Consider the following 944,773-nt stretch of genomic DNA (forward strand, 5'->3'; position numbering starts at 1 on the left):
CACACAATCAATGCCTCTCATCATCTTGTACACCTCTATCAGGTCACCTCTCATCCTCTGTCGCTCCAAGGAGAAAAGGCTGAGTTCACTCAACCTATTCTCATAAGGCATACTCCCCTATCCAGGCAACATCCTTGTAAATCTCCTCTGCACCCTTTCTATGGCTTCCACATCCTTCCTGTAGTGAGGCAACCAGAACTGAGCACAGTACTCCAAGTGGGGTCTGACCAGGGTCCTATATAGCTGCAACATTGCGTCTTGGCTCCTAAATTCAAATCCACGATTGATGAAGGCCAATGCACCGTATGCCCTCTTAACCACAAAGTCAACCTGCACAGCTGCTTTGAGCGTCCTATGGACTCAGACCCCAAGATCCTCTGATCTTTCACACTGCCAAGAGTCTTACCATGAATACTATATTCTGCCATCATATTTGACCTACCAAAATGAACAATTTCACACTTATTTGGCTTGAACTCCATCTGCCACTTCTCAGCCCAGTTTTGCATCCTATCAATGTCCCGCTGTAACCTCTGACAGCCCTCCACACTATCCACAACACCCCCATCCTTTGTGTCATCAGCAAATTTACTAACCCATCCTTCCACTTTCTCGTCCAGATCATTTATAAAAATCACGAAGAGAAAGGGTCCCAGAACAGATCCCTGAGGCACACCACTGGTCACCGACCTCCATGCAGAATATGACCCGTCTACTACCACTCTTTGCCTTCTGTGGGCAAGCCAGTTCTGGATCCACAAAGCAATGTCCTCTTGGATCCCATGCCTCCTTCCTTTCTCAGTAAGCCTTGCATGGGGTACTTTATCAAATGCCTTGCTGAAATCCATATACACTACATCTACCACTCTTCCTTCATCAATGTGTTTAGTCACATCCTCAAAAAATTCAATCAGGCTCGTAAGGCACGACCTGCCCTTGACAAAGCCATGCTGACTATTCCTAATCATATTATACTTCTCCAAATGTTCACAAATCCTGCCTCTCAGGATCTTCTCCATCAGCTTACCAACCACTGAGGTAAGACTCACTGGTCTATAATTTCCTGGGCTATCTCTACTCCCTTTCTTGAATAAAGGAACAAGATCCGCAACCCTCCAATCCTCCGGAACCTCTCCTGTCCCCATTTATGATGCAAAGATCATCACCAGAGGCTCAGCAATCTCCTCCCTTGCCTCTCACAGTAGCCTGGGGTACATCTCATCTGGTCCCAGCATCTTATCCAACTTGATGCTTTCCAAAAGCTCCTTAATGTCTGCATTCTCAAGCATTTCAGTCTGCTGCAAGTCATCACTACAATCACCAAGATAGTATTCCATAGTGAATACTCAAATAAAGTATTCATTAAGTACCTCTGCTATTTCCTCCTGTTCCATACACACTTTCCCGCTGTCACACTTGATAGGTCCTATTCTTTCACGACTTATCCTCTTGCTCTTCACATACTTGTAGAATGCCTTGGGGTTTTCCTTAATCCTGTCTGCCAAGTCCTTCTCATGACCCCTTCTGGCTCTCCTAATTTCCTTCTTAAGCTCCTTCCTAGCAGCTTTATAATCTTCTAGATCTCTAACATTACCTAGGTCTCTGAACCTTTTGTAAGCTTTTCTTTTCTTCTTGACTAGATTTATCACAGTCTTTGTACATCATAAGGCTGTACCTTGTGCCCTACTATAACTTCCCTGTCTCATTAGAATATACCTATACAGAACAGTACACAAATATCCATGAATATTTGCCACATTTTTTCTGTACTTTTCCCTGGGAACATCTGTTTCCCATTTAAGCCTCCAATTTCCTGCATGATAGCCTCATAATTCCCCTTACTCCAATTAAACGCTTTTCTAACTTGTCTCTTCCTATCTCTCTCCAATGCTATTGTAAAGGAGATAGAATTGTGATCACTGTCTCCAAAATGCTCTCCCACAGAGGCATCTGACACCTGACCAGCTTCATTTCCCAATACCAAATCAAGTACAACCTCTCCTCTTGTAGGCTTATCTATATATTGTGTCAAGAAACCTTCCTGAACACACCTAACAAACTCCACCCCATCTAAACCCCTTGCTCTAGGGAGATGCCAATCGATATTTGGGAAATTAAAATCAACTATCACAACAACTCTGTTTTTTATTACACCTTTCCAGGATCTGTTTCCTTATCCCAAAACTCTTCACAATACTCAAGGTGAGGCCTCACCAGTGCCTTATAGAGCCACAGCATCAAATTCCTGCTCTTGTATTCTAGATCTCTTGAAATGAATGCTAACATTGTGTTTGCCTTCCTCACCACAGACTCAACATGCAAGTTAACCTTTAGGATGTTTTGCACAAAGACTCCCAAGTCCCTTTGCATCTCAGATTTTTGGATTTTCTCCCAGTTTAGAAAACGGTTTGCACATTAATTTCTAGTACTAAAGTGCATGATCATGCATTTTTAATACTTTATTTCATTTGCCACTTTCTTACCCATTCTCCTAATCTGTCCTTCTGCATCCTACCTGTTTCCTCAACACTACCTGCCCCTCCACCAATCTTTGTATCATCTGCAAACTTGGTGAAAAAGCCATCTATTCCATCATCTAAATCACTTATGTACAGCATAAAAAGAAGTGGTCCCAGCGCTGACCCCTGAGGAACACCACTAGTCACTGGCAGCCAACCAGAAAAGGATCCTTTTATTCCCACTCACTGCCTCCTACCAATCAGCCAATGCTCTAACCATGCTTGTAACTTTCCTGTCATACCATGGGCTCTTAACTTGGTAAGCAGCCTCATGTGTGGGACCTCGTCAAAGGCCTTCTGAAAGTCCAAATATACAACAACCACTGCATCCCCTTTATCTATTCCACTTTTAATCTCCTCAAAGAATTCCAACAGGTTCATCAGGCAGGGTTTTCCCTTAAGGAAACCATGCTGACTGTGTCCTATCTTATCTTGTGTCACAAAGCACTCCATTACATCATCTTTAAAAACTGACTCCAACATCTTCTCAACTACTGAGATCAAGCTAACTGTCTATAATTTATTTTCTGTTGCCTCCCTTCTTTCTCAAAGAGTGGAGTGACACTTGCAATTTTCCAGCCCTCTGGCAGCATGCCAAGAAGGGGATGATAGGGAAACTACCAAGAGGGTGGTGATGAAGGTAGAGGGGGAAATTGAAGGGATAAAAGTCAGAATGTAAGCAGACGATGTGGATGATAAGGACACTAGGCATGGGAGTGCCAGACCAGTTTTGAGAGAAATGAAAAGTAGAGGAATCAATAGACAATAGGTGCAGGAGTAGGCCATTTGGCCCATCAAGCCAGCACCACCATTCAATGTGATCATGACTGATCATCCACGATCAGTACCCCATTCCTGCCTTCTCCTCATATCCCTTGACTCTGCTATCTTTAAGAGCTCTATCTAACTCTTTCTTGGAAGCATCCAGAGAATTGGCCTCCACTGCCTTCTGAGGCAGAGCATTCCACAGATCCACAACTCTCTGGGTGAAAAAGTTTTTCCTGAACTCCGTTCTAAATGGCCTACCCTTTATTCTTAAACTGTGGCCTCTGGTTCTGGATCGCGAAGAAGAAATGACAAGGAGAGGCTCTGTTTGCCATGAGTAACCCCTTTTCTTGGAATCAGCTATGGTGGGTGTTGGGGCATGAGGGTTGCGAGATTCAGGCAGCAATGATCAAACTTTTTGCTGTACTTCCAGAAGATGCCATAGCCGAAATACAAGCAGGCCAGAGATAGGCGCAAGTTCTGATCAATTCCGTCGGTACTTTATCCTCTGTATCCCCCACCATGGACTTAGCAAAAGGAGAGAAAAAGTCTTAAGACTGCGGGGATAACCAGAATCTCCGTGACAGAACCCTTATCCAAACCTGTAAATATTGCAGTGGGAGCACACACAGTAGAAGCGTCATTTGTAGTGGTTCAAACTCACCCGTCACTTGTTGGGTCAAAAAGCCTTGTGCAAGTTACATGCGAGCATCCATTGCTCCCCGAATGGGTTTTACCTCGAGGTACTGGAGCCACGCAATGTTACCACAAGCTGAGACCCAAGAAGAATCACCTGCCCGACATAACTAGCTGATATAGGGGAAATCCCTGGACAGGGACATTACAAGCCTTAATCGAAAATGAAACCCAGTCAGGGGACTTCTTGATAGGATTAGCTGCAACTTGTAAATTGATACCAAAATTACATAGCACTGCAGTCTTTCTGCTTTATGATATTACCGATTAATATTGACAACAAGCCAAGCCTCTTGTAGGGGTCTGTCAAAACATACAATTTATGGGTGGAATTTTCTTCAGCGCTGACGAATGGAAAACCACTAAAGTGCAATTATACCCTTCTCAGGTAAAATTTTTCTTAGAAGGAAATCATTCCACACCTCATGTGTCTTTGGGCATAACCCCCCCCCCCCACCGAACCTGGAGGCCCATGGTAAATGATTAAGGAGGATTAAGGAGGGACCCAGGACTCCTTATCGGATACTGGAGTGCTAGTTGTAAACCCTTTCAGGATCCCTTGTATTTTTAAAATGTGTTAGCCTACCCCCTCCTCCCCAGTATGATCCTCCACTTCCACAGAGAGAAGTAGACCCACCTCTATGGGCATTGCTTATGAATCATGTGAGTTTAGTTGCCTCTGTGGCACCCCCCCCCCAAACTGTTAATGGTATTAACCCTGTTATCGAGACTCTCTTTCAGCAAGGAGGGCTACGCATGACACAAAGCCCCAGCAGTACCCCCCCCCCCCTACTGCCAATCCCAAAACCCAGCAGGCCTGATGAATGGCAGTTTGTGCAGGATCTGCGGGCTGTCAATCAGACATTACAGCCCGTTTCCCGGTTGTACCGCATACAAATGTTATCTTGGCCCCTATACCATCTGAATGGTTCATGGTGATTGACCTTCTTCTCGATCTCTCTGCAGGAGGACAGTTCGCCTTTAAATATAAAGGACAACAATGTACCTAGACGAGGTTGCTTCTGGGCTATACTGAGTGCCCAGCGGTGTATGCAGCTGCTGTAAGGGGCAACTTGAATAAAGTACTACTGCCAGGCACTAGTGTCATTTGACGGTCTGCTGACGCCGGCGGATTGCCAGGACTCTGCAACATTGGCAGCCCATGAACATCGAGCCTCACTGTCTCAGTCAGAGTTACCTATCTGGGCTACGTTCCGCAGCAAGGCACTGTCAGACTTGGTCCTGAACGCGTGCCCGCAATCGCACTGTCTCCTAGACCAGAAAATAAGAAGCAGAGGCGTACATCCCTCAGAATGCCAGATTCCTGGCGACTCTGGGTTGCTGCGCCACGGACAGCTACACTACAGGACGCGCCGACTCAAATCCAAAGGAGCTGGGAAATGGAGTAGGCGTACGAGACTCCGGAGAAGTCACGGCTCCACGCACCAGCCCTGGGCATTCCTGGCCACTCTAAATCCTTCCAGTTATTTGCCAATGAAAAGGAGGGACTTGCGAGCGCCGTGCTGACCCGGGGACACGGCGGCATGTTACTCCACTCAGTCATCACCCGTGGTGCGTGAGCTGTCTGACTGCTTACGAACTGTGGCCGTCACAGCGGAGATGATTGAAAAGGCAGCGCCTATAACATTGGAACAGTACTAACGCAGTGATACTCCACTCAATTCAGCGGCTACACACTTTACAGCAGGAAGGCGAACGTCATGCTTTTATCGAGGGCAAAGTTGATTTTTAAAAGAGCACCCGCCCTTAATCCGGCCACCCTTGTTCCCATTCACAGTACGGCATAACTGTATGTTAACTGTGGAGACCACTCCTCCTGATCTGAGTTTAGAACCCCTGCAGGTTCCCAGATCTGATTCTTTTTGCTGGTGGCTCATCGTGTAAAGCTAACGATTTTGAGACATTGGCCGGGTACGCCGTTCCTCGGGGAGACTAACAAACCCTGGGATTCATCTAGGAATGGCACGTACCCCATTAACCACAACCGTCAGGTTCAAGAAAAGGAATGAATGGAGTTTAAAAGACACGCTGGTCAAAGTATGCCAAGAATAGGGATTGGAATGGCCCGTGGCGCTGCTGATGGTTCCGTATACCTTGAGAAATCAGGACAACCAAATATATTCCTTTTCAAGTATTGATGAGAAGACCTACTCCGCTGCCCCAGAGGGTAGGATGGAGGATCCGCAGATTAAAGATTTAACTGCGGAAGTAGTAGCCACTGGAACTGTGGCCATGCAAAATAGAATGGCCTTAGACTTCACCGGAGCTGACAAAGGAGGACCGAGTGCATTAAAGGTCAGGGATGAGGTACCTATATTCCTGATGAATTTGAAAGCATAACCCACTTGGTGGACCACGTCCCCAGAAAAATGCAGAGCATATATGTAAGACTGGAGAAGAATTCCTAAACTAGAACCCTCTTGGGGGCTGGGGACCCTTTAGGAACATCTTTGGTGGTCGGTGGGGAATGCTAGTACATTATGGAGTTGTTATCGCTATAGTAGTAATGTGTGTTTTGGCCACTCGACTCGGATATGCTACCCTACCCCATTTCGCCCCATTTCTATGTTCCCTTGGGTTAACGTTGATACATATGACCCAGAATTTAATGAGGAGGAATGTCTAGAAATGAGGCCCCATGCCACTGGGTTATGAGGCCTGATTTGCAAATTCTGATATTTATGGTTGATCTTGCACTCAAAATGGAGAGGACTGTGCAGGAAACAATTGTGAGTTAAAGATTTTGATAGACAAAGGGTTAATATTGGCTTTTTGAGTGTGGAAATAATTTTGCAGCATAGTTTGTTATTTCTCTAAGACCAGGACAAGCAAATTATGTTACCGTTGTGACAGGGGCTCACCTACAGGGACCAGACTAAAGTAGATTTATAGGTGAAACTTGCAGAAAATGCAACAAAATAGGACAAACACAATGGGCATGTCTGGCAGACAAAAATTAGTTGACAGCCCAGGGAAGAGCAAAAAATAAAAAGTCAAGTAGCAGTTTAAAAAAAGACACTAATCTGCTTGCTGTTGATGAAAAATCTGACAATGATGAGAGTGACACAGGACTGAATAACCTTGGGATTTACAAGCAACATAGCTTACACCAGAAATGAACGGCAAATTAATTAAAATGGGATTGGTCACAGGCAAAGCTGTTTCAGTCATTCCACAAAATGAGTTTGAATGGTGTTTCAAAGGTACTGAACTGAAGCCCGCAGATACCCAACTAAGAACTTGTACTGAAGAAAAGATAACTCTTGTGGAAATAACATTCGTAACAGTGAAATGGGGTGTCTAGGGAGGGGTAGCACCTCTGGTGGGGGGCCTGCCGTGCCCTTTTTCAGGGCAGCTCTTCCACCTTTGGTCCCCACCTGGCGCTCAGCTCTCACCTGTAGCTCCAAGTAGCTATAACACGCACAGCGGCCACACCCTGGTAAACCATCTCGGCAGACAGGCCAGACCAGGTGAGGGTAGCAGACGGATCTTCGACCCTCGGTGAGATAGGGGATCTGTCCATCCCAGCGTGTGAAGTCTGGCCATGGCAGATTGAGCGGAGGAGACCGATTAATGGTCCAACGGTCAAGAAGGCAGACCAGCAGGCATTGGTGGAGCGCTAAGAGCATGACAAGACACTTAGACGTCCTGGTCATCCACTGCAGGAGGTGGTGATCTCTTTAAACTCACCCAGCAGTAGGCAAAAGCAAACCACTGCTGTAACCTGCCGAGTACATGATTTCCCAATGTCAGAGCGGCGTGGAGGGAAATTGTCCGCCAAATGGAAATTCCAGATGCGACCTACCCGCGACAACGAACAGTGAAACACAACAACCAACAAGCCACATTGGGCTGGTATGGGGTACGAACAGGAGGGCCAGCATCATTGGGGCATGATTGGCTAAGATAACAAGAACTTGATGGGAGATCTACAATTTTCATGCCACATCCCCTGCAAAAGAGTCAACTGAAGGGAATTAAGAACGGTACTGGATGATGCGACAGTAGTGTTCAAGGATGGCATTGGAAATCTCAAAGATATCAAAGATAAAATAGTGTTAAATGAAAATGCAGACCTAGTTCCTTAAACCATCCATGATAAAGTGGCCAGTGAGCTCGAACACATGCAGGCCGAAGGAATTCTTTCCATGGGCAACACCAATGGTCCCAGTAGCCAAAAATAAACTGTGGTGTCAGGATCATGTCAGTGTCTGTGGTGATTTTAAAGTCATCATCAACCCAGTATTGAAAGTAGATCAATAACCCCCCCCCCCGCCACCCCCCCCCCCCCCGCAGAATCGAGGATATGCTTGCAAACCATTCTAGAGGAAAACACTTCAGCAAAGTGGACTCAGCTGAGGCCTACCTTTGGAAGGAGAGTCTAAAGCGTTTTTCACCATAAAAAGAGACACCTCTTTCTCCCTTATTAGGGAGAGAGAGAGAGCCTGTAGTATGTCAAGTACTGGGTGAATGAGTAGTCTTTGGGGTACTGCACGTCTGTGTCTTTGCTGTTGCTTTGCTGCATGCTCGAGTGCTCGGTGGTGGGAGCCAATGCTTCTTTTTGCGGAGGGGGAGGGGGGATTGGTGGTTGCTGCTGCTTATGCGCAGGAGGGAGGGGAGCTGGTGGGTCTTTGGGGTTCTAACATGTAACTGTCATTCATTCTTTGGGGGCACACCTCTGTTTTCATGCATGGTTGCAAAGAGAAAGGATTTCAGGAGGTATATTGTATACATTTCTCTGACATTAAATGTACCCTTGAAGCCTTCAAACACTCAGAAAGGGCTTTATTGCTACGATAGGCTTATCTTTGGAGTAGCATCCACACCTGCAGTCTGGCAGAGAGCTGCCCAGGCACTCAGTGTTACCTGAATTATGTCATTGTTCAGGTACAAACGATAAAGAACATCTACAAATTGTCAAAGCAGTGATAGAAGATTATGGGCCCAGAGCACAATGTGAATTCTTCAGACCAAGACCCCTTACTATGGTTACATCATTGGTACAAAAGCGTGCTGAGACAATTCAAGATGTGGTGGATGTCCCAAGGCCAAAGAATGTATGGCAGTTGCACTTCTTTTTACGGTTTGTCCATTACTCTAACAGGTTGCTGCCAAACCTGGTACAGTACTCCACCCTCTGAACTCATGACTACAGATCTGAAAGAAAATGGCAATGGATGAAGCAGTGTGAGGTGGCTTTCAAAAAGGTAAAGGAAATGCTGATGCCAGGCTCAGTACTCACACATTGTAATTCACATTTTCCAGTGAAGCTTGACTGAGACACCTCGCCTCATGGTATCGGTGCAGTCATGTCACATGTTATGAGTGATGGAAATGAATGACAAACGCCCTTGCATCATGTTCCCTTGCCGCTGTAGAAAAAAATTTACACACAGATTGATAGAGAGCCCTTGAGTCAGGTTTGGGGCGTAAAACGTTTCAACCAGTACCTGTATCGGAGACAGTTTATCCTCGTTACTAATCATCAACCACTGGTGTCCAGTTTCAACCCTCAGAAGGGTGTTCCACTAACAGCTGCAGCAGGAATGCAGAGATGGGCTCTGTTTCGTGGAACCAACAGTTAGAAGATCAATTCGAGTGGATAACTAAACATGGAAATACTGATCAATTGTCCCACTTACCGTGGAAAAGAAAATACCTGAAAACTTTACAAAAAGGGACACTCCTCTTAACATATTCACCCAAATGCTAATTGACAGTCTCCCTATTACAGCAGAGATGATCAAAGGGAAACGGGAAAAGGCCCCACACTGTCTCAGGTCGATAGGGCAACTCAGAATGGTTGGAATGAACAGCAGATATTCCATCTCCCCCATTCTTATCACTGCCAGAAAGAACTTGCCCTTCATGGAGGTTGCGCTAAGTGGGAATTAAGAGTTATTGTACCATCTAATCTGAATCCAGATTATCACTCAAGATTAAACTGAGTCCAGCCCATCACTCAACACTAATCTGATTCCAGTCTGTCACTCAACACTAATCTGAGTCCAGTCTGTCACTCAACACTAATCTGAGTCCAGTCTGTCACTCAACACTAATCTGATTCCAGTCTGTCACTCAACACTAATCTGAGTCCAGTCTGTCACTCAACACTAATCTGATTCCAGTCTGTCACTCAACACTAATCTGAGTCCAGTCTGTCACTCAACACTAATCTGATTCCAGTCTATCACTCAACACTAATCTGAGTCCAGTCTGTCACTCAACACTAATCTGAGTCCAGTCTATCACTCAAGACTAATCTGAGTCCAGTCTATCACTCAGGATTAATCTGAGTCCAGTCTGTCACTCAACACTAATCAGGGTCCAGTCTGTCACTCAACACTAATCTGAGTGCGATCTATCACTCAAGACTAACGTGAGTCCAGTCTATCACACAGCACTAATCTGAGTGCAGTCTGTCACTCAACAGTAATCTGAGTCCAGTCTGTCACTCAGGACTAATCTGAGTCCAGTCTGTCACTCAACACTAATCTGATTCCAGTCTGTCACTCAACACTAATCTGAGTCCAGTCTGTCACTCAACACTAATCTGATTCCAGTCTGTCACTCAACACTAATCTGAGTCCAGTCTGTCACTCAACACTAATCTGATTCCAGTCTGTCACTCAACACTAATCTGATTCCAGTCTGTCACGCAACACTAATTTGAGTCCAGTCTAGCACTCAAGACTAATCTGAGTCCAGTCTTCACTCAACACTAATCTGAGTCCAGTCTATCACTCAGGACTAAACTGAGTCCAGTCCATTAGTCAGCACTAATCTGTGTCCAGTCTGTCACTCAACACTAATCTGAGACCAATCTATCAGTCAGGACTAATCTAAATCCGGTCTATCACTCAGCACTAATCTGATTCCACTCTGTCACTCAACACTAATCTGAGTCCAGTCTGTCACACAACACTAATCTGATTCAAGTCTGTCACTCAACACTAATCTGATTCCAGGCTGTAACTCAACACTAATCTGAGCCCAGTCTATCACTCAACACTAATCTGAGTCCAGTCTATCACTCAACACTAAACTGAGTCCAGTCTATCACTCAACACTAATCTGAGTCCAGTCTGGCACTCAACACTAATCTGAGTCCAGTCTATCGCTCAACACTAATCTGAGTCCAATCTATCACTCAACACTAATCTGAGTCCAGTCTTCACTCAACACTAATCTGAGTCCAGTCTATCACTCAGGACTAATCTGAGTCCAGTCTATTAGTCAGCACTAATCTGAGTCCAGTCTGTCACTCAACACTAATCTGAGACCAATCTATCAGTCAGGACTAGTCTAAATCCGGTCTATCACTCAGCACTAATCTGAGTCCAGTCTGTCACTCAATACTAAACAGGGTCCAGTCTGTCACTCAACACTAATCTGAGTGCGATCTATCACTCAAGACTAACGTGAGTCCAGTCTATCACACAGCACTAATCTCAGTGCAGTCTGTCACTCAACAGTAATCTGAGTCCAGTCTATCACTCAAGACTAATCTGAGTACAGTCTTCACTCAACACTAATCTGAGTCCAGTCTATCACTCAGGACTAATCTGAGTCCAGTCTATTAGTCAGCACTAATCTGAGTCCAGTCTGTCACTCAACACTAATCTGAGTGCGATCTATCACTCAAGACTAACTTGAGCCCAGTATATCACACAGCACTAATCTGAGTGCAGTCTGTCACTCAACACGAACCTGAGTCCAATCTGTCACTCAACACTAATCTGAGTCCAATCTATCACTCAGGACTAATCAGGGTCCAGTCTGTCACTCAACACTAATCTGAGTCCAATCTATCACTCAGGATTAATCTGAGTCCAGTCTGTCACTCAACACTAAACAGGGTCCAGTCTGTCACTCAACACTAATCTGAGTGAGATCTATCACTCAAGACTAACTTGAGCCCAGTCTATCACACAGCACTAATCTGAGTGCAGTCTGTCAATCAACACTAATCTGAGTCCAGTATGTCACTCCGGACTAATCTGAGTCGAGTCTGTCACTCAGGACTAATCTGAGTCCAGTCGGTCACTCAACACTAATCTGAGTCCAGAATATCACTCAACACTAATCTGAGTCCAATCTATCACTCAGGACTAAACTGAGTCCAGTCTATCACTGAAAACTAATTTGAGTCCAGTCTATCACACAACACTAATCTGAGTTGAGTCTATCACTCAATGCTAATCTGGGTCCAGTGGGTCACTCAACACTAATCTGAGTCCAATCTATCACTCAGGACTAATCTGAGTACAGTCTATCACTCAACACTAAACTGAGTCCAATCTAGCACTCAGGACTAATCTGAGTCCAGTTTAACACTCAGCACTAATCTGAGTCCAGTCTGTCACTCAGAACTAATCTGAGTCCAGTCTATCACTCAGGACTAATCTGAGTCCAGTCTATCACTCAACACTAATCTAGTCCAGTCTATCAATCAACACTAATCTGAGTCCAGTATATAACTCAACACTTCTCTGAGTCCAGTCTATCAGTCAACGCTAATCTGAGTCCAATCTATCACTCAACACTAATCTAGTCCAGTCTATCAATCAACGCTAATCTGAGTCCAATCTATCACTCAGGACTAATCTGAGTCCAGTATTTCACTCAACGCTAATCTGAGTCCAGTCTGTCACTCAACGCTAATCTGAGTTCAATCTATCACTCAACGCCAATCTGAGTCCAATCTATCACTCAGGACTAATCTGAGTCCAGTCTGTCACTCAACGCTAATCGGAGTTCAATCTATCACTCAACGCTAATCTGAGTCCAATCTATCACTCAGGACTAATCAAGTCCAGTCTGTCACTCAACACTAATCTGAGTCCAGTCTGTCACTCAACACTAACCTGAGTCCAGTATATAACTCAATGGTAATCTGAGTCCAGTCTATCACTCAGGACTAATCTGTGTCCTGTCTATCACTCAACACTAATCTGAGTCCATTCAATCACTCAAGACCAATCTGAGTTCAGTCTATCACTCAGGACTAATCAGAGTCCAGTCTGTCAATCAACACTAATCTGAGTCCAGTCTTCACTCAACACTAATCTGAGTCCAGTCTATCACTCAGGACTAATCTGAGTCCAGTCTATTAGTCAGCACTAATCTGAGTCCAGTCTGTCACTCAACACTAATCTGAGACCAATCTATCAGTCAGGACTAATCTAAATCCGGTCTATCACTCAGCACTAATCTGAGTCCAGTCTGTCACTCAACACTAATCTGATTCCAGTCTGTCACTCAACACTAATCTGAGTCCAGTCTGTCAGTCAACACTAATCTGAGTCCAGTCTATCACTCAACACTAATCTGAGTCCAGTCTATCACTCAACACTAATCTGAGTCCAGTCTGGCACTCAACACTAATCTGAGTCCAGTCTATCACTCAGGATTAATCTGAGTCCAGTCTGTCAATCAACACTAATCTGAGTCCAGTCTATCACTCAACACTAATCTGAGTCCAGTCTATCACTCAACACTAATCTGAGTCCAGTCTGGCACTCAACACTAATCTGAGTCCAGTCTATCACTCAGGATTAATCTGAGTCCAGTCTGTCACTCAACACTAATCAGGGTCCAGTCTGTCACTCAACACTAATCTGAGTGCGATCTATCACTCAAGACTAACGTGAGTCCAGTCTATCACACAGCACTAATATGAGTGCAGTCTGTCACTCAACAGTAATCTGAGTCCAGTCTATCACTCAGGACTAATCTGAGTCCAGTCTATTAGTCAGCACTAATCTGAGTCCAGTCTGTCACTCAACACTAATCTGAGACCAATCTATCAGTCAGGATTAATCTAAATCCGGTCTATCACTCAGCACTAATCTGAGTCTAGTCTGTCACTCAACACGAACCTGAGTCCAATCTGTCACTCAACACTAATCTGAGTCCAATCTATCACTCAGGACTAATCAGGGTCCAGTCTGTCACACAACACTAATCAGAGTCCAATCTATCACTCAGGATTAATCTGAGTGCGATCTATCACTCAAGACTAACGTGAGTCCAGTCTATCACACAGCACTAATCTCAGTGCAGTCTATCACTCAAGACTAATCTGAGTCCAGTCTTCACTCAACACTAATCGGAGTCCAGTCTATCACTCAGGACTAATCTGAGTCCAGTCTATTAGTCAGCACTAATCTGAGTCCAGTCTGTCACTCAACACTAATCTGAGACCAATCTATCAGTCAGGACTAATCTAAATCCGGTCTATCACTCAGCACTAATCTGAGTCTAGTCTGTCACTCAACACGAACCTGAGTCCAATCTGTCACTCAACACTAATCTGAGTCCAATCTATCACTCAGGACTAATCAGGGTCCAGTCTGTCACTCAACACTAATCTGAGTCCAATCTATCACTCAGGATTAATCTGAGTCCAGTCTGTCACTCAACACTAAACAGGGTCCAGTCTGTCACTCAACACGAACCTGAGTCCAATCTGTCACTCAACACTAATCTGAGTCCAATCTATCACTCAGGACTAATCAGGGTCCAGTCTGTCACTCAACACTAATCTGAGTCCAATCTATCACTCAGGATTAATCTGAGTCCAGTCTGTCACTCAACACTAAACAGGGTCCAGTCTGTCACTCAACACTAATCTGAGTGCGATCTATCACTCAAGACTAACTTGAGCCCAGTCTATCACACAGCACTAATCTGAGTGCAGTCTGTCAATCAACACTAATCTGAGTCCAGTATGTCACTCCGGACTAATCTGAGTCGAGTCTGTCACTCAGGACTAATCTGAGTCCAGTCGGTCACTCAACACTAATCTGAGTCCAGACTATCACTCAACACTAATCTGGGTCCAGACTGTCACTCACAACTAATCTGAGTCCAATCTATCACTCAGGACTAAACTGAGTCCAGTCTATCACTGAAAACTAATTTGAGTCCAGTCTATCACACAACACTAATCTGAGTTGAGTCTATCACTCAATGCTAATCTGGGTCCAGTGTGTCACTCAACACTAATCTGAGTCCAATCTATCACTCAGGACTAATCTGAGTACAGTCTATCACTCAACACTAAACTGAGTCCAATCTAGCACTCAGGACTAATCTGAGTCCAGTTTAACACTCAGCACTAATCTGAGTCCAGTCTGTCACTCAGAACTAATCTGAGTCCAGTCTATCACTCAGGACTAATCTGAGTCCAGTCTATCACTCAGCACTAATCTAGTCCAGTCTATCAATCAACACTAATCTGAGTCCAGTATATAACTCAACACTTCTCTGAGTCCAGTCTATCAGTCAACGCTAATCTGAGTCCAATCTATCACTCAACCCTAATCTAGTCCAGTCTATCAATCAACGCTAATCTGAGTCCAATCTATCACTCAGGACTAATCTGAGTCCAGTCTGTCACTCAACGCTAATCTGAGTTCAATCTATCACTCAACGCCAATCTGAGTCCAATCTATCATTCAGGACTAATCTGAGTCCAGTCTGTCACTCAACGCTAATCGGAGTTCAATCTATCACTCAACGCTAATCTGAGTCCAATCTATCACTCAGGACTAATCAAGTCCAGTCTGTCACTCAACACTAATCTGAGTCCAGTCTGTCACTCAACACTAACCTGAGTGCGATCTATCACTCAAGACTAACGTGAGTCCAGTCTATCACTCAGGACTAATCTGTGTCCTGTCTATCACTCAACACTAATCTGAGTCCATTCAATCACTCAAGACCAATCTGAGTTCAGTCTATCACTCAGGACTAATCAGAGTCCAGTCTATCACTCAACACTAATATGAGTCCAGTCTGTCAGTCAACACTAATCTGAGTCCAGTCTATCACTCAACAGTAATCTGAGTCCAGTCTGTCACTCAACACTAATCTGAGTCCAATCTATCACTCAGGATTAATCTGAGTCCAGTCTGTCACTCAACACTAAACAGGGTCCAGTCTGTCACTCAACACTAATCTGAGTGCGATCTATCACTCAAGACTAACTTGAGCCCAGTCTATCACACAGCAATAATCTGAGTGCAGTCTGTCAATCAACACTAATCTGAGTCCAGTATGTCACTCCGGACTAATCTGAGTCGAGTCTGTCACTCAGGACTAATCTGAGTCCAGTCGGTCACTCAACACTAATCTGAGTCCAGACTATCACTCAACACTAATCTGGGTCAAGACTGTCACTCACAACTAATCTGAGTCCAATCTATCACTCAGGACTAAACTGAGTCCAGTCTATCACTGAAAACTAATTTGAGTCCAGTCTATCACACAACACTAATCTGAGTTGAGTCTATCACTCAATGCTAATCTGGGTCCAGTGTGTCACTCAACACTAATCTGAGTCCAGTCTGTCACTCAGAACTAATCTGAGTCCTGTCTATCACTCAGGACTAATCTGAGTCCAGTCTATCACTCAACACTAATCTAGTCCAGTCTATCAATCAACACTAATCTGAGTCCAGTATATAACTCAACACTTCTCTGAGTCCAGTCTATCAGTCAACGCTAATCTGAGTCCAATCTATCACTCAACACTAATCTAGTCCAGTCTATCAATCAACGCTAATCTGAGTCCAATCTATCACTCAGGACTAATCTGAGTCCAGTCTGTCACTCAACGCTAATCTGAGTTCAATCTATCACTCAACGCCAATCTGAGTCCAATCTATCATTCAGGACTAATCTGAGTCCAGTCTGTCACTCAACGCTAATCGGAGTTCAATCTATCAATCAACGCTAATCTAAGTCCAATCTATCACTCAGGACTAATCAAGTCCAGTCTGTCACTCAACACTAATCTGAGTCCAGTCTGTCACTCAACACTAACCTGAGTGCGATCTATCACTCAAGACTAACGTGAGTCCAGTCTATCACTCAGGACTAATCTGTGTCCTGTCTATCACTCAACACTAATCTGAGTCCATTCAATCACTCAAGACCAATCTGAGTTCAGTCTATCACTCAGGACTAATCAGAGTCCAGTCTATCACTCAACACTAATATGAGTCCAGTCTGTCAGTCAACACTAATCTGAGTCCAGTCTATCACTCAACAGTAATCTGAGTCCAGTCTGTCACTCAACACTAATCTGAGTCCAATCTAACACTCAACATTAAACTGAGACCAGACTGTCACTCAACACTAATCTGAGAACCGTCTGTCACACAAAATTAATCTGAGTGCAGTCCATCACTCAGGACTAATCTGAGTCCAGTCTATGACTCAACACAAATCTGAGTCCAGTCTATCACTCAGGACTAATCTGAGTCCAGTCTATGACTCAGGACTAACGTGAGTCCAGTCTATCACTCAAAACTAATCTGAGTCCAGTCGGTCACTCAACACTAATCTGAGTCCAGAATATCACTCAACACTAATCTGAGTCCAGTCGGTCACTCAGCACTAATCTGGGTCCAGAAAGTCACTCACAACTAATCTGAGTCCAATCTTTCACTCAGGACTAAACTGTGTCCAGTCTATCACTGAAAACTAATTTGAGTCCAGTCTATCACAGAACACTAATCTGAGTTGAGTCTATCACTCAATGCTAATCTGGGTCCAGTGTGTCAGTCAACACTAATCTGAGTCCAGTATGAAACTCAACGCTAATCTGAGTTCAATCTATCACACAACGCTAATCTGAGTCCAATCTGTCACTCAGGACTAATCTGAGTCCAGTCTATCACTCAACACTAATCTGGGTCCAGTCTGTCACTCAACACTAATCTGAGTCCAGTATAAAACTCAACACTAATCTGAGTTCAATCTATCACTCAACGCTAATCTGTGTCCAATCTATCACTCAGGACTAATCTGAGTACAGTCTATCACTCGACACTAAGCTGAGTGCCATCTAGCACTCAGGACTAATCTGAGTACAGTCTATCACTCGACACTAAGCTGAGTGCAATCTATCACTCAGGACTAATCTGAGTCCAGTCTGTCACTCAACGCTAATCTGAGTTCAATCTATCACTCAACGCTAATCTGAGTCCAATCTATCACTCAGGACTAATCAAGTCCAGTCTGTCACTCAACACTAATCTGAGTCCAGTCTGTCACTCAACACTAACCTGAGTCCAGTATATAACTCAATGCTAATCTGAGTCCAGTCTATCACTCAGGACTAATCTGTGTCCTGTCTATGACTCAGGACTAACCTGAGACCAGTCTGTCACTCAACACTAATCTGAGTCCAATCTGTCACTCAACACTATTCTGAGTCCAATCTATCACTCAGAACTAATCTGAGTCCGGTCTATCACTCAAAACTAATCTGAGTCCAGTTTGTCACTCCGGACTAATCTGAGTCGAGTCAGTCACTCAGGACTAATCTGAGGCCAGTCCATCACTCAGCACTAATCTGAGTCCAGTCGGTCACTCAACACTAATCTGAGTCCAGTCGGTCACTCAGCACTAATCTGGGTCCAGAAAGTCACTCACAACTAATCTGAGTCCAATCTTTCACTCAGGACTAAACTGTGTCCAGTCTATCACTGAAAACTAATTTGAGTCCAGTCTATCACAGAACACTAATCTGAGTTGAGTCTATCACTCAATGCTAATCTGGGTCCAGTGTGTCAGTCAACACTAATCTGAGTCCAATCTGTCACTCAGGACTAATCTGAGTCCAGTCTATCACTCGACACTAAACTGAGTCCAATCTAGCACTCAGGACTAATCTGAGTCCAGTCTAACACTCAACACTAATCTGAGTCCAGTCTGTCACTCAACACTAATCTGAGTCCAGTATAAAACTCAACGCTAATCTGAGTTCAATCTATCATTCAACGCTAATCTGTGTCCAATCTATCACTCAGGACTAATCTGTGTCCTGTCTATCACTCAACACTAATCTGAGTCCATTCAATCACTCAAGACCAATCTGAGTTCAGTCTATCACTCAGGACTAATCAGAGTCCAGTCTATCACTCAACACTAATATGAGTCCAGTCTGTCAGTCAACACTAATCTGAGTCCAGTCTATCACTCAACAGTAATCTGAGTCCAGTCTGTCACTCAACACTAATCTGAGTCCAATCTATCACTCAGGATTAATCTGAGTCCAGTCTGTCACTCAACACTAAACAGGGTCCAGTCTGTCACTCAACACTAATCTGAGTGCGATCTATCACTCAAGACTAACTTGAGCCCAGTCTATCACACAGCACTAATCTGAGTGCAGTCTGTCAATCAACACTAATCTGAGTCCAGTATGTCACTCCGGACTAATCTGAGTCGAGTCTGTCACTCAGGACTAATCTGAGTCCAGTCGGTCACTCAACACTAATCTGAGTCCAGACTATCACTCAACACTAATCTGGGTCAAGACTGTCACTCACAACTAATCTGAGTCCAATCTATCACTCAGGACTAAACTGAGTCCAGTCTATCACTGAAAACTAATTTGAGTCCAGTCTATCACACAACACTAATCTGAGTTGAGTCTATCACTCAATGCTAATCTGGGTCCAGTGTGTCACTCAACACTAATCTGAGTCCAGTCTGTCACTCAGAACTAATCTGAGTCCTGTCTATCACTCAGGACTAATCTGAGTCCAGTCTATCACTCAACACTAATCTAGTCCAGTCTATCAATCAACACTAATCTGAGTCCAGTATATAACTCAACACTTCTCTGAGTCCAGTCTATCAGTCAACGCTAATCTGAGTCCAATCTATCACTCAACACTAATCTAGTCCAGTCTATCAATCAACGCTAATCTGAGTCCAATCTATCACTCAGGACTAATCTGAGTCCAGTCTGTCACTCAACGCTAATCTGAGTTCAATCTATCACTCAACGCCAATCTGAGTCCAATCTATCATTCAGGACTAATCTGAGTCCAGTCTGTCACTCAACGCTAATCGGAGTTCAATCTATCAATCAACGCTAATCTGAGTCCAATCTATCACTCAGGACTAATCAAGTCCAGTCTGTCACTCAACACTAATCTGAGTCCAGTCTGTCACTCAACACTAACCTGAGTGCGATCTATCACTCAAGACTAACGTGAGTCCAGTCTATCACTCAGGACTAATCTGTGTCCTGTCTATCACTCAACACTAATCTGAGTCCATTCAATCACTCAAGACCAATCTGAGTTCAGTCTATCACTCAGGACTAATCAGAGTCCAGTCTATCACTCAACACTAATATGAGTCCAGTCTGTCAGTCAACACTAATCTGAGTCCAGTCTATCACTCAACAGTAATCTGAGTCCAGTCTGTCACTCAACACTAATCTGAGTCCAATCTAACACTCAACATTAAACTGAGACCAGACTGTCACTCAACACTAATCTGAGAACCGTCTGTCACACAAAATTAATCTGAGTGCAGTCCATCACTCAGGACTAATCTGAGTCCAGTCTATGACTCAACACAAATCTGAGTCCAGTCTATCACTCAGGACTAATCTGAGTCCAGTCTATGACTCAGGACTAACGTGAGTCCAGTCTATCACTCAAAACTAATCTGAGTCCAGTCGGTCACTCAACACTAATCTGAGTCCAGAATATCACTCAACACTAATCTGAGTCCAGTCGGTCACTCAGCACTAATCTGGGTCCAGAAAGTCACTCACAACTAATCTGAGTCCAATCTTTCACTCAGGACTAAACTGTGTCCAGTCTATCACTGAAAACTAATTTGAGTCCAGTCTATCACAGAACACTAATCTGAGTTGAGTCTATCACTCAATGCTAATCTGGGTCCAGTGTGTCAGTCAACACTAATCTGAGTCCAGTATGAAACTCAACGCTAATCTGAGTTCAATCTATCACACAACGCTAATCTGAGTCCAATCTGTCACTCAGGACTAATCTGAGTCCAGTCTATCACTCAACACTAATCTGGGTCCAGTCTGTCACTCAACACTAATCTGAGTCCAGTATAAAACTCAACACTAATCTGAGTTCAATCTATCACTCAACGCTAATCTGTGTCCAATCTATCACTCAGGACTAATCTGAGTACAGTCTATCACTCGACACTAAGCTGAGTGCCATCTAGCACTCAGGACTAATCTGAGTACAGTCTATCACTCGACACTAAGCTGAGTGCAATCTATCACTCAGGACTAATCTGAGTCCAGTCTGTCACTCAACGCTAATCTGAGTTCAATCTATCACTCAACGCTAATCTGAGTCCAATCTATCACTCAGGACTAATCAAGTCCAGTCTGTCACTCAACACTAATCTGAGTCCAGTCTGTCACTCAACACTAACCTGAGTCCAGTATATAACTCAATGCTAATCTGAGTCCAGTCTATCACTCAGGACTAATCTGTGTCCTGTCTATGACTCAGGACTAACCTGAGACCAGTCTGTCACTCAACACTAATCTGAGTCCAATCTGTCACTCAACACTATTCTGAGTCCAATCTATCACTCAGAACTAATCTGAGTCCGGTCTATCACTCAAAACTAATCTGAGTCCAGTTTGTCACTCCGGACTAATCTGAGTCGAGTCAGTCACTCAGGACTAATCTGAGGCCAGTCCATCACTCAGCACTAATCTGAGTCCAGTCGGTCACTCAACACTAATCTGAGTCCAGTCGGTCACTCAGCACTAATCTGGGTCCAGAAAGTCACTCACAACTAATCTGAGTCCAATCTTTCACTCAGGACTAAACTGTGTCCAGTCTATCACTGAAAACTAATTTGAGTCCAGTCTATCACAGAACACTAATCTGAGTTGAGTCTATCACTCAATGCTAATCTGGGTCCAGTGTGTCAGTCAACACTAATCTGAGTCCAATCTGTCACTCAGGACTAATCTGAGTCCAGTCTATCACTCGACACTAAACTGAGTCCAATCTAGCACTCAGGACTAATCTGAGTCCAGTCTAACACTCAACACTAATCTGAGTCCAGTCTGTCACTCAACACTAATCTGAGTCCAGTATAAAACTCAACGCTAATCTGAGTTCAATCTATCATTCAACGCTAATCTGTGTCCAATCTATCACTCAGGACTAATCTGTGTCCTGTCTATCACTCAACACTAATCTGAGTCCATTCAATCACTCAAGACCAATCTGAGTTCAGTCTATCACTCAGGACTAATCAGAGTCCAGTCTATCACTCAACACTAATATGAGTCCAGTCTGTCAGTCAACACTAATCTGAGTCCAGTCTATCACTCAACAGTAATCTGAGTCCAGTCTGTCACTCAACACTAATCTGAGTCCAATCTATCACTCAGGATTAATCTGAGTCCAGTCTGTCACTCAACACTAAACAGGGTCCAGTCTGTCACTCAACACTAATCTGAGTGCGATCTATCACTCAAGACTAACTTGAGCCCAGTCTATCACACAGCACTAATCTGAGTGCAGTCTGTCAATCAACACTAATCTGAGTCCAGTATGTCACTCCGGACTAATCTGAGTCGAGTCTGTCACTCAGGACTAATCTGAGTCCAGTCGGTCACTCAACACTAATCTGAGTCCAGACTATCACTCAACACTAATCTGGGTCAAGACTGTCACTCACAACTAATCTGAGTCCAATCTATCACTCAGGACTAAACTGAGTCCAGTCTATCACTGAAAACTAATTTGAGTCCAGTCTATCACACAACACTAATCTGAGTTGAGTCTATCACTCAATGCTAATCTGGGTCCAGTGTGTCACTCAACACTAATCTGAGTCCAGTCTGTCACTCAGAACTAATCTGAGTCCTGTCTATCACTCAGGACTAATCTGAGTCCAGTCTATCACTCAACACTAATCTAGTCCAGTCTATCAATCAACACTAATCTGAATCCAGTATATAACTCAACACTTCTCTGAGTCCAGTCTATCAGTCAACGCTAATCTGAGTCCAATCTATCACTCAACACTAATCTAGTCCAGTCTATCAATCAACGCTAATCTGAGTCCAATCTATCACTCAGGACTAATCTGAGTCCAGTCTGTCACTCAACGCTAATCTGAGTTCAATCTATCACTCAACGCCAATCTGAGTCCAATCTATCATTCAGGACTAATCTGAGTCCAGTCTGTCACTCAACGCTAATCGGAGTTCAATCTATCAATCAACGCTAATCTGAGTCCAATCTATCACTCAGGACTAATCAAGTCCAGTCTGTCACTCAACACTAATCTGAGTCCAGTCTGTCACTCAACACTAACCTGAGTGCGATCTATCACTCAAGACTAACGTGAGTCCAGTCTATCACTCAGGACTAATCTGTGTCCTGTCTATCACTCAACACTAATCTGAGTCCATTCAATCACTCAAGACCAATCTGAGTTCAGTCTATCACTCAGGACTAATCAGAGTCCAGTCTATCACTCAACACTAATATGAGTCCAGTCTGTCAGTCAACACTAATCTGAGTCCAGTCTATCACTCAACAGTAATCTGAGTCCAGTCTGTCACTCAACACTAATCTGAGTCCAATCTAACACTCAACATTAAACTGAGACCAGACTGTCACTCAACACTAATCTGAGAACCGTCTGTCACACAAAATTAATCTGAGTGCAGTCCATCACTCAGGACTAATCTGAGTCCAGTCTATGACTCAACACAAATCTGAGTCCAGTCTATCACTCAGGACTAATCTGAGTCCAGTCTATGACTCAGGACTAACGTGAGTCCAGTCTATCACTCAAAACTAATCTGAGTCCAGTCGGTCACTCAACACTAATCTGAGTCCAGAATATCACTCAACACTAATCTGAGTCCAGTCGGTCACTCAGCACTAATCTGGGTCCAGAAAGTCACTCACAACTAATCTGAGTCCAATCTTTCACTCAGGACTAAACTGTGTCCAGTCTATCACTGAAAACTAATTTGAGTCCAGTCTATCACAGAACACTAATCTGAGTTGAGTCTATCACTCAATGCTAATCTGGGTCCAGTGTGTCAGTCAACACTAATCTGAGTCCAGTATGAAACTCAACGCTAATCTGAGTTCAATCTATCACACAACGCTAATCTGAGTCCAATCTGTCACTCAGGACTAATCTGAGTCCAGTCTATCACTCAACACTAATCTGGGTCCAGTCTGTCACTCAACACTAATCTGAGTCCAGTATAAAACTCAACACTAATCTGAGTTCAATCTATCACTCAACGCTAATCTGTGTCCAATCTATCACTCAGGACTAATCTGAGTACAGTCTATCACTCGACACTAAGCTGAGTGCCATCTAGCACTCAGGACTAATCTGAGTACAGTCTATCACTCGACACTAAGCTGAGTGCAATCTATCACTCAGGACTAATCTGAGTCCAGTCTGTCACTCAACGCTAATCTGAGTTCAATCTATCACTCAACGCTAATCTGAGTCCAATCTATCACTCAGGACTAATCAAGTCCAGTCTGTCACTCAACACTAATCTGAGTCCAGTCTGTCACTCAACACTAACCTGAGTCCAGTATATAACTCAATGCTAATCTGAGTCCAGTCTATCACTCAGGACTAATCTGTGTCCTGTCTATGACTCAGGACTAACCTGAGACCAGTCTGTCACTCAACACTAATCTGAGTCCAATCTGTCACTCAACACTATTCTGAGTCCAATCTATCACTCAGAACTAATCTGAGTCCGGTCTATCACTCAAAACTAATCTGAGTCCAGTTTGTCACTCCGGACTAATCTGAGTCGAGTCAGTCACTCAGGACTAATCTGAGGCCAGTCCATCACTCAGCACTAATCTGAGTCCAGTCGGTCACTCAACACTAATCTGAGTCCAGTCGGTCACTCAGCACTAATCTGGGTCCAGAAAGTCACTCACAACTAATCTGAGTCCAATCTTTCACTCAGGACTAAACTGTGTCCAGTCTATCACTGAAAACTAATTTGAGTCCAGTCTATCACAGAACACTAATCTGAGTTGAGTCTATCACTCAATGCTAATCTGGGTCCAGTGTGTCAGTCAACACTAATCTGAGTCCAATCTGTCACTCAGGACTAATCTGAGTCCAGTCTATCACTCGACACTAAACTGAGTCCAATCTAGCACTCAGGACTAATCTGAGTCCAGTCTAACACTCAACACTAATCTGAGTCCAGTCTGTCACTCAACACTAATCTGAGTCCAGTATAAAACTCAACGCTAATCTGAGTTCAATCTATCATTCAACGCTAATCTCAGTCCAATCTATCACTCAGGACTAATCTGAGTACGGTCTATCACTCGACACTAAGCTGAGTGCAATCTAGCACTCAGGACTAATCTGAGTACAGTCTATCACTCGACACTAAGCTGAGTGCAATCTAGCACTCAGGACTAATCTAAGTCCAGTATATCACTCAACACTAATCTGAGTCCAGTCTGTCAATCAACACTAATCTCAGTCCAATCTAACACTCAACATTAAACTGAGTCCAGACTGTCACTCAACACTAATCTGAGAACCGTCTGTCACACAAAATTAATCTGAGTCCAGTCTATCACTCAGGATTAATCTGAGTCCAGTCTATGACTCAACACAAATCTGAGTCCAGTCTATCACTCAGGATTAATCTGAGTCCAGTCTATCACTCAAAACTAATCTAAGTCCAGTCTACCACTCAACACTAATCTAAGTCCAGTATTTCACTCCAGACTAATCTGAGTCGAGTCTGTCACTCAATACTAATCTGAGTCCAGTCGGTCACTCAACACTAATCTGAGTCCAATCTAACACTCAACATTAAACTGAGACCAGACTGTCACTCAACACTAATCTGAGAACCGTCTGTCACACAAAATTAATCTGAGACCAGTCTATCACTCAGGATTAATCTGAGTCCAGTCTATCACTCAGGATTAAGCTGAGTCCAGTCTATCACTCAACACTAAACTGAGTCCTGTCTATCACTCAACACTAATCTGAGTCCAGTCTGTAACTCAGGATTAAGCTGAGTCCAGTCTATCACTCAACGCTAATCTGAGTTCAATCTATCGCTCAACGCTAATCTGAGTCCAGTCTGTAACTCAGGATTAAGCTGAGTCCAGTCTATCACTCAGCACCAATCTGGGTCCAGTTTGTCACTCAATGATAATCTGAGTCCAATCTATCACTCGGGACTAATCTGAGTCCAGTCTGTCACTCAACACCTATCTGAGTCCAGTATGTCACTCACTACAAATCTGACTCCAGTCTATCACTCAACACTAATGTGAGTCCAGTCTATCACTCAACACTAATCTGAGTCCAGTCTATCACTCAGCACTAATCTGAGTCCAAACTGTTGCTAAAAACTACTCTGAGTCCAATCGATCACTCAGGACTAATGTCAGTCCAGTCTGTCACTCAACACTAATCTTAGTCCAGTCTATCACTCAACACTAATCTAGTCCAGTCTGTCACTCAACACTAATCTAGTCCAGTCTGTCACTAAACACTAATCTAAACCAGTCTATCACTCAACACTAATCTGAGTCCAGTTTATCAGTCAACACTAATATAGTCCAGTCTGTCACTCAACACTAATCTAAACCTGTCTATCACTCAAAACTAATCTGATTCCAATCTGTCACTCAACACTAATCTGAGTCCAATATATCACTCAGCACAAATCTGAGTGCAGTCTGTCACTCAAGACTAATCTGAGTAAAATCTATCACTCAGGACTACTATGAGTCCAATCTATCACTGAGGACTAATCTGAGTCCAGTCTATCACTCAACACTAATCTGAGTCCATTCTATCGCTCAACACTAATCTGAGTCCAGTCTATCACTCAACACTAATCTGAGTCCAGTCTATCACTCAACACTAAACAGAGTCCAGTCTATCAGTCAACACTAATCTAGTCCAGTCTGTCACTCAACACTAATCTAAACCACTCAAAACTAATCTGTTCAATCTATCACTCAACGATAATCTGAGTTCAATCTATCAGTCAGAACTAATCTGTGTCCAGTCTATCATTCAACTCTAATCTGAGACCAGTATGTCACTCAACACTAATCTGAGTCCAGTCTATCATTCAACGCTAATCTCAGTCCAATCTATCACTCAGGACTAATCTGAGTACGGTCTATCACTCGACACTAAGCTGAGTGCAATCTAGCACTCAGGACTAATCTGAGTACAGTCTATCACTCGACACTAAGCTGAGTGCAATCTAGCACTCAGGACTAATCTAAGTCCAGTATATCACTCAACACTAATCTGAGTCCAGTCTGTCAATCAACACTAATCTCAGTCCAATCTAACACTCAACATTAAACTGAGTCCAGACTGTCACTCAACACTAATCTGAGAACCGTCTGTCACACAAAATTAATCTGAGTCCAGTCTATCACTCAGGATTAATCTGAGTCCAGTCTATGACTCAACACAAATCTGAGTCCAGTCTATCACTCAGGATTAATCTGAGTCCAGTCTATCACTCAAAACTAATCTAAGTCCAGTCTACCACTCAACACTAATCTAAGTCCAGTATTTCACTCCAGACTAATCTGAGTCGAGTCTGTCACTCAATACTAATCTGAGTCCAGTCGGTCACTCAACACTAATCTGAGTCCAATCTAACACTCAACATTAAACTGAGACCAGACTGTCACTCAACACTAATCTGAGAACCGTCTGTCACACAAAATTAATCTGAGACCAGTCTATCACTCAGGATTAATCTGAGTCCAGTCTATCACTCAGGATTAAGCTGAGTCCAGTCTATCACTCAACACTAAACTGAGTCCTGTCTATCACTCAACACTAATCTGAGTCCAGTCTGTAACTCAGGATTAAGCTGAGTCCAGTCTATCACTCAACGCTAATCTGAGTTCAATCTATCGCTCAACGCTAATCTGAGTCCAGTCTGTAACTCAGGATTAAGCTGAGTCCAGTCTATCACTCAGCACCAATCTGGGTCCAGTTTGTCACTCAATGATAATCTGAGTCCAATCTATCACTCGGGACTAATCTGAGTCCAGTCTGTCACTCAACACCTATCTGAGTCCAGTATGTCACTCACTACAAATCTGACTCCAGTCTATCACTCAACACTAATGTGAGTCCAGTCTATCACTCAACACTAATCTGAGTCCAGTCTATCACTCAGCACTAATCTGAGTCCAAACTGTTGCTAAAAACTACTCTGAGTCCAATCGATCACTCAGGACTAATGTCAGTCCAGTCTGTCACTCAACACTAATCTTAGTCCAGTCTATCACTCAACACTAATCTAGTCCAGTCTGTCACTCAACACTAATCTAGTCCAGTCTGTCACTAAACACTAATCTAAACCAGTCTATCACTCAACACTAATCTGAGTCCAGTTTATCAGTCAACACTAATATAGTCCAGTCTGTCACTCAACACTAATCTAAACCTGTCTATCACTCAAAACTAATCTGATTCCAATCTGTCACTCAACACTAATCTGAGTCCAATATATCACTCAGCACAAATCTGAGTGCAGTCTGTCACTCAAGACTAATCTGAGTAAAATCTATCACTCAGGACTACTATGAGTCCAATCTATTACTGAGGACTAATCTGAGTCCAGTCTATCACTCAACACTAATCTGAGTCCATTCTATCGCTCAACACTAATCTGAGTCCAGTCTATCACTCAACACTAATCTGAGTCCAGTCTATCACTCAACACTAAACAGAGTCCAGTCTATCAGTCAACACTAATCTAGTCCAGTCTGTCACTCAACACTAATCTAAACCACTCAAAACTAATCTGTTCAATCTATCACTCAACGATAATCTGAGTTCAATCTATCAGTCAGAACTAATCTGTGTCCAGTCTATCATTCAACTCTAATCTGAGACCAGTATGTCACTCAACACTAATCTGAGTCCAGTCTATCACTCAAAACTAATCTGAGTCCAATCTATCACCCAGGAATAATCTTAGTCCAGTCTATCACTCAACACTAATCTGATTCCAGTCTATCAATCAACACTAATCTAGTCCAGTCTGTCACTCAGCACTAATCTAAACCACACAAAACTAATCTTTTCAATATATCACTCAACGATCATCTGAGGTCAATCTATCAGTCAGAACTAATCTGTGTCCAGTCTATCATTTAGCTCTACTCTGAGACCAGTACGTCACTCAACACTAATCTGAGTCCAGTCTATCACTCAACACTAATGTGAGTCCAGTCTATCACTCAACACTAATCTGAGTCCAATCTATCACTCAGTACTAATGTGAGTCCAGTCTATCACTCAACACTAAGCTGAGTCCAGTCTATCACTCAGCACTAATCTGAGTCCAGTCTATCACTCAGCACTAATCTGAGTCGAAACTGTTGCTAAAAACTAATCTGAGTCCAATCGATCACTCAGGACTAATGTCAGTCCAGTCTGTCACTCAACACTAATCTTAGTCCAGTCTATCACTCAACACTAATCTTAGTCCAGTCTATCACTCAACACTAATCTAGTCCAGTCTGTCACTCAACACTAATCTAGTCCAGTCTGTCACTAAACACTAATCTAAACCAGTCTATCACTCAACACTAATCTAAACCTGTCTATCACTCAAAACTAATCTGATTCCAATCTGTCACTCAACACTAATCTGAGTCCAATATATCACTCAGCACAAATCTGAGTGCAGTCTGTCACTCAAGACTAATCTGAGTAAAATCTATCACTCAGGACTACTATGAGTCCAATCTATCACTGAGGACTAATCTGAGTCCAGTCTATCACTCAACACTAATCAGAGTCCATTCTATCGCTCAACACTAATCTGAGTCCAGTCTATCACTCAACACTAAACAGAGTCCAGTCTATCAGTCAACACTAATCTAGTCCAGTCTGTCACTCAACACTAATCTAAACCACTCAAAACTAATCTGTTCAATCTATCACTCAACGATAATCTGAGTTCAATCTATCAGTCAGAACTAATCTGTGTCCAGTCCATCATTCAACTCTAATCTGAGACCAGTATGTCACTCAACACTAATCTGAGTCCAGTCTATCAGTCAACACTAATCTGAGTCCAAACTGTCGCTCAAAACTAATCTGAGTCCAATCTATCACTCAGCACAAATCTGAGTGCAGTCTGTCACGCAAGACTAATCTGAGTAAAATCTATCACTCAGGACTACTATGAGTCCAATATCACTGAGGACTAATCTGAGTCCAGTCTATCACTCAACACTAATCTCAGTCCATTCTATCGCTCAACACTAATCTGAGTCCAGTCTATCACTCAACACTAATCTGAGTCCAGTCTATCACTCAACACTAAACAGAGTCCAGTCTATCAGTCAACTCTAACCTGAGTCCAGTTTATCACTCAACACTAATCTGAGTCCAGTCTATCAGTCAACACTAATCTGAGTCAAGTCTGTCACTCAGGACTAATCTGAGTCACGTCTATCACTCAACATTAATCTGAGTCCAGTCTATCACTCAGGATTAATCTGAGTCCAGTCTGTCACTCAACACTAATCTAAACCACTCAAAACTAATCTGTTCAATCTATCACTCAACGATAATCTGAGTTCAATCTATCAGTCAGAACTAATCTGTGTCCAGTCTATCATTCAACTCTAATCTGAGTCCAGTGTATCACTCAACACTAATCTGAGTCCAGTCTATCACTCAACACTAAACAGAGTCCAGTCTATCAGTCAACACTAATCTGAGTCCAAACTGTCGCTCAAAACTAATCTGAGTCCAATCTATCACTCAGGACTAATGTGAGTCCAGTCTATCACTCAACACTAATGTGAGTCCAGTCTGTCACTCAACACTAATCTGAGTCCAATCTAGCACTCAATATTAAACTGAGTCCAAACTGTCACTCAGGACTAGTCTGAGTCCAGTCTGTCACTCAACACTAATCTGAGTCCAGTCTGTCACTCAACACTAATCTGGGTCCAGTCTGTCACTCAACACTAATCTGCGTGCAATCTATCACTCAAGACTAACCTGAGTCCAGTCTATCACACAACACTAATCTGAGTGGAGTCTTCACTCAACACAAATCTGAGTCCAGTCTATCACTCAGGACTAATCTGAGTATAGTCAGTCACTCAACACTAATCTGAGACCAATCTATCAGTCAGGACTAATGTAAGTCCAGTCTATCACTCAGCACTAATCTGAGTCCAGTCTGTCACTCAACACTAATCTGAGTCCAATCTATCACTCAGGACTAATCTGAGTCCAGTCTATCACTCAACACTAATCTGAGTCCAGTATGTCACTCCGGACTAATCTGAGTCGAGTCTGTCTCTCAGGACTAATCTGAGGCCAGGCTATCACTCAGCACTAATCTGAGTCCAGTCGGTCACTCAGGACTAAACTGTGTCCAGTCTATCACTGAAAACTAATTTGAGTCCAGTCTATCACAGAACACTAATCTGAGTTGAGTCTATCACTCAATGCTAATCTGGGTCCAGTCTGTCACTCAACACTAATCTGATTCCAGTCTGTCACTCAACACTAATCTGAGTCCAGTCTGTCACTCAACACTAATCTGAGTCCAGTCTATCACTCAACACTAATCTAGTCCAGTCTATCACTCAGCACTAATCTGAGTCCAGTATGTCACTCACTACTAAACTAATCCAGTCTATCACTCAAAACTAATCTGAGTCCAATCTATCACCCAGGACTAATCTTAGTCCAGTCTATCACTCAACACTAATCTGATTCCAGTCTATCAATCAACACTAATCTAGTCCAGTCTGTCACTCAGCACTAATCCAAACCACACAAAACTAATCTTTTCAATATATCACTCAACGATCATCTGAGGTCAATCTATCAGTCAGAACTAATCTGTGTCCAGTCTATCATTTAGCTCTAATCTGAGACCAGTACGTCACTCAACACTAATCTGAGTCCAGTCAATCACTCAACACTAATGTGAGTCCAGTCTATCACTCAACACTAATGTGAGTCCAGTCTATCACTCAACACTAATCTGAGTCCAATCTATCACTCAGTACTAATGTGAGTCCAGTCTATCACTCAACACTAAGCTGAGTCCAGTCTATCACTCAGCACTAATCTGAGTCCAAACTGTTGCTAAAAACTAATCTGAGTCCAATCGATCACTCAGGACTAATGTCAGTCCAGTCTATCACTCAACACTAATCTGAGTCCAGTCTGTCACTCAACACTAATCTGAGTCCAGTCTGTCACTCAGGACTAATCTGAATCACGTCTGTCACTCAACATTAATCTGAGTACAGTCTATCACTCAACACTAATCTAGTCCAGTCTGTCACTCAACACTAATCTGAGTCCAATCTAGCACTCAATATTAAACTGAGTCCAAACTGTCACTCAGGACTAGTCTGAGTCCAGTCTGTCACTCAACACTAATCTGGGTCCAGTCTGTCACTCAACACTAATCTGCGTGCAATCTATCACTCAAGACTAACCTGAGTCCAGTCTATCACACAACACTAATCTGAGTGGAGTCTTCACTCAACACAAATCTGAGTCCAGTCTATCACTCAGGACTAATCTGAGTATAGTCAGTCACTCAACACTAATCTGAGACCAATCTATCAGTCAGGACTAATGTAAGTCCAGTCTATCACTCAGCACTAATCTGAGTCCAGTCTGTCACTCAACACTAATCTGAGTCCAATCTATCACTCAGGACTAATCTGAGTCCAGTCTATCACTCAACACTAATCTGAGTCCAGTATGTCACTCCGGACTAATCTGAGTCGAGTCTGTCTCTCAGGACTAATCTGAGGCCAGGCTATCACTCAGCACTAATCTGAGTCCAGTCGGTCACTCAGGACTAAACTGTGTCCAGTCTATCACTGAAAACTAATTTGAGTCCAGTCTATCACAGAACACTAATCTGAGTTGAGTCTATCACTCAATGCTAATCTGGGTCCAGTGTGTCACTCAACACTAATCTGAGTCCAGTCTGTCACTCAACACTAATCTGATTCCAGTCTGTCACTCAACACTAATCTGAGTCCAGTCTATCACTCAACACTAATCTAGTCCAGTCTATCACTCAGCACTAATCTGAGTCCAGTATGTCACTCACTACTAAACTAATCCAGTCTATCACTCAAAACTAATCTGAGTCCAATCTATCACCCAGGACTAATCTTAGTCCAGTCTATCACTCAACACTAATCTGATTCCAGTCTATCAGTCAACACTAATCTAGTCCAGTCTGTCACTCAGCACTAATCCAAACCACACAAAACTAATCTTTTCAATATATCACTCAACGATCATCTGAGGTCAATCTATCAGTCAGAACTAATCTGTGTCCAGTCTATCATTTAGCTCTAATCTGAGACCAGTACGTCACTCAACACTAATCTGAGTCCAGTCTATCACTCAACACTAATGTGAGTCCAGTCTATCACTCAACACTAATGTGAGTCCAGTCTATCACTCAACACTAATCTGAGTCCAATCTATCACTCAGTACTAATGTGAGTCCAGTCTATCACTCAACACTAAGCTGAGTCCAGTCTATCACTCAGCACTAATCTGAGTCCAAACTGTTGCTAAAAACTAATCTGAGTCCAATCGATCACTCAGGACTAATGTCAGTCCAGTCTATCACTCAACACTAATCTGAGTCCAGTCTATCACTCAACACTAATCTGAGTCCAGTCTGTCACTCAGGACTAATCTGAATCACGTCTGTCACTCAACATTAATCTGAGTACAGTCTATCACTCAACACTAATCTAGTCCAGTCTGTCACTCAACACTAATCTGAGTCCAATCTATCACTCAATGATAATCTGAGTCCAATCTATCACACAGGACTAATCTTAGTCCAGTCTATCACTCAACGCTAATCTGAGTACAGTCTATCACTCAGCACTAATCTGATTCCAATCTACCACTCAACATTAAACTGAGTCCAGACTGTCACTCAGGACTAGACTGTGTCCAGTCTGTGAATCAACACTAATCTGAGTCCCGTCTGTGAAAAAACACTAATCTGAGTCCAGTCTATCACTCAACACTAATCAAGTCCAGTCTGTCACTCAACACTAATCTAAACCTGTCTATCACTCAAAACTAATCTGATTCCAATCTGTCACTCAACACTAATCTGAGTCCAGTCTATCACTCAACATTAATCAGAGCCCAGACCGTCAGCTCAACAATCATCTGAGCCCAGTAACACTAATCTGTCCAGTCTATCACTCAACACTAAACTGAGTCCAGTCTATCACTCAACATTAATCAGAGCCCAGACCGTCAGCTCAACAATCATCTGAGCCCAGTAACACTAATCTGTCCAGTCTATCACTCAACACTAAACTGAGTCCAGTCTATCACTCAGCACTAATCTGAGTCCAGTCTATCACTCAACACTAATCTGAGTCCACTATGTCACTCAGTACTAATCTGAGTCTAGTCTATCACTCAACACTAATCTGAGTCCACTATGTCACTCAGTACTAATCTGAGTCTAGTCTATCACTCAACACTAAACTCCTCCAGTCTGTCACTAAACACTAATCTGAGTCCAGTCTATCACTCAACACTAATCAAGTCCAGTCTGTCACTCAACACTAATCTAAACCTGTCTATCACTCAAAACTAATCTGATTCCAATCTGTCACTCAACACTAATCTGAGTCCAATATATCACTCAGCACAAATCTGAGTGCAGTCTGTCACTCAACACTAATCTGAGTCCAGTCAATCACTCAACACTAATGTGAGTCCAGTCTATCACTCAACACTAATCTGAGTCCAGTCTATCACTCAACATTAATCTGAGTCCAGACCGTCAGCTCCACAATCATCTGAGCCCAGTAACACTAATCTGTCCAGTCTATCACTCAACACTAAACTAGTTCAGTCTGTCATTCAGGACTAATCTGAGTCCCGTCTGTCAAACAACGTTAATCTGAGTCCAGTGTAACACTCAGGATTAAACTGTGTCCAGTCTGTCACTCAGGACTAATCTGAGTCTAGTCTATCACTCAACTCTAATTTGAGTCCAGTCTGTCGCTCAGGACTAATCTGAGTCCAGTCTATCACTCAACACTAACCTCGTCCAGTCTGTCATTCAACACTAATCTAAACCAGTCTATAACTCAAAACTAATCCGAGTTCAATCTATCGCTCAACGCTAATTTGAGTCCAGTCTGTAACTCAGGATTAAGCTGAGTCCAGTCTATCACTCAGCACCAATCTGGGTCCAGTTTGTCACTCAATGATAATCTGAGTGCAATCTATCACTCGGGACTAATCTGAGTCCAGTCTGTCACTCAACACCTATTTGAGTCCAGTATGACACTCACTACATATCTGACTCCAGTCTATCGCTCAACACTAATCTGATTCCAATCTACCACTCAACATTAAACTGAGTCCAGACTGTCACTCAGGACTAGTCTGAGTCCAGTCTGTCAATCCACACTAATCTCAGTCCCGTCTGTGACAAAACACTAATCTGAGACCAGTCTATCACTCAACACTAATCTGATTTCAATCTATCACTGAATGATAATCTGAGTCCAATCTATCACACAGGACTAATCTTAGTCCAGTCTATCACTCAACGCTAATCTGAGTACAGTCTATCAGTGAACACTAATCTAGTCCAGTCTGTCACTCAGAACTAATCTAAACCACTCAAAACTAATCTGTTCAATCTATCACTCAACGATAATCTGAGTTCAATCTATCAGTCAGAACTAATCTGTGTCCAGTCTATCACTCAACACTAATGTGAGTCCAGTCTATCACTCAGCACTAATCTGAGTCCAGTATGTCACTCACTACTAAACTAATCCAGTCTATCACTCAAAACTAATCTGAGTCCAATCTATCACCCAGGACTAATCTTAGTCCAGTCTATCACTCAACACTAATCTGATTCCAGTCTATCAGTCAACACTAATCTAGTCCAGTCTGTCACTCAGCACTAATCTAAACCACCCAAAACTAATGTGTTCAATCTATCACTCAACGATAATCGGAGTTCAATCTATCAGTCATAACTAATCTGTGTCAAGTCTATCATTCAACTCTAATCTGAGTCCAGTCTACCACGCAACACTAATCTGAGTCCAGTCTGTAACACAGGATTAAGCTGAGTCCAGTCTATCACTCAGAACCAATCTGGGTCCAGTTTGTCACTCAATGATAATCTGAGTCCAATCTATCATTCAGGACTAATCTGAGTCCAGTCTGTCACTCAACACCTATTTGTGTCCAGTATGTCACTCACTACAAATCTGAGTCCAGTCTATCACTCAACACTAATCTGATTCCAATCTACCACTCAACATTAAACTGAGCCCAGACTGTCACTCAGGACTAGACTGAGTCCAGTCTGTGAATCAACACTAATCTGAGTCCCGTCTGTGAAAAAACACTAATCTGAGTCCAGTCTATCACTGAACACTAATCAAGTCCAGTCTGTCGCTAAACACTAATCTAAACCAGTCTATCACTCAAAACTAATCTGATTTCAATCTATTACTCAACACTAATCTGAGTCCAGTCTATCAGTCAACACTAATCAAGTTCAGATTGTCACTCAACACTAGTCTAAACCACTCAAAACTAATCTGTTCAATCTATCACTCAACGATAATCTGTGTTCAATCTATCAGTCAGAACTAATCTGTGTCCAGTCTATCATTCAACTCTAACCTGAGATGAGTATGTCACTCAACACTAATCTGAGTCCAGTCTATCACTCAACACTAATCTGAGTCCAGTCTATCACTCAACATTAATCAGAGTCCAGACCGTCAGCTCAACAATCATCTGAGCCCAGTAACAGTAATCTGTCCAGTCTATCACTCAACAATAATCAGAGTCCAGACCGTCAGCTCAACAATCATCTGAGCCCAGTAACACTAATCTGTCCAGTCTACCACTCAACAAACACTAATCTGAGTCCACTATGTCACTCAGTACTAATCTGAGTCTAGTCTATCACTCAACACTAAACTCAGTCCAATCTATCACTCAGGACTAACTTGAGTCCAGTCTATCAGTCAACACTAATCTGAGTCCAGTCCATCACTCAACACTAATCTGAGTCCAGTCTATCACTCAACACTAAACTCCTCCAGTCTGTCACTAAACACTAATCTGAGTCCAGTATGTCACTCAGGACTAATCTGAGTTCAGTCTATCACTCAACACTAATCTGAGTCCAATCTATCACTCAGGACTAACGTGAATCCAGTCTATCACTCAACACTAAACTGAGTCCAGTCTATCAGTCAACACTAATCTGTCCAGTCTATCAATCAACACTAATCTGAGTCCAGTCTATCACGCAGGACTAATCTCAGTACAGTCTGTCACTCAACACTAATCTGAGTCCAGTCTATCACTCAACACTAATCTGAGTCCAAACTGTCGCTCAACACTAATCTGAGTCCAATTTATCACTCAGCACTAATGTCAGTCCAGTCTATCATGCAACACTAAACTGCATCCAGTCTATCACTCAACACTACTCTGATTCCAATCTACCACTCAACATTAAACTGAGTCCAGACTGTCACTCAGGACTAGTCTGAGTCTAGTCTATCACTCAACTCTAATCTGAGTCCAGTCTATCACTCAACACTAATCTGAGTCCAGTCTGTCACTCAACACTAAACTGAGTCCAGTCTGTCACTCAACACTAATCTGAGTCCAGTCTATCACTCAACACTAACCTGAGTCCAGTCTATCAGTCAACACTAAACTGAGTCCAAACTGTCGCTCAACACTAATCTGAGTCCAATCTATCACTCAGCACTAATGTCAGTCTAGTCTATCACGCAACACTAAACTGAGTCCAGTCTATCTCTCAGCACTAATCTGAGTCCAGTCTATCACTCAACACTAAACTAGTTCAGTCTGTCATTCAGGACTAATCTGAGTCCCGTCTGTCAAACAACGTTAATCTGAGTCCAGTGTAACACTCAGGATTAAACTGTGTCCAGTCTGTCACTCAGGACTAATCTGAGTCTAGTCTATCACTCAACTCTAATCTGAGTCCAGTCTATCACTCAACACTAATCTGAGTCCAGTCTATCACTCAACACTAACCTCGTGCAGTCTGTCATTCAACACTAATCTAAACCAGTCTATAACTCAAAACTAATCTGAGTTCAATCTATCACTCAACGCTAATCTGAGTCCAATCTATCACTCAACGCTAATCTGAGTCCAGTCTGTAACTCAGGATTAAGCTGAGTCCAGTCTATCACTCAGCACCAATCTGGGTCCAGTTTGTCACTCAATGATAATCTGAGTCCAATCTATCACTCGGGACTAATCTGAGTCCAGTATTTCGCTCAACACCTATTTGAGTCCAGTATGTCACTCACTACAAATCTGACTCCAGTCTATCACTCAACACTAATCTGATTCCAATCTACCACTCAACATTAAACTGAGTCCAGACTGTCACTCAGGACTAGTCTGAGTCCAGTCTGTCAATCCACACTAATCTGAGTCCCGTCTGTGACAAAACACTAATCTGAGACCAGTCTATCACTCAACACTAATCTAGTCCAGTCTATCACTCAAAACTAATCTGATTTCAATCTATCACTCAACGAGAATCTGAGTCCAATCTATCACCCAGGACTAATCTTAGTCCAGTCTATCACTCAACGCTAATCTGAGTCCAGTCTATCAGTCAACACTAATCTAGTCCAGTCTGTCACTCAGCACTAATCTAAACCACTCAAAACTAATCTGTTCAATCTATCACTCAACGATAATCTGAGTTCAATCTATCAGTCAGAACTAATCTGTGTCCAGTCTATCACTCAACACTAATCTCAGTCCATTCTATCGCTCAACACTAATCTGAGTCCAGTCTATCACTCAACACTAATCTGAGTCCAGTCTATCACTCAACACTAAACAGAGTCCAGTCTATCAGTCAACTCTAACCTGAGTCCAGTTTATCACTCAACACTAATCTGAGTCCAGTCTATCAGTCAACACTAATCTGAGTCAAGTCTGTCACTCAGGACTAATCTGAGTCACGTCTATCACTCAACAATAATCTGAGTCCAGTCTATCACTCAGGATTAATCTGAGTCCAGTCTGTCACTCAACACTAATCTAAACCACTCAAAACTAATCTGTTCAATCTATCACTCAACGATAATCTGAGTTCAATCTATCAGTCAGAACTAATCTGTGTCCAGTCTATCATTCAACTCTAATCTGAGTCCAGTGTATCACTCAACACTAATCTGAGTCCAGTCTATCACTCAACACTAAACAGAGTCCAGTCTATCAGTCAACACTAATCTGAGTCCAAACTGTCGCTCAAAACTAATCTGAGTCCAATCTATCACTCAGGACTAATGTGAGTCCAGTCTATCACTCAACACTAATCTGAGTCCAGTCTGTCACTCAACACTAATCTGAGTCCAGTCTGTCACTCAGGACTAATCTGAATCACGTCTGTCACTCAACATTAATCTGAGTCCAGTCTATCACTCAACACTAATCTAGTCCAGTCTGTCACTCAACACTAATCTGAGTCCAATCTAGCACTCAATATTAAACTGAGTCCAAACTGTCACTCAACACTAATCTGAGTCCAGTCTGTCACTCAGGACTAATCTGAATCACGTCTGTCACACAACATTAATCTGAGTCCAGTCTGTCACTCAACACTAATCTGGGTCCAGTCTGTCACTCAACACTAATCTGCGTGCAATCTATCACTCAAGACTAACCTGAGTCCAGTCTATCACACAACACTAATCTGAGTGGAGTCTTCACTCAACACAAATCTGAGTCCAGTCTATCACTCAGGACTAATCTGAGTATAGTCAGTCACTCAACACTAATCTGAGACCAATCTATCAGTCAGGACTAATGTAAGTCCAGTCTATCACTCAGCACTAATCTGAGTCCAGTCTGTCACTCAACACTAATCTGAGTCCAATCTATCACTCAGGACTAATCTGAGTCCAGTCTATCACTCAACACTAATCTGAGTCCAGTATGTCACTCCGGACTAATCTGAGTCGAGTCTGTCTCTCAGGACTAATCTGAGGCCAGGCTATCACTCAGCACTAATCTGAGTCCAGTCGGTCACTCAGGACTAAACTGTGTCCAGTCTATCACTGAAAACTAATTTGAGTCCAGTCTATCACAGAACACTAATCTGAGTTGAGTCTATCACTCAATGCTAATCTGGGTCCAGTGTGTCACTCAACACTAATCTGAGTCCAGTCTGTCACTCAACACTAATCTGATTCCAGTCTGTCACTCAACACTAATCTGAGTCCAGTCTATCACTCAACACTAATCTAGTCCAGTCTATCACTCAGCACTAATCTGAGTCCAGTATGTCACTCACTACTAAACTAATCCAGTCTATCACTCAAAACTAATCTGAGTCCAATCTATCACCCAGGACTAATCTTAGTCCAGTCTATCACTCAACACTAATCTGATTCCAGTCTATCAATCAACACTAATCTAGTCCAGTCTGTCACTCAGCACTAATCCAAACCACACAAAACTAATCTTTTCAATATATCACTCAACGATCATCTGAGGTCAATCTATCAGTCAGAACTAATCTGTGTCCAGTCTATCATTTAGCTCTAATCTGAGACCAGTACGTCACTCAACACTAATCTGAGTCCAGTCAATCACTCAACACTAATGTGAGTCCAGTCTATCACTCAACACTAATGTGAGTCCAGTCTATCACTCAACACTAATCTGAGTCCAATCTATCACTCAGTACTAATGTGAGTCCAGTCTATCACTCAACACTAAGCTGAGTCCAGTCTATCACTCAGCACTAATCTGAGTCCAAACTGTTGCTAAAAACTAATCTGAGTCCAATCGATCACTCAGGACTAATGTCAGTCCAGTCTATCACTCAACACTAATCTGAGTCCAGTCTATCACTCAACACTAATCTGAGTCCAGTCTGTCACTCAGGACTAATCTGAATCACGTCTGTCACTCAACATTAATCTGAGTACAGTCTATCACTCAACACTAATCTAGTCCAGTCTGTCACTCAACACTAATCTGAGTCCAATCTATCACTCAGGACTAGTCTGAGTCCAGTCTGTCAATCCACACTAATCTGAGTCCCGTCTGTGACAAAACACTAATCTGAGACCAGTCTATCACTCAACACTAATCTAGTCCAGTCTATCACTCAAAACTAATCTGATTTCAATCTATCACTCAATGATAATCTGAGTCCAATCTATCACACAGGACTAATCTTAGTCCAGTCTATCACTCAACGCTAATCTGAGTACAGTCTATCACTCAGCACTAATCTGATTCCAATCTACCACTCAACATTAAACTGAGTCCAGACTGTCACTCAGGACTAGACTGAGTCCAGTCTGTGAATCAACACTAATCTGAGTCCCGTCTGTGAAAAAACACTAATCTGAGTCCAGTCTATCACTCAACACTAATCAAGTCCAGTCTGTCACTCAACACTAATCTAAACCTGTCTATCACTCAAAACTAATCTGATTCCAATCTGTCACTCAACACTAATCTGAGTCCAGTCTATCACTCAACATTAATCAGAGCCCAGACCGTCAGCTCAACAATCATCTGAGCCCAGTAACACTAATCTGTCCAGTCTATCACTCAACACTAAACTGAGTCCAGTCTATCACTCAACATTAATCAGAGCCCAGACCGTCAGCTCAACAATCATCTGAGCCCAGTAACACTAATCTGTCCAGTCTATCACTCAACACTAAACTGAGTCCAGTCTATCACTCAGCACTAATCTGAGTCCAGTCTATCACTCAACACTAATCTGAGTCCACTATGTCACTCAGTACTAATCTGAGTCTAGTCTATCACTCAACACTAATCTGAGTCCACTATGTCACTCAGTACTAATCTGAGTCTAGTCTATCACTCAACACTAAACTCCTCCAGTCTGTCACTAAACACTAATCTGAGTCCAGTATGTCACTCAGGACTAATGTGAGTCAAGTCTGTCACTCAGGATTAATCTGATTCCAGTCTATCACTCAACATTAATCTGAGTCCAGTCTGTCACGCAACACTAATCTGAGTCCAGTCTGTCACGCAACACTAATCTGAGTCCAGACCGTCACCTCAACAATCATCTGAGCCCAGTAACACTAATCTGTCCAGTCTATCACTCAACACTAAACTGAGTCCAGTCTATCACTCAACACTAATCTGAGTCCACTATGTCACTCAGTACTAATCTGAGTCTAGTCTATCAGTCAACACTAATCTGAGTCCAGACTATCACTCAACACTAAACTCCTCCAGTCTGTCACTAAACACTAATCTGAGTCCAGTATGTCACTCAGGACTAATGTGAGTCAAGTCTGTCACTCAGGATTAATCTGATTCCAGTCTATCAGTCAACACTAATCTGAGTCCAGTCTATCACTCAACACTAATCTGAGTCCAGTCTCTCATTCATCACTAATCTAAACCAGTCTATCACTCAAAAGTAATCTGACTTCAATCTATCACTCAACAGTAATCTGAGTCCAGTCTATCAGTCAACACTAATCTAGTCCAGTCTGTCACTCAACACCAGTCTAAACCACTCAAAATTAATCTTTTCAATCTATCACTCAACGATAATCTGAGTTCGATGTATCACTCAGCACTAATCTGAGTCCAGTCTATCACTCAACATTAATCTGAGTCCAGACCGTCAACTCAACAATCATCTGAGCCCAGTAACACTAATCTGTCCAGTCTATCACTCAACAATAATTTGAGTCCAGTCTGTCGCTCAGGACTAATCTGAGTCCAGTCTATCACTCAACACTAACCTCGTCCAGTCTGTCATTCAACACTAATCTAAACCAGTCTATAACTCAAAACTAATCTGAGTTCAATCTATCGCTCAACGCTAATTTGAGTCCAGTCTGTAACTCAGGATTAAGCTGAGTCCAGTCTATCACTCAGCACCAATCTGGGTCCAGTTTGTCACTCAATGATAATCTGAGTGCAATCTATCACTCGGGACTAATCTGAGTCCAGTCTGTCACTCAACACCTATTTGAGTCCAGTATGACACTCACTACATATCTGACTCCAGTCTATCGCTCAACACTAATCTGATTCCAATCTACCACTCAACATTAAACTGAGTCCAGACTGTCACTCAGGACTAGTCTGAGTCCAGTCTGTCAATCCACACTAATCTCAGTCCCGACTGTGACAAAACACTAATCTGAGACCAGTCTATCACTCAACACTAATCTGATTTCAATCTATCACTGAATGATAATCTGAGTCCAATCTATCACACAGGACTAATCTTAGTCCAGTCTATCACTCAACGCTAATCTGAGTACAGTCTATCAGTGAACACTAATCTAGTCCAGTCTGTCACTCAGAACTAATCTAAACCACTCAAAACTAATCTGTTCAATCTATCACTCAACGATAATCTGAGTTCAATCTATCAGTCAGAACTAATCTGTGTCCAGTCTATCACTCAACACTAATGTGAGTCCAGTCTATCACTCAACACTAAACTGAGTCCAGTCTATCACTCAGCACTAATCTGAGTCCAGTATGTCACTCACTACTAAACTAATCCAGTCTATCACTCAAAACTAATCTGAGTCCAATCTATCACCCAGGACTAATCTTAGTCCAGTCTATCACTCAACACTAATCTGATTCCAGTCTATCAGTCAACACTAATCTAGTCCAGTCTGTCACTCAGCACTAATCCAAACCACACAAAACTAATCTTTTCAATATATCACTCAACGATCATCTGAGGTCAATCTATCAGTCAGAACTAATCTGTGTCCAGTCTATCATTTAGCTCTAATCTGAGACCAGTACGTCACTCAACACTAATCTGAGTCCAGTCTATCACTCAACACTAATGTGAGTCCAGTCTATCACTCAACACTAATCTGAGTCCAATCTATCACTCAGTACTAATGTGAGTCCAGTCTATCACTCAACACTAAGCTGAGTCCAGTCTATCACTCAGCACTAATCTGAGTCCAAACTGTTGCTAAAAACTAATCTGAGTCCAATCGATCACTCAGGACTAATGTCAGTCCAGTCTATCACTCAACACTAATGTGAGTCCAGTCTATCACTCAACACTAATCTGAGTCCAGTCTGTCACTCAACACTAATCTGAGTCCAGTCTGTCACTCAGGACTAATCTGAATCACGTCTGTCACTCAACATTAATCTGAGTACAGTCTATCACTCAACACTAATCTAGTCCAGTCTATCACTCAAAACTAATCTGATTTCAATCTATCACTCAATGATAATCTGAGTCCAATCTATCACACAGGACTAATCTTAGTCCAGTCTATCACTCAACGCTAATCTGAGTACAGTCTATCACTCAGCACTAATCTGATTCCAATCTACCACTCAACATTAAACTGAGTCCAGACTGTCACTCAGGACTAGACTGTGTCCAGTCTGTGAATCAACACTAATCTGAGTCCCGTCTGTGAAAAAACACTAATCTGAGTCCAGTCTATCACTCAACACTAATCAAGTCCAGTCTGTCACTCAACACTAATCTAAACCTGTCTATCACTCAAAACTAATCTGATTCCAATCTGTCACTCAACACTAATCTGAGTCCAGTCTATCACTCAACATTAATCAGAGCCCAGACCGTCAGCTCAACAATCATCTGAGCCCAGTAACACTAATCTGTCCAGTCTATCACTCAACACTAAACTGAGTCCAGTCTATCACTCAACATTAATCAGAGCCCAGACCGTCAGCTCAACAATCATCTGAGCCCAGTAACACTAATCTGTCCAGTCTATCACTCAACACTAAACTGAGTCCAGTCTATCACTCAGCACTAATCTGAGTCCAGTCTATCACTCAACACTAATCTGAGTCCACTATGTCACTCAGTACTAATCTGAGTCTAGTCTATCACTCAACACTAATCTGAGTCCACTATGTCATTCAGTACTAATCTGAGTCTAGTCTATCACTCAACACTAAACTCCTCCAGTCTGTCACTAAACACTAATCTGAGTCCAGTCTGTCACTCAACACTAATCTAAACCTGTCTATCACTCAAAACTAATCTGATTCCAATCTGTCACTCAACACTAATCTGAGTCCAATATATCACTCAGCACAAATCTGAGTGCAGTCTGTCACTCAACACTAATCTGAGTCCAGTCAATCACTCAACACTAATGTGAGTCCAGTCTATCACTCAACACTAATCTGAGTCCAGTCTATCACTCAACATTAATCTGAGTCCAGACCGTCAGCTCCACAATCATCTGAGCCCAGTAACACTAATCTGTCCAGTCTATCACTCAACACTAAACTAGTTCAGTCTGTCATTCAGGACTAATCTGAGTCCCGTCTGTCAAACAACGTTAATCTGAGTCCAGTGTAACACTCAGGATTAAACTGTGTCCAGTCTGTCACTCAGGACTAATCTGAGTCTAGTCTATCACTCAACTCTAATTTGAGTCCAGTCTGTCGCTCAGGACTAATCTGAGTCCAGTCTATCACTCAACACTAACCTCGTCCAGTCTGTCATTCAACACTAATCTAAACCAGTCTATAACTCAAAACTAATCTGAGTTCAATCTATCGCTCAACGCTAATTTGAGTCCAGTCTGTAACTCAGGATTAAGCTGAGTCCAGTCTATCACTCAGCACCAATCTGGGTCCAGTTTGTCACTCAATGATAATCTGAGTGCAATCTATCACTCGGGACTAATCTGAGTCCAGTCTGTCACTCAACACCTATTTGAGTCCAGTATGACACTCACTACATATCTGACTCCAGTCTATCGCTCAACACTAATCTGATTCCAATCTACCACTCAACATTAAACTGAGTCCAGACTGTCACTCAGGACTAGTCTGAGTCCAGTCTGTCAATCCACACTAATCTCAGTCCCGTCTGTGACAAAACACTAATCTGAGACCAGTCTATCACTCAACACTAATCTGATTTCAATCTATCACTGAATGATAATCTGAGTCCAATCTATCACACAGGACTAATCTTAGTCCAGTCTATCACTCAACGCTAATCTGAGTACAGTCTATCAGTGAACACTAATCTAGTCCAGTCTGTCACTCAGAACTAATCTAAACCACTCAAAACTAATCTGTTCAAACTATCACTCAACGATAATCTGAGTTCAATCTATCAGTCAGAACTAATCTGTGTCCAGTCTATCACTCAACACTAATGTGAGTCCAGTCTATCACTCAACACTAAACTGAGTCCAGTCTATCACTCAGCACTAATCTGAGTCCAGTATGTCACTCACTACTAAACTAATCCAGTCTATCACTCAAAACTAATCTGAGTCCAATCTATCACCCAGGACTAATCTTAGTCCAGTCTATCACTCAACACTAATCTGATTCCAGTCTATCAGTCAACACTAATCTAGTCCAGTCTGTCACTCAGCACTAATCTAAACCACCCAAAACTAATGTGTTCAATCTATCACTCAACGATAATCGGAGTTCAATCTATCAGTCATAACTAATCTGTGTCAAGTCTATCATTCAACTCTAATCTGAGTCCAGTCTACCACGCAACACTAATCTGAGTCCAGTCTGTAACACAGGATTAAGCTGAGTCCAGTCTATCACTCAGAACCAATCTGGGTCCAGTTTGTCACTCAATGATAATCTGAGTGCAATCTATCACTCGGGACTAATCTGAGTCCAGTCTGTCACTCAACACCTATTTGAGTCCAGTATGACACTCACTACATATCTGACTCCAGTCTATCGCTCAACACTAATCTGATTCCAATCTACCACTCAACATTAAACTGAGTCCAGACTGTCACTCAGGACTAGTCTGAGTCCAGTCTGTCAATCCACACTAATCTCAGTCCCGTCTGTGACAAAACACTAATCTGAGACCAGTCTATCACTCAACACTAATCTGATTTCAATCTATCACTGAATGATAATCTGAGTCCAATCTATCACACAGGACTAATCTTAGTCCAGTCTATCACTCAACGCTAATCTGAGTACAGTCTATCAGTGAACACTAATCTAGTCCAGTCTGTCACTCAGAACTAATCTAAACCACTCAAAACTAATCTGTTCAATCTATCACTCAACGATAATCTGAGTTCAATCTATCAGTCAGAACTAATCTGTGTCCAGTCTATCACTCAACACTAATGTGAGTCCAGTCTATCACTCAACACTAAACTGAGTCCAGTCTATCACTCAGCACTAATCTGAGTCCAGTATGTCACTCACTACTAAACTAATCCAGTCTATCACTCAAAACTAATCTGAGTCCAATCTATCACCCAGGACTAATCTTAGTCCAGTCTATCACTCAACACTAATCTGATTCCAGTCTATCAGTCAACACTAATCTAGTCCAGTCTGTCACTCAGCACTAATCCAAACCACACAAAACTAATCTTTTCAATATATCACTCAACGATCATCTGAGGTCAATCTATCAGTCAGAACTAATCTGTGTCCAGTCTATCATTTAGCTCTAATCTGAGACCAGTACGTCACTCAACACTAATCTGAGTCCAGTCTATCACTCAACACTAATGTGAGTCCAGTCTATCACTCAACACTAATCTGAGTCCAATCTATCACTCAGTACTAATGTGAGTCCAGTCTATCACTCAACACTAAGCTGAGTCCAGTCTATCACTCAGCACCAATCTGGGTCCAGTTTGTCACTCAATGATAATCTGAGTGCAATCTATCACTCGGGACTAATCTGAGTCCAGTCTGTCACTCAACACCTATTTGAGTCCAGTATGACACTCACTACATATCTGACTCCAGTCTATCGCTCAACACTAATCTGATTCCAATCTACCACTCAACATTAAACTGAGTCCAGACTGTCACTCAGGACTAGTCTGAGTCCAGTCTGTCAATCCACACTAATCTCAGTCCCGTCTGTGACAAAACACTAATCTGAGACCAGTCTATCACTCAACACTAATCTGATTTCAATCTATCACTGAATGATAATCTGAGTCCAATCTATCACACAGGACTAATCTTAGTCCAGTCTATCACTCAACGCTAATCTGAGTACAGTCTATCAGTGAACACTAATCTAGTCCAGTCTGTCACTCAGAACTAATCTAAACCACTCAAAACTAATCTGTTCAATCTATCACTCAACGATAATCTGAGTTCAATCTATCAGTCAGAACTAATCTGTGTCCAGTCTATCACTCAACACTAATGTGAGTCCAGTCTATCACTCAACACTAAACTGAGTCCAGTCTATCACTCAGCACTAATCTGAGTCCAGTATGTCACTCACTACTAAACTAATCCAGTCTATCACTCAAAACTAATCTGAGTCCAATCTATCACCCAGGACTAATCTTAGTCCAGTCTATCACTCAACACTAATCTGATTCCAGTCTATCAGTCAACACTAATCTAGTCCAGTCTGTCACTCAGCACTAATCCAAACCACACAAAACTAATCTTTTCAATATATCACTCAACGATCATCTGAGGTCAATCTATCAGTCAGAACTAATCTGTGTCCAGTCTATCATTTAGCTCTAATCTGAGACCAGTACGTCACTCAACACTAATCTGAGTCCAGTCTATCACTCAACACTAATGTGAGTCCAGTCTATCACTCAACACTAATCTGAGTCCAATCTATCACTCAGTACTAATGTGAGTCCAGTCTATCACTCAACACTAAGCTGAGTCCAGTCTATCACTCAGCACTAATCTGAGTCCAAACTGTTGCTAAAAACTAATCTGAGTCCAATCGATCACTCAGGACTAATGTCAGTCCAGTCTATCACTCAACACTAATGTGAGTCCAGTCTATCACTCAACACTAATCTGAGTCCAGTCTGTCACTCAACACTAATCTGAGTCCAGTCTGTCACTCAGGACTAATCTGAATCACGTCTGTCACTCAACATTAATCTGAGTACAGTCTATCACTCAACACTAATCTAGTCCTGTCTATCACTCAAAACTAATCTGATTCCAATCGGTCACTCAACACTAATCTGAGTCCAGTCTATCACTCAACATTAATCAGAGCCCAGACCGTCAGCTCAACAATCATCTGAGCCCAGTAACACTAATCTGTCCAGTCTATCACTCAACACTAAACTGAGTCCAGTCTATCACTCAACATTAATCAGAGCCCAGACCGTCAGCTCAACAATCATCTGAGCCCAGTAACACTAATCTGTCCAGTCTATCACTCAACACTAAACTGAGTCCAGTCTATCACTCAGCACTAATCTGAGTCCAGTCTATCACTCAACACTAATCTGAGTCCACTATGTCACTCAGTACTAATCTGAGTCTAGTCTATCACTCAACACTAATCTGAGTCCACTATGTCATTCAGTACTAATCTGAGTCTAGTCTATCACTCAACACTAAACTCCTCCAGTCTGTCACTAAACACTAATCTGAGTCCAGTCTGTCACTCAACACTAATCTAAACCTGTCTATCACTCAAAACTAATCTGATTCCAATCTGTCACTCAACACTAATCTGAGTCCAATATATCACTCAGCACAAATCTGAGTGCAGTCTGTCACTCAACACTAATCTGAGTCCAGTCAATCACTCAACACTAATGTGAGTCCAGTCTATCACTCAACACTAATCTGAGTCCAGTCTATCACTCAACATTAATCTGAGTCCAGACCGTCAGCTCCACAATCATCTGAGCCCAGTAACACTAATCTGTCCAGTCTATCACTCAACACTAAACTAGTTCAGTCTGTCATTCAGGACTAATCTGAGTCCCGTCTGTCAAACAACGTTAATCTGAGTCCAGTGTAACACTCAGGATTAAACTGTGTCCAGTCTGTCACTCAGGACTAATCTGAGTCTAGTCTATCACTCAACTCTAATTTGAGTCCAGTCTGTCGCTCAGGACTAATCTGAGTCCAGTCTATCACTCAACACTAACCTCGTCCAGTCTGTCATTCAACACTAATCTAAACCAGTCTATAACTCAAAACTAATCTGAGTTCAATCTATCGCTCAACGCTAATTTGAGTCCAGTCTGTAACTCAGGATTAAGCTGAGTCCAGTCTATCACTCAGCACCAATCTGGGTCCAGTTTGTCACTCAATGATAATCTGAGTGCAATCTATCACTCGGGACTAATCTGAGTCCAGTCTGTCACTCAACACCTATTTGAGTCCAGTATGACACTCACTACATATCTGACTCCAGTCTATCGCTCAACACTAATCTGATTCCAATCTACCACTCAACATTAAACTGAGTCCAGACTGTCACTCAGGACTAGTCTGAGTCCAGTCTGTCAATCCACACTAATCTCAGTCCCGTCTGTGACAAAACACTAATCTGAGACCAGTCTATCACTCAACACTAATCTGATTTCAATCTATCACTGAATGATAATCTGAGTCCAATCTATCACACAGGACTAATCTTAGTCCAGTCTATCACTCAACGCTAATCTGAGTACAGTCTATCAGTGAACACTAATCTAGTCCAGTCTGTCACTCAGAACTAATCTAAACCACTCAAAACTAATCTGTTCAATCTATCACTCAACGATAATCTGAGTTCAATCTATCAGTCAGAACTAATCCGTGTCCAGTCTATCACTCAACACTAATGTGAGTCCAGTCTATCACTCAACACTAAACTGAGTCCAGTCTATCACTCAGCACTAATCTGAGTCCAGTATGTCACTCACTACTAAACTAATCCAGTCTATCACTCAAAACTAATCTGAGTCCAATCTATCACCCAGGACTAATCTTAGTCCAGTCTATCACTCAACACTAATCTGATTCCAGTCTATCAGTCAACACTAATCTAGTCCAGTCTGTCACTCAGCACTAATCTAAACCACCCAAAACTAATGTGTTCAATCTATCACTCAACGATAATCGGAGTTCAATCTATCAGTCATAACTAATCTGTGTCAAGTCTATCATTCAACTCTAATCTGAGTCCAGTCTACCACGCAACACTAATCTGAGTCCAGTCTGTAACACAGGATTAAGCTGAGTCCAGTCTATCACTCAGAACCAATCTGGGTCCAGTTTGTCACTCAATGATAATCTGAGTCCAATCTATCATTCAGGACTAATCTGAGTCCAGTCTGTCACTCAACACCTATTTGTGTCCAGTATGTCACTCACTACAAATCTGAGTCCAGTCTATCACTCAACACTAATCTGATTCCAATCTACCACTCAACATTAAACTGAGCCCAGACTGTCACTCAGGACTAGACTGAGTCCAGTCTGTGAATCAACACTAATCTGAGTCCCGTCTGTGAAAAAACACTAATCTGAGTCCAGTCTATCACTGAACACTAATCAAGTCCAGTCTGTCGCTAAACACTAATCTAAACCAGTCTATCACTCAAAACTAATCTGATTTCAATCTATTACTCAACACTAATCTGAGTCCAGTCTATCAGTCAACACTAATCAAGTTCAGATTGTCACTCAACACTAGTCTAAACCACTCAAAACTAATCTGTTCAATCTATCACTCAACGATAATCTGTGTTCAATCTATCAGTCAGAACTAATCTGTGTCCAGTCTATCATTCAACTCTAACCTGAGATGAGTATGTCACTCAACACTAATCTGAGTCCAGTCTATCACTCAGGACTAATCTGAGTCCAGTCTAACACTCATTATTAATCTGAGTCCAGACCGTCAGCTCAACAATAATCTGAGCCCAGTAACACTAATCTGTCCAGTATATCACTCAACACTAATTTGAGTCCAGTCTGTCACTCAGGACTAATCTGAGTCCAGACTATCACTGAACACTAATCTGAGTCCAATCTATCACTCAGGACTAACGTGAGTCCAGTCTATCACTCAACACTAAACTGAGTCCAGTCTATCACTCAGCACTAATCTGAGTCCAGTCTATCACTCAACACTAATCTGAGTCCAGTCTATCACTCAACATTAATCAGAGTCCAGACCGTCAGCTCAACAATCATCTGAGCCCAGTAACAGTAATCTGTCCAGTCTATCACTCAACAATAATCAGAGTCCAGACCGTCAGCTCAACAATCATCTGAGCCCAGTAACACTAATCTGTCCAGTCTACCACTCAACAAACACTAATCTGAGTCCACTATGTCACTCAGTACTAATCTGAGTCTAGTCTATCACTCAACACTAAACTCAGTCCAATCTATCACTCAGGACTAACTTGAGTCCAGTCTATCAGTCAACACTAATCTGAGTCCAGTCCATCACTCAACACTAATCTGAGTCCAGTCTATCACTCAACACTAAACTCCTCCAGTCTGTCACTAAACACTAATCTGAGTCCAGTATGTCACTCAGGACTAATCTGAGTCCAGTCTATCACTCAACACTAATCTGAGTCCAATCTATCACTCAGGACTAACGTGAATCCAGTCTATCACTCAACACTAAACTGAGTCCAGTCTATCAGTCAACACTAATCTGTCCAGTCTATCAATCAACACTAATCTGAGTCCAGTCTATCACGCAGGACTAATCTCAGTACAGTCTGTCACTCAACACTAATCTGAGTCCAGTCTATCACTCAACACTAATCTGAGTCCAAACTGTCGCTCAACACTAATCTGAGTCCAATTTATCACTCAGCACTAATGTCAGTCCAGTCTATCATGCAACACTAAACTGCATCCAGTCTATCACTCAACACTACTCTGATTCCAATCTACCACTCAACATTAAACTGAGTCCAGACTGTCACTCAGGACTAGTCTGAGTCTAGTCTATCACTCAACTCTAATCTGAGTCCAGTCTATCACTCAACACTAATCTGAGTCCAGTCTGTCACTCAACACTAAACTGAGTCCAGTCTGTCACTCAACACTAATCTGAGTCCAGTCTATCACTCAACACTAACCTGAGTCCAGTCTATCACTCAACACTAACCTGAGTCCAGTCTATCACTCAACACTAAACTGAGTCCAAACTGTCGCTCAACACTAATCTGAGTCCAATCTATCACTCAGCACTAATGTCAGTCTAGTCTATCACGCAACACTAAACTGAGTCCAGTCTATCTCTCAGCACTAATCTGAGTCCAGTCTATCACTCAACACTAAACTAGTTCAGTCTGTCATTCAGGACTAATCTGAGTCCCGTCTGTCAAACAACGTTAATCTGAGTCCAGTGTAACACTCAGGATTAAACTGTGTCCAGTCTGTCACTCAGGACTAATCTGAATCTAGTCTATCACTCAACACTAATCTGAGTCCAGTCTATCACTCAACACTAACCTCGTGCAGTCTGTCATTCAACACTAATCTAAACCAGTCTATAACTCAAAACTAATCTGAGTTCAATCTATCACTCAACGCTAATCTGAGTCCAATCTATCACTCAACGCTAATCTGAGTCCAGTCTGTAACTCAGGATTAAGCTGAGTCCAGTCTATCACTCAGCACCAATCTGGGTCCAGTTTGTCACTCAATGATAATCTGAGTCCAATCTATCACTCGGGACTAATCTGAGTCCAGTATTTCGCTCAACACCTATTTGAGTCCAGTATGTCACTCACTACAAATCTGACTCCAGTCTATCACTCAACACTAATCTGATTCCAATCTACCACTCAACATTAAACTGAGTCCAGACTGTCACTCAGGACTAGTCTGAGTCCAGTCTGTCAATCCACACTAATCTGAGTCCCGTCTGTGACAAAACACTAATCTGAGACCAGTCTATCACTCAACACTAATCTAGTCCAGTCTATCACTCAAAACTAATCTGATTTCAATCTATCACTCAACGAGAATCTGAGTCCAATCTATCACCCAGGACTAATCTTAGTCCAGTCTATCACTCAACGCTAATCTGAGTCCAGTCTATCAGTCAACACTAATCTAGTCCAGTCTGTCACTCAGCACTAATCTAAACCACTCAAAACTAATCTGTTCAATCTATCACTCAACGATAATCTGAGTTCAATCTATCAGTCAGAACTAATCTGTGTCCAGTCTAACACTCAACGCTAATCTGAGTCCATTCTATCACTCAACACTAATCTAGTCCAGTCTGTCACTCAAAACTAATCTGACTTCAATCTATCACTCAACGATAATCTGAGTCCAATCTATCACTGAGGACTAATCTGAGTCCAGTCTATCGCTCAACACTAATCTGAGTCCAGTCTATCACTCAACACTAATCTGAGTCCAGTCTGTCACTCAACACTAATCTAGTCCAGTCTATCACTCAAAACTAATCTGATTTCAATCTATCACTCAACGAGAATCTGAGTCCAATCTATCACCCAGGACTAATCTTAGTCCAGTCTATCACTCAATGCTAATCTGAGTCCAGTCTATCAGTCAACACTAATCTAGTCCAGTCTGTCACTCAGCACTAATCTAAACCACTCAAAACTAATCTGTTCAATCTATCACTCAACGATAATCTGAGTTCAATCTATCAGTCAGAACTAATCTGTGTCCAGTCTATCACTCAACGCTAATCTGAGTCCATTCTATCACTCAACACTAATCTAGTCCAGTCTGTCACTCAAAACTAATCTGACTTCAATCTATCACTCAACGATAATCTGAGTCCAATCTATCACTGAGGACTAATCTGAGTCCAGTCTATCGCTCAACACTAATCTGAGTCCAGTCTGTCACTCAGCACTAATCTGAGTCCAGTCTATCAGTCAACACTAATCTGAGTCCAATCTATCACTCAGTACTAATGTCAGTCTAGTCTATCACGCAACACTAAACTGAGTCCAGTCTATCTCTCAGCACTAATCTGAGTCCAGTCTATCACTCAACACTAAACTAGTTCAGTCTGTCATTCAGGACTAATCTGAGTCCCGTCTGCCAAACAACATTAATCTGAGTCCAGTGTAACACTCAGAATTAAACTGTGTCCAGTCTGTCAGTCAGGACTAATCTGAGTCCAGTCTGTCACTCAACACTAATCTGAGTCCAGTCTATCACTCAACACTAACCTCGTCCAGTCTGTCATTCAACACTAATCTAAACCAGTCTATATCTCAAAACTAATCTGATTTCAATCTATCACTCAATGCTAATCTGAGTCCAATCTATCACTCAACGCTAATCTGAGTCCAGTCTGTAACTCAGGATTAAGCTGAGTCCAGTCTATCACTCAGCACCAATCTGGGTCCAGTTTGTCACTCAATGATAATCTGAGTCCAATCTATCACTCGGGACTAATCTGAGTCCAGTCTGTCACTCAACACCTATTTGAGTCCAGTATGTCACTCACTACAAATCTGACTCCAGTCTATCACTCAACACTAATCTGATTCCAATCTACCACTCAACATTAAACTGAGTCCAGACTGTCACTCAGGACTAGTCTGAGTCCAGTCTGTCAATCAACGCTAATCTGAGTCCAGTCTATCACTCAACGATAATCTGAGTCCAGTCTATCAGTCAACACTAATCTAGTCCAGTCTGTCACTCAGCACTAATCTAAACCACTCAAAACTAATCTGTTCAATCTATCACTCAACGATAATCTGAGTTCAATCTATCAGTCAGAACTAATCTGTGTCCAGTCTATCATTCAACTCTAATCTGAGTCCAGTCTATCACTCTACACTAATCTGAGTCCAGTCTGTCACTCAACACTAATCTGAGTCCAATCTATCACCCAGGACTAATCTGAGTCCAGTCTATCACTCAACACTAAACGGAGTCCAGTCTTTCACTCAGCACTAATCAAGTGCAGTCTGTCACAAAACACTAATCTAAACCAGTCTATCAGACAAAACTAATCTGAGTTCAATCTATCACTCAACGCTAATCTGAGTCCAGTCTATCACTCAACTCTAATCTGAGTCCAGTCTATCACTCAGCACCAATCTGGGTCCAGTCTGTCACTCAACCCTAATCTGAGTCCATTCTATCACTCAACACTAATCTGAGTCCAGTCTATCACTCAAAACTAATCTGAGTCCAGTCTGTCACTCAACATTAATCTGAGTCCAATCTGTCACTCAATACTAATCTGAGTCCAGTCTATCACTCAACACTAATCTGAGTCCAATCTATCACTGAGGACTAATGTGCGTTCAGTCTATCACGCAGCAATAATCTAAGTTTAGTCTATCACTCAACACTATCTGAGTCCAGTCTAACACTCAGGATTAAACTGTGTCCAGTCTGTCACTCAGGCCTAATCTGAATCCAGTCTATCACTCAACATTAATCTGAGTCCAGTCTATCACTCAGGACTAATCTCAGTCCAGTCTATCACTCAGGACTAATCTGAGTCCAAACTGTCACTCAACACGAATCTGGGTCCAATCTATCACTGAGGACTAATCTCCGTCCATTCTATGACTCAACACTAATCTGGGTCCAGTCTATCACTCAACACGAATCTGAGTCCAATCTATCACTCAACACTAAACTGAGTCCAGTCTGTCGCTCAACATTAATCTCAGTCCAGTCTGTCACTCAGGACTAATCTGAGTCCAGTCTGTCACTCAACACGAATCTGGGTCCAATCTATCACTGAGGACTAATGTGCGTTCAGTCTATCACGCAGCAATAATCTAAGTTTAGTCTATCACTCAACACTATCTGAGTCCAGTCTAACACTCAGGATTAAACTGTGTCCAGTCTGTCACTCAGGGCTAATCTGAATCCAGTCTATCACTCAACATTAATCTGAGTCCAGTCTATCACTCAGGACTAATCTCAGTCCAGTCTATCACTCAACACTAATCTGAGTCCAGTCTGTCACTCAACACTAATCTGAGTTGAGTCTATCACTCAACAGTAATCTGTGACCAGTATGTCACTCAAAACTAATCTGATTCCAATCTATCACTCAGGACTAATCTGAGTCCATTCTATGACTCAACACTAATCTGGGTCCAGTCTATCACTCAACACTAAACTGAGTCCAGTCTGTCGCTCAACATTAATCTCAGTCCAGTCTGTCACTCAGGACTATTCTGAGTCCAGTCTGTCACTCAGGACTAATCTGAGTCCAGTCTGTCACTCAACACTAATCTGAGTCCAGTCTATCAGTCAACACTAATCTGAGTCCAAACTGTCACTCAACACTAATCTGAGTCCAGTCTGTAACTCAACACTAATCTCAGTCCAGTCTGTCACTCAGGACTAATCTGTTACTCATCTCCATCATCTAGTTCTGTTACAGAAAAAGCATCTTGCATTTCATCTTTGCATCAGCAATTCTCTCAGTCTCTGCTCAGCATCGACATCTTAGGGGTAACAACTATAGCGCCCTTATCCATGTTCGAAGTTGTATCCCTGGATATCGTCCTGTCTTCCGATTCAAAGCAGTCCTCTAGGCACTCCTGTGCTTCCTTTGTCCAAACGTTTTTGGTATTTAGTACTGCGGCCGCAGGCTTCAGTCTCTGCCTATAAGCAGGGAGTTGATGTACAGCCAGGTGATCAGACTTCTGAAGGTGAGTGCATGGAACAGCACTGTAGGCATTCTTGATGGTGGTGTAACAGTGGTTCAGTGTGTTCTTTCCTCTGGTATTGCAAGTGATCTGTTGATGGTAATTGACTAGTGATTTCTTTTTCATTCTGGCCTGATTAATATCTCCTAAAACTATGGTGAAGGCATTAGGGTATACTGTTTCATGCATGTTGATCCCATTGCTCAGATCATCTAAAGCCTGCTTGACATTGGCCTGAGGTGGAATGTAAACTGCAACCAAAATGACCCCGGAGAACTCCCATGGTAGGTAAAAAGGACGGCACTTTACTGCTGGATATTCCGGGTCTGGTGAGCAGAATTGGGACAGCACTGATATACTTGTGCACCAAGAAGAGCTGATCATGTCATACTCCCCCACGTCTGCTTTTGAGAGACTCTGTAGATCCATCCTGACGTTGTATAGTAAACTCATCAGTTGAATCACTGCATCTGGTACAGAGGGGTTAACCAGGATTCCGTGAAACAACGGACATACGAGGTCCTAATGTCCCTCAGATTAAGCACCCTAGCTCATAGATCATCGATTTTATTCACCAGAGACTGCACGTTTGCCAGCAAGATAGTCGGTACAGGGAGTTTAAGACCCTGTTTCCTTAAATGCACTTGTAACCCCACTCTGCATCTGATGTTTAGTCTGAACAACTCAACCTCTTGAACATATGAATGTTAGGGTAATGGAAGAATATGGACATTGATTAGACAGAAGGGATTAGATTAGTTGACCATTTGGTTATTAATTTAATTGGTTCAGCACAACAAAGGGCTTTTTCCTGTGCCGTATGTTCTATCTAGTCAGCCAAACATGTAGCGGCAACTCATTGCAGACATGGTCAAGAGGTTCAGTTGTTCAGACCAAACACATCGGAATGGGGAAGAAATGTGATCTAAGTGACATGGACTGTGGAATGATTGTTGGTGCCAGATGGGGCGGTTTGAGTATCTGAGAAAATGCTGATCTCCTGGAATTTTTGCACACAATGGCCTCTAGAGTTTACAGAGAATGGTGTAAAAAACAGAAAAACAAAATCCAGTGAGTGCCAGTTCCGTGGGTGAAAATGCCTTGTTAATGAGAGAGGTGAGAGGAGAATGGCCAGACTGGTTCAAGGTGACAGGAAGGAGACAGTATGGGTCTTAAGATTTATATACTACAGCAGCAGAAGACAGTGAAAATATGGAAATGCACCAGTGGCCTCAGTACTAAGTATGTCCTGCACCTAATGACGTGGCCATCGAGTGTCCATTGGAACATGGAAACATACAGTAAAATGTATCCATGTGGTGAACTATGTGCCTGTCTGGACACGACCCCTGCTGACTGCTCCTGTGGCTCCTCCCACAGGCCCCTGTATAAAGGCGATCTGAGGCCTGACGCTCGGCCTCAGTCTCCAGGACATTGTATGATAGACACTCACTCCTGGTTCCTTCTTCCAGTCAATAAAATTGATGCACCATCAATAACTCACACTGAGACGTAAGGCGAGATATCAGCTGTGATCGCATAGATGCCGGCAACATTGGTGATTGCACAGGGGACGGAGGTTGCGCTTGTTCTTGCCCACTAGGTGCCGGTATCTATGCGATCACAGCCGATATCTCGCCTTACGTCTCAGTGTGAGTTATTGATGGTGCATCAATCCATTTGCGTCAATGACCTACTCAGTCCAAGCCTGTGCTGGGGACAGCCTGCTAGTGTTGCCATGCTTCCAGTGGCTATAAAGCTTACTGACCCTAACCCCTATGTCTTTGGAATGTGGGAGGAATCTGAAGCATCCAGAGAAAGCCCACATGGTCATGGGGAGAATGTGCAAACTCCTTACAGACTGTGGCAGGAATTCAACCCGCATCCCATTTGCTGTCCCCATTAAAAAATATGCTAACCACTACACTACCATGGCGCAAGGGGTCATGTGGTACATTGGGGGCAGGTTGCTGAAGGACCTTCAATCTTGCAGATGTTGTATGGCTCAATTAATGACATCTGAGCTCCAGTAGTGAGAGATTACGTGAGTTAGTTCTCAGTTGTAGAGAAGGTCGTGGAGCTCCATCTGCCAACTGTCATGGATACTAACCTCCCCAGAATCCAAGACATCTTCTAAAGGCAAACGTCAAAAAGGCAGCATCCATCATTAAGAATCCTCATCACCCAGGACATACCCTCTTCTCATTGCTACATCAGGGAGGAGGTACAGGAGACTGAAGACCCTCACTCAACGTTTCAGGAACAGCTAGTTCCGCTCTGCCATCCAATTTTTGAAAAGACAATGAACTCATGAACGCTACCTAGCTATTTTCCCTCTGTTTTGCAATACTTATTTAATTTTTTATATAAATACTTAGAGTAATTTATAGTTTCTGTTACTATGTATTGCAATGTACTGCTGCTGCAAAACAACACATTTCACTGCAAATGCCGGTGATATTAAATCTGATTCTGATTCCGGAGAGGGATGGATGGAACAATAAGGTGAGACATGACTCTAACTTTGTTTCTCTAGTAACACAATTAAATTGCTGCAGGAGCTCGGTAGGTCAGGCAGCTTCTAAGGAGGGGATATACAAAGTCTTGGGTCGAGATCCTTCATCAGGACTGGAAAGAAGGAGGGAAGAAGCTGGAATAGGAAGGGTGAGGATTCTTCAGGCTTCTGTACCTCTGACCTGATGGTAGCAATGAGAAGAGGGCATGTCCTTAATAATGGACATCACCTTTCTGAGACACCGCTCCTTGAAGATGTCTTGGATACTACGGGGGCTAGTACCCAAGGTGGCGCTAACTAACTTACAACTTTCTGTGGCTTCTTTTGGTTCTGTGCAGTAGCCACCCCCCCCCCCCCCGCCAATACCAGACAGCCTGTCAGAATGCTATCCATGGTACATTTATAGAGGTTTTTGAGTGTTTTAGGTAACAAACTAAATCTCTTCAAACTCCTATTGAAATATTGCCACTGTCTTGCCTTCTTTATAGCTGCATGACATACTGGGACCAGGTTATATTCTTAGCCATCTTGACACCCAGGAACTTGAAATTACTCACTCTCTATGAGGACTGGTTGGTGTTCTCTCATCTTACCCTTTCTGAAGTCCACAATCAGCTCGAGTGCAAGGTTGTTGCTGCAAAACCGCTCAACTGGCTCCTGTATGCCCTCTCAGCTCCATCTGAGATTCTATCAACAGCAAATCCATAAGTGGTATTTGAGCTCTGCCTAGCCACGTAGTCAAGGGTGTAGAGTAGAGCAGTGAGCTAAGCACCTCTGAGGTGCGTCACTGTGATCGTCAGCGAGGAGGTGATCTGCACAGACTATGGTCTTCCCAGTGAGGAAGCTGAGGATCTAATTGCAGAGCGAGGTACAGGTTCTGTAGTATATAGGTCAGGACCGTGGGGATGATGGTGTTAAACACTGAACAAAACCCAGTGAACAGAATCCTGACGTAGGTGTTTTTATTGTCCAGGTGATCTAAAGGCATGTGAAGGATGCATCTGCTGCAAACCTATTGTGGTGATAGACAAACTGCTCTGTATGTTCTCCCCACGACCTCATGGAGTTCCTCTCACATTCCGAAGATGTTCTGGTTAAGGACAGTAATTTGAGGGCATGCTATGCTGGCGCCAGAATACCTGCAAGCTGGCCGCAGTACATCCTCAGACTCTGCTGGTTTTTGACACAAAGCAATGCATTTCCCTGTAGATTTCGATGTATGTGTGACATATAAAGGTCTTCAAATCTCACTTCCACAGAAGGGTAAATCTGGCTTTGGAGGGTTGTCAACACATGCTGAACAATTTCCCAAAAGTCTTGAAGATTGGCTCCTCTCTTGATCTCATTTATTAGAGTGATGTGTAACCTTATTTAATTAGTTACTTATTTAGTGATACCGCACGGTAACAGACTCTTCTGGCCCAGTGAGCCCGTCCTGCCCAATTACCCCCATGTGACCAAATAACCTACTAACCCGTACATCATTGAATACGGGAGGAAACCGGAGCACCCGGAGGAAACCAACATGGTCATGTGTAGAAGGAACAAACTCCTTACAGACTGCAGTGGGAATCGAACCCAGGTCACTGGCACTGTGATAGTGGTACAATAACTTCACTCTACGGCACCTTGTGGTGAGGAAGATTGAGAAAAATGCTAGTCCCAGCTGGGTCTGCTGGCATACACTCATTGGTTAGTATCACAGTTAGTTGTGGTACATGTGTAAGTTGGAGGTAAATTTCTGTGTGCAATGAAATTCGAGGAGGATGTTCCACAATCCTGCTTGATTGATGGTCATCGTCATGGACAAAGCCCTCCCCCACCATTGAGCACATCTGCATGGAACGCTATTGTAGGAAAGCAGCATCCATTATCAGGTATCCCCACCACCCAGGCCATGCTCTCTTCTTGCTGCTGCCATCAGGAAGAAAGTACAGAAGCCTCAGGACTCACACCACCGGGTTCAGGAGCAGTTACTACCCTTCAACCATCAGGCTCTTGAACCAGAGAACTTCACTCAGCCCAATTCTGAACTGTTCCCATAACCAATAGCTTTCAATGACTCTTCATCTCATGTTCCCAATATTTATTGCTTACTTATTTCAAAATTCAAAGTTCGAAGTAAAATTAATTATCAGAGTGCATGCACATCATTCAATCCAACCCTGAGATTCCTTTTCTGGGGCCATACTCAGCAAATCTACAGAACAGTGACTATAAACTGTAAACATCAGGAACTGTAAATAAACAGTGCAAATGCAGACATAAATAAATAGAAATAAATAATGAGCATGAAATTACAATATAACATCCATCAATGTAAGTATATAACAGAGTATTTAAATAGGTGGAGTTTTGTTCAAGAGCCTGATGGTTGAGGGGCAGCATCAACAGCTTCTTGGCATCAAGTGAATATTGAGCTAATGCCCTTTGACTCATGACATTGTGCTGAAAATAATCACACAACTAGAACATAGAACATTGAATAGTATAGCACATTACAGGCCCTTTGGCCCACAATCTTGTGCTGACCCTCAAACCCTGCCTCACATATAACCCCCCACCTTAAAGTCCTCCATATACCTGTCTAGTAGTCCCTTAAACTTGGCTAGTGCATCTGCTTCCACCACTGACTCAGGCAATGCATTCCATGCACCATCTACTATCTGAGTTAAAAACCTTCCTCTAATATCCCCCTTGAACTTACCTCTTGTACTGAGCAGTGGTGCCCTGGGGAAGAGGCGCTGGCTATCCACTCTATCTACTCCTCTTAATATCTTGTATACCTCTATCATGTCTCCTCTCATCCTCCTTCTCTCCAAAGAGTAAAGCCCTAATTCCCTTAATCTCTGATCATAATCCATACTCTCTAAACCAGGCAGCATCCTGGTAATTCTCCTCTGTACCCTTTCCAATGCTTCCTCATCCTTCCTATAGTGAGGCAACCAGAACTGGACCAGGGACTGCCAAGTCTGCGCTAAGTGCAAACCGCACTTCTACCATCCTGAAAAGGCACAACTTATCAAGGCCACCCACCCCTTTGAGCGCTGAGTGTCGACTTTAAGGGCCCCCTTCCCTCCACCGACCACAATGACTACTTTCTCAACATAATCGACAAGTACTCGTGGTTCCTCTTTGCCATCCCCTGCCCCGATACCACTGCCACGTCCGTCATAAAAGCCCTGCGCCAGCTCTTCACTCTGTTCGGATATCCCTGCTATATCCACAGTGAAAGAGGGTCCTCGTTTATGAGTGACGAGCTGCGCCAGTACCTGCTGGCTAGGGGTATTGCTACTAGTAGGACCACAAGCTATAATCCCCAGGGGAATGGACAGGTGGAGAGGGAGAATGCCACAGTGTGGAAGGCCACACTCTTAGTCCTTAGGTCAAAGGGATTGCCGGTCTCTCGCTGGTAGGAGGTCCTCCCCGAGGCACTTAATGCCACCCTCCTCCCCTTCCCCCCCCCCGCTATCCCTTTTAAAGCACTGAAATCCAGGAATACTGAGAATCCATTCCTGTCCTGGTACCAGCCAAGCCTTTCTGTAATGGCCACTACATCATAATTCCATGTCTGTATGCAAGCTCTCAGTTCATCACCTCTGTTCCTGATATTTCTTGCATTGAAGTTCACACACTTTAGCCCTTCTACCTTACTACCTTTACATGCCTCCTAAATAATCTACTTCTTCTTTGTCCACCCATTGATCACATCCTTCCCTTCTCTGCATGTTTCTCTCCTGTGTCAGGGTCTCTTAAATACTTAAATCGCGTTTTCCTCCACCACTAACACTGGCATTTCTGACACCCATCTTGTCCCTTCGGAACAGAGGTGAGGAGGAATTTCTTTAGCCGGGGTCGGTGAATCTGTGGAATTCATTGCCACAGACGGCTGTGGAGGCCAAGTTATTCGGTATATATGAAGCAGAGATGGATAGTTTTTTGATTAGTCAGGACTTCAGGAAAGGTAAGACAAAGGAACACATAGCAATCCTCATAGAGGGATCAGAAGTGGAGAGAGTGAGCAGCTTCAAGTTCCTGGGTGTCAAGTTCACTGAGGATTTAACCTGGTCCCAACATATCGATGTAGTTATAAAGAAGGCAAGACAGTGGCTATACTTCATTAGGAGTTTGAAGAGATTTGGCATGTCAACAAATACACTCAAAAACATCTATAGTTGTACTGTGGCTACATCACTGTCTGGAATGGAGGGGCTACTACACAGGACTGAATGAAGCTGCAGAAGGTTGTAAATCTAGTCAGCTCCATCTTGGGTCCTAGCCTACAAAGTACCCAGGACATCTTTAGGGAGCAGTGTCTCAGAAAGGCAACATCCATTATTAAGGATCTCCAGCACCCAGGGCATGCCCCTTTCTCACTGTTACCATTAGGGAGGAGGTACAGAAGCCTGAAGGCACACACTCAGTGATTCAGGAACAGCTTCTTCCCCTCTGCCATCCGATTGAATCCTTGGACACCACCTCACTTTTTTTAATATACAGCATTTCTGTTTTTTGCACTTTTAAAAATATTCAATATACTATAATTGATTTACTGATAACTTATTTATTTTGCTTCTATATTATGTATTGCATTGAACTGCTGCTGCTAAGTTAACACATTTCACGTCACATGCCGGTGATAATAAATCTGATTCAGATTCTGATAAGTGTTTTGGACCATTAAATGCTGATCTCCTGGGATTTTCATCTACAACAGTATTCAGAGTTTACAGAGAATGGTCTGAAAAACAAAAGTAACAGCCAGTGAGCGAGGATTCTGTGATCGAACATGCCTTGTTAATGAAGGAGGTCAGAGGAGAATGAGACTGACAGTAACTCAGATAACCATGCATTACGACAGCAGTGTGCAGAAGAGTATCTCTGAATGCACAACACATCAGACCTTGAGGTGGATGGGCTACAGTAGCAGAAGACCATGAGCATATACCTAGTGATCACATTAATGTTTTTCACAGCCCTTTAGTGTCACCGGGTTTGGACACGGCCCAAGCGTGGAGTGAGAGACACTGAAGCAGGTCGATAGTTCACAGACTCTAAGGCAAACAGTGTTAAAAGGGAAAATAAGACAATAAACGCTAGGCCAAAACAGGGCCGTTAACTAAAACTCTCAAAACGAACACAAAGCCTACACTGCGGCTGAAAAGAACATCTAAACATTAAACGAGTACCACTAGTCCTGAGAGTCAGTTGACTTGAAAGTCCAATATCTCAGGGAAGGCCAAAAGGAAAACAGCAGCGAAGCGTTGCTATGCTCCGTCCAAGTCCTGACAAGCACCACCACGACAAATATGGAGTTAAATACTATCACGATTAAATAATAATTAGCTGACCTGTGCAAATTCACAAGCACAATTACCGGATCTACTGCTGCCGAATCCGTGGTTGTGACATTTAGGGCCTACAGAAAGGAGGCAGAAAAGATTGAGGCCTGGCGACAAGCAAGTAACTTCTTCCTCAATGTCAACAAGACAAAGGAGATGGTTATAGATTTCAGGAGAACTCATGCAGTTCACACCCCTCTTTATGTCGGCGGCACAGCGGTGGAACCTGCTGGGAGTGCACATCTCCCACAGCCTCTCGTACGCCCAGAATACTGTACACAATCACGAAAGCTCACCAACGCCTCTATTTTCTGAGGAGAGCTGAACTATGCTTACCTACTACAGATGTGCAGTATTGAGCATCCCAACATGCTGCATCATCGCATGGTACAGAACCTGCACTGCGGCAGACAAGTAAGCGCTACAGTGGGTAGTTAAAATTGCCCAATGCATCACTGACACCAGCCTACCCGTCATATGCAGAAACATGTCAGAAAAGAGCCAGTAACATCATAAAGGATCCCACCCAGCCTGCTCATGGATTGTTTGTCCCACTCCCATTGGGGAGAAGGCTACACAGCATCCACACCAGGACCACCAGATTCAGAAACGGTTACTTTTCCCAAGCAGCAAGGCTGATCAACACCTCCACCCAGTAACCCACCTCTCCACACCCCCAACCACCACCACCTTATCATTCCCTCCCAGTCACCTTACGTACAGACACTCCTGCGTCTAGCATCACTTTATGGATGGACATACAATCAAGCCATGTATATAAACTATGTATTAAATTGATTGTGTTTTTTATTATTGTGTTCTTTATCTTATTGCGTTTTTTTGTGCTGCCTCAGATCCAAAATAACAATTATTTTGTTCTCCTTTACCCTGTGTACTGGAAAAAACATTAAACAATCTTGAATCTTGAATTTCTGTAAACTCTAGAGATTGTTGTGTGTGAAAATCCCAGGATTTTTCCATTGAGAGTAGGGGAGATTCAAACAAGAGGACATGAGTTGAGAGTTGGGAGGCAAAAGTTTAAGGGTAACACGAGGGGGAATTTCTTTACTCAGAGAAACATAGAAACATAGAAAATAGGTGCAGGAGTAGGCTATTCGGCCCTTCGAGCCTGCACCGCCATTCAGTATGATCATGGCTGATCATACAACTCAGAACCCTGTACCTGCTTTCTCTCCATCCCCCTTGATCCCTTTAGCCACAAGGGCCATATATAACTTCCTCTTAAATATAGCCAATGAACCGGCCTCAACTGTTTCCTGTGGCAGAGAATTCCACAGATTCACCACTCTCTGTGTGAAGAAGTTTTTCCTCATCTCGGTCCTAAAAGGCTTCCCCTTTATTCTTAAACTGTGACCCCTCGTTCTGGACTTCCCCAACATTGGAAACAATCTTCCTGCATCTAGCCTGTCCAATCCCTTCGGAATTTTATACGTTTCAATAAGATCCCCCCTCAATCTTCTAAATTCCAGTGATTATAAGCCTAGTCAATCCAGTCTTTCTTCAAATGAAAGTCCTGCCATCCCAGGAATCAATCTGGTGAACCTTCTCTGTACTCCCTCTTTGGCAAAAATGTCTTTCCTCAGATTAGGGGACCAAAACTGTACACAATATTCTAGGTGCGGTCTCACCAACGCCTTGTACAACTGCAGTAGAACCTCCCTGCTCCTGTACTCAAATCCTTTTGCTATGAAAGCCAACATACCATTTGCCTTTTTCACCGCCTGCTGTACCTGCATGCCCACCTTCAATGACTGGTGTACAATGACACCCAGGTCTCATTACACCTCCCCTTTTCCTAATCGGCCACCGTTCAGATAATAATCTGTTTTCCTGTTCTTGCAACCAAAGTGGATAACCTCACATTTATCTACATTAAATTGCATCTGCCATGAATTTGCCCACTCACCTAACCTATCCAAGTCACCCTGCATCCTCTTAGCATCCTCCTCACAGCTAACACCACCACCCAGCTTCGTGTCATCCGCAAACTTGGAGATGCTGCATTTAATTCCCTCGTCTAAATCATTAATATATATTGTAAACAACTGGGGTCCCAGCACTGAGCCTTGAGGTACCCCACTAGTCACTGCCTGCCATTCTGAAAAGGTCCCGTTTACTCCCACTCTTTGCTTCCTGTCTGCCAACCAATACTCTATCCACATCAATACCATACCCCCAATACCGTGTGCTTTAAGTTTGCACACTAATCTCCTGTGTGGGACCTTGTCAAAAGCCTTTTGAAAATCTAAATATACCACATCCACAGGCTCTCCCTTATCCACTCTACTAGTTACATCTTCAAAAAATTCTATAAGATTCGTCAGACATGATTTTCTTTTCACAAATCCATGCTGACTTTGTTCAATGATTTCACCTCTTTCCAAATGTGCTGTTATCACATCTTTGATAACCGACTCTAGCCTTTTCCCCACCACCAATGTCAGACTAACAGGTCTATAATCCCCTGGTTTCTCTCTCCCTCCTTTTTTAAAAAGTGGGGTTACATTAGCCACCCTCCAATCCTCAGGAACTAATCCAGAATCTAAGGAGTTTTGAAAAATTATCACTAATGCATCCACTATTTCTTGGGCTACTTCCTTAAACACTCTGGGATGCAGATCATCTGGCCCTGGGGATTTATCTGCCTTTAATCCCTTCAATTTACCTAACACCACTTCCTCACTAACATGTATTTCCCTCAGTTCCTCCATCTCACTAGACCCTCGGTCCCTTACTATTTCCGGAAGATTATTTATGTCCTCCTTAGTGAAGACAGAACCAAAGTAGTTATTCAATTGGTCTGCCATGTCTTTGTTCCCTATGATCAAATCACCTGTGTGAGAGTGGCAGCTGTGTGGAATGAGCTTCCAGTAGAAGTGGTAGAGGCAGGTTCAGTATTGTCATTTAAAGTAAAATTGGATAGGTATATGGACAGGAAAGGAATGGAGGGTTATGGGCTGAGAGCGGGTAGGTGGGACTCGGTGAGAGTAAGCGTCAGCACAGACTAGAAGGGCCGAGATGGCCTGTTTCCGTGCTGTAATTGTTGTATGGTTATACGGTTATGGAGATCGGCAGTTTCTGAGATAGTAAAACCACCCCATCTGGCACCAACAATCATTCCACAGTCAGGCACTCAGATCACTTTTTTCCCCATTCTGACATTTAGTCTGAACAACTGAACCTCTTGAGCATGTCTGCATGTTGCTGCCACATGACTAGCTGATTAAATATTTGTATTAATAAGCAGGAGTACCTAATAGGTACCTAATTAGGTACAGGTGTACCTAATAAAGTGGCCACTGAGTGGACATGTTGAATTGAATTGTCTTTATTTCTTACATCCTTCACATACATGAGGAGTCAAAATCTTTACGTTACGTCTCTGAATGTGCAATGTGCAATTTATAGTAATTTGCAATAAGTAGTATGTACAGTAGGGCAGTCATTATAGCATAGAAATACCATTGTATCAGCGTGAATTAATGTGACAAATAAAACTGAAAAAAAATGAAACATTCATGTCCCTTGTAGGATTTCTGAGACTGGACAACCTACGGCAGCAACGTCAGGGCACTAAGAGTACATCAGCAAAATCCTCCCAGTTCATGAACGAAAAGTGATCCAACACCAATGTCCTCTCCCAGTCTGACATCTTCAACATTGAGTCAACTACGTTGGCCTGATGTCAGTGTACACAACCGCAGAAATACAGGGGAATTTTGATCGTCTTGATAATGGAGGGGTTAGCAACCTTAAATTCCTTGGTGTTATTATTTCAGAGAACCTATCCTGGGTGCAGCACGTAAGTGCAATTATGAAGAAAGCACAGCAGCACCTCTACTTCCCTAGGAGTTTGCAAATATTTGGCATGACGTCTAAAACTTTGACAAAATTCTATAGATGTGTGGTGGAGTGTATATTGACTGACTGCATCACAGCCTGGTATGAAAACACCAATGCCCTTGAATGGGAAATCCTACAGAAAGTAGCGGATGTGGCCCAGTCAATTCATCACAGGTAAACCTCTCCCTACCATTGGCACATCTACAGGGAGAGTTGTCACAGGAAAGCAACATCCATTATCAAGAGCCTCCACCATCCAGATCATGCTCTCTTCTCACTGCTTCCATCAGGAAGAAGGTACAGGAGTCTCAGGACTCACACCACCAAGTTCAGGAATAGTTATTACCCTTCAACCATGAAGCTTGTGAACCAGAGGAGATAACTTCACCCAACTTCACTGAACTGTTCTCAAAACGTATGGACTCACTTTCAAGGACTCTTCATCTCATGTTCTCGATTTTTATTGCTTATTTATTAATTTGTATAAATAAATATTTACTTCTTTATTTATTATAAATTTTCTCATCTGTATTTGCAGTTTGTTGTCTTTTGCACATTGGTTGTTTGTCCATCCTGTTGGGTACTTACTGCCTGTTACACTGCAGGTGTTTAGGTCCTCTATTTCTGTCTGTCCTTGATCATCTTCTCTATTGTTGGTCGGGGTCCCCATTTCTGCCTCCATGGTATGGCACCAAGTTCTCTTTAGTTTCCTGTGGTTATGCTGACCTTCAGAGGTCCAATGAAGTGCTGTCTTGTTGATGGAGTTTATTCTTATCCTATTGGTTACAATCTTTTAAGGATACTATTGTGTTTCTTGGATTTACTGTGTATGCCCACAAGAAAATGAATGTCAGCGTTGTAAATGGTCATAAATGTACTTTGAACTTATAAGTGGGCCAAGGAATGGCAAATGGGATTAATTCTGATGCATGCGAGGTGTTACATTTTCGAAAGACAAGTCAAGGAGGGAGTTTCACAGTGCATGAAAGAGCTCTGGAGAGCTTTGTAGAACAGAATATGAATGAGTTAGGGTTAGTAAGTAGTGCTGTGTTTGCACCGAAGCATGACACTTGCAGACTCCCTCCAGCACAATCCTCATTGTAAATGGTACACTTCTCTGTACGTTTCGATGTACATGTGTCAAATGAAGATAATCTTTCAGGATCAGGCCCTTAACTAATTAAGTTAATAATTAAACACTTAACCAGCACAATCACTTCTGCCTTTGTGTTGTCCATCTCCCTCTATTGTCTGCACTTCCATCTCTTGATTGAAGACACTCTTCAATGCCTCTGTCATATTTGTCTCCGTTACCACCTCTGGCAATGCAGCCCAGGCACCCAATGTTCTCTTCTGGGAATAATGCAGAACGTGCAGGATCAGTTCATTCCAAAGAGGAAGAAAGATTCTAAGGGGAGTAGGGGGCGACCGTGGCTGACAAGGGAAGTCAAGGACTGTATAAAAATAAAAGAGAAGAATTATGTTATAATAGCAAAGATGAGCAGGAAGCCAGAAGATTGGGAAACTTCATTCAGCCAGAGACTCATTCCACCGAGATGTAACACTGAGCGTCATAGGAAGTCATTCCTACCTGTGGCCATCAAACTTTACAACTCCTCCCTCGGAGTGTCAGACACCCTGAGCCAATAGGCTGGTCATGGGCTTATTTCCACTTGGCAAGATTAACTTATTATTATTTAATTATTTATGGTTTTATATTGCTATATTTCTTCACTATTCTTGGTTGGTGCGGCTGTAACGATACCCAGTTTCCCTCGGGATCAATAAAGTATGTCTGTCTGTCTTAAAGAGCAACAGAAGGTTACTAAAAAGGCAATACGGGGAGAAAAGATGAGGTACGAAGGTAAGCTAGCCAAGATATAACTTCTTTAGGTATGTGAAGAGGAAAAAATTAGTTGAGGCCAAAGATGGGCCCTTGAAGACAGAAACGGGCAAATTTATTATGGGGAACAAGGAAATGGCAGATGAGTTGAACATGTACTTTAGATCTGTCTTCACTAGGGAAGACACAAACAATCTCCCAGGTGTAATAGTGGCCAGAGGACCTAGGGTAACAGAGGAACTGAAGGTAATTCACATTAGGCAGAAAGTTGGGTAGACTGATGGGACTAAAGGCTGATAAATCCCCAGGACCTGATGGTCTGCATCCCAGGCTACTTAAAGAGGTGGCTCTAGAAATTGTGGATGCATTGGTAATCATTTTCCAATGTTCTATAGATTCAGGATCAGTTCCTGAGGGTTGGAGGTAGCTAATGTTATCCCACTTTTTAAGAAAAGAGGGAGAGAGAAAACAGGGAATTATAGACCAGTTAGCCTGACATCAGTGGTGGGGAAGATGCTGGAGTCAATTATAAAAGATGAAATAACGGTATATTTGGATAGCAGTAACAGGATTGGTCCGGGTCAGCAAGGATTTACGAAGGGGAAATCATGCTTGACTAACCTTCTGGAATTTTTTGAGGATGTAACTATGAAAATGGACAAGGGAGAGCCAGTGGATGTAGTGTACCTGGACTTTCAGAAAGCCTTTGATAAGGTCCCACATAGGAGATTAATGGGCAAAATTAAAGCACATGGTATTGGGGGTAGGGTACTCACATGGATAGAAAATTAGTTGGCAGATAGGAAACAAACAGTAGGGATTAACGGATCCTTTTCAGAATGGCAGGCAGTGACTGGGGGTACCGCAAGGCTTGGTGCTGGGACCACAGCTGTTTACAATATACATTAATGATTTGGATGAAGGGATTAAAAGTAACATTAGCAAATTTGCTGATGACACAAAGCTGGGTTGTAGTGTGAAATATGAGGAGGATGTTAGGAGAATGCAGGGTGACTTGGACAGGTTGGGTGAGTGGGCAGATGCATGGCAGATGCAGTTTAATGTGGATAAATATGAGGTTATCCACTTTGGTGGCAAGAACAGGAAGGTAGATTACTATCTGAATGGTGTCAAGTTAGGAAAAGGGGAAGTACAACAAGATCTAGGTGTCCTTGTTCATCAGTCACTGAAAGTAAGCATGCAGGTACAGCAGGCAGTGAAGAAAGCTAATGGCATGTTGGCCTTCATAACAAGGGGAGTTGAGGACAGGAGCAAAGAGGTCCTTTTGCATTTGTACAGGGCCCTGGTGAGACCCCACCTGGAGTATTGTGTTCCGTTTTGGTCTCCAAATTTGAGGATTGACATTCTTGCTATTGAGGGAGTGCAGCATAGTTCACAAGATTAATTCCTGGGATGGCGGGACTGTCATATGTTGAAAGATTGGAGTGACTGGGCTTGTATACACTGGAATTTAGAAGGATGAGAGGGGATCTGATTGAAACATATAAGATTATTAAGGGATTGGACACGCTAGAGGCAGGAAAAATGTTCCTGATGTTGGGGGAGTCCAGAACTAGAGGCCACAGTTTAAGACTAATGGGTAGGTCATTTAGAACAGAGTTGAGGAAAAACTTTTTCACCCAGAGACTTGTGGATCTATGGAATGCTTTGCTTCAGAAGACAGTGGAGGCCAATTCTCTGGATGCTTTCAAAAAAGAGTTAGATAGAGCTCTTAAAGATAGTGGAATCGAGGGATATGGGGAGAAGGCAGGAATGGGGTACTGATTGTGGACGATCAGCAATGATCACATTGAATGGTGGTGCTGGCTAGAAGGGCCAAATGGCCTACTCCTGCACCTACTATCTATTGTCTTTATAAAGAAACTTGTCCTGCACATGTCCTTTCAACTTAAAACTTAAAATGTCTGGCATTGGACATTTTGACCCTAGGGGGACTGATACTGACTATCTATTGTCTATTTTTTTTAGAGATATCGGGTGGAACTGGCCCTTCTAGCTCAATGAGCCACACCGCAGAGCAACCCACCTATTTAACCCTAGCCTAATCACAGTGACCAATTAACCTCCTAACCAGTACATCCTTGGACAGTGGAAGGAAATGGGAGCACCCAGAGGAAACCCACATGGTCATGGGGAGAATGTACAAACTCCTTACAGACACCAATGGAATTGAACTCCGAACTTCAGATTGCCCCGAGCTGTAATAGTTTCGATGTCTCATTACCTTATAATCTAATATCAAGTCTTTCCCCTCACCTTCTTCCATGCCAGAGAAAACACCCAAGTTTGTCCAAACTCTCCTCATAGCAGATAGCCTCTAACCCAGGCAGCAAGTTCAAGTTCAAATTTATTGTTATCTGATTGTACGTGTATATATGTATAACCAAATGAAACCAAATTCCTCCCGGCCATGGTGCACCCACAAACCACCCACTCTGCACATAAAACAAAATATTACCATAAATAAGTTAATAAAATATAATTCAAAATGCATGTAGTGTGCTGCACAGGGAAGCAGTAAACAGTAATCAGCTAAGCTCTGCTGAGCCTTGCATTCAGGTGCTTTGTAGTTTCTGTACCTCACAATGATACAGCCAGACAGGACCTGTTGATGGTGCTCCTGTAGAAAGTTGCTAGAATGGAGGCAAGGAGCCTTGCATGCCTCAGTCTCCTCAGAAAGTGTAGGTGCTGTTGTACCTTCTTGACCAATGCAGAGGTGTTGTGGGTCCTGGTAATCTCTTCTGCACCTCCTCTAAAGGATCCACGTTCAGAAGATTACGATGATACTGTGGGGCATGGGGTGGGGGCTCGGGGGGTGTGAGGCTGAAGGTGAAGAGAAATAGAGAACAGAGAGAAGGAGAAGAAAGAAGCCCTTGAAGAAATCCAAGTGGAGGGGTGTGTTGCCTTTATGGCAGTTATTTAGTTTATAATATTTTCGCTTAGTAATTCATTTGTTAGTATTTTCTAGTTAGAATTAGAATTGTTTAAAGTATATTCATTGCCTGTAAAATATATCTGCATGCGATGACGTCACATTCGGTTTTGCCGCATCTTGTGGGAAAACACCGGTTTGGGATCGACACAAGGGTGGGGGCTCACACGAGGGAGACCCGCGCAAGAAGTTGTTTGTAAACGTTAGAAATCACAGTGAGAGCAACGCTGTAAGTTAATAGATAATCGATATGTTGATATGTTGAACTACAGTGAAAAAGCGGCATTATCAGGTGTTTCAAGTGCTGCAATGTCATCTCAATCCAGCATCAAGTCGATGCCACCCAGCGACAGGGGCAGTAGGGCATCATCAAGTAAGGCTGCCCAGACAAGAGCTAAAGCAGATGCCGCCCACGTGCGGGTGGGCTATGCCAAGCAAGTAGCAAAATTGAAAATGGAAGCCGCAAAATTGGAAATGGAGGCGGCTGCCAGAGAAGCCAAAATCCAGTTGGAAAAAGCAAGGATATCGGCAGAGTTAGAAGTGCTGGCACTAGAAGGAGAAGAGGAAGCTGCCAAGGTGGAAGCAGAGTACATAGAAGAAGCTGAAGGATTGCATAATCTGACCGACGTAAGATCTACTTCAGAAAGGACCAGATTGGAACGCACAAGCGACTATGTCCGATCTCAAATAGACAGGAAGGCTCGTCCTTCCTCTCCATACGTATTCGATAACATCCCATGTCATGAGGAACCTCAGGGAGGCCCAATTGCATCACATCCATACGAGGAAGACAATTTACCCTCGCAACTCCGCGATGAAGTCAAGAATGAAAGAGCTGACTACAAATACTTCTCAACACCAAACTTACAAGATTTGGAGAGAAGAGATGCATAGGTTGAATTCAGAACAGCAAATTCCATAAGAAATGTACGCCCTCAGTCATATACGCGCCAATGTATTTCCCCAGCCCGCATACCACTTACAGTTGATCCCATGATGCAGTATTTAGCATGACGGGATCTCATCACTTCGGGACTGTACCAGTTTGACGATAAACCTGAAAATTACCGTGCATGGTACTCCACATTCTCCAACGCTATCGACGGAGTCCAGCTCAGAGCAACCCAAGAGTTGGATCTTATGGCGAAATGGCTGGGAAAAGACTCATGCGAACAGGTGAGACGCATACGTTCAGTATACATCAACAAACCTGAGCTAGCCTTAAGCAAAGCATGGGAGAGACTTTGGGAGGGTTATGGGGCCCCCGAGATTATTGAAGCGGCGCTATATCGACGTCTGGAAAACTTTCCTAAGGTGTCAGCCAAAGATCACAGAAAGTTAAGAGAACTCGGAGATTTACTCATGGAGATCCAAGGCGCCAAAGAAGATGGCTACTCAGCTGGTCTAGTATACCTAGATACTCCATCCGGGATTAGACAAATCGTGGACAAACTTCCATTTGGGCTCCAGGACAGGTGGCTGTCTGCTGCCTCAGAGTACAAGGAAGACCACGATGGTCAATTTCCTCCCTTTAAGCACCTTACTAAGTTTGTGTGCAAGGAGGCGAAGAAGCGAAATGACCCTAGCCTCGTGGGTCCAGGAAGCAGTACGATTTACACCAGGCCAGGTAGATCCTCTTCAAATACTTTCAACATCAATAAACCCGTCTCAGTGCTCAAGACTGAAGCCTTTACAACTAACAACGACCCTAGCAAGTATTGTCCATTGCGTAACAAATCTCACCCCCTCAAAAGATGCAGAACGTTTAGGGAAAAACCCCTTGAAGAGAGGATGGCCCTTCTCAAGGAGAAAAGAATATGTTTTAAATGCTGTTCCTCAACCTCTCACCTTGCCAGAGAGTGTACGATCGCCATTAAGTGTCCGGAATGTGATAGCACTAATCACGATGGGGCCATGCATCCCGGCCCGTCACTGCAAACCGACAATGCTCCTTCACCCCCACAACAGGACGGCGGGGAGGGAGAGGCTCACTCCAGGACAACAGTTGTCAGCTCGAGCTGTACAGAAGTTTGCGGTCAAGCTCAGTCAAGCCTTTCTTGTTCAAAGTTCTGCCTCACTAAGGTGTACCCCAAAGGAGCTGGGGATGGACAAAACAGTGCCAAGGTATCTCAGTCAGCAGGGATGCAACTGGGAGTTCAACACACCACACGCCTCCCACATGGGAGGCACATGGGAGCGGATGATTGGGATCACCAGAAGAATTCTTGATTCAACGTTTCTGCAGCAACGCACCCGATTGACCCACGAGGTGCTGTGTACCCTAATGGCAGAGGTCACAGCCATTATAAATGCACAACCACTCCTACCTGTGTCTTCTGACTCAGAAAACCCCTTCATACTCTCGCCATCAATGCTCCTTACGCAGAAGGCAGGAGCTCCCCCTCCACCAGGGGACTTCTCAGACAAGGATTTGTACACAAAGCAATGGAGACAAGTCCAAGCTCTGGCAAATCGGTTCTGGTCTCACAGGAGACAGGAATATCTACCCTTGTTGCAACAGAGACAAAAGTGGACAGAACCCCGCAGGAATCTTCAAGTTGGAGACTTAGTCCTGCTCAGGGACAAGCAAATCGCCCGCAACAGCTGGCCAATGGCCAGAATCACTGCTACATTCCCTAGTGGGGATGGACACGTCAGGAAGGTCGAGCTGAAGACTACCGACCAAGGCAATGTGAAAATTTACCAAAGGCCAATTACAGAAGTCATTCTACTTCTACCTAATGACTGATTTAGAGACTAAGTTTTGTATTATGTTCATTATGACCTTACGAAGGTCAAGCGGGGAGTGTGTTGTCTTTATGGCAGTTATTTAGTTTATAATATTTTCGCTTAGTAATTCATTTGTTAGTATTTTCTAGTTAGAATTAGAATTGTTTAAAGTATATTCATTGCCTGTAAAATATATCGGCATGCGATGACGTCACATTCGGTTTTGCCGCGTCTTGTGGGAAAATACCGGTTTGGGATCGACGCAAGGGCGGGGGCTCGCACGAGGGAGACCAGAGCAAGAAGTTGTTTGTAAGCATTAGAAATCACAGTGAGAGCAACGCTGTTAGTTAATAGATAATCGATATGTTGAATTAAAATGTTAACGCCGATCCCGTTAAAAGTAATGACGGCCGATAAGGTTTATGTTTACGTTAGTTAAAGAGTTGCGGATAGTTTGTGTTGAAGTGTATTTAAAGCGGTCCATGGCGTAGGTAGATTCTGACTGTATACTGCACTTTAACGCAATGTAGTTGTAGTTTACTTTTACAAGTATTTACAATGTAAATGTGATGTCAAGAAGGGAACAAATACTGTATCAATCTTGTATTGTTTTATCAACAGTTTTCACCATATGTTAATGTGAAGAGTGAACAGTAAATGGTTAATCTTACTGCGACCTTGTTCCATTGACTACGGTTTATCTCGGCGTTTAATTTGGCGTTTCCATTACACCCGAGCGAGAACGCTACAAGGGGGTAACAGAACAAATTTGTTGGTTGTACCTGGAAGAGAAGTTGCAAAGACTGAAATACATAGAATAATGGAAGTCAGTAAATGACCAAATCATTTCAGTGCAGGAGGAGATCTCCTCTTGGGTTTGCCTCTGGGCCTGGCCAGGCCGGCCATTGTGTGTTCCAGGCAGAGGGCAGACAGGGGCTCTCCCCTAGCCGATTGCCTGCTCCTCTTCCAAGGACACACCTCTCCCTCTCTGTTTTTAGAGAAGGAATATCTAAGAGTACAATGGGGGATTTCTGAGAGTGGGCAGCTCGAATGTATTGAAAAATAGTAATACGTAATTGCATTTTAATGTGAAACTAACTATGAAGTCCTGATTATTGAATAGTTTCCTGTTGGAGAATAAACTTCTGTATCATAAAAGGAGAACCTTTAGCTTATGGAGCTAGAGTTCAAAATTCAAAGTAAATTTATTATCAAAGTATAGTATATTTTACCATATACTACTCTGCGATTAATTTCCTTGAAGGGAAAATAATAATGGAGTTTACAAAAGAAAATACATAAACAGACAAAAATGTGCCAAAGAAGACAAATAGTGCAAATAATAAAAAGGGTAAATAAATAATACTGAGAACATGAGTTGTAGAGGCCTTGAAGGTGAGTCCTTTGGTTGTGGAGTCAGTTTGGTGTTGAGATGAGTGAAGTTATCCATGCTGGTTCAGGAGTTTGATGGTTTCTGAACCTGGTGATGCAGGACATAAGGCTTCTGTACTTGTTTCCTGATGGCAGCAGTGAGAGAGTACATGGCCTGGGTGTGTCGTGGTTTCTCATGCCCCACAAATGACCAGGAGATGCAGAAGATTCTTCAAGAGGTATTAAACTTTAATTTGCAAATCAAAGCTGAGACAGTCATTGAGCCAGTCGCTGATTGCCCACCAATCCTTGTACATAGCATTTTTTATAGCAATCTCCTGGTTGCATTAGCATAAACAATCGGTCTACAGTTGCATATCACAAGTACATCCGCCACTGTTGTTTCTACCCATTGACTTAATCATGTTCGAATCTACATCTCTTAGCTACCTCTCATTAACACACCATTGTCTTCTACATTCTTAAGATTTCATTCTCCTACTAAATTGGATACATGCATAGCAAATAGCAAGTTCAAAGCTGACTACATAGTTTTGATTACACAGCAAACAATGCAACTTTTATACTCCAATAGGTGGAGGGGGTCCTTGATAATGAACACTTCTTTCTTGTGGCAGCGCCCCTTGTAAATGTGAAAAGGTCTTTGCCTGACAAACAACTAATGTGCAAAAGAAGACGAACAACAAGTAATAATAGAACATGAATTGTAGAGTCCTTGAAAATGAGTCTGTAGGTCATAGAATCAGTTCAGAGCAGTGGTGATTGAATTTATCCATGTCAGTTCAGGAGCCTGATGGTTGAGTTGGCGTTTTGAGACAGCATGTTAAGTAATCTTATCCCTTGGCTTCTATCCCAAGGATTAGTAAATGCTTTTGTTTTGGGCATTTATCCAGTTCCTCTTGCAGCTTGGTTTTTGCTTCAGATTTCCCTTGTGTTTCCAACCAAGAACCAAGTCTGGAGCTGTGATGAAAGAAATGATAAAGTAATGGTGTTTGGGGGTGTGGAGGGGTGGGTTAGCGGGTGGAGGTGTTGATCAGCCTCACTGCTTGGGGAAAGTAACTTTTTTTTGAGCCTGGTGGTCCTGGCTTGGATGCTACGTAGCCTCCTCTCTGATGGGAGTGGGACAAACAGTCCATGAGCAGGGTGGGTGGGATCCTTCATGATGTAACTGGCCATTTTCTGGCACCTTTCTGTATCTAGTATGAGTCCTGACGAAGGGTCTCGGCCCGAAACGTTGGCTGCTCATTTCAACGGATGCTGCCCGACCTGCTGAGTTCATCCAGCTTGTTTGTATGTGTTGATCTGACCACAGCATCTGCAGAGTACTTCGTGTTTTCCGTATATACGTCCTAATGGTGGGTGGGCCGATGCCAGAGATGCATTGGACAGTTTTGTCTACCCGTTGTGAGACGTCCCGAGCGCTGCAGTGCATTCTCTGAACCACACAACAATGCAGTTCAACTGTAAAGAGACAACACTTTATTAATGGCATTAACAGTGATATGCAGAGGGATCTTGGGCTCCCATTTAATGCTCACTGAAAATGGCTATACAGGTTGATAAGGTGGTAAAATGGTATGTGGCATGCTTGCATTTAGTAGTTGAAACATTGCAATCAAGAGTCAGGAAGTTATGTTACAGCTTTATAAAACTCTGGTTGGGCTGTGTCTGGAGTATTGCATTCAATTCTGGTTGCCTGATTATAAGAATGACATGGAGAATTTAGAGAGGATAGACAATAGGTGCAGAAGTAGACCATTCGGCCCCTTGAGTCTGCACCGCCATTCTGAGATCATGGCTGATCATTCACTATCAATACCCAGTCCCTGCCTTGTCCCCATATCCCTTGATTCCCCTATCCATCAGATATCTATCCAGCTCCTTCTTGAAAGCATCCAGAGAATTGGCCTCCACCGTCTTCCGATGCAGAATAGGTTCACCCGGGTGCTCAAATTTCAAAAGTTCAAAATAGATTTATGTTCAAAGTACATATACAGTATGTCACCATATTCTACCCTAAGATTCTGGTGGGAATTCACAACGAATACAAAAAAACGCAATGAGAAACCTCACATGATTAAGACAGACAAGCAACCAATGTGCAAAAGATAAGAAATTATGCAAACTTGGCTTTGGAGGTGGTGCAGAGGAGGCAAACCAGGTTAATCCTAGAGATGAGGGGGTTAGACTATGAGGAGAGACTGAGTCACCCAGGACTGTATTCACTGGAATTCAGAAGGATGAGAGGAGATCTTACAGATACATATAAATTTATAGATAAGAGAGAGGCAGGAAAGTTATTTCCACCAGTAGGTGAGACTAGAACTAGGGGACATAGCCTCAAGATTTGGAGGAGTAAATTTAGGATGGAGATGAGGAAGAATGGTGACTCTGTGGAATTTTCTGTCCAATGAAGCAGTGGAGGCTACCTCAGTAAATATATTTAAGGCAAGGTTGGGTAGACTTTTGCATAGTAGGGGAATTGAGGGTTATGGGAAAAGGCAGGTAGGTGGAGATGAGTCCATGGCCAGATCAGCCATGATCTTATTGAATGGTGGAAGAGGCTTGATGGGCTGGGTGGCCGACTCCTGCTCCTATTTCTTATTTATTATGTTCTTAAATACAAAAAGAGGGAAACAACCCAAATAATAATAATAAATCAATAAGCAATAAATAGAGATAACATGGCTTTGAAAGTGAGTCTATAGGTTGTGGAATGAGTTCTGTGTTGCAGATGGTGAAGTAATCCACTCTGGTTCAGGAGTCTGATGGTTGAGGGGTAGCAGTTTTTCTTGAACCTGAGAGCGTGCAAGGTGAGGCTCCTGTTGGCAGCTGTGAGAAGAGAGCATTGCCTGGATGGTGCTCCGTGTAGATGTGCTCATCGAAGAGCTTCACAGTGAGGAGGGCTGTCTGGATGAGACAGTGTATGCTATGAGGGAGAGGTTGCACTGGAGGGGAGACAGACAGAAGATTATGAAATATGCAGATCAAATGGACATTCAGTATCCTTTCCCCAGGGTAAAACTCTCAAGTACTCGAAGAACATCTCTTTAGAGCAGAGATGAGGAGGAATTTCTTTATCCAGATGGTGGTGAATCTCTGGAATTCATTACCACAGACGGCTGTGGAGGCCAAGTCACTGGGTGTATTTAAAGTGGAGATTGATAGTTTCTTGATTAATCAGGGCGTCAAAGGATACGTGAAGAAGGCAGCAGAATGGGGTTGAGAGAGAGCAATGACAGAGCAGGCTCGGTGGGTCGAATGGTCTAATTGTGCTCCACAGTCTCATGGTCTTATGCTTTTATTCAAGGTGAGATGGGGAGGGGGCAGGTTGGAGTTAAAGGGAGACGTATAGGGAATTTATTATTTTACTCACAGTGTGATGGGTGCCTGGAGTATGTTGCAAGGGTGATGTTAGAGGTAGTTACGATAGAGATGTTTAAGAGGCTCTTAAAGTGTAGACACTAGAGCAATGTGGATATTATGTAGACAGGACTGATTAGTTTAGTTAGGCATTTAATCATGAGTTTAATTAGTTTGGCACAAACGGCCTGTCCTATGATGTACTGTTCTGTTCTGCATTCTATGTTCTTCAACAGTTCAATTTAATATCGAAGACTGTACAACCTGAAATCCGTACTCTTCACAGACGTCCACAAAACAGAAGAAAAACCTCAAAGAATGAATGACAGAAAATGTTAGAGCCCCAAAAACCCCCCTTCCCCCACCCATGCACAAGCAGCAGCATCAATCCTCCCCCCCATTTAGACCAGCAAAAGCATCTACCCACAGCACCCACCAAGCAAGCGATAGCAAAACCCCCCACAGATCATTGTCTAGAGTACATCAAAAATCCATCAGTCGACGGATCTATGGCTCAGACAAGGCCTAGTTGGCAAGTTGTGAGATTGAGCCTGAAGTTTGAGCCTGTTCACGGCGAGTCCTGGAGTTGATACCCAGAGGTCAGCGAAGTCTGGCGGGCAAAGTCGGAGGTCAAAGTCCCGAGCTCGACAAGTTTGGAGGTAGAGAGCCTGAAAGATTGAAGGCCGAAGTTGGCGAGCCTAGAGGTGGAGGGACAATCTAGGCCAGAGAACGGAGGTTGAAGGCCTGATGTCTGGTGCCAAGGACTGGACCTGGCCTGTGTGTGAGGGGGCAGGAGGCTGGGGACAGGGGCTTGTTTGGCTGTTGTTGTTGTTTTTGTTGCTGCTTGTGTTCTTCTGTGCTGTGGCGACACTAGCGGGTTGCTTAGGCGAGCGGTGCATTTCACTGTACTCGTGATAAATAAACCTGAACCTGAATCTTCTGAGAAGTGAGAAAACACTTCAAGTTCCAGTTGATGGTCATCTGGCTGTAGATACAGCTTTCCCCCAGACCACGGCGCACCCACAATGCACTCATCACACGTGGCACATGATGGTTGTCCATCATGTCCGATGATGACAGGAACCTTGTGCGGGAGAGTTTTTAAAGTGGAAAAGCCGTTGCAGTCCCTCCCCCTCAGAGATCCGGGTCCAGCGGTACGAACAAGTGTCACAAACTGGGGTCTTCCTGGGTTGCAGTGGATGATCATCATATCTCCTGTGCCTCCTCATGCTCCTCGCTCTCTATGAACATTACAGTACCACCTTTTTGCCCATGGATCTCACTGTAGATCACATCCTCCCAGTCTGCCAGAGCTGACGCATGCTGGGACAGGCCTGTCCCTATCTCACACTAGGTATGAGGCTGCCACCTACCCTCACCTGGTTTAGACCACCTGTCGAAGCAGTGTATCGGGGTGTGGCCGCTGTCACATGCAAACAGCTACCTGGAGCTACAGGTGAGAGCTGAGTGTCCGGTGCAGACCAAAGTTGAGTGAGCTGCCCCGGAATGGACAAGACAAGCCCCTTCGCCAGAGAGGCTACCCCTCCCAGGACACATAAAACAATAAAATATAATCAAGAATGCATGCGAAGTGCACAGCACAGGTAAACAGTAAACAGCTCACTGTCCTAGGGACAAGACCTCGGTGGGGGCAGGGTATTCATTAGTCTCACAGCCTGAGGGAAGAAGCTGTTGCCCAGTCTGGCAGTCTAGTCCAGATGCTCCTGTACCTCCATCCTGATGGTAGTGGGTCAGAGAGATTGTGGTAGGGATCCTTTGTGTACAATGCTGATAAATAGAGGGGTGAGAGACCCCGGTGACCCTCTTGGAGGTGTTTACTGTCCTCTGTAACGTCTTGTGGACCAATGCCTTGCAGCTTCAAGATACATGATTGTTCATTGCCATTTCCAGCACACAAGTGTAAAGGACAAAATCACTGAACCAATATAGCACAAAAAAAAAGTAAGATAAAGAACACGCTAATAAGAAACAAAATTCTTACAATAAATATAAAAACATTAGATAGCTTATATAGATACATTGACTGTGTGCCCATAAAGTGACACTAGGCACAGGAGTGTCTGTACATGAAGTGACTGACAGGAAATGATAAAGTATACGTCCTTGATGGAGGTAGCACACAATGATGCAGCCAGACAGGACACTCTCAAAATTGCAGAGTAGCGGAGGGAGGGAGGGAATGGCGTGAGTGTCTGATGGAGTGGAGACCGAGCGGTGCTGGAGACACAATGTTTTCTGTGCTGTCCAGTTCGGTGATGACTGTTGGAGTCAGAGAGAAAGAGAAAATAAACATGTTGGAACTGTGAGCAGTTCAGAGATTAGGAGCAGCTGTTATTGGGTTGGTCCACATCTGACATTGGGTGTCATCTAAAGGCCAGCTGATCAGAATTTATGATTATAACACCATAAGACATAGGAGCAGAATTCGACCATTTGCCCCATCAAGCCTGCTGCACTATTCTTTTTTCCTCTCCTGATCTCCACTCCCCAGCCTTCTCCCTGAAACCTTTGATGTCATGTCCAATCAAGACCCCATCAACCTGTGCCTTAAATACACCCAGCAACCTAACCTGCACAGCTATCTGTGACAACAAATTCACCACCCTCTGGCTAAAGAAATTTCTCCACATCTCTGTTCTAAATGAATGCCCTTCTACCCTGAGGCCTAGATTCCCCCACCATGGGAAACATCCTTTTCACATCTACTCTGTCTAGGTCTTTCAATATTCAAAAGGTTTCAATGAGATCCCCCCTCATCCTTCTGAATTCCAGCAAGTACAAACATGGAGCTATCAAATGTTCCTCGTATGATAACATTTTCATTCCTTGCGAACCTCCTCTGAACCCTCTCCAATGCCAGCCCATCTTTTCTTAGATGAGGAGCCCAAAACTGTTCACAATACTCAAGGTGAGGCCTCACCAGTGCCTTACAAAGTCTCAGCATCACATCCCTGCTCTTATATTTTAGATCTCTTGAAATGAATGTTAACATTGCATTTACCTTCCTCACCAACTCAAACTACAAGTTAACCTTTAGGGTGTTCTGCACAAGGACTCCCAAGTCCCTTTGCATCTCAGATTTTTGGATTTTCTCCCCGTTTAGAAAATAGCCTGCACATTTACTTCTACTACTAAAATGCATGAACATGCATTTTCCAACAGTTTATTTCATTTTCCACTTTCTTGCTTATTCTCCTAATCTGTCGAAGTCCTTCTGCAGCCTCACCACTACCTGCCCCTCCACCAATCTTCCTATCAGCTGCAAACTTGGCAACAAAGCCATCTATTCCATCATCTGAATCACTTATATACAGCATAAAATGAAGTGGTCCCAACCAGAAAAGGATCCTTTTATTCTCACTCACTGCCTCCTACCAATCAGCCAATGCTCTAACCATGCTTGTAACTTTCCTGTCATACCATGGGCTCTTAACGTGGTAAGCAGCCTCATGTGTGGGACCTCGTCAAAGGCCTTCTGAAAGTCCAAATATACAACATCCACTGCATCCCCCGACTTGCAATCTCCTCAAAGAATTCCAACAGGTTCATCAGGCAGGATTTTCCCTGAAGAAAACCATGCTGACTTTGTCCTATCTTGTCCTGTGTCACCAAGTACTCCATCACCTCATCCTTATCAATTGACTCCAACATCTTCCCAACCACTGAGGTTAGGCTAACCAGTCTGTAATTTCCTTTCGGTTGCCTTCCTTCTTTGTTAAAGAGTGGAATAACATTTGGAATTTTCCAGTCCTCTGGCACAATGCCAGAGTCCAATGATTTTTGAAAGATCATTTCTAATGCCTCCACAACCTTACCACTACAATCTGTGTACAAATGGCATCTTATGTTTTTATTAAATTATAGTATGCCTTTCTTATTGTGTTTTCTTTGTGCTGTATCATATCCTGAGAAACAATTATATTGTTACTTGTGTACTGGAAGTGACGTTAAGAAATCTTGAAACTTGAATCAGTTGTTTAAGACCAGCTTCTTTCCTTCCACCACCTAATTTCTGAATGATCATTTTTATTGCTATTTTTGGATACACTCTTTATTTATTTTTGTAACCTATTGTAATTTTATAGCTTTGCACTATCATCCAAGTCAGTGATTTCAGTACCTGCTGCACGGAGATAATCGCTCAATTCTTCAGCAACTTCCTTCACTACCTTCTGACACCACTAGAGGGCTCCGAGCAAGAAACCTGCTACAGACACCCTGTTACCAGGGTTTGACTACATTTCCCGAAAGGCGCTTGTCCTTACGTTTACGCGCTTGTGGATCCACCCATCCCATGACGCCAGCACGCACGAATCCGACGTAAACATCACCTCTGGAAAGATGGCGGAGGTGGAGAGCTTGGAGACGGCGGCGGAGCATGAGCGGATCTTGCGGGAGATCGAGAGCACCGAGTCGGCGTGCATCGGGCCCACGCTCAGGTAGGGCTGCTGCGGGGCCCGGAGCAGGCGGCGGCATATCCCGGGGTCGGGGTGGGAGGAAACCCCACGAAATCCTCGTTCCTCACCCGGGTCTCCCCTGTGGTCGGGGTCGGCAGTCAAAGGTCAGGGAGCATCCTAGGACAGGGAAATCGCTTCCCTTCACTCGCTCACAACATCCCCGTGACCCCTCGTCCCCCACTACTCCCACCCAGTGATCCGTCACCCCATCGCCCCCTTAGTTTCTCTCCCCCGCCAAGACCTGTGACCGTGACCCCTCTTCCCTTCCATGACCCCTTACTCCTCGTGACAGTTCGCCCCACTGTCACCCCTCCCCCTGCGAATTCTTGACTCCTGTTTAAAGTTTCACCTCGTAATCCTGAACCCCGTTCATGTCTGCCCCTTAACTCCTGAGCCATGCTCTGGTTTCATGATTTGCCTTCCATTCCTTGCGCCACCCCAATCCCCATCGTTGTCACTCCCTGTCTGAGGCCATGTGGATTGTTTACTCTTTTGTCTTCGTTTTATGTGTTTAATATGATTTCTTACGTCTTTCTGGTTTTGTTGGTGTTGCAACTACCAGCTTGTATGTTGAAGGACGTAGTTACAACCTGGGATTTTCATGACTCATTGCAAAGTGTTGTGAGGGCAAGTTGATGGATGAGGTTATTCACAATCACATGCACATTAATCAGCACGCATCTTGGAGAATTGTCGAGAGACTGAGCAATTCTACACAGCTGGGGATTGAGTTATGTCATTAAGAGGGAGGAATTTATAGAGGAGACACAAGGGACTGCAGATGCTGGAATCTGGAGCAGCAAACTGCTGGAGGAACTCAGCGGGTCAAACTGTATTTATTTATTTATTTATTTATTTGGAGATACAGTGCAGAGCTGGCCATTCCGGCCCAATGAACTGTACCACCCAGCAACCCACCGATTTAACCCAAGCCTGATCACAGGACAACTTCACAGTCGACGAACTGATACATTGTTGGACTGTGGGAGGAAATCGGAGCACTCGGAGGAAACTCACATGCTCACGGGAAGGAATTTAACACTTGCCTACAGTAGACGGCGGAATTGAACTTTGAACTCCAAAGCTTTGGGCTTCAACAGCACCGAGCTAACCGCTGTGCTACTGAGGTGCCACAACTGAATGAACAGTTTATAAGGAGGAAAGGAGTTGTTGATGGGTCATAATAACGCATCAGGATCTGAAGCATCGACAGCTCCTTTCCTCATCCAGTTGCTGCTCAGCCTGCAGCATTACTCCTGCGGACAGATTGTTTCCTCCTGGTTGAGCTAGTGTCCAGTGGAAGAGCAGAGTGTGGTGATTGAAGATGATTTTATTTGGAAAGTAGGATGTAGAATTGGGGACATGGGGTCAGTGATCCCCCATGGGGAGTGGTTTGTAGGAAGTGCTTGGCTTTGCTCTTGTGTATTTCTTGTATGTTGGCTACCTGTTTTTTTTTATTTGGAGATACAGCACGATGTCAGGTCCTTCTGGACCCCTGACCCTGCACTGCCCAATTAAACTCAAGGCCAATTCAGTTACAAATCCTGTCGAAATTCAAAACTGTAATTATGTGGCAGTAGGGAAATTATCCCTATTGTGTTTCTTGAGCTCTTTACTGGAGATGAAGTGTTACTCGATCTGCCACTTTGATCTTGCTCATACTTTCATTAACCTGGTCCAATGCTACTTGCCTTTACTGGGGTCTTTCTCTTTCTACCACCTATCTTATTAACACTTACCATTATTGGTGCTTTTGGGGGGGGGGTATTGCTCATGGTGACTGTTGATGGGGGGGCATCGTAGGGATTCAGTGGACGGGTTGGGGGGGTTATTCCTCATGGTGAGTGTTGATGGGGGGTTATTGCTCACGGTGAGTGTTGATGGGGGGCATTGTAGGGATTGAGTGGACGGGGGGGGAATCATTGCTCACGGTTTGTGGGTGTGAGGAGGTTAGGGTTGGGTGATGGAGATGAGGCCCGCATGGGTGGGGGGTGCTGATGGGGACAGGAAGATGGGCCTGACAGGGAGAGAGGGGGGAGTTGGCACTGCCTGGCAGGGAGATGTAGGTTGGGCTGACAGGGAGAGGGCAGCCTGGTGGAGAAGGTTTTTGCTTGGCTTGCTTGGAGAGCAATTGTTCTGGAGCACATTGTTGCTGTACATTTACCTACGGGATGGGGAGGGACCGGGTTCCCCGTACTTTGTTGGAATGTGAAGAGGAAACTGGAGCAGCTAGCGGAAACCCACACTATCAAGGACAGAACGTAGGAACTCTTTCCAGACAGCAACAGCAATTGAACCGGGGTCGTTGGAGCTGTAGTAGCATTACGTTGAGTGTTATGCAACTAGTGTTGTTCTGCTCAATATTGTGAGCTTGCTATGTTGGCTCTGCAATCTGTGGCGACAATTACAGGCTGCCCCCAGTGTAATCCTCAGACACAAACGACGATTTCACTGTATGTTTTGATGTACATGTGACTAAAATAATCTAATTTCAGAATAAAGGTCTCTTACTTAAGGAAGGTGAGAGGAAATTAAGGAGATTTCTTCACTGGGAGCTATGAGCTTTTGTGACTCTTTGCTCCAAGTTGTTGGTGGTGGTTGGGGGAGAGATAGAGTCATGGAATAAATTCAAGGCCAACATGGACAGTTACTTTGGCTTAGACAAGAGACAGGAACTGCAGCTGATTCCCAGGTCCCAGCAGCTGTGGTCACACAGAATTATATAGCAAACTCTTTCTCTTCTTTTATAAACACAAGGGATTCTGCTGATTCTGGAGGAACTCAGCAAGTCAAACCTGATAAAGGGTCTTGGCCTGAAATGTTGACAGTTTATTCCTGTCCATTGTTGTTGCCTGGCCTGCTACGTTTCTCCAGCATTTTGTGTGTGTTGCTCTGGATTTCTAGAATCAGCAGAATCTCCCATGTTTATGATTTGCTGCTCCACTGCAAAGTCTCTTCAAGGGATGCCTACCCTGAAGAAGTTTAAATCTTCTTTGACAGGAGTTCAATAAGACTGTCTTCTCTTGCTGCTCCCCCTCTGTGCACCTATCACTTTGTAGCTAGTCCTTTATGCCCTTCCCTTATCTTCTTGTTCTGGCGTCTTCCCCCTTCCTTTCCACTCCTAATGGAGGGTCTTGAGCTGCTCACTATAGATGCTGCCTGACCTGATGAGCTTTTGTGTGTCACTCACTGCTCTTCTTTGATATATTGTTAGTGGACAACTCCATGGCAACATAATGAACCAAACAGCTGATTTTGTTTTATAAACATACAGGAACCCACGATGTTATGCTGAACCAAATAAATTTGTAATCAAATGGCCAACCAATCTAATTCCTTCTGCCTTTACAAGATCATAAGAGATAGGAGCAGAATTAGGCCATCTGGCCCATCGAGTCTGCTCCATCATTTCATCATGGCTGATCCATTTTCCCTCTCAGCCCCACTCTCCTGCTTTCTCCCTGTGCCCCTTTATGCTCTGACTAGTCTTGGATCTATCAACCCCTGACTTAAATATACCCAATAACTTGGTTTCTACAGCTACCCGTGGCGATGAATTCCACAGGTTCACCACCCACTGGCTAAAGAAATTCCTCCTCATCTCGGTTCTAAAACGAGGTCCCTCTGTTCTGAGGTTGTGCCCTCTGGTCCTGGACTCAGCCACCATAGGTGACATCCTCTCTATCTAGGCCTTTTTGTATTCGGTAAGTATGTCCAATGTCCATATCCTTCCTTCCACTTTCTTCACATTCATGTTTCTATCCAAATGTATCTGCCTCTGCCACCACCCCAGGCAGCACATTCCAGGCACCCACCACTCTCTGAGTTGAAAAAAAACTTGCCCTTCACAAGTACAGTTGGCCCTCCTTATTTGTGAGGGATTGGTTCTGGACCCCCCCCCCCCCCCCAGCGGATACCCAAAAACACCGATGCTCAAGTTGGTGGACTTTAGGACCCGGCGGAGCTCGGGACATGCCACCTGCAGTGTTTCTGTTCTGGAGAAAGATCACTATTGAAAATAAAGTGGAAATAATAAAGTGATCAGAAAGAGGGGAAACGTCATCGGTCATTGGAAAAGCGTTAGGCTGCGGTCGGTCAATGATGGGAACAATTTTAAAGGATAAAGTGAGAATAATGGAGCATCTGAAGGCCCTGCCCCAATGAAAGTGACAATTATTACTAAGCAACGCAGCGGTTTAATCATTGAAATACATACATTTCTTAAGTGTTCTATATGCATAGAAAGGTAAAATATATGCTATATACTAAGTCAAACGGTTAAGTAACTGACGCTAAGTAATACCGGATGTACCTGTTCCGACTTAGAGAACTTCCGTTTTTTTCCGATTCCTGATCCGTGGTAACCTACGCACATCCTCCCGTATACTTTAAATCATCTCTAGATTACTTATAATACCTAATACAATGTAAATGCTATGTAAATAGTTGTTATACTGTATTGTTTAGGGAATAATGACAAGAAAAAAAGTCTGTACATGCTCAAACAAGTCCTGGAAAGAGAAATTCCGGGTTTTCCTGATCTGCGGTGGTTGAATCCGCGCATGTGGAACCCGTGGGTAAGGAGGGCTGACTGTACTTTGAAATGACCCCATCTCGCCTTAAATGCATGCCCTCTGGTATTAAACATTTTAACCCTGGGAAAAAGATAGGACTAGCTTAGAAGGGCATCTTTGTCATTTCTGCCCTGAGAAAAAGTGTCTGGCGGTCCACTTGATCTAGAATAGAACTTAGAACAATACAGCATAGGAACAGGCCCTTTGACGTGTCAGAATGAGAATGGGAATTAAAATGTTTGGCCACTGTGAAGTTCCACTTGTGGCAGATGGCGCGGAGGTGCTCGACAAAGTGGTCCCTCATGGGTCTCAGCAATGTAGAGGAGACTGCATCGGGGGCACCAAACACAACACGTAATCCCAGCATTTCCATGTCCCTCGCATTCATGACACATGAATTGTCTGGAGTACGAGTAGGGTGTTGCAAGGTTCTGAAGGCCGTGGCCTTTTTCAGATCTGACTGATGCCTGCTGGTACTTGCCTGAAGGGTTCAAAGCCACACCCAATCCAATACAAAATATCTATTATTACCATCATGTTCTGTAACTACAGGAAAAGGATTGTGGAAGGTTTTGCTCTTCACAGGCTGATTCAGAAGTGGGCGGGCTTCCAGACTTGGTGATTTTGTTGAAGTGTACAAAATGCATGCGGAGAGTCACGGGGTAGATGCAGTGTTGATGTTTCCCTTGGCTCCGGGTCCAGTACCTGTCAGCACTTGGCCATAGAGTAGAGATGAGAAAGAACTTGTTCATGGGAGAAGGCTGCTGAGTGTATTCATTGAAAAACTTGAGAGAATTTTAAAAGTGAAGGGAATTCAGGGGAAAATTTCTGTTTTACCATGTCAGAGGCTGTGAGGTGACCTGATAGATTTATTTATTCATTCAGAGATGCAGCACGGAACGGGCCTTTCTGTCCCTTTGAGCCAAGCCACCGAGCATCCCACTGATTTAATCCTAGCCTAATCACAGGATAATTTACAATGACCAGTTAGCCTACTGGGTACGGCTTTGGACTGTGGGAGGAAACTGGGATATCTGGAGAAAACCCACACAATCCATGGGAAGAACATACAAGCTCCTTACTGAGGACACTGGAATTGAACTCTGAACTCTGACACCCAGAGCTGTAATAGCATCGCGCTGACTTCTGTGTTACTGTGGCGCTGTGATAAATAAAATTATGAGAGGGTCAATAGTAACGATAAATTTCCCAGTGAAAATGTCAAATCCAAGATGCCATACCCGTTGCAGTGAGTGATGTCTGTGCAGTTGGTTCTGCAGCAGCTTCTGTTGAAGGGCGACTACTGATAAACTTGGTGCACTGTTCATCCCTTAGGCCTTACCATCATCTTACACAACTTCAACATAACGTTCCTACTTCTGCTTTGATTTATGTAGGCCAACGTGCCCTTGTTCATCCCTTAGCCTATACAGTCTTTCCCCATTACATTACTGGTAAGCATCTGAACATCCTTTCCTTATGAACGAGGTCAATACTGTACACAATGCTCTATTTAACTGATGCATCACCTCCTTATTTTGCTCCAGATTCCAGCAAGGCGTTCTCTTGTGACTCCCTATTTTTATGTTTAATTACTCTGGCAGTAATGATAACCCTAGTTTCCATAATTCAACTTATTATTTTATATATCTGCTGTTTGCAGGCATGTTCTGTATATTTGATGTCCATGAGTTCTGTAAATGGGGTTTTTATTTGGAAAATGTGAGGTCAGAGAAATCTAAAGACAGACTTATCTGGAGAATATCTGCAGTTGAGTAAAGTACAAGGGGATCTAAATATACTTGTGCACAACTGCAAAGAGTTAGAGGCAGGTGCAGCAAGTACACAGTATCCCGACATTATGACTTTTCTGTAGTGCAGGGGTTCACAACCTTTCTTATACCATGGACCCTTACCATTAACTGAGGGGTCCATGGTCAGGAATCCCTGCTGTAATAAAAGTCAGCCTTAAGGAGTATTCTGTTCATGGCTAAAAGATTTGAGATACTGAATAAAACTTTGGTCTCACAGAACTCATTTGGACAAAAATAACTAAATACAAAGTATGAAAGAAACAACATATTCCTTTAATTTTTGTCTAGGGTTTGTGTTATGGAAAATAGCAATGCCTTTTTAGGATTGCGACCCTCCATAAATTGGTTTATCATTGTCACATGTACTGAGGTACAGTGAAAACTTTATTTTGCATACCAACCTTACAGATCATTTCATCACATCAGTACATCGAGGTAGTACAAGGGAAAACAACAGAATGTAGAATGAAGGGTTAAAGATAAAGAGCAGTACAGGCAGACAATAAAGTCCATGGCCAAAATGCTGCCTGGTTTAGAGAGTATGCATTATGATGAGAGGTTAAGGGAGCTAAGGCTTTTCTCTTTGGAGAGAAGGAGGCTGAGAGGAGACATGATAGAGGTATACAAGATATTAAGAGGAATAGATAGAGTGGACAGCCAGCGCCTCTTCCCCAGGGCACCACTGCTCAGTACAAGAGGACATTGCTTTAAGCTAAGGGGAGGGAAGTTCAACGGGGATATTAGAGGAAGGTTTTTCACTCAGAGAGTGGTTGGTGTGTGGAATGCACTGCCTGAGTCAGTGGTGGAGGCAGATACACTAATGAAGCTTAAGAGACTACTAGGCAGGTATATGGAGGAATTTAAAGTTTGGTGGGGGGTTATATGGGAGGCAGGGATTAAGGGTGGGCACAACTTTGTGGACTGAAGGGCCTGTACTGTGCTGTACTATTCTAGTCTATCTATAAAATCAGGAAGATGATGAGATCTGTACTTCAACCTGGAATTGTACCTGAGTTAGCAAGGCAAATGATACATTGGCCTTTGTTGCAAGTAGATTGGGGTTTAGAAATAAAGAAATATTGTTACCAGATATTGATGAAGCCACATCTGGAGTACAATATACCATTGTAGTTCCCTTCTTAAAAAAAGGATATACCGACCTTGGAGGCAGTCCAGAGAGACTCTGGCGAATTCATGGGATAAGAGTTGACTGATCTTGACTTGGTGAAGAAATTATACTTATATTCTGTGTTGAATAGAGTGGAAAGTGATTATTTTATTGAAAGTTTAAAGGAAACCAATGAGGTAAGATTTTTGACGGGGAGGGTGATGGGTGCCTGGAATGGTCAGCCAGGAGAAGTGGTGGGAGCAGGTGTGATAGGAGCATGTAAGGCACATTTAGACATTTTATGTGCTGGTGAATGTGAGATTGTGTACATTCTCACCATGACTGTGTGGGTTTCCTCTGGGTGTTCCGGTTTCCTCCCGCAGTTCAAAAACGTACCCTTTGGTAGGTTAATTGGTCATTGTAAATTGTCATGTGATTAGTTAAGGGTTAGATTGGGAAAATGCTGGACGGCACAGCTGGAAGAGCTGATTTCACACTGTATCTCAATAAATAAATACAGGTTTCCCCCGCAATCCGAAGGTAGAGCGTTCCTATGAAACTGTTTGTAATCCGAAATGTCGTAAAGTGAAGAAGCAATTACCATTAATTTATATGGGAAAATTTTTTGAGTGTTCCCAGACCCCAAAAAAAACCTACCAAATCAAAGCAAATAACACATAAAACCTAAAATAACACTAACATGTAGTAAAACCAGGAATGATATAATAAATTTACACCCTATATAAAGTAGGAATATTGTAGGTACGGAGTAGTTTCACTTATCAAACTCGGGAACGCAGCGAACCAAAATCGATTTGGAGAAAAAAAACGGGTACCTACACACGTGCGTATGTGCGTACACATATACGCAAACAACTGCCCACAAAAGGCTTCACAGTCATTGTAGTTTTTCTCGTAGTAAACACACGTATAAAGCAGGCGTCTTTTTTTCATAAAAGCGAAAATCCTCTTTGGTTAGCGAAAACAGGTACTAATGTAAGTCTTTCGTAACAGCGAGTTGTCATAAACGAATGTTCGAAAAGTGGGGGCCATCTGTCAACATGATTAGTTTGGATTGGCATCATGGTTACCATTACACTGGGGTCTGTTCCTGTGTTATACTATTCTGTCTAACGCATAAGGTCGATTAAGAGCATGAAACATTAAATGCTGAGGTGTTTCCAGTAATGGGAGAGTCTTGAATAAAGGGATAGAGTTACCAGATTGGGTGGGGAGGGGGTGTGGTTCTTTAAGGTTGTGTAGAAGCTTCTTACAGAGAGTAGTGAATTTGTGGAATTCTGTCATACAGGATTATGGAGAATAGATCGTTGGGTGTATTAAAGAGGACTAGATATAAAACTCAGAAACAGGCCCTTTGGGCCAACTAGTCCATGGGGACAAAGATGCCTCTTCCAAGCTAGTCCTCTTTGCCTGCATGTTGCCTATAACTATCTAAACAACCCATGTAGCTGTCCATCTATTTTATAGATGTTATTTTTGTACTGACCTTAACCACCTTTTGGCATCTCATTCTGCACACATACCATGGTTTGTGTAAAACAAAGAGTTGCCCTTAAGTTTCTTTTAAATCTTTCCCCTCTCACCTTAAACGTATGAACTTCATCCCCCGACCCTGGGGTGGATGGTTAAAGACTGTGAATTCATCTTGTTTATGCCCCTTATAAGATTACCACTCAGTCTCCTGTGCCTGAGGAGTAAAGTCCAGGTCTATCCAACCTCTCCCTATAACTCAGTCTCTCAAGTCCTGCATCCTTATATTTTTTTCTCTGCATTCTTTCCATTTTAATCTCACCTTTCCACCAACGGACTTGGGAGAAGGTACGGCCAAAACTGAACATGTTACTCCAAGTGTGGCCTCAGCACCATGAACTTCAAATCCCTGCACTGATGAAGGCCAGTGTGTCAAAGGTCTTCTTTATCCCACTCCCGATTCAATGTGACTCCATGTTCGTGGACTCGAGCACTCGTACTCCAAGGTCCCTCTGAAAGGCACAACTACAAGTAAATGTTTGAAAGATTAGGGAATTAGAGGCTCTGGGAAACTAGAACAGAAGAGGAAGGAAGCCCAGGCCAATTAGCAGCGATATTATTGAAAGGCAAAGCAAACCTGAGTACTCAATTTCTGCTAATTCATTTTGATGTGTGTTTTATATTCAATGGCCATTTTATTAGGCAGTTCTTGTACCTAATAAAGTGGCCACTGAGTGTATGTTCATGTTCTTCTGCTGTTTAATCCATCCACTTCAGGTATGACATGTTGTATATTCAGGGATGCTCTTCTGTACACCTCTATTGTAACATGGTTATTTGAGTTGGTGCTGCCCTCCTGTCATCTTGATTCAGTCAGGCCATTTTCCTGTGACCTTTCTCATTAACTAGGTGTTTTCGCCCACAGAACTGCCGCTCACTGGACGTTTTTTGTTTCTCGCACCATTCTCTGTAAACTCCAGAGACTTGTGTGCAAAACTCCCAGGAGAAGAGCAGTTTCTGAGATACTCAAACCACCCTGTCTGGCACCAACAGTCATTCCACTGTCCAATTCACATTTCTTCCCAATTCTGATGTTTAGTCTGAACAACAACTGAATCTCTTGACCATGTCAGCATTTTTTAATGCAGTGAGTTGCTGCCACATGATTGGCTGATTAGATATTTACATTAACCAGCAGGTGTGCTGCTTTTACATTTCATTTTTCCTGCCAAAATGAGCAATTTTGTACCTGATCGTTTTATGCACAATTACCAGATTTTACCGTCCGAATGAAGGTGTCTGTGTTGCTTTACAACCTCCTTGTGTTTCCTTAATAAGTTACAACTCCATGTTTGTGGCAGGTTAAGAAGAAAATGCATCACAGTTTCCCTGTTGTGTCGCTAACAAGCAGATGGTGGATAGTCATATGAGCCACTGGTATTGCACACGTCCTGATTATGCAACCGCTGATGCCAGGCAGACAATTTCTGAAGAATGTTGATAATGGCTGGGGTCTTGAAAACACACTTCCCAGAAGAAGTCTTTATAAGATGGGCGACCCCAGCCATTGACAATTGCCGTTCAAGGGGCTTTTGGTAATATATTGGCACTTCTTCATCATCATTATGTGTCATGTCGTATGGTGTAAGTATTCATGGTCCCAAGACCATGATTGTTCTTGGCAAATTTTTCTGGAGAAATGGTCTGTCATTGTCTCCTCCCGGGCAGTGTCTTTACCAGACAGGTGACCCCAGCCATTATCAATACTCTTCAGAGGTTGTCTGCCTGGTGTCAGTGGTCACATTACTAGGTCTTGTGATATGCACCAGCTGCTCATACGACCATTCACCACCTGCTTCCATGGCTTCACGTGACCTCGATCTGGGAGAGGGGGTCTAAGCAGGTGCCACACCTTGCCCAGGGGAGATTTGCAGGCTAGTGGAAGGACAGAGTGCCTTACACCTCTTTTGTTGGACAAGTATCTCCACCCTGCCACCCAATATTGGCACATGTAGGGGATTAACTAGTTAACTGAATATCGGTTAATGAGTCATTTTTGGATTGACAGTCAGTGACCAGTGACTACAGGGATTGGTGTTGGCCTTCTGGCTTTTTACTATTTCTATTAATGACTTTGATGAAATGATTGGTTGTATTGCTGGTGTTAAATAGGCTGAAAAGCCACAAGGAGGACACAGATAGCCTGCAAAGTGAACTGGACAGGTTAAGTGAGTGGGCAAGAGGTTGGCAGATGGAGTAAAATGTAGGGAAATACAAGGTTATCACTTTAGGAGAATGAAATAAAAATTATTCAAAGATTCTGAGTACATTTATTATCAAAGTTTGTATCAAAGTGTAGAACCCTGAGATTCCTCTTCCTGCAGGCAGCCAGGAAGCAGTGATACACCATGGAACCCATTCAATGAAAATATCAAACATTCAACGTACAAAAAAACAGAACAAATTGTGCCAATGGCACAAAACGAGTGATAAACACAGAATGTAAAACATCAACCACAGGGTCTTTATAAATTATAGTTTAGAACAATACAGCCCTTTGGCCTTTGATATTGTGCTGACCTTTTAACCTATTCCAAAATCAATCTATCTCTTCTCTCCTATATAACCCTTCATTTATCTATCATCTATGTGCCTGCCTAAGTATTTCTTATATGCCCCAAGGGTATTTGCCATTTCCACCCTGGGAAATGTCCCTGGTTGTTCATTCATGTTACTCCTCTCATCATCTTGTACACCTCTATCAGGTCACCTCTTTAAACTGAGGGATCTGTAGACCCCAGGTTGGAAACCCCTAATCTAGGACAACATACACAAAATGGTGGAGGAACTCAGCAAGTCAGGTAGCATCTGTGGAGGCGAATCAACGGTCAGCATTTCAGTCTGAGATCCTTGAATGATCTGGGGTGCTGGTGAATGAAACACCAAGGATCACAGGCACAGCAATTGATACAAAACCTCTTGGGATTTTGGCCTATGTTACAAGAGATCTGGAATAGGATTGTAAGGAGGCTTTTATGCAGCTTAATGGGATTCCTGCGAAATTGTAATTGGAGTACTGCGTACACTTTTGGCTTCTACCAGTATTGTCACTGTCACCAGTCTACCTGCCATCAATGACGTATATTCAGAAAGGTGTTGGAAATGGGCCAATAACATCATGAAGGATCACACACACCCTGCTTATGGACCATCAACAGGGAGGCTATGTAGCATCCAAGCCAGGACCACCAGATCCAAAAATAATTACTCTCCCCAAGCAGTAAGGCTGATCAATAACTCACTGCTCCACACTGCTCCACACCACTACTTTATCATTTCCTGTCAGAGTCACCACAGGTGCAGACTCTCCTCTGCTGAGCATTTCTTTATGGATGGACAATAAATCCATATATATAGCTATCTTATGCATTTATATTTATTATTTTTTATTTTGCAGGGCAGACTCACTGGGCTGAATGCCCTAATTCTGTGCCTATGTCTTATGATTTTATTATTGTGTTCTTTATTTTACAGTGATTTTTGTGCTGCATTGGATCCAGAGAACACTTATTTTGTGTAATGGAAATGACCTTAAGCAATCTGGAATCTCGAATGTTGAACATTTAATGAAGGGATATATTTAGATTTGGGGTGACGGGGTGGAGATATGTTTCCACCAAAGGAGTTGAAAGGTGCTCCTTCCATCTGCTGGCCTGCAGTTCACCCTTGGGCAAGGTGTAGCATCAGGGTCACATGAAACCATGGGGGCAATTGGTGGATGGTTGTATAAGGAGCTGGTGCATATCACAAGTCCTGATTATTCGACCACTGACACCAGGCAGTCAATCTCTGAAGAGTATTGTGAAGACACTGCCCAGAAGAAGGCAATGGCAAATGACTTCTGTTGAAAAATTTGCCAAGAACAATCATGGTCATGGATGGAAGACATGGCATATGACACGGCACATAGTGATGATGATGCTCAGATTGGAGGTGGTACAGAGAATCTTCTGTGGGTTGATTTGTAGGATGAAGGAGATGACGTATGTAGAAAGTTGTGCCTTTTGGATTTTGGGAGAATGAGAGGAACTGATGAGGTAGAAGCTGAGAGGAATTGCCTTTGTATGATATCTAGAACCCAGAGGGATAATTTCTCTAAGGCTGAGGTGAGGATGAATTTCTTTTCTGAAGATCATTGCTTTTGAAATTCTCTACTCGATAGATAGGTAGAATCATTCAATATGTTCAAAGTGGTGCTATTGAATTACTATTAATTCATCATTATCATCATCATAGAATATAGAATAGTACAGCACATTACAGGCCCTTCAGCCCACAATGTTGTGCCAACCCTCAAACCCTGCCTACCATATAACCCCCCATCTTAGATTCCTCCATATTCCTATCTAGTAGTCTCTTAAACTTCACTAGTGTATCTTCCTCCACCACTGACTCAGGCAGTGCATTCCACGCACCAACCACTCTCTGAGTAAAAAACCTTCCTCTAATATCCCCCTTGAACTTCCCTTCCCTTACCTTAAAGCCATGTCCTCTTGTACTGAGCAGTGGTTCCCTGAGGAAGTAGTGCTGGCTGTCCACTCTATCTATTCCTCTTATGGAGCTGTGTGCTGTGTTGTATGATGTAGGTGATTGTGGTCCCATGACCATGAGTGCTCTTGGCAGTCTTTAATGATGATTACCTTCCTCCTGATGCAGCAACTTTTGAGGGTGGGTGGGGTTGTACCTGTGGTGGGGTTGGCTGAGTCTGTATGACCCTCTGCAGCCTCTTTCAACCTTGTACAACAGAGCTTCTTTACCAGACTGTGATCCTTTTACGTAAGCCTGTTCACCCTTATTAGGGCATAAATTGTCGACAGTAGCTTGCCAGAGTCCTCTGTCCTTGGCCAGTTTTTCAAGTCCAGGTGTAGCCCATCTACATATCTTCTAGTTGAAAATTTTTCCTGTCCCAGGGATGTGGTCTTTGGAGCTTCTGTTGCTGTTTCTGCTGCTGTGGGTTTTTATAGGATGGGATTGCTAGCCTCATGCCCAACTCTTCTCCTTTCGCAGCTGGGGTTGGGGCCGATCATGATGGATGTGATGTAGAAGTCAGAATTCTCTCCACTGTCCATCTGTAGAAATTTGCTGATATTTGGTGACCTGTAAAATTGTGACTTGAAATAATTTGTTATGCCTGCGTTGTGCTGCTGCCGCCACAAAACCGAACTTTCACGACTTGTGTCAGTGATACTGTTCTTCTAGATTACAGCATCTGCAGTCTCTTGCATCACTCAGTTGAGTGAACCAGACATTTGTTCTTGATGAATGTCATTACTTCAGAGGTCAGCTAACTGCATATCCAGTGGGAACTACTGTCATCATGAGGTGAAGTAAGATTGATTCCCAAATTAATAAATCTCACACAAGTGAATCTTTTAACCTGCACTGATCTTGTGCTGCGGTGGTACTTTTCTGTGTCATTATTGTTATATTTTCATTGTAGTCCATAAGACCATAGACATTGCAGCAGAATAGGCCATTCAGCTCATCAGATCTGTCTCATTCAATCATGGCCGATTTATTATTCTTCTCAACCCAGTTCTCCTACCTTTTCCCCGTTACCTTTGACACCACAACTAATCAAGAACCTAACAACCTCTGCTTCAAATATACCCAATGACTTGGCTTCACCACCCTCTGGCCAAAGAAATTCCTCCTCATCTGTGTTCTAAAGGGAAGTATTAGGAGGCCGTGCCCTCTGGACCTGGACTCCCCCACTATAGGAAGCATCCTCTCAACGCCCACTCTGCTAGGCCTTTCAGTGTTCAATGAAATTCCTCCCTCATTCTTCTAAACTTAACTGTGTACAGGCTCAGAGCCATCTGTTCATTGATGCTGCTTAATTTTGTCTCTGAACAGCTTGCAATATTGAGTATTTTCAAACTGCTCTCTTACCATGTACAAACGTTGTAGTATTTCTGTCTGGGCTAGTAACTTAAATTATAAAAGGAGCCAAAGTGCAGAATGAGTCTCTGGAGAAGGTAATGTGCTTCCACATGCTCGGCTGGCATGGTAGTGTAGCGGACAGCGTAACTAATACATTGCCAGTTCCTCCAGCTGTCTGTATTAAGTGCTCCCCATAACCACATGAGTTTCCTCTGGGTGCTCGGTTTTCCCCCCTGCTCCAAAGACATACGGGTTAGTAGTTTAATTATTCACATGGGTGTCATCTGTCAGTGCAGTCTCATTGGGCCATGTGGGTCTGTCATCATGCTGTATCTCCAGATTGAAAGTAAAATACAAAATACAGAATTCACTTGGAGTGTAGAGCAGTGGAGGCTGAGGAGATACAGGTACACAATCCCTTATCCGAAATTCTGAAATCCAAAAAGCTCCGAAAACCAAAGTTTTTTTCGCCAACAGCTGACGTCACTCAGGTATGACGTGGCAGCACTAGCAGAGGCCGCCAGGCGTCAGTTGTGGCTCAGCGCTCGTACTGGTTACACGTGCATTTGCTGTTTGCTGATATTTTGTGTTCACTGTTGACTTTGTGTTTAATTTCACTGTGAAAATGTCAAAAAGAGCTGCAGTTACCCCTATGGGTAACAATGAGACAAAGAGAAGGAAGCATCTATATCAATAACGCAGAAAGTGGAGTTATTGCAGAAGTTTGATCGTGGTGTGTCTATGCGGCATCTTACTGAAGAATATGGTGTTGGAACTACCACTATATATGTTTTAAAGAAACAGAAAGACAAGTTACTGAAGTTTTATAGTGCCAGTGACGTTCTACATTTATTCCAATGAGTCATTTGCCATGTGTTTGATTCAGTTCGTTTGAAGCTGTATATTTTTATGTTTTATTGAATGTTTTTTGTTGGAAATAAAATATTTTTCTTGTTATTATTCCCTAAACAATATTTGAAAGATTTTTATAAAATTGTGCAAGGCCTAGTAGACACCCAGTATCCTTTTTACTCTGGGGATGAAATAGCTAGTATTCGAGGGCATCAATTTAAGGAGAGGGAGGAAAATACTATGGAGATGTATGAGGCAAATTATTTTTTACACAGAGTGGCAGGTGCCTGGAATTTACTGCTTGGGGTGGTGGAGGAATAGTGTTAAAGAAACTCTTAGGTATGTAGATGTACATGGATATGTAGATAAGGGAGGGATATGGTGAACATGCAGGATTGGATTAATTAAATTTCAAAGTTCAAAGTAAATTAGTTATCAATGTACATACCTGTATATGTCACCGTATGCAACCCTGTGATTCATTTTCTTGTGGGCATGCTCAGTAAATCTGAGAACCATAAATAGAATCAATTAAAGACTGCACTCAACAAGGCGACCAACAACCGATGTGCAAAAGACAATCAACTGTGCAAATCAGAAGAGAAAAAAAAAACACAATAAATATTGAGAGCATGAGATGAAGAGTCCTTGAAAGAGAGTTTATAGGTTGTGGGAACATTTTAGTGATGGGGCAAGTGAAACTGAATGAAGTTATCCCCATTTGCTCAACAGCCTGATGTTTAAGGGGTAATAACTGTTGTTGAACATTCGGAAATTAGAAGTCTTGATTTAATTAGTTAGGTACAACATCTCGAGCTGAGGGACGTTCCCTGTGCTCTATTGTTCTATGCTCTGTGTTCAGACTCTGGGTTAACACCGAAGTTTCATGGTGCCTACCAGAATCAGAATCAGGTTTATTATCACCAGCAAATTTGTTAACTTTGTAACCAGTGACCCTCCCCGATGCTAAGGTCATTTGGTCTTTCAACTGTGTAAAAATAAGCAAGCTTCTTTCCTATGAGCCCCATATCTTGTTTTCTATATCCCAGCAGCATCGACAAGCTTGTAAGCATAGAACGTTATAGCATAGTACAGGTCATGATGTTATGCTGCTCCCACGTAGCCCTCCATTGTTCTTTTATCGATGTGCTTATCCAAGAGTGTGTTAAATGTCCCTAATTATCTGCTTCTATCATCACCCTGGCCGAATGTTCCACACACCCACCACTCTTTCTGTTTAAAAACTTAACCCCCCACTATGCTTATATCTCTGTATACTCATGACTGTGTCGCCACCCACAGCTCCAATCTGCTAATTAAATTTGCTGACGACACTACACTGATTTGCCTAATCTCAAATAATAACGAGGCAGCCTACAAAGAAGAAGTTACCACCCTGACACAGTGGTGTCGAGAAAACAACAATCCCTCAATGTCTCAAAAACGAAGGAGCTGTTTGTGGATTACAGGAGGAATGGAGACAGGCTCACCCCTATTGACATCAATGGATCTGGGGTTGAGAGAGTGAACAGCTTTAAGTTTCTTGGCATAAGCATCAATGAGGATCTCACATGGTCTGTGCATACCACCTGTGTGGTAAAAAAGGCACAAGAACACTTCTTTCACCTCAGACGGTTGAAGAGGTTTGATGTGGGCCCCAAAATCCTATGAACTTTCTGTAGGGACACAATTGAGAGCATCCTGTCTGGCTGCATCGCTGCCTGGTATGGGAACTGTACTTCCTTCAATTGCAGGACCCTGCAGAGAGTGGTGTGGACAGCCCAGCGCATCTGTGGATGTAAACTTCCCACTATTCAGGGCATTCAAATAAATCTGTGGAACTTGCTGCCACGAGTGGCTGTGGAGGCCAAGTCATTGGGTGTACTTAGGGCAGAGATAAATAGGTTATTGATTAGCCAGGGCATCAAAGGGTATGGGGAGAAGGTAGGGGAGAGTGGATGAATGGAGAATTGGATCAGCCCATGATCAAATGGCAGAGCAGATTTGATGGGCCAGATGGCCTGCTTCTGCTCCAATATCTTATGGTCTTATGATATTTACAAGGACAGGTATGTAAAAAGGGCCAGAGGGTTATTGGGGACCCAAGTCACCCCAACCACAAACTGTTCTAGTTGCTACCATCTGAGAAACGGTACTGCAGCATAAAAACCAGGGTCAACAGGCCCTGGGTCAGCTTCTTCCACCAGGCCATCAGACTGATTAACTCATGCTGACACAACTGCATTTCTATGTTATATTGACTAATCCTGTTGTACATGCTATTTATTATAAATTACCATAAATTGCACATTACATATTTAGACGGAGACTTAATGTAAAGGTTTTTACTCCTCACGTATATGAAGGATGTAAGTAATAAAGTCAATTGGATTCTTCTTTTACCTGCTGTAAACCTATCCCCAAGCATTTATCCTTATTGCTTCTGCAGTGGAACATGATGACACACATCGAGGAGAGGTGGTGGATGGGCCAAGAGCCAATTGCATTCCTCTAATGATTAAATAACACCACTTGCCAGACAGCAGAGCTGTCGCCTGTGTTTCTGTGGTGCAATTTCAATAGCACCCTTGCAAGTCTTGACAGATAATTGAGCCTTCCTTTGCCAAAGCCTTATTACTGCTCCTCTCAGAGCTAATATTTGTTTTGCGTTGTTTGTACAATGCATACAAAAGGCTCAACCCCTCCTCCTGAATCCTGCAATTGTCAAGACCATTTGCTCTTTATACTTCTGCAAGGTTTTCATAAGAATGAATCTAGGGGTTCCTGACATGGAGTCTATGGACCCCTTGCTTAATGGTATTGGTCTGTGGCACAGAAAAGGTTGGCATCCCTGGAGTTGGTCCTATTTTATGGCTCTCCATCTCTAGAAGAAATGGATTTTATTTTTGCTTTAATGAAAATATTTTGGTAGGATTGGGTGGTGTTGGTAAGTGGTTGTTGCCTTAAGGTGCTGTATTGAAATTGGGGTACTGATTATTTCATTTATTTAGATTTACCTTCTGGCCCAATGAGCCTTGCTGCCTAGCAGCCCATCAGTATCACCCTAGCTTAATCGCAGGACAATTTAAAATGACCAATTAACTTACTAACTGGTACATCTTTTAACTGTGAGAGGAAACCCCTGCAGTTACGAGAAGGATGTACAGACTCCTTGCTGACATTGCTGGGAATTGAACCTGGTTTGCTGTTGCTGTAAAGCATTATGCCAATCACTACGCTACCATGCTCCCCTTTCATTGAAATGAGCAGATGATGAAGTATGTGGTATAAATTTAGAATAAGGCCATTCAGTCAATTGGTATCCGTGGTAGAAAAGTGTAAATGGCAGAACTCTTGACAATTGAGATCAAAGTTCAAAATAAGTTTATTACCTTGTACTACCTGCAGAGATTTATAGGGGAAAAAAGACATACAATATAATTTAATGAAAAACTATATGTAATAGACAAAGATTTACAAACACCAATGTGAAAAAGACAAACTGTGCTATTGAAAATAATACTCAGAACATGAGTTATAAAAAGCCCTTGAAAGTGAGTCTTCAGGCTGTGGAATCAGGTAGAGGTGAGTGAAGTTATTCTTGCTGGTTCAGGAGCCTGATGGTTGAAGTGTGATAACTGTTCCCAAACCTGGTGGTGTGGGATGCAAGTTGTATCTCCTGCGGGATGGTGGTAGTGAGAAGTGGGCATGCCTGGATGGTGGTGGTGTTTGATAATGGATGCTTGGTCTCTTTAGAGGACATTTAAGAGTTGGAGTCACACACAGTACTATATTGTGTAAGGACAGCAAGTTTTCTTCTTTGGAGGTCATTATTATTTAGTAGCAAAGACAAATTGGCTCTGTTTCAGTCTGATAGTTGGGGAATGTGGGCAATGTTCCCTGTTGAACATAATACACACTAACTGAACAGAGGATTTATATGACCATTAGAAACTTTGTAGTTTCTTTAGAATAGCCAAGTGCCGAATGTTATGATGACGTGGACAATGAAGACTAAAGTCCTAATAAATATTCATTTTAAGACCATAAGATATAGGAGCATGCCTATATGGCCATTCAGCCCATCAAGTCTGCTCTGCCATTCAATCATGGGCTGATCCAATTCTTCCAATACTTCCCACTACCCTGCCTTCTCCCCATACCCATTGATGCCCTTGCTAATCAAGAACCTATCTATCTCTGCTTTAAATGCACCCAATGACATGGCCTCCATAGCCGCTCGTGGCAACAAATTCCACAGATTTACCACCGTCTGACTAAAGTAATATCTCAGCATCTCAGTTCTAAATGGAATCCTTCAATCCTGAAGTCATGCCTTCTTGTCCTAAACCCCCCTACCATGGGAAATAACTTTGCCATATCTAATCTGTTCAGGCCTTTTAACATTCAGAATGTTTCTATGAGATCTCCCCTCATTCTCCTGAACTTCAGGGAATACAGCCCAAGAACTACCAGGCGTTCCTTATATGGTAACCCTTTCATTCCTGGAATCGTTCTTGTGAATCTTCTCTGAACCTCCTCCAATGTCAGCATGGAGGAGGAGCCCAGAATTGCACACAATACTCCAAGAGTCGTCTCCCAAGTGCCTTACAGAGCTTCAATATCACATCCCTGCTCTTATATTCTATACTTCTAGAAGTGAGTGCCAACATTGCTTTCGCCTTCTACACCACTGACTTAACCTGGAGGTTAACCTTTAGGATATATTGCACAAGGTCTCCCAAGTCCCTTTGCATCTCTGCATTTTGAATTATCTCCCTATCTAAATAATAGTCTGCCTGTTTATTTCTTCCACCAAAGTGCGTGACCATACACTTTCCAACATTGTATTTCATTTGCCAGCTCTTTGCCTATTCCCTTAAACTATCTAAGTCTCTCTGCAGGCTGTTTCCACAACAATTTTGATTTAATCCTTATGATATGTAAATGATTTGATCCTTTTGACAAAAGTTCCTGGAACGTTGTTTACTTGGTCAGCTTCCCGAGTGGTTGCATCACAGTTTGCTATGGAAACACCAACACTGGGGAACAGAAAATCTACAAAAAATAGTGGATATGGCCCAGTCCATCATGGGTAAAGTTCCTCCCCACCATTGAGTACTTCTACATGGAGTGCTGTTGTGAGAAAGCAGCATCTGTCATCAGAAACCCCATCATCCAGGTCATGTTCTCTTCTTGCTCCTGCCATTGGCAGGAGGTACAAGAGCCTCAGGTCCCACACCACCAGGTTCAGAAACCATTATTCTCAACCATCAGGCTTCTAAACCAGCACAGATAGCTTCACTCACCTCAGCTCTGAACTGGCTGCACAACCTATGGACTTACTGTCAAGGTCTACAACTCATGTTCTCAGTATTATTGGCTTACTTTGTTACTATTTGCATGACTTGTGTTTTTTTGCACATTGGATGTTTGTCAGAAGTTGTTTATGTACTGTATGGCTTTTCAAAAGTTCTATTGTATTTCCTTATTTTCCTGCAAATGCCTGAAAGGAAATGAATCTGAAGGTAGTATGTGTTGACATATACATGCTTTGATAATAAATTTACATTGATTTTGACTTCTTCATAGAGAATCAAGACCAGAGTGTAAATTGACTGTTAAATCAGGAAGGTCCTTATCTCCGTGGATGTTACTCTGCTTGTTCTCCAAGTTCAGCATATGAACACTTGATATAATCCTGCACAACGCGCACAAAAGGCTGGAGAAACTTAGCAGATCAAGCAGCTTCTGTGGTGTCAATATTTCCTCATGAAGTTTTCTCAGCCCGAAACTTTGACTGTTCATTTTCCTCCATACGTGCTGCCTGACTTGCTGAGTTCCTCCAGCATATAGTGTGTGTTGCCCAAGATTTTGGATACCCTTTTGATCTACCACCATCTCTGGTGTCATTGAGCACTGTAGCACTGAAACAGGCCCTTTGATCCATCTAGTTCTATTACTGCCAGCCTCCCATGCAGGACTTCGTCAAAGCCTTTCTGATGTCTCTCTCTCTCTCAACACCAACATTCACTACAGATAAGTGTGAGGTGATGCAGTTTGAAAAGTCAAACCTGCATCGGACTTGTGCAATGGATTGTAGAGCACAGGGAGTGTAATGGAACAGAGGGAAAAGTCAAACCTGCATTGGACTTGTGCAATGGATGGTAGAGCACAGGGAGTGTAATGGAACAGAGGGAAAAGTCAAACCTGCATCGGACTTGTGCCATGGATTGTAGAGCACAGGGAGTGTAATGGAACAGAGGGAAAAGTCAAACCTGCATCGGACTTGTGCAATGGATGGTAGAGCACAGGGAGTGTAATGGAACAGAGGGAAAAGTCAAACCTGCATTGGACTTGTGCAATGGATGGTAGAGCACAGGGAGTGTAATGGAACAGAGGGAAAAGTCAAACCTGCATCGGACTTGTGCAATGGATGGTAGAGCACAGGGAATGTAATGGAACAGAGGGAAAAGTCAAACCTGCATAGGACTTGTGCAATGGATTGTAGAGCACAGGGAGTGTAATGGAACAGAGGGATCTAGGAATATGAGTCCATAGTTTGTTGAAGGTAGACAGGATGGTGAAAAAGTTCTTTAGCGCTGGCCCTTCTCAATCAGGGTATTGAGTGCAGAACTTGGGACTGTTGGTAAGGCTGCACTTGGAGTTTTGTTTGCCCTATTTTAGAAACTGTAGTTACATTGGAAAGAGTTCAGAGAAGATTTACAAGGGATGTTGCTAGGACAAGAAGGCTTAAGCTATAAGGAGAGGTTGGTGAGACTAGATCTTAATTCTTTGGAACATGGGAGAATGAAGAGCATCCTTATCAAAATGTATAAAATTCTGAGAGGCATAGATAAGGTGGATGGTAATAGTCTTTTCCTCTGGGTAACATGACAAGGTAATATGAATCCTGATTCTTGCATATATTGATTCCTGTAGGTTTGGCAGTTTAGCCAGTATGAATGCATCTACCCTTCTCTACCGAGACCAACACACACAACGTACTGGAGGAACTCGACAGGTCTGTGGAAATGAATAAACAGTTGATGTTTTGAACTGAGACCCATTGATACCACCTGACCTGCTGAGTTCTTCCAGTATTTTGTGCATGTTGCTTGAGATTTCCACCATCTGCAAAATCTCTTGTGTTTGTATTTTCTCTATCTATGTTCATTAAAATTCAACCTTTGTTATCTTTTCTTGTATATCAATCTCATTTTACTGTTACAACAACACACACAAAATGCTGGTGGAACACAGCAGGCCAGGCAGCATCTATAGGGGAGAAGCGCTGTCGATGTTTCGGGCCAAGACCCTTCGTCAGGACTAACTGAAAGGAAAGATAGTAAGAGATTTCGCATTTCCCCCTCCCCCCTCTACTTTCAAATCTCTTACTACCTTTCCTTTCGGTTAGTCCTGATGAAGGGTCTCGGCCCGAAATGTCGACACCGCTTCTCCCTATAGATGCTGCCTGGCCTGCTGTGTTCCACCAGCATTTTGTGTGTGTTGTTGTTTGAATTTCCAGCATCTGCAGATTTCCTCGTGTTTGCTCATTTTACTGTTGATTTGTTTGGTGTTATACTCCTACAGAACTGTTTTAACTTGCTTTCTTATGTTAGAGCAGGCATTTCCAACCTGGGGTCCACGGCCGCTTTGCTTAATGGCATCGGTCCATGACATAAAATGGTTGGGATCCCATGTGTTAGGGGCTCAATGTAATTGCTTTAACAATTTGTTGAGGATGAGGGATTTATAAGAATGAACCTGAAGTCTTCCTGACCCTTGTCCTTGGTCTCATTAACTAGCTGTATTGGCTCTTTTTTTAAGGCATTCTTTTTCCTCTCAGAACAGTACTAATTTGACAGCCAAGAATTACTGCATCTGTCTTCCAGTCAGATTTTCACGATAGGATGATGCTGTTAATCAGCAGTTTGTAAGCTGTTTATATGTAACCCAAGGTTTGTAAGCAATACTGAGAGTTAACTCTGTGGAATTATTGATGCAGTTCGAAGTAATTTATTATCAAAATAAGCTTGCACCATATATGGTAATATAGTAGTTAGCACAACGTTCTACAGTACAGGTAATTCCCGAGTTACGAACGTCCGACTTACGGACAACTTGTACTTACAAACTGAGGAAGGAGAACGCTGTCTGCCATTTTAAGTCGGAACGCGACTTGTCCACCATTTTAAGTTGTTGCCGTTAACACTGTGTTAAGTGTGTAACCTTGTATTTGACTTAAATTTTTCTTAGCAAGATTCGTCCTGACCCTGCCCCTGCCCTTTTCCGGTCAGCTGGTGGCGCAGTGAGCTCAGTGCCAGGCTCGAGACAGACTGCTCCCGCCTGAATGCGCCGGCTTGATGTCGATCCAGTGACTCCCGTACCATCTGTGCAGGGTTGATGTCGAACTCGCAACTTAACCTCGTAAAAAAAACACTGCCACCTCCAGTTTAAATTCCCACGTGGAGTATTGTGGAGGCTCAAATACAGTACCCAAACCCAGTACAGCCCCCAGGTGTCCCATTTAACCTGTCTCAGTGCGGTGGAGTTTAGGACCCGGGGAATTCAGAGCGGTGGTCCTTAGGACCCAGCAGAGTTCGGGAGCCGGCGCAGCTCGGGACCCGCTGCCCATAGTGTTTCTGTTCCATTGATGGGAAGCGATCGCGATTGAAAATAAAGTGGAAATAATAAAGCGTTTGGAAAGAGGTGAAACGCCATCGGTCATTAGAAAAGTGTTAGGCTGCAGTCGGTCAATGATTGCAACAACTTTAAAGGATAAAGTGAGAATAATGGAGCATGTGAAAGGCCCTGCCCCGATGAAAGCTACAATTATTACTAAGCAACACAGTGGTTTAATTATTGGAATACATACATTTCTTAAGTTTTTTATATGCATAGAAAGGTAAACTATATACTGTATACTAAGACAAACGTTTGACTAACTGACGCTAAGTAATACTGGATGTACTTGTTCCCACTTACGTACAAGTCCGACTTAAAGACAGGCTCAGGAATGGAACTTGTCCGTAACCCGGAGACTGCCTGTGCTAGTGACCTGAGTTCAAATCTGCTGCTCTCTGTAACAAGTTTGTATGTTCTCTCTGTGACCGTGTGGGTTTCCTCCAGGTGATCTGATTTCCTCCCACATTCCAAAGATATACCAGTTAATAGGTTAATTGGTCATTGTAAATTGCCCCGTGATGAGGCTAGGGTTAAATTGGGGGTTGCTGGGTGCTGTGGCTCGAAGTTCCCAGAAGTGTTTACTCTGCACTGTGTCTCGATAGATAGACAGATAAATAAATGCTTCCCCAAGATTCAATTTCTAGCAGGCATTCACAGTAGAACAAAGAAATCCAATTGAATCAATGAAAAAAACACACAATGATAGACAAACACCAATGTGCAGAAGTCGACAAACTGTGCAAATACGATATAAAAGAAGTAAATAATACTGAGGACATGAGTTGTAAACCCCTTGAAAGTGAGTCAATAAACCTTGGAATCAGTTCAGTATTGAGCTGAGTGAAGCTACCCACTGTGGTTTAGGAGCCTGATGGATAACTGTTCCTGAATCTGGTGGTGTGGCACTTGAGGCTCTTGTACCTCCTACCTGATGGCAGCCTCAAGAAGAGACATGGCCTGGATGGTGTGGGTGCTTGATGATGGATGCTGCTTTCTTGTGGCGGCAGTGCTCCTTGTAGATGTGTTCCATGGTGGGGAGGGCTTTTGATGTGATGCAATGGGCTGTATCCACCAGTTTTTGTAGGCTTTTCTGTTCAAGGGGATTGGTGTTTCTACATCAGATTATGATCAGGATACTCTCTACTGTGCATCTATAGATGTTTGACAAACTTTTAGCTGACATGCCAAATCTGCGCAGACTTCTAAGAAAGTGGAGTTGCTGCTGTGCCTTCTATGTAGTGCATGATGCAGCTCCGCTGGAGTTAGTAACTGATTACTCAGTGTTATTTTTTCCCTAAGAGATACAGCACAGGTCCTTCTGACCCAATGAGCCCACACCACCCAGTTAAGGCCATGTGACCAATTAACCTGCTAACCTGTAGGTCTTTAGAATGTGAGAGGAAACTGGAGCACGCAGTCGTGGGGAGAACGTACAAACTCTCTACAGACAGCGGCAGGAATTGAAAGTGGGTCGCGTGTGCTTTAAAGCATCACACTAACTACTACACTACAGAGCCACATTAAGCCTGTGTTGCATTGCTTTGGATTATTTTCCATGGAGTTTGATAGTTAAGTGACTGAGTCCTGTAAGAGGCAGCAGGTATAAGAATGGCAGTAGATGGGGATGGTACAAACTTGACCTGCTGCATGTAGCCTTTTGACAGTCTCAGTTCAAAGTCACCATCAGAATCAGGTTTAATATCACCAGCATATACCCTGAAGTTTGTTGTCTTGCGGCAGCAGGTCATTGCAATATATAGTAATAAAATCTATAAATTAAAATAAATATATATACAAATAAATAAGTAGTGCTTAAAAAAAGGGAAAAATTAGAGAGGAAGTGTTCATGGGTTCATTGCCTGTTCAGAAATCTGATAGTAGAGGGGAAGAAGCTGTTCCTGAAATTTTGTGTGTGCATGCGTGTGTTTGTTTTCAGGCTCCTGTACCACCTCCTTAATGGTAGCAATGAAAAGAGAGCATGTCCTGGGTGATGGGGGTCCTTAATGATAGATGCCGCCTTTTTGAGGCATCGACTTTTGAAGATGTCCTGGAAGATGATGGAGCTGACTGAGTTTACAACTTCTTGATGCTTTTTTTGATCCTGTGCAGTGCCCCCCACACCACCCCCCCAAACCAGATGATAATGCAGCCAGTTAAATTGAGGATCTTATCAGTTATATTTTATTTAGTCAACTCTGTTGTCACAGTTTTTCCTGTGTTTAAAATTCGACCAGCTTCCTTTTGTACAATGTTAAAGCAATCGGGGGCAGATGTGAAAGTGCACATACCTCTCACCCTAAATCTGTCTTCCTACCTCAAGATGGTGCTAAAATGACATTTCTAAAATACAAAGGGCCATGTTGTGCAGCTCAAATTAGCCAAGAGTAGAACTCCAGAATGATGTGTTGCCTTATGGAGCCAGAGTCAAGGATGTCTCACGTTGGGTACAGAACATTCTGCAGCAGGAAGGAGGGAGAACAGCCAGAAGTCTTGCTCCCTAATGGGCACTGACAACGCAGAATGGAAGAAGTGATCCTGCAAACTGAGACCTTGGAGTCAGGCAAAAGACAAAAAAAGGACCTGTTGGATTGTAATGACAGAATGACGCCCTTGTTCCATGTCAGAATTTGGTTTAATATCACTGACGTATTAAGTTAAAATTCAAATGTATTGTCATTCAACCATTCTCATGTATGCAGCTAACTGAAACATTGTTCCTCTGGGCCAAGATGCAGAGTACGGTACACCACACATACTGGTACAATCCAGCATATCCAGTCACAAAATAATATTAACACAAGCTCCTGGGTGACACGGTGAGAAGATTATAAATACAAGAGATTACAGATGCTGAAAATCCAGAGTAACACGTACAGAATGCTGGAGTGTCGGCCCGAAATGTGAAATGTTTATTTCTTTTCATAGATATTGCCTGACCTGCTGAGCTGCTCCAGTATTTTGTGTGTGTGTGTGCGTGAGTGCGTGCGTTGGCCCGAAGATTGACAGGTTGACGTAAAGTGCGAGGTGCATATTTTTGTAAGACAGTATAATGTTACTGACACTACTTATAATAAACAAGCAGTTGTATAAATGTGTGAAACAGCAGCAACGAAAGATACAACAGTGACCAGTACAGGATAAGAGTGTGTCTGTGAGTGAGGAGGGGTGATGATGGAGGGGGGTTAGGTGGCAGGGCATTCAGACAAGGAGTACATGTGTTGCTGGGTGGGAGCAGGGTGCTTGTCAGAGATTTATGAGATGGATACTTGAGACCTGATGTGTGGCAAGGTTGGAAAAGACAGGAGCTTTATCCACAGAAAAAAGGCAGATTCAGTTGATCCTTCGAGATGAGATATTGCAAGGAGTGCTGCCACAAGAAAGCAGCATCCATCTTCAAGAACCCCTACTATCCAGACCATGCTCTCTTCTCACTGCTACCATGGGAAGAGAGTACAGAAGCTTTAAGTCCCTCACCACCAGGTTCAGATAGTTATTACCCTACAATCATCAGACTCCGGAACCAGTGTAGACAACTTCACTCACCATAACTCTGATTCCACAACCTACAGACTCACTGTCAAGGACACTTTATAATTTGTCTTCTCATATTTTTTTATTACCAATTTATCATCTTCTGCAGATTAATTGCTTGTTCATGTACAGTTTTCTGTAAATTCTTTTGTTTATCTTTCTTGTAAATGCCTGCAAGAAAATTACTCTCACAGTAGTACATGGTAACATATATGGACTCCAATAGTAAATTTTTATTTTTTGATTTTGTGCTTTAAATTAAATCCCAATTGTCATGCTGCGCCTGTAGAAGATTCCATGGCATTATTTTGAAAAAGGGCAGTGAAGAACGCTGGCCAATCTTTACTCCTCAAGCAGTATTTCTAGAAGGCGATGATCTGATTATTATTACCTGTGTTTATGGGAGCTTGTGTGGAAATTGGCTGCTGTCCTGCAATGTATTAGAGACTATATTCGACAGTTTAGTGACTAATGTTTATTGATTTATTAATATTATCATGTGGGGAGTCGAGATGCAGGGAAAAGCTTGAATGTATACTTCACCGTGTAGGCAGAAGTGATTGGTGTAGTTGGCCATTTCATTGCTAATGGAATTGGTATGGCATAACATTGTCAGCTGAAGGGCTTGTTCCTATATTTCACTATTCACTGTGTGCCATTGAGACAGATCGTACCAAACATAAGTACTTCGAGCTAGTAAAAAGAATGCAAAATAAAGTGTAGTGCAGGGAGACAAATAAAGTGCAAGGGCTGTGGTGAGGTAAATTGGGGCAGCATATAATCGGTTCCCTCTAGAGTTTAATAACAGCAGGTTGTAGAATCTGTTCTTGAGCCTCATGGTATTGTAGCGGTGTGCTACACGCAGCGCTAAAATTACGACACGGAGTCGGTAACTGCAGTCGAAGAAAAAAACTTTATTCGAAAACTTCAGCCTCACTTTTAAGCCTCTGTCAACCGGCCCCCCATGGCGCAGAGGCTCCAAAGCTCTGTGCTCGCAAACCCCCATGGCGCAGAGGCTGCAAAGCTCTGTGCTCGCAAACCCCCGTAGGCTATCTAATTGTGAGTTGGTTCAGATACGCTAGGAAATGGGTCGCCACAGTATAACCATATAACCGTATAACAATCACAGCACGGAAACAGGCCATCTCGGCCCTCCTAGTCCGTGCTGAACTCTTAATCTCACCTAGTCCCATCTACCCGCACTCAGCCCATAACCCTCCACTCCTTTCCTGTCCATATACCTATCCAATTTTACCTTAAATGACACAACTGAACTGGCCTCTACTACTTCTACAATGTGCTTTCAAGTTTTTGCATCTTCTGCCTGACAGGAGATGGCAGAAGAGAGAATGTCTGGGGTGTGTGGGGAATATTTTGGGACACTCTGAAAAGTGCAAAATTATGTGAGTCTTTCAAATATAGAATTAAATTAATTAAACTAGTAATTAAATGCCTAAGTAAATGAATCCCTTCTGTCTATACAATGCCCATATCACATTCATGTGCCTAAGAGCCAATTAAAATGCCTCTAAAATGTTTGCCTCCACTGCCACCTCTAGCAATTCCAGGCATCCATCAGTATGTGTAAAAAAACTTCCCCATCGCACCTCCTTTGAACCTTCTCACCTCAAATGCCTGCCCGCTGACTGTAGACCTTAAAAAGATACAGGCAGTGTTACTCTGTGCCTCTCATTATCTTTTTGTTTTAGTTAAGAGCCTGAGTGTTCTGAAACTTTTATCAATGCAAGGTATAAAATTGCAGAATAATTTTGCTGAGTCAGAATCAGGTTTATTATCACTGACGCACATTGTGAATATTGTTATTTTGCGACAGAAGTGCAGTGCAGAAACGCATAAAAAAGAAAAGTTTCAATAAGAAATATATTAATCAGATCAACTGCAAAAAAGAGAGCAAAGTAGTGGGGTAGTGTTCAATAGTTCATCGATTGTTCAGAAATCTGATGACAGAAAGGAAGAAAGCAATTTTGCTTTTATGATTTATAGTCTTATATTCATCATCATTATATGGCATGTCGTATGACATGAGCAATCATGGTCTTTCAACAACCATGAATGTTTTTGTCAGATTTTTCTACAGAATTGGTTTGCCATTGTTGTCTTCTGGGCAATGTCTTTACAAGATGGGTGACCCCAGCCATTATCAATACTCTTTAGACTTTGTCTATCTGGCGTCAGTGGCCACTTAAACAGGACTTGTGAAATGCACCAGCTGCTCATATGACCATCCACCACCTGCTCCCATGGCTTCATGTGGCCATGATTGGGGGCAAAGTAGGTGCTACACCTTACCCAAGGGTGACCTGCAGGCTAGCAGAGGGAAGGAGTGCTTTACACCTCATTATTGTCTTATGATGGTAGCAGTTTCAATTGTAACCTTAAAAGCTGATTGTACATTGTTGAAGGGAAAAGTAATTCATTTAAGAGGGTAGAAACTAGCTGGGCAGCTCTTTCAAAGAGCCAGACCAGGTATACTCAACCAAATAACTTCCTGTGCTGTATGATATGATCCAGTGAGTTTATCACTGTCACGTACACACAACCCTGTAAAAGTTTCAGCAGCAACAGTACACACCGGGAGTCTGGTTTTGCTGTTAACAAAATACTGTTTTATTAGTAACTATGTAATATATAGTAGCTTAAACCAGGTAAATCAAGAGTTAACAGTGTTATGCATATATAGGTGTAAATATATAAAGCCCCAAACTTCTTCAAGCTTTGGTGGTAAGTGATACAGTCTTACAATGGTGTGTAAGAGAATTCAGTTCAAACGCACAGGTTAATTAATGCGAGATGTTTGTAATCTAAAGGTGAATGTTGTGAGAAGGCAATTCCACAGATTCCATGACAGCAATACAAAATAACAATAGCAGTAGGTCTTATCTCCGAATTTTTTCCGCTCCACACAAAGTATCACTGACAGTGATCTTCAACAAATATCCTTTCAACACAAGTGGTAGCACACAGCTACAGGACATCTCAAAGCGGTGGTCACTGGATACTTAAACAGAATCCATGTATGGATTATCACCAACAGTAGCTTATCACAAAGGGGACCATCTTTAAGGGAACCACCACCCAGGCAAGGGTCGACACACTGGTAGATTCCGCAAAGTTACCCCAATCGCACACAATGCGATAGCCACTCATCTAGTTCCATGACATACGAAATAACTCCCAACAGTGATTTGCCACAGGGGTGCCTTTCTTCAGTGAACTACCACACCCAGACAAAGGGTAAACAACCATGTGGTATTCAAAAAGGTTTCTCCTCACCAGAGAACCCACTCCTGTGGATTAACTAAGTGACAATCACACTTTCGTAGCCGAATGGAAACAAACTCACTCTCATGGGCTACTTGGAGAGAGAGTCCAAACAGTGATCTCTGTGTCACTAGGTTTCTTCTGTTTCAAACCTTCCTCTCCTCTCTTCTCTGCAAACTTCTTCAAGTTGCAGCAAACTTGTGAGAGTCATTTATCAATACTCTGGATTGATCTCAGCTCACCCCTTTTGGGCTACTGAAAGTTTAAACCAGCAACCAGCTCACTGGTGTCTTCCACTGACGGAATCCATCTTGACTCTGAGCTATGTGTGTCTGTGACTGTCCTTGTAAAAAGTAAACAAGCTGTGGAGAAACCATAACATCCGATTGTCCATCAAATAACCCCACCTCTCTCCACCATAGGAACCAAGCAACTCAGCAGTCAGCAGAGATCCAACGTTGTCTAAAAGTCAGTCTAATTCTCCCGGCAGTTTAATGTGACAGTCCACAGAAAAGATGAACCCTTGGAGATTATAACATCATGCTAACTCAAATTTACTGGGAACATTGTAGACGAAGGACTAGAAACATTGTTGAGGATTCTTACCATCCATCCCATAATCTCTTTGTCTGTCAAAGGAAGGAAGTTCAGGAGCATCAGGACTAGGACAGCCGGACTGGGTAATAGCTTCTTCCTTCAGGCTCTGAGACTAATGAATACTCTGCCACCACTAAGGTCTTGTCAGTAGGACAGCGAGCTGTTTACTGTTTACTTGTGCTGCACACTATGTGCTTCAGGCAAAAGGGGCTTGTCAGCTGTGGCTGGCTGCTCATCTCGGAGAAGGAAAACTCTGATCTCAAACTTCCATTGCCTTGTGGCTTTACCCACTCATGGGGAAGGCTCTGGGAGAAAACCTCGAGGAATAAATCTGGAGCTGGAGACCTTAAGACAGTGCTACGTTGAGTTCAATGCTGACTGGCAACTCCTGCGACGCTGCTGCTGAAAATCTGTATGGGTCCCTACCATTCCTTTGGGTTCATCAAATGCATGAAGAGGGGAAACATGCTACAAGGGCATTAGCTTGCATTCCATATTGTACCTATTTGGCTTGCATATCTGGACAGCTAGGGTGCAACATCCATGGTTGTCCCTGATCAATGGAGGCAGTAGATATAACATACACTTTGAATTATGTTTTATGAATTTATTTGTGGTAATATTTTGTTTTATGTGCTGTGTGTGATACAGTAGGCTCTCCTTATCAGCGAGGGATTGGTTCTGAGACCCCTGCGGATACCAAAAAACACGGGTGCTCTAGTCCCTTATTTAATCTGTATCAGTGCGGTGGTCTTTAGGACCCAGCGGAACCCCAGACTTTATTTAACGTCTCAGTGCAGCGGACATTAGGACCCAGCGGCGCACTCTGAATCCACAGAGTTTCTGTTCACGAAAATAATCACAATTGCGATTGAAAATAAGGTGGAAGTAATAAAGCAATCGGAAAGAGGTGAAACACCATCGGTTATTGGAAAAGCATTAGGTTACAGTTGGTCAACGATCGGAACAATTTTAATGGAGAATGTGAAAGGCCCTGCCCCGATGGAAGTTACAATTATTACTAAGCAACACAGTGGTTTAATTATTGAATTACATATGTTTCTTAAGGGTTTTATATGCATAGAAAGGTAAAATATGTACTATACACTAAGAAAAACTTTTGACTAACTGACACTAAATAATACCGGATGTACCTGTTCCGACTTCAAATCCGACTTAAAGACGGACTCAGGAATGGAACTCATTCATAAACCGAGGACTGTCTGTACTTTTAAGTCATTTCTAGATTACTTATAATACAGTAACATTTACCCAACAGGCTGGTATATGTCTAGGGGAAAAGACAAATTACAATGTAAATGCTATGTAAATAGCTGTTATACTGTATTGTTTAGGGAATAATGACAAGAAAAAAATAGTCTGTACATGCTCAAACAATGAGTGCTGGAGAGTGAACTTCCGGGTTTTCCTTATCTGCAGTTGGTTGAATCTGTGCATGTGGAATCCGTGGATAAGGAGGGCCGACTGTATATGTTTTGTGGGTGCACCGTGGTCTGGAGGAACATTGTTTCATTTGCTTGTACAGTCAGATGATAATAAATTTTGACTTGAACTTGAGTGTTATTATGTGATCTGGATTGATTTTAATTTTCTCTCTGTGACCTGTCATCTTTTGTCAGTATGAATCAATGAGGCTGATTCAATTTTCCCATGTGTATAAAGACATCAAACTGCAGTTTATTGTTATCAGTGCTGGCGCTCTGCAGTGTCTATTGTGTAACTGTTTGCAGCCCTCGATATCGATGACTTCCTCAGTGCGTTGCCAATTGAGGACACATTTGTGACGAAGGCAGTTTGCTTTTGCGTGGGAGCTGTGTTGAGTGCATTCGGCCAAGATGCCTTTGTGACCTTCCCAGCTTTTGTTGATGAGCACATCTGAGAGAGCAGGATCGACTGTCTGGAGTGAGTGTGTGTGTTGTGCGCTCATGCAATTGAAAGAAAAGTACCATTTCTCCTTTGGAACAAGGCAGTGAACTTCTTGAAACTGTCAAAACAGGAGTGGGGAATGTACTGGATGACTGCAAACATCAGAAGACTGAAGAAAACTAATCCATTGCTACTGTTCAACCTTGCAACAACACATAGAGGCAGCAGATTGTTAACCCTCCAGTGATATAGATTATTGCCAGTAATATGGAGTACGATAGAATAGGGTCGCCGGATATGCCTCGTTGGTGAGTCAAAGTATTCTGTCACTTTCATTCAGCCCTCAACTTCCATTCTGCTGATTAATCCTGTTATTAATTTGGCCACAGATGAGGTAAGAATGTTTATAGTGAAGACCATCAGCAGCAGTTTGAACGCAGTGTCACCTAGCACCAAGGCAGCTATAAAATAATAAATGTTTGCTCTGTTTGAGAGAAGGTAGTGGAGGGTTCTGGAGTCCATAGCAGGAGAACTGCTTGAATTCAGCTATTAGAATCAGGTTTATTATCACTAACATTTTTTGGGAAATTTGTTGTTTTGTTGCAGCAGTATGGTGCAAGACACAAAATGCTGGAGGTCAGACAGCATCTGTGGAGAGGAATAAACTGATGACGTTTCGTGCGGAGACCCTTAATCAGGGTGGTTAGCGGTACTTTCACAGCTTGGAGCGTTGGAGTTTGGTGTTCAATTCCAGTGCTAGCCGTAAGGAGTTTGTGCCTTCTCCCTGTGACTGTGTGCATTTCCTCTGGGTGCTCCGGTTTCCTCCTACAGTCCAAAGGCGTAGCTGTTAGTAGATTAATTGGCCATTGTAAATTGTCCTGTGATTAGTTTTAAAATAGGTGGGTTTCTGGCTGGCGCACCCTGTTGGGCTGGAAGGGCCTATTCCACACTGTATCTTTGAATAAAAAAATAATAAAATAAACAGGGCTGGAAAGGAAGGGGGCAGAAGCCAGAATAAGAAGTTTGTGGGGTGGACAAGGACTGAAGAAGAAGAGAGAGTCTGATAGGAGAGTGGAGTAGTCTGCGAGTAAAGGAAGGAGGAGTGGCACCCGGGGAATAACTTTGTTACTATAAGTATTCTAAAGGGAGGATGAGGCAACTGTGGCTGACAAGGGAAGTCAAAGACAGCATAAAAGGAAGAGAAGGCTTATAATATGGCAAAATGCTACGGGAAGTTTAAGGATTGGGAAGATTTTAAAAACCAACAGAAGATAACTAAAAAACCATAAGGAGAGGAAAGATGATATATGAAGACAAGCTAACCAATAATATAAAAGATGATACCAAAAGGTTTTTAAATATAGAGAGTAAATGAGAGGAGAGAGTAGATATCACCCGGTGGAAATTGACGCTGGAGACATAGTAATGGGGGACAAAGAAATGAGTGACCCAAAGTATTTTGGGTCAGTCTTCACTGTGAAGGACACTACTAATATGCTGGAAATTTGAGAGTGTCAGGGGGCAGAAGTGTGTGTAATTGCTATTACTAAGGAGATAGTGCTTGGGAATCTGAAAGTTCTGAAGGTAGATGAGTCACCTGGACCAGATGGTGTCTCAGGGTTCTGAAAGGGGTAGCAGAAGAGATTGTGGAAGTATTAGTAATGATCTTTCAAGAATCACTAGATTCTAGAATGGTTCCAGAGGACTGGAAAATTGCAAATGTCACTCCACTCTTTAAGAAGGGAGGGAGGCAAAAGAAAAGAAATAATAGACCAGTTGGCCTGTCTTTAGTGGTTGGGAAGATGTTGGTTGATTAAGGAGACGTATGATAAGATAGAACAAAATCAGAATGGTTTCCTTCAGAGGAACTCTTGCCTGACAAATCTGTTGGAATTATTAGAGGAAATACCAAGGACAGTCAATGGATGTTGTTTACTTGGATCTTAAGAAGGGCTTTGAGAAGGTGCGTCATATGAGGCTGCTTAACAAGATAAGAGCCCCAGAGTTACAGGAAAGATACTCGCATGGATAGAAGAGGATACTTGCTGATTGGCAAGAGGGAAAGAGTGGGAATAAAGGGGGCTTTTTCTTGTTAGCTACTGAAAACTAATGGTATTCTGTAGGGCTCAGTGTCGGGACCTTTCCTTTTCATGTTATATGTCAGTGATTTGGATGACAGAATTGATGACTTTGTGGCCAAGATTATGAACAATACAAAGGTAGGTGGAGGGGCTGGTAGTGTTGAGGAAGCAGGGAGTCTGCAGAGGACTTAGACAGATTAAGAGAATGGGCAAAGAAGTGGCAGTGCAATATAGTGTATAATTATGCATTTTTTCGAGAGGCCTAGAATGTAAGAGCAAGGATGTGATGCTGAAGCTTTATAAGGCATTAGTCAGACTGCACCTGGAGTATTGTAAGTAGGTTTGGGCCCCTTATCTGAGAAAAGCTATACTGGGTTTGGATAGAGTCCAGAGGAGGTCACATGAATGATTATGGGAATGAAAAGGTTAACATATAAGAAGTGTTTGATGTCTCTAGGCCTGTACTCGCTGAGGTTTATAAAAATGAAGGGATCTCACTGAAACCCATTGACTATTGAAATGTCTAGATAGAGTGGATCTGGAGTGGATGTATCCTCATAGTAAGTGAATCTCGTACCAGAGGGCACAGCCATTTAGAACAGAGATGAAGAGGAATCTCCTTAGCCAGAGGGTAGAAGATTTGTGGAGTTCATTGCCTCATAGGCTATGGAGGCCAAGTCATTGGGTATATTTAATGTGGAGGTTGATAGGTTCTTTATAAGTCAGGGCATCAAAGGTTATGAGGAGAAGGCAGGCGATTGAGATGGAGACATAGAGTAAATCAGCCATGATGGAGTGACGGAGCAGACTAGAATGGCCTAATGCTGCTCCTGTGCCTTCTGAATTTCCTTCATTATAATGTAAATACTGACCGTAAAGTTCTATGGATTATGAAGGGTCCCATAGCTGCATGAAATGGAAAATTCTGCAACTACTTAGTGAGTGGGGAACATCTGCAGAGAGAGACAAGCAAAAGACAATTTTAGGTTAATGTTATTAAGGCCAGATCTATTTGAAGTTCTGTGATGTTTTGCTCCTTTGTGTTATATAAGTGCAATTTCTTCTTTTGATGTTCCATTCTGATTCAATGCCGGAAATTCTGAGCTCCCTTGCGGTTTCCTACAGCTGTTATTTCCTGATTTGTCTTGTCTTTCCTTAAACAGTTCAACCTTGGTGTCACCTATACTTGGAAATTCCTCCTCTCACTAGATCTCCAAATTTATTGCAAGATACTATTTATAACCTGCATTTTGAAATAAAATTGAAACCTTTTTTTTGCAGAAATTAAATATGTCAAAGCATTGAAGGTGCTAGTGTTTAAATTATGAGGTGAATTTTGTGCCAAATGACCTGAAGAAGGTTAAAACTTGTCACAGGGAATGGATACACCAGAAAGACTGTGGATACTGGAATTAAATATGTCAAAGTTGTTCTGGTCATAGTGTAAAGTTCTGTTCTCATGGTGTAGACTTACGTGAAGTATTTTGCAGCAGCTTAGTTATATATTTGTACTGGAAGCCTTCCAGTTTGTCCTCCTTCCCTTCTCTCCCCATCCCCCAGCCTTCCTATTCTGGCTTCTTCATCCTTCCTTTCCAGTCCTGATGAGGGGTCTTGGCCTGAAAAGTTGACCATTTATTCCCCTCCATAGATGCTGCCTAACCTGATGAGTTCCTCCAGCATTTTGTGTGTATTACTCTGGAAATCTGGAGCCACACACAGAATGCATCAATGGAGGGGAATAAATGGTCAATGTTTCAGGCTAGAATCCTTCATCAGATTTGGGAAGAAAGAGGGGAAAGAGCCAGTATAAAAGGATGGTGTGGGTTGGAGCAAGTGCTGGCAGGTGTACGGTAAATCCAGATGAGCAGTGATAAGCAAGCAAGGTAAGAGGTAGAGTGGGAGTATATGAGAAGCAAGGAAGCGGAAGTGGCAAAGGGCTGAAGAGCATCAGTCTGCGAAAACTGAGACAAGTGCAAGACAGATGTATTCCAAATAAGAATAAATTTTCAAAGGAAAGAAGGACACTACTGTGGCTGACAAGTAAAGTCAGAGCCAAAGTGAAAGCAAAAGAGAGGGCATACAAGGAAGCCAGAGCTAGTGGGAAGATAGGGGATTGGGGAGCTTTTAAAAATGTGCAGAGCGAAACTAAGAAGGTCATTCGGAAGGAAACGGTGAATTATGAGAGGAAGATGGTGACTAATATCAAAGAAGATATTAAAAGCTTTTTTAAGTATATAAAGGGTAAAAGAGAGTCGAAGGTAGATATAGGACCAGAACAAAATGATGCTGGAGATATTGTAATGGGAAATGCAGAGATTGCAGGGGAACTGAATGTGTATTTTGCATCAGTCTTCACAGTGGAAGACATCTGCAGTATACCGGACACTTAAGAGTGTCATGGAAGTGAAGTTTGTGCAGTGAAAATTACGACTGAGTAAGTGCTCAGGAAGCTTAATGGTCTGTAGATGCACCCTCAGGTTCTGAAGAAAGTAGCTGGAGAGACTGTGGAGGCATTAACGATGATCTTTCAAGAATTGATAGATTCTGGCATTGTACCGGATGACTGGAAAATTGCAAATGTTGCTCTGCTATTTAAGAAGGGTGTGAAGCAGCAGAAATGAAACTATAGACCTGTTAGCCTGACATCAATGGCTGGCAAGTTGTTGGAATTGATTGCTGGGATGAGATTATGGAGTACCTGGAGGCCCATGACAAGATAGGCCAAAGCCAGGATGGTTTCCTGAAAGGAAAGTCCTGCCTGTCAATTCTTCTGCAACTTTTTTGAGGAAATTTCAAACAGGGCAGACAAAGGAGATGTAGTAGATATGGTGTACTTGGATTTTCAGAAGGCCTTTGACAAGGTCCCGCACATGAGGCTGCTTAGCAAGGTAAGAGCCCATGGAATTACAGGGAAGTTACTAGCGTGGGTGGAGCATTGGTTGGTCGGCAGAAAACAAAGTGGGAATAAAGGCATTCTATTCTGGCTGGCTGCCGGTTACCAGTGGAGTTCCACGGGGTCAGTGTTGGGACAGTTGCTTTTGACGCTGTATGTCAATGATTTGGACTATGGTATTAATAGATTTGTGGGTAAATTTGGAGATGATACAAAGATAGGTGGAGGAGCGGGTAGAGTTGAGGAAACAGAGAGCCTGCAGAAAGACTTAGATAATGTAGGGCAGGGGTCGGCAACGTTTACCACTGAAAGAGCCATATGGACCCATTTCCCACAGAAAAGAAAACACTGGGAGCCACAAAACCCGTTTGACATTTAAAATGAAATAACACTGCATACAACGGTTTTTTTTTTGCCTTTATGCTATGTATAAACAAACTATAATGTGTTGCATTTATGAAATTGATGAACTCCTGCAGAGAAAACGAAATTACATTTCTGCATGCAACAAAAACATTTTGAACTCTGAAAAAAAGACGTTGGGTTGAAGGTTACTCCATAGTTAGCCTACCTTGGATCGAAGAATTAAAAGAAAGCGCGTACTGGCGGGTGTCAGGCATTGGCAGTGGTGATGTATATTAATAGCGATAAAAAACACGTTGTAGCGGTGTGCTACACACAGCGCTAAAATAACGACACTGCAGTCAAAGATAACTTTATTCAAACTAAACAGCCTTGCTTTAAAGCCTCCCTCAACCCGCCCCCCCGTGGGCGCGGATGCTCCAAAAGACACGTACTCACAAACCCCCGTAGGCTATCTCGCTATCTCCCTTAGCCGGAACGGTGGCTAATTGTGAGCCGGTTCGGATGTGCCAGGAAATGGGGTCGCCTCGTTTTATTTAGATTGTACAAGATCACCATAATCTTCAAATTTCGAATTACATTTCAAAAACTAACAAACCATGGGGAGCCGCAGCACAGAGATGAAAGAGCCGCGGGTTGCCAACCCCTGGTGTAGGGGAATGGGCAAAGAAATGGCAAAAGAAACACAATGTTGGAAAGTGTAAGGTCATGCACTTTGGTGGAAGAAATAAACGAGCAGACTATTATTTAAATGGGGAGAGAATTCAAAATGCAGAGGTGCGAAGGGACTTGGGAGTCCTTGTGCAAGATACCCTAAAGGTTAACCTCCAGGTTGAGTTGGTTGTGAAGAAGGCAAATGTAATGTTGGCATTCATTTCTAGAGGTATAGAATATAAGAGCAGGGATGTGATGTTGAGGCTCCTCTATAAGGCACTCGTGAGACCACACTTGGAGTATTGGGTGCAATTTTCGGCTCCTTATTTTAGAAAGGATATACTGAGATTGGAGAGGGTTCAGAGAAGGTTCTTGAGAATGATTCCAGGAATGAAAGGGACGTCTGGCAGCTCTTGGGCTGAATTCCCTGGAGTTCAGGAGAATGAGGGGGAATCTTATAGAAACGTTCCGAATGTTAAATTGCTTCCAGTAGAAGTGGTAGAGGTAGGATCGGTATTGTCATTTAAAGTAAAATTGGATAGGTATATGGACAGGAAAGGAATGGAGGGTTGTCGGCTGAGTGCAGGTCAGTGGGACTAGGTGAGAGTAAGCGTTCGGTACAGAGGTAGAAGGGCCAAGATGGCCTTTTTCCATGCTGTAATTGTTATATGGTTGTATGGCCTGTATGTTATAAGGCCTGAACAGATTAGATATGGCAAAGTTATTTCCCATGGTAGGGAATTCTAGGACAAGAGGGCACGACTTCAGGATTGAAGGACTTCCTTTTAGAACTGAGATGTAGAGAAATTACTTTAGTTAGAGGGTGGTAAATCTGTAGAATTTGTTGCCACGAGTGGCTGTGGAGGCCAAGTCATTGGGGTATTTAAGGCAGTAATAGATAGGTTCTCAATTAGCCAGGGCATCAAAGGCTAAGGGGTGAAAGTGGGGGAGGGTGGATGGGGATGACTGGAAGATTTGTATCGGTGCATAATTGAATGGTGGAGCAGACTCGATAGACTGAATGGCCTACTTCTGCTCCTATGGTCTAAGATAGAGTCTCATAGGAGAAGACAGTGGACATGGAATAAAGGGAAGGAGGTGAGGAGGGGACCTTGAGGGAGAAATCACTGGATGATGGGCAGATTGAGAGAGCAGGACAGGGGAAAGAGAAGGGGTGATGAGGCTGGTGGGATAATGAGTAATAGAGAAGGAGTGAACAGAGTGGAATGGTTACTGGAAGTTAGAGTAATCAATGTTAATACATGTCCAGTTGGAGTCTACCAAGGCAGAAAATAATGTATTGTTCTGTGAAACTGTGTCTAACCTCAGCTTGGTAGCATAGGAGGCTGTGGACAGATGTGTAGGAATGGGAATTAGAATTGGTGGCAACTGAGAATCCTGCCTGTAACATCAAATGGACCAAAGGTACCTCTGTTCGATCTTAAATTATGAGGTGAATTTTACACCAAAGAAGGGTAAAGCTAGATAAAGGGAGATGGAAACACAAGAAAGACAGCAGATGTTGGAATTCAATGTGCCAAATTGTTAAAGTTTTCTGTCGCAGTGTAAAGCTCTGTTTTCATGGCGTAGAGCATTACATGAAGTATTTTGCAGCATTTTAGTTGTATTGAATTTTATCCAAATGAAAAATATTTGTATTCAAGTAAAACTGCAGATGCTGGAAATCTGGAGTAACACACATTAAACTGCTGAAGGAACTCAGTGGGTGGGGCAGCATCTATGGGAGGAAATGGGCAGTGGATGTTTCTGAAATTTTCTGACTTTAACTCTGTCCAGAATCTAACAGTGCCAGACCAGATGCAGTAAACTGAAAGAGCACAGTCAAAATACTAACTGGGTAACTAAGGAAGTAGAAATGGAAATAAGTTTGCTGCTAAATGATCCTGGCTTCCCGAAGTGTTATATAAAGATTCAATAAAGTGTTGGAAATTTTCAGCAGGTCGGGTAGCCTCTGTGGAGAGAGAAGCACATTTAATATATCAGGTCAACTGTGCCTCAACAAACGTTTTTAATTTCGGGATTCCAGCAAATGTATGTTTTTTTAATAATTTCTTACAGTCTTTATTTTTTGGACAGGGTCAAATGCAGAGTCAACCTCCCAGTGCACTGTCTCAGTTAATGTTCCAGAGAGCAGGTCCAAGTTAGGGTCAATTATTTACTGCATTTTGGTGTGAACATGGGCAGCTTTATTCTGAAGATGATATTTTTGTTGCTTTCTGAAGTGAAAATAACGTTTTAAGGAAAATGTGTACAGAGGATGGGAGAGGCACCAGAGCAAATACCCATTTTAAAAAGCACTAACCTGGATTACTACAAACAAGCTTGTACAACATCTGTAGCTTGGATAATTTTAGTATGCTTAATTATGCATCAAATTGCAAAGTCCATAGGTTTGAAATATCTGGGTTGAAAGCAATTTAATACATATACAGCCAGCAGGGATTTTGGAATGTAAATAGGGTTTCAAAGCTTAAGTTGTATTTGAATGATAGAGTTGCATTCTCTGAGGTTAATGCATCAGAATGCATTCTCTGAGGTTATCACTGACACATGCCATGAAAATTGTTAGCTGCTCACTGGTGTTTTTTTTGTGTTTCACATCATTGTAAACTCAGCAGTTTCAAGATACTCAAGCCACCCTGTCTGGCACCAACAATCATTCCATGGTCAAGGTCACTTGGATCACATTTCTCCCCCATTTTGATGTTTGGTGCAAACAGCAATCAAATCTCTTGATCATGTCTGCATGCTTTTATGCATTGAGTTGCTGCTGTGATTGGGTGATTAGATATTTGCATTAACAGGTGTACAGGTGTACCTATTAAAGTTGCTACCAAGTGTGTATAAAAAGAAGTAATGCATAAAGAGAGCAGAATAGTGAGGTGGTGTTCATGGATTGTTCAGAAATATGATGACGGAGGGGAAGAAGCTGTTCCTAAAATTTTGAGTATGTGTCTTCAGGCTCCCGTACCACCACCTTGATGGCCATCAATGAGAAGAGGGCATGTCCTGGGTGGTGTGGGTCCTTAATGCCTTGTTGATACATCACTTTTTGAAGATGTCCTCGATGCTGGGGAGGATTGCTGAGTCTGCAGCCCTCTGCAGCTTTTCTGATCCTGAGTATTGGCCCATCCGTACCAGACGATGAGGCAGCCAGTCAGAATGATCTCCATAGTACATCTGTAGAAATTTGGTGAATCTTTGGTGGCATACCAAATCTCCTCAAACTCTTAATGAAGTATAACCACTATTGTGCTTTTTCTTGATTACATGAATGTGTTTTTGCCCAGGATAGATGTTGACACCCAGGAAGTTTTCTCACCCTTTCCACTGCTGATCCCTCAATGAGGACTGGTGTTTTCTCTTAACTTCCTCTTCCTGAAGTCCACAATCAATTCCTTGGTCTTACTGATGTTGCATGTAAGGTTCTGTTGTGATACCACTTAACAAGCTGATCTGTCTAACTCCTGTATACCTCCTTATCACCGTCTGAGATTCTCCCATCCACAGTTGTGTTATCAGCAAATTTATGGATTGTCTTTGACCTGTGCATAGCCACACAGTCATGAATTAGAGAATAGAACAGTGGGCTAAGAACCCATCCATGAGGTGTGCCTGTGTTGATTGTCAGTGACGGAAGAGATGCTGCGTACCTGCAAGTCGCACAGCATCCTGACTTGGAGATGTGTTACCAGTCCTCCTTCACTGCTTGGTTGAAATCCTGGAACTCCATCTTCAGACTGAAAGTTTGGCTGAGTGGTGTAATAAGAACAACCTCTCACTCAATGTCACAAAGACTTCAGGAGAGTTAAACCAGAGATTCATGAGCCAGTATTCAATGGAAGGTCAGAGGTGGTAAGGGTTAGTAACCTTAAATTTCTGGGTATCACTATCTCAGATGGCCTGTCCTGGACCCATCATATAACTGTAATTGCAAAGAAAACACAACAGTACCTCTAACTCCTCAGGAGTCTGTGGAGATTCGGCATGTCATCAAAAGCCTTGGCAAACTTCTGTAGATATGTGGTACGGTCCAGTGTAGGAACACAAATGCTTTTGAGCAGAAAATCCTACACAAGGTAGTGGATTCATGGGTAAAACCCTCCCAACCATTGAGCACATCTGCACAAAATGCTGCCATAGAAAAGCAACATCCATCATCTAAAATCCTCACCACCTAGGCCATGCTCTTTTCTCACTGCTGCCATCAGGTAGAAGGTACAAGAGCCTGAAACCTCACACTACCAGGTTCAAGAACAGTTACTACCCCTTGACCAACAAAAGTGAATAACTACACTCATTCTGCTTCTGGTATTCCCACAACCAATGGTCTCACTTTAAGGACTCTTTTTCTTGTTGTGTCATACTTTCGTTATTTATTGCTATTTATTTATATTTGCATTTGCACAGTTTGTTGTTCATTGATCCTGTCTACAGTTAATGTTCTATAAATTTGGGCTACAGAAAATGAATCTCGTGGTTGTCTGTGGTGACATGCATGTACTGTGATAATAAATTTTGCTTTGAACTCTGAACAGCACCCTGAAAGCATCTTCACCAGAAGGGTTGCAGCAGGTCAAAGTGGTGATTCGCCAACACCATCACCTCATGAGCCGTTAGAGATGACAGCTGGTCTTGTCAATGCAGCCAAGGTCCATAAGACCTTAAGATGTAGGAGCAGATGTAGGCCATTAGGCTCATTGAGTCTGCTCCTCCATTTCAAATATGGCTGATCCACTTCCCGTTCAATCCTATTCTTCTGCTTTCATGCCCTGAACCTATCAGCCTCTGTCTTAAATGCACCCAGTGACCTTGCCTTACAGCTGTCTGTGGAGGTCAGGTAGGTCCCAGAAGATCTTATGGGCATAGAATGAAAGTGATTGTGTAAGTGATATGAAGAAAGCTTTTTTGAGGCATTGAGCATTTTGGAATGTTATGTCTGGAGTAGAGGTGAAGGAGGATCCAAGGTTTTCCTCTTCAGATGAGACGTTGATGAGGCGTAATTTGGAGTATTGTGTGCAGTTTTGGTCACTTACCTACAGAAAAGATAGGATTAAGATTGACGGAATTCAGAGAAAACTTACAAGGACGTTGCTGAGACTTGAGGACCTGAGTTATAGAGAAAGGTCAAATCGGTTAAGACTTTATTCCCTGGAGCGTAGTAGAATGAAGGGAGAGTTGATAGGAGTGTACAAAATTCTGAGGGGTAGAGATTGGGTAAATGCAGGTGGGCTTTTTCCACTAAGGTTGGGTCATGAGTGAAAGGTGAAATATTTAAGGGGAAACTGAAGGTGGCCTCCTTCACATAGAGGGTGGTGCTTGAAGCTCCAATAGAAGGTTACAGAGATGAAATAGATTAACTTTATTTGTCACATATACATCGACGCATCCACTGAGATGTGACGATTTGCATTAACAACCAACACGGTGTAAGGATATTCTGGGGGCAGCCCGCAAGTGTTGCCAAGCTTCAGGTGTCCACAAATTACTAACCTAAACCATACGTCTTGTAGAAGGAAATCAAAACGCCCAGAGGAAACCCACAAGGTCATGGTGAGAACATTTAAACTCCCTGCACACAGGGATGGGAATGGAACTCCAGTTGGTGATTGCTGACGCTGTAAAGCGATTGCGCTGCTGTGCTACTGTGCTGGGAGGTGGAGAAAGAACAGACCAATGTGTTAGGTGACTATACGAGGCGTGATTGGTCAAATGCACTGTACCTCTTCCCCCTGTACAATGAGGGCCTCTGTTGGACCATGGATATTGCATCCTAGCTGTCTACGTGATTCGCAAGCCAGGGCGGTATGAAAAAGAGAGCAAGCTGTTGCCTTACAGCAGGCTTCCCCTCTCCATGCAGCTGATGAATTCAAAGGAACGGCAAAGACCAATACATTTTAGCACCAGTGACGTTGCGGGACTTTAACTAGTTAGCACTGAACTGGATGTAAGACTGCCTTAGGGACTCCAGTTCTGGATTGCCTTCCACATGAATGGGTAAAGCTGTAACGCAGCGGAGGTTCGAGAACAGAGTTTTCCTTCTCCTAGATGAGTTGCCAACCACGGTTAATGAACCCCACCTGCCTGAAGCAGCTGTTTTTAAGGCACCGGTGAACCGCTTTGGCCCCTTCTCTGTCAGTAGAAACAGTTCCACTGGGATTAGTAGCTAAGCCACATATCAAGGCCAGGAGCTGGACTTGGTTGTCAGAGGCTGTTTGAGACACACGCCGTTGGGAACATTTACTAGGTAGTGGGAGCTTATTCCCACTAGCACCCCCCACCCATGTGGCTATGACCATCTTTAAGGAACCTTGTATTGTAAGATACTTTATGACTCACTTCTTACTGACTCACAGAATAATACAGCGCTGTGGTCTTCAGTCCGTGATGTTCTGCTGAACTAATTAAAATCTTAATCAGAATTAGAAGCAGGTTTAATATTACTGGCATATGTCATGAAATTTGTTGTTTTGCAGCAGCAGTACATTGCAATACATAGTAGTAAAAAACTATGAATTACAATAAGAAATATAAAAATTATTAAATAAGTAGCGTGAAAAAATAATGAGGTAGTATTCTTGGGGTAATTGTGCATTGAGAACTATGACAGTGGAGGGAATAAGCTGTTCCTAAAACATAGAGTGTGTGTCTGCAGATTCCTCTACCTCCTACTTGATGGTAGCAATGAGAAGACAGCATGAACTGGGTGCTGGGGGTCCTTAATAATGGATACTGCCTTTTGAAGGTGTTCTTAATGGTGGGGAGACTGGTGCCCATAATGGAGCTGGCTTAGTTTACAAACTTTCTGCAGTTTTTTCTGATTCTGTGTACCCTCCATACCAGATGGTGATGCAACCAGTTCGACTGCTCTCCACAGTATACCTGTAGAAATTTGTGGGAGTCTTTTGTGTCATACGGTTCCCTCAAACTCCTAATGAAATTAAATTCCCAACCAGTCCCTTCTGCCTACACAATGTCCATACATCTCCATTCTCTGCACTTTCATGTGCCTTTCTGAGAACTTCTTATCATATTTGCCTCCACCTCTACCCCTGCCAGTGCATTCCAGACATTCACCAATCTGTGTGTAGAAAAACCTTGTCCTGACCCAATAAGATGTGTCTGTTCCATGTGTGGTTAAAGGCAAAGAAATGAACATAGCAAGGTAGGGTAAATGCAAGCAGGATTTTTGCCCTATGGGTGGGACTACAACTACAGGTTATAGGTTGTGGGTGAAAGGTAAAATGTTTAAGAGGAACATGAGGGGGAACTTCTTTGTTCAGAGGGTCATGAGAGTGTGGAATGAGCTGCCAGCACAAATGGTGGATGCTGGTTTGATGCAACATTTAAAATAAATTTGGATAGGTACATGAATGGGAGGGGTATGGAAGGCTATGGCAGATCGATAGACCTAGGTAGATTAATAGTTTGGCACAGACTAGCTGGGCTGAAGGTCCTGTTTCTGTGGTGTGGTGTTCTATGACTCTGTGACTCCATGACTATAGCTAGAATTCTGTTTGTGTCTGCAATTTTGGGTAATGAGTTGAATAGGTTGTCACCACCATCATGCAGTCATAATCTGCGCACTGCTTCCCCTGCGGAACTCATAAACGGACAATTTCTTTGTCAATAGTAAGTGGGTGAATTCCTATTTTCATATATCCTGGTGTGCCCAGTATCCTGTGCAAATGTTCCCTTCTGTGTAGGAAGAGAATAATGACTTATTTTTTCCTCTTTAGAACAAGGGACAAATACTCAATTTAACATTGTGCTGGATTTTACTGCCGTCAGTGGGAGGGCAACGTAACGATTGGAAGCTGCTTGTGTTATGTGCATTAACAACCGGAGACTTTGTGCTGTCTTATGTAAACACAAGAGATTCTGTAGATGCTGGAAATCCAGAGTTAGCACACAGAATTCTAGAGGAACTCAGACAGTCAGGCAGCATCTATGGAGAAGAATAAACAGTCGATGTTTTGGGTCAAGACTCGAAACCTGTCATTGGGACTCGTGTCCCTCCCTTTGCCTCAGCCTGAAATAGCGACTTTTTATTCTTCTCTATACATGCTGCCTGACTGCTGAGTTTTTCCCGCATTTTATGGGTGCTGCCTTATGTGTTGACATTGTTGAACAAAAGGCCAGCTGTAGTGTGAAGGGCTGTAAAGTTGGCTGGCTTTCTACTTTCTACCCCACGATAGGTACATGGATAACATTGTGGGTCATTTTTGTTAGCATGGAAAAGTTGGACCAAGTGGTCTGTATGTGTGTGAAATTACTTGCATGTTTAACACAGAGGGGAAGCTGCTTCAATACACAGAACAACTTGGAGCTAGGATTGGCATTGATAGAAACATTAGAACATATGAAGACAATTTTAACCTTGTCTCCCCCTCCCCCAAAGCTCTTCCACTCTCCCCTCCCCATCGCCTCACTTGCTGTCCCCTACCCTGTGCACCTCTCCCCAAGCCCTCACCTCTTCTGTGCTTCTCTCCATCACCCTTCACCTCTCCTGCTCTCCCCGCCTCCCAATTTTCTCTTCCTAATTTTTCCTCATTCTCCAGTCTCTTCTCCCCCACCACCCAGTATTTTCTGCTCCCCTCTCCCCCTCCTCCCCACTCCTCTTCCCCCTCCCCCTCTTCTGCACACTGCACCACCACCTCTCTGCTCTCCTCTCTCCCAATTCCCCCCTCGCTCCAATATCCTCACCCCCAGCTCATTAAACCCCCCCACCCCTGCTCACTCTCCCTTCCCCACCCCACCCCCCTGCTCATTCACCCAGTCTCACTTCACTGAGCTTGGATTTTGCTTGGAGAATGAAACATTAGTCTGTAATGAAAAGATGGACTAGTCATACACTATTTATGGTCTAAGAAGTGTGTGGATTGCCCATGGGTTTAGGCCTATGGTAAAAGATTGTTTGCTTAGTTAGAGGTTTTACGCCCCATTGAGATCATAAGGCCATTAGGCTCATCGATTCTGCTCCTCCATTTGACTATGACTAATCCGTTTCTCTCTCAAACCCATTCTGTAGCTTTCTCCTTGTAACCCATCACACCCTTACTAATCAAGAATCTATTAACCTCTACTTTAAATACACTCAATAAACTGGCCTCCACAGCCGCTTGTAGCAATGAATTCCATATATTCACCATCTCTGTCTAAAGAAATTGCTCCTCGTTTCCTTTTAAATGGATGTCCGACCCCTCTATTCTGAGGTTGTGTCCTCTGGTCTTAAACTCCCTGACTACAGGATACATCCTCTCCACATGTGCTCTATCTATGCCTTTCAATATGTGATAGGTTTCAATGAGATCCCCACCTCATTCTTCTAAATTCCAATGAGTACAGGCCCAGAACCATCAAATGTTCTTCAGATGATAAGCCTTTCATTCCCAGAATCATTTTCGTGAACCTCTTCTGAACCTTCTCCAATGTCAGCACATCCTTTCTTTGGAAAGGGGCCCAAAACTGCTCTCAATACTCCGTGAGGCATAAGTCCTCAGCATTACATCCTTGTTTTTATATTTTAGTCCTTTCGAAATGAATGCTAAAATCACAACTGTCTTTCTCATCACCGACTCAGCCAGCAAGTTAACCTTTAGGGAATCCAGCACAGGGACTCCCAAGTCCCTTTGCCCCTCAAATTTTTGAATTTTCTCCTCATTTTGAAAATAGTCTATGCTTTTATTTCTTTTACTAAAGTGCATATCCATACAATCCATACATTTCTGAACACTTCATTCCAGCTGCCACTTCTTTGTCCATTCTCTGAATCTGTCTGAGTCCTTCTGCAGCCTTCATGTTTTCTCAACACTGCCTACCTCCCACTTATCTTTGTATCATCTGTCATCGAAGTAATTGACATGTTAAAAGAAATACCTTAACACAGATCCCTGTGGAACACTACTCGACACTGGCAGCCATCCAGGAAATGCTCCCTTTTTTTCCCAATCAGCCACTGCTTTATCCATGCTAGAATCTTCCCTGTAGCACCATGGGATTGTCGATTTTCCCTTGAGGAAACCATGCTGACTCTGGCCTATTTTATCACGTGCCTCCAAGTACTCTGAAACCACACCCTTAACAATTGACTCCAACATCTTCCTAACCACTAAGGCCAGGCAAACTGGCCTATACAGTTGGCCCTCCTTATCCTTGGATTCCGCATGCGTGGATTCAACCAACCGCGGATTGGGAAAACCCGGAAGTTCTTTCTCCGGCAGTCGTTTGAGCATGTACAGACTATTTTTTTCTTGTCATTATTCCCTAAGCAATACAGTATAACAACTATTTAAATTGTATTAGGTATTATAAGTAATCTAGCGATGATTTAGAAGTACAGGCAGTCCTCTGGTTATGGACGAGTACTGTTCCTGAGTCCGTCTTTGAGTCGGATTTGAAGTCGGAACAGGTACATCCGATATTATTTAGCCTCAGTCAAATGTTTGTCTTTGTATATAGTATATATTTTACCTTTCTATGCAAATAAAACACTTAAGAAACGTATGTATTTCAATAATTAAACCTGCGATGCTTAGTAATAATTGTAGCTTTCATCGGGGCAGGGCCTTTCACATGCTCCATTAAAATTGTTCCGATCGTTGACCGACTGTAGCCTAACGCTTTTCCAATGACTGATAGCGTTTCACCTCTTGACGATTGCTTTATTACTTCCACTTTATTTTTAATCGTGATCGTGATTATTTTCGTGAACAGAAACTCTGTGGACTCAGAGCTGCGCCGGGTCCTAAAGTCCACAGGACTGAGACAGGTTAAATAAGGTCCGTGGTTCCGCTGGGTCCTAAAGACCACAGCACTAAGACAGGTTAAATAAAGGAATTAACATCCGTTTTTTTTGGTATCTGTGGGGGTTCCTGGAACCAATCGCCTGCGGATAAGGAGGGCCGACTGTAGTTTTCTTCTTGAAGAGTGGAATGACATTTACAATTCTCCAGTCCATTTTCCATTTAAAATTTGCAATTAATTGCCCATATCAATCACTGATGTTGGCAAATGTAGCAGTTCTGTTCAGTTGGAAGTCACCATGGACAATGGGTGTACACCTTCAATGCTTTCCAGTTGAGGTGACGATGAAGTTAATTTTGTCTCTTTGTGGTTCTGCCTGGACTGTACACAGCAATACAACCTGAGTGTTGTATGCTAGCCGTCACGTAACTAAAGATGTGAAAGGAGAACTTGCAGAGGAGCTTTACGAGGATTTGTCAGGACTGGAAAATTTTAGCAAGGGAAAGACTGGATTGCTTGGAGTTATTTTCCTTGGAACCAAGCAGGCTGAGGGGAAATATATAAAATGAAGGGCTTGGACTAATAGAAAAGACGTATTTCTTTTGGCAGAGGGGTCAAAAACTCGAGGGAGTTGATTTAAGAGGGGAGATGAGTGAAGATCATTTTTATCTAGAAGGTGGGGGACAGGAAAACATTGCATAAACACTTAGTAAATTGATATATTATTGTCACATGTACTGAGAGAAGGTGCAAAACTTTGCTTTGATTGCCGTCCATAGAGAGGTCGGAAAAGCAAAATAACATACTGCAGAATAAAGTGTTTCAGTTAGAGAGAAAGTGTAGTGCAGACAGACCATAAGGTGCAAGTTTGTAATGAGGTAGATTATGAGGTCAAGAGTCCATCTCATTATCATTCATTCGTCTTATAACAGCACATTATCTGAATGGAGGCTGCGGGAGAAGAGAAAAATTCCAGCTTGGATAGGGTCTTCGATTATGCTGGCTGCTTTCCTAAGGCAGTGAGAAGTGTAGACCATAGAGGGGAGGCTGGCCTCTGTGATGACCCCAGCTTTGTCCACAACTTTGAATTGCTGGGCAGAGCAGTTGTCATTCCAAGCTGTGGTAAAAATTGGCAAGGGTCAAAGCAGACGTGCCAAATTTCATTAGCTTCCTGAGGACATACAGGTGTTGGTGCATTTTCTTGGCTGTGGTGTCTACATGGTTGGACCAGGATAAGTCATTGGCGATGTTCACTCATTGGAACTTGAAGCTCTTAACCCTTCCAAGCTCAGCCAAGGAGCATGTGCACCATTCCCCTTCCTGAAGTCAATGGCTAGCTCTTGATCTTGAGGGCCCTGAAAAGCATGTGAACCTATCCTATGAGGTGTGGTCTACTGTGCTACATATGTAGACAGGATAGCTCTTCCTTTGATTGACACGGACATGGTGGGCAATGCCTGCCACCTCTGTGTGAATATTCTTTTATTCTGTAAAATGCTGTTTCTCAGAAGATCTAGGGGGTCAGTGGGAAAGTGTTAAGATTGAAGGTCATCCGTGGTTTAACTGAATGTTTGGAACAGGTTTGATAGCGTGGATAGCCTGGACATTGGAGGTTAAAAAATTTGTGCAGAGGGCATAAACCTATCTCCTCTGTTCTCTGATGGCTACTTGAGCACTGAAGTGTGAAGGGAGACCTCTGCTGCCAGCTTCTGACAGAGTTCCTGCTGCTTCAAGCATAGAACAGGATAGCCACTGGAACAGGCCCTTCAACCCACAATGTTTGCTGAAATAATTTAGCCAATGCCACCTAATCCCTTATGCATGTACATGGTCCATATCCCTCCATTCTTGTCCCTATCTAAGAGCCTCTAAATACCTCTTTCATAAATGTATGTCTCCCATAGTGATTAATGTGACACTATTACATCTTGGGGTGTCTGAGTTCAGTGTACATTTTTGCCAAGGTTTGTAAGAAGTTTGTATGTTCCTCCCTGTGAACATGTGGGTTTCCTCCAGGTGCTCCGGTTTCCTTCCACATTCCAAAGATATACAAGTTAGTAAGTTAATTGGTCATTGTAAATTGTTCTGTGATTAGGATAGGGTAAAATTGGTGGGTTGCTGGGCAGTGCACATGTTGGGCTGGAAAGGGCTGTTCTGTGCTATATCACTAAATAAAAAAAAAGCTGTGGTCGGTTGCTGTCTGACACTGTTAAGTATTTACCCTTCAAAGTGAATGACGTTTATTTCTCATTCAGGATTCTCAGCTCTTCCCCAGATTCAGGATAGAGGAGAGCATATCAAATATTAACATTATTGGAATGAGGCAAAGTCTGTAGTATTGGAAGAGAGTTGGGTGAGAAGAGGGTTAAATTCCAGCTGGCACGTTAACCTTTATGCTTGTTTTCTCTACCAGGTTATTTAAGATTCAATATTCAAATTTATTTATCACATGTACGTTGAAATGTACAGTTGAGTCGGTGGTGAAGAAGGTGAATGCAATGTTGGCATTTATTTCTAGAGGTATAGAATGTAAGAGCAGGGATGTGATGTTAAGGCTCTATAAGGCACTCATGAGACCACACTTGGAGTATTGTGTGCAGTTTTGGGCTCCTTATTTTAGAAAGGATGCACTGACATTGGAGAGGGTTCAGTGAAGATTCACGAGAATGATTTCAGGAATAATTGGGTTACTGTATGAGGAACATCTGGCAGCTCTTGGGCTGTATTCCTTGGAGTTCAGAAGAATGAGGGGCTATCTCTTAGAAACATTCTGAATGTTAAAAGGCCTGAACAGATTAGATATGGCAAAGTTATTTCCCATTCTAGGACAAGAGGGCACAACTTCAGGATTGAAGGAGATCCTTTTAGAACTGAGATGCGGAGAAATTACTTTAGTCAGAAAGTAGTAAATCTGTGGAATTTGTTGCCACAAGTGGCTGTGGAGGCCAAGTCAGTGGGTGTATTTAAGGCAGAGATAGATAGGTTCTTGATTAGCCAGGGCATCAAAAGGTATGGGGAGAAGGCAGGGGAGTGGGGAGTACTGGAAGAATTGGATCAGCCCATGATTGAATTGTGCAGCAGGTTTGATGGGCTGAATGGCCTACCTCTGCTCCTATATCTTATGGCCTTAAATGTGTTGCTTGTGTAAACAACCATCACAAGCTAAGAATGTGCTGGGGGCAGCCCGCAAGTGTCACTACACATTCTGGAACCAACGTAGCATTCCCATAATGCTCTGCAAAACAGCACGGAACACAATGAGGAACAAAACAGCAGCAAAACAAGTCCCGTTCCTCCCTCACACCCATGCACATATATACACAGTCCTTTAACCTTGGGATAAGTCATATTTATCATTGTGCTAATCACTTTCTAATCTAAATCAAAACAAAAAAAAAAGGTTGTTTTGGCTTCTGTATAAGGAGATATTTGCCAACCTTTTGTGTAAAAGACTTTTACTTGACCAAACCCTTCCCCAGAAGATGAATAAAAATGAGGCGGGGGAGGAAAGAAGTTGGAGCCTCACTTAAAAGATCTTGACGCACTTCTGATAGCTCCCTGGCGGATGTCACTTGAGAAATGGCAACATAAATAACTTAGGAATATTATTAAGGAGATTTAACTAGAAAATATTTTCAATCTCAAACCTGCTAGAGGGTTTAAAGCCAATTCCTGTTCTGAGAATTGTTTGGACGTGTTCCTTACTGGTGGGGAGTGTTCTCTCCACAGAGCATCAGAATCAGGTCGTAGTACATAATGGGCATTGACACCACGAAATGAGGGATGTGATCCTGCGGACTGAGGTTTTGGAGTCAGGCAGAAGACAAAAACAGCTGTAGAATTGTAGTTATGAGATTGCTCCTAGTTCCATGTCAGACTCAGGTTCATTATCACTGACATGTACATATCGTGAAATTTGTTCTATTGCAGCACAAAACTGTACAATGCATAAAATACACTACAAATTATAATAAGACCATTAGACTATTAAGACATAGGAGCATAATTAGGCTATTCAGCCCATCGAGTCTGCTCCGCCATTCCATTATGTCTGATTCCAGATCCCACTCCACCCCATACACCTGCCTTCTTGCCATATCCTTTGATGCTCTGACTGATCAGGAAACAATCAACTAATGCTTTAAGTATACCCACGGTTTTGGCCTTCACCACTGTCTGCAGCAGAGCATTCCATAGATTCACTGCTCTCTGGCTAAAAAAAAAATTACTCCTTTCCTCTGTTCTAAAAGGTTGCCCCTCAGTTTTGAGGCTGTGCCTTCCAGTTCTGGATACCCCCACCATAGGAAATGTCCTCACCTTATCTAGTGCTTCAACATTTGCTAGATTTCAGTGAGATCATACCCCCCCCCCCCCGTATTCTTCTAAATTCCAGTGAGTACAAGCCCAGAGCTGCCATACACTCCTCATACGTTAACCCTTCCAATCCTGGAATCAGCCTCGTGAACCTCTCTCCACTGACAACGCATCCTTTCTGAGATATAGGGCCCAAAACTGTGGGCAATACTCCGTGTGGCCTGACTAGTGTATTATAACCCTTCAACATAATCTCCTTGCTTTTATATTTTATTCCCATTGAAATAAATGCCAACATTGCATTTGCCTTCTTTACCACAGACTCAACCTGAAATTAACCTTCTAGGAATCGTGCATGAAAACTCCCAAGTCCGCTGCACCTCTGATGTTTGAACCTGCTCCCCATTTAGATAATAGTCCACACTATTGTTCCTTTTACCAAAATGCATTATCTTAAATTTCAGAACACTGTATCCCATCTGCCACTTTTTTGCCCACTTTTTCAATTTGTCTTAAGTCCTGCTGCAATCGCATTGCTTCTCCAGCACTACCTATCCCTCCACCTATCTTTGTATCATCTGTAAACTTTGCCACAAAGCCATCAATTCCATTATCCAAGTCACTGGCAAACAATGAGAAAAGTAGTGGTCCTAATACTGACCCCTGAGGAACACCACTAGTCACTGGCAGCCAACGAGGAAAGGCCCCTTTTATTCCCACTTGTTGCCTCCTGCCTGTCAGCCATTCCTCTATCCATGGCAGTATCTTTCCTGTAACTCCATAGGATCTTACTTTGTTAAGCAGCCTAATGTGTGGCACCTTAACAAATGCCTTCTGAAAATCCAAGTAAGAGACATCCACTATCTCTCTTTGGTCCACCCTGGTTGTTACTTCATCGAAGAGCTCTTAACAGATTTGTCAGGCAAGATTTCCCTTTACAGAAACCATGCTGACTTTGACTTATTTTATCATTAGTCTCCAAGTACCCTGAAAACTCATCTTTAATAATCAACTCCAACATGTCTTGGATGGTTAGAGTCCTTAACGATGGATGCCAACTTTTTGAGGCATCACCTATTGAGGATATGACCTTGATGTTTGGGAGGCTGGTGCTGGTAACAGAGCTGGCTGAGTTTATAACTTGCTGTAGCCTTTTCTGATCTTGTGCATTGGCGTCTCCATACCAGATAGTGATGCAGCCAGTCAGAAGGCTGTCCTTGGTACATCTGTAGAAATTTGCTAGAATCTTTGGTGACATACCAAATTTTCCTCAAACTCCTAGTGAAATGTAGCTTCTTCATAATTGCATCAATATATTGGGCCCAGGATAGATCTTCAGAGATGTGAACACCCAGGAGCTTGAAGTTGCTAATCCTTTCCACTGCCTACCTTTTGATGACGTGTGTGTTCTACATCATGCCAGACGTTGACTTCCTCTGTCACAGGTATCCTGTCTGCAGTGTGTGCCATCTACAAAATGCACTGGAATTCTCACCCTGTGTATACCAAACATTCCAAAGACTTCAGCCTGTATTAGCAAGGGCAGCAGGTACACAGGAACACCACCAATTAATTGTACATTTCCCTCAGTCGTGACTTAGAAGCATGTCACCTTTCCATCGGTGCTGGTTCTTAATCCTGGAATTTGGGAGGACAAACCAGGTTAGGACTTGCATAGTGAGCTGTAGGGCAAAAAGAGAGCAAAAGTTGAAGGATTTGGGAATACAGGTCCATAATTCCTTGAAAGTGGCATCACAGGTAGATAAGGTCATAATGAAAGCTTCTGGTACATTGGCCTTCATGAATCTAAGTATTGAAGACTGACATTGGGATGTTACGTTGAAGTTGCATTAAATTTTTGGTGCGGCCAAATTTGGAGTATTATGTGCCATTCTGGTCACTTACTTACAGAAAGATTGGAAGATTACAGAGAAGATTTACAAGGATGTTGCTGGAACTTGAGGATCTGAATTATAGGGAAAGGTTGAATAGGCTAGGATTTTCTTCTTCCATTTCTGGCAGTTTAGATACATCTAGGTGTATTACTGCCCTCCGCAGGATGTATAATTAGTTACAGATTTTCAAGAAACTCAAATTCTTGAGTATACACTAGTCACACATAGAAACAGAATAATAAACTTTTCAATCAGATGGTGGTTCTTTTGGTGGCCAAATGAAGATTTAACAGAAAAACAAAATACATTTAAGTCAGCCAGTCCCTTGAACAATATGCTTCTCTCAATTTTATATCGATTACAACTCAGCTGAACTGTCTCTGGACTACCACAGTCGCATAATCCACTAGGATGTCTTCCCATTATCTTTAAGTAATAGCTTAGTGCACAATGCCCCAACCTAAGTCTTGTTAATTTCACAATATCTGTACGATTTAAAGAGTAACATCTGAGACCTTTTTAACTAGTGGGTGACTAGAAAAAAAATGCCTTCCCTTTAATTCATTTTTCCAATCCTCCTGCCATTGCTTCTCTATACCTTTTCATATCTTACTTCTCAATTCTGCTCTGCCCCGGGGTATTCTAATTCCTACTTACCCGCTCTGTAAGGAAGACTTTGCAATGCCATCCACAGTTTCATTTCCCTCCACCCCAGCATGCCCAGGTATCCATGTAAATCTGATTTCACAACCCATCTTCCCTACTCTAAACAAAGCTAAGAGAATCTCAATAACTATGTCAGGACGAGCTTTTGATTCATTCCCTTTTATAGCCTCTAAGGCAGCAGCAGAATCCGAACAGATGATAACCCTGCATGGTCACGAGTCTTCTATCCACCATAAGGCCCAGAGGATTGCTAATAATTCTGTTGCAAAGACAGAAGCATCATCTGAAACCCGGTGACCAATCTTGACTCCAAGTTGAGACACGTACGTCCCAAATGTATGGGTTAGGGTTAGTAAGTTGTGGGCAAGCAGCATTGACACAGGAAGCATGTTGACACTTGTGGGCTGCCCCCAGCACATCCTCAGACTGTATTGGTCGTTAAGACAAATGATCCATTTCATTATACATTTCCATGTCTCCCTATAAGTGTGCAAAATAAAGCTAATCTTTTAACTTAAAAGTAAACCTTTAATTCTTATTTTCTTGGAAATGGAAAGCAGATCAGTAAGGAAGCAGCTGAGAATTATTGAACCTCAGACGATGCTGTGCTAGGATTTTATTCAATAGGTTGAATAGGTACATTTAATATCAGAGAAATCTATACAATATACATCCTGAAATGCTTTTTCTTTGCAAACATCCATGAAAACCCCAAAGAATGAATGACAGTTAAATGTTAGAACCCAAAGCTCCCCTACCCAGCTCCCCCCCAACAAGCAGTAGCAAAGCAAGGACCACCCCCCCATCGCCTTCCAGCAAAAAAGTATTGGTCCCCCACCACCTAGACCTCAAGCATGTAGCAAAGCATCAATAAAGACACAGACTTGCAGTACCCCAAAGACTACTCATTCACCCGGTAATTCGACATACCACAGGCTCTCTCTCTCCCTAATAAGGGAAAAAGGGGTGACCCCATTTCACAGCAAGAGGGGAGACTTAACAAACAACTTGCTGATTTATGGTGTTAAAAGTCTGTTGCGTCGCCTTTTGTGAGCCCTGGACCCAAAGAACTCAGGTCTCTGGGCACATAGCTTACTGCTTCCGATCTTCCATGTACTCCTATGACACATCAGGTGGCAGCACCGGCCTTGGATCAGCCTGATGTGTCCTGAGCCACGAAAATCTGGCACCTTGAAGGAACGCTCGTCTTCCAGGCTGCACCCTTGGGATATTGAAAAGTGGTCGGTTGATAGGCCCTGAGAGTGGGTCCCTTTTCTGCAAAGAACCAAAGTCAGTGTGTAACTCCAGGTCAGGATCTTCAAAAGAAACTTGAAAAGGAAAATAAGAGATATAAAGGTTAGAAATAAAGCTGTTTCTGAAGGTGCAAACAAAGGAGGCGCCATTAGGGACCATCATCCCTAAGGTATGCCCTAATTCCCTGGTGTGTAGGAGAACGTGGGGAGATATGATTGAGGTGTACAAAATTGTGAGAGGTATAGAGGGTAAATGCAAGCAGCCGTTTCCACTGAGGTTGGAGCTAGAGATCATGGGTTAAGGGTGAAAGGTGAAATTTTAAGAGGAACATGAGGGGAAACTTCACTCAGAGAGTGGTAAGAGTGTGGAATGAGCTGCCGGCAGAAGTGGTAGATTTGGGTTGGTTTCACTATTTAATAGAAGTTTGGATAAATACATAAATGGGAGGTGTATTGATGGTTATGGTTCAGGTCCTGAATAACAGTTCAGCATGAACTAAATGGGCTGATGGGGCTGCTCTATGATTTTATGACAGCAAGACCCAATACACGTTGGGAGAACCTGGAGCAGCCTTGGGAAACCCAGTGAGCAGTCAACACAGAGTGCTATCGCAGGAAAGCAGCATCCATCATCAAGGACCCCCACCATCCATGTCATGCTGTCTTCTTACTGCTGTCATCAGGAAAGAATACAGGAGCCTCATGACCCACACCACCAAGTTAAGGACTGTTATTACCTTTCAACCATCAGGCTCTTGGACCAGATGGGATAACTTCACTCAACTTCACTCGCTCCATCACTGAACTGGACTTGCTTTCAAAGATTCTTCATCTCAAGTTCTTGATATTTATTGTTTACTTATTTAGCATTGTTATTTTGTTTGTGTTTTTTCTTTATGTATTTTGCACAGATCATTGTCTTTTGCTCATTGGTCTCTGCACGATTTTGATTGATTCTATTATGTTTCTTTGTAGTTACTGTGAATGCCCACAAGAAAATGAATCTCATGGTTGTGTATGGTGACTTATATATACTTTGATTGTAAATTTACTTTGAACTTTGAAAGGTGCCTGGTCACAGGGAGAATGTACAAACTCCACACAGACATTCACAATTGTCTCAGGATCTCTGGAGCAGTACCATGCCATGTTAGAGGACACAGATATCAGATTAAAAAAATGAGAAAATACTGGAAATACTCAGCAGGTTGAGCAGCACAGTTAACATTTTGAGTGAATCCTTCATGAGAATGGATTAAGATGATCAGGATGAGGAAAAGGAACCTTGTTGATATGTTTTTTGCTGGGATTTGGAATGCATTGTTTGAGAGTAGGGTTAATTCGCCAGGAGCCTTCAGAGGGGAATTGAAAGAAAAGGATAAGACATAGGTGCAGAATTAGGCCATTTGACCCATTGAATCTGCTCTGCTAATCCATCGTGGTTGATTTATTATCCCTCGTGACCCCATTCTCTTGCCTTCCCCCTGTAACCTTTGACACTGTTATTAATCAAGGTCGTATCAATCTCTACATTAAGTATATCCAATGACCTGGCCTCCGTTGCCATCTGTGGCAATAAATTCCACAGATTCACCAGCCTCTGGCGGAAGAAATTTCTCTTCATTGTTGTTTTGAATGGACGTCCCTCTAATCTGGGGCTGTGCCCTCTGGTCCTGGGCTCTACTGTTACGTACCCCGTAACTGGGTTTACAGACCAGCAGAAATAGAAGAATCTGTTGGAGTCTGGCGGTACCGAAAACTAAAGGTGTTTATTAGTAAACTACACAATACAGTATCAAAAATGCAAATATACATATAAAACAGATTAGCAATAATAAACATAAAAGTGTAGGAATAATAATAAGTAATAATAAACAAGCTCTATCAATGTCTAGGGGTAAATGAATTGTCATTGAAGAATATAGAGTTCAGTTCAGTTCATGTGTGCTGAGGTAGTTGCGGTTGCTGTATTGTAAGTTGTTGGAGAGAGAGAGAGAGAGAGAGAGAGAGAGAGAGAGAGAGAGAGAGAGAGAGAGAGACCGAGCAAGAGATTGAGCAGCTGCAGCCAGCAAACATTCTGTTGTATTCTGATTGCGTTGTATTGTTGTGGTCATTCGGTTATGACCGTTCTTCTGTAGCGGACTCGTCCCTCTGGCACGAGTGGACACACACACAAGTCCCCACCGGCCCTGAATCTCCTGATTCGGTCCTCGAAGTTCCCACCTTCCTGTGGGTGCACAACACTTGGTCAGTGTCCACTGGTGTGTCTGAGGGGTGTCTCCCCACACCTGTCTTTTATCCCCACTGACGGGGTATCAGCCATCCAACAACTCAAAATCACCATGTCCATCAAATCAGGCCACTCCTGCTGTCTCCTTAGGAAAGTTAACGAGCAAAGTAACGTCCTTGTAGCGAAGGGTAAACAATCCAGGAAGAAGCCATAAAACATAAATCAACTGTGTGTGTCTCTCTCTTATTTGTAGCAGATGTCCCTGCCTCTGTGCTTCATCTCTCTCTCTCATTAGCAGCTTAGCAATAGCAATAGTTCTTAGTTCTCGGGGTGGGGGGGGGGAAATGGTTAACTCTGCACCCCATTTCCATCAGGTCTGTTCAGCACTCATAACACTACCCCTATAGAAAATGTCCTCTCTACATCCATTCTGTCTAGGCCTTTGATAGGTTTCAGTGAGATACACTTCATCCTTCTAAACTCCAGCAATTACAGGCACAGAGCTCCTGTAATTAACCCTTTCATTTTAGGAACCACTCTTGTGAACCTCCTCTGAAACCTGTCCAAACCCAGTACATCTTTTCTCAGATTAAAATGACCCAAAACTGCTCAAGGTTCTCCCAGTGCAGTCTGACCAATACCTTATAAAGCCGCAGCTTTACATCCTTGTGCAGGGATATTAGGAAACCACTGGAGGCTGCAGCTAACCCCCCTAATGCTCTGCTGATGCAGACCCAATGGACTACATGGCCTTCACTGTGCAGCATAATTTTATGTATCTTCCTTGGTATAACTGTATCTCCTACCTCTATACTGAAAAGCAGTCCAAGTGAAGTGTAGATTGTTCCTCAAATAGAAGTTAATTAGAATAACTTATTTTTAAACTATTGTACATAATAGTCTTAAACAACATGTCACTAAAAATGAGAAAGATAGATTTTCTTCTAGTCATGTTAGCTTCTTAAATGAGAAGAGAAAAAAGAAGTGACGAGGAAAGAATTTCAGAGCCAATGTTCTAGACAGCTGCAGGTTATAACTGCCTGCAATACGGTCATGAAGAATCAGTTTTGTCGACGATTAACTTTATTTGCCTTGTACATCTACATATATTAACGATTTGTTGTGTGCTGGTCAGGGCATGACATGCAATAAAGAACAACATTTGATAATTATAAAGAATCAATAATTATGTAAAAATAAAGTTTGGGGAAGTCTTATGAGCAGCTGGTGCATATCACAAGTCCTGGTTAAGTGACTACTGACACCTGGCAGACAATCTCTGAAGAGAATTGATAATGGCTGGGGTCACCCATCTTGTAAAGACGCCGCCCAGAAGAAGGCAATGGCCAAGAACAATAATGGTCATGAAAAGACCATGATTGCCTGCATCAAATGACATGGGACATAACAAATGAATGAGAGGAGAAGTGCAGATATTCAAAGTTCAGTCCTGAAGAAGGCTCTCAGCCTGAAAAGTCAATTGTTTAGTCTTTTCCATAGATACTGGCTGACTTGCTGAGTTCCTCCTGCATTTTGTGTGTGTTGCTTTGGATTTGCAGATTTTCTCGTGGTTGTAACAGTATAGTTGCTTTAAAATGACAGTTCCTTCTTGTCATCATCGGGTGTTAATAGGGATGGGGGAAGACGAATATTTTGAAAACAATTGTGGCTTTCATTACAACTTTGGGAAGCAAGGCTGTGGAGAAGCATTGGTAAGAGCTGGTGCCAATGGCAGTGTCTGCTATTGTTGCCAGGGCACATGCTGAGAATAAATCTGTGTTGAGAGAGAGAGCGAGAGTGAGAGCGAGAGAGAGAATCATAAAAATAAGTTTGTCTGTTGGAAATGTGAGCTAGAGGGAGGGTTTGAAAATAAAAGATGATAATTTAAAAAGTGAGATACTGGGAATGATGAGTGAATAAAATTCTGAGTGAGGTGGGATTCTGGCAACACACAAAATGCTAGTGGAATTCAGCTGGTCAAGCAGCATCAATGGAGAGGAATAACGAGTTGATATTTTGGGTTGAACTCTTCATCAGGACTCTCAGCCTGAAATATTGATTCTTTATTCATTTCATGAGATGCTGCCTGACCTGTTCAAGTTCATGTTTATTGTCATTCAACCGTACACACGTATACAGCCAAACCTAACAAAGTTCCTCCAGACCAAGGCGTACATTTAATACACACACAACACATAAAGTACAAACCCCATTTCCAGAAAAGTTGGGATATTTTCCAAAATGCAATAGAAACAAAAATGTGTGATATGTTAATTCACGAGAACCTTTATTTAACTGACAAAAATACAAAGAAAAGATATTCAATAGTTTTACTGACCAACTTTATTGTATTTTGTAAATATACACAAATTTAGAATTTGATAGCTGCAACACACTCAACAAAAGTTGGGACAGAGGCATATTTACCATTGTGTTACATCACCTTTCCTTTTAATAACACTTTTTAATCGTTTTGGAACTGAGGATACTAATTGTAGTAGACTTGCAATTGGAAATTTTGTCCATTGTTGCTTGATATAAGACTTCAGCTGCTCAACATCTGTGGTCTCCGCTGTCTGATTCTCCTCTTCATGATGCACCATACATTTTCAATAGGAGATAGATCTGGACTGGCAGCAGGCCAGTCAAGCACACACACTCTGTGTCTACAAAGCCACGCTATTGTAGCCCATGCAGAATGTGGTCTGGCATTGTCCTGCTGAAATAAGCATGGATGTCCCGGGAAGAGACGTCGCCTTGATGGCAACATATGTCTCTCTATAATCCTAATATATGCCTCAGAGTCAATGGTACCTTCACATACATGCAACTCACCCATGCTGTGGGCACTGATGCACCCCCATACCATCGCAGATACTGGCTTTTGCACCTTTCGCTGATAACAATCAGGATGGTCGTTTCTCACCAGCGTTTCTGCATAGAGTTGATGTATGGCTTCCTCCTTGTGTAATACAGTTTCAAGTTGCATTTCTGGATGCAGCGATGGACTGTGTTAAGTAACAATGGTTTTCAGAAGTACTCCCAAGCCCAGGTGGCTATAATTGTAACAGTAGCATGACAGTTTCTTAGGCAGTGCTGCCTGAGGGCTCGAAGATCACGCGCATTCAACAGTGGTTTCTGACCTTGCCCTTTACGCACTGAGATGTCTCTGAATTCTCTGAATCTTTTCACAATATTATGTACTGTAGATGTTGAAAGACCTAAATTCTCTGCAATCTTGCGTTGGGAAATGTTCCTTTTGAACTGACTAACAATTCTGTCACGAATTTTGGCACAAAGGGGTGAGCCACGACCCATCCTTGCTTGCAAAGACTGAGCCTTTGATGGACACTACTTTTATACCCAGTCATGATACCTCACCTGCTACCAATTAGCCTGCTTAATGTAGAGTCTTCCAAACCAGTGTTACTTGAATATTCTGTGCACTTTTCAATCTCATTTTAACTCTGTCCCAACTTTTGTTGAGTGTGTTGCAGCCATCAAATTCTAAATTTGCATATATTTACAAAATACAATTAAGTTAGTCAGTAAAACTATTGAAAATCTTTTCTTTGTACTTTTGTCAGTTAAATAAGGGTTCACGTGAACTAACATGTCACACATTTTTGTTTTTATTTCATTTTGGAAAATATCCCAACTTTTCTGGAAATGGGGTTTGTAATATCACAACAAAAAATTAACAAATAATAAGGTGCATTTACGACACAAGTTTAAAAAGTAAGCAGTATATCGTTACTGGTGCTTTGTACATGATGAGACCTGGGTGGTGGCAGGGAGATCAGTAGTCTCACAGCCTGGGGGGGGGGGGGGGTGGTAGAAGCTGTTTCCCATTCTAATAGTCCATGTCCTAATGCTACGCTACTTTTTGCCTGATGGTAGGGGGTCGAAAAGATTGTTGGATGGATGGGAGGGATTACTGACAATGCTAAATGTCCTGTGCATGTAGTGCTCCTGGAAAATGTAACAGGTGGAAAAAGAGACCTGAATTCATCAGCATTTTGTGTATGTTGCTCAAAATTTCCAGCATCTGCAGAATCTTTTCTGTTTAGGATACTGGTGGGAGTGTTTCAGGTTGCACAGTAGAATGGGATTGAACATATGAACCCACATTTCCTGACACTCCCCTCCCCCCATAATTGTTAAATTATTTCTTCCAATCTTCATAAATTGGATTTAATAACACTCTCCTGCCATCTACTGGTATTATAGTGTCAAACAGCATTGTAAAGTGAGTGAAATTGTCAGGTCATTTGCATAATTAGGACACTACTTAGTAGGAGGATATTTTTGGCAAGGTGTTAGAGCAAAGCATTGTTTGAGGTACAACAATTCTCAGCTGCTTCCTTACTGATCTGCCTTCCATTTGCAAGGAAATAAGAATTAAAGGTTTTTTTTAAAGTTTGTAGATTAGCTTTATTTTGCACACTTACAGGGAAACATGGAAACATATAATGAAATGGATCATTTGTCTCAATGACCAATACAGTCTGAGGATGTGCTGGGGGCAGCCCACAAGTGTCGCCATGCTTCCTGTGTCAGTGCTGCTTGCCCACAACTTACTAACCCTAACCCATACATTTTTGGAATGTGGGAGGAATCGCACAGGGAGAACGTACAAACTCCTTACAGACAGTGGCAGGAATTGAACCCTTTTTGCTGACTCTGTAAGGTGTTATGAAGGATGCTCTATTTAAAATCTCCTCTTCTGCCTTGTGTCGACTGTAGGCACATTCTGTGGAGGTTTAAGGAACACTTGGAAGGTGGCCCTCAGCACTGGTAGTACCTCTTCCCTGCTAGAGATTCTCATACTCTTCAGTCTGACTGCCTTTTGCTAGTGTTCCCTCACATTCATTTTCTGCAATAAAATTTACACTTGCATGAAAGATTGAAGTTGAGCTGACCCTATCTGGTGAGGGTGACCCTTTTGCATTAAGCACAGAACCTATTCACGGAGATTTTTATTTTATTTTATGTGGAGATAAACAGGCTCTTCTGAGCCCAACCCCTGATTTAACCCAAGCCTAATCACAGGATAATTTGCAATGATAAATTAATCTACTAACTGGTACATCTTTGGACTGTGGGAGGTAACCCACACAGTCATGGGGAGAACATACAAACTCTTTACAGATGGCGCCGGAATTGAACTCCGAACTTGCCAATGCCACGAGCTGTAATAGTGCCATGCTAACCACAGTGCTACCTAGACCCAACAAAGCTTGGTCTTTGATTCCCAGAGGTGGACATCAAGTGCAGCTGGAAGATAATCTGCTCAGTGACAATTGCTCATTGGCTTTCTGAAACTTGGTCTTTCAGTACAGCGTGATGTCCATGGAGGAATGCTGCTGACTGGCACTCTCCAGGCAGCAGGAGTACGTGCTGAGGGATGCACTGAAGCTCAATGCAGCTAATGTGGAGAAGGGCCACAGCCTGGGCTTCTTCCATTACGTCACATAGAGGGGCTGAGTCTGGCGAGGAAGTCCCTCTAACAACAGAAGGGTGTCTTCACCCTATGGGGCCACCGGAAAGGCAATAGCGTTATAGAGATGTACCATCTCAGTATACTCCTGAGTATATTGACCAAATGACACTAAGAGTGTAAATATCTTTACACCGTGTTTATTCTTTTGTACACAAAATACTGGAGGAACTCAGCAAGTTGGGCAGCATCTGTGGAAAGCAATAAACAGTTGACGTTTCAGTCCGAAACATTGACTCTCCGTAGATGCTGCCTGAACTGCGGAGTTTCTCCAGCATTTTGAATGTGTTACTCTGGATTTTCCACATCTACAGAATCTCTTGTGTTTATTCTTTATGTGCTTTCCTACTGTTATGAATAAAAGTTTAATTTTGAAGGAAAAAAGGATGGTGTTTCTGTGTTTTCTGTGCATGGTGTAACTGTGGTCTAAACCCTGTTTCTGCACTGTCATACTCACCAAACTATCTTCCATTTCACACAGAGAAGGAGAGAGAGTGGGAGGGAAAATACGTGTATACAGAAAGTGATACTGAGGTGAGGTGAGGAAGGAGATATATGCATACCAGAGAATGCACAGGAGCAGGGAATATAGGTATAAAGAGAGACGCAGAGGAGGGAAAGAGAGAGGGGGAGAGATGTGTATACAGAAAGACATGAGAGAAAGAGAACGTAACCAGCATAACCTTGATTATTAAATTCACCTTTGTGTGTGACTGCATGGAGCTGCATGTAAACTGTGGGTACACTAACATCAACTGTTCTTAGTACAGCACAGATACAGGCCCTTCAACCCAACTAGTACATGTTGACCACGGTACTGATCCAACTAATCCAGGTTTCCTGCTTTGGCACCGTATCCTTCTAAGCCCCACCCCTCCATGTATCTGTCCAATGGATACAATGCGATTGTACCTGCCTTAATCACTTCCTCTGGAGAGCTTGTTCCATATGCTCACCAGCCTCTGTATGTAAAAGTTGTTCCTCAGGTCCCTTATAAATCTTTTTCCTCTCAGTCAGGTTGGACAGGAACCATTGTAACTTAAGGGAAAATTGTGTTGAAATGTTGTGTTCTTTAAAAAGGTTACATGAAAAATGAATCAATTGATTTCGTCTTTGTAGATTTCATCAAAACATTTCACAAAGCTCCACAGAGCAAACTGGATCAAAAAAAGGTAATCGAACACAAAAACAGGTGACAAATTGGACCAAACATTGATCTAGCCCAGGGTTCCCGACCTGTTGTCTATGGACCCCGTGCTTAATAGTGCTTAAATGGCATAAAAAAGGTTGGGAACCCCTGATATAGACAAATGCAGAGGATTTCACTGACTGAAAGACTCAATATTACACTGAGTCTTTGGTACTAGATACCCTGTTTTTTGTCATCGATACCAAACTGATCATAAACTTAATAGTGAGGAGGCAAGTTTCAGTTGACAGTAGGGTACCAATAAATTAGGTAATTGAGTACAGTAATGTAAAATTAATTAATTTCAGGAAAATATCAAGTGATGTGTTTGGAGGAAGCAAACTAACCAAGAAAATATCAGAGAAATACATAAGGAAACATGCAGTGGTGGAATAAATGAGAAGTGTAGAAACACTGCTGGTTTTGATTGTATGGCTAGTTCCAAAAAAGCAGAAAAGGTTAATGAGACATTCAAAGTATTTTGAGACACAGGAGAGAATGCAGATCTGGAGGAACTGGATGGTTCAGGCAGCATCTATGGAGGGAAATGAATAGCTTTGCTTGACATCACAGAGAATTACAAAGATATTGCTGTAGCCTATGAACTGTGTGAGAGATTTTCTAGGTGGGTATTTTCTTTTTTGAAACAAAGGGGATTGAGGATTAGGATGAGTTAAGTGGAGGAAATAACATTGCAGGTAATGGGGTTCTGGAACTTGCTGAGTAGTGGTAAAACCTTCAGCTGATAACCAGCCTCAATGGCAAAACTCACAAGGTGACATATCAAGTGGGATTAACTTGTATAGAACACAGAGCATTACAGCACAGTACAGGTCCTTGAACCCACAATGTTGTGCTGAACTTTTAACGTACTCTAGGATCAATCTAACACTTCGTTCCCCCACAGCCCTCCATTTTTCTGTCATCTAATATTTTCTGTCTAAGGGTCTTTTAAATGCCTTTAATGTATCTGCCTCTACCACCATCCCTTGCAGGGCTTCTGCACACCCACCACACTTTATTTAAATAAAATCTACCTCTGGCATCCTCCTATACTTTCCTCCCTCTTCAGAATCAGAATCAGGTTTAATATCACTGGCATATGTTGTGAAATTTGTTGGGATGCAGCAACAGTACATTGCAATACATAATAATTCAAAACCGCAAATTACAATGTGTATATGTGTGTGTGTATGGGTATATATGTGTATATATATGAATTACAGTAAACATAAAAATGTGGCAGAGGGGAAGAAGCTGTTCCTGAAACATTGAGAGTTGGTCTTCTGGCTCCTGTACCTGCTCTTGAACTACCTATTTCTGCCCTAGGAAAAAGGCACTAGCTGCCCACTCTATCTATGCCTCTTATCATCTTAATAATGTTTTAAGGACACGAGAGGGTAAATGATGCCGATTTTGTATAATATCTGTCTGGGAAGGCACTGGCCTGATCTCTGGCGATAGTGAATATATGTTTTATGTTTCATCAAACATGATGTACAGCGATGTACAGCACATGCTGCAGAGGATCAATCCACGAAAAGCTGCAGGCCCAGATGGAGTTCCAGGACGGGTACTTAAAGACTGTGCTGATCAACTGGCTGATGTATTTACGAGAATTTTCAATCTGTCTCTATCTCAGGCAACGGGCCCCAAGTCAGCCATCAAGATTCAAGTTTCAAAAACTTTATTGTCATTCTAACCGTATATCAGCTCTGCAGGGCAGAATGAGACAGCGTTTCCCAGGGGCAAATGCAATCATAACATAGCAAACACAACAATAAATAGTAAAACACAACATGTCAGTTAAAATCAAGTTATAAGTGTCCAGTGCAAGTTAAAAGTGTCCAAAGCAGAGTGCCTGTCCTGAAGAAAACAAACATCAGCTATTTGAATGACTATTGTCTGGTTGCCCTCACACCAATAATAATGAAGTGCTTTGAGAGATTGGTCCTCTCCCACATCAAAGTCACTACCCCTGCTACACTGGACTCATACCAGTTTGCCTATAAAGCAAACAGATCCGCGGAGGATGCCATTTCATTAGCTCTTCACACTGTCCTGACACATCTGGATGGAAAGGGCACATACGTGAGGATGTTGTTTGTTGATTATAGCTCTGTTTTTAATACTGTCATCCCCAGCAAGCTCATCTCCTAACTCCACCAGCTAGGCCTCAGCTCATCACTCTGCAACTGGGTCCTGAATTTCTTGTCAGAGCATTCACAGGCAATGAGACTGGGTCCTCACCTGTCCACTACTATCCTGAACACTGGTACACCACAAGGTTGTGTATTGAGTCCCATACTCTACTCCCTCTTCACTTATGACTGTATACCTGCATTTGACACCAATACCATCATCAAATTTGCAGACAACACAACAGTGATCGGGTTGATCTCCAACAGTGACGATTCAGCATACAGAGTGGAGGTACAGAACTTAGTGAGCTGGTGCTCTGAGAACAACCTGCCTCTTAATACAGCAAAGACTAAGGAGCTAATTATCAACTTTGGAAAGTCATGGGATGACGAGTACACTCCAATCTACATTAACGGAGAGAGTGTTCAGTTTCAGGTTTCTGGGAATACACATCTCAGAAGACCTTACACGGCCCACTAACACCACAACAATAGTTAAGAAAGCACAGCATTGCTTGTTTTTCCTCAGGACGCTGAAGAAAGCTGGTCTACCTGAACAGATGCTGGTGACCTTTTACCACTGCACCATAGAGAGCTTCTTAACATTCTGCATCTCTGTGTGGTATCTCAGGTGTACAGCAGCTGATAGGAAAGCATTTCAACGGGTCGTCTCTAGCGCACAGAAGATCATTGGGACACAGCTCCCAGCCCTGGAGGACACCTACAGCTCACACTGCCTAAGGAAAGCTACAAGCATTTGTAAGGACAATACACACCCATGCAATCACATAATCATATAACATATAACAATCACAGCACGGAAACAGGCCATCTCGGCCCTCCTAGTCCGTGCCGAACTCTTAATCTCACCCAGTCCCACCTACCCGCACTCAGCCCATAACCCTCCACTCCTTTCCTGTCCATATACCTATCCAATTTTACCTTAAATGACACAACTGAACTGGCCTCTACTACTTCTACAGGAAGCTCATTCCACACAGGTATCACTCTCTGAGTAAAGAAATACCCCCTCGTGTTTCCCTTAAACTTCTGCCCCCTAACTCTCAAATCATGTCCTCTCGTTTGAATCTCCCCTACTCTCAATGGAAACAGCCTGTTCACGTCAACTCTATCTATCCCTCTCAAAATTTTAAATACCTCGATCAAATCCCCCCTCGACCTTCTACGCTCCAATGAATAGAGACCTAACTTGTTCAACCTTTCTCTGTAACTTAATTGCTGAAACCCAGGTAACATCCTAGTAAATCGTCTCTGCACTCTCTCTAATTTATTGATATCTTTCCTTTAATTCGGTGACCAGAACTGTACACAATATTCCAAATTTGGCCTTACCAATGCCTTGTACAATTTTAACATAATCTGTTTGAACTTCTTCTATCTGGCAGATGTTAACAGATTTTCTATGCCCGCACTTCCAGACTGAAAAATAGCTTTTTCCCCAGAGCTATAATTGCTCTGAACCAATTGATCAAACATCATCCATAAATTTGTTATGTTGCTACTTTTCATACTGGTTTATGGCTGTCATCCATCTGAGTTGTGCTTTTGTACTGCTGGACATTGCTTGTACTGGCTGGTCACTTGATTTTATTTATTGTTTATTTATTTTATTTGTTGTTTTATAGCATTGAGTACGAGAGTTGCAAACTCATTTTCACTGTATTGGTGCATGACAAATTGTACTATGCAATGACAATAAAGATATTTCATTTCATTTCCTTCGGTGGCATAAATGATATCCCTGGCACAAAGCTGGAGACTGAGCTGTACCAAGTCCTGTCAAAACTGTCAGAGCTTCATTCTACCTTTCAGAGGTAGTCAGACTTGAAAGATGGTTTTTCCAAACAGAAAAAAATGCTAGCACATTTAAAGAACCAGTTGAAATAAGTTCTATAAGTTCACGCATCGTTATCCTTTGAAACTGTCCCCTTGCCTTGGAAGCGTTTTATCTGCATTGGAGCAATCCACGCATTGGAGCTATTTTCTTTCATCAGTAGGGAACGCTTCCTTCCACAGAGCTGTTCCCTTCCACTGGATTATTTTATTCATCCTTCCGTTCATCAATCCATCCATCTGTCAATCAATCAACGGGCCCTTCCGGCCCAATGAGCTGCAACATCTAGCAACCCACCAATTTAACACGAGTCTAATCACATGGCAATTTACAATGCCAATTTAACTAGTAACCCGAGCATCTTTGGAATGTGGGAGGAAACCCATGAGGTCACTTGGAAACTTTGTACAGGCAGCGCCCGAATTAAACTCTGAATTCCAGACTGCTCCGAGCTGTAATCGTGTTGCACTAACTGCTGTGCTACCACGGTGCTCCTTCCATTGGAACATCCCTTCTGTTGGGATCATCCCACCATTCCCTCCATCGAGATTTACAGAAAGGGACTTGGTGAGCCAAGTGTACCTGGAAACGCTGAGAAATCAGCACCATTTTGCCCAGTTTGAAGTTGGAATGGTAAAGGCAAATGTTGCCAGTACGCTTTGAGGTAATTTTACATTTGTGGAATTACGATGATGTTGCTGAGAGTTAAAGGGATTGTGAGGGCGGTGGGGGCAAGCAACTCTGAGCAAGCTCAAGGATAGCTTCTCCACTACTATTCCAGCAGCTGGTAAAATCCAGAACATTCTGCACTGCCAGTATAGAGAGCATCCTCACATAATCCATTACTGTCTGGGTTGGTGCAGCATCCTCTGCAGTGAACTGTCAGGTCAGCAGAAAAGGTAATTGTCTGCAGTCTCCCATCACTGCTGGAGTTAGAGTCATAGAACACTGCAGCACAGACACAGGCCTTTGGCCCATCTGGACCATGCCGAGTTATTAATCTGTATAGTCCCATCAACCTGCACTTGGACCATAGCCATCCATATACATCATTATTTTACGCTCTAGGGATAAATTCCTAACCTATTCAATCTTTCCCTATAACTCTGGTACTCAAGTCCCAACAACACCCTTGTAAAATTCCTCTGCACTCTTTCAATCTTATTGGCTCTTTTCTGTAGGTTGGTGACCAGAAATGCACACAGTGCTCCAAATTTGGCTTCATTAATGTCTTGTACACATTCAGCATAACATTCCAATTCTTGTACTCAATACTTTGACTTGTGAAGGCCAATGTGTCAAAAACTTTCTTTACAACTCTATCTGCTTATGATGCCACTGTCAAAAAATTATGGATTTGTATTCTCAGATCCCTACTATTGTACCACACTCCTCAGTGCCCTGCTGCTCAATGTGTAAATCCTACCCTGGTTTATCCTCTCAAAGTGCATCATCTCACACTTGTCTGCATTAAATTTCACCTGACAATTTTCAGCTCATTTTTCCAGCTGGTCCAGATCCCGTTGCAGAACTTGATAGTTTTCCTTGCTGTCCACGACACCCCCAGTCTTGGTATCATCCGCAAATTTGCTGATGCAAAAATTCAAAGTACATTTATTATTGAAGTATGTTTGCAGTATACGACCCTGAGATTCTTCTTCCCACAGACAACCATGAAACAAAAAATACCGTGGAAACCATTTAATGAAAACATCAAACACCCAACACACAAATAAAAGAGCCTGTTGCGCAAAGGGCTAAAAACTAGCGAAAAACACACAGAATATAAAACATCAGGACCACAGAGTAATTGAGATAGTCTAGAAATGTTCAGTTTAGTTCATTTCAGTTCAACTTAGTGCTGTGCCATTCATTTGCTGCAGGCCACAGAGCCAGTCTGCTCCCATCAAAGTTGCACAGAATAGTAATAAAAAAGGAGTAACTAGAAACACATATAACATGAAATGCAGAGACCGGCCACAAACCACTGATCAAACCTCGCCCAAGATTCCGGCAGCAGCAAGTGTAAGGGAGAGAGAGAGAGACCAGCCACAAGCAGGCAGACAGTGCTGAACACTCGCTTCCGATCTCGTCCAAGTGTTAAATAATCCGAATGTTGCTGATCCTTCTATTAAACAGTTCTTGAGGGATTTTTGAAATCTGCCTGAGAGAGCAAATGTGGTTTCATTCTAAGGAGAATTAAAACAAACTGCAGGTGCTGGCAATCTGAAATAAGACTCAAAATGCTGGAAACACTGAGGGAGTGTTTGTGAAAGAGAAATGGAGTCAAAGTTTCAGCTTGACAACCCCTTCAGAAAGGGCAAACAAGTCTGATGGAGGGATAGATATGACAAAGGAAGTATTTCTCATAGGGTGGGTCATTTTAATGCAGTCAAGTAAGGTAGTGTACAGATTAAATCGAATGAGGCCCTCTGTTGGACTGGGTCGACTATGAATGTTGCACTTTAGCTGTCTTATATGATACGTAAGCCAGGTCAGTACGATATAGAGAGCAAGCTGTTGCCCATGTAGTAGGCTTCCCTCCACGCAGCTGATGAATCTAAAGGAATGGCAGAGACTGATACAGTTTGGTACCAGTGGCATTGCCAGTCAGTGTTGAACCCCAGCTCCGGACTTTTCCTGGGGATTTACTCCTGAAGCCTTTCGATGAGTGGATATAGCTCCAAGGCAGTGGAGGTTTGAGATCAGAGTTTTCCTTCTAGATGAGCTACCAATGACTGCTGATGAGACCCATTTGCCCGAAGTGTCTGGGTTTAGGGCAGGAGTATCCTGCCTTTTCTCCTTCTGTCAGTAGAAACAGTTCTGCTGAACAAAGTAGCTAAGCCAAACATGAAGGTGAGGAGCTGGACTTGGTTGTCAGAGGCTATTTGAGACGCACGCCTTTGTGAGGATTTAATAGGTGGTGGGAGTTGATCTCCACTACTTCCCCCTCCCCCCAGGCAATGACTACTTTAAGGTTCCAGATTAAGTTGGCAGATTTTGCTATCAAGTTGCATCAGGGTGTTAAATTGAAGTGGGTGAACTGGTAATCTGCTTGCTCACTTACTTTATTTGTTCCTGGAAAGGTAGATATCTGTTTCTGCATACCTTTAGAGCAGTCTTAACCTTGTGCATTGCGGCAGTTAAAATTACAGTTGTAGAGCACAGAAAGAGGCCCATTGTTCCACATCATTGGTGCCAACCATAAATATATTGACTTCGAGATCCTGTGTGGTATAGGCCCTTCCAGGACACTGACCTTTTCCGCCCAGCAACCCACTTACTTAACCTTAGCCTGATCACAAGACAATTTACAAAGACAAATTAACCTACTAACCAGTACTTCTGTGGACTGTGGGAGGAAACTGGAGCACCTGGAGGAAACCCATATGCTCATGGAGAGAATGTACAAGCTCCTTACAGAGGACGCTGGAATTGAACTCCAATCCTCAATACCCCGAGCTGTAATTGCGACATGCTAACTGCTACCCTTCCATGGCACCACTGTACTAATTAACACCTTAACTGTAGCCTCTTGTTTTTTGGTGATTCAAAGGTAGATGCAGGAACTTAACCTGAAACAGCAAATCTGTTGCTCATTTCACAGATGCTGCATAACCTCTTTCTGGTATTTTCTGTTTTTGTTGCACTGGAGTTAATTTTGCACTCTGAGAAAAATAATCCAATAGCGAGCTGTAAGTCAGAAAAATCAACAGCGGTGTGGTCGAGTGACATAGAACATAGAACAGAACAGCACAGTAAAGGTCCTTTGGCCTATAATGTCATCTTGACCTTTAAGATCAGTTTAACCCCTCCTATTTTTCTATCATCAATATGCCTATCTAAGAGTCTCTTATATGTCCCTAATGTATTTGCCTCCACCACCAACCCAAGCAGAGCATTCCAGGGTGTAAAAATCCTACCTCTGACCTCCCTCGTAAACTTACCTTCAATCACCTTAAAATTATGATTCTTTGTGTTATCACTTCCTCCCTGGGAAAAGTCTCAGGCTGTCTACTCTTCGTCTCAAGATAGAGGCTTTGACACTGGGAGAAAGACTACTTGCATTACCTGGACCTTCACCACCCGGCCATGCTCTCTTCTCGTTGCTGCTAACAGGAAGGAGGTACAGGAGCCTTTGGTCCCACACCAGCAGGTTTGTTACCCCTCTGGGGTAATGCCTTCTACATAAGCTATTTGAAGTCAGGGGTTCTGAATGCTGAGGAGGTGGAGGAGAACCCAAGGGTAATAGCAAAACACCTGCAGGAATCTCCAGAAATTGCTAAAGTCTCTGTTCATTTTTCCACTATACGAAAATCATTGAACATGAATTGTGTTCATAGAAAGACACCACGGAGGAAATCACTGTTCTCCAAAAAGACATTGTTGCAAGTCTCAAGTTTGCAAAAGACCACCTGGATGTTCCATAATGCTTCTGGAACAATGTTCTGTGGACAGATGAGACAAGAGTTGAACTATTTGGCAGAAATACACACTGCTATGTTTGATGGGAAAAGGACACTGCACATCAAGGCCAAGACCTCATCCCAACTGTGAAGCATGGTGGAAGGAGCATAAAGGTTTGGAACTGCTTTGCTGCCTCAGGGCCTGGACAGCTTGTAATCATTGAGGGAACAATGAATTCAAAATTGAAAATTGTATCAAGACATTTTACAGGACAATGTCAGGGTAGCGGTCCATCTCCTGAAGCTTAATAGAACTTGGATGATGCAACAAGGCAATGATCCGAAACACGAGAGCAACATAATGGTTTAAAAAGAAGAAAATTCATATTTAGGAATGGTTAAGTTTGAGTCCAGACCTTAACCCAATGGAGATGCTGTGGCATGACCTGAAGAGGGCTGTTCATGCAGGGGATCCCAGAAATATAGATGAAATGAAACAGTTTTTGGTGCAAGGATGGTCTAAACTTCCTCCTTGCTGTTTGTACAAATCTGATCAACAGTTACAGGAAATGTTTGGTGGAGGTTATTGCTGCTAAAGGAGGTTCTATCAGTTGTTAACTGCAAGGGGTCACAGCTTTTCCAGCCTGGACTGTGAACGATTAAACAAAGCGTTTTATAAAGACATGAAAATTACAATTGTTTGTTATTAGATTAGGCAGATTGTATATGTTTATTATTGTGACTTAGAAGAAGAACAGACCACATTTTATGAGTAACTAATGCAGAATCTGAGGTAATTGCAAAGGATTCACAAACCTTTTCTTGCAACTGCATTCTAAATAAATAAAAAATATTTATTTGTACATTTTGCCTTTTGCACATTGGTTGGTTGTCAATCTTTGTGTGTAGTTTTTCATTGGTTTTGTTGTAGTTTTATTCTACCTTGAATGTCTGGAAGAAAATGAACTTCAGGGCAGTATACGGTGACATATACATATTTTGATCATAAATTTACTTTGATCTTTTAAAACTTTGATGCATGTTATTTGAAGAAGGTGAGGTACTGAGATTAGTTTGGGAAGTGTGCAGATTTTTAATGTGAAAGCCTCTGGTAACCTCACAGTACAGGCAGCTGATCGAGTGGTTCTTCCTTGCCAGCCATGAGAGTTGTTAGATGCTGATGTCTTTGAACCGAGGTTCTTTCGGAAGTCAAGAGTGAGATATAAAACTTGTTTCACAGTAGTTTTATTAAGCGCTAGTAGAACAAAGGAGTTGGAAATGATGAAGGGCACAATTCTAGTAGCAATAGCAGGAAAGTGGATGGAAAATATGGTGAGCCAACATGCTCAGCTCTTATAATACAGATAAACTGACGTTCCATTCAAATTTGTGGATAGGAGTTGACCAATCAGATAGCCACTATTCAAATATTGCGATACCAAAGAAGCTTCCAGAGTGATACAAGGAACTACAACCACTAGGAGACGCATTAAACAATTGCATGTACACAGGTCATTATATAAAATGGTTGTCCGTTATATCTGACAATGACAGGAAAGGTATGTGGGAGAGTTTTTAAAGTGGAAAATCCATTGCACTGGGGGAGTTCCACTCTCTCGCAGAATCACCCTCCTGGCTGTTGCATCTCACTGTAGCTCTTATCTGCCTGGTCTGCTGGGGCTGACATTATATGCTAAGACAGGCATGCCCCTATCTCGCTAGAGTATGAGGGCCGCTGGGTACCTCACTCCGTTTAGACCGCCTGTTGAAGCAGTGTACCAGAATGTGTTGTGTGTCCAGCGGGGACCAAAGGTGAGTGCCCAGATTAGACACTTCCCTTCACCAGAGCTGCTACCACTCCCTGGGCACCCCATACATCCCAATTATATAAATGACAAGCAGGCATATTAGGTAATTATATAAAATACAAGCATGCATAAAAAATTAATCTGTAAAGAAATAACAGTTATACAGACTACTCCAACAGAGTGTTAAAGTGCCTCTGCTTTGTGTCCTTCCAGGTCAGTTTATGATGGAGAGGAGCACTGGCGCTTTATGGAGAAACTGGATGCCCGGATCAGGAACCATGACAGGGAGATTGAGAAAATGTGCAACTTCCATTTCCAGGGATTTGTGGACTCCATCACAGAGCTGCTGAAAGTGCGAGGAGAGGCCCAGAAGCTGAAGGTGTGTCGCTCCTCTGCATCTCATCTCGGTGTGACGATGTCTTTAACTGCAAAGTGGGTTACCATGTAAATGCAAGCAGGCTTTTTCCACCGAGGTTGGGTGAGACTAGACCTAAGGTCATGAGTTAAGGATGAAAGGTGAAACAAAATGTTTAAGGGGAACATGAAGGGGATCTTCTTCACTCAGAGGGTGGCGAGAGTGAGGAACAGTTTGCCAGTGGAAGTAGTGGGGCTGATCTCAACAGTTAAGAGAAATTTTAGGAAACTAAGCAAATTAATACTTTGGCACCTACTAGATGGGCTGACGGGCCTGTTTCTGAGCTGTACTGGTCAATGTTTATGACTACATGGATGCTAGAAGCTTTCTATTTGAGCCTATCATCTATCACCTGCTGACTCTTACTTCACCCTTTCCCTCAACCTTTTTATTCTGGCAATCTCCCCTCCTTCCAGTCTTGACCTGAAATATTGACTGCCCATTTGCCTTATCAGATGTTGTCTGACATGCTGAGTTCCTCCAGCACTTTATATGTTGTTCTGTGCTGTCATTTTTTTGGGAAAAGGTGTGGGTAGGGTTGGGGGTGAAAAAAATTCATTCAGTATCCCATCTGGTCCTAGACTCTCCACTCCACGTCCACTCTATCTACGCCTTTCAATATTCAATAGGTTGCAATGAGATAACCCATAATTCTTCTAAACTACAGGTACAAGCCCAGAACATCAAATGCACCTGATGCATTAAACCTTTCATTCTTGGCATCAATCTCTTGAACCTCCTCTGGACCCTCTCCAGTGCCAGCACAGGCATTGTGAAGGGGGCAGAAGGCAGAATAAGAAGGTGGGGAGGGGGAGGTGAGACTCAGAGAGGGGCAAGGTGCTTGAATGGGTGACAGGGAGGAGCTGATGTGCTGGGGATATGTTGTGCAAATTGTGTCTTTGAGATGCAGCAATGGGATCGAGAGGAGAAAATGGAGATGGATGTGTGGGAATGAATTTCGTGTGTATGTGTGTGATTTTGCCAATCAGCCAAAGTAGATGTAGCGTCTCTCCTGACATCTACATTATATCGAGATTGCAGTGTAGCAATTTCTTCAAGATGTGCAGCACTTTGGATCAGAGGCGGAAGCAGAATCAGCTTTATTTATTATATGTGGTGAAGTTACAATATGGTATTTAAATATTAAATAAGTATTGCAAAAAGACTGAAAAAATTGATTATTGGGCACAGGAGTGGGCCTTTGAGAAGTTCCTAGTTCCTTAAACTATCACTTCTTGGTCAGACAAAGTTTCTTGTGTTTTCCACTGTTTGCCCAGCTGCCGAACAGTGACATTCGACTGGATAATTCCAGATTCACTGTCCAAACACTTTCTTTAAAATGTCTAATGTTTCTTTGGGATGATTTAGCAAAGCTGAGTGGTGTCGGTAATAATTTGTGTACTCATTGTAAACTACTCACTGATTTAGCAGCAAACAATGATTTCAGTTTGTGAAGCCGGTGCGAGAGCATCCTTCAGGAGGGTGAACCCATGGAAAGCATCCGGCCCAGGTGGGGTGGCTGGCCAGTTACTGAAGACCTGTGCTATTCATCTGGTCGGAGTGTCCACTGATGTCTTTAACCTCTTGCTTTGGCAAGGTGGTACCTGTATATTTATTTATTTTCTTGTCGTCTCAGATCCAGGTGACTGATACCAACGATAAGCTGCAGGAATCGGGAAGGGAGGTGAGTTCACTTTTGGTTTTTGGATCCAGGATTACTCTGTGTCGTCTATTCTTGTCTGAAGATATTAACTACTTTTCCAGAGGAGTACTTTAGTGAGGAAGCCCTGTAGGATCATGATGTTACTGGCCCTTTTCTGGCACTGTTCATGTATAACCCTGCTGCTTTTGATTGTTTTCATAAACTTGATAAAAACTCACAAAGCACTTTAACTTCCGTTGACCTGTCAGTTAATTAATGTGTTTCTTCTTACCTTGGAGATAGAACAGTACAGCACAGTACAGGTTCTTCGGCCCAAAAAGTTGTGCTGACTTTTTAACCAATGTCAACATCAATCTGACATTTCTCTCCCACATCATTCAATTGTCATGTGCCTTGTTATATGACATGAGTGATCATGGACTTTCCATTATCATGGTTGTTTTTGGCAAATTTTTCTACAGAAGTGGTTTGCCATTGCCTTCTTCTGGGCAGTGTCTTTACAAGATGGGTAACCCCAGCCATGATCAGACTCCTCAGAGATTGCCTGGCGCCTGTGGTCGCATAACCAGGACTGGTGATGTGCACCAGCTGCTCGTACAATCATCCACCACCTGCTCCCATGGCTTCATGTGACCCTGATCGGTGGGTTGGGGGGGGGCGGGGGAAAGGTAAGCAGGTGACCTGCAGGCCAGCAGAGGGAAGGAGCACGTTACAGTTCCTTTGATAGAGATGCATCTCCTCCCCGTCACCTCCACCCCACCTACATAGTCCTCCATTTTTCTTTCATCTATCTACCTCTCTAAAGTGTGCTTCGAGTTGTAGCTGCCCAAGTTGGCTGTGAATTGACTGGCGAGTCACAGTTTTTACAGCTGCACTGTAGAGTGCATCCAATTCACATGTACCTGCAGATGCTGGAAATGACAGAGCAACGCATACAAAATGTTGGAGGAACTCAGCAGGTCAGATACATCTATGGAAATGAATGGACCGTCTACATTTTGGGCCTATAACTTTCATCAGAACTGGTCTGGCAACTGCTCTGTCCAACACCACAAGAAACTGCAGGGAGTTCTGAACACAGCTTATTCCACCATATAAACCAGCCTCCCTTCCCCTAACTGTCTACACTACTCACTGCTTCGGAAGAGTGCCGGCATAATGAAATACCCCTCCCAACCCGGACATTCGCTCTTCTCCCACTTTCCGTCGGGCAGAAAATACAAAAGATTGAGAATACAAACTCAAGGACAGCTTTGTTCCACCATTTCAAGACCTTGCTTGATAAAGCTGAACTCTTGATCTCTCTATAAACCTTGCATCTCATTGCCTACCTGCTCTGCACTTTCTTGGTAACAGTTTATTCTGCATTCTGTTATTAATCTTACATTTGTTTTACATTGATGTGCTGTATCGGTACACCATGAAGGGTGTGTATACAGAAAAGGGCCAGTTACATCATGAAGGATCCCACCCAACTAGGTCATGGATTGTTTGTCCTACTCCCATGAGGGAGGAGGCTACGTAGCATCCAGGCCACAACCACCAGACTCAAAAGCAGCTACTTTCTCCAAACAGTATCAACACCCCCACCCACTAACTCACCCCTTCACACGAGTCAGTCTCCTTATGTGGAGAAATTCCTGTACCTAGTCTCACTTTATGGACATAGAATCAAACTTTCTTTATAAGCCATCTTACGTATTTATATTTTTTGTGTTTTTTATTATTGTGTTTTTAAAATTTTTTTTTGTGCTGCATTGGATCCAGAGTAACAATTATTTTGTTCTCCTTTACCCTTGAGTACCGGAAGTGACATTAAACAATCTTGATTCTCGGTGTGTGTAATTATCTATCTGGAAATCAAATGCTTTTCACCGTGTCTTGGTGCACTGATGATAATAAACCAATGACCACTTACCAAAGGTTGGAGTCATTCTCTGTATGAATTCAGCTGGGCCTTGAAAATGGATGGCAAATTACCACTGTCCTTTAGGCCATGACCTCTGACCAAGCAGTCGGAAAGCCAGGAAGGTTTGGTTTTTTTGATAAGGTTTCCTTATGGATTGGCAGTGATACTTACACAGGGCGTCTAACTAGCTATGAAGTTAAAGTAGCCTCATGGAAATTAGGGGTGAAAACTGATTACTGAGCCAATTTCATCTAAAAATGTAACCACTTGTGCCTGCTGTGCCACGAGGAAACCTACCATCTGTCTGCTGTTCCCCTAGAAATGTGTTAATTTCTCTGGAAACAAGTTCGCCCATCTGCCAATATCCCTGGAAGTGTTGCCATTGTAAAAACATGTCCACCCAACCACCAGCTCCACCAGAAATGCGACCACCTAACTGTCAGTTCCCCTGGAAATGTGTCCATCCAATCACCAGCTCTACCAAAAATGTGATCATCCAATTGCCAGTTCTCTGGAAGTGTGTCCACCCAAGTGCCAGCTCCCCCGGAAATGTGTCCACCGAACCTCCGGTTCCGCTGGAAAACGCGACCATCCAATCACCAGATCCCCCAGAAAAGGGGCCACTTATCCTCTGATTCCCCAGAAACTGACTGCACAGGTGCTGTTAATAGACATGATCAGAGATTTTTCAACTAGTTAATAAAAGACATTTAACATAATTGTTTGTTTTCCCCGTGATCCACAGTTAATTATGGAAATGGAAGAACTGAGGAAGTGTCGCTCACAGCAGAGGAACATTGCGGCCACGGTGGACCAGCTGACCCTGTGTCTGCCAGGTACGTGACGGCTGCCTGTGGTGATGTCCCTCCACATGTTATCATTGCTACAGACAGCGGTTCTGTTTTGGACGAGGGGTAACTATGAAGTGAACCGTATGTGACCATTCATCCCAAGAATGTTGTTGAAGGAGAAAAATGTAGTCAGGTAGTGATGCGGGTTGTGCTTATGTGATAATAAAACTGCAGACAAAAGCAGAGACATGGAATGCAGCATTTCAGGAACTTCACTAATTATGCTGTAACATGCATCCATCGTTGTAACAGAAAATTGGGTTTACTGCTTGACATGTAGACAATTATTTTATTCTGTAACCAGGACCTAGCCTGTTACTTAATTAAGTCTTCCTGTAGCCACCATTATGTTAACAAAATGTAGTTTTACTGGTAATCTCATCAACTAAGAATATAAAAACTGTACCGTATTTATGTTCTGATAGATCAGCTTTGACTGGTCTCCTGGTACATACCAGTTTTAATAAAACACCCGTTATATTGAACTCCAAATCTGTGTGATCTTTCAGTTTGCTCCTACAAAGGTAGAACGACATCTGTCACTGAAACTTTCAGTCACCCTTACATGCTGGGGATCTTTGATGATACATTTAGCTTTCCTGAGGTAGAACCAATGGTGGGGAGGGAATTGTCCATGATTGTTTCTGCTATTTCAAGGAGTATTTTAGACTGTAAGATCTCTAAGTAGAATTAGGTCATTTGGCCTATTCAACGTCAATGGTTCCATTTAATCTCAAAGAATGTAGATAGTATACAACCTGAAATTCTTTATCTTCGCAGACATCCACAAGAACCAGAAGAGAACTCCAAAGAATGAATGACAGTAAAACATTAGAACCCCAAAGCCCCCTCAGTCCCTCCCATGCATGAACAGCAGGAAAACATTAACCTTACCTGTTCCTCACCCCGACTTAACTCAGCAGAAAGCAGCAGCACCCTCCACCCACCGAGCAAGCGATAGCAAAGCCCCCAAGAAAGACCATGAACTGCAGTACCTCAGAAACTAATCGTTCACCTGCCAATTCGATGTACCCCAGGCTCTTTCTCTCCCTAATAAAGGTGTCACCCTTCCCACAGTGAGAGGGGAGACCAACTAAACAAAACAACTCTCTGAAGTCTGCCTCGTTGCTTTTATTCTGAGTTCTCAGACTTGAGAATCAGCAGCGAACATTCTCCCATCATTGAGAGAGACAATGAGTGATTGTCCAAATACAGAGGCTCCGACAGCTGATCTGCTGTTTGCGATGTACCGTTTCTCTCATGACACCTTGGTCGGTGACACTGGCGTTGAATCAACTTGTCGACAGGGCCGCAGGACCTCGTCCCAAAGGTGTGCATGCCTTCCAGGCTGCATCCTCGGGATATCGAAAAACGCCGGGCAGTGAGCCCTGGGAGTGGAAGTCATTGCCGTAAAGAACGGCCGTTCGAGTGCAGCTGTAGATCATGGACTCTGACAGAACCCCACCCACCTTAAAAAACAAAACAGAGACATCAAAGGGATTAGGCTCATTGGGTTGGAAGGACCCGTTCTGCACTGTATTTCTAAGTAAAATACTAAATCAATATGAATACCAAGGCCTGTACCAGATTCAGCACCCTCTGGCTGAAGAAATTCGTCATCTCAGTTCTGAAGGGAATAAAACCTTTTATTCTGAGGCTTTACTTGTAATCTCTTCTGTAACAAGAAGCAGTGATGTATTGTTTGAGGGGTTATCCTTTCCATTAAGCTCCAAGTCACACTTCCAATCAGCATATTGCTACTGTTTGCTTGGATGTATAAAGTTTTGAAGAAAAGTATTTCTTGGCCAACTGTTTTCCTGAAACCGCAGTACAAAACAAGCACTCCATTGCTGTTTATGAGCTGTTAGTGTGTAAATTGACTGCAGAGCTAATCTATGTAACACAAGCAGATCTGCTTTGAAGCATTTCATGATGTCTGAAGCACTTTCTGGCTTTAAAGATTGACACAGGAAGGCAAATTCTTGCAGGTTGAGACAGTGGTAAGGAAGGCAAATGCAATGTTAACATTCGTTTCGAGAAGGCTAGAATATAAAAGCAAGGCTTTATAAGACATTGGTCAGACCATAGTTGGAATATCGTGAGCATTTTTCGAGTCCCACGAAAATTTTGCTGGATCTGGAGAAGATCCAAAAGATGTTCAAAAGAATGATCCCAGGAATGGAAGACTTAACCTGTCAGGAGCATTTGATGTCTCCGGGCCTGTATTTGTTGGAATGGGGGTGGGAGGGAAAATCTCACTAAAACCTACCGGATAATGAAAGGCCTGGATAGAGTGGCCATGCAAAGGATGTTTCCATTATTGGGAGAACCTAGGACCAGAGGGTACAGCCTCAGATTAAAAGGATGTCCCTTAATAAAAGAGAGGAGGAATTTCTTTTGCCAGAGGATGTGAATTTGTGGAAGTCACTGGCTATATTTAAAGCAGAGATTGACAGGTTCTGGATTGGTAAGGAGTGGGATTAAAAGTTACGTGGAGAAGGCAGAAGAATAGGGTTGGGGAGAAAGGAAAATCAGCCATGAAGGAATGATGGAGCAGGCTCAGCGGGCTGAGTAGCCTAATTTGCCCCCGTACCTTAAGGTCTTTTCAGTGGACATCCCATGCTGGCCACTGATTTGCCCAAGTCACAGTTTTAATTCTAGAGAGCTCATGGTCTAAATGTGTTTAATCCCAAATATTGTGTGTTGTATAAAATAAAATTCTTTGGCTGAAATGCAGTTTGCAAAACTAGTTTTTCAAACATCTAATATTTCACGCTGATGAAGATCCATCCATTCTGATTAATTTCTCAAAGACTGAATTATAGAAATTATTATATCCATCTTACTCAACTTGCAAATGAATGCTGAGCATTTGAGGAGTGTTGATAGAATATTCTGGGATAAAACTTCCATTGACATCAGGGCCAGAAAACGGAGGTGACAGGTTTAAGGTATTTGCCAAAAATAACAGAAGGGAGATGGGAGTTCTCTTAAGCAACACACACAAAATGCTGGAGGAACTCAACAGTTCAGGCAGCATATATGGTATCTTTTTTGTGGTATGGTATCTCTTAGGTATTTACCCAAAAATACCTGACATGTTTCCACCATTTAAGGTGTTTGCCAAAATCTGGGAGTTCTCTTAGGCAGTTATGATTTGGAATCCACTGATATGTAGAGAGTCTGGGTGAGCATATGAACATAGAACATAGAAATCTACAGCATATCACAGGCCCTTCAGCCCACAATGTTGTGCCAACCATATAACCTACTCTAGAAACTGCCTAGAATTACCCTACTGCATAGTTCTCTATTTTTCTAAGTTCCATGTACCAATCTAAGAGTCTCTTAAAAGACCCTATTGTATCTGTCTCCATCACCATTCCATGCACCCACCACTCCTTGTGTGAAAAACTTACCCCGACTTCCCCATTGTATAAGCACCTTAAAACTATGCCCTGGGAAAAAGCCTCTGGCTATCCACATGATCAATGCCTCTCATCAACTTATACACTTCTATCAGGTCATCTCTCATCCTCTGTCACTCCAAGGAGAAAAGACCAAGTCCACTCAATCTATTCTCATAAGGCATACTCTCCAATCCAGGCAACATCCTTGTAAATCTCCTCTGCACCCTTTCTATGGTTTTCACATCCTTCCTGTAGTGAGGCGACCAGAACTGAACACAGAACTCCAAGTGGGGTCTGACCAAGGTCTTATATAGCTGTAACATTACCTCATGGCTTTTGAATTCTTTCCCACGGTTGATGAATGCCAATTCACCATAAGTCTTCTTAACCACACAGTCAACCTGCGCAGCAGCTTTGAGTGTCCTATGGCCACAGACCCTAAGGTCTCTCTGATCCTCCACACTGCCAAAAGTCTTACCATTAATACTATATTCTGTCTTCAAGTTTGACCTACCAACATGAACTACTTCACACTTAATCTGGGTTGAACTCCATCTGCTACTTCTCAGGCCCATTCTGCATCCTACCAATGTCCCGCTGTAAACTCGACAACCCTCCAGACTATCCACGACACCCCAAACCTTTGTGTCATCAGCAAACTAACTAACCCACCCTTCTACTTCTTCATCCAGGCCATTTATAAAAATCGCAAAGAGGAGGGGTCCCAGAACAGATCCTTGTGGCCCACCACTGGTCAACGACCTCCATGCAGAAAACAAACCGTCTATAGCCACCCTTTGCCTTCTGTGGGCAAGTCAATTCTGGATCCACAAAGCAAGGTCTCCTTGGATCCCATGCCTCCTTACTTTCTGAATGAACCTTGCATGGGGAACCTTATCAAATGCCTTACTGAAATCTATATACATTATATCCACTGCTCTACCTTCATCAATGTGTTTTGTTACATCCTCAAAGAAATCATTCAGGCTTGTAAGGCATGACGTGCCCTTGACAAAACCATGCTGATTATCCTTAATCAGATTGTGTCTCTCCAAATGCTCATAAATCCTGCCTCTCAGGATCTTCTTCAACAACATGCCCACTACTGAGATCAGACTCACTGGTCTATAATTTCCTAGGTTATCTCTACCCCCTTTCTTGAACAAGGGAACAAAATTTGCAACCCTCCTATCCTTCGGCACTTCTCCCATCCCTATTGATGATGCAAAGGTCACTGCCAGAGCCTTAGCAATCTCTTCACTTGCTTCCCACAGTACCCTGGGGTACATCTCGTCTGGTCCCAGCGACTTAACTAACTTAATGCTTTTCAAAAGTTCCATCTCTCTGTGGTTGAAGAGTCAGAGAGCAGCTGAGATCATAGACACGAGAGACTCTGCAGAAGCAGAAGTTTGAATCTTGACAAGAGCTTAGTGAGACTCTTACTGCTCCCCCTCTGTGATCTCCACTGCTGTCTGCCTCAGTGATCATGTGCTCACCAAGACTTGTTGCCACAACGATGTGTCCAGCTTGTATTCCTTCCCCTCTTCCCACCTTCCTATTCTGGCTTCTTCCTCCTTGCTTTCCAATCCTGATAAAGATGTTGGCCCAAAACTTTGACTATTTATTCTTCTCCATAGATGCTGCCTGACCTACCGAATTCCTCCAACATTTTGTTGGTATTATTTCTGGGGATTACTTATTTATTATATGGAGTTACAGCATGGTAACAGGCCCTTCTAGCCCAATGAGCTGACACTGCTTTATTATACCCATGTGAACATTTAACCTCCTAACCTGTATGACCTTAGAACTTAGGAGGAAGCTGGAACACCCGGAGGAAACTCACGCTGTCACAGGGAGAACATGCAAATTCCTTACAGATAGTGGCAGAATTGAACCCAGGTTGCTGGCACTGTAATAGCATTGTCTAACCTTGGGGTTCCCAATCTGGGGTCCATGGATGGTAGGGGTCTGGGAACCCCTGTTCTAAACACGATACTACAGTGCTACCCCAACATAATGTTTGAGGGAGCTTGCTTTGAAGAACGTTTAGTGGCTGCACCATTTTCCGTTACTATACACTCTACAGCAGTGCTTTGTAGACAGAAAGAACACTGGCCTATCCTGGGTGATAATTTTCCTTATAAGAGATGCCAAGACCAAATACCCGAGATAAACCAGGCCATTGTCGACTTGTAGCTATATTTCATTAGGAGTTTGAGGAGAAGTGGTATGTCACCAAAGGCTTCAGCAAAGTTTTACAGATATACTTTGGAGAGCATTCTAATTGGTTGCAGCACCATCTGGTATGGGGGTGGGGACAGACTGGAAAAAGCTGCAGAAAGTTGCAAATTTAGCTGGCTCCACAGTATCAAGGGCATCTTTAAAAGGCGATGCCTCAAAGAGGCAACATCCATCATTAAGGACCACCATCACCCAGAACATACCCTCTTCTCATTGCTACCATCAAGGAGCAGGTACATGAGCCTGAAATCACACACTCAATTTTTTAGGAAAAGCTTCTTCCCCTCTGCCATCAGATTTCTAAATGGTCAATGAACCCATTAACACCATGAACCCATGAACACTATCTCACTTTTTTTTTACTCTTTCTTGTACTATAGATATATATATATATATATATATAAATATAGAAAACCTACTGCACAATACATGCCTTTTGGCCCACAAAGCTGTGCCAAACATGTTCTTTCCTTCGAAATTATCTAGGGTTACCCATAGCCCTTATTTTTCTGAGCTCCATGTACCTGTCCAGGAGTCTCTTAAAAGATCCTATCGTATCTGCCTCCACCACCATCGCCGGCGGCCCATTTCATGCAATTACCACTCTCTGCATAAAAAACTTACCTGTGACATCTCATCTGTACCTACTTTCAAGCACCTTAAATCTGTGACCTCTCGAGCTAGCCACTTCAGCCCTGGGAAAAAGCCTCTGACTATCCACATGATCAATGCCTCTCATCATCTTGTACATCTCTATCAGGTCACGTCTCATCCTCCGTCGCTCCAAGGAGAAAAGGTTGAGTTCACTCAACCTATTCTCATAAGGCATGCTCCTCAATCCAGGCAACATCCTTGTAAATCTTCTCTGCACCCTTTCTATGGTTTTCACATCCTTCCTATAGTGCGGTGACCAGAACTGAGCACAGTACTCCAAGTGGGGTCTGACCAGGGTCCTATTATAGCTGCAACATTACCTCTCGGCTCCTAAACTCAATCCCATGATTGATGAAGGCCAATGCACCATATGCCTTCTTAATCACAGAGTCAACCTGCACAGTAGTTTTGAGTGTCCTATGGACTCGAACCCCAAGATCCCTCTGATCCTTCACACTTCCAAGGGTCTTAAAATTAATACTATGTTCTGTCATCATACTTGACCTGCCAAAATGAACCACCTCACACTTATCTGGGTTGAACTCCATCTGCCACTTCTCAGCCCAGTTCTGCATCCTATCAGTGTCCCACTGTAACCTCAGACGGCCCTCCATACTATCCACAACACCTCCAACCTTTGTGCCATCAGTAAATTTGCTAACCCATCCCTCCACTTCTTCATCCAGGTCAATTATAAAAATCACAAAGAGTAGAAGTCCCAGAACAGATCCCTGAGGCACACCACTGGTCACTCATGTCCTTGCAGAATATGACCCGTCTACAACCACTTCTGTGTGGAAGCCAGTTCTGGATCCACGAAGCAATGTCCCCTTGGATTCCATGCCTCCTTACTTTCTCAATAAACCGGGTACCTTGTCAAATGCCTTACTGAAATTCATATACATTACATCCACTGCTCTACCTTCATCAATGTGTTTAGTCACATCCTCTAAAATTTCTTGCTGTAATTTACAGTTCTTATGTATTACAATATACTGCTGCTGCAAAACAATAAGCTTCATGACATATGCCAATGATTTAGACCCGATTTTGATTCTATATAGATAAGTTGACTCACTGTAGACCACCGTTCGGAGTTGGGCATGATGGGAGAGTTTGGCATAGTCTTTCCTACAGACCATGGAGAGGCCTTGTGGGAGAGAGGACAAGATGGAACATATTGGAACCCTAAGCTCAGTTTGATTTCTTAAACCACGTTGACAGGAGCCCTGATGTGTGTGAGTGCTGACGAGCTTAGCAGTTGAAGGGTTCAGGATGTGGTAGCAAGGGGCTGGCGGGTGAGCTGTGAATCGATCCAGGTGCTGGAGAAAGTTTCCAGAGCTGCTTCAACCTCCTGTTCTCGAGATGCTTAGGAACAGTGCTGAGATCTCTGAGCTCTTATTTATCACTCACCACCGATAACTTTGAGTGAGAAATGTGGTGCAAAAATTTAGTAGTGATGGAACATGGTGTTTCAATCCAAGGTTCTTTTAGAAGTTAGCAATGCACAGGGCCAGATTGAAAAGGTAGAGGTGTTTTGGCCAAAGGTGTCAGAAGGGCTTGTGTTCAGCTCGCTGCTCCACAAGATTTACTCGCTTTTACACTAAACTGGGGCTGTGGCCTGCAACTAACGGGCTCCTGAACTGGCTGCTGTGATGAACTAGCTTCCTGACTGTGGACTCACATTCATGAACTCCCAGTGCTGCCGAAGAGTCTTGGCCTGAAACGTCAACTGTACTTTTTTCCATAGAAGCTGCCTGGCCTGCTGGGTTCCTCCAGCGTTTTGTGTGTGTTGTTTAGTTGAGTGTTATTTGTTTACTTTTTATTGTCTGCACAAATAGTTCTTTTTTTGCACATTAGGTGTTTGAAAGTCTTTCTTACTGGGTTCTGTTGGGTTTCTTTATTTTTGTGGCTGCCTATAAGAAGCATGCGTGGCGGGCTAGAGAATCCCGGAGGGGTAGGCGCTCCTTCCCTCTGCTAGCCTGCGGGTCACCCTTGGGAAAGGTGCAGCATCTGCTTAGCACCCGATCAGACTCACATGAAGCCATGGGAGCAGGGGGTGGATGGTCGTATGAGCAACTGGTGCAGATCACAAGTCCTGGTTATTGACCACTGATGCAAGGCAGACAGTCTTTGGGGAGTATTGGTGATGGCTGGGGTCACCCATCTTATCAAGACACAGCCCAGAAGAAGGCAGTGGCAAAGCACTTCCCAACAACAATCACGGTCATAGACCATGATCATCCATGTCATACGATGCGGCACATAATGATGATGATGATGTAAGAAAATTAATTTCAAAATTGTACACACACACACACAAACACAGTAGTATACATCATCATCATGGTTTGGCTTTTGGGCTGCCCACATCTGCTGCAGACTTGCTGGTGGCTGGCAAGGCCAATACGGGACAGGCAGACCCGTCCGCAGCGGCTGCAGGGGAAAATGTGTTCTGGGTTTGGTGCTGCTGTGTCGCGTTCTTCCACCTTTTCCTTTTGTCCTCAAGGCCAGCCCTGCGTGCGTTCTCGAAGGGGGAGAGAAACTGGTGAGTGGTGTGTCACCAGACCTTACGATCGGAGACTAGAGTAGACCACTGGCAATGGTCAATGTGACAGGCACCAAGGGATTTCGACAGGGAGGATGGTCATAGACGTGGGCGTGTCCTTCCGCCTGTAGAATAATTTTTTTAGGTGGAGTGCGGTGTGCGCGGTACTGGCCCCGTCCTTTACTCCCGAGGCTCATCTGCCATAGCCTAGCAAGCTGGGATGGTGACAGTGAGGTTCTCGGGTCGTAGGAGTTACATTGGAGTGTCCTTCTCCTAGGTGGATGGCCTGAAAAGCCTGACGAGCCCCACTTGCCTGGGTTTGGAGTCAGAGTTGTCCTTCTCTTAGGCTGGCTGCCAATCAAGGCTAACGGGCCCAGCCTACCCATCCAGTTATACTGCTGGACATTCAGTTGTGCTATGACGTAGCAAGCTTAGTGGAAATGGGAGACATCGACGAGAAGGTGTTGCTACGGACACAGTAGTGTAGGACGGGCCATTTGCAGTGGCCTCCTGCCTAGCAAGCCAGACAGTGGCCAAGCGGTGATCACTACACCAGGAAAGGAGAGGCGATGCACTGTGCGTGCACTTTCCCTGGGTGAGTGGGACATCAGGCCTGGACCTCACGTACTTTGATAATAAACATTCTTTGAACTTGAACTTCAATGAGTCACGACTTGTTGCTTCATGATCATTTTATTAAGAGTTGATAGAACAAAGTGAAGTTGAAACAGACAGAGATGGGGGATCTACTACTTGAGAAGAGAGAAAATAAGATGGTGCCCAGCATAAAACATCTATTTTTATACACTGAGATAAATAAAATTCTGTAGATAAGGGATAACCAATTAGAAAGTACTTATTTGAATACTGCAGTACCAAGTTAACCAATGAGAAAACACTTATTCACTTAATGCAGAACAGAAATTTTCAGAGCTTTCTTTATGTAGCCACTGAAGCCATATTAAGCTGTTCTAAGATACTTAGCAGGAACTTAGCAGGCTAGGTAGCATTTGAAGAAAAGAGCAAACAGTCGACATTTTGGGCTGAACCCTTCATCTCGACTGAAAAAAGAGAAGAGAAGTCAGAGTAAGGAGGGGGTGGGATGGGAGGAAGAAGTTCAAGCTTCACTTTCCAAATCAGTCCATGTCAGTTCATGGCCTTCTCTACTGTCGTGATGAGGCCACACTCAGGTTGGAGGTGGCAGAGGTGGAGTGCTAGGGACAGGGAATAGCGCAGGTGCAGATTCACCCAGCCCTGAGACACCAGGCAAGATTGTTTGATTCCAAACAATTGGTTTACTGATCATTACAGAATTTCTCTCTGATGCTTCCTGCTCCCTCCCCTCTTCCTTCTCCTTTTCCCAACATGATTCCACTCTCCCTGCCCCCTTCCTACTCAATTCACAATAGACCCATATCAGAATCAGGTTTATCATCATTCACATATGTCATGAACTTGTTTATTTTTGCAACAGCAGTACAGTGCAATACATAAAATTACTGTAGTACTGTTCAAAAGTCTTAAGTACCCTACTTATATGTACAGCATGTGCCTAAGACTTTTGCATAGTACTTTATATCAAACATAAATTATGCACAATTTTTACAAGAAAGAACACAATTGCAACAAAAAGTCAATTTTAGTGCAGAATGGTCAAAGTGGTCACAGTGTTGCTAAAATGTAGTGATTAGAGTCGTGCTGGTTGGTTCAGGAACCAAATACTTGAAGATAAGTAGCTGTTCTTGAACCTGGTGGTGTGGGTCTTCGGTACCTCCTGCCCAATGGAATCTGTAAGAAGATGGCATGGTTCAGATGGTGGAATAGTAGTTCCTTCAGCAGATTGTTACTTATTTCTATTTTATACATGCGGTGCCTATAAAAGTATTCACGCCGCCTTGGAAGTTATTATGTTTTATTGTTCTACAACATTGAATCACAGTGGAGTTAACTTGGCTTTTTGTGATGCTGATCAACAAAAAAAGACTCATGAAAACAGTTCTCAACAAAGTGATCTAAATTAATCACAAATATAAAACACAAAATAATTGATTGCATAAGTATTCACTCCCTTTAATATGACATAAAAAATCATCAGTAGTGCAGCCAATTCGTTTTAGAATTCACATGATTAGTTAACTGGAGCTCACCTGTTTACAGTCAAGGTGTTTCAATTGATTGTAGTAAAAATACATCTGCTGGAGAGTCAGCAAAATCTACACCATGAAGACAAAAGAAGACTCCAAGCAACTCTGTGGAATGGTTATTGAAAGTACACATCAGGAGCTGGGCGTAAGAAGGTTTCCAAGTCATCAAATAACCCTTGGAGTACAGTTAAGTCAATCATCAAGAAATGGAAAGAATATGGCACAGCTGCAAATTTGCCTAGAGCAGGCCGTCCTCAAAACATGAGTGATCATGCAATAAGGGGACTAGTGAGGGAGGCCACCGAGAGACCTATGGGAACTCTGGATAAGTTACAATCTTCAGTGGCTGAGATAGGAGAGGCTGTGCATATGATGACTGTTGCCCAGGTGCTTTCACAGTTGCAGCTTTATGGGAGAGTGGCAAAGAGAAAGCCATGGTTGAAAAAAACTTGTGTGAAATCTTGGCTAAAGTTTACCAGAAGGCACATTGGAGACACTGAAGTCAGCTGGAAGAAGGTTCTATGGTCTGATGAAATCAAAATTGAGCTTTTTGGCCATCACACTAAATGCTATGTTTGGCATAAGCTGAACACCTCACGTCATCAAAAACACACCATCCCTAACGTGAAGTATGATGGTGGCTGTATCATGCTGTAGGAATGTCAGACAATGACCCCAAGCATAAAACCAAAGCTACACAGGATTAGCTTAAAAACACCAAAATTAATGTCCTAAGTTGGCCAAATCAGAGTCCAGCCCTCAATCCAATTGAGAATTTGTGGCTGGAATTGAAAAGGGCTGTTCACTCACGATCCCCATGCAATCTGACAGAGTTTGAGCAGTTTTGTAAAGAAGAATGGGGAAAATTGCAGTGTCCAGATGTGCAAAGTTAATAGAGACCTGTCCACACAGACTCAAGGCTAGAATTACTGCCAAAGGTGCATCTACTAAAGGACGTGAATAATTATGCAATCAATTATTTTGTATTTTGTTTTTATGTTTGTAATTAATTCAGACCAATTTGTACAAATTTGTTTTCACTTTGACTCGACAGAGTCTTTTCGGTTGATCAATGTCAAATAAGCCAAATTAAATCCACTGTGATTCATGTTGGAAAAGCATTAAAGCATGAAAACTTCCAAGGGTGATGGGTTGAATACTTTTTATAGGTACTGTATATTTCTTATTGCAATTTATAGTTATTATGTATTGCAATGTACTGCTGCCACAAAACAACAAATTTCACGACATGCCCGAGATAATAAACCTGATACTGATTTTGCTTCTGCTCTAGATTCAGACATCCGCAGTCTCTGGTTTTTAGAATGCTTTCGTTCTTTGTTTTCCTATAATCCCTTCTGGTGGCCATTCTGCACTTGACATGTCCTTATAGTAATTGATGCTGGGTGGAGAAACATATTGGTCTTGTATTTTTATGAACTGTATCATGTCTGTCACAACCTAAAGGCAGGATCCCCTGCTTCACTGCAAATGTAGCAGAGCTGAACATGTCATGTCAATTAAATGGTGTGCTAAATTCAGTTTGTGGCTACTCCTCAGAGAAAACAGGTACAGAGGGTGGCAAGAGGTACAGATTTTATGTTATAATGCATGGAAACAAGCCCTTTGGCTAAGCTGGTCCATGTTAGCCAAGATTCCCTTCTTAGCTAGTCCTATTTGCTTGTGTTTGTTTCCTATCCTTCCAGTTCTTTCCAAACCATGTACCTGTCCAAGTATCTTTACAATGATATTAATGCATCTGTCTTGACCACTTCCTCTGGCAGTTTGCTCCATATACTCACCACCCTGCGGGTGGAAAAAGTTGCCTCTAGGCTTCTGAAGAAGTAGAGGGCTTATGTCCAAGGCGAGAGGGGATATAATTCATGGGAGTGTGTGTGTGCCAGCGGAAGTGGTGGATGTGGGCTCAATTGCAACATTTAAGAGAAGTTTGGGTAAGTACATGGATGGGAGGGATACGGGAGGAAGAAGTTCCTCCTCATATTCCCCTGTAAACATGTCACCTTTCACCCCTAACCTATGGTTCCAGTTTCACCCAACCTCAATGGAAAAAAGCCTGTTTGCATTTACCCTGTCTATACCCCTCATAATTTTGTATATCTGAATCAAATTTTTGAGAATCAGAATCAGAATCCAGTTTAATATCACTGGCATATATCACAAAATTTGTTAACTTTGTGGCAACGGCACAATACAATACGTGAATATATTAAAAAAAGCTAAAAACTGGAAAAATAAGAATATGTTTGTATTTTAAATAATTAAATTAAAACAAGTAGTGAAAAAACAGAATTTTAAAAAAGTAGTGAGTTAGTGTTCATGGGTTGAATGTCAATTTAGAAATTGGATGCCAGAAGGCATTTTCTCTGTACTCTATAGAATTTTTGCTGTACTCTTTTAATATTTTCAGTATCTTTCCTGTAGACTTTATTCTTAGCTCTTAGCTAATATGACTATGGGCATTGGACTTTACGGTCCATGTTACACAGACCTTGTCTTGCAAGCTTGGCTTGGGGATTCTTGAGTGTAGTGATTTGAGCTTGTGTGTTCAGGCAACCTGTCGAGCAAAGATACTTAAGAGAAATAAAAATGCAACAATTAAACCAACCGTGAAGAAAGTATTTTAATTATATTGTGGTAAATTTATTGGTATATTATTGACGCATATTATGAGCTATAGTAAAATGCTTGCCACCCGTACAGATCATTTCATTACATTAGTATATTAAGGTAGTGGCAAGGGAATGCAGAAGAAAGAGTAACAGCTACAGAGAAAGTGCAGTGCAGGCAGACAACGATGTGCTAGGCCATATATAGGTAGAGTCCATTTTATTGTGTCGGGGATCATTCGATAATCTTATAACAGTGGGCTAGAAGCTGTCCTTGAGCCTGGTGGTACATGTTTTCAGGCTTTTGTATCTTCTGCCTGATAGAAGATTGCTCTGGATGAATCGAGTGTTTGATTATATTGGCTGCTTTGCCGTAGCAGCGAGAAGTATTGACAGAATCCATGGCGGTGAGGCTGGTTAGTGTGATACCCTGGCCTGTGTCTACAACTCCCTACGCTTCACTGCAGAGCGATTGCTGTACTGAGCTATGGTAGATTTGTATAGGGTGATTTCGTTGGCACATGGATAAAAATTGCTGAGAGTCAGCAGAGATTTTTATGGACAGTTATTGCAGTGGCTGATGGTTTCTTCTTCTCATCCACAGTTCTGGAGATGTACAGTAAATTACGGGAGCAGATGAAGACTAAAAGGTAAATTACAGTCTGATCTTTGATCTTTTGTTTCCCTACTTGCTGCTTCAAATCTGCCGCACCAAGTGTGCTTCAAGTTAACCTGTGGAGGTGTACCAGGATGCTGCTTGGACTAGAGAGCATGTTGAGCGAGCTAGGGCTTCTCTTTTTGGAGTGAAGGAGGATATGAGGTGACTTGATAGAGGTGTACGAGATGATAAGACACATTGATATAGTGGACAACCAGACATCTGTTCCCAAGGTGGAAATGGTTCATACAAGGAGGCCTAACTTTAAGGTGTTGGGAGCAAAGTATAGGGGGATGTCAGAGGTAGGTTTTTATTCAGAGAGTAGTGGGTGCATGGCATGTCCTGTAATGTGTGGTAGTAGAGATAGATATGTTAGGGATATTTAAGAATCTCTTAGATAGGCACAGTGAAAATTACAGTGTGGGGTGTTCCAGTGTTCGGATTTCAATTCTAGTGCCATCCTGTGAAGAGTCTCTGGTAAGTTCTCCCTGTGGAATGCAAGGGTTTTCTCCAAGTCCTCTTGTTTCTACCCACAGTCCAAAGACATACCAGGTAGGTGAACTGGTTGTTGTAAATTGTCCCGTTATTAGATTAAGGATAATTAAGTCTGTGGGGGTTTGCTGGGGCGGTGTGGCTCGAAGGACGGGAAGGGCCTACTCCTCACTGTATTGCTAAATAAAAATTAGCAGGGGGCAACATTTTAAGGTGATTGTAGGAAAGTATAGGAGAATGTCAGAGGTAGTTTTTGTACTCAGAGAGTGGTGAGTGCATGGTACTCCCTGAGGGGGTGGTGGTTGAGGCAGATACATCAGGAACGTTTTGCAGGCTCTTAGAAAGGCACATGGATGATAGAAAAATGGTGTGTAACGTGGGATGGAAGAATTAGATTGAAATTGGAGTGAGTTAAAGGTCTGGCACACATCATGGACAGAAGACCCTAAACTGTGTTGTACTGTTATGCTTGTTACAGCAAGGTTAACAATAAATGGATTGAGGAGTGAATGGAGCATTTACCCAACTGAATGAAAATGAAAATCTTTCTGTGAACTGTCTTGCAAATTACCAGTAAAGTAGTTGTAACTGTAGGTGTACATGCAAAGAGGTGAGAAGCAAAGTCATGAAGAATCTATGGTGACCAAGGTCTTTCTGGATGTATATAACCCAGTGGTTTATATGGTATGCAATTGATGTTTTAGGATCTGAGAAATTTGTAGTTAAGGGAGAAAATTGTGTGTTGCTCATCCATAGAAATATCCTCACTGTGTGACTGCCTGGTGGTGCAGTAGTTCAAACTCATTAATTTAATGCTGTAAATTACAGTGATTTGTTAAACACAGAACTCAAAGTGTAATTAGCAGGAATGGCTGGGAGGTTTTCAATTACTTGTTGTACGTGGGTGTTAATGCCACTTATTCTAGTGGTCCTTGAGAAGCTGGAGGTGACGTGCTGCCTTCTGCAATTGCTGCAGTACACGTGCTGAAGAAAATTAAAAAAAAATTGGAACAGAATTAGGCCATTCGCCTCATCGAGTCTGCTCTGCCATTCCATCATGGCTGATTTATTATCCCTCCCAACCCCATTCTCCTGTAACCTGTGATGCCCTTACTATCAACCTCTGCTTTAAATATTCAATGATTTGGCTTTCACAACCACCTGTGGCCATGAATTCCACAGATTCACCACCTTCTAGCTAAAGAAATTCCTCCTCATCTCTGTTCTAAAGGAACATTCTTCTGTTCCGAAGCTGTATGCTCTGGTCCTAGACTCTCCCATTATAGGAAACATCCTCTCCACATCTGCTTTATCTGTGCCTTTCAATATTTGGGAGGTTGTAGTGAGATCCCTCCTCAGCTTCTCAGCTAGAGGTTCTCAACCTGGGATTCATGGACCCCTCAGTTAATGGTAGGGCTCTATGGCATAAAAGAGGATTGGGAACCCCTTGTCTAAACTCTAGTAAGTACAAGCTCAGAGCCAACAGCTGTCCTCTCCCAGAAGGGACACTATGAGTCAGGTTCTCTGTGCTATGGAAATTCAGTAGGATTTGTCCAAAAACCCAAGAGGGGGAAAGTTTGGAAATTGCAACAAGGAAAGGGTTAAAATGCTGTGCTTGCAGAAGAGAGTGCAGTCACTTAGTACTGTCTTCTCTGTGTGTGGAAGTTCAGCAGAGCAACAGTCAATATGATAAGCTGACAGAGACAGTGTACAGACATAATGCAGTCATCTAGGCTGAACACGGCCCTTGAAATCCCAATTCTCCTTTGGATAACCTTTCTGTTCAATCCATGGAGCCAAGGTTATTAGACAGTTATTTGACTAATTCTCAAGTATTTTTGGCCTTTAACATGTTGATTTAAGTGGTTATTTCTACCTGAACTATATACCATTACCACGATTGATACTTAAATATGCAAATGATGGGATTCAGAAATGCACAGTGTTTCTATTGCATCAATACCTGTATCCAGCTGGCACAATTTCTGTATAAAATGGAACTTATTTGTTTGTACTTCAGAGTAACCATATAACCATATAACAATTACAGCACGGAAACAGGCCATCTCGGCCCTTCTAGTCCGTGCCGACGCTTACACTCACCTAGTCCCAGTGGCCCACACTCAGCCCGTAACCCTCCATTCCTGTGTGTGTGACAGGAGCCGTGCTGTTCTCCTCGTGCACAAGTAAATAAAATGTGATTGAGGAATGAGTGCAAGATGTCAGAGTCCAATTAATCATCGATGACACTAGCATTGGAGAATGTCCAGAGGAGATTTACGAGAATGGTTCCGGAATGATAGGCTTAATGAAGAAGGATCATTTAATGTCTCTGGGTCTGTACTCACTGGACTTTAGAAGAATGAGAGGATATAATTGGAACCTATCATCTATTGAAAGGGTGAGATGAGTGGATGTGGAGAGGATGTTTCAGAGAGTAGGAGGAATCTAGGACCACAGCTTCAGAATAGAGGCACAACCCTTTAGAACAACGATGAGAAGGAATTTCTTTAGCCAGAGTGTGGTGAATCTGTGGAATTCATTGCCACAGACAGCTGTGGAGGTTGTCACTGGGTAGATTTAAAGCGGAGATTCACAGGTTCTTGATTAGTCACTGGTGTTAATAGGTAGAAATGTCAAATACCAGAGAGCATGCGTTTAGCTTACGAGGGGGGATGTTTTTTATCCAGAGAGTGGTAGGTACCTGGAATGGGTTTCTAGAGGTAGAAGTGGAAACAGACAGTTTGGTGGAGTTTACGAGCTTTTTGACAGGCACATGAATTTGAAAATAATGGAGGGATATGGATGATATACAGGAGAAGGACATAGAGTATAAATTGTCATCAAGGCTGGGCTGAGTGCATTGTCCAGTGCTGAAATTCTCTGTGTACTATGTTAAATCATTCCCCTCTCACCTTTAACCAGGGGTTCCCAACCTGAGGTCCATGGACCCCACGGTTAATGGTGAGGGTCCATGGCATAAAATTGTTAGGGAATCCCTGCCTTAAACCTATTTCCACATTTTTGATTCCCTTTCCCTGTGATAAAGAGTGTGTGTATTCATCCATTCTGTGCCTGTGATGATTTTCTACACCTCTATAGTTCACCCCCTGACACCATATATTACCTTGAGATTCATTTATTTCAGGCATTTCCAGGAAAAGAAAAAAATATATAATAGAATTTATGAAAAACTATAAATAACAAAGATGGACAAATAATCAATGTGAAAAAGAAGACAAATTGTGCAAATAATTAAAAAAGTAAATAATATCAAGAACATGAATTGTAGAGTCCTTGACAGTGGAATCAGTTCAGCGTTGAGGTGAGTGAGTGAAGTTATCCACACCAGTTCAGGAGTGTCATAAAAGCACGAGATTCTGCTGATGCTGGAAATCCAGATCAATGCACAAAAAGTGCTTGATGAACTCAGCAGGTCAGATAGATCTGTGGAAAGGAATAAACAGTCAACCTTTCAGGCCGAGAATCTTCAACAGGACTTAGTTCAGGAGCCGGATGGTTTGAAATGTTCCTGAACCTGGTGGTGTGGGACCTAAGACTCCCACCTTTAAGCAGTGCTTTGGATTTTAATTGTGTGAATTGTTAGCCAATGATCTTAAATGTTTCCTGTATTTACTGACTCACTGTTACTTTTCCCATTAGCTTTCTTTGTTGATGTGGGAGCAATCCTGGGAAGTCTCAACACCCCAGCTAGCTGGTCTATTAAATCTTTTACTCTGTCAGGGGGCTGTACATCCTCAGGTCTGGGATCCAGCCCTCTGTACAGGAGCCAACTCTCTGTCACATCATTATGTTCAGTTGAAACGCATGTTGTCCACTTCCTGGTACGAGTCTCATAAGTTTGGCAACTTGCTCCGTGGATCTGAGAAGCAGATGGTGAAAATGAATTTTTGTCACAAGCTGTGATCAACTTTGGAAACCATTTGTGGCATGGAGAGTGGGGGAAGAACAATATATCGGCAAAAGGACACAAATATAAATCTCCCACAGAGAGCTAAGAAAATCTGTTACTCCTATATATTGCCATACATTTTGTCAGATACATTGACATACATTGGATGGCATGGTAGTACAGTATAGCGATTAACATAATCTCTTTATAGCGCCAATTGGGGTTCACTTCTGCAAAGAGTATTTATCACCACGTTGGTTACCTCCGGGTGCTCCGGTTTGCCCCACGTTTTAAAGATGTATTTTCAAAGACTCTTAGTACATTTATTATCAAAGTATGTATGCAGTATGCAACTCTGAGATTCGTCTTCTCCACAGACAGCCATGAAACAAAGAAAACTATGAACCCGCTCAAAGAAAAACATCAAACCCTCCCCCATGAGCAAAAGTATTGCGCTAATGGCAAAAAAAGAGTGGCAATGGCACTCTTGTAGCAAAAAGTATTGTGCTAATGGCACTCTTGTAGCGCAAAAGTATTGCACAAATGGCAATAGACAATAGGTGCAGAAGTAGACCATTCGGCACTTCGAGCCTGTATTGCCATTCTGAGATCATGGCTGATCATCTACTATCAATACCCGGTGCCTGCCTTGTCCTCATATCCCTTGACTCCGCTATCTTTAAGAGCTCTATCTAACTCTTTCTTGAAAGCATCCATAGAACTGGCCTCCAATGCCTTCTGAAGCAGAGCATTCCATAGATCCACAACTCTCTGGGTGAAAAAGTTTTTCCTCAACCCCATTCTAAATGGCCTACCCCTTATTCTTAAACTGTGGCCTCTGGTTCAGGACTCCCCCAACACCAGGAACGTGTTTCCTGCCTCTAGCGTGTCCAATCCCTTAATAATCTTATATGTTTCAATTAGATCCCCTCTTATCCTTCTAAATTCCAGTGTATACAATCCCAGTCGCTCCAATCGTTCAACATATGACAGTCCTGCCATCCAGGGAATTAACCTCGTGAACCTACGCTGCAGTCCCTTAATAGCAAGAATGTCCTTCCTCAAATTTGGAGACCAAAACTGAACACAATACTCCAGGTATGGTCTCATTAGGGCCCTGTACAGCTGCAGAAGGACCTCTTTGCTCCTATACTCAACTCCCCTTGCTATGAAGGCCAACATGCCGTTAGCTTTCTTCACTGCCTGCTGTACCTGCATGCTTACTTTCAGTGACTAATAAACAAGGACACCTAGATCTTGTTGTATTTCCCCTTTTCCTAACTTGACACCATTCGGATAGTAATCTGTCTTCCTGTTCTTGCCACCAAAGTGGATAACCTCACATTTATCCACATTAAACTGCATCTGCCCACTCACCCAACCTGTCCAAGTCACCCTGCATTCTCCTAACATCCTCCTCATATTTCACACTGCCACCCAGCTTTGTGTCATCTGCAAATTTGCTAATGTTACTTTTAATTCCTTCATCTAAATCATTAGTGTATATTGTAAATAGCTGCGGTCCCAGCATCGAGCCTTGCGGTACCCCACTAGTCACTGAAAAGGACCCGTTAATCCCTACTTTTTGTTTTCTGTCTGCCATCCAATTTTCTATCCACGTGAGTACCCTACTCCTAATACCATGTGCTCTAATTTTGCTCACTAATCTCCTATATGGGACCTTATCAAAGGCTTTCTGAAAGTCCAGGTACACTACATCCACTGGCTCTCCCTTGTCCATTTTCATAGTTACATCCTCAAAAAATTCCAGAAAATTAGTCAAGCATGATTTCCCCCTTTGTAAATCCATGCTGACTCGGACCGATCCTGTTACTGCTATCCAAATGTGCCGCTTTTTCATCTTTTATAATTGACTCCAGCATCTTCCCCACCACTGATGTCAGGCTAACTGGTCTATATTCTCTGTTTTCTCTCTCCCTCCTTTCTTAAAAAGTAGGATAACATTAGCTACCCTACAATCCTCAGGAACTGATCCTGAATCTATAGAACATTGTAAAATGATTACCAATGCGTCCACGATTTCTAGAGTCACCCCCTTAAGTACCCTGGGATGCAGACCATCAGGCCCTGGGGATTTATCAGCCTTCAGTCCCATCAGTCTACCCAACACCATTATCTGCCTAATGTGAATTTCCTTCAGTTCCTCTGTTACCCTAGGTCCTCTGGTCACTATTACATCTGGGAGATTGTCTGTGTCTTCCCTAGTGAAGACAGATCCAAAGTACCTGTTCAACTCATCTGCCAATTCCTTGTTCCCCATAATAAATTCGCCCGTTTCTGTCTTCAAGGGCCCATCTTTGGTCTTAACTAATTTTTTCCTCTTCACATACCTAAAGAAGCTTTTACTATCCTCCTTTATATTCTTGGCTAGCTTACCTTCGTACAACAACACACACAAAATGCTGGTGGAACACAGCAGGCCAGGCGGTATCTATAGGAGAAGCACTGTTGATGTTTCAGGCCGAGACCCTTCGTCAGGACTAACCGAAAGGAAAGATAGTAAGAGATTTGAAAGTAGTGGGGGGAGGGGGAAATGTGAAATTATAGGAGAAGACCAGAGGGGGTGGGATGAAGCTAAGAGCTGGAAAGGTGATTGGTGAAAGTGATACTGAGCTGGAGAAGGGAAAGGATCATGGGACGGGAGGCCTCGGGAGAAAGAAAGGGGGTGGGGGAAGCACCAGAGGGAGATGGGGAACAGGCGAACAACTAAATATGTCAGGGATGGGGTAAGAAGGGGAGGAGGGACATTAACGGAAATTAGAGAAGTCAACGTTCATGCCATCAGGTTGGAGGCTACCCAGCCGGTATATAAGGTGTTGTTCCTCCAACCTGAGTTTGGATTCATTTTGACAATAGAGGAAGCCATGGATAGACATATCAGAATGGGAATGGGACGTGGAATTAAAATGTGTGGTCACTGGGAGATCCTGCTTTTTCTGCCGGACCGAGCGTAGGTGTTCAGCGAAACGGTCTCCCAGTCTGTGTTGGGTCTCACCAATATATAAAAGGCCACACCGGGAGCACCAGATGCAGTATACCATACCAGCCAAATTACAGGTGAAGTGTCGCCTCACCTGGAAGGACTGTCTGGGGCCCTGAATGGTGGTGAGGGAGGAAGTGTAAGGGCAGGTGTAGCACTTGTTCGGCTTACAAGGATAAGTGCCAGGAGGGAGATTGGTGGGAAGGGATGGGGGGGGGGAACGAGTGGACAAGGGATTCGCATAGGGAGCGATCCAGCTCTTAGCTTCATCCCACCCCCTCCAGTCTTCTCCTATCATTTCACATTTACCCCTCCCCCCACTACTTTCAAATCTTTTACTATCTTTCCTTTTGGTTAGTCCTGACGAAGGGTCTCAGCCCGAAACGTCGACAGTGCTTTTCCTATAGATGCTGCCTGGCCTGCTGCGTTCCACCAGCATTTTGTGTGTGTTGCTGTTTGAATTTCCAGCATCTGCAGATTTCCTCGTGTTTACCTTCGTACCTCATCTTTTCTCCCCATATTGCCTTTTTAGCTATCTTCTGTTGCTCTTTAAAAGTTTCCCAATCCTCTGGCTTCCCACTCATCTTTGCTATGTTATACTTCTCTTTTATTTTCATACTGTCCTTAGCTTCCCTTGTCAGCCACGATTGCTCCTCCTCCCCTTAGAATCTTTTTCTTCTCTTTGGAATGAACTGATGCTGCACGATTTGTCGATTTGTATTATTCCCAGAAATACCTGCCATTGTTGTTCCACTGTCATCCCTGCTAGGGTATCCTTCCAGTCAACTTTGGCCAGTTCCTCCCTCATGGCTCCATAGTCTCCTTTGTTCAACTGTAATACTGACACTTCCAACTTTCCCTTCTCCCTCTCAAGCTGTAGATTAAAACTTATCATATTATGTTCACTACCTCCTAATGGCTCCTTTACCTCCAGGTCCCTGATCAAATCTGGTTCATTACACAACACTAGATCCAGAATTGCCTTCTCCCTGGTAGGCTCCAGTACAAGTTGCGCTAAGAATCCATCTCAGAGGCACTCCACAAACTCCCTTTTTTGGGGTACAGTACCAACCTGATTTTCCCAGTCTACCTGCGTGTTGAAATCCCTCGTAACAACCATAACATTACCTTGGGACGTGCCAATTTTAACTCTTGATTCAACTTGCACCCTATATCCAGGCTGCTGCCTGGTCAACTGCATTCCACCAGAATTTTGTGTGTGTTGTCTGCTGCAATTTGCTCCTTTTGTGACAGTGGCTTGGTGCACTTAGTGGTGAATGGATTGATCGGACAGAACCAAAATACTGCAGATGCTGGAATTGGAAATGAAAGCAAAACTTGCTGGATGCACTCTGGAGGACAAGCAGCATCCGTAGAGAGAGTAAATGATTGAAATTTCAACAGATGCATATGTTGTTGTACTGTTACTTGCCTTTCTTTCCTACCCATTATCCCCCTTTGCCATTACTGTTTTTCACCTTCACTTCCCAATACAACATCCTTTGTCACTGCATTAAGCATTAGTTTTTGAAAGAGCCAAACTAAGGCTTTCTCACCGCTGCCTATAAGGAGTGTGTATGTTCTTCCCTTGACTATGTGAGTTTCCTCTGAGTACTCTGGTTTCCTCCCACATTCTTGCAAAGTATGTGTTAGGGTTAGTAAATTGTAGGCATGCTACGTTGGCGGTCTGGTCCCCCAGCACATCCTTGGACTGTGTTGGTGATTGACTCAAATAATGCATTTTATTGTATGTTTCAATGTATATGGGAAAAATAAAGCAAATCTTTATCTTTAAGTAATGCAGTTAAGTACCACTTTGGGAATAATGAAAGGGTCCCTGAAGTCCACACTGACTACTCATCCTTGCCAATCACCCCGATCTCTGTGCCTTCAATCTCCCATGAAGACTCTGCAAAACTCGCATGAAAGGGTTGAAATGCACTCTGCCTTGGGAAAGAGCAATGGACATCTGTGCTACAAGTACAAACCCACCATCCAGATGGAAGGAAATGTGGCACTCATCCAGTGCAGGGAACATGAATCACTGACCTCACAGCTGAGGTCACTGGCTCTACACTTTTCTGAAGCCTGTGTGCAGTCCCCAACAGAGTTGCTGAGAGGCCGTAGAGTGTGGCCACCTGCTCTGCAAATGAAGGATGCTTAGTAACCCTCAGTGAGATTGTAGCCAGGAGCCACTCACATCTGAAATCCATTCAGAGCTTTCCCTGAGTGCCTCAGGATCGAGTAGATTGTCAGCAGCATGGAGGAACCTGGTAGGGCGGGCAGCATAATGGAGCAGAAATAAACAGTAATGTTTCAGGCCAAGACCCTTCATCAGTCCTGGAAAGGAAGATTTGTCAGGGTGGATTCGATTGTGAGGCTTTGAAGTCCCATGAAAGAGAATCATTTATCACACAGGAGGCCCCTTTGGTTGTAAAATCAAATTCAAGTTCATATGATCCACCTGTATTAAAGTTGGTATTCCATTAACTGGCCATTTGGAAATCTTGATGGTCAGCATCTAGCTGACTAGGTAAATGTTCCTATGTTCCTTTCCGACTCTCCGAGGCTCCGTATCCCAAATTCTATTCCCACAAACAAGAAGCAGCTTGTCATTATTATTCCTGAAACATCTAACGTAGAAGGTTTGCTAGTACAGTTAAGTGCCACCTAAAGGATAGCCACAGGGCCCCACACTCTATTTCAACCCATTGGATCCCCATTTCCTGCACTTGCACTCTAATCCAACACATTGGGGTCCTCTTTCTAACTCACTAGAACCCCATTCCTCACACTCCATTCCAACTAAGTGAAGTCCTCTTTCCATGCTTGATTTAAAATTCAAAGTTCAAAGTATTATTCGTCACTCTATGCTACATGGGATTCATTTTCTTGCAGGCATTCACAGCAGAACAAAGAAACACAACAAAATCAAAATGCAAGTATTAATTGAAAAAAAGCATCCAATAGTGTGGAAAATGTTGGTATATCACCACAAAGTGGAGGTTGATAGGTTCTTGATAAAGGTTATGAGGAGAAGGCACGAGAATGGGACAGAGGGGGATAATAAATCAGCCACGATGGAATGGTGGAGCAGATTTGATAGGCGAATGGCCTAGTTTTGCTCCTGTGTCTTATGGTTAAATTCTGGAACAGGCTGGATTTTTGCTGTGGTACTATAAGTCCACTTACACCTTTTGGTCCAAAATCTTGTCACTTGCAGCCCTGTTGTAAATGTGATGAGGGATTCACTACTTGGAGGGGCGCCTTGGGAGCATAGCAGTTAGCGCTATGCTGTTGCAGCTTGGCATTGGAGCTTGTGTTCGTTTCTGGCATCCTCAGTGAGAAGTTTGTACATCCTCCCCATGAACATGTGAGTTTACTCCGGGTGTTCTGGTTCCTCCTCCAGTTCAAAGACATACTGGTGAATAAGTTAAATGGTCGTTGTGAATTGTCCTGTGATAAGGCTAGGGTTGCTGTACAACACGGATCAGTGAGCTGGAAGTGCCTCTTCTGTGCTGTATCTCTAAATAAAAGTAGCAAGTCTCAGTTTTTACATCATAAGACAAATGACCCTTAAGCAGGGTGGATGGAATCCTTCACGGTACAGCTGGCCTTTCGCCGTTGTCCCAAGATGTTCCCTCACCACAGGTAGTTATAGACCTTCAGAAAGAGAAGCAGCATGGATGTTGAAGACTCTCAATCAGAACTGTGAAAGTTTACATAATAACTCTATTTCTCTTTCCATGCATTCTGGCTGACCTGAGCACTGACGAGAAAATCGGCAGATGCTGGAAATCCAGAGCAAACACACACAAGATGCTGGAGGAACTCATCAGGCCAGGCAGCGTCTATGGAAAAAATACGGTCGATGTTTTGGCCCAAAATGTCGACTGTACTTTCTTCCATAGATGCTGCCTGGCCTGGTGAGTTTCTGGCTGACCTGATGAATGTTTTGTGCATTTTCTGTTTTCATTTCAGTTTTCCAGCATCTGCAGTTGTTTGATTTTTTCATTTGCTTCTTTTACATATTATACATTACACTCAGTGGCCACTTTATTAAGTACAGGAGGTGGCCACTGAGTTTATTTTTGTGGTCTTCTGCTGCTTTAACCCAACCATTTCAATGTTTGACATGTTGCGTATTCAGAGATGCTCTTCTGGGTACCACTGTTAGATTGCGAGTTACTTTCGCCTTCCTGTCAGCTTGAACTAGTCTGGCTATTCTCTCTCATTAACAAGATGTATTACCCACAAAACTGGATGTTTCTTTTGTTTTTCACACCCATTTTCTGTAAAATCTAGAGACTACTGTGCATGAAAATCCCATGAGATCAGCAGTTTCTGAAATGTAAAATATCCCATCTGGCACCAACAATCATTGCATGGTCTAAGTCACTGACAGTGCCTTAAAAAGTATTCACCCCCCCCCCCCCAGAAGATTTCATGTTTTACTGTTTTACAACATTGAATCATATAGGATTTACTTTAGTTTTTTTGACACTGATCAACAGAAAAGAATCTCTCAAATCAAAGTGAAAACCAATTTCTACAAATTGGTTCAAATTTATTACAGTTACACAACACAAAATAATTGATTGCATAATTATTCACCCCTTTTTAGTCAATACTTAGTAGATACACCTTTGGCAGCAATTACAGCCTTGAGTCTGTGTGGACAGGCCTCTATCAGCTTTGTACCTATGGACACTGTAATTTTTCCCTATTCTTTAGAAAACTGCTTGAGATTGCATGGGGATCATCAGTGAACAGCCCTTTTCACATCCAACCACAAATTCTCAATTGGATTGAGGTCTGGACTCTGATTTGCCCACTTTATAACATTAATTTTGTTGTTTTTAAGCCATTCCTGTGTAGCTTTGGCTTTATGCTTGAGGTCATTGTCTTGCTGGGAAAAAAATCTTCTCCCAAGTCACAGTTCTCTTGCAGACTGCAACAGGTTTTCCTCGAGGAATTCCTTGCATTTTGCTGCATTCATTCTACCCTCACAAGCCTTCCAGGGCCTGCTGCAGTGAAGCGTCACCACAGCATGATGCAGCCACCACCATACTTCACAGTAGGGATGGCATGTTTTTGATGATGTGTGGTGTTTTGCTTACGCCAAACATAGTATTTAGTCTGATGGCCAAAAAGCTTAATTTTGGTTTCACCAGGCCTTAGAACCTTCTTCCAGCTGAATTCAGAGTCTCCCACATACTTTCTGGCAAACTCTACCCGAGATTTCATGTGAGTTTTTTTTTCCAACAGTGGCTTTCTCTTTGCCACTCTCCTATAAAGCTGTGACTGGTGAAGCACACGGACAACAGTTGTTGTATGCACAGTCTCTCCCCTCTCAGCCACTGAAGCTTGTAACTCCTCCAGAGTTGTCATAGGTCTCTTGGCGGCCTTCTTTAGAGATAAAGGTGGGAAGATGTGCCTGGAGGCTGTGGAAGTGAGCGAGGTCCTCAATGAATACTTCTCCGGTATTCACCAATGAGAGGGAACTTGATGACGGTGAGGACAATATGAGTGAGGTTGATGTTCTGGAGCATGTTGATGTTAAGGGAGAGGAGGTGTTGGAGTTGTTAAAATACATTAGGACGGATAAGTCCCCGGGGCCTGACAGAATATTCCCCAGGCTGCTCCACGAGGCGAGGGAAGAGATTGCTGAGCCACTGGCTAGGATCTTTATGTCCTTGTTGTCCATGGGAATGGTACTGGAGGATTGGAGGGAGGCAAATGTTGTCCCCTTGTTCAAAAAAGGTAGTAGGGATCGTCCAGGTAATTATAGACCAGTGAGCCTTACGTCTGTGGTGGGAAAGCTGTTGGAAAAGATTCTTACAGATAGGATCTATGGGCATTTAGAGAATCATGGTCTGATCAGGGACAGTCAGCATGGTTTTGTGAAGGGCAGATCGTGGGTCTAACAAGCCTGATAGAGTTCTTTGAGGAGGTGACCAGGCATATAGATGAGGGTAGTGCAGTAGATGTGATCTACATGGATTTTAGTAAGGCATTTGACAAGGTTCCACATGGTAGGCTTATTCAGAAAGTCAGAAGGCATGGGATCCAGGGAAGTTTAGCCAGGTGGATTCAGAATTGGCTTGCCTGCAGAAGGCAGAGGGTCGTGGTGGAGGGATTACATTCAGATTAGAAGGTTGTGACTGGTGGTGTCCCACAAGGATCTGTTCTGGGACTTCTACTTTTTGTGATTTTTATTAACGACCTGGATGTGGGGGTAGAAGCGTGGTTTGGTAAGTTTGCAGACGACACAAAGGTTGGTGGTGTCGTAGATAGTGTAGAGGATTGTTGAAGATTGCAGAGAGATATTGATAGGATGCAGAAGTGGGCTGAGAAGTGGCAGATGGAGTTCAACCCGGAGAAGTGTGAGGTGGTACTCCTTGGAAGGACAAACTCCAAGGCAGAGTACAAAGTAAATGGCAGGATACTTGGTAGTGTGGAGGAGCAGAGGGATCTGGGGGTACATGTCCACAGATCCCTGAAAGTTGCCTCATAGGTAGATAGGGTAGATAATAAAGCTTATGGGGTGTTAGCTTTCATAAGTCGAGGGATAGAGTTTAAAAATCGCGATGTAATAATGCAGTTCTATAAAACTCTGGTTAGGCTTGGTTAAAACTCTGGTTCTATAAAACTCTGGTTAAAACACTTGGAGTACTGTGTCCAATTTCTGGTTGCTTCACTATAGGAAGAATGTGGAAGCATTGGAAAGGGTACAGAGGAGAATTACCAGGATGCTGCCTGGTTTAGAGAGTATGGATTATGATCAGAGATTAAGGGAACTAGGGCTTTACTCTTTGGAGAGAAGGAGGGTGAGGGGAGACACGATAGAGATGTACAAGATATTAAGAGGAAGAGGTCGAGTGGATAGCCAGTGCCTCTTCCCCAGGGCACCACTGCTCAGTACAAGAGGACACGGCTTTAAGGTAAGGGGAGGGAAGTTCAAGGGGGATATTAGAGGAAGGTTTTTAACTCAGAGAGTGGTTGGTGCGTGGAATGCACTGCCTGAGTCAGTGGTGGAGGCATATATACTAGTGAAGTTTAAGAGACTATTAGACAGGTATATGGAGGAATTTAAGGTGGGGGGGGGGTTATATGGGAGGTGGGGTTTGAGGGTCGGCACAACATTGTGGGCTGAAGGGCCTGTAATGTGCTGTACTACTCTATGTTCTATGATCTATGTTCACTAGTCCCATTCCTGCATGGTCACTCAGTTTTTGAGGACGGCCTGCTCTAGGCAGATTTACAGCTGTGTCATATTCTTTCCATTTCTTGATGATCGACTTAACTGTACTCCAAGGGATATTCAGTGACTTGGAAATGTATTTGTATCCATCTCCTGACTTGTGCTTTTCAATAACCTTTTGTTGCACGGAACAAGGTGACCCCAAACGCAGGACACAGGTACAGAGATTGGGTTAGGATGCAGACTTATGCATGATGCATGAGCGTCGAATGGCAAACAGGAAGGAGTGCAGGGCAGCAGGAGACAGGCAGAACTTATCTTGACACGGAGTATAGAAAGGGAGGTGGCAGACAAAGCTTTTCTTAGCATGGAGAGACGGAGTTTTACAGCTAAACCTTGGTGCTTAAGTAAAACTTAGAATACTATTTTGTCACAGAGAGACTGAGTTTCGCAAGTACACCTCGGTACTGAAGCAAAACTTAGAACACACATTCCTAAGCGGCCGGGAAACATTAATTACCACACTGACAAAACCAACGATCTGGCAATTAGTGGGTGCAAAGCCAGGGTTCTTCTGCGGCAGGTCTTGATAAAAACCAGGTGTGCCACCATCAAAGGAAATTAGGAGAAAATGGGGAATTAATGGTCAGGACCGTGACAGTACCCCCCCCCCCCCCCCCCAACGGGAGCCTCCAGGCAAACCACCAGGCTTGTCTGGATTGTCTTGGTGGAAATCTCTGATGAGGGAAGGGTCCAAGATGAAGGAGTGGGGAATCCAGGTGCGCTCTTCAGGGCCATATCCAAATTGACCAGGTACTGGAGACCTCTGCCTTGGCGGCACACATCCAGTATTCGCCAGACGGTGTACGCTGGGTAGTCGTCAATGACCTGGGCGGGTGGAGGAGGTCCAGCAGGAAGGCACAAAGGGCTGACAGACACAGGTTTCAGTTGGGAGACGTGGAACGTGGGATAAATGTGCATGGATCCGGGCAGTTTGAGTCTGACCACCGAGAGGTTGATGATGCTCTCAATTTCGAATGGTAATGACGGGCGAGTTTCTTGGGTTCATTCTTGAGAGTGATATCTTTTGAAGAGAGCCAAACCTTCCGACCAGGTCGATAGTTGGGTGCAGGAACTCGATGGCGATTGGCAATCCACCGGTTGCGGTCGGCTGAGTGGAGAAGGTCCGCGCGTGCATCCCTCCAGACCTTGTGGCACCGGTGGAGATGGGCCTGAACTGAAGGCCCGGCAATGTCGTCTTCCTGGGCAGGAAACAGAGGGGGTTGGTAACCGAGGGAGCATTCCGGTGGCGGTGCTGACCAGGGAGTTGTGGGCGTACTCCGTCCAAGTGAGATGTGTGCTCCAGGATGACGGGTTGTTGGCGGAAATGCAGCGCAGTGCTGCTTCCAAATCCTGGTTTGCTCGTTCTGTTTTGACTGTTAGTCTGTGGATGGAAACCAGAAGACAAACTTACTGAGGCTCCAAGGGCTTGACAGAAAGATCTCCAGACTTGACAGATGAATTGGGGGCCCCGGTCAGTGGGAATCCCGTGAAGGCGGAAGACGTGATGAACTAGGAGGTTGGTGGTCTCATGGGCTGTAGGGAGTTTGGGAAGGGCTACGAAATGCACAGCTTTGGAGAAGCGGTCCACTACGGTGAGTACAACAGTGTTCCCATGTGAAGGGGGCAGTCTAGTAACGAAATCCAGAGCAATGTTGGACCAAGGGCGGCTAAAGACTGGTAGGGGATGAAGCAACCCAGTTGGTGGTAGATGGGAGTCTTTTCCGCGGGCACACACAGAACAGGCAGAGACGAAGGAGTGAGTGTCAGTATCCATGGTGGGCCACCAGAAATGTCACTTCAGAAGGACAGAGTTCGATCAATTCCGGGATGGCAGGTGAAATGAGAAGAATGAAATGACCTGAGATGGAACATAGTCAGGCACGAAGAGGCGATAGGGGGGGTCCATTACCTGGGCCAGATTGAGTCTGTTGGGCCTCTCTGACTGTGGATTCAATCTCCCAGGTGATGGCAGCCATCACACAGGATGGTGGAAGGATGGCATCGGGATTGGGAAGGCCCTCCTCGGAGACTTATTGACGGGAGAGAGCATCTGGCTTCCCGTTCTTGGAACCAGGATGATAAGTGAGGGTGAATTTGAAATGGCCAAAAAATAGTGCCCAATGGGCTTGGTGGGAATTAAGGTGTTTAGCGGTTTGGATGTACTCGAGGTTCTTATGGTCTGTCCAGACGACGAATGAATGCTCAACTCCCTCCAGCCTCCTCCACTCCTCCAAAGCGAGTTTGACGGCCAGCAATTTCTGGTTCCCAATGTCGTAGTTCCACTCGGTGGGGGATAGATAGTGAGAGAAGAAGGTGCAGGGGTGGAACTTTTGGTCTGGGAGAGGACCGTTCCCACCCCAGAGTCGAAGGCGTTGACTTCCACAATGAATTGGCGAGAGGGGTCTGGTTGGACCATGTGAAACGCCTCTTCAGCTCCGAGAAGGCTGAGTCTGCTTCGGGGGTCCAGTGAAAAGGGGTCGCATGAGAGGTGAGTTGAGTTAGGGGCGCTGCCACCCAGCTGTAATCCCTGATGAAGTTTGTGAACCGCAGAAATCGCTGAGCATCGTGGGTTTTGGTCACTCCACCATCGCCCGGATCTTTTCATGATCCGCCCTCACTTGCCCACTGTCAATGATGTACCCCAGGAAACTGACAGAACGGGCATGGAGCTCGCACTTTTCTGCCTTAATGAATAGCTTATTCTCCAAAAGCCTCTGAAGAACCTGATGGACGTGGAGGGTGTGTTCCTGAATACTGCGGGAGAAGATTAGGATGCCGTCCAAATAAACAAAAACAAAACGGTTAATAAAGTCCCTAAGGACGTCGTTCACCAGGGCATGGAAGATGGCAGGGGCATTGGTGAGACCGAATGGCATGACCAGATATTTGAAATGACTGAAGGGTGTGTTAAAAGCTGTTTTCTATTCATCTCCCGCCCTTATCCTGACCAGGTGATAAGCATTCTGCAGGTCCAGCTTAGAGAAAATGGTGGATCCATGAAGGGGCTGGAAAGCTGAGTTGATCAGGGGCAGGGGATACTTATTCTTTATGGTGATGTTGTTCAGGCCATGGTAGTCAATGTAGTGGCTCAGTGAACCGTCTTTCTTCCCCACAAAGAAGAAACCTGCACCTACAGGGGAAGATGGAGGGTCAGATAATGCCAGCCGTGAGAGAGTCATTTAGGTGAGCCTCCATTGCTTCCCTTTTTGGTCAGGACAGGTTGTACAGCCGACTGATGGGTGGAGGGGCTCCGGGGAGAAGGTCAATTATGCAATCGTAGGGGTGATATAGAGGCAGGGGAAGAGCTTATTGCTTGCTAAACACTTCTCCCAGATCGTGATACTCTACTGGAACCTTGGATAAGTCAGAGGCGGACGAGGTCGCGGTGACTCCACTGGGGAAAGGGCTGATTGTAGACAAGAGGAATGGCAGAACAAACTCCAGCTGACTATCTTCATGATGGACCAGTCAATGTGGGGATTATGGCGGCTTAATCGGGGTAGCCAAGGAAACTTGAGAAAAGGAAATTAAATTGAATCATACCTGTTCCCAATGGTTTCCTGAGAGAAGGAACGACGGGGTGGTGTGCAGTGTGTGACCCAGGCCAGTAGTCTACCGTCCAGTGCCCGGGCATCTAGGGGGCACTCAACGGCTCGCGAGGAATTCTGGCATGGAAAGCTAAGTTTTCATCCAAATGGTTTCCCTCAGCGCCGGAGTCCACTAGTGCTATCAGAGGCAGGGACTATTGGTTGTAACGCAAAGTGGATTGAAGCTGCATCCAGGGTCAGGGGACGGAAGGGAATGCTGTCTGGCTCACCAGGGTCCCCCTTTCTACTGGTGAGCCTTCCCTTTTGGCTGAAGAGGACAGGTAGCACAGAAGTGGCCGGACTGGACACTCACCTACTCTCAATCTCTGGAGTTGTTCTGTGGGGGAAAGGCGGTTGTTCTGTCCTAGCTGCATGGGTTCCTTTCCCAGGGTGGTGGAACTGGCTGGGCTGGGAGCTACTCTAGGAGCAGGAGGAGGAGAGTGGCTTGTTCTGGTGGGAGGCGGTAATGAGTGCCGAGGGGTGGCCCAGGGTGGTGGACGACCAGTTCTTTCCATATGGCATTCTCGAAGATGATTGTTCAACCTGGTGGCCAGGGAGATCAAGGCTGTTGGTTTCGTCTCTTGCTGCCAACTTGTCTTTCACCATATTGCTGAAACCATTTCAAAATACCCCTTGGAGTGCCTCATCGTTCCACCCCGAGTCAGCCGCTAACGTTCGGAACTCCACGGAATATTCAGCAACACTGTGTGATCCCTGGCGAAGCGTGACTAGATGCTTGGCGGTGTCTCTACCACAGATGGGGTGGTCAAAGATCTTTCCTATTTCTGCGATAAAGGTAGTGAAAGAAGAGCAGATATCCGGTTGGTTATCCCAAACAGTTGTGGCCCATGCTGAGTCACTTCCCTGCAACAACCCCATGATATAAGCAATTCTTGACATCTGTGGAGTATGTGGATGACTGCTGATTGAACACCAAGGAGCACTGAAGAAGGAAGGCCGGCACTTACCCAAATCACCAGCGTAGTGTTCTGGTTCAGGTACGTGAGGCTCTCTTGGCGGGGGTGTGCCTGAGACGTAGGGGGTTGCCACTACAGGCTGTCTGGGCTGGTTAGAGAGTACCAGGAGTGGGTTGAGTAAAATGAATGGATACCTGACCCACCTGGTTACCGAACTGTGTGACCTGGGAAGACAAGGAACAGAGGTTCTCCATGACCTCCCGGAAGAGTTGGTCATGCTGTCCCAGTAAGGAACCCTGACTGGTGAGGGCTTGTTGAAGGGTATTTGTGTCCGCTGGGCCAATCGTGGCCAGATTGATGAACGAACGAGGTGAACTCAAACACAGGACACAGGTACAGAGATTGAGTTAGGATACAGACGTGGGTGTGAGCCTTGAATGGCAAACAGGAGGGAGTGCAGGGCAGCAGGAGGCAGGCAGAACTTATCTTGACATGGAGCGTAGAAAGGGAAGCAGCAGCCAAAGCTTTTCTTAGCACGGAGAGACGGAGTTTCACAGTTAAACCTCAGTGCTGGAGTAAAACTTAGAATACTATCTTGACACGGAGAGACAGAGTTACACAGGTAAATCTCAGTACTGAAGCAAAACTTAGAACACACGTTAATTACCACACTGGCAAAACCAACCATCTGGCAACTAGTGGGTACAAAGCCAGGGTTCTTATGCTGCAGGTCTTGATGAAAACCAGGTGTGCCGCCATCAAGGGAAATCAGGAGAAAATGGGGAATTACTGGTCAGGACCATGACACCTTTCTGTGGAATTGGAGTGTTCTTTTGTCTTCATGATGTAGTTTTTGCCAAGATACTGACTCACCAATCATTGGACCTTCCAGGTAGAGGTGTAATTTTACTACAATCAATTGAAACACCTTGACTGCATACCGGTGATCTCCATTTGACTGAAACCAATTGGCTGCATCCATGATGATTTGATGTGTCATACTAAAGGGGGTATATACTTATGCAGTCAGTTATTTTGTGTTTTATATTTGCAATTATTCTAGATCAATTTGTAGAGATCTGTTTTCACTTTGACACGAACGGGTCTTTTTCTGTTGATCAGTGTACAAGAAAAAGCCAAATTAAATTCACTGTGATTCAATGTTGTAAAACAATAAAACACAAAAACTTCCAAGGGGGTGTAGGTATTTTTTATAGACACTGTAGATCACATCTCTAACCCACTCTGATGTTTGATCTGAACAACTGAACATCTTGACTGTGTCTGCATGCTTTTATGCATTGAGTTGCTGCCACATTACTGGCTGATTAGATGTTTGCATTAATGAGTAGGAGTATAGGTGTACCTAATAAAGTGGTCACTAAATATATGTAGTTTGATAACAAATTTACTTTGAACTCTGACTTCTTTGTTATGTGACTAGGGTGACTGCTGAGCATATATGGTATCAGTTGAACGAAGTATCATACCACCGTTGTCTTTAGGTGGCAGTATAACATAAGACTAACACTTTGAGAGTGAAGAAAGTGCAAATGCTGGAACTGAAACAGACTGTGCTGAAAATGCACATTCCGTCTTTTAACACCATTAAATGACAAAAGCAAGTTATCCCTTGTGTTGTGGACTCCTCTATAGTATTATTTCGGTGAAAGAGAAGCTTGGATTGCTTTCTCTGGATTGGCGGATGCTGAAGGGAGACCTGACAGAGGTTGAAAAGATTATGAGCAGCATAGATAGAGTAGACAGACAGTATCTTTTTCCCAGGGTTGAAATGTCAAAAACCAGAGGGCATGCATTTAAGGTGAGAGGGGGCAATTTCAAAAGAGGTGTGAGGGGCAAGTTTTTTTACACAGCAAGTGATGGGTGCCTGGAATGTGCTGCCTGGTGGTAGAGGCAGAAACATTAGGGACTTTCAAGAGATTTTTAGATAGACACATGGATGTGAGGAAAATGGAAGGATATGGACTTTGTGAAGGCATCGGGGACTAGTTTAGTTGGCATTTAAATTACTAATTAATTTGGTTAGACACAATATCATGGGCTGAAGTGCCTATTCCTGTGCGTATTGTTCTGTGTTCTAGGAGATGCACATTTCTCCTCCCAGTCCATGTAACCTGCAAATGCTCTTTCCTAAATATCGTTACTCCTCCGCATCCTCACTGTGTTCAAACTGACATGGTGTAATGTCCCCTATTCCTGTTCTCTCAGGAGCTCCTCATTTGTCTCACACCTACCACCTTCTTCCAATCTGGCAGCCCTCTGTGTCATCTGTGCCTCTGCAGGTGCTGTTCTTGCCTCTGAATCACACCAGCGACTCGAGCTCAGAAAGCCTGGTTGACATGCCAGTGCAGGACTTGCAGGACTTGTGGAGGAAGTGCTGATTCTTGGAGAGCTGGTTCAAGTACTTATAGTACTCTCCCCCATAAGCCCTCTTGAATAGATGAATATTTTTAATATTTGTTGCTGCTAATATTTTGTTTGTTTTCTTTTTGTTCCTAAACATTGGTTGATTGCCCATTTTGTGTACGTTTTTTCATTGATTATTCTATTGTGTTTCTTTGTAATTATTGTGAATGTCTGCAGACAAATGGATTTCAGGGCTGTATATGGTGACATATATGTACTTTGATAATAAGTTTACTTTGAACTTTTTGAATTTTGAAAAGATTAAAGATCAGCTTTATTTGTTGGAACATGGAAGTGTACGGTGAAATGTATTGTTTGCATCAAAGACTAACACGGTCTGAGGTTATGTTGGGGGAAGCCCACGAGTGTTGCTGTGCATCTGGTGCCAACATAGCATGCCAGCAGCTTACTAACTGTAACCCTAACTGCATGTCTTTGGAATGTGGGAGGAAGCCAGAGCACCCAGAAGAAACCCATGTGGTCACAGGGAGAGTGGACAACTGCTGCGCTACCGTGGCGCCCTTTATTTGTTACATGTACGTTGAAACATATAGTGAAATGCAATATTAGTATCAAGTCAATGAGGATTGTGCTGGGGGCAGCCCACAAGTGTTGCCATGCTTCTGGTGCTAAGATGGCATGCCTGTAACTCACTAACCCTAACCATAACCCGCACAGCTGTGAAATGTGGGAGGAAACAGGAGCTGGTGGAAGCTCACATGGTTATGTGGAGAAAGTACAATCTCCTTCCAGACAACGATGGAAAATAAACCCTGACTGGTGATTGCTGCCATTGTAAAGTGATTGCACTAATCACTATGCTACCAGGAGGCTATCTGTTTATAACTGTACTAGTAGAGTTTTCTTCTCCTAGTGAATTGTGCAGTGGAGACCAGATGATCAGATATATGTAATTCATTTATTTAGAGACACAGCGCGGAATCGGTCCTTTGAGCGGTGCAGCCCAGCAACCTACCGATTTAACCCTACCTTGATCACGGGACCAATTAGCCTACCAACCTATATGTCTTTGGACTGTGGGAGGAAACCCACATGCACACAGGAAGGAACGGACAAACTTGCTTACTGAGTACACCGGAATTGAACTCTGAATTCCGATGCCTAAGCTGTAATAACGTTGTGCTAACCACCACACTACCATGGTTTTACGAAGATGGTAATTATCAATTAAGGCTCATGAAGATGATTATTTGAAAGATTGAGGACTTGAAGATGATGGGAAAGTGGCATGGAAGTGAAGTTGAGTGCATCGTAGATCAGACAAGATCACATTCAATGGTTGGTCAGACTCGAGGGGCCAAGTGGCCTACTGCTTTTTTTCTTGCTTCCTTGTGGAATTGGTCAGACTGCACTTGGAGTATCATGAGCAGTTTTGGGTCTCTTATCTAAGAATGAATGTGTTGGCATTGGAGAGGGCCCAGAGGAGGTTCATGAGAATGTTTCTGGGAACAAAAGAGTTGATCTATGAGAAACATTTGATGGCTTTGGTCTGTACTTGCTGGAGTTTAGAAGAATGAGGGAGGATGTCATTGAAATCTATTGAATATTGAACAGTCTAGATAGAGTGGACATGGAAAGCATGTTTCCAGGAGTGGCTGAGTCTAGGACCAGAGAGTACCTCAGAATAAAAGGATGCCCCTTTAGAAAAGCGATGAGGAGAAATTTCTTTAGCCAAGGGGTGGTGAAACTATGGAATTTATTACCACAGACGGCTGTGGAGGCCAAGTCATGGATGTATTTACAATGGAGATTGATAGGTTCTTGATTAGTAAGAGTGCCAAGTGTTATGGGAATAAGGCAGGAGAATGGGGTTGAGAGGTTTAATAAATCAGCCACAATAGGATGGTGGAGCAGACTCAATTAACCCAATGCTCCTCCTACAATTCAAAAGATGTACCGGTGAGTAGGTTAATTGGTCATTGTAATTTGTCCTGTGATTAGATTAGGGTTGCTGGGTTGTGTAGGTGGGTTGTTGGGCCGGAAGGGCCTGTTCCACGTGGTACCTCTAAATAAATAAATAAATAAATAAATAGATAGAATCAATAATGGGGCTGAGAGGGATAATAAATCAGCCATGATGGAATTAGTCGGCACATGAAGGGGTATGGGGAGAGGGGTAAATGGATCAGTCATGATGAAGTGCCAGAACAGACTCGATGGGCCAAATGGCCTAATTCTGCTCGTAATGGTCATATGTCTCTCTTTTTCTCCGGAATGAGTCACAGCTTGCAGCATTCCCTTCCCTTCTGTAAAAACAAAAGCATGTGCAGCATCTGTAACCCCCCTCGGGGTATTTACCTTTTACTCTTCCTGTGATCTTCTGATTAAACCTGAAGGTTCTGATTACTGACATTCTTCCATCGCAGAACAGAAGGCTTGCTCACAGCTGATTCTGCACATTCGGAGAATGAGATTCCTGCTTTAAGAGCAGAGAAATTGTTACAGTGTAATGAACAGGGATCTGGCCTCTGGCGGGCTGCATGCTTGTCATACAAGAGCACGCTTCATTTTAGTGACTGCATAAGCCGAGCAAGCCTCTTCACGTTTTAAGGCTGTGCCATTTCCCACCCTAGTCCACCATCCAGATGGGCATGATTTCTAGCCTCATATCTGCACCCCACCCCCAACACCGTTGTTCCACATCAGCCAATCCTCTCCAGAAACCCTTGGCACCTTTCATCCCTCCATGCACTGCCACCCTTATGTTTACATTCCACACCTCCTACCTACACTGACTCAGTTACTGTCCTACAGCCCTGCTGCCAACAGGAAGAGTTACCTAGTGTCACTTTATGTATGTGCAATAGATCTATGTATATAGGCTAATGTAATGTATATCAGAACCAGTGAGGATAACTTCACTCAACAGTGAACTGATTCTACAGCTCATGGTCCCACTTTTAAGAATTCCACAGCTCATGTTCTCGACATCATTTATTTATTTGTAAGTTTTTTTGTGTTTGCATGTTGGTTGTTAGTTTTTGTGTGTAGTTTTGTTTTGAATCTATTCTATTTCTTTGTACTACTGTGAATGCCTGCAAGAAACTGAATCTCAGGGTTGTATTTGGTGCATCACCGTCTGATACTGGGGAGGGAGGTGTGTGCTGGGGGCTACTGCACAGGTTTGAAGTAAGCTGCAAAGAGTTGTGAAATTAGTCCGCTCCATTATGGGCACTCGCCTCAGTAGAATCCAAGACATCTTCAAGAAGCAGTGCCTCAAAAAGGTGGTGTCCATCATTCAGGTCCCCCATCACCCAGGACATTCCCTCTTCTTATTGTTACTCTCAGGAAGGAGGTACAGGAGCCTGAAGGCACACACCCATCAATTCAGGAACAGCTTCTTCCCCTCGTGCCATCTCCAGTTTCTAAATGGACATTGAACCCATGAACACTACGTCACTACTTTTATACTTCTGTTTATGCATTACTTACTTAATTTAACTGTTGAATATACATAAATATTCTTAGTGTATTTCTTTTTTTCTCTATATTTATCATGTATTGTACTGCTGCTGTGAAGTTAACAAATATCACAACAAATGCTGGTGATTTTAAACCTGATTCTGATATACTATGTACTTTGATAATGCATTTACTTTGAATGTTGATGCAGCTACAGTCAGTTACTCATACATTGTGTTTTATCAGATTGCTTTGATATTTATATTTATTGTGTTTATTTTGTGTTCTTTATGCTTTTCTGTGTTTTTTTATGATGCATTACATCTGGAGTAACATTTCATCTCCTTTACATTTGTGTACTGAGGAATGACAATAAACATTCTTGCAATTCAAAGTTCAAATTAAATTAGTTGTCAAAGCACATACTGTATATGTTGCCATGTGCGACCCTGAGATTTGTTTTCTTGCTGGCAGTCGCAATAAATACGGGTGGGACACCAACCAATGTACAAAAAAGAGCCAACAAACTGTGCTAATACAAAAAGAAAGCAAATAAAGAAGGAAATAGTAATGATAATTATTATTAAATAAGCAATAAATATTGAAAACATGAAATTAAGAGTCCATGGTAATTGTGAATCTTAACAGAAGAGGGAGCCAGACACTGAAGTAAGTTTGCAAGTGGCCCGTTGCAATGGTAGAGGCCTGTTCTTCCTCGTCCGCTTGTAGTTCACAGTACGGGCATCAAATCGATACACCACTGAAGCTGCGTGTCTGTATCAGTACTACAATATTATATCATAAAACCATGGGTCTTGAACCCACGTTGTTCTTGGCAGGGAGAGGACTGATGATATAAACAGCAGCAACTTGTACATAATTAACACCTTTAACTCAGTAAAGCATCCGCGAGAGAGCTTCACAGGATTGCATTGTGACAAAATCTGGCAACGTTCTGAAGAGGAACGTGTTGGGGCAGGTGACTAAAAACCTGGTCATAGCCCAGTTTGATGCAGAGTCTTTTTAAAGGGGAGAGGTGGAAAGGTTTCAATAGGGAAGGAATTCCCAGAGTGCAGTCAGTGAGCTGAGGTGAACAGAAGAGATATGAACAACTGGACTTGACGGGCATTTCTCAGGCATTGCGGGGACAGCACAGAGAAAGGTTGAGGGGCACATTAGGGAATTTGTATATGGATAGCGGAAATTATCTTCAGAATTCAAGATGGTTTAATGTCATTTCTTGCACACAAGTGTAAAGGAGGTCAAAAAGATTGTACTCCGGATCCGATGCAACACGAAAAGAAACCAAGGAGACAAAGAACACAATAACAAAAAAGCACAATAAATATAAATACATAGGATAGCTCGGATTAAACTTCCTAACCTTTTTTATGCCTTGGACCCCTACCATTAACTGAGGGGTCCATGATGCCAGGTTGGGAACCCCTGGCTTATATTGATTGTATGTCCTTAAAGTGACATTAGGCACAGGTGTGTCTGTACATAAGGTGACTCTGACATGAAATGATAAAGTTGTGCTGTTTGGGGGTAAGGAGGGGTGAGTTAGTGGGTCGAGGTTTTGAGCAGCCTCACTGCTGGGGGATAGTAACTCTTTTTGAGTTTGATAGCCTGGTGTCGATGCTGTGTAGCCTCCTTCCTGATGGGAGTGGGGCAAGAGCAGGGTGTGTGTATTCCTTCATGATTTGATTGGCACCTTACTGTATGGAAAGAATATTTTCCCAATTGAGGTAGGTGAGCTAAGCATATTAAATTCCCTGTTAATGCACAAAGCCTATCCACTAATTTGCCATTTACTTTTGAATTAAATCTCACAGTGCATCCTGGTGGCACTTGAACTCTCAACCTTTGGAGTGGTGTTTTGATAGTCCAGACACTAAGTAACTCCAAGGTCATGGCTCTCACATATTGCATAGCTTTGTTCCACTTCAGTAGTACAGAAGAAACTGAGCGTCTAATGGCTCTCCTGTGCTTTCTTTTGCACCTGGAAAATATCATTTGGGTCCGATACACTCCATCATTTGTCTTACGTTAAAGACTTCCGCTTCACTCGGCCCTCTAAGAGGCTCTTTGTTACTGAAGGAATGTTTGTGTGACACCAATGAAAGTTTTTGTCTCTCTCTGGAATGGGGGCTGATGCTGTACTTTGTTACCACCTTCTCTGTCCTGCATTGAACAGTGCAGTCCAGGGTGCAGCAGAGAGCATCCCATGCTATATCACTGCGTAGTACGGAAACTGCACTGCAATGGACTGGAAGGCTCTACAATGGGTAGTCAAATCTGCCCAGCGAATTACCATCAAGCAGAAAGGTGCTGGATACGTGCCAGTAACATCATGAAAGATCCCACCCACCCTGCTAATGGACTGTTTGTCCCATTCCCATCAGGGAGGAGGCTATGTAGCATCCACACCAGGACTGCTAGACTCAAAACACAGTTACTCTAAGGCTGATCAACACCGCCACCCACTAACCCACCCCTCCATATTCCCCACCACCACTACTTTATCATTTCTTGTCACTTTAGTGTCACTTTATGTACATATATAGCTTATTTTGTGTGTTATATTTCATGTGTTTTTTTGTTCATGTGTTCTTATTGTATTTTTTTGAGTTGCATTATATTCAGAGTAACAACTATTTCATTCTCCTTTACACTTGTGTTCTGGAAATGACATTAAGCGATCTTGAATCTTGAATTCAGAAGCAAGTGAGGTTCTCCTCCACCATCTCCCATACTAACCAATTTTTACAGGAGCATCATTGAGAATGACTTGACAAGCTTCATCACTGTCTGGTACAGGAACTGTAGGGCATTTGACTGCAAGACCCTGCAAAGGATTGTGAAGACTGCACCTTATTATTTGTTTATTTACCAGAGGAGGATTGTTTTGTTTGGTTCTATTCCTGTGTATGGTTGGGTAACAGTAAACTTGAACTTGAACTGAATGTTGATGAGGCCTAATTTTGAGTATTGTGTGCAGTTTTGGTCACCTATCTACAGGAAAGATGTCAATAAGATTGAAAGAGTGCAGGGAAAATTTATAGAGATTTGCTAGGACTTGAGGACCTGAGTTATAGGGAAAGGTTGAATAGATTAGGACTTTATTCCTGCAGCGTAGGAAAATGAGGGGAGATTTGATAGAGGCATACAGAATTATGAGGGGTATGGATAAGGTAAATGTAGGCAGGTTTTTTCCCCCCACTGAGGTTGAGCGAGGCTAGAAATAGAGGTAATAGGTGAAGTGTGAAAGGTGAAATATGTAAGGGAAACATGAGGGAGAACTTCTTCACTTAGAGTGTGGAACGAGCTCGCAGTGGAAGTGGTGGATGCAAGCTTGATTTCTACATTTAAGAGAAGTTTAGATAAGTACATGGATGGGAGGGGTATGGAGGCAATGTCCAGGTGCAGATCAATGGGACTTGGCAGAATTACAGTTTGGCACAGACTAGATGGGCCAAAGGGTCTGCTTCTGTGCTGTCATACTCTCTGACTCCAGGACTGCTCTGCTACTTAATAGCCAGAGTGTTCAATGCACTGGGACAATTGGCATCGCTAAACTGAATGGAAATGATTGAAATAGCAATTTCATTGTGGAAATATATGAGCAACCACAAGTTGTCTTCTGCAATCATTGTTGAATACCTGAGATTTAATTCTTTGCATCATATAGAGGCAATGATAAGGGTGACCAGAGAGAAATTTGGTAATGTTGGTCTTTAGAGGTTAACCTATTTTGCTGCATAACATATTGTTACACTCTAGTGGAGGTTTGGCCATGACTGGTTGCCTCAGTAGCGTGACTCTATTACAGCTCAGCATTGGGGTTTACAGTTCATCCAGTGTCCTCTCTAAGAAAGCTTATACATCCTTTCGTGTGCAAATGGATTTCTTCCCACAGTCCAAAGATGTGCTGGGTGGGTTAATTGACCATTGGAAATTGTTTTGGTTTAGGCTGAAATTGGCTTGTCGGTGGTGAGGCTCAAAGGCCCAGAAGGGCCTATACCAAGCAGTATCTCTAAAAAAAAAACACGTACTTGTTAGTAGTTAAATGGTCATTGTAAATTGTCCTGTGGTTAGGCTGAGGTTGAATCGATGGGTTGTGGGTGGTACAGTTCAGTGCGCTGGAAGAGCCTGTTCACGCTATATCTCTAAACTATACCAATCTAAGCTATAGTCTATGGTGGTTTCTTGCAGAATTACTCTTTTTCCTGTGCAGTCCTTTGGGGTTGAACATGATACATTTCAAGGTCTTTGGGTTCTAAGCTAACTCATGAGACCGATGTGGGACCATGGATTGTACCGTAGGGTTGGGGGTGTGAGAGCAACGGGTGTTTGACAGGTTAAATGGATGGGCATTTGGGAGTGGTGTCCTTCGTGCTCTTTACACTGAGAAGTGGTCCTTAACAGTAGACAGTGACTACCTTTCTATCCTAGATAAGTAAGTTTTACCTCTGTTCCTGATTCTTGGTGTGATACGACATTGGATTTTTGCAGCAATGTAGTTTGTGGTGGAATCTTACCAAGTAGAAATGGAAAAGTCTTTCCATCATTGTGCCCTTACTAATCTCAGATTAGTTCCAAAGCTTTTCAGTTAGTTACCTTTTTCCCTTCTGCTGAGGGTATCTCATAATCTACCTCTTGGAGTATGTTTTTGATCAACTCCCCCTGTTTCTGCTCTCTCCCCTCTGGACAGCATATGATAACTATCAAAGGAGATGCAACAATGAAAGTTATTCACAGTCTTCCCAAACAAGAAGCCGTAGATGAACCATGAGATCTGCAATCTGCGCTTTGGTTCTTAAGCTCTTGAACCAAAGGGGATAACTTCAATCAACTTCATTTGCTCCATCTTTGAAATGTTCCCACAATCAATGCATTCACGTTCAAGGGCTGTTCATCTCATGTTCTTGATATTTATTGCTTATTTACTTAATATGATTTCTTTATTTTTGTATTTGCATAGTTTGTTGTCTTTTGCACACTGGTTAAATGCCCATGTTGGGTAGTCTTTTATTGATTCTGTTATGATTATTATTTTCTAGATTTATAGAGTATGCTCACTAGAAAATGAATCTCAGGGTTGTATATGGTGACATATTTGTACTTTGAAATACTTTCCTTGCCTTGAAGGTATAGGGAGAGAAGGATTTGGGGATGGTGGTGGGAGGAGGGAGTACTTTAGCAACAAAAGAGCCCAGAACTGTCTTATTACCCATTTGCTACCCATCTTATTTCCTTCTTGCAAGATTCTGTTATCCATACAGTGTGCGTAGCTTACAGAGTCATTGAACACTATAGCAGAGGTACAGATCCTTTGGTCCATCTGTCATTCTGCCTAGTCCCATCGACTTACACCTGGAGCATAGCCCTCCATACACCCCCCTATTCATGTATTTATCCAAACTCACCTTCAAGGTTGAAATTAAACCCAATAGGTCATTGGTTTTGACAATGACTTTTCCAGTAGCAGACAGCTGGGAGAACCCCCTCTAGTTATCACAGGTGGACTTGCGCAGTTCTTGAAGATGGTCACAATGGCAATATCTCTACTTTTTCTGTTACGTCCTCCTCATCTCAGATCTGGACTGGACTAATCAGTGGTGAAATTGTGACTGTTTAGATCATATGACCATAAGACTTAAGATTCAAAATACATTTATTATCAAAGTAGGTATGCAGAATCAGGAAACATGAGGAAATCTGCAGATGCTGGAAATTCAAACAACACACTCAAAATGCTGGTGGAACACAGCAGGCCAGGCAGCATTTATAAGGACGAAGGGTCTCGGCCCGAAATGTCGACAGTGCTTCTTATAGATGCTGCCTGGCCTGCTGTGTTCCATCAGCATTTTGTGGATACAGAATCAGGAGTAGAATTAAGCCATTCAACCCATCGAGTCTGCTCCACTGTTCAATCATGCCTGATTTATTATCCCTCTCAACCCCATTCTCCTGCCTTCTCCCCATATCCTATGACATTCTTGTGAATCAAGAATCAATCAGCCTCTGCTTTAAATATACCCAATGACTTTGCCTCCACAGCCATCTGCAACAGGTTTATTGTCGAGTTAGAATGTAGAACATTACAGCACAGTACAGACTCTTCTGCCCATGATGTTGAGCTGACCGTTTAACCTTCGCCAAGATCAATCTAACCCACATTGCCCTCCATTTTTCTATCATTCACATGCCTATCAAACTGTTTATTCAAAAGCAAGTGCTTCTCCTGCTTCTAGTTCTTTGTGTTTTTGGAAGTGCGTCTGCACAGGGATCGTGCATTATAGTTTAATTTTTTTTAATCTGAGGTAAGATTATGTAGTATGTAACAGCCCAGATGAGAGGGCAGCCTCTGGGGAGCTGCTGTTTGTCAGTTTGGTTAAAAGTGCCATCCCACATTCTAGTTGGGCTTTATCACCCAGTCATTCAAAATCATAACATAGTGCACCATTCACTGGAGAAATGCTTAACATGAACCAGGTTCTGCCTGTCCTCATTGAACAGTTAAATGCCACACACCAGTATAACTGGATTTAGCCCATGAAGTTTTCATATTGTCTTGAGCTGGTGGGTTAGTATTCTAGGGGAAGATTCAAAGATTCAAATTGCATTTATTATCAAAGTGTGTATGCAGTATACAACCCTGAGATTCGTCTTCTCCACAGACAGTCACGAAACAAAGAAAACCATGGAACCCGTTCAGAGAAGAACATCAACCTCCCCCCATGCGCAAAAACAAATTGCACAAACGGCAGCATGAAAATGAGTGAAAACAGAGAATATAAGACATCAAATCAAAAGAGTCCATATTCAGTTCAGCTCAGTGTTCATTATCTGTAGGCCGCCCCGATTCAAAGTCGTCCAAAATAGCAACAGAAAAGGAACAACCAGAAACATATTATAATGTGAACTACAGAGTCCAATCGTTAATCCGCAGACCTGGAACTTCGGTACCATCCTCTGACTTGCAGAAACCCTTCACTGCAGCAGCGAATGAGAGGCTGGTGGACGGTGCAGAACACTTGCTTGCCTTCTGCGCTCGCCCTGATATTTTCATTCTTCTTAGACATTTTAATCAGCGAGATTGGTGAGAAATGGGAGTCGATCATGGGCTCGTGCCCCGTCTTGCACTTCTTGGCTTTGAGGCCACTTGCCTCCTGGAATCCTCTCGGAGACAACACAGATCGCATATTCAGCCCAAAATCACACCACCAAACTGTAGGTCACAGGTTCCAACAGTATCAGAACCACATTTGAAAGAAAAATACAACAACAAGGAAGTGAAAGAAGTGACAAACAGTTTTGTGGACCATCTGGAGGATGTCACCCGAGGTGGTGTTGTTTGCAGATGCCATCTCCTTGATGGAGGATGAGGGTGTGATAAGAACAAATGAATGAATTTTCATTTCTTTAACAAGTTTCAGAAGATGAGGAGCAACACAAACAAAATGCCAGAGTCAGAAAGTCAGCATCTATAGAGGGAATTCTTTGAAGTCAGGGTATAAAAGGTAGGGAGAAGGCAAGAGAATGAGGTAAGAAGGAAATGGATCTGCTGTGATGAAATGGCGGATCAGACTCAATGGCCTAATTCTACTCCTATGTCTTATGAGCTTATGGAAGTAAATAGTTGACTTTTCGAGCCACAATCTGGACCCAGGGCTTGACCCGAAGCATTGATTGTTTATTCCATAGATGCTGCCTGACTGACTGAATTCCTTCAGCATTTTGTGTGTGTTGGTCTGGATTTCCATCATTTGCAGAATCTTGTGTTGATCATACGATTAGGATGTGTCAACAAAGAACAAAGTTCTTTATTGCCAACAAAGAACTTCGAAATTCTGATTACTAGTTTTAATATTGGTTTATTATTGTCACATTTGGCTCATCGAGTCTGCTCTGCCATTTCATCATGGCTGATTTATTATCCCTTTCAAACTCATTCTGCCTTTCTCTTGATTTCTTCCTTAAATATACCCAATGACTTGGCCTGCAAGGTCATCTGTAACAATGAATGTACCGAGGTACAATGAAGAACTTTGTTTTGCATGCCACCCATACAGATTATTTCAAAACATAAGTACTTTCAGACAGTAGAAACGGAAAAGCTATAACAGAAACAGAATGTAGAATAAAATGTTGCATTTACTGAGAAAGTGCAGTGCAGACAGACAATGAGGTACAAGGTCATAATGACATAGACTGCGAGTTCATCCTTTAACACTCCAAGAAATCCATTCAAGAGTCTGATAACAGCGGGGTAGAAGCTGTCCTTGAAATTAATGGTATGTGATTTCAGACTTTTGTATCTCTACATGATGGGATAAGAGTGAAGAGAGAATGTCCGGGATGGGTGGGGTCTTTGATTACATGCCCTAGTATTACCTCAGCTTCTGCACTTCACTGTAAACACTTCAAACCGCTTTTTGTAATGCTGTTTACATTGTAAGTAGGTGGTAGCATTGATGTTTCTGTGCACATTTTATTCCATATCTATATTGCTAGCTTTACTTCTACACAATTCTTTATTCCGTATATTTGTTGAATTATGTTTTTTTTTACGCATCACACCCTGACCATGCATCACAGTAAATTCCTAATCCATCTAAATGTATATGGCAATTAAGCTTGATCCTTGACTATATTGGCTATTGTACTGAGGCAGCAAGAAGTTCAGTCCATGGAGAGGAGGCTGGTTTTCATGAACTGTGTCCGCAACTCTCTGCAGTTTCTTGTGGTCAAGGGCAGAGCAGTTGCTATACCCAGCCGAGATGCTCCCAGTTAGAATGCTTTTTATGGTGCATCGATGACAATTGGTGAGGGCCAACACCTCCTGTTATAATGTTGGAAGCCCAGCAGTGAATTTGCACACAGCAGATTCCTTCAAACATCAGTAAAGGTCAGTAAAGGTTCCTTGTCTTGCTAGGAAGCTGGGGAACTTACTCTTTTAGTTAATAGTGGTTTAAGTTAAAGTCTGTCCTAAGCCTTCATTTGGCCAGTGCTTATGGTGGTTTCCATGGTGTGAAGTGACTGAGAGTATGAGACTCCACGCCCCCCTGGATAGGATGCCAGTCTATCACAAGCTTCATCCCCAGCATTTTGCTAGTACCCATTTTCAGCTGGGTGGACTGGAGCAATGTATGGTTAAGTGCCTTGCTCAAGGACATATCACGCTGCCTGGGCTGGGGCTCGAACTCATGACCTTCACATCTCCAGTCCAACGCCTTAACCACTTGGCCATGCGTCACACAATAGTGGTATAAGATCTTTATATTTAGCCTTCGAGGACAGAGACAATTTAAAACGCTATCCTAAAGAAGAGTCTTGTCAAATCTTCCTCAAGAATCCCTCTGAGTTTTGTTGGGAGCTTCAGTCAAGGACTTGGCAATGCTTTGGGCATGAATGTCAACATTTTTATTTGAGTCATAGAGCACTACAGCATAGAAACATGTCCTTTGGGCCATATAGTTCATGCTGAACTGTTATTCTGCCTAGTCCTTTTGACCCTCCATACCTTTTCTATCCATGTACTTATCCAAATTTCTCTTAAATGTTGCATTTGGACTTGCATTCTGCACTTCTGCTGGCAGCCCAGTCCACACTAGCAACACCTTTTGAGTGAAGAAGCTCTCCCTGAATGTTCCCCTTAAACATTTCACTTTTCACTCTTAGCCTCCACTTCTAGTCTCACCCAACCTCAGTGGGAAAAAAAAGCCTGAAGTGAAGTGGAAAGAAGGAGCAGACTCGATGGGTTGAATAGCCTAACTCTGCTCCTATGTTTTCTGGTCTTCTGCTCTTATGTTGTTACCTGTTACTAATTATGAGTTGCAATACTAGCATATAAAGGAGACAGGACTGATGGCTAAAGGTGTTCATCTTCCCCTGCTCTGGTCTTTATACCCACTGCCCACCCCCAAGGTTTGTAGTGCTTTTCCCCACCTAGGTCACTGGACAGGGCCAGGTGTTACTGTTTGCATACTGTTTACATGTGCTGCATACTTCAAATGCATTTTGAATTATATATTTTTAATCTATTTGTGGTAATTGCTGCTAAAGGAGGTTCTACTTGTTATTGAAATCAAGGGTTCATACTTTTTCCAGCCTGGACTGTGAATGTTTCAACAACGTGTTCAATAAAGACATGAAGAGTACAATTGTTTGTGTGTTATTAGTTTAGGCAGATTGTGTGCATGAAGATCAGACCACATTTTATGAGTAATTAATGCAGAAAACCAAATAATTGCAAAAGGTTCATAAGCGTTTTCTTCCACTTGTATGTATTATGAGTACACCGTGGTTGTATATATGTACAGTCAGATGACAACACACGTGAACTTGAACTTAGCCATCTCCTGGCTCTGGATCTTGTGCTTTATACCACATTCAGCAGAGCCTCATTCACACCGAACTGCAGCTACGATCCAGGGCTCACGCCCCACATCTGGCTCCCTTCCCTTGAAGGCAGAGAGTCATTGCCCAAGTTCTTCCTTTCAGTCCAAAACCGAAATCATGCCTGCAGGTAACCAACTCGGCCCTACAACCTTCATTATAATGCGCACATCTCCCAAGGATTGCTGTAATGAGTTGGGCTCTGTGTGAATTATAATTTGAAAGCAGTGCCAAGCATTTGTTCTGTAAATTTGTGCTTTTTACTCCGTCTTATTCTTCCTTCAAAGTTCACATTGAGCCTGAGGGTCCCTTGGGGGATTTGCGGAGGCCTGACCTCAATTAAAGAATAATTATTTAAATATGAACCCTGACAGTAGAGATTATGGGTGATTATTCAAGGATTTTTAATCCTGTATTAAGGTTTTTATGTTTAGGTCAGTGGTTGTTAGCACAAATTAATTCACTTTATTTCTTGAAGAGCTGAGTCCCACGTTAACCCATTTATGGCCACAGCAAATGGAGCACTCCATTTCCTGTATAACGCACACAAAATGCTGGAGGGGCTGAGTATCTGTGGAAGGGAATTATTTTGTGTGTGTTGCTTGGGATTTCCAGCATCTGCAGAATATTTTGTTTTTATGATTTGCTCCACTGTGAAGTCTCTTTGAGAGATGCATACCCTGAAGGAGTTTAAATCTTCTCTTCGACAGGATGACCCTCTGACACTGCTCCCTCACTGTGGTCTCTGCATCTTTTCACCTATTGCTTGCCAGTTTGTACTCCTTCCCCTCCCCCACCTTCTTATTCTGGCTTCTTTCCCCATCCTTTCCAGTCCCGGTGAAGGGTCTTGACCTGAAACATCGACTGTTGGTTCCCCTCCATAGATGCTGCCTGTCCTGCTGAGTTCCTCCAGCATTTTGTGTGTGTTATTCTGGATTTCAGCTTCTGCAGAATCTCTTGTATTTATTCCATTTCCTGTCCCATTCTGCAAGTTAAATTGCTTTTGAGCACGTGAATTTATTCCCCTGACTAAGGGAGAATGAGGGGAAATTTGATGGAGGTATATAAAGTCATGAGGGGTATCGTTTGTTCCTACTGTGCCATGTCATATGATGTGGGCGATCATGATTGTTCTTGGCAAATTTTCTGTAGAAGTTGTTTGCCACTGCCTTCTTCTGGGCAGTGTCTTTACAAGGTGGGTAACCCCAGCCATTATCAACACTCTTCAGAGATTTTCTGCCTGACGTCCGTGGTCACATAACCAGGACTTGTGATATGCCCCAGCTGCTCATATGACCATCCACCACCTGCTCCCATGGCTTCACGTGACCCTGATCGAAGGGCGGAGAGTCTAAGCAGGTGCCATACCTTACCCAAGGGTGACCTGCAGGATAATGGATGGAAGGATCTCCTCACACCTTCTTTGATGGAAATGTATTTTCACCCTACTGCCTATGAGGGGTATAGATAGGGTTAATGCATGCTGGCTTTTTCCACTGAAGTTGGTAGAGTAGAGATCATGAGGAGAATGAAGCAAGATTTGATAGAGGTTGGGTGAGACTGGAACTAGACATCATGCATTAAGGGTGAAAGGTGAAATGTTTAAGAGGAATATGGGGGAGCCTCTTCACTCAGAGGGTAGTGCAAGTGTGGAACAAGCTGCCAGCGAAAGTGGTGGATGCCAATCCTATTTCAGCATTTAAGAGAATGTTGAATGTTGGAGAATTGACTATGGTCGAGGTACTGGTCAATGGGATTGGGCAGAAGATCTGGCCAGCATAGATAGGATGGAGCGAAGGGCCCATTTCTTTGCTGCGGTACTCTATGACTTGCAGTTGCACTGGAGGGTGTAAAGGAGATTCCGCAGGATGCTCAGAGTTGCTGGAGGAACGCAGCAGTCTCTATGACTCTTTGGCGTGTTGGGACTGTGCTTGAGGGTGGGATATAAAGAAAGCGTAAAATTGCACTCAAAATGTTGACTTACTGGTCTTGGCAAGTGTAGTTAAAATGGAAACAAATTGCCTCTACCTCTTTCAAGTTTAGTATTGCTCTGTTTAAGAGAGCTGGGCTACTTTTTACCTTCCTGTTGTACGAGAGTAAGGAGATAAATCAGCCTCAGTTTGCATCGACTGCTAGCCAGAATTTGCACTCATAAATCTTTCCCTGTGCAGTTCTCTGACAAGCAATGCTATTCACTTGTGAGTGCACTACTGCAACGTGACAGTCTGGTTGTGTTGGACTGAGGTGCAGAATTGTGATTTTCCTTGTATTTTTCATGTAGTTTAGCATTACTATGCTTGCTGTTATTTCTTATTTCACCTCTGTACATGTTCAGGGAAATTTCCTGCAATTACAGAACAGTTGCTTCCGTATTTTTCTGGAAAATTCTTAGTTTTCAGTAGCAAGTGTCACACCACTTGAATCTAGTTATTTTATAGGTTAATCACTGGAATTTGTGTTATCTCTAGTTTGAGTATGAGACAGCCACAACTGCTTCTTCCTTTCTCTTTTTTTTGTTCTCTTGGCTTTTTTTGTTGTTTTCTGCTCTTGCAACACCTAATGAAACGAATGTAAGCAATGTTTTATCCTTCATTATTGACTTCCAAAGAACCTTTGGATCTCAGTAGTATCCTGATTCAAAATTTGATCAGTCACAAGTAGTTCCTGTGGTGCTTCTGAATGACAGGTTGCAGCTTCTCTCTCTGCAGGGATCCTCTTGTTCAGTTGCCTGGTTAAACTCGCTGGACTGTCTACTAAGACGGCAGGTTCTGGTTCGGAGCCCAAACTCGAGCTTCAGATGATGCTCCAGAGAGTGCTGCATTGTCCGGGTTAATTTATGATCTCCCAACTAATTTCAGCATGTCTCCTAAAATTTTGACAAACTTCTGTTGGTGCACAGTGGAGAGTATGCTCACTGTTATATCATGGTCTGGTATGGAAACACTAATGCCCAACAGAAAAGCCTACAAAAAAGTAGAGTACTCAGAGTCCTTCACAGGCAAAGCCCTCCCCATCATTGAACACATTTACAAGGAGCGCTGCCACAAGAGAGCAGCATCCATCATCAAGGACCCCCACCACCCAGTACATGCTCTCTTCTCACTACTACCATCAGGCAGGAGGTACAGGAGCCTCAGATCCCACATCACTAGGCTCAGGACCAGTTATTATCTTACAACCATCAGCCTCCTGAATCAGCATGGATAATTTCACTCACCTCAACACTGAACTGATTCCACAACCTACAGACTCACTTTCAAGGACTCTACAACTCATGTTCTCAGTATTATTTGCACAATTTGTCTTCTTTTACGCATTGGTTTGTGCATCTTTGTTTATGTATAGTTTTTCATAAATTCTATTGTATTTTTTACTTGTCAGTAAATACCTGCAAGAAAATTAATCTCAAGGTAGTGTATGGTAGCATATATATACTTTAATAAAAAATTTACTTTGACTCTGCCCAGCTGTCTATTCTCATTGATGTTAGATTGCTAACAGAATGGAGATGAAGTGAAGATTTCATTTCATTTTGAAGACCTGCGTATTTAAGATGTTGAATCATCAGCAGTAATCTGTGTGGACGAAAAGTAATGATTCAATATCATTCTGGAATGGTATTACCATGTTACAACAAAAGCCTGATTATCAGCTTCTGGTTATAAGATTTCCAACCCTTTGGCCTAGATTTAACACTGCCTTGCGTAACAGATTTATGCTTTAATGGAGGTCCCTGTACAATTTTTAACAATTGTTATCTTAACCAATAAGCTTCCAATGCACTTCCTGCAGACATTTCTCAGTAAGTCCGATTGTCCTGGACATGGTGGTGAATTAGACCATAAGATATAGGAGCAGATCTCAACCATTTGGCCCTTCAAGTTTGCCATTAGCTATGGCAGGGTATCACAATAACATAGTGGTTAGTGTGACACTGTTACGGTTCAGGATGTTCCGGAGTTTGGAGTTCAATTCCAGTGATGTCTGTAAGGAGTTTGTACATTTTCCCTGGGAACCATGTGGCCTTCCTCTGTGTGATCCGGTTTCCTGCCACAGCCCAAATATGTGCTGGTTAGCCAGTTAATTGGTCATTGTAAATTGTCCAATGAGTCGGTGGCGTGCTGTACAGTGTGGCTCATTGGGCTGGAAGGGCCTGTCCCACGCTGTATCCTGAAATAAAAAATAAACAAACTAAGATGTTAGTGTATAGATATTTAGAACCATAATGCCTGTGATGTGAGCCCTTTATTAGGTACACCTATACACTTCGTTAGTGCAAGTATCTAATCAGCCAATCATGCGGCAGCAACTCAGTTCCATGCAACAAACACTAAATGCTGGAGGAACTCAGCACCTATGGAAATGAATAAACAGTCGATGTTTCGTGCCGAGATCCTTCATCGGGACTGGAAAGGAAGTGGGGAAGACTCCAGAAAAAAAAGTGGGGGCAGGGGAAGGAGGCAAGCTGGAAGGTGATAGGTGGGTGGGAAAGATAAAGGGGTGGAGATAAAGGAATCTGATAGGAGAAGGGGAAGGAGGAGGGGACCCTGGGGGAAATGATAGGCATTTGAGAAGAGTTAAGAGGCACTGGAAGGAGAAATTGATACTGATGCCTTCAGATTGGAGGCTACCCAGATGGAATATAAGGTATTGCCTTGAGGGTGTTCTCTTCATAACACAAGAGGAGGCCATTGACTGACAAGTCGGAATGAGAATGGGAATTGGAATTAACATGTTTGGCTACCAGGAAGTTCTGCTTTTGGTGGATGGAATAGGTGCTCACTGAAGCAGGATCTCAATTTATGACGAGTCTCACCAATGTAGAGGAGGTGGCATCAGGAGCACTGGATGTAATAGGCAACCTCAGCAGACTTGCAGGTGAAGAGTTGCCTCATCTAGAAGGACTGTTTGTGGCCCTGAGTGGAGGAGAGGGTGAATGGGCAAGTGCAGCTGTTTGCCTGCTTGCAAGGGTAAGTGCGGGGAGATTAGTTATGAAGGACGAATGGACAAGGGAGCAGTCCCTACAGGAAGAGGAAGGATGTAAAGATATGTTTGGTAGTAGGATTCTTTTGGAGAAGGAGGAAGTTGCGGAGGATGATTATTGGATGCAGAGGCTCATGGGGTGGTAGGTAAGGACACGAGGAACCCTACTTCTGTCAAGGTGGCAGAAAGATAAGGTGAGAGCAGATGTTCAGGAAATGGAGGAGATGTGAGTGAGGATGACATTATGGTGGAGGGAGGGACACACCATTCTTTGAAGAAGTCTTGGAAAGAAAAGCCACATCCTGGGAACAGATGTGGTGGAGATAAAGGAAGTGAGAAAAGGAAATAGTGCTTTTGCAGGAGACATGGTGGGAAGAGGCATAGTCAAGATAACCATGGGAATCAATAGGTTTATAAAGGATTTGGGGTGATGTTTTGGACCAAATGAATTTAAGGGCAGGATGGAAGTTAGAAGCAAAGTTGATGAATTTGCTGAGCTCAGCATGAGTGCATGAAGCAGCACCAATACAGTCGTCAATGTAGTGGAGGAAGAGTTGAGGAGTATTACTGGGGAAGGCTTGAAACATGGACTGTTACAAACAAAAAGGCAGGTATAGCTGGGGCTCGTGCGGGTGCCCATGGTCACCCCTCAATTCTGGAGTGCGAGGAGTCAAAGGAAGAATTGTTGAGGGCGAGGACCAATTCTGCTGGATGGAGAAGGGTGGTGGTGGAGGGGTTTAGTTGTTGTTCAGACCAAACTTCGGAATGGGAAAGAAATGTGATCTAAGTGACTTTGACCATGGTGCCAAATGGGGTGATTTGAGTAGCTCAGAAACTGCTCTTCTGGGATTTCCACATACATCAATCTAGGGTGTACAGAGAATGGGGTAAGAAGTAAAAATCATCCAGTGAATGGTAGTGGTAGAGAACACTTTGTTAAAGAGACAGCAACACACACAAAATGCTGGAGGAACTCAGCAGGCCAGGCAGCATCTATGGGAAAAAGTGCAGTCAATGTTTTGGGTTAGACACTTCTCCAGTCCTGTCAAAGGTGTATGGAGGGCTACACCCAGGTCGAGGAGAGCAGGCAGAATAATAGGTTAGCACAGACTAAATGGGCCAAAGGGCCTATATCTCTGCTGTAATGCTCTCTGGCTCTATGTTTTGGAGGTTTTTACCCACACTCCCCTCCTCAAGAAGCAACTTCATTAGTTCTTTGTTGGATCTACGATCAACATCTAGTATTCTCTAGACTAGGACTTACCAACCTTTTTTATGGCATGGACGCTTACCATTAACAGAGGGGCCCATGGACCCCAGGCTGGGAACCCCTAATGTAGATAGCTTTTAATCTATTAGCCAATATAATCCTTCCACCCCAGTCACTCTATCTTTTGCTCCATTCCTTTGGGTAGCAGGTATACAAATTTGAAACATGTTCTAAGAGGGTCAAGGACAGCTTCTATTCTGATGTTATAAAGATAAAGGTTAGTTTTATTTGTCACATGTACATCAAAGCATCATGTATATCACTGACCAATGCACTCTGAGGACATACTAGGGGCAGCTGGAGAAAACTGACGTAATCATGGGGAAAACGCACAAACTCCTTACAGACAGTGAAGGGAACTGGATTCTGATTGCTGGTGCTGTTCTGCTAATGGCTACGCTAGCAAGCTGCACTCTTGACTTCTGAATGGGCCACGTGTATAATAAAGATAGATTCTTGACTTTTCAGTCCACCTTGTCTTAAGCCTTCAAGTAATGTCATTTTTAGTACACAAGTATAAAGGAAAACAAAATCATTGTTATTCCACATCAGATGTAGCACAAAAAACACAATTAGATGCAGCTGAAATAAAATATAAATACATAAGATAGCTATTGTACATGGATTGATTGTATGTCCATAAAGTGACGCTAAGCATGGGAATGTGTCTGCTTACACGCAGGAAGGGACTTTGGGCTTCTAACGTTTAACTGTTGTTCATTTTTTGGGGCACTCCTCTGTTTACATGGATGGTTGTGAAGAAAAAGCATTTCAAGATGTATATCGTATACATTTCTTTAACACTAAATTGTATCTTTGAACCTTTGAGAGTGACTGACAGAAAATGATAAAATTGTGGTGGGGGTGGTGGAGTTGGGGTGTGTCAGTGGCATCAGGTTTTGATCAGCTTTACTACTTGTTGTCTATCCGTACTGCACTTTCTCTGCAACCATAACACTTTGTTCTTCTTGAGAAGTTCTGCAGATGCTGGAAATCCAAAGCAACACACAGACAATGTCGGAGGAACTCAGCAGACAATGCACCATTCATGGAAATGAACAAACACTTTACTCTGCAGATTATTATTGCTTTTCCTTTGGTATTACTTTGATATACTGGTGTGTGGAATGATCTGTGTGGATGGCATGCAAAACAAATATTTTCCATTGGTACATGTGACAATAATTACCAATTAATTGTGTGTTAACAATCTGTTGCTTACAGTTTGCAGCAATCCATTTAGTCCATTCAACCTGTTCCTCCTCTTTTCTCCTTTATCTCTATCCCATCTTTTCTTGGTGACTTTGTCATTAAGAAGACACACCAGTGCTCTACTTCGTTAGGGGTTTGAGGGCATTTGGTATGTCAGCAGGATGTGCAGTGGAGAGCATTCTGACTGGTTGCATCACAGCCTGGTTTGGCGGCTCCAATGCACAGGATCGCCAGAGGGTTGTGGACTCAGCTGGCGGCATCACAGGCACTGCACTGTCGAGGACATCTTCAAGAGGTGGTGTCTGAGAAGTTGGCATCCATCATGAAGCACTCTTGCCATCTGGTGCATGCTGTCTATTTATTTATTTAGAAATATTTTGCAGAGCGGGCCCTTCCTGCCCACCAAGCCACGCTGCCCAGCTGCCCACTTATTTGACTCCAGCCTAATCATGGGACAATTTACAATGACCAATTAACTAACCGGAGTGACTTTGGAAGAGACTGGAGCAGCTGGGGAGAACCCACGCTGACATGGGAAGGAACGTCCAAACTCCTCACAGTGGATGCTTGAATTGAACTCCAAACTCTGATGTAACAGTGTTGTGATAACCGCCCCATTACGATCCATCTCTCATTACTACCATGAGGGAGAAGGTACAGAAGCTTGAAGATCCACACTCATCATTTTAGAAACAATTTCTTCCCCTCTGAAGTCAGATTTCTGAATGGTCCATGAACATTAACTATCTCCTTATTTTGTGTAGAATTTATATATTTTGTAATTTATAGCAGTTTTATGTCTTTGCATCATACTGTTGCCGCAAAATAACAAATTTAGTCATATAAGTCAGTGATAATAAGCATCTTTCTGATTGGTTCTGTGCACTGAGTGAAGAAGGTTCCTTTGATTCCACTTTTTAACACCCAACATCACAAACTTTGCTAACTAATCCACGTGGAAAAGATGAATATTAGATGACAACCTCTCCCTATTCAAGTGAATATCTTCAGATTGAACAGAACATTTCAAAGTCCTGCGCTCGATTTATCCCTCAATGAGCCCTCTTAAAACAGAATAGTTAAAGACCTGTTCTGAGGCTTGGTTGCAGGACCTGTCGCTCTTTGGAAGTCTGCAGTTTAGCTGCTGTGTTTTGCCAACACTTCAAAGATAATCCACAGGCTGTGAAGTGCCTTGGGACGTTCCAGGAGTGTGAAATGTACTGAATAAATGTGTCTTTTAAAAAAAAATTCTGTGCTAGATATTCTGCTTGACCATAAGACATAGGAGCAGAATAAAACTGTTCAGTCCATCATGGCTGATTTATTTTCCCTCTCAGCCCCAATTCTCCTGCCTTCTTGCCATAATCTTTGAGACCCTGGCTAATCAAGAACCTATCAAACATGCTTTAAATATACTCAGTGACTTGGCCTCCACAGCTGTCCATGGCAATGAACTCCACAGATTCACCACCGTATGGCCAAATAAATTCTTTCTCATCTCTGTTCCAAAGGGGCGTCCTTGTATTCTGAGGATGTGCCATTTGGTCCTAGAATCTCTCACTATAGGAAACATCCTTTCCACATCCACTCTGTCTAGGCCGTTCAACATTTGCTAAGTTTCAATGAGATCCCCTCTTATTCTATTAAACCCCAGCAAGTACAGGTTCAGAGCCATCAAGTACTTTTCATACATTAACCCTTTCATTTCTGGGATAATTCTCCTGAACCTTCTCTGAATCCTCTTCAACGCCAGTACATTGATTGTTAGATAAGGGGCCCAAAACTGTTCACAATCCTCCAAGTGCGGTCTGACCAACGCTTTATGAAGCCTCAGTTTCTGAGAGTTCATAAATCTGTAGTTCATTGCTGACAAAGATGTTTAGTAATTTGCACCATATATTGACATCAGCTGTGATGGACATCTGGGTGCCGTCTGTTCTCTCAATCATGGAACCAGAGAACCTTTGACACAACAGAGGCCTTTCGGTCCTTTACAACCATTCCAGCTCATTGTACAACTCAGTATCAATAAACTGCAGATACCGGAAATGTGTAAGTGCTGGAAATCTGCAGCAGGTCAGGTAGCATCTGAGGGAAGAGAATTGCACAGGATCACAAGAGGGTGTAGCCTCAACCAGCTCCATCTTGGGCACAACCCTCCCCACAGTTGACAACATCCTTAGTTTGTGTTAATTCAAATGGCACTAGTGTACCGGGTAAGTTCACTGTACGGTTTGATATACAAATGATAAATAAAAGACTCTGATTCTTTAAGAGGTGATACCTCAAGAAGGCAGCTTTCACCATGCAAAATCTGCCCTCTTCTCATTACTACCATCGATGAGGAGGTACAGGAGTCTTAAGACCCACACTCAACATTTTAGGAGCAGCTTCTTCCCCTGCGCCATCAAATTTCCGACGATCTGATCTTTCGTCAAGCTGAATGTTGTGTGCCATTATAGTTTATTCAGCGATATTGCATGGAGTGGGGCCTTCTGGCCCTTCGAGCAGCACCACCTGAGCAACCCCCGACAGGCCAATTTTAACCCTAAGCTAATCATGGGGCAATTTACAATGACCGGTTAACCTAGCAAGGCTCTGGAGTGTGGAAGGAAACCGGACCGCCTTGGGAAAACCCACGCATTCCACGGGGAGGGTGTACAGACTTCTTACAGATGACGCTGGAATTGAACTCCCAAGCTCTGACGCCTTGAGTGGTAATAGCACTGCGCTACCGGCTGTTCTCCCTGAGTGTAGTCTTCCTGTCTGCTCTGTACACCCTGTTTCTCCCCAGCGCCTATAAACTCTAACCTTCCACCATCCCGAGTTTTTATACTCGCCACCTAAAAGCAACTAAAGAAATAACCTTGTCACAACATCAGTAAGACCAAAGAATTGATTGTGGACTTCAGAAAGGGTAAGACAAGGGAACATACACCAGTCCTCATAGAGGGATCAGAAAGTGGAAAGGGTGAGCAGTTTCAAGTTCCTGGGTGTGAATACCTCTAGGGGCCTAACCTGGACCCAACATATCAATGCAGCTATAAAGAAGGCAAGATAACAATTATATTTCATTAAGAGTTTGAGGGGATTTGGTATGTCACCAAAAACACTTGAAAATTGAATCAGAATCAGAATCAGGTTTATTATCACCAACATGTGATGTAAAATTTGTTAACTTAGTAGCAGCAGTTCAATGCAATACATAATCTAGTGGAGAGAAAATATAAATAAGTGAATCAATTACGTATATTGAATAGATTTAAAAAATATACAAAAACAGAAATACTGTATATTAAAAAAAAGTGAGGTAGTGTCAAAGGGTTCAATGTCCATTTAGGAATCGGATGGCAGAGGGGAAGAAACTGTTCCTGAGTCGCTGAGTGTGTGCCTTCAGGCTTCTGTACCTCCTTCCTGATGGTAACAGTGAGAAAAGGGCATGCCCTGGGTGTTGGCCTCTCTGAGACACTGCTCCCTAAAATGTCCTGGCTACTTTGTAGGCTAGTACCCAAGATGGAGCTGACCAGAGTTGTAACCTTCTGCAGCTTCTTTCGGTCCTGTGCAGTAGCCCCTCCATACCAGACAGTGACGCAGCCTGTCAGAATGCTCTCCATGGAACAACTATAGAGGTTTTTGAGTGTATTTGTTGACGTGCCAAATTTCATCAAACTCCTAATAAAGTATAGTCACTGTCTTGTCTCCTTTATAACTACATTGATATGTTGGAACCAGGTTAGATCCTCAGAGATCTTGACACCCAGGTACTTGAAGCTGCTCACTCTCTCCACTTCTGATCCCTCCCTCTATGAGGATTGTTATGTGTTCCTTCATCTTACCCTTCCTGAAGTCCACAATCAGCTTTTTCGTCTTACTGATGTTGAGTGCCAGGTTGTTGCTGTGGCACCACCCCGCAAGTTGGCATATCTCACTTCTGTACGCCCTCTCGTCACCACCTGAGATTCTACCAACCACAGATGTATCATCAGCAAATTAATAGATGGTATTTGAGCTATGCCTAGCCACACAGTCATGTGTATATAGAGAGTAGAGCAGTGGGCTAAGCACACACCCCTGAGGTGCGCCACTGTTGATCATCAGCGAGGAGGAAATGTTATCATCAATCTGCATAGACTTGTGGTCTTCTGGTTAGGAAGTCAAGGATCCAATTGCAGAGGAAGGTACAGAGACCGAGGTTCTGCAACTTCTCAATCAGGATTGTGGGAATGATGGTATTAAATGCTGAGCTATAGTCGATGAACAGCTCCTGACGTAGGTGTTTGTGTTGTCCAGGTGGTCTAAAGCCACGTGGAGAGCCATGGGGATTGCATCTGCCATTGACCTATTGTGGCGATAGGCAAATTGCAATGGGTCCAGGTCCTTGCTGAGGCAGGAGTTCTACAAATGTTAATGTGGAGAGTATTCTAACTGGCTGCATCACCGTCTGGTATGGAGAGTGTGCAGGGTGGTGTTGGTGGGTAATGCTGGAGATCAAAGTAAGCTGCAGAGTGTTGTAAACTTAGTGAGCTCCATCATGGGCCCCAGCCTCCTTAGTATCCAACACATCTTCAAGGAGCAATGTCTCAAAAAGGTGGCAACAATCATTAAAGACCCCCATCACCCAGTATATGCCCTCTTTTCATTGCTACCCTCAGGAAGGAGACACACACTCAATGATTCCGGAACAGCTTCTTCCCCTCTGCCATACGATTTCTGAACGGACATTGAAACCATGGACACCACCTCACTATTTTTAAATTTTTTTATTTTTTCACTACTTATTCAATGCAACTATTTTGTAATCTGTAATTCACAGTTTTTCTCTATTATTTTGTATTGTACTGTGCTGCTGCTGCAAAGTTAAGAAATTTCATGCCGTATATTAAACCCGATTCTGATCCTGCTTTCTCCATCGTGTGTCATGTCTCGTACAGGTGCATCTCACGGTGTTAAGCTGCTTGCTCTCATCACTGTGTGGCTAAGCTCAGTTCCAATGCCATTTAAAAATTCACAAATGACACCTCTTTTGTTGGATTAGTCACAGGTTGTGATGAGCCGGCACGCAGGAGCAAGACTGGGTACCTGGTTGAGAGGTGCCAGAAGGATAACCTGTCACTCACTGTCAGTAAAACTAAAGGACTGATGGGGAAGCTGGGTGAATATCTGCCTGGTCTACATTGAGGGATTGGCAATGGGGAGAGTCTGAAGCTTGAAATGCCTGTGTATTAACATTTCGGATGACCTGCCCAGGGCCCACAATACATTTACAAGGAAGCATCTTTACTTTTTTGAGGTTGAAGAAATCACTGAACACTCTAACAAACTTCTACAGATGTACTGTTGAAAGTTCCTGACTGGCTGCATCATTGTCTAGTACAGGGATTTGGAAGTTCAGGAAGCCCAATCATGCTGCTGAGATGCATGCTAAGATGCACTGGGACACATCATCAGTGACGTAACCTGGGCCATCAGGTGTTTCGGGTCTTTCAATATCAGACACCCTCAGCCTGGCTTGTGTCCCAGCAGCGTTGGTCCACGGGTTACACTTCTTGATCCATAGTCATCTGGTTCGTTCAGCAGCCTCTGTGACGGTCCTGATGTCTCTTCCCTTTCAGTCCCCATAATGCCAAGGAGAGAGTAGGTTCTGCATAGCGAGCAGCCAACAAATCCTCTACACTCCACCTTGCAATGTGCTTACCACCCCTGTCTCTGGCACTGCTCTACCATCTCTTTATATTTGGCTTTCTTACATTCGAATGCCTCCTCAATCTGGTCTTCCCAATGCTGTTAATTCTATCATGACTACCTGCTTTGAGGTTTCTAACTGAATGACAGTGGCAGGCTTTGGTGATGATGATGCAATGAATTCAATATATTCCAGACACATTCCTCTCCACCATTGGTAGTATCTACAGAGGAGACGCTGCCCCATGAAAGCAACATCCATCATTGAAGATCTCCAACGTCTGGGCCATGCCATCTTCTCACAGCTCCCATCGGGCAGGAGGTTCCTGAAGTTTCATGTCACCAGGTTCAAGAAAAGCTATTCAACTTCAACCATTCAGTTCTTGACCAACCACACAACCTTAATCTCCAGAGATAATCAGCAATCGGATCACTTTCTAATAAAATTGACGTTTTCAGTTCAAATTGTATTCTTTCTTGTAAAGATTGTTTATAACCTTTGTTTTACTTGTGAATGCTGCCTATCTGTGCCTGTGATGCTGCTGCCTGTATGTTTTCCATTGTACCTGCATACTTTTGCAGATGAGAATAAACTTGACTTTGATTTTGACTCATTTCCCTGTCACCTCGCTGTTTCCTCTGGCAACTGCCAGTCCTGCCTGTAGAAACAGTTTACACAGACTTAACATATTGAAGACCTTTCATGATTTTAAAAGCACTTAACCTTCTCTAACTCAGGATCTGAGGGTGAACAATTTCTTTTGTGTCTGACCCCTCATCGTCCTTTTTCCTCTGTGCGTTATGCCAAATCTCTGCAGGGTTTTCTAAAATGTGGTGTGTGGATTGGGAATCACCATCTTGTTGAATACAAAAAGGTACATGTGAATCACTGCTTGTCCAAACTTAACTTAGAACATAGAACCGTACAGTCCAGGAACAGGCCCTTCAGCTCATAATGTTGTGCCAAAACAATTAAATTGGTACTCAAATGGCTAACCAGGCACCCACCAAAAAAGCTTCCCCTCTGACCTCTTTAACTGTTGAAATCGAACCCGCAGTCACCACAACTTGTTCCACACTCTCACGACATTCTGATTGAAGTTCCCCCTCATGTTCCCTTTAAAATTTTCACCTTTCACCCTTAACCTATGACCTCTAATTCTGGCCTCACCCAACCTCTGTGGAAAAAGCCTGCCCGCATTTACCCTATCTATATCCTTCATAATTTTGTTATCCTCTATCATATCTCCCCTCCTTCCCTTGTGCTCCAGGGAATAAAGTTCTAACCTATTCAAACTTTCCCTAAAAATCTGCTTATTCCTTCATTTCTCCCCCCATTGCTTTCCCAGTGGTGATGTCATTTGCTTAAGATAATAATCTTAATCTGTTGGCTGGAGCCGAGCCTGTGAATCTTTGCAAGTCTGCTGAGGATTTTGAAACCGGTGTTTGCAGGCCCGAGACTGTATCTGGTGGATGCTGGAGGCTGCAGGCCTGTCCTGGGTTTAAAGTATGTGTGAAGGAAGAACGGGGGTTGTATTTGAAGTTGTTGTTCTGCTGAGCATGGTAGGCATGGTACGTTGCTGCCAGAATGTGTGGCAACACTTGCAGACTGACCCAGCACACCTTAAGGAGTGTGGATCGAGCTGTGCTAGATGTGGGTTTATATATATTTCTTATTGTAATTTATAGCCTTTTATTATTATGTATTGCCACGTACTGCTGTCCTAAAACAACAAAATTCACGACGCACTGTACGCTAGTGATATTAAACCTGATTCTGTTGTTGTTGATGCTGTGTATGTTTTGATGTACTCATGACAAATTAACTTGAATCTTCAACTGTGATACATGGCCACAAGTTAGGCTATGATAGAAGATGCTTCAGCAAATCTCTTAAGCAATTTAAGAGTTGGTGTGATTGTGGAATCACTGCTACAATGACTGATTGAGAGGCATATTACTATGTATTATTGCGGGGCGTAGATGGGAAAATGAAGGGAGCTTCTAGCAGAGCTAGTTAGGAAGAGGTTTGATTGCGGAATGAAGTTGGTAAAGACTGTTTGGGTCTATATCATTATATTCTTTTGTCTTCCTTATACCAGTTAATAACAATCCACTTCTCCATGCTGTCTAATGATTATCCAGCTCAGTCCTGATCTGAAATTTACCTGAATTCCTTAGCCGTTTCCATCTGTGCTCTGTATTGAGCCCAAGCTTGAGGGGGTATGTTTGGGGAAGGTTCACGTGTAATGAGATCTTTTTCCTAACCATAAGTTTCTGTGTATCCATTTGATCAAGAGAAATCTGCAGATGCTGGAAAACTTGGCCCGAAACGTCGACTGTATTTTTTTTCATAGAGGCTGGCTGACCTGCTGAGTCCCTCCAGCAATTTGTGGGTGTTGATCCGCACTACCTCTCAATTTTATTGGGAAGCCTGCAAAAGGGTCAGCCTGAAATGTTAACTGCATTCTTTCCCATAGATGCTGCCTGGCCTACTGTATTCCCTCAGTATTTTCTGTGTGTTGTTTGGATTTCCAGCATCTGCACATCTTCGCTTGTTTTTTTGTTGGGAAATAGTTATGTTAATCGTAAATTTGTCATTTCAATATTGAAACTTATTGAATATTGAAAAACCTACATAGAATGGGTTTGGAGAGGATGTTTCCTATCGTGTGAGAGTCTAGGACCAGAGGGCACAGCCACAGAATAGAGGGACATCCATTTAGAACAGAGATGGGGAAGAATTTCTTTAGCTAGAAGGTAACAAATTCCACTCTGTAGAATTCACTACCACAGTCAGCTGTGGAGGCCAAGTCATTGAGTATATTTAAAGCGGAGGTTGATAGGTTCTTGATTAGTCAGGACATCCAGGGTTACAGAGAATGCAACAGAATGGGGTTGAGAGGTTATAATCAGCCAATGAGGTTTATTATCAGCCATGATGGAATGGCGGAGCAGACTCGTTGGGCCGAATGGCCTAATTTTGCTGCTGTGTCTTATGGTATTATGGTTTTCCTTGGCTCTAAACGTTGTTGTAAACGTGAAGGAGTGGGAAGTCCATGGCACGAACAATGAGGAGGTGGTGATGTGGTGAGGAAGGGACTTTGTTTACACAGATTGCATTTGTAAAGCATTTTAAAAATCTGCTCTGTTTTTCTTAAACCACATCACTGCGTGCACAGCTTGGATAGACATGTGAACTGCTAGAGATGTCCGTGGCTAGAATGTGAATCCATGCGATCGTGAGCAGAGTGTTTCCAGGCAGAAGGATGCAATGTGTAGGCTTCAATACTTGCTTGCCAACATCTTACGGGAAAATAAGTCGCCGGTCTTTCCCTGGAGAGGCTTTGAAGTAGGATCTTCGGGGAAGGGTGAGCGGGAAGGGCAGTGCATCGCTCTTGCATTCTTTACTTCATGAGTCAATAAAATCTGTTCTATTCTGGGCAAAGGGCAAGCTTGCTTTATGCAAGATAATAATTAAGAGCTTCTGTCAGAATGGCATGATGCCAAATTGCATATTAATTGAAAGCAACAAATGATCTGCTGGAGGAACTCAGCAGGCCGAGCAGCATCTGTAGCGGGAAAGGAATAGTCCAATGTTTCAGTTCGAACCCTGAATCAGGATCTTGTGTCTCCTCTCTAGTTGCCAAAACAATCTGGTGGCTGGCTGCTGTGCTGAATGTTAGTATGCTGTATGCATTATCTTGTCATGAAAAGGAAATACTTGCTAACGCCTAATCCCCTCACATTTTCAAATCTCTTAAACTAAAGAGGTTGCTTCTGACTTGCGTCATACAGGCTGCCTAATCACTCAAGCTTTCCTTCAGACCTTTTTCATACATGATGGTGTCCCATAAGGGTCTGAGACTGGTGTGCCTTGGTGTAAATAACATCAAATCAGCCTGAAGAAATTCAACATGAGAAAACCTGCAGCTGGTGGAAACACAAAATGCTGAAGGAACTCAGCAGGTCAGGCAGCATCCAAGTAAATAGTTGATGTTTTGAGCCGAGACTCTTCATCAGCTCCGGATGAAGGGTCTTGGCCCAAAACGTCAGCTGTTTACTCTTAATCATGACATCTTAAACATTACATCTAAACTCTTTGAGGCCATTTCATACAATAGATACACCAGAAGGAAATCTGTTCAAGTGGGAGTTGTGTTACATGAGAGCTGTGACGCAGAGAACAAGTGGCAGCTGCGAAAGGAGAGAGTGAACAACAAATAGACCCCCGACCACTAACCACAGCCACCAATTACTCTTGCCCATTCTGCACCAGATCCCATACCAGCCTCTATAGCCACCTGAGGACCCATCATTAGCCACGGGAAGTTAGAAACACTGACCCCATGTTACTGGTGCTGCTGTTTTCTCTCCAAAGTGAATTCTCTTTCCTTTGCTTCCTCTTGCTCAGGTTATTTACTCAGTGGCGCTCTTTGTGGAAACCTTACAAGGGATTGGTCAGACTGCACTTGTAGTATGTGAGCAGTTTTGGGACCCTTATGTAATAAAGTACTGTATATGCTGGTTTTGGAGAAGGTTTGGATGAGGTTCAGGAGATTGATCCCGGGAATGAAAAGGGTAATGTATAATGAGGGTTTGATGGCTCTGGGCCTGTACTTGCTGGAATTGAGAAGAATAAGTGAAGGACCTCATTGAAACCTGTCGAATTTGAAAGCCGTAAGTAGAGTGAACAGGGAGAGGATGTTTCCTGTAGTGGGAAACATGGGGACCAGAGGGCACAACCTCAGATTACAAGGACCACCCTTTAGAACAGAGATGAGGAGGAATTTCTTTAGCCAGAGGATGGCGAATCTGTGGAATTCATTGGCAATGGAGGCCAAGTAATATAACGCGGATATTGATTAGAAAGGGTGTCAACGGTTACGAGGAGAAGGCAGAAGAGTGTGGTTGAAATGGATAATAGATCAGCCATGATTGAAAGGTGGAGCAGACTCAGTGGGCTGAATGGTCTAATTTTGCTCTTGTGTCTTATGGTCTAGAAATTGGCTGCCACGTTTTCTATATACTTAAAACTGAAATAGATGTTTTTATAATTAAATCTGTTCAGTCTGTTATTAAAGGTTCTGCTGGATGTACAGAGTTTATCTCAACATAAATTGGATTCAAGGAGTCATGTTTAATTTATTTTTAAAATTCATTCTTTAAACATGGACATCTCTGGCAAGCCCTTGAAGTTTGATATAATTGGGTAGGTTCTGAACATCTATGAATGACTGACACTAATGCGGGATTGAAATAACAGATCAGCCATTCATCTCAGTTTTACTTCCCTAGAGGGCTTTATTGAATATATTTTGTGGGCAAGCCATCAGCCTTTTGATTGGTTTTACTGACAACAGTGTCTTCCGTGAACGTTCTCTCCAATGAATTCAAATTCTTTAAAATCATTTGAACATATAATTCTGGCTGAAACTTTGAAAAGACTGCTGGATTGTCAAAGCTGCCATCGTTCAAGAAGATATAATAGTGAGTCTTGTCTTGTCTTTTCAGATTTATGTTGAAGATGTCATAGCTGGGAATTCTCAGTTTGACCTGACCAATTTTTATCCTTCAATCAGCGCATAGAATATTCTCAGTGAATGGCTGGGCCTGTGGAGGGTTAGAGAGATTCAGGGTACAAGTCCATGGATCCCCGAAGGTGGCAGTGTGGGTCCAATTGATAGCGTAGCGGTTAGCGCATTCGCTTCACCAGGCAGAAACCACCGATTGGGGTTTGATTCCCGCTGCTGTCTTTAAAGAGTTTGTATGTTTTTCCTGTGACTGTGTGGGCTTCCTCTGGATGCTCCGGTTTCCTCTCACATTCGAAAAACATACTTGTGGGCATGTTATGTTGGCATTGGAAGTGTGGCAACTCTTGTGGGCTGCCCCCAGAACAATCCTTGGACTGATGTCAGTCGTTGACACAAAGAACAATGCTATTTCACTCTATGTTTCAATGTACGTATGACAAATAAAGCTAATTTTCTCTTAATCTCGTATGGGATACTTGCCTTTATACCTGCATAGAATATGAGAAAAAACAAGGAGATTACAGTGGAATTTTATAAAACTAGCTGGTGTAACAGTCCCCTACTCTAACCTCCCCTCCATGGACTCTTCTACATCTCTTGCTGCTTCAGTATAGTAGTCAGCATAATGAATGACCCCACCCACCCTGGGCATTCTCCCTCTCCCTGCCCCTTTGCATGTACCACCAGGCTTAAGGACATCTTCTATCCCACTGTCTACCTCACAATCTACCTTGTTTTAGCCTAATGCCTTAGTGTCTGTGTGCCTGCACTTCCTCTTTAATGGTAACATTATATTCTGCATTCTTTTTGTTTTTTTTTCCCTTTTGTTCTAACTCATTGCAGTGATGTGATGAACTGATCTGAATGCGTGACTTAAATCATAGAGTCATAGAGCACTACAGCACAGAAACAGGCCCTTTGACCCATCTATCCATGCTGACCTGTTTTTCTACCTGTTCACATCTACCTGCACCTGGAACCTGGCCCTCCATACCCCCCTCATCCACGTACTTATCCAAACTTCTTTGAAATTTTGCAGTCAAACCCATATCTACCAATTCTTCTGGCAGCTCATTCCACACTCATACCATCTCCTGAATGAAGGAGTTCCCCTTCAGGTTCCTCTTAAACATTTCTCTTTTCACTATTAACCCATGACCTCTAGTTCTAGTCTCACCTAACCTTACTGGAGAAAGCCTGCCTGCATTTACCGTATCAAAACCCCTCATAATTTTGTATAGCTCTATCAAACTTTCCTTCTTTCTTTTACAGTCCAGGGAATAAAGTCCTAACCTATTAATCTTTCCCAGTAAATCAGGTCAAGTCCTGACAACATCTTTGTAAATTTTCTCTGCATTCTTTCAATCTTAATGATTTTTTTCCTGTAGGTAGGTGACAGGCATTGCACACAATACCTCAGATTAGGCCTCACGAATATACAACTTCAACATAACCTTCCAACTCTCAATGCAAACACAAGGAAATCTGCAGATGCTGGAAATTCAAGCACAACACACACAAAATGCTGGTGGAACGCAGCAGGCTAGGCAGCAGCTATAGGAAGAAGTATAGTCGATGTTTCGGGCTGAGACTCTTCGTCAGGACTAACTGAAAGAAGAGATTTGAGAGGGGGAGGGGAAGATTTGAAATGAAAGGAGAAGACCGGAGGGGGTGGGATGAAGCTAAGAGCCAGAAAGGCGATTGGCAAAAGGGATACAGTGCTGGAGAAGGGAAAGGATCATGGGACGGGAGGCCTAGAGAGAAAGAAAGGGGGAGGGGAGCTCCAGAGGGAGATGGAGAGCAGGCAAGGAGTGATAGTGAGGGGGGTAGAGAGAGAAAAGAAAAAAAAGGGAGGGAATGAATGAATGAATAAATAAATAAATAAATAAAGGGAAGAAGGAAGGAAGGAAGGGGTAAGAAGGGGAGGGGGGCACTAACGGAAGTTAGAGAAATCAATATTCATGCCATCAGGTTGGAGGCTACCTAGACGGAATATAAGGTGTTGTTACTCCCAACCTGAGTGTGGCTTCATCTTGACAGTAGAGGAGGCCATGGATAGACATCAGAATGGGAATGGGACATGGAATGAAAATCTGTGGCCACTGGGAGATCCTGCTTTCTCTGGCAGACAGATCCTTGTAAGCAGAACAAGTACTACACCTGCCCTTACACTTCCTCCCTCACCACCATTCAGGGCCCCAGACAGTCCTTCCAGGTGAGGCAACACTTCACCTGTGAGTCGACTGGTGTGATATACTGCTTTCGGTGCTCCCGGTGCGGCCTTCTATATATTGGTGAGACCCAATGCAGATTGGAAGACCGTTTCGCTGAACACCTATGCTCGGTCCGCCAGAGAAAGCAGGATCTCCCAGTGGCCACACGTTTTCATTCCTCGTCGCATTCCCATTCTGATATGTCTATCCATGGCCTCCTCTACTGACAAGATGAAGCCACACTCAGGTTGGAGGAGCAACACCTTATATTCTGTCTAGGTAGCCTCCAACCTGAAGGCATGAACATTGATTTCTCTAACTTTCGTTAATGCCCCTCCCCGTCTTATGCCATCCCTCATTTATCTATCTATCTATTTATTTATTATTCTTTTTTTTCTTCTTTTCTCTCTCTGCCCCTCTCACAATCACTCCTTGCCTGCTCTCCATCTCCCTCTGGTGCTCCCTTCCCCCTTTCTTTCTCCCTAGGCCTCCCATCCCATGATCCTTTCCCTTCTCCAGTTCTGTATCCCTTTTGCCAATCAACTTTCCAGCTCTTAGCTTCATTCCTCCCCCTCCTGTCTTCTCCTATCATTTCAGATCTCCCCCTCCACTTTCAAATCTCTTACTATCTCTTTTTTCAGTTAGCCCTGCCGAAGGGTCTCGGCCCAAAACGTCGACTGTACTGCTTCCTTTAGATGTTGCATAGCCTGTTGTGTTCCACCAGCATTTTGTGCATGTTGCTTGTACTCAATGCTTTGATTTAAGAAGATCAATGTACCAAAAGCACTGCCTGCAATGCCACTTTCAAGGAATTATGGGTCTGTATTCTCTGACTCCTCTGTTCTGCTTCACTCCTCACCGTCCTATGGTTCATCAGGTAAGCACTACCCATGTTTTTACTGCAAAAGTGCAACCCCTCACACCTGTCCGAACTAAATTCCATCTACCGTTTCCCCGCCCATTTTCCCAGTGTTTTTAACTGTATCTTGACACAACTATAAACAGATTTCCAGTTTACTCTCTGGAGGAGCACTTGTGTCCCTACGGTTTTGAAGACCCGGTGCTGGTCAATGGGACAGGTGGAGCTAAGTACACAATTAGTACACGGATTGTTATGAATGCTTGGAATTGTTTTTCTGAGAGGACTGTTCATCCTAATGAGACTTATGTATCTCTGGACACTAAGGAGTTCAAGGGATTTGGGATCAGGCAAAAAAATCAATGAAGCATAAACTCAGCACAATTTTACTGAATGGCATTTTCTGCTGAGGCGAGAATGAGAGGTCATAGGTTTAGGGTGAAAGGTGCGCTATTGAAGGAGATCCTGATGGGAACTTACCAAGCATCGAGAACATCTTCAAAAGGTAATGCCTCAAAAAGGTGGCATTCATTAGTAAGGACTCCCATCACTCAGGAGGTACCCTCATCTCATTCCTACCATCAAGGAGGAGGTACAGGAACCTGAAGACACACACTCAGTGTTTCAGGAACATCTCTGCCATCTGAATGGTACATGATTCCATGAATATTACCACACTATTTATTTATTTTTATAGCTCTTTATTCACTACGTATTTAATTTATCTATATATATTTCTTGTTGTAATTTATAGGTTTCATTATTATGTATTACAATGTATTGCTGGGAATGCACTATGGGAATCATATATAGGCCTCCAAATAGTAGCTAAGATGTGGATTTGAGATTGCAACAGGCGCTGAAAAGGGCATGAAATAAGAATAATGTCACAATTGTAACAGAGGACTTCAGTATGCAAGGGAATTTGGTACATCAGGTTGGTGTTGGATCGCAAGAGGGAATTTGTTGAGTGCCTAAGAGATGGCTTTTTAGAGCAGCTTGTGCATGAGCCTGCTTGGGGAAAGAATGGGTGTTATGTAATAACCCAGATCTTAGGGAGTTTAATGTAAAGGAACCCTTGGGAGGCAGTGATCATAATATGATTGAATTCCTACTGCAATTTGAGAGGGAGAAGCATAAGTTACATGTATCAGTATCGCAATGGAAAAAAAGGAATTACAGAGTTATGAGCGAGGAGCTTGCCCAGGTGGATCAGAGGGGGAAATTGGTGGGGATGACGGCAGAGCAGAGGTGGCTGAAATTTCTGGAAATAGTTTATAAGGTGTTGGATAGATATGTCCCACAGAAGATGAAGTTCTCAAATGGCAAGGTTAGGCAACTGTGGCTGACAAGTGAAGTTAAGGACTGCATAAAAACCAAGGAAAGGGCATATAAGGTAGCAAAAGTGAGTGGGAAGTTGGATGATTGGGAAGCTTTTAAAATACAACAAAAGGCAATTTAAAAAGCTATAAGAAGGGAAATGATGAAATATGAGGGCAAACTAGCTAATGATATAAAGCAGGATACTAAATTTCTTTTCATTTATATTAAGAATAAAAGGGAGTTGAGAGTTGATATTGGACCACTGGAAAATGATGCTGGTGAGGTAGTACTGGGGGACAAAGAAATGGCAGATGAACTTAATGAGTACTTTGTCAATGATGTAGATAGCAGAATTGATGGCTTTGTGGCAAAGTTTGCGGATGATATCAAGATAGGTGGAGGGATAGGGAGTGCTAAGGAAGCAATGCAATTACAGCAGGACTTCGACAAATTGGAAAAATGGGCAAAAAAGTGGCAGATGGAATACAGTGTTGGGAAATGTATGATAATACATTTGGTAAAAGGAACAATAGTGCGGATTATTATCTAAATGGGGAGAAAATACAAACATCAGAGGTGCAGAGGGACTTAGGAGTCCTCGTGCAAGACTCCCAGGAGGTTAATTCACAGGTTGAGTCTGTGGTAAAGAAGGCAAATACAATGTTCGCATTTATTTCAAGGGGAATAGAATATAAAAGCAAGGAGATAATGTTGAAGCTTTGTAAGACACTAGTCCAGGGGTGGGCAAACTTTTTGACTTGTGGGCCACAAAGGGTTCTAAAATTTGACAGGGGGGCCAGACCAGGAGCAGATGGACGGAGTGTTTTGGTAATACACCTCATAAGAGAAAATAAAATATCATGGGATATGTAGAAAACATGTGCTTTAATTTCAATTGAAAATGAACAAATGCATTACAACAAAATATCTGTCTTTGAAGTCCCATGGTATTTAGCTATTTATTGAAATGACTTTTAAAACACTGAAAATTAAATGAATAAAATACAGCTTTTTTTAATAGTAACAGTTATTATTTTAAAGCACTGAAAATTCTGTTATCCTTCAAGATATTATCATCATCACTCTCCTCCTGCCTGTCTTTATTTCAAAAACGGTAGGAGATGCAGGTCTACTTGTCCTGCTCCTTCTTATTCAATTGTCCCCTGTGCCAAAACTCAACAACGACCAGCGCAAGGACAGAACAGTGACAGCGCGCCAGTATGCGGAGCGCATTATTTGATCTGGAGCGCATTTTTTATTTTGAGAACGTACGTGCACCTGCGCACTACTCATGTCCATCACTTAACAGAAATGACATGTAACATGTAAGGCTTATTGAAAAAAATATTTTCAAATGCATTTTTTACATAACACAACGAAGAAACTTATTTTTAATTTCAGTGGGAACAGTGTTGGTGGTCTCTCTTTTTAGCCAGTGCATCAAAGTCTGGATTTAGTTTTGTTGTGGCGATTCTCAGGATGGATCTGAGGTGTTAGTCATTTAACTTGGATCTGTGGCTGGCTTTGTTGATGTTCATGACGCTGAACGCCTGTTCACACAAATAGGTCGAGCCGAACAAAGAGTAAAGCGCAAATGTGGAGTAATGCGCTGCACCTCAACAAAGGTCAATGTGTAGCGGTGTGCTACATGCAGCACTAAAATTACGACACGGAGTCGGTAACTGCAGTCGAAGAAAAAAACTTTTTTCGAAATCCCCAGCCTCACTTTTAAGCCTCCCTCAATCTGCCCCCCGTGGCGCAGAGGCTCCAAAGCTCTGTGCTCGCAAATCCCCGCAGGCTATCTCCCTTAGCCGGAACGCTGGCTAATTGTGAGCCGGTTCGGATGTGCCAAGAAATGGGTCGCCACAAATGTATGTAGATTGCATCATCTATTGGGAAAACGCCAGAATTGCGGGGAAAAAACGTTAACAAGGTTTATTAATATAATTTCATCAAGTTCTGCGGGCCGGATTAAAAAGCTTAATGGGCCGCATATGGCCCGCGGGCCGTAGTTTGCCCATGCCTGCACTAGTCAGTTGCACATGGAGTTCTGTCAACAGTTTTGAGCCCCTTATCTGAGAAAAGATGTATTGTCATTGGAGATAGTCCAGAGGAAGTTCATGAGGATGATTCCAGGAATGAAGGGGTTAACATATGAGGAGCATTTGGCAGCTCTGGGTCAGTACTCACTGGAATTTAGAAGAATGCATGAGATCTCATTGAAACCTACTGAATGTTGAAAGGACTAGATAGGGTGGATGTAGAGAGGATGTTTCCTATGGTGGGAGTATCCAGAACTAGAGGGTGCAGCCTTCAAAATTGTGGGGTGACCTTTTGGAACAGAAGTAAGGAGGAATTTTTTTAGTCAGAGTGGTGAACCTGTGCAATGCTCTGCCACCGACTGCAGTGGAAGTCAAGACCATTGGTATATTTAAGCCGGAAGTTGTTAATTTCCTGATTGGTTGGGGCATCAGGGGATATGGTGGGATTGGATTGAATCCAGGATTTGCCATGAAGAAATGATAGAGCAGACTTGATGGGCTGAATGGCTTAATCCTACTCCTATGTTTTATGGTCTTAGGGTCTTATGTGGATTCAATTGCAACAGTTAAGGGTTTGGATAAGTAGATGGATGTGAAAATGTTCAGTTTGGACTGAAGGACCTGGTTCTGTGCTCTATGCATCTGTGTGACTATAAACACTTAAGGTGCAGGTATGGGGTATGTGCGCCCACCATCCTGCTCTGCCCTTCAATACGACTGTGCTGAGTTTATGCCTCATCGATGTTCTTGCCTGATCTCCACATTTGCTGAATCCCTTAGTGTGCAGAGGTAAATCAATCTCATTTGGATGTACAGCCCCCTCAGAAAGAGAATTCCCAACACTCATCTGTGTTCGAATTTCTTCTTGTCATGGTTCAAATGACCAATTCCAGTTACCTCCTATAAACAGTTTCCTGTTTGTTCTCTTATACCTGTATTTGGAGTATGAAGCCATGATAAAATACAAACGTGCAGAACATAGAAAGTAGTACATCACAGAGCAGATCCTTCATCCACGATGTTGTGCATCCTTTTAACTTCCTCTATCAATCTAACCCCCATATGTCTGTCTAAGAGTTTCTTAGGTGTCCCAAAAGTATTGGTCTCTACCACCACCCCAGGCAGCGCGGTCCATGCCTCCGCCAATCTTTGTGTATGCAAGCTACCTGACATCCCTCCCTGCATTTTCCTCCAATCACCTTAAAATTATGACTCCTCATGTTAGCCATTGGGAAAAATTCCCTGGCTGTCCACTCTTTTCGTTGCGTGACTGGTTGTCTGTTGTATCCACCGATGACAGCTGACATGGTGTATGGGATGTCCAGGTAGGGATAGCACCTCTGGTGAAGGGGCTTGTCATGTCCATTCCAGGGCAGCTCACTCGTCTTTGGTCCTCACCGGATGCTCAGCTTTCACCTGTGCCTCCAAGTAACTGTTTACATGTGACAGTCGCCACTCTCCGATACACCGCTTCGACAGGTGGTCTAAACCAGGTGAAGGTAGATGGAGTGCCTCGTACCCCAGTGAGATAGGGACATACCTATCCTAGCATGCAAAGTCAGCTCTGGTAAACAGGGAGGATGAAGTTAACAGTGAGATCGAATGGCTAGCAACGCTTTGTGGAGAGTGAAAGGCATTAGAAGGCACAGAAGAAGTCATTGTCATTCACTGCGAGCAGGGAAGACCCCAGTGTGTGATGACTTGATTGTCTTGTATACCTCTACCATGTCACCTCTCATCCTGTGCTCCAGAGAGAAAAGCCCTAGCTGGCTTAACCTATTGCCATTATACATGCTAGTCCAGGATATGAGGTGCAGTAACCTTTCAGCAGTTCAGTGGTTCCTTTGAATCTTCTCATTGTGAGTAAGTCTCTGAGACTTTGCCTCACACTGCATTGTACTTCATTCAAGACATTGAGGGAAGCCTTGAACATTCTTTGATCAGGCCAACTGAGTAATTGCATGAACTTACCACTAAAATGCCACAAAGGTTTGCAGTGTTTTAAACTGTTTGAGGAACGCCATAATGAATATCACTGAAACTATTTTCCCCCAAAAGGAAAACATTACATGAGTTACTTATAAAGAACTGAATTATTGCCAAGGCCACTGTTATGAGTTGGGTCTCCAAGCAGCTTTGACTGTCCAATCCTAAATTTGTTACATTACCGCAGTAACCTATGTTTTTATTTGAAAAGGAAAAGAACAATGATTTATGCTGCTCCTGGAAAGAATTGGTCTTGCCGCTTGGAAATGCTAACGAGAAGCATTTCTGTATTTCCTCAGCCCCAGTAATGGGTTTCATTGTGTTTTGGTCGTGTACATAATAAGCCAGCTCAGTCGAGCTCTGGGTCATGGATAGGTCAGCACCAACTTTACACTCCATAACCCAGTCTCTGAAATAATAAGTTTACAGAGCTGATACACTGGGTGAGACTAGAACTACAGGTCATGGGTTGAGGGTGAAATGTGAAATGTTTAAGGGAAACATGAGGGGGGTCTTCTTCACTCAGAGGGTGGTGAGAGTGTGGAACAAGCTGCCAGCGGCAGTGGATTCAGGTTCGATTTCAATATTTAAGAGAAATTTGGATAGGTACATGGATACAGGAGTACTGGGCTATGGTCCGGGTGCAGGTTAATGGGACTAGGCAGATTCATTGTTCAGCAGGACTAGATGGACCAAAGGATCAAAGAGTCTATGATTCTGTACTCCTTGTGAACTGAAGAATAGATGTAGGCCATTTGGCCCCTTAATGCTTGGTCTGCTATTCAGCAAGGTCATGCCTAACCTGAGTATTAGATTCAGATTTACCATCCATAAGACCGTAAGATACAGGGGCAGAATAAGGCCATTTGGCCTATCGAGTCTGCTCTGCCATTTCATCACGGCTGGTTTATTTCCCTCTCAGAACCAATTGCCTGCCATTTTCTTGTATCCCTTCAGGCCCTGACCAATCTAGAATCTTCCAGCCGTAGCCTTACAATGTCTTGGCCTCCACAGCCATCCGTAGCAATGAATTCCACAGATTCACCATGCTCTGGCTAAAGAAATTCCTCCTTATTTCTGTTCTAATTGGACATCCTTCTGTCTGAGGCTGTGCCTTCTGGTCCTAGACTCCCCCTCCGTAGGAAACATCCTCTCCACGTCCACTCTCATTTACAGTGCAAAACATAAAAAAAACTATAAATTACAATAAAAAATAAAATAAATGAATAGTGGAAAAGGGGGATAAGGAGGTAGTGTTCATCGGTTCATGGACTGAAAAATCCATACAGACCAGCACACTGCAGATGCTGTGGTCAAATCAAGATGTACAAATCAGGACTGTCAAAAGGTCTCGACCCGAAACGTTGACTGCTCCTTTCAATGGATGCTGCCCGACATGCTGAGTTCATCCACCTTTTTTGTACGTCTCCATACGGACCAGTGCTGCCTGTGAAGAGTTTGTACATTCTTTTGATGGTTGCATGGGTTTCCTCTGAGTGCTCTGGTTTCCTCCCACGTTCCAAAGACGGGTTAAGGTTAGTGAGTCGATGTCAAGCTATGTTGGTGCTAGAAGTGTGGCAACATTGGCGGGCTGCCCCCAGCATAATCCTCAGATTGTGCTGTTGGTGGACGCAAAGTGGCGCATTTCACTGTACGTTTGATGCATGTGTGACAAATAAAGCTAATCTTTAATCTTTAAACTGTTCAGAAATCAGATGGCAGAGGGGATGAAGCTGTTCCTAAAATGTTGAGTGTGTGTTTTTGGGCTCCTGTCCCTCCTTCCTGAAGGTAGTAATGAGAAGAGGACACGTCCTGGATGGTGAGAGACCTTAATGATGGATGCTACCTTCTGGAGGCACGGCCTTTTGAAGACATCCGTAATGATAGGGAGGTTTCTGCCTGTGCTGGATGTAGCTGAGTCCACAACCGTCTGCATCCTCTTCTGATGTAGTGCACCGGGACCTCTGTGCCAGGCTGCGATGCAACCACGGTAGTGTAGTGGTTAGCACTTCACTATTACAGTTTCGACGTTCCGGAATTCCAGTGCGTTCTATAACGTGTCTCTCTATGTCCTCCCCGTGGAAGGCGTGGGTATTCCCCGAATCCTCCTGTTTCCTCCCATGGTCTAAAGACATACCAAGTAGGTAATTGGTCATTGTAAATTGCTCTGTGATTAGGTTAGGGTAAATCAGAGTTGTGGAATGCTGGGGCAGCATGGCTCAAAGGGCCTACTCGGTGTCACACCGTTAAATCAATCAATCAATCATTCTAGTGCTACAGCAGAAATATGTGTACAGCAAGATCTAACAAACAAATGAAGGGTCTTGACATTCTACTTCCCTCTACCGATATTAACTGACCTGCTGAGTTCCTTCATTTTCACCTGTCTTGTTCTAATGTCTGCATTCTCTTGTGTCAGCATTGTAATGGCAGGTAGTTTGCTTTGGTGATGAGGAATGGCAAGACAGTCTGAATAGTGATGAGGGGTCTCCAGCATTCGTCTGAGTCAGGTAAAAGAAGTGACTCAGCCGAGGGGCAGAACTTCCAACAGCGCGGACTTCTTTAATATTGATATTTTTTACTTTTTACGTTTATTTAGAGATAAAGCATGGAACAGGCCCCACCTTCCCACAGAGTTGTACTGCCCAGCAACCTGCCTCTTTAACCCTTGCCTAATCACAGGACAATTTGTAATGACCAACTGGTTTGTCTTTGGAATGTGGGAGGAAACCAGAGCACCCGGAGGAAACCCACGCTGTCACAGGGAGAACGTACAAATTCCTTACAGATGGCACCTGAACTGAATTCCAGACTCCAGAATGCCCCGACTGCAATAGCATCGTGTGGTGTATATATTGCACATGTATAATTATTAAGTCACGCCAAATTAAGAAGTGTAAAATTATGGCAAATGAATTTTGCTGTGTGCAAATAAAAGTTATGAGGGACATAGACAGAGTGAATGTGCGCAGTCTTTTTCCCATTGTTGGGGAAGTAAGAGCTCTACATCATAGGTTTAAGTTGAGAGGGGAGAACCTGGAGCAACCTTTTCACTCAGACAGTATATGGAATGAGCAGTGGTTGAGCCAGGTACGTTAACAACGTTCAAAAGGTACTCTGGCACGTACATGGATGGGAAAAGTTTAGAGCGGGGCGGCAAACCTTTTTGAGAGCATATGCCCAAACAAGAAGCTGGCACGTGATAGGTGGAAGAGATAAAGGGCTGAAGTAGAAGGAACCTGATAGGAGGGGATAGTAGACCATGAGAAAAAGGAAAGGAGGAGGGGCACCAGCGGGAGAAGATGGGCAGGTGAAAAGAAGAGAAGAGATGAGAGGGGAGCCAGAAGAGAGAATGGAGAAAAAGAGGAGCGGGGATAGATTACCAGAAGTTAGAGAAATTGCTGTTTATGTCATTTAGATGGTATATGAGGTATTGCTCCTCCAGCTTGTGTGGTTTTATCATGGCAATCTCTTGTCTGTCTATCAACTTGTTGAGTATCTCTGGCATTTTCTGTTTTATTTTTTCAGATTTCTAGTATGTGTGGTTTACAGTTGTGTCTGTGCCAAAATGTCTATTCTACGTGAGTTAAGTTCTGATTAAACAGCCAACTGCTGTTTTCCACTGAAATTGGGAAGTTATAGGTTTTTAGATTTAGCAATACAGCACATATAACAGGCCCTTCTAGCCCAATGAGTCCACGTTATCCAATTACACTCACGTGACCAATTAACTAACCTACTAACCTGCACATCTTTGAAATGCGGGAGGAAACTGGAGCACCCGGAGGAAACCCACGCAGACAGAGGGAGAACATGGCAGAATTTAACCCGAGTCACTGGTGCTATAATAGCGTTTTACTAACCACAGTGCTATCGTGTTATCCCACTGCGCTACAGTGCAGTTCTGCTATGCTACTGCCCTGCCCCACGGTAGCATATGAAGTGATTTTATTTAAGTATTGGAGATGTTAAGGAGATTTGATCAGGTGGATGGGGAGAAATTATTTCCACCAGGTGGGGAGGAGGGCCAGGGGGCATAATCTCCTAATTGGATCCAGGCTGTTCAAGTGAAGTCAGGAAATACTTCTGTGAACAGGAGAAGGCAGACATTTGCAGATCTCTTCCACAAATGGCAGTTCATGCTCTGTTAGCTGTTATTTTTGATTGAAATTGAAAATGCTGGAAATGCTAAGCAGCTCATGCAGCATCTGTGGAGGCAGTTAAAGTTTCAGATCAAAGACCTTTACTCCAGCTCTGATGGATAGTCACCAACATGAACTATTAACTCTGTTATTCATCATCAAAGACCCCCACCATCCGGGCCACGTTATCTTCTCGCTGCTACCATCGGGCCGGAGGTACAGAAGCCTGAGGTCCCGTGCCAGGAACAGCTACTGCCCTTCAACCATTCGATTCTTGAATCAGCCAGCTCACCCTAATCACTTCTTCAGTACTGCAACACTATGACCACTTTGTACTAAAACAAATTTTTTTTTTGTTCTGATTGTGTTCACTTCCCCACCATTGGGTAGTATCTGCAGTAGGCACTGCCTCAAGAAGGCAGCATCCATCATCATAAATGCTCCCTAAATCTGGGCCATTCCATCTTCTTGCAGTTACCATCGGATAGGAGGTACAGAAGTCAGAAGTCCTTCATCATCAGGTTCTTGAACAGCTACATCAAGACCTCTTTGAGCATTTTACGCTAAAATAGACTTCTGGTTTTAGTACTAACTGTATTCCTGGGTGTCAACATCTCTGAGGATCTGTCCTGGGCCCAACGTATCAATGCAGCTGCAAAGAAGGCACGGCAGTAGCTATATCTCATTAGGAGTTTGAGGAGAATTGCTATGTCACCAAAGAGTCTCGCAAATTTCCACAGATGTACCATGGAGAGCATTCTACTGGCTGCATCACCACCTGGCATGGAGTGGAGCACTGTATAGGGTTGAAAGAAGCTGCAGAGAGCTGTGAACTCTAGGCAGGTCCGTCATGAGCACTAGCTGCGCATCCCGTGCCAAGCATCCAGCACATCTTCAAGGAACGATGCCAGAAAAGGTGACATCTATCATTAAGGACCCCCATCACCCAGGACATGCCCTCTTCTCATTACTACCATCAGGGAAGGGGTACAGGAGCCTGAAGGCACATGCTCAAAAATTCGGGAACAACTTCTGCCATCCGATTTCTAAATGGACAATGAACCCATGAACATTACCTTACTATTTTTTTTGCTCCGATTTGCATAACAGCAACGTTCACGACATATTTCAGTGATACTATACCTGATTCTGATTCTGAAAAATTGTGTATAATTAATGGTTAATCTATGATTTTCTTGCGAATGCTGTTTATCTGACGCTCTGTGCTTGTGATGCTGCTGGAAATAAGTTTTTCATTGCCCCTGTGCACACATGGACGTGCAGATGATAATAAACTGGACTTTGAGTTTGGAATGTAGAAAATACATATTGCATATGGGTGGCACGATAGGGTAGCTATCAGTGCAATGCTTCACAGCGATAGCTGTGAGATCAGAGAGCAAGGCCAACTCTTGATCTCCCACTCTGCCTTTGTACGTTATTTGTTTAGCTGCCCTGCACTGACTCACAAACTATAATGCTACTGGGGCAGCACAGTAGTGTATCCCTTCATAACACCCATGATCTTGGCTCAAATCCTGCTACAGTCCGTAAAGAGTTTGTACGTTCCCTCTGTGACCGTGCTGTTTTCCTCTGGGTATTCTGGTTTCCTCTTGCATTCCAAAGACGTGCCGGTTAGGGTTACTAAATTATGTTGGCACCGGAAGCATGGACTCTTGCAGGCTGCCCCCCAGCGCAGCCTCAGACTGTGTTGGGCACTGATGCATTTCACAGTATGTTTCAGTGTTTCAATGTACCTGTGACAAATCTTTCTCCTCTGGATTGAGCTGAGGTGCTGTACAGAGCAATCATCCAATCTACATACTCCTTCAATCTACAGTCCTCCAGTGTCAAGGAAGTCACATCGTGAACACTGGATGCAGTGGGCTAGCTTAGGAGTGAATTGCTGCCTGACCTGTAAAGACGGTTTGGACATTTCCCCTGTGACCGTGTCGGACTGTGTTGGCTGTCAGCACAAATGATGCCTTTCACTGTATGTTTTGATGCTCCTGTGCCAAGCAAAGCTAATCTTTAAATCTTTATAAATGCATTTAACAGAAACCAAGGAAGGAACAGACGGATATATTGAAGGAATGCAATAAAGAGGCAAAGGTGCATGTTAGGAAAGAGCAAATTGCCAGAATAAACTTGTTGAGGGAAAAGGCAAATTTTGGTGCTTTTTCTATTGGTTTAACATTTGTTTTAGTACCTGATTTGCCTGCTCATGTGACAGATTTAGCATTTCCTGTTTAATACTTGTTTTAACGTTTCCAGGGTACTTGATTTTCCTGCTGATGAGGTAGATTTTATCAAGTCAACATGCTAGCTTAGTATGGTAGCGAACTAGATAGTAGGAGCGCAAAACGCAACAGAGGTCCGTCCACCTCGTTTGCAGTGTGCCGTTTTGGCAAGCATATGTCGTCCAGTATTTACCCCACTCCCAAGCTGTTGCTGTTTATACCCGTTCTGAGGTCACAGCTCCAATGTTAATAAGAGCCTTAATCAATAAAGTACTTAACACTGGAGAGGGGACTGCAGGAGAGGATTTAACTCGGATTAATTTCCAATATTGACCTAAAGGACCAACAGTCAGGACCTTGCAAATGCGCTGAAAGGCTTTCGTTACTTGATAGATATAATTTGAGATAAGGAGCTTTGGATAAAATGGTTGGTGGTCTGCTAACAGATGGAGGGATAATCATGTTCCCTTGTAGTAATTGCATCGCTGACAGTCTCAGATGAGAGAGGGAAGCAGACTGTGATGATATAAAAGCTCGGGCTTTGGAGCTGAATGTGAGGCGTGTGGGGAAAAGGGAGCTTTGTAAAAGCTTGGATTAGCAGTAATGAATATAATCCTTGGGACTGATGCTCAAACTCATCATATCATGAAGAGGAACATGCTTTTAAATATCTCCAACTGATTTGCCAGTCAGAGAATATAATCCAATGCAGACATTTGTTTCATTTTGTTCCTTTTCCTAATCTCTATTTGAGGTACAAACATAGTTATGTAAAGAAAATAGATTTGCCCTGTTTGTTTGAATTTCATCTTGCTTTAAATACAAATTTTATTCCAACTTTTAAGAAAAATACATCTTTTTCAAAACCCTGGAAATGGCCTTTGGTGTATTTTGCGTTATTTTTATTTTTGTTTTTTTTTCGAAGCACCACATCTTTCACATGAAAGGCTGGTGAAAGGTATAATCTTCAAAGCAATTTTTTGGCATTCTTTGAAGAAGAGTGAGGAAATGTAGAGCAGGTTGGAAAATAAGTTGAGGGGAAAGATCAGGGTGGGATTTGGCATTTTTTTGTGACAAAAATGGACGTTATTCATAATTAAATACAGTGGATTCCAGTTAATTGGGACACATCATGAACAGTTCATTTTGGTCCAATTAAGCAGCTGCCCCACTTAGCTGAAGTTTCATGGAAATGGTTAAAAAGGTATAAAAAAGACCAACCACCATTTAACTAAATTATGCATTTCAATGAAATACAGAATAAATTAGAGCACTACCAATGCTATGACAGTACTGTAAAACTGTGTATTAGTTCCTAATTTTTATCGATGGAGTAATTCATTCAGTGTACGCTGCTGTGTTTGGGGTGTCCAGTGAGGGGTAGCCCCTCTGGTGAAGGGGCTTGCACTGTCCATTCCAGGGCAGCCCACTCACCTTTGGTCCCCACCAGACACTCAGCTCTCACCTGTGACTCCCAAGTAGTTGTTTGCATGTGACAGCGGCCACACCCCCAGTACACCACTTTGATAGGTGAGTTAAACCAGGTGAGGGTAGCTGGCAGGCTTCAGATAAGGATGTGTCTATATTAGCATGCAAAGTCAGTTCTGGCACACTGGGTGGATGAGATCAACAGTGGGATCCAAAAGCCAAGGAGACAGTTTTGCCACACATTGTGGAGAGTGAAAGGTATGATAAGGCACGGAAGTCAAGGTCATCCACTGCAACGAAGGAAGATGCCAATTTGAGATGAATATTCGCACCACTGGTCCTGGACTTCTGAGGTTGAGAGACTGGAACTGTCCCAGTACTAAAGCTTTTCCACTTTAAAAGCTCCCATACAGGTTTCACTCACATCATCGGATACAACATAGGGTCAGAGAATGTTGAATCTTTGCGGGAGGAGTTAAGAAACTGCCAAGGATAAAAAAAAACATTATAACAGTCATATGTAGGCCTCCAAATAACGGCCAAGATGTGGGGTTGAGATTGCAAAGGGAGCTGGTGTTGCAAGTACGTGGCTGGGGACGAACCCAAGTGCAGGACACAGCCACAGAGACAGTCAGGAGGTGTTTGCACCATAGCGAGCGTGGAGTAGGTATCCAGGAGAATCTTTACACAGAGACAAGGTTCACGTAGAGAATCCAGGAAATGATGCAGAACTTAGAACTGCCAGTCCTAAAGAACCATGAAACAAGGTTACTCATACAAGAGTCAACCAACGAACTGGCAGCTCCTTACTGTGATTCCAGGGTTTTTAATCCTGCATTTACTGATGGCAGGCAGGTGTGTGTAATTAGTGGAACTGGGAATGATTGGAAATTAGACGACAGGATTGAAGCCCAATTACTGAGGTAATAGCAAGGTGGGGATTAGCCAGACGGGACCATGACAGCTGGATAAAGGCATGTAATAAGGATAATAGAAACATAGAAAACCTACAGCACAATACAAAGCTGTGTCAAACATGTCCTTACCTGAGAAATTACCTAGGGTTACTCATAGCCCTCTATTTTTCTGAGCTCCATATTACTGTCCAGGTATCTGTCTCTACTATAGTCGCTGGCAGCCCATTCCACACACTCACCACTCTCTGTGTAAAAAACTTACCCCTGACATCTCCTCTGTACCTACTTCCAAGCAGCTTAAAACTGTGCCTTCTCGTTTCATTTCAGCCATTTCAGCCCTGGGAAAAAGCCTCTGACTGTCCACATTATCAATGCCTCTCATTATCTTATACACCTCTATCAGGTCACCTCTCATCCTCCATCGCTCCAGGGAAAAAAGGCAGAGTTCACTCAACCCATTTTCATAAGCCATGCTCCCCAATCCTGGCAACATCCTTGTAAATGTCACAATTGTAACAGGGGGACTTCAGTATGCAAGGGGATTAGGAAAATCAAGTTGGTGTCAGATTGCAAGAGAGGGAATTTGTTGAATGTCTAAGAGATGGATTTTTTAGAGCAGCTTGTGCTTGAGCCTACTTGGGGAAAGGCCATCTTAGATTGGGTGCTGTGTAATAATCCAGATTTTATTAGGGAGCTTAATGTAAAGGAACCTTTAGGAGGCAGTGATCATAATATGATTGAGAGTGAGGAGCATAAGTCACATGTATCAGTGTCACATGGAATACATGAAATTACAGAGTCAAGAGAGAGGAGCTTGCCCAGGTGGATAGAAGGAGGATACTGGTGGGGGTGACGGCAGAGCAGAGGCGGCTGAAGTTTCTGGGAATAGTTCACAAGGTGCAGGATAGATATGTCCCACAAAAGAAGAAGTTCTGAAATGGCAGGGGTAGGCAATTGTGGCTGAAAAGGAAAGTTAAGGACTGCTTAAAAGCCAAGGAAAGGGCATATAAGGTAGCAAAAGTGAGTGGGAAGTTGGATGATTGGGAAACTTTTAAAATCCAACAGAAGGCAACTTAAAAAGCGATAAGAAGGGGAAAGATGAAATATGAGACACTAGCAGTGTACCAGAGGTCTGTGAGTGTCAGGGAGCAGGAGTGAGTGCCATTGCTATTACCAAGGAAAAAGAGCTAGACAGACTCTATGGTCTTAAGGTAGATGAGTCACCTGAGCCAGCTGGACTACATCCCAGAGTCCTGAGAGAGGTTGCTGAAGAAATAACGGATGCATTGATCATAATCTTTCAAGAATCACTTGATTCTGGAATGGTCCTGGAGGACTGGAAAATTGCAAATGTCACTACAATCTTTAAGAAGGGAGAAGGGCAAAAGAAAGGAAATTACAGCCAGTTAGCCTAACCTCAGTGGTTGGGAAAGTGTTGGCGTCTATTATTAAGGTTGGGGTTTCGGGGTACTGGAGACTAATGATAAAATTAGTCAAAGTCGGCATGGTTTTTGTAAATGGAAATCTTGCCTGACAAATCTGTTAAAGTTCTTCAAGGAAGTAACAAGCAGGGTGGACAAAGGAGAGGCGGTGGATGTCATTTACTTGGATTTTCAAAAGGGAAATAAGGTCAGTATTGGGACCACTAATTTTCACATTGTTTGTCAATGATTTAGGTAGTGGAATTGTTTGCCCTGTGGCAAAGTTTGCAGATGATACAAAGATAGGTGGAAGGGTGGGTAGTGCTGAGGAAGCATTGAAATTGCAGCAGGACAAGACAAACTGGAAGAATGGGCAAAAAAGTGGCAGGTAGAATACAGTGTTGGGAAATGTATGATAATGCATTTTGGAGCAATAGTGCAGACTATTATCTAAATGGGGAGAAAATTCAAACCTCAGAGGTGAAGAGGGATGTAGGAGTCCCTGTGCAAGTCTCCCAGAAGGTTGATTTACAGGTTGAGCCTGTGGTAAAGAAAGCAAATGTAATATTGGCATATATTTAAAGGGAGTAGAATATAAAAGCAAGCAGATAATGCTGAGGCTATAAAAGTCACTAGTCAGGCCGCAATTGGAGTACTGTCAACAGTTTTGGGCCCCATATCTCAGAAAGGATGTGTTGTCGTTAGAGAGAGTCCAGAGGAGGTTCATTAGGATGATTCTGGGAATGAAAGGGTTAACATGTGAGGAGCTTTTGGCAGCTTTGGGCCTGTACTCACTAGAGCTTAGAAGACTGCATGGGGATCTCATTGAAACCTACTGAATGTTGAAAGGCCTAGATAGGGTGGATGTGGAGAAGATGTTTCCTCTGGTGGGGGTATCCAGAACTAGAGGAAACAGCCTCAAAATTGAGGGGCGACCTTTTAGAACAAAGAGAAGGAGGAATCATTTTCTCCAGAGAATAGTAGTGAATATGTGGAATTCCTGATCGGTTAGAGCATCAAAGGTTATGGCGAGAAGGAAGGTTTAGGTTTAGTGGGATCCGGGATCAGACATGATGGAATGGTGGAGCAGACTTGATGGGCTGAAAGGCCTAATTCTGCTCCTATGTCTCATAGTCTTATAGTCTTACGACAGAGAACCAATACACTGCTGTATTCTTTTGATTGTATAGGAACAAAATTAGTGCAGACACCCAGTGCAGATAATGGACTGCCTTCATACAATGCTTGCAATGATTGCATCCTCCAAATCTTCATTTCATTGTAGTATTCATGATGATTGTCAATACCTTCAAATACTTTGTAGTGCCTAACTTCATTTTCATTCATGGCTTTTCTGGCATCTGCAAGCCTGAATGCTTTGCAGTGAGCAAAGCCATTCTGAATTGTCTTACTGCTTATTTCTTGCCAGTTCTCAGTGACAAAAATCACTACTTTTTGAACACAAACATATGCAACTGATGCTATTCAAAACCTGTTTGCTCTAAGCGCAGTGTGCTGTTTAACAGCCACACAAGCACATGTGACTGAATCAAGTTAGAAACTGTTTGGCAACAGTAAGCGGCAGTGTCCCAAATAAATGAAGGGAATCAATTAGTTTTTGTTCTTTAAAAGTTGTCCTAAATAAATCTCTGCCCCGATGAACCGATGGCCCAATTGACTAGTTTCCCCTCTGATTCTGGAAGGAAGGAAAAGAGCAAAAACATTTACATTCATGGTTGTTGCCTTCGGTCGTGTAAATTCAATAAAAATGCACAAACCTTGTACCATTGCCACTCACGTGGTCCCCTGAGATGATACACCCTTTCATTATTTGAGGGGTTCCTCACCCCAACTGTCCCATTGCTGATTGAGGGCCTCAGCCAAGAAGACATAACCATATATAACCATATAACAATCACAGCACGGAAACAGGCCATCTCGGCCCTCCTAGTCCGTGCCGAACTCTCAATCTCACCTAGTCCCACCTACCCGCACTCAGCCCATAACCCTCCACTCCTTTCCTGTCCATATACCTATCCAATTTTACCTTAAATGACACAACTGAACTGGCCTCTACTACTTCTACAGGAAGCTCATTCCACACAGCTATCACTCTCTGAGTAAAGAAATACCCCCTCGTGTTTCCCTTAAACTTCTGCCCCCTAACTCTCAAATCATGTCCTCTCGATATGAGCAGAATTAGGCCATTCAGCCCATCAAGTCTGCTCCATCATTCAGTCATGGCTGATTTATTATCCCTCTGAACCCCATTCTTCTGTCTTCTCCCTGTAACCTTTGATGCCCTGACTAAACAAGAGCCAATCAATCCCCGCTTTAAATGTACCCAATGACTTGCCCTCCACAGCCGCCTGTGACAATGAATTCCACAGATTCACCACCCTCTGGGTATAGTAATTCCTCTCATCTCTGTTCTCAAGGGACACCCTTGTACTCTGAGGCTGTGCCCACTATAGGAAACATCCTCTCCACAATCACTTATCTAGGCCTGAAATAATGACTGTTTATTTCCCTCCATCAATGCCGCCTGAGCTGCTAAGTTCCTACCACATTTTAGGAGAAATTAATGCATCATTCGCTTTGTTTTTGCCTTGTTGGGGCGGCAGGGTAGCTTAGTGGTTAACGTAAAGCCGTTATAGTGCCAGCGATCAGCAATCTGGGTTCAGTTCCTGCTGCTGTCTGTAAGGTGTTTGTGCTTTTCCCCATGACCACATGGCTTTTCTCCAGGTGCTCCGGTTTCCCTCCACAATCCAAAGATGTATGGTTAAGGTTAGTGAGTTGTGGGCATGCTACATTGACTCTGAAAACATGGCTACCCCAGCGTTATCCTTGCTAGACTTGATTTCATAGTTCAAAAGTTCAAATTATATTTTATTATCAAAGTATATTTATGTCACCACACACATTCTCTGAGAGTCATTTTCCTGTGGGCGTACTCAGCAAATCTGTAGAACAGTAACTATAACGAGATCAGTGAAAGATAAACCAGAGTGCAGAAGACAACAAACTGTGCAAATGCAAATATAAATAGCAATAAATAATGAGAATATGAGGTAACGAGATAGAGTACTTTAAGTGAGATAATTGGTTGTAGGAACATTTGATTTGATGCAAAAAACGCATTTCAATGTTTTGATAAAATGTGGCAAATGAAGCTAATCTTTATCTGTCTTTTGAAAAGAAATTGCATTGTGCCAGTCTTTGTTTAATTTTTTTTATTATTTTATATCACATTCTTCTGCCTTAGCTTATCATCTTGATTTCCTGAAAGCAAATCTCCCTCTCAGGTGGACTCATGTGGAGCAATTTGAAATCAAAAAGGAGACTATCTTTGATAAAAGATCATTGACGTCAAAGTTGAATTTATTATCATCTGCACAAGTCCATGTGTGCACAGGTGCAATGAAAAACTTATTTGCAGCAGCGTCACAGGCACGTGGCATCAGATAAGGCTCTCTTCTCATTGCTGCTATCAAGAAGGAAGTACAGGAGCCTCAAATCCCACGTCATCAGGTTCGGGAACAGTTATTACCCCTCAACCATCAGACTCTTGAAGCAGAGGGGATAATTTCACTCACACCAACTCTATGCATGGAGTTGAAAGAGATTGGGGAGAATTAGGATTCAAAGTTCAAAGTTACTTCGTTGTTTGGCTTCCAGCGCCAACATAGCATTCCCACAGCGTATTAAGCCTAACTCATACGACTTTGGAATATGGGAGGAAACTGGAATACCCAGAGGAAACCCATGTGGTGATGGGGAGCTTGTACAAACTCCTTACAGACAGCGATGGGAATCGAATCCTGATCATGGATCACTGGCACTATAAAACTTTCCACTAACCACTGCAGCCAGGCTGCTTAGAACTCAGTTCTGTTTCTGTTCACAGATGCTGTCTGAACCTTTACTTTTCAATTCTAGGCCATTACTGGGTTATGAACACCCTGTTCAAGTTCAAGTTTATTGTCATTTGACTGTATGTATATACAAGGAAATGAAACAATGTTCCTCTGGATCACCATGCACCCACAAAACATTTATCACACACAGCATATAAAACAAAATATTACCACAGCTAAGTTAGTAAATTATAATTCAAAATGTATGTAGTAAAGTGCACAGCACAGGTAAACAGCTCGTCGTCCTAGTGATTAGACCTCGATGGTGGGTATTCATTGGTCTCACAGCCTGAGGGAAGAAGCTGTTACCCAGTCTGACAGTCCTAGTCCTGATGGTAATGGGTCAAAGAGATTGTGGGATGGGTGGTAGAGATTCTCAACAATGCTTCAGTCCTCTCGTGCACAACGCTCCTGGTATATGTCAGGAATAGGGAGGAGGGTGACCCCCGATGTTCCTCTTGGCAGACTCATCTGTGTACGAATGAGCTGCCATAACATTAATTGGTCAGCACGTTGGGGGTGGAGGCGAGGGACAGTTTGCTGTTCCACAAGCTTTACTCATCTGTGTGCTGTGACCTGTGTCTAATAGACTTGTGAATGGGTTGCAGTGATGCCTGGCTTTGTGAACTTCAGTTCTGAATGTTATTTGCTTACTTTTATACTTTACAAGAATAGTTTCTTTTCTCTCTGCACACAGAGTGTTTGACGGTTGTCTTTTCTTTTAATGGGTTGTATAGGGTTTCTTTGTTCTGTAGCTGCCTGCAAGGAGACGAACCTCAAGGTTGCCTGGTTTCCACCAGGTGCTCTGGTTTCCTCCCAGAGGAAGTCCAAAGACGTACTGGTATTAGTAAATTGTGAGCATAAGATGTTGTCACCGGAAGCGTGGTGACATTTGTGGGCTGCCCCCAGCACCTTCTCAGACTGTGTTGGTCATTGATGCAAACAGCTCATTTTACTGTATGTTTCAATGTTTTGATATACCTGTGACAAATAAAGATAATCTTTCTCCTATGGATTAAGTTCAGGTGCTCCGCAGAGCCGTCACCCATTCTACATACTGTGTCTCCAGTGCAGAGGAAGTCATAATGTGAACACTGGGGAAAGAGGTTTAGCTTAGAGTGAATCTCTTCCCTACATCCCTAGATGGTGGGAAGGGATGAAGTGAAAGGGCAGGTTTTGCATAAGGAACTTGCTATATGATGGAGAGTCATAGACAGAGATGGAAGCATGGAGCTGGGAGCTGCTGAGAGAAATAGCAAGAGCAGTGGAGAGGGGAGAATGTACCTAGTAGTGGTATCATGTCTTGATTTCCATTTACTAATGGAATTCGACTCTTTTTTTCTCCGCCTTCCTCTCCCCTTCCACCTCATTCCCACTTACACTTCCTTCTTTCCTTTGGCCTCTTCCTTTGCCTCATCTCTGCCCCTCTTTTGCACCTTCTTTCCTTTGACTTCTTTCTTTGGCTCATCTTTGCCCCTTTTTCTCACTTTCCTCTTTTCCTTTGGCTTCTTTTTTGCCTCCCCTATTATTCATTCTTCTCATTCGCTTTCTCCTTCACTCCAATACTTCTCTCTGACCCTCGTTCATCCCTTCAACCTCCCTGCTGCACTCCGTCCCCTTCTCCCATCAGGCACTACCCTGCACTGAAGATTATGGAGTATATGGAACACACATTTTTGCCTCGGGTGAATCCTTACCGCTTCTGCACGATCATGATGGAGAACATCCCCAGGTTGAGGGAGGAGATTAAGGAAGTCTCCATGTCCGACCTGAAGGACTTTCTCGAGAGCATCCGCAAGCACTCGGACAAAATCGGAGAGGCGGCAATGAAGCAGGTGAGTTTACCTGGACACCAGAACACATTGTCAATAGATCAATGGATGTGGTCAGTGACTGGGCAAGAAATGCCAGGTTACATGTGACCTACTGTTAAAAGTTCAAAGTTCAGAGTAAATTTATGATCCAAGTATATATATGCCAACCCTGAGAATCATTTTCTTGTGGGCATTTACAATAGAACAAAGAAATACAAAAAAGGCATTGAAAATTACCCACAAAGATTAACAAACAACAAATGTGCAAAATAAGACAAACTGTGAAATAAAAAATAATAAATAAGTCAATAAATAATACTGAGGACATGTATTGTAGAGTCCTTGAAAGTGAGTCCATAGAGTTCAGTTCAGAGTTGAAGTTATCTACACTGGTTCAAGGGCCTGATGGTTGTAGGGTAATAAATATTCCTGAACCGGGTGGTGTGGGTGTGGGTCCCTCTGAATTTCAGTAGCTGGAGTGTGAGTTGAATAAGGAGGTGGAAAGGTGAGTTATTAAGTTTGCAGAGGACACAAAGGATAGTGGTTGTAATAGATTACCACAGGATATTGACAGGATGCAAAGCTCAATGATCAAAGAACATATATGTCACCATATGCAAACCTGAGATTCATTTTCTTGTGGGCATTCACTGTGAATTGAAAGAAACACAGTAGAATTAATAGAACAACAGAGGAGGTCTAACAAATTAAAAAACAGAAAAAAAGATAATAATAATAATAACTAATTAAGCTAGAAATATTGAGAACACCAGTTGTAGGGTCTTAAAAGTGACTCCATAGGTTGTAGAATCAGTTCAGAGTTGGTGTAAGTGAAATTTTCCCCTCTGCTTCAAGAACCTGATGGTTGAAGGGTAATAACTGTTTCCGAACCTGATGACGTGGGATTTGAGGCTCCTGTACCTCCTTCTTGATAGCAGCAATGAGAAGAGAGCATGATGGATGTAGCATTCCTGGAATAGAGCTCCTTGTAAATGTGTAAATGTGGTGGGGAAGGTTTTAACTGTGATGGACTGGGCTGTGCCTACTACTTTTTGTTTATTTTCCCCCCATTCAAGGGCACTGGAGTTCGCATACCAGTCTGTGATGCAGCCAGTCAGTATGCTCCACTGTTAGAAGTTTGTCAGTGTTTTAGATGACATGTAAATCTTAGTAAACTTCTAAGAAAGCAGAGGCTGCCATGCCTTTGTTGTAATGGCAGTTGCATGGTGGATCCTGGACATATCCTCTGAAATGATAACACTGAGGAATTTAAAGTTGCTGACTCTCTCCACCTCTGATCCCCCATTGAGGACTGTCTCATGCACCTTCGGGTTTCTCCCCCTGAAGTCAATAATCAGCTGCTTGGTTTTGCTGATATTGAGTAAGAAGTTGTTGTTGTGGCACCTCTCAGCCAGACTTTCAATTTACTTCCTTAATGCTGATTCACCACCACCTTTGATTCAGCCCACAACAATGGTGTCGTTTGCAACTTTAAGTATGGCGTTGAAGCTGTATTTAGCCTCACAGTCATAATTATAAAGTGAGTAGAGCAGGGGGCTAAGCACACAGCCTTGTGGTGCACCTGTGCTGATGGTGATTGTGGAGGAGATGTTGCAGAACTGAGCTGGACTGAGAAGTGGCAGATGGAGTACAATCTGGAAAAGTGTGAAGTGATTTGTTTTAGAAGATTGAATTTGAAGGCAGAGTACAGGGTTAATGGCAGGATTCTTGGTAGTGTGGAGAAACAGAAGGATCTTGGGGTCCACATTCATAGATCCCTCAAAGTTGCCACAAAAGTTGAAAGGGTGATTAAGAAGTCATATGGTTTGAGGGCCCTTCATTAGTCAGGGCATTGAGTTCAAGAGCCACAAGGTAATGTTACAGATCTATAAAACCCTAATAATTGGAGTATTATGTTCAGTTGTGGTCACCTCATTATAAGAAGGATATTGAAAGCTTTAGAAAGGGTGCAGAGGATGTTTACCAGGATGCTACCTGGACTAGAGAGCATGTCTTATTAGGGGAGGTTGAGTGAGCTAGGGCTTCCCTCCTTGGAGTGAAGGAAGATGAGGGATGACCCGATGAAAGTATATAAGATGTTCACAGGTATAGATCAGGAGGAGAGCCAGAGGAATTTTTCCCTGGGCAGAAATGCATAATTCAAGAAGGCATAATTGTAAGGCAATTGGAGGAAAGTTTAGGTGGGATATCAGAGGTTGTTTTTTTATACAGAGTATGGTGGTGTGTGGAACAACCTTCTAGGTGTCTTGGTGGAGGCAGATACCTACACTGGAGATTTAAGAGAATCTTAGGTAGACATATTGATGATAGAAAAATGGAGGGCTATATGGATTGGAAGGGTTAGCCTGATTAGAGTAGCTTACAAGATTGGCCCAACATCATGGGTTTTAAGTAGCTCACAAGAAGCCACAATCTTTTAAAGTGGTTGAATGTAGCAAAGGGCTGAATGGCCGCCTTGTCCTATTTTTATGTTATGTGTATTATTTTTAAAGCAGCTGCTGATTAAACATCTGATTTTCCTGGCAACTCCAGTTATGTGTGACCTGTGTCATCACGTGATGCCAAACTCCTGGCTTGTGAAAACAAGACTGGTTTTATTGAGTGATGGTCACCAATTAATCCTGAAATGGTGCTAAAAAGGCAAAAATAAGGCAGCAAGGCAGCAGATGTTGCAAGTCTGAAATAGAAACAGAATTTCAATGTTTTCTGTTTTTATTTCTGAGGTAATATTAGTTTTTATGCAACTTGCAGCTCTTAACGAGGATCGTCAGCTAGGAAATATGCCAGTCTACATTGAGGCATCAGCGGTGGAGAGAGGCGGAATCAGAATCAAATTTATTATCGCTGACATGGGTTGCGAAACTTGTTATTTTGTGGCAGAAGTACAGTGCAAGACATAAAGTATAATCTAAGCTACAATAGTGTTATTTATATATAGAGTATTGCGTAAAAGTCTTAGGCACACTGGCTATATATATTTGCTGAAGACTTTTGTACAGTTCTATATGTATGCAACCATCTCGCCAGGGCTCATATTCAAACTTAGCTTGTAGCTAACTCTGCTAACAGCCACATGACTCAGCATTGAGAAGGCCACATATGAGTAGGGTTGGTGAGATTTGGGTTCAACCAAACAGGAAAGTTGAGACGATTCCGATTAATGAACAGTGATTGTAGTGAATGCTGTGTAAATACTGCCCCGTGCACAGTTACCATTCGCCAGGAAATAACAGATCATGCACCAACATAAAATACACTCAGGAACTCAGCAGGTCGGGCAGCATCAGTGGAGGGAAATGAACTGCCGACGTTTCAGTTGGAGACCCTTCATTATTTCTACTCTTGTTCTTCAGAATCAGAATTGGAATCAGGTTTATTATCACCGGCATGTGACATGAAATTTGTTAAATTAGCACATTAGTTCAATACAATACATAATCCAACAGTGGAAAAAAATGATAATGATAATAAATAAACAAGTAAACCAATTACGTATTTTGAATAGATTAAAAAAACGTGCAAAAACAGAAATACTGTATATTAAAAAAAAGTGAGGTAGTGTCCAAAGATTCAATGTCCATTTAGGAATTGGATGGCAGAGGGGAAGAAGCTGTTCTTGAATCACTGAGTGTGTGCCTTCAAGCTTCTGTACCTCCTACCTGATGGTAACAGTGAGAAAAGGGCACGGCCCTGGGTGCTGGAGGTCCTTAAAAATGGGATGCTGGCTTTCTGAGTCATCACTGCCTAAAGAGGTCCTGGGTACTTTGTAGGCTAGTACCCAAGATGGAGCTGACTAGATTTACAACCTTCTGCAGCTTCTTTCGGTCCTGTGTAGTAGCCCCTCCATACCAGACAGTGATGTCAAAATGCTCTCCATGGTACAGCTATTGAGTATATATGCCAAATCTCTTCAAACTCCTAGTAAAGTATTGCCTTCTTTATAATTACATCAATATGTTGGGACCAGGTTCGATCCTCAGAGATCTTGACAGCCAGGAACTTGAAACTAACCGCTCTCTCCACTTCTGATCCCTTTATGAGGATTAGTATGTGTTCCTTCATCTTACTGACATTGAGTGGCTGTTGTTGCTGTGGCACCACTCCACTAGTTGGCATATCTCATTTCTGTATGCCCTCTTGTCACCACCTCAGATTCTACCAAAAATGGTTGTATTGTCAGCAAATTTATTGATGGTATTTGAGCTATGCCTAGCCACACAGTCATGGGTATAGAAAGAGTAGAGCAGTGGGCTAAGCACACACCCCTGAGGTGCGCCAGTGTTGATTGTCAGCAAGGAGGAATTGTTATCACCAATCTGCACAGGTTGTGGTCTTCCAGTTAGGAAGTTGAGGATCCAATTGCAGAGGGAGGTATAGAGGCCGAGGATTGTGGGAATGATGGTATTCTTTTTGGTGAATGCGGAAGAACTTATGATGTTGTTTTAAAGAAGTGTCCAGAGGCCATCCCAATATCTTGCTCAATATCTGTTACCAAAATATTATTAAAATAAATGATCTGATCTTTAATCCATCGCTGATGATGGGAACTCGTTGTGCACTTGTTGTCTGTCTTATTTCCTGCATTACAACATAAAAGGATTGATCAAAGATGGATGAATTGAAATAATGGATGATAGGAAAGTGGAGGGCTATGTGGGAAGGAAGCATTAGGTTGATCTTGGATTCGGTTAAAAGGTCAGCACAATATCTTGGGCTAAAGGACCTGTACTTGCTTCACTGTTCAATGCTGTTTGTTCTATCTCCTATGTTATATGTTCTATGTCCTATGTCATCATTGTAATAGGATCTGCTCTTTAGTAGAGAGCATGTCTCATGTGGATAGGTTAGTGAGCTAGGGGCTTTTCTCTTCGGAGTGAGGAAGAATGAGAGGTGACCTGACAGGATGTACGAGGTGAGAAGAGGTATAGATAGAATGGACAGCCAGAGACTTTTTCCCAAAGTGGAAGTGACTAATACGAGGTGGCATAATTTTAAGGTGATCAGAGGGAAGTATGGGAGTGAGGGATGTCAGAGGTATGTTTTTTTCACACAGAGAGTGGTGGATGTGTTGAATGTTCTGCTGGGGTGGGTGGTAGAGCCATATACATTATGGACATTTATGAGATTCTTAGACAGGTGTGTGGATGATAGAAAAAGGGAGGGCGATGTGGGAGGGAAAGGTTAGATTGTTCTCAGAGTAGATGAGAATATTGTGGGTCGAAGAGTCTGTTGTGTGCTGCAGTTTTCTATGTTCTATACCTCAGTGATCATTTCATACATTTGGAGATCCTGAAGTTTTGCAAAGTGCTTAAGTAAACTTTGTTTTCTTTTCCATTATTCTTTGTTCTTCTTTCTGAAATTATTGCACCAGGAGCCTAGTTTGCACAATGGGATTGAGACTGAATGTAAACCACACAGATGGATATGAAAATCTCCTTTATCTGCTTGACGTCAGGGTTTAAAATGAAAAAAAAATTAGCCTAGTTTTATTCCACCTCCCAGTGGGCTGGACCTCGGAACATTTCACATTTCCCACTTCAACAGTCCTGATCCTGAAGTTAATGAATTTGAAACAAGTCACACTCAATACATTCAGGATCACTGTTAAAAGGTCAAGGCTGGAGCGTGTTGTGGTAGAGGTGGGATGTTGAATTTTATCTAGGAAATAACTGCACGGTTCTTGAAGATGTCCCTGGGCAGCAAAATTTCTATTTCCCCATCATTTACACCCCTCATCCTCTCAAAGTATTGCATTCACATTTTAACTTATTCTTGTAAAAGATGACAGAACCATTTCTACTTAGCATCTTTTCACGATCCAACTTTAATTTCAACTTTAGGGGTCAACAAAGGTAGTGTAGTGGTTTGTGTAGCACTATTACAGCACCAGTGGCCTGGGTTCAGTCTGTCTCTGTCTGTAAGTCAGTTTGTACATTCTCCCAGTGACTGTGTGGGTTTCCTCTAGGTGCTCTGGTTTACTCACATTTTCCAAAGACATACTGCTTAATAGGTTAATTTGTGACATGAGTGTAGCTGAGCAACATGAACTTGTTCAAGGACCTGAACTGTGGTGTATCTCTAAAGAAGATAAATAACTAAATAAACCCATCAAAAATTTGAGCCCAGCCACAGACCACTATTCAAAAGTTCAAAGTAAATTTATTATCAAACTATGTATATGTTACCATATACTACCTTAAGATTAATTTTCTTGCAGGCATTTACAGGGAAATAAGAAATACATATAAGAAATAAGAAATAAGAATTTACGAAAAACAAAACATAAACAAAGAGACTGACAAACAACCAGAAGAGAACTTGAAAGTGAGTCAGTAGGTTGTAGATCAGTGTAAGAGTAGTGCTGAGTGAAGTAATCCACACCGATTCCGAGCCTGACGGTGGTAGGGCAGTAACTGTTTCTCAGTCTGGTGGTGTGGCTCCTGGTGTGTCCTGCCCAATAGTGGCTGCACAAAGATGGTGGGGTCTTTGTTGATGGATGCTGCACTCCATGTAAATGTACTCACTGTTGTATGAAAATAGTTTTGTTATGTCTGTTTGCTGAATTGCACATCAAGAATTAACCAAGTTGCACTTAGAAACTTAATGCACAGTTGGCCTTTAATTTTTATTTTCAAGTATAATGTTTCTGTTCTCAGAGGATTGATTCAGTGTGGTCTTAGACCATAAAACATAGGAGCAGAATTAGGGCATTAGGCCTAGCATGTCTGTTCCACTTTTTGATATATGCTGGTTTGTTATCCCTTAAAACCCCCATTCTCTTGTCTTCTCCCCGTAACCGTTATCACCCTGATTAATCAAAAACCTATCGACCTCCACTTTAAATATACTCAATGGCTGGTAAAGCTCCTAGAAAGAGCACCATTGATGAAATAAACTGCTTTAAAGATGTTCACTTGGGATTAGGCAGTGGAGATGATATCATAACACTACTTCTTGTCATTAGAAGCAACATTATCTGCTGAGCTTGTCACTGTGCATGGTAATGGGCAATCTGAAATACGTTCTGAGAGTGACCACTTACTTCGACTGATTCATTTTGTCATATAACACATCAGCAGAGCAGTCTGTCCATCGTGTATGACATTCGATGAAGACAGGTGGCACTGCAGTATAAAGGTTAGTGTAATGATATTGCAGCGGCAGCCTCCCAGGTTCAGTTCCCATCGCTGTTTCTAAGGAGTTTGTATATTCTGTCTGTGACCTTCTGGGTTTCCTCTTGGTGCTCCGGTTTCTTCTCACACAGGATAGTAAGAGTCAGTGAGTTGTGGGTAGGCCATATTGCCGCAAGAAGCTTAATGACACTTGCCCCGCAACACCCTCGGACTGTGCTGGTCTTTGACGTAAATGACACATTTCATTGTATGTTTTGATGTGCATGTGACTAATAAAGCTAATCTCTAATCTTAGCTCTCCATTGATTCCATTCTTCCAATTGATCACGTTCCTCCACGAGTCCTTTTCAAATCCTGGCCTACTTTCTCTTTGAAAGAGTTACTATGGTATCGTCTTCTGTCAGACTTCAGGCAGATATTAATGATAGGGCCAGTTCACAGGATTTACAAAAAATCCTTCTCATCTGCCCTGAGAACTAGATCATTACCCTTTGATTCTGCAAAATACAGATTTTTAGTATGCTATTAGGAAGCATGATGATGGAACTGAGATATCTCTTTTTATGAAGAAAAGGAGGCAGAAGGTGGGAAATTATACTCATTGGTCATTATAATAGGTAAACCTGTACTCCTTCTTGTTAATGTAAATAGCTAAGCATCCAGTCATGTGGAACCAACGTAATGAATAAAAGCATACAGATGTGGTCCAGAGGTTCAGTTGTTGATCAGACATCAGAACGTGGAAGAAATGTGATCTAGGTGACTTTGACTGCGGAATGATTGATGGTGCCAGATGGGTGTTTTGAGTATCTCAGAAACTGCTGATCTCCTGGGATTTTTGCACACAACAGTCTCTAAAGATTACAGAGAATGGTGTGAAAAACAAAAAAAATGCAGTGAATGGTGGTTCTGTGGGTGAAAAAGCTTTGTTAATGAGAGAGATCAGAGGAGAATGGCCAGTTTGGTTCAAGCTGACAGGAAGGTGACAGTAACTCAAATTATTTCACGTTGCAATGGTGGTGTGTATAGGAGCATCTCTGAATGCATAACACATCGAACCTTGAAGCAGATGTGCTTCTGCAGTGGAAGATCATGAATGTATGCCCAGTGACCAGTTTAGTAGGTACAGGAGATACTAAATAAAGTGGCCACTGAGAATACCACCACTTGGAAATCCCCCTCCAAGTCACTCACCATCCTGACTTGGAACCATATTGCCGTTCCTTCATTGTCACTTGAGCAAAATCATGGAATTCCCTCTGTAACAACACTGTGGGTGTACCTACATCTCAGGGACTGCAGCAGTTCAAAAGGCAGCTCATCACCACCTTCTCAAGGGCAACTAGGGATGGGCAATAAATGAGGCTTAGCTGGCAAAGCTCACATCCTGTAAAAGAATTTTAAGATGACAAAACAATCTTAAATTAATAATGAAAGTGAAGACAATGTTTTTTTGCAAGGGGAATCTTATTGACTTTTATTTTTAAGTGTGTGGTATATATTTACAATTTACGAGGATACTGTCAGGACTCGAGGGCCTGAGTTATAACTCTCGAGGGAGAGGTTGGGCAGCTGGGACTTTATTCTTTGGAGTGTAGGTGACTGAGGAGTGACTTTACAGAGGTGTATTCAATAATGACGGTTATAGGTAGGGTTAACGCTCAGTCTTTTTCCCGGGGACCAAGGAGAGGGTCTTGCTGCATCTGTGTGAAATCTCACCTGGGGTACTGTGCAGTACTGGTCTTGAGTCTTTAAACAGGGAGGCGCATTAGTGATAGGCATTCCAGGGAATGTTCATGGTTCATTCCTGGGATTAAGGGTTGTTGGAGAAGTTTGGGCTTGCACTCACATGAGCTGATCTGATAGATGCATTTGGTTCTGTAAAGGGCTGATGGTGTAGTTGCTGTAAAGATGTTTCCCCTTGAGGGAATCAAGATGTAAAGTACTGAGTTTCAGAATGAGGTCACTGATCTAAGACCAAGATGAGGAGGAATTTCTTTGAATCGTGGATTTTTGCTATTCTCTCCTTTATTCTCTCCCGTGGAGACAGTTAGATGGAGACATTAATCATGATCAAGGCTTAGATGGAGACACTGAAGATTCAGACTCAGATTTAGATTTATCAAGCGTACGTTGAAACATACAATGAAATGCATCCCCTGTGTTAACCGCCAACACACCCAAGGATGTGCTGAGGGCAGCCTCCAAGTGTCGCTGCACATACCCACAATATCGGCAGAACAACACAGAGCACAGTAAAACTGAGCAAGCAACAGAACAACATATCAGGTCCTGTTGCTCCTTCTTGCCCACCCACACACATACACAGTTCTGCAGCCCTAGCACAGCTATTTCCAGCTCCCAGCTTATTTGGATTTGCAGACGTTGGGCCTCCAACTCAACCAGAGGACTTACAGAGATTTTTGGAGTACAAGGGGTTTGAAGGCAATGTGGATCAGGCAGGAAGATATAGTTCAAGATGGCATCAGACATGATGTTATTGAAAGGGAAGCACCCTCCAGAATGACTGGCAGAGTGTAAGACACTCCTTCTCTCCGCTAGCCTGCAGGTCACCCTTGGGTAAGGTGTAACACCTGTTTACACCTCCCACCCCCGATTAGGGTCACGTGAAGCCATGGGAGGATGGTCATATGAGCTGGTGCATATCACAAGTCCTGGTTATGCGACCACTGACGTAAGGCTGACAATTTCTGAAGAGTGTTGATAATGGCTGGGGGTCACCCATCTTGTAAAGACACAAGCCAGAAGAAGGCAGTGGTAAACCACTTCCGCAGAAAACTTTGCCAAGAACAATCATGATCATGGAAAGACCATGATAGTCCATGTCATACAATGCAGCACATAATGAACCAACGAATCCTCTAGAAGTCACAGCCTGTTGTTGTTTAAAGATTGAGTTTCAGGGTGAGAGGCATAGCTTGTCTTTATTACTGAGGAAGAAGGATCAGTATGTTTTTACCTTACAAAATGTATAGTGTGTCGAAGTATGCATGAGCTCAGGATGGGGCAGGCTTAAAAAGATTTTACCGTTAGAGTTTCTGGGCAGGTTGATATCTGGTGTCTGCAGGCTCGGGTCCATGTCTGATGGAGGTTGAAGGTTGGAGATGGAAGGAAGGAACGGGGCTTGTGTTTACTTTGTGGTTTTGTTGCTTGTTAAGCTTTGTGTTGTTCTGCTGAGCATTGTGGGCATGGTTTGTTGACACCGGAATGTGTGGCGCCACTTGTGGGCTGCCCCCAGCACAGTCTTGGTTGTGTAGGTTGTTAATGCAAATGATGCATTTCACTGTATCTTTCAATATACACGTGACAAATAAACTTGAATCTTAAATTGTAAATCTCGACACATTGTATATATTTATTGTTTCATTAATAACATCACAACAGTTTCACTCATACCCCATAGTACCAGGACAGGAGAAAAGAAGAGCAGGATTAGGACGCCATTTGAAAGGAATTCTGGCACAACATGTTCATTTTGACAAAGAAAACTTACCAGTGTCTCTACCTCCTCAGGAGGCAAAAAAAAAATCTGGCACATCTCCTTTGACCTTCACCAATTTCTATACATGCACTACAGAAAGTATTCTATTACGGCCTGGTATGTCAACTGGTCTGCCTGGGACTGTAAGAAACTGCAGAGAATTGTGGACACAGCTCGGCACGTCATGGAAACCAGCCTCCCCTCTGTGGCCTTGGTCTACACTTTTCACTACCTAACTAAAGCAGCCAACATAATGAAATGCAAACACAAGGACACAAACTCTTACTATCTTTTCTTTCAGTTAGTCCTGACGAAGGGTCTAAGCCCGAAACGTCAACAGTGCTTCTTGTATAGATGCTGCCTGGTCTGTTGCGTTCCACCAGTATTTTGTGTGTGTTGTAACATAATTAAAGACCCCTTCCATCCTGGACATTCTTTCTTCTTCCGCTTCCTATCAGATAGTTACAATATAAATAAATAATGCATAAAAAGAATAACAATTTAGTGTTCAATGGCTGATAGATCATTCAGCTGTCTGATGGTGGAGGGGATGAAGCTGTTCCTGAATTATTGACCTTTGGTATTCAGGTTCTTGTGCTTTTTCCTTGATGGTAGTAATGAGAGGAGGGGATGTCCCTGATGGTGATGGCCCTTAGTGCTGATGACATCTTCTTGAGGCATCACCACTTGAAGATGTCCTTGACTGTGGAGAAGGTGACCCTGTGATAGAGCTGGCTGAGTCAACAACCCTCTTTACAGAACCTCTTTTGATCCTGTGCATTGGAGCCTCCATACTAGGCTGTGATGCAAACCAGTCAGAATACTCTCCACTGTACATTTATAGAAATTTGCAAGAGTCTTTGGTGACGTACCAAATTTGGTGACATGCCTGTATTCCAGTTGTGGCAAATCCACTGCCTTCAGAGGGGTTAGAAAACTGAGGGGTAACCTTATGATGGTTATGATGCAACCAATTGGAATGATCTCCACCACTCGTCTGTAGCAAGAAACAACTGCATTCACCTTATCATTGGAATAGTATACTGTTTGTCAGAGAGCTTTTGATGCAATCGTTCAGTGTTTCAAGGTTGAGGCAGACTCAGGTAGGAGGTATTGTAGCACATTAGGACTGGAACTGTGAGGATGGGAAATAGCTTCTTCCCCAAGGCTGTGAACGTATGGAACTCTCTGCCACTATCCTGGTCTCATCACTTATGAAGCACCAATAGTGTTATACTGTTTATTATTTGTTAATATATTAGTGGTAATATTACTTTGTGTTGCGTGTGAGTTATATGTACTGTGTTGTGCATCTGGGTCTGGAGGAATGTTGTCTTGTTTGGCAGTATACACGTATGGTTGAATGGCAATAAATTTGAACTTGAACCTTTCAATAACCATATAACCATATTTTGATAGTAGGGAAGGAGTTGTTAAGAAATAATGAGGTCAGTTATGATCTTATTGAATGGCGGAGCATGCTTGAGGTCATCTTGTTTACCACTTCAAAGATTCAAAGTACATTTATTATAAAAGTATGTGCACAGAATGCAACTCTGAGATTTGTCCTCCTTCAGGCAGCCACGAAACAAAGGAACACCATGGAACCAGTTCAAAAAAAAAAGCAACAAACTCTGCAAACTGCAAAAAGAGAGCGAACAACACACGTCAAATCAGTTGAGTTCAGTTCAGTGCAGTAGCAGCACGTTGTAGAGCTTTGGGTTTTTCAGCTTTGAACTGCGCTCTCTCCTTCTGTCAGATTTCTGTCATAGAGTCGTAGAATGATACATATACAGTTCCTTCAGCTCAACCTGTCCATTCCAAGCACAATACTCAGGCAGCTAGTCCCCATTTCTGACATTTTGGCCATATCACTCTAATCTTCTCGCCTCCACATACCTGTCCAAGTGCTTCTTAAATTATATTATTGTATCTGCTTCAACCACTTCCTCTGGTAGCTCATTCCATAGATTCACCGTCTTCTGTGTGAAAAAGCTGCCCTTCATTTCCCTTTAAACCTTTCCCCTCTCCATACAACAAAAACTGGGGAATGTAGACCCATAATTCCTTGGACATAATGAGAGCTTTTTGCAATTGGCCTTCATGAATCAGGCACTGAGTATAGAGTATAGAGTTTATGTAGATGTTGTACAGACATTGGCAAGGCCAAATCTAGAGTATTGTGTGCAGTCCTGGTCAACTACCTACAAGAAAACTTGAAGGAGAGCAAAGAAAATTTACAAGGATGTTGCTGGGACTTGAGGATCTGAATTAGGAAATGTTGAATTTCCTGAAGCGTAGGAGAATGAGGGGAGATTTCTGTTTCTGTGCTGCAGTGCTCTATGACTCTCTAAATTAGATGTCATGAAATTTGTTGTTAAAATTACTGTAAATTACAAAATTAAATAAATAGGCAGTGGAATCAGTCCAGTACTTCACAGGTAAAGACTTCCGAACCATCAAGCACATCTATATGAAATGCTGTCATAGGAAAATAGCACCCATCATCAGAGATCCCCACCGCCCAAGTGATCTCACTCCTGCCATAGGTAGAAGGTAAAGGAGCCTCAGGACTCACACCAGTAGGTTCAAGAACAGTTACTACCCCTGAACCCTCAGGCGCTTGAATAAAGAGGATAACTACACTCACTGGCCCCATCATTGAAATGTTCCCACAACCAATGATCTCACTTTCACGGTCCCTTTATCTCATTATTTCATGTTCCTGTTATTTATTGCTGTGTGTTTTTATTTGCATTTGTCTTCTGCACTCTGGTTGATCTTTAATTTAGTTACTATTCCTATAGTTATTGTTCTATAGTTTGCTGAGTATGCCCCCCCCAGAAGATGAATTTCTGGATTATAAATGGTGACATATAGGTACTCTGATATTAACAAAGTACCAGTAGTATTTCAATCACTCATGTGAAGTATGATGTTCTGCTAAGGGTTGGATTCCTTATTGGAGAAAGCCTGTGCATGACTTTGTCTAACGTGGGGATGCTGAATCATGGGCAGCCATCCACACAGTTCTTGACAGATTGTGGTCAGGGTCCAGTGGCATGGAACACACGATGACTGTGAAACCTTCACTGCTGTTGTGATGTTTCATCGTCTTCTGCCAGCCCCACCACTGAAGTCTTGGTTGAATTGCTCTTTGCCTGAAACCCCCCCCTTGACCTTACCACCAAAGGTGACCCTATCTAGAGTCAGCTCCAGAGGATATCACTCTTGGCATCTCAGAAACTTGAAAGCCTCCTCAAGTAGTGTTCATGGTTTCATAGCCCAGAAATCTGTTGGCAGAGGGGAAGGAGCTGTTCCTGAATCATTGAGTGTGGGTCTTCATGCTTCTCTATCTCCTCCCCAATGTAACGCAAAGTGGGTATGTGGTGAGGTGGTGAGAAGAGAGAGATGGTGAGGGTCCTTCATTATGGTTGCTGCCTTCTTGAGGCGTGCAATGCCGGGGAGTGGGGGGGCGGTTTCATCTGTCAGGATCCTGCCCCTCTCAGCCTGTCAACTACTTTGCAAGGCCGGTGCTCAGTGACTGCTGATCCCTCTGACCTGGCAGTAAAATAGAAACAATCAAAATGACCTTGCCTTTGTTGCACAGATCCTCAAAAACAACTGAGTGTGCTTTGGTGGAAATATGAGAATCCAGAGTTGTTTACAACATTTGGTAAAAAGCCGGCAATTGTCATTTATCTTGTTGTACTCTTCAAGTAGTCTCCTGGTGGCAGGGTTGTGAAACCACTGTATTCCTGGAAACGACAAGCTCGGAACAAAACTTCCAAATCAGCTTCAACAGTGTAAAAATACTTCAATTGTTTATATTGCTGTAGAAAAATTAACTCTTACGTAAGAAAGTTGTTTTGGTTAGTGGTGAGCTGTCCTTGGGACCACTTGTGATGGATAGCCATGTGATATCAGCAGTTCACTTAAACCAAGCAAGTGACATTGCAAACATTGCAAAGTTTTCTTTTAAAACTTTTTCAAGTCTCACTGAGGTTGGAATCTGCCAGATATTGAAGGGCCTAGATAGGGTGGACTTGGAGAGGATGTTTCCAGTCATGGGAGGGTCTGGCACTTGAGGGTGCTGCCTTAGAATAGAATGTCTCTTTAGAACAGAGAGGAGGAGGCATTTCTTTAGCCAGAGGGTGGTGAATCTTTGGAATTCATTGCCACAGACTACTGTGGAGGCCAAGTCATTGGGTCTTATTTAAAATTGAGGATGCTAGCTTCTTGATTACTCAGGGTGTCCTAGGTTATGGGGGGCTAGTAGGTAGGGGGATGAGGTTGAGAGGGATAATAAATCATCCATGATGCAATGGCAGAACAGATTTGATGTGCTGAGTTATGTTCCTGTGACTATGGTCTTATAGTCTAACTAATTTAATGAGGTGGCTAGCCTAACGGTTCTCCACAGACCATATAGGTGAAAGGCCTGCCTCTGTGGTATAGTACTCTATCACTCTATGATCCTATGCCTAAAGTGTTTGGTTGGCTATATTGGGCATATAGTCTGGAAGAGGGGGGGTGATGATGTTGGTTCACTTAACTTTTATGTGAATTTGGCTGCTAGTCTCTCAGTGTAACCAGATGCTTGGCTTGGAGAAAAGCTTCACATTCAAAGAACACCTTGTCAGATCTTTGAGGTACTGTAAAGAAGTTGCAGTGAACCATTGCTTCACTGAAGCTGTGGTCTCTCAGTGGGATGTGAACGTGAGGTCGAGTTTTCACTGCCCTAGCTGAAGAGGTGATATATCCCACAGATTTATTTTGAAGGGGACCGAGGGAGTTTTCCCCTGGTGTGCTGGGCTGTTATTAAGCTCTGGAATGAGATGATTATAACTCCAAAGGAATCGAGACACCTGTTGTCCACCTCATCATTAAACACATTATCTGGTTGTCATCTCTTTTCTGTTATGGGATCTTGGCGTACGCAAATTGGCTGCCAGCTTTATTGCTGCTCTGCCTAGTTAAAAATATTTAGCAGGCTATAACATGCTGTGGGGCTTCTTAAGATAGTGAATGATGCAATAACTGTAATTTTTTTTTACATCGGCATCTTAACTGGTCTTAAAGACTACAAATGTGACCTTGGAGACAGATAAAGTGATGAAAATATGTGCATATGAATTTCTTGTTCAAGTGGTTTTGAGATAGATTGACTAGGAGGTCTGGTAATACTAAACAGACGGAATTTAAGCCATTCTGGCTTTAGTGTTGAACTGGATTCTTCCAGGTTCACCTTCAAGCATAAACCTCCGGTAATGTCCCCAGTCCCTTCATTATCCCTTATTCCCGTTTCCCTCGCTCACCATATCTATCACCTCCTTCTGGTGCTTCTCCCCCTTCCAAGGCCTTCTGTCCTGTCCCTTCAGATCTCCCTCTCCTTCCCTTTATCTCTTTCACCTGTCAACTTCCCAGCTCGTTACTCCACTCCCTCCCCTCTCCCAGTTTCACCTCATCACCTGCCACGTTGTACTTCTTCCTCCCCTACTTCCCCCCACTTTCTTACTCTGTCTTCTTCCCTTCCTTTCCAGTCCCGGTGAAGGGTCTCATCCTGAAACATCAACTGTTTATTCAATTCCATAGATGCTGCCTGACCTGCTGAGTTCCTCCGGCATTTTGAGTGCGTTGCTCTGGATTTCCAGAATCTCCAGATTTTCTGGTGTTTGTCACCTTCAGCCATGTCTCTCTGCTCTTCGGATGAACCTCTCTCCCATGATACGTCGATTCCGTTTCGTCCATAGTTTTCCTTGTTGATGATAAAGAAGTCTTTTGGCACAAAGGCCTTTGTCAGTTGCGCACTGAGTAGCGAAGTCAGGAACTAGTGTTGTGGTAGTGCAAGAGGCTGGGAAGGCTATGCTTCAAGTACTGTGTTCATTTTTGGCCAGTCTGCTGTGAGAATGATGTCTTTAAACTGGAAAAAGGGCAGTAGGGTTTTATAAGTGTGTTGAGCAACATATACAAATTGCTGGAGGAACTCAGCAGGTCAGGCAGGACCTGTGGAGGTGAATAAACAGTTGACGTTTTGATGAAGTATATCAGCTGTTTATTCCCCTCCATAGATGTTGCCTGACCTGCTGAGGTCCTCCAGCATTTAGTGTGTATTGCTCAATATTTCCAGCATCTGCTGAATCTCTTGTGTTTACAAGGATGGTGCTGGGATTCAAGGGACTGAGTTATAGGGAGAGTTTGGACAGGCTGGGGAGTTTTTCCTTGGAGTGTATGAGACTGAAGGGTGATCTTGCGGAGATGTATAAAATCATGAAGCGTCATGGCATGGGCTCGCAGGACTGGAACCAGGTGTGGAGGAACTCATTTACAGTGGGCGCTAACAACTCAACCTCAGTGTGGAGGGATGATAGACTATCAAGCAGAGAAGGAAACAAAAGGTTGTACATAGAAATACCACTAGAGCATTGGAGGCAAGACTGAGCGACACCGTGAGACAAATCATTCCCCACAAACACAAAAGGACTCTGCTTCAGCGCTAAACGAGAGTCCCCTTTAAATAATTATGAATTGCGGGACACCCGTGCCAGTCATGATTAACTTGACAAAACTAAACAGGAATTACCAGGGCCTAACTGCTCCGGTTAAGACAACAATAGTTAGTAAATACAGGTGCTTGACATACTTAGAAGCCCATTGCTTTTTGGTAAGTTGCAGAGGCCCATAGGGCTCGTCACAATCAGGGTGATAGATAGGGTGATTGCACACAGTCTTTTCCCTAGGGTTGGGGAATGAAGGACTAGAAGGTATAAGTTTAAGGTGAGAGAGGAAAGAATTAATAGGATCCTGAGGGGCAACTTTTTTCCACAGAGGGTGGTGGGAATATAATGCAAACTGCCAGAGGAAAGGGTTGAGGCAGGTACAATAGCAATGTTTTGATGACATTTGGACAGGTACATGGATAAGTAAGGTTTAGAAGGATATAAGGATATAGTGGCGCTGATGCCACTATGCCACCAGCCGAATGGTGGTAGAGGTGGATACAATCAGATCATTTAAAAGACTCTTAGATAGGTACATGGAGCTTAGAAAAATTGAGGACTATGCAGTAGGGATATTCTAGGCAGTTTCTAGAGTAGTTTACGTGGTTGGCTGAAAGACCTGTAATTGTGGGCCAAAGGGCCTGTAATGTGCTGTAGATTTCTATGTTCTTAGTTCTATGTTCTATTCAGTTCAATTAGTGGTGCATTCACTGGGTGAGTTACTTGGGAAAAGTTATGTGGTAATACAAGTTATTGTAAGCTCAAAATTCAAAGTAAATGTATTATCAAAGTATATTTATGTCACAGCCCTGCGATTTGTTTTCTTGTGTGTATTCCTGAACCTGGTGGTGGTAGTTCTGAGGCTCCTGTGCTTTCTTGGTGGCAGCAGCAAGAAGAGAGCATGTCCTACGAGTTGGGGGTCTCTGATGATTGATGATACTTTCCTGTGGCAGTGCTCCATGCAAGTATGTTCAATGGTAGGGAGGGCTTTACTCTACCATTGGGCCATATCGACTACTGTGCAGGATTTTCTGTTTGGTGATTCCATACCAGGTTGAGATACAGCCTGTCAATATACTCTCCACCATACATCTATAGAAGTTTGTTAAAGTTTTAAATGTCATGCCAAATATTTGCAAACTCCTAAGGAAGTAGAGGCACTACCATGCTTTCTTTATAGTTGTCCTTACGTGCAGGTCCTTGCAGAGGTCCTCTAAATAACACCGAGGAATTTAAAGTTACTGACCCTCTCCACCTCTGATTTTCCAGTAAAGACTGGCTTATGGACCTCTGGTTTTCTCTCCTGAAGTCAGTAATCAACTCCTTGGTCTTACAGATATTGAGTAAGGGGTTGTTGTTATGGCATCACTCAGTCATATTTTCAGTCTCCTTCCTATGTGCTGATTTGTTACCACCTTTTATTCGGCCAACAACAGTGGTGTCATCAACAAACTTGAATATGGCATTGGAGTTGACTTAGCCACACAGCCATGAGTGTAAAGGGAGTAGAGCAGAGGGCTAAGTACATGGCCTTGTGGTGCACCTGTGCTGATGGAGATCATGGAGGAGATGTTGTTGCTAATCTGAAATGACTGGGGTCTGCAAGAGAGGAAATCGAGGATCCAATTGCACAGGATATATTGAGGTCAAGTTCTTGAAATTTATTGATTAATTTTGAGGACATGATGGCATTAAATGCCGAGCTGTAATTGATAAAGAGCATCCTGATCTATGGATCTTTGCTGTCCAGCTCTTCCAGGTTTCAATGAAGAGCCAATGAAATGACATCTGCTATGGACCTGTTGAGCTGGTAGGCAAATTGGAGCAGAACCAAGTCACTTTTCAGGCAGGAGTTGTTATGTTTCATCACTAGCCTCTCAAAATACTTCATCACTGTGGATGTAAGTGCTACCGGATGATAGTCATTGAGGCTGGTTACTACATTCTTCTTAGGCACCGGTATATATTAAGTCCGCTTGAAGCATATGGGTATCATAGACTGCCAAAGCAAGAGGTTAAAGATCTCAGTGAATACTGCAGCCAGTTGTTCAGCACAGGTCTTTAATACTTGGACTGGTACTCCATCTGGGCCGTATGCTTTTCATGGGTTCACCCTCCTGAAGGCTGCTTGCACATCAGACTCAGAGAATGAAATCACAAGATCATCGGGGCTGTGAGAGTTCCTCCATGTTTTGACAGTCAAAGCGAACACAGAAGGCTTTGAGCTCATCTGAGTGAAGCCCTGTTGTCACCTGTGTTGCTTGATTTCATTTTGATACAGGTAGTAGCATTCAAGCCCTGCCACAACTGTTGAGGATCCTTTGTTGATTCCAATTTGGTTCGGAATTGCCACCTCCCCCGTGAGTTGGCTTTCCTAAGATCATACCTAGACCTCTTGTAACTTTGTTGGTCACCAGATGTGATTGCCTCTGATCTGGCCCTCAGAAGTTTGCAAATCTCGTGGATCAGCTTGGGCTTCTTATTGAGGAAGACTCTGAATGATTTTCTGGAGACACCTTCATCTATAGCTGTTTTAATAAAGTCTGTGACAACCATGGTGTATTCATTCAGATCCACAGATGAGTCCTTGAACATGGCCCAGTCCATGGACTCGAAGCAATCCCGTAGCCTTCCATGACCAATTTTTTGTTGTTGTAATCTCTGGAGCTCTGGACCTTTGCTCTTTCCCCTCTGTCTGCCTGCAGGTAGGGGAAGGACAATCAAGATTTACCGAAATGGGGTCTGGGCATGGAATGTTTGGCATTCCTTATCTTATTCTAACAGTGATTTAGTGTGTTGAGACCTCTGGTGCCACAGGTTATATGCTGATAGTAAATGGGTGGGGTTTTTTCAAACAAGCCTGGATGAAGTCCCCAACTATGATGTGAAATGCATCAAGATGGACTGTTTCTTGTTTGAGACAGCATCGTGCAGCATCGTGAGTGCTTGATTATAGTCAGCTGCTGGTGGTATGTAAATTGTGGTCAGGATTAAGCAAGAGAACTCCCTAGGTAAATGGAATGGATGGCATTTGTCCATTCAAGATCGGGGTAATATGGGTTCGACAAAACCACCACATCGGATAAATAAGAGTTTATCATGAAACACACATCTCCACCTTTTGCCTTTTCCAAGTCCAAGGTTCAGTCCATTCTGTGAATCGAGAGTCTTCTGGTTTGATCACTGTATCTGGTGTGCTGGGAGTTAGCTATGTCTTGATCAAACATAGAACACAAAAATCTTTCATTTCCCTCTGATACAGCAATCTTTGTCCTCAGGTCCTCTATTTTATTCTCCAACGACTGCACTTTTGCTAACAAAATGCTGGGTAGAGGAGGTCTCATTCATCTGTGTTTCAGCCTGGCCTGGAGTTCCCCTCACTTCTGGCCATTGTGATGGTCCCTCCTCCGCTTAAAGGTGCCAAATTTGCTTGCTTGTGAGTTAAGTCCGCTGAGTCCTTCATAAGATCGTGAAATCTGTAGATCGTTAAGTCAATTTGAAAGTACGTCGCTTAAATAGAAATTACATGCTACAGATTGCAGTGAGAGTAATTCAAAAGATGTACATGGTCACCCTTTTGTAGTCATAGTTACATAGCACAGAAACAGTCCTTTTGGCCCATCTGGTCCAATGCCAACCAAGATTCATCTAAGCTAGTCCTATTTGCCTGTATTTAGTTCATATCCCACTAAACCTTTCCTATTCGTGTACCTTGTCCAAGTGTCTTTTCAATGCTGTTAATGTACCCGTCTCAGTCACTTACTGTAGCAGATAATTCCATATATGACTACCTCCTGGATGAAAAAGTTGCCCCTCAGTTTCTATTAAATATTTTACATCTGAACCTGAACCTATGTTCTGTAGTTCTTGATTCCAACCCTTGGAAAAAGTCTGTGTGATTTCACCCCATTCCCATTATGATTTTCTATACCTCTATGAGATCAGTCTTCATGATTTTACACACCTCTATAAAGTCACCCCTCAGTCTTCTGATGAAAACTGACCCTACCTGCTTAACTTTTCTCTGTAGATCAGTGTCTCAAGCCCCAGCAAAATTACTGTAAGTCACTGTGTTCTTTCTAGTTCAATGACATCTTTCTTATAGCGGGGTAGCCAAAACTGAACACAATATTCCAAATGCAGGCTCACCATTTATAGAAAAGCATCCAGCCTCGATACTCAATGGCTTGACTAACGAAGGGCAGTGTGCCACATGTTTTCTTCACCACCCTATCTATCTGTGACACCACTTTAAGGGAAAATGTGTACCAGGGGCTATCTCAACACAGGCAGTGCACAGGAGCCAAGGCTAAATCAGTTAAACTCTCATAGACCAAACACTGGAATCTGCAGCAACACAGAATCTTGTGGAGGAACTCCACAGGTCAAGAAGCATCTGTGAGAGGAAAGGAATTGTCAACATTTCAGGTGGAAATCCATAAGACCGTAATACATTGGAAAAGAATTAGGCCATTTGGCTCCACCATTCAACAAGGCTGATTTAATTTCCCTCTCAAGCTCCCCTTAGACGGTTGAAGAAGTTTGGTATGGGCCCCCAAATCCCAAGAACTTTCTACAGGGGCACGATTGAGAGCATCCTGACTAGCTGCATCACTGCCTCTTGTGGGCACTGTACTTCCCTCAATCGCAGGACTCTGCAGAGAATGGTGTGGACAGCCTGGCGCATCTGTATATGTGAACTTCCCACTATTGACTAATGAAGGGCAGTGATTTCCAGTTGAAGTGGTAGAGGCTGGTTCGGTATTGTCATTTAAAATAAAATTGAATAGGTATATGGATAGGAAAGGAATGGAGGATTATGGGTGGAGTACGGGCCAGTGGGACTAGGTGAGCGTAAGCGTAGGCACGGACTAGAAGGGCCAAGATGGTCTGTTTCTGTGCTGTAATTGTTATATGGTTATATAGTTATTCAGGACAGTTACAAAGACAGGTGTGTAAAAAGGGCGTGAAGAGTCATTGAGTCCCGAGCCACCCCAACCACAAACTGTTCCAGCTGCTACCATCCAGGAAAGGGTACCGCAGCACATCAGACTCAGAGAATACTCAGAGGTACAGCAAGGCTCATTCAGAAAGTAAGGAGGCATGGGATCCAAGGATTCCTTGCCTTGTGGATCCAGAATTGACTTGCTCACAGAAGGCAAAAAGTGGTTGTGGATGGCTTGTATTTTGTATGGAGGATGGTGATCAGTGGTGTCCCGCTGGGATCTGTTCGGGGATCCTTCCTCTTTGTAATTTTTATAAATAACTTGGATGAGGTAGTAGAAGGGTGGGTTAGTAAGTTTGTTGACGACAGAAAAGTTGGGGGGTGTTGTGGATAGTCTGGAGGGTTGTCAGAGGCTACAACGTGACATTGATAAGATGCAGAAACAGAAACATAGAAAAGCTACAGCACAATAAGGCCCTTCAGCCCACAAAGCTGTGCCAAACATGTCTTTACCTTAGAAATTACCCAGGATTACCCATAGCCCTCTATTTTTCAGAGCTCCATGTACCTCTCCAGAACTGGTCTGAGAAATGGCAGATAGAGTTCAACCCAGATAAGTGTAAAATTGTTCATTTCGGTAGGTCAAATTTGAAGAGAGAATATAATATTAATGGTAAGACTCTTGGCCATGCGGAGGATCAATGAGATCTTGGGGTCCATATGGATAGGACACTCAAAGCTGCTGCGCAGTTCAACTGTGTTGTAAGAAGGTGTATGGTGTGTTGACCTTCGCAACCATGGGATTGAATTCAAGAGCTGATGAGGTAATGTTACAGCTACACAAGACCTTGGCCAGACCTCACTTGGAGTACTATGTTCAGTTCTGGTCACCTCACTACAGGATGAATGTGGATACTCTAGAGAGAGTGCAGAGGAGATTTACAAGGATGTTGTCTGGATTGGAGGATGTAGCTTATGAGAATGGGTTGACTGTACTTGGCCTTTTCTACTTGGAGTGACGGAGGATGAGAGTTGACCTGATAGAGGTGTATAAGATGATGAGAAGCATTGATTGTGTGGATAGCCAGAGGCTTTTTCCCAGGGCTGAACTGGCTAACACGAGGGTGCATAGTTTTAAGGTGCTTAGAAATAGGTACAAGGGGGATTTCAGAGGTAAGTTTTTCACAAAGAGAGTGGTGTATGCATGGAATGCATTGCCAGCAAAGGTGGTAGAGACAGATACAAAAGGGTCTTTTAAGAGAGTCTTAGATAGGTAAGAAAATAGATTTTCAATCTCTCACTGCTACAGCAGAAGTTCCCACTTGCTTAAAAAAGGCAACAATTATACCAGTGCCAAAGAAGAATAATGTGGGTTGCCTTAATGACTTTTGCTCGGTAGCACTCACATCGACAGTGATGAAATGCTTTGAGAGGTTGGTCATGACTAGACTCAATTCCTGCCTTAGCAACGACCTGGATCCATAGCAATTTGCCTATCATCACAATAGGTCAACTGCAGATGCAATCTCAATGGCTCTTCACACGGCTTTAGACCATCTGGACAACACAGACACCTATGTCAGGATGTAGTTCATTGACTAGAGCTCAGCATTTAACACCGTCATTCCCACAAGCTTGATTGAGAAGTTGCATAACCTGGGCCTCTATACCTCCCTCTGCAATTGGATCATATAACCATTGTTGGTAGAATCTCAGCTGGTGACGAGAAGGTGTACAGGAGTGAGATATGCCAACTAATGGAGTGGTGCCACAGCAACAACCTGACACTCAACATCAGTAAGATGAAAGAGCTGATTGTGGACTTCAGGAAGGGAAGATGAAGGAATACATACCAATCCTCATAGAGGGATCAGAAGTAGAGAGAGTGAGCAGTTTCAAGTTCCTGGGTGTCAAGATCTCTGAGAATCGAACCTGGTCCCAACATATCGATATAGTTATAAAGAAGGCAAGACAGCAGCTATACATTATTAGGCATTTGAAGAGATTTGGGATGTCAGCAAATACACTTGAAAACTTCTGTAGTTGTAAGATGGAGAGCATTCTGACAGGCTGCATCACTGTCTGATACGGAGGGGCTATTGCACAGGACCGAAAGAAGCTGCAGATGGTTGTAAATATAGTCAGCTCCATCTTGGTTACTAGCCTACAAAGTACCCAGGACATTTTTAGGGAGCGGTGTCTTGGAAAGGCAGTGTCCATTAGTAAGGACCTCCAGCACCCGGGGCATACTCTTTTCTCACTTTTACCATCAGGTAGGAGGTATAGAATCCTGAAGGCACACACTCAACGATTCAAGAACAGCTTCTTCCCCTCTGCCGTCCAATTCCTAAATGAGCATTGAATCTTTGTACACTACCTCACTTAATTAAAATATGTAGTTTTTCTGTTTTTTCATGTTTTTTAAAAATCTATTCGATATAGGTAATTGAATTACTTGTTTATTTATTATTATTATTTTTATTTATTATAATTATTCTTTTCTCTCTGCTAGATTATGTAGTGCATTGAACAGCTGATGCTAAGTTAACAAATCTCACGTCACACGCTGGTGATAATAAACCTGATTCTGATTCTGAGGTACATGGAGCTTAGAAAAATAGAGGGCTATGCGGTAGGAAAATTCTAGGCAGTTTGTAGAGTAGATTACATGGTCGGCACAACATTGTGGGCTGAAGGGCCTGTAATGTATTCTAGATTTCTTTGTTTCTCTGCTTTATGTATACCCAGTGACTTGACCTCCACAGCTGTATGAGACAATGAATTCCACAAATTGACCAGCCTCTGGCTAAAGAAGTTCCTCCTCATCTCTGTTCCAAAGGGGCCTCTTTGTATTCTGATCCTAGATGCTCCCAATATTGGAAACGTCCTCTTCATTTTCACTCTATCTCGGCCTTTTAATATTCAGTAGGTTTAAGTGAGATCCTCTCTCATTCTTTTAAACCTCAGTGAGTTCAGGCCCAGAGCCACCAAACGCTACTCATGCATTAACCCTATCATTCCCTGGACCTCCTCTTTACCCTATCCATTGCCAGCACATTCTTCCTGAGAAATAGGGCCAAATTGAAGAAGTTACAAGGAATGTTGACAAGGGTAAGGCAGTGGATGTAGTCTATATGGACTTCAGCAAGGCCTTTGACAAAGTTCCACATGGAAGGTTAGTTAAGAAGGTTCAGTCATTAGGTATTAATGCTGGAGTAATAAAATGGATTCAACAGTGGCTAGATGGGAGATGCCAGAGAGTAGTGGTGGATAATTGTTTATCGGGATGGAGGCCGGTGACTAGCGGGATGCTCAGGGATCTGTTTTGGGCCCAATGTTGCTTGTAATGTACATAAATGATCTGGATGATGGGGTGGTAAATTGGATTAGTAAGTATGCTGATGATACTAAGGTAGGAGGTGTTGTGGATAATGAGGTGGGTTTTCAATGCTTGCAGGGAGATTTATGCCGGTTAGAAGAATGGGCTGAACATTGGCAGATGGAGTTTAATGCTGAGAAGTGTGAGGTTCTACATTTTGGCAGGAATAATCCAAATAGAACATACATGGTAAATGGTAGGGCATTGAGGAATGCAGTAGAACAGAGAGATCTAGGAATAACAGTGCATAATTCCCTGAAGTTGGAGTCCCATGTAGATAGGGTGGTGAAGAAGGCTTTTGGAATGCTAGCCTTTATAAATCAGAGCATTGAGTACAGAAGTTGGGATGTAATGTTAAAATTGTACAAGGCATTGGTAAAGCCAAATTTGGAATATTGTGTACAGTTCTGGTCACCGAATTATAGGAAAGATATCAATAAATTAGAGAGAGTGCAGAGACGATTTACTAGGATGTTACCTGGGTTTCAGCACTTAAGTTACAGAGTAAGGTTGAACAAGTTAGATCTATATTCATTGGAGCATAGAAGGTTGAGGGGGGATTTGATCGAGGTATTTAAAATTTTGAGAGGGATAGATAGAGTTGACGTGAATAGGCTGTTTCCATTGAGAGTAGGGGAGATTCAAACGAGAGGACATGATTTGAGAGTTAGGGGGCAAAAGTTTAAGGGAAACACGAGGGGGTATTTCTTTACTCAGAGAGTGATAGCTGTGTGGAATGAGCTTCCTGTAGAAGTAGTAGAGGCCAGTTCAATTGTGTCATTTAAGGTAAAATTGGATAGGTATATGGACAGGAAAGGAGTGAAGGGTTATGGGCTGAGTGCGGGTAGGTGGGACTAGGTGAGATTAAGAGTTCAGCATGGGCTAGGAGGGCCGAGATGGCCTGTTTCCGTGCTGTGATTGTTATATGGTTATATGGTTAAATCTGTTGCCAATATTTTTAAAATTCCTTTTCTTTTTTTCTTTTGCTTCCCTCTTTTTTGACACCCTGTTTCAGGACTGAGTTTGGGATGCAGACCACATGAGGCAGATGTGATTAGTAGAAACACATTTCATGATATATGCCAGTGATACTAAACCTGATTCTGATCAGAATGGGAACATGGTCAGTGCAGACATGCTGGGCTGAATGGCCTGCACCTGTGCTGTACCATTCTGTGTACAGTACAGGATCAAGGTAAGGACTGATGCAGGGTTTTGACCTGAAGCACTTCCCTGCCCACCCCTACATATGTTCATTGACCTGCAAAATTCCTCCAGTGGATTTTTGTGTTAGATATAATGTTGGCAGCATGTTCACCATGCCTACTGCGTGTGATGTCGACAGGACCCATTGTGGCAATTCTGCCAGGTTTCCTAACTCCCAATACCTTCCATGGGTAGTGAGAACACAAGCACAAGAGATTCTGCAGATTCAGGAAGTCCCGCAAGCAGGTCAAGTGCTACACCTGGTTCTACACCTCCTCCCTTACTACCAATCAGGGCCCCAAACAGTCCTTCCAGGTGAGGTGACACTAAACCTGTGAGTCTCTTGAGGTGATCCACTGTAACCAGTGTTCCCATTGTTGCCTCATCTATACTGGTGAGATCTAAAGTAGGTTAACAGACCACTTCGTCGAGCACCTTTGCTCTGTCCAATGTAAGAAGCAGGATCTCCCTGTGGACGCTCATTTCAATTCAACTGTCCATTCCCAATCCACCATATTGGTCCATGGCCTCCTCTACTGTTGCAGTGAAGTCACAGATTGGAGGAGCAACATTTCATCTGGGTAGCCTCCAAACTTTAGGCATGAACACTAATTTCTCTTAACTTCTAGTAATTTCTTCCCCTTGCCCTTTCTCTCTTTTTCCTTTCCCTGTCCTAGTTCCTTTCTCACCTTTTCTCTTCTCTTCACCTGCCCATCATTGTCCTCTGTTGCACCTTCTCCTTCACTTTCTCCCATCCTCCCCTATCAGATTCCTTCTTCTTCAAGCATTTACCTTTTCCAGCTATCACCTCGCAGCGTCTTACTTCATTCCCCCTTCCTACCCATCCACCATCCCCTTCACCTGGTGTCACCTGTCAGCTGCCTCCTCCTCTCTCTACTTTCTTAATCTGGCTTCAGACCCTTTCCATTCCTGTCCTATTGAAGGGTCTTGGCCCAAAGTGTTGATTATTTATTGCCCCCCCTGCCCCCCCATAGATGCTGTCAGACTAGCTAACTGAATTCATCCAGCATTTAATGTGTTTTGTTTGAGAACACAAAGTTCCCTTTCAAATTCCCACTTGAAGATGTACCAGCATTGCTGGGTCAAAGTTCTGGAACTCATTAACAGCACAGAGTACTTTGACCACAAGTTTGTTGACATCTCATTGCCAACTAAGAGATGAGCATCAATTGCCAGCACTGCTGTTGGTAGCCATATCCCAGGAATGCAGAGGAGATTTACCAGGAGTCTACCTGGATTAGAGAGCATGTTTTACGAAGATGCGTTCATTACTCAGGGGATTGAATTCAAGAATTGCATTGTAGTTTTGTAAACCTCTGGTTAGACCACACTTGGAATATTGTGTTCAGTTCTAGTCCTCAATGCAGGAAGGATGTAGAAGCTTTAGAGAGAGTACAGAGGATATTTACCAGGTTGCTGCCTGGATTAGAGAGCACGTTTTATGAGGGTAGGTTGAGTGAGGTAGGGCTCTCTGGTGTGAAGGAGGATGAGAGGTGTCTTGATACAGGTGTACACAATGATAAGAGGCATAGAAAGTCAAAAGCTATTGACCTTTTCCCAGGACAGAAATAGCTAATACAAGGGGGCATAACTTAAAGGTGATTAAAGGAAAGTTTAAGGGTTATGACAGAGGTATCTTTACACAGAGAGCGGTGAATCCATGGAATGCACCACCAGAGTGGTGGTAGAGGCAGATACATTAGGGATGATTTAGAGATTCTTAGATAATAGTAAAATGGAGGGCTATGTGGTTGTGGTGGTGGGGGGGGCACTGTTAGATTGAATATAGGGTGTGTTAAAAGGTCAGCATAAAATTGTGGGCTGAAGGTCCTGGTACTCTGCTGCAATTTTCTATGTTCAAATTAAAGAAAACAATTGACTAAGTTTCTGCCCAGTCCAGCAGGGAACTTCTTTGTTAGTTTGTTGAGTACGATGCTTTTACTTGCACATGCATCACGCTCTCACTCTTGCATGCGAGCATTGTAAGTGAAGGCAGAGGCTTCAACCCGAACATATTTTAAGTAGAACATGTGCCTGTTGGACTTTGCAAGTTGGCCGCGCTGACCCGGTGACCTTTCCTCTGTTTGGCAAGCCGGGGGTCTGTAGGTGGTTCAGCCAGAGTTGAAAGATAATTACAGCCGAAGTTGAAGTTGTAGTTCTGTGCGGGTTTCTGCAGTATACCCTCGAGGCCAAGGCACTTTTTTTTCCCGGAGTCTGCTGCATATTTCAAAGCATGTGTTAGATTTTATGTGATGCTGATTAAAATGGTGGGTTCAGGGAACTGGCAGTGTTGAGATCTCCATCTGCCAACAGGCATGTTCGCTTTTTTTTGCTTCACATTAAAAAGAACAGGAGCCAAAAATTTTTCCTTCTCAATTTTTTTGCTCAGCAGCCATGGGAACGGAGTGAAACCAGATATCGTGCAGAGAGGATTTATTCATAAACAGAGATGGTCAAACTCTCACTGCTGTTCCTCTTCAACTCTTCCTCATTTGTTTGGTTTCTTGACTTATGTATTTGGAAATCATTTTTCAAGAACTCATACAAGAATATTGAACAATAAAAGGGACTTGATGCCTGTTCATTCCCCTTCATAGATGCGGCTGAGTTACTCCAGCATGCTGTGTGTGGTGACCTCACAGTCTACCTAATTATGACCTTGCACCTTACCATTTACTTCCACTCCACTCCCCCTGTAACGCATTCTGTTATTGTTTTCCCTAGTACAACCTCAATGCATTGTTATAATGAATTGATCTGTAAGATTGGTATGCAAGGCACATTTTTCACTGTATGTATGACAAAATAATTTAACCATTTACTTTTAAGTGATCTGTATTTGGCTGGGTCCTATGACTGACCTCAGCACTGTCAAGGTTTCCTGCAGTCATTGTGTTGTATGCAAACGCACCCACCTATATTTTTATCCCGGTGATTTAAATATGTCACAAGCGTATGAGGACTGTTTGATAGCTCTGGGCCAGTACTCGCTAGAGTTTAGAACAGTGACGTGGATGTTCCTTTGGAACAGAGATGAGGAGGAATTTCTCCAAGAGGGTAGTGAATCTGTGGAATTAATTGCCACAGACAGTTGTGGAGGCCAAGTTATTGGGTATATTTAAAGAGGAGGGTGATAGGTTCTTGATTAGGAAGAATATCAAAGGTTATAGGGAGAAGGCAGTAAAATGGGGTTTCAGAGGGATAATAAGTCAGCTATGATGGAATGGTGGGACAGACTTGATGGGCTGAATGGCCTAATTCTGCTCCTATGTCATATGGTCTTATTTACTGTGTACATGTCCATATTTGCTTGACTTTGCTGATCCATTGTTATCACTGCTCAAGCAAGGCTAATCCATCACGTAGATGTGTTTCGCCAGTTTACCTTGCCACTGTTGACTTGTTAGATGTCACTGGACCTTTTAATTTCACTGAAAATATTAATCTTCATTGCACAGGATATTGCTTTTTATGGGATGGGACTTATGGGTGTTACCTTGCTTGCAAGTTTGAGGATTTGGTAACACTGAAAAGTTCAAGTTCAAGTTTATTGTCATTGAGCTACACACATTCTGTCAAACAAAACCACGTTCCTCCAGACTAAGGTGCACAACACAGTACATGTTACTCACACACAACACAAAGGTAATATTACTACAAATAAATTAACAAATAATAAGGTGCCTTTACGACTTAATTTAAGAAGTAAACGTGATGAGAGCTGAGTGGTGGCAGGGAGGTCAGTAGTCTTACGGTCTAGGGGAAGAAGCTGTTTTGCATCCTAACAGTCCTTGTCCTAATGCCTGATGGTGGGGGGGGGGGGGGTGTCAATGATATTGTGGGGCAGTTGGAGAGATCATTGACAGTATTAAGGGCTCTGCATATACAGCACTCCTGATAAATATCCTGAATGGGTGAAACAGAGGCCCTGATAATCCTGTCAGCAGTCCTCGCAATCCCTTATAGGGTTTTGTGGTCAGAAAAGTTCAGCACATAGTACATGAAATGATAACTGTTTACCTATGGGTGTATGGTGTATGTGAGTTGTCAGTATCAACGCTTTTGATGAAACATTGTATCAGAAGCTTTTTGAGGTTGAATGTGTGGCATTTTGATTGCTAATGCTCATTTCAAAGGGTTCCTGTGTGTCTTTCTTTCATAGATATTGATAACTATGTAGACTTTAAAATCTTATAATTGTTATTTCACTTGGCACAAGAACAATAGAAACTGCTCAGCTTGTTCTTTTTCAGAATTTTGTAACTATGCACATCCCCCCTTTCACTGTTTCCTCTAGGCTGCACGGGTGTCAGTCGCTCAGTGACTGAAATGATCCTGTGCACATAACCTTTGTTCCACGCAGCTGGAATTTTCTTTTGTATAGTGTTGATATAATTTTGAAATTATGTTAATATTATTTTGAAATCATGCTAATACATTTTGAAATTTATGTTAATGTAATTGTGAAATACCCTGTAATTAATTATGTTAATTAATATAATCTATTTCAGTTTCTGAATAATAAACGTACCACACCTTTAATTTGAAACATCTTAGAGCTTCAATATACAGTTGCAAGAAAAGATTTGTGAACCCTTTGAAATATCTGGTTTTCTGTATTATAAGATCCTCCTCTAAGTCACAATAATAGACAAACACAATCTTCCTAAACTAACAACACACAAACAATTGTACTAAATCTTGTCATTACTGAGTACACCATTTAAATAATCACAGTCTAGGTTCAAAAAAGTATGTGAACCTCTGGGGTAATGTTTGGAGTCAGGTGTTCCAATCGATGAGAAGAGATAGGAGGTGTGGGTTGTCCGATAAAAAAGACACAGGTTACTGACAGAGCCTGCTCTTCTCAAGAAAGATCTGTTTATGTGCAGCTCGCTTCCATCAAATCGACTTTCAGAGGATCTTAGAAGAAGAATTGTAGAGATGCATGAAGCTGGAAAAGGCTACAAAAGCATTTCTAAAGACTGAGTGTTCATCAGGCCACAGTAAGAGAAATTATCTACACATGAGGAAGTTCAGTAATGTTGCTACTCTCCCTAGGAGTGGCCATCCTGCCAAGATCACACCAAGAGCACAACGTGCAATGCTGAAAGAGGTGAAAAAAGTCAAACTAAAATTTATTATCAGAATTCATACATGTCACCACATACAACCCTGAGATTCTTTTTCTGCGGGCATATTTAACAAACCTTTAGAACAATAACTGTAAACAAGATTAATGAACAACAAACTGTGTAAATGCAGATATATATAAATAGCAATAAATAATAAGCATGAAGTAACAAGATAAAAAAGTCCTTTAATGAGTGTAGTTATCCCATTTCGTTCAAGAGCCTGATGGTTGAAGAGTGATAACTGTCCTTAAACCTCGTGGTGTGAGACCTGAAGTACTTGTACCTTCTACCTGAAGGCAGTAGTGAGAAAAGAGCATGGCCTGGGTGGTAAGGATCTTCGATGATATTTCCTGATAAGAGAAATATTCTCTATTTCCTGAGGAGACTGAGGTCCTTTAACATCTGCCAGGCGATGCTGAGGATGTTCTATGAGGCTGTGGTGGCCAGTGCTATCATGTTTGCTGTTGTGTGCTGAGGCAGCAGGCTGAGGGTAGCAGACACCAACAGAATCAACAAACTCATTCTCAAGACCAGTGATGTTGTGCAGGTGGAACTGGACTATCTGAGGTGTCTGAAAAGAGGATGCTGTCCAAGTTGTGTGCCATCTTGGACAATGACTCCCATCCACTCCATAATGTACTGGTTAGGCACAGGAGTACATTCAGCCAGAGACTCATTACACCGAGATGTAACACTGAGCGTCATAGGAAGTCATTCCTGCCTGTGGCCATCAAACTTTACAACTCCTCCCTCGGAGTGTCAGACACCCTGTGCCAATAGGCTGGTCCTGTACTTATTTCCACTTGGCATGATTAACTTATTATTTAATTATTTATGATTTTATATTGCTATATTTCTTCACTATTCTTGGTTGGTGTGGCTGTAACGAAACCCAATTTCCCTTGGGATCAATAATGTATGTCTGTCTGTCTGCTTTCCTTTGTCAACGTTTCATTTAGATATGCTTAGTGGTTGGGAGGATTTTACCAGTGAGTACTGGGCTGAATCCACTACCATTTGTAGGATTTTCTGCTCGGAGACATCTCTGTTCCCATACCAGCACACTTTCTACTGCACATCTGTTTTTTCATGACATGCCAAATCTCTGTAGACTCCTGAGGAGATAGCGGTGCTGCCGTGCTTTCTTCTCAATTATATTTATGTAATGTGCCCAGGACAGGTCTTCAGAGGTAGTTATACCCAGGAATTTAAGGTTACTGACCCTCTCCACCTCTGATCCTCCAATGATTATTGGCTCCAGGACCTCTGGTTTCCCTCTCCTGAAGTCAACAATCGGTACCTTGGTCTTATTGACTCTGAGTGAGAGGTTGTTGTTATTACACCACTTAGCCAAATGTACAATCTGCCTCCTGTATGCTGATTCATGACCACCTTTGATACAGCCCACAACAGTGGAGTCATCAGCAAACTTGTATATGGTGTTGGAGCTGATCTTAACCACACAGTCATTGGTGTAAAGCAAGTAGAGCAGGGGACTAAGTGCACATCCGTCTGGTTCTCCTGTGCTGATGGAGATTGTGGAGGTACTTTTGTCAATCTGAACTGACTGAGGAAAGCCAGGATCCAGTTCCACAAGGGGTTATTGAAGCAAAGGTCTTGGAGTTAACTAATTAGCTTTGAATAGATGTTGGTGTTAATGCTGATCTGTAATCGATGAAGAGCTGTCTAAATGTTCCAGTATTTTGTCTAGAGCTAACAAGATGGCATCTGCTGTTGACCTGTTGCTTTGGTAGGCGAATTGGAGTGGTTCTAAGTTGCCACTCAGACAGGAGCTGATATGCGTCAACACCAGTCTCTCAAAACACTTAATCACTGTGGATGTAAGTGTCACTGGGTACCGGTACTATTGAGGCAAGGGGGTACCAGCACTGCTGGAGCGAGAGGTTGAAGATACCTGTGAGTACACCAGACAGTTAGTCAGCACAGGTTTCAAGGACCCAAGGGGTGACAGCAGAAGACCTGCAAAATTTTCTTGAACTCTGTTTATGTGTCCACTATAAGAACAAGAATAGTGTTCATGGAAAGACACCATAGAGGAAACCACTGCTCTTCAAAAATAATCAAGTTTGCAATAGACCACCTGGCTGTTCCACAATTCTTCTGGGACCATGTTCCGTGGACAGATGAAACAAAAGTTGAACTTTTTGGCAGAAATGCACACTGCTATGTTTGGAGGGAAAAGGGCACTGCACACGGACACCAAAATCTCATCCCAGCTGTGAAGAATGGTGGAAGGAGCGTCATGGTTTGGGGCTGCTTTGCTGCCTCAGGGACTGGAGAGCTTGCAATCATTGAGGGAACAATGAATTCAAAATGGTATCAAGACACTTTACAGGAGAATGTCAGGGTATCGGTCCTTCAGCTGAAGCTTGATACAAGTTGAATGATGCAACAAGACAATGATCCGAAACACAAGAGTAAATCAATAACGGTTTAAAAAGAAGAAAACTGGTGTTTTTGAGTAGCCAAGTTAGAGTCCAGACCTTAACCCAACTGAGATGCTGTGGCATGACCTGAGGAGGGCTGCTCATAGAAACATAGAAAACCTCTAGCACAATACAGGCCCTTTGGCCCACAATGCTATGCTGAACATGTACTTCAGAAATTACCTAACGTTACACATAGCCCTCTATTTTTCTAAGCTCCATGTACCTATCCAGGAGTCTCTTAAAATACCCTATCGTATCCACCTCCACCACCGTCGCCGGCAGCCCATTCCATGCTCTTACCACTCTCTGTGTAAAAAAACTTACCCCTGACTTCTCCTCTGTACCTACTTCCAAGCACCTTAAAACTGTACCCTCTCGTGTTAGCCATTTCAGCCCTGGGAAAAAGCCTCTGACTATCCACTCGATCAATGCCTCTTATCATCTTATACACCACTGTGAGGTCACCTCTCATCCTCCGTCGCTCCAAGGAGAAAAGGCCGAGTTCACTGAACCTATTCTCATAAGGCATGCTCGTCAATCCCGGCAACATCCTTGTAAATCTCCTCTGCACCCTTTCTATTGTTTTCTCATCCTTCCTGTAGTGAGGTGACCAGAACCGAGCACAGTACTCCATGTGGGGTCTGACCAGAATCCTATACTATTGTAACATTACGTCTCAGCTCTTAAATTCAACCGCACAGTTGATGAAAGCCAATGCACTGTATTCCTTCTTAACCCCAGAGTCAACCTGCGCAGAGTCAACTCTGTGGTTACGAAACTATTTGTTCATGCAAGGTACCTCAGAAATATTGAATCAGGAATGGTCAAAAATTCCTCCTCGCTGTTGTGCAAGTGTGATCAGCAACTACAGGAAATGCTTGGTGGAGGTTATTGCTGCTAAAGGAGGTTCTACCAGTTATTAAGTAGAAGCGTTCACATACTTTTTCCAGCCTGGTCTGTGAATGATTAAACAATGTATACAATAAAGACATGATGCCCATCACCCAGGACATGCCCTCTTCTCATTGTTACCACTAGGAAGGCGTTACAGAAGCCTGAAGGCACACACTCAGTGATTCAAGAACAGCTTCTCCTCTGCCATCCGATTTTTAAATGGACACTGAATATATATATTCTTAATGTAGTTAATTTTTTTCCTATATCTATCATGTATTTCCTTGTATTGCTCCTGCAAAGTTAACACATTTTATGACATATGCTGGTGATATTAAACCTTTTTCCAATTCTGAAATAAATAAAACATACATACATACCAGGGCATGAGTTGTAGAGTCCTTGAAACTGAGTCTATATGTTGTGCTCTACTGTCTACTCTTTTCCTTAGATGTTGCCTGACCTGCTGAATTCCTCCAGTATTATGACTGTGTTCCATAAATTGTGGAATCAGTTCAGAGTTGAAGTGAATGAAGTTGGAGCCTGGTTGTTGAAGGATAATAACTTAATGATCCTGGTGTTGTGGCTCCTAATGCTCCTGTACCTGTACACTTAATACATCTAAATATATAAAGTTGATCTCAGATCCATGATCCTTTGCTCTTCAGGGTGTAAAATGTGCTGACCTCAATCATTAAATTATCTTCTTTTGCCCCTGTAGCTTTTTGGTCTCTGACTCCAACTCAGTGTATCTGCTGCTGAGACCCTTGTTCTTGCCTTTGCTACCATCAGTTTAATCTTGGACAAGTGTCCTCATTATCCTTCCTGGTTATGTAAAGCTCTTCTGTTCTTAACAAAGCATTTAGATAGCCCCATGATCAGTTCAAAGATCAAAAGTAAATTTATTGTCAAAGTACATATATGTCACCATATACAACTCTGAGGTTCCTTTTCTTGCAAGCATATACTCAGTAAATTCATCATAGAATAATAATCATAATACAATGAATAAAAGACTGCCCAACTAGTGTGTTCAACCAGAGTGCAGAAGACAACAAACTGTGCAAACACAAAAAGAAATAATAATAATAATAATGATGATGATGATGATGATGATGATAATAATAATAATAATAATAATAATAATAATAATAATAATAATAATAATAATAATAATAATAATAATAATAATAATAATAATAATAATAAAGCAAAAAAAACTCGGGAACATGAGATGAAGAGTCCTTAAAAATGAGTTCATAGGTTGTGGGAATGCTTCAATAATGGGGCAGTTGAAGTTATCCCCTTTGGGCCAAGAGCCTGATGGTTGAGGGGTAGTAACTGTTTCTGAACCTGGTGGTATGGGTCCTGAGAGCTTGTACCTTCTTCCTGATGGCAGCTGTGAGAAGAAAGCATGTCCTGGGTGGTGGGGATCCTTTTTGATGGATGCTGCTTTTCTGCAACAGAGTTTCATGTAGACGTGCTTAATGGTTTGGGAGGGCTTTACCCGTGATGGACTTCTGTATCCACTACTTTTTGTAGGCTATTCCACTCAAGGTTGAGAGATATGAAGTGATAAATTGTAAATTGATTCATTATTGTAACATTGAACATAGAACAGTACAGAATAGTACAGGCCCTTTGGCCCACCATGTTGTGCTAACCTCTAACCTACTCTAAGATCAATCGAACTCTTCATAGCTGTTCAGTTTTCTTTCATCCATGTACCTATCTAAGAATCTTTTACATGTCTCTAATGTACCTCAGAATCAGGTTTAATATCACTGGCATATGTTTTGAAATTTGTTGTTAAGTGGAAGCAGAATAGCAATACATTATAATAAAAACTATAAATTGCAATAAAATTTCTAAATAAAAGAAAAAGAAATTAAGTAGTTGTGCAGAAAAGGGAGAAACAATAGTGAGTAATATTCAAAGGTTCATTTTCCATTTAGAAATCTGGTGGTTTAGGGGAATAAGCTATTCCTGACACATTAAGTGTGTGTGTGTGTGTGTGTTCAGGCTTCTGCACCTTCTCCCTGATGATAACTATGACACTATAAGATAAAAGAGCAGAACAAGACATTTGGCCTGTCGAGCCTGCTCCGTCATTTCATGATGGCTGATCCAATTTTCCTCTCTGCCCCCCTCCCACCATATCTACTGCCTTCTCCCTGTATCCCTTCATTTTCTGACTAATCAAGTGTCTATTAACTTCTGCCTTAAATAACCAGAAACTCTTGGACCTCCACAGCTGCCTGTGATAATGAATTCCACAGATTCATCACTCTCTGGCTGAAGAAATTCTTCCACGTCTCCATTCTGAAAGGATGCCCCTCTATTGTGAGGCTGTGTCCTCTGGTTTTAGACTCTCCCACCATAGGAAACATCCTTTCCACATCTGCTCTATCTGGCCCATTCACCATTCAACAGGTTTTACCCCAGTTCTTCTGAAATCCAGCGAATACAGGCACAGGGCCAAGAAACGCCCTTCAAGCCATTCAATCCTGGAATCATTTTTCTGAACTTCCTTTGAACCCTCTCCAGTTTCAGCACATCCTTTCTAAGACAAGGAGCCCAAAATTACTCACAATACTCCAAGTGAGGCCTCATCAGTGCTGTATAAAGTCTCAACATCACATCCTTGCTTTTATATTCTAGTCCTCTTGAAATGAATGCTAACATTGCATTTGTCTTCCTCACGACAGACTCAACCTGCAAATTAACCTTTAGGGAATCCTGCACAAGTCAGTCCCTTTGCACCTCAGCTCTTTGCATTTTCTCTCCATTTAGAATATAGTGAATCCTTTCATTTCTTCTGTGAAAGTGCATGTGTGGCACTTTGTCAAAGACCTTCTGAAAATCCAAATACACATCAACTGATTCTCCTTTGTCCTCCCTGCTTGTTATATCTTCAAAGAATTCCAACAGTTTTGTCATGTAAGATTTTCCCTTAAGGAAACCTTGCTGACTTTGGCATGAGTTTATCATGTGCTTCCTGAGACCTCATCCTTAGTAATCGACTCCAATATCTTCCTAACCACTTAGGCCAGATTAACTGGCCTATAGTTTCCTTTCGTCTGCCTCTCTCTCTTCTTGAAATGTGGAGTGACATTTGCAATTTTCCAGTGTTCCAGAACCATTCCAGAATCTAGTGATTCTTGAAAGATCATTACCAATGTCTCCACAATCTCTTTAGCTTCCTCTTTTAGATCCCTGGTGTATGCACCATCTGGTCCTGGTGACTTATCTACTTTCAGACCTTTCAGTTTCCCAAGGGCCTTCTCTCTAGTTATGGTAACTTCACACGCTTCATGACCCCTGACACATGGAACTTCCATCATACTCTAGTGTCTTCCACCATCTTGTTCATCCGCCATCTCGTTGTTCCCCATTACTACCTCTCCAGTATCATTTTCCAGTGGTGCGAGAGGCACTCTTGCCTCTCATTTTATCATATTTAGGGACCGTTCTATAGTTGGAAACAGCAGGATAGCAGCTGCACTTGAGCCTGGTTGTACGTGTTTTCAGGAGTTAGTTATCTTCTGCCAGATGGGAGAAAGGAAAGAGAGAGTGTCGCAGGAGTGTGGGGACTTTGAATATGCCAGCAGCACTGCGCTTTTCTCGGTAAATTACTTTCTGGAAAATAAAGGCAGTGGGAGTGGATGATTCGGGGTAAGTTTCAAAAAGGAGAAGTACAGAACAGTTTGTCGTTGATGGGGAACATTTTTCAACTTGACCTGTCTCCTTACACTCTCACTGTAGCAGCTGTCAGTGAGTGCTGTGGTCACCCATAAAGGCAGAGATATACTTGCAGTGTGGCTTGTCAGTCCCTTGTTTTTGGTCTTGGTGGTCAGGACATTGAAATTTAGAAAAGCCCCTTTAATACTCTGCTAGAATTTACTCAAGTGTCAAACACTCTGTCTGAGATGTTCTCTTTCAATATCTTGTTCTTTTCTTATACGATCCTCCTGTTCTCTTCCCAAATCGCTCAATAATTTCTCCGTCAGCCGACTGATCAATCTAAATCAAAGCACATTGTTTGCTTGTCAGTGCATGTCTTACTTGTCAGTAATTTTCCTTGCTGCAACTTGACATTTTGAAAGTGCATATCTCTCAGAGTGTTAAATCCCACAGAAACTCCTCACCCTCTCCTGCGCCACAAATTCTTTGCCACTGCTAACACACTCTATGTTCTCCTTTTCTCTCAAGCCCCACACCTTGTCTACAATCTCTTCTTAAATGAGAACATAGAACATTTTGGCCCATGATTGTTGTGGACCCTTTAACCTACTCTAAAATCAATCTAACCATTCCCCTCCATATAACCCGCCATTTTTACTTTCATCCACATGCCTATCTAATGCCCTCTACCACCTCCCCTGGCAGGGCATTTCATGCACACACTCCTGTCTATTTCACATTAAACATTTCAGGAACAGCTTCTTCCTTTCCCGCCATCAGATTTCTGAATGGTCAATGAACCCATGACCATTACCTCACTATTTTTGCTCTCTTTTTGTGCTGCTTATGTAATTTTAAACATTTTTTATTGTAATTGATAAATATGTATTTTATCTATTTCACTGTAGTGCTGCTGCAAAACAACAAATTTCACAATATATAGCATGTCAGTGAAAACATACCTGATTCTGATTCTTTGTAAAAAGAAAGACCCCTGGCTTTCCCCCAACTGATCAAATTGTACTCTTTTCCATTGATGCTGCCTGGCCTGCTGCGTTCCTCCAGCATTCTGTGTGTGCTGTTCTGTCAGGGATCCCCAACCTTTCTTATTCCATGGACCTCTACCATTAACCAAGGGGTGTGTGGACCCCAGGTGTAGCTGAATCAGAATCAGGTTTAATATCACTGACATATGTCATGAAATTTGTTGTTTTGCAGCAATAGTACAGCACAATGTATAAAAATATTAGAAATTACTATATGTACAGTATTCTACCCACTACGCAATCTTGGCATCATCTGCAAATTTGCTGATCTGGTTACTCATGTTATCAACCAGATTGTTGATGTAGATGACAACCAACAACGAACCCTGTGGCGCACCACTAGTCACAGGCCTATGGTCAGAGAGGCAACCATTGAAACCATGAGCACTTCCCTTTGTTCTCTTTTTGCAATACTTAGTTAATCTAAATGCTTCTTACTGTAATTGTGGTGGCACAGTAGCATTACAGTTAGTATGACTTGGGTTCAATTCGAGCTGCTATCTGTACATTCTCCCTGTGATCGTGTGGGTATCCTCCCGCATTCCAAAGATATGCAGGTTAGTTGGTTAATTGGTCACATGGGTGTAATTGCTCAGTGCAGACTCAATGGACTACAAAAGGCCTGTTATCATGCTGTATCTCTGAATAAAAAAGTGAAATACTACGTTAGCTCCAGAATGTGTGGTAACACTTGTGGGCTGCCCCAGCACTTTCTTAGGTTGTGTTGCCTGTTAATGTAAATGACGCATCTCATAAGACCATAGATGCTGGAGCAGAAGTAGGACATTTAGTCCATCAAGTCTGCTCCACCATTTCATCATGGCTGATTTATTAAAATCCAAGTTTGAAGCAAATTTACTATCAAAGTACATATATGTCACCATATACAACACTGAGATTCATTATTATCTCCTCAAATCCCACTCCCCTATCTTCTCACTGTAAATAAGTATGCCCACCTTTTCCATAAGACTTTAAGACATAGGAGCAGAATTGACCCATTGACTCTGCTCCACCATTCAGTCATTGCTGATTTATTATCCCTCTCAACCCAATCCTGCTGTCTTCTCTCTGTAACTTTTGATGCCCTTTCTAATCAAAAACCTATCAACCTCTACTTTAAATACAATACCCAATAACTTCGCCTCTACAGCTGTGTGTGTGGCAATGAATCCACTACTCTTGTGCTCTGGAACTTCCTCCTCATCTCTGTTTCAAAGGGACATCATTCTATTCTGAGGCTGTGCCCTCTGGTCTTAGACTCCCCCACTATAGGAAACAGCCTCTCCACATCCACTGGATTTAGGCCTTTCAATGTTCGACAGGTTTCAATGAGATACCCACTCATTTTAATGAAGTCTGGCGAGTACAGGTCCAGGATCATCAAACACTCCTCACACATTAACCCATTCATTACCAGGAACATCCTCGTTCTCTGGACCCTCTCCAATTCCACCACATCGTTTCTTATATAATGAGCCCAAAACTGCTTATGATAGTCCAAGTGCGGTCTGGCCAATGTCTTATAAATCCTCAGCATTACATCCACGCTTTTATAGTCCAGTCCTCTCGAAATGGATGCTAGTATTGCGTTTGCCTTTCTTATCACTGACTCAGCCTGTAAGTTAATCTTCAGGGAATCTTGCACGATAAGCTCCCGATTCCCTTTGCATCTCTGCCTTCTGAATCTTCTTCCCATTTAGAAAATGGTCTACATGTGATTTATAAATCTAACTCTGGATCTGAATCTGACTTGCCACCTTTGGGTCAGATTCAGTGAGTGGAGAGGGACACTGTGAGAACTTGATTTTGCTCATTGTTTGGAGTTGAATCAAAAGTGATTGTATTTTGATTCTGTGGGACCAGGACTGGTATGTATCTGGAATCTTACTCCTATATCACCTTCAGGACATACGGTGTTTGACAGCATCAGCTTAACTTCATTTAACCCTGTCAGACTCCAAGGGGTTCCAAAGGCATTCAGAAATATAATTGGAGATTGAGACAAATAAGGGAATATTATAGCTGAATTTTGGGGAGAATCTTCAAACTGTTCAGGGGCAGAAATTCACCAAGATAATTTTGGACCTTGGCAGCTGAAAGTGTGATGGGGGCAAAATGCCAGAACTTTGGGCTGTGTAGTTTTCTCGGAGCAATGTGGGGCTTTATATTTTTTAAAACTTTAAATTTTTTTTATCAGAGATACAGCCCTTCTGGCCCAGCCTCACAACCAACCTATCTAACCCTAGGCTAATCACAGGTCAATTTACAATGACCAATTAACCTGCTAATTGGTATACATCCTTGGACTGTGGGAGAAAACCAGAGCACCTGGAGGAAATCCACATGGTCACAGGAGGACATACAGATTCATTATAGGTGGCACCAGAATTGAACTCCGAACTCCCGAACACTGTAAGCTGTAATTGTATTGTGTTAACCACTGCACTATGCTGGCGTTCCTGGATGTGGTGACAGAGAACGAGAGGGGAGAGCTCATGGAGGGATTTTCACTTCTCTCTGAAGTCAATGGGAAGTTTTAAATGCACGTGCAAGGCTGCCCCGCATAGCAATTGCACCTTGCGTTCCTCTGAGACAATCTGCAGTTAACTTATGAATGAGCTGATTTAGCCCACTGCAACCGCACAATGTACTTTTGTTATGCCTTGACAAGACTTCAAAGCTGTCACATAAAGAACAGAGCACCTTAAAACACATGCAGGTCTTGCTGTGAGTTCCCTACTACCTTTGAAGAGTTTGAGTGGATAATTACTCACTTGCCCAAGATGCCTCCTGAACTCCTTTGCTTCAGGATCTTGAATATCAGTTCTGACTGTGAAAGTGAGTGCAGTTGATGGCTAAAGGTGATGCCCTGTGCTTTTCTTGCCTGCCTCGAAACAGGGCATTTGATTTGTGATCAAAGTCAAGGGCTTCAGTACTTTCCCATTCAATTTGGAATGTGAAGTGTGATTGGTTTACAAGTGAAGTTCTTATCCTCCTTGTGATACGTAAGTCTCCTCCTGCTCATAGCATGGAGCACCTAAAAAACGTAGTAACTATTTTCCTTATATGAAATCATACTAAATAATATTAATAATAACTTACTTATCGAGTACTTTCCCTACAGACAGTATAGTTCAAAGTGCTTTACAATAGGGTAAAGTGCGAACATGAAAATAAAAGACAAAAGTATGTCAGTTAAAAGCAAGGTTAAAAAATAGGTTTTGAACTGGTGTCTAAAAGTGTCAACTGAATCGGCACCCCTTGTAGTTTTAAGTATTGAGTTCCACAGTTTAGGAGTGTAATTTGAAAAATCTGACCTGCCAATAACTTTTGAGGGGGATTGTTTAAATTTAGGAGACCCGTGGAAGAAGACCTGAGAGCTCAAGCAGTATTGTAAAAGAAAAGTAATTCTGTGATGTACTGTGGTCCCAGACAATTGAGATCTTTAAAAACAAATAGGGGAACTTTAAAATCAGTTCTAAAAGTTACAGGAAGCCAATGCAGAGTGGTTAGGACTGGAGCGATATGCTCCTTTGTCCTGAAAGAACATCCAGGGATCTAAACTGTTTGCCTCATTTTCTTCTTCCACTTTCCCTGTTTTTTTTTAACTTCCTCCTACATTCAACATTCCTCTGTAAATTTTCCAAATTTTGTTCTGCCCTTTCCTCTCTCCCCCTTTTCTTTCCCTTCATCTCTCTCCGGTTTCTTCCTTCTTACTGTTCCTTCACCGTCCCTCATTCAATTCATCCTCTTCCCCCATTTAAAGATTTAAAGGTTAAAGATAAAGATGAGCTTTATTTATCACATGTACATTGAAACCTACAGCGAAATGTGTCATTTGCGTCAAAGATCTATATAGTTCAGGATGTGCAGGGACAGCCTGCAAGTGTTGCCAACATGGCATGTTTACAACTAACTAACGTGGGAGGAAACTGGAGCACTTGGAGGAATTGCATGTGGTTAAGGAGAAACTTATAAACTTCTTACAGACAGCGGTGGGAATTGAATCCCAATCTTGAGATTGATCTCTGGTGCTGTAAAGTGTTATGCTGTTACTGGACTACCATGCCTGCCCAGAAGCCTGGCCGCTGAGTGAGTGTAGAAATGAAAGAACAGAAGGTTTTGTCGAAGAAAACTACAAATGGATGAAGGAAAAATTATCGAATTATTGATTTTGTTGATTATTATAACAGGTTTAAGGGCTAAGACCAGGAGGTAGAATCCCTTAAACTTGTTATAATGATCAACAAAATAAATTAATTCGATAATTTTCCCTTCATCCATCTGAAGTTTTGAACAACAAAAATCTGCTGATTTCAATTCTAAAAATAAACTTGAACTTGAATTGCCGTTTGGTAAATTGGTAAATTGATGTATTGTCACATGTGACACGTCACGTGTGGTTTTGTGAAAAACTTTGTTTTAACATAGAACACTACAACAGTACAGGCCCTTCAGCCTATGACCTTTTAACCCACTCCAAGATCAATCCTTCTCTCCTACATAGCACTCCACTTTACTATCATCCACGTGGCCATTGAAGAGTTTCTTAAATGCCTCAAATGTATCTGTCTCTGCCACCAGCCTCGACCATGCACCTACTATATCCCGTGTAAAATAACATACCTCTGACATCCCCCTATATTTTCCTCACATCACCTTCATCAAACAGTTAAGAAATTTGGTATGGGCCCCCAAATCCTATGAACTTTCTGTAGGGGCACAATTGGGAGCATCTTGACTGGCTGCATCACTGCCTGGTATGGGAACTGTACTTCCCTCAACCACAGGTCTCTGCAGAGAGTGGTGCAGACAGCCCAGCGCATCTGTAGATGCGAACTTCCCACTATTCAGGACATTTACAAGGAGAGGTATGTAAAAAGGGCCCTAAGGATCATTGGGGACACAAGTCACCCCAACCACAAACGGTTCCAGCTGCTACGTTCTGGGAAATGTTACCATAGCATAAAAGCCAGGACCAACAGGCTTCAGACAGCTTCTTCCACCAGGCCATCAGATTGCTTAATTTTATTCTGACACAATTGTATTGACTATCCTGTTGTACATAATATTTATTATAAATTACTATAGATTGCGTTTTGCACCTTTAGATGGAGACGTAACGTAAAGATTTTTACTTCTCATGTATGTGAAGGATGTAAGTAGTAAAGTCAATTCCATTCAATTCAATCAATTATTCAATGTTTCAATACTTTTGCTTTTGTCTATTTGTAGTTTTGAACAACAAAAGTCTTCTAGATGTCAGTTCTTGAAGCAAACTTGTTATTAATTGCCACTTGGTAAATTGTCAAACTTGTGTATTATTGTCACATGCACTGAGGTACTGTGAAAGATTTGCATGACATTCATGCAGATCATTTCATTAAAACAATGCCTTGAGGTACCACTGTTAGGGTGTATTCTAGAGCTAGGGTATAGAGCAAACATTAATTTCAACAGCAATCAGTCTTAAGATTTGAATGTGGATTGTAGATTGAACTTAAAGCACAGCTCAGAACATTGATGTTCCTGGAGTTGCAGATCGTGGTTGGATGCAAACCGGGAAACACACATTTACCTGGGAAGCCTGCATATGCGTGAATGCAGCTAGAGAGCCAGTGAGGATTAACATTTATTTTGGACATCTGGAGAGGTGTTTGAAAATTACATGTAATTCAAAGGAAACAGTTTGGATATGTTGTAACTGCTGTTACCCTTGACCTGTAGCATATAAAAATGTCATGTAATATTGGGCCAGACAGGGCTGTTTTTTTGAAGAGTTTCTTGAGTATGATGGCTGCTTGTGTGCTAAATAAAGACTTCTATATCACCCACCTCAGTGTTCCCTGGTAACTTTGCTCATAATCATAACAGCTCAAGGTTTAAACAAAACGGAGTAGAGAATACGGAGGAAGTGCGGGCAAACAGTAAGGTGCAAGGCCATGATGTGGTAGACTGTGAGGTCAAGAGTCCATCTTATCGTACTGGGGAATTACTCAGTACTCTTATAACAGGGACTGAAGTTCTTGAGCCTGGTAGTAGGTGTTTTCAGGCTTTTGTCTCTTCTGCCTGATGGGTGTGAGGAGAGCCAATGACTGAGACCAGCACTCAGCGATTCAGAAAGAGCTTCTTTCACTCCACCATCAGATTTCCAATTGATCCTAGGAAACAGAACTTCCTGGTGGCCAAACATTTTATTTCCGATTCCCATTCCTGTTCCGACGTGCCAGTCTATGGCTTCCTCTCGCGCCACGATGAGGTCACCCTCAGGGTAGCCTTCAACCTGATGATATAAATATCAGTTTCTCCTTCCAGTAAAAAAATATGTTTCCCTCCTTCTTTCCTTTTCTTCTATTTCCCATTCTGGCCTCTTACTTCTTCCCACCTATCTCCAACCCTGGTTCCCTTTCTCCTATGGTCCACTCTCCTCTCCTTTTAGATTCCTTCTTCTCTAGCCCTTTACCTTTCCCACCCACCTGGCTTCACCCATCACCTACTAACAATCCTTCTTCCCTTACTCTGGCATTTTTATTCTTGCAGCTTCCCTCTTCCTTTCCAGTCTCAGCCTGAAATGTCGACTGCTTATTCACTTCCATAGCTGGTGCCTGACCTACAGAGTTCCTCCACCAAAATGTGTGTGTCACTTTGAATTTCCAGTATCTGCAAAATTTCTCGTGTTTATGTCTATCTCATCATTCTTTCTTTGTGCTGTTTGTTTATTTTGTAATTTATAATAATTTTTATGTCTTTGCACTTTGCTGCTACCACAGTACAACAAATTTCGTGTCATGTAATGTGGTGATAATAAATTTGATTCTGAGGAGAGAATATCTGGGTTGGAGTATTTGGTTGATGGGAAATTGGATTGCTCCACGAACTAGCATTGACAGTGAGTTAGTGTGCCCTCCTACATGGAATGGAAATTTTGAGGCGGTACGGTGGTTAATGTATCACTATTTCGGCATCACCGGCCTGGGTTTAATCCCCGCCGTTGACAGTAAGGAGTTTGTACATTCTCTCTGTGATTGCGTTGGTTTTCTTCGGGTGCTTTGGTTTCCTCTTACATTCGAAAGACCTGTGGGTTAGTAGGTTAACGGGTCACATGGGTGTAATTGGGTGCTGTTAGTATGTTGTGGCGGAAGGTCTGCTACCATACTGGAAGTCTCTAAATCTAAATCTAAAATACGATAACCTAACTCCTCTGCAATGTTTCTAAAGTCTCTTAGATGTGCACTCTGCACTTTCTCTAAGGCTGGTTTACCCATCTGACGGTGCAGAGAACTCCTCATAATGATCTAGCCTGGGATCTAGCCTCGGGCAACCCTCTAAGATCAATGGTACCTTACTCCTGTGAGCCGATGTGTTTCTGGTGCATGGATAGGTTCTCAGGGTCAAACAAAGGTTTCAAAGGTACATTTAATTTTGGAGAAATGTATACAATATACATCCTGAAATGCTTTTTCTTTGCAACCATCCACAAAAACAGAGGAGTGCCCCAAAGAATGAATGACAGTTAAATGTTAGAACTCCAACCCCCCCCCCCCCCCCGCCCCCAGCATGGTTTCCTCAAGGGAAAATCTTGCCTGACAAATCTTGGAATTCTTTGAAGAAATAATAGGAGGATAGACAAGGAGAATTATTTGATGTTGTGTGCTTGAATTTTCAGGAGGCCTTTGACAAGATGCTGCACATGAGGCTGTTTAACAAGCTATGAGCCCATGGTATTCTAGCATAGATAAAGCAGTGGCTGATTGGGAGGAGGCAAAGAGTGGGAATAAAGGGATCTTTTTCTGGCTCACAGGGTTCTGTGTTGGGACTGCCTCTTTTTATGCTATGTCAAATGATTTTATGATGGAATTGATGGCTTGTTGTAAAGTTTGCAGACAATATGAAGATAGGTGGAGGGGCAATAATCTTGAGGAAGAAGAGCGACTATAGAAAGACATAGACGAATTATAAATAATACTGTGTTGGGAAGTATATAGTCATACACTCTATTAGAAGAAATGAAAGGGTTGACTATTTTCTAAATGGAGAGAAAATGCAAAAAGCTGAGGTGCAAAGAGACTTCGGAGTCATTGTGCAGGATTCCCTAAAGGTTAATTTGCAGGTTCAGTCTGTGGTGAGGAAGGCAAATGTGATGTTGGAATTCATTTCAAGTGGACTAGAATATAAAAGCAAGGATGTAAATTTGAAACTTTATAAAGCACTGGTGAGGCCTCACTTGGAATATTGTGAGCAGTTTTGGGCCCCTTATCATAGAGAGGATGTGCTGAAACTGGAGAGGGTTCAAAGGTGGTTCACAAAAATGATTCCAGGATTGAATGGCTTGTCATATGAAGTCTGAGCCTGTTTTCACTGGAATTCAGAAGAATAAGGGGTGACCTAATAGAAACCTCTCAAATGGTGAAAGGCCTTGGTAGAGCGGACATGAAGAGGATGTTTCCTGTGCTGGGAGAGTCTAAGACTGGAGGAAACAGCCTCAAAATAGAGGGGTGTCCATTTAAAACGGAGATGTGGAGGAATTTCTTTAGCCAAAGAGTGGTGAATCTGTGGGATTCTTTGCCACATTCTGCTGTGGGGGCCAAGTATTTATGTATACTTTAGGCAGAGCTTGATAGATTCTTGATTGGTCAGGGCATAAAGGGAGACGGGGAGAAGGCAGGAGATTGGGAATGAGAGGAAAATTGGATCAGCTATGATGAAATCCTGTATCTTATGCCCTTGTGCTCATATCCCTCCCATCCATGTACCTATCCAAATTTATTTTAAATGTTGAAATCGAAATCGCAACCCACACTTATGTTGGTAGTTCATTCCACACGCTCATGAGTGAAGAAGTTTCCCTTCATGTTCCCCTTAAACATTTCACCTTTCACCCTTAATGCATGACCTCTAGTTCTAGTCTCACCTAATCTCAGTGGAAAAAGCCTGTTTGTATTTACTCTTTCCATACTCATCATAATTTTATATATCTCTATCAATCTCCCCTTAATCTTCTATGTTCTAGAGAAAAATGTTCTAACCTATTCAATGTTCCTTATAATCCAGGCCCTCCAGTCCCAGCAATATCTTTGTAAATTTTCTTTACAATTTTTCAATCTTATTTACATCTTTCCTGTAAGTAGGTGAACAAAAATGTACACAACACTCCAAATTAGGCCTCACCAATGTCTCATACAACCTCAACATAACATCCCATCTCCTGTATTCAATACTTTGATCTATGAATGCCAGTGTGCCAAAAACTTTCTTTACAACCCCATATACTTGTGACACCATTTCCAATTATTTATGGAACTGCATTCCCAGATACCAGTGTTCTACCACACAGCTCAGTACCCTACCATTCACTTTGTAAAACCTACCCTGGTTGGTCCTCCCAAAGAGCAATGCCTCACACTTTACTGCATTAAATTCCACCTGCCATTTTCAGCCCAGTTTCATTCCCAGGACCATTCTAATAAACTTCCTGTGGACTCTCTTCAATGCCAGCACATCCTTCCTTAGATGTGGGCCTAAATCTGCTCACAATACTCCAACTGTGGTCTTATGACTGGCTTATAAAACCTCATCATTATATCCTTGCGACAAAGCAATCCTTGTCACTTTCAGCATTGCTCTTTAGGGGAGTGTGCTTTGTACAAATTGACTGGGTTTCCTATATCACAAGCGTGATGGTACGCAATAGGTATTCCTGTTGCTGCAAAGCATACTGAGGTATTGTGAAGTTGTAAAATATGCAAAACAAATCTCTTTTATTCTTTTAAAGATGTGCAAAGGCATGTTATACAGTTGTCATTGTCCTCACTTGCACAGCTTCCAATTGGAATGGTAGATAATTGATATCATAATGTGGCTGATTATCACTCATGACATGGAATTGGTTGTATTCTGGCAGCAGCACAGTGCAAAGACATAAAATTACTATAAATTACAAAATAAGTAGCGCAAAACAAAATACATAATAGGTTCGTGGATCGCTCAGGAATCTGATGACGGAGGGGAAGAAGGTTAATTAATTAATTTTTAATTATTTAGATATTCAGGACGGTAACAGGCCCTTCCAGCCCAACAAGCCCATGCTGACTGATTACTCCCATGTGACCAATTAACCTCCTAATCCTTATGACTTTGAAATGTGGGAGGAAGCTGGAGCACATGGAGGCAATACATGCAGTTATTGAGAGAACATACAAACTCTTTACTGGCAGTGGCTGAAATTAAACCTGTGACAGGAATTAAACTGTAATAGCATTATGCTAATGCTATGCGACCATGCCCCACACGTTTTAGCATTGTTGAGAGTGGGTTTTCAGGCGCCTGTACCTCCTCTCTGATAGTACTAGTGAGAAGAAAGCACGTCCTAGATGTTGAAGGCTCCTTAGTCATGATACCATCTTCTTGAGGCATTGCCCCTCCCGAAGGTGTCATTGACTGATTCTGCATGAGTCTACAACACTCTGCAGCCTCTCGCAATCCTGTGCACTGGACGCTCAATCCCAGGCAGTAATACAACCAGTCAGCATGCTCTCCGCGCTGTATCTATAGAAGTCTTTGGCGGCATACCAAATCTCCTCAAGCACCTGATGAAGTATGGTAGCTAGTGTGGCTTCTTCAAAGTTGAAGTAGATTTGATATCAAAATGTATGTATATATATACACTCATACACACACTACCTTGTGATACATTTTCTTGTGGGCATGCACAATAAATCCATAACAGAAGAATAACCGTAACAGCGTCAATAAAAGATTGCACCAACTTGAGCGTTCAACCAGTGTGCAAAAGACAACAAACTGTGCAAAGACAAAATAAATAAATAAACAAACAAATAAAAAATGAACAATAAAAATCATGAATATGAGATGAAGAGTCCTTGAAAGTGAATCTGTAGGTTGTGGGATTATTGCACTGATGGGGCAAGTGAAGTTGAGGGAAGATATCCTTTTTGGCTCAAGACTCTGATGGTTGAGGGGTAATAACTTCCTAAACTTGGTGGTGTGAATCCTGAGGCTGGAGCATGTCCTGGGTGGTGGGCCCTGATGATAGATGCTGATTTCCTGCGACAACATCTAATGTAGGCGTGCTCAGTGGTGGAGAGGGCTTTACCTGTGATGAACTGGGCCAAATTCACTATATTTTGTAGGATTTTCCATTCAAGGGCTTTGGTGTTTCCATACCAGGTCATGATGCAACCAGTCAATATATTCTCCATTGCACATGTATAGCAGTTTGTCAAATTTCGAGATGTCATTCCGAATCTTTACAAGTTCCCAAGGAAGTAGAGGTGCTGTTGTGCTTTCTTTGTAATTGTAGTTTCAAAGAAACTTACCTACTTTGTGATTGTATCAATGTGTTGGTCCCAGGACAGATCTGCCAGGAGAGATATTTGAATTCTGCAGCCGTGAGAGTAACAATGATCAGTCAGTCATTGAATATGTTTTACACTTCAAAACCTCTGGCTTGAGCAGTGTAACGCAGGAACAATTTACGCTCTGATTAATGTCAATGGTAGGAGTAATTTGAGATGGTTAGGCATATCGCAAAGTAACTATCATTGGCCTGTTATTTTCTGAAGTCTGCTGCCAATAATACATGACGTGAGTCTTGTCATGACCACTAAATCCTGATGTATACCACTTAATACCTGCAGTAGAAATCGGTCCAAATGTAATCCTCATGTCTACTTTCTTTTATATTGTTTCCTATATGCTTGGCAAGTGAATTGTTTTTGTGAATTTTTATGTTATTTTGTTTTAGTGATATAGTGCAGAACAGGCCCTTTTGGCGCACCGAGCCGCACCGCCCAGCAACCCACCTATTTTAACCCGAGCCTAATCACAATGAGCAATTAACCTACCAATCAATGTGTCTTTGGACTGTGGGGGAAATTGGAGTACCCGGAGGAAATCCATGCATACACAGAAAGGAGCATACAAACTTTCTTGAAAAAGCTGATCAATGGCTGATCAATTGCTCTCTCAACCCCATTCTCCTGCTTTTTCCCGATAACCTTTCACTCCCTGACTGATGGAGAAGCTATCAACCTGAGCCTTAAGTATACCCAATGACTTGACTTCTTCTGGCAACAAATTCCAGTCTCACCACCCTCTGGCTTACGAAATTACTTCTCATCTCCGTTTTAAATGGATATCTTTCTTTTCTGAGCTTGAGTCCTCAGTTCCTAGGCTCCTCCACTAGAGTCATAGGGAAGTACAGCCCAGAAGTACGCCCTTCAGCCCATTTAGTCCATGCCGAACTCACTTACTCCCATTGACCAGTACTGGGACCATAGACCTCCATACCCCTACTATCCATGTACCTAGCCAAACACCTCTTAAAACATTGGAATTGAGCTTGCATGCACTCTTGTACTGGCATTTCATTCCACCCTCTGGGTGAAGTCATTTCTCTTCATTTTCCCCTTAAACTTCTCACCTTTGGTTCTTAACCCATGACCTCTGATCTTTGTCCCACCTAACCTCAGTGGAAAAAGTCTGCTTGCATTCACCCTATCTATACCCCTCATAGTTTTGTATACCTCTATCAAATCACTATATGAAACATTCTCTCTACACCCACTCTGTCTAGGCCTTTCAAAATTCTATAGGTTTCGAAGAAATCCCATTTCATTCTTCTGCATTGCAGCGAGTACAGACCCAGAGCCATTAAATGCTCCTCATATGATAAGTCTTTCATTCTCGGAAACATTTTCATGTACTTCTCCAATGTCAGCAAATCCATTCTTAGAAAAGTTCCATAAAAAGATCACAATACTCCAAGTGAGACCTCACTAGTGCCTTCTCAACACTCAACATTACACGCTTGTTTTTTATATTCTAGTCTTGAAAAAAATGCTAACATTGCATTTGCCTTCCTCACCACTGACTCAACCTTTGACTGAGTTAACCTTTAGGGAATTCTGCACGAGGACTCCTTTGCACCTCAGATATTTGAATTTTCTCCGTTTAGAAAATAATCTGCAGTTTTATTCCGTCTACCAAACTGCATGGCCATGCACTTGTTGTCACTCTTCCTTCTGCCACTTCTTTGCCCGTTCTCCTACTTTGTCTAAGTTCTTCTACGGCCTCCTTGCTCCTCAAAACTACCTGCCCCTCCACCTATCTTCGTAGCTTCCGCAAACTTGGCCAAAGAGGTATTAATTCCATCATCCAAATCATTGATAAACAGTGTAAAAAGAAGCTGTCCCAACATTAACCTCTGTGGAACATCACTAGTCACCGGCAGCCAATTTGAAAAGGCTCCCTTTATTCCCACTCTTTGCCTCCTGCCTGTCAGACAGTGCTCTATCCAAGTTAGTACATTTCCTGCAATACCATGGGCTCTTATCTTGCAATCTCATGTGTGGCACTTTGTCAAAGGCCTTCAGAAAATCAGGTACGCAACATTCACCTTTGTCTATCCTGCTTGGTGTTTCCTCAAAGAATTCCAAAAGATTTGTCAGGCAAGATTTTCCCTTAAACAATGCTGACTTTGAAAGGCAAACATGAGGATATCTGCAGTTGCTGGAAATTCAAGCAACACATACAAAATGCTGGTGGAACACAGCAGACCAGGCAGCATCTATAGGGAGAAGCGCTGTCAACATTTCGGGCTGAGACCCTTCGTCAGGACTTTGCTGACTTTGGCCTATTTTAGTATATGCCTCCAAGTACCCTGATACCTCATTCTTAACAATCGAATCCAACATCTTTGCAAACACTGAAGTCAGACTAAATGGTTTATAATTTCCTTTCTACTGCCTCTGACCCTTCTTGAAGTGTGGAGTGATATTTGCCATGTCCCAGTCATCTAGAACCATGCCAGAATCTATTGATTCTTGAAGGATCATCACTAATGTCTCCACAATCTCTTCAGCTACCTCATTCAGAAACCTGGGGGGGGGGGGCCAGTAAGGTCGGTATTCTATCTGGTCCAATGGGGTGTCTACCTTCAGACCTTTCAGCTTCCCAAGCACCTTCTCCCTACTAATAGCAATTGCACTCACTTCTGCCGCCTAATGCCCTCAAACTTCTGGCATAATGCTAGTGTCTTTCACAATGAAGACTGATGCAAAATACTTATTCAGTACACCTGCCATTTCCTTGCCCCCATTACTATGTCTCCAGCATCATTTTCCAGCAGACTGATATCTACTCTCACCTCCCTTTTACTCTATATATCTGAAAAAAACATTTTGTATCCTCTTTGATATTATTGACTAGTTTACCTTCATATTTCAGCATTTAATCCTTATGGCATTTTTATTTGACTTGGGATGGTTTTTAGAGCTTCCCAATCTATCTTCCCACTATTTTTTGTTCTTTTGTATGCCCTTTCTTTGGCTTTTGTGTTGGCTTTGAATTCTCTTGTCAGGCACGGTTATGTCATTCTGCCATTAGAATACTACTTCTTTGGGATGGCTTCCAAATTACTCCCAGATACTCCAGCCATTGCTATCTGCTGTAATCCCTACTAGTATACCCTTCCATTAAACTTGATAATTCCCTTTACTCCACTGTAATACTGATATATTTGACTTTAGCTTCTACCTCTCAAATTGTAGGGTGAATTTTGTCATATTATAATCACTGCTTCCTCAGGGTTCCTTCACCTCCCTAATCAAATCCGGTTCGTTAAGCAATACCCAATGCAGAATAGCTGATCAAAAAATGGGCTCAACTACAAGCTGCCCTAAAAAGCGATCTTGTAGGCATTCTACAAATTCTTTCTTTTGGAATCTAGCACCAACCTGATTTTCCTAATCTGCCTGTATATTGAAATCTCCCATAACTGTAGAGCAGCGAGTCTGACATCAGTTGTAGGGAAATTGCTGAAGAAAATTCTTTGGGATAAGATATATGAGCATTTGGAAGCCCATGGCCTAATTATGGAGAGCCAGCATGGCTTTGTGTGGTGTAAGGTGGGTCTTACCAGCTTGGTTGAGTTTTTTGATGAAGTAACGAGGGAGATTGATGAAGGTAGAGCAGTGGATGTTGTCTACATGGATTTTACTAAGCGATTTAACGAAGTCCCTCATGGAAGCCTTAATCCAGAAGATCAGAGTGCATGGGGTCCACAGTGAATTGGCTGTTTCGCTTCAGAACTGGCTTGCACATGGAAGACAGAGTGTAGTGGTCAAAGGGACTTATTTGAGCTAGAGATGTGTAATTAGTGGTGTTCTGCAAAGATCTGTGCTGGGATATGTGCTGTTTGTGATGTATATAAATGACCTGGATGAAAATGTAGTTGGGGCAGGTTAGCAAGTTTGTGGATGATACCAAGAATGGTGGAGTTGTGAATCATGTAGAAGAATGGCAAAAAATACAGTGCGATGTAGATCAGTTGCAAACACAGGCAGAGAAATGGCAGATGCAGTTTAACCCAGATAAATGTGAAGGCGTTGCACTTTGTTAGGGCAAATGCAAGGAGACAATACAAAGAGATCTTGGGATCCAAGTTCATAGCTCCATGCAAGTGGCTACATAGGTCGATAGGATGGTGTGGGTAGAGAGTTGTGGCTGCCTGGAATGCATTGCCTGGTATGGTGGTAGAAGCAAATATATTACAGGGTTTTGAGAGATGTTTAGATAGTCACATGAATATGAGGAATGTGGACAGAGTAGGTAGGAGGGATTAGTCTTTTTGATTTACATTTTAGTTGTTTCAGCACAATTCAATGGACCGATGAGCCTGTTCCTGTGCTTACTGTTCTATGTTCGATCATAATATTGCCTTTTGACATGTATTTTCTATCTCCGGTTATAATTTGTAGCCCATAACCTGGCTACTGTATGGAAGCCTGGATATAGCTCACATCAGGGTCCTTTCACCCTTTGCAGTTTCTTAACACTACCCACAAGGATTCTGCATCTTCCGATCCTTTGTCAGCTCGGTCTAAGGGTTTGATTTCAGTTTTACTGGTAAAGACCTGCCACCTCTGCTTGTCTTTTTGATGCAATCTGTATCCTTGGATGTTACAGTCTCCTTTTCTACCAGCACTTCAGAATCAGAATCAAAATAAGAATCTGGTTTATCATCACCATCATATGTCATAAAACTTATTGCTTTGTGGTGGCGGTACTGTGCAAAGGCATAAACAGTGTACTGCACTGTAAATGTTTTAAACCACTTTTTATTATGCTGTTTACATTGTAAATGCATGTTGGTATTTATGTAGTAGGCCTCCGTTAGTCTCGATAGACCAGGGATTTGCACCTTGGAAAGTTTTCAGGGCTCAAGCCTGGGCAAGGTGTTTTTTTTTAATTGAAGACCGGCAGTTGCCCAAGCTGCAAGTCTTCCCTCTCCACACCACCAATGTTGTCCAAGGGAAGGGCATTAGGACCCATACAGCTTGGCACCAGTGTCGTTGTAGAGCAATGTGTGGTTAAATGCCTTGCTCAAGGACACACACGCAGCCTCAGGCAAGGCTCGAACTAGCAACCTTCAGATCACTAGATGAATGCCTTAACCACTTGACCATGCGCCAAAACATGTTGGTATTTATGTACCATCGTTATTTTATTTTATTTTATTCCATTTTATTCATTTTATTCCACATTCATACTTGAACTTATATCTTTTTTTATATAATGTTATTGCATTAGATTTGTTGAAAACTGTTGTTTTTGTTGCATGTCGTGCAAACACTCAGGGCTCGGTAGTGTAGCAGTTAGTGTAATGTTGTTATAGTGCCAACGACCCAGGTTCAATCCCTGTGTCTGTCTGTAAGGAGATTGTATGTTTTCTCCGTGACCACGTGGGTTTCCTCCTGGAGCTCCGGTTTCCTCCCACAGTCCAAAGATGTACGGGCGAGTAGGTTAGAAGCACAAAAGATTCTGCAGATGCTGGAAATCCAGAGCAACATGCACAAAATGCTTGGTCGCATGGGCAGTGCAAGCTTGTGGGGCTGTAAGGGCCTGTTACCACTCTGTATCTAAATAAATAATGAAAAAATAAATAAACACACCACGTGTAAATGTATATGGTGAATAAAATTGATCCTTGATTACCAGGTAAAAGTTATGATATGTTATAAATTAAATATATAATGCAAAAGGTGAATAATGAGCTGTGTTCCTGGACTGTACAGTGCATGACATGGTAGCAAAGCAGTTTGCACAATCACTTCACAGCGCCAATGATTACCAATTGCGGTACGATTCCTACCGCAGTCTATAAGGAGTCTGTACGTTCTCCCTGTGACTGTGGGTTTCTTCTGGATGCTCTGGTTTTCTCCTGCTTTCAAACTGTGCAGGTTAGCGTTAGTATCTCTGTACACTGGCACTGGAAGCTTTGTGACATTTGCGGACAGCTTCCAGCACATTCAAAGACTTGTTGGTTGTTGATGCAAAACAATGCATTTCACTGTATGTTTTGATGTACATGTGACAAATAAAGCTAATCTTTTATCATTAATCTGTTCAGAAATCTGATGGCGGACAGGATGGAGTTGTTCCTAAAATGCTGTGTGTGGGTCTTCAGGCTCTTGTGTCTCCTTTCTGATGGTAGTAATGAGAAGAGGGCTGTTGTTTATCAGATCTGCATCTTCTAACTTCTGAATGAGTGCAGTTCTTTTCAAAATACCCATCAGCTTTCCAATGAAATAAGATCAAAATGTAACAAGTCAATTATTCTGTTCAACTTGAACAGTGGGCTGAAGAATGTCAGCATCTCCTGGTTTTGTCTGGAGATTAAGGGAGAATTTGACTGATGTATTTACAGTGATTTAAAAGATCCGATTGGGTGGATCAAGGGAAGCAATTTTGTGATTGTAGAGTGAGTGAAATAATGAGAATCAAGTTTATTGTCACTGAAATATGTCATATAAGTTGTTATTTTGTGGCAGCAATACATACAAATTGCTAGTAGGCCCTCCATTGACCAGGGTGGACCATGGATGTTGCATCCTAGCTGTCTACACAAGCCAGGGCAGTACGATATGAAGAGCAAGCTGTTCCCCATGTAGCAGGCTCCCCTTCTCCATGCAGCTAATGAATCCAAAGAAACGGCAGAGACTGATACCAGCAGTGTTTCAGGAGTTGCCAGTCAGCATTGAACTCAATGTAGTTCACTGAGGCTTAGAGACTGCAGCTCTGAACTTTTCCCCAGGGTTGAGTCCTGAAGCCCTCCCCATGAGTGGGTGTAGCCGCAGGGCAGTGGTGGTTTGAGATCAGAGTTTTCCTTCTCCTAGATGAGCTGCCAACCACAGCTGATTAGGTCCATCTGCCCGAAGCGACTGGTTTTAAGGTGCCAGTAACCCGTCTCCCGACAGTAGAAACAGTTTTGCTGGTCTTAGTAGCTAAGCCACGTGTGAAGGCCAGGAGCTGGAGTTGGTTGTTAGAAGCTACTTGAGACGTATGCCATTGGGAGCATTTAATAGGTAGTGGGAGCTTATCCAACTTTATAACAACTGTAAGGAACCATAAAAAATAATTATACTATAAGAGTATAATAATAAACGTACTATAAATCACAATTAAGAAATATAAAAGTAATGCAAAAAGAGAGTAAAAATAGTGAATAGTGAATCTGATTCTCCTGCCTTCCCTTCATAACCTTTGAAGTCCTGACTAATCAAGGAACTATAAATCCCCGCTTTAAATATACCGAATGACTTGGCCTCCACAGCTGTCTGTGGCAATGAATTCCACAGATTCATCGTCCTCTGGCTGAAGAAATTCCTCCTCACCTCTGTTCCGAAGGGACAGATGGGAGTCTGGAATGCCAGCAATGGTGGTGGAAGAAAATGTGATTTAAGTATTTAAGAGGCTGTGACACAGGACTATAAACATGCAGAGAAGGGAAGGATGTGATCAATGGGTGGGCAAAAAAGAATTAGATTATTTAGGAGGCATTTGTGTAATTATTTTCAGCACAATGTCGTGGGTCAAAGGGCATTAGCTCAATGTTCCGTCGATGCCAAGAAGCTGTTGATGCTGAGCAGAGACTGAGAGCATTGCTGATGCAAAGTTGATATGCAAGATGCTTTTTCTGTAATAGAGCTAGATGATGGAGATGAGTTACAGATTAGTCCTGAGTGACAGACTGGACTCAGATTAGTCCACAGTGAGAGACTGGACTCAGATTAATGTTGAGCGATAGAATGGACTCAGATTAGTGTTGAGTGATAGACTGGACTCAGATTAGTCCTCAGTGATAGATTGGACTCAGATTATCGTTGAGTGATAGATTGAAATCAGATTAGTTTTGAGTGACAGACTGGACTAGATTAGTGTTGAGTGATAGAATGGACTCAGATTAGCGTTGAGTGATAGACTGGACTCAGATTAGTCCTGAGCGACAGACTGGACTCAGATTAGAGTTGAGTGATAGACTGGACTCAGATTAGTCCTGAGTGACAGACTGGACTCAGATTAGTCCTGAGTGACAGACTGGACTCAGATTAGAGTTGAGTGATAGACTGGACTCAGATTAGTCCTGAGTGATAGACAGGACTCAGATTAATGTTGAATGATAGACTGGACTCAGATTAGTGTTGAATGACAGACTGGACTCAGATGAGTCCTGAGTGACATACTGGACTCAGATTAGTGTTGAGTGATAGACTGGACTCAGATTAGTGTTGAGACAGACTAGAATCAGATTAGTGCTGAGTGACAGACTGGACTCAGATTAGTGTTGAGTGCCAGACGTGACTCAGATTAGTGCTCAGTGACAGACTGGACTCAGATTAGTGTTGAGCGACAGACTGAACTCAGATTAGTGTTGAGTGACAGACTGGACTCAGATTTGTCCTGAGTGATAGACTGGACTCAGAATAGTGTTGAGCGACAGACTGGTCTCAGATTAGTGTTGAGTGACAGACTGGACTCAGATTAGTGTTGACCGATAGACTGGACTCAGATTAGTGCTGAGTGACAGACTGGACTCAGATTAGTGTTGAGTGACTGACTGGACTGAGATTAGTCCTGCGTGACAGACTGGACTCAGATTAGTGTTGAGTGATAGACTGGACAGTGTAGTGTTGAGTGACAGACTGGACTCAGATTAGTGTTGAGTGACAGACTTGACTCAGATTAGTGCTGAGTGACAGACAGGACTCAGATTAGTGTTGAGCGACAGACTGAACTCAGATTAGTCCTGAGTGACAGACTGGACTCAGATTAGTCCTGAGTGATAAACAGGACTCAGTTTAGTCCTGAGTGATAGACTGGACTCAGAATAGTGTTGAGTGACAGACTGTACTCAGATTAGTGTTGAGTGACAGACTGGACTCTGATTAGTCCTGAGTGCCAGACTGGACTCAGATTAGTGTTGAGTGACAGCCTGGACTCAGATTAGTCCTGAGTGATAGACTGGTCTCAGAATAGTGTTGAGTGATAGACTGGACTCAGACTAGTGTTGAGTGACAGACTGGACTCAGATTAGTGTTGACTGATAGACTGGAGTCAGATTAGTGCTGAGTGACAGACTGGACTCAGATTAGTCGTGAGTGATAGACTGGACACAGATAGTGTTGAGTAACAGACTGGACTCAGATTAGTGTTGATTGATAGACTGGAGGCAGATTAGAGTTGAGTGATAGACTGGAATCAGATTAGTCCTGAGTGACAGACTGGACTCAGATTAGTCCTGAGTGACAGACTGGACACAGATTAGAGTTGAGTGATAGACTGGAATCAGATTAGTCCTGAGTGACAGACTGGACTCAGATTAGTCCTGAGTGACAGACTGGACACAGATTAGAGTTGAGTGATAGACTGGACTCAGATTAGTCCTGAGTGACAGACTGGACTCAGATTAGTCCTGAGTGACAGACTGGATTCAGATTAGTCCTGAGTGATAAACAGGACTCAGTTTAGTCCTGAGTGATAGACTGGACTCAGAATAGTGTTGAGTGACAGACTGTACTCTGATTAGTGTTGAGTGACTGACTGGACTGAGATTAGTCCTGCGTGACAGACTGGACTCAGATTAGTGTTGAGTGATAGACTGGACTCAGATTAGTCCTGAGTGATAGACTGGACTCAGAGTAGTGTTGAGTGATAGACTGGACTGAGATTAGTCCTGAGTGATAGACTGGACTCAGAGTAGTGTTGAGTGATAGACTGGACTGAGATTAGTCGTGAGTTACAGACTGGACTCAGATTAGTCCTGAGTGACAGACTGGACTCAGATTAGTCGTGAGTGATAGACTGGACACAGATAGTGTTGAGTAACAGACTGGACTCAGATTAGTGTTGATTGATAGACTGGAGGCAGATTAGAGTTGAGTGATAGACTGGAATCAGATTAGTGTTGAGTGACAGACTGGACACAGATTAGTGTTGAGTGATAGACTGGACTCAGATTAGTCCTGAGTGACAGACTGGACTCAGATTAGTCCTGAGTGATAAACAGGACTCAGTTTAGTCCTGAGTGATAGACTGGATTCAGAATAGTGTTGAGTGACAGACTGTACTCAGATTAGTGTTGAGTGACAGACTGGACTCAGATTAGTCCTGAGTGCCAGACTGGACTCAGATTAGTGTTGAGCGACAGCCTGGACTCAGATTAGTCCTGAGTGATAGACTGGTCTCAGAATAGTGTTGAGTGATAGACTGGACTCAGAATAGTGTTGAGCGACAGACTGGACTCAGATTAGTGTTGAGTGACAGACTGGACTCAGATTAGTGTTGAGTGACTGACTGGACTGAGATTAGTCCTGCGTGACAGACTGGACTCAGATTAGTGTTGAGTGATAGACTGAACTCAGATTAGTGTTGATTGATAAACTGGACTCAGATTAGTCGTGAGTGATAGACTGGACACAGATAGTGTTGAGTAACAGACTGGACTCAGATTAGTGTTGATTGATAGACTGGAGGCAGATTAGAGTTGAGTGATAGACTGGAATCAGATTAGTGTTGAGTGACAGACTGGTTTAGATTAGTGTTGAGTGATAGACTGGACTCAGATTAGTCCTGAGTGACAGACTGGACTCAGATTAGTCCTGAGTGATAAACAGGACACAGTTTAGTCCTGAGTGATAGACTGGATTCAGAATAGTGTTGAGTGACAGACTGTACTCAGATTAGTGTTGAGTGACAGACTGGACTCAGATTAGTCCTGAGTGCCAGACTGGACTCAGATTAGTGTTGAGCGACAGCCTGGACTCAGATTAGTCCTGAGTGATAGACTGGTCTCAGAATAGTGTTGAGTGATAGACTGGACTCAGAATAGTGTTGAGCGACAGACTGGACTCAGATTAGTGTTGAGTGACAGACTGGACTCAGATTAGTGTTGAGTGACTGACTGGACTGAGATTAGTCCTGCGTGACAGACTGGACTCAGATTAGTGTTGAGTGATAGACTGAACTCAGATTAGTGTTGATTGATAAACTGGAGTCAGATTAGTGTTGAGTGATAGACTGGACTCAGATTAGTGTTGTGACAGACTAGAATCAGATTAGTGCTGAGTGACAGACTGGACTCAGATTTCTGTTGAGTGATAGACTGGACAGAGTAGTGTTGAGTGACAGACTGGAATCAGATTAGTGTTGAGTGACAGACTTGACTCAGATTAGTGCTGAGTGACAGACTGGACTCAGATTAGTGTTGAGCGATAGACTGGACTCAGATTAGTCCTGAGTGATAGTCTGGACTCAGAATAGTGTTGAGCGACAGACTGGACTCAGATTAGTGTTGAGTGACAGACTGGACTCAGATTAGTGTTGAGTGACTGACTGGACTGAGATTAGTCCTGTGTGACAGACTGGACTCAGATTAGTGTTGAGTGATAGACTGAACTCAGATTAGTGTTGATTGATAAACTGGAGTCAGATTAGTGTTGAGTGATAGACTGGACTCAGATTAGTGTTGTGACAGACTAGAATCAGATTAGTGCTGAGTGACAGACTGGACTCAGATTTTTGTTGAGTGATAGACTGGACAGAGTAGTGTTGAGTGACAGACTGGACTCAGATTAGTGTTGAGTGACAGACTTGACTCAGATTAGTGCTGAGTGACAGGCTGGACTCAGATTAGTGTTGAGCGATAGACTGGACTCAGATTAGTCCTGAGTGATAGTCTGGACTCAGATTAGTGTTGAGTGACAGACTGGACTCAGATTAGTCCTGAGTGACAGACTGGACTCAGATTAGAGTTGAGTGATAGACTGGACTCAGATTAGTCCTGAGTGACAGACTGGACTCAGATTAGTCCTGAGTGACAGACTGGACTCAGATTAGTCCTGAGTGATAAACAGGACTCAGTTTAGTCCTGAGTGATAGACTGGACTCAGAATAGTGTTGAGTGACAGACTGGACTCAGATTAGTGTTGAGTGACAGACTGGACTCTGATTAGTCCTGAGTGCCAGACTGGACTGAGATTAGTGTTGAGCGACAGCCTGGACTCAGATTAGTCCTGTGTGATAGACTGGTCTCAGAATAGTGTTGAGTGATAGACTGGACTCAGAATAGTGTTGAGCGACAGACTGGACTCAGATTAGTGCTGAGTGACAGACTGGACTCAGATTAGTCGTGAGTGATAGACTGGACACAGATAGTGTTGAGTAACAGACTGGACTCAGATTAGTGTTGATTGATAGACTGGAGGCAGATTAGAGTTGAGTGATAGACTGGAATCAGATTAGTGTTGAGTGACAGACTGGACTCAGATTAGTCCTGAGTGACAGACTGGACTCAGATTAGTCCTGAGTGACAGACTGGACTCAGATTAGTCCTGCGTGACAGACTGGACTCAGATTAGTGTTGAGTGATAGAATGGACTCAGATTAGTGTTGATTGATAAACTGGAGTCAGATTAGTGTTGAGTGATAGACTGGACTCAGATTAGTCCTGAGTGATAGACTGGACTCAGAGTAGTGTTGAGTGATAGACTGGACTGAGATTAGTCGTGAGTTACAGACTGGACTCAGATTAGTCCTGAGTGACAGACTGGACTCAGATTAGTCGTGAGTGATAGACTGGACACAGATAGTGTTGAGTAACAGACTGGACTCAGATTAGTGTTGATTGATAGACTGGAGGCAGATTAGAGTTGAGTGATAGACTGGAATCAGATTAGTGTTGAGTGATAGACTGGACTCAGATTAGTCCTGAGTGACAGACTGGATTCAGTTTAGTCCTGAGTGACAGACAGGACTCAGATTAGTCCTGAGTGATAAACAGGACTCAGTTTAGTCCTGAGTGATAGACTGGACTCAGAATAGTGTTGAGTGACAGACTGTACTCAGATTAGTGTTGAGTGACAGACTGGACTCAGATTAGTGTTGAGCGACAGCCTGGACTCAGATTAGTCCTGAGTGATAGACTGGTCTCAGAATAGTGTTGAGTGATAGACTGGACTCAGAATAGTGTTGAGCGACAGACTGGACTCAGATTAGTGTTGAGTGACAGACTGGACTCAGATTAATGCTGAGTGACAGACCGGACTCAGATTAGTGTTGAGTGACTGACTGGACTGAGATTAGTCCTGCGTGACAGACTGGACTCAGATTAGTGTTGAGTGATAGACTGGACTCAGATACGTGTTGATTGATAAACTGGAGTCAGATTAGTGTTGAGTGATAGACTGGACTCAGATTAGTCCTGAGTGATAGACTGGACTCAGATTAGTCGTGAGTAACAGACTGGACTCAGATTAGTGTTGATTGATAGACTGGAGGCACATTAGAGCTGATTGATAGACTGGACTCAGATTAGTCCTGCGTGACAGACTGGACTGAGATTAGTGTTGAGTGACAGACTGGACTCAGATTAGTCCTGAGTGATAGACTGGACTCAGATTAGTGTTGAGTGATAGACTGGACTCAGAATAGTGTTGCGAGATAGACTGGAGTGAGATTAGTGCTGAGTGACAGACTGGACTCAGATTACTGTTGAGTGACAGACTGGACTCAGATTAGTGTTCAGTGACAGACTGGACTCAGATTAGTGTCGAGTGATAGACTGGACACAGATTAGTGTTGAGCAATAGACGGGACTCAGATTAATGCTGAGTGATAGTCTGGACTCAGATTAGTCCTGAGTGATAGACTGGACTCAGATTAGTCGTGAGTAACAGACTGGACTCAGATTAGTGTTGATTGATAGACTGGAGGCACATTAGAGCTGATTGATAGACTGGACTCAGATTAGTCCTGCGTGACAGACTGGACTGAGATTAGTGTTGAGTGACAGACTGGACTCAGATTAGTCCTGAGTGATAGACTGGACTCAGATTAGTCCTGAGTGATAGACTGGACTCAGAATCGTGTTGAGTGACAGACGGGACTCAGATTAGTGTTGAGTGACAGACTGGACTCAGATTAGTGTTGAGTGATAGACTGGACTCAGATTAGTGTTGAGTGACAGACTAGAATCAGATTAGTGCTGAGTGACAGACTGGACTCAGATTAGTGTTGAGTGACAGACTGGACTCAGATTAGTCCTGAGTGCCAGACTGGACTCAGATTAGTCTTGAGTGCCAGACTGGACTCAGATTAGTGTTGAGTGACAGCCTGGACTCATATTAGTCCTGAGTGATAGACTGGTCTCAGAATAGTGTTGAGTGATAGACTGGACTCAGATTAGTCCTGAGTGACAGACTGGATTCAGTTTAGTCCTGAGTGACAGACAGGACTCAGATTAGTCCTGAGTGATAAACAGGACTCAGTTTAGTCCTGAGTGATAGACTGGACTCAGAATAGTGTTGAGTGACAGACTGTACTCAGATTAGTGTTGAGTGACAGACTGGACTCAGATTAGTGTTGAGCGACAGCCTGGACTCAGATTAGTCCTGAGTGATAGACTGGTCTCAGAATAGTGTTGAGTGATAGACTGGACTCAGAATAGTGTTGAGCGACAGACTGGACTCAGATTAGTGTTGAGTGACAGACTGGACTCAGATTAATGCTGAGTGACAGACCGGACTCAGATTAGTGTTGAGTGACTGACTGGACTGAGATTAGTCCTGCGTGACAGACTGGACTCAGATTAGTGTTGAGTGATAGACTGGACTCAGATACGTGTTGATTGATAAACTGGAGTCAGATTAGTGTTGAGTGATAGACTGGACTCAGATTAGTCCTGAGTGATAGACTGGACTCAGATTAGTCGTGAGTAACAGACTGGACTCAGATTAGTGTTGATTGATAGACTGGAGGCACATTAGAGCTGATTGATAGACTGGACTCAGATTAGTCCTGCGTGACAGACTGGACTGAGATTAGTGTTGAGTGACAGACTGGACTCAGATTAGTCCTGAGTGATAGACTGGACTCAGATTAGTGTTGAGTGATAGACTGGACTCAGAATAGTGTTGCGAGATAGACTGGAGTGAGATTAGTGCTGAGTGACAGACTGGACTCAGATTACTGTTGAGTGACAGACTGGACTCAGATTAGTGTTCAGTGACAGACTGGACTCAGATTAGTGTCGAGTGATAGACTGGACACAGATTAGTGTTGAGCAATAGACGGGACTCAGATTAATGCTGAGTGATAGTCTGGACTCAGATTAGTCCTGAGTGATAGACTGGACTCAGATTAGTCGTGAGTAACAGACTGGACTCAGATTAGTGTTGATTGATAGACTGGAGGCACATTAGAGCTGATTGATAGACTGGACTCAGATTAGTCCTGCGTGACAGACTGGACTGAGATTAGTGTTGAGTGACAGACTGGACTCAGATTAGTCCTGAGTGATAGACTGGACTCAGATTAGTCCTGAGTGATAGACTGGACTCAGAATCGTGTTGAGTGACAGACGGGACTCAGATTAGTGTTGAGTGACAGACTGGACTCAGATTAGTGTTGAGTGATAGACTGGACTCAGATTAGTGTTGAGTGACAGACTAGAATCAGATTAGTGCTGAGTGACAGACTGGACTCAGATTAGTGTTGAGTGACAGACTGGACTCAGATTAGTCCTGAGTGCCAGACTGGACTCAGATTAGTCTTGAGTGCCAGACTGGACTCAGATTAGTGTTGAGTGACAGCCTGGACTCATATTAGTCCCGAGTGATAGACTGGTCTCAGAATAGTGTTGAGTGATAGACTGGACTCAGAATAGTGTTGCGAGATAGACTGGAGTGAGATTAGTGCTGAGTGACAGACTGGACTCAGATTACTGTTGAGTGACAGACTGGACTCAGATTAGTGTTCAGTGACAGACTGGACTCAGAATAGTGTTGAGCGACAGACTGGACTCAGATTAGTGTTGAGTGACAGACTGGACTCAGATTAGTGTTGAGTGATAGACTGAACTCAGATTAGTGTTGATTGATAAACTGGACTCAGATTAGTCGTGAGTGATAGACTGGACACAGATAGTGTTGAGTAACAGACTGGACTCAGATTAGTGTTGATTGATAGACTGGAGGCAGATTAGAGTTGAGTGATAGACTGGAATCAGATTAGTGTTGAGTGACAGACTGGTTTAGATTAGTGTTGAGTGATAGACTGGACTCAGATTAGTCCTGAGTGACAGACTGGACTCAGATTAGTCCTGAGTGATAAACAGGACTCAGTTTAGTCCTGAGTGATAGACTGGATTCAGAATAGTGTTGAGTGCCAGACTGGACTCAGATTAGTGTTGAGCGACAGCCTGGACTCAGATTAGTCCTGAGTGATAGACTGGTCTCAGAATAGTGTTGAGTGATAGACTGGACTCAGAATAGTGTTGAGCGACAGACTGGACTCAGATTAGTGTTGAGTGACAGACTGGACTCAGATTAGTGTTGAGTGACTGACTGGACTGAGATTAGTCCTGCGTGACAGACTGGACTCAGATTAGTCCTGAGTGATAAACAGGACTCAGTTTAGTCCTGAGTGATAGACTGTACTCAGATTAGTGTTGAGTGACAGACTGGACTCAGATTAGTGTTGAGCGACAGCCTGGACTCAGATTAGTCCTGAGTGATAGACTGGTCTCAGAATAGTGTTGAGTGATAGACTGGACTCAGAATAGTGTTGAGCGACAGACTGGACTCAGATTAGTGTTGAGTGACAGACTGGACTCAGATTAATGCTGAGTGACAGACCGGACTCAGATTAGTGTTGAGTGACTGACTGGACTGAGATTAGTCCTGCGTGACAGACTGGACTCAGATTAGTGTTGAGTGATAGACTGGACTCAGATACGTGTTGATTGATAAACTGGAGTCAGATTAGTGTTGAGTGATAGACTGGACTCAGATTAGTCCTGAGTGATAGACTGGACTCAGATTAGTCGTGAGTAACAGACTGGACTCAGATTAGTGTTGATTGATAGACTGGAGGCATTTTAGAGCTGATTGATAGACTGGACTCAGATTAGTCCTGCGTGACAGACTGGACTGAGATTAGTGTTGAGTGACAGACTGGACTCAGATTAGTCCTGAGTGATAGACTGGACTCAGATTAGTGTTGAGTGATAGACTGGACTCAGAATAGTGTTGCGAGATAGACTGGAGTGAGATTAGTGCTGAGTGACAGACTGGACTCAGATTACTGTTGAGTGACAGACTGGACTCAGATTAGTGTTCAGTGACAGACTGGACTCAGATTAGTGTCGAGTGATAGACTGGACACAGATTAGTGTTGAGCAATAGACGGGACTCAGATTAATGCTGAGTGATAGTCTGGACTCAGATTAGTCCTGAGTGATAGACTGGACTCAGATTAGTCGTGAGTAACAGACTGGACTCAGATTAGTGTTGATTGATAGACTGGAGGCACATTAGAGCTGATTGATAGACTGGACTCAGATTAGTCCTGCGTGACAGACTGGACTGAGATTAGTGTTGAGTGACAGACTGGACTCAGATTAGTCCTGAGTGATAGACTGGACTCAGATTAGTCCTGAGTGATAGACTGGACTCAGAATCGTGTTGAGTGACAGACGGGACTCAGATTAGTGTTGAGTGACAGACTGGACTCAGATTAGTGTTGAGTGATAGACTGGACTCAGATTAGTGTTGAGTGACAGACTGGACTCAGATTAGTCCTGAGTGCCAGACTGGACTCAGATTAGTCTTGAGTGCCAGACTGGACTCAGATTAGTGTTGAGTGACAGCCTGGACTCATATTAGTCCCGAGTGATAGACTGGTCTCAGAATAGTGTTGAGTGATAGACTGGACTCAGAATAGTGTTGCGAGATAGACTGGAGTGAGATTAGTGCTGAGTGACAGACTGGACTCAGATTACTGTTGAGTGACAGACTGGACTCAGATTAGTGTTCAGTGACAGACTGGACTCAGAATAGTGTTGAGCGACAGACTGGACTCAGATTAGTGTTGAGTGACAGACTGGACTCAGATTAGTGTTGAGTGATAGACTGAACTCAGATTAGTGTTGATTGATAAACTGGACTCAGATTAGTCGTGAGTGATAGACTGGACACAGATAGTGTTGAGTAACAGACTGGACTCAGATTAGTGTTGATTGATAGACTGGAGGCAGATTAGAGTTGAGTGATAGACTGGAATCAGATTAGTGTTGAGTGACAGACTGGTTTAGATTAGTGTTGAGTGATAGACTGGACTCAGATTAGTCCTGAGTGACAGACTGGACTCAGATTAGTCCTGAGTGATAAACAGGACTCAGTTTAGTCCTGAGTGATAGACTGGATTCAGAATAGTGTTGAGTGACAGACTGTACTCAGATTAGTGTTGAGTGACAGACTGGACTCAGATTAGTCCTGAGTGCCAGACTGGACTCAGATTAGTGTTGAGCGACAGCCTGGACTCAGATTAGTCCTGAGTGATAGACTGGTCTCAGAATAGTGTTGAGTGATAGACTGGACTCAGAATAGTGTTGAGCGACAGACTGGACTCAGATTAGTGTTGAGTGACAGACTGGACTCAGATTAGTGTTGAGTGACTGACTGGACTGAGATTAGTCCTGCGTGACAGACTGGACTCAGATTAGTGTTGAGTGATTGACTGAACTCAGATTAGTGTTGATTGATAAACTGGAGTCAGATTAGTGTTGAGTGATAGACTGGACTCAGATTAGTGTTGTGACAGACTAGAATCAGATTAGTGCTGAGTGACAGACTGGACTCAGATTTCTGTTGAGTGATAGACTGGACAGAGTAGTGTTGAGTGACAGACTGGAATCAGATTAGTGTTGAGTGACAGACTTGACTCAGATTAGTGCTGAGTGACAGACTGGACTCAGATTAGTGTTGAGCGACAGACTGGACTCAGATTAGTGTTGAGTGACAGACTGGACTCAGATTAGTGTTGAGTGACTGACTGGACTGAGATTAGTCCTGTGTGACAGACTGGACTCAGATTAGTGTTGAGTGATAGACTGAACTCAGATTAGTGTTGATTGATAAACTGGAGTCAGATTAGTGTTGAGTGATAGACTGGACTCAGATTAGTGTTGTGACAGACTAGAATCAGATTAGTGCTGAGTGACAGACTGGACTCAGATTTCTGTTGAGTGATAGACTGGACAGAGTAGTGTTGAGTGACAGACTGGACTCAGATTAGTGTTGAGTGACAGACTTGACTCAGATTAGTGCTGAGTGACAGGCTGGACTCAGATTAGTGTTGAGCGATAGACTGGACTCAGATTAGTCCTGAGTGATAGTCTGGACTCAGATTAGTGTTGAGTGACAGACTGGACTCAGATTAGTCCTGAGTGACAGACTGGACTCAGATTAGAGTTGAGTGATAGACTGGACTCAGATTAGTCCTGAGTGACAGACTGGACTCAGATTAGTCCTGAGTGACAGACTGGACTCAGATTAGTCCTGAGTGATAAACAGGACTCAGTTTAGTCCTGAGTGATAGACTGGACTCAGAATAGTGTTGAGTGATAGACTGGACTCAGATTAGTCCTGAGTGACAAGCTGGACTCAGATTAGTCCTGAGTGATAGACTGGACTCAGATTAGTCCTGAGTGATAGACTGGACTCAGATTAGTCCTGAGTGATATCCTGGACTCAGATTAGTGTTGAGTGATAGACTGGACTCAGATTAGTCCTGAGTGATAGACTGGACTCAGATTAGTCCTGAGTGATATCCTGGACTCAGATTAGAGTTGATCGATAGACTGGACTCACATTTGTCCTGAGTGCCGGACTGGACTCAGATTTGTCCTAAGTGGTAGACTGGACTGAGATTAGTGTTGAGTGATAGACTGGACTGAGATTAGTGTTGAGTGATAGACTCGAACTGAGATTAGTGTTGAGTGAAGGACTGGACTGAGATTAGTCCTGAGTGATAGACTTGACTCAGATTAGTGTTGAGTGATAGACTGGAACTGAGATTAGTGTTGAGTGAAGGACTGGACTGAGATTAGTCCTGAGTGATAGACTGGACTCAGATTAGTGTTGAGTGACAGACTGGACTGAGATTAGTGTTGAGTGGAATACTGGACTCAGATTAGTCCTGAGTGACAGACTGGTCTCAGATTAGTGTTGAGTGATAGACTGGACTGAAATTAGTGTTGAGTGAAATACTGGACTCAGATTACTTTTGAGTGACAGACTGGACTCAGATTAGTTTTGAGTGACAGACTGGACTGAGATTACTTTTGAGTGACAGACTGGACTCAGATTAGTTTTGAGTGACAGACTGGACTGAGATTAGTCCTGAGTTATAGACTGGACTCAGATTAGTCCTGAGTGACAGACTGACTCAGTTTAATGTTGAGTTGTAGATTGCGCTCAGATTAGAGTTGAGTGACTGACTGGACTAGATTAGCGTTGATTGATAAACTGGACTGAGATTAATATTGAGTGATATACTGGACTCAGATTAGTGTTGAGTGACAGACTGGACTGAGATTATTATTGAGAGATAGACTGAACTCAGATTAGTTCTGAGTGATAGACTGGTCTGAGATTAGTGTTGAGTGACAGACTGGACTGAGATTAGTCCTGAGTGATAGTCTGGACTCAGATTAGTGTTGAGTGATAGACCTGAGTGTATAAAAACTCAGCTATGAAAGTAAGTGCATCAGCTTGGTGTAGGAGCTCCAATGCATCAGATCACAAGGGGATGCACAGGCTTGTAGATTCAGACACCCGCATAATGCGCAGAACCCTCTCCAACATCAAGGACATCTTTAGGAGGTGGTGCTTCATGAAGCTGGCATTCATCATTAAGTGCACGGGATTCTGCAGATGCTGTAACTGGAAAATAGAAACATGGAAAACCTACAGCACATACGGGCCCTTCGACCCACAAAGTTATGCCGAACATGTCCTTAGGTTACCCATAGCCCTCTATTTTTCTAAGCTCCATGTACCTACCCAGGAGTCTCTTAAAATACCCTATCGTATCTGCCTCCGCCACTGTCGCTGGCAGCCCAATCCGTGCACTCACCACTCTCTGCATAAAAAACCTCCCCCTGACATCTCCTCTGTAGCTACTTCCCGTCACCTTAAAACTGTGTCCTCTTGTGCCAGCCATTTCAGCCCAATATGCCCAACATGGTGGATAACCAGTGTGTAAAAGTCAATGAACTGTGCAAATGCAAAAGAAGAAATAAGAAATAGTGCTGAAAATAAATAAACAATAAATATCAAGAGCATGAGCTGAAGACTTGAAAGTGAGTCCATAGGTTGTGGGAACAGTTCAGTGAAAAGGAGTGTGAAGTTATCTCTTCTGGTTCAAGAGCCTGATTTCAGAAGGGTAATAACTGTTCCTGAACCTGGTGGTGTGGATTGAGAATAAAAGGTGCTCAGCATAAAACTTTGCCTGTTGTTCCCCCTGCATAGATGCTGGCTGACCTGCTGAGTTCCTGCAGCATTTTGTGTGTGTTGATCCATCTCTAAGGGTCTCACCATCTGGGACATGGCCTTTTCTCATCACTAACATCGGGGAGGAGGTACGGGATCGTGAAGACCCACATTCAATGATTGCAAAACAGCTTGTTCCTCTCTGCCATCAGGTTTCTGAATGATCCACAGACATACATAGAACATCAAACATTACAGCATAGTACAGACCTTTTGGCCCTCAGTGTTGTGCTGACCTTTTAACCTAATCTGAGGTCAATCTAACCCTTCCCTACCGCATGGTCCTCGATATTTATTTCATCCTTATGTCTACCTAAGTATCTCAAACTACCTAGTTATTCTCTTTTCCTCACAGTATTTATTTTTGTGTTTTATGGGTTTTTATGCCTTTGTGCTGTACTGCTGCTGCAAAATAACCAATTTCACCTCATATGTCAGTGAAAATAAACCTGATTCTGACTCTGCAGCACAGATTTTTTTAAATGCCCATGCATTTTCCATATATGTTCGGAGTTCCATCTGTTTCATGCGCTCTTTTTTCTCAAACAAAAACCCAATTCTGCAGTGTTATACGGCAGCGTTCAGTAGTGATGCCCCAAGGGGATTGACCAAAGGAAACAAATTAAAATCTTAAATTCGAAAAAGGCTTGCCGGTGGGTGGGTTACATTCAAGGGAACTGCATATTTCATAAAGAATTTCTGACTCATAAATTCCTCCTTGCAGAGAGCCCTGATGCTGGAAGCTGAGGCCAATTAGTTGGTTGGGGTCTTGGCTTCCAAAGTCTGGTATGCCTTAGTAACATGCTCAAAATGCTGGAGGAACTGAGCAGGTCAGGCGGCATCTATGGAAAGGAATAAAGAGTCAACCTTTTGGGTTGAGACTCTTTGTTCTTAAGCAGCCCACTACCACCCATCACAGGGAAATCCATCCCCATCATTGAGCACATCTACAAGAAGTGCTGTCACAAGAAAGCAGCATCCATCATCAACGACCCCAAGATCCAGTCCTTTCTCTCTTCTCACTGCTGCCATCAGGAAGGAGATACAGGAGGCTTAGGTCCCACACCAACAGGTTCTGAAACAGTTGTTACCCTTCAACCTTCAGGCTCCAAAACTAGCATGAATAACTTCACACAGCACAACACTGAACTGATTCCACAACCTTTGGACTCACTTTCAAGGACTCCACAATTATTAGTCTGAGTACTATTTATCTATCTATCTATCTATTTATTTATTATTTTTGTGTTTGCACAGGTTGTCTTGTTTTGCCCATTAGTTGTTTCTCAATCTTTGTGTGTAGTTTTTCCACTGATTCTGTTTTGTTCTGCTGCGAATGCCTGCAGAAAATACATCCCAGGGTAGTACTTGGTGACATACAGTGTATGTACTTTGACGATAAATTTACTTTGTACCTTGAAACACTATTATGGTGAATTTGTGTGACTATTAATTACCCGTGTCTTGGCAAGCCATCCAGTTGCAACTCAGTGAGAGCAGTGCCACTTTCCCTCTACAACCTCGGATATCTTTTGGTTTTAATAGACAGCTGGGATATGCTATTGATCTTAAATAGTTCAGGTTTCGAAATTTCTAATCTGTGAACCAGCTGCATATTTCATAAGGAAGGTACTGTCTGCAAAGTCTGAAATTAAGTCCAACCTTTTCATGTTCTGGGACCGACCGAGATTCCGTGAATCAGATCTACCAGAAAACATCTGTATCTACATAAGAAATGGCTTCCGGCTTCTGACTGGTCGAGATTTCAGAATCTGACACAGGGAACACTTACAATTGAAATTTTTTTGTCCAGTTGCTCAGGCTGTTAAGGGGGAGAATTGTACATTGGTTGAGTTACATTTGAATGCTTTGTTCTTGGCTGCACCAAGTTAGGCCAGTACACGACGAGCAGTTCTCATGAAAGGGGTGAAGTAAGGTTACAATTACTGTTGCAGGCAAAGTTAAGGGGTGAAATTATAAAGTTTAAGAATCAAAATCAGAATCACTCAGCGTTTGTTCAAGTTCAAAGTAAAATTTATTTTCAAAGTATGTATGTTACCTTGACATTAATTTTTTTGCAGGCAGAATCAGAATCAGTTTTAGTATCACTGCTGTGAATTGTGTTATTTTGCAGCAGCAGAACACCGTAATACTTAATAATTTAAAACACTATAAATTACGATAAGAACTATATATTAAAAATTAAATAAAATAAGTAGTGCCAAAAGAGAGAGAGAGAGAGAAAAATGTATAGTGATGTAGTGTTTATGGCTTCATTATCCATTTGCAAATTGGACTGTGATGGGGAAGTTGCTGGTCCTAGACCATTGAGTGTGTGAGAAGCTGTCTTAAAACGTTGAGTGTGTGATCAAAAGACCTTGCTGAATTCAACAAACACGAGGAAATCTGCAGATGCTGGAAATTCAAACAACACACACAAAATGCTGGTGGAACACAGCAGGCCAGGCAGCATCTATAAGGAGAAGCACTGTCGACGTTTCGGGCTGAGTCTCTTCGTTAGGACTGATGAATTCAACAATTTGCACATATTGCAGTCCTCAGATCCAATGCATCCTGCACTTGAACAGCCTAATTTAAAATGCAGTAATGCTGTATAACCTTAAGGATTATTGTGTTTAGTGTATAGCAGGGAAATCCTGCAGATGTGAGGAAGAAGTTCTTCTCACTTTGTTGGGCTTTGTTTATGTATAGTTTTTCATAAATTCGATGATAGTTCTTTATTTTTTTGACTATGCCTGTAAGAAATACATTTCAAGGTTGTAAATAGTGATACGTACATTAGATTACTTTTAACACTGCTGGCATTTAGGGCCGCAGTGAAGGTCCTCCATCTTTTTCTGTCTTGGTCTTGGTTTCAAAGGTACATTTAATGTCAGAGAAATCTATATGGTATACATCCTGAAATGCTTTTTCTTCACAGCCATCCACAAAAACAGAGAAGTACCCACAAAGAATGATAGATGTTAAATGTTAGAACCCCAAAGTCCCCCCACAGCTCCCCTCCCTCCCGTGCGTAAGCAGCAACAAGTAACAATCCCCTCCCTCCCACTGGCAAAAAAAACAGCATCAGCACCCGCCATCGAGCAAGACACAGTCTTGCAGTACTCCAACGACTGCTCACTCACCCAGTATTCGATGTACCACAGTCTCTCTCTCTCTCTCTCTCTCTCTCTCTCTCTCTCTCTCTCTCTCTCTCTCTCTCTCTCTCTCTCTCTCTCTCTCTCTCTCTCTCTCTCTCTCTCTCTCTCTCTCTCTCTCTCTCTCTCTCTCTCCTCTCTCTCTCTCTCTCTCTCTCTCTCTCTCCCCCCCCCCCCCTCTCTCCCCCCTCCCCCCCCCCCCCTCTCCATAACAAACAACTCGCTGGTTTATGATGTTAAAAAGTTAATTGCATTGCTCTTTCCGAGCTCTGTGCCCAAAGATCTCGGGTCTCTGGCACACAGCCTTAGATCTTCCATCTCCCACAACACACCGATCTCCTGCCTGGACAACGATCCCCCTGTCTCCATAGCCATGAAATCTCGAACCTCCAAAGGCGAGCGAAGCTCTTAGGCTGCGGCCTTGGCATACCGAATAACACTGAGAGTGGGTCCCGTTCCTGCAGCGTGTAACTTCAGGTCAGGGTCTTCAAAAGAACCCTGAAAGGGAAAAATAAAGATATTAAAGATGGAAGTAGAGCTGTTTCTGAAGATGCAAGCAAAGGAGTCGCCATTAGGCACCATTGTCTCCTCCTAAGGTGGTGTTGCACCTTGCTGTAGAAAACGATTCTTCATCGCTGTTTCCGTAGCAGTTTTGTTTGACCAGTCAGGGTTGTTAGCCCTCAGCAGAACCCCTGAACCTGGAGGACTGGTGGACCACTCTTAGTCTGGCCTCTACCCTTTGACCTGTTTGGCACGGGCGACCCTACCAAGTGTCAAAGCATGAAGCCCTGACCCCAGCCAGGACAGCTCTCTGGGTTCTTGAGGCACACAAGCCTCCAAACCACAACAAGGTTGTTGTCCTCTTGTAGGGATATATACAATGTTGATAATAAATTTATTTTACAGTTACTTTGTCAACTGGTTTTGCAACCTGTGGACTACTCAATTTCAAAGACTCTCCATCTCATGTTCTTGGTATTTATTGCTTATTTAGTCACTATTGCTTTTTCCTTTCCTGTATTTGCAGAGTTTCTAGTTTTTTTGCTCATTGCTTGCTGTTTTCATCGATTCTATTGTGTTTCTTAGTATTTACTGTGAATGCCTACAAGAAAATGAGTCTCAGGATTGTATGTGGTGACATATATGTACTTTGATAATGTATTTACTTTGAACTTTTTGAACTTTACTTTGACTTTAATGTTGTCAGACCATTGCTTGTTGGGTGTGCCGAGCTGAATGCAGCTTACTCCCTTGCTTGGCTGAACATTCGGAAAGCAGGCTGTGCGTGAATGAAAGAAAAGTTATATATATACTCTAACAGCACCTTTCACTGCTTCTGACATCCAAAAGCACTTCGCAGTTGGTGAGGTTTTTCTTTTGATTTTTATGTGAGCGCTTTGGTCAATCCTGAAGATGTGCTAAGGCATATGCTAAGGATGAAGGGAAGCTGTTCCTGTTACGGTTTAGCATCAGACGGAGGAAACCTTTCCTCACATGATTTATTTATTTATCAATTCATTATCTATTTATATTTAGAGATACAGTGCAGTAACAGTCCCTTCCAGCCCAATAAGCCCACACTGCCCAATTATGTCCATGTTACCAATTAACCTACTAACACTGTATGTCTTTGGAATGTGCAAGGGAATGGAGGTAGCGGGAGGAAACAGACGTGGTCACAGGAAGAACGTACAAACTCCATCCAGACAGCGGCGGAATTGAACCTGGGTCACATGGGTGTAATTAGTTAGCGTTGTCTCGCTGGGCTGGAAGGGCCTGGTACTGTGCTGTATCTCTAAATTAAAACAAAATAACTTTTTGGATTTTATCTTGCTATCCTACATTCTACAGATGCATCGTTTGTGTCAATGACCAACACAATCTGAGGGTGTGCTGGGGCAGCCCACAACTGTCACCATTGTATTGGTGCTAACACAGCATGTCCACAACTCTCTACCCTGACCTTTACATGGAAGCCGGAGCACCCGGTGGTAACCAGAGTGACTGGAATTGAACCCAGGTTGCTGGCACTGCAATAGTGTTAATCTAACTGCTGTGCTACACTGCTACTCTTTGAAAATATTTTCTGATTCTGATTGTAAATATTAAAGATTCACTTTTATCTATTTACATCAAACCATTGGTATATACAGTGAAATATGTCATTTGCATCAAGAGCCCAGCAATTTTTTGAGGATGTGGTGAGGGCAGCTCCCGAGTGTCGCCATGCGTCTGGCGCCAACATAGCAAGCTGACAACTCACTAATCCTAATCTGTACATCTGTGGAATGTAGGAGTAAACCGGAGCTCCCGGAGGGAACCCATGTGGTCATGGGGAGAGCGTATAGACTCCTTATAGCCTATAGTTTCTTGCAGTCTTGGGCAGAGCTCATGTGCATCCAGATAGGATATTTTCTATGGTGCATTTATAGTAATTGGTGAGGGTCAATGGGACATGCCTAGTTCCCTTCTGAGGATGTAGGGGTGCTGGAATGCTCTCTTGGCCATTAGTTCTACATAAGTAATGGTGGAACAATTTAACAAATACTTAACTCCTCAGAAAAGGAGACAAATAACTTAACAATAAAGTAAAAGATGCATCATATGATGTTGGTGAGCAGGAAGAAGGAAACTACAGTCAAGAACTTGATGAGACCACACCTGGAGTATTGTGAATAGTTGTGATCGCCTTATCATAGAAGGATGCAGGTTCAGTGATAGATTTCTGAGAAAAGTGGTGGGCCTTATCATCAACGACGATGAGATGGCTTACGGAGAGGAGGTGGAAGAGCTCGAGGCCTTGAGTACCAGGCAGATAAGCTTTTCCTCAATGTCAACATGACAGATAAGATGGTTATTGAATTCAGGAGAACTGGCAGCACTCACTCCCTCTTTACATCCGAGGGACAGCAGTGGAAACTGCAATCTGTTTCAAACTCCTGGGAGTGCACATCTCACACAAGGTCAAGGTCCTAGATCATGTCACATACAATCAAGAAAACTCACCAATCCCTCTATTTTCTGAAGAGGCTGAAGAAAGCTGTACTCTGTACGTCAATACTCATGGCCTTCTACAGATTTGCAGTAGAGAGCATCCTAAAATGCTGCATCACTGCTTGGTATGAAAACTGCACTGCAACGGACAGGAGGGCTCTACGAAGAGAAGTTAAGACTTCCCAATGCATCATTGACACCAGCCTGCCCAACAGCAAGTGTATATAAACAGATGTACCAGAGAAAGGCCAGGAACATGAAAGCTCCCACTCACCTTGCTCCTGGTCTGTTTGTCTCATTCCCATCAGGGAGGAGGCTACATAGCATCCACAACAGGACCACCAGACTTGAAATAAGCTACTTTCCCCAAGCAGTAAGACTGATCTACACCTCCACCCACTAACCCACCTCTCCACACCCCCAATCACCACTACTTTATCATTTCCTGTCAGTCACTTTATGTACAGGCACTCCTAGTGTTACCTTATGGACGGACAATCAACCTCTGTATTTATATTTATTGTGCTTTTTGTCATTGTTTTATTTATCTTATGGGGTTATATTCTGTGCTGCATCAGATCTGGAGTAACAATTATTTCATTCCCTGTTACTCTTCTGTACAGGAAATGAGATTAAACAATCTTGGATCTTGAATTGAATTTAAATTGGGTCAAGTAGACTTAGTTTTAGATGAATAAAAGGGGATCACATTAAAATGTACAAAATTCTGAAAAGGGAGGAGAAGGTTTTCACATAGTGGGCAGTAAACCTGTAAACTGTATAACAAAGGGATGGAAGCCAAAGGACAGCTGCTATCCCACTGTATCAAGACCATTGAATGGTCCCTCAGTGCAATAAGATGGATTCTTGACCCCCCCCACAATCTATCTCGTAGATTGCGCCTTATTGCCTGCCCTCACTGCACTTTCCTTGTAACTGTTACACTTTATGTTTCTGCTTTATAGTTATTGTTTTCCCCTGTTCTACCTTAACGTCAAGGCACATTTTTCATTACCTTGGTACATGTGATGATAATAAGCACATTTATTGACGTACTACTTCACTGCACTGAAGTGCTGAATGGATGGTATGCGGTTTTTCACTGTACCTCGGTATTCGTGACAATAATAAACCATATTACCTGCAGGATTCTCTTCCGTTGAAGGGTATAAAGGTCAAGTTGCTGAATATACACTCAGTAGCCTCTTTATTAGATATACCTGTTTGTGAATGCAAATATCTAATCAACCAATCATAAGGCAGCAACTCAATATATAAAAGCATGCAGACGCGGTCAAGAGGTCCAGTTGTTCAGACCCCAAAGTCAAAATGTGATCTAAATGACTTTGACTGTGCAATGATTGTTGGTGCCGGACTGGGTGGTTTGAGTATCTCAGAAGCTACTTTATCTCCTGAGATTTTCATGCACAACAGTCTCCAGAATTTATTTGTTTGTTGTTGAGCTAGAGTGCAGAATAGGCCTTTCCAGCCATGCTGCCCAGCAACCCCCGAGTTAACCCAGCCTAATCACAGGACAATTTACAATGACCAGTTAGCCTACTATGTCTTTGGAACGTGGGAGGAAACTGGAGTGCCTGGAGGAAATCCATGGACGGGGTGGGAATCGAGCCCAGGTTGCTGCTACTGTAAAGTGTTATGCTAAGCACTGTGCTACTGTGTTGCCGTACAATTGGTAGAGAATGACATGAAAAACAAAAAAGCATCCAGCGAACATCGGTTCTATGAGTTAATGAGAGAGGTCCGAGGAGAATGGCCAGGCTGGAAGTGACAGTAACTCAAATAACCACGTGTCACAACAGTGATGTGCAGAAGAACATCTCTGAACACACATGTTGAACCTTGAGGTGGATGGGATACAGCAGCAGAAGACCACACCAGGTTCTACTCCTGTACCTAATAAAGAGGCCACTGAGTGTAGTTAACATGAAAGAGAGTTACCTCAGAACAAAGGGGATCAATGATTTGGGGAGAGAGCAGAAGAATGCTACTGAAATAGAGTATTTTTAAATCAAAAGAAGCTGAAAGGGTCAAATGGCCAATTCCTGTGATTTTTGCATGATGCCTATTTACTGTGACTGAGTTCTACAATGCTGTTCGACTCATGGAATTATAAAGCACGTTGTGCCAATTTAAAATCTCTATCCATTTGTTTGTTCTTTCCTGAGAATCCTGTAATTTTCTTTTTATTTATTTATTCAGTTTCCTTTTGTTAAGATACAAAAGCCTGAAGGCACGTCCCTCCATGCTTAAGGACTGCTTCTACCCCGCTGCTATAAGACTATTAAATAGTTCCCTGGTACGATATGTTGGACTCTTGACCTCACAATCTCCCTCGTTTTGATCATGCACTTTATTGTTTACCTGTATTGAACTCTCTCTGTAGCTGTTACACTTTATTCTGCATTGTCATTACTTTTCCCTTGTTCTACTTCAACGCACTGTGTAATGATTATATCTGTATGAAGAGAATGCAAGACACTGTACTGTATCTCAGTATGTGTGACAATAATAATCCAATTCCAACGTCTGAATCTGCTTTCACCGCCCTTACATAGAGTAGACTCACATTCAGATTCTTTTATTTATCATGTGTACATCAAAACATACAGTGAGTTGTTTACATTAACATCCTACACATCCTAAGGATGTGCTGATGGCAACCTGCAAATGTCGCCACACATTCAACACCAACGTAGCATTTGCACAACAGTTGGCAGAACAACACAAGCAACACAGTTATAAACACAGGGAGGTCTGCAGATACTGAAACACTGAAGGAATTCAGCAGGTCAGGCAGCATCTATGGAAATGAATAAACAGTCTACATTTCAGGCCAAGGCCCTTCCTCGGGAATGGGAAGATGCCAGAGTATAAAGGTGGTGGGACTGGAAGGAGCTTGCTAGAAGGTGATAGGTGAAACCAAATGGCTGGGAGAGGTCAAGGGCTGGAGAAGAAGGAATCTGATAGGGGAGGAGAGTGGACCATGGGAGAAAGGGAAGGAAGAGGGGACCCAGATTGAAATGATCGGCAGGTGAGAAGAGGTAAAAGATCGGAGTGGGGAACAGAGGGGCGGGGGGAAGAACAGACCATAAGTCTGCTTAGAATGTTTTCTGTCTCAGCCGTTCTCTTTTCCGCCTCAGGTTGCTCTCCCTTCTGCCCTCAGGAACAGCACTTTATCAAAGTTTCTCTTGACCCATCTTTGCTCTAGGAAGACTAACTCTCGATCCTTTATCTCCACTTTGCTGGTATCATTGGTATTTTTTTTTAGACAGTGGTATAGTTAGTACTAGTGTAGTAATGTCATAACTTTGAGTTGAGCATGATGTTCTCCAAAGGGGTTGTCTATTGGTAAGTTCTCTGATGGCTGTAGAGGGCAATCTGGGATCCACATATCCTGGTGCAGTGCAAACAAGGGTAAGTAATGTCTGTGGTTAGTGGTTGGGTCTTTTGGTTTTTCATTCTCTCCTTTCACAGCTGCCACTTGTTCTCTGCGGCCCAGCGGAGGTGGTTCTCATGTAGTACAGCTTCCTCTTGAACAGATTTCCTCCAGGTGTATCTATCGACTGCAATGTCTTCCTGGGTTTTAGAAGTCATGTTGAGTTTCTTCAGGCTGATTTTGATGTTATCTTTCAAGTGTTTCCTTTGCCCAACAGGGGTTCGCTGACTTTCCTTCAACTGTGAGTGAAGGATCTGTCAGGGGAGATGTGAGTTTGGCATTGGATGATATGACCTGTCCATTGGAGTTGGAATTGCTTTATTATGGTGGAGATGCTGTTCACATTGGCCTCCTCCAGTACTCTGTCATTAGTGCATCTGTCCTTCCACCCATCCTCAAATTCTTTTGTAAGGATCTTTGGTGGTATTGTTTCAGGGCTTTCAGTTGTCTACTGCAGGTGGTCCATGATTCAGTTCCATGACACAGTTAGTAGAAGTGCTCCCTTAACGTTCCAGAGACCGGTGTTCAATCCTGACTTGTGCTGCTGTTTGTGTGGAGCTTGCATGTTCTCCCGATGACAGCATGGACTTCCGGTGCATGCTTCAGTTTCCTCCCACTTATCCAAGATGTGCAGGTTAGTGAAGATTGATGCTAAGCTGTATTTGCCGCATGTACTTTAAAACACACAGTGAAATGCATCGAACAACACACACAAAATGCTGGTGGAACACAGCAGGCCAGGCAGCACCTATAAGGAGAAGCACTGTCGATGTTTTGGGTCAAGACCTTTCGTCGGGACCAACAGAAAGGAAAGATAGTAAGAGATTTGAAAGTAGTGGGGAGAGGGGGAAATGTGAAATGATAGGAGAAGACCGGAGGGGGTGGGATGAAGCTAAGAGCTGGAAAGGTGATTGGCGAAAGTGATACGGAGCTGGAGAAGGGAAAGGATCATGGGACGGGGGGCCTTGGGAGAAAGAAAGGGGGAGCGGGGAGCACCAGAGGAGATGGAGAACAGGCAGATTGATGGGCAGAGAGAGAGAAAAAAACAAACAACTAAATATGTCAGGGATGGGATAAGAAGGGGAGGAGGGGCATTAACGGAAGTTAGAGAAGTCAATGTTCATGCTATCAGGTTGGAGAGATGCTGCCTGGCCTGCTGCATTCCACCAGCTTTTTGTGTGTGTTGTTTGAATTTCCAGCATCTGCAGATTTCCTCGTGTTTGCTCAGTGAAATGCATCGTTTGTGTCAAAGGTCAACGCAGTCCAAGGATGTACTGGGGGCAACCCACAAGTGTTGTCATGCTTCCGATGCCAACGTAACATGCTGATAACTCACCCTTTGGAATGTGGGAAGAAACAGGAACACCTGGAGGAAGCCCACATGGTGACAGGAAAAACGTACAAACTCCTGACAGATCGTAGCGGGAATCAAACCCTGATCAGTGATCGCTGGCACTGTAAAGCAATTGCACTAACCACTACACTACTGTGCTGACCACATTAGTAGAGGTAATTGGCCACTGTTAATGACTGCTGCTGTGTAGGAGGGTGGTAAGATTATCTGCAGGAATTGGTGAGAGTGAGTGCAAAATAAAATGGGATTAGTGTAAGTCCTAACACCAAACATATGATAAACCTTCCCTCCTCTGCACTTTCGGCAGGGATCACTCCTTCTATGATTCCCTCGTCCATTTGTCCCTCCCCACCAATCTCCCTCCTGACACTTATCCCAGCAAGCAGACTAAATGCTACACCAGCCAATTCACCCCCTCCCTTACCTCCATGAGGGCCCCAGGTGAGGCAACACTTCACCTGTGAATCTGCTGGGGTTATTATTTGTGCCCAGTGATCTCAGTGCGGCCTCCTCTACACTACTGAGATCCGTCATAAATTGGGTTTGTCAAGTACCTCTGCTCCAGCTGCCAAAGGTGGAACTTCCCAGTGACGTACACTTCAGTTTGAATTCCCATTCCTGTTTTGGCATTTCGTTCCTTGGCCTTCACTTAAGCCAAGATGAGGCCACCCTCAGGGTGGATGGGTAACACCATATATTCCATCTGGGTAGCCTCCAACCTGATGACATGAATATTGATTTCTCCTTTCAGTAAAAAAAACTCCTTCCCGTCCCCTCTTCTTCTATTCCTCATACGTCTGCTCACCTGCCTTTCACCTCTATCTGGTGTCCCCCTTCCTTCCGTTTCCTCTATGGTCCACTCTGCTCCTATCAGATTCCTTCTTCTCCAGATTTTCATCTTTCCCACCCACCTGGCTTCACCTATCACCTTATAGCTATCCTCCTGCCCCTCCCCTCACCTTTTTATTCTGTTGTCTCTCCCCTTCCTTTTCCAGTCCTGAAGAAGGGTCTTGGCTTAAAACATCGACTGTTCATTCATTTCCATAGTTGCTGCCTGATCTGCTGAGTTCCTCCAGCATTTTGTGTGTATTGCTTAGTGCAAGTCAATGCTTGATGGTTGAAGCAGATTAGGTAGGTCCAAGGACCTGTTTCAGTTTGCCTAGTTCTCTGACTTTTCCAGGGTTTTGAAGTGTCACTGTCAAAATTGAAAGCTACGACCCACCTGAGGTTTCATCAGCAGTTAGACTTGATCCCCGATTTTACTCTCTACCTCTGTTCCAATGCATTTTTGACTACTCTTTCAACTTATCCCACTGTGTTCAAAGATTTATGTCCATATTCCCCCAGGTATCTCTGTTCTTATTTTGCCATTAAAATCATATAATCCAGGTTATATTGTCCCCTTGCCTTTTTCTGACCTGGTCACATCATGTAACTGCACTAGATTTGATATGTGATTGCAGACTTAATATTTTTACTTATTTGTTTGCTCATTATGTGCTGTGTTGTATATGACATGGGTGATCATGGTCTTTCCATAGCCATGATCGGTTTTGGCAAATTTTTCTACAGAAGTGGTTTGCCAAGTGGTTTACAAGATGGGTGACCCCGGCCATTACCAATACTCCCCCGAGACTGTCTGCCTGGTGTCAGTGGTCACGTAACCAGGACTTGCCAATTTGCACCAGACCACCCACCATCTGCTCCCACAGCTTCACATGACCCTGTTCAGGAAGAGCTAGGCAGGAGTTACGTTTCACCGAAGGCTGAATTTTTTTTTAATGGTTTAAAACTTTGGAGTGTTGGAGCTTTATTTTTACTTATGATTTATTTAATATCTGTTTTTTATAAACACAAGATGTTCTGCAGATGCTGGAACTCCAGAGTAAGACACACAAAATGCTGGAGTACCTCAGCAGGCCAAGCAGTATCTATGGAGAGGAGTAAACAGTTGACATTTCAGACCAAGATACTTCTTTAGGATTGCTGAGACCTTTTGATAGACACATGAATATGGAGGGATATGGATGATACTCAGAACCAGAATACAGTATAAATTGGTATCAAGGCCCGTCTACCCACCATCAAGGACATACTGTGTGTACAGAGAGGTGGTAGAAACGGGCCAGTAACATCATGAAGGATCCCACCCACTCTGATCATGGACTGTTTGTCTTGCTCCCATTGGGGAAGAGGCTACACAGCATTCACATCAGGACCACCAGACTCAAAATCAGTTACTTTCCCCAAGCAGTAAGGCTGATCAACACCTCTACCCACTAGGTCACCCCCAACCACCGCTACTTTATCATTTCCTATTAGAGTCGCCTTATACCCAGACACTGCTTTATCGTGTGAATGTATTTTATTGATATCTTTTATGTGTTTGGTATCTTATATGTGCTATATGTACCTTGTGCTATATGTGCCTTGTGTTGTATGTGATTGTTGGTACTGTGTTTTGCACCTCGGCCCCATAGTAATGCTGTTTTGTTTAGCTGTATTTATGTATGGTTGAATGACAATTAAACTTGAACTCGAACTGTGCCTGATGTCACTTTATGGGCATGTAATCAATCTATGCAGAATATTTATTGTGTTGTTTTATTGTTGTGTTCTTTATCTTATTGTGTTTTTGTGCTGCATCAGATCTGCAGTAACAATTATTTCATTCTCCTTTACACTTGTGTACTGGAAATGATGTTAAACAGTTTTGAATCTGGCATCTTGAAGATAGACATTACTTCGTGGGACGAATGGTCTGTCCAGTATTGCACTGTTCTGTGCTGTATATCCTGTGACCCATCTTGACTTTCCTGTTTCATTTTAGGAAGGAAAGAATTGTCTGGCTGTTCACCAGCTGTTGTTTCACCGTTAGTGTATCCACACAGACTGATTTCACTCACTACGCACTGTTGCCAGTATTTCAGTAATTTCAGAGATAGACACTTGCTACAAAAGGATGGACTCATGGTCCCACAATCTGCTTTATGAAGGGTCTTGGCCTGAAATGTCAAATGTTTATTCCCCTCCATGGATGCCGCCCGGCCTGCTGAGATCCTCCAGCATTTTATATGAAAGTGTGCTGTTCACTTTTGTACTTTGAGAGTTGTAAGAGGCAGATAAAAAGGTGCAAGGATATTAAGGACGGAAGATGGTACAGTGTAGGCACTGGCCTGACCTATTCTCAGAGAATAATACTTGCAGTATAGTAGTGTCATCATTTGAGTCGAGGGTTGTCCATTGGTGGGTCCTTAGGTGGCTGTCGGGGCCGATCCTGGATCCACATAACCAGAACATTAGGGTGGATTCTTTTAATGGAGAACGCCTTTTCGTGACTTTGTGTTTAACATGGGGAGGCTGATGCATGAGCAGCCTCTACACCGTCCTTGACTGATTGGGGTTAGGGTCTAGCAGCAGGATGACTGAGACCCTTCACTTCTACAGCCTTCCTCCACCTTCACTGCCCTTGTGATGTGTCATCTTCCTCCATCTCCGCCAGTGAGGTCTTGTCTGGAACTTCCTCTTTGACCTTACCGTCATGGATGATGCCAGGATCTTTGAGCCACATGGCTAAAACTCAAGACGGCACCCCTGTTGGGATCTGAGGAACTCACAAAGCTCTCCACCATGACAGGGGGAATGATCCTCGGAGAAAGCTTGCAGTGTATTGAAGACTAGAACAACTGTCAGCTTGTGAGCCTCTCTCGTCAAATGCTGATGGTGATATTTGGTATCATTGAAATACCGGCTGTTAGCTCCAATAATCTTTCTGTCAAGGAATGCCTGGTGGGAATTTTAATGAGTTGCTGTTAGCTGTGGCTAATTTATTGTGAGTTTAAACAAGCATACTCGGAGAGAAAATAAAAGTCAGCCCTCAGGTACAGAAGTAGGAATGGTTCTTTATAAAAGTAAGCCATAAAGATGTGGCGAGGAAGCCATTACAAAGTACATGACCTCAAAGGTAGGGTTTAATGCTCAGTATTTTAAGTGTGATGGAATTCAGTGTAATTGTTGGTGCATGCGGTGTTTGGCAGTGGATTGGGAATTTGGGAATCGTTACTTTCCAGATGTTGGAGATGGCCTTGAGGATTTGAGGCTTTCGATCTGTTTAAATATATATTATAAATATAGATTTTTTTTCATGGATTTCTCTGGAGCCCCAGGAGCTTCACTTGCAAATTGACTACAAGTGTCTTGAGGAGTGGGAAAAAGGATTTTGTTTTGCACCCCAGACCGTAATGTTCTTGGAAGCTCTTCATTTCATAATTCCAGTTCATTTTGTGGTCAGAAGATTCCAACAGTGTGAAGTGGAGAGACGTCACTGGAGAATTCTTTCACGAGCCTCACATGTTTTACTGTAATATATTTTCTTAAAACCTTTTAACAGGACTGATTATTCTTTTTTTTTAAAGAGGGGAACCAGGTTTGCCTTTTATAAGCATCCAGGCGTATCAGTAGCAGTAAGTGTTGTCCAACTCACTGCGTGTTTCAAGGCTTCGCTTCACTCCTATTTGACCGATGGGGGATGTATAACCACCAGGTGTGGTATTAAACTGAAGTGTAATCACCCCTTGCTTGGTTCTGAAAGTAACACTTTACATCAAATCGCAATTTACACTAATGAAGCTCTCTTTTGAGTTCAAATTCAAGTTTAATTGTCATTCAACCATACATGAATACCCATGAATATGTTTAAATGAAACAGCGTTACTCCGGGGTCAAGGTGCAAAACACAGTACCCGCAGTCGTACACAGCACAAAGCACATGTAGCATATATAAGATAGCAGTAAAATACAGTCACACAAAAAATATAGTCCAAATCCCTGAATTCATGAGCAGTCTGCAGTCTGAGCGAACACTGGAGAGCAGCACTGACTCCAGCATGGATACTGCCCCGCACTGTCTCTGGTACCGACTTGACATCTCTGTGCTGGATGGATGCAAGCAGGTGATAACACGGCTTAAGGCCTAGTTATCACTGCGACTGAGACCATTCACCATTAGTCACACAATAAACTAGAGAACCAAATTTGTAGTATTGAACATTACTAATGTCCAACAGGGTCTTGTGATAACAAAAAAAGCAACTAAGACAATCACTTGCTGTTAGAGTGCACACCACCTTCGCGCACTGACTCCGTTGCCTCTCAGTAGCAGGATTTGTGAATGTTTAGGCAAGCTGATCTCAGCTGCTGTGAGAAGAGTGGGATAAGAGCAGTCCTAGAGTGTAGTTCCACTAGAGTGATACTCAAGATGCAAATAACGCTCATCAAACGGGTACAAGGAAACTGGTTGAGAACTTTACTCGCAGTTGTCATTGGGAAGGAAGTACAGGAGCTTTAGGTCCAACACCACCGTGTTCAGGAATAGTTATTACCCTTCAACCATCAGGCTCCTAACTCAGAATCAGGCTTATTATTACTGGCATGTGATATTAAATTTGCTGATTTAGCAGCAGTGGTTCAATACAATATATAATATAGAAGAGAAAATAAACAAATAAATAAATAACGTATATTGAATAGATTAAAAATGTACAAAAACCAGAAATACTGTATATTAAAAAAAAGTGAGGTAGTGTCCAAGTGTTCAATATCCACTTAGAATCAATGTGGATCACTTCACCCAACTCAAACTCTGAAATGATTCCACTACCTACAGACTCACTTTCAAAGTCTCTGCAGCTGAATACTGTTCTCAGTGTTATTTATTTATTTATTTGTTCTTTTGTATTTGCACAGTTTGACTTCTTTTGCATATATCAGTTGTTTGCCAGTCTTTGTTTGTGTGCATTTTTTAATTGATTATATTTTATTTCTTTGTTCTACTGTGAATGCCTGTAAGAATATGAATCTCAGGGTAGCATATTGTGACATGTATGTTCATATTTTCACAATAAGTTTACTCTGAACTTTAAATTTTGAACTTGGATTTTGTGTTTCAACAGAGATAGAAGAAGTAATCTAACTCCTTTGTCTGGTGAGCTAATTGCCAGAGAACGTAGAACATAGAACATGGGAAAGTACAGCACAGTACAGGCCCTTCAGCCCACAAAGTTGTGCCGACCTTCTAACCTACTCCAAGATCAATCTTATTCTTCAGTCCAAACTTGCCCTCCATTTCCCTTCATCCATCTGCTTATCTAAGAGTCTCTTAAATGTCCCTAATATATCTGCCTCTACCGCCATCCCCTGGGAGCATGTTCCATGCACCCACCACTCTCTATGTAAAAAACTTATCTCTGGCATCTCCCATTTTCTCTAATCTCTCTCAATTTATGTTTCTTCATATTAGCTATTTCCACCCTGGGAAGTAGGCACTGGCTGTCCACTCAGTCTGTGCCTCATTTCATCTCGAATACCTCTATCAAGTCACCTCTCATCCTCCTTCGCACCAGAGAGATAAGCTGTAGCTCGCTCAACCTGTCCTCATAAGTCATGCTCTCTAATCCAGGCAGCATCCTGATAAATATTGTCGGCACCCTCTTGAAAGCAGAGTTCTTTGATTTAACATTGTCACAGGTGGAGAATTAGAGTAGAAATCAGAGCACAGGACAGTTGGAGCAGGGATATAGAAAGTATTAATATTTGGATGTGACTACAGCAAAAGAACTGAGTGTGGGATTAGTTAAAAAGTTCAAAATGATCAAAGTAAATTTATTATCAAAGTATGTCACCATACGCTACCCTGAGATTGATTTTCTTGTGGGCATTCACAGTGGAAACGAAGAAATTCAATAGAATCAATAAAAACACTATACACAAACAAAGACGGACAGATACCCAACGTGTAAAAGAAGGCAGGTACAAATATAGAAAACAAATAATATTAATTATAGTAATGCCAATACTAATAAATAAATAAATAAATAAGTAATAAATAATAGTGAGAATGTTAGTTGTAGAGTCCTTGAAAGTGAGTCTGCAGTCCAGTCTAATTCAGTGTTGAGGAGAGTGAAGTGATCATCGATTGTTCAGGAATCTGATGGTTGAAGAGTAGTAACTGTTCCTGAACCTTGTGGTGTGGGACCAAAGGCTCCTGTATCTCAAATCCCATGGCAGCAGAGTTCTGAGCTCAGATTTGAGGGGGTGAGGTGCCTCTGTCTGAGCTTTAACCTCATGCGGTTCTCGTTCTTGTTCTCACACGCTTCCCTGTGAAGTGCAGTGGAGAGCATGTGTGTGCTGGGTTACTGCTGGATCTGTCTTGCTGCTGATGCATGGTTGAGTGACCCTAAGCATTCCATCTGAGGATGATTGCCGCCATGCGACCATAGACAATTTATCACACTGAACTTGGCCATATGTCAGGTCAATAAAAAACCCCTCAATGTAATTCTACCCCCTAGTGCATTGTTGAAATCATCGCTGCACCCTACTGAGTGCGAACGTATCTTTCCTGTAATGTGGTGACCAGGACAGTATCACCATATACAGTACCCAAAATGTGGTCAAAGTGGCGCTGTACATAATTGAATTAGAACCACTCTGTGCTTGGACTAGTTAAACACCGCTTTTTTCAGCCATTGATCTTTTTTCTGCCTTTGACAATTTCCCCCACATTAGTCTATATATGCTGTTTATTATTATATTGGATTATTGGTTAATTATTATTGTTCCCTGTAGTAGGGGAAAGCTTGTATTGCGTACTGTTAATACAGATCATTAGCATGGACGAATTGAGCCGAGGTACGTTGGTTCCACTCTATACTCTGTTTCAAAGTAGATTAAAAATTATTTTCAGAGCTTCCACACTTTTCTCCCTTGTCTTTTAATAGTCTGGGACATGCACTCAATAGCCACTTTATTAGGTATACCCCCACACTTGCTTGTTATTGCATGTACCTAATCAGACAAGCATGTGACAGAAATCCAATGTATACAAGCACACAGACATGGTCAAGAGGTTCAGCTGTTGTTCACACCAAACTTCAGAATGGGGAAGAAACGTGATCTAAGTGACTGACTGTGGAATGATCGTCGGTGCCAGACAGGGTGATCTGAGTATCTTAGAAACTGGTGATAACCTGGGATTTCCATACACAACCATCTATAGAATTTATAGAGAATAGTACAGAAAACAGAAAAAAAAATATCCAGTGAGCAGTATTCTGTGAGTGAAAACACCTTGTGAATGAGAGAGGTCAGAGGAGAATGGTCAGACTGGTTCAAGCTGACAAGAAGGCAACAGTAACTCAAATAACAGCGTGTTATAACAGTGGTGTTCAGAAGAGCATCCGTGAACTCACAACGTGTCAAACCTTGAAGTGGACGGGCTACAGCAGCGGAAGACCATGAACATAAAGTGACCATGAACAGCAGTGGCCACTTTATTAGGTACAGAAGGTACTGAATGTATTTCTTCCTGGGCTGATGATTTAAGCATTTTATCTCTTTTACGAAATTAAGCCTCAAACCTTCCTCATATTCCTGTATGAAATCTCTGTATTGAGAGCTCATGAAAGCAAGAATAGGGGAAAAGAGAGAGAGTGATTCAGAGGGAATGTCAAAGCAATTTTCTTTTTTCTTTGTTTCTGGATGCAACTCTGTAACCAATTCTTTATAGGTAGCAGATGCCAGTAATTGGAATGGTCACTCTGGCATCCCTTCACAAAATGAATGCTTCATTTTTTTTTAGTTACTCTGGGGAAATTATATTCCGCAAATCAAATGTCAAATACTCTTTACAAGGTCGTGCACTTTTATAATGAGTTTATTTTTCCTTTCTACTGTTTTAAGCTTTTTTTTAAACAATTCCCAGTTCAGCCTCATGGTGCTGACAAAGAGAAAATACAAACACTGAGCCGTTCCCAAAATGATTATTTGTAGGAATTTAGCCATGGAGATCCCTTGTAAAATGGAAAGGAGGGGCTTCTATCTTGGAGCTACTTGCATTAAACAAACTCACGTTAAAAAGAAATGATTGCAGCCCTCACTATTAAGACTGAGCTCAAATCTCTGAAGCACTCGGATTGATAAACTTCTGCTGACCATTTGGTAACTTGTCAAATTAATAGCATTATTATTTTCACATGTACCAGTGTCCAGTTAAAAGTTTTATTTTGTTTTCCACCCACGCAGATCATTTTTATACCAACGTACATTGAGGTAGGTTATTTCCACCAGACTGTAAGACACGGGAGTTGTTTGGCCCATTGTGCCTGCTCCATCATTTCACCATGGCTGATCCATTTTCCTTCTCAGCCCCAACCTTCTGTCTTCATGCCCTGACTAATCACGAATCTATCAATCTCTGCCTTAAGTATATCCAATGACTTGGCTTCCCGAGCTGCCTGTGACAATGAATTTCACAGATTCACCACTCTCTGACTAAAGATCTCCAGAATGTTACTTCAGCCACCTTACTTTAATCCATTTCCTCATACCGTTGCTCAGTGACCCCTCTTCGCCAGCAACCTGTGTCACTGATTGTATCCCCACTGACGTTAATCCAGCTTTCTGCCACTGTCCCTTAGTGACCCCTCTCCCCCAGAGCCCTGTCTCTACACTTTTCACTGCCTTGGTAAAGCAGCCAGCACAGTCAAACACCTTGGACTTACTCACTTCTTCTCCCTTTCCACCGGCCAGCCTGAAAGCATCTACCATCAGACTAAGGGAAAGCTTCTATCCTGCTTTAACGGAATATTGAAGAGGCTTCTCATACACTGGAAGATGATCTCTTGAAGCAGTAAATACGAGGAAGCACAATAGAATCAATGAAAAGCCACACACAAGACGGACAAACAATCAGTGTGCAAAAGACAACAAACTGTGGGAACACAAAAAGAAAAACAAGCAATAAATATCGAGAACATGAGATGAAGAGTTCCTGAAAGTGAGTTTATAGGTTGTGGGAAAAGTTCAGTGACGTGTGAGTGAAGTTGAGTGAAGTTATCCCTTCTGGTTCAGAAGCCTGATGGTTGAGGGGTAGTAACTGTTCCTGAACCTGGTGGTGTGGGTCTTGAGGCTCCTGTACCTTCTTCTTGATGGCAGCAGTGAGAAGAGAGCACAACCTGGATAGTGGGGGCCTTTGATGTTACTTGGATCCAATTTGTTTTAATCGTTCCCAGTGGAAGGAGAATTCCCAAGCTCAGAATTCTTCTGTCAGAATGATGCTGATGTACTGGTTCTCCAAGGGTTAAGAGGAGCCAGTGAGTAGGGGGCAGGAACATACCCCATGGAAGAAAATGAATCCAGTGTGTTTCTGCGTTTGAGCAAAATGATTTAAAGCTGTATGAAACCATAAACCAGACCCTCGTAGCAATCCTGTGAACCTTTCAACAATTCTTTCTCATGGCGTCAAAGCTCCTTAGTGTGAATTACTCAAAATAGATAACTGTCAGAAGCACATGTGGGAAAGGCATGTCCGCACTTTGGGAATGGTTTCAAACCACTGTGTCTATCTCAGAGAAATAAGAGTGGGGTAATTGCGTTTTTTTTTAATCCACCTGCCTCATCATCTCCTCAACGAAGAGCAAACACAAACTCACACATAAGCACACAGCTTTTATATACACACATACACTTGATGTTATACACATTCTCACACACATGCATACCACACTCACTCTTAAACACACAAACACACACACATTTCTTTCTGTCAGATTTCTTGCATATTTTCCATAAGGCAATAAGGCCGTAAGACTTAGAGCAATATTGGGTCATTTAGCAAATTGACTCTGACTTCTTTATGGATCAAGAATAATTACCAAGGTTGGCAAACACGGCGACAACAAATGCGTCAACCCGACCTCCCAATATTCACCATTACTGGATCAAGAACCTACCAACCTCCATTTTAAATACCTAATAACTTGGCCTGCACAGCTGTCTGTGGCAACGAATTCCACAGATTTGCCTCCATCTGGCTAAAGAAATTCCTCTCATTTCTGTTCTAAAGGGATATCTCTATTAGAACTAGACACTAGAATACCACAGCACAGTTCAGGCCCTTCGGCCCTCGATGCTGTGCCAACCCATATATTCCTTAAAAAAAGAACTAAACCCACATTAACCTGTAACCCTCTATTTTTTTCATCCCTGTGCCTGTCCTAGAGGCTCTTAAATACCCTTAATGTTATAGCCTCTACCAGCATCTCTGGCAAGTCATTCCAGGCACTGACAACCCTATGTGTAAAAAACTTACCCCTGATGTCTTCCCTAGACTTCCCTCCATTAACTTTGTACACATGCCCTCTGGTGTTTGCTAGAACCTCAAGGTTCCTCTGTTCACCCACACTCTTAAGTAACTGGCCATTAACCCTGTACTCAGCCTTCTGGTTTGTCCTTCCAAAATGCATTACCTCACACTTGTCCCGATTGAACACAATCTGCCACTTTTCTGCCCAACTCTGCATCCTGTCTATATCTTCTTGTAACCTTCGACAACCTACAGCTCCATCCACAATTCCTCCAATTTTTGTGTCATCCGCAAACTTACTCACCCGTCCTTCTGCCTCTTCACCCAGGTCATTTATAAAAATCACAAAGAGCAGGGCTCCCAGGACAGATCCTTGCAGCACTCCACTAGTCACCAACCTCCAAGCAGAATACTTTCCTTCCACTACTACCCTCTGCTTTTTTCCTGTAAGCCAATTTTTTATCCAAACAGCCAAGATTTCACTGATCCCATGCCTCATGACTTTCTGGATGAGTCTCTTGTTGGGTTCTGAGGTTGTGCCTTCTGAATCAGAATGGGAATTAGAATCGGGTTTAATATCACCGGCATAAACATAGAAAAGTAGAAAACCTACGGCACAATACAGGCCCTTTGGCCCACAAAGTTGTTCCGAACATGTCCCTACCTTAGAAATTACTAGGCTTACATATGTCATGACATCTGTTATATTGTGGCAGTAGTGCATTGCAATACATAATAATAGAAGGTATAAATTATAATAAAAAGTAACTGTTTAAAGAACAGAAAGTTGAATTAAATAAATAGTGTAAAGAGAGAGGAAAAAATTACTGAGGTAGTGTTCACGTGTTCCTTGTCCATTCCGAAATCTGATGGCAGAGGGGAAGAAGCTGTTCCTGAAACGCTGAGTGTGTGTCTTCAGGTCCCTGTACCTCCTACCCGATGTAGCAATGAGAAGAGGTTGAGTCGTGGGTGTTTGGGATCCTTACTGATGGATGCCAGCATTTTGAGGCATCTCCTTTTGAAGTATCCACAACCACTTTGAAGTTCAAAGTAAATTTATTATCCAATTAGATATATAGCACCTTATACAACCCTGAAATTCATCTTTTTGTGGACATACTCAATAAATCTATAGTAAAATAATAACGATAATAGAATCAGTCAATGATCTCACCAACATGGGCATTCAACCAGTGTGCAAAAGACAACAAGCTGTTCAAATACAAAATGAAAGAAAGAATATTACTACATAAATAAGCAATAAATATTGAAATTGTGACATGAGGAGTCCTTGAAAGTGAGTCTGTAAGTTGTGGGAACAGTTTAGTGATAGGGTGAGTGAAGTTATCCCCTCTGGTTCAAGAGCCTGATTGTTGAGGGGTAATAGCTGTTTCTGAACCTGGTGGTGTGAGTCCTGGGGTTCCTGTACCTTCTTTCAGAAGGCAGCAGTGAGAAAAGAGCATGACTTGCATGGTGGGGGTCCCTGATGCTGGATGCTGCTTTCCTGTGATAATGCTCTGTGGATGTGCTCAAAGGCAGGGAGGACTTTACCTGTGATTGTAACCCAAGATTACAAGGAGGATAGATATAGAGGACGCAGTGGATGTTGTATATTTGGACTTTCAGAAGGCCTTTGATAAGATGCCACTTTTGAGGCTGCTTACCAAGTTAAGACAACATGGTATTACAAGACCATAGAGTCAGTGAGAGGGAATAAAAAGATCTTTTTCTGGTTGGCTGCCAGTGACTTGTGGCATTTTGCACGGGTCAGTACTATTTCAGTGATTTAGATGATGGACTAAATGGCTTTGTTGCCAACTTTGCATATGATACAAAGATTGGTGGAGGGGCAGGTAGTGTTGAGGGAACAGGTAGGCTGTAGAAGGATTTAAACAGATTAGGAGAATGGACAAGAAAGTGGCAAACAACTTACAATGTTGAAAAATGCATGGTTTTGCACTTTGGTAGAAGAAATAAATGTGCAGACTATTTTCTAAATGAGGAGAGAATCCAGAAATCTGAAACGCAAAAGGATTTAGGAGTCCTTGTGCAGAACACCCTACACGTTAACTTGCAGGTTAATTCAATGCTGACAAAGGCAAATGCCATGTTAGCATTCATTTCAAGAGGTCTAGAATACAGGGATGTGATGCTGAGGCTTTATAAGCACTGGTGAGGCCTCACTTGAGTATTGTGAACAGTTTTGGGTTCCTCGTCTAAGAAAAGATGTGCTGGCATTGGAGGGGGTCCAGAGGATGTTGACAAGGATGATTCCAGGAATGAAAGGGTTATCATACATGAAAGGTTTGATAGCTCTGGGTCTATACTCGCTGGAGTTTAGAAGTATGACGGGGAATCTCATTGAAACCTTTTGAATGTTGAAATGCTTAGACAAAGTAGATGTGGAAAGGATATTTCCCACGGTGGGGGAGTCTGGCACAAGAGGACACAGCCTCAGGATAGAGGGGTGTCCATTTAAAACAGGTGCAGAGAAATTTCTCTAGCCAGAGGGTGGTGAATTTGTGGAATTTGTTACCATAGGCAGCTGTGGAGGCCAAGTCATTGGGTATATTTAAGGCAGAGATTGATTGGACACGCCATCAAAAGTTACAGGGAGAAGGCTGGGGAGTGGGGCTGAGGAGGGGCAAAAAGGATCAGCCATGATTGAATGGTGGAGCAGACTCAATGGGCCAAATGACCTAATTCTTCTCCTGTGTTTTATGGTCTTTGGCTTATGATTGGTATCTAGGCCTCTTAATATTCTTATTCAATTTAATTTCAGTCCAAGTTGCCATTTATTGTGTTCTTGATACCAAGTTCAAAGTAAATTTTATTATTAAAGTTCATTTCCCTGTGGGCATACTCAGCAAATTTATAGAATAGTAACTATAACAGGATTAATGAAAGATCAAGTAGAGCATAGAAGACAGCAAACTGTGCAAATGCAAATATAAATAACGAAATAATGAGTTAAAGAGTCTTCAAAGTGAGTTTATTGGTTGAGGGAACATTTTAGTGATGGGACAAGTGAGTGTAGTTATCCCCTTCTATTCAAGAGCCTTATACTTGAGGGGTGGTAGCTGTTCTTTGTTGTGAGTCCTCAGGCTCTTGTACCTTCGACCCGATGGCAGCAGCAAGAAAAGGGCATGGCCTGGGTGGTGGGGATCTCTGATGATGGATGGTGCTTTTCTATGACAACGTTTCACGTAGATTTGCATAATGGTTGGGAGGGCTTTACCCGTGATATACTGGGCCATATCCACTATTTTTTTTGTCAAATTTTCCATCAGTGGCATTGGTGTTTCCATACCAGACTGTGATGCAACCAGTCAATATACTCTCAACTACATCTCTAGTAGTTTGTCAAAGTTCTAGATGTTATGTCAAATCTGTATGACAGTAAAGGTTAGGATTGCGGAGCATAGAACATATAGGATTACAGCACAGTACAGGCCCTTTGCCCCACAATGTCAGCCTTTTAACCTACTTCAAGATCAATCTATCTATCCCTTCCCTCCCACATAGCATCCATTTTTTTTTCATCCATATGCCTATTTACGAGTTTCTGAAATGTCACTTCCCACCACCCTGGCAGTGCGTTCTGTGCACCCACCACTCTCTGAGTAAAAAGCTTTATACTTTCCCAATCACTGTAAGATTTTGCCCTCTTATTTTACCCATTTCCGCCCTGAGAATTTGGTGCTGTCGTCCCCCATTATTCTTCTAAAACTCTAACAATTACCGGCCCAGAGCCATCAAATGCTCCTCAATAAATGGCCTAATTCTGCTCCTGTGCCTTATGGTTTTATGTGCATGCTCACTTATCCATCTTTGATCATTGAAGGTGTTGCATCTGTAATCAGGAGTCTGGAGCTGTTCACGTCTGCCATAGGCTGTTCGTGCTACTGATACTGTCCTGATATTTTCCCATCAGGAAATTGCCTTCCCCTCTGGTGATGACTGATCTCAAAGCTCGTGGATTGAATAAATTGCTTTGAAGTTGTATGTAAAAGCATAAATGTAGTCTGGTATTTGATAGCGGGAAACCCATTAATATCAATGAATTATTTGACTTAAGGGAAAAGAAATGATGTGACCTGATTTATCCCTCAGACCAAATGAATGATAAATCGTGCATCCTACAAGAAAATCTAACTCGTTGCTGCAAAGGAACCAAATATTGCATTAAGGAGACACAAGTGGCTGTAGGATCTGGAGCAAAAAATAATCAGCTGGAGGAAAAAGATCAGATTTAAAAATTCCCTTTTTTTCAGCCCTTTAACCCTTCTACTTATCACCTCCCATCTTCTCACTACATCTACCTTCCCCACCGACACACCTTGCCCCTCACCTGGTTCCACCTATTACCTACCAGCTTGTACTCCTTCCCCTCCCCCATGGTCTGGCTTCTGCCCAGGTGAAGGGTCACTGTTCATTCCCCTCGTGACCTGCTGAGCTCCTCCAGCACTTTTATGTGCATATGTTCCTCTGGATTTCCAGTATCTGCAAAATCACTTGTGCTTAAAATGCTAAAGTTTATAACGTCGCACGTACAGTGAATTGTGGCATCTTGCATCAATGACTGAGGATGTTCTGGGGACGGCCCACTGGAGTTGCAACACTTCCGGCACCAGCAGAGCATGCCTAGAACTTACTAACCCTAACCTGTACATCTTTGGACTGTGGGAGGAAACCAGAACACCTAGAGAACGGGGAGAACATGAAAACTCCTTACACACAGTGGTGGGAATCGAACCTTTATATTTGATTGCTGGCGCTGAGAAGTGTTAGGCTAACCACCACACTGCTGAGCCAGTACTGTCACGTGAGTCAAGCAGCATCTGATGAAGGAATTGTCGGTGTTTTTCTTTATTGCGATAGGCCTTTATGACAGAAAACATTCCAAATAAGTGAATTATTTGTTCAGTGGGATTTACCTCGATAGAACGGATAGAGAGGTGGGGCGGCGAAGTAGCATAGTGGTTAGGAGAACACTTTACGGTACAGACGACCCGGGTTCGATTCCCACCGCTGCCTATAGTGTGTTTGTATGTTCTCCATGTGACCACGTGGGTTTCCTAAGGGTACTCCGCTTTCCTCCTGCAGTACAGTTAATTGGTTATTGTAAATTGTCCTGTGATTAGGCTAGGGTTAGATTGGGGTGTTCCATGCCGGGATCTTGGTCATAAGGAATAGGAATAGAATTGGGCTATTTGGCCCATTGAGCCTGCTCCTCCATTTCATCATGGCTGATCCATTTTCCCTCTCAGCCCCAATCTCCTGCATTCTCCCTGTAAAGCCTTTGATGCCTTTGACTAATCAAGAATCTATCACCTTCTGCCTGAAATATAACCAGTGACTTAGTGACCACAGTGCCTGTGGCAACGAATTCCACAGATTCACCACTCTCTGGTAAAAGAAATTCCTCCTCTTCTCCGTTTTAAAAGGATACCCCTCTATTCTGAGGCAGTGCCATCTTTGAGACAGCTGTGAGAAATGTGAAAGGGACCTGGTGCTAAAGTGTTGGTGCTCACTCTCAAGGACTATACAACTCATATTCTGAATATTATTTGTTTACTTAGTGTATTTATTTCATACTATTATTTGTTATTTCTGATATTTGCAGATATTACCTTCTGCACATTGGATGTTTGCCAGTCTGTGTAGTTTTTCGTTGATTCTACTGGGTTTCTTTGTTTGAATGTGAATGCCTGCAAGAAAATGAATCTCAGGGTTATATATTGTGACATATACACATTTAATAATAAATTTACTTTGAACTTTTGAACTTTGATGACTTTGAATCCAGGATAAAGTTTGTTGAGCTGTGAGTCTTGTTAACAGCTCACTCATCGAGACTACGTTGGCACCTTCAGTCAGGTGGCTTCAGTAAGGAATAGCTCAGGGCTCTCATGGCCAGGATATTTATATTCACAGGACATGGGTGTTGTTGGCACACTCAGGCGTTACTGAAAAGGTGGCAATTAGTTACTTTCTTGCATTGCTGAAGACTTCAATATGAAGTGAAATTTGACTGCTCTGCATTAGTGTTAACTGAACTTTGTAAAGCCGAGTCTTGACCATCTTTGTTGGGATATTTATACCACAGTATGTAAAATTTTGAAAAATAATAGCTGTATTCTCTTTCATTGTGTTCTGCATTGTTTTCCGAACATTGTGGACATGTTATGGTTGTTTTGGAATGTGTGGCGACACTTGTCGGCTGCCAGAACACATCACATTTGTGTTTGTTGTTAATGCAATTCACTCTATGTTTCAATGTACATGTGAGAAATAAACTTGAATCTTGAATTTGAACCTTGAAAATGGAGTGGCTTGGTAGGCTAGTTCAGAGAGGAGCAGAAAGTTAATGAAGTTCAGAGTTCAAAGTAGTTAAGAGATTCATTTTCTTGCTGGTCTTCACAGTAGAATAAAGAAATACGATAGAATCAATGAAAAACTACACATGAAGACTGACAAACAATTAATGTGCAAAAGAAGACAATCTTTGGAACTAAAAAAAACAGAGGTAAATAAATACTGTAAAAGGTTTCCCATCAGTAAGGCATTTGATAAGGTTCCCAATGCAAGGATCCTTCAGAAAGTAAGGAGGCAAGGGGTCCAAGCAGACCTAGCTTTGTGGATCCAGAACTGGCTTGCCCACAGAAGGCAAAAGGTGGTTGTAGACGGTTCATATTCTGCATGGAGGAAGGTGACCAGTGGTGTTCCGCAGGGATCTGTTCTGGGACCCCTCCTCTTTGTGATTTTTATAAGTGACCTGGATGAGGAAGTGGAGGAATGGGTTAGTAAGTTTGCTGATGACAGAAAGGTTTGGGGTGTTGTGGATGATGTGGAGGGTTGTCATAGGTTACAGCGGGACATTGTTAGGATGTAGAACTGGGCTGAGAAGTGGCAGATGGACTTCAACCCAGATAAGTGTGAAGCGATACATTTTGGTAGATCAAACTTGAAGACAGAATATAATATAAATAGTAAGACTCTTGGCAGTGTGGAGGATCAGAGAGATCTTGAGATCTGTGTCATTAGGACACTCAAAGCTGCTGTGCAGGTTGACAGTGTTGTTGAGAAGGTGTATGGTGTGTTGGCATTCATCAACTGTGGAATTGAGTTCAAGAGCCGTAAGGTAATGTTACAGCTATATGAGACCTTGGTCAGACCCCACTTGGATTACTGTGTTCAGTTTTGGTCGCCTCCTACGCAAAGAATGTGGAAGAATGTGGATACTCTAGAGAGAGTGCAGAGGAGATTTACAAGGACGTTGTCTGGATTGGAGAATGTAGCTTATGAGAATAGTTTGAGTGTACTTGGCCTTTTCTCCTTGGAGTGACAGAGGATGAGAGGTGACCTAATAGAGGTGTACAAGATGATGAGAGGCATTGATCATGAGGATAGTCAGAGGCTTTTACCCAGGGCTGAAATGGCTAAAACAAGGGGGCATAGTTTTAATGTGCTTGGAAATAGGTATAGAGGGGATGTCAGGCATGAGTTTTTCACACAAAGAATGTTGGGTGCGTGGATTACACTGCTGGTGGCGGTGGTAGTAGTGGATACAATAAGGTCTTTTAAGAGACTCTTAGGTAGATACTTGGAGCTTAGAAACATAGAGGGCTATGCAGTAGGGAAATTCTAGGCAGTCTCCAGAGTAGGTTACATGGTTGGCACAACATTGTGCTGTAAATTTCTATGTTCTATGTCCTATAGTACTCTGAATGTGAGTTATAAGGTTCTTGAAAGTGCATGCAATGGTTGTGTTCAGTGATATGAAATATTAACATCCATAGGAAGAGTCAAACGTGGGCAAATGGGACTAGTTTGGTGGGAAAATGGTTAGCATGGCAGAGCAGGGCTGAAAAGCCTGTTTCCAAGCTGTGTGATTGTCACTATGGCCTGTAAGCACATAGCAGTTGAAAACAGACTTCATTCCCCAAAGGCATCAGAAAACTAGATGGGGTTTTAACAGCAGTTAAACCTGGGTGTGGCCTCATCGCGACAGTAGAGGAAGCCATGGACTGACATGCCGGAATGGGAATGAGAAATAGAATTGAAATGGGAGGGCACCACTTAACCCTGGCAGACGAAGTGTAGATGATCGGTGAAGCGGTCTTCCAATCTATGTTGGGTCTCTCTGATATACAGGAGGCCACACTGGGAGCACCAGACACAGTATATGACTCCAACAGACTCAGAGGTAAAGTGTTGTCTCACCTGCAAGAACTGTTTGGGACCCTCGGTGGTAGTGAGGGAGGAGGTGTAGGGGCAGGCATAGCACTTGTTCCACTTGCAAGGATAAGAACCAGGAGGGAGATCAGTGGGGAGAGACTGAATGAAGAGGGAGTTGTGTAGGAGCGATCCCTGCAGAATGTGGAATGTGGTGGTGATGGAAAGATGTGCTTGTTGGTGGGATCCTGTTGGACATGACCTCCTGATTCTTCTACCCAGCTTACCAACCAAAGAAACCATGTCTGCTGTACAACTTCTTACATATTTGTTTTGCCCATTTCAAGGAGCTTTACACCTCCACCCCAAGATCCTCTGTACATCAGTACTCTTAAGGGTCTGGACATTTATTGTATACCATCTATTATATCTTTTTATTCTGAAGAGTGGGATGGAGTGGAGTGGAGAAGGTGATTCCAGTAGTGGGAAAGTCTAAGACCAGAGGGTACAGCCTCAGGACCAAAGAACAGAGATGAGGAGGAATTTCTTTATGATGAGGTGGTGAATCTGTGAAATTCATTGGCATGATGAAGGCCAACTCATTGGGTATATTTAAAGCGGAGGTTCTTAGGTTCTTGATTAATAAGGCCATCAAAGGCTATGGGGGGAAAGCAGGAGAATGGAACTGAGAGTGAATATTGAATTAGCAATGATCGAATGGTGGAGCAGACTCGACGGGTAGAATGGACTAATTCTGCCCCTCCATTTTATAGTCTTTTGTAACTTCTCTCCAGTACTACACTATCCTCTGTGCTTAGAAAATTGTACAGAAGTCCTGGGGTGGAACTTCTAACCAGCAGTGAGTGTTCCACTCCTGAACCAAGCTGGTAGAAGTTCTCTTGCAATTTCAATGCTTCCTCTTTGCCCATAATAATATAGCAGAGTCTAAAATTTTCTTGAAACAAGTTTTTAATAACTAGATAAAGACTAACAAATTCCTGGCAGTGGATTGAATGCAAAGTCTGATAGTGGTGGGTTCCACTCACGCTCATGAGCTGCTCTGGCTTTTCTTTTGGGTTTTGAGATGCTTTCAGAACTGATGAATTACATTCAAACCTTGAATCCTGCAGGTCAGCTGGTGGTGTAGTGGCACCTGCACTGGACTACGAGGTGAGTGGTCCTGGGTTCAAATCCAGCTGGCTCCTTGCATGCTTTTCACCTGTGCTGGGTTGATCCGCAAGCAAGCCAATCCGCTTTGTATAAAACAGGCATATATTAATGAAAAGACAAGTTTGCCGCCCAATGCACCATGAGGCACAGAGAAGAACAACTTTTGTATCTTGCTACCAGCCATCTGTTCCACGAGAAGCATTTGAAGATTTTTGTTAATTGGTTCTAAAGTTGTTAATGAAGCAGACTGTAGGATGAGAGGTTGCACGATCATAGAGTCCAAGAGGCCTTTTGGCCCATCATTCCATGTCATCCATCATCCATGGTAACAGTAATTCCATGTGCCTACATTAGGACTCTGTGGCCATTTCTTCAAGCCACTTTTTATAATGCTGTTTACATTGTAAACACATGCTGGTATTTATATATTTATGCACATTTTATTCTAATCCATTACTTTGAACTCTAACTTTATTTTTATATAATTCTTTATTCTTTATAATTATTAAATGTTATTTTATGTGGCATATTGTACTGTGACCAACACAATGCTGCAGGTTCTTAGTAGGCTGTCTGTTGATCAGGGACCACCTTGGATGTTGCATCCTGGCTGTCTATGCAAGCCAGGGCAGTTCGATATGGAGAGCAAGTTGCTTCGCATGCAGTAGGCTCCACACATCTGATGAGTCCAAAGTAACAGCAGAGGCTCATGCAGTTTGACACCAGTGATATCGCAGGAGTTGGCAGTCAACATTGAACTCAACGTGGGACTGCCTTAGGGACTCCAGCTCTGGGTAATCCTCTGGGGTTCTTTCCTGAAGCCTTCTCCATGAGGGGGTATAGCTGCAATGCAGTAGAGGTTTGAGTTCACAGTTTTCGTTCTCCAAGATGAGCTGCCAACCACGGCTGTCACCAGTAACTCACCTTTGCCCCTTCTCTCATACAACCTCAGCAGAAAGAGCCTGCTTGCATTAAAATCCTTAGCTATTCAACCTTTCCCTATTTCTCAGGTCCTCAAGTCCTGGCCACATCCTTGTAAACTTACTCTGCATTCTTTCAATCTTTCCTATGTGACCAACACGGGACACAAATCTCCAGATTAGGCCTCATCAACACCTTATAGAATTTCAACATAACATCCCAAGTCCTTTACTCAATACTATGATTAATGAAGGCCAAAGTGCCAAAAGCTTTATGATCTTATCTACCTATGGCACCATTTTGAAGAAATTAATGATTCTGTATGCCCAGATTCCTCTGTTCTACAGAACTGCACAGTGCCCTACTATTCACTGTATAAGACCTACCCTGGTTGGTCCTTCTGAGGTGCAACACTTCACACTTCTCTGCATTAAATTCCAACTGCCTTTTTTCACCACCTTTTCCCAACTGGTCTAGATCCTGTTACAAGCTTTACTAGTCTTCCTTGCTATCCACTACTGCCCCAGTCTTGGTGTCATATGCAAATTTGCTGATCCAGTTTGCCACATTATCTGTTTAAGAAACTCTTGAAGGAACAATGAAGGGCTATGTAGAATAGTGGTGAGATTGATCTTAAGAGTAGGTTACAAGATCAGCACAACATTGTGGGTTAAAGAGCCTGTACTTTACTCTGGTGTTCTATGTTCTACAAAATCTCAAATGTTAGTCAGAATACATTATACTGATTGACAATTTCTGCCAAATTCATTTGTCAATCACTTGGGTAAATTGGTGAATTGGTTTATTATTGTAAAATGTACCGAGGTGCGGTGAAAATCTTGTCTTCCATAGCACCGATACTGATAACTTCATTATAACGGTGCATTGAGGAAGTACAAGGGAAAACAGTAACAGAATACAGAATAAAAGTATCACTTACAGAGAAGGTGCAGGATACGTAGACAATAAGGTGCAAGGTCATACAAGATAGGTTCTGAGGTAGAGATTCCATCTTACTGTACTAGATATTCATATCTTTCCTTCCTCTTTTTTTCTGTTTTCTAATCCATCCATCACTGCATTGTGACCCGATCTTCCATCTCCACTGCCATGGGAGATATTTCCATAACATTTTTTTTATTGTGGTGATTGTTTTGTTTTTCTCTCGGGATTGGTCTGGTTACAAAATAATTCCCTTCCTACACATTCCTGGTCAGAGTTTGCACAAGAGGATGCCACTGCTGTCCCTCCTACACTTGACCTCTTGACAACGATATTCCTGGAACAAACCCTGTTGTTGACTCCTCTGGCCCTTTTGAAGGACACGGTACCCAATTCTACCCCCCTTTCCCACTTCCGCCGCATACCATTCCATATTGTTTCCTGCTTGAGGTATAACAGAAATGCACATACTGCTCCTCCTCAAGATGTTGTGAAGTTATTTCAGACGGAAAGGATTGCTTTGAAGTTCAGCATTTATCATTATGTATGGATGACAAAAGTAATGAAAACAGTTGAACTCAATTAGAGCCAAAATTATCAAAGCATTTCCGTTCTAATTACTCATCGTAACGAGATGGCTATTGGCACTCAGCACAACCTCCTTGCTGTTGGAAACATGATCTTCAATTCCCCTTATTCTGCCTCCCTTTCTGTTTATTGCTTTTCATAAATTAAAACCAAATAAATTCTTCAGAATGCGTGCTGCATGTCACTAAAGGGATCCTTGACAGTTCATTGAGTTCATTGGGAAAGAGGGAGTCAACTAGATGGGTAGAGTAGCGGTTAGCGTAATGCTATTACAGCACCAGCAAGGGTTCATTTCCCACTGCTTTCTGTAAGGAGGTTGTTCGTTCTCTCCATGACTGCATGGGTTTCCTCCGATCGCTCCGGTTTCCTCCCGCATTACAAAGACGTATGGTGGGGGGGGGTGTAATTGGGTGACATGGGTTTGTTGGTCTGGAATGGCCTGTTACTGTCCTGCATCTCAATAAAAAGAAACTAAATTAACAAATTAAAGATCAGCTTTATTTGCCGTACACATTTGCTGTGGTGCGTTCACATGACTTACAACACTGAACCCCAGAAGAACACTGTCTTGTTCAGCTGTATCTATGTGTGGTTGAATGATAATTAAACTTGATTTGAACAATTCTAAAGAATTGCATAAAAATAAAGTTAAAGGTTAAAGTATAGATATGGAATAAAATGTGCATAAATGCATAAATACAGTACCAACATGTATTTACAATGTAAACAGCATTATAAGTCATGTTTTAAAGTGTTTACAGTGACTGAGGTAATGAATAGAGGAGGGTGGCACGACCAACTAGTGTGGTTGATCGTATTACCTGCCTGGGGGAAGAAGCTTTTAAAATGGTGTGAAGTTTTTGTTTTAATAGTCCTGATGTGCTTTAAGCAAAGATACAGCTGTCATGATACAAGCGATTCAGTTTTTAAAATATTTTCTCAGTTTTGAGGATGCTTTTCTTCACCAAGGGTGAGGCCATGTTTTGCAGATCATAAAGACTGTTGTCTATTTTGGAGGAGACCTGGGAGATTTTCATCAGATGCCATCCACAAGCAAGGCACGTGAAATGCCAGGGGAATTCAGTAGGTCAGGTAGCATCTCTCGAGAGGAAAAAAATTGACATTTCAGCCTGAGATCCTTAGAGAAGGAGTACACCCCCCACCCCACACTTTTTTATTCTGTCTTGTTGATTGTTTAATCTCCTGCATAGATGCTACCTGACTCAGCTCAAAGCTGGAATGGTGCGAGAGAAGGAGCTAGAGAACGAAGTGTGGTGGTGGTGGGTGTTGGGGGCAGGGGGGAGGGAGCTGGGTGGGAAGCTGGGAAGAGGAAAGAGCCCAGAAGGAGCACTGGTAACGTGAGACATATCTTTGACAATGAATGGACTCTTGGCCTCGCAATCAACCTCGTTATGATCTTGTAGTTTATTATTTATCTGCGCAGGACTTTCTCTGCAGCTTCAGTTTATTTATTTATTGAGATATAGCCTGGGACAGGTGCTTCTGGCCTATTGAGCTACACAGCCCAGCAACCTCCGATTTAACCCTAGCCTAATCACAGGAGAATTTACAATGACCAATTAGCCTACTGACTGGTACGTCTTTGGACTGTGGGAGGAAACTGGAGGACCCATATAAAACCCACGTGGTCATAGGGAGAACGTACAAACTCCTTACAGGCAGCAGTGGGAACTGAACCCTGTAAAGCGCTGTGCTAACTGTCCTGCTACCATGTCGTACAGACACTTCATTCTGTGTTTGTTATTGTTTTACCTTGTCCTAGCTCAATACACTGTGTAATGATCTGATCTGTATGGACTGTATGCAAGACCAGCTTTTCACTGTATCTCAGTACATGTGACAATAATAAACCAATTCCAATGCCAGTAATTAAGTCTGATAGACACCAACAATGAAAATGAATTAATGGCAACAACAGGGTGACTTAGCAAATGATCACTTTAATCTTGTGTTTATTGTCACGTGCATGTGTGGTGAGGTACAAGTGCAGTAAAAATCTTGCTTGTGGCACCAAAATGGCCATGCATGTAAATTGGTAGATGCAATAAATTTATTATTGTCACATGTATCGAGTTACAGTGAAAAATGTGTCTTTCATACTGTCTATACAGATCAATTCATTCAGGTATTAGGAGGGAAAACAATAGACTGCAGAATAAAGTTTTACAATGACAGAGAAAGTGTAGTGCAGGCAGACAACAAAGTGTAATCCATGACAAGATAGATTATGAGGTCAAGAATCCATCTTATTGTACTAGAAGACTTTTCCATAGTTGTATAACAGCGGGATGGAAGCTTTCCTACAGCCTGGTGATACATAAAGTTCTTGGGACATGAATTATGCAAAAAATTCAAGACAGTGAGTGAGAGAAATAAAACAAATTAGTAAAAAAAAGACAATGTCAAAGTCTCACGCAGTGTTTTACTGGCTGAATTACGGCCTGGCATTGAAACACCAATGTTCTTGATCAGAAAAGCCAGCAGAAGTTAGTGGATATGCCCAGTCCATCACAGGTAAAGCCCCCCTCACCTTTGAGCTGTTGCAGGTATGCAACATCCATTATCAAGGACCCTCACCACCCAGATCATGTTCTTTTCTTGTTGCTGCCATTGGGAAGGAGATGCAGGAGCCTTAGGTCCCACACAACCAGATTCAGGAACAGTTATTATCTTCAACCATCAGGCTCCTGAACCAGTGTGGGTAACTTCACTCACCTCAGCTCTGAACTGACTCCACAACCTATGGATTCACTTTCAAGGACTCTACAACTCATGTTATCAATATTATTTATTAATTATTTACTTATTATTATTTTGTTGTTCTTTTTGTGTTGCGCAATTTGTTGTCTTTTGTACATTGGTTGTTTGACCGTCTTTATTTGTGTACAGTTCTTAATTGATTCTATTGCATTTCTTACTTTGAACTTTGAAATCATGTCAGTCAAGACCGGATCTTCGAAGCCAAGTTTGAAGGTATTGTGGCCCTAAAGTGCATTGACTAGTAAGCATGAATTCTGACTTGACCAAGCAAGCTGGTCTTGTTGCAAGCTGGGCGAGAAGAGTGTACGATTCCTGGCCTGTCGGGCATCTTGCAGATACTGATTAATTACTGTTTCTTGACTTTAGCTTTGGTTGTCATCAATTCCAGTTGTATTGCATCAAGTATTTTATTTGGTTTCTTCCTATGTATGTATGTATGTATGTATGTATCTCTCTGGTGATTGACACAGCCTGGAACAGGCCCTTCAGTCCCAATGAGTTGTACCACCCAGCAAAACCCTTGTGCTCATGGGGAGGGCGTACTAACTGCTTACAGACAGTGTTGGAGTTGAACTCCAAATTCTGATGGATTGGGCAAGCTATGTGGATGAGGTGTACTGGAGAGAAGGAACGGTGCGAATGGCTTGGTGGCGTAGTGGTTAGAGCGGCACTTTACAGCGCCAGTGATCAGAGATCCTGGTTCAACTCCCGCTGCCGAATGTAAGGAGTTTGTACATTCTCCCATGACCGGTGATTAGAATCAGTGATTGATGATCGCTGGGGGTTTAATAGTGTTACGCAATCGTGCAGGAGATGTGTAAAGCAATTTTGTTTCACACTGAGAGGGGTGAGGGCTTGGAATGTGCTGCCAGGGCAGGCAGAGATGACAGTGAGAGTTATGAGGCATTCAGACAGGCCCGAGGACAGGCAGCGAATGGAAGAGCGCAGACCATGTCCGAGCATGGTGGTGTAGCAATCAGTGTAAAACTATAACAGTGACTGTAAGGAGTTTTTACGTTCTCCCTGTCACCATGTGGGTTTCTCCCACAGTCTAAAGACATGTGAGTTAGTTGGTTAGCTGGTCACATGGGTGTAATTGGGCAGCAAGGACCTGTAGGTCTGGAGGGGCCTGTTACTCTGCTGTAGCTCTAAATAAAATAATTAGTTAGATTGGTATTGCGCATGGCACAGATGTGGGCTGAAGTTCTTGTTCTTGTTCTGTACTGTTCTATGTTCTATGATTGAAATCTGAATCAGAGTCAGTTTTATTACCACTGGCATAGGTTGTGGAATCTGTTGTTTTGTGGCAGCAGTACATAATAATAGCAAACATTACGTTGCAAGAAGAAACGTAGAAAAAAATAAATCAATATGTAGTGCACAAAGAGAAAAAACAGTGAGATAGTGTTCATGGGTTCATTATCCATTAGAAATCTGATGGCGAAGGGGAAGAAGATGTTTCTAAATCATTGAGAATGTGTCTTCAGGCTCCTGTACCTCCTCCTTCATGGTAGCAATGAAAAGAGGGCATATCTTGGGTGCTGGGGGTCCTTAATGATAGATTGTGCCTTCTTGAAGCATTACATTTTGAAGGTGTCCTCGATGTTTTGATGGAACAAGTTGACAACTTTCTGCAGCCTTTTCTGATCCTATTCAGTGACCCCCCCCCCCCACCTCCATACCAGACGTGATGCAGCCAGTCAGAATGCTCTCCACAATACATCTGTAGAAATTTGTGAGTATATTTGGTGATATACCTAGTCTCCTCAGAATCCTAACGAAATATAGCCACGGTCATGCCTTCTTAAGGAAAGGGAAGGAAAAAGTTGCGTCAGAGCTTGTACAGTACAATTTAATGTAAATTCTGACAATAGCCCCTTAGTTGGGGAAAGCACTTTAAAAAAGTGGCTGGGAAGGCATTAAGGCATCTTTTAAAATAAAGCATACGGAGACAGAGAGCAAGGCAGTTTCACTGATGCTGTATAAAATGTTGTTTCGAGCCCAGCTGGAATGTGGCAGCCAATTTTGGGTACCAATATCCTCAAAAGAATGTTGTCTTGGAGTGCACAGGAGATTTACCAGCGTGGCGCCAGGAAGGAAAGACGTGGAGTGACGAGGGCGGCCGCAGAAGGTTAAAGGAGATTTACAAGAGGTGTTTGAAATCACGGAAGGTTATAACAGAAGGAGGAAAGTGGTTGTTAACTCGAGGGCATATTTAAGATAATTGGTAAAAGGACCTCTGGAGTAGGGGGAGTTGTTTTGATGTAGCAGGCTGTTATAATGTGGAATTCACTGCCCTATGGGGCAGTGGAAGCAAATTCAACCATAACTTTCAAAGGGGAATTGGATAAGTACAAAAAAGATATACTTGGCTCCGAGCAAGAGCAGGTGATTGGGTTTAACAGGAGATTTCTTTCAAGGAACAGGCTCATGGAACAATTGGCCAAGTGTCTGTCTTCTGTACAGTGTGCTGTTTTCAGAACCATCTCTAAGTACTTTATGTTCATGTGAGAATAAACTTGAACTTGACATTAAAAATGAACTTACTTTAATGTTAGGCCGTTATTGTTTAATTACTTCTTTTTGTCTACTGACATTCAGTGCAGAATAGGCCCTTCCAGTCCTTTGAGCCACACCGATCTGCAATCCCCTGTTTAGTCCTGGCCTAATGACGAGAGAATTTTTAATGGTCAATTAACCTACCAACTGGTACATCTTTGGACTGTGGGAGGAAACCATACCAGCTAGAGGAAACCCACATAGTGGTCGGGAGAACGTACAAACTCCTTACAGACAGTGGCAGGAGGTGAACCCTGGTCGCTGGTTTTGCTAACCACTAACTTGCCATGCCACCTAATATAACAAAGTTTTATTAACAGGAAAGATGTGGGTGATTGAGACTGGGATTCACTGAATCTTAAATTCTGGGAATTAGTGTATAGCAGGCAACATAATTAAGAACTCTTTCCACCCTTGGCATTCTCTCAGAGTCAGAATCAGGTTTATTTTTACGGACATATGTTGTGAAATTAATTGTTTTGTAGTAGCAGTACAGAAAAATACGTAAGATTTACTCTAACTTACAAAATTATAATAGAATGTATATACCTATAATGTATATATATCTCTCTATAGTATGTATGTCATATACTAGATATCTATATACTGCATTAGGTGGGGGGATGGAGATATGTCCCTTCCAAAGGAGATGTAAGACGCTTCTTTCATCCGCTAGCCTGAAGATCGGGCAAGGTGTGGCACCTACTTAGCCCCCCGATCAGGGTCACGTGAAGCCATGGGATCAGGTGGTGGATGGTCACATGAGCAGTTGGAGCAGGTCACAAGTCCTGGTTATGCGACCACTGACGTCAGGCAGACAATCTCCGAGGAGTATTGATAATGGCTGTGGTCACCCATCTTGTAAAGACACTGCCCAGAAGAAGGCAGTGGCAAATCATTTATGCAGAAAAACTTGCCAAGAACAATCATGGTCAAGACTGTAATCGCCCATGTTATATGCCATGGCACATAATGAATGAATGAATAATATATTGTATGCTCGCTATTGTTCATGGGCTCATGGACCATTCAGAAATCTGATGGTGGAGGGGAAGAAGGTATTTCCAAAACATTGAGTGTGGGTCTTCAGGCTCCTGTACCTTCTCTCTGATGGGTGGTAATGAGAAGAGGGCATATCCTCTTCTTCCCTTCCATTGGGCAGAAGTTAGATAAGCCTGAAAGCACGTACCAGCAGCCTCAAGGACAGCTTCTCCTCCTCTGTTATAAGAGCCTTGAACAGTTCTCTTGTATGATAAAGTTGAACTCTTGATCTCAGATCTACTTCATCATGACTTTTGAATCTTACTGTTTGCCTACACTGCACTTTCTCTGTAAATGCAACATTGTATTCTGGATTCTGTTATTGCTTTCCCTTGTAATCTCTCAATATACAGGCACTTACGTTTTGAAATAATCTGCATGGTTGGCATACAAAATAATGCTTTTCACTGTAACTCAGGACACGTGACAGTGCCAATTATCAATTAGCTGATGAGCTGAAGATTTAAAGATTAGCTTTATTTCTCACATGTACAATGAAGCATCGAAACATTCGGTGAAATGCGATGTTTATGTCCAATCAAATTAGTGGGGATTGTGCTGGGCAGCCTAAAAGTGTTTGCCACACTTCCAGCGCCAACATAGCATGCCCGCAACTTAATAACCCTAACTCCTATGAATTTGGGAGGACATTGGAGCACCTGGAGGAAATCCATGTGGTGACGGGTAGAACGTACAAATTCCTTACAGACGGTGGCAGGTTTCACTGGTGCTGTAAAGTGATTACGCTAACCGCTAAGCTACCAAGCTGACAATGGTCTTCGCATCAGGAGCTCAAAGGGACTTCGCTGATGGTTGATGGTTTGTGAACTTAAACTCTTGCTGCTCTGGCGGGTGGAAGGTGCAGGAGTCTTGGTTCCCAGGTTGCCAGGTTTGGGATCAGCTGTTGCCCTGCAGCCATCAGGCTTCTGGATGGGCTCCATTCACCTCAGCGATGAACGTGCTCACAGCTGTGGACTCGCTTTCGGGGACACTGCGTTTACGTTCAATGTATTTTTGTATTCTCTTTTTTATTGTTTGGCAATTTGTTCAGAGTGTCTCAGTGCTGAACTGACTGCAACAGTGGCCTACAACCATTGACACGTTGCTCAGGACTCCCTTTTGGGGTGACCTGCACTAAAGTTATTTGTTTTCTTTTAAACACAAAGTACACTGCAGATGCTGTGGTCAAATAAACACGTACAAACAAGCTGGAGGCACACAGCAGGTTGGGCAGCATCCGTTGAAACGAGCAGTCAATGTTTCAGGCCGAGACCCTTCGTCAGGATTTGTTTTCTTTTTGTTTGCACAATTTGTTCTCTTTTTTCACACATTGGAAGTTTCATAGTTTTGTTGTATGGGTTTTTTCTTTAAACAGGTTCTGTTGGTTCTTTTGTTTCATGGTTGTCTGTACAGTATACATACTTTGATAATAAATGTACTTTGAACTTTAAACCTTGACACAGTCTATGCAAATGCACATTTATTAGTTCAATGGTTCAATTCAGTGTCAGAGAATGCGCGCAGTATATAACCAGGCCCAAGGGAGAGGGAGATATCAGTTCTGCAACAGCGAGAGGGGAGGCCAACAGCTCACTGTTTCAGTGTTACAGTCTGTAGTGTCACTTATTTCGAGTTCCCCGACTCGAGAGTCAGCTGCAAATTCTCTATCACCATCGGGTTGTTGATCGGATAAAAATCAAAAACAGGCTAAGTACAGGAGGAACTCAGCAGGTCAGGCAGCATCTGAGGAGGGGAATGGACTGCTGATAGTTCAGCGGGAGACCCTTCACCAGCAAGGAAGGATAGAAGGGAGATAGGCGGTATAAAGCTGTGAGCAAAAGCATTGCAAGTGATAGGTGGATCCAGGTGAGGAGGAGTAATAGAGGTGGAAGAGGGGAGAGTGGAATAGCGAGGTTAGAAGGTGATAGGTGGATTCAGCTGAAGCAAGGTGATGGGTAGATGGAGGGAAGGGTGGAGGCAGTGACAGAGGCTGGGAGGTGATAGTTAGCTAGAGGCAACACCTCTAGAGGGTACAGATGATGGAATCTGATTGGATCTTGACCCAAATTGTTTTAACTTGCATGTATTACTTATACTCTAAATATATTTTTGAAAATATTCATAATTGAAGCATTTCATATAGATAAGGATCATTGTACAGGGCAGACAGGAGAAAATCTGCAGATGCTGGAAATCCAAGCAACACACACAAAATGCTGGAGGAACTCAGCAGGCCAGGCAGCATCTATGGAAAAGAGTACAGCATAGTCAACATTTTGGGCTGAGATGCTTCATTAGGGCAGAGCAGGTTCCTTAATCTGAGTGTCGTAAATTCAACATGATTTGGACACTTTATCGTGTTGCAAGGTGTTTCAGCATTTGCCTCGGAGGGATTTGGGCTTAGTGCTTCTGTATTGTTGAGAGCTGTGTGCTTGCTTCAACTCTACTCCCTTGTCATCCCTTGTTAGCGGTGCAGTAGCATAGTGGCTAGTGTAACGCCTTGGACTATGGGATTAATGGATTTCTGTCTAAATTTGCCAATGATGCAAAGATAGGTGGTGGAGCGGGTAATGTTGAGGAAACAGAGAGCCTGCAGAGAGACTTGGGGAATGGGAAAAGAAGCGGCAAATGATATACAATGTTGGAAAGTGTCTGGTCATGTACTTTGGTGGAAGAAATAAATGGGCAGACTATTATTTAGATGGGAAGAATTCAAAATGCAGAGATGCAAAGGGACTTGTGCAAGATACCCTAAAGGTTAACCTCCAGGTTGAGTCGGTTGTGAAGAAGGAAAATGCAGTGTTGGCATTCATTTCTAGAGATATAGAATGTAAGAGCAGGGATGTGATGTTGAGGCTCTATAAGGCACTCGTGAGACCACACTTGGAGTATTATGTGCAGTTTTGGGCTCCTTGTTTTAGAAAGGATATACTGACATTAGAGAGGGTTCAGAGAAGAATCACGAGAATGATTCCAGGCATGAAAGGGTTTCTGTATGAGGAACATCTGGTAGCTCTTGGGCTGTATTCCCTGGAGTTCAGGAGAATGAGGGGGAAATCTTATAGAAACATTCTGAATGTTAAAATGCCTGAACAGGTTAGATATGACAAAGTTATTTCCCATTGTAGGGGAATCCAGGACAAGAGGGCACGACTTCAGGATTGAAGGACATCCTTTTAGAACTGAGATGTGGAGAAATTACTTTAGTTAGAGGGTGGTAAATCTGTGGAATTTGTTGCCACGAGTGGCTGTGGAGGGCAAGTCATTGGGTTTATTTAAGGCAGAGATAGATAAGATTAGCCAGGACATCAAAAGGTATGGGGTGAAGTCAGGGGAGTTGGGATGACTGTAAGAATTGGATCAGCCCATGATTGAATGGTGGAGCAGACTTGATGGGCTGAATGGCTTACTTCTGCTCCTATATCTTATGGTCTTATAGCCTTGCAGCACCAGTGACTGGAAGATTGGGGTTGAATTCCTGCCACTGCCTGTGGCTGCATGGGTTTCCCCCGAATGCTCCAGTTTTCTCCCACATTATAAAGAGTTAAAGTTACTAAGACGTGGGCTTTGCTGTGTTGTTGCCCGAAGCATCCCAACATTTGCAGGCTGCCCCCAGCCCATCCTCGGACTGTGTTAGTTGGTAATGCAAAAGACGCATTTCCCTGTTTCGATTTCTTGATCTACATGTGACAAATTCAACTAATGTTAGTCCCACCCCAAATTTAATGCTCTGTTTTTCAAGGCACCATGACCTTCAACTCTGAAATTCACTCCTAAAACATTCCACCTTTCTTCTCCATTAAGGTACCTAGCTCTTTGACCATTCATTCAAGGAGTGTGGGTTTTGTTGGCTGAGCCAGCATTTAATTATCCCTCAGTAGCTACCTTTGAGAAGGTGAGCATCCTTCTTGAAATTCTGCTTGAGGTGTGAGTAAACCCACAGTTCTGCCCAGGTAGGGATTTCCATGGTTTTTGACCCAGTGATTGTGAAGCTGATATATTTCCTAGTCAGGATGGTATGTGGCTCAGAGGGCAACTTCCAGGAGGTGGTGTGCCAAATAAAATAAATTTTATTTTATTTTAAATAAGTAAATAAACAAACAAACAAAATTGAATAAAATAAATAAGTAAATAAAATTGCATATTTATTATTATTATTATTATTATTATTATTGTTATTTCTTTTTATATTTGCATAGTTTGTTGTTTTTTGCACACTGGTTGTCCATCCTGTTGGTGTGGTCTTTCATTGATTCTATTATGGTTATTGGATTTATTGAGTATGCCCACAAGAAAACAAACTTCAGTTGTATGTTGTGACGTAAATGTACTTTGATAATAAATTTACTTTGAACTTTTAAACTTTGAATGAAGGAATCAGAATCTGAATCAGGTTTATTATCACTGACATAAGTTGTGAAATCTGTTGTTTTGCTGCAGCAGTACAGTGCAATACACAAAAAACCTATAAATTGCAATAAGAGCTCCAGTGTTTATGTATATATACAATTTATATGTGTGTGTATATATATATATATATATCTCAGTTAATTTATTTAAATGAGCAGTTCTTGGTTTGGTTCATTGTCCATTCAGAAATCTGATGGCCTTGGGTAAGAAGCTGTTCCTAAGATACTGAGTGTGTGCCTTCAGGCTCCTGTACCTCTCCCTGTTGGTAGCAATGAAAAAAGGGCATGTCCTAGGTGATGGAGGTCCGTAATGATGGGTGCCACCTTTTCAAGGTGTACTGGATGCTGCAGAGGCCCATGATGGAGCGAGCTGAGTTTGCAACCCTTTGCAGCATTTCCTGTACCTGTGCAGTGGCCCCTCCATATCAGATGGTGATGTAATCAGTTAGGATATCATCCACAGTACATTTGTAGATATTTGCTAGGTTTCGGCACAAAACATCGACTGTTTATACTGTTAAGAAATGAGCTATTCTTGTGGTGTGTTACTTTGCACCACACTGTTCTGTCTGGAATGTACTCAATTCTTAATGTAGTGGTTTGATCCTCAACCTTCTGACCCAGGGGTGAGGGTGCTCTCCGCACAGTCTAACAATTCATGGAATGCTTCTCTGTTAGCCCACCAGTATTCATAGTTCAAAGTAAATTTATAATCAAAATATGTATTTGTCAGCATACACTACCCTGAGATTCTAATTCTTTCCGCCATTCACAGTAGAACAAAGAAATGAAATAGAATCAATGAAAAACAACGACTGATAAAATCAAGGTTGAAAGAAGGCAAATTGTGCAAACACAGAATGAATGAATAAATAAAAACAGGTAATAGTAAGAACATGAATTGTAGAGGAAAACTCTGATTTCAAACCTCCGCTGCCTTGCGGCCATACCCACTCATGGGAAAGGCTTTGGGAGTAAATCCTGAGGACAAATCTGGAGCTGGAGTCCCTAAGGCAGTCTGACGTTGTGTTCAATGCGGACTGGTACTCCTGTAATGCTGCTGGTGCCAAACTGCGTGAGTCTCTGCCATTCCTTTGGGTTCACCAGATGCATAGAGAGGGGTCCTTGCTACATGGGCAACAGCTTGCTCTCCTTATTCTACTGCTCTGACTTGTGTATCTAGACGGCTAGGGCGGTTGACCCTGACCTATGAACACCTCAGGAGAAGTATCAAGACATACAAAAAAGCTGGATGAACTCAGCAGGTCATTCAGTCCTGATGAAGGGTCTCGACCCGAAACGTTGACTGCTTCTTTCAACAGATGCTGCTCGACCTGCTGAGTTCGTTCAGCTTGTTTGTACGTCTTGATTTGACCACAGCATCTGCAGTGTACTTCAGGAGAAGTATGTAGGGTTCTTGAAGGTGAGTCCATAAGTTGTGGAATCAGTTCGTTGTTGTGGTGAGTGAAGTTATCCACGCTGGTTCAGGAGCCTCATGGTGGAGGGGTAGTAACTGTTCCTAAACCTGGTGGTGTGGATCCTGAGGCTTCCGTACCTCCTTCCTGATGGCAAAAGCAAGAAGAGAGCATGGTGGGGGTCTTTGATACTGCTTTCCGTGGCAGTGCTTCTTGTAGATATACTCAGTCGAGGGGCACATCTACTCACCAGCAAGAAGTGGTTCTTGGTTCAATAGAACTGTAATGGCAGCCCTCAAACAGTTAAGGTCCCGAAGGGATTGTAAAAGGGTCGTACACCTATGCTGTGCCTGCACATGTATAGAAATCTGTCAGCATCTGAAAGCATTTAATTGCAGATTCACACTCTCCAGTCTTGAGTCATTAACAATCTGTTTTCAGTTTATTTCAAACAGAACTATTTGCCGGCAGCGTATTCTGCTTCTCACTCCCATCGTTTTACATTGAGTGGTAGATGTTTTTGAATATTTGAAAGCCCACATCTTTTGAACATTTTTTCTAATATACAAAATAATTTATGAATAAAAATTAAAAATACAGGAGAGCTTAGAAGCCTTTCGGAGCTTTTTCTTCTCTTTCTCTTTATATTTTGATTACCCTGCAGCCCAAACTGTAAGATCCCTGTTAATCTAAAACATAAAAAGGATTTTCTGCCTCTGGAAAGGGGGAAGCATGTTGTATTGATTTATTTTAGTGAGCTCCCGGTAAACAAGCAAAAGGCAACCGCGGGGTTTGTGATTCCAGAACCTTCTAATGTTTCCTCTTCATTCATTCTCCTAACTCTTCACCTGATCGTTGAAGTAGATCATCATAAAACAACAAAATTGCATGTATTTGCTACCTTGTGAGATCCCATGGGGACTTACTGTCGGTAGTAAAGCATGGAAACAGGGCATTTGGCCCATCTCGTCTATGCCAACAAAGATGACAATCTCTGCCAATCCCATTTTCCTGCATTTACACCATAAGGCCATAAGATAATAAGGGTAGAAGTAGGGCATTGGCCATTGAGTCTGCTCTGCCATTTCACCATTGTTGATTCATTTCCCTCTCAGCCGCAATCTTCTAACTTCTCCCTGTAACCCTCAAGAATCTACCAACCTCGGCCTTGAATATACCCAGTTACTAGGCCTCCACAGCTGCGTGTGGCAATGAATTTCAGATTCATCGTTCTCTGGCTAAAGAAATTCCTCCTCATCTCTGTTCCAAATGGACGTCCCTCTATTCTGAGGTTGTGCCCTCTGGTCCTGGACTCCCCCACCAGAGGAAACATCCTTCCCACATTCAATCTATTGAGGCCTTTCAAAATTCATTAGGTTTTAACGAAATCCCCCACGTTCTTCTGAATTCCAGGGAGAACAGGCCCAGAGCCATCAGTTGGTCATTTGGCCGAAATCCCTCTCTTCCTCTCTATGTGCATTTTTCCAAATGCTTTTTGTAATACTCTGATTCTACTTTCCTCTGTCAACTAGAGGATCAAGAATTCATCTTCAGTATATGAGAGGTCTGTTCAGTGGTTTCATAACAGTGGGATAGAGTGGGATAGGATAAGCTTTCAGATGTTATCAAACTACAAAGGATGTGTTTTTTAGACACACCAAATAAAAATTTTTCCTAACCACTCATCTGTCAAAATACTTTTTAATGCTGTGTTTCGACTTGGCTCTTCTGATAGCTTTTTCCATATACCCTGTGAGGGAAATTTGTCCCTCAAATCATTCCCCTTTCACATTAAACCTGTATCCTCTAGCTTTAGACTCCTCTTGTTTGTTATGTGCTGCATCGTATGACACAGGCGATCATGGGCTTTCCATGTGGTTCCAGAAGTGGTTTGGGCAGTGTCTTTACAAGATGGGTGACTCCAGCCAGTATCAATACTCTTGAGAGATTGCCTGCCTGGCATCAGTGGTCACATAACCAGGATTTGTGATCTGCACCAGCTGTTCATACGCCCATCCACTACCTGCTCCCATGGCTTCATTTAACTCCAATTTGTGGGCTAAGCAGGTGCTAGACATTGCCCAAGGGTGATCTGCAGGTTAGCGGAGGGAAGGAGCACCTTACACCCCTCTTTTATAAATGTATTATCTCCCCACTCGGCCATCCATAGACTCCTGTACCCTTGTAAAAACGCTGAATACCTACCCTATCTACAGTATATTCATTACTTTATTGATTTCTGTATGGTTGATCCTCAGTCTCCAGTTTGCAAAAATAATTTTCTCCGTGGGTTCAAACTTACAGAACCAGCTACCACACAGGACCCCCTCATCGGTCCCTGTCTTTTCAAGTGATCAGGAGTCCTTTCCCTAAGAATTTTTCCAGTTGCTTCCACGCTATTGAGCTCCACTGAACTTGCATACAAGAGATTCTGTGGATGCTGGAAATCCAGAGCAACACACTCAAAATGCTGGAGGAACTCAGCAGGTCAGGCAGCATCTATAGAAATGATAAACAGTCAATATTTCAGGACTGGGAAGGAAGGGGGAAGACACCAAATTTAAAGGTGAGGAAGCGGAAGGAGGACTAGCTGGAAGATAATAGGTGAAGTCATGTGGGTGGGAAAGGTAAAGGGCTGGAGATGAAGGATCTGATTGGAGAGGAGAGTGAACTTGATCAACTTCATGGGCAGCGCAGCCCCCAGAGTGACCAGGGACAGTGTAAACCCTTTTACCTGGAGAGCTTAAAAGAGAAGACTGGACTCAGGATTCCAGTGTCTTCATACCTGGTGCAGCAGATGCCTAATCATCAGGATTTCTAAATGGCCAGATGGCAAATTATCATCAAACCAGACAAAAACATTGAGTTTGCAACTTACAAAAATTACATCCTGTCAACACCAAGTCCCCAGATATAAAAATCGAAATGCTGGAAACTTTCAGAAAGTCAGACATCTGTGAGCAAAGAATAACACACACACAAAATTAGGTCAGGCAGCATACATGGAAAGGAATGAAGAGTCAATATTTTGGGCCGTGATCCTTTTTCTGGTATATTGACTGTATTCATTTCTATAGAGACTGACTGACCTGCTGAGTTCCTCCAGCATTTTGCGTGTGTACCTCTGGATTTTCAGCATCTGCAGAATTTCATGTGTTTATGTGGACTTTTCAGTTTGTGCCTAATTAATATATAATGGCTGTTGAAAATTCCTGCTGGGGCAGAAATGTATCCCGGCAGCATCAGAGGGGATGAATGAACCAATGCTTTCATTGGTATTGGTGGAGGAAGGGATTATGCCCAACTCAGCTGAAGCAGGACTCTTTTTTAAAAATCTTACAAAGTATTGGTATCTCTGACTGCCGAGCTTCCCCTTTAAGGGCACTGTCTATACGTCACACTGCCTCAGTGAAGCAGCCTACCCCAGAAAAGGGCCCAGCAAGATACAGTGAAAATCTTGTCTTGCACACTGTTCATACAGATTAAATGAATCCTAAGTGAACTGAGCGAGAATAAGGTAAAGCAATGGCAATGCAAAATAAAGTGTAACAGCCACCAGAAAGGACAGAGCAGGCAAATTATAATGGGCAAGATCATAATGAAGTAGCTTGTTATGCCAATAATCCATATTATTATACAAAAGGTGTGTTCAAGAATCTGCTAACAGTGGGATAGAAGCTGCCATTGAGCCTGGTGGTACATAGTTACAGGTGTACTAGATATTCTCTTTTCTTCCCCTTCCCGTTGTGCAGAAAATATAGAAGCCTGAAAGCATGATCAATACAAATGGGGAGGAATTTCTAAAGCTAGGAGGTGGTGAATCTGTGGAACACAATGCAGCAACAGCTGTGTCGGCTAAGCCATTGGGTATATTTAGAATGGATGTTGATAGGTTCTTGATTAGTAGGGGCATCAGGAATTACTGGAAGAAGGTAGGAGACTGAAATTGAGAAGGATAATAAATCAGCCATGATGGAATGGCTGCAGACTTGATGGGCCAACTAATTTAACTTTCCTCCTGTATCTTATGGTCTTAAGGTATGTGGATGTGCTGGGGCAGTTTGCAAGTCCTGCCAGATTCCTTGAACCATCAGGACATGCCCATAATGTTCAACAGAACAACACACAGCCAGCGTACAACAAGACAGACCCAACAACAGCAAAACAAACCACTTTCTAAATCTTAGCCCCACCAGGTTGGGACACCCCGAACTCCAGGCCTTCAACCCTAGGATAGGCCCCTTGGGGCCTCTGACCTCTGACCTCTAGACCTCAGCCCTGAATCACTAAATCAGATTCAGGTTTAATCTCATTGGTTTATGTTGTGAAATTTGTTGTTTTGTGGCAGCATAATACAAACTATAAATTACAATAAGTATAGATATATAAAAAGAAAATTAAATAAGTAGTGCAAAAAGAGAAGAAAGCTACTAAGGTAGTGTTCATGGGTTCCTTGTTTATTCAGAAATCTGGAGGGGAATAAGCTATTCCTGTAATGCTGAGTATGTGTCTTCAGACTCCTGTACCTCCTCCTTGATGTTAGCAATGAGAAGAGGGCATGTCCTTGATGATGGATGCTGCCTTTTGAAGATGTCCTATATGCTGGGGAGGCTAATGGCCATGATGGAACTGAGTGAGTTTACAATTTTCAGCAGCTTTTACGGATCCTTTGAAGTGGCCTTTCCATAGCAGACGGTGATGCAACCAGTTAGAATGCCCTCCCCAGTACCTCTGTAGAAATTTGTGACTGTCTCTTATGTCTCCTCTGAAAAAAAGAAACACCAAGAGAGAAGCCCAAAGGACAGGGAGAAACTTACTGAGAAGGGAATGATGTGTAAAGTTTCATTGATGCAGGGGACACCCAAAAACTGATCGATGAAGGGTTGGTGTTTACCTCGGAGTGGGGGAAGTTCCGCAGGGAGGGGGAATGATGTACAAAGGTTTATTGACACTGGAGAGACCTGAAGAGGGGGAGATGGAGATTTTACAACAAGAACATATATACAAAAAGCTGCTTGAAAAGGGCCAGTAACTGCATGAAGGAGCCCACTCGTAACAGTTTGTCCCACTCCCATCAGAGAGGAGGCTATGTAGCATCCACACCAGGACTATCAAACTCAGAAACAGTTATTTGCCCCAAGCAGAATGGCTGATCAACACCTCCACCCACTAACCCATCCCTCCACACCCCCAACACAACTATTTACCATTTCCTGTCAGAGACACCTCATGTACAGACACTCTTGTGCCTAGAGTCACTTTATGGACATATGATCAATCTATGTGTAACCCCCTGGGTCGCCTCAGGCTCGCTCAGCTCGTTCTTGTCTAGGGGGAGCAGCCTTCGGCTCCGCCAAACTGGGTAATCAGCTGGTGTGGATGCTGTGTGATGTCCCCGCTTCGCCCAAAAACAGACAGCACACCTTATGCGATTAAATGAGTACAATTTATAAAGGTTACTATAACTAAGTGATTAATAACGATACAGTATATATGAAGAGAAAATTAAAGAAAAGGCGCTAAACTTATCAAAGTCCAAACCACTTCGTGCACAGCCGTTGGAGCTCAATTACTGAAGTCTTCTGGCCACCATTTGATCCCCTCCGAACTCCTCGACTCGCAGCTCAGGACCCTCCAAACTCCTCGACTCTCCAAACAGCTCAGGACCCTCCGAGTGGTCAACCAAGCACATCTAGCTTCATCCCCCCCCCCCCACTCCTCGGAGAATCTCCCGGCCTCGGACCCCCCGTTGGGGTCCGATCCTCGCCCAGCTTAGAGCATTGCGTCCTTTCTCTCGACCCCCTCGCGCCGATCTGCCCAAAAGCCCGTCAACAAAAGCTTACAGACTCAGAAGAAAGAACATTAATCCCCATTTGGTTTACAAAGGAATACCATTCTCGTTATCAGTAAATTAGCATTCCTGCTAGTTAACAAAAAGAAGAAACCCTCTTTACATATGTATATAGGTTATCTTATGTATTTACATTTCTTTTGTTTTTTTTAAATTATTGTGTTCTTTATATTATTGTGTGTTTTTGTGCTGTATCAGATCTGCAGTAACATTTATTTCATTCTCCTTTCCACTTGTACTCTGGAAATGACACTAAACAATCTTGAATCTTAAATCTTGATGTTTCTTGGGCTTGAGGAGAGCTCGTCAGGGAGAAGGATATGGAAAGATACTTTGACCTTGAGAGAATACTACAGAAAGGAAAAACGAGTGTCAAGAGCCACTGACACGAATCATGTCCCAGGAGGAGAAGGGGTTCTGAAGATTATCCCTCGTGTTTTACATGTGGTCCTCATTTACGGCCACAGACCTGGTAGACTGTTTCACCCTGTGTGGTAGATCCACTAATGACATTATATTAAGACAATCTCGTTAGACAAGTTTCAGGGCTTGCAGCTATATAAAATTAATGATCTGCATGTATAAATGAGTTTTGAAATCAAAGGTTTCTGAGCGTTAGATGTGTTCAGAACCTTATTGTAGATTCTTTTGAAGTTGAAATTGTACTCAGCTCTGCTCACCATTTGTGTTCTCCTGGGAATTGGAATCTCTTTCAAAGTCTGGATGTTATAGACTTGCTCCTTTTCCTTCCACTTTTTAAAGTGAATGTTCTTTTTAGTGTTATTTTTCTCTTTGATCCCGTCTCTCTATCACCCACCAGCCCATTCTCCAACCTAGATTATACAAATCCCTCTGTGACTTGTATCTCAATGTACCTACATTTGGCACATTAATCAAATGTACATGCAAAGGGATGGTATAGTCCAAGTAAAGACTCAACGTTGAAATAGCAGTTGAGTAATAGAATTTTATAGCAACAAAGGAGAAAGTTTGTGCTGCCATTTTGGAGTGTCTATCCCTTACATCCTTAATCGTAATCTTAGATCTGCGAATGTATGTTTGCTGCGTACACTATTCCTAGAGCCAAGTGTATAAGAACTGGTGATGGGGCCTTTTACTCTTTTGCACCAGAAATCTGGAATACTCTACCGTATGACATGCACTAGGCTAGTACTGTGAAACATTTCAAAACACTACTAAAGGCCTACTTTTTAAATTTGGCCTACTTATAAGATTACTTAATGCTGTTGATGTTGATTATATTCATATAATTTAGTATGTGCAATTACATATTATTTTAAATAATGTTTGTCTTTACTTAAGGTTTTTATGAATATATTGATTTATCTTTACAATCTATATAAAGCACTTTCAGCCTGTATCTTTATGTATGAAAGGTGCTGTATAAATAAAGATATTATTGTTATTATTGGTTTAACCATTCAGATTCAGATTTAGATTTATCACAGGTATTTTGAAATATACAGTGAAATGCACCTTTTGCGCTAACCTAACAAAGTGCTGGGGGCATCTGCAAGTGTCGCCACACAATCCGGTGCCAACATAGCATGCCCACAATTCTTGGCAGAAGAACACTGAACACAACAAGTAACAATGCAGCAACAGCAAACTAAGCCCCCGTTTCTTCCAACGCTCTTTCACAGTCTTCTAATCAGAGGTCAGGCCATCTTCTTCGGCTTCCGTCCTCAAGTGGATTTGTAACTCACTGTTTGATGGTTTTCCTTGTCCTTGGGGGTGATTCTTGGTGCCTCCTTTGGAGCCTTGGTGGTCTTTAGCAGGTTAGCTTCAGTTTATGGACCAGGTCTGGACTATCTTTGACCTAAGTTATTAGCAGGCTGCCCCCAGCACATCACAAATGGTGATGTAAATGATATTTTTCATGGCCTTTATTCATATTTTTATTTTGAGATATTGTGCAGAACAGGCCTTTCAAGCCCAACATGGTGTGCCACCTAACAACCCAGCTAGTCTAATCACAGGACAGTTTATAATGACCAATTAACCTATTCACCAGTATACCTTTGGAAAGCGGGAGCTTTCTGGAGAAGCCGGAGGAAACCCACACTGTCATGGAAATGACCTACAAACTCCTTACAGACGGTGTTGGAACTGAAATCCGAACTGCAGGCACCCGAGCTGTAATGGCGGTACGCTAACCGCTATGCCACCGTGGTGCTTCAATGTACGCGAGACATAAAGCTGAAGCTAATCGTTGTTTATTATTTTCATGTGTACTGAGCATTTCTTTGCATGCTGGTCAGTCAGATTGTTCCGTACAAAAGTTCATTGAGGCAGTGAAAAGAGAAACAGTATGCTGAATGTAGTGAACAAGACAGACAAAATGCAGGGGAAACTCAGCAGGTCAGGTAGCATGTATGGACAGGAATGAACAGTTGAAATTTTGGGCCAAGGCCCTTCATCAGGATCAGAATATTTTATTTGATATTATTTTAGCGATACAGTTTGGAGTAGATCCTTCTGGACCTTCGAGCTTCACCGCCCTAGTAACCCGTCAAGAACCACGATTAACCCTAACCTAATCATGGTACAATTTACAATGACCAGTTATCCTACCCCGTATGTCTTTGGACTGTGGGAGGAAACTGGAACACCCATGGAAAACCCACGCATCCCACAGTGAGGACGTACTGAGACTCCTTATGGACCAGTGCTGGAATTGAACCCCAGACTCCGGAACACTCTGATCTGTAATAACGTTGTGCTAACTGCTGCGCTACCATGTCCTACGGTGTTGCAGTTACAGAGTAAGTTCAGTGTGGGCAGGCAAATGATATGCAAGGGTCATGATGAGGTCAAGTAGGAGATCAGCATTTCATCTTTATCATTCACTCAATGTCAGTAAGACCAAGGAGCTGACTTCAGGAGTAAAACTTCAGGAGAAAGAAACCAGAGGTCCATGAGCCAGTCCTCATCGGGGGATCAGAGGTGGAGAGTGTCAGCAACTTTAAATTCCTCAGTGTTATCATTTCAGAGGACCTCTCCTGGGACCAGCACGTATGTGCAATTGCAAAGAAATCAGTGCTATGCCTCTACTTCTTTAGGAGTTTGTGAAGACTCAGCATGATGTCTAAAACTTTGACAAATATATTGACTGGCTGCATCACAGCTTGGTATGGAAACACCAATGCCCTTGAACAGAAAATCCTACTCAATTACTCACCAAAATTTGCCTTACCAAATGACAATTCAGCAGCAGGAAATTGTAATATGGATGCGCCTATGTTACTTGCCCTGTCCATCTCGGGTAAAACCCTCCCAACCATTGAGCACATCTACCTGAAATGTTGTCACAGGAAAGCAGCATCCATCACACATGCTCTCTTCTCGCTGCGCCATCAGGAAGGAGGTACAGGAGCCTCTTGCTGCTACCACTAGGTTCAGGAACAGTTATTACCCCTCAACCATCAGGCTGTTGAACCAAAGGGGATAACTTCTCTTGCCCCATCATTGAAATATTTCCATAATCAATGGACTCACTTTCAAGGACTATTCATCTTATGTTCTCAATATTTATTGCTTGTTTAATTATTATTATTATTATTTCTTCTTTTTGTATTTCCAGTTTGTTGCCTTCTGCATTCTGATTGAACTCTGTAGTTGGGAGTCTTTCATAGATTGTGCTATGGTCAATATTCTATAGGTAGATTTATTAAGTATGCCCATGAGAAAATGAATCTCAGGGTTTTATATGGTGACGTAGATATACTTAGATAATCAATTTACTTTGAACTTTTTTGGACTCTGAGAGTCTTAACGGTAGCATAGGAGCTGTCCATGAACCTGGTAGCACCTGATCTCAAACTTTAGCATCTTCTGCCTGACAGGAAGAGAGAGATCATATTGGCTGTTTTCCTGAGACAAGGTTCAAGATTCGAGATTGTTTAATGTCATTTCCAGTTCACAAGTGTAAAGGAGAATGAAATAGTTGTACTCTAGATCTGATGCAGCACAAAAAAAGCACAATAAGATACAGAATACAATGCAAAAAAAACAATAAATGTAAGTATATAAGATAGTTTATGCACCTCCATGAAATGACGCTAGGTACAGGAATGTCTACATAAGGTGGACTGACAGGAAATGATAAAGTAGTGGTGGTTGGGAGCGTGAAGGGGTGGGCTAGAGGGTGAATCACCATTACTGTTCGGGGAAGGTGACTGTTTTTGAGCCTTGTCCGGGTGTGAATGCTATGTAGCCTGCTCCCTGATCATGGTATTTCTGGCCCTTTTCTGGCACCTTTCTGTATGTATGTCCTTGATGGCTGGCAGGCTAATGCCAGTGATGTGTTGGGCAGTTTTCACTACCCATTGTAAAGCCTTTCTGTCTGCTGCCGTGCATGATGTAGCATGTTAGCATGCTCTCTATTGCATATCTGTAGAATGATATGAGTGCATAGTCCAGTTCTCTTCAGCCTCCTCAGAAAGTAGACTCACTGGTGAGTTTTCCTGAAAGTGTGAAATGTGTTCTGGCACCACGAGAGGTTGTGTGACATGTGCTCTCCCAGGAATTTGGAAATGCTCACAGTTTCCACTGCTGTGCCACTGACATAAAGAGAGGCGCAAAGGCTGCGAGTCCTTCTGAAGCTGATAACCATCTCCTTTGTCTTGCTGACATTATGGAAGAGGCTATTTGCCTGGCACCAGGCCTCGAGCTCTTCCACCTCCTCTCGTTGCTGTCGGTATGAGCCCCACCACTGTCGTGTCATCAGCACCAGGAAGTGTAGACGTTACAGGGGAGGAGAGTCTGGTTTGCTTTATGGACTGGGCTGCCTGTGTTGGTTCTGTGAAAGTGTGTAATTAAGTTTTGCACCCAGGACTTTTCCTGATAATAAACCAACCCATAGACTTGAGTACACATTAGCTGCCCTGAGAACGTCTTGTTGGAATCTGCTTCCACCATCCTTTCATGCAGTGCAATGCAGAGTCTTGCAACCCTCTCTGCAGCAGAAAGTAAAAATAGAATTTCCTTATCAAATTACAGCATCAAGTCCAGGAGATGGGTTGTGTAGTTGTATAGCATAGGGGCGTTAGTGAGGCCGAATTTGGAGTTTTGTGTGCAGTTCTCTTCACCTACCATCAGGAATGTTATCAGTAAGAATGAAAGAGTCGGGTGGGGTGCGACGGTACCATAATGGTTAGCGCAATGGTATTACAGTTTTGGGCGCTGGAGTGCAGAGTTCAATTCTGTAAGAGGTATGCGTGTCCTCCCCACGAGAGTGCGGATTTCCTCCCGGTGCTCCAGTTTCCTCCCATTTTCCAAAATCACACTGGCTCATAGGTTAATTGGTCTTTGTAAATTGTCCTGTGGGCAAGTAGGGTTAAGTAGGTAGGGTTGCTGGTTTAGGTGACTCATTGGGCCCAAAGAGCCTGTTCCACGGTTTATCTCTAAATAAATAAATCAAAGCCCTTCTGGCACCAACATAGCATGCCCATAACTCTCTAACTGTGTGTCTTTGGAAGGCGGGAGGAAACTGGAGCAGGAGGAGAAAACCCAGATGATCACAGGGAGAATATACAAGCTCCTTGCAGACAGCAGTGGGATTTGAACCCCAGACTTACATATGGTGCTGTATATCGTCGCACTAACCATTATTGACAGATAGACAGACAGACAGACATACTTTATTGATCCGGAGGGAAACTGGGTTTCGTTACAGATGCACCAAACAATAATAGAGTAGAAATATAGCAAAATAAAACCAGAAATAATTAAGTGATAATAAGTAAATTATGCCAAGTGGAAATAAGTCCAGGACCAGCCTATTGGCTCAGAGTGTCTGACACTCCGAGGGAGGAGTTGTAAAGTTTGATGGCCACAGGCAGGAATGACTTCCTATGACGCTCGGTGTTGCATCTCGGTGGAATGAGTCTCCGGCTGAATGTACTCCTGTGCCTAACCAGTACATTATGGAGTGGATGGGAGACATTGTCCAAGATGGCATGCAGCTTGGATATCATCCTCTTTTCAGACACCACCGTCAGAGAGTCCAGTTCCACCCCCACAACATCACTGGCCTTGCAAATGAGTTTGTTGATTCTGTTGCTGTCTGCTACCCCAGCACACAACAGCAAACATGATAGCACTGGCCACCACAGACTTGTAGAACATCCTCAGCATCATCCAGCAGATATTAAAGGACCTCAGTCTCCTCAGGAAACAGAGACGGTTCTGACCCTTCTTGTAGACAGCCTGTGTTCTTTGACCAGTCCAGTTTATTGTCAATTCGTATTCCCAGGTGCTCGTAATATTCCAGCATGTCCACACTGACCCTTTGGATGGAAACAGGGATCACCGGTGCTGTAGCCCTCCTTAGGTCCACCACCAGCTCCTTAGTCTCTTTCACATTAAGCTGCAGATGATTGTGCCACTCTGAGTAGACCGTCTGGTTGTTGCACAGTGACTTTTGTGATGGTTTGATGGGATAAGGTTGGCAGAGAGTTTTATTATGTTCCAACCTTTGAATTCAATTCAGAAGGTTGGTGTGAGCTGATTAAGTATCTAAATAACCATAAAGGTACTTTAACAGCTCGATGGTTATGTGTTGGGAGAAAGCCTTGAAATTGCTGCTTATGTTCTGCAGAATGAGGAGGGGATTTCATTGAATATTGCAAGAGCTAGAGAGAGAGGATGGGAATCTAGGACTAGAGGGCATAGCCTCAGAATAGAGGGACGTCCATTTAGAATGGAGATGAAATGGAATTTCTTTAGCCAGAGAGTGGTGAATCTGTGGAATTCATTGCCATAGATGGCTCTGGAGGCCAGGTCATAATTCTGTGTCTTATGAGCTTTCTCAGAATGACCATATTCTCCAGCATCATCACCATGGTGCCTATTGTGTGTACATCCATCCCACTCACCACCTCCACCCTATGGCAGTAAGACAGATTTGCTGAATCTCCAGTAAGTGCTGCTTTTCATCCTTGTGGATTTGACAGCTGGAGATGTGGCATTTGCCGTCTCTGTCCGCACAAACTGCATTAGAGTCGTGGTACACTGGAGCATAGAACAGGCACTGTGACCTGTCCAGTCCATACTGAACTGTTACTCTGCCTAGTCCCTTTGACATGCATCTGGACCACGGCCCTCCAAACCCTTCCCATCCATGTACCTATCCAAAGCTCAACCCTCAAGCATCAGGCTCCTGAACCAGCGTTGATAACTGCATTGCTCCATGACTGAACTGATTCTACAACATATGGGCTTGCTTTCAAGGACTCTACAATGCAAGTTCTCCATACTTATTACTTACTTAGTAGTATTATTTTGATTTTTTCCCCCTTATATTTGCAAAATTTGTTGTCTTTTGCACATTGGTTGTTGGTCCATCTTGTGGGTGATTTTTCATTAATTCTTTTGTGTTTTTTGTATTTACTGTAAATGCCTGCAAGAAAATAATCTTAGGGTTGTATATAGTTACATGTTTGTTCTTTGATAATAAATTTATTTTGAACTTTGAACTTCTCTTAAGCTTTGCGATCGAACCCGCATCCATCACTCTCACCACCCTCTGACTGAAGAAGTTAAGAGTTAAAGTGAACTACAGAATGGAAAGAGGCCCTTTTACTCATTCGAACGTACATCCACCCCTAATGCTGACAGTTTGTTCCACACTTAAATAAAGAAGATCCCTCTCAGGTTCCCATTAAATATTTCATCCTATACCTCTAGTTCTTGCTTCACCTCAGTGGAAAAAGTGTGTGTGTGTGTGTGTGTGTCTCTGTCAGTCTTTTGCTACTAGTGTACAAAGGACCATTCTGCCATCGACTCTGCTTCGCCAGTCCATCATGGCCATTCAGAGATTGTCTGCCTGGTATCAGTGGTCACATAACCAGGACTTGTGATATGCACCAGCTGCCCATACAACCATCCACCACCCGCTCCCATGGCTCCTGATCAGGGGGCAAGCAGGTGCTGCTAGCGGAGGGAAGGAGCACCTTTAATTTCCTTTGGTAGCAACGCATTTCCACCCTGCATCAAAATTCCCTCTAATTTGTAATAACCAGTGTGCTCAAAAACTTTGCACTGTGCAATTTTTTTTTGCCTAGTGACAACAAAATGTGTGCACTGAGTAATTTCTTCAGTAAAGATGGCATAAATAAACCTGTTCTAAAATCTACAGACAAAGCATCGGTTACTCTACATTGTCAACACTGTTCACATCAAAAACCAGAAAAAAAAAGTGATTGTGTCTGGTTGTGAAATGTGCTTGACACGCCAACGAGCTAGAGGATGATAACCTTTTGTGCGCAGTTTAAATTCCTGCTTTGCCCCCTCCCCCTGATCAGGATCAATGAGCTGACTGAGAGTAGAGAACAGTGGAATCATTGGAAGTGAACAAGAGAAAAGCTAATCTTTCAATCAGTTCCTTATTGAATAGTTTGTCTGAAGCGTATTGGTAACGGCTGGAGTCACCTGTCTTGAAAAGGCACTGCCGAGAAGAAGGCAATGGCAAGCCACTTCTGTAGAAAAATTTGCCAAGAACAATCACGGTCAAGACCATGATCGCCCATGTTCTCACCCTCAGTATTAATCATTGATTCTATCTGAGGATGTTGAAAATTTAAAGTTCAAAGAAAATATATCACTTTGAGATTAATTTTCTAGCAGGCATTTTCAGGGGAAATAGAATATCATGAAAAACTATACATAAACAGACACGCTGACAAACAACCAATGTGTAAAAGAAGACAAACTGCAATAAGAAACTGATTGAAAGATTAAAATTTTTCTTGCTCACTTCCCAAGATTTTAATGTTCCCTTCTCTCAGTCAACTCACTGTTAAGAAAGGGAAATGAATCCCATGTGTTATGCACACAAAATGCTGGTGGAACGCAGCAGGCCAGGCAGCATCTATAGGAAAATGTACAGTCGACTTTTCGGGCCAAGACCCTTTGTCCTGACAAAGGCCTGGCCTGCTGCGTTCCCCCAGCATTTTGTGTGTATTGCTTGAATTTCCAGCAACTGCAGATTTTCTCGTGTTTGCCCATGTATTACGAGTACTTTGCACCTACTGAAGAATTGCAAGTGAGTAAACTTATAAATTGGTCATGATAGAATGGTGGAGCAGATTCAATGGGCAGAATGATCTAATTATACTCCTATGTTGTGTGGTCTTATAGAATTCTGTTAAAGAACTTTTTGGCAGTTACATCCCCAACACCAAGTTGCTTTTCTTTTATGCAATTGCTCAATATCTGAATGTCAAATTCAGCTTTTTAATAAGGAAAATGTTAATGTTGGGAGCATTTTTTTGTTTAGGAAAACTTTTCCCATGCCAAGCAATGGAAGGGCTTATTCCAACTTTACTTTTAGTTGGGCAGATGTGAATAGCAAAAGAGATATGAACAAGACCTGACACAAGGAAATGATTTAAGTGCTCCATTGTTAAACATTTATTTCTTTAACCTTGTGCTTTGGTAGTTTAACACTTCAAAGCCTTTTAGACATTCCATTTGCCTCTTTTTTTGATGCTGCCTCTTGCTTCTTTGGTGTTCTGCCAAGTGCCTCACCTTCTCTGCTAGCCATACACCTTCAGTCTAATCAGCTGCATCTATGTTGGGAGCTAGCTATAAGGTTGCACATCTTAGTGCCCCTTCCAAATCAGAATAAGGTTTATTATCACTGAGAAATGTCATGAAATTTGCAGCAATACGTTGTAAGGCATAAAATATATTATAAATTATAAGAAATTTGATGGTGGAGGGGAACCAGCTGGCCCTAAAACACTGAGCTTGTGTCTTCAGGCTTCTCCCTGAATGGAAGAGGGTAGTGTGGTAGGTGGTGAGGGTCCTTAATGATGAATGCCCTCTTTTTCAGGCATCACCTTATGAAGAAGGTGGGGAGGGTTGTGTCCGTGATGGAGCTGGCTGGAGTTTACAACTTTCTGCAGCCTCTTGTGATCTTGTGCAGTGGCCCTTCCATACCGGATGGAGATTCAACCAGTCTGAATGCTCTTCACGGTACATCTATAGAAATTTGCTGGAGTCCTTGGGGACATACCAAATCTCCTCCGGTGTTCCTTCCATTAAGTCAAGAAGTATTCAAATTCAAATTCAAATTTATTGTCCTCTGACTAGATATATACAACCAAATAAAACAATGTTCTTCTAGATCATGGTGCACCCGTAATATATATATTACACAAAGCATATTAAACAAAATCTTACCACAAATAAATTAGTACAGTGTAATTGAAAATGCATGTGGAATGAACCTGGTCAGGTGTCAGATCTCTCAGTGGGAGAGCATTTTAGTGGTAATGACCACAGCTCTGTCTCCTTCACCATAGCACTGGAGAGGGACAGGAGCAGAAAATTTGGGAAAACATTTAATTGAGGTAGGGGGAAATATCATGCTATTAGGCAGGAACTTGGGAGCAGATGTTCTCAGGGAAGTGCACGGCAGAAATGTGGCAAATGTTCAGAGAAGATTTAAATGGAGTTCTGCATAGGTATGTTCCAATGAGGCAGGGAAAGGGTGGTAGGGTTAAAGAACCATGGTATACAAAGGATGTAGAAAATCTAGCTAGGAAGAAGAAAAGCTTATAAAAGGTTCAAGTAACTAGGTACTGCTAGAGCTCTAGAAAATTACAAGGTTGCTAGGAAGCAGCTTAAGAATGGAATTAGGAGAGCCAGAAGGGGCAATGAGAAAGCCTTGGTGTGCAGGATTAAGGAAAATCCCAAGGCGTTTTACAAGTATGTGCAGAGCAAGAGGATGAGCCATGTGAGAATAGGACCAATCAGGTGCAATAATAGAAACATGTGCATGGAGTCGGAGGAGGTAGCGGAGGTACTTAATGAATATTTTATTTCAGTATTCACCAGGGGAAAAGACCTTGGCAGTTATGGAGATGACTTACAGCGGAACGAAACACTTGAACATATAGACGATATGAAAGAGGGTGTGCTGGAGCTTTTGACAAGCGCTAAAGTTAGATAAGTCACTGGGACTGGATGAGATATACTCCAGGCTACTGTGGGAAGCAAGGGAGTAGATTGCTGAGCCTCTTGCAATGATCTTTGCATCATCAATTGGGACAGGAGAAGTACCAGAGGATTGGAGGGTTGTAAATGTTGTTTCCTTGTCCAAGAAAAGGAGTAGAGGTAACCCAGGAAATTATAGACCAGTGAGTCTGACTTCAGTGGTGGGCAAGTTGTTGGAGAAGATCCTGAGAGGAAAGATTTATGAGCATTTGGAGAGACCTAATATGTTTAGGAATAGTCAGCATGGCTTTGTCAAGGGCAGGTCATGCCTTACAAGCCTGATTGAATTCTTTGAGTATGTGACTAAACACATTGATGAAGGTAGAACTGTGGATGTACTGTAGTGTATAGTGTAAGGCATTTGTTAAGGTTCCCCATGTAAGGCTCCTTCAGAAAGTAAGGAGGCATGGGATCCAAGGAGATCTTGCTTTGTGGATCCAGAAATGGCTTGCCCACAGAAAGCAAAGGGTGGTTGTAGATGGTTCGTATTCTACATGGAGGTCGGTGACCAGTGGTGTTCCACAGAGATCTGTTCTGGAACCCCTCCTCTTTGTGATTTTTATAAATGACCTGGATGAAGAAGCAGAAGGGTGGGTTAGTAAGTTTGCTGATGACACAAAGGTTGGGGGTAGTCTGGAGGGTTGTCAGAGGTTACAGCGGGACATTGATAGGATGTAGAACTGGGCTGAGAGGTAGCAGATGGACTTCAATCTAGATGAGTGTGAAGTGGTTCATTTTGGTAGGTCAAATTTAAAGACAGAATATATTATTAATGGTAAGACTCTTGGCAGTGTGGAGGATCTGAGAGATCTTGGGGTGTGTGCCCATGGACACGCAAAGCTGCTGCACTGGTTGACATTGTTGTTAAGGCACATGGTGTGTTAGCCTTCATCAACCATGGGATTGCGTTCAAGAGCCATGAGGTAATGTTACACTATATTAGACCTTGGTCAGAATCCACTTGGAGTACTGTGTTCAGTTCTGGTCATGTCACTGTAGGAAAGATGTGGATACTATAGAAAGGGTGCAGAGAAGATTTACAAGGATGTTACCTGGATTGGTGTGCGTACCTAATGCGAATAGGTTGAGCGAACTTGGCCTTTTCTCTTTGGAGCAATGAAGGATGATAGGTGACTTGATAGAGCTGTATAAGATGATGAGAAGCATTGATTGTGTGGATAATCAGAGGCTTTTTCCCAGGGCTGAAATGGCTAACACAAGGGGGCATAGTTTAAAGGTGCTTGGAAGTAGGCACTGAAGGGATGCCAGGGGTAAGTTTTTCACACAGAGAGTGGTGGATTCGTGGAATGCACTGCCTGCAGCGGTGGTGGAAGCAGATACAATAGGATCTTTTAAGAGCCTCTTATATAGGCACATGAAGCTTAGAAAAATAGAGGGCTATGTGCTAGGGAAATTCTAGGCAGTTTCTAGAGTAGGTTACATGGTCGGTACAACATTGTGGGTCAAAGAGCCTGTAATGTGCTGTAGATTTCTATGTTCTATGTTCCATGTAGTCTGCATCCAACATGATGCCAATTTTCTCCAGGGCCCACCTCCTTCCATTCCCTTCTTCTTCATTTTTTTTAAATATCCAGGCACAGTATAAAACCAATAAGGAGAATCCGCCAAAAGATCACCATCAGTTAAAAAAAAGCTCTGTCACTCTTAAACCAGGGAGGCGTTGGAGGGTCTAAAAGCCTCATAAGCACCATAGAGTCGAAGAGTACTACAGTACAGAAATAGGTGCTTCAGCCCATCCAGTGCATGCCAGCCTGGTCCTATCTACCTGAGTAGCTCAACACACTGTGTAATGATTTGATCTGAATGAACACTATGCAAGACAAGCTTTTCACTCTATCTTGGTACATCAATTCCAATGGCAACACTTGTATAGCAAGAAGCAGGTTTAACATTTCATGTAGATGAGCTAAAGAGAGATCATTTACCGTAACGTTTCCTCTCTACAGAATCTGCCAAGTATTTATTCCCTCTTGTTAACACTCTCCACAGAAGCTGCTGACTTGGATGTACTTGGATTTCCAGCATCATATAGACTTGGGACCTTAAAATCAAGACATGCTGTGTCAAAACCTTGAACACTCAGGTTCACAGGGAATTCATTTAGCCAGAGTGTTGTGAATCTGGAATTCATTCTCACAGATGTCTTGTAGCCATGTCATTGAGTATACTTAAAGCAGAGGTTAATAGGTTGTTGATTTGTCAGAACGTCAAAAGTTACAGGTAGAAGGCAGAGAATGGGTTTGGGATTGAAAATAAATCAGGCATGATTGAATGGCAGAGTGGACTCGATTGGTTGAATGGCCTAATTCCAGTCCTATGTTTTATGGACTCAAATTTAGAAGGGGGTAAGGGATCAATTTAAATCTTATAATGATAAAGACAAAGATTAGCTTTATTTAGCCAAAAGGTTTAGTAGAATATTATTCCATTCCCAGGGTGGAAAAATCAAAATATTAGAGGGCATAGGTTTGAGGCGAGAAGGGAAAAGAAAAAGAAAGATTAGCTTTACCTGTATTTATCACATGTAAAATGTGTCCTTTCTGTCAAAAACACCTAAGTTAGGATGCTGTTCATGGACTGTAGCTCAGCATGTAATACCATCATTCCCACAATCCTAATTGAGAAGTCGCAGAACCTGGGCCTCTGTACCTCTCTCTGCAATTAGATCCTTGACTTCCTAACCTGAAGACCACAATCTGTGCGGATTGGTGATAACATATCCTCCTCGCTAATGATCAACACTGGCACACCTCAGGGGTGTGTGCTTAGCCCACTGCTCTACCCTCTATATTCACATGTCTGTGTGGCTAGGCATATCATCCATAAATTTGCTGATGATACAACCATTGTTGGTAGAATCTCAGGTGGTGACGAGAGGGTGTTCAGGAGTGAGATATGCCAACTAGTGGAGTGGTGCCGCAGCAACAACCTGGCACTCAGTGTCAGTAAGACCAAAGAGCTGATTTTGGACTTCTGGAAGGGTAAGACGAAGGAACACATACCAATCCCCATAGAGGGATCAGAAGTGGAGAGAGTGAGCAGTTTCAAGTTCCTGGATGTCAAGATCTCTGAGGATCTAACCTGGTCCCAACATATCGATGCAGTTATAAAGAAGGCAAGACAGCAAATGTTTGAAGAGATTTGGAATGTCACCAAATACATTCAAAAACTTCCATAGATGTGCCATGGAGAGTATTCTGACAGGCTGCATCACTGTCTGGTATGGATGAGGGGGGCTACTGCACAGGACCAAAAGAAGCTGCAGAGGGTTGTAAATTTAGTCAACTCCATCTTGTGTACTAGCCTACAAAGTACTCAGGACATCTTCAAGGAGTGGTGTCTCAGAAAGTCAGCGTCCATTATTAAGGACCCCCAGCACCCAGGGCATGCCCTTTTCTCACTGTTACCATCAGGTAGGAGGTAGAGAAGCCTGAAGGAACACAGCGATTCAGGAACAGCTTCTTCCCCTCTGCCATCCAATTCCTAAATGGACGTTGAATCTTTGGACACTACCTCACTTTTTTTTAATATACAGAATATCTGGTTTTGCACATTTTTAAAAATCTCTTCAATATACATAATTGATTTACTTGTTTATTTATTATTATTATTTTTATTTTATTTATTAGCATTATGTTTTTTCTCTACCAGATTATGTATTGCATTGAACTGCTGCTGCTAAGTTAACAAATTTCACGTCACATGCCGGTGATAATAAACTTGATTCTGATTCAAATCAGTGAGGTTTGCATTGGACAGCCCACAGATGTTGCCATGCTCAACAGTAGGGAAGGCACAGCAGTGACTGTACTACTTGAGGTGTTTAAGAAGAGTTCATCTGCCCCAAAAATTTCTGGCCAACTTTTATCAAAGTGCGATAGAGAGCATACTGACATGTGTAGTAACAGTATGGTACTATAACTACAGCAAGACAGATCACAAAACACTCCAACGGGTGATTAGGATGGCTCAGCACATTACTGGGACTCTGCTACCAGACCTGGAGACAACCTACAACTCTCAGTGCCTACGCCTGCTCATAACATCATTAAAGACCCATCCCGTCCTGGACCCTGTCTGTTCATCTCCTGCCATCTCGTAGGAGATACAGGAACATCTTAGCCAAGACAGTAAGACTGAAAAATCCTACAAAATCCTACCTTGGCATCTCACCGTGGCGTAGGAATGAGACTGGTACGGCGGAGATTCGTTCTCTGGCAGGTCTAGCCGTGAAGGTGATGTTCTGTCTGTACTACTAGACTAGATCTAGTAGTAGGATCGTGGCTAGCTAAGTCAAGGAGGTAAGCATGCCTTTGCTACTTTGTAGGTTACGCCTCTTCAGGCAAAGGCTGCACCCAGCGAGGATGCTGGCAACAGGGCGTCTGATGGTGTCTGTGGCAGATGAATCCAAAAGGGTCAATGGTACAGCCACCTTGGTGGCATGTGGAGGAACCAGAGTGCTGGTCAATGGGTGGCATCACCAGACTAGTTAGTTGTCACTGCGGGGCAGCTTCCTTATCCGCTAAATCTGTTACACTCCTGTGTACCACTTAGCATCAGATCTGGAAGCCCAGAGAGACTGTATGGTGGGGGCACGACACTGTCTGTCTTATTACTGTGCAAGATGTGTTGGAGTAGAGTTTCTGGATAGTGTGCTGGTCTTGTGGCCCATAAACATGCCTGCAGAGACTAAACTCTCAGCACAGTCAACATCAAAATCGATGGACAGCCGAAGAAGACTAAAAAACAGCTTCTTCCCGAGGGCTGTTGTGCAGCTGGATAATGCTCCACCCCGGCTTGCCAGTGGCCCTTGAACTATTGAAGTCGCTAGTTGCATATAAATATGGGATTGTGTTTTAATTAGGCCGTCCCGCATGCACGGTAAATATCTGTTTTGCACGGACTGGAGTAGCACTGCAATCTCATTGTCTTGAGTGATAATAAAGTTCTATTCTATTCTATTGTATGCTTCTGGTGCCAACATAACATGCCCACAGCTTACTAACACGAACCGTATACCTTTGAAATGTGAGAGGAAACTGGAGCAAATGGAGGAAGCTTACACGGTCACAGGGAGAAGGTACAAACCTCTTATAGGTAGCGGCAGAAATTGTACCTCCATCTTATACCTGGCGGTGTAAAACGTTTCGCTAACCACTATGCTAATGTGGCACACAGCTTAACGAGAATGGGGAATAGTTAGTGGTAACAGGTGGTGCTGGAATATTTGAAGAGTGAGTGAAGATCAGAGAGCATGCTCTTAAGGAAAGGATGTGATTTCAAAGGAGATGTGCAGGGTAAGTTTTTACACAGAGAGCGGTGGGTTGTGGGTCCTGGAATATGCTGTCAGTACTGGTGGAGGCAAATGTAATAGACATGGTTAAGAGGCTTGTAGATAGGCACATAAATAAGCAGCAAATGAAATTATATTTACATTACTTAGAATGGAGGGAGGATTAGTTGGACATTTGATTACTATTTAAATTAATTTGGTACAACATTGTGGGCTGAAAGGCCTGTTCCTGCGCTATACTGTTCTATGTTCTATGAACCTTTCTTATGAGTATTAGTTAACAAAAGACCAACGATATAGTAACCAGGTGGGCAATAATGGTCTTTTCCCTGGTCCTGTGTATCCCAGCAGAAAATGGAGAAAACTAATGCTATTTGAAGCATTAATGGATCCAAAATGGATCTGCTCTTCATTAACGTCCTTGAGACTTGCTTTCCAAATCCACAACATTTTCAGTATACCAAATATTGGCACGGCCTCAAACCAGAACCCTGAGCTAATAATGCAGAGAACAGGAGTTCAAATCCAACTGCGAATGTTTGTGAATTGGAACTAGGTTTAAACATCTGGGAATAAATGGCATCCTCGTTAACAGTGACTGTGAAGCTGATAGACTCTCCACAAAACTCTCAACTCTTGTCTTTATCTGACACCCAGTCAGAATCAAATAAAAAACAGAAGAAGCAGGAAAGCTGAAATAAAAGCAGGTAGACATAAATACAAGAGATTCTGCAGATGCTGGAAATACTGAGCAAAGCTGTAATATGAAGAATTAACTTATTGCCTGTCGAAAGTAGCTTCTACCATGTCAGTTGTTGATTGAACCACTTGAAGAATGCCATAGTTCGCTCCCAATGGTTGGTGTTCATGCCATGGCACTGGTTTCTGGTTCCAGGTGCCTCAGAGGTATAAGAGTAGCACGTGAAAAAGACTCTGGCTCATTCGAGGCTCACTTACGGCCGAGGTCATAACTAGCATTGAAGATAGGCCAGTGAGTCTTACTTAAGTCATTGGTAAATTGATGGAGAAGATCCTGAGAGGCAAGATTTATGAACATTTGGAGAAGCATAATATGCTTAGGAATAGTCAAGATAGCTTTGTCAAAGGCAGGTCGTGCCTTATGAGCCTGGCTGAATTTTTTGAGGATGTGACTAAACACATTGATGAAGGTAGAGCACTAGATGTAGTGTATGTGGATTTCAGCAAGGCATTTGATAAGGTGCCTTATGCAAAGCTTATTGAGAATGTAAGAAGGCATGGGATCCAAGTTGACCTTGCTTTGTGGATCTAGATCTGTCTTGCCCACAGAAGGCAAAGGGTGGTTGTTGATGGGTCATATTCTGTATGGAGGTCGGTGACCAGCAGTGTGCCTCAGGGATCTGTTCTGGGACCCCTTCTCTTCATGATTTTTATAAATGATCTGGATGACGAAGTGGAGGGTTGAGTTGGTAAATTTGCTGATGACGCAAAGATTTGGGGTGTTGTGGATAGTGTGGAGGGCTGTCAAAGGTTACGGTGGAACATCGATAGGATGCAAAACTGGGCTGAGAAGTGGCAAACACAAGGAAATCTCGTTAGTCCTGATGAAGGGTCTCGGCCCGAAACGTTGACTGTAGTTCTTCCTATAGATGCTGTCTGGCCTGCTGCGTTCCACCAGCATTTTGTCTGAGAAGTGGCAGATGGAGTTCAACCCAGATAAATGTGAGGTGATTCATTTTGGTAGGTCAAATATGATGACAGAATATAGTATTAATGGTAAGACTCTTGGCAGTGTGGAGGATCAGAGTGATCTTGGGGTTTGTGTCCATAGGACACTCAAAGCTGCTGCGCAGGTTGACTGTGTGGTTAAGAAGGCGTACGGTGTATTGGCCTTACAGCTTTGTAGGACCCTTGTCCGACCCCACTTCGAGTATTGTGTTCAGTTCTGGTCACCTCACTATAGGAAGGATGTGGAAACTCTAGAAAGGGTGCAGAGGAGATTTACCAGAATGTTGCTTGGATTGGGGCGCATGCCCAGTTTAAGTGAACTTGTCCTTTTCTCCTTGGAGTGACAGAGGATGAGAGGTGACCTGATAGAGGAGTATAAGATGATTAGAAGCATTGATCGTGTGGATAGTCAGAGGCCTTTTCTCAGTGCCAAAATGGCTAACATGAGAGGGCACAGTTTTAAGGTGCTTGGAAGTAGGTACAGAGGAGATGTTAGGGGTAAGTTTTTTACGCAGAGAATAGTGAATGCGTGGAATGGGCTGCTGGCGACGGTGGTGGAGGCAGATATGATAGGGTCTTTTAAATGATTCCTGCATAGGTGCATGGAGATTCAAAAAATAGAGGGCCATGGGTAACCTTAGGTAATTTCTCAAGTAATTACATGTTCGGCACAGCATCGTGGACAAAGGACCTGTATTGTGCTGTAGGTTTTCTATGTTTTCTGTGTTTTCTAACATCTGCCTATCCTTCCTCACCAACTCCCTACAAGCTGTCTCTACTTGAATTCCAACTTCCCCATCCTCTGCCTCTTCACTTTGATTCCCACCCCCCTGGCAAATCTAGTTTAAACCCTCCCCAATAGCATTATCAAACCTCCCCACCTGGATATTGGTCCCCTCGGATTCAGATGTAACCCGTTCTCTTTGTACAGGTCACACCTGTCCCAGAAGAGTTCCCAATGATGTAAAAATTGGAATCCCTGCTCTCTGCTCCAATCCCTCAGCCATGCCTCTATCCTCCACCTCATTCTATACCTATATTCACTGTCATGCGGCACAGGCAGCAACTCTTTGATTACTACCATTGAGGTCCTTCCTAACTCCCTGTATTCTGCTTTCAGGACCTCCACCATTTTTCTACCTATGTTGTTGGTACCAATATGTACCACAACCTCTGGCTGCCCACACTCCCTTTCAGGATATTGTGGAGGTGCTGAGAAACATCACGAACCCTGGTACCTGGGAGGCAAACTAACATTCTTGTTTCTTTTTCGGGCCCACAGAATCGCCTGTCCGTCCCCATAACTACAGAGTCCCCTATTCTTCTTCCTTTCCTAACCCTTCTGTACCACAGGGCCAGACTCAATGCCAGAGGCCCGGCCACTGTTGCTTCCTCCATGTAGGTTGTCCGTGCACCCCCCTCCTCAACAGCACTCAAAATGGAGTACTTATTGTTAAAGGGGACAGCCACAGGGGTGCTCTCTACTACCTAACACCCGCTCTTCCCTCTCATGACAATATCTGTCTCCTGTGGCCTTAGGGTGACTACCTGCCTGTAGCTCCTGTCTATCACCTCCTTACTCTCCCTAACAAGCCAACGGCCTTTACTACACATAAAGGTTGACAAACAACTGATGTGTAAAAGAAGACAAACTCTGCAATTAGTAAAAAAAATAACAAATTATATTGAGAACATGAGTTGCAGAGTCCATGAAAGGGAGCCCCTATGTGTACAACTATCAAAATGACTAGAAACAAGATGAAGGGAATCTTTTCTTTTGCTGTTTGATGGGGAAGGGGATTCTGCAATCAGAAGGGATTTTCAGAAGGGATTTGACTATGTTCTCAAAGGGAGCAAGATGAACTGAGGGGTGTGGAGAAAGAGCAGGGGAGAGGGACTAACTGGACAGCTCCTTCAAAGGGTTGGCTCTGATGGCTCAATACTTCATTTTTTTATGAATCTATTCTCTATTAATCCAGCACATCTGCTGATTGTGTGGTGACCAGACATGGTGGGGGCCAGCAAGCTAACGTTTTCTCCTGAGACATCTCCTTTTGGCTGAGTCCACTCAGATCTTGCGTGTTTTTTTTTTAAATTTTACTTAATATTTATAAAGCAGTTTCTTTGCCCAGTTCTGGGATTTTAAAAAAAATTGCAATCTTTCAGATTGTTGCTAGAATCCTTTATCAAACTCACTGCTTTTATTGGCATGAGATGGACTTATTTCGCTCGAGCCTGCATTACCTCAGCCCAGTTCATGCACTTGTGACCGCGGTTGTGGTGTCAAACAAAGGGCAAGCCAATCTGTCACGTCCCTGTCCATTTAGAGCGAGTTTTGTCGTTAGATCTGATGTACGGGGAAGTGGGATGGAAGATAACAGTAGCAAGGGCAGACAAATCATACGGGTCTTATCATTCTTGTGGTTTTCATTTGAGCTCAGGAGAAAGGGAAAAACAATGTTAACATGTTGACTTTGTGCTTCTCACTGATATTTCTGCACTTGTCTGATTGAGGGATAAGAAGTCATGGTTATTGCTGGAAGCGTAGTCTGGCTCGCTGCCATTGTTATTGTGGAAGTGTTGTGTGGAGTATTGTTACAAACTCTCTTTCATAACTGTTTTGGGTTCTTTTAAATGCCTTATTTCAAAATCTGAATTCCTGCACTCTGGCACAGGCCCCTGTTAACTCAAACAGACCTTGTGTCCTTCCCGTATTTGTGTGTCTCAGACTCAGAACATAGAACAGTGCAGCACAGTACAGGCCCTTTGGCCCACGATGTTGTGCCGACCTTTTAACCTACTCCAAGATCAATCAAACCCGTCCTTCTCACTTAGCCTCCATTTTTCTGTCATCCGTGTGCCTATCTAAGAATTTCTTAAATGTCCCTAATGTATCTTCCTGCACCAATACCCCTGTCCTGGGACCCACTGCTTTCTGTGTATAATTTATGCTTAATTTGTGGTTTTCTTGTGCTTATATGACGTAATGTACCTGAGATGCTGCTGCAAGTATGTTTCTCATTGTACTTGTGCATACACCGACTTGTACAGATGACAATAACCACAACTTTTACTGCACATTTACTTGAGATGCAGGAGCCTTAGGACCACACCACCAGGATCAGGGACAGTGAGTACCCCTCAACCATTAGCTCTTTAACCACAGGGACAACTTCACTCAGCTTCACCTGCCCCATCGCTGAACTGTTCCCACAACCTAAGGACTCACTTTCAAGGACTCTTCTTCTTATGCTCCTGATAGTTAAAACTTATTTATTTATTTATTATTATTTGTTTTTTTTCTTTTGTATTTGCACAGTTTGTTGTCTTTTGCACGCTGGTTGTTTGCCCATCTTGCTGGGTGCTGTCTTTCATTGATTCTATTGTGTTTCTTGGATTTACTGACTACTGTGAATGCCTGCAAGAAAACAGATCTCTGGTTGGTATATGGTGACATACGTACTTTGATAATCAATTTACTTTGAGTGTTGAACTTTGAACACAGTCTGCACGGACAAGTTGGACAGGAGGGCTTGTTTCCATGTTGTATGACTCTAGGACCCCATGCTCCTGATGACTTGGTAATCCCTGTTCTAAATTATAATAAATTGTGTCCTTTGCCATTTGTGTGCAGCATGGTAGCATAGTGGTCAGCACAGTAGTGATCACCTTTAGGGTTTGCTTTCCACTGTTGACTGTAAAGAATTTATATATTCTCCCCAGGACCATGTGGGTCTCATCTTGGGGCTCTGTTTCCTTCCAACATTCAAAAGACGTATAGGTTATGCTTAGTAAGTTATGGGTGTGCTCTGTTGGTGCTGGAAACGTGGTGCCACTTGTGGACTGGCCCCAGCACTTCCTCGGACTGTGTTAGCCATTGACGCAAAACTTTTAGCAAGAGAAAATCTGCAGACACTGGAAATCTGAGCAACACACACAAAATGCTGGAGGAACTCAACAGGCCAGGCAGCATCCATGGAAAAAAGCACAGTCGATGTTTAAGATTAGCTTTCAGCCTGAAACATCAACTGTGCTTTTTTCCATAGATGCTGCCTGACCAGCATTTTGTGTGTGTTGCTCACTTTATATTCCGAAGTTTTGATGTACTGTAGATGTGACAAGTAAAGAAATAGATAATGAGAATGATCCCAGGAATGAAAGGGTTAACATATGAGGGGTCTTTGATGGCTCTGGGCTTGTAATTGCTGGAGTTTAGAAGAATGATGGGGGATCTCATTGAAACCTATCAAATATTGAAAGATCTCGATCGAGTAGATGTGGAGAGGATCTTTCCTTTTGTGGGGCAGCCTTGGAGGCCACAGCCTCAGAATAGATGGATGTCCATTTAGACCAGAGATGAGGAGGAATTCTTTAGCCAGAGGGTGGTGAATCTGTGGAACTCATTTCCATGGATAACTGTGGAGGTCAAGTCAATGGGTATATTTAAAGTGGAGGTTGATAGGTTCTTGGTTATTCAGAATGTCAAAGGTTACTGGGAGAAGACGGAAGAATGGTGTTGAGAGGGATTACAAATCAGCCATGATGGATTGGTGGAGCAGACTCATTGAGCTGGATGGCCTAATTCTGATCCTTTGTCTTATGGTCCTATGGTCTAAAGCTAATCTTAATCACTACTCTCAATCTTTGACTCAACTAAAGGATAATGTTAAACTGTCTATGTTTTAAATATATCTTTTTGGATCGTGTGATCCAAATCTCTGCTGCTTGTGCTCAGACTCACATCAAGTGCTTGATGACGCACACCAGCAATCAGTCCAAGAAATGCCTTGATTTTAAAATTGTTATCTCAGTTTTCAGATCCCCTTTGATCTCCCCCATCTGTAGCTCTGTAATCTCCTCCAGACTGATAGGTTTGGAGATTCGTACACTTCTCGGACATTGCTGAGTTTTAATTGCCCCTTCAGTACCACCCATTGCTGTCAGGTTCCGGTTGCCCTACTATTCCGAGGATGTCAATAAACTGTGGAGAGTGCAAAATGAAAGATTTACAAGGATTTATTAGGTTATCAGGAGAGTCTGGATAGGTTTTCCCTGGAGTAAATGAGGCTGAGGGGAGACGTGTAGAAGTTTATAAAATCTTGTGGGGCATATATTTGCTGAATGGTGACAGTTTTTCCCAAGGGTAGGGCAGTCCAAAAGCAGAAGGTATAGATGTAAAGTGAATGGGGAATGATTTGAAAGGGTCCCAAAGGGAAAATTTTGACACAGAGAGTGGTGGGTATATGGTGAATAGATGCAGGTCCAGCTGTAAGATTTAAAAGGCATTTAAACTGATACAGGTATAGGAAAGGTATTAAAGATTTAAAGATTTTAAAGCTTAACTTAATTTTTGCACGTTCATTGAAAGTACAGTGAAATGTATCGTTTGTATCAACGACTGCTGACACGTTCTGAGGATTTACTGGGGGGGGGGGAAGGAACAGCCCACACATGTCCCCACACTTCCAGCACCAACATAGCATATTCACAACTTACTAACAATAACCCATACGTCTTTGGAATGTGGGAGGAACTGGAGCACCCAGAGGAAACCCATGCAGCTTTTGGGAGAACATACAAAGTCCTTACAGACAATGATTGAATTGAACCCAGGTCAATGGTGCTGTAATAGCATTACACTAACTCACATGCTGCTGTGCCAACTTTTCTCTGGAGCTTCAACTGTGGAGGGGTGACCTCATAGAATTTTATAACATTCGTCATCATCATGTCCTGAATGACGTGGGAGATCATGCTCTTTCTATGACCATGATTATTCTAGGCAAATTCTACAGAAGTGGTTTGCCATTGCCACCTTCTGGGCAGTGACTTAACAAGACTGGTGACTCCAGCCATTAAGAATACTCTTCAGAGATTGTCTGCCTGGGGTCAGTGGTCGCATAACCAGGACTTGTGATCTGCACCAGCTCCTGATTTGATCATCCACTACCTGCTTCCATGGCCTCACATGATCCTGATCGGGGGGCAAAGCGGGAGCTACACCCTGTCCAAGGGTGACCTACAGGTTAGCGGAGGGAAGGAGTGTCTTCCATCTCCTTTGGTCGAGACGTATCTCCACCCCAGCACCCATTATAGCATTATGGGAGGCATAGATAAAGTAGACAGTCAGAGTCACTTTACTGGGGTGGAAGTTTCTAATACTAAGGAGCAGAGCTTTAAGCTAAGGTGGGGGTGGTGGGGGGAAGTTTAAGGGAGGTGTGTTGGGATTTTTTTTAACTCAGTGATTGTAAACATCCTGCCAGGGCTTGTAGTGGAAGATAAATGAAAATTCAAAGTAAATTTATTATCAAGGTATATACATATCACCATACACATCTCTGAGATTCTTTTCCTTCGGGAATACTTAGTCAATCCAAGAAGCACAATAGAATCAATGACAGACAAACAACCTGTGTGCCAAAGACAACAAACTATGCCAATACAAAATAAATATATAAGCAATAATTATCAAGAACATGAGTTGAAGGGTTCTAGAAAATGAGTCCATACATTGCCAGAGCAGTTCAGTGTTGCGCCCAGTGAAGTTATCCCCTCCGGTTCAATAGCCTGATGGTGTGAGTCCTGAGGCTCTTGCACCTTTTTTCCTGATGGCGGCAGTGAGAAGGGAGCACGTCCTTGATTACGGGTGCTGCTTTCCTGTGACAGCGCTGCGTACAGATGTGGCCAGTGGTGAGGAAATCCACCACTTTCTGTAGTTGTTGAACTCTATAAACTTCAACTTGAAAGCCTAGGTAGAGTAGATGTGGAGAGGATGTTCCCAATAGTGGGGGAGTCTAAACCAGAGCGCCCAGCCTTTTGACCAGAAGAATGTCCCTTTAGAACAGAGATGATGAGGAATTTATTTAGCCAGAGGGTGATGAATCACAGACATACACTGTGTCACAGATGGCTGTGGACGCCACATCACTGGGTATTTTTAAAGTGGAGGTTGATAGGATCTTGATTAGTAAGTGTGTCAAAGGTTACTGAGAAAAGGCTGGAGAATGGGGGTGAGATGGATAATAAATCAGCCATGGTGGAATGGTGGACCAGATTCAATGGGCTGAATAGCCTAATTCTTTTCCTATGTCTTGTGGTCTAACTTGATGTATAATAAACCCAACCATCACTACTTCTCTCCCAGGCACATCAGCAGAGGAACCTGGACAACGTTGTCTCTCAGCAACACAGGACGGGAAGTGGGAAGAAACTGAAGAAAGATGGCGGCACAGGCTTTGATGCAGAGGTGGATAAAATCAGCCCAATGTCTGAGCAAGATTCGGGAATCCTGGATGTCGAAGATGAGGAGGATGACGAAGAGGTAATTCTTCATTTTCTGCAATGTTTTTCAGAAACTTTTTAGTTAGCTGGGTGAAGACCACTGGTTCTTGCATGGACTAGAAGGGATGTTTGGATGAATCAGAATCAGATTTAATATCATTGGCATATATTGTGAAATTTGTTGTTAGGCAGCAGCATTGCAGTGCAGTACATAATAATAAAAACTCTAAATTACATTAAGTGTATTTATATTTATCTATCTTTTGATATAAATCTATGTTTTTTATATATATACACACACACACACACACACGCACACACATTAAATTAAGTAAATAGTGGCAAAGGAGAGCAAATAGAAGAAAGGAAAAGTAGTGAGGTAGTGTTCATGGATTCAATGTCCATTCGGAAATCTGACAGCAGAGGGGAAGAAGCTGTACCTGAATCCTGGGAGACAGGGTAGGAGGAAGGGCATCAGGAGGGTGGTGATAGGCAAGTGAGAGGAAGAGATACAATGGGGACCAGTGTGGGGGAAAGAAAAAAAAAACTACTGGAATTCGGTGAAATCGGAGGCTTCCTCCAGCCATTTGTTTTTCATTTTGAATTCCACACAGATTGTGGGATGAATTTACATACCACCCCTGGCTTCTCGAGCAAAGTGGTGATCGGCCTTCCTTCTTGAAGCACCACAGGGCAGCAACCTGCTTTCGATCAACAGTATCAGAAATAAGGAGAGTTTAATTTGCTTGTTGGACAGTTGACATCTGGACGAGGCTGTCAGAAAAGCCTGAACTGTGTTAAACTCCTTCATAAAGGGAAATGTGTCAATATCTGATTTCAGGTTAACAGTAAACGTTACTGGGATCAGTGGAGGTCGAATGATGGGGATTGTAATATTTTATTTTGCATTCCTCCCTCTGATGCCCCTCCTCCTGCCCTTTCTTCCATGTTTCTCTCTGCTCTCCTATCGGAATCCTTCTTCTTCAGCACCTTCCAGCTATCATCTCCCAGCTTCTTATTTCATCCCCCTACCCCACTCATTCACCTGATCACACCTATCACTTACTAGCTCATACTCCTTCTCCTCCCCCATTTCTGACGAAGGGAAAGCACAAGAGATTCGGCAGATGCTGGTAGTCTAGAGTAACACAGACAAAATGCTGGAGGAATACAGCAGGTCAGGCAGCATCAATGAGAAGGAATAGATTCGAAGATTTCGGCTGATGAAGGGTTTTGATCCGTAATGTCATTTGCTTATTCCCTTCCAGAGATGCTGACCTGCTGAGTTCCTCCAGCATTTTATGTGTGTTATTCTGCATTGTGTTATTGTTTTACTGTCTACTACCTCAATGGACTGTTGTAATGAAATAATCTGTAAACAGCATTCAATAAACACCATCATCCCCTAATCAATAAACTCCAAAACCTGAGCCTCTGTATCTCCCTCTGCAATTGGATCCTTGACTTCTTCATTGGAAGACCAGTCAGTGAAGATCAGAAATAACATCTCTTCCTTACTGACTGCCTCAGGCACACCTCAAGGATGTGTGCTTAGCCCACTGCTCTTCTCTCTCTACACCTATTACACTGTGGCTAGGCCCAACGCAAATGGCGTCTATAAATTCTACAAAAGTGATGTTTCAAAAAGATGGCATCCATCATTAAGGACAGCCACTTTCCAGGACGTGGCCTAGTCTCATTACTACCATCAGGGAGGTACAGGAGCCTGAAGAACCATACTCACAATTTAGGAAGAGCCTTTTCCCCTCCACTATCAGATTTCTGAATGGCCCATGAATCCATGAATGCTACTTCACTATTTTTGCTCTACTCTTACATGACTATCTTGTTTTTTTATGCACATTTCTTATTGTAATTTGTAGTGTATTTTATGCATTGCAATGTATTGCTGCCACAAAGCAATAAATTTCACATATCATAAACAGGAGAAAGTCTGCAGATGCTGGATGTCCAAAGCAACACACACAAAATGCTCACAATACTCCAAATGAGACCACACCACTGCTTTAAGAAGTTCCAACATTACATCCTTGCTTTTATATTCTAGTCCTCTTGAAATTAATGTTAATGTTGAACTTGCCTTCCTCACCACAGACTCAACCTGCAAATTAACCTTTAGGGAATCCTGGACAAGGACTCCCATGTCCCTTTCCACCTCTGTTTTTTGTATTTACTTTCCATTTAAAAAATAGTCAACCTTTTAATTTCTTGTACCAAAGAGCATCATCGTACACTTCCTGACACTTCCTGACACTTCCTGACAAATGTGCCATTTCTTTGCCCATTCTCCTAACCTGTCTAGGTCCTTCTTTAGCCTCTCTACTTCCTCAAAACAACTTTCCCCTCCAGCTATCTTCCCATCATCTGTAAACTTTGCAACAAAGCATCAATTCCATCATCTAAATCATTGTAATATAATGTAAAAAGAATCAGTCCCAACACAGACAGACCCCTGTGGAACATCACTGGTCACCAGAAGCCAATCAGAAGAGGCTCCCTTTATTTCCACTCTTTGCCTCCTGCCAATCAGCCATTGCTTTATCCATCCTGTAATATCATGGGCTTGTTAAGAATCCTCATGTGTAACACCTTGTCAAAGGTCTTCTGAAAATCCGAGTACACAACATCAACTGATTCACCTTTTGTCTATCCTACTTGTTATTTCTTCAAATAGATTTGTTAGCCAAGATTTTCCTTTGAGGAAACTATGCAGTCTACGGCCTCTTTTATCATGTGCCTCCAAGTACCCTGAGATCTCATCCTTAATAGTTGACTCCAACTACCTGGCCAACAACCTGACCTATAGATTCCTTTCTTCTGCTTCTCTTCCGTCTTGAAGAGTGGGTGAGATTTGCAATTTTCCTTTTTTCCAGAACCATTCCAGAATCTAGTGATTCTTGAAAGATCATGCCTCCATTATCATTTCAGCCATCTCTTTCAGCACTCTGAAACTTCCAGGTGTCTTATCTACCTTCAGACCTTTCAGTTTCTCAAGAACCTTCTCTCTCATTCTGGCACCTTCACAGACTTCATGCCCCCTGACTCCCGCAACTTCCACCATAGAGCAAGGTTCTTCCACAGTGAAGACTGATGCAAAATACTTATTCAGTTCATCAGCTATTTCATTGTCCCTCCCATTACTACCTCTCCCAATGTCCAATATCCACTCTTGCCTTTCTTTTACACTTTATGTATCTGAAGGAACTTTTGGTATCCTCTTTAATATTATTGGCTAGTTTACTTTTATATTCCATCTTTACCTTCTTAATAACTTTCTTAGTTGCCTTCTGGTGGATTTCAAAAGCTTCCCAATACTTTAAGTTCCCATTAATCTTTGTTCTGTATGTGCACTCTTTGGCTTTTATGTTGGTTTTGACTTTTCTTGTTCACCATGATGTGTCATCTTTCCTTTAGAATACTTCTGCTTTGGGATGTATATATCCTGTGTCTTCTGATTGCTTTCAGAAATTCCATCCATTGCTGCTCTGCCATCATCCCTGCCAGTGTTCTTTGTCAATCTATTCTGACCAACTCTTCTCTCGTGCCTCTGCAATTCCTTTTACTCCATCAGAATAGAAGAAGAAGGGAGGTGGATGGAAACATTTTTTTACCGAAAGGAGATATCAATATTCATGTTATTAGGTTGGAGGCTACCCAGATGGAATATTAGGTGTTGTGCCTCCACCCTGAGGATGGGCACAGACTGACATATCGGAACAGAAATGGGAATTGGAATTAAAATGTTGGGCCACTGGGAAGTTCTGCTTTTGGTGGATGGAGCGGAGGTGCTCGACAAAGTGGTTGCCCAGTCTCCCAATGTAGTGAAGGCCCCATCGAGCACTGGACACAATAGATGACCCAGCAGATTCACAGGAGAAGTGTTGCCTCACCTGGAAGGACTGTATGGGGCCCTGAATGGAGATAAGGCAGGAGGTGAATGGATAGTTGTTGCACTTTGCTGGGTTAGGTGCCAGGCGAGAGATTTCACATATGTCAGTGATAATAAACCTGATTCAGATTTGAATTCTGATTCACTGTACCTTGTTACCTCTGACAATGATAAACTAATTTTCCAAGTAATCAAAAGATTCATATAGCACATAAACTGTTCTAGTCCTGTGATCACAGATCTGTCAGTGGTGGAGGTGTTGGAAGAGAAAAACATTACTTTGTTTTTGAATTATATAATTCATTTGCAATATGTCATACTGAGGATATCCCAAAGTAACTCATTGCCAGGAATTGCTTTGTGATGTATAGTGGCTTATAGCGTTGGCAGTGAAAGCAGCCAATTTTCAAAGAGCACAAAGTAAATAATAAACACGAGATTCTGCAGATGCTCTAAGTCTTCAGCACCACACATACAAAATACTGGAGGAACTCAGCAAACGAGGCCATTCTCAGGGTGGAGGAGCAACACATATTCCACACAGGTCATCTCCAACCTGATGGCATGAACATCGATTTCTCCTTTCGTTCCAAAAAAAAATTGCCCATCTCCTTTCTCTCTTCTTCTATTTCCCAGTCTGGCCTCTTACCTCTACTTCTCACCTACCTATCACCTCCCTCTGGTGCCCGTCCTTCTTCCCTTTCTCTCATGGTTCACTCTCCTCTCCTATCAGATTCCTTCTTTTCCTACCCTTTTACTTTTCTCACCCAACTGGCTTCACCTATCACCTTCTAGCTCGTCCTTTCTCTCCTTCTCCCCACCTTTTTATTTGGTGTTTTCCACTTACCTTTCCGGTCCTGAAGAAGGGTCTCAGCTTGAAATGTCGACTGTTTATTTAATTCCATAGATGCTGCCTGACCTGCTGAGTTCCTCCAGCATTTTGTATGTGTTCCTATGGGAATATGCAGTTGACTTTTGAGTCAACTTAGAAGTCTGCTTGAAACTAATCAGTAAGCTCCAAGACCTTGGGCTTGATCTATCCTTGTGCAACTGCATCATTAATTTCCTCATTTGTAGGCACTTCGGTTTGGCAACAACATCTCCTCTCTAATTTTCATCAGCACGACTGCAGGACAAGACTGTGTTTTAACCCCCTGCTCTACTCGTTTTGTAATTATAACATCGGGGCTAAGCACGGTGCCAGTGCAATATTTAAATTTGATGATGACACCTCTGTTGTTGGCTGAATCAAAGGTGACGATGAATCAGCATATGGGAGGGAGATTGAAGATCTGGCTGATTGGTGTCACAACAACATTTTCTCACTCAACGTCAACAAGACCAAGGAGCTGATTATTGACTTCAGGAGGGGGAAACCAGAGATCCATGAGCCAGTCTTAGGGGGATGAGATCTCGGTAGTATATGGTGACATGGGTACTATGAAAATAAATATAGTTTGAACTTTGAATATAGTGAGCGACAGAGCCATATAATGCATACGTAGGCCCTTCAGCCCAACATGTTCATGCTGGCCCATCTATACTATTCCCTTATGATCTTGTCCATCTGAGAGGCCAGGTAATTGAAGCTGTTACGACACGCACAAAATGCTGGAGGAACTCAGCAAGTCAAGCAGCATCTATGGAGATGAATAAATAATCAAAGTTTCTGGCTGAGACCCATCATTAGGACTGGAACGTAAGGGGGCAGATGCCAAAATAAAAAAAAAGTGAGGGGTGTTTGGAGGGCGAGGAATATAAGCTGGCAAGTCATAGGTAAGACCAGGTGAGGGAGAGTGTCAGTGGGTGGTAGTGGGTGAAGAAATAAGAAGCTGGGAGGTGATAGGTGGAAGAGATAAAGGACCGATGAAGAAGGAATCTGATAAGAAAGGAGAGTGAACCATGGGTGCCATGGTAACACTGCAGTTAGGGCAACACTACTAACGCTACTACAACTAGGGGCATCGGAGTTCGAAGTTCAGTTCCGACACATCTACAAGGAGTTTCTATGACCTCCCCGTGAATATGTGGGTCTCCTCCGCGTCCTCTGGTTCCCTCCCACATTCCAAAGATGTACTGGTCATACGTTAATTGATCATTGTAAGTTATCCCGTGATTGGGCCAGGGTTAAATCAGTTGGTTTTCTGGCAGGTCAAAGGGCTGAGGGGCTTATTCCTCTAACTAAATGAACAAATCTGGGAAAGAGGAGGGGAACCCAAGGGAGGTGATAGTTAGGTGAGATGAGAAGGGATGAGAGCGTGACCAAATGGGGATTGGGAAAAAGAGGGAAAGAGAGAAGTAAATGACTATCTTTTGGTGCTTTGGCAGAGAGACGAACATTGGCTGGGGCCCTGGAAGCGCATGCTGCAGCTCCCTGAATCTCCCGGTGGCTCTTTGTAACACTCACTTAGGCTGAAAGGTGAAGCCACATGGAACAGAGCACAATTTAATTTTGCTTCAGAAATGCCAAACCCTCCCTCAGTGAAAGGTTGAGTTCATGGCCAGGTTTCGACAGGGTATGGAAGTGCACACCTTTTGACAGAAAGCTAGGGTGCCTCCCAGCCTGTAGGCCGGTATCATGAGGGGATTTTGAAAAAGTTTCTCTTGCTTGGATTAAGCCAATGGTTTTGAGTCCATGAGAAAAAATTAGATTCTGTACCTGGAATTTGCTTTTGTTCTTTCCCTCTTATACAAGTTACTTAACAAAAAAATTCTGAGGTTTTAAATTTGCTCGTAAACCCATCACTCAACCGAGGCCCAGAGGAATTTCTTGTAATCCAGCCAATACATGCAAATTGAGTTCTTAAATTCTCCCTCCCTCCCCAGTGCTTTGTAGCTGTGGAAACTCACTGTGGATAAATTGCATCAGCGAAACAGATCATGTAAATGCCAATAACACCTCCCAAGATTAACGTGGCCCATTGCTCCATCCATTTTATGTCATGCCCAGAGGGGCCGTTGGATCTGCAGCAGACGGTAACGTAAGAAAATAAGAAGTACAGTGGTAGCCAAAAGATAATTTCAAGTGTCTTCTACCATTTAATAAAATTTCACGGATCCTGTACTTCCCCTTTTCTGCTCCGACCCTCAACCATGGCAACCACCACACCAGATTTTCGGAAACAGTATAAATCAATCATTCCCAATCTTGGATGCATTCAGCGATGGAGTATCCACATTGTTTAGATAAAGTTCAAAATGTTCAAACCACAGCGCAAAGCCACATTGGGAGCATTACGGGGAGCACTGTAATTCTTTAATCCCATTTCTTTGTAAATATTTTTATTGATTAGTCATGCAAGATGTTGAAGATGTAATTAAAGAGTTTGTCTGTAGGTCAGGATCATCAAAGTTCAAAGTACAGTACATTTATTATTAAAGTATGTATGCAGTATATAGCCAGCTTGTGGTGAAGTGGCATCTGCACCAGACTACAAGCTGTGTGGTTCTGGTTTCGAGTCCGGCTGGCTCCTTGAACACCGTGCTCAGATGAGCATTGGGCTAGCAGCTCAGCCTGGTAAAAAAACAGACAAAGTGCTAAAAGAAACAGCAAGGTTGCTGCCCGATGTGCCGCAAGGTGCGGAAAGAAAGAAACTACCCCCCCTCCCACCATGCACAAATTCCAAATTGCGCAAACGGCAAAAAATCCGAGCAGAAACACGGAATATAAAACACAAAATCAGTTCAGTTCAGCTCAGTGTTCGTTATCTGCAGGCCACCCTGATTGAAAGTCACTGAAAAATAGCAACAAAAAAGGAATGACCATCCCCAGAAATGACATCATAATGTCATCTACCAATCCTCAAACCTTGCTCCAGCATCACCCTCCCACAACATGAATGGGGAAAGAGATCATTTGAATTCAGGGCTCTTTTTTTTTCGGAGCAGTGAGCGAGAAGGAGAGAGAGAGATTGATAAGCAGACACCCTCCTCCTCCTCCGACAGCAGCGAGCGAGAGGCTGGTAGAAGTGGCTGAACACTTGCTCACCTTCCGTACTCACCTCGATGTTTTCAATTTTCCTCAACGCTTAGATTAGCAAGAAATGGAGTCGATCATGGGCTTGTGCTCTGTCTCAAAGCTTCTTGGCTGCTCACCTATGTCAGCATATACTTCTACCCTGAGATTTAATTTCTTCCAGGGATTCACAGTAGAACACAGAAATATAATAGGATCAGTGAAAAACTGCACACAAGGAATGACAGCCAAGGTGCAAAAGGAGGCAAACCGTGCAATGACATAAAGAAACAAATAAGTAAATAGATAAATACATACATACATGCAGTACATATTGAGAACAAGAATCCTCAAAAGTGACTCATAGGTTGAGGAATCACTTCAGTGTTGAGGTGAGTGAAGTTATCCACACTGGTTCAGAAGCCTGATGTTTGAAGGGTATTATTTGTTCCTGAACCTGCTGGTATTGGATCTGAGGATGCTGTACTTGCTGGATGACAGAAGCGAGAAGAGAGCATGGTTTGAATGGTGGGGGTCCTTGATGATGGATGCTGCTCTCTTGTGGGCAAAGAATTGCAAAGGCATTTACATTTCTCTACTTGAATATTAAGCTCACACCAGGCTTTCACACTCTGAGATCCAAGCAAAGACAGCAGATTTGGTTTTATTTGTCACATGTACATCAAAATATACAGTGAAGTGTGTCGCTTTGTGACAATCAATCAGTAAGGATTGTGCTGGCCAGCTCAAAGGTGTCGCAGTACGTCTGATGCCAATATAGTGTGCCCACAACTCACTAACCCTAACCCCCACTCGGAGTACTGTGCTCAGTTCTGGTCACCTTCCTACAGAAAGGATGTGGAAACCATAGAAAGGGTGCAGAGGAGATCTCCGAGGATGTTGCCCGGACTGGGGAGCATGCCCTAAGAAAACAGGTTGAGTGAACTCGGCCTTTTCTCCTTGGAGTGACGGAGGATGAGAGGTGACCTGATTGAGGTGTATAAGATGATGAGATGCATTGATCGTGTGGATAGTCAGAGGCTTTTTCCCAGGGCTGAAATGGTTGCCACAAGAGGACACAGGTTTAAGGTGCTGGTGAATAGGTACAGAGGAGATGTCAGGGGTAAGTATTTTACATAGAGAGTGGTGAGTGCATGGAATGGGCTGCCAGCTATGGTGGTGGAGGCGGATACGATAGGGTCTTTTAAGAGACTTTTGGATAGGTACATGGAGCTTAGAAAAATAGAGGGTTATGGGTAAGTCTAGTAATTTCTAAGGTAGGGACATGATCGGCACACCTTTGTAGGCCGAAGGGCCTGTATTGTGCTGTAGGTTTTCTATGTTTCTATGTATGTCGTCTGGAATGTGGGAGGAAAGCCGAGCACTTGGAGGACACCCATGTGGTCATGGGAGAGCCCGAACTTACAGCAGACACTATTAAACATTGCTCTCTCGAGATAGAGTGAATGGTCTCAATCTTTTCCCCAGGAGTGGGGAATCAAGAACTAGAGGGAATGAGTTTAAGGTGGGAAAAACTTAATAGGAAATTGAGAGGATCAGAGGAGACTTAATGGAGATGTCCCAAAAAAGAAGTAGCTGATACCAGGGTGTATAATTTTAAAGTGATTAGAAGAAAGTATAGAGTCATAGAAAAATTCAGCAGAAAATCAGGCTATTCGACCCATCTAGTCCATGTAGAGCCATTTCAGCTGCCTGGTTCAATCGACTTGCTCCTGGACATTAGTATTCCATATCCTTCCCATCTATGTAACTATCCAGATTTCTCTTAAACATTGAAATTGAACGTGTATCCACCACTGGTGCTGGCAGCTCATTCCACACTCTCACCACCCTCTGAGTGAAGAAATTTTCCCTCATGTTCCCCATTAATATTTCACCTTTCACCATGCCCTTCAGTTCTAGTTCCACCCAACCTCAGTGGAAAAGCTTGCTTGCATTTACCCTATCAATACCCCTCATAATTTTATGGAGTATAGATAGGGTAAATGGATATGGGAGTATCTGAGGTAATTTCATTCTGCGGAAAATGCAATGCCTGGAAAGCATCGCCAGAAGTGGTGGTAGAGGCAGAAACATGAGGGACATTTAAAAAACTCTTAGATAGGCACATGGATGATCGAAAAATGGAGCGCTATGTAGGAAGGAAGAGTTTGATTGATCTTAGAGTAAGTTAAAAAGTCAGCGCAACATTGTGGGCTGAATGGCCTGTACTCTTCTGTAGTGTTCTATGTTCCATGTTTTCTGTTCTAGCTTTGGTTTCCAAAATATATCACCTGATATTGCATTGACAGTAATTGTGGAGGGAGCAGCTACCCATTGTATGTAGAAAGCTCTTGTAAGCCCTGCTGGAAAGCTTGGCCCTAATTTCTAGATTATGTCCCCTACTCCGAGACTCCTAGACCATTGGAAACAGTTTATCATACTTTTTTATATAATTTCATCTTGCAATTTAACTCCCAGTGTCCAGATATTGACATAGTAAATCTTTTAAGTACTCTCTCCAAGACCAAGTTATCCCCTAGAGGTTTGATCTCCAAACTGTTCTCAAGCTCAGTATTTGGTTTAAAGTTTTGCCTGGCTCCAAGAGACACATTCTCAGCTGGAGGAACTCAGTGGGCCAAGCAGCATCTGTGCGAAGAAAGGAATTTTCGATGTTTCGGGTTTAATCCTTGCAGAAGCTGCAAAACCCACTGATTTGGGACATGATAGCACTGGTGATCATCATCGATGATATCCTGTTATAAATTTACCCCTCAGGGGACCTGTCCTGGACCCAGTGCGTAAGTGCAATTATGAAGGAAGCGCAGCAGCCTCTACTTCCTTATGAGTTTCCTTAGTTTCCTTTGGAGATGTCATTCGGCATGACGTCTACAATTTGACAACCTTCTATAGATGCGTAGTGTGGAATATATTGACTGGCTGCATCACAGAAAATCCTGCAACAAGTAGTGGATCTGGACCAGTCCATCACAGGTGAAGCCCTCCTAGCCATTGAGCGCATCTACATTGAGTGGTGTAACAGGAAAGCAGCATCGATCATCAGGAACCCCCAGCATCCAGGACATGCTTTCTTTTCACAGCTTCCATTGCGAAGAAAGTACAAGAGCTTTGAGACTCACAACACCAGGTTCAGGAACAGGTTCCCCAACCATCAGGCTCTTGAACCAAAGGGGCTAACTTCATTCAACTTTACTTGTCCCATCGCTGAAATTTTTCCACTACTTATGGACTCATTTTCAAAGACTCTTCATCTCATGTTCTCAATATTTATTGCTTATTTCTCTATTATTATTATTTCTTCTTTTTCTGTTTACGCAGTTTGTTGTCTTCTGCACACTGGTCGAATACCAAAGTTGGGTGGTCTTTCATTGATTCTGTTATGGTTATTATTCTATAGATTTATTGAGTATGCCCACAGGAAAATGAATCTGACATACATGTACTAAAGTATTATATCCTTTTCATATACGTATAATTCAATAATAAAAATTACTTTGAACTTTGAACTTCAATGGTTCAAAGGTTAAGTTATTATTAAAGTATATTACTCTGAAATTCTTCCTCTCCAGGTAGCCAGGAAACCAAGAAAGAAAAGAAAGGCAGCTTGATTATCAACTCCCTAATCCTCCATCCCTGGCAGATTGTTTGTTGCTCCAGATTCCAGCATCTGCTGTCTCTTCAGTCTCCATTTAACCTCACTCTTGTTCTCCAGGCATTAATGATATTATGATTCTGATATTAATGAATTTAATTTGAGTCACTTTCTTTATCAATACACATATGTGAATCATATCGTACTGACCTGTCTTGGTGTTTTAGACCCTTGATAAAATATTCAGTTTTTTTCTTTTCTGATCTAAAGCAGATGGCCTCACTCTTGTGAAATTGTTCCAAAAAACACAGTGAGTTGAGTCAGCCCAATCCCAGATCACTTTCGACTCTCTTTTACAGATGAAAGATCAGCTTTATTTGTCACATGTACGTCGACGTATTAAGTTACATGCATTGTTTGTGTCAATGACCAACTGAACCCAGGGACTGGGCTGGAGGCAGCCCACATGGTACCAACGTAGCGTACCCACAACCTGCTAACCGTAACCTGAACGTCTTTGAAATGTGGAAGGAAACTGGAGCACCTGGAGGAAAACCACACATGGAACTTGCAGACAATGGTGGGAATTGAACCCAGATAAGAATTACTGGCACTGTACAGTGTTATGCTAACTATTTCGCCATGGTGCCAGCTTTGTTCATTCTACCAGCTTGAGTTCCTGCTCATTTTCCATTTCCGATTAATTTCTGAGCCTGGTTAATCTATTTTTAAAAGTCTATCAGTTTTAACTAACAGTCTCTAACACGAGACAACCTCCTTCTGGAAACCCAAGCAAATAATTTATTTTAAAGTTTTCAAAAGAATTTCAAATGTTTCAATTTAAAAAATTGACGTTATGAGAGATATAGGCAGGGTAGACTGCCAGAATCGTTTTCCCAGGGTAGAAACATCTATCATTAGAGTACATGCTTTTAAGGTTAGAAGAGGGAAGTTGAAAAGTGACGTGAGGGGCAAATTGTTTATTCAGTGTGTGTTGGTGCTAGCGGTGAATGGGTTAGTAGGCAGTCTGGGCGGAGTGAGTGAGGCCTATCCAGCGCTGTACTGTTCTTTGTTCTAAATAAACAACACCCGTTGACAATCCCTTTCCCTGTCTTTTCAAAAAAAAACGGTTCTTCATCAACACACACAAAGTGCTGGTGGAACGCAGCAGGCCAGGCAGCATCTATAGGAAGAAGCACAGCTGACGTTTCGGCCGAGACCCTTCGTCAGGACTAACTGAAAGAAAAGATATTAAGAGATTTAAAAGTGGGAGGGGGAGGGGGAAATCCAAAATGATAGGAGAGGACAGGAGGGGGAGGGATGAAGCTAAGAGCAGGAAAGTTGATTGGCAAAAGGGATACAGAGCTGGAGAAGGGAAAGTATCATGGGACGGGAGGCCTCAGGAGAAAGAAAGGGGGATGGGAGAACCAGAGGAAGATGAAGAGCAGGCAAGGAGTGATTGTGAGAGGGACAGAGAGAGAAAACAAAAGGGAGAGAAAAAAAGGTTGGGGGGGAAGAAAGGACAATAAATAAATAAGGGATGGGGTAAGAAGGGGAGGAGGGGTATGTGAATTTAACAGTTTTTTTAAGAAAGGGCATCATTAGAAAAAAATAAGACTGGTGTTGTGGATAGTATAAAAGGTTGTCATAGGGTATGTTTGGACATTGATAGCATGCAGAGCTGGGCTGAGAGGTTGCAGATAGAGTTCAGCTCAGAAAAGTGATTGACTGGAAGGTTGAACTTGAACGTAGAGTACAGAGTTGATGGCAGTATTCTTAGATCATGCGAAGTTGCTGCACAAGTTGATAGAGTTGGCATGAAGGTGTACAGTTTGAGCTCAAGCACTGCAAGAGAACGTTACAACTTTATAAACCCCAGTGAGACTACCCATGGAATATTGTGTTCAGTTCTGGTCACCTCATTAGATATCAGATGTAGGTTTTTTCACACAGAGATCGATGGGTGCTGGAGGTACTGGTACAAAAGGGACATTTAAGAGACTTTTAGATAGGCACTTAGGTGAAAGAAAAATGGAGCACTATGTGGGAGAGAAGGGTTAGTTTGATCTTGGAGTAGGTAACAACATTGTGGACTGAAGGGTCTGTACTGTGATAAAAGTAGTCATAGTGTTGCTGTACTGAGGTAGATTTAGTTCAAGTTCAAATTAAAGTTCAGTTCTCAATCAACCATACATGAATATCCATGAATATAGCCAAACGAAACAGCGTAACTTTGGGGTCAAAGTGCACAACACTGTATCAACAATCAACCACAGCGCAAGGCACATATAGCACATATAAGATAACAGTAAAATACAGTAACACACAAAGAGTCCAAGTCCATTTTTCTTTCACCTATTTGCCTATTTAAGAGTTTTTTAAGTGTCCCTGCATCCATGAATATTGCAGCACTCTGCAGTTAAACACAAATGCAGCTTGTAACATACACAAAATGCCGGAGGAACTCAGTAGGCCAGGAACAGAGTAAACAATTGAGACCCTTCATCTTCTGCTCATGTCTTCCACTCAGCAACACTGACTCCAGCTTGGACCCTGCGCCACACCACCCCTGGCACACCAGTGGAACGCCTGTACTTCGACACCTTCCACTGGGAGCTGCAAACAGGCAACACCACGTTTGAGGTCTAGTCCTGGCTACGGTCGGCCACGCAGCTCCCCTGCTGCCTGTCCCCGCCATTCACTGATAAGCCAATGAACTGGACTTGCAGCATTCCACTCCACAAAGGTCCAACACGGTCTTGTTATCACAAGATAAGCTTCAAGACCTTGGCCTCAATACCTCCTTTTGTAATTGGATACAAGATTTCCTCACTTACAGACCCCAGTCGGTTCAGATTGACAACAATATCTCCCCAGTCTCCATCAGCACAGGTGCACCACAAGGCTGTGTGCTTAGCTTTACACTTATGACTATGTGGCTAAACACAGCTCCAGTGCCATATTCGAGTCTGCTGACAACACCACCATCCTTAAACGAATCAAAGGTGGTGATGAATCAACATACAGGAGGGCATTTGAAAGTCTGGCTGAGTGGTGCTGCAACAACCTCTCACTCAACGTCTGCTAGACCCAGGAGATTATTATTGACTTCAGCAGGAGGAAACCGGAGCCCCATGAGACAGTCCTCATTGGCAGATCAGTCTCTTTTGTAGATGTACATGTGACAAATAAAGCTAATTTCTCTTCTTTAGAAATGCAAATATTTCCCATTTTATAGTATGCAGAATTGCAGAGATGTGAGAAGATTGCCTTTCTGGTCACACTACGTTTGATTTACCAAACACCTAGCGTGCTTTGTACCAAGATGAACAATGAGAAACATTCAGCATCAGGGACCAATCACCCATCACCAGGCCATGCTCGCCTCTCGATCTTTATAGTTTATTTATCTTTTTCTTCTTTTGTATTTGGACATTTTATTGTTTTTTACACGCTGGTTGTCCACCCTGTTAGGTGCAGTCCTTCATTAATTGGTTATTGAATTTATTGAGAATGCCTGCAAGAATATGAATCTCAGGGTTGTATATGGTGGCATAAATGAACTTTGATAATAAACTGCCTTTTGAACTTTGAACCTAAGATGATCACTCGCTGTTAGACCACACGCCTCCTTCACGCACCACTGCCTCTCTGTCACAGGCTACATCCCAGTCCGCACCATTTTGTGCCAATTGCTTCAAGAAGCAAATGGTTGAAGGAAAGAAGTTGTTGAAGCTGGTGGTGTGTGACATCAGGCTTCTGTTCATCTACCCAATAGTGAATACAAGTAAGATGGCATGTTCATAGTATCTGTTTCACTTCTGTGTATCCTCAGCTAATGGGATTCAATTCTTATTCTGAGATATGGCTCATACTCTTGTTATGGACCCTTATTGTTGGGAAGTAGCATTGTGCAGATGGTCCATTTGTTGGAGGACTTTTGTTTTATATGTTAGTTATATAAGCTTACAGGATGATGTCAGGATGAAAGGGTTAACATATGAAGAGCACTTAATGGCTTAGGGCCTGTACTCACAGGAGTTTAGAAGAATGAAGGAGGATCTAATTGAAAACTATGGAATATTGAAAGACATGGAAAGAAATGATGTGGAAGGGATGCTTCACATAGTGGGATAGTGGGAGAGTCCAGGACCAGAGGGCCTCTGCCCTAGACAGAATACAAGGACGCTGGTGCAGGTCAATGGGAGAAAGCAGTGTAAATGGTTTTGGCAAGGACTAGATGGGCCAAAGTGCCTGTATCTGTGCTGTACCTCTCTATGACTCTGTGACTCTAAATAAATAAGAGGGCCTGAGTTGTAGGGAAAGGCTGAATAGGCTAGGACTTTATTCCCTTGAACGTAGGAGATTGAGGGGAGATTTGATGTAGGCATACTAAATAATGAAGGGCGTAGATAGGGTAAATGCAAGCAGGATTTTTCCACTGAGGTTGGATGAGACTACAACTAGAGGTCATGGGATAAGGGTTAAGGGTGAAAGGTGAAATATTTAATGAGGACCTGATGGGGAACTTCTTTACTCAGAGGGTGGTGAGAGTGTGGAATGAGCTGTTGGCAGAAGTGGTGCCTGCAGGTTTGATCTCAACATTCAAGAGAAATTTGAAAGTATATATGAGTGGGAGGGGTATGGAGGGCTATAGTCCAGTGTAGCTGAATGGGTTGGGTCTAAGCAGACTAATGGTTCAGCATGGGCTAGATGGGCCGAAGGACCTGTTACTGTGCTGTAGTGTTCTCTGACTTCATGTCTCTATAAGTAGTGCAAAAAGAGCTTAAAGTGCATGGTTCTCACACTCATCCTTTCTCTCAGACACTTATACACAGAGCACAATCGCAGTCACACTCACACACGTCTTGCTTCGTGGGATTCTGTTTTTCTTTCCCTCTCTGCTCCTCCCCAGGCCTTTGAAGGCAATGTGAAAATGAAGTCTTGTAAAAGTTTCATTGGCCCTGGTGGCTGAGATGCTGCAGGTGGTCAGGGGAGATTATCTCACTGAAGTTTTCCCAGCTTTGAGGTACTGGTAGCCAGGTGGAGCAAAGTATTAACCTACAGAAAGGCAAACCAGATGTTACTGTTCCATGTTAACAGCTGGACAGCTGACAATCACTTGGTCCTGGTTTAGATTATCCTGTGCTGACATTGTAATTGAAATAGCAGTTCCTCCAACTTTACTGTTCTAATGAAGTGGGGTTCTCAACAACTTCAAAACGTGTATGAAGGAAACACCTCTGCTTTTGCTCTCTCCCTTCCCTTAAAGCAAGGGTTTTCAACCAAGGTCCACGGAAACTTTGCTTAATGGTATTGGTCGTTGGCATTAGGAACTCCTGGCTTAGAGAATTCCTCTCCTATGCAAAATATGTTTGGTTGAAAATTGATTGAGATTTAAGATTAGGATTTAAATTTAGCTGTCATATATACATCGAAACAGCTAAGCGTATGGAGAAATGCATCCTTTTGTGTCAGTGACCAACACTATCTGACAGTTTGCTGAGGGAGCCTGTAAATGTTGCCATGTTGCCACATATCTGTAGAAGTTTACCAAAGTTTTAGATGTCATAATGAATCTTGACAAACTTCAAAAGACGTAGAGGCCACCATTGGTTTGAAGCCATCATTGGCCAACACCTGCTTGGGTTAAGTATTATTTGCCTCTTGGCAGCCGTAACCCTGAATGTCATCCAGTTAACTTCCTTATCTGAGGAGTTGTGAATGGCATTACCTGCTATACAATTACAAGAACATAAAAAATAGACGTGGGAATTATTGAAGTATTGTGTTCAGTTCTGGTCACTTCATTATAGGATTGGATGTGGAAGCTTTAGAGAGGATGCAGAGGAGATTATTGGGATTTACCACTCACAAATTCCTAGAGATGTACTGTGGAGAGCATTCTAACTGGCTGCATCACTGTCTGTTTCGGAGGGGCCACTGCACAGGATCGAAAGAAAGTCGTGAGCTCGGTCACCTCCATCATCAGCACTGGCCTCCCCAGCAACCAGGACGTTTTCATGGAGCGATGCCTCAAAAACGTGGCGTCCGTCATTAAGGACTCCATCATCAGGTCATGCCTTGTTCTCATTGTTACTATCAGGAAGAAGGTACAGAAGTGTGAAGGCACACACTCAGTTATTCAGGAATAGCTTCTTCCCTTCTGCCATCCGATTTCTGAATGGACATTGAACCCATGAACACTACCTCACTACTTTTTCATTTCTATAACAAATTTCACGACATATGCCGGTGATATAAAACCTGATTCTGATTCTGATGTTTCAGGTCAAAAGTTGTAAATTCAGTGCCTGTTATTAAATATATTCTAACAGTCCTGACTTCAAGTTTCACTTGCCAGTGTTCTTTTCCCCTACGGTAACAGCATTGTTTTGTTCAAGAGCAAAGCTTGGTGCTTTTAGTGAAATAGTTCTGTGTGAATTTTCCTACCCACTCACACAGGTAATTAGCAGTTCAGTTTACTACCTAACAGAGAGGAGAAACACTTGACCCGAATTTTGACACCTCCATCCAGCACACACTGAGCAATGGTGTTAAACTATACTTCTCAGCCAAGTTCTTGCCTTAAGGGTATTAGTTCAAAGTAAATTTATTATCAAAGTACATATATGTCACCATATACAACCCTGAGATTCATATTTATTTATTTATTGAGACACATGGAATAGGCTGCTTTAGCCCTCCGAGCCACTCTGACCAGCAGCCCGTCGATTTAGTCCTAGCCTAATCACAGGGCAATTTACAATAACTAGGTAACCCACCAGTCGGTATGTCTTTGGACAGTGGGAGGAAACCTGGGCACCCAGAGGAAACCCACATGGTCACGGGGAAAACATACAAAACCCTTACAGGCAGCGGCGGGAATTTTCTTGTGAGCAATCACAGTAATTAGTAAAAAACACAATAGAATCAATGAAAAAACACACGGCAAAGATGGGCAAGCAACCAATGTGAAAAAGACAACAAATTGTGCAAATGCAAGAAGAAAAACAAATTAACAATAAATAAATATATTAAAATAATATTGAGAACATGAGTTGTAGTATCCTTTAAAGTGAGTCTTCAGTTCAGACCTGAGGTGAGGGAAGCTGATTCAGGAATCTGATGGTTGAGGGATAATAGCTGTTCCTGAATCTGGTTGTGCGGGACCTGAGGCTCCGGTACCTGCTGCCCAATGGCAACAGTGAAAAGAGAGCATGGCCTGGATGGTAGCTCAGTTTAATACCCAACAGGGAGGAACAACGCTTTATCTGAAATTTGACACATCGAGCCAATAAACACTTAGCAATGGTGTGAACCTACGCTTCTCATCCAAGGTCTTGCCTTGGGGTTTTTAACCTTCTGACCTTGAGTCTATTGAGCTATTGTGCAACGTTGCATTGGCTGAGCTCCATCTTTGTTCTTTTATTTTTGATGATTCAGTCAGAATAAATATTTACAGACGTTATTTACAGTCTTTGACTAGCATTGGTCATTTCCAGCCCATTTTATTCCCTAGCTCCCAGGAGATAGGTGGAGCAATCTTACAATTACTGCTCAGAAGAAAACAGTGTTTTATTTTTAAGTTTTCTTTGGGGATGTTGGTTATAAGCTCTTTGTTGACTCCTTGCTTCTGAACATTATCCACAAGATGAAAGAGCAGATGACCAGATTACAAATATCCTTTGTGTTTTGCCTCAGAACGCTGAACATAGAATAGTGTAGTACAGCACAGGCTGTTCGGCCTAAAATGTTGTGCGACTTATTGACCTACACTAAGCTCAATTTAACTCTTTCAACCCACGTAGCCCTCCATTTCTCTCATCCATGTGCCTATCTAAGAGTTCTTTAAATGTCTCTAATGTAATTGCCCCTATTACTACCCCTGGCAGGGCGTTCCACACTCCACCACTCTGTGTAAAAAAAAACTACCTCTGACCTTCCTCTTATACTAACAACATATCACCTTAAAATTATGCTCCCTCATATTAGCCAATTCTGGCTGCCCATTTGATCTGCGCCATCCATACAGTTCATTTCAACACTGGGGTGCCAAAGTAGCGTAGCAGTTAGCATAATGTTATTATAGCTTGGGGGCATCATAGTTGAGTTCAATTCCAGCACCGTCTGTAAGAAGTTTCTATGTCCTTCCCATGAATGCATGGGTTTCCTCCAGGTGCTCCGGTTTCCTCCCACCGTTCAAAGACATACTGGTTGGTAGGTTGATTGGTCATTGTAAATTGTCCTTTGTTTAGAGGCTCCCAACCAGGGGTCCATGGATTCTTAATTGGTCCGTAGCACAAAAAAGGTTAGCAACTCCTGGGTTAAAGAGGTGGGTTGCTCGTTGGACTGGTAGGGCTTTTTCCATGCTGTATCACTAAATAAATAAAAAATAAATGCCAGTGCAAGCTGGAAATAAAAGGGAAAATAATAACAGAGTGTAGAGTAACATGTAATTCCAGATTTATTCAATTGCTTGAATTTAAATTCCCTACTTGACATGGTGGGATTTCAACTTTTCTTTGTAGATCTATAGTTGGGATTTCTGAACATTTGCCCGGTAATCTGACTGAGACACCTGCCTGGCCACATTGGGAGCATTACATGGAGTGTTATAATTCTTTTTTCACATTTTCTTTGAAAATATTTGGATTAATCATCCATGAGGGATGTTGAGGATGGAATTGAAGGCATTGACTTCTGGTCATGTTCATCACATGAACTGACAAAATATCTATTTGTCTTTTCCAATTCACATGAGAAATTATGGGAATAGCAAGAGTACAGGGAAGCTTTGTTAAACTTTATTCTGTCAACTTCTTGATTATGATAACTTGCTGTCTTGAAACAAAGTCTATAAATCACCTTATGAACCTTCAGACTTTATTCTCTAGAGCATAGGAGAAAGAGGGGAGATTTGATAGAGGTATACATAGGGTTGGATAGAAGGGTGAGATACCAAAGGAGGCCTGTGGGTCACCCCTGAGCATAGTTTAGCCCATGTTTAGTACACTCCTCCCTCCTGGATCAGGGTCACGTGAAGCCATGGGAGCAGGTGGTGGGTGGTCATACGAGCAGCTAGTGCAGATCACAAGTCCTGGTTATGTGACCACTGACACCAGGCAGACAATCTCTGAAGAGTATTGATAATGGCTGGGGCCACCCCTCTTGTAAAGACACTGCTCAGAAGAAGGCAATGGCAAACCACTTCTGTCCAAAGACACAAGAAACTGCAGGGAGTTGTGGACGCAGCTCAGTACCTCACAGAAAGCAGCCTCTCCTCCATGGACTCTCTCTACACTTCTCGCTGCCTCAGTAAAGCAGTCAGCATAATCAAAGACCCCGTGCACACTGGACATTCACTCTTCTCTGCATTGTCATTGAGTAGAAGATACAAAAGCCTGAAAACACTCAGCACCAGGCTGAAGGACTGCTTCTATCCCACTTCTGTAAGACCCTCCTGTATGATAAGATGGAGTTTTGGCCTCAAAGCCTACCTTGTTATGTGTTTGTACCTAATTGTTTGCCTGCTCTGCAGGTTCTTGTTAACTGTAACACTTTATAGAAACATAGGAACATAGAAAACCTACAGCAGAATACAGGCCCTTTGGCCCACAATGCTGTGCTGAACATGTACTTAATTTAGAAATTACCTAGGGTTATCCATAGCCCTGTATTTTTCTAAGCTCCATGTACCTGTCCAGGAGTCTCTTAAAAGACCCTATTGTATCCGACTCCACCACCATCACTGGCAGCCCATTCCACGCACTCACCACTCTCTGCGTAAAAACTTACCCCGACATCTCTTCTGTACCTTCTTCCAAGCACCTTAAAACTGTGCCCCTCGTGCTAGCCATTTCAGCCCTGGGAAAAAGCCTCTGGCTATCCACACAATCAATACCTCTCATCGTCTTGTACACCTCTTTCAGGTCACCTCTCATCCTCCATCACTCCAAGGAGAAAAGGTCAAGTCCACTCAATCTTTTCTCATAAGGTATGCTCCCCAATCCAGGCAACGTCCTTGTAAATCTGCTCTGCACCCTTTCTATAGTTTCCACGTCCTTCCTGTAGTGAGGTGACCAGATCTGAGCACAGTACTCCAAGTGGGGTCTGGCCAGAGTTCTGTAAAGCTGTAACATTACGTCTCGGCTCTTAAGCTCAATCCCACAGTTGATGAAGGCCAATACACCGTATGCCTTCTTAACCACAGAATCAACCTGCGCAACAGCTTTGAGTGTCCTACGGACTTGGAGCCCAAGATCCCTCTAAGACCACACTGCCAAGAGTCTTACCATTAATACTACCAAAATGAACCATCTCATATGTATCTGGGTTGAACTCCATCTGCCACTTCTCAGCCCAGTTTTGTATCCTATCAATGTCCCGCTGTTACCTCTGACAGCCCTCCACACTATCCACAACACCCCCAACCTTTGTGTCATCAGCAAATTTACTAACCTATCCCTCCACTTCCTCATCCAGGCCATTTATAAACATCATGGAAAGAAGGGGTCCCAGAACAGATCCCTGAGGCTCTCCACTAGTGACTGACCTCCATGCAGAATATGACCAGTCTACAACCACTCTTTGCCTTCTGTGGGCAGGCCAATTCTGGATCCGCAAAGCAATGTCCCCTTGGATCCCATGCCTCCTTACTTTCTCAATAAGCCTTACATGGGGTACCTTATCAAATGCCTTGCTGAAATCCATACACACTACATGATTCCAAATTGTTTTCCCTTGTCTACTTCAATGCATTGTAGATCTGTGTGAATATCATGCAAAAGAAAGTTTTTCACCATGCGTCAGTACATGTGGTAATAATTAGCTAATTTACCAATTTTGCCAGAGTTCCTCCTAAAGCCACAATATTTCCCGAAAATGAGCTGAAACAGCACCAGTGTGCCAGAGTCTGATCCCTCCCTCCCTCCCTCCTTCCCCATCCAGATGCTTCAAATGTCTGCTCTTCCTCTCATCTGCCCGTCAACGCTTTGAAACATCTCCCAACTCTTGTATGCCAGCCTCTGACTATAAGTAAAATGAAATAAACCAAAAGGCTCACATTTGCAGAGACCTTTTCACAGTCTCAGGATATCTCAGTGTGCCTCGCAAGTGATGAAGTCCTCCTTTTAGAACATAGAACATAGAACACTACAGCACAGTACAGCCCACAATATTGTGCTGACCTTTTAACCTCTTCTAAGATCAATCTAACTCTTTTGTTCCATATAACCATCCATGTGCCTATCTAAGAGTTTCTTAAACGTTCCTAATACATCTGCCTCTCCCAGCACCCCAGGCACTAACCAGTATCTGTGTGAAAAATCTACCTCTGACATACTTATCTCCAATCATCTTGTATTAGCCATTTCCAACCCGAGCGAAAGTCTCTGTCTGTCCATTTCTTCTATACCTTTTACAATCTTGTATACCTCCATCAAGTCACCTCTCATCCCCCTTCACTCCAAACTGTAAAGCCCCAACTTGCTCAGCCTATCCTCATAAGACATGCTCTCTATGTAAACAAACAAAGCAATGTTCCTCTGGGCTACATCCACCTGCAAAATATATATCTATGTTGCTTTCAAGATTCAAGATACAGGACTGTTTATTGTAATTTTTCAATACACAAGTGTAAAGGAGAACAAAATGATTGTTACTCTGGATCCCTTGCAGCACAAAAAAATACAGTAAGATTAAGAAAACAATAACAAAAATACAGTAAATATAAATATTTAAGTGATCCTATAAAACATAACGTACAAATAACTTCGTATATATAAAGACTGATGTATGTGCAGGTACATAAAAGATACTAAGTGTGGTGGTTAGGGGTGTGGAGGGCTGGGTAGAGATGTTGATCAGGCTGTTTTTGACTCTGGTGGACCATGGATGCTACTAGTCTCCTCCCTGATGGTAGTGGGACAAACAGTCCATGAGCATGGTGTATGGGATTCTTCATGCTGTTACTGGCTCTTTGCTGGCACCTTTCTGTATATACAATATGTCCTTGATGGTGGACTAGGCTGGTGCTGGTGAAGGATTGGTCAGTTTTAACTTCCTGTTGTTGAACCTTCCTGCCCTATGCAGTGTTATCAAATCACTATGTAAAAGTGTGAGAAACTCTAGTTTCGCAGGAGGCTAAAGAGCACATCCTTGTTAACTCTCAATAATTTTTATTGATGCATTATAGAAATCATCCCATCTGGATACCAGAGTTAGATATGGCCACTTATGTGCCCGAGACCACAAGAAAATGCAGGGAGTTACGGATGCAGCTCAGCTCATCGTGGAAACTAGCACCCCCCCCCCCCCCCCCCACCCACTACCCTGTATGCAGTCTGTCTACACCTCTCGCTGCCTTGGTAAAGCAGCCAATGTTGTCGAGGTCCCCACACACACTGGAACATTCTCTCTTTTCCCCATTCCATTGGGTAGAAGATAAAAAAGTCTGAAAGTATGTCCCTCCAGGCTCAAGTACAGCCTTTATCCCGCTGTTATTAGTCTACTGAATGGTCCTCTTGTATAAGATGGACGCTAGATACTATTGTTTATTTACTCTGCCCTGCCTCTTTAGCTGTAACGCTATATTCTGCAAGAGTCCATCATGATTTTATAGACCTCTTCAGATCATCCACTTAATCTCCTACATTCCAGCCTCTGTTGGTCGTGTTGACCATGCTGTCTACGTATCTGCAAGCCAGGGCAGTACGATATGGAGAGCAAGCTGTTCCCCATGCAGCAGGCTCCCCCTCTCCACGCAGCTGATGAATCCAAAGGAACGGCAGACACTGATACAGTTTGGCACCAGCGGTGTCTCAGGAATTGCCAGTCAGCGTTGAACTCAACGTAGGTGTGTCTCAGAGACTCCAGCTCTGGATTGTTCTCAGGGTTTTCACATGAAGCCTTCCCCATGAGTCGGTACGAGTGGAGGTTTGAAATCAGAGTTTTAGTTCTCCTAGAGAAGCTGCTATCCATGGCCAATGACCCCCATCTGCCCGACATGACTGGCTTTAGGGTGCCAGTAACCCATCTTTGCCCTGTCTCCTGTCAGTAGAAACAGTTCTGCCAGGCTTAGTAGCTGAGCCACAAGTGACGGCCAGGAGCTGGACTCGGTTCTCAGAGACTATTAGTGATGCACAGCATTGGGGACAATTAATAGGTAGTGGGAGCTCATCCCCATTACCCACCTCCCACACCACTGGCTATGACACTAGTACACACCATCTACTAACAGCAGCATATCCCAGTTACAGAGCGACGAGTGTGACAAAACAATTGTCCAGCCTGTTGATACCACTGGAGCACGTCTTTGCCCAGGATTATCAGCGGTCGTTGTTGTTATTACCAGCAGTGCATTCAGGCTTGGCATTTCTCTGTGGGTCTCTGCTATATGTTTATGATGTTGAGCTATTTAGGGAAAACACAATCCTTCATTTCGATTGCTCATTTCCTCCTTTGTCTGTGGAGGGACGTGAGCCTTCTCGAAGACGCCTGGAACCCAACCCTTCTCATCTGACGCATTTTGCTTCACTCAGTGTGGACCGACAACACGTCTGGACCTCATCGACGTGCAGCTTACCATCGTGAAGGGTGCCTTGTGACGCATTAACTTTGTCTGGCTCCTCCCACTGTTCTCTGTTTCCATAGAGAACAGAAATGTTTACATGGACGTGGTCAGATGGCAGCAGCCATGGAAGGTGTGTGGCATCAGCTAAACGTCTGTACGCCTTAAAATGTGGCCCCAATCCAGGTCTTCTGATAATTTGCAAAAGAGGCTTGTGTATCATGTTTCCCAGTCAAATCTGAGCCCATACAAACAAATAAGGCAGCAACCTAATCACTTCGTAGGGGCAATTTTCATTCTCACTGTGGCAATTAACATAAAGTTATTGCAGTGCCAGTGATATGGCTTGAATCCCTGGCGCTGTCTGTAAGGAATCTGTACATTCTCCCCATGACCGTGTGGGTTTCCTCTGGGTGCTCCAGTTTCCTTCTACTTTCCAACGATGTACAGGTTAGTAGGTTAATTAGTCACATAGGTGTAATGGGTAGCACAGGCCCGAGGGCAAGAGTGGCCTGATACGATGCTGTATCACTAAATAAAATGAAAAATGATAAATAATACACTTCCCCCTTTCACGAGATGAAACCCTTCAGCCTCCTGTGGCTCCTTCATTCTTGGCTACACTGGTTAATCAGATGGTTAAGAAGACACATGGCATGCTTGTCTTCATTAGTTGAGGAACTGGGTTGACGAGTCAGGGTGTTACTGCAGGTTTATAAAAATTGTGGTTAGGCTGCAGCTATTCAGGTCGGTCCCCTATAAAAAGCATCTTGGCCCGAAACATCAACTCTTTGTTCCTCTCTGTAAATGCTGTGTTAGCACGTGGCCAAGTGGTTAAGGCGTTCGCCTAGTGGTCTGAAGGTCACTAGTTTGAGCCTTGGCTGAGGCTTGCATGTTGTGTCCTTGAGCAAGGCACTTAACCACACATTGCTCTGTGACAACAACGGTGCCAAGCTGTATGGGTCCTAATGCCCTTCCCTTGGACAACATCGGTGGTGTGGAGAGGGGAGACTTGCAGCTTGGGCAACTGCTGGTCTCCCATAAAAAAACTTTGCCCAGGCTTGCACCCTGGAAACTTTCCAAGGTGCAACTCCATGGTCTATTGAGACTAACGGAGGCCTACCTACAGATGCTGCCTGACCTGCTGAGCTCCTCCAGCGTTTTGTGGGTCCTGCTCTGGATTTTCAGCATCTGCACAATCTCTTACGTTTATAAAAAAGATCTAGAGACTTCAAAGAGGGCTTACCAGGATGCTGCCTGGATTAGAGAGCATATGCTATAAGGTGATTTTGGACAAACTTGTTTGTTTTCTGTTGTGGCAGAGACTGAGGGGAGACCTGACAGAGGTTTATAGGATTATGTGAGGCATAGATAGAGGCCACTGATGCCTTAAAACCTGTTGCTGCAGGCAGATGGGGCTCATTAACCACAGATGGTAGCTCATCTAGGAGAGGGAAAACTCCGATTTCAAACCTCCGCTGCCTCGCGGCTATACCCGCTCACGGGAAAGGCTTTGGGAGTAAACCCCGAGGAAGAGTCTGGAGTTGGAGTCCCGAAGGCGGCTGACTGCTGTACCCAGCACCGGCACGGCAACTCCTGCGATGCTGCTAGCACCAAACTGTACCGACTTTCGTCGTCCCTTTGGACCTGTCATCAGCATGGAGAGCGGGGTCCCAATGCACAGCAACAGACGGATCTCCATATCAACTCTGCCCTGGCTTGCGCCCTGGAGAGGCCACAAACCAGTGACTACCTGAGACACAGTACCCATGGTCGACCACGACCGACGGAGGCCACACACACACCACGCAGATAGAGTAGACCAACCGTAAATTTTCTCAGGGCTGAAATGTCTAATACCTGAGGGCATGAGGGTAAGGGGGTGGGGGGGTGGGTTAGGTTCAAAGAGGATGTGTGGAGCAAGTTTTTTACATAGCGAGTGGTGGATGTGCTGCAGATGGTGGAAGCAGATATGAGACTGGCATTTAAGAGTGTCTTAGACAGATGCATTAATATGCACAAAATGGACTGATCTGGATCATGTACAAGCAGAAGAGATCCAGTTTAATTCAGCTTTGTGTTATGCACAGGTATCACGGGCTGAAGGGCATGTTCCAATGCTCTGCTTTATCTTCTAAAATTAAAAAGTCTTGTCACTAGTGGAGTGATCAAGCCAAGCTTCAACCCGGAAATCTTATCGTTAGTTTAAATCTGCCCTGCTAAGGAAATCAATTCGAGGGAATAAATAAACTTGAGTTATAAAATGATCTTAAGAGGACCCAATCATATTTTTACAGATGTGTTGGATTATATGAAGACATGGAACAGGGCAATATTTGTTCGTAGGCGCAGATATTTGGAGCATGTAGCCATGAAGAACTGAGGTGTTGGTGAAGATCTGTATTTAGAGAATAAGGATTTGTTTTCTTTGTCACACATATAATGAAACATATAGTAAAATGCATTGTTTTTATCAACAACCAACGCAGTCCGAGGATGTACTGGGGGCAGCCCACTAGCGTTACCATGCTTCTGGCGCCAACATAGCATGTCCACAGCTCACTATCTCTTATTAACACTGCACCTTTGGAATGTGGGCTAAAATGAGAGCACCCGGAGGAAACCCACGTGATCGCTGGGAGAATGTTCAACCTCCTTATAGACAGCGGCAGTAACTAAACTCCGATTGCTAGTGCTGTAAAGTTTTGTTCTCCCCTGCTGCCCATCTAAAGCTGATCTTCCTGCCTCTGGCAAACCGAGTCAAACAATGCTCCGTGTTAGTTTCTAATGTTGAGCTTGGAAAAATAAACTGTTGGATCCTTATTCTTTTGCAATCCCAAGGTTCTCTGGAAGTCAAGTAAGAGGCATAAAACTTGTTCCTTACAATCGTTTTATGAAGTGTTACAAGAGCGTAAATGAGCAAGAAGGAGAAGCCAAGAGAGCAAAGGAAAAACAGAGGAAAAGTCTGTCGTGGCTGTCTCATACTCACGCTAGAGATAACACAAATTCCAGTGATACCAATTAACCTATGAGATTGCCAGATTCGAGTGGTGTGACACTTGCTACTGAAAACCAAGACGTTTCTGGAAAAATACAGAAGCAACTGTTCTGTAATCTCTGGAAAATTCAAATTCAAGATTCAAGAATCAAGATTATTTTAATGACATTTCCAGAACACGTGTAAGGGAGAACAAAATAATTGTTACTCTGGATTGGATCAAAATAAGATAAAAGACATAAGAATAATAAAAACACAATAAATATAAATCCATAAGATAGAATATAAACATAAGAAAATCTGCAAATGCTGGAAATCTGAGCAACACACTCAAAATGCTGGAGGAACTCAGCAGGCCGGGAAGCATCTATGGAAAAGAGTACATAATCAATGTTTTGGGTCGAGACTCTTCATCAGAAATCATCAAAGATAGATTATATACATAGATCTTTTGTTTGCCCATGAAGTGACGCTAAGCACAGGAGTACCAAAGATGTGATACGACTCTGACAGGAAATGATAAAGCAGTCAGTGGTGGTGGGGTATGTGGAGGTGTGGGTGAAGATGTCGATCAGCCTTACTGCATACATGCATGTAGATGTAAATAGGTGATTCTGTTGTATGAATGAAGTTTCTTGAGAAAGGTACTAGTAATTATGAAGTAGCCTCTTTATTCTACAAAGTGAGATACAGCTGGCGTCATATTGAGACTCTTTTAGGTAGGAGAAGGTTTGCTTGGTCCTGCCCTACACAATGTTTTATATCCTAAAGAACAAAGAAAACTCAAGGAAAATTTAAATTAATTCATATTTACAATACTTCCTTTGATCTACACACCCCTCCTTCCCAATGTTCCCTTAAATGTGTGTGCGTGTGCGCACATCTTTTGCTACTAGTGCACAAAGGAATTTCAGTTGCACACTAAGGGTTGGGCATGTTAAGTACATTTCATGATTGAACACAATCACATTTACTTTTCCAGTTTCTGATGCGGACGGTGTTGACAACATGGAATTTGCGGTGATTTGTCTGCAGATTTTCGAACTGGCTAATTTATGCTGTTTTTATTGAAGAAATTATTCAGTGCGCACATGTTGTCAATGGGTAAAAAGTGCTCAGTACAAGGTTTTTGCGCACACTGGTCATTACAAATTAGAGGGAACATTGCTCCCTTCTTGGGACTCTTACTACAGGCAGCCAAAAACACACAAATAACAAATTCAAATTAGTGTAGTCTACCCATTGTTCAGAGTTGCATTTTAGATTTAATCTTCAATGCATATTTGGATCTGCAGGTTGGTTAATGTAGTCAATATTAGCTTTCTGTCCAAAACCCAAAAGTGTGCCTTAACAGTATAAAAATAAAAGCAAGCATAGGAAAGTTAAACTAATAGAAAAATAACATTTTTACACCCCAATCTTTATACAACTCTACCAGAATTTGTAGATACAGTGACAGAGAACATTCTCAGAGGCTTTGAGGGAAGTTTGGCAAAGGATCAGAAGAGCTGGTCTACACTAGTGCTTGATGATACTTCTCTGTAAAACTGCCTTCAGTAGCTCTGCTAATTGACTCACGGAGATCACATGCAGAGATTGCATTGACTCTGTATTTCAGAGATCTGATGTAAAAGACGTTTTTTAAGAGGAGATGGAATAATTGAATCCTGGTGTAATGCAGATCTGAGGGAAGATGGGAGTTCAAACAAAATGTTTCCAGAGCTGCAGTAGATAGCATTAGCTAATAGGCAGCCACAGAGAGAAGCAAAGGTTTACTGGGTCAAATGGCACTTAGTCTGTCTTGTTGATGGTTGTCTTGAAGTGGTTTGAGTCAATGGAGACTTAGGTTGGTGATCAAAGGGAATTCAGCAAGAGGACTGTCTGTGACACATACTCCTGTCTTGTGATTGGAATGCAAGTCTGAGTTGGTGCATCTCTGGCCATTTATTGAGCCTTTACTAATCGAGAACCTATCAACCTCTGCTTTAAATATACCCAATGATTTGGCTTCCACAGCCACCTGTGGCAATGAATTCCACAGATTCGCCACATCTCTGATCTAAGGGGATGTCCTTTTCTGAGCCTGTGCCCCCTAGCCCTAGACGCTCTCACTACTGGAAATCATTCTCAGCATGCCCACTCTATCTAAGCCTTTCAATGTTTGATAGGTTTCAATAAGATTTCCCACTCCCACTGATTCTTCTAAACTCCAGTGAGTACAGTCCCAGAGCCTGCATGTATTAACCCTTTCATTCCCAGGCTCAGTCATAATCTGTCCTCTTTTGAGACCGTTCATCACCCCTAGCTTGCTGTTCTCAAATAAGATGAGACCCCTTCTGTCCATTTAGATTATAATTATAAAAATACACTCAGTAATCACTTTATTTGGTCCAGAAGTGGAACCTGGTGTGGTCTTCTGCTGCTGTAGCCCATATACATCAAGGTTAGGCATGTTGGGCATTCAGAGATGCTCTTCTGCACACCACTGTTGTAACGTGTTGTTATTTGAGTTACTGTCGCCATCCTGTCAGCTTGAACTAGTCTGGCCGTTCTCCTCTGACCTCTCCTATAGAACTGTCGCTCACTGGATGCTTTTTGTTGTTTGCACTATTCTCTATAAACTCCAGAGATTGTTGTGTGTGAAAATCCCAGGAGATCCGCAGTTTCTGAGATGCTCAAACCACCCCGTCTGGCACCAACAATCATTCCACGGTCAAAGTCACTTAGATCACATTTCTTCCCCGTTCTGATGTTTGGTCAGAACAACAACTGAACTTCTTGACCATGTCTGCATGCTTTTATGTATTGAGTTGCTGCCACATGAATGGCTGATTAGATATTTGCATTAATGAGCAGGTGTACTTATCAAGTGCCACAGTGTGTACTTTTCTCATTTAAATTATATACAGGAATTGCAATACATTTAGAGTACAAGAGGGTGACGGAGCTGTGTAGCTAATAGAGTCAGTGCTTCACCGTTCCAGGAACTCGGGTTTAAGCTGTGCGGAATTTGCATGTTCTTTGTATAACCGTGTGGGTTTCCTCTGGGTGTTCCACTTTCCTCCCCACACAACATTCCCTCTAATGTTTGTCTTGCAGCTGCACAACCAACCATTGCTCTGAGCAGGAAATTGTTACATGAATATTTAGAATGCAAACTGAAAAATCAGATGCTTTTGATTTATTAATTGAAAGGTATAATGAAAGGCGGTAAAACAAAGAAAATATTTCACGTTTTGTAAACCTTTCAGTAAGCAAGTTTGCTGATGACAGTAAATTAGGCTTTGTTTCAGTGCCGTATGTTGATAACCGTAATGCTCTGTGTATCTTGTCCCGCTTGGTGCTGCAATAATATCAGTGCCGGACTCCGGAGCGAAGGTTCCCGGGTTCGAATCCAAGTTGGGTTGAGCGTCGAGCTAGCAACTCGGCCTCGTAAAAATAAGAATAGCTTGCTATAGAAACACCGTCAAAAGACAGTGCCCTGATGACTCCACTGCTGAGTTAAGGGCTATTCTTCCTCTGTGTATCTAATGGAATCTGTAAATACTTTTCTGTACACTTAGTGTGGCATTAAACCAACACAGATGCCTAAAGCAGAACATAGGCCCACAGTGTCTGTGCTGAACACCATGCCAAATTAAACATGATCTCTCCTGCCCACTCATGATCCATATCCCTCCATTGCCTGCGTATTCTATGTTAAAGCCTTTTAGGCACCAGCATTGTACTGTATATGTTTACAACAAAGCCCTGGCAGCCTTTTCTAGGCACCTATCACTCTCTGAGTAAAAAAACTCATCTAGCATATCTCTTTTGAACTCTCTCTGTCTCACCTTAAACATGCAACACACACAAAATGCTGGAGAACTCAGCGGGTCAAGCAGCATGTATGGAAATGTAAAAGCAGTCAACATTTTGGGCTGAGACCCTTCATCAGGACCGAGAACGAAGATCAGAGGCTCCAGAATAAAAAGGTGGGGGGAGGGGAAGGTCTCTAGCTGGAAGGTGATAGGTGCAGCCTGGTGGGTGGGAAAGGTCAAGGGCTGGAGAAGAAAAAATCTGATAGGAAAGGACAGTGGACCACAGGAGAAAGAGAAAAGGAGGGGACCTAGGGGAAAGTGATGAGCAGGTGAGAAGAAGAGGCCATGGGCCAACATGTTGGAGTGGAATTGGGAACTGGAATTATAATGATAGACCTCTGGGAAGTTCCGCTTGTGATGGATGGAGCAGAGCTACTCCATCTGTATCTGTGCCTCTCTTAATCCTATAGATCTCTGTCAGATCTCCCCTCAACCTCTGCTTTAAAAAATGTACCCACGAAGTGATGTTGGAGGTTGTTTTTTACACAGAGTGGTAAATGCCAGGGGTGGTGCTAGAAGCAGATACATGGAGGAAGGTGGTAGGAAGGAAAGGTTAGATTGATTGTTGATACATTTTATTAGGAATTTGAGGAGATTGGGTATGGTAGCAAAGTAGCAATTTTCTACAGGTGAACCGTGCAAAGCACACTGATGATGACCAATTGCGGGCTTTCTAGCACAATCCTCACTGATCTGATTTGACACAAATAATGTACATGTGAAAAGTTAGTCCAAACATGTGCTGGGTGCAGTCCACAAGTGTTGACATGCTACCGGCGCCATCATAGCATGCCACAACTCAGTAACCCTAACCCGGGCATTTTTGGACTGTGGGAGGAAACTGGAGCACCTGGAGGAACATACAGACTTCTTACAGACAGCGACGGGTATTGAACCTTGATCGTTGGTACTGTAAGGTATGCTGCCACAACCAGTTTATTGTTGGGAAGGCGAACTTTGCAGTTGGAGACCCAGTCTGTGTCAGTAGCAGCACCGTAGTGAATGTCAATGTAAATTTATTATCAAAGTACATATATCGCCATATACAACCCTGAGATTCATTTACATAAACAGACTGACAAACAACCAATGTGCAAAAGAAGACAAATTGTGTAAATAAAAATGAAGAAACAATGCTGAGAGTTTAAAGTTCAAAGTAAATTTATTATTAAATATGCTTTGGTGCAAACAATAAATAATTCTGAGAACATGAGTTGAAGTGTCCTTGAAAGTGAGTCTGTGGTTTGTGGAGTCGAGGTGAGTGAAGTTGTCCACACTGCTTCAGGAGCCTGATGGTTGAGGGGTATTAACTGCCCCTGAACTGGAGGTGTGGGACCTAAGGCTTCAGTATCTTCTTCAAGTAGCAAGAAGAGAATATGGCTTGAATGGTGATGGATGCTGCTTTCTTGTGTCAGCCCTTTTTGTAAATGTTCTCAGTATTCTCCCTCTGTGTTACCCTGATCCTTACCATGGCATCGAAACTGCTGCTCTCCCAGTGGAGTAAAAAGGAAAAACTAGTCACCCTGGGGTGAATTTTAATTTCTTCTGAACATCATGTTTATATTTAAGGCTCTCTGTTATTGAAAATTAACCTTGTGAGTGGGATTGATTTGGTTCCCATTGATGCCATGTCATTACCTCTTATTAAATCCAATCATCATTAATGGTAATAGCATCCAGAGACCGCCAAGCAACATGTTTCAGACAATGTGGAGTTGCAGTAAGAAGTCTTAAGGATTTAATGGTGTAATGAGTCTGTTGTAATTGGCTCACGTTGCCCTATTAGAGTTCCGTGTGTCTGAGGATGGACCACTTATCCACTAGGAGGTGCACACGTGTAAGGCAAGGACTGCAGAATCAGAATCAGGTTTATTATCACCTATGTACCCTAGAGTTATAAAGTGATACAGTATGCAAATAGGCCCTTCAGCCCAACTGGTCCATGCTGACCAAGATGCCCACCCTAGCTCTTTCTATTTTCCAGTATTTATTCAGATTCAGATTCATTTATTTATCAATTGTCCATCAAAACCTACAGTGAAATGTGTCATTTGCGTTAACAACCAGCACACTTGAGGATGTACTGGGGGCAGCCCACAAGTGTCATCACACCTTCCATTGCCAACAGAGCATGCCCAATATGTTCAGCAGAACAACACAGGTCATATCAAGCAATTAAACAACACCAAAAGAAGCCCAATTTGTCTCTTCCATCCGCTCACACACGTACATAGTCTTCTAATCCCAGCGGGCGTCTTCTGACTCCACCCTCCAGTGGACTAGCATTTGCAGGCACCGGGCCTTCGGCTCCATTTGACTTTTAACCTTCTAAACCTTTCTAATCCATGTGCCTAACCAAATGACTTTTAAAGATGCTATTGTATCTGCCTCAACCTCTTACTCTGGCAGCTTGTTCCACATGCATAATGCCATTTATGTAAAGGAGGCCCTCAAGTTTCAATTAAATCTTTCCCTTCTCACCTTAAACCTATGGCCTCTAGTTCTTAATTTGCTAACTAGAATCAGAATCAGGTTTAATATGAACAGCATATGTCGTGAAATCTGTTGCCTTTATTGCAGAATAATCGGAAAAACTGTGAATTGCAGTAAGTATATATTTAGTGAATAGTTAAATTAAATAAGAAATGCAACAATAGAAATAAAAAAGTATTGAAGTAGTGTCCATAGGTTCAGTGTCCATTCAGAAATCGAATGGTAGAGGGGAAGACTTATTCCATAGGAATAAGACAGAATGCATTCACCCTGTTTAAGCCCCTCATGATTTCGTCATGAATTTTTTGGTTTCTGGCAGCAATACAGTGCAAGACATAAAAATTACTATAAGTTATAAAGAAAAATAAACAGTGCACAAGAGGAATAACGAGATCCATCTCTAGCTTGCTGTGACATTAGCTGGCTGGGAGAAGATTGTAAGGATACTTGTCTGAACTTGCCCAGAGAGGCAGAGTGCACCAATCACATTGGGTAATAATTATTTGCGAGCTTCGGAGTTAAAATGGTCTTAAGTTCTGGCCGCAACCATGCGCAGCACATAATTGCAAAGTCATGGGCGTGCCTGTCCTGCACAGTGGCAGCCAAGGGTCAGAATCAGCGTTTGGCTCCAACTGAGTGAGTTGTGAGTTCAAGGCTGTAGCACAAGGCATCAGCATTTCTGTGATGTGCTGAGAGTGTGCACAGTTTCTCAGAGGTGTCATTCATTTAGGTGTGATGAGTGTAAGATATTCTGCAGCATTACTTGTGTAATGGCAGGGACGTTCTCCATTTACCCGAACTGTTCACTTAGCGTGGAGGGTTAGGTCGCAAGCAAAGGAGAAGACTTATTCTATAGGAATAAGACTGAATGCATTTACCTTCAGTGCATATTTGAGTGTTGTTTCTGCCGAGTGCTCATAATTATATTGGTCCGACTTGTCATTCTAATTGGTTGATAGCTGTGCTGGCCGCCATTAGTCTCCACTGGGTCCCGGCCTTAATGGTGTAGATGAGCAGGGTGTTCGAAGCTCCCTGAGTATGGCCACACACAGGTTGATAGGGTGGTTAAGAAGGCATATGGCATGCTTGCTTTTATCAGTCGAGGCATTGAGTTCAAAAGCCAGGAGACTATGTTAGAAACATAGAAACAGAAAACCTACAGCACAATACAGGCCCTTCGTCCCACAAAGTTGTGCCGAACATGTCCATACCCTAGAAATTACTAAGCTTACCCATAGCCCTCTATTTTTCTAAGCTCCATGTACCTATCCAAAAGTCTCTTAAAAAACTCTATCGTATCTGCCTCCACCACCGTTGCCGGCAGCCCATTCCATGTTGCAGCTTTATAAAACTCTAGTTAGGCTACAACTGGAATACTGTATGCAGTTCTGGTCGCCCCCATTAAAGAAAGAATTTTGAGGCTTTGGAGAGGATACAGAAGAGGTTTACCAGGATGCTGCCTGGATTAGAGGGCATATGCTATAAGGAGAGATTGGAGAAACTTGGGTAGTTTTCTCTGCAGTGGCAGAGGCGTAGGGGAGATCTGATAGAGGTTTTTCACTCAGAGTGGTTGGTGCATGGAATGCACTGCCTGAGTCAGTGGTGGAGGCAGATACACTAGTGAAGTTTAAGAGACTACTAGACAGGTATATGGAGGAATTTAAGTTGGGGGGGGGGTTATATGGGAGGCAGGGTTTGAGGGTTGGCACAACATTGGCCTGCCATGTGCTGTACTATTTTATGTTCTATGTTTACAAGATTATTAGAGGTGTAGAAAGAGAAGACAGACAGTATCTTTTTCCTAGGGTTGAAATGTCTAAATCCAGAGGGCAGTGAGTAATTTCAAAGGAGGGGCAAGTTTTCTTTTACAGAGAGTGGTTGGTGTCTGGAATGCGCTGCCTGGGGTGGTGGTAGAGGCAGATACATTAGGGACTTCAAAAAGATCTTTAGGTAGGTACATAAGTGTGAAGAAAATGGAGGAATATGGACATCGTGTAGGCAAAAGAGATTGTTTTTGTTAGCAATTTGATTACTAATTTAATCGGTTTGCCACAGCATTGTGGGGCTAATGGCCTGCTCCAGTGCTGTACTATTCTATGTTCTATGTTCCTCGATTGCTATTTATAATCTAGTCATTAGGCTGTCTGGTCATTATAACTGACTCTGGGTAAATTGGCTTCGTAGTTCCTCACTTTTCTATTACTTGCTGATTGGATGTTGGACATTACTGGCAAGATCAGTCCGTTATTAATTTCTCTTCCTTCGCCTTCTCTCATTTTCCATTCCCCTCTTAGTGCTTCTCTTTTCCTCACCTGCCCATTATCTCCCTCTGTGACCCTCCTTCTTCATTTACTCCTCTCCAATCAGATTCCTTCTTCTTCTGCCTTTTACCTTTTCCGCCTTTCACCTCCCAGCTTCTCACTTCATCCCCATCTCGCCTACTCACCTTCCTCCTCATCTGCTCTCACTTATTGCCTTCTAGCTTGTAAACTACCTCCCCGCATTCTTCATCTGGATTTTTCCCTTTTACTTTCCAGTCCTGATGAAGGGTCTCAGCCTGAAATATTGTCTCTTTATTCCTTTCCATAGATGCTGGCTAACCTGCAGAGTTTCTCCAGCATTTTGTGTGTGTTACCTACTGAAGTGACTTTCTTTACCACTTAAGAATTGCGGGTCATTTTTAAGTGAAACCATTTAAGGTTGGTATTTCTCTTCCCGGAATAGACTCACACAGCATAGAAACAAGCCCTTCAGCCCATCTGGTCCATGTTGGCTAGTTTTGCCATTTAAGCTAGTCTCATTTGCTCACATTTGGCCCATATCCTTCTAAATCAGGGTTTCCTAACCCGGAGTCCATGGCATAAAATTGGCTGGGAACTCCTGCACTAAGTCTTTCCTGTTCCTGTACCTCATGGCCCAAAATATTGATGTTTTATTTCCCTCTGGATGCTGCCTGTCTTGCTGAGTTTCTCCAGCATTTTGTGTGTGTTTTCAATGTTGTTAATGTTTCTGCTCCAACCACTTCCTCTGACAGCTTGTTCAAAATACCCACACTCTCTGCGTGAAAAAAACTTCTGTCATATCTCTCCCCTTTCACCTTAAACCTATGTCACCGAGTTGTCGATCTGATGGACTCTTGACCTCACAGTCTACATTGCTATGATCTTGTACCTGATTGTCTGCCTTCTAATGTTAACACTTCATTCTTCATTCTATTATTGTTTTACACTGTACTTTCTTAGTGCGTTGTGTATGTGAAGATTTGGTCCGTGTGAACAGTTTGCAAGATGAGGTATTTACTGTACATGTAACAATAATTTTCAATTCCATTTTGAACCCTGCGACAGTGTGTGTTCTGTGGGCATCATCATTTTATACAACTCTATTAAGATCACTTTCCATTCTCCTACACTCCAAAGAATAAAGTCCCAACCTGTTCACATATCCTCAATAACTCAGTCCCTCAAGTCACAGCAGCATCCTGCTATATCTCCTCTCTACTTTTTCCAGACTAAAAGTACCCTTCCTATAGCGGGGTGACCAAAACTGAACAAAGTACCAGAGGTGCAGCCTCATCAATGCCTTGTACAACTGCACCCTTCTGCACTCAAGGTATACTTATCATTGATGTGGATTTCAACAGTTAACAACATAAATTGTGTAGTTACAGCTCAGCACATCAGCTTTCTCTCTGTGGGCTCTGTCTACAGTACTGTGCAAAAGTCCAGCTAGGGTGCCTAAGACTTTTGCACAGTACTGCACTTGTCAATGTGGAGTGGACAGTGAATCTGTAAATCTGACAGGAGCAAAGGATGTTGGGAATGGTGAGGGTGGAGCGCCATGGGAACGGCAAGGTGGGACAGGTGACAGAGAAAGTGTGCCGGGGTGGGGAGTGGCTAGCTTTATATACGTGCCTTTGATTTTTGCACAGAACTGTATTTTCCTTGCTGCCTCAGTAAACAAGCCATCACAATCAAAGACCTAGCCCTTCCCGGATAGCCCCTGTCCCACCTCAGTCTGAAAGCACATACCACAGGGCTCATGACAGCTTCAATCCCACAGTTATGAATGGACATTGGCCAACAATCTACCTCATTATTATCTTGCACTTTATCATTTACCTGCACTTCACCCTTTCAGTAGCTTTTACATTTTATTCTAGATTTTTATTTGTTTTATCTAGTTCTAGTTCAATGCACTGTGTGCAATGATCTGATCTGTATAAAGAGTATGCAAGACAATCTATTCACATTATCTTGGTACATGTGACAATAATAAATCAATTCCAATTCTAATCCCTTTCGAAAATCGTTTTCTGTATTTATTTGAATTGAAAGTCACCAACAGTCCTCGGGAAATTTGAACTTACATTGCATAATGGCTAGCAGAATGCTATTACAACTTCAGCTACCTGGGTTCAATTCCTGCCGCTGTCATATGTTTTTCCTGTAACTGCTTGAGTTTCCTCTGGGTGCTCTAGTTTCCTCCCCATACTAAATACATACTGGTTGGTAGGTTAATTGGTCACATGGGTATAATGAGACCATAAGACATAAGACATAGGAGCAGAATTAGGCCATCTGGCCCATCGAGTCTGCTCCACCATTCAATCATGGCTGATCCTTTTTTCCCCCTCCTCAACCCCAGTTCCTAGCCTTCAACATGTGAAAGGTTTCAATGAGATCCCCCTTCATCCTTCTGAATTCCAGAAAGTACAGACCCAGAGCCATTAAACATTCCTCGTATGATAACCCTTTCATTCCTGGAATCATCCTTGGAATGAAAGGATTCTGGACCCTCCCCAATGCCAGCACATCTTTTCTAAGATGAGGGGCCCAAAACTGCTCACATTACTCAAGGTGAGCCCTCACCAGTGCCTTATAAAGCCTCAGCATCACATCCCTGCTCTTGTATTCTAGACCTCTTGAAATGAATGCTAACATGACACTTGCCTTCCTCACCACCGACTCAACCTGCAAGTTAACCTTTAGAGCAGGGGTGGGCAAACTTTTTGACTTGAGGGCCACAAAGGGTTCTAAAATTTGACAGGGGGGCCGGACCAGGAGCAGATGGACGGAGTGTTTTGGTAATACACCTCATAAGAGAAAATAAAATATCATGGGATATGTAGAAAACATGTGCTTTAATTTCAATTGAAAATGAACAAATGCATTACAACAAAATATCTGTCTTTGAAGTCCCATGGTATTTAGCTATTTATTGAAATGACTTTTAAAACACTGAAAATTAAATGAATGGAATACAGCTTTTTTAATAGTAACAGTTATTATTTTAAAGCACTGAAAATTCTGTTATCCTTCAAGATATTATCATCATCACTCTCCTCCTGACTGTCTTTATTTCAATAACGGTAGGAGATGCAGGTCTACTTGTCCTGCTCCTTCTTATTCAATTGTCCCCTGTGCCAAAACTCAACAACGACCCGCTCAATGACAGAACAGTGACAACTCGCCAGTATGCAGAGCGCGTTATTTGATCTGGAGCGCATTTTTGATTTTGAGAACGTATGTGCACCTGCGCACTACTCATGTCCATCACTTAACAGAAATGACATGTAACATGTAAGGCTTATTGAAAAAAATATTTTCAAATGCATTTTTTACATAACACAATGAAGAAACTTATTTTTAATTTCAGTGGGAACAGTGTTGTTGGTCTCCCTTTTTAGCCAGCGCATCAAAGTCTGGATTTAGTTTTGTTGTGGCGACTCTCAGGATGGATCTGAGGTGTTAGTCAATTAACTTGGATCTGTGCCTGGCTTTGTTGATGTTCATGACGCTGAACGCCTGTTCACACAAATAGGTCGAGCCGAACAAAGAGTAAAGCGCAAATGTGGAGTAATACGCTGCACCTCAACAAAGGTCAATGTGTAGCGGTGTGCTACATGCAGCGCTAAAATTACGACACAGAGTCGGTAACTGCAGTCGAAGAAAAAAACTTTATTCGAAATCCCCAGCCTCACTTTTAAGCCTCCCTCAACCTGCCCCCCGCGCAGAGGCTCCAAAGCTCTGTGCTCGCAAATCCCCGCAGGCTATCTCCCTTAGCCGGAACGCTGGCTAATTGTGAGCCGGTTCGGATGTGCCAGGAAATGGGTCGCCACAAATGTATATAGAGTGCGTCATCTATTGGGAAAACGCCAGAATTGCAGGGTAAAAACGTTAACAAGGTTTATTAATATAATTTCATCAAGTTCTGCGGGCCGGATTAAAAAGCTTAACGGGCCGCATATGGCCTGTGGGCCGTAGTTTGCCCATGCCTGCTTTAGAGTGTTCTGCACAAGGACTCCTATGTCCCTTTGCATCTCATATTTTTGTATTTTCTCCCCATTTAGAAAATAGTCCACACATTTATTTCTACTAGCAAAGTGCATGGCCATCCATTTTCCAACATTATATTTCATTTGTCACATCCTTGCCCATTCTCCTAATCTGTCTAAGTCTTTCTGCACCCTACCTGTTTCCTCACCACTACCTGCCCCTCCACTAATCTTCATATCATCTGCAAATTGGCTACACAGCCATCTATCCCATCACCTAAATCATTTATATATAGTATAAAAAAGTGGTCCCAACACCGACCGTCACTGGCAGCCAACCAGAAAAGGATCCTTTTAATCCCACTGGCTGCCTCCTACCAATCAGCCAATACTCTATCCATGTTAGTAACTTTCCTGTAATACCAGGGGCTCTTACCTTGATAAGCAACCTCATGTGTGGCACCTTGTCAAAGGCCTTTTGAAAGTTCAAATATACAATGTCCATTACATCCCTTTTATCTATCCTACTTGTAATCTCCTCAAAGAATTTCAACAGGTTAGTCAGACAGGATGTTCCCTGAAGGAAACTATGCTGACTTTGTGCTACCTTGTCCTGTGTCACCAAATATTCCATCTCCTCATCCTTAACAATTGACTCTAACGTCTTCCCAACCACTGAGGTCAGGCTAACTGGTCTATAATTTCCTTTCTGCTGCCTTCCTCCTTTCTCCTTTCTTAAATCGGGCAGTGTTGGTCCATTGCGCTGGAAGTGTTTGTCACCTTGCTGGATCTCCAAATAATAAAATAATCTCCAGATAAGCAGAGCAACACACTCAAAATACTGGAGGAACTCAGCAGGTCAGGCAGCATCTATGAAGGAGAATAATCATTCAGCATTCTGTCTGTTTATTGATTGATTAATTGATTCTGATACAATGCGGAACAGGCCCTTCTGGCCCTTTAAGCCGTGTCACCCAGCAACCCCCGACTTAACCCTAGTCTAATCACGGGATGATTCACAATGACCCATTAACTTATGAATTGGTACATCTTTGCAACATGCACAAAATGCTGGAGGAGCTCAGCAAGCCAGGCTGCATCTATGGAAAAGAGATGACATTTGGCATTTCTGGCTGAGACCCTTCAGCGGGATTTGGGAAAAAAGATGAGAAGTTAGAGCAAGAAGGTGGGGGCAGGGGAGGAAGAAATACAAGGTGGTAGGTGATAGGTGAAAGTGGGAGAGGGGGAAGGGTGAAGTAAAGAACCGAGAAGCTGATAGGTGTAGGAGATAGAGAGTTGGAGAAGGAGGAATCTGATAGGACGGCAGAAGACCATGGGTAAAAGGAAAAGGTGAGTGTAATGCATGGGTTTATTTCTTTTAGAGCAATGACCCCCACCCCCGCCCCCTTAGCATCACGTATTGATCTGTTGTCTCTCTCAGTTTCTGCAATGTGAATATACCAGCTAAAGCCATCACCTGTGTACGTGCTATGCACAGCAGTTGTACACAGGCGACGAGTACAAACCTGAATATCAGAAATTATCACTAACTGTACCGGCATTTACAGCATGATTATGGGATGAAACAGCAAGAGTTCAACAGTACAGAGAAGGAGTCGTGGATGCTAACAAACGCATGGGTACAGTGCATAGTAACAGTGAAAGATGCGCTGAATTTAAAGTGAAAATGGTGATAGCTTCAGTCGGGAAAGTTGATAAATTTGATAGTATGAATGAAGGCTGGGAGTTTTATATCGAGAAGGTTGAACTCTATTGCAACGCAAACAACGTGGAGGAGCAAAAGAAATCCCCGACAATTATTAGCTCAATGGGCCCAAGAACGTACAGTCTTTTATGCAACTTAGTTACCCCTGGAAAGCAAACAAACAAGTTCAATGAAATTGTTACAATTTTGCAAAATCACTTGAGCCTTAAACCACCGGTAATAGCTGAGAGATTCAGATTTTACAGAAGGACCCAGTCAAAAGATGAAAGCCTTTCTGAACACATTGCTGAGCTGCACAAACTTTCCCGGTACTGTGACTTTAGAGATGGACTTCCTGATGCATTAAGGGACAGGCTTGTATGTGGCACAGATAGACAAAGCACTCAAATGAGGCTACTGGCAGAAAGAGACCCAACTTTAGAACGACCATTCAGCAAAGGATGCAGCACAACTACAGAAAAGGTTAGAATGTGAAATAGGCAAATAGTCACTGAAGGGGGCAAAAAGCTAAAATTGTTATCAACGTGGCAAATCCTCCCATGATGCAAATGACTTTTGGTTCAAAGAAAGAATCTGCAGGAAGTGTCACAGACAAGGTCACAGAGGGAGAGTGTGCAAGGCAGACAAAAAGCACAACTAAGTAAAAAGTCTGCAACACAGAACTAAGCAAATGCATAAAGTTACTGAGTGTGAAACGGATCAGACAACAGAGAGTCTGACAAAGGTGGTATAAATGAAGCAGATCACAAAATCATCTGGATCACAATAGATGTGACTGGTGTAAAACTGAAAATGAAGCTGGATACAGGGTGAACTTTGTCCATAATTCCAGAGGCTGACTGCAACAGATTGAATTCTAAGATACCATTAGAGAAGACCTCAGTGATGCTAAAGACTTACACAGGCTAAAAAATGGCTCCCAAAGGCAAAATGAAGTAAATGTGATGTATGGAGGCCAAACACACCAGCTTTATGTATTGGAAAGTAGAGGGCCTGCACTTTTCGGATGTGAGTGGTTGAGAAAAATCCAGCTAGACTGGCACTCAGTCAAAGCACTTAGTATGACAATTACAGGTAACGGCAGCTCAAGTAGTAGCACTAGCCAGAGACTGGCACAGTTGCTTAATGTTAATAAGAAGGTGTTTAAGAAAGGGATTGGTAAACTCAAAGGCATGAAGACCAGAATTGAACTGGATGAAACAGCAACACCAAGATTCCATAAAGCACGTCCAGTGTCTTACACACTATTTCCTAAAGTGGATGCTGAACTGCAGAGCTTGGAGGGTTCTGGCATTCTCCTGAAGGTTCAGTAGAGTGATTGGTCTGCGCCCATTGTCCCAGTGATCAAGAAAGGGAAGTCCAGAGCCATTCGCATATTTGGGGATTTCAAGATAAACACCAGCCCAGTGCTGTGTACTGTGCATATCTTCTATGTCATGAATAGAAGATATTTTTGCATCTTTGGCAGTTGGGGAGAGATTTTCAAAGATTGTCTTGTCACTAGCCTTTCTACAAATGGAGATTGAGGAGTCAAGCAGATAGTTCCTCACAATGAATACTCACAAGGGACTGTTCAAGTATAATCATCTCACCTTTGGTGTTGCATCACCTCCAGCAATTTGGCAAAGAGCAATGGACCAAGTGCTCCAAGATATCCCAGGAACACAATGTTACCTTGATGACATCATCGTGACTGGCAAGAATAATGAAGAGCACCTCCAGAATCTTGGTAAAGTGTTTACCAGGCTGAGTGAGCATGGTCTGCATGCAAAGAGAGAGAAATGTGAGTGTTTCAAGAATGAAATCTCATACTGCAGATATGTCATCAACAAGCATTGTTTATATAAGTCTCAAGAGAAGATTGAAGCAATGCTTCAGGCACCCAAACCGGAAAATGTGTCACAACTCGGGTCATACTTGGGCCTTGTAAACTAGTACCACTGGTTCTCCTAAACATTGCTTCAGTGCTGCATCCATTGAATGCTCTGTTTTTCAGACAGAAACTAAATGGGAATGGTCAGAAAGATGTGAAAAAGCATACAACGAAACTAAGAGACTAATAACATCCGAAGAACTGCTCAGCCCTGGTGTGCGATATGTCCCGCTATGACCTTGGAGTTGTTTTGTCACACATTATGAAAGATGGATCTGAACACCCGATTGTGTTTGCTTCAAGGTCACTGACAAGCAGAGAATGCAACTATGCACAGATTGACCTTTAGTCTAGCAAGGGCCTATGGGAACCTTAGTCCGAGAGGCCCTTAGTCTAGTATGGCGAATAAAGAAGTTCTACCTCTACCTTTGTGGACAAAAGATTATGCTGATGACAGATCACCAACCCCTTGTGTCCATTTTCAATCCCAGGAAGGGAATTCTGGTGATGACTGCTACCCGGTTACAATGTTGGAACTATTCCCAAGAGCCCATTCTTATGACATAGAGTTCAAGGGTACCAAACAACAAAGCAATGCTGATGACTTGTCATATTTTCCAGTATTCACAACTGAAGATGAAAAGTCATCATACTGTGACCCAGCAGAAGTTGAACCAGTTGGTGACCATTTGCTGGTAACAAATTCCAAAATGCAAAGGGAAACAAGGGATAACCCAACATGTCAAAAGTCTATGACATCACCATGCAAGGATAGCCAGCTGAGGGTAACTATGTTTCCAGAGTTCTCAGCAAGACAAGACCAACTGACGACATGTCAAAGAACACTGATGTGTGGATCTCGTGTTTTGGTTACCTCTAAACTGTGCATTGGAGTGTTAACAAATCTGCATGAAGGACACTTGGGTACAGTCAAGATGAAAAGTCTTGCCTGGAGCTATGTATGGTGGCTGGGAATAGGTAAGCAGTCTGAAAACTTGGCTGAAAGCTGTTCTGGAAGCCAAAAAGTTCAAAATGCACCCCCCACAGGTATCGTTACACCCATGAGAGTGGCCGTCTTCACCATGAGAAAGAGTACATGCTAGATCATTGATGGACTCCATGTTTCTGATTCCTGTAGATGCTCATTCAAAGTGTCTGGAGGTCATTCCAATGAAGTCAACGACCGCAGCAAAGACTGTCTCCGCTCTGAGGACCAGAAACGGCTTACCAGAACAAATTGTGAGTCAAAACAGACCACAATACATGCCCAACTGTTTATGAAGAAAAAATGGCATCAGACATTTCAAGTCAGCTCCTCACCACCCAGCAACGAATGGGTTAGCTGAAAGGTTTATCCAAACCTTCAAGAGGACCATTAAAGTGATAGACAAAGAGGACATTTCTCTACAGCACAATTTTCTTTTTGTGTATCAGAACTCTGTTCAAGCAATGACAAATCAAACACCTGCAGTGCTGTTCATGAACAGCAATTTGAGGTCTCACATAGACCTCCTGAAACCAGATCTATGGAGGGAAGTGCAGAATAAACAGTTCAACCATTTGTTAAGTGAAGCAGCGGGGAGCTTCAAGATTGGACAGGAAGTCCTAGCGTGTGATTACCGAGAAGACAACAGAACAGCCGGTAGGATAGCTACAAGAACTGGACCACTGACGTACACAGTGGATGTTGGATATCAGACATGGAGATGTCATGTGGACCAGATGCTGGATGCTCAACTAAAGAACCCAACTAAGTCGACTGCATTCAACAAGGTGGACATATTACAGTCACCAGACTTATCTCTGAGAGAAGATGTCACTGACAGGAACATGACGCCAGAACTTGATTCACTGCACAGGTCCAGAGGCACTAACCTGAAAGAAATACAGTGCCACCCAAAAGACTGAACCTTTAGATCTGTGAAGTTAGTTATGGACTGTTATTGTGAAAGCATGTTTATTTAGGGTGTGGGTTATTGAAGGGAAATTGAATGCTTTGTACATATACAGTTCATGTTGTATTACTCTGAAGGGGAGGAAGTGTAATGTATAGATCTATTTCTTTTAGAGCAATGACCACCCCCCACGTATTAATCAGTTGTGCGCATGTGCTGTTTTCCACGCATGTGCATTGTTCTCTCTGTCTCTCTCGCTGCAATGTGAATATACCAGTTTAAGCCATCACCCGCGGCATGCTTTCGTTGAATTGATATGTAGTTGTGCACAGACACAACAGGGAGGTGCACCAGAGGGAGGTGATGGGTAGGTACGGAGATGAGGTGAGAGAGGGAAATGGGAATGGGAATGGTGAAGGGGGGAGGTAATTACCGTAAACTCGAGAAGTCGATGTTTATGCCATCAGGTTGCAGGCTACCCAGACGTAATACAAGGTGTTGCAACTTGAGTGTGGCCTCATTGCAGCAGTAGAGGAGGACATAGACTGATATGTTGGAAAGGGAATGGGAAGTAGAGTTGAAATGGGTAGCCACTGGGAGATTCTGTTTTTTTCTAGCAGACAGAGCATAGGTGCTTGGTGAAGTGGTCTCCCAATCTACGTCTTTGGACTTTGGGAGGAAACTGGAGCACCCAGAGGATGTCCACATGGTCACGGGGAGAAAGTCCTTACAGACAGCGGCAGGAATTGAACCTGGGTCACTGATATACTGTAAAGCGTTGTGTTAACCACTACGCTACTGGGCCAAGACCCTTAATCAGGACTGGAAAGGAAAGGGGCTGAGGTCAGAGTCCAGGTCAATAGAGACTAGCCCCGTGTCCGTCACTAGATCACTATGCTGCCACACCGCATTCCAACAGCAGTGTTGTTTCATTGGCATCAAAGCGCATCCTGAGGTTTTCGAAGACACAAGAGGAACTCATGCATTCTGGTTTCTGAATCACCTGTTCATGTTTGCTCAGCTGTAACATGCCAGTGGAATGGGCTTTGTTTTCAGCTCAGCTCCTACAACAGTGGATGCTGGAACGGTAGCTTGAGATTCAGTGTTCAAAGTAAACTTATTGTCAAAGTGCGGATGTATATGTCACCATATACTACCCTCATATTCATTTTCTTCTGGGTATTCACAGTAGAATTAAGAAGTACAATAGAATCAATGTAAGACTGACACGCAACCAATATTCAAAAGAAGACAAACCATGCAAGTATTGAGATCATGACTTGTGGAGTCTTTGAAAGTGAGTCCCTATGTCGTGGAGTCAGTTCAGAGTTGAGGTGAGTGAAGTTATTCACATTGGTTCAAGATCCTGATGGATGAAGGGTAATAACTGTTCCTGAACTTTGAACTATGAACCTGGTGGTGTGGACTCCTATATCTCCTTGAAGGTAGAGCAAGATGCGAGCATGTCCTGGATGGTGGGCATCCTTGCTGTTTTCCTGTGACAGCGCACCCTGTAGATGTGCTCAATGGTGGGAGGGCTCTTATTGTGATGCACTGTGGACTACATCGAGTTCGCAAACCCTGGGAGGCAGATTTTATCACTTCTTGGGACTGTGAATGGCATAGGGCATTATCCACTCTTCCTTTGCTTCCCTCGACCCACCACCTCTGAGCCATCTCTGTGATAAAGGAGTTCATAGATGGTGAGTCTCAGTCTGTAATTTCATTTCCTTTCTGGTTTGTACACATTCTTTGAATCCTCAGTTGTGATTACAAGCCTTGACAACAGTCCAGACCTTCTATAAATTTTCAGTAACATATTTGGGTCTGAACTCCTTGGGGGTGTTTCATTTCTTTATTTCATTAGGTTAATCATCTTAAACAACTGTTTGAAGCCTAAAGAATAGACAATAGACAATAGGTGCAGAAGTAGACCAAAGGGCCCTTCGAGCCTGCACTGCCATTTTGAGATCATGGCTGATCAACTACTATCAATACCCGGTTCCTGCCTTGTCCCTATATCCCTTGATTCCCCTATCCATAAGATTCCTATATAGCTCCTTCTTGAAAGCATCCAGAGAATTGGCCTCCACTACCTTCCGAGGCAGTGCATTCCAGACCCCCACAACTCTCTGGGAGAAGAAGTTTTTCCTTAACTCTGACCTAAATGACCTACCCCTTATTCTCAAACCATGCTCTCTGGTACTGGACTCTCCCAGCATCTGGAACATATTTCCTGCCTCTATCTTGTCCAATCCCTAAATAATCTTATATGTTTCAATCAGGTCCCCTCTCAATCTCCTTAATTCCAGTGTGTACAAGCCCAGTCTCTCTAACCTCTCTGCGTAAGACAGTCCTAACATCCCAGGAGTTAACTTTGTAAATCTACGCTGCACTTCCTCTACAGCCAGGATGTCCTTCCCTAACCCTGGAGACCAAAACTGTACACAATACTCCAGGTGTGGTCTCACCAGGGCTCTATACAAATGCAAGAGGATTTCCTTGCTCTTGTCCTCAATTCCCTTTGTAATAAAGGCCAACATTTCATTAGCCTTCTTCACTGCCTGCTGCACTTGCTTGCTCATTCACCTTCAGTGACTGATGAACAAGGACTCCTAGATCTCTTTGTATTTCTCTCTTACCCAACTCTACACCGTTCAGATAATAATCTGCCTTCCTGTTCTTACTCCCAAAGTGGATAACCTCACACTTATTCACATTAAACGCCATCTGCCAAGTATCTGCGCACTCACCCAGCCTATCCAAGTCACCCTGAATTCTCCTAACATCCTCATCGCATGTCACACTGCCACCCAGCTCAGTATCATCAGCAAATTTGCTGATGTTATTTTCTATGCCTTCATCCAAATCATTAACGTAAATGGTAAACAGTTGTATACCAGATAATTACACAGCTGAGATGGGGCAGCCCAGCTTTTGGGGCATTGAGCTGTATCTTAATACAACATGTTTAATGTTGATGAAAGTTGTCTCAAGATCTGACTTCAGAGTGGGAGTCTCTTTGAAACTTATTGAATATTAAAAGGTCTAGATAGAGTCTAAGTGGAGACGATGTTTCTATGGTGGTGGAATCTAGGACGAGAGAGCACAGCCTAAGAAAAAGGGTCATCCATTTAGAGCCGAGATGAGGAGGAATGTTTTATGGATGTTGGCTATATGGACTTTAGTAAGACCTTTGACAAGGTTAAGACTATTTTGACTAAAATAAGTCAAAGTCAGCACGGTTTCTGTCATGGGAAATCTTGCCTGACAAAATCTGTTAGTCTTTTGAGGAAGTAGCAATCAGGGTCGACAAAGGAGAGGTAGTGGATTTACTTGGATTTTCAGAAGGCAGTTCATAATGAAGCTGCTTAACAAGATAAAATCCTATGGCATTACAGGAAAGATACTGGCATGGATAGAAGAAAGGCTGACAAGCAGGAGGCAGTGAGTGGGAATGAAAGGGGCCTTTTCTGATTGTCTGCCAGTGACTACTGGTGTTCCTCAGGGGTCAGTATTGGGATCGCTACTTTTCACATTGTTTGCAAATGATATGGATAATGCAATTGATGGCTTTAAGGCAAAGTTTGTGGATGATACAAAGATAGGTGGAGGGGTATGTACTGCTGAGGAGGCAATGTGATTGCAACAGGACTTAGAGAAATTGGGACAAATTGGCAAAAAAGTGGCAGATGGAATAAAGTGTTGGGAAATGTATGATAATGCATTTTGGTAAAAGGAACAATAGTGCAGACTTTCATCTAAATGGGGAGAAGGTTCAAACATCAGAGGTGCAGAGGGACTTAGGAGTCCTCATGTAAGACTCCCAGAAGGTTAATTTACAGGCTGAGTCTTTGGTAAAGAAACAAATGCAATGTTGGCATTTATTTCAAGGGGAATAGAATATAAAAACAAGGAGATAATGCTGAGCCTTTCTAAGACACTAGTCAGGCAGCACCTGGATTTTTGCCAACAGTTTTGGGCCCCATCTTTCAGAAAGGATGTGCTGTTATTGGAGAGAGTCCAGAGCAGCTTCACGGGGATGATTCTGGGTATGAAAGGGTTAACATATGAGGGACATTTGGCAGCTTTAGGCCAGTACTCACTGGAATTTAGAAGAATACATGGGAAACTCATTGAAACCTACCAAACTAGTTAGGATGGATGTGGAGAGGATGTTTCCTCTGATGGGGGTAATCAGAACTAGAAGACATAGCCTCAAAATTGAGGGGCGACCTTTTAGAACTTTTCTAGGCAGAGAGTAGTGAATCTGTGGAATGCTCTGCCACAGACTGCAGTGGAGGCCAAGTCTGTGGGTATACTTAAAGCAGAAGAAATAGCAAGCAAGTGTTGATGGGTTCATGAAATGTTCAGAAAGCTGCTGGTGGAGGGCAAAACGCAGTTCCTGATCATTGAGTGTGTGTCTTTAGGCTCCTCTACATCCTCCCCGATGGTAGCAATTGGAGGAGGGCATGTCCTGGGTGGTGAAGATCCTTAGTGTTGGATGCCGCCTTCTTGAAGCCCCACCTATGGAAGTTGTCTTTGATGCTGGAGTCACTTCTGCCCGCCATGGAGGTGGCTGAGTCCACAAGCTCCTGCAGCCTCAGTAAATCCTGTGCATTGGGCCTCTTTACCAGTCTGTGATGCGACCGGTCAGAATTCTCTCCATCATACTTCTGTAGAGTTTTGCTGGAGTCGTTGGTGACGTACCATATTTTAAATTCCATGACTACCGATTTCCTGGAATGCGAGGGTCGTTAATGATGGGATGTCACCTTCTTGACGCACTGCCCCTTGGAAATGTCCTCAATGGTGGGGGAGGGTCGTGCAAATGTACCTAGGCTGGCTGATTTATGTAATATCTTTGGGAAGTCGGAGTCACAATGGATTCTTGCATGTATAGTTTGTTCTGAACAACCTCCACTCCTCCCCTCAGTTCCTCGTGGTGACCTATATTCTTGAACTGTGGCATTCTTTCTGGTATGGAGTAGGAGTTACATATAACTTAGAATAGTACTGTACAGGCCCTTCGGCCCACAATATTGTACCGACACATTAACCAACTCTACGATCCCTCCTGCATAGACCTCCATTTCTCTATCACTCATGTGATTATCTTAAATTTCCCTAGTGTATTTGCCTCTACCCCACCCCGGCAAAGTGTTCCATGGCCCTACCATTCTCAGTGTAAAAAACTATCTCTGACATCTCCCTATACTTCCCTCTAATCACCTTAAAGTTATGACCCCGTGTAATAGCCACTTCCACCTTGGGAAATAGTCTCTGGTTATCCACTCGATCCGTGCCTCTTATGATTGGGAGAGGATGGGAGGGTGGTGATTGCAAGAGAGGTGATGGGTGGATCCAGGTGTGGAGGGCTAATGGGAAAGTGGAGATAATGACAGAGGGTGCACGGTGATAGCTGGATCCAGGTGAGGAGAGGCAATAGGTGGACAGAGGAGGAGTGAAGGAAGATGGTGATAGAGGCTAGGAGGTGATAGGGCCAATGGGGAGGTGGAGATACTGACAGACGCTGCGAGATGATAGGTGAAGACAACAAAGGGCTGCAGATGGTGAAATCTGATAGGACAGGAAGCTAGAGCATGTAACCAAGAAAGGGAAATGCGTTGGCTATCGGAGCAGCCCGGATCAGATGATGTGCTGCACCATTGCTATAGTCTTGCCAATGAGGTCAACCCCTGTGAATCAGGCTTTCCGCCTGGTTCCTTCTTGATCACAGTCAGAAAACTAGAACACACTCAGCACTGAGAATATTTTATTTGCTTCTACTGAGCACTAAACACAAGGCAGGCAGGAGTGCCGGTAGCTGTAGAGTTTTGGAGATGTTCTGAGTGAAAAGTTTGTGGATGGGAATATGTGAGAAATGGGTATTGCATAATCTTTATCCTTGGTAAGCCAGGAACATTCTGTGCAAGGTCAATCTTCCATTCGAGGAAATTGCCTGAAAGTCCAAGAATTCTACACATCATGGAATTATCCAGGGGAACAAAAGACACAAAGGAGAAGTTAGATATTGTTGAAGGATCCCAAAATTTAGACAGCTGACTTAAATTCCAGTTCTACTTTGAGAGCATAGACATAGAACATAGAACAGTACAGTACAGACCTTTTGGCCCATGATGTTGTGCTGACTCTTAACTGTCTCCAAACACTCTAACCCTTCTCTCCCACATATCCCTCCATTTTTCTCACATCCAGGTGCCTACCTAAGAATCTCTTAAATGTCCCTAATTTATCTGCCACTGCTACCATCTCTGGCAGTGTGTTCCACACACCCACCACTCTCTGTGTAAAACCTTACCTCTGACATCCCCCTCTATATGTTTCTCCAATCATCTTAAAATTATGTCCCTTTGTATTAGTCACTTCCATACTGGGAAAATTCTTTTGACTGCCCACTCTGTCTATGTCTCTTATCACCTATATACTTACACCAGTTGTTTAGAAGATTTCGTGGATTTGACATGTTATCTAAAACTTTGACAAACATCTATGGATGCACGGTGGAGAGTACGCTGACTGGTTGTATCACAGCCTAGTATGGAAACACCAGTGCCATGAATGGAAAACTCTACAGAAAGTGATGAATACAGTCCTGTCCATGACAGTAAAGCCCACCCACCCCACTATTGATCACCTCTACAAGTAGGGCTTCCACAGGAAAGCAGCATCCATCATCAAGGACCCCACCATCCAGGCCATGCCCTCTTCTTACTGTTGTCATCAGATAGGAGGTACAGGAGCCTTAGGTCCCACACTACCAGTTTCAAAGTTCAAAGTTCAGGAATAGTTATTACCCTCCAACCATCAGGCCGCTGAACCAACGTGAATAACTTCACTCACCACAACACTGAACTGATTCCAGAACCTATGGACTCACCTTCAAGGGCCCTGCAACTCATGCTTTCAATATTAGTTAACTGCTTGTTTGTCCAAGTATGTACGTATGTATCTATTTGTTTATTTAGCTGCCTACCGATTTGGTTATTTATTTATCTACCTACCTATCTATTTATTTGTTTGTTTGCATTTGCAGCATTTGTCTTCTTTTGCACATTGGTTGTTTGTCCGGCTTTGTGTGTGGTTTTTTATTGATTCCATAGAACCATAGAACACAGAAACAGGCCTTTTGGCCCTTCTTGGCTGTGCTGAACCATTTTTCTGCCTAGTCCCACTGACCTGCACCTGGCCCTCCATGCCATTCATGTACCTGTCCAAGTTTTTCATAAATGTTAAAAGTGAGCCCGTGTTCACTACTTCATCTGGCAGCTCATTCCACACTCCCACCACTCTCTGTGTGAAGAAGCCCATTGTATTTCTTTGTTCTACTGTGAATGTCCGCAGGAAAATGAATCTTAGTGACGTATAAGTACTTTGATAATAATTTACTTTTGAACTTTTTAACTTTCTGAACCGCTATAAAGTTACCTCTCACCCTTTTTCACTCCTGAAAGAAAAGCCCTAGCTCACTCAGCCTACCCTCATGAGTGATGCTCTCTAATCCAGGCACCATGCTGGTGAATCTCCTCTGCACCCTCTCTAAAATTTCCACATCTTTCCTACAATGAGAGATCCAGAACTAAACAATTTCTGTCTTTGTTCTCTCAACAGTAAAACTCCTTAGTCTGGTGCACTTCAGGGCATTGGTCGTGACGGGCCCCATGACCACCTTGTTTTCCCCTGGCTGCTCCAGTTTCCTCCCTCAGTCACAAGATATACTGGTTGGTAGCTTAATTGGTCATTGTAAATTGGCCCATGACTAGGCTAGGATTGAATCGGGAGATTGCAGGGCAGCGAGACTCAAAGGGTTGGAAGGGCCTATTTCGCGCTGCATCTCGATAAGTAAATAAATAATTGTGGGAAGAAACTGCTGCAGCCGGAGGAAATCCACACAGTCAGGGGGAGAATGTGCATCTCCTTACAGGCTGCAGCGTGAATTGAACCTGGTTCTATGGCACTGTAATAGTGTTACGCTAATTGCTAAGCTACTATGCCCGTTTCTCCCCAGCTCTGGGAGTGTGTGATGGCACAAAGTGGAAGGAGCTTTACTCTGTATCTAACCCAAGCAGTCTCTCCCCTTTGGGTGTCTGATGGAGCAGTGCAGATGGAGCTGTAGTGTCTATCAGTTCATACAGTATCTACCTCAGATGTACAGGTACATGATGGACCATTGTTGGAGTGAGCATTAATGTGTATCTTCTGTTCTGGTGAAAGATCTTGGCCTGAAAAGTTGACTGCATATTCCTCTCGGTAGATGCTGCCTGACCTACTGAATTCCTCTAGCATCTTGTGTGTGATGCCCTGAGTGTGCTTAATGGGACACTGCAGAGGGAGCTTTATCTAACCCATACTCTCCCTGTCCTGACAGAGTTTGATAGGTTAGTGCTGTGGGAGGTTTACTCTGTGTTCAATAGTCGCTGCCCCGGTGCTGAAATCAAATACTGAAATATCTCTCCTTGATGTGATATTAATTCACAGAGTTTAAAAGCTAAAAATCTGTGAGTGATTTAATGTTAAGTGGTAACATTTTATGGAACATTACCCATTGTGGGACTGTTATCCCACAAGGTTACTCTTAAGTGTGGGGACATCGCTTAATAAAAGCTACAATCCCATCAGGACTGGTGGATTGCATGTGTTGGAGAAGCAGACCAAACCCAAAGCACACAGGTCTGGTATTGTCCTCTTAATTTCCAACAGCTGCACCACACCTGTCTTTTATAACACATATCTGCTTGAAGCTTTTGATCTTTTTATGGATGTGCTGCGTTGATTGACAGCGTTATTGATTGATATGGATGTGAGCCATGCACTATGTTTCACCTACTCTCTTCCTTATGCCTGTGATGTTTCATGTGTTTGGCAGGTACTAAGTGCCCAAGATCTTGTGGACTTCTCTCCCGTGTACAGATGTTTGCATATATACACAGCACTGGTAAGTCACCTGGGGTCAAATCATGGAGGAGCGGAGGGGGAGGGCATATGGCGGGCAATGGTGAGGCGGGGAACATGGTGGTGTCACCTGTCTGGATGGCGGGTGGGAGCAAGGAAGTGAATCAGGATCAAGTTTATTATCACTGACATATGTCATGAATCTTGTTTTATGGCAGCAGAATAGTGCCATAAATCAATATACTATAAAATGTATTAAGAAATACAGTATATACAGAGCCCATTAAAAGTATTCACCACCTGGAAGTTTTCATGTTTTATTGTTTTACAACATTGAATTGCAGTGGATTTAAATTTAATTTGGCTTTATTGACACTGATTAACAGAAAAAGACTCATTTCATGTCAAAGTGAAAGCAGATCTCTACAAAGTGATTTAAATTCATTACAAATATAAAACACAAAATAATTGATTGTATAAGTATTCACCCTCTTTAATATGACATACCAAATCATCACTGGTGCAGCCAATTGGTTTGAGAAGTCACATAATTAGTTAAATGGAGATCACTGGTGTACAGTCAAAGTATTTCAATTGATTGTAGTAAAATTACACCTGTATCTGGAAGGTCCCACTGCGGGTGAGTCAGTATTCTGGCAAAAACTACACTATGAAGACAAAAGAACACTCTAAGGAACTCTGCAAAAAGGTTATTGAAAAGCACAAGTCGGGAGATGGTTACAAGAAAATTTTCAAGTCACTGAATATTCCTTGGAGTTGATCAAGTTAAGTTGAGTTAAGTTGATCATCAAGAAATGAAAAGATTATGGCACAGCAGTAAATATGCTTAGAACAGGCCGTCCTCAAAAACTGAGTGACCATGCAAGAAGGGGACCGGTGAGGGAGGCCACCAGGAGACCTATGACAACTCTGAAGGAGTTACAAGCTTCAGTGGCTGAGCTGGGAGAGACTGCACATACAATAACTGTTTACTGGGTGCTTCAGCAGTCGCAGCCTTATGGGAGAATGGCAAAGAGAAAGCTACTGTTGAAAAAACTCACTTGAAATCTCAGCTAGAGTTTGCCAGAAGGCATGTGGGAGACTCTGAAGTCTGCTGGAAGAAAGTTCTATATTCTGATTATACCAAAATTGAGCTTTTTTGTCCATCAGACTAAACACTATGTTTGGACCGCCAAAGACCACACATCATCAAAAACACACCATCCCTACTGTGAAGCATGGTGTTGGCTGCATCATGCTGTGGGGATGCTTCACTGCAGCAGGCCCTGGAAGGCTTGTGAAGGTAGAGGGCAAAATGAATTCAGCAAAATACAGGGAAATCCTGGAGGAAAACCTGATGCAGTCTGCAAGAGAAATGTGACTTGGGAGTAGATTTGTTTTCCAACAAGGCAATGACACCAAACATAAAGCCAAAGCTACACAGGAATGGCTTAAAAACAACAACATTAATGCCCTGGAGTGGCCAAGTCTGAGTCCAGACCTCAATTCAACTGAGAATTTGTGGCTGGACTTGAAAAGGGCTGTTCACTCATGATCCCCATGCAGTCTAACAAAGCTTGAGCAGGTTTGTAAAGAAGAATGGGGAAAAATTGTAGTGCCCAGATATGTAAAGCTGATAGAGACCTATCCACACAGACTGAAGGATGTAATTGCTGCCAAAGGTACATCTACTAAATACTGACTTCAAGGGGGTGAGTAATTATGCAATCAAATAAATTGATAGTAATTATAATAATATAGACCAATTTGTTTTCACTTTTCTAATGTTATAATGAGTGAGCAGTTTGAGCTCCTTTTCTAAGAAAAGATGTGCTGACATTGGAGAAGATCCAGAGGACGTTCACGAGAATGATTCTGGGAATGAAAGTGTTGACATATGAGCAGTGATTGAGGCTTTGGGCCTGTACTTGCTAGAATTTAGAAGAATGAGATCTCATTGAAATCTATTGAATGTTGAAAGACCTAGAATCTGAATCTGAATAGGGCAAGGATGTTTCCTTTGGTGGGGGAGTCTAGGCCAGAGGGCACAGACTCAGAACAAAGGTCTGTTCATTTAGAATGGAGATGAGGAAGAATTAATTTAGCAGATGGTAGTGAAGCTCTGAATTCGTTTCCACAGGTGGCTGGGGAGGCCAAATCACTGAGTACATTTAAGGTGGAGTTTGATTGGTTCTTGATTATTCAGAGCATGAAAGGTTATGGAGAGAAAGCAGAAGACTGGGGTTGAGAGGGAACCACTACGGTGAATTGATGGACTAGACTCATTGAGCCAAATGGCCAAATTCTGCTCCTATGCCTTATGGTCAACTGAATTGTTTTGCGCTGACAATGCCTTTTCAATGCTCTTGGAGATATTGGAGTGACAGACATCACAAATGTAAATAAGCACTGAGGGAGTTCTTTGCTGAAAAAGTGGGAGAAGCTACTGTTCTGTGTTTGGACCCTCCTAAGTGTTGACCTGCACAGCTCAGCCTGTGAGTCAGCTCTCACTCAAGTTCCATGTGTCATGTTTTGACGAGATATGTAGATGAAGCTTGAAGTCTTTTGCTGCACAGCCTGCAGCCCAGGAAGGTACCGTTTCCTGCACTGCACAGTCTTTTTACCTTTTGGCACTCGACAGGTATCAGCACATCTAGGGTAGGTACCTGGCAACAGCAGTTTATTATTGTAACTCCTGTTTGACCCCTGGCCCGTTCCCATTTGAAAGTTTATATCAGAAGCAAGATAGTAGAATCCAAAATTTAAAGTGCCAAATATGTTATCATGTACTACCTTGGGATTTATTTTCTTTCAGGCATTCACAGAAATAAAGGGGAATTTACATGAAAGTAAAAAATCTTGTAGAATTCACTAAAATACTGTACATGAACAAAGACTGACGGTGTGAAAATATACTATCAAGAACTCAAGTTGTAAACTGTCCTTGAAAATGAGTCTGTTGGTTGTAGAATCCATTCGGCATTGGGGTGAGTGAAGTTATCCCCTATGGTTCAGGTTATGGTTGTCCGGTAATAATTGTTTCTGAACCTGTTGCCGTGGTACCTGAGGCTCCTGTACTTCCTACTTTAGGATGATGGCAAGAATAGGGAAAGGTCTGGATGTGGGGTTCCTTGATGATGGACGATGCTTTCTTGAAGCAGTGCTCCATGCAGGTGTGCTCATTGGTGAGGAGGGCTTTGCTTGTGATGGACTGAGGTGTATCCACCACTTTATGTCGACTTTTCCATTCCTGTGTGTTGGTGTTTCCATACTGAGCTGTAATGCAACCAGTCATGACTAAGCATATATAGAAGTTAGTCAAAGTTTTAGATAACATGCTGAATCTACACAAACTTCTAAGCAAGTAGAGGCATTGTCATGCCTTTTTTGACATGGCACTTGTGAGTTGGACCCAGGACAGATCCTCTGAGATAATGTCAAGGAATTTAAAGTTATTGACCCTCTCCACCTCCGATCCCCTGCCGAGGGCTGGCTTATGGACCCCCAGTTTCTTTCTTCTGTAGTTGATCATCAGCTCTTTGACATGTAGTGAGAGGTTGCTGTTGTGGTACTGTTCAGCCAGATTTCCATTCTTTCTCCTATTTGCCACTACCTTTCGATTGGGCCAACAATGGTACTGTGCTGTACAAAGCTGTACCCTGCAACTGTACAAAGATCTATCACTTTTAATTTATTCAGTCTGATCTTGTCTTTTTGAGCAAATATTTTACTTCAGGTCATTTCTCGCCTGTAGTTCAGTGTGCATCGAGCGATCAAAGCAGAGCTGAGATGGAAAGGGAAGATACGACAGGCTCAGGCCTGCTGCGCCAGCTTCACCTGCTTTCCCTTCGTTACTCTGCAGTGCAAAAGTTCAGTGTTGTGCTCCGGATTGTTTCCCGGGGTCAGGCCATGGTCAGAGTCCTGGTGACAGAGGGTGTAGGTGTCTGCAAATCCCGTCACTGGCAGCTGGAAGCCGGGAGAGACTCTGCTATCTGGGAACGTTTGCCACAGGAAGCACTGAACTCTCTCAGGAAGGTCAGGAGTGGCAAGGCGCTCGTCCATGGGGGTCAATGGCAGGGTTAGCAGCAAACTGGCTTCAAATCTTTTCACGGATCTATTGTTCCTGATAAGGCTGGAAAATAGGTCGCTCATTTGTACCCCGTAGAAATCTGAAGAGTTTCCTCAGTTGGAAATCACTTCCTGAGTTCACTGGGCTGAGTGAATAGCTGAAAGGAGTGTATGCACAAACATTCAGTATCTTAAACAGCTCTCCCAAAAACAGGATTTTTTAGAGATACAGTGTGGATTAGGCCGTTCTGGCCCTTTGAGCCCCAGCGCCAGGCAACCCACCGATTTAACCCTAGCCTAATCAGAGGACAATTTACAATGACCAATTAACCTATTAACCAGTACACCTTTGGATTGTGGGAGGAAACCGGAGCCTCCGGATAAAATCCACACAATCACGAGGAGAATGTACAAAGTCCTTGACGGCGCTAGATTGAACTCTGTACTCCAGTGCCCCAGCTGTAATAACATCATGCTCACCGCTACACCAAATGATCTCACATTTAAGTCAGCAGCCCTGTACCAGAATGGGGTTCTCCCTGCTTCCCTGCTCTCCTGATGGAATTCCAGTTGCTTTAGTACGAGCTGGTAAATTGGTTTATTATTGCCACGTGCACTGTGGTACAGTACAAAGCATTGACTGTTCATTCCTCTCTGTCAGTGCTGCCTTACTTGCTGAGTTCCTCCGGCAGTTTTTGTCTGTTGCTCAGTATAACTTGTGCCTTGGACGGTAGCGTAACGCTTTACAGCACCAGTGACCGGGCTTCAATTGCGGCGCTGCCTGTAAGGAGTTTGCGTGTTCTCCCTGTGACCGTGCTACTTTCCTCCTGGTGCACCGGTTACCTCCCACGTTTCAGACATGTGGTTAGGAGGTCGAAAGGTATGGGCATGCTATGTTGGCACCAAGGGTTAGTGGGTTAATTGGTCCTATGGGTGTAATTAGGTGATGTGGGCTGGTTGGGCCAGAAGGGCTGTACCTCTAAATAAAAAAGTAAAATTCTGTCCATGCAGATTATTTCATAATGACAGGCATTGAGATAGGACAAGGGAAAACAATAACAGAATGCAGAGTGAAGTATTGGAGTCATAGAACACTACAGCACAAAAGCAGGCCTTTTTGGCCTATCTAGCCTGTGCCAAATCATTAATCCAGCTAGTTCCATTGACATACACTTAATGCTCTTCCCATCCACGTACCTGTCAAAATTTCTCTTAAATGTCCAAGTTGAACCTGCATCCACCACTTCTGCTGGCAGCTCGCTGCAGTTACAGAGAGTTGCAGTGGAGGCAGATAATAAAGGGCAAGGTCATAACAAGGGAGATTGTGAGGTCAAAAGTCCTTGTTATTGTACTAGGAGACTGCTCAGTAGTCTTGTAACAGTGGGATGGAAAATGTCTTTGAGCCTGATCGTATGTGCTTTCAGGCTTTTGTATCTTGTGCCCATTGGGAGGTGGGAGAAGAGAATATCTGGGGTGGGTGAACTGGGTGGAATATCTGGGAGGAACTACTTTTCCTAGAGTGTGGTGAATCTGTGGAATTCTCTGCCCAGTGAAGCAGTGGAGGCTATCTCAGTAAATATATTTAAGACAAGGTTGGATAGATCTTTGCAGAATAGGGGAATTAAAGGGAAATGGCAGATGGGTGGAGATGAGTCCATGGTCAGATCAGCCATGATCTTACTGAATGGCGGAGCAGACTCAATGGGCCAGCTGGCCTATTCCTGCAGCTGTTTTGTATGTATTGATAGGGTTAATGCAAGCAGCCTTTTTCCACTGAGGTTGGGTGAGGCTAGAAGTAAGGGTTCTGTGTGAAAAGTGAAACGTTTAAGGGGAACATGAGAGGGAACTTCTCACAGAGAGAGATGAGAGTGTGGATTGAGCTGCTAACGGAAGTGTTAGATGTAGGTTTGATTGCAGTATTTGGATTGGGGGGAGTGTGGAAGGCTATGGCCCAGATGTGGGTCAGAACATCTAGGAGAATAACAGAGTAGGTGGGTCGAGGGGACTGTTTCTGTGCGGTAGTGCTCCATGGCTCTAAGTCTATAGCTATCCAGTTGAAATTTTTGTTTCATGCCCAATAAGTCAAGGAGCATTGCAAGAGTAATGCCTTCCTGGTGACTTTACTGAGTTCCTAATTTTATCAGCCTCCTTACAAAGATGAACCAGGTTAGCTAGAGACTGGAGAGAATTGTACATGTTCGTAGGTGGTATTTTTCCCATACCACGCTGATGGATAAACATTTGGTGGTCTCGCTTGTTAAGTGTTTATGCCCATTGCTTGTGTTTTGTGCTCCAGGGCATTCAAGTAAACTGCGAACAAATGATTACACAATCACATCGCATTGCCTATCTCCTCCTTTAATCCCAAATTCCATTGGAATTAGTCAAGAACAGGAGAACTGCCCTGATTTGTCAATTGTGATTGATGTTCAAAATAGGTTTCCCCGAAGAGTTCTCGCTACAGCATGTATCATTTCCAATCTGTTCCTGTGCAAACTGTTTACATTCCAGTACAGTCTGATGATTCCCTTTCCTGTAAATTACAATATTTTGACCTCTATTTGTCAGAGAATCATAGGGTCATGCAGCACAACACCAGGCCTTTCGGCCCAACTGTCCATACCGACCAAGATTCCCATGTAAACTCATTTGCCTGCTTTTGGCTCATATCCCTCTGAACCTTTCCTCAAAGGCTCAAAGTAAACTTACTATCAAAGTACCTGTATGTCACCATATACTTTCCTGAGATTCATTTTCTTCTGGGCATTTACAGAGCAAAGAAATAGAATAGAATCAGTGAATTGGGAAACCTGAGAGGAAACATTTTCACTCAGAGGGTGGTGAGAGTGTGGAACAAGCTGCTACCGCAGGTGGTGGATGTGATTTTGATTTCAGTGTTTAAGAGAAAGTTGAATAGGTACGTGGATGGGAGGGGTATGGCCCTGGTGCAGGTTGATGGGTCTAGGCAGTTTAAAGGTTTGACAGAGGAGCCAAGGGGTCTGTTTGTGTGCTGTAGTACTCTATTAGTCTATGTACCAGTCCTAGTGGAAGGGTTATTACTTTAAGTTCATTGAAGGAAAGTATAGCGGGAATGTCAAAGTACCGGTAAGTTTTCTACATAGATACTGGTGGGTGCATGCAGCACCCTGCCAGGGGTGGTGGTAGAGGCAGATACATTAAGGACATTTATGAGACTCTTAGACGTGTGGGATAATAGTAAAATGGAGGTCTGTGTGGAAGTGAAGGGTAATGAAGTGTGGAAGTTTAAATGGTTGGCATAACATTGTGGGCTGAAGGGCCTGTAGTCTTCTGTACTGTTCAATGGTCAGAAATACACAGGACATTAATTATTCATGAATTATGCAAGACAGTGAAGAAAAAGACAACATTAGCACAAATAAGAAGCATAAGAAGACATGAGAGACGAGTCGAAGAAGTGGTCTATATTGTTCCGTTGTTGAGGTAGGGTTAGCATCACCTTAAAGCCATGCTCACTAGTATTTGACATTTGGGAAATGTCTGGGAAGAAAACTATCTCTGCCTCTCATAATTTAATAAACTTCTAAAAGGTTTCTCTTCAGCTTCTGGTTTGTTCAACCTCTGCTTATTCTTTCCAATCGAGGCATTATACTGGTGAACCCCTTCTCTACCCTGTCTGAAGTCCTCGCATCCTTTCTGTAACGGAGTGAAGAGAACTTCACGCAATATTCAAAATCTGGCCTACGCAAAGTTTTATACAGCTGCAACATGACGTGCCAACTTTTATACTCAAATGTTCCAGCTGATGAATGCAAGCATGCAGTATGCCTCTTTACCACCCTATCCACTTGTGTCGCACTTTGCAGGGACACAAGGACTTGAAGAGATTGCGTACAGTGTTCCATTGTTGCAGTAGGGTTAGGGTGACCTTAAAGCCTTAGGTTAAGACCACACTGGCATATGATGTTTCTTTTGGTATAAAATTATAAAGAGCATCTGTTTTGTGCTGTGCCGTATGACGTGGGCGATCATGGCCTCCATGACCATGATAGTTCTTGGCAAATTTTCCTACAGGAGTGGTTTGCCATTGTGTTCTTCTGGGCAGTGTCTTTACGATGGTGGTGACCCCAACCAGTATCAATACTCTTCAGAGATTGTCTGCCTGTTGTCTGTGGTTGCATAAATCAAGACATGTGATATGCACCAGCTGCTCATGCGACCATCCACCACACGCTCCCATGGCTTCACGTGACCCTGATCGGGGTGGGGGGGGGGGGGGCTAAGCAGGTACTACACCTTGCCCAAGGGTGACCTGCAGGCTTGCGGAGGGAAAGTGTGCCCTACACTTCCTTGGCAGAGATGTATTCCACCCCGTCACGCTTGTAAGTCCTGATGAAGGGTCTTGGTCTGAAATGTTGATCATTTACTGTTTTTCATAGATGCTGTCTGGCCTGCTGAGTTCCTCCAACATTTTGTGTGCGACCCTTATAAGGAGTATAAATAGTACAAGCGCAGGCAGGCTTTTTCCATTGAGGTTGGTTGAGACTAGAACTAGATGTTAACATGAGAAGTGAAATGTTTAAGGGGAACACGAGGGGGAACTTGTTCATTCAGAAGGTGGTGAGAGAGTGGAATGAGCAGCCAGCGTAAGTGGTGAAGGTAGGTTCGATGTCAAGATTCAGGGTTATTTATTGTTATTCTTCAAAGCACGAGTGTAAAGGAGAGCGAAATGATTGTTACTCCAGATCCAGTGCAGCATAAAAAAAACCATAAGCATAAAGGAACTCAATAAACATAAATATAAAAGCAAGTATTATGTATGTGGCTGTATACAAGATTAGCTTGTACTGTATATATAGACTGATTGTATATACATAAAGTTTCTACAAAGAGAAGTTTGGATAGACTCATGGATAGGTAGGGCATGGACGGCTGTGGTCCAGCTGCTGGTCAATGGGACTGGGTGGAATAGTAGTTCAGCATGGACTAGATGGGTTGAAGGGCCTTTTTCTGTGCTGTAGTGCTCTATGGCTATGAAACAGGCCAGACTGCCAAATGTAGTAGTTAGACTGCACGCTTTTCATCTGTGCCTTTTCCAGTGACATATGGCACTGTCACTTAGCATTTACCAGGCAAGGGTAGGAAGGGTGACGTTCAATCACTTCACCTCTCCTTTATTTTTAAGCAATGGTATGTTAATAGTTCTCTGGCACTGTTCTTGCAACCAGAGAGGATTGGAAAATGACTGTCAGAATCGCTGTTACTTCCTTCCTTGCTGCTTACCAGCTTTGGATACATTTCACCCTGGACTTACTTATTGTAAAAACAAATCCTTCTTTTCCTTTCCTCTCCCTGTGTTTGTTTAGCATGACCTCTCCGTTGTTCCCCCTCAACCACTCCCTTTGGAAGAAATTCCACGCTCTCACCACTCACAAGCAGTGAGAGCTTTCGCCTGAATTCCTTGCAGATGTGCCCTGAGAGTTGACTGTAAGTTGTCCTGATTATCTCAAAACCGTTGGGAGTTTTATTTTTTTTGCCGGGGTGAATATCGTACCCCATATCTATTGACCAGATAATTGAGATAATCAGTTGCAGTCAGAAAGAAATGCAGCCACTTAGCAGGGTAGTTTGGACTTTGAAATACGATATCCAATCAGATAGCAGTGATTCAGTCATTCCCACGCTGTCAGACTCTTAACACATGAGAGCACGAAAGTTCAGAGGTCGCTGGGTACATGCAGATCTGAAGCTGACGAGGAGTTTATTGGGGAAGCGGGGTGGATTATGTGACAGTGATGTGATACTTCTCAGACTGATTGTTGGCCAAATGCAGTGGACTCTGTTTAACTGAGACATTGTTCAATCGGGGCAGCCACTTATTTGCGACAACTCCTAAATAACAAAAACTAATTGAGAACGTATTTGGGGTTTCCTTCATTTATTTGGGACACTATGCTGCTATGTTTATTTGGGACAAGAGACTGTTGCTGAAGTTTTGATCTAGCGTCAGTCTTGTGACCTTCTGTGGCCATTTAAAAACTACACTGTACTTCGAGCGAAGTTTTTAAGAAGTGCCAGTTACACGTGTTTGTGTTCGAAAAGCAGAGATTTTTATCACTGATAGTTGGTGAGAAAAAAGCAGTAAGACAATTCAGAACTGTTTTGCTCACTGCGATTTCAACCATTTAGGCTTGGAGGTACCAGAAACAGCCGGGAGTGAAACTATTTCACTACTTCAGCAAGTTAGGCACTACAAAGAATTTGAAGGTATTGAGAATCATCTTGAATGTTACAATGAGAATGAAGATTTGGAGGAGGAATCGTTGAAACCATTGTATGAAGGCCGTCCATTATCTGCACCTAGTGTCCGCACTGATTTTATTCATTTACATTCAATCAAAAGAAGACGTCACCATACACTAGGTGAATTCCTCCGTTGATAACTATTAGGAAGTAGTTTTGTTGTTGTTGTTGTTGTTCCTTTCCACACCTTGTAGCACACCTTTACGTGTTTTTTTGAGGATGAGTTGCTAGCTCAACCCAGCACGGATGGAAAGCATTGCAAAGAGCCGTTCTGATTCAAACCTGCGACCACTCACCTCGAAGTCCAGTGCTGATGCCACTACACCGTTGGCCGGCAGGAGCTATTTTTATAGTACTGTAATAACATTGTTAGTGTTCTAATTTGTTCTGTATTTCATTTGACTACATCTTTTGTTACTTAGTTAAGTGGTGGTTTTTATATATATATATATATATATATAAAATCTTTTTTATACATCTGTTTTTAACAATTTCCATGAATCTTCAGCTAATTGAATTAAAATGTACTGGTTCTGATGTGTCATGATTAACCGGAATCCACTGTATTTACGTTGGCCATTCCATTATGTAATTATTAGTCATTATTTGCTTTTTCAGGGAGTATTGATTGCTTTGCGATGGACTGGAACTTTGTTGTTCAGATTTATTTGTCACATGTACATCAAAACATTACAGTTTTGGAGAGGCCAAATGCAGATCTGAAGCTAAATGCCCTAGAGCACTTTGGAAGAGATGCAGTTGTTTCGTGGAAAACTTGTGTTCTCTCCACAATGTTCATCTTTTACTTTCACTTTATTTTAAATCTCCTTTGGAAGCATTTAATAGATAGTGGGAGCTTATCCTCATTACTTCTCCAGGCTATGACAACCTTAAGGAACCATACCGCAATGGTAACAAATGAAACTGACGGGAAAATAAGATGTTGTAGCCTCAGGAGGTTCACGAGAATGATTCTGGGATTGACAGAGTTAATATATGAGGAGCATTAGATGGCTCTGGGCCGATACTCACTGGAGTTTGGATGAATGAGGGGGGAATCTCGATGAAACCTTTTAAATATTGAAAGGCCTAGATAGATTGGATGTGCTGAGGATGTTTCCTGTAGTGGGGGAGTTCATGACCAGGGTCACAACCTCAGAATGGAGGGGTGTCCATTTAGAACAGAGATGAAGAGGAATTTATTTAGCCAGGGGATGGTGAATCTGTGAACTTCATTGCCACAGATGGCTGTGTATGCCAAGTCATTGGGTATACTTAAAGTGAAAGTTGATAGGTTTTTGACTAGTCAGGGTGTCAGAGGTTAAGGGGAGAAGGCAGGAGAATGAGGTTGAGAGAGATAATAAATTAGCAATGATGGAAAGGTGCAGCAGACTTGATGGGCTGAATGTCCAAATTCTGCTCCTATGTCTTATGGTCTCTGTGGTCAAGCCTGACCGCATAGATTCCTTGCAGAAACCAATACATAGGAAAGGAAACAAGTGGAAGGAAAATGTAATTTCATCTTCACGTCCAGGTGATAAAACCCTTGCCCCGAAGCATTGGCAACCTTTGGAAAGTCCTTGGGCTTGTTCTGAGAGTTTGAAGCTTTCCATCGCTGACTCCTCAATGAGAACTGCTCCATTTCCCCCTTCCTGAAGTCCTCAATGAATTCCATGGTTTTACGAAATCACAGATAAAGATTAGCTTTATTTGTCGCATGTAATGAAAACCGATAGTGAACTGAGTCATTTACATCAAATCAGAGAGTGACAAGTATCACCACGTTTCCGTTGTCAAAATAGCATGCCCACTACTCACTAGCCCTAACCGTACATCTTTGGAATACGAGAGAGAACCGAGCACCCGGAGGAAACTAACACGGTCATGGGGAGAATGTACAAACTCTTTACAGACTGTGGTGGAAATTGAATGCCAGTCTTACAGCTGCCTCTGCATGGTCTTTAACTAAGTACTAGGTTGCTGTATCAGCTGTGTACTAACATCAAACTTGCCTTCAACATCAAGAACGAGGAATTGACTGTGGACTTCAGGGTGGCAAAATCAGGACAACATACACTAGTCCTCATCAAGGGATCAGCAGTGGAAAGGTACAGCAGATTCAACATTTCTGAAGGACTATCCTGTGCTCAACATGTTGATGGAATTATAAAGAAGGCATGCCAACAGCTCTATTTCATTAGGAGTTTGAGGAGATTTGATATGTCATCGAAGATTCAAGTTATTTCTACATATGTATAGTGGGGAGCCCTCTGGCTGTTTGCATCACTGTTTGGTATGGAGGGGCACAGGATTGGAAAAGGCTCTAGAGGGTTGTAAGCTCCCCACTATCAAGGACATCTTCAAGAGGCGATGCCATCTTGAAATTCCCCTGCCATCCAGGACATGCCCTCTTATCATTACTGCCGGAGGGGGTACAGGAGCCTGAAGACAATCATTTAAGAACAGCTTCTTCCCCTGTGCCATCAGCCGTCTGAATTGTACACATTTGCTCCTTCAATGCACTATTTTTTTTAATGTATTATTGTAATATGTAGTTTTTTATGTAACTGCTGCCACAGAACAACAGAACTCACTACATATGTCAGTGATGATAAACATGATTCTGATTCCAGAGGAACTTGAGATAATTGGTACAACTGACACTCAACCACCAGGGAACATCTGAAAGGAATTCAGACAAAACTTCTGTTTTTATAAACAGAAAGAGCAGGATGAAAGGTATCCAGAGCTGGTGAGCAGCGTGGAAGGAAATCACTGAAGTTCTGACTGTCATTTTCCAATGCTCTCCGGCTGCCAGCACAGTGCCAGAGAATTGCTAACATATCTTTGCTAAGTCTTCCGTTAACATGTGGCTGTGGGAGGGTTGGTTGGATTTATTTGGCGCCTTTCACATCTTTCAATTTCAAGTTCAGGCTTATTGTTATTTCGACTGTGTACATGTATACCGCCAAACGAAACAATGTTCCTCCGGACCAAGGTGCACAACACAGTACATCTAATTCACATACAACACATAAAGTAATATCACCACAAATAGATTAACAAATAACATGGTGCATTTACAACACAAGTTAAAAAATAAGCAGGACAACATTACTAGCACTTAGTAGGTGATGAGACCTGGGTGGCGGCAGGGAGTTCAGTAGTCCTATGGTATGAGGGAAGAAGCTGTTTCCCATTCTAACATTGCTTGCCCTAGTGCCACGGTATCTCCTCCTCGGGAAGTGGAGATGCTGCTGTGCTTTCTTGACTAAACAGGTGGTGTTGAAGGACCAGTTGAGATTGTTCATTACTTGCATTCCCAGAAACTTGAGGCTCCTAGCTCTCTCCATAGAGAAGCTGTTTATGTTCAGTGAGCAGTGGTCAGCCTGTATCTTCCTAAAGTCCACAGTCTTCTCTTTAGACTTGTTCACATTGAGACTCAAGTTGTGTTCACGCATTCTTCCATTCACTCTACCTCCTCTGTGTATGGCGTTGTTGTACAGAGGCTAACTACTGTTGTGCCATTAGCGATCACGATTCATTTTGAACTGGATCTAGCAGTACAGTTATAGATCAATAACTTGAGCGGCAGCGGGCTGAGCACGCAGCCCTGAGGGGTGCTCAGCGTGATGGAACTAGAGTTGTTGTTGTCAACATGGACTGACTGTGGTCTTTCTGTCAAGAAGCCCAAGATCCAAATACAGCAAGAGACGTTGAGACCCAATAAGGATAGTTAATTCACCAGCTTCTAAGGGATGATTGTATTAAACGCTGAGCTGAAGTCGATGAACAGTATCCTGGCATATGAGGCGCCGTTTTCCAGGTGGGACTGGACAGAGGGGCGGTCAGGGGTGATGGTGTCATCAGTGGAATGATTTGAGTGATAAATAAACTAGAATGGGTCCAATGCAGCGGGAAGATGGGATTTAATGTGATCCATAACCAGTCACTCAAAGCACTTCATTATTGTTGAGGTTAGTGCCACTGGACGGTAGTCATTAAGGCATGTTAGTGTCGCCCTCTTGGGCAACAGCCATATAATAAAAACAGCTCCTACAGTTGTACTGAAAGAGTAGCAAAATTAATTTTCAGATAAACATTATTGTTGGTTTGGTTAAGGATAATGTTTCACAGAGAACCAAGGAAATTCCTCCTCAAATGTTTCGATAGGAATGGAATTAATGTTGTTTCTTTTCTGATTCACCAATAATACTGGACTGGAGTCCAGCTAAGTCTTTGTGCTCTGGAACAGGGTACGATGAACTCTTTAACCTTTACACCAGTGTGGCAGCCAATTTTTTTTGGTTTGTTTATCTTTGTTATTGTGTTCTTTATGCTTATTGTGTTTTTTATGCTGCTTCAGATCCGGAGTAACAATCATTTTGTTGTTCTTTACACTCCTTTAAAATAAGCAACCTTTGAATTTTGAATCTTGAATACACTTACCTGTTGCTTCTCATTGTTTATATGATGTTGGATTTATTAATATAGAACATACAACATTACAGAACAGACTGAGATTGGCTTTATTGGTCACATACACTGGAATGTGTCATTTGCATCAATAATCAACACAGTCCAAGGCTGTGCTGGGATAAAATGAAAGACTGCACACAGCAAGACAGACAAGCAAACCGATGTGCAAAAGACAACAAACTGTGCAAATAAAAAAGAAACAGAAAACAAATAATAATAGTTTTTGCATAGTAGGGGAACTAAGAGTTATGGGGAAGAGGCAGGTAGGTGTAGATGGGCCAGTGGCCTGATCAGTCATGATCTTATTGAAGAGTGGAGCAGGTTCGAAGGTTCAGATGGCCAACTCCTGCTCCCATTTCTTATGTTCTTATGAATAAATAAGCAATAAATATCGAGAACATGAGATGAAGGGTCCTTGAAAGTGAGTCATTAGAGTGTGGGAACGGTTCAGTGTGGGGGTGAGTGAAGTTGAGTGAAGTTATCTCCTCTGTTTCAAGAACCTAATGAGTAAGGGGTAATAACTACTGGCTTAGATGATGATACCCACATCCCATAAATGAATAAGCAAAAAACTGTTTATTCCTTTCTGTTGGCAGCAGTGAGAAGAGAGCATGGCCTGGATGGGCGTGGTCCTCGATGATGGATAGTATATCCCTGTGACCCTGCATTCTGTTTTCCCCTGTACTACCTCAGTGCAGTGAGGTAATGAATTGGATGCAAAAAGCAAGGTTTTTCACTGTGGCTCGCTCAGTACATGCATCAATAATAACCTCTTTACTGATTTATTAATTTACCAATCCCCTTCCCATCTGGCTTCACCTATAAACTTCATTTTCCTTCTTGGTTCTGATGCAAGGCATCTGTCTGAAGCAAAATTATGGACCATTTGCCTCCAGAGATGCTGCCAGACCTGCCCAGTTCTTCCATCATCCTTTTTGTTTTCATCCGGATTCTGGCATTTGCCAAGTCTTTTGTCTCCAAAAATCCTCCTTCTGCTGGGGAGGGCGTAATAGTGGGATCTCATAGAAACATTCCAAATGTTAAAAGGCCTGAACAGATTAGATATGGCAAAGTTATTTCCCATGGTAGGGGATTCTAGGACAAAAGGGCATGACTTCAGGATTGAAGGAGGTCTTTTTAGAACTGAGATGCGGAGAAATTACTTTAGTCAGAGGGTAAATCTGTGGAATTTATTGCCACAAGTGGCTGTGGAGGCCAAGTCATTGGGTGTATTTAAGGCAGAGATAGATAGGTTCTTGATTAGCCAGGGCATCAAAGTGTATGGGGAGAAGGCAGGGGAGTAGTGAATGACTGGAAGAATTGGATCAGCCCATGATTGAATGGCGGAGCAGACTCGGTGGGCTGAATGGCCTACTTCTGCTCCTATACCTTATGGTCTTATAGTTCCAGATTTCCAATTTGTGTTTCAAAGTTCTTCTTGATATCACCTTTGTGTAGCCAGGCTCCAGTTTTATGGTCTGCCCCCTCTTATCTGGATTTCCCCCAACAAAGGAAATATATGGTTTCTATCTCTTTTTTCCAAATCCCTATTTCATCCTCAAAACTTCGGTTCCATCCTCTCTTGATATTTTATTTATTTTTATTTTATTTTATTTACAGCACAGTAACCGATCTGTCTGACTCACAAGCCTGCATTGCCCAATGACATCATGTAACCAATTAACCGACTAACCAGTACTTCTTTGAAATGTGGGAGGAAAATGGAGCATCCAGAGGAAAGCTGTGTGGCCACAAGGAGTACGTAAAACTATCTACAGACTGTGGTGCTGGGACCTGGGTCGCTGGCAGTGTAATAGTTTTGCACTAGCCACTACATTACTGTGCCCACTGTTATGTCCATTTGTTATGGGCCATATTGTATCACATGGGCGATCATGGTCTTTCCGAGATCATGCTTGTTCTTGGCAAATTTTTCCACAGAAGTGGCTCGCCATTGCCTTCTTCTCGGCAGTGTCTTTACAAGAGGGGTGACCCCAGCTATTATCAGCACTCTTCAGCATTGTCTGCCTGGCGTCAGTGGTCACATAACCAGGACTTGTGATATGCATCAGCTGCTCATATGACCTGCTCCCATGGCTTTAAGTGACCCTGACTGGGGGGGCTAAGCAGATTCTACACCTTGACCAACTACAGGCTAGATGAGGGAAGGAGTGCCTTACACCTCCTTTGGTAGAGATGCATCTCCACCCCGCCACTCAATACACCTGGTGGGATTTACGTCTAATCAATGCAACCTTTCCTCATAACATAACCATCTGTATCTTCCATACTTTCTCCTAGTGTGGAATAAATGTTTTTTCCAGATGCAGGATGATTGTTTAATGACTCTGAGCCTTGCCCAAGGTTCACCTCCTGTACGATTTTGCAAATATTTCTTGGTGTGTACTTGTGTTCATTCCTGTCCTCCCTTTTGTGAATGGCCAAACTCACGGTTGTGCTGCAATTTCCATAACCTGTCATCAGCTCCTATCTCCTCTGTTGTTTGCCTCTGACCCATTTATACTCTCTGCTTCAGTGGTATCTTGCCATTTGGCTGAGGTAGAGGAGTCTGGCTTTTCTTCCTTTTTCCCTCATTATTATTCCTTCATATTCCTAACTTGCATTCCCTAGTGATTGAAACCTTCAGCACAGTTCAAAAATTTCTTAAATCACCCTTGTCAAGACCTTTATTATTTGAAAGCAGGAACGCAATATGCTGCTCATCTGAACTCTTGAAGCTGGCTGACATTAATGCTCTTGTGAGAATCCCACTCCCGACTTTGGCAAAACATAGCTCTGAAATTTTATTTGTTCCCAGCATGTGAACGTTGCTGCCAGGGGTAGCATTGCTTGCCCATACCTGGGTGTTACCAGTTTGCTTGTAAAGCCAGTTGCTTGGTTATGCTTGGAAGAAACTCATTTGCTGGCCTGGTCCAAACAGAGTGGCGTTTCCTTTTCTGAGAGGCCTACAGTACTGTGCACAAGTCTTAGACATATTTCTATAGCTGGTATGCCCAAGACTTTCACACAGTACTGTATTTGTTAATGTGGAGCAGAGAACGTGTTTGTAAATCCAGCAGGAGTAAAGGATGTTGGGAATAGTGAGGATGGAGCACTGCGGGAGAGATGTGGGGAAGGTGGCAGAGGAGTGCCAGGTGTAAGGGTTGGCCTGGGTGTAGACGTAGCTAGCCCTGAGACATCAGGCAAGGTCATGTGATTCCAAACCAATGGTTTATTAATCATTACGGAATGTCTCTCTGGTGCTTCCCGCTCCCTCCCTTCTCCCTTCCCCTTTTCCCAACCAAAATTCCCCTCACTTTGTCTCCTTCCCATTCCGTCCTCAATAGAGACCCATATCAGAATCAGGTCTATCATCATTCACATGTCATTAAATTTGTTATTTTTTGTGGCAGCAGTACAGTGCAATACATAAAATTACTACAGCACTGTGCAAAAGTCCTTGGCACCCTAACTATATATATATATGTGCCTAACATTTTTGCACAGTACTGTATGTGAGTCAATTGTTTTCTTATTCAATTCCATAGCTATGCGCCCACTTCTGTTGTATTTATAAGCCTGATGGATAAGGGGTAGGAACTGTTCCTGAACCTGGTGTTCTGAGTCCTGAGGCTCCTGCACCTTCTTCCTGATGGTAGCAGCAAGAAGAGAGTCCTTGGTGATGGATGCTGCTTTTCTGCAACCGATCTCCATGTCAGATGTTCTCAGTGGTGGGAAGGGCTTTACCCGTGGTGAACTGGGCTATATCCACTAAATTTGTAGGCTTTTCTATTCAATAGCATTGGTGTTTCCATACCAGGCCATGATGCAGCCAGTCAATATACTCTGTACCACACATCTAAAAGTTTGTCAAAGTTTTAGATGTCACGCTGAATCTTCGTATACTTCTAAGAGCATAGAGACTATGCTGTGCTTTCTTTGTAATTGTACTTACAAAGTTCCTCTGATAAATGATAACACCAAATTTGGTACCATATTTACCAAATTTACCAAAGTAAATTAAGTAATAAATTTACTTTGAGATCATTTGAACTCCATCCCATACTTTAATGGCTGAGGATTTCTTCTATGGATAGAGTTCCCACCAATGCTCTTCCTCTAACACACCTGGTTGCCCAGCAGAGCAGTCCTCATAGTGAAAGCCTCTCTTGTCCACATTTAAGATGTTTAATGATAATTCCCTCAAGCTGAAACTATGCCTTTAACACGTGAAACATTCCTGATATTGGTCTTTCTGGGGACTGGTACCTCAAGATTTTGTATGGTATGTTAAAGACTGTACTTGTGCTATTTCCTGCTCTCCGACAGAACTTGAAAATTGAATGATGGATATTTGCCGCTTACTTAAGGAGCCCCCTCAAGGAGGGGAGTAGCCAGTTGACGTTTCAGTCTTGATGAAGAGTCTTGGCCGGAAACATCAACTGTTCACTCATCTCCATAGATGTTGCCAGACCTGCTGATTTCATTTATTTGTTCAGTAATACAGTGCGGAACCATCACTTCCAGTACAATGAGCCGCAGTGCCTAGCAGCCCACCAATTTAACCCCAGCCTAATCACAGGACAACTTACGATGACCAATTAACCTACTATCCAGTATGTCTTTAGAATATGGGAGGAAACTGGAGCACCTGGAGGGAACCCACACGCTTCATGGGGAAAACATACCAACTCATTCAGATGGCGCAGGAACTGGACTCCAACTTCTGGAATGCCCCGAACTGTAAGTGCCGTGCTAACCACTACACTGCATTGGTGACCTAAGTTCCTCCAGCATTTTGTGTGCCTCTTGAAGATGTTCTAAATCATCAGGATGGAGCTGGCTGAGTTTACAATGCTGTGCAGCCTTTTGCAATCCTATGTTTTGGAGCTTCCACACTGGGCTGTGATGAAACCAATCATAATGCTCTCTAGAGCTCTCTAGAGATTTGTAAGAGTCTTTGATGACATAGCAAATCTCCTCAAAGTCCTGTTCATGCTGTGATCTCCTTTACAGTGGAGGAAACCGGCGTGGACTGAGTGACCTCTTTGCTGAACATTTTGATCCAGTTCAAAGGGGCTGAACTTCCTGTTGTTGTTTTATTGATTTTAATTCTACACTGCAAAGTGAACACTGCAGGAGTTGCCAGTCAGTGTTGAACTCAATGTGGGACTACCTTAGGGACTCCAGTTTTGGATTTTTTTCAACAGGATTTACTTCTAAAGCCTTTGGCATGAGTGGGTATAGCCTCAAGACAGCGGAGGTTTGAGATCAGAATTTTCCTTCTACTAGATGAGCTGCCAACCACGGCTGACAAACCCCATCTGCCCAAGGTGACTGGTTTTAAGGTGCCTTTGCCCCTTCTCCTGTCAGTAGAAATGGTTCCTAAGCCATACGTGAGGGGCTAGAGTACGTTGTCAGAGGCTATTTAAAATAATAAGCCATAAGAAGTAGGAGGAGAATTAGGTCACTTGGCCCTTTCTGCCTTTTCCCCGTATCCCTTCATGCCCTGACCAATCAAGAATTTATCAACAACCACGAGGAAATCTGCAGATGCTGGAAATCCAAGCAACACACACAAAATGCTAAAGAAACTCAGCAGGACAGGCAGCATCTATGGAAGAAAGTACAGTCGATGTTTTGGGCCGAGACCCTTTAGGAGCCTTTTTCCAGCATCTGCAGATTCTCTCTTGTTTACAATAAGTTATGGAATAGGTTTACCTTTAATTCTCCTGAGGATAGGTAGCTAGGGGGTTTTCTTTTCAGAACAAAGAGGATGAGAGGTGACTTGATAGAGGTGTACAAAATGACAAGAGGCACAGATAGAGTGGATAGCTAGAGATTTTTTCCTAGGGTGGAATTGGCTAATACCAATGGGTATAATATTAATATGATAAAGGAAAGTATGGTGGGGGGTAGTTTTTACACAGAGGGTAGTGGGTGCATGGAATGCCCTGCTAGTAGGAGTGGAGGTAGAGGCAGATATATTAGGAGCATTTAAGCAACATTTAGATAGCACTTGGATGAAAGAAAATGGAGGACCATGTGGAAGGGAATGGTTAAGTTGATGTCAGAGTAGGTTAAATGTTTGCCACAGCATCGTGGGCCTAAGGGGCTGTACTGTATTGTATGTTCTAGTTTTAGGCTCTGTGTTTTAGTGATATGACTTACATTTGGCTCACATCCCTTGAAACCCCTTCCATCCGGATATCTGTCCAAACGTCTTTATTTTACCTGCCTCTACCACTCCCCCAGCAGCTTACTCTACACATCCACCACCCTCTGCACAACCAGTAGAGATGTGCCTGGGAGAAGGTGTAGGATCGAGGGCCAGGGAGTGTTGGTATACAATGAGGGCCTCCGTTAGTTGGGGTCAGCCATGGATGTTGTGTCCTAGTTGTCTCCATCATATTCGCAAGCCAGGGCAGTATGATATGGAGAGTGGGCTGTTGCCTATGCAGCCAGCTCACCCTCTCCACTCAGGTGATAAATCCAGAGGAATGGCAGAGATCAATACAGTTTGGCACCAGCAACACTGCAGGAGTTGCCAGCCAGCGTTGACCTCAATGTGGGACTATCTTAGGGACTCCAGTTTTGGATTTTTTCAACAGGATTTACTTCTAAAGCCTTCCGCATGAGTGGGAGGATTGAGATCGGAGCTTTTCTTCTCCCAGGTGAGCAACAGCCCCATCTGTCTGAAGTGACTGGTTTTAAGGCACCAGTAACCCACCTTTGCCCCCTCTCCTGTCAGTAGACACAGTTCCCCCAAGCTTAGTAGCTCAGCCACACATGAAAGCCAGGAGTTGGACTTGGTAATCAGAGACTATTTGAGTCGCACAGCATTGGGAGCATTTAGTAGGTAGTGGGAGCTTAACCCCACTACCACCCCCGGCTATAATAACCTTAAGGATCCTGGTATACAGTACCTTGTTCATAATGCTGACTTTAAATTGCTATTGTGTGTCAATGACCTTGTGGTATATCGCTGCCTCCGCCCTGTCCGCTTTTCCTTGAAATACAGTGTTAAACCGAGGCCTCACCTTTCCCTGACCTGTTTGATTTCATATTTTGTTGTGGCTTGCCCTCCGTTTGCCCTTGGAACAGTGTTGGCTGAATTGTAAACACTTCAAATGTGTATCAGATAGGACGAGATGATATGGCCACTGCCTTTGACTGAGCTCTCATTATGTTCTGTCGGTTATTGTGTTTTATTTGTTATGGACTTGCTGAGAGATTTGTGACAATGGAGCTCTGTGAGTTAACTCCTCATTTGCTGGTGTGGGCTGGAGACTCATAAATCTAACTGGAAAAGCAATGTGAATGCGATTTGTTGCGATCCGAGATCCAGTAGCCATGACTGATTCTGAAGCTATTCATATGGCAGTGTCTACTCCTCTTAAATCTTTCCTCTCTCACTTTAAACTTTTACTTTCTAGTTCTTGCTATCCCAGATCTGGGAGAAAGACTGAATGCATTCACCCTATCTGGAATCGTAGATTGTAGAAGAGTACAGCACAGAAACAGGCCCTAAGGTCCATCTAGTCTGGGCTCAGCCATGTAAACTGCCTACTCCAGTTGACCTGCACCAGAACCATAGCCCTCCATACTTCTACCATCCACAGTCCTATCCAAACTTCTCCTGACATTAAAAATAAAGTCCCCTAAAGCTCTTCATCAATGCCCCCAACAATTAAGTAAAATAAACATAAAGTACACTGCAGATGTTGGGGTCAAAGCAACATGTACAACAAGCTGGAGGAACTCAGCAGGTTGGGCAGCATCTGTGGAAATTCTGTAAGATCGCCTTCCAGTCTCCTGCCCTCTAAACCTCCACGGACCCCTTGCTTAATGGTATTGGTTCATGGCATAAGAAAGATTGGGAACTCCTGAACTAAAGGGGAAGTATAAACTGCATTAACTGCACCGTGGACTGTCCCAAGCCCAGCTGCAAAAGGAGAAACCCTGTCCCATAAAAATACCCACCTACAGAAACACCAGCAGCAAGTCCAAAGACCTAATCCCTGGGAGAGGAAGGATCTTCACCTAGACAACATATGCCGTTGTGTGGTGGAAGTGGATGAACGGGGCTGACGAACCTTCTATCAGCCCAGGACAGAGGGCTCTGGCAAGCTGCTGTCTATGGCCTATTCCCCTGTAGGGGTGATGGGCTTAAGTGGAAAGCGGCCAGTGAGTGAGTGGGCCAGTGAAGGAGTGGAGATTTGAGGCTTTGACTCAAATGGGCCAGTGAAAGAGTGGAGATTTGAGGCTTTGACGAGAAGAGGCTGAGGACGAGCTTCACTCCAAGTGAGGTAAGGCCAGGTAAGTTCCTTTCAAAGGAGAAAGTTTCAAAAGTTGAGGCAAGTATTGGGTAGGTCATGGCAGCTGAGATCGGCCCCGTGGTTTGTTCATCCTGCAGCATGTGGGAAATCAGGGATACTTCCAGTGTCTCTGACGAATATGTGTGCAGGAAGTGTGTCCAACTGCAGCTTCTGGCAGACCGCATTGAGCGTCTGGAGCTGCGATTGGATTCATACTGGAGCATCCACGATGCTGAGAAAGCTGTGAATAGCACGTTCAGTGAGTTGGCCACACCGCAGGTAAAGGCTACACAGGCAGAAAGGGAAGGGGTGGCCACTAGACAGTGTAGCAGTAGGCAGGTAGTGCAGGAGTCCCCTGAGGTCATCTCCCTCCTAAACAGATATACTGTTTTGGATACTGTTGGGGGAGATGTCTCAACAGGGGAAGGCAGCAGCAGCCAAGTTCATTGCACCATGGGTGGCTCTGTGGCACAGAAGGGAAGGAAAAGGAGTGGGAGAGCTATAGTGATAGGGGAATAGATAGGCATTTCCGCAGCCACAAATGAGACTCCAGGATGGTATGTTGCCTCCCTGGTGCAAGGGTCAAGGATGTCTCTGAGCGGCTGCAGGACATTCTGGAATGGGAGGGTGAACAGCCAGTGGTCATGGTGCTCATAGGTACCAACGATACAGGTAAAAAACGGGATGAGGTCCTACAAGATGAATTTATGGAGTTAGGAGATAAACTAAAAAGTAGGACCACAGAGGTAATAATCTCTGAATTACTACCAGTGCCACGTGCTAGTCAGAGTAGAAATAGGAGGATATTTCAGATGAATACGTGGCTTGAAAAATGGTGCAAGGGGGAGGGATTCAAATATCTGGGGCATTGGAGCCAGTTCTGAGGGAGGGGGGACCAGTATAAACAGGATGGTCTGCACCTGGGCTGGACTGGAACCAATGTCCTAAGGGGAGCATTTGCTACTGCTGTTCAGGAGGCTTTAAACTAATGTGGCAGGGGGATGGGAACAAGTGCAGAGAGACAGAGGGGTGTAAAATGAGGGTAGAAGCAAAAAGTAGTAAGGTGAAAAGTAAAAGTGGCAGGCAGGCAAATCCAGAGCAAAAAGCAAAAAGAGCCGCTTTTCAACATAATTGTATAAAGGCTAAGAGTGTTGTAAAAACAAGCCTGAAGGCTTTGTGTGTCAATGCGAGGAGCATTCATAACAAGGTGGATGAATTGAATGTGCAGAGTTATTAATGAATATGATATAGCTGGGATCACAGAGACATGGCTCCAGGGTGACCAAGGATGGGAGCTCAACATCCAGGGATCTTCAATATTCAGGAGGGATAGACAGGAAAGAAAAGGAGGTGGGGTAGTATTGCTGGTTAGAGAGGAGATTAACGCAACAGAAAGGAAGGACATTAGCCTGGAGGATGTGGAATCGATAAGGGTAGAGCTGCATAACACTAAGGGGCAGAAAAGGCTGGTGGGAGTTGTGAACAGGCCACCTAACAGTAGTAGTGAGGTTGGGGATGGCATTAAACAGTAAATTAGAAATGTGTGCAATAAAGGAACAGTAGTTATAATGGGTGACTTCAATCTACATATAGATTGGGTGAACCAAATTGGTAAGGGTGCTGAGGAAGAGGATTTCTTGGAATGTATGCGGGATGGTTTTCTGAACCAACATGTCGAGGAACCAACTTGAGAGCAGGCCATTCTAGATTGGGTATTGAGTAATGAGGAAGGGTTAGTTAGCAATCTTGTCGTGCGAGGCCCCTTGGGTAAGAGTGACCATAATATGGTGAAATTCTTCATTAAGATGGAGAGTGACATAGTTAACTCAGAAACAAAGGTTCTGAACTTAAAGAAGGGTAACTTTGAAGGAATGAGACGTGAATTAGCTAAGATAGACTGGCAAATGATACTTAAAGGGTTGACGGTGGATATGCAATGGAAAGCACTTAAAGGTCGCATGGATGAACTACAACAATTGTTCATCCCAGTTTGGGAAAAGAATAAACCAGGGAAGGTAGTGCACCCGTGGCTGACTAGGGAAATTAGGGATAGTATCAAGTCCAAAGAAGAAACATATAAATTAGCAAAAAGAAGCGGCATATCTGAGGACTGGGAGTAATTCAGAGACCAGCAGAGGAGGACAAAGGGCTTAATTAGGAAAGGGAAAAAAGATTATGAGAGAAAGCTGGCAAGGAACATAAAAACTGACTGTAAAAGCTTTTATAGATACGTGAAAAGAAAAAGATTGGTCAAGACAATTGTAGGTCCTTTAATCAGAAACAGGTGAATTGATCATGGGGAACAATGACATGGCAGACCAATTGAATAACTACTTTGGTTCTGTCTTCACTAAGGAGGACATAAATAATCTTCCGGAAATAGTAAGGGACCGATGGTCTAGTGAGATGGAGGAACTGAGGGAAATACTTGTTAGTAGGGAAGTGTTGTTAGGTAAATTGAAGGGATTAAAGGCAGATAAATCCCCAGGGCCAGATGATCTGCATCCCAGAGTGCTTAAGGAAGTAGCCCAAGAAATAGTGGATGCATTAGTGATAGTTTTTCAAAACTTCTTAGATTCTGGATTAGTTCCTGAGGATTGGAGGGTGGCTAATGTAACCCCACTTTTTAAAAAAGGAGGGAGAGAGAAACCGGGGAATTATAGACCGGTTAGTCTGACATCGGTGGTGGAGAAAATGCTAGAGTCAGTTATCAAAGATGTGATAACAGCACATTTGAAAAGAGGTGAAATCATTGGACAAAGTCAGCATGGATTTGTGAAAGGAAAATCATGTCTGACGAACCTTACAGAATTTTTTGAAGATATAACTAGTAGAGTGGATAGGGGAGAGCCAGTGGATGTGGTATATTTAGATTTTTAAAAGGCTTTTGACAAGGTCCCACACAGGAGATTAGTGTGCAAACTTAAAGCACACAGTATTGATGTGGATAGAGAATTGGTTGGCAGACAAGAAGCAAAGAGTGGGAGTAAACGGGACCTTTTCAGAATAGCAGGCAGTGACTAGTGGGGTACCGCAAGGCTCAGTGCTGGGACCCCAGTTGTTTACAATATATATTAATGATATTTAGACGAGGGAATTAAATGCAGCATCTCCAAGTTTGCGGATGACACGAAGCTGGGCGGCGGTGTTAGCTGTGAGGAGGATGTTAAGAGGATGGAGGGTGACTTGGATAGGTTAGGTGAGTGGGAAAATTCATGGCAGATGCAATTTAATGTGGATAAATGTGAGGTTACCAACTTTGGTTGCAAGAACAGGAAAACAGATTATTATCTGAACGGTGGCCGATTAGGAAAAGGGGAGATGCAATGAGACCTGGGTGTCATTGTACACCAGTCATTGAAGGTGGGCATGTAGGTACAGCAGGCGGTGAAAAAGTCAAATGGTATGTTGGCATTCATAGCAAAAGGATTTGAGTACAGGAGCAGGGAGGTTCTATTGCATTTGTACAAGGCCTTGGTGAGACTGCACCTAGAATATTGTGCGCAGTTTTGGTCCCCTAATCTGAGGAAAGACATTCATAGAGGGAGTACAGAGAAGGTTCACCAGATTGATTCCTGGGATGGCAGGACTTTCATATGAAGAAAGACTGGATCGACTAGGCTTATACTCACTGGAATTTAGAAGATTGAGGGGGGATCTTATTGAAATGTATAAAATTCTAAAGGGATTGGACAGGCTAGATGCAGGAAGATTGTTTCTGATGTTGGGGAAGTCCAGAATGAGGGGTCACAGTTTAAGGATAAAGGGGAGGCTTTTTAGGACCAGATGAGGAAAAACTTCTTCACACATAGAGTGGTGAATCTGTGGAATTCTCTGCCACAGGAAACTGTTGAGGCCGGTTCATTGGCTATATTTAAGAGGAAGTTAGATATGGCCCTTGTGGCTAAAGGGATCAGGGGGTATGGAGAGAAAGCAGGTACAGGGTTCTGAGTTGGATGATCAGCCATGATCATACTGAATGGCAGTGCAGGCTCGAAGGACCGAATGGCCTACTCCTGCACCTATTTTCTATGTTTCTATAAGAAGAGAAATGAGATGTGAGACGGAACTGAGAAGGAGAAGCTCTCCTCCATAGAAGCTGAGAGAAAAAGAGCATAGGTAAGAGATGAGGAGAACAATTTGGTGGTGTATTCTGTTGTTCTTACTGAAACGGTGGTGAAAACCACGTCCAGTCCTGATGAAGGGTCTCAGCCTAAAATATTGGCTGGTCATGTCGCTCTATATACACTGCCTGACCTTCTGAGTTCCTCCAGCGTTTTGTGTGTGTTGCTCAGGATTGCTGGCATCTGTAGAATCTCGTGCTTTTGTGAATAGCAAGTGTAGCTCTAAGCTGATAACTAGAGCTAAATAAATAGATAAATAGACACAGAGTGTAACTGCAGAGTTCTGGAGAAAGATTACCATCTTGTAGATGTGAAGGATGCTGTTGAAGTCAGAGTACAGCACAGTGACGGCCCCTTCAGCCCACGATGTCTGAGCTAAACACCATTCCATATTAAATGTGGCTTAGCCAAAGTTCTATACTGCTGCAATATGACTTCCTGCCACTTATACCTAATGCCCTGTTCGATGAAGGCAAGCATGCCCTATGTCTTCTGGTCTAATTTCAGAGTACTGGATAGCATTAAATGAAGAGGCATAGCTATGAATTGAGAAATCTCGGAAAGTCAAGAATATAGGGAAGGTCTCAAAGACTATCCATTTCATTTTCATGGTCCTGTTTATAGTCTGCATTAATAGAACAGCAAACAGTAAAGCACAACAACAGGCCCTTCAGTGCACAATGCTGTACTGAACCAATCAGATTAGTAATCAAATGGCCAACTAAACTAATCTCTTCTGCCCAGACAATGTCCATAACCTTTCCATTTTCCTTGCATTAATATCCCTATCTAAATGTCTCTTAAAGTCCCTAATATTTCTGCCTCCCTCACTACCCAATGCTCTCCATTCCAGGCAGCCACTACTCTCTGTTTAAAAAAAAAATACTTGTCCATTACATCTTCTTTGAAATTATCCTCTCTTACCCTCAATGCATGCCCTCTGGTATTAGACAGTTCAACCCATGGAAATAGATACTGTCTGTCCACTCTACTGAGGCCTCAATCACATCTTCCATCAGCCTCTGCCATTCTACAGAAAACAACCCCAGTTTGTCTGACCTCTCATATCAGCACATGCCATCTAATCCAGATAACATTTGGTAAATCTGTTCTGCACCCTCTTCAAAGACTCAGCATCTTTATAATGCAGCAACCAGAACTGCGTAAGTACTTCAGATGCAGTCCAACTGGAATTTTATAAAGCTGCAACATAACTTCCTGACATTTGAACTCAGTGCCTTGACTAATAAAGGCTAGCATGCCACATGCCTTTTTAACCATCAGATCAACTTATATAGCCACTTTAAGGAAGCTACAAACTAGGACCACAGCTCCCTTTGCTCATCAGCACTGTTCAAGTTCAAGTTTAATTGTGATTCATCCATACATGAATACCCATGAGTATAGCCAAACAAAACAGTTTACTCTGGGACCAAGGGACAAAATACAACATCAGTGTTCATGCATAGTACAAGGCACGTATAAGATAACAGTAAAATACATTCACATAAAAAATATATAGTTTAAGTCCCTGAGTCCATGGATCTTGAAGCAGTCTGTAGTTGTACACGATACAGCTGGCCTTCTGCTGAGTGAACACTGGACAGCAGCACTGACACCATCAGTATAGATGCTGCGCCATTCCTCCTCTGACACCTCTCTTCTGGACAGCTGTAAACAGGCAACACCATGGTTTGAGGCCTAATCTTTGCTACAGCTGAGGCCGCGCAGCATCCCGATATCCAGTTTACTGTTTGCCAGTAAACCAGTGAACCATTCCCTGCCACCCCCCAGCTGTTTACCAGTAAACCAGTGAACCATTCCCTGCCACCCCCCAGCTGTTTGCCAGTAAACCAGTGAACCATTCCCTGCCACCCCCCAGCTGTTTACCAGTAAACCAGTGAACCATTCCCTGCCACCCCCCCGCTGTTTGCTAGTAAACCAGTGAACCATTCCCTGCCACCCCCCCTAAACCAGTAAACCATTCCCTGCCAACCCCAGCTGTTTGCCAGTAAACCAGTGAACCATTCCCTGCCACCCCCCCTAAACCAGTGAACCATTCCTTGCCACCCCCCCTAAACCAGTAAACCATTCCCTGCCAACCCCAGCTGTTTGCCAGTAAACCAGTGAACCATTCCCTGCCACCCCCCCAAACCAGTAAACCATTCCCTGCCAACCCCAGCTGTTTGCCAGTAAACCAGTGAACCATTCCCTGCCACCCCCCAGCTGTTTGCCAGTAAACCAGTGAACCATTCCCTGCCACCCCCCCTAAACCAGTGAACCATTCCCTGCCACCCCCCCTAAACCAGTGAACCATTCCCTGCCAACCCCAGCTGTTTGCCAGTAAACCAGTGAACCATTCCCTGCCACCCCCTAAACCAGTAAACCATTCCCTGCCACCCCCCAGCTGTTTGCCAGTAAACCAGTGAACCATTCCCTGCCACCCCCCAGCTGTTTGCCAGTAAACCAGTGAACCATTCCCTGCCACCCCCCAGCTGTTTGCCAGTAAACCAGTGAACCATTCCCTGCCACCCCTCAGCTGTTTGCCAGTAAACCAGTGTTAAGAGTCTTGCCACTTTACATGCACTTGGGGAGATTGCTTGGGAGTTAATTGCCAGAAAAATATATCAGAATCATCATGAGGATGTATTGAGAAGTAATGTATTGCAAGTGTACAATTAAATGGAGGAACAGTTTGATTTTTGAGTTTTGTGGTTAAAAAAGTGAGAATCCCGGAGATCCTGGCCCAACAGCTGTACAGTTCAAATTGACAGCTTCCCACTGTCACCGTTTTTGTCTAATGACCTGTAACCAACATCTTCTCGAGGTTATTAAAATGACGTTCTCCAATGTACAACTTCTTTCACTTGTTCTGGCTAAGTCAGGATACCTGCATGGATCCTGATCGTTTTAGTATTCCTCCTTCCTAAAACTCTTTCTCTCCCTTCTTATTGCTAGAACCAATGTCAGATTTCAGACTTCAGGTTGTATATTTCAGATTTCAAATTCCAGATTTTAAAATTGAATTCATTTATTTATCTGATCAACCATTCTGGTTACCCCTCACCCCTATCCTTTCTACCAAGTCAGTGCTTGAGGCCCTACGTTGGTTGGAGTTGATCTCGGATGTTGCTTCCCAGCTCTCTACGTGATATTAAAGTCAGGGCAGTACGATATGGAGAGCAAGCTGTTGTGCGTGTAGGAGGCTCCACCTCTCCACGCAGCTGATGAATCCAAAGGAACGGGAGAGACTGATAAAGTTTGGTACCAGCAGTGCTGCAGGAGTTGCCAGTCAGTGTTGAACTCAATATAGGACTGCCTTGTGGACTCCAGCTCCAGATTTTTCCTTGGGTTTACTCCCAAAGCCTTCCCCATGAGTGGGTGTAGCCGCAAGGCAGTGGAGGTTTGTCATCAGAATTTTCAGTCTCCTAGATGAGCTGCTAACCATGGCTGATGAGCCTCATCTGCCTGAAATGACTGGTTTTAAGGTGCCAATAATCTGCCTTTGCCCCTTTTCCTGTCAGTAAAAATGGTTCCGCTGGGCTTTGTGGCTAAGCCACATATGAAGTCCAGGAGCTGGACTTGGTTGTCAGAGGCTACTTGAGATGCGCACCTTTGGGGGCATTTAAGGAGTGGGAGCTTGTCCCCATTACTACTCCTGGCTATAACAGCCTTAAAAAACCTCCTCGTCACTGAACTGTAAACAATTTAAACTACATTTTATAGTGCTAAATACAGTACATGCTGTTATTTATGTATTTACACACACTTTATCTCATCTGTACTTTTAATATCAAAGGTTTTTTAACATAGTTTTTTACTTTTTTATAACCATTTAAAGTTGTGTCGCGAGTGTTGCTACACGTTCCAGCACCAACATGGCGTGCTGACAATGCGCAGCAGAGCAACACAGAACACAACAAAGCAGGGCCCAACAAGCAATGAAACAATAACAGCAAAACAAACACACAGACACTCTCTCTCTCCCTCTCTCTTACTCTCATTCTTCTCCTTACCCGATGACAGGCCTCTGGGCCTCAAGCCTCCAGTGGACTCTCAGACACCAGGTCCCTGATTTTCCCTGGTGGAGTCTCAGACTCGTAGACTTAGGTCTTCATCCACAGTACTTCACTCTCCATATTTCTGATCAACCTCTAGACTTAATTCACAGTGCTTGCTGATCTGATATCGCCACCGGATTTTCTGTACCATATTTCCGCATCGCTGGTCTTCGATCACGTAGTGCAGAGTGAGGCAAGACTCTGACCTAGCCTCCAACTCCTCCGCATCCCTCTCCCTAAACCCTAACCTGATTCCAAATTCCAATCTCTGTCCCCAAAACCATCCCTACAAACCTAAAAAACAACTTTGAACCACAACCGCAATGGAGAACTGCGACGGAGACCGCAGCTCATTGTCATTGCTTGCATACTCTGAGCACTCAGACTGCCAGTACTGTATTCTTTATCTTCCTTTTCTGCATACTTGTGTCACCTTGCTAATGTTTTTGAGTCACACGAGCCCCAGGTATTTGAAACTTTGAGACCAGAGTTCGAGGCCTAAAGTTCAGGGTCCTCATTCATTGTCATCCATGAGCCTTGGGGTTAATGTTGAAGATCAAAGCCTGACGGTTGACCAGAAATCCGGAAGTCTAGGGGACCCTGGGCCTGCAAGTCTCAGAGAGTTCACTGGGACAGCCGAAGCCCAGCATCTGTGAATTCACAAATCTGCTGGAGGCCGAGGACAGCCTGTCCTGGGGTTGGAGGACTGTGTGTGCGTGGATGGGGGAGAGGAACTGGGGTTGTTTTGCTGTTGTTGTTCTGTTTTTCTGCTGAACATGGTGGGCTTGTTATATTGTGCTGGTATATACTGTGACACTTACGGACTGCCACCAGCATGTCGTTAGGTTGTGTTGGTTGTTAACGCAAACAATCCTTTTTGTGGTACGTTTCAATGTACACAAGATAAATAAACAAATTTGAATATGAATCTGATCCTGAATCCCATCCTTGACCAAAGCTGCAAGCAAACTATGCTAATTGCATTTATCCACCCTTGGGGATTAACCTTCAAGGCCTCGGAGATTCAGGTGCTTATTTAGATTCTACTTAAATGTTATAGGAGTATCTGCGGCTGCCGTTTCCTCAGGCAGCACATTCCAAAAAATCTCCTTGTCAAGTCAGCTTAAGTTCATGGTCAACTGCACTAGTATGTGTGGGCACAGACAATGAAAAAACTTAGTTGCAACAACATCACAGGTACAGAGCACCATATAAGAGGCATTCAATGAAAAAAATGTAAATGCAACATAAATTATATACAATTTTTACAAGAAAGAACAACTAGAGCAAATAAAAGCCAATTTTAATGCAAGGTGGTCATGGTGTTGCTAAACTGTTGTGCCGGTTGGTTCAAGAACCCAATGATTGAAGGGAAGTAGCTGTTCTTCAACCTGGTAGTCTTCTGTAGAACATTTCACCCCTACTATTTATATATTCATATTATTTGTATTTGCACCTTTTTTCTTTTGCATGTTGGTTGTTAGTTTCTCTGTGTAATTTTTTTTGCTGATTCTTTTGTACTTCATGGTTGCACTGTGAATGTCCGGCACGATCGCATGGTGGTTAGGACAGCACATGACAGTACAGACAACATGGTTTCAATTCCCGCCACTGCATGTAAGGAGTTTGTACGTTCTCACCGTGACTGCGTTGGTTTCCTCCGGGTGCTCTTATTTCCGAGTCCATATTAATTGTTGGTTAATTGTTCATTGTAAGTTGTCCTGTGATTAGGCTAGTACTAAATTACGGGATTGCTGGGCAGTGTGGCTTGAGGGACTGCAAGGGCCCATTCTGCACTGTACCTTGGTAAATAAATGATTAAAACATGAATCTCAGGGTAGTATATGGAGAAATATGTGATTTGATAATACATTTACTTTGAACTTTGGTGTGGACTTCAGGCTTTTCCTGTCTAATGATAGCAGTGAGTGGATGGTGTGAATGGTGGGGGTCTTCGAGGACGGATGCTGCTTTCTTGAGGCATTGCCTCTTGTAGATACTACTGAGGGTGGGGAGGGATGTTTTTATTGACAGGGGCCACAGTTCCATCTACACAGTAGCATTGGATGAATGTGTCTTTTAGATCTCCCTTTTTGATATCATCCTTCTGTCCTGTTACATAATATTTGTATGTAAGTTGCTAGGGGAACTCAACAGGTCAGGCAGCATCTATGGAGGGGAATGAACAATTGACATTTTTGGGCTGAGACCCTTGATCTGGTATAAAGGATCTCAGCTTGAAATGCTGCCTGGCCTGCTGATTTCCTCCAGCACTTTGTGTATGTTAACTTAAATTTCCACCATCTTGATTTTAAGATTGTCATGTTTGACCCATTTTCCTCTAAACCTTTACTATCCATGTACCTGGCCAAATGTTTTTCCGAAGTATGTCGGTCCAGAACGACCTGCTCATTTCCTCCAGCATTTTGTGTATATTACTCAAGATTTCAAGTTCGAGTTTATTGTCATCAGATTGTACATATGTGTAACCAAATGAAACTACATTCCTCTGGATCACAGTGCACTGAGCCAACATTTAACACACACGGCACATAAACCAAAATATTACCATAGTTAGGTTAATAAAATACTGTATAATTTAAAATACATGTAGTGTGCAGTTAATTGTACAGTATACAGTAAACAATAAACAAAATAAAATTATTGTTTATATATAATTATTGTTTTTACATATATTGTTTATATATAAAATATAATTAATGCACTGCACAGGTAGACAATAAACAGCTGGCAGGATATTCCTAAGTCTCAGAGCCTGAGGGAAGAGGCTGTTATCCAGTCTGGCAGTCCTTGTCCTGATGCTCCTGTACCTGCTTTCTGATGGTCAAAGAGATTGTGAGATGGGTGGTAGGGATCCTCCACAATGCTTTTGATCCTTGGTATACAATGTGTGTGTGAGCCCTTAACTCCTGGTGGAGGAGTCGGGGCATCATCATGACAAGCTTCGATCTTTTTTTTGGTGATTGCTCATTGTATGGCATGTCTTGAGCATCTTGGGGTGGAGGCCATCCCTCTCCAGGTTAAGTTGCTAGCTGAACACTCAACCCAGGCATGGATGGGGAGCGTGCAAGGGAGCTGGCCGGATTCGAACTCGGGACCTCTTGCCCCGAAGTCCAGCGCTACACTACACCACCGGCCAGCTTAATATTGTATACAATACTCCTGGTAAATGTCACAACTAGGGGAAGGGAGACCCCAGTGAACCTCTTGGCTGTTTTTACTATCAACAGGACAGGAAACTTCACCATTGGTTGGAGCTGTAGAGGCTGCTATGACCATGTGTGCCACCATCTTTTGATGTATTTTCAGCATCGGTGGAATCACTTGCGTAGATAATATCCCTGTTGCCGTATTCCTGCCTACGTGTCCCAGTGCTCATTTGTTGAACCTTCATTCACCTCTTCATTCTGCTGAACATTTGACCTTAAACATCAGCTTTTTCAACCAGCTTGCGATAATCATCACATTTTGAATACCAAGTACCTCTGAGTCACCTCAGCGCATGACACACCTTCATTTCTCTTCCTTCCAGCACTTCAGTTGACTGGTCCAAAACAACAAGAATTTAACATCACATCTCATCCTTAACATATTTACTATAATCTTAAGCTTGACCGCAGTTTGAACCATATGCACCCTCCCTTGCGAGCAGAATGCTTACCTCCAACTCTCCCAGAAAATCCTACTCCATCATGGATAGAGAGGTAATGAACGGAGTGAGGCAAATAGCAGGTGGCAATTAGAATACAGAGCATCAAGTTCAAGTTTGTGTAATTATCATACAACCATACACATGAATACAACCAAGTTAAACAGCATTCCTCTGGGGTTGAGGTGCAAATTAGAGTACTAAAAGTCACACGCTGCACACAGCACATATAGTACATATAATTATGATAGCAGGGAAGTATACAGTTACAAAAAAAACATAGTTAATAAAAATAATATAGCCCAAGTCCGTGTGTGGCATGCCGTAGATTTAGGGTGCATGGATGTTTTCCTGGAGCCATGTTTCTACAAAAGCCAACCTGCGGAAGTTCTTCGTATCACACGGTGCAGCTGCAGATGGATGCCGTCTGGTTTGTCTTCCACTGGAGTGCACACCAATGTGAGGGGTCAGCCCCCTATCCACTACAGAATCCAGCATCACACAACCAGCGTTGGTGTCTCCTTCCCCGGTGGCTGCAACAAGCGACTCCAAAGAATGAGGACCTTGTCCACACCACCACTGGAACAACACAGCTCCCCAACTATTGGTCTCACCAATAAATCGGAATCTCAGTATTCTACTTTGCCATTCTCCAACAATCACAACATAAACATCCTAGAAAATCAGCCACACCATCCGTTGCACTGTGCACTGCCTCTGATGCCTTCTTCTCTGGGTGGCTGAAGCAGTCTGTGACATGGTGTCCAATAAGTCCACCTCCACCTTTGTCCAGTAACTCAACATTGGGGTAGACCTGTTATTCTTAATATCCAGTGGTGCCTAGCGATCACGACAAAAGACTAACAGTTACACCATTGTTTGGACCTAGAGGTGTTGCTGCGTCCGAGAGTACCGCCTTTCCCCTCGACCATCAGATTAGGCACCTGCTGCGCTTAATAAAATACACTGAGTGTATTTTCATGGTCTTTTGCTGCTGTAGCCCATCTACTTCAAGGTTCGACGTGTTGTGCATTCAGAGATGCTCTTCTGCACACCGCTGTTATAACGCGTGGTTATTTGAGTTACTGTCACCTTCCCATCAGCTTGAACCAGACTGGCCATTCTTCTCTGACCTCTCTCATTAATGAGGCATTTTAATGCACAGAACAACCACTCCTTGGATGTTTCTTTTTGTTTCTCGCACCATTCTCTGTAAACTCAAGAGACTGTTGTGCATGAAAATCCCAGAGGATCAGCAGTTTCTGAGATACTCAGACCACCCCATCTGGTATCAACAATCATTCCATGATCAAAGTCACGCAGATCTTCCCCATTCTGATGTTTGGTCTGAACAACAACTGAATCTCTTACCCATGTCTGCATGTTTTTATGCATTGAATTGCTACCACTATTGGCTGATTAGATATTTGCATTAACGAGCAGATGTACAGGTGTACCTAATAAACTGGCCACTGGATGTAAATTGAGATTGCACTGCTGGGTGTGTGCTGGAGGAGGTGGATTCTGGGACCCCATCAAAAAGCAAATTAAACACTCATGGAAAAGCAAAAAAAAAAGTTACAGTTTTCTGGGAAAGAGCATGGAAGAGATGTGAAAGGTGCTATTGATATTGGGACTGAGTTCAGCACAAAGAAAGCAGATTTGTGACTCATTTATCTCGGTGTCCTTTGCAGGACCTTGCTCTGTGTAAACTGCTGCCTTGTCCAATTGCAAAATAAAACAACAGCACTTCAAAGGGAAGTTGGCTGCAAAAGGTTGTGAGAGTGCTTTAGAAAGAGGCTGCTAGTAGCTTTCCAAATGACCTATTGAGTAAATATGCTGGTAGTTGCACACACCACATGGCCACCAGGCTCAATTGTGTGCCCATGCTGACCTAACTAATATCTGCCATTGGCAATTGGTGGATTCCTTCTGTGCCTTGGGAGGGGGAAAATTAGGTGGAAGGAGGCATGGACTATTTTCTAAACATCGATCAGATTCAGAAATTGGAGGTGCAAAGAAACCTGAGAGTTACAGGTCATCTTGCAGGTTGAGTCAGTAGTAAGGAAGGCAAATGCTATATTCAGATTCATTTTGAGAGGACTAGAATATGAAAGCAAAGATGTGCTGCTGAGACTTTATATGGCAATGGTCAGACCTCACTTGGAGCATTGTGAGCAGTTTTGGGCCCATATAAGACTACAACACTATAAGGCATAGGAGCAGAATTTTAGAAGAAAGGATGTGCTGGCATTGGAGAGGGTCCAAAGGAGGTTTATGAGAATGATCCTGGGAATGAAAAGGTTAATTTATGAGGAGCGTTTGATGGCTCTGGGTCTGTACTCACTGGAATTCAGAAAAATGATGGGGGAAGCCCATTGGAGTCTTTTGAGTATTGAAAGGAATAGATAGAGTGGACATGGAGAAGATATTTCCAATAGTGGAATTGTCTAGGATCAGCAGGCCCAGCCTCAAAATAGAGGGACGTCTGCTTACAGCAGAGATGAGGAAGAATTTCTTTAGCCAGAGTGTGGAGAGTCTATGGAATTCATTGCCACAGGCGTCTCTGGAGACCAGGTCATTGGGTGTATTTAAAGCAAAGTTTGATAGGTTCTGGATTAGTAAGGGTGACAAAGGTTATAGAGAGAAGGCAGAAAAGTGGAGTTGAAAGGGATAATAAATCAACCATGATGGAATGGTGGAGTATCAATGGACTAAATGGCTTAATACTGCTCCTATCTCTTATGGTCTTGTCATCTAAGTTGTTAGCCAGTGTTTCTGCTCTCACAGATTCAATGAGCTATATATCACAGAAACAGGCTCTTTGGCCCAATTGGCCCATGCTGACTGTGATTCCTAAGCTCGTCCCATCTTCCCACATTTAGAACCATATTCCCCCTAAAAAAATCCATTCTTATCCATGTACCCACTATCAACACAAGAAATTCTGCAAGTGCTGGAAATCTAGAGCAACACAAACAAAATGCTGGAAGAGTCAGCAAGTCAGACAGCATCGATTAAGAGGAATAAATAGCTGATGTTTCTGACAGGGACCTTTCGTTGGACTGGAAGGGAAGGGGGCAGAACCTAGAATAAGAAGATGGGGGGATGGGAAGAAGTACAATATGGCAGGTGATAGGTGAGATCAGATTCCTACTTCTTCGGTCCTTTACCTTTTCCACCTGTTACCTCCTAGTTTCTCACTTCTTCCCCCCCCCCCCCCCGCCCATTCACTCAGTTCCCCCTCACCTGGTCTCACCTATCACCTGCCAGTATGTACTCCTCCTCTTCCCCCACCTTCTTATTCTGGGTTTTTTCCCCCTGCTTTGACAGTCCTGATGAAGTGTCTGGGTCAGAAAGGTCATCAGGCTTCCTAGTCACGTAGGGGAAAGGACAGTGACGTCTGTTGGTGTTTCAGGAAAGGACTAGTGAAAAGCATAGCAGGGACAGGGGAATATTTCCATTTTACCTTGTCCTTTAAGACCTTGCACTTGGGAGAGCAGACTGAATTAAATTCAATTCAGGTTTAATTGTCATTCAACCATACATGGATATAACCAAATGACACAGTGTTACTCCGGGGTCAAGGTGCAAAACACAGTACCAACATTCACACATAGCACAAAGTACACACAAAACAGCCAGCACAAATGGTATCACACTCATGCAAAATAAGTTCCAAAAGTCACTCCATCAATCCACAGTTGACCACAATAGAGCCTGCCTCCCACTGAGCAAACACTGGAGAGCAGCACCAACTCCAGCCCGAATGCCAAGACACACTGCCCCCGGTGGAACGCACCAACCGTGATGCCCTACCCCCACCATTGGCTTGAGGTCTAGCCCTTGAACATACAAGACAATCGCATATAAATATCAGTATATATAACGATGCAGATTATACTTATATATAGCACAGAGCTCCAGCCCATCAAAATCATCGGTCAACTACAGTAGAGCTGTCAATGGGCCGAATAGTCTAATTCTGCTATTATGTCTTATGGTCTCACGGTCTTTGTTGTTACAATAGACCACATCTCCTTTAACACTAATGATCGGTTATCACTCTTGTTCAAAACCCATTGGCTATGAGAGGTGCTGCAGTTCAAAGCTTTTGTGATATCAATCTGTCGTAAGATTGGCTGTAGTTGGCCTCCGGAGGGCAAGTTCATTGTCAGGTCAAGCTTGCTACAGGCTGTGGGGAGCGTGCCAAAAGAAACAAGGTCTTGCAAAACACCGGCTGGCTCATGAACAGTCCAGCCATTAGTTGCAACTCAGAAACCGTGAGGGAGCTGGCCAGCAACATTAATTGGTACAGTACTGCATAGTGGCTTAATGTTTTGTCCATCTCAACGAATATATAAATGGGAGGAAGAAGGGTTGTTCAAATCCAAGAGGGATTCAATGGTATCTGAGTGAGGTGGGAGCTGAGGGATCTCGGTGTTTGTTTAGTCTGTGTGATATTCAGAGCATGGCATTTCAAATCTCCACCGACGCCCTGGCTGATTTGCATTATACATTGTGTTTGCTGGTACCGATCAGAATTGCCCTCCCCTCCTTCCTTTCATCATCTCCAGCATTCCACCATCCTGCACGTAGGTCACAGCGCTCAACTCGGACTGTTTTCATGCTTTGGTATGGAGTTCTTCTGCCCCAGCAACACTTCCTCCTCTTGTGTAATTCGGTTCATTGAGTTAAAAGATAAGATTAGTTTAATATGCCACATGTACGTCAAAACAGACAGTGAAATGTGCTGTTTGTGTTGATGACCAGCACAGTCTGAAGATGTGCTGTGGGCAGCTGCCAAGTGTTGCCATGCTTCCAGTGCCAACATAACATGCCCACAACTTATTAACCCTAACCTGTACGTCTTTGGAATGTGGGAGGAAAGCGGAGCACTCCAAGGAGGCTCATGTAGCCACAGTGTGAATGTACAAACTCCTTACAGACACTGGCAGGATTTGTATCCTGGTCGCTAGCACTCTAAAGTGTTATGCCAACCACTACGTTACTGTGCCATCCTTGAGTGGTAAAGTGAATATCTCCCTTGGTAAATTTTGTGAATACACATGTGACTGCAGATACTAGAATCTGGAGTATTAAGCAATGTGATGGAGGAACTCAGAGGGGCCTGGTTTCAACCTGAATCGCTTGCAATTCCTTCCCTTTGGGTTGAAACTCAAGTTCAAGTTCAAGTTTATTGTCATCTGATTGTACATATACACAACCAAACAAAACAACGTTCCTCTGGACCACGGTGCACCCAACACATATAACTCACACAGCACATACAAAAAATTATCATACATAAGTTAATAGAATATAATTCAAAATGCATGTAGTGTACAGCACAGGTAAACAGTAAACAGCTCACTGTTCTAGTGAAAAGACCTCGGTGGTGGCAGGGTTTTCATTGGTTTCACAGCCTGAGGGAAGGAGCTGTTACCCAGTCTGGCAGTCCTAGTCCTGATGCTCCTGCACCTCCTTCCTGACAGTAGTGGGCCAAAGAGATTGTGAGATGGGTGGTGGGGATCCTCAACAATGCTTTAGGTTGTTTGTGTAAAACACTATTGACCCAAATAAGGTGGTGTTTACTGTTCTGTGTAGGGTCTTACGGTCTGATCCACACAATGATGCAGTCAGACAGGACACTTCTGTAGAGGATGCTCCTGTAGAAAGTTGTTTGAATGGTTCTGAGAGATGTATCAGGATCCTCTGAGTTACTCCTCCACATTGTCTGTGGCTCAAAGTAAGTTCCTTGTTATTTGATCCCATTGCTTGTCCTCCCTTCATTCAATCCAAGAGCTGTAAATCATGGAATGGCGAAGCAGACTCGATGGGCAAAACAAATTCTTCTCCTATGTTTTATCATCTTATGGTATGTTAACCGACAATACCCATCCTTAGAGACTCAAGAGTTTATAGAAGCTGGAATCTGGAGCAACACACGATCTGCTGGAGGAACTCCATGGATTGAGCAGCATTTGTGAGTGTTAGGTTGGGTGGGGGTGGGGGAGGAGTTGTTGAGGCCAGCAATTCCTTCCCTACACTAGTGCTGTCACAGAAAAGCATTATCCATCATCAGGGGCCCCCACCACCCAAGGCATTCCCTCTTCTTGCTGCTGCCAACAGGAAGAAAATACAGCAGCCTCATGACCCACACCACAATGTTCAGGAACAGTTACTACCCCTCTACCATCAGGCTCTTGAACCAGAGGGGAGAACTTCTCTCAGTTTCACTCACCCTGTCACTAAATTGTTCCCACAGCCTATGGGCTCACTTTTCATCTCACGTTCTCGATATTTATTGCTTATCTATTTGTCTGTTTTGTATTTGTAATTTGCTGTCTTTTGCACACTGGTTGTTTGTCCTGTTTGGGGCGGTCTTTCATTGATTCTATTGTGTTTCTTGTATTTACTGTGTATGCCCGCAAGAAATGAATCTCAGGGTTGTATACGGTCATACAGTACTGTACAAAAGTGTTAGATATGTATATACTGTATAATTACGGTGCCTGAGATTTTTACACAGTCCTGTAGTATTTCTATATATTGCACTCTACTGCAATCACAAAAAAAAACAAATTTCATGACATGTGAGTGATGATAAACCTGATTATGATCTGGGTCTCTATTGTGGACTGAAGGTGGGAAGGGGGCAGGGAGAGCGGAATCTTGGTTGGGAAAAGGGGAAGGGAGAGGGGAGGGAGCGGGAAGTACCAGAGAGACATTCTGTAAAGATCAGTAAACCAATTGTTTGGAATCAAATAACCTTACCTGGTGTCTCAGGGCTGGGTGTGCCTGCACCCACACCAACCCCTGCCCTTAGCACCCTTTCTCTGCCACTGTGCCACATCCCTTCCACAGCACTCTACCTTCACCATTCCCAACATCTTTTGCTCCTGCCAGGTTTACAAGTTCACTCTCTGTTTCACCTTGACAAATACAGTTCTGTGCAAAAGTCTTAGGCACTCAATTATATATATGTACTTAAGACTTTGGCACAGTACTGCACATATGTACTTTGAACTTGAGCAGATGATTTGTTGCTCCAAAGACCCAAACTGACGCAATCCTTGAGATTCTAGCTCTGTGTTAATCAAATCAAATCAAGTTTAATGTAATTTAACTAAATACATGTACACCATCAAACGAGACAATGTTTGTCCGAACCAGGGTGTAAAGCACTGTAGTACACGCAACACACAATAACTTATGAAAGTAAGGATGAAATCTACAGATGAATTATTCATAAATAAATAAACTAAAGTGCAGAAATTAAATATTGTAAGGTACAGAATGGACTAACCAGTGATACTTTGAATACGATGTGGCAGGGACTTCAGAAGCATAATGGGAAGAAACTGTTCCTGTCCTGACTGTTCTTGTCTGCTGTGGATGGGTAGGATCCTTAATAATACTAAGAGTTCTGTGTACACACTGCTCCTGATAAATGCCCCTGATGGATGATCCTTTCTACCCTTCTCACTGTCCTTTGTAAGGACTTCTGGTCCCATGCCCTACTGGTCTCATACCAGCTGGAGATCCAACTTGTCAGGATGCTCTCAATGGTGCTCCTGTAAAATGCAGTTAAGATGGGGAGGTGCGTTCCTCAATCTCCTGAAGTGAATAATGAAGGGGAACACCCCATTATTCTTCCAAACCAAATCACAGAGCAAGAAGAATATGGTCATCAAGTTATAGACTTTTTGGTCCAGTAAATTCACACTGGTCAAGATTCCCATCCAGGCTGGACCAATTTTTAATAAAATACTCCTATGCATGCACTTGTTCAAGAACATTTGAAATGCTGTTATTGTACCAGCCTCAGTCATTCCTTCTACTCGTCATCACATACTGTACACGAAAAGCTTGTCCCTCTCTCCTTTCACCTTGCTGCATCACAGCCTGTTATGGAAACACCAATGCTCTTAAACAGAAAAGCCTACTAAAAAATTAGTGGATACGGCCCAGTCCATTATGGGTAAAGACTTCCATGCCACTGAGCACATCTATAAGGAGTGCTGTCATCAGGGATCATCTCACCATCCAGGTCATGGTCTCCTCTCACTACTGCCATCAGGAAGGAGGTACAAGAGCCTCAGGACCTACATCACTATGTTCAGGAACAATTATTACCCCTCAGCCATCAGGCTGTTTAACCACAGGGATTAACTTTACTCAGTTTCACTCATCACAACATTGAACTGTTTCCTCAACCTATGGACTCTCTTCCTAAGACTCTTCATCTCATGTTCTTAATATTTATTGCTTATTTATTCATTAGTGTTATTTTGCTTCTTTTTAGTTCTTTTTTTATTTGCACTATATGTTGTCTTTTGCAAATTGGTTGTTTGTCCATCTTGTGTATGTTTTTTCATTGTTTCTATTGTGTTTCTTTGTACGTACTGTGAAGTTCCACTAGAAAATGTATCTCAGGGTAGGATATAGTGATTTTTTATATATATGTACTTTGATAATAAATTTACTTTGAATTATAAACCGATGTCCTGTAGCTCTTGATTTCCCAACCAATGGAAAAAGACTGTGCACATTCTCTATTCTCCTCATAAGTTTATACACCTCAATAAGATCATCCCTCATTCTCTAATGTGTTAATGAAAATACCAGGTAGCCTCCAGTGATTACAACCCTTGAGATTCTGCTTTTTAACCTTCTGCCTAACGCCCTATACTCACTCTGTAGGACGTCATCACTTTTCCTACTTCCATCATTAGTACCAATCTGCACAGCAACCTCTGACTGCTTACTCTTTAAGTATAAGACTATAAGACCATAAGAGATAGGAACAGAGTTAGGCCATTCATCCCATTGAGTCTGCTTTGCCATTCCATCATGTCTCCTGCCTTGTCTTCGTAACCTTTGACACCCTTACTAATCAAGAACCTATCAACCTCCACCTTAACTGTACCCAATGAATTGGACTCCATTGTTGTTTATGGAAGATTCACCACCCTGTGACTAAAGAACTTCCTCCGCATTTCTGTTCTAAAAGGAACGTCGTATCCTCAGGCTCTGTTCTCTGGTCCTAGGCTCCCTCACCATAGGATGCATCCTCTCCACATCCACTCTATCTAAGTCTTTCTATATTTGATGGGTTTCAATGAGATTTCCTCTCCTTCTAAACTCCATTGAGTACTGGTCCAGAGACATTCAACACTCTTCATATGCTAACACCTTCATTTCTGAGATCATGCACATGAACATCCTTTGGAGCCTCTCCAATGTCAGCACATCCTTCCACTGATAAGAAGCCCTGAGCCACTCCCAATACTCCAAGTGTGGCCTTATTAGGCCTAATTCTCTGAAGCTTCAGAGAATGTTCTACAACTACTCAGGGACATCCTTCACTCCGAAGCCTGGGAGGCAACACACTGTGCTGGAGTGTGGATCGTGGTCACAGAATCTCCTGTCTGCCTCTTATTGCTTCTCCTAATGCTCTCCCCCACAACATTGTCCTGTGCCATGCAGATTGCATAGTTTCACTGCAGAAGGTTCACATCTGAGATTTAGCATGTCAAGATCAGGCTGGGTGTAAGGACCCTGTTGGTAAGTGTTGACCACGGATGTTGGGTCCTAGCTGTCTAGATACACAAGCTGGGGCAGTACAATATGGAGAGCAATCTGTTCCCATGCAACAGGCTCCCCCTCTCCATGCAGCTGAAGAATCCAAATGAATGGCAGAGACTGATACAGTTCAGCACCAGCATTGTCACAGGAGTTGCCAGTCAGTGTTGAACTCAACATAGGATTAGGGACTTAGGGACTTCAGCTCCAGATTTTTCCTTGGGCTTTACTTCAGAAGCCTTCCACATGTGTGGGTATAACTGCAAGGTGGTGGACATTTCATATCAGAGGTGCCAACCACAGCTGACGAGCCTCATTTTCCTGAAGCGACTGGTTTTCAAGTGCCAGTAGCCACCTTTGCCCCTTCTTCTCTCGGTAGAAGTGGCTCTGTCTGGCTTAGTAGTTAAGCCACACGTGAAGGCCAGGAACTGGATATAGTTGTCAGAGGCACAGTAGAGTTGGAATATCTCAACATGTTCTGGCACAAGAAGACAGCATTAAGAACATTTCTACCAGACACCTGTAGCCAATGTTTTCTCAAAAACACTACAGCCCATTTTCCTTCCCTCAGTGTGATGGCAGTGCTATAAATCAAGAGGTTGAAATTCATGCTGCGGTTGTTATCAGAAAACCAGCAGAAAGCAAGGAAACAAACAGCTTGATGTTAAGAAACTTCTGTTTTGCTAGATTGGGCTTTTTCCATTGCCAAAGTTCATACTTGTAGCTCAGATGTAATCCCTGTGCAATACAAAGCCAGAACAACTAAAAGATTTATAAATCCGGTAATTTTAAATGTTGGCTGTTTTCCCATGTTTATATGGCTGCCAACCTCTCTCTCTCTACTTCCTCACCTCCCCCCCATCTCCAACCCAGTCCCCAGCTGATCCTCTGGGGATCTGGCTTGCATACGTCCACTGCTTCTCTGCTCAAGGCAGTGCTTTGGCTATGTGAATTGGCGGTGCGGAGCTCGAGAGTTCAAGCACTACCATGGTAAATTTTGAATTTACTTTGTGACGTTTGAAGGAGCGCTGCCTCAGGAAAGCAGCGTCCATCATCGAGGACCCCCATCATTGAGGCCAGGCTCTCTTCTTGCTGCTGCCAACAGGAAGCAGGTACAGAAGCTTTAGGCCCCACACCACCAAGTTTAGGAGCAATTACCCTTTAACCATCAGGATCCTGAACCAGCGTGGATAACTTCACTCACCTCAAACTCTGAACTGATTCCACAACCTATAGACTCACTTTCAATGACTTTACAACTCACGCTCTCAATATTATTTATTTATTTTTTTGAGATGCAGCCCAGAATAGGCATTTAAAGCCCTTTGAGCCATGCTGTCCAGCAATCCCTGATTTAATCCTAGCCTTATCATGGGACAATTTACAATGACCAATTAGCCTACCAACCATTACATCTTTGGACTGTGGGAGGAAACCAGAGCACCTGGAGGGAACCCATGCGGTCATGGAGAAAACATACATAGTCCTTACAGGCAGCGGCGGGAATAGAGCCTGGGTCTCCTGTAAGGCATTGTGCTAACCAGTATGCTATGGTGCCACCCTATGATATCTATATATCTATGCTATATCTGTCTTTTAAAAAAAATCTATTATCTATCTATTTTTATTTGCACTGTTTTGTCATCTTTGGATATTGGCTATTTGTCAGTCCTTGTGCGTAGTTTTGCATTGATTTCATTGTATTTCTTTGTTCTACTTTGAATGCAAGCAAGAAAATGAATCTCAAGGGAGTATGTAGTGACATTGTACGTACTTTGATAATACATTTACTTTGAACTTTTAACTTGAATTTAAGCAAAAGTGAGAGAAATGATCCCAAGTGCTGCTAGATTGTCATTAATAATGTAAATAGTTTGCACATGTCATGCAAGGAAGGCAACTTGCCACCTCTGTGTGGTCTGGATTAGATATAACTAACGTGGTTGACTTTTAGAGTACATTATTCAAGAATATGCCTTGAGCTTGGTCTTGTTGCTGTGGCCAAGGACAATTTCTTCAGAGAGGGGTCACAGGAGGTTAATCGGTGGTGTTACTGATTGGAAGCAAAGATGCCTGTTCTCATGCAAGCAGCTGCCAGTTGGGCTGGAGGTTGGGTGGGGCAATTTGGAGGCTCATTGAAAGTTTTCATTGTGTGGTTTGAAGTAATTGTATTTGAACTCTGGCCCAAAGAGAATTACAGCCAGACTTAGTGTTTCCGAGCTCTTCAGACTCTGTAATTTGACCTTGATCGGTACTTACAATGCCATTGATCACCGACTGGGGTTCAATTTCCAGCATTCTCCATAAGAAGTGTGTACATTCTTCCCATTACCTCGTGGGTCTCCTCCAGGGTCATGGACCATTCAGAAATCTGATGATGGGTGGAAGAAACTGTTCCTAAAACTTTGAGTGTGTGTCTTCAGGCTCTTGTACCGCCTCCCTGATGGTAGTAATGAGAATAGGGCATCTCCTGGCTGGTGAGTGTCCACAATGGTGGATGCCTCCATCTTTTGAAGATGTCCTTGATGGCGGGGATGTGAGCCAAAGATGGAGCTGGCTAAGTCTGCAGTTTTTTCTGATGCTGTGCAGTGGTATGCCCACACCAGACAGTGCTGTTAGGCAACCTGGTTGGCATGGACGAGTTGGGCTGAAGGGACCATTTTCAGTGCTTAACTTTGAACTTTGACTTAATGGCAGACCAGAATCAGAAGGTCCATCTTCTGTTCTTTCTACAACACATTGCATCGAGTAACATGAGCATTGAAAGGGTTCAGAAAAGATTCACAAGAATAGTTCCAGGAATGAAAGGGTTACCGTAAGAGGAACATCTGGCAGCTCTTGGACTGTACTCCCTGGAGTTCAGGAGAATGAGAGGACATCTCATAAAAACATTCCAAATGTTAAAAGGCCTGAACAGATTAGATATGGCAAAGTTATTTCCCATGGTAGGGGAGTCCAGGACAAGAGGGCATGACTTCAGGATTGAAAGACATGCATTTAGAACAGAGATGTGGAGAAATTACTTTAGTCAGAGGGTGGTAAATCTGTGGAATTTGTTGCCACAAGCAGCTGTGGAGACCAAGTCATTGGGTGTATTTAAGGTGGAGATAGATAGGTCCTTAATTAGCCAGGGCATCAAAGAGTATGGAGAGAAAGCAGGGGAGTAGGGATGACTGGAAGAATTGAAATCAGCTCGTGATTGAATGGCCTACTTCTGCTCCTATATCTTATGGTCTAACATGATGCAGTTTCTCCGAATCCTTTCCATGCACTCACGGTAACTGAGATTAATTTTACCCTTCTCTCCTTCTTAGCCCTCCATTTTTCTATCATCCATGTGCCTATCTAAGAGTTTCTTAGATGTCTCTAATGAATCTGCAGTTTTCTCCTAAGAACAACAGCACTAACATATTCTCTCTCTCTCCACTCTGAGCAGTTGCTCTTTCTCTTCAGTCATATATGCTTTCGATGTTTCTGACTCCGATACTGTGGAGGTATGATTACCATATTCAGTTATATGGGCGGCACGGTTAGCGCAATGCGTTACTGTGCCATTGACCCAGGTTCAACCCCTCATCTGTCTATAAAGAGTTTATACGTTGTTCCTGAGACCACATGGGTGTCCTCCCACATTCCGAAGGTGCACGTTTAGGGTTAGTAAATCGTGAACATGCTCTGTTGGCACTGTAGGCATGGTGACACTAGCAGCCTGCCCCCAGCACAGCCTTGGACTGTGTTGATCATTTGCACAAACAATGTGTTTCATTCCTGGAACCATTCTTGTGAATCTTTTCTGAACCCTTTCATGCCTTGGTGTACATGGGACAATTAAAGCTAATCTAATTTTTGTGTATTTTCTAACTTACAGACAGAATTGACTGAACGGTAGATGTAAAATCATATCCTATTTATTACCCAGAGACATTCTTTAAGCAGGAGCCTTCTTGCAGTGTGTGAGATATCTTCAATAACTTGCTTAAACTTCAAAGTACAAGGTTCAAAGTAAATTTTATTATCAAAGTACCATATACAACTTTGTGATTTGTTTTCCTATGGATGTGCTCAGCAAATCTATCGAGCAGTAACTATAACAGGATCAATGAAAGATCAACTAGAGTGCAGAAGACAACAAACTGTGCAAATGCAAATATAAATAAATAGCAATAATTAATGAAAACATGAGATAACAAGAGAAAGATGACTTAAAGTGACACCACTGGTTGTGAGACCATCTCAATGGATGGGCAAGTGAGTGTAGTTATCCCTTTTTATTCAAGAACCTGATGATTGAGGGGTAATAGCTGTTACTGAACCTGGTGGTTTGAGTCCTGGGGCTCCTGTAACTTCTATCAAATAGCAACAGGAATAAAAGATCATGGTCTGGCTGGTGTGGATCTCTGATGATGGATGCTGCTTTCCTATGACAGTGTTTCATGTTGATATGCTCACTGGTTGGGAGGGCTTTACCCATGGGCCGAATCCACTACCTTTTGTAGGATTTTCCGCTCAAAGGCAATGGTGTTAAACCAGGCTGTGATGCAGCTGGATAATACACACTCCACTACACACCTAAAGAAGTATGTCAAAGTTTTAGATGTCATGCTGAATCTCCGCAAACTCCTAATGAAGTAGAGGTGATGCCGTGCTTTCTTTGCAATTGCACTTAAGTGCTGGGTCCAGGACAGATTCTCTGAAATAGTAATACTAAAGAATTTAATGTTTATTTCCTAACTATTGTTGAATTAGAATGGTAAATTGATTTGCTGTTGTCATGTGGAAATGAGAAGTATTTTTTATCTCTGAATGCCAATAATATGTATAACATATTCAGTCAAGATGGTGTCAAGCACTGATGTCAAGAACCTGTCAACCTTCACCTTAAATGTACCCAGTGACTTGGCCTCCACAGCCATCTGTGGCAATGGATTCCACAGATTCACCACCCTCTGGTCTAAGGAATTTCTCCTCATCTCCTCATTTCTGTTCCAAAGTGACGTGGTGCACCATCTTGTCGTATACTCCGCCACAATAGGAAACATCTTCATCATGTCCACTCTATTTTGGCTTTTCAATAATCAATAGGTTTCAATGAGATCCCTCCTCATTCTTCTAAACTTCGATGATAAGTTGTGTTAATAACATATCTCTAGCAACACACCATGAACTATGAATCATTGGATCAGAATTAGTCCTTTCAGCCCATTGAGTCTACTCTGACATTCCATCATGGCTGATTTATTATCCCTCTCAACCCCATTCACCTGCCTTCTCCTCATAACCTTGGAAACCCTGATTTATCAAGAACCTATCAACCTCCGCTCTAAATCTACCCAATGTCTTGGCCTCCACAGCCGTCTGTGCCTATGAATTCCACAGATTCACCACCCTCTGGCTAAAGAAATTCCTCCTTATCTCTATACTACTAGCTCACCTTATAGCCATCATGACTCAGCCAAATGAATTGCTCCCCGATGCTCCTTCAGAAACGCTTGGGGAGAATGCCTGCTCTTTATTTTGTGGTAGAGACAGCAGAGGGCATTGCAGAGTTTGCAATGGTTTGCTGTGTTGCATTGTGTTTGGAGTGTAAGCAGCCATTCAGTTGGAGATTTTTTCTAACAAATTTCTCTAAGAATGAGGGGAGCTTTGATAGAGGTATACAGAATTAAGAGGGGTATAGATAGGGTAAATGCAAGCAGGCTTTTTCTTCTGAGGTTTCATGAGACTTGAACTAGAAGTCATGGGTTAAGGGTGAAAGGTGAAATGTTAAGGGAAACATGAAGGGAAAATTCACGCAGAGGGTGGTGAGAGTGTAGAATGAGCTGCCAGCACAAGTTGTGCATGCAAGCTCGATTTCAACATTTAAGAGAAGTTTGGATAGGTACATGGATGTTAAGGGTATGGAGGACTTTGATCCTGGTGCAGGTCAGTGGGAGTAGGCAGTTTAAATGGTTCAGCACAAACTGGATGGGCTGAAGGGCCTGTTTCTGTGCTGCAATTTTCTATTACTATATGACTGTACACATCCTGGGCATTCTAATGTGGATTCACATGCAGTTTAATGTGAATAAATGTGAGGTTATCCACTTTGGTGGCAAGAACAGGAAGGCAGATTACTATCTGAATGGTGTCAAGTTAGGAAAAGGGGAAGTACAATGAGATCTAGGTGTCCTTGTTCATCAGTCACTGAAAGTAAGCATGCAGGTACAGCAGGTAGTGAAGAAAGCTAATGGCATGTTGGCCTTCATAACAAGGGGAGTTGAGTATAGGAGCAAAGAGGTCCTTCTGCAATTGTACAGGGCCCTGATGAGCCCACACCTGGAGTATTGTGCGCAGTTTTGGTCTCCAAATTTGAGGAAGAACATTCTTGCTATTGAGGGAATGCAGCGAAGGTTCACGAGGTTAATTCCTGGGATGGCGGGACTGTCATATTTTGAAAGATTGGAGCGACTGGACTTGTATACACTGGAGTTAAGAAGGATGAGAGGGGATCTGATTGAAACATGTAAGATTATTAAGGGATTGGATACGCTGGAGGCAGGAAAAATGTTCCTGATGTTGGGGGTGGGGGGGGGGGTCCAGAACCAGAGGCCACAGTTTAAGAATAAGGGGTAGGCCATTTAGAACAGAGTTGAGGAAAAACTTTTTCACCGAGGGAGTTGTGGATCTGTGGAATGCTCTGCCTCAGAAGGCAGTAGAGGCCAATTCACTGGATGCTTTTAAGAAAGAGTTAGATAGAGCTCTTAAAGATAGCGGAGTCAAGAGATATGGGGAGAAGGCAGGAACGGGGTAATGATTGTGGATGATCATCCATGATCACATTGAATGGTGGTGTTGGCTTGAAGGGCTGAATGGCCTACTCCTGCACCTATTGTTTATTCTCTCTTCTCCCCCCCATTGTTATTTTCTATTACTCTATTATAGCAGACATGGTGGATATGGGTTCAATTTCAACATTTAAGAGATGTTTAGATAGGTACATTGATGGGAGGGCCATAGTGTGGGCTAATGGAACAAGGCAGAATAACAGTTTGCATGGACTAGATGGGCTGAAGGGGCTGATTCTGTCGTGGTCTGTGACAGTATGACTCAAAGTAGGCAGGGACATCACCTTCACAGCTTTCCCAGGAGGGCCCCAATCCTCTGTAGTCGAGGTATGGTGGCTGCAAGCAGCATGGTTGCATAGCAATGTGTGTAGCACTTGACAGCACTAGCAGAAAGACTGGGGTTTAATTCCCTCTGTTACCTGTAAGGTTTTCTCCATTTGCTTCACTTCCCTCTTACATTACAAGAGTGTACAGGTTAGGGTTATTAAGGTGCCAGAAGCATGGCGACACTTGCCAGTTGCCCCCAGCACATCCTCAACGCAAACAATGCATTTCACAAACGCGAGGTGACTTCCAGACTTGCATGGACCTCTGACCCCAGTGACTCCTCAGACCCTCAGGCGCCTACTTTCAGGACCTGCCATGATCTGGGATTCAACCTTTGGCTTTTCCCTCTGGAATTCGCCAGGTTTGATCTTTAGGCTCCAACTCTGGGAGTCGCATAGATCTTGACCTCTGGACTTGCATGGACCTCTGACCCTGGTAACCTGGGTGGGCTGGGGGTTACCGACCCTCATGATTCCTGCCCTTACTCAAGACTCTTTACCACAGTGACCTGCAATCGTTACTATAGGGAGAGGCAGACATTATTGGACCTGTTAACAAAAATTAAATTAAATATTAACAGCTGTGGAAGATTAGGCTATGGGAAGAAATTAATTTTGTGTTGCTCTAGGCCAAGATCTCATATCTAAACCAGGGGCTGAATCAATTGTCCCAGGGCTGCAATCCATATTGGCCCTTGGTACTTGCACTAAGTGGCCACTTTATTAGGTACAGGAGTGGTCTAATCAGGTGGCCTTCGGTTTTATGTGGTCTTCTACTGCTCTAACCCATCTACTTCAAGGTTCAATGTATGTGTTCAGAGATGCTCTTCTGCACACCATTGTTGTTGCATATGATTATTTGAGTTACTGTCACCTTCCTGTCAGCTTGAAACATTCTCTTCTGACCTCTCTCATTGACAAGGCATTTTTTTCCCCATAGAAATTCCTCTTACTGGATGAATTTTGTTTTTTGCACCATTCCCTGTAAACTCTAGAGAGTATTGTACATGAAAATCCCAGGAGAAGAGCAGTTTCTGAGGTCCACAAACCACCCTGTCTGCAACCAACAGCCATTCCATGGTCCAAGTCTCTTAGATAACATTTCTTCCCCATTCTGATGTTGGGACTGAACAACAACTGAGCCTCTTGACCATGTCTGTATGACTTTATGCAATGAGTTGCTGCTATAAGATTGGTTGATTAGATATTTGCATTAACTGGCAAGTCAGAATCAGGATCAGGTTTGTTATCACTGACATATGTCGTGAAGTTTGTTGTTTCGCAGAGCAGTACATGATAATAAAAAAAACTATACATTACAATAAGTGTATATATATATAAAATAAATTAGCTAAGTAGTGCAAAAAGAGAGCCAAAAAAGCAACAAAAATACTGAGGTAGTTTACATGGATTGAAATTTAGTGTTGGATTAAAGTGATGGGACCAAAGACCGAGAGTGGATAACAAACTGATGTTGAGCCGATTTAAGCACCGAGCCAGATTTAAAAGATTAAAGGTCGAGGGTGAGAATGAAGGATGAGCGAGTGTTCGGCTCACTTTAAACCTCTGTGAGGCTTTTCTCACCTTGGTGCTGAACTGGCTCCATGGCTGTGGATTCACTTCAGGGGTTCCACAGTTAATGTATTATATGTTTACTTTTATATTGTTTACACGATTTGTTCTTTATTCACAAATTAGATGTTTGACAGTCTTTGCTTTCATGGAGTATTGTGTTTCTTTGTTTTGTGGCTGCCTACAGGAAGATGAATCTCATGGTTGGATATGGTATATAGAACTGGAAACAGTTCGCGTAACAGTGGACCCTACTGTTTCCTATCTCCATTTTCAACGATCCAAAACATCCCCGTGAAGGGCAGTACAGTGGCGTAGTAGTTGACACAACACTTTACAGTAGAGGAGACCCACGTTCAACTCCCACTGCTGCCTGTGAAGAGTTTGTGTGTTCTCCCTGTGCCTGTGACCACGTGGATTTCCTCCGGTGATCCACTTCCCTCCAACAGTCCAAGGATGTACTGGTGTGGGTTAATTGGACATTGTAAATTGTCCTGTGATTAGGCTAGGATTAAATAGGTGCTCGGTGGAGGGCGTGGCCCGAAAGGTTGGAAAGACCAAAGTGCGCTGTCACTCAATAAGTAAATAAATATATATATATTTAAGAACCACTGACTAATGTTGAGTGCATGTGAAACACCTTTCAGCAATTTTTTTGAAGAGCATTCTTTCACGATTGTCTGCAAAAAGGTAAAATGTGGCTCCCCTGACAATGCAAATAGTTTGTTCAGCCACTGGGAAAGAAGCGGAGAAGAGGGTCAGTCGGTTGGTTTCAACATGGGTTCGAAACCTGGAACAGCCTGTCACAGAATAGCACTGTTTACTTTGTGGTTGAGAGTAATTTAATGTCTTTGCACTGAGTTGCTGCTGCAAAACAACAAATGTCATGTTGTGTAAGTCATTGGTAATAATTCACTGTAGGGTATATATTCAGTGTCCACTTTATTATGTCCAGGAGCTACCTAATAAAGTACCACTGAGTGCTTTTCTGTATGTCTGTGGTCTTCTGCTGCAGAAGCCTATCTACTTAAAGGTTCAGAGTGTTCTGTGTTCCGAGATGTTCTTCTGCATGCCACTGTGGTTATTTGAGTTAGTGTCATCTTCCCATCACTTTAAACCTTTCTGGCCATTCCCTTCTGACCTCACTCACTAACAAGGCATTTTCATCCACAGAACTGCCGCTTACTGATGTTTTTTGTTATTAAGACCATTCTCTGTAAACTCTGGAGACTGTTGTGCAGGAAAATCCCAGGAGATCAGCAGATTTTGAGACACTTAAATCACCCTGTCTGGTAACAACAATCATTCACAGTCAAAGTCTCTTTGATCACATTTCTTCCCCATTTTGATGTTTGGTCTGAACAACAGCTGAACCTCCTGATCACGTCTGCATGCTTTTATGCACTGAGTTTACTGCCACATGATTGGCTGATGAGATGGCATTCATTGCAAAAGGATTTGAGTACAGGAGCAGGGAGGTTCTACTGCAGTTGTACAAGGCCTTGGTGAGACCACACCTGGAGTATTGTGTGCAGTTTTGGTCCCCTAATCTGAGGAAAGACATTCTTGCCATAGAAGGAGTACAAAGAAGGTTCACCAGATTGATTCCTGGGATGGTAGGACTTTCATATGAAGAAAGACTGGATCAACTAGGCTTATACTCACTGGAATTTAGAAGATTGAGAGGGGATCTTATTGAAACGTATAAAATTCTAAAGGGATTGGACAGGCTAGATGCAGGAAGATTGTTTCCGATGTTGGGGAAGTCCAGAACGAGGGGTCACAGTTTAAGGATAAAGGGGAAGCCTTTTAGGACCGAGATGAGGAAAAACTTCTTCACACAGAGAGTGGTGAATCTGTGAAATTCTCTGCCACAGGAAACAGTCGAGGCCGCTTCATTGGCTATATTTAAGAGGAAGTTAGATATGGCCCTTGTGGCTAAAGGGATCAGGGGGTTTGGAGAGAAAGCAGGTACAGGGTTTTGAGTTGGATGATCAGCCATGATCATACTGAATGGCGGTGCAGGCTCAAAGGGCCGAATGGCCTACTCCTACACCTATTTTCTGTGTTCCTATGTTTCTATGTTTGCATTAATGAACATGTGGACAGGTATATTGCATCTGAGTGTATATATCGCATCTAACCAAGGAACAAGTGATGGCATTGTGTAGGAAGACCTTTACCTTGTACTGATCATGCTGTGTATTTACTTCTAAAATGTTTGATAAAGCACTCTTAGAGGAAGTTATCCGTTCTCTGTGTCATGAAAGTAGATGAGGGGACAGTGCAGACAACTTTTCCCTGTATCTGAAGCCTGCTGTACATTGCATGGAAATGTTTGCAGGACTTTGTTAAAGGGGCTTACGTTTATGTGATGTAAAATTAAGTTCAAGTTTAATTGTCATTGAACCACACATGAACACCCCTAAAAACTTGCAAGTGAAACAGTGTTAATCCGGGACCAAGGTACAAAATGCAGTACCAGCAGCCATACATAGCACAAGGCACATAGAACACATATGAGATAGCAGTAAGCATCGAGTCACGCAAAAAAAATATAGTCAAAGTCACTGAGGTTGTGAATGTTGCAGAAGTCTACAGTTTAATACAATACAACTTGTCTTCACTGGAGGACAGCACTGACTTCAGCATGGATGCCGCGCCATGCTGCCTCTGCCACCAACTTTGATGCATCTTTCTTGGACGGCTATAAATAGGCAACACTGTGGCTTGGGGCCTAGTCTTCCACTGAGCGAACACTGGAGAGCTGCACCAATACTTGCCTGGACACAGCGCCACACCACTTCCAGCCTCTGATGCCTCTCTCCTGGGCAGCTGAAAGCAGATGACAGTAGCTTGAGGCCTAATCTTGGCTATGACCAAAATTAAAGTAACATACAAGATGCTGGAGAAACTCAGCAGGTCAGGCAGCATTTGGATTTCCAGCACCTGTATTATCTCTTATATTTATTTATGATTAAAGATTAAATTAAATTTTTATTTGTCGTATGTACATCAAACCTTACAGTGCAATGTGTCTTTGTGTCAATGACCAACATAATCTGAGGAAATGCTGGAGATAGCCTGCAAGTGTCACCATGCTCTGCATCAACATAGCATGTTCGAACTTACTAACCCTAAACTGTATATCTTTGAAATTTCGGAGGAAACCAGCATACCCAGAGGAAACCCACACAGTAGTGGGGAGAAGGTATAAGTTCCTTACAGATAGTGGCAGGAACTGAACCCCGATCATGATCACTGGTGCACCAGAGCATTGTACTAGCCGCTACACTGCTGTGTTGTCCACTGATGTATCTGTCCTGGTATGTGTTATTGGATGGTTTATAGCAGGGCTTCCCAGTCTGGGGTCCACAGATTCCTTGGTTAATGGTAGGGGTCCATGGCATAAAAAAATTTGGGAACACCTGGTTTAGAAGATGCTTTCTTTATAGTGTATATTACCAATGTTGTCGAAGTACTCAATGGGATGATTACAGAGGAATGCAATCCAAAGAGGATAACTTTACTCAACTTCACTCGCACTGTTATTACAATATTCCCACAACCTATGGACTCACTTTCAAGGACTCTTTATCTCATGTTTTTGATATTTATTGCTTGCTTGCTTGCCTATTTATTGATTGATTGTTTGATTGATAGTATTTGCACAGTTTGTTGTCTTTTGCACACTGGTTAAATGCCCAAGTTGGTGCGGTCTTCCATTGGTTCTTTTATGGTTTTATTGAATATGCCTGCAAGACAATGAATCTCACTCAGGGTTGCATAAGGTGACATATAAGTACTTTGATAATAGATTTACTTTGTACTTTAAGCTTTGAATGTTACTCCATATACTGTCCCTATGTTGGATATTTTTGGATTGATATAGAGCTTAACATATAGGTATGTTTTGCCGGTCCCTGCCAACCAAGGTGCCTATACAAGTTAGTTTCGCATACCAGCAATTGCTCCATATCCTTCAAAAACTTTCCTATCTAAACACCTGTACAAGTATCTCTTAATACTGCCCCTAACCTTCTTGATATACAAGTGTGTGGTGTTGACAGTGAGCACTTTGATTGAAAAATGTCCATTTATCCAGCAGTAACACACTTCATCTTGAACTCATAATTCACCTGAAGGTAACTCGTGGGTTTCTATGCAGGACTCTATGATCCAACTTCTGAGGTTGCACAGAGTATAGATTCCTTCGGTCCCCTGGAGTATAGATTCCTTTGGTCCCCCACCTGAATCCTATTGGAGAAGAAAATGAAATGCGTATTGTTGTTGGTGGGATTGTATAACAGCACGACCAAGGGTATCGCCATGAAGATCGGCTTGATTGGAACATGAGAAGGCAGCCTTGTTCATCCTATTAGACTATTTTTTTTGTCTGTGCTTTTGACATTTTAACTACATCTAGGTCAAATGAGATTCATTTGGGACAAGTAATTCAACAGCGTCTCTGCTAGTGACAGGTGATGTGTATACTTAAAATTTCCCAGCAAACTGGTGATGCTTTTGATCTCCTTTTCGCTTAAATGCCAGAATTTTGTATTACAAAAGCTGATGGTTGGTGTACTTTCTCAGATGGTGTGATGCTTAGGGTTGGAACTGTCCTCTGGTGGTGTCCTAATCACTTTCCGGGTGGACGAGTGTGAATCCATCTGGGATGTAGACTTCTGTTCACTCTGCCATGTTGATGGTACTCTCCTGGGCAACATCATGGAAACCTGCCTCCCCTCCATGGACTCCATTGTTCTCATTCCTTATTCAGAATCAGAAACACTAGTATCTGTTAACAAAGACTAAGGGTGGGACTACAACCAGAGGTCATGGGTTAAGGGTGAAAGGTCAGGCATTTAAAGGAAACTTGAGGGAAACTTCTTCACTCAGAGGGTGATGAGAGTGCCTAACAAGCTACCAGTGCAAATGGTGCATGCAAGCTCGATTTCAACATTTAAGAGAAGTTTGGATACATACATGGATGTTAGGGGTATAGAGGGCTATGGTCCGGCACAGGTCAATGGGAGTAAGCAGCTTAAATGGTTCAGCATGAACTCGATTGACTGAAGGGCCTGTGTCTGTGCTGTACTTTTCTATTACTCTATGACTCTACAACTACACCCACCCTGGACATTCTCTCTTCTCCCCCTTCCATTGGCAGAAGATACAAAAGTTTGAAAGCACATGCCACTAGGATCAAGGACAGCTTCTGTCCAATTGTTATAAAAGTATTGAACGGTCCTCTATAGTGATAAGGTGAACTCTTGACCTCATATTCTGCCTTTTTTAAACCTTGCGTCTTATTATGTACTAGCAGTTGTCTCTCTTCATAACAGTGGGGTAGAAGCAGGTCCTTGAGCCTGGTGGTACATGCTTACAGGTTTTTGTATCTTCTGCCCGATGAGTGGTGTGCAAAGAGAAAATGTATTGGTGGATGGGATCTTTGAATATGTTGGCTGCCTTAGTGTGGCAGTGCGAAGTGCAGACAGAGTCCATGGAGAGGAGGCTACTTTCTGTGATGTGCTGAGCCATGTCTCTGTCTCTGTATAATTTCTAGCAGTCTCGAGCAGAACAGTTGCCTTCCCAAGCCTTGGGACCCACATCATCAGGTTCAGAAACACTTATTACCTCTCAGCACAATAATTCCATTTGGCCCATTGGGTTTGCTGCACCATTTCATTATGGCTGATCCAATTTTTCTCTCAGCCCTAATCTCCTGCCTTCTCCCCATATCTCTTTATGCTCTGACCAATTAAGAATCTTTCTACCTCTGCCTTAAATATACCCAGTGATTTGGCCTCCACAGCCACCTGTGGCAACAAATTTCACAGATTACACTTTCTAGCTAAAGAAATACTTCCTCATCTCCATTCTAAAAGAATGCCCCTCAATTCCGAGGCTGTGTCCTCTGGTCTTAGAATTTCTACCATAGGAAACATCCTCTCCACATCTACTCTGTCAATGACTTTCATCATTTGATAGATTTCAGTGAGGTCACCCCTCATGCTGAATTCCAGCGAATACAGCCATCAACCACTCTTCATATGACAAGCTATTCAATCCTGGAATCATTTTCATGAACTTCCTTTGAACCCTCTCCAGTGTCAGCACATCCTTTCTGAGATAAGAGGTCCAAAACTGCTCACAATACTCCAAGTGAGGCCTTACCAGTACCTTATAAAGTTTCAATATTACATCCTTGGTTTTATATTTTAGTCTTCTTGAAGGGAATGCTAACATCACATTTGTCTTCCTCACTACAGTCTCACCCTGCAAATTAACCTTTAGGAAATCCAGCACAAAGATTCCCAAGACCTTTTGCACCTCAGTTTTTTGTATTTTCTCTCCAGTTAGAGTATAGTCAACCCTTTCATTTCTTCTACCAAAGGACATGCACTTCCCCATATTGTATTCCATCTGCCATTCCTTTGCCTATTCTCCTAATCTGTCTGTCCTCCTGCAGCTTCTCTACTTTCTCAAAACTACTTGTTCCTCCACCTACCTTTATATTGTCTGCAAACTTTGCAACAAACCCATCAATTCCATCAGCCAAATCATTGACAAGTAATGTCAGAAGAATCAGTCCCAATATAAATTCCTGTGGAACACCACTAGTCACTGGCAGTCAACCAGAAACACCTTCCTTTATTCCCACTGTTAGCCTCCTGCCAATCAGCCACTGCTTTATCAATGATAGAATCTTTCCTGTAATACCATGGGTTTGTAGTTTGTTAAGCAGCCTCATGTGTGTCACTTGTCAAAGGACTTCTGAATATCCAAGTACACATCATTAAGCAATTCTCCTTTGTCTATCCCACTTGTTATTTCTTCAATAAATTCCAACAGATTTGTCAGGCAAGATTTTCCCATGTTGACTATGGCCTATTTTATCATGTGCCTCCAAGTAACCTGAAACATCATCCTTAATTGATCTTCCCAACCACTGAGGTCAGACTAACTGGCCTATAGTTTCCTTTTGTCTGCCTCTCTCCCTTCTTGAAGAGTGGAACCATTTCAGAATCTAGTGTTTCTAGAAAGATGATTACTAATCCCTCCATGATCTCTTCAGCCACTTCTTTCAGAACTCTGGGTGTACACCACCTTCAGACCTTTCAGTTTCCCAAGAACCTTATTTCTAGTTGTGATAACTTCACACACTTCATGCCCTCTGACACCTGGAACTCCCACCATACTGCCGGTGTCTTCCACTGTGAAGAGTGAAGCAAAATACTTATTCAGTTCATCCACTATTTTGCTGTTCCCCATTACGACCTCTCCACATGGTTTTCCAGAGGTCCGATATCCACTCTCACCTCTCTTTTACAGCTTATGTATCTGAAGAAACTTTTGGTACACTCTTTAATATTATTGGTTAGCTACATTTGTATTCCATCTTTAACTTCTTAATGAACTTTTTACTTGCATTCTGTTGGTTTTTAAAAGCTTCCCAATTCTCTAACTTCCCACTAATTTTTACAATAGAACGTAAGAAATAGGGACAGGAGCAGGCCCATCAAGCCTGCTCTTCCATTCATTAAGATTATGGCTGCTCTAACCATGGATTCCTCTCCACCTACCTGTCTTTTACCTATTATATGCTTTTGCTCTATTATATGCCCTCCCTTTGGCTTTTATGTTGGGTTTGAATTTTCTTGTTAGCCATGGTTGTGTCACCTTTCCTTTAGAATATCTCTTCCTCTTTGGGATGTATATATCCTGTGTCTTCTGAATTACTTCCAGAAATTCCATCCGTTGCTGCACTGCCATCATTCCTGCCAGTGTTGTTTTCCAATCAATTCTAACCAACTCCTCTCTCATGCCTCTGTAATTCTCTTTACTCCACTGTAATACTGATACATCTGACTTTAGCTTCTCCTTTTCAAATTTCAGGGTGAATTTGATCATATTATAATCACTTTCCCCTAAGGGTTCTTTCACCTTGCTTCCTAATCAATTCTGTTTCATTGCACACCACCAAATCTGGAAAGGCTGATCCTTTAATGGGCTCAACCATGAGCTGCTCTAAGAAGCCATCTTGTTGGCATTCTAGAAATTCCCCCTCTTGGGATCCAGCTTCAACCTGATAGTCCCAATGTACTCGTACATTGAAGTCCCCCATGACTATTGTAACATTATCCCTTTGGAATGCATTTTCTATCTCCCATTTGTAACTTGTAAGCCACATCCTTACTACTGTTTGGTGGGGGGGGGGGGGTGGTCTGTGTACAACTCCCATCAAGTTTATTTCACCCTTGTGGTTCCTTAGCTCTATCCGCAATGATTCAAAACCTTCCAACCCTATGTCACCTCTTTCTAATGATTTGATTTCATTTTTTACCAACAGAGTAATGCCGTCCCCTCTGCCATCCTGCCTTTCCTGTCGATGCAATGTGTATCCTTGGACATTAAACTCCCAGCTATAATCTTTCAACCACGATTCAGTGATGCCCACACATCATACCTGCCAATCTGCAACTGTGCTACTAGTTCAATACAGATGTTAAAGGTCAATAGAAACTAGTAGCTGACAACTGATGATACTTGGAAGTACCTCAAACTCACCTAGTTGGTGTGTGTTCCTTCTGTTACACCCTGATCTTGTTTTGGTATGCCAAATGGCTGTGGTCCCCTGCTGTGAAAAGGGAAGCAATGATTTTCAAAGACTTTCTTTTTAGAGGCCTGTCTTTCTCAGTTTGACTGCAAGTTATCTATAAACAATTCTTGCCTGGACATTGTTTTATCTCTTTCCTTTACTGCAACTTCCACATTATCTCCTGATGAACGCTAACAGCCTAAAACACCGACCATTTATTCCTCTACATAGATGCTGTCTGACCTGCTAAGTTCCTCCAGCATTTTGTGTGTGTTGGTCTGGATTTTCAGCCTCTGCAGAATCACTTGTGTTTGTGTTATGTGTAGAATTCCATGAGGGGAACCTCACAGCGTTCTGTTGAAGTTGTTTTAACTTGTTTTCTCTGTCTCTCTCTATCTCTCCCTCTGGTTTTGAGTGCATTAGGTCACTCAGTGTATAAATTCAGCCAGATCTCCAGCACTGTACTGAGTGCGGCCTTGCCAGAGGTGATGTCCTTTGAACTAAACATTTACACCATCTGCTTGTTCTCGAGGACTTTGCAAATCCCATATTGCTTCAAAAGAGGAAAAGTGAGTTCTCTGTGTTCTGGCCAAGACTCATCTCTGATCCAAGAACACTAAAAACAAAGTAACTAGCCGTCCAACCCACTGCTGATCTGGGACATGGGCTCTGCAGAAATTGGCTGCTGCACTTGTCTCTAGACCAGTTGTGTTTACACTTCACAGAAGTGATGTATAGGTTTCTAGTGCATCCCTCGAATGCCCTGTAATTCTGTGTAAACATGCAATTTTTTAAATTATAAGACCATTAGGCATAGGAGCAGAATTAGGCCATTTAGTCTATCAAGTCTGCTATGCCATTTCATCCTGGCTAGTATATTATCGCTCTCAACCCCATTCTCCTGCTTTCGATCCATAACCTTTGACATCCTGGTTAATCAAGAACCTATCAACTTACGCTTTAACCACATTCAATGAATTCTCCTGCATCACCATCTGTGGTAATGAATTCCACAGATTCACTGGTAAAGAAATTCTTCCTCATCTCTATTTTAAGTGGATGTCCCTCTATTCTGAGGCTGTGTCCTATGGTCCTAGAATCTCCCACTATAGGAAACATCCTCTCCATATCCACTCCACTTAGGCCCTTGTATTCGATAGGTTTCAATGAGATCCCCCATCAATCTTCTAAACTTCTGCGTGTACATGCCGAGAGCCTTCAAATACTCCTCACACGTTAACCCTCTCATTTATGGAATCATATGCTAGCCCTTTCAAAATGAATGCTAACATGCATTTTCCTTCCAAACAGCTGGCTCAACAGTCATGTTAACCTTTAGGGAATCCTGCAGTACTCCCAAATCTTTTTGTACCTCTGCCTTTACTCCTTCTACCAAAGTGCATGGCCATACCACTTCATTGTCCATTCTCCCAATCCGCCAAAGTCTTCCTGCAGGCTCTCTGTTCCCTCAACACCACCTGCCCTTCCTTGGCATCGTCCGCAAACTTGGCCACAAAGCCATCTATTCCATCATCAAATCATTAACATACGTTGTGAAATTTGTTGTTTTGTGGAAGCAGTATAGTGCAATACATAAAAAATATTAAAATTTACAATGAGAAATATATAAAATGAATGACTCAATTCAGCAGAAATAGAACAAAATAGTAAGGTAGTATTTGGGTTCATGGACTATTCAGAAATATGTTGGCGGAGGGCTGTCAGGATTATTCAATGAGTTTATAGCCATACATCTCCAAAGATCCTGGCTACCAAGAGTAAATCAGAAACAAGTTTATTATCACTGACATATATCATGAAATTTGTTGTTTTGTGGAATGTGGGCAACTAGGCCTGTGGTTGACATGGACCAGTTGGACAAAGGGACTGTTTTTGGCTGTCTTGTTATATGACTCTATGACGGGATCCCAAAAGCGGGAATTTGCTGAATGCCTACAAGGTGGCTTTGTAGAGCAGTTTGTGGCTGAGCCCGCTCGGGGAAAGGCCATCTTAGATTGGGTGTTAGATAATGACCCAGATTTGATTAGGGGGCTTAGGGCAGTGGTTGATTTGTAAGGCAATAGGGAGAGAAGGCCAGGGGAGGAGAGGCTCAGATGGATGAGTAGGTGCTATCAGTGGTAGGAGGTTTTCTGAGGCACCCCGAGTTTGGCAATGCCTGTGAATTGTGGGTTGTCCTGATGAAGGGTCTCAGTCTAAAACATCGACTATTTATTCCTCTCCATGGATGCTTTCTGACCTGCTGAATTCTTTAGTTACTCGGTGATACAGAGTGGAACGGGCCTTTCTGGCTTATTGAGCTACACTGCCCAACAACCCACCCCTTTAACCTTGGGCTAATCTCAGAACAACTTATAATAACCAATTAACCGACTAACCGGTATGTCTTTGGACTGTGGGAGGAAACCATTTCACCCGGAGGAAATCCACCTGCACACGGGAAGAATGCACAGACTTTCTTACAGAGGATGCTGGAATTGAACTAAGCTCTCTGATGCCTCAAGTTTTAATAATGCACTACCTGCTACACTACCGTGGCGAGTTCCTCCAGCATTTTGTGTGTGTTGCTCTGGATTTCCAGCACCTGCAGAATCTCTCATGTTTATACCTAGATCCATACACAGAACAGTGACTGCATCTTCAGATATGGGGAGTGTATTCTCTGAAGAGTGTACTGAGCAGATTTGTGTCAATTCTTCAGCTATAAAGATCTTTCCAAATTATAAAGCTGCCTCTCCATTTCTCAGGGAAGATGCCAGGTGGGGAGGATGACCCGTGCTTTGCTTCAAAAATGCTGCGGTGTTTTGCATTCGTGGACGCAAGAGATGTTGGAAATCTGGAGTGAGACACACAAAAGAATGGAAGAAACTATAACTGTATAGGAACTGAGCATCCATAGTGAAAATGAGGCAATCCAGGCCAGGGAACTGAAAGTCGTTGAAACTTCCTTATAAAGGGTCATAGCCTGAAATGTCGACTCTTTATTCCTTACCATAAATGCTCCCTGGCCTGCTGAGTACCTCCAGCATTTTGTGAGAGTAGCTCTGAATTCCCGGCATCTGCAAAATCTCTTGTGTTGATGTGGCATGAAGCTCTTTCCCTGATATAAAGCTGCCTCTCCATTTCTCGGGGAAGGTGCCGAGTGGGGAGGACTGCTTGTGTTAGGCTCCATAAATCCTGCACAGCGATTCGCATTCATCGTTTTACTAGAGGGGCTGGCTGCATTTCACTGATGGAAATGTCTACAGCTATGTATCAAGGGAATCTCCTCACTGAAGCAGTGTTGAACTTTTAGTATGTTTGAATCTGGCTGCCCGAAAAATATTCCTAGAACCATCGCAGGATGTTGGAACTGAGAGAGACAGCTCCTGTCATTTTCATGGCCGGCCTCATTGTGACCTGTGCACGGTGATCGTGTTACAGTCTGTTTAAAGAACTGAATTCTCTTACTTTTCTCCTTGGTCTTAATGATTGTGTTATGTAATCGCTGTGTAATTGTCTCGAACCCACTGTTTATGTAAGTGCTACAATGAATGACATTGATATATACTGACTGCTTCACAGAGCAGTGAGAGCCATTGCGATCGGCTGTTCAGATTACCTGCCAGGATCCAGGGACAGTTTCACTGTGGACCCCAAGAAGGCTGGGCCATTTTCACAGCCTTCCCAGGGGTAACCTGGGGCTGTTCTACGCATCAGCACCGAAAGCACAGGAGGATATTTGCGGGACAGGAAGTTTAGGGTTATACAGCATAGAAACAGGCCCTTCAGCCCACCTGGCCCATGCTGACAAATGTTCCTATCTAAACTAGTCCCATTGTCTGTGCTTGGCACTGATCAGTCTACACCTTTCCATAAGACCACACGACATGTGATGAGGATTTAGGCCATTGGAATCTGTTCCATCATTTGATCATGGCTGATTTATTTTCCCTCTCAACCCCAATCTTCTGCCTTCTCCCCATAACCTCTGACATCCTGATTAATCATGAACCTACACTTTAAATATACCCAATGACTTGGCCTCATCAGCCATCTGTGGCAATGAATTCCACAGATTCACCACCCTCTGGCTAAATAAGTTTCTCCTCATCTCTGTTCTATATGGATGTCCCTCTATTCTGAGGCTGTGCCCTCTGATCCTAGACACTCCCCCCACCGGAAACATCCTTTCTACATCCACTCTATCTAGGCTTTTCAATATTGAACATTGTCTAAGCTCCATCAAGTACCAGCCCAGAACCTTCAAATGGTCCTAGTATATGAACCCTTTCATTCCTGGGATTGTTCTCATGAACCTCCTTCAGACCCTCTCCAGTGCCAGCACATCTTTTCTTAGATAAAGGGTCCAAAACTGCTCATGGTACTCCAAATGTGGTTTGACCAATGCCTTATACATCTTCGGCATTACATCCTTGATTTTCTATTGTAGTCCTCTTGAAATGAATTCTAACATTGTATTTGCTTTCCTTGTCACTGACTTGGTCTGTAACTTAACCTTTAGGGAATCCTGCAAGAGGACTCCCAAGTCCTTTTGCACCTCTGATTTCAGAATTTGCTCCCAGCTTAGAAAATTATCAATGAGTTAAGTGTTAAGCTGTGAAGTGTTACACTAACCGTGATACTATGGTAGAAAATAGTCTACACCTTAAGTGTTAAAGTGGTAAAGCGTTACACTAACCACTTTGCTACCATTCCCATCTCTTATACTCAGCGCCTCAGCCTGAGAGGGTATGCCCTCATCACTACCCTGTATCTATGTCACTGCTCTCAGCAAGTGTTTCCATGTCCCATTATCCTTTGTCACTGTTGAAGATGAGCTGGCAATCTGTTTGTATCCTCAGTTACAATCTTGTGGGCTGATTACACAAGTTGAAAGCTTCATTTTGGCAATCGTGAGTGGTGTGAAGATATCTGCCTTTTCAAGGACATTTTTCTGAGATGAGGCATTAATCCGAATTTCCAAACGATCTTACGCTGCCATCTGGTACTTCAGGGTTTTGCTGGTGCCGTGGACAATTCGATGACTCTGACATTCTTTTCTTTTAATTATTGTGGAATCCATTGAGTGAGTGTAATTTGGTTACCACGTCAGCCTGTGTAACAACTGAACGAACCTAATTAATCTGATATTGCAGTGTTTATTTATTTATTTCGAGATACGGTACGGTAACAGATCCTCTGGACCAACAAGCCCACCCAATTGCACCCATGTGACCTATTACCTACTAACTGGTACATCTTTGGAACGTAGGAGGAATCCGGAGCACCCGGAGGAAACCCATGCAGTCACGGGGAGAACATACAAACTTTTTATAGACAGTGGCGGGAATTGAACCACGATTGCTGGCGCTGTTGAGTGCTAACTGCTGCTCTACCATGCTTCCCCATGTGCTTAGGGTGTAGTAACAGGCTGCCAGGGGAAGCAGAGCCAATAGCATTGAAGAAGTATTTAGGCTGACGTGTGACCAGGCAGGGAATGCACGGATGCAGAGCAGGTACAGACCGATGGGATTGGCTGGATTGCCATCATGGTCGATACTGACATAGCAGGCTAGACTCCTGTTCCTGTGCTTGACTGTTTTACTTCATGAAGTATCTAACCCACCCTCTTTATGGACTGTTTGTCCCACTCCCATCAGGGATTTTCCTCAAGCAACTTTTCTTCAATCAACACCTCCACCCACTAAAACACCACTACTACATTATCATTTACTGTCAGTCACCTTGTGTACAGACAGTCCTGTGCCTAGTGTCACTTTATGAATGTACAGTCAATCTATGTGTATGATCTATGTATCTTATGAGTTTATATTTATTGTGTTTTTTAATATTGAGTTCTTTATTTTGCTGTGTTATTTTTTTCCTGAAGGTTGTCATAGCTCGTGGAGGTAGTGGGGGTAACTATTAAATGCTCCCAATGGTGTGTGCCTCAAATAGCCTCCGACAACCAAATCCAACTCCTGGTCTTCACGTGTGGCTTAGCTACTAAGCCTGACAGAACCGTTTCTACTGACAGGAGTAGGGGCAAAGGCAGGTTACCGGCACCTTAAAACCAGTCGCTTTGGGCAGTTGGGGCTTGTCAATCATGGTTGGCAGCTCATCTTTGAGAAGGAGAACTCTGATCTCAAACCTCTGCTGCCATGTGACTAGACTCACTCATAGGGAAGGCTTTGGGAATAAACCAAGGAAAATCTGAAACTGGAGCCCCTAAGGTAGTCCTACTTTGGGTTCAACACTGACTGGCACCTGCTGCGATGCCACTGGAGTCAAATTGTATCAGTCTCTGCCGTTCTTTTGGATTCATCAGCTCCATGGAGAGGGGGAGTCTGCTACATGGGACCAGCTCGCTCTCCATATCGTTCAGCTCTGGTTTACTGGCTCGTGTTTCAGCTGGGACACAAATCCATGGTCAACCCTGACCAACAGAGAGGCTAATTTTCATGCTGCATCGGATTCGGAGTAAAAATTATTTCATTCTCCCATACACTTGTATACTGGAAATGACTTTAAACAATCCTGAATCTCAGATCTTGAAAAGTAGGGTTGTTATCTAACACCTTGTTGTCTCTCCTTGCTGTAGATCCACAATATACATCCCTGCCCAAACAAAATGAAGTTTGTGCTTCATGTCCCTTTATCCAAGTATCATTCTAGTTTTCGTTCACTGAATAATCTTGTGTGAACACGAAGGTTAGGCCTTAAGTTAGGTCCACATGTCCACTGTGACCCTGCTGAGTAATCACTCCTCAACAGGCAGAATCTTGGGGCTTTGGATCTCCCAGTCAGTTTTGAGCAACTTTCTTCAATTTACACAAAATACTGGAGGAACTCAGCAGGTCAGGCAGTGTCTATGAAGAGGAATAAACAGTTGATACTTTGAGTCTGGTCTATTGAGTAACTCCAGAATTTTGCGTGTGTTGCTCTGGATTTCCAGCATCTGCAGACTGTCTTGTATTTATATTTCTTTAATTTAGTCATTCTTCCGGATCTGGAATAGTGCAGATTTATTGCCAAACTCTTGATTTTTTTTTCATTTAAAAGTCAATGGCGTTGGACGTTATTAATCAAACACAACATTTTTTCTGAACATCGTTTTGAAGCATTTGGGATGCTACAACAATCAAATAGCTTTGAGTCATTTAAGAGAGTTTCAGATAGCCACATGGTTCAAAGTTCATTTACTAAGTATATGTGCAGTATACAACCCGGAGGTTCATCTTCTGGCAGACAGCCGTGGAAAGAAACAACATGGAACCCATTCAAAGAAAACATCAAATACCTAATGTGCAAAACTGAACGAATCGTAAAAATAGTGAAAGACAAGTGAATAAAACACAAAATCATAAACATCAAACCGCAAAGTCCTTGAAACAGTAGGAATGTTCAGTGCAGTTCATTGACTGAATGAGTCCGCCTGATCAAAAATTGCATGAAATAGCAATAAAAAGTGTATAACCAGAAACCAGAAACAGATATGACATGAATTGCAGAGTTCTTTAAAATGAGTCTGGTCCACAAACCGTGCCGATCAGACCTTGCTCCTGCACCTTCCTCCTGCAGCAGAAAGAGAGACCGGTTGAAGGCAGGCAGCTGGAACTCAACACTCACCTGCCTTTCACTCTCTTCCACATTGATTTCAATCTTTGTTGACACTCTTAATCGGTGAAATTGATGAGTAATAGAACCAAACAAGGGGTCCCACCTCTCCGTTCTCAACCACGCCAAACGCCCTCGGAGATAGGAAAAAATGTCAGATTGCTCAGTCAGCCCAAAACACTATCAAAATGTAGTCATAGTGGTGCTAGAAAGTTTGTGAACCCTGTAGAATTTACTCTATTTCTGTGTAAATATGACCTTAAATGTGATCAGATCTTCACGTAAGTCCTAAAACTAGATAAAGAGAAAACAATTAAATAAATAATACAAAAAGCATTATACTTGTTCATTTATTTAATGAGAAAAATGATACAATATTACATGTATCCGTTGGAAAAAGTATGTGAACATTTGCTTTCAGTAACTGATGTGACCAAAAGTTTCCAGTAACTGTTGATCAGTCCTGCACATCGTCTTGGAGGAATTTCAGGCCATTCCTCCTTATGAAACTGCTTCAACTCTGGGATGTTGGGCTTCCTTGCATGAACTGCTTGCTTCAGGTCCTCCACAACTTTTCTATAGGATGAAGGTCAGAACCTCCACTTGGAATTCCAAAACACAGATTTTCTTCTTTTTAAAGCATTCTGTTGTCATAGAAACATAGAAAATAGGTGCAGGAGTAGGCCATTCGGCCCTTCGAGCCTGCACCGCCATTCAGTATGATCACGGCTGATCATCCAACTCAGAACCCTGTACCTGCTTTCTCTCCATACCCCCAATTTACCCCCAATTTGTCAATTAACACTTGTCTTTTGGATCATTGTCTTGTTTATTTATCCAAATTCTACTAAGCTTCAAGCGATGGACTACTGTGACATTCTCCTGTAAAATATTTCAATACAATTTTGAATTCATTGTTCTCCCAACTGTGCAGGTCCCAAGGCAGCAAAGCAGCCCCAGACCACGATGCTCCTTGCACCATGCTTCACAGTTGGGATGAGATTTTGCATCCCTACAGTTCTTCTACTAAGGTCCTCTGAAAGTTGTTTTGATGGAGACGTCGTGCACATAAACAGATCTTTCTTGAGAGGAGCAGGCTCTGTCAGTAACCTGACTTCGTGTATCTTTTTATAGGGCAGTGTAACCCACACCTCCAATCTCATCTCATCGATTGGAACAAATAGCTTCTGCAGAAGGCATTACCCCAGAGGTTCACAAACTTTTTCCAAGAAATACAAGTATTGTTAGATAATTTTTACCATAAATAAATGAACAATTATATTGTTTTTGTGTTATTTATTTAATTGGGTTCTCTTTATCCAGTTTTAGGACTTCAAAGGTTCAAAGGCTCAATTTAATGTCAGAGAAATGTATACAATATACATCCTGAAATGCTTATTCTTTGCAAGAATCCACAAAAACAGAGAAGTGCCCCAAAGAATGAACGACAGATAAATGTAAGAACCCCAAAGTGCCCCCCCCCCAGCTGCCCTCCCTCTCACGTGTAAGCAGCAGTAAGCACAATTGCCCCATTTCCCCCACTGGCAAAAAAAGCAAGCATTGGCACCATCACCAAGCACTCAAGTGTGAGCAAAGCAACAGCAAAGATTCAGACTTGCAGTTACTCCAAGTTCTTTGCGTTACACCTGGCATTCGACATACCGCAGATTCTCTCTCTCCCTAATAAGGGAGACAAAGGTGTCTCAATTTTCCCAGTGAGCAGCGAGACATAAACAACTCGCTGGTTTATGATGTTGAACAGTCCGTTATGTCGCTTTTTTCGTGCTCTGTGCCTGAAGATCGCCAAGATCCCAGGTCTTCAGATCCACAGCAGATATCCCATTTCCTGGTCCCCCCACCACCCAATGACACCCAGACACCCGGAATTTGAGCTGGACAATGGCCAGTCCTGAAACCCCGAGAACAGGCCCCTTTCCTGCAAAGAACTGAAGTCAGCATGTAACTCCAGGTCAGGGTCTTCAAAAGTACCCTGAAAGGGAAAAGTAAAGATATTAAAGATGACAGTAGAGCTTTTTCTGATGATGCAAGCAAAGGAGTTGTCATTTAGCACCATATTAACCTTGCTTACATGAAGATCTGATCACATATTTATGCAGAAATAGAGAAAAATTTACAGCATTCACAAACTTTCTAGCATTACTCTGCAGGCTCCAATCGCACACAAGTTAATAGTAGCAGTATGCTTAAAATAATAAGAAGAAGTAGTTTTGTGAACTGTCTGTGCGACATTGCCATTAGTTGCATTGGTAGCTGGCACCATTTCGCAGCATGATAGAAGAAAGGAGGGCTATGTGGGAGGGAAGAAGGATTAGATTGATCTTGGAGTAAGTTAAAAGGTCGTCACAACATTGTGGGCAGAAAAGCAAGTACTGAGCTGTACTGCTCTAATTTCTATGACCATATAAATACAAAATGGGAGAGATGCACTTTTGCAGGTACATGTACTGCCTGCTGACGTTTAGGGCCGCAATGAAGGTCGTCCATCTCTGTCTGTCTTGGTCTTGGTGGTGTTCAGGGTTTTCTTCATCATGTCAGTAGCTCCTTCTTGGTTTTCACCACTGTCAGTCATACAAGTACTGGGTGGAGTCTCAGGAATGCCATCATAGAGTCATAGAGAAGTACAGCACAAGATCAGACCCTTTGGGCCACCTAGTCCATGACAAAACCATTTAAATTGCCTACTCTGATCGACCTGCTCTGGGACCATAGCCCTCCATACCCCTACTATCCATGTATCTATCCAAGCTTCTATTAACCAGTGAAATTAAGCTCATAAGCCATCACACTCAGATGTAGGATTCTTCACTGCTGTTTCCACAATAGTTTGTTTTACCAGTCAGGGTTGTTGGCCCTGAAATGAACCCCTGAACCTGGAGGACTGGTGGACCACTCTTAGTCTGGCCTCTACCCTTTAACTTGTTTGGCATGGGTGACACTACCAAGAGCCCTGACTCCAGCCAACCTAGCTGTCTGGGTCATTGAGGCACACAGGCCTCCAAACCACGACAAGTTTGTGGTCTTCTTGGAAGCTTGCAAGTGTAGGGTGAGTTTATTATAATCAAAGTTTTTGTAGTTGGCATTAATCTGCCAGTCCAAATATCAACCTCCTGTATTCATGTGCTAACAAAACTGGTGTTGCAGACAGCAAGAAATATAGGATATTGATCAGAGTGAAAGTTTGACAGAGCAGTGGCAAGTGAAATTTAATCCCAACAGGTGATGCATTTTGGAATAGTGCTTTTTTCCCCAGGGAGGGGCTACTAAAAACAAGAGGGCATATGTTGAGGATCAGATGCGAGTGATGTGAAACAGATGTCAGGGGCAATTCTTCACCCTGTGGTACATGTTTGGAATGAGCTGCCAGAAATAGTATTCGAGGCAGCCACTTATTCATTCATTCATTTTGTGCCGTGTTGTATAAATTGGGCCATTGTGGTCTTGTCTGTGATTGTCCTTGACAAATTTTTCTGCAGAAGTGGTTTGCCATTGCCTTTTGGGCAATGGATGACCCTACCCATTATCAATACTCTTCAGAGATTGTCTGCCTAGTGTCAGTCATTACCGGCACTTAAGATGTGCACCAGCTCCTCAGACGACCATTCACCACCTGCTCCTGTGGCTTCACATGATCGGGGGGGGGGGGGGTGCGGGGGTTGGCGTAAATCAAGTGCTACACCTTGCCCAAGGGTGACCTGCAGGCTAGCAGAGGGAAGGAGTGTCTTACACCTCCTTTGGTAGAGACGTATCTCCACCCCACCACCTGGCACCTTAACAATGTTTAAAATCCAATTAGATAGGAGAGAGGTAGAGGCCTGTGGCCAAACACAAACAGATGGGACTCACTTACTGGGCAACACAGTCAGCATGAACAAGTTGGGCTTTAGGGCCTGTTTCCATGGAGTGTGACTCAATACTCATCAGGACAGGCAGCTTCTGTGGAGTGAGAGCAACACACACAAAATGCTGGAGGGTAATGCCCTCCCCTTTCGCCATTCCCCACCCCCTTTTCTTTCTTCCATGGCCTTGTATCAGATTCCCCATTCTTCAGCTTCTCCTTCACCAATTTCCCAGCACTTTACTTCATCCCTTTCCCTTCAGGTTTCACCTATCATCTTGTGTTTCTCTCTCCCTATCCCACCATTACAGACATTTACACCACACGCTGCATCCGCAAAGCAAACAGCATTATGAAGGACCCCACGTACCCCTCAAACTCTTCTCCCTCCTGCCGTCTGGGAAAAGACACCGAAGCATTTGGGCTTTCACGATCAGACTATGTAACAGTTTCTTCCCCCAAGCTATCAGATTCCTCAATACCCAGTTCCTGGCCAGACACCTTGCCCTATTGTCCTGTTTATTATTTATTGTAATGCCTGCACTGTTTTGTGCACTTTATGCAGTCCTGGGTAGGTCTGTACTGTAGTGTAGTTTTTTTCTGTTTTGTTTTTCATGTAGTTCAGTCTAGTTTTTGTACTGTGTCATGTAACACCATGGTCCTGAAAGAACATTGTCTCACTTTTACTATGTACTGTACCAGCAGTTATGGTCAAAATGACAATAAGAGTGACTTGACTTGACTTGAATTGACCTTTTAAATCTACTCCTCAGGACTTTTACTGTCTAGTCCTGCCAAAGGGTCCCCGACCGAAACGTCGACTGTACTCTTTTCCATAGACTCTTCCTGGCCTGCTGAGTTCCTCCAGCATTTTGTGTGCGATGCTTGGATTTCCAGCATCTGCAGATTTTCCCTTGTTTCTGTGGAGTGAGAAGCAGTTTTTGGTCAAATATAAGACCATAAGATATCGGAACAGAATTAGGACATTTGGCCCATTGAGTTTGCTCCACCATTTCATCATGGCTGATTCATTTTCCCTCTCAGCCCCAATCCCCCTGCTTCTCCCTAAATCCCTTCCTGCCCTGACTAATCAAAAATATATGAACCTCTGCCTTAAGTATACCCAATGACGGCCTCCACAGCAGTCTGTGGCAACGAATTCTACATATAAACTGCTCTCTGGCTAAAGGAATTCCACCTCATCTCTGTTCCAAAAAGACACCCCTCTAATCTGAGGCTGTGCCCTCTGGTCTTAGACTCCCCCACCACGGGAAACATCCTCTCCACGTCCACTCTATTGAGGCCTTTCAACATTCAACTGGTTTCAATGAGGTCCCCTCTCATTCTTCTGAATTTTAATGAATATAGGCCCAGAGTTATCAAACGTTCTTCATTAGACAAACCTTTCAGACTTGGAATCATTTTCGTGCACCTCCATTGAAACCTCTCCAATGTCTTTCATTGGAGCTCCCAGTGATTACAAAGTGACTAGATTTTTGTTTTAAATCATTTAAGATTATGACTGAATTTAAATTTTCCAGTTGCTGTGATTGGATCTGAACTCGTGTCTCTGGTTTACTTTTGCTGCTACTGTGGCCTCAACAGGGGATTGCTGTGAGACTAGTTTGTAATTCAATTCAAGTTGCAGGGCACAGGTAGAAGAGTTGCTGTTTCACAGCCACAGCCACCCGAGTTGAGACCTGACCTTGGGCACTGGCTGTGTGGAGTTTGCAGGTTCTTCCTGTGACCGTGCGGGTTTCCCCCAGGCACTCAGGTTTCCTCCCACATCCCCAAAGGTGTGCGGGTTGGCGGTTTAATCAGCGGCCGTAGATTAGTGTGTAAGCCATGGAGTTTGAGGGAAGTTTTGGGATTGCAGGAAGGAAAGGTTACAGCGAAAATTAATCCTTGTGGTGCCCTTTGGACTTGATGGGCTGAATGGCCACTTCCCATGTCATCAGGAAAAATGGTAAAAGCGATAGGACTCCTCTGCCTTCGTGGGTGGATATAAGTGACCCTGCAGCAGCATAACAGATCAGATTGGATTAATTTATTTATCATACGTACGTCGAAACATACAGTGCAATGCACCATTGGCGTAAATACCCAACACAGCTGAAGATATTCTGGGAGCCTGCAGACGCGAAGCCTGGAGCTGTGGGCCTGCTCTGGCTACTGTGGTCTTTGTGTCTGTGGTTTCCACGATGTTTCATTCCGGTGTGTGATGAACTGAGGCTGAGGCTGTTGGCCTGCTGAGGGCTTTGTGTCTACAGACTCGCTTTCCTTCTGAATTCTGTTTGCTTTCTTTTATCGTTCGCTTGATTTGTTTCCTTTTCTCTCTCTCTCTCTCTCTCTCTCTCTCTCCCCCTCCCTGCGCATTGGGTATCTGTTGGATTCTTTTAATGGGTTCTTTTGGGTTCTTGTTTTCTGGCTGGCTGTAAGGAGATCAGTCTGAAAGTTGTGTAATGTAGATATACTTTGATAATAAATGTACTTTGAACTTTGAAGATCGAGCAAACCACAAGTGTCGTCACACATTCTGGCACCAACATAGCATGCCCACAATGAGACAATCTGGACAGGGCTCCAGGCCTCCAGTCTCCTGTCTCCAGGCTCCGGTCATCAGGATAGTGGCTAGAGTTCCATTGACCCTGGGAATACTAGCTGAACATGTCAATATTTTTTCTATTTTCAAGTAAATCTCTGCTTGATAAAATGGATTTGATAGCTCAACCTTCAGGGGGCAGCTAGCACAATGTTTTACGGTGCCAGTGATCAGTGATTATCGTTCAGTTCCTGCCATTCTCTGGAAGGAATTTTTATGTTCTCCTCATGATTGTGTGGGTTCCCTCTGGGTGTTCAGGACTCTTGCCATGGTCCAACCATGGGTTAGGGTTAGGTTTCGTTAAGTTGTGGACATGCTATGTTGGCATCAGTAGCATAGTGGTATATGCGGGCTGTCTCCAGCACATCACTGGACTGTGTTGTCATTGATACAAGTGAGGCATTTCACTGTATTTTTTGATGTACATGTGACAAATAAAGCTAATCTTATCTTTTCAACTTTTAAAAAGAAACAATTTCTTCCACTGCCTTCAGTGTTCATTCTCCTTGGAGAAAATGAAAACATTCTTTGTGGAGCATTCTTCTAATCAGCCATCACTCTCTGGGTTTGGTGCAGCATCCTCTCATAATATACAAACACTACTGCGAACTGTCAGGTGTGCAGAAAAGGACATTTGACTTGTATGCGTCCAGGACAAAGAAGCAGACAGGAAAAATTATTGTGGACACAACCTACCCTGCAAACTGCCTTTTCCAAAAGCTCCCGCCTGGGAAGTGCTATACGGCTATTAATACAAAACTTAACACCATCTTAAAAATTTCTTCTGCCAGGCATTTACTCTGATCAACCATTTTCGTTGACCCCCTCATCTGCTCTATCAGACACTGCACTGTAGACACTTTAAGCACTATTTATAATGCTGTTTACAGGATGGTATTTATGTATTTATACACATTTTATTCCATATATGTACTTTAACCTTGAAGTTGTTTGTATAATACTTCATTCTGTATAATTGTTGAATGCTGCTAGTTTTTGTTGCATGTCACACCCTGACCAACACATGACAGCAAATTCCTAATCCATGTTAAAGTATATGGCGAATAAAGTTCATCCTGGATCCTTGATCACATTCCAATTAAATTTATCTTTTTTTAACAAGAGTGCCAAGACTGGCAGGAAAATTGGAGAGACACTGCTGATGTAATACATTTTTTTTTGCTGAACCCCTTCAACCCCAGGATAAGATCAAGTGTGGGATGGTCTGAGTGACACCTGCTCTGAGAGTACTGGATAGAGAGAGGGAGTGGGGCAAGAGAAAGTGAGAGAGAGAAAGAGAGGAAAGAAAGACTCAGGAGCACTCAGACAGCACTCAAAAAGAACTTTGTATTAAATTGTCAACTCGGGGGGATTCCAGAGGAGCTAACGGCACAATAGTGCCAGATAGACTTACGCACAATCCTTGTAAGCGGACAATGGGGGATGCAAGCTTCAACATAGCACACCAGCTGAAGGTACAATGGTGCTGTAACTGAGATCACAATTAGACACTTCACTGGCAGTTTATCATGATCTCTCGTCCAATTTACAGGGTGGAAAGGTTGAGGCCGCACAAAGACGGAGCTCAGACAAGCTAGAAAATACTGTATTGAGACTGCTTCACAGATGATTAAGTCACACACAGCAAAGCTGATAAGTCTCTCCTCACCCACCATCCCACCCACCAACCACCCCCTTCACTTTGACTTCTTTTCATATGGAATAGGCAGGCAAATAAAGGAAAAGAAGAGCACGAGGGAAGAGTTGAATCCTTGTAACAAAATAAGATGCAAATTGAAATAATTGAATTGGTTTATTATTGTCACATATACCAAGGTGCAGTCAAAACCTTGTTTTGTACGCTGTCTATACAGATTGTATCATTGCAACTGTACACCAAAATAGTCCAAAGTTCAAAGTAAATTTATATCAATATACGCATGTATGTCACCATATACAACACTGATATTCATTTTCCTGTGGGCATACTCTACAAATCTATAGAAACTTAACTATAACAAAATCAATGAAAGATCAACAGAGTGCAGAAGACAACGAACTGTGCAAATGCAAATATAAATAAATAATGACAACATGAGATAACACGGTAGGGTCTTTAAAGTGAGGTGTGTTATGTAGGACTAGATGTTACTATCCCTTATCTGCTCTCCTGAGTCATGCTGCCTAGACTCTGTGGGGTGGCCAAGTGAGTGGTGGCATCTTCTGGGTTATCAAGTGGGCGCCCTCTTTCCTCAGTGTTTCGCTGATAGGCCCACGACCCTTCCAGAGGGTTCAGCAGTGAATCTCGGCATCCCGGGCTCACCCCCTAGATGCCATTCGCTCACTTGGGGGCCCAGATGGAATCCTTTCTCTTTATCCAGAGCCACTGGCTACACTTTTCAGCAGCTCTGGAGAGGTCTTTGACTGCTTGTCAGTGTGTCTTCCCTCGCACTCCCAACTCCCGGAGTCACCTTGATGTTGATGTGGCTACACGTCCTCTGCAGCCTACTTCGACCGGTTGCACCCTTGCTCTCCAGCCATGTTGCTGAACATTGGCTGCAAGCTCAGCGTACCTTAGCTTCTTGTGCTCGTAGGCCTCCTCCACTGCATCCCCCCGGGGCACTGTAAACTGGATGATCTAAACGAGATGGAGTCTGGTCTGAGGTTGGTTTCTGCAATTTCAATTGGGAAGCAGAGCCTCTGGCCTAAGGTCGTTAGTTGTGGAAACTTCTCAATGATAGGGCAAGTGAGTGTAAGTTATGCCCTTTTATTCAAGAATCTGATGGCTGAGGGTTAATTACTGTTCGTGAACCTGGTGATGCAGGCCCTGAGGCTCCTGATGGCAAGTCAAATCTCTTACTATCTTTCCTTTCAGTTAGTCCTGACGAAGGGTCTCGGCCCGAAACGTTGACCGTGCTTCTCCTTATAGATGCTGCCTGACCTGCTGCGTTCCACCAGCATTTTGTGTGTGTTGTTTGAATTTCCAGCATCTGCAGATTTCCTCGTGTTTGCTCAACATTTCAGGAACAGCTTCTTCCCTTCCACTGTCAGATTTCTGAATGGACAATGAACCCCCGAACACGACCTCGCTATTTTGTTTCATTTTTTGCCCTCTTATTTTGCACTACTTTTTTAAAATATATATTTCTTATTGTAATTTTCTTATTATTATGGATTTCAATGTACTGCTGCAAAAAAAACCAAAATTTGATGACATATGTCTGTGAAATTGATTCTGATTTTGATTTGCCTGCAATTGGCGCATATCCAAATTCTAATTCTGATTTTTATATCCCGCTAAACCAGGGATTCCCAACCTTGATTAATGGTAGGGGTCCACAGCATAAAAAAAAGTCGGGAACCCCTGCTCTAAACCTTTTCTCTCCATGTATCTATGCCTGTGCAAATGTCTACTTCCGCTTGCTCCATATACTTGCCCCTTCAATATGAGAAACCTGCCCCTCTGGAGCCTTTTAAAATTTCCCCTCTCACTTTAAGCCCTATGCTCTCAAATTTTAGACTCACTTACCCTCTACCCAGGGGAAATAGTCTGTGATCATCCACACTATCTATACCTCTCATTATTTTATAAATTTCTATGAGATGGCCGCCCTCAGTCTTCTTTGCAGCAAGGTGAACAGACCCAGCCAGTCTAGATCCTTCTCATAACTCAAATCCTCCAGCCCCGACAACATTTCTTCATCCCTTCCGTAGCTTAATCATGTCCTTTCTATACCGTGGCTATAGGGGAGCAGTAGACACTCGCCACAACCTTCCCTACAGACCACATTGGGATCCGATTCCCTGTTTTCCACTTGAGCAGAAGCACCTTGCTTTGATCAGCATCATCCTTGGATTCAGAATCGGCTTTAATATCACTGGCATATGTCTTGAAATTTGTTGTTATGCAGCAGTATATTGCAATACAGTAAAAACTGTAAATTACAATATGTATATATAAAATTTAAATAAGTAGTGCCAAAAGGGAAAGGAAAGGTAGTGCGGTAGTGTTCATGTGTTCAATGTCTACTCAGAAGGGAAAAAGCTATTTCTAAATCATTGAGTGTTTGCTTTCAGGCTCCTGTACCTCCTCCCTGATGGTAACATGTCCTGGTAATGATAAGATGAAGATACATAGTGTATTAGATCATAATAAAAAAGAAACTGGGCCTTGGTCCACCTAGTCTGTGCTGAACTATTATTCTTCCTAGTCCTGTTGACCTGCACCTGGAACATAGCCCTCCATTCATACCCCTCCTAACCATGTACCTATCAAACTTCTCTTAAATGGTACGATGGAATTTGCATCCACCACTTCCGCTGGCTGGTCATTCTACACTTGTACCACCCTCTGAGTGAAGAAGCTCCCCCTCAGATTCTCTCTAAATATTTCACTTTCATAGAAGGAGTGGTATGGGAAAAGTGTGCTCAGTGGTAGGATCCTGTTGGAGATGATGATAGTTATGGGGAAGCCATTAATGTTCCAACCCAACCTACTCTTCTACTCATCAACCTACAGTACTGTGCAAAAGGCTTAGGCACATATATAGCCAAGTTGTCTAAGACCTTTGCACAGTACTGTAGTAATTTTATGTATTGCACTGTACTGCTGCCACCAAAAAAAAACATGACATATGTCCTGATTCTGTTTTGGGTCTTTATTGTGGATTGAGAGTGGGAAGAGGGTAGGGAGAGGGGAATCATGATTGGGAAAAAGGGAAGGGAGAGGGGAGGGAGTGGGAAGCACCAGAGAGACATTCTGTAATGATTGATAAACCAATTGTTTGGAATCAAATGACCTTGTCTGGGGTCTCAGGGCTGGGTGCGTCTGCACCCGCATCACCCCCTCCCCCTGGCACTCCTCTGTCACTTGTCCCACGTCCACCTCTGACACTGTACTCTCACCATTCCCAAAATCCTTTATTCCTGCAGATTTATAGTCTTGCTCTCTGCTCCATGTTGATAAATGTAGTTTTGGGCAAAAGCCTTAGGCACCTTAGCTATATATATATATATATACTTAAGACTTACGTACAGTACTGTGCTTGCCAAAGGATTAGTTATTTTCTCCCATAAAACCCCTCATCATGGCGGTTCAGTTTTCCACTGGCCTATCACCACTGAGAACAGCACCAACTCCACCTTTCCATTCATTTGGGTTAATCTGGGAATCCTTATAAAGAAGCAGATGAAATCTCGGAATACTGGAGACACAAGAGACAGTAGTCTCTGGAATCTGGAGCAATGAACAATCTGCTGGAGGTACTCAGCGGGTCAAGCTCCATTTGTGGCCCCGATGTAGGGTTTTGACCCAAAGTGTTGAATATTCCCTGTGAGTCTCCCCCTTTCACTAATACTGCTCGATCCGCTGAGTTCCTCCAGCTGATTGTTAGTTGCTTTAGGTCTTGAATACAGTTTGCATATACTGTATCCTTCTAAGTTTCGTCAAGTATGAGCCTTATTTGAGTCAATGAGAAGAAAGGACGTGTAAGTGGAACAGCCGTTGGAGTGGTCTGGTTTTGGCTGAACAGGCTTCAGTGGGGATTAGACTGAGGCCATAGCTGCTGAGTCTCTCGGAGTCATTTAGTTAACTTCTACAAAGTTATAACCAGCGTAGGCAGGATGGTAGTTAAGGCAGTAGAACGCTCCTGCTATGAGATGTGGGAGTTCAAGGTTCCTAATAGTCTCCTTACATCTATGGGAAGAGCACCCAACCTCAGCTCCTGACTTGCCAGGTCAGAGAACTGGAACTGGAGTTGGATGCATTCGTGACAAACTGTGAGGCTGAAGACCTCATAGATGAGAATTTTATTGAGATGGTCACACCCAGAGGGCAGGTTTCTCATAGTAGATGGGTGACCACCGGGGGAAGTAAGGGGAGTGAGCAGTCAGTGCTGTTCCCCTGGCGGCCATTACCCTCTGCAACAAGTATACCCTTTGGGTACCTGTGGGGGTTGGGGGGGGGGGGTTACCTGGCACTGTATCTGCCAGGCCAGTGGCTCTGTGGCAGAGCGATAGTGATAGGAGACTTGATAGTTAGGGCGGATGGACAGTATTTTCTGTGGTTGAGAAAGAGACATTGCCTCGCTAGGGCCAAGAATGTCTCAGAGTGGTTGCAGAATATTATCAAGAGGGAGGGTAGGCAGCTAGAGGACATGGTGCACATTGGTACCAATGACATAGGTAGAAAGGAGGAAGAGGTCATGCACAGTGAGTATAGGGAGTTATGGAAAAGGTTGAAGAATACTACCTCCAAGGAAGTATGTCTGGATTACTCCCTTTGTTGTGCAAATTGTACTGTAACCAGAACCTAAAAACTAATCTAATTTATCCCATCTGTCTGCACATCAACTGTATATCTCCACACAGTAATGATGCAGGGCTTGGACAGAGTTCCTTTCCCACCGTAGGTGCTGCTCTCCCTATTCTGTAGCAGAATGTTTAGTGTTTACTCTGTTTCCTGGCTGTTTCACGTGTGTTATCAAATAAAGTTCAACAGTGAGCCACTTATTGGGCCCAATACAATAGAATTCTACTCTTCCTTCCTCTCATATCTCCTATGACCCTGTTAGACGGTAGATACTGCAGCATAAGAACCAGAGCTGTCAGGCTGGGTAGCAGTTTCTTTCCCCAGGCTGTGAGACTTCTGAACACCCTGCTGTCAGCCAGCACACGTGGACACTGAGTCTGAATACCCTGCTGTCAGCCAGCAGACATGGGACACTGTGTCTGAATACCCTGCTGCCTAACCCCTATTCTCCAACTCACAGACCCATCTAGTGCTGGTCACTTTTCATCTTCTATTGCTGCTGTTTCACATATTTTCATGACTGCTTGTTTTATTGTAATAATGCCAGAGTATTATACTGTCTTACATAAACATGCAGGGTGGCGGTGTGGAGATGCATCTCTACCAAAGGAGGTGTAAGGCACCCTTTCCCTCTGCTAGCCTGCAGCTCACCCTTAGACGAGATATAGCACCTCTTTACACCCCCCCCACCCCCCACCGCCCCAGTCAAGGTCATGTGAAGCCATGGGAGAGGTGATGGATGGTCGTATGAGCAGCTGGTGCATATCACAAGTCCTGGTTATATGACAACTGATGCCTAGCAGGTAATCTCTGGAGTATTGATAAAGGTTGGGGTCACCTGTCTTGACACTGCCCAGAAGAAGAGAATGGCAAACCAGTTTTGTAGAAAACTGCTAAGAACAATCATAGTCATGAGACCCCGATCGCCCACGTCATATGACAAGGCACTTAATGATGATAATGATGATGGTGACAATGATATAAACGGGCACCTCACACTTTATGTAAACCTGTCAATTGTCAGGCCTGCCCACAAAGTGCTGGAGAAACTCAATGGATCAGGCAGCACCTATGAAAAGAAATAAACGTTCGATGTTTTGGGCCAAGACTCTAGCATCTTGTGTGTGTTACTTTGGATTTCCAACATAGGCAGAATCTTTTATCATTATAATCTTCAGGCAATACCACTCAGAGACTTGTGTTGATATTATTTTGTGACTGTTTGTGCTGAATCATAACTGCATGTGCTGTGTCTGATTATATGTACTGTGTTTTGCACTTTGGCCCCAGAGGAATGGTGTTTCATTTAGCTGTATACACGTGTGTAGTTGAATGACAATGACATTGAACTAGAACTTGAAATTTTGCGAAAAGCTATACATAAGCAGATAAAGACTGACAAACAAAAGCTCTGAGTGGCACTGCTCATTAGATTTGCTTAGTTCAGCTGGAGTTTAGCACTCTTCTCTGCTAATGCGATTATCCTGTTGCAAGAGGTGCAAATTGTACTGTAACCAGAACCTAAAAACTGAGAAAGGGATTGAGGGTCGTGGCAGAAGCCATGGGTTAAGGATGAAAGGTGAAATGTTATAGGGGAACCTGAGGGGGAACTTGTTCACCCAGAGGGTGGTATGTGTATGGAACAAGCTACTAGCAAAAGTGGTGGATGCAGGTTTGATTGCAACATTAAAGAGATGTTTGGATAAATACACGGATGGGAGGGATGTGAAGAGCTGTGATCCAAGTGTGGACCTATGGAACAGCACAAAATACACACAGACAAGGGGTTTGGAATCTAGAAGTAGATGGTATACTTTTAAGGCAATAGGAACCTGAGGGGAATTGATTAAATGTCCGTGAACTGATTAATAATCTGGTCAAGGCCTTTAACAGTCAGGGCATTGAGCACAAGAGCTGAAACATCAGATTACAGCTTCCAAGGGTGCTGGGAGAGGCAGATACATCAGGAACATTTAAGAAACTCTTAGATAGGTACATGGATGATAGAAAAATGGCGGGTTATATGGGAGGGATGGGTTAGATGGACCTTGGAGTAGGTGAAAGGGTCAGCACAACATTGTGGGCTGAAGGACCTGTACTGCGGTGTACTTCTTTATGTTTTATGTATCAATAAAGTTGTGAGATCTAGTCAGGAGTTCCACAGGTAAACCATTTCACTGCCCCTTTCAGCATCATCTATAGAGAAGAAAAAAGAGCTGATGCTTCATGCTGAGACCCTGCTTCAGGGCTCCACGAAGGGGAGGCCTGATGAAGGATCTCAGCCCAAAATGCAGACTCTATTCCTCTCTATAAATGCTGTCTGACCTGCTGAGTTCCTCCAGCATTTTGTGTGTGTTACTCTAGATTTCCAGCATCTGCAGAATCTCTTGTGCTTAGGAGTTCCACAGTGCAAGTTGGCAGATTTTTCACTGTGTTGAAAGATACCCAGTGGGCATAGTGTGCCCAATAAGGAATGTAACAAACTGCTGTTAATTCCACATTCACTGCCTGCCAGGGAACTCCAACCTTCCAACATTATGTCAATCATGCTTTTAGCTTTTGGGGTCATTACAACACTTGTTTTCTTAGCATGTGATTATGTTTTGAAAATGCTGCAAGTGCTGACCTTATTAGTTTTGTTAAAGAGATTTTGTTCTTTTCCTCAAAGCTGCAACGAGCTAAATAGCTAAACTGCTTTGTCACAAACTCTTGAGTCTTAAGGAATTCTCGTACTGCGCTGGTCAGGGCTGCAGACTGTAAAGGCGGCGCCAGGCTCTGAGCTGGAGTTGGTGGAGTCTGGGCGATTCTCAGCGTCTTGGTTCTCCATCGCTCCGGGATTCCGCTCAATGGCGCCGCAGGAAACCTTTCAATTATTCTCAGTGCCCCTTTAAGCATAATCCCACATCCTGAGACATGAGTGCCCCCTTGAAAGCGATGCAGGAGGGAATGACTTCCCTTCATAGAGGAGTCATTAACTCAGATTTAAATTAATTGGTAGAAAGATAAAGAGTGGAGCAGAGAGGGGATCTTTTTCACCACAGGGAATAGTGAGGGTCTGAAACTTGGTGTCCTGGAATTCAGGAAGAGTTATTACCTAACAACCATCAGGCCCCTGAACCAGCATGGATAACTTCACTCGCCTCAACACTAAGAGCTTTTGGAGAAGGCAGTTTGCAGGGTGGGTCATGTCTGCAATGATTTTTCCTGCCAGCTTCTTTGTCCTGGACACAGACAAATCCTGTAGTGATGGTAGAGTGCAGCCAATGTCTTTTCCTGCTGACCTGACAGTTCACTGTAGTTTTCACTAAATGCAACCTATGGATTCCATTTCAAGCTCTCTGCGACTCATGTTCTCAGTATTGTCTGTTTATTTTTTTTTTTGCCTATGCATTTGCCTTTTGCCTACGTGTCTTCGGCACATTGCTTACTTGTCCATATTTGTGTGTAGATTTTCATTGATTCTGTTCTTTTTTTTGTATTTACTGTAAATGCCTGCAAGAAAATGAGTCTCAGAGTAGTATATGGTAACGTATATGTACTTTGATTATAAGCTTACTTTGAGCTTTGAACTTTGACAGTAGGACATCAGACATTTCCATTACGCTCTTTCTCTCCTCCATCCATGAACCTGAGTTATATATATCCATAAAATATAGGGACTGAATTAGGCCATTTGGCCCATCGATTCTGCTACGCCATTTCATCATGGCTGATCCAATTTTCCTGTTAGCCCCAATCTCCTGCCTTCTCCCCACTCAAGAATCTATCAAACTCTGCCTTAAATCTCCAGCCTCCAATATTGCAGACATTAACTCTGTTCCATCCTGACTTGTTGAGTGTTTACAGAATTTTTAGCTTTTAGAGTCATCTACTTATACAGCATGGAAACAGGCCTGTCAACCCAACTAGTCCGTTCAGAGTAACACACGCAAAAGTGTTGATCTTTTGAGCTGAAAACCTTCATCAGGAGTGCCCTCAAAATGTCAGCTCTTTATTCTTCTCCATAGATGCTGCCTGACCTGCTGAGTTGCTCCAGCACTTTGTGTGTGTTGCTCTGGATTTCCAGCGTCTGCAGAATCTCCTGTGTTCATTTTATTTTGTTTAGAGATTCAGCACGGAGGTGGCGCTTCCAGCTCAATGAACTGCGCTGCCCAGCAACCCGCTCATTTGACCTTAGCCTAACCACAGGACAACTTACAATGACCAATTAACCTACTAACCAGTATGTATTGGACTGTGGGAGGAAACCAGAGCACCCAGGGGAAACCCACACATTCACAGAGAGAACCTACAAACTCCTTACAGGCAGCGATGGAATTGAACTCTGAACTCTGGAACGTCCCAGCTCTCACACTGACTGATATGCTACTGTGACTAAGATACCCAATCCAAGCTACTTCCATTTGCCATAACCTGCTAAATCAAACCTAATTTCACAATAACCTTTATTTCACAATTATCATGTTATAGCAATCTCTTCGCAGTTTCTCGATTTGAAGCTCTGCTCAAGAGTTTTGTTGCTTTTCTGAGTTGATTGTTACCGCGTTCAACATGTCTTGTTCCTTGTTATCTCTTATTTGCCATTCATATTGATTTTATTTTTTTTCTATATCACCCTCCATTATCAAGATTTTTTTCTCCATCTTTTCCCCTACAGAACTGTTGGGGTTGATGGGGAGAGACTATTCTGGTAGGTGGAGAGTCTGGAACTGAGAATAGATTTGAGAGGGTTGATAAATCAGCCATGGTGGATTGGCAGAGCAGACTCATTGAGTCAAGTGGCCTAATTTTGCTCCTATGTCTTATAGACTATCATCTATCGCCACTCAGTTTGTACTCCTCCCCCTAACCCCTGCCTTCCTATTCTTGCTTCTTCTCTCTGATGAAGGGTCTTGGCCCGAAATGTCGACTGTTTATTCCTCACCATAGATGCTGCTGGACCTGCTGAGTTCCTCCAGAATTTTGTGTGTGATGGGCTATGCATGAGAGCCAAGCTTTAAAGGACTGAAGCTATGAAACACTCCAAAGATAGAGTGTGGTAGAAGTGTCAAAGATTAACTTCAAATCTATGATGGATTTTTTTTAAATATGAGTTGTTAAGAGATATGAACAAAAGGTAAGTATATACAATCAGTGGCCACTTTATTAGGTACACCTGTACACCTGCTCTTCAATGCAAATATCTAATCAGCCAATCATGCTGCAGTAACTCAATACATAAATGCACGAGGACATGGTCAAGAGGTTCATTTGGCGTTCAGATCAGAATGGGGAAGAAATGTGATCTAAGTGACTTTGAGCATGGAGTGATTTTTGGTACCAAACAGGGTGATTTGAGTATCTCAGAAACTGCTGATCTCCTAGGATTTTCATGCACAACAGTCTCTTGAGTTTCCGGAGAATGGTGTGAAAAACAACAAAAGAAAAGCAGTGAATGACAGTTCTATGAGTGAAAAATCCTTGTTAATGAGAGAGGTTGAAGGAGAATGACCAGACTGGTTCAAGCTGACAAGAAGGTGACTAACTCAAGTAACCACGCGTTACAACAGAAGAGTATCTCTAAATGCACGACACATCAAACCTTGAAGTGGATGGGTTTCAGCAGTAGAAGACCACGAACATACACTCAGTGAGAGAGTGTACGTATTGAGTGTAGGGTTAGGGTTAGAATGAATGCACTTCAAGGGATAAATTGACTACTTCCTCCTCTACAAAGATGCGTTTTGCCTTTATTTTCTAAACATTGAGTTATTTCCTTGTAATATTTAAATCCTTAACTTGATCACAGTGCTACCATGTCTCATAATAACTAAGCTTAAATGCACATCTTGACACTCCCTAAAAGTGCAATCACAGGTAGATAGGAGCAGAAAGAGAGCTTTTGGCACACTGACCTTCACAAATTTGTGATTCCTGTACCTTCTTCCCAATGCCAGTACTGAGAAAGGGGCTTGGCCTAGATGGTGGAGGTCTTGAATGATGGATGCTGCTTTCTTGCAACAGCACTACTTCTAGATATGTTTAATGATGAGAAAGGCTCTACCTGTGATAGACTGGGCTGTATCCACTAATTTTGTACTAAGATTGAAAGAGTGCAGAGAAAATTTACAAGGGCGTTGCTGGGTCTTGAGAAACTGATCTATAAGGACTTTATTCCCTGGAGTGTAGGAGGATGGGGGTGGGGGGGGGAGATTTGATAGAGGTACACAAACTTATGAGGGGTATAGATAAGGTAAATGTAGGCAGGCTTTTCCTTCCGAAGTTGGGTGAGACCTCAGCTAGAGGTCATAGGTTAAGAGTGATAGGTGAAATGTTTAAGGGGAACGTCTTCCCTCAAATGGTGGTGCGAGTGTGGAGTGAACTGCCAATAAATGTGATAGAAGCAGATTCGCTTTCAACGTTTAAGAGAAATTTGGGTAAGTACATGGATAGGAGTGGTATGGATGGTTATGGTCCAGATGCAGATCGACAGGATTGGGCAAAATAACAGTTCGACAGGGAGGAGGTAAGCTGAAGGGCTTATTTCTGTGCTGTAGTGGTCTATGACTCTGTTTGAATGAAAAGGCATCCGATGAAATTCAATTAGGTTCTCATATCTGAAGCGTGAGAATCCAGTGGCGAAGGTCATGGAAGAAAAGGCTCTTTTTTTGTGCTGTAGCACGCTATGACTCTCTTATTTACTTGTTGCGAACACTATGTAGTATTCAAAATTGGAACGTTTAATTTTAATCTTTGGTTATTGTTCACTCATGTTCTATTCAGCTCGAACAGATTGTTTCTTCCTTACATACTTCTCTTACATTATCCGGACAGCCATCCCTCAGTCACTGCATGACCCTCACCTCCACATAATGTGTTCTACCCTCTTTTAGTTTAAAGTCCTTTGTGGAGCTCTTGTTCGGATTTGCCAGGACGCTGGTCCCAGCTGGGGCCTTAGAATGGCAAACTGTCCATCAGTTATTTCCCAGTTGCTGTGGACACCATTTCCTCGAAGCTCAAACACCATTGCTGCTACTGCCCAGTAGCCACCCTTAATGTCTTCACTCTACCCCCCGAGCGATCTTAATACCAGCACCAATATCAGCTAAAGAGCATTAAGATGTCAGGGGATTATAGAGCCACTTAAGGTTGCAGCGATTGGAAACTTTCAAACAAAAGCCAAAATTGTAAATAGTTGTTTTGTACGCAGGGAAAAATATCTTCTCATTAAAATCAGCTGCAATCCGTGTCATTTAGACGTTAATACCTCTTTTGTTCCGGCTGTGTTTTTTTTGTCAAAAATGGCTATAGTTTGTCCTTTACAAATGAATGGAAGCAGGAAATACTTGAGATAAATCGCAACCTTTTTGTGGAGCACACTGTATCTTTTAAAGGCACAGAACGGAGTCACAGGAGTTGTGATGGATTACCGCTACTGTATTGCAGTTCACTTGAATACCATGCTTTCAAAAAAGGAAAAGATTATTTGATCCACACTTGTAGAGGGGCCTTGGAGTTCATGTTCATAGATCCCTCAAGAGTTCAAGAGCCGCAAAGTAATGTTGCAGCTCTATAAAACCCTTGGAGTATTGTGTTCTGCTCTGGTCGTCTCATCATAGGAGGGTTAGTGGGGTTAAAGGAAGAGGCAAAGGGTTAGGAGAATGTGTGATGAAAGATGTAATAAAAAGGAAATTAGGGAAAAGGAGAAAGTGGCAAGGAGCATTGTGTCTTATGCTAAGTTATGAGGAGCTAGGGCTTTTCTCTTTGTGTGACGAGAGATGACTTGACTGAGGTGTACAAGTTGATAAGAGGCATAAATTGAGTGGATATCCAGAGACTTTTATCCCAGGGTGGAAATGGCTAATGCGAGGGTATGTAATTTAAAATTGATGAAAGTATAGCAGTGAGGTCAGAATAAATTCTTTTGCAGAGAGAGTAGTTGGTACATGGATGGTGGGATGGTGGTAGAGGCTCGTACAACAGAGACATATAAGAGACTCTTGTGTATTGGGGTGGAGACACATCTCTACCAAAGGAGGTGTAAAAGGTACTTTTCCCCTCCGTTAGCCTGCAGGCCACCTTTGCACAAGATGCAGTACCTGCTTAGCCCCCTTTCCTCCCCCCCACCTTGATCAGGGTCATGTGAAGCCAAGGGAGAAAATGGTGGGTGGTTGTACAAGCAGCTGGTGCATATTATAAGTCCTGGTTATGTGACCACTGGCACCAGGCAGACAATCTCTGAAGACTATTGATAATGGCTGGGGTCACCCATCTTGTAAAGACACTGCCCAGAAAAAGGCAATGGCAAACCACTTCTGCAGAAAAGTTTGCTAAGAGCAATCATGGTCAAGAAAAGACCATGATTGCCCACGTGATGCAGCAGAGCACATAATGATGATGATGCAGAGACTCTATGCAGGTGGAAAGGGTTAGGTTTATATAAATTGACACAACATCATGGACCAAAGGGCCTGTATTGTGCTAAACTGATCTATTTACTGTGTCCTAACTACCTTTATAGAGCCGTAGAGTCATTTGGTATGGAAATAAGTCCTCTGGAGGCTAAAGAAATTGGATCTGCCCGCTTTGATGCTCATCAATTCTTATGAATGCACCATAGAAAGCATCCTATCTGGATGCATAATGACTTGTCACAAGAGCTGCTCTGCAGGTGAGCACAAGAAACTGCAGAGGGTTGTGGACACAGCTCAGCACATCACAGACACCAGCCTCCTCTCCAAGGGCTCAGTCTATACGTACTTCTCGCTGCCTTGGTAAATCAGAATCAGAATTACATTATTGCCAGTACGTGAAATGTACCAGTTTTGATTGTGGTTCTGTGACAACACAATACAACCAACAATTTACAAGAGAATTGTGCAAACTGCCAAGAGCAACCAACTAATAGCAGAACAGTCACACGCACAAACAAGCTGAAATAAATGTGAACCTATGAACAGAATACGGAGAGCAGGAAAGGTCATTTAACAGATTTTGTTCAGGGGCAGTTAGGGATTATACTTGAATGATTTTGTTGGAAAACTGGATAGTTACAGGAAAAAGCTTTGGTGATGACATATAGTCCTGGTGGTGATGGACTTGTAGCCTCTCCCTGATGACAATTTGGCGAATGATTGACTGCTAGGTTTAGTGTAGTCTACATTAATTTTTTCAGCAATTTTCTTCACTCTGGTGATGAACAGGTCTTTTACATCAGTAATTGACAGCCAATGATCTTCTCTGTTGAGTAGACCATTTGTTGCATTCTGGACCTGGAGAAGGAGGAGGCGGTGGTAAACCAAATGGTGTTAGAGATGATTACAACAGCCCATGTAATCAAAGATATCACCCAACCTGGACATTATCTATTCTCCCCTCTCCCACTGGGCAGAAGATAAAAAAGTCTGAAAGAATGTACCACCAGGCTCAAGGGCAGCTGTTATCCGGCATTCTGTTATTGCTTTCCATGTACTACTGATGTGATAAAAGTATCTGCATTAGTAGCATGAACAATAGTTTTTCATTGTACCTCAGTGCATGTGACAATATTAAACTCATTTAACAATTTACCTTTGGCTATCCAAGGCCACACATACCATCTACACTAATCCTAAATTAACCTTCTTTATTCTCCCATCAGGGAGGAGGTACAGGAGCATGAAGACACATACTCAATGATTCTGAAACAGTTTCTTCCTCTCTGTCATCAGAAATCTGAATAGTCCATGAATCCAAGAACACCTCACTATTCCTTTTTCTAAGCAGTATTTATTTATAATGTAATTTATAGTAATTTTATGTCCGGGCTGTGTACTCATGCTGTGGAATAGTAAATTTCACATCACATAAATTTGTCTGGGTGCAATTCTGAGAATGGGGGCCGAGGACTGGAGGCCTAGAGTTGGCCTGCCCTGGTGTTGGAGGCCTAGAGTTGGCCTGCCCTGGTGTTGGAGGCCTAGAGTTGGCCTGCCCTGGTGTTGGAGGCCTAGAGTTGGCCTGCCCTGGTGTTGGAGGCCTAGAGTTGGCCTGTCCTGGTGTTGGAGGCCTAGAGTTGGCCTGTCCTGGTGTTGGAGGCCTAGAGTTGGCCTGCCCTGGTGTTGGAGGCCTAGAGTTGGCCTGTCCTGGTGTTGGAGGCCTAGGGTTGGCCTGCCCTGGTGTTGGAGGCCTAGAGTTGGCCTGCCCTGGTGTTGGAGGCCTAGAGTTGGCCTGCCCTGGTGTTGGAGGCCTAGAGTTGGCCTGTCCTGGTGTTGGAGGCCTAGAGTTGGCCTGTCCTGGTGTTGGAGGCCTAGAGTTGGCCTGCCCTGGTGTTGGAGGCCTGTCTGCGGGTGTAAGTAGGTGGGTGGGAGGGATGGGGAAGGATGTTTTGCTTGTTTTGTTGTTGGTGCTGTTTGTGTTGTTCTGCTGAACATTGTGGGCATGCTAAGTTTGCGCCAGAATGTGTGTTGGCATTTGCGGGCTTCTGCCAGCACCTCTACAGGTTGTGCTGGTTGTTAACGCAAACAGCACGTTACACTATACATTTTGATGTACATGTGATAAGTAAACGAATCTTAGTCAAATAAGAGAGTGATAATCAATCTGATTCTCATTCCCAACTGTAATGTAATATAGAATGGACAAGTTGAATTGCATTCAGGTTTAATTCTTTCTTTATCTCGTGTGTGAGGACTTCCATGCTTTCTCTCGCCCTCTTGTATGTTCTTCCTCCCACAATGTTGTAGCATAGGATACATGCCATTTTGCTTGCACTCCAGAAAACAGATTGAATCTTGTACAAGCCGTGAGTAATGTTTTAGCTCTATAAAACCCCGGTTAAACCACACTTTGAATATTGTGTTCAGTTTTGGTCACATCATTATAGGAAGTATGTAGGAGCTTTAGAGAGGGTGCAGAGGAGATTTACCAGTATGTTGCCCGGATTGGGGAGTACATATTATGAGGAACACTTGGAAAAGCTAGGGCTTTTCTCTCAGGAGCAAATGAGGATGAGAGTTGACTTGATAGAGGTGTACAAGATGGTAGAACAGAGATGATGAGGAGGAATGAGGTGGTAAGTATGTGGAATTCATTGCCGCAGATGGCTGCGGAGGTCAAGTCATTGGGTATGTTTAAAGTGTAGGTTATCAGGTTCTTGATTGGCCTGGAGAATGAGGTTGAGGGGGATAATAAATCAGTCCTGATGGAATGGCAGAGCAGACTCTGTGGGCTGAACAGCCTAACTTTGTTCCTATGTCTTATGGTCTAAGAAGCATAGGAGACTTTCACAGGGTGGAAATGGCTAACATGAGTTGGCACCACTTTAAGGTGTTGGGAGGAAAGTATAAACGGGACATTGGAGTTTTTTTTAACACAGAGATTGCCTGGTGCATGGAACGCATTTGCAGGGGTGGTGGTAGAGTCAGATACATTTAAGAGACTCTTAGATAGACTCTTAAAATGGGAGAGAAAGCTTGGATTGATCTTAAGTAGGTTAAAAAGTTGGCACGACATGATGGGCCAAAAGGCCTATACTGTTCCATAACCTATGACCTCTAGTTCTCAACTCATCCAAACTGAGGGGAGAAAACCTCTTCAGGATTTACCAAATCTATGCTCTTCATAATTTTGTATATTTCCATAAGTACCCGGGGTGTAAGGAAATAATTTTAAATGCCTCTGGGAAATGAGGTTACTCAGATATGCCTTTCACTTAGCCTTTGAGGACAAAATGGCTTCATCTGTCATAATACTGCTACGCCATTCTGAAAATATGTTTTTCCATCTTTTAACATATGGATCTGCCCATTCACAGTGGTAAAGTAATTGAACTCTACCATAAAAGTCAGAAAGCTCGAAACAGGATCAAGGAGGAGGAGGTTTCAGGACAGTGGGGTATTCACTTCTAAGCATTGACAGAACATAGAACACTACAACATAGTACAGGCCCTGCAGACCACAGTGTAGTACCAACCCTTAACTTACTCTAAGATCGATCTAACCCTTCCCTTCTACATAGCTGTTTTCTATCATCCATGTGCCTATGTAAGAGTTTATTAATTATCCCTAATAATCTGTCCCTGCTACTAGCCCTCTCAGGGAATTTCATGCACCCACCACTCTCCATCTATTAAAAATCCTTCCTCTAACATCCTCCTATATTTTCCTCCAATCGCTTTAAAATTATGTCCACTGGTATTAGCCTTACCACCCTGGCAAAAAGTTTCTGGTTGTCCACTCTATCCAAGTCTCCTATTATCTTGTACACCTCTATCAAATTGCCTTCACTCCAAATAGAAAAGCACTAGCTTACTGAACTCATTCTCATAAGGCACCAACGGGTTATCTTCATGTGAACAGGAGACTTGGTCTGGCTTACAACGACAAATCTGGTTTCTGTCAGTTTTTTAAAAAAGTGTTCACGCGCTCTCGACTGCAACACACATCCTCTTCTTTTCTGTTTCATTCCTGCAGGGTGCCCAAGATACATTTGAGAGCTACTACAGGAAACAAAGGAAGAAACAGGCTCGCCTGGTACTTCAACCCCCGCCTAACATGGTAGGAATAATCTCCCCTTTCATTCCCATTAACTAAAGACCATTTTAACCTCAATGAAACAATATCGTCTTTTGTATTTGCTGTAAGCCACTGTGCATGCTAGTGTATGACCCTCTCTCTTTTTCTCTAATTCTTTATTTTTGTAGTCCTTCATTGTCCTAACTTAAACTGCTCGTCTTGTTGCAGCATGAAACGTTAGACGGCTACAGGCGGTATTTTAATCAAATTGTAGGGTGAGTGTATGTTTTACATGCAAAAAAAACACAATTTTGCTGACGCTGTGATCTCGCTATTTGCCTTCTGGAATGTCGTACCTTAGATAACAAATTAAGCTTATTTTTGGATGAGATATTTTGCCACCAAGACATTCACCCAATGCTGGTCCTGGTGTATCCACACCATTATCTCCAGACTCAAACACAGTTACTTTCCCCAAGCAATAAGGCTGTTCAACACCTCCACCTACTAACCCACACCCCACACCCCCAACCACCACTACTTTATCATTTCCTGTCAGTCACTTTATGTACAGGCACTCCAGTGCCCAGCATCACTGTGGACATATAATCAATCTCTCTTGATGAGATATCTTAGGTATTTATATTTATTGTTTTTATTATTATAGTGCTCTCCATCTTATTATGTTTATTTTGTGCTGCTTTGGAACAGGAGTAACAATTATTTCATTCTCCTTCACAATTGTAAACTGGAAATGACTTTAAACAAACTTGACTCTTCAGTCTTCACTCTTGAATCTGTTCCACACTGTCCCTTTTCACTCTGAGATCCCCTCACCTGTTTATGTGCAAACCTTCTTGTGAGTGTGCTTTCACTCTACATTCCAAGTTTATTCCCTCTATTTTCCTCCTCAACCCGGTTCTCCTTCCCCGTTTGTTCCACCCTGCTCTCCCTTGTCTTAAGCTCCCCTGCCTCTCATGTTTTGCCCAACTAACCACTAGCCTGTACGTCTTTGGAGTGTGTGAGGGAACTGGAGTACCCAGAGGAAATCCATGGGGTCACAGGAAGAATGTACAAACTCCTTACAGACTGCGCTGGAATTACACTCTGAACTCCAGTGCCCCAAGCTGTAATAGCATCGTGCTATCTGCTATGCAATTGTGGCACCATCACGTTCTAACTTTTTCCCTCTGCTGCTCCCACATTTCTTTCTTTGTCAGTCCCAACTTTAAATACCCTGCCCTTTCTCTCTTCCCTTCCTTGCCTTTTCTCCTTTCTTCATCCCCTCTGCCCCCGCCCCACCACATCCACACCTTCTCCTCGTCATGTCCTGTCTCGTCTAGTTTGTGTCCTGTCTCGTCTAGTTTGGACTTTCTCTACCTCACCCATTTTTGCACCTGTTGAACTCATCCTGATCATGAAGCAATTTCATAGAAGGCTGATCTTACACTTTGCTCAAGCAAACACTATCTGAAATTGGACTTACTCTACTTTCCTGCTCTCCATGTCCTTCTCTTAGAACATAAAACACAGAATATTACAGCACAGTACAGTACAGGCTACTTGGCCCAAAATGTCGTGCTGACGTTTTAATCTACTCTGAGACCAATCTTAACTCTTCCCTCCCATGTAGCCCTATGTTTCTCTTTCATCCATGTGCTGATCTAAGAGTTTCTTAAATGTCCCTAGTGTATCTGCCACTACTACCACCCCTGGCAGGGCGTTCCATGCACCTACCACTCTGTGTATTAAAAAAGGAACCTACCTCTGACATGCTCCCGATTTTCTCCTCCAATCACCTTAAAATTATGCTCCCTCATATTAGCCATTTCAGTTCTAGGTAAAATCTCTGGGCTGCCCACTCTATTAATGACTCTCATGACTTTACAAACCACTATCAGACCTCTTCTCAAGCCTCTAACACTCCAGAGAAAATAATCCAAAGTTGTCCAACCAGGATTAGAGCACATGCCCTTTAATCCTGACAGCATTCTGGTGACACACACAAAATTCTAGAGGAACTCAGCAGGCAAGGCAACATTAGTAAACATTAATTAATAAACAAGGCAACATTAATTAATAAACAGTCAACATTTTGGTCCAAGACCAAAATGGGCCCTTCATCAGGTCCCATGAAGGGTCTCAGCTGGGAACATTGACCTGTTGAGTTCCTCCATCATTTTGTGTACGTTTCCTTGGATTTCCAGCATCTGCAGATTTTCTCATGTTTGTGCATTCTGGTGAATCTCTTCTGCATGCTGTCCACATCCTGCCAGTAACAGGAACTAGAATATGACAAAGGATCATAATTAGACCAATCAGTCCATCGAGTCTGTTCCACTATTCCATAGAACATAGAATAGTACAGCACATTACAGGCCCTTCGGCCCACAGTGTTGTGCCAACCCTCAAACCCTGCCTCCCATATAACCCCCCACCTTAAATTCCTCCATATATCTGTCTAGTAGTCACTTAAATTTCACCAGTGTATCCATCTAGACCACTGACTCAGGCAGTGCATTCCACGCACCAACCACTCTCTGAGAGAAAAACCTTCCTCTAATATCCCCCTTGAACTTCCCTCCCTTTACCTTAAAGCCATGGTACTGAGCAGTGGTGCCCTGGGGAAGAGGCGCTGGCTGTCCACTCTGCCTATTCCTCTTAATATCTTGTATACCTCTATCATGTCTCCTCTCATCCTCCTTCCCTCCAAAGAGTAAAGCCCTAGCTTCCTTAATCTCTGATCATAATGCATACTGTTTAAACCAGGCAGCATCCTGGTAAATCTCCTCTGTACCCTTTCCAATGCTTCCACATCCTTCCTACAGTGAGACGTCCAGAACTGGACACAGTACTCCAAGTGTGGCTTAACTAGAGTTTTATAGAGCTGCATCATTACATCGCATCTCTTAAACTCTATCCCTAGACCTATGAAAGCTAACACCCCATAAGCTTTCTTAACTACCCTATCTACCTGTGAGGCAACTTTCGGGGATCTGTGGACATGTACCCCCAGATCCCTCTGCTCCTCCACACTACCAAGTATCCTGCCATTTACTTTGTACTCTGCCTTGGAGTTTGTCCTTCCAAAGTGTACCACCTCACACTTCTCCGGGTTGAACTCCATCTGCCACTTCTCAGCCCACTTCTGCATCCTATCAATGTCTCTCTGCAATCTTCGACAATCCTCTACACTATCTACAACACCACCAACCTTTGATTCGTCTGCAAACTTGCCAACCCATCCTTCTACTCCCACATCCAGGTCGTTAATAAAAATCACGAAAAGTAGAGGTCCCAGAACAGATCCTTGTGGGAAACCACTAGTCACAACCCTCCAATCTGAATGTACTCCCTCCACCACAACCCTCTGCCTTCTGCAGGCAAGCCAATTCTGAATCCACCTGGCCAAACTTCCCTGGATTCCATGCCTTCTGACTTTCTGAATAAGCCTACCATGTGGAACATTGTCAAATGCCTTACTAAAATCCATGTAGATCACATCCACTGCACTACCCTCATCTATATGCCTGGTCACTTCCTCAAAGAACTCTATCAGGCTTGTTAGACATGATCTGCCCTTAACAAAGCCATGCTGACTGTCCCTGATCAGACCATGATTCTCTAAATACCCATAGATCCTATCCCTAAGAGTCGTTTCCAACAGCTTTCCCACCACAGACGTAAGGCTCACTGGTCTATAATTACCTGGACTATCCCTACAATCATTTTTGAACAAGGGGACAACATTTGCCTCCCTCCAATCCTCCGGTACCATTCCCGTGGACAACAAGGACATAACGATCCTAGCCAGAGGCTCAGCAATCTCTTCCCTTGCCTCGTGGAGCAGCCTGGGGAATATTCCGTCAGACCCCCAGGACTTACCCGACCTAATGTATTTTAACAACTCCAACACCTCCTCTCCCTTAATATCAACATGCTCCAGAACATCAACCTCACTCATATTGTCCTTACTGTCATCAAGTTCCCTCTCATTGGTGAATACCGAAGAGAAGTATTCATTTGAGGACTTCGCTCACTTCCACATCTTCTCACTTTTATCTCTAATCGGTCCTACCTTCAATCCTGTCATCCTTTTGTTTTTCACATAATTGAAGAATGCCTTGGATTTTTCCTTTACCCTGCTCGCCAAGGCCTTCTCATGCCCCCTTCTTGCTCTTCTCAGCCCCTTCTTAAGCTCCTTTCTTGCTACCCTATATTCCTCAATAGACCCATCTGCTCCTTGCTTCCTAAACCTCATGTATGCTGCCTTCTTCCACCTGACTAGATTTTCCACTTCACTTGTCACCCATGGTTCCTTCACCTTACCATTTTTTATCTTCCTCACCGGGACAAATTTGTCCTTAACACCCTGCAAGAGATCCTTAAACATCGACCACATGTCCATAGTACATTTCCCTGCAAAAACATCATCCCAATTCACACCCACAAGTTCTAGCCTTATAGCCTCATAATTTGCCCTTCCCCAATTAAAAATGTTCCTGTCCTCTCTGATTCTATCCTTTTCCATGATAATGCTAAAGGTCAGGGAGCGGTGATCACTGTCCCCCAGATGCTCACCCACTGAGAGATCTGTGACCTGACCCGGTTCGTTAGCTAATACTAGATCTAGTATGGCACTCCCCCTAGTCAGCCTGTCAACATACTGTGACAGGAATCCATCCTGGACACACTTAACAAATTCTGCCCCATCTAAACCCTTGGAACTAATCAAGTGCCAATCAATATTAGGGAAGTTAAAGTCACCCATGATAACAACCCTGTTATTTTTGCACCTTCCAAAATCTGCCTCCCAATCTGCTCCTCGGTATCTCTACTGCTACCAGGTGACTTATAGAATACCCCCAGTAGAGTAACTCCTCCCTTCCTATTCCTGACTTCCACCCATACTGACTCAAAAGAGGATCCTGCTGCATTACCCACCCTTTCTGTAGCTGTAGTATTATCCATCTTGGCTAATTTTTTATCCCTCTCAACCCCATTATTCTACACTTCAGGAATGTTTCATTAGCTGTAAGACACTTCATGATGTTCTTATGTTTCCAAGTCTTACTTTTTTCTACTTCTTTCTCAGATACGCAGAGTTCAGATTCCATTGTGGCTGAATGTAATGTCTTAGAATGTCATGAAAGCTGCCGGCTCATCACAAAATTCCACTGGGTCCCTTTAGTCCCCCATAATCCTTTCCCTTTCGTCATCTCCAATAATCCTATCCCTACCCATCCTTCAATCTCATTAATCCTCCTTCTCGCTGTCCCGATCCCATTAACCTTCCTTCCTTTTCCTCTCACCCTTCTTTTCCTTTCTGTTTCCAACTTTTTCTCCACTTCTCCTGGTCCCTTTTCCTCACCTGCACCTTGGACCTCTCTCTAAATGTATCATTGTAAGCCGTAACTCTACAATGAATCTAGGATTGATTTTCCTCAGTAACACTGTGACCAAAAATTTCTTTTAAAAAGCAGAAAAAAACACAAGTGAAGAGTGTCTCCTCTTTGCATCTTAAGGAAGTCAGTTATCAGGGTGCTTAGTTTTACGTGTGCTTTTAGTGTTAAATCTGTGGTAATCGAGGGTGCGAATTTGCTGTGACTAAATGACTCGTTTTTGCATCCAGTTCTCTGACCCATTGCAATTCTCCCTTCAGTTTCTTCGTGGTGGAAGATCACATATTGCACACCACCCAGGGACTGGTGAACAGAGCGTACATTGATCAACTGTGGGAGCTAGCTGTTTCGAAAACCATGTCAGCACTCCGGACTCATTCAGTAAGTACGACTGTCAATCTGACTCCCCTCCTGCCTGCTCGAGTTGCTCCCCACCAGTGTCTTGAAGCACTGACTGTATTCCCAAGTGCTAATAAGTAATAGAATACTGTTCAGCACCGATCTTAATGTTTTTTATAAAAATAGTTTCCACTCTTTTGTAATTTGGGAATATGTAAAATTTGATTAAGATTCAATTTCGCTCATCTTCTCTGAATTTCACCCTCCCTTAGGGAATTACAGTCTTTCTCATTATAGTCTTTCTCTCTTTCCTCCTCTCTCTTTCCCTCTCTCCCTCTCCCTGTCATTTGTATTGTCTTTTGTCCCACCCTCTGCAGCTTCTTCATTATCTATTCCGTCATGACCTCGAACACAGACCACATAACTGGTCATAAAACAGACTGAAAAATGGAGATTTCGCACAATGTTAGGGGCCAAATGGCCTGCACTGTGCTGTACTGCTTTGTGTATGAGGGAAAGGTTATATTAATCGTAGAGTAGGTTAAAAGGTTAACATAACCTTTTAGGGTGGCATGGTAGCGTAATGTTTAGCACAGTGCTTTACAGTACCGGTGACACACACAAAATGCTGGAGGAACTCAGCAGGCCAGGCAGCATCTATCGAAAAAAAGTAAATAGTCGACATTTCAGGCTGAGATCCTTCCACAGGGTCCTTCTGAAGGGTCTCGGTCCGAAACGTTAACTGTACTCTTTTCCATAGATGCTGCCTGACCTGCTGAGTTCCTCCAGCATTCTGTGTGTGTTGCTTGGATTTCTGGCATCTGCAGATTTTCTCTTGTTTGTGATTGGGCAGTATAGGCGATCCGGGTTCAATTTCCAGTACTGCCTGTAAGGAGTTTGTGCATTCTCCCCATGACTACATGCGTTTCCTCCCACAGTCCAAAAGATGTACTGGTTGGTCATTGTAAGTTGTCTTGTAATTAGGCTCAGGTTAAATCGGAAGATTGCTGAGCAGTGTGGCTTGAAAGGCCAGAGGGATATATTCCACACCGTATCTCAATCAATCAATAAACAAACAAACAAACAACTTGGGCCAAAGGACTGTACTGTGTTCCATAGATAAGTACAGCACATAACTGACTCCTCAGCACACAATGTGCTGACCCTTCACCTGATTCTAAGATCAATCTAACTCTTCCCTCCTGCCTAGCTCTCCACTGCTCTTGCACCCATGTGCATATCTAAGAGTTCTTACTGTCTTATCATGTCATAATTTCTGCCTGATCTGCACTTTCTCTCAAACTGTAACACTTTATTCTGCACTCTGTTACTGTTTTTCCTTACACTAGCTCAACGTTCAAAGTAAATTTATTATCAAAGTACATATATGTCACCATGTACAACACTGAGATCCAGTTTTTGCAGGCATACTCAATTACCTTATAGAATCACAGAATCAATGAAAGGCCACACCAACTTGGGTGTTCGACCAGTGTGCAAAAGACAACAATTTTCGCAAATGCAAAAAAGAAAGAAATAATAAATAAATAAGCGATAACTATCGAGAACATGAGCTGAGGAGTCCTTGAAAGCGAGTCCATAGGTTGTGGGAATAGTTCAATGATGGGGCAAGTGAAGTTGAGTGAAGTTATCCCCTTTTATTCAAGAGCCTGATGGTTGAGGGGTAGTAACTGCTCCTGAGCCTGGTAGTGTGAGTCCTGAGGATCCTGTACCTCATTCCTGATGGCAGCAGTGAGAAGAGAGCATGTCCTGGGTGTTGGGGGTCTGTGATGATGGATGCTGCTTTCCTGTGATATTGTTTCATGCAAATGCGCTCAGTGGCTGGGAAGGGTTTACCCGTGGCAGACTGGACCGTATCCACCACTTTTTGTAAAATTTTCCATTCCAGGGCATTGAACTGATATGATGAATTGATCAGTATGGATGGCATGCAAAACAAAAGAGAACATTACAGCACGTACAATGGTTTTGCTGACCTTTTAACCTGCTCTATGATCAATTGAACCCTTCCCTCCTACATAGCCCTCCATTTTTCTATCATCCATGCCTATCTAAGAATTTCTGAAATGCCCCCAATGTATCTGCTTCTACCCCCACCCCTGGCAGGGTATTCCACACACCCACCTGCATAAAATAACCTATCAGAATTACGCTTTAAATATACGCACTTAGCCTCCACTGCAGTTTGTGGCAGAGCATTCCATAGATTTATTACTCTCTAGCTAAACAAATTCCTCCTTACCTCTCTTCTTCCCCCTCAATATTGAGGCTGTGCCCTCTAGTTCTGGATACCCCCACGATAGGAAACATCCTCTCCACATCCACCCTATTTAGTTCATTCAATATTCGGTAGGTTTCAATGAGATCCCCCCGCATTCTTCTAAATTCCAGTGAGTACAGGCCCAAAGCTGCCAAACACTCCTCATATGTTAATGCCTTCATTTTCGAAATCATCCTCGTGAATCTCCTCTGGAATCTCTGCATAACAATACATACTTTCTGAGATATGGGGCCCAAAGCTGTTAACAGTGCTCCAGGTGCGGCCTGACTAGTGTCTTATAAAGCCTCAGCATTATCTCCTTGCTTTTATATTCTATTCTGCTTGAAATAAATGCCAACATAGCATTTGCCTTCTTTACCACAGACTCAACCTGTAAATTAACTTTATGGGTGTCTTGCACAAGGACTCCCAAGTCCTTCTTCACCTCTGATGTTTGAATCTTCTCCCCATTTAGATAATAGTCCACACTATTGTTCCTTTTACTGAAATGCATTATAATACATTTCCCAACACTGTATCCATCTGCCACTTTTTTGTCCATTCTTTCAATTTGTCTGTCCTGCTGCAATCATTGCTTCCTCAGCACTAACTACCCCTCCACCTAACTTTGTATCATCCGTAAACTTTGCTACAAAGCCATCAATTCCATTATCCAAATCATTGACAAACCATGTTAAAAGCAATGTTCCCAGTACTGACCCCTGAGGTTGAACTCCAAACTCTGACACTATGAGCTGTAATAGTGTTGCGCTAATTGTTACACTACTGTGACACCCATTTACCAGTGTAATCACTATGTTCACCAATGGCTGCTTCTAGCCCTCATCTTATTTTCACAGCCATGTTATCATAAGACCATATGACACCAGAGCAGAATTAGACCATTCAGCCCATTGAGTCTACTCTGCCATGCTATAATGTCTTATTTATTAGCCCTCTCAACTTCAATCTCCTGACTTCTCCTCTTAACCTCTGACACTCTTTCTAATCAAGAACCTATCAATCTCCGCTTTAAGCATACCCAATGACTTGGCCTTCACGTCCATCTGTGGCAATGAATTCCATAGGTTTGCCACCCTCTGGCTAAAGAAATTTTTCTTCATCTGTGTTCTAAAGGGACATCCTTGCATTATGAGGCTGTGCCCTCTGGTCCTATATTTTTCCACTATAGAAAAAGCCTCTTCATGTCCACTAATTCAGATCTTTCAATATTCACAGGTTGCAATGAAAATCCACCTCTATTAGCTTATAACCAATGTTCTCTCTCAGGTGTGTGTGTGTGTGCATGCACACATCTTTTGCTACTAGCACACAAAGGAATTTAAACTGGCACAAAAGGTTGTCCCCCTCTACCTCATTATGCTAAGTATATTTTTTACAATTGTATATAATCACATTTCCTTTTCTGATCTCTACCGTTGATGGTACGACAACATGGAGTTCGCGATGATTTGTCTGCAGGTTTTAGAACTGGCTTACTTATACTATTTTTATTGTAGAAATTATTGATTCACTATGTCAAATTCCAAAGAAGCAAAGGGCATGCAGCTCAAAAAAACTGCTAGTTCATTTAAAGTGGAATGATTTAATGAAACAGTAGAAACTGATACACCAAAAGTTCATGAGGTCAGGAATGTTCAGCTACAAGAAATATTTATGTACAATACGGAAAATGGTGTTATCTGCATGTATTGTCGCGATACAGAAGTTGCTGGAGAATTTGCAAGTGGAGTGATATTTGGAAACTTGACTTTTTAAAGCATTACTTAAGCAAGAAAATCACATATGGATGGTCTGCAAAATCTCTGGTGAGAAAATTCTTCATTACCTATTACAGGCCTGCTACGTATGTTATGTGAGAGTGTAGATGAACGAGAGCGAAAACAATCAAACCCAGAGGAGATTAAAATACTTATTGACAATATTTTTGCTGCTGTTAAAAATGAATACCTCTATTTATAAAATTCAGTGAACACGTTGTTACTGGGCAAAGAATTGCACAGCCCAAGATTTTTGCGCACACTATTACAAAATAGAGGGAACGTTGCTCATAACCTTCCCTAAATAAACTCTATCCTACTTGCACTTGCACTGCTCTGCTGGAGAGAGAGTACAGACTCTGCCCAATGCATCACCGGCTCATCCCTCCCCACCATCGGCAGTATCTACAGGAGGAGCTCTCAAGAAAGCAACTTCCATCATTGAAGATCCTCACCATCCAGGCCATGCCATCTTCTCACAGCTACCATTAAGCTGGAGCTATGAAAGCTCAAAGTCCCACATCGCCAGGTTTAGGAGCAGCTATTTACCTTCAACCATTCAAATCTTGAACCAACCAGCACAACGCTAATCACTACCTGAGTACAACACTGACCACTTTGCACTAAAATGGACTGTTATTTTTTGTTTTAATTATGTTTTTTCTTGGATAATTTATGTTTTTCTTGTCAATATTGTGTTTTGTGGCATACATATTGAAGCTTGTTGTTTAGGGGCAGCAGTATATTGCAATACATAATAATAATAAACTATAACTTACCATAAGTATATATATCATAAACATGAGAAAGTCTGCAAATGCCTGAATTCCTCTCTTCGCACATTCTGACCTTTTACTTCTCCTCACCTGCCTGTCACCTCCCCCTGGGTTCCCTCCTCCTTCCCTTTTCCCTATCGTCCATTCTCCTCTGCTATCAGATTCCTTCTTCTCCAGCCCTTTATCTTTCCCACCCACCTGGCTTCACCTATCACCTGCCAACTATTCTCCTTTCCCTGCCCCGTTCTGGCATCTTCCCCCTTCCTTCTGAGACCTGATGAAGAGTCTCAGCCCACAGTGTGTGTGTGTGTGTGTGTGTGTGTGTGTGTGTGTGTGTGTGTGTGTGTGTGTGTGTGTGTGTGTGTGTGTGTGTGACTAGACCCTTCATCACGGCTGAAAGAAAAGAAGTCAGAGTAAGAAGTGGGGGAAGGGAGGGAGAAGTGCAAGATGGTTGGTGATAGGTGAAACCGGGAGAGAGGAAGGGTGATGTAAAGAGCTGGGAAATTGATAGGTAAAAGGGGGAAAGGGCTGGAGAAGGGGGAATCTGATAGGAGAGGGTAGAAGACCATGGCAGAAAGGGAAAGGGGAGGAGCACTAGAGGGAGGTGTTGGGCAGGGAAGGAGATAAGGTGAGAGAGGGAAACAGGAATGGTGAAGTGGGTGGCAATTATCGGAACTTCAAGAAATCGATGTTCATGCAATCAGGTTGGAGGCTACTCAGACAGAATATAAGATGCTGAATGTCCTATATGATATTTATCTCATATATTACAGTACTGTGTAAAAGTCTTGGGCACATATATATTGCTAGGGGGCCCAAGATTTTTGCCCAGTACTGTATATGAGGTAAGATCTCATACTGAACTAATATCTGTATCGCTCTTAGGTTCTTTAATGTATTGCATTGTAATTTGAAGTAGTCTGCACTAATGTCTTATTGTTTTTGTATTTCCACCTCAGTCTTACTGCTCTGACCCCAACTTGGTCCTGGATCTGAAGAATCTCCTGGTCCTCTTTGCCGACACTCTTCAGGTAACTGATAAACACTTACCATAGCTGGATTTTGTCTGTAAGCTAATTTAAGAGGAACTAACCGCCTTACATAAACCAGAATCAGAAACAGGTTTAATATCACTGGCATATGCTGTGAAATTTGTTGTTTTGTGGTATATATACCTGCCGAGGTGTCAGCCCATAGCATTGACTGTACACTTTTCCATAGATGCTGTGAGTTCCTCCAGAATTTTGTGTGTGTTGCTTTGGATTTCCAGCATCTGCAGATTCTTTCTTGTTTGTGATTGCATCACTGTGAGAAGCTTCTCCATTTGTATTCTGTGAAGCTAAAGGGAATGGAAAAACATACTTCAGGGCAATAAACCTTCCTCTCATTTCCCCAATTAGGTCTCATTTCCCCTATTATTCCCCTGTCATCCAAAAACATGTTACTGCCCCTTTCACTCTGAGATGACAAATCAGCAGTTCCAGTGGTGACTATTTGGTTTCTCCAGGCATATTGATAGTGGTTTATTATTGTCATGTGTACCAAGATACAGTGAAAAGCTTGTCTTGTACACTGTTCATACAGATCAGATCATTACACAGTTCATTGAACACGGTAAAACAATAACAATACAGAATAAAGTTTAACAGCTACAGGGAAAGTGCAGTGTAGGTAAACGATAAAGTGCAAGTTTATAACGCTGATAGTAGCGATGAGAAGAGGGCATGCCCTAGGTGATGGGGTCCTTAATGATGCTGTCCTTGATTCTAAGAAGACTAGTGTCCATGATGGGACTGAGTAAGTTTACAACTTTCTGCATTTTCCTTCAATCCTGGCAGTAGCCACCACCCTCCCCACCATGCCTGTTAGTGATGCAGCCAGTTAGAATGCTCTCCACAGTATATCTGAAAAATTTTGCAAGAGTCTTTGGTAACATATCAAGTTTCCTGAAACTCCTAGTGAAATATCACCGCTGTCACACCTTCTTTATAGCTGCACCGATATCCATCTATCCCTGTGTATTCATAGTACTTTTATTTTATTGATATACAGTGTGGAACAGAGCTACCCAGCAACCCACCTATTAAGCCTTAGTCTAATTATGGGCCAATTTACAATGACAAATTAACCTACCAACTCGTGTGTCTTTGGGCTGTGGGAGGAAACCGGAGCACCCGGAGGAAACCTACATGGTTCAGGGGAGAACTTAACAAAGTCCTTACAGACAGCTGCTGAAATTAAACCTGGATCACTGGTACTGTAATGCACTGTGCGAACAACTACACAACTGTGCTGCCCCATTCATGTGTCTGTGTGTTACTATTAATTCATTTCATAAAATAGAATCATTTATTTCCTCCCTAGCTCTGGACATTTGCTTGATGGAAAGCTGCTGCTGAAAGTGCTTGTGTCTGTTTTGTAGGGTTACGGTTTCCCTGTTAGTCAATACTTTGACTTGCTGCTAGAGATCAGAGATCAATATGGAGAAATTCTGCTGAGGAAATGGTCGGGAATCTTCAGGTAAGAATGATTCCTCCTGCTCTGTGATTTTGAGAGAAGATGTAATGCACTGGGTGTTGAGGGTCCTTGATGAAGGCTGCTTTCCTGTGGCAACGCTCTGGCAGCAGTGAGAATATTAGTGGTAGAGCCAGGTTTCCCCGGGTCCATTACGTGCTGCAGCGACTGGGCCCCAAGCCATGAATGAGGCCCAATGGGCGTTGTCTCCATACTGTGGAAGAAAAGAAAAGGTGGGGAGTCGAGTTTAAATATTTGGAATTTTAACCTCTGCTGCAAGTAAGCTCCTCAATAATACTGAATGGTCTGTAAAATCAGTGAGGATTTTCAAGCATTCTTGCATGACACGACAGGGCCTGTCTTTAAGCCGGCAGATTGGCTGGAAGAAGCCTTGCATTTCTCAGTCTATGGGTCATGTTGAAGAGATAAAGGATGCGTTAGCTGGCTCTGAAAGCAACACATTAACTCGGGTTCTACTTCAGTAGCACGCTTGGCTGCTTCTGACTAATACGTTTTTTAAAAAGAAGAAGTTATTTGTAACTTTGCATTTGTAATTGCGTGTTGAATTGCTTCCCTATTTGCCTCCTCTTTTGGGCCACGTAGCTTGGAAGACAGGCCTGATTTATCCTGTTTGTCTCAGAGACGGAAACAGACACTCTGACCTGACCGGTCCATGCCAAACTCTGCATTTGGCCCATTTCTAAACCAGACACGGACCCATCAGTTAACGCTAGGTGTGCATGGCATTAACAGTTTGGGAACCCCCACTCTAAGCTGTTTACATCCATTACCTATCCAGGGTTAATGATCAACTTTATTCATCAGATATATTTACATGTGATAGTGTGTTGGACATGCAGCAGAAAAACAACATTCAAAAATGATAATGACTGAAGAATTATATATAAATAACACAAGGTAATAAAATTTGAAGTTTAAAAACGGATATGGAGTAAAATGTGCAAAAATAAATACCAGTGTGTAATCAAATGTAAACAACATTATAAAAGAATTTTTACATATTCTGCCATTGACCGTAAGCTCTCCCTGTGATCGTGTGGGTTTCCTCGGGTGTTCCAGTTTCCTACCACATTACAAAGACGTATGGGTTAGGGTCATTGAGCTGAGGGAATGCTGTGTTGGTGCCGAAAACGTGGTGACATGTGTGGGCTGCACCCAGCACATCCTTGAATTGTGTTGGCCATTGTCACAGTCGGCCCATTTCACTGAATGTTTAGAAGTTTCGATGTACATGCGACAAATAAAGCTGATCTTTAATCTGCCTCTACCACTTCCTCTGGGAGGTAGTTCCATGCACCCACCACCCTCTGTGTGCAGACAGATGCCCCAGGACCTTTCCTTTGTGTCTTGTTGTTTTTTACTTACCTACCCTGGGATAATTCTGTGATCATCCAGCTTATCTACCCGTTTAATAATTTTATAAGATTCTTATCAAGTCAGCCTTCAGGCTCCTTCATTTCAGGGAAATTAGTCTCATCTTCCAACTCTCACCCTCTGCTTCTGGTAACCTGTTTATGCATCTTTCCTGCACCCTCTCAGCCACCGCTCCAAAGAGAAAAAAACCCTAACTCACAGAAGCTTTCGTTGTAAGACATATTCTGTAATCCAGGCAGCTTTCTGCTCTGCACCAAAGGATCATGAGACCACAGAAGGGAAGAGCAGAATGATGCCATTCAGCACATCAGTTCTGCTTTGCCATCCCATCATGGCTGATTTATTATCCTTCTCAATCCCATTCCTTCTGCCTTCTCGCCATAACCTTTGACACTCTAACTAATCAGGAATATACTCAATGACTTGGCCTTCACAGCAATTGGTGGCAAGGAATTTCACAGATTCACCACCTTCTGGCTAAAGAAATTCCCCCTCATCTCTGTTCTAAAGGAATGTCCTTCTGTTCTGAGGCTGTGTTCCCTAGTCCTAGACTCTCCCACTCATGGAAACATCCTCCACATCAGTTCTATCTAGTCTATCTAGGTTTCAATGAATGTGGGGGTCCTTAATGATGGATGGCACCTTCCTGAGGCATCACCTGTTGAAGATATCCTCTATGAGAGGGAGGCCAGTGCCATTGATGGAGTTGGCTGAGTCTAAAAGCTCAGACTTCTGCCTGTGGTGAGCATGTTGTACACTGCAAACTTCCACTGAGCCTAGCTCCTGTTAATGTGTCCACAAAGAAGATGCTGGAAATCAGAGCAACACACACAAAATGCTGGAGGAACTCAGCAGGCCAGGCAGCATCTGTTGAAAAGAGCACAGTCATTTTCATAGATGCTGGTTGGTCTGCTGAGTTCTTCCAGCATTTTGTGTGTGTTGTTGTTAATGCATGATAGCAGACTTTATGTTTAGAGTCATGGCAAAATACAGTACAGAAAGAGGATCTTCAGCCTGTCTAGTCCATGCTGAACCATTTAAACTGCCTACTCCCATCGACCTGCAGGTGGTCCATCTCCCTCCCATCCAAGTAGCTATCTAAACTTCTGTTAAACGTTGAAATCGAGCTTGCATGCGCCACTTGCACTGACAGCTCATTCCACACTCTCACGACCCTCCGAGTGAAGAAGCTTCCCTTAAACTTTTCACCTTTCACCCTTAACTTATGACCTCTAATTGTAGTCCCACAACCTCCGTGAAATAAACCTCCTTGCATTTATTTAGTGTGTTGATTCATGAAGTCATAGGTATTGATGCCTTTAAAGGACAGTTCAGCTTGACTTGAACCAAGCCTGTGGATTTTTGTTCAGGTGTAATCTGACCAGAACCAATGCAGACAGTCAGGTCATGTAGGCCTTTGCTTATATTGTCAGGCACTGGGCCAAGATTCCTCCAAGATGTCCCCACTCAACCCTAACAACACAACTCATGCAATTATGTGATTTAAAAAAACCAGAATGCTGAAGAAACTCAGTAGGTCAGGCAGCATCTACAGAAATGCATAAGTAGTTGATTCTTAGGACCGAGAGTCTTCTTCAGGACTGGAAAGGAAAGGAAGTGCCGGAATAAGAAGTGACGGGAGGGGAAGGAGTATAAAATAGCAGTGGGTGGGGGAAAGGGGGATGAAGTGCGGAGCTGGGAGGTGATAGGTGGAAAATGTAAAGGACTGGAGAAGATGGAATCCGATAGGAGAGGAGAAAGGGAAGGAGGAGGGGCATCAGGGGGAGGTGATAGGCTGGTGAAGGTAAGAGGTAAGATGCCTATAACTTTCCAACATTCTCCTTTCCCTCCCCACCAACTCCTTATTCTGACATCTTCCCCCTTTCCCCCCCCTTCCTATCTAGTCCAGGAGAAAGGTCTCAGTCCAAAATGTTGACCGTTTATTCCGTCTATAGATGCTGCCTGGCATGCTGAGTTCCTCCTGCATTTTATGTGTGTTACTTTGGATTTCCAGCTTCTACATAATCTCATCTGTTTATAAAATGTTCGAGAAACTCAGCAGATAAGTCAGCATTTATGGAGGGAAATGGACAGTTGATGTTTTGGGTCTAGATTCATCTAGACTTCGGTGTGACCTGCTATGTTCCTCCAGTAACTCCATTTCTATGCTCCATAATCCAGCATCTGCAGTCTCCTCCGAGTTCTATCCTGTTGTTATCGGGCTCTTGAATGGGTATCTCGATCTCTCAATCTACCTCCTTGTGGCCCCTGCACTTTATTTGTCTCTCTGCACTGCACTTCCTCTGTATCACCAGCTCGCGTGGAGGGGCCACAGCACAGGGTCGGAAAAAGCTACAGGAAGTTGCAAACTTAGCTCCATCGTGGGCACTAGCCTCTCTACCATCGTGGATGTCTTCTAAAGGAGATGCCTCAAAATGGCAGCATCCATCATTATAAGCCCTCATCACCCTGCACATGCTCTCTTCTCGCTCCTACCAGGACCCTGAAGACACACACTCAGTGTTTCAGGAACAGCTTTTCTCGCTGCATCATCAGACTTCTGAATGGACAATGATCCCATGTACACTACGTCAATTTTTTTTCACTTTCCTTTTGCAATATTTATTTGTTTTATATATATTTCTTATTGTAATTTATGTTTTTATCCTTATGTATTGCAATATATTGCGGCCATAAAACAACACATTTCACAACAAATACCAGTGATATTAAAGCTGATTCTGATTCTGAACTGTAACACTATATTCAGATTTTTCTTATCGACATTTCAGTGTCCTTAAGTATGAAATGATAAGCCTGAATGATATTAACCTTTCACTGTACCTTGTTACACATGACATTAATAAAATATTATGTTTTTAATTATAGAACTGTTTATAAACAGTTACTGCCTCAATCCTTCTCATTATTCCTTAAATTTTTTTTTGCATTATTTATTTATTTTATAACTTATTGGAGTTAGCTTATTATTGTCACAGCTTGAGTCTTGGGCAAGGTTTAATTGATGCAGTTTGTGGATTGGACTCTGCAGTCAGTGAATGGCACAGCACTAAATTGATCTGAACTGAGTGAAACTGAATATTGTGAGACTGTTACGATGATTCTGTGGTTTGTTGTTTTATATTCTGTGTGTGTTTTTGCTCATTTTTTGCTGTTTGCGTGACGTGTCCCTTTTTTGTGCGTTGGTTGTTGGATGTTTTCTTTGAACAGGTTCCATAGTGTTTCTTTGTTTTGTGGGAAGATGAATGAGCTAGGTAAATGAGAAAGTGCAAGTTCACAGCGAGATGGATTGTGAGGCCAGGAGTCCTTCTCGTGGACCATCCAGAAATGTGATGGCGAAGGGGAAGAAACTGTTCCTGAATGGTTGAGTGTGGGTCTTCAGTATCCTGTGCACCTCCTCCTGGTGTCCCTTAGGTGCTCTGGTTTCTTCCTACTTCCCAATATTCTGCTGAACAGGTTGTGCAAATTATCCTTTGGTTGGGGTAAGTCCCAGGAAAAGTGGGGAGGGAGTTGAACGGGACACAAGAGCTACATGGGAGAAAACAGAGGAGTAATTGGACCTATGGAGTCGTGCATGGGTGCTGGCAGGCCTCGATGGGCTGATTGACCTTCATTCATATTCAGGAGTGTGTTGCTGGGACCTGAGGGAATGAGTTATGGAGAGAGGTTGGGCAGCTGAGACATTATTCATTGCAGTATTGGAGAAAGATGAGTGATTTTATAATCAAGAAGAGTATAGATAAGATGAATGCACACAGTTATTTCCCCCAGGGTTGGAGCATTAAGTACTGGGGGCACAGGTTTGGCATGAGAAGGAAGAGATTTAATATGAAATTGAGGGACCACATTTTCACCCAGAGGGTGGTCACTGTATGGAATGAGCTTCCAGAGGAAGTGGTTGAGGCAGGTACATTGCCAGCACTTGGGCAGATACATGGATAGGACCAGTTTAGTGCAGGGACTCCCCACCTAGGGTCCATGGACCCCTCGGTTAATGGTATAAAAATGGTCGGGGACCCCTGGTTTAGAGGGATATGGGGCAAACTCAAGAAAATGGGACCAGCTGAAAAGAGAATCTTTGTCAACATGGATGATTTGGGCTGAAAGTTCTGTTTCCATGTTGTAGGACTCTACGATGCATGATTTCCACATTCTCTCCACTCTGGGCAAATCAATAGCTTCTGAATATCTTATACACAAGAAATTCTGCAGATGCTGGAAATCTAAAGCAACACACAAAATGCTGGAGAAATTCAGCAGGTCAGGCAGCGTCTGTGGAAAAGAGTAAACAGTTGATGCTTTGGACCGTGACCCTTCTTCTGAACATCACAATTAGATTTATTAATAATTATCTGTTATAGCTAGTGTCTGGTTTCTCCATATAGGAAAATCTTCCATGCCTACCGTATCAATCCATGATGTATAGAGGGATCTTGGGGTCCAGGTCTATAGCTCTATGGAAGTGACTACACTTGCTTGATGATGTGGTAAAGAAGGCATACTTCCCTCTTTAGTCAGGCAGTTACACTGCAGTTTTATATAGCTGTCATTGAGCTGCATCTGGAATATTGTCAGGTTCTGGCCATCCCATTGTAGGAGGAACGTCAGAGAGAATGCAGAAGAGGTTCACCAGTACGCCACCTGGATCACAGGGCATGATCTAAGATGAGAGGCTGGACAAACGAGTGTTGTTTTCTCTGGAGCGGTGGAGACTGAGGGGAGACTAGATAGAGGTTTGTAAAATTAAGAGAGGCATAGATAGGCATAGTATCTTCATCCTCAAGTCTAAGCTTCTAATATTAAAAGGCATGCATTTAAGGTGAGAGGGGGTAAGTTCAAAGGAAATGTCCAGAGCAATCCTGTGACACAGAGTGGTGGCTGCCAGGGCGGTGGTGTAGGCAAATATAGTTGAAGTGTTTGAAAAGCTCTTAGATAGGCACACGAATGTACAGACAATAGAGGGATATGGACATTGTGCATGTAGAAAGGATTGGTTTTGTTTTAATTACTATGAGTTGTAGTGTTGAGCTATTCTGTTGTATGTTCCATGTTCGAATGCAGTCCATAACCTTGAAGATTCCTCCGGTTGATCCTCAACGTCTTTCTTAGAGCCATTGAGTCCCGGCATCCTTTGTGTACACTGCATTTGAGTGAGAGAGATTGTGTGTGTGTGTGTGTTTTCATCCTGGAGGTCATAGAAAGCCCATCAAATGGCTGCTGCAAGAACAGCTTGGGGTGACGTTTATGCAACCTCTAGCTGTTACAGTGATTAAAACTTTTATTAGTATTTTTATTTCTTCATTTATTGCTTCTTTTTCTGGAGCAGAGCAGTGAGCCTGGTCTGTGGATCAAAGAGGCATGTGGTAAGTGGTCTCACTCTCTGATGAATACACACACACATGCGCACACGCACACACACACACACACACACACACACACACACACACACACACACACACACACACACACACACACACACACACACACACGCACACCCAGTCACGCACACACGCACACAGTCACGCACGCACACACACACATAGACACAAGGTCACACAGCACACAGATACACATAGATACATGCACGTGTATTTACATGCTAACCTTGTACCTGCAGCAACAAAAATAAGTTCTCTTTGGAGTGAAGGAGGACGAGCGGAGACTTGACAGAGGTGTATAACATGATAAGAGGTACAGACAGAGTGGGCAACCAGTGACTTTTTGCCAGCGCAGAAATGGCTAATGCAAGAGAACTCAATTTGAAGGTGATTGGAGGAAAGTGTAGGAGGGATGGCAGAGCTAGGTTCTTTACACAGAGAATGGTGGGTGGGTGGGATGTGTTGCCAGGGCTGGTGGTTGAGGCAGAGACATTAGGGACATTTAAGAGACTCTTAGACACATGGATAAAAGAAAAATGGAGGGCTATGTAGGAGTGAAGCGTCAGATCGATCTTGGAGTCGGTTAAAGGGTCAGCATAACTGCATGGGCATGCTCTATGTTCTGAATTGCTAGGGGAACTTAGCAGGTCAAGCAGCATCTTTATAGGCAGAAGGAAAAGATGGAAGTAATGGTTTATGCAATGCACTCAAAATGTTGGAGCACTGCAACAGGCCAGGCAGCATCTATGGAAAAGAGTAAACAGTTGGAATCTCGGACGAAGTCCCTTCGTCAGGACGGAGGTGGAGTCTTCACCTCATTATGGCTTTCTTTGTGCCTTATTGTCTGCCTGCATCATGTTCCCTGTAACTGTAACACTTTATTCTGCATTCTGTCTTATTTTACCTTTTTCTACTTTGATGAACTCGAAGGACAGTTCTACCCCTCAACCTACAGGTTCCTCTAGCATTTTGTGTATTTGATTTCCAGCGTCTCCAGATTTTCTCTTGTTAGTGATGGTCTATGATTTGAGTCGAGACCCAAAACATAAGGGGAGAGGATTCAGAAAATGGAGATGCAAAGGGATTTGGAAATGCTAGTGCAATATTCTGGACAACTTGTGTTAGTAGCAAGGGAGGCAAATGCACTGTTACCATTCATTTCCAGAGGACTAGAATATTAAGGAAGGTTCTAATGCTGAGGCTTTATAAGGCATTGGTCAAACAACATTTGGAATATTGTGGGATGTTTTGGATTACTTCTCTAAGTAAGGATGTGCTGGGATTGATGAGGGTGCAAAAGATGTTAATGTAAATTATCCTGTGGGTAAAAGGGTTAAATTGTGAGTTGTGTTTAATGGCTCTGGGCCTGGAACCACTGGAGTTTAGGAAGATGGAGGAGATCTCATTGAAATCTGCCGGATATTGTAAGGTCTGGATTGAGTGGATGTGTAGAGGATGTTTGCAGTCCTGGGAGAGTCTAGGATCAGAGGACACAACCTCAGAATAAAAGGACAATCTTTAGAACAGAGCTGAGGAATTTCTTTAGTCAGAAGATGGTGAATCTGTGGGATTTATTGCCACTGATGGCTGTGGAGGCCAAATCATTAAAAGCAGGGGTTGATAGATTCTGATTAGAAAGGACATCAAAGGCTATGGAAAGAAGGCAGGAGAATGGGGTTGAGAAGGAAAATATATCAGTCAGAATTGAATGGTGGATTGGACATAATGGGCCAAATGGCTTAATTGTGCTCTTATGTCTTCTGGTCTTATGTAGACCCTGTATCAGGGTGTGTGTGGGGGGTGCAGCAGTTTTCTCTGAAGGCTGAGAGCCCCACTTCTTGCTCCTTACCTCGTCCTGTGAAGATTTTCCTCAGCAATTAGTCTACAGCCAACTTCACTCTCCAGCAGCGGGTGGATGCAATGTGCTGGATGTTCGGTGTGAGCTTGAAATTTGAAGTTATATTTCTCAGGCAGGCTGACTTCTTGGCAGTCCTCGTTCTGTACAATTAAGTGGAGTTTTCATAGCTGTGCAGATTAGATTCTGCAAGGACATTCCACCTCATTATTTGGGAAGGGGTGGGCTGTAAAACATAGCCCATCTCCTTGCCAAAGTGTAACCCTTCAGTATTACAGAGTAATTTAATCCCACGTTGAACCTAAATACACATATTAAGCAATTGCATATGTTGATACTGAAAGATAACTGAATGGATATATTATGCTTTTCCAAATTGTTTCATTCAGCATTGCCCCTGACGTTTATGATGATGTTGCCAGATCTTGAGGGCCCGAGTGAAAGGGAGAGGTTGGCCAGACTAGGTCTTTATTCCTTGGAATGTAGAAGAATAAGGGGCGATTTTATAGAAGTGTTTAAAATTATTTATTTTTATTTAGAGATACAGTGTGTAACAGGCCCTGCTGGTCCTTCAAACCACACTGCCCAGCAACCCACTAGTGTAACCACCAGACAATTTGCAATGATCATTTATCCTTCTAACCGGTAGGTGTTTGTATTGTGGGAGGAAACGGGTGCACACATAGAGGAAAGCCACACACATAGGGGAAACTTGCTTACAGAGGATGCTGCGATTGATACTGGACTGCAGGAAAGATTAGCGTTATTTGTCACATGTACATCGAAACTTTGAAACCTACAGTGAAAGTGTCAAAGCAAACTGTTGAGGATTGTGTCAGGTAGCCCACAAGTGTAGCACGCACACTCACTAACCCTAACTATACACTTTTGAGAGGGATCCAGAACGCTGGATGAAACCCACAGGTTCACAGGCAGAACATACAAAGTCCTTACAGAAAACGATGCAATTAAATATACCCAGTGACCTGGCCTCCACATCCCTCTGTGGCAATGAATTCCACAGGTTCACCACCAGATGGCTGAAGAAATTCCTCCTTATTTCTCATGTAAAGCAATATCCTTGTATCTTGTGACTGTTCTCTCTGGTCCTCGACTCTCCAACTATTGGAAATATCCTCTCCACGTCCACTCTGTCCAGATTTTTCAATATTTGGTCAGTTTGAATAAGATCCCCCCTCATTCTTCTAAACTCCAGTGAGTATAGGCCCAGAGCCATCAAACGCTCCTCATAGGTTAAAGCTTTTCATTCCCGAGGTCATTCTCGTGAACCTCCTCTGGACCCTCTTAAGGCAACCTCCTCGTTAAGATGAAGCAGGAGTCTTCAGGACTGTACCAGTTTGTGTCTTAGGAGCAGCGAGCAGTTTGAGGGAACAACTCAGTGGACTGAGCCGTGTCAGTAAGAGGGGAGGCCATAGTTCCTCCTCTCCCCCAACCCAACGCCCAAAGATCCTGCTCGACAAGCAAAGTTCCTCCAGCAGATTATTTGTTGCCCCAGATCCCAACATCTGTGGTCCCTCATGTCTTCACAGATGAGTATAAAGCCCAGCAGCGTCTCTACTTTCTGCGAAGGCTGAGAAAAGTCCATCTCCCACCCCCCATCCTCATCACATTCTACAGGGGTTGTATTGAGAGCACCCTGAGCAGCTGCATCACTGCCTGGTTCAGAAATTGCACCATCTCGGATCACAAGACCCTGCAGCGGATAGTGAGGTCAGCTGAGAAGATCATCGGGGTCTCTCATCCCACCATCACGGACATTTACACTACACGCTGCATCCGCAAAGGAAACAGCATTATGAAGGACCCCATGCACTCCTCATACAATCTCTTCTGCCTCCTGCCATCTGGGAAAAGGCTCCGAAGCATTCGGGCTCTCACGACCAGACTGTGTACAGTTTCTTCCCCCAAGCTATCAGACTCCTCAATACCCAAAGCCTGGACTGACACCTTGCCCTATTGTCCCATTTATTATTTATTGTAATGCCTGCACTGTCTTGTGCACTTTATGCAGTCCCATGTAGGTCTGTACTGTAGCTTTCTCTGTTGTTTTTTTTAACGTAGTTCAGTCTAGTTTTTGTACTGTGTCATGTAACACCATGGTCCTGAAAAACGTTGTCTCATTTTTACTATGTACTGTACCAGCAATTATGGTCGAAATGACAATAAAAGTGACTTGACTGGACTTGACTTGAACATACCATAAGACAATAAGACATAGGAGCAGAATTAAGCTGTTCAGCTCATCAAGTCAGCTCCACCATTCTGTCATGACTGATCAATTATCCCTCTCAACCCCAATCTCCTGCCTTCTCCCCATTGCCTTGACACCCTTGCTAATTAAAAACAAATCACCCCCCACTTTAATTATACCCAATGACTTGGCTGTTTGTATGGGTCACAGGTATAAAAATTAAGCTCTTAAACACAAGTTATTCTGCAGATACTGAAAACCTTGAGCAACACACACAATTAAAGGTTAAAGATTAGCTTTGTTTGTCCATCGAAACATACAGTGAAATGCATTGGCAAGTGTCCTAGCACCAACTTTGCATGCCTCCAGTGCTCTGCAGAACAGCAGAACACAACTGCCATGAAAAGCAAGCCCCGTTCCTCCCTCTCAGTACACGCACAGTCCTTTAACCCTAGGACAGGCCTTCTTCAGCCTCCAGCAGACTCGGGCCTGCAGACACCAGGATTCAACCTCCCCAGGAGACTCACAGAGATTTGCGGACCCGACTCCAGCAAGTTAACAAGCACTTCCCTGCAAATTCTTGACCAAGAAATGAGAATTAAGGTGCATTGATAGTTAAGTGTGTAAAATACGTTAAGGCCCCTGCACACAATTTTGGAATCAATTACACACAGGCTCTTGATTGATACTTTATCCCCTCAGAAAAAAACAACCACCCAGAATTCTGTTTTTATTATGAGTAGCATTATTAAAGAATTAACTTTACATCTGTTACTTTTTAAAAGGATTACCTTACCCTTTAGCAGCAGAATAACATGTTGTGTTTTGTAATAGCATATCCTCACAAAAACACACATTCTAACAGGCATGGTTGCAGGAGGATGTGCTGGTAAGATAATGGGACTGGTGCAAACGCTTCATGTTCATTACATTGTTAAGGGGAGAAGGCAGGAGACTGCAGTTGAGAGAGATAATAAATAGGCTACGATAGAATGGTGGAGCAGACCCAATGGGCTGAATGGCTTAATTTTTGCTCCTATGTCTTATGAATCTTAGCGACATATACTGTAGTCATAGAGAAGTACAGCACAGAAACAGGCCCATTGACCCATCTAGTCCACGCTTAAAACCATTTAAACTGCCTACTCCCATCAACATGCACCGGGACCCATTGCCCTCTAATACCCCCAATACCCATGTAAATACCTGTATTTAAATGTCTGGAAGAACAGTCTCAGCCCAAAATGTCGATTGTTTATTCATTTCCTTAGATGCCACCTGACCTGCTCAGTTCCTCCAGCATTTTGTGTGTGTTGCTTTAAATATCAAAGGCAGGTATCACAATTCACTGACTGCAGGTTTTCATTGCACGTGAGAGCAAATATAACCATGAGGGGCATAGGTAGGGTGAATGCACACTGACTTTTATCTGAGTTCTGGGGGATCGGGAAATAAAGAGCAGAGGTGTAAGGTCAGATGGTGGGAAATGGTCAATACGAACAGCTTCTTCCCTTCCACCATCAGACTTCCGACTCATCAATGAACCCATGAACAGTACCTCACCATTTTGCTCTCTTTTCCCTCTATTTATTTATTTATCTTTAATATTTCTTATTGTAACTTATAGTATGCTGTACTGTGTTGTTTATTGTGAGGAGACTTCCAGACCATGTCTCTGAATCAGAATCAGGTTTAATATCACTCAAATACAGTACTGTGCAAAAGTCTTAGACACACACATATATAGCTAGGTTGCCTAAGACTTTTGCACAGTAATGTAGTAATTTTATGTATTGCATAAAAAAAACCCAAATTTCATGACAAGTGTGAGTGATGATAAACGTGATGGTCTCTATTGTGGGCTGAGAGTGGGAGGGGGCAGTGAGAGGGGAATCATGGCTGGGGAAAGGGGAAGGGGAGGGAGTGGGAAGCACAGGAGAGACATTCTGTAATGAACAATAAATCAATTATTTGGAATCAAATGTCCTCACGTGGTGTCTCAGTGCTGGGTGTGTGTGTTTACGTGCCACTCCTTCTCTGTCTCCTGTTCCACACCCCTCCCACAGCACTCCACCCTCACCATTCCCAATATTCTTTGCTCCTGCCAGATTTACAAACTCACTCTCTGTTCCACGTTGACAAATATATATGCTTGCCTAAGACTTTGCACAGTACTGTATTTTATGTATTGCATTGTACTGCTGCAGCAAAACTGCACATTTCACAACAAATGTCAGTTATAGTGAACCTGATTCTGATTCTGAAGTACTGTTAGAGAAGGAGGCTGTAACCACAGCATGGCAAGATTCAAGATTCAGAAAACTTTATTGTCATTCCAACCATACATCAGCTCTGCAGGGCAGAATGAGACAGCGTTTCCCAGGGGCAAATGCAATCATAACATAACAAACACAACAATAAATAGTAAACACAACAATAAATAGTAAAACACAACAGGTCCTAAGTTCCCCACTGATGGAAACATCCTCTCCATGTCCACTCTATCTAGACCATTCAATATTCAATAGGTTTCAATGACATCCCCCTAATTCTTCTAAACTCCATCAAATTATATCTGAGACATGTTGTTTCCTGCTCTGTACTTCTGGAGAAAATCATTGTCATCGTGTCACTGGGATCTGTGCCATAATTCTTTCATGTTGCCTTCAAAAGCACATGTGCATACAGGAGCGTTCAAGTACACATTGTGGAGTGATATAGATCCACCCCCTCATTTCCCCTCACTTCCTTTTCCTCTCTCTCCCCTTTCTCTCTTTCTTTCCCTCTTTTCCATCCTTCTTTATCTCTCACTGTTTCTCTCTCTGTCTCCCCCTGCCTCTCTCCCTTTCTCTCTCTCTTCTTGTTCACTTTCTTATGTACTGGTGCCCAGAGTGGATGAGAGTAACACATGATACACTTGAAATGGTTTTAGTGAAGCTCTTGGAGTGGTTTCTGCCCACCCTCCTTTTACACAGGAGTATTGTTTGAACAGGAAATGGCTTTTATGTTCCATCTTCCTCTTCTTCTTATCCTTAAGAATTTAAGTCATCATGGATCAGTGAACTTTTTAATCACTTCCCCGTTGCCTAGAATGGATGTTCTTTTTGATCAGTACTTGTGTTTGTAGATTTCTCTGTTTCTCATATCTCACATTTTTAGAGGCTTCTTTCAAATAAGAGATCTGTTCCGACCACTGGTCAAGTAGTTTGGTTAGAAAGGGATTTCTCCTCTCTGCCCTGGTGCCACTTTGGCTCCTTGTGCTTCCACTATAGTTATTTGTCATCTCTGTAATACACAGAACTGTGCTAAAGTGGTAGGCACATATATACTGCATAGCTAGGGTGCCTAAGACCTTTGCACAGAATTGCGGTAATTTTTTACTCTGCTGCTGCAAAAAAAATCTATGTGATGATAAACCTGATTCTGATATGGGTCTCTATTGTGGACTGAGAGTGGGAAGGGGGCAGGGAGAGGGGAATCGTGGTTGGGAAAAGGGGAAGGGAGAGGGGAGGAGTGGGAAGCACCAGAGCGACATTCTGTAATGATCAATAAACCCACTGGTTTGGAATCACACGACCTTGCCTGGTGTCTCAGGGTTGGGTGTGTCCATCCTCTGCCCTGGCACTCCTTTCTCAAACCCATCCGCAGTGCTCCTCGCTCACCATTCATATAATTCAATTCAATTCAACCACCAGGGGCAAGACATGTTAAAGTGCCGGGGTTAGGACTGAGCTTAAGTTACCACTCAATGCACTTTAGTAACTATTTAAGAACTTTTTACAAGCTATTTATTAATGCTTTTTGGGAGGGTGATTTTAGATGCATATCATATTTATATTGAGTTAAATACTTATGTAATTAGTTTTGCTACAATAAGTGTATGGGACACTGGAAAAATGTTGAATTTCCCCTTGGGGATGAATAAAGTATCTATCTATCTATCTATCATTCCCATCATCGTTTGCTCCCGCCAAATTTACAAATTCACTCTCCGCCCCATGTTGACAAATACAGTACTGTGGAAAAGTCTAGGACCCGTAGCACCCACGCACGCGCTCTCTCTCTCTCTCTCTCTCTCTCTCTCTCTCTCTCTCTCTCTCACTCTCTCACACTCTCACTCTCATTCACACACTCATATATATATGACTTTTACACAGTACTGTACATGGCAGTGAATTGATCTTGAGAAGTCTGGATCAGTAATTGGGATTACAATGTTATTGCCATCACAGACACATGGTCCAGTGAAAGGGCAGACTGGCAGCTCGTTGTTCCCAGGTTTAAAGTTTTGAGTACACCTGATGGGATACAAAAGGAGAAGTGTGTTACACTGTTTCCCTGCTGTACTGCTTCCTGATTCTGTGATTCGGAGAGAACAATTACAAATTCTCAACCATCAGGCCTAATGCCCTTCTCCTTTTGTATCCCATTGGTTGAACTCAAAACTTCAGAGTGGATAACTTTACTTACCCCGTCATTAAAATGTTCCCACAACTTTTGGGCTCACTTTCAAGAACTCTTCATCTCATGTTCTTGATATTTGTTGTTTATTTATTGATTATTATTGTTTCTTCTTTTTGTATTTCCACATTTTGTTGTCTTCTGCACTTTGGTTGAATGCTCCAGCTGAGCGGTCTTTCATTGATTCTGTTATGATAATTATTCAATAGATTTGTTGAGTATGCCCATAAGAAAAGAAATTGCAAGGTTGTATATGGTGACATACATGTACTTTGGTAATAACATTTACTTTGAACTTTGTTTTTGAGCTTTATTTATTTCTTTTTTGAGAGATGTATTGCAGGACTAGCCCTTCCGAGAAGGCTATTTTTGTTCTCTGTTGCACAAGAATGTCCTTCAGCTCGGGGTGTTGGGACTTTAAAGTTAAAGTCAAGTTCATGTACACGTACATGCATGCAGTGAGAAACTTACCTACAGTGGCATTGCAGGCACAGAGTGTTGGAGTCAGAAACGAACCAGGTTCAGGTTTATCATCACTGACCTATGTTGTGAAATTTGTTGTTTTTTCTGCAGCAGCACAGTGCAAGACATAAAAGACAGTGTAAACAGAGAGGAAAACAGAGTAGTGTTCTTGAGTTCATTGTCCGTTCAGAAAGCCGTTGACGGAGGGGGAAAAGCTGTTCCTGAACCATTGAGTGTACCTCCTCTCTGGTGGTACTAATGAGAACAGAGCACATCCCGTGTAGTGAGGGTCCTTAATGATGGTGGCTATCTTTTTGAGGCATCACCTTTTGAAGGTGTCCTCGATGCTGGGGAGGCTAGAGCCCATGATGGAGCTGGCTGTGTCTGCAGCTTTTTCCAGTCAGTGCAGTGGCCCCACAATACCAGACGGTGATGCAACCAGATACAATGCTCTCCATGGTATATCGGTAGAAATTTCTGAGTCTTCAGTTTCATTTCAAGCTTCTAATGAAATATAGCTGCTGTCTTTGTAATTGCATCAATATGGGTCCAGGATAGATCTTCAGAGATGTTGACACCCAGGAACTTGAAACTGCTCACCCTTTCCATTGCTGATCCCTAGATGAGAACTGCTGTGTGTTGCGTTGACTTCATCCTGAAGTCCACAATCAGTTCCTTGGTCTTACTGACGATGAATGCATTGCTGCAACACCACTCCTTCAGCTGATCTACCTCACACCTGTATGCCTCCTTGTCACCATCTGAGATTCTGTCACCAGCAAATTTATAGATGGCATTTGAGCTGTGCCGAGCCACAGGGTCATGAGTGTTCAGAGCGTAGAGCGGAGAGCTAAAAACGCACCCTTGAGTGTGCCGGTGTTGTCTGCCTGTGGGAAGGAGATGATGAAAGTGTATAGCCTGAAATATTTATTCTTTTTCCCTCTGCACAGGTGCATCCTGACCTGATGAGTATTTCCAGCATCTGCAGTATTTGGTTCTGGATTTCTTTAAGCTGGGTGTTTGGTTACATTCCTGCCACGGTATTGATGAGGGGTCTCAACCCTAAGCATTGACTGTCAGTTTCCCTCCATAATGCTGTCTGACCCACTGAGTTCCTCCAGCATCTTGTTTGCTGTTCCATATCCCTGTTCCCAGCAGCGGTTGGGAGCTTGTTTTGGAGAATGGAAACTCTGATCTCAAACCTCTGCTGCCTTGCGGCTGTACCCACTCATGGGGAAGGCTTCGGGAGTAAATCCTGAGGAGTAATCCAGTACTGGAGTCCCTAAGGCAGTCCTGCGTTGAGTTTAATGCTGACTGGCAACTCCTGTGAGTCCTAATTTTTTTTACAGCTGGCTGACCAACCGTTGCTCTGAGCAGGAAATTTTTACCCAGCCTGAAAATTGCTTAGCACTGTAAATGTGTTTTTATTTTGTAAAATATATGTTATGAGTATTTAGAATGAAGTATGAAAAATGATGTATTTTATATTTAGTTACAGTATTAATTGAAGGGTATAATGGAATACAGTACAACAAAAAAAAATTTCACATTTCGTCGGTTTACAAACCCATTGTCGATAAACACCGTCTAGATTAATTTTGCATCCAGATGAAAGATACGTCTTAATCCTCATTAGATCATCTAAATATTCCACTTCTGTTCTGTTTCTGGGTTTACATTTGATTGAATTCATAAGACTGACCCATATTTGCAGTCCACACTAGAAGCTTGAAATGATCCAACGATATCAACAAGAATTGACAGTTCTTCAAACTATTGTTTCTAAGCAGGTAGTTCAACATATCAGTGAACGGCTTAATAGAACCACTCTTAACTTTCTCAGAAACGACAAATTTGAAATCACAGTATTGCTCTGATATTTTTGAGGCAGTGCTTTCATTGTATATAAAAGAAAACTCCAACTGCGTGGCAACAAAGGGTGTGTGTGCGTGAGCATTACTGTTACTGCGTGGCCTCGCTCCCATGCAGCTTAGAGAGAACAATATCTGCGATGTCACTGTTGCCAAACTGTATCAGTCTCTGCCATTCCTCATTTATCAGCAGCATGCAGAGGGGGAGCTTGTTGCATTGACAACAGCTTGCTCTCCATCTTGTACTGCCCTGGCTTGAGTATCACGTAGACAGCTAAGACGCAACATCTACGGTCAAACACAACCACAGAGAGCCCATTATTGTTAAATCACTGTACAGTATATCAGAATCAGGTTTGTTATCACTGATATACATGTATGTTGTGAAACTTGTTGTTTTGTAAGTGCAATACAGTGCAAGTCGTAAAATTTACTTTTAATTTACAATATTAATAAAGGGTGTAAAAGACAATTGGACTGTTCAGAAATCTGATGGCAGAGAAGAAGTTGAGTGTGAGTCTTAAGGTTCCTGTAGAGATGGTAATAATGAGAAGAGGACAGGTCCAAGGTGGTGAGGCTCTTTAATGATGGATATCAGCTTCTTGAGGACCACCTCTTGAAGATGTCTTCATTGGATGGGAGATTGTGCCCGTGATGGAGCTGGCTGAGTCCACAATCTTCTGCAGCCTCTTTCAACCTGTCCATTGGAGCCTCCATACTAGGCTGCGATGCATATTTTGTCACTATATACAACCCTGGATTCAATTTCTTTCAGACATTCTCAAGAAATCCATAACAGAATAATAATCATAAGGGAATCAGTGAAAGACCACACCAATCTGGGCATTCAACCAGTGTGCAAAACACAACAAACTAGGCAAGTACAAAAAGCAATAGGGTTCTGACCAGTCAGAAAGCTCTCCACTGTACATCTGTACAAGTTGGTGATCTAGCAAATCTCCTCAAACTCCTAATAAAATGGAGCAGCTGGCATACCTTCTTTGTCCTTTATCCCTTAGCTTAAATCTTGCTAGATTTGGTTCCTGCAACTCTCTTGAGTACATTTTACTGAGCTAAGGGGTGGGGGGTGTTGAAAAGTAGCCCGATCTGTCAAGTTTTTATAAACCCACATCCTAGATATTTTCCATGATTTAAAAAAAACAAAAGATTACTACAACATTAAAAACTACTTTATTGCATGAAATAATTTCTAACGTTCAGAACTGAATCTGGATTGTAATCTGCCAGTATAAACTGACTTTGCATATTGCATTGAACTGCTGCTGCTAAGTGAACAAATTTCACATCACATGCCGGTGATAATAAGCCTGATTCTGCTTCTGAGGACTGGCATGTCCATATCTCACTGGGGTGTGGGGCCCGCCAGCTACCCTCACCTGGTTTAATCTGCCTGTTGAAGTGGTATACCAGGGTGTGGCCGCTGTCGCATGCTAACAGGTACCTGGAGCTATAGATGAGAGCTAAGTGTCTGGTGGGGACTAAATGTGAGTGAGCTGCCCCAGAATGGACATGACAAGCCCCTTCACCAGAGGTGCCACCCTCCCTGGACACCCCATACACGGCAGGAGAGGGCAGTCGGGTAGTATTTGTCCTTTACCTGATATCAACAAATCAGATTTTCTGGTTATGATCATGTTAGTGTTTGTGGACTCTTTCTCTGTGATCATTTGCTGCAGCCTTTCCTCTGTTACAACAGTGGATTTAATTCAAAACTGCTTCCCTCACTTTTTAAGGCTCTGTCGAAGTTATTTATTATTTTTATTTAATTGTGGCTACACTAAAGGACTGTGCCAGAGGACTGGAGATTTGCAGGTTTTAGTCTAAAGCATAAAAATTTGGTTATGGATAAGCCCAGTAATTATTTAATTTTATTTAGAAATAGAACACAGAGTATGCCCTTCCGGCCCTTTGAGCTGCATCTCCCAGCACTCCCCTGACAAACCCGATTTAACCCTAACATAATCACAGGAGAATTTACAATGACCAACTAACCTACTGACCGTTATGTCTTTGGACTGTGGGAGGAAGCCAGAGCTCCAGGGAAAGCCCACGTGTTCCACAGGAGGAGAGTACGGAGACTTATTCCACAGGACACTGGGATTGAAATCTGAACACCAGTGCTGCGTGTTGTAGTAGCACATCGCTAACTGCCACGCTACCATATGGCGCCCAGCTTAATATCATTGGCATGGGTGACATAAAACGTAGAACACAGAATATTCCTTACTGGGCAGGTTATGTGCATTGGATATCTTGTAGCGCAATGGGAAATCTTCCAACTTGCACTGTGGAACTCCTGACCAGACTTCACAACTCTGTAGATTGAGCACAGAGCAATACAGCACAGCACTGGCTCTTTGGCACGTGAAGTTGTGCTGACCTTTTAATCTTCTCCAAGATAAATCTTGACCCTTCCCTCTCATATAGCTCTCCATCTTCCTTTCATCCACGTGCCTGTTCAAGCGTATCTTAAACGTCCCTAATGTATCTGCTTCTACCACCACCCCTTACCTCAAACATTCCCTTTACTCCCTTCCATTCACCTTAATTTTATGGCTTCTTGTGTTAGCCATTTCTGCATGGGAAGAAATCTCTAGCTGTTCACTCTATCCATGCCTCTCTATCAAGTCACCGTCTACCAAGGCAGCATCTGTGGAGGGAAATGGACGGTCGACATTTCAGCCTTCTTCTCAGCTTCCGGTTTAAGATGGCGCAACTGAAGATGTGCGAGAGCTTGCTGGTAAATCATAAGGCAAGAAAATCAACTAAAAACATTACATATCACAGCTTTCATGAAGCAAATGTTAGTGAACTGTTGCTGTAGACAGTGAGGAGGCAGGCGGAGGTGAGGATGAGCCATGCTGGGGCATCGCGAGGCGCAATGTGTTCAAGCCCTAGTTCATATCACTGCTGGAGATGGAGGGAGCTGATGCAGAAGAGTTTCGATGCTCGTCCACCTAATGTGGGTGTGAGGTTAAATCACTCCAAGCCTGGATTTGGTGAGATCAAGAATGGCTTCAGGTGGGCGGCCCAGCCACATCGAGCGCCAGGATCCAAGTCCGAGAACATTACAGTATTCGGTGCTTGGACAATTTAAACATTGTTGCTGATAGACTGGAAGCCCATGTGTTGGATATAGCAGCGAGGGCCGGGCTGATGTTGCTCGTTCTCCCGCGAATGTTTATTCGTTTCTCCATGGTGCCAAGGCTGTGAAATAATTCGACTGCCGTACATTTCTGCCCTGCTGGTGTAATAATTGAGAACCGAAGCTTGGCTTAGGCCTGCTCTGGTTGCTCTGGGAGTGGATCTGGGACTCAATCTGGTTCAGGGTGCTGTGTTGGCTTGCTTCTATTGTTTGTGTGATTGTTTTTTTTCTCTCTCTTTCTTTGCAAGACAATTTTTTGTCTTTCTCTTTGAATTGACTTATTCAAGTTCCTTGCATAATAGAATCATGAAAGACTGCAATAGACAATTAACTGTGCAAATGTAAAAAGAATGAAAAATACTAATAAGTAAATAAATAAATAATCAAGCAATAAATATTAAAAACATGAGATGAAGAGTCCTTGAAATTGAGTCCATAGATTGTTCAGTGATGCAGCAAGTGAAATTGTGTGAAGTCATCCCCTCTGGTTCAAGAGCCTCATGGCTGAGGGGTAATAACTGTTATAAATATAAGCAACATTCACAAAAAACACTGTTTTTAAATGTGAGAAAACAATTAGAGTTAAAAAAACATAAGTTTATTGAAGTGCAAATTGGTCATATTGTTGTTTTACAGTTACAGTGGTTAGCACAGAGAAGGTTGTTGAAAAAAAAAGTATCACAGGGCTGTATGTGATGACATGTATATACTCTGGTAATAAATTTTACTTTGAACTTTGAGCTTTAGAATGGTTGACCTTGATGCTTCCTCAAGTTCGCTTATGAAACTAGTCTCATCGGCAACAATGATGAGTCAGCATATGTAGAGGAGGTGGAGAGGCATGTCAAATGGTGGGAGAACAGCAACCTGAGGCTCAACGTGGACAAGACAAAAGAGTTAATTGTGGATTTCAGGATGGTGCAGGTCGACTGCTCTCCATTGCACATCAATGGCTCTGCTGTGGGAGAGTGAAGAGCCAAAGTTCCTTGGTGTGCACATAACTGATGATCGATCTAACCTGGACCCACAATGCCTTTTCACTGGTCAAGAATGCACAGCAGCATCTACACTTTCTGAGGAGATTGAGACGTGCAAAGCTGCCCGCCCCCATTCTAACAACTTTCTACAGGAGCCTCATCCTATCTGGCTGTATCAGGGTGTGATATAGAAGATGTAAGGCATTGAACTGCAAGTCCCTACAGAGGATAGTGAGAATTGGCGAGAGGATCATCAGGGTTTCCCTCCCATCCTATTTGTGGCATTTGTTGCAGATGAAAAGCCCATAGCATTGTTGAGAATTCCTGCCTCCCATCCTACAGTCTCTTTGATCCACTACCATCGGGAAGCAGGTACAGGAGCATCAGGACTAGGACTGCCAGACTGAGTAACAGCTTCTTCCCTCAGGCTGCGAGACTTAATGAATACTCTGCCACCACCGAGTTTTCATCACCAGGAGAGTGAGCTCTTTACTGTTTAATTGTGCTGCACTTTACTACATACATTTACTACATACACCCCCCCCCCACCTCCACATGGTCTATACCTACTGCTGTCTTCAAGAAGAATGTGCAGGAACTTCAGGACACACACCACCAGTATCCGGAGCAGTTATTGTCCCTCAACCATCAGCCTCTTGAACCAGAGGGGATAACTTCACTTGTCCTATCACTAAACCGTTCCCACAATCTATGGACTCTCCATCTCATGTTCTTGATACTTATTGCCTATTTATATATTATTATTATTTCCTTTTTTTGCATTTGCACAGATTGTTGTATTTTGCATATCGGATGGTTGCCCATCCTGTGGGTACAGTCTTCCATTGATTCTGTTATGGGTCTTGGATTTACTGAGTACGCCCGCAGGAAAACGAATCTCAGGGTTGTATATGGTGACATATATGTACTTGATTATAAACTTACTTTGAACTTTGGATAAGGAGGTTACAGATCAGTTAAACTTCCATGTCCCGTGTTCATGTTGCAATGTCTATGCAATGTGCAATGTTGTCTGCCTAACAAAACAGTGGCAAAACATTCCACAGCTCTGAGATCCCTGAAGCAGAACAACTGGTTTCTCTTTCCACAGATGTGAAAATTACAACAAAAAATAAAACTGCAGATGCTTGGAATCTAAAATAGAAACTGAACTGCTGGAAATAATCAGGTTATGCCACATTTGTTGGAGTAGACATGGAGCTAAAGTCTGAGGTCAAGGTTTGATAAAGGGCCACTGATCTGAAACAGTAACTGTTTCTTTTCCACAGGATGTGGCCTGACCTGATGAGTTTTCCCAGCATTTGCTGTTTATATTATCCTTTTATTCTCTTTCCATAGATACTGCCTGAATTTTAAGTTCTTCCAGTAATTTTGTTGGTGATTCACTGTCAGAAGGAGTTGGATAAATATTTGAAGGGGAAAAAACGATAAAGAACTTATGTGGAAAGAGGAGGGGAGTGGGATTAAATGGATGATTGACTGAATATCAATAGGCTACACACATATTTTGTGTAAAGGACTCGGCCTGAAATGTCAACTGTTTATTCCTTTCCATTGATGCTAAATGGCCTGCTGAGTTCCCCCAGCATTTTGTGCTAAAGCAGTTCCACAGATATACAGGAGACTGCAGTTGCTGAATCTGGAGCCACAAAGGAACCACTGGAAGGAAATGGGCAGCAGACATTTTGGGCCTTGACCCACCATCTGACCTGGAAAGAAAGAAGGAAGATAGCGCTTATAAAAAAAAAGATGGAGGCAAGTGGTGGAGCAAGCGATAGGTGAATCCAGGTGAGGGGCAGAGGAGAGAGAGATTGCTGTAAAAAGGCAAGGAGATTATTGGTGGGAGTGTCAAAGGGCTGAAGAAGTTAGAATCTGCTAGGAGGGGATGGTGCAAATTGGATAAAGAGGAAGGGGTGACGAGAGGAACCAAAAGGAGAGATGTGTGGGTGATGGGCAGCTTGGCAAGCAGGGAGGGGAAAGAAGTGGGATAGTGGGATAGAGAAAAATAATGGTTCTCTAAAATGAACTCTTGACCTCAATCTAACTCATTGTGACCTTGCACCTTACCTGCACTTCATTTTCTCTGTAACTGTAACACTTTATTCTGCACCCTTATCATTGTTTTCCCTTGTTCTACCTGAACGCACTGTTGTGATGAATTGGTCTGTATGAATGTACACATGACAAGTTTTGCATTGTGCCTCAACTTATGTGATGATAATAGAACAATTTAATATTTAAAAAATGGACAGAGGGGGAGTTGTTGCTGGGCCAAGTCCAGGTGAAGGGTCTCAGCCCGAAACATTGATTGTCCATTTCCTTCTACCGATACTACCTGACTTGCTGAGTTTCTGTGCACTGAATTTGTGTGTTAAATCAGTTCCATCTCCACCTTTCCTGTGATCTGTATCTCTGATTTTAATCACTTCACAGCTAGATGCTGACCCTGAAAACCATTTTCGTCCCTAAAACTTCTACCACTTTTAAAATACTTCTTAAACCCCATTTGCCTCATTAAACTATTCATCATCAGCTCTGATGTCCATAAGATCATAAGACAGTGGAACAGAATTAGGCTATTCAGTCCATTTCAACATGGCTGATTTATCATCCCTCTTAATCCAATCTCTTGTCTTCTCCCCTTAACCACTGATGCCCTAACTAATCAAGAACCTATCAACCTCTACTTTAAATATACTCCACAGCCATCTGTGGCAATGAATTTATAGATTCGTCTCCCAACTGCTAAAGAAATTCCTCCTCATCTCTGTTCTATAGGGATGTCCTTGTATTTTGGGACTGTGCCCTGTGGTCCTAGACTCCGCCACTATAGGAAACATGCTTTCCACATCCACTCTATCTGGGCCTTTCAATATTTGATTGGTTTCTCTGAGATTCCCCCTCATTCTTCTAAACTCCAAAAGAGGCCCGGAGCCATGAAATGCTTTTCATATGTTAACCCTTTAATTCTCGGGTTCATTCTTGTGAATCTCTTCTGCATCTCTTTATCGCTGGCAAATGGTTTCATTTATAAGGGGCTCAGAGTAGCTCAGAATCCTCCAAATGGAATCTGACCAATGCTTAATAAAGCCTCACGTATCTTGGTGTTAAATTTTGTTTTACAACATTCCCGTGAAGTGCCTTGGGATGTTTTGATACTCTGTGCTATAAATGTACAAGCTGTCAGTATTGTTCTCTGGTTCAAGAAGAAGACAGAAATAGGGATATAACAAGATTGCACAACTCATGGTGTTATATTCACACCTTCCGTGCTTTTTAATGGCCTGTAACATGTATATTAATAAAAACATGAAGAAACCAGTTTTTTCGTGGGTACACTGGAAAGGAGAAGTATTTTTTCCTTTTGTCAGCCAGTCTTTGTGCAGCTGGGGCTTGACGCTCCCACTACCTGGTTACCAGGACTTCCTCAATTTTGGAATTGGTGGTTTCCTGCATTCTCACACAAAAATTCCCAAACTTCCCGCTGGGCGTGATTCGTGGTCCGAGAGGATCTAATTTAATAGCGAGACTTTTCTACCATTTGCCAAGAGCTTTTCCAGCCATGTCTGGAGAATGTTCAGAGAGGTCTTATTGTTTCAGGCAGGGCTGTGGCGTTAATAGTGTGCCAGGTGTGTGCTGGTAGCCCAGAGTCTCCACAGTACATGTGAAATGTTCTGAGAAGCTTCATTTATAAAGAATTCCTTTCTCAATTGCTCCTCTGTGCAATGGGATAATTATTTAAAGAGTTACCTCCAACACTGTTGAAGATTAAAAAGCCACGATGTAATTGGAGAAAGGCTGTGCTCTGGAAGTTCATTGGTTAGATTCAGATTCTTTTATTTATTAAATTTATATCAAAACAAACTCAGAACTGTGCCGTTTGCGTTAACAACCTACAACACAAGCACGTGCTGAGAGCAGCCCACAAGTGTCAACCACACATTCTGGCGCCAATGTAGCATGCCCACAATATTCATCAGAACAACAACAACAGAATCAAAACAAGCCCCTTTCCTACCCACCCACTCACTCATATACACGTCAGGGCTCCATCTCCAGGGCAGGCCATCCTCCAGCCCCATGGACATCAGGCCTCTGTCTTAGCCCTAGAACTCACCAGTTACGGGACCCCACCTCCAGCTCATTGTCCTGGGGCATTACTGGCCCTTGTGCTTCCTGCCCATCAACCTGTAATCGTGGGACCTGCCAACCTGGAGTGGAGGAGGCACGGTCACCAGCCCTCATCCTCTCCTCACTTACCATTCTGAGGCACTGAGGTGTACTGCGACCACTGAAAGTAAAATAATTTCTATTATTCTACAAGGTGTAGCAGAGCTGTCAAAACCAGTATCCATTTTAATTCCTATCCCCATTCTGTTCCGACACAATTTTGTGCCAACCTTTTAATCTACTGTAAGATCAATCTGAGGCTTCCCTCCATCAGAGCTCCCCATTTGTCTATCATCCACGTGCCTATCTAAGAGTCTCTTAAATGTCCCTAATGCGTCTGCCTCTATCATCAGCCCTAGCAGTACGTTCCACTCTCTGTGTAAAGAATTTACCTTTGACATCCCCTCCTATACTTTACTCTAATCACCTTAAAATTATGCCCCTTCATATTAGCCATTTTCACCCTGAGATAAATGCCTCTGGCTGTCCACTCTATCTTGTTGATCAAGCTTTCCATAATTTGCAGAACCTCTTTTGTTTGATATTAGATGAATCCATTTAGGTGGCAGAGTGGATATACATCTCTATCAAAGGTGGTGTAAGGTGCTGCTTCCCTCTGCTAGCCTGCAGGTCACCCCTGGGCAAGGTGTAGCACCTGCTTACGCCCCACAATCAGGGTCATATGGAGCAGGTGATGGATGGTCATATAAGCAGCTGGTGCATATCACAGGTCTGGTTATGTGACCATTGATGCCAGGCAAATGATCTATGAAGAGTATTGATAATGGCTGGGGTCATCAATTTTGTAAAGGCACTGCCCAGAAGAAGGCAATGGCAAACACCTTCTGCAGAAAAATTTGCCAAGAACAGTGGTCAAGACAATGATTGCCCACGTCATACAAAATGACACATGATGATGACGATAATGAATCCTTTAAACATCAGCCCTAAAGTTTAATTCTCTCCAGGGCTGAAAGCCCACCATTATTAACAAAGTACTCTACCAGGAGGGCACTTCACTTGTACTGAGCATGACCTTTATGTTGCAGTGGAATCGACAGTCTTCGGGGCTGAAAGTTGTGAATCGGGAATCAATAATTCATGATTTTTTTGGGCTTCAGGCTGCTTTTCCATTCTTTAGCACAAGCCCCCATCACCCACAAACCCCTTTCTTTCCTCCACCATATCCAACTAAAAAATTGTGTCCTGTTTTACCAATCCCAACATCCTGTCTCCTGAACCCATCACTCGGCATCTGTTGCACCTTGATGGGTTCCTTTTGTGAAAAGCAGAAACACCACAGTGACATGCTGGAGGCCTTTGGCTGAAGAGAGGCATGGTATCTATACTGTTTATGTTCCAGAGTCACTGCACAATTAGAGTAATTAAATGCAGGCTTCAACAAGCTTCAAATAAAATCCAATTCCTCTTTCTCGCACGCAGAGATGAGTGAAGATCAGCTCCAAAACTTGTTGGACACTTCTGTCTGTTTAAACGTGTTGGATAGATTAAGAGCGATGTTATGGTAGACACAGATGGTGAAATGCTGTTTGGAGTGATACAGCCGGCATTTACAAGGGACTGATGTTGAGTTACTTCAGATTCAGATTCATTTGTATAACATTTGTACATCGGAACATACAGCGAAATGCATTGTTTTGTGGATGTGCTGGGGGCAGCCGTCAAGAGTCGTCGGACGTTCCGGCAGCAACGTAGTGTGCCCACAACGTCCAACAGAACAGCACAAGGAGGAAAACTGACAGAGCAACAGCAACAAGACAGCAACAGCAAACTAAGCGTAGAATGATGGGGGGGGGGGGGGAAGGTGGCACAGTAGGGGGAAGTAGGAGTGTAATGGTTAGTGTAACGTTACTGCAGCGCTAGCAGTCACCAACTGGGATTCATTTCCTGCTGCTCTCTGTAAGGAGTTTGTACATTCTCTCCATGACTTTGTGGGTTTCCTCCAGGTGCTCTGCTTTCCTTCTACATTCAAAGACGTAAAGGTTACGGTTAGTAACTTGTGAGCATGCTATATTGACACTGGAAACATGATGACACTTGGGGACTGCCTAGCACAATTCTTGCTGATTTGATTTGATTAAAACAACATATTTCACGGTATTGGGGGTATGGTATTGATGTGGATAGAGAATTGGTTGGCAGACAGGAAGCAAAGAGTGGGAGTACACGGGACCTTTTCAGAATGGCAGGCAGTGACTAGTGGGGTACCGCAAGGCTCAGTGCTGGGACCCCAGTTGTTTACAATATATATTAATGATTTAGACGAGGGAATTAAATGCAGCATCTCCAAGTTTGCGGATGACACGAGGCTGGGCGGCGGTGTTAGCTGTGAGGAGGATGCTAACAGGATGCAGGGTGACTTGGATAGGTTAGGTGAGTGGGCAAATTCATGGCAGATGCAATTTAATGTGGATAAATGTGAGGTTATCCACTTTGGTTGCAAGAACAGGAAAACAGATTATTATCTGAACGGTGGGCGATTAGGAAAAGGGAAGATGCAACGAGACCTGGGTGTCATTGTACACCAGTCATTGAAGGTGGGCATGCAGGTACAGCAGGCGGTGAAAAAGGCAAATGGTATGTTGACATTCATAGCAAAAGGATTTGAGTACAGGAGCAGGGAGGTTCTATTGCAGTTGTACAAGGCCTTGGTGAGACCGCACCTAGAATATTGTGTGCAGTTTTGGTCCCCTAATCTGAGGAAAGACATTCTTGCAATAGAGGGAGTACAGAGAAGGTTCACCAGATTGATTCCTGGGATGGCAGAACTTTCATTTGAAGAAAGACTGGATCGACTAGGCTTATACTCTGGAATTTAGAAGATTGAGGGGGGATCTTATTGAAACTTATAAAATTCTAAAGGGATTGGACAGGCTAGATGCAGGAAGATTGTTTCTGATGTTGGGGAAGTCCAGAATGAGGGGTCACAGTTTAAGGATAAAGGGGAGGCCTTTTAGGACCAGATGAGGAAAAACTTCTTCACACAGAGAGTGGTGAATCTGTGGAATTCTCTGCCACAGGAAACAGTTGAGGCCGGTTCATTGGCTATATTTAAGAGGAAGTTAGATATGGCCCTTGTGGCTAAAGGGATCAGGGAGTATGGAGAGAAAGCAGGTACAGGGTTCTGAGTTGGATGATCAGCCATGATCATACTGAATGGCGGTGCAGGCTCAAAGGGCCAAATGGCCTACTCCTGCACCTATTTTCTATGTTTCTATGTTTCTATATTTGATATACATGTAACAAATAAATCTAATCTTTAATCCGACCCACCAACTCACACACACAGATTGGTTTCCAGTATCAAGATAAGCCACTACTGAGCCTCCAGCATCCAGTTCCTGGCCCAGATTCCCATACGTCTGGCCTCCAACTACCAGCATTTGGTGACTGTAAACCAATCCTTGTGTTGATCAGTGGGAGGAGAATCAGGAAAGGTTAATGGAGAGACAACAGATTCTTGAGGTGCTGGAAACTTTGGGCAACACATACAAAATGCTGGAGGAATCAGCAGGTCAGGCAGCAACAATGGAAGGAAATAATTAGTTGACGTTCTGAGTCTTAGCTGAAATGTCAGCTGTTCATTCCCCTCCATAGATGCTGACTGACCTGCTGAGTTCCTCCAGCATTTTGTGCATATTGCTCATGAGTTGATAGACATGTGAGAGGGAATTCGTTCTTGGGGAAATAAGTGGGGAAGAGGGATTGCTGAGATTGTTCTGAGGTTTGGCATAGACATAGTGTCAAAAGCAAATGAGAAAATAATCACTGGATGATCTAGAGGGACCAGGAAGTGATTTAATTGAACGTTAAAGCTGTTCTGCCATTTAGTTATATCATAGCTGAGTCATTCAGCTCAATTATCCTGAACACTGATCTTCAGTCAAAGTTAGAGTCCAAGTAAAATTTATTCTCAAAGTTTGTATATGTTATCATACACTACCTTGAGATTCATTTTCCTTTAGGCAAGTACAGGAAAGTAAAGGCATATATTTAAAAGTTTATGAAAAAAAAATTCAAGTTTAGTTGTCATTTGACCATACATGAATTCCCATGAATGCAGCAAAATAAACTGCGTTCCTCTAAGGCTAAGGTACAAAACACAGAACTAACAGTCATTCAGTGCACAAGACACATATACCACATATACGATAGCACGAAAATACAGTTACACACAAAAAATAAAGTCCTAGTCCCTGAGTCCATGAAACTTGCAGCAGTCTGCAGTCGAACTTAATATATCTTGTCTTCTGCTGAGTGAACTCCAGAGGCAGCACCAATTCTGGTATGGACACAATTTCACACCGTTTCCGGCACGCGGGTGGAGCACACCAATTCCGACTCCTCCTCCCAGGCGGTTGCAAACAGGCGACTCCACAGTTTGAGGCTTAGTCGTCACTACGATTGAGACCAAGCAGCTCCACCAACAATAAATCAGTGAATTGAACTTACTCATCCCATAATACTGATATCCAACATGTCTTGCAATCACACAAAAAATGACTGTGCTTAAAGACTGACAAGCAACTAATGTACAAAAGAAGACAAACTGTGAAAATACACAAATAAATAAATATAAGTAATAAATAAATATCACCGAGAACAAGAGTTGTAGAAATCCTGAGAGTGAGTCTGTAGGTTGTGGAATTAGTTCAGAGTTGTGGTGAGTGAAGTTACTAGGTGCTACAATGTTATAGAGCTGAGGGTCAACATTCCTCCGGAGCCACATGTTTCAGACTCTTTGAGACAGGAGGGCAAGACCACTGTGGTGACTTTCCACTGTATTACTGAGTGTGAACATCTGAGCTGACTGTTCTCCGGATAAGACATTAGGACAGGCTCACTGGGAGAGATTGTTAACATATCCTGTGGTCCTCTTCAAAAGTAAAGGATTCTGGCAGGGTCCCAGCCAACTTTTCTGACTCTGTGCCTTCAAAAATACAGTAACATTCTTTGCTGTTTGTCATGTTGCTGCACAACAGTGACTCAGATCCAAGGACACGCATTGTGCAGGACTTAAGGATAATTTTACTGAGATGGAAGTAAATCCATCAAGCTGATTTTGGGCTTACAGTTCTCCAATTATAATGGTGGGGCAGTAACTAGGGCCAATGCCGATTCAGTTGACTCAAAATATACCTCAAAATAAAGATTACCACTGATTTATAGTATATGATGAGAAATTTTGTTGTTTTGTGGCAACAGTATTGTGTAAACCTTCTCCAAGCATTGTCACACCTTGTCGTGGTGGAGAGGCTTATGAGTTGCTACGATCCCAAGGGCAATGCCATCTAGAGGTTAACTCCTGGTAGGATCACCCATGGTTGTAAGGTCAAGGGGAGGTTTCAGTGCAATCTGACCGAACCTGAATGGTGGAGCTGGTGGAAGATGATGACACATCAGGATGGTAGTGAAGGTTTCCTAGTCGTCCTGCTCTTCATACCACTGGACCCTGATCCTGATCTGTCAAGGCCCATGCTGCCCGTGCATCAGCCTCTCCACTTTAAACAAATTGACACACAGCCGTTCTCCATTAAGGAAATGTGCCCTAACCTCCTGGTTATGTATGTCCTGGATTAGCCTCGACAGCCACCTAGGGATCCACCAAAAGACAGCTGCTATGGAGAACATCATAGTTCACTCGAATGATCGAACTACTACAGAGCAAAGACATAAAAATTGCTATAAATTATAAAATAAATAAATAGTGCAAATTAAAAGTAATAGCTGGTTTCATGGGCAATTCAGATATCTGATGGTGGAGGTGAAGAAGCTGGTTCTGAATCAGCGTAGGTTCACGAGGTTAATTCCTGGGATGGCTGAACTGTCATGTGTTGAAAGATTGGAGGCTTGTATACACTGGAATTTAGAAGAATGAGAGGGGATCTGATTGAAACACAAGATTATTAAGGGATTGGACACGCTAGAGGCAGGAAACATGTTCCTGATGTTGGAGGAGTCCAAAACCAGAGGAAAGAGTTAGATAGAGCTCTTAAAGATAACGGACTCAAAGGATATGGGGAGAAGGCAGGAATGGGGTACTGATTGTGGATGATCAGCCATGATCACAGTGAATGGCGGTGCTGGTTCAAAGGGCTGAATGGCCTACTCCTGCACCTATTGTCTATTGGATCATTGAATGTGGGTTTTCAGCCTCTTGTTCTTCCTCCCTGATGGTAGCAATGAGAAGAGGACATGATTCAGTTGGTGGATGTCCTTAGTGAAGGATGTTGTCTTGTTGAAGATACCATGAGTCTATCTCATCATACTAGGGAACCATACAACAGTGATTGGTAATTGGTCCATTGGTGAAAATACATTGTTCCCAAAGTTCCCTTTCCAAATTGAGAGGGTGAGGCCTGGAGACAACACACGTTTGGCCTCCTTTACTGTATTCTGTTGTCAACAGTATTGCCTGTCTGCTGCCAACTGGACCCAATCAGCAGAGAAGCGCCCAGATCTGATGATCTCCTTGTGCGTTCTGAACTTTTAAGTCCACTGATTATAAATGCAACTTGTGTAGGCTTGTAGGCTGCTTGGAAACACTCCACTTACACACACTAAGCTCCGTGGGGCTTAACAAAGTCTTAAATAAATAAACTTGAAAAAGGAGAAGAAATATTCCCTTTCTTGCTCTGGAAAATGTTGCCTTGTTAAAAGTGGGAATCCAGCTTGAACATATGCAGTTGTTCCCAGATGTTGTGAACTTCTGTTCTCTCTTGTTGACTTGCTGTGCACACATGCAACTGCTGACAAAACCACCAGGCACCACAGTTTTCTTTCAGTCTTTCTTCAGCCTCTTTTAAATGCTCTTTGGCTCTATGAAAACTTCCTATCCCAACTTTGTGCCATAAATATGGCTCAAAAGTCACCGTGACTTTCATCAACACAGTAATGTTTCAATGTAACGTCTCCTCTATCTCAGTGAGACCTGATGTAGTTTGGGGGACCACTTCATCAAGCCCTTTATTCTGTCTGCCACAACAGGTGGGATTTCCCTGTGGCCAACCATTTCAATTTGTCTTCCTAATCCCATTCCGACATGTTGGTGCATGGTCTCCTCTACTGCCAGGTTGGAGAAGCACCTCAAAATACGTCTGGATAGCCTCCAACCTAACGGCATGAGCATTGATTTCTCTTAACTTCTCATAACTTTGCCCCACTCCCGCTTCTCTCTGGCAAGGGTTCCCAACCTTTTTTATGCATACCATTAAGCAAAGGGTCCATGGACCGTAGGTTGGGAACCTGAAGATGCACTCTTATTGTTTTAGGAATTGCTTTTACATCTCCACCAACAGATTTCTGAAAGGTCCATGAACCTGTGAACATTACATCACATTTTTGCTATACTGCATATTCTTATTGTATTTCGTGGTAATTTTTATGCCTTGCACGTACTTCAGCAAAACAACTAAATATCAGCGATCATAAACCTGATTCTGAGATACAAAATATAGCTACTTCCACACTACTGACAAATTCTTCCAGGACAGGGAAAACACAGGTTCATGCTGAACACGGTTTGTCCAGCAACGTTTTCTTCATTTATTGATGGTCAATTTTTAAACTATGTGGCAGGGTGGAGATACGTCTCTATGAAAGGAGGCGTAAGGCAATCCTTCCCTTGGCTACCTTGCAGGTCACCTTTGGGAAGGTGTAGCACCTGCTTAGCCCCCCCCCCCCCCGAACAGGTTTCATGTGAAGCTGTGGGAGCAGGTAGTGGATGGTCGTATGAGCAGCTGGTGCATATCACAAGTCCTGGTTATAGGACCACTGATGCCAGGGCAGACAATCTCTGAAGATCATTGACAATGGCTGGGGTCCCTCATCTCTTGTCCCTCATCACTGCCCAGAAGAAGGTATTGGCAAACCATTTATGTCAAAAAAATTTGCCAAGAAAATTCATAATCATGGAAAGACTATGATCACCCGTGTCATATGACATGGCACGTAATGATGCAAGGATTACATAGGCAACTCCCCAACTCCATTGCAAGGTTGCTCATTCCAGTTCCTTTCCTATCACACTAACCCTAGTGAATTCCTTCTCTGTGGTTTAATCAGAAAGGCTTTCCAAACCATCCTCCCTGAAATACAGGGCGTTGTAAATACTATATTCCTGAATTCCTGAGCACTCTGGAAGGTAGGAGATTGAGAGGTGACCTGGAGGTATATAAATTCAAAATTCAAAGTAAATTTATTATCAAAGTACATAGATGTCACCATTTACAGCCCTGAGATTCACTTCTTTCTGAGCATAAACAATAAATCCAAGTACTGCACCCAATAGGATGGACAAACTACCAATATGTAATTGACAATAAACTGTGTAAATACAAAAGAAAAGAAAAAAAAAGCAATACATATTGAGAAGATGAGATGAAGAGCCTTTGAAAATGAGTCCATAATTTGTGGGAACAGTTCAGTGATTAGGTGAGTGAAGTTATCCCCACTGGGACCTTGTTGGTGGAGGGGAATAACTTTGTGAACCTGGTCATGAGTGACATAGATAGGGTAAAAGCACATAGAATTTGTCCCAAGGAAATGGAGCTAAAAACAAGAGGGCATAGGTTTAAGATCAGAGGGAAGAGATTTAAAAGGGACATCAGGGGCAACGTTTTTCATGCAAAGGACGTTGTGTATTTGGACTGAGCTGTCAGTAATAGTGAGATGGGCACATTAGCAACATTTAAAAGACATTCTCAGTCAGTGCATGGGTAGGAAAGGCTTAGAGGGATTTAGGCCAAATGCAGGCAAATGGGAGTAGCTGTCTGGGCCAAAGTCAACATTGGTGAAATTTTCTTGTCCATATAAGGCTTTTCTCTTTGGAATGAAGGCAGATGAGAGGTGACTTGATAGAGGTGGACAAGATGATAAGATGCATAGATAGAGTGGATAGCTGGAGACTTTCCCATGGTGGAAGAGGACATAATTTTAAGGTGATTTAGGAAGCTATAGTGGAGATGCCAGAGGTAGATGCTTTACATGTGGAATGTTGGGTGTATAGAATGCATCACCAGTGGTGGTGTAGCGGCAGATACATGAAGGACATTTAAGAGACTCTTAGATAGGCAGGTGGATGAAAGAAAAATGGAGGGCTATGTGGCAGGAAAGATAAAATTGATGTTGGAGTGGGCTAAAATGTCGGCACAACATCGTGGGCCAAGGGGCCTGTACTGAGCTGTCATGTTCTCTTTTCCATGAGTTGGATCAAAGGGTCTGTTTCCATGCCATCAGTAACTCTCTGACCCATCACTCTTCTCTCTTCTGGATCAATGGATTCCATCTTCCTACCATTTCGTCTTTGTTTTTGAATCAAGCAGGGTTTAAATCCATTCTCATGTTTGAGAACATCTCATACTTCTTGTACAGGCTGTCCTAATCTTTTTTTTCTTTTGCTCGTTCACTTTTCCGTTTCTTTGTAGTTCTCTTCCTTTCCTCCCCTGCTTCTTCCCCGAAGCTTTTGTCCTCAATCCAAATTACTATTTGGCCCTCTAAAGTGCACAATCATTAAGGAATAGTTGGCGACATTTTCCCTCAGAAAATGTCCATGTGTTTCAAATTACTAACACAAATCTGCAGCAGTCTGACTCTCACAAATATATTCTTTGTTACTGGGTGATTCCCTGCCTGTCCATGCTATGAATATCCCTGCTAAAGCAGCAATCGTGTCTGGGAACTTATTGTTAGAAGTGTGTGATGTGCTCATTGAAGGAAATAAAAATATTCTTGCTAAGATGACCGGCTTCAGAAATGCTGTGTGAAACGTACGCAGCAAACAGCTAATATAGGCAAGGCAAGTCCCCGATTAGTTCCCAGCATATTTGAGTTTGTCAACCTAGAACTGGCCTAGAAGGTCAAAATGCTGCAGGCATTGGAAATCTGAAATTAAATCCGGAATCTGCTGGAAAGTCAAGCAGGTCAGGCAATATCTGTTCAATGAAAGCAGCACACTTCTTATCATCTTGTACACCTCTATCAAATCACCTCTCACTCTCTTGCTCCAAAGAAAAAAGCCCTAGCTCACTCAACCTATCTTCACAAGGCATGCTTTCTAATCCAGGCAGCATCCTGGCAAATTTCCTCTGCACCCGTTCTAAAGCTTCCACATCTTTCCTATAATGATGCGAACAGAACTGAATACAATATTGCAACACCATATTGTAAGTTGGTGTGAATGTGAGAATAAAGTGGGAAGAGTGAGCTTAAGGTTCAGAATGGAATCAATGGGCTGAAGAGCCTGCTTCCATATTGCATGTTATTGTTAATAATGTGGGAAAGTGCCTCTGGTTGTCCACTCCATCTGTGGCTGAACTGCTCATGCTACAAACTCAGAATCTTCAAATTTGCAGATGATGCAATTGTGATTGTCCAAATTGCAAACAATAAAAAAATCTGCATATAGAGAGGAGATGCTGAAAGTCCAATTGGTGCAGGAGCAATAACCTATCACTCAACATTGAGAAGACTAAAGAAATGATAAATGACTTCAGGAAGGCAAGAGATCCCCAATAAGCACCACTATTTGTAAATGGTGAGGTAGTGGAAAGGGTCTTCAATGTCAAATTTTTGGTGATGAATTTGAACTATCAACATAACGTCGAAGGCACAACAGAGGCTGTATCTGAAGTGCTTAAGGAGAACTCATCCACCTCAAAAATTGCTGGCCAACATTTATTGAAGTGCGATAGAGAGTGTATTGACTTATGGAATGACAGTGTGTTACCCTAACTGCAGCAAGACCAGATTACAAAGCACTCCAATGGGTATTAGGATGGCTCAGCACATCACTCTGCTACCAGGCCTAGAGACAATCTACAACTCTCACATCAAGAGCGTAGGCATCTTACGACATGCTCGTAACATTGTTAAAGACCTCATCCCATCCCAGACACTGTCTGTTCAATCTCCTGCCATCTCACAGGAGATACAGAAACATCTTCGCCAAGACAGGAAGACTGAGAAACGGCTTCTTCCCGAGGGCTGATGTGCAGCTGAATAATGCCACACCCCGGCTTGCCAGTGGCCTTTGAGTGCTATGGACTACTGAAGTCACTTGTTGCATGTAAATAAATAATTTTTAAGATTGAGCTGTATCCATGCATTGTAAATATCTGTTTTGCACAGATTGGCATAGCATTACAATCTTCCCGTCTGGAGCAGAAGAGACAGAAGGCCATGGAAGAAAGAAAAAGAGGGGAGGAGCACCAGAGGGTGACGATGGGTGGGCAAGGAGGTAAAGTGAGGGAGGAATAAGGGGATGGGAAATAGTGAAGGTGGGGCTGGGGGTATTACCTGAAGTTTGAGAAATCGGATGTTCATGCTATCAGGTTGGAGGCTACCCAAGCAGAATATAAGTTGTTGTTCCTCCAACCTAAGCATGGCCTCATCACAACAGTGGAGCAGGCCATGGATGGACATATTGGAACGGGAAAGGGAAGTGGAATTAAAATGGGTGGCTACTGGGAGATCCCAGTTGTTCTGGCGGGTGGAGTGTTGAAGCTTGGTGAAGCAGTCTCCCAATCTACGACGGGTCTCACTGATATACAGGAGACCACCCCGGGAGCACCAAACACAGTAAATGACCCCAACAGACTCACAGGTGAAGTGTCGCCTCACCTGGAAGGACTGTTTAGGGCCCTGGATGGTAGTGAAGGAGGAGGTGTAGGGGTAGGTGTAGCAATAGTTCTGTTTTCAAGGATAAGTGCCAGGAGGGAGATTAGTGGGGAGGGACGAATGGACAAGGGAGTCGCTTAGGGTGTGATCCCTGCGGAAAGCAGAAAGAGCGGGGGAGGGAAGGATGTGCTTGGTGCTGGGATCCCGTTGGAGATGGTGGAAGTTTGGGAGAATTATGTGCTGGACATGCTGCCTGTGGCATGGTAGATGCTGCCTGTAAGGAGTTTGTGCGTTCTCCCCACGGCAGCGCGAATTTCCTCTAGATGCTTTGAGCCACACCTCCCAGCAACCCCCTAGCCTAATCTCAGGATAATTTACGATGACCAATTAACCTAACAACCGGTACATCTTTGGACTGTGAGAGGAAAAAAAATATCCTGGAAGAAATGGTCAAGGGCCAACAGATACAACTTTTTAAAGCTAAAGATAATCTTGCTGGATGTGTTGGAGACCAGAGGATCCAGAAATGATCAAGGATGCAGCTTTCTGTGACGGAGAGACCAATGGTTCAGTGAAGTATGTGTGGCATATTTTCAAGAGAATATGAAAGGAATCCATGCTGCGGAGTGTTGGACAGTTACTGTTACTTTGCAAGTAGAGAAGTTCTATTATCAAAGTCTGTATACTATATCCAACCATGAGATTCGTCTCTCTCCAGGCAGCCACAAAACAAAGAAACCCAATAGAACCCATTTAAAAAAATAAAACTGTCAAATATGCAATGTGCAAGAGAAGTAAAAACAAATCGTGCAAACAATAAAAATAAACAAATAACAAATAAAAGTAAGCAAATTAAATTTTTTTTTAAAAAGGAAACAATGTCCACACGGTAGACATAGGTAATTGTGGTTATTGGTTGCAACCGATGTCTACACAGTAGATTGGCAAAAAGGAACTTGCATTGATTGATTACTTAAAATCTGCCATGAAGTTTAAACATAAAGATGCCATATAGATTCTCCCTCACACCGTCTCTCAGTGGCCTCTCTCCCCCAGCGCCTTGTCACTGACTGTATCCCCACTGACATTAATCCAGTTCCTCACACTGTCCCTCAGTGACCCTCTCCCCCAGTGCTGTGTCACTGACTGTGTCCCCACTGATGTTATTCCAGCTCCCCCACACTGTTACTCAGCAGTTTATTCCCAAAGTCCTGTATTTTACTCATGTTTAGGTTGTTTAATTTTTTTCTCTGTTAAGCTTTGTTCATGTGCCACAGAGTAAACCCTTCAATTATATCTTAAATTAAGTAGGAAAATATTAGCAATTGCCTGCAGGGTAGGCATGTATGTTATACAGTAGTTTTGTGTATTCTGGAACTTAGTCAACTTGAAGCCTCATTTTCACCGATAGCAGCTATTTATTTTCAGAAACTTTAACTGCTTTGAAATTCTCAAACCACTGTGAGTTGTCTGCAGAACTTTAACTAGGAAATTTGAGTTGAGCCACACTAGCGCAGTCTGAGAAATTGAATTCAGGTTTTTAATCATTGAGTCATAGAGCGTTACCATGCTGATAGAGGCCCTTTGGCCTGCTAAGTCTGTGCAGACCATCAACCACTTATTTACGCTAACCCTAGATAGAACCGTAGAGTTATACAATAGGGAAACAGACCCTTCAGCCCAGCCCGACCATTCTAACTATGGTGCCCACCTAACTAGTCCAATTTGCCTGTGTTTGTTTCATATCCCTCTAAATCCCTTTCGTCCATGTAAGTATCCAAATATCTCTTAAATGTTTTCATACTTGCTTGAACCACTTTCTCTGAAGCTTGTTTCATATGTTGTCCCTCAAGTCCCTTTTAAGTCTTTAACATTTCACCTTAAACATGCATCGTTCCCTTCCCTAGGAAAAAGACTGTGTGCGTTTACTCTGTCTATGCCCCTCATGATTTTATGACCCTCTATAAGGTCATCCCTTAGTCTCCAATATTCCATAGAAGCAAACAGGAGGTACCACTGAGGTTGGGTGGGACTACAACTAAAGGTCATGGGTTAAGGGTGAGAGATTAAATGTTTAAGGAGAACATGAGGGAATTCATCTTTGCCCAGAGGGTGGTGAGAGTGTGGAATGAGTTGCCAGCAGAAGTGGTGCATGTGGTTCGATTTCAATGTTTAAGAGAAGTTTGGATAGGTACATGGATGACAGGAGTATGGAGGGCTATGGTGCATGTTGATGGGATGAGGTAGTTTAAATGGTTTGGCACAGACTAAATGAGTCGAAGGGACTGTTTCTTTGCTGTACTTTTCTGACTTTATGACTCTAGGTTCAGGAGCTTGAAGACACTCACTTCAAGATTGAACAACTGGTGGTTCCCCACAGGGATCAGGTTCATGAACTGAGCTGAAAAAGTTGAAATCTACCCCAGACATTCTCCCTTCTTTCTTCCATCAGGCAGAAGATACAAAGACCTGAAAGCACGACCAAACGGGTTCAAGGACAGCTTCTACCCTATTATTATCAGACATTTGAACGGACCTCTTGTATGATAAGATGGACTCTTGGCCTCAAAATCTACCTCGATATGATCTTGCACTTTATCATTTACCTGCACTGCACTTTTTTCTGCATCTGTTATTGTTTTACCTCAATACACCGTGTAGTGATCTGATCTGTAGGAACAATATACAAGACAAGCTTTTCACTGTATCTCAGTACATATGACAATAAGAAACCAATTCCAATATGGAATACCAACAAAACCAGTCAGCTGGACCACTCACATTCTGCTGCAAGCCAAGTCAAAGTTTAAAGTAAGTTTATTATCAAAGTATGTATATGTCACCATATACAATGCTGAGATCCATTTCCCAGCAGGTATTCACAGAAAAATTCAGAAGTACAATAGAATCTATGAAATACTGACTTACGACTGAACAACCAATGTGCAAAAGAAGACAAATTGTGCAAACAGAAAAATAAATAATACTGAGAACTGGAGTTATAAAGTCCTTGAAAGTGAATGTGAAGCTGTGGAATCAGTTCAGTGTTGAGGAGAGAGGTTGTAGGGTAATAACCAAAGATCACAGGGCTTTTACCAGTACAGCTCTATGTTCAGTTAACAGTCTGCTGGAGGAACCTTGAAGTGGATGGGCTACTGCAGCAGAAGACCATGAACCTATGCAGTATTGTGTGTGTGTGTGTGTGTGTGTGTGTGTGTGTGTGTGTGTGTGTGTGTGTGTGTGTGTGTGAGTGTGTGTGTGTGTGTGTGTGTGTGTGTAAGACTTTTGCACAGTACTGTACATTCTTTGCAAAAAGAGAGACAAAAATACTGAGGTATTTTCATGGGTTCAATGTCCATTCAGAAATCTGATAGCAGAGGGGAAGAAGCTGTTCCTAAAACATTGTGTGAGTGTGTGTCTTCAGGCTCCTCTTCCTCCACCCTGATGGTAGCAATGAGAAGAGGCCATGTCCTGGGTGGTGAGCATACTTAATGATGGATCTGCATTTTTTTCAAAAATGAATCTTCTCTTTTCAGAGATGGGGATGCCAACTTCTTTCATATTAAATGTACTGATATCTTGTTTCAACAGATATATCTTAGAGTTGGACAACTACAGTGCAATTCCTGTTTCAAATGAAGAGGAGTTTAAGAAGGTGATGGGTCAGTTTCCGTTTCACGATGCCGACTTGGAAAACGTAAGCACTGATCATCCATTGTGTTAAATTGTTTTCACCGTCTGCCTCTGCGTGAGACATCCGCAGGGAGTGAAGTGGTGTTAATGCTTTAGTTATGAAACTCCAACATTCCTGGATATCATTCCTGAACATCATTCCAGCCCACACTTACCTATCATAGGTAATGTTATGACTGACAGATGACACATATGTTCAAAACAGAAACTGTACTACATAATTCACAACACACTGGCATTGAGGTGTTGTGTTCAATGTGAGATACCTTGTCTGATCTAATGATGTCAGAGTAAGGCAACTACTTTTGGCTGGTTTGTAATGGACGTAACGCTTTGCAGCTTTTGCTAGGCACATAAAATGACTTGCATGTTTTGTTCACATAATCCTACACTATCATGCAGCTCACCTGGATCCACCTATCACCTGTCTTGCTCCACCTCTCTATACTGGCTATCTCTCCCTTTCCAGTCCAGATAAAGGGTCTCGACTCAAAACATCAGCAAATGCTGCCTGACCCACTGAGTTCCTCCAGTGTTTTGTTTGTGGTTCCCGATTACAGCCTCTGGAGTCTCTTGTGTCTCTGAGTAACTGATTCAGCCTAATGGTAATCAATTTAATCCCATTCCCCTCCTCTTTCAACATAGTCCTTTATCTTTTATCCCCTTCAAGTATTGATCCAACTCCTTCTGCTTGTCAGTGGTAGGACTAGGTGCAGGAGAGATGGTGGGGGTGTAAGATTGTGGAGATGGGAAAGGGTTTTCAAGAAATATAGAATACAGGCTTTTGAATCAGAAGGGATAACTTCCTTCAACTTCATTTCCCCATCATTGAAATGTTCCAAAAACCTATTAACTTACTTCCAAGAACTTTTCATCTTAACACTCTTCATCAGCTTGAGCATTATTATTAGTAAATAGAACATAGAACGGAGAAACCTATAACACAATTCAGGCCCTTTGGCCGACAGTGCTGTACCGAACATGTACTTACTTTAGAAATTACCTAGGGTTACCCATAGCCCTCTATTATTCTAAGCTCCATGTACCTGTCCAGGAGCCTCTTAAAAGACCCTATCATATCCATCTCTACCACTGTCACTGGCAGCCCATTCCACACACTCACCACTCTCTGCATAAAAAACTTAATCCTAACATCTCCTCTGTACCTACTTCCAAGCACCTTAAAACTGAGCCCTCTCATGTTAGCCATTTCAGCCCTGGGAAAAAGCCTCTGACTATCCACACGATCAATGCTTCTCATCATCTTATTCACCTCTATCAGGTCACCTCTCATCCTCCGTCACTACAAGAAGAAAAGGCCGAGTTCACTCAGACTATTTTCATAAGGCACGTTCCCCAATCCAGGCAACATCCTCTGCACCATTTCTATGGCTTCCACATCCTTCCTGTAGTGAGGTGACCAGACCTCCTGAGCACAGTATCCAAATGGGGTCAATAATAATGATATTTATTATTATTGCTCCTTTTTGCATTTGCACAGTTTGTTTTCTTCAGCCCTCTGGTTGAACGCCCTAGTTGGGTGAGGGGGGGGGGGTCTCTTGTTGATTCTGTTTTAGTTATTACTCTATAAATTTATTGAGTATGCCCACAAGAAAATAAATCTCAGGGTTGTGTATGGTGACATATATGTACTTCGATAATAAAATTTACTTTGAACTTTTGAATGAATAGCACAGTACAGGATCTCAGCCCATGAAGTTGTGCTGACCCTCTAACCTACTAAGATCAATCTAACCCTTCCCTAACACACAGCCCTTCATTTTTTCATGTGCCTATCTAGAAGGCTCTTAAATGTTCCTAATGTATCTGCCTCTACTAGAGCTCCTGGCGATGTGTTCCACACATCCACCACTCTCTGTGTAAAATCTGCCTCTGACATTCTCCCTATACTTCCCTCCCATCACCTTAAAATTATGCCCTCTCTTACTAGACATTACTGTCCTGGGTAAAAGTTTCTGGCAGTCCACTCGTATAATTTTGTACACCTCTATCAAGTCATCTCCCACCCTCCATCACTCCAATGAGAGAAGTCCTAGCTTGCTCAGCCTTTCGTCATAAGACATGCTCTCTACGTTACAGTTTGCACCTAACAGCACCAGCTTCCGGCATTTAGATGCTCCGACTCTCAGGAGTCTGAATAGTTGGTGCGATCCCTTTAAAGATCCTGACCTGTTCCACTAATTGGCAGGCCATATTTTGTCGCCCAGATTTGAATATTTAAAGAGCATCTGAACTGAGGTTTGGGACTCAATGATTAAGTTTGGTTCCATCTGCAATCGTGTTTAGGATTTCAGCCTTGTTTGGATTCTTGTCCAGTCACATCAGGTCCTCATCCTGGGTCTAGACAAGAACACCGTTCTCATTTCAGTCTCAAAATTGTGTCTCGATTCTAGTCTCAGATACACCACACTTGGGTCCTTGCTGTCCTCGCCTAGGCCTCTCATCACACTCTAATCCAGACAACAGTCTGTAAATCTCCTTTCATACTCTCTAAAACATTTGCTAGCTGGAGAAATGGACCTGGGAGGACTGTCTTGGATCTCCACTGGAGGATGAAGCCACAAGACTGATGTGCTCTATCCAGATCTAGTGCTGGACTGTTTTCTAAATGCTAGTTGGATATCTCACCCAGTCCTTCAGTCTCTACACCTCTTTCATCCACATATTCCTTTTTCTTGGAATGGTATTGTTTGTTAATGGCAGAGGTAAAGTGAACAATAGAAAAAGGAGGCAGGGTTTCGACCTAAAACGTCGACAATTCCTTTCCTCCCGCAGACGTTGCTTGAACTCCTGAGTTCATCACCAGTTGCCTGCTGCAGTGATCATTTTGCCTGGGCGGAGTCATTACAGAGGAGGTGCCAAGCTGGTTGTTTGTACACAAGCACAGAGTGCTGGAGGAACACCGCATGTCAGGCAGCATCTAGGGGGTAGACCATTCGGGCTGAGACTGTCCATCAGAGCACAAACATTCCCATCTGTAGACGCTGCCTGATCTGCTGAGTTCCACCAGCATTTTGTGCGTGTTACTCTGGATTTCCAGCATCTGCAGAATCTCTTGTGTTTACGTTACTTATTGTATACAGGGTTTAGAAGTGTATAGTGGCAAATCGCTTCTATAGAAACACTTGCCAAGAGCAATCATTGTCAACAGCATGATTGCTGACACCATTTGACACGGCACATAATGATGTTGATGCTGATGAGTAGTTAAGCTACTAGTGCTAGCCTGCAGGTCACCCTTGGGCAAGGTGTAGCACCTCCTTAGCACCCCCCCCCCCCCCCAATGAGGGTCATGTGAAGCCATGGGAGCAGGTGGTGGATGGTCGTATGAGCAGCTGGTGCATATCACCAGTCCTGGTGCCTCAGTAAGGTGGCATCCATTATTAAGGACCCTCAGCACCTAGTACATCCCCTCATCTCATCGTCATCCTCAGGAAGAAGGTTCCAAAGCCTGAAGGCACACACTCAGTGATTCAGGAACCCGTGAACACTACCTCACTTTTTAAATTTATGTTTTTGCACTACTATTCTTAATTTAGCTATTTAATATACTATATATTAACACTTACTGTAATTTTTTTCTATATTTATTGTGTATTGCATGGTATTGAACTGTTTCCACAACCTACAGACTCCACAACTTGTGTTCTCGCTATTATTTGTTTATTTGTACAATTTTTCTTTTTCACGTTGGTTGTTTGCCAGTTTATGTTCACGTATAGTTTTTAATTCACAAATTATATTCTATTTCTGTATTTTCATGTAAATGCTTGCAAGAAAATGAATCTCAAGGTAGTATATGGTAATATTTATGTACTTTGACAATGAATTTACTTTGACTTTGACTTGGAATCTGCAATGCTTATTTTATCCATGCACGTATATCTGTGCCATGAAAGCCACCTCTAAAGCCTGCCTCCTCAGTCAAGGGATCAGTTGTGAATGGTCATCCACACCCTGTGAATGAATAACACAAAAGAATGCAGGAGATTCTGCAGATGCTGGAAATCCAGAGCATCACAAACAAAATATTGGAGGAAGTCAGCAGGTCAGATAATAGGTGAGTAGGAAGGTTAAAGGGCTGGAGAAGAAAGAATCTGATAGGAGAGGAGAACTGGAGAAAAAGAAAATAGAGAGGCACTGGAGGGAGGTGATAAGCAGGTGGAGGAAAAGAGGTAAGAGGCCAGAGCACAGAATAGAAGAGGGAAGGGGGGGGGGTGAATTACCAGAATGAGAAATCAATGTTCATGCCATTAGGTTGGAGGCTACCTAGACAGAATAGGAGGCATTGCTCTTCCACCCTGAGAGTGGCCTCATCAAGGCAAAAAAGGAGGCCATGGACTGATATGTTGGAACTGGAAAGGGGATAGGAATTAAAATGGTTGGTCGCTGCCAGTCCGTCTCTTGGCAGATGGACTGGAGGTTCTTATTTCTCAAAGCCATTGTTTATTTGCTGATACAGCACAGAATGGGCTCTTCCAGCGCATTGAGCCATATCGCGGATTGTCACCTTGTCGTGGTGGAGAAGCTTGTGTGGTCCTGAGATCCCGAGAGCGATGCCACCTGGAGCTATGCTCCTGGTAGGGTCACCCATGGCGGTAAGGTCGAGGGTGAGGTCCCTGACAGAGAACAATCCAACCAAGACCTCAACGGTGGGACAGGCGGACGAAGTTACTTCGATCTCAACGGCTGTGAAGGTGAATGAAGGCTGCAACAAATCCATCAGCTCCAATCGTCGTGGTTTCTATGCCATTGGAATCAGTTGGTTGATTTGTGAAATATCATGTGCTTCTTGGAGTGCAACATCAAGTACACGTAAAACAAATACACACACAGACGTCTTCGCTCCGTGGAAACGGAACGAAGACCATTCTCCTCGACCTTAAGGGATAGCCACAATGACGACAACTGTCCTGCAACCCACCTGTTTATCCCTAGTCTAAACACAGGACAATTTACAATGAACCTAGTCACCAGTATGCCTTCGGACTGTGGGAGGAAACTGGAGCACCCAGAGGAAAGTCACGAGGCCACGGGGAGCATGTGCAAGCTCCTTATAGACAGCACTGAAACTGAACTTCGGTCCAGCTGGAGCTGTAATAGCAACGCACTAACTACTACACTACTCAGTAGAAGTTCCTTAATAGAAGTAAATATTGTGGGCTAAGTTTGGCTGGTCTGATGATCCCACAATCATCAACTTTCAAGGACTCTGCAAATCATTTTCTGAGTGCAATTTATTTATTACTAATAATAAATGAAATTGACGGAAGAAAAAGTTGCTGTCAGCAGTGCATACATTACATCATGGTATGGAAAGACAAGTTTGAAGAGTTTATTAGAACTTCTCAGATTACGGACAGATGGAAGACCATAATTGCCCATGTCATATGGCATGGCACATAATGATGATAATTATTAATTGCATTTTTTGTATTTCCACATTGGTTATTTTCAACCTTTGTGCCCAATTTTCATTGATTCTATTATATTTCTTTGTTCTACTGCGACTATCCACAAGAGAATGTATCTCAGGGCAGTATATAGTGATGTGTATATACTTTGATAATAAACTCACTTTGAACTTTGAACTTTGAGGGATGTCAGCCTGAAACGTTGATTGTTTATTCCGTCCAAAGATGCTGCCTGATCTGCTGAGTTCCTCCCATGATTTTGTGTGTGTTGCTTACATTCTGCTGAGCTCTTTGGTGTTTGGATGGTGTAATTTTAGGCAACTTCACAGTTCAGGCACAGTGATGATATTCATACACTGGCAGCAATGTGTTGATCCCTTGAATAGATGAACTGCAGAGTGATGAAAGTTCTTGGCTACCACCTCATCCTTTAATTAGTGGTATGCTTTCCATTCCAGCATCACACCTAGTAAATCTACTGATGCCAGCCTTGTGCTTTTAACAGTAGGCTTCAGTCTCTGTTCAAAAGTTCAACAAGTTCAAGTTTATTATCAAAGTATGTACACCACCTTAAGTTTTGTCTCCTTGCAGCCACCCACAAAACAAATAAACACAACAGAATCCATGAAAAACCACTCATAACAAAGACCAATGAGCATCCAATGTGCAAAAGAGGACAAATTGTTCAAATATTTAAAAAAAACAGTAAACAAAAACACATGGAACATGAACTGCAGAGTTCCCGAAAGTCAGTCCAGAGCCATGGAGCAGGTTCAGCACTGAGGCAAGTGAAGCCAGTCCGGGAACGGCTGCTGCTCCTGAGGCTGGCAGTGTGAGACCCAAGACTCCTGCACCTCTTGCCTAATGTTAGTAACGACAAGCGCAGGAGATGCGTCAAATACAGGCAGACTGTGCTGAATACTAAACACAAAATGCTGGCAGAACTCAGCAGGCCAGACAGCATCTATGGGAGGAGGTAATAATGACATTTCGGGCTGAAACCCTTCATCAGGACCCTTGGTCTGCCAGCATTTCATGTTTTTTATTTATTTCCAGCATCTGCAGATTCACTTGTGTGCTGAATACTAGTTCATTTTCCATTCTTAAGCCTCAACGATTTTAATGACTCTAAGCTTCATTCAGTGCGGAGTGATGGAGCTGGACACAGGTTCATTTTCATCTCTTGGTCCTTGATGCATTGTCCTGCATTCTTGAGAGTCAACTTTGCCAAACCCTTCAGGAGATCCTGAAATCACAAGCTTGTTTAGATGGTTAAAAAGTACATTTCTTAAAGGGAAATTATAGGCTGCGGATTGCAGAGATCATAGTTCAGATGGGGTATATCTAGTACAGAATCTGGCGATTTTTGTGAGCTGCCTGCAAAATATCATCCCACATCATCTTGGAAAGGATTTATTGGTCTGAGAGTCGATTAACTTGGGAAGCCTCCAGATTTATCCATCAAGTTACTTCATGTTTATTTATCACCTGTACATTAAAACATTCGAGTAATGGGGTGAAGATTATTGTCTACCAAAGGAGGAGTAAGGGGTTCCTTCCCTCTGCTAGCCTTCAGGGTCACGTAAAATCATGGGTGCAGGTGGTGAATGGTTGTATGAGCAGCTGATACATATCACAAGCCCTCATTATGTGACCACTGGCACCAGACAGACAATCTCTGAAGTGTGTTGATAATGGCTGAGGTCACCCATTTTGTAAAGACACTGTCCAGAAGAAGGCAATGACAAACCACTTCTTTAGAAAAATTTGCCAAAAACAATCGTCATGGATAGAAAAAAAGATTAAGAACATAAGCGTGAAGGGGGTCTTCCCCACAGGCAACGATCAGATTAAAGGCAGATGGAAGACCATGATCATACGACAAGGCACGTACAGTGAGATGCATCAGTTGTACGACAACCACCACATTTGAGAGTGTGCTGGGCACAGCCCACAAGTGTCGCCACACATTCTGGTGCCAACGTAGCTGTGCCAACATGTTCAACACAGAACACAACAAGCAACAAACAACAGCAAAAACAAGCCTCGTTTCTCCCTCCCATCTACGCACACCATGGTCCTCCAACCCCAGGGCAGGTCTCCACCTCTAGCTTCAAAGTTCAAATTATACTTATTATTGAAATACAGAGATGTCACCATATACAACCCTGAGATTAATTTCCTTGCAGGCATTCACAGTAAATCCAAGAAACACCATAGAATCAATGAAAGTCTGCACCCAAGAGGATGGACAATCAGTATGCAAAAGACAACAAAGTGTTCAATTACAGACAAGAAAAACAATAATAATAATAACAATAATCAATAATTAAGCAATAAATATCAAGAACATGAGATGAATAGTCTTTGAAATTGATTAATTCATAGGTTGTGGGAACAGTTCTGTGATGGGTTGAGTGAAGTTATCCTCTTTGTTTCAAGAGCCTGATGGTTGAAGAGTAATAACTGTTCCTGAACCTGGTGGTGTGAGTCCTGAGGCTCCTATATCTTCCTCCTGATAGCAACAGCATGAAGATAACATGGCCTGGGTGGTGGGGTTCCTGATGATGGATGCTGCTTTTCTATGACAGCACTCCATGTGGATGTGCTCAAATTTGGGGAGGGCTTTACCCATGATGGACTGGAATGTATACATTACTTTTTGTAGGATTTTCATTCAAGGGCATTGGTGTTTCCATACCAGGCTGTGATGTAGCCAGTTAATATAAACTCCACTACACATCTATAGCTATCTGTCAAAGATTTGGATGTCGTGCCAAATCTTCGCAGCCTTCTGAGGAAGCAAATGCACTGCCCTGATTTCTTTTCAATGGCACTTACATGCTGGGCCCAGAACAGATGCTCTGAAATGATAATACTGAACAATTTAAAGTTGCTGATCCTGTCCACCTCTGATCCCCCATTGAAGACTAGATCATTGGGCGACATTCAGGTTTGCAGGCACCAGGCTTTGACCACCCCAGTGCTCGCAGATATTCGCAGACTGGGTCCAGCTAACGGGCCTTGATTTCTGGACTTCTGATTCAACCCTTGGGCCTCGATCGTCGGTATCATTCCCAGGACACACCGACCACTGAATACCAGGCTTTGAAACGAAACCACCCCCACCCCATCATAGCTACACAGCATCATATAAGCTGCATTAATGAGAAATATTTAAATTAAGTAATGTTATTACAGCACCAGTGACCCAGGTTCAATTCTCCGGGTGCTCTGGTTTCCTCCCACAGTCCAAAGGTGTACGGGTTAGTAGGTGAATTGGGTATAATTAGGCTGCACAGACTTGTTGGGCTGCATGGCCTGTTACCAAGCTGCATCTCTAAAAAAGAAAGAATATAGATAATTTGTACATAGTTTTTACAAGAAAGAATACAATTAGAATTGCTGCACCAGACCATGATGCTTTCAATGGTACATCTTTAGCCTCTCATTAGAGCAGTGGCGATGTGTCAATGATTGCCCTATTGAAGGACTCTGAGTTTCTATACCAAACGTCAGCCACATCTCAGCACTGTTGAATAGAGTCCTGATGAAGGGTCTCCGCCTGAACTTCATTCCTCTTCATAGATGCTGCCTGACCTGCTGAGTTTCTCCAGCATTGTTCTCTAACCATCTTTACCATCAGTTTGTCAAAGGCAGCTTCACCCATTGAGTGAAAAATCCAATCCATCCACGTTTACATTCCTCCTTAAACCACGCATGTGAATTGCCTGTTGTGTTACCTACTTTACAACGGTGTCTGTAACATCAGAGGCATTTAATTGGTTGTAAAGTGCTTTGGGACTGCTAAAGGTAGCCATATCAATGCACCTTTGTTCTTTTTCATTTCCCCATTGAGTTTTAACTCTTGTGGACCTGAACTGGCTTCGCTGCATGCTGTTTGTTCAGTGAAGACTACCATTAGAACGTTAGCTTTCTCAGGAGAGCACAGCGGGACTTCCCAAAGGCAGAGCCATTCCTAATGGTACAATCCTCGGTGACTCAGTTATAGACTTATTACTTATTTAGTGATACAGCGTAGAGTAGGCCCCTCCTGCCCTTCGAGCCACACCACCCCCGGCAACCCCACGCCCTGATTAACCCTAACCTAATCATGGGACAATCTGAAATGATCAATTAACTTATCCTGTATGTCTGTTAACTGTGAAGGAAAGCGGGGCACCTGGGGAAAATCACACATTCCATGGGGAGAATGTACAAGTTCCTTCCAGAGGACTCTAAGGTTGAACTCCAAACTCTGACACTTTGAGCTGTAATAATGTCGCGCTATTCGCTAGGCTACCATGGTGTCCCAGGATCTACAGATGTGACCCTGGAACCCATATTAATTCTAAATATTCCTCCAGGGCCATTTTACAGAATGGTTAAGACCATAAGACAAAGGAGCAGAATTAGTCCATTTGGCCCATCGAGTCTGCTTCACCATTTCACCTTAACTTATTTACTATCCCTCTCAACCCCTTTCTCCTACTTTCTCCCCATAACCTTTAACACCTTTACTAATCAAGAACCTACCAACCTCCACTTTAAGTATATCCAATAACTTGGTCTCCAAAGCCATCTATGGCAATGAATTCCACCACTCTCTAGCTATCTCTGTTTTAAAGAAACATCCTTGTATTCTGAGACCATGCCCTCTAGTCCTTGACTCCCCACAATAGGAAACATCTTCTCCTTGTCCACTCTATCTGGGCCTTTCAGTGTACAGTAGGTTTCAGTGAGATCCTCCTCTTATTGAAAGTGAATCCCTAACTGCAAGAGATTCTCACAGCCAGGTTGTGAATCAGGTTCGGCATTCACCCTCGTGAGTTTGCATGTTCTGCCTAAATACTGTTTCATTATGTCAGTATTTAACTCCTTTCATTTTGTTGTAGTCTTGTTGAGACTCGACCAAAACCACAGCGATATTTACACTCCCTGGTTACACCCGTCCTTGTCCAGGAAGGAGGACTACTGTTTCGACAGACGCTGGAAAGGAGCGATGTTCATTTGGTATTTAGTTATTGTTTCCAGCCGCAGTATTGGCATTTTACTTTCAGTTTGAGAGTTTTAGTTAACAGCCCTGTTGGCTTAACATTTATTGTTTTTCTTTTCCTTTAAATTCTGCAACAGTTCTCATTAAAGTAAGTGAACTGTTGACCTGCTTCAGTCTTTCTCTCTCTTTCTTTTTGCAATTGGGCCATATCTGGACATTGTGAAAAGGATGCGTGTAACCCAGACTGGATGACGGAAATGGGTGCTTGGTCCCATCACCAGTGTTACTGGTGACCCAGTAGAATTTTGTGATGAGCTGGCAGCTTTAATGTTCACTTTCTGTGGCATTCCAGCTCATTTCACTCAGCCACAATGGAATTCGAACTCACAGTGTTTGAGAAAGAAGTCTTGAAATTATAAGGGCATCGCAAATGAAATGTTCTTGAAGTACAGAAGAAGAAGAAGCTGGCTGTCCCATGAGGATGGGCTTGAGAGGGTTAATAAATCGGCTATGATGGAACAGTGGAACAGACTTGATGGGCCAAATGCTCCAGTTATGGTCCTTTGTCTTATTCTGGTTCCCATGACCAGAAGGATGTGGAGAGGATACAAAAGAGGTTCACCAGGATGCTGTCTGGATTAGAGGGCATGTGCTGTTTGGAGAGGTTGGGCAAACTTGGGTTGTTTTCTCTGGAGCATTCGAGGCTAAGGAGAGTTCTTATAGAGGTTTCTAAAATTATGAGAGTCATAGATTGAATGGACAGCGAGAGACTGTCCCTGAGCAAAAATAGCTAATAAGAGGGACTATAGTGTTTGGTGATTAGGGGAAAGAATTGGGGCATGTAAGAGTTTTTTTTTTCACTCAGAGTGTGGTGGATATATAGAGCACCCTGCCAGGGGTGGTGGTGCATGCTGATACATTAGGGACATTTAAGAATCTCTTAGACAGGCACATGGATACAAAAAGGATAGAGGGCTATGTGGGAGGGAGGGGTTAGATTGATTTTAGAGTAGGTTAAAAGGTCGGCACAGCATTGTGGGCCAAAGGGCTTGTACTGTGCTGTAATGTTCTATGTGGTTCTACAGAGAGGGTAGACAGACGGTATTTTTTCCCCCAGTGTTAAATGTCTAATATTGGATGAACGGAATTAAGTTAAAAGGAGGTGTGAGGGGCAAGTTCCTTACACAGAGTGGTAGTCGTCTAGAGCGGGCTGTCAGAGGTGATTGTGGAAACAAATACGACAAACACATTAAAGAGGCTCTTAAATAGTCGCAAGGATGTGTAGAGAGTGGAAAGATGTCGACATTGTGTTGGCAGAAAAATAGTAAGGCAGTTAATTATTCGTTTCATTAGTTTGGCATCGTGTTGTGATCTAAAGGGCCTGTTATTGTGCTGTTCTGTTCCAGGTTCTGTGTAAGCAACCTTCATCGAGATTCAAGATTGTTTAATGCCATTTCCAGCACACAACTGTAAAGGAGAACAAAATCATTGTTACTCTGCATCCAATGCAACACAAGAAACAATAAAATAATGAATATAATATTAAAAACCACAATAAATATAAATACAGAAGATAGATAAATTAATTGTATGTCCATAAGTAGGTACAGGAGTGTCAGTATGTAAGGTGACCGACAGGAAATGGTTTAAGTAGTGGTGGTTGGGGGTGTGGAGAGGTGGGTTAGTAGATGGAGGTGTAGATTGGCCTCACTGCTTGGGGAAAGTAACTGTTTTTGAGTCTGGTGGTCCTGGCGTGGATGCTATGTGGCCTCCTCCCTGATGGGAGTGGGACAAACAGTCTATGAGTAGGTGGGTGGGATCCTTCATGATGTTACTGGCCCTTTTCCAGCACTTTTCTGTATATATGCCCTCGATGGCAGGTAGGCTGGTTCCAGTGATGCGTTGGGCAGTTTTAACTACCTATTCTAGAGCCCTCCTGTCCACCACAGCACAGTTTCCGTACCACATGGTGATGCAACTTGTTGGGATACTCTCTACTGTCAATCTGTAGAAGGACGTGCATAGTCCAGCTCTCTTAAGCCTCGTCAGACAGTAGAGCTGTTTGGTGAGCTTTCCTGATTGTGTACAATGTGTTCTGGAGAGGACGTACGAGATGCGTACTCCCAGGAGTGTGAAACTGATGTGCTACTGCTGTAAAGGACAGAGGTGTGATTGGTGCAAGTTCCTCTCAATCAATAACCTTCTCCTTTGTCTTATTGACATTTATGTGACCTCTGTCACCTTGGCAAAGGTGCTCTTTGTTGGCATCCACATGGTCTTTGATAGATGACAAATCTGAGTTCGATGAGACATACAGTGAAATGCAACACTTGTGTCAGCGACCAGCACAGTCCAAGGGTAGCTGGTGAAAGCCCACAAGTGTCACCAACGCTTTCAGGGATAATGAGAGTGAGGTGCAAGTGGTGGAGGTGGGGTCAACTTCAACATTTGGATAGGTACGTGAATGGGAAGATATGGAGGGCTAGTGTCTGGGTGCAGGTCAAATGCACTAGGCAGATTAATGATTTGGCAGGACTGGATGGGCTGAAGGGTTTGTTTCTGTCCTGTATCTCATTGTATCTCACCACACTCTGAGCGAAGAAATTCACCCTGATGTTCTCCTTAAATATTTCACCTTTCACCCTTAACCCATGACCTCTGTTTTGAGTCTCAACCAACCTCAGTGGAAAAAACTTCTTGCATTTATGCTACCCACACCCTTAATCATTTTGTATACCTCTTTAAATCTCCTTTTATTCTTTTATGCTCTAGGGAATAAAGTCCTGCCCTATTCAGCCTTTCCTCAGGAAAGGCTCAGGACCTCAAGTCCTGGCAACATCCTTGTAAATTTTCTCTGCACTATTTCAATCTTATTGACGTCTTTCCTGTAGGTAGGTGACCAGAACTACACATAATACTCCAAATTGGGCCCCACCAACATCTTATACAACTTCAACGTAACATCCCAACTCCTGCACTCACTACTTTGATTTATGAAGGCCAATATGCAAAAGCTTTCTTTATGATTCTATCTACCTGTGACATCACTTTTAAGGACTACTTTTCAAGGCAGATCCTGTCTACCTGTGACACCACATTCAAAGACTACCTTTCAAGGTAGACACTATCTACCTGTGATGCTACTTCAACCACCTGATTTGATACTACTGTGGTGACCCATTTCCTAGCGTATCCGAACCGACTCACAATTAGATAGCCTACGGGGGTTTGCGAGCACAGAGCTTTGGAGCCTCCGCGCCATGGGGGGCCGGTTGACAGAGGCTTAAAAGTGAGGCTGAAGTTTTCGAATAAAGTTTTTTCCTTCGACTGCAGTTACCGACTCCGTGTCGTAATTTTAGCGCTGCGTGTAGCACACCGCTACAATTGGTGACCCCGACGGTCCAAACGATTTTTGGACCAGAAATGACTGACGCCGCCTCTGTTCATGCGGTTTCGTTGAAACTGCCAAGTTTCTGGACACAGCGCCCGGACCTATGGTTCCAGCAAGCCGAAGCCCAATTCCACGTTCGCCAGATCACCTCAGAAGACACCCGCTACTACTACGTGGTGAGCTCCCTCGACCAGGACACAGCGGCCCAGGTCGCGGAGTTTGTACAGTCGCCCCCGGCAGACGGCAAGTACACGGAATTCAAAGCCCTGCTCCTCAGGACTTTCGGACTCTCACGGCGCGAGCGGGCTGCCCGTTTACTGCACCTGGATGGCTTGGGCGACAGACCTCCATCGGCTTTAATGAATGAGATGTTGTCTCTCGCCGACGAACACACACCCTGCCTCATGTTTGAGCAGGCATTCCTGGAGCAGCTGCCCGAGGACATCCGCCTGCTGCTGTCCGACGCGGATTTCAGTGACCCCCGGAAGGTGGCAGCCTGGGCGGACTTGCTGTGGAACGCCAAAAAGGTGAGCGGGGCGTCCATCGCACTGATCTCCCAGCCCCGCTCCCGGCAGCAAACCAGTCCAGGCCCGGCCGCAGAGCCCGCCAACCCCCGGCCCAATGAACACTGGTGCTTCTACCACCAGCAGTGGGGTGCAGAAGCCCGCCGTTGTCGCCCGCCCTGCGAGTTCCCGGGAAACGCCAGGGCCAGCCGCCGCTGATGGCTACGGCGGCTGGCCATCGGGATAGCCTCCTGTACGTGTGGGATAGAAGGTCAGGACGCCGGTTTTTGGTCGATACTGGGGCTGAGATCAGCGTTTTACCTCCTGACTATCGTGGACCGGTTCACAAGATGGCCAGAGGCGGTCCCGCTCACCGACACCACCTCCGAATCTTGCGCCCGAGCCCTGATCGCCACCTGGATATCTCGCTTTGGTGTACCAGCCCACATTACCTCCGACAGAGGCGCCCAGTTCACCTCCAGCCTGTGGTCAGCTATGGCCAGCCTTTTGGGGACTCAGCTGCACCACACAACTGCCTACCACCCACAGTCGAACGGGCTAGTGGAGCGTTTCCACCGTCACCTGAAGTCGGCCCTCATGGCCCGCCTGCGAGGAGCCAACTGGGCGGACGAGCTTCCCTGGGTCCTACTCGGCATCCGCACAGCGCCCAAGGATGACCTGCACGCCTCGTCGGCCGAGTTGGTATACGGCGCGCCCCTGGTCGTCCCCGGGGAGTTCCTACCAGCCCCAAGGGGGCAAGAGGAAGAACCCGCAGCAGTCCTGGGCAGACTTCGCGAGCAGCTCAGTAACCTGGCCCCCATACCCACTTCACAGCATGGGCGGCACCCGACCTGCGTACCCAAAGACCTACAGAACTGTAAGTTTGTGTTTGTACGAAGGGGCAGGCATCGGCCACCGCTGCAGCGGCCATACGAGGGGCCGTTTATGGTGCTCCGGAACAACGGGTCCACGTTCGTGCTGGACGTTGGGGGGAAGGAGGAGGTTTTCACGGTGGACCGCCTCAAGCCGGCCCATGTGGACCTGGCGCAACCGGCCGAGTTTCCGGCGCCTCCCAAGCAGGTTCTGGCCCAGACTGTGGACATTGGGGGGTGTATCGCCGGTACTGGGGGGGGGGGGGTTATGTGGCGATCCATTTCCTAGCGTATCCGAACCGACTCACAATTAGATAGCCTACGGGGGTTTGCAAGCACAGAGCTTTGGAGCCTCCGCGCGATGGGGGGCTGGTTGACAGAGGCTTAAAAGTGAGGCTGAAGTTTTCGAATAAAGTTTTTTCCTTCGACTGCAGTTACCGACTCCGTGTCGTAATTTTAGCGCTGCATGTAGCACACCGCTACACTACCACTATTTTTTGCTTTCTGCCGTCTGGTCTTCCTGGTGTGAGTGATATGATCAGGAAAAATGGATTCCTTGCTGCATTGCACTCTAGTTTAATGGCACAACACAAACTAAGGTAGCAGTCTGTGGTGTGACCTCTATTATAAACATAGTGTAGCCATTTTTTGAGTCCCAAGATTCCGGAAGCAATAGGGAATCTTAGAGACACAGGAAACTGCAGATGCTGGAATCTGGAGCAATACATAGTCTGCTGGATATACGCAAGAGGTCAGATAGCATCAGTGGAGGGAATGGACAGTCATCATTTTGGGTTATAGAACATAGAGCATCACAGTACAGTACAGTACGGGCTCTTCAGCTCACAGTGTTGTGCCAGTCCTTTAACCAATCTAACCTATCTCTCCTACTTATAGTTTGTTCATTATATGCTGTTTCGTATGATGTGGTCCCATGACCGTAATGATTCTTGGCAAATTTTTCTGCAGAAGTGGTTTGCCATTGCCTTCTTCTGAGCAGTGTCTTCACAAGATGGGTGATCCCAACCATTATCAATACTGCTCAGAGAGGAGTGTCAGTGGTTGCATAACCAGGACTTGTGATATGCACCAGCTGCTCATATGACCATCCACCACCTGCTCCCATGGCTTCTGATCGTGGTGCTAAGCAGGTACTAACCTTTCCCAATGGCGACCCGCAAGGAAGGAGAGCCTCACACCTCCATTGGTAGAGCTGTATCTCTACCCGTCTGCCTATCCTGCATTTGACAGCCCTCCATTTTTATGTTATCACATGCCTATCTAAGAGTATCTTAAATATCCCTAATGTATCCGTCTCTGCCACCTCTCCTGGCAGGGCGTTCCACGTACCACCACTCTGTGTGTGAAAAACCTACCTCTGACATCCCCATTTATTCCTCGCCCCCCAAAACTCCTCATGTAGATTCAGGAAATCTTCTTGTGAGTACAACTCAATCTTTTACAGATTCGGAATCAGAATCAGATTTATTATCACTGACGTATATTGTGAAATTTGATGTGGCAGCCATGCAGGGCAAGACATCAACATTACTATAAGCTACAAAAAATATGAACATTTAAGTATGTTTATATGTTTATATATGTAATCACCCTGAGATTCATATTCTTGTCAGCATTTACAGGAAAAAAAACAAAATCCATGAAAACTATACAGAAAAAGACAAAACTGACAAATGCCCAGAACTTTCAAAGTCAAAAATCAATGTAAATTTATTATCAAAGTAAATTTATGTTTCCATATACAAACTTGAGAGCACTGTCACGGGAATGCAACATCCATCACCAAGGACCCCCACCACCCACGCCATGCTCTTTTCTCGCTGCTGCCATCAGGAAGGAGGCACAGGAGCCTCAGCAACCACACTACCAGGTTCAGTAACAGTTATTACCATGAGATGAAGTGTCCTTAAAAGTGAGTCCATGGGTTGTGGGAACAGTTCAGTGATGGGGTGAGTGAAGTTGAGTGAAGTTACCCCTTTGGTTCCAGAGCCTGATGGTTGAGGGGTAATTAACTGTTCCTGAATCTGGTGGTTTGAGTCTGGCAGCAGCGAGAAGAGATCATGTCCTTGATGATGGATGCTGCTTTCTTGCGAAAACGCACCAAATGGATGTGCTTGATGGTGGGAAGAGAGGTGGACCGACAGACTGGATTGTGTGCATCGGTACATGCCGAGAGACTGTACCTCCGAATGCTGGAAGTTGTCACTCAGGGTCTTGGACTACATATGTGTTTTTTTTCAAGTGATGATGCTTCTTTGCCCTGTATTTGAATTATGCTTCTCGCTATTTTGAATGTTTTACACCTTGGCCCCAAAGGAACTCTGTCTCGTTTGGCTGTATCAATGTAGGGGTTGAATGATAATTAAACTTGATTTTGATTTGATTTTACCCATGATGGACTGGGTCATATCCACTTCTTTTTGTAGGATTTTCAGATGAAGGGTATTGGTTTTTCAAGATACTCTCCACTATACATCTGTAGAAGTTTGTAAAGGTTTTAGTATTTCACTGGAAAGGGTCTAAGTCTAAAACGTCCACTGTTTATTTTCCTCCATAGATACTACCTTACCTGCAGCATTCCTCCAGCATTTTATGTGTGTTACTCTGGATTTCCAGCATTGGCAGAACCTCTAGTGTATTTCTGACACTTCTATCTTTTTATTTTTACTTTTATAAACAGCATTTTTTGTCATTCTCCAACAGTCGTATGAGATTCGAACAGATCAATGTTCGAGATGTCAGGTTGATCACTATATATTTCTGTGGTTGTGTGGGATTCAAACTCAGGTCGATATTCAAAGTCTCTGCATGGTCACTATATAGCTCTTAGGTTGTGTGTGATATTAAATGTGATGTTGTTCAAACTTTATTTTTTTCAGTTCTGTGTTTTTCATTTGCAGCAACCCTTCCCCAAGAAATTCCCATTCTCGGAATTTGTGCCCAAGGTCTATTCGCAAATCAAAGAATTTATCTACGCCTGCCTCAAGTTTTCAGAAGATCTTCATTTGAGGTAAGGGCTGTGCAAAGGACAGATGATATTCAAGGCAGCATTTTGCATTAATTATTTGGCTGGTTATCTATCATATCCGATAATGAGTCAGATTTGTACAGTTCTTCTGTTATGCACGAAGAAACCTGTGGAGAGTTTTTTTATAGTGGACAAACATAGCACTGGAGTAGTTGGAGTAGCAGTCACAAATGAGGTCTTCCTTAGTTGCAGAAGATGACCTTGTTGTGTCCTTTGCTCTTCATGGAGTGTTGTAGAATCATCTTCCTGGTTGTTGAATCTTACTGTTAATCTCTGCCCCGTCCACTGGGAGCTGAATTCACATTCTAGGACAGGTGTGTCCCTATCTCACCAGGGTGCGAAGCTAGCCAGCTACGCACACCTGGTTTGGCCCACCTGTCGGTGACGTTCTGGGGTGTGGCTGCTGTCACATCCAAATTTTCAGTCTCCCTCCTGTATGCTGAGTCATCATTGCCATCGATTCAGCCAACAACAGTGGTGTCATCTGCAAACTTGAATATGGCATTGGAGCTGTGCTTAGCCACACAGTCATAAGTGTAAAGCAAGCAGAGCAGGGGACTAAGCATACAGCCTGGTGGTGCACCTGTGTTGATGGAGATTGTGGAGGAGATGTTTTTGCCAATCCAAACTGATTGGGGTCTGCAAGTGAGGAAGTCCAGGATCCAATTGCACAAGGAGGTATTGATGCCAAGGTCCTGGAGCTTATTGATTAGTTATGATTAGTGTGGCAGTAGTAAATTGCAATACATAATAATAATAAACAACTATAAATTACAATAAGAAATACAGGTACATACAAAAAGAGAGCAAAAAAAGAAGAAAAATAGGGTTCATTGTCCATTGAGAAATCTGATGGCAGAAGGGAAGACGCTGTTCCTAAAACGTTGAATGTGTGTCTAAAGGCTCCTGTACCATCTCCTTGATATTAACAATGAAAAGAGGGCATGAACTGGGTGATGGGTGAACTTAGAATCAGAATCAGGTTTATTATCACTGACATATGTCATGAAATTTGTTGTTTTATGGCAACAATACAGTGCAAGACATAAATAATTATTGTAGTTACAATCAGAATTATCAAAAGAATAAGTAGTGCAAAAGGAAAGCAAGATAGTGAGCTGGTGTTCCTGGGTTCAATGTCTGTTCAGAAATCTGATGGCAGAGGGGAAGAAGCTCTTCCTGGAACTTTGAATGTGTGTCTTCAAGCTCCTGTACCTCCTCCCTGATGGTAGCAATAAGAAGGGGGCATGTCCTGGATGGCAAGGGCCCTTAATGATGGATGCTGAATTTTTGAAGGATTGCAATTTGAAGATCTCGATGGTAGGGAGGCTAGTGCCCATGATAGAGCTGGCTGAGTCTACAACCTTCTGCAGCTTTTTCTGATCCCCCACCCCCAGACCAGACACTGATGCAATCAGAGTGATCTCCATGGTGCATCTGTTGAAATTTGCTTGAGTCTTTGGTGACATACCAAATCTCTTAAAATACCTAATGAAATATATCCACTGGTGTGCCTTCATCGTAATTGTGTCGATGTGTTTGGCAAAGCTTTGCAAAACATAAGTATGTCAAATTTGTGTTTATAGTAATCTGCACAAGTCCCTGCATGTGGAGATGCAATGAAAAGCTTGCTTACAGCAACATCCCAGGCACAGAGCTTCATATAAGTAGCATTCACAAGAAATTATTAAAATTAATCTTAGGTTTTGCATTATTTTTACAAGATAGCACAATCAGGACAAAGAAAACAAAGTCCATTATTGATAGCTCTGGGCAATACTGGCTGGAGTTTAGAAGAATGTGGGACAATCTCATTGAAACCTATTGATTATTGAAAGGCCTAGATAGAATGGGCATGGAGAGGATATTTCCTATAGTGGGGGAGCCTAGGACTGGAATGAACAGCCTCATAATGGGGGGACATCCGTTTAGAACAGAGATGAGGAGGGATTTCTTCAGCCAGAGGTTAGTGAATCTGTGCAATTCATTGTCACAGCTGGCTATGGAGGCTAAGTCAGTGGGTATATTTAAGCAGAAGTTGATAGGTTCTTGATTAGTGAGGATGTCTAAGGTTACATGGAGAAGACAGGAGAATGGGGTTGAGATGGATAATAAACCAGCCATATTCAGATTCTCCTCCAAAGTCTTACAGACTTACTGTATTATTCTCCCTACATCCCAGGCTGTCTAGTCAAGGCTATGTTCTCGTAAATCTGCTTTAAACTCTTTCCAGTTTAACAGTGTAGTTACCCTGACAGGGTGACCAGAACTGTGCACAGTATTCCAAGCATCTTGTACCTGCAATATTATGTCCCAACTCCTATACTCAATGCCCTGCGTGATGAAGGGAAGAATGCCAAATGCTTTCACGCCCTGACTACCTGTGGCACAATGTTCAGGGAGCCATGTATGGGAGGTTTAGACCCATGAAGTAACTTGGAAATATTGTCACTGTTGTAAATCAAGAAGAACAATAATCACTTTGAGCACTGCTAAAGTTGACAAGCATTAACATGATGGAGGATGACAGGCCATTTGATAGCGGTGTATGAGATTATGAGAGGCAATAGATAGAGTGGACAGCCAGTAGCTTTTTCTCATTGCGGTAAAAGCCAATAGCAGTGATTGTGCATTTAAGATGAGTGGAAGAATGTTTAGTGAAGATGTCAAAGGAAGGCTTTTACAAGTGCCTGGAATGCACAGTCGGGGGTGATTTTACAGACAGTGCATTAGAAACATTGAAGAGACACTTTGAGAGTCCTGGATGTAAGAAAAATGGAGGATTATGGGCTTTGTAGCAGGGAAGGGTCAGAATGATCGTGAAGTAGGTTTATATAAGTTGGCACAACATCGAAGGCCGACAGACCCTTACTGTGCTGTACTGTTCCATGTTCTATGTTGTGTGGATATTGGGGAAATTATCCTGTAGGCTTTCAGAATAATGCCATGGATTTTAACTCAAGTCCTAACGCTCGAAGAGTGACATATGGTAGTGTAGCGATTAGTACAATGCTATTACAGCTCAGGGCATTCTGGAGTTCAGAGTTCAATTCCAGCGTACCCTGTACATCCTCCCCATGGAAAGCTGGGGTTTTCCTCTGGGTCCTCTGGTTTCCTCCTGCAGTCCAAAGACATACCAGCAAGTTTAATTGGTCATTGTAAATCATCTCAGGATTAGCTGAGGGTTAAATCAGGGTTGTCGGGGAGTTACTGGGGCAGCTGAAGGTTGGAAGGGTGTACTCCATGCTGAACGCTGTATCACTAAATAAATAAGTAATGCATTTCATGATAAAAGAAAGGACTGTGTTGTGAGGAAAGCCATGAATTAGAAGTGAAGGCAGTTAATGTTGGTCTTCCACACAATGGATGTGTGCATGTGTGTGTGCGATTTGAGAAAATTCTTCAAATCTGTCGTCTAAGGTGCTTTTAAAAACTTGTCAATCCTGAACAAAAAAATAACAGCGGACTTGTCAAGGGGGGAAATTTAAATGAAACGCTTTGAGTGCACTTTGTTGCCATCCTCCCTGCTGGAGTCGTTGTCTGTTATAAAAGGCCTCCTGCAAAACAATAGCCCACTATCCCTGGCCAATAATGTTGCCGCCACTTCTTCCCTTCAGTAATGTGACAGGTCTGAATTAGTTTTCATTAGAGGGTCTGCACAGAGAGCCAGCAGGGATATTTAGCTGTCATTCCTACTGAACCCTGGAGTGATAGGGTCAGCACGTCAATCACCCAAGGTATGCTAGGTCATAAGCTGGAGTCCTTAGGAAGCAAGGTGTCGGGTTTGATGCAGTCTTTTTGCACTCTCTTCTGTCTTTCCTTCAACACTTGTCTTTTTTTCACACTTCACCCTAGTTATCTCCTATTCATCCGAAGATCCAAGTTGTAATAATGGCCGCATTCCAACGCGTCCTACAGATGAGACTTTTGACCAAGGCCTTGTCTGCTCTTTTGTGCGGAGGTAAAAGATCCCATGGCAATGTTCTGAAGAAGTCGGAGAGTTCTCCTTTGTAGAGTTAGGCAATCTCTATCCCTCAGTCAACACCACAATAAATCAAATAATCTGCTTGTTATCACCATGCTGTTTGTGGGGACTTGCTGAGGGCAAATTGGCTCATAGTTATCCTGCATTTTAGAAGCACTTGGGACTTTAGAGATTAGTTGTATTTGTCACGTGTACATCGAAACATACAGTGACATGCATCGTTTTGCATCAAGGACTAACTCAGTCCATGGATGTGCTGGGGGCTGCCCACAAGCGTCACCACATTTCCAGTGCCATCGTAGCATGTCCACAAATGATTGACCTTAACCTGTATGTCTATGGTACGTGGGAGGAAACTGGAGCGCTCGGAAGAAGTCCACATGGTCACAGGGAGAACGTACAAATTCACTGCAGACAGTGGCAGGAGTTGAACTCTGATCGCTGAACACCGCCAAGTGTTGCACTCAACACTACACTACGATCTCGCCCTGGTGCATGAAAGGTGTTGTAGAGATATGTGTGGTTCAGCCAAGTATGTCAATAGAATGCATTGTACTGCAATCCCCCCTGTCACCTACCACCTTGTACTCCATCCAACTCCCTGTCCCTACATATCCTGGCTTCTATCCCTTCCTTTTCCAGTCCTGATGAAGAGCCTTGGCCTGAAGCATCAACTGTTTATTCCTCTTCATAGATGCTGCCTGACCTACTGAGTTCCTCCAGCATTTTGTGTGTGTTACTCTGACTATTAGTATTGGTTTATTATTATCACATGTTCCAAGATACAGGGTAAAGCTTTTGTTCTCTATGCCATCCCCACAGATCCATGCCTGATCATTGAAGGAAAATGAAAAAAAAAAGCAGAATATAGTGTTTTACATTGACAGCGGAAAGTACAGTGCAGGTAGACAAATTGTCCAAACGTTCAGATATGGCCTGTGTGGAAAGAGAGCTACTGAAACAGGTCGACAGTTCACTCACTTTAATGAGAACTGTTGCAGAATTTAAAGATTCAAAGATTCAACATACACTTATTATCAAAGTATGTATGCAGTATGCAACCCTGAGATTCATCTTCCCCACAGACAGCTATGAACCAAAGAAAACCATGGAAACCCACCACATGCAAAAACGTAACAAACCATGCAAACAGCAACAAAAAAAGAGCAACAAACACAGAGTATAAGACACAAAGTTGAAAGAGTCCAGGCATATTCAGTTCAGCTCAGAGTTTGTTATCTGCAGGCTGCTCCTATTCAAAATCCCCCAAAACAGCAACAAACCAGAAACACATCATAATGTAAATTTCAGAGTCTAATGTAAAGGAAAAGAGAAACAATAAACATTAGGCCAACAGGGCTGATAACTAAACTCTCAAACTGAAAGTGAAATGCCGTGACTGTGGCTGGAAACAATAACCGCTCCTTTCCAGCGTCAGTCGAAATGGTAGTACTCTTTCCCAAACATGGGCGAGGGCAAGCAGGCAGCGTAAACATTGCCATGCTTTTGATCAAGTCTTGACAAATACCAGCATAATGAAGTAGTAATTAGCTAGAACATGCATATTCATGAGCGCAATTAGCAAGCACGTTCCGCAGCCCGCCTGCAAGGGCACGTGGACCCCGCTGCAGAGTCCATGCTGGTGACATAAATAAACCATAAGAGCTTCAATTTATTATTTATTTAACGATACAGCACAGTAAGAGACCTGAGGAGTCCGTGTCACCAATGTGACTAATTAGCTTACTGCCCATAATTAACTTGAAGCGCATATGTCTTTGAAATGTGGGGAAAACTGAAGCACCTGGAGGAAGCCCACTTGGTTGCTGGGAGGAATTGAACCCAGTAAATAAATGCGATAGAACCTGTTGTTGAGCCTCGTGGTAGGTGCTTTCAGGCTTTTTGCATCTTCTGCCTGATGGTGGTGGTGGGGGAGAAGAGGGAATGCCCAGGCTGGGAGGGGTTTCTCGAGTATGTCAACTGCTTTGACAAGGCAATGGGAAGAGTATTCAGAGCCCATGGAAGGGAGACTGCTTTGCCTGATAGACTGGGCTGTGTTCACAACTCTTAAGTACAAGGTTTCTGCAGATGCTGGAAATCTGGAGCAATGTGTACAAAATGCTGGAGGAACTCAGCTGGTCAGCTGTTTATTCCTCTCCATATATGCTGCCTGACCTACTGAGTTCCTCCTGCATTTTGTGTTGTTTCACAAGTTTCTGCAGATGTTTTTGTATTTAATGGCACCTTGGTAAGGGTCCAGTCCTGTGGTCAGCAAGTATTCAGTCCTTTGGGCGCCACAGTAAGGTAGCAGTTAACATGACACTGTTCCAGTTCCCCTCTCTCCAATGGGAGTACTCAACCAGTCCTACTCTAGGATTGCTATTCTGATCTGTCTGTGCCATTGTTCTTCTATCTCTGCAATCTTCACAACTTGGGGCCAGTCCAGTGTGAATCTCTCCAATAGCTGGTTGGTGTTACCTGCAGTATTTATTTATTTTATTTAGAGACACAGCACACAAAGGCCCTTCCGGCCCAACAATCTGCTACCCATCAATTTAAGACCATAAGAGATATGAGCAGAATTAGACCATTTGGCCCATCGGGACATCTCCGCCATTTCATCATGATTAACCTTAGCCTAATCAGAGGACAATTTACATTGACATAATAACCTACCAACTCATACGTCTTTAGAATGTGGGAGGAAACTGGGGCACCTGGAGGAAACCCATGATGCCCCAGAAAGAAAGCACAAACTCCTTACAGGCAGCGGCAGGAATTGAACCTGGATCGCTGGTACTGTTAAGCGTTGTGCTAACCACTATGCTGCCTTGCCACCCAATGGTCCAGTATTGTGGACCTAAGGGCTTGGAGCTTAATACTTAGAGCTTATTGTGGAAGGGTAAGACAAAGGGACACATACCAATCCTCATAGGATCAGTGGTGGAGAGAGTGAGCAGTTTCAAGTTCCTAGATGTCAAGGTCTCTGAGGATCTAACCTGGTTCCAACATATCAATGAAGTTATAAAGAAGGCAAGACAGCAGCTATACTTAATTAGGAGTTTGAAGAGATCTGGCATTTCAACAAATACTCTCAAAAATGTCTATAGATGTACCATGGAGAGCATTCTGACAGGCTGCATCACTGTCTGGAATGGAGGGGCCACTGCACAGGACCGAAAGAAGCTGCAGAGGGTTGTAAATTTACTCAGCTCCATCCTGGGTACTAGCCTACAAAGTACCCAGGACATCTTCAAGGAGTGGTGTCTCAGAAAGGCAGTGTCCATTATTAAGGATCTCCAGCACCCAGAGCATGTCCTTTTCTCACTGTTACCATCAGGTAGGAGGTACAGGAACCTGAAGTTACACACTTAGCGATTCAGGAACAGCTTCTTCTCCTCTGCCATCCGATTCCTAAATGGACATTGAACCCTTGGACTCTACCTCACTTTTTTAACATATATTATTTCTGTTTTTATCTATTCAATATGTGTATACTGTAATTGATTTACTTATTTTTTATTATTATTATTATTTTATTTTGAGTTTTTTCTTCTCGATTATGTAATTCATTGAACTGATGCTGCTAAGTTAACAAATTTCACATCACATCCCGGTGATAATAAACCTGATTCTGATTCTGATTCCTGTGCTGGAATGTTCTATATTCTACGATATGTGTGAGACAAATTTATTGTATACAGAGTGGTTGGGAGCCTGTAGATGTTATAGGTACCCTGGCATATTAATTAGGAGTCTTTGTTCTAACAGGCTTGCTGACATTGTAAGCCAAGGGCCTGGGATCTCATCTGCTGTTCTACATTATATGTATCCTCGCAGAGAATTCCAGTACAGCTCAAGCAGAGGTTACAAGAAAAGGGAAAAATGTCTGTAAGGACTTTGTACATTCTCCCTGTGACCACATGGGCTTCCTCTGGGTGCTCCAGTTTCCTCCCACAGTCCAAAGAGTACCAGTTAGTAGGTTAATTGGTCAGATGCGTGTAATTGAGCGGTGCAGGCTGTTTGGGCCAGAGGGGCCTATTACCATGCTGTATCCCTAAGTGAAACACTGTCAGAGGTGCCGTGGTTCCATGCAGATGATAAGCTCGATATAATACCCCAGTCAGTCCCCTGCAAACAAGCTCCTCCTGTTCATGTACGTTGTAGTAACTCTTCGAATGTCGCACATTCAATGCTGGAATGCTACAGGTCCTGTTCCAGTCAATTGCTGATAAACAAGAATGGCTTCTTTGACCAGAAATGTTTCCTGTTAGATTAGGGTTTCAATAAACTGAAAATAAAAGTCAGTAATTGTAAGCCTCAGTTTCTGTAGCATGCTTAATCACTCACAGAACCATTCAACCTCAACAGAGGAGAAAGGCTTTAACAGAAAACACATTCTACATAGAAGGGGGTAGACTGTGAAATGCACTATGATCTCTGGGAGTGAATGTTTTATGGTGATTGATTGTTCTGCTAATTTTTAAAATCACTACATAATTAGAGGGAACTCCACCGTGGACGGTCCCAAATACGGGAGTATCTGCAGATGCTGGAAATCCAAGAAACACACACAAAATGCTGGAGGAACTCAGCAGGCCAGGCTGCATCGATGGAAATGAATAAACAGTTGATGTTTTGGGTCGTCAGGAGAAGTCCACTTCTCCTCTTTCCTTCTGTCCTGATGAAGGGTCTCGGCCCGAAGCGTCAACTGTTTACTCTTTTCCATAGATCCTGCCTGGATGTCGCTAGCCCAGCAGTGATAGGAGGAGTGTTGGGCATGGGGCTACCAACCCCATCTCATAAAGACTCGGAGCTACAGAAACACCAAGAGAAACTCCAAAGCCCTCCTTCCTGGGAGAGGAAGGTTCTTCACGTGGAAGGTGTATGCAGTCTGCTGGGGGAACTTAGCGGGTTGAGCTGCATCTGTGGAAGAAAAGGAACTGGCAACATTTCGCGTTGAAACCCTGCATCAGGTTCGGAAACATCGGCAACTCCCTCCCCTCCATTCATGTGGTAAAAACAGAAGCTACGGGGCCGGTCAACCTTCAGCCCAGGTCAAAGGACTCTAGCGAGCTGCTGTGGTGGCCCATGCCTCAGTAAGGGTGATGGGCTTAAGAGAAAGAATAATTAGAGGAGGTTGGCTCGGTCTATTGGAATTGTACACGGTGGGAGCGATTGGAAAGATCCTTTAGTCAATGAGGATAATTGGCAATGGACTGAATGGGGAAGAGATTGAGTTCATCAGAACAGCACCGAACCCACTGGAGGTACTCGGTGGGTCGAGCAGCTTCGATGGAGGGGAGGGAATTGTCGATGTTTCCGAACCTGATGCAGGGTTTCAACCCGAAATGTTGCCAGTTCCTTTTCTTCCACAGATGCAGCTCGACCTGCTGAGTTCCTCTAGCAGACTGCATTTTGTTGTAGATACCAGCATCTACAGTCTCTTGTGTCCACATTAGTCCATTAGAGTGTGACATAATGAAATTGTTTGGGAGGAATTTATCCTATTGGAATTTTACAGACTAGACGGGATTGGGAAGGAGCTTGGCCTATTGGTGCCATATCCACACAGTGGCCGTTTCATTAGGTACAGGAGGTATCTAATAAAGTGGCTACTGAGTGCATGTTTGTGGTCTTCTGCTGCTGTAGCCCGTCCACTTCAAAGTTTGATGTGTTGCATGTTCAGAGATGCTCTTCTGCACACTACTGTTGTAGTGTGTGGTTATTGAGTTACTGTCACCTTCCTGTCAGCTTGAACCAGTCTGGCCATTCTCCTCTGACCTCTCTCATAAACAAGGTGTTTTCACCCACAGGACTGCTGCTCACTGGATGTGTTTTTATTTGTCATGTCATTCTCTGTAAACTGTTATGCATGAAAATCCCAGGAGATCAGCAGTTTCTGAGATATTCAAACCACCCTGTCTGGCAGCAACAACCATTCCACGGTCCAAGTCATTTAGATCACATTTCTTCCTCATTCTGATGTTTGGTCTGAACAAAAACTGAACCTCTTAACCACGTCTGCATGCTTTTATGCACTGAGTTGCTGGTGCATGATTGCCTGATTAGGTATTTTCATTAACGAGCAGGTGTACATGTGTACTTACTAAAGCGGCCGCTGAATGTATAATGACAGTGACTGGAAACCAGTTTTGTCCTTTGGGTTTTTAAATGAATCACCCTGTTATAGGAAAGGTGTGGTTAAACTGGAATTGAACCTGTGTTGCTGATTCAAGGAATTCGAAGTATTTTTATTATTAAAGTATGTATGCAGTATACAACCCTGAGATTCCTCTTCACACAGACCAAGAAACAATGAACCATGGAACCTGTTTATTGAAAAAAAATCAAACTCCCCCGCACAAAAAAAAACAAATTGTGCAAACAGCAGCAGGATACGAGTGAAGCCTTAGATCGTAAAACACAAAATCAGTTCAGCTCAATGTTCATTATCTGCAGGCCACCCCAATTCAAAATTGCCCAAGCTATCAACAAAGAACAGAGAGACCAGAGACCAGAAACACGTCATACATGAATTAGAGCCCACAGTCCACAAACTGCATCAAGTAAACCTTGCTCCAGCACCATCCCCTGACTGCATCAAGGGAGAGAGAGAATGAGATCATTCAAAGGCAAGGACCTTCCCTCAGGAGCAGCGTATGAGAAGAGGGAGGCCATCACACACAGACATCTTCCCTTGGGAGCAGTGAACGAGAGGCTGATAGATGGCGCTCAACATTTGCTAGCCTTCCCACCCACCTCGATGATTTCAGTCTTCCTCAGTGAGATCGGAGAGAGATAGAGTTGATCATAGGCTCGCCTTCCCCCCTACCCCATCTCCAGGCTTCCTGGCCTCAATGCTGCACAGTTTGCTTACAGCCTTGTAGTAACCTCTCGGAGGCAGCGAAGTTCAAGATTGTACGATTGGCCCGAAAACACACCGCCAGAATGTAGATAACAAGCTCCGACAGTAGCAGAACCACATCTGAAATAAGAAGACGTAAGAGTGTTTAGAAAAGATTTCCTCAGGTGTTGCTAGGACTGGAGGGCCTGAGTTATGGGGAGAGGTTGGCCTGGCTGGGTCTTTTTTCCTCAAATTGTGGGAAGGTGAGGAGCAATCTTACAAAATGTTTAAATTTATGAGAGGCACCGATGAGGTAGATGGCAACAATTTTTCCCCAGGGTAGGTGAGTCCAAAGCCAAGGGCCAAAGATTTATGGCAAGAGAGTAAGTTGTAATTGAGTAATTTGTGAGAGTAAGCATTCGGCACGGACTAGAAGTGCCGAGATGGCCTGTTTCTGTGCTGTAATTGTTATATGGTTATATGGTTAAGAGGCAAAATATTTAAAAGGGAGCTGGGGAACAACTTTTTCATGCAGAGATGGTGAGTATATAAAAAATAATAATAACTTACTGATAAGCACTTCACCCACTACGGGAAGGCTGTGGAAACTATAGACAAGGTGCAGAGGAGATTTACAAGGATGTTAGAAATATCGAAAACATACAGCACAATACAGGCCCTTCGGCCCACAAAGCTGTGCGGAACTTGTCCCTACCTTAGAACTACCTAGGCTTTACCCATAGCCCACTATTTTTCTAAGCTCCATGTAGCCATCCAGGAGTCTCTTAAAAGACTCTGTCGTTTCCGCCTCCACCACCACCGGTGGCAGTCCATTCCACACACTCACCATTCTCTGTAAAAAAACTTACCCCTGACATCTCCTCTGTACCTGCTTCCAAGCACCTGAAAACTATGTCCTCTCGTGCTAGCCAATTCAGCCCTGGGAAAAAGCCTCTGACTATCCACACAATCAATGCCTCTCATTATCTTGTATACCTCTATCAAGTCACCTCTCATCCTCCAAGAGGGAGATCAGTGGAGAAGGACGAATGGACAAGTGAGTCGCATAGTGAGCGTTCCTCCAGCATTTTGTGTGTGTTGCTCAGATTTCCAGCATCTGCAGATTTTCTCTTGTTTGTGATTAAAAAGCTGACCTACCAGTATGGAACAAACTGCCAGAGGAAGTGGTTGAGGCAGGTACAGTTAAGATATATTTGGATAGGTGGATGGAGGGACAGGGCCTAGAGGGATTTGTATGCAGGAAATTGTAACTTGCTGGGTGGGCTCTGTGGTTGGCATGAAGTGGCTGGGTCAAAGGGTCTGTTGTATGCATAGTTATTTATATAACTTTATATACTAAGTATATATATATATATATATATACACATATATAGTAAATATACAACTTCATATTGTCATAGAGCCATGGGGGTGTATTGTGGAAATAGCTAACATGAGGGGGCATATTTTTAAGGTGATTGGAGGAAAAGTACAGGTATGTGTTTTTCACACAGAGGGTGCTGGTTGTGTGGGATGCCTGCTATAGGTGGTGGTAGAGGCTGCTCCATTAGGTGAGTTTAAAGACCGTCAGATAGACACAGTGGAAATCCAATTTTTCGCTCCATTAATCTACAGGCAATGACAATCAGGGGCTTCAGCTATATTATTATTAATTTTTTTTGTGACTGTATATTTTTCAGCTATCGTAATTATATGTGCTAAATTATTTGGGTGAGGGGTGGAGATACGTCTCTATCGAGGTGTTAGGCACTCCTTCCCTCTGCTAACCTGCAGGTTAATCATGGACAAGGTGTGGCACCTGCTTAGCCCCCCCCCCCGATCAGGGTCACGTGAAGCCGTGGGAGCAGGTGGTGGATGGTCGTACAAGCAGCTGGTGCAGATCACAAGTCCTGATTATATGACCACTGACACCAGTCAGACAATATCAGAAGAGTACGGATAATGGCTGGGGTCCCTCATCTTGTAAAGGCACTGCCCAGAAGAAGGCAATGCAAACTATTTCTGTAGAATTTGCCAAGAACAACCATGGTCATGGAAAGACCATATCACCCATGCCATACCACACTGCACATAACGAACGATATGCGTCGTACTGTGTTTTGGCCCTGGAGGAGCGCCATTTCGTTTGGATATATTTATGTGTATGGTTAAATGGAACTTGAATAATAGAAAAAAACAGAGGGCTATGCAGGAGGGACTAGTTAGATGGGTCTTGGAGTAGGTTAAAAGGTCGGCAGAACATCGTGAGCTGATGAGCCTCTTCTGTCTGGTAGTGTTCTACTTGTTGATCTGTGTTCTATGTTCTTTGACAATATAAAGTTGTGGAATTGAAGATCCTGTCTTCACTAGTAAGGAGTTACGGATTTCTATCTGGATCGTATTTCTGAGCCCGATCGAGATGCATATTTTTTGTACTCTCGCTCCTAAATGAGGGGAATTTTCTTCAGCCAGAGGGTGGTAAGTCTGTGGAATTCATTGCCACAGATGGCTGTGGAGGCCAAGTGAGTTCCTGCAGCAATTTGTGTTTGTTGCTCTGGATTTCCAGCATCTGCTTTAAGTACCTCTACCTCGTAACAATTCTGCAAAAGTTATGATTCTTCATATAAACCATCTTAGTGCTGATATATACAGCCTTTTTTACTGGGACTCCAGGCCGTGATTGCACTTAAAATTATACTGAGCATAGAATTAGTATACATTAGAATTAAAATGAGGAGATTAGTTAGCTTAAATTTGGAATAATGAATGCCTGAAAATGAGTTGTAGTTGGAATCTAATCAAAAGTTCAGATGGTTTATATATAGAATAATGGGCATCCCAGAGTGAGTTACAGGCTAAGGTCTAATCAAGGGATTGGATGGTTTCAAGGTAGGATATCAGATACTCAATACTGAGTTACAGGAAAAAACCTAATCAAGGCATTTAACTGCTTTAACAAAATAACATGTCTGGGAGTGAGTCAAAGCCGGAATAATACGGCTGAAGAAATGAAAGATTGTTATGTTATATCTGCAACTCTTCAAATTTGCAAATGGACTCTCTCTATTCATGTAGAATATAGTAGAACATAGAAGACAGTTTGGCCACCAGACTGTTAAGCAGTTGGATGAAGGGTCTCAGCCCCAAATGTCAGCTCTTAATTCCTCTCCAGATATACTCCCTGACCTGATGAGTTCCTTCAGCATTTTGTGTGTGTTGAACAGCCAGCTCACCCAATGCAAGCTCACTTTATAATAGATGAGTTTCTGCAGTCTTGGTCAACCAGGTAGGTTTACCATTAGGGAGGCAAGATTCAAGATTCTACATTGAATTTCACAACATTTGTCAGTGATGTTAAACCTTCTTCTGATTCTAGATTGTTTAATGTAATTTCCAAAAGTAAAGGAGAATGAAATAATCGTTACTCAGGATCTGATGCAGCACAAAAATACACAATAAGACAAAGAACACAATAATAAAATTTATATATAAATGTAAATACATATGATAACTTACAGTATATACATAGATTGATTATACGTCCATAAAATGCCACTAGGCACAGGAGTGTCTATACATAAGGTGACTCTGACAGGAAATTATAAAGTAGTGGTGGTTGGGGGTGTGGGGAGGAGGGTTAGTAGGTGGAGGTGTTGATCAGCCTTACCACTTGGGGAAAGTCACTGTTTTTGAATCTAGTGGATGCTACATACTCCATTGGGAGTGGGGCCATTAGGATTAGGAGGGGTGCAATCCTTCATGATATTTCTGGCCTTTGTTCTGTATATACATCTTCGATGGTGGGTAGACAGATGCCGTTGATGTGCTGGGCAGTTTTAACTATCTGTTTTGGAGCCCTGCTGTCCGCCATAAAGATGGGCTCTGTATGAACTCAGGTACGTCTGTCTTCGTTGCCTTGTGGCAGGATTCTGCCCAAAACACTTGCTAACCTCTGTGTCACTCATTTCCTTTATCTCTCACCTGAACTTCACAAAGAAACCTGTAGTTTCGACTCTAATGCAGTTCTGTTGACAGATGTCTCCTGCAGCAAGGAAGAGTTGCAATTTCAAGCTGATTGTCAGAGCAATTTAAGAGTGTTTGAAAGTAATGTTGGAGGCATCCCAGTGAATTAATGTTTAGGAGTTTGCATTTCTGCTGAATACATGTATTCTCTCAAGGTCCCAGAACACGTCCTCCACAGTAAAGAGAGCTCACGAATGCCTCTACATTCTGAGGAGGCTGAAGAGAGCTGGACTATGCACATCTGTACTCATGACCTTCTATAGAAACTAACATGCTGCATCGCTGTGTGGTATGGAAACTGCACTGCGGTAGACAGGAGGGCTGTAAAATGAGAAGTCAAAACTGCCCAATGCATCACTGGAACCAGCCTACCCGCCATCAAGGACATAAATACAGAAATGTACCAGAGAAAAAGCAGCAATATCATGAAGGATCACATCCACCATTACTTTTTATCATTTCCTGTCAGACACCTTATGTACAGACATTCCTGTGCATCACATTACGTACAAACAATACTATGCAAAATTCTTGTAGCTGGCATGCTGAAGACTTTTTCACACTACTGTATTTGTCAACTCGGAGCAGAGAGTAAGGTTGTAAATCTGGCGGGAGCAAATAATGTTGGGAATGGTGAGCGTGGAATGCTGAGTGTGGGGTGTTGGACAGGTGGCAGAGATGGAGTGCCAGGGGTGATGGGGGGAGTGGTCGATACACCCAGCACTGAGACACCAGGCAAGGGAATTTGATTGCAAACAATTGGTATATTGATCATTACAGAATGTCTCTTCAGTGCTTCCTGCTTCCTTCCCCCTTTTAAAGGTTCAAAGGTTCATTTTATTGTCAAAGTACATACAACTCTGATACTCATCTTCTCCAGATAGCCATGCAATACAGGAAGACCATCGTAGTTGTTGAACGAAAAGAGCAACCCCGCTCCTCACGAAAAAGAAAAAGAAACAAAATTCACAAAAAAACACTCATAAATGGTCTCCCTCGCAAAAAGGAATGACAAAAGAATCAAACCCCAACCCCTCTCTCGCCCCCACAAAAACTAACAGATCGCCCACATAAAAAAACACCAACAATAACTTCAGACTCTAAATCCCCAACTCTTCCCTTGCACAGAAAGCAACACGGCGCCCACCCGCCGTCGGCAACAAGAAGGAAAACACCAGCAAACTGAAGGAGACCAATATAAACTACAGTCTGCACCAATAATCACATAAATCTTGGAATTTCAAAATCATCCTCCTGTCAGCATAGAGGAGAGCAGCCACACGTACTCAGTTCTTCCGTGAAGAGTGACCACCACACTGGGTCTGAGTGGCACTGACCCTGTGACCTCCATGGAGAGCAACCTCTGACCTCTTGCACACACACCTCAACGCTTCAGTCATCCTCTTACGCTTCGAAGTAGAGTCGCTCATGATCACGGGCCTTATGTCTGGTCTTTTCCATCAGGCAGCATGTGCTTGGTCCTCTTTGAGATTTCGCCTCAGGTCTTTTCCACGAGGCAGCTTGTGCTTATGCTCTTGGTCCTCTCCGGGGGACAGCAGAGCACTAGAGTGTGTGTGTGTGTGTGTGTGTGTGTGTGTGTGTGTGTGTGTGTGTGTGTGTGTGTGTGTGTGTGTGTGTGTGTGTGTGTGTGTGTGTGTGTGTGTGTGTGTGTACCTAAGGTACCTAAGAGTTTTGCATACGACTGTACAATCAGTCTATGTATATAAGCTAATCTTATGTATTTATATTTATTGTGCTGTTATTATGCTCATTGTGCATTTTTTATGCTGCGGTGCATCCTGAGTGATAATCATCTTGTTCTCCTTTAAAATCAAAACAAATCAAATCAAGATTATATGTCATTCAAACCACACATGGCTATAGCCGAATGAGACAGTGTCCCTCTGGGGCCAAGGTGCAAAAACATACACGCCCATTCAAAATAATAAGAAAGGGAAAAAAAGAGCATGGTCACGTAAGAAAACAAGTTTTTAGTCCGAGTCCATGAGCAAGAAGCCCCTCAAACTGATGGTTCCTAGGAGTAATTCCACTTTTCCAGTGCTGGAGGGCAGCACCAAGGGAGAGCCCACCACCAACTGAGCCTGGATGCCACACTACAACGCAAGGCCAAGACCTGAGGCCTGCGGCCTATTCTTTGCTCCAACCGAGCCGACTCTGCCGCCTCAATGCATATCTCGTCACCAAACAAGGGAGGCAGGCCTATGGCAATCGGTGTCCAACAGGGTGTTTCAATCGCAAGAGAAGCAGCCAAGACAGTCACTCACGGTTTCACTGCACGCCACCTTCGCACCAACTCTGGTGCCTCCCGAGTAGCATGCAGCAGCATGGTCTACACGCAGGTCAGCTCTTTCGAACCCAATCCGGCTTTTCCTCTGGCCCAACAGCCCGACTAAAAGTCCCCTGGCTCAACAGCTTAGCTCGAATTCTCAGGCCTGCTGGCCCAACTCAAATCCCCAGTCCCGACGGCCTGATTCGAATCCCCAGGCCCAATGGCCCAACTCATCCTCCCCAGGCACGACGGCACATCTCAACATACCCAGCCTGACGGGCCGACTCGACCTCCCCAGCCCAGCTCGCCTTCTCAGAACTGCCAGCCAACTACTCCAAACAGTGAGCAGCTCACTGATGCAGTGGACCGCTCAAGAATAGTTATACTATGTATAAAAACACACTTAACAAGGAAAAAAGCACCTTTGGTTGACCCCGGAGAGGCCACTGCGTGGATATGCACCACCAATTTACCAGAAGGTTCACTTACACGTGTGTACTGTAAATGAGATTAAACAATCTTGATTCTCAGGACTGCTGCTCTGTCCACTCCGTGGCAGTTTCTGCTGTTTTTATACAGCTTACAATTGAATTATCAATCCTTGGCTTGAAATTGGATCAAGCTCTAATTTTTTTTCATTGCTATTGTTTTATTATTGAAACATGTGAAAAGCTTTTTTTTTGTGTGTGCCATCCAAATAAATTCCATAAATAAATACATAGAGGGATTACAGCATAAATGGAAAATAGTATTACAAATGAACAGAATCTTAGCAGTGTGGAGGATCAGAGGAATCGTGGAGTTCACATCCATAGATCCCTCAAAGTTGCCACACAAGTTGATAAAGTAGTGAAGCGGGCAGAGGGTCTGTTGGTCTTTCTTTCTATCTCTTTTCTCTTTCACTCTTTCTCTTTCTATATCTCTCGCTCTCTTTCTCTCTATCTCTATCTGTTTATTGCAATACAGCACTTCCATACCTTCGAGCTGTGCTGATCTGGAACCCTGAGAAGCAGTGATCATAATAAAATAAAATTCACTCTGCAATTTGACTCTGTGGTTAAGAAAGCGTATCGCAGGTTGACTCTGTGGTTAAGAAGGTATATGGTATATTGGCCTTCATCAATTGTGGAATTGAATTTAGGAGCCGAGAGGTAATGTTGCAGAATATAGGACCCTGGTCAGACCCCACTTGGAGTACGGTCGCCTCACTACGGGAAGGATGTGGAAGGCCATAGAAAAGGTGCAGAGGAGATTTACAAGGATATTGCCTGGATTGGGGAGCATTCCTTATAGGTTGAGTGAACTCGGCCTTTTCTGCTTGGAGCGATGGAGGATGAGAGGTGACTTAATAGAGGTGTACAAGATGATGAGAGGCATTGATCGTGTGGATAGTCAGAAGCTTTTTCCCAGGGCTGAAATGGCTGCCACAAGAGGACACAGGTTTAAGGTGCTGGGGAGTAGATACAGAGAAGATGTCAGTGGTAAGTTTTTTACTCAGAGAGTGGTGAGTGTGTGGAATGGGCTGCCGGCAACGGTGATGGAGGTGGACACGATAGGGTCTTTTAAGAGGCTTTTAGGTAGGTACATGGAGCTTCATAAAATAGAAGGCTATAGGTAAGCCTAGTAATTTCTAAGGTAGGGACGTGTTCGGCACAACTTTGTGGGCCAAAGGGCCTGTATTGTGCTGTAGGTTTTCTGTGTTTCTATGGAATTTCAGAAGGAGATGGTAAAGTCACATGTATCAATATTGCAGTGGAGTAAATGGAATTACAGAGGCATGAGAGAGGAGCTGACCAAGATTGATTGGAAGGGGATACTAGCCGGGATGACATCAGAGCAGCAATGGCTGGAGGTTCTGGGGGCAATTTGGAAGGTGTGGGGCAGGTACATCCCAATGAAGAGAAAGTATTCTAAAAGCAGGACAATGCAACCGTGACTGACAAAGGAAGTCAAAGACAGCATAAATGGTAGATAAGTCAACTGGGTCAGGTGGATTACAGGGTCCTGAAAAAGTTAGCTGGAGAGTTTCTGGAAGCATTAGTAATGTTCTTTCAAGAATCACTAGATTCTGGAATGGTGCTGGAGGACTGGAAAATATTTAAGAAGGGAGGCAGCAGAAGAAAGGAAATTCTAGGCCAGTTAGCCTGACCTCAGTAGTTGGGAAAATGTTAGAGTCCATAATTAAAGATGAGGATGGGGTGCTTGGGGGCAGATGATACAATAGGCCAAAATCTTCATGATTTCATAAGGACTTCATTAAAAGTCCTCAGAGAATTCTGTGGAATTCTCTGCCCAGGGAAGCAATTGAGGCTTCTTCACTAAATATATTTGAGATACAGTTAGATAGGTTTTTACATAGTAGGGGAATGAAGGGTTACAGGGTAAAGGCAGATAGATGGAGCTGAGTTTACGGACAGATCAGCCATGATCTTATTGAATGGTGGGGCAGGCTCGATGGGCCGGATAGCCTACTCCTGCTCCGATTTCTAATGTTCTTATGTTTGCTTCACTGACAAATCTTTTGGAATTCTTTGAAGAAATAACAAACAGGATAAACAAAGGAGAGTTGGTAGGTGTTGTTTACTTGAATTTTCAGAAAACCTTTGACAAGTTGCCACGCATGAGGCTGTTTAACAAGATAAGAACCCATGGTATTGCAGAAAAGATGCTAGCCTGGATAGAGCATTGGCTGACTGGCAGGAGACAAAGAGTGCGAATAAAGAGGGCCTTTTCTGGTTGGCTACCAGTGACTAGTGCTGTTCCGCAGTCTTTAGCATTGAGTCTGCTTCTTTTCACAATATATGTCAACAATTTGAATGATGGAATTTATTGCTTCGTGGCCAAATTTGCAGACAATGTATGAAGGTGGAGGAGATGGTAGGGAGGAAGCAGAGTCTGCAGAAGGACTTAGAAAAATTGGGAGAATGGGCAAAAAGTGGCAGAGGTTATGCACTTCGGTAAGTGGAATAAAGGTGTAGACTATTTTCTACAGAGGGAGAATATTCAAAAATCAGAGGTATCAAGGGACTTGTGCAGGATTCCCTAAACATTAGCTTACAAGTTGAGTCAGTGGAGAGGAAGGCAAATGCAATGTTAGCATTCATTTTGAGAGGACTAGACTTTAAGAGCAATGATATAATGCTGAGACTTTACAAGTCATTGATTAATACATTTAGGGCATTGATGTATGAAGAAGATGTGCTGGTATTGGTTTGCAAGACTGTTCTGGAAATTAAAGGATCAACATATGAGGTGCGTTTGATGGCTCTGGGCTTGTACTCACTGGAGTTTAGAAGAATGAGGAGAGGATCTCATTGAAATGTATTGAATATTGAAAGGCCTAGACAGAGTGGATATAGAGAGGATGCTTCCTGTAGTGGGTGAGCCTGTTGAGTCGAGGACCAGAGGGTACAGCAATAGAATTGGTGTCCCTTCTGACGTTTCGAACAGAGATGAGGAGGAATTTTTTAGCCAGAGGGTGATGAATCTGTGTAATTCATTGCCATGGATGACTCTGAGGGCCAAGTAATAGAGTATATTTAAAACAGAGGTTGATAAGTTCTTGATTAGTAAGGGCATCAAAAGTTACAGAGGGAAGGCAGGAAAATGGTGTTGAGAGAGATAATAAATCAGCCATGATGGAATGGCAGAGGAGACCTGAGGGACCAAATGGCCTAATTCTGCTGCTATGTGTTACGGTATTATTGTCTTACAGAGAAGAGCAGATTTACCAGAAAGCTGCCTGGATAAGAGAGCATGTCTTAAAATGGAAGCTTGAATAAGCCTTGGCTTTCCTCCTTGGAGTGAAGGAGATTGAGAGTTGACTTGATAAAGGTGTACAAGATGGTGAGATGCGATGATCAAGTGGACAGCCAGGACTTTTTCTCAAGGCAGAGATGGCCTATACAGGTGATATACCTTTAAGGTGATTGGAGCAGAGTATAGAGGGATACCAGAGGTAACCTTCTCCACATAAAAAGTGGTATCTGTGTGGAATGCACTGCCGGGGGTGGTGATACAGACAGATATATTAGGAACTTTTAAGATCCTCTTAGATAGACATATGGATGATAGAAAAATGGAAGGCTGTGGAGGAGGGAAAGGTTAGATTGATCTTGGAGTAGGTTAAAATATCAGCATAACACTATAGGCCTGTAACGTTATAGGCCTTATGGTCTGTGTTCTCTGTTGTATCTCACTGATGTTTTTTCATTAGCAAATTTCCAATGTAGTTGTATAAGTGAGGCCACACTTGAAGAGCACTCTTTGCAGTGTTGATCGCCCTATTATAGGAAGGTTTTGGTTAAATGGAAAGAGTGTTGAGAAGTTTTATGGAAATTTTACTAGGACCAGTGGCCTGAGTTACAGTGAGAAGTTGGCTAAACAAGATCATTATTCCTTGGAGCACAGGAAAATGAGGAGCAACCTTATAAAGTAAGTTGCACAGATAAGGTGAATGGTAACAGGCTTTTCACCAGATTAGGGGAGTCCAAAAACAGAGCTCAGGTTCAAGGTGAGAGGGGAAAGATTTAAAAGGGACTTGCGGGTCTGTATATGGAACAAGCTGCTAAAGACAGATAGAATAGTATCATACAACACACACAAAATGCTGGTGGAACACAGCAGGCCAGGCAGCATCTATAAGGAGAAGCTCTCAACGTTTCGGGCCGAGACCCTTCATCCTGACGTTTTGGCCCGAAACGTCGACAGTGCTTCTCCTTATCGATGCTGCCTGGTCTGCTGTGTTCCACCAGCATTTTGTGTGTGTTGTTTGAACTTCCAGCATCTGCAGATTTCCTCGTGTTTGTAGAATAATATCATGTAAGGAGCACTTGGATAGGTACATGGAGGGGTGGGGCCTGGAGGGAAATGGTCCGAATGCATAAAATTGGGACCAGGAGTGTGGGCACCATGGTTGGCATCAATATGATGGGCTGAAGGGTGTATTCGTGCTGCCATGTATAGCTCCATGACTATTATATCACACAATCTTTGTTAGTTAGTGCCTTTCCTTAGACCCTGATGCTTTTGCGATCCAAAGGTTACTTGGAAGTCAAGAATGAGGCGTAAAGCTTGTAACAGCCTTTTTATAAAATATTACAAGAGCAAAGAAGAAAAAGAAGAAGTATTGAGAGAACAAAGAAAGGACCAGACTAAAGAGCAGTCGCGGCTGTCTCCTACCAGACAGGAGATAACAGCAAATTCTAGTGATATTAATTAACCCATAAAACAGCCAGATTCAAGTGGCGTAACACCTCCTAATGAAAACTTAGAAGTTTCTAGAAAAGTGCAGAAGCAATTGTTCTGTAATTGCTGGAAAATTCACTGAACAATTACATATATGTAGGTGATTATATCCAGGAATGAGAGGATTACCGTATGAGGAACGTCTGGCAGCTCTTGGGTTGTATTCCCTGGAGTTCAGGAGAATGAGGGAGGATTTCATAGAAACATTCCAAACATTAAAAGGCCTGAACAGATTAGATATGGCAAAGTTATTTCCCATGGTAGGGGATTCTAGGACAAGAGGGCACAACTTCAGGATTGAAGGATGTCCTTTTACAACTAAGAAACTAATTACTTTAGTCAGAGGGTGGTGGATCTGTGGAATTTGTTGCCACGAGCGGCTGTGGAGGGCATTGGATGTATTTAAGGCAGAGGTAGTTCTTGATTAGCCAGGGCATCAAAGGGTATGGGCTGAAAGCAGGGGAGTGGGAACGACTGGATGAAGTTGATCAGCCCATGATTGAATGACGGAGCAGACTCAATGGGCCGAATGGCCTACTTCTGCTCCTAAATCTTATGGTCTTATTATATAAATTACAAGCAAACATAGGGAAGCTAAATTACTGGAAAAATAACAACTCTACACCCATAAGACCAAAAGAGATAGGAGCAGAATTAGATCATTCAGCCCACTGTGTCTACTCTGCCATTCCATCAGATCTGATTTATTATCCTTCTCGACCCCATTGTCCTGGCTGCTCCTTGTAATCTTTGACACCCTGGCTATTCAAGAACCTATCATCCTCTGATTTAAATATACCCAAAGACTCAGCCTCCACAGCCGTCTATGGCAAGGAATTTCACAGGTTCACCAATCCAACAGTATCTTGCTGTGGTCTCTTCCTCCATAAACTCTTAGAGCATGACAGCATAGAAATGGGCTCCTCAGAATGTCTTTTTTGCCAGCTTGTTCTTCTGCTTTATCCTTTCTGTCCATACCTGAATCATAGCTTTTCATACCTCTCATGTCAATGTGCCTATCCAAACTTCTCTTAAATATTACAATTAAACATTCATCTACCACTTTTGTTGGCTGCTCATTCCAGTCTTGCACCACCCTCTGAGTGAAGAAGTTCTCCTTCAGGTTCCCTTTAAACATTTCACCTTTCATCCTTCACCTATGACCTCTAGTTCTCATCTCATCCAACCTGAGGGAAAAATGTTTCAGCTCCTCACATTAAGGTTGGTCTCCCAATGACTAACACTAAAATAGGCCAAGGAGTTACCAGGTCTCGTCTCCCCCAAGATTCTCCATCCCTTCCATGTTCGTCTTTTATGAAACTGGCTTTGGAGAAGGGTCCTACAGTGACTTCATCTGCACCCTTTTTGATGAATGTCATGATGATTCTCTGCAACTTCTATCAAGTAACACCCAAGTCCTATTTTACCACAACCTGCCTAAGGTATTTATCATGTTAGGCAGCGTGTACTGAGTTAAAGGGGTGGTTGACATTTTAGGTTAAGACCCTCCAACATCAACCCAAAACATCAACTATCCTTCTGCTTCTACAAATTCTTCCTGACCTTCTGACCGTAAGATATAGGAGAGAATTTAAGCCATTTGGCCCATGAGGTGTGCTCTGCCATTTCATCATGGCTGATCCATTTCCCACTTAGCCTGAATCTCCTCCCTTCTCTCCTTATCCCTTCATTCCCTTCATGCCCTGACTAATCTAGAACCTATAAACCTCTACCTTAAATATACCCAATGACTTGGCCTCCATACATGCTATGGCAAAGAACTCCACAGATTGACCACTCACTGGCTAAAGAAATTCCTCCTCATCTCCGTCTAATTAGATATTCCTCTGTTCTAAGTGTGTGTCTTCTGTTCTTAGACTCCCCTACCAAAGGAAAAATCCTTTCCACATCCACTCTATTGTGGCCTTGTAACATTCAATGAGATCTCCCCTCATTCTTCTGTATTCCAGTGAGTAGAGGCCCAGAGCCATCAAACACGTCTCAAATGATAAGCCTTTCAATCCCAGAATCATTTTCGTTAACCTCCTTCGAACCCTTCTCCAATGTCAGCATATCCTTTCTTAGATGAGGGGTCCAAAACTGCTAATAATTTTGCAAGTGAGACCTCTCTAGCTCTGTATGTAGTACATTGCTACATTGGTGACCCCGACGGTCCAAACAGGATTTGGACCAAAGGTGACCAACTCTTCATCTGTTCATGCAGCTTTGCTAAAACTGCCGACTTTCTGGACACTGCAACCACGCGTGTGGTTTAGCCAAGCAGAAGCCCAGTTCCAGATTCGGCAGATATCCTCTGATTCCATGCGTTATTACCACGTGGTGAGCGCCCTTGTCCAGGAGATGGCCGCCCAGGTTGTGGATTTCAAACAGTCACCCCCGGAAGAAGGCAAATATGCATTCAGAGCACTGCTTATTGGGACCTTTGGCTTCTCGTGGCATGAGCAGGGTGCCCACCTGCTTCACCTGGACGGTTTGGGAGACAGACTGCCGTCAGCATTGATGAACAAGATGCTGGCCCTGGCTGACGGACACAAGCCCTGCCTCATGTTCGAGCAAGCGTTCCTGGAGCAACTGCCCGAGGACATACATCTGCTGCTGGCCGACGCAGATTTCAGCGACCCCCGGAAGGTGGCGGCCCGGGCAGACATGCTGCGGAAAGCCAAGAGGGAGAGCGTAGCGTCCGTTTGTCAGATTACCAGGTCACGCGCCCAACAGCAGACCAGACCAGGCCTGGCGGGGGGGGGGGGGGGGGGGCGCACACAGCACAGAGGCAGGAATGAGGAGGACAGTGAACAGTGGTGTTTCTACCACCAGCGGTTGGGCACAGAAGCCCGCCGTTGTCGCCCACCCTGCAAGGGCCAGGGCCAGGGCCAGCAGCCGCTAATGACTATGGCAGCTGGCCACCAGGACAGCCTCTTGTATGTCTGGGACAAACAGTCGGGACGTCGCTTCTTGGTCGACACCGGAGCGGAAATCAGCGTCTTGCCCCCAACGGGGTACGACACCCGCAACAGGAAGCCAGGACCCACCCTGAGGGCTGCAAACGGCAGCAAAATACGGACCTACGGCACCCGCACAGTGCAGCTGCAGTTCAGCGCCAGCCAGTTCATGTGGAACTTCACACTGGCCGCGGTGGCCCAACTACTCCTGGGGGCAGACTTCTTGTGAGCTCACAGCCTGCTGGTCGACTTGCAAGGGAAAAGACTGGTACATGCCGAGACTTTCCAGACGTTCTCCCTGGATGAAGCCAAGTTGCTGGCCCCACACCTGGACTCCATCTCGCTGTCGGACAACGAATTCACCAGAATCCTGGTGGACTTTCCATCGATTCTGGCACCACAGTTCATGGCAGCCATGCCCAGACACAGGGTACAGCACCACATCCCGACCCAGGGACCACCCCTCCATGCCCGCGCACGAAGGCTCCTCCCGGAAAAGCTCCGCCTAGCGAAGGAGAAGTTCAAGAGGATGGAGGAATTGGGGATCGTACGACAGCCCATGGGCCTCCCCCCCGCACATGGTGCCCAAAGCAGCCAGGGGTTGGAGACCACGCGGCGACGACCACAGACTGAACGAGGCTACAACTCCAGACCGCTACCCCGTGCCGCACATACAGGACTTTGCAACAAACCTTATAGGGCAAGAATCTTTTCCAAAGTAGACCTCGTCTGGAGATACCATCAATTCCTAGTGCACCCTGAAGACATCCCCAAAACAGCACTCATCACCCCATTCGGCCAGTTCGAGTTCCTCTGAATGCCGTTTGGCCTGAAGAATGCCACATAGGCATTCCAGCAGCTAATGGATGCGGTGGGACGCGACCTGGACTTTGCGTTCATCTATTTGGACGACATCCTTATAGCCAGCAGTAGTTGCCAGGAGCATCTGTCCCACCTCCGCCAGCTCTGCTCCCGCCTGAGTGATTTTGGCCTCACGATCAACCTGGCCAAATGCCAGTTTGGTCTCGATGCTGTCAACTTCCTGGGCCACAGGATTACCAAAGATGGGGCAACACCTCTGCCCGCCAAGGTAGACGCAATCCGCCACTTTGCCCAGCCCAACACTGTCAAAGGCCTGCAAGAGTTTGTTGGTATGGTGAACTTCTACCACCGCGTCCTCCCCTCAGCAGCCCGTATCATGCCCCCTTTGTACACCCTGATGTCGGGTAAAGGCAAGGACATTACTTGGGACGAAGAAGCCGCAGCCGCTTTCGTTAATGCCGAGGTAGCCTTGGCAGATGCCGTGATGCTGGTGCACCCCAGAACGGACATTCCGACCGCCCTCATGGTGGACACATCCGACACAGCAGTCGGTGGGGTGCTGGAGCAGCTCATTGAGGGGCGCTGGCAACCCCTGGCATTCTTCAGCAAGCACCTATGACCACCCGAACTCAAGTACAGTGCTTTCGACTGGGAGCTGTTGGCACTGTATCTGACAATCCGGCATTTCAGGTACTTCTTGGAAGGCAAGCCGTTCACCGCGTTCACGGACCACAAACCGTTGACCTTTGCGTTCACGAAGGTGTCCGATCCCTGGTCAGCTCGCCAGCAGCGACATCTGTCCTACATATCCGAGTACACGATGGACATCCAGCATGTCTCGGGAAAGGACAACGTCGTGGCGGACGCACTCTCCAGACCAGCTGTCCAGGCCCTGTCCCTGGGGGTGGACTATGCAGCACTGGCGGAGGCGCAGCAGGCAGACGACGAGATGCCCAGCTACAGGACCGCAGTCTCGGGTTTGTAGCTGCAGGACTTTCTCATAGGCCCAGGTGAGAGGACCCTCCTGTGCAACGTGGCTACTAGCCAACCTCGCCCCATCATCCCGGCAGCCTGGAGGCGGCGAGTTTTCGACTCCATACATGGTTTGGCGCAACCATCTATCAGGACAACCGTCCGGCTGGTCTCCAGCAAGTTTGCGTGGCACGGACTTCGTAAGCAGGTCAATGAATGGGCCAGAACGTGTGCGCAGTGCCAAACAGCCAAGGTGCAGCGGCACACTAAAGCCCCGCCACAGCAGTTCGAACCCACCCATTGGAGGTTTGACCACATTCATGTGGATATCGTGGACCCCCTACCAGTGTCCCGAGGAGTGAGGTACCTCCTAACTATGGTAGACCGGTTCATGAGGTAGCCAGAGATGGTCCCACTCACCGACACATCTGCCGATTCCTGCACCTGCGCACTGATTGCAACCTGGGTAGCACATTTTGGGGTACCGGCCCACATTACCTCCGACAGAGGTGCCCAGTTCACCTCCAGCCTGTGGTCGGCTGTGGCCAGCCTGCTGGGAACACAGCTACACCACACTACTGTCGAACGGACTAGTGGAACGCTTCCACCGTCACTTGAAGTCGGTTCTCATGGCCCGCCTGAGAGGACCTAACTGGGTGGACGAACTTCCCTGGGTCCTGCTTGGAACTCGCACAGCGCCCAAAGAGGATCTGCACGCCTCGTCAGCCGAGTTGGTGTATGGCGCGTCCCTGGCCGTCCCAGGAGAGTTCATTCCAGCCCCAAGGGGACTCGAAGTCTCGAAACGACTTACCGACTGTGTGTCATCTCTAGCTCTGTATGTAGTACATCGCTACACCAGAATCTATTGATTCTTGAAAGATCATTACTAATGCCAACACAATCTCTTCAACCACCTCCTTTAAAACCCTTGTGTGTAGACCATCTGGTCTATATGACTTATCTACCTTCTGAGATTTAAATTTCCCAAGCACCTTCACTCTAGTAATGGCAACTTCACTCACTTCTTCCCCAACACTCCTGAAGTTCTGGCAGACTGCTAGTGTCTTTCACAATGAAGACTGATGCAAAATTCTTATTCATTTTGTCCGCCATTTCTTTGCTCCCCATTGCTACCTCTCCAGCATCATATTCCAGTGGTCCAATATCTACTCTCATCCATCTTTCACAGTTTATATATCTGAAGAAACTTTTGGTATCCTCTGATATTATTGGCTAGCTTACCTTCATATTCCATCTTTCCTTTCTTTATGATTTTTTCAGTTGCCTTCAGTTGGTTCCCAAAGTTCTAACGTTCCACTAATTTTTTACTTTATTATCTGCCCTCTCTTTGGCTTTTATGCTTCTTTTGCCAACCATGGTTGTGTCATCCTGCCTTTAGAATAAGTTTTCTTTGGGATGTATCTACCCTGTGCCTTCTGAATTGCTCCCTGTAACTCCAGCCATTGCTGCTCTGCCATCATCCCTGCAAGTGTCCCCTTGCAATCAGTTTTGGCCATTTCCCATCTATGCCTCTGTAATTCCCTTTACTCCATTGTAATACTGATACATCTGACTTTAGCCTTAAGAGGGGCTATCCAGTATAGCATAGTGGTCAGTGCAATCATGAGGTGTGGGATCTGTGTACCTTTTTCCCGATGGCAGCAGCAAGAAGAGAGCATGGCGTGGATGGTGGGCTTCCTTGATGATGGTTTCTGCTTTCCTGCGACAGCACTCTGTGTAGATGTGTTCAATGGTGGGGAGGGCCTTAGCTGAATAGTGAACTGAGGAGTTTAAACAAGCATCCTACCCTTCAACATACCTGTGGTTGACACCTCAGGAGTGCGGACTAGCATTCACGTAATGTAACCATTCAAGGCATAGGGTTGGGGAGTGTCTGTTTCTAGTCGCCACCTGATTAGATCTTATCAGCTTGAGAATCCATTAAGGAAAGTCTGTGAAACCTGAGCAAACCAAGCTGAATTGGTGAGATACCCAAACACTCCTATAACATGGACAGAGTCAGAGAGTGGCGCCTCACTCCATACAATGGCTGAACTCAGCAACCAGACACACAGCACTAAATTCCCTTCACATTATGGACTCGGAGAGCATTTCAAAGAGTCTTTTTCCACAGAAATGCTAACTGCAGGGTTTTTTCTCACTGATCTAAATCCTCAGCCCTCTCCAGCTTAACAGGTAGTCAAAACAGTCAAACGTATCATCGGCACCAGTCTACCTGCTATCAAGGTGCCGGAAAAAGGTCAGCAATATCATGAAGTATTGCACTGACCCTGTTCATGAACTGTTTATCCCACTCCCATCAGGGAAGGGGCTACACAGCATTTACGCCAAGACCACCAGACTCAAAAGCAGTTGCTTTCCCCAAGCAGTAAAAAGCCGATCAATATCTCCACCTACTAACCCAGCCCTCTACCTCCACCCGAACACCTTATGTAGACGTTCATGTACCTATTGTCACTTTATGGACATACAATCAATCTAGTTATATTTATTGTGTTTTTTATTATTATGTTCTTTATCTTATTGCAACTTTTTTGTGTTGCATTTGGAGTAACCATATACAACTCTAAAATTCATTTTCTTGCTGGCATTCACAGTGAATACAAAGAAGCACGATATAATCAATGAAAGGCCACACACAACAAAAACAAAAAACCGATGTACAAAACACAAGAAGATAAAGATAATAATAGCAATAAATAAAAAAGCAATAAACATAAATCAGTTTGGTGAGTGAAGATGAGTGAAGTTATACCGTCTGGTTCAAGAGCCTGATGTTTGTTGGGAATAAGTTGTGATTCTGAAGAAGGGTCTTGGCCCAAAATGTCAACTGTACTTTTCCATTGATGCTGCCTGACCTGCCGAGACACTCTGGCATTGTGTGTGTGTGTTGCTTTGGATTTCCAGCATCAGCAGAGTTTCTTGCGTTTGTGAATAATTTGTGTAGAGAAATGAAATTAAACAATCTTGAATCTTGAAACAGCAGTAATTTGCTTTTACCTCATGGACTCTGGAGAGAATTTCAAAGAGTACTTTCCCACAGAAGTGTTAACTACAGGTTATTCCGTCACTGATCTAAAGGTCAACTTGAGAGACCTCTCGAGACCGTCTTACAAGCTATCCCTTCTTATTTATTTCTCCTATGCCTTAATTAGAGTCATTATCTCAGTGGCTTACTTATTTAAATTGTATTATCTGGTTTTATAATGAGAAGCTTGCTTTAACGCTCAGAGAATCTAAGACACTGCAAGGGGCCTAACCAATGGTACAAGGATTCCTTTATGGTAAATCACAGGGGTTTCCTGCATCCACTGATTAGTAAACAACCAGGTCTTTAGAGAGCACCCTTTTTATCAATAACTGATTCCATTGAGAACTTTATTTCAAATAGGAATGCAGAGAAGCTCAGTTCCTTTCCCACAATGTAATACACCAGAGAAACTTTATCCATCTGTGTTAAAATATTAAAAATGTTAATTCTTTACAATACTCAATATACTCAGTGGCCAGTTTATTAGGTACAGGATGTACCTACTGAAGAAGCCACTGAGTGTTTTCCTGTATGCTTGTGTTCTGCTGCTGTAGCCCATCTGCCTCAAGGTGCAACATGTTATGTGTTTAGGGATGTTTTTTTCTACACCACTGTTGTAACACATGGTTACCTGAGTTAGTGTCACCCTTCCTGTTAGCTTGAACCAGTCTGGCCATTCTCCTCTGACCCCCCTCATTAACAAGGCATTTTTGCCCACAGAACTGTCACTCACAGGATTTATTATTTTTTTGCTTATCACACCATCTTCTGTAAACTCTGGAGTCTGTTGTGCATGAAAACCCCAAAAGATCAGCTGTTTCTGAGATACTCAATCCACCCTGTCTGCCACCAACAATCGTTCCACAGTCAAACTCACTTAGATCATATTTCTTCCCCATTTCGATGTTTGGTCTGAACAACAACTGAACCTCTTGACCATACCTGACCAATTAGATATTTGCGTTAATGTGCAGGTGTACCTAATAGAGTGAACACTGAGTAGACTGGACTAAAAGTAACATTGTTCTAATTGGGGTAGTCTTTCAAATGAAAAATTCAATTGAACATGTTACTCCAGTTTGCTGGAGGGAAGGAAAGGGAGGAAGGAGGGGTGAGAGGAGGGCAGAGAGAGAAGGAGGAGGGTTGAAGGAGTGAGGAGTAGGGTAGTGAGACAGGGACAAATGGGATAGTGAGAAGGGAAAAGAAAGAAAGTGAGATTAGCTTTATTTGTCACATGTACATCAAAACATATAGTGACGTGTGTTGTTTTGCATCAAATCAGATCAGTGAGAATTGTTCTGGGGCAGCCTGCAAGAATCACCGCACTTCCAGTGTCAACATAGCATGCCCACAACTTACTAAACCTAACTATACACCTTTGGAATGTGCGAGGAAGCCGGAGAACTGAGGGGAAACTCCATACAGTGATGGGAATTGAACCCCAATCTTCTGATCACTGACACTGTAAAGCGCTACACTGAGGCTATGCTGCTGTGCCGAGTCTTTATAATGCACTAGATTCGACTTGTATAGTGTGCAGTTCCGGTTGCCATGGGATAGAGATGGAGAGGATGGGGTCTGGGCTGGAGAACTTTAGATATTGGGAGTGATTGGATACGGTGGGCTTGTTTTCCCTGGTGTGAAGGATACGAAAGAGTCTTCTGATAAAAGTATAAGATGCATGGGTGAAGTAGAATGAATCTACTTCCCTAGTTAGGTTATGGCAGGGTGGCCCAGTGGCATAGCAGTCAGTGTAATGCTATTACAGTGTAAAGGCTACGGAGGCCAAAGCTATATTTAAAGTGAAGGTTGATAGGTTACAGGGTTAGATCAGTGGGTTGCTGGGTGGTGTGGCTCACTAATGCCCAAGAGCATGTTCTGCTTTGCATCTAATAAAAGCAAGTAAAATCGGAGAGCACTGGCTGTTTGGGCCAGAAGGGCCTGTTACTATGCTAAATCTCTAAATTTAAAAAAATTAAAACAAAAGACAAAGGCTTAAGGAGAGTTGAATTAGATATAAAGGGGATTTCAGAGGTAATTTTTTTTACACAGGGAGTGATTGATATCTGGAAGGCACTGTCGGAGAAGGTGGTGAAATCAGATACAATTGCTACTTGTAGGAGACACATTTAGACAGACATTTGAATAAGCACAGTTCAGCAGAATACAGGCTTAAGGTAAATGGGATTGGTGTAGGTGGACAGAAAGAGTGACATGTATGTGGTGGGCGGACAAGCGCATATCCGTGATCTACAAATCTGTGACTCTCTAGTTTCATGGCACATGAGTTCATATTTTATTGGAAGTATCAAACAAAAACCCATAATCTGGAAATAGTCAGTAGGTCAGGCAGTATCTGTGAGAAGGAAGCTGAAGGAAACATTTCAGGTTGAAGAGCCTTGTGCAGAGGTCTCTGCACCACAGACATTTCTGGGAAGTGACTTCACATATGTGATGAACAGAAGTTAATGAAAAATACAAAAACACTGCATCAGGCGAAAAATTAAGATCTTGATGGTGTATTGGCAGAGTGGAGTCATTAGCATTGGAGTGAACATATGTTGCTTGACGTTATGCTGATCACGAAACGAGCAAAAATCTGTATCACAACAAACTGAAAATTGAAGGTAATAGTGTGTAAAGAGGGTTTCTTTTTGTTAACTAGCAGGAATGCTAATTTACTGATAACGAGAATGGTATTCCTTTGTAAACCAAATGGGGATTAATGTTCTTTCTTCTGAGTCTGTAAGCTTTTGTTGACGGGCTTTTGGGCAGATCGGCACGAGGGGGTCGAGAGAGAGGACGCAATGCTCTAAGCTGGGCGAGGATCGGACCCCAAAGGGGGGGTCCGAGGCCGGGAGATTCTCCAAGGAGGGGGGGGGAATGAAGCTAGATGTGCTTGGTTGACCTCTCGGAGGGTCCTGAGCTGTTTGGAGAGTCGAGGAGTTCAGAGGGTCCTGAGCTGCGAGTCGAGGAGTTCGGAGGGGATCGAATGGTGGCCAGAAGACTTCAGTAATTGAGCTCCAACGGCTGTGCACGAAGTGGTTTGGACTTTGATAAGTTTGGCGCCTTTTCTTTAATTTTCTCTTCATATATACTGTATCGCTATTAATCACTTAGTTATAGTAACCTTTATAAATTGTACTCATTTAATCGCATATGATGTACTGTCTGTTTTTGGGCGAGGCGGGGACATCACACAGCATCCACACCAGCTGATTACCCAGTTTGGCGGGGCCGAAGGCTGCTCCCCCTAGACGAGAATGAGCTGAGCGAGCCTGAGGCGACCCGGGGGTTAGAAGTGAATATTCAGCAGGATGGATGCAGTAATTTAAGAAAAGGCACAGCATTAAATTTTTAAAGCTTCTGCTGATTACGAAAACCTAGCGCCAGAACAAATCTACAACGCTGATTGTTTTTATATCTTATATAATGGTATTAAATTTTTAAGGCATCACTGATGAAAATCTAACACCAGAGCAAGATTAAAATGCTGATTGTTTTTATACCTTACATAAAACCTAAAAAAAGTTAAAAAGTGCTGTAACTTTTTAATGAAAACACAACATCATAGGTGGAGACTGAAAGCCGGCCATTGTTGTTGTTCAACAGATGTTTCAGGTATTCTCCAGATGCTGCTCTGCTGCTTTCGTTACCCTGCACACCTTCTCTCTTACCACCATTCAGGGCCCCAAACAGTCCTTCCAGGTGAGGCAACACTTCACCTGTGAGTCTGTTGGGGTCATCTATTGCATCCGGTGCTCCTGGTGCGGCCTCCTCTGCATCGGCGAGACCCAACGCAAATTGGGGGACCGCTTTGTCGAGCACCTCCGCTCCGTCCGCCACAACAGACAGGATGTCCCGGTTGCCACCCTCCTCAACTCTGCTTCACATTCCCATTCGGATATGTCCATACATGGCCTCCTCTACTGCCATGATGAGGCCAAACTCAAGTTGGAGGAGCAACACCTCATTTACCGTCTGGGTAGTCTCCAGCCCCGTGGTATGAACATCGAATTCTCCAACTTTCGGTAATTCCCTCCCCCTCCCTTCCCACATCCCACTTTCATTCTGCCTCCTCTTCCAGTGGCCTATCACCTCTCTCATGATTCTGCATTCTACTACTACCCATAGTGCTTTCCCCTTACATTCCTTCTTCACCTTTCCTGCCTATCCCCTCCCTGTTTCCCCTCCCCCACCCCTTGATCTTTCCTCTGATTGGTTTTTCACCCTCTCCCCACCTTCTTTATGGGGCCCCTGTCCCCTCCTTCTTCAGTCCTGACAAAGGGTCTTGGCCCGAAATGTTGACTACTAGTTTCCACGGATGCTGTCCGGCCTGCTGAGATATTTAAATTGAAGTTTGACAGGTTCATAGTAAGGATATCAGAGATTATGGGGAGAAGGATATTAGGGTTGGGAAGGTTAAGAAATCTTCATGATGGAATGGTGAAGCAGACTGTATAGGCCAAATGGCCTAATCTATGTCTTATGGTCTTATATACTGAGGCACACTGAAAAATTTATCTTGCATACCATCCATACGGATCATTTCATTACAATAGTACAAGGGAAAATAATAACAAAATGCAGAATAAGGTGTTACATTTACAAAGAAAGTGTGATAAAAAGTGCAAGAGCCATGTCGATGTAAATTGTGAGGTCAAGAGTCCAATTTATCATCCTAAAGAAACATTCAGAAACTGTCCTTGAGCCTGATGGTATGTGCTATCCGACATGTGTATCCCTTGTCCATTGAGAGGGGTTGACGAGAGTATGTCCGGGGTGAGAAATGCGGTTTAAAACTTGACAACATAAGATGTGAGAGAACATATAATTAATGGAAGGAATGCTGAAGCATACCTTCACATTCTCCCTCTCTGAACCTGAAAGGCTTAAAAGCAGTTCTTAGAACAATAGTGCAGAAGAAAGACATTCCTTCCCTGGAGTCTGTGCCAATATTTTGTTTGATTAATCCATTCCTTGCAACAAAACATTTTTTCCCCTTCAGGTAGTTATCAAGTTCTTTCGTAGTCTCATTTGAATCTTACTCCTCCTCCTTTACACGCAGTGTCTTAATGCCCGAATACAAAATTCCCCTCACCCCCCCCACCTTCACATTCTGGCTTCTTCCCCCTTCCTTTCCAGAACTGATGAAGGTTTTGGCCCAAAATGCTGACTGTTTATTTCTCTCCATAGACGCTGCCTGACCTGCTGAGTTCCTCCAGCATTTTGTGTATGTTGTTCAATGCCTGAAGACTTTGTTCTTTTTTTCACCACTGTCTCTTTTTCCATTGTCTAAATCTCTGTCTCATGTTTTTACAACTAATAAAAGCATGTTTTCTTCTGTCTGGGCCCCTCAAAAGTTTAAATGTCTCCATCCTATCACTTCTCTGTGGAGAAGCTTTAGGGAGCGCAGTATCTCCAGTCCATCCACGTAAATCAAGTCTTTCAATGCCAGGCACAAGAGATTCTGCAGGTGCTGGAAATCCAGAGTAGCACACACCAAATGTTGGGGGAAACTCAGCAGATCAGGTAGCATCCATGGAGAGGAATAAGCAGTCAACATTTTGGGGTCCTGATGAAGGGTCTCAGCCTGAAATATTGACTGTTTATTTACCTTCATAGATGTTGCCTGACTTGCTAGTATTTTGTGTGTGTCACTGAGACCATCTTAAAAAGTCTTGTCAGCACCCCTCTAAGGTTTTCACTGACCTAAGATCAGGTGGCCAATTTTAGGTGAACAGTGGTGCTATCCAATGGATTCATACTTACCAGCGGGATTATTATATGGTTTATTATGGTCACATGTTCTGAGGTACAATGAAAACCTTTGTTTTGCATACAGATCAGTTCATCACAACAGTGCATTGAGGTAGTACAAGAAAATGAAAGAGCGTAGAATCAGAATGAGTATTATTATCACTGACATACAGTACTGTGTAAAGGTCTTAGGCACATATACAGTATATATAGCTAGGGTGCCTTTTGCACAGTATTGTTGTAATTTTATGTATTGCACTGTACTGCTACCATGAGAAAAACAAATCCCATGACAAATGTGAGTGTTGATAAACCTGATTTTGATCTGGGCCTCTATTGTGGACTGAGAGTCAGGGAGAGGGGAGTGAGCAGGAAACACCAGAGAGACATTCTGTAGTGATCAATAAACCAATTGTTTGGAATCAAATGACCTTGCCTGGTGTCTCAGGGCTGTGGGTATCTGTGAAATATGTTTTATGCGGCTGCAGTACAATGCAGCACTTTAAAAAATTATGAGTTACAAAAATCAGAAATATAAAAAACAACTGAGTGGTGCAAAAAGAGAGCACAGTAGTGAGGTGGTGGTGTTCTTGGGTTCACGGGCTGTTCAGAAGGATCATGGCGGAGGGGAAGAAGTGTTTACAAAGCACATTTTATCTTTTACACATTGGTTGTTTGTCAGTCTTTCTGTGGAGCTTTTCAGTGATTCTGCTGTTCTTCTTTGTTTTCCTATGAATGCCTGCAAGAAGATGAATCACAAGGGAGTGTATGGTGATTATGTGTACTTTGGTAATACATTTACTTTGAACTTTGAACATGTCAGGTTTCTATATCTCCTCTCTGACGTTTGTAAAGAGAAGAGGACACGTCCTGCATAGTGAGGGTCCTTCACAATGGATGTTGCCTTCTTGAGGCATGCCCTCAAATGTAAAGGAACACAAGTTATAACTGCTTCATCTACCGGTACTCACTGTATTTGCCTTTCCAAATTGTTTCTTCCTCCACTTCAATCCTTGCCCCACAAACGTTAGCATAACCTTCACACAAAGTAAGCCTGATGCCAATCCGCAGCTGACACAGTAAGAGGCACCAGGTGCAGAACTTCTCTTTAGAACAGGGATGAGGATGAATTTCTTCAGCCAAAAGCTGGTGTATCTGTGGAATTCATTTCCACAGGTGGCAGTGGAGGCCAAATCATTGGGTATATTTGAAGCAAAATTTTTGATTAGTAAGGGTAATAAAGATTACAGGGAAAAGGCAGGAAAATGTGGTTGACAGCGATAATAAATCAGTCATGATGGAATGGTGGATTCAATTCAATAGACTGTATGGCCTAATTCTGCTCCAATGTCAACCCCATAGGTGTGGTTAAGGTTTGGAATTTTTGGGCTGGCATCGACTGGACAATGTAGAAGTGATTCAGTATTTTTCCTGAAGTGGAAACTTTTTGTGTTGACACCATATGGAGGGAAAGAAATGTTCTCAGTTTCTCAAAATTAACCGCATCTTAATGGACACAACCATAATCTGGGAGTGACGCATATACGAAATTACTTAAAAGAGAATTTTTTTTCTTAGCTCAACAGAAGTAGACGACATGATCCGAAAATCCACCAATCTCCTGATGACTAGGACCTTAAGCAACTGTTTACAAAATGTCATCAAGAAACAGCATGTGGGTCTTACTGAGGTGAGTCTTCCTGCACCCCCCTTCATTGTCTGGATTTAACAGGTAGGTAGAGCATCATGGTGATTAAAACATCAATGGAGACCATTCCACCCTATCTCTGTGCCCAGGTACTCCAGCCAAATCTACTCACAATCTTTGACATCTCTGGGCCTGTACTCAATGGAATTCAGAAGAATAGGTGGGGGGGGGGGGATCTCAGTGAAACAAAGAATGTTGAAAGGCCTCGATAGAGTGGATGTGAATATATCATAGGGGACCCTAGAACCAGAGGGCACAGTCTCAGAATAGAGGGACATCCATTTGGAATGGAGATGAGGAGGAATTTCTTCAGCCAGAAAGTTGTGAATCTGTGCGATTTGGGCGACTGTGGAGATCAAGTCAATAGGTATACTGAAGGTAGAGTTTGACAGATTCTTAATTATTCAGGACATGAAGGAAAATGTGAATGTAACCCTCAGGTTCTGTTGCCTGCATAAGTCTGGGGAAGACAATCTCTGGCCCCACCAAACATATGAGATCCTGTTTGTGTGGATGGTGCGTGATGTGTTCCCGTTACAAATCAGTACCACAAAATAACAGACAGTACACCATATGCAATTAAACAACTTAGCTTTATAATTCTTAAGTTGACTAAAGGGTTAGTAAAGTAAAACAAAAAGAAAAGGAGCAGGCCAGGCTGTATCTATAGGGAGAAGCACTGTCGACGTTTCGGGCCGAGACCCTTGAGTCCTGACGAAGGGTCTCCCTATAGATGCTGCCTGGCCTGCTGTGTTCCACCAGCATTTTGTGTGTGCTGCTTGAATTTCTAGCATTTGCAGATTTCCTTATGTTTGCAAAAAGAAAAGGGCCCATTTTTATGAAATACTCTAATGTGCACAAGTTGAAGCTCACGGTTTCCCTTCTGCTGGTCCTCCATCGATTTCCCTGGGCTTCATTGACTCCTGGTGCACTCCAAGTGCACTCCTTTATGGTGTCTATGGCCTCTCCTTTTAGGCATCTTCTCTCCCCATCTCCGCCAAACAAAAGACCCAGATCACCTAGTTCTCAGGCACACAACAAGAGAAAGCACTCCTTTCTTTGGATGGCACATATTTCAAAGCCCTTGTTATCTCTAGCCATAACTCAAACACTGCTGCTACAGAAAGACCATTACATTAGCAGTGAAACCTTTCCCGGGGGTTACATGAAGAAGGCTGGAGATTGGGGCTGAGAGAGAAATAGAACAGACTCAATGGGCCAAAATGGCCTAATTCTGTTCCTATGTTCTATAATCCTATGGTCTCATCAGCTAACTTATATGTAATACTTTTGACCCAAGACTATTAATATATTGATGCTAAAGAGCATATCTTATGAAGTTGGGGTGGGTTTGAGCCAGGGATTTGCTATTTGGAGCAGTGGAGGATGAGAGGTGACTTGTTAGAGGGGTATAAAATGATAGGAGGCATAGATTGAGTGGTAAAGGATTATAGATTACAGGGAGATGGCTGACGAATGGGGTTGAAGCAAATCAACAAATGATGAGGGGCGCAGATCGAGAGTGGTCAGCCAGAGACCTTCACGTAGGCCGGAAGTGGCTAATGTAAGGGGGCATCATTTTAAGGTGATTGTTCTTTATACAAAGAGTGGTGGGTGCATGGAACACCCTGCCTGTGGTAGAGGCAGATACGTTAGGGACATTTAAGAAACTCTCAGATAGGCACATCACTGATCGAGAAATTAACGGAAGTAATAGTTTGATCTTAGAATATGTTAAAAGGTTGGCACAACATCACGAGTCCAAGGGCCTGTACTGTGCTCTAATGTTTTATGTTCCATGTTCTAATAATGCTGAATAATAATGAATGTTTTTGTTGCATGTCATGCCAACACACCACAGCAAATTCCTAATACATGTATTTAGCAAGTAAGCTGATCTTTGATCCTACTATTGAAGGAAACAAGTTGCGTCAGCCTGTACTGGTCTGTATACATCTACTGGGTGTTCCCTGTGCCATTATGTTTCAGGTTATTGCAGAGTAAATTCTGTCTCAGGGTAGAAAGTTATCAAGTCTCAGGGCAGTTCGGTACCATTGTGGTTACCGTGACACTTTACAGCACCAGCAATCAGCGATCGGGGTTCAGTTGCTGCCACTGTCTGTTAGGCATTTGTACACTTTCAGCGTGACCATGTGGGTTTCCTCCAGGTGTTCTGGTTTCCTCACACGTTCCAAATATGTACAGGTTGACGTTAGTAACCTCTGCTCCAGGAAGAACAGAGCTAGAGTCATTTGTGTTAACAACCAGCACAGTCCGAGGGCAGCCTGCAAGTGTCGCCATGCTTCTGGTGCCAACATTCCTTGTCCACAGCATGCTACCTGTGACCGTGGGAGGAAACCAGAGCACCTGGTCACAGGTAGAACGTACCAATTCCTTTAGACAGTGGCGGGAATTAAACCCCGGTTGCTGGCGCTGTAAAGCGTTTCGCTAACCGTGACGTTGATGTGCCACCCACAAGTATTTGCCAGTCAACATTGACTAAGGCTGTCTCAGTGCTGTGCCTCTGCCTCATTGTGTCAGCCTAGGTTGCCTGCTTGTGTCTGCAGAGAGGGGCAGAGGTGTGGGGGCTGCCACTCTGTCACCACAGCTGACCTCAGCTGGGTGCAGAGCCCAGTCCTCTCACTCTACATCAACATGTTCCCTGGTGTTTCAAGGTGCATATTTGTACAGCACGGCTCTCAGCCACAGAGTCAAAATTACAGTCTTTTTATTTTACCACATGGAGCCCAATTAGCAATTTCACAGCATCGTTGTCATTTCTGTTCACTTAGTTATGACTTCTGATGAGTTTAACGCATTGTTGATAATTCCATTAAAAAATATGCTTAGCAGCCACTTTATTAGCTGCAGGGGTGGAAAGCGGTGTGGTCTTCTGCTGCTGTAGCCCATCTTCATCAGGGTCCAACACGTTGTGCGTTCAGAGATGGTCTTCTGCACACCACTGTTGTGATGCGTGGTTACCGGAGCTACTGTCGTCTTCCTGTCAGCTTGAACCAGTCTGACCATTCTCCTCTGACCTCTCTCATTAACAAGACGTTTTTGCTCACAGAACTGCTGCTCACTGGATATTTTTTTGCTTATTGCACCATACTCTGTAAACTCCGGAGACTGTTGCGCGTGAAAATCCCAGGAGATCAGCAGTTTCTGAGATACTCAAACCTCCCCATCTAATACCGACAATCATTTCATGGTCAAAGTCACTTAGATCACATTTCTTCCCCATTCTGATGTTTGGTCTGAACAGCAACTAAACCTCTTGACCACACGATTGCCTTATTAGTTATTTACATTAAAGAGCAGATGTACCTCATCAAGTGGTCACTGAATATAAATATAAATGACAAAATGTTTTTAATTTCCACTCCAAATTGCTCCAAAGTCCTTTAGGGATGACACATAGTTACAGAGCACAGAAATAAGCCCTTTAATCCTGCTGGTCCATGCCAACCGAGTTTGTCCCATTTGCCTGTGTTGGGCCATGTCCCTCTAAATCTTTCCAATCCATGTACCTGTCCAACTGCCTTTTAAATTCAAAGTTAATTTATTATCAAAGAACATACACATCACCATAAATACAACCCTGAGATTCATTTTCTTATGGACACATTCAACAAATCTTTAGAATAATATCTATAACTGGATCAGTGAAAGACCTCCCACAACTAGGGAGTTCAACCAGAGTGCAGAAGACAATGCACAAAGAAGAAACAATAATAATAAATAAATATGCAATAAATACCGAGAACATGGGATGAAGAGTCTTTGAAAGTGAGTCTATTAGTTGTGGAAACAGTTCAAGTGAAGTTAACTGAAATTATCCCTACTGATTCAAGAGCCTGATAGTTGAGGAATAATAACTGTTCTTGAACCTGGTGGTGTGGGTCCCGAGGCCCCGTACCTTCTTCCTGATGACAGCATTGAGAAGAGAGCCTGGCCTGGGTGGTGGGCTTCCTTGATAACGGACACTGCTTTCTGTGACAGCTCTCCATGTAGATGGGCTCAATGATTTATTGTGAAAGCAGGAACTTCCCGGAAAGGAGACTGTAGTTTAGCAGAGTGCTGCCCATCGAATGAGAGAATGACCTCAACTGCTGTCATGTTGGCAGCTGGATTTGAAAAAGCTTCTTGCTGAAAACAACAATGTTCAGGCTCAAACTATTATCATTGTTGAGGTGATGAAATGCACTGTAAGTGGATCATTGAAGGCCCAACCAAAAGACCATAAAACATAGGAGCAGAATTAGGCTATTTCGCACACTGAGTTTGCTCTGCCACTTGATCATGGTTAATTTATTATCCCTCTCAACTCCATTCTTTTGCATTCTCACCGTAACCTATGATATCCTTACTAACCAAGAACCTATCAACCTTTGCTTTAAATATACCCAATAAACTGGCCTCCACAGCTGTCTGTGGCAATGAATTTCACAGATTCACCACCCTTTGGCTAAAGGAATTCCTTCACATCCCTGATCTGGTTGGACATCCCTCTATTCTGAGGCTGTGTCCTCTGGTCCTAGACTCTCCTTTTCTGTCCATGTCAGATATGTTCCCTCTCAAATTCATGTCATGCTTTAGGAAAATTTTTAATGTATTTCTGTGAGATCTGTTCCGATTTATTTTATTCACTGAAGAATATTTGATCTTCCCTTGTCACCCAGAAATTGGTATAGCAAGCTTTTGATGCATTTCCTCAAAAGTGAAGTCATCCTTTGGTTGAGTAATGAGATGAAAACTGTTCACAGTTGAGTTTATTGTCATATGTACAAGTGTATACAGTATGTGTGCTTAGGTGCAATGAAAAACCTGCTTACAGCAGCATTACGAGCACTTAGCAGCATTTACAAAAAAACATAAATTAATCAAGCATAGTATACCAAATTCAGTGTGGAGACTGCCTCAGACATGATGTAGGAGTGGAGAAGACAGGGAGAAAACTATCCACGAGACTACATGAACATCAACTAGCCTTAAGACACGATCCTCTGACACTTACATGAAGATCAAGAACTACACAAGTTCGTCTGGGAATCTACAAAATTCCTAGCAGAATCAAGGGAAATCTCAGAAGCTTAGTTCTCAACAGAAGACTCTATTAACAAACTTATTGAAATGGAAGCAATAAATGAACCTATGCATTTACAGGATTGTGGACAGCTGAGGAACTAGTGCTTACAACAGCCGATACCCACTGATACGGGCCAGTGGAGATCTGTCAGCTATCCAGTTAGCCATACCCAGTGGAGGCTAACAGCCAGCGTGACAGCCAATCAATCAGGACTATGAGTCGGACCAATATAACTGCAAGCGCTTGGCAGAAACAACACTCAATTGTGCAATGATGATGTCACTTTCACTGGTGACGAAACATTTGTGATTTCATCTCCCGGCTTGGCAAACAAGCCTAAAAACAGGCGGCCAACCCGAGCCTACCAATCATTTCAACTATTCACAATTTTTCAATAAAGAGCGCAATAAGAGCAAACATGAAGTCATTTTAGTGATTAAAAAGTCACAGTGTTGCTCAACTGTAGTGATTAATGTTTTGTCAGTAGTTCAAGAGTCAAATGGTTGAAGGGATGTAGTTCTTCCCACACCACCAGGATCAGGAACAGTTATTACCATCAAACATCAGGCTTCTGAACCAGTGTGGATAGCTTCACTCACCTCAACACTGAACTGATCCCATAACCTATAGACTCACTTTCCAGGAAGAAACTATTCTCCGCATTGGTGAAGAGGTCAAGAATTGGGAGATAAAGTTCAACACATTTACGAGGAGCACTGCGACAAGAAAGCAGCATCCATGATCAAGAACCCCCCACCATCCAGGTCAAGCTCCCTTCTCACTACTACCATTGGGCAGGAGGTAAGGAGCTTTTGGTCCAACACCATCTGGACCAGTTATTACCCTTCAACCATCAGGCTCTTGAACCACTGTGGATAATCTCTGAACACAACCTACAGAACCCCATAATTCATGTCTTTTATATTTATTTATTTATCTACTTCTTAATTATTTGTTTGTTGTATTTCTACATTTTGTGTACATTAGCACATCAGTTGTTTGTCAGTCTTTGTAGTTTTCATTAATTCTATTGTATTGCTTTGTTCCACTGTGAATGGCTGCAAGAAAATGGATCACAGAGTTGTATAAAGTAACATAAGTGTACTTTGATAATAAATTTTCTTTGAATTGTTCTTGACCTTGGTGTTGTGGGACTTAAGGGTTCTGTACCTCCTGCCTGATGGTTGCTGTGAGAAGATGGCCTGGTCCAGATGTTGAGGATCTGAGAAACAAGAAACAAGATGCTGGAATTTGGAGCCAATAAAATTAAGCTGCAGGAAGGAGTCAGTGGGTCAGGCAGCATCACTGGAGGGAAACCAACTGGAGGATTTTACAGCTGCGTGACACTTTAAATGTTTTCTTTTGTGATATATACTATGAATATTTTGATTAAAAATTGAAAATCACATATGTTCAATTTTACTTATTAATTGAGAAGTATAATGAAATACATCATAGTAAAGAAAATCTTTCATATTTCATAATCTTTTAAATTTAGGTGGCATCAGTGTTCAGTGGGCTGGTGGTTTATTAACAATGAGCTACCAGCACTGTTACAATTTGTAATAGTGTTGGAACTTGAAACACTGACGATGTGAATATGTTGAAGTTCTAAAACGTTTCAAAGTAAATGTATGTATATTTAGAAAATTTATGGATTATATTCATTAACACATAATTAATTACAAGGTATTTCACAATTAGATTCACAGATTTCAAAGTTATATTTGCATAATTTTAAAATGTTATTAACATAATTTCAAAATTATATTAACATTATAAAAAAGAAAACCCCAGCTGCACAGCAACAAAGTCTCTGTGCGTGGGAGCATTTCAGTTACTGAGTGGCCATGCACCCGTGCAGCTGAGCGGGAACAGTGATAGGGGGAAATGTATAACTCACTAAGAATGTTTATAATTGCAGTAACTCTAAAATAGCAAGCATTTTGCGGTGAAGATCACATTGGAAACTTACTTTTCTAAATGCTTGCCCCAACTGTATGTTCAATTTTTGCTCCTTCACAAGCACATTCAGATCTGTCTAAGTTCCGACATTTCACACTCTCCCACCTTTTAAAAATATTCTGTTTTTCCTACAGAAAAGAGGATAATCTTGCATTTCTGCATATCGTTCTCCATCTGTCAGGTTTTTGTACACTAACCTGTGAGATTCCTTGCAAAATGCTGTACGTCTTCCTTGGATCCATTGAGGTCAGTACTCTGGCCTCTTCTCCAAGGATTGTCAGCTTGTCGTGGTGGAGAGGCTTGTGAGCTCCTGAATGGAAGGCCACCTGGAGCTTTAGCTCCTGGTGGATCATCCATGGTGGTAAGGTCAAAGGAGAAGTTCCAGACAAAGGGTGATCTGACCAAGACTTCAATTATGGACTTGGCGGAAGATGATGACACATCACAATGGCAGTGAAGGTGGAGGAAGGCTGCAGTGGTGAAGGGTCCCCCAGTCATCTTACATTCCATGTCATTGGACAACTGACCCTGATCTGTCAAGGACTGTGTGGTGGCTGCCTGTACATCAGCCTCCACACATTGAACAAAGTCACACACACGCATTCTCCATTAAAAGAATCCACACTAACATTCCAGATCTCCAGGCCTCCAGTCCTTGTCCCTGGATTTTCAGATTTGCTGATGTCATGCCTCCAATACCCTTGAGGTCTGACCAACACCTTATAAAGCTGCAGTATTATATCCTTGTTTTTATATTCTGGTTGAAATTAATGCTTCCATTGCATTTGACTTCCTGTCCCACAAAGTTAGCCTGCAGAAGAGTTGAACTGTTGACTTCACAAGATCCTTGTAATGATCTTGCACTTTTTCATGTACTTGCGCTACATTTTTTCAGCAACTTTAACACTAGATTCTGCATTGTTATTGTTCTACCTCAGTGCACTGTGTAATGATTTGATCTGTATGCTAGACAAGCTTTTACTGTATCTTGGTACATGTGACAATAATAAACCAATTCCAATACCATTCTTTAGAGAAGTTCGTGTACCAGAGAGCACTTTACCCCAGGGCTATAGTTAATTTTCTTTCAGTTTTAAGGACTCACAAACCAAAGGGGATCGATTCACTCAAAGGGGAGACTACAGATCTGGAAATCTGAGATCCCAAAGCAGACAAGGTGAAGAGGGAATTTTAAAAGCATTCCTTTGAAGTAATGGAGGATTCTTATAGGGAATGACTGTTCCCTCTGGGTGGAGATGAGTGATGGAACAGTCTGTGGTTTCATGACCACAAGGACTGATGGAGCTCAGAATATTCCTTTTTTAAACTTTATCTTTATTTTAGCAATCCAGGGGGGTGTAGGCCCTTCAGGCCCTTTGAGCCAGACCAGCCCAGCAACCCCACAACTCTGATTAACCCTAACCTAATCACGGGACAACTTACAATGACCAATTACCCTAACCGGTACATCTTTGGACTGAGAGAGGAAAGAGCAGCACCCAGAGAAAATCTGCGCTTTCCACGGGGAGGATGTACAGAGACTCCTGACAGAACAGCACTAGAATTGAACCTCAAACTCCAGAATGTCCCAAGCTATAATAGCATCGTGCTAACTGCTATGCTAATGTTGCACCCAAATACCCTTTTGCTGAAGGGTAATTGAAGCAGAGGGTCCTGATACTGATTTTTAAGGATGATTGGGAAATACAAACCTCTGGAGGTGACCACAGTTCAGATTAAGTTCAAAGTAAATTTATTATCAAAGTATATGTATGTTACCATATATAATAGAAAGTGAGTTCACAGGTTGTGAGTTCAGTGATGTGGCAAGTGATTAAACAACCTGATGGTTGAAGGATAATGTTTGTTCCAGAATCTGGTGCTGTGCATCCTGAGTGTCCTGTACTTTCTACCTGATGGCAGCAGTGAGAAGACAGCATGTCCTTGGTGGTGGGGCTTCCTGCTGATGGATGCTGTGACAATGCTCCATTTAGATGTGGGGGGGAGGATTTTTTCCGTGATAGACTGGGGCATATCCACACCCTTTTGTAGGCTTTCCTATTCCAGGGCATTGGTATTTCCATCCCGGGCTGTGATACAGCCAGTCAATACACTCTCCACCACACATCTGTCGAAGTTCATCAAAGTTATAGATGGCTTGCCGAATCTTTGCAAACTTCTAAGTAAGTATGAAGATTCTGATTCTGATTATTTGTTCAGAATCATTTGTTCTTGGTGGCTTCATCCAGTTATTAATGAGGCTTTTTCTTGTTTTCCCTTTTCAGCTTGTACAAATTATCATCAACATGACACACCTGGAGCGGTCCTGCAAGTTCCTGGAGGAATTCATCACCAATATCACCAATGTACCACCAGAGACTGTTCATGCTACCAAACTCTACGGCACAGCAACCTTCAAGGTAACAGTAAGTCTTCATATTAGAAAAAGTTAGTAAGTTGGTAAATTGGTTTATTTTATTTAGCAGTAGAGCGCATACCAGTCCTTCTGGCCCAGGAGCAACCCATCTAGCCTGATCACTGGACAATTTACATTGCCCAATTAGCCTTCTAACCGGAACACCTTTGAAATGTGGGAGAAACTGGAGAACCAGGAGAAAACCCACACATTCATGAAGAGGACATACAAAGTCCTTACAGAAGACGCTGGAATTGAGTTCTGAACTCTGATACCCCGGGCTGTAATAGCTTCGTGCAAATTGTGTGCGCTGCCTTGGTGCCCACATGTACCAGGATACAGTAAAAACTTTGTACTGCCTGCTAGTTTTACAGATCATTTTACCACATCAGTACATCGAGGTAGTACAAGGGGAAACAAATAGAATGCAGAATAGTGTGAAAAGTGCTGATCAGATAGATAGTAAGATGTGAGACCCATGACAAGGTAGATTGTGAGGTCAAGAATCCACCTTATCGATCTACAGTAGATTGGTAGGTAAAGGGAAGGAGTTGCCAGAGGAAGTTGTAGAGATGGATTCGATTGTAGCATTCAAGAGGTATTTAGGCAGGTAGTGTACATGGATAGGAAAAGTATGGGAGAAAGACAGGCAGCTGGGTTTAGCTCAGGATGGCAAGAATATAAGTCCTCAAGAGGACTGGAAAATAAGAGCAAGGATGTAATGCAGAAGCTTTAAAAGGCATCGGTCAGACTAAACTTGGGGCATTGTGAGCAGCTTTGAGCCCATTATCTGAAAAAAAAGATGTACTGGGGAGAGGACGTTCATGAGAATTATTCCAGGAAACAAAGGGTTAATTCATGAGGAACATTTGATGACCCTGGGCCTGTATTCATTGGAGTTTAGAAAAATAAGGGGATCTCATTGAAACCTATCGAACATTGAAAGATCTAGATAGAGTGGATGTGGAGAGGATACTTCCCATACTGGGGGAATCTAGAATCAGAAGACAGAGCCTTAGAATACATGGCCGTCCTGTTAGAACAGAGATGAGGAGGAATTTCTTTAGCGAGTGGGTGGTGAATCTGTGGAATTCATTGCATAAACGGCTGTTGAGGCCAAGTTATTGGGTATATTTAAAGACGAGTTTGATAGGTTTGTGATTAGTCAGGGTGTCATAGGTTACAGGGAGAAGGCAGGAGAATAATCCAGCTGTGGTGAAATGATTGAGCAGAGTCGATGCTCTTATATCTTATGCTGTTACAGTCTAATGGCGCCTTGTCAGCATTGATGTGTTGGGCTGAAAGGCCTGTACAACTATGACTGTAAAAGAGAATTTTATAGGGACTGAGGAGCAAAGGGATACAGAAAGGAAGATTGGATTATTCTACCAAGGACAGGAAGCCATGACTTCTTGCTGTGACGAAGAATTCTAGGTGAATGTTTGAATTCTTGGAGAGGCGGACTGTTTTGTGGCTGGCAGTAAGTTAACAGAATGCGGGGGGCATCTGTTTCTGTACAGGATGCTCGGCACGCTGCAGAGGAAGAGATCTACACCAAGCTCAACCAGAAGATCGACCAATTCCTCCAACTGGCCGACTACGACTGGATGAGATCAGAGTCCAATGGACATGCCAGCGATTACTTAGTTGACCTCATTGCCTTCCTGCGGAGTACGTTTGCCGTGTTCACCCATTTACCTGTGAGTACCAGCTTTTTTTAAAATCTTCTTTTTAAGCCCATCACCCTTACTGGGACAGAGACTGTCAACAGCAGCTGCCAGATAGAAGGTGGCCTCTATTTTCATCACACGGCTTCATACATTTTGAGGAGAAGATCCTTCCTCGGCCAGAAATGAGGTCTTTGGACCGTCTGTTGATCTTTCTGTAGCTCTGGGTTTTTTACGGAACGGGGTTGCTGGTCGCCTACCCAACCCTCCTCTCACAGCCGGTTTGGGACCATCCATGTGGGATTTATTTTGTGTGAAAATGCATTATTCTTTTCTCTCATGATATGGTCAACAGTAACATTTATTGCCAATCTTTAGTTGAGAAAATGGCAGTTTTTCTCCTTGAACTGTAATCATTGTACCTAGAGTAATTCCCACAGCAATAGCTCAGCAGTGCAAAGCTGAATACTAGTGGGAATCAAAGTGCAAATTTCAAAGTAAATTTATTATCAAAGTACATGTACATCACTATATACAACCCTGAGATTCACTTTCTTGCAGGCATTTACAGTAGGTACAAAGAAGCACTTTGTTTATCATGGAATAAACCACACACAGACAAATATGAACAAACAACCAATCTGCAAAGGAAGACAAACTGTGCAAAAACAAAAATAATAATAATGATAAATAAATAGCCAAACAAATAAATATTATTGAGAACATGAGTTATGGAGTCCTTGAAAGTGAGTCGGGTTTTGGAATCAGATCAGAGTTTGAGATAAGTTAAGGTATCCTTTCTGGTTCAGGAGCCAGAGGGGTAATAACTGTTCCTGAACCTGGTGGTGAGGGAACTAAGGTTCCTGTACCTCCTTCCTGATGACAGTAGTGAGAAGGGAGCATGGTCTGAGTGAAGTCCACACTAGTTCAGGAGCTTGATGTTTGAAAGTTAATAACTGCTCCTGAATTTGGTGGTGTGGGAACTAAGGCTCCTTTACCTCCTTTCTGATGGCAGTAGCGAGATGAGAGTTCACTCAGGCCACTCTAGTTCAGGAGACTGATGGTTGAAGGGTAATAACTGTTCCTGAACCTGCTGGTGTGGGTCCAGAGGCTCCTTTACCTTCTTCCTGATGGCAGCAGTGAGAAGAGAGCATGGCCTGGATCATGGGGTGAGTGAAGTCCATATATGTTCAAGAGCCTGATGGTTGAGGAAAAATAACTGATCCTGAAGCTCAGGACCCACTCCAGCAGGTTCAGGAACAGTTCCCCACCTCAACCATCAGGCTCTTGAACATAGGGGACAACTTTACTCAACTTCACCTACCCCATCATTGAAATGCTCCCACCACCGATAGACTCACTTTCATTGGACTCTTATCTCATGTTCTCGATAATTATTGCTTATGAAACACTTTTTTATTGGCTGTCTCTGGAATTGCTGCTCATTAGCCCCTCACTGACAGCCACTGGACTCCGCTGCAAGGAACCTACCTTTTACTGGCTCCATACATCTAGGGTGTATATGACTGGTCCCACCAAGCTCATGAGGGCGGGATGTCTCACCCGCCCAAACCCCAGTTTGTGTGGTTGCTGTGTAATGCATGCAATTGCTTGTTGGCAAGAAATAACAGATTATACACTGAATACAGTTATAAAATATATTTATGAATGTTAACTTAACCAAAGAATCATTAAAGAAAAGGGAAAAAAGGGCCCATTACAATTAAACAGTCAAATTTGCACATAAATTCCAGCCCATCTTGACGTTGTCTGTAGCTCATGCAGTAGCCACTCGCTCTGCATGAAAGCACACACCACCTTCCAAATGTCACCTAAAATCCACCTCGGACAAACGGGTCCCTATGGGAGTCTATGGGAGTATCGGTCCTTCCTCCTTGAAGCCATTCATCTGCACAAAGGACCTTGTGCAACGGGGACAGCATCCTTAGCCATCTTCCCCCAACTCCACCCCCCCCCCCCCCGTCTTCACCCCGTCTGCAGGAAGGGTAAGACAAAGGAACACATAACAATCCTCAAATCCTCATAGAGGGATCAGAAGTGGAGGGAGTGAGCAGCCTCAAGTTCCTGGGTGTCAAGATCTCTGAGGATCTAACCTGGTCCCAACATATCGATCTAGCTATAAAGAAGGCAAGACAGCGGCTATACTTTATTAGGAATTTGAAGAGATTGGTGTGTCAACAGATACACTCAAAAACTTATATAGTTGTACCATGGAGAGCTTTCTGACAGGCTGCATCACTGTTAGTATGGAGGGGCTACTGCATAGGACTGAAAGAAGCTGCAGAAGGTTGTAAATCTAGTCAGCTCCATCTTGGGTACTAGCCTACAAAGTACCAAGGACATCTTTAGGGAGCAGTGTCTCAGAAAGGCAGCGTCCATTATTAAGGACCTCCAGCACCCAGGGCATGCCCTTTTCTCACTGTTACCATCAAGTAGGAGGTACAGAAGCCTGAAGGCACACACTCAGTGATTCAGGGACAGCTTCTTCCCCTCTGCCATCCAATTCCTTAATGGACATTGAAGCTTTGGACACTAACTCACTTTTTTAATGTACAGTATTTCTATTTTTGCATGTTTTTAATTCAATACACAATATATAATTGATTTACTTGTTTATTTATTATGTTTTATTTTATTTATATTATTTTTTTCTCTCTTTGCTAGATTATTTATTGCATTGAACTGCTGCTGCTGCTAAGTTAACAAATTCTATGTCACATGCCGGTGATAATAAACCTGATGCTGATTCTGAAAGTGTCAGAATCACTTTTACACAGGTCCTCCCCAACTTACCAACCCCCAGCTTACATGCAGCCCATACAACACTGCAGAAATCTTAGGCAATGTAAAAAGAATCTGTAAAATGAAGGTGCTTTCAAAATAATGAATTGATAATTTCTAATTTAAAAAAAATTTCTATAACAAGCAGTAAACAGTGAAAAAAAACTAAATCAAATCAATATTTGGTGTGACTTCCCTTCATCTTTAAAACTGCATCAATTCTGTTAGGTACACTGTTGTGCAGGTTTGTAAGAAAATCAGCTGTTAGGTTATTCCAAGCATCTTGGGGAACTTTCCTCACTTTGGCTGTCTCACTAGCAACAGCCTCGGTGATGCTGAGATGAGGGATCTGTAGTGGCCTTACCATCTGAAACCATATAAAAAGTCCAGGCTCCCTAAGACTTCTGCACGGTCTACATGGTCACTGTATGTATTTGGGAGAACAGAGGGATGGATGTGCCAGCTATTGTGACATCTGCTGCCATGGGGGAATTCAAAGTTCAAAGTAAATACAGGAAACACAACAGAATCAATTAAAGACCACCCCCAACGGGATGGACAACAATCAATGTGCAAAAGACAACAAACTGTGAATACAAAAATAATAGTAAATAAATATGGAATAAATATTGAGAACATGAAGAGTCCTTGAAAGTGAGTCCATAGGTTGTGGGAACAGTTCACTGGTGGGGTGAGTGAAGTTATCAAAAGCCTAATGGTTGAGGGTTAATAACTGTTCCTGAACCTGGTGGTGTGGGTCTGGAAGCTCCTGTACCTTCTACCTGATGACAGCAGTGAGATGAGGCATGTATGTCCTGGATGGTGGGGCATCCATAATGACGGATGCGGCTTTCCTGTGACAGTGCTCCATGTAGATGGACTCAATAGTGTGGAAGGCTTTACCCGTGATGGACTGGGCAATACTTTTCACTACTTTCTGAAGGATTTTCCATTCAAGGGCATTGGTGTTTCCACACCAGTCAATATACTCTCCACCACACATCTATGGAAATTTGTCAGAGTTTTAGATGATATGCCAAATCCTTGCAAACCTCTGAGATTCCCTAACCTGGGGAGGCTATTCTGCTTGTAACCCAGTTCACTAGCATCTAGATCTTTGTGTCTAAGCGAGAACTGACCATCAACACCAAGACCACCAGACCCTGGCCTCTACTCATGAGGTGTCAGGATTATATGCAACAAATACGATCTGCACCCATTCAAGGTGCATCAGTAGCCAGCAGACTCAATCTCAAGGTGCTTGAGGGGAGTGAGATCTCTCTGCCTCAAGGAGTCTAGGAATAGCTTCAAAAGGTAAATTGAGCATGGACCAGCACATTACATGTCCTTCGGCCAAATGATGCTATGCCAAACTTTTACACTACTTTAAAATCGATCTAACCCTCCCTTCGCATATAGTCCTTCATTTGTACATTATCCTTGTGCCTATCTAATAGTGCCTTAAATGTACCTAATGTATCTGTCTCTACCTCTACTTCTTCTGAAAGGGGATTGGATAATGTTTGGAAGAAAGGAATGTCCGGTTGATGTCAGATAAAGACAAAGATTAAGTTTATCAGTATTAGCTTTATTTTTACATGTACATTGAAATGTCCAGTGAACTGTATCATTTGTGTCAACGACCAACACCCTCTGAGGGTGTGCTGGAGTCAGACCAAAAGTGTCACCGTGTTTCCGTCACCAACATAGCATGTCCATCTCACTGACCATAACACGTTTGTAATCTGGGACGACACTGGAGCATGCAAAGGAAACGCACTGTGTCAGGGACAGTACTGAGGGAGTGTCACACTGTCAGAGGGACAGTACTGAGGGAGTATCACACTATCAGATGGAAAGTACTGGGTTGACTCAATTTGTTTTAAATATTCCTATTGTATCCAATTGCTTTTTTTTATCCTTCTATTATAGACCAAGCTTATTCAGCTTGGAAGACTAAAGGATTACTACGATTTTCCGATTTATTTTTGGATAATTGTTTTATGTCTTTTGAACAATTATCTAATAAATATAATTTGCCTAGAATTCATTTTTTTAGATATTTACAGATTAGGAATTTCTTAAATACTGTACTTCCTACTTTTCCAAATTTTGTGTCTTCAGGTATTTTGGAGAATTTGTTTGAACTAAATCCTTGTCAGAAAGGGCTAATATCAAAACTTTACAATATAATTATGAAGATACGTTCAGAGCCCTTCTATAAGATTAAAAATGATTGGGAAAGAGAACTTAACCTTACTATCCCTATTGAGAATTGGGATAAAATTCTTCAATTAGTTAATACATCATCTATATGTGCTAAACATTCATTAATGCAGTTTAACGTTGTGCATAGGGCTCATATGTCCAAGGATAAATTGGCTCATTTTTATTCCTATATAAATCCTATTTGTGATAGATGTCATTCTGAGATAGCGTCTTTAACTCATATGTTCTGGTCGTGTCCACTTTTGAAACAATATTGGAAAGACATTTTTGATATTATTTCTACGGTATTGAACATTGATTTACAACCTCATCCTATTACTACAATTTTTGGTTTACCAATGATGGACTCACTCCATTTATCCTCTTCTGCTTGTCGAATGATTGCATTTCTTACATTAATGGCTAGAAGATCTGTTTTGCTGAATTGGAAAGAAATTAATCCTCCTACCGTATTTCATTGGTTTTCTCAAACTATGTTATGTCTAAATTTAGAAAAAATTAGAAGTTTTGTATTTGATACTTCTATTAAATTTGAAAAGATATGGAGACCATTTTTTCAATATTTTCATATGATGTAATATGACCCTGTTCCAAGCCTACTTGTTTTTCCAGTTTCGATTTTATATATGTTGAGAGGATCGGAGGTGACGACACTGATGATTTTGTATTTTTGTGAGATATTATAAACAGCCCTTTTTTATTCTTTTTTTTTCTTTTTTCTGTTTTTTTTTAATATATATTATGATATACCTAGGTTTGCCTTGTTTATTTGTAAATTGTATCGTCCATGATTTGGGAAGACTCATTTATACTGTAACCATTGCTTATGTATTCTTTCATGTTCAGTTGAAATGTGTATGTTTGTAATCCCATTATCTATGTATCAATTTTATTTTGTTGATATTAATAGTAATAATAAAAAGATTGAAAAAGAGAATTAAGAAAAAGAAAGTACTGAGGGAAAGTTTCAATGTTAGAGAGGCAGTACTGAGGGAGTGTCACAGAGTCAGAGGGACAGTACTGAGGGAGTGTCTCACTGTCAGAGGGACAGTACAAAGGGAGTGTCACACTGTCGGAGGAACAGTACTGAGGGAGTGTCACAGAGTCAGAGGGACAGTACTGAGGGAGTGTTTCAATGTCAGAGGGACAGTACAAAGGGAGTGTCACACTGTCGGAGGGACAGTACTGAGGGAGTGTCACAGAGTCAGAGGGACAGTACTGAGGGAGTGTTTCAATGTCAGAGGGACAGTACTGAGGGAGTGTCACAGAGTTAGAGGGACAGTACTGAGGGAGTGTCACTGTCAGAGGGACAGTCTGAGGAAATGTCTCACTGTCAGAGGGACAATACTGAGGGAGTGTCACACTGTCAGAGGGACAGTACTGAGGGAGTGTTTCAATGTCAGAGGGACAGTACTGAGGGAGCGTCACACTGTCGGAGGGACAGTACTGAGGGAGTCTTTCACTGTCAGAGGGACAGTACTGAGGTAGTATTTCACTGGCAGAGGGACAGTACTGAGGGAGTGTCACTCTGTCCGAGGGACAATACTGAGGGAGTGTCACACAGTCAGAGGGACAGTACTGAGGGAGTGTCACACTGTCAGTGGGACAGTACTGAGCGAGTGTCTCACTGTCAGAGGGACAGTCTGAGGAAGTGTCTCACTGTCAGAGGGACAATACTGAGGGAGTGTCACACTGTTAGAGGGACAGTACTGAGGGAGCATCACACTGTCAGAGGGACAGTACTGAGGGAGTCTTTCACTGACAGAGGGACAGTACTGAGGGAGTTTCACTGTCAGAGGGACAGTACTGAGGGAGTCTTTCACTGGCAGAGGGACAGTACTGAGGGAGTATTTCACTGGCAGAGGGACAGTACAGAGGGAGTGTTTCTCTGGCAGAGGGACAGTACTGAGGACGTGTCACACAGTCAGAGGGACAGTACTGAGGGAGTGTTTCACTGGCAGAGGGACAGTACTGAGGGAATGTTTCACTGGCAGAGGGACAGTACTGAGGGAGTGTCTCACTGTCAGAGGGACAGTACTGAGGAAGAGTCACACTGTTAGAGGGACAATACTGAGGGAGTGTCTCACAGTCAGAGGGACAGTACTGAGGGAGTGTTTCACTGGCAGAGGGACAGTACTGAGGGAATGTTTCACTGGCAGAGGGACAGTACTGAGGGAGTGTCTCACTGTCAGAGGGACAGTACTGAGGGAGTGTCACACTGTCAGAGGGACAGTACTGAGCGAGTGTCTCACTGTCAGAGGGACAATGCTGAGGGAGTGTCACACTGTCAGAGGGACAGTACTGAGGGAGTGTCACACTGTCAGAGGGACAATACTGAGGAAGTGTCTCACTGTCAGAGGGACAATACTGAGGGAGTGTCACACTGTCAGAGGGACAATATTGAGGAAGTGTCTCACTGTCAGAGGGACAATACTGAGGAAGTGTCTCACTGTCAGAGGGACAATACTGAGGGAGTGTCACACTGACAGAGGGACAGTACTGAGGGAGTGTCACACTGTCAGAGGGACAATACTGAGGAAGTGTCTCACTGTCAGAGGGACAATACTGAGGGAGTGTCACACTGACAGAGGGACAGTACTGAGGGAGTGTCACACTGTCAGAGGGACAGTACTGAGTGAGTGTTTCACTGTCAGAGGGACAATACTGAGGGAGTGTCACACTGTCAGAGGGACAGTACTGAGGGAGAGTCAAACTGGCAGAGGGACAGTACTGATGGAGTGTTTCACTGGCAGAGGGACAGTACTGAGGACGTGTCACACAGTCAGAGGGACAGTACTGAGGGAGTGTTTCACTGGCAGAGGGACAGTACTGAGGGAGTGTTTCACTGGCAGAGGGACAGTACTGAGGACGTGTCACACAGTCAGAGGGACAGTACTGAGGGAGTGTTTCACTGGCAGAGGGACAGTACTGAGGGAGTGTTTCACTGGCAGAGGGGCAGTACTGAGGGAATGTTTCACTGGCAGAGGGACAGTACTGAGGGAGTGTCTCACTGTCAGAGGGACAGTACTGAGGAGGAGTCACACTGCTAGAGGGACAGTACTGAGGAAGGGTCACACTTTCAGAGGGACAGTACTGAGGGAGTGTCACGCTGTGAGAGGGACAGTACTGAGGGAGTTTTTCAATGTTAGAGGGACAGTACTGAGGGAGTGTTTCACTGACAGAGGGACAGTACTGAGGGAGTGTTTCACTGGCAGAGGGGCAGTACTGAGGGAATGTTTCACTGGCAGAAGGACAGTACTGAGGGAGTCTTTCACAGGCAGAGGGACAGTACTGAGGGAGTGTCTCACTGTCAGAGGGACAGTACTGAGGAAGAGTCACACTGTTAGAGGGACAATACTGAGGGAGTGTCACACTGTGAGAGGGACAGTATTAAGGGAGTGTAGCACTGTCAGAGGGACAGTACTGAGGGAGTGTCACACAGTCAGGGACAGTACTGAGGAAGGGTCACACTGTCAGAGGGACAATACTGAGGGAGTGTCACACTGTGAGAGGGACAGTATTAAGGGAGTATTACACTGTCAGAGGGACAATACTGAGGGAGTGTCACACAGTTAGAGGGACAGTACTGAGGAAGGGTCACACTGTTAGAGGGACAATACTGAGGGAGTGTCACACTGTGAGAGGGACAGTATTAAAGGAGTGTCACACTGTCCGAGGGACAGTACTGAGGGAGTGTCACACAGTCAGAGGGACAGTACTGTGGAAGGGTCACACTGTTAGAGGGACAGTACTGAGGACGTGTCTCACTGTCAGAGGGACAATACTGAGGGAGTGTCACACTGTCAGAGGGACAGTACTGAGGGAGTCTTTCACTAGCAGAGGGACAGTACTGAGGGAGTGTTTCACTGGCAGAGGGACAGTACTGAGGACGTGTCACACAGTCAGAGGGACAGTACTGAGGGAGTGTTTCACTGGCAGAGGGACAGTACTGAGGGAGTGTTTCACTGGCAGATGGGCAGTGCTGAGGGAATGTTTCACTGGCAGAGGGACAGTACTGAGGGAGTCTTTCACTGGCAGAGGGACAGTACTGAGGAAGTGTCACACTGTGAGAGGGACAGTATTAAGGGAGTGTCACACTTTCAGAGGGACAGTACTGAGGGAGTGTTACACTGTCAGAGGGACAGTACTGAGGGAGTTTCACACAGTCAGAGGGACAGTACCGAGGGATTGTCACACTGTGAGAGGGACAGTACTGAGGGAGTCTTTCACTGTCAGAGGGACTACTGAGGGAGCGTCACACTGTCAGAGGGAGTACTGAGGGAGTGTCACACTGTCAGAGGGACAGTATTAAGGGAGTGTCACACTGTCAGAGGGACAGTACTGAGGGAGTGTCACACAGTCAGAGGGACAGTACTGAGGAAGGGTCACACTGTTAGAGGGACAGTACTGAGGAAGGGTCACACAGTCAGAGGGACAGCACTGAGGGAGTGTTTCAATGTCAGAGGGACAGTACTGAGGGAGTGTCACACTTTCAGAGGGACAGTACTGAGGGAGTGTCACACTGTTAGAGGGACAGTACTGAGGGAGTTTCACACAGTCAGAGCGACAGTACTGAGGGTGTGTTACACTGTCAGAGGGACAGTACTGAGGGAGTGTTACACTGTCAGAGGGACAGTACCGAGGGATTGTCACACTGTGAGAGGGACAGTACTGAGGGAGTCTTTCACTGTCAGAGGGACTACTGAGGGAGCGTCACACTGTCAGAGGGAGTACTGAGGGAGTGTCACACTGTCAGAGGGACAGTATTAAGGGAGTGTCACACTGTCAGAGGGACAGTACTGAGGGAGTGTCACACAGTTAGAGGGACAGTACTGAGGAAGGGTCACACTGTTAGAGGGACAGTACTGAGGAAGGGTCACACAGTCAGAGGGACAGCACTGAGGGAGTGTTTCAATGTCAGAGGGACAGTACTGAGGGAGTGTCACACTGTTAGAGGGACAGTACTGAGGGAGTGTCTCACTGTCAGTGGGACAGTACTGAGGGAGTGTCTCACTGTCAGAGGGACAATACTGAGGGAGTGTCACACTGTGAGAGGGACAGTATTAAGGGAGTGTCACACTGTCAGAGGGACAGCACTGAGGGAGTGTTTCAATGTCAGAGGGACAGTACTGAGGGAGTGTCACACTGTCAGAGGGACAGTACTGAGGGAGTATTTCATGTCGGAGGGATCAGTACTGAGGGAGTGTCTCACTGTCAGAGGGACAGTACTGAGGGAGGGTCACACTGTCAGAGGGACTGTACTGGGAGTGTCACACTGTCAGAGGGAGTACTGAGGGATTGTCTCACTGTCAGAGGGACAGTACTGAGAGAGTGTTTCACTGTCAGATGGACAGTACTGAGGGAGTGTCTCACTGTCAGAGGGACAGTACTGAGAGAGTGCCTCACTGTCAGAGGGACAGTACTGAGGGAGTGTCACACTGTCAGAGGGACAGTATTAAGGGAGTTTCTCACTGTCAAAGGGACAGTAGTGAGGGAGTGCGACACTGTCAGAGGGACAGTATTAAGGGAGTTTCACACTGTCGGAGGGACAGTACTTAGGGAGTACCGTCATCCCAGTACCAAGTCTCTAGTATGTTCAGCAGGACCTTCATACTGATAGATGTTATAGATCCCAGCAGCTACAGATTGGCAGAGTGAATCCCAGCCAGCACCTCTTGTCTTGTCTGCATTAAACATCATGCATTCCCGTTAACTGAAGTGCAGAAGATTCTTCTCCCCCTCCACAAACCCCCTCACCTCCACTCTGCTAAATATTTTAAGGTCCATTGTTATCAAAATCCCAGCACACGCTAAGCAGCTTGTGTAGGCAAATTGCATTTGCTGTTTACCGTTTTCAAATTCATCACCACAGTGACCACATTTCATGAAGATACATCATTGTGAAATATTTCGGAAACATCCCAAAGTAGAACACAGAGCAGTGCGGTACAGGCCCTTCGACCTACCATGTTATTCTGACCTTTTAATGTACTCCAAGATCAATTTAACCCTTCCCTCCCACATAGCCCCACGCTTTTCTATGCCTGAGTCTCTTAAATGCCCCCTAATGTATCTGCCTCTACCACCACCCCTCGCAGTGTGTTCCACACACCCACCACCCTGTGTGTAAAAAATAATCTACAAGGTCTTCTTCCAATGATGTTGTGCCGACCCTTTAACCAACTCCAAAACCAATCTAGCCCTTACCTCCTACATTGCTCTCCATTTTTCTATCTTCCATGTGCTTATCTAACTGTTTCTTAAATATCTCCAGTGTGATTGCCTCTTCCGCCACTCCTGGCAGTGTGTTCCACAAACCCACCGCTCTCCGTAAAAAACCTATCTCTACTTTCTTTCAATCACCTTAAAATTTTGCCCCCGCGTATTAGCTGTTTCCGCCCTGGGAAGTGGTGACTGGTGCCAGATATATTCGAGTCTATGTTTTCAGAGCGCTTCCTCCTGGAGGGAAGTCTGTTGATTGTTTTCACAGGTGCTGAGTGAAGTGAGTTTGATGGTGGTGGGGAGGAGAGGAGGGTTATTGGTTGTTTCAATTCAGTTCCCTGTTGGCACAGGCTGGAATAAGAAGGCTGCCCTTAATTATACCTCTGAGGTACTCCGCCCTAGTTTAGGAGAATGACCTCTGAATTGCAGCCAACCTCGCCGTTTTCGAGCGAGGATGGTTGCCAACCTCAGGGTGTTTCTGGAGTCAGTGCCTCCGCCCTTGAGTCTGCAGGCGCAATGAAGTCCCTGCCGCGAACAAGGAAACGGCGAATGGGAGAGTGCAATGTATTCATCAAGCCTACACTGGGAAAGGAGTGGGTTAGTAATAGCACCATCCCTCCAGTGACTGAGGAACATTCACCAGAAACATTATGTGGAAATAATGAATGTTTATTTAAAAATAAAGCAGATTTTCTTTTGTGGGGGGGGGAAGATTGGTTATACAGTTTCATGTTCAATGTATAACAGCTGTTTTAAGAGCAACACACACCAAGTGCTAGAGGAACTCTGCAGGTCAGGCAGCATCTATGGAGAGCAATAAAGAGTCGGTATTTCAGGCCGAGACCCTTCATCAGGAATGCCTGGAAAGGTCTTGGCCCAAAATGTCATTTCCACAGAAAGGTGACAGAAAAGGGCCAGTAACATTTATGAAGGATCCCACCCACCCTGCTGATGGACTGTTTGGCTCACTCCCATCGGGGAGGAGGCTACGTAGCATCCACACCAGGGTCACCAGGCTCAAAAACAGTTACTTTCCACAAGCAGTGAGGCTGATCAACACCTCCACCCACTAACCCACCCCTCCACTACTACAACCACTACTACTTTATCATTTCCTGAAAGTCACCTTATGTACAGACACTCCTGTGCCTAGTGTCACTTTATGGACATACAATCAATTTATTGTGCATAAACTGTCTTATTTATATATATTTGTTGCATTTTTTATTATTGTTTTTTTTTGAGTCGCATCGGATCTGGAGTAACAATTATTTCATTCTCCTTTACACTTGTGTACTAGAAATGACATTAAACAATCCTGAATCTTGACTCTCTCTGTAGAAGCTGCCTAACCCGCTGATTCCTCCAGCATTTTGTGTCTGCTACTCTGGATTTCCAACATCTGCTGAACGTTTAAGGAAAATCTTCTTCTCCCAGAGATTTGTGGGGGTGTGGAATGCACTGCCTCAGAAGGCAGTGGAGGCCAATTCTCTGGATGCTTTCAAGAAGGAGCTAGATAGATATCTGATGGATAGGGAAATCAAGGGATATGGGGACAAGGCAGGAACTGGGTATTGATAGTGAATGATCAGCCATGATCTCAGAATGGCGGTGCAGGCTCGAAGGGCCGAATGGTCTACTTCTGCACCTATTGTCTATTGTCTTGTGTTCATGTTTTAAGAGAACACAGTAACCTGCATTTAAATTATACCTCACAGAGACACAGAGCCATGCAGCATTGATACAGGCCCTTGGGCCCAGCCAGTCCATGCCGACCACAGTGCCCATCCAGCTAGTCACAATTTCCTGCGTTCAGTCCATATCCTAGAGTATTCCACATGGTACTAGCCTGGCCACCCAATTAAAGCCATGTGACCAATTTATCTGCCAACTGGTATGTCTTTGGAATGTGGGGGGCTTGGGGGGAACCAGAGCACCAAGAGGAAACCTATCCAGTCATGTGGAGAACATACAAACGCCCTACAGACAGCGGTGAAATTGAACATGGGGTGCTGGTGCTGTAAGGCGTAACACTAACTGTCATTCCTCTAAGCTCTGGTCACCCATGTGCCAATCCAACTGCTTCTTAAATTACATTAAGTGGCCAATATTTGAAGGTGATTAGAGGAAAGTATTGGGGGGGATGTCAGTGGTAATTTTTTAACAAAGACAGTGGTGAGTGCATGCAGTGCCCTGCTGGGAGCGCTTGTCGAGGCAGATCCAGTCGTTCATTTGTTATGTGCCGTATCATACAATGTAGGCAATCATGATCTTTCCATCACCATGATTGGTCTTGGCAAATTTTTCTTCAGAACTGGTTTGCCATTGTCTTCTTCTGGACAGTGTCTTTACAAGATGGGTGACCCCCCCCCCGGCCATTATCAATACTCTTCAGAGATTGTCTGCCTGGCGTCAGTGGTCACATGACCAGGACTTGTGATCTGCACCAGCTGCTCTTACGACCATCCACCACCTGCTCCCATGACTTCACATGACCCTGATGGAGGTGGGGTGGGTCTAAGCAGGTGCTATACCTTGCCTGAGGGTGACCTTCAGGCGAGTGGAGAGAGGGAGCACCCGACACCCCTTTGATAGAGACATATCTCTACCTCGCCACCCAACAGATGATTTAAGACAGGCATATAGACAACAGAAAAATGGAGGGTTATGATAGAGAGAAGGGCTTGATTGATCTCAAAGTAGATTAAAAAGTTGGCATAGCATCATTGGCCGAAGGATCTCTGCTGTGCTGTACTGTTCTATGTTCAATAATACTATTGTACCCACCACAACCATTTCCTCTGGCAGCTCGTTCCATACATTAGCCACGCTCTCTGTGGAAAAATGTTGCCCCTCAGATCCCTTATAGCAACCTGAAACTATGCCCCTAATTTTGGACTCCCCCACCTTTGGGAAAAGACTGTTCCCATCCACTTTTACAGTTTTTTCTCAAGAAAATCCTTTCTAGCCACTGGAATGCAGTCGCTGATTGCTTTCTGGAAGCAAATTCTGAATCAGAATCAGGCTTATTATTGGCAGCCCACTGGCTCCGAAGACCCTGTGATTTTAGTCTCTGAGGTTGATGTGAGAGCTTTCTTCAAGAGGTTGAACCCATGGAAAGCATCTGGCCCAGGCTGTGTACCTAGCCGAGTACTAAAGACGTGCTGAACCACTGGCTGGAGTGTTCACCGATCTCTTTAACTTCTTGCTTCAGCAGTCTGAGGTAGCCACCTGCTTCAAGCAGGCTTCAATTATACCAGTGCCTAAGAAGTACGTGGTAACCTGCCTCAATGACTATCGTCCAGTAGCACTTACATCCACTGTGATGAAGTGCCTTGAAAGATTGGTAATGAAACATACCAACTCCTGCCTGAGAAGTGACTTGGATCCACTAAAATTTGCCTAACATCATGACAAGTCAACAGCAGATGCCATTTCATCAAGACCTTGGCCTCAATACCTCCTTGTGCAAATGGATCCTCAGTTTCCTCACTTGCAGACCCCAGTCAGTTTGGATTTGCAACAATATCCCCTCCACAATCTCCCATCAGCACAGGTGCACCACAAGGCTGTGTGCTTAGCTGCCTGTTCTGCTCGCTTTACACTTACGACTGTGTGGCTAAACACAGCTCCAATGCCATATATAAGTTTGCTGACAACACCACTGTTGTCGGCTGAATCAAAGGTGGTGCTGAATCAGCATATAGGAGAGAGATTGAAAATATGGCTGACTGGTGCCACATCAACAACCTCTCACTTAATGTCCTCAAGACCAAATAGCAAGAGCCAGTTCTCATCGGAGGATCAGAAGTGAACACTTTAAATTCCTCAGTGTTATCATTTCAGAGGATGTTGTAGCTCCAGCACATAAGTGCCATTACAAAGAAAGCACGGCAGTACTTCTGCCTAGAAGTTTGCAAAAATTCAGCAAGTCACTGAAACTCTTAAACTTTCATATATTTGTGGGGAGAATATATTGACTGGTTGCATCACAGCCTGGTATGGAAACACCAATGCCCTTGAATGGAAAATCCTACATAAAGTTGTGGATACAGCCCAGTCCATCATGGGTAAAGCCCTCCCCACCATTGAGCACATCCACATGGACACTGTCACGGGAAAGCAGCATCTATCATCAGGGACCCCCCACCACCATCAAGGCCATGCTGTCTTCTCACTGCTGCCATCAGGAAGAAGGTACAGGAGCCTCTGGACCCACAACACTAGGTTCAGGATCAGTTGTTACCCCTCAACCATGAGGCTTTTGTTCCAGAGGAGATAATTTCACTCCTTCCTTCACTGAACTGTTCCCACAACCAATGGACTTTCAAGGACTCTTCATCTCATGTTCTGGATATTTATTCCTTAATTTTTTTTAATCTCTCTCTTTTTCATTTGTATATTTTGGTTTTTTTTTTGCACGTTGGTTTTTGTCTATCCTGTTGGGCGAGGTCTTTCACTCATTCTGTTGCATTTCTTGTATTTACTGTGATTACGCACAAGCCTTGAAGCTCCTGTACCTTCTTCCCGATGGCAGCAGTGAGAAGAGAGCATGGCTTGGATGGTGAGCTTCCTTGTTGATGGATACTGCAGCCACCCATACACGTACACAGTCCTCTAACCCTAGGACCGGTCTTCTTTGACCTCCATTCGCTAGTGGCATCACAGACATTGCTTCCCTAAAGGACATGCAGAAATTCACATACTGGGGACCCAACCCACAATCTCTTTGAAACACTACCATCAGGAAGGAGGTACAGGAGCATCAGGACTAGGTCTACCAGACTGGGTAGCAGCTTCTTCCCTCAGTCTGTGAGACTAATGAAAACCCTGCCACCACTGAGGTCTTGACTTTAAGACAATGAGCTATTTACTGTTTACCTGTGCTGTGCACTACATGCATTTTGAATTATATTTTATTAGCTTATTTGAGGTAATATTTTGTTTTATGTGCCTTCTGTGATATGTGTATTGTGGGTGCACCATGGTCCAGAGGAACATTGTTTTGTTTAGCTGTATATATGTACAGTCAGATGTCAATAAACTTGAACTTGAATTTAAGTAAATACTTTTCACAAAGGCAGTTATTGGAGGTGTGCCAGCCAGTTTGCAAACAGCTAGCTGATTTGTTTATGGTGATAACCAGTCTAACCTGTTTCTGTAACTGCTTGTTGGATGTGCCATTGTTTAACAAATAACTTCCTGAAAACAGTGCATGGGAATCAGTCATTTTTATAATCACTGTCTTTTAAACTCTGCAAGCCATAAAATTACTGTAAATTAAAAAAACAAATATACAGTACAAAGAAAAGCAAATAACAGGTACTGTTCATGGGCTGTTCAGAAATCTGTTGTTAAGAGGCACTCTACAGCACAGAAACAGACCCTTCAGCCCATCTAATCCATACTGAACTATAATTCTGCCTAGTTCCATCAACCCTCACCTGTACCACAGCCTCCATATCCCTCCCATCCACGTACCTATCAAAACTTCTCTTAAATGCTGAAATCGAACTCACTGCATTGGCAGCTCATTCCACACTCTCGCCACCCTCTGAGTGGAGAAGTTTCATCTCATGTTCCCCTTCAATATTTCACCTTTCACCCTTAACTCATGTCCTCTATACTGGCTCAGCAAATCTGAAATGACCCCAAGATGGGGAGTGTACTGAACAGACTAGCAAAGTTTTCAACAGGATCTGGACGAGCTGGAAAAATGGCAGATGGAATTTTTTTGCGTGGTAGGTTGTATCTAACCAATCTTAAAGAGTTTTTCGAGGAAGTTAGTAGGAAGGGGGATGAAGGCAGGGCAATGGATGTTGTCTACTTGGACTTTAGCAAGGCACTTGAGAAGGTTCTGCATGGGATGTTGGTCAGGAAGGTTCGAGATGAGGTAGTAAATTGGATTAGACATTGGCAGCAGGGGAGAAGCCAGAGAGTGATAGTAGATGGTTGCCTCTCTGACTAGTGGCATTCTGCAGGAATCGGTGTTGGGTCCATTGTTGTTTGTCATCTATATCAGTGATCTGGATGACAATGTAGTAACATTAATAAGCAGATTTGAGGATGAGACCAAGATGTGGTAGACAGTAAGAAAGACTAACAGAACTTGCAGTAGAACTGGACCACATGGAAATATGGGTTGAGAAATGCCAGATGGGATTTGTGCAAGGTTTTGCACTTCGGTAGGACCAAGCAGGGTAGGACATACACAGTGAAGGGTAGGGCCCTGAGGTGTACAGTAGAACAGAGGGATCTGGGAATACAGATTCATAATTCTTTGAAAGTGTCATCAATGGTAGATAGGTCTGTAAAAAAGCTTTTGGCACATTGGCTTCATAAATCAAAGTATTGAGTACAATATTCACAAACAAGAGAAAATTAAGCAGATGCTGGAAATCCTGCTGAAGGGTCTTGGCCTGAAACGTCGACTGTTCTCTTTTCCATAGAAGCTGCCTGGCCAGCTGAGTTCCTCCAGCATTTTGTGTGTGTTGAGTAGCATATTTGTGATGCTATGTTCAAGTTCTATAAAACATTGGTGAGTCCTAATTTGGAGTTTTGGTCACCTAACTACAGGAAAGATGTGATTAAAATTGAAAAAGTACAGAGAAAATATTCAAGGATGTTGCCAGGACCTGAGGATCTGAGTTAATGGGAAAGGTTGACTATGTTAGAACTTTGTTCCCTAGAATGTAGAAAGTTGAGGGGAGATTTGATAGATGTATACAAAATTATGAGGGGTATAGATAGGGTAAATGCAAGCAGGCATTTTGAGTTTGGATCAGACCAGAACTAGAAGTCATGGGTTAAGGGTGAAAGGTGAAATGTTTGAAGGGAACAAGAGGGGGAATTTCTTCACTCAGATGGCGATGAAAGGATGGAATGAGTTGCCAGTGGAAGTAGTGGATACAGGTTCGATTTCGACATTAAAGAGAAGTTTGGATAGGTATATGGATTGGAGGGATATGGAGGGCTATGCTCCGGATGCAGGTCAATGGTACTAGGCAGATTAATAGTTTTGCACAGACTAGATGGGCCGAATAGCCTGTTTCTGTTCTGTAGTTTTCTAAACTCTATGACCCTCATTCAAGTCTCACCCAGCCTCAGTGGAAAATGCCTGCTTTCATTTACCCTATCTATACTCATAATTTTATATAGCTCTATTAAATCTCCTTTTATTCTTTAACCATCTTCCTGTTCTTCACATATGTCTAGAATGTCTTAGGATTTTTTCTTAATCCTACTTGCCAAGGCCTTCTTATGCCTCTTCCAGCTCTCCTTGGTTCCTTTTTAAGCTCCTTTCCGGCTAACATACAACTCTCAAGAGCCCTGCCTGATCTTTACTTCCTAAACCTTCAGTATGCTTTCTTCTTCCTCTTGACTAAGTGTTCACTTCTTTTGTCAGCCATCACTCTTTCACCCTACCATTCTTTCCCTAATTCAGCAGGACAAATCTGTTCAGAAGAGCATGCATACATAAGCACAAGAGATTTCCAGATGTTGGAGATCAAGAACAACACACACAAAGTGCTGGAGGAACTCAGCAGGTCAGGCACAATCTATGGAGTGGAATAAACTGTTGGCATTTCAGGCTGAGACCATTCATCAGTACTGGAAAGGAAGGGGGCAGAAGCCAGAATAAGAAGATGGGGGAAGGGAGGGAGTAGAAGATGGCAGGTGATAGGTGAGACCAGGTGAGGGGAAGGTGGTTGGGTGGGACGGGAGAAAATTATGAGAGAAGTAGGGAGGTGATAGGTAGAAGAGATAAAAGACTGCAGAAGAAGGTATCTTTTAGGGGAGGACTGAGTCCATGAGTGAAAGGGAAAGTGAAGGGGAGCCAGAAGGAGGTGATAGGCAGGTGAGTAGAAGAAAAGATTTAAGAACGTGGCAGCAGGTTCACGGGTTTGCTGAGTGAGACAGACAACACTGACTGCAAGTAAGTAATTAATAATTTATTTACAAACAGTAAAAATTCAACCAAACATTTAAGTTCCCTTAAGTTACACAAGCTACAAAACTAAATATTCAACAAACAAGATACTTAGTTACAAGGACCGTACCTTCCTGATGGTTCTGGGGACGAAGGAAAAGAGAGAGCAAATCTTTCATGTCTGTTACTCTTTACACCCTTGAGGAGTTTGAAACTGGACACAATGGTGCGGTGGCATGCAAGCCAACCAATGGGAAAAGAGTGCTGCTGACTTTAAGTGAACTAATCATTGATGGAAGTGGCTTTAGACAGCAAATAAGCTATGTCCCCCAACAGAACAGAAGAGGGTGTGGAAAAAGGGAAAAAGAGTAAGGGAGGGGGTGTGGGGAGAAATTAGCGGAAGTTAGAGAGATCAATGTTCATGCTATCAGGTTGGAGACTACCCAGATGGAATATGAGGTGTTGTTCCTCCAACCTGAGAGTGGACTCATCGTGGCTGGAGAGGTCAGAATGGGAATGGAAATTCAAATTGAAATAGGTGGCCATGAGGAAATCCTGTGTTCTGTGGCAGACAGAGCGAAGGTGATCAACGAAATAGACCCCAACCTATGTTGGATCTCACCGGTGCACCTGAACACCATTCACATGTTTCGTTAAAAAAAAACCTTTGTTGGTACATTTTCCTGGAAAATTCATTTCCAATTTACCCACTGAAACTCTTGCCTAACAGCATCATAAATAACTCTCACACAATGAAATTCTTTATCAGTTGGTTAGAAGCTGTCCTTGAGCCTGGTGGAGCACATTTTCAAATTGTTGTATCTTCTGTCTGATGGGAGATGGGAGAAGGGGGAATGCCTGGGGTGGGAGGCATCTTTGATTATGTTGGCTGGGATAGCTGGAAGTGTAGACAAATTCAACAGAGGGGAGACAGGTTCTCATTCTAAACTGGGCTGCATTCACAACCCTCTGCAATTTCTTGTGATCTTGGGAAGAGTAATGAGTGCACGAAGGAAGGATGTGAAAGCTTTCGAGAGGGTGCAGGAGAGAATTACCCGGATGATATCCAAATGGGAGAGCATGTCTTATGAGGACAGGTTGAGCAGCCTATGGCTTTTGTTTTTGGAGTGGAGGAGGATGAGAGGTGACTTGATAGAGGTGTACAAGATGATAAGAAGCATAGGAAGTGTGGACCGCCAGCGCAGTAATGGTTAGTACAAAGGGGTATATCTTTAAGGTGTTTGCAGGAAAGTATAGAGGGGGCATTCACAGGGAATGGTGGGTTCATGGAACACACTACCAGTGGTAGTGCTAGAAGTAGATACATGAGGGGTGTTTAAGATAGGCACCTGGATGAAAGAAACATGGAGTGCTATTTGAATGGGAAGGATCAGATTGATCTTGGAGTACCATAAGGGTTTGACAGACAGACAGACAGACATACTTTATTGATCCTAAGGGAAATTGGGTTTCGTTACAGTCGCACCAACCAAGAATAGTGTTGAAATATAGCAATATAAAACCATAAATAATTAAATAATGACAAGTGGAATCATGTCAAGTGGAAATAAGTCCAGGACCAGCCTATTGGCTCAGGGTGTCTGACATTCTGAGGGAGGAGTTGTAAAGTTTAATGGCCACAGGCAGGAATGACTTCCTATGATGCTCAGTGTTACATCTCGGTGGAATGAGTCTCTGGCTGAATGTACTCCTGTGCCTAACATTATGGAGTGGATGGGAGACATTGTCCAAGATGGCATGCAACTTGGACAGCATCCTCTTTTCAGACACCACCGTCAGAGAGTCCAGTTCCACCCCCACAACATCATTGGCCTTACGAATAAGTTTGTTGATTCTGTTGGTGTCTGCTACCCTCAGCCAGCAAACATGATAACACTGGCCACCACAGACTCTTAGAACATCCTCAGCATCATCCGGCAGATGTTAAAGGACCTCAGTCTCCTCAGGATATAGAGACGGCTCTGACCCTTCTTGTAGACAGCCTCTGTGTTCTTTGACCAGTCCAGTTTATTGTCAATTCGTATCCCCAGGTATTTGTAATGCTCCACCATGTCCACACTGACCCCTTGGATGGAAACAGGGGTCACCGGTGCCTTAGCTCTGCTCAGGTCCACCACCAGCTCCTTAGTCTTTTTCACATTAAGCTGCAGATGATTCTGCTCGCACCATGTGACAAAGTTTCCCACCGTAGCCCTGTACTCAGCCTCATCTCCCTTGCTGATGCATCCAACTTTGGCAGAATCATCAGAAAACTTCTGAAGATGGCAAGACTCTGTGCAGTAGTTGAAGTCCTAGGTGTAGATGATGAAGAGAAAGGGAGACAGGACAGTCCCCTGTGGAGCCCCAGTGCTGCTGACCACTCTGTCTGACACACTGTGTTGCAAGTGCACGTATTGTGGTCTGCCAGTCAGGTAATCAATAATCCATGACACCAGGGAAGCATCCACCTGCATCACTGTCAGCTTCTCACCCAGCAGAGCAGGGCGGAAGGTGTTGAACGCACCGGAGGTCAAAAAACATGACCCTCACATTGCTCACCGGCTTGTCCAGGTGGGCGTAGACACGGTTCAGCAGGTAGACGATGGCATCCTCAACTCCTAGTCGGGGCTGATAGGTGAACTGGAGGGGGTCTAAGTGTGGCCTAACTATAGGCTGGAGCTGCTCTAGAACAAGTCTCTCCAGGGTCTTCATGATGTGGGTTGACCCAACATAGTGGGCTGAAGGTCCTGTACTGTGTTACACTGTCCTATGTTCTAAGCTTTGATGGATCCTGATTGGATGCTTTCCATGGTGCATCTGTGAAAAGTGGTGAGGGTCATCATGGGAAATTTCCCTAGCCTTCTGAGGAAGTAGAGGCAACTGGCATTCTGCATACATCTCTAAAGTCAAAGTCAAAATAAATTTATTATCAAAGTATTTATATGTCACCATAAACTATCTTGAGATTCATTTTCTTGTGGGCATAATAAAGAAATAAAGAAAGAGGGCTGAGGGCTATTGTGCGCAGTTTTGGTCACCTAATTACAGGACGGTTGAAAGAGTGCAGAGAAGGTTTATAAGGATGTTGCCGAGACTTGAGAAACTGTTACAGAGAAAGGTTGAATAGGTTAGGACTTTATTCCCTGGAGTGTAGGAGAAGGAGGGGAGATTTGATAGAGGTATATAAAGTTATGATGGGTATAGGTAGAGTGAATGCAAGCAGGCTTTTTCCACTGAGGCCAGGGGAGAAAAAAACCAGAGGACATGGGTTGAGGGTGAAGGGGGAAAAGTTTAAAGGGAACATTAGGGGGAGCTTCTTCACACAGAGAGTGGTGGGAGTGTGGAATGAGCTGCCAGATGAAGTGATAAATGCAGGCTCACTTTTAACATTTAAGAAGAACTTGGACAGGTACATGGATTAGAGGGATATGGACCAGGTGCAGGTCAGTGGGACTAAGCAGAAAAATGGTTCAGCACAGCCAAGAAGGGCCAAAAGACCTGTTTCTGTGCTATAATGTTCAATGGTTCTACGGTTCTATGAGGATAATAAGTCAGCCATGATGGAATGCTGGAGCAGACATGATAATCTAATTCTGCTCCTATGTATTATAGTTTAAATACAACAGAATTTATGAAAACCTGTATACAAAACAAATTCTGACAGACAACCAAAGTGCCATAGAAGACAAATTATGCAAGTAATGAAAAAATAAATAAATAATACTGAGAACATGAGTTGTAGAATCCTCGAAGGTGAGTCTGTAGGTTGTGGAGTCATTTCAGTGTTGAGGGGAATGAAGATACCCACACTGGTTCAATCTGGTTCAGGAAGTTGAGTGAAACCTTCACCTCTGGTCCAGGAGCCTGATGGCTGAGGGATAATAACTGTCCCTGAACCTAGTGAAGTGGACCCTAAAGTTCCTGTACCTCTTGCCTGATTGTAGCAGCGGGAAGAGAGCATTGCCTAGATGGTGGGAATCCTTGATGATGAATTAATCTAGAGCTCTGGATTGCTGCTCTTGTAACTTAGCCATTGTGATCCTAAAAGAGGAAGTTTGGATCAGATCCAAGAAGCACTCCTTTGAACCTCTCCAACAGTGCTCCTACCTGCTTCCTGCCTGTTAATGTGAGCTCTCCGGAAATAACCCAGCCTCCATTATGTCAACGCCAGAGAGGCCAGTAAGAAGGGGAGCTGGAGGAGGGAGGGGGGACTCGGAAAGCCCACATTATTTTGAAAAGGCCATGCACCGAGCGGAAACACCTGTAGTTCCTGGCACAGGGGCCAGTGATAATCACAGTCCCTCAGCAGCTGTAGCGGACTGCAGGAGACAAAGTGTTTATACCTTCTATAACGCCACACATTATGCCTTATGAGGAAAGGTTGAGTGAGCAAGGGCTTTTTGGAAGGAGGATGAGAAGTGACTTGATAGAGGTGTACAAGATGATAAGAGGCATGGATTGAGGATACATCTGGAAACTTTTTCCCAGGGTAGAAATGGCTAATATCAGGGGACATAATTTTAAGGTGATTGGAGGATAGAGGGCATGTCAGAGTTAGGTTTTTCACACAGAAAGTGGTAGGTGCATGGAACACATTGCCAGGGGTGGTAACAGAGGCACATGCATTAGGAACATTTAAAAGACTCTTAGATAGGCAAATGGAAGGTAGAAATTGGAGGGCTACGTAGGAGGGAATGATTAGATCAACTTTTTTATGCCATGGGCCTCTACCATTACCCCTGGATTGGATTGATCTGGTTTAAAGTATTGCACAACATCGTGGGCCGAAGGGCCTGTGCTGTGCTGTATTGTTCTGAGATCTATCTTATCAGTAACACCACCCTTCATGTGAGGGGATACTGGTATTCTTACTTGCAGCAAAGTTCCTATCTCACTTTTTCACAGTTTGGCAGCTAACAAACATTTTGACAACCATGTTATTAAATAATTGATTAAAGATTCTTCATCATCGTTATTTGTCATGTTGTATGACATGAGCGATCTTTTGACCATGATTGTTCCTGGCAAATTTTTCTACAGAAGTGACTTGCCATAGCTTTCTTCTGGGCAGTGTCTTTACAAAATGAGTGACCCCAGCCATTATCCATGATCTTCAGAGATTGTCTGCCTGGCGTCAGTGGTCACATAACCAGGACTTGTGATCTGCACCAGCTCCTCATACGACCATCCACCACCTGCTCCCATGGCTTCACGTGACCCTGATGCTGGGGACTAAGCGGGTGCTACACCTTGCCCAAGGGTGACTTGCAGGCTAGCGGAGGGAAAGAGTGCCTTACACCTCCTAGGGTAGAGATGTATCTCCACCCCTCCATCAGTGACTAAAGACTAATTAGTTAATTAAGCTGGTTAAAGATTAATTAGCTTTATTTGTCATGTGCATCAAAAGATCAGAACATGCGGTGAAATGCATCTTTTGTCATCATGACCAGCTCTGTGTGAGGATTGTGTTGTGAAGCTCCCAAGTGTCTCCATGCATCCGGCACCAACACTGCATGCCTGCAACTCACTAACCCTAACCCGTACGTCTTTGGAATATGGGAAGATACTGGAGCACCCAGAGGAAACCCATGTGGTCACAGGAAGAACACTCTCTATCCTTACAGGGGCACCAAGAGAGAGGAAAGGATTAGATCAGGGGTTCCAGGCTTCGTGGTGTAAAAAAGGTTGTGACCCCTGGGTTAGAGTGATCTTAGAGTTGATTATAAGGTTGGCACAACGTTGTGGGCTGAAGGGCCTGTACTGTTCTGTAGTATTCTATGTTCTATCAGTATGGAAGTCCACATGGTAGTGGGGAGAATGTACAAACTCCTCACAGACAGTGGGGAGAAATGATTGCTCATCTCCAACATGGTAAATCACTGTGCTAATGGCTAACTGTTAAGTAAATGCGAGCGCCCCAATGCCGACCCTCTACCCACTGTCGAGGTGGTGTTATTTATCCAGGCACCAGCGATTAGGGCTGGTCCGGCCTTCGTAGTGAGTACTCTCCTTCTCGAAGATTTTATTATGTTTGGCAGTGTAGTAGCAGAAAATTAACCCAGACAGATGTTACGATTCACCTTCAGACTTTCCAAAAGAAATTATTGGACTCGGTTGAAAGGTTTCACGAAAATTGGAGTTGACGTCCCATTTTCGTTTGACAGCTCTGACCTGACTGTCAGTAATGTGCTCGTTACCAACCCCTGCAACAGGCAGGCCTGAGCACAGCACGTGGATAATGACTGAACGTTCTTACTTCAGTCCTGCCCTGGTTAGAACCTACAGTGGTACAGCATAGGAACAGGCCCTTCACCCCCCCGATAACTGCTGAACCCTGCACTAAATAAAACTATTACACCTGTTGCTGCACCAATCACATTCAACCATCAACAGTGCTGGGCTGCCGGCAACGGTGGTGGAGGCAGATACAATAGGGTCTTTTAAGAGACTTTTGGATAGGTACATGGAGCTTAGAAAAAAAGAGGGCTATGGGTAATTTCTAAGGTAAGGACATATTCACCACAACTTTGTGGGCCGAAGGGCCTGTATTGTGCTAGGTTTTCCATGTTTTTATGTTTGTATCAGGCTCCTGAACCCTCGTGGATAATTTCACTCACCGCAACTCTGCACTGATTCCACGACCTACAGACCCACTTTCAAGGACTATAACTCATGTTCTCGGTATTATTTATTTATTTATTTGCACGACTTGTATTCTTCTTCACATTAGCTGTTTGTGAGTCCTTGTGTGGAGATTTTCATTGATTCTATTATATTTATTGTTCTACTGTGAATGCCTGCAAGAAAATGAATTATATGGTGACATTTAAAGTATGTACTTTGATAATAAGTTTGAACTTTGAATTTTCTCTGTCCAACAACTGTGTAAACACCACTCTTGTATCTACTTACACCACTATTCCTCTCATTCCAGGCACCCAGCATTCTCTATGTAAAAACCTTGGGAAGAGATTCTGTCTACCCTTTCATAACCTTTTTATCACATCTTCTCTCAGCCTCTGTTGGTCCGCAGAAAACAACACAGGTTTATCCAACCACTCTTGTATCTCATACCCTCTTATGTAGGGAACAACATGGCAAATCTTTTCTGCAGCCTCTGCAAAACCTTCATATCCTTCAGTCATAGAAGATTGTAGCACAGAAGCAGGCTCTTGGGCTTATCTAGTCCACACCAAGCTATTAATCTGCCTAGTCCCATTGACTTGCACCTAGATCATATAGCTCCATATCTCTCTTATCCATGTACCTATACAAATTTCTCGTAAGTATTGTAATTGAACCTGCATTCACTGTTTGCACTAACAGCTCATTCCACATTCTCACCAACCTGAGTGAAGTTTTCCCTCATATTTTACCTAAGCATTTCTTCCTTCATCCTTAACACATGACCTCTAGTGCTAGTCTCACCTAACCTCAGTGAAAAAGGCCTGCTTGCATTCACCATACCTACAGTACACCCCTCATAATTTTGTATACCTCTATCAAATCTCCCCTCATTCTCCTACACTCCATGGAATAAAGTCCTAACTTAATCAAAGTTCAAAGTCCATTTATGATCAAAAATGTATGTCACCATATACAAGTCTGAGATTCACTTTCTGATGGGCATACTCAATAAATCTAATGAATAATAACCATAACAGGCAGGGAAAGCTTTACCAATGATGGATGTAGCCATATCCACTACCTTTTGTTGGATATTCTGTTCAAGGCAATAGGTGTTTCCATACCAGGCTGTGATGCAGCCAGTCAATACACTCTCCACTGATGTCCACAGAAATTTGTCAACTTTTCCCTTCTTGTGACTGGGGTGACCAGAATTGCACACAATAGAATATAGAACCCTACAGCACAGTACAGTCAGGGATGATAGTAGAGGCAGATACATTAGAGACATTTAAGAGACCCTCAGACAGGCACTTGGATGATAGAAAAATGGAGGGCTATGTGGGAGGGAAGGGATAAATTTGATCTTAGAGTAGGTTTAAGGTTGGCAAGTCTACGTGGGTTGAAGGGCCAGTACTGTGCTGTGATGTTCTATGTTATATGTTGTGCTGAACAATCAACCTAATGCTTCCTTCCTACACAGCTCATAACCCTCTATTTTTTTTCACCTATGGGTCTCTTTTAAGTCCCTATTGGGTGGTGGGTTGAGGATACGTCTCTACCAAAGGGAGTGAAAGGAGCTCCTTCCCTTAGCTAGCCTGCAGGTCGCCTTTGGGCAAGGTTTAGCACCTGCTTAGCTGCCAATCAGGGTCACGTGAAGCCACGGGAGCAGGTGGTTAATGGTCGTATGAGCAGCCCGTGCAGATCACAAGTCCTGGTTATGTGACCGCTGGTGCCAGGCAGACAATTTCTGAAGAGTATTGATAATGGCCAGGGTCACTCACCTTGAAAAGACTCTGCCCAGAAGAAGGCAGTGCCAAAGCACTTCTGCAGAGAAATTTGTCAAGAACAATCATGGTCTTGGAAAGCCCATGATCGTCCACGTCATGCAATGATGATTATATCAGCATCTAATTCCAGCATCTTGTGAAAACCTACCTCTGACATCTCCCCTAAATTTTCCTCCAATCACCTCAAAAGGATACTACCCACATCCACTCAAGGAAAATGTCTCTGGCTGTCCACTTTATACACCTTTATCAAGTCACCTCTCACCTTCCTTCGCTCCAAAGAGAAAAGCCCTAGCTCGCTCCACCTATCCTCACAAGACATATGCTTATTGAATTGTTCAAAGTCTGCAATACATTTCTCTTTCGTCACTGTGTCGCCTTGAAATTTAAGTCTGAAACTGATCAGGAGCTGCGGATGGAAAGTTTTTAATTCAGTGGCAGTTCATTGGCCTAACAGAACCATTCAGCAAGAGAGGAGAGGCCTGATTACATGTACTACTGTATTCTGAGATTAATGTGAGTTTATTTTAACAGTAATTTTATTGGTGCCTTTGTTAACGAGTCCTTTGATAGCTGGGCTCCATAATTAACAGCACAGACTCTTGGGTCTCTGCTCCCCCCCTGTAATTGTTAACATATTTGTAACATTTCAAACAACTGTGCTACTGTTAGCATTGAGGACGCTCTCTGATTACAGCCCCAGCCTCGCCTGTGTTATTCTTTACCCAGGCAACCTGAAGAGTTTAAAAGTTTGGAAATATAAATAAAATTAAACAACTCCACGCTCAATTTCCTGACGGTGGGTTGGTGGAGGGATGGTTAAGAACAATGCCCCATACAGCTCCTGTCTCATTAAACTCTCATGTGTTCGTCAACTGCCTTCCTCCCATCACTCACCACAGCTCTCTCCCTCCCCCCACATGCCCCTCTCCCTCTGAGACACACACACACACACACACACACGAGTTATAGTGGCCATCTGTTACACAAACTATCATCTCCTTGTTTGTACAGCCATACCTACACACCCACAAACTGCTGTGCATACATTGACCATAAGACTGTAGGATATAGGAGCAGAATTAGGCCATTTGGCTGTCGAGTCTGCTCCACTACTTCAACATGGCGATCCATTTCCCTCTCAGCCCCACTCCCCTGCCTTCTCCCTGTATCCCTCATGTGACCAATCAAGGATCTATGAACCTCTGCCTTAAATGCACCCAATGACCTGCCTCCACAGCCGCCGGTGGCAATGAATTCCACAGATTCATCACTCTCTGGCTAAAGAAGTTCCTCAATTCCATTGAGTAAGGTGCAGGAGCCAGTGTTTGGGTCGGGATAGAGTCATAAAACACTACAACACAGAAGCGGACCCTTTGCCCCATCTAGCTGAGCCATTAACCTGCCCAGTCCCATCATCTTGCATCCGGGCGATAGCCCTGCACACCCCTCCAATCCATGCACCTAGCCAAATTTCTCTTAAATGTTGAAATCAAATCCAAATTCACCACTTCTGCGGGCAGCTCTTTTCACACTGTCACCACACTTTGAGTGAAGTTGTTCCCCCTCATGTTTCCCTTTAAACATTTCACCCTCAAACCATGACCTCTACTTGTAGACTCAGCCACTCTCAGTGGAAAAAGCTTGCTTGCATTTACCTAATCTATACCCCTTATTATTTTCTATATCTCAATCAAATTCCTTAAGGGAAAAAAGTCCTAGTGTGTTCAACCTTTCCCTATAACTCAGGTCCTCAAGTCACATCAACACAATGCTGAGCTGTGATGCCCATCGAGGTTGTAGGCCATGGTTCTGACTTAGTTCTTCCTTAGGTTTGTGCCAATGGATCTTGGGATAGCACTGGGAGTTAGGGATCAGGTTAGTGTTTAGAGACAGGGACGAGGGGGAATTAGAGATCGGGGTGGGCACTAAATGAAGACTCAAGGGCAGGTGTTGGTATTCGGAGTCCATGGTTGAAGGTCAGCGATTCCAGTGGTTACATTGGCAGGCTCTGTGAAGACCAGTGATTTGCGAGTCTGCCATTCTTTGGGTCTCCAAGTCCAGGATTGTTGGCTGTGCAGGCAGAATCCAGCACATCATCAAACATATGGGACATAGAAGATAGAACACTGTGGAACAGTACAGGCCCTTAGGTCCAACATGTTGTGCCAACCTTACTCAATCAATCTAACATGTCCCTCCTACATAACCCTCCATTTTTTTCTATCATCCATGTGCCTACCTAAGAGTTTCTTAAGTACCCCTAATGTATCTGTCCCTACCAACATCAGTGTCAGTGTGTTTCACGCACCCACCACTCATGGTGTAAAGAACCTACCTTTGACCTTCATCACCTTAAAATGATGCCCCCTTGTGTTAGCCATTTCCACCTTGGGGAAAAGTCTCTGGCTGTCCATGCAATCTGTGCTTCTTATCATCTTGTACACCTTTATAAAGTCACCTCTCATCTTCCTTCACACCAAAGAGAAAAGCCCCAGCTCACTCAACATGTCCTCATAAAATATGCCCTGTAGTCCAGGCAGCATCCTGGTAAATCTCTGCACCCTCTATAATGCTTCCACATCCTTCCTATAATGAAGTGACTGGAACCTAACACAATATTCCAAGTGTGGTTTAACCAGGGGTTTATAGCACTTTTGAACTCAAGAGTCTTTGGTCCGTTGATTGTGAACACAAAGGATGCATTTCAGTCTAAGTTTCCATGCGCATGTGATAAATAGATGGATCTAAACCTGCATAGTTACACATACTCACTGTCATAGTGTACAAAAGTGCATGGTCAAGCACTTTAGTAGAAGGAATAAAGAAGTGGACTATTTTCTAAATGGGGAGAAGATTCAAAAATCAGAGGAGTAAAGGGTCTTTGGAATGCTCATGCAGGATGCCCTAGAGGTTAACTTGCAGGTTGAGTCAGTGGGAAGGAAGGCAAATGCAGTGCTAACATCTATTTCACGACAAGTAGAATACAAAGGCAGCGGTGTAACGCTAAGGTTTTATAAGGCATTGGCCAGACTGCACTTAGAGTATTGTGAATAGTTTTGTTCAAAGTTCAAAGTAAATTCTGTAAGTTTTGGGCCCCTTTTCTAAGAAAAGATGTGCTTGCATTGGCAAGGGTTCAGAGCAGGTTCACAAGACTGATCCCAGGAATGAAAAGGTTAACATATGAGGAACATTTGATGACTCCAGACCTGTACTTGATGAAGGTAGAAGAATGAGGGGGAATTTCAATGAAAGGCCTAAGGAGTGGATGTGGAGAGGATGTTTCCTATAGAGGGGGTGTCTAGAACCAGAGGGTGATGATCTGTGGATTTCATTGCCACCGGCAGCTGTGAAGGCCATTTCAGTGGATATATTTGAAGCGGAGGTTGATAGGTTCATGATTAGTCAGGGTGTCAAAGGTTATGGGAGAAGAAAGGAGAATGAGTTTGAGGGATAATCGGTCACAATGGAATGATGGAGCAGACTCAATGGGCCAAATGGCCTAATTTTGCTACTCTGTCCCATGGTCTTATGGTCATTCCTATATCACTTTCTCTCAATGAAATAACTGTTTTTGAGAAGATGCTAACTCTTGCATTGGCCCTTCTCTGTTTACAAATACTGGAATTCTTTGCCACAGGCAACTGTGGAGGCCAAGTCTTCATGTATATTTAAGGCAGATTTGTCAGGGCATCAAGGGATACAGGGAAGAAACAGGAGATTGGGGCTGAGAGAACAATTGGAGCAGCCGTGATGAAATGGCAGAGCAGACTCGATGGGCCAAGTGGCCTGATTCTGCTTCCATATCTTATGGTCTTATGGAAGACATCTCTTTTAATGGGTCTTGAACTGGAATCTGGAAATGTCCTTTTTCAATTGGTAAGTTTTTGTATTTATATAGTAATTTAACTTGCTTGTATCTTTATATAATCTCTGATATATGTTAAATTGTTCAGTTAATTTTCCAGTAATGGTGGTATTGCCACTTCTGTATTTGTCTACAAGCTTCTCAGATTGTCTGTAGCAGATGCCACACCGCTTGATTCCAGCTACTTCATAGGCTAATTCTTATCACTGGAGTGTTGTTATCCTTGTAATTGGAGATACATTTTGTATAGGACAACCACAACTTCTCTGTTCCCTCGATTTTCCTCTTTGTTTGTATGTTTGTTTATTTATTTTGAGATACAGCTCAGTAACAGACCCCTCCTGCCCAACAAGCCTGTGTTGCTCAATTACACCCACGTGAGCAATTAACTTATTAACCCATACTGCTTTGCACTGTGGGTGGAAACCAGGGCATCCAGAGGAAACCCACACGGTCACAGGGAGCATGTACAACCTCCTTACAGACAACGGCGGATTTGAACCAGGATCGTTGGTTTTGTAATAGTATGATACTAACTGCTATGCCACCCTGCTGCCCTTGTAACATTTAATAAAATGGCCGTAAGCAACAAGTTTTAAGTGTCATTTGCTGATCCTCTGGATCACAATTGGATTAGGATCCAGCAGGTGAGACTGTAAGGCAAAACTCAGCAGTGTAGCAGCCACTGTACCTATGATATTACACAGGCAGTGTCTCTGGACTCGACGAGGCTTTGCAGAAGGAAAATTGCTGGTTTGTGGAAACAATGACTTGGTTGTAGCCAAGTTATGGCATGGAAGCTCAGGAATGGAAACCTGTACAGAAATTAGTGGATACGGTCCCCTCTATCTCCACCATTAAGCACATTTACATAGTGCACTGTCACAAGAAAGAAGTATCCATAATCAAGGACCCTCACCATCCAGGCCATGTTCTCTTCTCGCTACTGTCATCAGGAAGGAGATACAGAACTCATACAAACACTTCTCCCCACTGCCATCTGGGAAAAGGTACCGAAGCATTCGGGCTCTCACAACTAGACTGTGCAACATTTTCTTCCCCCAAGCCATTAGACTCCTCAATACCCAGAGTCTAGACACACACACACACACACACACACACACACTCTCTCTCTCTCTCTCTCTCTCTCTCTCTCAACTGAACACCACTCCACTCCCTTTGCAATTTTTGCTAATTTCTTTCTCAATTCCTGCTAAAACATTTTTACTTTGTTTACATTAACATTTATATTTTATATTTACATTTACATCACTTGTTATTATATTGTAATTTGCCCTTGACTGTGTCTATTGTCTTGTTTATTAATTATTGTATTGTCTTGCACTGTTTTGTGCACTTTATGCAGTCCCGTGCAGGTCTGAGGTCTAATGCAGTTTTGCATTGTTTCACTTAGTCTAGTGTAGTTTTGTGTTGTTTCATGTAGCACCATGATCCTGGAGGAAAGTTGTTTCATTTTTACTGTGTACTGTACCAGCAGTTATGATTGAAGTGACAATAAAAGTGACTTGACTTGACTTGAAGCCTTATGTCCCACACCAAGTTCAGGAACAGTTATTATCCTTCAGCCATCAGGCTCCTGAACTATGGATAACTTCACTCACCACAACACTGAACCGATTCCACAACCCATGGATTCACTTCTGGGGACTGTTTACATCTCATGTTCTCAGTGTTATTTCTTCTCAATATAAACCTTATCTGTACCCAAGATAAATGTTGGCATTTATTTTGAGAACACTACAAAGGTTTTATAAGGCATGTATCAGACCACATTTGGAGTATTATGAGTAGTTTTATGCCCAATAGCTCCGAAAGGATATTCTGGCATTGGGGAGGGTCCAAAGGAGATGCACAAGACTGATTCCAGCAGAGAAGGGGTTAATGTATGAAGTGTATTTTATGTACTTACTGGAGTTTAGAACAATGAAACTTAACAACTATTGAATTGCTCAGATGTGCATGCAGAGTATGTTTCCAATAGTGGAAGAGTCTACAACCCTCTGGTTGTATACCACCTCAGAATAGAAGGACCTCCCTTTTGAACAGACATAAGGTGAAATTTCTTTAGCCAGAGGGTGGTGAATCTGTGGAATTCATTGCCATGGATGGCTGTGGACCCCAAGTCATTGGGTATATTTGAAGCGGAAGTTGATAGTTTCTTGATTAGGCAGGATGTCAGTATTTATGGGAAGAAGGAAGGAGAATAGGGTTGAGAGGGACAATAAATCAGGTATGATTGAATGGCAGAGCATACTCAATAGTCCGAATGGCTAATTCTGTTCCAATGTTTTATAGTCTTGGATAAATAAGCTCTTAAATACCGAAAATCCGTAGTCCAGTGGATGAAATAGGGAGAGATGAATTACCTGAATGATGTCAAGTGGAGAACGAAGAGAGAGGAAGAAAAAGAGGAACTCAAAGGACTTAAAAGAAACCAAAAACAAGCAGAAAGGAAGGATAATGGTGGCAATGCTAGTAACAGCAAATAGCTGACATGAAAGATTTTGGATTAATCGGGCTGGTGTGGCATTAAGAGAGTTTGGCGAGAGAGAGAGAGCAGGGTGGAGTTGATACGAAACAGTCCACACATCAACCCTTGAGAGCCAGGAGGTTGCGGTGAGATCAAGTCCACTTTGCAGCACCACAATTGAAGAAATGTTTTGTGGTTCTATTCCTTGAGATTCCTTTCAGTAGTCATCGGAATTAGGAAGCCACAGCTTTGAGGATTTCCAGATGTTCAAAGATGAAAAGTGGAATGCAGTTTTTTAGGGATTAGAGCAAAACTACAAAGTTGGTACTCCGAAAACACTAGAATTATTCCTTGAATCAGAATCAGAATCAGGTTTAATATTACTGGCCTGTGTTATCAAATTTGTTTTTTGCAGGAGTCCTACAGTCTAATACATGATAAAAGCAACTGTAAATTACGATAAGAAATGTATATAAAAAATAAATGAAGTACAGCAAAAGAGCAACAGAAAAGAAAACCAACAGTGAGGTAGTGTTCATGGGTTCAATGTCCATTCAGAAATCTGATGGCGGAGGGGAAGAAGCTGTCCCTAAAGCACTGAATGTGCGCCTTCAGGCTCCTGTACCTTCTCCTTGATGGTAGCAATGAGAAGAGGGGATGTTCTAGGTTGTAGGGGTCCTTACTGACAGATGCCGTCTTTTTGAGGCATTGCCTTTTGAATGTGTCCTCGATAGTGGGGAGGCTAGTGCTCATGATGGAGCTGGCAGAGTTTACAACTTTTTGTGGCTTTTTCTGATTCTGTGTAGTGCCTCCTCCATACCAGATGGTGATGCAACCAGTTAGAATGCTCTCCATGGTACATCTGTAGAAATTTACGAAAGTCTTTGGTGACATACCGAAGTCTCCTCAAACTCTCAATGAAATATAGCTGCTGTTGTGCCTTCTTTGTAATTACATGATTATATTAGACTCAAGATAGATCCTCAGTGATGTTGAGTAATTGAGCTCTGGGTCTTCTTTCAAGCTCACCATCCCTCCAAGGTCTCCCTTCAGCGGGTGCTGAAGCCCCTTTGAAATGGAGAGTTATAAATTGTCTGTACCATTATAAAATAGTGCTGGGGTCAGTTACTGGATTGAATGAATTGGTCATCTCATAATCACATTGACAGAAATATTGGAATTAGAATTGTTTTATTATTGACACATACCGAGATACAGTGGAAAAGCTTGTATCACATAATGAATTCACACAGATCAGTTCATTACCCTGTGCATTGAGGTAGAGCAAAGTAATACAATAACAGAATACAGAATTCCGTGTGGCAAATACAGAGAATGTGTCGTGCAGGCAGACAATAAAGTGCAAGGTATCATAGAAAAGTACAGCACAGAAACAGACCCTTTGGCCCATCTAGTCCATGCAGAACCATTCAAACTGCTTACTCCCATCGACCTGCACCGGGACCATAGTCCTTAGTCCTCCATGCCCCTACCATCCATGTACCTATCCACACCTCTCTTAAACGTTGAAATTGAGCTCACATGCACCACTTGCACTGGCAGCTTGTTCCACAAACTCACCACCCTCTTGAGGGAAGAAGTTTCCCCTCATGTTCCCCTTAAATACTTCACCTTTCACCCTTAACCCATGGCCTCTAGTTGTAGACCTCTAATCTAGTTATATGTGCTGTGTATGACTGTTGGTAATGGGTTTTGTACCTCTGCTGTTACGTTTGGCTGTATTCATGTGTATGGCTGAATGACAATTAAACTTAAACTTGAGGAACATAACGAGATAGGTTGTGAGATGAAGTTTCCATCTTATTGTACTAGAGATTTATTCAAGAGTCTGAAAACAGCAGATTAGAAAGGCCGTCTTTGTGCAATGAGAGCAACGTGGTCATAGTGTTGTTATACTAAGGTAGTGATTAGGGTTTTGCCAGTGGCTGGTGGTGTGGGACTTCAGGCTTCTGTACCTGCTGCCTGATGGTAGCTATAGGAAGATGGCACGGTCAGGATGGTGTTATTTGATAATAGATGTTGCTTTCTTGAGGCAGATCCATAAAACATCATGGATAGGTTCAGATATGCTGAAGGAATATCAGTCTACGTATCTCAAATTGGATAGTTGGATGTGGGTTAGATATATGTCCTGTGTACACTCAATGGTCATTTTTTAGGTGTCTCCTTTACCTAAGAAAGTGGCCACTGAGTGTATGTTAGTGGTCTTCTGCTGCTGTAGCCCGTCCACCTCAAGGTTTGACACTTTGTGCATTCAGAGATGCTCTTCTGCACACTACCATACTAATGTGTGGCCATTTGAGTTACTGTCTCCTACCTGTCTGCTTGAACCAGTCTGACTATTCTCTTCTGACCTCTCTCATTAACAAGGCATCTTCACCCACAGAACTGCCACTCACTGGATTTTTTTCTTTGCTTCGCACCATTCTCTAAACTCCAGAGACAGTTGTGCGTGAAAATCCCAGGAGATCAGCAGTTTCTGAAATACTCAAACCGCCCCATCTGGCACCAACTATCATTCCACGGTCAAAGTCACTTAGATCACATTTCTTCTCCGTTCTGATGATTGGTCTGAACAACCACTGAATCTCTTGACCATGCTTTTATGCACTGAATTGCTACTACATGATTGGATGATTAGATATTTGCAATGGCGAGGAGGTGCACCTAATAAAGTGGCCAATGTGTGTATATGTCTCCAGGATCCAGAGTCAGTGGGATTTGACTGTCGGTCTCTGGCAGTGGAGTCTATCCTGTAACAAGCGAATGAAGAATCTGTGTTAACGTCCCACCACTGTGTATCATGAGAATATCCCATATGTCTTCTGTTCACTAAATCACTCCCAGAATGTAGTCTGCGATGACTTACTCAATACCACAAGCTTTGAATCTGAATCAGAAGCAGCTTTATTATCACTGACATATGTTGTGAAAATTGTTGTTTTGTGGCGGCAGTACATTGCAATACATAAAATATGCTATAAAATATAATAAGAAATATACTATATATATGCAGTATATTATAATTTAATGTCAATTAGTGAAAAAAGAGGGCAAAAATAGTGAGGCAATGTTCATGGGTTTATGGATCATTCAGAAATCTGATGGCAGGGGGGAAGAATCTGTTCCTAAAACATTGAGTGTATACCTTCAGGCTCTTGTACCTCCTCCTTGACAGTAGCAATGAGCAGAGGGTATGGCCTGGTGGTAAAGGTCTCTAATGATGGTGCCTTTTGAGGCTTTTGAAGGTGTCTTGGATGCTGGGGAGGCTAATGCCCATGGTGGAGTTGGTTGAGTCAACAACCCACTGGAGCTTTTTCTGTTCCTGTGCAGTGGCCCCTCCATACCAGTAGGTGATTCAACCAGTTAGAGTGCTCTCCATCATATAAGGGACCATAAGGATCAGGAAGCTTTGCAAGGAACACAGTGTAGTTTGACCAGACGGTGGTCAATCTACATAGATGAGGTGAAACTTCTTTAGCCAGAGGGTGGTGATTGGGGTTGAGAAGGATGATAGATCAGCCATGATTGAATGGCAGAGTAGACTTGATGTAGAGAGAGTGGAGTAGATTAGCTTCTAGGTCTTATGGTCCAGGATGATATTTGTCCATTAAGGGTTAAATTATAAGGGAGAATTCAGAATCTGGAGTTATATTTCCTGAAATAGAAAGAGAAAATGCTGGAAGTACTCACTAAGAGTAACATTTCAGGTCAGTGACTTCATCAGAATGTACATTTCCTGGAATCTGGTACCTTGTGGGGCGAGATGATTGAGGTTTTGAAGTTATTTGAAAGAAGAATCTGGGTCTCGAGAAGCAGTGAGGATTGATTATTATTTTTCTACATGTGAAGAGTGTTAGAAGCTCTGTCACAAACGGGCCCCATGATAGCGTAGCAGTTAGCGTGGCAGTATTACAACTCGAGGCTTTCCGCAGTTCAGAATTTAGTTCCGGCACCCTCGGTAAGGAATTTGTATGCCTCTACCTGGGACCATATGGAACTACTCCGGGTGCTCCGATTTGCTCCCACAGTCCAAAGACGCACTGTTTGGTATGTTAATTGGCCATTGTAATTTTCTTGTGATTAGGCTAGGGTTAGATTAGTGGGTTGCTGGGCGGAGTGGCTTGAAGGGCCAGAGGGGCCAGTTACACGCTCTACCGCTAAATATAAACTAAAATAAATAAAATGGCCGTTGCTCAGAATTAGGTTTATTATCACTGTCTTACATGACATGAAATTTGTTGTTTTGCAGAAGGAGTACAGTACAAAGACAGGAGATTACTCTCAATTACAAGATAAATAAATAGTGCAATAAAAAGGAATAGAGGGGCAGTGTTCATGGGTTCATGGATAATTCACAAATCTGCTTCTGAATCGGGGAGTGTGGGTCTTCAGGCTCCTGTTCCCCCTCCCCTGTGTTAGTCATGGGAAGAGGGCATGTCACAGAATAACACACACAAAATACTAGAGGAACACAGCAAGTCAGGCAGCAGCTACGGAGAGGAATAAAGAGTCGATGTTTTGGGCTGAGACCTTCAGGACTGCACAGAAGTTGGGAAGAAGCCAGAGTCAGAAGGGGGAAAAGTGCTGTAATATTTGTGACTTCAGAATATTAAACTAATTCAAGGAAGACATGAGATTCCGAAATGTGAGTCTAACTTCGAGTCTACTTTAAGTGAGTCACGATCATATCACTTGGTAGCATGATGACATATGCAATTCAAATATTTTTACATATAACCCATAATGAATTATTTAAATAAATAAGAATGCTTCTTAATTTAGATTAGATTAGATTCAACTTTATTGTCATTGGGCCGAGTACGGATACAAAGCCAATGAAATGCAGTTAGCACCTGACCAGAAATGCAAAGAATAGTGTTATTTACAAAATAACTGTGAATAAAAAGTAAGTGCTACAGCACACAAATATAAAAGTATGAGACAGTACAATATGGGTGCAATACTGCTTAGCGCTGTGATGTGAGGTTCAGCAGGGTCACAGCCTCAGGGAAGAAGCTCTTCCTGTGCCTGCTGGTGCGGGAGCGGAGGCTCCTGTAGCACCTACCGGATGGGAGGAGAGTAAAAAGTCCATGGTTAGGGTGAGATGCATCCTTGATAATGCTTTTCGCCCTGCCTAGGCAGTGTTTATGGTAGATATAACCATATAATTCCAGGTATCAATCCACGCTTTAAGCTCATCCACCTTTCTTACAATGCTCCTAGCATTAAAATAGATACATTTAAGATACTCTCCATCTCCTCCTCTCTTTCCATCCCTAACAATGCATTCAAATTTATTATCCTTTTCTTTCTTCTCCCCTACATCTTCGGGCTGAGCGCATCCCTTCTCCATCACCTGCCTTTCCTCCCTCACACACTGTCTATTTACTTGCTCCACTGGTGAACTAACCTCCTCTCCCATAGTCTCCTCAAATAGTCTCCCACCCCCCCATCTTACTAGTTTAAAGTCCGCCCTGTAGCCCTAGCAAACCTCCCCGCTAGGATATTGGTCCCCCCACAATTCAAGTGTAACCCGTCCTTCTTGAACAGGTCACTCCTGCCCCAGAAGAGGTCCCAATGATCCAGAAACTTGAATCTCTGCCCCCTGCTCCAATCCCACAGCCACGCATTCATCCTCCACCTAATCCTATTCCTACTCTCACTGTCGCGTGGCACAGGCAGTAATCCCGAGATTACTACCTTTGCGGTCCTTCTTCTTAACTGCCTTCCTAACTCCCTATACTCTTGTTTCAGGACCTCTTCCCCTTTCCTTCCTATGTCATTGGTACCTACATGTACCACGACCTCTGGCTCTTCACCCTCCCACTTCAGGATATCTTGGACGCGATCAGAAACATCCCGAACCCTGGCACCAGGGAGGCAAATTACCATCCGGGACTCCCGGTCACCTCCACAGAAACGCCTGTCTGAGCCCCTGACTATTGAGTCCCCTATTACTATGGACCTCTTTCTTCTAACCCTACCCTTCTGAGCTATAGGGCCGTCCTCTGTGCCGGAGGCTCGGCCACTGTCACTCCAACCAGGTAGGCTGTCCCCCCCAACAGTACTCAAACATGAGTACTTATTGTCAAGGGGTACAGCCACTGGGGTACTCTCTAGTACCTGCCTCTTCCCCTTCCTGACTGTAACCCACCTATCTGCCTCCCGTGGTCCCGGAGTGACCACCTGCCTGTAACTCCTCTCTATCACACTCTCCCTGACCAGGCGAAGGTCATCGAGCTGCAGCTCCAGTTCCCTAACTCGGTCCCTCAGGAGCTGCAGTTCGGCGCATCTGGCGCAGATGTGGACGTCTGGGAGGCTCGGAGACTCCAGGATCTCCCACATTCAACACCGAGAACAACGCTGCCCTCACACTCATACCTCCCAAATAACTGAAAATACAAGAACTAAAAGATAAGCCTACTGTGCCCTCTTCCGCCTAAGCCCTCTGAGCCCAAGCCCTACACTCTGCGCCCGGCTCACTCCCAAGCCCTACACTCTGCGCCCGGCTCACTCCGCTGCCCGCTTCTTAAGGCGGCGTGCTTTATATATCTTCCCTCCTTCCCGGGCCTCCTTCACGCGCCTGCGCAGTCCCGCCTCTCAGAACTCCGATCTGAGAAGCAATTGGACAATTTGAAAATGGCCGCCGCCGCACTTCCTCTCCAGCCTCGCTGTCCTCTTCCAAAAAAGACATTCTCAATGGTGGGCAATCAAACTATATATGTGATATTACTCAAATATTACTGAAATATTAAACAAACATCACATAAATCTGGTTATAGGCGAAGGCAGAAGATGGGGAGGGTGGGGATGAAGTGAGAAGCTGGGAGGTGACAGATGGAAGAGGTAAAGGGCTGAAGAAGAAGGAACCTGATAGGAGAGGAGAGTGGATCATTGGAGAAAGGAAAGGAGGAGGTGATGGGCAGTGAAGGGCGTCAGAATGGAGAATGGGAAAAGAGAGGGGGAGTGGGGGAAGAAATTACTGGAAGATGGAGAAATCTGTGTTCATGCAGTCAGATTGGAGGCTAATCCCAGGTATGAGAGGGGCATATCCCAGATGGCGTTTGGTAAATTAATTAATTTATTAATTTGTGTTTTATAGATATTTCTAAAGTTTTTAGAAATATGGAGGGGTACATAGAGGATTAAGCCAGAGATTGGCTGTGATATTAAACTTGGTACAGGCTCACAGGATTAAATTAACTGAACCCTGTTCCTTTGTCCCACTCTGCCACGACCATTTGACCATCTGGTATGGGGGCACTGATGCACATGATCTGAAAAAGCTGCAGAGGGTTGTAAATTCAGCCAGCTTCATCATGGGCACTAGCCTCCCCATTGCCGAGGCATCTTCAAGAGACAATGGCTGAAGAAGTCAGCAACCAGCATGAAGGACGCTCACCAAACAGCACACACTTCTCATTACTTTCATCAGAGAGGAGGAACAGGAGCCTGAAGAAAAACTCAACATTTTAGGAACAGCTTCTTCCCCTCGGTCATCAGATTTCTGATTTGTCCACTAACCCATGAACACTACCTCACTATTTTGCTCTCTTTTTGCCCTAATTATTTATATTTTTTTATATTTCTTATGAGTTATAGTTGCTCAGTTTTACGTATTGCACTATTCTGCTGCTGGCAAACGGCAATTTACTTGACATACATCAGTGGTAATAAACCTGATTTTGATTCTGAGGATTAAAAGGTTCAAAGGCTCATTTTATTTTCAAATTATGCATGTGGAATACAACTCTGATGTTTGTCTGCTCCAGATAGCCATTAAATACAGCAAGCCCATGGGTGTTCATGAAAGAAAAGACATCAACTCCTTTCCCAACCGGCATGAAAAAGAAAAGGAACAAGCCTTGCAGACCCCATAATCCTCCCCTTGCCCACAGCAACAATCCTCGACCCCCTCACTCGCAGAAAGGAACAGCAACAGTACTACCAAATCCCCACCCCCCATACATGAAAAATGATCAGGTCACCCACCCACTACTTGACCATAAGAAAGAAAACATCAAAAAACTGAAGGAAACCACTATAAAGTACAGTCCAATAATCACATAAATTTCAGAATATGGGAAACATCTTTTCACTGCATGAGCTCAGTCCTTCCACCGACCTGGGTCCTAACATCTCTGTTCCAGGGCCAAACACTGCCCTCCTGGGGCTGAACATGCTGATCCAGGCCGAATGCCACCCATACGGATCTGAACACACCGAACTGGGTCTGAATGCTGACCGGAGCCCAACACGCTGATCCAGCTGCCAACCGTTTCGTGCTTAGCCATCACTGACACCCTCTGCATTCACCTTGGTGTTTCAGTCTTCCTTGCTGCTTCGAGATGGAGTCATTCATGACCTCGTGACTCATCTCTGGTCTTTTCCACGAGTCACCTTGTGTTCTCAGACCTTTTTGGCCCCCATATCTCTGATCACCATGAGGCAGCTCTCCAGACACAGCAAGTGCTGGATCCTTCAGTCCGGATTCAAACTGTACACCACAGGCTGCAAAAGTTTCCGTAACACAAACAAGACAAAAAGAACAAGCAGAAGGCAGAAAAAGAAAGAGTGAAATAATTGGGAAGTTCTGTTATCTGGAAGATGTCTCCTGTGGAATCATTGTTCGCTGGCACCGTTTGGACCAGATGCCAGAGATTGGCAGACTCACAAAACTATATTAACCTAATCAAACTAAAGGCTTTTCCCAACTCTGCTGAAACCTTTTCCCATCTCCGGCATGACCGTAACACCTGGATTGGTACTTAACCACAATACTGAATCAGTTCAAAGTTCAAGGTTAATGCATACCAAAGGACATATTTATGTAGATATTCTCAGTAAATACCAAGAAACCTAATAGAATCAATGAAAAATTACACGCAAAGATAGACAACCAGCCAAAGTGCAGAAAAAATAGTGCAAATGCAAAAAGAGACATAATAATTGTAATTGATAACTAAGTAATAAATAATGTTGAGAACAGGAATTGTGGTGCTTCATCATCAGGGCAGGTAGTCACTTTACATTCCAAAACCAGAAAATACCTAGGACTTTATTCCCTGGAACGTACGAGAATAAGGGGAGATTTGATAGAGGTATACAAAATTATGAAGTGTCTATTTCATGGTCAAGTTCAAATTTTTTGTCATCTGACTGTACATACATGCAAATAAAGAAAACAATGCTGCTCTAGACCATGGTGCACCCACACAGCATATATCACATACAGCATATAAAACAAAGTATTATTCTATAAATAATTAATAAAATATAATTCAAAATTCCTGTATTAAAGCGCAGCACAGGTAAGCAGTACAGTAAACAGCTCGCTGTCCTAGTGACGAGACCTCAGTGATGACAAGGTATTCATTAGTCATTCATTAGTCTCACAGCCTGATACAAGAAGCTGTTACCCAGTCTGGCAGTTCTAGTTCTGATGCTGTTATACCTCCTTCCTGACGGTAGTTAGTCAAACAAATTGTGCGATGAGTGGTAAGGCCCTTCATCTACAAAGCTGTAGAATTAGTCTGCTCCATCACGGGTACTAGCCTCCATAGTATCCAAGATATCTTCAAGGAGCGGTGTCTCAGAAAGGCGATGTCTAGTATTAAGGACCCCCCATCACCCAGGAAATGCCCTCTTCTCATTATTACTGTCAGGAAGAAGGTACAGAAGCTTGAAGGTACCCACTCAAAGATTAAGGAACAGCTTATTCCCCTCTGCCATCTGATTCCTAAATAGACATTGAACCCATGAACACTACCTCTCTTTTTTATTATATGTTTTTGTATTATTTTTAATTTAACAATTTGATATGGATATATTTACTTACTGTAATTTATTGATTGGTTTATTTATTTTCTATGTTATCATGTTTTGCTGATAACGTACTGCTGCCGCTAAGTTATCAAATTCCACTGCATAAGTCAGTGATATTAAACCTGATTCCGAAGCTCCTGGTAAATGTCACAAATCGGAAGGAGAGCGACCCCAGTGATACTTTTGATGTTTTTTATTGTCCCCTGTAGCATCTTGTGGTCCGATGCCTTGCAGCTTCCGTACCACACAACGTAGCAGTCAGACAGGACAATCTTGATAATGCTTCTGTAGAATGTTAGAAAGGGGGCAGGGAGACTTGCACACTTCAATCTCTTCAGAAAGTGCAGATGCTGTTATGCCTCCTTGACTAGTGAAGAGGTATTGTGGGACCAAGTTAGATCATCTGTTATGTGCACTCTAAGAAACTCTGTGCTCTTCACTCTCTCAAAGTTTTCTCGGTTAATCATAGATAGGGTAAATGTAGCCAGGCTTTTTCCACCGAGGTTGGGTAAAAACTAGAGGTCATAGGTTCAGGGTGAAAGGTGAAACATTTAAGGGGTACTTATGTCCTGTGGTGTTATGATCTTAAAACTTCTTCACTCAGAGGGTGGAACGAGCTCTCAGTAGAAGTGGTGGATGTGGGTTTGATTGCAATAGTTAAGAGAAATTTGTATGGGTACGTGGATGGGATATGGAGGGGTATGGAGAAATATGGCCCAGGTGTAGGTCAATGGGAACTAGGCAGAATGGAGTAGATGGGCTGAAGGGCCAGTTTCTAAGCTGTAGTGCTGTATGACTCTGAAACACTCAGCAGCACCTTGGAGAGAGAAATAGTTAATGACTCAGATCTGAGACACTTTCTCAGGATATTCAAGTGAAGGTTCCTTGAAATAATAATTCTGTTTCTCTTTCCACACTGAGTGCTTCCAACTATTTCTATTTTTACTTCAAGTTTCCAGCATCCGCAGTTTTGTTTTCCAATTTTCAACGGCCTTTTTGTACCAGTGGAAATCCTGGTTAAGTCTCCTTGTGTGGTTAATGCCTGGTTCAACAGCACTTGAACAATTACATTCCACTCACTGATCCCAGCAAAAAATAGATTAATGTGGAGATCATGTTCTACTTTATCCAGGAAGTGGGCAAGGCTGAATAAACCACATTTAGAATCATAGAGTACTACAGCACAGAAACAGGCTCTGCAGCCCATCTAGTCCATGCCAAACTATTACTCTGCCTCGTCCCATCGACCTGCATCAGGACCATAGCCCTCCATACTCCTCCCATCCGTGTACTTATCCAAACTTAAATGTATTTCCACTGGTAGCTCATTTTACTCTTGCACCACCCTCGGAGTGAAACCCTTCATGGTCCCCCTCAAAATTTCACCTTTCACACTCAACCTATGACCTCTAGTTTTAGTCTCACCCAATGGAAAAAGCCTGTTTGCATTTACCCTATAAATACCCTCAAAATTTTGTATACATCTATCGAATCTCCTCCCATTCACCCCATTGTGATGACCGTCTGGTGGGGGGGGGGGGTGCAGCTACTGCACAGGATCGAAGCAAGCTGCAGAGAGTTGTAAAATTAGTCAGCTCCATTATGGACACTGTCCTCCATAGTAACCAGGACATCTTCATTGAGTGGTGCCTCAGAAAGCTGTCATCCATCACTGAGGACCCCTGTCACCCAGGACATTGCTACAATCAGAAAGTAAGTACAGAAGCCTGAAGGTACACACTCAATGATTCAGGAACAGCTTCTACTCCTCTGCCTTCCAATTTCTAAATGAACATTGAACCCATGAACACTACCTCACTACATTTTTATATTTTTGCAGGACTTATTGATTTAACTATTTAGTATATATATATATATATATATATATATATATACTTACTTTAATTCACGGTTTCTTTTTCTTTCTGTGCTGCCACAAAGTGATATTTAAGCTGATTCTGATTCTGATTCTGATATATTCTCCTATGCTCCAGAGAGGACAAGTCCCTGCCATTACATCTTTCCCTATAACTCAGGTTCTTAAGTCTAATCAAAATCCTTGTAAATTTATTTACCAACCCTTGTGTAAACGAGCGTGGGCCAAATGCTGGGGGCTTACTGAACAGAAGACAAGTAGGATGACCTGAGGATGCACAGTGGTGGGACGTTAATGAGGACACTTCATACAGGGGCACCCCACTGTGATGGCTGTCAGTGATCGGACAACCGAATGACAGTGACTGATTAGGCTGCTCTCGTGAATACCATGGATAGCTTATCAACTGTGGGCATTCATGTGGGGAGGACTTTGTGCAGGGGAGATCACGACTCACAAATCTGATTGAGTGTTTTGAGGAGGTAACTGAGAAAAGATAGATGTCTTCAGCACAAAACGCTGGAGGAACTCGGCAGATCAGGCAGTATCTTTGGAAAGTAATAAACAGTCGCCAAGACCTTTCATCAAGGTTGGAAATGTTGAGTGCTTATTCCTCTTCATAGACACCGCCTGACCTGCTGAGTTCCTTCAGCATTGTGTGTATCTTACTCTGGATTTCCAGCACCTGCAGAATCTCTTGAGTTTCTATCTTCTGCACTATTTATTCATTCTGTAACTTAGAGTAATTTTTATGTCTTACACTGTACTGCTGTAAAGAACAAATTTTATCTCCCTCTGCAACACACAGAGTGCTGGAGGAACTCAGCAGGTCAGGCAGCATTTATGGAAATGAATAAACAGTCAATGTTTTGGGCTGAAACCCTTCTTCATAACTGGAAAGTGGGGGAAGATGCCATAATAAAAATGGGGGAGGGGAAGAAGGCTAGCTGGAAGGTGATAGGTGAGGCCAAGTGGGTGGAAAAGATAAAGGGCTGGAGAGAAAGGAAGCTGATAGGAGAGGAGTGGACCATGGGAGAAAGGGATGGAGGACGGAACCCAGGGAAAGGTGAAAAGAAGGTAAGAAGAAGTAAGAGGCCAGTCAGAAGAATAGAAGAAGAGCAGAGGGGGGATGAAAAATATTTTTACCAGAAAAAGAAATTGATATCCATGTCATGAGGTTAGAGGCTACCCAGAGAGTATATAAGATGTTTCTCCTTAACCCTGAAGGTAGCCTCATCCCCAGGAAGCCATGGACCAACATGTTGGAACCAGAATGGGAATTAAAATATTTGGTCACTGGGAAGTTCCACTTTTGGCAGATCAAACAGGAGATGCTTGATGAAGTGTTCGCGCAATTTACAACGGGTTACACTAATGTAGAGAAGGCTGAATCAGGTCGCATGATGCTCATTCACAGTAGACGACCCCAGCAGATTTGCAGGTGAACCGTTGCCTCACTTGGAAGTGTTTACATTCCTCTGTTTCCCTTTCTCCCATGGCCCACTCTCCTTTCCTATAGGTATTTTCGTCTTCAGTCCTTGACCTCTTCCACCTATCCCCTCGCAGCTTCTTACCTCTTCCCCCACTCTGTCCACCCACTCACCCCTCACCTGGTCTCCCCTATCACCTGCCATCTTCCAGTTCCTCCACCCCCCCCCCCCACCTTCTTATTCTGGCTTTTTCCTCTATCCTTTCTTGTCCTGATGCAGGGTCTCGATCTGAAAAGCCAACTGTTTATTCCTCTCCATAGGTGCAGCTGAGAATCAGAATCAGGTTTAATATCACCGGCATGTGTCATGAAATTTGTTGTTAAGTGATAGCAGTACATTACAACACATAATAATAAAACTATGAATTACAATAATATCGATATATATTAAAAAGTTAACTAAATGTAAAAATTTAGTGTTCATGGGTACAGTGTCCATTCAGAGATCTGATGGCAGAGGGGAAAAAGGGGTTTTCATGTATTGCAACAAAATTCACGATATATAAGTGATATTAAATCAAATTCTGGTTTACAAGGAGATCGGTAAGTATTTTGCGAAGATGCCACAAGTAGACTTGGGAAACTAGTAACCAGGTTTAATATTGTCATTTGTACTGAAGTACAGTGAAAACTTCGTTCTGCGTGCAATTCATACAGATCACTTAATTACAACAGTGTAATGAGGTACAGTACTGTGCAGACATTTGCCAGTACTGATGGGCTGGAGCGGTGAATTTACGTCTCTACCAAAGGAGGTGTAAGGTGCTCCTTCCCTCCACTAACCTGCAGGTACCTTTGGGCAAGGTGTGGCACCTGCTTAGCCCCCGATCAGGGTCACGTGAAGCCACGAGAGCAGGTGGTGGATGGTCGTATGAGCAGCTGGTACATATCACAAGTCCTGGATATGCGACCACTGACGCCAGGCAGACAATCCCTGAAGAGTGTTGGTAATGGCTGGGGCTACCTGTCTTGTAAAGACACTGCCCAGCAGAAGGCGATGGCAAACCACTTCTGTAGAAACATTTGCCTGGAATAAACATGGTCACAGACCAAGATCGCCCACCTTATATGTCATGGCACATGATGGTGATGATGTATTTGTTAATGTGGAGCCTAGAGCGAGTGTGTAAATCTGGCAAAGAATGTTGGGAATGGTTAGGGTGAAGTGCTGGGGATCAGGTGACAGAGGAGTCCCAGGAGCAGGGTGTGGTGTGGGTGCAGACACACCCAGCCTGGAGACACCAAGCAACTCATTTCATTCCAAACAATTGAATTGAATTGACTTAATTGCTTACATCCTTCGTATACATGAGGAGTAAAAACCTTTTGTTATGTCTCCATCTAAATATACAACATGCAATTTATTGAGGCCCTACAAGGGAAACCATTATCAAAATGTAGAATAGAGTCTTAGAGCACTTAGCACAGAAGCAGTCACTTAAGCTTATCTAGTCCATGCCCAACTCTTATTCTGATTAGTTCCATCACCTCCATCTGGACTAAATCCTCTAAACCCCTCCTCTCCATGTACTTATCCAAATCTCACTTTAAACATTGCAATATTATTACATGGATGGCAGGGGTATGGAGGGCTATGGTCCAGATGGGACTAGCCAGAGTACCAGCTTGGTATGATTAGATGGGCTGAACAGCCTGTTTTCTTGCTCTATGATTCCAACAGGGGTTTTGGAATGTGGGTGGTTTGGAATGGAGTGGATGTGTGTGAGGACTTGGGTAAGTCAGGAGAGAGGAAGGGACAAAGGGGGAATGGGTTACATGTGAACACTTTCTATACACTGGATCTTGCTGATGGCTGATGTCTGTGCTCGTCTTGTTTCCAGGGCAAAGTGGCTCAGACAGCCTGCATGTCGGCCTGTAAGCACCTCTCCACATCCCTGCTCCAGCTGCTGCTCGATAACGAGGTCAAACAGATCACCATGGGGGCTCTGAAACAGTTCAACATGGACGTCAAAGAGTGCGAACGTAAGTCGTCAGAGGAATATCCCATTTCTTCTCTTACTCTCAATGTTCTCAAGCCAGTGCTTCAAGAATAACTTACACATATTTTCATATGTAACCTGAGTTACACATATTTTATAATTCTGGTCACCAAATTATAGGAAAGATGTCAACAAAATAGAAAGAGAGTACAGAGGATATTTACTAGAATGTTACCTGGGTTTCAGCACCTAAGTTACAAAGAGAGGTTGAACAAGTTAGGTCTTTATTCTTTGGAGCGTAGAAGGTTGAGGGGGAACTTGATAGAGGCATTTAAAATTATGATGGGGACAGATAAAGTTGACGTGGATAGGCTTTTTCCATTGAGAGTAGGGGAGATTCAAACAAGAGGACATGAGTTGAGAATTAAGGGGCAAAAGTTTAGAAGTAACACGAGGGGGAACTTCTTTACTCAGAGAGTGGTAGCTGTGTGGAACGAGCTTCCAGTAGAAGTGGTAGAGGCAGGTTCGATTTTGTCATTTAAAAAAAATTGGATAGGTATATGGCCTGTCCATATACATATACATAAAGGAATGGAGGGTTATGGGCTGAGTGCAGGTCGGTGGGACTAGGTGAGTGTATGCGTTTGGCACAGACTAAAAGATGGCCAGTTTCCGTGCTGTAATTGTTATATATGGTTATATGTTTGTACAGCAGTACACTAAATGCAGTGAAAAGAAGAACCAAGATGCTATACTTCAGCATTGCGATCGCTATGGTCACTCTGAGCTGAAAGGCCTGTTCCTGTGCTTCACTGCTCTGTGTACTGAGGAGAGTTAGCAGAAAAAAAACTTGACCGAGCCACCATACTGAAACAGGGAATCGCAAAGGTCTGCCAGAGATAGATTTTAATGTGTCTCTTGACAAAGTGAGATTGAAGGGCTAGCGCTTTGGAGGTTGAAGTGCAGAGTTTTGGGAGTTTCACAGCTGCAGGGGATGTCCGGTGCGGGTGGGAGTGGGGACGGAGCAAGCAAATGAAATTCTGGAAGGCACATGCGTCTTTACACATGGGACTTCGGAAGTCCAGAGTTACAACCACAAGAAGGCGACTGATGGGAGTCAAGTGAAAATAATCGCAAAAACTGTGATTGATACTGTGTAGGATATGAAGCCAGAGCAGGCATAAGATGTTAACAACACAACGATGTCAGAGAATGAACTGTGGATGACCCTCCTGCCGGTTATCCAATCTTCTATTCATGCTAGTATCTTTGCATGCGCCACTTTGTCAAAGGCCTTCTGAAAATCCAAGTAAATACCATCCACTGACTCTCGTTACTCTATTTTGTCTGTTATTTCATTAAATATTTCCAATAGATGTGTCAGGCAAGATCTCCCCTTAAAGAAACCATGCTGACTTTGGCCTACTTTATCAAATGCCTCTAAGTACTCCAAAACCACATCCTTGATAATAGACTCCAACATCATCCGAACTACTGAAGTCAGGTTAACTGGGTGATAATCTCCGGTTTTTGCCTCCCTCCCTTCTGAAAGAGTAGAGTGATGCTTGAAAATGTTTGCAAAATGATGGATTGTAAGGGTATGCAGCCAGTGCAGGGACAAGGCGATTAAAGCTTAAATTTATTTGTTGCATGTAAATCGAAACATCGAAATGTACAGAGAAATGCATTGCTTGTGTCAACGACCAACACAGTCCAAGAATGTGCTGGTGGCAGCCTGCAATTGTCACCACGCATCCAGTGCCCACATAGCAAACCTGCAACCTACTAACCTTTACTACCCTGTACATTTTTGAATCTGTGAGTAAAGCTGGCACAGGGAGAACATCCATGGTAGGGTGGCTGTTAACGTGATGCTACTACAGCTTGGGTCTTCTGGAGTTTGGAGTTCAATTCTGGTGCCGTCTGCAAGGAGCTTGTATATTTTCCCCGTGACCGCGTGGGTTCCCTCCCCATGCTTCAGTTTTCTCCCAGAGTCCAAGGATATAGCAGTTAGTAGGTTAAATGGCCAATGTAAATTGTCTTGTGATTGGGCTAGGGTTAAGTAGGTGGGTTGCTTCATGGTGCGGCTGATAGGGCCAGTGGGGCCTGTTCTACGCTGTATCTCTAAATAAAAATAATATAAATAACTCTTTACAGATAGTGGTGGGAATTTACCCCTGATTGATGGCACTGTAAGGCAAAACGCTAGCTGCTGTGCTACATGGCTGCTTGGTATGTTACCTAACCACTCAGTATATGACACTAAAATCCTCAACCTCCCATACAAAATATTGAAGAAAGTCAGTAAGTCAGGCAGCATCTATGGAGGGGAATAAACAGATGACATTTCGGGCTGTGTCTCTTCATCAGGACTGGAAGGAAAAGGGGAAGAGCCAGAATAAAAAGGTGGAAGGAGGAACTGACAATTGGTAGGTGAGGCCCTCAGTTGTTTATTCCTCTCCATAGATGCTGCCAGCCTCCAAGAGGACCACAACCTTGTTGTTAGGTTTAGAGGTTTGTGTGGCTCAATGATCTGAAGAGCTGTGTTGGCTGGTGCCAGGGCTTTATACTTTGGCTCTTGGTAAGGTCATAGGTTAAGTGGTGCAGGCCACACTCAGAGTGGTTCACCAGACCTGTAGATTCAGGGGTCCAGCTCAGGTCTGACAACCCTGACTGGTAAAACAAAATTATTATGGAAACAGCAATAAAGAATCGTTCTGCCTCTGAGTGTGATGGTATTCCTGAGCCTCCACCCGGGACTTGCATGGCAGACAGGAGTGAAAACCGAGAAAGCTACTGACATGATGAAGGAAGCCACAAATAGAGGACGTTCACTGCTGCTCTAAACACCAGCGATGCAATGGCCAGTAATAAGTAAGATGCTACCAAACCTGTTGAATTCCTCCTCACCGAGGAATCTGCAGTGGAAAGGGTGAGCTGCTTCAGGTTCCTCAGTGTTGACATCTCTGAAGATCTTCATTAGGGATCTGAGGCGATTTGGTATGTCACGAAAGACTACAGATGTGCCATGGAGAGCATCACTGTCTAGTTTGGAGGGGGCCACTGCACAGGATTATATATATCTGCAGAGGGTTATAAAATCAGTCAGCTCTCTGATGGGCACTAGACCCCACAGCACCATCGAGGACATCTGCAAACGGCAATGCCTCAAAAAGGGAGCATCCATCATTAAGGATCCTCACCATCCAGAACAAGCCCTCATCTCATTACTACCACCAAGAAGGAGGTAGAGGAATCTGAAGGCACACACTCAAAAGTTTTAAGAACAGCTTCTTACCCTCTGCCATCAGATTTTTGAATAGTTCATGAACCCATTAACACCACCTCACTATTTTCCTCTCTTATTGCACTACTTACTTAATTACACACACACACACACACACCCAGGGGCCGCTTTATTAGGTACCCCCCAGTTGCCCATCCACTTCAAGGTTGCGTGTTCAGAGATGCTCTTCTACATCTAAAAGAAAGAGATGCTTCTTTTACTGTTGTAACGCGTGGTTATTTGAGTTACTGTCAGCTTGAACCAGTCTGGCCATTCCCCTCAGACCCCTCATTAACAAGGTGTTTTCACACACACAACTGTCGCTCACTGGGTGTTTTTCTGTTTTTTTTACACCATCCTCAAACCACCCCAATTGGCACCAACAACCAGTCCATGACGTCACTTAGATCACATTTCTTCCCCATTCTGATCTTAGTTCTGCACAACAACCGAACCTCTTGTGTGCTTTTATGCATTGGGTTGCTGCCACATGATTTGCATTAATGAGCTGGTGTACAGGTGTATCTAATAAAGTGGCCATTGTGTATGCAGTCTGTGTGTAAATATATTTTACACACACACTACATAGATATATATATGTATTGCAGCAGTTCAGTGTAATACACAAAATATATTATAGATTATATTAAGAAATATACAGTACACACACATATACGCACACATAAATATATATATACTGTATATTTAATATAATCTATAATATATTTTGTGTATTGCACTGTACTGCTGCTGGAAAACAACAAATTTCACGGCATTTGTCAGAGATACTAAACCTGATTCAGATTCAGAAGTTTTTCCCCCAACTTTGGAGCAGATGCTTTTTTCTCCTCCACAACACTGAACGGAAAAGCCACATGCTGGATAATAAAGTCCCAGCCGGAGTTTACAAGGTACCATGCAGACTTATCAGGCCCAACATACTCCTATAAAAATGTCCAGGTCCCCCTTCAGCCACATATAATAAAAGCAAATTAACGGCTCAATAAAGAGGAAGGCAGTGATTAGTGGAACAAAACTTAAGTGTGCTGGCGTTTAGCCAACACGGCTTACTAAATAAACGTAAATGTTATAATAAAGGGGGGTGAGGTGTGAGCTTGGGGTCTCGTCCTGGATCTTAATCAATTATACTAATATAGTAATGTAGTCAAAATTCATTGAGTGTCTTAAGTCTGCAATATCTGAGCTGTGAGGTGTTTGCTATATCCGCTACATGTGCCTCAGTTTTCCTTAGCCTCAGGGAGAGATGGCAAAGGGGGACGTGGTGTTTGAGTGGTGTCATGCAGTGAGGACTCCAGTACCAGGATTTCAACATTCAAGATTCAAGGTTGTTCAATGTAATTTCCAGGATGCAAGTGAAAAGGAAAAACAAAATAATTGTTACTTGGGGTTGCATCATAAAAAGCAACACAATACGATAAAGAGCACATAAATAAGAAAGCACAATAAATATAAATACACACAGCAACGTATATACGTTAATTGTATGTCCATAAAGATTTAAGATTCAAGATTGTTTAATGTCATTTCCAGTGTTCAAGTGTAAAGGAGAATAAAATAGTTGTCATTATCCACATCTGATGCAGTACCAAAATAAAACACAATAATAATAAAAGCACAGTAAATATGATTACATAAAATAGCTTATATACATTTATTGAACACCCATAGAATTAAGCTAGGCACAGGAGTGCCTGTACATAGGGTGACTGTGACAGGAAGTGATAAGTGGTGGAGTGTGGAGGGGTGGGTTAGTGGATGGAGCTGTTTTTGAGTCTGGTGGTCCTGGTGTGGACGCTATGCAGCCTCCACCATGATGGGACAAGCAGGGAGGGTGGGATCCTTCATGATGTTTCTGGCTCTTTCTCTGGCACTTTTCTGTATGTACGATATATCCTCTGTGCCAATTTTCTGCTTGTACTTCACTGAGGTTCCATACCTCACTCTCATCCGCACTTGCGAGATCATCTTTCTGAATGTCTCTTGTACGCTTTTCAGCAAAGAGCCTGTACTAAGTTCAGCCAAGACAAAGTGTCAGTGATAATAAACCTGATTCTGATTCTTTCTTGAGTGCAGATTATTGGATAATATTTGTGCAGCCAGAGATAAAGTCTTGCTGGGACTAATATCCTGCAGCCATTGAGGTCTTGTCAATAGGACAGCGAGCTGTTTACTGTTTACCTGTGGTAATATTTTGTTTTCTGAGCTGTGTGTGATATATGTTTTGTGCATAATCTGGAGGAACGTCATTTCATTGGTTGTAGTTATGTACGGTCAGATATCAATAAACTGGATCTTGAATATGACCCACTATCATATACATTAACAGTGAGCAGTGTAGCCGGAGGAATCATAGGCTTGAGGGGCTGCAGAAAGATTCATAAGGTTGTTGCAGGGACTGGAGAGAGACCTTAAGACCATTAGACATAGGAGTAGGATGAGGCCATTTAGCCCATTGAGTCTGCTCTGCCATTTCATCATAGCTGATTTAATTTCCCTCTCAACCCCATTTTACTGCCTTCTCCCCATAACCTTTGATGCCCTGACCAAGCAAAAACTTATCAAGCCTCGTATTAAATATACCCAATCAGTTGGGGTAGGCTGGGACAGTTTTTCTTGTGGTGAACGAGGCAGACGAGTGGAGGAGTCTAAAGCCAGGTGATTGACTTTCAGGAATTCTGAAAGAGCTGCCAATGGAAGTGGTAGAGTTGGGTACAAATGCGATGTTTAAAAGATACTTGGACAGGTTCATGGATCGGAAAGGATTGGAGGGATATGGATCAAATGCAGGCAAATGAGACATGGAACAAAAAGCAAACCAGCACAGGTATAGTCCGTTACTTGTCCAAGCCAACCAAGATGCCTATCGAAGCTAGTCCCATTTGGCTCAGTTTGGCCCAGAAAATATGGGGTTAGACTATTTTTATGCTGTGTAATCAAAAATATTTATGCAGAGCTTATGCACAATTAGGGTTGAGAACCTGTGATACAATAGGGTGCCATGGTAGCGTAGGAGTTAGCACAATGATATTACAGCGCAGAGCTCGATTCCAGCATCCGCTGTAAGGAGTTTGTATGTCCTCGCCGTGTATATGTGGGTCTCTTCCAGGTGCTCTGGTTTCCTTCCACAGTCCTTAGACATACCGGTTAGGAGGTTAGTTCGTCATTGCAACAGGGCCTATTCCGTACTGTATCTCGAAATAAAAATAAGTAACTGAATAGCTAGGATATGAAATGGGCTTCTTTACAGGAGACAATGTTCAGCGTTGGTGAAAGGAAATTAACCAAAATAGCTCAGCCAGCTCCGTCACAGGAACAATCCTCCCCACCAACAAATAAATATGCACCTCTGCCACAAAAATAAATCATGATATCTGTGAGCGATGATAAACCTGATTCTGATATGGGTCTCTATTGTGCACTGACAAGTAGGGAGGGAGCCAGGAGAGGGGAATCATGGTTGGGAAAAGAGGAATGGAGGGGACGGGAATCACCAGAGAGACATTCTGTATTGATCGATAAACCAATTGTTTGGAATTAAATTACCTTGCCTGGTGTCTCAGCACTGGCTGTGCCCATATGCACCACCTCTCTCCACCCCGGCCTCCTTCTCTGCCACCTGCCCCACACCTGTTCCGTGGCACTCCACTCTCACCATTCCCAAAATCCTTTGCTCCTGCCGGATTTACAGATTTCTGTCTGCTCCGCGTTGACAAATACAGAACTGTGCAAGAGTCTTAAGTACCCTAGCTACAATGCCTTTAGAAAGTATTCACCTTTGGAAGTTTTCATTTTTTCTTGTTTTACAAGATTGAATTACAGTGGATTTAATTTGAATTTTTTGACGCTGATCAACAGAAAAAAAGACTCTTTCGTGTCAAAGTGAAGACATATTTCTACAAAGTCATCTAAATGAATTACAAATATAAAACACAAAATAATTGATTGCATAAGTATTCACTCCCTTCAAGCCAGTATTTAGAAGATGCACCTTTGGCAGCAATTACAGCCTTGAGTCTGTGTGCATAGGTCTCTATCAGCTTTGCACATCTGGACATTGTGACCTTTCCCCATTCCTGTTTTAAAAACTGCTCAAGCTCTGTCAGATTTATGGAGATCGTGAGTGAACAGCCCTTCTCAAGCCCAGCCATAACTTCTCATTTGGAATGATGTCTGTACTCTGACTTGACCTCTCAAGGGCATTAACCTTGTTGTAGAAACATAGAAAACCTACAGCATAATACAGGTCCTTCGGCCCACAAAGCTGTGCCAAATATGTCCTTACCTTAGAACTACCAAGGCTTACCCATAGCCCTCTATTTTTCTAAGCTCCATGTACCTGTCCAGGAGTCTCTTAAAAGACCCTATTGTATCCGCTTCCACCACCATTGCTGGCAGCCCATTCCACGCACTCACCACTCAATGCATAAAAAACTTACCCCTGATATATCCTCTGTACCTGCTTCCAAGCACCTTAAAACTATGCCGTCTCGTGTTGGCCATTTCAGCCATGGAAAAAGCCTCTGACTATCCACATGATAAATGCCTCTTATTGTACACCTTTATCAGGTCACCTCTCATCCTGTCACTCTAAGAGAAAAGGCCGAGTTCACTCAACTTATTCTCATAAGGCATGCTCCCCAATCCAGGCAACATCCTTGTAAATTGCCTCTGCACCCTTTCTATGGTTTCCTCATCCTTCCTGTAGTGTGGTGACCAGAACTGAGCACAGTACTCCAAGTAGGGTCTGACCAGGGTCCAATACAGCGGCAACATTACCTTTGGCTATTAAACTCAGTCCCATAATTGATGAAGGCCAATGCACCGTCTGCCTTCTTAACCACAGATTCAACCTGCGTAGCAGCTTTGAGTGTCCTATGGATTCGGACCCCAAGATCCCTCTGATCCTCCACACTGCCAAGAGTCTTATCATTAATGCTATATTCTGCTATCATTCTTGACCTACCAAAATGAACCACCTCACACTTAGCTGGGTTGAACTCCATCTGCCACTTCTCAGCCCAGTTTTGTATCCTATCAATGTCCCGCTGTAATTTCTGACAGCCCTCCACACTATCCACAACACCCCCAACCTTTGTGTCATCAGCAAATTTACTAACCCATCTCTCCACTTTCTTATCCAGGTGATTTATAAAAATCACGAAGAGTAGGGGTCCCAGAACAGATCCCTGAGGCACACCACTGGTCACCAACCTCCATGCAGAATATGACCCGTCTACTACCACTCTTTGCCTTCTGTGGGCAAGCCAGTTCTGGATCCACAAAGCAATGTCCTCTTGGATCCCATGCCTCCTTACTTTCTCAATAAGCCTTGCATGGGGTACCTTATCAAATGCCTTGCTGAAATCCATATACACTACATCTACTGCTCTAACATCATCAATGTGTTTCGTCACATCCTCAAAAAATTCACTCAGACCGATAAGGCACGACCTGCCTTTGACAAAGCCATGCTGACTATTCCTAATCATATTATGCCTCTCCAAATGCTCATAAATCTTGTCTCTCAGGGTCTTCTCCATTAGCTTACCAACCACTGAAGTGAGACTCACTGGTCTATAATTTCCTGGGCTATCTCTACTTGCTTTCCTGAATAAGGGAGAAACGTCTACAACCCTCCAATCCTTTGGACCCTCTCCCGTACTCATTGATGATGCAAAGATCATCGCCAGAGGCTCAGCAATCTCCTCCCTCGCTTCTCACAGTAGCCTGGTGTACATACCGTCTGCTTCCGGTGACTTATTGATCTTGATGCTTTTCAAAAGCTCCAGCACATCCTCTTCCTTATTATCTACATGCTCAAGCTTTTCAGTCTGCTGCAAGTCACCAAGATCCTTTTCCATAGTGAATACTGAAGCAAAGTATTCATTAAGTACCTCTGCCACCTCCTCCGGTTCCATACACACTTTTCCACTGCCTCATATTTGCCCTTACTCCAATTAAACGTTTCCCTAACTTGTCTGTTCCCATCCCTCTCCAATGCTATGGTAAATGAGATAAAATTGTGATCACCATTTCCAAAATGCTCTCCTACAGAGAGACCTGACACCTGAGCAGGTTCATTTCCCAGTACCAAATCAAGTACAGTCTCTCCTATTGTAGGATTATCTACATATTGTGTGAAGAAACTTTCCTGAACACACCTAACAAACTCCACCCCATCTAAACCCCTCACTCTAGGGACATGCCAATCAATATTTGGGAAATTAAAATCTCTCACCACAACAACCCTGCTATTATTACTCCCTTCCAGAATCTGACTCCCTATCTGCTCCTCGATATCCCTGTTACTATTGGGTGATCTATAAAATACATCCAGTAGAGTTATTGACCCCTTCCTATTCCTAACTTCCACCCACAGAGACTCCGTAGACAACCCCTCCATGACTTCCTCCTTTTCTGCAGCTGTGACACTATTTTTGATCAACAGTGCCACACCCCCACCTCTTTTGCCCCCCTCCCTGTCCTTTCTGAAACATCTAAAGCCTGGCACATGAAGTACCCATTCCTGCCTCTGCACCATCTAAGTCTCTCTAATGGCCACAACATCGTAACTCCAAGTACTGATCCATGCTCTAAGCTCATCCGCTTTATTCATAATACTCCTTGCATTAAAATAGACACATCTCAAACCATCAGTCTGAGTGCGTCCCTTCTCTATCATCTGCCCATCCTCCCTTTTTCACTGTCTCTAAACTTTCTCTATTTGTGAGCCAACCTCCACCCCCCCCCCCCCCCCCAGCAATTCTAGTTTAAACTCTCCCCAATAGCCTTAGCAAACCTCCCTGCCAGGATATTGGCCCCTCTGGGATTCAAGTGCAACCTGTCCTTTTAGTACAGGTCACACCTGCCCCAGAAGAGGTCCTAATGATACAAAAATCTGAATCCCTGCCCCCTGCTCCAATCCCTCAGCCACGCATTTATCCTCCACCTCATTCTATTCCTGTACTCACTGTCACGTGGTAGATTACTACCTTTGAGGTCCTGCTTCTCAACTTCCTTGCTAACTCCCTGAAGTCCGTTTTCAGGACCACCTCCTTTTTCCTACCTAGTGTATGTTTGTGGTTCTGCTGCTGTGGCCCATCCACTTCAAGGTTCAGCATGTTATATGTTCTGCACACCACTGTTGTAATGTGTGGTTATTTGAGTTACTGTCACCTTCCTGTCAATGTGAACCATTCTCCCCTGACCTCTCTCATGAACAATTTATTTTCATACAGAACTTCTGTTCAATGGATGTTTCTTTTGTGTTTTGCACCATTCTCTGTAAACTCTGGAGACAGTTGTGCATGAAAATCCCAGGAGATCAGCAGTTTCTGAGATACGCAGTCCCAGGGAGAATGAACAAACTGCTTACAGACAGCAGCAGGAACTGAACCCTGGTCGCCGGTCACTGTTATGCTAACCACTATGCCCCCTAGTATGAGCCTGTTTTTCTCGATGGACATAGAACTATGAAACCATTCCATAAAATGGAAGCAGATCCCTACACAAGTCCCAGACAATCTCTCTCTCAGTCAACAATACAAAAACTGGCTTCCATGGGTGATTAGCACACAGTGTGTGTGGGAACCTGTGGTGTGTAAGTTGGTAAAACGGCAAAGATCTCAGAGTAAAATCATGCTGGGTTGCTAAAATGCAGGTTTTTTAAGGTGCAAAGAAGGCAAGTCTTTATTTTCCTTTCATTAGCACTGATGCTCAACTCGAAAATTAAACGCTGTCCCTCTCTCCAGGAATATCTCCTGTCCTGCTGTATCTTTTCTGCCCTCTTTATTTAGAACACAGAACTTAGAACATTGCAGCACAGTATATGCCCTCAGCCCCTGGTGGTGTGCTGACCCTTTAACCTATTCTAAAATCAGTCTAATCCTTCCTTCCGTTTCTTCTTCAGCCATGAGAGTTTCGTCGGGGTACCTCGGTGAATGGCAGATGTCCATGGCATAAAAAAGATTGGCATCCAAGAGTTTAATGTATCTGCCTCTACCACCACCTCTGGCAGCACATTCCACACACCCACCACTCCCTGTGTAAAAAAAACTTACCTCTGACACCCACCCTATACTTTTCTCCACTCACCTTAAAATTAGCCATTTCTGTCCTCTGAAAACGGCTGTCCACTTGATCTTTGCCTCTTATCATCTTATCCTCCTCTAACAAGTTGCATCTCATCCTCCTTCTCTCCAAAGACAAAAGCCCTAGCTTGCTCAACCTATCTTCACATCTCCAGCCAAGACCACGTCATTCCAAACTTCCAGATCCTGAAGTGTTCAGGTTTGTGTTCCGTTTCCTTTAAAATCTTTTGCGTAATCGACCCGTTCATGGACTGATAAAAATGAATGAGCAGCTGGAGGAACTCCGAGGGACAGCTAGCAGCTGTGTAGGGCAGGGGTTCCCAAACCGACCCCTCAGTGTGGGTCCATGGCATAAAAAAGGTTGGAAAACCGCTGAATGAAATCGACGGACAACGTACAAGGATCAAGGCAATCTGGTTTGCCTTTCAGTGCAGATGACACAAGAATAGTTGGGTCTGTGGATAGAGTAGAAGGGTGTTGTAGGTTACAACAGGACATTGACAGGATGCAGAGCTAGCTGAGGAGGGGAAACCTGAGTACAGCCCAGAGCAGTGTGAAATGATTCACCTTGGAAAGTCGAACATTAGGAGTAGTGCATTCAGTTCTGGTTGGCTCATTATTGAAAGGATGTGGGAACTTTAGAGAGGGTGTAGAGGAGATTTACCAAGATGCTGCCTGGATTTGAGAGCATATCTTATGAGGAGTGGCTGAACGAGCTTTTCTCTTTAGAACAAAGGAGGATGAAAGGTAGCAATAGAGGTTGAGAGGCACAGATAGAGTGGACAACCGGACACTTTTTCCCAGAGTGGAAATGGCTAATATAGACAGCGATTTTAAGGTGATTGGAAAGAAAGTATAGGGGAGTGTCAGAGGTAGTTTTTCTTAATAGAATGGCGGGTGGGTGCATAGATACTTAAGCGATGTTTAAGGAACTCTTAGATAAGCGCACAGATGAAAGAAATGGAGGGTACGTGGGCAGGAAGGTTTACATTGATTCTGAAGTAGGTTAAAAAGTCGGCACAACATTGTGGGCCGAAGTGCCTGTACTGTACAGTACTGTTCTATGCACTACGTCCTACGTCCAGGTGAGGGGTCTAGACCCAAAAAGTCGACTGTCCATTTCCCTCCGCAGATTCTGCCTGACCTGCTGAATTTCTCTAGCGACTCACCTCTCTTTTGCTCCAGGCTCCATCAGCTGCAGCCTGCAGTATACACCAGTTCTACATTCCCCATGCCAGGTCCTTCCTTTTATTCATTTATTGAGCTACAATGCAGAACAGGCATCTCTGGACATTCCAGCCACCCCAGATTTAACCCTAGCCTGATCACAGGACAATTTACAATGACCCATAAACATACTAGCCCCCATGTCCTTGGACTGTGGGAGGAAACTGGAGCACTGGAGGAAACCCTTTCAGTCACAGGGATAACATACAAACTCCTTACAGACCGTGGCAGGATCATCACATTAATATAATTTTTTTTTTAAATTTCTAGATAGAGCATGGCCCTTCCAGCCCAACAAGCTTGCACCGCCCAGTTACACCTATGTGACTAATTAACCTACTAACCCCATCATCTGTATTTCTTGGGAATATGGGAGGAAACCCACGCAGTCACGGAGAGAATGTACAAACTCCTTACAGACAGCAGCGGGAATTGAACCCAGCTCACTGGCACTTTAAAGCAAAGAGCTAATCGCTATGCTGCCGTGCTGCCCCAAATAGTTCATGCTTTACTCCACCGCTGTGAGATAATGGGCAAGTAATTGTGATGCTGAAGTCCAGGCTCGCCGTCCGAGAAAGATAAAGTGAGCAGTAATTTTTCAAGAGTTTCTGGAGAGTTTATAGAAACAAGGAGACCTAATAACCATTAGGAGGGTATTTATCTCCATTCAGCCACCAGCTGTCTGGACTGCTGATAGCAAGAGCTCTCTCTCTTCTTATTACAGTCAATCTTCCTAATTTGCGGCTGTCCTGGACAGGTCAATAGTTATCAAAATGCTTTAAAAACTGCATCGAATGGCGACACACAGTTTAAGAGGGAAGGTGAGACAGAAGGTGGCGGGGAAGCTATCGTTTTCCCTCAATGAACATGGGAAAAGAAAATGCACAAGAAAACCTTTATTAATTCTGCAACTACTGCTCGCCATTACATCATAAACACAACCCTGACAAAAGGGTGTTTTAGTCAAGAGCGAAAGCACTTTGTGAGAGTGTCCCCGTTCCGAGCTTCCAAACACTGGAGATGACAGTGAAAAATGGCAGGGTTAAGACACTGCTATCAATCTCAGTTAGGGTGACTGTAATGTGAACGGAGCCTCACTGGGCGGAAGAGGTCACCTGCCCCCAGAGCTCAGGTTAGGAGGCACCTGCTATTCAGTGTCTGCAAAAAAAACCCACTATTCTCAAAGCTTTGTGTAATATTCCTCTAGTCAATTCCACCCCCCACTACTTCTTCCCCCCCCCCACTTCACTAGAGACAAGGCTGGTTATTCTCTCTCTTTTCATACAACAGACACTCCAGTACAAGGAAAACCAAACCAAGGCTGCGACAGCTTTTAAACTCATCATCATCTCACTTCTTTCCTCTCTCTCTCTCTCTCTCCCCCACCTCCTTTCCCTTTCTTTCACTCTTTCTCTCTCCCCTCTCTCTCACCCACGCCGTGTTCATTCTCTCACTTTCTCTCTTCCTCTCTCTCATCTTCCATCTCTCCTACCACACCCTCCCACATTCCTTCCCTCTTTCTTATCCTCGTTCCCTCTCTCACGCTCCTCCCTTCTTCTCTTCTTCCTTCTCTCTCTGTCTGTCTCTCTCTCCCGCTCTCTCTCCCTTCCCCTTTCCTTCCGTCTCATTCTCTCATTCCCTCTTTCTCTGTACTTTGTCTGGATGCTAAAGAAACTTGGCATGACCCATTGGACCCTTACTGATTTGTATCAATACACCATAGAAAGCATCCTATCCAGATGCACGATGGCTTGTTATGGCATCAGCTCCACATGTGTGACCACAAGAAACTGCAGAGCACTGCAACACAGCTCAGCCCATAAGAGAAACCACCCTCTCCTCCACGGAATCTGTCTGCACTTCTCAATGCCTCAGTAAAGGTTTTTGAGTAACTCAGTAATTGAGTTTCCATTCTGCATAAGACGACTATTAAACAAACCTCTGGAATGATAAGATGGAAGCCTGACCTCACAATCTATTTCGTTATGATTTTACACCTTATTGTCTAGCTATACTGAAATCTCTTTGAATTGAAAAACTTTATTCTGCATTCTGTTATTGTAATAACTCACCACTCTCGCAATGAATTGATCTGTATGAACAGTGTGCATGACACACCATTCACACACATGGCAATGACAAGGCAAAAAGGAGTGAGATGCAGTAAATTAGCTGGTTGAATGGTGTCGCAACAGCCTCACACAATGTCAACAAAATCAAGGAATTGATTGTGGGAGTTGAGGGAATACACACCAGTCCTCAGCGAGGGATCGGCAGTGAAAAGGGTCAGCAGCTTCAGGCTCCTGGATGTCAGCATCTCTAAAGACCTGTCTTGGGCCCAACATATTGATGCAATTATGAAGGTATACCAGTGAAAATAATTTATTAAGAGTTTGAGGAGATTTGGTATGTCACCAAAGATGCTTGCAAATTTCTACAGATGTACGGTAAAGAGAACCTGACTGATATGGAGGCTCCAATGCACAGGATCACAAGAGCCTGCAGAGAATTGTAGACTGAACCAGCTCCACCACAGGCACAATTCCCCCGACCAACAAGTACGTCTTCAAGAGGTGGTGGGTGCCTCGAGAAGGCAACATTTATCATTATAGACCCTTATCATCTGGAACCTGCCCTCTTCCCACCACTACCATTGGGGAAGAGGTACAGGAGCCAAAAGATCTACACTCAGTGTTTCAACAACAGTTTCTTTTCCTCTGACATCAAATTTCTGAGTGATCCATGTTCCCATGAGTTTTACATTCTTATTCATCTTCTGCACTGTTCAATTATTTTTGTGACTCATAGTATATTTTATGTCTTACACTGCACTACTGAAAAAACAACAAATTTGACAACAGATGTCAGTGGTAATAAACCCCCAAGCATGTGACAATAATAAATCAATTTACTGTTTCCTAAGAGTGAGCTACTGAAAAGCTTCTGGGTGTCCATAAATTATGGCCACTCACTTGTGTGGTGGGCGGGTAAACATTCTTGCAAGGGAAGCATGCAAGAGCGTTCCAAAAAGAACAGGGTCACTTCCACCACACCTTACAAAGAACCACTGGACGTCCCGAGGCAAGTTATAGGCCGTAAAGCTCTTTGAGCAGAGTGGCTGCTGTTGTAATATATGCGAAACATGCTACCTAGTGTACTGACGGACAGCAACCCAGTTACAGAATGGCAAGGATAGAAAGAGACTGCAGATGCTCAAACTGGAACAACGTGCCAACTCAGCAGGTTGGCAGCATCTGTGGTGGAAAATGGACGTTGACATTTTGGTGTAATGACAGAGCTGTGGGTGGTGGTGAACCCAAGCACAAAGCAGTTAAATCAGACTCAGTCTCCAAATAAACAAGACAACACAAATGCAATCAAAGGTGACATCACAAACAGTTGTACTGGAAGTGGAACTCCTGTGATTGAGCAATGAGTGCTCAGCACCAGGCTTTTTAAGTACAGACTTTCCAAGAATGGTTGTGACGGGCAATAATTGCCAACACTGTTGCCCTGGTGCTTCACCAGTCGCAGCTTTATGGGAGAGTGGCAAAGAGAAAGCCACTGCTGAAATAAACTCACATGAATTCTCAGCTAGAGTTTACCAGAAGGTATGTGGGAGACTCTGAAGTCAGCTGGAAGAAGGTTCTATGGTCTGATGAAACCAAAATTAAGTTTTTTGGCTATCAGACTAAATGCTATGTTTAGTCTGATCCCTACCATGAAGTATGGTGGTGGCTGCATCATGCTGTGGGGATGCTTCACTGCAGCAGGCCCTGGAAGGCTTGTGAAGTTTGAGGGTAAAATGAATGCAGCAAAATACAGGGAAATCCTGGAGGAAAACCTGATGCAGTCTGCAAGAGAATTGTGACTTGAGAGATTTATTTCCCAGCCAGACAATTATGCCAAGCATAAAGCCAAAACTACAAAGGAATGGCTTAAAAACTTCTTCAGTGGTTTGAACGGGGCACAACTGCGCAAGCGCGTGGAGGTCGGCCAGGGAGAACAGCGGGAAGAGTTTAAAAAGAAGGCAGATTTACAGAGCAAGCGACAGAGTAGAGGGAGACAGAGTAGGAAGGCTTTGGCTCAACGGGGCTTCGGCAATAATGAGTCGAGTCAAGGTGAGTTATCTGTTTAGAAAACAGACAGAAAGAATGTGTATGAGGCAAGTTTACTGTGCTCGGTGTCAGATGTGGGAGGTCCTAGAGACTCCCAGCCTCCCAGACAGCCACCTCTTCACCAGGTGCATCACTCTGCAGCTCCTTAGGAACCGCGTTAGGGAACTGGAGATGCAGCTCGATGACCTTCGTTTGATCAGGGAGAGTGAGGAGGTGATAGAGAGGAGCTATAGGCAGGTTGTCACTCCGGGGACCAGGGAGACAGATAAGTGGGTAACACTCAGGAGAGGGAAGGGCAAGAAGCAGGTGCTAGAGAGTTCCCCAGTGGCTGTCCCCCTGAACAATGTACTCCTGTTTGAGTACTGCTGGGGGAGATGGCCTATGTCAGGGAAGCAAAAGTGGTCACACCTCTGGCACAGTCTGGCCCTGTGGTTCAGAAGGGTAGGGATAGGGAGAGAATGGTAGTAATGATAGGGGACTCTATAGTTAGAGGGGTCAGACAGGCGATTCTGTGGACGCAGGAAAGAAACATGGCAGTTTGCCTCCCGGGTACCAGGGTACAGGATGTTTCTGATCGCGTCCACAATATCTTGAAGTGGGAAGGAGAACAGCCAGAGGTCATGTTACATATTGGTACCAAGTCTCCTCCACCTTTCGTTTGTGGCTGATCTTAACTTTCAACCTCATTCTCCAACTTTCCTCCCTTGATCCTTAAACTCATACTAATCAAGAACCTATCAATCTCTGTCTTAATTGCACCCAGTGACTTGGCCTCCATAATCTTCTGTGGTAATGAATCTCAGATTCCAGCTGAAGAAATTCCTCCTCATCCTAGTTCTGAAGGAACATTCTTTTATTCTGGGGCTGGACCTTGGACTCACCTTCACTGGAATAGCTTCTCCAGGTCCACATATTCAAACCAGTAGATTTCAATGAAATCCATCACTCCCACCCAAGTTCTGAACTCCATTGAATACAGGCCCAGAGACATTCATATATGAAGCCTTTCATTCCTGGTATGAATGTTGTAAACCTCTTCTGGACCCTCTCCATGGCCAGCACCCCTTTCCCATGATAGGGGGCTAGGCATTCCCCAGATAATAGTTCACAACACTCCAAATACTTACAAAGCCTCAGCTGTACATACTTGCTTTTATATTCTAATCCTCTCAAAATCAATGCTAAAATCACATTTGCTTTCCTTGCCACCAACTCAGCCTGTAAGTTTACATTTAGGGAACCCTGATCTCAGACTTCCAAGTTCCTATGCACCTCCAATTTCTGAATTCACTCCCCGTTTAGAGTATCTACACTTTCATTCGTCCTCCTATAAGACCACAAGAGATAGGTGCAGAATTTAGCCACTTGGTCCATCGAGTCTGCTCAGCCACTCTAACATGGCTGATTAATTTTTCCTCTCAACCCTATTTTCTTGCCTTCTTCATGTAACCTTTGACACCCTTTCTAAGCAAAACCCTATCAACTTCCACTTTAAATATATGCAATAACTTGGCCTCCACAGCCATCTATGGCAATGAATTCTACAGATTCGCCAACCTCTGGCTAAAGAAACTCCTCTTCATTTCTGTTCTAAAGGGATATTCCTCTATTATTAGGCTGTTCCGTCTGGTCCTTGACTTCCCCACTATAGGAAACATCTGCTCCACATCTACTCTATTGGATCTAAATGTTTGCAACATTCCTCCTTTACCAATCCAGTGAACATTGGCTTCAAGAATCAGGAGTAGGAAGAGTGCATGTCCTGGACGGTGAGAGTCCATAACAATGGATAACACTTCCTTGAGGCACCGCGTCTTGAAGATGTCCTGAATGGTGGGAGGGTTGTACCTTTGATGGAGCTGGCTGAGTCTAGAACCCTCTGCCACCTCATGCTGACACCAGTTTTTTGCTTCTAGATTTGATCAAATAAATTCATATTTTTTTCCATCTGAGGTATAATTTGAACAATCGTCTTTGGATAATTAGTTCGGGTCCTTTAACCAAACTATGCTTCTGTTTCTGTGAAGAAAGGTTAAAGCATTAAAGTAGAAGATAGAAAACAAATATTCTGGTCAATAGAACCTCTTGCAGAGCATAAACGTTGTCCAGGAACTCTGTTGAGGACATTGTTTGCTTTGGGAAAGCGGATGGAATTGGAATTTTGTTTATTATTATCACAAGTACAGTGAAAGGCTTGTCTTGCATACAGTACTATGCAAAAGTCTTAGGCACATATATACAATATAGCTACGGTGCTTAAGACTTTTGCATGGTACTGTATTTGTAAATTGAGTGGAGAACAAATTTGTAAATCTGGCGGGAGAAAAGGATGTTGGGAATGGTGAGGGGAGCACCACAGGAAGGATCTGGGACAGGTGGCAAAGAAGGAGTGCCAGGGGCAGGGGCTGGCATAGATGCAGACACACCCTGCCCTGAGACACCAGGCAAGGTAATGTGATTCCAAGCAATTGGTTTATTGATCATTACGGAATGTGTCTCTGGTGCTTCCCAGTCTCCTTCCTCACCCTTCCCCTTTTCCCACCATGATACCCCTTGCCCTGCTCCCTTCCCTCTCCCAGTCCACAATAGAGACCCATATCAGAATCAGATTTATCATCACTCACATATGTCATGAAATTTGTTTTTTTTTTGCGGCTGCAATACATAAAATTACAGCATGGTTTGGAAGTCTTAGGTACCCTAACTGTATATACGTGCCTAAGACTTTTGCACAGCAGTATACTCTTCATGCAGATTAATTCATTACACAGTGCATTGAGGTAGAACAAGATAAAACTAACAATGTAGAATAAAATGTAACAGTTACAGGGAATCTGCATTACAGATTAACAATAAAGTGCAAGACCATAAGGTATTAGATTGTGAGGTCAAGAATACATCTCATTGTACTAGGGAACCATTAATAGTCATATAACTACGAGGTAGAAGCTGTCCCTGAGCTTGGTGGTACATGTTCTTGATGGGAGAGGAGAAGAGAAAATGTCCAAGGAAGGGGCTGGGGTCCCTGACTATGCTGGCTGCTATATTGAGGCAGCTGGAGAGGAGCTGGCTTCTCTGACGTGCTGAGCCACGTGCACAAATCTGCAGTTCTTACCAGTTGCAAGTGGCATGGTCATGATTTTCAAGATTTGGAAAACAGCTGATTCAAAAGAAGGTGAATAGCAATGTGAAGAATATATGAGTAAGAATTCAGAGTATGAAATTAAAATCTGAGAATTAGATCTCAATATCTGAAAATGATGAGGATTTTATAATTATGAAAATTATAGTAGGTTTTTCCCGCTGAGGTTGAGTGGACTGCAACCAGGTTAAGGGTAAAAGGAGCGAGGTTTAAGGGGAACATGAGAGGAAACTTCTTCACTCGGAGGGTGGTGAGAGTGTGGAATGAGCTGCCAGCGCAAGTGGTGCATGTAAGCTTGATTTCAATGCTTACGAGAAGTTTGGATAGGTACATGGATGGTAGGGGCATGGAGGGCTATGGTCCCGGTGCAGGTCGATGGGAGTAGGCAGTGTAGCTGGTTTTGGCATGGACTAGATTGACTGCTTCTGTGCTGTACTTCTCTATGACTCTAAGTCATCCCATGAACATAGCGGTGTCTTTAGAAAACTGCCAGGAAAGACTAGGTCAATGAGGGCAAATAGTGTTTTGTTTACTTAGAGAAGGAGGATGTAGTGAACATAAAGAACTAGGAGCAGGAGTCGGCCATATAACCTGTCAAACCTGCTTTGCCATTCAAAGAGGTCATGGGTGATGTGGCCGTGGACTCAGCTCCACCTACCTGCCCCTTCCCCATAAACCTTACTTCCCTTGCAATGCAATCACCTGTCTCACTGTGTCTTATATCTATTTAATAAGCTAGCCTCTACTGCTTCCCTGAGCAGAGAACTCCATAGATTCACTGCTTTTTGGGCAAAGCATTTCCTCCTCATCTCTGTTGTAAACTTACTCCCCAAATCTTGAGGCTATGTCCCCTAGTTCTAGTCTCACGTTCCATTGGAAATAACTGAATTAGCACAAGAGATTTTGTAAATGCTGGAAATCCAGAGTAATCCCAACAAAATGCTATTAGAACTCAGCAGGTGAGGCAGTATCCTTGGAGAGAAATAAACAGTCAATTTTTCTCAGCCCAAAGCATCGGCTGTTTATTCTTCTCCGTAGATGGTACCTGACCTGTTGAGTTCCTCACAGCAATCCCTTTCGTGATTGTATATTTTTCTATAAAATCCCCTTCTCAAGGGTGGCAGCAACTAACAATCTGCAGAAAGAACTCAGTGGTTTAGTGGTTTGTGTCAAAACCCTTTATCCAGATTGAGAGTAGAAAGAGGAGATGGCCAGTATACTGAGGGGAAGGGAGTGAAGATTCCGAGTTGATTGGTGGACTGAAGAGGGGAAGAGATTGACAGGCATGTTGTACAAGAATGTAAGACCGTAGGCCATAAGATATAGGAGCAGAATTAGGCCATTTGGCCCGTCAAGTCTGTTCTTCCATTTCATCTTTTCTGATCCATTTCCTTCTCAGCCCCTCTGGCCTGCCTTCTCCCTGTATCCCTTCATGCCCTGAACAATCAAGAATCTATCAACCTCAGCCTTAAATATACCCAGTGACATGGATTTCACAGTCACCCAAGGCAACAAATTCCACAGTTTCACCACCTCTGGCTAAAGAAATCCCTCCTCATCTCCCTTTTAGAACATAGATGAGGAGGACAAGGTAAGGGATGGGAGGGGTGTTGGAAGTTGGGAGACAATGGGAGGTGAATGATAGATGGAGACAGGCAAAGAGAGAGGGAAGGAGAGCGATGAGAGGCAGATAGAGCATGTGCAAGAGGGAGTGTGTCTCCACAAAGATGGGACGTGGATTTGAATGAATTATAATACATTTTAAATCTACTTCATGTTTTCTTGGCAAAATTAATTTCTTTCCATGAGAGGTATATAAGGTTGGTAAAGACAGTCAAAGACACATCCATTGAGGAAGGTAGTGTCATCTTTGAAGGCACTGTCTCATGTACTGTCTCATGTTGAGGATTAGACACGTACATAAACATTATCCAGTTTTTACACTATATATAATAATATACTAAAGTGTTAGGTACATGAAAAAACAAATCTGTAAAACAACGAAGCTTTCAAAAATAATGAAATGAAAAGTTTGTAAATATCAAAAAAATTACTATGAAGAGCAGTATACAGTAAATCAAATCAATATTTGGTGTGAACACCCTTTGCCTCTTAGATACACTATCGTGCAGTTTAGTGACTGGTAAGTTGTTCCAAGCATCTTGGAGAAATTGCCACAGTTGCTTTTGTCTCTCAGAGTAATTCCAGACGGCATTGGTTCAGGGCTGTGTGGAGGCCAAGCATCCATGTAAAATATCCAGGGTACCTAACTCTTATCCACAGTACTGTATTTGCTTTGTAATATATGCTCATTTTGATGACTCTGTACTGGCAAACCACTTCCATAGAAAAATTTGCCAAGAACTACTGTGGTCCTGGAAAGAATGTGATCGCCTACTACATACAGCACAGGAGATAGCAAACGAATGAACGAATTGTACTGCTGCCTCAAAACGACAAATTTCATATCATGTAAGTCAGTGATAATAAATCTGATTCTGAGATGGACGGTACAAATTTATCGGCAAGTCGGTCAAACACAGGTAAATGGGATTAGCTTGGTTACCCAAGAGACAGGAGATGCTACAGATGCTGAAAATCTGGAAAAGTTCACACAAAACTGTGGAGGAATTCAGCGCAGTCGCTATGGAGGAAAACAAACAGCCAACATTCCAGTTCAGGCAGCAACTACTCAGCTCTCAGGGTTTGTGAAGAAGCCTCACTAATAATAACTCTTCAGTTAGCGCTGACAATAGTTGCCAGCTTCAGCCAGCGACAGAGACAGGCTCAGGAATGAATTTTCCGATGGGCTGCAACACTGAGTATAAATGTTAGAATGTTTGATTATTGTTGTTTGTACTTTGGTTATTTTTCCATCCTATTGGCTGCAATCTTCCATTGATTCTATTATGGTTCTTGGAATTACTGTGTATGCCCACAAGAAAGTGAATTTCAGGGCTGTATGTATTGACATACATGTAGTTTGATAATAAATATAGTTTGAATTTTGAACTTTGGTGTAGCCTCTGGTTAGGGAACACTTGTGTTTGCAGACTTGGTCATCTCAATTGATGGTTCTAAAGGTAAAATCTTCAGAGTTCATATATCCCCCAAATGGAGGCAATTATATTTCAATTAAAACTTCAAAATAAAAGTTCACCTTGACTTAAGGTTGCTGCTAGGCTTCAATTGTAAGGAGAAATTGGATTGGCTGGGACTCTTCATTTCCCTGAAGCACAAGAGGCTCATAGACGTTTGTACAATTATTGATTTATTTATTTAGTGACACAGCGTGGCATATGCAGTTCCAGCACTTCAAGCCACGCTGCTCAGGAACCCCTGATTTAACCCTAGCCTAATCGTGGAACAAATTACAATGATCAACTAACATTCCCACCGGCACATCTTTGGATTGTGGGAGGAAACCGATACACCCAGAGGAAACGGATGCATTCCATGGGGAAGATGAACAGACTCCTTACATCAGACAATGGGATAGAACACCAAATTCTGAGGCCCAGAGCAGTAATAACATCATCCTAACCACTATGTTACTATAAGGAGCACAGATAAGGTGGATGATCGCACTCTTTTTCCTAGGGCAGTGGAATCTAAAACTGGAGGGCACAGGTTGTGATGAGACTCTTCTCATTGCTACCATCAGAGTGGAGATATGGAGCCTGAAGACACATACTCAAAGCTTTAGGAACACCTGCTTCCCCTCTGCCATCAGATTTCTGAATGGTCTATGAACCCATGTACACTAACTCACTTTCTTTCTATTTGTATTAATTATTTAATTCTTTTTACGTATATTATAAGAGGTGACCTGATAGAGATGTACAAGATGAGATAAGGCACAGAATGAGTGGACTGCCAGAAACATTTTCCCTAGGTGGAAATAAGGTGCATAATTTTAAGGTGATTGGAAGAAAGTATAGGGGCGATGTCAGAGGTAAGCTCTTTACACAGAGATTAGTGGGTGTGTGGAATGTGCTTCTGGGCTGGTGGTATACATTAGGGACATTTAAAAAACATTTAGTTAGGAACATGGATGATAAAAGACAAAGTTAAAGTCTGTCCCGAGCCTTATAGGCTCATCAGGCCGGTGCTTATGCTGGTTTCCGTGGCGTGAAGCGACTGAGAGTACGAGACACCCTTACCCGCCCCCCCCCCCCCACCGGATAGGGTGCCAGTCTATCGCGAGTTAACCCCCAGCATTTTGCTGGTACCCATTTTCAGCTGGGTAGACTGGAGCAATGTGTGGTTAAGTGCCTTGCTCAAAGACACAACACGCTGCCTCGAACTCACGACCTTCAGATCGCTAGTCCAACACCTTAACCACTTGGCCATACTCCACACAAATGGATGATACCTGAAAGGCAATTTTCCCACCACAGAGTGGTGGATATATGGAATGAGCTCCTAGAGGGAGCATAGAGACAGGTAAAATACAATGTTCTATTAACTCTTGGACAGATACATGGATAGGAAAAGTTTAGACTTAAACAAATGGGACTAGCTTCGATGGAAATCTTGTTGTCATGATGAGTTGGACTGTAGAACAGTTTCCATGCTGAATTACTGTATATTTATTTATTTACAGTTTTATGTTAAAGTCTAGGCACATACACATAGCTAGGGTGTCTGAGACTTTTACACAGTATTGTAGTAATTTTATGTATTGCACTGTACTGATGTTGCAAAAAAATCAAATTTCATGACCTGGGTGAGTGATGATAAACCTGATTCTGATCCGGGTCTCTATTGTGGACTGGAAGAGGGAAGGGAGCAGGGAGAGGGGAATCATGTTTGGAAAAAGGGGAAGGGAGAGGAGAGGAAGCGGAAGGCACCAGAGAGACATTCCGTAATGATCAATAAACCAATTGTTTAATATCAAATGACCTTGCCTGGTGTCTCAGGGCTGGGCGTGTCTTGCTAACTGCCACCCACCACCCCTCACCCCCAGCACTTCTTCTCTACCACCTGTCTCACACCACTCCAGCAGTGCTGTGTCATTAACAAGGTGTTTTCACCCGCAGAACTGCCACTCACTGGATTTTTTTGTTTATCACACCATTCCCTGTAAACTCCAGAGACTATTGTGCGTGAAAATCCCAGGAGATCAGCAGTTTCTGAGATGCTCAAACCACCCCATCTGGCACCAACAACTATTGCGTGGTCAAAGTCACTTAGATCACAATCCTTACCTGTTCTGAAGTTTGGTCTGAACAACAAATGAACCTCTTGACCTTGTTTGCATGCTTCTACGCAATTGAGTTGCTGCCATGTGATTGGCTGATTAGATATTTGCATCAATGAACAGTTGTACAAGTGTACCTAATAAGGTGGGCAATGAGTGTATGCTGTTCGTTTCCAATCGCTCAGCCATTGGAAAGATAAGCTGGAAAGAGTGCAGAAAAAATTCATGAGGATATTACTGTGACTGGAGGACTTGAGTTATATTGAGAAGTTGAATAATCTGTCAATTTTTTCCATGGAATGTGGCAGGCTGAAGGAGGAACTCATGGAATAGATAGGGTGAATGTCCACAATCTTTTTCCCAGGGTAGGGAGTGTGTGACTAAAGGGTATTATTTAAGGTGAAAGGGGAAAGGTTTAAAGGGGAACTGAAGGGCACCTTTTCAAGGATCCAAAGTACATTTATTATCAACAAATGTATAAATTATACAACCTTGAGAGTTGTTCGCGAACAGGCAGTCACCAAGCAAGGAACATGAAAGAACCCAATTTTAAAAAATAAAGCCAGCCCTCAGTGCTCACAGAGAAAGATAAAAAAACCCAAATCATACAAACAATAGAAGTGAGCAACAGAAACAGCATTCCAAACCAAATTGAGTCCTTAGATCCAAATCCTTGTAGCAGCCCAGAGTAGGCCCAAAACCTCAGTATTCCGTTCATTATAGTAGTGAGATAAATCATCGCAAAGTTCACAGACATGAAGCACAGCAGGCATAGAGCACTGTCACAGCCTTAGCATTGCGGAGAGAGGAGCCCCTAGACTATTTGGGATGCCGTTTAAATTCTCCAAATCTCACACTAGAAATTGGACCTCACTGTGGATAATCGCTCCAGGCCTATAACACACCTCCCAGCAATTCGCCTTGGACCTGGATTTCACTGTGGATAAAGCTGTTCTCAACCTCACCAAATTGTCACGGCGCCCAGAGCAATCCACACTCATGCCCAGGTTAGTTGGACAGGCATCGGAACTCCTCTGTCCCAACTCCTCCCCTCCAAACTGTCCGTTCTAAGCAGCATGGCTCCAACTGCAAGTGCATCGATTTTGGCAGCACTCCAGCACATCTCTTGAGTTCGCTTTGACCTTGCTCGCCTCTTCATTGTTTCTGGTGATGGCTTACCACAATTTATTTTTTAAGAACTGTTATTAGTGATGTTTTTAATCACATTCCTTTGCTGTTAAACCACAAGTAAACTGTCGCGTGTCTTCGGTAGCGCCAGTGGTGAATCTATGAAAGAAGCTGCTAGAGAGAGCTGCAGAAACTGGTACAATTGCAATGCTTAAAGTACTTCAGAATCAGAATCAGGTTTATTACCACCAGCGTGTGTTGTAAAATTTGTTAAATTCGCAGCAGCAGTTCAATGCAATACATAATCTAGAAGAAAAATAAATAAATAAGCAATTCAATTACAGTATATGGATATTGAATAGATCAAAGTCATGCAAAAACAGAAATGATATATATTTAAAAAGTGAGGTAGTGTTCACGGGTTCAATGTCCATTTAGAATCTGATGGCAGAGGAGAAGAAGCTGTTCCTGAATCGCTGAGTGTGTGCCTTCAGGCTTCTGTATCTCCTACCTGATGGTAACAGTGAGAAAAGGGCATTCCCTGGGTGCTGGAGGTCCTTAATAATCAACGCAACATTGAGGCAGATGCATGGATAGGAAAGATTTAAAATAAATTATGGGGTGGTATGGTAGCGTAGTGTAGCAATTTTTCAATGATCGGGGTTCAGTTCTCACTGGAGTTTGTATGTTCTCCCTATGTCCACGTGGTTTCCCTATTTACTTATTTGTTGAGATACAGTGCAGAATGGGCTGTTCAAGCGGCATTCCCCAGCAATCAGCTTTTTAACCCTATCCTATTAATATATATTGACCAATTAATCTACCAACCGTAATGCCTTTGGACCTTCTCAGGAAACTGGAGCTCCCAATGGAAACCTACGTGATCACGGGGAGAACATACACACTTGTTGCAGAAGGTGGCAGGTATTGAACCTGGGTCGCTGGTACTGTAAAACGTTGTGCTAATCACTACAGGAAGAAAACAGAGCACCCACTTTCTCTAGGTGTTCTTTTTTCCTCCCACATTCCAAAGACATACGGGTTAGGGTTTAGTAGGTTGTAGGCACGCTATATTGGCACCTGGTGCATGGTGATACTTGTGGGCTGCCCGGCACTACCCTCGCTGATTTGATTTGATGAAAACAACATATTTTACTGCATGTTCCGATGTACATGTGATAAATAAAGCTAATCTGTCTTTATCTTTAAAGAAGGATATGGACCAAATATAGGGAAATGGGACTAGCTAAGGTAGCCACCTTGGTTGGCATTAACGAGTTGCACTGACTAGCCTGTTTCTGTGCTGTATAACTCAACGACTATAACCTTTCACGCTGTGCTTATTTAAGTGTTTGTTTAAATGTTTCTTAAACATTGTAACTGTTTCAGATTCCTCCACCTCCTCTAGTAACCGGTTTCATAGATCAACTTTCCTCTGTGTAACAAAACCTGCCAACTCAGATCCTCCTTTAATATGAAGGAGGATATATATATATATATATATATATCCTCCTTTATATATATATATCCTCCTTTAATATGACTTTCGTATGAAGAAAGACTGGATCGACTAGGCTTATACTCACTGGAATTTAGAAGATTGAAGGGGGATCTTATTGAAATGTATAAAATTCTAAAGGGATTGGACAGGCTAGATGCAGGAAGATTGTTTCTGATGTTGGGGAAGTCCAGAACGAGGGGTCACAGTTTAAGGACAAAGGGGAAGCCTTTTAGGACCGAGATGAGGAAAAATTTCTTCACACAGAGAGTGGTGAATCTGTGGAATTCTCTGCCACAGGAAACAGTTGAGGCCAGTTCATTGGCTATATTTAAGAGGAAGTTAGATATGGCCCTTGTGGCTAAAGGGATCAGCAGTTATGGAGAGAAAGCAGGTACAGGGTTCTGAGTTGGATGATCAGCCATGATCATACTGAATGGCGGTGCAGGCTCGAAGGGCTGAATGGCCTACTCCTACACCTATTTTCTATGTTTCTATGTTTAAAACTCTTGAGTCTCACGGTAAATCTGTGCCGTCTTGTTGAGGATTTTTTTTACCTTCAAAAATAAGTTGCCACTGTGGAACTCTCTAGAAGGAAGGCAGATATTGTCAATGCATTTATAAGTTATCTGGACTACCATGGCACTACAGTAGCATAATGGTTAGATTGACGCTACTACCAAAAGACCATAATACCTGGGAGCAGAATCAGGCCATTTGGCCTAACGAGCCTGCTCTGCCATTTCATCATGGCTGATCCACATTTCTTTTCAAGCCCATATGCCTTAATGCCCTGACTAATCAAGAATTTATCTACCTCCGCCTTAAATATAACCAATGACTTGGCTTCCACAGCCGCCTCTGGCAATGAATTCCACAGATCTTCACTAAAGAAATTCCTCCTCATCTCTGTTCTATTCCAAGGCTGTGCCCTCTGGTCCTAGACTCCCCTACCATTGGAAACATCTTCTCCACATCCACTCCATTGAGGCCACATTCTATAGGTTTCAATGAGGTTGCCCCTTGTTCTGAATACAGCTTGGGCATTAGAGTTTGGAGTTCAATTCTGACTTCAGCTGTATGGAGACAGTATGTCTTCCCAGTGGAAGGTGTGGGTTTTTTCTGGATGCTCGGTTTCCTCTCACAGTCCAAAGACATACCAGTTGGTAGTTTAATTAGTCATTGTAAATTGTCCTGTGATTAGACTGGGGTTCAATCGAGTTGCATGTTTCAAAGGGCTGTAAGGGACTACTCTGCACTGTATCGCTAAATAAATAAAAAAAAAACTTGCGAACCAAGACCAGGGAGTTAAGATTAGTTTAACAAGCTTCTTTTTTTTACCAGCATGAATATCAAGGGCCAAATGACATCCTTCTGTGTCTTTGCTTCTTAAATACTCACCATAAGTCTCTCACCTGTCCAATGTTTCTTGAGTCTTTGAACTAAAATTACTTTGTAAATTTGAAATAACTGCAGTACACTCAGTGGCCACTTTATTAGGTACACCTGTACACCTGCTTAATGATGCAAGTATCTAATCAGCTCCATCTGACGTGACAGCAACTCAATGCATAAAAGCATGCAGACATGGTCACGAGGTTCAGTTGTTGTTCAGACCAAACATCAGAATACGGAAGAAATGTGACCTAAGTGACTTTGACCATAGAATGATTGTTGCTGCCGGAAAGGGTGGTTTGAGTATCTCTGAAACTGCTGATCTGGGATTTTCACACACAACTGTCTCTAGAGAATGGAGCAAAAAACAAAAAAAAAGACCTCAAGGGAATGGTGGGTGAAAATGCCTTGACTAACTGAAATAGCCATGTGTTGCAACAGTGGTGTGCAGAAGAGCTTCTCTGAATGCACAGCACATCAACCTTGAAGTAGATGGATTACAGCAGCAAAAGACCATGGCCACTTTATTAAGTACAGGAGGTTTTCATCCACACAGATCATTCCGTCAAATTTCCGACTTCATGTGTATTTTGAAAGATGCACTAAAGTATGTTGTTTGCACTAACAACCAACACGTCAAAGGAACATTTGTGAAGGGGAATGAACAGTTGACATTTTGGGCTAACAATCTTAATCTGAAGTGAATTTTCACCACTGATACTGGCTGGCCCCCTAAGCACATCTACAGGTACACCTTCCCCAGCATTGAGCGCATCTCTAAGGAGCCATACCAAAAGAAAGCAGCATCCATCATCAAGGACCCTACCATCCAGGTTATGCTCAGTTCTCACTGCTGCCATGAGGAAGGAGGTACAGGAGCCTCAGGACCCACATCACTGTATTCGGGAATAGTTATTCCATCAGGTTCCTGAACCAACGTGGATAACTTCACTTACCCCAACACTAAACCTATGGACTCACTTTCAATGACTCTATAACTCTTCACATTCAGATTCAGATTCAGATTCAGTTTATTGTCATTCAGAAACCACAAATGCAATGCAGTTAAAAAATGAGACAACGTTCCTCCAGAATTATATCACAAAAGCATATGACAAAACAGACTAAACCAGAAAATCCACATAACGTTTGGCAATCCCCAATCCAGAGTCCGGAGAGGCTGCTGCGTATTAATATCGCGCTACCATCTTGTTCTCAATATTGGTTGCTATTTTTATATTTACTTGTTTGTTTGTTTATTCTTTTTGTATTTGCACAGTTTGCATTTTAGTTGTTTGTCATTGTGTGCAGTTTTTCATCAATTCTACTGCGTTTCTTTGTATCTACTGTGAATACCCTCTAGAAAATGAATCTCAGGTAGTATATGTTGACATATACATACTTTGATAATAAATTTAATTTGAACTTTGAGTTCCACCAACATTCTCTGTCTTGCTTCAGATTCTCAGCATCTGCATTCTCTTGTGTCCCTCATCAGGAACTCATTGAAGGATCAGCAGTGGAAAAGATGAGCAATTTCAAGTTTCAGGGTGCCAACATCTCTGAAGATCTATCCTGAATATTAATTCAATTATGAAAAAAGTACACTAGAAGCTATACTTCATTAGGAGTTTGAGGAGGTCTTGTATGTACTAAAGAGTAGCAAATTTCTGCAGGCGTACCATAGAGACAATTCTTACTGGTAGTATCACCATCTGGTGTGGAGGCACCATTGCACAGGATCAGAAAGAGCTGCAGAGGTTTGTAAACTCAGCCAGCTCCATCATGAGTACTAACCTCCCTACCCTCAATGGCGATGCCTCAAGAAGGTGACATCCATCAGTAAGGACCCTCATCATCAAAACTTGCCCTCTTCTGATTACTACCATCAAGGAGGAGATACAAGAGCATAAAGACACACACCCAATGTTTTAGGAATATCTTCTTCCCCTCCACCATTGGTTTTCCAAATGGTCAGTGAATCAATTAATAAAACCTGACTATTTTGCTCGCTTTTTGCAATGCTTAAATTTTAAATATTGTACTGTAGTGCTGTCGCAAAACAGCAGATTTCACAACATACAGTATGTCAGTGATAATAAACCTGATTTTGATGCTCTCTCTCTCTTTCTCTGTCACATATCCCTTTTTCTATCAGACACCCATCCTTTCTATTCTCTACTTTGTACCAATTTCAGCCTGCTTTTCTGTCTGGCCATGTTCTCAGTGTAAGTCGCAAAACGGATTATTTTGCATTCACACTTGCAAATTTCTACTGGTTGCATCACTGTCTGATATGGAGGGGCCACTGAACAGGATCAGAAAACTCTGCAGTAAGTTGTAAACTCAGCCAGCTCCATCATTGGCACTAGCCTCCCCAACATCGAGGACGCCTTCAAAAGGCATTATCCATCATTAAGGAATCCCATCACCCAGGACATGCCCTTTTCTCATTGCTACCATCAGAGAGGAGGTACAGGAGCCTAAAGACACACACTCAACATTTCAGGAACAGCTTCTCCTCCTCCGTCATCAGATTTCTGAATGGACAAGAAACACGTGAACACTACCTCAGTATTTTCCCTCTTTTTACGCTATTCATTTAATTATTTTATATACAATTCTTATTTTAATTTATAGTTTTTATGATTATGTTTTGCACTGTGCGGCTGCTGCAAAACAGTGAATTTTGTGACATGTGCCAGTAATATTAAACTTAATTGTGATTCTGTCAGACTTGGTAATATTTCCTGATCAATCTGAAGCCTCGTAATTATTATATCCATCAATTTGTTTCCTGTTTAGGCTTTAATCTTTAAATAAGTTGTAAAGATGCAGAGGTGAGGTGGCAGGTTGAGCCTTTTAATGTTCTCTTATTAACATTAATAAAATCAGGTGACAGGCATGTAATTGAAAAGATCCCACGGTGTGGAGCATGCAGGATGGAAAATCACATCAGTTTAACAGAACTGAAAGGATTTCACCAGCTGTAGATTTTATTGTGTCAGGAAAGCATTCGCAAGCTGTTTGTTCGGTTGAGAAAGAAGGGAAAAGAAAAACTATGAAGCTAAAACAGCCCATGGGAATAAATTTTAGGTCGATTAGTACAGTTCCTAGCTGTCAAGGCTTGGAATTAATGGTGATTTGATGACAGAATTTTTGACGCGTGAACAAAGAGGTGTAGGGGAGGAAGACATGATTCCTTAGAAGAATGGTACTCCTCTAGCTTGGCCTCACTGTCTGTGCTGTCATCCGTCTGCCAATCTCCCTGTCCATGGTTGTTTAGAGTTGTTTTTATCCTCCTTTCTTTCCCACAGACTTTGCCAGATCCGGACCAGTGCCTGGGTTCCAAGGTGACACACTGCTGTTGGCCTTCATCGACTTGAGACAAGTAAGCCTTTGTTTTAAATGTGTGACTGAAGACCGCAGTGCCTGCAGGATGCGATTGACGCTCGTCCATCCCCCCCCCCCCACCGCTAGACGACTCCTTGGCGGGATCTTGCCCGTCACCATTCGGAGTTTTTTGTTGGCTTTTGGGCCTACAAGTTGAGGCCTGACCAGTCAGGTCTCTCCCTTTCTTTCTCTCTCTCTCTCTCCCTCTCTCTCTCTCTCAACCTCTTTTTATCCATCTTTCTCTCCCGCTCTCTCTGTCCCTCATCCTGCTTTTACTCTCCCTCTCTCTCACCGTCTCTCTCTCTCTTTTTCTCTCACTCACACCATCTCTCTCTCTTTTTCTCTCACACACACTCTCTCTCTCTCTCTCTCTCTCTCTCTCTCTCTCACACTCACTCTCTCTCTCCCCCACTTTTTTTCACTTTCACCTGCTCCGTACCATGATCACCAGATTTGGCAGAGGAGGCGGGGGGGTGGTCTGTCAGCAGTGTCTATGCTGAGCAGGTGTTTGGCGTATGGGGAGGAATGGGGATCACCTGCTTGTCAGGGCTCCTTGTTCTCTTTCTTTGGAGTGATAACGTGCGGAGAACAAGGCAGAGGGAGGGAGAGGAATGTGCATCCTGCCAACTGGCCTTCCCCAAGCCTGCTGACAAAGTGCTGTGTTATAAAGTTGACCTTGCTCCACCTCTCACTACCAGAAGCCGCCGACGGGGCTTCTCCCTCCTCTCTCCGCCAGCGGCTGCAGGGGTCTACTCACAGTGTCGACATCCCAGGACAGCGGTGGGCGTGCCATGAGCAGAGAAAGGGGTCTCTTGTCCTGTCATCTTTTCAGTCCGAAGATAGATGGGGATTTGTCAGGAACTGTGGATTTCTCAGCCGCAGTGACTTTATGCTCTAAACCCATTTACTTCTGTGGTTTAGTTCACGGCTGTTGATGCTGGGAGGATCTCACAGTCATTAGCATTACCATTTGTGTTTGAACCCTCTTTTAACTGTTGCTTTGTATTCACTTACACGATTGTATGCACGTATATTTACCGTGATCTGTAGCAGCATGGTGGCGTACAAGTTAGCGTAACACGTTGCAGTACCAGCGACCCAGGTTCAGTTCCGCACCTGCCCATAAGGAGTTTGTACGTTTTTCCAGTGGCCACGTGGGTTTCCACCAGGTGCTCTGGTTTCCTCCCACAGTCCCACTTACAGGTTAGTAGGTTAACTGGTCACGTGGGTGTAACTGCGCAGCGTGCGGTTTCTCCTCCCTCTCTTCGCCGGCGGCTGCGAGGATCTGCTCACTGTGCTGGCATCCCAGGACGACGGTGAGCAGAGAAAGTGGTCTCTTGCTCTGCCATCTTTGGGCCGGAAGGGCCTGTTACCATGCTGTACCTCAAAATTAAAATTAAATACAAATTTTACGCATGCCGACTTCATCACTTAGATGTGAAACACAAAGTACTGGTGTTAAACCTTAGTGAATTTTCTGAGCTCAAGCTTTGAAGGACCTGACCCTGAGCGGCCAGGTGTGAGCAGCCACTCCATGGGGTATTTGGATAAAGGGGCTTCCGTTAGTTATTCAACCAAAGGTGCAAATTAAGTTGCGTTTATTGAGCATTGCACACAAAATGGAGGATTTCCGCAGGTCAGACAGCATCTATGGAGAGGAATGAACAATTGACATTTTGGGCCAAGACCCTTCATGAAGACCTGAGTCATCTTCAAATCGACTGTTTATTCCTTCCATAGATGCTGCCTGACCAGCTGTGTTCCTCCAGCATTTTATGTGCTGCTCTGGATTTGCAGCATCTGCAGAATCCCTTGTGTTTATGATGGTGAGCTGATTGTAACGTACACTAGTACGGTGGGGTACGGGGACATTGGAAAAAGTGCTTACGGCAACATCACACACAACTTCACAGAATATAAATTACACAAGGTAGTGAAGAAAGAAACTGCGAAAGAAGACGTCAGTACATAAACACAATCTGAAACAGGCCCATGGTGATGCAAGAGTGTTCCATTGCTGAGGTAGGGTTAGGGTTGTACAGGTCATTCAACAACCTGATGGTTGTAGGAAAGTAGCTGCTCCTGAACCTGGTGGTGAGGAACCTCAGGCTCCAGTGCCTCCTGCCCAGTGGCAGCAGTGAGAAGAGAGCGTGGTTTGGATGGTGGACATCCTTAATGATAGATGCTACACTTCTTGTAAATGCTGTCAGCGGTTGGGATGGATTAGGCTGTGCCCCTGATGGACCGGGCTGTGCCCACAACTCTCTGGAGCCTCTCATGCAACTGAGAAAAAAACAGGCCACGTAACTTTAAATAGTATTGGTGAGACTAGAGTTGACGGCCAAGTGACTGGGGTCTCGGCATCGGTAAGTCTGGACTTTGAGGCCTAGTGTTTGGTGATCCTGGGATTGATGCCGAAGACCCTGACTTGAGGTCGAATCAGAAGTCTGCAAGTCAAGTCCTATTGGCCGGAACTCTAAGTCTGCGAATCTCTGAGAGTCCACTGGGAAATTCAAAGCCTCGTGCCTGCAGGCCCAAGTCCAAGACCAATGGAGGCTCAGGGCTGAAGAAGACAGCCTGTCCTGGGGTTAAAGGACTGTGTCCTGAAGAAGGGTCTTCGTCTGAAACGTTGGGTGTTTATTTATTTCCATAGATGCTACCTGACCTACTGAGATCCTTCAGTATTTTGGATGTGTGACTTGAGTATATGTGTGTGTGGGAGGCTTTCCCCCACATTTCTCAGACGTGCAGTTAGGGTTATTGAGTTGTGGTTGTGCTATGTTGGCGCTAGAGGCATGGCGACACTTTCGGGCTAACCCCAGGTCAACTCAGACAGTGTTAGTTGTTGCCATAGCATAGCGGTTTGTGTAATGCTGTGACAGCACCAACGATCATTGATCAGTGTTCAATTCCTGCAGATGTCTGTGGGGAGTTTGTACGTTCTCATGACCATGTGGGTTTCCTTGGGTTCCGTCCCACATTCCAAAGGCATACGGTTTAAGGTTAGTGAGTTGTGGGCATTCTATGTTGGAGCCGGGAATATAGGGAAACTGCCCAGCACCATCCTTGCTGATTTAATTTGGCACTAACAACACATTTCGTTGTATATATTGATGTTTCGTTGTATATGTGACAAGTAAAAATAATCTTTAATTTACTGCATGAATCAATTCAGCAAGTCACTTTGCAGCAATTGCAGAAATAACAGGCTTAACTTTGAGAACGTTTAATGTCTCTGAGCCAGTACTTGATGGAGTTCAGAAGGATGAAAGAGGAGATCTCACTGAAACCTACCAGATGGGCACTAAAGACGTGTAGTGGTTAGTGTGATGCTATTACAGCTTGGGCATCAGAGTTCGGAGTTCAATTCTGACATCATCTATAAGAGCCGGTTGGTGGCGTAGTGGCCAGCATTTACAGGAAGTGTAACATCTATCATTAAGGATGTCCACCATCCGAACCATGCTCTCTTCTCACTGCTGCCACTGGGCAGGAGGCACTGGAGCCTGAGGTTCCTCACCACCAGGTTCAGGAGCAGCTACTTTCCTACAACCATCAGGTTGTTGAATGACACAGCTTAGTAGTAGAATCACATCAGAAAGAAGAGATAAAAGAAGGAGTTTTGTGTACTGTCTGCAGGATGCTGCCATTGGTTGCATTGTTTGCTGGGCCATCTTGAAGCAGAGGGATGTACGTCCCTTTAGAACAGAGATGAGGAGGAATTTCTTTAGTGAATCTGTAGAATTCATTGCCACAGATGGCTGTGGAGGCCAAGTCATTGGGTATATTTAAAGCAGGGTTTTCTAGATTCTTGATTGTTATGAGGATTAAAGGTTTCATGGTAAATTATAAGGGATAGAGATAGAGGAGGCAGCCATTTACTCTTCCTCAAGAGCATGTAGCCAGTAGCACAAGATGTCTTCTTTGTTGATATGTAACTCCCCTATCCAGTGGATTAGCATACTGACTGCCATTGGGAATTGCGCGATGAAGGGCACCTGACTGGTTTGACAGACTCCTGCACAAACTCAGCATAAATACTTTGCTTTTGCTCTCTGCAGCTAGGTGGTGACCTCTTACCTCAGTCTCAAAAGGAGCAGGTTAAAATCCTTCTCTAGGATTAATAAACACAGAGCATAGATCAGTACAGCACGTTGCAGCCCCTTTGGCCTGTAGTGTTGTACCAACCTTTTAACCTATTCCAAGATCAATCTAACCCTTCCCTCCCACATAGACCTCCAATTTCCTTTCATCCATGTGCCTATTTAAGAGCCTCTTAATGTCCCTAATGCATCTGCCTCTATCACCACCCCTGGCAGCAGGGGTCCCTAACCTTTTTAATGCCATGGACCCTTACTATTAATTGAAGATTCCACTGAGCCCAGGTTGGGAACCCCTGCCTGACATCATGTTCCACGCACCCACCACTCTGTGTAAAATCCCTGCCTTGTGACACCCCTCCCCTTATACTTTCCTCCAATCACCTTAAAATTATGTCCTCTCATTTCCGCCCTGGGAAAAAAGAACAATCTATACCTCTTATCACCTTACACACCTCATTAAAATCATCTCTCACCCCTTCTTCTCTCCAAAAGGAAAGCCCTAGCTCCCTCAATCTATCCTTTCAGCCTTCTATTCAGTCAGACTTCTGGTAAACCTCCTCTGCCCCAAAACTAAGCTGATAATGCTGGACTGGGGAACCCTGCATCTTCCAAACACTGCTTTAAATCTGAGCGTCTCTGTCCTCTCTCACAGGGATGTAAAAGGTCCCACATTACAGAATTCAAGATTGTTTAATGTCATTTACAGTACACAAGTTCCTACCTAATTCCTACTCTAAAACTGATGCAGAAAAAAAGAAATCACAATAAGATAAAGAACACAATAATAAAAGTCACAATAAATAAACAAAACATAAGGTAGCTGATATACATAGATTGACTGTATGTCCATAAATTGACACTAGGCGCAGGAGTGTCTCTACATAATGTGACTCTGACAGGAAATGATAAAGTAATGGTGGCTGAGGCTGTGGAGGGGTGAGTTAGTGGGTGGAGATGGTGATCAGTCTTACTGCTGGAGTCTGGTGGTCCTGGTGTGGACGCTACGTAGCCTCCTCCCTGATGGGAGTGGGACACACGGCCCATGAGCAGAGTGGGTGGGATGTTTCATGGTGTTACTGGCTATTTTTCGGTACCTTTCTGTATATATGCCCTTGATGGCAGGTAGGCAGATGTCAGTGATGTGTTGGGCAGATTTGACTGCCGATTGTAGAACTCTCCTGTGTGCCGCAGTACAGTTTTCATACCATACAGTGGACATGAGTATGGACGTGCAAAGTCCAGCTCTCTGCAGCCTCCTCAGAAAGTAGAGGGGTTTGTGAGCCTTTCTGATTGTGTATGATGTGTTCTGCGACTATGAGAGGTTGTGCAAAATGTACACTCCAAGGAGTTTGAAACTGCTCAAATTCCGGGGAATATTAAAGGTCTCACAGCGCAGAATTTCCGGCTATCTTCTGCAGAACCATGGGCAAGCGTTTATCTCACCTCTGAAGCAACAACGGAACAAAATGTATTTTGTGGATCTGTTTCGGGATCTCACTGTGCTGAGGAACGACCGTCTCACTTCCTACGCTACAGCAAGGGATGTCGATTCAAAGGATACTTCACTGGCTGCGAAGCGCTCAAGGATGTCCTGAGCATAGAAATGCAAATGCATTCTTCCTGCTTTCAAGAATCAACACTTTTGAGCTTTCATCAGCTCCCCACTGCCGGGGCAGGGGGGGCAGGGGGGTAGGGGTGAGTGACTTGGGACAGGGAGTGTCAGTGAAGGGTACAGGGCACAGATAGTTTGTCAGGGAGTTATCTGAACAGTAATACTTTATGACAAGCCCAGTGACTTGCTTTTGACAAATGCAGGATTATACTTACAATAAAAGCGTTGGTTTGGAAGCACTTAAGGAGATTTAGACTGGTGAACTCATGTAGCTGTTGTATAATGAAGTGTTGATCCGATATACTGAGACAAATGGTAACAGACCAGCATCCGGGTAGGTGACACTTTCTGAATTGCTTAAGCTGCTCTGCAACCATTAGCTTTGTGTGTAAAGAAAAATGTCCATTCTCTTCTTTACCCCATGCTGAACAGCAATGAGAAAGGATACCATCTGGTATGGGAGCACTACTATACAGGATCGAAATAAGCTGCAGAGAGTTGTAAACCTTGTCAGCTCCACAAGGCACTAGTCTCCATAGTATCCAACACATCTTCAGGCAGTGATACCTCGAAAAGGCAGTGGCCATCAAGGACTCCCATCACCCAGGTCATGCCTTGTTCCCATTGCTACCATCACGAAGGAGGTACAGGAGCCTGAAGATGCATACTCAATGATTCAGGAACTGCTTCTTCCCCTCTGCCATCCAATTTCTGAATGGACATTGAACCCATGAGCATTACCTTACTACTTTTTAATTTCTGGTTTTGCACTACTTATTTAACTATTTAATGTACATATACTTACTGTAATTTGAAAAAAATCTATGATTATTTTTATTGCATTGTACTGCTGCCGCAAAGACAAGTTTCAAGACCTATGCTGGAAATATTAAACCTGTTTCTCATTCTGAGATTCAGGATGCCAGGTTATTCCTGGTCATTCTCCAGTACACGAGTGCAAAGGAGAACAAAATGATCTGGACTCCAGATCCATTGCAGCATAAAAAAGACACGGTAACATAACACACACAAGATGCTGGAGGATCTCAGCAGGTTAGGCAGCGTCTGTGGAGCAGAATAACCAAGTCAACATTTTAGGCCAAGGCCTTTCATCAGGACTCAATAAGGATTAAAACACAATTAAGAAACAAAAAAAAAAGAACTCACAATAAATGTCAATCCTATGAAACACAATGCACAAGCAACTGTTATATTCATAAATTGATAGTGTGTATATAAAGTGAAGCTAGGTGTTGTGGATGTACTAGTGGTGTTTGCAGGGCTCTGAACTCTGAACTCCAGAACGTCCCAAGCTGTAGTAGTGTCGTGCTAACTGCTGCGCTACTGTGATGCCCCTTTAGGAAGCTCGATCATGAGTAGTGTGAGAATGTGCCAGAGGCTGCCTAGCCAAAATTAAAAGTCAGTTTAAGTTTATTATCAAAGTATGTAAATGTCATCATGTACTTACTGGCTTGCAGGCATTTACAGGGTAGTTAAGAAATACAATAGAATTTATGAACATATAGACTGACAAGCACCTAACTTGCATAAGATAAATCCTGCAAGTTAAAAAATGTTATCAAGAACATGAGTTGTAAAGAATCCTGGAGAGTGAGTCACTGCTGTCTGTAAGAAGTCTCCACATTCCCTCCATAACTGCACGGGTTTCCTCCAGGTGCTCCAGCTTCATCCCAGACTTCAAAACCGTACAGGTTGCGGTTAGTGAGTTGTGGGCACACTGTGTTGGCACCAGAAGCATGGTGGCACTCGCGGGCTGCTCAGCACAATCCACAACACATTTTACTCCCTGTTTCGATGTACCTGTGACAATTCGAGTTATTGTAATCTTCACAAACACGAGAAAATCTGCAGGTGCTGGAAATCTAAGCAACGCGCACAAAATGCTGGAGGAACTCAGCAGGTCAGACAGCATCTATGGAAAAGAGTGAACAGTTGACGTTTCGGGCTAAGATCCTTCTTCCTTCTCTCCTTAAACTGCAGACCACTGCTCCCTATATTACCTTTATAACTGTACACTTTGTTTTAATGATTCATGTGCCCTGCCTCTCAAACCTCTTGAATCCCAACACATGTCCTGCTAATAAAAAGTTTTTATTTCTTGATTATCTCAAACCTTTCCGTAGTTTGATTTTTATGTTTAAAGTTACCTGCCACAAATAGCTTGGCTTTACAACACAAATCTGGGCAGTTGCACAGCGTCGGGTGAAGAATGGAGGTGATGTGGGATGCCTTCAAGGTTTTGGAGTTCGGAACAGATGATCAGGAAGAAGCTCTATTAAAACACGCATTCTTACAAAGCTGCCTAGGACCGTATAAATAAAGTGCTTGGTGTGCATGTTTCTTGGTGTGTGTATGCCTAAGTGTGTTTGCTTGCATATGCATGTCTGAGGAATGCCTGCTTGTCTAAAAGGATTGGGTATCTCCTGAGGAGTGTTGTAAAAGCAAGAGTGATGTGTCCATTATTCGGGATCCTGGTGTCTAGGCTACCTCGACAAGCAGTGGAATTAGAAGCTCATTAATCACCCTGTCACTGCTGGGCGGAGGTGGCAGGCCTGATGAGCCGGCTCATCTCTGCGTGATGTCTCGACAAGGACTTGCCTTCAAATTTACTCCTCACAAAGACAGCCCAAGCTCTGGGCATTAGACCTTTTCTTCAAAAAGGCAAGGCCAAAATAAACATCTTTAGAGCTTTTTTTTGTTAAGTATAATTATTCTCTTAGGAGGTGCAGGAGCCTGAAGACACACACTCAATGTTTTAGGCTTCTTCCCCTCCACCATCAGATTTCTGAATGAACCAACCCAAGAACGGTACCTCAGTATTTTTGCTCTCTTTTTTGTACTAGTATTTAATTTATTTTTAAAATATATTTTGTATTGCAATTTACTGTTTTTAACATACAGTACTGTGCAAAAGTCTTAGGCACATGTAAAAACAATTATGCGAAGGGAAATGAGAAAATCTGCAAATGCTGGAGGAACTCAGCAGGTCAGGCAGCATCCATGGAAATTATGTTTTAAGCGGAGACCCTTCAGCAGGACTGTAATGGGCAGATGCTTTCAAAAATAAGGAATGGAAAAGGTTCTATATATAGAAGAAACTATAAAGTGCAATAAACAGTAAAAAACTAAATCAAAGCAATATTTGGACTGACCCCCTTTGCCTTTAAAACTGCATCAATTCTCTTAGGTAAACTGTCATGCAGTTTTAAAAGAAAATCAGCTGATAGGTTGTTCCAAGCACCTTGGAGAACCTGCCACAGTTCTGCAGACTTGCCTGTCTCACTTGCTTCTGTCTCTCCAGGTAATCCCAGACAGCCTCGATGATGCTGATGTCAGGTCTCTGTGGAGGCCTTACAACTTGAAACCGTACAAAAATGTCTAGGATGCCTAAGATGTTTGCACAGTACTGTACACACTGTACTGCTGACACAAAGCAACACATTACATGACATAAGTCAGTGATGATAAACCTGATTGTGATTCTGAGCCTGGCATTAGGGGCCAGAATAAATATTACCCTGTCGACGGAGGGGAGTAGTGGTATCTCCTCCTGATTCAGCTAAACTTCCCAATAGTTTGTAGGGCGATTGCACTGATTTAATTTTAATTATTTGTTAATAGGATGCAGATATCACTGGCAAGACTAATTCTTTCCATTCATTCCTAATTCCCCTGATTAGTTTAAATTGGCATCGTGGTCAGCACAGACATTGTGGGCCAAAGGGCCTGTCCCTGTGTTGTACTCTATGAGGTGAGGATGATCCCTGAGTATGATATGATGGGCTCTTGATTTCACAGAGCATCACACACAAAATGCTGGAGGAATTCAGCAGGTCAGTCAGCATCTAAGGAGGGAAACAAACTGTCGGTGTTTCAGGGCAAGACCCCTATTTTATGCGCGTTGCTCAGGATTTCTAACATCTGCAGAATTTTGTGTTTATCATCTCTTGATCTCATTGTCCAACTTGTCATGATCTTGCATTTAATGCTTTCCCGCACTGCACTTTCTCTGTAACTGTAAAACTTTGTTCTGCATTTTATTATTGCTTTCCCTTGTATACCACAATGGCCCCCCTGTTTTTCTGGGTTGACCATGGACAGCATCCCAGCTGTCTACGTGATATGCAAGCCAGAGCTGTACGAAATGAAGAGCAAGTCATTGCCCATTCAGGCCCCCCCCTCTCCATGCAGCTGATGAATCCAGAGGAACAGCAGAGGCTGATACAATTTGACACCATCAACGTTGCAGGAATGCACACAAAATGCTGGAGGAGCTCAGTATTCCTTTGATTTCCAGCATCTTCAGATTTTCTCTTGTTTGTGAACATTTGCAGGAGTTGCCATTCCGCATTGAACTCAATGTAGGACTGCTTTAGGGATTTATCCTCGGGATTTAGTCCCGAAGCCTTCCCCATCGGTGTGTACAGCCGCAAGGCAGTGGAGGTTTGAGATCAGAGGTTTCCTTCTGCTGGATAAGCTGCCAACCAAGCTGATGAACTCCATCTACCCAAAGCAACTGGTTTTAAAGTGCCAGTAGCCCAACTTGCCCTTCTCCTTTCAGTAGGAACATTTCTGCGGGCTTAGGAGCTAAGCCACATGTGAAGGCCAGGAGCTGGGCTTGGTTGTCAGATGCACTCCATTGGGAACATCTAATGGGTAGTTGGAGTTTATCCCCACTACCTCCCCTGGATGTAACAATCTTAATGGACTGTTTTTAAAAAATGAATGGGTTATGCAAAACAAAGTTTTTCACTGAATCTTAGTACATCTGACAATAATAAACCAATTAATGAATTTCTATTTCAAATACAAAGACATACGTAACTAGCGTAAGGAATTGCCACTAGAATAATAGACCAGCCCACGTCAATCAGGACAGTGGGACTGGACCTTAAATATCAAGTGTTTTTCCCCGTTCACAGATGCTGCTCAACCTGTATGTATTGGAATATTATGAGCAGATTTGGGCCCCTTAGATAAGAAAGGATGTTCTGACATTATAGTGGGCCCAGAGAAGGTTCACGAGAATGTTACTGGGAATGAAAGGGTTAACACCTGAAGAGCATTTGATGGCTCTGGGCTGTACTGTAAGAACAAGAGGGCAATTTCATTGAAGCCTACTGAATATTGAAAGACCTAGACAGAGTAGATGTGGAGAGTGTGTTTCCTGTAGCAGAGGAGTCTAGGACCAGAGGGCACAGCCTCAGGATACAAGGATGTCCCTCCAGAAGAGAGATGAGGGGGAATTTCTTTAGTGAATCTGTGGAATTCATTGCCGTAGACAGCTGTGGAAGCCAAGTCATTGGGTACATTTAAATCGGAGGTTGATCGGTTCTTGATTAGTAAGAACATAAAAGATTATAGGGAGAAGCAGGAGAATGGGGTTAAGAAGGATAATAATTCACCATGGAGCTGGGCAGAATGATGTAATTCTGCTCTTATGTCTTATGGGCCCATTGTTCCTCCAGCAGTTTGTTTTTTTTTGTTCTAGATTGCTGTTGCTGTAGTCTCTCTGTAAAAAGAAAACGGCCCCTGACATCCCCCCTATACTTTCCTCCAATCACCTTCAAATTCTGCCTTCCATCATAATGGCCATTTCCGTCATTGGTAAAATGTCTCTGGCTCTCCACTCTATCAATGCCTGTAGTACATCTCTAGCAAGTCACCCCTCATCCTCCCTCGCTCCAAAGCCTGCCAACTTATCCTCATAAGACTTACAGTATGAAGAATGGTACGAATGGAATGTCTTCTGAACTACGGTGAGGTACAGTTACAATGAAATACTACTGTTACCATCAACTGAAGACACACAGTTGAAATTTCAGGTACGGCCTTTTCCCCTCTAACATCATATTTCTGAATGGACCTAAACCCATGTACTCGGGTAGATATGCAAGGAGGTGTAGGGCACTCCTTCCCTCCGCTCGCCTGAGCAGCTGGTGCATATTACAAGCCGTGGCTATGCAACCACTGACCTGAGAGCGAGGATCAAGCCATCATTTAGCAATTGCTGAAGCAGTCTTGGAGCCGATTCGAAATGGCAGATCCGAGGCGAAGCCAGTGGTGTTGAGGCAGCGCGGCCCGGGCCCAGGTATGTGTCAGAGCAGCAGGGCCCGGGTCCGAGGCCGAGAAATGAGCCGATGTTAGGCCAATTTAAGTGCCCACCAGACTGAGTAGGTCAAGGTGTTGGGGCCAGAGGCGAGCGACAGCCACTGTTCTGTTTGCAGCCTCGCAAGGTTTACTCGTCTCTGCGCTGACCTGAGGCTGTGGCCTGCAACTAACAGGCTACTGGTCTGGATCCAGTGATGACTGGCTTCATGGCTGTGATCCACCTTTTGTTGGCTTAAGCTTATTTGCTTATTTTTATTGTTTGCACGATTGCTTTTTCTCTCTGCACATTGGGGATTTGATGGTCTTTTTTAACGGGTTCTATTGGTTTTCTTTGTTTTGAGGCTGTCTGTAAGGAGACAAATCTCAAGGATGTACAGGCAGTCCCCGAGTTACAAACGTCCGACTTACGGACAACTCGTACTTACAAACTGAGGAAAGAGAACGTCGTCTGCCATTTTAAGTCAGATCGCAACACCGTCTGCCATTTTAAGTCGTTGCCATTGACACTGTGTTGAGTGTTTAACTTTGTATTTGGCTTAAATTGTTCTTAGTAAGATTGACCCTGACCCCGCCCCCCCCCCCCCCCCCCGTCCAGTCAGCTGGTAGCGCAGTGAGATCAGCGTCAGGCTGGAGAACGGAGGTTTGTGAGTTCGATCCATTGACAGATCGCTCCCGTGCCAGGTTGTTGTCAATCCAGTGACTCCCGTACCATCCGTGCCGGGTTGATTTCGGCTCGCAACTCGACCGCTCCTCCAGTTTAAAACACAGCCACCTCCAGTTTAAATTCCCATGCAGAATATTGCGGAGGATCAAATACCCAACCCAGCACAGCCCCCACTTGTCTCATTTGACCTGTCTCAGTGTGGTGGTCTTTAGGACCCAGCAGACCTCGGGAGCCAGCACAGCTCGGGACCCACCGCCCACAGTGTTTCTGTTCCATTGACAGTGTGCGGTGGTTCTTAGGACCCAGCGGACCTCGGGAGCCAGCGCAGTTCAGGATCCGCCACCTGCAGTGTTTCTGTTCCATTGACGGGAAGCGATCACGATTGAAAATAAAGTGGAAATAATAAAGCATTTGGAAAGAGGTGAAACGCCATCGGTCATTGGAAAAGCATTAGGCTACAGTCGGTCAACGATCAGAACAATTTTAAAGGATAAAGGATAAAGTGAGAACAATGGAGCATGTGAAAGGCTCTGCCCCGATGAAAGCTACAATTATTACTAAGCAACACAGTGGTTTAATTATTGGAATATGTACGTTTCTTAAGGTTTTATATGCATAGAAAGGTAAAATATATACTATATACTAAGTCAAACCTTTGACTGATGCTAAATAATACCGGATGTACTTGTTCCGACGTACATACAAATCCGACTTAAAGACGGACTCAGGAACAGAACTCGTACGTAACCCAGGGACTGCCTGTATATAGTCTACATTCTCTGACAATAAATATATTATGAACTTTGAACATGCAAACTCTTTACAGATGTCGTCGGAACTGAAATCTGAACTCTTGACGCCCCAAGGTGTAATAGCATCATTGTTATTATGTGACGGGGGCGATCATGGTCTTCGAAAATGATTGCTGCTGGAAAATATTTCTGCATTAGTGGTTGGCCTTTGCCTTCTACTGGCAGTGTCTTTACAAGATAGGTGACCCCAGCCATTATTAACACTTCAGAGATTGTCTGCCTTATTCCTCCTTTGGTAGAAATGGAGCTCCACCACACAACCCTACCTTAGTTTATGCCAGCTTTTGTGAAGGAACAGCAGAGAATAAGAAGTGTGATAAACTCCAGGAACAACACGATGCCACAATCAACCGATCCACCTCAGTCTCCTCACGATGCCGTCACTCTCACACCCATAATAGAAGAATGACTGAGTGCACAGAATAAAGTCTACAAGACCTGACATAAGATCATAAGACATGGGAGCAGAATGGGGCCACTCCCCATCAGGTCTGCTCCACCATTCTATCATGGCTGATTTATTATTCCTCCCATCTCCACTCTTTCGCTTTCTCCCCATAACCTTTAATGACCTAATTAATCAAGAACCAATCAACCTCCACTTTAAATGTACAGTTGGCCCTCCTTATCCGCTAGTTCCGCATGCGCGGATTCAACCAGCCGCAGATCAGGAAAACCCAGAAGTTCTCTCTCCAGCATCCGTTGTTTGAGCATGTGCAGACTATTTTTTTCTTCTCATTTTTCCCTAAACAATACAGTATAACAACTATCTACATAGTATTTACATTGTATTAGGTATTATAAGTAATCTAGAGATGATTTAAAAGTACAGGTAGTCCCCGGGTTATGAACCAGTTCCGTTTCTGAGTCCGTCTTTAAGTTGGATTTGAAGTCGGAACAGGTACATCCGGTATTATGTAGCCTCAGTTAGTAAAACATTTGTCTTAGGATATAGTATATATTTCACCTTTCTGTGCATATAAAACGCTTAAGAAACATATGTATGTCAATAATTAAACCACTGCGTTGCTTAGTAATAATTGTAGCTTTCATCGGGGCAGGGCCTTTCACATTCTCCATTAAAATTGTTCCCATCGTTGACTGACTGTAGCCTAATGCTTTTACAATGACCGATGGCGTTTCACCTCTTTCTGATCACTTTATTACTTCCAATTTATTTTCAATCATGATCGTGATTATCTTCGTGAACAGAAACTCTGCGGATTCAGAGCTGCGCCAGGTCCTAAAGTCCAGTGCACTGATACATGTTAAATAAGGTCCGGTGTTTCACTGGGTCCTAAATAGGGACTTGAGCATCCGCATTTTTTGTTATCTGTGGGGTCCCGGAGCCAATTCCCCCGCGGATAAGGAGGGCCGACTGTACTCAATTAATGTTCCCTCTAAGTTGTAATGATAACAGTGCAATTTTTTGCCCTATGACAGCAACATGTGTGCACTGAATTTTATATGTCAACGTATTCACTTTAACAGCAAGCAAAACACTATCAAAAAGCACTTTGATCTCCTCTGGGTTTGATTGGTTTCCCTCTCATTCATCTGCACTCTCGTTGCTGCATGATCCTGACCTTACAAGCTTTCGGTGTATCAGTTTCTACCGTTTCATTAAGTCATTTCATTTTAACTGAACTAGTAGTTCCTTTGCACTTCACACCCTTTGCTTCTTTGGAATTCAACATAGTGAATCAATAATTTCTTCACTAAAAACACGATAAGTAAGCCAATTCTAAAATCATCAGAAACTCCACACCGTCAACATCGTCTGCATCAGAAACCAGAAAAGGAAACGTGATTGTTTCTGATTGGGAAACATGCCAATGAGGTAGAAGGTGACAACTTTCTATGCCCTGTTTAAATTCCTTTGTCCACTAGTAGCAAAAGATGTGTGCATACGTATTTGTGCACACCTTAGAAGGAACATTGTACTCAATGACTTGGCCTCCACAGCCATCTGTGGCAGTGAATTCAACAAATTCACCATCCTCTGGCTAAAGAAGTTCCTTCTCATCTCTGTTCTAAATGGATGTCTCTCTGTTCTCTCCCACCATAGGAAACATCCTTTCCACATCTTTTCAATATTTGATAGGTTTCAGTGAGACCCCCCGACCCCCATTCTTCTAACCTCCAGTCAGTGCAGACACAGGGCTATCAAACACTCCTCATGTTTACCTTTCATTCATGGGATCATTCTCGTGAACCTCCTTTGGACCCTCTCCATCTGCCTACTTTAAAGACCTGTGATTCAGAACTAATTGTGCCACTATCGTGACATTCCTACATTAGTGGCTTCAGTGGCACCCATGTACTGGGATGCAGGGCTAAGAGATTCATGTGGGCTGAATGGCCTAATTCTTCTCCTATCTTTTAAGGTCTTACGGCCATCCTCCCTCACACACTGAACCGGCGTCACCAAGCATCACTTTTGGTTACTAACACCTGTGTGTGTGCAAAGATCTGCTCTTGTGAAAAATGACACAGAAATGACACAAACATCGATGTTTTTGCATGTTTGAGAGGATTAGTTCGCTATGGTTAATTGCAAGTCAGAATCCGAATCAGTTTTATTATCATCGGCATGTGTCATGAAATTTTCTTTGCTGCTTTGTGGATCCTTTAAGCTGTAAGATCAGTCGGCTCCATCATAGGCACTAGCCTCCCCAGCATCTGGGATCTCAAAGAGCGATGCCTCAGAAAGGTGGCATCATCATTAAGGATCCCCATCACCAGGACGTTCCCTCATCTCATTGCTATCAGCAGGGAGGAGGTACAGGAGCCTGAAGATACAGTCAACATTTCAGGAACAGTTTCTTCTCAGCCGTCAAATTTCTGAATGGACATTAAACCCATGAACACTTCCCTACTGCTTTTTTTTTGCACGACTTACTTAATTTTAAATATATGAAATAAATAACACAAAAACATTATACTTGTTCATTTATTTATTGAGAAAAATGATACAATATTACATGTATTTGTTGGGAAAAGTATGTGAGCCTTTACTTTCAGTAATTGGTGTGACCCCCTTGTACAGCAATAACTTCTGATAACTGTTGACCAATCTTGCTCTTCAGCTTGGAGGAATTTTAGGCTATTCTTTACAAAACTGCTTCAACTCTGGGATGTTGGTGGGCTTCCTTGTATGAACTGCTTGCTTCAGGTCCTTCCACAACATTTCTATAGGATTAAGATCAGGACTCTGACCCTGCCATTTCAAAACACGACATTTTGTCTTTTTAAACTATTCTGTTGTTGATTTACTCATCTTTCGGATCATTGTCTTCATGCATTATCCAACTTCTATTAAGCTTCAGGTGACGGATGGCTATTCTGACATTCTCCTGTAAAATGTCCTGATGCAATTTTGAATTCATTGCTCTCTCAATGATTGCAAACTGTCCAGGCCCTGAGGCAACAAAGCAGCATCAACCACGATGCTCCTGCCACCAGACTTCAGAGTTAGGTTGCAGTTTTAGAGTTGGAGTGCTGTGCCTTTCCCTTCAAACATACCAATATGGATTCTGCCAAAAAGTTCAACTTTTGTCTCATCTGCCCACAGAACATTGACTTGTCTATGTTACCCTTGCTAATTCACCCAGTCTATAAAATGGCCAGTGATTTTTGTAGAAACTTTCAGTCTAAAAGTGACTTTCCTCATTATTGTTGGAGATTTTCTTAATTGCTTTGATTGAGAGAAAGAGATAGATATAACGTCAGTAAGTGACGAAGATAAAGAGAAAGATGTGTGTACAGTTATGTACTCCTGTGCATGCACACACACAGCAGGAGTGCGCTCTCCTGAAGCCAGTGAGTAGCGAAGCGGGATGTGGGAGTTGCCGTGTGTAAAGAGACACTGAGCCTGTGGTTCGAGGGCAGCAGCAGCCTGACCCCCCCCCCCCCCCCCCACCCCGTGATGGCAAACGGCCTGCAATTGTCAGCCTTGCGATCCAGTGTCAATCACCCGGTCAGCAGCAGCGCACCGGTCACACAATGGGGCTCTCTCTCACCTTTCACCTGCCAAGTGAGGCAGGATTGATGGGGAATCACTGGCCCGCCAACGTCACAGCTGCCTCCTTTAAGGCTGAAAGGCCACTGAGTAAAGTACATTAGTGTGCCTGGAATGTGAGGAAGGCAGACCAGGACAGACACTTGGCTCAAAACAGCAGGAAGAAGAAAGAAGTGAAAAGAGAGAAAAAAATCTCTGAGGAATTTAGAATATGCTTCATCCTTTGCATCTCCACCCTCCTCCTTTCCTACCTCCCTGTTCAAAATATTGCTTCGAAACAAGGGTGATCAACACCTCCACCCACTAACTCACCACCACTACTTTATCATTTCCTGTCAGTCACCTTAGGTATAGCCATTGATATGCCTAATGTCACTTTATGGACTTAAAATCAATCTATATTTACAATTTATATTATCTCATATTTATTTTGTTTTTTAATCTTATTGTATTTCTTTTGTGCTGCATCAAATTGGGAGTAACAATTATCTCGTTCTCCTTCACACTTGTGTACTGGAAATGCCCTTAGACAATCTTTAATCTTGAACAAACGGTAGCGAGGCAGGAGTTTTACTATCCTCCTGTGGTAAGAAATTACACTTTCTAAATCCACTCAGTAATAAAGAATCCTACAATTAATGCCCGCATCCTTATCACTTACCTCAGCACTGAAATGATCCTGCAGCCTGCAGATTCACCTCGGGAACTCCACAACTAAGTATTATTTATTTATTTTGCTGTTATTTCCGCAGTTTGTTGTTTGAACATTGATTGTTTGTTGGTCTGTTACGTACAGTTTTTCAAAGTTCGAAGTACTTGTATTATAAAAGTATGTATAGATTATACAGCCTTGAGATTTGTCTGCTTGCGGGCAGTCACAAAGAGAGAAACCCAAAAGATCCCAAATTTTATAAAGGCCAACGCCCAATTCACAGAGAAAGAGGAAAAAAACACAAATCATGCAAACAATAAAAGCAAGCAACAGCATTCCAAACCAAGTTGAGTCCATAGACTTGAAACCTAGAGCAGCTGGTGTTAATAGAAATAAGTTCTATTGCATTTCTTTATTTTCCTGTGAATTACCAGCAATAAAATGAATCTCAAGGTGAATATACGCACTCTGATAATAAATTTACTTTGACATTTTGAATTTGATTTTTCTCAGCTTGGTTGTGTGGGGAATGACAGTGATTTGTGCTGAATGCAGTTTGTGGATGTGTCTAAGTGTACACATCAGCTGAATGACAGGACCAGTCTTGCAAAGACAACACAAATAGCTGAACATCCAAGTGGGATCATTCACTTGGCTCACACATGTGAGGCAGCATCATTAGATCCATATCCCAGTGCTGAGGTTTGCAATTTGAAAGGAGGCAAACAGCAGCGCAAACAATGAGCAGGAGGTTGAAAGTTTAAAGCGAATTTATTACCAAAGTACATATATGTTGACATGTACATTCATTCATTCTGTAGTGTGGAGTCACAGTAAATACAAAGAAACACAATAGAATCAGTGAAAATAACCAACATTCTAAAGTCAACAAACTTTGTAAATAGAACAAAGAGAAAAACCGTAATTATAATATAGAAAAAAGGGGTGGTAGAGTTCCTTAAAAGTGAGTCTGTAGGTTGCGGAATCAGTTCAGTGTAGGAGTGAGTGAAGTTATTCCATTTGGTTCAAGAGCTTGATGGTTGAGGGGTACTAACTGTTCCTAAACTGGCGGTGTGAGTCCTGAGGCTCTTGTACCTTCTTCCTGATGGCAGAAGTGAGAAGAGAGCATGACCTGGGTGGTGGAGGTCCCTGATGATGGATGCTGTTTTCCTGCAGTGGCAGTTTTCTTTGATGTGCAGAATCCAGCAAGCTTTATACTTTAGCACTATTACAGTACCAGTGATCCAGTTTCATTTCCCATCACTTTCTGCAAGGAGTTTGTACCTTCTCGCCACGAACACTTGAGTTTCCTCCAGGTGCTCCAGTGTTCTTCCACAGTCTAAAGACATACGGATTAGTAGGTTAATTGATCACATGGGTGTAATCGGGCAGCATGGACTTGATGGGTCAGAAGGGCCTGTCACTGTGCTGTATCTCGAAATACATTAAAAATTGAAGCAGCCCCAATCTAAAGAGATTTTAAGGAGGTTTATTTGTCACATCTACATCAAAACGTACTGTGTAAAAGTCCCACCCTGCTTTGATCTCCCAAAATGCAACAGCTCAGAATTATCTGAATTGTCACATACGCATCAAAACATATGGGGGAAATGCATCACTTTCATCTAAGCAAATCAGTAAGGATTGTGCTGGGCAGCCCACAAATCAAGTGAGATTTATTATCATTTAACTATGTACATGTATATAGAAATGTTTCTTCAAACCAGGTTGTAAAACACATAACACACGATAACTAATGAAGGTAAGGATAAAATCTACAGATGAATCACACATAAATAACAAACTAAAGTGAATTAATATTAAATAATGCGAAGTACAGAACAGATTAACCAGTGACATTTTGAATACAATGTGGCAGGGGGTTCAGCAGCCTAATGGCCTGGGGTAAGAAATTGTTTCTCATCCTGACTGTTCTTGTTTTTAAGTTTTCCTGCCTGATGGTAGAAAGTCAAAGAGGATGTTGGATGGATGGGTGGGATCCTTAACAATACTAAGGGCCCTGCGTAACTTAGCACCTAACTCCCTGAACTCCCTTTGCAGAACCACATCACTCTTCCTACCTGTGTCATTGGTACCTACATGGACCATGACCTCTAGCTGTTCACCTTCCCCCTTAAGGATCTGAGGACTTGATCCGAGGTGTGCTGAACCCTAGCACCTGTGAGGTAAATACCATCTGAAAATCTCGTTCTCATCCACAGACAAGTGTCTGTTGAAGTATTCATCATTAACTCCTCATTACATTCAGAGAAAAACTGGAGCCATGTAGAGTTCCCAGATGCCTGGAGAAGTTTAGCTAGAATGGGGAGAGACCACAGAGCAATTTCCAGCATTTTGCATAAAACACAGAACATAGAACATTACAGCACATTACAGATGGGGTACGTTCAAAGGAGACGTGTGAGGGAAGATTTTTCCACAGAGTGCTGGGTGCCTGCAATCTGCTGCCAGGGATGGTGGAAGAAGCAAATACAATACAGCATTTACAGTAAGAAACTCTTAAACAGCTTCTGTCTCACTGCTATAAGATGGTGGATTGAGTTCAAGATCCGTGAGGTAACATTGCAGCTCAATAAAACCCTGGTTAGAACACTCTTGGAATATTGTGCTTGGTTCTAGTCACCTCATTATATAAGAATGATGTGGAAACTCTGGTTTCAGGAGATTTACCAAGATGCTGCCTGGATTAGGGATCTTGTCTTCTGAGGATAGGTTGCTTGAGCTAGGGTTTTCTCTTTGGTTTGAAGGAAGATGAGAGCGTGTACAAGGTGGTAAGAGGTATAAATGGAATGGATAGCCAGAACGGAAATGACTAATCTGAAGGGGCATAACTTGAGGTGATTGGAGGGAAGTATGGAGGGGATGTCAGAGAGGGAGTGGTGGGTGTCTGGAATGCGCTGCGAGGGATGAAGGTGGAAGCAGATATGATAGAAGCATTCAAGAGGCTCTTAGTTAAGCACACAATGTGCAGAGCATGGAGAGATCCTGGCCTTGTCATGCATTTCTATAACAGAGTAACCAAAACGGTACACCATTCTCCAGGTGCAGTCTTACCAAAGTCTTGCACAACTGCAACATAATGTCGCAATCCCTACTGGGTAACAGTCTGCAGAGAGACTGCCATGGGCAATGTTAATGTGGCTTCATGTTGTTGCAGTTGCGATGAAAGGCACGGCAGCTGCTCTATTTCATTAGGAGTATGAGGAAATTTGGAATGTCATCAAAGCCTCCAGCAAATTTCTACAGATGTACCTTGGAGAGCCTTCTGACTGGTTGCATCACCGTCTGTTATGGAAGCTCAGGATGATAAAAAGCTGCAGGAAGTTGCAAACCTTCAGTCATCTCCATCATGGGCACTAGCCTCCGCACCATCAAGGACATCCTCAATAGGCAATACCTCAAGGAGGTGGCATCAATCATAAATGAACCCCACCACCTAGGACGTGCCCACTTCTCCGTGCTGCCATCAAGGAGGAGGCACAGGAGCACAAAGACACACACTCCACATTTCAGGAACCGCTTCCTCCCATCCACCATGAGATTTCTTAAAAGACTACCTCCCTACTTTTGCTCTTTCTTCACTACTTATTTGTTATATTGTAAGTATATATAAGTAAATTACGCCATATACTCACTCAGTGACCACTTTAGTAGATATCCTCTGTGACTAATAAAGTGGCCACTGAGTGTATGTTCATGGTCTTCTGCTCTGTAGCCCATCCACTTCGAGGTTCAACGTGTTGCACATTCAGAGATCCTCTTCTGCCCACCACTGTTGTAACACATGGTTATCTGAGTTACTGTGGCATACCTGTCAGCTTGGACCAGTCTGGCCGTTCTCTTCTAACCCTTTGCATTATCAAGGCATTTTTGCCTACAGAACTGCTGCTCATTGGATGTTTCTTTTGTTTCTCACAACATTCTCTGTGAACTCTAGAGACTGTTGTGAGTGAAAATACCAAGAATAATCAGTTTCTAAGATTCTGAAACAACCCCATCTGGCACCAACAATCATTCCACGGTCAGAATCACTTCTTTCCTATTCTGATGTTTGGTCTGAACAACAACTGGACCTCTTGACCATGTCTGCATCCTCTTATACACTAAGTTGCTGATTAGATATTTGTATTATCAAACAGCAGCTTCCGGTCAAGATGGCGCATGCATACAATGCTTCTTCAGTCAACATCTTCTGGATAGATCATGAAACTATATATTTCACTACTTTATGTCTTTTACATTTGCTTTTCATCTTGGATGTGATCCTGGAACAGTTAGAGCCCGTGGTTTGCAGTTTGGAGATTGTTTGGCTATTTCAGCACTCTTTAGTCTCCGAGTTGATTCCGGGAGGTAGAGGCAGCTCGTGGGAGAGAGGCTGCAAGCTGATGGTTGACTTCATTTTTCCAATTAAAGCGATGGGGGTGATTGAATTGCAGGCTGCCTGCCATTTTATCGCTGAGTTGGGGGGGGGGGGGCGGGTGGATTACTCTGCTGCCAGAGAAGGGGAGACTGCTTTTTCATGGCTGGTGACAGCAGTCTGCCACGGAGAGGGGAGACTGTTTTTATCGCTGGTGAGATCGCTCTGCTTCCGGAGAGGGGAGACAGTCATCTTATCGCTGGTGAGATCGCTGTGCTATATCAGGGGGATCATGGGAGGGTCACTCTGCTTCCGGAGAGGGGAGACGGTCATCTTATCGCTGGTGAGATCGCTGTGCTATATCAGGGGGATCATGGGAGGGTCACTCTGCTTCCGGAGAGGGGAGACGGTCATCTTATCGCTGGTGAGATCGCTGTGCTATATCAGGGGGATCATGGGAGGGTCACTCTGCTTCCGGAGAGGGGAGACGGTCATCTTATCGCTGGTGAGATCGCTGTGCTATATCAGGGGGATCATGGGAGGATCACTCTGCCACGGAGAGGGGAGACAGTCATCTTATCACTGGTGAGATCACTCTGGTACAGAGACGGAGTATGTTGTCTGAGCTTTCTGCGTTTTGAATGTAGATTTGGACTGTGGGCTTTTTTTTTCCAGTGTTATGTTTTTTTTTGTATTCTGTGTTTTTCACCTGATCTCTCATTGTTTTGTGTGCAGGGAAGGGGGATTTGGAGTCAATGTGTCTGTTCTGCTTTTGTTTTTTTTGTGCAGGGAGGAGGGATTTGGGGGGGGTTTGGTGAACATCTTGCTGTTCTTTCTTGGTTTTGTGGGTAACTGGAGAAGGAAAATCTCGGGGCTGTATACTTGGATAATAAATGAACCTTTGAACCTTTAAAGTGGCCGCTAAGAGGACATATAAAATAATATGTACAGTATGTATTCATATGTAATATATACAATATATATACTTAATCTTCTTTCAATTGTTACGATACGGCAACAATGAATATAGAATTGAGACTTTTTTTTATAAACAAAATAAAGCATTTATTTAAAACTCGGCTCAACAACAAATGAAAAGTAAACAAACGACTAATATAACCAGAAGTTAACTATTGTACGGCAACTCAAACAGTTCTTAAAGTGGTAAATTCAAAAGTCCAAATGATTTACACAGTCTGTTAGGAGAGACTTCCCTGAAGTAACAAATTCCTCGATGACGTGATGTTACTGCTGATATCAGTCGAAATATGCCGTGCCCGAAGGATTTACAACGAAGGAAATAAAATGGCTTAAAGGCACTGACCTTTCCTTGGCGACACACTGCATCCAGCTCTTTCTGCTTTCACAATGCAGGAGCTATCTCGGGTGCAGGTTACTAATTTCTTGAAGGAAGATTAAATAAGATCGATCCTGTTTTACGCTGACAACACCAACTTTTCTCGATCCTTCGGGTTCCCGTACTTCGATAAATTCTTCACTCTCTGACTGAACTAAAACTGGCAATGGTTTTAAAAACTGCTGGCACAACTTACAATAGAAAGTAAAAGTCCACTTTAAAACAAAACTGCGTCATGAGACGAATACGCAGCATAACGGAGTCACTGACGAATTAAACCACAAACTGTGTCACAGCAAGGCTTTCCCCTTTTATACCTGTTGAAACAGGCCATCACATGACTTCTCACTGGCGGGAAAATTACAACATGTGACCTCACACTGGCGGGAAATTACATCACCCCACCATCACAAGACCATTACATCATGCTCAGCAGAGACTCAATTACATCATGGTCATAAGACAGTCACAAGATACCCACGGGATATGTAACATAATTTATAGCATATTTATGCTTGTACCGTACTACTGCCCCAAAGACAACAAATTTCATGACGTATGTCAGTGATGTTAGGCCTGATTCTAATTCTGATTCTGATTCATCTTGCTTGATATCCAGGTCCCTTGGTATCTCTATGATCGATATGTTGTGTCTTTCAACACAAGTAACCCTCCAATGCAGTTAATTAAGAGCCAAAGTATGCAACTATGTCAAGGGATCCAAATCAGAATCAGGGTCAGGTTTAACATTACTGGCATACTGTGTGTCATGTAATTTGAAAGGCAAACATGAGGACATCTGCAGATGCTGGAAATTCAAGCAACACACACAAAATGCTGGTGGAACACAGCAGACCAGGCAGCATCTGTAGGGGGAAGCACTGTTGATGTTTCAGGCCGAGACCCTTCATCAGGATGCTGCCTGGCCTGCTGCATTCCACCAGCATTTTGTGTGTGTCATGAAATTTCTTGTGTTGTGGCAGCAGTACTGTGCTAGTATAGTAATAAAAAAAATAAATTACAATAAAAAAACAGAAAAACATTAAGTAGTGGTAAAAGAGAGCAAAAAAAGAAGAAAAAACATGAGATAGTATATAGGTTCATTGTCCATTCAGAAAACTGATGGTGACAGGGAAGAGTTGCTCTGTGAAGGGAATCACGGTGACTTAGTGCACTTCGTCTTTCTTATAAAGATGATTGTCTAATTGCGTTAGAGATAAGACGGCTGGGGTGTCATAACTATGATACTTGCCCTCTGTGTGACCTGTTTCACAAGCCGAGTGCAGAGGACTAATGATATGACAGGTTGTGACTCGGCCAATTTACCTTCAGTAATCATCCCCCCTCCCAGCTACTTGTTCAAAACACTCTTATCAGATGTGTCAAAGAATTTTTTTCTTCATGATCTTGGTTCTGTTTCACTTTTTGGGAAGCTGTGTTGGGGCAGAGGTTTTACAAATGTGCTTGCTGTTTAGAAACTCTCTCTGGCTGTTGTAACTTTAGATCTCATTTATCCAATATCTCACATCTACACATTATCTCTCAGCCATCCACATAGCATTGTCCCTTTCGAAGAGGGAGAAGGTGGGCGAGTTGTTGTTCATCATCTCAGAGATAACTATCATACTTCATAAATCTCCAATTCAGCCAGATGTGAAACATTCTTCATCTATCAAATGCCACACGCACAGCCATCAGCCGCTTGAACCAGAGGGGATAACTTCACGTGCCCCATCGCAGAAATGTTCCCACAATCTATGGACTCACTTTCGAGGGCTCTTCCTCTGATGTTCTGGATATTTATTGTCTATTTATTGTCATTTTTTTCTTCTTTTTGTATTTTCACAGTGTGTTGTCTTTTGCACGTTAGTTGTTGTCTGCCCTGATGGGAGCAGTCTTTCATTGGTTCTATTGTGTTTCTCGTATTTACTGTGATTGCCGAAAAACAAACTGAATCCCAGGGTTGTATATGGTATTTATTTATGTATAGGCTTTTCCGGCCCTTCCAGCAACTCTCCTACTTAACCCTAGTCTAGTCATGGGGCAATTTGCAACAACCAATTAACCTTCCAACCAGTATGTCTTTGGAATGTGGGAAGAAACTGAAGCACCAGGAGAAAACCAACATGGTCATGGGGAGAACATACAAACTCCTTATAGACTTTGATGGGAATCGACATATATGCACTTCGATAATATTGAACTTTGAATATGATAGGGACAATCTCTGCTCAGTAACAAGTTTTTAAAAATGTAATTAGAGATGCAGCATAAAACAGGCCCTTCTGGCCCAATGAGCTGTGCTGCCCAGCAATGCACCCATTTAACCCTAGATTGATCACAGGGCAATTTACAATTAACCTAATAACTGTGGACTATGGGAGGTAACTGGAGCACCTGGAGGAAATCACAAAATGCTGGCAGAACTCAGCAGGCCAGACAGCATCTATGGGAGGAGGTAGTGATGACGTTTCAGGCCGAAACCCTTCATCAGGAGTGAATGCTGAAGGGTTTCGGCCTGAAACGTTGTCACTACCTCCTCTCATAGATGCTGTCTGGCCTGCTGAGTTCTGCCAGCATTTTGTGTTTTTATTTATTTCCAGCATCTGCAGATTCACTCGTGTCACCTGGAAGAAATCCTTGGGGTTACAGGCACAATGTAGAAGCTCCTTACAGACAGTGCTGGAATTGAACTCCGAACTCTGATGCCCTGAGCTGTAGCCACTACAAAACCATAGTGACCTCTCCTTGGCAGAACCCTTGAACCAATGTAATCTTATCTCCCAACAGCTCCTCCCAATATTACTCCATCCTAGATGTGTCCAGGATGTGATGGACTCCAGACCTCGTCATGACCTCACAGCCTATCTCATCATGACCATGCATCATTTTGTCTGCCTGCACTGCCCTGTCTCTGTAACTGTAACACTATATTGCATTCTGTTATTGTACTATCTCAATGTACAGTAACAATACATTGGGTACAGAGGAGATTTACCAGGATGCTGTCTGGACTAGAGAACATGTCTTATGAGGATAGTTTGAAAAAATTAGGGGTTATATCTTTGGAGCAAGAGAGGTGACTTGATAGAGGTGTACAAGATGATAGGAGTCATAGATTGAGTGGACAGCTAAAGACTTTTTCCTCAGGGTGGAAATGACCAATACCAGAAGGCATAATTTTAAGGTGATTTGAGGAAAATACAGAGAAAATGCCCTGCCAGGGGTGGTGGTAGAGGCAGATACATTAGGGACGTTTAAGAAACTCTTAGATAAGCACATGGATGATATAAAAATGAAGGGTTAGATTGATCTTAGGGTAGATTAAAATGTTGGTACAACATTGTAGGCCGAAGGGCCTGTACTATGCTAGAGTTTTCTAAGTTCGAATCTCTATGAATCTACCTGAATTAATGGTATGAAAGACAGATTTTTACCTATACCTCAGTACATTCATAGTTTAAACTAAGTTTATTATCAAAGTACATATATGTCAGCATATACTATCCTGAGATTCATTTTCTTGCAGGCATTCACATTAAATGCAAAGAATCACAATAGACTCAATGAAAACCTGCACAGAAACAAAGACAGAAAAAAAAGCAATGTGGAAAACATAACAAATTGTGCAAATGCAAAAAGAAAAAACAAAATAGTAATAAGTAATAAATAATATTGAGCACATGGGTTGTGGAGATCTTGGAAGTGAATTGATAGGTCGTGGAAACCGTTTAGTGATGGGGCAAGTGAAGTTATTCCTACTGATTTAAGAGACTGCTGGTTGAGGGGTAATAACTGTCCCTAAGCCATGTGGTGTGGGTCCTGATGCTCTTGTATGGCATCAGTGAGAAGAGAACAAGGCCTGGATGGTGGGAGTCCTTGAAGATGGATATTGCTTTCCTATGACAATGCTCCATGTAGATGTTCTCAATGGTCAGGATGGATTTACCTGTGATAGACTAGCCTGTATCCATCACTTTTGGTAGGCTTTTCCGTTCAAGGGTATTGGTGTTTCCATACCAGGTGTGATGCAACCAGTCAATATACTCTCCACTGTGCATCTATAGAAATTAGTCAAACTTCTAAGAAGGTAGAGGTGATACTGCACTTTCTTTGTAATGGGACTTACATCCTGGGCCCAGAATAGATCCCCTGAAATGGTATCACCGAGGAATTTAAAGTTACCGACCTTCTCCACCTCTGATCCTCTAATGAGGACTAGCTCATGAACCTTTGGTTTCCTCTCCCTGGAGTCAATAATTAGTGCTTTGCCTTTGTTGACATTGAGTAAGAAGTTGTTGTTCAGACAATGTGACAATAATAAAGCATTTATCAATATTAATTTACCCAGTTTACCAATTTGTCATCTTTAGCAGATCCTCAGTCCTGTTATGGCATACCCCATCATATCTTTTTCATGTGTAGTTCAATATCCACCTTCAAAGGTCTCCTTCTTCTTCTAGGTGATGCCATCTGATGCATTTTTACATGGCTATTGATCTGCCCTTTTTGCATTTGTGCTCCTAAAATCCCTCCAAGAGGACCACAACCTTATCATGGTTTGCAGGCTTGTGTGCTTCAATGACCTAGTGACCTATGCTGGCTGAAGTCAGGGCTTTATGGTTTGGCTCTTCCATTCAAGGGGACCTTAGGGTCACCCATGCCAAACAGCTCAAAGGATAGATGCCAGACTAAGAGTGGTCCACTCGGGGCTTACAACCCTGACTGGTCAGACAAAGCTGTTATGGAAGCAGCGATGAAGAATCTTTCTACATCTGAGTGCGACGGTATTCCTGAATCTCCACCTGGGACTGTAGTGAAAACCGAGAGGGATCTACTGGCATGGTGAAGGAAGCCCTGAGCACTGCCAGAGATGGAGAAGCTTCATTGCTGCCCTAAACGTCAGTGTTGTCACAGGCAGTAAATACTCCCAACATCCACATAAACCATAAATGTTTTTTCCAGACTCCCAAACCAAAGAATATAAACCCAAGGAAATTCTTAACAAGAATCAGGTTTATAATGTTGAAGTGTCCTTTGCAAAATTAAATCATCTGGATTGTTTTTTTTTTTGGTAAAATTGTGGAAGGAAGTGTGGGGAACCAAAACTATGTGTTTACTTTCAAAATATTATTCTTTGTTAACCCCCCAACCATTGACAAATTACTTATGATGTGGAATGTTCTCCTTGCCTGCACTGTTAGTATTGGGTACTGTAGTGTATAGTCTGACCCGGCTAAAAAACTCACAATGTCTAAACATAGAATTCCTAGGCTTTGACTCATTGCCCACTCTCCTTCCTTTGTATGGTAATCCTCCTTCGTAATTCTCTTCTCTGCACATTCCTTTTCACTCTGAGACGCTCCTTGTTATGTTTTTAACTCCAAAACATTAAAAGTAATTGAAAAGGAAAACAAGGGAGCTGACAGATGTGAGTCTTAGTTTATTTTTTTACTTTGAGTGAGGTGCACACATATGACGTGGTGGTGTGATGACGTATGCCGTTTACGTACTTCTACAGATAACCCACAGTGCATTACGTAAACAACAAAGGAAGCTTAATCAAACAATATATACACAATATTACTGAAATATTAAAAATATACACAACACTGCTTTTTCCTAGAGGCTGTCCTGACCTGCCCTTTTTGCCACACCCTTTGTGACACCTCTCGGCCACACCCCCTCTATAAACCACTCTCTGCAACATCCCCTCTGTGACACCTTCTCCGTGACACACTCTCTGTGAGACCACTTTGTTTTACCTTCCCTGTGACGGCTGCTGTCATGACCTTCCTTTGATACGCACTCTTTGATATTCTTTGTGATATTTGTGAGACTCTTTCACTGTGAGACCCCCTCTGTCACACCCTCCCTGTGACACCCTCTCAATGACGCCCTCTCTCCATTGCCTGTTCTCTGTGACTCTGCCACACCCTCTCTGTGACACCCCTCTCTGTCAAACCCTGTGTGTTGGAGCACTTCATCCCAGACCTTTGTGATTGGATGCTGTATGAGGCTCACATTTTGCTGGAAATTACAGGCCAGTTAGCCTAACCCCAGTGGTTGGGAAAAGGTTGGAGTCTATTATTAAGGAGGAGGTTTTTCATAGAACCATAGAAAACCTACATCACAGTACAGGCCCTTTGGCCCACAAAACTGTGCTAAACTGTCCTTACCTTAGAAATTACCCAGGGTTACCCATAGCCCTCTATTTTTCTGTGCTCCATGTACCTCTCCAGGAGTCTCTTAAAAGACCCTATCATATCCGCCTCCACCATCGTTGCTGGCAGCCCCTTCCATGCACTTACCACTCTCTGTGTAAAAAACTTACCCCTGACATCTCCTCTGTACTTACTTCCAAGCATCTCAGAACTGTGCCCTCTGGTGTTAGCCATTTCAGCACTGGGAAAAAGTCTCTGGCTATCGACACGATCAATGCCTCTCATCATCTTATACACCTCTTATCAGGTCACTTCTCATCCTCCGTCACTCCAAGGAAGAAAGGCCGAGTTCACTCAACCTGTTCTCATAAGGCATGCTCCCCAACCCGGGCAACATCCTTGTAAATCTCCTCTGCACCCTTTCTATGATTTCCCATTCTTCTTATAGTGAGGCAACCAGAACTGAGCACAATACTCCAAGTGGTTGTCTGACAAGGGTCCTATATATCTGCAATATTATCTCTTGATCCCTAAACTCAATCCCACAGTTGATGAAGGTCAATAAACCATATGCTTTCTTAATCACAGAGGCAACCTGCACAGCAGCTTTGAGGTTTCGAGGAACTTGATATCTTAAAGGGAAATCTTGCCTTATAAATCTGTTAGAGTTCTTCGAGGAAGTAATAGGCAGCATTTGATAAGGTGCCACACATGAGCTTGCGAAACAAGATAACATCCGAATGGCATTATAGGAAAGATACTGGCATGGACAGCAGAATGTCTGGCAGGTAGGAGGCAGCGAGTGGCCGCTGGTGACTAGTGGTGTTCCTCTGGGGTCAGTATTGGGACCCGCTACTTTTCACATTGTTTGTCAGTGATTTACATAATGGAATTGATGGCTTTGTGGCAAACTTTGCAGATGATATGAAGATTGGTGAAGGGCTTGTTAGTGCTGAGGGAGCAATGTGATTGCAGAAAGGCTTCAACAAACTGGAAGAATGGGCACAAAAGTGGCAGATGGAATACAGTGTTGGGAAATGTACAATACTGCATTTTGGTAAAAGGAACAAAAGTGCAGACTATTATCTGAATGGGGAGAAGGTTCAAACATCAGAAGTGCAGAGGGATGTAGGAGTCCTCGTGCAAGACTCCCAGAAGGTTAATTTACAGATTTTAGTTAGTGATAAAGAAGGCAAATACAATGTTGTCATTTATTTCAAGGGGAATAGAATATAAAAACAAAGATATAATGCTGAGCCTTTATAAGACACTAGTCAGGCTGCTCTAGGAGTATTGTCAACAATTTGGGCCCCATATCTCAAGAAAGGATGTGTTGCCATTGGAGAGAGTCCAGAGGAGATTCATGAAGATGATTCCAGGTATGAAGGGGTTAACATATGAGGAGCATTTGGTAGCTTTGGGCCTGTACTCACTGGAATTTAGAAGAACACAAGAGATCTCATTGAAACCTGCCGAAAGGACTAGATAGGGTGGACGTGGAGAGGATGTTTCATATGGTGGGGTTCTGCAGAACTAGAGGGCACAGGCTCAAAACTGAGGGACGACCCTTTAGAACAAAGATAAGGAGGAATTTTTTTAGCCAGAGAGTAGTAAATCTGCGGAGTGCTCTGCTCTCTGGAAGCCATGTCTGTGGGTATATTTAAAGTGGAAGTTGATCGTTTCCTGATCAGTCAGGGCATCAAAGGATATGGTGAGAAGTCAGGTGTATGGAGTTCAGTGGGATCTGGGGTCAGCCATGATGGAATGGGCTGAATGGCCTAATACTGCTCTTATGTCTTATGGTTTTATGGACTTCTAAACTGCTCCCTCTGTAATCTGCCCCTGTACCAGTCCCTCTGTCATTTGCCCCTGTAATCTTCCCCTGTACCAGTCCCTCTGTAATCTGCCCCATACCAAACTTCTGTAATCTTCCCCTGTCCCAGTCCATCTGTAATCTCCCCCTGTGCCAGACCCTCTGTAATCTGCCCCTGCATCAAACCCTCTGTACCTTTTTTGCTGCAGCCTATGTGTTTATCCTTGTGTCGACCCTTGTTCCTCTCCGCTCTTTTATCCACATCTACTGCGGCAGTGTCAGAATCAGAATCAGGTTTAATATCACTGGCATATGTCATGAAATTTATTGTTTTGAGGCAGCAGTATATTGCAGTACATAATAATAAAAAACTATAAACTAAAATGAGTACTATATATGGTATGTGTGTGTGTGTGTGTATATATATATATATATATAAATTAAATTAATAAGTAGTGTAAAAAGAGTAAGAAAAATTAGTAAAGTAGTGTACGGTTCATGGTTCATTCAGAAATCTGATGGGGAGAGGAAGAAGCTGTTCCTAAGTACTGAGTGCATCTACAACTCCAGGTCATGGGTTAAAGATGAAATGTGAAATGTTTAAGGGGAACATGAGGGAGATCTTCTTCTCTCAGAGGGTGGTAAGAGTATGGAACAAGCTGCCGGCAGAAGTGATAGATCCAGGTTTGATTTCAATGTTTAAGAGAAATTTGGATAATTACATGGATGGGAGGGGTATGGAGGATATGATCTGGGTGCAGGTCGATGGGATTAGGCAGGTTAATAGTTCTGCACAGACTAAATGGGTCAAAGGGCCTACTTCTATGTTGTAGTGTTCTGTATATCTGATTCTACCTCCTTCCTGATGGTAGCGATGAGAAGAGAGCATGTCCTGGGTGATGGGAGTCCTTAATGATGGATGCCGTCTCGTTAAGGCATCACCTTTTGAAGATGTCCTGGATGCTGGGGAGGCGAGTGCCCAAGATGGAGCTGACTGAGTTTGTACTTTCTTTTCCATGCCCTCTGTACCTTGCAACTGCATCCTTCACTTCCTCATCAGGAGACATATCTTTAAGGTATAGAGAGGAAAGTATGGGTGAGTGGGGGGATGTCAGAGGTACGTTTTCTACATCGACAGTGATGGGTGCACCCTGCCAGGACGAGCCATAGAGGCAGATATATTAAGGACTTTTAAGAGATTCTTAAAATGGAGGGTTATGTAGATTTATTGTGGTATGGGTTGAACGGCCTGGACTTTGCTGTACATTTCTATGGTTTACAGTATGTTCTATGCCAGACCCTCAGAGTATGTGATGGGACAGTGTGGAGGGAGTTTCACTCTGTGTCTGACCCTGGGTGTGTGTGATGGGACAGTGTGGAGGGAGCTTCACTCTGTGTCTGACCCCGGGAGTGTGTGATGGGACAGTGTGGAGGGAGCTTCACTCTGTGTCTGACCCCGGGAGTGTGTGATGGGACAGTGTGGAGGGAGCTTCACTCTGTGTCTGACCCCGGGAATGTGTGATGGGACAGTGTAGAAGGAGCTTCACTCTGTGTCTGACCCCGGGAGTGTGTGATGGGACAGTGTGGAAGGAGCTTCACTCTGTGTCTGACCCCGGGAGTGTGTGATGGGACAGTGTGGAGGGAGTTTCACTCTGTGTCTGACCCCGGGAGTGTGTGATGGGACAGTGTAGAGGGAGATTCACTCTGTGTCTGACCCCGGGAGTGTGTGATGGGGCAGTGTAGAGGGAGATTCACTCTGTGTCTGACCCTGGGTGTGTGTGATGGGACAGTGTAGAGGGAGCTTCACTCTGTGTCTGACCCCGGGAGTGTGTGATGGGACAGTGTAGAGGGAGCTTCACTCTGTGTCTGACCCTGGGAGTGTGTGATGGGACAGTGTGGAGGGAGCTTCACTCTGTGTCTGACCCCGGGAGTGTGTGATGGGACAGTGTGGAGGGAGCTTCACTCTGTGTCTGACCCCGGGAGTGTGTGATGGGACAGTGTGGAGGGAGCTTCACTCTGTGTCTGACCCCGGGAGTGTGTGATGGGACAGTGTGGAGGGAGCTTCACTCTGTGTCTGACCCCGGGAGTGTGTGATGGGACAGTGTGGAGGGAGCTTCGCTCTGTGTCTGACCCCGGGAGTGTGTGATGGGACAGTGTGGAGGGAGCTTCACTCTGTGTCTGACCCCGGGAGTGTGTGATGGGACAGTGTGGAAAGAGCTTCACTCTGTGTCTGACCCTGGGAGTGTGTGATGGGACAGTGTGGAGGGAGCTTCACTCTGTGTCTGACCCCGGGAGTGTGTGATGGGACGGTGTAGAGGGAGCTTCACTCTGTGTCTGACCCCAGGAGTGTGTGATGAGACGGGTGGAGGGAGCTTCACTCTGTGTCTGACCCCGGGAGTGTGTGATGGGACAGTGTGGAGGGAGCTTCACTCTGTGTCTGACCCCGGGAGTGTGTGATGGGACAGTGTAGAGGGAGATTCACTCGGTTTCTGACCCCGGGAGTGTGTGATGGGACAGTGTAGAGGGAGATTCACTCTGTGTCTGACCCCGGGAGTTTGTGATGGGACAGTGTGGAGGGAGCTTCACTCTGTGTCTGACCCCGGGAGTGTGTGATGGGACAGTGTGGAGGGAGCTTCACTCTGTGTCTGACCCCGGGAGTGTGTGATGGGATAGTGTGGAGGGAGCTTCACTCTGTGTCTGACCCCGGGAGTGTGTGATGGGACAGTGTAGAGGGAGCTTCACTCTGTGTCTGACCCCGGGAGTGTGTGATGGGACAGTGTGGAGAGAGCTTCACTCTGTGTCTGACCCTGGGAGTGTGTGATGGGACAGTGTGGAGAGAACTTCACTCTGTGTCTGACCCTGGGTGTGTGTGATGGGACAGTGTGGAGGGAGCTTCACTCTGTGTCTGACCCGGGAGTGTGTGATGGGACAGTGTGGAGGGAGCTTCACTCTGTGTCTGACCCCGGGAGTGTGTGATGGGACAGTGTAGAGGGAGCTTCACTCTGTGTCTGACCCCGGGAGTGTGTGATGGGACAGTGTGGAGGGAGCTTCACTCTGTGTCTGACCCCGGGAGTGTGTGATGGGATAGTGTGGAGGGAGCTTCACTCTGTGTCTGACCCCGGGAGTGTGTGATGGGACAGTGTAGAGGGAGCTTCACTCTGTGTCTGACCCCGGGAGTGTGTGATGGGACAGTGTGGAGAGAGCTTCACTCTGTGTCTGACCCTGGGAGTGTGTGATGGGACAGTGTGGAGAGAACTTCACTCTGTGTCTGACCCTGGGTGTGTGTGATGGGACAGTGTGGAGGGAGCTTCACTCTGTGTCTGACCCGGGAGTGTGTGATGGGACAGTGTGGAGGGAGCTTCACTCTGTGTCTGACCCCGGGAGTGTGTGATGGGACAGTGTGGAGGGAGCTTCACTCTGTGTCTGACCCCGGGAGTGTGTGATGGGACAGTGTGGGGGGAGCTTCACTCTGTGTCTGACCCCGGGAGTGTGTGATGGGACAGTGTGGAGAGAGCTTCACTCTGTGTCTGACCCTGGGAGTGTGTGATGGGACAGTGTGGAGGGAGCTTCACTCTGTGTCTGACCCCGGGAGTGTGTGATGAGACGGGTGGAGGGAGCTTCACTCTGTGTCTGACCCCGGGAGTGTGTGATGGGACAGTGTGGAGGGAGCTTCACTCTGTGTCTGACCCCAGGAGTGTGTGATGGGACGGTGTGGAGGGAGCTTCACTCTGTGTCTGACCCCGGGAGTGTGTGATGGGACGGTGTGGAGGGAGATTCACTCTGTGTCTGACCCTGGGTGTGTGTGATGGGACGGGTGGAGGGAGCTTCACTCTGTGTCTGACCCCGGGAATGTGTGATGGGAGAGTGTAGAGGGAGCTTCACTCTGTGTCTGACCCCGGGAGTGTGTGATGGGACAGTGTGGAGGGAGTTTCACTCTGTGTCTGACCCTGGGAGTGTGTGATGGGACAGTGTAGAGAGAGTTTCACTCTGTGTCTGACCCTGGGAGTGTGTGATGGGACAGTGTAGAGGGAGCTTCACTCTGTGTCTGACCCCGGGAGTGTGTGATGGGACGGTGTGGAGGGAGCTTCACTCTGTGTCTGACCCCGGGAGTGTGTGATGGGACAGTGTGGAGGGAGCTTCACTCTGTGTCTGACCCCGGGAGTGTGTGATGGGATAGTGTGGAGGGAGCTTCACTCTGTGTCTGACCCCGGGAGTGTGTGATGGGACAGTGTGGAGGGAGCTTCTCTCTTTGTCTGACCCCGGGAGTGTGTGATGGGACAGTGTGGAGGGAGCTTCACTCTGTGTCTGACCCCGGGAGTGTGTGATGGGACAGTGTGGAGGGAGCTTCACTCTGTGTCTGACGCCGGGAGTGTGTGATGGGACAGTGTGGAGGGAGCTTCACTCTGTGTCTGACCCCGGGAGTGTGTGATGGGACAGTGTGGAGGGAGCTTCACTCTGTGTCTGACCCTGGGAGTGTGTGATGGGACAGTGTGGGGGGAGTTTCACTCTGTGTCTGACCCCGGGAGTGTGTGATGGGACAGTGTAGAGGGAGATTCACTCTGTGTCTGACCCCGGGAGTGTGTGATGGGACAGTGTGGAGGGAGCTTCACTCTGTGTCTGACCCCGGGAGTGTGTGATGGGACAGTGTGTGTGTAACCTGGGTGTCCAAGCATCCCTCAGCAGTTTCTGGACAGGTTACGCTGTCAGTAATGAACAAGGAACAGCTTGTGCTGTCATCCACAGGAAAGCAGCCTTCACTCATCCCTTCTGTCAGTCAATGGGGCACCCAGAATACAGAGCGAAGCTTATAGCACCCAAAGTAATTGTTATTGGACATAAAAATTATTGCTGTAATGTTTATATCAGAGCCGAGCTTCAGGCTATAAATGAAGTGGTTAGAACAAACCGCCTTTCCTCATTCTTTTCATTGTGACTATCTTTTTGATGTATTTATACAACCCGCCAGTACATGCCATACGTTAATTATTTTGATCATGAGCTTGTCCCGATTATTCTGCACACTCCATTCTTCTGACATTACTCCCAATCCAAGAATCTGCACAGCAGTATTTTTTTCTCCCGCTGCCTTTCTTACACAGCTTCCCTGAATCCTCTCACCACCCCCCCCCCCCGACCCCCTCGACCCCTTCCCCCGCAGACTGTCTGACAAGTTGGTGAATCATCACATTCTTCTCTCTGAGATTCTTCCGGTATTGGAGAACTGTCATGCCTTGTCTCTCTGGGATTGTCACAGTCCCTCTCTCAGGTGATATCTCCTCCTTACTGATGATCAACACTGGTGCACCTCAGGGGTGTGTGCTTAGCCCACTGTTCTACTCTCTCTGTACCCATGAATGTGTGGCCAGGTATAGCTGAATTGCCATCTATAAATTTGATGATGATACAACCATTGTCGGTAGAATCTCAGATGGAGATGAGAGGGGGTACAGGAGCAAGATATACCAGCTAGTTGAGTGGTGTCGCAGCTACAACCTTGCACTCAATGTAGTAAGACGAAAGAGCTGATTGTGGACTTCAGGAAAGGTAAGACGAGAGAATACAAACCAATCCTCATAGAGGGAATAGAAGTGGAGAGTGAGCAATTTCAAATTCCTGGGTGTCAAGATCTCTGAGGATCAAACCTGGTTCCTACATATCGATGCAGCCATAAACAAGGCAAAGCAGGGGCTATATTTTAATAAGAGTTTGAAAAGATTTGGTTTGTCACCTAAAACACTCAAAAACTTCTACAGATGTACCATGGAAAGCATTCTGACAGGCTGCATCACTGTCTGGCATGGGGTGGTGGGTGCGGGTTACGGCACAGGACTGAAAGAAACTACAAGAAGTTGTAAAATTAAGTCAGCTCCATTTTGGGTACTCGCCTCTGTAGTATCCAAGACATCTTCAAGGATTGGTGCCTCAGAAAGGCAGTGTCCATTACTAAGGACCCCCAACACCCAGGACAAGCCCTCTTCCCGTTGTTACCATCAGAAACAAGGTTTCAAAAGCCTGAAGGCACTCAGTCAGCGATTCAGGAACAGTTCTTCCCCTCTGATATCTGATTCATAAATGGACCTTGAACCTGTGAATACTACCTCACTTTAAAAAAAATATATTACTTCTGTTTTTATATACGTATTATATATATATATGTGTGTGTGTGTGTGTGTGTGTGTGTGTGTGTATATATATATATATGTGTACTTCCTGTAATTGATTTACTTTTCTTTCTGTGTTATTATGTATAACATTGAACTGCTGCTGCTAAGTTAACAAATTTCACGACACATGCCAGTGATAATAAACCTGATTCTAATTCTGATTCTGGGATCCTTCTGGTGTTGGGAAATGGTCACATTCCCTCTCTCTGGGATTCTCCCAGTGTTGGGGAATTGTTACACTCTCTTTCTCTGGTACTCTCCAGTGTTGGGAAATGGTCACATTCCCTCTCTCTGGGACTGTCCCAGTATTGGAGAGTTGTTACACACTCCTTCACTCCAAGATTCTGCCAATGTTGTTCATACCCAGGAATTAAAATCTGACAACTGTCTCTATCACCATATGACCCAATGACCTGCATTTGGCCTTTTATCTCCACAGTCAATTCCCCTGATATATTCTGGTGCACACTTTCCGTACCTTCCCTTCCTTTAATTTTACTACTCCAGGGGGGAAAGAAAACAAAGATTTCAGGTCAGAAATCTTTCAGGTATCTGCGGTGCTGTGTTTTCTTTAACTACTGTACTTCTCACCTTTCAACAGTAGCTACACTTAGTCGCTATTTCACTGGCCACAAACTACCATGGGATGTGAAGGGATGAGCAAGGCGCTAGAGAAATGGCAGTCTTTCTTTCAGGTATATTAACAGAATGAGTTTTATTGCCATCGCCTTATATGCTGTGAAATCCATTGCTTTGCGTCGGAGGCATAAAATTGTATAAATAGTGAAAAAATAATAATGAGGTACAGTCCATGGGTTCATCGACCATTCAAGAACCTGATGACAGAGGGGAAGAAGCTGTCCTGAATCAGTGAGTGTGCGTACCTCTCCTTGATGGTAGTAATGAGAAGAGGGTGAGGGTCCCACCTACTTGAGGCACCACCTTTTGGAGATATCCTGGATGGTAGGAGAGCAAGTGCCCGTGATGGAGCTGGCTGAGTACACAGCCCTCTGCAGTGTTTTCCTGATCCTGTGCATTCAGCCTCCATACCAGACAGTAATGCAATTGAAGTTCAAAGCTCCAACTAAGTACGTATATTCTCAAAGTACGTATATATCATCATATACAACCCGAAGATACATTTTCTTTCAGACATTTATAGTGGAACAAAGAAATACAATAGAACCAATTGAAAACAACACACAAAGACTGTGCACAAACAATGTGCAAAGGAAGACAAACTGTGCAAATGCAGTAGTTAAATAAATAAATAATGCTGAGAACATGAATTGTAGAGTTCATTTTGACCAGTCAGAATGCTCTCCACCATACATCTGCAGGAGTCTTTGGTGACACACTTTGTTTGTTTGTTTATTTAGAGATAGAGCACGGAGTAAAACCCTTCTGGCTCTTTGAACAGTGCCACCCCAGCAACCCCGGTTTAACCCTAACCTCATCACTGGACAAGTTACAGTGACTAGTTAACCTATCCTGTATGTCTTTTGACTGTGGGAGAAAACTGGAGCACCTGTGAAAAAGCCACGCATTCCACGGGGAGTATCTGCAGAGACTCCTTACAGAGGACAACCAGGGCCGAACTCCGAGCTCCTACTCCCTGACCTGTACTAGCATCGTCCTAACCACTACACCACTGTGGTGCCTTTTGTGTGTAAGAAACTACAAATTCCTTACAGAGGATGCCGGGATTGAACTCTGAACTCCGATGCCCCGAGCTGTAATAGGGTCGTGCTAACCGCTGCACGATAAGGCATCAGTCAGTTTAGTGTCATAGAGTCGCATGACATATAAACTGACCCTTCAGCCTATCATATTCATTCTGTTCTTCCTGCCCATACTCTCACTTTGGCTACATTAGGCCTGCACGTATCCTTCTACACCTTACCTATTCAAGTGCCTGTTTAAATGTTTATAAACTCTCTGATTATATCTGATTCCGTCGCCTCCACTGGCAACAAGTTTCAGATATCAACCACTCTCTCTGTAGAGAAACTTCGTCTCATTCACCTTTAGAACTCTGCCAGTGTACATTCCTTTTCCTGTTTTCCTCCAGTGTTCCAGGTCACGCCTGAACAACTGGAGCTTGTGATGTGTGCGGGTTCAGAGAGCTGCAGGTACAATGGAGAACCTGTTTTCAGCAGCAACTCAGGCACAGACAACACACACTGAATATACTCTCAGTGGCCACTTTATTAGCTACACCTGCTTGCCAATACAAATATCTAATCAGCCAATCATGTGGCAGCAACTCAGTGCACAAAAGTATGCAAACATGGTCAGGAGGTTCAGTTGTTGTTCAGCCCAAACATCAGAATGGGGAAGAAATGTGATCTGAGTGACTTTGACCACGGAATGATTGTTGGTGGCAGGCGAGGTGGTTTGAGTATCTCAGAAAATGCTGATCTCCTGGGATTTTTACGAGTTTACGGAGAATGGTGGAAAAAAAAAATTCAGTGAGTGGCAGTTCTGCGGGCGAAAACATTTTGTTAACGTGAGAGGTCTGAGAAGAAAGGCCAGGTTGGGTTGAGCTGACAGGAAGGAGACAATAACTCAATATCCACACGATACGGTGTGTAGAAGAGCATCTCTGAACACACAAACCTTGAAGTGGACGGGCTACAGCAGCAGAAGACCATGAACATACACACAGTAGCCACTTTATTAGGTACAGGAGCTCTCTAATACAGTGGCCACTGAGTGTATATTATACACAGGTTATACCAGGCAGGGAAGAAAATAATTGTGCAAAACCAGACGTTAGTGCTAATACACAAACACGAGAAAATCTGCAGATGCTGGAAATCTAAGCAACATGTTCCCTGGAAAAGTTTAAATCTTCCCTTCAATGGGAGTTCAGTGAAATCCACTCTCACTGCTCCCCCTCTGTGATTCCTGCTGTCGATTTCTTCCCCCCCCCCCACCATCTTCTTGCTCTGACTTCCTCATCTTTCAATCCAGTCCTGAAGAAGGGTCTCGACCCGAAACATTGACTGATTACTCTTTTCCATAGATGCTGCCTGGCCTGCTGAGTTCCTCCAGCATTTTGTGTGGGTTGACTTGGCACAAAAAATGAGTCAAGTGGGCTGCAAGGTTACCTAGTTTAACACGCCACCTACCTGGGTTCAGTTCCAGCTGCTGTCTGTAAGGAGTTTGTACGTAGTCCATGTGACCACATGCTAAAGGTGTAGGTTAATTGGTGTAATTGGTCAACATAAGTTCATTGGGCTGGAATAGCCTGTTACCATGCTGTATCTCTAAATAAAAATTTCTTAAAAATCACTTATTTACATGGAAGATGGTACATGTGTGGAATGAGGCCTTTGGATAGTAAGTTGTTGGCATGCTACATTGGCGCCAGAAACATGGCGACACTTGCAGGCTGCCCACAGCACAGCCCGGGACTGAGTTGGTCATTGACACCATCGGCACAATTTATTCACTGTATGTTTTGATGTACATGTGACAAATAAAGCTAATCTTTAAAATCCTTAAATGCATGGTTGTACAAGAGGATGCCAATGGAATTCCGGGTTCAATTCCCAATGCTGTTTATAAGGAGTTTGTACATCTTCCCCGTGACTGCATGGGTATCCTCCGGGTGCTCTGGTTTCCTCCCACAGTCTAAAGACATACTGGTTGGTAGGTTAATTGGTCATTCTGAATTGTCCTGTGCTGGGCGGCGCAGTTCGAAAGGCTGGAAGGGCCTGTTCCGCGCTGTATCTCAATAAATAAATAAACCAATACCAAGAGGCTACATGGTCGGCACAATATAGTGGGCTGAAGGGCTGGTAATGTACTGTAAATTTCTATGTTCTATGTTCAATACCAATACACTCACAATCTCGGACAGACTGGAAAAGTTTAGAGAGATATGGTCCAAACATGGGCAAATGGAACTGGCTTGGATGGGCAACATGGACCAGAAGGGCTGAAGGGCCTGCTCCCTCGCTGTGGATTCTATGACTCATTCACACACATATTGGACACTGACGCACACAGATGTTAAAACACATGTTCACACTCACTTGCCGGAAACACACCTTACACACAATATCTGCCTTGTGGCCCTTACACCTTATTTCCTGGCTGCACTGCACCATGGACACTCTTTCTTCTGCCCCACGACCCCATTGGGCAGAAGGTACAAAAGTCTGAAAACGCGTGCCACCATGCTCAAGGACAGCTTCAATCCACTGTTATAAGACCATTGAATAGTTGGACTCTTGATTTCACAATCTACCTCATTCTGATCTTGCACCTCATTGTCTGCTTACATTGCACTTTGTATCTGTTTACACTTCATTCTGCATTCTGTTATCGTTTTACCTCGTTCTACTGCCATGCACCATGGAGTGGTCTGATCTGTACAAACTGTACAGGACAAGCTTTTCACTGTGTCTCAGCACATGACAATAATAAACCAATTCCAATTCCAATTACTCAACTGGCTACAGCTTAGAAGTATCCTCTTATTGAACAAAAGAAAAATTAAGGATTTGCTGCTAGATATGATTTAAATTATATTTGGTTTAATGAGCAAAGGTTCAGCCCAAATGGGACTGATACTCCAATTTGTTGGGTCAGAGGTCATGAGATCAAATCTCACTATTGCAGCGGAGAAGTTTGAATTGTACAAAAGTGGAATCAGAACCAAATGGCATTGAATGTGACCACAAAACTCTCCAAGTACACCCATTATCCCTGCCTTTAGGAAGGAAATCAGTCATCCCTGCCCAGCCTGACCTACATGGAATACCAGACCACCGCAATATGGTTCTCTGCCCTCTACAATGGGTAACCAGTTCAGAGAGCAAGAAAGATAGTTAGTCAATACTGCCCTTGTTGGGCACTCCCATATTATCTGAGGCAAAATAGGAACATTTAAATTAATTTAAGATTCATTTATTATCAAAGAATGTATAGATTATACAACCTTAAGATTTTCTTGCTCACAGGTAGCTACAAAGCAGGAAGCCCAAAAGAACACAATTAAAGAAAAAAAAGAATAAAATTAAAAATAAAATACCAACACTCAATGCACAAGAGAAAGAAAAAAAATCATGCAAATAATTGAAGTGACTGGTGCATTCTGAACCAAACAACACACACAAAACACTGGTGGAACCCAGCAGGCCAGGCAGCATCTATAAGGAGAAGCACTGTCAACGTTTTGGGCCGAGACCCTTCGTCATTCTGAACCAAAATTGAGTCCTGAGATCCAAACCCCGGAGCAGCCTGGAGTAGGCCCAAAGCCTTGTTTATCAGTCCATCATATTAACAGACGTGGATCACAACAGCCAGGGCAGTCTTCACAGCCTCAGCACCATGGAGATGACCATTGTGGAGAGCAATCAGCTCTCACATCCTATCTAGCCGGCTCTTAAATTGACCAAATAACGGAACAGCAGAAGGCCCTAGAATGAGGAGATGGTTTAATTGGGCGGTGTTTAAATTGTCTAAACAGCAAGTTGTACCGTGCACTAGGACCCAGGCATCACTGCTACAAAAGGCTCTGGGCCTAGATTGGGGGGTGGGGGTGGTGGTGGTGGTGGTGGTGGTGGTGGTGGTGTGTGTGTGTGTGTGTGTGTGTGTGTGTGTGTGTGTGTGTGTGTGTGTGTGTGTGTGTGTGTGTGTGTGTGTGTGTGTGTGTGTGTGTGTGTGTGTGTGTGAAACAAAATTGAACAGGAGTTTCTCATTCAAATGAAAGGAAGGTGAAAAGGTCACAAAGAAGTAGCTGTACTGTTGCAGCTCGAGCTGGAATCTGTGAATACCACAAGAATTTGAAAGCCCATAGCTTGGTTCCCTGCCCACGTCCACAGGTCTTTGCACAGTAGTGTCCAGCAGGAGCTTTCAGAATGTTGAAGCAGACTCTTATTCAGCAGCTGCCGTTTCTCCTGCTAAAACAGGTGGTGTTATGAATAGAGTGGGAAGTTCAGGGGTAAATCCCTGATCGGTTAGGTGTATGTCCAATTACACATAGCAGGGCAGGTTCATCAATGGTTGGCATGGTAGCATAGCAGTTGGCACGATCACTTTACAGCACCAATGAGTATCGATCAGCGTTCAGTTCTCACCGCTGCCCGTAAGGAGTTTGTACGTTCTCCCTGTGACTGTGTGGGTTTCCTCCAGGTGCTCTGGTTTCCTCCCACAGTGCAAAGACGTACCGTTATGGTTAGGGTTCATGAGCTGAAGGTGTGTTATGCTGGCCCCAGAATGTGGTGACACCTGCAGGCTGCCTCCTTAACCCTCGCTGATTTGATATCATTTCACTCTACGTTTCTTTATTTTGATGTACATTCAAAGGATTCAAAGCTTCAAAGTACATTCATTATCAAAGTATTTTGAAATATACAACCCTGAGACTCGTTCTCCCATAGGCAACCACGGAACAAATACCGATGAACCCATTGAAACAAAACATCAAACACCCAACATGCAAAGAAAAGAACAAATCACACCAACGGCAAAAAACGAGCAAGTAACACACAGAATATTAAACATCGAACCGCAGAGTCCTTGAAACTGTTTAGGATTGTTGAGTTTAGTTCAGTTTAGCGCTGTGTCATTCATTGACTGTAGGCCACAGAGCCAATCTAACCCTCGAGAGCAAATCGCACACAAATGGCAAAAAAAGAGTACCCAGGAACACATGTAGCATGAACCGCAGGGTCCTCCAAAACCAGTCCATAGCCACAAGGGGCGCCAGTCAAACCTTGCAGTGAGAAATAACGTGACAAATCCTCTTCAATTCGGATAAATGTGAACTATTGTATTTTGGGAGATCAAATCAGGGAGGGACATATGCAGTGAATGGTTGGCCCCTCAGTGTGTGTGTGGAATGAAGTGGATTTATGAATACAAGTGTATAGTTCAGTGAAAGTGGTTACACAGATAGATCATGTAGTGAGGGAGGTAACACACCTAAAATCCTGGAGGAATTCAGCAGGTCAGGCAGCATTCATGGACAGGAATAAACAGTTGATGTTTCGGGCCATGACTCTTCATCAGGACTGGACATGAAGTAGGCAGAAGCTACAATAAGAAAGATGATGGAGGGGGCATTGGCACATTGACCTTCATCAAAGTGTTAACTGTAAGTCAGAGCAAATTGTTCAGGTAGGTACAAAAACAACCTTTGAAAGGTACTTGGCCAGGTACATGGCTTAGAAAGGTTTTGAAGCTTATGAGCCAAACATGGAAAATGGAACTGGCTTGGATGAGGCATGTAGGTTGGTTTGGGCCAGTTGTGCAGCCAGGTCTGTTACCAGACTCAGAAAGTGAAGAAAAGCCTTCGTCTCAGCCACAGCCAACTGCAATCTGTTTGTAAACATCCTTGGTTTCCAAGGGCGGCTGGTTTGAGCAGAGACCCTGATGAGACCCATAAGGTCACCAGCCAAACACAGCAGGAGGGTTCTGGACCCAAAACACTCGGGCAGCACGGGTTACCCATACGCAGGCATTTTGTTTTACATTGTAAATGGACAGCTTTTGTTCTTGCAGGCAATGCCGCCAATATCCATAGAGAAAAGCAATTGAATCCCACCGTGAAAGCTTGTCGGCTTATTAAAGAAAGCCCACAACAGAGTCACGGTCTTGCAGCGATAACACTGTAAGAAGGCTGACTGGAAGCAGACAATTGGTGGCAAGCTGCTGGAGTTTAAACAGTGGCAGGGATGAATATTTTTGGTTGGCGGCCAAGGTCGACAGGAGGTCAGGTCATAGTTTTTCCTTAATGCACTCTCCTGATATGCTTTACTCCCGCACTTTAATAGGGCGGCAGATTTCTCTCTCTCTCTCTCTCTCTCTCTCTCTCTCTCTCTCTGTTGAGTTTATCAGTTCACTTAAAGAGCAACAAGGGTCGTGGAAGGGTCAGCATGCAAAGTGTTTCCTTCAGGCTCCTTATCACCTTTGCCAGTGAGACAACAGAAAGTGATTACACCTGGATACTTTCTGCCCCTTCTCAGCCTCTTGAGGTCAGAGTGAAGGCAGACTGATACAGTTGTGTGAGTTTCGCTGAACGCAGGTCTGACTCTGTTAGACAGAAGCATATTTTCAGTGCAAGGGTGATAATTGTGTAGGTTTCTAGATGCATGTATGTGTTATTTTTAATTTTAAACATGTCCCTGTGCAGCTTGTAGAAGGTGCTAACTGCTCCTGTAACCGCACTGTAGCAGCGGAGCTAAGTCAAAGACAGAAGTCTTACGTAAAAGACCATCCCCACCACTGAGCACATCTACATCATCAGGGACCTCCACCACCTGGTCCACCAAGTTCAAGAGCAGTTATTACCTCTCAACCATTAGGCTCTTGAACCAGAGGGGATAACTTCACTCACCCCCACACTGAACTGTTCCTACAACCTCTGGACTCACTTTTAAGGGCCCTTCATCTCATGATCTGGATATTCATTGTTTTTTCCCTTATAGCTCAAGCTGGTAAAACCTGAGGTACAGGCATAGCCAAGCTCACTCATTTCTCAATTGCCAGGAACTTTTGAACTATTCGAGTGGTGTTTAGGATTGTGGCTTTCTGAAGATTTACATAGATATTGCTGTGTAGGTCTAATTGTTTAATGCTATTGTGTGTTGACTTTGGGATGATATGAATTGTAGATATTACTATTGGGACAATGTATATCCTGTTCACGTTCCAAAGTCTTTCAATTTCCTCTTTTAATTCAGCATATTTCTGCTATTCTTCACTTACTGATTTCTGTATGTTATGTGTGTGTGGGTTGGCTATATTTATTAAGTAAGTTGTTCTTGGTGTTCACCCTGTATTATTATATCCAGATGGTTATTAAAGATTGCCCTATCTGTAATAATCAATCAGTCATAATATAATTTGTAGGACTCTGACTCTAAAGCTGAATCAGGCTTGTATTTATAGCAAAGTAAGATTCAAAGTACATTTATTATCAAACTATGTATGCAATAGACAACCCTGAGATTCATCTTCACACAGACAGCCAAAAAACAAGGAAAACCATGGAACATGTTCAAAGAAAAACAACAAGCCCTCCATGCACAAAAAAAAATTGCACAAAGAGCAACAAAAAAAAACCAAGTGAGAAACACAAAATATAAAACTCAAAATTAAAAGGGTCCAGGGATATTCGGTTCAGCTCAATATTCATTATCTGCACAACACACTCAAAATGCTGGTGGAACACAGCAGGCCAGGCAGCATCTATAAGGAGAAGCACTGTCAACGTTTCGGGCTGAGACCCTTCGTCAGGACTTATCTGCATTATCTGCAGGCTGCCCCAATCAAAATCGACCAAAATAGCAACAAGAAAAAAGTAGCAATCAGGAATCAGAAATGCATCACGTGAAGTTGATTGATCACTTCAATCAACAAACTGTGTCAATCAAACCCTGCTTACGATCCAGGACTGGCACCATCATCCAACGGCATCAAGGGAGAGACCATTCGAACCCTGGGATCTTCCTTCGGGAGCAGAAAGCAAGTGGGAGAGGGAGACCATCACATGCAGACGCCTTCCTCCGGCAGCAGCGAGCGAGAGGCTGGTAGATGATGCTACACACCCAGCGGCCATCTGCACACGCCTCGATGATTTCAATCTGCCTTAGGGCTTTAATTGGTGAGACCGACGAGAAGTGAAATCGATCACGGGCTTGTGCCCTGTCCCAGGCTTCTTGGCCTCGAGGCTGCAGGTTTCATTAAAGCCTCCCGGAACCCTCTCGAGACAGCAAAGCGCCAGATCACTCACTTGGCCTGAGGACACACCAGCAAAATGTAGATCAAGGCTCCCACAGCAGAGCCACATTTGAAAGGAAAAAAAGATGTAAAAGAAGTGAAAGTAGTAGTTTTGTGAACTGTCTGGAGGACATCACCTGTGGTCATGTTGTTTGCAGCTCCATTTTAAAGCAAGATTTTGATGAGTGCTTTTATCCATTTGATTGTGCCTGTGTAAGTAATCAGATCAGGTTAAACTGCTCCAGGATTCGGCAATGTATTGGAATGATTCTGGTTTCTCTTGGCATTTTCTGCATTTTGTTGGTCTTTTATTTAATATTTTTATTTGATAATTTTTTGTGTTAACCACCTGGTCCCATATTGCCGCAAGGATCTCCGCTGCTTCTGGGAAGAGGTCCTCAACTCTGAGGCAGGTGTCTGACACTTCATTGTCGACCTCTAAAGTCAAGGAGATGTTTCCCATTGGTTAACTTTTTCTTTTGTAATGCTAATTTTTTCACTTTTCTGGAACACACTGCCAAGGATGGTGGTAGAGGCAGATACATTAGGGGCATTTAAGATAAGCACGTGGATGATAGAAAACTGGAAGGTTATGTAGGAGGGAGGGTTAGATTGATATTAGAGTAGGTTAAACGATTGACACACATTGTGGATGGAAGTGTCTGTAATGTTCCATGTTCCATTCAGCCTTTCCCTATGAGTCAGAAGAAACAAGGAATGCTACAGCCTCTGGAGCAAGCTCTTCCATTCGGATCAGCCTACCCACAACCATTGGCTCACCCACTGTCCAAAAATTTGTCTGCCACAGCCTTGAATATATTTGAATGATTCGTGGTATTCAAACCCACAGAATTCCTGAGCCAGCTGACCCATGGATGACACAACGGTGCGGTTAGACCATAAGACCATTAGCCATAGCAGCAGAAATAGGCCGTCCAGCCCATTGTGTGTGCTCTGCCATTCTATCATGAACCTTAGAGCCATAGAACATTACAGCACAGAAACAGGCCTTTTGGCCCTTCTTGGCTGTGTCAAACCATTTTTCTGCCTAGTCCCACTGACCTGCACCTGGCCCATATCCCTCCATACACCTCTCATCCATGTAGCTGTCCAAGTTTTACTTAAATGTTAAAAGTGAGCCTGCATCTGGCATCTGGCAGCTCATTCCACACTCTCACCACTCTCTGTGTGAAGAAGCATGGCTCTCAGCCCCATTCTCCTGCCTTCTCCCAATAACCTTTCACACCCTCACTACACTTTAAAACCTCCACTTTAAATATATAGAAAGACTTGGCCTCCACAGCCATCTGTGACAATGAATTTCACACATTTGCCACCCTCTGGCTAAAGAAATTCCTCCTCATCTCTGTTCTAAAGGGATGTCTTTGTATTCTGAGGCTGTGCCCTCTGGTCTTAGACTCCCCCACGATAGGGAGCATCCTCTCATTTCTGGCATCATTCCTGTGAACCTCCTCTGGACCTCACCAATGCCAGCACAACATTTCTTAGCTATGGGACCCAGAACTACTCACAATACTCCAAACGTGCTCTGACCAAAGCCTTATGAAATGCCTTTTACTGGGCGTCTCTGGAACTGCGGCTCATTAGCCCCTCGCCAACAGCCGCTGGACTCCATGGCGAGAAACCCAGCTTTCTCAGGCCCTGTACATCTGGGGTGTATGTGACTTTGGTCCCACCAAACCCGTGAGGTCGGAATGTCTCGCCCACCCGAACCCTGGTTTGCGTGAACGCTGTCTGATTTACCACCCCCCTGCAATTGCCCATCGGCATGAAATAACTGCATGCAACTATAAAAAATATGTATTTATGAACATTAACTTAACCAAAGAGTTATTAAAGAATAAAAAGAGAAAAAAAGGGGCTCAGTATAAATAAACAGTCAAATGTGCACATAAGTTGGAGTTAACTCTTTTCCATAGATGCTGCCTGACCTCCTGAGCTCCCCCAGTATTTTGAGTGTTTTGCTCAAGATTTCCAGCACCTCCTGATTTTCTAATGTTTGTGATTTTTGCTCCACATTTTGTGTGAGGAAGCTGCCCCTGATGTCCCTTTTAAATCTCTTGCCTTTGGTCTTAAACCTGTGCCCTCTTGTTTTTCCGTCCTTAGGGAAAAGACCATGCACTTTCACCCTGTCTGCCTCTATCACGAGCCCTTCAATGTTTCAGGGAATGAAGTCCAAGATTACACAATACATAAACAGGAGAAAGTTTGCTGGTGCTGGACATCCAAAACAGCACACACAAACTGTTGGAGGAACTCCGTCCTGAAGAAGGGTCTCAGCCTGAAACATCATTTATCTATTCCTTTCCCTAAATGTTGCCCGATCTGCTGAGTTCCTTTTGTGTGTGTTGCTCTAGGCCACTCAATCTCTCCTTGTAACTCAGGCCCCTGAGTCCAGACAACATAGGTTTCAATAGGTACATTTGATGTCAGAGAAATGTATTCAATATACATCTTGGAAAATCTCTTCCCAAACACATCTTTCCAATAACAGAGTGACCAAAACCATACACAATACTCCAAATGCAGCTCAGCAACATCTTATATAACATCACAACATCCTTCCTCCATACTCAATGCCCTGACCGATGAAGGCCAGCATGCCAAGTGTCTGCTTCATTGCCCTCTTGACCTGAGAAGGGTCTTTCAGCAAACTATGTGTTTGCACTGTCAGGCCCCTCCCAGGGATCCACCATTCATTGTGTAAGTTCTATCCTGGGTTGATGTCCTAGAATGCAATTCCTCATATCTGGATTAAAAGCCAGTTTCCAGTCCTCTGTCCACATTACTGGCTCATCAAAAGTCCCTGTATTTTATATAGTCAACATCATCATCTGCTTTAGTGCCATCTGAAAAGCTTACTAACCCATAGTCATAAGGGATCACGCAGATGCTAGAAATCCAAAGCAACACACACAAAATGCTGGAGGAACTCAGCAGGTCAGGCAGCATCTATGGAGGGATATAAACTGCTGGCGTTTTGGGCTGAGACTTCTTCAGGAAGGGGGAAGATGCCAGAATAAAAAGGTGGGAGTGGGGAGGATAAGGAGTGCAAAGTCGTAGATGAAACCTGGTGAGTGGGGGAGGTGGAATGAAGTAAGAAGCTGGGAGGTGATTGGTGGAAGAGGTAAAGGACTGAAGAAGAAGGAATCTGATAGGAGAGGAGACTGGACCATGGGAGTGAAGGAAAGAGGAGGGGCACCGGTGCGATGTGATAGGCAGCTGAGGAGATGTAAGAGGCCAGATTGAGGAATAGAAGAGGGAAAGGGGGAGGGAAAAATGCTTTGTATATTCACACCAAAATTGTATTTGTTTTGTATAATTTAGAAGCCCTTCGCGCCATTGGCAACTCCCAGCAACGTTGATTTAACCCTAACCTAATCACAAGACAACTTACAATGACCTGTTAATCTGCCCGGTACGTTTTTGGACTGTGGGAGGAAACTGGAAGACCCGGAGGTAACTCACATGGTCACAGAGAGAACATAGAAACTCTTACAGAACTCCGAACACTGTAACACCCCCAGCTGTGATAGCGTCCCACTAACTATCAAGCTACCGTGGAGCCCACTGGCAGGAGAATTTCTCTTGAATAAGTTTGAGGAATTGGTTATTGAAAGTCTTTTGTCTCTTTGTGAAGGATGCAGCTTCTCCATAAAATGGAGACATAAAGAGAAACAACCACATTAAACATAGACATTCCAAACTCCCTCGTGAGAAGTGCACTTGGCCTCATTTATGTCTCACCCCTCAGCCCTTCTCCCAATCACATTGATTGTAATTCCATCTCCATAGTGTCTGGTCAGCCGGGGAATAGAGCAAATATAATCTAGTGAGGTCATTACTATGTTCGATCCCAGGGATCACACACATACTGAGCACATGTGGTTTGCGTCTTGTGGTCAATGTATCTCCTCAGAGGCTTTTTATTGAAGAAACCTGATGAGTTTGGGAGAATCTCAGAACAGATGGGGCAGGATCCACATCAACAGGGCAGCGGTGCCTTTGAAATGTTTCTTCCTTTCGAAATGAAGCAGGGGTGGGGGGGGGGGTGGTGGGAAGCTATTAATTTTTTAAAAATCCATTTACAAGCAGACTTGAAGACTTTCCAGGCCATGATTAATTTTATGTCAATGACGAACGCTTCATTTAACTGATGGGAAATCTGTTTGGGATGCTTGAAAGAAAGGGTTCTTGGAATTCCACTTCCTCTAATAAAATAAGCTGCAACTGGAATTTCAGGAGGTATAGTGGCCCTGTAAATGGCAGTAGGCATAAGTTAACACAATGGTGGGTCTCTTTGTTTGGTAAAGAATAAGAACATAAGAATTGCTAGGCCTTCTGGCCTGTCAAGCCTGCCCTACCATTCCATAACATTAGACCATAAGACATAGGAGCAGAATTAGGCCATTTGACCCACTGATCCATCATTCCATCATGGCTGATTTATTATCCCTCTCAACCCCATTCTCCTGCCTTCTCCCTGTAGCCTTTGACAACCTATCAAGAACCTATCAACCTCCGTTTTAAGTATACCCAATGCTTCTACAACCATCTGTGGCAATGACTCACCACCCTCTGGCTAAAGAAATGCATGAACTAAGATCATGGCTGATCTGGCTGTGGACTTGGCTCCAACTACCTGTCTTTCCCCATAACCCTTAATTCCTCTGCAATGCAAAACTCTAACTGTGTCTTCAATATATTTAACGAGGTAGCCTTAACTGCTTCCCTGGGCAGAGAATCCCATATATTCACTATTTTCTGGGAAAAGCAGTTACTCTTCATTTCCATCCCAATACTATTCCCCCAAACCTGCTGAGTCCCTCCAGCACTTTGTGTGTGTTCCCCCGAATCCTGAGACCATGTCCCCTAGTTCCAGTGGAAACTACTTCCCTGCCACTTATCCATCCCTTTCTTTATGTTTTAATAAGATCCTCTTTCATTCTTCTGAAGTAGTTTATTTATATTATTTATTTTATTTATTTTGCAGTCCAGCCTGCAGTAGGCCCATCTGACCCTTCACCTCCTAAAACCCCATTTTAATCGTAAACTAATCACATGACAATGTACAGTGATCAATCGACCTTCCCAGTACATCTTTAGACTGTGGGAGGGAACCAGAGCATCTGGGGAAAACCCACTCATTCCACAGGGAGGATATACAAAGATTCCTCGCCGAGGGCGCCGGAATTTAATCCAATCTCCATCAACCTGAACTAACTGCTATGTTACTGTAGAGTGCAATGCCAGCGAATATAATCCTAGGTGACTCAATCTCTCCTCGAAGGTAAACCCCTTCATCTCTGGAATGAGCAAAACTAACTGAAGAAAACACAAGAAATTGGAGCAAGATTTATTCACACAACCTCTCAACTCTGCCACTGTGATCTTCCCTAAGCCTCAATTCCTCTTTTGTGTTGGTTCTCCTCCCTTTCTCTTTACCATCTACACCTCAGACTTAAACTACTGCACAGAGTCTTGCCATCTTCAGAAGTTTTCTGATGACTCTGCCATAGTTGGATGCATCAGCAAGGGAGATGAGGCTGAGTACAGGGCTATGGTGGGAAACTTTGTCACATGGTGCGAGCAGAATCATCTGCAGCTTAATGTGAAAAAGACTAAGGAGCTGGTGGTGGACCTGAGGAGGGCTAAGGCACTGGTGACCCCTGTTCCCATCCAAGGGGTCAGTGTCGACCTGGTGGAGGATTACAAATACCTGGGGATATGAATTGACAATAAACTGGACTGGTCAAAGAACACTGAAGCTGTCTACAAGAAGGGTCAGAGCCGTCTCTATTTCCTGAGGAGACTGAGGTCCTTTAACATCTGCCGGACGATGCTGAGGATGTTCTATGAGTCTGTGGTGGCCAGTGCTATCATGTTTGCTGTTGTGTGCTGAGGCAGCAGGCTGAGGGTAGCAGACACCAACAGAATCAACAAACTCATTCTCAAGACCAGTGATGTTGTGCGGGTGGAACTGGACTCTCTGACGGTGGTGTCTGAAAAGAGGATGCTGTCCAAGTTACATGCCATCTTGGACAGTGACTCCCATTCAGTCCATAATATACTGGTTAGGCACAGGAGTACATTCAGCCAGAGACTCACTCCACTGAGATGTAACACTGAGCGTCATAGGAAGTCATTCCTGCCTGCGGCCATCAAACTTTACAACTCCTCCCTTGGTGTGTCAGACACCCTGAGCCAATAGGCTGGTCCTGGACATACTTCCACTTGGCATGATTAACTTATTATTATTTAATTATTTATGCTTTTATATTGCTGTATTTCTACACTATTCTTGGTTGGTGCAACTATAACGAAACCCAATTTCCCTCGGGATCAGTAAAGTATGTCTGTCTGTCTATCTGTCTGTCTCAATTCCCTGACCTTCCAAAATTTTATCAACTCCCTTTTTAAATAGAGCGTAGAATATAGAACAGTAGAGGAACTAACTAAGGTAATAAAGCCTAACAACCCCTTCTGACTACACATGGTTTATATTCCATATTCACTTCATTAGGTACACCTGTACATCTCCTCATTAATGCAAATATCTAATCAGTCAATTATGTGGCAGCAACTCAATGCATAAAAGCATGCAGACATGGTCAAGAGATTCAGTTATTGTTCAAACCAAATGTCAGAATGTGGAAGAAATGTGATCTAAGTGACCTTGACTGTGGACTGACTGTTGGTGCCAGATGGGGTGCTTTGATTATTTCAGAAACTCCTGAACTCCTAGGATTTTCATGCACAACAGTTTACAGAGTTTAATGTGCAAAAACACTATCTCTGTGGATCTTGTTAATGAGTGAGGTCAGAGAAGAATGGCCAGGCTGGTTCATGCTGACAGGAAGGCGACTGTAACTTAAATAACCACGTGTTACAGCAGTGGTGTGCAGAAGGGAATCTCATAATGCACTACACGTTGAACCTTGAAGTGGACAGGCTACAGCAGCAGAAGACCATGAACAATTACTCAGTGGCCACTTTGTTAGTTACAGGAGGTACCTAATAAAGTGGACACTTAATGTATGTACTGCTGCACAGAACAACAAAAATGTGACATGTAAGTGATAATAAACTTAAAGGCAGAGTGACTTGAAGTGAGTGACAGTATTTAAGTGTCAGATCCAAAGATTCAAAGTACATTTATTATCAAAGTATGTATACAGAATACAACTTCAAGATTCATCTTCCCACAGAAATAGGAACATCATAAAACAGCAAAAAACAACGTACACAAATGGTAGAAAGCGAATGAACGACATATAGAGTATTAAACATCAAAGCGGTACCATCCAGTGGAGTTCAATTCAGCGCTGTGTGCTCGCCCACTGCTGGCCTCAGGCCCATTCTTTGCCGAAGTGCCTCAGTCCGTATCAATTGATCCGATCAAGCTGCTAAAAAACAGCAATAAAAGAGTAAACAGAATCTAGAAATACATTACATGCAACATGAACCTCAAAATCGCTGAAAATGACTCCACAGCCTCACCGATCAATCTTTACAACATGGATCCCACGACTCCTGTGCTTTCTGCCATCTGCAGCTGGCGAGAGGGAAAGGAAGACCCATCAAATGCAGGCCAACCCTACTAAACGCCCGCCGTTCACCGCTTTTGTCCTCATTGACTCCAACCTTGCATGACGCAGTTGGAGAGAAGCAATGGTAATCATGGGCTTCAGCCTTCCAGGTCTTCAGGCTGCAAACATCACTGAACTCCCTTGGAGACAGCAAAGCACTAGATCACACAACTGGCCCAGAAACATTATCAAAATGTAAATCACAGGCCTCAATCACACACAGCTTAGTAGCAGAATCATATTTGAAAGAAGAAGTAAAAGAAACAGTTTTTTGAACTGTCAGCAGGGTGTCGCCTTTGGCCATGTTGTTTGCTCGTGGCATCTTTAATGTTAATTGGTGCGATCACAGTCAAAGTGCCCAAGGCAGTTGATTATTGAAGTTGTGAAATTGGTAGTTTTATGGCAGTACAGTACTGTATATCAAAAATTACTGTACGTTACAATAAATGGTGCAGAAGTGGGGTAGTGAGGTAGATTTCCTGGGCTCATGGGCTGTTCAGAAATCTGATGGCAGAGGGGAAGAAGCTGTTCCAAAGACGGTGAATGTGGATCTTCAGGCTCCTCTACCTTTTCCATGATAGGAGTAATCAGAAGAGGGCAGGTCCAGCATAGTGAGGGTCCTCAATGATGGATGCTGTTCTCTTGAGGAGATGGTGGGAAGGCTCAACTAACTGACACTCCACACAGCATGCAAAAAAAACCTTGTTCTTACATAACTTTATTCTTGAACAGGAATTTCTGGTACGCTTTTCAGCCAATTAAGTCTTTTTGAAGTATTGTTACTATGGTAATGTAGAAATATGAAGCACACATTAATAGTCTGTCTGTGAAAATAACCCCAAGGTGTTAATTTGCTTTCTGTTAGCAATCATTGTGCCAAACTTGCATACTGCTTATGACTTTACTTTGAACTGACCATAATTCTCGATGCGCTCTTCATGCTACCACATTCAGGTAGGAGGTACTGGAGCCTTAGGTCCCATACCACCAGGTTCAGGAACAGTTATTACCATTTAACCGTCAGACACCTGAACCAGCGTAGATAACTTCATTCACCTCAAACCGGAACTGAATCCCCAACCTACAGACTCACTTTCAAGGACTGTTTGCAATTCATGTTCGCAGAATAATTTTTATTCGCAGTCTGTCTTCTGCACGCTGGTTGTTTGACAATATCTGTTCCTGTATAATTTTTCATAAATTCTATTGTACTTTTTACGTTTCCCTGTAAATGCCTGAAATAAAATAAATCTTAAAGTAGTATAAAGTTTTGACTTACTTACTGCCTGTTATGCCGCTGGCATTTAGGGCAGACATTAAGGTCCTCAATCTCAGGTGGTGTTCAAGTTTTCTCGGTTTTCACTACTGTCAGTCATGCAAGTCCCAGGAGGAGGCTCAGGAATACCGTCACACTCAGATGTAGGAGGATTCTTTTCACTGTTTCCATAACAGGATTGTTAGCCCTGAGCTGAACCCCCGAACCAGGACACTAGTGGACTGCTCTTCATCTGGCCTCTACTTTTTGACCTGTTTGGCTGTTTACCAAGAGCCAAAGTATAAACCTGGTACAGCTCTGCATGTTGTTGAGACATGCAAACATGCAAACCTCGACAAGGTTGTAGTCCTCTTGGATGGGTATAAGATGACTTTCATAATAAATTTACTTTGAACTTTGAACATTCTTTCTACTCATCATCTAGCCTCTACAGCGGGGGTTCCCAACCTTTTTTAAGTCATGGGCCTCTACTGTAAGGGCAGTGTGGACCCCAGGTTGGAAACCCCTGCTCTTTGGGATGAATGCATGTAGGTTTTTTTTTTCCCCCAATCAGGTTAAGTAAGACTAGAACTAAAGGCTGTAGGCTTAGGTGAAGGGGAAATATTTAAAGAGAACCTGAAGGGAAGCTTCTTCACTCATAGGGTGGTGAGAATATGCAGCGAGCTGCAAGCAGGATTATGAGATGCGGGTTGAATTATAGCAACTAAGAGAAGGTCGGATAAGTACGTGTATGGAAGGATTTGGAAGGATATGACCAGGTGCAGGTAGATGGAGCGAGGAAGAAGATCAGGTCGGCATGCACTAACCAGGCCAAAAGGCCTGTTTCTGGGCTGTAGTCCTCTCTAACTCTCAATTTTGCATGCATCTATCGCTCTTTACACACCTATATGATAATATTTCTCTTTCAATGCAGCATGAACCATGAACTTTGTCTACACTTCTCATGACCTCAGTAAAGTAACTACCATAATCAAAGACTTCATCTAGCTCAGGTGTTCCTTCTTCTCCCTTCTCCCATCAGGCAGAAGATACAAAAGCCAGGCTCAAGGGCAAGTTCTATCCCACTGTTCCTAAGACTATTAAATGGTTCCTATTATGATAAAATTGGACTTTTGACCTCACAATCTCTCTTGTTATGACCTTGCATCTTGTCATCTGCCTGCATTTCACTTTCTCTGTAACTGCAATATTTCATTCTGCCTTTTGTTATTTTACCGTGGTTCAGATTCGGATTTCTTTGCTGTTTGTGCGACTTGTTCTTTTTTGTGCGTTGGGTGTTCTTTGAACGGGTTTTGATGGTGTTTCTTTGTTACATGGCTGTCTGCAGAAAGATGGATCTCAGGGTTGTGTACTGTATCCCATACTTAGATAATACATGTACTTTGACTTTATGTGTACATCAGAATAAACAGTGTAATGCATAATTTGTGCTAACAAGCAACACACTGCGCTGGGCGGAGCGCCAGCAAGTGTCACCACACCAACATATCCAGCCCACAATGTTCAGCAGAGCAACACAGAACACAGCAAGCAGCAAAACAAGATCCTTTTCTTCATCCTACCCACACAAGTACATGGACAGTCCTCCAACTCCAGACCTCCAGTCTCCAGACTTCAGCCATCCAGCACCATCTCCTGGACTTCTGATCGACCTTTAGGCTTCAGTCTTTGGTATTGACCCCCAAACTTCAGCCTCAAACTCCAGATTTGCTGACTGACCAGTCCTCCTGGCTGCACAGACAACTGATTCTGGGATCCACCAGCCTGGCACAGCCTGACATCCACAGATTTCCCTGATCAGCCATCCACCCTGACCCAAACCCTAACTCTGCTCTCTGTTCCCTGAGCTATTCCTATGAACCTAGGAAACAACTATGTCAGAGCCACGACATCGATGGAGACCGTGCATTACTGCAGCTCAGCACCATCTTGACCAGATATACCTTATGCTACGTCAATGCACTGCTGTAATTAATTCATCTGTATAAAAAGCAAACAAGACAAATTTATCACTGTACCTCAATGTATATGACAATGATGGACCAATTTACAAATTTTGAGGGGAGGACCCTTCTTGTGAGCTACTGTTAATCTTGAGAGTTGCCAACATTTTGTACTTATTCTTGTAAATTTAACCTCCCTCGACAGATTCCAAACTATAATTTATATCTGGCCATCTATAATTCTGAATGAATTGTATCTGAATCTTTGATTAGATTCCAAATTTTAACTCATTCCTGATCTTCTGTATTCCACATTTACTGGAAAACCAGCAGGGAACTCTGGAGGCACTCCCTCTCATGGTGTAATACACGAGGCCACTATTTCTTCAGTGAACTGACAACGGAAGTTTCATTTGCTTACTTTATAGGTGAGTAGGATGCAGAGCAGAAAGTGTTGAGGTGACTTACACTCAGTGGTCACTTTATTAGGTACACCTGTACACCTACTCGTTAAGGCAAATATCTAATCAGCTAATCAAGTGGCAGTAACTCAATGCATAAAAGTGTGTAGACATGGTCAAGAGGTTCAGTTGTTGTTCAAACCAAACATCAGAATAGGGAAGAATTGTGATCTAAGTGACCTTTACTGTGGAGTGATTGTTGGTGTCAGATGGGGTGGTTGGAGTATCTCAGAAACTGCTGATCTCCTGGGATTTTCATGCACAACCGTCCCTAGAGTTTACAGAGAATGGTTCAAAAAACAAAAAAAATTCTAGTGAGCAGAAAATTCTTTGTTAACAAGAGAAATCAAAGGAGAATGGTCAGTTTGATTCAAGCTGACAGGAAGGCGATAACAACTCATATAACTGCACATTACAACAGTGGTGTTCAGCAGAGCATCTCAGAACAAACAACACATCGAGTCTTGAAGTGTAAACACAAAGTACACTTCAGATGCTGTGGTCAAATCAACACATACAAACAAGCTGGATGAACTCAGCAGGTCGGGCAGCATCCATTGAAATGAGCAGTCAGCCAAGACAAAGGGTCTCGGCCCAAAACGTTGACTGCTTATTTCAACGGATGTTGCCCAACTGCTGAGTTCATTCATCTTGTTTGTACGTGTTAAGTCTTGAAGTGATTGGGCTACAGCAACAAAAGTCCATTAAAAACTTACAAATCACACCAAATTTGAATAGCGCAGTGGCAGCAAGATGAGTAACCCCAACACCCCCCCTCCCCAACCATGCAGAAAAATAAATTAGGCAAACTGTGAGAACGTCAAATGCTAAACCTCTCTGCGTCAAAGGAAACTTACAATTCACACCAATTTCTTTTTGCATGGGGGGGTGGTGTGTGGGTGGTTTGGGGGTTTGATGTTCTCACAGTTCGCCCGAGTTGTTTTCTGCATAGGAGGTGGGTGGATTGTTGGATACGCTTGCTGCTGTTGTGCGATTTAATTTGCGGTGATTTTTTGTGGGGGATGGGGTTTGATGGGTTTTTTTTGAACGACTCCATGGTTTTCTTTGCTTCATGGCTATTTGGAGAAGACAAATCTCAGAGTTGTATACTGCATACATACTTTGATAATAAATTAACTTTTGAACCTTTGAACATACACTCAGTGGCCACTTTATTGGTTACAGGAGGTACCTCACAAGGTGGTCAATCAGTGTATGTTTACAAAGGGAATTGAGAACGTTGGTCTGAGACAGCTGTTCATGAAGAGTTCAATCTCAGGGTACAGGGGACAAAAAAAGAGGAAATAAGAAGAAAACTGTTTTTCAGCCAATGAGTAGTTACATTGTGAAATGTTTTGGGAAAATAATGTTAAAATAAACGGCTATGAATGAGTTTGAGGCAACTGCTCTGTTCAGAGAAAAGGAAGTGGTTATAAAATTGGCAAGAAGAGGCTAAGAGTTTTCGTTGAGAGGAACGATGGTGCAATAGACAAATTACTGGAGGAACTCAGCTGATCAAACATCATCTATATAAGGAATTGGACATGGACAGTCAATGTTTGGGTAAAAGCTCCCCATTTCCCATCAAATATGATATGCAAGTTGATTGGTTGCTTAAGATGGGTTGGCCTTTATTAGTTGAGGGATTGACCTGCAGGACCTGTGAGGTAATCGTTTTTTTATTGAGGTAAATGCGGAATTGGCCCTTCTGGCACATCAAGTCAGGCCAACCAGCAATCCCTCGATTAAATCCTAGCCTGATATGCAACAATTTACAATGACCAATTAACCTACCAACTGATATTAAACCTGATTCTGAATGAGAAATATATAAAAAATAAATAAATAGTGCGAAAAAGAGAGCAAGATAGAAAGGTAGTGTTCATGGTTTCATGAACCGTTCAGAAATCTGATGGCAGATGGGAAAAAAATGTTCTTTAAATATTCTATATGGGTCTTCAGACTCCTGTACCGCCTCCCTGATAATAGCAATGAGAAGAGAGCATGCCTCTGATGGTTAGGCTCCTTAGTGATGGATGCTGTAGTTGTGGCACTGACGCTTGAAGATATTCTTAGTGATGGATGCTGCCTTTTGATGATGTTCTCGATGGTGAAGAGGATTGTGCCCATAATAGAGTTAGCTGAGTTTAGAACCCTCTGCTAAATCTTTTTTCATCATTTGGCCCTGATGAAGGGTTTTGGTCTGAATTTCCCTCTGTAGATGCTGGCTGACCTCCCAAGTTCCTCCAGCACTTTGTGTGTGTTGCCCATGAACCAATGTGTTATCCACCCACCCTGCTCATGGACTGTTTGTCCCACTTCCATGGAGAAGGCTACACAGCATCCACACCAGGATCATCAGACTCAAAAACGGTTACTTTCCCGAAGCAGTAAGGCTGAACAACACCTCCACCCACTAACATACTCCTGCATACCCCAACCACCACTACTTTATTATTTCATGTCAATCACCTATGTACAGACACTCCTGTGCCTAGCGTCACTTTATATACATATAGTCAGTCTATGTAGATAAGCTATCTTATGTACTTATAATATTTTGTTCTTTATCTTATTATTTTGTGCTACATTCGGTCTAGAGTAACAATTATTTCGTTCTCCCTTACACCTGTGTACTGGAAATAACATTAAACAATCTTGAGTCTTGAATCTTGAAAAATACCCTCACCATTCCCTTTATTTACACAACATATTTATTTTAATAAAGTAGTAATTTTGTATCTGTACTGTACTGCTGCTGCAAAACAACAAATTTCACATCATCTGAAACAACCCATCCTGATGGTGATATAAACTGAGCCATGGCTGTGGAATTTATCGTATGAAGAGCGTTTGATGGCTCTTTGTCTGTACTCACTGTAGTTTAGAAGAATATGGGGGGATCTCATTGAAACTTATTAAATACTGAAAGGCCTAGGCAGACTGGATGTGGAGAGCATGTTTCCTACTGTTGGGGAGTCCAAGACCAGAGGATACAGGCTCAGAATAGAGGGACATCCGTTAAGAACAGAGATGAGGAGGAATTTCTTTAGCCAGTGGGTGGTGAATCTGTGGAATTCATTGCCACAAACAGCTGTGGCGGCCAGGTCATTGGGTATATTTAAAGCAGAGGTTGGTACGTTCTTGATTAGTAGGTGTGTCAAAGTTTATGGGGAGACAGCAGGAGAATGGGGTTGAGAGGATGATGGATCCATGATGGAATGGCAGAACAGACTTGATGGGCTGAATAGCCTGATTCTGCTCCTGTGTCTTATGGTCTTATAGCAGACATAAAACTATCAGTGACATCGACTGTTTATTCCTCTTGATAGATGCTGCTTGAGCTGCTGAGTTCCTTCAGCAATTTGTGTGTGTTACTCAGGGTTTCCAGCATCTGAAGAATCTTGTGTTAATGAAATACCAAGGTTTTATTATATGTAAACCTGCAGTTTATGCGATGGACCCAGATGAAATCACAGGATTGCAGTGTGTTTTTAATCCTTAATGTAAGTGCAGCTTTGGTTTATTTCTCCCTGCTGTGGCAATTAAAAGCACGTGTATCTCATATTTCGGTCCTCATTTAACTCCAATATGAAACTCTCTGGGGAAGCAGTTCTCAGTTCTCAGTGGAGCTGACAGCAGATACTTAATCTATAATTTGGAGTTCTATGCATTAGGCAAATCAGATCACTGACAGCAAATTAATTATGTGGGGGCTTGTATTCTGTGGGAATACTGTGTGCAGTTACACACCAAGAGGAACGAACGCTCTCCTCCATTGAGCACATCTCCAAGGAGTTCCTGCTGCAGCAAAGCGGCATCCATCATCAAGGGCCTCCACCATCCAGACCATGCTCTCTTCTCACTGCTGCCACCCGAAAGGAGGTACAGGAGCTTCAGAGCTCACACCACCAGGTTCGGGAACAGTTATTTCCCCTCAAACATTGGGCTCTTGAACCAGAGGGAATAACTTCACTGAACTGTTGAACTGTTCCCACTAAACTGGGCTTACTTTCAATGATGTACTCATGTTCTCAATATTTATTGCTTATTTATTATTATTATTATTATTTTCCCTCTTTTGGTATTTGGCCAGTTTGTTGTTTTTTCTGCGCATTGGGTGTTGTCCGTCCTGCTGGGGGCATTCTTTCATTGATTCTATTATGATTCTTTTATTTACTGTGAATGCTTGCAAGAAAGTGAATCTCAGGGTTGTATGTGGTGACATATATGTTTGTTGTTGTTCAGTCATTAATTCGAGCCCATCTCTTTGTGACCTCATGGACCATAGGGTCCATGGGGTTTTCATGGTAAGATATGGAAGTAGATTTCCAGGCCTTTCTTCCACACAGATACTGCTGCTGCCCAGGTTGGGACCCGGCTGGATTTGAACTCAGGACCCTCTGATGTCCAGTGTCGATGCCACTGCACCTACAGCCAAAATATATGTACTGTCATAATAAGCTTACTTGGAACTTCTTAAGTGAGAGGGGGTGGGAGGAACTCTGTATTTCATATTTGGATAGGGTAGTTCTTTTAATGAATCAGTTTTGAAACTGAGTGTTATCAACAATATGAATGTTTATCTTAACGGCTGTGCTGAACTGTCTCTTTGTCTCCTTCAGCTAATTCTGAAGTTACACATACACCCCTGTTGGCCAGGATTTTCGAAGATTTAGACCTGTTGACAAAGAAGAACTAATGTTTGTCTGATGAGGATAGGTTGAGTGGGCTGGGGCTTTTCTCTTTGGAGCAAAGGAGGATGAGAGGTGTCCGAATAGAGGTGTACAAGATGACACCTAATAAAGTGACCACCAAGTGTAGAACATGGAACAATACAACACAGGAACAGGCCCTTCTGCTCACAATGTTAACCCAATCTTTTAGACCATTAGAGCATAAAACATCAAAGCAGAATTAGGCTATTCAGCCCATTGAATTTGCACCACCATTGAATCATAGCTGATTCATTAGCCCCCTCAACCCCATTCTCTTATCTTCTCCCTGTAATCTTTGATGCCCTGAACCTGTCGACCTCTGCCTTCTAAGTTGGCCTCCACAGCCGTCTATGGCAGTGAGTTCCTCAGATTACCAGCCTCTGGCTAAAGAAATCCCTCCTCATCTCTTTTCTGAAGAGACATCCCTCTATTCTGAGGCTGTGCCCTCTGGTCCTAGACTATAGGAACCATCCTCTCCACTTCCACTCAATCTAGGTCTTTCAATATTCAATAGATTTCAATGAGATCCCCCCTCATTCTTCTAAACTCCAGTGAGTACAGGCTCTGCTGGATCCTCTCCAATGCCTGCTCCTAATAAGTTAACCCTTTCACTCCTAGAATCATTCCCATGAAACTCCCCTGGGTCCTCTCCAATACCTGCACATTTTTCTTAGATAAGAGTCCCAAAGCCAGACACGATACTCCCAGGTGCAGTCTGATCAATGCCTTAAAAATCCTCAGGATTACATCCTTGCTCTTATATTCTAGTCCTCTCAAAATGAATGCTAACATTGCATTTGACTTCCTTACTGCCTCCTCAACCTGCTAGATATCATTTAAGGAATCCTGCGCAATGACCCTTTACACCTCTGCTTTTTGAATTTTCTCCCCATTTCTCCACAGAAAATAGTCTATGCCATTATTACTTCTACAAATGTGCATGACCATACACTTGCCTATGCCATATCCCATCTGTTTTTAACCTGCTCTAAGATCAATCTAACCCACATAGCCCTCCATTTTTCTTATGTCCATGTGCGTATCTAAGAGTCTCTTAAATATCCCTAACATATCTGCCTCTACCACCACCCCTGGCAATGTGTTCCATGAAATCACTCTCAGTGTAAAGAACATATCTCTGATTTCCCCCTATCCTTTCCCCCAATCACCTAGAAATTACACCCCCGGCATTATTTTTTTATTTAGTGATACATGAAGGAGTTAGACCCCTTTGGCCCTCAGAGCCACACCGCCCCTACAACTCCTGACAAACCCGATTAACCATAACCTAAGCATGGAACGATTTACAATGACCAATTAACCTACCCAGTACGTCTTTGGACTGTGGGAGGAAACCGGAGCACCTGGAGAAAACTCACACATTCCATAGAGAGGATATACAGAAATTCCTTACAGAACGGCACCGGAATTGAAGAATAAATTCTGGAATGCTCCAAGCTGTAATAATGTTGTGCTAACTGCTGCAGTGGTAAAAAGTCTCTGGCTATCCACTTGTTCTATGCCTCTTACTATCTCATGCATCTCTATCTTGTCACCCCTCATCCTGCATTGGCCGAAAGAGAAAAGCCCTGGCTCGATCAGCCCATCCCCCTATAGCATGGTCTGTAGTGCAGGCAGTATCCTGGTAAATCTCCACTGCACCCTTTCTAAAGCTTCTACACCTTTCACATAATGAGGTCACCAAAACTGAACAGAATATTCCAAGTGTGGTCTAACCAGAGTTTTATAGAGTTGCAACATTACCTGGTGGCTCTTGAACTCAATCCTAACTAATGAAGGCCAACTCACTATACACCTTCTTAACCACCCTATCAATTTACAGTACTGAGCAAAGGTCTTAGGCACGTACTTACAGCTAGGGTGCACATGACTTTTGCAAAGTACTGCCACAAAAAAAAATCAAATTTCATGACATATATGAGTGATGAATACACTGATTCTGATATTGTGGACTGACGGTAGAAAGGGGGCAGGGAGAGGGGAGGGAGTGGGAAGCACCAGAGAGACATTCTGTAATGATCAATAAACCAACTGATTGGATTCAAATGACCTTGCCTGGTGTCTCAGGGCTAGGTGTGTCAGCACCCGTGCCAACCCCTCCCACCCCACCCTGTCCCTGGCACTCCTCTGCCACACACCTCCTGCAGCGTTCCACCCTTGAGATTCCCTACATCCTTTGTTTCTGCCAGATTTACAAACTTGCTTCCTGCTCCACATTGACAAATACAGTACTATGCAAAAGTCTTAGGCATCTAGCTGTGTATTTATGTTTAAGACTTTCGCTCAGTGCTGTATATGATATGAAATTTGTTTTGAAGATATAAAAAAATATAAGTTACAAAAATGAATAAAATTGCGAATGATAAATAATTACAGTTTGCCAATTTCTTACTTCACAGTAGTTCCATGATACTATAATTCAACAGTTGTAAGGGGCATTTGGAAATTCATGGGTGGATGGAATTAGGCACAGATCCAACACAAACTTGTGGATTGTTGGTACTAGGGACCAAATGGCCTAATCCTATACTTCTGTCCCTTGTCTATTCCCATGACGAATAGTTAGTGTATCTTGCTGTCCCATTCTATGTTGTTGCTTTTTGGTTGGTTGTTTCCATCTCTATCAGATGCTGGAACTACTTGATCATTTCCAGGAATAGCCATGACTAATTTTAATTGGTTTGTGCTAAAGCCACGTTGTCAACTGTAAATTAGATCACAATATGTCCCAACACCAACCCTGGGAAACCCCACTCGCCAATTAACTATAATTCCTCAAAAATGTTTGCATTGTTGATTCACTGTCATTTTGATGCACATTTATGCAGAACTGTAATGACTTGCCATTGATGGCCCATAGGCAGCAAAGTCGGCTTCTAAATAGATTGGAGTCTCCAAGATCATCAACAAGCAGTTTGTTGAATTATTACATGTTATTTTGCTCCCGTACAGCAGTTAAATCTGAGTTTCTCCCATTCACTTCTGCCGATTGTGTTGCTTATCGTGAGGAGACTTCCAGAGCATGTCTCAGAAACAGCATCAGGTTTATTAGCACTTACATACGGTCAGTGCTGTAGTGGCATCCGCACCGGACCTTGAGGCAAGTGGTCGCAGGTTCGAATCCGGCCGGCTCTTTGCACACTTTCCATCCGTGCTGGGTTGAGCATCGAGCTAGCAACTTGGCCTCATAAAAGACAAATACTAAAGAAGGTTGGCATCTGATGTGCCACAATGCGTGGAGAGGAACAGCAACAGTACTGTGCACATATATATATAACTAGGGTGCCTAAGAATTTTGCACACTACTGCAGTAATTTTTATGTATTGCACTGTACTCTGTCACAAAAAGAACAAATTTCATGACATCTGAGTAATGATACGGGTCTCTATTTTGTACTGAGAGTGGGAAGGGGGCAGGAAGATAGGAATCATGGTTGGTTAAAGGGAAGGGGGTGAGAAGCACCAGAGAGACATTCTATAATGATCAATAAATCAATTGTTTGGAATCAAACGTCCTTGCTTGGTGTCTCAGGAATGGGTGTACCTGCACTCCCGTCACCCCCTACCCCTGGCACTCCTTCTCTGCCACCTGTCCCACACACTTTCCGTGGCACTCCACCCTCAGCATCCCCAACATCCTTTACTCCTGCTAGAGTTATAAACTCGCTCTCCACTCCACGATGACAAATAGAGTACTGTGCAAAAGTCTTAGGCACCTTTGCTGTGTATATATACCTAAGACAGTACCATATGTCATAAAATGTGTTGCTTTGTGGCAGCAGGACAGTGCACAACATAAAATTATCATAAGCTATAAAATAATAAAAGAACAAGTAGTGCAAAAAGAGACCAAAATAGTGAGCTTGTGCTCATGAGTTCACTGACTGTTCAGAAATCTGATGGCGGAGGGGAAGAAACTGTTCCTAAAATGTTGACTGTGTGTCTTCAGGCTCCTGAGCCTCCTCCTTGTTGGTAGTAATCAGAAGAGGACATGGCCAAGGTGGTGAGGGGCCTTCATAATGGAAACCATCTTCCTGAGTCATCACCTTTTGAACGTGTCCTTGATGGTGAGGGCTAGTACCCAAGATGGAGCTGGCTAGGTTTACAACCCTCTGCAACTCTTTCTGATCCTGTGCGTTGGTGCCTGTGTATTAGGTGGTGATGCAACCAGTAAGAATGCTTTCCACTGTACATCTGTAGAAAATTGCTGGAGTCTTTGGGGGACATATCAAATTTCTACCTCCTAATGAAATATAGCTATTGGTGTGCCTTCTTCATAATTGCAACAATACATTGGACCTAGGGTAGACTTTCAGAGATGCTGACACCCAGGAATTCGAAGCTGCTCACCCTTTCCACTGCTGATCCCGCAATGAGGACTAGTATGTGTTCTCCTAACTTCCCCTTCCTGAAGCCCACAATCAATTGCATGGCCTTACTGGCACTCAAAGGTTATTCTTGTGACACCACTCAACCAGCTGGTCTATCTCACTCTCGTGTCTGTACTTGTAAAGGATTTTCTGGTATTTGTGTGAGAGTTTGAGAGTCCATTGATAGAAGTCAAGAGTACCCGTGACTTTGAAAAATATTTGTGATAGATTTTCTGGGAGTTAGTCAATATTTTCAGAGGGATTTCTGGCATGTGTCAGTGTTTGTAAAGAATTTTCTGAGAGTTTGTCAGCATTAGTGAGCTATTACTAGATATAAATCAATATTTAGATTCTAGACACTAAGTCTTAGAGTAAGCACAGTGGTGTATCTAGTGTTGCTACAGATTCATAGCTTCAGTCATACTGACTCAGTTCTGACCTCACCAGGGTCTCTGTGGATTTTGCACATTCTTCCCTGAGCACATGATTTCCCTCTGGATGCCCCAGACTGTTCCCATATCCCAAAGATACTGGTAGGTTAATTACAGTACCACTGTCTTGAAGAAAGGGTTGTCCCCCCTCTTTATACTGGCTATCTCTTATGTATTTTTCAGTCCAGATGAAGGGTCTCCACCCAAACCTTCGATTGTCCATTTCCCCCCTCAGATGCTGCCTCACCTGCTGACTTCCAGATACAGCCCAATCCATCACCGGCAATGCCCTCCCACCATTGAGTATATTTATAAGGAGTATTGCCACAAGAAAGCAGCATCCATCATCAAAGACACCCACCATCCAGGCCATGCTCCCTTCTCGCTACTACCACTGAGAAGGGTACAGGAGCCTCAGGACCTACACCACCAGGTTCAGGCTCACTTCACTCACCTCAATCAAACTGATTCCACAACCTACTTGCAAAGACATGTCATCTCATGTTCTCAGAATTATTCATTTTTTATTTGCACATTTTGTCTTATTTTGCACATTGGCTGTTTGTCAGTATAAACTTTCATAAATTCTATTTTTAATAAAATTGTTGAGTCAATGGGGACTTGCAAAATTTCTTCAGTGTCCTGAGAAAGTAAAGGCATCAGTGAACTTTCTTGACCATGATATCAACATTGTCGGAACAGTATGGGCTATATTATGATGTTCACATGTGGGAACATGAAGCTGTCAGCCCTCTCAATCTCAATTCCAATTATAATTGTGATTGAGGTTGCGAGGGCAAGAGTGCATCTTATCGGACTGAGAACTATTTATTAATCTTATAACAGTGGGCTAGATGCTGTCCTTGAGCCTGGTGGCATGTGCTTTCAGCCTTTGGTATCTTCTGACCAATGGAAGAGTGAAAAAGAGAGAATGTCCTGGGTTCTTTCGGTATATTTCTATATCTTTTTCCTGTCTCGAGTGCTTACAACCCACAAACTTGCTCTCCTAGTCAAGGGTCTCAGCCCAAAACGTTGACTGTTTATTCATTTCCTTAGGTACTACCTGACTTGCTGAGATCCTCCAGCAGTTTGTGTGTGCTGCTTTGAATTTCCAGCATCTGCAAAATTTCTTGTGTTTATCATTATTAATTTAATTGATACAAAGCTTTTTCCCACCCCCCTTCTCTTCACCTGCCTATCACCTCCCTGTGGTGTCCCTCCCTCTCTTTCTCCCACTATCCATTCTATCAGATTCCTTCTTCTCCAGCCCTTTACCTTTTCTACCCATTACCCAGCTTCTCACTTCACCACTCCTCCCCCACCCACCAGGCTTCACCTATCACCTTATACTCTTTCCCCTTACCCCGCCCGACTTTATTGTGGCATCTTTCCCCTTCATTTCCAATCCTGATGAAGGATCTCTGTCCAAAACATCGGCTGTTTATTCATTTCCATAGATGCTGCCTGATCTTCTGAGTTCTTCCAGCTTTTTGTGTGTGTTGCACAAACTACCTCTCCTGAGTTCCCAGATACATAGACAAACACAGGGACAACCATCATCACTACTGTCAGTAAGGAGTATGTACGTTCTCCTCGTGACCACGTGAGTTTCGTCGGGATGCTCTGGTTTCCTCCCACATTCCAAAGACGTACAGGTTTGGGTTAGTGAGTTGTGGACATGCTGTGTTGGCACCAGAAGCATGCCAATGCTTGCGGGCTGCCCCCAGCACATCCTCGGATTGTGTTGGTCATTGACACAAATGGCACATTTCACTGCACGTTTCAATGTACATGTGACAAATAAAGCTAATTTTTAATCTTCTGTTATATTTTTGGAAGTTGGAAGGTGTAGAAAGCATGTTTTAGATTGAAGAAAGAGAAAAATACAATACTGGAAGAGGTGATACAATATGCACCACATAAGTTTCCAATTGAGGTCCCTCAGCTCATCGGATCTCGGGGAGACCTGTGGTAGTGAGAGAGCTAACATATAATATCTGTCGCATTTTTCCTATAAAGTGCTGCTCCTGCTGTTCAAGCTGTCTCTTCCTATGGGAGTACGTCAATATTTACAAGGAGCTAAAGGTACCTTCTGTGCAGTGAGCTGTGTTGGCAAGGCCAAAGAGGCTGTGATGGAATGTGCCAGTGCACGAAGCATTTCCACGATGATGTATTTGTGAATCACCGGACATTCTGCCACAGAGCATGAACTCTGAGCAAGAAGAAAAATCCCCTTCCAGTCCAATTCCACCCAGTGTTGAAGCAGGCACTTCAGAATTCCTCGCTTTATTGTTAAACAATCATAAAAGCTGATGAACCACGCACAAAATGCTGGAGGAACTCAGCAGATTAGACAGCATCTATATAGAGTAATAAATGATCCATCAGGCTGAGACCCTTCATCAGTCATTGATAGTTTGATGTCTTACTTAAGACATGGGAGCAGAATTAGGCCATTCAGCCCATTGAACCTGTTCTGCCATTCCATCATGGCTGATTTATTATCCCTCTCAATCCTATTCTCCTGCCTCTCTTCTTAAACTTTGATGCCCTTACTAATCAAGAACCTGGACTGGAAAGGAAGAGGGAAGAAACCAAAATAAGAAGGTGGGGGAAGGCGGAGGAGTGCAAGCTGACAGGTAATAGGTGAGACCAGGTGAGGGGGAAGGTAGATGGTTGGGGGAGGGAGGATGAAGTAAGAATCTGTATGCTGATAGGTGGATTGGGTAAAAGGTTGAAGAAAAACAAATCTGATAGGAGCGGAGAGTGGACCATGGAAGAAAGAGTGAAGCCAGGTTTCTTCAGCTCTTTACTTCGTCCATGTATCAGCTTGTACTCTTCCTCCTCCCCACCCGCCCCTCACCCACCATCTTATTCTGGACTCTCTCCCCTTCCTTTCCAGTCCTGATGAAGGGTCTCAGCCCGAAACATTGACTCTTTATTCCTCTCCATAGATACTGCCTGACCTGCTGAGTTCCACCACCATTTTGTGTGTTGCTGTGAATTTCCAGCATCGGTCAAATCTCTTGTGTTTATAAAAGCTGATGAACAGCAGTGAGAGGAGGATCACCCAGCCTAATGCAGCCTAGACTACCTTTGTTACAGCCAATCTTGGAACGTGTCTGAAATCAACAGGTGCAGAGATAGGTGGCACGGTAGCGTAGCAGTTAGCGCAACATTTTACAGCACCAGTGATCACAATCAGGATTCAATTCCTGCTGTTCTCTGTAAGGAGTTTATATGTTCTCCCCATGACTACCTGAGTTTCCTGCATATTCCAGAGAAACAATAAACAAATTGTCTGGAATCAAATGACCTTAAGTAAACACAAAGTACACTGCAGATGCTGTGGTCAAATCAAGACGTACAAAAGCTGGATGAACTCAGCAGGTCGGGCAGCATCTGTCGAAATGAGCAGTCAACGTTTCGGGCCGAGACCCTTTATCAGGACTGAAGAAGGAGGGGGCAGTGGCCCTATAAAGAAGGTGGAGGGTGGAAGGTGCCAGGTGAAAAACCAATCAGAGGAAAGATCAATGGATGGGGGAGGGGAAGCAGGCTTCTGCTGACACTTTAGTGTGTGTTGATCAAGATTTCCAACGTCTACAGAATCTCTCGTGTTTATATTTTGAACCTAATGTGGTTTGGATAGTTCTGCACTGAATCTACTGTTACATACCCCATGGGTATCTTGTGACTGCCTTATGACCATAATGTAATTGAGTATCTGGTGAGCATGATGTAATGGTGTTGTGATGGTGGGGTGATGTAATTTCCCACCAGTGTGAGGTCACATGATGACATGTTCCAACAGGTATAAAACGAAGAAGCCTGCTGTGACACAGGAGTTTTTGTGTTGAGTCATCGTTTAATTCGTCAGTTACTCCATTATGCTGCGTATTTGGTCTCATGTCGCAGTTTCGTTTTAGAGTGGAGTTTTACTTTCTACTGCAAGGTACAGAATCGTTGTGCTGGCAGTTTTGGCCAATCACTGCCAGTTATGTTTGATGTATCTTTGATTTAATTTTAAAGTTGAAGTATTGAAGAGTGAAGACTTTACTGAAGTACAGGAACCCGAAGGATCGAGTAAAGTCGGTGTCGCCGCTGGTTTACTACAGGATCGACCTTATTGTATCTTCGTTCAAGAAATGGTGACCTGCATCTGAGATAACCCCTACCTGTAAGAGTAGAAAGGGTTGTGCAGTGTTCATTCGCCAAGAAGAAGGACAGTTCCTTTAAGCCATTTTTATTTCCTTCATCGTGAATCCTTTGGGCAAGGCATATTTTGGCTGGGATCAGCTGTAACGTCACGTCATCGAGGAATTCGTTACTTCAGGAAAGTCTCTCCTAATTGACTGTATAAGTCACTTGGACTTTCGTATTTACCACTTTAAGACTGTGTTTGCATTTACCATTTTAAAAATTGTTCCAGAGTTGCTGTATAGCAGTTAACTTCCAGTTAAGTTAGTCGATCGTTTACTTTTCATTTTTATTGAGCAGAGTTTAATAAATGTTTATTTGTTCATAAGACCCGATTCAATTCTATATTCATTGTTGCTGGAGATGTACCGTAACACACAACTTGAGTAATGTGGCAAAACACCACAGTCTGCTCATTTGTTCACATTCATTTCAGTTTGATTATTGACATTTACGGGTGTTACTATTCTGCTAATTGTTGATCGCTCTTGATTGTTTGCACTATTGTCTTGTACATTGTTGGTTGCTATTGTGTTGTCTGTTACAGTATTGTCCTGTGTTTTTGGCATTGAACCACAATCAATTCTGGTGCATTTCACATTCTGATTCTGATTTGGAGTACAGGTATTGTGTTCAGTTCTGGTCGCCTCACTATAGGAAGGATGTGGATGATTTAGAGATGGTGCAGAGGAGAATTAACAGGATGTTGCCTGGATTAAAGAGTATGTTTTATGAGGATTGGATAGGTGAGCTAGAGCTTTTCTCTTTGGAGAGAAGGAGAATGAGAGGAGACTTCATAGAAGTGTACAACGTGATGAGGCACAGATTAAGTGGACAGCCAGTGACCTATTCCCAGGGCAGCAATGGCTAATATAAGGGGCCATAATTTTATGGTGATTGGAAGAAACAATGGGAGGGGGGATGTCAGAGGTAGTATTTTTTATACAGAGAGAGGTGATTGTGTAGAATGCCCTGCCCTCCTAGGGTAGAAGCAGATACATTAGGGACATTTAAGAGACTCTTAGATAGGTGTTTGAAAGAAAAATAGAGGATTCTATGGAGGGAGGGCTTAGATCATAGAACAGGTTAAAAAGTTCAGCACAACGTGGTGGCCAAAGGTCCTGTACTGTGCTGCAATATTCCATAACCTCTTCACTCTAGGGAGCTAGGATAAGTATGCAATGTATACATTTCCCAGTACACAATAAACATACTACGACTGAAACTAAGTAGATTGGTGTCTGCTTGGTCAAGCACCTTCATTCCATACACAAAAGGGAGAATTTTCCAGTGACCAACCCTTTTAATTCCAATGCCCATTCTTATTCCAACACGTCCTCCACTGCCACGATGAGGCCACTCTCAGGTTGGAGAAACAACAGCTCACGGTCCATTTGTGTAGCCTCCAACTTGATGGCATAAGCATTGACTTCTCCAGCTTGTGGTACTTTCTACCCCTCCCTCTTCTCTCTTTTTGCATTCCCCATTTTGGCTCCTCTTCTCTTCTTTTTACTTGCCCATCATCTCCTTCCCTTTCTCCATGGTCCACTCTCCTCTCCCATCAGGTTCCTTCTTCTGCAGCCCTTTACCTTTCTACCAATCACTTCCCCCCCCCCCGCCAGCTTCTTGCTTCATTCTCTTCATTCTCCCCCCTTCCCCCAACCACCTGGTTTCACCCATCACTTTCCAGGTTGTTCTCCTCCTCCTCCCTCCACCTTGTTATTCTGAATTCATCCTCCATTCCTGATGAAGGGTCTCAGCCCGAACCATCAACTGTGCATTCCTCTCCATAAATACTGCTTGACCTACTGAGGTCCTCCAGCATTTTGTGTGTGTTGCTTTGGATTTCCAGCATCTGCAGAAACTCTTGTGTTAATAGGTATTATGTTTTTTGCTCAGTAATTATGAAGGACACTGCTGAAGGTTAATTCAGCGTTAGTCTGCCCACAAACAGATTCATAGAGTGATGCAGCACAGCCATTTAGCACAAATTGTACATACTGTATTGACCAATAATCTTTTGCAATATTTATTAATTTTTCTAGGTTATTGTAATTTCATGTCTTTGCACCCTAATGCGTTTTGCTGCAAATCAACAAATTTTGTGTCATATACAGTCACTTTATTAGGTACATTTGTGCACCTGCTCCTTAATGCAAATAACTAATCAGCCAATCATATTGGCTGCAACTCAATGCAAAAAAGCATGCAGACATGGTCTAGAGGTTCAGTTGTTGTTCAGACTGAACATCGGAATAGGGAAGAAATGTGATCTCGGTGACCTTGATGATTGTTGGTGCCAGATAGGATGGTTTGAGTATCTCAGAAACTGCTGATCTCCTGGGATTTTCACACATAGCAGTATCTAGAGTTTACAGAGAATGGTGTGAAAAGCAAAAAAAAAAATCCAGTGAGTGGCAGTTTTGTGGGTGAAAATGCCTTGTTAATATGCCCAGTTTGGTTCAAGCTGACAGGAAGGTGACAGTAACTCAGATAACCACACTTTATAATAGTGATGTGCAGAAGAGCATCTCTGAATGCACATGTTAAACCATGAAGTGCATGGGCTACAGTAACGGAAGACGACAAACATACAGGAGGTGTCTTATAAACATAGAAACATAGAAAATAGGTGCAGGAGTAGGCCATTCGGCCCTTCGAGCCTGCACTGCCATTCGGTATGATCATGGCTGATCATCCAACTCAGAACCCTGTACCTGCTTTCTCTCCGTAAAGTGGCTATTGAGTGTAAGTCAGTGATACTAAATCAGTTTCTGATCCCAGCTCAGCTGTATTTGGTCCTTATCCCTCTAAACCAGGGGTTCTCAATCTTTTTTATGATATACACCCCTTCCATTAGTCAAGGGGTCCGTGAACCCCAGGTTGGAAACCCCTGCTTTAAAGCTTTCCTTTGCATGTTCCTGTCCAAATGTTTCCACATGTTGGTGTTGAACCTACCTCAACCACTTGCTCTGACAGCTCGTTCCATTTACAGACCACCCTCTGGATGAAGAAGTTGGTCCTTCAGGTCCATTGTAAATCTTTCCCCTCTCACCTTAAACCTAGTTTTTGACTCTCTTCCACAGTTTTCACCTGGTGGGGTATTAGATTTCATTTCATCTTTTGATAATATAACCTTCCTCTCCGTGGTGGATTCTGGGAAGAGGTTGTATGGAGTGGCATCTCACAACCCACTAATGCACATTTCTGGAGTTTCTCTGGTTGGCAGAACCAGTACTCACACTTAATAACTTCTCTTTTGGCTCTTCCCACTTTCTTCAGACCAAGGGTGTAGCTATGGGTACTCGCATGGGCCCCAGCTATGCCTGCCTCTTCATATGTGGAACAGTCTATACTCCAAACCTATACTGGTACTGCTCCCCAACTTTTCCTTCGCTACATTGATGACTACGTTGGTGCTGCTTCTTGCACCCATGCTGAGCTTGTCAATTTCATCGACTTTGCCTCTAAGTTCCACCCATCCCTCAAATTCACTTGGTCCATCTCGGACACTTCTCTCCCCTTTCTCCATCTTTCAGTCTCCATCTCTGGAGACAGACTGTCCACTGACATCTTCTGTAAACCCACTGACTCTCATAACTACCTCAACTATACCTCTTCCCACCCTGCCATATGCTAAAATGCAATTCCCTATTCCCAGTTCCTCCATCTCCGCCGCATCTGCTCCCAGGATGAGGCTTTCCATTCCAGGACATCTGAAATGTCCTCTTTCTTTAAGGATCATGCTTTCCCTTCTGCCATCATCAATGATGCCCTCACCTGCATCTCCTCCATTTCCCGCTCTTAGGCCCTCACCCCATCCTCCCAACACCACAACAGGGCCAGAGTTCCCCTTGTCCTCACCTACCACCCCACCAGCCTCCAGATCAAGCACATTATCCTTCTCATCTTCCGCTACCTTCAACAGGACCCCACCACTAAGCATATCTTTCCCTTGCTATCCCTCTTTGCTTTCCGCAGGGATCGCTCCCTCCATGACTCCCTGGTCCACACGTCCCTCCCCACAGATCTCCCACCTGGCACTTATCCCTGCAAGCGTAAGTGCTACACCTGCCCCTACACCTCCTCTCTTACCACCATTCAGGGCCTCAAACAGTCCTTCCAGGTGAGGCAACACTTCACTTGTGAGTCTGTTGGAGTCATCTATTGCATCCGGTGCTCCTGACGCAGATTAGGGGACCTCTTCGTCGAGCACCTCTGCTCCATCTGCTAGAACAGACAGGATCTCCCAGTTACCACCCACTTCAACTCTGCTTCACATTCCCATTCAGATATGTCCATATATGGCTTCCACTACGACCATGATGAGGCCAAACTCAGGTTGGAGGAGCAACACCTCATATACTGTCTGGGTAGTCTCCAGCCCCTTGGCATGAACATTGAATTCTCCAACTTCCGGTACTTCCCTCCCCCTCCCTTCCCCTATCCCAGTTTCACTCTGCCTCCTCCTCCAGCTGCCCATCACCTCCCTCATGGTTCTGCCTCCTTCAACTACCCATAGTACATTCCCCTTACATTCCTTCTTCACCTTTCCAGCCTATCCCTTCCCTGCTTCCCCCTCCCCCACCACTTGATCTTTCCCCTTACTGGTTTTTCACCTGGCACCTGCCAGCCTTCTCCTTCCCCCCACCTTCTTTATAGGGCCCCTGCCCCCTCTCTCTTCAGCCCTGTCGAAGGGTCTCGGCCCGAAACATCGGCTGCTCATTTCCACGGATGCTGCCCGACCTGCTGAGTTCCACCAGCGTGTCGTTTTGACTCCAGCATCGGCAGAGTATTTTGTGTTCTGGAGTTTGTATGTCCTCCCCATGACCTCCAGAGCTCTGGTTTCCTCCCACAATGCAAAGATGTATGGGTTAGGGTTAGTAAGTTGTGGGCACGTTACGTTGGTGCTGGAAGCATGCTGACTCTTGTGGGCTGCCTTCAGCATATCCTCAGACTGTATCGGTTGTTAAAGTAAAAGATACATTTCATTCTATGTTTAAATGTACATACAGTCATAGAACAGTACACCACTTTTGGCCCACCTAGTCTGTGCCAAACCATTAATTTGCCTCATCTCACAGACCTGCACCGGGACCATAGCCTCCCTACCCCTCCTATTCATGTACCTATCCAAGCTTCTCTAAATGTTGAAATTGAGCCTACATCACCAGTGGTGCTGGCAGCTTGTTCCACACTCACCACCATCTGAGTGAAGAAGTTTTCCCTCATATTTCCCTGAAACATTTCACCTTTCACCCTTAACCTGTGACCTCTAGATGTGCCTCACCCAGCATCACTGGAAAAAGCCTGGTTACATATACTTGATCTGTACCCCTTATAATTTTGTATATGTCTATCAAATTTCCCCTCAATTTTCTACATTCTAGGGAATAAAGTCCTAACCTATTCAACTTTCCCTCTAACTCTGTGCATGTGACAAATAAAATTTCTCTCTTTCTTATTTTTTAAATGCAAGTTGTTGTCTAGCCTGAAGGCACTTGGGTTGATCACACCAGCTATCGTCCAAACTGAAATGACCACAGATTGAACTGGAGGCTTGTGCTGTCTGAATCAAATAGTTTCGTTTTTGAAGTTCGGCATAAATCTTTTAAGTGCAATTGTTTTAGGTTTCTTGGGACAGGAAACGACAGCACATGTTTAATTATTGGGGCCTCAACACGGAAGCTAATATCTGTTCTAGGAAATGATTTAGTGTTTTGATTCTGTGGGAGCTATAATGCACCTGTCAGTTTCTGGAGTCTACGACCTCTTCAGCTCCCAATTATGTAAGGTCAAAGCTTTATGAGCTCCCTTTGTGAGAATTACTGAGAGCATCAGGGACTTAACAAGTGTGAAGAAGGTGAATGTTGGTGCACATCCCTTCAATTTAAGCCCCAAGATCTTGCAATCACTGTCCTTGGCTTGCAAATGCCCACAACTCACTCCAGATCTGGATAGCCAGACACTTTATCTTGCGGCAGAAGTAGCCAATATGAGGGGCATACTTTTAAAGTGTTTGGAGGAAAGCAGAGATGGGATGTCAGAAATAGGTTGTTTTACACAGAGTTGTGGGTGAAAGGACCATCCTGTCAGGGGTGTGCTGGTAGAGGAGGATACATTAGGGACATTTATGTAATTCATAGACAGAGATATGGATGACAGAAAAAAAAATATTTAACTATTTATTGAGATACAGTGTGGAGTAGGTTCTTCTGGCCCTTCGAGCCATGTTGCCCAGCAATCCCCAAATATAATCATAGCCTAAACATGAAACAATTTACATTAACCAATTGATCTACCAATGGATGCTTCTTTGGACTGTGGGAGGAAATTGGAGCACCTGGAGGAAACCCATGCGGTCATGGGAAGAGCATACAAACTCCTCACAGGCAACGTGTATTGAACTTGGGTCGCCTGTACTGTAGAGCGTTGTGCTAACCACTACGCTACCATGCGTAGACGGCTATGAAGGAACAGAGAATAGGTTAAAAGGTCAGTGCAATGTCATGGGCTGAAGGGCTGTACTGTGCTGCACTGTTCAACGTTCTATGTTCTTAACTCACCATTGAACGGACCTCTTGTACAGTAGGATGGACATTGTGAGAATGCTGTGCTGGTGCCAGAATGCGTGGTGGCCGTCAGCACTTGTGGACAGCCGTCAGCACATCCTTAGGTTGTGTTGGTCGTTAACACAAATGACACATTTCACTGTATGTTTCAATGTGCACGTGGTAAATAAGTGACTCTGAATCTAAGTCCTGACCACACTGTCATCCTCGTTTTATCCGTGCACCTTATTACTTGCCTGCCCTGACTCTCTGTGGAGCTGCTACACTTTATTATGCAGTGTGCTAATGTTTTCTTTGTCCACCGTGTAATAATCTGGTCTGAATAAAAAGTATGCAAGACATTTGGTGCAGCATCCTCTCATAGTGTTCAAAACCTAAGTAAACTGTCAGGACAGCAGAAGAGGACATTGGCTGCACCCTACCATCACTACAGGACTTGTTTGCGTCCAGGACAAAGAAGCTGGCAGGAAGAATCATTGTAGACATGACCCACCCTGCAAAATGTCTTTTCCAAAAGCTCCCCGCTGGAACGTACTATAGGGCTGTTAAATGAAAAACTAAACACCATCTTAAAAATAACCACCCCCTGGCTGATCAACTATTCTAGTTAAAATATCACCTCCCCCCCCCATTACCTCAGTCACTGAACTGCACTGTAATCACTTCAAACCACTTTTTATAAAGCTATTATGTTGTGAATTTATGTATTTATACACATTTTATTCCATATCCATACTTTAACCTTTACATTTATTAGTCTTTTATGTTATAATTCTTTATTTTGTACATAATTTTTTATTCTTTATAATTGTTGAATGATGTTTATTTTTGTTATTTTCGTGTCCTGTCCAAAAAGGCCAAACTCCTAATTCATGTAAATGTTTGTGGCAAATTAAGTTGCTCCTTGATCACATTCTGATTAAATTCAGCTCACGATAATAACAATACCAAGATGGCAGGAGAAGTAGAGAGACAAATCTGATACATATTTTTATCTGAATCACCTTTAATTCCCAAAGTTGATCCTTGAATAATACTTTTCTTTCATTTGAACTAACTGCAAAGGGTTTTATGGTTGTAAGCTGACTGCTCACTCCCCTCCAACCCTTCTGTCTTTGAAGAAACATTTTCCTTCTTTTTCTTTTCCTTTCTCAAAATGCTGGCGATGATTCTGGTTGTCACAGACTCCTGTTTAATGTCTTCCTTCCTGGTTTTACCTCATTCAGCTGCCAATCACAGACCCTGGGACAGGGTGTTAGATTTCCTTTCCGTGAGCAAGCCAAGACTCAGAACATACCACATATGGTATTAATGGTATTTCCATGGAAGAACTTCTGTAGATGTAGTTTCTTCTGCTAATTTCCCTGTTCATGTCATCTTTGCCCCCACCTCCCCCCACAGTTTGGCTGTAACTTCTTTCTCTGTTGTACATAATAGATTTTTGGCAGGTAAGTGGGGATGACACATGAAGCATGAACACAGAGGTACCAGGATAACCAGCAATACAGCTTCGTTTTAGCTGGTTGCTCAAAATGCTGGTGGAACTCAACGGTTCAGGCAGTATGTGTGGAAAGAAAGAAAGGCAGAACGATTAGCTTGATTTGTCATGCGTACATTGAAACATTGAAATACACCCACCAATCCTCAGAAGTGGAGAGAGTGGGCAATTTCAAGTTCCTGAGTGTCAGTATCTGAGAACCTAACCTGGACCCAACATATTGATGCAGCTATAAAGAAGGCAAGATAGCAGCTGCACTTCATTTGGAGATTGAGATTTGGTATGTCTCTAAAAACACTCACAAATCTTGATAGATGTACCGTGCTATGCCAACTGGCTGCATTGCCAGCTAGTCGTGAGGGGACTACTGTACAGGGTCAGAATAAGTTGCAGAGAGTTGTAAGTGTAGTTAGCTCCATCATGGGTACTAGCATCCAAAGCATCTTGGTCACCTTCAAGAAGAGATGCCTCAGAAAGGCAGTGTCCATCATTACATAGAACATAGAATAGTACAGCACAGTACAGGCCCTTCAGCCCACAATGTTGTGCCTCCCATATAGCCCCCCACTTTAAATTCCTCCATATACCTGTCTAGTAGTCTCTTAAATTTCACTAGTGTATCTGCCTCCACCACTGACTCAAACAGTGCATTCCATGCACCAACCATTCTCTGAGTAAAAAACCTTCCTCTAATATCCCCCTTGAACTTCCCACCCTTTACTTTAAAGCCATGTCCTCTTGTACTGAGCAGTGGTGCCCTGGGGAAGAGGCACTAACTGTCCACTCTATCTATTCTTCTTAATATCTTGTACACCTCTATCATGTCTCCTCTCATCCTCCTTCTCTCCAGAGAGTATAGCTCCCTTAATCTCTGATCATAATGCATACTCTCTAAACCAGGCAGCATCCTGGTAAATCTCCTCAGTACCCTTTCCAATGCTTCCACATCCTTCCTATAGTGAGGACCTTAAGGTCCTCCAGCACCCAGTACATGCACTCTTCTCTTTGCTACCATCAGAAATGAGGTACAGATGAGTGAAGGCACACACTCAATGATTTGGAACAGCTTCTTCCCCTCTTCCATCCGCTTTCTGAACGGACATTGAACCCGTGAACAGTAATTACCTCATTATGTTTTTTTACACTACCATCAATATTTTAGGTCAAGACCCTTCATCTGGACTGAAAGACAGAGGAGAAATCGCCAGGGGTGCCACAGTAGTGTAGAGGTTAGCATAGCATTTTACAGTGATCGGGGTTCAGTCCCAACCATTGTTGGTAAGGAGGTTACGTGTTCCCCCTATGTGCGTATGGGTTTACTCTGGGCGCTGCAATTTCCACCCACATCCCAAAGGCATATGGGCTAGGGTTAGCAAGTTGTGGGCTGCTACGTTGGCACTGGAAGCAGACAGCAGCAAAAATAGGCAAAATAATTTCAGTTACATGTCAACCATTTGAGACTGGGTGAATTGGAATGTGTTTTCAGCCCTCTATATAATCCAGGCTAATCCTTTTAATATTGCATCTCTCTCAGCATGTGAAGCCATTAGACAAAAATACAGGGACCTCCCTGGGACCCACCCTTCCTCTTCAGACGTGGATACTCCTGTCTGTCACTTGGCCCACCTGTCATCTGGATTACTGGGCTCAGAAACTGTAATGATCAGCTAAAGAAATATGCAGCAAGAAGATCAACTCAGCCAGACGAACTGGCCTCGGCTCTCCATCTGATGACAGAATAGTCCATTGACGGGGCTGTGGTTAATGCAGCAGCAGCCCTGGGTCCTGTGATTCCGAATCAGAATCAAGTTTAATGTAGAACATAGAATAGCACAGCACAGCACATCATTGGTATGTTGTGAAATTTGTTGTATTGTGGCAGCAGTACATTGCAATACATAATAAAAAAACCTATAAATTACAGTAAGTATATTTTAAAAAGTTAATTAAATAAGTAGTGCAAAAAGAGAAAAAAAAAAGAAGTATTGAGTTAGTGTGCATGGGTTCATTGTCCAGTCAGATCTCCGATGGCGGAGAGGAAGAAGTTGCTCCTATAAACGGGAGTGTGAAGCTCTTGTACTTCTTCCTTGATGAAATGTGATGGGATCCTTAAAGATGGACGCTACTTTTTGAGGCTTCACCTTCTGAAGGTGTCCTGGATGCTGGGGAGGCTTGTGCCCATGACGAAGCTGGCTGTGTTTGCAACTTTCTGCAGCTTTTCCAATCCTATGCACCAGACAGTGAGTTTGCCCTCCATAGTACATTTGTAGAAATTTGAAAGAGTCTTCATTGTCATATCAAGTTACCTCAACCTCCTAATGAAATACAGCCGCTATTGTGCCTTTTTTGAAATTGCATCAGTATGGGCCCAGGAAAGATTTTCAAAGATATTGACACCCAGGAACTTGAAACTGTTCATCCTTTCCATGGCTGATCCCTTGATGAGGATTGATGTTTGGTCCCTTGACTTCTGCTTCCTGAAATCCACAATCATTTCCTTGCCCTTACTGATGTTGAACATAGAACATAGAGATCTACAACACATTACAGGCCCTTCGACCCACAATGTCGTGCCAACCATGTAACGTACTCCGGAAACTGTCTAGAATTACCCTACTGCGTAGCCTTCTATTTTTCTAAGCTTGTTGTCGCAACCCCACTCAACCAGCTGGTATACCTCACTCCTGTGTGCCTGCTCATCTCCATCTGAAATTCTGCCAACAATAGTTTGTCATTGGCAAATTTATAGATAGCATTTGAGCTGTGCCTAACCACACAGTCATGGGTGTAGAGAGTAGAGCAGTGGGCCAAGCATACATCCTTCATTCCTTAAACTCTTCCCACAACCTGTGGACCCCCTTACAAGGACTCTTCATCTCATGCTCTGAGTATTGTTTATGAGTTATTTATTTTGTATTATTATTTTGATTTTCTTTTTGTATTTCGAAGTTCAAGGTCCAAAGTAAAGTTTCAACGTAAATTTATTATAAAAGCCCATATACAACCTTGAGATTCACTTTCTTGCATTCAGTCACAGTAAATCATAGAAATACAATAAAATTGATGAAAGCCCACATGCAAGAGGACAAAGAACCATTGTGCAAAAAAAAACAAACTGTGCAAATACAAAAGAAAAAAAAGGTAATAATAAATAAATATCGAGAACATGATGAAGAGTCCTCGGGAGTGAGTCCAAAGCTTGTGGGAACAATTCAGTGTTGAGGTAAGTGAAGCTGAGTGAAATTATCTTCTCTGGTTCAAGAGCCTGATGGTTGAAGGGTAATAACTGTTTCTGAACCTGGCAATGTGAGATCTGAGTTTCTTGTACCTTCTTCTTGATTGTTCTTTGCACAGGTTGTTGCCTTCTGCACAATGCTTGTTTATCCCATTTTGTCTGTGTACAGTTTTTCATTAATTCTATTGTGTTTCTTTGTATTTACTGTGAATGCCCACAAGAAAATGAATCTCATACTTAGATATTAAATTTATTTTGAACTTTGAGGTTTAAACTTGTGTTTAATCAGACAGCATGGGCACACTGGGCTGGAAGGGTCTGTACTATGCTGTCTCTCTAAATAAATAAAATCAAAATAAAAAGTAACCTTTATAGAGGGATGAAGATTTTATCCAAATTGTGGACCTCTCTACTGTTGATGGGACCAGCTGTGAAACTCCTGTGCTTTCTGCTTTTTCTTGAAAGAGATGTTTCTTCATGTAGTGTTGGTCTGTGAATTTGTGTCTTTGGTCTGATCACAAATAATTCCCCTGTGCTTCTAAATTTCCTTGCTTCCTGAGTGTTGGGCTGTAAAGATGTCACCAAATTCCCTCAATCAAACTCCAGACTTGCCAAAGCATGCAGATTGCAAAACCTTGTTTTTTTTTTCAATCTTTAGAGATACAGCATGGTAACAGGCCCTTTTGGCTTAATGAGACCATGTGAGTTTCCTCCAGGTGCTCCAGTTTCCTCCCACATTCCAAAGACGTAATGGGCCAGAGTTACTGAGTTGTGGACATGCTATGTTGCACCAGAAGCATGGTGATACTTACGGGCTGCTTTGATTTGATGTAAATTATGCATTTTACTGTATGTTTCGATGTACATGTGACAAATAAAGCTAATCATTTTCTTAGTGTAAAGTTATAGGGAAAATGCAGTGCAGACAGACAATAAGAAGCAAGGCGATAACAAGGTAAACTATGGGGTGAAAAGTCTGTCTTATCGTAGTAGCGAACCATTCCATTGTCTTAACAGCAAATTAGATGCTGACCTTGATACTGGTGGCATGCGTCTTTGTCGTCTTCTTCTTCTTTTCCTCCTCCTCCCTCTCCCTCTCCTCCTCCTCCTCCTCCACCTCCTTCTCCTTCTCCTTCCAGTAGCTCACCAGAATCCATGTTCTGGTGCTGAAGGTCGATCATCCCTGTGACTTCCACTTTCACCACACAACTTCCAAGCCTCATTTGTCCTCCAGGCAAAGATCTTTCCTCTCCAGGGTGACATCTTTGGAGCTTCTGGTGGTGTTTCTGTACCTCTGTTTTTCTTTACAGGATGGGGTTGCTCGCCCCATGCCCAACCCTCCTCCTTTCACAGCGGAGTTACATGCCTTTAGGTTTTTGTATGTTCTGCGTGATGGGAGTGGGGGGAGAAGAGAGAATGTCTGGGTAGGAAAGGGTCTTTGATTATGCTTGGTTCTTTCCAGAGTCAGTGAGGAGTGTATGCAGTGTCAGTGTAGGGAGGGGTTGGTTTCCGTGCTGTGCTGAGCTGTGTCCAGAACTCTCTGTGGTTCCTTGTGGTCCTGGCCAAAGCAGTTGTCGCACCTAGCTGTGATGCATCCAGATCAAATGTTTTCTCTGGTGCATTGACACCAGTTGGTGAGGATCCATGGGGACATGCCCAACTTCTTTAGCCTTTTGAAGAAGTAGAGGTGTTGGTAAGCTTTCTTGTCTGTGGCATCCCTGAATCTGGACCAGGACAACTTACTGGTGATATTCACTCCTACAAACTTAAAGTGTTCAAACCTCTCGACCTCAGCCCCGTTGGTGTAAACAGGAAGGCTGCTTCAATGAATTTTTGCGGCTGCATTGCACATGCTTTTTGAGATGGGGGTGATTATCAACTTGACAAACTATACATAGAGTTTAAGAAACAGATGTAGCATTGTTTAAGATATGGTGGCTGCTTATCATCTGTAGATTTAGGATTAACATTACAAATGATTATTTAAGGTCGTAAGAAGAGGAAATAAATGAAACAGATATTTCAGCTTGCCCTCTTTGTGTTCCCATTTCCCTCAATTCCTTTGGTTCCTAAATGTATTTAACTAGAGATACATCTCTCCTCATACCTTCTTCCCTCCTTCGAGCTCCACTTTTCTGTCCATCAGATTTCATTGTCTTCAGCCCTTTGCTACTTCCACCTTAACACCTCCCAGCTTGTGACCCTATTTCACTCTCCCCCACCCTTCTCACATCCACCTATCACATCCTATTCTCACCTGGATCCACCTATCTCCTCCCATCTTCTGAAACCATTTCCACCCCCACCTCCACATCGGCCTGTCACCCCTCCCTCACCTGAATCCACCTATCACCTCCCAGATTCTGAAACCATTTTCATTCTTGCAAAACCCCATCTCACATCTGCTTATCTCCTCTCCCTCACCTGCTAGCTCCCAGCTTCTGGTTCTATTTCTACTTCCCCACCTTCCCACCACATCTGCTCATCACCCCTCTCTCACCTGGATTCACCTATCACCACCCAGCTTCTGAAACCATTTCCAACCCCTACCTCCTCATCTGCCCATTGCCCCTCCCTCACCTGGATCCACTAATCGCCTACTAAGCATGAAGCACACTGCAGATGCTGTGGCCAAATCAACACATACAAACAAGCTGGATGAACTTGTTTGTTTTGGCCCGAAACGTTGACTGCTCATTTCAACGGATGCTGCCCGGCCTGCTGAGTTCATCCAGCTTGTTTCCACTAATTGCCTGCCAGCTCGTGCTGCACTGCTTCTCTCTACCTCTTTATTCTGGCTGTCTCTCCCTCTATCTTTACACCCAGAGGATGGGTCTGGGCCTGAAACGTTGACTGCCGATTTCCTTCCGTGAGATGCTGACTGACCCACTGAGTTCCTGTAACTTTTTGCATGCCATTGTTTTCTAAGCATACTCAGTGACTGAGCATTCCACTGTCCTGTAAGGCTGAGAAACCAGAATCAGTAAGTAATTTCAGTGCAGAAAGAGATTGTTTATTGAACTTATCAGGTTTGAACTGGTTGTGTCCAAGAGCAAACCAGTGGCTCACTCTGCCCTCTCACCAAAACTCGGTAGATTCCTTCCTGTCAGGTAAATATCCTGATTCCTTTAGATGTAATATTTAATTGTACATTTTCTCTAAAATTAACCATTTACTGTACGCGAAACAAGTAAAGGAGGCAGAAGGGGTTCACCAGATTGCTTCCTGGATTAGAAGGCATGTGCTATAAGGAGAGGGTGAACAAGCTTGCATTATTTTCTCCGGTTCACCAGATATATTTTTATTTAGCAATACAGCACCATTACACACCCCTCTTGCCCAATGAGCCCGCATCCGCCCAATTACACCCATGTGACCAATTAATCTACTAACTCATACGTCTTTGGAATGTGGGAGGAAACCAGAGCACCTGGAGGAAAACCAGGCAGTGACAAGAAGAAAGTATAAACTCATTACAGACACCGATGGGAATTGAACCAGGGTCGCTGGCGTTGTGATAGTGTTATGCTGTGCCACCCTGGAGAACATAGAACACCTCAGCACAGTACAGGCTTTTCAGCCCAAGATGATGCGCTGACCTTGTAGCCTACTCCACAGTTAATCTAATGTTTTCCTCTCATGTCGTTCGTTCGTAATGTGCCGTGTCATATCACGTGGGCAATCATGGTCTTTCCATGGTCGTGATTGTTCTTGGCAAAGTTTTCTACAGAAGCGGTTTGTCATTGCCTTCTTCTGGGCAGTGTCTTTGCAAGATGGGCAACCCCAGCCATTACCAATACTCTTCAGAGATTGTCTGCCTGGCGTCAGTGGTCACATAACCAGTATTTGTGATATGCTCAAGCTGCTCATACGACCATCCATCACCTGCTCCCATGTCTTCATGTGATCCTGACTGGGGAGGCTAAGCAGGTGCTACACCTTGCCCCAGGGTAACCTGCAGGCTAGCAGAGGGAAGGAGCACACTACATCTCCTTTGGTAGAGACGTATCTCCACTCTGCCACCCACCCTCCTGTAGAGCTCTCCACTTTTCAGTCACCTGTGTGCTTGTTATTTCTTCATCTACTACCACCCCTGGCACATCCACCATTCTCTGTGTGATAAGTCTACCTCTGACATCTCCACTAAACTTTCCTCCATCACCTTCGAGTTATGTCCTCTCATATTACCCATTTCCATCCTGGGACTAAACATGTTGGTTGTCTATTCAATCAATGCCTCATAATTTTATACACCTCTGCAAGTCACCTCTCATTCTTCCACACTCTGAAGAGAAAAGCCCTTGCTCGCTCAGTCTCTCCTCATAAGACATGCTCCCTGATCCAGGTAAATCTCCTTTAAAGCTTCCACATCCTTCCTACCATGAGACGACCAGAACTGAACACAGAATCAGAGAAAACCTGTAGTAGTATATAGAATTATGTGAGATCTCTTTCCCAGGAGCAAAATATTGAACACCAAAGAGCTTGTATTCAAGATGAGAGGAGGAAAATTTAAAGGAATGTGCAGAGCAGTTTTACTTATACAGGGTGTGGCATGTGTCTCGAATGGGCTTCCAGGGATGGTAGTGAAAGTTGATATGATGGTGGTGTTCCAGAGACTTTTAGATAGGCATAAGAATGTTGAAGGAATGGAGGGATATGGATCATATGCCGGCAGAAGGGTTAATTTAATATTTTAAAAGATGTTTTTCTTAGTTCACTCTCAGTTCTGCCTTAATCTGTCAGAAAGTTAAAAAAAAACACGCACACACAAACCATGGAAAACTGACAACAGGAATTCCTGGAAATGCACATCTGACTGATGCATTTTTATTCTCAGCACTTTCTGCTTTTATTTTCCTTTGAAGTCAAAGTCAAATTAAATTTATTATCAAAATATGTATGTTAATATCTACTACCTTGAGATTCATTTTCCTGCAGGCATTTACAGGAGAATAAAACATACAATAGAATTTATGAAAATTACATATAAAGAAAGGCTGACAGATAACCAATGTGCAAAAGGAGACAAATAATGCAGAGGAATAGATAAATAGATCAATAGATAGACAGAGAACTAAATAAATAAATAATACTGACAACATGAGTTGTAGAGTCCTTGAAAGTGAGCCCAAAGGTTGTGAAATCAGTTCAGAGTTGAGATGAGTGAAGTTACCCAACCGTGTTCAGGAGCCTGATGATTGTAGCGTAATAACTGATCCTGAACCTGGTGGTGTGGGACCAGAGGCTTCTGTTCCTCCTTTCCCAATGGCTGTAGTGAGACGAGAGCATGGCCTGGATGTTGGGAGTCCTTGATGATGGATGCTGCTTGACCTCTCCGCCAATGCGGAGAATAGTTTCTTACTGTTTGCACCATCAGTCTATTGTGTTTTTGAATGGCTTTATTAAATCTTCTTCCAAACCTCCCCTATTCCAAGGGGAACAACACTCATAATTTTATCTTGTCAGGTCTCTCCTCAGCCTCTGTTGCTCCCAAGAAACAGCCCAGATTTGTATAACCCAGGGGTTCCCAACATGGGGTATATGGGACCCCTTGCTGAATGTTATTGGTCCATGGCATAAAAAAGGTTGAGAAACCTTGGCCTGTCCTCTCTTTATCCCCGTGTGTAGAAGAGTTTGACCAAGATGCATCCAGTAAAACTCTTCTGCACACTGCCAGGACTACTTTTCATCCAAAGGGTGGTCAGTGTATCGACTGAGCTACCAAAGGAAGTAGTTAAGGTGGGTACATTTATAATATTTAAAAGTTAACTGGGAAAGGTCTGTGGATAGGGAAGGTTCAGGAGGATATGGGTCAAATGCAGGCAAGTGGGAATCTTGATCGACATGGGCCGGTTAAGCTGAGGGACTGTTTCCGCACCGTATAGGTCTATAAACTTAGCCAACTACATAATTGGCACTAACCGCCCTTCTACCAAGGACATCTTCAATAGGCGATGCCTCAAGAAGGTGGCATCCATCATTAATGACTGTCACCACCCAAGGCAGGCAGTCTTCTTACTATTGCCATCAGGGAGGAGGCACGGAGCCTGAGGACCCACACACTATGTTTTAGGATTAGATCATTTCTCTCTGCCATAAGATTTCTGAATAGGCAATGAACCCATGAACACTACCTCACTATTTTGCTCTTTTGCATAACTTTTTAAAAATATATTTCTTATTTCTAAGGGTTAGATTCTGGAATAAAAGGTGGGGGAGGGGAAGGAAGACAGCTAGTGATAGATGAAACCGGAGGGGTGGAGAGATAGGAAAGATAAGGGGCTGGAGAACAAGGAGAAGTGAGTGGACCATTAAAGAAAGGGAAGGAGGAGGAGACCTAAGGGGAGGTGATAGGCAGGTGAAAAGAGGTAAGAGGCCAGAGTGGGAATAGAAGAAGAAAGGGGTTGGGGGGGGGGGAGGAAATTGTTTTTACTGGAAGAAAAAATTGATATTCATGAAATCAGGTTGGAGGTTGCCCAGATGGAATATAAGCTGCTGCTCCTCCATCCTCGGGGTAGCGTCATCTTGACACCAGAGGAGGTTGTGGATTGACATGTCAGAATGAGAATGGGAAATGGAATTTAAATATTTGGTCACCAGGAAATGGCCAAACATTCATAATAAACTTGTTTCTGATTCTGAAGCCTTTTTAATAAGTTTCTCAATCGGGCTAACTACTTTCAATAAACTATTGTCATTTACCACTAGATCTCTATATACTTGTCCTCTTTTTAGAACCTTGCCCTCTATACTCTCCATCCTGCTAAAATTCAGCACTTCACTTATCTCAGCTCTAAGTTTCACTTGCCCCCTGTCTATCAGTTCTTGGCCCGTTATCTTCATCCTAAGAGGTAATTGTCACTGGCATATTTGGAATTTATGCTCTGTACGTCCAAGCCACATGAAAAGTTGAGATGTAGAAAACAGCATGGTAGCATAGGAATTAGCATAAAGCTTTGCAGTGCCAGAGATCGGGGGGTTGAATTCTTTCTGTAAGGAGTTTGTAAGTTTTATGTGTGATCACTGGGTGCTCCAGCTTCCTCCCACATTCTAAAGACATACAGGTTAGAGTGAGCAAGTTGCAGGCATGCTATGTTTGTTGCTGGATGTGCTGCAAACGACACATTTCACTGTATATTTCAATGTTTTGACATACATGTGACAAATAAAGCTTATCTTTATCTCTTTAAGACATCAGTGAGGCTATATTTGGAATATAGTGTTCAGTTTTGGTTGCCCTGCTATAGGAAAGATGCCATTAAGCTGTAAAGAGTGCAGAGCAGATCTTACAAGGGCGTTGTCAGGATTTGAATTACAGAGAAAGGTTGAGCAGCCAAGGACCTTCTTTATTAGGATGTAGAAGAATGTGGAGTGATCTTGGAGAAGTGGGTAAAATCATGATAGAGTTAATCCACACAGTCTTTTTCCAGAGCTGGGGAAACAGGAAGTGGAGCAGATTTGCTTAGGGTGAGAGGGGAGAGATTTAATACAGACCTGAGTGGTAACTTCTTCACGCAGAGGATGGTACATTTATGGAATAAGCTGCCATAGGAAGTGATTGAGGCAAGGAGCACTGCCACAAGAAAGCAGCAATGACCCCCATCATCCAAGCCTTGCTCTCTTCTCGCTATTACCCTCAGGCAGGAGGTACAGAAGCAGATCAAGGTTCATTTATTACCCTACAACTGTCAGGCTCCTGAATCAATGTGGATAACTTCACTCACCTCAACACTAAACTAATTCCACAACCTATGGATTGGCTGTCAAGGACTCTACAACTCGTTCTCAATATTACTTACTGACTTTTGTTATTATTAGTTGCACGATTTGCATTCTTTTACACAATAGTTGTTTGTCAGTGGTTTTTACGGATAGTTTCTCATATTTCTTTATTTTCCTGTAGAGGCCTGCAAGAAACTGAATCTCAAGGCAGTGTACAGGGACATTTACTGTATGTACTGAGATAATGAATTTACTTTGATTTTGGTTAAGGACACTTAAAAGGCACTTGGACAGATATGTGGAGAGGCCATCCAGGCTGTGCTCTCTTGTTGCTGCTGCCATTGAGAAGGAGCCTGAGGTTCAACATCACCAGGTTCAGGAAGGGGACCACAATGCTATACTGATCACTGAACACAACCGGTGACTTTCTTTTAAGGACTCTACAACATTTGTTCTCAGTATTTTTTTCTTTCTTTCCTTCTGTCTTTCTTTCTTAATTAATTAATTATTGTATTTTTAAAATTTTTCTCAGCTCAAGCTGGTAAAACCTGAGGTACCAGCATAGCCAAGCATGCTTATTTGTCAATTGCTAGGAACTTCTGGACTATTCTACTGGCGTTCAGTATTGTAGCTTTCTGATGATTTACATAATCAGGCCTAATTGTTTAGTGATATTATGTAGTAACTTTGGGATGATACCAGTTGTAGTTGTTACTATCGGAACATTGTCTAACTTGTTCATGTTCCAAAGTTGTTCAATATCCTCTGTTAATTCACCATATTTCTGGTGTTTTCACTCATTGATTTCTCCACATTGTGTGTAATTGGAATGGCTATCTATTAAGTAAGTTGTTCTTGTTTATCCTGTAATATTATATCTGGACGGTTATTATGGATTATCCTATCTAATAATGGATCAGTTGTAACACAATTTGTTTGACTGTCTCTAAAACTGGATCAGGCTTGTAATTATAGTAAGGAATGGTATCTTTCATGAGTTTGTATTTTAAAGCAAGGTTTTGGTGAATGGTATTTGCCATTTGCCACTTGATTGTGCCTGATTGAGTTAAACTACTGCAGGATCCTGTAATGTGTTGGATTGTTTCTAATTTCTCTTGGCATTTTCTGCATTTATTGTCTTGAGTTTGTTGATCTTTTATTATGTATTTTTGGTGTTAACCACCTGGTCCTGTATTGCCACATTGAGCCCCTCTGTTTCCAGGAAGAGTTCTCCAAATCTAACAATTATGATTATTATTACACGCTTCTTTTTGTACTACCACAATTTTGTTGTTAATTCATTTTGTAGCGTGTAGTGTTTTATTGATTCTACCGTACCTCTTTGCTCTACTGTGAATTTGTGCAAGAAAATGAATCTTAGGGTAGGACCTGGTGACATATATATACCTTGATAATAAATTTACTTTGAACTTTGAGGCCGCTGGGCCAAACATGGGATAAATAGTCATTTTGGTCAGCATGGCCATGTTTTGCCTGGTGTATAAGTCTCTAATCCGAAGCATTGGTCTTGGTGGACTCTCCATTTCACCTCAACATGAAAAGCAGCAAATTTACGGTACTGTGCAAAAGTGTTAGGCACACACACGTGTATATATATATATATATAGGATTTCTAAGGTTTTTGCAAGGTACTGCACTTGTCAACATGGAGGGGAGAGCAAGTCTGTAAATCTGCTGGAAGCAAAGGATTTTGGGAATGGTGAGAGTGGAGCACCGCAAGAGGGCGTGACAGAGAAGGGGTGCCAGGGCAGAGGGATGACATGGGTGCAGACACGCCCAGCACTGGGACACCAGGTAAGGTCATTTGATTCCAAGCAATTGGTTTATTGATCATTACAGGATGTCTCTCTTGTGCTTTCCACTCATTTCCCTCTCCCTTTTCCTTTTCCCAACCATGATTCCCCTCTCCCTGCCCCCTTCTCACTCTCAGTCCACAATAGAGACCCAGATCAGAATCATCACTCACATATGTTATGAAATTTGTTTTTTTTTGGTTGGAGCAATACATAAAATTACTATCGTACTGTGCAAAAGTCTTAGGCACCCTAGCTGTAATTTTCCTCATTTCATAAATGATTTATGAGGCTACACTTGGAGCCTTGATAGAGTGGACGTGGAGAGGATGCTTCCTATAGTGGGGGAGTCTATGATCAGAGTAGAGGGCCATCCAGTTAGACAGGAGATGAGAAGGAACTTCTTTAGCCAGAGAGTGGTGAATCTCTGGAATTTGTTGTCACAGACGACTGTGGAGGACAGGTCATTGGGTCATTGGGTATGCTTAAGGTGGAGATTGATAGATTCTTGATTACTCCTAACATGAAGGGATAAGGGGAGAAGGCAGGAGATTGGGGCTGAGAGGGAAATGTGGAAAATGACAGGCAATCTCATGCAGGAGTTTAAAATTTTGAGAGGCATCAATAAGTGGATGGTAACAGACTTTCCCCAGGATTGGTGAGTGTAAAACTAGGCTTAGGGTGACAGGGAAAAGCTTTGAAAGGAACCCGAGGGACAACTTTTCATCAGGGGGTTTTAAGGAAATTGTGCGGCATGGTAATGTAGCGGTTAGCATTACAGACCCAGCGATCCAGTTTCATTTCCTGCTGCTGCCGGTGAGGAGTCTGTGCATTCTCCTCGTGACCTCATGGGTTTTCCTCCGGGTGCTCTGGTTTCCTCCCACGGCCCAAAGACATATGGGTTAATTGGTCACATGGGTGTAATCAGGCAGCACAGACTTGTTGGACCGAGCTGTACCTCGAGATAAAACAAAACAAAATAAATGATAATAAGTGAGCTGCCAGAAGAAGTGATGAAGGCAGGTACCACTCAGATAGGTAGTGGCAGGGTTTGGAGGGATGTGGACCAAATGCAGAAGATTTGAACCAGCTTGATGGACAACATGGCTGGCATGGACTGGCTGGGCCGAAGGGCCTCTATTTCTGCTGTCTTTCTCTGTGACTCAATAGCTCTGTGCTCAACTCTGGGATGCGTGTGTAGGGTTTGAGCTACATCAGGTCAGTTGCTGTGGGCAGCACGTGCAGGATTGAAGTACAATTATTTGTGGAACTTCACCATCTGTGGACTGTTCTGCAGATAATTTAGCATGCATTTAAGGAGACCGTGCCATGGAGAAATAAGTGGAAGATAACACCGGCCGATAAAGTGGGCCTGAGGGCAGTACGAGGCATGTGCTATGCCACAGAGCTGTTTGGTGGAATGGTCTGTTTCTGTACACCCTGTCAAATCCAGAGCCATCGGCCTTCATCAATCATTCTGATAACATTAACACGACAGTCTAATTACAATACTCTTTGTTAACACTTAATTTTTGTTTACCTCAGTGTCAAATACTGTAATTTCAGTTTTGTGCAGTACTGTGCAAAAGTCTTAGGCACATATACGTATAGCTAGGATATTGTAGTCTATATTGATTAAAATAGGAAGGTTGTTGGGAAACAGAAATAAGAATAAACAGAAGAGATTCTGCAAATGCTGGAGATCCAAAGCAATGCACATGATATGCTGGAGGAGCTCAGCAGGTCAGGCAGCATCTATGTAAATGAATAGATTGTCAACGTTTCAGGCCAAGACCCTTCATCAGGACTGGAAAGGAAGGGGAAGGTGCCAGAATAAAAAAGTAGGGGGGAGAGGAAGGAAATTAACTAGAAGGCAATAGGTGAAGCCAGGTGGGTGGGAAAGATGAAGGGCTGGAGAAGAAGGAATCTGGTAGGAGAGCTGTGTGGACCATAGGGTAAAGGGATGGAGGGGACTCAGGGGGAGGTGATAGGCAAGAGAGAAGCAGTAAGAGGCCGGGTCTCAGCTCGAAAACGTCTGTTGTTCTCTTTTCCATAATTGTGGCCTGGCCTGCTGAGTTCCTCCAGCATTTTGTGTGTGTTGCATGGATAAGAGTACTTGGCTTGTAGCTCAGTGGTAATAAGCGTTAAAGAGCAAGATGCCCACTTTATGCTGTTTTATTAATTTACAATATATGATTATTGCTGGCAAATCCTTCATTTGTTGTACATCTCCAACAGTCCTTGGACCGGCCTTGCTGGGCCATTTTAGGATGAAGTCAAGCTCCAGCCACTTTGCTGTGAGAATGTAGACACACAGCAATTTCAGATCCTCACCCCTGACAAATGAGATTTAAGATTAGCTTTATTTGTCACATGCACATGGAAACATACAGTGGATCAATGGCCAACACAGTTCGAGGATATGCTGGGACAGTCCACAAGTGCCCCCACGATTCCAGTGCCACCGTAGCTAGCCCACCATTTACTAACCCTAACCCATCTGTCTTTTAGAATGTGAGAGGAAACTAGAACACCCAGCGGAAATCCATGCGTTCACAGGCAGAATGCACAAACTCCTTACAGGCAGCAGCGGGAATTGAACTCTGATCTTCCAATCATTGATGCCGTAAAACATTACACTAACTACTACGCTACCATGCCACCCTTCAACTACATCAGTAAATCAGATGAGGAAATAAAACTATAAAGAAAATAATGAAAAAGAAAGTTTAAAAAATGAAAATAAAGAAATACAATATAATTTATGAAGAACTGCACAAGAATTTTGTCTTCTGTTGTATGTTGACTGTTGGTCAATCTTTATTTATGTATAGTTCATCATAAATTCTATTGCATTTCTTTTTTTTCCTTTAAATGCCTGCAGGAATATGAATTTCAAGGTAGTATATAGTAACATGTACGTACTTTGATTATAAATTTTAATTTGAACTTTCAAGATTCTTAGCAACCCTGTAGTTCTATAGTCTTCATTACTGGGATCAGCTCTTTTGTCTCCCAAGCTTCCATCCATGCCTTTGGATTCCTAGTCCATAACTATATAATCCAGAGTAAAATGCTGGAGGAACTAAGCAGATCAGGCAGTATGTATGGAGTGGGCCCTGATGAAGGATCTTGGCCAGAAACCTTGTCTGTTTACTCCCCTCCATAGATGCTGCCTGATCTGCAGAGTTCCTCCACAATTTTCTAAATGTTGCTCTGGATTTCCAGCATCTGCAGAATCTCTAGAGTCTATGTAATCCAGGCTGTACTACACTTTGCTCAGCCAGGTGTCTCCTGCACTCTGGTTGAATGCCCAAGTTTCATTTATTCTGTTACACTTTTTATTCTATATAATTATTGAGTATGCCCACAAGAAAATGAATCTCAGGATTGGATATGGTGACATATATGTACTTTGATAATAAATTTACTTTGAACTTTGAGATTATGTCAGGTATAGATAGGGTAAATGCAAACAGGCTTTCTCCACTGAGGTTGAGTGGGACTACAACTAGAGGTCATGGTTTAAGGGTAAAAAGTGAAATATTTAAGGGGTACATGAGGGAAAACTTATTGGTGAGAGTGTGGAGTGAGCTATCAAAGCCATTCTGCATATTTTCTCAGCAGAATTCCTGGCATGAATTGGTCATCAGTTTCCATCATCCATCTACCATGTAGTTGGCCAGTTAGGTGGAGACTTGACATCCCTGGCAGCTTCTAAGTTCCCAGCTTCTCTGATTTTTATGACCCAACATCTCACATCTCTAATGCACTCCTCATGAGAGGATTCTTTTGGCATTAATCATCCAGCATCTTGGAAGAGCACAATCGGCTTTTCAGCCCAACCATCTGAAAAAGGCTATTCCATTTCCCACTTCGTGGATCATTGCTGACTTGTGTGCTCAACCAAGTCTCCTCTGGGTGTGGTGACGGCTCCTTGCTTCTCCACTTTTATAGCAGTAAGTTGCAGAGGCAGCCTTATGTTGAGCTTATTTTTCTCATTTCCCTTCAGGGTACTGAAGAAGGCATCAGGGCATTTAATATAGATGCTACTTGTTCAAGACATTAGTTGCTCAGGACGTCAGTTAGCGACGCCAATTGACATCCTGATGTTCAACGCCCTGGTATAGAGAAGATTTATCAGACTGGAGAGAGTGTAAAAAAAAAATCTACATTGATTTAGCCAGGACTCAAGAGATTGTGTTATAGGGAGAGGTTGGGAAGACTAGGACTTTACTCATTAGGGCATTGGAGAATATGAGCTGAATATATATTGGTATATTAACTCACAAGGAGGATTCCTAGGTGAATGCACCCAGTCTTTTTCCCAGAGTAGGGCAATCAAGAAGTAGAAGATGTAGTTTACGGTTAGAGGGCAAAGATTTAATAAGAACTTGAGGGGCATGATTCATGATCCAAGTCAGGCGCGGTCGAATGGTGGAACAGACTCGATGGGCTGAATGGTCTAATTCTGCTGCTACAGTATGTCTTATGGTCTTATACAGAGAGTGGTGAGTATATAGATGGAGCTGCAATTTTCCTCCCACACACTAAGGACATACGGGTTAGGGTCAATGAGTTGTGGGCACGCTATGCTGGTGCTGGAAGCGTGGTGACACTTGTGGACTGCCCAGCACAGTGCTCACTGACTTGATGCGATGTAAATAATGCATTTCGTTGTATGGTTCAATGTACATGTGACTTTGTGTGGGTTGCTGAAGATTTCCAGCGTCTGCAGAATATCTTTTGTTTAGGACTTTTATTTTCCTCTCTGTATTCCCTCTCTCCCTTCCCTGCCTTCCAGGCTTCTCCCTTCTCTGATGTCCCCTGTCTCAGACTTGGTTGCAGTTCCAGAGGTGACGTCCTCGCATGTACCCTGTCTGAATTCTTCAGCGTTTTGGTGCCATGTTTCCATTGCTCCCTCCTGAAGGAATGAGAAATGACGGAGGGTGATGTGACCCTGGCAATCGTTGCCAAGGGTCTGAGGGATTGGAAAGGAACTGACTGTCCTTATGCGGGTGTTGACAAGCAGATCAAAGCACTGCTTTATGTGTTGAAGTATTTCAGTACTTATAGGAATGAGACAAATTTCTGGGAAGTGCGCAGTAGGTTGGAATACCTCTACACCACTGACGCCATCACTCTTAACTGCTGTCTGAACGCAAATCAGCCTTGATGTCTAATAGGAAACCTTCTCCAAGACCACCAACACCTGTGGTTCTGGCCTGGACTCAGCTCTCGTGCTGCCAAAAGACCGTAAGGCAGAGGAGCAGTATTAGCCCATCAAGTCAGTTCTTCTATTCCATTATGGCTGATTTGTTATCCTTATCAGCCCCATTCTCCTGCCTTCTCTCTGACTAATCAAGAACCCATTAACCTTCGCTTTAAATATGCCCAGTGACTTGGCCTGCACAGACATCTGTGGCAATGAATTCCACAGATGCACCATCCTCTGGCTAAAGAAATTCCTCCTCATCTCTGTTCTAAGTAGATGTCCTTGTATTTTGAGGCTGTACCCTCTAGTCCTAGACTCTCCCATTATTGGAAACATCTACCAAGACCCTCAACCATGCCCTTCCCTATAGAACATAGAACAAGCCCTTCATCCCACAATGTTGTGCCGGCCTTTTAATCTACTCTAAGATCACTCTAACCCTTCCCTTTTACAACGCTCTCTATTTTTTTCTATCATCCATGTCCCTATCTAAGAATTTCTTAAATGCCTTTAATGTATCTGCCTCTAATGTAACACCACTTCTGGCAGCGCATTCCACGCTCTGTGTATAGAATGTACTGCTGACACCCCCACCCATAGTTTCTTCCAAACACTTTAAAATAATGCCCCCTTTATTAGCCATTTCTGCCCTGGGGGGTAAAAAAAGCTTCTGGCTGTCCATAGCTGTAGTGAGATGTGGGCATTCACAGGCCAAGTGCAGTGAGTTCAGGACCCTGGGGCTCAGGGTAAAGGGATGTGCATCAAGGTTCACCTTCCACACACTTCTCAGTCCCGAATACCCCAGTAATCCTCACGAAGGGAGCTCAGTCTATGCCTTATCATCTTGTTCACCTCTATCAAGTCACCTCTTATCCTCCTTCACTCCAAAGAGAAAAGCCCTGGCTCACTCAAACTATCCTCATAAGACACACTCTCCAATCCAGGCAGCATCCTGGTAAATCTCCTCTGCGCCCTCTCTAAAGTTTTCTCATCCTTCCTATAATGAGCTAACCAGAACTAAACACAAGTGTGATCTAAGATCTAACATTAGGGACATTTAGGAGACTCTTAGATAAGTACATGGATGATGGAAAAATGGAGTGTTATGTGGGAGGGAAGGGTTAGATTAAAAGATCAGATTAAATATTTTAGATTAAAATATTGTGGGCCGAAAGGATTGTACTGTGCTGTAATATTCTATCTTCTATGTACCTCAAGGTTCGAGGACTCAGGTCTGCTAACTAACTGAAGACTTAATTATTTCAGTGCCTTCTGGTGGCATGGTGGTGTAGCAATTAGCTTTACAGCACCAATGACTGGACGATTGGGGCTTAATTCCTGCCGCTTGTTCATTAGGAGTCTGTACATTTAACTGAATTTAACCTGCTGCCATTACACCACTGGCGCCCAAACTCCCTGTGTATCTGGACAAACCGATCATCGATTGGACTGGAATGCCTGACGTCACCCTGCATCCTGATTCTGGATCTCATGCGCCCACCTGCCCCACGACCCCACACGACGGATGCAGACACGACTGCCTGCTCGCATATTCATTTCAGCTGCTTGTCAGCGGGACGAGCAGATTAGATTATCGAAGTGAGCAGGGTTCCTCTGAAAGCTTGTTTGTTTTATTTACATAATGCTGCTCCAGATTAGATAAGTCAATATAGCATACGCACGTTAAAAAAATGTGACCGCAGTTTAGGTGCAGTGAGAGTTCAGTAGTCTAGAGATGGCAAACTGATAACCAGGAATATCAACCACAATTACCACCTGTACATTGAGAGAGGGGAGGGGGGAGGAAACAACGAGGTCACGAAGAGGCCAGCGCTTGCTGCGAAGTTATTGACCTGCTTTTTTTTTGGCTGGGTTACTCCATTTCATTAGCAGTTTGGTACTTACCAGCTGCTGTCCTGAAGAAGGGTCTCGGCCCGAAACATCGACTGTTTATTCCTCTCTATAGATGCTGCCTGACCTGCTGAATTCCTCCAGTGTTTTGTGTGTGAATCTCTGCATTTCTAGCTTCTGCAGACTTCCTTGAGTTCAAAGTTGCCACTCAGATTCATTTTAAGTCTTCCCCTCCCATCCAAAACCTTCTCAATTCTACCAGCAGGAAGGAGGTCCAGCAGTCTCAGGTCCCACACACACAGGTCCAGGAACAATTATTGCCCGTTAACCATCAGGCTCCTGAACCAAGGTGGATAACTTCACTCACCACAACTCTATGACTTATAGGCTCACTCTCGAGGACTCTTTAAAACTCAAGTTCTCAGTATTTTTTTCCAGTTTTTGCAGAGTCTGTCTTCTTTTGCACGTCGCATGCCACTCTTGGTGGCTTGTGTATAGCGTTCTGTCGATTCTATTGTAGTTATTTTTTTCTCTCTGTATATCTGCAAAAAATCTCAAGGAAGTATATGATAACATATATGTAGTTTGATAATAAATTTCTGAAACTTTGAACTTAATTGAACCTATGTTCCCCTGCCCCCCCCCCGTTTCAGACTCCCTTACCCTGGGGAAAAGACTGTTACCATCTACCTTATCTACACCTCTCATAATTTTGAACAATTCTATAAGGTCCAGGGGAGGCATAGTAACACCTTTACAATGCCAGCGACCTGGGTTGAATTGCCGCCACTGTCAGTGAGGTGTTTGGACGTTCTCCCCACGTGGGTTTTCACCAGGTGCTCCAATATCCTCCCACCTTCCAAGGATGTGCGGGTTAGTAGGCTAATTTGGTGGCATGGGTGTCATTGTGTGGCATGGGTTCGTTGGGCTGAGAGGGCCTGTTAACGAGCTGATAAAAAGGTTGCCTTCATTCTCCATTGTCGTGACAACATGGGTTCAGATTCCATGGATTCCACATAGCTTCATTTCTTTCATGCCAGCATTATTTCCACTGAGGGTGCTCGCTGACAGAGTTTGTGTATACAACACTGCACTGTGGAAAGCAGCACAGGTTACCACCTACAGTTCACTGCTTGGGCTTTTCCGTCCTGACCGATGTGGTTTCCTTTCGTCATTAGGTTTTCTTTCCACCACCAAATTGTTTATATTTGACGTGCACCAGGCCTGACCTTTCTGCAGCATTCTCGTCTCTGTGATGGAGATCTCTGGGTAAAAGGCCTTAAGACCTAGGAGCAGAAATAGGTCACCATAATCGATATTATGGTAGCATAGTGGTTATTATCACCATTATGTGTCCTTTGAAGTGGGCAATCATTGTCTTTCATCTGTCTTTATTCTGTCTACCGAGCAAGGGATCACTGCCTGAGGGGAAGACCCCTTTCACGCTGTTGCTCTGTCCATGACCATGATTGTTCTTGGCAAATTTTTCTACAGAAGTGGTTTGCGGTTGCCTTCTTCTGGGCAGTGTCTTTACAAGTCAGGTGACCCTAGCCATTATCGATACTCTTCAGAGATTGTCTGCCTGATGTCAGTGGTCACATAACCAGGACTTGTGATCTGCACCAGCTGCTCATACGGCCATCCACCACCTGCTCCCTTGGCTTCACATGACCCTAATCAGGGCTAAGCAGATGCTACACCTTGGGCAAGGGTGACCCACAGGGTAGCGGAGGGAAAGAGTGCCTTACTCCTCCTTTGGTACGGACGTATCTCCACCCTGCCACCAGCAGTATAGTGCTTAGCACTGATGCTATTACAGCTCAGGGTGTCAGAGTTCGGAGTTTAATTCTAATGCCAATGGTAAGTAGTTCTCCCTGTGACCGCATGTGTTTCCTCCGGGTGCTCCGGGTTCCTTTCACATTCCAACAATGTACCAGTTAGTAGGTTAACTAGTCATTAAACTAGTGTTAAATAGTTTGGTTACTGGGCATTACGGCTCATTGGGCCAGAGGACCTGCTTTGCACTGTATCTCCAAATGAAATAACAAAATAAAATTAACCTTATTCTGATTCTGACTTTGATTCTGACTCATTCTGATTCTGATCCTGATTCTGACTGTGACTCTGACTCTGATTTTGATTCTGGTTCTGATTCTGAGTCTCTTCCACCATTTGCTTATGGCTGTTTTCCCAAACCTTTTCTCCTGCCTTGCCCCATAACCCTTACCAATCAAGGACCTATCAATCTCTGCTTTAAATACATCAAATGGCTTGGCCTCTGTTAAAATTCTGTGACAACATATTCCACAGATTCAGTACCCTGAAAAATTTTCCTTCCATTTCTTTTCTAAAGGGACGTCCCTTTATTCTGAGGCTGTGCCCTCGAATTCTAGACTCTCCCACTTCTGGAAAATCCTATCTACAGCCAATCTTCAGGCCTTTCAGTATTAGTAGGTTTCAATGAGATCCCCACTGCTCCCCTTCATTCTCCTGTACTCAAGAGAATACAAGCCCAGAGCCAGAAAACGATCCTTGTACATTCACCCTTTCATTCCAGGAGCACTCTTGTGAATCTGCTCTGGACCTTCTCCATGGACATGGATACCTCACTATCCAAAGGATGTCTCTGCATGGGTCGTGTAGCTTTCCTGTCGGTGCTTCACTGGAATGGTTGACTATATTGCGGGAGTGCAATTTAAACCTTAAACCTCTCACGTGGAGGCCTGAGCAACACACCCACAATGCTGGAAGAACTCAGCAAGTCAGGCAGCATCTATGAAGAGGAATAAATAGCCGATGTTTCAGGCTGAGACCCTCCAAAGACGCAGCCCGACCTGCTGAGTTGCTCTAGCATTTTCTATGCGTGTTCCTCTGGATTTCCGGGATCTGCAGAATCTCTTGTGTTTATGACCTCGAAGCCAGTCTGGTATGTGCTGAGCCACAGTTAACAAAGGGACCTGGGAGTGTGCTCTGTGCAACAATACCAGACAAGGTGGAGAAACATATCAGCAGAGATATTTTAGCAGGGCTGGTTAGACGGTGCATCTAATGGCCATGACCTGAGGTTGCGATGCTGTAATCACTGTCAATTATGTTAATAATAACCCTCTAGCTTTGACACAAGTGCTGGAGTAACAAAGTTTGTTCCTTTTTTAAAATCATTCTGTTCCTTGCTTTCTGTTGTGTCATTCTTGCTAAGTGACTTGCACTTATTCTGCCCTCAGACATAATGCAAAGCACAAGTCTAGCAAACATTTCTGCACTATTAACTCAAAATCACTGTATTTAAACTTTCTGCTGAATCAGATTTGAATGAAGCTTGCACTACAGGCCATTCGCCCCAAGAAATGTAAAGTTCTCCTATCTCTCTTACTTTCTGACTGACTACCTATGACACTGCTGGTGTTTAGGGCAGCATTGAAGGTACTCCCATTTCTGGCAATGCTTGGGGCTTTCTTCATCATGTCAGTAGCTTCCTCTCGGTTTTCACTACCGTCAGTCATGCAAGTCCCGGGTGGAGACTCAGGAATACCGTCTCACTCAGAAACAGGCCAATTGGCCCATAATGTTGTGCCAAACCAGCTAAACAGCAAATCAAAAACATCCGAACACTAATCCCTCCTATCTACACCATGGTCATATTCCTCCATCTTCCCCACATCCATGTGCCTACCCAGACTTCTCTTAAAAGCCTCTAATGTATTTGCCTCTACCACCGTACCAGGCAGCACATTCCAGCACTACTCTCTGAGTAAAAACTTATCCCTCACATCTCCCTTGATCCTACCCCCCTCTCACCTTCAATGCCTGCCCTCTGGTATCAGACTTTTCATCCTGGGAACCAGGTACTCTCTCTCCACTCTATCTATGCCTCTCATAATCTTGTAAACCTCTATCAGATCTCCCTCAGCCTCCAGCACTCCAGAAAGAACAACCAAAGTTTATCCAAACTCTCATGATAGCACATGCCCTCTAAACCAGGCAGCATCCTGGCAAACCTCTTCTGCACCCTCTCCAAAGCCTCAACATTCTTCCAATAGTGGTGTGATCAGATCTCTATGCAATGCTCCAGATATGGCCTAACCAGAGTTTTATAAAGTTTCAACATAACCTCCTGACTTATGTTGCATCTCTATTGCTGTTTCTGTAACAATTTTGTTTAACCTGTCAGGGTTGGTAGCCCTCAACTGAACCCCAAAACCTGGAGGACCACTGGCCCATTCTTAGTCTTGCCTTTACTCCTTGACTTGTTTGGCACGAGTGACCCTACAAGACCCAAAGCATAAAGCCCTGAATCCAGCCGACATAGCTTTCCACGTCATTGAGGTATAACAAGGTTGTGATCCTCTTGGAGGTCTTTATCTCTCAATAGATGTTTATAAGATTATGAGTGACGCAGACTAACTAGCCTGTATCTGTTCTATCAGGGTCAAAATACCTAAGAGGGGATGTATTTAAGAGGTAAGTTCAAAGGAGATGTGCAGGGTGATTTTTTTTAGTTACATAGAGAGTGGTGGATGCCTGGAATGTGGTGCCTGGGGTGGCGTGGAAGCAGATATGATTGGGATGTTTAAGAGTTTCTTGGGCAGGCACATGAATGTGCAGAGAATGGGGAGATATAGAGATTATGTATGCAGAAGAGGGTTGTTTAGTTTGGCATGTTGAACATAGAACATAGAACAGTGCAGCACAGTACAATCCCTTTAGCCCACGATACTGTGCTGACCTTTTAACTTACTCTATGAATAATCTAACCTCAGTAGACCTCCATCTTTCTATCATCTATGTGCCTGTCTTAAGAGTTTCTTAAACATCGCTAATGTATCTAACTCTACCACCACCACTGAACAGAGGGCACAGCCTCAGAACATAGAGACATCCATTTAGAACAGAGATAAGGAGGAATTTCTTTAGTCATAGAGAGTGGTGAATCTGTGGAATTCATTGCCACAGGCAGCTGTGGAGGCCCGGTCATTGGGTATATTTAAGGCAAAGCTTGTCAGATTCTTGATTGGCCAGGGCATGAAGGTTTGGGGAGAAGGCAGGAGACTGGCTCTGAGAGGAAAGTGGATCAGCCATGATGAAATGCCGCAGCAGACTCAATGGGCCAAATGGCCCAATTCTGTTCCTATATCTTATGGTCTTACAGCATTCCTGTGTAATTATTGTGGCTCAATGTCATGGGTCACTGGCCCTGTTCGATATTCAATGTCCTATCCACTGATACAGCCTGCTACTAATTCAGCCTGCCTTTAGTATTGCCCCAACTATTGTATAATCCTTTTTCAGTCCTCCCCATCCACTGCTGCAGCCTCCTCTCAATCCTACCAAAAGTGCTTTCTCCTTTTTCCTTTCTCCTAGGGCTTTATTCAGCGATTACAGTTCAAAGTTACAATTAAGTTTATTATCAAAGTACATATATGTTTCTATATACTTACCTTGAGGAACGCACACAAAATGCTGGAGGAATTTAGCAGGTCAGGAAGCATCTATGGGGTGTGGGTATCAATTACCCTACAACCATCAGCTCCTGAGCCAGTGTGGATAATTTCACTCACCTCAACACTGAACTGATCACTGAACACAACCTATGCTCCCACTTTCAAAGACTCTAAACTTATGTTCTCAGTTTTATTTATTTATGTATTGGTGTTTGCACATTAGTTGTTTATCAGTCTTTGCATGTATTATTCAATGATTCTGTTGAATTTCTTTCTTCAACTGTGAATACCTGCAAGAAAATGAATCTCAGTGTACTATATGGTGACATATACTTACTTTGATAATGAATTTACTTCAAACATTGAACATCAAACTTCAAATAAACAATCGATGTTTCAGGCCAAGACCCTTCATTAAGCCCAGGGATTTCTCTATTGAGTTCCTTGGTAACATTGTTTGAGCTTAAGAATTTGGGCTGAACCCACTGAGTGAATGTAGTTTGTTGTTTCTGCATTCCCAACGAAAGAGGAATGCAGTGAAGAACCAGTTAATCTGCTTTTGGCAGTATTGAACAGCTGAGTCATAGAGGCAAGGGGTTATACAGTTCAGAAACTAGTCCATGCCAACCAAGGTGCCCATCTAAACTAGTCCCATTTGCCCACATTTGGCGCACATACCCCTGAATTCCCTCTAATTTTTTTTAACAGATGCACAGACCAGCCATTCCCCTGAGCAGGAAATGTTTACATATCCTGAAAACTGTGCGGCACTTTAAATGTTTATTTTTGATAATATGCGTATTCTGAAAATTGAAAATCTCATAGTTTTGATTTTATTTATTAATCAAAAGGTGAAATGAAATAGAGTACAACAAAGAAAAATTATATTAACTTTATATAAAAGAAAATTCCAGCTATGCAGCAACAAAGGCTGTGTACACGGAAGCATTTCAGTTATTTATTTATGTATTGGTGTTTGCGCATTAGTTGTTCATCAGTCTTTGCGTGTAGTTTTTCAATAATTCGGTTGAATTTCTTTGTTCAACTGTGAATACCTGCAAGAAAATGAATCTCAGTGTACTTTATGGTGACATATAATTTACTTCAAACATTGAGCATGCATCCGCGCAGTTCGGAGAGAACAGTATCCTCAACCTTTTCCTTCCATGTCTCTGCCAAGCATAGAACATATAACAGAAAATATATAACAGTACCGTAACTTTACAGTGCCAGAAATCAGAAGACTGGTGTTCGGTTCCCACCACTCTTTTTAAGGCGTGTGTATGTTCTCTACTCTGGGTGCAGTGGTTTCTTCCCACACTCCAAAGACGTGTGCATTGGGGTTACTGAGTTGTGGGCATGCTACGTTGGCGCCGCAAGCATGGCGACACTTGTGGGCTGCCTCCAGCGCATCTTCAGACTGCGTTGGTCATTGACGCAAAATGACGCATTTTACTGTATGTTTCAATGCACCTGTGATAAGTAAAGCTAATCTTTAACAAAAAGACATCCTTTTGAGTATGTAGCACTGAACTGATCTTTTGGGGGGGGGGGGGGCAAAAGTGACAGAGATTGATCGTGACTCCAGGCAGCGTTATTTGTACTGAGCATCTCTACTCCATCGCCAAAAGTGGAATTTCCTGGTGGCCAACCATTTTAATTCCTATTCCCATTCTTGTTTCAATATATCGGTCCATGGCCTCCACTTTTTGCCAACCTCATATTCTATCTGCATAGCTTCCAACTTGATGGTATGAAGATTGATTTCTCCTTCCAGGTACTTTTTCCCTCCCCCTTCCCTTTTCTTCTATTTGCCACTCTGGCCTCTTACCACTTCTCCTCCCCTACCCATCACCTCCTCCTGGTGCTCCTCCTTCTTCTCCAGCTCTTTACCTTTCCCAGCCATTTGACTTCACCTATCACCTTCTAGCTAGTCCTTCTTCAGCTCTCCCCAACTTTATATTCTGGCATCTTCCCCCTTCTTTTCAAGTCCTAAAGAAGGGTCTCAGCCCAAAACATCAACAGTTTATTTGATGCTGCCTGACCTGCTGAGTTCCTCCAGCATTTTGTGTGTGCATCGCTCAGCAAAATTTATGTGAATTGGTAAATTTGTGCTGGTTAGCAAGTTACATAAGTTAGACTTTTTATGCTGAGGTGCTGCATTTAATTTCTTGGCCTTGGTCCCATAAGCCAAAGGATTCCAAACTTAAGTGTTTAAAAGAACCTGCTTAGCCAACCAATGAGTTTCTGTTGAAAGTAATTACAACAGTACCCAGTCACAGGCACGTCAATTATGCTGTGCAACAATATTTTGCAGTACTTAGTCAGCCTTTGGTATCTAGTAAATAAAGGCTAATGAGCTTTTATGTGTAAATGTGCCTCAAAAAGCATACGCCCATTTAACTTCAACCTTTCATGGGAAATGAGGATGGATGTGATATTATGTTCTGCTAATTGCAAGGGCTAGGTTAATCTCCGGGTTCAGGAATTTCCTGACTTCTCCGTGGCCCAGCATTTCCCTGTAAGCTGGAAGAGTTCAAGATGAGGGAACATACCAGTTTTCATAGAGCGTTCAGAAGGGAAGGAATAAACAATTTCAAGTTCCTGGGTGTCAATATCTCTGAGGACCTCACCAATGCAGCTATAAAGAAGGCACGACAGCAGCTATAATTCATTAGGAGTTTGAGGAGATTTGGTATCTGTCCAAAGAGATTCAAAAATTTCTACCAATGTGCCATGGAGAGCATTCTAACTAGCTGGGGTGGGGAGGTGGCTACTATACAAGACCAAAGTAAGCTGCAGAGAGTTATAAACTTAGTCAGCTCCATCATGGGGGCTAGCCTCTCAAGTCTCTAGGACGTCTTAAACAAGTGATGCCTCAAAAAGGCGGTGTCCTTCATTAAGGACCTCCATTACCCAGGCTATGCCCCCTTCACATTGTTACTATCAGGGAGGAGGTACAAGCTTGAGGACACACACTCAGTGATTCAAGAATAGCTTCTTCCCATCTGACATCAGATTTCTGAATGGGCATTAAGCCCATGAATACTCTCTCACTACTTTTTAATTTTTTTTTGCATCGCTTATTTATTTAATTATTTAATATATCTGGTACCTATAAAAATATTCACCCCATCCCCTGGAAGTTTCCATGTTTTATTGATTTACAATATTGAATCACATACTGGATCTAATTTGGCTTTTTTGACACTGATCAACAGAAAAAGATATGGCAAAGTGAAAACAGATCCTTACAAATTGATCTAAATTAATTACAAATGTAAAACACAAAGTAATTAATTGTATGAGTATTCACCTCCCCCTCTTTAATATGACAAACCAAATCATCACTGGTGCAGTCAATTGGTGTTTGAAGTCACATAATTAGTTAATGGAGATCTCTGATGTACTGTCAAGGTGTTTCAATTGATTGCAGTAAAAATACACCTGTTTCGGGAAGGTCCAACTGCTGGTGAGTCAGTATCCCGGCATAAACAACTTTTTATCAGCACTTCATATATCTACCATAATTCACTAATTTTTTCTCTATTATTATGTATTGCATTGGACTGCTGCTGCAAAGTCAACAAATTTCACAACGCGTGCTGGTGATATTAAACCTGACTCTGATTCAAAGTAGATTTATTACAAAAGGACATCTATGTTACCATATAAAACTCTGAGATTCTTCTTCTTGTGGACATTCACAGTAGCTACAAGGAACCAGACACAAGACGGACGAACAACTAATGTGCAAAAGCCAACAAACGGCAGAATCAGAATCATGTTTAATATCACTGGCATATGCTGTGAAATTTGTTAACTTTGCGAGAGCAGTACAATGCAATATGTGACAAATACAGAAAAAATGTAATGAATTACTGTAAGTATATATATGTATATTGAATAGTTAAATTAAAAATAGTAGTGCAAAAACAGAAATAATTTTAAAAAGTCCTAATACAAAAGAAAGCAAAATTATAATATTAAATAATTAAGCAATAAATATCAAGAACATGAGATGAAAAGTCTTTAAAATTGAGTGATTGTGGGAACAATTCAGTGTTGGGGTGAGTGAAGTTAAGTGAGGTTATCCCATCTGGTTCAAGAGTCTGATGGTTGAGGGGTAATAACTGTTCCTGACGCTGGTGGTGTGAGTCCTGAGGCTCCTGTACCTTCTTGCTAGGTAAGGGAAAAGAGCAAATCTACCCATTTTGCCTGCTCTGCTATTCAGTAAGATCACGGATGACCTGATCTTAGAGAGGCCACCTACATAAGATGATGATGCTGAGTTCAAAGTAAATTTATTATCAAAGTACATATATGTCACCATATACTACCCTGAGATTCATTTTCTTGTGGACATTCGCAATAAATACCGATGCAATAAAAGCGACGGAAGACTGCACACAAAGACAGACATAAAAACCAATGTGCAAAAGAAGACAAACTGAGCAAATGCAATAAAACAAATCAATCAATTAATCAATCAGTGGATGAAAGGATAGATGGATGAATAAATAAACAGTTGATTGAATAATTAATTAATTGATACTGAGAAGATGAGCTGCAAAATACTTGAAAGTGAGTCTGTAGGATGTGGAATCGGTTCAGTGTTGAGGTGAGAGGAGTTACCAATCCTGATCCAGGAGCAGGGTGGTTGAAGGGTAATTGCTGCACCATGCAAGGCACACCTACTGTTCCATGGCAGCAGTGAAAACACAGCACGGCCTGGATGGTGGGAGGCTCTTGATGACGGATGCTGCTTGCTTGTGGCAATGCTCCTTATAGATGTGCTTAATGGCGGGTGAGCCTTTTGCTGTCCCCCTCCACCTTGGAATCAGGGACCTAATAGAGGTTAATAAGATTATGAGAGGCATCGATTGAAAATGCAGTGGTACCTTTGTCCCAGGGCCAAGATGTCTAATGCCAGAGTCAAAGTCAAAGTAAGTTTGTTATCAAAGTCCATGTATGCCACCATATACTGTACTATTCTGAGAGTCATTTTATTGCAGGCATTTACAGGAAAATTAGTAAATTCAATAGAATTTATGAAAAACTATGCATAGACAAGGCAAACCACCAATATGCTAAACAAGACAAATGGTGTAACTAAAATATAAATGCATAAATAACGCAGAGACACGCCGAGTGCCACAGTAGCATAGTGGTTAGCGCAACACTTTAATGCTCTGGGAGTGGGGATGGAAGGTGTTCAGAGTTTGGAGTTCAATTCCAATGCCGTCTCTAAGAACTTTGCTCATTCCTCCCGAAAGCACATGATTTTTCCCTGGGTGCTCCAGTTCCCTACCACAGTCCAAAGATGTACCAATTAGTAGGTCATAAATTGTCCTGTGATTAGGGTTGCTGGGCAGCACAGCTCATTGAGCCAGAAGTACCTGTATCTCTAAACAAAAAATAAGACCATAAGATATCGGAGCAGAAGTAGGCCATTCAGCCCATCGAGTCTTGGACTGATCCAATTCTTCCCATCATCCCCACTCCCCTGCCTTCTCCCCATACTCTTTGATGCCCTGGCTAATCAAGAACCTAAGTACACCCAATGACTTGGCCTCCACAGCCGCTCATGGCAACAAATTCCACAGATTTACCACCTTCTGACTAAAGTAATTTCTCTGCATCTCAGTTCTAAAAGGATGTCCTTCAATCCTGAAGTTGTGCCCGCTTGTGCTAGACTCCCCTACCATGGAAAATAACTTTGCCACATCTAATCTATGCAGGCCTTTTAACAATCAAAATATTTCTATGAGATCCCCCCTCATTCTCCTGAACTCCAGGGAATACAGCCCAAGAGCTGCCAGACGTTCCTCATATGGTAACCCTTTCATACCTGGAATCATTCTTGTGAATCTTCTCTGAACCCTCTCTAGCCTCTTGTGATAGCACATGCCCTCTAAACCAGGCAGCATCCTGGTAAACCTCTTGTGCATCCCCTCAAAGCCTCAACACCCTTCCTATAGTGGAGCAACCAGAACTGTACGCAATACTCCCGATGTGACCTAACCAGCATTTTATAAAGTTTCAACATAACCTCTTGACTTTTGAACTCCTGGTGGGGAGGAATGTATCTGTGATGTATTGGGTTGAGTCGACCACTCTCTGCAGCTTCTTGCCATACCGAACCCCAGGAAGCAACCAGATCCAGTCACTATACTGTCAACAGTACATCTGTGGGGTTTGGATAAAGGGCTCAGTGAGGTGACAAACTTCTTTAACAATGTGAAGACATTGGCCTGCCTCCCTTTTTTCATCCTGTGGTTTACTAGATTTGTACAGGATGACACAGCAGATATGATGGTGTAGTGGTTGGCACAACGCTGTCAGAGACAGCGATCACTGTTTGGGGTTCAACTCCTGACACTGTCTGTAAGGAGTTTGTACATTCTGCCCTTGACCATGTGGATTTTCTCCGGGTGCTCCGGTTTCCTCCAACATTTCCAAAGACGGTCATTTAGGGTTATAGCCAATGAGTCGTGGGCATGCTATGTTGGCACCCAAAGCATGGTGACACTTATGGGATGCCCCCAGTACATCTTCGGACAGTGTTGGTCATTGACAGAAAGCAACCTTTTTCTCAGCAAGTTTTGATGTACAAGTGACAAATAAAGGTAATTTTTAAAATAACTTTTAAGAATTGTTCTAAGGTTTTGGAGACACAAGAGACAGCAGATTCTGGAATCTGGAACAACAAACTGCTATAGGAGGTTCGTCCTGATGCTTGGTTACAACCGCAAATGTCAGCTGAGCCTCCCCACCCACAGATGCTGCTCAAGCTGCTGAGTTCCTCCGGCACATTGTATGCTGCTCTGAATGGTTCAGGTGTTCCTGTCGTCTCTCCTTTCATACAGTGAATGAGACAGTCCTTATCATTTCACTGTGAAAGAAATTCTTTGCAGATCTAATCCTGTTGATTGTATAAACATGAGGTACAGGAGCATAAGCTACTGAAAGAGCCCGTGATTGAGTAAGATCAAGGACTGATCTGATACTGGCCTTCCTATCCTGTCATAACCTGTGACTCATCTGTAATCCTCTCTATCTTAGCCTTTAACATACTAGCTTCGCCTCCACAGCTTTCTGCAGGTGAGAAGAATAAAGAAAGCTGTTAGCACGTTGGCCTTTATAAATCAAAGTATCCTGTACAGGAGGTGGGATGTTATGTTGAAGTTGTATAAGACATTGGTGAGGCCTAATTTGGATATTGTGTGAAGTTCTGGTCATCTACCAACAAGAAAGATGTAAATACGGTTGAAAGAGTACAGAGAAAATTTAGAAGGATGTTCCCAGGACTGGAAAAACTGAGTTATAAGGAAAAATTAAATAGGTTAGGACTTTTTTTCTATGAATGTAGAAGTTTAAGGGGAGATTTGATAGAGCTATACAACATTATGAGAGGTATAGCTATGGTAAATGAGAGCAGGCTTGTTCTACTGAGGTTGAGTGGGACTGCAACTAGAGGTCATGGGTTAAAGGTGAAAGGTGAAAAGTTTAAAGGGAACATGAGGGGAAACTTCTTCACTCAGAGGGTGGTGAGAGTGAGGAATGAGCTGCCCATGCAGGTGATGCATCTGAACTTGATTTCAGTGTTTCAAAGAAGTTTGGATAGGTACATGGTTGGCAGGGGTATGGAGGGCTATGGTCTGGGTGCAGGACAATGGGAGTACCAGTTTAAATAGTTTGGCACGGACTAGGTGGGATGAAGGGCCTTTTTCTGTGCTGTACTTTTCTATGTCTCGATGACTCTAGGTTCTTTTACACACCCGGACTGCTAATTGCAGATCCACGCAAACAGCTCCAGTGATCCAGGCTCAAGCCTGACCTCCATTGCGATTGTTGTGGAGTTTACAAGTTCTCCTTGTGGTCATTGGGTGCTCCGGTTCCTCCCACATCCCAAAAACATGTGAGTTGTAGTTAGTTACTCACTGTCAAGTATTGATAGAATTTGGGGTGCAGTTGTTGGAAACAGGGGTTCCCAACCTTTTTTATGCCATGGTCTCTACACCATCCACAATGCTCGGGAGAACAACACAGAACACAGCAAGAGATTTATTCCTGCCCAGACTCTTCATTTACTACCCCTGACCTTTAACTCCCCCTCATTCCTATCCCTAAACTCTAACCGGCTCCCTAACTCCCCACGTTGTCTCCAAAACCATCCCCACAAACCCAAGAAAACAACTCCTGTAAGTCTGAGAGGAAATGGACGGAGATCACAGCTCGGAGCCATCATGCCCGTGCTATCTCTTCAGAATCTTCAGCCTGTCAACCCTACAGCAGCTCATCAGAGTCCCCTGCCCTGGGCCAGACATTCAGTCGTTCAAGGTGTAGCTCATCGAAGATCCTTCCTCTCCCAGGGATGAGGGCTTTGGAGCTTCTGTGGGTGTCTCTGTGGCTCTGGGTTTTTATGGGATGGGGTTACTATCCCCGTGCCCAACCCTCCTCCTCTCGCAGCCGGGCTTGAGAATGTTCATAGTGGAATTCATGCTATCTCTCCATGTCTCTACGTCTCCACTCAGCCAGTATTGTTCCAATGGGTGTAAACTTACTGCCTAATTATCCCTCATATCAAAAACTGTCGTGGCAACATCATTGTACCTCTGCTGAGGCAATCACTTCCTTTCTGTAATGTGGTTACCAGAACTGGACGTGGTGCAGCAGCTGTGGTCTAATTAGTGTTTTATACAGACCGAGCGTACTTTCTCTTGTTCTAATATTTATTTATTTAGAGATGCAGTGCAGAATTGGCCCTTCTGAAAACTTCAGGCCATGCCGATTTAACCCTAGCCTAATCACAGTCATCATCATCATATGGGCCATGTGTACAATGTAGGCGAACACGATCCCATGACCATGATTGTTCTTGGAAGGGGTAGATTGACCTTAGAGTAGGTTAATAGGGCAGCTCAATATTGTGGGCTGAAAGGCCTGTACTGTGCCTTACTGTTCTATGTTGTACGGAGTGTTTAAAAGTCATCAGTTCAAATTCTATTACAGACTAATGTGCAATCTACACAGGCACATGATTATATTCTTGGAAAAGGCAGGATTTAGAAGCAACTTTTGAGGATGTGTGTATAGTATTGTGCAAAAGTCTTAGGTACACACATATATAGCTAGGGAGTCTAAGATTTTTGCACAGTACTGTAGTAATTTTATGTATTGCACTGTATTGCTGAAAAAAAAAACAAATTTCATGATGTGAGTGGGTAAATCTTATTCTGATATGGGTCTCTGTAGTGGACTGAGAGTGGGAAGGGGGCAGGAAGAACAAAATCATGGTTGAGAAAAGGGGAAGTGAGAGAAATGAGCAGGAAGCACTAGAGAGAAATTTTGTAATGATCAATAAACCAATTGTTATGAATCAAATGATCTTGCCTTGTGTCTAAGGGCTGGATGCATCTGCACCCATTCCACACCCACCCCAGCACTCCTCTGCCCCCTGTCCTGAACACCTCCCGTGGCACTCCAACATGCTTTGATCCCACCAGGTTTACAAACTCGCTCGCTGCTCCATGTTGACAAGCACAGTACTGCGCAAAAGTCTTAGGCTCCCTAGCTATATATACTGTATGTGCCAGCACTGTAAATGGTCCCTTGACCTAGTACGATAAGGTGGAGTCTTGACCTCACAATCTACTTCATTTAGATCTTGCATCGTATTGTCTACCTGCACTGCACTCCCTCTGTAGCTGTTACACTTTATTAGACAATATGACATAGGAGCAGAATTAGGCCATTTGGTGCATCAGGTCTGGTCTGCCATTCAATCATGGCTGATCTTTTTCTCCCCACCTCAGCCCCACTCACCAGCCTTCTCCCCATATTCTCTGATGCCATGTGCAGACAAAAACCCATCAATCTCTGCCTTAAATACACCCAATGACCTGGCCTCCACAGCTGCCTGTGGTAACAAATTCCACAAATTCACCACCCTCTGGTGAAAGAAATTTTGCTGCATCTCTGTTGAAAATGGACGTCCCTCTATCCTGCAGCTGTGCCCTCTTGTCCTAGACTCCCCCACCATGGCAAGCATCCTTTCCACATCTACTCTGTCTACGACTTTCAACATTCGAAAGGTTTCAATGAGATTCCACCCCCCCATCCCTCTAAATTTCAGCGAGTACAGACCCAGAGTTATCAAGCTTTCCTTGTATGATAACCTTTTCACTCCCGAAATCATTCTTTTGAACCTCCTCTGGACCCTCTCCAATGCCAGCACATCTCTTCTTAGATGAGGAGCCCAAAACTGTTCACATTACTCAAGGTGAGGGCTCACCAGTGCCTTATAAAGCCTCAGCATCACATCCCTGCTCTTGTATTCCAAACTTCTTGAAATGAATGCTAACCTTGCCATTTGCCTTCCTCCCCAGCGACTCAACCTGCAAGTTAACCTTTAAGATGTTCTGCACAAGGATTCCCAAGTCCTAATGCATCTCAGATTTTTGGATTTTCTCCCCATTTAGAAAATAGTCTGTACATTCATTTCTACCACCAAAGTGCATTTTCCAGCATTGTATATCATTTGCCACTTTCTTGCCCGTTTTCCTAATCTGTGTAAGGCTTTCTGCAGCCTACCTGTTTCTTCAACCCTACCTGCCTCTCCACCAATCTATGTACAATCTGCAAATTTAGCAACAAAGCCAGCTATTTCATCATCTAAATCATTGATATACAGCATAAAATGAAATGTTTCCAACACTGACCCCTGTGGAACACCACTAGTCACTGGCAGCCAATCAGACAAGGATCCTCTTATTCCCACTCACTGCCTCCTACCAATCAGACAATTCTGTAACCACGCCAGTAACGTTCCTGTAATACCATGAGCTCTTAACTTAGTAAGCACCTTCATGTGTGATACCTTGTCAAAGGCCTTGTGAAAGTCCAAATATACAACATCTACTGAATCCCCTTTATCTATCCTACTTGTAATCTCTTCAAAAAATTACAACAAGTTCATCAGACAAGATTTTTCCTTAAGGAAACCATGCTGACTTTGTCCTAATTTGTCTTGTGTCACCAAGTACTCCATAATCTTGTCCTTAACAATTGACTCCAACATCTTCCCAACCACTGAGGTCAGGCTAACTGGTCTGTAATTTCCTTTCTGTTGCCTTCCTCCTTTCTTAAAGAGTAGAATGACATTTGTAATTTTCCAGTCCTTGGCACAATGCTTGAGTCCAATGATTTTTAAAAGATCATTGCTAATGCCTCCAGTCTCTAACATTACCTCTTTCAGACCCCTAGGGTACAGTTCATCTGGTCTGGGTGACTTATGTACTCTTAGGTCTTTCAGCTTTTTGAGCACCTTCTCCCTTGTAATAGTAGCTGCACTCACTTTTCCTTCCTCAAACCCCTCAGTAACTGGCACACTGCCACAGTGAAGACTGATGTAAACATTGTTCTGCATTGCTAATGCTTTACCTTATTATAGCTTGATCCTCTCTGCAATGAAGTGTGGTAATAATAAGCCAAGAACAAAAAGTTCCAAAAAAAATGAGCAAGGATTTGTGTTTCTGTTCTGGTCAGTGTTTAGACCATAAGAGACCATTAGACACAGGAATAGAATTAAGCCATTCAGCCCATCTGCTCTACCATTCCATCATGGCTGATTTATTATCTCCCTCAACCCCATTCTCTTGCCTTCTCCCTGTAATGTTTATGCCCTGATTAATCAAGAACCTGTCAACCTCTGCTTTAAATATACCCAACAAGTTGGCCTCCACAGCCATCTGTGGCAATGAATTCCACAGATTCACCAACTGACTAAAGACATTCCTCCTCAGCTCTGTTCCAGAAGGACCCTTCTTGTCTGAAACTGTGTTGTCTGGTCCTAAACTGCCCCACTGTAGAAAACATCCTCTCCACATCCACTCTCTCAATATTCAATAGGTTTCAATGCAATTCCCCCACCCCCCCACCATTCTTCTCAACTCCAGTGAGTACAGGGCTAGGGCCATCATATGCTAACACTTTCACTTCTAGGATCATTCTCGTGAACCTCCTCTAGACCCTCGCCAATGCCAGCACATGAGGCACAACTTGACCCTCAATGAGATTGATTACATAGCCATTATTAGAGTGACCGTGCTGTACAGATTTGTTACTTCTATGCAGGGAAAACAAATACATTTTGGAAATATTTACATGTCTGCAAAGCAATTTGGGATGTTGCAAAGATGAACCATATTCCTGATTCTTATTGGTGGGGGAAAGAATCATTCATGATGTTTCAAAAATCCTTAGCAAACACTGCAGCTTTTTTACAATTACTGACCTGTCTTCAGATTACCTGTGAGATGATATTCCCGTCTTCCAGTGTGGGAATGAATGATCCTGTGCAATAAAGGTCCATCTGCCCTCTGAACTTCCCAGTGAGTGATGTTAGGGCCGATGTCAGAAGCAACACACACACACTCACGCACGCTCACACGTGCACACACACACTCACTCGCGCACACACACACACACACACACACACACACACACACACACACACACACACACACACACACACACACACACACACACACACACACACACTTGCACTCGCACACACAGCCAGTGCTTCTGTTGCCGGGTTGCATAGTTTGATCAGCATATTCCTCATAACAACGATGACAGGGAAGTTCGTCTTGAGGCAAGGTGACGTTCTTGCTTCACTGATGGGTCACTGAGAGGTTAGTATGCTTACACAATAAACGAGTACAGATGTGATACAGGTTCGACCAGACGAAGCTGTTCAATTGTTTTGTTTCTCCTCTGTAATTATTTTTATAATGAATTGGGGCAAGGCAGTACAAAAACAGAGCATTGCAGATACACAGGAGAGGCCAGCGCATCCAGAGAGACAGAAATGTGGTCTAATCTTGCTTGACTCATTTCCTGCTCTTTGGTCCTGCCAGGTGCTGTGTGCACTATTGCTTTCTGCATTTCGTCTGAGCTACAGAAACCCAGACACGGGACCAAACAGTGTGTACCACTGAAGTTATCCCACACGGCCTGACCTGACAGCTTTCTGTTAAGATCTAACAAGCGTGAGGCGTTACTCATTCAGAAGACAAACCGGGGTGGTAAAATAACTGGATCTGGGAATATAAATCCATAATCCCTTGAAAATAGGGTCACAGGTCATGAAGAGAGCTCTTACCACATTGCCTTCCATAAATCACAGTACTGAGTGCAGGAATTGGGATGTTATGTTGAAGTTGTGTAAGACATTGGTGAGGCAAAATTTGGAGTATGGTGCACAGTTCTTACCGACCTACAGGAAAGATAACGATATGATAAAAAGAGTGCAGAGAAAGTTTGCAAGAATTTTGCCAGGACCTGAGGGCTTGTGTTAAAGGGAAATGTTGAATAGGTTAGGACCTTATTCCCTGGAGCATAGGAGAATGAGCTGACATTTGACAAAGGTGTACAAAATTATGAGGCCTATTGATAGGGTAAATCCAAGAGGGCTTTTTCCACTGAGCTTGCCTGAGACTAAAACTAGAGGTCATAGGTAACAGAGAAAAGTAAAATGTCTAATGGGGAACTTCTTCACTCAGAGGGTAGTGCGAATGTGGAACGAGTAGTGGATGGGGTTCAATTCAAACATTTAAGAGAAGTTTAGATAAGTACATGGATGGGAGGGCTATGGTCCAGGTGCAGTTCGATGGAACTAGGTAGAATGATAATTTGGCCTAATAATATATTCTCTGACATATTGACACCCAGAAACTTGATGCTGCTCACCTTTTCCATTGTTGCTCCCTCAGTGAGGATTGTTGGATGTTCTCCTGGCTTCTCCTTCCTGAAGTCCACAATCAATTTCTTACTGATGTTGATTTGTGACTCCACTTAACTAGCTGATCTATCTCACATCTGTACACCTCCCCGGCACCATCTGAGATCCTGCCAACAATTGTGGTGTCATCAAGAAAATAATTCTTTTTCAGTAATAATGACTTCTCTTCAGCCGTCCAACCCTCCCACCCGTCTACTATATCCCAATTACCTTAAAACTGTGGCCTCTGGTCTACTCATGGAAACAGTTCCCCTTTGTCTGAACCTGTCATCTTAGGACATCATACCCCTTTTGATTTGATGGGCAGAGGTCAGAACTGACCCTTTGGTCAGCGTGTGTCGAACTGTGGGTGTGTGCTTCACACTGCCTTCTCTGTAGAAGGTGTAGGAGGGCCCGACAAGCATTATTATCTCACCGTGACCTCTGACTGAATGACTTTTCATAGAACATAGAAAATAAAACAGGTCAGCACAGCACAGTACAATATGGTACAGCCTTCAGCCCACAATATTGTGCCAAACTCGTGAACCACTCTAAAGTCAATCTAACCTTTCCCTCCTACATAACCCTCCATTTTTCACTCATCCATGTGCCTATCTAAGAGTTTTTTAAATGTCCTTGACATCACATTTTACACTGTGCACTGAGGTAAAAAGGGTAAAACAATATCAATGTAGGTTAAAGTGTAAAAGTTACAGAGAGAGTGTCGTGCAGGTAGGCAATAAGGTGTAAGATTGTAATGAAGTGAATTGTGAAGTCAAAAACTCATCATATTATACAAGAGGTATGTTCAAGAGTCTGATAACAGAAGGACTGAAACTGTCCTTGAGCCTGGTAGCATGTGCTTACAGACTTTTGAATCTTCTGCCGGATGGGAGAGGGAGGGAAGAGAGAACGCCCAGGGTGGGTGTGGTCTTTGATTACACTGGCTGCTTTACTAAGGCTGTATGGAGGTTCATTTCCCTCCACTCTCTGTAAGGAGTTTGTACATTCTCCCCATGACCACGTGGGTTTCCTCCCATGTTCCAAAGACGAGCAGGTTAGTACATTACTTAGTCATATGGGGGTAATTGTGCAGTGGGGCTGGCCTGGCAGAAACCTTGCTGTGTTACCTTGCTGTATCTCAGAATAAAAAAAAGTGTAGGCAGAATCCATGGAGGGGAGGTTGGTTTCCATGATGTACTGAGCTGGATCCACAGCTCTCTACAGTTTCCTGCAGTCGTGGGAAGAACCGTACTGCAGCATAGAAGGAAGTGATGAGTGAACAGACCTGAAAAGCCTTGACATGCTGTCTTAGAGAGGCAAGTCCTAGCCAGTGAACCAGTACTTATACATTGCTGGACATGTCCACCCAGTGATCACACACAGCTAGTTTCATCAGCTTTTTCCGCGCTCTTGGCCTCACCCAAACGAATGGGTGGTTCAGTTGCATCTCCTCAGAGTCAGGAGAATGCCCTGACTAGTTGCATCACAGCCTGGTATGGAAACACCAGTACTAAAGAATGGAAAATCCAACAAAAAGTAGTGAATGCATTCCAGTCCATCACAGGGTAAGTTCTCACCACCACTGAGCACTGCATAGGAAAGCAGCATCCTTCATCAAGGACCTCCACCATCCAGACCATGCTCTTTTCTCACTGCTGTCATCGGAAAGGAGGTACAGAAGCCTCAGGTCCCTCTCCACCAGGTTCAGGAACAGTTATTACCCTTCAGCCATCAGGCTCTTAACCAGAGTGGATAACTTCACTTGCCTCAGCATTGTACTGATTCCACAACCTCCAGATGACTTTCAAGAACTCAACAACTCATGTTCTGTATATTACTTATTACTTTTTTTTGTATTTGCACAGTTTGCCTTTGGTTGTTTGTCAGTCTTCCTGTGTACAGTAGTTTTTCATTAATTCAATTATATTTCTTTGTTCTACTGTGAATGCCTGCAAGAAAGTGAAGCTCAGAGTTGTATATAGTGGCAATAAATTAACTTTGAACTTTAGGCTCTCAACTGCCTGTCACTTTAACTCTACCTCCCACTCTCAGTCTCAACCTCTCTGTCTTTTGCCTCCTACGCAAAGCTGGTGTCAGGTCGTCCACCTTTTACATGAACTCAGATCTCTTTCTCCATGGTTGCTATCTGATCTACGGCTTCCGGCAGCCACTCTGTTCTGTATCCATGGTTCAAATGTTGTTTGTTTGTTCCCTCTCTTTCTTCCCCCTCAGTCACTGCCTCCTCCAGACAAGATTTGCTGTGATTAACATGAATTGACTGCCCTCCCATAGAGGACACCTGGCTTCTCTTGGTCTCCACCCTATCAGAGACATTCCTTTTTCTTATGCCTCCCTTTAGCCTGAGATTCCAGTGCCCACCTTATCTCAGATCTGAGGGAAGTTCGAATTATAGAGCACTGTAGCTTAGAAGCAGACCCTTTGGCCCATCTGGTGCATGCCAAACTGTTATTCTTCCTAGTCTCAACAATCTACACCTGGACCATAGCACTCCATACCCCTGCCATGCATATACTTAACCAAATCTTTCTTAAATTCTGAAATCGAGCCTGCATCCACCACTTCTACTGGCAGCTCATTCCACACCCTCACCACCCTCTCAGTGAAGAGGTTCCCCATAAACATTACACCTTTCACCCTTAACTTAGAAGGGAAGTGGGGAGAAGAGGCACACTGTAGAGATTGGGGATTTCTTAGGGGAATGGGCAGGAGTCCTGTGGGCGAGAATGAAATTCCTGGATGGTACGTTGCCCCCTGGGTGTCAGGGCCCAGCACATCTCAGATTGAGTCATTAGCATTCTTAAATGGGAGGGTGAACAGCCAAAGGTCGTGGCCCGTGTTGATACCAATGACATGGATAAGATGAGTGACGAGGTTCTGCATAGGGAGTTCAGGGAGTTAGGCACTAAGTTAAAGGGCAGGATCTCTACGGTTGTTATCTCAGGATTGCTACCCATGCCATGTGCTAGTGAGGCCTGAAGGATAATACAGTTTAATACATGGCTAAGAAGTTGGTGAAGGACATAAGATTTCTGAATTATTGGGAAGAGTGGAACCTGTACAGCAGGGATGGTTTGTGCCTGAACTGGAGGGGGACTAGCGGAAATGTTTGTTAATGCTCCTCGGGGGGGGGGGGGGGTTTAAACTAGAGTTACAGGGGGATGGGAACCTGACTGCCAGAACAGTTAGTGCAGAGATTGAGGAAGCAGATGTTGGGAAGACCTCAGACAAAGTCAGGAATCAAAAGGTTGAGCATGATGTGTCTAGTGTTTTGAGCTGTGTGTATTTCAATGGAAGAAATATCGTAGGAAAGATGGATGAGCTCAGTGCATGAATCAACACCTGAAATAATGAAGTTGTAGCCACTAGTGAGACTTGGTTGCAGGAGGAGCAGGATCAGCAGCTTAATATTCTGGGGTTCTATTATTTTAGATGTGACAGAGAGGGACTAAAGGAGGAAGGGTGGCATTACTAGTCAGGGAAAATGTCATGGCAGTGCTCTGTCAGGGCAGACGGGAGAACTTGACAGTGAGCGGTTATGGGTGGAACTGAGAAATAGTAAAGGTATGACCACGTTACTGGGGCTAAATATATGGGACACCCAACAGTCCTGGGGACTTAGAGGGACAAATTTGTAAAGAGATCGCAGACTGTTGCAAGAAACATAAGGTTGTTATAGTAGGTGATTTTAACTTTCCACATATTGACTGGGAATTCTGTACTGTAAAAGGACTGGATAGGATAGAGTTTGTCAAATGTGTTCAGGAAAGATTCCTTCATCAGTACATAGAAGTCCCAACGAGAGAGTGCAATACTGGATCTGCTATTAGGGAACGAGGCAGCGCAGGTGTCAGAAGTTTGTGTAGGGGAACACTTTGCACCCAGTGACCACAATGCCATCAGTTTTAAAGTAAGTATGCAAAAAGATTGGTCTGGTCCGCCGGTTGAGATTCAAAATTGGAGAAATGCCAATTGTGATGTTATCAGAAAGGATCTGGCAAGTGTGGATTGAGACAAGTTTTTTTCTTGGAAAGTGGGAGGCCTTCAAAAACAACATTTTGAGAGTACAAAGCTTGTATGTGTCTGTCAGAATAAAAGGTAAAGATTGATTTTCAAGAGATTTTGAGACCTTGGTTAAGAGAAATCAAGCTTTGGAGGTGCATAGCAGGTATAGGCAAGTAGGAACAAATGAGGTGCTTATCAAGTCCAAGAAATGTCCAAGAGAACACTGAAGAAAGAAATCAGGAAGGCTAAAAGAATGCATAAAGTTGCTGTAGCAGACAAGGTGAAGAAGAATCCTAAAGGATTCTACAAGTATGTTAAGAGAAAAAGGAGACAAAACTGATCCTCCAGAAGACCAGAATGGTTATCTATGTGTGGAGCCAAAACAGATGAGGGGGATCTTAAATGAATACATCTCTATTTACTCAGGAGATGGACACAGAGTCTATAGAAGTGAGGCAAAGCGACATCAACTTCATGGACCCTGTACAGATTACAGAGGAGGAGGTGTTTGCTACCTTGAGGCAAATCAAGGTGGTTAAATCCCCAGGGCGGGAGAAGATATTCCCTAGGACCCAATGAGAGGCAAGTGCAGAAACTGCTGGGGCCCTAATAGAGATATTTACATCATCCTTAGTGGCAGGTGAGGTACCAGAGGATTGGAGGATAGCCAATGTTGTTCCACTGTTTAAAAAAGTCTCTAAACAGAAGCCAGGAAATTAAAGGTCAGTGAGTCTGACATCAGTTTTGGGAAAATTTTGGAAGTTATTCTAAAGGACTGGATATATAAGCATTTGGATAGACGTGGACTGATTAAGGATAGTCAGCATGGCTTTGTGTGTGGTAGGTCATGTCTACCCAACTTTACAGAGTTTTTCAAGGAGTTGAGCAGGAAAGTTGATAAAGGCAAGGCGGTGGATGTTGTCCTCATGGACTTTAGCAAGGCATTTGACAAGGTTCCACACGGGAGGCTGGTCAAGAAGGTTCAGTTGGTCGGCATTCAGGATGAGGTAATAAAATTAGACACGGTCTTTGTAGGAGGTCTGTGACTGTTGGTCTGCTGCAGGAATCAGTACTGGGTCGTTTGTTGTTTGTCATCTATAGCAATGATCTGGATGTTAATGTGATTAACTGGATCAGCAGATTTGCAGATGACACCAAGATTGGGGGTGTAGTGGGGCTATCATGGCTTGCAGAGGGATCTGCATCAGCTGGAAAATGCCAGATGGAATTTAAAGTAGACAAGTGCGAGGTTTTACACTTCAGTAGGACCAACCAGGGTCGGTCTTACACAGTGATCTGTAGGGCACTGGGGAGTGTGGTAGAACAAAGGGAGCTGGGAATACAGGTTCATTATTTGTTAAAAGTGGTGTTGTAAAGAAAACTTTTGGCATATTAGTCTTCAAAAATCAATGTATCGAGTACAGAAGATGGGACGTTATGTTGAAGTTGTATAAGCCCATGTTGAATTTGGAGTATTGTATGCAGTTTTAGTCACCTACCTGCAGGAAAGATGTAAATAAGGTTGAAGATTTACAAGGATGTTGCCAGGTCTGGAGGACCTGAGTTATAAGCAAAGATTGAGTAGGTTGGGACTTTATTCTTTAGCATATAGGAGAGGAGATTTGATAGAGGTATACAAAATTATGAGGGGTATAGATAGGATTTGCACACGTACAATGCTGGAGGAACTCAGTAGGCCAGGTAGCATTTATGGAAAAAAGTACAGTAGACGTTTCAGGTCGGACTACAACCGGATCTCATGGTTCAAGGGTGAAAGGTGAGAAGTTTAAGGGGAAACTTCATCATACAGAGGGTCATGACCGAGTGAAACGAACTACCAGCACAAGTGGGCAATGCAAGCTCGATTTCAATGTTTAAGAGAAGTTTTGATAGGTACATTGATAGTAGGGATATAGATGACAGTGGTCCCGGTGCAGGTCGATGAGAGTAGGTATGGACTAGATGGGCCAAAGTTGCTGTTTCTGTACATTTCCATGACTCCATGATTGTATCCTACAGTGTCACATGACACAATTCTGGATTTTCTGAAGAGTATAACTGATAGTCAGCACCTCCCAGTATAGAAAGAGGAAAACATATGGAATATAACAGTCATAGAGCAATATAGCATGGATACAGGCCCTTTGGTCCAGCTAGTCAATGTCAGCCTTTCCCAGTTTCCTGCATTTGACCCACACCTGTACATGTACCGATCTCAATACCATTGTACCAGCTTCAACTGCTTACTCTGACAGCTGTCATGTACTCACCTTCTGGCTGTCCTCACCGTTCCATGTACTCACCTCCCTCTGTGTGAAAAATGTTGCCCCACAAGTCCCTTTTAAATCTTTTCCCTCTCACCCTAAACCTATGACCCTCATTTTGAACTCCCTACCCTATGAAGAGGACTGTTTCTGTCCACTTTATTAATGCCTCTCAAAAACGTAAAAACTTTTATTCAACTTAATTATTGAGATAGTGTGGAATATGCCTTTCCTGCCCTTTGAGCTACACCACCCAGTAAATCCCCTAATTTAATCCTATCCTCATCATGGGACAATTTATGACCAATTAACCCACCAACCAGTAAGTCTTTGGACTGTGGGAGGAAACTGGACGACCCGGAGAAGACCCACTCAGTCACGGGGAAGATTCCTTACAGGCAGTGGTGGGAATTGAACAGCAGTTTTGCCTGTTAATATAAGTTAAGATCCTTATTCTTCTGTGCTCCAAGAAATTAAGGTCTATCCTGGTGAACCTTTCCCTATACCATCTAGTCCCCTCATATTGTTGACGTGGTAGTTAGGAAGTGTTGGCCTTGATTTGTCAGGGGACTGAGTTCAAAAGCCACAAAGTCATGTTGCAGTTCTATAAAAAACTGGTTAGACTACACTTGGAGTATTGTATTCAGTTCTGGTCACCTCGTTATAGGAAGGATGTGGAAATGACTGAGAGGGTGCAGAGGAGATTTACTAGGACCTGCCTGGATTAAGGAAAGGTTGAGTGAGTTAGGGCTTTTCTCTTTGGCGTGTTGGAGGATGAGAGGTGTGCAAGATCCAGAGGACAGCCAGAAACATTTTCCAGGTGGAAACAGCTAAGAAGGTGATTGGAGGTAAGCACAGCGGGGGATGTCAGAGGTAGGATGTTTGACACAGAGAGAGGTGGGTGCATGGAATGCACTGCTAGGGCTGGTGGTAGAAGCAGATACATTAGGGGCATTTAAGGCACATGGACCATAGAAAAATGGAGGGTTATGTAGGAGCTTGGACTTCCAGCATCTGCAGATTTTCTCTTGTTCGTCAGGATGCTGTTCATCGACTATACCTCAGCATTTAATACTATCATTCCCACAATCCTGATTGAGAATTTGCTGAACCTGAGCCTCTGTACCTCCCTCTGCAATTGGATCCTCAACTTCCTAAACAGAAGACCATAATCTGTGCAGATTGGTGATAACATACCTTCCTCGCTGACGATCAGCACTGGTGCACCTCAGGGGTGTGTGCTTAGTCCACTGCTCTACTCTTTGTATACATATGACTGTGTGGCCAGGCATCGCTCAAATACCATCTATAAATTTGCTGATGATACAACATTGTTGGTAGAATCTCAGGTGGTAACGAGAGTGTGATATGCCAACTAGTGGAGTGGAGCCGCAGCAACAACCTGGGACTCAACGTCATTAAGATGAAAGAGCTGATTGTGCACTTCAAGAAGGGTAAGACGAAGGAACACTTACCAATCCTCATAGAGGGATCAGAAGTGGAGAGTGTGAGCAGTTTCAAGTTCCTGGCTGTCAAGATCTCTGAGGATCTAACCTGGTCCCAACATATTGATATAGTTGTAAAGAAGGCAAGACAGCGGCTATACTTTATTAGGAATTTGAAGAGATTTGGTATGTCAACAAATACACTCAAAAACTTCTATAGTTGTACCATGGAGAGCATTCTGACAGGCTGCATCACTGTCTGGAATGGAGGGGCTACTGCACAGGACCGAAAAAAGCTGCAGAAGGTTGTAAATCTAGTCAGCTCCATCTTGGGTACTAGCCTACAAAGTACCCAGGACAGCTTTAGGGAGCGGAGTCTCAGAAAGGCAGCGTCCATTATTAAGGACCTCCAGCACCCAGGGAATGCCCTTTTTCTCACTGTTACCATCAGGAAGGAGGTACAGAAGCCTGAAGGCACACACTCAGCGATTCAGGAACAGCTTCTTCCCCTCTGCCATCCAATTCCTAAATGGACATTGAATCTTTGGACACTACCTCACTTTTTTTTATTATACAGTATTTCTGTTTTTGCACATTTTAAAAAATCTATTCAATATATGTAATTGATTTACTTGTTTGTTATTATTACTTTTATTATATGTCTTATTTTTTTCTCTCTCTGCTAGATTACGTAATGCATTGAACTGCTGCTGCTAAGTTAACAAATTTCACGTCACATGCCGGTGATAATAAACCTGATTCTGAATATGTAGGAGGGAAGGCTTAGATTGATCTTTGAGTAGGTTAAAAGGTGAACACAACATCATGGGCTGAAGGGCCTGTACTGTGCTGTAATGATCTATGTTCTATTGTGGGAGTTGCAATAACAATGAAGATTAACTTCGACCATTTCCTCCTAAACAGTTTGCGAGACTGTTTCCGTGTGAGATTGTTAGGGACAGAAATGTGTTGTTTCCAATACCCGAGGCCCTCAACCTCAGTGTGAACTCTGTAACTACTCTCCCCTTGACTGTGACGAGCCATTCGCAAGTCGCTGCCTCGCACTCTGCCCCATCGTCGCGTGTTTGTTGCTGTCCTTTTTCATCGCGCAGCTACTTTGCGGTGTACTGGCGTGCATGTGTGTGCACTCTGCAACATCCTCCAGGCATCAGTCACAGGCCAGTCACCCTAATAATCGGCCGTTTCATTTGCACGCTATTTACAAACCTTCCCTCACTGCAGTCGGTAGAGGTTGTCGAGCATTAATTGCAACCTGTGCAGCGTTCTTGTTTCAGGATATTTCACATACTTGGTATAGTTCTGGCCTTGTGCCAGTAACCTCCGTTTGAACTCTGTGGAGCAATGAGGCACGTGCGGGCATTCTAGCTCCTGAACTCTAAACCACTGCTTGGAGACACAAAGAAACCCAGCAGTATTGTTGAACTGGAAGGAAATGCTTTACACCTAATCTGTTTGTAACATGCGAGGGACACATTCGAGGGAGAGGCAGTGATTAGAAGGATATGGACTGGGGACTGGGTGGTGCGGTCAGTCAGCACACTGCCCATTAACCTCAGAAACCAGGGTTCAAATCCAGTTCAGGCAAGTTCCTTTGGGCCGAGTGAGTTAGCAACTGAATTTTGACAACAGAGCCAGCTACAGCCTGGTGGAGCTGCATCCTGGTGCTTGGCCTGTCATGAGAAATGGATTAAGATAATAAAACCATAAAACACATATAGGAGCTGAATTAGGCCATTCAGCCCAGCAAGTTTGCTGTGCCATTACATCATGGCTGAATTACTGTCTCTCCTAACCTCCATTCTCCTGCCTTTTCCCTGTAATCTTTAAACACCCCTTCTAATCAAGAACCTATCAACCTCTGCTTTAAATATATCCAATGACTTGACTTTTCCGCAGTTGTCTGTGGCAATGAATTCCACAGAGTCACTACCCTCTGGTGAGATAAATTCCTCCTCATGTCTGCTCCAAAGGAAGGTCCTTCTATGTGCTCTCTGGTCCTCCCCTCCATGTCAATAAGTTCACCTAGACACAGAGTGAGGCCAAGGTGAGTATTAAACAAGTCTGAGTAAACCCTGAGACTGACAGCAAAATGCGCTCCTTCAATTCAATCTTGCATTCATTCAGTGTTCATAACCTGTTTTCCTTAAAATCCAGAAAATCTATTGGATCTACTGAAATAAATGGAATTTAGAACACATTGGACAGGTACGTGGAGAAGAAAGGTTTAGAAGGGTTTGGGCCAAACGTGGGCAAATGCGCCATAGATAACATCCTGTTCTGACGCATCATGCTGGGTACGGCAACTGCTCTGACTGCGACTGCAGAGAGTTGTGGACACAATTTAGATCAGGAGCCAGCCTCCCTCCCATGAACTCTTGTCAACCTGACTATTCTTCTTACTGCCTCAGTAGAGTAGCCAGCATTAGCAAAGACCACCACCTATCCCAGACATTCTCTCTTCTTACCCCACCACCTCTCATTGGGCAGAAGATACAAAAGCCTGAAAGGATCTACCCCCAAGCTCAGAAGCAGTTTCTGTACCATGGCTAGAAGGCTATTGAATTGTTTTGAGTACAATAAGGTAGACGCTTGACCTCACAGTGTACCTCGTTATGATCTTGCATCTTATTGTCTACCTGAACTGCACTTGCTCTGTAACTATTACACTTTATTCTGGTTACCCAGACAGAACATGAGGCACTGCTTCTCCAGCCTGGGTTTGGCCTCATCAGACTTCATTTAGTTGCACTGTCCTTTCTCTGCAAGGTTTACACTTTAATCTGCATTGTTGTTTTACCTGGTTCTACTTCAGTGCACTGTGTAATGATCTGATCTGGATGAACAGTATACGAGACAGGGTTTTCACTGTATCTCGGTACATGTGACAAGAACACACCAATTCCAATCATAAAAATTACAAACACCAATATAAATGGGACTAGCTCAGGTTATCACCTGAGTTGGGCTGAAGGGCCTCTTTTATGCTGTATAACTATGACTCAGTAATTGATTCTCTTGGGGTTGAAAGTTTCATCAACTTAAAATTAGAGCATTTTTTTTAACTCAGGAAGACGTAGGCGCCTGGATTGTGCTGCCAGGTGTGGTGGTGGAGGCAGATACAGTAGAGGCATTTCAGGTGCCCTTAGGGAGCTTCAGTCTCACTGTTATAAGACTATTAGAGTCATAGAAAGTCCCTTCGGCCCATCTCGTCATCGCTGAACCATCTAAACTGCCTAATCCTATTGGCCTGCATTGGGACCATAGCCTCCCATACCCCTACCATCCATGTACCTGTCAAAACTACTCTTAAACATTGAAATCAAGCTTGCATGCACTGGCAGCTCGTTCCACAATCTCATGGCCCTCTGAGTGAAAAGGTTTTCCTCTCATGTTCCCCTTAAACTTCTCACCTTTCACTCTTAACCTATGACCTCTGGTTGTAGTCCCACACAACCTCAATGGAAAAAGTATCCTTGCGATTACCCTACTACCCTCATAATTTTGTATACCTCTGTCAAGTCTCCCTAAATCTTCTACAGTATGTTCCAATGAATAAAGTCCTAAACAATTTAATCTTTCCTTTTAACTCAGTTCCTCCAGATACAGTAACATCCTTGTAAATTTTCTCTGCACTCTTTTTATTGAGTAGACTTCTTGCATAATAAGATGGACTCTCAAACTCCCAGTCTGTGTCATGGTCCTTGCACCTTATTGTCTGTACTTTGGTCTGCAGCGTATTAGTCAGCATCTCTTTAAGCTTTTTTCTTGATTTCCCTTGTACATCTTTGACGCACTGATCTAATGAAATGAACTGTATGGGTGACATGCCTAAGATTTTCACTGTACCCCGGTATGTGTGACAATAATAAACCAACTTACCAACTTACAAGCAGATGAATTTGCAGAGAATGAGGCTATGGACCAAGTACAGACAGAAGGGGTTAGACGCCTCAGATTAATTAGTTTGACACAGCATAGTAGGCCAAAGGCCTGTTTCTCTGCTCTAATATTCTATGTCGTAAAATCTCTGAATCAAATTTCAAAAGTTCCTAGTAAATTTATTATCAAAGTACATATGTGTCACTATATACAACCGTGAGATTCATTTTCTTGAGGGCATACTCATTAAATCCATAATAGAATAATAACCATTATAGAATCAATGAAAGACTGCACTAACTTGGGAGTTTAACCAAAGTACAAAAGGCAACAAACTTTAAAGTTTGAAAGAAAGAAGAAAAGAAAGAAAGAATCAGAATAAATAAGTAAGCAATTAATATCGAGAACCTGAGATGCAGAGTCCTTGAAAGTGAGTCCACTGGTTGTGGGAATATTTCAATGATGGGGCCAGTGAAGTTGAGTGAAGTTATCCCCTCTGGTTAAAGAGCCTGATGGTTGAGGGGCAATAACTGTTCCTGAACCTGGTGTTGTGGGTGCTGAGGCTCCTGTTCCTTCTTCAGATGGCAGCAGTGAGAAGAGAGCATATCCTGGGTGGTGGGAGTCCCTGATGACGGATGCTGCTTTCCTGCAACAGCGTTTCATGTAGATGTGCCTGATGGTGGGGAGGCCTTTACCTGAGATGGATTCGGCCCAATCCACTACTCTTTGTAAGATTTTGCATTCAAGGGCATTGGTGTTTCTATACCAGGCTGTGATGAAGCCAGTCAATATTGTGGTGAACTATGTGCCTGTCTGGACACGCCCCCTTCTGACTGCTCCTGTGGCTCCTCCCACAGGCCCCTGTATAAAGGTGATCGAGGTCTGATTCTCTGCCTCATTCTCCAGGATGTAATATGATGGTCACTCACTGCTGGTTCCTTCTTCAGTCAATAAAAGCCAATATCTCGCCTTACATCTCAGAGTGAGTTATTGATGGTGCATCAATTTTATTGACTGAAAGTTTTAAAACATGGAAACCGTTTTACGTCCGGAAAGGTTGGATTTGGACCCTCAAGACCCTGACGCAGCTCTTGCTTTTGAACTCTGGCTTGCATGCTTCCAATCATACTTGGCGGAGCTTCGTGCAACTGAACCCGCCGTTATGCACAGAATTCTCCTCTCGAGGGTCACCCCAAAAGTTTACTCCATTATCCGGGACCTGCCGACCTACGATGGGGCACTGGACGCCCTCAAAAGACAGTACCTGCAGCCGGTGAACACCGTCTACGCAAGACATCATTTAGCTACCGGCGACAGTGGCCTGGAGAATCGAGCGCCGAGTTTCTCCGAGCACTACAGACACTCGTCCGAGCTTGTGACTGCAAGATGCTCATGGCAGAACAGTATCCGGAGCTGCTGGTGCGAGACGCCGTTGTGACGGGACTGAGGTCAGTGTACATGCGCCAGCGACTGCTGGAACACTCCGATCTTACCTTACACTCGGCGATCAAGATGGCCAACGCTCTGGAAGCTGCGCTGCACTACGCCGATGCTGTCCAGTCGCGCGATTCCCCGCCGGTTCCGTGGACGCCTCAGACCCCGCCACCGCCGGCTCCTGCGAGTGAAATCGCCGCTGCCAGTCACGGTTCCATGAGCTCCCCAAACCCGACCACGGCGGTGGCCCGTCAGGAGCCTGTGCTTTGTTATTTCTGTGGACTCAAAAAGCACTCTCGAAAACACTGCCCAGTGTGAGAAACGACCTGCTCCAGCTGCGGAAAGCGGGGCCATTTCGCCAAGGTCTGTAAGTCTAAACTGCGAGCGGAGTGCAACGCTGCGGGTGAGACGTGGGGGCCGCCATCTTGCATGCCCGGATGTGGGCGGCCATCTTTGTCGGCGTCAGCACGCCCCGCCCCCGACCCTCCGATGCTTACCAGGTACCCCGGATGTGAGCGTCCATCTTTGTCGACGTCAGCATGCCCCGCCCCCGACCCTCCGATGCTTACCGGTTACCCCGACGGCGATTCAACTCTGGCCACCGTAACCCTCGACCAAAGCGCCCCACACCAGCTTGCAAGGTCCATGATGGACATCCGGGTGGAGGGGCACAGGACTAGATGCCTGTTTGACATGGGCAGCACTAAGAGTTTCATTCACCCGGACACAGTGCAATGCTGCGGACTCGCAACGCGGCCAGTAGGTCGGAGGATCTATTTGGTTTCTGGGTCGCATTCCACAGACATCCGGGTGGGTTGTGTAGCGACATTGGTGGTGCAAGGCACAGAATATCGGAACTTTGCGCTACTGGTCATGCCTAAACTGTGCGCACCTGTACTATTGGGGCTGGACTTCCAGAGCCATCTCGAAAGTGTGACTATGGTATATGACGGGCCCCTCCCACCACTCACTGTCCAGAATCCTCAGTTCTGTGGGACTTCATCACTATTGACCACACACACACAGCGACACACACATCCCATCCAACACGACAGCTGCGCTACCGACACCACGTGCAGTCTCTCCACTCTCAAGGTCCCTCCCCCGCTGCTGTTCACCAACCTGACCCCGACTGTAAACCGGTGGCGACTAAAAGCAGGAGGTACAGTGTGGGGGACAGGGCCGTCATTCAGTCAGAGGTGCAGTGGCTGCTCAGGAAGGGGATCATTGAGCCAAGCACAAGCCCTTGGAGGGCCCAGGTGGTCAGATGGTGGCCCCACCCCCCCCACGAACTCCTATTCTCTTTTCCCAGGAAGTCTGTCACTCTACCAGTTTGGCTGATGTCCCCGGGGCCAGTGCTGCTCCGGAAACATGTGAGGAGCAATAAATACTCCCTGCTGGTCGAGAGGTCACCTTCTGCATGCGAACCCCCAGTATGCTTACATGGTCTTACCTAATGGACGGGAGGACACGGTCTCCATCCGCGACCTGGCACCCGCAGGTGCAGCAGACCACTACCCTGACCACTCTCTGGTAACTATGAACCCTGTACCCGAGGTGACACCGCACTCACCAGGCCCTACATGGACTCCTCATGACACTTATATACCAGGTGCCTCGCACATGCATGAGCTGGAACCAGCACAACCTCCGTCTCCTGCGCAATCACCAATGTTGCCGGCATCGGTGCAATCACAGCCGGTGCTACGTAGATCGCAGCAACAGATTCGACCACCTGATAGACTTGACCTGTAAGAAACTTCGCCACATGGGGACTCTTTCAAACAAAGGGGGGGTGAATGTGGTGAACTATGTGCCTGTCTGGACATGCCCCCTTCTGCCTGTTCCTGTGGCTCCTCTCACAGGCCCCTGTATAAAGGCGATCGAGGTCTGATCCTCTGCCTCATTCTCCAGGATGTAGTATGATGGTCACTCACTGCTGGTTCCTTCTTCAGTCTATAAAAGCCGATATCTCGCCTTACGTCTCAAAGTGAATTATTGATGGTGCATCAAATATACTCTCCTCTACACACCTATAGAAGTTTGTCAAAGTCTTAGATGTCATACCGAATCTTCGCAAATGCTTTAGGAAATAGAGGCCCTGCAGTGCTTTCTTCATAATGGCACTTAAGTCCGGGGCCCAGGACAGGTCCTCCGAAATGATAACACCAAGAGCTGATGCTCTTCACCGCTGAACCTCTGATAAGGACTGACTCATGGACCTCTGGTTTCCTTCTCCTGAGGTGAATAATCAGCTCCTTGGTCTTGCTAACACTGAGTGAGAAGTTGGTGTTAATGGCACCACTCAGCCAGATTTTCAATTTCCCTCCCGCATGCTGATTCATCACCACCCTTGATTCAGCTAATGGCAGTGGTGTTGTCAGCAAACTTGAATATAAATTGAAATGAGAGTTTTGCAGATGATCATAAGACCAAGGAGCAGAGTGAGGCCATTTGGCCTAACCAGTCTGCCCCTCCATTCCATCATGGCTTATTTATTGTCCCTCTCCATTCTATTCTCCTGCCTTCTCCCCATAACCTTTGACACCCTTACTCAAGAACCTAGCAACCTGTGCTTTAAATATACCCATTGACTTGGCCCATTCATCTCATTTCTGAATGACTGATCACTTTATCACGAGCCTTTGCACAACCAATCCAAATCCAGTTTGTCCAGCTCTCAACCTCTGTGCTGAATTGTTGAAGGGAAGTATCTGTACCTAAACTTGATAGTGTGGTATTTCAGGCTCCTGTACCTGCTGCTCACTGGTAGTGTAGGTTTTCGCAATAAAACAAAGTGAGGTGTTTTAAGTTTTATAAAGCATGTAATTCATTTTATTGAAATCCAAAGTCTACACACAAGAGCGCACTAAAAATCTTTTACATAATAACGTCATCAATTCAGCCCAGCCTCTGCCAGTGAAACCTCAACTCAACGTCGGTGGTAGTGAGTTATGTACGTTTCTCCCAATTACATTACCCTACACAGGCCCCTCCAGAATTCACTAAAACTGGCATTGTGAGCCCGTCCAGAGTTCGGACGAGCTGCCCAGCTCGGGTTCTGTGTTCCCTGGGTACCTCTGGCTCATCCAGAGATACATTGAGACACTCACGGACATGCTGTGATGCCAAGGGCATAGTAGCGGAATACTCCAAGTCTTGGTAGGCTGGTTTAAGGCGATCTACCGAAATACGTTCAAGTTTACCCTTATCTAACGCGGAATGGGTCATCATAAGGGGCCCTAAGGGTTGGTGTGCATTGTGGCAGACGAAAACAAATGATGTGGAATCTAACCCAAGAACATTGTACGCCATGTTGGGATGTACGAATAGGTAAACAGAATTTAATTTGCAGAGGAGGGTGGGATGCTGTTGAGAGGCTGACCAGGCGGTTGTGGCGTCAGGAATGGAGTCACCTGGCACCCTTAACAGTTGCCCGTATACCAACTCTGCCATGGACAACTGCAGGTCCTCTTTTGGAGCAGTTCTGAGCCTAGCAAGACCCAAAGGACACAATCATGCCAACACTCATCAGTCAGGGAAGTCCTCAGAACAGCCTTTAAGGAGTGGTGAAACCGCTCACATAGGCTGTTGGACTGTGAGTGGTACACTGTGGTGTGATAAGACCTTAACTCCATAAGGCATAGGAGCAGAATCAGGCCATTCAGCCCTTCGAGTCTACTCCATCATGGCTGATCCCAGATCCCACTCAACCCCATACACCTTCTCGTCATATCCTATGATTCCCTGACCAATCAGGAAACTATCAACTTCTGCTTTAAATATTCCCATGGACTTGTGGCATAGCATTCCACAGATTCATCACTCTCTGGCTAAAAAAAATTCTTCCTTACCTCTGTTCTAAAAGGTCACCCTACCATAGGAAGCATCCTTTCTGCATCCACCCTATCTAGTCCTTTCAACATTTGGTAGGTTTCAATGAGATTCCCACACATTCTTCTAAATTCCAGTGAGTACAGGCGTAAAGCAACCAAACACTCCTCATCTGTTAGCCCCTTCATTCCTTGAATCATCCTCATGTACCTCCTCTGGACTCTCTCCAATGACGACACATCCTTTCTGAGATATGGGGCCGAAACCTGTTCGACTAGTGTAGCTTGACTAGTGTTTTATAAAGCATCAGCAATATCTCCTTGGTCTTATATTCTAATCCCTTTGATATAAATGTCAACATTGCATTTGCCTTCTTTGCCTACAGTCTCAACCTGTAAATTAACCTCTGGGAGTCTTGCACGAGGACTCCTAAGTCCCTCTGCACCTCTGATGTTTGATTTTTCTCCCTATTTAGATAATAGTTTGCACTATTGTTCCTTTTACCAAAATGCATTTTCATACATTTCCCAACACTGTATTCCATCTGCCACTTTTTTCCCATTCTTCCAATTTGTCTAAGTGCAGCTGCAATCATTGCTTCCTCAGCACTACCTACCCCTCCACCTATCCTCTCATTATCTGCAAACTTTACCACAAAGCCACCAATTCCACTATCTAAATCATGGACAAACAATGTGAAAAGTGGAGGTCCATACTGACCCCTGAGGAGCACCACTAGTCATTGGCAGCCAACCAGGAAAGGCCCTTCTTTATTCCCAAACTGCCTTCTGCCTGTACGCCATTCCTCTGTCATGTCAGTATCTTTGCTGTAACACCAAAGGATTTTATCTTGTTAAGCAGCCTCGTGTATGGCACCTTATCAAATGCCTTCTGAAAATCCAAGTAAGTGACATCCACTGCCTCTCCTTTGTCCTCCCCGCTGGTTACTTCCTCAAAAAACTCTTAACAGGGAATCTGTCAGGGAAGATTTCCCTTTGCAGAAACTATATAGATTTTGATTTATTTTATCATTAGTCTCCAAGTACCCCAAAACTCCATCCTTAATAATAGACTCCAAACACTGAGGTTAGGCTAACTGGCTATAATTTCCTATCTTCTGCCTTCCTCCCTTCTTAAAGAGTGGAGTGACATTTGCAATTTTCCAGTCCTCCAGAACCATGCCAAAGTCAAGTGATTTTTGAAAGATCCTGACCTACACATCTGTTATTTCTTCAGCAACCTCTCTTAGGACTCTGGGATGTAGTCCATCTGGTCCTGGTGACTAATCCACTTTCAGACATTTGAGTTTGCCTAGCACTTTTTCCTTTGTATTAACAATGTCACTCACACCTGCTCCCTAACACTCACGGACCTCTGGCACACTGCTAGTGTCTCCCACAGTGAAAAATGATGTAAAGTACCCATTAAGTTCATCTGCCATTTCTTTGTCCCCTATTGCCACCTCACCAGCCTCATTTTCCAGTGGCCCAATATCGACTCACCTCCTTTTTGCTCTTTATATAACTGAAAGAATCTTTTAGTATCCTGTGTTATATATTATTGGCTAGTTTGTCCTCATACTTCATCTTTTCTCTTCTTATAGCTTTTTTAGTTGCCTTGTGCTAGATTTTAAAAGCTTCCCAATCATCCAACATCCCACTCACTTATGCTACCTTATATGCCCTTTCCTTGGTTTTTATGCAGTCCTTAGTTTCCCTTGTCAGCTATGGTTGCCTTGTCTGGCCATTTGAGAACTTCTTCTTCTGTAGGACATATCTATCCTGCACCTTGTGACCTATTCCCAGAAACTTCAGCCAGCTTTGCTCTGCCGTCATCCCCACCAGTATCCTCCTCCAACCCACCTGGGCAAGCTCCTCTCTCATGCCTCTGTAATTCTCTTTATTCCATTGTGATACTGATACATGTGACTTGTGCTTCTCCCTCTCAAACTGCAGTATGAATTCAATCATATTATGATCACTACCTTTAGGATTCCTTTACGTTAAGCTCCCAAATAAGATCTGCATTATTACACAACTCGCATTCTAAGATGGCCTTTCCCTGAGTCGGCTCAAGCACAAGCTGCCCTAAAAAGACATCTCATAGGCATTCAACAAATTCCCTCTCTTGCAATCCAACACCAGCCTGATTTTCCCAACCCTTTGCATATTGAAGTCCCCCGTTATAATTGTGTCATTACCCTTATTAAATGCCTTTTCCAGCTCCCTTTGCAATCTCAACCCCACATCTTCCCGTAATGGATTTTTTACCCTTGCAGTTTCTTAACCCCACCCACAAAGATTCAACATTCTCTGATCCCATGTCACCGCTTTCTAAAGGTGTAATTCCATTTCTTACTAACAAAGCCACACCACTGCCTACGAACTTCCTGCCTATCCTTTCAATACAAAGCATATCCTATGATGTTAAGCTGCCAACTATGGCATTCTTTCAGCTATGACTCAGTGATGCCCTACGATGCCCTAAGTCTCTAATTGCACTACGAGTATGTCCACCTTATTCCAAATGCTACACACATTGAAATACAGCACCTTCAATCCTACATTCTTCACCCTTTTGAATTTTGCCTCTGTAGTATAATTTAACTCTTTGCTCTGTCTGCATTTGTACCCAGTCATTGACTTGTCCTTCCTCACATTCATGTTACACCCATCATCTGCTTGTAAACCTGCTGGTCATCCTCAGCTCTATCATACTGATTCCCATCCCACTGCCATTTTTGCTTAAACTACTCCCAACAGCTCTAGTAAACCTGTCCGCAGGAATCTTCAAAGATGACGTTTGTCAGAAAATTACCAGCCTTATATATTGTCATCACAAATTATCAATATTCACGTTAAGAGCAAATGAGAGTGGGAAACTGATTAGCTAAAGTTTTCTTAATTATTGGTCCTCCTCGGATTCAAGTGCAACCCCTCCCTTTTGTAATGGTCATACCTGTCCTAGAAGAGGTCCCAGTTATCCAGAAATCTGAATTCCTTCCCCCGCTCCAATTCTTCAGCCACACGTTTATCCTCCACCTCATTCTATTCCTATACTCACTGTCATGTGGCACAGGCAGTAGTCCAGAGATTACTACCCTTGAGGTCCTGCTTCTCAGCTTCCTTCCTAACTCCCTGTATTCTGTTTTCAGGACCTCCTCCCTTTTCCTACCTATGTCATTGGTACCAATATTTACCACGACCTCTGGCTGCTCACCCTCCCGTCTCAGGGTATTGCAGATGTGTTCAGAAATATTGCAAACTACTATCTGTGTTTCTTTTTTGAGTCCACAGAATCTGTCCCCCTTACTATAGAGCCCCCTGTTACTGCTGCCATCCTCTTTAATTCCCTACCCTTCTGAGCCACAGGGCCAGGCTCAGTGCCAAAGGCTTGGCCACTGTTGCTTGCCCCAGGTAGGTTGTGATGTAGCCTAATGCCAAGGTTCTGGGCCATCGCAGCCCAGAGGTCTGAAATGAATTGAGAACTACAGCCATAGGAAATATCAGATAGGGTGACACACCTGCAACCATCGTTGATGCTAGAGGGACGACCTCTGGCCACCTCGTGGTACAGTCCAGCATGGTAAGGAGGTGCATGAAACCATGGGAGCGAGAAGAGGACCCAAAAGGACCATATTGACATGGTCAAACCATTGCTCAGAGACCTCAAAAGGTAGCAATGGCACCTGAACATGACAGTAAATTCTTGCCTGCTGGCACTCCACACAGGCTGCAGTCCAATCGTGTATGTCCTTTAGGAGGCTGTGCCATTTATGGAGTCAAAAACAGAGTGTCTCCAGTTTGCGGGCACAAAGGGGCGAATGTGACCATTGAGAAATCGCACAGGAGAGAAACTCCAGCTTCCCAGAACGTAATGTCAGCAGGCCCGTGACTGCTGTTCGGTAAACCTGGACCTCTGGGTCAGTAGCTTAGTCAACTGCCATACTGGCAGAGTCAATCCTATGTGTACGGCCTCAATGGCTGGCCAGGAGAGGCAATCAGCCACAGCATTATTTTTCCTCTTGATATATTGTATCTCAGAATCGGAAGAATCAGAATCAGGTTTATTATCACGGGCATGTGACGTGAAATCTGTTAACTTAGCAGCAGCCGTTCAATGCAATACATAATGTAGAAGAGAAAAAATAAAATAAAAATAATAATAATAATGAATAAATAAGTAAATCAATTACAGTATAGGTATATTGAATAATTCTTTTAAAAACGCGCAAAAAACAGAAATACTGTATATTAAAAAGAAAGTGAGGTGTGGTCCAAAGCTTCAATGTCCATTTAGGAATCGGATGGCAGAGGGGAAGAAGCTGAATCGCTGAGTGTGTGCCTTCAGGCTTTTGTACCTCCTACCTGATAGTAACAACGAGAAAAGGGCATATCCTGGGTGCTGGAGGTCCTTAATAATGGACGCTACCTTTCTGAGACACCGCTCCCTAAAGATGTCCTGGGTACTTTGTAAGCTAGTACCAAAGATGGAGCTGGCCAGATTTACAACCCTCTGCAGCTTCTTGTGGTCCTGTTCCCCCACACCCCCCATACCAGACAGAAATGCAGCCTGTCTGAATGCTCTTCACAGTACATCTGTAGAAGATTTTGAGTCTATTTTCTTTTCAAACTCCTAATGAAGTATAGCCACTGTCTTGCCTTCTTTATAACTGCACCGATATGTTGAGACCAGGTTAGATCCGCAGAGATCCTGACACCTGGGAACTTAAAACTGCTCACTCTCTCCACTTCTGATCCCTCTATGAGGATTGGCATGTGTTCCTTCGTCTCACCCTTCCTGAAGTCCACAATCAGCTCTTTCGCCTTACTGACGTTGAGTGCCAGGTTGTTGCTGCAACACCACTCCACTAGTTGGCATATCTCACTCCTGTACTCCCTGTCATCATCTGAGATTCTACCAACAATGTTTATATTGTCAGCAAATTTATAGATGGTATTTGAGCTATGCCTAGCCACACAGTCATGTGTGTATAAAGAGTAGAGCAGTGGGCTAAGCACATATCCCTGAGGTATGCCAGTGTTGATCATCAACGAGGAAGGTATGTTATCACCAGTCTGCATGTATTGTGGTCTTCTGGTTAGGAAGTCGAGGATCCAATTGCAGAGGGTGGTACAGAGGCTCAGGTTCTGTAACTTCTCAGTCAGAATTGTGGGAATGATAGCATTAAATGCTGAACTAGAGTCGACGAACAGCATCCTGACATAGGTGTTTGTGTTGTCCAGGTGGTCTAAAACCATGTGGAGAGTCATTGAGGTTGTGTCTGCCGTTGACCTATTGTGGCGGTAGGCAAATTGCAATTGGTCCAGGTCCTTGCTGAGGCAGGAGTTCAGTCTAGTCATAGCAGTGAGAGATTGAAAATGGTCAGTTGGTTGGTACAGGTTTTTGGAGCCTTACCAGGTACTCCATCGGGATCTTCCACCTTGCGAGGGTTCACTCTCTTTAAAGACAGCCTAACATCAGCCTCTGAGACGGAGATCACAGGGTCATCAAGTGCAGCAGGGATCTTCACAGCTGTAGTTGTGTTCTCCCTTTCAAAGCGGGCATAGAAGGCGTTGAGTTCATCTGGTAGTGAAGCATCGCTGCCATTCATACTATAGGGTTTTGCTTTGTAGGAAGTAATGTCTTGCAAACCCTGCCAGAGTTGTCGTACATCCGATGTTGCCTTCAAGCTTGTTTGAAATTGTCTCTTCGCCCTGGAAGTAGTTCTCTGTAAATCATACTTGGTTTTCTGGTACAGGCCTGGGTCGCTAGACTTACTGTAAATGCCACAGATCTAGTACTCAGCAGACAATATAACTCCTAGTTCATCCACAGCTTTTGGTTAGCAAGTCTCTGTACGCACACACTCATCCAAGTTCGAAGATGAATCCCTGAATACTGTCCAGTCCACCGATTCAAAGCAGTCCTGTAGGCGCTCCTGTGTTCCCCTTGTCCAAACCTTCTTGGTCCTCACTTCTGGTTCTGCAGTCCTCAATCTCTGCCTGTACTCAATGAGTAGAAGTACAGCCAGGTGATTAGACTTCCCGTAGTGAGGGCGTGGAATAGCACAGTAAGCATTCTTGATGGTGGTGTAGCAATGGTCCAGTTGTTTCCTTTGGTATTGCAAATGATCTGCTGATGGTAATTGCTTAGTGATTTTTTTCAGACTGGCCTGGTCAGTTGAGAACCTGGATATGTAGGCCTGGTGGCATTGCTGCCGTGCAGACCAAGGGTCTGATACTTCGGCCATCATGTGCATGAGGTCAATGAACACTGTGAAACAGAGATCCTCTAGAAGAACACGGAAATGACGGTCAGCCAGACAGAGACCGGGAAGCTCACAGTCAAACGTGCTGTCCTTCCTTTTGGGGGTGACGGAGCTGCCAGCTGAAGAAGTGTTTACAAGTAAACACAATAAAAGCTCTGTACTTATTCTTATCTGCAGCCGTGATCTCTCTGCCTTAATGAGAGCAAAGAGCTTTTTTGTAAACACATACCGTCTTTAATTTCCAACAAAGTTAACTTAAGTCTAACATGAATTAGAATATGATACACTCCTCAATGTAGTTACATTCATATTGAAAAATAAACAGAAGTATCTAGCTTAAATACAGTATGCAAACAATGTATACGCATTTACACATCCCATCAGTAAAGAAATAGAATATTCCACTGTGTATGGCGGGAAAGGCACTATAAAGCCAAACTGAGCGCATCAGCTCAGTTTAGAATTAAACTAAAGTTTGGTGTCTGACTCTGAATGATGAACCAGCATACAGAGAGGAGGTACAGTGGCTAACAGACTGGTGCAGAGCTGACAACCTGTATCTGAATGCAAACAAAACAAAAGAGATGGTTGTTGACTTCAGGAGAGCACAGAGTGACCACTCTCTGCTGAACATCAACGGCTCCTCCGTTGAGATCGTTAAGAGCAATAGACAGTAGGTGCAGGAGTAGGCCATTCAGCCCTTCTAGCCAGCATCGCCATTCACTGTGATCATGGCTGATCATACACAATCAGTACCCCGTTCCTGCCATCTCCCCATATCCCTTGACCCCGCTATCTATAAGAGCTCTATCTAACTGTCTCTTGAAAGCATCCAGAGACTTTGCCTCCACTGCCTTCTGGGGCAGAGCATTCCACATATCCACCACTCTCTGGGTGAAAAAGTTTTTCCGCATCTCTGTTCTAAATGGCCTACCCCTTATTCTTAAACTGTGGCCTCTAGTTCTGGACTCACCCATCAGTGGGAACATGCTTCCTACCTCCAGCGTGTCCAATCCCTTAATAACCTTGTATGTTTCAATCAGATCCCCAAATTTCTTGGTGTTCACCTGGCAGAGAATCTCACCTGGTCCCTCAACACCAGCTCCATAGCAAAGAAAGCCCAGCAGCGTCTCCACTTTCTGTGAAGGCTGAGGAAAGTCCATCTCCCATCCCCCATCCTCACTACATTCTACAGGGGTTGTATTGAGAGCATCCTGAGCAGCTGCATCACTGCCTGGTTCGGGAATTGCACCATCTCGGATCACAAGACCCTGCAGCGGATAGTGAGGTCAGCTGAGGAGATCATTGGTCTCTCTTCCCGCCATTATGGACATTTACACCACACACTGCACCCGCTAAGCTAACTGCATTATGAAGGACCCCACGCACCCCTCACACAAACTCTTCTCCCTCCTGCCATCTGGCAAAAGGTACCAAAGCATTCTAGGCTCTCACGACCAGATTGTGCAACAGTTTCTTCCCCCAAGCCATCAGACTCCTCAATACCCAGAGTCTGGACTGACATCTACATCATTTATTATTATATTGAAATTTGTCCTCTACTGTGCCTATTGTCTTGCTTATTATTTATTTATTTGTTTATTAATTATTGTACTGCCCCACACAGTTTTGTGCACTTTACGTAGTCCTGTGTAGGTCTGTAATGTAGTGTAGTTTTTATGTTGTTTTATGTAGTCTAGTGTAGTCTTGTGCTGTCTCACATAGTCTAGTGTAGTTTTGTGTTGTTTCATGTAGCACCAGGGTCCTGGAGGAATGTTGTTTCATTTTTACTGTGTACTATACCAGCAGTTTAAGGTTGAAATGACAATAAAAAGTGACGACTTGACTTGAATGTATGCAGCAATGAACGTTGGGTGTACCAGAGAAGACATTGAAGTGTTACACTCACCACAATGACAACAGAATGACAAGGCAATATTTGTGAAGTGTTTGTTTACTGATTGCTGTCTGTCACAATGACCCCTGTCAAGGCATGATGGGCTGAATAGTCTCCCATTCCATTATTTTCTATGCTTTCCCAATCACTGTATTTCCTGTAATAATTGGCAAACAGCCTCAATTAACTATCTGAACTCCTTTTGGAAACACAAGATTCTGCAGATGCTGGAAATCCAGAGCAACACACACAAAATGCTGGAGGGACTCAGCAGGCCAGGCAGCATCTATGGAGGGGAATGAACTGTAGACATTTTGGGCCAAGACCCTTCATCAGGCCTCATATCACTTCATCAGATCCTGATCAAGGATCTCGACCTGAAACATTGATTCCCTTCCATAGACACTGCCTGACCTGCTGAGTCCCTCCGGCATTTTGTATGTGTGTTGTTTTTATTTTCTGGGTGTCAGAGAGCAAGACTGCCCTGTCCTAGATGAAGGCCAGCTTCATGGGTGTTCTTAGAAATGTCCTCATCTAGGCAAGCCGTGACTTGTTTCTTGTGGATGGCAGAAGGGCTTTACGCAGTTGGAATATTTTTGAAGGAGGGTATGTTATCTTGGCGCTGCTGGGAAACGGTCAGGGGTTCCCACAGCTGGACAATCCTCATATCTCCTTCACATTCTTTGATGATTAGGAGAAATGCGTAGCAAATCAACAGAGGCTGGAATGAAACTAGAGCCAATGATTCTGTAGAGGTTGTGTAAATGTTAGAATCGCAATCAGAATCGGGTTTATTATCACTAACATACGTTGTGAAATTTGTTGTTTTGCAGCAGCAGTGTAATGCAATGCATAAAAACAATCAATTACATTAAGAAATATATACTTGTTATATGTACTGTACTGTGCCAAAGCTTATATAATCTGTACAGGCACAGCAGAGCTATGTGACATGACTATAATTTTGGAGAAGGCAGGTTTTAGAAGCAACATTTGTTATGGACATACAGTACTGTGCAAAAGTCTTAGACACATACATATAGCTAGGGAGTTTAAGACTTTTGCACAGTACTGTTGTAATTTTATGTATTGCACTGTACTGCTACTACAGAAAAAAACAAATTTCATGACATATGTGAGTGATGATAAACCTGATTCTGATATGGGTCTTTATTGGGGACTGAGAGTGGGAAGGGGACAGGGAGAGGGGGGCCCAATGTTGGGGAAAGGGAAAGGGAGAGTGGAGGGAGAGGGAAGCACCAGAGAGACATTCTATAATGATCAATAAGCCAATTGTTTGGAATCAAATGACCTTGCCTCATGCTTGGTATCTCAGAGCTGGACGTGTCTGTACCAGTGACATCCCCTGCCCCAGCACACCTTCTCTGCCACCTGTCCCACACCCCTCCCATGGCACTCCACGCTCACCGTTCCCAAATTTTTTACACCCACTCCACATTGCATGTTACCTAATATATGTGTTCCCAATTAACTGGAATCCACTAAATGTATAGTTGTGGTGTGGCAACTTGTGTGCCTCAATGACCTGGAGAGCTAAGTTGGCTGGAGTCAGCTTGATGCCTTAGCTCTTCATAAAGTCATCCATGACAAACAGGTCAAAGGATCCAGCGGTCCTCCAAATTCAGGGTTCAGCTCAAGGCTAACAACCCCAACAGGTAAAACAAAGTTGATACAGAAATAGCAATGAAGAATACTTCTACATCTGAGTGAGACGGTATTCCTGAGTCTCCACCAGGGACTTGTATGGCTGACAGGAGTGAAAACCGAGAGGAAGCTACTGGCATGGTGAAGGAAGCCTGAACACTGCCAGAGATGGAGCGTCTTCATTGCTGCCCTAAGAGCTAGTAGTGTAAAGGGCAGCTAGGATACCAGGTTGTGATGCAATCAGTTAGGATATTAATAAACGGGTAACGTTCACTCTAGGAAAGTGCAACAGAAAGGTTCAGGGTGAGGGTGAACACCTTACACTGGAACCCAGCTGCTGTACTAGAGGTTCAAAATCCAAATTAAATTTATTATCAGAGTACATGTATGTCACCATACACTATCCTGGGGTTAATTTTCTTGGAGATATTTACAGGAAGATAAAGAAATACAGTCAAGTATATGAAAAATGATGCTTAATATGATCAAGTGAATGAGGTCACTTGGTCCATCGACTCTGTTCCACTATTTCATCATGGCTGATTTATTTCCTCTCTAAATCTCATTCTCCAGGCTTCTCCCTGTAACTTTGACATCCTTACTAATTTGACAAACTGACTGTCAAACATCCTCAGTGCAATGAGGACGTTCACACGTGGGCGATCTCCTTCTTCTGGGCAATGTCTTTACAAGATGGGTGACCCTAACCATTATCGGTATTCTTCAGAGATTGTCTGCCTGGCATCAGTGATTGCATAACCAGGACTTGTGATATGCACCGGCTAGTCCCATGGCTTCACATGACTGAGTGAGGGGGGGCTAAGCAGATAATGCACCTTGACCAGGGGTGACCTGTAGGCTAGCGGAGGGAATGAGTTCCTTACACTTCCTTTGGTAGAGATGCATCTCCACCCCGCCACCTAGCAATGAGGACAAATCATGCAAATAATCAATATAAGTCAATAAGTAAATAATACCGAGTTGTAGAGACATTGGAAATGAGTCTATAGATCATGGAGTCAGTTCAGTGTTGAGTTGAGTGAATTTATCCACACAGAGTAGACTCTACAACCTTTACATCCATGACATTGGGTGGAATGTTCCCCTGCTGTACATTCCGCATGATTGTGGTTATGTTAGCTGGTAGTCAACCTCATTCTGTCAGCTTGGACTGCCAGGTATGCTGTGCACCGTAGCCTTTGGCCACAAGCAGCAAGGAGCATGACTTGTCAGTCTGGTTTTCAGTGGGAAAGAATCTGTTTGCGACTTCCGCCCACTTGTGCTGTCTCTCACCATTTCTCGCTGCCTCAGTGAAGCAGCCGCCATGATTCACTTAAAAGACCTGCAACTCATGTTCTCAATATTTATTACTTATTTACTTCTCTTCTCCCCCCTCTCATCAGGGAAAAGTTAGAAAAGACTGAAAGAACATATCACCAAGCTCAAGGACAGCTTCTTATCAGATTCTTGAAAGGAAAGGATAAGATGGACTCTTGACCTCACAATCTACCTTGTTGTGATCTTGCATCATATTGTCCGCCTGCTCTGAACTTTCTCTATACACTTTATCTTGCATTCTATTAACATTTTATCTTATTTAAGTTCAATGTGCTGTGTAATAATCTGATATGTATGGACAGCATGCAAGGCAAGCTCTTCACTGTATCTTGGGCATGTTACAATAATGAACCAATTCCAGTTTTAAATCCAGCCTGCCAGGGTGGTGGTGGAGGCCATTGCTGTTTCAGTAGTAGATATGGCTCACTCCAAAGCCCTTGAATGGAAAATCCTACAAAGAGTAGTGGATACGGACCACTCCATCACAGGTAAAGCCCTCCCCAGCATCGAGCACATCTGCACAGAGGTCCACAATAAATTCCTTGGACTTACTGACACTGAGTGTGAGGTTGGTGTTATCGTGACACCACCAAACTAGACAAAGCTAACTATCTCACAATTGTACGCCTCCTTGTTGCCATCTAAGATTTTTCTTCAATGCCGAGTGTGGTCACCAAACCATCTGCCTTTGTTGTAACCCTCTGAACCAACTTTCTCCCACAGCTTCTGGACCTCTTCACCCAGTGGGACTGGTCAACGTACCTGGCCGACTATGGGCAGCCCGGCTGCAAGTACTTGAGGGTGAACCCAACTACAGCGCTCACTCTGCTGGAGAAGTAAGTGCATTACTCTGGGTTTGGGGTTCCTTATCACTGGCGTTGGAGCATTGTGCAAAAGACTAGAGTAAAGGTTACACAGCCTGGCCCCTCCCCTCTAGCCATGGGCCAATATGAATTTCTTGAGATATATGGATAGGCTGGGAGTTTTTTTTACCTTGGAATATAGGAGGCTGAGGGTGATCTTATAAAGGTTTATAAACTCATGAAGGGCAGAGTATGGTCACAGGGTTGGACAGACCAATACTAGTCAAAAGTTCAAGTCAATTCATTGTCAAAGTACGTATATGTCATCATATTCAACCCTTAGATACATTCTCTTGCAGGCATTTACAAGAAAGTAAAGATATACATTAGAATTTATAAATACCAAAGACTGACAAAAACCAGTGGGCAAAAGAAGGCAAACCATGCAAATAATTAAAGCAGCAAATAAATAATACTGAGAACATGAGTTGTAAAGTCCTTAAAAGTGAGTCTGTACGTTGTGGAATCATAAGTGTTGAGGTGAGTGATGTTATCCACGGTGGATCAGGAGCCTGATAGTTGTATGGTAATAACTGTTCCTGAACCTGATGGTGAGGGCCCTAAGGTTCCTATCCCTTCTGCCCGATGGCAGTAGCGAGGAGAGAGTTGACATGACAGAGATGTACAAGATGTTAAGAGGGAATAATTAGAATGGACATTCAGAGAGTTTTTCCCAGGGCAGAAATGGCTATACGAGGTGGCGTAGTTTTAAGTAGGAAAGTGCAGGATGGGTGTCAGTGGTAGGTTTTGTATACAGAGCGGTGGGTATATGGAAACGCCTGCCAGGGCTGGTGGTTGAAGCAGATACGTTAGGGACATTTAGGAATCTCTTAGATAGATACATGAATGATAGAAAAATGGAGGGCTATGTGGGAGGAGAGGGTTAAATTGTTCTTAGAGAGGGTCTGTACAAAATGTTGAGCTAAGGTGCCTGTATTGTTCTATGTTATATGTTGTATGTTCTGTGACATAGATTCAGGTGAGAGGGGGAAGATTTAAAAATGAATCTAAGGAGCAGTTGTCACACAGAGGGATGTGGATATATGGAACAAGCTGCCAGAGGAGTGGTAAAGATGGGTACAATTGCAATTTTTAAAGACATTTGGACAGGAGCATGGATGTAAAAGCTTTACGGCCAAATTCAGGGCAATGTGTCTAGTTTAAGTAGATAACTTGGTTGGCATGGAGCAATTGGGATAAAGGGCCTTTCTCTGTGCTATCCAATTCTATGACTTTATGACAACAGAATATGCTTCAACACAGTAAATGCTTGGACTGTTGATGGCAAAAGTCATGAAGTCCAAACCAGGCGAACAGCTTTCAGTTCAGTCTCATCATAAGGAATAGAGTAGATAATATTTTCACTATAACAGTGGAAGATTGTAATACCAGAAGACAAGAGCAGAATTCAGCCATTCGGCACATCGAGTCTGCTCCACTATTCCATCATGGCTGATTTATTATCCTTCTCGACCCCATTTTCCTGCCTTCTCCCTTTAGTTCTGACTAATCAATAACCTATCAACCTCTGCCCAATGACTTGGCCTCCACAACCATCTGTGGCAATAAATGTCACAGATTCACTACCTTCTCAATCCCATTCTCCTGCCTTCTCCCCATAACATTTGAAGCCCTTAGTAATCAAGAACCTATCAACCTCTGCTTTAAATATACCCATAGACTTGCCCTCCATGGCAATGCATTCTGGCTAAATAAATTACTCCTCATTTGCATCCTATAGGGGCAGTCCTATTCTGAGGCTATACCCTCCAGTTCTGAGCTCTCCCAAAATTGATAACGTCCTCTTCATACCCACTCTACTTATGCCTTTTAATATTTGGGTTGCGAGTGTGTGGAGCGAGCTGCTGATGAAAGGGGGTTCAGTTGCAACAATGAAGAGAAATTTGGATAGGTACATGAATGAGAGAGAGGTATGGAGGGCTGTGATGCAGGTGCAGGTATAGGCAGGTGGGACTAGGTAGAAGACTGGGCTGGCACAGACTAAATGGGCAGAAAGGGGTCTGTTTCCATGCTATAACACCCTGTAAATTTTAAGAATGATGTATGAGTTTTCAACTGTAAGCGTTGAACTTATGTTGAATACAGCCCATTTTCTTTATCCCCCCCCACCCCTCATCTTCCTCTCATCGCTCAGTACTCCCCACCCCTCCCACTCTCCCCCCTCACCTGCATTCTCCCTCACTAAGCTAAGCTAGTGCTTTGTGGCAGATCAACGAGCAGTAGAATCCCAGTCCATTTCCTTCCACAGATGCTGACTGACTCACTGAGTTCTTCCAGCATCTTGTTAGTCTCCCTATTTGCATTAGTTTGGCTCCATGTTCCTGGTGAATACCTTGTACTGCTCACTCCCTGCCATCCTGTGCACGAATTTGGCTAAGACAGGGACCTCCTGGTGAAGGGTTTTGGCCTGAAACGTTGTCACTACCTCCTCCCATAGATGCTGTCTGGCCTGCTGAGTTCTGCCAGCATTTTGTGTTTTTATTTATTTCCAGCATCTGCAGATTCACTCGTGTGACCTCTGTGCAAGTTAAGTGTCTTAAGGGGTATGGGGGTTTTGGTAAGTTTTCAGGGAAATTAAAAATGATGGATCAGATTTTTCTTTCATTCAGCATTCTATTTCATTTCTGATAACTGCTTGCTTCGTTTCATTTCTGCCGCATCATAGGATCTCCAGAGCGTAAGTACATTTTCTGTGATACCTTATGGCAAATACCAGGGGGTGTAATTTTATGATGATTGGAGGTAGCGTTGTAGCTCATCTTTCATCGATGCTGTCTGACCTACTGAGTTTCTCCAGCATTTTGTTCGCGTGTCGATTTCCAGTATCTGCAGAATCTCTTGAGTTCATCATTAAGTCTGTTCACCTATAACCCATTGTAGATGAAACTGACCATCGTGGTCTGAAGGGCCTGTGCTGTACTGTTCTATGTTTGATGTCCTAAGTAAGGTCTGTCTCTGTGTAAGCCAGCAAAACCAATGCAGCCTCTCAGAAGTTATGGTGCAAAATTTTCATCCTGCAGAAGTGGAGAAGCTCACAGTATATCAAGCATTTACCTTGTATCTGGATAAACATACCCAGGGCAGGGACAGCAAGTGTTAAATATCATTCAGAGCTAGTATCATAGATCACAGGGCACCGCCTCAGAATGTCCCTTTAGTCCATGCAGACCAAGTAAGAGAGTCCTGTTTGCCTGTGTTTGATCAATATCCCTCTAAATCAAGGGTTCCCAACCTTTTTTGTGTTTTTATGCCATGGATCAATACCATTAAGCAAGGGGTCCAGGGACCCCAGGTTGGGAGCCCCTGCTCTAAACCTTCCTTATCCATATACCTATCCAGATACAATACTCTCATTGTATCTGCCTCAAATATTGAAAGGACAAGATAGAGTGGTTGCAGAGAGGATGTTTCTGATAATGGGGGAGTCTAGGACCAGAGGGCACAGCCTCAGAATACAAGGACATCCCTTTAGAGCAAAGATGAGGAGGAATTTCTTTAGCCAGAAGGTGGTGAATCTGTGGAATTCATGCCACAGGTGGCTGTGGAGGCCAAGTCATGGAGGATACTTAAGGAGGAGGTTGATAGGTTCTTGATTAGTCGGGACATCAAAGGTTAAGGGGAGAACCATATAACCATATAACAATCACAGCACGGAAACAGGCCATCTCGGCCCTCCTAGTCCGTGCCGAACTCTTAATCTCACCTAGTCCCACCTACCCGTACTCAGCCCATAACCCTCCACTCCTTTCCTGTCCATACCTATCCAATTTTACCTTAAATGACACAACTGAACTGGCCTCTACTACTTCTACAGGAAGCTCATTCCACACAGCTATCACTCTCTGAGTAAAGAAATACCCCCTCGTGTTTCCCTTAAACTTCTGCCCCCTAACTCTCAAATCATGTCCTCTCGTTTGAATCTCCCCTACCCTCAATGGAAACAGCCTATTCACATCAACTCTTATCTATCCCTCTCAAAATTTTAAATACCTCGATCAAATCCCCCCTCAACCTTCTACGCTCCAATGAATAGAGACCTAACTTGTTCAACCTTTCTCTGTAACTTAAGTGCTGAAACCCAGGTAACATCCTTGTAAATCGTCTCTGCACTCTCTCTAATTTATTGATATCTTTCCTATAATTCAGTGACCAGAACTGTTCACAATATTCCAAATTTGGCCTTACCAATGCCTCGTCCAATTTTAACATTACATCCCAACTTCTGCACTCAATGCTTTGATTTATAAAGGCCAGCGTTCCAAAAGCCTTCTTCACCACCCTATCTACATGAGACTCCACCTTCAGGGAACTATGCACTGTTATTCCTAGATCTCTCTGTTCCACTGCATTCCTCAATGCCCTACCATTTACCCTGCATGTTCTATTTGGATTATTCCTGCCAAAATGTAGACCCTCACACTTCTCAGCATTAAACTCCATCTGCCAACATTCAGCCCATTCTTCTAACTGGCTTAAATCTCCCTGCAAGCTTTGAAAACCCACCTCATTATCCACAACACCTCCTACCTTAGTATCATCAGCATACTTACTAATCCAATTTACCACCCCATCATCCAGATCATTTATGTATATTACAAACAACATTGGGCCCAAAACAGATCCCTGAGGCACCCCGCTAGTCACCGGCCTCCATCCCGATAAACAATTATCCACCACTACTCTCTGGCATCTCCCATCTAGCCACTGTTGAATCCATTTTATTACTCCAGCATTAATACCTAACAACTGAACCTTCTTAACTAACCTTCCATGTAGAACTTTGTCAAAGGCCTTGCTGAAGTCCATATAGACTACACCCACTGCCTTACCCTCGTCAACATTCCTCGTAACTTCTTCAAAAAACTCAATAAGATTTGTCAAACATGACCTTCCACGCACAAATCCATGCTGGCTACTCCTAATCAGATCCTGTCTATCCAGATAATTATTAATACTATCTCTAAGAATACTTTCCATTAATTTACCCACCACTGATGCCAAACTGACAGGTCTATAATTGCTAGGCTTACTTCTAGAACCCTTTTTAAACAATGGAACCACATGAGCAATATGCCAATCCTCCGGCACAATCCCCGTTTCTAATGAAATCTTAAAGATCTTCGTCAGAGCTCCTGCTATTTCTACACAAACTGGGGAATATCCTGTCAGGACCTGGAGATTTATCCACTTTTAAATGTCTTAATAGCGCCAGTACTTCCACCTCTTTAATTGTCATAGGTTCCATAACTTCCTTACTTGTTTCCCACACCTTACACAATTCAATATCCTTCTCCTTAGTGAATACCGAAGAGAAGAAATCGTTCAAAATCTCTCCCATCTCCCTTGGCTCCACACAGAGCTGTCCACTCTGATTCTCTAAGGGGCCAATTTTATCCCTCACTATCCTCTTGCTTTTAATATAACTGTAGAAACCTTTCAGATTTACTTTCACCTTATTTGCCAAACCAACCTCGTATCTTCTTTTAGCTTTTCTAATCTCTTTCTTAAGATTCCTTTTACATTCTTTATATTCCTCGAGCAATTCCTTTACTCCATGCAAGGAGAAGGCAGGAGAATGGGGCTGAGAGGGGTAATAAACCAGCCATGATAGATTAAAGCCAAATGGTAAAAGTGGAGGAATTGACTTTATTTCTTACATCCTTCACATACTTGAGGAGTAAAAATCTTTACATTACATTTCCATCTAAATGTGCAATGTGCAATCATAGTAATTTATAATAAATAGAACAATCAATGTAATATAGACTACACTCAGTCTGATTGCCTGGTGGAAGAAGCTGTCCCAGAGCCTGTTCCTGGCTTTTATGCTTCAGTACCGTTCCCCGGATGGTAGCAGCTGGAATAGGTTATGGTCGGGATGGCTTGGGTCCCCAGTGATCCTACATGAGGAATCCACGAGGACTCACTCATATGTCCACAGATCAGAAATATCTCAGCATCTCGATGTGTTAAGGCAACTGCTCTGCTCTGGATGGTTGTTGGAACCTGTGGAGAGTGTTAAATACAGTCCAGTTTTGTCACAGCCTTGTCACGGCCTTCCATCCAGTCCATCTCCACCGTGCACTGCCTCAGGAAGGTTAACAATATCTCAGGAATGCTCGTCAGCCTGGCCATTCCCTTTTCTCTCGTTTACCTTAGATTCAGATTCAGATTCAGTTTATTGTCATTTAGAAACCACAAATGCAATGCAGTTAAAAAATGAAACAACGTTCCTCCAGAATGATATCACAAAAGCACATGACAAAACAGACTACACTAGAAAATCCACATAACGTTTGGCAATCCCCAATCCAGAGGCCGGAGAGGCTGCTGCGTATTAATATTGCGCTACCATCTTAGTGCGTTCCCCGGAAAGGAGCTCCAAATCCACCAGACAAAACAAGTTCAAAAACTAAAGCTACAAGACCTGCACTAAACCACATGGTTACAACATATAGTTACAACAGTGCAAGCTATAGCATAATTGATAAAAAAACAGACTATAGGCACAGTAAAAATAGTCCAAAGATGTTAAAGGACTGTAAGTTCAAAAGAAATCACCACACAGTTTCCACAAGTCCCCAGGGTCCCGACAGACTTGCCATCCCACGCCGGCGGCCCCACTATGGACTTCCACGGCGCCGCCTGACTCAGCCTCGCAGACGCAGCACACACTGAAAGCGACCTGACCGCAGCGGATTCCGAGTCCGTCGAACCTCCGAGCTGACGACCATCCCCTCCGGCATAGCTTTTCCGAGCACCATCCTCTGCCGAGCGTATTAAGACGGCCCTGCCAACGGCCATTGGCAACGCGACCCCGAGGACTGGGGTCCTGTTCTTCCCAGCAGAGTCCTGGACCTCACAGCAGCAGCAGCAACGAAGAAGGTCTTCCTGGAGATTTCCCAATGTTCTTCCATGCTCCCACATCCGTTTTCAATTGATTATGATTACGCATGGCAGCTGCGTCACGCCGCCATCTTGGAATATAGAGTGTTGGAGTCATAGAAAAGTACAGCACAGGAACAGGCCTTTTGGCCCAATTAGTCTACGTCAAACCACTTTAGCTGCCTACTTTCAATCACCTACGCTGGGACCAGAGCCCTCCATATCCTGCCAGCTATATACCTGGCCAAGCTTATCTAAAATATTGAAATCGAGCTCGCATGCACCACTTGTGCAGGCAGCTCTTCCACACTCACACAACCCTCTGAGCGAAGAAGTTCCCCTTAAAGTTTTCCCTTTTCACCCTTAAACCATGACTATAGTTGCAGTCCCACTCAACCTCAGTGGAAAAAGCCTACTTGCATTTACTGTATCTATACCCCTCACAATTTCATATACCTCTATCAAATCTCCTCTCAATCATCTACATTCAAAAGAATACAGTCCTAACTAGTCAATCTTTCCTTATAACTCTGGTCCTCCAATTCCAGAAACGTCTTTGTAAATGTTCTCTGTATGCTTTCAAGGTTATTTGCATCTTTCCTGTAGATAGGAGACCAAAACAGCACATGATACTCACCAACTTCTCATGCAACTTCAGCATAACATCCCATCTCCTGAACTCAATACTTTGATTTCTGGGAGAAGACATAGGAGTGTCAAAGTCCAGACGTCAGATTGTAGAAGAGCTTCGTTCCACCCCCGCACCCCACTGTCAGGCTCAGTTTCTGGTTGCCATCCAACATGTTAACTCCTGATGCAGGGGATGGGATCACAGAGTGGAGGTTGAGATGGGTTATTTAGATTAAAAAAGTTACACAGCATGGGAACAGGCCTTTCAGCCCAAGCCATCATGCTGACCAAGGTAACCGCTTGAGTTAGACCTATTTCCTCCCCTTTGCTGCTTATCCCACTAAACCAGGGATTCCAGGGCTTTTTTTATGCTATGGATCAATACCATTAAGTAAGGGGCCTAGGGACCTCAGGTCAGGAACTCCTGCTCTAAACCTCTCCTATCTATATACCTGTCCAAGCTTCTTTTAAATATAATTGTACCTACCTCAGTTCATTGCATTTATATATCACACTCTGGGTGAAAAAGTCACCCTTCAGGTTCCTTTCTGTCAGAATCAGAATCAGGTTTAGTATCACTGCCATGAAATTTGTTGTTTTGCAGCAGCAGCAGTACTTTGCAACACATAATTATTTTTAAAGAACTATGAATTGCAAGAGATATAGCTAAGGAAGGTGACTGGAGATGGTGATGAATACGAGGTGAATGAGGAATGATGACGTGAGTGTGATCCTTGACGGTAGCATAAGAAGAGGTTATGCCCTCTATAATATGTCCCCTCTCACCTTGAAGCAATGCCTTGTTGTGTTAGACTCCACCACCCTGTGACCATTCAACTTCACTTTTTTTAAAACTCTATAATGTCCCACCTCTGCCAATGGGCACCACAGGTAGTAAAGACCATTTTGGACAATATGATCCTGCAGCTGTGAGACTTTATCGATCTTTCAGCTAAGCTTATTTGAAAATCAGGATCAGAATCAAAGAAAGATTAAAGATTTAACTTTATTTAGTCACATGTGCATCGAAACACACAGTGAAGTGTATCATTCGTGTCAAATCCAGTCAGCGAGGATTGTACTAGGCAGCTCACAGGTGTCAACACGTTTCCAGCACCAACATAGCGTGCTCACAACTTACAAACTCTAACCCTCACGTCTTGGACTGTGGGAGGAAACTGGAGCACCTCGAGGAAACCCACACAGTCATGGGTAGAATGTACAAACTCCTTAGTGTCAAAAATTGAACCAAAATCTTAAAACTGGTTGCTGTGAAGCGATACATTAACCACCCTGCGAACGTCTTGCCCTATCAGAATCAGAAATAGAATCAGAATCAGTATCAGCATCAGAATTAGAATCAGAATTACAATCAGGATCAGAATCAGAATCAAAATAAGAATTAGAATCAGAATCAGGTTTATTATTGATTTATGTTGAGAAATCTGTTGTTTTCTGGCAGCAGATCTGTACAAATATGCAAAAATTATAATAATTTTCGAAAATAAATAGTGAGACAATGTTCATGGGTTTATGGACCGTTCGGAAATCTGATGTTGGAAGGGAAGAACCTGTTTCTGAAACATTGAGTGTGTGCCTTGTGTAATGTATCATCTCCGAACATTATGCAGAAAAAGCTTTTCACTGTACTACAGTACATGCAAGAAAATTAAAGCAATATCAATTCTGTTTCCATACCTCCTTCCCAATGGTAATAGCAAGAAGAGGGTGTGTGTTGGTTGTTGACGCAAACAGCGCATTTAATTTATAAATATAGAACATAAAACAGTACAGCACAGTTGAATGTCTAAAGAAAGATTAAGAGATAGTTTTTATTTGTCACATGTACATTGACACATCGAAATACTCAGTGGAATGTGTTGTTTATGTCAACAACCAACACAATCTGAAGCTTGTGGAAGGAGTAGCCTGTAAATTTCGCCACGCTCCCAGCCCACAAGTTGCCGAACCATACATCTTTGGAATGTGGGAGGAAAGCAGAGCACCCAGAGGAAACCCCATGGGATCATGGGAGAACATACAAAAGCTAATCTTTAAAACTACCAAATTAGATAAAAAGGCCAAAAGAAAAAGATGGGGAAAAAAAGATGAGTAGTGCAGAGCAGATAAAGTTGAGGAATTTACTTTGCAGCTTGATTTTCAACCTCTTCAAGGATAAATGCATTGCTAAGCCACACAGTTCCTCAAATTTCATTTTGGGACAGTTGATTAGAATATGCCTGCCACTGTGGTCTGGCAGTTTAGCACAGGGATAGTCTCAGTTAGGACATAAAACATACAAATGTTTGTAGAACGTGACAACATAGTACAAGCCCTTTGGCCCACAATGTTGTGCCACCCTTCCCTCCGAACATAGCCCTCCATTTTTCTAACATCCATGTGCCTATATTGCCATCCCTAGTAGGACATTACACGTACCCACCACTCTCTGAGTAAAGAACCTTTCTCTGATATCTTCCCCTATGCTTTCCTCCAATCCCCTTAAAATTATGCTCGCTGGCATTAGCCATTTCAGCCCTGAGAAAATATCTTTGGCTATCCATTCAATCTATGCCTCTTATCATCTTATATGCCTCTATCATTGCTTCTCACTCTTCTTCGCTCCAAAGAGAAAAGCCCTAGCTTCCTCAACCTATCTTCATAAGAATCTTCTATCTTCGTTGCCGCAGACAGATGAGGACATCAGGTCGGTGGGTGCATTTAAGGTCGAGGTTGATAGATTCTTATTAAGTTAGAGCATGAGAGATTATGGAGAGAAGGTGGGAGAATGGGGCTGAAAGGGAAATGGATCAGCCATGATTGAATGGCGGAGCAAACTCGATGGGATGAAAAGAATGGCCTAATTCTGCTCCTTATGGTCTTAAAGGACCTGCTCTGTAATCCAAGCAGGATCCTGGTAAATCTCCTCTGTGCTAGTTGAAAGTTTCCCTAAACTTCCTATAATGAGGTGATCAGAACTGAACCCAATATTCCAAGTGTTGTCTAGCCAGGGATTTATAGAGCTGCAATGTTACGTCATGGCTCTTGAACTCAATCCCGCAACGAAGGCAAACACACCATACATCTTCTTAACCAGCCAATCAACTTACAGTATGTGTCATGAAATTTGTTGTATTTTGGCAGCTAAACAGTGGAAGACATTTAAAATTATTGTAAGTTACAAAAATATACATAATTTGAATAAGACAAGTAATTACAATTTCCTACTTCGCTGTATTTCTCTGATACTATCATTCAAGGGTTCTAACGAATATTGGAAATTGATGGGTGGAGGTAATCAGGCAGATCCAACATGGATTAGTGGAATGTTGGTATGAGGGACTAAATGGCCTAATCCTATACTTCCGCCCTCTCTATTCCCACTAGGAATAGCCACTTACCTTGCTGTCCCATTCTGTGTTGTTGCTTTTTGGTTGGTTGTTTCCAACTCTTATCAGAAAGTAGAACTTCTCCACAAGACCACAAGACATAGGAGCTGAATTAGGCCATTCAGTCCATCAAGTCTACTCCATCATTCTATCATAGCAGATCTTTTATCCCTCTCCACCCTTTTCTCCTGCCTTTCCCCATAACTTTTGATGTCAAAGTTCAAAGTACATTTATCGTTTAAGTACATATAGGTCACCATGTACAAACCTGAGATTAATTTTCTTGCGGGAATACTCAGTAAATCCAATAACCATAATAGAATGAATGAAAATCACACCAACAGGGAAGAGAACCAGTCTCCTTACTAACCGAGAACCTATCAACCTCTGCTTTAAATATTCCCAATGACATGGATACCTTTACCTGTACAGCCATCTGTCCTCCACAGTCATTCCACAGATTCATCGCCCTCTGTCTGAAGAAATTCTTCTTTATCTCTGTTCGAAATGGACAACCTTATATTCTGAGGCTGGTCCTAGATACCACCAGTATTGGAAGCACCCTCTCCACATCAATCTCTTTCAGCAGCAGCCATGACTAATTTTAATTATTTTATGCTGAATTCAAGTTGTTAACTATTCTGCCTTGAAATTCAACCTTCCAACGTGAATCACTTCAAACATTTAACCACCTGTTATATTTCCCTTGCAGGATGAGAGACACGAGCAGGAAGAACAACGTCTTTGCGCAGTTCCGCAAGAACGAACGGGACAAGCAGAAGCTCATCGACACGGTGGCGAAGCAACTCAGGAGTCTGATCAGCAGCATGTCCCACCACTCTTGAATCTACACTCTGAGCCCCCCCTACCTCTCTCTGTCCATACCCCTCCCTCCCTCCCTCCCTCCCTCTGTCTCATCTGGACATTATGTCAGATTCAGGGCAATTCCCATCCACAGAAGTGGAGACCAGTCCATCGCTCAAAGGGCAACAAGTTCTTGGCAAATTCTTTTCTGTTGCATTGTGGGAAGTTGCAAACAGCCTTTCAATGCACGCATGACGGAATAAGCAACTTCTCAGTTACTGAACTCCTTACACGCACCGCGCTGTCGGACCTGTACGCAGACAGCATGGGGTCAGACGCACAGTGGAACGTTCTTTACGTTCAAGATTCAGGATGCAAACTTACTCATCACGTGAACATCGAAGCATACAGTGAAATGCATCATTTGCATTAACAGCCATCATACACAAGGTTGTGCTGGTGGGGCATCCCGCAAGTGCCACCACACATTCTGGAGCCAACATAGCATGCTAACAATGTCTGGCAGAACAACACCGAACAGAACAGAACACGACAAGCAACAAAACAACAACAGCAAAACCAACCCCGTGCCTCCTCCCATCCAAGCACACACACAGTCCTCCAACTCCAGGAGAGGCCATCTTCACCCTCCAGCCTCCAGTGGAAACAGACTTGCAGACATTAGGCCTTCAGCTTCCCCACAGGACCCACAGTGATTCGTAGACTCACGTTCTGGCCTAGCGGCCTGTCTTCTGGTCTTCCAATTTGACCCTCAGGCCTTGATCCTTGACACTTTCCCCAGAACCCACCCGTCATCAAACACTACACTTCAAACTTTGGACTTGCCAATGATGGGACTTGGAACACTAGGCCTCCTGTCTCGCCAATTCATAAACCCAGAGGGTCATCAGCCCTCGTTCTTCCAACCCGCACAGAATTCCAACTCCAGAACCTGCCAATGTCTCACTGACAGGGGAGGGGCACCAGTCCTCACTGGTCTTCTATCCGGATATCTGGCTGCCAATGTCCCACGTCTGCATTCCTAGCTTTCAAGTGCAGAGCAGAGGCCTGTACTCCAGCCTGACCTCTAATCTCCCTCAATCCCCATCAAACCTGACTCCTAATTCCCCAGAACCATCCCCACAAACCTATTCACTCAACGAGGATTGTGAAGCAGAACATATGACCATAAGATATGGGAGCAGAATTAGGCCATTTGGCCCATTGACTCTGCTCCACCATTTCTTCATGGCTGATCCATTTTCCCTCTCAATTCCAATTTCCTGCCTTCTCCCTGTCATGTCCTGACTAATCAAAAATCTTTCAGTCTCTGCCTTAAGTATACCCAATGACTTGGCATCCACAGCCACCTGCAGATTCACCACTCTCTGGCTAAAGAAATTCCTCCTTTTCTCTGTTCTAAAAGGACACCCCTCTATCCTGAGGCTGTGGTCTTAGACCCCCCCCCCCAATAGGAAACATCCTCTCCACATCTACTCTATCAAGTCCTTTCAACATTTGATAGGTTTCAACAAGTCACCCCTCATTCTTCTGAATTCCAGTGAGTACAAGCCCAGAGCTTTCAAACACTTTCAATATGACAAGCCTTTCAATCCCAGAATCATTTTTTCATGAACCTCCTTTGAACCCTCTCCAGTTTCAGCACATTATTTCTAAAATAAGGGAACCAAAACTGCTCACAATACTCCAAGTGAGCACAATACCTTATAAAGCCTCAAAATTATATTCTTGCTTTTATATTCTAGTTCTTTTGAAGTGAATGCTAACACGGCATTTGCCTTCCTCACCACAGACTCAACCTGCAAATTAATCATAAGGGAATCCTGTACAAGGACTCTCAAGTCCCTTTGCACTTCAATTTTTGTGTATTTTCTCTCCATTTAGAAAACAGTCTACCCTTTTATTTCTTCTGCCAAAACGCATGGCCAAACACTTCCTGACACTCTATTCCATCTGCCACTTCTTTGGCCATTCTCCTAATCTGTCTAAAACCTTCTGTGGCCTCTCTACTTCCTCAAAACTACCAGCCCTTCCACCTATCTTCATATCATCCACAAAGCTGTCAATTCCATTATCCATGTCTTGACACATAACGTAAAAAGGATTGGTTCTGATGTAGGCCCCTGTGGAACACCACTAGTCACTGAAGAGCCAACCAGAAAAGGCTGCCTTTATTCCCACTGTTTTTCCAATCAGCCCCTGCTTTATCTATGCTAGTATCTTTCCTGTAATACCATGGGCTCTTAACTTGTTAAGCAGCCTCATGTATGGCACCTTACCTTTTGAAAATCCAAGTAAACAAGATACACTAATTTGTTATTTCTTTGTTGTTTCTTCAAAGAATTCCAAAAGATTTGTCAGGCAAGATTTTCCCTTGAGGAAACCATGCCGACTTTGCCCCATTTTATCATGTGCCTCCAAGTAACCCAAAACTATATCCTTAAAATCAACTGCAACATCTTCCCAAGCACTAAAATCAGACTAACTGGCCTAAGAAGAACGAACTGGCCTAACAGAAGAAAGCTCCTTTCTTCTGCCTATCTCCCTTCTTGAAGATTGAAGTGACGTTTGCAATTTTCCAGTCCTCTGCTACAATACCAGAATCAATTGATTCTTGAAAGACCATTAATAATTCCTCCACCATCTCTTCAGTCACCTTTTTCAGAACAGCAGGGTATATACCATTTTGTCCAGGTGACTTACCTAACTTATGATCTTTCAGTTTCCCAAAAACCTCTCTCTAGTAATGGCAACTTCACACACTTCCGCCCCCTGACACTCTCGAACTTCTGGCATATTGCTAGTGTTTTCCACAGTGGTCTGATGCAAAGTGCTTATTCAGCTTATCCACCATTTCCTTGTCCCCCATTACTACCTCTCCAGTACCATTTTCCGGCAATCCAATATCCTCTCTTGCCTCTCTTTTTTCCTTTATGTGCCTGAAGAAACGTTTGGTATCCTCTTTAATATTATTGGCTAACATACCATTGTGTTCCACCTTTTCCTTCTAAATGACTTTTTTAGTTGCCTTCTGTTGGTTTTTAAAAGCATCCCAATCCTCTAGCTTCCCACCAATTTTTGCTCAATTATTTTCCGTCTCTTTGGCTTTTATGTTGGCTTTGACTTCTTGTTAACCACAGTTGTGTCATCTTGCCCTGAGAATACATCTTTCTCTTGGGATGTGTATATCTTGTGTTTTCCAAATTGCTTCCAGAAATTCCTGCCATTGCTGCTCTGCCGTCATCCCTGCCAGTGCCCTTTTCCAATCAATTCTGGTCAACTCCTCTCTCATGCCTCTGTAATTCCCTTGACTCTACTGTAATACTGATACATCTAACTTTAGCTTCTCCTTCTCAAGGGACAGGGTGAATTTGATGATATTATGATCACTTGTCCCTAAGGTCTCTAATCAAATCTGGTTCATTGCACAACATCCAGTCCAGAATAGCTTTTCCTCTAGTGGGCTCAACTACGAGCTGCTCTAAAAAGCTATCTTGTAACCATCCTAGAAATTCACCCTCTTGCGATCCAGCACCAATCTGATTTTCCCAACCTACTTGCATATTGAAATTCCCATGACTATTGCAATGTTGCCCTTTTGGCATGTATTTTCTACCTCCTTTTGTAATTTGTAGACCACATCCTTACTACTGTTTGGGGTCTGTATATAACTCCCATCAGCATTTTACCCTTACGGTTTCTTAGCTCTACCCATAACAACCCCATGTCACCTCTTTCTAATGATTTGATTTCATTTTTACCAACAGAGCCATGCCTACCTGCCTGTCCTTTTGATACAATGTGTATTCTTGGACATTAAGCTCCCATCTGTAATCTTCTTTCAGCCACAATTCAGTGATGCCCGCGACGTCATACATGCTGAACTGTAGCTACGCTACAAGTTCATCTACAGAGCTTAGACTTGCCTGTCGTAAATCCGAGGTGAATCATTCAGTGGGACAGATAACCAGACACTCACTGTGGGCCATGCCCCGAAAGTTCCCAGATCACTTCCCTGTCCTATCCTCTCTGCAAAGCAGCCTCTCGTTGATTCCAGCTGTCAAGTAAGATTGGTTTTAAGTTTAAGGGTTAGTTGCATTTTTTTGCCAGACGCTTTTTACAGACTGCTGCTCAGTGAATCTTTGTCCGCACCAGAAATACCTGCTGAGATTTAGTTCATTCTGTCCTAGACCGTTCCTGCTTAACGGGTTAAGTCAGAAGACCTGGAGAGTACAGTCAGTGACAGAGGGTGCTGGGGGAGAGGGGTCACTGAGGGATGGTGTGAGGGAGCTGGATTAGCATCTGTGGGGATACAGTCAGTGACACAGAATACTGGGAGAGGGGGGTCACTGAGGGAGCTGGATTAATGTCAGTGGGGGATACAGTCAGTGACATAGCACTGGGTGAGAAGGGTCACTGAGGGGTGGAGTGAGGGAACTGGATTAATATCAATGGATATACAGTCAGTGACACAAGGCACTGCAGGAGAGATTGGCAGAAGGGATTTGTAGGTCAAAGTGCCTGTTCCTGTCTGTGCCAGGTCAGCTCTGAGCCTCCAGTCCCTCCTGCAGACTTTGACATTGAGCCTCCAACCTCTGGATAATTCACTTAATTTCACTATTTAGAGAGACAGCATAGTTACAGGCCCTTCTAGCCCAATGAGCTGCCCAGTTACACCCTTGTAACCAATTAACCTGCTAATCTGTATGTCTTTTCAACGTGGGTGGAAATCGGAGCAACACACAGTTGGGGGGGGTGGGTGCAAACATACAAACTCCTTACAGACAGCAATGGGAATTGAACCCCAATCGCTGAACACTGATGCTGATTGGAGGACAGGCTGCAGGAATGATCTTGTCCCCTTCACCACACATTTGTCTCATATTCCACTAAACTTGTCCAATCCCTGTACCTGGCCAAGTGCCCTCAGGTCCCCTGTAAATCCTTCCCCTCAAACCTTTGCCCCCTCTAGTTTTGGACTACCTGTTCTTTGGAAGAGACAGCATCTGTCTGCCTTATCTCTGGCTTCCGCCCTGCAGATTATTGTTCAAAAGAGTCAAGGAACCCCCCCCCCCCCACCACCACTTCATGGTGAGGGAGTTGAAGACCCCTTCTGTAAATACCTTCACCGTCACCACACTCTGAATGGGCCAATCTCCTTAAACAGTGATATTTTTGTTTGCTTCCCACCACCTTTTCTTTCATATACCTTTAGTGTAGGTACCAGACACTTTAACGGTTTTCACAGCAAGCACCAGGTTCTCAATCACCAAGGCAGAGCAGGGTGTCCAAACACAGACTAGTATGGACATCAGGGACCCTCACTCTTCAGCCAATGCCCTGCCGAGCAGCAGGGCCACTTGCCAAATCCTCATCCCTCAATCCACCCGACCCCCCCCCTCAATTCCCTCCCTCCATATCCCTCAGCTCCTTCCCTCCAACATTCCCTGATCTCCTCTCCGTCTTCCGTCCTCCCCAGGAGGATGTCTGGTGTCTCTGAGCCCTGGTTTCATGATTCAGGTCTGAATGCGATGCTACCCCTGGTCCCAACAAACTGCTCACCAGTTTGACCCCTTCGGCCATGAGGGCAGCTGGCAAGAACGGACCCCGGCCTTCAGGAGAAGTGGGGAGAAGCTGAATGAAGCATGGCTATAGCTGAACGCACTCCCCAATCCTGACACAGCCACACTCCAGTGACAGTATTGCCAAATAGCTCCAAGATAATGCCGCTGCTACGGAGAGATTCACGTTGTTGTTTTCAGTAACTGTGTCCCAGGGATTATCAGTTTCTAACCACTGATTATTGACTTTCACTGTGACATCCTGCTGTGGATGCCTGACTGCCAGTAGGAACAAGATAATCAGGAGAATAAAAGCTTCTCAATGCTCAGAATCGGGAATTTGAATGCAAAAGCAGAAAGTGGTGTGTTAATGGTCATTGTGTGCCCACAGTCTGAACGACCTGTGATTCCAGTCACTCTGCAGCAGTTCGCGAGGTGGCCATTTGGTGATCTCTTCCCACGTTTGGAAATCCTACGGTCTTCGTATCCCCAGTCACAGAATGACAGAACGCTACAGTGCAGAAACAGAGCCTTCAGCCGAACTGTTCTTCTACCTGGTCCCATCCACCTGCACCTGGACTGCAGACCCCCATCCACGTACTTACCCGAGCTTAAATGTTGTAATCGACCCCGCATCCACCGCTAGCTCTGGCAGCTCGTTCCACACTCACACCACCCTCTGAGTGAAGAAGTTTCCTCTCGGGTTCCCCCTAAACATGGTGGAGCATCCTTTATATTCAAATTTCAGATCTATTTATCACATGTACATCGAAACATGCAGTGAAATGCATCGTCTGCGTTAACAAACCAAGGAGGTGCTGGGGGCAGCCTGCAAGCGCTGCCACATATTCTGTTGCCAGCACAGCAGGCTCGCAGGACAACACAAACAGGAGCTCAAACAATAAAAGCAAACAGATCAGCACTCCCCTTCCCATCCCTCCCACCTCTGCGCTCTCACACACCTCCGGTCCTTGGTCCTGCTTTCTCAGACTCACTGACATCGGGCCTTCACTTGCAAGACTGTTTACAGTGGGCCAGGTCGGGTGGAAAATCAGGCCAATGTGGTCTGAGGGGAGAGTCGAACCACAATTTTAATCCTGTAGAAAGGGAATACCTAAGCACTCACAAATTGTATACGTACATCGTCCAGCGGACACATAGTATCCTGGCCTACAAGCTAGGTTTACTGCGCAAATATTGTGTTTTCTGGAGATCTGCTGACATGTTACTAACCATAATCATTGTATTATCTAATGCCATGCCTCCCACTGTAACATATGCCAGCCGCACGCTGGCCAGTCCTTTTGTTATTTTTCTATGTTCAATTTGTTGGAAATTGCACAGGGTTTTATTTTGCACAGACGCAGTATTTACAAAAAAAAATGGATAATGGGGGAAATTAAGGTCTTCTTTGCTTGTTACCAATATACCAGATGCAAACAATGCTGAGGGAAATAACTTTCCTCAGTGTACAATACAAGGGACTGAGAAATAAAACTGATTGTGTTGCCACCTCTGTATCTGTCTGTCTTTTTTGTACACACACACACACACACACACACACACACACACACACACACACACACACACACACACACACACACACACACACACACACAGACACACACAGACACGGACACAAGCACACACGCACACACCAGGCACATACATATCAGATACACACACATAGATGCAACTGTTATGTTTTGTAACTTCAAAACATTAAAGACACGGGAGTCCAAAGCATGAGTCTAACTTGGAGCTCACCTTAAGCGAAGCAAGCACCTGTCACGTGGTAGCATGATGATGTATGTAATTCACCTATTTATGCTTCTTTTTCTTGGGCTCTTGGCTCCCAGTGGGACATCAGCCTTCGATGCCTTCCTGCTTCCATTGCCCTCTGTTCCGTGCCAGTTTCTCAATGGTGGACCAGGAGTGCCCCCATTGTCTAATGTCAGCCTCAATATCTCTCCTCCATGTGCTCTTTGGACGTACCTTTCTCCTCATTCCTTGGGGATTCAATTTTAATGCTCACATTACAGGCCCATGTAATGTCGTGCTGACCATGTAACTTACTCTAGAAGCTGCCTACCATTTCCCTAGCGCATAACCCTCTATTTTTCTAAGCTCCTTGTACCTATCTAAGAGTCTTTCAAAAGACCCTATTGTATTTGAATCTACCATGTTTGTTGGCAGTACATTCCACACACCCACCACTCTGTGAAAAATTTACCCCTGACATCCCCTCAGTACCTGTCTCCAAGCATCTTAAAACTATGCCCCCTCATGTTAGCCATTTCATCCCTGGGAAAAAGCCTCTGACTATCCACATGATCAATGCCTCTCATCATCTTATACACCTCTATCAGGTCACCTTTCATCCTTCATTGCTCCAAGGAGAAAAGGCCAAGTTCACTCAACCTATTCTCATAAAGTACGCCCTCCAATACAGGCATCGTCCTTGTACCTCCCCTCTGCACACTTTCTAGAGTATCCACATTGTTCCTGTAGTGAGGTGACCAGAATTGAACACAGTACTCCAAGAATGCTTCGCCTTCGCTCGCCTCTTCATTGTCGGCTGTGCAGGGTCCTGATGACTTTCCCTGCAGTGAGTCATGTGCTCACTCGATGATGAGCCTCTTCTCACAAAGTCGATGGTATGGTTGGAGTTCATCAATGTTTCTGTAATCCATTGTATGCACTGTACTGGGGATTGTTTTATACAGCTTCACCAGAGCCCTGCTGGCTGGCCTGACCTGTTTCCACCTCTCACGTTGGAGACATAGGGTTAGACTTTAAGAGATATGTATTTAAACAAATAACACACAATGGATTATTTAAATGAATAAAAGAACTTAATCAATCTATATATATATAATTACAGAAATATTAAATACACAGGAACACCATACACAGATATGTTCACACACATACACAAAAATGATGCATTTCACTGTTTTCATGTTTAAAAGTTTCAAGTTACAAAGTACTTTTTAAAATCAAAGAATGTATAAATTATACAAACTTGAAATTTGTTCGCTTATAGGCAGCCACAAAGCAAGAAACCTGAAAAGACACGATTAAAAAAATAAAGTCCAACACCTGAGGTGGAAGGGAAATGGAAAAACACAAATCATGCTAACAATAGAAGCAAGCAACAATATTCTGAACCAAGCTGAGACCTCAGATCCGAACCCCCGAGTAGGCCCACAGCCTTGGTATCAGTTCATCGTGCAGCCGGGACAGTCTTCATAGCCTCAGCACCATGGAGAGGGGAGTTACCATCTTGGAGAGCAAGCAAAACCGGCTATCACCTCTGATCCTGACACCTTGTCTTTCCAGCCTATCTGGGCTGGCATTTAAACTGCCCAATAACGAACTGCACCTTGCATTAGGACCCGGGAACCACTGCAGCAGAAGACTCTGGCACCATGGAGAGAGGAGTGAATATCGTGGGAGAGCATGTGAAATTGGCTCTCGGCTCTGATCTGGGCTGGTATTTAATCGTCTAAACAGCAGATCTTACCTCGTGTTAGGACCCAGAAACTACTGCTGCTGCAAAGGGCCCCGGCCATGACCACACCGCCCAGTTACTCAGACCAGGCCCAGATTTCTACACCGCTCTCAAACTCTTCAAATCAGCTCAGTGCCCAGAGTGAACCAACCTCACATCCAGGCCAGTTGTGCAGGCATTGGAACTCCTCTCCAAATGGCTCACTGCTTCTGCAACGTACCAGCATGGTTCACCCCTTGAATTCGCTTCGCCTTCGCTCTTCTCTTCATTGTTTGTGGTGATAACACAATTTACTTCAGAAAAGGTGTTACTAGTAATGTTTTAGTCTAATTTCTTGCCTTTTGAACCACCAGTGAGCTGTTGCACACATTCGGGAGTGCCATCTTAACTGGAAGTCCTGATGGTTCGATATATAGGTGAGAAATAAAGCTAATCTTTCATCTTTAAACACACGCACACACACACACACACACACACACACACACACACACACACACACACACACACACACACACACACACACACACACACACACACACACACACACACACACACACACACACACACACACACACACACACACACACACACACACACACACACACACCAGATTTCCTGGAGACAAAGTGTAGAACAGAGTGACCTAGGAATATTGGTGCATAGTTCCCTGAAGGTGGAATCTCATGTAGATAGGGTGGTGAAGAAATCTTTTGGTATGCTGGCCTTTATAAATCAGAGCATTGAGTATAGGAGTTGGCATGTAATGTTAAAATTGTACAAGGCATTGGTGAGGCCAAATTTGGAGTATTGTGTACAGTTCTGGTCACTGAATTATAGGAAAGATATCAACAAAATAGAGAGAGTACACAGAAGATTTACTAGAATGTTACCTGGGTTTCAGCACCTAAGTTACAGGGAAAGGTTGAACAAGTTAGGTCTTTATTCTTTGGAGCATAGAAGGTTGAGGGGGGACTTGATAGAGGTATTTAAAATAATGAGGGGGATAGATCAAGTTGACGTGGATAGGCTTTATCCATCGAGAGTAGGGGAGATTCAAACAAGAGGACATGATTTGAGAGTTAGAGGACAAAAGTTTAAGGGTAACACGAGGCGGAATTTCATTACTCAGAGAGTGGTAGCTGTGTAGAATGAGCTTCCAGTAGAAGTGGTAAAGGCAGGTTCGGTATTGTCATTTAAAGTAAAATTGGATAGGTATATGGACAGGAAAGGAACGGAGGGTTGTGGGCTGAATGCAGGCCAGTGGGACTAGGTGAGAGTAAGCGTTTGGCATGGACTAGAAGGGCCGAGATGGTCTGTTTCCATGCTGTAATTGGTATATGGTTACATAACCCATTTGAATTCGACTTCCCATTCCCAAACCAACATGTATGCCCATCACTTCCTCTACTGTAATATGAGACCACATTCAGAAAGGAGAAGCAACACTTCATATTCCATCTGGGTAGCCTCCAACCTGACGGTATGAACATTGAATTCTCCAGCTTCTGGTAACCTCTCCCACCTCACGTTCTCTCATTTTCCATTCCCCATTCTGATTCATCTCTCAACCCTTCTCCTCACCTGTCCATCACCTCCCTCTGGTTCCCCTCCTCTTTCCCTACAGAGTCATAGAACACTACAGCACAGAAACAGGTCCTTTGGCAAGTCTAATCCATGCCAAACCATTGATCTGTTTAGTCCCATCGACCTACAGCAGGACCATACCCATCTCATCCATGTACCAATCAGAATTACTCAAACCCACATCCGCCACTTGCACTGGCAGCTTGTTCCACACTCTCACCAACCTCTAAGTGAAAAAGTTCCCACTCATGTTCCCCTTAAACGTTTCAATTTTAACCCTTAACCCATGACCTCTAGTTGCAGTCTTACCCAAACTCAGTGGATAAAGTCTGCTTGCATTTCCCCCATCTATACCCCTCATAATTCTGTATATCTCTAGTAAATCTCCTGTTATTCCCCTCCAGAGAATAAAATTGTGAACCTATTCAACCTTTTCCTACAGCTCAGGTCCTCAAGTCCTGGCAACATTCTCCCTTTCAATTTTATTTACAGTACATCTTTCCTGTAGGCAGGTGACCAAAAAAATGGACCAAATACACTAAATTAGGCATCACCAGCATCTTGTACAATTTCAAAATGGCATCCCAACTCCTGTACCCAATCCATTGCTTTCTGAAGGCCGATGAGCAAAAAGCTTTACGACCCTATCTGCCTGTGACACCACTTTCACACAAATATGGATATTCCAAGATCTCTCTGTTCTACTGCACACCTCAGTTCCCTATCACTCCCCATGCAAGACCAACCCTAGTTTGTGCTCCCAAAGTGCAACACCCCACACTTGTCTGCATTGAATTCCATCTGCCATTTTTCGGCCCATTTTTCCAGCTGGTCCAGACCCCACTGCAGACTATGACTGTATTCCTCGCTGTCCACTGCATCCCCAATTTTGGTGTCATCCGTAAATTTGCTGATCTAGTTTACCACATTATCATCCAGATCGTTAATATAGGTGACAAACAACAATGGACCTAGCAGCAAACCCTGCAGCACACCATATTCACAGGCCTCCATCGGAGAGACACCATCTGCTATCACTCTCTGGCTTCTTCAGTGAAACCAAAGTCTAATCTAATTTACCACCTCATCTTGAATGCCAAGTGACTGAACCTTCTTGACCAACCTCGCATGTGGGAACTTGTCACAGACCTCGCTAAAGTCCATGTAGACAATATCCTTGAAAAACTCGATAAGATTGGTTAGACATAGCCTACCATGTACAAAGCCATGTTGACTATCCCTAATCAGCCCCTGTCTATCGAAATTCTTATATATACGGTTCCTTAGAATACCTTCCAATAACTTTCCCACTACTCATATCAGGCTCACCAGCCTACAATCTCCTGGCCTTTTCTTAGAGCCTTTCTTAAACAACAGAACAGGGTGAACTGGTTGCATCTGAACTGAAGGGGAACCAATATCCTGGCTGAGAGGTTTGGTAATGCTACTTAGGAAAGTTTAAAATAGTTTTGCAGGGTAGACAGAGGGTAGTGGTTGAAGGGACTTATTCAAGCTGGAGGTCTGTAATTAGTGGAGGTCCGCAAGGGCTCTGTGCTGGGTCCTCTGCTATTTGTAATAGATGACCTGGATGAAAATTTAGATGGATGAGTTAGTAAGTTTGTGGGTGATACCAAGATTGTTAAGAGTTGTGGAGAGTGTAGAAGACTCACAACATGATGTAGATCAATTGCAGATATGGGCAGATAAAGTATAACCCAGATAAATGTGAAATGTTACACCTTGGTAGGGCAGACGCAAAAAGGCATAATACTGTTAAAGGCATACTGTTGCTGAGCAGAAAGATCTTAGGATCCAAGCTCGTAGTTCCTTGGAAGTGGCTACACAGGTCGATTTTGTAGTTAAGAAGGCTTATGGAATGCTTGCTTCTATTAGTCGAGACATTGAATTCAAAACTCAATAGATTATGTTGCAACTTTATAAAACTCTGGTTAGGCTATATCTGGAGTATTGCACGCTGTCTGGTCAACACCCCCCCCCCCCCATAGGAAGGATTTTGATGCTTGGAGGAAGTGCAAAAGAGATTTACTAGGACGCTGCCTGGTTTAGAGAGCATCTACTATCATGAGAGGCTGGATAAACTTGGGTTGTTTTCTATGGAGCGCTGGAGGCATAGATAGAGTGGACAGGGAGTATCTGTTTTCCAGGGTTGAAATGTCTAATAACAGAGGGCATGTATTGAGGGTGAGAGAGGGCAGGTTCAAGGGGGATGTGAAGGGAAAGTTTTTTTTTACTCAGAGGGTGGTGGATGCTGGGAATGGACTGCCTCAAATAAATCAGAGGCTTTTAAGAGATGTTTAGATAGGCACATGGGTGTAAGGAAGATGAAGGGATACGGATATTGTGCAGGTAGGACGGATTAGTATTTGGGTGTTTTGTTTTATTTTTAGCTGGTTTGGCTCAACATTGTGAGACAAATATCCTGGTCTTATGCTGTTCTATGTTCTATTAGCTAACTTCCAATCCTTCAGCTCCTCACCCATAGCTTAGGATATTTTAAATATTTCTGCTCGGGCCCCTGCAATTTCTATACTTGCCTCCCTCAGAATCTGAGAGAGTACATGGTCAGGCCAGGCCCTGGGGATTTATCCACCCTAATTTGCCTCAAGACAGGAAACACCATCCCCTCTGTAATCTGTATAGGGTGCGTGATCTCACTGCTGCATTTCCTCCAGTTACAGAATCTGTGTCTATTCCCCAAGTAGAAACGTAAATACAGATGCAAAACATTAAGATCTCTCCCATCGCTTTCGCATTCTTGCATAGAATACCACCCTGATCTTCCAAAGGACCAATTTTGACCCTTAGTCTCCTTTTGCCCTTAAAATATCTATAGAAGCCCTTAGGATTCTCCTTCACCTCCTCCTGAGTGTTCTCTTGCCAGGAATTAAAGGGTTAACATATGAGGAGCATTTGATGGATCTGGGCTTGTACTCACTGGAGTTTAGAAGAATGAGAGGGGATCTCATTGAAACTTATCGAATATTGAAAGGCCTTGATAGATTTGCTATGGAGAGTCTAGAATCAGAGGGCACAGCCTCTGAATTGAGGGATGTCCATTTAGAACAGAGATGGGGAAAAACTTCTCTAGTCAGAGGTTGTTGAATCTGTGGAATTCATTGCCACAGATGACTCTGGAAACCAACTCATTGGGTATATTTAAGGCAGAGATTGATAGGTTCTTCATTAATCAGGGCATCAAAGGTTATGGGGACGGCAGGAGAATGGAGATGAGAAGGAGAATAAATCAGCCATGATAAAATGGCAAAAGAGATGTGATAGATTGAATGGTCTAATTCTGTTCCTGTGCTTTATAGTCTCATGATCTTATTTCTGATACTCCTACAGTACCTAATTTGTCCCTATCTGCTATGCACCTCCTTTTTCTTAACCAGGTCCTTCCTTAGTAACTCTCCAAAGCCAAGGTTCCCTAAACCTCTTATCCTTGCCTTTTATTCTAACAGGAATATATGTTTGTACAAACTCCACACTCTCAAAATTTTACTTTTGAAAGCCTCCCACCTACCAAGTACACCTTTGCCAGAAATCAGCCTGTCCCAATCTACAATTGCCAGATCCTTTCTGATAACATCAAAATTGATCTTTCTCCAACTTAGAATCTCAAATCAAGGGCCAGACCTATCCTTTTTCATAATTACCTTGAAACTTTATGGTCACTATATGCAAAATGTTCCCCTACCCAAACTTCTGTCACCTGCCCTGTCTCATTCCCTAAAAGGAGATCTAGTATCATACTCTCTCTAGTTGGGACCTCTATGTACTGATTGAAGAAACATTCCTGAGCACATTTGATAAACTCTTCCCTATCTAGCCTTTTTACGGTATGGGAGTCCCACTCTATAAGTGGACGTTAAAATCACCTACTATCACAACTTCATGTTTCTTGCAACAGTCTGCGGTCTGTCTACAAATTTGCTCCTCTAAATCCTGTGGACAGTTGGGTGGTAGGTTTATAATCCCATTAACATGGTCTTATCTTTCTTGTTCCTCCGTCCCACTGATAAAGCCTCACCAGATGAACTCTCCAGTCTAGGCTGGCTAAAACTGACATGACATTTTCCCTGATTAGTAATGCCACCCCTCCTCCTTTAATCTCTCCTGCTCTTTCATGTCTTAAAATGGAACCCCAATGTCCGTATTGCCCCACCTGCAACCATGTCTCACTAATGGCTACGATGTCATAATTCCACATACTGGTCCATGCCCAAAGCTCAGCTGCCTTTCCTACAATGCTCCTTGCATTGAAATATATACAGCTCAGAATATTAGTCTTCCCTATCTAGCTCAACTTTTCGATTGATGACTTTGCATGTAGGCTTAACAACATCTTGCATCTCTGGTTTAGAGTGACTTGCGAGTCCTTGTGCAGAACACCCTAAAGGTTAACTTGCAGGTACAGTTGATGATGAGGAATTCATTAGCATTCATTTCAGGAGGTCTAGAATATAAAAACAGGCATGTGATGTTGAGGCTTTATAAAGCACTGGTGAGGCCTCACCTTGAGTATTGTGAACAGTTTTGGGCTCCTCATCTAAGAAAAGATGTGCTGACATTGGAGAGGGTTCAGAGGAGGTTCACAAGGATAATTCCAGGAATGAAAGGGTTATCATACGAGGAATGTTTGATGGCTCTGGGTCTGTATTCGCTGGAATTTAGAAGGATGAAGGAGGATCTCATTGAAACGTTTTGAATATTGAAAGGTCTAGACAGAGTAGATATAAAAAGGATGTTTCCCATGGGGGGGGGGTCTAGGAGAGGAGGGAATGGCCTCAGGATAGAGGGACATCCATTTAAAAAAGAGATGAGGAGAAATTTCTTTAGCCAGAGGGTGGAGAATTTGTGGAATTTGTTTCTACAGGCAGCTGTGGAGGCCAGGTCATGGGTGTACTTCAGGCAGAGCTTGATAGCTTGATAGGTTCTTGATTGGCCATGGCATCAAAGGCCGGACAGTGGGGCTGAGGAGGGGAAAAAGGATCAGCCATGATTGAATGGTGGAGCAGACTCAATGGGCCAAATTACCTAATTCTGTTCCTATGTCTTATGGTCTTTTCCCCTCCCTCCTACCCTGGGCAGCATTAACAAAGCTTCCCACTAGGATATTAGTTCTTCTTCAGTTCAAGTGCAAACTGTCCTTTCTGTACCAGTCCCAACTTCCCCGGAAGAGAGCCTAATGGTCCAAAAATCTGATGCTTTTCCTCCTACACCAACTCCTTAGCCACATGTTAAACTGTATAATCTTCCTAGTTCTGGCCTCGCTAGCATGTGGCATAGGTAGCAATCCTGAGGTCACAACCCTGGAGGTCCCGCCTTTTAACATAGAACTCCCTGAACTCATCTTGCAGGACCGTGTCACCCCTCCTACCCATGTCATTGGTATCGATGTCCACCATGACCTCTGGCTGTTCAGCCTCACACTTTAGAACGTTGTGGATGATCTGAGATGTTCTGACCCTGGCACCCAGGAGGCAACAGTGGGAGTCTCGGTTTTGGCCACCCACTGAACCTCCTTTCTGTTCCCCCAACCTATCACTACAGCTTGCCTCCTCTGCTCCCTTCCCTTTTGAGCCACGGAGCCAGAGACCTGTCAACTGTGACATCGCCCCCCCAACAATACTCAAACCGGTATACCTGTTGTTGAGGGGAATGGCCACAGGGTACTCTGTACTGTCTGCCTATCTGCTTTCCTCCTTCTGGGGGTCACCCAATTACCTGTGTCCATCACCTTGGGTATAACTACCTCCCTGTATGTCCTGTCTACCAACCCCTCAGCTTCCCAAATGATCCAGAGTCATCCAGTTCCAGCTGCAATTCGTTAACACAGTCTGAAATAAACCATAGCTTGATGACTTCCTGCAGGTGTAGTCTTCAGGGATACTGGCGGTCCCCCTGCCTTCCCATTTCTTGCAAGTGGAGCATTCCACCATCCTGTCTGGCATCTCCATTGATTGAAGTATACAATGAGAAATAAAGAAAAAATAAATAACAAAAATGAAATCTACCTATGGCCTACACCTCACCTCATTGAAGCGTCAATGAGCTAAAGCCTCAACTCCCCACTTCAACACTGGCCCACTTCCGTAAGAGTGGCTCCATTACAGTAAAATTAGCTTCTTCATATTGTACCTTGCCAAATGCCAAATTATGCACAATCCAATGCCTCCTCAGGAACTGTGGCATGCCAAAAAATGCTGACTTTTAAACTCACTCTCCCTCACTCTCAAAGTGATTGGAGGAAAGTATAGGGGAGATTACACTCACTCCACTGAGCGCAAAGGTCAAGTTTTGACATCTACAGCAATGGCTCAAGCACATTGGAACCATAGGGCCATTCAGCATGGAAACAGACCGTTCATTCCAAATCACAAACGAGAACACCTGCAGATGCTGGAAATCTGAGTCACACACACAAAATGCTGGAGGAGCTCAGCAGGCCAGGCAGCATCTACAGAAAAAAGTACAGTTTGACAGGGCCGAGTCTCTGCCAGTCCTGCCAAAGGTTTTGGCCTGAAACATCGACTGTACTTTTTTCCATAGATGCTGAGTTCCTCCAGCAGTTTGTGTATGTTGTTTCATTTCAACTCACTCACTTCAGTTAGTCCTGTTAGCCCCACCTCCCTCTAAACCTTTCCTGTCCAAGTGTCTGCAAATTGTTGCTAATGGACTTGTCTCAACCACTTCCTCTGGCAGATCGTTCCACTGAGGAGGAGAATAGACTTGACAAAGGTGTACTAGATGACAAGAGATCGAATGGGTAGCCAGAGACTTTTCCCCCAAGTGGAAATGGCTAATACTGGGGGTGGGGGGTGCATAATTTTAAGGTGATTGGATGAAAGTATAGGGGGAATGTCAGAGTCATGTTTCTTACACAGAGAATGGTGAGTATGTAGAATGTCCTGCCCTAACGGGGGCGGGAGGGTAGAGGCAGACACATTAGGAGACTCAAACAGGCACTTAAACGATAGAAAATGGAGGGTTATGTGGAAGAAAAGGATTAAAAGTAGAAGGGCCACTACAGTGCTGTAATTTCTTTATGTACTGACCACCCAACAGTCCAATCGCAGGACAATTTACAATGACCAATTAACCTGCCGGTATGTCTTTAGACTGTGGGAGGAGACTAGAACAGCTGGAGAAAACCTGTGCATTCCAGGGGAGGACACACAGAGATCCCTTATAGAGGACTCCAGGATTGAACTCTGAACTCTGATGGATGCCCTGAGCCGTAATGGTGCAGTTCTAACCCATACACTACTGTGGTGCCAGTCAGATTCCTATTAAATCGTTCCAATCTCACCTTAAGCATATGCCCTTTAGTTTTTAGTTTCCTTGCTCTGGGTAAAGGGCTGTGTGCTAGCAGCTTATCTACAGCCCTCAAGATTTTACGCACCTCTATAAGATCACCCCTCAGTCTCCTCTCTCCGATGAGTGAAGTCCCAACCTGCTCAGCCCTTCTGTATAGCTGAGTGCCTCAGGACCTGGCAACAACATTGTAGGCCTTTTCTGCGCCTTGCCCACATTGAGACTGTAGCTGTCAACAAAGGGAATGCCAGATACCACAATGCAAGAAAGAAGGTGACAAACTAGAACACACAAAGTACTGGAGGGTCTCAGTGGGTCAGGCAGCATCTGTGGAGGGAAGTAATGAAGGGACCTGTTGGGTCTGAAGACGATAATGAGACCATATGACATAGGTGCAGAATTAGGCCATTTGGCCCATTGAGTCTACTCTGGAATTCCATCATGGCTGCTTTATTTTCCCTCTCAAGTTCATTTTCCTGCTATCTCCCTGTAAAATTTGAATCTCTTACTAATCAAGAACCCAGTAACCTTCGCTGTTAATATACCCAAGAACCTGCTCTCCACAGCCATCTTCGACAATGATTTATCGGGCTTGATAAATTCAACCTCATCTCTGTTTTAAAAGGATGTCCCTCTAATGTGATATTCCTCTACATTTTCTCTAGTGTCAGTACATCTTTTCTTAAATAAGGAGCCCAAGACTGCCTACAACATCCCAAGTTCGGTCTGACCAATGCCTTACAAAGCCTCAGCATTACATCCAGATTTTATGATCTAGGCCTCTTGAAATGAATGCTAACATTGCATTTGCCTTCCTCACCACAGACCCAACCTGCAAATTAACCTTTAGGGAATCCTGCACAAGGTCTCCCAAGTCCCTTTGCACCTCAGTTTGATGTTTGTAACAAAGAAATATCAGTGAAGTACAGTTAGGAAATAGCACTCAAACTGTAACCAACTCACTCTCATCTGCCTCCTGGTCTCTTTGTACTGAAAACTGCTTCAATCCGGACATGCAAGGGAATCCTCTCTCGTAAGACCAGCCTCTGAGACAAGGACAGTCCACTTCATTGTTCTGGACAACATTTATTCCTCAGTCTACATACAAAGGAGATCTGAGAGGCAGGTTTTTTACACGGAGAGTGGTGGGTGCCTGGGGTGGTGGAGGAGGCAGACATGATAGGGGCGTTTTATTTTATTTATTTTGAAATACAGCACGCAACAGGCACTTCTGGCCCAATCAGCAGTGCCGCCCAACAACACCTGTTTAACCTCAGCCTAATCACAGGGCAATTTAACATAAAATAATACAGCACCGAAACAGGTCTTTTAGCCCCACAATGTTAGCGGATGTAATTAACCTAGTAATCAAATGGGCAACTGAACTAATCTCTTCTGTCTACACAATGTCCATATCCTTCCATTTCCTCACATTTATGTGTCTGTCTAAATATCTCTTAAAATTCCCTCATGTATCTGCCTCTAGCGCCACCCTAAACAGCATATTCTGGGCACTGGAATGAACAATGACCAATTAGCCTACTAACTTGAACGTATTCGACTGTGCGTGGAAGCCAGGACACCCGGAGGAAACTCACGCAGCCACAGAGAAGAACGTACAAACTCCTTACAGACGGCGCCGGAATTGAACGCTAAACTCTGATGGCCGAGCTGTACTAGTGTCACGTTAACTGTTACACAAACCTTGGCACCCCAAACGGTTTCTTCAGTAAGCCCATGAATGTGCAGGGAATGGCAGGATATAGATCACGCGAGGGCAGAGTTATCAGCTTCATTGATCCAGAACAGCATTGTGGGTTGAAGCATCTGTACCTGCTCTCTGGCTGTTTCAAAGCAAAGAAACTGTATACCTGGGAAAGCTGAGTTTATTGTCATCTGAAGCAGTACATGTACGTGCTTACTTACTGTCCGTTACACCGCTGGCATTAGGGTCTTCCATCTCTGTCTGTCCGTACTGTTGTACTTAGCATGCCACCAAAAACTTTGGTAAACATCGATAGATGCACAGTGGAGAGCATCCTGACATTGCAGCCTGGTATTGAAACACCAAAGCCCAGGAGTGGAACTTACTTACTGCCTGTCATGCCACTGGTGTTTAGGGCAGCAATGAAGGTCTTCCATCTTTGAGGGTGTAGAGGGCTTCTTCCATCATGTCCGTAGCTTCCTCTCAGGTTTCACTACTGTTACTGGGGTGGAGACTCAGAAATACTGTCACACACTCAGATGTAGAAGAGTTCTTCATTGCTGTTTCTGAAACAATTTTTATTTGACCAGTCAGGCTTGTTAGCCCTGAGCTGAACCCCAGTGGACCACTCTTACTCTGGCCTCTACCC

General features: G+C 43.3%; 1 protein-coding gene across 5 annotated transcripts; it reads left to right on the forward strand.

Moving 5' to 3' along the window:
- The first annotated feature begins 85,654 nt into the window (after positions 1–85,654).
- Positions 85,655–931,495, forward strand: LOC132391962 (exocyst complex component 6B-like). Of its 5 annotated transcripts, none has more exons than XM_059965781.1 (22): positions 85,655–85,793; positions 163,807–163,972; positions 165,645–165,692; positions 168,326–168,416; positions 182,663–182,708; positions 260,947–261,151; positions 410,891–411,067; positions 466,085–466,153; positions 560,839–560,922; positions 561,109–561,155; positions 566,543–566,663; positions 572,419–572,490; positions 573,882–573,979; positions 615,191–615,296; positions 633,411–633,520; positions 671,075–671,186; positions 680,544–680,678; positions 682,195–682,374; positions 731,356–731,497; positions 763,880–763,953; positions 912,533–912,645; positions 924,310–931,495. In XM_059965781.1, the coding sequence occupies exons 1-22, from the start codon at positions 85,696–85,698 to the stop codon at positions 924,440–924,442; spliced, it is 2,427 nt and encodes an 808-aa protein (XP_059821764.1). In that variant the 5' UTR covers positions 85,655–85,695; the 3' UTR covers positions 924,443–931,495. The 5 variants fall into 5 exon arrangements, with proteins under 5 accessions (XP_059821764.1, XP_059821768.1, XP_059821767.1 ...); XM_059965782.1 differs by lacking the exon at positions 85,655–85,793 and adding an exon at positions 119,556–119,886; XM_059965785.1 differs by lacking the exons at positions 912,533–912,645; positions 924,310–931,495 and adding an exon at positions 855,893–856,030.
- Positions 931,496–944,773: the final 13,278 nt, after the last annotated feature.

This window comes from Hypanus sabinus, chromosome 3 (assembly GCF_030144855.1).
Source record: "Hypanus sabinus isolate sHypSab1 chromosome 3, sHypSab1.hap1, whole genome shotgun sequence".
Taxonomy (NCBI): domain Eukaryota; kingdom Metazoa; phylum Chordata; class Chondrichthyes; order Myliobatiformes; family Dasyatidae; genus Hypanus; species Hypanus sabinus.

Coding starts and splice junctions, on each gene's coding strand:
- LOC132391962 (XM_059965781.1), top strand. CDS start 85,696: ATGGCGGAGGTGGAGAGCTTGGAGACGGCGGCGGAGCATGAGCGGATC. Junction 561,156..566,542: donor TATTTTAATCAAATTGTAGG/GTGAGTGTATGT, acceptor TTCTCCCTTCAG/TTTCTTCGTGGTGGAAGATC. Junction 763,954..912,532: donor CCTTCATCGACTTGAGACAA/GTAAGCCTTTGT, acceptor TTTCTCCCACAG/CTTCTGGACCTCTTCACCCA.